This window comes from Dama dama, chromosome 22, assembly GCF_033118175.1.
Source record: "Dama dama isolate Ldn47 chromosome 22, ASM3311817v1, whole genome shotgun sequence".
NCBI classification, from domain to species: Eukaryota; Metazoa; Chordata; class Mammalia; order Artiodactyla; family Cervidae; genus Dama; species Dama dama.
Window position 1 is genome coordinate 14,883,841 of NC_083702.1, and position 1,124,458 is coordinate 16,008,298.

General features: G+C 47.8%; 5 protein-coding genes, 2 long non-coding RNA genes, 3 other non-coding genes and 1 pseudogene across 23 annotated transcripts; 5 read left to right on the forward strand and 6 right to left on the reverse strand.

The window, feature by feature from the left end:
• The first annotated feature begins 37,297 nt into the window (after positions 1–37,297).
• Positions 37,298–45,017, forward strand: LOC133043657 (uncharacterized). Of its 9 annotated transcripts, XR_009689748.1 has the most exons (9): positions 37,298–37,445; positions 37,878–37,945; positions 38,111–38,298; positions 39,969–40,042; positions 41,349–41,605; positions 42,482–42,596; positions 43,055–43,181; positions 43,295–43,414; positions 43,820–45,017. It is a non-coding gene; the product is annotated as an uncharacterized LOC133043657 (long non-coding RNA). The 9 variants fall into 9 exon arrangements; XR_009689749.1 differs by having other exon boundaries at positions 41,346–41,605; positions 43,055–43,414; XR_009689742.1 differs by having other exon boundaries at positions 42,873–43,414.
• An 18,735-nt stretch (positions 45,018–63,752) lies between these two features.
• Positions 63,753–66,343, forward strand: KCNA5 (potassium voltage-gated channel subfamily A member 5). The gene has a single exon (XM_061124066.1). The coding sequence runs from the start codon at positions 63,753–63,755 to the stop codon at positions 65,547–65,549; it is 1,797 nt and encodes a 598-aa protein (XP_060980049.1). The 3' UTR covers positions 65,550–66,343.
• An 88,727-nt stretch (positions 66,344–155,070) lies between these two features.
• Positions 155,071–169,252, reverse strand: LOC133043412 (uncharacterized). The gene is made up of 3 exons (XR_009689696.1): positions 169,108–169,252; positions 167,869–167,929; positions 155,071–155,187 (listed from the first exon to the last, which is right to left on the reverse strand). It is a non-coding gene; the product is annotated as an uncharacterized LOC133043412 (long non-coding RNA).
• Positions 169,253–254,617: 85,365 nt separating this feature from the next.
• On the reverse strand, positions 254,618–254,690 carry TRNAG-CCC (transfer RNA glycine (anticodon CCC)). The gene has a single exon. It is a non-coding gene; the product is annotated as a tRNA-Gly (tRNA).
• A 103,342-nt stretch (positions 254,691–358,032) lies between these two features.
• NTF3 (neurotrophin 3) lies at positions 358,033–431,816 on the forward strand. Of its 6 annotated transcripts, none has more exons than XM_061124067.1 (2): positions 358,033–358,164; positions 430,720–431,816. In XM_061124067.1, the coding sequence occupies exons 1-2, from the start codon at positions 358,147–358,149 to the stop codon at positions 431,500–431,502; spliced, it is 801 nt and encodes a 266-aa protein (XP_060980050.1). In that variant the 5' UTR covers positions 358,033–358,146; the 3' UTR covers positions 431,503–431,816. The 6 variants fall into 6 exon arrangements, with proteins under 6 accessions (XP_060980050.1, XP_060980054.1, XP_060980053.1 ...); XM_061124071.1 differs by lacking the exon at positions 358,033–358,164 and adding an exon at positions 396,417–396,513; XM_061124070.1 differs by lacking the exon at positions 358,033–358,164 and adding an exon at positions 406,169–406,310.
• Positions 429,127–429,199, reverse strand: TRNAR-CCU (transfer RNA arginine (anticodon CCU)). Its single transcript has one exon. It is a non-coding gene; the product is annotated as a tRNA-Arg (tRNA).
• Positions 431,817–484,364: 52,548 nt separating the features above from the next.
• ANO2 (anoctamin 2) lies at positions 484,365–825,285 on the reverse strand. Its single transcript, XM_061124073.1, has 25 exons — positions 825,151–825,285; positions 814,510–814,694; positions 813,092–813,418; positions 747,442–747,540; positions 728,678–728,829; positions 727,500–727,554; positions 723,726–723,777; positions 711,523–711,578; positions 709,781–709,822; positions 703,236–703,300; positions 664,785–664,919; positions 655,821–655,981; positions 647,194–647,276; positions 639,598–639,708; positions 565,825–565,899; positions 552,580–552,775; positions 539,968–540,079; positions 536,736–536,793; positions 536,486–536,586; positions 524,713–524,858; positions 502,368–502,520; positions 501,915–501,967; positions 498,867–499,048; positions 487,217–487,322; positions 484,365–485,180 (listed from the first exon to the last, which is right to left on the reverse strand). The coding sequence occupies exons 1-25, from the start codon at positions 825,173–825,175 to the stop codon at positions 484,908–484,910; spliced, it is 3,003 nt and encodes a 1,000-aa protein (XP_060980056.1). The 5' UTR covers positions 825,176–825,285; the 3' UTR covers positions 484,365–484,907.
• A 2,879-nt stretch (positions 825,286–828,164) lies between these two features.
• On the reverse strand, positions 828,165–956,613 carry VWF (von Willebrand factor). The gene is made up of 52 exons (XM_061124740.1): positions 956,457–956,613; positions 954,855–954,909; positions 953,188–953,352; positions 946,417–946,519; positions 945,934–946,142; positions 944,999–945,120; positions 928,325–928,541; positions 926,496–926,618; positions 916,889–917,000; positions 915,880–915,926; positions 911,227–911,363; positions 910,771–910,909; positions 909,753–909,853; positions 904,893–905,088; positions 904,056–904,271; positions 897,914–898,154; positions 896,290–896,384; positions 893,492–893,652; positions 889,654–889,757; positions 888,458–888,596; positions 885,094–885,228; positions 883,635–883,781; positions 880,245–880,385; positions 879,997–880,110; positions 878,252–878,408; positions 877,318–877,476; positions 876,524–876,659; positions 873,187–874,571; positions 871,540–871,656; positions 871,317–871,457; positions 870,897–871,040; positions 869,856–870,020; positions 868,253–868,296; positions 867,443–867,620; positions 863,974–864,194; positions 862,425–862,617; positions 861,897–862,238; positions 858,611–858,810; positions 850,624–850,726; positions 850,194–850,268; positions 848,116–848,220; positions 846,518–846,723; positions 844,993–845,142; positions 841,514–841,624; positions 840,083–840,263; positions 839,197–839,237; positions 838,597–838,713; positions 833,248–833,346; positions 832,461–832,589; positions 831,913–831,952; positions 828,964–829,061; positions 828,165–828,484 (listed from the first exon to the last, which is right to left on the reverse strand). Exons 2-52 carry the CDS (start codon positions 954,907–954,909, stop codon positions 828,296–828,298), a joined length of 8,445 nt encoding a protein of 2,814 aa, XP_060980723.1. The 5' UTR covers positions 956,457–956,613; the 3' UTR covers positions 828,165–828,295.
• TRNAW-CCA (transfer RNA tryptophan (anticodon CCA)) lies at positions 863,591–863,663 on the forward strand. Its single transcript has one exon. It is a non-coding gene; the product is annotated as a tRNA-Trp (tRNA).
• A 62,646-nt stretch (positions 956,614–1,019,259) lies between the features above and the next one.
• CD9 (CD9 molecule) lies at positions 1,019,260–1,054,737 on the forward strand. The gene is made up of 8 exons (XM_061124741.1): positions 1,019,260–1,019,463; positions 1,041,529–1,041,631; positions 1,049,339–1,049,436; positions 1,050,207–1,050,281; positions 1,051,770–1,051,868; positions 1,051,978–1,052,067; positions 1,052,901–1,052,984; positions 1,054,207–1,054,737. Exons 1-8 carry the CDS (start codon positions 1,019,398–1,019,400, stop codon positions 1,054,270–1,054,272), a joined length of 681 nt encoding a protein of 226 aa, XP_060980724.1. The 5' UTR covers positions 1,019,260–1,019,397; the 3' UTR covers positions 1,054,273–1,054,737.
• Positions 1,047,444–1,049,205, reverse strand: LOC133044026 (glycine cleavage system H protein, mitochondrial-like; annotated as a pseudogene).
• Positions 1,054,738–1,124,458: the final 69,721 nt, after the last annotated feature.

Consider the following 1,124,458-nt stretch of genomic DNA (forward strand, 5'->3'; position numbering starts at 1 on the left):
TTGAACTGTAAAGATGTGCACCCGCTCAAGGTCATAGCCGAGTTCCTGGTCCAGGGCTCCTTCCATCATGACGCCACTCAGCATCCATGTTAAATTTCCTTAGAGCCTTTTCCTAAAGAGTCAACTGGTCTTTATATTGGGTCCCAGGTTAGGGATTCATTTCCTATATCTCAGAGGAGAAAAGTACCTATAGAAGTCTACCACCTTGTCTGTCTGTGGTTTGACCTTCCGTGACCTTCAGATGAGTGCCTATGGATAAAAAACAGTTCTCCTGGTTTTCTGTAACTGACTCTTCTATTTAGTGACCCTGGCATACCAACCCAATCCACACGTGCTACAGGTTATATCTGCAGTCCCTGGTGGGATCTTATGAGACCTGTACCTGTTGAATTCCTTGTGAAACTCATGGGGCTGTGAGGATGCTCTGAAGGAAGCTCCATAACCGCCTCTTCTCCTGACATAAAAATCCAGATTCCTTCTGTGAATCCTCCTAGAAATCCCTTTACAACCTCTTGCTCATTTCCTGTTGCTTCTTCAGACTCTGGGTGAGTGATCTCCTCAGACACATTTTTAGATTGACACAGCTGCTGTGAGCTGTCTGGTCTAGAGCCTTAGTTCTTAAACCCTCTAACATGCTCTGGACTTGTGAAGGGAGCTTGTTTAGAAGCATATCACAGGCACCAGCCCTCTTGACTCTGATCTGGGAGTTCTGGAGTTGAGACCAGGAGGCTGTATGCATTTTGGATCAGTTCCCTTGGGGATTTTGGTTCAGAGAAAACTTGGAAACCACCTTGGGATCTGAGCAGGAATTTTACAGGACTGAAGAGAGAGGCATGGGTTCTGTCAAAGCAGCACTCATAACTCTTGCTGGATAAGTGAGCATTTTGTTCACTAGAGAGTGGATTGACACAGAGATTATTAAAAAGCATCTTTTCTATTCCTGCCAGGCCCAGAGGAGGTTAGATTTGCATGCTTCTAAAAGACAGTGAGCAGAGGGTTTTTCCTGAAGATCCATGGTCAAGAAAACCAAGATTTGGTCACTCAGTGTTCAAGTTCTGTGAAACATGGTGTATCCCAGGGTCTCAGTTCTGTGAAATAGTAGGCAATGCAACTCCGCCCAAAACGGAGTCCCAAGATGCCTACAAACCAGTGGCATCCCTAAAGAATCTGGTCACACACATTGGAAAGCTCACTAGCAATACCGTTATGGCGTTTCAGAAACAGGAGTGGCCTCCTTCAGCTGGGGAGACTTGGAAGACTCAGCAGAAATGGAGGCTATGAGCTGAGTCTTCTGGAATGTGTCTAACTTGGAGCTGGGAATCTGAAACATGCTCCAGGTGATGGTGTGTGGTGGAGCAAAGCCTCTGTGTGAGAAACTAACTGTTCTAACGATGGTTCGTCGACTGGTGTGGGTAGCACTTCAGAGGGTAAAGAGAGGGTAGCTGATATAGAGAAGTCCCATGTATATTATTTTGTTTAACTCTCACGATGGCCCTAAGGGACGGTCTACTGGGAAGGTGATAATGTTCTCGCAGTAAGGGAAGAAGTTCAAATAGTAAATTAAATAGTTCAAGATCACATGGCTAGCACAAGGCATGCCTGGGATTTGAACCCAGCTCTACAATGGTTTCTGAGTCTAAGGCCACGTTGCTGACTCACTTCCCTAATAAAACTGCCGGAGAGCCCTCAATATCAAGCTTAGGGTTTAGTGTTCAACTCTGGACAATGGGCGCCTTGCAAAGAAGGGTCTAGAGGGCAAGTTCCATCCCAAGAGTCTGTCGGGTCTCCTGCATCTTGTGTTTCTTCTGGAGCTACTACCCTGGAGGAAACTACAGCTGTACCATTTGGCCTGTCAGCCCCGGTTGGCTGTTTGTGGTAGATGAACTGAGTATGGTGGGGAAGCAGGTGGAGAGCTGTACGGATGCCTTCTTCAGCAGCAATTGTCTAATTAATATTGTCACCACATGGCCCAGTTATCTTGTCAAGAGCAGGCAAGTGTCAACCGTGCATGCTTGGGTGTGTATGTGTGTAAAACTTGCTGAAAATCAGCAGCTTTTCTGTGTGAACAAAGCCTGCATCTCCAGCTGACATCTTAATTCCAGGGCTCAGCAAACCCAGAGCAGGGGTAATGGGACTTCCTGCTCGTCAGTAACAGACTGTGAGCCTCCTTGCCTCCTTGGCCATGCCAACATCTCTGGTTAACATATTTCATCAGGGATATATATTTTTTTTTTACTACTTCTTTGCTTAGGAATTAGTAGTGAGGAACCATTCTGCTAGTAATGGACTTGAGGGGAGAGTTTTCAGACAAGGCCAACAGGACAAGGATGGCTTAAAAGTGACTCTCTGGTCCCCCAGTGGAAGTGGAAGTTTTAATCGCTCAGTCATGTCTGACTCTTTGTGACCCCATGGACTGTAGCCCGCCAGGCTCCTCTGTCTGTGGGATTCTCCAGGAAAGAAAGCTAGAGTGGGTTGCCATTCTCTTCTCCACGGGATCCTCCTGACCCATGGATCAAACCCAGGTCTCCTGCTTTGCAGACAGATTCTTTACCATCTGAGCCACCAGGGAAGATCCCCTAGTAAAATGTATCATTAAAAAATATATGTTTATTTATTTGGTTGCTTTGAGTCTTAGTTGCATCATGAGGTATCTTTCTTTGGGGTGCAGAGTGGGCTTCCTTTCTCCTTGGCAGGTGGGATCTTAGTTCTCTGACCAAGGATCGAACCCATGTCCCCTGTATTGCAAGGTGAAGTTTAACCACTGGGACTACCAGGGAAATCCCAATAAAATTATCTTCACTGTGTAAATAAGACACCAATTTGTAAAGGAATTTATTTTAATACTTTCCAAGTTTACAAAGTATTTCCCCAGATCATTTAATCCTTGCAAGAAACTACTACAGCCACTATGGGGAACAGTGTGGAGATTCCTTAAAAAACTGGAAATAGAACTGCCATATGACCCAGCAATCCCACTCCTGGGCATACACACTGAGGAAACCAGATCTGAAAGAGACACGTGCACCCCAATGTTCATCGCAGCACTGTTTATAATAGCCAGGACATGGAAGCAACCTAGATGCCCATCAGCAGACGAATGGATAAGGAAGCTATGGTACATATACACAATGGGATATTACTCAGCCATTAAAAAGAATTCATTTGAATCAGTTCTAATGAGATGGATGAAACTGGAGCCCATTATACAGAGTGAAGTAAGCCAGAAATATAAAGGCCAATACAGTATACTAACACATATATATGGAATTTAAAAAGAAGGTAAGGATAACCCTATATGCAAAACAGAAAAAGACACAGATGTACAGAACAGACTTTTGGACTCTGTGGGAGAAGGTGAGGGTGGGATGTTCTGAGAGAATAGCGTTGAAACAAGTATACTCTCAAGGGTGAAACAGATCACCCGCCCAGGTTGGATGCATGAGACAAGTGCTCGGGGTGGGTGCACTGGGAAGACCCAGAGGGATGGGATGGGGAGGGAGGCAGGAGGGGGAATCGGGATGGGGAACACATATAAATCCATGGCTGATTCATGTCAATGTATGGCAAAAACCACTACAATATTGTAAAGTAATTAGCCTCCAACTAATAAAAATAAATGGAAAAAAAGAGAAAAAATCCTTGCAAGAGTCCTAGGAGGTCTCTGTAACCATCTTGATTTTGTGGATGAGGAAACTAGGGCTCTTGAAATCTTGACCAAAAGTTAAATGAGTATTAGTGGGTGTGGGTCCGACTATGAGACCCCGCCTGGCACGAGCTTGTGCAACCATTCGCTTCTTTGTTCATGCTTCCATCCATCCATTCATTCATTCATTCAACATTTGCCGAATGCCTACTGTGTTCCTAGCGTGGAGTTAGGTTGTGGAAATCCAAAGATAATAATGTGAAACACTTTGAGCTTCTTGAATAAAGGGCTAATAAAAGAGAGGCAAGTCAATTATTGGTTCATCCTTTGGAACTCTAATTGGTGTTGTTTCCTCTCATTATTTTGGTGTAACTAAATCATAATAGGAATCCATGAATCTTTCAGCCAGTTCTCCAGTTCCTAAAGCTATTTTACTCACACTTATTCATCTGCACATTTTGGGGTGTTCTATTACCAGCCCTGGGTCAATAACTGCCTCTGTTCAATATAAATTACTTTCTAGATGCATGCATTTCCTTTCTCTTTGGTTCTTAAAATGAAATTTTTAAGTGTATCTGTGCATTGAGTCAGATCATTTTCCCACCTGAGTTATCTCCACAGTGGATATCCCTCACTTCCTTTATTTCCTCTAGCTTTCTTGGAAAAGAAGATGTAAGTCTAAATGGCCATCATCTCAATTTTACTATACAGTGCCTTGATTATAGGAATATGTCTCCATGTCCTGTTTTCCTTACTAGACAGTAAGCTCTACTTGGAAAGAAAGCTATGGCAAACCTAGACAGCATTAAAAAGCAGAGACATTACTTTGCTGACAAATGTTTGTGTAGATAGAGCAATGGTTTTTTTGCACCCTTGAGCCACATGTGATCACTAGGCACTTAACACGTGATTTGTCTGAACCGAGATGTGTGGGAAGTGTCAAAATATACATGCATTTCACAGATGTAATACCAAAACATAAAATATCATAAGAAATTTATACCATCACTTGCTGTCCAGTTGCTCAGTCATGTCCAACTCTTTGCGACCCATTGGACTGCAGCACTCTGGGCTTCCCTCTCCTTCACTGTCTGGCAGAATTTGCTGAACCTCATGTCCATTGAGTCAGTGATGCCATCCAACCATCTCATCCTCTGCCACCCTCTTCTCCTCCTGCCTTCAGTCTTTCCCAGCATCAGGATCTTTTCCAATGAATTGGCTCTTCACATCAGGCGACCAAAGTATTGGAGCTTCAGCTTCAGCATCAGTCCTTCCAGTGAATATTCAGGGTTGATTTCCTTTAGGATTGACTGGTTTGATCTCCCTGCTGTCCAAGGAACTCTCAAGAGTCTTCTCCAGCACCACAATGCGAAAGCATCAATTCTTCACTGTTCAGTCTTCTAAATGGTACACCTCTCATATCCATACATGACATGACTACATGTCAAGGTGATTGCAGTTTGGGTAGACTGGGTTCACTAAAGGCTTAAGAAAGTCAATTTTACTGGTTTATTTGTACTTTTTTTCCTTTAAATCTCCATTGAATTTGTTACAATATTGCTTCTGTTTTATATATATATATATATATATTTTTTTTTTTTGGCCTTGAGACATGTGGGATCTTCATTGAACCCACACCCCTGCATTGGAAGGAGAAGTCTTAAACGCTGAACCAGCAGGGAAGTCCCTCTCTGTCCTTTTTAATGTGACAGTTAAGATATTTTATATTACCTATGTGGCTCCCATTCTATTTCTATTGAAGGGTGCCAACCTTGACCGTGGCTGAGAAGAAGAAGCCCTCAAGCCATGACTATTGAATTGAGTTGGACAGAGCCCTGCTTAGGAACCTCCTTCCCTCGTTTTTGTGGGGACCTCACTCCTGGCTCTCCTTTCTGAGTCTTGGTCACCCCGATCCTGCATCTCTGTACAGCCCCTGGTACCCAGCAGGGGTTGTTGCTCTGTCGCCTAGTCGTGTCTGACTCTTTGTGGCCCCATGGACTGTAGCCTGCCAGGTTCCTCTGCCCATGGAATTCTCCAGGCAGGAATACTGGAGCAGGTTGCCAGCAGAGGACGTTGAACTGAAAGGATGAATCAATGTCCAGACCCATGTTGACTTTTTTTTTTTAACAAATGGGTGAAAAATTTTAAATCGAGTAAGCCTACAGCAAATGGTGAGATGCCATCGGAGGCTTCTGCAGTGAGGTGACCTTCCAAGCAGGCTTTGGAAGCGAGGCACAGAGAAAAAGACAGGCTGACAGGCACGGCCCTCCCCCGCCCACTTCTATAAAGGCTGCTGTGAGACGCAGAGCAGTATTTTAAGTGCATGGAAGGTCGTGGATTGAAAACCGAGAGGCCTTGAAATGGAGATGTGTTTGCTTTCGAAGGTGGGCGTCATCTCTCCGGTGGACCAGCGGGAAGCCAGGAGGCCATGAGGCCCGGGAGGCAGGGCCAGGCGTGGGAGGCCCTTGGGAGCAGAATCCAGGCCTGTTTGGGGAGGAAACGGCTGCCAGCAAGGCCCTCGCTCCACCTGAATTTTGTTTCTGATTGGAGCCCAGAGGTTCAGGGTCAGATTTAGGAAACTTACAGATTTAGTCTCTTACTGTGACCTAGCTTATTCTGCAATTTTGATTAAGCCTCTTACCTCTCAGTGAGAGTGTTAGTCCCTCAGTGGGCCTCCTCCTGTGGGTGTGTGTGTGTGTGTGTGTGTGTGTGTGTGTGTGTGTGCACGTGTACATGCTCAGTTGTGTCAGACTCTTTGCGATCCCATGCGCTGCAGCCCACCAGGCTCCTCTGTCCGCAGAATTCTCTAAGCAAGAATACTGGAGTGGGTTGCCATGCCCTCCTCCAAGGGATCCTCCCGACCCAGGGATCGAACTTGGGTCTCCTGCATTGCAGGCAGATTCTTTACTGACTGAACCATCAGGGAAGCCCTCACCTCCCAGTGTCATGGTTTAAAAGCCCTTTCCTCTGCCTTCTGAGGACACAGGAAGGTGAGTGATAATACAATGAGAGGGGGTGAGTATGTCCAGGCAAACGTGAGGTCCCAGGTGGTTCTATTAGCAAAGCTGGAAAACACTTAACCCACCTGGGATAACCCCCCCAGCTCTTCCTGCCCTAGTCAGTGACAGGATGCATGTGTGTGACAGTCGCTCAGTTGTGTCCGACTCTTGAGAGCCCATGGACTGCAGCCCACCAGGCTTCTCTTTCCTTGGGATTCTCCAGGTAAGAATACTGGAGTGGGTAGCCATACCCTTCTCTAGTGGATCTTCCCAACCCAGGGATCAAACCTTGGTCTCCTGCATTGCAGGCAGGTTCTTTACCATCTGAGCCACATATAGGTTGGTGGTAAATGGTAATCCTTAGCATGTGTTCTTGCCTGGAGAATCCCAAGGATGGGGGAGCCTTGTGGACTGCCGTCAATGGAGTCACATAGAGTCGGACATGACTGAAGCAACTTAGCAGCAGCAGCAGCAGCAGCATTTAAATGAGGGCTTCCCTGGTAGCTCAGCTGGCAAAGAATCCGCCTGCAATGCAGGAGACCCCAGTTCAATTCCTGGGTCAGGAAGATCCCCTGGAGAAGGGATAGGCTACCTTCTCCAGTATTCTTGGGCTTCCCTGGTGACTCAGACGGTAAAGAATCTACCTGCAATGCAGGATACCTGAGTTCAATCCCTTGGTTGGGAAGATCCCCTGGAGGAGGGCATGGCAACCCACTCCAGTGTTCTTGCCTGGAAAATTTCCCATGGACAGAGGAGCCTGGTGGGCTACAGTTCATGGGGTTGCAAAGAGTCAGACATGACTAAGTGACTAAGCACACAGCATTTAAATGTTCAATTATAACCCTAACTGTCTGGAATAGTGAACTGGGCATGGATTTGTTTTAGCCCGTGTCACAAATGGCTAACCCAAGGTTCAGCATGGTCCAGGGGCATGGGCAAGGTCACACAAAAGTGGCTGAGTTCCAGGATGAGTGGTGTCTGACTGTTAGAAGGAGCTGTCCTTTAGCTCTGCAGATTTGAAATTCAGACAGGCACCAGACTTGAATTCTCAGACCGGAAGATCTGGCTCTTCCCAGGCTGCCCTTGAGGCTGGGGGAGGGGCAGGGCTGCGGTCTGCAGGCTGGAGCACCTCCCCCTCTCATGAGCACCATCTGGGCCTGCAAGCTTCTCCTGTGATGAAAGCATCCTCTTCTCCCTGGCTTGTACCCTCGGTGTGGTCCCTCCATGATCTGAGGACCCATCGCTCAGGATGACAGTGACTTAAAAGAAAACACACACCAGCCTTTGGGGTCGGGGACTAGGTCCAACGCGTCTTACCTTGAAAATTGCCTAAAAACAGGTGACTCATCATGCCCTCTGCTTCCAGGCAAGATCGCATCGATAGCATCCCAGAGAGTGTGTTGCTTTTCTTAATGTGTGTGTGTGTTTAGTCACTCAGTCACGTCCGCCTCTTTGCAACCCCATGGGCTGTAGCCCGCCAGGCTCCTCTGTCCATGGGGATTCTCCAGGCAAGAGTACTGAAGTGGGTTGCCATTTCCTTCTCCAAGGGATCTTCCTGACCCAGGGATCGAAACCAGATCTCCCCCACTGTAGGCAGATGCTTTACCCTCTGAGCCACTAGGGAAGCCCATTAATAGTTTATGCAATGATGACTTGACCAGAGCCTCTTGGAGAGACAGCTTTTTATACCAAGCCTGAAACCCAGAGGAGACACAGGGGAGATAGGCTTCTTACTGAAGAGCGGTAAGAAAATGATGGATGGGGACTTCCCAGGTGGTGCAGTGGATAAGAATCTGCCTGTCAGTGCAGGGGACATACGGGTTCGCTCCCTGGTCCAGGAAGATTCCACATGCCACGGAGCAACTAAGCCCATCGGCCACAATTGCTGAGCCTATACTCCACAGCCAGTGAGCCCCTGTTCCACCTTCAACTGCTGAAGCCCTTGCCCCCTAGAGTCAGCAAGTCCCGACTACTGAGCCTGTGTGCCTGGAACCTGTGTTCCACAAGAGAAGTCATGCAATGAGAAGACTGTGGGTGGGAAGTAGAGAGTAGCCCTGCTCTCCGCAGCTAGAGAAAGCCCCCATGCAGCAACAAAGACCTGGTGCAGCCAGAAATAAATAAATAAAATCAATTTAAAAAACAGAAAGAAAATAATGGACAGTGTCTGCCTCCTGTGGCCGACCAGGCAGATGCTGCTAAGTCCTGAACAAGCAGCACAGGACCCCAGCTGAGACCAGAGCCATGACCCCTGGGCCGAGGGAGCATACAGCAGGTCAAGGTCATGGTCAAGGGCTCGTCTGGAGGCCTTTTGTGGAAGCCCTTCATTTTGCAGATGGAGAAAGTGAGCCCCCCAGGTCGTGGTTCACCCCGATCAGCACTGGGTCAGGGGCCAGGTCAGAATGCTTAGCGATCCACCTTCAGCCCTCTAGGAAGGTACACAGCCCACCTGTCAGAGGTTCTTGGCCCACGCTGCACTGGGAGCCTTGTATACACAGCCCAATCAGGGATTCCGAGTCCGCTGGTCTGTGGGGGAGACAGGTTTTGTTTTTAACCTTCATGGGAGATTTTACTGTGTGGTCAGGGTCGAGGACCACTGACTTGGAATCAGCAGGTTAAATCAGATGGAGCTCACGGACGCTGAGCGACAGCCTGCCGTGCTCCCAGTGGGATCACGTATATTATATTTCAGTGCATCCTGGGGTTGCCTAGACATATAAGGCAGAGTTTCCGCCTTCAAGGAGCACGTGGTTTATTTGGGAGAAAAATAAGCGGATGTGAAAACAGTCATGTGAGAACTGGGTGGTGGTTAAATCACTCAAGTTCTTTGCCTGTTTATCCTTGAGGAAGCACAGGGTGTCACATAAAGTGCTACATACAGGTAACACACATGATGTGTAGGAAATAAGATAAAGCAGGATCCCAAACACAGCAGCAATGGTATTTGCTTTGAGGTCTTCACACTCCTGGTCTCAGGTGGCACTGGCAGTAAAGAACCTGCCTGCTGATGCAGGAGACACGAGAGATACTGGTTCGATCCCAGGGTCGGGAAGATCCCCCCTGGAAAAGGAAATGGCAACCCACTCTGGTGTTCTTGCCCGGGAGAATCCCACGGACAGAGGGGTGTGGCGGGTTGCAGTCAGTCCATGGAGTTGCAAAGAGTCAGATGCAAGTGAAGAGACTTGGCAGAGCACAGCACACTTCACGATGCTGTTTCCTCCTCCAAGAAGGCCCTTCTGCTCAGCCCTGGAGGGACTGGCCCCTTAGCACTCAAGACTCAATTTCAGCATCATCAAGGCTTTCTTGTGTTCCTCCCACCCCCTGACACTCCCTCTCTAGCACGTCACACTGCTTGATTCTCTTTATGGGGCTTATTTCCCACTGGAGTCTTATTTCTCTGCTTACTTGTTGAATTTCCACTGGCATACAAGCTCCACGACGACAGGGATCCAGTCTTTTTCCTCCCCCACGGTGCTCCAGCATACAGAAGAGAACCTGGCATGTAGTAGGTGCTTCCTAAACACCCACTGAGTGAACTGTTGAGGAAAAAAGCTTGTGGCGAGGGTAGCGTATAACCCAGCATGGGTCGGACTTAGAAGGAAAGGAGAAAGATGGGAGCGTGTCAGCTTGGGAGTGGGGTCTGGGTGAAACTGTCCACGTGAACCCTGCAAGGATGTGTGGGGATGAATTTGAGGAAGGGTTGGGAGCTGGGAGGCAAGTTGGATTGGCTGACACTGCTGCTGCTGCTGCTGCTGCTAAGTCTCTTCAGTCGTGTCCGACTCTGTGCGACCCCATAGACGGCAGCCCACCAGGCTCCGCCGTCCCTGTGATTCTCCAGGCAAGAACACTGGAGTGGGTTGCCCTTTCCTTCTCCAATGCAGGAAAGTGAAAAGTGGAAATGAAGTTGCTCAGTCATGTCTGACTCTCCTTGACCCCATGGACTGCAGCCTACCAGGCTCCTCCGTCGATGGGATTTTCCAGGCAAGAGGACCGGAGTGGGGTGCCATTGCCTTCTCCAGGCTGACATTAGGGGTGCTCTAAGGGGAGTGGTGAGGCATAGGACTGGGGGAGGCGGGTCTGAGCTTCTTCCTTGGGACTGAGGATGCCAGGCTGGTAAGTGAGGCTTCTGCCCTGTGAATGGTGGGACCTCTGGAAAGCAAGCGAGGAGGCGAGCCATGTGGCCCCTTGTCAGCAGCGTTCAGGTGTTTGAGGTCAAGAGAGGAGCCAGGAACCAACCCCTGCATCACAAGGTGATGACCTAAGGGAGGAAGTGTTGGCCTCTTTTTCCCCAAGTGCCAAGTAGCCTGAAGCAGGGTTGGAGCCGTCTTCCTGGGCCGCTGGATTTGCCCCGCGTGGTGTCAGTTGTCCTGTGGGAGAGGAGTGTCTGCAGGGGCGGGGTGGTGGCGAGGCGAAGGGAGGGGCTGGAAGCCATGCAGAGGGGCTGGCACTGCGCCTGGCCGCCGTCACAGGGTGACTCAGAGCCCCTCCTGGCACCAGCCTCTCCTGCGGTGCAAGCTGTTCCTTTGGCTCCTGTGGCCGGGCTGTCTCTTCTCCCCCAGGACGGAGGCTGGGCAGAAGGACGCTGCGGGGTGTGGAGCTGCAAACCCCCCGACTCCTCCCAGCCCAGGGGTGGGAGATGGGGACGTGGGGGTGTGTTCTGGACTCTGGGTACCCTCCTTGTCATACCTGCCAGCTGCCCCAGCCCTGCTGAGCACCGTGGGATACCAGGCGTGCCGGATGGATGGCTGACCAGGTGATATGGGGCTTGCCCAGAAGCTATTCCTGAAAAGTTACCATCAGAAACTGGGTCAGGTGGATGAGTGCTGAGGGACAAATGATGGCCTGGGAGGAGTGACGTGGCCTGAGATCCTGCAGCATAGAATGTTTGTCTAGCACAGCGTGAGTGCTCAGTCATGTCCAACTGTTTGCAGCCAGCCCCAAGGACTATAGCCCACCAGGCTTCTCTGTCCATGGGATTCTCCCAGGCAAGAATACTGGAGTGGATTGCCATTTCCTTCTCCAGGGAATCTTCCTGACCCAGGGATCGAACCTGGGTCTCCTGCATTGCAGGCGGATTCTTTACTGTCTCAGCCACCAGGGAAGCCCAATAGTTATTCTTAGCACCTTTTAAAAAATTTTACTGGAGTATAGTTTTTTGGTGATAATTTTATTGATTTCTTTTTGGCTGCACTGGGTCTTCGTTGCTGCAGGAGCTGCTCCCTAGTTGTGGTGTGCGGGCCTCTCGTTGTGGTGGCCTCTCTTGTTGCAGAGCACAGGCTCCAGAGCGCAGACTCCATAATAGCTGTGGCACACTGGCTTCGCTGCTCCGTGGCATGTGGGATCCTCTCGGCTCAAAAATCAAACCCATGTCTCCTGTATTGGCAGGTGGATTTTCAACCACTGAGCCACCAGGGAAGCTGCTGGGGTATTTACGAATGTTGTATTTACAGTGTTGATTTACAATGTTGTGTTAGTTTCAGGTGTAGAGCAACATGGATCAATTGTGTATATACATACATGCATTCTCTTTTAGAGCAGGCTTCCCTGGTAGCTCAGCTGGTAAAAAATTCACCTTCGATGCAGGGGACCCTGGTTTGATGGCTGGGTCAGGAAGATCCACTGGAGAGGGATAGACTACCTACTCCAGTATTCTTGGGCTTCCCTGGTGGCCCAGATGGTAAAGAATCCGGGAGACCTGGGTTCAATCCCTGGGTTGGGAAGATCCCCTGGAGAAGGATCTGTTATTGTTAGTATTCTTATTCCCTGGACAAGAGGGAGCGTCAGTCCCTTTTCCAAAGAGCTCAGAGGGACAAGATAGGAAACCAGCAGGAGTCAGCCAGTGTGGCCACATAGTTGCCGTGACTATGGGAAGGGAAAGGACTGCAGCGAGCTTCCTCCTTGCAGAGCTGGTGATGTGGGGATGCGGTGGTCCTGATGAGTGATATCTGCGTCCCAGGGTGAGCATTTCTAGGTAGTTTTTGACCTATTCTGGCACACTGACCTGGTTCTTCTGGGCTCAGAGGATCTCCACACCCAGGCTACCTCACTGGCTCACGGACTTTGGGGGCTGGAGGGCAGGGAGGGTGGGACCTCCTGGAACAATGGGAACCCAGAGGCTCAGTCCTGGTTTGAGACGCCTAGAGGCCGAGCCCGCGGAAGTGAGTGAAGAACTGCGGACAAAAGTATACAGATGGAATGATGTAAACTTTTAGGGACCTGTCCACAAGCCTCCCATCAGGTCCATCCCTTACTTGTGTCAACTACCAATTGGTACTTGCCATCTACTTCTATAAGGATTATGTCATGTGCTGCTGTAGCTGCTGACCTTGAAGTCCCCCTGAGAAGGAGTTTGGGGTGGAAAGCAGAAACGAAGCAGTCTGTGCTTGGGGGAAACACTGGCAGGCCAGGTCTTCAAATAGACATACTTTCAGAAGACAATTTTATGGGCCCACTTCATATATCTCCCCATATCTAGAAAAGCACTAAAATCTTTCACGGTGACAACTGTTTCTTATGACTAGCAGAAAGCTTCACCAGACTAGTAGAAACCTTCTAGAAAAATATGCACTTGATTACATGTACCCCCTTCACCAAAATTACATATATACTGTCCTTCCCCCCTCGCCCTCTTTGGAGCAGTCTCTCGGAGCTATCTGAGGTGCTGTCTCCTGGGCTGCAGTCCTCATTTTGCCCCAAATGAAACTTAGCTCACTACTTTCATGTTGTGCATTTTTTTTAAGTCGACACTTGGAAACTGAGTTCTCTAATGATTGCAGCTGCCCTACAGGACGTCGCTGGGATCAGGGAGAGGTATAGCCTTGCTTCTTCCCTCTGAATGGGAGGTGTGGTGGGACATCCTCTGATGTGCTTTGGCACAGCTGCCTGCTGGCCATGCCGTGATCTCCATCACACTCGGCCCCAGCTTTCTTCACTCCCAGGAATTCCCATCTTCTGCCATTGACCTCACCGTCAACATTCTGATGGAACGCAAAGCTCATCGTCCCCTTCCCCTCCACCCGAATGCATTCCGCGTTCTATTTCTGGTTCTCACCTTTGTCCTCTGGGTCTCTGGGGGTCAGCAGCTTCATCAGACCAATTCCGAGAGATGGTCACACCTGTCAGGCTGCAGAGACGTGGCTTCGTGAGGAGGACGGCCAAGTGTCAGCGGGGACTGTAGTGACCACATCTGGACACGGATCTCTGTGCGGAGGGGGGTGGGGGGACAGGGGGAGACTTATGATCGAACGTCCTGAGTTTCACCAGCTGAGTTGATTTTTGCCTCTTTTATGGGAGTGGGCAGCGCATCACTTGACACAATTCTTTTATTTGTTCCAGAAAAGCAGCAGATCGTCCCGCTCTCAGGTCAGGGAACCAGTGTCAGCAGCTACCTTTTCATAACTCAATATTCAGTGATGTTTCTTTGGGGGAGTGGGATTCCAAGTAGATTCATGTTTTTACATTGTGTGATTTTTTTCCTCCAAAAAAACACATTTTGGCATCTGTGTGTATGACTCTAGGGCAGCAAGTAAAAGGCAACTTGATTCATTCAATTCATGAATATTCATTGGAAATTTACCATAAGCTTGGCACTGCTGGGGTGCTGGGAATTCAGAGATGACAAAGACAAGGTCATGGTGCTTGAGGAGCACACAGTCTGATGAGGGAGACAGGCTGGTAAGTAAAAATCCAGGCAGCGAAGTAACAGATGCTATCTAGAGGGAGGGATAGCACCAGGACCCTGTGGGGGTCCTGGGCACAAAAGTCTTTCTGCGTGCCCCATTTCTTTTCTTTTTTTAATTTGGCTGCATTGGTCTTAGTTGCGGTATGCAGGATCTTTAGTTGCAGCATTCGGGCTGTTAGTTGCAGCTTGTGGAATCTAGTTCCCTGACCAGGGATTGTACCTGGGCCCCTGCATTGGGACTGCAGTCTTAGCCACTGGACCACCGGGGAAGTACCCCCACTACCCCATGTGCTGCCCAACTCAATCGTTCCCAACTCTTTGCGACCCCATGGACTGTATGTAGCTTGCCAGGCTCCTCTGTCCATGGAATTCTCCAAGCAAGAATACTGGAGTGGATTGCCATTTCCCTCTCCAGGGGATCTGTCAGACCCAGGGATTGAACCCAGATCTTCTGCATTGTAGGCAGACTCTTTACTGACTGAGCCACCTGGGAAGACCCTTCCCATCAAAGCATATATATAACACCATCTTTGAGCTGTTTTGCAGGCACCAAACCTCCCGCCAGGGGAGAAATTAACAGTAAGCTGCCCACAAGTATGTAGACCCCAGACCAGTTAGAACTAGGTTGAAGATGCTGACTCTTCACCACCAGCCAATCAGAAGAATGTCCATGAGCTGATCACATCCTCTTTGAGCCATTACCAGAAAACTCCTCACTATCCCCTCTAGGATGGGACACAATTTTGAGAGTAATAGCCCCCCTGTGTCCTCCTTTGCCTGGCATAACAATAGAGCTATTCTTTTCTACTTCATCCAAAACTCTCTCTCCAAAAATTAATTTGGTGTCGGGGTACAGAGGCCTGATTTGGCTTCAGGAGTCAACAGTTAATTTTTCTCAAAGGATGGCAATCCGGGAAGCATTCCCAGAGGAGGGAATATTTCAAGCTGCTCTTGAGAGAACGCTAAAGCTCCCTAATTGGAAAGGGAGGGAAATTGTTCCAAGCAAAAGGAGACACACAGACAAAAAGCAGGGAGGCGTGGGGAGGCATGGCGTGTTCATCACAGACACAGGGGAGCCGAGGCCACGACCCATTCATGCAGTAGTGTGCCCTGCACAATTCCAGGCAGGCCAGGTATCCAGACTGTGGTGTGAATGGAGTCCAGCAACATGGCACCAGGCAGAGGGCACAAGGAGGGTGAGTTGTGGCCAGGAACCTCAGGATTTCATCTGCTGCTTTGGCCATCAGTGAGGAGTTGCCCAGCCAACGCTGGGGGATCAGCTGTTAAGTACCTGGGCTTTTCCCGTGTCTCTGCCATTCTCCTCTACTCCACAAGCAGGGGCTACTCAGACCCTCTCTAATAGTAATCAGCCATCCTGACCAGCAGAGGTCAGCATCCCTCAGACCTGAGACACATCAAGTCACATTCAGGGACAGGTGGATGTCTGTCAGTGGAAGGAACCCCATTGCTGAGCATCACACATGCAGGGAATGGTAGTCATTATCTAATTCAACACCTTCCCCTTGTAAATGAGGAACCGGGGACCAGAGAAGGAAATGAGTCCTTGAACATCACACAGCAACACTCTTTCAGAGCCTGGACTTGGATAGGTCTCCTACTTTGAATCTCAGCCATCTTTCCACCCAGTAGCTGAAGAACTGTCATGGGAAGCCATTGGTTTGTCCTTCCCAGAATGGAAGATGGCACCAGGTGGAGTAAGTAACCCCAGCAGCTAAGACTGGTGATCCTTGGAATCTCAGTGGCCTAACACAATAAAAGTGTCTCACCCCCGCCCTTCATCTCAACCTCATATAGGTTGGGTGGTTCTCTGGTTCTGTGACAGCTACACGGGGGTGAGAGGCTCTGGCTTATGGCAGAAAGATTAGAGATAACACATCCACTCCCAACTGTCTTACCTGGGGAGACATACATTCAGTTGGTAGAAACAAAGGATAGATTACCTCTCGATGCAAGGATGCTGGGCAATGCACTTCAGGGGTGTGTCCAGGTGTATTAGACAGGATTAGTGAGCTGCCAACCAGCATTTGCCAGTGATAACGGAACATGTCTGGGTTGTAGCTGTGATCCCTGATGCTGATCGAGTGGCGACCTGGTCTTACCCCACAGCCAGCCCCTGCTTCTTCTCTGTGTTCTATCCCAAAAGGCAGAACTGTGATCCAGAGATGGCAGGAACCTGGCCAGGGTCACCCCCAGCTGCAAAGGCCCTGGACTTGAGCCCAGGGGTCCTAGACTTCAGGGAGCTCTCCTTCTCTCTCTAGGTAGACCCTGCAGTGTCTTCAGGTAGCAGAGGCCTTCTGCTCCACCAGAGCCTGTGTTCATCACGACGCACCTGAACGGTTTGAGTGGTAGAGGAAGGTGGCAGGAGGTGAGGCCCCTGGGAGGGAAGGAGGAAGGAGAGGGGGACACTGTCTCCCCATCTGCCAGCCACGCTTTCCTCTTCCTCCATCATGGAATTGTTTATTTTTTCTTGACAGCGAGCACCATGGCTCAAAGTCTCTGCAGGAGGGAGTCACAGGACTGGGCCCGGGCCAGGATGTGGGTGGGTGTGTGGGTACCGCTCACGGGCTCTGCGGCTCTGAGCTCAGCCTGGCTCTCCTTGGGTTGCAGACCAGAAAGCAACATTCCTTTTGCCCTCCAGCACCACAGACAGCATTTCCTGGGGAAGGTTATTTTGCAAAAGGCATCGGGTTCAAGAGAGAGACATGGGCATTCAGTTTCTCCCAGTGCCCAGTCTCCTGAGATAACCTCAAAGCCTCTTCACCAGGGTTAAGGGGTCTTCCTGGGTACTCCACCCACATCCTTCTGAAACCCCTTTTTCCTCTCTCCCAGACTACCTACAGCATGTCAGACTCATCACCACCTCCCTTTAGTATTCCTTCGTGCATCTCAAGGGCAAGACCAGGGCTTGAGAGATTTGATCTGAATCCATTCTGAAAACACACAGTTGTTATCACCTCAACCAGTGACTTGTTTAGAGCTACGGTGTCCTGGTCTCTTTAGAGACTCCTTTTCAGTTCCTGGCATCCCCACCCCTTACCATTAAGCACCTACCCCTGCCTTTCTTTTTTTTTTTTTAAGATTGCGGACTATTTTTAAAGTCTTTACCGAATTTGTTACAATACTGCTTCTGTTTTATGTTTTGGTTTTTTGGGAGTGAGGCATGTGGGATCTTTAGCTCCCCAACCAGAGATCAAACCCGTACCCCCTGCCCTGAAAGTCTTAACCATGGGACCACCGGGAAGTTTAAGCCCTTTTAAGTAGCAGTCTTAATTCAGGCTTAATTCAAGCATCAGTACAACAGACTTTTTTTTTTTTTTCCCCTGAGGAAAGGACTTTTACCATTTCTTGAGCTGCTGGGTGACAGGTACTGTGCTAATTGCTTTCACTTACTTTGTTATCTCACTTTATCCTCCAAGCAAGCTGCAGTCAGTGCCTGTATGAAAGGCATTTGATTGGACATGCCACAGGTCAAGGGGGGACTTTAGGATGGCTACATTCATCTAGGAACTCAGCCTGGAGGCTGATGCTTGTTGCCATGGTAATGAGCATCATCAATGGCAACATCCCAGCAATGTGCCTATGATTGAGTGAGCTCATAGTTCATGCCAGGCAGTGCAGGGTGTACATGCTGGGCCTCATCTTGTGTATTCCTCACACCACTCCTGGGAGGTGGGTGTTATCATTAGACTCATTTTACAGGTGGGTAAGATGAGTCTCTGAGAGGTTGCTGCCCAAAGCAGTGGGCTAGTAAGTAATAGACCTAGTACTGATATTTAACTTGTGACTGGCTGATTGTAGAGTCCAGATATTTACTGCCTGTCAATATGATGTACATAGAAGCCAGAATTATGAGGAGAAAGTGAAAGTGTTAGTCACTCAGGCCTGTCTGACTCTTTGAGACCCCATGGACTGTACCCCACCAGGCTCCTCTATCCGTGGGATTCTCCAGGTAAGAATACTGGATTGGGTTGCCATTGTCTTCTCCAGGGGATCTTCCCAACCCAGGGATCAAACCCAGGTCTCCTACATTGTGGGCAGATTCTTTACCCCTTAGCCACGAGGGAAGCCCGGAGGAGGAAGTAGAGGTTAATTAAGTCTTGCAGGAGGAGCTTGGGAAGGTGACATGGGTGAGTTTGAATTTGAGCTGGTCCTTAAAACCCTGGCTGGGCTCCCAAAGGCAGTTGCGTGGGGGAGAAGTCCGCTGGGAGAGAATGAACTAGAGCTCACCTGTATGGCTGAGGGGCCAGTTCATAGTTTTCCCCTTTGTCTTTCCAGCTCTCTGGAGAAGGGTTGTAACAAAGACATCAATATCATTGTGTATGAAACCGATTGCATTATTATAAGGAGCAGGGTTGTCCCCACCCATTTCACAGATGGGGAGTCTTACAGCTTTGCTTTAGGCAGCCCTGGGGCTAAGGGAACTTTCAGGAAACTCTGCCTGGGATGCTGGGAAACCCAGGAGCCACCCCGGGGGGGAGGAAGAAGCAGAAGCTCCCAGGAGGGGTCGCTGGGCACTGTCCTGCCCATCCGCCCACACTCGATTCTACCCCGAGCTCTGGGCTTCCCAGCACCAACGAAAGTGAATCTGTGTGTTGTAATCTCAGGCACGGCTTGAAACATCGTTTCGGGAGATTTCCAAGCCTTTCCTCTGGAAGCAGAGGCTCTAGGGCCAAATGTGGGCAGACAGGGCTGCCCACTACACTCAGCTGACTTTCCTTCACTGCCTGCTCTGCTACCTCTGCAGATAAAGGCCTCAGGTTTCTTCTCTGAAAACAACAAGAAATGAGCCAGAAAACAGTCAATGACTCACTGTCATTAAGCAAATGAAGTGTTATTGAAGCAGTGAGGTTCTGGGGAAGAACAAGCACCGTTCTTTGCGGTCCACTAGCAGAGATGGAGAGAGGTGAGACAAAGCTCTTCCTGACAGCTGGGAGCCTGTGATGCTTGGGACAGGGCGGCCAGGGCGTGTGGCCTCTTCTTCTATAGATACTTACGATGAGGATGTTGGATTTCGAGAGAAGGGGAAGTGAATCCTGAAGGGCATGTTCACCATCACCTGGAGCCCTGGGGACAGTGTTCTCTACCCCCTGAGGAGTGGATGTTCAGGAAATGACAGCTAACCTAATAATAGACACTCAGCACCTCTAGAAGGGCCTCGTGTGTTTTCCCCCACCTAGCCCTGGGTGTCTAGGAAGAGGAATCAAGTCCCTACGTCTAGGATTATCTCACTGAAGGTCATCACAGGCAGAGAAGAGAGTCAGGACTCACAATGAACAAGGCAGGTTCATCCTGACTCTACGTGAGCAAGGGGTCTGCTCACTCACCTGCCCTGTTGAGTCAGGATTTAGTCAAACCTCAACTCTGGAGCAGTGGATGTCAGGGATGGGGCAGTGGTGCAGGTTGGTGAGTGTGTGTGCCTCTGTGGATATTCTTGGGCATGTGATGGGTGCGCCAGGCTGGGGGTCAGCAAATTTGATTCCCAGGCTTTGGAGATTAGCATTGTTTTATGTTTCTCCCTTTCATTAGAGGTAAAGGTGCTGGCTTTATATAAATACCCCACTTTGTCATTCACTTATTTTTACTTATCTATTGTCACTTCCCGCAAAAGGAATCAGAGATAGTTCACTACTAAGGATTAGATGATACAGGTAAAGGTGGAGATATAGGTATAGTAAGCTTACTAAGGCGGGAATATATTTGTATATCAGGATTAAGAATTATGTTAATTCTGCAGGGTAATCTAATCATTATGATTAATCCTCATGTGTCTCTGAGCTTCCTGCGAGCCAACGTGAAGAGGGAAAGAGGACAAAAATCACGGGACACAATTTTTACGTGTGTGACCTGGAATGACAAAATGGATAGTTTCCCCAGCCACAATTTTAAAACAAATACAGAAGTGGTCTTCACAACAAATCTTACTGAAAACTGAGGACATAGTATTAACCTGCAGTTTAGTGAAGACAGCTGTGCAAATGTCCTGAGGGTGAACAGTGTTTCCAGGGTGTAGTTTGATAGGGGACAGAATTTAGAATGCTCAGTGGGGTTTGTTACCATGTGTCACTGTATTCTCTTCCCTAAATATAATTTTTCTGGCTAGGCTTTTTGCCAGGAGTTGTTTACAGATAATTTGAGGTGTTATTTCCTTATGAGCCCCTGGAGGCTAGTCTATTTCCTAGGCAGATAGAGAATTTATATAAAAGTGCCCATGCCTGTTCCCAGCATTGACTGGGAGCTCTGTGTTCATCTCTTTATTTGTTCATCTGTTCTGTTTGTTCTTCCTTCCATCCATCCACCCATTTATCCATCCATCCATCACTCACCCGCCCAACCATCCACCTACCCATCCCTCTATCCCTCCCTGCCCTAATTTGTAGAAACAGATTGGGAAGCTGTGGGGGCTGACATGTGACATATTTAGATGAACTTGGATGTCTGTGAGATGCAGGCTGCCATCCTTCATCCTCCATAAATGCCTTGGTCATCACCTGGAGCCATGAAGTCCTGTGGGACAGAGAGAGGAGACAAACAGATATGTTTGTTTAGCAGGGAAGCTGTTGGTGATATATGAACAGGCCAAACTTTGGGAGAGAAATGTGTAAGGCCATCCACATTGCAAAAAAGGCCTTATGTGTTCTTTTTATATATGGAAAACAACCCATTGGTGGTTCCATTCTTAGCTGTATATTTGTAATTGAGGCCATGCTTGTTTGTATAGCCAATGCTATGGGTACAAATCCACTTTTTTTTTTCTTTTCAGCACTGCATTTTCAGTTGTCAAGAAACACATCAATTGCTTAATGTTTTATCTAATGCATCCTACCAATCCTTTTTCAATATGATCCATGTCTTTGTTCTTGATGAAACCAATCATGTGACTAGATTATGTATAAAATTCTGCTCTGGACAGCATCACCTTCCATCTCCTGGGCAGGTGCATGCACATCCGTGAACACACACTCACACGTATGCACACATGTATACCTTTGAGGGCCCAAAGCTTCAGAAAGACAGAAAACAGCTTATAGCAGGTACGAACATCCTCTAACCTTCTGAAATCTTGTGACAGCCGACAGAGTTGGCATGACTTAAGGAGCTGAATTTGAATCCTGGCTAATGAACTTCCCTGGTTTTCTGAAAGTTGACCTGAACATTCTTTTTCCAGTTGCCCGTGCTACTGAAAATATTTCTATAATGCATTAACCCCTATTTTCTTCTTAGTGAAAATAACAAATAATTGAGCCTAACTTTGTATGACTAAGGCTCATTATCTTTGAAGACAGACTCATTAAAGCATAAAGGGACAGGATTTGGGGAAAAGATGAATCTGGGGTCAGATTTCAACTTTGAATGGCTGTGAGATTTTAGAAAACCTGACAGCTTTTATTAGCGTCGGTTTTTTTTTACTGGTTTGCAGAAATAGAGGTGATCATAGTCACCTTGTAGGGCTATTAAGAGAGTCAGAAATCACAAGTTGGTAAACTGCTTGGATTTAGGGTCCTGCATGGGGTAGCAATTGTTGTTTTGGCTTTTTTACTCCAGAGAGTGCAGGAGGAACATAGAATGATAAAAGGTACAGGAAGTTGAAATTAAGTCCAGTGTGGGCTGTCCTCAGGACAGTCTTCTGAAACGCTGAATTCTCATGCCAAAACTGATGATCTCATCGTGTATAAAACTGGAGCATAGTGGAAAAGATTCACATCTGATGTGTCTGGTTCTCTCTGAAGAGCTGCTGATGTTAAGCGGCCCATGCAGGTCTATGGAGCCTGCATGGATGACGAGAATCTGTCTGCCCATCACCTGGGTCAGCTAGAGCTGGGAGAAATGCAAGAACAGAAGAATTAGGGACGTTAGCCTCCACCACACAGGGGAGCAAGGGGGTGGGCAGAATCAGACACCCTGCATCAGACCTTGTAGCTGCTGCCTGAGCTCCAAGCCTCTCTGGTCCCATTCTTCACTCACTGTGATGGGGGTTGCTTACGTCTGGCAAAATGCCTTGCTCTTGTGCAGAGAGAAACTTGAAGAAGCAAGCCAAATTAAAAAAAAAAAAAATGCTCCTCAGGCATCTTGGGTCTCCTAGTAGCTTCTAAGGCAGAGAATATTTTGATGGTTTTTCAGCAAATCATAAACACATGGACTGCACTTCATGCCTTCAAAGACTGTTGTTGATGCTAAGTTGCTTCAGTCATGTCCAATTTTTTGCAGCCCCATGGACTGTAGCCCACCAGGCTCCTCTGTCCATGGGATTTTCCAGGCAAGAATACTGGAGTGGGTTGCCATTTCCTCCTCCAGGGGATCTTCCTGACCAAGGAATCGAACCTGTATCTCTTATGTCTCCTGCATTGACATGTGGGTTCTTTACCACTAACACCACCTGGGAAGCCCCGGCCTCAAAGACACCTAGATGCCAATTTCAGGAGGAAGGTGTTGATAGAATGTGTCCTTGGGAAGCTACCCTCTTAGCCCAGGTGGTTCAAAACCCACCAGGGGAAGCTCCAGATAATTGTGGAGAGAGGGACAGTGGCCCCCAAGAGTGACAGCCTACCACATTTCTAAGAACAGAACTGTCTTCAATCAGTTGTGTCTTTGCCAAACCACAATGTACAACCAAAACCTCAAAGAGTTCACTTGGTGGAAAAGAGCTGAGAACACTTCCATTCCTTTCTTCCCTTCTTCCTGCTCAGAACATGGTGAGAGCATCCTTGACAACTTCAGCTAATAAGCTGTATAAGGGACAAAAGTTAGAAGATGGAGAGCTAAGACTCCACCCACCACCCCCAGCCTATTCCCAGTCTCCCAAGCTTGTTCTGTTTTCCAAGGCTGGATTTTTGATTCTTGTGTGTGTCCTCAGTTGCTCAATCATATCCTACTCTTCATGACTGTAGACCCCCAGGCTCCTCTGTTGATGGGATTTTCCAGGCAAGAATACTGGAGTGGGTTGCCATTTCCTCCTCCAGGGGATCTTCCCAACCCAGGGATCGAACCCACATCTCCTGCATCTCCTGCACTGGCAAGTGGGTTCTTTTACCACTGTGCCACCTGGGAAGCCCTTTCAACTATTAACTAACCACAAATTAGTAATAATCAGTAAGTGATAGGACTGCATGCCAATGTCTCCTGTGTTTCTAGAAATGCTGAATGGCTCTCCCCATAATACTCCATAATTAAAGGCCTGCTGTATGCCAAGGAAGGGCTCTGCTGGGCACATTGGAAATCCCTGAGAAGCACTGGCTCCCAGCTCCCCCAGGGGCACTGAGAGTGGGGTGGGAGACATAGTGGGAACCATGAAAAGGCCGCTGGTCACACTGGGCAGGAAGTGCTGGTGTCAGGCGATGGCCAGCTGGCAGGTCAGAGAACCACTGGACCAGGAAACAAGCTAGTTGGGGATTTCCTTAGTCCTCGTGGAGTTCATGCATCAGTTTCAACAGGAGAAAGTACAACTGGAGAAAATCTGTATTCCAGACAATGATGGTTTTTAAACCCCAGGAAGAGATTTTCAAGGGGGTCAGGAGGGCTATGGATAGGAGGGATCTCTCCCTGGAATTCTGATCCAAGGGTCCAGGGTCACACACACGTGCACCGGTGGAGCTGGATGCCTGACATCTCAGCTTCCTGCAGAATCTTCCCTCCTGCCCACTCTCCCCATTCCTGAGTCTCAGACCCCAGAGGGCCTTCCCGGGCACGACCGATCTTCATTACTTTCTGAGCCTCTCCCTGATCGCCTGGCAGATACACCGAGCCCTGACGTGGCCTCTGAGTTTCCTGCTACAGTAGTGCTCTGTTAAGCCTCCTCTCTGGGGTTTAGCCAACTGATCTCACGGGGGTGCCCTGAGGCTTCAGCTCCCTTCCTTTTCAGCTCTTGGCCGCTCATAACCTTCCAAACCCTGTTTGAGGGAGTTTGGGAGGGACATGTACACACTGCTCTATTTAAAATGGATCACCAACAAGGACCTACTGTATAGCACAGGGGACTCTGCTCAATGTTATGTGTCAGCCTGGATGGGAGGGGCGTTTGGGGGAGAATGGATACAAGTATATGTGTGGCTGGATAGCTCTGCGTGCATCTGAAACTATCACAACATTATTAATTGCCTATACTCCACTATAAAATAAAAACTTAAAAAGAATTCTATTGGAAAAAACAATAATTTCCTCTCTTAAAATTCCTCCAAGTGCTTGAAGCACTGTTGTTTAAAGGAATGTGTTCCAGTTTGGGGGATAGGTGAGCACCATTCAAATCATGACTTAAGGACTTGCTTGCTGTGTGGCTTTGGGTAGGTAAATTAACCTCTCTGAGCCTCAGTTTCTTCTGTAAAATAGATCTGCTCTGAGCATTCTAGGGTGACCTGGGCAAGGCATCTAGTAGGTGGCTGTTCCTTTTAGTCACTTCATCTTTTCTCACATGCAGAGCTTGCAGTAGCGTGAAGGTAAGTCAGTTCGCAGGCTGCTCCTGTGTGAATGTGTTTTATGAGCCGGGACTGTCTTGTTGTCATTGTTCAGTTGCTCAGTTGTGTCTGACTCTTTGCGACCCCAAGGACGGCAGCACCCCAGGCTTCCCTGTCCTTCACCATCTCCTGGAGTTTGCCTAAACTCACGTCCTTTAAGTCAGTGATGCTATCTAAGCATCTCATCCTCTGTTGCCCCCTTCTCCTTTTGCCTTCAATCTTTCCCAGCACCAGGGTCTTTTCCAATAAGTCGGCTCTTTGCATCAGGTGGCCAAAGAATGGAGCTTCAGCTTTAGCATCAGTCCTTCCAATGAATATTCAGGGTTGATTTCCTTTAGAATTGACTGGTTTGATCTCCTTGCTGTCCAGGGGTCTGTGTCATTGAGCCCTCCCAACTGTGTTTTTGCAATGCAGATACCACTTCGATGTTTTCTAGATAGGATCGCTGAGACCTGAGGTCAGGAATGTGTAACCCAGTTCTCTGAGGGCTGCCTGGGCACTCTCTCCATCAACTCACATCTGCTTCCTGATTACCTGCTTGTCTTGTTACACCTGGCCGGGCATGTTGTCATGTGTCCTTAGCTCCAGCCGGGGAGCGGCTGGGCTGTGCTTAGTCACTCGGTTGTGTCCGACCCCATGGGCTGCAGCCCGCCAGGCTCCTCTGTCCAAGGGGATTCTCCAGACAAGAATACTGGAGTGGGTTGCCATGCCCTCCTCCAGGGGATCTTCCTGACCCAGAGATCGAACCCAGACCTCCTGCCTTGCTGGTGGATTCTTTACCGTCTGAGCCACCAGGGAGTGGGGACAGATACAAAGAAAGTCCAGGGCCCTGTTCTCAGGAGCCCGCGGTCTGCTGGTGAGAGGGTAAACTACTGAGAGAGGGGAGACAGCGTGTCCTAGCTGAAGGTGGGACCGGCTCTCCGGTGCCCACTGGCATAGAGCCTCCTCCTGTGGTGGCTGGCCCAGGGCTCCCCTGGGCACCTCTGCAGCTGTCTGAGGGAGGGCGAGACTGGCAGGGGAGAAGGCAGGCCCAGGACAGAGCCGCCCTGTGCATCTCAGCTGGGGCACTTCCGGGAGGCTCCTTTTCAAGGCAACAAGGCATATTTCTCTAGCTGTGAGCGTTCTTACTAAGTCGCTTCAGTCATGTCTGACTCTTTGCAAACCACATGAACTGTAGCCCACCAGGCTGTCTGCCCATGGGATTTTCTAGCCAAGAATACTGGGATGGTTTCCACTTCCTCCTCCAGGAGATCTTCCTGACCCAGGGATTGAACCCACAGCTTTTATGTCTCCCGTATTGGCAAGCAAATTATTTTCCACTATCGCCACCTGGTAAGCCCATTTGTCTAGGTACGAAGCTTTCAACGAAGCTCTGAAGGAGGAAGAAAGATGAGAGGATGCCATCCTGATGCTCAGGGAGCCCAGAGTCCAGGAAGAACCCTCACCAGGCTCGAGGGGGAGAGCCTCGCGCAGGTTGGGGGCAGCAGGACCCAAGGCGTCTTTCTCAGATGGTCTCTTTCTCTCCTGCCCAGGCTTCCGGCCCGGGCGTGGTCTGCTGGCTTTCTCTGCAACTCGTGCTCCTCTGCTGGTCACTATCATAGTCGGCCCAAGGATGCGTCCAGGCTGGTGAGCCGAAAGATGCCCCTTGCAGGGCTCCTGGACATGGGAGCCAGGCCGCGGCTGTGCCCTCCACGCTGGATGCTCTGGGCTTTCCCCCCTTCTTCTCTCCCTCCCTGGCGGTGCTGGGTGCTCAGGGCCACCCAGAACCAGCGGGTCCTGTGCCCTGGGACCTCTCTGCGGGACAGCAGTCAGCCGCCGGCTCCTGGGCTGCCTCATGTCTCCTCCTCCTGCGTCGGTCTCCCTGGCCGGTCTGTTCTTTCGGCTCCCCCAGCTCACTGTCTCTGCTCTCCTGTCTGATCTCAGCCCTCTGAGAACCCAGCATCCAGCCTCCAGAAAGGAGCTGGGAGGCTGTGACTAATGCACTTGAAGGTGAGTAATCTGCTAAATATAAAATGCCACTCTCTCCCTGCGAGCAAAAGATGCCGAGAGGCCTGCGTCCCCTCCCACCTGATCCATCCTTCCTCGGGGGGCCGCGGATCTCTCTGAAGCTTATGGTGAACGGCTAACACAGAAACCCTGGCGGGCAGTGGGGACTGCCTATCTCTTCGTCCTTGGCTTCTCCCGCAGTCTCTGAAGCTGTTGCATTTCCTGCTCTCGGAGCTGCTCTGGGTGGAAGGAGTGAATTAAGAAGAGGGGAATGCCTGGCCCTCACGGAGTTATGAAGGAGCACGATTTGCCTTCAGGACTTGCCCTCTCCTCTTTCGGTCCGGTCCTGATTCAGGGGACCCCATCCTCTTGCAGAGATAAGAGGACTCTTGTCAGCATCAAGGAGTCTGCATCTCCAAGAGCCAGATGATGCTGAGCCACGTAGGACTGACGAGCTGATGGAGGGTCTGATTCGGGCCTGTGACGGCGGGACAGGTGCCCCCTTAGTGCCCCACACTGCTTTCTGCCTGGCCTGACTGCCATGGGTCTTTGTCACCTTGGAATATGGGTCCTTGTAGCATATGCGTGAAATATCACAAGCACGTTTAGTAGTTGACATTTACTTGGTGACCATCACAATCAATTTTCTCAACCCCGTGAGATGGATCTACCATGATTCTCAGTTTATAGATGAGAAAACCAAAGTTCAGAAAGTTGAAAGCAACTGTCCAGAAGCACAATGCTGGAGGTGTTAGAACCATGATTAAAACCAGTATTTTATACTTTGTGGCTAAACCAGTAACTTTAAAATGTTTTTTGACGCCAGCCCATAGTAAGAAAAATATTTTATGTTGTAATGCAGCAAATAGACACTCACGTGTGTATCATTAGACATATGCACACATATAAAACAAATATTTGGGGAAACAAAACTTGACTGCCTTCTAATTTATTCTATTATCTCCTAGTCAGTTTCTTTCTGTTCTGTTCTAATTTTATTTAAAAAATTATACAGCCCACCAAATTGATTTCATGGTTCTCTGTAGGTCTTTCTCTGCAGTTTGAAAAACACTGGACTAAGCATCCTTGTTGTTCAGTCACTCAGTTGTGTCTGACTCTTTGCAACCTCATGGACTGCAACACACCAGGCTTCTCTGTCCCTCACTCTCTCCCAGAGCTTGCTCAAACTCATGTCCATTGAGTCAGTGTGCCCTTTCAACCATCTCATCCTCTGTCATCCCCTTCTCTTTCTGCCTTCAGTCTTTCCCAGCATCAGAGTCTTTTCCAATGAGTCAGCTCTTTGCATCAGGTGGCCAAAGTATTGGAGCTTCAGCTTCAGCATCAGTCTTTCCAATGAATATTCAGGGTGGATTTCCTTGAGGGTTGACTGGTTTGATCTCCTAGCAGTCCAAGGGGCTCTCAAGAGTCTTCCCCAGCACCACAGTTTGAAGGCATCAATTCTTTGGGGCTCAGCCTTCTTTATAGTCCAGCTCTCACATCCATACATGGCTACTGGAAAAACCATAGCTTTGACTCTATGGACCTCTGTCAGCAAAGTGATGTCTCTACTTTTTAATATGCTGTCTAGGTTTGTCATAGCTTTGTCTCCTGCATGGGCAGGCGGGTTCTTCACCACTAGCGCCACCTGGGAAGTCCTAAGTATCCTCAAACCACAACAATTATGGCACTGGGCAGTGTCTGCAAAGCTGAGTTCTAACCCTAGGGCAGGAACTAACTTTGTGACTTTGAGACAAGCCTCTCACATCCTGGGCTTCCTCTGCCTAAAGCCTGTGGTGTAACTGAGTTTCCCTGAAGGACTTGGAAGCCCAGCTCACGTCTTTGTTTAATCACCGCAAGCCCTTTGCTTCTGTCTCTCCGGGAAGCAGAGCAGAGTCTCCCCATCTGCGTGTGTCACGTGTGTTACCTGTGCACACATGTGTCACAGGGAGAAAGCTGGCTGATGGCCGGGCAGGTCCCTGGTCTCTCGGGCTGGTGGGCTCCGTCATGGCAGTGGGGCACGGAGGGAAAAACGCGGTTTACCCATTGAGATTCAGGATCTGATATGAAACGGCACATTTTCTCATGTGCAGTGTGATGGGAGTCCCCTGCTGATCCTTTTATTTGTCTTCCTACGTGTTTTGAAAGGTTGAGGAAAGACTATTTCAGTGGAGATTAGGAGCTGTGTGCGGTGGTAGAGAGACAGAGACACAGGGAAAAAGGTGATCGTTTGATCAGTCAGTACACGTGTCCTACTCAGTAGGACCAGGCCCTGGTCTCCCCTCTAAGTGGCTGTGCACCCTTGGAGATGGCCCCTCCCTCCATGGGCATGTCCTGGCCCCAAGAGACTTGGGTGAGGTCTCTTTCAGCCTGGACCTCCTGGAATTAAGAGTTTATGTGGTTGAGGCAGTGTGTCAGCAGTTTTCCGGCTTGGAATAATTGCCTTTTTAACTGTGGGGAGCAGAACGCAGGAGGGTGCCCCTAAGATTGTCTCCCCAGAAGGTGACATGGCCTAGATCACAACGCAGAGGGTCTCAAGAGTTCTTATTTTGGGGGTCCCCTCTGCAAAGGCAATTGGGGACCAGGGATGGCTCCTGTTTCACCCCTCTCGCCCAGAGACAGGGAACGTGGCTTTGCTTTATGCCCTCCTCCACCTGGTACTTCTGAAATGATCTCTGGGTGAGAGAGATCTTGGCAGAAGCCTTTCTTTAATATTTGGTTCAGCGGGGGAGCCCAAGGTGCCTTTGCAACAGGGCAGACTTGCTGGGGCGCATCCACGGGACGCACCTGCCCTCTAGTGGCGAGAACGGGAAAGGCCTGGGCAGCCAGGGCTCAGCCAGCCCATCTGCCGCCAGACCTCAGTGACTGCGGGAGGCAGTGTGTGGACACTGGAGGCCCCACCGCAGCCCAAACTAGGCCGACAGGTGGAGGTCATTCCCTGGACCGACTCCAGGCCCCAGACGTGCGGTTTGCCTCATCCGTTCATGCGTTCATTCACTCAAGAAATACCTATGGGACTTTCGGGGCGGTCCAGCGGTTAAGACTCTGTGCTTCAACTGCAGGGAGCAGGCGTTCTCTGGGAGGTAAGATCCCACAAGATGGGGCAAAAAACAGAAATAAAAAGTAAATAAAATCCAGCTACACTCCAACAAGCTTGCTGGCTCTCGCTAAAGTGGAGATGTTCCTGGCTGTTACATTCACTAACTTGTTTTAATTTATAGATGCCATGTATAACCTCAGTTAGTAAAGAATTTCCCTGCAGTGCAGGAGATTCGGATTTGATTCCTGGGTCAGGAAGATCCCCTGGAGAAGGAAATGGCAACCCACTCCAGTATTTTTGCCTGGAGAATCCCATGGACAGAGGAGCCTGGTGGGCTACAATCGGACATGACTTAGCAGCTAAACCACCACCAACATAAGTGATATCATATAGTATTTGTCTTCCTCTGTCTGACTTATTTCCCTAAGCATAACAACCTTTAAATCTATCCATGTTGTTGAAAATGGCAAGATTTCATCTTTTTACAGCTGAGTAGTATTCCATTATATATACAGACACCACATCTTAATCCATTCATCTGTTGATGGACGCCTAAGTTGTTTCCATATTTTTGGCTACAATATTGTAAATAATGCTCTATGAACATTGGGGGGTATGTATCTTTTCAAATTTGCTTTTATGTATTCTTTGGATATATACCCAGAAGTGGAATTGCTGGATCATATGGTGTTTTCATAATATTTTTAGTTTTTTAAGGAAGCACTTTACCCATTTTTATCCACTGTGTGGATAAACTGCATTTTATTTATTATTTATCAATTGATGCACCAGAGAGAATTTTAGTACTAATTGGAGATGAGCTTGGAACTGATAGACTATGAGTACCTTTTTCCATTTCCAGATCAGGTTGCTAACATGACAAAACCAGTGAGTGAGGGAGATGACATGCAAGGTGAGATGAGCAGTGAGGCAGAAATGGAGTGAGCCTGATGGAATCTGGAGCTTCATCTACTAACCAGGAGAGGAAAGTCAAGGTCATCCAGGGAATCTGTGCAAGTGCTATTGAAAGTGGGGTCCAGCTGCTTGCTGCTCAAAAGCCAATAAAGAGGCAAGGTTGGTGGAAAGGAAAATTTGTTTTATTTCCAGAGACCTCCAACTGGTGAGGAGGGCAGACTCCTGTCAAAAGGCTGACTCCTCCCCACCAATAATCAGTGGGCAAAACTTTTAAAGGGGAGTTTCAGGGGTGTACAAGCAGACGGAAGGGACTGTAAGCAGAAGCAACACAGTTAGCTCTGACAGTCATCTTGAAATTGGTCCTCCGTGGTCTGACCAGCGTCATCCTGGTTGTTTTAAGTACAGTTCATTTTCAGTTCCAGAATCAATTTGTTCCCATTGCTTTGAGGCCAGTTCTTGGAATTGTGGCAGCTTAGGAAACAGCTACAGTCTGATCATCATGTAATTAACTTTTTCCACGTTGTATGTGTGTGTGCGGGGGTCTCAGTGTCCATAATAAGGTATGGCTCAGAATATTATCTATAGCTGCTGAAGAGAAATAAAGGTCCTTGACTTTACTTAGTGACTAAACTATTATTATTTCCTCGTGTTTAACTGTTTTCCTTTGCTTCTGCATTTTCTCACTTGTCTGATTTAACTTATTCTTTGGCTCAAGTTTTTCTACAGATGAAAGGCAGGTGGAGGACATGGGGTGGAGGGACCGTAGGGTCCTGCTCCGTGTCACAGGGAGTCAACCTGATCTCTGTCTGCAGCTCTGGCCATGACACCACGAAGCCACAGGCTGAAAAGAGCACTTGTGCCAGGGGTGGGGGTCAGCCCAGGGGTGGCTGCAACCTCATCTCGTCCCTCCCCTGGAAGCCCTGTTGGGAGGCAGCTGACCACACGCCTTCCCGGGATGTGCGTGACTGTCACTGCCCCTTACATGATGATCCGCCAGATCCTGTTATGAGTGAAATGAATGATGTCATTGTCCTTGCTCGCAATAGCCTGCGTCGTACCATACAAAGGCCAACTGCTGCAATGGTGGGCTGGTGGGGGGGTGCCCAGCCAAGGGTGGGAGCCACCCTGACAATGAGCTCTTTCAACTCAGCCCAAGGGAGAGCCACTGAGGGTGCAGATCACCCCCCATCCACACGCCCCGTGCTGCAGTGTCTAAGCCGAGCATCCGGGGTGAAGCAGCAAATGAGGCCAGGATGCAGCGGAGTCGGAGCTGTGTTCTCGTGGAGGAACAGGCAGGATGGGGGTGACTCTTCGGGTTCCCTTAGACCCGGGCAGGGCTCACCGACAGCTGGACAGGCAGCACCCTCCACTCTGGGGCGTCCTCCCCTGTGACTCCCTCCATCTCACTCCTTCCTGCCCCTCCGTCCCCCTGACCGATGGTGGCCGTCCAGCCTCGCCTTCTTTTCCCCTCTGGTCCTGTCGCCCTTGCCCTGTGGCTTTTCCGGAGAGGCAGGGAGAACAGGAGAAAGGAAAGGAGACGCAGACCTATGCGATTGGGGCCTGAGGGCCGATCAGGCAAAGACAGAAATGTGCAAAGTTCCTCGTAGATTATCATCTTCAACACACATGTGTGGGCACACAAGTGCACACACATGCACACACATGCGTGCACACACCCACGCATCTTCCCCTCATCTTGTCTCCAGGAATATTCCTCAGGTTTGGAACCAGTTGCTCAGAGTCCTGGTTGAGGACTGTGCCTTGACTCACCTGACCTATAGTCAGGGGTCTTTGGGGAAAGTAGCAGAACCACGTTCTTACCACCTTCCCCCAACTCACCAGAGTGCCAGGTGTTAGAGGCTGTGTCCCCCTGATCCCAGGCAGCCCACTGCATCCCCAGCAGAACAAAACAAATGCTCGAAAATGCCTGCATTCAAAAAAAAAAAAGAAAAGAAAGAAAGAAAGAAAATGCCTGCATTCAGTTATGTATTCTTGACACCCTCTGGCACATTGTTCTCTGAAAATCTGTGTTGAATAAGCTAAGACTCCCTCTTCTTGTCAGGCAAGGCCACCCTTTGATTCTTTTCATCCCAATAAAGCAAACCATGGTCATCCTAGGGAACTCAGCAGTAAAGAGTCTGCCTGCAATGCGGGAGACTCAGGTTCAATCCCTAGGTCGGGAAGAGGGGGAGGAGCCAAGATGGCGGAGGAGTAGGACGGGGAGACCACTTTCTCTCCTACAAATTCATCAAAAGAATAACTGAACGCAGAGCAAACTTCGCAAAACAACTTCTGATCGCTAGCTGAGGTCATCAGGCGCCCAGAAAAGCAGCCCATTGTCTTCGAAAGGAGGTAGGACAAAATACAAAAGATAAAAAGTGAGACAAAAGAGCTAAGGACGGAGATCCGTCCCGGGAGCTCTTAGGCGGCATTGCTTGGGGTAGGGTCCGGGCCTGAGTGCCCTGAGGACAATCGGAGGGAGCTTCTGTGAGTTGCCAACATGAACTGTGGGAGACCAGAGGAGAGAGAGTAAATTAACCAGCCAGAACACACTGCCGGCCGTTCGCAGAACAAAGAGACCGAGAGGGTCCAGAGAGGAGCTCGCAAGCTGCGGACCGGCCCAGCCCCGCCGGAGGCAGGAGGCAGGGGGGAGGGGAAGGTCGCGGCGAGACACAGGGCGCAGGCACCCGACCGGCGCGGGCGGGGACTGGGGCTGGGACGCGGAGGGCAGAAGGCGCGCGCACCCGACTGGCGCCAGCGGAAACTGAGACTGGGTCCGCGGAAGGGAGTGGGCGCGCCACACCTGGGGAGAGAGCGCCCACCAAGCCCCTGGCTGCCTGGACCGCTCTGACGGGGAAGGCACAGAGAGCAGGCGCAGCTTTTCCTTCCGCGCTTTTGTGGAACACCCGAGGGCTGGAACCTCGCGCAGCGCGGGGCGCGCTCCATATAGAACAGCCGGGAGCCTGAGCAGCGCAGAGGAGAGGGCAGCGTCAGCCCCTCCTGGCAGCCCCAGTCCATCCCCGCGGCGCAAGCCCGTGCCCGCAGCGCCAGCCTCTCCCGGCAGCGCAAGCCCCTCCCCGCGGAGCGACGGAACTAGCTACCTGAATAAGAGTCCACCTCCGCCCGCCTGTGTCAGGGCGGAAATGAGGCTCTGAAGAGACCGGCAAACAGAAGCCAAATAAACAAAGGGAACCGCTTCAGAAGGGACTGGTGCAACAGATTAAAATCCCTCTAGGAAACATTGACTACACCGGAGGAGCCTGTAGATATCGAGAAGCGTAAGCTGGAACGAGGAGCTATCTGAAACTGAGCCGAACCCACACTGACCGCAACAGCTCCAGAGAAACTCCTAGATATAATTTTACTTTTTTCTTTTTTTTATTTTTTCAATTTTTTTTTCTTTTTTTCTTTTTTCTTTTTTATTTTTTCTCTTTTATTTTCCTTTAAAATCCCCTATTACTCCCCCATTACTCCTTAACTTTCATTTCCATAGACTTTTACGATTTTTTAATTAGGGGGGGAAAAAAAATTTTTTTTTTCTTTTCTTTTTTTTTTCTTTTTTTTTCTTTTTCTTTCTTTTTTTTCTTTCCTTTTTCCCTTCTATTTTCTATTTTTCTTTTCCTCTTATTTCTTTTAAAGTCCTCTAGTACTCCTCCACTACTCCTTAATTTTCATTTTCAATACACTATAACCTTACAAAAAAAAAAAAAAAAGAAGAGAAGCCCTATTTTTAAACCGAAGATTATTCTCTCCCAATCTTGACTCTCTGTTTTCTACCTCAGAACACCTCTATTTCCTCCTTTCCCCTTCTCTTCCCAATCCAATTCTGTGAATCTTTGTGGGTGTCTGGGCTACGGAGAACACTCTGGGAACAGACAGCTGCGTAGATCTGTCTCTCTCCTCTTGAGTCCCCCTTTTTCTCCTCCTGTTCATCTCTATCTCCCTCCTCCCTCTCCTCTTCTTCATGTGACTCTGTGAACCTCTCTGGGTGTCCCTAACGGGGGAGAATCTTTTAGCCATTAACCTAGAAGTTTTCTTATCAGGGCTGCATAGTTGGAGAGGTCCTGAGACTACAGGAAGAATAAAACTGAAATCCAGAGGCAGGAGACTTAAGCCCAAAACCTGAGAACACCAGAAAACTCCTGACTACAAGGAACTTTAAGTAATAAGTGACTGTCCAAAAGCCTCCATACCTACCTAGGTCGGGAAGATCCCCTAGAGAAGAAAATGGCAACCCACTCCAGTATTCTTGCCTGGGAAATTCCGTGGACAGCGGAGCCTGGTGGGCTACAGTCTACGCAGTTGAAGAGTTGGACATGACTTAGCGATAGTGTCCTGCACTTATCAAGTGCAAAGGCTCTGGAGCCAGACTGCCTGGATTTGAACCCTGACCCTGATCTCTGGGAGCTGTGTGATCCTGGACAAGTCACTTAACCAATCCGTGCTTCAGCAGTTTCCTCCAGGAAAGTGACTCTTGATAGTACCTAGCTCCTAGGTTGTGAGGATGGTCCTGGTTAGTGTGTATGTGCTGTGTAGAACTGTGGGTGACCCATGGCAATGACCTCACGGAGTAACTATAATGTGACAGTGAGTGTACCATTCCCTGCATGTCACCCATACAAGTTCCAGCTCTCTGCCCTCGGGCAGGCATCCTGCTCACCTCTCATAACCCCAGAGGCGCTATGAGGGCAGCCAGAGCTCTGTGAGTCTGGGGGTAACTGGGTGAGGAGGGGATGAGGTCGTTAGGTTTTTTATTGTTTTACTTCAGGCAGAAGGAATCCACGGTGACATCAGTAAAGACCTTATTTTGCAGTTGTGAGCTGGATGGTAGTTTTCCCCTAAGCTCTTTGACCTATATAGACTCAAGGGGGCACTTAAGTGGGTGGGGTTGGGCATCACAGGAGACCAGCAGGCTCCTCCCTCAGGGCAGAGCTGTGCCCAGTTCAGAGAAAGGGCACCGGGCTGAGGTGGTCCTGCCTAAAGTCACAGTCCACTTCTCTGGATCCCACCTGCTTCCCAGGGGCTAGGTGGGCATTGCAGCGACTCAGGTCCTCTGCAGGGGACTTCCCACAGGTCTCCAGCGACAAATGCAAAGTTATCCACCTGGCACTGTGAAGACACCAGTGAGAGCTGCCCACAGAGGGTGACGTCAGCCTTTGGCATCGTATTTACATCTTCCCAACATCAGCCTGATGGCTGTTTCCCACGGGGAAGTGACATTTTCACTATACGGCCAACCTTGCGAACTAACGTCTGTGGTACCCACTGTGCCTGTCATGGGAGAGGGAGGACGGATAAGGGGGATGGATGCTGGCAGCACAGGAGGGGCTGGCCTTGAACAAGGAGGACCAACACCAACGTGGAGACGGAACTGACCCGTCCCGTCTGAGGATGGGAAGTGGGTGCGGGTTGCCAGGGAGACTGCGGGGACCAGATTAGAATGATGGCAAAGCAGTGCACTGGGCTGTGGGCGGGAGGGTCTGGCTGGACTCGGAGCAGCCTTGAAGTCTCAGCAGAACCGCTTGATTTGATTGTGTAGGAAATGGCATGGACTTACATGGGAAGACATATGACTTGTCCTCGGGCTGGAGCCCAGCTAGGAAACTTTCCCAGGTGGAGAGAGGGCAGGGGCAACCCAGGTCTGTAGGGAGACATGTAACCAAGCTGCATCCTGCCAGCCCTATGGCTAAACCAAATCCTCACGGTGGGGATTATCCATTACTTTTTCTAGTTCTTTGAGATTCCTAATCCTCTTGGCCCTGAGCATGGATAATCCAAGGCTTATGTGCACATGATTTTTCACAAGCTTTCCCAAGACCTTGGTCTTGTCAGGAGGTGAAACTGAGGCCCTGGCTGGGGCGCCCCGGAGTCACCGAGGAAAGGGACGGAGCGTGTTCCGGTGGCTTCTAAACATGTGGCTCTTTAGCATCTTACAGAGAGAGGAGGGAAAGGATGCATTGAAGAGAGGATGTTTGGACAAACAGTCATCTTAATGACTTCTCAATAGAGGCGGGTGGGATTCCCACCCCAACCCCCATATTCCTCCAGCCCATTGGTCAGCAGAAGGCTGGAGGAAGCCGGAGGATCCAGCAGGATCAGAAAAAATGAAATTAATCTTTCACCGTGTGGGTGGGGAAGGAGGAAGAAGTGAACCTGAGGCGGGGGTCATGGTTGCCCTGGGGGCAGGCCTGAGGGTGTGATGTCCCCAGCCTGCCTACCTCTTAGGAAGAGTGTGGGGTGCAGGGCGTGGGGACCCTAAGGGGGGACCGATCTCCCTGCGAGGGGAGGGCGGGGGCTGCTGACCCGTCGGACTTCCTCCCCATCCTCCCTGGAGCCACCGCCCTTTACCTTCTGAGCAACCCCTCCCCTGGGCTGTCTGCCGCTCTGTCTCTCTGGATCTGAGACAGTGTCCCGTCCCCGGCCAGGTGAGGACAGGAACCCCAGCACCTGGAAGTGAGTGAGTGTGAACGCGAGTGTGTGTGTGGCGGGGGGGGGGGTGGGGGGGGTGGGGGGGGGGTGGGGGGGTGGTGCTGGGCTGGGACCACCACAGATCAGAGCTGGGGTGGGGCGGAGTAGAGAGCTTGTAGCCGGGGTGGGTGGGGGGCACTGCCCTGCACCCTGGAGCTCAAGGACCGGTCTGGGACCCATCACGGACCTCAACCCTGGTGAGCGGCCAGAGCACGTCGGGCACCGACAGGAGGAGCCCGGGAGGAGCCACGGGGTGAGTGAAGCCCTGAACGGACTGGGGGGTGGCTGGGCTTGGTGAGGTGGGGAAAGAAGCCTGGGGTGCTCAGTAGACCCGCAGGTGGAATGAGCAGACTAAGGAAACCCAGCGAGTCCCGCCTCTCTGCCCCTCCCCTTGGGCTGCACGACAGCCACGCCCCTCTCCTGGGCCCTGTAATATCAGGAGGCGCTCGGTAGGGGGCGCTGCCGAGAGGGGCCGCAGAGGTGTAAGCATCCGAACCGCGCTACAGCCCATGGACTCTCCCCAAAGGGGACCATGGCGGGTGGTGGTCATCCAGTGTCCGAGGGCGGAGCAGTGGGGGCCCCCAGCCCGTGTCCTGGGTTCCTAGACCCTCAGGCAGTGGGGGAGGGGAGGGAGTAGGCAGAGGAGGTGGTCTACATGAGATGCAAACCCCACTTCTACTCCTAGGTGCTCACGATGGCCGGGGGCCCTGGAGAGACTCTGGAAGAAATACTTGTGGGCCTTAGAGAACGGAGGTAGGAGGTGGTGTCACCAGATGGCGTTTTTCTTGTTTATTCCACCCAGACTAATGCCAAACATTCGGAGGAGGAAGAGCTGGTGACCAGCGTGGTGAGGGAGGAGTGGGTGGTGGGTGGACCTGGAGGCCAGCTTGGCTGTCCCGCTTCCCCTTGCTTTTCCAGACCCGAGGACGGGGTCCTGGTTCCTGGTTCATTCGCTGCTGCCGGTCACCCTCCTCCTGGCCGTCTACCTCCTCCTGGTGGTGGCAGGGCCTCGCCTTATGTCCAGTCGGGAGCCTCCGAGTCTGGCAGGACCCCTCGCCGCCTACAACCTGGGCCTGGTGGCTCTCTCGCGGTACATGTTCTATGAGGTAAGGCTGCTGGGGGACCCTGCAGTCCTAGGGTCTCTTTCTTGGGGGTGCCAAGGGATGGATAAAACCATGATCTTCCCATGCAGACAATTGAGAAGCCTTGACGGGGACAGAGGGGCTGGAATTCTGAGTTATCTTTGGCTGCTGTGTCTTCCCTTGTGGTGGTTCAGTTGCTCAGTCATTTCCAACTCTTTGTGACCCCATGGACTGCACCATGCTAGGCTCCTCTGTCTTCCATTGTCTCCCAGAGTTTGCTCAAATTCATGTCCACTGATGCTACCTAACCATCTCATCCTCTGCCTCTCTCTTCTCCTTTTTCCTTCAGTCTTTCCCAGCATCGTGGAGATGCAGCCCTCCATCACTCAAGCCCATTTTCCTTAAATAAAAAAGTGGAAGTGAGCGGCGAGCCTGAATGGAATTCATTCTCCACTTGCACCTAAAAGCCATCACCTCCTGTTTCTGCCTGGGCTCTGCTAACCTCAGTTCCATTTTCTGAGCCCCAAACCCAGTGATCCTTCCAGTTGTGTTATCTGTCTCCCAATAGCAAGAGCGTCCGAGGCAGGGCTATCTCTTACTTCTCTTTGTAAAGACAGGCCCCTCAGAATGTCTGGTACCATGTGGAAGAGGCTGACACCCTGTGAGACGTGTCCGAGAGCTTGTCATTTAATTGTGGTGACAGAGTACCCCGCTGCCCCCACGATCCTCTGAAAGCCTGCCGTGCCCATGTTGGCTTCCTGCTCAGAAGCCCTCTGTAGCTCCCTTGGCTGACAGGACCAGAAGGAAGAGTCTCTCATTTAGGGAATTTTATTTGGTTCATCAAGATGGCTCGGGGCTCAGAGCAGGGTCCAGTGTGAAGTGTTTAGTACCATTCTGGACTCACTGTCACATGAGTAGACAAATGATAAAATTTCAGTTTCTTAAAACAACCTTCAAGACCCTTCATGAGGGATTTTCCTGGCAGTCCTGTGGTTAAGACTCCACACTTCCATGGCAGGGAATGCAGGTTCAGTGCCTGACTGGGGAACTAAGATCCTTCATGCTGTGTGGCAAGTGGCCAAAAAGTTAAAAAAAAAAATCATGAATGGATTCTGCTGGGTCGCTGCTCCTGTGACTGCCCCTCTGCTGGTAGAAGCCTCCACCACTGCCCCTTGCAGCCCCGGGTGTCAGGAGAAGTCCAGACACTCCTTCCAGCATGCAGGTCCCTCACCCTCCCCTCTGCTGGCCCCACGGCTGCCTCATTGTGAGCCTGCTACCAGCTTCTGGCATACTTCCTGTTTCCTACTCATCCTGGAAAGCAAGGATGGTTTTCTGTATCCTTAGGGTAGCACTTAGCTTCCTGGGGATGGGGCTGATGTGCACATGGCTTCATGTCCCCTCCTGACTTAGGGTCTCATGTAGAGTAGGTGCCCAGTGTGGGTTTGTGGTCCATATTTACCCACATTAAAAACAAAACAAAACTGGGGACCAGCAAGATGTATGCAAGGCCAGCCTCTGAGCTAGCCAGAGCTCAGGGTTGACCTCATTGACAGTCGTTCACCAAGTGTCAGTGAGGGCTGGGGAGGGATGCTGGTGTCCAGAATATCCTCTCGAGCCTTCAACAAGTCAGGCTCTAGCTGTGTGGGGTGGAGCAGGAATCATGACTTAATCCTTCCCTATTCTCTTCCTTCTAGTTCATGGCCACTTTGCTGCTGGCTAACTACAGCTACCTCTGCCAGACTACAGCCGGAGCAAGCTTGGGCTGAGGGTAAGACAGGCAATGGGAAAGTTGACCTGGAGATGTTACCAGAGTCTACACTCGGGCTGCTCGCAGGCCTCAGGCTGATAAGTGGGGAGAAGATGTGTTGAGGCAAGGAATACGCCTTTGATTGATAAGATGGCAGACTAATGTCTCAAAATAACCATCATAAAAGGGTCTGGATGCCAGGTTCTTTTATAGAAGGGAGATGGGAGGGGGTGAGGAAACAAAATAAAAAGGTCATTAATCTTGCATTTAAATATCTCCCAGAATGGCCAGCCTGAGAGTGGGAGTGGAGGGGATGTGTTAATGTTTTCTTTCTTGCAGCCATTCACAGGTGGGCAGGGTCCAGATGCCTCCATGAAAAAAGGCACTTTGGTTTAACATTCAGGCAGAGGGCCAGGGTTCCCCAAGGCGGGCCATTATGTATGGACAGTATCCTTTTAGTGAACAAAAAGCAATGGGAAGAAGAGGTTAACGAAACAAGTCCAACATGTAGTCAAATTTTGTTCTTCTCTATAATAAAGAGCGGGTTCATAGAATGAACTTCATAAAAACCAGGTGCTGTCACCTGGGTCTTCTGATGGGACTCAGTGAAGATCAGCTCAGTACAGGCTCAGAAGACCTCAGTGTGACTCTCAGCTCTGCCAGTTCCTCACTGTGTGACCATGGGTAGCTTCCCTGCCTTTTACAGGCCTCAGTTTTCTATCAGTAAAATGGGGATAATGACACCTATTTTATACAAGGAAACAATTGGAAGAAGATTGAACAAGCTGATGTGTGAAAGTGTTCACACCTTGGCCTGGCACACATGGAATGTGTGGTAGCCAAGGGGTCAATATTTCATTTTTTTTTTAGCTTCTCTCTCAACTGGAAGCAGAACAAAAGTCTTCCTTGCAGTAAAAAACAAAACAAAACAAAAACCCTAGGCTTGGCTAGTCACAAGTGATTTGGGTGTTGAATCAAGGGAGATTGAATTGTATACTCAAGTCTTGCTGCTCAAAATGTGGTCCATGGGCCAGAGATGGCAGGAACATCACTGGGAACTTGTTGGAAATGCAGAAATTCATGGCTCACCCCAGTTCAGAATCTGCTTTTCAACAAACAAGATCCCTGAGTGATCTGTGTGCTGGTTAAAAGTCATGTATCCTCCTTTTCTCTGTGCCAACCGGTATCTTCATGCAGGCAGGTGGGCACTGTGGGGGCAGAGGGTGCAGAGGGACCGTCAGGGTTGGAGCCGTAGCCAGTGGTGCCAGGTCAGTGGTACCACCAGCCTGACAGCACTCTGACTGCACTTTCCTTCCCTGCCCAGCAGATGGCGAGCGTGTGCTGGTGGTGCTTCTCAAAGGCCGTTGAATTACTTGACACCGGAGTGCCTATCGCTTGTAGAGAATTACCTCTGTCAGCCAGGTCTGGGGTGGTTTTGAAGGCACTGTGAATAAATGCTTCCCTCCAGAGTCCCTGCTGGCTACACCTGAGGCTGATGTCAGAGTCAAACCTCGATCCTACGACCTGGAGAAAGAAGGATGCTCACTGATGAAGCATTTGCCCCCATTAGCAACCAGGTTCCAGGTTAAGTGAAAATGGGAAGAGAAACAAACTTTAGAAACTGTTGTTATGTAGCAAGGGACATCAGACAGCAAAAGCCTTAAGTGTTATAAGTAAAAGAAGTCTTGCTTGTGAATCTAGAAGTCTTGTGGGGGTGGGGTGAGGCCACAGTTTTGGGGGTGGTGATAAAGTCTCTAAGTGGAGTCTCAGTGGAGAACCTTAGGGAATTTGTCTGATGGTTCCCTGGGTCCTGGGCTGGGTGTTTGACACCTGAGTTCTCTACACCGTGCCCTGGGGTGGGGTGGGGGAGTGGTCAGGTTAATACTGAAAGATCCCAGCCTCTGAAGCCAAATTATGTTCAAAATCCCAGTGTGGCCCCCTATTAGATGTATAACCTTGAACAACTTGGGCTTGCTTGGTGGCTCAGTAGAAAAGAATCCACCTGCCAATGCAGGAGATGTGGATTTGATTCCAGAGTCGGGACGATCCCCAGGAGAAAGCAATGGCAACCCACTCCAGTATTCTTACCTGGAGAATCCCATGGACAGAGGAGCCTGTCAGGCTACACAGTCCATGGGGTCACAGAGAGTCGGACACCGCTTAGTGATTGAACAACAGCAACAAACAACTTACTTAAATTCTGAGCCTCGGCTTTGCTGTCTCTGAAATGGGGATGAGTATAAACCGCACACCATTATGAGTGTTTCTATGAGCTTTTATATGTACAGAGTACCTGGCACACAGAAGGGACTGTCCAGGCATTTGACTGCGGCGTCACCCTTGAGTTTTAGCCTCCCTGTCAGTACAGCAGACAGAGTCACCCTGTCCCTGGTAGCTGAGGCCCCAGGTGGCGTCTGGAGGAGCAATGACCCCAGAGTTGAGCCTTCTCTTCCTCTACAGGTCTTCTTTATATTACGGAAGAAGCCTGAGCAGATCACCTTCCTGCACATATACCACCATGGCACCATGCTCTTCAATTGGTGGGCTGGGGTCAAATATGTGCCGGGGGGTCAAGGTGAGTGAGGGGCTTGGGCAGGACTTGTGGGGCACACCCCCTTCTGCTGGACGGAGTGCCAGCTCGGGAGGCAGGCAGCCCGGCTCCCCGGTTCCTCTCCTCTGTGGCCCTGACTCCTGGCCGCTGCTCACACTTTCTCTCTGTTGCTGCCTGGAGCCTCCTAGTCATCCCTCCCTGGAGTGCGGGAGGAGGCACCTGGAGATGCTCAAGACCATCAGCCCAGAGAGGGCAGGAGGCATTGTAAGCATCCTTGTCTGGCATCCTTGTAACCCACAGCCCACCTTCGTGACCTCGAGCAGCTCGTGCGGGACCCCGTTGTGATAGGGCTACACCAGGGCTCGTCTCTGCGGGGTGTGCAGAGATGGCTCCTTGGAAGACTGAAACTGGAAGAGAGAGCCCAGAGCACAGGCAAGCCCCGAGCCACTCACTTCCCTCCTTCTTCCCACCCTGCCCTGCAGCCTTCTTCGTCAGGATGCTAAGCTCTCTGGTCCACGTCTTCATGCACCTGTACTATGGACTGGCCAGTCTGGGGCCCTGCCTGCGGCCTCCGTGTGGTGGAAGCTGCACCTTACTGTCCTGCAGCTGGTGAGAAAGACCTGCTGGCTCCAGGGGCCTCAGCGGAGCCCCGGCTTCTATTCACGACTGCACCAGTGACTTGTAATCTGACCACGAAAAAGTCCTTCTCATTGCTTCCTTAGCCTCTCAACTTGCAAGATCTCAGCAACCATTTCGCCAGATCTTAGAACCGACCCTGATGTCCTGACCTGATGTGAGGCCCGGAGCAAGTGATTCCGGCCTCAGTCTCATCTTCCAGTGAAGTGAGGGGGCTGGGCTAGGTGCTCTTGGATGGCTAATGTCCTGCGAGTCTGTGGTCACTTTTCCATCCCTGGGGAACTGGGGGGCCCTGTGGTTTGGGGAGCACTGTTGCCAACTGCAGGTGACTGCCTGAGCTGTCCCTTTAGGGGCTCAAGATAGATTGAAGCTGTCATCAGTGTTGACATGATAGGGTGCGATGGGGAAAAACGGGGGACCAGACCAGGAGAGGGGTCAGGAAGGTTCTTAGCATCATGAGCAGGAATGCCTGGGGTGGTGCTTCCTAGTTCTTCCTCGTTCTGAGCACTGGGAGCCCCAGGGGATGACAGGAAGGTCAAGGGGAGCATCTGCCAGGTTTTGCTTCTCACCCTCTGCCGTCTTCTCTTTCCTCTCGTACCTCCTCTCCCCAGGGTCAATTTGTGGCCATTGCCGCCCACTCCTCCTACAATCTCTTTGCTGAGTGCCCCTTCCCCGACGGGTTCAACGTGGCCATCCTCCTGTACTTGCTCCGCCTCTTGACCCTTTTCTTCAACTTCTACCAGCAGACATACCTGAGGAGCAAGCGGAAGAAACCGGCTTAAGGGGCAGGACCATGGACTGAAACTAACAGAGGGTTCACATCCCACCTGGGCTGAGCAGATTCCTCTGGGCCCGAGTCTCATTCAATGAGCAAAGACAAGACTCACCTCTGTTCCAGAGTCCAGGAAGACAGAAGTGGACTCAGCTTCTTGAACTCACTTCTCGTGTGGATTTGTCACTGTTTGTACACCTCCTTTCAGATACACAATAGAAAGGGTGTATGTGTGTGTCTGGGCGCTCAGTTGTGTCTGGCTCTTTTGCAACCCCAGGGACTGTAGCCCAGTAGGTGCCTCTGTCCATGGGATTCTCTAGGCAAGAATGCTGGAGTGGGTTGCCATTGCCTTCCCCAGGAGATCTTCCCAACCCACGTCTGTTCTGTCTCCTGCTTTGGCAGGTGGGTTCTTTACCACTGAGCCACCTCTGCTAGATATGAGCCCCACAGGAGGGATTGGCTTACTCTCCATGGTCCCCAGACCTGGAACAGCACCTCAGTAAGTGGGAATTTGGGTCCACATCTTGCCCCACTGGTGGTCATGACCTCTGATGAAGAGCAGGGCTGGGAGCATGGAAGAAGTCAAGGTTGGCTCGATCTCTCACCTTGTGGGTGGAGACAATGAGTGAGAATGTCTACCAAGAAAGTGGGTCTGTGTGATTTCTAGCATGGATGTGCAAACAGTTCCCCTGCATATATCTCTCTGTTCATCAGTGCCTACATGTGTATTTACAAAGTTGTATAATTCTGTGTGTGTGAGTGGAGTGGCAGACAGGACTACACATATAGGTCTGAATGTGTGTCCTAAGTCACTCTGTGGACTGTAGCCCACCAGGCTCTTCTGTCCTTGGGATTCTCCAGGCAAGAATACTGGAGTGGGTTGCCATTGCCACCTGCAGGGGGATCTTCCCAACCCAGGGATCAAACTTGCATCTCTCATGTCTCCCTCTTTGGTAGGCAGGTTCTTTACCACTGGTGCCACCTGGAGAGCCCCATGTGTCTGAGTACTTGTTTTCAAATACATGTATATGCTTCTATTTATGATTTTCTTTGTTGGTGTTTTTAACTGCCTCTTCTGTAAATCTTGGAAAGTGCCACTCTGGCAAATAAAAGCTGCTGGGATCCATAACCCTTCTATCCCAGTGGGAGACACAGAAGTCCACCAGAAGCGTCTGAATACACGTTTCACTGACAGCCTCCAAACAGGGATGTGAAAAAAATGAGGGATGGGGTAAAACAAATGCCATCCACTTCACAGAGAGAGAAACGGACTAGCAAAAGGAAGCGTACAACTGGGATCACGTCGGGTGTTGGGAGCAAACGTCTGCTGGGCTGTTTAAGACTGCAACTGGATGGGTGTCTGGAATGCGGTTTTCCTGGGAATTGTGGCAAAGAACCCTTGGCACAGTGGTAAAGAATCCACCTGCTAATGCAAGAGATACAGAAGACGTGGGTTCTATCCCTGGGTTGGGAAGATCCCCTGGAGGAGGAAGTGGCAGCCCACTCCAGTATTCTTGCCTGGGAAATCCCACGGACAGAGGAGCCTGGCGGGCTACCGTCCATGGGGTTGCAAACACGACTGAGTGACTGGCCATGCAAGAGCACACACTCCTCTATGCCTGCAAGATGCTGTTTCTCCTTTATAATCTCTCCCCTTAACCCTTTCCTTCACTGAGGAGGTTTTTAGTTTCTGATGCCTCAACAGTTAAGAATGTTAAAGACCCGCTGAAGTTTCTGCAGGGCTATTTGGGGACTATTTATCCATCAGGTACTCTAGTTAATTAACTCAGGCTAGGCAGGGCTGTATCCTGTGGACAAAATACTCAGAGAAAATTCCCTCCTAGTTATGCAGGATATGAATGCCTCCCACACACTTTTGCACAGCAGGTTGAGTGTCTTCACAGGTGGGGGGGCTTATTTTAAGGCAATCTTAAAAAAAAAAAATTCCGCACCAGAGTAAGGTCTGTTCGTTTGCTTAGCAGCCAGGATAAAGGAAGGATGAGTCATCCCAGAGCTCAGAGCTAATATTTGTCCTTCGTGACTGCCTCTCCTGATTAAGCAGCGCAAGAGGAAGTGCTGTATGTCCTGGGTCACGTCTGAATGAAATAAGATTTTGGCGGGGAAAGCCTGGTGTGAGAAAGCTTGGTGGAGAGGGTTTGAGGAAAAATTCTCAGGGAGCTGAAGGTGTCCATTCTTTTTTTTTTAAAAAAAAAAAAAAAAAACTTGCCCTTTGTTGTGATGACTCTACCTGGTTCAGGGCTGCTGAGCAGGATGTTGTATGTATATTAGGGTAGAAAGGTTGTGTGAGATTACAAAACAAAGTTATTTGGATTTGTCAAAACACAGCCAGATTCCTAATTAATATGGTGGGAGTTCATCTCTATGAACGCTTAAAGATAATGGAAGCAAGGGTGCGGGTTAGATTTTTAAATATATAGCGTGAATTCATGGCTTCAGTTGGGTCCAACTCTTTTCGACCCCACGGATGGTAGCCCGCCAGGCTCTCTGTCCATGGGATTTTCCAGGCAAGAATACTAAAGTGGGTTGCCACTTTCTTCTCCAATCACATAGGATGTTGCACTTCTATTAAAATGGTCTCCAAGTCAACAGCCTCCAACCAGGCCATACCTGAAGCCTTCCCTTTTCCCACTGTGGAGCTTTCCTATCTGTCTGCCTTTGAATCGCTGCCAAAATACAGTGATTCCTGCTCTAGCCAGCTCTGAATACACAGCCTTCACTTGTTCCCACTGGCTCTGGTTTTCTTTATTTCCACATCGGGAAGTCTTCTGGGCCTGCACATTAAGGCCAGAGGGTGTTATGGTCTACCTACACTAGGGAAGACCCAAGACATTGCCCCAAATTTTCCTATGACTTTCCTCTAGCCCAGGAGGTAGGCTTGCCAGATAAAAGGAGGATTCCCAGCTACACTTGAACTCAAAAAAAAAAAAAAAAAGATAATTTTTAGTGATTTTTAGTGTAAATATGTCCCAGGCAGTATTTGGGACATACTTATGCTAAAAAATGTATTTGTTGTTTATCTGAAATTCAAATATAACAAGGTATCCTATATTTTTATTTGCTAACTCTGGTCATCCTATAGGAGCAATGAGACATTCTCAGGCTCCAGTCTCACAGGTGGAAACAAAAAGTTAAGAAAAAGAAGGAGAGAGAGGCGGCCTGGTGGGGCTACAAGAAGTTTCAGAACTAACAGGAGGGGGAACACATTGGAGGTGATGTAGGAAGCCCTTCTGGGATTGAATGAGGGTTCAGCATCATCTCACGGGATTTCCAGGCTCGAGAAGGGATGCCAATGAGAAGTGACTCTTCCAGTTCATTGCAGCACTTATTACAGTAGCCAAGATGTGGAAACAAACCAAATGTCCACCCAGAGAGGAATGGATGAAGAACACGCGGTATGTGGTATATATAATGCAGTATTACCCAGCCATTGAAAAGAATGAAATCATGCCATTTGCAGCAACATAGATGCACTTAGAGATCGTCATACTGAGTGAAGTCAGGCAGAGAAAGAGAAATACCGTATGACATCCCTTATATGCACAACCTAAAAAGAAATGATACAAATGACCCTATTTATAAAACAGAAAGAGATTCACAGACTTAGAGACTGAACTCATGGTTACCAGGGGGGAAGGAGGGGGGAAAGGGAGAATTAGGGCGTTTGGGATGGACATGTACACACTACTATGTTTAAAATGGATCACCAGCAAGGACCTACTGAATAGCACAAGGAACTCTTCTCAATGTCATGTGGCAGCCTGGATGGGACGGGAGACTGGGGGAGAATGGATGTATGCATATGCATGGCTGAGTCCCTTTGTTGTCTATCTGAAACTATCACAACATTGTTAATTGGCTATGAAAGTGAAAGTGTCATGGCCGACTCTTCACGAGCCCATGGACCGTAGCCTGCCAGGCTCCTCTGTCCATGGGATTCTCTAGGCAATAATACTGAAGTGGATTGCCATTTCCTCCAGGGGATACTTTCTGACCTAGGGGTTGAACCCAATTGATCCAATCCAATCTCTTGCACTACAGGCAGATGCTTTACTGTCTGAACCACCACAGTTCAGTTCAGTTCAGTCGCTTAGTCGTGTCCAACTCTTTGCGACCCCATGGACTGCAGCACACCAGGCCTCCCTGTCCATCACTCCCAGAGCTCATGTCCATTGAGTCAGTGATGCCATCCAACCATCTCATCCTCTGGCGTCCCTTTCTTCTCCCACCTTCAATCTTTCCCAGCATCAGGGTCTTTCCCAATGAGTCAGTTCTTCACATCAGGTGGCCAAAATATTGGAACTTCAGCTTCAACATTAGTCCTTCCAATGAATATTCAGGACTTTCTTTTAGGATGGACTGGTTGGATCTCCTTGCAGTTCAAGGGACTCTCAAGAGTCTTCTCCAACTCCACAGTTCAAAAGCATCAACTCTTTGGCGCTCAGCTTTCTTTATAGTCCAACTCTCACATCCATACATGACTACTGGAAAAACCATAGCCTTGACTAGACAAAGTAATGTCTTTGTTGACTAAATAATGTCTCTGCTTTTTAATATGCTGTCTAGGTTGGTCATAGCTTTTCTTCCAAAGAGCAAGCATTTTTTAATTTCATGGCTGCAGTCATCATCTGCAGTGATTTTGGAGCCCCCCAAAATAAAATTTGCCACTGTTTCAACTGTTTCCCCATGTATATGCCTTGAAGTGATGGGACCAGATGCCTTGATCTTAGTTTTCTGAATGTTGAGCTTTAAGCCAACTTTTTCACTCTCCTCTTTCACTTTCACCAACAGGCTCTTTAGTTCTTTGCTTTCTGCCGTAAGGGTGGTGTCATCTGCATATCTGAGGTTATTGATATTTCTCCCGGTAGTCTTGATTCAGCTTGTGCTTCATCCAGCCCAGCATTTCTTATGATGTACTCTTCATATAAATTACATAAGCATGGTGACAATATACAGCCTTGACATACTCCTTTCCCTATTTGGAACCAGTCTGTAGTTCCATGTCCAGTTCTAACTGAACCACCCTGGAAACCTGTAAATTGACTATGCATGCATGCTAAGTTGCTTCAGTTGTGTCCGACTCTGCGTCCACATGGACTGTAGCTTGCCAGGTTCCTCTGCCCATGGGATTCTCCAGGTGAGAATTCTGGAGTGGGTTGCAATGCCCTCCTCCAGAAACTGGCTATACTCCAATATAAATTTTAAAAATTTTACAAAGAAAGAAATGAAGTGATTATTCTGCTGCAGGGGTATGCGATCAAGACACATTTAGGCCTGGAAGTGGAGGCCTGCTTCTCACCAGGGCTGCAGCAGCATTTCTGTAAGCACTGGTCCCCACACACCCACCCCAAGCTTCACACCAACCCATGAAGAGGAAAGGGGATGGGAGGAAGAGACTGAATACGATTGTTATCAAGCTGAAATGATGTTTCAGGCCTTCTAGGGGAGTGTGTTGACATTGCCAAATTTAACTGGTTTACCTGGAAAAGACATTTTTCTGCAGTTGGCATGGAGCCTCACTATTAAAAAGTAAATCCAGTGATCAGAACATTTTTAGGATTTAACACTTTGCACATACAAGTCCAGTGTCTGTGAGGCATTTGAAAATTCATACTCACCATATATATGGGCTTCAAGTCTTTTTAAGCACTGACTGGAGATTCATGACTTCTTTTTTTTTTAATTTTATGGATGAATGCATAAAGAAGATGTGGTCCATATAGACAATGGAATATTAGTCAGCCGTCAAGAAGAATGAGATAATGCCATTTGCAGGAACATGGATGCAACTAGAGATTATCTTACTAAGTGAAGTAAGTCAGAAAGAGAAAGATAAATGCTGTATGATATGACTTATATGTGGAATTGAAACTATGACACAAATGAACGTATCTGTGAAAGAGAGACAGACTCACAGACACAGAGGACAGACTAAGGCAGATGGGGGACAGGGGAACGGATGAAGTGGGAATTTGGGATTAGCAGATGCAAGCTATTATACATAGAATGGATGAGCAACAAGGTCCTACTCTATAGCACAGGGAATTATATTCAATATCTTGTGATAAACCACAATGGAAAAATATTTTTTTAAAAAAGTGTGCATAAAAAAAAGTGTGCATATATACATATAACTGCACTTTGCTGTACATAGAAATTAACACTGCACTGTATTAATAAGTCAACTATACTTCAGTAAAAATAAATAAACCCAGATTTCTCTGATTCCAAAGCCTGTGGTTTTCCCACACTGCCTGCCCGCCCAGCTACCACATTTCTCAATTTCACGAGAAATTCCTGCATCCCTTGGTTGGCTCTAATTATAGTCTTTCTAAAAAGGAATGTGCTGGGCCTTCTTCCTGGCATGAACTGCACCTCACTGGGAATGCCAGGCGTCTTTAACATTTCATTTATTAATAAACACTTACATAATCTTGCTTCTGTGTGCCAGACTTTGGGTTTGGGCAGTGTACACACGTTAACTCAATCTAGATCTATAACAATAAATGGTCATGAAAATGTATACTAATGAAGCACCGTTATCATTGCTATTATCTTACAGGTAATGAAACAAAGGTGCAGAGAGTTAACTGACTGGCCCAAGGTCACATAGCCAGTAAGTTTTGCAAAACCAGGATTCACATCAATTGCCATGCAGTGTGACCCCCTTTCCTTTTAGAGGTTCAAACTTCTCATCCCAACCTGTACCCTGACTCCCTCCTATGAGTGCTGAGATAGGGGAGGTCCGGGACTTGGAGCGCCCCCAAAGAAAGCTCCTGGAAAAGCCCAAATCTTTAAAAAATATGTATCTTAAGATAAATACCCTATGATACCCCCTTATATGTGGAATCTAATAAAAAATGATACAAAGAAGCTTATTTACAAAACAGAAATTGACTCACAGATCTCGAAATCAAACTCGTGATTACCAAAGGGGAAAAGTGGAAGGAAGTGATAAATTAGGAGATTGGGACTGACACATAGATGCACTACTATGTATAAAAAAGGTAACTAATAAGGACCTACTCTACAGCACAGGGAACTCTACTCAATATTCTGTAATAACGTATATGGGGAAAGAATCTAAAAAAGAACGAATATATATGTGTGTACAACTAATTCACTTTGTTGTACACCTGAAAATAACACAACATCGTAAGTTAACTATACTCCAATAAAAATTAAAAATGCAGTCCTTCCCTGGTGGTTCGCCCATTTGTCACAACTACTGAGCCCCAAGCTTTGAGCGCGTCCTCTGCAGCAAGAGAAGCCAGCGCGGTGAGAAGGCTGAGCACCGCAGCTGGGGAGCAGCCCCTGCTCGCCACAACGGAGAACGCCTGCGTGCGGCTGCAGAGACCCAGCACAGACAGAAATGAATGAATAAACAAACAGGTGATTTTAAAAGCACATATATACGTATTGTCAGTGAAAGCTGGCATGGCCCAGCTATAGCTCCCGGCAACGCTCAGTTCTGGTTAAAAAAAAATAGGCCATTTAAAACTTTTAGTCTATGGGAAGTGCTTATGGCCTCTAAGAAGGCTCCTTCTTTCTTCTTCTTTTTTTCTTTTTTTCCCTAAACATTTATCTATTTGGCTGCACCGAGTCTTAGTTGTGGCACACAGAATTTTTGATCTTTGTTGAGGCATGTGGGAACTAGTTGCCTGACCAGGGATGGAACCCTGGGCCCCCTGCATTGGGAGCATGGACTCTCAACTACCGGATGACCAGGGAAGTCCCCAAGCCTGCTCCTTTGGAGATTGGAAACCAAATCTCTAGTCTTGGTGGTATTAACCCTCATCACAATAGCTTCCTCTCCCCCTCACGCCCTGTGATCTCAGACAAGGACCCTTGCAGGGGATGGAGGAGCCGCCTAGCAGTGTCCGCTTTGAGGAAACAGTCAGCTGACCTCAGCTGGGAAGACATACCCACCAATGGAAAATCTCTGCCTCTTGGAGGCCCTTGGTTTTGACAAGATGCTGGACATCCCACCTTTCAGAGATTGTTGTGTGCTAACAGGCAGTGTCCTCAGAACTCCTCACTCATTTACATCTTTGTCACCGGCTTTTCCCCATCAGGTCTTATCAGGGACTTGGCATGACCAAGGGCAGGATGGGAGATGGGTAGAGAAAGTTAGAAAGAGAAACCCGGTGAAAACTCTCTGGATCAGAGGAGATGCCCTAATAATGCATAGCGATAACCAGCAGCTGCTGGGCCTCACCACTCACTTCTCAACCAACCTCGGGCAATTTGCTTGCCTGCATGAGCTCTCAGCTTCCATGTCTGTGCTCAGACGCTCAGTCGTGTCCGACTCCTTTCTTCCCCACCAGACTTCTCTGTCCATGGGATTCTCCTGGCAAGAATACTGGAACGCATTGCCAGGCACTCCTCCAGGGGATCTTCCTGAGCTAGGGATCAAACCTGTATCTGCTACTCCTGCATTGGCGGGTGGATTCTTTACCACTAGTGCCACCTATATATTAGGATCAATAACAGCAGCTACCTCTTAAGAGTTCTTATTGAGGATTAAAAGCCATAGTGTATGTAAAAGGCATAGTTCAAGCCCTGTAAGAACTCAAGAAATGTCAACTATGACTATATAATACATACCAACTTAATGCAATTTGCTATTTTTAAAATTTACTTTATTGAAGTATAACTTTTTAAAATTATTCAGCATATCTTGGTAAAATACAATAGAACATCTTGTAAAGTAACTTTTGTAGTAGTTTTATGGAGTCGGCTAAGCCGCTCTAAGAAAAAGGCAAAGTGCAGTGAATCAAAGAACAATGAAGCTTGTTTGTCTCCCAGGTAACAGTCCAAGGTGAGTGCCCAAGTAGTGAAGTACAGTTGGTTCACAAAGTCATGTTATTTCTGCTGTACATAAAACTAATTCAGTTTTATATACATACACACACACACACTTTCTGTTTCGTATTCTCTTCCATTATGGTTTATCGCAGGATATTGAATATATTTCCCTGTGCTGTACATGGGTGCTAAGTCACTTCAGTCATATAACACTCACTCTTTGTAACGTTACTCTTTGTAACACTATGGACTGTAGCCCACCAGGCTCCTCTGTCCATGGGATTTCCCAGGCAAGAATACTGGAGTGGGTTGCCATTTCATTTTCCAGGGGAGCTTCCAGACCCAGGGATTGAACCCACGTTTCTTACATCTCCTGCACTGGCAGGTGGGGTCTTCACCACGAGTGCCACCTGGAACGCCCGTGCTACGCAGCAGGACTTTGTTGCTTATCCATTCTATGTATCATAGAACATTTTTTATTTTATGTGAGCCCCATTACACCTATGAACCCCAAGTTGTATTTCCCATTTTACAGATTTAAAAAAATGGTGTAGGGTAACTCACTTTCCCAGGCCATGTAGCTAATATTCAGATATGCAGAGTGTGACTCGAAGTCTTGGTTTTCTGCTTTCCAATGTCACGCTTATTATATTGCCTTGGAGACAGCGTTAGCAGTAACCTTCCTCCACCAAAGCACAGGCATACACACTGCATCTTGTTCCTGAGCTCCAGGAGAGCAGTCTTTACAACTTTGTCGCTGGTTTTCAGTATTACCCAGTGTAGTTGAATAACCCTAGGGAGCTGAGGTGAGCCATGCAGTTCAAGAGGTAAAACACCACGAGGAGTTTGCCAGCCATTTCTCTCTTGGCAGAGATAAAGGCTTGAAGCTAAGTTGAAGAGTCCGATGGGTGGTGGCTGAGTGCCATCAGAAAGTGTGAAAGTCCTTATTATGACCCTCAATATCATATTCCTACCCAGCGGCATCAGCCTGCTAAAAATAAGATAACTATTTCCCAAGATTAATAAAAAAAAAAAAGGAAGAAGCTGGGACGGTGGGGGTTTTGGCATTGGTCTGGGGAAGGGGAACTAGAAGACAACAGACATTAAAATAGAAGCTGATGAACACTGTGTAATTTCCAACAGTTGATAATGTCACACTGCAAGGTTAGTGGTTCTGCTGAGATAATTGCCATTCCCCAGATTACTGTCTTTACCAGAGAAAGAAATGATTGCTGTGTGTGAGACATCATACTGCCTCTAGCTTCTTGAAACATGGCAGTGATTAATGAAAGACTAGGCTTGAGATTTGCAAATCTTTCACCTAGACTTGAGGACTTTCAGGAATAGAGAGACAGTTCCTAAGAAGAAGAAAACATGATTAGCTACTCCACAGACAGGGGAACTGAGATGCTTATGGAATGACTCCGTCTTCAGAGCAAGTCTGGATCTGAAAAATGATGCTCTAACCCTATTGACCTCTTGAGATTTTTTTTTTCCCCCTGCTGCAGAGAGTCAAGCCCGAATACTCATTGTAAGGACTGATGCTGAAGCTGAAGCTCCAATATTTGGCCATCTGATGCAAAGAGCCAACTCATTGGAAAAAATCCTGATGCTGGGAAAGATTGAGGGCAGGAGGAGAAATGGGCAGCAGAGGATGAGATGGTTAGATAGCATCACCAAATCAACGGACATGAATTTGAGCAAACCCCAAGAGATAGCAGAGAACAGAGGAGCCTGGAATGCTGCAGTCCATGGAGGTCACAAAGAGTCAAACACTAACAATACTAATAGTTATTGAGTGCTTCTGATTCTTCAGGCATTTAATACGAAGGTAGGGCTTCCCTGGTAGCTCAGTGGTAGAGAATCTGCCTGCCAATGCAGGAGACACAGATTCGATCCCTGGATGGAGAAAATCCCCTGGAGAAAGCAATGGTAACCCACTCCATTATTCTTGCCTGGGAAATCCCATAGACAGAGGAGCCTGGCGAACTATAGTCCAATGGGTTGCAAAGAGCTGGACACAGCAAAGCGACTAAGCAACAACGAAGTTCTATCAGTGTCTTTGTTGGACAGATGGAGAGACTGAGCCTTAGACAGGTTGAGTGTCATGTTGAACAGGAGGTGCTGCCAGCCCTCAGACCAGACCTAGCTCAGCCGGGATCCAAGCTCATATTCTGCAGAATGTAGCTCCCAGCCCCTGAACTCCTCATGCCCCACAGCATCCAGTAAAAGGACCAGACTCCCAGGGAGGCCCATTTTCCAGGACAGTGGTTCTCAAGCTTTGGTTACATCAGAATCACCTAGAGAGCTTGTTAAAATACAAATTCTTGGGCTTGATCTACCCGTATTCTGATCCAACAGGTCTGGGAAGGGCTTGGACATTATATCTCTAATGAGCTTCCAGATCTTCTGGTCTCTGCTGGTCCGTGGACTGCACTTTGAGTGGCAAGCCCCTGGAAGCCACTCCACCTCAGCTCCTACCTCCAGGTCTAGTCACATTGAAACTGTGACTGAGCCCTAATCCTGTTCCATTGACCAAAGCATCTTTTAGCCAAATTAGAATAAAGAGGATTTATTTTGAGAGACATTGAGAAAAATGGGGACTGTCTGGCCTGCATGAATCGTGTAGTGACCACATGTTTTCTTCCCAGACTTAGAAGGGATAGTTCTTATATAAGAGTAAAACTGTTTTACATTTGCTTAGCACTTTAAAAATAAAGTGCTCTTTTGATATACCTGGATACATAACCTAAACTCATAAATATAACTTCACACTATGAGGGCCATGATCTAGCTCAACAAGCCATGAAATATAAAATACTCAAAGAATGCCTTCCTTGATCTGGAGGCCTAAGCAGAGAAATCAGAGTTGTAGTCATTACTGAGAAAGGGAAAAACCAAATTCAAATGGCTCTAACCCTAAAAATCTATGAAGCTCCCGGTTCACGATTTCAAAGTTAGAAGGCTTTCATGTTATGTCAGTGAATACCACAGTGAGATGGGTTGAGGAAGGAAAGATGGACGTTAGAAAAAGGGAGACTGAGATAAAGAGTCCCACTGCATCCCTGGCTTCACTTGTGGCTCAGCTGGTGAAGAATCTGCCTCCAGTGTGGGAGACCTGGGTTCGAGCTCTGGGTTGGGAAGATCCCCTGGAGAAGGGAATGGCAACCCACATCAGTATTCTGGCCTGGAGAATTCCATGGACTGTATAGTCCATGGGTCGCAAAGAGTTGGACACGACTGAGTGATTTTCACTAATGCATCCCTAACCCTCCAGCCTGAGGGAGCGGACACCCTCACTCACCAGGGCTAGTCCTCCTTTGAACCTCGAAGCCCTGTCCATCTGGGTCACTTTCCTTTCTTCGTTTGGCCTCTGAAAAGCCTGGGACCCATTAATGAATTTATTCCTGGATTATATTAGGGCAGGAGGGAGGGAGGGAGGGAGAGAAAAAGCCACTCTCCAGATGAGAACCTTGATTTGTGAATGTCTCTCCTTTTAATCCCTCTGAACAGGAAACCGCTGTAACAGACTCTGGTTTTGCTCAGGATCTAGGTCAATTTCAACGTAATCTCTCCTTTCCTCTAACCCTCAGCCTGGCCTCCTGCTCTCATCTCTTAAAGCAGCAAAGACATCCTCCTCCCTCCGAACACCCCACAAACACAAACTCACTTGTTTTGCAAGTGTGTTTTGCCTGACTCTGCCTTGGCCGCTCTATCAAACAGGAAAGAAAGGCCATTTCCAGAATTTCCTCCCCAAGGTGTTGGATTGAGGGGCAAGTGAGAAAGGAGTTGGGGGGTGGTGGGGGGAGGGGGGAGAACAGCTGCTCCTCTCATTAAGATGTTTTTCATCCCAGATCTGCGGGGGGGATGCATCTGGGAGAGAGGATTAGAGGAAAGAGGGCTTTGCTGATTAATACTCTATTATTCATTATTGCACACTTACATATCCTGAGGTCTATTATTTAATAGTAACGACCACAGGATCATATTAATACTTTGTAACATTCAGTAGTAAGACTCATTCTATCCAAGACTTACTCATTGCCTTTTCCTCCTATCTTTTTTTTTTTTTAATTTTTTTTAATTTTTTGTCCTCCTATCTTTTTAAGAAGTTACTTCGGTTTATTTCAACCATGTTTCCTTCTGTTTGACTCTCCCTGGTCCAGCCTAAGAAGTCCGGAGCCCTCTGCCCAGACTCTGGACACCTTGGTGTTTCCTTAGAAAGATGCTGACTAATGAGTCTTGGGCAGGGGTTTCCCTGGTGGCTCAGTGGTAAAGAATCTGCCTGCCAATGCAGGAAACATGAGTTCGATCCCTGGTCCGGGAAGATTCCACATGCTGCAGAGCAACTAAGTCCGTGTGCCACATCCGCTGGGCCTCTGTTCTAGAGCCCGGGGGCCTCAACTAATGAAGCCCTTGTGCCCTAGAACCTGTACTCCCCAACAAGAGAAGCCACGGCAAGGAGAAGCCTGCTGCCATGAAGGGTAGCCCCTGCTGGCCACAACTAGAGAAAAGCCCATGCAGCAACGAAGACCCAGCACGGCCAAAAATAATAATTAAAAAAGAAATCGGAGATCTCTCCACAGTGCCCAGGGATGTGCTAGACAAGCCCTGCCAGAGTGCCTAGGGCTGCTTTAGAGATGGGGTCCCCACAGCAGAGCTCTCTTCCCCTCGGCAGGAAGGGGCAGAGGCTGAGCTGAGCCCTGGCCGATGGGAAGCATTCTGGCTGGCTTTGTAGGGTGTCTGTCCAGTCCCTTCACTGGAAACTCTCATCACATTTCTGATGGGGTTTTCATTCCTTATAACCTCCTCCAAGGTTGTTGTTGCTAAGTTGTTGCTCTGCAACCCCATGGACTGTAGCCCTCCATGCTCCTCTGTCCATGAGATTCTCCAGGCAAGAATACTGGAGTGGATTGCCATGCCCTTCTCCAGGGGATCTTCCTGACCCAGGGATCAAACCTGTGTCTCCTGTAGCTACTGCATTGCAGGCAGATTCTTTACCACTAAGCCACTGAGGAAGCCCTACTCCAAGGTAGAGGGGCAAAAATCAATAATTGCTAGGAAAGATTCCTGACTTAATTAGGACAGAATTTTGTTTTTGCCCCCACTGCCCCTTTAAATTTTGTCTAATGGAGGAAGCTTTTCCCCTTGACCTGGGTAGAAATCCAGGAGATCTCCACGTTGTTTTGGTCTGTTCTTATATAATAAACAGAGCTACACTACCTTTAGGTCTCAAACATGCTCCTAATTTAGGAACGAAAGCACCCAGTCCAAAATGTTAAATTGCTTCTAGCCACAAACTTGTTTTAACCCACAGAGTGAAGGCCGTCTGTGTAATAACAGATAATGGAGAAATCGAGAACCTGAATGAAAGGCCAAAGCAGATTTAATTCAGGACTTCCCATATTTGACCATCCACTGCCTGCTTAGGTTCCATCTCCACAACCACTTGGAGTGTCTGGCTTATCTCAGAAATCCTCTTTCAACTCCTAGCCCACGGTTTTCCCTTCCTCGCTACTCCAGAGGTGAATTCCTTTCTCTCGGTTTGATTACATTCAATAGTTACTAGTTGATATTCACAATATGACCAAGGTACCATGTTTGCTGTTGGAAGGCAAATCAGATGAGTTTGGTCCTTGACTTCAAGCTATCTCTAGCTCTATTATCTGAAAGTTGAAGTGTTAGTCACTCAGTCATGTCCTACTCTTTGCAACTCCATGGACCCTATAGCCTGCCAGGCTCCTCTGTCCATGGAATTCTCCAGACAAGAACACTGGAGTGTGTTGCCATTCCCTTCTCTAGGGATCTTCTCCACCCAGGGATTGAACCCAGGTCTCCTGCATTGCAGGCAGACTCTTTACCGTCTGAGCCACCATGGAAGCCTACCTATCTATTAATACCTTCCTACCTATGATCTCTATCTATAGAAAGATAAATGGTATGGTATATATATTTATATATGGGGCAGATAGATACATACATACAAAAATAAATAAATACAGACACACATATAGAGATAAATATACGTTCTAATGAGAGTAGAGGGGGAGAAGAGGCTAAAAGAAATAATGGAGAAATAAAATGAAGGCCTCTTGGCACATATGCTTTACAGACACACACACGAAGCACCTGAGTGTTCAGGAAAGGAGTATTCATGTGTCCTGCTAGGGGATCGTGACCTCGCCAGCTCTTCATGATCTGACTTCCTCCTCTTCTCCAGCCCAGTCTCACAGACTTCCCCCCAGCCCTGTGTCAGCTGTGTTCACTTTCTTTCAGTTCTTCATCTTCTTTTTTTTTTTAATAATTTTATTTATTTATTTAGGCTGTCCTGGGTCTTCACTGCTGCTCGAGCTTTTCTCTAATTGCGGTGCATGGGCTTCTCATTGCAGTGGCCTCTCTTGTTGTGGAGCACAGGCTCTAGAATGCTCAGGCTTCAGCAGTTGTAGCTCCCAGGCTCCAGAGCACACGGTCAATAGATTTGTGCTTCATGGACTTGGTTGCTCTGTGGCATGTGGGATCTTCCCAGATCAGGGATCGAACCTGCGTCTCCTGTATTGGCAGGTGGATTCTTTACCACTGAGCCGCCAGGGAAGCCTTCTTTCAGTTCTTCTAACCAACCCTGACCCTTCCACCCAAGGACCTGGGAACATACACTTCCCTCCACCTGGAACAGTATGCCTTACTCATCATCACCTCAGAAAGCTTCCCTGGGTCCTAGGGCAGGCATCGGACTCCCCACCATTCTCACAGCCCTCTACATTCTAGCTGTATTCCTCACAATTGTGTTAACCAACCATCATAAAATTAGATGCTCAGAGACTCTGGCCTTGCCCAGAGGAAAGATGTCTGTCCTGGTCATCAGTAGACTCCCAGACCCTGGAACAACATCTTGTACATAGTAGGTACTCACTGAATGTTTTTGAAGGGATTAATAAACATGGCATTTAAGATTCATTCTCCTTTTTATCTTCTCCCTTTTCTCTCTCTTCCAGCCCAGGTCCCCTTTTTTTTTTTTTTTTTTTTGGACCCCTTACCTCTCATAATGTTCTTTTCTTTTGGTTCTGCACAGTTTAAGAGTCCCACTGTGGTCTGCTGGGAGCTGTCCCATGAATTGAGAGGTGATCCCTCCTTTGTTTACTTCTGGAGGTCTCATTCTGGGAGATAATAATGTAGATGCTGCAAGTCATTCATTCAAAGTCATTCATTCATTCATTCATTCAAACCGCTTGGGGTTTGTCTGAGAGGAGATGCTGCTCAAACTGTGACTTGAGGACAGGAGCGGCAGCACCCCAGGGGAGCTTGTTTGAGTCTAAGCCTGCCTGTGGGGGCCGGGGGGCTCAATCTTGCTTATTTACTTATTTATTTATTTTGTTTTGTTTTTCTTTGAGGCATGCAGGATCTTAGTTCCCTGACCAAGGACTGAAACTGCGCCCCCTGCAGTGATGTGTGTATATGTGTTAGTCACTCAGTCATATTTGACTCGTTGCGGACCCGGTAGACAGACTGCAGCATGCCAGGCTTCTCTGTCCTTCACCATCTCCCAGAGTTTGCTCAAACTCATGTCTATTGAGTCAGTGAAGCTTTCTAACCATCTCATCCTCTGTTACCCCCTTTTCCTCCTGCCCTCAATCTTTCCCTGCATCAGGGTCTTTTCCAATGAGTGGCTCTTTGCAACAGGTGGCCAAAGTACTGGAGCTTCAGCTTCAGCATGAGTTGAAGGTTGATCGGGAAGCAATGAAAGAAACATAAAAGAACTTGCAGAACTCAGAAGGGGACATCTTCAGACCAAGATGCTCTTCTGACACCTGGGAAAGGAAAGGGAAGGAGGAAAAGTTGGATGGGGGGGTCTCAGATGGCATTTGTTTATTTATTTATTACTTTAAAAATTTATTTATTAATATTTATTTATTTAGCTGCACCAAGTCTTAGTTGTGACATACAGAATCTTTAGTTGTAGCATGTGGGCTCTAGCCCGAGGCCCCCTGCATTGGGAGTGCAGAGTCTTAGCCACTGGACCACCAGGGAAGTCTCTCAGATGGCAATATTTTTCTTACAAAGTCTTGGCAGACCCAGCAGGGGAGCTCCAAAGCAAAGAGCAGACTCAGGTTTGCAGAGTTCTGCGCTGCGCAGAAACCGAACCAGCCAGATCCCTGTGAGCCTGCAGTGCTGTCATGGCCTGGGGGCTCCTCAGGAGGATGGAAACCAGGCAGAGTCGGGAGGTGGCAGCAACTGGGGGCTGGCAGCCAACTGCGTCCTTTGCAGCCAAAAGGCAAGTTCTTTCTCTAAGGACGATCCTGCTGTATTCCCCATGGCAGACACTGTGACATCTGCAGGTAATCTTACAAGAAACCTATGAAGGCTAGGAAATGCCTGGAAAGCAGATTTAAAGAAGTGCCACACTAACGGCCTGACTCACATGCCCTTCTAGGACCGTTTATGTGGTGCTCTTATTCTTCAGGACACAGTCTCCCTGAGGCTCCTGGAAGACAAGGTCCAGGGAACCCTTTCCCTTAGGGAGCCCGGAGAGAGCTCGTGTGAACTGACACGGCACCTCTCTATTTATAAGATGTGTGGGTCAGTGAACAAGAGAGAACCCAAAGGTCTCTGAGTCCGTTTCCTACCAGCTCTGCAGTTCCAGACTTCCCAGGGCAGACTCGATCTCAACTGGCAACTTCAGAGTCAGAGAAGAAAAAACAAAAAAACAAAAAACAGCACAGATCTGAGGATGCAGGGGTGTGCAAGGCCCTGATGATAACCAACGATGCCTCTACACACTCATTTTCACTTTCAGGCCCCTTTCCCACTCATGCACATCTGCCAGGACAGCCCACTGAACGTGCAGAGTTGCACACAGTGAAAACGTTTGCCTATGCCAAATGGACATTCACCCTCGAGTTCACTTAACAAAACCACGTGGACACACACTCCTCCAACCCTGACACAAGCTTGTGAGTTTACACTCTGCTATTCCAACCCACATTTGTGCACCCAGCATCAAGCTTTCAAAAAGTCCTTTGTGTGTGATGCTTACATGAACAAGAGACTATAACATTACATACAAAAGCCCCAACAACCTACAAAAACAGAAATAGACAATCATACAGACATTCAAAAACACAGAGATTTTAGGGTAAATTAAAATTATCTGGAGGCTGTGCCTGGAATGGCTTGAAGACATGCCTTGAAGGCTATTTCTCTCTTGGCTACAGATGCTAACACCCAGGGCTGGGGCGGAGCAGAACGCCTGATTTCCTAACCCAGAAGCACTTAGGGGATCATCTTAGCCATTCTCCAGCCTCCTGCAGAATGGACTAAAGCCATTAAGTCAGATGGTGAGGGGGAGAGAGCAATCGTATCCTTGTATCCTGGAAAGGGGGTCACACGTTTCTATAGAGGAGCGGAGTTGGGGGAACAGGGGCCCACATTCTGCTTGCTTGGGTTTAAATCCCAGCTTCGCCACTTTCTACTGTGTGACTTCAGGCAAGTTAATCAACTTCTCTGTGTCTCATTTTCTTCACCTATAAACATGGGGCTAATAATATTACCGAGAAAATGGGTTGCTGAGAGACTAGACCAGCCAATATTTGTGAAGTGCTGAGAATGGGCCTGCTACAGCAGAGCAAAGTGAGTATTGGTTTTTATTCTACTCCTGACAATTCTCCACCCTGGGGACTCCGAGGCTCCCAGGCTCCTTCCCCAGCAGCGCCCCTCCCAGTCTCCCTATACAAGCCTCCTTGCAGTCACCAGCTCCTAGCTTCCACTGGCAGGAACTGCTCTCTCCAGGGTCTTTCTCCCTCCTCCCCTTCCCTCTTCCTGGTTCCTACAGATGAGATTGGTGGAGAGAGCAGCGGCTGTGTGTGGTAGGAATAGGAAGCCAGGCAGTCAGTTCCCAGTCTCAGCTGCCTGCCCGGGGAGCTACCAGGCTCGATGTGCTTGGGGGACCACCCCTGTCTGCCCTGGGAATCAGGGCTTTCCCAAGGGCAAGGGCAGGGAGGTGCTGTAAGGTGAATTCTCGGTCAGCTACCTTCTGGTGCAAATATTTGTAAGGAGATGGGAAGAGACAGGCTTCTCCACTCGTCTGAAGATACATATATATCTAGAATACTGGAGTGGGTAGCTGTTCCCTTCTCCAGGGGATCTTCCTGACCCAGGGATCGAACAGGGGTCTCCCACATTGCAGGCATATTCTTTATATTCCGAGTCACCGGGGAAGCCTATATATACATATACATATATATACATATATGTTTTTTCCTCTCAAGGCCCATAGCTCCGCCTCTCACCTTCCTGGTTGTAATTTTTCCCGAAGAAGAGAGAACCGTTATTCCTCCAAAGGACCGCGTTCTCTCGAACCCCGGCTCATCCTGTGGTCGCATCTCTCCAACACAGGAGGATTCATTTCCCGAGAGTCCACTCGGCGATCAGCGGGTTCCCAGGTGAACTGAAATCCAGAACTATTCTCATCTGGCCGCCCTGGGAGTTGGTTGCAGCGCTCTCGGTACAACCTGTTCCTCCATCCTCTCCCTTCCCCTTCCAGGCTGCGCCCAGCTCAGCTCCTCCCGCCCTCGCCCGGGGGCCCCAGATGCGCCCTCGGGAAGACACCCGCGGTCTCGGTGCCCCGAGGGGAGGGCGGGAGGAGGAGGGGAGGGCGGGAGGGAGGCGGGGAGCCGCGCGGGGTGGAGGCCGGGCCTGCGGCTGAAGGTTGCCTCGGCTGGAAGGCGGCTTTTGGCTGCTTGGTAACGGGCTGCCAGAACCGAGCGAGGCAGAGCGCAGGGCAGCGGCTTCTTGACGTCAGGACCCAGCGAGGGGACCGCGCCAGCCACCCAGCCCGCCCCACAGCGGGGCCGGCCGCCGGCGGGAGAGGAGTCCGGCGCGGGGCGCCCTGCGGGTGAGGGGGGCGCGGGAACCGGTCCGCAGGGGCGCAGCATGCCCCCCACCCCCGGGTCATGGAGATCGCCCTGGTGCCCCTGGAGAACGGCGGTGCCATGACCCTCAGGGGAGGAGAGGAGGCCCGGACGACGGCGGGTCAGCTCCGCTGCTCGGCGACGGCCGCGCTCAGCGATGGACCCAAGCGGCCGGCGCCCAGGAGGCGCAGCGGCGCGGAGAGGGGCGAAGACCCGGGAGGCCGGCCGTCGGCACCACCGCGCCAGGAGCTGCCCCAGGCTAGCCCGCGGCCTCCGGAGGAAGAGGAGGGAGAAGGCGATCCCGCCCTGGGCGTGGCGGGGGACCAGGTGCTGGGCCCGGGGTCCCTCCATCACCAGCGCGTCCTCATCAACATCTCTGGGTTGCGCTTCGAGACGCAGCTGGGCACCCTGGCGCAGTTCCCCAACACGCTCCTGGGGGACCCGGCCAAGCGCCTGCGCTACTTCGACCCGCTGAGGAACGAGTACTTCTTCGACCGCAATCGGCCCAGCTTCGACGGCATCCTCTACTACTACCAGTCGGGGGGCCGGCTTCGCAGGCCGGTCAACGTCTCCCTGGACGTGTTCGCAGACGAGATCCGCTTCTACCAGCTGGGGGACGAGGCCATGGAGCGCTTTCGGGAGGACGAGGGCTTCATCAAGGAGGAGGAGAAGCCCCTGCCCCGCAACGAGTTCCAGCGCCAGGTGTGGCTGATTTTCGAGTACCCGGAGAGCTCGGGCTCTGCACGGGCCATCGCCATCGTCTCGGTCCTAGTCATCCTCATCTCCATCATTACCTTCTGCTTGGAGACGCTGCCAGAGTTCCGGGATGAACGCGAGCTGCTGCGCCATCCCCCGGCCCCCCACCAGCCCCCGGGACCCCACAGGGGGCCCAATGGCAGCGGGGCCGCAGCGCCCCCTTCCGGCCCCACGGTGGCGCCTCTCCTGCCCAGGACCCTGGCTGATCCCTTCTTCATCGTGGAGACCACTTGCGTCATCTGGTTCACCTTCGAGCTGCTAGTGCGGTTCTTCGCCTGCCCCAGCAAGGCCGAGTTCTCTCGGAACATCATGAACATCATCGACGTGGTGGCCATCTTCCCCTACTTCATCACCCTGGGCACCGAGCTGGTGGAGCAGCAGCAGCCGGGGGGCGGGGGCGGCCAGAACGGGCAGCAGGCCATGTCCCTGGCCATCCTCAGAGTGATCCGCCTGGTCCGTGTGTTCCGCATCTTCAAGCTGTCCCGCCACTCCAAGGGGCTGCAGATCTTGGGCAAGACGCTGCAGGCCTCCATGCGGGAGCTGGGCCTGCTCATCTTCTTCCTCTTCATTGGGGTCATCCTCTTCTCCAGCGCTGTCTACTTCGCGGAGGCCGACAACCAGGAGACCCATTTCTCCAGCATCCCGGATGCCTTCTGGTGGGCGGTGGTCACCATGACTACGGTGGGCTATGGGGACATGAGGCCCGTCACCGTGGGGGGCAAGATCGTGGGCTCCCTATGTGCCATCGCTGGGGTCCTCACCATCGCCCTGCCCGTGCCAGTCATTGTCTCCAACTTCAACTACTTCTACCACCGGGAGACGGACCACGAGGAGCAGGCAGTCCTTAAGGAAGAACAGGGCAGTCAGAGCCAGGGGGCTGGACCCACCAGCGCAGGCCAGCGAAAGGCCAGCTGGAGCAAGGGGTCCCTCTGCAAGGCGGCAGGGTCCTTGGAAAACGCAGATGGCTCTCGAAGGGGCAGTTGCTCCCTGGAGAAGTGTAACCTCAAGGCCAAAAGCAACGTGGATTTGCGGAGATCGCTATATGCCCTCTGCCTGGACACCAGTCGGGAGACGGATTTGTAAGGGGGTCCCAGGAGGACAGCTGGCTGCAGGCTGGAGACAGCAGAGGCCTTCTGACCCTGGGGATCTACTTGACACCGCAGAGTATTTCAAGCCCACCCTGGTACCTGGGTCTGTCCCTTTTCTCTCACTGCTCCCCTCCTGCCTCCCCCTCCACCTTGATCCCCTCATTTTTCCTCTTCTTTCCATGACCCCAAGGGTCACCTATTTTTAAAAACTACCACATTCCATGACGCAGGAGCTGTTGAAATGGTGAGCGCTGTGAGATGGACGTCTTTGTAGCCAGTTTCCTACACCCAGCAGAGGGACAACCCAAACAAAAATGACTTTAAATAGCCCAGATCTCCAGGGATTTTGTAAAACCCCTCCTCACATCCCTGTGCTCCAGATTTGCTTTACAGATGATTATATTTGTGTATAAGGGGAAATATTATTTTTATGGCTGGAGAGTGGATTTTTGTACCACAGTTCAGATGGAGATATTTTGGATATATTTTCAAGACATGTGTTATATTTATGGAAGAGATGGGTTTTGTGATGTTCTCCCGCAATACTTACATTACAGCCGGAGACCCTGGTCCAGCCATTCTAGATCCTGTGTCAGTAAGCCTCTCTCTTTTCTGAGATGTAGTATCGGTGCTTTGTGTCTGAGGCAGGCAATGCTCTGGAAGAAAGGCAAGTCTAACTGTTTTCTGTGCGCCTTAATTCTTGTAACTTTCTTCAAAAAGCATTTTAATGATGTAGGAGGAAGACTTCTGATAATTCATCCTCTTGAATTTTTATCCCAGGAAATAAAATGTTACTCGATTAAGGCAAGTGTTAGTTTTTCTACAGCTGATGTATCTTTGGAAATTTAAAAAAAAAAAGTCTGTTCCTCACTGTTTATGGTTCTGGAGTCAGAGCAAACTTGACTGGGGCGGAGGAGGACTTGGAAAGCTCATGGTTTGATCATTGACATCTCTTTGCTGGGTCCCCTCTGTGCCTTGAAGACAGAGGGGTGAATTCTGTTTGTCTCAAGTGATTAGAACACAGACACTCCCAGATGGCGTTAGACCCAGCTGTCAGCAGGTCTAATGTGGGTGGAGTTAAAAGGCAAATGATGACCAGACCCTCCCCTCCTCCCTCCTGCCCGCAGCCCCACTGCCGTCTCCTGGGGCTGGGTTTCCCAGCCTTTGTCTGCAGGTTTTAAGCCCTACTTAACATGGTTGTCAGCTCTGAGAAACAAGCCTGGTTCTCCGGGGATAGGATACCTCTCCGAAAAAGTGTAGCCCTGGTGGGAAAATCACAGACAGAGGAGGCAGCATCTTATTATTATATTCCCACCCCACCCCCCAACACCCCCACCAAACCATGGTGAAGTAGAGAAGGATGAATTGCCTTTGTGGCGGATGGAGGCAGAGAGAGCCTGGAAGGGTTTGTTTGTCCACATTAAGGGCTGGTTTCTACAGATTGTAACCTTGCCCCGAGTAATCTCTAAATTCACAACAAATCCCTTTGTTCCCTTGTCATCAGATAATACTTACAAAACATCACAGCAGGTGTAACGCTGGCTGCAGTGTCTCTCTGGGCTTAGCTATCCACCAGGAGTTCCTGATTCCTGCTGTTGTTTGTTTTTTTTTTTTTTTTTTTTTTCTGCTGAACAATCCAAAGACTGGTGGTTTGGCATCCTCACGAGGGTAGACTGGTGGTCCACAACCACATGGCCCCCACGACCACAGCGAGCTTGATGGCTAGTTCTGGGGCACACTCAAGTTTGGGAGACGGAGGGGAGGAGGAGGATCTAGGAGACTGATGTCTGAGGTTTGTGGATTTAAACGAGATGCCCACGCAGAAGTAAAAGCCTGTCTGTGACCGCCTGGAGTCATTTCCAGCTGGGAACTGTGAACATCGCATCAGAGAAGGAAGCAGAAGGACTGTGCCCGGGGCTCTGTTGTTTCACATTACATGCAGAAATCAAGGAGAGTGAGCAGGGACACTCTATTTATTTGTAATTACAATCTTCCTAAAAGCAGGGCTTCTTGCCCGAGCTCTCCTCCACACCGTCTCACCTCCAAGCCCTCTGTGGCTTCCCAACTGATGTGGTTTAATGCACCCCTCCTGGCTGGGATGGGGTCATCCCTTCGGTTCCACTCTCCCTTGAAGATAAAAGAGAAGGCACCGCCCTTGCCCTGAAGGCCGTTTCCTTTAGGCTTGAGCAACAAAGAGAGAACTGTGGCCACCCAGGCCTCAGATGAGTCCAGGTACCTGGCAGGTGTTGGTCCAAAGAGACAGAATGGCTCTTTAGATTGTCCGGTAAAAGGTACAAGCTTATACGAAACCTCGGGGATGGAGGGGGTGGAAATGAGAGCGCTGAGTGTCTCTATTTTGTGTGGGATGAGGGGGCATTGTCCACAGGTTTACGAAGGGGATGCAGGTGGTTCCAGAGGGACCCCGGTCCCCTGTTGCAGCCTTCCATCCCTTAGTGGTACCCATCCTGGGGCACTGGGAGGGCCCCCAAGGGCAGTGCAGGTATTTCAACCTGTCTGTCTTCTCAGTGCCTCTGTTGCTATGGTTCTGGAAACGGGCCCCCCAGTTTCACTCCCACCATCATGGTGGTTTCTCTGTTCACGTGATTGGCAGGAAAGGAGTGTGAATGTCACGTCTTACCCAGGTCACCTGAGGCAAGGAGGCCCCTTCCTGTCCTTTCTTCCCCTCCCCTTCACTGCCGTCCTAGATTTTCCTTCCGGAGGAGATTAGATCTAGTAGTCCCGGCCAAACCTTTATCCAGATGTTGCTTCCTGGCTCCCGCAGCAGGAAGCCATCCCTGGGTTTATAATCTACCAGCCTTGGCAGCCTCCAGGCTTCCCAGGTGGCGCTAGTGGTAAAGAACTCACCTGCCAGTGCAGGCGACTAGAGTTCAATCCCTGAGTAAGGAAGATCTCCTAGAGGAGGGCATGGCAGCCCACTCCAGTATCCTTGCCTGGAGCATCCCATGGGCAGAGTTGCCTGGCGGGTTACAGTCCGTAGGGTTGCAAAGAGCTGGACATGACTGACGAGGTTTAGCACGCACCCGCCCAGCAGGGATGGACTGGTGTGGTGCCTTTACGAAAGGACAGCCGCTCTCCTGCAGAGCACGTGGCCCTGGTTTTTTACCACCTACTTTTTCTTCTCCTGCACATACACTGGGTGAACCCTGATCAAGGACAGGTTCAGAAAGAAAAGTCTTAGGCTTTAAAGCCTCAGCTCCCTGACCTGCCCTGCCTGGGGGAAAATGAAACAGAAGACCAGCCCTTGAGAAATCTTCCTGTGGGGTGAGGCTGTGACTTATTCTCTTGTTGATGATGGGAGCACTTCCCGGTGGGGAGGAGCCAGAGCAAAGTGTCTCTCTGGGTGTGGAGGGCCCTCTCCAGAGATGGCAGGCCATGCACACTGAGTGTGACCCTGGCGTGCCCTCCTCTGGGCCTGACCTCAGCAGCACACATCTGCTCTACAGTTGCTCTGCATGCTGGGCATCCTGGGACGCGTGTTAAGATGCTGTCCTTGCCTTCATCTGCTTCCAGTCCCATTGGGGAGGCAATCAGCGTACAAAAGATCAAGTCATGCAGGACAGGGCATGATCAAGTGCCTTCTACTGATTCCAAAATGAAGTGGGATGGGTCAGGAGTGGGAAGGCAAGGAGGAATAGAGAGAGATGGGCCTCTGGAGACTTTGAAGGGTAGCTGGGTAAAGAGAAGGGCATGCGGGTTGGGGGATGTGGGTGGGAGGAGTGGGCTGGAGAATGGCCACCTTGTCCACATCCTCGTCATGTGGGGATGGAGTCCAGGGTTGCAGACTGATGCCTCTCCCCAGGAAGGAGGGCAGGGCAATCCTCTCCAGCATTCTTGCCTGGGACATCCCACGAACAGAGGTACCTGGCGGGCTACAGTCCGTAGAATCGCAAAGAGTGGGACATGATTGAAGTGACTTAGCACACACACACGCATGCCTCTCCCCAGGAGAGGAACATAGTAGGAGTCCTGATTTTATCAATGGCAGAAGGACTCAGCAATTATTTAAAGCAGGGATCGGCAAAAAGTCTGAAAAGAGCCAGATAGTGACTATTTAAGGCTTCGCAGTCCAAGAGGCAAAATTGAAGCTATTATTGTAGATACTTATATAACCATTGAAAATGTAGTCATTTAAAAATGTTAGAACCAGTCTTAGCTCGAGTGCTGTACCTCCCTGTCATAACCATTTATCTGTCACACTGCAGCCGCCTCCTGGGCATCCAGGCATGACTGTGAAGCCCGGACCTGGCTCCCTGATTTGATTTTCCTTCACGGAACTTGCATTTCTTGCAAATGCCAGCCCTGGCTTAAGAAGGGGATCGCAGGCTGGGGTTTCCTATACCAGTGAAGACTTGGTTATAAAGAGGGAGCTCATTTCTACCTCCTTGTGAATATTAGAATTCTCTAGGTGGCTGTGGGACAGCATGCTTTATTTCTAGGGAGGAGGAAGAAAATGCCAAGCTGGACATCCTGCCCGGGGCTCTGGGCACGGGCTTCTCCCCCTGCACCTGGTAGAAGTGGGCCCAGGGGCCAGGGCATAGCCTCCTTCTCCTTTGGCCCTAAGTGTTTTCCTGGATGTGACATTACCCTGGGAGCCTTGAGGCTGTCCTTGTCCTGCCCCTCTTCAGCTGCCTCTTCCTATTGTAGAGATGGGCCTGAGTTTGCGGGGGAGAGGACCCATGTGATGGGCATAGAGGGAAACGTATGAATCAACTCCAGCCACAGGCCTCCAGACAGAGCAAGACACTTGCCAGTTTCCCTTTTAATTGGCCAGTGACTTCTAACGTCAGACTTTGCAGCAGGTGATGTTTTGGCAGGAAGGAATGTTACAGATCATCTGGTGGGTTCTACTCATTTTACAGATGAGGAGACTGAGGCCCAGAGGGAAGAAGCTCCTTACCCAACCAAGGTCACCGTACAGTCCAATGGACTGGAATCATCTCCCTGACTCCTTGGCTGGATTTCTCTGCTCCCTCTGGAAAGTGTCCCTGTTCTCATTAAAGCTGACTTCCCCCCTCTCCCTTCTCCCCCCATCCCCCCACCCCATGGCCATCCCACCTCTCAAGGCAGGTTCCTGCCACGTCAGTTCATGTGTATCCAGTTTGCCTGGGTGGCTCTGTGGGGGGAGCCTCCTGGGTGTCCAGCCGTGCTCACCAAACCCTGATCTGTCTCCTCCAATTTGGTTTGACTCCACTCAACCTGCATTTGCTGCGAATGTCAACCAGTGTAAGCAATGGACTTGCGGGAGTGCCATGGCCACGCGCAAGCAGGAGAAAACAGGAACCTTTATAATCCAGTGTCCTTAAAGTACTCACTAATTCATCTCTCCATTCATTTGTTAAATCTTTATGTGACAACATTATTTACTAAGGGGCAGGCACCATGCTGTGAGTTTCCCCAGTGGCTGAGAAGGTAAAGAATCTGCCTGCAATGTGGGAGACCTGTGTTTGATCTCTGGGTGGGGAAGATCCCCTGGAGCAGGGAGTGGCAACCCACTCCAGTTTTCCTGCCTGGAGAATCCCATGGACAAAGAAACCTGGAGGGCTACAGTCCATGGGGTCACAAAGAGTTGGTCATGACTTAGCAACTAACACGAAGGCGCCATGCTAAGGAGCTGAATCTAACTGGCAAGGGAGCGTTCCTGGTTGGCTTCCTAGGGTATTGGTAGACGAATAAAGTTGCCTGGGCTAGTAAGCAAATGAATGAAGAGATGTCCTCTTTTTTAAAAAAACGAATTTATTGGAGTACAGTTGCTTTGGGCCTCCCAGGTGACACAGTGGTAAAGAATCCACCTGCCAATGCCGAAGCCACAGGAGATGTGGATTCGATCCCTTGGTTGGGAAGATCCCCTGGAGGAGGAAATGGCAACCCACTCCAGTATTCTTGCCTGGAGAATCCTATGTATTAGTTTCTGTTGTACAGCAAAGTGCACATATACCACCCCCCTTTTTAGATTTCTTTCCCATTTAGGTCACCGCTGAGCAGTGAGAATCACTTTGAAATAGAAGTAAGAGCAAAGAGTCAGACCCGACTGAGCAACTAACACACAAAAGCCAAGGAGATGGGGAGCGTTGTAACTGGGAGAGTGACGTGCTGCTTTAGAGAAGGATGAACAATGCTCGAGGTGGAAGAAGACATAAGAGGGGGTGAAGAATGGGGGACGGGGATGCGGGGACCCTAGGGCACTAGGACTCTGTGTCTGTTATCCTGCAGAGGCAGAGGGGTGGAAGCATGCACTGGTGGGGGCAGAGAAGCCAGGATTTCCCCTGGAGACACCCCGCGGGCCACTCACCAGCTTGGAGCAAGAACCTTTCTCTGCCTTCCCAGTGGCACCCCCAGAAGAAACACAGAGGACCACATCCCCAAGGGAGACACCTCACGGATTTCTGCTAGAAGGCTGGCAATGGGTCCCAATCTGAGTTTTAAAAAATTTTAGGAAGCAGGTAAAGGCCCTTAGATGATGACCCCCTTGATTGTTGGGCCAATGGGCAGGAGACCCAGCGGGTGTTTTGGAGCCTTGGCAAAAAATCAGCAGGAGTCATCCTTGGCCGTGGACCGAAGGGCGGGATGTGGGGGCAGGGTAGCCAAAAGCCCTGCAGGCTGGAGTTTCTCCTGACTATTCTACCACCAGGAACAGGAATGGAAAAAGCTAAGAAGGGCTGCAAGGGGTCCAGAAGAAAGCCCGGTGGGAAAGCCCAACTTCTGTGTGCCGAGCGTTCGGGAAGTTCAGAATGGAGCTGCATGTGCACCTGGACGGGGATCTTGATTTGGACCCCATGAGCGGCTCCTCCGTGGATCTTTCAGGACCAAACGGCCCTGGAGGACAGCAGGTTCTCCGTTCAGTCTGCCCACACTCCCCACTCCTTCTGGGAGCTCACTGGTGGGCACCGGGTCTTTCTTCCGTGTGTGTCAGCCCCTCTCTGGGGAGACAGAGAGATGGGGCTCAGAAGGAGCTGGAGGGAAGTGCTGATCTCCCAGGAGGCCCACTCAGGGCCTCCCCCATCCCTGACAGCCCCCGCCCCGTGTTCTCTGCGTCTTCCTGCCTGTGTGACTTCTGTGCTCTGAGGAGGGGGTCACCTCTGCCTCCTCTGGGGGTCTGGCATCTGCTGTCACAAACCGGCCAGTCTTGGGTCCTCAGCATGCTCAGAGACAGGTGTGGGCAGGTGACACCCGCCTATGCACGAGGAGACACGTGCAAGAATGTGAGAATTGTAGCAAAGCTAAAAATAAAGCCAAAGAAAAACAGCTTGAAATGTCCCTGCGAAGTGTGACTGTGCTTCAAGATTTGGGGGGAGGGGTTGATCTAAGCCCAAGGGAGTTATTCAGACAAGGACTCCTGGGAGAAGTGATCTCAGAAGCAAAGTGAAGGACAGAGAGCATCATTTAAAAAAATTTTTTTTAATTGGAGTATAGTTGATTTGCAACGTGCTGTAAGTTTCTGCTGTACCTCAAAGTGAATCAATTATGCGTATACATATATACATATGTATAGGCTCGTTTTAGATTCTTTTCTCACATAGGATGTTACAGAGTATTGAATAGAGTTGCCTGAGGTATGGGCTTCCCTGTTGGCTCAGACAGTAAAGAATCTGCCTGCAGTGAGGGAGACCCAGGTTCGATCCCCGAGTTGGGAATATCCCCTGGAGAAGGGAATGACTATCCATTCCAGTATTCTTGCCTGGAGAATCCCATGGACAGAGGAGCCTGGCAGACTACAGTCCATGGGGTTGCAGAGAGGTGCACACAACTGGGCAGTTAACGCTAAGCCTGTTATATCAGTTCAGTTCAGTCACTCAGTTGTGTCCGACTCTTTGCGACCCTATGAATCGCAGCATGCCAGGCCTCCCTGTCCATCACCAACTCCTGGAGTCAACCCAAACGCATGTTCATCGAGTCGGGTGATGCCATCCAGCCATCTCATCCTCTGTCGTCCCCTTCTCCTCCTGCCCCCAACCCCTCCCAGCATCAGGGTCTTTTCCAATGAGTCAACTCTTCGCATGAGGTGGCCAAAGTATTGGAGTTTCAGCTTCACCATGAGTCCTTCCAATGAACACCCAGGACTGATCTCCTTTAGGATGGACTGGTTGGATCTCCCTGCAGTCCAAGGGACTCTCAAGAGTCTTCTCCAATACCACAGTTCAAAAGCATCAATTTTTCGGTGCTCAGCTTTCTTCACAGTCCAACTCTCACATCCATACATGACCACTGGAAAAACCATAGCCTTGACTAGACGGACCTTTGTTGGCAAAGTAATGTCTCTGCTTTTTATCGTAGGTCCTTATTAGTTATCTATGTTGTATATGGTAGTGTGTACATGTCAATCCAAATCTCCCAGTTTATCTCTCCCCCCAGGAAATAACCATAGGTGTGTTTTTTACAGGAGAACATCACTTGATGCGTATTAATCTACGTCTTCCCCATTGTCCACCCTTCTGCCCCCGGGAGCCTTTTGTCAACTCCCTCAGCCCTCTTGTGTCACTTGTCTTTCGGTCCCTGAGTTTCTCAGGTTAGGAGGTGGCCTGCTCACAGCACATGGGGCTTCGTGTCTTGCTGGTAATGATCAAAGCCAGGTGATCCCACAATGAGACGTGGTAGTGATCTTGCTGAATCTCGGGTCTGACATGGAAAGAATGAGCTTTGTCTTTCTTAAGTCTTCAGTGTTCGGTGATCTGTGTTCTGTTGCATATGAGGGCTGCTCTTGGGAGTCTGAGGCCTCATGTTTTGATGATGCTATAAATCGTGTTATATCAGAAGACCTGTTCTTTGGGAACTTCTGAAAGCCGGTGAAGTGACACAGTTGTGATGTCACATTTATCAGAAATTTCCAAATCGTTTCAATATCAAGACTGAAGATTTAGACAGCAACTTTGCTCTAAACAGTGCAAACCGCTGCCCAGTGACTTGTTTTGTAAACAATTGAGATGACTCAAACCTGAATGGGTACCTCGTGGTGATCCATGCCAGTTACAGGAAACACACAGAGAAAAGATGCCTATGAATACTTGCATTTGTTCTTCCCAGTTGATTAAACTTTCCTGCAACAATTTGCGTTTTTAAAAGGCTGTCATCTGGGAAATGGAGACAAGTGGTCCCAATTGTGCTTAGGTGGACAAGGCATCCAGTTGCAAGAATGTCCAGGTTGGACAGCTGACAGTAGTTTACGCTTCTATGCTTCTTTCCTTAGTGACATGCTATTATTATTATTTATTGTTCTTCTTTAGTTGTAGTAACAGCACCTATAAATCCCACATCATTTCAATACCAGTTTTTTTGTTTGTTTGTTTTAATTTTTTGGCCATGCTTCACAGCATGCAAGTTCCTACTTTACCAACCAGGGATCAAATCCACACCTCCTCCAATGGAAGTGCAGAGTCTCAGCCACTGGCCTCGAGGGAAATCCCTTGACAACAATTGGAAATGGTCTGAGATGGCATAGTTACCTCTTCTTGATCCTTCTGGGTTCCTTTCACTGTCTGCCTCTGGTCCATCCTATATGAAAAGTGGAAGTGTTAGTAGTTCCATTCTTTGCCACCATATGGACTATATATAGCCTGCCAGGCTCTTCTATCTGTGGAATTCTTCAGGCAAGAATACTGAAGTGGGTTGCCATTCCCTTCTCCAAGGGAGCATCCCTACCCAAGGATCAAACCCAGGTCTCTTTCATGTAGGCAAATTCTTTACCTTCTGAGCCACCAGGGAAGCCCACCCTCATATGACTTTCCTGTTAATCTCCCCAGAGGACAATTGATATGGTCCAGTCATTCCCGAGTTCCTAAACAGAATAAGTCCAGTCCCTTCAGCCTGACTTTTGAAGTCCTCCATGAAAAAAGTGAAAGTTCCTCAGCTGTGTCCAACTCTTTGTGACCCTATGGACTATACACTCCATGGAATTCTCCAGGCCAGAATACTGGAGTGGGTAGCCTTTCCCTTTTCCAAGGGATCTTCCCAACCCAGGGATGGAACCCAGGTCTTCCTGCATTGTAGGCTGGTTCTTTACCAGCTGAGCCACAAGGGAAGCCCAAGAATACTGGAGTGGGTAGCCTAACCCTTCTCCAGTGGATATTCCCGACCCAGGAATCGAACTTGGGTCTCCTGCATTGCAGGCGGATTCTTTACCAACTGAGCTATCAGGGATGTGATGCTAAACCTTCCTTTCCAGACTCGCCTTTGTCTACCTTATCTACCACTGAAGACACCAGTGCTTCATATCTACTCTGGACAGAGTCATGGTGGCAGCTGACCCCACTGGCCTGACATCCCATCAGTTATCTCTTGGAATGCCTGCCTTCCATTCACTCATTGAAATCCTACTCATCCTTCAATGTATGCCTCCAATGTCTGTTCCTCAAGGGGCCATTCTCAGCCCACCCAGTCCAAGGCAGTGTCCCCTTCTCTGGCGCTCTTATCATAAACACACTTTCCCCCATGGGGTAGTTGTTTCCCAACCTCTGGTCCACCCCAGTTCACACTCTTCTTTTAGAGCAGGAATTGGCTCATTTGTCATCTTCCTAATCATCTCAGTGCCTAGAATTGGCCCTGGAATACAGCAGGCTCTCAAAGGCACTCAAGGACAAGGCTGTTTGGACTGAATTGACCCATCTTCGATGACTTGACTGGACCATGGAATTAGATCCCAGGCCTCCCAAGCTGCTGGACATACAGGCTGGCATCACTATCTCCATATGTGATGTACTGATGAGGCACCTGCTGTAGGGAGGGAGCTGGGTGAAGCCCTTGGCCAGCTGTTTGGATGTGCAATCAAATACTCTCCCTCTGGGGGATGGCACTGAAATCCTTGATGCAGACATTTTTGGGGCATCCAGGGAGCTGCGGGACTTCATTGGACAGTTGCGGTCACCCTGCCTTTGTTCCAAGGTCACCTTGCCTTCGTAGTCCAAGTGGGTGATGACATTTCACTTGAACTGGGACTCCTGGCAGAAGAAAGATGGGACACTCTGTGGGCGAGGATTCAGGGGAGTGGCTCAGACAACAGCTCAGAGAGTGAAGAATCTACTTGCAATGCGGAGACCTGGGTTTGACCCCTAGTCAGGAAGATCCCCTGGAGAAGGGAATGGCAACCCACTCCAGTATTCTTGCCTGGAGAATTCCATGGACAGAGGAGCCTGGTGGGCTACAGTCCATGGGGTCACAAAGTCAGACACAACTAAGTGACTACCATTTTCACTTCACTTAAGAGACCAGGAAACTAGGGAAACTGTCACTCTGGGACAAAAGATGTTGGCGAGGATAGAGTGACTCTACATCACACCCCCAGGATACCCGCTGTATACTTGTGGTTGATCAATGACATCTCATCAGTTATTTCTGACACTCTATTCCCCATTACTTCCCAGATGTCCCAGTTTGGAAGATGATTTGAACAGTCACCCAACTGGATATAGGAGTGGTAGGGGACAGTTTCTCTCCATCATTCTCCGCTGTCATTTTCAGGGGGACCACTGGGTCCCCAAGATGCTTGACCCACAGCAGTGGTGCCTGCGGGGCCAGGGGCAATCAGGCCCTTGGGGATTTTCTCAGCCCCCAAATGACCAGGTGCTGAGCTTAGGCTCCTGTAAGACTTTAGGGGACCCCTGTGGTGTTCAATCCACGTCCTTAACCCCACTCCTTGGGCTTCCCCAGTGGTTTAGCAGTAAAGAGTCCCCTTGAAATGCAGGCAATGTGGGTTTCATCCCCGGGTCAGGAAGATCCCCTGGAGAAGGAGATGGCAACCCACTCCAGTATTCTTGCCTGGAGAATCCCATTCTGTCGGACAGAGGAGCCTGGCAGATTGCAGTCAATGGGGTCTCAAGAGATGGACACACATGAGCAACTAAACAACAATAACAATTCCAGTCCTATAATATAGGTCACCAACCCCTAGCCCAGGACTGGGTAAAATCTAGGTAAAGTCCTAAGCAGAGAAAAGAGTGTGATGCTTTCTGATCTGTAATTCAAAATAAAAACAAGAGTAACTGAAACAGGGGGCTTCCCTGGTGACTCAGTGGTAAATAATCCACCTACTGACGTATGAGACGTGGGTTCTATCCCTGGGTCAAGAACCCACTCCAGTATCTATGCCTGGCAAATCCCATGGACAGAGGAAGCTGGTGGGCTACAGTGCATGGGCTCACAAAAGAATCAGATGCAACTTATGACTAAATAACAAGAATGACTGAAACATACATTGAAGAGAGTCCCCAAATCTGCTAATACTTTCTTTGATGCTTTTGTTGAAATATTGTGTCAAGTTATTTAAAAAAAAATAAAGTTGCGATGCCCGCTGCTGAGCTGGTGCTCCCCTGGCTCAGGTTGACCCTTCTTGTTGGATAACCAGGAGCCTCCCTGTGCCCCCCATGCCACATCCCTGGGCCCAGTCCTGGGGACAGGTGGTTCTATCTGGGTGGCTTTTTCCAGTGGGAAGTGGTTCCAGATGTGGTCAGCTGGAGGCCACAAGGGCAGACCTGGGCTTCTGCACAGCCGCACAGAGGGCTTTGTTCTGCCTCTTTGAAGGGGCTTCTCTGATGCCACCCTCTGCGAGGCATGGTTAATTGCATCTTTTCTGGGAAAATACCAAGAGCAGACCCGAGGATTAAGTCTCTGCTGTGAATGAGTGATCACCCTGTTCTGACACTACACCTGGACCACCCCATGCTGTGGGCAGCAGGGGGAATTTATAGTGTGTGAACACTGAAAAATATATGTTTTTTTTTTCCCCCAATTTTGTTTCATAGGTCTTTAGAAAGAAAAAAACTAACTTCTATTTTATATTGAGGTATAACCCTAGAGGAGGGCGTGGCAACCCACTCCAGTATTCTTGCCTGGAAAATCTTATGGACAGAAGAGTCTGACAGACTACAGTCTATAGGGTCACAAACAACAGAAGCAACTGAATACAGAGCCGATGAACAATGTTGTGATACTTTCAGGCGGACAGCAAAGGGCCTCAGCCATACGTATGCATTTTTCCATTCTCCCCCAAACTCCCCTCCCATCCAGCCTGCCACATAGCGTTAAGCAGAGCTCCCTGTGCTACACAGTAGGTCCTTGCTGGTGATCCGTTTTAGTTACAGCAGTGTGTACATGGCTATCCCAAACTCCCCAACTATCCCTTCCCTCAGTATTTCCCTCCGGCAATCATAAGTTCGTTTTCTAAGTCTGTGAGTCTCCTTCTGTCTTGTAAGTAAATTCGTTTGTGTCATTTCTTTTTAGATTCCACATATATAAAGGATGTGGAATTAATGAATCAATTAAAAAAATAATTATGGGTCTTTAAAAACATAGGATATTGTTTTTAGTGTAAGGGCAATTTTTTATACTGTAGTATGTTAAGGACAGGGGATTTATAGTCATATTTACTATTCATAAGTTTAAGAATATGGTACATGAGCTTCTATGAGAAAGTTGGAGGTTTTGTAAGCCTCCATTGCTTGGAAACAGAGGTGACTTCCATGCACACGGTCCCCCACCCTGGAACCTACGTGCCGTTTACAAAGCACGTATCAGCACTGAACTCCCAGGGTTTGCTCTGCTGCTCCCCGAGATGTCAGCAGACACCTCCGACAGGGCAAGCCCAGATGTGTTTTGACAACAGAGTGGTTTCCTTAGCAAGCCGCTGGTGTCCTCAGGTGACTCAGTAGAGAAAGCTTTGGCTTTTTGACGAGGACAGAACTCTCAATGGCCTTCCTGTCTCAGGAGCACTCGCTGAGTTCATCCTCAGACTGTTAGTAGGATTCATCTGGGCTCTGTGGAGCCGGCTTGTCCGTTGAGTACAAAGCTCTTTTCGCTCTTTTTCTGGAGAAAACTCAGTGAACTCACTGCACAAACCCCCAGAGACCACAGGAAATAGGCTCTGAGTCCTTTTCAAGAATTCAGAAGGCAGCTAAGTCCCGTGGGGAGGGGGAGCACAGTGAAAATAAAATCCAAGTGCACCGTCAGCCCTACACAGATGAGACTTAACACTCCAAAGCACTATTGTTACTGCCCATCACCCCTCGCTGACCACCTACTGTGTGCCGTGCCTCCTGGGGGACAACTTATTAACCGATCCTCGATTGCAGAAATAACCTTTCCAGCTGTAGAGCCAATGGTATTTGGAGAAACCACACCACTAAGAACTGCCAGAGCTGGATCTGAACCTTCGCTCTCTGCCTCCAGACTGAATGGCAGGCTGTCAAGGGTTGACCGTGGAGGAGTGATGATCCGTGTGGGTGAGGGTCAAGGTGGAGCAAGGAGGAGGCATCTTAAATACAAAAGCTGAATTTGGAGAGTTGGAGGGAGGGGCCAGACTGGGGAAGGGTAGAGTTGGGTAGCAGGAAGTAGGGAGCCTGGTGGTGAGAGCCCACAGGTAACTGTGCGGGGCAGGCAAGGGAAAGTGAAGAGTGGGCCACTTCTCTGGAGCAGAAAGTTTATGAGCCTTGGAGTGGGTCTGTGGGAATCCTTAGATAGCATTACCGACTAGATGGACATGAGTCTGAGCAAGCTCCGGGAGTTGGTGATGGATAGGGAAGCCTGGCATGCTCCAGTCCATGGGGTCACAAAGAGTCAGACAGAACTGAGCAACTGAACTGACTGACTTTGGAGCCAAGTTCAAGAAGACGAGTTGAGGTGTTGAGGTGGTGGTGGGCTTTGCATATCACATGGGACTTGGAACCCATAAAATACTTGGGGGGGGGGGGAGGGCAGCTGTGCAGGTGTTTGGGAGGGAGAATAAACCTGATGAAAGTGGTATTTTAGGAGGACTGTCCCCAGGAGATCTGGGGACAGAGAACCAGCAGTGAGCTTTTGCAACGGTGGAGGCATGAGACAGTTTAGTGTCCTGACTGACTGCTCTGAGAACAATCCCCTCCCTCTCCACTTATCTCCATTTCAGCACAGTTGCTGAAGTACCCCCAACCCCAAAATAGCCAAGGCAGTCCTGCCTTTCCCAGGGGCTCTCCTGGCTCCCACTGGGCCTGTGGGTGACTCTCTCAGGCCAGGGGGGTCACTGTGATGTCCAAGGAGGCTCAGTTTGGCAACACAACACAGTGCCGAACTGGAGGGAAATATGCCAGTGTATTGCCATCACTGGGGGATGGAGGGTGGCAATACATCATTTGCTCTCTTGCTCAAAATGCTAGAGCAGTACAGAAACAACTTGGGTGTTGTAGAACAGAATTTTTTACCTTTGTCCCATTGGGTGGCAAGATGGTGCTTCTTATTTTTAACGGGAGACCAACGTCTCATATTCCGTGACATCATACTTATCTCGTGCTGGAAAGTTGTCCATAAAATACGGTCTGTATGTCATGATTTTTTCTCCCTACAATGTAGTCAGGGCTCCTGGAAAAGGCAGTTACTTTTTACCAAGAAAGAAGATGTCCATTCTCTAACTATGGATTAATACAAGCAAGCACCCAGGCTCAGGTGACACACCCAAGGCAGAAATGAATGTGGCGCGTGGGCCTAAGGGAAGGTCGGGGAAGTCTTGACCATCTGCTTCCCTGTTCTCTCCTCATCAGAGAGATGGCTTCAGCCTCTGAAGACTGCCTGAAGGATCAGGCAGCATGGAGCAGGGCCATGAGTTTGGTACAACCAGAAAACCATAGAATCAGAAAGTATCAGAGCTGGCTGCAGTCTCAGAGTCCAGTAAGAGCAGCGGGTCTCAAACTACAGGATGTATGAAAGTGACCTGGGATGCTTCCAAAGATGCAGATCCATGAGCCTCCCCTCAGTGGTGCTGACTTTGTAGGTCTGGGGAGTCTGCAGTAGGAGTTGGAACTCTTTGTTGCAAGTGATGGGAACTGAGTTTGTCTGATTCAGGCAGAAAAGGAGCTTATGGAGTGAACACGTGTTTGCCTGGAGCTGGGAAGCTGCAGGGCAGGAGCGCCCTGGGCCTGCAGACTCCAGCACAGCAGAGGGGGAGGAAGGACCTCCCGGAGACGGCCCCCTGGTCCACAGGACGGCCGAGCATCCACCCCCACCTGAGGGACCTGGGGCGGTCTCACACTGTGTGCCCCTTCAGAGGGTCTTTCCTCAGACCTCCTCATCACCAGCCTTCTGAACTGGGCCATTAGGTCCTTAACTAGGAGACCCAGCGTCTCATCACCCATCCATGTCCTGTGATGTTATGTAGACCCTCATTTCAGAGGATCTCTCTTCTAGGAAAAACTGACAATCATTGGTCCATTGACATGAGAGAAGTTTTGTGCTCCAAGTGTGGGATGTTTTTTGATCCCTTTAGTCCTGATGCTTATGCAGTGTTGTGCACTATTATGTATTCAAACCTTACAGTGGCCCTGGAAAACTGGTGTCCCGTTACCAGTCCCATGGTGTCCCGTTACGGTTCCCACTTTACAGATGAGGAAGCTGAAACTCAGTTTGAGTCACATGACCAAGATATACAGCAAGGAGTGGCCCACCTGAAATGTACCCCAAGTGTTCTGGCCCCAAAGTCTGTGCTCTGCTAACCACTTGTGCTTTACCTGGACTCTCCTTCTTTTTTGGAAGAGCTCTGAACTTATGATATATGACAATCCATCAAATTTAGATTTTTTTTTTAAAAAATAAAATGGGCTTTGGGACCTCCTTGGTTGTCCAATGGTTAAGACTTCACCTTCCAATGCAGAGGGTACAGGTTTGATCCCTGATCAGGGAACTAAGATCCCACACGCCTTGTGGCCAAGAAACAAACAAACCAAAAACCCCATAAAACAGAGGCAATATCATAACAAATTCAATAATGACTTTAAAAATGGCCCACACCAAAAAAAAATCTTTAAAATGGGCTTTGCCAGGGATGCCCACTGAATCTCTTTAGACCCCAGGTCCCTGTGGCCAGTTTTTCACCACCAGAGGTTCCCTACAGCTTCCATCCTGATTCTATCAACAGTCTTCATTGTCTGTATTATGGTAACTACGCCCTTGGCTCTAGTTACAAGGTCACTGTCTCTAGATATCCAGGATCTTCGTTGAATAATTATAGTTGGAGCATCTTTTTTTTTTGTCTTAACTCTCAAGACTGCCTCCTTGAATAAGTGTAAGATATCATGCTTCTCTTGTGTCTTGCAAAAGGCAAAATCAAAGGCATGTCTCACCATTGGCAGGTAGGCTGGAGTTAGCTAATAGCGACTGAACATCTCTGTTTTCCAGAAGCTGTTTGAAATGGCCACACGGATCAGCTCAAGCAGCTCTCCTAACAACCATATGGAGTAGGAGCAGGTACTGCTGTTATGGCTGTTTGGGACTGGACAGTGAACAGAACTGGGATGTTTGCGGAAGGTCTCACGGGAAGTAAATGGTAGAGTCAGAATTTACAGCCAAGCAGCCCAGCTCCAGAGCTAGCACTGAGCTAATCCTTCTTGCCAGAGCTTAAGTTCATTCTCTCTTGCAATGTCAGCAGAAAATATTAATTCATCCATTCGACAAATATTTATTGAGTGCCCACTCTTTGCCAGGTAAGGAGAACTGGCTGGTCTCTGCCTTCAAGCAGCTTAGACTAATGGGGAGGAAGACATTGATCAAATGAACATACAAATCTATGTGAAATTGGATGTGTGGAAAAACACGAGAGACCTGTCAACTGTGCCAGGTGAGTACATCATGGAAGGATTCTTACCTGGTCATGTAGGCCAGAGCTGGAACCGGAAACTACAAGGGCTCTTAGGACAAAGGACCTGCCTGCTTGCACTCCTGGCTGCAAAGGACTCATTGACCCAACTCCAGCTTTGGGAGCCTTGGGAAGAAGGAGGAAAGAAGCAGCAGGAGATGCTTCTTCTTGGGTGTTACCAACTAGGGTTTTTGGCCTCCTTAATCAATAGAAATTGATCAGAGACCAGAAAAGAAATTTAGGCTAGGCTTTACTGGGTCCCCTGCTGTAGCAGTGGGGAGTAAGAACGAACAGCAAGTTCCCTTGCTCTGTCCATTCCCTGAGAGGCAGACAACGTCTTCCTTCTTTCCGGTGAGGGTAAGGGTGTGTCCAGGGGTCAGGCCCAAGGGGTGGCTTGGTTTCTTTGCCCACCCCTTGGGTGGTGTTGTGTGTAGGACCCTGCTTTTGCTCCTGACCCCCTGTTTTGGCTCCAGTCTCTTCTAAAGTGACAGTGGGTTTGTTGGTCTCTTTGTATCTTTTGGGTCCAGAATTTACCCCAACTGTGCAGCATACGGTTATTTTTAGTACCATGCAGTTTCTTTGTATTCTGTTGCTGGAGAAGCAGTGTGTTCAGGTACAAGCTTTGCAGCCAAGGGTCCCAGGTACCAGCCTGTCTCACAAATAACTCCTCTCCCTCCCCCTCTGACCTGCTGCTCTTTCCAGCCTTGAGGTTGAGCTCCTGAGGTCAGTGAAGCAACTGGATCTCCCAGAGGTAACCCTGAAAGCTGACTCTTTCCCAGGAGAGGAACTCAGCATCGGCCGCAGTTCTTGAAGAAATTCAGCCACACTGACCACATCGGGTTTGCTGGGAGAGTGATGGGCGTCAGGCACGTAGACCTTAGGGGAGCTGCAGTCCTGGCGGCAGGTCCTAGAGGGATGGACTTGACCCTCCTCTGTTTGCCAGGCATGTCTCTATGGTGACGTGAAGACAAGTGTGGGCCCCTGATGCCATTCACTTCCAAAGACTGAGTTAAGTGTCACTGCATGTATTCATGGGGGAGATTAGGAAACACATGAACCACATGGGTGGCTTTCCAAAGCATTTTACAATGTGGGTCCAGTGTGCTAAGTGGGGGGAGTGTGGAGGAGGCTTCTCTCTATGTCACCTTAGAGACCCTCAGTGGAGGAGGGTTTCCAAGTTTTGAGTCCTTCAGCCCTAGCCCAGCTGACATCTCAGGGCTCAGGGACCCAGAAAAGGGAGATTTCAGTCGCTTAAAGCCAGTTATTAAAGAGAGAGGGCTGATCAACCCAAGAGATTTCCCAGAGGGGCAGACACAGAAATGTGGAGGGGAAAGAAAAATCAGATGGAGTGTGATGGAAGAGGAAGAGTTCCTGAAGTTTTGGGGGAGAGGACGTGAGAAGTAATACGGTGCTCACTGTCCCCGCACGTTATGTAGTCGAGTCACTTCACCAAGTCCAAGTGTCAGATGACTCAGAGCCCAGGCTGTCAGCCGCTCCAAGACCAGGGCCAGGACTGATGACCAAGGCAGGATGCTGGGAGTTCAGGGCCAACCAGAGAGTCAACTTCTAACTTATCAAGCTAGAGGATGACAATTTCTTCTGGACGCACCAGCCAGGGTGGCTACACTGCCCTAAGGGTGTGTGATGGATAGTTTCTGCCAGCGGACTGTCTTTTGAACAATCAGATTGCAAAAAAACCAAAAATGATGAGGAGCTTATCAGTACAGAGTGCCTGTGCTTAAGAGAGACCTGATAAGAATAGATGGAAACAAAAGGAATGTACGGATGTAAGTTGGACCATGAAGAAGGCTGAGCGCCAAAGAATTGATGCTTTCAAATTGTGGTGCTGGAGAAGACTCTTGAGAGTCCCTTGGACAGCAGGGAAATCAAACCAGTCAGTTCTAAAGGAAGTCAACCATGAATATTCATTGGAAGGACTGAAGCTGAAGCGCCAATACTTTGGCCACCTGATGCAAAGAGACAACTCGTTGGAAAAGACCCTGCTGCTGGGAAAGATTGAAGGCAAAAGAAAAAGAGGGAAGCAGAGGATGAGATGGTTGGAGGGCATCACTGACTCAGTGAGTTTGAGCAAACTCTGGGAGATTGTGAAGGGCAGGGAAGCCTGGTGTGCTGCAGTCCATGGGGTGTCAAAGAGTCGGACATGACTGAGCGACTGAACAACTATAAGACAGAACGAAAATTCTGTTCAGAGTCAAGAGCTGCAGGAACGGGGCATGGTTGAATCAGTCCCACATGGGGAGCCAGCAGACAAAAGAGCAAATCCAGCTTTACTGTTTACTAACTGGCACCCTCACACAATCCCTTAAACTATAGGGCTCTCAAACCCTTTGATTTTAAAATAAGGAGAATGCTGTCTGCCCTACAGCATTGTGACTGTTTCATAAAGGACCTGTTTTGAATGCAAGCGCTTTTATTTTATTTTTCATTATTTTTATTAGTTGGAGGCTAATTACAATATTGTAGTGGTTTTTGCCATACATTGACATGAATCCGCCATGGATTTACATGTGTTCCCCATCCTGATCCCCCCTTCCACCTCCCTCCCCATCCCATGCTTTGCAAATAGAAAGGATTATTTCCAGTAACCTGAAAATCAATGAAGTAAAAACAGAAAGTGGACTGCGTTTATGTCCTCCGTATACATCGTATTCCACAGGAATGGCACCTCCGGGAGCCACAGTGAATGGCGTTTCTCGTAGCGGCTGCAGCAGTGCTAAGTCACGTAGAAGGAAGTCAGGTTTACATGAGAAGCATTTTTGTTTATGATTCCCCTGTCTGTGCTGTGAATTTGTGAGATCAGTAAAACATTCATAGGAAGCATGTGGTGAGATTGTGCTGCAGAAACAAGATAACCCCTCAGACCCCAAGATCTTACAGCAGAGTTTTCCTTCTTATTCATATTACACGGCCTTCATGGGACAGCGCAGACTTTGCTCATCCCAGTCACTCAGGGACCAAGGGTGACAATATACAGCCCCATCTGTTAAAAAAAAATTATCTTATTGAAGTATAGTTGGTTTATAATATTGTGTTAGTTTCTGCTGTATGGCAAAATGATTCAGTTATACATACATGTATTCGTTTCCATGTTCTCTTCCATTATGGTTTATTACAAGATATTGAATACAGTTCCCTGTGCTATACTGTAAGAACTTGTTTATATATCCTGTATATAATGGTTAGCATCTGCTAACCCCAAACTCCTAGTGCTCCCCTCTTTCAACCCCCTCCGCCTTGGTAAATACAGGTCTGTTTTCTGTATCTGTGAGTCTGTTTTTGTTTCATAGATAAGTTTATTTGTGTCATATTTTAGATTCCACATATAAGTGATTTCATGCGGTGTTTGTCTTTGTCTTTCTGACTTACTTCACTTAGTATGATCATTTCTAGGTCCATCCATGTTCCTGCAAATGACATTATTTCATTCTTTTCTATGGCTACATAATCTATATATACACATATCTCTGTATCTCCCATCTTCTTTATCCATTCCTCTGTTGATGGACACTTAGGTTGCTTCCATGCCTTGGCTATTGTCAATAGTACTGCTATGAACATAGGGGTGCATGTATCACTATCTTTTTGAGTTACAGTTTTGTCCAGATATATGCCCAGAAGTGGGAATTGCAGGATCATATGGCCACTCTAGTTAGTTTTTTGAGAAACCTCCATACTGTTCTCCATAGTGGCCATGCCGACTTACGTTCCCACCAACACAATAGGAGAGCTTCTTTTTCTGATAGTGATTTTTAGTGTAGAGAAAATTGCTGGGGGGTTATAGAAAGTTTTTCCTCTTATGTTTTCTTCAAGCCACTCATGATTTGTTTGCTCTTTAACGAGCTCCCATCTCAATAGTGGCTGAAAGGGTTGAGTCTTTCAAATCTGTAGTTGTTGATTTGCTTCTGATGGGGTTCGGGGCACATAACCCCAGAAGAGGGCCCTTGGGATGCTGAGCATCTTAAACTGAAGGAGTCTGAGAAAAAGACAGAAGCAGGAGGAACCCTCTGACCTTCCCCTCTTCTCCCTCTTTCCCTGAAATGGGTCATCTGAAATCTCCCGTGTGAAGAATGCCTTCCTCGGACCAGAAGGAGGAAGACATTCTTATCAATTGCGATGGAATTTGGGGCAAGAAATGTGCGTACACAAACCTTGTGAAACTCCTCTCTCCCCGTTACATCTTTACTGTTTGCTACCCAAGCCCAGACTCCTCTGTCTTGTCATTTCTTTACAATTCTTCATTTCTTTGCCTAGCAGCCTCCTGTTCTGGTTGATTCTTTGGGCCTTCGTTCTCTCGTGGGGGCTCCCATGGACATGTAAAAATTCCATGAAAGTTGTATGCCTTTGACCTCTTAATCTATCCTCACCAGGTCAGTTTTCAGACCCAGCCAAGGACTCTAACGGAGTCAAGGAAAACGTTTCCTTCACTACAGGTACCTGGAGGTTTGGGCAACAAGTAAGCCACTGGAGCTGCCTTTTAGGGGCTCAGAACTCAAAGTTCATGGGTGAGAAAATATGGAATAGGTGGAAAATCCCACCATGAAACCCCATTTAAAGAGAGGTGCCAGGGTGGTTGGAAGGCAGCACAGATAATACCAAAGTTGTATGTATACTTGAGTCTTAAATTGGTCAAATCCTATTTCCTGCCTTAGTTCTCTTTGTCTGTAAAGTATGGAGCTGCTGCCTTCCCCAGTCACTAGAGAGGGTATGAAGATGAAAACATATTTAAGGGAATTCCTTAGTTGGTCCAGTGGTTAAGATTCTGTGCTCCCAATGCAGGGGGCCCGGGTTTGATCCCTGGTCAGGGAACTAGATCCCACATGCCTCAACTATTAATAAGACCTAGCAACAGCCAAATAAATACATGAATAGAAATAAATATTCTTTAAAAAGTGTAAGAATTAAAATCTCTGAGGTCTTTCAAGGGAGAGGAATTATAGAAATTCCGTGTATTCTCGTCACTGTTTTGGGAATCATGTGACTTTAAACTTAGAAGGAAAATGTCAGGACTTGGGTCCCATCTCTGTCCCAGAGTGGTTTAATCACACTGGCTTTGGTTTGCAGACCCCAAAGTGAGGTGGGAGGGACCCTCTCTTTTCCAGAGGCTCCTGTCTTAGGGGCATATGCTGGGCATCTCTGCAGAAGTCTTTGTAACCCTCAGGCCTTTTCTAAGCTGAGTTAGTGCTTTGTCACTGTTGCCCCGACACTCTGTGCCTCTGGGGGGTGAGCTCTGGAGGACTCGGGCAGTGACAGGGGATCGGGGTGACAGTTCCCAGGCAGTCGCTATTTCAGGGGCGGGCCAGGCCAACCCCGCTGACTGGGGCGGGTGTGAGGAGACAGGCAGAGGCTTTATCTCCCGAGTTCTGACCTCTGTGTGATTCTTCTGGCCAGTCTTGCTCTCACACCCTCTGGTGTCTGGTCTCATGAGCCCAGGAACATCGGGGATTGAGTGGGCCTTCTGGGGACAGAGGCACCCTCCTGCCCCCAGGCGATAGGACTTACAAGGCCCGAGGCCAAGGGCTGAGCTGGAAACCCGGATCACAGAACCAGTGGGACAGAGATCGGAGCCTCCTGGTTTACATCCTTCCAGCAGCTAGAAACAAAGGAGTTGCCTTTTGATGGAGCTTTTAAAAAATGCACAAAGATTCATATGGTGTTAATAATAGATTGTACTGATAGTGTGATTGACAAATGACTCTGTTTTCATCTTTCAAAATACATTTTAGAATTGCAAAAGTTTCTTTCCTCTCTTTTCTCTTCCTTTCTCTTTTCCCCGTTTCATCAAATGTTTATGGAGCTTCTGCTATGTCCCTTGGACCGTGAGTACATAGAAATAACACTACCTTTGTCATCATCTTGGAATTGTAATGTGGCCAAACTAAGTGATGGATGGTTGAGAAAGGAATGAACACTTGTTGACTAGTCTTGTTTACCAGACACTGTGCTTTCCATTATCACATGTATTTAATTTAGTTTAAAACTGAGCAAGCCCCATAAGGTAGCTGATGTTAATAACAATCCTCACATATTCATCTAATTCTCTGAATAACCCCCGGAGGTGAAAACTGTGACTATGTCCACACTGTCCAGCAGGAGGGGGGGGTGACCAGGTGGCATCCAGACCCCAGGTCCCTAAATGCGGAGCCCACCGTGCAACTCTGCCCCTTCTGAGAGTCGCGTCAGGACCCCAGGTCTATATGGAGGAGCTGAATTCTGCCAAAGTCCCTGTGGGCCTCCAAGCTCCCTGACCCTGAGCGGACACCATGTCTCAGATGCTGAGTCCAAGCCAAGGAGTTGGGGTGGGGTGGGCAGGGCCACAAGGAGGAATGGGAGGGAGGCTGACTTTCTCCAGGTTAAGCTGCGGTTAAACCTCTCTTTTCGCATCTGAGGATGAGGAAGACCTGAGGATGAGGTCTCTGGATGCCGTGGTGCCTCTAGGGCCTGAAGCAGGTCCCCAGGCACTGGGGTTCCTCTCGCCGTCCCCTCTGCCTGCTCCTGGCCCGAAGTTGGCCTTGCAGACAGCCTCTCTGTACTGCCCCAGGCTGCTCACTGGCGGAGAGACAGCAGGCGCTGCAGCAGCCAGGCTGCCTTGGCCCGAGGATGCTTCAGCAGCCGGGCCTGGTGAGGATCTGGCAGCAGCGACCTACTTACAGGGGAGGAGCGGGCAGGGAGCACCCGCCGGGCTCTCTGGGTTGCGCGGGAGGACTGCCCCATGTGCTCTCCTCCCAGACACAGACCACAGGGGACCCAGCCTGCACAGACGAGGGTGGGGCTTCCTGCCCGGGACCCTCCGCTGTCAGAGGGACCCCGCTGAGCATGGCCTGTCCGCCAAAGAGAAGCCAGGGCGACAGAGATGGAAGGAGAAAACCAGAGACAAGGAGAGGCAGGGAGAGACAGAGAGAGATAGAGAGAGAGACAGAGAGACAGAAAGAGAGAAATAGGGAAGACTGAGATGGGGAGAGAGAGACAGAGAGACAGAAAGAGAGAAATAGGGAAGACTGAGATGGGGAGAGAGAGAGAGAGAGACAAAAAGAGACAGGGAGAGACAGAGAGACAGAGACAGAGAGACAGAAAGATAGGGAAGACAGACAGAGAGTGAGAAAGAGATGGAGAGACAGAGATGGAGAGAGAGACAGAGAGAGAAGTGGGGAGACAGAGATGGGGAGAGTCAGAGACAGAGACAAGGAGAGGGGGTGAGCACACAGGAAGCTTGTTTAGGAGGAGAGGGGAGGGCCTGGTGCTGAGAGCCCCAGAGGCCCCCCTGCAGACTCTCCCCGCTCGGAGCAGACTGAGGCTCAGGGACCGTCCACGGGTGGCTCACTGCTCCCATGCTCCCTCATCTAATGTGGTTCTCAACAACCACGCTGAGGCAGGCTTTTTTTTTCTTCCTTTGGACAAATATTTATTGAGTTCTTACTCTGTGGCTGGAGGTGCGCATTGGAGTCAAGAAATTCTCGTTGGTGAACATGTGATCATGAAGTAGCAGGCAGTCATGTCCGACTCGTTGCGACCCCATGGACTGTAGGACGCCAGACTCTTCTGTCCATGGGATTCTCCAGGCAAGAATACTGGAGTGGGTTGCCATTCCCTTTTCCAGGCGATCTTCCCCACCCAGGGATCGAGCTCAGGTCTCTTATGTCTCCTGCATTGGCAGGCGGGTTCTTTACTGCTAGTGCCACCTGGGAAGTCCCTGCCTGCAGTCTCATCTTTAAAAATGGAATCAAGAGGGTCTCTGGGGATTTCCCTGGTGGTCCAGTGGTTAAGACTCCCTGCTTCTTGTGCAGAGGGTGCAAGTTCAATCCCTGGTTGGAGAACTGAGATTCCACATGCCTCACGATGAGGCCAAGAGATAAAATGAACACTCTCATTCATTAAACATAGTTTTTTAAAGAGGATCTCCAGTTCTTCTGCTACTAAGAGTTGGGTGCAGCCAGAGTCTTAATTCAGGAACTATGTTTATTGTAACTAGAAGGATGTAAGCGGGGCATCAGTCACCCACTGAGCATCTTTTTTTAAAAAACGTTTTATTTTGTATTGGATTATAGTCAATTAACAATGTTGTGATAGTTTCAGGCGAACAGTGAAGGGACTCAGTCATACATGTATCCATTCTGCCCCAAATTCCCCTCCCATCCAGGCTGCCACTTGATATTGAACAGAGTCGTCTATGCTTTACAGTAGGTCCTTATTGGGTATCCTTTTTAAATATACCAGTGCGTACCTGTGCATCCCAAACTCCCTAAATATCCCTCTCCTCCATCCTTCCCCTCACCCCAGGTAACCATAAGTTCATTTCTCTAGGTCTGTGAGTCTGTTTCAATTTTATAAGTAAGTTCATTTGTATCATTTATTTTTAGATTTCACATATAAGGGATGCCATAGGATATTTCTCCGCTGAGCCTCTTCTAACTGCTGAGCCACGCGCCAGCATGAAGCCAGGAACATAAGATGACTTGTAAGATGTGTAAGGATGAGGGGAATCAAATCAGAGGGCGCAAAGGCTGGGGGCTGGGAGACCGTGAGACGGTGAGCTGTGTCTTAAAGAATAAACGGTCCTTGGGTCAGAGCCCTGTCTCTTTCCAGGCAGAGACACAGAGGGGAAGATGCAGAGGTGGGGTGCATTATGGAATCAGGAAAGGTTGGCAGAAGAGAGCCTGAGTATATGACGCTCTCATCTCACAGCCCAGAACCTCAGGCGGTAACCCTGGACGCTCACACCCTAGAGAGCTGTGGGCTATGACGATAGCCAGCCTTGGAAGGTCTGGAAGACCTTGAAGGCTCCAAGGCTCCCCTTTTCAGCAGTTTTGAGATGCTCCCCATTCCTTGGCAGGGGGCCTGGAAAAGGGGGAAAACTTCAAAATGCCCACCAGATGGCAGTGTTTCCCAGTGTGACTGTCCTGGGGGAGCCGAGGAGGGGACCCGCCTGAGCGCCCCGTGCTGTGACAGGTCCAGGCAGCTGGCCCCAGAGGAGCCAGAGTTCCAGTTCAAGCATGCCTGCCCCCTTTCAACAGAATGCTTCCAAGAATTTCACTCTGGGAATGGGACACGTGGGGCTGTCAGAGGAACCCTCTCCTCTTCCCTGGGCACCTCCTCCTCCGCGTTTAAAAACCCAGATGGTGCTCACTTTCCCATGAGCCACGATTACCCAGGAAGCAGAGCAGATGGACCCCGTTTGCATTCAGCTTTGCCTCACCCAGTGCGATTCCTCAGTGGACCGCCTCTAGACCATACCTGCTTTCCCAGTTCTCCTCCTGTGAGCTTATGCAGTGGGATGAAGTTAAGTGGGGGCAGGGGTGCATGGAGTCGATGTTCACTCAGTTGTGTCCAACTCTTTGTGACCCCATGGACTGCAGCATGCCAGGCTTCCCTGTCCTTCGCCATCTCCTGGAGCTTGCTCAAACTCATGTCCACTGAGTCAGTGATGCCATCCAACCATCTTGTCCTCTGTCGCCCCCTTTCCCTGCCTTCAATCTTTCCCAGCATCGGGAAATGTATTTTTCCAATGAATCGGCTCTTTGCATCAGGTGGCCAGCGTACTGGAGCTTCAGCCTCAGCATCAGTCCCTCCAATGAATATTCAGGGTTGATTTCCATTAGGATTGATTGGTTTGATCTCCTTGCAGTCCAGGGGACTCTCACGAGTCTTCTTCAGCACCACAGTTCAAAAGCATCAGCTGCTTTTGAGGATGCTGCTACTGTGCAAGAAACTTGGACTAGGAGCCGAAGAAGGCACAGAAGGCAGAAGATGGGCAGGGGGACCGGGGGTTCCCTTTCCACTTTACTTCTACAATCTGCAAGGTCCTTGGGTCATCAAAACAGCCCAAATGCAAATACCTCTGTAACCAAGCTGGACCTTATGGGGTCTTCCCAGAACAGACCCCTCCCTTCATGTCCTCTGCCTGCCTCATGTCTGTAGAAAACCTTTAGCCTCCTAGATCTTCCCTGAGTTGCAAAAGGTAAATGTAACCAGAGAAGTGAGAAAAAGGCAGAATGAAAGGGAAAACAGTCAAACAAGACACAATAATAACAGTTAAGCCATTGAAGAAAGTCAAGGACTTTTAGTTCCTTCTCAAGGCATATAGATAATATTCTGAGCCAAATCCTGTGAGCTGTTTTGCAGACACTGAAACCCCTACCAGGTGGGGGAAGCAAACTGCATGCTGACCACAAACACAGAGACCCCAGATGGGGTGGAACCAGAGGTGGATGGTGCTCATTCCCAATGACCTCGCCGCCAACCAATCAGAAGAAGGTCCATGAGCTGATCAGACTCTCCACAACCCCCCATCTCTCACCCTGTCTTTGAAAACCTTACCCTGCGAGTCTTGAGAGAATTCAGGCCTTTTAAACACTAGCTGCCTGGACTCCTCACTCAGCACCTGCAAGAAATGCTGCACTTTCCTTCACCGTGACCCAGAGTCAGTAGATGGACTTTATTGGGTGGATCCAAAAAAGCTACAGATCCAAATTTGCTTTGGGACCACTACAATTTTTCCATTTCCTGAAGTCAAGAAGGTGGCTACCTTACGAGTATACATGAAGTTATTTTCTAGTTTCAAGAAAGATTTAAACACAACAACAAATACCATTTAAACAAGAGGCTTAATTTAGCCAAAAGTGCCCCCAAATACACATCACTCAGGACTTACATGCCTCACTGAAGAACACAGGGCTTTCCAGGACTTCAGCCAACATCAATAGCTGGGACGAAAGATGATAAGAGAATGGTGTAAATAAAGAATCCAGAGAAGGCAAGGGCGGGGTGTGCCTGGGTCTAGTTTTAGGTCAACCTCCAATGACTTGCAGCCCGGGAATCCCACACAATGAGACAATTCAGTTCCTTCCTGGTCTGGGATGCCCAGACCCAGTTCTCTCTCCAAGCACACTTGGATGACTTATTGTCACATGATTCCTTCAGAGCGATGTTAAGCTATTTGTGACAACGCAACTAAATGTGGTATTTTTCTCTAAGTTTGGAGACATTCTCTCTCAAATGTGCCGTCTCTTTCACCCTCTTTCGAGGTCACTGGAAGTGCTATTTTATAAGCCCTTCAAGAGAAGTTCATGCCTCAGTCTATCCTTTCTGGCATCGTTACTGTCCATGTTCATACACTGCCGAGTATGTGAGGAAGACAGTAGGGCAGAGTGGAAATCCCATTGGATTTGTAATCAGAAGGCTGAAATTGTATCTCTAACTTTTCAGAGAGTTGGAAGGAGACTGCTTAACACCCTTGTGAACAGTTTCTACTAATAAAAAAGGAGGGAAGTAGTAACTGTGTGGGCTCAAAGATAGCTCCCCGATGTCTCAGCAGATAAAGAACCCGCCTGACAATGCAGGAGACACAGCAGACCTGAGTTTGATCCCTGAGATGGAAAGATTCCCTGGAGAAGGAAATGGCAACCCATTTCACTATTCTTGCCTGGAGAATCCCAGGGACAGAGGAGTCTGGTGGGCTACAGTCCATGGGGTTGCAAACAGCTGGACACAAAATAATGAGGTATCTTATATCCCAGGGTTTGTTTTGTAACAAATGTAATGTGTTTTATAAACTTAATGAGTTCATCAGGATGAAAGAAGATAAACTATAAAGGACTACCACTATTATTAAGATTTCAAGAATCCTTGAAACCTTGTATGGATTGTGAATGAAAAATGTTGCCAAGTGTATCAGTAAACAAAGGATGATGAAGTCATCAAGCCGTCATATTGCAGCCAACCCAACGGTGGGCCCTCAGGGAACTCAGGATGAGAAAGCACAGGTCACCAACACCAGACAGTTAATTGTTGGTGTTCAGTTACTAAGTCGTTTCTGACTGTTTGCAACCCCATGGACTGCAGCACTCCAGGCTTCCCTGTCCTTCATCATCTCCCAGAGTTTGCTTAAACTCATGTCCATTGAGTCGGTGATGCGATCCAACCATCTCATCCTCTTTTCCTTCTGCCCTCAATCTTTCCCAGATTCAGGGTCTTTTCCAGATAGTTAAGGTGCACGTCAAATAAATGATTTCAGCGAACCCAGATTCTTGCATCTTCTCATACATAGAAAAGCACTAAATCCCTTGAGATGTCCAGTTTTCTCTAAGTAACAGTAATCTTTTGATGTTCTAACTCTCTGGTCTTTGTTGCAAAAACTCCTGTCTGTGCTGGCATCTTGTGACCTCGGATGCTCCTCTCTGGGCTAAGAAAGGCATTCCCCCGTTCTTTCTTCGGTAGAAAGACATTGTCAGGAATGGCCACTGGGGGAGGTCTGAACACCAGCACGAAGCATATCTCTGTTTCATGATCAAAGGATCCGTACAGTTTTTAGATCCTCATCTGCTTCCTTGAGGGCATGACGCAATGATCTGTATATTGCAAGATCCCCAGAAATATTGGTTGACGAAGGGATGGAGGCCTGAATGAAGAGTTCCGAAAGTGCTCTGTGCCACCTGAGAGCTGGGGGTGGTTATAATTAGAAAACCAGGGCTGGAGCTGGGAACCCAACCCAGGCGCTGGTTCCCGGTGCCCTGGCCACTCAACACGCTGTCCGGGCTCCCAGACGGCCTGGGCCTGAGCCAGGAGCTGGCTTGGAGCAAGGCCCGGAGGGAAAGCCATCCATCACAGGAGGTAATGGTGCGTGGAAGCATTTATCTCCCCTCCCCCCTCCCCATAATCGCCCTCAGACGGCCGGCTGTGGGGAAAGAATCTGACTTTCCCAAGAGAAGAAAGGCCAATTTTAGAAACTACTTTCTTTCCTTTTTTTCCGAAGCAAGCTGATGCTAGGACAGGACATTCTACCCTGGTCGCAGGCTAGGTATTCCTGAGCCTTCTCGAGCCTGGACCACCATCTCTACCCTTGGCTATCTCTCCCATCCCAGTTGTGATTTCCCATCACACTGTCTGCTCCTTCTCCCAGCATCACCGGGCCTGGGGTCCTTAATGCCCACGGGACTATTCATAGGACCCTGGGCCCCCAGGGCTGGTGGGTTGGGTTCTGTGCTGGCCTTATGGACAGGCGCAGCATCTTTGTGAGTGACCCAGGCTTTCTGGACAGCTTCTCTGCAGGAAAACAGACTCGAAGAAGAACTCTGGTAGCTCCTTTCTCTCTCTCTCTCTCTACACCATCTGTTTATGATAGATGTGGGTGACTGGTAGCAGGTTACAGAAATATAACTTCTCAAGGCTTGGTGCTAAATGTGAGGTCCCGGGACCAGCAGTGTTGGCATCCCCTGGGTACTTGCTGGAGAGATAAACCTCAGTCACCGTTTCAGAGCTACTGAGTCAGAATCTGAAGTGAAATAAGATACTTGGGTGACTTTATGTCCATCAAAGTTTGACAAGTACAGCTGCAGCTCAGTGGTTCTCAAAGTGTGGTCCCTGGACCAGCACTGAGCAGCACTGTCACTTAGGAACTTGATTTAAATGCAAATTCTCCGGCTCAGACTTGCTGACTTGGAAACTCCAGGGCGGGCGGGGATTCAGCCCTTGGCATGTCAGTAAGTCTTCCATAAGACTCAAAGGCACAAAAGGGCTTGGGAACCCCCTGATGTAGAGCAAGCTTCCACTCTAGAATCACTTAATGAGTAAGAAGGATGGCGCTGACTCGCCAGGGCCTGTGCAGCCAGAACAATACCCCTGGGCCTCCTTGTGTGTGTGTGCGTGTGTGTGACGTGTGCACATGCTCAGTCATGTCCGACTCTTTGCGACCCCATGGACTGTAGCCCACCAGGCTCCTCTGTTCATGAGATTCTCTAAGGAAGAATACTGGAGTGGGTTGCCATGCCCTCCTCCAGGGGATCTTTTCCACCCAGGGATCGAACCTGCATTTCTTGTATCCCCTGCACTGGCAGCCGTAGGCGATGTTTATCCAGAAGTTTTAGTTGTTATCAGCTAACTGAGGGGAGAGATAGAGATGCTGAAGAAAAGAAAGGAAGGAAGCAGCCTGTATGGGGGAGTTTTCTTTGTAGAATTGTTATTAATACTATCCACCCTTATTTATAATGAAAATGAGAAACCGATCTCGTGGGGACAGCAGTGAGCAGTGGCTTGAAGCAAGTGAGATCTTAGCTCCCTGCCCCGGAATTGAACCTGGGGAGCCTGGATGAAGGGAAGCCAGGAATCCTAACCACTAGACACACCATCAAGGTCTAGAGGCTAGAAGCAAAGTTCCCGTAGCTTTTGCCCGGTTAGAAAATTGCATTTCTCAAGAGGCAAAAGCAATAAAACCAGGTACAAAGTTTATTATTACAGACACAGCCCAGGGGGGAGAGTAAACATAGAAACAGTCTGTTAAGACAGAAGCAAGGCAGAGGTGCGCACACAGAGAGAGAGCGTGTGGACGCCCCCATAGCGAAGAGGAGCGCAGCAAAGAAGCAGCTAAGTCCTTTATAAAGGGCAGTTCATCCCCATCTTTGCTTACCCTTGACCAATTATCAGGTTTCTTTTTCCACACATGACCTGCCCTAGAACCCTCCTCAATATGTGTGCACAGCTTTTTTCTAACATGGGTTCCAGTTCAGAGGCCTATGGAGGGGGGTCTTGGCATCACATATTATGGGATGGCACCCCCTCCTTTTTGACCCCCAAGGAGTTGTTCTGCACATATGTGGGGTCTCCTTTGCCCCAAGGATGGGAAATATGTGACCCCTTGATTTTTTACTCAAGGGGCTTAGCCCGTCTCTCTCTCTACCATGACTCTTACCTTAAAGTGTCCTCAGGAGACCAAGTCCAGGTATTTACCTTGTTCCTAATGATTATTTCCAACTCTAAGTGCAAACGGGAAGTCAGTTGTAAATGCCTCACCTGAAGCCCACCTACCTCTGGCCTAGAAACCAGGGTTTTACTCATATTCAGATCTCAGATCAACGGCATAGACTAAGTGCCATTCTCTCGATGTGGAAAGAATAATAGCACAAGAAATTAAGATTTCAAAGGATGGAGGAAAGGTGGAAAGAAACTAAATACATTGTATTCCTCATCTTTCCTAAAGAGACTTAAACAGATACTGTCTAAATAATAAAATTCTAATTATAGGCATACTTGCAGCAAAGATTTATCTTAAAATAATGCTTCTAAGTATACTTGAAAGTATCTTAAATGTGAAATTATTTTAAGCATGGGGTTTAACGTCACAAAGATAAAACTACCAGGGAAAAATTTAAAATAGCGTAACTAATAAAAACAGAGATGGCTGGGGAGCAGAAACATTGGGGTTTAGAATTCACCCAGTTCCTCATCTGTGACAGTGGTGGACAATGCTTTTGGTCAAATTTTGATAAATCGAGAAATAGAGGCATAAATATTTTATTTTATGCTACAATGTCTTCCCCAAGAGGGTGAAACCCAGAAACCAGAGATAGTGGTGGTTTCCAGGAGGCAGGGGAGGCAAAATGTCCTCATTTTGTGTGTTTCTGTAATCTATTAATAGCTATTTTTAAGATCCTGGGCATGCAATTATTTCTACAGTAATAAAAATCATTTTTAACATGGCTGGTGGGTCAGTGATAATTGGGTTCTGGTCAGCAAGATCCAGCCAGAGAGATGTTTTGATTTCCAGCACTGCCAAATCTATCTTCTCAAGCAAGATAAAGCTGAGGGGACCCTGAAGGATCAGCTCCCCCTGAAGTTACAGCTGGAGAAGAGGCGGCCGATAAGACCCCTCCTTCTGATGTGGGGAGCGTGGGAGTGAAGGAAGAAGGTCAAGGGTCTATCTAAGGTCAGGCTGCTGGGGACACTGCTTGCTCGTTTCAGGGTCATTCGTATCACGTCCAGGAAAACTATTTAAGGAGTAAGAATTTTCCACCTGAAGAACAGGGACAGGAGATGAGAGAAAAAGAGCGGAGTTACTGCATTTTCCTTAAAGCTCACTGGCCCCCACATTCAGGATTTGGCTTTTCTGCCCACTTTCTGCCCAACTCCTAGGTTGGAGTGTGGTTTTGTTTTGTTTTGAGGATCAGTAGACTTCAATTTTATTTCTTTGATGATATAAAAAATGGTATTTTTTATGTTCATAGAAGAGGAAGGCACAAACAAAATTATGATAGAAAAGGGGTCTTTACTAACATATATTTGGGATTTTACTAATGAGAGGAATAAAGAGTATTATGCCATTAATATGAAAATTTAGAAAGAATTGAATTAAAAAATAAAATTAGGACTTCCCTGGTCCCTAAGTGGTGAAGAATCCGTCAGCTAATCCTGGGGACGAGGGTTAAATCCCTAATCCAGGGAGATTCCACGTGCTGTGGAGCATCTAAGCCCGTAGCCACAACTACTGACCAGCATTCTAGAGCCTTCATGCTCCACATCAGGCAAGCATGTGTCTGCACTGGAGTGCTCATATTTCTGTCTACTAAAAATCTATATTCACAATCTAAGAGTTGAGAGTTATATTTTATTTGGTGGGAATTTTTAGGACTTCAAGCCTGGGAGACAGCATCTCAAGCAATTCTGAGAGAACTGCTCTAAGGGGAGGAGGGGAGGAGCCAGGTTAATATAGAGATTTTGCAACAAAAGGCAGGTAGTCTGAACATCAAAAGATTATTGTAAATTAAAGAAAACAGGCATTGGAGAAGACTCTTGACAGTCCCTTGGACTGCAAGGAAATCAAACCAGTCCATCCTAAAGAAAGTCATTCCTGAATATTCATTGGAAGAACTGATGTTGAAGCTGAAACTCCAATACTTTGGCCACCTGATGTGAAGAACTGACTCATTTGAAAAGACCCTGATGCTAGGAAAGACTGGGGGCAGGAGGAGGAGGGGATGACAGAGGATGAGATGGTTGGATGGCATCACCGACTCCATGGACACGAGTTTGAGCAGGCTTCAGGAGCTGGTGATCGACAGGGAGGCCTGGTACACTACAGGCCATGGGGTCTCAAAGAGTCGGACACCACTAAGCAACAGGACTGAACTGAAAGAGAAGAGGAGACATAAAAGCCTCACATTCGATCCCTGGGTGGGGAAGATCCCCTGGAGGAGGGCATGGCAACCCACTCCAGTGTTCTCGCCTGGAGAATCTCACGGACAGAAGAGTCTGGAGGGCTACAGTCCATAGGGTCACAAAGAGTCAAACTCTGAAGTGACTTAGCAAAGACAGAGGAATCGGGTGGAGAGGGAGGTGGGAGGGGGGATCGGGATGGGGAATACATGTAACTCCATGGCTGGTTCATGTCAATGTATGACAAAACCCACTGAAATGTTGTGAAGTAATTAGCCTCCAACTAATAAAAATAGATGAGAAGAAAAAAACAAAAAAACAAAAAAACCCAGATAGCCCAAGCTAAGGAATTTGGTGATTTTCTTTGTATGGGAAGATGCAAGAGATGCCTCAAAGAAATCATTCCTTTGATATGCACCTCAGCGATCGGGCCAGGATCCGGCTTTCACATCCTCAGCCTCCTCAGCTCAGCGGCGGCAGCGGCTGCAGTCTGCTGGCTGTTGGATGGCAGGCACTCTTTGTTTCTTTCCTGGGTTCCCTCAGGCTTCGCCAGCTCACACTGGGGGGCTGCAATTGCTAATGACTGTGCCATCCTTTGTTTACTGGTATAGCAGAAAATACTTTCTCATTCCAGTCTCGTTTCCATCCGTCACGAATGGATGCAATTTGGCCCTGGTCCCTAGTCCTATCTAGGGTGAGGTCCCACTGCTCACCAAGCCTGCAGTGTCTTCTCTGGACAGAGCTCTGAGCGAGAACTTTCCAGCAAAGGCAGGAGTCTGGTGCAGTCTCAGACACGGGCCTTGGGTGCCACCTGGTGGTCATATGCTATATTGCATATATTCTCCCTTCTGTCTAACATTTATATTTAATATTTAAAGTCACTCAGTCGTGTCCGACTCTTTGCGACCCCACGGACGATACACTCCATGGAATTCTCCCGGCCAAAATACTGGTGTGGATAGCCTTTCCTTCTCCAGGGGATCTTCCCAAACCAGGGATCGAACCCAGATCTCTTGCATTGGGGGCAGATTCTTTACAAGCTGAGCCACAAGGGAAGCCCAAGTAAACTCAACTGGGTAGCCTATCCCTTCTCCAGGGGATCTTCCCGACCCAGGAATCGAACCGGGGTCTTCTACATTGCAGGGGGATTCTTTACCAACTGAGCTGTCAGGGAAACCAAAAACCTGACGCTTGTAGTTTTTTTCCTCCTGCCCCTTAAGAGAGAGAAAAAATGTCTGATACTTGCAGCCTATTTCCTCCATTTGGAGACCCCTAGCCTTCCTACCTGTTACCCTCTCATTTGCCCTTTTCTTTTAGGAGAATTATGTTGCCTAGGGAAAGGGGTGTCATCCCTAAATTGGTGAGGCAACATATTCTTCTAACCCTCATGTTGAGGGTCTCTGATCCAGGGGTCCCAAGAAGTAGTTTGAGGAAGCTGCCTCTGTGTCAGGAGTCTGAGCAATCATTTGTAACTTAAAAGCCTTCATGCAAAAAAAAAAAAAAAAAAGCCTTCATGCAGCTAGAAACAAATCTAGTCACACAGTTACAGATGCAGGGAGAAAACAGCAAAAACAGAACAATCAGCAAAGCTAGAAGTAACATTATGTACACAGTTAAGGTACAAAGTATTGCACCAATCCATTTTAGGATTGTTAGATGTCATCAGATTAAGAAGAGGCAACACATATGATTGTTGCTGTTGAAGGTATTCACAGTCTTGCAGAAAGTCCTTTTCTTGAAGGGAAGATGTCCATGATGAGAAGCCTAACAGTCCACTGTGAAGCAGAGAGTTACTCTGTGTGTGTGTGTTTGTGTGTGTGTGTGTGTGCTCAGACGTGTCTGGCTCTTTGCGACCCCATAGAGTCCGCCAGGCTCCTCTGCCCATGGAATTTTCCAGGCAAGAATACTGGAGTGGGTTGCCATTTCCTACCCCAGGGGATCTTCAAATCCAGGGATTGAGCCAGTGTTTCCTGCAAATCCCCTGCATTGCAGGTGGATTCTTTACCGTTTAGCCACTGGGGCACATACTTTAAAACTCCTTATTTTGAGCTAATCTGGATTTATAGAAGAGTTGCAGAGATAACAATGATTAATTCTCACATACCCTCTACCCAACTTTCCCTAATGTCAGCATCTTATGGAATCATAGCACAGTGAACGAAACTAAGCAATTAACATTGGTGCAATTCTTTAACTGAACTGCAGATTTTATTCATATTTCACCATTTTTCCTAGTGACGTCCTCTTTATGTTTCAAGATCCAATCTCAGATCTCACATTGCATTTTCATTGCCACGTCTCCTCCAACCTGGGACAGAAAGTTTTAGACTTGTCTTCTGTATCTTGACATTCTAAAGAAGTGTCAGACATTCTGTAGAATGTCTGTCGATTTGGGTTTTTCTGATGTTTTCTCATGATAACCTTTTGAATTAAGGCTACAGCTGTTGAGAAAGGACCGTGGAAAGGCCTGTTGGAAAGACCTTCATGCTGGGAAAGACTGAAGGCCAAAGGAGAAGGGCAGGCAGAGGATGAAATGGTTCAACAGCATCCCTGACTCAGTGGATATGAACTCGAGCCAACTCCGGAGATCGTGGAGGGCAGAGGAGCCTGGCTTGCTGAAGTCCATGGGGTTGCAAAGAGTCAGACATGACTGAGCGACTGAATAGCAACAACAGCAGCTGTTGTTGAGAAATGATGCTGTGTCTTTTCAGTGTATCCCAGTAGGGGATCCGTGATGTAACACCTTGTTACTATTGATGTAATCTTGATCACTGCCTGAAGGTGATGTTTACAGGGTTTCTTCTCTCTAACATGAATATTTTCCCGTTGTAATTGGTGATTTTTACTTTGAGATCTTGCTATCATTTTTTCTACATCTGTTTTAGCATGCCTAATAAATCACCTTTTTAAAGCAGAATTAAATCAACTCTTGAAGAAAACTGCACAAATGCAGAGGACTGACCTTTCTTTTTCTCTTTAGATCTGCTTTATTCTCTCTCTGGACAACTGACTCTCCTCTCCAGGTTTTGAGGTGAAGAGTGTGGCTGCCATTGATACCTCTTGTCAGTTTAAGAAGGCAGTCTAAGGGCGATGGACCTTCCAAATGCCTAGCTCAAGTTCCTGAGGAAAGAATTCTGGCTGGTCCAGTCTTGGTCAGGCATCAAGCCCTGATCCATCTATTTGAACCCAGGGATGCAAAGTCGAGTTCTAACATATGTCTGCACGGTGGTGGTGGTTTAGTCACTAAGTCCTGTCTTGTAACCCCATGGACTGTAGCCTGCCAGGCTCCTCTGTCCATGAGGTTTCCCAAGCAAGGATACTGGAGTGGGTTGCCATTTCCTCCTCCAGGGGATCTTCCTGACACAGGAATTGAGCCCAGGTCTCTCTCCTGCATTGCAGGTGGATTATTTATTGACTGGGTCACCAGGGAAGCCCTTTGGAACCCACCTAGTATTGGCATGAGATGAAAAATCTCTGTGAGATGAGCAACCAGTAGTTCCCAACTCACTTAGCAAGTCTGGACACTGTCAGAACTAGAACACAGGACTCTGACTTCCCAAGCAGTGTGAATTTCCCTTCAACCCTCCACCCATGTTAATCTGAGACAAATTCATTTCTGGTCCTGATCAATCTCAAGCTGGAGTGGCATCTTATCCCAATACCTGGGGGAAAAAGTACGAAATTACACTTGGGTGGGAGAGGAAGTGGGCTTTCCAGGTGGCACTAGAGGTAAAGAACCCGTCTACCAATGCAGGAGACATAAAGAGACACAGATTCGATCCCTGGGTCTGGAGGATCCCCTGGAAGAGGGCATGGCAACCTACTCCAGTACTCTTGCCTGGAGAATCCCTTGGACAGAGGAGCCTGGCGGACTACAGTCCATGGGCTCACAAAGAGCCAGACACGGCTGAAGTGACTTAGCACGCACACAAGCTGCACGGGAGAGGAACTGAGTGGTTGAAGGTCCCTCATAATTCCCAGGACCTAAGGTTTTCCTTGGTAGATCTGTGGAGCTAAGTTATCCATCCAGCTGTGTTACTCTAATTCTCCAGTGACATGGAACTTAAACCCCAAAAGCTGATCTCTTAATGGGATTGACCCAAAAATGCAGCAGATTTTCAGAAATGGTTGGAAAATCTTTTCTGAAAGGAGAGATGCCTGGATCACACTCTCCAGGGAAAGCAAACAAAGCCTGCCTCCCTGGTTCCGTGGGGAGGGGAGGGAGCGGGGAGCGGGTGGTGGTGGTGCACGTTGGGGAGAAAACACAATTGCTTCACAGCATTTCCTGGATTCCCGATTCATATTTTCCCCCTGATGTCAGGAATGGAGCATCCTTTTCTCCTCTGGCAGCTTGGATACAGCACTAAGAAATCCAAGATAAATGGGATGCTCTGTGAAGAGAGCCTGGAACAGCTGGACCTTGCTGGACACAACGGCAATGGCTGGTCCAATGGGGACATCTGGTTCCCTTCCCCAAAGGCTTAACAATGGCGGAGAGGCCAATAAAGATAATCCCATCGGCCACTGCCAGGCCGAGGCTCCCAGGACCCCAAACACTGGGCGGGGAAGATTGGATTTCTCCTCCTTGGGAGTGGAGGAGGGAGGGTGGCAGGAACACCAGCTGTGTGCCTGGGCTTTTCAGTCTTGAAATGTTGGGTCCTGGTGACCACAGGGGACAGATTCTCAGGAAAGTAGGGGGGGTTGCCTGGAAGAGTTTGGAAGACTTTGTAATTGGGAAACACACCAATGGCTCCCCAAGAGAAACTTTAGCTATTCATCCTCCTGAGAATTTCCTCACCCACAGGTGCCTGTTCCACGGTGACTGGGTGGAAAGACTTTCAGCCTGAGCTTAGCAGACCTGGGATTAAGGCTGCTCCAGGTCATGTAAAAGCCCAGTGGAAAAAAGTATTAGTCACTCAGTCATGTCCGTCTCTTTGCGACCCCATGGACTGTAGCCTTCTAGGCTCCTCTGTCCAAGGGATACTCCAGGCAAGAATCCTGGAGTGGATTGCCATTCATTTCTCCAGGCAATCTTCCCAACCCAAGGACTGAGCCTGGGTCTCCTGCATTGCAGGCAGAGTCCTCACACAATGAGCCAACAGGAAAGCCCAAGAGCCCAGAGGTCTTGGTCAAGATTCAGCCTCTTCTGAAACTCAACTTGCTCATCTGTAAAATGAGCGCAGTAACACAGTAACACCTGCTCCCAGGATGGGTATGATTGTTATATGAACTCATTGACATGGGAGAGTTTGCTAGAAAAACAGGAGCCATTTTGGTGGCAAATGCAATCATTTCAGAGTTTGGGATGCTTACAACTAGGTATGTGTTCTCCACAGTGACAGAGGATGCAGAGAACAGAAACCCACAGAAGGTTCAGGTGTCTAGAATCAAACTTTAAAAAATCATTTAGTCCCTTTTCTAGAAAATGAGTAGTAGGCAACTAGACATGATGACGGGCTTCCCAGATGGCGCTAGTGGTAAAGAACCTGCCTGCCAATGCCAGAGACATAAGGGATGTGAGTTTGATCCCTTTGTTGGGAAGATCCCCTGGAGGAAGTCGTGGCAACCCACTCTAGTGTCCCATGGACAGAGGAGCCTGGTGGGCTACAGTTCACGGGGTCACAAAGAGTTGGACATGACTGAAGTGACTTAGCACACACATACACAGACACGATAGCTCTCCATGCCTTCACGTCCACTCACTACAGAGGGACCAGTGAGTCACATACAAACAGGAAAACTCACAGAAGACAGGTATGGGGATAGCGGATCTAAAGATTGGATTGGATCTAAGGATTGGATTTGGCCGAGGTTCAGGAGAAGGACCAGAGATAGCCAGAATCTTGGTTTAGAGCAGGACATGCCCTCTGGCTCTCATGAACAAGTGAGGTTTGGTTCCAGCACACTTTGTAAACTCCCTGGGCTATGACATTAAGAGACTAGTAATGAAATCAGTAATTTTCCAGCAACTTACCTTGGTTTCCTGTCCTCTTTATAGTCCTAATCTCCATCCATGGGGCACTCTAAGTTAAAGGAGCAGAACACCCAGCCACACCATCTAAGAAATGAATGGATATGCTGAAGTGGCTGTCAAGGGTGAGAAGGGGGAGCCAGGGTCGGGGGCACTGGGAGGGTAACTCTTAACTCAAGTTCCTGCACCCGAAGCATAGTGAAGCCCAACAGACTGAAATGTGGAAATCTGGGGCTGAGACAGGTTTACTGCAGGGCCGTGCACAGAGACGGGTGGCTCTTGACCTGAAAATCTGCAAGCTCTCCAAAGGGTTTCAGGGAAGCCTTTATTACAGCCCGATGAGGGAGTGGGTGTCACAGGGTCTGGGATGAGCTTGTGTCCAACTCTCTGATGGGCCGATGGTGAGGCAGCAGGTGGTGTCCCAGGGGTGAACTTGACCAGTCCTTAGGCTCCAGGAGGCCTGGGGCTATGTGCTCATGACCATCAAGTAGTCAGCATCTTCCACTTGGTGGTGATTTTAGCATCTCTAAAATGATTCAGGAAATTTGCATCAAATACTGTCATCAACAACTGTTATCTGGGTATTTCAGAGAGTAGCTAAAGCGGAGGATTTGGCGGAAGGCTTGTCCCAGGAAGGTCCCATGGGGTCCTGCTTGGTCACATAAAGAGGATTATGTGGGCTTGCTGCCCTGGTCTGCAGAACTGCCTGTAGGGCAAAGGCAGGGCGGGGAAGGGTGCAGCCACAAGGGCCTCTTTGATAAGAGAAATGGCACGAGGAATGACTCTTGCATTTAGCTTCTCCATTCAGAGCATTTTTGTCAGCAGGACCGTGAGTCAGAAGGAAAAGGGTCTTTTCTTACCTAAAAATAACTCCGAGGGGACTAAGCGGTGGGTCAGGATTTGTGGCTTGACCTTTTCCATTTCTGAATGCGTGTGATGTGCCAGCGTGTCGTGGGGACAGGAAGCGGGGTGGATGTGAAGGAGGAGCTCTGAGTCTCTGGACTGGTTCTAAGAAGCTGCGCTGGTGACATGGACACTTGGCCACGTCGGCTAGCGGTGATGCTGCAGCTGAAAGCCAGAAGTCCAGTCCTAGCTGGCGCTGGGTGGCTGAGGACTCAGCTTCCTTTAACCCAAACCAGTCAGTCCTAAAGGAAATCAGCCCTGAATACTCATCAAAAGGATTGATGCTGAAGCTGAAGCTCCAATACTTTGGCTACATGATGTGAAGAGCCGACTCATCAGAAAAGACCGTGATGCTGGGAAAGGTTGAGGGCAGGAGAAGGGGATGACAGAAGATGAGATGGTTGGATGGCATCACTGACTCGATGGACATGAGTTTGAGCAAACTCTGAGAGATACTGAAGGTTAGAGGAGCCTGGTGTGCTGCAGTGCTGGGCTTGCAAATGTTGGGGCCAATGTGAGGAAAGCAGGAGAGACTCCATCTTGAAGTCTGTCATCCCTCTTAAAGACAGGATGTGAGCTGGGCCTGAACCCTGCCCAAGAGTGAGGAAACCGTTGCTAGTGAAAACCAGGTCTCCTGGAGACTTCCCTCCCTACAGATGACAAACAGAGACTGTAGTTGAGGTCAGGCTGCCCGTGTGAGATTAACCATGGAGACATCCCCCCATGATGTATCATCATTGTTCCCCTCCTTTAACCTAAATTGTTTGTTCTCCTAGCACCTACTTGTTGTAAAACTCAATCATATACAACAAAGAGGCTGCTAACATGTAACCAGTCATGTAGTGGGGGGTGGGGGGGTGGGTATAAAACTGGGCCTCTCAGAAACATCAGGGTCCCTGTTGGGAAGTGATTCCCCTTGGACCCGCTGGTGTAATAAACTGTACTCCACTGTCTGGAGTGTCCTCCAAGGTGTGTTTTGCAACTCTGGATTCCACAACATTTCTGGTGCATTGGCCAGGAAGCCCTTGGAGAGACAGGCCCGTTGAGTCTCCGCCTGAGGCTAGGGCCTCTAGGAGGGGAAGGGGCATCCCCTTCTGGATCAGCTGTTGTTTTAGCAACTCATCCTTCCAGGAGGACTTCACATGACTGTGGACGACAGAAGAGAAGCTCGCAGGCAGGTCCCGCAGTAATAGTGGAAGAAGGGGCCTGAGCAACCCCTTGGGGCTGGATGAGTCTACAGCGGCTAAGTCCTCATAGGCTCGGTGGGGGATTGTTTACTGAAATAAGTGGTGCTCTGCTCACTAGGGCTGTACTGATTGTTTGCCAGCATATCTTTTGGTTTCCAAGAGACTGTCCCCTTTGCCGCGACACCCTCCCGATCTCCTTAGGGACTCAGGGATCTCCCGAGCATTGCTTAGAGTCAGATTGGGAACTGTGGCTTTGGACAACATTTGCCTGCACCAACCAGTGATGAGACGGTCTTGGATTTTGCAAGGATCTGACACGGGCAGAGAAGAGTACGTGGAAACCTTCCTCGATTGGATCTGGCAGGCTGCCGAGAGCAAGAGGAGCACGAGAGGTATAAAAGGAAAGTGAAAGTGGGATGGTTGCCGGAGAATCCAAGCCGGCCGTTCTTGGATGCATGATCTGATTCATGTCAATGTATGGCAAAAACCACTACAATATTGTAAAGTAATTAGCCTCCAACTAATAAAAAAAAAAAAACACAAAACTCAGGAAGGGCTTTGGAGGAGACTATGGTATAAAGTTAACCCCAGACAAGCTGGAAAACCTTTTGTGAGATAGACTGGCCATCCTTTGGGGGTAGGATGGCCCTCAGAGGGAACCCTCAAACCGGCCCAAGTTTGGGCTGTGTACTCTGTGAAACCGGGGAGCCAGGACACCCAGATCAGTTTCTATACATTGACTCTGGGCTACTAATTGCACAAAACCCACCCTCTTGGGCCTAGGTTTGTTACCTTAAAAAAGGAGAAAGCAAGATTTTGCTGGCTTAGGCAGAACCCAGGCAAGAAAAACTGAAAAAGAAAAAAATATATATACATATATATATCATGATCCAGAGGAAGAGGAGCTCCCATCTCCTCTCCTACACTGGGAAACACAACAGCAACTCCCAGAGCAGGAGGAGGAAGTAAGAAAAGAGGGGGATTTTCCTCCCCCACCTCCCCTGGTGGAGGAGGCTCCTTGAGTTGATGGGAGGGACTGTGCCAGCGTTATACTCCTCCCCCCCACCCCCAGTTTAGAGGAAGGAAAAAAGGGAGAGCCGAGTGTTCAGAGGCAGCTGAGGTCTACAAAAACATCTCGAGAGAGAGGTTTTGCAGATGCCTCTTAGGAAAGTCGAGGTGGCACCACAGGTGGGGTTGGCCGGGCACATTCATCCTGGTTCCACTGCTCTTTACCGCCAGCCGTTCTCCATATATAAGGAAAGGGGGCTATTAACTGCAACTGACAAAGATATTAAAACAGAACAAAGAGAAAATTCTGCTGCTATTGGAAGCAGTGTGGGAACCCGCTGCAGTGGCCGGGATGCACTGTTAGGGGCCACCCGTGGTCAGACACACCTCAGGTGAAAGGGAACTGTCTGGCCAACCCAGTGGCCAAAGCAAGCAGCTGCCCAGGACAATATAGCAACCAAACTTATGGTGACGCCCGTGGTGTCTAGCCTACTAACCACCCAAGTGGCCCCAGTCTATGACAAGAAAAACAAAAAACAAAAAAAAACCACCACCTGGACACGAACTGAGCGAGGTTTTAACTCGCTATTTTGTCGTACCATGTCTAATAGCCTCGTATGCAGATGCAAGCCGCTGATGCGTAACCTGTGCCAAGAATAACCCATCTCCCAAGGAGACCATGCCTCCCTGAATACAGTTAAAGGGGACAGCTCCTGTTAAACATCTAGATGTGGACTTCACTGAGGTAAAACCATGCCGAGGATACAAATATTTGCTGGTGATGGGAGGCACTTCTACGGGATGAGTAGAAGCTTACCCCACCAAGACTGAAAAAGCGAAGGAACTGGCCCGATTCTTGCTGAGAGACATTATTCCTAGGTTTGGGTTCCCTCTGAGTATCGAATCAGATAATGGGCCCGCATCTGTGGCTGAATTACTTCAACTGGTCTGCAAATCAGTAAATATTAAACGGAAACTACATACAGTGTATAGGCCACAAAGCTCAAGACTAGTTGAGAGAATGAACCAGACCATCAAGGTGACTTTGGCAAAATGGGTGCAAGAAACTGGTGACCCCCTGGATGGATGTGCTGCCATTAGTGTTCACGAGGATCAGAATGACCACCGCCCCGGTCGCAAGGTTATTCCCCCTATGAGATAATGTTCGGGAGGCCTCCCCCACTTATTCAGGAAGTAAAGGGAACTTATTACAAACAGGAGGGATAGAGGTGTTGTGGCAACTGAAACAGTTGGAAAAGGTGATCCATGATATCACCCCTTATGTTCAAAAAAATTCCATTTTCTTTAGACACTGCTGTATACCCATACTCACCAGGAGATTTAGTATGGGTAAAGGATTGGAAGCAATAGATGCTGTCCACGAAGCCCCCCACCCCCCCGCCCTACCCCCTGAAAAGGGCCATACACAATTGTACTAACCACTCCCCCTGCAGTTAAAGTTGCAAGTTGCAGGTATTACTGCCTAGATTCACCACATCCAGCTCAAGACAGCAGCAGAGGAAAAGAGACTTTGGACCACCCATCCTAACCCAGAGGAAACTTTGAAGACCCGACTCGTCTTCCATCAGTGACCACAGATTCAGGATGGAGCTACTGTGAATAATTCTGCTATTTCTGATTGGTATGATGACCCTACTGGGACTGCAAACTCAAGATAATGTGTTTCTGTCCTGGACCCACTTGTATACAAACTTCCATAATACTTCTGTTAGGTTTGTGGGGCCATGTCTTTGTCAGTGATGGATGGACTTTCTTGGTGGGTGTCTCCCCTATGCAGAAGGGACTTCAGCTCCCTCTGTTCGTTTTTGAGACAGCAATGAGAGGTGTTTGCTTCCTTGGTAACTCACAACCTGTCACTTCTTACTTGGTATAGCCTGGACTTTAACCAAATTGATCAAGGCCATGGGGTAACATTTGAGGTAAATTCAAGCCTTATGACAGTGACCAAAGCCTATACCTTTTACTTAAAGAAAATAAAAAGAATGAGAACTCAGTGGCCAGTAGGAAGGGCCAATCCATCAGGTAATTTGAATTTTAGCAGATATGGGATGGATATTTTTGGATGATCCCAGAAAAAGGCCAACCTATTGTCTCTGCCCCTATCTGCTGGGGAACAAAGGGAACAAGAAGTTGGATTTGGTGACAGTCACACAGATCAAAAAGAATTAAAATATGTGAGATACTTGTCCTCTGAGCAGTGTGAACAAATATTACAGGTCACTTATTGCCCAGATTTACCACCTCGCTGACCTGGCTCAGTCTGGAAGTACAACCCTGGGATCCAATGGGTGGCCCATAATGGCACCCAATGGCTGTGTGGATCGCATTTATGGCCTTGGCTTCCAGTCAGTTGGGCCAGCTACTGCACAGTAGGATTTGCCTTTGCTCATGGAAATATTAAGCCATCCTTGCAACAAGCCCCAGTAAATTTGCCTTATTTACATGCGCAGTGGGCAAGGCCTGTGATGATTAAAATACAAGCTCTGAGTAACTTCATGAAACAGGCCCTCCTGGACAACACAAAGGCTTTCCAAGCTTTAAATGAGGAACAGATACAAAGGAGAAAGGCAGTGATTCAAAATCGGATGGCTTTAGACATACTTACAGCCACCCAAGGAGGGAGCTGTGCTGTAATTAAAACTGAGAGTTGTGTTTATATCCCTGAGTTATCTGGCAATATATCAGCCACTCTAGACGACATGAAAAGCCAGGTAAAAGTTATGTCTAATGACAATCCTCCCTTTTAGATGTCAGTATTTTCTTGGATCAAAGGTGACTGGTGGAAAATCTTTTTGTAATTATTTTGCTAATCATTATATTATTCATTTTGGGGCCTTGTATTCTCCAGTGTATAACACAACGTGTAACCTCTAGACTGACAGCCCGGCTGCAGTTACATAGTCCCTGTGTGCAATACCTACCCATGACTGATGCCCATCGTTAAAGATAAGATGAGCGTCAAGAGGGGGCAATGTTGGGGCCAGTGTGAGGAAAGCAGGAGAGACTCCATCTTGAAGCCTGTCATCCCTCTTAAAGACAGGGTGTGAGCTGGGTCTGAGCCCTGCCCAAGAGAGAGGAAACCATTGCTAGTGAAAACCAGGTCTCCTGGAGACTTCCCTCCCTACAAATGACAAATGGAGACTGTAGTTGAGGTCAGGCTGCCCGTGTGAGGTTAGCCATGGAGACATCCCCTCTTGATGTATCATCATTGTTCCCCTCCTTTAACCTAAATTGCTTGTTCTCCTAGCACCTCCTTGTTGTAAAACTCAATCATATACAACAAAGAGGTTGCTAACATGTAACCAGTCACATAGTGGTGAGTGAAGTCACTCAGTCATGTCCGACTCTTTGCGACCCCATGGACTGTAGTCTACCAGGCTCCTCCGTCTGTGGGGTTCTCCAGGCAATAATACTGGAGTGGGTTGCCATTTCCTTCTCCAGGGAATCTTCCCAACCCAGGGATCAAACCCGGGTCGCACATATGGCAGGCAGACACTTAACCCTCTGAGCCACCAGGGAAGCCTAGTTGGGGGGCAGGGGGCAAGTATAAAACCGGGGCTCTCAGAAACATCAGGATCCCTGTTTAGAATCCTTGGATTCTCAATCCTTGGTTGAGAAACCAGGATCCTTGGCTCTCCTTGTACCCGCTGGCGTACTAAACTGTACTCCACTGTCTTGAGTGTCCCCTGGGGTGTGTTTTGCAGCTCCAGATCCCACAACACAAAGAGTCAAACACGACTGAGCGACTGAACAGCAGCCCAAATCTACTGTCCCGCTCACTCTGGTCCTCACCGGTGGGACTCTGGTTTCTCAGGCTCACTGGAGGCGTGGCTCTCATCCTCATCCACAGTGCCTGGGGGCACCCAGCCTTGACCCAGGCGTGCTGCCCGAATCTTGGACAGCGTATGCAACTAGCATTGTGTTCCTTGAGGATGCATCCTGTCCTGGTAGTGCCCAGGTGAACTGAGACACAGCGTAGGTGGGAGGCACAGCAAGAGGAGGAGCCCTCATCAGAACACACGAGAACTCCGCTGCATGTGTCTGAGAGCAAACCAGGGCTGCAAAGTCCCCAGAGATGAGTGCAGTCTCTGGGGGTGTAGCTTAGTCCCTTCATATCTACAGCCCTCAAATCCAGCGTCTGCAAAGACGGTTGAAAACCACAGTCAAACAACCTGGCAGGGAAGTGTAGAGCATCCTTGGGTCCCATCGCCTTTACCTTCCTGTCTCTCACTGGGGTCAGGGAGCAGGCTTTTGCATGTGACCCCCTCAGAGGGTAGGATCTCCCAGGGACTCAGAAGCATCTGGAAGTCAAGCCATGTGGACACTGTGTAGAAGGAGTGAGAATGAAACGTCCCCCACCTTCTCTTCCGGTGCTCCTACGCCCCGCCCCCTCACACTCCTGCTCTTCCTGTTCATACCTGTCCCCCTGCTTCATCTGGATAAACCTCACCTGTCCTGGAGGCACAGCCCAAACCCCAACCCTCCCCAGGGGACCTTCATGAAAGTTCCATCCTATACTGCTCTCTCCTTCCTCCCAACCCCACACACGTGCTGTGCAGTTAATTCCAGCACTTACTGATAAGCCTTTCCGTGGTCTGCCCTGGTTTTGTGCCCCACAGGGTGACTTGCTACTCCAACAAAACTGGGGTTCAATAGACCAGAGGGAGGCCCCAGACCAAGTCCAAAATCAGGCAAGCAGCTTGCTCGCTTTAAGGCACAGCTTTCTTGTCTGTGCGGCTTGCCTGGTGGCTCAGATGATAAAGAATCTGCCTGCAATGTGGGAGACCTAAGTTCGATCCTGGAGTATGGAGGTTCCTCTGGAGGAGGAAATGGTAACCCACTCCAGTAGTCTTTCCTGGAAAACCCCATGGACAGAGGAGCCTGGTGGGCTACAGTCCATGGGGTCGCAAAGAGTCAGACATGACTGATTGACTAATACTTTGTCTGTGAAACGGGGTCCATCCTACCCACTCGGGGAATGACTGTAGGGAGCGAAGGGGTATGTAAAGCACATAGGATAAAAGCTGGTGTAGAATAACTGCTTAAACCAGTGTCTGTGGGTTATAAAGAGGATGTCATTTGTGTGAATTCAAGGCTCTCCTCCTCTCCACACTCAGAGTGGAACTGGTGGTCTCCCGATGGAGGTGACATACGAATATCACCTATGCGTCATATAGGGTTCGGTTCCACCAGCAATGCAAAGCTGCTGAGTGGCTGGTTAAACAGCCTGCCCCTCGGCATTGATTGAGAGGTGAGAACTCAACACTGACCTGCTTGGCCAGTGTGTTTTGGGAAGCGGCAGCCCACGGTCAGAACAGAGCTCCCAGAGGCCAGGGGACTGTGTCCCACGACCTCCCAGGGGCCTGTTTCAGCCTCACACTTCATAAATCTGCATTTGATGAGGACAGGCAGTGACTTGGAGAAGCTCCCCAGCGGGGCAGTGCCAGGAGCCCTGCCCAGGAGGCTCTGTCAGCGCCTGTGATGAAATGAGTGGAAGGGGAACAGCTGCCTCTGTCTCAGACACGGATGCACTCGGTCCACACCCTCGGCCATCGAGGGAGGGGAGCCGCCTGCGAGGCCACCTTGCTCTTGGGCCAGCATGTGATGCAGGAGAGAAACCAGCTCCTCACAGCCCAAGTGGGACCTGGTGCCTGAACCTCTGGTCTGCAGCGGGACTTAGACCTGGATTGGTTGTCTCTGGATCTCATTCCACTGCTAGGGCAAGATCCCTCAGAATAGCAGAGACCCTGGTTCTGGAGGAGCCTCAACCATCTTGGCAAAGTTCCTCAAAGTTCCCTGCTGCCCTGGAAAGGGGACTGGATGCAGGTGATGCAGTGGGTGCCATCTGCTCTTTGGACTGGTCCATTTGTGCCTTGCTTGAGGTTGCTGGCTCTTTCTGAGTCTTTCTTGCTCCTCTGATGAGTGCAGGGAATAATTTGGGCCCCGTTGGAGCTGAGAGCTTTTTTTTGTTTGTTTTTTAAATCATTGAATTCCTTAGTTTCTATTAGGAATCCTTCCGTTTCTAATGAATGTATATGTTTGCTTGCATGCTCAGTCATGTCCGACTCTTTGCAACCCCATGGACTGCAGCCCACCAGGCTCCTCTGTCCATGAAATTCTCCAGGCAAGGATACTGGAGGGGGTTGCCATTTCCTTCTCCAGGGGATCTTTTTGACCCAGGGATTGGACCCACATCTCTTAAGTCTCCTGCACTGGCAGGTGGGTTCTTTACCACTAGCGCCACCTGGGAAACCCTGGTGGTTCATTCAGAGAGAACCATGTAAGCTGATCCTTGTGATGGACTGCCTTTTCCCAAGTCATTCAGAAGGATGCAGGCCTTCTGGGAGACACCCCCAACCACCTGCCCCCTCCAACCACAAGGTTCAGGCAGTGCCCAGCTGTCTGATGTCTGCTCCACCCGTAGGGTCTGCTCTGCAGAACTCCTGGCTTCATCTGCTGGGCCCCACCAGGGGGAAGTGCTGGAATGCTCCATCTGAGAGGAGCAGAAAGGAAGTGCCGTGCTGCCTGCCTGGCCCTCTCCGCTCGGACTGCGTTTTCTCCCGGAGGTCCCGCACATCAGTTTGGAATATACTGATGGGGACAGACTGCTGGGAGCTGGATGCTTCTTCCTCCAGCCCTTCCTCCCTCACCTCCTCCCGCTCTTTCTCCCCACCCCTTCTTCCCTTCCCCACTAACTTGAACATTTTAATCAATATGGCGCCTCTCCAGGGTCTCCACGCTGTCACTGCAATTTGCCGTGGTTCTGCGGGTGAATTTTCTTTTCCCTTCTAATGGGAAACAGAATCGTTTCCATGATAGGAGCCGACTGGTCCAGAGAGGCCTGCGCACAGAGAGTGCTCTGAAGAAAGGAGACAGCTGGCTGAAAAGAGAGAAGGGATTTGGGGAACTGAAATTCCTTCTGATATTGGACTTCGACGTGGAAAATTCACAACCCTGCATTGCTCAAATGCCTCTGAGTCAGAACAGAAGGGATATCAGTTCATTTGTTAGCTCTGGGTAGGGATTTGTGGCCCTGGGTATTACAGGATTTTCTTCTCTGGCTGGAGAGATGCCCATTATGCTAGAGCTGGGTCTATAATCCTCTCTTACCTTGTAGTCTGGGCTGATCTCAGTGATTCCTCAGTGATTCGTCCCTCTGTCTTCTAGAAGGAAGGCATTCAAATTGCCCCAGAGAGAACGCTGCCTTTAGTCATGCTCACCCATCTCTTCAGATGTAAGAGCAGGGACGTCCTTGTGAGGTGTATTGGCAGGAGCATAGGACCAAGGCTGGAAGACCCAGTTCTGGTCCCATCCTTCTCATTCACCTGCCATTGACCCAGGAGCAATCAGGCTTGTAAAAATCAATAAAGGAACCTCACTAAAGTGGAGTCAGTGTGGAGGCAGTCCACACGCAAGTTGGAAAAGAATTTCCAGACACAGAGTATTTTAGAAGCAAGAGAATTTATTGAGAACAAAAGGTGGAGGTAGTGAGGGGCTCCTTGAAGACAGAGGGCTGACCCCCCAACTTCCTATACAGTCCACGGAATTCTCCAGGCCAGGATACTGGAGTGGGCAGCTGTTCCCTTCTCCAAGGGATCTTCCCAACCCAGGGATTGAACCCGGGTCTCCTGCATTGCAGATGGATTCTTTACCAGCTGAGCCACAAGGGAAGCCCAAGAATACTGGAGTGGGTAGCCTATCCCTTCTCCAGTGGATCTTCCTGACCCAGGAATCAAACTGGGGTCTCCTGCATTGTAGGCAGATTCTTTACCAACTGAGCTATCAGGAAAGACCGACAGACCGGGGAGATCTGACTCCTATAGTCAGCTTGTGGCCAAATTTATAGTCTCAGGACAAAGAAAATTCCTATGGGAAGGGGTGGTGTTAAGTCATTGGTCTTTTGGTGCCCACCTTGCCCAATATGGAGATGGGAGCTGTCCGCCTAGGGACAGGATGGCTCATGCAATACTTGCCATGGAGCCTGGCTAATTCTGGAAATTTTGTCCTATAACCCCAGCATGGGGCTCCACAGTTGGGAGGCCAGGAGACTGGCCTCAACTACTGATGTCAATTACAGAAGACCCCCTGACAGAAGAACCATCAATTGGAAAGAATAATCAATTACAGAAAAAGATGGTCGTTGTAGCTCCTGCAAGAAATCAACTTCCCGGCAACTCAGTGAAGGAGAAATCGCCACCACCCTGAACTGTGGCTTTTCTCCAACAGACTTTCATTTCAGACAATACCTCATAATGTCTTCCTTTTCTCTATAAAATCATGTTCCTCTCCTTTGTTTGTTACACTTGCCTGTGGTTTTTGCCATGGCTTGCTGACCCTGTATTGCAATTCTCTGCTACTCTTGAATAAACCTATTTTTGCTGGTAAAATATTCAGCCTTAAAAAGGGAGGAAATTCTTACACAGGCTGCCAACAAGGATAAACCCCGAGAACACTATGCTAAGTGAAATAAGCCAGTCTCAAAAAGAAAAATACTGCATGATGCCACTTATATGAGTCTCATAGAATATTCAAATTTACAGAGACAGAAAATAGAATGGTGATTGCCAGGGACTGGGGACTGGGGGGAAAGAGCATTGTTGTTTAATGGTTAGAGACTTTCATTTTGCAAGATGGAAAGAGTTCTGAAAACTGATTGCACAATATGGATTGAATGTATGTAACAGTACTGCCCAGCAAGGTGGTTAACAGGTTAAAAATAAAAACAGTGGTAGCTCTGACGGAGATAAGAACTATAGACTTACTCCATACGGGACATCAGTTTAGGATATGTTCCCGGGAGTAGAAGGTAGAAAAGACAGGAGGTTCCTGGGCTCTGAGGGCAGTCAGATGAGGCTCCATGGGATGGGAGAGCAGATACTCCTTGTCAGTCTCACTGGCTTCACTATCCAGCCTGCGGCATTCACATCCTTGGAGGGGGCTTAAGATGACTGGACTTCCACGTGAATGGTAGAAGTGCGGTCCTAGAGACCATGGTATGAGTGAGATGAAGCTTGGAGAGAATAGCCCTTAATCTCTCTTAACCTGACTTAGCATTTGAAGAGCATGGATCTTATTTTTCTAGCTTGAGCTAGTAGAGGACAGCATTGAGCCTGATGTCTCCCTATACCTCTTTTAGCCCTTTTATTCTGACTAGGGCATTTTGATAGGCTGCCAACACTGAGTTCAAGCATACAGTGGGCTTTGGGCTTTACAGTCTAGAAGCTCTTACATGTGTGTTAAGTCATGAGTCGTCTGACTCTTTTGCCACCCCATAGATTATAACCTGACAGGCTCCTCTGTCCATGGGATTCTCCAGGCAATAATACTGGAGTGAGTTGCCATGTCCTCCTCCAGTGGATCTTCCAGACCCAGGGATTGAACCCACATCTCTCATGTCTCCTGCATTGGTAGGTGGGTTCTTTACCACTAGCACCACCTTCTAAGCCCAGAAGCCCCTTAGACAACATCTTAGCCCTGATTTCCTAGAGAGAAGAGCCTGAATCAAAAATAAATCAAGCTAATCTAATTGGGAGGCATGAATGACAGAAAGGGTTGTAAGACAGTGAGGGAGGTCAGAGAAAACGTGAGGGTGTGGTATCATGCTGGCCATGACCGGGTACCCAGAACAGTCCATCCAGAAGAAAGAAGGAGGGAAAGGCATTCACCAGCTCCTGGGTCCCGTTGGTCAAAGGTTCACCCAATGTGCTTCAGCTCCCTTGAGCTTTCAGGTTGACTCTGGGTGGTTACCTGTCAGATTCTTCCTGTTTCAATGGGAAACCCTAAGGTGGGAGCAGAGAAGACAGAACAGGGGTGTGAGGTCAGGGCTCTTCCGTTGTGTTTGCAGGGAATCAGCTGCATTTTCAGCAGAAGAGGCAGACAAGGGATAGGGACACAGGTGAGACTGGGAGGATCTGGGTGGCTCCACAAATAAAAGTGACTGATTCTATAGAGGAAAACTGAGACGTTCCACTGTGACATCTCTTTCTTGTTTTTTTTTTTTTTTAAAATGTAACCCTATCGGCTTCCCTGATGGCTCAGCAGGTCAAGAATCTGCCTGCAATGCAGGAGACACAGGAGAGTGGGTTTGATTCCTGGGTCGGGAAGATCTCCTGGAGGAAGGCACGGCAACTTACTCCAGTATTCTTTCCTGGAGAATCCCATGGACTGAGGAGCCTGGTGGGCTATAGTCCATGGGGTCACAAAGAGTCGGACATGACTGAGCATATGCAAAGGCAACACTATTATATCAGAATACATAAACTGTATTCTGCAACTCGGCTGCCCCTACTTTTTTAATAATTAAATTTTTTTCACTTATTTTATTTCTGGTTGTGTTGGGTCTTCATTGCTGCATGCAGGCTTTCTCTGGTTAATTGGGTAATTGGGGGCTACTCTCTAGTTGCGGTGCTCAGGCTTCTAATTGCAGTGACTTCTTTTGTTGCAGAGCATGGCTTCTAAAGCACAGGCTCAGAACTTGTAGCACATGGGTTTAGTTCCTTTGTGGCATGTGGGATCTTCCTGGACTAGGGATAGAACCTGCGTCTTCTGCATTGGCAGGCAGATTCTTAACCACTGAGGCACCAGGGAAGCCCTGCCCCTACTTAAAAAAAAAAACAAAAACAAAAACTTCTTAATTATTATTTTTTGTTGTTGTTGTTGAGTTGCCCAGTCGGTCCAACTCTTTGTGACCCCATGGACTGCAGCACGCCGGGCTTCCCTTTCCTTCACCATTTCCTAAGCTTTGTCCAAGTTCATGTTCATTGCATTGGTGATGCCATCCATCTATCTCATCCTCTGATGCCCTCTTCTCCTTCTGCCCTCGATCTTTCCCAGCATCAGAGATTTTCCCAATGAGGCACCTGTTTGCATCAGAGGACCAAAATACTGAAACTTCAGCTTCAGCATCCGTTGTTCCAGTGAATACTCAGGGTTGATCTCCCTTAAGATTGACTGGTTGGATCTCCTTGCTGCCCAAGAGACTTTCAGGAGTCTTCTCCAGCACCACAGTTTGAAGGCATCAATTCTTTGGCTTTCTGCCTTCTTTATGGTCCAGCTCTCCCAACTGTGTGTGACCACTGGGAAGACTGTAGCCTTGACTATACAGACCTAATTATCTTTATTTAGGAGTTTTCCTCTGTCTCCTAGAGCTGCCAAGTGCTTATGATATCCCTACATTACCTACCTTCTAACTCTAACTTTGCTAAGAATCCTCCATCCAGTTGAGTAGAGTCTGGATTGAAAATGCTCTGAATCTTTGTTTCTAAGGTAAACCTATGTTCTCACAACCTTTTTCTGATACTTGCTCCACTGTGAGCCTCCTGTCACTGGATTTGGGCTCCAGAATTCCCTGTGTCTGTTATGGGTGAACCCAATAAAAGACCACCTCTGCTATTGTTTATTCTCCATTCTGCTTGAATTTGAGCTGTTTTCAGAGTTTCCACTCTCTAATAGATTGGTTTTAGGAAATTTTGTTTTCCAATTCCTAAGATGTTTGGAGAGTTTGCTCTTCAAACACCCCTGGCAACCTAGCTTTTCCCCTGATGGTTCAAGCATGTCAGTCCTACTTTCTTACACACTTAACCACCCTTCCAATGGTTGTCCTTGATAACTATTTCTCTTTTGTCATGTTCCTTTCCTAGCACATGGGTGACCCCAAAGATGGTAGGAGCTGTTGGCATTGCTTAGTCACTATTTCTTATTTGCAGTATTCAGAGGACCTATACCCAGTTGCTCATGTGTTTTGTGCATTTTCCAGAGGACTGAACTGGGAATCATGCCTAGGTCAATCAAAAGTGTTCAAGAATGTATACATGTGTAAGTGGGTAGTGCATCTGTATATGTCTGTGTGTTGTAGTGCCTGCCTGGATGCCAAAACTATGTGCAAATGGTTCTGGGATTATCAATTTAGCCTGAAAATGAAGACTGTCTAACCCTGGGTTCCATTTATTTAGTACAGTCATCTCTCAGTACATTCAGGGGGCTAGTTGCAGGACCCCCACAGATCCCAAAGTCCATGGATGCTCAAGTCCGAATGTAAAATGGCTTAGTATTTGTATATAACAGATGCACATCCTCCTGTGCACCTCAAATCATCTCTAGATTTCTTATAGTAACTAACACAATGCTAATACAGTGTAAATGTTATGTGAATAGTTGCCAGTGCATGACACAATCAAGTTTTGCTTTTTGGAACTTTCTGGAGTTTTTAAAAAATGTTTTTTTATCTGCGGTTGGCTGGATCCATGAATGTGGATTGGACATGGAAGCCTGACTATAATTGCGATACTGTTGTTTAGTCGCTCAGTCCTGTCTGACTCTTTGCAATCCCGTAGACTGTATCCTGCCAGGCTCCTCCGTCCATGGGGATTCTCCAGGCAAGAATACTGGAGTGAGTTTCCATGCCTTCCTCCAGGGGATCTTCCAGACCCAGGGATCAAACCTGCATCCCTGTGGAAGCTGGAGCTGAAATACCAGTCCCACCCCCCAGCCAAAGTGAAATGAATTAAGTCACTTCTCTCTGCTGCTCTGTGCCCAGCACTGGCTCCACCTCCCATCTGGACAGTGTCCATCTCCCCGCTGGCCAGAGCAGGAGAGTTCTTCCAGCTTATAAGGATCAAGAGAGCCTAGGGTAGGACATTAAATTTCCAGACTGAGGCCTCTGGAATCTCCCCTGCAGCCCATTCTCTGAATAGAACCATTTCATTGGCAGGAGACAAGAGAGCAGCCAGGGGTTACTGGCTGGAAGCCTCTTGGTGATGCCAAAGGTCCCAAGCTTCAGAGGAGTTTCTGACAGTGTTCTAAGAGTCCACTCCTGCCATCTCTGAAATCTGGGACTTGGAAGGGGTCCCCAGGGTCATCTGCCCCCTCATTCCTCCTCCAACCTGCCTCAGAGAGACATTAGTTATTTAGTGTTAGATGCTCAGTAGTGTCCCACTCTTGGCGACCCCATGGACTGTAGCTGGCCATGTTCCTTGTCCATGGAATTCTCCAGGCGAGAATACTGGAGTGGGTAGCCATTTCCTCCTCCAGGGGGTCTTCCTGACCCAGAACCTGGGTCTCCTGCATTCTAGGCAGATTCTTTACCATCTTAACCACCAGGGATGTCAAATGGCTGAGTGTCTCTTATTCCCCTTGATATTCTGAGAAGATATTCTAAACTTCTCCCCTAATCCATTTTTGGCCTTTTCCATTAGGCAATTCTTTTTCATGTCAAACTGGTTTTTAGCAGTCACATGATTTTAAAGCATGTGGTTGCATTCATGCAGCCTATCAGAGACAAGATCAGGAAAGCTTCCAGGAAGATACATTTCCTCCTGCCCCATTTAGCAGGGCTATTCTGGTCTGGGAGTAGGGGGAGGCGAGGATTCTATCATTGAACCACCAATGTCTTGAAGGCTATTCTAGTCTGAGCTGGTAATTGCAAAGCAATGAACTCTGAAAGTAAATAGCCAGAGTCCTCATTCAATGGAAATGTTTTTCCTTTAAGTTTACTCCAAAAACCACTACAATACTGTAAAGTAATTAGCCTCCAATTAAAATAAATAAATGGATTAAAAACAATTACTCCTTAAGGGCTTCCCTGGCAGCTCAGATGGTAAAGATGCAATGTAGGAAACCTGGGTTTGATCCCTGGATTAGGAAGATCCCTGGAGGAAGTCATGGTAACCCATTTCCGTATTCTTGCCTAGAGAATTCCATGGAGAGAGGAGCCTGGTGGGCTCTAGTCCTTGGGGTCGCAAAGACTCGGACATGACTGAAGAGACTCAGCACACACATGCATGACCAAGTAGGTGCTTCCCCAAAGGCTCATGGGGGAAAATCCACCTGCAATGCAGGAGACAGAGGAGACATGTGTTCAATTCCTGGGTGGGGAAGATCCCCTGGAGAAGGAAATGACAACCCACTCCAGAGAATTCTTACCCAGAGAATCCTATTGACAGAGGAGCCTGGTGGGCTATAATCCAAAGGGTCTCAAAGAATCGGACACGACTGAGCAACTGAGCACGCACATACATGACCAAGCTTGCCTCCCAAGCATAATGACCAGTCAAGTGAGACTTGGCTCCAAACCCCATGGGTCTGAGCCTTTTTCCCATCACAATAGGATTAGAATGTGCTTAGCTTCTGTTACCACTATTGGAACCAGATTTGCTTTCTCACCACTGAATCCCTTTTAAGAATGGCCAAGGGCCTGTGGGATTTATCATTTATCACTTCTTTCAAGGGTTTTGACTCTGATCTGGGGATAATTCGGTGTGTTTGAAAGAGGAATAAGCCTTTTGTCTAATCCAGGGAACAAAGTACGGAATCCAGCAGCCGGAAGTCCAGGGTTCATTTTTCTTAGGCAAACCCGTGAATTTATCATCACTTCAAGGGAGGAACAAAGACGGGGATTCAGGAAGCTGGTTCCAGCTGTCAGCCACTCATTTTTAAGAATTAAAAAAGAAGAACAAACGACCACCAGGCTGATGAAGTCCTGGTGAGCCAGATCCTGTCCCAGCAGACAAGGGGAGACAGGCGTCCCTCATCTTGGGCTGGGGTTGTGAGTTTCCTGCCTGTGTCCCAGCTCCCAGAACCATGGCCTGGACTAGACCTCCTACCTTAATGAGCTCTTGATGTTCTGCAAGGACTTAATATAGCACCAGAAAGGGAGGAAAGGCTGTCAGACATCTGATTGCCCTTCTGAGGAGGTTTGAGGAGCTTAAGACGAATCAATGAAAAATATGTGCATTTCAGCTCCATTCAGAAGCCGCGTGGATTTACCCCCAGTCAAAAAAACTATGGGCTTTTCTTGAACTTTAACGGGTAGATGGCAGTATCTGAAGTTGAGCTCTAGCCAGGATGATATTTTATCATTTCCATGATTACTGATTTTCATAAATGTAATGTCCCCTATGTGTTTCTGGATTATGCTAATGACATAATGTGCCAAAGTGCTATGCATTTTAACCCATTGTTTCAAATGCTGCTGCTGCTGCTAAGTCACTTCAGTCATGTGCAACCCCATAGACGGCAGCCCACCAGGCTCCTCTGTCCCTGGGATTCTCCAGGCAAGAACACTGGAGTGGGTTGCCATTGCCTTCTCCCATTGTTTCAAATATTATTGGTTTAAAATACCTATTCTAGGGCTCCCCAGGTGGTGAAATGTAAAAGAATTCACCTGTCAATGCAGGAGACACAAGAGACATGGGTTCAATCCCTGGGAAGATCCCTTGGAGGGAGGAAATGACAACCCTCTCCAGTATTCTTGCCTGCAGAATCCCATGGACAGAGGAGCCTGGCGGGCTATAGTTCATGGGGTCTCAAAAGAGTCTGATATGACTAAAATGACTAAACACAGACACATATATAGAGCAACCCCTGAAGAAGTTATTAACTTGGCAGCTTCCAGGTTGGACAGGCAGGGAAAATCCTTAAGAATCTTTGAGTCTATCAAGAAAGCTTCTTGGAGTACCATTGCATTACACACCTCAGGGACATTATGCAGATAGAATGAAGTGAAGTTGTGCAACATGGTGGCCTTGGCCTCCCAGTATGTGTGGGACTTCAAAAGCCACTTGAGCAATGGAAGAGAGAGAGAAAAAAAAGATGGAAAGAAAGTGAGATCATCTGGGGTATGTATACTTGTGCAGGTAACTCACAAATGAATGAGGGAGGGTTGTCTATTGATAAAGGAAAAAGTACCTTGTCTCAACTCACTTTGGTCAGAACTTTTGCAGAATTCCAGGACCAGATTTCTGTGAAACTGTTTCAGTCTGCAGCTAGGACCAAAGAGGAGAAGGTAGAGAAACGGGAACTGCTTTCCTCGGAGTAACAGAGGCCAAAAGTATGACTCAACAACGTGATCAGACCCAGGAAAGGTCATTTTCCAGACTCTGGTGACCAGCTGTCCTTTAACTCCCATGACTGCAAAACAAGGTTTTAACTCATGGCAATTTGTGACTCATTTTAGAAAGCTGTTCTGCCTGGTTGACCCCATACCAGTGTATTTATACCCAAGTTAGCTCCTTAAAAGGATTGGAGGAGGCAGCATTTGAATTTTTTCAACAAGCATGCAGCTAAAGAACACTGAATCCAGACTACCAGATTGCTGACCATAGATTTGTTGAAGAGGAAGGAGCTTTGGGTAGCAGGTATGTCCTATCTATTCACTGTATAGATGCAAACTCAGAGCTTCAGAGGTAAAATAACCACACTGAAATCACATAATGAATTGGCTTTACTTTATTTTCTTCCAAGAGAGAAAGCCCAAATCATTCCAGGATTCTCTATTTGATATCCATGAACCCCTAAGAGGTCCCCAAATCCCCTTGAATGTGTGTATAAAATTTCATGTGTCTCTGCAAGTCTGCTACTAAGTGGTTTAGACCAAGGCATCTGTACTGGGTATTAACATATCCCAACGCCTCCATACTGGTTCCAAATCCTACTAATGCCCCACAATCCCAGCTGTTCTCTAGCTGGCCTCTCTCTAGGAACCCTCCAGATGTCCGCGTAATGTGGCAAAAAGCTAGTGTCTGGCTCCACCGGGGCCCTTTAGGACCCTTCCCTCTGCGAAGTGGGACCTTGCTCCATGTTTAGCATTTTAAAAAATGACCATGGTGTGCGCGCACATGTGTGTGCTCCCATGTATGCACTTTTCTGCAATGAGGCCATGTAGAAGCTTCAGTTAGTTTTCTCAAGAGGTCTTTGAACCCCCAAAGATGGGGACCCATGGTGCCAAAACTACAATTTCATTATGACTCTGGCTCTGTTCCCAGTGCTTCATAGCAGACTCAGGTCTTTGAATTCGCATGTAGCATGCCTTGCCAAAGTTTCCAAAAAGGGTCCGGCAAGTCAAGAGTTCAAAAATAGTATGTACACAAGTCGCTATTCCTGTGGTCTTCTCCCACTGGGACTGATGGGGAAGTGTAAGGAGTCCTGGGTTACCAGTGAAACGTATTTGATCATATTTTTTTCCAGTAAACATTTATTTGCAGCTGAGAGAAGCCCTTTTCGGCTATAGCAAGACCATGTGCCTGTCCGGGACATGGACATGGACAGGGCATCATAACAAATACCCTGCATCAGGCATCTGCATTAGATGCCTGTCTCCTATTTGGAGAAACATCAGTGCAATCAGGAGCCCAGTTGAACACAATTAAATATATATTTAGCACATTTGGGGGGAGTCAGAATGGAGAGGCTTGAAGAATCAATAGTCATAGACATGTTTTATTCTCCTGCTGTGTCAAGTCTTTGGTTAGACTCTAAGAATGAGCTCTGGAATCAGAACTGAACAGATTTAAAATGTATCTGGGCTGAATTCCTTATTTAAGAACAGGGAAACTGCGTAGGTTTCCCTGGTGACTCAGACAGTAAAGAATCTGCCTGCGATGCAGGAGACGCAGGTTTGATCCCTGGGTCAGGAAGATCCTCTAGGGAAGGAAATGGCAACCCACTCTAATATTCTTGCCTGGAGAATTCCATGGACAGAGGAGACTGACGGACTTCAGTCCATGGGGTTGCAGAGTAGGACACGACTGAGCAATGAACACATGCAGACTGTCTAGTGTTCTTTGTCTGGAATTTTGGGACATTAAAGAGACTTAGAGGTGAGTTCCCTGGAGGTCCAGTGGTTAGGACTTGGTGCTTTTGCTTCCGAAGGCCCAGGGTTCAATCCCTGGTCAGGGAACTAAGATCCTGCAAGCTGAGTGGCATGGTCAAATAAAAAAGAGAGAGTGAGAGAGACTTAGAGGTTATCTGGTCCCAACTTCTCCTTATATAGATGAGAAAACATATTTGCCGAGGCAAGCAAGGCATATCGGCTAAAAAATCAAAGAAAGAATTGAAGCTTAGTTCTTTTGATTCTCTGAGTAGTTCTCTTTGTCACACCCTAATGGGATCTTGTCCAGCTTTGGGGGTAATGGGGCCAGAAATTGGAGAGCCATGGACACCCTGAGATGAGGGCAGAGAAAGGACTGAAAACAGTACATTTCCTTGATCCGTCTCAAAGTTTTGCCCAAGACTGGTCCCATCTGAGTCCCAACCCAATGGATAACAGACTTGGGTAGACACCTGAGTTTCAATGAATCCCAGTGCTGTTCTCAATCCTAAGCTAATACTTACTTACCTCTCAAGTTGTCATAATAGGGAATGGAATTCTTTGTAAAGCATCTCCCCTTATGCCTGGTATGGAGTATGGGCGCAGATAACCTCTGTCCCCATGATCTTGCATATTCCCTTTCCTCTTTTATTTTTTTTATTTTTTTAATATTAGTTTCTTGACTGGGGATGGAACCCATGTCTCCTGCATTGGGAGTGCAGAGTCTTAACCACTGGGCCACCAGGGAAGCCCCTCCCTTCCCTCTTGATGTGTCAAAGTTAAGTCTATTTCTTCAACAAATAAAAGCAGAGGAGTACACTTTAGCAAGGACATCCCTAGAAAATTGGAATTGTTGGCTTTGAACTCAGTAAAGGTTTGCAAAAAATGTTGTCATCGTTAAACTTCCCAAAGTAAAATCCTAGGAAGAGAAGCTTTTTGAAGTCACTTTATCATCTCCCATCAAAACGTATTTCCTTTTCATTTACAAACTTCATTTCTAGGAAAGTATCCTGAGGAAATAGGGCCTCCCCAGTGGCTCAGCAGGTAAAGAATCCGCCTGTAACGCAGGAGACCCAGAACGTACGAGTTCGATCCCTGGGTCAGGAAGATCCCCTGGAGGAGAAAATGGCAACCCCCTCCAGTATTCTAGTCTGGGAAATCCCATGGATAGAGAAGCCAGGCAGGCTACACACAGCCCATGGGGTCACAAAGAGTCAGACATAGCTGAGCACAAGCCCGGATGGATCCTGAGGAGATAACCATTGTTGTTTATGAAAGAAAACCAAAACCATCCAGCAATTGGACTGGCACCAATTTCACAACAGATTGGTGACGTCAAATACAGTGATCCATATAGAACAATACTGCACAGCCTTTTCAAACTGGGTTATTGAGAAATGTTTATAGATAAGTTGCAATGATTAAAAGAATGGATGCTATAGAACAGTATATGTTATATGATGCCAAAAAATATTTTATCTATACTTGCAAAATGACATCTATGCATAGATTGAAGTCACAAAGAAGACAAGCCATATCATCAACAGCAAACTGTCTTGGGTTCTGTGGATTGTAGGTGATCAGCTGTCCTCCGTGTGCTGTCAGATGTGCGGCAGAGGCCAAGCTCTGGTTAGTCACACTATGTCATTTTATTCATAAGTATATTATAAAGCAGAGATATCACTTTGCCAACAAAAGTCCGTATAGTCAAAGTTATGATTCTTTTCCAGCAGTCACATACAGATGTGAGTGTTGGAGCATAAAGAAGGCTGAGTGCTAAAGAATTGCTGCTTTCAAATTGTGGTGCTGGAGAAGACTCTTGAGAGTCCCTTGGACAGCAAGGAGATCAAACCAGTTAGTTCCAGAGGAAATCAACCCTGAATATTCATCAGAAGGACTGATGCTGAAGCTGAAGCTCCAATACTTTGGCCAGCTATGTGAAAAGCCAATTCATTGGAAAAGACACTGATGCTGGGAAAAATTGAGGGCAAGAGAAGGGTGACAGAGGATGAGGTGCTTAGATAGCATCACTGACTCAGTGGACATCAGCCTGAGCAAACTCTGGGAGCTGGTGAAGGACAGGGAACCTGGCGTGCTGCAGTCCATGGGGTCGCAAAGAGTCGGACACGACTTAGCGACTGAACAGCAACAGCAACACAGGAAAATGACATTTCCCAGCCTCCTTGCTTATAGGTTAGCCATGAGAGTAACTCTGGACAATGGAATGTAGGCAAAATGATGTAGACCTGCCTTGAGAAAACCCCGCCCCACCCAACCCAGTCGTTGGCTGCTCAGTGATGCAACAGGTCCAGCTAAACACTCAGGGGCCCTGGGGACAGCATCCCCTCAAGATGGGAGCATCCTGGATCCCTGAGTCCCTGCCTGAAGGGGAGTCACCAGAGAAAGCCATCCACCAGGAACATCTTTGTTCAACTTGCTGTGAAGTTGAAAAAATGAGAAATACATTTTTTACTCTGTTAATCCACTGTGATTTTTGAGGTTGTTACAGGAGCTAATGACAATTACCCTGACTTAGCACATGTTTTTTCACTTTTCTACATTAAATATATGTCTTTTGAAATTAGCAAACAAGCTATTAAAAGAATGTAACTGCCCATCCCTCTCTTTGTGCATGACACCTGCTGCTTTAAAGCATTCAGGAAAATCTGCATTTTTTTGTTTTTTTTTAAATATTGGTTGTGCTGGGTCTTCGTTGTGGCATGTAGGCTTTTCATTGTGGTGCGTGTGGGGGCTTCTTCTTTAGTTACAGTGCATGGGCTTCTCCAGTTGTGGAGCACAGGCTCCAGAGCATGCAAGCTCAGTAGTTGTGGTGCAATTGGGCTTAGTTGCCCTTCAACATGTGGAATCTTAGTTTCTTGACCAGGGGTCGAACCTGTGTCCCCTTCATTGGAAGGCCAATTCTTAACCACAGGATCACCAGGAAAGTCCCAAGATCTGCCTCTTTGGAAGGGATAAACAACTTCTCACCCTCTCATGCCCCACTCAAACACACTGCCCTGGAAATATTTTGGCAAATTGGTCATTCTTTTGCATTTTACAGTTATACCTTATTTGAAGACTTAAACTGTTTTTACCAGAAACTTGGGTGAAGGACAGGACTGCAAAGCCCCTGACAGCCTATTCAAGGAAATCAGACACTGGCTTGGGTCCTGTGTTTGGCCTGGGGCCCAGCATATGGTTTTGGAAAAGAGGTATTTGCTGTGGCTGGTTCTCAATCAGCAGTTCATTCAAGCTTTGTGAGTTACTCGATGTGAACATGAAAGTGGCCACTGTGGAACAACTGGGCCAGTAAGAGGTGAGGCTGGGGTGGGAGGCAGGTGGCCCTCACCTGTGCTTGGCCTGCCTGTCCTCCGGGAAGAGTCACAGTCTCCAGGCTCTCCCTTTGCTATTTGCAATGCACACACCTGAGAATGGACTTGGGTTCATTGGGATCGAAGTCTTGTTTCAGAGTCAGGGCAGGATGCTGGCTGCTCCATTCATGCCCTGGAGTCAGTATAGATCCCACCTCTCAGATGGACATTGTCACTTGAGGACCCCGGTCTCCTTGACTCCCCACCCCTTTGCTTCACCCTTCTGCCTTCAAGGGTCCCAGAGGCCATGCCAGATCTGGTTGATCCTGCCTTTCTCTCTCTCTCAACCTCTCTCTCTTCTTTCTATATGTACACATAGACACACACAGACACACACACAGAGTTTAAGCCTCCACTTAAGATCACCAGTCCACCAGAACAAGTTCTTATTTTAAGTGTACACTTGCTACTCCCTCTGTTTCTTGTAACTGTACCTGTGGCTGCTTTTTCAGAAATTCTGCCTGTGTTCATGACCAAGTGACTTCAAAGATGCTGAGGAGTTTGGCGACAAGTCCTTTTGTGTGGCTTCCACCAGGTAAGATTTTATCTGAAGAGACTTTTCACCAAAGACTCCCATTCAAAGGGGCAGAAGAGAGTCTGTGTGGTGTAGAATCCGAGTTTGGATGGATGAGAGATGGAAAAGTGCCCATGTGTCCAAGCAGTGAGTTCCTTGGTGAGCCATGTTGGCTACTAGGCTCTGCTCTTGGGAACAGGGAGATCCCTTCTCTTCCATGGGCCCATCTTAGGAAGTTAATGGGAAAGGCATCCCTTTGGGAGGTCCACACCACTTCAGCAGCCTCTTTCTAGGTGGTGCTAGTCAGTCAAGGGTTTCCTTTTGGACTTAGAAAGCTCAGCTGTTTGTTGTCATCAGAGCTGAGTCTTTCCAGGTCTTGAATTGGCTTCCTTTCTTCTTCATCCTCTTCATTCTCAGTAGGTAGTCACCATCCAATGGCAAAGACAACTCCAAACCTCTCCAGGGACTCTGGTCCTCAGCTTTCATGACCTGAGGGAAGATTGTTCCCTGCTCTTTTTCCAAAGTCTACCCACCTGACCACAGAGAAGGTTCTGATTGTCCCTCTTTGGGTTACATGCCCATTTCTGGGAGTTCACTCTGGCCCACGGGATGAAGTATTGCAACAGGCAGGTCTGGGTCACCACACACCCCTTTGGCAGAGAGCAGGATGGGTTTCCCAGGTGGCTTAGTAGTAGTAAGTAAGGAACCCTCCTGCCAATGTAGGAGACACAGATTTGATCCCTGGATTGGGAAGATCCCCTGGAGAAGGGAATGGCTACCCACTCCAGTATTCTTGCCTGGGAAATCCCAGGACAAAGCAGCCTGGTGGGCTATAGTCCATGGGGTTGCAAAGAGTTGGACCCGTCTTAATGACTTAACAACAACAACAACAAAGGATGGGTGGATGGGTGTTGGGCCACCCTACCTGAACCACTTATAATAGATTCTCACAGAAAAGAAGGTTTCTGTCACAGGAGAGCAATGAAAGAGTTCTGGGAAGGCAACCACAATACTCACATTTTGTGAGTGTTAAACACAAGTAAATGTTGTGGTTCCTCAAGGACGTGGACGTTTCAGAAAATTCTGTGACATGCGGGATTGCCATTTGAGTTACAAATCTATGGAAAATACTTATTATTTTTATGAAACTACTCTTTCAAATGCTGTAGGTCTTAATCTCACTTTCTTCTTTGTTCCTCCCCTTAGCAAAAATTCCACAGATGTTTGTATTCAGGCTTAAATTTCATTCATTCTGATGTGCTCCGTCATGCCTCCTGGGAATGAGACTCTCCTTCTTATGTGCTTTTCTGTGATTTGGCAAAATCTAGGAATAAGTGTCTTGCTTTTCTCTTTCTTGCTATGGGAGAGTTGAAAGAAGTAGCCTTTGTCCAAAAAATTACTTTTTCTCTTTTATTTTTAAAAAGGACATAAAAGAACATCAACTTGGGCCAAGAATCCAGAGTCATCTCTATTCCCTTTTCTTATTGCTTTCTTTCTCTCCCTCATATTTCCAAATCTAATTGTTTTCTGGTGCCATTTTCAACTAATTCCTCCTGTTTTCTTCCTGGCTTCAGAGAAGACCAAAGCCTAGGTCAAGGGCAAGTAAAATCAGGGCTCTCCACTCACATCCTCATCCTCCCAACATCAAGACCCTCTTTATTCTCTGTACAGTTGACTCAGGACCCCGGTAGGACTGTTCTCAGGTGGAACTGCCACCTACGGAATGCCCAGCTTCATGGGCATCATAAGAACGCATGTGTAAGCTAGAATATAGTGCATGTATGTGTGTGTGGTGGGGGGAATCAATTCTGTTGGGAAAAGAGAATAAAACTAGAAAACGCCAGGACACTCCATCTGTGCCTTGCACAGTGACTCCAAAGAAATGCCACAAACTACCAGCAACGAGTTTATCCCCAAGGCTCCTGGTTTTCTGCTCCACTAGACCTTGGGAGCACCTAATTTTGGCAAATTTTTCCCTTCTTTATGATCAGAGATTCCAGACCAATACTTGTTTAATTACTATCCATTTAGAGTACTAAATATCCCACAAATGGCCTCACTGAAGACTTTTAAGCATCTAATGGATTACATATTACCTTCATTTTATCAGAATGTAGAATAAGGCTTAAAAGAAGTTGTGTTACTTAAGCTCATACATCTAGTACATTGCAAAACTAGGTTTATTCCACTAGAGAGACAGGCAGAGACAGAAATACAGAGAGACTGGAAGAAATTGCTTCACACGGTTGTGGGGTCGGCAAGTTTGAAATTTCACTTTTGATTTTATGGCCTTCAGCTGATTGTAAATATTCATCACATCGATAAGATACCTTCATGGCAACATCTACTGTTTGACCAAACAGCTGAGCAACACAGCCCAGCCAAGTTGACCCATAAAATCACACACTTCTTCCCATCACACACTTCTCCCTCAGAGGGGATGTGCCCTAGGTAGCATAGTTACAAAGTGCATGCATATTATTTAGCCTGCTTTGAATTTAAAAGATGAAAAGTCAGCTTTAAGGTGTGTTAAACCTCTGAAATGTTGACTTTTTGTTACTATGGCATAGCTTTTTCTATACTGAGCAACTTAGATTCTCTTGGTTACAAGTAACAGAATACTTACACTATTTAAAAAAACTTGAAAGTCCACATGAGGCATCAATGATGATTTCAAGGACCTAGGTTTTCTCTTACTTCCGGCAGAGCGGTGTAGTAACTGCTGAGAAACTGTTCATACTGTCAGTTTTGTGTGCTTCTCTTTGTGGGTATGAGGTGGCTGACAGCGGCAATCAGCAGTGCGGGCAGAAAAATATTCTCTGCAGACTGACTTAATCATTCTCAAGCCTGAGTACATATCACAATCACCCAGGGGTATTTGGAAACATGACCAATGTCCAAGCCATAGCTCGGAGTGATTAAATCAGAATCTCTGGGGGATGGGAACAAGCATCGCCAAGCTTCCCAGGTGAGTCTGATGAATGGCCAGTAGTGAGAACCACAGGCCTAAACAGACCAGTCAGACCTCCCTCTGGAACCTTGCTGAGAAGGTAAAGGGGAAACAACAAAGAGTCAATATATAGGAAACAGAGTATCTCTCTCTCTCTACTGTAAGTTTGAGGTTAAAATTGCAATGCTCCTGGCAAAGAACACTTGGTGATTTAAATATTTGTGCTGGACCAGGAGGGGTGGGATGGGGTGGGAGTGGGGTGAGGCTGAAGAGAGAGGGGATATGTGTACTTAAAGTTGATTCACTTTGTTGCTCAGCAGAAACGAGCAGAGCATTGTAAAGAACGATGTGTCTATCTGACTATTCGGGTTTCATCTTCTTGAAAGCATGACCATACCATTCAGCTATATACCCCCAACTCCTATTAAGTGTCTGGAACATAATTAATGCTTAAATATTTTCTCGAATGAATGAATAGCAGCGAGTTGATCAGCCGTTCAACTATGTGTATACAAATTCCGTGTTGGCAAAATAACCTGATGAATGTTTTATAGTCTGGAAAAAAATCATTTTTTTAACTTCAAAAATCACTTGTTTCCCAATCTAAGAATCTCATACTGTCGGGATGCTCCACTTTTTACTCAGGGCATCCTGGGAAACCTTGTAACAAAATGCATTAATATAAAGCATACCCCACTTTTCCCATCTGAAAAATGTTGCAATTTAGGAGATTACATTCCCAACTAAATACTGGGCTTTAGATCAGAGCTAACGATTGACCACATGTCTTATAAAACATCATACAATAACAGCAAATGAATAGAATGATTGGAAACAGCAAAGGTATGTTTTCAATTGTATTGAATGGGTTTAAACTACGCTATAAAGAGTCACGCTTTTATAAAGGGTATGGTCATTTTATTTACTTTATTGGAACTCAGGGAACTTGTTTGAAGATGGTTGACAATGGTCCAGCGCGATACATCTAAAATGTTTTGGCTGATGGCTTTTATTCCCCGTATAATTTTGTCTGAAGTGAGCAGATGCATTCAAAACTCTTCCACTGATTTTATAGCTGCTTCAAGCTTTGAAAAGGTTTTCAATGTGTGAACTTGCTACTGCTGAAGTTGCTGGTAATGATGATGGTGGTGATGGTAAAGATTTCTTTTCTCACTGAAAATAACTTTCAATACTAGAGGGGTGGGCTGAGGGGAGGGGAGGGAGGCTCAAGAGGGAGGGAATATATGCATAATTATGACTGACTCGAGTTGTCATATGGCAGAATCCAACACAACATCGTAAAGCAATTTTCCTCCAATTAAAAAAAGAAAAAGACACAAAAAACTAAGGATTAACTAACTCCCTCCCTGCCACTCTCTCTGACCTCGAGGGGGTGACATGCCCCTGACTGCTATTGTGACACTGAAATTCCTTTGGGAACAATTACAGGTCATTTGCAGAGATTTTCAAAGAGGAACTTCAAAAAACACTCCTTGAGAATTGTCAGGACCCACGCAGGCTGCCAGCCAGGTCTGATCCCCCATGACAACCTTCCTTTAGGTATGGGCTCTAGGCAACTCTTTTTCCTCAAGGAAAAGCATTTTATTTTAAATATAGCAGTGTGTGCATGTCAATCACAACTCCCAAGGATATTGAGTAGTTTTGAATGGGTGGACCAGAGCATTCTTAGGGTGTATGGAAAGATTACTGAGGGTAGAAGAATGAGAAAGTGGGATTGTCCATTACTCATTCCCTTTTTATAGCTCCATAATCAAAATTTACATGCCTCAATATTCAGACAGGTCAGTGATACACTCCCCTTTCCCGTCTCTCTGTCCCTAGACACAGAAAATACAGGAAGTACTCAGCATCGATCCATCGATCTAACAGCTAATGAGTTATTGGCTTAGCCTGTTCCTTATACTTCTGTTAAAAAATTCAATTGAATACATTTTAAAGATCTCATTGGCTTTATTCAACAATTCATTAATCAGATAGCATCCAATCAAGCAGATAAAAGGAGCTCCAAGAAAATGAAAGATGTTTATGGGCAGAAATAAGTAGAAACGAGGGTATTTGAGGCAAAACAGTAGGTTGGTCATTGCAAGGATTCTTTCCTTGAGCAGATACGAGGAGTCAGTCCAACAGATTATCTAGTAACACTGATCAGGGCTTCCCTGGTGGCTCAGTGGTAACGAGTCCACCTGCCAAAGCAGGAATCACAGTTTCAATCCCTGGGTGGGGAAGATCCCCTGGAGGAGGAAATGGCAACCCACTCCAGTATTCTTGCCTGGAGCATCCCATGGACAGAGGATCCTGGCGGGCTACAGTCCATGGGGTCACAAAAGAGTTGGACATGACTGAACAACTAAACAACAACCAGCCTATATAATAACTGAACAAGAATGATTACAACTCACTTTTCAGATGAGGGACTGCAGAGGTTATAGGCCCTGTCTGGCATCATACGAATAAAAAATAGACCTGAGAAAAATTCCTTCCTTTTCTACCACCCCACCACATCCTTCACGCAACACTATATCCCTACTATACTTCAAAGTACCTCTTGAAAAATCAAAGTTAATTCAATTAAGTTCAAGACAATTTTAGAGTGAAGGACATTTTGTTTGACTATGGCAATAATTTGCAAATTGATATTTAGTTGTGGTTTGTAGGTTAACTCTTCTTTTAATCATATTACTCAATTGATCTTTAGAATTATTGCTGGGGTAAAATATAGTAGTATCCATTTTCTGAAGAAAGAAAAGAAGCTAGCGTTTATTAAATACCTGCAATGTGGCAGGTCTTTTTAGCCTATCTATTTCATTTAACCTTCAAAATAACCTTGTGAGGTAGCTTCCAAGCCCTAAATTTACTGTTGATAAATAATATACATTGTCAGTATCATTTATTGACCACTCATATGTCATCTGATATATTCATTATAACAATCTTATCAGGTTGGTTGCATAAGTGAAAATTAAACCATAGGAGCATTAAAACACATTCCAAAGGTCATAGCATTAGGATTTGAACTTATGTTCAAAGGTCATATTCTTAACAACTTTTGGTGGTTCAGAGTAGCCAAGACTACTGTTTGTTGGTCAAAATGATGGTGTCCATCATGTTGTGGGACTTTGTACTCAGGATGGGGACGAATGAAAAATCTCTGGTCCTGGGTGTCTTACTGTCTAATAGTGACACAGGGTCTAGGGGACAGGTGCCAGTCGAGTCTGGAGAACAGGGACAAGGAGATCTTGCCAATGGTTGGGAGTGTAAGCAGAAACTCTTTCCCATGGACATAGTGGAGCCAGGATAAGAAGTCGTGAAGGTGAGCGTCCTGTTCACCCACAACCCCCTAATTTATCTCCACTCTTCCAATCAGGGTAAACTTGCCATTTTGAAGAAAAGAAAAAATAAATAAAAGAGTTTCTCCTCCAGCATCTGTATAACTTGTTCCAAAATGAACTCTTGTCAAGGCTTTGAGAAGTTAAAGATGATGACATGTATAACAACCCAAAGGGCTTTTCAGCTACACTTGGAGCTGAGTCAGGAAATCAACGCTGAATATTCATTGGAAGGTCTGATGCTGAAACTGAAGATACAATACTTTGGCCACCTGATGCGAAGAAGAGCCGACTCATTGGAAAGATTGAAGGCAAAAGGAGAAGAGGGTGCAGAGAATGAGATGGTTGGATGGCATCACCATCTCAATGGACATGAATCTGAGCAAACTCTGGGAGATAGTGAAGGACAAGGAAGCCTGTTGTGCTGCAGTCCATGGGGTTGGAAAGAGTCAGACACAACTTAGTAACTGAACAAGGCTCATCAGATCAAGAGGCAATAGAAACATGTGATGCTCCTTCACCTCTCTCCTGCATCCTTGCCCACGAGAATGACCTTATTGGAATGGACAGGATGGGAGGACGTGGAAGCTTCAGGAGATGTGAGGATCCAAACAGGATGGGAGGTGGGGTGGACCTCAACCTCCAAGTCAATATTGATTGACTTGGTTGTCAAAAGTGAAAGAAGGTGGAGGCCTGGAAGTCAGAGCAGATTCCAGAGGGGTTTTTGGAAGATAGTCTGTGAATTTCAGGAAGGGAGTGACCCGATAACTTAGGAACCATCTGAGTGCATAAAGATGGACTGTGGAGTATGTCCAATGAGAAGCATTTCTTGCTGGGAAGTCAGGCAAATGAGATACAAATAGAATGCTTGGATTTCAGGCATTCATCTGTCAAATTTGCAGATGCTGCAAGAAGAAATTAGAATTTCTCTGTGAAAACAGACTACTTTGTAGTCTGATAAGGTCTGAAAGTCTAAAATTCTAGTATGTATGGTTAGATGACAATCCCAAGATTAGTGGTTTGTAGAAAACACTGATGTACAAAATAACTACTGTAGATGCTATTGTTTTTTCAGGCCATGACAGAGTACGGTATTGGGCTTCCCCGGTAGCTCAGCTGGTAAATCTACCTGCAATGCACGTGGATTGATTCCTGGGTTGGGAAGCTCCCCTGGAGAAGAGATAGTTTACCCACTCCAGTTTTCTCAAGCTTCCCTGGTGGCTCAGATGATAAAGAATCTGCCTGCAGCGTGGGAGACCTGGGTTTGATCCCTCGGTTGGGAAGATCCCCTGGAGGAGGGCACGGCCGCCTGCTCCAGTATTCTTGCCTGGGAAATCCCATGGACAGAGGAGCCTGGCTGGCTACAGTCCATGGGGTCACAAACAGCTGGACACGACCAGGCAACTAAGCATAGGCCAGCATAAAGTATGGTATTATGCCATAAGACAGAAAACGCCACAAATGAAAGACTTTTTGAGCACTGACACCTTCTATCCATGTATCTTAACCTTTTTCTTTACAAGAATCAAAATATAATCCCTCACAACCCATCTTCACCCTGTGCTTCCTTCCTCTGCTAAACCATGGTAAGCCTTTCTTTTTCTTTTTTAATGCATGATTACTCACCATTGCATTATCTTAGGCACAAGCACCCACACACTCCCCAAACTGGAGTTGCATTATGTATTCCGTTGTGTGTGTGTGTGTGTATGTGTGTGTATGCGTGTGTGCTTCTCTTGTGTGACTTTAAAAAAATTTTTTTTTAATTAATTTATTTTTATTTGGAGTATGATTGCTTTACAATATTGTGTAGGTTTCTGCTATGCATCAGTGAGTTTTCCAATTGTTGATAAAGGAAGAAAAGTCTCGCCTTCTCATCACTCCTCAAGGCTTCTCTTTCCAGGTAGGCACGGGTACGGTTTGACCAGAGGGACCCTTAAACTGTTGACCACTGTTCCCCTTTTGGCAGTGGAATGCTTTCTGTTGCCCAAACTTTCTTCACTGGCCCACACACGACAAAGTCTTGCATCAGGCTGAGAAGATTTTTTTTCTCCAGTGGTAGACGATACCAGTCTTGTTTATAAATGTGGGTTTTCAAGCTTTATGGGGGAAATAATTTTTAATTTTTGTTTTTGTCTGGAATTGAGCAAATTTCCACCTCTCTTATGAGAGCTTACATAAACAAGTGGGACTGGAGGATGGTTTTTCTTTTTCAAACACAAGGTAAAGTAGACCATTTGCCTCTTCTTCCAAGAATGACCATGAGTTTTCTCATGAAAAACCACAAATAAACTGTTTCCCACTCAAGAATATACCTATGACCAGGAATGGATCGAGAACAACTTCTTACTGGATCAGTTATTTCGAAACCATAAACAACAGTTTAATCAATCATCCTCAAGCTTACAGTTCACCAGAGGTAGGGGACTTTTAAATTGGTATGTGCTCAGTTGCTAAGTCATGTCTGACTGTTTGCAATCCCATGGACTATAGCCCGCCAGGCTCCTCTGTCCATGGGATTTCCCAGGCAAGAATACTGGAGTGGGTTGCCGTTTCCTCCTCTATTAAATTGATATAGACTATCTTATTTACAAAGAAGAAATAGAGACACAGACATAGAGAACAAATGAATGAACACCAAGGGAGGAAAGGGGAGTGGGATGAATTGGGAGATTGGGATTGATATATATATATATATACACTGTTGATACTGTGTATAAAATAGATTGCTAGTGAGAACCTGCTGTGTAGCTCAGGGAACCTTATTCCGTGCTCTGTGGTGACCTAAACGGGAAGGAAATCCAAAAAAGAGGAGATATGTGTACACATATAGCTGATTCACTTTGCTGCACAGAAGAAGTTAACACATTATAAAGCAACTATCCTCTCCAATAAACATTTTTAAAAATGAATAAGCCACAGAAACCAACACAAAAACCCCAAACCATAGCCACTGGTTCCCAAGGAAGAGGGGAATAATTAAGGGCACATGCCGCTGCTGCGAAGTCACGTCAGCCGTGTCCAACTCTGTGTGATCCCATAGACGGCAGCCCACCAGGCTCCCGTCCCTGGGATTCTCCAGGCAAGAATACTGGAGTGGGCTGCCATTTCTTTCTCCAGTGCGTGAAAGTGAAAAGTGAAAGTGAAGTCGCTCAGTCGTGTCTGACTCTTCGAGACCCCATGGACTGTAGCCTACCAGGCTCCTCCATCCTTGGAATTTTCCAGGCAAGAGTACTGGAGTGGGGTGCCATTGCCTTCTCCATAAGTGCACATAGGCCAGAGCAAAACAAAGAAAAAGGTGTTTTCATCTCCTTTGGAAATTATACTTTTTACTGTTTAGCAAAGAAATTGAATTGCACCTGTCTTATAGTATGCCTGGTTAGGAGAGTAGGATATAGAAGAGGAAAGGGGGAAGAGAGAAATAGGAAAGGAGATGCGGGGGATGTTGCACAGTAAAAACAGAAAACCAGGTCTTTGATCCAGTTATAAACAAAGATATAGAGAAATAGATCCAGATATAGCTGGACAGAAACATAGAAACTCTTTCATGTAGACACACACGTACACACAAACCATCCAAGAGAAATAGAGAAATGAACACACACACACACACACACATACAAGGCTTACAAACAAGAAACCCAGTGAACAGAAGCCCACACATTTTAGAGACCCACACATTGAGAGGGACAGAGGGAAATTAAGGCATGAGGACATTTGTTGACTGAAAACATGATTCCCTTCTGAGGACTCCCATGGAAATTGATCTGCTCGTTGACCATGACTTTTATCTTTTCCTTCCACATTTATACTCATGCCATGCCTCAAGAGTCGGTCCTGTGCTTACTCATCTCTCTCCCCGCTTCCCGCCTGAGATGCTGTCCTGAAGGCCAGAGGTGGGTAGTAGGTACTTTTTGTTTCCTGTGTTTAACGGGCAATAGATGTTCTTCCACGCTTTCCTCTTAACTTGACCAGAATTGTGAGAAAAAAGCTCTTCAAAGATTGCTTTCTATCTTCCCTTAGAAATATTGACTTCCTCTTCTGGAAAGGGGCTCAAGGCTGCTTCTCCTTCTCTGGCTTTGTTCCCAGTAAATGATGATCCAGGACCATCCAAACATGCCACCTGAAGGCTGAGCATGGCCCAATTGTCACTGAGATCTGAGCCACCAGCGAATAAAGACTTCAGATGTCTTTTTCCACTGCTATGTCAAAAATGTCATTTTTACTCCCAACCTAACATCTGCCTCCTTCCGCCATTCCTCCCCCTGGTCTCTCTGTGTGGTTGAATTGCTCTGGATCACATGTTTCCAGACGAGCGTCTCTGGGCTGAGTCACCTGTGGGCATCCTCTCCGTGGCCCCTTCTATCACACGGAAGAGCCACATACAGGGGTCCAGGTGGTGCTGTGTGTCAGCGTCTCCAAGAGTGGGCTTTGCTTGCTCACTCGAAGGCGTGGCTGTTTGGCACTGGTCTGACATCCTGCATCTGTGAAGGGAGAACAAGAAAGAGAGGGTGGTCTTTCCCTGGGAACTGATAAAAGAAATGTTCACATACCGACATGTAGGAGAGTCATTCTGGCTTATCCATGAGTTAACCTGAAGCTGATGCTAACTACGATAGCTTGTTCATGGCCTATCATACCTACAAGGTACATCTGCTTTAAGTATTAGAGAAAAGAACACATTGCCCAAAGGTAAACAATGTCCACCTTGAAAACAAAGGTTAAATGCCTCCGTTCCTAGGATGCTGGTCCTCCTTCCATAAGACACCCTTCCCAGGTGTCAAGGCCATACTGACTCACTGTGTATGTGTTGGCCTGACTTGTTTTATGTAAGATGTTAGATACAAAAAAAGATATAAAACTGTGTTGGAAACCCTGCTTCTCCGGGGCACTTTCTTAGAGTCATCAGGGAAGCAGGCTTCCAGGCTAGTCTTCAGTTCGGCTCAAACAAAACTGTTTTATATTCTTATTATTGGTGGTTTGCTGGTGATTTTCAACAACAGAAGAGTGCCCCATGGGCAGATGCCAGGCCCTTCTCTCACTTGCTCAGGTTGGCAGAGTGAGGGTGTACTGGCTCTTGGTGGACCATGCTTTGAGAAGTGGAATATTTCCTGCCATAATAGTAGACAAGATGTCATGGTCATCAGCAACTCCAGTCCTCCAAATGTTAATTCCTGAGCCCTAAGGGCACTCAGGAAGAAGGATACCTGGGGGATCTGGTGGCCAACAGACAGCCGGTGCTCCCTATGGTGAGCATTGAGGAACTTTCAGTTCAGTTCAGTTCAGTCGCTTAGTCATGTCCGACTCTTTGTGACCCCATGGACTGCAGCACGCCAGGGCTCCCTGTCCGTCATCAACTCCTGGAGTTTACTCAAACTCATGTCCATTCAGTCAGTGATGCCATCCAACTATCTCAGCCTCTGTCGTCCCCTTCTCTTCCCACCTTCAATCTTTCCCAACATCAGGATGTGAAAATACAGGACTCTGGCCCCAGATAGCTGAGATGAGTGATTTCAGGAAGCCTAGGCTCTTGCATCTTCCCATACACAGAAAAACACTAAATTCCTTAACTTGCGGTGTTTGGTTTTCTTTAATTCACAAAATACTTTTGATGGTCAGACTACCTGTCCTTTGTTGCAAACATCTATACAACCTGGCTCCTCCCCTTACCTCCTCAAAGTGTTTCTCTCAGGGATGCTTGAGATGCTGCTTCCTAGGCTTAAGTCCTAAAAATTTCTGCTGAATAGAACATAACTCTCAACTTTCAGGTTGTGACTATTTTTAAGCTAGCACCCTTTGACTTGCATCCCCACCAGGTAAAACAAATGTCCGGAGGGGAGCTGAAAGCCCCTCACACGTAAGTCACACATGTGGCCGACACCGGCATCATGAACTTCATCACAGCCAACTCCACCAGCGGAGAGGGGTGGGGTGGGGAGGATTCACAGGAAGTAAGAGAAGAGAGGTCAAGAGAAAGAGGTTTATATAAACTGGCCATAGAGAATGGTGAGGGAGTGGGCATCTCGCCTGGGGAGGCTTCATGGGGATGATGGAAGTCCAGGGTTGCTGGCTCGAAATCATAATTGCTTTCAGGACTTCTCAGTTGTTTTATGGTCCCTCTGAAATATCACCTTCCATTTGATCCGAGCCCAGCTGATACATCAGAACGTGTCTGTGATGCACAGAGGCATAAATACATACCCGCTGCCCAAATTCCCTGAATTTTTGCTGGATTATTAAGAGGCATATTCGGCGGGTGGGGCAGTCACGTGTCATGCGTACAAGTGGTCATCTCTCTGCCAGGTGTGCAAAGATGCACACAGGGAGGTACGTGGAAATACCATTTTTTTCACATGAACTTCAAAAGGTGTGGATCTCATACATGAGGACACTGGGGCCCAGAGAGGTGAAGTGAACTTGAACACAAGTCCCTCTGTTCCTCTTTCACAGAAAAGCTGTCTGCGGCAGTCCTGAGCCAGCCTGTGGATTGAGGTGTGCACAAAAACACACACAGACATACACACAGATGTTTTCCTTTTCACCCTTACAAATAGTCTTTTAGTGAAAATTATTTTAGAGCATAGCATAATAATAATCAAAAGGAAGGCCCATCCCACCAAGGTCACTTTTATAACCTAGGCCAGCGTGTGTATCAGCTGATGGGCATACTTAAACAGACAGGAATGATACGAACAACAGTGGTAAGATTACAAACCCTCCTCATTCAAGACCTGCTGCCTCACGGCACAGCCACCTCATTCAGTCCCACGGTAACAGTCTTACGCAGAGGCATTATTTTTATCCCATATTGTAAGTGAGGGAAGTGAAGCTTAGGGTGGTTAAGCAACAGGTTAGGGCTCCCCAGCTGGGCAGGGTGGACTCCTGATTCAAACACGGGTTTTCCTGACCCCAAAACCCAGCTCTCCACCCCAGTTCCTGACTCATTGCTTTTTCTTGTGTTTCATCAGAACACAGTTCTGTCTACGTTCATGTGCGTATTTCCCTCCCAGGTTCCTAAATAGCAGAGCCTGGATGCCCTCTTAGGGTCTTCAGCCTTCTGCCCACTCTCCTTCCAGGCTCGTGTCTAATACTGTTTCCTTCTTGCCTTGCCTGGAGGTACTGGGGCCGGCTACTCATTGCCCCTCCCTGGGAGCTGCCTGCGGTAGCATCCTTCTCCTCCTAAATCTGACCTCTTTAGGGAAACTTTTATACTTTTTTCTTTCCCCCTGTGGTTGTTTGGTTTGGTTGCTTGGTTTACTGATCTTTCCTCTTCTGATTTTAAGAAGACATTTGGACCACACTGAGACTCCCTAGGGATCGAGGGTTCTGCCATCAGTCACTCTCACCTCCAGGAGGTTCTTGAGTGGCTACATTTGTTACATCCTTCTTTCACTGGACTGGTTTATATTTTCAGCTTACTTCTTCTTCCTCTCCTTTCTACCTTTTAAACAAATTTTATTAGGCCTCTAAAATTTTTATATAACCACTATTCCCAAAGCTTCGGCCAAGCTTCCTTTATAAAGTCAGACGAACACTTCGAGTAGTTTTTAAAGTTTACAGAAATAGGGGTTTTGTTTCTGTTCAATTAAACATTTTGACATAAAATATCTCAGACTTTAGTAAGGTTTAGAGACTAGCATAAACATTCGGATACTTGGCACCTAGCTTTATAAAATCTTAACATTTAGCCTTTCTTTTCAGATTTTTTTTTTCAAGAGAGACAAGCAACTTCTAATTCTGAAAACTGGTCGTTAAAAGGACATAATTAAGTGGGATTTCTGTGCTAACTGTATTTCAGGACCACTAAACAGCCCCTGAAAATGAAAGAAAGTGTTTTATTTTGGTTTGGTTTACAAAGTAATTCAGTCTAATAAAGTGAAAGAAATGATGGAACTGGAAAATCAACATTTTGTAAAGTCTAATGAAATCAGCAATCCAGGCAATGGTCATCAAAGAAAGAAAGTAACACATGAAAGACTGATGAAGAACTCTGAAGTAGAGGGATTACTTTCCACCATCATTGTCACCATTATCAACTTCACCATCACTGAATCATGACTCATTTCCTGCGATAATGCAATGAAATTACTGAACGTAACTTAAGAAGTTTTCTTGCTAAAAATAATTCAGTTGAACTTGAATTTAACCAAAACTTTAGAGAAAACTTCCATGTATGGATGATATAGGGGAGAAAGACTCAATTTAAATGGCACCAGAAGACAACAAACATTAATCTAGAATGTGGGATAGTCTAAAAGGCTGGTTCCAAAATTTTAACAACAACAACAAAAAAGCATGAAAAAGGTGGGTTTTGGAGGGGGAGAGGAAAAGAGACTGCTCTTGATTTAAGGCAATTTTCCCCTGGGAGCTCAGATGGTAAAGAATCTGCCTGCTATGCAGAAGATCCGGGTTCAGTCCCTGGGTCTAAAAGATCTCCTGGAGAAGGAAATGGCAACCCACTCCAGTATTCTTGCCTGGAGAATTCCAGGGACAGAGGGGCCTGTGGGCTACAGTCCTTGGGGTTGCAAAGAGTTCAGCACAACTGAGCAACTAACACACAACACACAAAACAAGTGCAATGCATGATCCTTGTTGGGGTTCTGATTTGTACGACTAGTGTAAAAAGCAATGACAGACCTAGAGAGTATGTTGAAAAGCAGAGACATTACTTGCTAACAAAGGTCAGTATAGTTAAGGCTGTGGTCTTCCAAGTGGTCACGTATGGTTGTGACAGCTGGACTGTAAAGAAGTCAGAACACCGAAGAATTGATGCCTTTGAACTATGGTGCTGGAGAAGACTCCTGAAAGTCTCTTGGGCAGCAAGGAGATGGAACTAGTCAATTTTAAGGGAGATCAACCCTGAATATTCACTGGAAGTACTGATGCTGAAACAGAAGCTCCAGTATTTTGGTCATCTGATGCAAACAGATGACTCATTGGAAAAATCCCTGATGCTGGGAAAGATGGAGGGCAAAAGGAGAAGAGGGCGTCAGAGGATGAGATGGCTGGACGGCATCACTGATGCAATGAACATGAACTTGGGCTAACTCCGAGAGACAGTGACAGACAGGGAGGCCTGGTATGCTCCAGTGCATGGGGGTTGCAAAGAGTCAGACATGACTGGGCGACTGAACAACAGCAAAGTGTAGAAAGGGGGCTTTCCCGACGGCTCAGCAGGTGAAAATCCACCTGCACTGCAGAAGACACAGGAAATGTGGGTTAGATCCCTGGGAAGGGAAGATTCCCTGGAGGAGGACGTGGCAACCCACTCTAGTATTCTTAACTGAAAAACCCCATGGACAGAGGTGCCTGGCAGGCTACAGTTTATGGGGTCACAAAGGAGTTGGACACAACTTAGTGACTAAGCAAGCAAATCACGGAAATTTGATATAAATGACACATCTTAGATGATAACATTTTTATCATTTTGTTAGATTTGATAATAGCATTAGGCTTATAAAAGGAAGCATTCAGTTTTAGAGATGATTATTGAATTAAGGCATTTGCTTTAAAACAGTAGCAGCAACACTCACAGATTCATTTGAGGTCTCTGAGTGAACTCTCCTATGATCTCACGTTTTTCTTTCCCTCATTATCTGATTTCAATCTTTACTATTTCCACTCATACTCGTTTCTATTACTTTATGAAGATGTATCCGTCAGTGATCCACAGTATTTGTTTTCATTTCTTTGAAACTTTCGCAAACAGTATTCTTCCTCATGTATTATTCCATAATTTATTTTTATATAACATTACCATTATGAGATATGTATTCCAAATATGTAGATGTGCCCATTCATTTCATTGCCTTATTATTTTCCATTATAAAAATATTCCACAATTTATTTAAGGACTCAACTGTTGACTGATACTAGGCTGTTTTCAATTTGCCACAATCACTAGCAAGGCAGCAGTCAGCATTCTTGTATATGCCCCATTGTTCACATTAGCTAGAATCTTCCTGGAAATAGATTTGATAAGTTGAAAGGCATCCATGTTTTCACCTTTACCAGAAACCAGTAGGTTATTCTCGAAAGATGTTGTAACAATTTATATGTCCAACACAGCTTGTAAAAACCTGTGAAACTTAACATGTTTGCCAGCACTTGGGATGATCAGGTATTGGTAGAAAAACTTCAAATCACAATTGTTTGGAGATTTTCTCACATAGAGAGAGTGTGTGTGTGTGTGTGTGTGTTCTCTGTCACTCAGTTGTGTCCAACTCTTCACGACCCTGTGGACTGTAGTCCACCAGGTTCCTCTGTCCATGAGATTCTCCAGGCAAGAATACTGGAGTGGGTTTCTATTTCCTCCTCCAGGGGATCTTCCTCACCTGGGATCAAACTCGCATTTCCCATGTCTCCTGGAATGGCAGGCTTGCCATGTTCTTATCCAATCTCACATAGAAACTTAGGCTTTCAAATGCAATTCTCCAAAGGGAAGCATGTTGAAGACTGGAAGAAAGATACAAATTTATAAAACAAAATAAACCAACTAAGCCGAACATATTCTAACTCCCGTGCATCGTGGCATCGTTGGACCATAGAGTCATCTTAATCCCAGCACCTTTTCAGTTCCTTAGCCTACACTGAAATCAGTCTGCAGCCAGGACCTAAAGAGCCCTTAGAGGCAGCGAGCCGGTGACCCAGGAGGGAAGCGCAGAGGTCATGGAGAGGCAGGCGGACCTGGTGGCACATGTCAAGAAGGGCGTAGCTGCCCAGCTTATAAACCCTCTGCTGGTCTCTCTTCACAGCCTGGAGGATAGAAAGCCTGGGGTAGATGCAGGTGTGACTGCTGCATTCTGGGGTATGATTAACTATCAACCTAAGCTGCTCCATGCTTGACAAGGCGGGCCTAGACTCATCTTATGGAGCAACAAAGGAAGCAATGAAAAGCAAACAGCTTAGGGCCCTTATTTTGAAAAAACAAATCATGAAACAGTGTTGATGTACAAAGTACAAAGAATAATACAAGTATCCACGATTGAAATGAATAAATGAAATGTTATCAACATCGTTGAAAACACCCACAATGCCTTTATCTTGAATATGGTGTTGATAATTCCCATGCATGTCATTTTATCCCTCCTTACAGGCATATGCTTCTCAGACACATAAAATAGATGTGTACACATTAAATAAACCACCGTTTACTCTGCAAATTATGCTCCAACTTGCTTTTCTCTGAACATTGTTTGTGAAAATCATCCATACCTCTAACTCTAGCTCATTCATTTTTGCTGCTGTGTAAAATTTTACTGCATGGTTATATCACAATCTAGGTGGTGCAGCGGTAAAGAATTCACCTGCCAATGCAGGAAACACAAGATATGTGGCTTCGATCTCTGGCTTGGGAAGATCCCCTGGAGTAGGAAATGGCACCCACCTCCAGTATTCTTGTCTGGAAAATTCCGTGGACAGAGGAGCCAGGCGGATTACAGTCCATGGGGTCACAAAGAGCTGGACACAGCTGAGCAACTGTGCACACATATCACAATTTATAATTTCCTTACACATTCACTAGTTAAAGGGCATTAAGAGTGTTCTGTTTTTTGCTGTGATGATGCTGTACATGTCTTCTCATACATGTGTACCAGTGTTTACCCTGGGGTGTAAACCTAGGAGTGGCCTTCCTGTGTGTTAGGGTATAAGAATCTTCAGCTTTCCCAAACTGCTCTTTGAATTGGTTTTCCCAACGTGCTCCCAGCAAAGTATATGACTTATAGTTGTTCTACATCTTAGCCAACACTTGGTGCTGTCCAATTTAAATTTTTCTCCCCAGTTTACTGGGCATGAGGTGGCCTTAAGTATTATTTCCAGTTTACATGTCCCAATTATTAGCAGAAATTCATGCTACTGGTTACTTGGAGTACTTGTTAAGCAACTTGCCCACTATATTTCTCTTGGATTCTCTTTTTGGAGTACATGGGTGTGAGTATGTGTGTAATTTGCAGGAATTCCTTACAACTGTGGGAAAACAAGCTCTATTCAGCCCGGAAATTGTCTGAATCTTTGCTAAGGCTGAGGAGGCTATAAATAATCTCACTTTTGTTTCTCTCCCAGCCCACCATGAAGGAAAAAAAAAGAAAGGCAGAAAGCATTTCAAAGCAGATTGTGAAGCAGTAAGAAATAGTGAGGGTGGGACGTCCCTCTTGGTCCAGTGGTAAAGAAACTGCCTGCAATGCAGGAGACACAGGTTCGATCCTGGATCGGGAAGATCCCCTGGAGAAGGGAATGGCAACCCGCTCCAGTATTCTTGCCTGGAGAATCTCATGGACAGGGGAGCCTGGCGAGCTATAGTCCACAGAGTCGCAAAGAGTCGGACATGACTGAGCAACTAACATAACATATATACTCTGTGCCAGGAATTTAGCTAGTGCTTTGGGGATAAAGATGGATATAAGACATACCTCTATTCTCAAGATATTTCTAATCTATTCTGTACCTTTAGTTCCTAAGGCCTCTTGAAAAGTCTAAGAATCAATATCACCCAGGTTTTAGAACCTAGATCTGCATTTTCTCTCCAGATAAGATGACTGCCATCCCGAAGAGGAATAAGAGACACTTTCTGAATCATTTCTAATTTGAGGATCGTGGGATTTAGTTGGCAAAGACAAGCTCTGAGAAGGGATAAAGCATCTAGACAGGACCCGATGTCCAAATATAAAGGAGTCACCTAGGGTCAGAGAACATGTCTCAGGAGAAAGGAAGGGGAGTAAAGGGGTGGAAAATCATCTCTTCTCAACTGGGAAGTGTGTGTACAGGGCAGAGTAGGTGAAATGGAATGTGAGCCCCAGGGATCAAAGTTCTGCCGGTGTCACCTTCCCTGCAGCAAGGGGTCACCGAGGCTGGGGGCAGTCCAGACACGTCCCTGAGAAGGAAAATGAATCAACGTGAGAAGTGCCAGGATGCTGTCCTCTGTGATGGATGCAGGCTTTGCACGCATCATGAACAAGCACGCCACGAAGGGCACAGAGACCAGGAGTCTGCAACTGAAGCAGATCTCTAAAAGCTATTGTACAGCCAGGGTGCATCTCAGGAGCAAGAAGAGAGAACAAAAGGGGCAGCAAGCAGCCTCTGGTCACAGCCAGGGAAGTCGAAGACATTCCGTGCCTTTCTTCAGGATGGTTCAAGTGCTTCCTGCTTGGAGATGCAGAGGAGTCAGGGGTTGGCATCAGGCTTCCATGAATATGGAGCTCTGGAAATTTAGCTGCAGCTGGGAGAAGGTGTCCAAGGCATAGACTAAGCAGCAGCACTGGGGTTGAGTGCAGTGGGAATCCAGGACTTAGACTCTCTTCCCAGAGGGAAGTGAGTGATGCAGGGTGGCCAAGAGGGTAGAGTAAGTAGCGCTGGCTGAACACATGGACTCAGTAGACTATAGTCAATGTGATGAGATTCCAAGAACCCAAGGAAGTTTTTATGCCTCAAATAATATCTCCCTTCCCTCAACTAGAACCTGGCATTCCTTTAAAGTGAGGCATAGACTTTAATCCATAATTCAAGCCAAGCTTTATCATTATAGTATCCCTGGGAGAGTTAAATTCATATAGGGGTAAACTATATTTTTTTTTATTTTTTGGCCATGCCACGCAGCTTGCAGAATCTGAGTTTCCAGATCAGGGATGGAACAGTGAAAACGCTGGCAGTGAAAGCAGTGAGTCCTAACCACTGAACCACCAGGGCATTTTCAGTTTTTCTTAGAGTAGTTTTGGAGGAAGGTACAAGAGTCTGGGGAAAGGGGAGAAGTTCACATAAAAATGGAGACAGCTAGGAAGGCAGTTTCCGCTGTTCTTGGTGGCCAGCCTGATGTTGTGGCCCACGAGGGTTGCCAAATTTGGCAAAAACCAGGACAGAGGCACCAAGAACCTCAGTCTGGTTGATCTGAAATTCACATTTAACAGAGGGTCATGTGTTTCATCCACAACCCTGGCCAGTGGGGTGAGGGTGGTGGTTTTCTCTTACGGCCCCCCTCACACGCTGCCAGTGTACATGCCTTATAGATTCTTGGAGCCTACCTTTGCCTGGATGAGGACAGCAGGGGAGGGGTGTGTGGTGTGGAGAAACCAGAACCATCACACACAGTGGGGAAGGTACGTTGTTGAGGCATAGAAACGTCAATCCCCCGAGGACCCAGACTGTATCCCTTCTTTCCGCATCCTCGGTGACAGCAGAATGAACAGGGGTGGGTGGGAGGGAGAGGAGGCCACAGGCAAATGCCCAGCTGCAGGAGAACTGGAGGATTCTGCTCTGAGCCGAGTGCTTCCACCTTCTCTCTTCAAAAGCATCTCACAGATGAACACATCTGGTCTTCTCCGAGGAGCAGCCCAGACCCACAGCAGAGCTTCTCACACCTCTGAGCTGCTCAGATCCAGACATCCTGCTCAACTTACTTCAAAGATGAGTAGAAAAATCCATCCAAGGTCAAATCACTTGTTTTTCCAGAACAGCCTCTGATGCAACAGAGGACAGAGCCCAGCTTCTCCCTTCCCAGGCCTGGGGGGAAGGCTTCCCTTTGCTTCCCTGCCCTGTTCCCAGATCCAGCCAGGCTCCTGGAAAGTGGATGGACCGCTCATCCCTCAACTTCTCATTTCACCTGTCACAACGGGGAGACGAACGGGGCTGACAGGGGTCCCCCAAGGAGCTCCTGTATGTGGGGCCAAGCCCAGGCCTTGCACAAACAGATTGCACCCTGGGCTTTGGATTTCAGGATGGGAAGATTACCAAGGATCTGGGACCAGGCAGCCTCCAGACTCTCCCTTCCCTTCTCTGGCTGCTCATCTTCAGAATCAAGTGGCTGCATCTCCTAGGATGCTTGGGCTGCTCTTGACTTACCTCTTGGAACCAGTGGGCAGCGAGAGAGGGGCCGCTGCAGACAGAATTGCTACTGAATTGGCATTGCACTTGGGGCTCGATCCACAGAGCCATCAGAGACCGCTCCCCTCTGCTAACTCCAGAGATGGCACGCAGAAGAATGCCACCTCCTTTTACTGCTCTCTTTCTCCCATGCTCTCTTCTTTTCATCCCACATGAATAATAGTGCATCACAGAATTTCAGGACTGGACTATGCTGCGGAAGCCTTTAGACAACTGACTGCCCTCATGTTACACAGGAGAAAACAGTCACGGCCAGGGTCACCGTGGCTCGCCCAAGGCCATACACTGGAAAGTTTCTGGATTAGTAACCGGGCACTTCTCACCTTTTTTCTCCTTTTCTCAATTCCAGGGTTTCCCAACTTCCATCATTTTTATTGTGGCTGCAAACACCTGTGCTATCACGTAATGCTTTCTCTCTAGCCAGATCCATTTTGTTCTGAAGGGTGATGAGTTTAAAAGGAAGCTTTATCACTGATGCCAATGGAAAAGCAACATCAGTTGCTTTAAATATTGGAGACCAAATGGCAGATGCTGGGAAACTAACCAGATACTGTGCTCTGTGAGACTCTCACTCCAAGACCTAGTTATTTGGGGTTAAAATGGGAGCTAAGGGTTTGAGAGGAGTTCAGGTGAGCCTAGCACCTGGCTGAGACATTCTCCTTGAAGGGAAGATGAAAGCTGGATGGGGGTCAACCTTCCTGAGGACCACCCAGGCCTCTCCACATACCAGCGGTGTGTTCCTCCAACCCCATGCACCATGTTTTCCCCACTTGAAGCCCCTGTGCTGGGTGGAACCAATTTCAGAAGCGGGAGGGCTCTTGCCTGGCTGTCTTCCCTCCTCCACCGGCTGGGGCTCCACAGATGCAGAAGTTGTTGTTGTTTAGTCACTAAGTTGTGTCTGACTCTCTCCGACCATAGCCCACCAGGCTCCTCTGTCCATGGGATTCTCCAAGCAAGAATACTGCAGTGGGTCGCCATTTCCTTCTCCAGGGGATCTTCCCGATCCAGGGATCGAACCTGCATCTCCTGCATTGGTAGGCAGATTCTTTACAGCTGAGGCACCAGAGAAGACTAAGATGCAGAAGACAGATGCAATATTCCTTGCACTTTTCAGAAAGTATGGACAGTGGTCCCTGTAGAGGAAGAGATTTTTTATTACTACTAATTTCATTGGAGTATAGTTACTTTACAACGTTGTGTTCATGTCTATTGTACAGCAAAGTGAGTAAGTTAAACGTGTACATGTATCTCCTCTTTTCTCGATTTCCTTGCCATTTACATCACCACAGAGCATTGAGAAGAGTTCCCTGTGCTACACAGTAGGTCCTTGTGGTTTATCTATTTTAGCTATAGTGATGTGTATACATTAACCCCAAACTCCTAGTTTATCTCCCCACCAGTCCATCCCCTTCCGTAACCCCAAGTTTGTTCTCTGTGTCTGGCAAATGATTATTAATCCCCTGCTGCTACTGAGCCAGGGGTGGGGTCACAGAAATAAATAATGCATCACAAGACACCTTGTCAGCATTTAGGGGAGCTTTGTGTGGCGGAGACAAATGTCATTCGTAGAAAAAGCTAACAAGGACATACATGCTGCATACGCAGGGATGGCTAGTCTGCTGAATGTTCTGGAAGCCTGGAGGAGGGACTGAGACCGAGGCCCCAAAGGGGACCAGGGGAAGCTGAGTGGAGGAGGTGGGATTGTTTGCTGGGCTTCCTTCTATTGTCCTCTGGTCCTCTTCCAAGATGGACACAAAGTCTGCATTGGCGGAGGCTGGGGGTTGGCTCTCACCCCGGGGAGTGGGATGCACAGGCATCCCGGAAGCCTATGGAGGTGGGAGGCTGACCAGGTGGACAGCGCCCCCGCGGCTGCCCCTGAGATCCTCGAAGACAGATTTACCAGTTGCCAAATTCTCCTTGTAGCCCACTCTCCTCCGCGGGGCGCTGTCCCGCAGTTCTGAGGACTGGCGGCGGGAGGCGAGGACTCAGAAGGGACTGTAGGATACCCGAGGCACATCCCCACCTCCCAGTCTCTGAGCCCAGCTTCTACATCTGCCTCCGCAGTGCTGCCGACACCGGGGTGGTTTTCATTCCCGGAAGAGCGCTCCGCTGGCCTCCTGTCTGCGGCCCCTGCCAGGCTGGCTGAGAATCAGCCGTGGGTACCAGCTCCACCACTGAACCCCGACTTCCTCCTCAGCATCCTTCTCTAGCTTTTTATGAAGATCTCCATCCCAGACAGGGAAGGAAAATGAGAGCAGGAGGCAAGAGGAGGGAGGGAGAGATATAGAGACAGAGATGGACAGAAGGAGGATAGAAAATAGTAGTAAAGTGATGGTGTGATTGTGGAGACGGAAAGTGGAAAGTCAGAGGAAGGGCAGGCAGGTTAGTGTGCTAAATGTCAAGGGAGTCCCAAAATGGTCACTTTCGCCTCCAAGTCTTTCAGAGAGGCTGCGGTTTCCCTCTTCAAGCTTGATGCCATCTATCCTGATCAATAAACATTAACTAAGGAAACGTCTCTGTGCCCAGCACTGTGTCTGGGAAACACAGGAGGCAGAGGAGTGCCTCTGGGCTGAGACAGGCATTGCTGCTGTTGTTCAGTCGCTCAGTTGTGTCCAACTCTTTGCGACCCCATGGACTGCAGCACATCAGACATCCCTGTCCTTCGCTATCTCCCAGAGTTCGCTGAGATTCCTGTCCATTGAGTCGGTGATGCTATCTAACCATCTCATCCTCTGCTGCCCTCTTCTCCTTTTGCCTTCAGTCTTTCCCAACATCATAGGGTCTTTTCCTATGAATCAGCTTTGCACATCAGGTGGCCAAAAATATTGGAACTTCAGCTTCAGCATCAGTCCTTCCAATGAATATTCAGGATTGATTTCCTTTAGGATTGACTGATTTGATCTCCCTGCTGTCCAAGGGACTCTCAAGAGTCTTCTCCAGCACCACAATTTGAAAGCATCAGTTCCTTGGTGCTCAGCCTTCTTTATGGTTCAGCTCTCACACCCATACATGACTACTGGAAAAACCAAAGCTTTAATTATACGGGCTTTTGTTGGCAAACTCATTTCTTTGCTTTTTCATATGCTGTCTAGATTTGTCATAGCTTGCATAAACTCACACAAATTCACATGAACTCCTTCTTTTAGGAAAAGAATGTAAAAATCACACATACAGAACAAAGAAAAAATAGTATTTATTTAGAATGAGAAAAGAAATCACAACAAATTAAGTTTATTAAAAAAAAAACTGGCATCTATAATAAACCTTCTGAAATCCAGAAATTAACAGTATTTTTATTAGCATTTTCCTCTATGTTCTCCTCTGTCATATCTTCATATGGTTACAACTTTGTGAAATCATTTTCTGTGGAGAGAAATGAAAGAGAATTCAGTCTTCCTCCAGTATGGTTGATTGAAATAAAAAACAAAACAAAAACAAAAACAGCTTTAATGTGCATTCAATCTCAGACCTTGCTTAGCTCTGCCTCTCACATCTCTGAAACTTCAATGTCAAGCCCTCAGTTTCCACTCGAGTCTCTGTCCTTCTGCCCACTTTACAAGCCACAGAGGCGAGTGAGACAGAAGGATACTCTCAGGATCCAACAGGGGCATCACTCTTACATGAACATGACTTTTTTCCTTGCCCACCTTGAGTGGCTCTGAAGATAGGAGAAAGGGCAGGATCACCCTTGCACTCCTACATGAGCCCCAGTGAAAGGAGGTGCAACTGGAGTCTGAGATCCCAAGCGAAGGAAGGGTGGGTGCTAATGAATCCCTGATTTTTCTGCCGTCTTCATCCCTTCGGCACATGTTTGTTAATTACGAAATAGTCCTGGAACCCCTATTCCATGCCAGGCACTGTGCTTGGCTGTGGGAAACAGCAGACAACATAGGAAAGATCCTCTATCCTAGGGGTCCCCATTTTGCTCTCTATGGGTCAGATGATGGGTGCATGATGGTTTTGTCCCCCAAGCACCTCAATAGCTAGGTCCTTGCAGTCACTACCACCCTGGCCAGTGGACATGGTGGGGGGACCTTCCTTCTGTCCTCATTACGCTCCCTGCCTTTCCCCCCACCCCACCCCATAGCTCCAGTGCCCCACAGAGCAAATGGAAAAAATGCCAGGATATTTGGCCAAGTTTTCTTTCCCAGAATGAGCAGTCGCCCACTGCTACAATCATTCTAATTTGGGGATCTCACATAGGTGGATCTTTTCTATTTAATATTGGGGAAATGGCACAAATTTGTATGTACCAAAGCCTAGAAAAATGAAAGTGATAGATTGAACAGTAAGCTAAATGAATCCTAGCCTGTAGGATAGAGGATGGAAAATTTGGGTTCCACAAGTCCTCACTCTATCGTGTTAGACTTAAGTTGGTACCACAATGTAAACGTCAACAGAAGTTTGCTTAATTCATCATCTGTGAGTGCCCAGTCACTGGATTGTGTCAGACCCTCTGCAGCCCCATGGATTTTCACCATTAGTGCCACCAGAAAGTGGAAGTAGAAGTGTTAGTCGCTCACCACTGAGTGACTGAGCACACGTATTTATTGATTCACGAGTGTTTTCCCACTTGTACCCAGCCTTCCCAACATTAACATTTTGCATAACTATGTACTGTGCTAAGTCGCTTCAGTTGGGTCTGACTCTTTGCAACCCTATGGACTGTAGCCCACCAAGCACCTCTGTCCATGGGATTTCCCAGGCAAGAATACTGGAGTGGGTTGCTATTCCCTTCTCCATTGGATCTTCCCGACCGAGACCGAACCTTCATCTCCTGCATTGCGGGCAGACTCTTTACCATCTTACCACCAGGAAAGCCCTTATACAACTATAGTACAAATATCAAAACTAGGTGACTAACACTGGTATGATCCATAGAACTTATTTGAATTTTATCAGCCAAACATATATTCATTTGGGTATATGTGTATCATTGTATGCCATTTTATCATCTTAAGCTCAGATAACTGTCATCACAGTCCAGGTATAAAACTGTACCATCACCACAATGCTCTCTTGAACTCTCCCTTTGCACCCACCCCCCATCCCTAAACCCTTTGGAACCGTTCATCTGCTGTTCATCTGCATAATTTTGTTTCAGGAGTGTTGTAGAAATGGAATCATGCAATATTTACATGCTTGAGACTGCCTTTTTCCACTCAGCAAAATTTTCTTAACATCTACCCAAGTTGTTCCATGTATCAATTGTTGGTTCTTCTTCTTCTTCTTCTTTTTTTTTTTTTTTGCTGAGTAGTATTCCACAGCATGGTTCTTCCACAGTTTGTTTAATCATTCACTCATTTACCCACTGGAGGATATCTAGGTAGTCTTTGGGGCCGCTACAAATAAAGCTGCTTTAAATCATTTGTGTGGACTTCCCACGTGGCACTAGTAGTAAAGAACCCATCTACCAATGCAGGAGACGTAAGAGACTCGGGTTTGATCCCTGGGTCTGGAAGATTCCCTGAAACAGGGCATGACAATTCACTGCAGTATTCTTGCCTGCAGAATCCCATGGAGAGAGGAGCCTGGTAGGCTATAGTCCATAGGGTCACAAAGAGGCAGACCTGACTGAAGTGACTTCACACACACACACACACACACACACACACACACACACTCACAATCATTTGTGTATGAGTTTCTGCATGAACATAAGTTTTTAATTTTGGGGGGATAAATGCCTGAGAGGACAATATCTGGGTGTTATGGTAAGTCCATTTCTAGTTTTCGGGTGAACTGGGGAGGCCCTATTTGAGAGGGACAATGATGCCAGAACAGCTCTGGACATCCGAGGCGGAGGCTGGGGGCAGAGCAGCCCTGGTGATGACAGGCATTTCCTACCAGGTGGCTGGTGCCAAAGAGGGCCCCGAGCTCACTGGGAAGGTGGGGCAGCTAAGAAGCTCAGCAGAGTTGCCCCATCCACCCCCCAAGTATGGGAGTGAGTAATAGCATGAGCCTTAGAGCTTAGACATTCTGAGCACTGGGAGCTTCCCGGCTCTGTGCCTGAAGCACCACCATAGGTGAGCAGGACCTTGGGTAATATGGCCTGAAGGTGTCATCACACACATCGCCACTGCCAATCCTATTTTTCAGAGCTTCAGAGAGACTCTCCCCTGGTCCTTAGAGGCCAGAGGCTCTCAATCTTCTCTCGAAGCTTTGTCTTCTCTCTTGTGCCCTGGCTCCCTGTGTGTACTCCAGGGATCAATGCTATCAACTTTCAAGCTGTTCTTGTATCTACTTAATTCATGGATCCAACAAGTGTCACACAGGCTCTACAGCGGGCCAGCCACTGTGCAAGGTCTGAAGGTTGGCAAGATGAATAAGACATGCCCGTGCTCAGTCTTTTGAGAGATATCAGTAGGTACACTGATTTGCAGATCATGAAAATATTGTTGGTAATTTCTGTTTCTTTCACTCACATATTCTCAGAGTAACATGTGGCAAAATGTTAGGACTTGAAAATATTTGATGAATGAATGCATGCATGCTAAGTGACTCAGTCATGTCCAACTCTGAGTGACCCCATGGATTGTAGCCCGCCAGGCTCCTCTGTCCATGGCGATTCTCCAGGCAAGAATACTGGAATGGGTTGCCATGCCATCCTTCAGGGAATCTTCCCAACCCAGGGACTGAACCCAGGTTTTTTACATTAGCATCACCTGGGAAGCCCTGATGAATGAATACTTCAATGAATAAGCATTTAAAGGGTAGAAATATGTGCTCTACATATGCTCTAATATGTGGTCTACAGATCATTGAGGTGTTCTGTTTTTTTAAGTTTTATTTTAAGGGACTTCCCTGGTGATCCAGTGGCTAGGTCTCTGTGCTCCCATTGCTGGGGACCTGGGTTCAATCCCTGATCAGGAAACTAGATTGCACATGCTGCAACTAAGAGTTCACATGCTGTAACTAAGACCTGGCTTAGCCAAATAAATAAGCAAATATTAATTAATTAATTAATTAATTTTTATTTTGCAATATCTATATGTTGTAAAATGTACTGGTTTTTAGTATACAATTCAATACTTTTTAGTATATTCACAAAGTTGTGTAGCCATCACCACCATCCAATTTTAACACATTTCCATCACTCCCAAAAGAGATCTCTTGCTCATTTGCAGGCAATCCCAGTTTCCCAATCCTCACAGCCCCCAGTCCTAGGTAACTGCTAATTTACTTCCTATGTCTATAGAGTTGCCCATCCTGGATATTTCATCCAAATGGAACCATGCAATGTGTAATGTTTGTGTCTGACATTTTTTACTGAGCTTTAATGCTTTTGAAGTTCATCTATGTTGTCACATGGATCAATACTTTATTCCTTTTAATTGCAGAGTGATAGCCCACTGTGTGTATAGACCACGCTTTGTTCATCAGCTGATACACATTGGAGTTGCTTCTATGCTTTGGCTATTCTGACGGGCTGGGCACATTTGTGTACAGTCTCTGTGTGGAAGTTTGCTTTCATTCCTCTTGGGTAGGACTGGCATTGCTTTGTGATGGACTGGAGTCTTTGTGAGCAAGGCTTTAAGGAGGCATCTCTAGGATGGAGATGAAGCTCAGGTAGAGGCAGCCAGGGTCTGTCTGAGGCTCAGAAGCAGATGCTCAAGTGTGGCTCTCTGGCCCCTTCCTAAAGGAAGCAAAGCCTAGGGTTCTTGCCTTTTTTCCAGAATTTTCCTTAACCTCCATTTTTCACTTCAGTTAATTTCTCTTTTCAAGGCATATCTTGGCTTTTCTTTTTTTATAGAGTCAGAGTGGTGTAGGATTTTTCCATACTTCTCTGTGCTTAAAAAAAAAAAAAAATTGGCTGTACCACGGGGCATGTGGGATCATATTTCCCTCACCAAGGATGGAACTCGAGTCCCCTGCATTGGCAGCATGGAGTCTTAGCCACTGGACCACCAGGGAAGTCCCCTTCTTTTCTATTCTTAGAATAATATTATTGTGTTTCTTTAACACTAATGGAATATATGTTTATTGTAGAAATATTAGGTTCCACAATATAGCTTTTAAGCAGAAAAGTAAAATGATCTAAAATATCACTGCCCAGATATAATAACAATTAATATTTTGGTGCATATATCCTTTCATAGATAGATCTATTATAGATCACTCCCTACACAGATACATATAAATAGATAATGTTATCAATGTATAGATTTATGTTGCATATGCTATTTTGATATCTAGTTTTTCACCTCATATATCCTAGTTTTGTCTTTATATATTTTTATATGTAACAATTGTATTATTTTTCTCAGTCACAGTGAGATTTGATTTAACTAAATCCTTATCATTGAGTGTGCAATTTGTTCCAAAAATTCTTTGCAGTTAAAGAATATTGCAGTGAATTCAACACAATTAATTCTAAACGTATTAATCAGTTTTTTTATAGGATGTATGAAAATGTTACCTGAAAGAGTGCTTTGAGGCCTTTGGTTGATATTGCATTTGATCCCAGAACGTTTAATCCACCAGCCATGTATGAGAGAGTTTAGCCCCTCCATTTCCATTAAAAACTGTCACCATGAAAAACAAACCCAACATTCACCAATAGGCAGAAAATGGCATCTTTTGAAGTGTTCAATAACTAATGAAGCTGACAACTTTTCACATATTCACAGGCTATTTAAATTTCCTCTCTGGAGCCCTCACCCTTTCTACGGAAGCATCACAGGTCTTCCTTCCCACAGCCCCACCTGCCCCTTGCCCAGCAGACATACTCAGAAGCCCTTCCCCTCCCTTACACCTTGGGCAGCAAGTGAAGGGGTGCCAGGTGGGCCCTGCTCCACCTGCCGCCGCAGTAAGACCCCCGAAGCCCACTCCCATAGTGTAGGAAGTATCTCCCGCTGCCCACTGGCTGGCTGGTACCCAGCAAGGCCGACTCCACTGACATCTAACCCACAAAGCAGTGGGATCGAGTTTTACGACAGGATGAAAGGGCAGGCTTCTGGAACCCCATGTTTTGGCATCAGTATCCTTTATCGGAAGGGCTGGGCTGTGGGCGGTGGGGCCCAGCTGTTCTTCTTTCCCCTTGGAGTCAGAGCAAAGGAAGTGAGATCAAATGATAACAGAAGGGGTGCCAGTTAGACAAAAGGAGAGACTGATTGCCAAGGAAGCCTGCTGCAGAGTGATGCACCTAAGGAAATGTTTGATGAGGGCGAGTTATCTGTGGGTTAATTGGATTCCTGCCTGGTGGTAGAGGGTGGGCCTGAGCCTGAGCCTAAGGTGATAAGCTCTGGCTTAGCTCATGACCACCCCAGCTTCCTGCATGCCGGCCGCCACCTGCCAGCCTGTGCATCTTTCTTGGGACATTGAATGTAGAGTTGTAGCCTCGTTGGGTCTCTCCAACCCATCTTAGAATAAACAATATATTTGGAGGTTTAGGCTTCTAGAATCTAAGAAATTGAACCAAAGGGGAGATATAGCATTAAAGGCAAATGCTTCATCAGATTCTGGACTTAGGTGCTTTAAAAGTGATCTAAAAACCTTTAATGAATGTTCCAGGTGGCTCAGTGGTAAAGAATCCGCCTGCGGATGCAGGAGACACAGGAGATGTGAGTTCGATCCCTGGGCTGGGAAGGTCCCCTGGAAGAGGAAATGACAACACACTCCAGTATTTTTGCCTGAAAAAACCTATGGACAAAGGATAGGCCACAGTCCATGGGGTCTCAAAGACTGAGGGACTGAACACGCACATAAAATCCTTAATAGCAGATGTGGAAACTGAGGCAGAGAGACAACTAGCCAAGGTTACATGTTAACTGGCAGAGCTGGGCTCATAGCCAGACATGTTTTGGCCTCAATATTCACTTCTGTTGAGCTGTATTACTGTGGAAGTAAACTTACTGCTGGAAGTGAGGGTATTTGAGTATGCATGCATGCATGCTAAGTCACTTCAGTCGTATCCGACTCTATGCAACCTCATGGACTGTAGCCAACCAGGCTCCTCTGTCCATGGGATTATCCTGACAAGAATACTGGAGTAGGTAGCATATCCCTTCTCCAGTGGATCTTCCCGACTCAGGGATGGAACCCATATCTCTGAGTCTCCTGCACTGGCAGGCAAGTTCTTTACAACTAGTGCCACCTAGGAAACCCATTTAAAAGCATAAGCTCCATTTACACTGGACAGCTAGCAGACACCCACCTTGATCATCTCAGTCTTCCTAGTGTCTATTTCTGATCCAGGTGGGGCAGGCCTGGCACGGGTCTCCTGAAGTTGGACAACTCCCTGGTCCCCTGGACTTTTGGTTTCTCAGTCCTGACTACATTCTTTGTGTATTCTTTTACTCACATTAACATGATGACAGGTACTACGCGAGGATGGGAAACACAAATGGGGAATAAATGACTGAAGTCTAACCCCAACTCTACCGCTCAGTAGCTGTGTGACTTGGGGCTGGTTAGTAAATATCTCTGGCCTCTATTTCTTCATCTGTAAAATAGGGACAAAAATAGTATCTCTCTTCTGTGTGGAAAAGGGGGTATGAACCTAGATATTCTCAATCTAGTGCTAGGAAGAAAAAAATAGCATCTTTCCTACACCATGGGTATAAATATCAAATAATTAATAGATTTAAGTATTTAGAATAAGACTTGAAATAATAAGTATAAAGTAATACTAGCTTTCATTATTTAGGTGGAAATCAAGACTTGTATGTCTGGGCTTCCCAGTTGGTGCTAGTGGTAAAGAACCCACCTCCCAGTGCTGGAGATGCTAGAGACAAGGGTTCAATCCCTGGTTCGGGAAGATCCCCTGAAGGAGGGCATGGCAACCCACTCCAGTGTTCTTGCCTGGAGAATCCCATGGACAGAGGAGCCTGGAAGGTACCATCCATAGGATGGCAAAGAGTCAGACACAACTGAAGCGACTTAACACGCACTTATGTAAGACCTGTATAAATGGGAAAAAACAAGAGTATACCTCAATTTGTCCTCCTCCCCTCCCTGTCCTCTTTCCTCCTTTCATCCATCCCTCCCTCCCCACTTCCTTCCTTCCTTTTTTTTTTCTTTTTTCCCCTCAATAAACATTTATCGAAAGCTCAGTACATGCCAGATTCTATGGTAGGCATTGCAATACACCCACCAACTTCATTATATTCTAACCCTGGTGACATCTGCTCTTTCCTGCTGGAGACAGACAGGACTAGTGGACCGGCATGAATCCCTAGCAGCTCTCTACTAAAATCTGAAGGCATTAAGAGAGAGGAATTAACTGGAATGCCATAAATATAAGGAATCTGAGGCACTATCTAATCTGAGCATCTTACATCCTCACAGATAAGGAAACTCAGCAGTGAGATGATACCTGACATCAGGGTGCCATGTAGCCAGTTAACCTGAGACTCAGGACTCAACCCGCAGTTCCAGGTACTTCATCATCTCTTTCAATAGATCCTCCTGCTTTTTCTGATCGATACCTGGACTGATGCCACGGGGAGTGAGGCTTTGATGGGCTACCAGTCTGTGTTTGCTCCATCACATGCCAGCCTTATTTCTGCTCAGTCTTTCTTCCCTTCTCACAAAACTGTACTCACTAATCACATCACCCTGGTGGGGTACGGGGGAGTCTCGTACCCGGGACCCACAAAACCCAACCCCCAGCCACCATGCCTGGCTTTCAGGTGTCCCCATGGCCTTGGAGATCCTGCCTTGCCTGGGAGTGGAGACCTCTGTCAAATGGCCCCATGTGTCCTCTGAAATGCTGGGCACGTGGGACTAACGAGAAAGCCTGGTCTCCTACCTTGGTCCACCCTCCTGCCATGTACTTTCCCCAGGCTCCTCACTCTCTGGGGTCTGCTGACTCACAGACACACCCAGAGTCATTCTCCTGGAAACCTTTCCCAGCTCCGATGTTTGTTAGCTGAGTGACTTCAGCAGTCTGGGCCTCGCTGGGGCTTCGTGCTCATTTGCCATCACTGCTGAATGTGTCCCCATCACTCCCAGTATTGGGATAGTGAATGGTCTATATGGGAATATAATCTTAAGAAAAGACTGGAGATATATATATATATATATATATATATATATATATATATATATATAACTGATTCACTTTGTTGTGCTGCAGAAGCTAATACAACCATGCAAATCAACTATATTGCAATCAGATTTTTTTTTTTTTTGAAAAAGGAAATAACACACAGGGGGAAGCTAACGCTAAGGTAAACAGACAGCTATGAAAGACCATGGAAGCACCAGGCCCCCAGGGCGCATCCTTAGGTGTTCTGCAGGAATAGCCCACGTCCACGTGGGGCTGAGAGAAACAGGGACTGTGAGGCCAGGGAGGGGGAGGTTGAGCACACGCAGCCCCTTCAGATCTCTATTTCATAAACAAAACCGGATCCCTTGGGGACCGCCTCTTTGCTTGAGTGGCTTTGATCCAGCAGGGAATCCGGTGGTTTTCTTGACGATGTCCTGCTCTGGCCACTGGCTCTCCTGAGCATCCAGGGTTTCAATCCCCACACACCCTCCAGAAACCTGATGGCTGACCCTGACCTCGAGGCGGACTGTGTTGGGCAGCACTTGGAAGCCTCATGTTCTCCGGTGGTTCAGGGGAACCAGCAGGTAGATGAAAGAGGAGCATTTTGTTGTTCACTTGCTCAGTCGTGCCTACTCTTTGGGACCGCATGGACCCCAGCACACCAGGCTTCCCTGTCCTTCACTATCTCCTGGAGTTTGCTCAAACTCATCCATGGAGTCAGCGATGTCATCCAACCATCTTATCCTCTGTCATCCCCTTCTCCTCCTGCCCTCAATTTTTTTTCCAGCATCAGTGTCTTTTCCAATGAGTCAGCCCTTCACATCAGGTGGCCAAAGTATTGGAGCTTCAGCTTCAGCCATCAGTCCTTCCAGTGAACATTCAGGGTTGATTTCCTTTAGGATGGAGTGGTTTAATCTCCCTGCAGTCCAAGGGACTCTCAAGAATCTCCTCCAGCACCACAATTCAAAGGCATCAATTCTTTGGCGCTCAGCCTTCTTTACGGTCTTCAAGAGCTTTTTGCTTGAGTACAGTTTAGAACTTTATTCTCCTATGAGTTTTTGCTTCTGTTCCTTTCTTCTTTGGCTTCAGGTTGCAATAAAACACAAGATTAGCTGGGATGAGTACCAGACTGGCTGTAAGTTCAGTGGGAACTGGAGATGGTAATTTAGAGCCAAGACGGAGAGACGATGCATTAGAAAAAGGCATCTGCTGGCCTTGCAGGCTGGCTCCTCACTCATCTGAACTGGTCTTACCTCCATCTCCCCCTGCACCTCCTGCATCAGTGATGAAGGATGCATCTCCCCTAAGGATGCTGTGGTCCACAAGACAGGACTCAGTTCATTGCTCTTCCCAAGCCACCCATCAAAGTCATCATGGCTGTACCCCAACTGAACCTTTTCCAGGGACCCAGGAAAGGACTCCAAGGGTGATCTGTATTGAGAAGGGCTTGACTTCACCTATGAACACCTGCTCTCACCTCTGAGGGCAGGTCTTGGCTTCCTGAGAACCTACAGAAGCTATGGGAAGATCTCATTGAAATGGGGCTGGGAAAAATGACAGAAGGACAGTGGGTTTCCCAAAGGATGAGAGAAGAGGGGAATATTGGAGATTTAGTAGCTGTTCAATGTCCTCCCTTCCAGCTCTCATCCTTCCTCACAACTGTGAAGGATCAGCATCATTATCCTCATTTTACCGATGAAGAAACTGAGGCTCAGAGAAGTCAATGGACCTGCCCAGGACCTCACAGCTGTTAGTGGCAGAGTTTTGCCTCCAGGACTGTCTGTGGCCAAAGCATCTCTTCTTTCTGCTGTCCTGGGAGAAGGGCAGGCAGGGGTCCAGGGGTCACAGCTATCCTGGTGCTGTATATGGTACCCCAAGGTGACACCCCAACATATGCGGTGGGGCTCGGGTTGTCACCCCAAGGACTCAAGGAATGGTCTTCAAGCAAAGCCAGAGTCACACTAAGATTCTGAACCCTTCGCCCTCAAGGAAAGCACAGAATCCCAATGGCTTTTCGGAGGAGAATTCTCATAATAATGATGAAAAGATCAATACAAATGAAAACTGAAAGCCCAAAGGAAATAATGTGGAAATGATGGTTGAGAAAATGGACTTGGTGCCGATACATAGCCTGTGAGCTTTCGAAGGGCCGTTGGAGCAGAGCAAACGATTCGTGGTGTCCATCAGAAGCAAGTCAAGGGTGTGAAATGCCAATTCAGGGTGGTGGGGTGGGGAAGGGGGGCACTTCTCCTGTCCTGAGAGGCCTGGGAAGTTAAATAGTTCAGTTTCAGGGAATCCAGTGAATAGTTCTGTTCCAGGGAATCTAGCTGGAGGCAGTGAATGTATTAAGAGATGACTTCTTTTCAAGCCTCAAGCCTGGAGTTGTGGAATTCTGAGAAGCACATTCGAGAGCAGATGGGGGCCGGGGGAAGATGGAATTAGCTGCCCAGTTTGTATGGAATGAAGTTGCTGTGTGTCCATCTAATGACATCAGGTGCCCAGACATGACAGCAATAAACGGAGAGGGGTATTTATGTAAACAAAAGGCATATAAATAGAAGGGAGAGAGTAAACTAAATATAAACTGTCAGTTCAAAGTCACTGGGAGAACAGCCAGTGCTATTTTCGGCGGAGGGGTGTGTAAGTGCACGCAGGGTGCTATTTATAGACCGAAGGTGGTATGTAAACTCTGACAGTGGCCAGCTGCTTTCGATGGTGGGCTGCCCAACTCAAGCCCAAGCAGCCTATTGTTTGCACATCCCCGCAGGGAAGAAAGCAAAAGAGAAAGAAACAAAGAAGGCTGGTTTTCCTCCCCTGCACACACGCCTATCTGTAGCATCCCATCCTCACGTCTCTGCCTCTCGCCTTCTGCCCCATCACCTCCTGAATCCCGTGCATTCTTTAAGGCTCATTCCAGGACATCTTCAGGACCCAATGACCGCCTTGGTTTTCTCTGCTCTTTAAGACAATGGACACACACACACTCTACATATTTCTCTTTGGCCACTTTCTTGTCTTTCTGACTTCGCTGTGGGTATGCCGAGAGCAAGGTTGGATGTATGTTAGTAACCTAAGTACATAGTAGGTGCTCCAATTTGACTTGTCCACGCAATCACTGACCCAAAGGATATGCGAACTTGAATTCACATGCAGGAAAGAGATTTGTCAGGCGCAGGGAGATGGAGCTGAGCCTGAGGTCTTGCTCAGAGGCAGGGGGATGACTGCAATCACCTGAAATCCCAACCCGTGCTCTCAGAACATTGCCCCTCTTTCAGGGAAGGTCTGTCTCAGTAATGATCGGAGCATGAAACAGGTCCGTGGTTCTCTGCTTCTGGGTCATTCCACCTAGGGCATCCTTTTCTAGTTATCCCCAGAATGCTGAGCTGTGCGTTTGCTCCCACGAGAATTAAAGGCAAGGAGGAAATTACGGCTCTTTGGGGTCTTTGTTGTGTGTGTGTTTCCCAGAAGAGGGCAGCATCTCCCTAAGGTTTCTCTCCTCGGGTGGTCCAGCCCTTTCCAGTAATCTTAGAAGAAAGAGTGGATACAGTGGCGGCAGATAATTGTCTGGGTCCCTCCATTCAGATTCACGGAGGCAGCGGGATAGACATGGTACGTAAAGAGCCGTGTGTGTGTGTGTTGAGGGGGGTGTTTGGGGGGTAGCTGTCTTGCTCACTAGAGAACAAGCTTTTCAGAACGTCACTTGTCCACAGTGCCCTGAGAACACGGTCCCATCAGAAGTCATCGGAGGGCGTTTGGAGACCTGGCAGACCCTGGGGGTGCTGGGTGAGAGTTCAAGGTTTCGGGGAAAGGGCAGTGTGGCCGAAACATTTTGCCAAGCTGTCCTCAGCTGTTTGCACACCAGTAGCGCACACGCTTGCTTCTGAGGCAGAGCCTTGGTGGGCAGGAAGGTGACTCAGTCTCTAAATCTGAGAAAGCTAGTTAGAGCTAGGTTGAGCCCTGGGCTCTGCCGATATCTGGCCACTGCCCTTCCCCCCAGTTGGATGTTCAGAGTTAGTGTCAGAAGGTCATTCCCACCAACACCCGGTTCTCACCAATTAGAGCACTTGTAGGGTCTCAGGCCATGGGCTTGTCTTCATTTTTCAGGGAAACAACCTGGAAGGCAGATGGGTGAGACCTCACCGGTGGAAATCGATGCTTGTGGACAGTTGCCTGATGCTCTGGGTCAGGTGGTGTGGGGGTCAGTGAGGCAGAGGAGGCCAGGAAGGGACCCCAGGGCAGGTTCCTGGGACTGTCTTCCTCTGCCTCACCCTTTTTCTAAAGTGAAAGTCAAAGTCAAAGTGTTAGTCGCTCAGTCATGTCCAACTCTATGCAACCTCATGGACTTAGCCTATCAGGCTCCTCTGTCCATGGGATTCTCCGGGCAAGAATACTGGATTGGGTAGCCATTCCCTTCTTCAAGGGATCTTTCTGACCCAGGGATCAAACCCCTATCTCCTGTATTAGGAGGCAGATTCTTTACTACCAAGCCACCAGGGAAGTCCCATTCTTTCTCTAACTCTCTCCTGAATGTCATTGGCTGCAGGTGGTATGTTTGCTGGAAACGAAAGAGCAGGCAGATAAAAGGGCCTTTCAATCTTGGGCTCTGTTTTTACTTTTTTTTTTTATGTGGACCATTTTTAGTGTGTTAGTCACTCAGTCTTGTCTAACTCTTTGGCACCCAATGGACTGTAGCCCACCAGGTTCCTCTGTCCATAGGAGTTTCCAGGCAAGAATACTGAAGTGGGTTGCCATTTCCTTCTCCAGGGGTTCTTCCCAACCCAGGGATGGAAACCAGGCCTCCCGCATTGCAGGCAGTTCCTTTACCGTTGTTACGATACTGTTTCTGTTTTATGAGGCACATGGGATCTTAGTTCCCCCACCGGGTATCAAACTCGCATCCTCTGCATGGAGGGTAAAATCTTAACCAGTGGACCACCAGGGAAGGCCCCAGGCTCTGTTGTTCTTACCCAAAGAATCTGAAGTTAGTGGAGGGAGAGGCGTCAGGCAGGTGTGAGGGTGGAGGAGGGCTGGGTGACATGATCCCTTGCGACTAATGACTCCAGCCAGAGACATCCTCTCAAATGAACCCAGATTCCTTAAAGCTGCTCCTCCTCCCAGGGAGTTGGGGGCCGGTGTAAGACAGCCTTCAGGGTGGGAAGCGTCATTCTCCCTTGGTGAAGCCCTGCCTTTGCTTCAGCATGAGGCCAGCCTTACCGCGCAACTCCCGGGTAACGCATCTGCCTGGTGTGCTGGGCAAGTGGACGATGGCAGACCTGTGCTGCCCTTCCTACCTTGGCACCTTCTGGTGGCCTCCGTGAGTGCTGGGCGATCCACACAGTTGCCTTCGAAGCTCACAAGGCAAGCCTGTGCAGCCAGACTGCGGCCTGATGTACATTCGCCTTCTCTGGCTCTTTCGATCGGCATTCACTCTGTCCTTCCTGGTCTTTGTGGTTTGTCAGCCCTTTAACATTGCTTTAGCTCCGCTGAGGGGTGTGTGTGTGTGTGTGTGTGTGTGTGTGTGTGTGTGTGTGTGCGCGCGCGCGCGCGCGCATGCGCAAGGATGAATTATGACAGTGCAGAGCCTCTCAGCTTCTGGCACACTGGAACCGTTCCCCGAATGTGGCTCCATTTCCAGCCGCTGTCATCACAACTCATACCAAAAGCATCTCTTGCCCCGGGGACATAATTGTGTTTTGAAAGCATTTCTGTCCTATGTAGCTCGTTCAGAAATTTGGGAGAGAGCTTCTTCCATTTCTGGTCAGTTTTTGGAGAGGGTTTTTAGCAATGCCTCTGTCCGTACAGTCTTCAGGCCCCGCCAGCCTGTGTGACTTTAAGAGAAGCTCTTACTGGCCAGACCCTGGTCCCAAGTTCCACTGCCAATCTGTCAGGCGACCTTGGCCAAGCCATTGCTGATTTTTTTTTTTTTTAACACCTCATCTCACCAGCTTCATATTTTATCTATGGAAGCTGAGAGAAAACGAATGTTTTCTGCCAGTAGGCTGAGAAAAGTTGTTCTAAGTACCAACTGAACAGGATGGGAGAATCAAGGAAGCCAGCTCTCGTGGACGTTAGTGAGTCAACAGAAAAATATTGCCATTTCGGACGTCCGTCTGCCTGTGTTTAACTCTTCGTCTGGGAAAGGGGTGAAGCATGGGGAAGCGTCTGATATTGGCTAAGATGGGAAAGGAGATAAAAGCCTGGGACACTGAGGACAGGACATGCCTCTGTTTGCCCTTGTGAAGACAGACAGCTGCTGTCACAGCTGTGCCCTCCAGAGTATGCTGTGGGCATCAGCCTGGCAGCAGGGTCCCTGGCCATGCCTGATATCCAGTAGGGATGCTGTAAATATTTGGGAAGTGAGTGGACAAGTGACTGTCCCGGGTTTGGGCGGGTGCCACTTAGAGGGCATCTAGAGTGCAGTGGAAGAAGGGGCTTGGGTGAGAGGGACATGCCTGCGTCTGGATCATGGTGACGGTGACACTTCGCCAGAGCCCAATCCTTTGGAAAGCCCCGTGCTTAAGTCCTGTGGTGACATCCCAACTCATGATGCAGTGCCAGCTCCAGTGGCGTGGAGAGATGTGTGGACTCAGAGGCAACCAGAGAGATCAAAGGGGCATAGCCTCGCAGGCTGGAGCTGAGCAAGTTGCAAGACTCACGTTCAAGTCAGCCCACAAGCCAAGTGCCAAGGAAAAGTCTGCTTCTGACTCTCTCCTATTGGAAATGCCTGGGGGCTTCCCCGCAGTCATGGCTGATTCATATCAATGTATGACAAAACCCACTGAAATGTTGTGAAGTAATTAGCCTCCAACTAATAAAAAAAAAAAAAAAAAAGTTGCTAGAAACTGAAAAAAAAAAAAAAAGAATCTGCATGCTAATGCAGGAGATGTGAGTTTGAGCCCTGGGTGGGAAAGATCCCCTGGAGGAGATGACAACCCACTCCAGTATTCTTGCTTTGAAAATCTCATGGACAGAGAAATCTGGCGGGATACAGCCCATGGGGTGGCAGAGTTGAACACGGCTAAGTGACTGAGCCCTCACAGTAAATTTCATGTAAGTGAAATCACACAGGGTACAACTTTCTGAAATGAGCTTCTTTCACTCACTCATCTTCAAGATCCACCCCGTTTGTTGTCTGTATCCACACTTCTTTGTTCTTATTTTTATGACTGAGCAGCATTCCATTGTATGAATGGGCCACTGTTTATCCATTCACCTGTTGAAGGGCTTTGGGATTGCTTCCTGTTTTGGGTGATTACAATTGGGAGTGGGATTGCTAAGTCATAAGATAAGTATATGTTTAACTCTATAAGTATATGTTTAACTCTATGTTTTCAAGGGAGGCTGTGCTGCTTTGTATTCCCACCAGCAGAGTATGAAAGCTCCAGTTCCTCTGGATTCTTGTCAACACTTAATATTGTCAGCATATTTTATTGAGCCATTCTAATAGGTGAGCAGGGACAGCGAATGTTTTAAAAATTTCCCTTAATGGATATGACATTGAACATCTTTTCATGTGCCTAGATTCCGTTCATACTTCCCTGTGGTGAAGTATGTGTTCAAACTTTTCCCCCGTTTTTAAGTTGTTTGTTTTTTCCTTTTCACTGAATGTTGAGAGTTCTTTCCATATTCTGAATGTAAGTCCTTCGTCAGATATGCGATTTGAAAGTTGCTTCTCTTAGCTTTTCATTCCTTTTCACAGTGTCTTTCAAAGAGAAGAAGTACTTAATTCGGATCAAATCCAGCTCCACAATGTTTTATTTTAGGGCTTGCTTTGTTGTTGTGTCTCAGAAATTCACGTGTGGTTGAGGAGTTGAGCTCATGCTGGCTACATGTGATATAACTTCAACTTCCAGCTGAATTGATGATAAATGAAGGAAGAAAGATGGCTCCATGACGACACAAGAAAGACCTATTTGAATGTTTCCTCTCCTCTTGCAGAATGTCTTCATTTGAGAGGAGGCTCTAGAAATAAGAAAACCAGGCATGTTGACAAACGCAAGAAATGTTGAGGGGAGAAGAGAGGGTTACGTTTTCAGGCTAACTGGACTCTTTTTCCCCCTTGCTCATACTAGAACCTCAAGCTGCCAAATGAAGGCAAGAAGTGGGAGAAGAGTGAGGCAGAACATTGAGTGAAATGTAAATTGGGGAAGGAGGATTGCTGATGTATACCTGGCATTCAACACGAAACAGAGGCTCAGCTAAGTTACCAAAGGCTTTAGGTAGAAGGGTCTGTAAGCATCCACGGAGGCAGTAGACATCTTAGTTCTTGGGACTAGAAGCATTCCTAGAGATCTACTGGTCCAACTCCTTAATTAAAAACAAATAAACAAAAAAAAAAAAAGTAGGAAATTGAGACTCAAAGAGGAAAGTGGCTTTACCTTAGACTTGTCTAGCAGGTTAGTAGCTGAAGTGGCTCTGAGACTCAGGACTGGGACTCCCAGAATGATCTTTCACCTCCCTCTCCTATTGATGGAGACCGAGACCCAAACCGGGACAAGAACACAATCACAGCAGCACCATGATCTCTGGACCCAGATGGAGAAAGGAGAAAGCTGGTAAACACAGCCGTTCCTAATCCAAAGCTGGAAAGTTCAAATTACTTATTGATAATATAATGATTATAACCAGCGTTAACTGAGTATTAACGTGCCCGGCTCTGTTCTACATGCTTGACTGCTTTAATTCCTTCAACAATGCTATGAAGTAGGTGCCAGTGTTATTTCTAGTTTATAGATGTGAAAACAAAGGCAAAAGTGGTTGAAGTAAGCTGCCTAAGATTGCACAGTCAATAAATGGCAAAAGTGGGATTAAACCTAGGTGATCTAAGTTCAGAGCCAGCCGCATACCTGTGTGCTAGAATGTTTTGACACAAACTGAATACCAATTAAGTGCCCCCGCCCTAACTTCTCACGCAAAGAAATCCAGAATTGCTAGAACCAGAGTGTGCCACCTCCAGCCACTTGGTATCTGCGCATCAGAAAACCTGAGCATCCTGTCTTTGAGGTGGGCTTCAGAACACAAAGCCTGCGTGCTGTCTTTGAAAGGAAAAATTCTAGTGGGTCTAGAAACCACTCGTTCTGAAAAGAAAGCTGACCGCTGACCCCAATCACCAGCGCTCCTTTCTCCCACTTGCTCTGCTGCCGCTGGCAGTGTGCCCGGCTCTCTAAAGCCTACTCCCTCTCCATTCCTTTATAATTCTGTTCTGCTGCTGTTAGTCTTCTGGGTATTACCCGGTGCCCATAAAGCATGTGAAATTAATTTCTGCTGCCTCACTTGACATTTATATTTGAGAAGCAACTCTAGGATGGGGCAGGGAGGTTGACTGGATAAATGTTAAATTAATATCCAGTGGGGAGACGGGTACCAGTGTCTTTGGTTACATAGGATTTGTGCTTCTTCAATTGTCTGATCCTAAGTGCCTGCCGTCAGTTGGGACCGAGGCTAACTGCCTTCTCTAGGAATCAGATGGTCTGATCAGAATCAGAGGCTTTCTTCAATGAGGTTAAAGTGGGAGGGTTTTACTCCTGCTTTCTATGCCCACATCTCTGTTGAATTTTGATCAAAATGGTGAGGGAGGCTCCTTCACATTCTCTCCAAGACTGATGGAAGGTAAGAAGGATGGTGGTCTAAGAGAGTCATGAATTATGTCAATGTTTGCTGTGTATTATGTTGTGTTTCTCAAGTCACTGGCGTGATTTCATTTTGCAGAGATCAGTGTTACTTTTTGAGCTCATCCTGACTGCTTGGAATGGCCACAAGAAGGTATGCGGGTGGACACATTGAAACAGTCTCCCCAGAGAATCACTCATAGCTGTGAGACGTCAGTTCCCATCGTTTCCTTACATTTGAAAGTATTTTTCCATGTGCTATTTACATAAAGAAGGCTGAGTGCCAAAGAATTGGTGCTTTCAAATTGTGGTGCTGGAGAAGACTCTTAAGAGTCCCTTGGACAGCAAGGAGATCCAACCAGTCAATCCTAAAGGAGATCAACCCTGAATATTCACTGGAAGGACTGATGCTGAAGCTGAAGCTCCAACACTTTGATCCCCTGATATGAAGAGCTGACTCATTGGAAAAGACTGACGCTGGGAAAGACTGAATGCAAAAGGAGAAGGGGGCAACAGAGGATGAGACGACTAGATAACATTACTGACTCAATGGACATGAATTTGAGCAAATTCCAGGAGATAGTGGAGGACTAAAGTACCTGGCATGCTGCAGTCCCTGGGGTCACAGAGTCTGGCCCTACCTAGGGACAGAACAACAACAGCAAATTTACGTATATATTTACCAAACATTGATTGAGTCTTCTGTGTACCATCCATAGCCCAAAGCTGACAGTGGGATACAGAAGTAACAAAACAAGCAAGAGAAGTTTTCCCTCGTGAACTTCCACAGACCGGAAGTTACCTTTAATGCTTCTCATGACTATCTGGCAAGGAGGCTGGACCAATGAGTTACACTTATAGTTAAGATAAGGAAACCAAAGCTCAGAGAAGTTCAGTGTCCTACCTAGGGGCACACAGCAGCCTGTTTGCAGACTTCTCTCCTATCTTCCACCTCCAGCGTGCCAGAATGGCTTGCCTGTGGTTCTTCTTTTCCCTTTTCCCTCCCTCATGTGGCAATGGCACCTGGCCCATCTCTCAGGCAGGAAGGCATTAAGGCTCTAGCAGGTATTTCCATGACAACAGAGGTTGTTTTGTCTTCCCCGTGGCCTCAGTACTGGGAAGTCTAGCAGGCTCCCAATAATACGTATGGAAAGGATGAATATGTCAGAACTGGCCTCAAGACCTATGGGAGAAAGAGATCAGAAAGTAAATGCAACCATTGAGCCTTTGAATGAGGGAGAACTTTGATACTCCTGAATATCAAATGTTTGATACAAATGAATATCCAATTAGACTGTTGATATTAATGTTACGGGAGACAAGGAAGGCTTTGCCCGGGCAGGTGGGTATATGGTTTTTGCTCAAAGGCACAAAACCTGGGATGTTTACAAATCTCAGTGTCCCTCTCTATACCAGGATTGTCCTGCAAACTGAACATCCATCGTCTTATAGATTCTGGCATGCAGAGCTCTTGTCCTGCAGCCTGATGTTTTGCCCAAAGTTTTCCCTTTCATCTCAGGTTCAAAGGTTTTGTTAACAAAATAAGCCACTCATCACATACAAGTAATTATACAAATATTTATTAGGGAATCATCTAGCTTACTTTCAATATACTAATATTAGAAGAAAAGAGAAATAGAAAGAGCAGAGGATACATCACCAAATTGGGTTTTGATCAACATCCAGACTCAAACAATGCTGGGAAGTTCCGTGTCACAACACATCTGGAGTCCCAGTTGGGAAAAGGTTTGGTCCACTCCATGGGTGAGACTTCAAACATTGCAGTTGGGGGTTCCTGTTTATAATCCCAGGATGCAAACAGATATCATCATCAATCTGTGACCAGATTACAGCTCCAGTCTCGTGCTAATGCTGTTTGTTTTGTTGTGTAAAACTTGGAATGTGGTTAAACCTGGGGCTTGGTTGGCCAGCCTCCCTCCAGGGGCTCAACAATCTTGAGATTTCTCCCCCATTTCATCTATGGTGCTGCAAGTCTTGCACTCACAGCAAATAGTCACTCAGAGTCAATCCCGGTTAGGGCCGTGTCCAGGCAGGTTAGAAGCAAGGTCAGAGGCCTGCTTTGCTTTGTCACTGAAACCTAAACAAGACTATTTAATTTCCCTAACACCTGACTTACCTTTGGCTTGTATGATCAGAGAGCTGAGGTCAAGAGTGTCACCCAGAAGCAGAGCAGAAACTGGAATCCAGACCTCCAGATTTTTAGTGAAAGGCCCCTTTTCCTTCCAGAGGAAACATTCTAGCATTTAAAAATTAAATGCTGATGGTTTGCTTGCTATTTTGTCTTAACTTTGCCTTGTTCAGGTGCAGAGAGAAAAACAGATTTCTTTCAAAATGGAGTGGTGGTTTTGATTATAAAAAAATGCTCTGTAGTTTAAAGAGTTTTTCCCAGAAATTACTGAGTTTCCTAATGATTTGTTGTGTTGTTGTTTAGTCATTCAGCAGTGTCTGACTCTTTTGTGACCCCGATAACTGTAGCCTGCCAGGATCCTCTGTCCATGGGATTTCACAGACAAGCGTCCTGGAGTAGGTTGCCATTTTCTTTGCCAAGTGACCTTCCCAAAGCCACGTCTCCTGCATTGGCAGGTGGATTCTTTACCAGTGAACCCCCAGGAGAGCCCTTCCTAACCATACCTAGGGAAAATAAATACTACCCAGACCATCTCTTCATCCAGCCCGTGTGTGTTTTTCCTTCCCTCTTGAAATTGTCAAACTGACATAATTAACTAAGCTGTTAGCTAAATAAATCATTGGATCCCAGCGAGAATTTTTACTGAGACATCATTGCCCCCGCACCACACTGCATGAGGGACTGTCAACACCGCATGATAGATGCATGGCAAACGATCCTGCTTACGAGATATCTCTCTCCTTCCTGAGTATGGAACATGGCTGGCAGGCTACAGAACAGATGTCATGGGTGTATGTGAGAAACCCACCAATTTCTCAGCGTATTTTGATCCCATGAGGTTCAAGGAGCCTGAAGGTACACAAAATGCAGGTGATAGGATGGACTCAGGCCATGGTGGTCTTAAGCAGAAGTTGCTGCTATTCTTAAAAAAAAAATTTTTTTTTAAATTATTTGTTTGACTGTGTGGGGTTTTAGTTGTAGCCTGTGAGACCTAACTTCCTGACCAGGGATTGAACCTGGGTCCCCTGCATTGTAAGCACAAAGTCTTAACCTCTGGACACCCAGGGAAGTCCCTGTAGTTCTTTTTTGCAGAGAACTGTTCTCTGAGTTGGGGCATACACTTACTAACCTCCAGAAGCCTCTGACATCCTGTCGTAGTCTGAGGTAGATGAATACATGGGCTTCCCAGATGGCTCCGTGGCAAAGAATCCACCTGCCAATGCAAAAGAGGCGAGTTCAATCCCTGGGTTGGGAAGATCCCCTGGAATAGGAAATGGCAACTCACTCCAGTATTCTTGCCTGGGAAATCCCATGGACAGAGGAGCCTGGTGGGCTACAGTCCATGGGGTCACGAAGAGTCAGACATGACTTAGTGACTAAACGACAACAAGGATGAATACACTGTTATTGCTTTATTTTTATTTTTAGGGATATTCATTTGTTAGCTCTACTTCCTCCATCTTTTGATCTATGTGGCTTGTGGCAGGGCCAGCTGGTAAATATATGGCGTGTTCATCTTCTCTTTCCATCCCAGCTTCTCTGTATTCCTGCAGAGTGAGGGATGACCAATGACTGAGGGTGTTTTGAAGAGTCTTGTTGACAAATGAAACTTTATTTGAATTTTGACAGATAAAGAAATACAAGCTGAAACATCATGGCTGGAGTGGTCAGTCTGTCGAGGAATTCAGAAGGCAAGTGCACCAGCTCCTCGGGTGATGGAAGGTTCCTCCCGCACTCTGTTTAATTAGAAGCATGGCTAAGGGCCAGAAACTTGGAAGAGAGATTATAGACTCATTAATTAGGGTCATGTTTACACCTCGATTGTCAACTGTAATCATTTGTTTAACCCGAGGTCTCCTTGGTTTACTATGATCATTATTGCTTGGCTGGAGTTTACAGTTAGGAAAGAGGAATGCCAATGTTAGCCTATATATTCCAGCAGGAACCCAGCCTGAGAGTGTATTTAACTATTGTAAAGGAAGTTGCCTTTAAATCTTTGTTTTACTCCTTACTCATCTTTTATTTCAGAACTATAAACCGGGCCAAGTCAACGGATGCATTAATATTCATAGTTGCCCCAGAAGACTGATATCATCCACTTTGATTTCTTCTATGAGTTTGTTATTGTGTTTGTTCATTTTTAAAAAAACTTCTTATTTCATATTGGAGTATAATTGATTAACAATGTTGTGGTAGTTTTAGGTGAGCAGCAAAGGGACTCAGCCATGCATACACATGTATCCATTCTCCCCCAAACTCCCCTCCCATCCAGGCTGCCAAATAACACTGAGCAGAGGTCCCTGTGCTATATAATAGATCCTTGTTGGTTATCCATTTTAAATATAACGGAGTGCATGTGTTGATCCCAAACTCTCTCACCACCCCTTCCCCCCAATCTTCCCCCACGGCAACCTTACATCCATTCCCTAAGTCTGTGAGTTGTTTCTGTAAATAAGTTCTTTTATATTATTTCTTCTTAGATTCTGCAGATAGGTGATGTCATATGATAGTTCTCCTTCTCTGTCTGACTTACTTCACTCCACCTTGAGAATATCAACAACTATCTCATACTCATAAAATGTTTCCAATTTTCCAAGGGTTTTGGGGATCATCAGTGTATACAAGAGGATGCTATGAAATCTCATTTGGCCACCTACAGGAAGTCATTTGGCAGCCCATAGAGATGCAGGGATGAAATCTGAGTAGGGGTGGTGGGCAGCATGTCCGTCTCACTCTGCTTCTTCTAGTTATCCTCCAGGCTTCTCTGCAGACGTGGTGGGTGAGAGAGAGAGAAAGAGAGAAGGTCAGCCTTTGTCTGGCTTAGGGAGATCTTGTTCCCTGGTCTTGTGATGGGTGTTGTCATATCACAGGGGACATTACTGAGGGGGATTAAAGTTGTGTGAAGGCCACAGTAGAGGCTGAGCGCAGGGCACTACGGAACTCCATGCATGCGTGCTCAGTCGCTTCAATCACGTCCTAGTCTTTGTGATCCCATGATCTGTCGCCCTCCAAGCTCTTCAGTCCATGGGGATTCTCCAGGTAGGAATACTGGAGTGGGTTGTCAGGCCCTCCTCCAGTGGATCTTCCTGACCTAGGGATCGAACCCCTGGGTCTTGTCTCCTGCCTTGGCAGGCAGCTTCTTCACCCACCTGGGAATCAAGGAACTCCATAGACCACTTCTAAGGTCTAAGAAGCTTCAGCTGCCAGGATCGGGGGATTTACCTCTTTGTCTCCCCTGCTCTGAAGAAATAAAATTTGATAGTTTTCTTCCTGGGAGAATTTTCCTTTTCCACCAGCAACATGGATGGACCTAGACATTGTCATACTAAGTGAAGTCAGAGAAAGACAAAGACCATATGACATCACTTATATGTGAACCTAAAATACAGCACAAACGGACTGATCTACAAAATACAGAAACAGACTCACAGACATAGAGAAAAGACTTGTTGTTGCCAAAGACAAGAGGACAGTGGATTGAGAGTTTGTGATCAGCAGATTTATACGTAGGATGGATAAAAAACAAGATCCTACTGTATAGCACAGGGAATCATATTCAATGTCCTGTGAAAAAGCATCATAGAAAAGAATGTGAAAAAGTATGTATATATATACATATATATATATATGTATATATACACACACACACATATACTCTTGCTTCTGCATAGTCACCCTGTTATGTCTGACTCTTTTGTGAAGCCATGGACTGTAGACCTCCAGGCTCCTCTGACCATGGAATTTTTCAGGCAAGAATACTGGAGTGGGTTGTCAATTCTTCCTCCATGGAGAAACTATTAATATATTAATATGTTTTGTTGTAGCTGCTGTGTTCAGTCACTAAGTCGTGTCTGGCTTTGTGACCCAGTGGACTGCAGCACACCAAGCTTCCCTGTTCTTCACTCTCTCCCAGAGTTTGCTCAAATTCATGTTAGATACTGATGCCATCTAACCATCTCATCCTCTGCCACCCTCTTCTCCTTTTGCCTTCAATCTTTCCCAGTATCAGGGTCTTTTCATATATATATATATAAAATGTGCATATTAAATATATATATGAGTCATTTTGCTGTACAACAGAAATTAAAACATTATAAATCAACTATACTTCAATAAAATTAAGAAAAAAAGAATTTGTTATTGAACATGATAACTATGAGTCATATGTGCAAAGCCAGGAGGAGACGTCAAGAATACAGTTGGAAATACAGCTCTGGAAGTGAAGGCGTGAGCTGGGCAGGACCTGGGAAGGGGTCCCCAGCATACCGATGATATTTAAAGCCAGACATGGGTGATATGGCCCAGGGGTAAGCATGCAGAGTTAGCAGAGAAGAAGATGCAAGCCTACATCTTGGAGATCTTAAACATCTCCAGTCTTTAAGTCAAGAGAGGAAAATTCATGGTCCGGGACTTTCATTTCCTCTGCCTCAACTAGACAAACATTTATCATCAATCGTGGCCTTCTTTCCTACTGAGCCAATGTTCAGAATTTGATTTGTTCTCCACACAACACTATAGAAATCTCTGCCAAGAGAATAGTGCTGGCAAAAGACAGAAAACCTGATTGACTTCCTGGCTTTTGTTCAACGGTTACTAAATTTTTGGAGTGAGAATTTCTTTTTGACATCAAAATATTTAAACAAGCCCACATAATGGTAGTTTTGCTCTAGTTTATTCAGTCAATAGACTATACTAACTGCTCATAAAATGTCATGATAAGCCTGGGGCCATAGGTCCACTGGTTGGGAATCTTTCCTCTGGAGCAGCCATTCTCAAAGTGTGGGCCCTGACCCAGCAGCGTTAGCATCACCTGGGAACTTGTTAAAAATGAAAATTCAGGGACTTTCCTGGCAGTCCAGTGGTTAAGACTCTACAGGTCCACGGCAGGGTACACAGGTTCAATCCCTGGTCAGGGAGCTAAGATTCTGCATGTCATACAGTGTGGCCAAAAAAAAAAAAAGAAGGGGGTGCTTCCCTGCTGGCTGAGTGGTGAAGAATCCACCTGCCAATGCCGGAGACAGAGGTTCAGTCCCTGATCTGGAAAGGTCCCACATGCCATGGAGGAACAAAACCTGTGAGCCACAACTACTGACTCAGTGCTTTGGAGCTCAGGAGCCACAACCACTGAAACCCACATGCCTAGAGCCTATGATCTGCGACAGGAGAAGCCTGAGCACGGCAACTAGAGAGCAGTCCTCGCTTGCTGCAGCTAGAGAAAATCCCTCACCGCAACAAAGACCCAGCACAGCCAAAAATAAATAAATAGAATTGTTTTTAAAAAAGAAAAAAAAAAGATAAAATTTGCAGACCCCAGGCCACAATTGAATAAGAAACTCTGTATCATAATAAGTCCTCTGGGTATTTTGATGCAAGCTGAAGTTTGGGAATCACAGTTCTAAAGTTTTCTAGAATTAAATGATTTGCGCTGCTAACAGAGAAAGTGGGCTGATGGCTTCAGTCTGATCTTCTTAATTTCCATCAGGAACTAGGTTTAGGCTTTCAAAAATTCAACTGTAGTCTTAGTTACTATTACAGCTCCTAGAAAAATCAAAGTGAAGTGAAAGTTGCACAGTCGTGTCTGACTCTTTGCAACCCCATGGACTATAAGGAAATGGCAACCCACTCCAGTATTCTTGCCTGGAGAATCCCATGGACAGAAGAGCCTGGCAGGCTATAGTCCATGGGATAGCAAAGAATTAGACATGACTTAGCAACTAAACAATAACAATAGCATGAATAAGACTACTCAACTGACAGATAGTTGTAGAATTAAAATGAGTTACTGTATGCCATGAAAAATTGATTTTAGTTTTCTCCCCTACTGTGGTGGGCTGGAAATGACTTCCCAGAAGATATTCACGGCAAATTCCCAGAATCTGTGAATGTTACCTTATTTAGAAAAAAGGGGGGGGGGCACTTTATGCAAATGTGAATGAGTTAAGGGTCTTTAAAAAGGGAATGCATTAACATATTGGATTGTCCAAGTGGGCCCTGAATACAACCATATGTGTACTTTAAAAGGGGGCTTCCCACGTGGCGCTAGTGGTGAAGAGCCCACCTGCCAATGAAGGAGATACGAGAGACGCAGTTTCGATCCCTGGGTTGGGAAGATGCCCTGGAGGAAGACATGGCAAGCCACTCCAGTATTCTAGCCTGGAGAATCCCATGGACAGAGGAGCCTGGCGGGCTATAGACCATGGTGTCGCAAAGAGTCGGATGTGACTGAAGTGATTTGAGCACGCACGCATACTTTAAAAGACACACAGGGAGGACAGACACACGAGGAGAACGGGACGTGAAGATGGAATCAGAGTTTGAAGTGATGTCGTGACTCATCAGGAAAGCAGAGGGAGCCGCTGATGCTGGAAGAGGCAGGATGGATTCTCCCCTGGAGCACCTGTCGGGAACACAGTTCTAAGATGTTTTGGACTTCTGGCCTCTAGAACTGTGAGTGAATGCGTTTCTGTTATTATTATTTTAAGCCACTGAGTGTGCAGCGATTTGCTCGTACATCTTCAGAAAATGAATGCATCGTGCCTAGTGCTAAGACTCCCCTGAAGTCTCCCCATCCTCAGAGCTATCTTGGCCCACCTGTCTCTTACCCCAGCATGTAGGGGCTGCTATGGTCTCAGGGACCACAGAAATCCAGCTCAAGGACAAACAGAGCCGCAGGTAGTATGTAGACCACATACTTGCCATCCTAGCTTTCGTGCTTTTTCAACTAAATTATCTGGAAGCCCCCATAACCTATCTCTTGGGTCTTCCCATGCTAAGAGAAAGCACGTACTCAATAAATACCTACTTATTGATCGTCTAGTTGACATTTTTATGTCTGTGACCATCATCATTTAATGTCTTCAAGAAAATATGGCCCGAACTGAGTGACAGCGGGGTGCTCTGCCAAACTTTCATATCTCCATGGAGAAGGGGGGATGGGGGCCGATGGCAAATCCATCTCACCCTCTGCTGGAAAGCATTTGAACCACTTACGGGCTCCATCGTTTGCTTCCCAGATTTCCTGCATTTGTTTGCTACATTTTTATTCCTTGGCCTAATTTCAGAGCCAAGTTGTTGTAAAAGCTCAAGCTCTCCAAATAACATTTCATAAGGCTGTGTATCAAATGCTTAAGTTGTCGTCAACATAAACAGAGCATCGTTAGAAATTCTCCCTGAACCATCACTCTCCATCGAGGGTTTGCTTAAATTCTCCTCGCTTTCTCCTTTCCTTTTTCTGTGCCTCTAAGAAACTTCCACTTACTCTTTTCCCTCACTGAGCTACTCATCGTGACCTCCCTCCTCTCAACATTATCATCCATCCAGGACAAGGAATCATCAACACAATCCTATTTTCAAACCTCTCTCTTTAGCACTTTCACAGACTGAAGTAACAATTGAGGGCTGGGCAGGACAGCACAGTTAGCAAGATGGCAGGAGTTAAGAGCTCATTGTTGGCCAAATTCCCTAAGTGAGTAAATGAGTCAGCACTATTTGGTGTCCAATTCTGTGTTGAAGGAAATGGAAATTAAAAAAAAAAAAAAAGAAAAGCAAAGCTCACTTCTACCCTGCAGAAAAATATCAATCTAATCAGAACTATAGGAGAGGCGGAGATAGTTACCTTCAGAGTTACTGTTACAATTTCTTTCTTTTTTTTTTTTTTTTGGCCATGTGGCATATGGGATCTTAGTTCTCGGAGCAGGGATCAAACCTGCACCCCCTGCATTGGAAGTGTGGAGTCTTAATCACTGGACCAGGGAAGACCCTATTGTTAGAGTTTCTAACTGGCAAAAGTGAGCATAGCTTCAAGTTTAAGAAGCAAACACTGGCCTGGAATCCCATTGCCTGGGTTTAAATCAAACTATGTGGGACCTTGGTAAATTACTTAACCCCTTGAAGCCCCAGTTAGGAATTGAAAGTATTAGGACCTACCGTATAGAGATATTGTGAGAATGAAAGGAGATGATGCAAGCAGAATACATTGTCTTATAATGCTATATATAAATACTCAATGTGCATGCGTGCTTTGTCACTCAGTTGTGTCTGACTCTTTGCAACCCTATGGACTGTAGCCCGCCAGGCTCCTCTGTCCATGGGATTTTTCAGGCAAGAATACTGGTGTGGGTTGCCATTTCTTATTCCAATAAATACTCAATAAATATCACTATTAGTGGTTAACCAATTTCCTTGTCAATCCAAATGAGTTGCAAATCTATGGAGTCAGATATCACTGATAGTAGCAATGAATGTTGATATTAACTAACCAAATATAGATGGGATGTGAGAGTTGAACTATAAAGATAGCTGAGCACTGAAGAATGGATGCTTTTGAACTGTGGTGTCAAAAGAGAAGACTCTCGATAGTCCCTTGGACTACAAGGGGATCAAAGCAGTCTATCCTAAAGGAAATCAGTCCTGAATATTCATTGGAAGGAATGATGCTGAAGCTGACACTCCAATACTTTGGCCACCTGATGCAAAGAACTGACTCACTGGAAAAGACCCTGATGCTGGGAAAGATTGAAGGCCGGAGGAGAAGGGGATAACAGAGGATGAGATGGTTGGATGGCATCACTGACTCGATGGACATGAGTTTGAACTCACTCCAGGAGTTTGTGACGGACAGGGAAGCCTGGTGTGCTGCAGTCCATGGGGTCGCAAAGAGTCGGACACAACTGAGTGATTGAACTGAACTGAACTGAACCTGTCCCACATGGGAAATTAACTGAACAAGAATCCTATCAACTACAGCTTATCATCAATCATAGGTTTAGTTCTGAATTTACCCAGAACCTGTTCTTGCAAAAGAGACCTCAACACACTTAAAGTAGAGCTCAGGGACTTCTCTGGTGGTCCAGCGGTTAAGACTCTACTCTCCCAAAGCAGGGGCCTCAGTTCGGTCCCTGGTGAGGGAGCTGGGTCCCACATGCCGCAACTAAGATTCAGCACAGCCAAATAAATACATATTTAAAAATAAAACATGTCCCACAACTTCCTTATCCATTCACGTGCTGATGGACATCTATACACATGGAATATTATTCAGCTACAAAAAGGAGCACATTTGAGTCAGTTCTAATGAGGTGGATGAACATACAGCCTATTATATTGAGCTAAGTAAGTCAGAAAGAGAAAGACAAATATCATGTATTAATGCATGTACACGGAATCTAGAAAGATGGTACTGATGATCTTACATTCAGGGCAGCAAAGGAAACACAAACATAAAGAACAGACTTCTGGACTCAGTGGGAGAAGGCGAGGGTGGGATGATTTGAGATAATAGCATTGAGGCATATATATTGCCATATGTAAAATAGACAGCCAGTGGGAGTTTGATGTATGACGGGAACCCAAAGCAGGTGCTCTGTGACAGCCTGGAGGGAGGCAGGAGGGGACGCTTGTATATCTGTGCCGAGTCATGTTCATGGATGGCAAAAACCATCACAATATTATAAAGAAATTATCTTCTAATTTTAATTAATTAATTAAAAGCGAAATAGAAGTAGAGCTCAGCCTGGGGCTTCCCTGGTGGCTCAGCTGGTAAAGAATCTGCCTGCAATGCAGGAGACCTGGGTGTGATCCCTGAGTTGGGAAGATCCCCTGGAGGAGGGCATGGCAACCCACTCCAGTATTCTTGCCTGGAGAATCCCCCTGGACCGAGGAGCCTGGTGGACGATGATTCATAGGTTCGCAAAGAGCTGGACAGGACTGGGCAGCTAAGCACAGCAGAGTTCAGCCTCAGGTACCCATCTTCACCTTTCCATAGACCCCCCTCCCCCTCTTTGTTTCCACTCTGATGTACCCTCTCATGGGTCCTTTAAATCAAGCATCAGGGTGCCCAAGTGAGAGGCTTTGCTCCTGAATCTGACTTGGAGAACTGGTGCTGCCAGGGAAGTTCTTGGATGGAATGTGTGGGTTTGGATGACTGTACTTCCCTGGAGCGACAGAATTTATAACTCTCATTTTTTTTTTTTTCCTGAATCTAGGTGGTGTCTCCATATTTTTAAGCAAATGGAAGTTGTGATGCTGCCAAGTAACCCTCAAACTTCTCTCCCCTTGAAAAGATGCACTGCCCCAAAGGGAAGGAAGGAATTAGTCAGAAGAAATCACAGAGCAATTGATGACTGAATCAAACTGAATGAAATATTGCCTCGTGGACAATCCCCCCATCCTGGCTCAGCTGGAGATGCCTGAAAATGGGGCACATTGCAGATTTCACATTTGGCCAGAATGAACCAAAATCCAATACTTGAGAGAGAGAGAGAGAGAGAGAGAGAGAGAGAGAGAGAGAGAGAGAGAGAGTGTGTGTGTGTGTGTGTGTAAAAGAGAGAGAGACAATATGAGCTTTTCATTTGCATATGTGGCACTGATTTTTTTTCTCCAGTGGGGAAAACACTATGCAAAACCCTCAAGTAACTAACAAAAACTATCTTCATACCAGGAAAGAAAAGGCTAGATAAATATTTGCCAACTGTAAAGACTGGTCTAAATCTCTACCCGACTGAAGACAAAGGGTCAGAGAACAATGCCCCCTTCAGCTGGGGTCATTGACCCCCACATGCATACGATGCTTATTTACACTACACAGAAGGAATCCGCTCACAGGATCCAGTGGAATCCTTGGAGTCCCCTCCTGTGATGTCTTTTCCCTCCCTCTAGGCAGAAGAGACTGTTTGAGGAAAGATGCAAGAAAGTACACGCCCCAAGAATGCAAGTCTTCCTCCAGGCAAATAGCTCGGGCAAACCCCAAACAGCAGGCTCTGGAGTTTGTCTTCTGCTTCTGGGGGACACGCCCCCTCCACCCCCATCTCCAGACCCCACTCCTCCTGTCTCAGTTTGCAGGGTGACCCTCAGGGTAGTGTCTGCTCTGATTTGGATTTGCTGGGCTCCACCAAGCAGGAGACACTCCCGTCATTGCGACAACAAAGGCTTTGACTCATTCCAGCGCTATGTGTGTCTGTGGGCACGCTCGCCTGTGTGTAAGTCAAGGAGGTATATTTACGTCTCACTGAAGGAAATTTCAAGATGCTGTCACCAAGCCAGTCTCCGATTTTCAACTGCAAAATCCCACCACCTTCATCTTTTACTTATTCCTCAATGGGCTGGAACAAGGAGGCTTGGCTCCTACTTTCTCAACCACAAACCCTGCAGGTAGAAAATATTTACCAGGCTCTGTCACAAGTTGTACTCGTGAGATTTCTTCCAGGGAAGGAGATCAGTTTCCTTCCATCAGTACCTAAACCTCTCCTATAGCATCTCAAAGCTGTCGTTAAGAAAAAGGTAAGATCCATAAACAGAATCCTTTCCCTACTGTGGGAGGGACTCAACCAAAGTCAAGCCCACAACTCAGCTTGGTGTTTTTTTCAACCATGAAGTAGCTTTTTGGTGAATCTACTGAGTCACTTAATGTGGCTGCTTTACTCTTAATAAAAAATTATTTTATTTTATTTTATTTTATTTATTTGACTGTGCTGGGTCTTAACTGCAGCATGCAGGATCTAGTTCCCTAACCAGGGACCGAACCCTGAGCCTCCCTGCTTTGGGAGCATGGAGTCTTAACCACTAGACCACCAGGGAAGTCCCAACATGGACACTTCAATTGTGTGTGCCCCCGGCTTTTTAGGGGCTTTCCTCATAGCTCAGTTGGTAAAGAATCCGCCTGCAATGCAGGAGACCCCAGTTTGATTCCTGGGTTGGGAAGATCCGCTGGAGAAGGGATAGGCTACCCACTCCAGTATTCTTGGGCTTTCCTTGTGGCTCAGCTGGTAAAGAATCCGCCTGCAATGCTGGAGACCTGGGTTCGATCCCTGGGTTGGGAAGATTCCCTGGAGAAGGGATGGACTGTATAGTCCATGGGGACACAAAGAGTCAGACATGACTGAGCGACTTTTGCTTTCACTGGCTTGTTAGACTCCATAAAGAGGAGAATTAACTGCTATTCACTGGGGTTCACTCAGCTGGATGGAGTGCTGGCCAGGAAGTACCAGCTTGATTAAATCCACTTCCTGGTGGCTCTGATATAATGCTAAGTTCAGCCCTTGCCTTTGTCATTGTTGTTCAGTCGCTCAGTCATGTCTGATTCTTTGGGATCTCGTGGACTGTAGCACACCAGGCTCCTCTGTCCTCCACTTTCTCCCAGGGTTTGCTCAAGTTCATGTCCATTGAGTTGGTGATGTATCTAACCATGTCATCCTCTGTTACCCTCTTCTTTCGCCTTCAATCTTTACCAGTATCAGGGTCTTTTCCAATGAGTTGGTTCTTCCCATCAGGTGGCCAAAGTATTGGAGCTTTAGTATCAGTCCTTTCCAGTGAATATTCAGGGTTGATTTCCTTTAGGATTGACTGGTTTGATCCATTTGCTGTCCAAGGGACTCTCAAGAGTCTTCTCCAGCACCACAGTTCAAAAGCCCTTGCCTTAATAATTGAAAAAATAGAGTAACTGGGGCTCAGAAAGTCGGCACAGATCATTCCTAGAAATGTGTCATTCCAGTTCATTAATCACACATGTTTTTCCCTCTGTGTTCATCTGTAAGGGAGGTTTCCACCCTCCCGTCTTCTGTTCTCACAGAAGAGCAGGGCCTGAGGGGTATCCTGATTTCTCATATTTATTGATCAGTTACATTGTCCAGATAAACCTTTGCCCAAATGCCAAGAGAAAAGAGCTTCTGAGAACAGAATATTCTTAGGCAAAAATCTCCAAAAAAAAAAGAAAAAGTCTGAGGACTTCCTGGTGGCTCAGTGTTAAAGAATCCACTTGCCAATGAAGGAGACACTTGTTCCATCCCTGGGTCAGGAAGCTCCCCTGGAGAAGGAAGTGACAACCCACTCCAGTATTGCTGCCTGGAGAATCCCATGGACAGAGGAGCCTGGGGGGCTACAGCCTATGGGGTGGCAAAGAGTCGGACACGACTGAGCGACTAACAGGTTCTATTGGAGTACAGCCTATTAACAATGTTGTGATAGTTTCAGGTGAAGAGTGAAGGGACTCAGCCATACATATACATGAATCCATCTTCCCACAAACTCCCTTCCATCCCGTAGGAAACTTCTTGCGGCTCTGTGCAAGGCAGGAAGAGAAGACAGCGGAGCTGGACAAGGCGAGAGGGCTGGCTCTTCCTGCAGGTGTGGGGCTGGGCGTGGGGCCACACTGAAGCTTCACTTTAGAGGGGATGGGAAAGCCCTGATAAGTAAATCCCCCCAAATCTGGGCCTGCTTATGACTCCCCCACACCCAGCAGGAATTCAGGTTACTTTTTACCCACCTGGTTAGAATCTAGGAGCAGGGTCGGGAGGGGGGTGTGGTGGGGTGTGATTTTTATCATTCAGCATACAGAAAACTTCCTTAAGTGCCCTCAAGATTCTCCACCTCCCAGCCCACTGGGTCTGGTGGGGAACAGGTCAAGAAAGCGATCAAGAAAGCGGTGAACACTTGAGATATCAGGCTTCTGTCCCTATGACAGAGGAGTTTTCAGCAGAGGGTGAGATTTCTGTTATATAGACAACCCGGTTGTCTCCATGGAGAAGGGACAAACTGGAAACCATCAAGGAGAAATTAGAGCAACAGTACCTACAGGGAAACCACCCCAGGTAATGGCTCAGGCTGCTGCTGCTGCTAAGTCGCCTCAGTCGTGTCCGACTCAGTGCCACCCCATAGACGGCAGCCCACCAGGCTCCTCGGTCCCTGGGATTCTCCAGGCAAGAATACTGGAGTGGGTTGCCATTTCCTTCTTCAAACGGCTCAGGAAGGACTATTTTCCCCCTATGGACGATGGGGCTAGAAGCCCAGAGAAAGGGTTAATCAGCATGTCTCTTCCCTCTGGTGTTGACCCAATGCTGGAGGTGGGGGGCGGTGGAGGGGGAGCAGGGGGCAGGGAAGCTTCTTTGCTGGAGTGACCCTAGGACATTCTTTGCATTGGGTAGAGAAAGGTTTGTGTTTTAAAAGCCCAAAGGAAGTGCTCTTTTTCCTTTAGATTCTGGGCCTGGGTTAACGTCAAAGCAATTTGGAGTGCCCCCATCTGCTCCCAGCAGCCCCTGATGGCCAGTAGGGACCTGGAGGTACCGGCCACTAGAGGGCGAGCTGCCCCCGCACCGCTGGCTGGCTGAGGTGGGTGGGAGGTGGGTGGCGGGGGTGGGATGCGGGTGGGGATGAGGGTGTGGGTGGGGCGTCTGTCAGGAAACACACAGGAGACAGAGGAGGTGGTTCCATCCAAGGTTTTCTGAACGAGGCATTAAGTCTTACAAGACGGATTTATGGCCCAGGACGGGAGTGGGCATGGGGGCATTGGGTAGGGGGAGAGAAAGACAACAGAATTCAGGCACCCCTGGAGAACTCGCAAGGGAAGCCTGGTATACCTGTCAGAAATTCCCTTGAAGCCCCAGAATGCATGTCTTTGGCAGGATGACCTGCAGAGGACCTTGGGGCTGCTCTTTTAATGGAGCCTTCTAGAACAAGTGCGAGTCAGATAAGATCTGCTGCAGGCAGTCGCCTGTGTCCCACGGGGAACTCTGGTCCCTTCACCCATCTGGCTAGGACCTTGGAGCTGGGCAGTGGGGCGAGAAGGTTGTGGGTGTCCCACCTATGCACCAGGTCTTAGATGGAGAGTCCGGGTTTGGAGTACCGGCTGGTGGCTGCAAAGAGAGAAGAAAGCAGAGAAGGGTCTAAGCTGGGGCTGCCTGGCCGGCTTGTGGGGTCTGTGGGGGGAGCGGGGATGGGAGGTGGCTGAGCTGGTGCTTCTTTCTCCCAGGCTGTCAGCAGCCTGCTGGCCCCAGGCCACCAGGAAAAGCAATATCCCTCCAATTTCTGAGGCCCCTTCTAGGTTACATGTTAGCTAGAGATGTAACTAGAAAATGACAAGAATTACTGAAGGGGGGTGGGAGGGGTGGAGGAGAGAGAAATTAGGAGTTTGGGGTTAACATATACACACCATTATATATAAAATAGGTAAGTAACAAGATGAAGAACTGACTCATTAGAAAAGACCCTGATGATAGGGAAGACTGAGGGCAGGAGAAGCAGGAGACAGAGGATGAGGTGGTTGGATGGCATCACCCAATGGACATGAGTCTGAGCAAACTCTGGGAGATAATGAAGGACAGGGGAGCCTGATGTGCTGAAGTCCATGGAATCTCAAAGAGTCAGCCACAACTTAGCAACTGAACAGCAATAAGCAGGAAGGACCAACTGTGTAGCACAGGGAGCTCGACTCAGTATCTTGTAGTAAGCTAAAATAGAAATGAATCTGAAGAATATATGTGTGTTTTATATATATGTGTATGCATGCTCAGTCACTCAGTTGTGTCTGACTCTTTCCGACCCTACGGACTGTAACCTACCAGGCTCCTCTGTCCGCGGAAATTTTCAGGCAAGAATACAGGAGTGAGTTGCCATATCCTCCTCCAGGGGATCTTCCCAACCTGGGGATCAAACCTGAGTCTCTTGCATCTCCTGCATTGGAGATAGATTTGTTACCACTGAACCTCAAATTAATGATACATCAATTTTTTTAAAAAAGAGACAAAAGTGGGGCTCACTCCCACCCCACACTACCTTCACTTCAAACTGTCTTCACTGTTCACTGGAGAAAACAGGGTGGGGGTGTAGACACTGGCTCCCCACCTTGCCTCTGCTCTGCACCCCTGAGTTCACATGTACTTCTGGGAAAGCGCTAGTCTTCAGAAAGACCCTCTGTGGTTGCGTGGTCCCTCTGCTGCGACAGAGGCAGTGAGATTGCGTGTGTGTCGCTCGCAGAAGAGCCGTCTTGTCGACAGAACCGTCGAGCTCAGGATGAATTGCCTCTCCTCGAGGGTGCCGCCGCTGTGGTTTCCACTTCTGCCCTCAGGTTCATCGCTGGGTCTCCTGGCACTTTAGGAAATGAACTGCTATAATTCCACTCTGATCAGGCAGTCTTCCACAGCCAGTCCCTGCGGCTGCCAGCTTGTCACTCAGAGGCCAACCAGGGGCAGCTGCGGGGGCACCTCCCCGCAGGGGCAAGGGAGGGGCTCCTGGTTGGCTGTGTCTTCAAGAAGGAAGGCTGGGAGCCTGATACCCTGGGGAGCTGGGACCAGCAAGCCGCAGGCCCCAGTGACTGTGGCTGAAGATGGAGCTACCTGCAGCCACAGAGGGCTTGCCGAGGAGCCCTGGGGCTGTGCTGGGGTTTGTATTTCCTTGTTGGACACCTAAATGCAGTGCTCAGTCATGCCCGACTCTTTGCGACCCCATGGACTATAGTCTGCCAGGCTCCTCTGTCCGTGGAACTCTCCAGGCAAGAATACTGGAGTGGGTTGCTTTTTCCTACTCCAGGAGATCTTCCTGACCCAGGGATCGAACCCATGTCTCATGTGTCTCCAGCATTGGCGGGAGGATTCTTTACCCACTGAGTCACTGGGGAAACCCTTGTCTTGGTTAATTACAGAAATTTATTTCAGTTTTATGGGCTTCCCAGGTGGTGCAGTGATAAGGAACTCACCTGCCAGTGCAGGAGATGCGAAAGATGCAGGTTCAATCTCTGGGTCGGAAAGATCCCGTGGAGGAGGAAATGGTTTCTTGCCTGGGAAATCCCAAGGACAGAGGAGCCTGGTGGACTATAGTCCATGGGATCACAAATAGTCAGACATCACTTAGCACACCACAACATTTCAGTTTTGTAACTATGAAGTCATAAGTTGGGTTTGGTAATGATAAATATTATTGTCTTCATATACTTAGGATGTAGAATCGCTATGTGGACTATTCTGTGAAGCCTGGCCACTGATCCACAGACCATTCTGGAAACTGGATTCTCTGCTTTTCCTTCCACTCACTCTGCAGATGCTGACATGCCCTATGGGGGAGTAGTGATCATTATGATTGTGATATTTTGCAGACTTATCCTAAGTATCTCTCAGGACTTCCACCATAGGTGGGCCGAGAAAACCAGTGTGGGAAGGGAATGTGTGTACAGTGCCCTGGGCCCTGGGCCCGGGACCCTACAAGCTGTTTGGTAAAAATGTGAACCTTGGCATCTAAACCATCCTGCCCATGGTAGGAAGAGGTTCTGACTCATAATTCAAGACCCAGAAAGTACTCTAGATTCTAGACCAGATGCACCGGGAGTAAGTTTCTGACAAGTGTACCTGACTGGCCACTGCAACATAGAGACCCTTCTCTACACATACAGGCTTTACAGGTGACTCCGTGGTAAAAATCTGCCTGCAATGCAGGAGACCCAGGTTCGATCCGTGGGTCAGGAAGATCCCCTGGAGAGGGAATGGCTACCCGCTCCAGTATTCTTACCTGGAGAATCCCAGGGACAGAGGAGCCTGGTGGGCTACAGTCCATGGTATTGCCAAGAGTCGGACACAACTGAACGACTGACACTCTACACACAAGGGGCTGTTTCTGGCATGTGGGCTGGTTTCAAGCTGTCAGGTGACCTGGGCCACCGGTCCCCTTGGCAGTTTCATGCGAAGTAATTCCAGAGTTCTCTGACAAGGCTGCAGACTCCCCATCCCACCCAAGATTCTTGCACATTATTTAAATAGGATGCAAATGCGTGGTCTGCTCCGAGCCCTGGCAGCTTTCAATTCTCATATTTTCAGAATGGTGAGACCTGCCATCAGTTCATTTGAAGTTCAGTCCAAGATGCGCCTGTCCCTGACATTTGTTCATTTTTTATGCAGGTAACATTTTGGAGAATTTAAAAAGAAGGCACGGTTGTATTCCATTCCCTACCATCCTCCAAAACAATTGGAAAAAAAAATCAGACATTTGTTGCATGCAGAAGAGCTGGGACATAACCAACTTCTTCCCACCCGCCTGAATCTCCAAGTTGGATTCTTTAAGCCCTCTCATTGGCAATCCATCTTCTATTTCCTTTCTGATATTTCGAGGGTGGGAACTGCCTCTTTGAGGAGTTAGGCTCCTAAGAACACAAGCACATCCCACCAGAGGATGGGGCCCTGAAGTTATTGGGGTGAATAGCAGGGAGGTAGAGCCTGGCTGCTGACAAAGGGAAGGGGATACCATTCATTTATTTCCTCCTTTTGCACTGAAGGCTGGGCCCATCCACTCCCAAGCTGAGCACATAACTGACAGAAGCCTCACCTTTGCACCTGGGATCTTGGCAGGTGGGGGTGGGGGTGGGGGCTACTTGAAAGACAAAACCACAGGAGAGGAAAACAGAAAAAGATGAAGCCAAGGTGGTGTGGTGCTGTGTGGGTGGTACGCTGGCTACACAGACTCTTCATACCCCCCCACTTCAGATTCAGCCCAGCCTGCATGTGTGTGTACGCATACATGCACACATGTACACACAGACACAGTTACACACTTGCCATCACTTTATGCCTAGTTCAGAATGAAAGAAAGGACAAGGATAAAGGGGCTAAAAAGGAGAAGTGAGAAAAGCAAAAGAAAAAGATAGAGGGTGTGGCCCATGTGGAAAGCTGGTCATTGTCCCTCTGGAGCCCCCAAGTCCCTTTATTTTCCCTTCCTGGGCACATGTCACCAGAAAGTTACACTCCCGGCCTCAAGCGTCCCAGCTCCCTGGCCCCAGTGCAGGGACTGGGGACTCAATTCTTGCCACTGGAATGTGGGTGGAATTAGCACTTGCTTCCTTGTGCTCATTGTCAAACTCCCTGCGCCCCAGGAGGCTGAGCAAGTGGCTACTGGGCTTCAGCCTCTCAGAGCTGCAGGAGAGAAGGGCCAGAGCCCCGAGCGAGCTTGTGGTGCAGGGGAGCTGTGTTACCCACGAGGCGGTGGATGCGAGAAACAAATGACCCTGTTTCAGCTCCACGTGGTTCGGTTTCTCTGTTGTAGGGCGCAGAGCTACAGCCTGCAAAGAAGGGCAGGTGAGAGAACAACTGAGCGACTATGGAAGAAACACGTGATCAATGGGAGGGATCAGTTTCCAGGAGAGTATAGAGAAGTTGTCCTATTTCCACAAAACTCTAGGGCCCCCAGACCATCAGGCCATCTACAGTGATTTTAAGCAAAATGATTACAAGGGCTGCCTCATTCACCTTGAAAGGTAAGGATGTCTCAAAACAGTAAGGGTAACCACATTAGAGGTCTGGGTACTGGCCCTTAGCAAGGGTTTAATTAATCCGCTGAGATGCTTCTCCAGTGGAGTAAAGACCCATTTCTGGGTGTGGCCAAGAGAGGTGAAATGACCCCCTTCTCATGACCTTGAAAAGGGGACTCCCATGCCTGCTGATCTAGCATTTGACCAGATAACTTCTGAGGTCTCATCGAACATCAGTATTCTCCAGAAAAGGTTTAAGTCAAAAAAGCTGAGTCGCTTTTCCGTGCTTTGTGCATTACTTGCATTTCACCTCACTTCACTTGTGCAGTGAATTCTGAATACTTATCAGCTCTTAAACCTGCTCTTTGCAAATCCCTAAGGTCTGGTTTCCACTTTCTCACCTGGTAAGTCAGGAGCTCCCCGTGAATTGTCTGTTTCCTATGAACTGTAACAAAACACTGTTTTCATGGCTTTGCCTTCCGTGGAAACCTCAGGTATGCTGCTTGACAGGTCAAGGCTAGCCGCCTCGCCTGGGCAGTCTGCTTTCAGACTTGTTGGGAGGTCCTCAGTCAGGAAAATATATTCCTTCCTGACGTAATCACAGAAGCCTGAAATTCAGCTACTCGTGTTCATTCCTTTGTATCCTCTGTAGTCTTTTCTGAGCAGTTCTTTCTAAAAATGCAATCATCCATTGACAGGTGACAAATTAAACATGTGTCTGAGAAGCACAGGGTAAGGGGAAATGGTGACTGAGGAAGTTGCCTCTGGAAAAATAAAACGGCTTTATTCACGGTTGTCCATCACACAGCTTCTTTGCGTCTGCTGCTAAAATGGTAGAGAAATGCAAGGTGGCCCCTTGGGGTCTTTACTCTCCTCACTCTTGTGCCTTCCAAGTATGTTCGTCCTGCAGACCCATACATGATAGAGGGCTGAGAGTGACTTACAGCCAAGAGAGCCAGCTGGCTACTTGGCTGGGCCAGACCTCCCTCTCCTGACCGAAAGCAGCCCTGGCCTCTAGGATCCCACAAGTAATCTGGTACCTCTCGGTGTTTGGCCAGTTGGTCTGGTCACCGCTCCTGGTTCCTTTTGAGCAGGTCATCTGAGGAGAAAGGGGACGCAGGACAGGTCATGTTTGTTGGATGGAAGGGGAGGGTTGGGTGTGAGATAAGAGCCCGCCTGGTCAGTGCAGACATAGATGGAGAGCCTGAGTAACTCGCAGTGACAGAAGGTCACCAGACCATTGGCAGAGGGTGAGAAAGGGAGGCCAAGTGGAGAATAAAAGAGAAGGATGGGGGAAAAAAGCTTCTGTACCTAGTCATTATGCCAGGTGCATCAGTGCAGAGAACAGGATTCAAAGTGAGAACGTGGTTATTTATACATTTTTTGTGGGGCATTTGACCTACTGCCTGGGATATTTCTGAGTCTCCAAAGCTCAAGTTTCCCTGATAGGAGACGGGGATTCGGTTTTATTCTCAGCTTCATGAGATCATATGGAACTTTGGCTTCACGTGAGTTAGGCTGCCAGCTTCCTTGAGCAGAGAAGGAGGCAGGATGTCAACTCCCAAGAAAACTAAGCGCAGCTTGCCTGGTGAAGAACGGAATGCAGGAGGGGGCATGGAAATCAGAACAGAGCCCTTATCCAAAGGGAGGAAAAGAGGCTAAGGACCGCTCTGTATCTAGGCTGGCCGGAAGGAAAGAGCAACCCCTGGTGAGAGTGAGCCTGAAGGATGATGACCCAGATGTGGGTGGTAATTAATCCCATGGACTCACGAGCTTGGCTCTGAGTCCATGGGATTAATTGGCTCTGAGTCTTGGTTCCCTGTGCTGGGATCAGTCCTGAGAGGGTCAGTGTAATTCAGAAAACTGGTGGCACAGTCTGCCTTCTCCTTTTTGATGCTCATATCTGTCTTATCATCCATCTGATGATGTACTCCTCGAAGGACATTTATATGGTCCTCAGCACTTAGTTCATTGTCTTGAATGCGGTTCATGCTCATGGCAGCAGCAGTGTCGCCTATCAGGTATTGGCATTAGCTTTCATATCTCCCAGCCTTTGTGCTGTGGGGAGTGCCCTGTGGCTAACCTGATTAGTGATCTGGGGAACAGGAGAGACAGAATTAGTGTGTGACCCACTGCTAGCTCTTCCCTTGCACCCAAGAACCATGTCTCCCCAACAGTGAAGCTGTAAGATGGAGTATCACTCAGAAGGTGTGGAATTTCACTCATCCGCTGACCCACACTGGCGATGTCACCCTAGTGACAAATAGACTTTTGTTGTTTATAATGACTGGGATTTGGGAGTTCTTTGTTTCTGCAGTGAGACCTAGCTGATCCTGACTGATGCAACTTTAATAAATCTTAATCTGAAAGTGAAAGTCAGTGTGAAAGAGTCATGTCCAGGTCTTTGTGACCCCATGGACTATACAGTCCATGCAATTCTCCAGGCCAGAATCCTGGAGTGGGTAGCATTTGCCTTCCCCAGGGGATCTTCCCAACCCAGGGATCAAACCCATGTCTCCCACATTGCAGGCGGATTCTTTACCAGCTGGGCCACCAGGGAAGCCCCATAAATCACAATAGAAGTCAATAAATTTTGTTCATGAATGAATGAATGAATGAATGAAATGGCTAAGCTGAATGACAATAAGAGGATTGCTAATGGGGTTCCCTGCTTGGATTAACCTCTTCGCAGCCCACATCTTTTTTTTTTTTTCTTGCTATCAAGGTCTTTTTTAAATTAAATTTTTTGGAGTATAGTTAGTTTCTACTGTAAGGCAAAGTGAATCAGCCATATATATATCCCCTCTTTTTTGGATTTCCTTCCCATTTAGGTCGCCACAGAGCACTGAATAGGGTTCCCTGAGCTTTACAGCAGGTTCTCATTAGTTATCTAGGTTATACACAGTATCAGCAGTGTATATAAGCCAATCCCAATCTCCCAATTCATCCCACTCCCCTTCCCTCCTTGGTGTCCATACATTTATTCTCTATGTCTGTGTCTCTATTTCAGCTTTGCAAATAAGATCATCTATACCGTTTTTTCTGGATTCTGTATATACTCATTCATATACTGTATTTTTCTCTTTCTGACTTGTTGTTCAGTTGCCAAGTCATGTCTGACTCTCAGCAACCCCATGGACTGCTGCCTGCTAGGCTTCCCTGTCCTTCACTATCTCCCAGAGTTTGCTCAAACTCACATCCATTGAGTCAGTGATGCCATCCAACCATCTCATCCTCTGTCGCCCCCCTCCTTTTCTTGCCCTCAATCTTTTCCAGCATCAGGGTCTTTTCCAAAGAGTCGGCTCTTTGCTTCACTCTTTCTTCACTCACTTCAGTATTCTGTCTTCCTTAACTATACAGTAAAGGCCGTAACGTCTTTCAGGGAAAGGGCTAAATGTTGGACACAGTAAACTAGGGTAAAGTATTTTGCACAACTGCCGTGCTTCAGGCACTGTCCTAGAACCAGGAATATAAAATGGGCTAAACATGTTCTCCACCCTTGGCAGGTTCCCTTCTTAGTAGAGGAGGTAAAGACACAGCCAACATTGCAATGCCTGTCAGCATAGTTGCTAAGACCAGACAGCTGCTGCTACCAATAGCAGAGGGATGGAGCACCTAATTCAGGCTGGGAATTCCAGCCGGAGGAAGTGGGTAAGACAAAGACAGAGAGGAGAGAGAGTGGACATATTCAAGAAACTGAAAACAAGTTGGCACAACTGGAAAACAGGATACAGGAGAGCGGTGGTCAAAGATGATTCTGTAAGGTCGTAAAGGGGCTTGTGGTACTTTACTGAGCTTGACCTGAATCAGGTCGTTAAGGGTCGTAAGGTGTGTGGGGACATGCCCCCACTAATCAGAGTGCTCTAAAACCTTCTGACATTCTTGTGTAGGTGATAGCCATCGAAACGTTTGACCCGACTTTACTTCCATATCAGAAAGCTCACGCCAATGGTGATGCGGAGGCTGGGTTGAGGTGGAGGTGGTGGTATTCACCGCTGGTGGGCAGGCTTTCATGAGGCCCAGGTGAGTGTTGGTGGCCTGTCCCCTGACCAGCCTCCTGAAGTTCCATGCCAACAGAGGCTCCACTTCCAGATGGCCACGCTGACTTCACGGGAGCAGAATCAGCACGATATACATATACCATATACAGAATCTGGATTCTGTATATATGCAATTGTTGTTTTTCAGTCGCTCAGTTGTGTCCAACTGTTTGCGACCCCATGGATTGCAGCACATCAGGCATCCCTGCCCTTCACCATCTTCTGGAGTTTGCTCAAACTCATGTTCGTTGAGTCAGTGATGCCACCCAACCATCTCATCCTCTGTCGTCCTCTTCTCCTGCCCTCAATTTTTCCCAGAATCAGGGTCTTTTCTAATGAGTCAACTCTTTGCATTAGGTGGCCAAAGTATTGGAGCTTCAGCTTCAGCATCAGTCCTTCCAATGAATATTCAGAGTTGATTTCCTTTAGGATTAACAGGTTTGATCTCATAGTGGTTTGATGCATATAGTATATATGCATTAATATGCAGTGTTTTTTCCTCTAGTTCTCCAGTTCTCTGATTCTCACACTCCCAGAGCTCCTTGGTATTTCTGTCTGGGGTTAACAGAGGTCTTTTAGTGGGGCCTTGGAGGGTTCCAAGACCACTAGGCTGCCTGTTTCATACCAGACCCTCAAAAAAATTCGACATGTTCTGGTATTTTCCAAACTCTTTCTTCTTTTATCTGTGCACAAGATAAAACATACCATCCTCTTCATAGAAGGCAGAATCATCTTACTGATAGAATATTGAAATTTTCTTGCAAATATTTTACCAAGACTTTTAAACTTATGCCTCTTGGGAACATACAATAGTGTTTTTCTCTTTGTTTTATATCAGGGTAAAAGTGATTCCTTACAGCAAATTGGGTATTTTTCCATCTTTTCTCTATTTTTAATGCAGAGTGAAAATAAAAGTAAACCCCAGATGGATTAAATAATTAAATCACTGCCTTTTTCAGATAAATCCGCTGAGCTGGATTCTTCTTTTAATCTGTTTCATGCCCAAATTGGAGTTCTGAGTGAGTCAGGAGATTCTTTCATGGAACCAGTGAAGTGTAGGGTATGTGAGCGTGTGTGTGTGTGTGTGTGTGTGTGTGTGTGCAGGTGGAGTGTAGAGAGGAGGGTATCAGGGTCATGAGATAAAGGTCTGGACATGTGCAGAGCTTCAGTGGGCATTTCAGGGACAGGAAATAAAATTAGAGCCAATCAGACCAGATCAGACCTCTCTCCAGGCAGGCACACACTCAGATCTGTCTACTGATGCTTGGGGAGGCTGAGGGTGGCTTTCCTCTGCTTCACAAACTTGTCTATAGGAGAAAACGCCAGGGGAGAAAAGCTTACATCCAGTCCCTCTGGTCAATGCTATGGCTGGGTGTTGAACAGGCCTGAGACACCCTCTCCTTCCCAAAAATGACCAATGTGACTACCTCCAGAGTTTAGTTGGGCAAATCCCCTCCTTTTCGCAGCATCACGCCCTGGCAGCCTGGCTCTGTTCTCCAGCTCTTGCCAGGGGGAGACATGGATCAAGCCCTTTGGAGAGGGAAGGCATGGGGCCAAGGCATTTACGCCCCCCAGGGCTCCCTTCTGTCACCCCTCCTGTTTTGCACAGCAACCTGGGCCCAGCGCCCGCTGCCCACGGGCCCGGCCTCGGAATATGACAAGGAGGGTGGGCTGTCACTCCTTTTTGGTTTACACAAAGCCTGGAGGCTGGCGGCCCGTGGTGTCGGGGGGGATACTCGATGCTGCTGGGCTGGAGGGATGCAGGAGGTGGCGTGTGGTTTGCAGTCTCTTCCAGAAGCCCAGCCAGCAGGTCTGTGGCTCAGCCAACAGCTACATGTGGGCAAAAACCAGCAGAGAGGCAGGCGGAAGGGGGATGGGGGACGGGGAGGAGAAGCTCACAAGTCACAAACCACTGACACTGGTGAGCCCTGCACATTTTTCCAAGCATGTCCGCATTTGTCATTTAATCATGCCCCATAGCTACCCTGGTAGGCAGGCCAACGAGGTAGACGTAATTCATCTCCTTTATGGATGCTCAAAGAAACCTCAGCTGAGGTTGGGAGTTGGGAGAGGCAGAGCTGGGAGTTGAACCCTAATCTCCTGGCTCAAATTTTCATGCTCCATTATGCTAAGCTTCTGCCATCATTGCTCTGCCTCATCCTCCCATTTTCTCCCCTGCAGCCTCTGTCTTTCCTGAAATGTACACTCCCCCCCTGCCCCAGGATCCAGGGCTCTCACGCCTTCACTGTCCCTCCCCTGTAAATACCTGCTTGCAGGACCCATTAGAAAATCAGTAGGCTAAGCTGAGGATGGTCTGGTCCTGTTCCCCTGCTCAGAAGGATTTCCATTTTTAACTAGCGGAGTGAAAACTACATGAGGAGGATGAAATGGGGATGAGAAGCTTTCAATTTGAAACACTATGCTTTTGAGGGAATGGAGCCTTCCGGGTCCTCCCAGACCATACCTAGGTCAGTTGCTTCCCTGCCAGGCCTCAGGCTGACCCAGAGGCTGGTTACAAGGACAGAAGGATGTTGGGGAACAGTTCCTCTCCCTCCCCATTGGGTTTGGAGCCAAAACACTTGGACAGGAAAGAAATGTTCCCATTGACACGCAAATTGGCCGGGACCTGGGAAGGATTGTAGCACTCCCCCATGGCTGCTGAGACATTTCTGGAAGCTTCAGCGGGTGCCTGAATCCAGAATTCCAGGCCAGGGGTACATCATGCATGCTCCGCCCTGCCCTTGGCCCTGTCTCCTTGCATCAAAGCCAGGTCCCAGAGAGAGCATCCCCAGAACCCACACTAGACAGCAGGCATGCCTCATCCCTGGGGTTGAACTCAGCTCTGCTGGGCAGTGGGGGGGGTGGGGTGGTGACCCTCCCTGCAGCCCAGTCACTACCCATTCCTTAGCCCTTCATTCCCTGTCCACAGCTCCCCATCCCCACCCCACCCCAGAGATTGCAGAGGCTGTGCTACAGGCAACCCAGGGCCCTTGCCCACCCTGGGGGATGATAGTGGGCTGGCTTTGTGCAAGTTGCCCCCTCTCATCTTATGTTGTTGTTGGGTCCGACTCTTTGCAATCCCATGGACTGAAGCCTGCCAGACTCCTCTATCCACCACTATCTCCCAGAGTTTGCTTACACTCATGTCCATTGAGTCAGTGATGCCATCCCACCATCTCATCCTTTGCTACCCCCTTCTCCTCCTGCCCTCAATTTCCCTCAGCATCAGGGGCTTTTCCAATGAGTTGGCTCTTCCCATCAAGTGGCCAAAGTACTAGAGTTTCAGCTTCAGCATCAGACCTTCCAATGAATATTCAGGGTTGATTTCCTTTAGGATTGACTGGTTTGATCTCCTTGCTGTCCAAGGGACTCTTAAGGGCCTTCTCCAGTGCCACAGTTCAAAAGCAGCAATTCTTCTTCTGGTTTTATGCCACATTTTAAAATGTATGGCCTTCAGCTTCTCATCAAAAGGTGCTGAACGTGAGATGAAGGAAAAACACCAATGCGGAACTCTCAGTCTGGGTGAGGGGCTGACTCTGGACCTGCCAGGCTGTAGATTGCCCTGCTGAAGCAGGGGAGGAGCAGTAAGACACTAAATATATTCTGGGCAGCAGCTTGCAAATGCCTCAGCATTTCCAAATGTAGGCTCTGTGGAGGGCTTGTGTTTTACGACGTGAGGCTATTTATTATAGGCTTGTGTGATGGGTCAGTAATTTCCTGCTCCAAAATAACAGAGGAGGCTTGATCCAGAACTCAGGACTGAAGCCAGAAAAAGAGTAAACAAGACTTCAGTGGGGCTACCAGCAGAGGGCTCGGTGGATGTTCTAGAGGCCCTAGAGGGTCTTCTAGGGCCACCCTAACCCTTCAGCTTTTTTTCTTCTCAAACCTTCACCTGCCTCATCTCTCGATCTTTGACTCCTTTAAAAAAAGGAAATTGTTAACCAGCTTGAACAACAGCAATTTCCTTCTTTTATTCCAGGGCCAAATCTGCAGTTGAGTGAGTTGGACAGAAAGGCATCACAGAAAGGTCCTGGCTTAGATGTCACCACGGCAGCTCTTTCTGGTTCTTACCAGGGATTCATTCTACCAGTTGGGAGAAAGTAGCTTTAAGAAAAAGGTTGTTGTCCAGTCACTCAGTCATGTCCAATTCTTTGCAACCCCATGGACTGCAGCTCGCCAGGCTTCCCTGTCCTTCATTATCTCCTGGAGTTTGCTCAAATTCACGTCCATTGAGTCCATGATGCCATCCAATCATCTCATCCTCTGTTGCCCCCTTCTCCTCCTGCCTCCAATCTTTCCCAGCATCAGGGTCTTTTCTAATGAGTTGGCTCTTCGAATCGGGTGACCAAACTATTGGAGCTTCAGCTTTAGCATCAGTCCTTCCAATGAATATTCAAGGTTGATTTCCTTTAGGACTGATTGGTTTGATCTCCTTGCTGTCCAAGGGATTCTCAAAAGTCTTTTCCAGCACCACAATTTGAAAGCACCAATTCTTTAGCACTCAGCCTTCTTTATGGTCCAACTCTCACATTTGTACATGACTACTGTAAAATCATAGCTTTGATGAAGGTTAAGGATAAAAGTAACTGGCATTCAATGACACTTTGCAGTGTGTGAAGCCCTGCCATGTATTTTATCCTGGAGGAATGGTCAGGACAGTGTTTTAGGTCAGCTTACCGACAAGGACATGGAAGCTCAGAGAGGCTAAGTGAACTGTCCTTAATCACACAGCCTGGAGGAGTCTAGCTTCCCTCCCTACACGTTGTGGGCAGGTGGGAGACTCCAAAACTGGAGTCTGGAGGCCAGCACCAAGTTCGCAGTGAGGATGAGAAGATGGGTAGGCAGAGAGAGGTGAGTGGTCCAGGCAGTTGTGTCTCTGACGGTTCCTCCTGGGGCAGGTTTAGGTCGTTTGACATCAGCACTGGGTCTGGGTGAGAGGCTTGTTTTGTTTGTTTACACATGAATAAAAATGTTGTGTGTGGCTGAGCTGGAAGATCCTGGGACACGAGTCAAGTCAGAAAGTCTGGATTGGGGGTGGGCCCTGGGGCTGAGTTAACCCAAGGACCCCTCCATTACCTCTGTTGGAGTATCCAAAAATCCCTAAGCTTTTTACAGAAGAACGTTCTGGGAGTGGTCACGGGCTCATCAGTCAAACCAGTTGATCCTAAAGGAAATCAATCCTGAATATTCATTGAAAGGGCTGATGAGGAAGCTGAAGCTGGCCGCCTGATGTGAAGAGCTGACTCGTTAGAAAAGACCCTGATGCTGGGAAAGATTGAGGGCAGGAGGAGAAGGGGGCAGCGGAGGATGAGATGATTGGATGGTATCATCAACTCGATAGACATGAGTGTGAGCAAACTACCGAAGACCGTGGATAGGGGAACCTGGCAAGCTGTAGTCCTTGGGGTTGCAAAGAGTTGGACATGATTAAGTGACTGAACAACAACCCTGGCTCATCACATCTAAAGGGGACAGAGAAAGGCGGCCACCAGGGCCCCTCGGTTGCTTTGATACACGAGTCCTGGCGGGAGGAGGAACCGGAGAGCTGGAAATAGCCCTGTGGGTCTCGAGGGATCAGGGGCTCCCCCGCAGGATCTCTAAATTGAGCAGCTGTGGGAGGCACAGACTCAGGTCCGGCTGGCAGGATAAGGGCCTGGGGCTGAAGGTCGGGGAGGCCCTGTTTCATTGACTGGGAGGGTCATGCTCTCTTGCATTTTTCTACAGCCCTCTGATTACCTTCTTGCCTCTAATCTTCATATCACCGGCCCTGGAGGAGGGGAGGCTGGTGACTTTCTCTAGTCCATGATAAAATAACTGCAGGGACAAGAGATGGTGATGGTGACCCACTAACCTGGCCAGGATGCTTCCCTCTTTCCCCGACACACCTGCATGCACACACATTGGGTTAGACTGAGAAAAAGGCAAGAGAGAGCCCCCTCTTTTTCCTCTGGGGTCTCAGTGGGTTCTCAGGTCAGGGACTGTGTGAGCATCAGGCTGGAGGGTACCTTCATCTCTCACAACTCAGCTGAGAAAGACACATAGGCACATCTAATGACTTGGTAACAGTTCCAGGTGGAGATGTACACACACTGCTGTTTGTTGGCTCTGGACCATAGAGGAAACCACCCCAAGTGCGATTTAGTCATGTGTAGGACTTCAGAGGAGTTTGCTAAGGGATTGTGGAACAAACTGTCCCCAGCCTGCCTTCAGATTTATTCCTCCTCCTCTTGGCTGGACTGTCCATCTCTGGAACTATTTCCCCAGAGAAACGTGTCAACCCAGAAACTTGGGATTGAAGAAATGTGAATGTCAGTCTCCTGGAACAGAGTGAGGAGTTTCTGTAATTTAATATCCAGGGTTTTCCTGGTGGCTTAGTGGTAAAGAATCCACATGCCAATGCAGGAGATGTAGGAAAGGCGGGTTTGATCCCTGGGTCAGGAAGATGCCCTGGAGAGGAAAATGGCAACCTACTCTGTTATTCTTGAAAATTCCATGGACAGAGGAGCCTGATGGGCTACAGTCCATGGAGTCACAAAGAGTCAGAGACTATTAGAGTGACCTAGCACATAGGCACAGGGTAGTGTCAACCCAGGAAGGCTTCTCAGAAGATTGGGCCTTCAGACCTGACTTAAAGGATGAGGAGGACTATACATCTGTCATAGGGATGGCTGTGGGAAGTTGGGTTAGGACCAGGGGAGTTGGATGTGAAAAGGAAAGCCAATGCTGTGAGGACAGAGGGAAGATGCAGGGAGAGTTAGGTTAATGTCAGGCTTAGGGGACCACATGGGGAGAGTTGCGTGCTCTCTGGGGCAGATCCTGAGAGCAGAGAGGTTGAGGATGCATTCTGTCCAAGAGAAAGTGCAACAGAGAGCTTCTCTTTGAAAATGGGGGCCCTGAAAGGCTGAGGCTTTCGCTCTGTGTGGCTGAGGGTGACCCCATGGTGCCTGCTACAACATCAATGTCCTCTAGACCAGCCTTGTGTTCTTTCCTGGGCTGTGCAGTCAGTTTCCTTTTGTTCCCACCTCACCAACGTGAAGGTAGCATTTCCTGTAGGTCTCCCTAGTGGCTCAGATAGCAAAGAATTTGCCTGCAATGCAGGAGACTCAGGTTCGATCCCTGGGTGGGGAAGATCCCCTAGAGGAGGAAATGGCAACCCACTCCAGTATTCTGGCCTGGAAAATTCCATGGACAGAGGACCCTGGCAGACTATAGTCCATGGAATCGCAAAGAGTCAGACATGACTGAATGACTAACAGGTCCAGGTCTAGACCTGAAGGTAATTTTTGGTTCAGTCCGAGTCTTTTCCCTCTGATGAATCTAAACAGAATCTAACAGTGTCCTTGTCAGAATCAGATCCCTCCAGCCCTCACCAACACCCCCTGGTTCTGCCTACTTGGGTGGGGTTGACCAGCTGGCTTCATGTCAGCGGTTGATGCTGCTCACTGAGAGGGGAGGGCCCTCCTGCTGGTACCCCACCCCTGACAGCTGGGCAGGCCTGAGTGGCCCAACCAGTCCCTCCCCCGACACATGCCTCCTGGAGAGACCCATCTTGCCATTCTGGGCCCCCAACCAGCTCACCAGCCCCTGTGAGGCTCCAGGCCCTTGTTAGGACATTTGGCTCTTTACCTTGGAATCAGCTCAAGAGTCCACTGTGAATTTGACTACAAGGGCAGTGCTCTCTTTGTATTTCAGTGATCTTCCCCCAGATCTCTAAACACTTTTCCAGGACTCTTCACATTTTCTGAAAGTGGACCTCTGTGTTGGAGGAGGGCAGCTCTTCCTGAAGTGGACAAAAGTAGGGTCTGGAGTTTGAGTATCTTGATGATCTTGTTGATACCATAAAATATGTCAGTTGGGAGTCAGACTCATGAACACCAGCTCTGCCCTGGACTCCATCTATGGAACTCAGATCTCCATTGAGAAAGAAGCAGGACCAGGTTGAGAATGGTCTCCAACTCTGGGATTCGCAGAGCTGCAAATCAACAGGTCACATGCTGGTGGTCGAGTTCAGACAGTAGATTCTTCAGCATAAAACCCACAGTTCCCCTGTCTTTATGAGAGCATACAAATCCTTCATTGCTTTGGTGGAAGTGAGAGAATGAAGTCAGACAAGAGAGGTGGAGAGCTTCCTTCCCACTGTATGTTTTATCCTTTCTCAGCCTCCTTCCTTATTCTCCCTCCCTCTGTCAATAAATAGCCTAGACATATAACCAGATCTCAGCACAAACTGTACCTGTGCTCATCAGGGGTGTCCTGCCAGACACCAGCCTAATGATTTTTGGACAATTAGTACCAACTGACGCCAACAGTGACCTGCCACAGACTCTGGCCCTGTCTTGCCCACTGTCTCTGTGGATCAAGGAGCATCATCCCAGCCTCAGGAAGTGTCTTTGCCAACCGCCCAGCATGAACAATCTGAGCTCCGCCCTCCCCTTGCTCCTTGCACCTCTCGACAACCACTGGCCTTGTCAGGCATGCTGAGCGGAGCCTCAGGAGCTGCCAAATGGCCTTGGCCCTGGGCCACCGATGCTCCCTGATGCAGAGGAGATGGGATTCGCAAATGTACTGAACTCAGGAGAGGGAAAAGACTGGTCTTTCAGAGCTATAGCTGACCCGGAAGTGGATCCATAAATTGTATAGTTATTGTTCAGTTACTAAGTCATGTCCAACCCTTTGTGACCCCATGGACCGTAGCAGGCCAGGCTCCACTGTCCTTTACTATCTTCTGGAGTTTGCTTAAATTCATGTCCATTGAGTCAGTGATGCTATCTAACTGTCTCATCCTTTGTCACCCCCTTCTCTTCTTGCCCTCAATCTTTCCCAACATCAGGGTCTTTTCCAATGAGTTGGCTCTTTGCATCAAATGGCCAAAGTATCAAAAATCTAAAACTATAGAGCTACCATATGACCCTGCAGTCCCACTCCTGGGCATATATCTAGAGAAAATAAAAATTCAAAAAGATACATGCACCCCAGAGTTTGTTTCAACACTATTTACAATAACCAAGAAAACTAGGTGTCCATCAAAAGCAGAATGGATAAAGAAGATGTGGTATAATTGTACAATGGAATACTACTCAGCCATATCAACGAAAGAAAGAATGCCACTTGAAGCAACATGGTTGGACCTAAAGAGTATCATATTAAGTGAAGTAAGCCAAAGAAAGACAAATACCATATGATATCACTTATATGTGTAATCTTAAAAAAAAATTGATGCAAATGAACTTATTTACAGATTACTGTACCCAGCAAGGATCTCATTCAGATATGAAGGAGAATTCAAAAGCTTTACTGAGAAGCAAAAGCTGAGAGAATTCAGCACCACCAAACCAGCTCTTCAACAAATACTAAAGGATCTTCTCTAGACAGAAAACATAGAAAGGTTGTATGAACTCAAACCCAAAACAACAAAGTAAATGGCAACGGGACCATTCCTATCAATAATTACCGTAAATGTAAAACGGTTGAATGCCCCAACCAAAAGACAAAGACTGGCTGAATTGATACAAAAACAAGACCCCTATATATGCTGTCTACAAGAGACCCACCTCAAAACAAGGGACACATACAGACTGAAAGTGAAGGGCTGGAAAAAAATATTTCATGCAAATGGAGACCAAAAGAAAGCAGGAGTCGCAATACTCATATCAGATAAAATAGACTTTAAAATAAAGTCTGTGAAAAGAGACAAAGAAGGACACTACATAATGATCAAAGGATCAATCCAACTTATTTACGAAACAGAAATAGACTCACAGACATGGAAAACTAGCTTATGGTTACCAAAGGGGAAGAGGAGAAGGGGTATTAGGTGTTTGGGATTAAAATATACAAACAACTATATATAAAATAGACAACAAACAAGGACCTACTGTGTAGCACAAGGAATTATATTCAATATCTTGTAATAACATATGTTGCTTTTTACAATTTATTTTTAACTGAAGGATAATTGCTTTATAATATTATGTTGGTTTCTGCCATACATCAACATGAATCAGCCACAGGTATACATATGTACCCTCCCTCTAGAACCTCCCTTCCACCTCCCACCCCATACCACCCCTTTAGGTTGTCACAGAGCTCTGGTTTGAGTTCTCAGAGTCATATAGCAAATTCCCACTGTCTATTTTACTTATGGTAGTGTGTCTGTTTCCATGAAACTCTCTCCATTTGGTTTATGTTGTTTTGTTGTTCAGTCGCTAAGTCGTGTCCAACTGTTTGCAACCCCATGGACTGCCCCGCCAGGCTCCTCTGTCCGTAGGATTTCCCAGGCAAGAATACTGGAGTGGGTTGCCATTTCCTTCTCCAATAATAGCATAAGATGGATGAGAACATAAAAGAAAAAAGAATATATATCATTTACACATAAAACTTATACATAAAAAAATTTATAGATAAAAAAGACACTACTTTGCCGACAAAGGTCCATCTAGTCAAGGCTATGGTTTTTCCAGTGGTCATGTATGGATGTGAGAGTTGGACTGTGAAGAAAGCTGAGTGCCAAAAAATTGATGCTTTTGAACTGTGGTGTTGGAGAAGACTCTTAAGAGTCCCTTGGACTGCAAGGAGATCCAACCAGTCCATCCTAAAGGAGATCAGTCCTGGGTGTTCATTGGAAGGACTGATGCTGAAGCTGAAACTCCAATACCTCGGCCACCTGATGTGAAGAGTTGACTCATTGGAAAAGACCCTGATGCTGGGAGGGATTGGGGGCAGGAGGAGAAGGGGACAACAGAGGATGAGATGGCTAGATGGCATCACTGACTCGATGGACATGAGTTTGAGTAAAGTCCGGGAGTTGGTGATGGACAGGGGAGGCCTGGCGTGCTGCAGTTCATGGGGTCGCAAAGAGTCGGGCATGACTGAGCGACTGAGCTGAACTGAACTGAATACATAAAACTGAATCACTTTGCGGTAAACCTAAAACTAACGCAATATTGTAAATCAACTGTATTTCCATAAAAATAAAAATAAAAAAAGAAATTTGCAAAGTAGAGCCCAGGCACTCCATCCGTGAATGGGTCCAGTGGTCATATAGGCAGACATGACCTCGTCGGGTTCCTCCCATAGGATTTGTATGTGTTGATGAGGAAGAACCACCCTTAGCATCATCGATTGGTGCTGGAGGAGGGCTGGTGACTTGTGAGTGAGCCTCACTGGACTACTTGGGCCCAAGGCAGCTTCCCCAGACTTGTTCATCCGTGCCCACGTGGCTGGGATGGAGGAAAAGAGAGGCATAGCTGAACACGCTTGTGGATTCTCAACCACTCGGACAACGCCTGTACCGTAGATTCTATGTCACTGCCCGAGTTGTGGGAGGAGATAACCCCTGTGCCTTTGACTGCCCACATCCTTGCTGGGGGCAGCTAGTGAAGGCTACAGAGCTTGAGTAAGGGCTGAAAGGACCCCGGAGAAAGGGGCTCCTCATCCCGCCCTCTCTCTCCTTTCAACTTCAGTGATTGCCAGTGAGCTCAGCTGAGAGGATGGGTATCAAAACTATCTCAGCAACAAAAAAGAGAGAGAGGGAGAGAAGACAGTACTGGTCTGTGTGACCACACAGACTAATCTCGAAAACATTATGTTAAAGGCAAGGAACCAGACACAAAATGTTCAGCAGCTTTGTTTTATGTTAAGTTCAAGAACAGACTAAACTAATCCATGGTGACAGAAATCAGAACGGTGGGTGTCTTTGGGGGAACAGTGATTGTCCGGAAGGGGGAAAGAGGGCACTCTATGGAGTGATGGAAGCGTTCCTTCTGTTGGCCTGGGTGGTAGTCACGGGAGGGCCTTAAGCTGTACACTTAGCATTTGATCATTTTAATGTTTGTTAATTGTCCCTGAATAAAGTACTGTTAGCATTACTATGGAAAGAGAGGATGAGATAAGGGAATAAGGAATACAAGAGAAGCTCTCTTAGCCAATCTTACCCTCAGGCGTCACTGGCTGCCCAGAGGTATTCTCCTCTGATGCTCAGTGGCCCAGGGCCACGGGCTGCTTCCCCCCCACACCTGCACACCTCTGCTGCCTCCAGGTAAACAGCTGGCCCACGAAGTGTCGGTTGTGTTTGCTATCACACTGGCTCAGGTGGTTGTACTTATTTTTACATTGAATTAATCTAATTGTGTGTGCTCAGTCATATCTGACTCTTTGTGACCCCATGAACTGTGGCCTGCCAGTCTCCTCTGGGAATCACCTGGGAAGCCCCATCTAATTTGAATTCACTTTACATAAGAGTATGAGAAGAACCAGCAGGTCTGTGAAAATGAAGTTGGATGCTCTGAAATGTCTCAATACAGGTGCGTTACTAAAAAAGTTGATGCCAATCAGATGTGAATAAGCCAAATATAAAAGTGAAACCAAAGTTATAAAAATCTAGGCTTCTGGAACCAGATTCTTCATGCATGTAAACTCTTCCATTAATACTTTGAGCAAATTGAAACTGGAAATTGTTGAGAAGACATTAAGAGTTTGGCTTTTGCAAAAAACAAAAGAAAGGTTGGCATGGTCATCTTCAGATCTCTATCCTCAGGGCTGTGACCTGGGTCCCTCATGTAAAAGTTGTACAATAAACACATGTGTATATTTTGAATTAAAATAAAAGGTTTATCACTTGTGTGTTTTATGCTTACTGGGTGCCCTTTTGAATGAATAGTTTTGTTGACGTGACCAACAGCCTGGTCATGGATCGAGAACAAGGAGGCATCCACCCGGGGAGGTGGGGATTCGAGAGAGCAAATGCATAGTTTTATTGAATGCTGGACACCCTTAATGTTCTTTGTGCATTCAGAGGATAAGCTGATGTAGATCAGGGGAATTCATCCATGTGAATGAGTTGGCCCTGTACCACTTTGTACAACCTTATTTCTTCTTAGTGGTTTTTAAAATTTATTTTATTTTTGGGGGGCACAGCTTATGGGATGTTAGTTTCCTGGCCAGGGATTGAACCCAGGCTCTCAGCAGTGAAAGCTGAGTCCTAACCACTGGACCACCAGGGAACTCCCCTGTGCTCAATGTTTGACTGTGATGTGCAGACATCGCTCTCTCTGTGCTGCGTTTGTGTTCTGTTACACCCGATGCACTGTCTTGCCTCCTTCCCTGTGAGTCCCATGTGCCAGGCACAGCAGGGGTCACGACCAAGGGGACTAGTCTGTCATGTTCAGCTCTTATCCCTGAGCAGCCTGCTTGTATTTTGGAGGGGGGATGCGTCAGTGACCCAGGTCTGCTCGTTTTTTCAAAGACACTTTTTCCCCTTACACTGTTGATACCAAAACTTGCCCCCAAGATCTCTCACTATTATATTTAAAAGTCAGATTAAGCTAACAGAGAACCGCCATTAACATAATCACTCACAGTCCAGGTTAGAATTTCCTGACAACTAAAATTCTTTGTTTGGACCGTGGAGATGAACCAGTAGTTTTACTCAGAAGGGCAGTGCTTTCATTTTACAAGTTCGTGTGAATTGCAAAGGCTTTCATTGGACTTATCATCATAGTATTTCTTTTCCCCAGAGAGCTGCTGTTGTTGTTTAGCTGCTCAGTCATGTCCAACTTTCTGCCACCGCAAGGACTGCAGCATAACAGGCTTCCCTGTCCTTCACTGTCTCCTGGAGCTTGCTCAAACTCACGTCCATAGAGTCAGTGATGCCACCCAACCATCTCATCCTCTGTCATCCTCTTCTCCTTTTGCCTTCAATCTTTACCAGCATCAGGGTCTTTTCTGGTGAGTTAGCTCTTCGCGTCAGGTGGCCAGAGTATTGGAACTTCAACCTCAGCATCAGTCCTTCCAGTGAATATTCATGGACCTTACCATATGAATTTTCTGTTCATCCACTACAGTTAGAATATATATCCTTTGCCATTGCCCTTTCCCTGGCTCTCCACCCCTCTTTGGTGGATTCACTAACAATTCTAACCTCTTTGATATTCATTCATTCATACTCAGGCGTGTATTTCAGGGCCCATTCTGTCTCACTCAGGTTCATTCATCAAGGGGCTGCAGACTGGGCCAAGGATCTGAGTCCAAAGCACAAGAAAAACAACAACAACAGCTGTATTGCTGGTCAGATTTTGACTCAGGACCAGAACTTTCTGATGGATCCTGTTGAGGCTCTCGTAGGTACCTGAGAGCATGTAGCCTGGGTGGAAAGGGTGGGGGATGGGGCAGGAAGTGTGCACACAGCTTGGCCGGGGGATCCTGGGTGGATGGCCATGCGGTCCAGGTGGTGGAGAACAGAATGCAGGTATGAGAGGGTGGGAGTGAGGAAGGAAGGACTGGATCTCACACGGCTGGCAGGTGGAAAAGGCTGATCCTGGAACAGAGACCCTTGGAGCATGCATCCTGTATTCTTTCCACTCCATCACATGACCTGAGGAGGGAGATGAAACAGAAGAGATACTTTGAGAAGAGGAGCAGTAGGAGCTGGTGATTGGCCTTGGGAGATGAGGAGGGAGAGACAGCAAAGCTGACCCTGAGAGGATGCGTTTCAGGAAAGAGATCAGGAGGGTGGAGGATAAAGCACCAGGTGGACCCACTGTAACTTTGGCAGAACTGAGATTGGGCACAAGCGTCTTTGTTCAGGGCATTTCCTGGTCTTGGTCCTGGAGGAAGGAGGTGCTTGATGTAGACTAAGGATGCCAGGATGGGGGCCCACGGCAGCTGTCAAGCTGCCAGGCCCCTGCTGGGAGCTAAAGCTGTCAGGCAGAGGGGGCAGATTGGCCCTCATTCAGACGGCTTGTAATCCCCCACCACCGCCCCAGGAATCCTCTCTCCTCCTCTCTCTGGGTCACAGACCCTCCCTCCCCACCTTTGTTCAGGTCTAACCTCTGCCCATCCTCTCCCTGTTCACAGGAGCCACCTGCCTGCCCCTGTTCCCAGCTCCTTGTCTCTTGGGAGCAGAGAGTATGTGGGGTTGGCTGAGGATATAGACCTCTCCTCACCTCTTCGGCAAGGCTGCCACCCTGTTCCTGGCCCATCCTTGTCCCCATGAGAACAGTGAGACCCCTGGACCAGTGAGAGAAACAGTCTGCTCCCTCTTGGAATGAAGGATGGGCCGTTGCTCAGCCTGGGGATTCCATTTGGACATGTCATCTACAGATTTCTGAAGGCACTTTAGGCCTCCAAAGAGTCAGTTAGTGACTGAGTCATCAAATTGTGATTTCTACTATCAAAAAAATTGGCTCCCTTTACCCCTTCCAAGTCAATGGAACATCCCTGTGCCAAGCTCTTCCTCCTTCATCCTTCTGTAGTGGACTCTGGATATTGATGACGGGGGCCTCACCCATGCCCAGACTCACAAATAAGCTACAGCACGCGGTACTGGACCTCTCCTGTGCCCACCACATAGCCCCTGACCAATACTGTGTACCAGCCTTGGCGATGGCGGCTGGCTTCCTGCGGGTATAGATGGATGTCCTGCATTGAACCACACTGGGACTCAGTGGCCTGTCCCATGGCTGACTCCTTCAAGCCAACACTCCACGCGAGACTTTCAATCCAGGCTCTGAAGTTCACCAGCCACGACTGTAGCCACCACTTCTTGTCTATGGACCATCCCCCGGTTTGAGTGCTTTGCTGCAAATGGCCTGCAGCTGTGCCCTCTTCAGAGGATTGTCCTTGGGCCATTGGTGAGGCAGCTACTAAGGCAAGTATTGGAAAGTCAGAGAAGTTTGCCACCCGTCCCAGGCCCTCCTTCCAGAGCAGCTGGTAGCTCCCTGGCCTCCAGGAGGGATGCCTTCTGAATTGCAACTTACACACCAGAGATGGCTGCAGGTTTGGACTGAAGTCGGAGCTCCACCTGCAATCACAGCCCTGCTTGGCTTTTTCTCCTCTATCCTGCTTGTCCCACTCCCTTCTCGGTACCTCCTGGGAGCCCTTTCTTAAAGCATTTGCACACAGATTCTCCGTGCAGGGTTTGCTTCAGCAGAACCTGGTGTAGGGAGCAATCTTGCTGAGCACTGAGGATACAGTCACTGCAGAAGGCATAGCATGTGGCTGGGAATACACCATTCTAGAAAAGTCCATGGCATGCTGGAATGGAGCTTCAAGCTTCGAGTCTGTCTCAGTGTAGTCCCAAATACTGCATCAGGAGGCTTTGGGATCAGACACTCCTGTGTTGGTTTTTCGCTTTGTTTGGTTTTGAATTCTACCTTTGCCTCTCAAAAAGTTGGCTGTCCTTAGGCCAACTTGGCATCTCTGATCCTCAGTTTCTTCACCTGTAAAATGGATATAATACCTGGCTCATGGTTATGAGGATGATCTCATTTATGGGACAATAAATGTTAAGTTCTTGGGCTGATATCAAGCCCATGTGTGTGCATGCATGCTTGCTAAGTAGCTTCAGTCATGTTCAACTCTATGTGACCCCATGGACCACAGCGTGCCAGGTTCCTCTGTCCATGGGATTCTCCAGGCAAGAATACTGGAGTGGGCTGCCATTTCCTCCTCTAGGGGATCTTCTCGACCTGCGTTTCTTACACCTCCTGCATTGACAGATGTGTTCTTTACCACTAGCGCCACCTGGGAGGCCCACACCAAGCCCATGATGAGTGTTTAATAAAGGAAACTGTTTTTAGTGGGTACAGTGAGCCTTCGCCGTGACTGGACTGCATCAATGTCACCTAGGTAATTGTAATGTCACATAGGTCATTTGTGTGTTCCTGCAGGTCCCCTCACATACAAGCCTGGTGTCACTCCATTGGTTCTCATACTATGAAATGATCAGACTGACCACAGGAAAGGGTCTTTCTTTTCTTCTGTTTATCCTTTACTCCAAAATATTGGAGTCCGCATCCATTAACCCCAGGTTACCCTGCAAGTGCTGATTTTCCATTTGCTATTCTGAACCGAGTTTTCTTCTCTGGTTGAAATTTTTCCCTGTGAAAGGAAAACATTCCAGAGCCCCCCACCCCCACTCCCCATATCTTCGCTGCCTCAGGCTCATGAAAACCCAAATCCGGCCTTGGCTCTCTGAAAGAGAATCAGTCCCAGCCAGCCCTCCACCAAAGAAGTGGCCGTCATACTTGCATCCTCTTTGGAAGTAATTTGACTTAATCACATTAAAGCTAGATTGCACAATTTCCTCGGCCAAAGTTGGTTCCAAATTGGCTTTGCTATTTCCCTTTTGTCCATAGATTCGTCTCTCTCTCTCTCTTTTTTTTTTTTTTGGTGGTATTTGCATGGAAAATATCTAGCCATTGGTCCAACCAGATGCCACAGGGTGACACTGACACCTTCTGCCCAAAAAGCAGGTGGCTGAGTGAGATCTCACCTGTCAGTCCCAAGGGGGTCATGTTGGCCTTGAGAGCGGAGAGGGGGGTCAAGGCATTTGAGGTGTGGGAAGAGGAGATGCCCTCTTGTTGTCATCCTTCCCAGGGAGAGAGATGAGCATTGAGGTTAGACAGTCGTGAGCAGTCAGATTACAGAGGGCTTTGAAAGCCGAGGGAAGGACTCGTTGTGAGTTGCAAGTCAATTTGGGGAAAAAAAAAATCCAGGGCTTTATTAAGCAAGAAGAGTTTTGTTCATGGATTTCCCTGATTCTCACACCCCATTACTAGACGAACAGAAAAGCTCAGGAAGCCTGGAGCCTGGGTAGTGAGATAGCAACTCGAACTGGGGACAGTGTAGGACCTCCTTTCATAACTGACAGGAATTCTTGAGCAGGGAGGAGCCAGACGGAGTGTTGAAACTGGCAAGAACATGTAGAATGGGGGAGATTTCAGTATTTCTGGCTGACATGCTCTGAAATGTCCCAACAGGTCTCGCCATGCCTGGAATCCTCTGCGGGCACGCAGAGCAAGTCCCCCTGGACCCTCGACTGCAGGCTGTCAGAGGCGTCCTCCCCATTAAGCACCAACAGGGCAGGCTTTCTACCTCCTTCCTCTTTTTATCCTCCTTCTTCCTCTGCTAAGGGGCCTGATCCAGAGAGCTGACACCATCCTTTTCAGCAACAGACAATTTCCACCCTAGAGAAGTCCTTCTTCCTGCCTTCCTTTAATTTATTGACTCATTAAGAGAGATTTATTGAAAGTCCACCACATGTAGGGCAGTCTCCCCATGGCCTGTGCCTTTCAGACCACAGATAGCAACTCGATCCTCAGGTTGCAAAAAATATCTCTATCATGACCCACGGGCAGAGTCTAGCCCTGCCCCATGAGCAGGGCACAGGAGGGAACGGGGCCAGGTGGGGCCTGGAAGGGTTTGGACGTGGCTATTCATGGAGGGCTGAGCAGTGCGCATGTGCAAAGCGCGCGGAATGTGCTGAGGCTGCCAAAATGGAAAGTGCCTGTTAATCGCACGAGTGACGCACCGCAGCTCACGCACTGACACACGGAACCCTGGGCTTTCTGCAGAACACAGCCTGAATGTTAATGCTGCCAGAAGCCTCCTGCCTGGCCCTGTGCGTCCACCTCTCCTGGCTGCTTGCTCGTGTGAGCCTGCAAACATCTCAACCCCAGATCTTCCACCCATCCCGAAGCACTGGCATGGAATGTGAGAAAAAGTCACCTGTCTAAGCATCCTTCTTTAGTTGTTTGTTTTTTTTTTTTTAATTCGAGGATAATTGCTTTACAATATTGTGTTGGTCTCTACCATATACCAGCATGAATCAGCCATAGATATACATGTGCCAGGCTTCCCAGGTGGTGCTAGTGGTAAAGAAACTGCCCACCAGAGCAGGAGATGTAAGAGATGAGGGTTCAATCCCTGGGTCGGAAAGATCCCCTGGAGAAGGGCATGGCAACCCACTTCAGGATTCTTCCCTGGAGAATCCCATGCACAGAGGAACCTGGCAGGCTATACAGTCCACGGGGTCACAAAGAGGTGGACTTGACTGAATCAATTTAGCACACATGCACACTAGTTCTAAAGACTGTTTATCCATTTGCTTGGCAGGGACTGTCCTGGGACACTGTCATCTTAAGAGGGTTGAGGAGTGTCCAAGTGTGTGCTCCCAGCAAGGTCAACATCTGAACCTGAAGATCAAATCTTCAGGAGGAATTCCAGTCTGGAGTTAAAGGAAATACTGTGCAGGTGTGGTAGCCTGGCTGGTCCCCCTGAGGAAAACTTGTAGGAAATTTCCTGCAACCTCCTAAGGATGATGCATCAACCACCATGGTAACAGCCACGGATCCCCACATTTCAGGGAATTTGAAGCAATTTTACCCCCATCCCTGTCTCTGATTTCAGAGATTTGTCTCGGAACTCTTTCATTCATGTCTCCTGAGCTTGTCATCCCAGGTCCTAACAATGGACCATATAGAGAAGGATACAGGGGTGGGATGGAGTGGGAGGCAGGAAGAGGTTCAAGAGGGAGGGGACATAAGTCTACCTACAGCTGGTTCATGTTGATGGATGGCAGAAACCAACACAAGATTATGAAGTAAGCATCCTCCAATTAAAAATAAATAAATTCGTCACTCAGAGTTTAAAATGAAGAAAACAGAGAGGCTCAAAAAATTTTTTTTCTCTACCCATGCAGAGCTGAGAGAGCAGCCAAGCTGGGGTTCAAATCCGATTTGTTTGCCCCCCCTGACCCTGCTTCTGCTGCAGCCCTCAGAGGGCTTTGTCACCAGCCCCCACCATGCCCCGAGGGCCTGCTGCCCTGCCCGCTGGGGCTTGCTCTCTCCCCAAGCTGCAGGAAGCGTGTTTGGAAGAAGCTACGAACAGCCTCTTGGCTGCCCAGAGACGAGACCTAAATGAGAGGAAGTTGGAGCAGACTCCCCTTTCAGAGCTCATCCCCTTCCAGCCATTCCTCGGGAAACTCTGTCTCAGATAGATGGGCTTGCTGGCTCCCCAAAGACATGGGTGCCAAGGACTGACTCTGGACAGGAAGCTTTGTGGATGCGAAGGGCTGGGACTCAGAAACCAGGATGGCCTGCAGGTGGATAAGGAGAGGCGCCAGGAAGGGATTTTGTGAGCAACTGAGTCAAGGAATAAGGAAGGGATGAGCAGACGTCCATTATATACTTAAGACTTGTCAGACGTGGCGGTGGTGCTGCAGCCATACAGCTTATCTTCATCCTGACACCCGCGGTGGGAAGTCAGGACCATCATGCACATTTCTCAAAGGAGGAAGTGGGGGACCGCAGACTTAAGGTGCTTTGTCCAGGTCAGCCAGCAAGTCAGCAGCAGCCGTCCCAGGACCTTGCTCTCTACTCCTCCCACCCTGTCGTACTCTTGGAAGGATCCTGGCCTCTGGTTCCCCAGAGGTACCACCCAGCTCTGGCACACCTAAGTAGAGGTCAGCTCCTCCCATGTTATTCTCTGGCAATCTGTACATGGCTCATTGTGAATGGCTTGGTCATACTCACTCCAGCAGGCAGTTTGGGCAGGAGAGGGAGAGGGCGAGGAGCCTCCCTGGAGTCTTCAGGCAGAAAGCATTGAGGAAAGAGAAGCTGGGTATCGTGGGCCAGTTCTGAGGTTCTCTAGTCCAGGCTTCTGTACCCTGCCTTCCTCCTTGGTTGGAGTGGAATTGCTCCCCTTTGCTCAGGTTTTTGCATCTATTTATTCAGAGGGCGTTGTTTCTGTGGGCTGTGGCCAGTGCAGTTCTTCCAGGGGTCACAGGCTCCTTAGAGGCGGGGCAGCGTGGTGATGAAACTCCCCAAACCGGTGGCCCTGGGTGTCTCCCTAATCCCTGGTCCTCATGGTGTTCCCAGGCCCTGCCCAGTTGCGTGTGGACAGATGCGGGCTACCTGATGCAAGCTGCTTCTGCGCGTCTCCCGGGGACTGGCTGGTGAGGTGTTCTGGGCAACTCAGCTGCTCAGGGGTTTAGACCTCGCCCCATGGGGACGAGGCCTGCTGGACCACACAAAAAGCCTGATGCTCAGAGCTGCCCTGCCCTGCCCTTTCGAGATGCAGCTAAGCCCAAGAGGCGGGAGTCAGCTCGTCAGGTCAGGGGTGATGCTGACGCCCTAGGGCAGACTAAGAATGTACTGTCTGCACCCAGGTGATAGAGGCAAGTGGCAACATGCCTCTGGGGAGAGTGGCCCTTCATGGGCTGGGCAGATGCTTTGCTGCAATTCTTAATCATTTCTTTAAAAAAGAAAAACAAAACACTTTCCAGCCAGGAGAAGGTCAAGTTCAGCGACCCTATCGATTGCAGCCCACCAGGCTCCTCTGTCCATAGGACTCCAGGCAAGAATACTGGAGTAGGTTGCCATTTCCTTCTCCAGGGGAATCCAACCAACCCAGGGATCGAATACAGGTCTCCTGCATTGCAGGCAGATTCTTTACTGTCTGAGCCATCAGGGAAGCCCTAGTGAAAAGAAGGGAGTGTCATTTCAGTGAAACAGGCCTCCCCAAATGTTTGGGGAGATGCGGACACTGGGTGGGATGGCCCTCATGCCATGTCACCTGTGACCTCACAGGTGTTCATCCAAGGGTTTGGTTAGGGCTGAGCACTTCCCAGGTGTCTCAGATGGTAAAGTGTCTGCCTGCAATGTGGGAGACCCGGGTTCAATCCCTGGGTTGGGAAGATCCCCTGGAGAAGGAAAAGGCACCCCACTCCAGTACTCTTGCTGGAAAATTCCATGGACCGAAGAGCCTGGTAGGCTACAGTCCGTGAGGTCACAAACAGTTGGACACGACTGAGCAACTTCACTTTCTTTCTTTCTTTCGGGCTGGGCATTGTTCCTTTTTAAAGGTGTGGACTCTTATCCAGGCAAGAACCAAGTGAAAGGAAAGCATTAGTCACTCAGTCATGTCCAACTCTTTGCGACCCTATCGATTGCAGCCCACCAGGCTCCTCTGTCCATAGGACTCCAGGCAAGAATACTGGAGTAGGTTGCCATTTCCTTCTCCAGGGGAATCCAACCAACCCAGGGATCGAATACAGGTCTCCTGCATTGCAGGCAGATTCTTTACTGTCTGAGCCATCAGGGAAGCCCTAGTGAAAGGAAGGGAGTGTCATTTCAGTGAAACAGGCCTCCCCAAATGTTTGGGGAGATGCGGACACTGGGTGGGATGGCCCTCATGCCATGTCACCTGTGACCTCACAGGTGTTCAGAGAAGGCAGGCATGTCGGTCCCATCACAGCGATGGGGATTGTCCGTGCTGGGTCATGACTCCTAATGCCTTCTAGAAAGCAGAGAGCTGTGGACTAGAGCCCAAATTCATTCCCTGACTTCACTTCTAACATCCCAGGTCACCTGCGGAGGCCCTTTCTCTAAGCTTCAGTTTCCTCCTCTGCAAGGTGGAAGCAGGGAGCCGTGCCCAGCTTGCTCCTGGGCTGTTTGGGGACATCACTGGGAGCCAGGAATGTGTCCACAGCAGAAGGCTGCAGACCTAGGCTGGCTGCCCAGGGCTGGGCTGGCTGCCTGTGATGGACACTCCCCAGACGCTCTCCCTTGGACACCTGCCCTGCAAGCCTCCGTCCTCCCCGGTCTCCATGTTCCCTGAACAATGAAGAAGATGCTGCCTGTCTCCTCCGTGGAAGTCCACTGCTTCCTTCTCCAGTCACCTCACCATCACAGGACTTCATTCTTGCCCAGCTAGTCTGCGAACCCCTCCCTGATCCTGAGCCTCAGGGTCCCATCATGGGGCCGCACTGTCTGCAGACCTGAGTACAGACGCCGGGTGTGGCCACACTCAGCCCATCGACCTGGCCTTCCTGTTCTCCCTGTCCCTGCTCAGGTCAAGAAGTGCTGCTCCCTGCCCCTCCCCTCCCCACGTCCAGGCTTTTGGGTCCATCACCTCTGCCTGCAGTGACCTGTCCTCGTGGCCCCTAGACTTCACCTCCCCCTCCATCCGTGCCCTCCCTAAAGTCCCATCTCAGATCCTGTCTCCACCCTGGAACTTTCTCCCTGAGCTTCTGGCAGCCTCTCTTCTCTGAGCCCCTGTGTCTCCCTGGGTCCATGGATGTTCTTACAATTTGGAGTAAATCGGGGCCAGTTTCTTTGTGGGCTCTGAGCACAGTGAGGGTTCATCTGGTGGGGGTCTTTTCTCCCTGGTGTTTGGTGCAGGGCCGGCCAAGGGTGCCGGGTAGTGTTTGTGGAAGGGATGAGTAACTAGGTGGTGGGAGGCAGATAGAAGTCCTGTGGGTCTAAGGCTACAAAGGTTTGGCAACATCTCCCTTGTGGCTCTGCTGGTAAAGAATCCGCCTGTCATGCGGGTGACCTGGGTTCGATCCCTGGGTTGGGAAGATGCCCTGGAGAAGGGAAAGGCTACCCACTCCAGTATTCTGGCCTAGAGAATTCCATGGGGTCGCAAAGAGTCGGATACAACTGAGCAACTTTCACTTTCCTAGAAAGAGAACATGACATTTTGAGTTCAGAGTTAGAGACGTGGCCCAAGAAAGGTCTGGGAGGTCGAGGGGCCTGGAGAGGAAGCCTCCCCAGCTCCAGGGTCAGGTTCCCTCTGAGTGTGGGTGGGAGTCACAAGGGCCGGACCCCTGGCCTCTCCACACCACAGAGGCAGCACCCGGGGTGGGGGGGCGGTCCTTGGAGACTGGCAAGTGGGGATGGAGGGAGGGTGGAGTGGGAGCACCCAGGTGGAAATGGGACAGAACCCAGAGGCTGGATCCCCAAGGGAGACCCCGTTTCCTCTCTAATCCTGCCTTCATCGGTCTACCCCCAGAGTGTCTGCCTAAGTGTCTTCATCAAAGCTTGTAAGTTCCACCCTCCATTTGGCAAGTTCTCTCCCCACCCCCTGCTCCGTAGCCCCTTCCCCTTCCTCCCCTCCTCCTTCCCTCGCCGCCTCCAAAATCAATTTTCAGCTCGAGCAGCAGGTACCGCGCCATCTGGGGCCGCTGGCAGCCTCCGCAGGCTGTAAGCAGCTCAGTCTGCGTCCTTTAAGCCAGCCCCTGAATTTCTCTGCCATCCCCAGCCTGGTATTCCCCCCTCTTTCCTCCCTCAAGGAGGAGGGGAGGGTGGGATCCAGACCCTCGCGCTCTTCTTCTGAGGGGTCCCCCTCCCCCGCTCCATCCATCCCCGCAGTGAGCCCCTACGTGGGGTTTCAGGGTCCGAGCCACGCTGGCCCGGCCGTCAGACAGAAGCCACGGCCACTTCCCTACCTGCGGGGAAGGAAGGATGCGTTAATTGGCAGGAAGAGCACGGAGTGGGGGCCGGTGGAGCCGCGCCAGGTTCGCGGAGGTGCACGGTCCTCACCCCGGCCACAGTGGCAGCTGCGAGACGTCAGCCTGGTGACCACGCCTGAGAGGCTCGGTGAGGTGATCTCCCTGTTTGGGGTTAAGAAGGGGAAAGTAGAAACCTCCTTCTCTTCCTCCCGCTTTACGGAAGGCCCTGGCCCTCCAGAGGCCCGGGGCAGGACTACTCTGCGAAGCCGGGAGTAGGGCTCGAGTATTTTCCGTGTGTTTGCTTTGGAGATGGGGATGAAGCAACCACCGCCGTCCACATCTCAGCTCTACCACCAGGGTACGTTTTCACCCTTCACCTGCCTTCCTGAAGCATTTCTTCACCTTCTGGTTAGATAAGAGCCTTTTTAGGTGACTTCTTCCTTGCAGACACCACACACACACTCACACCCATCCCTTCACAGAGCCTCTCCTGTTGTTCTTTATCTCCCATATCCTTAGGCTGCCAGGCACCACCTGTTTCCCTCCGGCCACCAGTTGACTCCAAAAACACCCAGGAGAAAGAGGATCTCGAGAAAACAGAGGTAAAGGAATCTTAGGTAGATGGTGTTAGCTTCTGGAACATTCCCCAAATGACTGAAAGAGTCAAGACCTGAACTCAGATCTCCTGAAGGAAGGAGTGACTTCCTCCCCAATCCTGGGGTGGCCAGGAGCCTGCTCCAGGAGAGCCTGGTTGGAGCAGCAGGGCCATGAATAAGCCCCTGGCACCCTGGCCTCCTGCCTCGTCTCTATGACCTTGGGTGATGACACGCCCTGGGTGCTCTAGCTGCCTGCCCCCGTGCAGGACGGTTTGGCCTTGACAGTTAAGTTGTCTTTGTGTCCTCAGCCTGGAGCAGAGTGCCAGCCCCAACACAGGAGCCCCCTAAATATCCGATGAAGGAGGCACTTTTGGTTGGAGACTCTGGGAAGGCAGAGATACACCTCCCCCAGCACCTACCAGATAGCAGGAGGTCAGCACAGATGAATTTGCGCAAGTTACTTAAGTTACTTCTCAAGTGGTTACAGAAAACCAGTGGGATGCATTTGGAGCAGTGTCGTATTTCACAAATCACCACCAGATACTATGGGGGCGTGCAGGGGACTCAGTCCCGGGCAGCCTTGGAGGACCCATGCTGAGGCTGCAGGGGTGGGGGCCATCGGGTTGGTTCCCTCTTACCCACCTCTGCTCTCCACCCTCGTGTCTGCCTCTGCAGGAGACCCTGAGCAGACGGTGCTGAGCTCTTCCCCACGTGGCCTTGAGCACCAGGACTTGCAGCATCTAGCCCGGGGTGGGGATTCCTTTTGAGGGGAACAGTCCTCCGTCTCTGGGCAGCACTGCAGAGGGATGGTGGAGTGAGTGACCTCCGGATGCCCCTCAGCTTGTCAGGACGATCCTGACATTCCTGCAGGGCAAGGTGGGCTGGATTAGGAATCGACACCAGTGAGAGCCAAAAATTCCTAGGGCGACTGAAAGAATGGTCACAGAGGTCAGTTCAGGGAAGCCCAGGGGTCTTTTGAGCAAGTTTATGAGGGGGCAGCACCTTCCCCTGGGAGAGGGAGGGAAGCAGGGATGGATTCACAGGGTCCAGGCTCCAGGCAGTGAGCGTACCCAGCACTTTTCACAGGTCCTGCGGGTTTCTCTTGTATTAGTGTCTCTTCTTTTCTTACTAAATCAGTTGAGCTACTTTCTACTCAGCACGACGCTTCTCCTAAAGAGGAATTGGACACTTTACCTAAAGGTTGCTGAAGAACCTGCCCCAGGAAGATGCATTCATCACGCCTTGGGGCCTTGGAGCCGCACCACCCCCCTTCCCTGCAAAGAGTCCTGCAGTCCTGGGGTTATGACTGCCCCAGGCCAAGCAGCCATGGATCCCAGCACCGATACCCTTTTAACATCTCACCCACCCTGAGTGTCAGAGGCATCTCATGAGACTTTCTAGGCTGGCAGGTGGCCCTTGGACATCCAGCGGCCATGTGCTGGTCCCAGAGAAGTCAGCAGTGACTGTAAGCCCTCATCCACCCTAGTCCCCTGCCTGCTAAGGCTGGAGTTGATGTGACTTCATGCCCTCTGGATGCCTTGACCAAAGCCACCTGGAACTCAGAAGGGCAAGATGGAGTCAGAGTGAAAGAGGGCTCCAGGCCCACAGTCCAATGCAGGGATGGGATGTGATGGTGAAGATTCAGCAGCCTCAAGAGGCTGAGCCTGGCGAGACCCCAGGGAATGACAGGTGCAGTGGGAGGACTGGGCCAGACAAGTTCCAGAGGCCATGTGCATGGTGTCTGGAGTCAGAGGGAGCTGGCTGTGGATTCCTGCTCTTCCGCATATGCATTGTATGATCCTGGACGGGCTGTTTTAGCTTCAGAGAGCGTCCATGGGCCTGCCTCGTGGGAGGACCATGGGTATTAGCTATAATGTTTGTAAGCACTCAGAAAAGCTGGCTAGCTATTATCATTTTTATCCCATGCCATGTGTAGAGATAAACATGGTCCAAATAGAGCAGGAATTGCAAAGGCAGTTTTTGGCCTAGCAGGATTTTCTAAAGAAAATCTTGTGTGTATGTATGTATTTGCGTGTGTGTGTGTGTGTGTGTGTGTATTATATGTAGGCTTCCCTAGTGGCTCAGTGGTAAAGAAGCTGCCTGCTAATGCAGGAGATGGAGACACAGGAGACGTGGGTTCCATCCCTCGGTCAGGAAGATCCCCTGGAGGAGGAAATGGCAACCCACTCCAGTATTCTTGCCTGGGAAATCCTATGGACAGAAGAGCCTGGCGGGCTACAGTCCATGGGGTTGTGGAGTCCATGCGGTCGCAAAGAGTCAGACATGACTTAGCAACTAAACGAAAACAACTTGATGTATATATACACACACATAAGTACATATATAGACAAAATAAATACATATATTTTGTGTATATAGTGTATGTAAGTGTGTCTGTGTAGAGAGAGCAGTAGTGTGGGGGAAATATTACATGGCAAAAATCAAGAAGGTAAGGAATTCCCTGGTGGTCCAGTGGTTAAGGCTCTGTCCTTCCACTGTAAGGGAGTATGGGTTCAATCCCTGGCCTGGGAACTAAGATTCCACATGCTGCACAACACAGCCAAAATTTAACAAAGGTTTACAAAAATCAAGAAGGTAAAAAGGCTGGAAGAAAAATTGTTACGCCCGAGCGGGAAGAGAGAAGGCCTCCAAGACAATGCAACTCGCAAAAAGGGAAGTTTATTGCTGACTCGAGTCAGGGTTCCTGCCGCATCCAACGCAGCGGTGTGGGGTCAGAGAGCCCCGAGCCCAAGCTGTTACACAAATTTATAGGGTGAGCACATGCCGTTGGTAGTTGATTTAAGCAGATTGGTTACAAGTTTGCAAAGCAATTTCATTGGTCAAAACTTCCACGCGCGCGGGACTTTCCCGGGGGTTTCCGCCCCGTTCCTAATTTCCTAATTGGCAAACAGCAGTCAGTGTTAAGCGAAAACTGATTGGTTGTATCCAGGTGGCCTGATAATCTTACCACCCAGAAGTAGGAAGACCTACTCCTAATCTAAGCTGCCTGCCATGGCGTTACTTCTGCTCGCCTCACAAAAGTCTCCTGCGTGTGCTTCCTCACTGCCTCTCTGGAGAACATCTGGCTAACCACACGCTGTCTTTCTCGGTTCCCCATTAGGTTCAGTAAGGATAATAGTATCCCCCTTGTCTATTGTGCAGAGAAATTTTTGTGAAGGGTGAACACCGTAAGTTAAAGTGCTCTAAAAACAAAGTGCTCTACCAATATTAATACAAGGGAATGTGATGTGTTTGCATCTAAATAAAGCTCTGGAAACAAATTCCCCGCAAGGTGAGGACCAAAGGAATGCTGCACTTCGGTTTCTGTTCCTCTCTCTCTGCTCTCAGTAGCCCATCATTCCGACCCCCTCTGCCTTCGCTCCTGCTGGAGTCCTCACGGTTGTATGGGTGTCTCAGCAGTGTGACTACACAAGCCACAAGCTTTGGGGGAAATTAGAAGACAACACACATTGGGAAAGCATCTTGAAAACCTGTTTTAAACATGGGGCTTCCTGGGTAGCCCAGAGGGTAAGGAATCCACCTGCAATTCAGGAGATCTGAGTCTGATCCCTGGGTGGGGAATATCCCCTGGAGAAGGGAATGGCAACTCACTCCAGCACTCTTGCCTGGAGAATCCCATGGACAGAGGGGATGGTGGGCTTATAGTCCATAGGGTCACAGAGTCAGACACGACTGAACGACTGAACAACAACAACAGAAGACACAAATGTAATGATCATTTGTGGGGGGAAATGGAATGGCAGTTTGGTTCATGTTTCCCCTGGAAGTTACAGGGCCAAGAGGCACTCTGGCCTTGAACTCAACTCACAGGGAAGTAGCCGTTGAGAGTGGGATGAGACAGTTGAATGAAGTCTGTACACAGAGGATCCTGCAAAGTTAAAGAATCTCACTGAACAAACAAAAAGGTGGCGGGTTCAGATGGTATGGCGTGGGAACAGCAAGAGAAGAGCAAGAAACATCTTCCCCGTAAACAATGCAAGCTTTCCACGTCTTGGCTGTTAATTACAAGAAGAGACCAAGAGACTTGTAAGCCCATCTGCTGCCTGGGGAGGATTCCATACGGCTGAAATCTGATTCTAGATCTTGGAGGGTGGGTTAAGTAGCTGCAGCCAGGCAGGAACGCCGGGAACAAGACAATAGGAAGGTGCATTTGTATCGTTAGTAGCCATTTGCAGAGCACTTATTGCATACATTACCCCGAATCATCCTTATACCCGTGTGAAGCAGGTATCAGGTTCTTATTTTTCAAATGAAGAAACTGAAACTTTGGGAGGTTGAGTAATTCGTGCAAACTCACACAATTCATAAACAACTGCCCCCCCCCCCCATAAGGTTTTCTGACTGCAAATTCTTTGCTTCTTCCAAATTTGGAGAAAATCTCATGTTATAAAACTATTGGATTTATTGGGGAGGGGTGGAATCAAGCCCTCATAGCTTCTTGGGAAAGAGGGATATTGGGCTTCTTATTGCACCGCCAGTCAGCTTTATTGTCTACAAGTGTGAGAACCCTCTGACAATGTTTTAAAACGGAATGCTCATGATCTAAGAAGATTGCAACACAAATTACCAAGACGCATAGAATTAGCTGGGGCTTCCCTGGTGGCTCAGCGGTAAAGAATCCCCCTGCAATGCAGGAGATGCAGGTTCGATCTCTGGGTCAGGAAGAGCCCCCTGGAGAAGGAACTGGCAACCCTCTCCAGTATTCTTGCCTGGGAAATCCCATGGACAGGGGAGCCTGGTGGGCTACAGTCCATGGGGTTGCAAAAGAGTCGGACACGGCTTAGTGATTAAACAATAAACAAACTGCAATAGAATTAGCCCATGAATTTAAAGTGGCAGGCGCATTCTTGCCTCTGATTCTCAGGGTGTACCACCAGGGCCATCCAGACAAGGAGTATGCACATAGTTTGACCAGAATCTTGGAGTTTTAGAGGAAACCTAGAGCCTGTGTGCAAATGCAGGGTCTGTTTCAGGGTAGGGACACTGGGCCAGAGCAGGTCCCCAGTCACTGTCCAAGATGTCTAAACAGGATATTGTCTGCGGACATGACATCACAGCTCCTTACCATTGATGTGTGTTTGAAGGAAGGCAGGCATGGCCTCTGCTGGAGGGACACCTTCTGTGTCCTGGGAAATATGAAGGAGGAGAGGTTTGGCTGAATGTCAAGTGCAAGTCGGGAGGACAAGGCCACCCTCAGCCTTCTCTCCTGTGCCTCCTCTGTACAGCCTCGTGGACCAATTTTGGGAAGAGTTGATTATGGTTTGTCTCTTTAAGCAAGAGGAATGGCCTAAAATACTCCAGTGTTATGGGATTTTCTTATACCTGTTTCTCCCTAGACATAGGGGACACTGTTGGAATCAGGATGAATTCAGGCAGTGAGGATGTTCCCTTCTAGAAGCCTCTAGCATATTGACTGTATTCAGTGAACTTATTCTGTTCCTGTGACTCTTTTCTTCCCTAACTGAGGGGTTTTATCCTTGACTTCTTGGGAGACATCTGAAAAATCCCTCAAACCCTCTGGTCTTGATTCCAAAAGGTCTAGTGAATGACAGGGGCTTCCCAGGGGGCGTTAGTGGTAAGAATCAGCCTGCTAATGCAGGAGACGCAACAGACACGGGTTCGATCCCTGGGTCAGGAAGATCCCCTGGAGAAGGGAATGGCAACCCACTCCAGTATTCTTGCCTGGGAAATTCCATGGACAGAGGAGCCTGGCTGTCTACAGTCCATAGGGTTGCAAAACCGTCAGACATGACTGAGTGAGTACTGAGAGAATGACAGTCATCGCTACTTCTTCACTGAGCTTCCATGAGGACTAACAAAACATCGAACAACTGTTTAAAATGGGCTCTTCTAATTAATGTAAAAGATCAGTGAGGTGTATCATCCCAAAAATGTCTCCTCTAGGAGCAATTAAAGAGACAGCAAGTCAACATGGCACATGCCCTTCTCTTTTCGGTTTGGAGCTGGACATAGTATGGGACCCAAAAGATATAGAAGACATAGTTTTTGTCCCCAAAATTTACAATCAAGCTGTGAAAATAATTACTCAAGTGCCTGCTACAAGGAACAGAACTCATTGTATTCCATGTGTGTGTGTGTGTGTGTGTTTTATTTTTGGCTTAAACAACAGAAATTTATATTCTCATGGTGTGGAAAACAGGAGGGTTGATTTCTATTGAGGTCTCTCTTCTTAGAGGTGGCAGTCATCTCCTTGTGTCTTCACGTGGTCTTTCTTCTATGCATGTGTGTCTTAAATTCTTTTTCAAAAAAGTTTAAATTTCTTTGCTTTTAATTGGAAGACAACTGCTTTCTAATATTATGTTAGTTTCTGCCACACATTAACATGAGTCAGTCATAGGTGTACATATGTCCCCTCCCTCTTGAAGCTCCCTCCTGCCTCCGACCCCATCCTAATCCTCTCTATTGTCACAGGGCACCTAATTTGAGCTCCCTGCAGCATACAGAAAATTCTCACTAGCTATCTGTTTTACATATGTATATGTTTCTATGCTACTCTCTCAATTCATCCCAACCTTTCTGTCCCCGCACTGTGTCCAGAAGGCTGTTCTCTTTGTTGGCGTGTCCATTGCTACCCTGCATATAGGTTCATGAGTCTGAGCAAGCTCCCGGAGTTGGTGATGGACAGGGAAGCCTGGTGTGCTGCAGTCCATGGGGTCACAAAGAGTCAGACACGACTGAGCGACTGAACTGAACTAAGTTCATCAGTACCATCTTTCTAGGTTCCTTATATATGTGTTAATGTACGATACTTGCTTTTCTCTGACTTACTTCATTCTGTTTTCTTTTTAATCAAACATTTACACATCTAGTAAGATGTTATCTTGAAATAAACGTCTCATACAGTTATTTACTCAAACCAGTGGTGCTTCCGTGGCTCTAAACATTTCTGGTGTTCTCTTTAGTTCGCCCATGAATGAGTTTGAAAGGGAAAGTGGACATCCTCCTCTCTGTGAAAAGAATCTTTGCCCCAAGTCTCCCACTGCACAGAACATGGGCTGCGGGTGGGGGTGAGATCCTTGAGCCCAGGTTATCAGCTTCTGGCTTCTGAAAGAAACACCTGGTTGCTTGGAGGTATCAGGTGATCTGGGGAGAGGAAATACAAAATGGGAAGGATTGGTTACAGGAGACAATGCGAGCAGAGGATCAAAGGGTCTGGGAGGCACCAGCAAGCCTGGGAGCAGGTGACACTCAGTGACACACACCGGGTGTCGCTTTCTAGAGCAGATTCCCGATTAGCGGAAGGAGGCGGAAAACATTTGGTAAAAGGTGAGGCTCCCTTTCTGTGAGACCTCTGAACCCATCAGCTCTGCGATTTGTGCTTCCAAAAGATGTGGTGCCAGAGTTTTGTACAGATGGACAAATCCCCAGCTAAGATCTAAAAAACAAAGTGGCCACTGTTTATTTTTCTGATGATTTTCAATCCCTACCCCTTTATATTTCCAAGAAAGGCTGATCTTGAAATTTTTACCTGGTCACATTTCAAGAAAGTCTAGGCAACTCTTAATTCTCACTTTGGAGAAAAGCCTGGTTGAATATTAAGGCCAGGCTGATTCACTTGCCTTTTATTCCATTCAATGTTATGTATATTTCAATAAATATACACCACCCTGCCAAGGGGCAGACATGCACCACATAAGAAGCCATCAGGAATCATGCGAGACCCCCTCCTCTCAAAGATCTCACTCTCTAACTGTGGAGACAAAACCAACAGCCCTGGGATAACCATTGTACAAGGTAGAATGGGTTAAACGTAGGTGGGAGGTTCACAGAGCTGTGGTGTTTGAGACTGGGAAGGACCATATATGCATGGGGGGCCACCAGGAGCATTGAGGTTACCAAGTGGGGAGAGTTTGAACGGTGAGCAGAATTTTCCTGGTCACAGAGGGCCATGGTGGCATCTCAGGAGGTGGGGGGTAGGCTTGGGGTGAAGCTGACATAGGCAGTCTATAAGTCTGGGAAGAAGAGTAGGAAAGAATGGGCTTGGAAGGGTAGATTGGGTATGGATTTTGGAGCCTTTAAATGCCAGCTTCTGGTCTTGTTAACAGGCAATGGGGGATCATGGGAAGCTCCTGAGCAGAAGAGTGATATGACCACTGATAGGTTTGAGGAGGGTGTTCTGCGAGCAGCAAATAGGATGGGCTGGGGGATAAGAAGAAGCAAATAAAGAAGGTCATTGCCATACCCTGGCGAGGGGAGGGGTGAATGAGATGGCTGCAGGCTTAGAGGGGAGGTGATGTGGTGAGGGGGCAGAGAAGTGATGCCCCCTCTGTGCGTCACCTTCAGTGGAATCCCTGGACTTCAGTAGCTCCTGATGCAATGATCTGCAGAGCCACTTACAGTAGACCCTGGTGCGATGCTTTCAAGAGCCATGTAGAATGGACTCTGCAGCTTCCTTCTGTCTCTGACTCTCTGCTTCAATGACTGAGCTGGTAAAAACCACGCAATGCCTGAATCTAGGAGACCCTTAAGCTCCCTCAGCTGGGATCCTCTCAGACCAGACCTGTCTGGTTACTTAAAGTGGGTGTCATGCCAGTCTGAAAGCCGGGAGTCCTGTTTTCTAAAATATCGAAGGTGCCCTTTCCTTGAGAGCACAGGACAATACGCCAGGAAAGATGTCAGAGATCTGAGCTCAGAGACTAGAGCCAGGGGTTGAGATGGAAGGAAGGGAGGGGGAGGTAAGGAAAAATAGAAGAAAAATTTCTAGAAGAAACACCTGTCATGGCTTAAAAAGATGGTCGGGTCCTTCAAGAACTAGGTCCCAGACCACTGAGAAGTATGGAAACAATCTAAGACCCATTGCAACCGAGATTACTGCACATGCCAATCAACTTCCTCTGTTGGATAGCTCCCCAGTGATGGACACACATGATGAGACTATTCCACATGGGAAATGGTGTGTGTATGTGTGTGTGTGTGTGCTTTTAATTGTCTCTCCAGAATGCACGGGATCAATAGTTTCAGGGCATGGGCTTAGTTGCCCCATAGTATGAGAAATCTTAGTTCCCCAACCAGGGATCAGCTCAGCATCCCCTGCATTGACAAGCAGATTCTTAACCACTGGACCACCAGGGAAGTCCTGAATGTGCCATGACTAAGATCCGATGCAGCCAAATAAATAAAATAAAATAAATCATCTCCCCAGTTTGTTGTGACTTCACTCCCCAATCCTGATTACACAGGGTCAAGGAAGCCTGTTGGAGTCTGTTCCAGGAAAGGCTCCTTCCAGCTATTCCTGGGAGAGTAAAACTGCTTCAGCTCCAAGTCGGTGACACAGGGTCTGCACATCTCCAGGGACTTATTCACTATATCTGGGGCTCCCCTAGTGTCTTAGAAGAATATGCCCCCAGGTTTGATTTCTGGGTCAGGAAGATCCCCTGGAGAAAGGAATGGCTATCCACTCCAGTGTTCTTTTCTGGAGAATCCCATGGTCAGAGGAGCCTGGTGGGCTACAGTCCATGGGGTCGTAAAAAGTCAGCGACTAACACTTTTCTCCTCCAACGCGCAGATCAAGGATTCTTCTAAAGCGTGAATCATATGATCACGGAAAAGATAGATTTATTTAATGCACTGGATTTTTTTTTCTTTGTGAGAAATGAACATCTCTGTGCCTAATGCCTGGGCTTTAAGAGTTTAGAAAAAATGGTGCTAACTGCTACATCAGCCAAGCCTGTCATCTGAGGCTTATCACTCTTAAGAACATTTATTTCTCACTTATGTCACAGTCTGATAACTGATGGGTCAAGAGGCTTCTCCATCTTGTAGCTACTCCATCTGGTACGTGTGACATCTAAAGCACACACACACACACACACACACAAAAGAAAGAAAAGCAAACAAAAGAAAATGATATCTTCTATGGAAGTAGGAGCGAGAGGATTTGCAGGACGTTTCTAAGGGTCAGTCTCAAGAGGCTTGTATCACCGCCCACATTTCATCAGCCAGAAGCCAGTTGTCTGAGGCATCAACCCAACACCAGGGAGCCTGGGAGATGTGGAGGAATACATCTTTTGTTGCTACCGAGCTTTTGCTCAAGGGCTTCTTGGTGGGGAGATGATACCCAGGTGAGGAAAAGCTCATATTCTCATCGAACTGAGTTAAGAGAATGAATGTGAATGGCTTATTCACTGGATGGAGCGACTTCCCTGGTGGTCCAGTGGTTAGGACTCCATGCTTTCACTGCCAAGGGCAAGAGAAAAAAAAACCTGAATGGGACTTCTCCGGTGGTCCAGTGGTTAAGGATCCACCTGTCAGTGCAGGTCTAGGAAGATTCCATATGCCTCAGGGCAACGAAGTCTTCAAGCTTCAATGAATGAGCCAGCAGCACCCCAGAGCCCACGCTCTGCAACAAGAGAAGCCATTGCAATGAGAAGCCCTCAGTCCCCGCAACTAGAAAAAAGCCCATGCTAACAACGAAGGCCCAGCGCAGCCAAAAATTAATTAATTAATTTAAAAAAGACTGAATGAAAGAAATATATTTGCTAGCCCTGGATGTGGAATGAAGCTTAGAATTCTCACCAGGGATCTGTGCTCTTGACTTTGGCCAGGGGGGCGGGGAAGCCGAGAGAGAGCCTGGAACAATGGGAGGTGAGGAATGTTGGGGCAGCTGAAACGTTGCCTCTTGGGCTCCCCAGATGCCAGGGCTACATCACTGGCTTCCAGAACACCCTGTGACCTCACTGGATTCCAGGCTCTATATCTGGTCACCACCAGTGCCTATGACTGTAAATAATTGAAAGGAATATAATAGGGTGAGAATTAGTGTTGCCTCCCTTTTCGCCTTTCATAAAATCTTTTTATATCGGAGGGGTCTGGCCCCAGCCACTCCTTGCTCTATAATTAGTCCTGGGAGTTGTGAGGGCTGTGATTCCGTTAATGACATTTCATGGCTCAGTCTTGGGGTCCCTCAGGCATTTTCATCTTTGCTGGAGCAGGTGAACCAGAGTAATGTGCATTAATGACATGTAGGTGTCTCAGGGGGTCCCTAAATGTTACAGATGAGCAAGAGAGAACCCCCCAAGCCTGGTGTGCCAATCAGAGGGTCCCACCTAGCCTCCCAGCTTCCCAAACAGCTGAGAATGGTCTGGGTATCATCGGTCACGACTGGGAGGTTTCCAGTGCCCTGTCATTTCACCCTTCCATCCCTGCAGACTTGGCCAGCATTCTGTACCAGGTATCTGGACACAAAGTATTCTCTGCTTGAGAATCCACCACAATTCCTCTTATTTATTCATTTATTTATTTATCCCAGGCAGCATGTGGGATCTTAGTTCTCTGACCAAGAATTGAACCCAAACCCCCTGCATTGGAAGCACGGAGTCTTAACCACTGCACCATCCAGGATAAGCAGCGTAGGGTGTGGTAAATCTTCAGAGGCACTTACGAAGACTTTGAAGCTCAGTGGCATGAGCTCATACCCAGTGCATGAGCCCTGGGTACACAGTTAGATGTGTAGTAGGCAACATCACTAGTGAAAATGAGTTGGAGTGGCTTTCCAGAACACCTTTGGAAACTAAGGTCCAAAGACATTTTGTTTTTGTTGTTGCTCTTTGGTGGCCAAGCTGTGTCTGACTCTTTGGCAGTCACATGGGCTGTAGCCCACCAGACTCCTCTGTCCTTGGGGTTTCCCAGACAAGGATACTGGAGTGGGTTGCCATTTCCTACTCTGGAGGAATCTTCCCAATACAGGGATCCAACCTGTGTCTCCTGCCTTGGTGAATGGCAGAATTCTTTACTGCTGAGCCACCCAGGAAGTACATTAATTGATTTGCAAAATTGCTCTTTCTTGTCCATCTTCATACCCAGCCACCCTTGCCCCTCCCTCCCTGGGATTTAGATCCTTTATCTTGGGTGCCACACTAGTGCGTAGCTCCCTGGCTTTTCACTTTCTTTTCCCTTTGATGGAACGTCTTTCCCAGGCTTGTCCTACAGAATGTCTACTCACCCCTAAGGCCCTGTGCAACTATTTCTCGTCTTCGAATTCTCCTTGACCACTGTCTTTTCTAGTCTGAGTCGACTACTGCTTCCTTTATGCTATTATTGCTTCTTCTGCTTAGCCTTGCTACAGCAACCATTACTGCAAGATCTAACAATGATTAAACTCTCTTTCTCCCCCAAGCCACGAGCTTGAGTGAATGAAAGCTGCCTTCTTCATCTCTGTATCAGCAGAGCAGAGATGCTTTAGGCTCATGGTAAAGACTTAACACATGTTTTCTGAGTGAATAAATGCATTAAAAATGTTTATCCTTTCCCTAGGCACAAAGATAACTATAAGGCTGAGAAAGCCAACAAATGCAGAATGCCTGGGATGCTTTAAAATCCCACAGGGGCACTAATCAAATAGTATTTTGAGACTTCAAGCCTCCATTTGTCTTGATCTCCCAGGAAAGATGATGAGGACAGGCAATCGCAGTTCTGTGCAAGGCCTTCTCTGTTGTCTTCTGCTGTCTGCCCTGGATCAGAAGATGGGGCAAGAGTCGTATTGCCAGGGTATTAGCAGGGCTGCTGTAAAGTAATACCATCTCCACAGCGGAGAAGTCCTGTGGCCAGAGTGAGCCACACTCCACCTCGTCATTCAGCTATTGTGCTTGGATATTAATAGCCCTGGGCAGTGTAGTCTGTGTGGGCAAGTGCTGCTTTTTCTGAGCTGTGTAAGCCCCCATCTCCCAGAGACAAAGTGCTCCACAAATAACCACAGCGTGTTCTGAATTCCTCTGGGCAGGGAGCCCCGGGGATCACTACACAGGGCAAGAGGAGTTGGGCTCATGGCAGAGCCCCCAACCCCAACAGCTCCTGGCAGCCCAGAACCCAGGGTTGGGGGTTGGAGTAGAAAGAACCTGGGTAGGCAGAGAAGGTTAGCACTCCTGGATTTAAGTTCTGGTTCTCAAGGGAATCAGCTGGAAGACCTTCAACAAATCGTTGAGATTTCGTGCAGTTCAGTTTCTTCTTCATCTGTACTACAGTTCTGCCTGTTTCATGACATCGTGATGAACACATGGAGGGATACTTGGGAAGGGCATTTACTGCTTATGAAGTAATGCAACAATGTGAGGGAAAGCGGTGGTGATGAGGAAGGGGAGGATGGTGGTGACAGCAGCGACCTATTAAGAGAGCATATCCTAGGGAAAGTCAGCGGGGTCATCTCCATGGTGATGACGTCGGGATGTCAGTGACGAATAAGGGCTTAGGACCTGGGTCTGCACCCTTGGCTCTCTCCCACCCGCTAAGCAGCCAAGCCTCAGGCTTCCCTGAGCTCCCTGAACCCACATACACTTGGCATATTGACTTTTTCTGGCAAATCCTTCTCTCCCCCTCTGTGCACAGCACTTTTAACTAGAAAATTCCTTCTTTTTCTCCAACAACTAATTAAAAAGAAATTTAGGAATAATATTTTCATTAAATAGGCTTCCTAGGTGGCTCTGTGGTAAAGAATCCATCTACCGATGCAGGAGACTTGGGTTCAAATGCTGGATCAGGAAGATCACCTAGAGAAGGAAATGACAGCCCACTCCAATATTCTTGCCTGGGAAATTCCATGGACAGAGGATCCTGGTGGGCTACAGTCCATCGGGTCGCAAGAAGTCAGACACGACTTGGCAACTAATCAGCAACAACAACAGTTTTGACTAAACGGATCACTCATGCTCGCTGTTACCCTCTCTGTGCCTAATGGGCCAGCTGACATTTGTCCTACTTTGCGGGTGTGTGACCTTGGGCAAGAGGCTTCATCTCCAAGTGCCTCGGTTTCCTCATCTGTGAAAGAAGTGAAAGTGTTAGTTGTTCAGTCATGTCTGACTCCTTGTGACCCCATGGACTGTAGCCCACCAGGTTCCTCTGTCCACAGGATTTTCCAGGCAAGAATACTGGAGTGGGTTGCCATTTCTTCGTCCAGAGATCTTCCCAGCCCAGGGATCCCAGTTTGATCCCAGGGATCAAACTCCCATCTCCTGCATTAGCAGGTGGGTTCTTTACCGCTGAGCCACCAGAGAAGCCCCACCCTTCATGTTACCACAAGCCAAATGGAAATGAAAATGAGGAAGAATCCGTCCAAATGAATCGTCCTGTGAAATACAGCGAAAGGTACTCACTCCTGCTCTGATGTCTGTGTCAGTAAAGTAAGTAGCGAGGATAACTATTGGAGTCTAGACAACACAAGACAAGGGCTAGCTTATCCTGATTCTCCGGGATATTTAACTCTAAAGCAAGAAAGCATCTTTGGGAGGCCACCCCCTCCCCAGTCTCTTATGGTGAGGCTTTCCTATTTCAGGATCAAAGCAGGAGTCCGGTGCAGGAGAGAACGAGGCGATGCATTTAACAATGAGTAGTTCTCTTCTGTCATTGTAGACACTCCCAATTCCCATAGAGGGGTGAGCTCCACTCCACTGAGAAAACAATCTGATAAGTGCTCAGGGCAAATAGCAGGACATTCCCTCTGCTGATAGAATCAGGTGGACTCTACTGATGTATTCAGAACTTCCTTTTCAAAAGTTGTTTCTTGATGTGGGTAATTTGAGACAAAGGATAAACCAAAGACAAATTGTATTAGCTTTGGGAAGCTGTATTCTTCTTGCCTTTTTTTGTGTATCTGCTTGCTCCTTTTACTTTGGGAGGAGTGATTGAAATTTTTTTTTCTTGTATGTTGATCTGTGGTTTTTCAATGCAGAATTAAGGGCAGGTAACACAGGTGGGGCTCAAAGCCTCTTTGGAGGAGCGACAGTTGGATTACCTGTGCGTGAGTGGTGAGGGGGAGCTGACAGCCTCCGTGCCAGGCTGGGTTGTGGTGGGTACAGAGCAACGCCTGCATCTCTAGAGGAATGGCTTCCCCATATCATCTCTGGATTCAACTGTTTGATGATACCAGACCCTTGCCATATTTTTCGTGGTTAAAGGAACAGAGGGTGACATAATAATAACCATGGCTGCATGGGGTCATTTTTGTTTACATTGAAAGCGGCCATTCATGTTCTGACACCCAGAATCATAAGTGATTTTTTGACAAATACCAGAAGAAATCCCAGAATGATCTCTGATTTTTGTACACAGAGCAGTGTTCTCAAAGACACACCATGAATTTACCATACAATTTCCACCTTAACAAAACAAAAGCAAAGGACATAATTAGTATTATCTCTATTTTGAAGGCAGGCAAATCAAAGTCCCTAAGAAACAGAAATAGAACTGTATTCTCTACCATCTGTGTCCACCCTTTCAGGTTCTAGGTTCCAGTTAAAGGATAAACTGTAACAAGAAGGAGGTAAGCCCCATCACTCAGAAGACTAAAGCAAGATTATTTTGTTGTTGTTGCTATTGTTACTTTAAGTTAAAGAATCTGCCTGCAATGCAGGAGGCCCCAGTTTGATCCCTGGGTGGGGAAGATTCTCTGGAGAAAGGAATGGCTACCCACTCCAGTATTCTTGTCTGGAGAATTCCATGGACAGAGGAGCCTTGAAGGTTACAGTCCATGGGGTCACAAACAGTTGGGCATGACTGAGTGACTGACACTTTTTCACTTTCTGTTGTTACTTTAAATAATGTGACTGTCAGAAGGGAGAATGCCCGTCTCTCTAGGTTAGGTGAGGTTGTGTCCAGCAGTGGGTGGCAGGCAAGGATGCAGTTGAATGACCTCTGCAAACCCTGGGATTCTGTTACACAACTATTCAGAATACAGTCATACAAACCTCGTGACCACAGCCCCTCAGAACACTGACCATTATTGTGATGAATCTGTGATTGTGCCTGTAGTCTTGTTTAGAAGGGGGCCAAGCAAAGTGATGGATTGTTATCATTATCAGTAGCACTATTTGCAATTAGTAGTAATTGCATACGCATCTTTGGAGACCCTTTGGAGGTAATTCAATTACACCACTTAAGAATTCATCCCTTCTGTTCTCCTCTCTCTTTTTCCCCTCCATCCTCACCTCATGCCTGGAAAAGAAAGAGAAAGCAATTAATATTCATCAGGTCATTATGTTTCATTGAGATTTATGAAATGAATTGTTCAACGATTCGGTTACATGTTATCTCTTCAGCATTTTTGAGATTCAATGGTAGGCAGACGTTTAACTGTTAGGGTTCCAGAGTAATTATCAGGCATCAGTATCCTATTTCTTGGACTACATACACTAGGTCTTTAATAAGGAACCATTAGCTGGGAGGACATGCGGATCCTTTATTCCAGAAGAGCAAAATGAAACTCCCCTAGGCTCATAGGATGCATAGGATGGACCAGATCTCAAATCCTGAACTCTGAGTCCCTAAACCAATGTTTTTCCTGGAAAATCTGACTGCTCTTGCAAGATAATTTTCAAAGTCATCCTCAGCACATCAGCAGAATCCTTCAAATTGCCCCCTTCTGTCATAACAGAAGTTACAGCAGAATGTATATATATAACGACATATATATACATGCAGCTCCAGGATAAGCTGGTTGGATGGCATCATCGACTCAATGGACATGAGCTTGAGCAAAGTCTGGGAGATAGTGAAGGACAAGGAATCCCGGCGTGCTGCAGTCCATGGGGTTGCGGAGTCAACACGACTTAGCAACTGAACAGCAGCAACAAATACATTGTTCAGTTCAGTTCAGTTCAGTCCCTCAGTCGTGTCCGACTCTTTGCGACCCCATGGACTGCAGCACACCAGGCCTCCTTGTCCAACACCAACTCCCGGAGTTTACTCAAACTCGTGTCCATTGAGTCAGTGATGCCATCCAACCATCTTGTCCTCTGTCTTCCCCTTCTCCTCCTGCCTTCAATCTTTCCCAGCATCAGGATCTTTTCAAATGAGTCAGCTCTTCACATCAGGTAGCCAAAGTATTGGAGTTTCAGCTTCAGCATCAGTCCTTCCAATGAATATTCAGGACTGATTTCCTTTAGGATGGACTGGTTGGATCTCTTTACTGTCCAAGGGACTCTCAAGAGTCTTCTCCAACACCACAGTACAAAAGCATCAATTCTCCGGCACTCAGCTTTCTTTATAGTCCAACTCTCACATCCATACATGACTACTAGAAAAACCATAGCTTTGAAATGTTCCTATTAGTCAATATTCCTATTAGACATGTTCTACTTTGAGGAGCAAGTTCTCCCTTACTTATTCATTAACAAGTACTTATTGAGTACTTTTGGTTTGCTTCATTCTGGAAACACCTTTAGCATGCACCTGAAGCAGTAGTCATTATGCTGGATCCTACGACTCTGAAGGCAATAAGTCTCTATTAACGTCACGAATCCAAGAAGGAGTCCAAGACAAGCACACAGGTATGAACAAAGTCAAGTGCAGTAAGTGTGGATGTTCCTGAAGATGTTTTTTGTTGTTTAATCACTAAGTCGTGTCCAACTCTTTTGCAACCCCATGGACTGCAGCCCGCCAGGCTCCTCTATGGGATTTCCCAGGTAAGAATCCTGGAGTGGGTTGCCATTTCCTCCTCCAGGGTATCTTCCCAAAGCAAAGCTCAAACACACGTCTCCTGCAGGTCCCACATTGGCAGACAGATTCTTTATCACTCTGCTTCTAAAAAGGTGACACTGGAGACAGCTGGATGTCCCTAAGTAGACAGTTCACATCATTCAAGTCACAAACATTAATGAATACCAGCTACGTCCTGGGAACAGTGCTTACAGGTATGATGATAAAGACAGTCTTTGTTGTTACCCACACATCTCTACCTGCTTGGAAAGCAGACAGATCAAGTGGGAGGGTGATACAAGATTCATTTGTATATTCAACTACAAATGAAAGTCGTGGTCCGTATTCCCAGGAAGTCTATAATCTGGTCAAAGAGATGCATAAACAAACAAAAAAAAATGTAAGAAAAGGATAAAATCATTATTGTGTGTGTGCATGGTAAGTTGCTTCAGTTGTGTCCAACTGTTTGTGACCTCAAGGACTATAGCCCACCAGGCTCCTCTGTCCATGGGATTCTCTAGGCAAGAATGCTGGAGTGGATTGCTGTGGCCTCCTCCAGGGGATCTTTCCCACCCAGGGATCAAACCCATGTCTCTTATGTCTCCTGCACTGGCATCTGGGTTCTCTACCACTAGCTCCACCTTGGAAGCCCCTAAATCAAGTTGATAATGCAGGGACCTGATGAGTAAATTTCTTTTCTGCCAAATTAACTCCTAATCTGACACTTTTTGTGACAAGGGGTGTAGACATTGTGGGGGGAGGGCAAGGATGCACTGGTACTGCCGGCTTCTGCTGGTCCATGTGGGCCAGTGGTTTGCATCTGTCCCAAAGTCTCCATTCAGTGGCTTGAAATTCTTCCTCCAGACGCTGCATGCAGTGGTGGTTCAAGATTGCCCATGGTAGGAGCATTGACACTACAGAAATCAGCAAATGCTATATATCAGAGTTTCCCCTGCAGCCCCCGCCCCGGCAATGAGTCAATTGTTAAAATTTACCATCACATTGCTAGTACATCCATTCAGTAAAGTGTAACGGGGAATTGGGGTTCTTCCCAGTAGTTCCAAACTGGTCTATGTCTAGCGTGAAAAACCTATTTGTTAAGAAATTCAAAACACCCTAGGACTTCCCTGGTGATCCAGTGGCTAAGATTCTACCCTCCCAATGCAGGGGGCCCAGGTTCCATCCCTGATCAGGGAACTAGATCGCACATACCCCGACTGAAGATCTCGCGTGCCACGACTAAGACCTGGCACAGCAAAATAAATATTTTCTAAAAAGAAATTCAAACACCTGGATTTAATGTGCCCATTAACCAGCCCTCAAAACACTCACACTCATTTGTTGGCAATTACATTAGAAGACAAGGGTGTGATGATTGCCATTAATATAGTGCCATAAAGACAAGCTCTTCACTAGCTGAAGATGCTCTCCAGACATTCTGCATGCAGTTAGGGTAATTGCCTAACTTGTTATGGGGTGCAGAAGCTAAGCCTTTATAACTGCTGGAAAATGAACACCTACCTAATGACTCAATTACTTAAGCAGCAGCTATAAAAATAAAAACATAATAAACCTGTTTAATCATCTCTGATCGCTAAGCATTCAAATGATTGTAAATCAAGGTAAAATGATCTAACATTTAAATAGATGTGAACATCAAGGTGCAAGCTGTATTTCCCCCCACGTAACATTATCTATGAATAACTAATCCTATTTACTAATATTATTGAATGTTTATTGGGTCAAGCAATCTTGTGAGTATTTTAGGTGTATGAACTAATCTAGTCTTGAAAAACAACCTTAGGAGGAAATTACTATTATTTTTATTCCAATTGTGCCAAGAAAAGAACTGAGGTCCCAAGAGATCAAGTAATTTACTCAGGACCTCCAGATAGTAAGTCTGGGATCTTCCTTGGTGGCTCAGACGGTAAAGAATCTGCCTGTAAAGCAGGAGACACAGGTTCAATCCCTGGAGAAGGCTATCCATTCCAGGATTCTTGCCTGGAGAATTCCATGAATAGAGAAGCCTGGCAGGCTATGTAGTCCATGGGATCGAAAAGAGCTGGACACGACTGAGTGACTAACACTTTTACTCTCTCCAGATAGTCAATGTCAGAACCAGGACAGAAGCCAGGGTGTCTGGCCCCAGAATGTGTACCAGACAACTCCACTTCTCAGATGCTTTTCCCCGAAGCAGACAAGAGGCCAAATATCATCTCTATTATTATGACACAGCTGATACTGAAGAAGTTAAGTCTGCAGTCGGGAGTACTTCTTAACAGTAGAACAGAGGATAAGCCCTGTTACCCAGACACAGGGAGGGCTGGAATCACTCAAGGGACATTCACCCGTGGGGTCGTGCCAGCCCAGAGCTGGCCCTGAGAGTGGACCATTCCTCAAATCTTGTACCCTGATCCTGGCTCCAACTCTGAGCCACCATAGGGCTATAGCCCTCTTTGCTTTCATACCAGGAGTGCTGAAAAAGAAGTATTCAGAAGAAAGGGAACCATAAGTTTGTTTTCTGTCTGTGAGTCTGCTTCCGTTTTGTAAATAAGTTCATTTGTATCAGATTCCACATACATGTGATATCATATATTTGTCTTTGTCCAACTTACTTCACTTAGTATGATCATCTCTAGGTTGGTTACTTCCAGGTCTTGACTATTGTGAATAGTGTTGCGATGCATGTATCTTTGCAAATAGAACTGGGAAGCATGTATTTTTGTGAATCAGAGTTTTCTCCAGGTATATGCCAGGGGTGGGACTGCTGGATCATATGGTTACCAAAAGGGAAGGGGATGGGGAGGGAAAAATTCACAGCTAGGGTTAGCAGATTAACACTATATAAAATAGATAAGCAACAAGCCCCTACTGTGTAGCACAGGGAACTATATTCACTATCTTGTAATAATCCATAATGGAAAGGAAAATAAAAAAGAATATATATATATATATATATATATATATATGTTTGTATACATAATTGAATCATTTTACTAAACATCTAAAGCCAAAAAGACATTATAAACCAGCTATACTTCAACTTTAAAAGAAGCCAGAGGGAGAAAGAAGGAGTAACCAATTGTCTGGAAAATCCACAGGCCACACCTTTGTGGGCCAGCTTTATCCACAGATCCTAGGGACAGACAGGAGGTTGGTAAGGCTTCTTTTGCTCCTGCTTCCAAGTTCTTCAGCAGCTCAGGCTATTTTTTTCCTTTAATTTTTCCAAATGTATTGAGATGTTCATTTGTATAAGATTTACATATAACATGGCATTAATTCAAGGCATACAACACAATGATCTGATATATGTATATGTTACAAAACACCTACTCCCATAAATTTAGTTAACATCCATCACCACACACAGTTACAATTTTTTTCTTGTGATAAGTACTATTAAGATTTAATTTCTTGGGACTTGCCTGGCTGTTCAGTGGTTGACTTTGCCTTCCAAAGCAGGGAGTGCAGGTTCAATCCCTGATCGGGGAGCTAAGATCTCACGTGCTTTGAGGGCAAAACAAAACAAAACATAAAACAGAAGCAATATTGTAATAAATTCAATAGACTTCAAAAATGGTCCACATTGAAAAGAATCTTTAAAAAATTACCAAGAAAAGGATTTAGTCTCTTAACAACTTTCAAATACGTAATACAGTATTATTAACCACAGTCCCCATGCTGTTAAAAAAAATTCCAACAAAGGTCCATCTAGTTAAAGTTGTGGTTTTTCCAGTAGTAATGTACATATTTGAGGTTGGACCATAAAGAAGGCTGGGAGCTGAGGAATTGATGCTTTCAGATTGTGTTTTTGGACAAGACTCTTGAGAGTCCCTTGGACAACAAGGAGGTCAAACTATAGTCAGTCCTAAAGGAAATCAACCCTGAATATTCACTGGAAAGACTGATGGTGAAGCTGAAGCTCCAATACATTGGCCACTTGGTACAAAGAAACTGGCTCATTAGAAAAGACCCTGATGCTGGGAAAGATTGAAGGCAGGAGGAGAAGGGGATGACAGAGGATGAGATGGTTGGATGGCATCACCAACTCAATGGACACGAATTTGAATGAACTCTGGGAGATAGTGGAGGACAGAGGAGCCTGGGGTGCTACAGTCCACGGGGTTGCAAAGAGTCGGACATGACCGAGTAACTGAACAGCAACCATACTGTACATTACATCTCCAGGACTTACTCATCTTATAACTGGAAGTTTGCACCTTATGGCCACCTGCACCCGTTTCTCCCCATCCTGCACTCCCCACCTCTTGCAACTGTCAATCTGTCCTGTTCTTCTATGAGTTTGTTTGGTTTTTAGATTCCATGTATAAATGAGATCAAATAGTATTTGTCTTTTCCTTTCTAGTTCATTTCACTTAGCATAATGCCCTCAAGTCCCACCCCTACTAATGTCTCCTGTTGCCAACCCAAGAGCTTCTTTCCCTCATTTCAGCTCCAACAACATCTTGACCAGTCTTATTCCCATGGACCCAAAGGTGGAGCTACTTCTTGGCCTCCTCCCACTTCAGTTCAGTTCAGTTCAGCCGCTCAGTCATGTCTGACTCCTTGCAACCCCTTGAACTGCAGCACACCAGGCCTCCTTGTCCATCACCAACTCCCAGAGTCTACCCAAACCCCTGTCCATTGAGTCAGTGATGCCATCCAACCATCTCATCCTCTGTCGTCCCCTTTTCCTCCTGCCTTCAATCTTTCCCAGCATCAGGGTCTTTTCAAATGAGTCAGGTCTTCACATCAGGTGGCCAACGTATTGGAGTTTCAGCTTCAGCATCAATCCTTCCAATGAACACCCAGTACTGATCTCCTTTAGGATGGACTGGTTGGATCTCCTTGCAGTCCAAGGGACTCTCGAGAGTCTTCTCCAACACCACAGTTCAAAAGCATCAATTCTTCTGCACTCAGCTTTCTTTATAGTCCAGCTCTTACATCTATACGTGACTACTGGAAAAACCATAGCCTTGACTAGAGGGACATGTGTTGGCAAAGTAATGTCTTCCCACTTAGGTCTTTACAAATCATTTCTATGACTTTTCTCAATATTCCTCATTTGCCATCCATACAAAGAAATCCTCTGTATGATGCTATGACGATAAGTGAAATGAAGACACCTACTAACCCAGATGGCTTTAGGATCAGGAGCCATTGAGATGTACAGCATCCATCATAGGGCTTCAAACTCCAACTCATATCCTGCCTCTCAGAGAGACTGACTATCTGAATTCAAAAACCTCCTCGGGCCATTTTCAGTGGGTCAGAGTAGAATTTGAAATCAAGCCGTGTGAGGACTGGGCCCCTTTTGAAGGCTCTGAGTCTGCCCCTCACCTCTCTCCTGGCTTTTGGTTCTTGATGGCCATCCTTAGTGTTCCTGGGCCCAGGGGAGACCAGCTGATGGCAATGGGTGCTGATGATGGGATCCGGGCAAACCAAAGATGTAGAGAGATACAGGGATGAACAAGATGAGCAAAACCTGTCTATTGATCTCACAGAGAAAGAATAAAAAAGAACACAGGCATTCTTAAAATTTTTTATTTATTTTTTAATTGAAGGATAATTGCTTTACAGGATATTGTTGTTTTGTGTCAAACCTCAAATGAATCAGTCATAGGTACACATATATCCCCTCCCTTTTGAGCCTCCCTCCCCTCTCCCCCCCCCATCCCACCCTTCTAGGTTGATACAGAGGCCCTGTTTGAGTTTCCTGAGACATAACAGCAAATTCCCTTTGGCTATCTATTTTACACATGGTAATGTAAGTTTCCAAGTTACTTTCTCCATACATCTCACCCTCTCCTCCCCTCTCCCCATGTCCCTATGTCTGTTTCTCCATTGCTGCCCTGCAAATAAATTCTTCAGTACCATTTTTTCTTGATTCCATATATATGCGTTGCTGCTGCTGCTGCTAAGTCACTTCAGTCATGTCTGACTCTATGCGACCCCATAGATGGCAGCCCACCAGGCTCCCCCATCCCTGGGATTCTCCAAGCATGAGTACTGGAGTGGGATGCCATTGCCTTCTCCAAATATGCGTTAGTATACAATATTTATCATTCTCTTTCTGACTTACTTCACTCTGTATGCTAGGTTTTAGGTTCTCTACCTCATTAGAACTGACTCAAATGTGTTCCTTTTTATGGCTGAGTAATATTCCATTGGAACACAGGCATTTTGAAGACTCAGTTTCACTCTATATACCTCTCAGAGAAGCCTTGCATTTGTAAGGAGGATGGGGGCATTCTCAGCTTGAGAAAGCATCTGAATCCCAACCCCCATGCTTTTCCGTTGGTCTTAATGGTCAGGCTGGATGCCTGCTGTCCCACATCACAGGTCCCCATTTCCATTTTTCTTCAAGGATGCTGCAAAGTGCTGCTTCATCTTAGTAGGGCTATATTTCAGAGGGTCCCTTTCCCCACTCACACTCTGAGCTACTTCCCTCTGCTCCATCGCTGCTCCTCAAACCTTGACCAATGGGCCACATCCTCAAGCAGCTATAGAGCCTCCATGTGACTCATGAAGGAGGCTACTCCTTCCTGTCTGGTCTTTGTCTTACCCCAAGCCGGGCTGGCAGAGTGACTAAATCCAGCAGATTTCCCCGAGACAGTAATGCTTTAAGGTGACTTCTGCATGCCCTTGCCTTTGCATTTTAATCGGCACTCTAATGTTGAATTAAAATGGAATTCCTATGGAAATGTACAATGTCTAAATCAATACTTGCTGATTAGTGTCAGCAGGATGAATCTCAAAAGATATAATAGCAATGGTGGGGCCCCAACCAGAGTGGATGAAGCAGCCTGTGTCCATTAACTCAAGCCTGACTCATGCTAAACGACAATAAAATATCTAGGAAATTCTGGCCAGAGCCACTTTAAAGCCCACAAAATGTAGCTTAATTAGCACTATAATGACAAATGCAGGAAGAATTCATTATGCCCCAAGACGCCCCACAGAGTCCAATTGTACAAACTCTTCCTTTGTCATCCATTCAACGCCTCGAAGGCCATGGGTAGCTTGCATGCCTCGGCCCTTCTGCTCATCACGTGCTGAGCTCAGGCAGATGTCACGTGGGCATGTGGGCATCAGAGGATGAGTTGCAACCTCCCTCCTGTCTCTGTTCTTCCGTGCAGTGTTCATTTTCCTCCTCTCCCTTTGCATGCCTCTCCATCAGTGTGTCTCTCCACCCGGTTGTCTGTCTGTGCATCATAAGTATCATGGTCATGAGCACATACTCTTATGTCAGGAGCTGAGTTTCATGTTATTGCAATCTCTTTCTCCCCATGTGACTTTGGGAAGATTACTACGTATCTCAGTTTCCCCACATGAAAATTGGGATAATGATGCCCACTCATGGGGTAGGAATACATATAAAAAAAAATTATGAAAGAACTTTCAAGGGTGTCTGCACCAAGGAGCATGAAGTAAATGTGAGCTATTATTATTTTATTCTTTTTTTTTTTTTTAATCGACTCCAGCAACAATACAATGAAAAAAAAAAATAGATATGTGGACAACCCTGCCCTGTCAACACCTCCTTGCTCAGAAGCAAGCAAAGCACAGGAAGTTACAGACGGAATGACCTTTAATAGAGACCATTTCATTCACTCCCCACCCCCCTGCCCCCGCTCACTGATAGATGAAGGATCCAAGGTCCAGAGAGAGAAAGTGACTTCCAAAGGTCAACCAGGTGGTTCTGTTCCATTCAAACATTTATTAAGTGCCTACTGTGTCCAGACTGTTGTGTCAGATACTAGACTCCAATGATGAATTAGTTCCTGTTCTTAAGGAATCTACCATATTGTACAGGAGCAAACTCATCCACCAAACATGTAGATATAATTTGGCAATGGAAGTGATGAGAGAGAGAAAGAGAGAGATACAGATTTTAAGAGGTTATGGGAGCCGAGGGGGAACACTGGGTCCTCCCGCAGAGTTAGAGGAGGCTTCTCAGAAGAACCGATGCTTGAATTTGGTTCTGAAGGAGAATGAGTTAGCCAGGCAGTGAAAGAAAGGCAGGACATTCTGTGCGTGTGCAGAAGCACAGGTGTGCAAGAACAGGGAGTGGATGGGGACCACAGCAGTTGGTCAATACGGGAACATACAGAGCAAAAACAGGCAGTTGCCTTGGTAAAGAGACTGGAATGATTTCTGCAGGATAATAGGGAGCTTCTGAAGGATTAAGCAGGGGAATAATATGTTTACACGTAGACAGAACATTCTGTTTTCATTTGGAGAGTGGATTCTGATGGACTAATATAGAAGTGAGGATTTCAAAAGGCTGAGTAAGAGCTAATAGGATCTGAACTAGGGCAGCAGAAGTAGAGAGGGGAGGGACAGATTGGAAAAGGAATTAAGAGGTCAAGTCAGCTGGACTTGGTGACTGCTCAGATGTGGGGGATGAAAAAGAAAGGCGAGTATAGAATGATGTCAAGTTTTTCACATAGCTGTCAAGATGGGTGACAGATTATGAAATAAGAAAGTGAGACTATACGAAGGAGGAGAAATAAGATGAGAAAGGATAATTGGCCAAGACTTGTAGGCAGTTGGAGGGCAAGCATGGCTCTCAAGGAAGAGAGTGGGGCAGAAGATAGGATTGTGGTGGTCTTTAAGCCACAGAGAGTGCTTAAAGCAATGAGTTATGTGACCATTCAAAGAACATTTATTGGAAGAACAGGAGTAGGTCAAGGTCTTATTCTTGGGAACAGCGGATTTAAGGGGAAGGCTGAGGTGTCTTCCGTGAGGAAGTCAAGGAAGGATCATTGAGGAGGTGCAAGCTGAAACAAAAGAGATGCCAAGGGAGTCAGGAGTTCATGACCACAATGTTAGAGGAGAAGGGACGTCTGACGACATAGAGCTAGAAAGCATTTGTGGGTATGACATCAACCCCCCATGCATGCTGACCTTGGCTAGAGTGGTCAGAAGCAGAGCAGAGAGGGAGCCCAGACAGAAAGGGGCTGAGGAGTGATGGCTTTATGAAGTGGTACAGACAATGAATTGTAGACATCTATTTCAAGAGCACAAGACTTTTTCAGGAAAATGAAAGACAGGTTGGCTAGAGGAGGATTTAAAGTCAGGAGAGAGGTTTTATGGGGAAAAGAAAGACTTGGGCATGTCTATCAGCAGACCACAAAGAGCCAGGAAACAAAAGAGGTTGAAGATGCAACAGAGAAAAGAGGCAGTTGTTGATGCAAAGTCTTAGGAAAGTGAGAAGGGGTGATCAGGGACCACAAGGAACTGGAGACATCTTGTCCTCTGACCTGGGAGGAAAGGAGTTGACCATGGAGGAAAGGCTGACAAGCTGACAAGTTTGACTTCATGATGGTAGAGAAGGTCGGGAGCTGGAGTACTTTACCCTGCATGGTCTTGTTTTTTGAGGAAGAAGAATCAAGTTTGAGATGCTGTGAGTTTAGAGTGGGGCTCAGTTATGGATGTGAAAAGAGGAAATGCCAGGTAGAAAAGGACTTTCAAGCAGCGCAGTTCAGCTGAGATTAGTGGCTGAGCAGGGATTCAAGTTTAGGTCTACAGATCCTTGTGGGATGATAGCTCTCTTGGAACATTTATCTAGAGTCTTGGTGACATTATCATGCTGCTGGTCTCCAGTTCCTGTAGTTCTCATCGGATTCCCAAACAAGTCATTCTGTATCTGCACAGCTTAGGAGAAGTTCCCAGAATTAGTTCTGCTTGGTTCCTTGTTTGGACTTGGGTCTACGTTAAGAAGAGATATTTACAATCCTGTTTATAATATAGATATTGAGTCTGAGAGACAGGAGTCCTCTGTAGCCTCTGTGTCCAAAGTCAAAATAATCAGATCACTTAACATAGCTGCTGCTCTTAATCCCATAATAAATCCAAACTTCTTCCCATCTTCCTCCTTTCCCTCCCTTGCCACAGAATAGACAGCACTATGGAAAACCAGGGGCCTTGTTTTGGTTCTCAGTAATCTGGAAGAATAGTGCACTTCAGGGACCAAAGCCTAATAGCTGACTTCTTAGAAATAACCGCAAAGGGTAAGGACAACTCAATTCATCTGTAACCAGAGAGCCGTAATTGGTGAACTTTCCCAAAGCCAAGAGTCAGCTGGTGGTCTGCTTTCTTCCTGTGGGTTGTGATCCTGGGACCCTGATAATTCCCCTCCCGTCCAGGCTACCACATAACATCGACATCTTCACGTAGTAAAAGCTATCATTGCTGCCATGTCCTACCATTAACAAGAAACATTTTGTTCATTATTGGTCATTTGTGAGTGTTTCTTAAATTTCAATGATTTCTGTGTCACTTTTACTTTTTAACCCACTATGCTTGTATAAGATATTTTATACACTACTAAACAATAACAAATTGCTTGCCCTAAATTTATATTTAAATATTTTTCTTAGTAAAATCAAAGAATTTTGCATCATGTCTTTGTAATTCCTAAACACAGGGCATGTTTTTTGCCTAATTGTGGCAATGATATTTAGTATACTGACTTCAAATATAGTAGTGTTTTTGGACATCAAATCGTGGGTCCTTTAAAAACAAACAAAAAAAAATCTAATAACTTTCCTGGTGGTCCAGTGGTTAGGAATCTGCTTTCCAATGCAGGGGACTTGGGTTCGATTCCTGGTCAGGAACTAAGATCACACATATCATTGGGCAACTAAGTGCATGGGCCACAACTAGAGAAACCACACACAACAGAGACCCAGTGCAGCACTCTCCCCCCATCCAAAAAAAAAAAAACAAAACAAAACAAACCTAGCCAGCTCCTTCAATGTGGAATGACCCAGCAACTAGGGAGTTGTCAGGCTTTATGGAGGGCATTGCTGCATGGAGATGGTCTGGAGGTGGTTGCTTTCTTAGCAGCCTTGGGAAGATGCTGACAGGAGTGTTCTGTATCTTTGGGAGGTGCCCTAGGAAGGCCAAGCTCTCAGATTCCATGATGGGAGAAGGCATGAGGAGTGACTGAGGGTACCTGAGAGGCGATGCCATAGAAATTCTAAAAGACTCAAGGGCCCTCTAGATCAGATGAGAACCCGAAATCCCATCTTACCTCCCCCTCTACATCTAGGCAAGATCTAACAATGTTAGATGTTAATTGCTGACACTATACCAACTTTCCAAAGCACATGACAATACTCTTTGGCAATCCCTCTAGGCAATCAAAATTTCACTTGCTTTTCCTTCTCCTCTCTTCCAAAACAATAAGAAGGCTTTTTGTATCAGCTCCCATTTATCTGTGCTATTGCAGAGAAAGACTGGTACATATAATCCCAAAGAGCTAAGACCCAAGAATTATTTCTGTCTGGCTCAGGAATGCATACGTGCTACAGTGAATGGGGCCTTGTAGAGCCAGATGACTTAGGGCTAAGTCATGGTTAGTTGTTGAGTGAGGCTACAGTGTTAGTCACTCAGTCATGTCCAACTCTTTGTGATCCCACGGACTGTAGCCCACCAGGCTTCTCTCTTCATGGAATTCTCCAGGCAAGAATACTGGAGTGGGTAGCCATTCTCTTCTCCAGGGGATCTTCCCAATTCAGGGATAGAACCCAGGTCTCCTACATTGCAGGCAGATTCTTTAACTACTGAGCCACCAGGGAAGCCTTGAGTAAGCCTATGTGAAGTTGTTCGGTCATGTCCGACTCTTTGTGATCCCATGGACTGTAGCCTACCAGGCTCCTCCATCCATGGAATTTTCCAAGCAAGAGTACTGGAGTGGGTTACCATTTCCTTCTCCAGGGGATCTTCCCAACTCGGGGATAGAACCCAGGTCTCGCGCATTTCGGGCAGACGCTGAGCTTCCAGGAAGCCTGAGTAAGCCTATAACCACCAGAAAATCATTTCCACTTTTCTGAATTTAGTTCCTTTGTCTGTAACATAAGAATAATAATGCCTTGTCTCTGGGGTTTCCACAGCTCCAAACAGATAATACAAAAAAGGCTTTATAAGCTATGAAATACTCATCAAACATACACGTTTGCATTTGAAAGCTGCACATCAAGTGCGTGTAGAATTGAACACTGAGTGGAAGAGCCCACGAAAGTCTTCCCTCAGCTCTTCAGTCAGAACCCACTGGTGAGCTCCTAGACCAGCCCCACTGGACAAAAAGCAGGACTGGGCGCCCACCCCGCCCCCCCACTCCCTCCCTTGTCATTAACACACTATCTGGTGGGTTCTGACATCAAAACCACACTTCAGAGGAGCTTGGGGTGTTCCTAACTAAGGGGAAAAGGGAGGCCCTAAGACTTCTCTTGTCTCCACTCTGGGCCACAAGCTGCAGCTTCTGAGAGGAGTAAACGAGCCAACCATGGCTCCTCCCACCCCTCAGGCTGGAAGTAAGATTTCCAGAAGATAAGCTGTAAAGTGAGTAATGAAAGGCCCACTGTTTCCCTGGGAACTGGGGGATCACTGTTTCCTGCACTCAGTGGAGAGAGAGACCTGATTTTAGCCCCCTGGAGCCACATAATGTAAATAAAGCATTACAGTGTTTGGGATTATAGGGCCCTGCATGATATTTTTTATTGGAGTGGAACGGCTTTACAATGTTGTGCGGGTGTCCGCTGTCCAGCAACATGAATCAGCTCGAAGTATACACAGATCCCCTCCTTCTTGAGCTCCCCCTTCCCAACCCACCCCTCCAGGTCATCACAGAGCACCAAGCTGAGCTCCCAGTGCTAGGTAGCAGTAGCAGCTTCCGACTGCCTACCTGTTTTACACATGGCACTGTTTCCTGATGGCTCAGGTAAAGAATCTGCCTGCAATGTAGGAGACACAGCAGATTCAGATTGGATCCCTGGGTCGGGAAGATCCCCTGGAGAGGGTATGACAACCCACTCCAGTATTCTTGCCTGGAGAATCCCCAAGGACAGAGGAGCCTGGCGGGCGACAGTCCAAAGGGGTCACAACAAGTCAGACACAACTGGACACCTAAGCACAGCACAGCCATCTCTCCGTTGGTCCCACTCTCTCCTTCTCCGGCTGTGTCCGCATTACCATTTCCTTAGCAGCCCAATCAGGACACGCAATTTGTTTTTTCATGACTCGGAGTCAGCTGGCCATGATGCCCCCAAGTAAAGCACAGCAAGCCTGCCCTCCCCACCCCACCCCACCCCACCCTACATCCGACCCAAGTCAGTCTCACAATGAACACCCTAGATGGCCATACTTAATTGACCAGAGATGACATGGGAAGAGAAGTGTCCTCACACCTCAGCCCTAGGTGGACCCTCTGCACTCCAGCAGAATACCAGGGTGGAGCTGTGGACCCGCAAGAGGCCTGGGTCTACCGTGATTGCTTCCGAAACTCTGTGCCTGCATACATGTGCCATCCATCAACCATGCAAGGGCCATCGTGAGATTCTCTGGCACAGAGGTACGTAAGGCATGGCTCCATGTCTTCCATTGTTGCATAGTTCCCATGCCAACAGGGAGGGATAACAAGCATATCTTTTCAGAAGTGTGATGAAGTGTGATCCACCAAGTCACACCCTCTCCCGTGGGCACCATATACACATTCATGCATCCTAAATGTGTGTGTGCACGTACACGTGTGTATGTGTGCATGTGAGCATCCGGGCACATGAGCAAATGTGTGTTTAGGCTACAGCTTTCCCAGCCAATAGAAAAAGAGTGCACATTTTGGGAAAGTCGAATCAAATAATCAAATAAGACTATTAAGCTGATCCTGACCAGACTTTCGGAATTAAATAAGAGTAGACACATGTCAGTTGGCTCCAGTTTCTTTATGGAAAGAAGCCAATTAGGGAAATAGATTTGCTAATGACAACAAGATGGTGTGTGCTATCAGACAACTGTACTGAAAGCTTCTCAGATCTCTGCTTCTCCTTCATTTATTTGGCTGCACCAGGTCTTAGCTATGGCATGTGGGATCTTTGATCTTTATTTCAGCATGCAGGATCTTTTTTTAGTTGTGTGTAGAATCTAGTTGCAGCATGTGGGATCTAGTTTCCTGACCAGGGATCAAACCTGGGCCCCCTGCATTGGGAGTGCAGAATCTTAGCCACTGGACCACCAAGGAAATTCTTCTGCTTTCTAAAGGGAAAAAAGGCCACCTTCTCTTGGGCAGTAGCTGAAGGAAGAGATAAGTAGAAAGAGGCAGTTCTGGTTTCCAGAGAAAAACTGTCTGCTACCAAATATCTGTGTTACTTTAGGCAAGTCACCTCCCCTTCCCTGGGTCTGAATAAAGCTGGGGCATAGAATTGAATGACAGCAAAAGCCTTCCTCCTCTCCTCTTACATTCTACCCTCCTCCTTCAAATGCTTAGTCCCTGACTTCGTAACTCTCTCAGCTTGGGAAAGCCCTCCTCACTAAGAGAAATCCTTGCTTATTGGTTCTTAAAGGAGGGTGCTGGGGATCCACAAGGCACAGAGGTGAACTGGTCCAGGGGACTTTTCCTATAGCCAATGGGAGAATCTACCTTCAAGCTACCCGCCTTTTAAGAGGTTATCATGAATAGGTGCAGAGTGCAGACCTGGGAAACTAAATGATACCCAGGACTTTAGCATTTTAATTAATAACAATGCACCTTAGTCCTTGGGTCAATTGGCTAGATATTATGCTTGTTGGTCAGCAGACAGAGACAAACAGTTCAGCAACGTGACATATACAGACCTCTTATTACAACCCCTTTTACAGAGGAGGAAATTCCAGCTCAAGACAAGGGAAATGATTTTCCGAAGCCTGCATGTATCTGTGGAGTGAACTCAATTAGAACCCAGGGCGAATGGCAAGAGGATCCTGTGAGTGTGCCTGGATGGACGGCACACTCAGTAGGTGTTGGCTACTCTTTTTAAATGCCCCTGGTGGCCTGGGTTATACCAACAGCCAGAGAGTTGAAAAGAGTTTTGACAAAAGAAGCAAGTACTTGGCCTTGGCCTCTTGGAGCTTGTTAATCTTCTTTATGCTCTAGATGACAGAAAGCTATTCACCACTCTATCCCAACCAGGGACTTAAATGCGCAAAGACAGAAGGGCATAAGCCAGGTCAGGGGGTGGTGCCTTGCAGTGATTTGTCGCTGCTGTTCAGTCACTAAGTCGTGTCCAACTCTTTGAAACCCCATGGACTGTAGCACACCAGGCTTCCCTGTCCTTCACTATCTCCCAGAATTTGCTCAAATTCATGTCTATTGAGTCAGTGGTGCCATCCAACCATCTCATCCTCTGTCACCCAGTCCTTCCAATGAATATTCAGGGTTGATTTCCTTTAGGATTGACTGGTTTGATTTCCCTGAAGTCCAAGGGACTCTTTGAGAGTCTTCTTCAGCACCACAATTCAAAACCATCAATTCTTCAGCACTCAGCCTTCTTTACAGTCCAACTTTCACATCCATACATGGCTACTGGAAAAACCATAGCTTTGACCATATGGACCTTTGTTGGCAAAGTAATGTCTCTGTTTTTTAATATGCTGTCTAGGTTTGTTATAGCTCTTCATCCAAGGAGCAAGTGTCTTTTAATTTCATGACTTCAGTCATGCAGTGATTGTCGCCTGACTTTTTACAAAATCCATCCATGATCCACCACCTTGAGGAACGGGTAATGGGATCTGAGTTTGCCCACAGGGAAACTAAGTCTCAAAAGTCTTCTGTGATCTGAACAGTAGGTCTCACATCACCCAGCTGGTCAGTAAGCAGACATGGATACAGAGACCAGCTCATCTACCTGAGTGAGAAGGAACGTGCCAGTGGAAACAAATACCTCTAGGGTAAGCCCAGCAATCAGTTCAGTTCAGTCGCTCAGTCATGTCCAACTCTTTGCAACCCCATGGGCTGCATCATGCCAGGTTTCCCTGTCCATCACCAACTCCTGGAGCTTGCTCATACTCATGTCCATTGAGTCAGTGATGCCATCCAACCATCTCATCCTCTGTCATCCCCTTCTCCTGCCTTCCATCTTTCCCAGCATCAGAGTCTTTTCGAATGAGTCAGTTCTTCGCATCAGGTGGCCAAAGTATTGGATTTTCAGCTTCAGCATCAGTTCTTCCAATGAATATTCAGGACTGATTTCCTTTAGGATTGACTGGTTGGATCTCCTTGCAGTCCAAGGGACTCTTAAGAGTCTTCTCCAACACCACAGTTCAAAAGCACCAATTCTTTGGTGCTCAGTTTTCTTTATAGTCCAACTCTCACATCCATACTTGACTACTGGAAAAATTATAGCTTCGACTAGATGGACCTTTATCAGCAAAGTAATGTCTCTCTTTTTTAACATGCTGTCAAGTTTGGTCATAGCTTTTCTTCCTAGGATCAGTTGTCTTTTAATTTCATGCCTGAAGTCACCATCTGCGGTGATTTTGGAGCACAGAACAATGAAGTCAGTCACTGTTTCCATTGTTTCCCCATCTATTTGCCATGAAGTAATGGGACTGGATGCCATGATCTTAGTTTTCTGAATGTTGAGTTTTAAGCCAGCTTTTCCCCTCTCTTCTTTCACTTTCATCAAGAGGCTCTTTAGTTCTTCTTCACTTTCTGCCATAAGGGTGGTGTCATCTGCATATCTGAAGTTATTGATATTTTTCCCAGCAATCCTGAGTCCAGTTTGTGCTTCATCTAGCCTGGCATTTAGCATGATATACTCTGTATATAAGTTAAATAAGTAGGGTGACAATATACAGCTTTGATGTACTCCTTTTCTGATTTGGAACCAGTCTGTTGTTCCATTTCCAGTTCTAACTGTTGCTTCTTGACCTGACCCCTCTAGGGTAGGTTTGGCCCACCACTGGGAGGGCTTGGTTAAGGGAGGCTGAGGGTAGCTGAGGATACATTTTTGAGCGGAACAGAGGGGCAGCTGTGTCCCGGAGCCTTGCCTTTGAGCCAGGCCGTGAACGTCTGTCTGGAGCAGGGATTAATCTGGCCTTCGGACACATAGTTGGCAACCATTGAGGACTGTCTTAGCAAACGTGTTGACCTGATGCTTCAGTGTGTTCTCATCAGTATAAATCTCAGGTCACTCAGATATTTCTCCCATCTTTTTAAAATGCATTCTGACCCATATATCTTCTGAGGTCTGCAGACCTCAGCTCTCACACAAGCCCAGACCTCCTGGGAGATGTGAAGCCTGACTTCGGGTCAATCACAGCCCTGGACACAGGGAAGAGACGTCGGACTTTGAACTAAGAAAACTCAGTGATGAAAACAACAACTCAAGTCACCTGGAGGCATTTTTTTTTTCATTCTGTTGAAGAATTATTGGCAAAATTTTTCTGAATATTGAGATGAGTTAATATATGTCAGACAGTGTGAAAATCGTTCAGTCGTGTCTGACTCTTTGCGATCCCGTGGACTGCAACCTGCCAGGCTCCACTGTCCATGGAATTCTCCAGGCAAGAATACTGGAGTGGGTTGCCATTTCCTTCTCCAATATGTCAGGCAAGTTTTCCTTAAAAAAAAAAAGTTTAATGTTTTTAATCTATCTCAGCACTTCTGTGTAACAGTATAGAAAGAGGATGGGTTTAGGAACGTCATAAATTCAAGACAAGTGTAAAAACATGAAGCCATATGTTTAAAGCGCATTTTGAAGCACTTACCAGTACTCTTCACACAATCATAACAGCTCACGTTTTCGAGAACCTACCATGTGTGAGACTCTTAATTTAAACATTTCTACTCACACTGCTTCTCACAGCAACCCTATGAAGTAGGTGTGTGTTATTACAACTTCTCCAGTAAAATGTGGACACTGAGGACTCCCCCGGCAGTCCTGGTTAAGACTCTGTGTTTCCACTGCAGGGTGTGTGGGTTCAGTCCCTGATGGGGATACTAAGATCCCACATGCCATGGTGAATAAATTAGAAACCGAAGTTGAAAACAATAAAACATGGACACCAAGCCACCGACACTTTAAGGAACTTGTGAAAGAATTCACAAGTGAAAGTCGCTCAGCCCTGTCTGACTGTATGCAACCCCATGGACTGTAGCCCACCAGGATCCTCTGTTAAAGGGATTCCCCTGGCAAGAATACTGGAGTGGGATGCCGTTTCCTTCTCCAAGGGATCTTCCTGACCCAGAGATCAAACCTGGGTCTCCCTCATTGCAGGCAAATTCTTTACCATCTGAGCCACCAGGGAAGTCCAACACTATGCATTTGCCAAGAATCGAAACCGGGACAGCTGCTTGGAAGGCAGCTATTGCTCACCACTATACCACCAACACAACTCTGCAAGAATTCACAAGAAAAGTCCGAATTCAAACCTACGCCTAGGGCGTGGATGCCGGAACAACCACCCTGGGAAAAGTGTCATATTATTCCCACTCTACAGAGGAGAAAAATGAGCCCAAGAAGGCATGGCAACTTTACCAAGCCCGCCTAGCCAGTTAGTGGGGTTGAAGGAGTGTTCTTTCCCAAGAGGTGGGTTTTGGGGGAAGGACTGCAGGAGGGTGGCAGGGGCCAGCCCTCGCTCTGTGCGGAGGGTTGTGAAGTCAGCTGGCAGCCAGGCGTCTTGGGTGGGATTGTCCTTCGCCCCCGCCATGGGGAGCTGGCCTCGGGCGGGCGGTTTGAGGTAGACAGGCAAGAAACAAAGAGCATCAAGGGGGAAAATCAGGCTGCCTTTGTCTTCAGTTGGCAGCTGGCAAAGCCCTGACCTTTAAGACTTCAAAGGAAGCGCCTGCCCCCGTCATCACCCACAGACTGCATTTTGGAGACTGGAAAATGTTGATCGCCACTCTTGGGCTCTGCCCTGGTCCTGTAGGAATAACAACCTCGACCACTGTTTACTGAGCCCAGGTATGTGCCAGACGCTACGCTCACCCTTATGGGACTCTGAGTCCTGTATCGCTTCTCTGAAGCGGGCAGCACAGATGCTATCTCCCTTTAGTTGATCAAGAGATGGAGAATCGGAGAGGTGAGGTGACTTGCCCAGGGTCATCCAGCTAGTAAGCTCGGAGCCAAAATATTCTCACTGTGCCATCTTGATTCTCAGAAATCAAGTCTGAGATGGAGCTTCCATTCTGCCTCCCTAGCTCGTCTACTCATGGTCTTCCTGATTCCAAGGTGGCAATTCCTTTCTTCTAATTCTCAGGATAAAAACCGTGACCTTGATCTCTCTGTCTCTCACACTCTCTGCATCCAATCCCATTGGCTCTACCTTCCAAATAGACTCAGATCATGATATACCTCACCTCTCCCACTGCCACCAACCTGATCAAAGCCAGCCTCGCCCCCTGGAAGTTCTGAAAAAGTTTCTATCCAGTCTCTACGCATCTACCATTGTTCCCAAGAGCCCATTCCCAATGCTGCCCTCAGCACGGCACTGTTAACCCAGATACCTGACCAGGAGGCCACCTCCCATGATGTCAGCTTTCTCTGGAAGGAAAGTCAAGGTCCTTGCAATGGTCCTCACAGCCCATGAAGAGTCTGCATTCCCCAAGACCCTGGTTGTCATCTATTTCATTGGTTACTACACTTCCCTCTTGGGACCTGTCTCCAGCTGTCCCCTTTGCCCTCAGTTCTTCTTGCCCAGATGGCTATAAACATCACTCCCCCACCTGCTCAGTAAATAGAGGTTGAGGTTATTATTCCTACAGGATCAGGACATAGCCAAAGAGTAGCAATGAACATTTTCCAGTCTCCAGTGTTTTTACTCAAAGGCCACCCTCTTGGTAAGGCCTTCTGAGTCCTTCCACTTGGAATTAAGCATCCGCTCTGAAAGTCCCAGTCTCCCCAAGCGGCTGTGTGTCTCCCAGACTGTTCAGCACTTATCATCAGGTAACGTATTGTATATTTCATTATCTGTCTTACTTGGTCTGTAGACAGGAAATACTCCACAAAAGCCTCTCCCAGTAGAATGTCAGTGTCACAGGCAAAGAAGTTTTTGTCTGATTCACTATTGTATTCCCAGCATGGAGAACAATTCCTGGTACTTTGTAGGCACTCAAAAAATAGGAGGTGTGAATGAATGAATGAACGAATGAATGGAAAAAAAGGCCTTTTTCTACCTTAGAAGGAGAAGAGACTTAAGGGGGGAAAAAAGCCTATATATGCAGGGCTGTCCTTAGATGGCTTCCCAGGTGGCACAGGGGTTAAAAACCTGCCTGCCAATGCAGGAGACACTGGTTCGATCTCTGGGTCAGGAAGGTCCCCTGGAGAAGGGCATGTCAACCCACTCCAGTATTCTTGCCTGGGAAATCCCATGGACAGAGGAGCCTGGTGGGGCTACAGTCCACGGGGTCACAAAGAGTCAGAGATGACTGAGTGACTAAACACGCACATCCTTAAACAGGGTCTCCCAACCCTGATTATGCAGATTCCGCTCTGACTTATTGACTAGCTTCCAGGTCTGGGAGGCCTGAGACAGAGGGCAAGCTAGAGGTTCTGAGACTTACATATAGATTCTGGACATGGGCAAGAAGGAGGATGCCCTCACACAGGTGCCAGCAGAGGCCAGGCCAGTTGATCTCAAAACCCTCCCCTTGTCCCCTGGTGGCAGATCAGAAGGAACAAGGTACAAGAAGGCACAACAGGATTGTTTCTTCCTGCCGGTCCTAAAACTGTAGCCAGGAGACCTGCATTTGGGTCTGGGTACTTGAACCCCTTGGACTGCAAGTGTTGCAGGAAGCAGGACCCCTTCCTGGGCCCAAAACTGGGCTTTTGTCTAACACTCAGAAATGAATGGTCCAAGGAGACACATGTGCCAATGAAGGAAGAGATTTTATTGGGAAAGGGCACCCGGGTGGAGAGCAGGAGGGTCAGGGAACCCAGGAGAACAGCTCTGCCACATGGCTTGCAGTCTCAGGTTTTACGGTGATGGGATTAGTTTCCGGGTTGTCTTCAGCCAATCATTCTGACTCAGAGTCCTTCCTGGTGGTGTACACCTTGTTCAGCCAAGATGGATGCCAGAGAGAAGGATTCTGGGAGGTGGTCAGACATGTGGTGTCTCCTTTTGACCTTTCTGAACTCTTCCGGTTGGTGGTGGCTTATTAGTTCCGTGTTCCTTAGCAGGACCTCCTGTTGTAAAACAACTCATGCAAATAGTTACTATGGTGCCTGGCCAGGGTGGACGGTTTCAGTCACTGTGCTTCCCCTAACAACTGGAGATCCAACCAGTCCATCCTAAAGGAAATCAGTCCTGAATATTCATTGGAAGGACTGATGCTGAAGCTGAAACTTCAATACTTTGGCTACGTGATGGGAAGAACTGTCTCATTGGAAAAGACCCTGATGCTGGGAAAGACTGAAGGCAGGAGGAGAAGGGGGTGACAGAGGATGAGATGGTTGGATGGCATTACCTACTCAGTGGACATGAGTTTGAGCAAGCTCCAGGAGTTGGTGATGGACAGGGAAGCCTGGCGTGGTGCAGTCCATGGGGTCACAAATAATCAGACACGACTGAGCGACTGAACTGAACTTGCCGGGTATCTTTAGGGAGAGCATCTCTCCTCTCCAAGTCTTGATTAACTGCTTAAGACAGGGAGGCTCACCATACATGCCCTCATCAGCGGGCTCACAAGTTCTTTGTAAACTATCAAGTTATGTTTAAACACGAAGGACTTTTAGATTTTTTTTTTTTTTTTTGGATGTGCCCTGCGGTTCTTGGGACTTTAATTCCCCAACCAGGGCCGAACCCATACCCCAGAAGTGGAAGCATGGACTCCTAATTGCTGGACTGCCAGGGAATTCCCTAGGCTTCTAACAAAAGATCTTGCTGCCTAGATTGTTGCAAGGATGATACTGTGACATTTCAGAGGGGAAGGAAGGAGCACCGAGCTGGCTGCGTTTTCCCCATCACCTGGTGCCAGGTGTGGGAGCAGGGTGGGAGAATGAGTACAGCTACAGGAAAATAGCTGTTTGGGGCCTGCTTTCCCTCCCACCCTGGCATGGGGTCACTGTATACTCAGTGGAGACAGTAATGATCTCCGGTTCATCATAAAGGTCGTAAAATAGATTCACAGCCCTTAACAATTCAGCTGGAATCACCAGGCGCAGCCTGAGGCAGGGCTGCCTTTGTGTGAATGACATCTCTCATTTATTCATCAGCTCCCCTAGGGAAGGCGCGCTGACTGGATGTTTGGCCCTGATGGGGGACAATGCAGCAAGTATTTATAGCTCTGCCTTCACACCTGCAGGGCCGGGGTTCTGCGCATGCGCAGAACATAGACGGGCCTCAAACCGTCTTCCCTTCTCGCATCAGTTTAAGGAGAAGGATGCCTATTGAGCTTTCGACCGAGGTTTCTGCCGGAATGGGTGGAAGGGCTGGCTCCAGGTGCAAGGAAGGAGGTTAAGCCCTGTCCAGAAAGAGTAAAAAAGTGGACAGGGGCTTGGCTTATGCTGGTCTGAATTCTTAGTCACATGACCTTCAGCAAGCCTAGAAACTCAATTTCTCCCCCAGAAAAGCTGAGATAATAATAATAATACCTACCACGCATGGCTTGTGAGTCTTAAATATGAAAACTATGTGAAACAACTGGCACATGTAAGTAAGTAGATAAACAGTCACTGTTTGTCGTTGTTGAGTCTTGTTGCAGTGAAAATGCACCCCCACGGGGAACAGCGAGACAGTCTGTGATACTGCACTGAATTAAACATCACCAGGTGCCAACCTGAGCGCATGACAGGCGCCCTTCGCCCCCGGGGCTCGGGGGAGGGGGCAGGACAATAGGATGTCTGTCTGAATTCACAGGAGCCCCACCCCAACCCGCCACCCACTGCGGAGCTGCTCTGTCTGGGCAACGGAAAACTCCATCTCTGCATGTGCCTGCCCATTTGTGCATCCTCTCAGCCTGTTTAGGGATTGGAGGAGATTTCCCTACAATTTAATTCACATTTGTTACGTCCTTAGGAGGTAGGCCTATAGTAGGCTAATGAGGATACAAAATAGGTAAAACCCAGGTCTGCCCTAAAAAAGCAACAGGATGACTATGTGTGTGTGTGTAGATATAAATTCATATATATATATATATATATATATATGTTTACGTATATATATATATGTTTACATATATATATATATGTTTACGTATACATATATGTTTAGGGCTTCCCTGGTGGCTCAGACCAGAAAGAATCTGCCTGCAGTACAGAAGACTCAGATTCGATCCCTGGGTTGGGAAGATCCCCTGGAAAAGGGAATGGCCACCCACCCCAGTATTCTTGCCTGGAGAATTCCATGGACAGAGGAGCCTGATGGGCCACAGTCCGGGGGTTGCAAAGAGTTGGACATGACTAAACAACTAACACACATACATATGTAAACTCAGTGTTTTAAAGCAGCATGAAATTTGGGAAATCAGGTCTCCCTGGTGGAGAGGGCATTTGCAGATGGCCTTGGTGGGGCAGCTCTGACTTGCACATGAGATGAATACAGACTCCCTCTGGCTAAAAGAGACAGGCCCCTCAGCTTTTCCCACAACATGTGTGTTGTGTTCAGTCCCTCAGTTGTGCCTGATTCTTTTGTGACTCCATGGACTATAACTTGCCAGGCTCCTCTATCCATTGGGTTTTCCAGTCAAGAATGCTGGAATGGGTTGCCATGCCCTCCTCCAGGGAATCTTCCTAGCCCAGGGATCAAACCTGCATTTCTTGCTGCATCTCCTGCATTGGCAGGTGGATTCTTCACCACTAGTGCCACCTGGGAAACCCCTCCTCCCCTGGCAAAACAGAAATGCCTCCTCTGAAAAAGAAATAAAGATGATGTCTTTTGAAGGAAGACAATTCTGGAAGATTAGTTTCCAGCCCAAGAGATAAAGGAAATGTGTGAATAAAAGAAATAAAACAGTGACTTTGGAGATGGTTGGATGGAGGTGATGGAGGCAGGGAGCTGGAAGGTCTTACTGGGTTCAGGGCCTGGGGTAGGGGTGGGAAGCCCGTGCATCGGGGGGGCCCACAGGGGCTGGGGTATAGGCTAGGGCTCTGGGGACTGCGAGGGAGGGGATTCTATAAAGAGGTCAAGGTCCAGGCTTGGAGAATCTGGTGCAGCTGGATGAAATACCGGGCTTCATTTCATCTTTGATCCTAGGAGAATCAGGACCAGCAAAATGCTTGAAGACTTAGACCCCAGCGTGGAGGAAGCCACGGAGTGAAGAGAAATGGCAACAGAAAAACCTGCAGGTTGTTCTCAAAACCCCTCAAGGCCAGAGGGGATGGCCGTGGAGAAGACGGAGAAGACGAGGGGACAGTCGGACAGTTTGGAGCTAGACCCAATGCAAACAACACATCCCAGCCCTTCCCAGCCTCTCTCTCCCTGCTGCCAAATCTCCTGCAGACCCAGCAGCACCTGCCCCCTCTGCTTCCTCCCACCCACCTTCTCCCTCACATCCGGCAGGGTCCCCGCCCCCTCCTCTGCTCAGGAAAGGGCTCTCATGAAGGTCACCAAGGTCCTCCCATGGCCTTTTCTTCAGCCCCATCTTCTGCGTGGAACTTGATATCGCTGACCTTTCACTCTCTGGAATTCTTCCCTCTTAGCTTCTGCCCCCATACACCCTCCTGGTCCATGCCCACTTTCTGGCCCTTTCTCTTTCCCCCTCTTCCTCCTCTGTGTCCTGATTTTCTTCCTTTTGTGTCTCCAGCAGAACATTTTCCCAGAGTATGTCTTCTTCGCTCTCTGTCCTCACACCCATAGTGATGTCTCCAGTCTCTCACCACAAAGTCAGCAGTTACATCTCCCTGGTCTGTGTTATATCTCCGTTCCCAACACTGGACTCACACCGGAAGGACTTTGCAACTGTACAGTCCTAGAGGACATCAAAGCCAAGATGGCTTTTCCTCAAGGTCACTTCCTCCTTCCTTCCCTGTTTCTGTTAATAGACCACCATCCCCCTAAGCACCTACCCTCAGAATTCCAGAGCCTTGGAGATGCTCCTCCCTTACCTTTCCCATCGTGAAAGGTGAATGGCACCCTATCACAGAATAAGTGACCCCAGCCTCAAAGTGAAGTAGGATGGCAGGGCCCTTTCTGTAGACTCCTGACTTGGAGTCCAGTAGAGGCAGGAAGTTGAGGAGACTTGTCCTAGGGTCACGGTCAGGGGCATTGGGCGTTCTGCACAGAGCTGACTGGATGGATCTGAATATTCTTTAGCAGTCCACATGTTGTAGTGACTGCCAATGTTTATCACCTCATGTCACTTCTTTGCTCAAAACGCTGTTTAAAATATACCCATTTTCTTAGAAAGGTTACCAAAATGTGGGACACAGAAGATTTTAGCACTTAAAACCAAATTAACATTAATTTTCATAGCCAGCACCTTTATTAATTAATTCAGTTCTTTTGATGCTTCTGATAAAATCAAGGAGAAACTATTCAATTCTAATCTGTACACCATCTTTTAACTCTTGATAAATCTCATTCTAACAACAGTAGACAGGCCACATTTTCCCATTAAACCTCTAAAATATCTTTTAAGCATTTCAGACTTTATCTTTTTATTTGTCAGAGAACTTGGGAAAGTAATAAAGGTATTTGCTGCTGTTCCCACTCTTCATTCAACAGACAGTCCTGGCCAATGAATAAGTGATAAGAAAAAGAAAGAAGAGGCATAAGAGGTAGAAAAAGAAGATCATAATATATAAAATAATGACTTACATAGCCCAAGGAAATCAATAAGCTACTGTAACAGCAATAACCAGCCAGAAAATGTCTTTGAAAGTAAGTAACATTTATAATAAGATAATAAACTCACAAAGAATCCACAAATAAAAATGCCATTTAAAATAGGAACTAAAAACTTTAAAGAAACTGCAAGTGAATGAAAATGCACAAGACCTACATGGAGCCAGTAGGACATTAAACAAAATTAGTTAAATGGAAATCTATACTACTGCCATGCGAAGAAACACATAAAAATTCCAATTCTCCCTCACATCACATATAAAGTTTACATAATTCCAATGTAAATCCTGAGAAGAAGATAACACTAAAATGTGTAGGAATAATAAGTCTATGGAGAATTCAGAAACAGAGCACACATATAAAAAGGAATTTGGTTTATCATAGAAGAGGCTTCACAAATCAATAATAAAAGGATCAATTATGTAATAGACAGTGATAGCAAATTTGAAAAACATAGAGACAAGTAAAATTAGAACTCAAATTCAAACTGTTTTGCAAAAATAACTTCCAAGTAGATTCAAAGTCTACAGGTGAAAGACAAAACTGTGAAACTATTAGAAGAAACTTTGGGGGCTAGCTCTGTGTTTTTTAATTGAATGAAGCTTTGTTAGGCAAGATGCATATGCATATAGCATAAGGGGAAACACTTTGGATTTGACCACGTAAAAGAGGAAATATTTTGTTCCGAGAAAGACTCTCTACACAAATCTGACAGTTGCCAGACAGGGAAAGTATGTTGTAAAACACATGACTGATTGTAATGCAGAATATATAAGAAACTTATGTAAATCTGCAAGCAGCAGCCAGGAAATCCACTAGAAAATGGGTCAAGAAAACATAGAGACAATTTATAGAAAGTAAAAGCTGACAAGATAATGCACCTGTGAACAAGTATTCAACTTGATCACTGATCAGGAAAATATGAAATCAAATAATAATTTGAGATACCACTTATGATATTGGCAAAAATAGGAAGGCACGTCAAGTATAGGGATAATATCAAATACTGGGAAAATGGAAACTCACACACTTGGGAGATAGGCATGTGAGCCAGAGTAGCCATTTTAATGTAAAATGTACAGGATTTGGTCAAGTGTGCAGGTACCCAGAAATTTTACTCCTTACAGCTTCACTCAGACATAAAGAGAGACATGTGCACAAACATTTTTATAGCAAAGTGTTGGAAACAACTTTTGGAAACCAAACCAGACAGTTAATCTCAAAATTCAACCTGGTGCAAATTAGGGGGAAAATAAAAATACATTCTAAGGCTGAATACAAATGGCTTCTTGAATCCTCTGAACTTGAGATTTCTAGAATGCAGGATGGTGAATTGCACCTAGGTGGCTTTAAAACTAAGCCTTTCGTTGCCATGTCTATTTTATTCCAAAAACTAGACTTGAAGACTATTATGGACTGAATTGTGTGTGTTTCCCAAAATTCACAGGTGGAAGCTCTAACCAACTGTGTGACATTATTTGGAGACAGGGCCCTTTACGGAGGTAGTTAAGGTTAACTCAGGGCTTCCGTGGTGGCTCAGACAGTAAAGAATCTGCCTGCAATGCAGGAGACCTGGGTTCGATCCCTGGCTCAGGAAGATCCCCTGGAGAAGGGAATGACAACCCACTCCAGTATTTTCATCTGGAGAATTCCATGGACAGAGGAACCTGGTAGGCTGCAGTCCATATGGTGTCACAAAGAGTCTGACATGACTGAGCAACGTTCACTACTACTACTAAGGTTAAATTAGGTCATAAGGATGAAACCCTAATCTAATGAGACTGGTGTCCTCTTGAGAAAAAGGGAGAGACACCAGGAATAAGAACACACGGAAGAAGGCCACGTGAGGACATGGAGAACGTGGCTGTCTGTTAGCCAAGGCAAGCGGTCTCACCAGGAGCCAACACTGTGGCCTACTTCATCTTGATTTTCAGCTTCTGTAACTGTAAGAAAATTAATTTCTCTTAAGCCACTATGATATTCTATATGGCAACCCAAACAGAGTAATAAAAAAGAGTATCTATAACTGATAGAAAATGACCAAGTATGGGTCTAACAAATTTTTAAATGTAATTTTCAATTCATTTTAGTAAATGAATTGGAAATTTAGTAAATTTTAGTAAAGACCACCCTATGAGGCTCCAGTGCAAATTTTAATCTGAAAAAAACTGCACCCTCCTCTACACAAATTTGTGCCCATCTTTCTATTTAACATGTATTGTTGTTATTTATCATTAATCATTCAGACTTTCTTATGTGTTTTTATGGGCCACTGATTTTTTTTATATGATATCAAGCAAAGTATTTTCTTTCTTCCAATACAAAGCCTTTTGATAGAGCAGGAAAGGTGATTTGGAGACAGAATATAAAGTGGGATTCCAAAGTAAGAGACGATAATATTTTCCACAAAGAACTTTCCACAGATTAGTTAGTGGCAGAAAGTAGCAAACACATATGCAAACTAGATCTTAACAAAGACCTTTATGGACATGTGCAGGCTTACCTGTCCCTCCACCCATGGCCCTCCCACCTCCTAATAAAATCCAAAAAAGATAAGATGTGCGTTGGATTGTCTAAAACCCCATGTAGAAGGGTTGGGCAGAAAGCTGAATTCAAAAGGCCATGAGGGGACTTCCTTGGTGGTTAAGTGGTTAAGAATCCACTTTGCAATGCAGGAGACGTGAGCTGGAGAGCTAAGACCCCACATGCCCTGAGGCAACTAAGCCTGTGACCCACAGCTACTGATCTGCAAACCGCAGGTAGAGAAGCCCAAGCACCACAAATGAAGAGCTAGTGCAGCCAAAATTTTTTTAAGAAAGGAAAAAAAAAAAAAAAAAAACCACCACTGAGTGTTATGAATAGTGTATTTTGCTTCAGCATCTGAAAAGATGAACATTTTGCACTAAGGCCAAATAGATCGTGTGTGGATAATTACCTCACATCTGGTTTCAGGCCTCCAGGAGAGACTTACAACGTGGCCACCACCAGGCTGGGTGGGGTAAATGCCAATGATTTTAATTCACTCAGTTGAGAATCTAGAAAATCATGAAGAGTCACTGGAAAGAATACATGATGGGGCAGGAGGGGATAGCAACACTTTATTAATGAGGAACCTGAAGTCTGCAGAAAATAAGGGCTCAAGGAAGCTTGTGATCACCTGCAGGGGCGGAGCTCTGTGATCACATGTGGGGGCGGGGCTTTGTGATCACATGAGGGGCGGGGCTCTGTCATCACATGTGGGGGCGGGCCTCCACCATCACCTAAAGGGAGCAGAGACTGTACTCTGGCAACCACATCCTCTGTCACACGTCAGTGCTCACCATCAGATCCCTGACGATTCCACTTGGTGAGGACATTGAATGCTCAGTGGTGCTGATTAGCGGGGCCTTCCCTGATGGCTCAGCAGTAAAGAATTCGCCTGCAATGCAGGAGATGGGGATTCAAGCCCTGGGTTGGGAAGATCCCCTGGAGGAGGGCATGGCAACCCACTCTAGTATTCTTGCCTGGAGACTCCCATGGACAGAGAAGCCTGGTGGGCTATGATCCATAGGGTTGCAAAGAGTTAGACACACAGCTGAAAAGACTGAACACGCACACACATGCTAATTAGAAATTTTTCTTGAGAATTATGTGCTCAGTCGCTTCAGTGATATCCAACTCTGCGACCTATGGATTGTAGCCTGCCAGGCTCCTCTGTCCATGGGATTCTCCAGGCAAGAATACTGGAGTGGGTTGCCATGCCCTCCTTCACAGAATCTCCCCCACCCAGGAATAGAACCCATATCTCTGGGGTCTCCTGCATTATAAGCAGTTTCTTTACCCATTGAGCCACCTGGGAAGCCCATTAGCACACCAAGACCCTGTAAATCTTGTTCCCATTGAGAATGATTAACTCTAGTTAAACTCTAAAATTAGAGTTTATTTATAAACTCTGTAGCGTCTGACTCTAGTGCCTGCTAGTGCAGTAAGTATTTTACATAAGTTGTATTTAGTGAGTACCAAATATTTGCATATCAGAAGTGCTAGGTGGGAAGGAGCAAAGATTGGATATTAAGATGATTAATGTGGCTTCTGCCCTCCGAGGGACACCCAGGCTGACTGGGAAGTCAGATTCACACATAGTATAAGAAGTGTCCAAAAGAAAGAACTACAGGCCAATTATGAGAAAAGCCTTAGAAAAGAGTAGAATGAAACTTTCAAGATGGAGCCTTGGGGGTAAGAAAGATGGACAGCTTTAAAAATCTCATGCCATTCATTTGTTATGCAGTAGCTTAGAGTCCTAAGGCATATCCAAATTATACACATAATGGCTGATCACCAACAATTAATTATGATGTTATATATTCAGGTAGGGAGAAAGATTGAAGGAGAGGAGAGAATAAGGTCTTTACCTTATTTACTGAGTCAGAAACTGTGCGAATGGTTTGCAAAATGGGTAGAGTTGAGACAGGAAGGCTTCCTGGAGAAAGGTTGTCATTTGCCGAAATTCCAAGAAGAGAGATGAAGCAATGCAGTTGCCAGTACGTCAAGAGTCCACCTTTAATTGTGTGGCTTCCAAGAATCTTGTCCAGCCAGCAAGAGCATGATAGCTTCTGTAGTTTTTCCTTTCCCCGGGAGAAGCCATGGACCTGGTATGAGAGGAGGAGCCTGCTGTGAATGCCTGGGGGGAGGGACCCTTGTCAAGGTGCCCTTCCTTCCATCCTGTCTCCAAGCTCTCCATTCAGCTCTATTTAGGAGGTGTAGAAGACAACTAGGAGACAGCCCAGCTCAGGAAGACAGGCTGGATTCCAAGATGCCATGTACAGCAGTAAAAAGTAGTCATATAGCCCAGTCTGACCTTTTGCCAAGAGTCAGAGTTTGTAAGACTTCAAATCTTATGAACAGAAAACAGTTTTCTTAGGAGGCACCAGAGGGAGACTAGACACTAAGACCTGATTGACTGAGGTCAGAAAATCCCCAACAATTGTTAGGACGTGTAAGTGACTCTTAAGATGGGCTGAGTGGTGAGCAGAGTATTGATGGAGAGGAGGAAGGGGTGGGAGAAGGGAAGGTGACTGGAGGTAAAGGTGCCCTGTGGAACTAAAGTGCTCATGAATCATGTGGTTTCTCTGGTGGTCCAGTGACTAAGGCTCTGCGCTCCCAATTCAGGGGGCCCCGGGTTTGATCCCTGGTCAGGAAACTAGATCTCACATGCCACAACTGAAGATTTCTCAGGCCACAACTAAAGATCCCACATGCAGCAACAAAGATCTAGGATCTCCTATGCTGCAATTAAGACCCGACAGAGACAACTAAATAAATTAATTAATAAAAAGTACTCATGAATCAAAGAGCCCCCTTGGATGGCACTGCTTACCCGAATAAGGTTAGTTACTGCATTCTTCACCTCATATAGTTACCATTTTGTCATTGTGATGGCAGTGGTGAGAGCATTAAAGTTCTACACTCATAGCTGCCTTCAAGTATGATACAATGTTGTTAACAGTAGTCAGCATGCAATATGTTCAGTCCCCAGAACTTCTTCATCCATGGATGCAGTTTAACATATTGCCATAGGGCTGGGATTGGGGTGGAGGTTCACAAAAAAATAATGTAAACTAGGAATCAACCAGTTTGGTTGTAGGAAATAAAAGCCATTGTGGAGAGAGACTTGCAGGATTTGCTCAGACTTCAGTTAAAGTAGAGGAAGTTCATCCAACTCTTTTCTACCGGGTCAGCAGGGTCGGGGGGCGGGGGTGTGTGGAGAGGGGTGAAAAGGCAAGCATTCCCAGTTGGCAAAAGGAGGCGTATTTCTCTAGTTGAAGGGGATTTTCAAGTTTTTGTATGAATTTGTGTGTTAGCACTTAGGAACAGAAGTAGCCCAAAGTATCAACATATGGTTGTTGAAGACTGTAGACGAAAGACTAATACTAGGATACGCAGAACAAGAGAGGTGATGAGAGCCCCCTGTATTTAGGAAGGTAGCTCTGAACCAGACAACAACCATGCTGACCAGCCTTAATATGCACTGATGTGAGATGCAGAAGCAGATTAAAGGAGGCACAGAATTAAGCACTCATAAAAGAAGTCATGACTGGAGCCAGGATCTCACTTGTCTTAACTAGACCTAAAGAGCAACTTTGATATGTATTATCATAGCTTGCTGCATTTAGAATTATACGTTATTGTATATAAGCACATACCCTCTTTTAAAAGTGCCTTGCTTTATGTCTGCATCTAGGACTTATGGACCTAGTGGGGGGAAGGAGAGGGTGGGACAAACAGAGAGTAACATTGACATCTACACACTATCATGTGTAACATAGCTAGCTAGTGGAAACCTGTTAGATAACCAGGAGCTCAGCTAGGTGCTCTGTGATGACCAAGAGGGGTGGGATGAGGGGGTGGGAGGTAGGCTCAAGAGGGAGGGGATATGTTGTACAGCAGAGACTAGCAACACTGGAAAGCAATTATCCTCCAATTTTAAAAATTTAATTTTTTTTTTAATTTTTAAAAAAGTACCTTGAAAAGAGGCAAACATAATAGAAATTACATAACACTGTCTCTCCTCTTCCTTATTTCCTTCCTGGCTTTGAAGTTGGAAAAGGTCAAAAGAAAATTCCTGCGAGTTAGAGGAGACCCAGTGCTGAAGTGGGTTCTGATTCAGTGATTGGCTCAAAATCAGAGATGAGTTAGTCAACATGCTAGTTTTTTTTCTCTGTACAAATAATGTAGCTGGAAACACGTGTTTAGAAGCCTCTGCATGTATTCAAAAACCAGCATCTGACAAATGAGTGAGCTTGAAGAGTAGCCTATATACCAAATGACTGTGCTTTGTTCTCCTTCCATGTTTTTCATCTGATTCATCTATCAGAACAAGCTATGCAAATGCAGGCTGATGGGAATGCTAATTTGCTTGCCATCGCCAAGGCACATAATGTGATTTTCCATTTAGGTGCTCTGGCAGTGGCTCTGAGAAGATGCTGCCTGACCTGTTATCTACTGGAGAAGAGATCCCAGGCCATCAACACAGCTTTGGGGGAACAGAGAAGCACTATACATCATAGGCACTGGGAAACTTACTTTGACAACCACAGGCTTACAAACATCAGTTTAATTTGTTGCAAATTGTTCCACAATTAACTTGCTATAAATTATATCAAAGCCACTTCCTTGGTGACTTAGACAGTGAAGAATCTGCCTGTAATACAGGTTCAATCCCTGGGTGGGGAAGATCCCCCAGAGAAGGGAATGGCAACCCACTCCGGTTTTCTTGCCTGGGAAATCCCATGGACAGAGGAACCTGGCAGGCTGTAGTCCATGGAGTCGCAGAGAGTCAAAGATGACTGAGCGACTAACAGGAACAGTGTATCAAAGCCATTCCTTAAGTTGTGGGGACAGCTGTTTGTCAACATGAGCAGAGACTCTGCGGTAGTCCATCAATTGTCTTTTCCATTCCTGTTCTGCCAAGTCGACAGCAACTACCATCACAACAACGACAATGATGATGGTAATGTCAGATGCAGAAATACACAGTCAGCTTGGGGCTGATCAAAGCCAAAAACCAAGTACCGCACTTTCAGATAAAGAGAAGGAAATGATGAAGAGATGTCTGTAATGAACCAGGAGCTTTCACATTTATTGTTTTCATAAATATCCCTAAAGCCCAGTGAGGTGTCTAACATTATTCTCATGTTACAGTGGAGGAAACATAATGAAAAGGGTTAGATAAATTAACACAGACATCAAAGCTAGTGAGCAGCATAGGAGTGGTAGCACTGTTAATCACTTCAATAGCAGGTGAGGGCATGCGTCCTGCTATCAGGTCCAAGAGACAAATAAAAATCTGACTCCAGGATTTTCTTACAGAACAGAGCTCTATCCTGAGGATAAGTTTGTAGGGGAAAAATAAAAATTAAAGAAATTCCAAAAAATAGAGAAAAAGAAGAGATAAGGTGCAAATAAAAAAGATAGAGAGGGCTTCCCTGGTGGCCCAGTGGTTAAGACTCAATACTTTCATTGCTGGGGCCTGGTTACAATTCCTAGCCTGGAACCAAGATCTTGCAAGATTAATGGCCAAAAAAAAAAAAAAAAAATGAAATAAACAAAAATCAAGCAAAAAAACAAAAACAAAACCCCACAAATGTGTGTGTCTGTATATTTGTGTATTCATATGTGTGTGTCTGTGTGTATGTATATATATTCTTTCTATCCAGCAAGTTTTCTATTGATCTGTCATCTATCCATCTATGCATCTGTAATTTTTAAAAAAATTTTATTGGAGTATAGTTGCTATACAATGTTGTTAGTTTCTCCTGTAGAGCAAAGTAAATTCCCTTTTTTTGATTTCCTTCCCATTTAGGTCACCACAGAATACTGAGTAGGTTTCCCTCAGCTATACAGTAGGTTCTCATTAGTTATCTATGTTATACATAGTATTGATAGTGTATATATATCAAGCATAATCTCCCAATTCAACCCAGCCTCTCTTTCCTCCCTTGGTGTCCATATATTTGCTTTCTACACCTGTGTCTCTCTTCCTGTTTTGCAAAGAGGTTCATCTCTACCATTTTTAAACTGTTTTAAATGAGACGTCTTTCAAGAAAAATATCTTTGCCGTCAGGAAAGACTTACAAGTGATCAGAATCAAGTTTTGCATGCTAGGGTAAAATAGTAGCACTCAGTCTTTACATCAATAAATGAGAGTTAAAAGCAAGGCAATCTGGAAGCTTAGGCTAACCTCTTACTAGCAATGTATAAGCAATTGACGCTACCCCTTGCTTTGGGAACTCCTCCCTGGAACACGCTCCACTGGGGCCTGGCCCTCCCTTTGTCCCCAGCAATTAGCACAGTTTACACTTGAGCGATCATCGTTTTGACCTGCCCTAAGTCTCGGCATCCGGACTCCATCACCCACCATCTGTGCTCGGGCCAGGAGGACCTCTCAGCATCTCTCCAGCAAGCACCGGAAGTGGGTCTTGGCCACAGGCCTGCACTGTGACATGCAGCCAAGGGACAGGGGCTCCTGTCATTCATGGTCTTGAGGAACAGAGCCCATCAAAACCAGCTCCATGCAGATTCAGCTGCCCAGAAGGCACTCTGCTTTGCAGTGAGAGAAGGAGAAGCAAGAGAACAGGGAGAAGAGATGCCGAGGGGATGCACAGGAGAAAGAACATGCAGAGAAAAGAACCAAGACAAAAAGAAGAGAAACTAGACAAGCAGAAGGGAGAGAAAAGAAGTTAGGGTAGCACACAGTCAAAGAGAAGCAACATGCCTTCTGAAAAGAGCTGGTGACTGCTGGCCAAGCTTCCCTTTGCACTGGCCTCAAATTCTTTCAGCATTAAATAAAAATACATACTCTTTAAGGGGGCTTGTTGCTCATCCTTATCCAAATATTTATTTGTGGAAGGGGTTTCCATGGTAACTGGGGCACAACAATGATCCTCACCAGCTCTACAAGAGGCCAGAACAACTCCATGTTATCATTTTGAGATTCTGTGGAGCTGGCAGTCAGACTGGAGCAGTGATGATGGCAAGATGCTGAGGCTACAGCCCCAAACTTGGACAGAGGAGCCCTTGGTCAGTGCTGGGCAGAGGCACTAGCCTTGGGGCTCTCAGCACGGGCACAGGCCACAGGGGACAGAAGCTTTGGAATTGCCAGTGGTACCTGACCATGTCACAGAGAAGGAATAACTTCATCCTCCATGAGACTTCATGGTCCTTAACTGTCCTCAAGGCTAAGTGCACACTTTTCCCCACCTGGTTTTAGCCTGATGGGGTTTATAATCTTTCAGAATCTGCCAATAGTAGCAAGAAGCTACAACAGAGGACTGTGTGTCCAAACAGCCCTGGTGGGAAAAGATCAGTGATCAGGTGTGAGCTGTGAAGACAAAACGTTGCTAAAAACATAAAGAAGATGTGGCATATATGTGTGTGTGTGTGTGTGTGTGTGTGTGTGTGTGTGTATCTGTGGGCAGTCAAGTTACTCAGCTGGGTCCAACTCTTTTGTGGCCCCATGAACTATAGCCCACCAGGCTCCTCTGCCCATGGAATTTTCCAGGCAAAAATATTGGAGTGGGTTGTTATTTCCTTCTCCAGGGGATTTTCCCAACCCAGGATTGATCCCGTGTTTCTTATGTCTCCTGCGTTGGCAGGTGAATTCTTTACTGCTGAGTTACCTGGGAAGCCACCTGATGCGAAGAGCAGACTCACTGGAAAAAACCCCTGATGCTGGGAAAGATTGAGGTCAGGAGGAGAAGGGGATGACAGATGATGAGATGGTTGGATGGCATCACTGATTCGATGGATATGAACTTGGGCCAATTCAGGAAGATGGTGAAGGACAGGGAAGCCTAGTGTGCTGCAGTCCATAGGGATGCAAAGAGTTGGAAACAACTGAGCGACTGAGCAACAATAGAATATTACTCAGCCATAAAAAAGAATGGAATGATGCTATCTGCAGTGACATGGATGGACCTAAACATTGTCATACTGAGTGAAATAAGTCAGAGAAACTCCATATGATACACCTTATATGTGAATCTTAAAAATGAACTTATTTACAAAACAGAAATAGAGCCACAGATATAGTGAGCAAACTCATGGTTACCAAGGGAGATGGGGGGATAAATTGGGAGACTGGGGTTGACATATACACACTACTATATATAAAAATAGATAACTAAGAAGGACCTACTGTATAGCACAGGGAACTCTATTCGTTACTCTGTAGTGATCTATATGGGGAATAGAATCTATTAATAAAAAAGTGGATATATGTGTATGTATAACTGATTCACTTGGCTGTACACTTGAAATTAACACAACACTGTAAATCAACTATACTCCAATAAAAAAAGAAAAAGTTACCAACTTTTGCAAGCAAATTGTTTATTTTAGCTATAAATTGGAGAAGACCCAAGGTGGCCTCTACAGTGACATGCTGTTCCAGTATTTAGTCCTGAGTAGGATGAAAAGGAACGGAATACTCAGGGTGGAGTGTAGTGGTTGACGGTAAGGTAAATGCACAACCACTGCCTTCTTTCCTGGCATAGAGCTCTTAATTGGGTGAATCATTTTATGAGCTTTTTGTTTTCTCATCCATAAAACAAGTCATTTACACCGAATCGTCTCCCAGATCCCATGAAACTTAAAACTGAAATGATACCTTTTGAAATCAGTGTCATGACCCAGCCAGCCTATTATTCTGCTTTAAATATGTCATGATGGAGTACGCTAGAGTGGTTACCAATTCATGACATGGACCCTAAAAAGAAAGTACCATGATATGGAATCTTGCCCTGTTTGCCTAGAGAGGTTTGGCCACTGACCAGCATCTGACAGACACAAGCAGACAGATTCAGTAGGCTGTTCCTGTTGCCTGTTCAGTCCTGGATTAGTAGATGGTTTCTTTAGCCCCTGACTACTTTCATTTTCATGTGTCTTAGCACATCCAGTTGTTAATCCTGGCCTACTAGCTGACATTTGCTTATGGCCAAGGTTGGAACATGTAGGGTTGTGGTGGCAGAAGAGAAAGATGATGATCCCTAGGATTTCCTATGTGTAGTAAACTCTGGAAGGAGGGAGGTGGTTTCTTATAGTGAAATTCTGATATTGGTCAGTGTCTCCAATTGAAATCTATCATGTGAATTTCTGCTGAGTGAGGGGTCAATGGGCAAGGTCCAATAGGGACTCACTGACATTCCAGATAAAATAACTCCAGCCTAAGCCAGAGAGGAGTTAGGAAAAGTGACCCCCTTGTATCCAGAATGGGCTTCCCAAGTGGCGCTAGTGGTAAAGAATCTGCCTGCCAATGCAGGAGATACAGGTTTAATCCCTGGGCTGGGAAGATCTGCTGGAGGAGGGGGCGGCACCTCACTCCAGTATTCTTGCCTGGAAAATCCCATGGACAGAAGAACCTGGCAGGCTATAGTCTATAGGGTGGTAAAAAGTCAGATACAACTGAGCAACTGAGCAGTCTCCAGACCTGGTACAAATTTGACCCAAGTCCCTGCTATTTAATCCTTCTGGCCCCTTGCAGTCTTCTGAGTCCATGACTGGTAGCCTTCTCCATAGTGGTGGTTGGTGATTTAGTCACTAAGCCATGTCCAACTCTTGCAACTCCTTGATTTATAGCCTGCCAGGCTCCTCTGTCCATGGGATTCTCCTAGCCATTCTGGCCATTTTCTTCTCCAGGGCATCTTCCCAACCCAGGGATCAAATGTGTGTCTCTTGCATTGCAGACGGTCTTCTGCATTGCAGGCAGATTCTTTAACGACTGAGCCACCAGGAAAGACCAGGCATCTCCATGAAAAGGTGCCAAAAGCATCTTTCAAAGTCATGGATCAAGAAAGAGGGTGCCCTTGACCTCCTGCTCAGGCTTCACGGGCCTCTGCCATGGCCACGTCTCTGCACTACAAACAAATACCAGGCATGTGAGCAGGAGAGAGTGGTGCTGAGCCTGCCAGCACTCGGGGCGGTGCATCTTTGGCCTGGTGTCTGCCATAGTATAATGAATGAATTATTAATTATGATGTTTCACCAGGATAAAGGAAACTTGTAGGTGGATCCCTCCAAAGACAAGAGTACAAAAGACGGTGCCTGGGGCCCAGGCTTTCATTACCAGCAGATGAACATTTGGAAGAGAAGAATGTAGATGACTGATATTTTTCATCTCACCTTTCAGCCAAGCTCTTAATAAGCACTAATTCATTAAGTTTCAAAATAGCCTTGTGAAAAAGGAAATACCATTTCTACATTTTTCTCCACAGATTTTAAAGGTTGAAAAATTAAGTCATCTATTCTTGCTTCTAAAAAGCACTTCTAAATAAAATGTGTGTTCTTTCAAAGCACTATATAAGTGCAGCTTCACAACTCAAACTATTTCTTCTTCTAAATAAAGGGAAATGTTCATCATACCAGGAAATTTTTAAGGCATTTGTTGGAGGCATTTGTTTTGATTCTGACTGTCAGAGCAAGAATGTTTGGAGACACTTAGGAGCTCCATGGCTTCCCTGATAGCTCAGTTGGTAAAGAATTTGCCTGCAATGCAGGAGACCCTGATTCGATTCCTGGGTCGGGAAGATCCGCTGGAGAAGGCATAGGCTACCCACTCCAGTATTCTGGCCTGGAGAGTTCCATGGACTATCACGAAGAGTTGGACACAAATAAGCAACTTTCACTTTCAGGAGCTCAATAAATATTCTGGCAGCTTTCCATTCAGTTCAGTCACTCAGTCACGTCCAACTCTGCAACCCTATGGAGGGCAGCACACCAGGGCTCCCTGTCCATCACCAACTCCCAGAGTTTACTCAGACTCATGTCCATTGAGTCGGTGATTCCATCCAACCATCTCATCCTCTGTCGTCCCCTTCTCCTGCCATCAATCTTTCCTGGCATCAAGGTCTTTTCAAATGAGTCAGCTCTTTGCTTCAGGTGGCCAAAGTATTGGAGTTTCAGCTTCAACATCAGTCCTTCCAATGAATATTTGGGACTAATTTCCTTTAGGATTGACTGGTTTGATCTTGCAGTCCAAGGGACTCTCAAGAGTCTTCTCCAACACCACAGTTCAAAAGCATCAATTTTTAGGCACTCAGCTTTCTTTATACTCCAGCTTTCACATCCATATGTGGCTATTGGGAAAACCATAGCCATGACTAGATGGACATTTGTTGGCAAAGTAATGTCTCTGCTTTTTAATATGTTGTCTAAGTTGGTCATAACTTTCCTCCAAGGAGTCAGCGTCTTTTAATTTCATGGCTGCAGTCACCATCTGCTGTGATTTTGGAGCCCAAGAAAATAAAGTCTGTCACTGTTTCCACTGTTTCTCCATCTATTTGTCATGAAGTGATGGGACAGGATGCCATGATCTTAGTTTTCTGAATGTTGAGCTTTAAGCCAACTTTTTCACTCTCCCGTTTCACTTTCATCAAGAGGCTCTTTAGTTCTTCTTCACTTTCTGCCATAACGGTGGTGTCATCTGCATATCTGAGGTTAATGATATTTCTCCTGGCAATCTTGATTCCAGCTTGTGCTTCATCCAGCCCAGCGTTTCTCATGATGTACTCTGCATATAAGTTAAATAAGCACAGTGACAATATACAGCTTAGATGTACTCCTTTTCCTGTTTGGAACCAGTCTGTTGTCCCATGTCCTGTTCTAACTGTTGCTTCCTGACCCGCATACAGGTTTCTCAGGAGACAGATCAGGTGGTCTGGTATTCCCATCTCTTTAGGAATTTTCCACAGTTTGTTGTGATCTACACAATCAAAGGCTTTGGCAAAGTCAATAAAGCAGAAATAGATGTTTTTCTGGAACTCTCTTGCTTCTTTGATGACCCAGCAGATGTTGGCAATTTGATCTCTGGTTCCTCTGCCTTTTCTAAAACCAGCTTGAACATCTAGAAGTTCATGGTTCATGTATTGTTGAAGCCTGGCTTGGAGAATTTTGAGCACTACTTTACTAGCATGTGAGATGAGTGCAATTGTGTGGTAGTTTGAGCATTCTTTGGCATTGCCTTTCTTTGGGATTGGAATGAAAACTGAATTTTCCAGTCCTGTGGCCACCACTGAGTTTTCCAAATTTGCTGGCATATTGAGTGCAGCACTTTCATAGCATCATCTTTCAGGATTTGAAATAGCTCAACTGGAATTCCATCATATCCACTAGCTTTGTTCATAGTGATGCTTCCTAAGGCCCCCTTGACTTCACATTCCAGGATGTCTGGCTCTAGGTGAGTGATCACACCATCATGATTATCTGGGTCTTGAAGATCTTTTTTGTATAGTTCTTCTGTGTATTCTTTCCACTTCTTCTTAATATCTTCTGCTTCTTTTAGGTCCATACAATTTCTGTCCTTTATTGAGCCCATCTTTGTATGAAATATTCCCTTGGTATCTTTAGTTTTCTTGAAGAGATCTCTAGTCTTTCCCATTCTGTTGTTTTCCTCTATTTCTTTGCATTGATCACTGTGGAAGGCTTTCTTATCTCTCCTTGCTATTCTATGGAACTCTGCATTCCAATGGGTATATCTTTCCTTTTCTCCTTTGCTTTTTGCCTCTCTTCTTTTCACATCTATTTGTAAGGCCTCCTCAGACAGCTATTTTGCTTTTTTGCATTTCTTTTTCTTGGGGATGGTCTTGATCCCTGTCTCCTGTACAGTGTCACGAACCTCTGTCCATAGCTCATCAGGCACTCTGTCTATCAGATCTAGTTCCTTAAATCTATTTCTCTCTTCCACTGTGTAATCATAAGGGATTTGATTTAGGTCATACCTGAATGGCCTAGTGGTTTTCCCTACTTTCTTCAATTTAAGTCTGAATTTGGCAATAAGGAGTTCATAATCTGAGCCACAGTCAGCTTCTGGTCTTGTTTTTGCTGACTGTATAAAGCTTCTCCATCTTTGGCTGCAATGAATCGAATCAATCTGATTTCGGTGTTGACCATCTGGTGATGTCCATGTGTAGAGTCTTCTCTTGTGTTGTTGGAAGAGGGTGTTTGCTATGACCAGTGTGTTCTCTTGGCAAAACTCTACTAGCTATTGCCCTGCTCCATTCTGTACTCCAAGGCCAAATTTGCCTGTTACTCCAGGTGTTTCTTGACTTTCTACTTTGAATTCCATTCAGTACTTGCCTGAAAATCTGATGTTAGAAAAAATTTTAGTCATCTTCACAGCCTCAAATACTGTAAGTAAATGCTACCAAAATGTTTCCTTTGTAACCACATTTCCTAGAATTGAATCCTTGTGCTTATGTCCAGCCACTCAGTCATGTCCAACTCTGCAACCCCGTGGATTGTAGCCCGCCAGGCTCCTCTGCCCATGGGATTCTCCAGGCAGGAAAACAGGAGTGGGTTGCCATTTCCTCATCCATAATGAAAAATGATCCCACTCAAAAGGGTAGCAGAGCCCCTGCTAGGTGGGGCTTCCCAGGTGGTGCTAGTGGTAAAGAATCTGCCTGTCAATGTAGAAGACACAAGAGATGCAGGTTCTTTCCTTGGGTCAGGAAGATCCCCTGGAGAAGGAAATGGCAACCCATTCTAGTATTCTTGCCTGGAAAATCCCATGGACAGAGGAGCCTGGTGGAATACAGTCCATGGGGTTGAAAAGAATCACACATGACTTAGGAACTAAACTACCACCACATACCAACTTACACCTTTCCCCTCCCACCAAACTTCCCTTGGGGGAGAATTCTCCATACCTACAGTAATTCCTGGTCTAACTGGTAAGAGTCAAGGCTGCGTACCTTCAAGAGGCTTTGCATTTTAAGAGACCTTAATGCACCACCTGACCTGCCTCCTGAGAAGTCTGTATGCAGGTCAAGAAGCAACAGTTAGAATCAGATGTGGAACAACAGACTGGTTCCAAATTGGGAAAGGAATACCTCAAGGTTGTATATTGTCACCCTGCTTATTTAACTTATATGCAGAGTACATCATGTGAAATGCCAGGCCGGATGAAGCACAAGCTGAAATCAAGATTGCTGGGAGAAGTATCAATAACATCTGCATTGTTGTTGATGACACCACCATTAAGGCAGAAAGTGAAGAGGAACTGAAGAGCCTCTTGATGAAAGTGAAAGAGGAGAGTGAAAAAGTTGGCTTAAAGCTCAACATTAAAAAAACTAAGATTATGGCATCCGGTCCCATCACTTCATGGCAAATAATTGGGGAAACAATGGAAATAGTGACAGACTTTATTTTCTTGGGCTCCAAAATCACTGCAGATGGTGACTAGCCATGAAATTAAAAGACGCTTGCTCCTTGGAAGATAAAGCTATGACCAACCTCGACGGTATATTAAAAAGCAAAGACATTAATTTGCCGATAAAGGTCCATCTAGTCAGAGCAATGGTTTTTTCAATAGTCACGTATGGATGTGAGAATTGGACTATAAAGAAAGCTGAACACTGAAGAATTGATGCTTTTGAACTGTGATGTTGGAGAAGACTCTTTAGAGTCCCTTGGACTGAAAGGAGATCCATCTGGTCAATCCTAAAGAAAATCCTAAAGGACTGATGCTGAAGCTGAAGCTCCAATACTTTGGCTGATGCAAAGAACTGATTCATTGGAAAAGACCCTGATGCTGGGAAAGACTGAAGGCCGGAGAAGGGGAAGACAGAGGATGAGATGGTTGGATGTCATCACCAACACGATGGACATGAGTCCATCACCAGGGATTGGTGATGGACAGGGAAGCCTGGCGTGCTGCAGTCCATAGGGTCACAAAGAATCAGACACGACTGATGGACTGAATTCAACTGAACACAACACAATACAAATTATGCCGATGGAGCTCTCTTGCCTGTGCAGAGTCCTGAACAAAGAATTGCCCCTCCTGCTTTAAATGGATTCAAAGATAGATAAGGCTCGAATTTTGCCCTGCAGAAGCATAAAACCTACTGGCCCCAGTCCAAAAAAAATAAGTCTGCAACTGTGAGAAGGGAGATTTGGAGACAAGGGGTGGCCTTGAAGGAAGGGCTGACTCCTCAAATCACACCAGAAGGTGACCAGTCATCTCACCCGCCAGGTTCTCTTGGCTTTTCCCTGATGCAGAAGAAGAAGTTATCCATGATCATATCAAGCTCAAAAGAAGACCTTACAGTCAGAGACATGGGTAAAGCAAGGACATACAGTTAGACCCTGGGAAACAAAGGAATACAATCCAACGAAATAAATCTTTTAGCCAGGACCTCTTGGGAAAATGTTCCCTTTGGCGCCATCTGAGTCCACGTCATGGAACATTCCATGGTAAAGGCCTTGTCTCCATGTGGTGTCTGCCAGGATATGTTTCAGGCATTTGCATCCTCTAGGAAGGCACAGGAAAGTGAAGAAGTAAGTCTTCATTCCCATTAGATCTATGACAGGACTACAGTAGAGGTAGGAGCCAGTTGGCTGTCACTAACCAGCTTTGCCTTTCATTGTATCCTGATCTCTGCCCTCTCTCTCTCTTTTCTCCTGATAATATTCGCCACAGAAGATTCTTCAGGTCGTTTGTAGAAGCACCCTTTCTGGGCTTGTTCAGTTAAAGACAGGACCATAATCTGGACACTTTGATGCTTTCTCATTTCCCTCCATAAAAATGAGTTGGTTCCTTCACAGCTTGAGTAGTCTACCTACGATAAAGTGATCTACTTGAAAATGTCCCTACTGACACTCACAGCTCTTTTGGGTTTTACAGTGTTTTCTGTTTGAACAAATGCCCAAACACAACTTTATGTGTGGTCACCACAACAGAGAGGAGAGGGAGATACTGGTGGCAAAGGGCAGGGGCTTTTCATGGTGTGTTTCAGAACAAATATGGGCAACTGCTACTTTGCTTCTATGAAAAGACTTTGCTGCATACTATTTTGGTGACTAGGGAAGTCTTGAGAGGGTCTGTGGCCTTGAAGGAATTGAAAAGAGTAAGGGAATCAATTGTGCTTTGTTCAGGCTTAAAAGTCAATAAGTTCAGCTCCACACTTTTGAAGATTTGAAGCAAATATATTTCAGGATTCTCCCATCCACCCTCTAATGCCTTTACAATTAATTAAAAATTCTTAAAAGCTACTTTACAATTTAATTCCATTGTGATTGAAATCATGTTGTGTACTATTTTAACCCTCCGAAATATGTTGAGACTTGTCATATGGCCCAGAATATGATTTATTTTGGTGAATGTTTATGTATACTGAATGTATATTCTGCTATTGTTGGGCAGAGTGTTTTAGAAATTTTAATTAGGTCAAGTTGGTTAATAGTGTTATTTCATCAATGTTTGTTTTTGTTTTTTGTTTTCCTACTCATTATATCAATTGCTGAGAGAAGAGTGTTGAAATGTCTAGTTACAGTTGTGGGTTTTTCTGTCTCTCCTTTAAGATCTATTAGCTTTTGCTTCCTATGTTTTGAAACCCTGTTATTGGGTACATACATTTTCAGGGTTACTATGACTTCTTAAGGAATTTATTCATTTATTATTATTAAATGTCCCTTGTCTTGGTTGTGATCCTTTTAATGAAGTCTAGTTTTTCATATTAACATAGCTACTCTATCTTTCTGATGGTTGGTAAGAAAAAATATATTGGCATATATTTTCTGTCCTTTTAACTTATCTTTGTCATTATATTTGAATTTCTTAAATAGTGTATTTATCTGAGTCTTGTTTTCTTTTCTATGTCTATTTTTTAATTGGAATATTTATACCTTCTATGTTTAGTGTATTTAATATTTGGATATAAATTGATCATCTTGCTATTTTTTTTTTAAATTTATGCCGTCTATCCTTTGTCCCTTTTCTGTCTTTGGTCTTCTTTTGGGTTCATTTGGTATCTTTCTTATGCGTATAATAAATTATTAAAATTTATTATTTTAATTACAATGTTGGCTTATTAGCTATCCCTCTTTGCTTTAATTTTTTAAGAGATGAACTTTAAAGAGTTCACAATAATGATCTTTAAATTGTTAGAGCCTATCTTCAAATAACATTATACCATTTAATGTGTATTCTCAGGATATTTTAACATTATGTTTCCATTTTGCCCCCTCAACCTTTTGTGCAATTGTTGTCACATATTTTATTTCTATGCATGTTTTATACACAACGAATTATCAGCTTAGATTTAAAAGCCATTTTGTTTTTTGGCCCCACATGTCTTACAGGATCTTAGTTCCCAGAATGGGGATTGAACCTTTGCCCCCTGCAGTGGAAGCTCGGAGTCCTAACCACTAGGCCACCATGGAATTCTCAAAAGCCAATTTTCTTTTAAAGAATAAATCTGTGTTTTAATGTAAAACTTCTCAATTTAGAATATGAGTCACCAATTCAGAAAAATCAAAAGCGAAGTGCAGGGCCCATTATATACAGGTCAAGCAACATAGTTGAATATTATGAATATTAAGATAATTGAATATTATATTGGATATATTATCTGCAACTTATTTTGTTTTCACTCGCTAGAATGAGTCATATAGTTCTTCATTCTTCAGTGCCTTCTTTTTAGCTGCTGCACAGTGTTCCTTAGGGCTTCCCTAGTGGCCGAGTGGTAAAGAACCCACCTGCCAATGCAGGAGATGCAGGTTCGATCCCTGGTCTGGGAAGATCCCCTGGAGGAGGAAATGGAATCCACTCCAGTATTCTTGCTGAGAGAATCCCACGGACAGAAGAGCCTGGTGGGCTATAGTCCATGGGGTTGCAAGAGTTGGATATGACTTAGTGATCAAGCACAAGCACCTTGGATGGATGCCCAATGTCTTGGTTAGCCTTTCCTGTGTTCATGAGCGATTAGATGTCCTCAGGCTTTTGCTGTTACAAACAGATCTACAGTGACCACCAATACACAGCCCTCTTCACACATGTGAGTATATTTCTGTAGGGTTGAACTAAGAAAAGGAATCACTGGTCAGGGAGTGAGACAGTTTTAAACTTTAATAGAAACATTTAAATCACTCTTTGAAGTGGTTGTAGGTAGTTAGGTCTCTACCAGCTGGGACTAAAGGCATCTCTACAGTGCTTATGAGGCTTAGTGTCAAGAGTTTTACAGCTTTTTAGTGTTGCAGTGCTATAGAAAAGCACTGAATAGTTCCTATGGGCATAAGAGAATTTCATTTTTGGAAAAAAGATCTGTAACCACCATCACTAAAAAATACCCCTTTGCAGAAATTTATGGACTACCTTCTTAGACATCCTCTGTCAGAGGCTGGGAAAGGGGAATTAAAGATGAAATGATTTCTTCAAGCAGATCTTGAAATATTCATTTTGCAAGATAAGTTTTCCAAGAGTCTGTTCCACCTAGTTAGTGATCACTTCTCTAACTCAGTAATCTTTGTAATTTAAAAAAATATAATGAAACAACTAAAAAACCTAAGATCATGGCATCCAGTCCCATCACTTCATGGCAAATGGATGGGAAAAAAGTGAAAGCAGTGACAGATTTTCTTTTCTTGGGCTCCAAAATCACTATCGATGGTGTCTGCAGCCATGAAATTAAAAGATATTTTCTCCTTGGAAGAAAAGCTATGACAAACCCAGCCAGCATCTTAAATAGCAGGGACATCACTTTGCAAACTAAGGTCCATATAGTAAAGGCTATGGTTTTTCCAGTAATCATGTACAAATGTGAGAGTTGGACCATGAAGAAAGCAAATGCCAAAGAATCGATGCTTTCACCTTGTGGAGTTGGCAAAGACTCTTGAGAGTCCTTTGGACTGCAAAGGAGATCAAACCAGTCAATCCTAAAAGAAATCAACTCTGACTATTCATTGGAAGGACTGATACTGAAGCTGAAATTCCAATATGTTGGCCACCCAATGCAAAGAACTGACTCATTGGAAAATATCCTTATGCTGGGAGAGATTGAAGGCAAAAGGAGAAGAGGATGGCAGAGGATGAGGTGGTTAGATAGCATCACTGACTCAGTGGAAATGAGCTAGAGCTAACTCCGGGAGATATGGAGGACAGGGAAGCCTGGCGTGCTATATTCCATGGGGTCACAAAGAGCCAGACATGACTTAGTGACTGAACAATAGCAAGAAATCTTTATAATTTAAAACATATAATAAATTGAATATTTTTCTAATAGTGACCTTAGAAATCATGTAATTCATTTCTCCCACTTTTCAAGTTTAAAAAAAAAAAAAAAGGAAACCTAGAGAGAAGTTACTTGCCCAGCTGGGTCTTAATCAAAATCATATTTGGAAACCAAATCTCATGGTTCCCCATCCAGGGTGTTGATGTGAAAAAACTAGGCCAAATACAGAATCTTTGAGTTGGAAATAGTCTTAGAAAGGACCTAGAATGACATTCACACTAAAAAGACATCCTTCCAACAAAATATCAGATGTATCAGGGCTTCCCTGGTGATCGAGTGGCTAAGACTCCACGTTCCAAATGCAGGGGTCCCTGGTTTGGTGCCTGGTCAGGGAACTAGACTCTGCATTCTGCAACTAAGACCTGGCACTGCCAGATCTATATCTATATCTATATCTATATCTATATAAAAGAATATGAGATTATCTTACAGTCTCCTATTTGACAATGTCCCTCTCAGAATGTGGCATGCATAAAAGGACAAGGCAATAGTCCAGCTGTGGTCTGTCCCGTGCAGGGTGCGAAGGGGCCATTGTCTCCTTTGATCTGCTGCATATGCTTCTATTAATAGAACCCCGAAGTGTCTGGCTTTCTTGGCAGCTGCATGTCAGAGCTTAAGTTGAACGGGACCACTAAGTCGTTGTTTGTTTTTTTGTTTGCTTTAACCAATGACTATTATGCCTGCCCAGTTGCCTTCGTCTTCTTTTTATGTAATTAATTGCAGGATTTGGGGTTAAGAATTCTACTTTTTTGGCTTTTAGTTATGCACTTCTATCTGTTGAGAATGTTCGAATCCTCATCTTGTGATCCAAAGCATTCATCTTTCCCTGTGATATACCTTATCTAAATTTGATAAACAGCCCTTCTCTGCTTTTGTAGAAATTACTGAAGACAAGCAAGGCATGTGGGGGTGGGCACAGGTCAGGGCGCAAAAGACCTTCATTCAAGTTGAATGATGATCACTGTGAATTCATATGCAATACTTGGATATAATCTTTATTTCTGTGTTTTGTTTATTTGTTTTAACATAGCTACCATGAAAGACTGTTAAATGCCCTTCTGAAATGAAGATACTCTACATAACGATAGCATTCTTCTGATTTGCTGCCTGGTAACCATTTTAAAAAAGAGGAAATGGGGTTAGTTCCACATGGCCAGTTCTCAGTGAACCCTTACTGGCTTTTAGTGATCATTTCTTTGCAGATATTAACTTACAGATCTCTTGAAGGCAAAGAGCTAGGGCACTCAATGCCAAAAACTTAATGCCAATGCCAGGGGGGAAAAAAAGAAATTTTTGGAAGGAGAAGGAACCAGTGTTCTTCCAACAATTTACTATTTCAACCTCTTTTGATAGAGGAACACACAGCACTATGTTTAGGGGAGAGGAGATGGGCAGATTGCACAAGTCAAGGCTTTTGAAGGTCTTGGGGAGAGAGTGAGTGGAGGCTTCATGAATGATGCAGGATAGCCTGAGACAAGCTAGGATTTGCACCAGCCCTGTCCTTCCCAAAGCACCCAACTCCCCTTGCATCCCCCCATGCCCCCCCCAATCCCTGCCTTCACTTGTCACCATTCTGCCTGCAGCACTTGGAGTCAACTCTACCCTTTTTAATAAGATGGTTTGGAAGAGAGACAAGCCTTCTCAGTCTGAGAGATAAAAATAAAATGTCAGTGATCAGAATTTCCACATATGGTCTCAAATGATAGATGAAATTTAAAGCTGGCAATGGTCCTGAGTTGGAAGGACATAGGCAGCCGAGGCTGGAAAGGAGGTTTAGGGTTTTGTTTTGTTTTGTTTTGCCCAAGTGATAATGGACCAGCCCCAAACACAGTGAGTTCTTTCCTTTTTAAGGGCAGCGAAGGTTGCCAGGCCTTGTGCATTTGCAGCCAACCTGTTGGGAGACATTTTGCAGCCCCTCTCCCACCCCTGTGAATAGGTTTTCCCAAAATTCCAGGAGGGAGTCCTCTATGGGCGGCCCATCTGTTCTCAGGCACGCAGGGAATCTGGGTGACAATTACATTTGGGAATCACCTGTTGGAGCTCCGGAAGGCAGGCCACACTTCTGCATCAAGACTTTGGAGATTTTTATTTTTTTTCCTGCACGACGGTTCTGCTTTGGGGTGGGGTTAGAGATTGTGTGCATGCTTGCATGCTCAGTCGCTTCAGTCCTGTCCGACTCTTTACAATCCTGTGTACTGTAGCCCGCCAGGCTCCAGGCAAGAATACTGGAGTGGGTTGCCATGCCCTCCTCCAGGAGATCTTTCAGACCCAGGGATCGAACCCCTGTCTATTATGTCTCCTGCATCGGCAGGTGGGTTCTTTACCACTAGTGCCACCTGGAAGCCCCTCAGAAATTAGAAGGAAAGAGTAGAAGAGGGAGGGAGGGGTTTGTATCTCAGCCCAGAAGGTCAAAGCCCAAGAAATGTCAGTTTCTGCCCTGACAGGAGAGAAATGAACACATTTCTAAGACCAAACCTTCTGGGAACACTCTGATCTGTGCTCTTAGAGTTTAGAATATGAACCCAGGAGACCCAGGTTCTGTGAAGAAGGTACCATGTCTTTGGACAAATTGTTCCAGCCTCAATGGACCCACCTGAACAATGAGGTGGGTGAACAATATTTATTTTAGAAGACTTCCTGTTTCATAATTCCATTCCAAGTTCTAATTTGGAGAATATTGAGGCTAAAATATGGTCTAAAATACGGATCAGTGATTCTCAACTTGAGATCAGCTGGAATGTGAATTAACTGGAGAGTTTGTTAAAACTTAGATTTGGTGGCCCTGATACATTGATCTATGGGCTTCCCAGGTGAGAATCTGTCTCCAGCGGGTTTGATCCCTGGGTCGGGAAGATCCCTAGGAGGAGGAAATGGCAACCCATTCCAGTATTCTAGCCTGGGAAATCCCATGGACAGAGGAGCCTGGCAGGCTATGAGGTCACAAAGTCTTGGACATGACTGAGCGACTAAGCCTGCATGCACATTGATCTATGGTGGACCCTTAGAATTTACATTCCTAACATATTCCTGGGTGATGCTGCTGCTATTGCTGATTTATAGACCATACTTTGAGAACCTCTGTCCAAACTAGATGAACCCCCAGCAGGTTAATGCTCATGCTTAGGAAATAGTTATCTCCAGGTCTGACTTAAGGACTGATTAACAAGGGAATTCCCTAGTGGTCTGGTGGTTAAGACTCAGCGTTTCCCCTGCTGGGGGTCCAAGTTCTGTCTCTGTTTGGAGAACTAAGATCTCAACATCCTGCAAGCCATGTGGTGTGGCCAAAATAAAAGGTGGGGGCAGTTAGTGAGCAAGAGAAAACCTGGGGACTGCACCCAGATTTAGATGTGCCCCATGCAGGAGTTGGGGAATGGGAAGAGGAGCAGTCAAAGGTCTGTAACTGCACCTTGAAAAATGTCATCAGAATTTTAAGAAAATGCCACAGTATAGCAGCAGTATAAAGTGTCTATAACCCCGTCCTGGCCATTCAGATCCACTGTGCTCAAGAAAACCTAGTTATAGAAAGTGACTTAGCTGGAGAAGCCCAGTTCTGCTCCTGAGAAAATACCTTTCAGCCCATGCCCTGTTGAAAGTAGATCAGTACAAAACACTACTATAACACATACACACTAGTATGTAAAATAGATAACCAACAAGTTAATGGTCATGCTGACTGTATGTAGAACACAGGGAACTCTCCTCAATATTCTGTAATAACCTACATGGGAAAAGAATCTAAAAAAGAGTAATAATATGTATATGCATATTTGCACCTCTAACTATCACATTGTTGTATCAATTAAAATAAAATAAAGTAGATCAGTATCGTCTTCTCTCTACATAAAGCACACCTCGCCACAGTGCCTTTTCCTGTTAAAGGACTTTCATAGCGTTTGTCTCAACACCTTGAGACAGTCCTGGAGCAGAGGACACTTTCCCTGCCTTAGAGAGAGTTGGGGAATCACTTGCATTTGTTGACCCATCAAAGATAAGAGGTATTTTCAGCAAGGTGGACAGGTATATGTACAGCCACAAGGTCAGTCTCTTCCCAAAAGCCTTGAATAATCAAGAAATCGGTGAAGTTCAAGTCAAAGTGTTAGTCACTCAGTTGTGTCCGACTGTTTACAACCCCGTGGACTGTAGCTCGCTAGGCTTCTCTGTCCATGGGATTTTCCAGGCAAGAATACTGGAGTGGGTTGCCATTTCCTTCTCCAGGGGATCTTCCCAACCCAGGGATCGAACCCAGATTTCCTGCACTGCAGGCAGATTCTTTACCCGCTGAGCCACCAGGAAAGCCCAGGGTTCAAGACATAGTTCTAATCCCCTATTCAGCTTCATTCTGACCAGTCACCTTAATAACCTGGTCTACATAGCTAAGCTAATTGGGTCACAAAAAGTGTTAACAACTTGATTAAGGGTCATGGGGGGATCTTACGTTCTTGAGTTGGGCTTAGCAACTGGATTCTCCAATGGAATTACTCTAGAACCAAGAAATAGAAGCTATCCGTATCAGAGGATTTGTGCTTTTAGACCCCTCTGCTTCCTGATTAAATAGTACTTCAATGCCTTTAAGTTCAGGTTACTATACTATAGGAAGAAAAACAAGTGAAAACTCGAAATAGGGGAAGAATTTCTAGTTTGTTGAGAAAGATCTTAAGGTCATTTCGTAAGTATTTACTTAGCAACCATGATTTGCCAAGGCTTCCCAAGTGACTTAGTGGTAAAGAGCCGCTTGCCAATGCAAGAGACACAAGGACATGGGTTTGATCCTGGGTGGGGAAGATCCCTTGGAGTAGGAAATGGCAACCCACTCCAGTATTCTTGCCTGGGAAATCACATGAATAGAGGAGCCTGGTGGGCTACAGTCCATGGAGTTGCACAGAGTTGGACACAACTTAGCAACTAAACAGCAACGACAATGTAGTGTCAACTGGCTCCCAAAATTCCTAGAAATGAACAATTGACTGGTATTTGCTTCTGGGTGAGTGTGGACTTGCTGTGGGTCCCCATGAGTAGGTGGAGAGGCACCAAACGGGGAGACAGGAAGTCCCCAAAAGTAGACAGGCCCATGGCGCTGGTCTGAAGCACTCCCGGAGTATGTGGGGCTTCTCCTCCAGCGCTGAGAGCAGGAGGTGTCGTGGGGCCTGGGTGGCCCAGGCAAACATGGGTGGGACTGAAACTACAGGCAGGTGAGATGTCTAATGGGCCCCTAATTAGACCAAATCTCCCCAACTGCCTTTTGTAACCATCACGTAGACAGACAATCCCAGAAACAATAGCATTCAAGAAATTATCAAATGATTGCTGCTAATAACCTTGATGCATGCTTCTCAGAATGGGGACACCCATTCGAAGACAATGTCCTGGAATCACAGAGGACAAGTGACAATGAAAAGAAGGGAGGGTGAGGCCAGCTGTTCCCCTTTGTGGGGGAGGCCGGCACAGGCAGGGTTATTAAAAGCTCCATGACATACTTTGGCTTTGGGGGTGAGGTTATGTCTCAGCCCAAGGATCCCTCCCTTCAAACAGATCAGGAAGATATCGGGGCCAGCCTGCTGAAGTTATTCGTGTCCACGGGCCCTAATCCCACTACATGTGTTCACTCTTTGATAAGGGTCTGCCTTCTGTCTCTACACTTGACTTCTCCGTTCCAGACGGGGCAGAAAGAATGATGTGGCAGAATCTCGGCAGAACTGTGAAGTGGGTGAAAGCTTGGTCCCTGCTCCCCTGCCTCCCTCCCAATAGATGAAGTCAACCTCTTCCCATTGCCCAGGGCTCCACACACCCGAGTGAAGTCATTGGCTGCCTCTCAGCCATTTGTCTTTCCACTCAAGGCTTCTATTTCTTGTAGTCTCATAATATTTTCTTGCTACGATGAGGGAAACCCCTGTGAACAACTTACATCAAGAAGATAATGACTGGGCTTCCCTGGTGGCTCAGTGGTAAAGAATCCACCTGCTGATGCAGGAGATGCAGGTTCGATCCCTGGTCCAGAAAGATGCCACATGCCACGGAGCAATTAAGCCAGTGCACCACAACTATTGAGCTTGTGCTCTAGGGCCTGAAAGCCACAACTACTGAAGCCTGAATGCCCTAGAGCCAGTGCTCCACAACAAGAGAAGCCAGCACACAGCAGTTAGAGGGTAGACCTTGCTCACCCCAGCTAGAAAAAAGCCACATAGCAACGAAGGTGCAGCACAGCCAAAAATAAATACATACAATTATATTTAAAAAGAAGATAATGATTGCTTTTGACTTAAGGAATCACCCCACTCCCAGAGAGGTATTGGTAGCCTTTCAAAGCTATCATGCCAAATGAGGGTTCTACGGGGGTAGAACTTCTGCCTCTAGAATAGGTGAATGACATGATGGTTTGGATAAGGCTTGTGGTGTTCTTGGGTTTCCCTTGTGGCTCAGACAGTAAAGAATTCACCTGCAATGTAGGAGACCCAGGTTTGATCCCTGGGTTGGGAAGATCCGTTGGAGAAAGGAATGGCTACCCACTCCAGTATTCTTGCCTGGGAAATCCCATGGACAGAGGAGCCTGGCAGACTATAGTCCATGGGGTCACAAAGAGTTGGACACGACTGAGCGACTAACACTTTGCGGTGCTTTCATAGGTCAGACCCGGTGGGTGAACACAGAACATTCTGTGCTAGTCCAACCTGATCCACCTAACAAGGAATGGCATCTGGTCATTTACCAGGAGGTCCAAGTAGGTGTGTCAAGCATAGGTTATGCTCATCTCTTTTAAGTGATAAAGTGAGGTCCCTGAAGTGGCCCCAGCTCTTCCACTGAGCACATAGATAGAGAAGAGACTGAGAGAAAGAGATGTAGGAAATTAAGGGTATGTGGCTGCTAAATCCTTAGCTGTGGGAACAGTCCAGTAGGGAGAATTGGGAAACAGGCTTTGCCCAGGACCTGAGCATCTCACGTGGCTCAGACTTGTGATGTGTCTTTGTCAGAGATGCTCCAACCTGAACTGGTCTGAGACACACCCATGATATTGTCATGATCTTGGGACACACCTATCCCTCTTGACCAACACACAAACCAGCCACACTCAGACCCATTGCTTCTCCTCTGCTCTACCCAATCCCAAGCAGAACTGAGCAGGGGAGGATGTCTTGAGTGATGCACTGAGGGATAACAACTATAATAGTTATCACTTAGCAAGCCCTTGGGCTTCCCAGGTGACTCTGTGGTAAAGAATCTGTCTGTCAATGAAAGAGACGTGTGTTGATCCCTGGGTCAGGATGATCCCCTGGAGAAGGCAATGGTAACCCACTCTAGTATTCTTGCCTGGAAAATCTCATGGACAGAGGAGCCTGGTGAGCTACAGTTCATGGGATTACAAAGAATTGGACACGACTTAATGACTAAACAGCAAGCAACCAAGTCCTGACTCTGCCCAGCTGTCATGCACAAGGCTTCCTGTACATGTGGTCTCATCTCATCCTTGCAACCACCCATTCAGCTTAGCTTTTGTTATTATTCTCATTTTAAAGATGAGGAAAGCTGAGACTCAGACTAACTAATTTGCCCAAGGGCACACACCTAACAAATGGCCCAGCGAGGGCGGAACCCAATGCGCTGTACATCTAAAGCAGCCTGGTTTTCCCTTAAACTCCACTCCGTGGGAGCTCATGCTTCTCCATCTTGGCTGAGCTGTGACACCAGCAGTGCTCCCAGGTGCTCCCACCAGTGCTCCCAGGGTCTACACATCCACAGGGATCTGCAACCAGGTTCACAGTGGCATCAAAGAGTTCTCAAATCCAGAAGAGCAATAAGACCAGCAGATAATATTGATCAGTTTTATCATAAGGTTCCAGATGTTTTCAGTTCTAGAGGCAAATGCATTTAATTTCTGGGTGCCTTCTCACCAAGACGTTTGATGTGCAAAGGAGAGAAGACCATCAGGATAGATGTGATGGGGGCAATCTCAGTACTTTCTACATGGCTCCAAAGGGAGCCTTTTGGATACTAATGTTTTATACTAATTCTCTTAAGAGTTCCTTGGACTGTGAGATCAAACCAGTCAATCCTAAAAGAAATCAACCATGAATATTCATTGGAAGGACTGGCGGAGCTGAAGCTCTAATACTTTTGCCACTGACGTGAAGAGTCAACTCACTGGAGAAGACCCTGATGCTGGGAAAGATTGAAGTCAAAAGGAGAAGAGAGCAGCAGAGGATGAGATGTTTAGATGGCATTACCAACTCAATGGACATGAATTGAGCAAACTCCAGGAGATAGTGGAGGACGGGAGCCTGGCGTGCTGCAGTCCATGGAGTGTCAAAGAGTCAGACACGACTTAGTGACTGAATAACAACAACAATTCTGTACCACTTGCCCTATTCATTCAAGACTTGGCATCTTCATGAGGCGATGTCAGTAGGCAGTGGGAGAAACAGGGGCCCTTCCTTCCAATTTTCATGTAAATGTTCACTTGCTTCCTGACTTCTTATTGAGTGCACCTAATTTATACTCAAGGTCTGGATTCTAGAACTGGGATTAGTTACTACCTAGAGCAGAGCTGAGATGGGCGTCACCACCACAGAAAGAGAAGCACAGTCCAGGAGGCCTGTGTCTCCAACTCCTCTTTCACCTACCTACCACCTAATGTCAATACTCAGCAAAGCCTTGGTATGAAGAATTAAGAATGCAAGAGATAGCAGCTCTCATAAGGCTAGAGCCAGAAATGATACTCAGATTCCACCTGACCCATTTATTTATTCTAAGAACTTAAAATTTGACTTTCTGCATTGAGTCCTGGGTGAATGCCAAAACATTCTGGATGTAAGCCTTATTCTCAAGGCACTAATCTCCTATTGCAAAGATAAAAATGTTAAATGACCTAGACATTGTTAAGACCAGGCTATTAAAACATACAAGAGGGATGAGAGTATTGCAGGAATTCAGAGTTCTAGTGTTAGGAGGGGTTTAGTGGAAGAGCAGAGATAGAGCATGACCAAAGAGGAGGGAGATGAGAAAGGTGGTCTTCAACCAAGTTCACTTCCTCATGCCAAGGGGGCTACTTTCATCGTTTTGGGCTTACACTGAAGCCTCTCCTAACGCACTTTCTCTGTCCTGCCTTCCTTCCGTCTTTTCTATCTCTTTTTATCTTCCTATCATGAGAGGTAATGAAATCTTTTTCATACTTCCATACATCATCTCAGGTTCAAACTTGTTCTTGAAGCCTTTCCCAGCAATTCCAGACTGTGCTGACTTTTCCTTCACTGATTTCTTGTAATGGGTAGATCCATACCACGCCTTGGGAAAATTAATCCTTTGCTGCCTTATATTGTTTGTTTCTTATGGGCAGGATTGTGTATGGTGTTTCTTGTTGCTAGATGTGTAACAGGTGTTCAGAAGAGGTGTTGAGTGTCTCACCATCCAGGGTCATGGGTTTCTAGTCTCATTTGAAGTTCCCAGGGGGAGTAGCTGCAGACTATTCAGATATTTGATGACCTAAGGAGTAACATTCATGTCCTCCTTCCAGAATTCCTTCTGTTTCAGTTAAAGCAACTGCTCCATAAAATCATTCTTGTCTTCACAAATACCACTAGCCCTCACGTCTCTCTGCTTAACCAATTTGGATTCCCTTGCCCATTCTTTACGGCCCTGGGGCAACTTAAAACCTCATTGTTGTTGTATGTCAGAAACCAAAACAACATTGCAAAAATATTTAAATTTTAAAAAAAAGGAAAAAAAGAGAAAAGGATAAAGTTTTACAAAAGGAAAATAAATGAAAAACACTTTAAAAAACTCATTGTTTCTTCAATGACCTAGTATAGCTTCAGATAAATGATTGAACCTCTGCTGGCCTCAGTATCCAATTTTATTCAGCTCATTAGCATCATTTTGGCTCTGTTTTTAGATTATCTAGGATTGGAAGGACTGTTGTATGGGAAAAAACCAAACACATAGATCTAGCATAAGCAAAAAAAAAATTTAAAAGAAAAGAACAAAGAAACAAAATAGAGCTACAATCAGTGCTCTGTATCCACTGATTCCCCATCCACAGAGTCAACCAACTGAGAATCAAAAATACCAAAAAAAAAAAAAAAAATCCAAAAAGCAAAATTGAATTTGTTGCATGCTGCCAACTAGGGAGACCCGTGTTTGATCCCTGGGTTGGAAATATCCCCTGAAGAAGGGAATGGATACCCACTCCAGTATTCTTGCCTGGAGATTTCCATGGACAGAGGAACCTAGCAGGTTACATGGGGTTGCAAAGAGTCAGTCATGACTGAGAGATTAACACTTTCACTTTGCATTGTATTTACAACTATTTACATAACATTTACGTATTAGGAGTTCTTAGTAATCTAGAGATGATTTAAAGTACAAGGAAGGATGTGCAGCTTTACTGAGATATAACTCACACACCATAAGATGCACATGAAAGTGTAGCATTCAGTGACTTAGTACATCCAGAGTCCTGCAGTCATCACCTCTGCTAATTCCAGAACATCTTTATCACCTCAAAAGGAAACCCCTATCCATGAGCAGTCACTTCCCTTTGCCCCATTCCTCCCAGCCAGGGGCAACCACTAATCTACTTTGGTCTTTGGATTTGCCTATTCTGGACATTACACACAAATGGAATTATTTATACAAGATATGGGGCTTTCCAGGTGGCGCTAGTGGTAAAGAATCTGCCAGTCAATGCAGAAGACACAAGAGATTCAGATTCAATTGCTGGGTCAGGAAGATCTGGAGTAGGAAATGGCAACCCACTCCAGTATTCTTGCCTAGAAAATCCCTTGGACAGAGGAACCTGGAGAGTTGCAGTCCATGAGGTCGCAAAGAGTTGGACATGACTGAGCGCGCGTGCGTGCGCACGCACACACACACACACACACACACACACACACACACACACATTCAAGATAGTCTTTTGTGACAAGCTCACTTAGATGAATGCTTTTACGTTTCACCTATGCTATAGCATGTGTTAGTACTGAATTCCTTTTTATGACCAAATAATATTCCATTGTATGCTTATATGATGCTATGTTTGATTTATCCATTCATCGATAGATGGACGCTTGAGTCATGCCCACTTTTTGTTTATTATGCACGATAAATGTCATACACCATTTAAAATACTCTCAGTCATGAGTGAAAGTTCACATCCTCGCCAAGGCTTGTTATTTTCTTTTTGACTATAGCCATCTTAGTGGGTGTGAAGTGGTTCTCTTTGTGGTTTTGATTACATTTCCCTGCAGGCTAAGGATATTGAGCCTCTTCTCATGTGCTATTGACCACTTGTGTATCTTCTTTGGAGAGCCGTTTAATCAAATCCTTTGCTCACTTCTTAACTGGGTTGTCTTTTTAGTCAGTGTTTTTAAAATCAAACTCCATTGACCAAAAGCCTTTAGGGGAACGGATCCATTGGGACAACACCAGTCTCAGATCCAGGCATGTCTGGATTGTGAAAAGGATGATGCTTGGGGACACTGTAGTCTTGCCTGGAGATGGGAGAATAGACTGTAGGTAAGATCGTTACTGTCTTTTCAGTCCAAGGGGACAAAAATATTTATTTGCCTTTGGAGACAAGAAAGTGTTTATGGTGGCTCAGACAGTAAACAATCTTCCTGCAATGCAGGAGACCCAGGTTCGATCCCTGGGTGGGGAAGATCCCCTGGAGAAGGGAATGGCTACCCACTTCAGTATTCTTGCCTGAAGAATTCCACAGACAGAGGAGACTGGTGAGCTACTAGTCCATGGGGCCACAAAGAGGTGGACATGACTGAGTAATTAATACACATGTTGAAAGCATTAGAACACCTGAGAACACTGTCTGGATGGTGGGACACTGAGGGGGAGTGGGCATGGCTTATAATAGGCTCTAAGGTACTATAATCCTACAGCAGTCCCCCAGACAGCCATGGGACCATAATGCATTCATGCTCAATCACTAAGTCCCATCCGACTCTTTGTGACCTCATGGACTATACCCTGCCAGGCTCTTCTGTCCATGGGATTTTCCAGGCAAGAATACTGGAATGGGTTGCCATTTCCTCCTCCAGGGGATCTTCCTGACCCAGGGATTGAACCCACACCTCCTGTGTCTTCTGCATTGGCAGGTGGTTTCATTACCACTGGGCCACATGGGGACAGCAGTCCATTAGCAGAAGAAGGAGTGAGACCTTGTAGCCGCAGGTGCCAATACACTTCCCTGGCCACCCTCTCACAGGGCCACCCAGCTCTTGTTTACTCATTCATTCATTCCTTTAACAAATATTTAGGAAGCACTAACATACTGCCAGGCATTGGAGACATTTTCTTACTAACTTCACTCTCTCCTAGGATTAAATATCAATTCCTTTCTCTTCTTAGGGTCAGAATATGTAGAGTGTACTAGGAAAATACAACAAAAGCAGAGTGGAACGGGCCCTTTGTGCATGCCTTAAGGAGCTCATCTGTCACTTGTCCTCAGCTTTCAATTTGGAGAATGTTTGGGGAGCAAATGCTGTACCAGTTTCTAGCTTTGGTTTTACCACCGAAAACCTTTACTAGAATCCAGCATGCCATTTTATAAAAGGCAGACTTCACTGTCAACTTCACGGTGTCCAATGATAAGGGTGCTGAGGCATTTGAAAATGAGGAACAAAGTGCAACCAGCAATAAATGAACCAACACATGTATTCTATGGGAGGATAGGGTCCTTTCCTTAGGTAGGAAGACATGCAGAGAGCACGTCTGTTAATTAAAACATGGTGAAGGGGCTGCAAAAACATGAGGAAGGAATTGAGAAGAAGGAAATTACTGTGGTCAGAGGTGATTAGAAAAATATTCATAAAACCTGGGCTTGAGGGTAAGCAGGATTTTTCCAAAGTGAGTGGAGAAGATGAAGGGATGGGAATAACATGTGTGGATGAGAAAGCCCACGACAAGTGCAAAGGACTAGAGAGGGAATACAGACTCAGAGAACAAGAGAGGGTTGGAGAAGAGCACTTGGGCCAGAGTTCCAATATTAGATGTTTGAGTATTAGCATTAGACCCAGGAAAATGCTACATATCATATCTGAGGTTTCTCTTAAGCAAAGCTGGGCCACCGCCTTCTGCTCTTTCATTGTCAACCCCATCAGGCTCCACTCAAGGGCTTTTCTTCCAGCATCTCCTGTGCTAACAAAAGCAACAGTAACCCTTGTAATTGTAGGTTAGTGTTGTTGTTAGGTCACTATGTCATGTCGAACTCTTTGGGACTCCATGGATTGTAGCCCACCAGGCTCCTCTGTCCTTGGGATTTCCCAGACAAGAACACTGGAGTGGGTTGTCATTTCCTTTTCCAGGGGATTTTCCCAACCCAAGGATGGAACCCGCATGTCTTGCATTGGCAGGGGGATTCTTTACCACTGAGACACCAGGAAAGCCTTTGTGATTGTTTGTTTTGTTTTGTTTTAGTTGCTGAGTCGTGTCTGACTCTTTGTGACCCCATGGACTATAGCCTGCCAGAATCCTCTGTCCATGGAACTCTCCAGGCAAGAATACTGGAGAGTGTTGCCAAGTCCTTCACCAGGGGATCTTTCGACCCAGGAATCGAACCTTGATCTCTTGCCCTGGCATGTGGACTATTTGCTACTGGGTCATGAAGGAAGCCCTTGTAATTGTACAGACCTCGGCAAAGTGCTATAGTTGAAAATTCACAAAGGTAGGGGCCTTTGCTGTCTCCATTCATCTCATCGAACCTGACACAGTGCTCACCATATAGGAGATACTCAGTAAACTTTAGCCAATTGATGAAAAAAGAAGAGAAGCAACTATACTATCTAATTTGAGCCTCTTAATAACCTTCTGGGGCAGGGAAACCCAATATTCTCACCCTGATTTCACAGGTGAGAGAAGTGAAGCCCAGAGTACCATATGGTTTGCCCCAGTTCCCTTAAATGCTATGTTACAGACTTTGTATTCAATATTGCAGTGAGCTGATAAGACCAGGAGCCAGTGAACTAGAAGCCTGGCTTTGTCATTTAATTTCTCTGGACCTTAGTTTTCTTGCCTGTTAAATAGGTGTGAAACTAAATTTCAATGATTCTGATAGCACATGGAACTCTGCTGAATGTTATGTGGCAGCCTGGATGGGAGGGGAATTTGGGGGAGAATGGATAAATGAATATGCATGGCTGAGTCCCTTTGCTGGTCACCTGAAACTATCGCAACATTGTCAATTGGCAATACCCCAAAACAAAATGTTTTTGGTGCTAAAAAATAAAAGTTAAATTAAAAATAATAAATTTCAGTGATTCTGGAACAGCGGTCCCCAACCCTTTTGGCACCAGGGACCAGTTTTGTGGAAGACAATTTTTTGTTGGGCCGGAGGGTGTAGGGGGATGGTTTTGGAGTGATTCAAGGGCATCACATTTATTGTGCACTTTATTCTTATTCTTATTACATCAGCTCCACCTCAGATCATCAGGTATTAGATCCCAGAGGTTGGGGACTCCTGTTCTAAGATATACACGTACACACATAAACACACACATATTTATTTAATCACATTTTAATGTCTCTGAGGTTGGAATATATCTTATCACCCACAATGTGCCATAACATTTTTCTTCCTTGGTTTCTAGGAAACTTGGTAACCTCTGACCTGTCCTCCTGCTGAAATGTGAATATTAAAAAGCCTACAAACTGGGAGCATGTACAAAAGAAGCAGCCACCAGTAAAATAGAGGTTGCCACTGGCCTCCCTCAGTCCCTGGTCCCAAGGCATCTGAACTGCTCTGGAGAAGCCAGACCCCTGGTGGGTTCTACTTGGGTGGGGGTGGGGTGGGGTGGGCTGGTGGTTCTACTTGGGGTCCCCAAGCAGGCTCTGCAAGACAGGGGATTAAGTGGCATTAACCCGACAAGTGAATGCCGGCATCTCTGAGACACCTGGTTCAAATCTTCACTATTGGTTAAAGGAATTAGTGGTCTGAGAGTCTATGAATAGACAAAAGGAAAGGAAATGCAATCGTTTTCCACAAGCCCAAACACAGACCAGGCATTCATTGATTTCTTTTTTTTCCCTGTTTGTGCATACCTGTGGTTCCATAGTGCTGAATTCCCAGAAAGAGCCCCTTTGACGCAGGGACTCTGCTCCAACAGAACCCCCTCCCAACATAACCTCCTCCCCCTGCCACTCCACACCCTCCTTTGTTTGCAGCAGCCACTAGCGGGGCAGGTGGGCAGGCAGTGCATGAGGGATGGTTAGAGGGTGGGCGATGTTTCCTCGGAACCTGCAGCAGGTACGTGGCATTGAGAGCCCCTGAACAGCTTCAGTCATTTACATTTGGCCACCATCACCTACATTCATGAAAAACAAAGAAAAATTTTAAATGTTGGCATTTGAGGAGGGGGTGGGGGAGGAGGAACTCTGGTTCGATCCCTAGGTTGGGAAGATCCCCTGGAGGAGGGTATGGCAACCCACTCCAGTATGCTTGTCTGGAGAGTCCCATGGACAGAGGAGCCTGATGTGCTACCGTCCGTGGACTGCAAAGAATCGGGTATGTCTGAGTGACTTAGAACACCCGCACGCACGGGGGAGGATGAAATGAGCAACAGAGTTGAGACTAGGGTAAGTTAAGTGAGATGCTTTGGGAGCAAAATCTCAGGAGGAATTCACTCTCACTGTTGAGCTTGTGAGTAGCCATCTATAAAGGCATTTTATTATTATTATTTATAACTTTTCTTCTCTTACCTGATTTAAAAGACAATTGCAAAAACAATAATTATTAATCTGTGTTGATGGACACCCACTGCATAAAGATGTCATGTCATCATGCCAACATATAAGGAGAGGATGGATGAAATAAGCAAAGTCTTTGTGTAATATTAAAATTAGGTTGGGATGTCCCTCATGGTCCAGTGTTTAGGAATCTGCCTTCCAAAGCAGGGGGTACAAGTTTGATCCCTGGTTGGGAAATTAAGAGCCCACACACCTCAGACCATCCATTGAGGTGTCCCTTGAGCTCAGGAGTTGTGAAAATAAGGCTTCATGCCAAAACTACTTGGGGAACCACACCTAGAGAAGCCCATGCCTCAGCTAAGACCCAGGGCAGCCAAAAATAATTTTTAATTAAAAAGAAATAAAATATATTAGTCTTCCTTCAAAATGAAAAAATTGTCCTTTAAAGGACACTGTCAAAAAATGAAAAGATAACCACAGACTGAGAGAAAATATTTTCAAATCATATGTATCCTGGTGACAGACAGATAGATATATAGGTCTTGCGAATCAATAATAAAAGGACAAATAACCTATGTTTTAAACTGACAAAGGATTTGAATACAAAAGAAATACAAATGACCAAACAGAACATGCAAAAATCAACATATTTAACCGTTACAGAAATGCAAATAACAAGCACAATGAGACAGCATTTCACACTCTCTAGAATGGCTATAACAAAAAAGATGTACAATAGCAAGTGTTGATGAGGATATAAAACTGGAAACCTCATACGTTTTTGGCACAATGGTAATATGGTACAGCCAGCTTTAAAAATTGTTTGTCAGTTCCTCAAAAAGATAAACACAAATTTACCATATGATCCAAAAATTCCACTCCTGGAGAAATGAAAACATATGCCCACACAAAAACTTGTATACAAATGTTCATAGCAGTATTACTCATAATCGACAAAAAGTGGAAATGGAGACACTCAAATGTCAATCAATCAAAGAATGGATAAACAAAATGTAATATATCCATACAGTGGAATATTTTTCAGCTAGGAACAGGAATGCAGTACTGATACATGATACATAGAGGAACTTTGAAAGTATGATTCTGAGTGAAAGAGCTAGACACACCACATATTGTATGATTCCATTTGTCCACAGTGTCTAGAATAGACAGCTTTATAGAGACAGAAAGTAGATAATTGATCACCAGGGTCTGGGAGGAGAGGCGAGTGAGGAGTAACTGATAGTGAGCACAGGATTTTGCTTTGGGTTGATGAAAACAGACTAGAATCAGATAGTGGTGATGGTTGCACAACTGTGTACATTAAAAACCCCTTCATTGTACAAATTCACTCTTCAAATATCCTATAAATACCTTCTCTCTATTTTGAAAGAATGTTGTATCAATGAAGTAAGACTCTTGATTACAAGTAACAGAAAACCCATTAACTTACTTAACCAATAAAAGGTCCATAATTTGTCAGCTCATAGAACAAAGGGCTAGGGCTTCAAGAGTGACTTATCTCGAGTGACTCTGGCAGGCCTTCTGCTCCCGTTGTGTTGGTTTCATTCTTAAGCCTTGATAGCAACAGCCTTAGGTTCAGGTTTCTAGGGAAAATTTCCCTGCCTCTCTCAAAAATCCTAGAAAAGGAACTCCCCTGGCTGTCCAGTGGTCAAGAATTTGCTTTCCAATGCAGAGGACCGATCCCTGGTGGGGTAACCAAGATCCCACATGCCTCAGGGCAACTACGCCTGCATGTCACATTGAAAGATCCCTCATGCCACAAGTAAAAACTGACGCAGGCAAAAATAAATAAATAAGATTTTTTAAAAATCCTAGCAAAAATCTGTATGACTGATTGAGTCACATCTTCATCTCTAATCCAGTCACTTTGGCCAATGAAACATGTGATTGGCCAGCCTGTGTCATACGTGTCACCTGGGTACCAAGGAGGGGGCCCCACTAGGAGTCTCTCAACTGAGGGAGGAAATTCCCAATACCATTAGCAAATGGAAGAAAAGAGATGAAATGGATACCGAGGAGCCACACAATAAGGATCTACTATGAACAGTTAGAAAAAGAAGTGCCAAAATAGGAAGTCAGTCTGAGGGCAGCTCATAATCTCAGTGGGAAAGATCCCCTGGAGGAGGAAATGGGAACCCACTCCAGTATTCTTGCCTGGGAAAGCTCATGGACAGAGGAGTCTGGCGGGCTATGGTCCATGGGGTCACAAAGAGTATGACATGATTTAGTGACTGAACAACAACAGCAACTATAATTTTCGTAGAGCAAGTACTCCAAAACACATAGCCTCTCTCAGTTTTAGCTCTTTATCCTTAGAATCCAAATCCTGTTTGAGTTACCATCTACATTCAATACTTACATTCACTATTCAAAACATGAAGATTAATCTTTTACTATAACATTCTATTAGCTCACCCTCGGTGCTGTGGATATTAAATAAAAACAATAGTCCTGTAAATTCTTATTTTAAAAATTTTAAGGTAGAGCACCTGAGTTAAATTTCCTTTGGGTGATTTTAGTTTCTGATAATCCCATTCCCAAACATGTATATAGTAGATCATAAAAGCATAGGATTAGCTTTGGAATAAGAATCCTATGTGTTAAGGCTGTTAAAAGTATTTTCTCTTTTAAAAAAAAAAAGCTCTCCTTTTTGAAAAAAAAAAAAAAAAAATCTGAGAGTAATTCCAAGTGACAGTGAGATTCAGGATGAGGTCTGGACGTGCAAGGCTGAAGCAGAGTGGACCCAGCGGGTCACGGTTCTCAGCCCACGTAGTATCTTTAGAAATCACTGAAGGGCCAAAGAAGTGTGTAGCTGCTGCAGAGCAAGATTCCCGGGGTCCCAGATTAGGGCTCCGGGGTCCCGCAGGGAGAAGGGCAGGCCAAAGATGAGGATTCTTCCAGGAGAGGTGTGGGAGACCGTGTCCCAGAACTCTCTCACCTGGGACTCACCTACAGTGCCTCCCTGCTCTGCGGTCAAACTGTGGATTCCATCAGAGGAAATCCTCCCATCTGATCACAAGGTAACAGAAGCATTTTATCTCAACCCATCCATGTTGAAGGAAAAACATGTTCATTTCCTGAACACTCTCCCCAGAACCATTTCAAGGACTTCCGTGTCCCATTCCAGCAACTGATAGAGCCAGGATTTCAACTCAGATCTCTTTGACTCAGAGATGACTTCCAAGCAGCTGAAAAGATGGGTAACAAGGAAGCATACAACCAGATAGCTTAGGATCCTTCTGGGGATAGGTTCAAGAGCTGGGAGGAGGCTTGTAAGAAAGGACAAACACTGCTTCCAGGAAAATCTCAGAGTTGAAGGCTTGTACAGACAGGCTGAGTGGCCAAGTAATCACCACTTTCTGAGAACTTTCCTTAGGAAACCCAGTGGGGGGAGGGGCCACAATTTCCAAGGTTACAAAATGAATTTGTTAACAAGTCCAAGCTTGCTCTGCTCGCCACTCATCGAGTGACAGGCCAGTGAATCCGATAGACCAGGTGTTGAGGCAAGCAATACAACTTTATTCAGAAAGTTGAATAAATAACCATTTTGTTGGGGTCTGGATGCCAGGAGCTGTTTTGGATCAGAGATGGGGGTGGGAGGTGAGGAAACAAAGTAAAAAGACTATTTACTCTTGCAAGTATCTCCTAGAATGGCAAGCCTCAAGCAGCAGGATGTGTTAATTTCACCCTTCCTGCCATCCTCAGGTGGACAGGGTTCTGAACAAAGGCACTTTAGCAGTCAGGCAGAGGGGCAGGATTCTCTGAGGCAGGCCATCAAGTGTGATTCCCTGATGGCTCAGCAGTGAAGAAGCCACCTGCAAAGCTGGAGATGCAGGAGATGCAAGTTCAATCCCTGGGTCAGGAAGATCCCTTAGAGTAGGAAATGGCAACCCACTCCAGTATGCTTGCCTGGGAAATGCCATGGACAGAGGAGCCTGGCTGGCTACAATCCATGGGGCTGCAAAGAGTCGGACACGACTGAGCACAAGCAGGCAATAATAACAAAAGCAAAGTCAAAGAAACACTTCTAACATGGAGTCAGAATTGACTTCTCCATGCAACAATTTCAGGGAAAGAAACAGAAAACTCCTTCTAAAGTAACTATAGTCGGTCAGTCCTGTCTGACAGGAAGGTAACTGGCTAAACGTGGGAAGTTTTACCGGTGATCAAGAAAATGGAGAAGACCCAGAACCTAGATGGCTCTATCCCACCCAATAGTTGCTCCGAGAGCCCCCGTCTCCCTCATCTGCACACAAAAGCACCTGCAAGAGATTGTCTATAGGGCCAGGAGTCCACAGAGACCCAGGCAGAGTTCTTGCCAATGACTTGCAAACCTGTTCTCTGAAGCAGGATCATTTTCAGGAGCCAGAATAAATCCTTCCCATGACAATGAGTAATTTTTATGGTCTTTCTACAGCCATCTAACTAATTGCATATCTCACACTTCATCATTTTGCCTCCCCCATTGGTACAAGAGTAGTAGTTAGCGATGACCTTGGCCTCTTCTTCCTCAGAACCTATTCAAAATTGTTAGAAGGGGGGAAAATGTAGCTGAAGGCTAGAGAGTGCTTTCTCCTGCTGTTTCCCCCTCTTGTGTGGTTTAATCAGCCAGTGTGGGTTAAGACTATGTGCATTCTCTGAGATGGAGAAGGGAATGACTACCCACGTCAGTATTCTTGCTTGGAGAATCCCCACGGACCAAAGAGCCTGGTGGGCTACAGTCCATAAGGTCACAAAGAGGTGGACATAACTGAGATGCCTGGGCTCTATTGGAGGCACAGTTAGCCTTTCCCCACCCTCAACTCTGACGTTGCCCTTTTCAAAATTCATTTCAGCAAATTTTCATAAGCAGACCAGATGTTTTTAACTTTTTATTTTATAGTGGAGTATAACTGATTAACAATGTTGTGATAGTTTCAGGTGGACAATGATGGGACTCAGCCATGCATATACAAGTATCCATTTTCCCCCAAATTCTACTGCCCTCCACATGGCCACATAAAAGTGAGCAGAGTTCCCTGAGCTATACAGTAGGTCCTTGTTGGTTAGCCACTTAAATATAGGAGTGTATAAATGTCCATCCCAAGCTCCCTAACTATCCCTTCCACCCTGGTGACCATAAGTTCCTTCTCTAAGTCTGTGAGTCTGTTTCTGTTTTGTAAATAAGTTATTTTGTATTCTTTCTTTCTAGATTCTGCATATAAGGGATGTCACACTAAGTGGTCCAGGTTTGAAGGATATAGAAATTCACAGACTTGGGAGTGAGATGGGAAGACACACTCATAAATAAATGCCTATTGGTGAGATGAATATAACTCAGAGACCATGGAGGTCAGTGGGGACCAAAAAGAGAAGGACGTCTCTACTCTCCAGGTGGTCAAGGGAGATGATTTTGAATTGAGTGGTGAAACTGAGTAGAAATTCTACAGGGAGAAAAAGCCATGGAACAGAGTATGCAAAGGTTTTCAATGGTTCTGTGAGTTTAGGGGACCACAAGCACTGAAAATGGTACTGCTAGTTGACAGCGAGCTGGAATGGGCAGCTAGCAGAGCACAGTTCCTGAATACCTTATAGTCCATCCAGGGCAGTTAGGAGTTTAACCTGAAGTCAATGGGAGAATTTCAAGGTTTGTTTTTTGTTGTTTTTTTTGTAATGAGGAAGCAACGTGGTATTTTGGAAGACAACTGCCTGCAATGTGGAGGAGGGGCAAACCAGAAGGAGGTTGTTTCACAGATAAAGGTTGAAAGGATGGAGAAGAGGAACAAGTCTCAGAGAAATGCAAGTGTGAGAGTCAACCGAATATAGTGGTTAATTCATTTGTGTGAAGGAGAGAAGAGGACGTGGCATGACTGCCCGGGTGAAGAGTGGGACCATTCATCAAGAAAAGGAGATCTGAAGAAAGAGATATTAAAAATAAGTTCAGAAACATGAAGTGGGAAGTGTTGATAAGACAACCTGCTTGTTAAAAAAGAGTTTACCTTCATTCATTGCTGGTAGGAATGGAAAATGGTAGAACTGCTTGGAAGTTTGGCGGTTTCTTACAAAGCTTAACATACTCTTAAGAATGTGCTTCAGCTCATTTGGTGTTTACCCAAATGAGATGAGAACTTAGGTCCACACCGAAAACCACTACTGCTACTGACACCATCTGCAACTTCCCATGTCCTCATCTTTCAAAGTAAAACTGCTGACCCAAGAAGTAATGATCAGGAAAGGTGAAGAGGTAGAAACAAAGAATAGGTGTTGGGCTGTGAAACTGGTAACAATTTAGCCTGTAATTCTGCCCCACAGCAGAATCACTGATTGCCTGGTTCCCTGAAAGATGTAGATAAAAGCCTGATACACCCCTCCAGATGAAAACTGCTGATTGCAAGAAGGTAGACCCTAGGTTGGCTGAAACCAGATGGCTGATGATGCTTGCAACTTCACCGTGATGTCAACCAATCCGAGAACTGTCCATGAGCAGATTACACCCTGTTCCTTGCAAGCTATAAAACTCCTCACTGCCCACTCCAGGGTGGGTCACAAAGTCTTGAGGGCATTAGGCCACTGTGGCCCCTTTGCCTGGCAGTGTAATAAAAGCCACTCTTCCACTTCACCCAAAACCCTGTCTCCACATTTCTATTCAGCACTGGTGAACAAAGGCCGAGTTTTGGCAACACTACTAATCAGGGCTTGGTTTATCATATTATTGACTGTCTAGACTTAACAAAGTGATGGAGAAAATGTTATTAATGAAAGCTAAATTAGGAGTGTATGGTGTGTATAACCATTATCTTGTGACTCACACACACAGAGATACAAACCCTGAGCATTTGAAAACTGTTTTCCAACTCAGCAAAGAAGCTTCTCATGTCATGGATGAACACGTGAGACTGTGGTGTGTCTTTGTTATTTCACTTTCATTTCATTCATTTAAAGATCGACCAGCATTCGTATCAAAACAATATGTTCGTCAGCTGCGATCATAGGTTGTCTACAGATACAAGAGTCTGGCAAACATCAATGAAAGCATTTCATGATCATCAGCTATGTAGAACTTACAGTAAAGAGTATTATGTATTTTATTATGACATGTAAATTGTGTACTACCCATTCTTCATATCAGTAAAAAGTATAATAAGCTCATGTATATGGTGAGCGTCCTTAGTTCTCACCCTCGGAGAACTTGTTCCTAAATGTCTACCGTCCTATCACTGGATTCAGAGAAGGGAGACTTTAGAAGAAATGGAATGGGAACTTCCCTGGAGGTCCAGTGGTTAAGAATCTGTCTTGCAGTACAGGGAATGCAGGTTCGATCCCTGATCAGGGAACTAAAAACTCACATGCCGTGGGGCAGCTAAGCCCACACACCATGTACCACAGCTAGAGAGTCTGTGCACCCCAGTGAAAGATCCCACGTGTGGCAACTAAGTCCCGATGCAGCCAACTAAACAAATAGTTTTATATAAAGAAAGAAAGGACCAGAGTGGTCAGGAAGGGCACATTTATGGAGGAGGTGGGACTTTGATGGGAGGGGAAACAGCATCATATTCCTGTTTTCAGTTAAGGCTCTTCCCCTGAGCTGCACCTCGTCCCCCCACAATGTAACAGCAGGAACAAAGGCACAGAAGTAGGGAAGGCTGGGTCTGAGCAGGAAGCAGTGAGGAGGCTGGGCTGCTGGCAGGAGCGAGATGATGCTGGAGCAGCTAAGAAGGACTCAGTTCTGAGAGTTTATGCAAGTGCGGCAGAGAAGCCGGCTTTGATTTAGCAGGCAAGAGGGAATCCCTTCCGACTCCTTAGAAGGGGAGTGATGAGAAAGGAGCCGTGATTTAGGAGGACGCATGGGACTGTGGTGCTCAGGACGGATGGGAAGAGGGAAAACCTGGCCCTGTCCCTCTGGAAAGCAGAACAGAGACTGTAAAGGAATTCAGGACCTCAGGGATGAGGTAATGTAGCCCTCAGTCTCCTTCTCCACCTACTTTCTCTCCTCCTTCTCCCTGCCTAGCTCAGCCACGTCTTCCTCCCCTGGGCTTCCCCTGCAGACTCCTGTTTTCTCTGGGGCCTATGATTAATTCTCTCTGAAAAGTATCTGGGGGCATTACATAAATTCTGCTTCATTATGTGAAGCCTAGTTTAAAAACTTCCTTTTCTCTGGATCAATTATGAAATCATAAAGTCTGACCTGAACCTAAGCCTGCATCTTTTCTTTCTCAGAGAAAAGGGGTCAGCAATGATCAGAAAATCCAAAGGAGAAAACTTGCTCCTGTAGTTACGAGAGCCCAAGAAGTTAAGTAGCTAGATCAGCATTGTTGAACGTTCTTCAAGATCAATTGTATGGATTTCTTCTCTATTCCATGTTTGTGTGTTCCACGCTCACACACATACACAAGATGACACATGCACACAGACTCCTAGTGTTTTATCAACATGTCAATTGGCTGTCTAGAGCATTACCATTTCCATAAGCTTGGACTACTGAGAAGAAGAATGCTCTAAAGTGGTGATAAAACAAAAAAATCAAACATCTACCATATGTAATCTTCTGCAGGATGCTATTGTTATTCTTCATTCAGTAAGTCATGTCTGACTCTTTGTGAACCATGAACTGCAGCCCACTAGGCTCCCCTGTCCTTCACTATCTCCTGGAATTTGCTCAAATTCACATCCACTGAGTTGGTGATATTGTCTAACCATCTTATCCTCTGCCACCCCCTTCTCCTTTTGCCATCAGTCTTTCCCAATATCAGGGTCTTTTCCAATGAGTCAGCTCTTCACATCAGGTGGCCAAAGTATTGGAGCTTCAGCTTCAGCATCAGTCTTTCTTATGAAAGAGGCTAGTTGGTTTTAAGAACATGAAGTGGTGTCTACAGCATGATCTTGTTCAGGAATTTTATTTGCTCTGCTTGCTTAGATGGTCCAATACCATCTATCGTGCCATCTGAGGTGAGAGAAACATTTGGCTAGTAATTCCATGGTGCCATGTTGGGCCAAGCTTTAACTGAATGGCCTTTGGATCTTGAGGTTGGTGTGCTGGTGGTGTCAGTGAAGTACCCAAGTCTACTTGGCGGCCTCCCCTCTGAATGCCTGCTGCCTAAGGACACGGTTAGGCAGGTGCAGAAAAGAAGCTCTGACCACTGAAAAAGAAAAACTGTCCAAAGTGAGTAGAATTCTCATATCTTTTTCCTTTAAAAATATGACTTGTTGCAAAAAAAAAATTATGTGCTCCAAGATTTTATTTTCCTTACACATTTTCTTGTCTGGAAGTCACCAGCATGGGCCCCTAAACACATTTTTTTTTTCTGATGCCTACATGTACACACAATATTTCTATCCTCTCTTCAAAATACCAACCCTACAAAGATGTCCACCCAAATTCCTCCAACACTTCTAACTTCTGCTTTCATGTCCCATTCCTCCTAGCTCCTGTTGACAACCCAAAGGGCTTGCCTCCATAGTATTTCTCCTTACCAAGGACAAAAATAAAAAGTCATAAATGCCAGAAATTTCTAGGGGCTAAGTCAACTCCTTCTCATAAGTGATATTTATGCTGAGTCCTGCCTGCACCTAATAATTGCATGGTACCACATCTAGTGAGTGAAAAATCTGTGAATCCATGGGAGTTGGTAAGCCCTTCTCTTTTGCACTGAGCTAGGCACTTGAGAGATCCAAAAGTACGAGGTGTGTTTCTTGCTTTCAAAGGGAAAGGAACTAATGTGCAAAGGCATTTGAGAATCATCCAGTGCTAAACTGGGTGGCCCTGACTGGAGGAGACAGTGCAGTACTGTCAACAAGTGCTAAATTCAGGGTCAGGAATTGGGCTCTTTCCACCAACTCCCTTGTCCCTTCAACACACAGAACCCCAGACACTCTTTCAGAACCCCAGTGCAGCTCACTCCTTGGACCACGCTAGAATTTCCTGAATTGGGAATTTAGTAAGATTCAATATTTGGGTGGGAACAAAGGAACGAGGGGCTGATGGCTTGATGGTGGGCATCTTGTTCCCATCCTGAGTTCAATCGGGGCTCACCATCAGGTCAGCTGAAATGTGATGGCTTAATGGATGCCACACCCTTTGTTTACTGACATGGCAGCAGCATTCCTCACTCACAGAGGTCATGTGAGAATGGTCATTCCTAGAATCTTAGTATTTTGGTTTATTCTATCTGTATATTCACGTTGCATTTACTGAGTGCTAGGTGTCACTTCATGACCAGGGGACATAGTCCCTACCCCTAGGGAGCCACAGATCAATTTCTCCAAAACTACACATTACAAAGGAAGAAACTAAAGGCCAGAGGGGATGAGTATTATAACATAACCAAGGCCATGATACTAATCGCTGGCAGAGTTAGAACCAGAGTGACTATCAACATTTATACTCTGGGGCCGAATAGACCATGAACTTGGGTTCATTAGATCTGGGTCCCCCTCCCGGGTGCCCACACACCTCCACCTTCTCAGATCCTGGGCTTTGCGTCTGCCTCCAGGAGTGAACCAGGTGAGCCCGCTGCCCCTGTGGACATCTGCTTTGTGAGCGCGAGAATATTTCACGGAGATGTTTCCCCTGACAGGTTTATGGTGGGTGTTGGCTCAGTGCCTTGAAAACACTCATCATGTGATGAAACAAGAATGTCATCCTGCCGACTATCGATAAACCCCACCACGCTTCCCCTCCCCCTACCCCACTCCCCCTGCCACATCCCCTCACATCCCTAGATCATCTTGTTAGGAAGTGACGCCCAGCAGGATTCATTGCTCCTGATCAGAAATGTGGCCAGAGCTTGTCTTACTGACACTGAGGCTTTGTGTTAAAAGCTGGAATTTGCAAATGGTAGGATACACGTCTAAACGGAAATCTGGGAGCATGTTTGAGTTCAGGCTAGAAAACCCACAGAACAGCCACCAGAGAATTGTAACAGGCCCTAGAACAACAGATCTCCTGTCTTGCCTGAAAATGTATATCATCGACTTGAAAGAGGCCTGGTCTCTGTATTCCAACCCAGGTGACTCATCCTGGGACTTCCCTCTGTGGTGGCAGAGTAGGTTTCCCTGAAGAAACTGCATGTGGGCTTGAGTTCCTGGGATGCAGAGTGAAGTGGCTGCCCCTGAGCTGAATTCTCACCATAATCGCCAGAGATACTGGACAGGAGCTAAAGATTCCACAGAGGCAATCCAGGAATACTGTTCCAGCCCCTCTATAAACGTGACGTCAACCCCTTCCCACCCACTCACCTATTCCCCTTGTCCAGGACACTGGCCCTTCTAGAGAGGGAGAGAAGTGTAATTCTGGAGGAAGCAGGAAAAGGATAAAGCAGGAAAGTATTAAAATACAGGAAGGATAAAGTACAAAGTGGGAGAAGGGAGTTGAAACAAATTTCCAGTTTAATTTAAGTAAGTGATAGGGATGTATGCACAGCATGGCGACTGTATTAATAATACTGTATTATATATTTGTACCTTGTTAAGAGAATAGATTCTAAAAGTCCCCAACACAGGGAAAAAAAAAATTGAGGGAACTACATATGGTGATGGATGTTAACTAGACCTATTGTGGTGATCACTTTGTACATAAAAGCGATTATTGGATCATTATTGTACATCTGAAACTAATACAATGTTATGTTATATGTCAGTGAAAGTGTTCTTTGCTCAGTCGTGTCCGACTCTTTGTCACCCCGTAGACTATAGCCCACCAGGCTCCTCTGTTCATTGGATTCTCCAGGCAAGACTACTGGAGTGGGTAGCCATTACCTCCACCAGTGAATCTTCTCAATCCAGGGATCGAATCCCCATCTCCTGCACTGCAGGTGGTCTCCTGCACTGCAGGCTGATTCTTTACCATCTGAGCCACCAGCAAAGCCCCATTATGTCAATCATATCTCAGTAGGGACTTCCCCGGTGGTCCAGTGGTTAAGACTCTGTGCTCCCAATGCAGGGGATGCAGGTTCCATCCCTGGTCAGGAAACTAGATCCCACATGCCACGACTAAGAGTTCCCATGCCATGACTAAGACCTGGCAAAACAAATACATAAATTAAAATATTTAAAAATCATACCTCAATAAAAAAATGAGACAAGAATTTTAAAAATTAAAAAAATATAAGCATGGAGACCTCTCGGAAAATCATTGTATACAAATATTGCTGTTAAACCACATGTTGTTACATGCGATAATCACTGTGCTTTTATTTTCTCATTATTGGGTAGCTGTAATAAGAAAGGATACTACTGTATACCTACATTTGTCTCTTACCTGTCTGCATTAGAGTTACTAAGTAATCAAATGTATTTCCACCTTCACCTTTTTATCAGCAGAGATGCTCTATGATATAAAAGCAAAAAAATTATATTTCTTACAAATAAGAGGATATATAACACAGGAACCATATTTTATATCTTATAATAATCTATAATGGAAAAGAATCTTAATATATATAATATATGACATATATTATATAAACAATATAATATATTATTATATTGGGGCTTCCACAATGACTCAGTGAGTAAAGAATCCACCTTCAATGCAGAAGATACAGGAGATACAAGATTGACCTCTAGGTTGGGAAGATCCCCTGGAGAAGGAAATGACAACCCACCCCAGTATTCTTGCCTGGGAAATCCCATGGATAGAGAAGCTTGGTGAGCTATAGTCCAAAAGGTCACAAAGAGTTGAACATGACTAAGTAACTAAGCACATTATTATATTAATAATGTATTATTTATTATTACAAATAACTACATTATGTGTAATATAAATATATAACATGACATAAACTATATAAATATAATAAGATCATATTAACATGCACAATATATACTATATATAATATATATAACTGAACCACTTTGCTGTACATCTGAAACATTGTAAATCAACTCTACTTCAATAAAATAAAAAGACAATAAAGCAATTCACACCCAGGAAAGAAAAAAAACAACAGTATCTGTCAGGAAGGGAGCAGTGAATGTCTTCGAGTGTGTGACAGAGGCTGAAAGAACAGTAAAGCCAGGAGACACCAAGATCATGAAATTGCCAATATTTTTCTGAGCTAGGACTCAAGCCACACTCCCTCCTCATGGAGCAAATGAGCATCCCATTCCAAAAAGTCTGACCTAACAGCCACAACAGCAATGGCAGAGTGGTATGAAAAAGACTCTGAACTGGAAAATAAAGGAGGAGGTCTGGACGCCCAGCTCCCCACTCTGTTTCCTTGGGCAACTTGCTTCACTTCTTAGGGTGTTAATCTAACACTTGGGGATAACAGTACAACTCCCATGATGAGTATGAAGCAAATAAAATGATAGACTTGGGAGGAGCATCATTCCCTGTAGAACACAGTCCAAGTTGCCATCATTGGTTATTTTCTGCCCTTTTCCATCTATTTGATGCCGTTGCTATAACTGTGGTTATGATCCATCTTCTGTTTAGATTCCACACTCTTTGGGGGAGCGGGGGCTTGCGTTTCCCTTTCTCTACTGGGTGCTCACTGAAAGTTTCTGAATGAAGGAGTAGCGAATGAGCAATGGGCAGTCACTGATTCCTGTCCCCTGCCTGCCATCGCCAGGACCCAGGAGCCTGTGTCAGCTCAGATCTGGCTGACCGATCGGATGGGGTCATGCTGGGCTACAGTCCAGCAGAATGTCTTTGCTCTGACTGTCCATCTGTTCTGTCACCGGAGCCAGCACTAAACTTAGCCGAAGTGACTCATGAACACAGAGCCGTCCCAGGCCCCACAAGTATCTCAACAAGCCACATGACTGCAGTCAGTATCTCTCCCCACCCCCTTATCCCTTCAGCAAGCTCGCTGGGCCAGTCCCTGGGATGCACAGCTGAGAGACAGACAGCCTGCAGGGGTAGCCCTCCAGGTGGACACTGCCCTCTCCCCATCCATGGTGCCCAAAGCAGAGGCTATTTCAAAACTCATTAAGCAAATGTTCAGTGGCTCCCTTGGAGAGCCATTCCTTAGGCGAATGGCATCCTTAGGGGGATCGCGGTGCTGATTCAGCCACAATGAGATGGAGGAGGCGGGGGAATCTGGAGTACAGTGGAAACCGCTTAATACACATCATCCATTTGTCCGTTCAGTGGTTCAGTCCTGTGATCAGCACATCTTCTCAACGCTCTTCAGTGCCTGTGGGGCTTCAGGGCAAAATCTCAAATAAAGCGAGGCCGTGACTGCTTAAGTGGGCAACCAGAGACGTCCGGGCACATTCGTTCTGACTTGATTCATTGTGCAGTGAATCAGAGCTTCAGAACTTCGTATGTTTGCATGAAGCATGCAGAAAGGGCTGGAGGTCGTGGTCTGTCCTGGGTGCAGGCAGTAAGGGGACACACTGCAGGCAGAGGATTTAAAATTAATCATAAAATAGATCAAAAGTCAATCTGCTTTTTATTATCGCCATGAACTAAGCAAACAAAAAAGCTCAGTGATGCACTGTGCTATGTTTAAAATGGGTAACCAGCAAGGACCTACTGCATAGCACAGGGTACTCTGCTCAATATTATGTAACAACCTAAATGGGGAAAGAATTTGAAATAAAATAGATACGAGTATATGCATAACTGAATCACTTGGCTGTATACCTGAAACCACCACATCATTAATCAACTATACTCCAGGATAAAATAAAAACATTAAAAAGAAAAAAGGGGGGTTCCCCTGGCAGTCCACTGGGTAAGACTCCAGGTTTCCATTGCAGGGGGCACGGGTTCAATTCCTAGTCTGGGAACTAAAGTCCCGCATGCTGCGAGCAAGGCCCAGTCAAAAGAACAAAATAAATGGATAAAAGGAGATTAAAAAAAAATTCACTGATAAGACAATCCTTCTTCCTGGAGTGGGTGTCTTCCTCCACACCCCACCTCGCCTCAAGACGTCTCTGAACCACATTCTTCAAGAATTCATCCTTTCGTCAATGCACTCAGCCAGTCAGTGATTAAGGCAAACACGTTAGGAGCATCTACAGGAGAAAGACATTGTGCTTGATGCTGGGGACACAGGAAAGGCTGGGACACTGCGCCGGTTCCTGGTGGGCTCACAGGATGGGCGAGATGGTCAAGGCTATCAATGGCTGTGACAGGAAACATCCACGTCCCTGGACCCACCAGCCTTGGAGGGGAGAGTCACTCTTCAGTTCAACATTGAAGTACTGTATTTCATCAATTCTGAGTGACACATTTATTCACACATTTAAGATGTCTGAAATCAGAATCCACCATACAGTTGAGGTCTCACCACTGTAATCGGCAGCATTTTTCCTTGCTAACGGTGCACGGAGCTGTGGTCCTCTTGCCGTCATTCGGCTTTTTACAGTCAAGGTAGGATGGTAACAGGCTTCCCAGGTGGCACAGAGGTAAACAATCTGCCTGTCAATGCAAGAGATGCAGGTTCAATTAAACAATCCGCCTGTCAATGCAAGAGTTGCAGGTTTGATCCTTGGGTTGGGAAGATCCCCTGGAGAAGGAAATGGCAATCCACTCCAGTATTCTTGCCTGGAGAATCCCATGGCCAGAGAAGCCTGCAGAGTTATAGTCCATGGGGTCACAGGACAGAGCATGCATGCACTAAGATGATAACACAGCCCAGCCCCAGACTATGTGTCTGTGGAAATCCAGGCTTTGTCAAGTCCTCTTCCTGAGGGTTTCTGGGATGCCCCAGGGATCAGGTGACCAGCTTACCACCTCTGTCTGGGTTCTCTCTGTTCGTTCTATCCATCAGGGGGCTCAGTGTCACTTCTCAGGCTGCTCCTCCTCCCTCCCAGCTTTGCCCTTCATGCCCCAAGGGAGATCTGACTCGGGGGTTTAACAGACGTGTCCAGAGGGTGGAGCAGAAATGGACAGCCTGACATTGGTAGCAGTGACCACACCCGCTAAAGTGTATCCACCATCCCCTCCAGTCCTAGGCTGTGACTTCCCACCTTGGTCACCCCTTCTCTGCCCTCACTCCCCAACCAGGGACCCTGAACTCCCAGAGAAGCAACATTTCAACAGTATGATCATGTCTGGTGCTCTGGACAATCCATGCTAAACAGTTCAGCTCACGGACATAATTTTTCCATCCCTGAATAGGATCTGACCTATAACCAGAGATGTGTTAAGGAGTTTTTCTTAACACAATCACAGTCTTCCAGGACTTCCCTGGACCACTGTCCCAGGAGTTCCATGAGTTCTGTTATGGCCTAGAGAGTTGTTGTTGCTGTCTAGTCGCTAAGTTGTGTCCAACTCCCAGGTTCCTCTGTCCATGGGGATTCTCCAGGCAAGAATACTGGAGTGGATTTCCACGCCCTCCGACCCTGGGATTGAACCTGTGTCTCCTGCATTGGCAGGTGGGATCTTTACCATTAGTGCCACCCGGGAAGCCTCTTATGACTTCATTTAACTTTAATTGCCTCCTAAATGCCGTGTTTCCAAATACAGCCCCATTGATGATTAAGACTAGGGATTCCTAAAACTTATTCATGACATAGACCCCTCTGGGAGTTTGATGAACCTCTGAACTCAGAAAAAAAAAACTTTAAATGCATACACTACATGGGATTTAACATTTTCAAGTGCATGCAACACATGGGTTTTATTGAGATACAGTTGTCAAAATAATTTTTAAAAACCAAATGTGTGATACAATAATAGATGTGCTTTTTTAAAAAAATAACACATTAAATAACATGATCTACAGCCAGGTCTAAAAATTACTACAATTTTGAAGTAGTGAAGAATATAAAGCATCTTTCCAGATATCTGCAAAATCTGTAATATACATAAAAATATCTTATGGATGGCAATGTCACAGTTACTGCTAATTCTACCTTGGCTTTTTGCCTATTTCATAATTGAAGGAAACACTAAATTTCAATTAGAGTTTAGTGAAAGCAAAGAATGTCATTTTTTACCAACTCAAGTTCACTGATCCCCTGAATTCCATCAGGGAAGATTATGAACTTCTACCCTAGAGGAGCAGGCACTAAATACTGGAAGCTGGACTTCCCTGGTGACGCAGTGGATAAGAATCCACCTGCCAATGTAGGATACACAGGTTCGATCCCTGGTCCAGGAAGATTTCACATGCAATTAAGCCCATGTGCCACAACTACTGAGCCCCCGCTCTAGAGCCTGTGCTCCGCAACAAAAGAAGCCCCTGCTCACCACAACTAGAGAAAGCCTGCGCACAGCAATGAAGACCCAGCACAGCCAAAAGTTGATTAATTAATTAAAAAAAAAAACTGGCACCTTGAGGATGCCATTTCTCAATGCAAACTGTTACATGTATACGTGCAATGATGGGAGTAAATATGAGCTGCCTAGCGTGTGAAGGAGCCTCTCTGCCCCTCCAGATCCGCTCTCTGCCCTTCATTGTAGCATCACCTCTACAGCTTCCCAGGTGGCGCTAGTGGTAAAGAATCTGCCTGCCAATGCAGGAGCCACAGAAGATGTGGGTTCCCCCTGGGTCAGGAAGATTCCCTGGAGAAGGAAACGGCAACCCATTCCAATATCCATGCCAGGAGAATTCCAAGGCCAGAGGAGCCAGGCGGGTGACAGTCCATGGGGTCGCAAAGAGTCAGATATGACTGAGCTACTAAACCACCACCATCAGTGGGTACAGGTGGCAAACTCAGGGGAGGCTGCAGGCCCTTGTGCAGTAGAGGAGCCGAGAGGCCCAGAGAGGGCAGAGCTGTCCGCTCTCCCCTCCTTATCTCTTGAAGCTGCCTGTGTGATTGAGAAACTGAGTCTAGGGATGAACTATGGCCCCTTCTTGCTGATGGCAGCGACCTGCTTCTGCCCAGTGCTTTAACTGGCTGTTGGAGAACCAGAGGGAAAGATAGCAGACTGACTCTACTACCTCTGAGACCCTGCCCTGCAGCTGTCCAGGTGAAGTTATGCTGTACTGTGTGGGGGACCAAGGGAAAACTCCACTGGCTAGCCGTCTTACCATCGACTTGAAATTCCTAGCAGTGCAGGGAGGGGACAGAGAGATAAGGATGGAGAGACAACATCTCTTGCTACAGGCCCAGGGATCGGTACCAAACGGAAGCAGCCTGGCCTCCTGAAATAACTTCAAGGTGATTCCCTGCATCTCACACTTCCTCTGGGCCATCCATTCTACGAGTTCAGATGAATCTTCTCTAAAAACCCTTCCAACACACCACTGAATGGTTTAGATGCCTCCTCTTTATCACCCGTGAGAGGAGGCTTCTAATCCAACCTCTTTCCTTTTACAGAGGAAACTGAGGTTGAGAGATGGACAACATTGGTTCAGGGTCGTGTGGGTAGTTAGGACAGAGGAAGTCCAGACTCTTCGGCCTAAGATACCAAATCTTTGAACTATTTCTGGCTTTCCATCCACCTCTCACTGTGTTCCAGCACACTAGGTTCTTTACTGTCCCGCTCACAACACGACATTGTCATCCTATAGGTCTTCTCTTTTTTGTCCTCTTATAGACTGGTTAGCTAGATTAAAGTACAACTCCCTGGGTAGATATTTCTACAATGGGAACAGAAGAAGCAGTGGAAATTGCCACCCCTGGGAATGGTCTGCACAGGCCCTCAGCAACATGGGACCATCTCACCACATTTTCAATGTGTATGAACTGTGTCTTGGGGGAGTTCAGGATGGCCTCAGGGAAGAAAATGTCAAAATATAGGGGCAGAAAATGCATTTGACCAAAAACTAAAGGAAGTTGCTTGGTAACAGCCAGCAACAGGTGTAGGAACAAATATTTCCTTTCTAAGTCAAAGAAAAATTTTCTGGGGTAACTGGGTTTAATAACAATGGTGTGTTTCAGACTCCTGATGGGACTGGGGTTTTAGACTTTTTTAATGACCTTCAGTTGTTTTACACACACACACACACACACACACACACACACACACACACACCCCGCAGAGGACCAAAACAATAGTTACAATTCAGGGTTAACTCTTGGATGCTGCTAAGTCACTTCAGTTGTGTCCAACTCTGTACGACCCCATAGATGGCAGCCCACCAGGCTCCCCCGTCCCTGGGATTCTCCAGGCAAGAGCACTGGAGTGGGTTGCCATTTCCTTCTCCAATGCATGAAAGTGAAAAATGAAGGTGAAGTTGCTCAGTCGTGTCCTACTCTTAGCAACCCCATGGACTGCAGCCTACCAGGCTCCTCTGTCCATGGGATTTTCCAGGCAAGAGTACTGGAGTGGGGTGCCATTGCCTTCTCCCAAGACTGGAAATCTAGAGTAAGCATGAAATGGAATATATTGAATATTGAGCGAGTACTTGATATTCTGAATACTCAAGACACTGCTATCTGTGCATTCATTGGCTGCAGCAGGACGGTCAGCAATTGAGGCTTACCAGGCTTCTGTGCAAACTCAGTTGCTCCAGTCGTGTCTGACTCTTTGCCACCCCATGGACTGCAGCCCTCAGGCTCCTTTGTCTATGGGATTCTCCAGGCAAGAATACTGGAATGGGTTGCCATGCCCTCCTCCAGGGGATCTTCCCGATCCAGGGATCGAACCCACGTCTCCTGCATTGACAGGCAGATTCTTCAAGGACTGAACCACCTGGGAAGTCCTTACAGGGCTTATTGATTGGCAATAGAAGAGAGGAAGATTTTCTGTAATACAGAGATAAATTCATGCCTACCCTTGAAAAACCTCATACCTAGGACAGAAGTCAATTGACAGAGCAAATCCTGGATCCTATCTCTCCAGGAAGAATTGGCCTTTGTGCCCCCAAGGAAGCTTGCATCCATGTCACCCCTGCAGCTCTCGACCGTGTGTGTTTCTCTGCCCCGTCTTCCCCCTTTACAGAGCACACAGGCACTCCTGGAAAGTGGACACTGGTCTCCTGGGCCTTGACCCCATCCTCGATGCTGTGCTTGATGTAGTAGAAACTTAGAAACTCTTTAAATATATGAATGAGTGAATGGGAAGAAACTTCAGTAACTCTTCTGATAAGATGATTATCTGGAACTGTGGTCTTTTTACCTCAATTTTCTAATCATCTTTGAGATCATTTGCTTATTTATTTGTCTCTTTGTAAGGGGAGTAGGAACTGAGAAAAACTGTAACCAGTCTGCTTCTATCTGTTCACAGTTCATTGAAGCTACAGGGAGAGGTAAGTGCCCATGGTCATATTGTCTTATGGTGATGAAATTACTGGTGAGTTTAGGTTTATAATATGCCTCTTCCCTTCCTCCATTTATTTATTTATTATTATCATTGGCCTTGCTGTATAGCATGTGGAATCTTAGTTCCTCGACCAGGGACTGTACCCACGCCCCTGCAGGAGAAGCACAGAGTCTTAACCATTAGACCAACAAGGAAGTCCCCTCTTCCTTAATTTAGTAACAAATAATTATGTTTTCTATTGGGAACTGTCTCACACCGTACACATGACCAGATATTCAAGTAGGTTCATTTTGGTCAAAATTCCATCTAAAATTTCAGATACACAGAATGGTCACAGCCAGGTTCTTGCTTAGTCCTGTGAAATAAGAAGTGGTATTCAGAAGAATATCTTTAGGGTTATAATAAGGCCTTTTACACTCATCAAATAAACTTTTAACTATTTTAGTATAATTTTAAGTTTTATTATTTGCTCTCATGGTCCATTAAATAATATAATCTAACTAAAGGAACCCAACACTGTGCCTGACACATGATAATTGCTCAAACAATGATTGTTGAAGCAAATAATGTGGGGTAAATGGCAGCATTTAAAGCTATAGATTAATGGATTTCAAATTAAGGAGCATCAGAATCACCTGGAGGGATTATTAAGAAGCCAACTGCTTGTTAATTAATTATGAAGCACTGATGCTGAAGCTGAAACTCCAATACTTTGGCCACCTGATGGGAAGAGCCAACTCATTGAAAAAGACCTTGATGATGGGAAAGATTGAGGGCAAAAGGAGAAGAGGGTGGCAGAGGATGAGATGGTTACATAGCATCACCTATTCAATGGACATGAACATGGGCAAACTCTGGAGATAGTGAAGGATAGTCAAGGGGAGCTGCAGTCCATGGGTCAAAAAGAGCCGGACACAATTGAGTGACTGAACAACAACAAAACTATCCCCAGGGTTTCTGATTTAGTAGGTTGAAGGCAGAGCCCAAGAGCTTGCATTTCCAACAAATTCACAAGTGATGTTGAAGCTACTGGTTTGGTGACCACACTTTTAAATCCACTGCTATTGACTCTTCTGGACTATGTGAAAGACTGTCTACATTTGGCTTCTATGGTAGACACTCCTGCTGATTGCTTATTAAATATCCATTTCCTCTTTTACTTACAAACGGACTCAGATTTTATTCCAGGCAGCAATGCAAATGCTACCTTTCCGAGGTTCCCTGCTGCTAAATGCAACCAATAATACGGAAGCAGAAATTGTCTGAATGGACTTGTAGGAGTATATCTAAAAGCACTGCAATGTCTAAAAGCAGCGTCATCTAAAAGATGACACAAGCACTTTTGCCCTTCCCTCTTTCTTTAATGCAATGTGGACATGACAGATGGAGCTCCAGCAGCCATATTGGACCATGAGGCAAATTTTAACAGAGAAGCCATGTAATACAAACATTCATGGAACAGATAATATAAACATTATGGAACAGGGCTTCCCTGATAGCTCAGTTGGTAACAAAATCCACCTGCAATGCGGGAGACCTGGATTTGATCCCTAGGTTGGGAAGATCCCCTGGAGAAGGGAAAGGCTACCCACTCTAGTATTTTGGCCTGGAGAATTCCATGGACTCTATAGTCCATGGGGGATGCAAAGGAGTTGGACACAACTGAGTGACTTTTACTTAAAGCACAGAATGAACCAGAGTCTTAATGAAAACACAGAGCAGCCACGTCAGCCGATTATTTGTTTAGCTCAGATTTCTCCCCTATAAAAGAAAAACATCTCTAAAATTTTAAACCATTGTTATTCTGGTTTTCCATTTTATCCAACAAACCTAATCATATCATGTCTGACTCAACTTCCAATGAACTGTAGTGCTCTTTGTCCTCAAGCCTCTCAAATTACCCCCTTTTGATCCCGCCTCCTCCTCCTTCTCCTCCTCCTTATCTTCTCCAATTTCTCTTCTCTTTAACTTCCTTTTTTTTGCCTTTAAACCATAGCTTATCTAAAGATCTGACCTCCCCACTCCTTTCTTTTCTACTCCATTCTTCTCCTCTTCTTTCCCTAGACTTGTTTTTGACAAACTAGCCAGGTTGATTGCTCTAATTAGAATCTCTTCTGAAGACTCTTGGATCTGAAACATCAATCTTGCAATTACAGAAAAAAGAGCTGCTATACATCCCCACTTCCATAGCCCAGTGGGCTGACACAGTCACTATTTCCAAGACTGAACATCTGATCTTCCCTCCAAAATCACTGCTCCATTGCAACCCAACTGTCCTTCAGGGAGGCACTTGCCTGCTCTGAAATGATCGATGTCTTCCAAAGACTTCAGGATGCTTACTGGAGAGCACACCCTTCTCAGTTTCACTGCAACAGGGAAGGGAGAAGTTAAGAGCAATAAATCACAAGCAAGGATGAAGGAACTGTACGGTCCACAGAGTGGGAGGTCCCATCCTCTTCTTCGGCTTCATGGACCAGCGGGCTTCCTAGGCAGTGCAGTGGTAGAGAATTCGCCTGCCAATGCAGGAGATGCAACAGACATGGGTACAATCTCTGGGTCAGAAAATCCCCTGGAGTAGGAAATGGCAACCCACTCCAGTATTCTTGCTGGAGAATCCCATGGACAGAGGAGCCTGGTGGGCTACAGCCCATAGAGTCACAAAGAGTCGGCTAGGATTGAGAGGCTGAGTACACATATCCCTTGCTTGGCACCTACTGCCAACCCCCAGAGAACATACAGGTGGATTTCCTCTCTCCTCCCAGGAGCACAGAGACAGTCCTATATAGGCAGGAACACACACTTACTGTTCTGGATCCAAAATTCTATTTTATCATGTTGCTATTAGTAGAACTTTTGGGTCTCAGTTTCCTTTTCTGAATGTAATCTGCATGGAAGACCCTAGTTTACTTTCTCACAGAGAGTGATGCTACCTAAGGACTATTTTATTTATGTTTCTTCCAGTTGGTTCACAGTCTGAGGCAAATACTTCTTGCTACCCAATAATCCATGAAGAGGGTATGGTTTATACCTGTTAGATGACCAGAGGATGGGGGTGGGCAGGGGAGGGAGTTCTGGACAATGCTTAAGGGCAGAGGGAGAAAAATGAGGGTAAAAGGTGGTTCTCTGCATTCTGACGATTTTTCCCTAGAAAGGATCTGAAACTAGTGTGCCATCCCATGATGAGGATTAATGTTATTCGCAAGACTCTTGTCTGGTCTTCGTGAGAAATCTGTTTGTTTCATGTTGCTAGCAAGATACCAACCTTCTTCACCTTCTTTTGAGGAGCCCCTTCCTCAACCTGTGTTTTACTATGTGACTTCAGCATATTCAGTGACAAGGAAGACTGTCTTGCCCAGATCACTTCTCTTGAATGCTCCAGCTCCATCTGTGATCATGGTGGGGGAAGGGGAGACCCTCTTCATCCATCCACATATATACACAGCTCTGGGCTTTAGGTGGTGGATTACAAACCTGTGAAGTAGCCTCCTGCATTGTTAATGAGCTTCCAGGTGACATGGAAGAGACCCACCTCTGGTCGGTGCTTAGAGAGCATGGATAGAATGAGTTCCTCCACCATCTGATGGGGACCAGAGGCTGGAGGTTCTGCCTGGGCCATTCCAAGTTTCAATGAGCATGTATTTTCCCATGGTTACTATTACAGACTAGACTCTGTTCATACCCAGGGTAGTTTACAGAAAGCTGTTAAGCTGGTTGAACTTCCCTGTCACTCAGATGGTAAAGAATCTGCCTGCAAAGCAGGAGACCCAGGTTCGATCCCTGGATCAGAACGATCCCCTGGAGAAAGGAATGGCAACCCACTCCAGTATTCTTGCCTGGAGAAGCTCACAGACAGAGGAACCTGGGGCCTGGTGGGCTACAGTTCATGGGGTCACAAAAAGTCAGACATGACTGAGTGACTAACATACACACACATTAAACTGATCATCATTCAGACAATTTCCAAGCATCTCCTAAGGGCCTGCCATGTGCCAGAATATTTAAAGTGATTTCTCGAGCAGTGTAGGCAGTGAGGGGCGTTCACAATGAGATGGGCAGTGTAGACTAGAGTGTTCAGGGAAGTCTTCCTAACACAGCGGGAACTGAGAGTTTGTCCAGAAGAGAGGTAAACTCCATTTCCCCAAAGTCATCAAGAGCCTGAACACTGAAGGCCCAGACATATTTATCTTTTGTCACTTTAAGTCCTGAAACACCCTGTTGGATGTTCCTCTGGCTTCAGACTATGAAGGAGAGGCAGCTGGACGATGATGATGACAGTCTGTCCTAGCCGTGGACTCAGCTCTGTCCTGGCCAGCACGTCACTGCTGGGCAGGTGCTTATACTCCTCCAACACACGTCAAGAGTCAAGCCCAGGGCTCCCCTGGTAGCTCACTGGTAAAGAATCTACCTGCCACTGCAGGAGACACGGGTTCCATCCCTGATCCGGGAAGAACCCACATGCTTCAGGGCAACAGCCTGTGTGCCATGACTACTGAGCCTGTCCTCTAGACCCTGGGAGCTGCAACTCCTGAAGCCCAAGTGCCTAGAGAGAAGCCACCGCAATGAGAAGCCCACACACAGCAACTAGAGATTAGCCCCTGCTCACCACAACTAGAGAAAGACTAAGCATAGCAATGACAACCCACACAGCCAAAAATGGAATAAGTAAATAATTTTTTTTTTAAGCCAAACCCAAGGACCTATTGATTCCATCCCAAGATTTTATCCTAAGGCGTTTTTCCAGTCACATCACTTTTGACATTTTGGACCAGAAAGCATTAGCTGTGGAAAGATGCCTCATAAGTAGGAAGTTTAGCAGCATCCCTAGTCTCTAGCTGACAGTAACACACCTCCCAATAACTGATTGTTAAAGTCTTCAGACCTTGCCGAATGTCTCACCCTCAGTTGAGAATTACTGTTACTGCAGTGAAAAGGAAAAAAGAGGAATAATGGATTTTATTTTTCTTTCCTGAGAACAAAGAAGATAACAGTGAGAAAGACTGATCACTCCTAGCTTTTATGGAAGCCTGGCATGCTGCAGTCCATAGGACTGCAAAGAGTCGGACGAGACTGAACAACGGAACAACAATCAATGAAAGTGTTAGTTGCTCAGTCATGTCCGACTCTTTGCAACCCCATGGACCATAGCCTGACAGGCTCCTCTGTCCCTGGGATTCTCCGGGCAAGAGTACTGGAGTGGGTTGCCATTCCCTTCTCCAGGGGATCTTTCCGACTCAGGGATCCATGGAACCCAGATCTCCCGTACTTCTGGCAGATTCTTTACCATCTGAGCCACCAGGTAAAACATCTTGTGGCCTGTAACTAAGTTTGCTTTTCTGCCCCTAACTCTGCAGGAGCTACATTCTGCGCCTATGATCCTTTGACTCTGTGTTAATCACCTCTTGTGTCTGGTGCTCACCTTTAACGCACTCTCTTTGCACACCAGTCCTTGTAGCTTTATTCTCTTTTTGCATTACAGAAAGAAGGCCACAGTACAATTCATGGAAGACAGCGGACCCAACTATGGGCTATCGGACTGTCAGACCCAGTTTACCCGGCTGCCTGATGCCAGCCTATGACTGTTTTTGAAACAATGTAAGGGAAAGAAGAATACAAGATCCTGACACCTTTGCTCTTCATCACCGACCCCTGATTGAGAGCCTTCATCTTATAGAAGCCCTTAGACTCCTCATGGGAGGGGTCACAGTTCTGGAGGCATTAGCCTACTTTGTTTCTCCCCTCCGTCAGCTGAGGATTAAAGCCATTTTTCTATTTCCTCCAAACTGTCTCTGTATTTTTTTTATTCGGCTTCAGTGGGCAGAGAAAGCCAAGGTTTTGGCCACAACACTGTCAAAGGACATCAAGTGAAAAATAGTCGCTTGACTAGGGAGGTCTGCAGTGGCATTATTTATAATAGTAAAAAATATTTAAGCCATTTGCATCATCAATATGAAAATGTTAGGAAATGGTGATACTTTCATTTGATGGCATATTAAGTAGTTATTACAGACAAATAAGTGAAATTGTATGTGTAGCCTATAAAATCACATTAAATATAAAAGCAGAACATTAAATTATAAGCATATATTGCAGTTGAGTAAAAACCCTCTGAGTTATAAAATCTGAGGATTAGAAAGAACCCTGAACACAGCCAAATGACCTGCTTATGTATTTTTGGTCTCTTTTTGCCCATGCCACGTGACATGTGGGATATTAGTTCCCAGACCAGGGATCGAATCCTTGCCTCCTGCATTGGAAACCTGGAGTCCTAACCACTGGACTACCAGAGAAGTCCGTGACCTCCTTTTCTGGTTCTCAGATCCCTTTGGAGACATCCTTACCAGTGCAGCACAACGCACTACTTGAACACCCTGTATTAGTTTTCTGTAGCTGCTGCAAGAAGTCACCACAATCTCAGAAATTTTAAACAGCAGAAATGTGTACGCTCACAGCCTGGTGCCGGAAGTCTGAAATCAAGGTGTTGGCCAGCAGATCCTCTCTCCCTCTGAGGGTATGATCCCCTGGAGAAGAAAATGGAAACCTACTCCAGTATTTTTGCTTGGAGAATTCCATGGACAGAGGAGCCTGGAGGGCTACAGTCCCTGGAGTTGCAAAGAGTCGACACCACTGGGACTAACACTTTCACTTTTACTTTCAAGATGCTCACTTAGAAAATCTGGCATGTTGGAGAATTTAAGTCTCACTAAAACCCATCAACATGTTGTCAAAGAAAGGCACAGGTTTGGGTTTCAGATAGACCCGGATTCGAATCTCACCGCTCCTGCTTTGCAGCTGAATGTCTTGGGCAGGTATACAGCCTCTGAAGTCACAAGGTCCTCAGCGGCAGAAAGCAGATGGTAAGACCTCCCCTCGGAGGTGTACTTGCATGCATGTTCAGTCACGTCTGACTCTTTGCAACCCTCTGGACTGTAGCCCTCTAGGCTCCTCTGTCCATGGGATTCTCCAGGCATGAATACTGGAGTGGGCTGCCATGCCCTCCTCCAAGGAATCTTCCAGGAGCAGCAAGTGAGATCAGGCCCCCGGGCCAGTTTTCTTCACCCTCCCCTTCAGCCACTTCTCTTCTTCCCCTGCTCAGAAAATACTGGTTGTTCTTTCCGGTGATCAGTAGAATCAAGCCCAAACTCCATGGTGTATGTTGAAGATCCTTCCTATTTTGGCTACTTCTCACCCATCTGCCAAATCAACTTCTCCCTAAAAACCTCCACTCTTGGCATTAACTTGTCCCTAAACAAGTCTTCTTGTAACCAGGCAGGACCCTATGAAGGCTTCTTGGGACAGAACTTCCCCCACATCCTCTGTTTTAACTCCTCTCTGAAGTGTTTGTTGCAAATTTCCTGAGTTGTTCAGCAGATGTGAACACCGCCCCCCCTCTCCCACCCCCAGCAAAAGGATGATGTTAACTACTTGATGACCTAGAGCACACAGCTCCAGGCCTCCTGGAGCCTAAGGACCGATAATGTTCATCCCTGTTACACCACCCGGCTCCCTCACCATCAGCCCATCGGAGAACTGTGCAGCAGCTGATCACAGACCCTGCAGACCCCACCCCCCTCACCTGGCTTTTAAAAATGCTTTGCCAAAGCCTTTGGAGAACTTTGAGGCTTTTCGGGGCGTGAACCACCTGTCTCTCCTCGCGTTGTTCTTGTTTGGTCACTCGGTCGTGTCCAAACTCTTGCAACCCCATGGACTGTATGTAGCCCACCAGGCTCCTCTGTCCTCGGGATTTCCCAGGCAAGAATAAGAGACTCAGTTACCATTTTCTTCTCCAGGGGATCCCGACCCAGAGAGTGAACCCTCAATCTCCTGTATTGCAGGTGGGTTCTTTACTATGGAGTCACTGGGTAAGAACAGGGAAGCCTGGCTTGCTGCAGTTCATGGGGTCGAAAAGAGTCAGACATGACTTAGCCACTGTACAACAACAGCTGGGTAAACCTCTCTCTGCTCCAAACTCCGAAGTTTTGTTTGTTTGGCCTTGCTGTGTGTCAGGCACACAAACTTTCGTTACCATTTGCCTAGCCCCCCATGATCTCCACCATGCCCCCCAGCTCCACCCACACTCTGCCTTCCTCAAGCATCCTTCCTGCACCCCTTCCTGTGTTTCTGGGGCAGGACCCTGAACCCCCCAGAATCAGCCACAGAGCAGTAAGCTAGAAGTGATAGAGAAGACCACAGTGATATTTTCTGGGTCCTCAACCCTAATTCAATCCTTCTCAGCCTCCTCTCATCACCCCTACCTTGCGTTCTCCAGGTATGAATTTCCCCCCTCCCCACCCCACCATCTCATAGCTCATTCACACTGAGGTGTCAAACAGTGACCACAGCTTAAATTATTGCCTCCCATGGAGGGACTCAAAATCCTAAACCTAAGTAACGAATTTCATGCATCATCAAACATGGAGATGCAAGATCCAAGGGGAGAGAGGAAGGCCTTTCTTAAATCACACTGCCTGCCTCCGCCCTGGGCTGGACCTGGTGCTGGGGTGTGCGGGCTGCCGCGATGCCCCCCAACCCCACCCTGCCTCCATCTCTGCTGCTCCTTGTATCTGCCTTATTCTGAGATCTGAACATCATCAGGGCTTTCTCTCCATGGCTCCCTTTCTCCGTCCCCACCCAGGCTTTTCCTTCCTCTTTCTTCCTGCTACTTCAAGTTCTAATTGCTCCCTGGGTGGAGGCGGGAGTAGGGGGGTGGACCATCCATCTTGTTCACAAGGTATTCAATTAGAGCAGACCTCAGCCGCCCACCTCCCTCCCCCATTCCCCACCCCTTCCCTCCCACCCTGCCCGCCCCCAGTGTCACCCTGCAGGAAGCAATATATAACACGCTCCATCCACTACTGGCTCTCCGCCATCTCAGCCTGCGTCCCCATTAACTCCGCCAAGGCAAATGAATAAATAAATCTCTAAGGGGGAAAGGGAGAGGAGGAAGAGCTTGGTTCGGAGCTAATGAAGGTCATTCCCAGCCAAGTCTCCCACTCCCACTCCTGTGAAGGGAGCCCTGGACTGGGGACGGACGGGAGCTGCCTGCTCAGACGAGAAGCCGGCGTGTGTGTCTGTCCGTGGTGTACGTGCCCTGGCTCTATTCCAGGAGCTCGGGGTACCATCAGAGCTCTGCTGTCCCCATGCACCTTACTCGTGGTCTTCAGACACCTCAAGAGCTTGAGGACAGAAAGGAGCAGTGCCTCCCGTCCAGCTCAGCCGATGAGTGAAACAACCCGTGTGTACTTGACACAAAGTTGGCCTCTACACAGTGGGCAGATAGACAGTGTTATCATCGTGTGAGGGATGGGAATCATCTCGCCCAAGACCGGAGATGACGGGGAAGCCAGATCCACTGGTTCCTATTCTGATTTTTATTCATGGACAGTCATATTTCTCAGAACGGGAGACACATACCTCTGAAACTGCCTGGCTGTGTGCCGGGAGGCCCATGAAACCAACTATAAATGAGACACTTTTTCCTGGATGGTCAATTTCACTTGATTGTGGGTTATTTGAGACATCATTTAATATTAATAATATTAATCTCATTACATATATACATACATGTATATTATACATAAATACAAGTACATATTAATATTATGGAATAAAATTAATGCTCACATTAGCTTTCCTGAGACAACAAAAGACAAAGTAATTTCAAGACTGTTTTCCCTATCGCATTGGCCCCCTGGGATAACCCTATCAATCTCCTGGGACTTAGGGTCGGTCCTGACCAGCATAGCTTGAGCAGCTCTGCCCACATCAACTCTGGATTGATCTGGTGAACTGACTTTCATCCCAAAGAGCCCCTCACTGAAGAATTCGCAAGGTGCATGTGTAACCTGCATGCAGCATGCTCACTCAGAGTGGGTCTGACCTCATTTTGTTGCCTTGCAGCCACTACCCTTGTTTCAGAATCTTTGCAAAGCCCACTCCGCTAATCACCTTAATTCATCATCTTCACTTGGTCCTTCTCTCTGTCTCAGCAGCATGTACCATCATCCGCCAAATCCTTCAACCAGAAACCTGGGAGAGCCGTTCCTTCTTAAATCAGGACCCCATCCACCCTGCCATCTGCAATCCAGTCTGTCACTCAACCCCAAATGGGTCCCAGTCCACACCTTCCAACCTCACTCCCCACTCCCTCATCTAAACCACCATTCTTTCCCACCGGAACCACTGCAGTTTCTTTAAAATTTGTTTTTGGCTGTGCTGAGTCTTGTTGCTGGGTGGACTTTTCTCTAGTTGCTGCGAGTGAAAGGTACTCTTCATTGCTGTGCATGAGCTTCTCATTATAGTGGCTTTTCCTATTGAGGAGGATGGGCTACAGATGCACGGGCTTCAGTAGTTGTGGCTCCCGGGTTCTAGAGCACGGGTTTAGTGGTTTTGCAGCATGTGGGATCTTCCCGGACCAGGAACCAAACCTGTGTCTCCTGCATTGGAAGGTGGATTCTTTACCACTGAGCTGCCAGGGAAGGCCTGCAATAACTTCGAAATCTTCTTTCCTTTTTCTCTCTTATCATCCCCTCTCTCTTTTCCAGACATCAGCAATGAGGTCTTAGGAATATATAAGTAGATCATTTCTCTCCTGCCAGTGTTCTGGGTGAGCAAGGCAAAGCTCCAGTCTCCTTAACACAGCCTCTGAGGCTCTCTCTGGCCTGACCTGGGCCATCTAGAACATCCTCATCTCATATGGGTTTTCCCTACTCGTCAAGCTCCAGCTAAGCTGGTCCCCTCCCCAAGCCTTGAACATGTCAAGTTTCCTCCTGCCTCAAGCCTTTGCCAAGCTGATCCCTTTCCCTGGAGACTGCACAGTCTCATCATGTTCCTGCTCATGTTTCATAACGCAGCTGAGATGATGCTTTTTCAGAGAAGTCTTCCCAGAGCACTCAGTCTAAAGTAAGTGCCTCTTCCCAATGTTTTGTCTTGTGGTATTTTCTTGGTAGTATATACATGTGTGCATGCCTGTTAAGTCACTTCAGTCATGTCCAACTCTTTGGGACGCCTGCCAGGCTCCTCTGTCCACGGAATTCTCCAGGCAAGAATATTGGAATGGGTTGCCATGCCCTCCTCCAGGGAATCTTCCAAACCCAGGGACTGAACTTGTGTCTCTTATGTCTCTTGCATGGGCAGGCAGGTTCTTCACCACTAGTGCCAGCTGGGAAGCCTGGCGCTGACAGTACACGGTAGCATCTCTGTGGCTCTAGCGTTCAGGATTTCCTTGATTTTCTAAGCTCTCTGTTGACTGCTGAGTCTTGAAGTTACACATTCAAGCAAGTTAGTTCCCTTTAGCCGCAGGCAACAGCCATTCAACCAACACAATCTGTGTGTGTGTATATGTGTGTGTATAGGCATAAGATCGAAGTAGGAAAAACTAGGTCATCTCATTCATTCATCCATACAAGCGTTTGCGGAGCATCTGCAAGCATCAGATGCTAAGTCAGGCAGGTCCACCTTGAAACAAAAGCTTTGTGAACTTGGTCAAAATGTATATATACTAACAAGTATAAGTTGAAGGCCCTCACAAGACTATGCAAGTGAATGTGTTGTGAGGATACAACCACCTCCCCAGAGGTGGGAAAGACTGAAGGCAAAAAGAGAAAGGGGCAGCAGATGATGAGATAGATAGCATCATCAACTCTATGGACATGAAGTTGAGCAAACTCCAGGAGATAGTGGAGGACAGAGGAGCCTGGCATGCTGCAGTCCATGGGGTCTCAAAGAGTCGGACTGAATAACGGCGGCAACAACAAGAGGGTGAAACAAGAACATTAACCCCAGAAGACAGTCTGGAAATGTTGTCATTTGAGGAGGAAGAGAAGGAAAAGGTCAGGCTGGGTATAACTTGGCTCCAACGTCAATTTTCCCTCAAGTAGAAAAGCAGTTGGCTCAGTAAGCAGCAGAGTCCGCACTCTTCCCCTATAAATGGGCTACGATCTTTCGCCAAAGTGCAATTATGCATCGGACATTCTCTTACTATATTTATATGGGAAAGAAAGAAAGCAGTTCACAGCCTCCCGGGTTCTTTTACTTGCTGCTCTCCATTTGTCTTTGTTGCTGGCATGTTATTTCACTGAAGAGGAATGTCCTATTTTTAAGAGGTGGAAGGCAGTATGTGGGGTGGAGGTTATACTAATAAATTTTGACAGGGAAGAAAGAAAGGAGACCTTCTCTTGTTATCTTATGATAAAGGGAAAACCAAGCCAAGAATCTGGCCACTCACCGTCATCCCCAAGGGACAGGAAGGTCTTCAGGAGGGAAACGATGTCTTCAGAGTGTCCCTGAGTACGTGCCTGGCTGGTGACGTGAAGTGATCAGCAGTGCCCTGAATCCCTCTCACGTTCCTTATGGCCCTGTGCTCCTGGGAACGCCCCAGTCTCTCTGCAGCTGAATATGCCATCTCCCCTAGAATGTGGGGCTTCCATCCAAGCCCTGCCGGGCAATGCCAATCGCAGATGCTTTCTGCCCTTTGATATACCTTTACTGATTACCTGCTATTTTCCAAGAAGCTCTGAATACTCAGAATTTAAAGCATTCCTAGATGAAGAAGAACAATTTGCTTGTTATAAGTGTATATTTTTGCTAGGACTCACTCTACAAAATGCCACAAACTGGGGGTTTCAAACAACAGACATTTGTTTTCTCACTGTTCTGGAGACTACAAGTCTAAGATCAGGGTGTCAGCAAAGTTGTTTTATGTTTTTTTGGTTTTTTTTTTTACTGAGTCAAGTCTCCTCGGCTTGCAGACTGCCGTCTTCTCGTTGTGTCCTCACATGGCCTCTCCTCTGCATGCGTGCTCTCCCAGTATCTGTCTGTGTGTCCAAATTTCCTCTTCTTGTAAGGACACTTGCCTCATTTTTAACTTAACTGTCACTTTAGAGGTCCTATCTTTAAATATAGTCACATTCTGAAATCTTGGGATTCGGGGCTTCAATGTATGAATCTGGCTCATAATAGCAATTGTTGTTGTTTAGTTGCTAACTCATGTCCAACTCTTTGCAATCCCATGGACTGCAGCACGCCAGGCTTTCCTGTCCTACACTATCTCCCAGTTTGTGCAAACTCATGTCCACTGAGTCAGTGATGCCATCCAACCATCTCATCCTCTGCCACCCCCTTCTCCTTTAGTGCCCTTAGTCTTTCCCAGCAACAGGGTCTTTTCCAATGAGTCCACTCTTCAGATCAAGTGACCAAAGTATTGGAGCTTCAGCTTCGGCATCAGTCTTTCCAATGAATATTCAGGGTTGACCTCCCTTAGGGTTGACTGGTTGGATCTCCTTGCAGTCCAAGGGACTCTCAAGAGTCTTCTCCAGTACCACAGTTCAAATATGTATAATGTTTATATATATACCTTATCTGAACTGTGAGCTAAGGGGACCACAGAAGAAAAGCCACACCCAAATGATGGCCACCCTCAGGCAGAACATCCCAAGTTGTTCATGGTGTGATGATTTACCAGGATGCTAGGGCCAGATATATGGTTCATTGGCCTATATGGGTACCAGGAATTCCTTCATTAATTAATTAATTATTTGGATTAAGGCCTATTTATATCTTAGAATGTTTTTACTCTAATGATATCCTAATATTTCAGCTCAATCACTTGAAATAACTGTTCATGCAAATGAGATGGAAAGACCTATGACTGAGAGTCCATTAGTCATTCAGACATTTACCAGCCATCACTTACCTCACATGGGCTAGATTTGGGTACCACAGGGGGATGCAGAAGCACAGAGGGGGAGAGAGGGAAGCAAGTAGGGGAGTTCACCTCTGTTGACTGCCAGGCCTTACCCTGGTAATTTGGTGTATACTCCATTATTTATTTTTGAAACAAAGATGTTAGTATTATCTCTGTAGGTCAAAGTATGGGTGACATGAGTTGCTCAAGTTGACACAGACTGCAATGGGCATTGTCATTGTCACTGTCATTCTGAAACAGGAGGGAATTGGGCAGGATACAATCTTAAAAAAGAAAAAAAATGACAGCCCAAGGACACAGCATAAACTGGTTAGAACCATCTAGGCCCAAGGTGGCTCAGTGTTTGACTTCCAGTGGGCCTTGAGCCTCATCATGTGCTCTCATCAGCATAAGCTCAGGGACACATTCACAAGCACCATCACAATTCCAAATGTGTGCGTGCTTAGTCGCTCAGTTGTGGCCAACTTTTTGTGACTCCGTGGACTGTAGCCCACCAGGCTCCTCTGCCCATGGGGGTTCTCCAGGCAAGAATACTGGAGTAGGTTGCCATTTCCTCCTCCAGGGGATCTTCCCAACCCACAGATTGAACCCAGGTCTCCCGCATTGCAGGCGGGTTCTTTACCATCTGAGCCACCAGGGAAACCCAATTACAAAGCCAACCATCATATGCCAAAAAGAAGGCAGTGGTCCAATTCTTGGAAATCTTGGCCTTTACCCCAAAATAGTTGGAATAGTCCTCCCACTGATTAGCCTATGAAATTACCCAGCCCATAAAAATTAACTTCACCATATTTTGAGGCCACTCTAACCTTCTGAGTTGGTCCCCACTCTGTGTAGTGTGTATCTCTCTGAGTAAATCCACTTCTTATCTATCACTTTCTCTCTCACTGAATTCTTTCTGTGATGAGACATCAAGAACCTGAGGTCATTAAGTCCTGAGACCAGCTGTGATCTCAGTTAAAAGACCATGGATTTCGAGTTCCAATCTGGCTTTTGCTTTTTTTCTTGAGTCCCAACTGCATGGATTCAAGTCTTGATCAGAGGTGCAGTTTCAATTCTAAAGCCCATGTCCAGTGCATCACTCCTAGGTATTCCAGCAACAGTGCCAGGGGAATATTTCATAAGAAGAGGAAAGACGAGAGGGAAAAACCCTGGCGTGAAATGAAGCAGCAGCCCCGGTATCCGAGTGGGAGTGGACACTCATTGCAAATCTCATCATGGCCTGATTTTTCCAGTGCAGAGCTCAAAGCACACACAGAAATGTGCCTGACCACTGCTGCCTCTGTGGTCTTCCTAGGTCAGTATTACCGGCTGCTGCACGCACATATATTTTGCACATGGCTGCCACTATTTTTCAGAGGGATGTGCATGTTAAGATTATCAAAAATAAACATCCCTTTGAAAGAATGGTGGAATTTACATCTTTCTGTCATCATGAATATTCTCAGTTAATGGATCCGAGATGAGCAGGCACTGTTCTGTATAGGGTACGATGACATTTGTGTTTCTTGGCATCAAACCAGGGTCCTCATTTTAGAACAGGTTACGTGTCAAAGAACTAGAGAAATTGTACATTTCCCTCTGGTGAAGATCTATCAGGGTCAGAGATCCTACAAGCTGCCAGGCACTATGATAGGAACTCTGTACATTGTCTTACTTGAGTGTCACGGCAGCTCTATGCCTATGTGCTCAGCCGTGCAGTCATGCCCGACTCTCTGTGACCCCCTGGACTGTACCCCAGCAGTTTCCTCTGTCCATGGGATTCTCCAGGCAAGAGTATTGGAGTAGGCTGCCATTGCCTGCCTCCAGGGGATCTTTCTGACCCAAGGATTGAAACTGTATCTCCTGTGGCTCCTGCGTTGCAGGCAGATTCTTTACCCAGGAGCCATTAAGGAAGCCCAGTATTGTCATCCCTGTTTAACATATGAGAATATCAAAGCTCGGAGATTTCCAGGTCACAAATCTGTTAAGTTCTTATTTAAAGCTTTACCTACTTATTTTTGGCTGCACTGAAATTTGTTGCTGCGTGCAGGTGGGCTCTAGAGTGCAGGCTGAGTTGTGCATGGACTTAGTTGCCCCATAGCATGTAGAAGCTTCTCAAATCACGGATCAAGCCTGTGTCCCCTGCACTGGCAGGCAGATTGTTAACCAGTGGACCACCAGGGAAGCCCACAGCTGTTAAGTTATTGAACTGTGGTTTGGCTGTTATTGAACTTGACTAGCAGAGTCCAGCCCTTAACCACTGGCCTCTCACTCATATTTGATAAGCCTTCTTGCTTGATGCCTTCTCAGATTCCAGACCAGGACTGCCTGCCGGAATTCAGCGTCATCTCCTAGGTGTGAAATAGGCCCTCGAGCACATTCCCTGAGTGATAAAGCACTTGGCCTCTAAAAGCTCTTTTGAGCTGCTGCTAGAATGCTTTTAAACGGAACTATTCAATAAATTGGGAAATTTCAGGGGAGTTTATTTGTCATCCTAATGGGCTGGTGCTCTGGACATAATCATGTACAAGATAAACTATCCAGTGGAGAGAAAAGGAAATTCCTTGCACTCAGAGCCAGAAGGCACTGAGATGAAACGCTGCACAGAGACTCACAGGATGCTTTGCTATCAGCTGTGAGGGACTTTGGACCCTGAGCATGTCGGCCAATTCCATCTCCTCTCTACCTCCAACTTGTCTGACCAGTTTCCCTGGGACTGTTGTTGTTGAGTCACTAAGTCATGTCCGATTCTTTTGCCCCATGAACTGTAACCAGGCTTCTATGTCCATGGGATTTCCCAGGCAAGAATTCTGGAGTGGGTTTTCATTTTCTTCTCTAAGGGATCTGCCTGACCCAGGGATGGAACCTGTGTCTCCTACATTGCCAGGTAGATTCTTTACACACTTAGCCACCAGGGAAGCCCCTTCCCTGGGCTTAGCTCCCTTGAAATGGAGCTAAATTCATTTGATGCAACCCGTGGTTGCATCACCATCTTGGTTCTGTATTCTTCTGAACTCGTCATCTCTGCTCTTGTCATCATGAACCACTCACTGTCAAGCCCATCACTGAACTCTTATGCTTTTGCATCAAAATGCAGGACTTAATACTTTGTCCTTTCCCTTCCTTTTGTTAGGTGGTTAGAATAGGGAAAAAGAGTCCAAAATGGCGGTGGCTAAAAGACCTGGAAGGGAAAGCCCACGAAAATAGAACAAAGGAAGGTCTGAGGACCGGAGTGAGAACCTCAGGTAAAACAAACAACACTCCTGGCTGGCCCAATTCACGTAAGACAGGCCCAGGGACAGAGAAACATATAAAAAGAGGAGCCAACGCCCTCTTCTCTCTCTCTCTCTCCCCCACGCGATGGGGCAATCTTCTCTTTGCGTCTTCGGATCGACGTGCCCTCATGCCTCAAAGATGGATTTTCCTGCTATTATCTAAATAAATAGAGCTGTAACACTGAGCTGTAACACTGATTTATTTAAGAGCTATAACATGGTCTGTCCTCCGAGAGCTGTGACCCGCCAAGGGGCTTTAATGTCCGTCACTCCAAATTTCTGTTGTGACGAGACATAAAACGGAGGAGCATACACTCGCGTGACACTTTTAAATTTGATATTGCTAGTTTTCACTCAGCATTAGAGGTCTCAAAATTTTTTTAAATATTATTTCTGCCATTGAAAACATTAACAAATACTTCCAAGACTGGAGTAACCCATAAATTTGGAAAGCTTGAACACTTATCTTCTTCCCAGTCTTTGATGGAAAGTATGGAACACGGACACAGTCTTCTGTTTATGCCTCATGGGACTTAACTGCAGGTTGATCTCAAGGACTTCCCTAGTGGCTCAGCGGTAAAGAATCTGCTTGCCAATGCAGGAGACACGGGTTTGAACCCTGGGTTGGGAAGATCCTCTGGAGAAGAAAACGGCAACCCACTCCAGTATTCTTGCCTGGGAAACCCCTAGGCAGAGGAGCCTGACGGTTATAGTCCATGGAGTTGCAAAGAGTCAGACATTACTTTGAGACTAAACAACAACAGCTCAACCCGTGGAGACAGCCTACTTCCTTGACGACCAGCCCAGCTTCTGTGCCACTCTTTCAGTGAATCTTTCTTAGATCCTAGAGACTGTCCCCTTTCAGTCTAAGAACTTGGAGCCATCAATTTAATAATCTTTTCTAGAATGTTCAATTGCATCTATAGAGTCCTGAATCCTCTTTCTCACCTATTTTGAAAATAAAGACATTTGTCCATTTCAGTATCTATGAATACTGAACCTCAAATGTTATAAACAACTAAGATCATACATGCTCATTCACTTCAAATGTTAATATGTAGTTTAGCAAAGCCAGATTTGCATTCAAAGTGACTGAGTGTCCTCTTTGTGTCCCTTTGTCTCTCCCCCATGGAGGCTGCAAATAGATTTGGAATCTATTTATTTCCCCTGTACACACACATGAACACCTCTCCTATTATCTGTTTATCAAGGAGAACAGAAAACACTAGTTATTCACCCAAGACCCAAGATGAGAAATGGGAAAGATGTCCCATGAGGTCGGCTGGCCACACCATCAGGTCATGACATGTTCCAAACACATCCATCATCTCAGAGCCTGAATCTGATCAGTAAATTGAAAGGGAAGCTCAGGTCACTCAGTGGTAAAGAACTTGCCTGCCAATGCAGGAGATGAGAGAGACTTGGGTTTAATTCCTGGGTTGGGAAGATCCCCTGGGGAAGGAAATGGAGACCCGCTCCAGTATTCTTGCAATGAGAATCCCATGCAGAGGAACCTGGTGGGCTACAGTCCATGAGGTTGCAAAAAGGGTGGTAAAACTTCAGAACCCAGAGGAAATTTGAGGACTGTCTAACACAGTCCCTCATCTTTCGATAAAAGTGACCTTCACAGTGAGTGGTGTAGATGAGGGAATGGCCTATTGAGTATGTTCCTGGTGAAGATAAGCTTAAAAGTTCTGTCTTCTGACCTTTAATCTGAAGCTCTTTCCATGACATAGGATCACTTGTCTAAATTCTAAGCGGCTTTTCAGAGGAGACAGTTATCAATGGGACAACTGATTTTGGCAAAACAGAAGCGGAACTTTAAGCAAGTTTACGAAAGAACTCTGTGAGTGGGGTACCAGAAATAGAGACAGGCACGACGCTTGCAGAAATTCCTTAGAATGGTCCTTACACCTCCTCCCATCATCCTTTATAAGCCCCGCCCCCTGTCTCCCTTTCATGAAACAGAAGCACAGGAAAAGTTCAAAAATTTTTCTAAACCTGTGGAACAGCTAAGGGATTTGAATATAAACAGAGTGGCTCTAGAATTAGTGTTCTTAACCATTAGGCAAAGCACTCTCTCCTACTCACTGATGGTTCTTAGAGGTACACCAACCATGCTGTCCCCCTAAGAGGAGTATATGTTCCTTTCAGGCAGAAAGTTACCCTCCTTACCCAACCCAGCTCATCTGATGCCCTGATAAGTGCCAATTGCCCAAGTGAGCACAAATGGCCCCTCTCAATTTGTACTTTGTAATGGAGATCTCTTGGAGATGATGTCTTTGCATGAACTTAGCTCAACAAATAGTTTTCGAGTATGAGCCCCAGAAGGAAATCTATGAAAGATTTTCTCAGGGGAGTTCAACCTTGCCCTTGCCCTCATTAGCTGGACATGTGATGAATAATAACGCCCCATGCCTGAGATGTACAACACAAGATCACTTCCTCCAGCTTCATCCCTCTGATGCATTGGATGCTGAGCGAGGCAGAACCCCTTAATTCTGCAGTGCCTGCATCCTAGGTGCTGCGCCAGGGGCCTCACATACGTTATCCTGCTTAATCGTCATCACAGATGAGGAAACGCTGGCTCGGAGAAGCAATTACATGTTAATGATCCTGCCCAGGTTCTCCAGCTAGAAAGTGGCTAAAAAAGCTGGGATTCAAAACAAGTTTGGTTCTAAAACTCTCGCTTTCCTTTTCCTTTTCTTTCCTCTTTTCTTTTTTCCTCTTCCTTCCTTCCTCCCTCTCTCTTTCCATCCTTTATTCTTTCTTTCCTTCCTCTCTTCCTTCCTTTCTTTCTCCCTTGAATTATCCTATGGTCTCTCACATATATCAGCCCTTTTAGGATGGAGATCATCCAGGATTGACTGATGAAGGGATATCACAGAAGCAGGATGGAGGCACATGTCAAATTCACCAAGCGTTATTGAAATTTGAGCGGAATGAAGGCTGGACTAGCAACTGAAGATGTTACACAGTTTAAAACATCCCCTGTTGCTTAATACCTCTGTTCATAAAATTAGGGGAATCAGACAAGGTAATCTCTCAAGTGTGATGTGGCCATGAGGGTAGCAGAAGAGTGAGGGGTTAGAGTCAGGACAGTCTGTCTTTTCGTCCTTGGTCTAATCAGGTACCAAAAAAAAAAAAAGATGAGAAATGCAGACTGTAAGTTGCCATAAGTTCAATATTTTCCAAATGTCTGTCTTCTGCAAGCCACGTAATGATTTTCCCATATATGCATATCACTAAAGCTAATAGAAACTTATTTTTTCTTTAATTAATTAGTGTGTTTTACTTAAAGAGAGGGATTCCCTGATAGCTCAGCTGATAAAAAGCCTGCCTGCAATGCAGGAAACCCTGGTTTGATTCCTGGGTCAGGAAGATCCACTGGAGAAGGGATAGGCTACCCACTCCAGTATTCTTGGGCTTCCCTTGTGGCTCAGCTGGTAAAGAAAGTGAAACTGAAAGTTGCCCAGTTTTGTCCCACTGTTTGCAACCCCATGCACTTTATAGTCCATGGAATTCTCCAGACCAGAATGCTGGAGTGGGTAGCCTTTCCCTTCTCCAGGGATCTTCCCAACCCAGGGATCGAACCCAGGTCTCCCGCATTGCAGGCGATTCTTTACCAGCTGAGCCACAAGGGAAGCCCAAGAATACTGGAGTGGGTAGCCTATCCCTTCTCCAGCAGATCTTCCTGACCCAGGAATTGAACTGGGGTCCCCCTCATTACAGGAGGATTCTTTACCAACTGAGCTATTAGAGAAGCCAACTGGTAAAGGGTAAAGGGTCACAAAGAGTCAGACACGACTGAGCAACTTTCACTTGACTTAAAGAGAATTTTTTTTTCTTCAAAATAGTACTGAACTATAATAGTCATGCAGAAGCACCCCGATGATAAATACATGACTTGATAAATTTTTGAAAAGGGCTTCCCTCATAGTTCAGTCGGTAAAGAATCTGCCTGCAGTGCAGGAGACCCCAGTTTGATTCCTGGGTCAGGAAGATCCCCTGGAGAAGGAAATGGCAACCTACTCCAGTATTCTTGCCTGAGACTCCCATTGACAGAGGAGCCTGGCAGGTTACAGTCCATGGGGTCTCAAGAGTCCGATACAACTTAGTGACTATACCACCTAAACCACCACCAAATAGTCATGTAATTTATCATCCAAAGCAAGAGATGATCAGCAATACTCCAGAAACCGTCATTCTGCCTCTTTCTAAGCACAACATTTTTTTTTTTTTTCTTAAAGGTAATCACTATCTAACTGCACAATCCACAAGTTAGTCTGGCTTCTTTCAGAAACTTACTGAAGACGAAATTAGATACTATGCAATCTTACATATATTTTGCTTGTCTGTTCAGCATTTTGGCACTCAGATTTATCTGTTTGTTGCATGCAGCAGTAATTCGTCCAATTTCATTTTCTATAGAGTATTTCATTGTACAAGTACACTACCGTTGGTTTATTCCTACATTTGAGGGGCATTTAGATTGTTTCTAAAATATTGCTGCCACATTTTCGTGCATATTTTGGGGGCCATATTGCAACAAGTTTCTGAGGAGTTTATATTTTAGAGTAAAATTTCTGGGCCAAAGATAATTATGTGTTCAACTTCTGTAAATATTTAGATGATAGTTTTCTAAAATGATTATGCCTACTTATGTTGCATAGATTTTACTAACATTATTTTTGGATATAAATGTTTTTATTCTATTGAAATGGTATTTTTTTAAATTTCATTTTCTAATCATTTGCTGCTAATAAATAAATGGATTTGTGTGTGTGTGTGGCATCCTTATAACTTCTGATCTTAATAAACCTACTTTTGAATATAAATTATCTAGAGTTTCTTGTGAAATTTATACATGCACAATAATGTTGTCCATGAATAATGACAAGTTATATTTTATTTATTTGTTTGTTTACCATCCTGAGTAGGATTTCCAACTAAGCAGACAATGTTGTCCTGTTTCAAAGTAAAAATCTTTCCATTTTTCACCATTAAATATGTTGTTTGCTGTAGGTTTGTAAGGGTGTGTGTGTGTGTATGTATGTATGCATAGATGCCTTTTTATCTTAGTCAAGAGATTTCCTACTATTCTTAGATTTCCGGGCTGTAGTCAGAGAAAATACTCTGGATAATTTTAAACCTCACAAACTTTTTGAGACTTACTTTATGAATCAGCATGTTGTTAATGCTGTGTGCTGTGTACACGTGGGCTGTGCTTGGGAAAAACTGTGGGGTGCAGAGTTTTAATTATTTGTTGTCAATAAGTTTGAGTTTGTTTAACATGTTACACAAATCTTTTATAACCTTATTGATTTTTTTGTCTATTTGATCTACCAACTATGGAGATAGATGTATTAAAATCTCTCACTATCATCATGGTTATGTCTATTTCTCCATTGTGTGTGTGCACGTGTGTATGTGTGTGTGTGTGTGTGTGTTATATTGTATATATAATATATATATATGTTACTAAGTGCATGGAAATTTAGATTTCAGTGTATGGAAATTTAATGTTGTAAAATGTCCCTCTTGATTTTCAATAGTGAGTCTTGACTTAGTCTTTTTTATCTTATATTAATACAGTTACATCATTTCATTTTGAAAATATTTTCATGGTCTTGCTTTCCCTGTGGCTCAGACAGTAAAGAATCTGCCTGCAATGCCAGAGACCCAAGTTCAACACTTGCCTGTGTCAGGAAGATTCCCCAGCAAACAGAAATTGGCTACCCACTTCAATATTCTTGTCTGGAGAATTCCATGGACAGAGGAGTCTAGTGGGCTCCAATCCGTGGGGTCACAAAGATTTGGACACAACTGAACAACTAACACTTGTGATTTTTTTAATATAAAAATTCAGTTATTCTCCTTTAATAGAGGTAGTTGCTTTATTACAATATATTCATCCATAAATATATAAATACACATATTTGGGTTTAATTCCCTATTGTTGTTTAGTTGCTAAGTCATGTCTGACTCTTTTGTGACCCCTTGGGCTGTAGCCCACCAGGCTCCTCTGTACATGGAATTTTCCAGACAAGAATACTGGAATGGGTTACCATTTCATTCTCCAGGGGATCGTCCCCACCCAGAGATCAAACCTGTGTCTCTTGCTTGGCAGGAAAATTCTTTACCACTGAGCCACCTGGTAAGCCCACTGAAAAATAGAATTGGTCTAATTAATCCTGTATGTTCAGAAAGAATTGATCTTAATGTCATCCAAACAGGAAAATATCCACTTCACTTTTTTTAAGAACTTTTTTTTCATGTGAACCATTTTTAAAGTCTTCATTGAATTTGCTACAGTATTGCTCTGCTTTACACTTTCATTCCTTGGTCCCAGGGCATGTGGGATCTTAGTTCCCTGACCAGGAATCGAACCTGCACCAACTCCCCCCTCCCCCCACCGCCAACCCCCCCACCCACCGCTGCTGCATAGGAAATGCGAAGACTTAACCACTGGATCAACAGGGAGGTTCCCTCCATTTCACTTTTGAAGCTGTCCTTTAACCTCTCCATGATTAAAACTCTTTTCCACGTCCTTCTGAAAACTTGCCTTCTGCATGTTAAGTTAATTTTCTCTTGTCTTGCCAATAGTGCACAATGGGAACAAAATTAAGGTAATGAAATATTAGAATAAGTTGAAGTAAATAAAAAAGAAAAGGTTGGGAATTAAAGGGGGAAATTGGGGGGCATTTCCAGAAGGAAAGCAGAAATTGTATCTATTTCCTGGGTGCTGTACAGACAGAGCCGGCAAAGAGCCATGTCCTAGGAGTCAGGAGTGTGGGGTCCACACGCTCACTGACAAGTCTCATTTTCTGCGTGCTGCTTGGCTGGTCCCTTCATTATCCTGAGTCTTAATAACTTTCTCTGTAAAACCAGTGATTTCACTAGAGGAATCTCAGACACCTTCCAACTCTGAAAGAATTTAAGTTGGTCATGCATTGATTCCACATTACAGCCAGTCTGTTTTCCAGTTTGAGATATACAGTGTGGACCAGTGATTCTAAATGTATCAATAAACCTCCTACCAGTAATAATTCCATTTCCATCTTGACCATGGACTCCCTGCTAAGCCCTGGGAAGATATACAGGGTGTGGGGTTTATCAATATCCATGTATTGGTTATTTCCAACTTTGTTGTGTATCTCTTTTATTAACCTTATTTTGAAGATGTTCATAAAGTCAGCAGGGTGAGATGGATACAGGTGGAAAGATAATCACTGTCATCATTTGCAAAGTTATTCTTTCTCTCTGCGCCACAGGGGCTAATGTCTAACTTTGGGACTCATTGTTGAAAACTGTTGGCAAGAGACCTTGGAAGCAGTGGGAGAAGGACCGGTGGAATTCTCTTATCCTTGTTTGGAGGCAGAGAGGCTGGACGTGGTGGAACAGTAAAATAGAAATCTGAAGCCTTATGGTGACTATCTTGGCAGCAGCTCCGGATTTGAAAGCTCATTCAAAAGCAGGTTTGGACTGCTGGCTGGCCTGCTGCGTCTGAGTGCTCAGTGGCGTTCAAGTCTCAGTCGAAGCTAACGGTGGAGATATTTGCATAAGTGTACATTTGTGACTGGATGGGATTCAAAAGAAACAGGTAACAATACATCAGTGGTCCACAATGTTCTAAACCAGCGTTCCACGGCTTTGGAGTATGCATTTACAGACTTAAGACGTAGTAGAGATTCAAGGCTCAACTTTTTTCTCTGTATGTCTCGATGCTACCAACGCTAGTAGTTTGGATTAGAGGCCATTTTTAAATCTTTGGAGCAAAGCCAATGGCCTGCCCCCTTGGAAGAATTTCTTAGCAACCCGGCACTGCATGGTTTTGTCCTGCCTGCTTGTGGGACTTCTCTTAACCGGGACTGGCATGTTGTTATCTAAGCTGTGTCCTGGCAAAGAGACCTGCTGAGGAGCTGGGAGGGTGCTGAAATCGGTCTTCCTTCCACGTACCGTGCATGTCCTTGCTCTGGAAGGAGGGTCCTCCATCTACAAAGGCTCTACAGAAGACTTGACCCTACTCTACCCCATCATCCATCTCCTTTCTTCTCTCGTTGCCCTAGAATGACCTTGAGGCCAGGAGAATTGATGCTACAAATATTACAACGCACTACTGCTGGTCTTAGCCCTGAACCAGAGACAGGAGGCCTCACTCCTGTCTGAGCTCCTCTGGGTGATCTTAAACAATTTGCTTGTCCCCTCCTAGGCCTGCTTCCTCACCTGTAAAAACAGCACCCTCTCAAGGTTGGATGGAGTAGAGCTAATATGTGGTGAGGGTCCAGACCTCTATTTTGCAACTCTTTCACTGCCTAGGTATCCTTGGGAAAGTTATTCTCTACACCTGAACACTTGAAATCAATAAAATGGAGATGATAACCATACCTACCTATACATTATTTAATAGTCAGAAAATCCTACAAGTTGGTGCTATTATTATCTCTACTTACCAGATTTTAAAAAAAATGAAGACTAGGAACAGATAAATAACTTGCCTAAGGCCACACAGGAGCTCAGACATGAACCAGGCTTTCTGCATCCAGTTCTGGGAGATGGAGATATATATACATATATATACACACACACACTATAACATATGAATATATGGTAGAACATGTGCACATACGTATATATACATATATATGTATGTGTGTATGTATCTATGTATACTGATAAATACACACATACAAATACACACCCATGGTGCTTAAAAAAGTACCTGGCATATAATGCTAATATTATTAATAATACCTGGCACCCATTAAGCACTCAATAAATGTTATCTATTATTAATATGGGCTTCTGAGGTGGCACTAGTGGTAAAAATTCCACCTGCCAATGTAGGAGATGTAAGAGCCACAGGTTCTATGCCTGGGTGGGGAAGGTCCCCTGGAGGAGGAAATGGCAACCCACTCCAATATTCTTGCCTAGGGAATCCCATGGACAAAGGAGCCTGGTGGGCTACAGTCCACAGGGTTGCAGAGAGTCAGACACGACTGGGCAAATAACACACACACACACACACACACACACATTGTTAATATGATTAAGATGAAAATCTGTAAAGAAGTTTCCCACTTGCTGCCTTTAGGGTTCTCCAGGACCCCAGTTGGGGTACTTTTTGTGGCTGGAGCATTACTTGCATTCTGAATGGAGTCCTGAGGACAGCCTGCTCTCAGGGTGGGGACAGGGACGGATCTGCCCACGAATGGACTGGTAAATATAGACAAGCTTCGGAGGGCGACCTCAGCGATGCATCTGTATATATTTGCGTGCTTGGGGAGAGAGGTGGTGCCTACTTTAACTTGAACTCAGCTTTCCTTGGCCCCCACGAACTGCTAACATCTCTTTTGAGTGCTTTGTGGGGAGTTCGAGCACAAGATCTTTAAAGGAAAGAACTTGGTGATTAATTCCCTGTCCTTGGTGTTTTTAGACTGCTGGTGGCCTTCCCAGGTGGCTCAGTGGGTAAAGAATCTGCCTGCAATGCGTGAGACACAGGAGACGCAGGTTCAATCCCTGGATCAGGAAGATCCCCTGGAGAAGGAAACAGCAACCCACTCCAGTATTCTTGCCTGGAGAATCCCCATGGACAGAGGAGCTTGCCGGGCTACGGTCCATAGGGTTGCAAAGAGTCGGACATGACCCAAGCAACTGAGCATGCACACATGGAGGAAAGAAAATTTTTAAGGAGACGTGGACAATGGGAGGAAACTTCTTGGCTCCGCACCCCACACACTGCACAATTAAAGCAGGTCTTTTGGGTGGTGAGTAAGATTGGTACTGGGGGCAAAAGAACAGATTAGGTGGCCTTTGTCAGTGCCCTTAGCCCGGAATTCTGAGGAGGACTGTACCAAAGGAGAGTGCTCATGAGACATTTCATTGTGTGTTGCTGTCATACTCATGGCTGGACCGGATGAGGCTCTTCATTAAGAGTAAGGAGACCTAGGATCCTGCCCTACTTTGCCTTAAGTCCCTGGGAAAGCTGCACCTTTGGATTGCTACAGATTCACCTCCTAGACTTTCCCCGCCCCTGACTACTCAGTAAGGGCAGTGAATGAAGGGAAGGGTGTAGTCAGAGACTTGTCTAATCCTGAATTCTTCCCAAGTTCCTAGTCAGAGGTAAATCCCCAAATGACTTCAACAACACAGTGGAAGTGATTGTGCGATGGAAAAGGTTCTGGTTTCTAGTTGACATTTTCACCAAGAACTTGCATTTTGGGATTTCCCTGGTGGTCCAGCAGTTAAGACTGCAAGCTCCCAGTGCAGGGGATGGGGGTTCAGTCCCTGGTGGGGAAAACTAAGATCCCCATGGTGCAGCCAAAAATGAAAAAAAAAAAAAAAAAAGAATGAACTTGCATCTTGTGCCCTTTTGCCAGCAAGCCACAGAAAGTGCCAAAGTCAAGCTTCATCCTAAGCTGTAGTAATGGGTAGGAACTCTCCAGCCATGGGGAGTCAACAACTCACTGAGTTGCACAGAGAAGTCACGTGGCTGTGGCTTGGAAACAGCCTCAGTCTCACTGTCACTCGAATTCCTGAAGATGGAGGAGAGCAGATGATATAAAACTCCCAAGTGTACCCCAATCAGCGTGTTTCTTTATTTTCTTATTTATATTCCCCAGGATACAAGAAAATGAGGCCAAGTCCCTTTTATATGAGGTAAAACCAAGGAGCTGAAAAGTTCAGTAAATTCTCTGGGCTCATAAAGCCAGTGATGAGGCTGTTTTCTCTCCAGCGTTCCTGTTCTCTGAATCTCCTTCTCACTGGGTTCCTGGATTGCACTGCCTTTTAGGATGGCCCAACATTCTTCTAGTGGTCATATACGGATGGTTTTTCCAGTAGTCATGTGTGGATGTGAGAGTTGGACCATAAAGAAGGCTGAGCGCTGAAGAAATGATGCTTTCAAGCTGTGGTATTGGAGAAGACTCTGGAGAGTCCTTGGACAGCAAGAAGATCAAACCAAGCAATCCTAAAGGAAATCAGCCCTGAATATTCATTGGAAGGACTGATGCTGAAGCCGAAGCTCCAATACTTGTGGCCACCTGAGGCAAAGAGTCAACTCATTGGAAAAGACCCTGATGCTGGGAAAGAGTGAAGGCAAAAGAAGCGGGCAGCAGAGGATGAAATGGTTGGAGAGTATCATTGACTCAATGGACATGAGTTTGAACCAATTCTGGGAGACAGTGAGAGACAGAGAGGCCTGGCCTGCTGCAGTCCCTGGGGTCACAAAGAGTTGGACATGACTGAGCGACTGAACAACAATATTCTTAAAGCATAAGTGGAAACCTAAGCTCCTCTTACAACCTTCCATGTCCTCCTAAGCATCTATTGGCTCTTTAGCATCCAGACCCTTCCCCAGATGAAGAAAGCCACAGTGAAAAGACAACCGGACTGGAGATTTGGAAATCGGACATGGACCCTGTCTATTCAACCCCAACCCAGGGAACGTTCCCCTGAGCCTCACAGCCCTGCTCCAACGAGCTCAGTGTCTATACGATTGCATGCATCTGCACCTCTTGAACCATCCAGATGGACAGTTTTCACTCTCAGCATTTGGTGATATCTAAATATCCCTCGGAGGCCTCAAGAAACAGCTGGTTGGTCAGTGGACACAGCTCAGCAGATGAACAGTTACTCTCAACATCTGTAAATCTGAGCCTGGACCAAGAGATGCTGGCACACATGATTGGAGACGTGGAGGGTGGGGGGAGCCTAGCAAGTCTTTTATTGTCCGAAGACGGAATTAATGGCGGTGCCACAGCTATGTCGAACCCAGCTAATAAAACTTTATGAGTTCTTACCCATGAAATATTTTGTTTATGTCACATGGGTCTAATCGAATGTTTTTTTTTTTTTCCTCTGTCTTCACTTCCCCACCCCCACCCCTTTCCTTACCCCCTTTGTCTCCTGAGGCCTATGCCCTCTGGAAATGCATTAGTTACCTAGGAAACCTTAATGTCATTTTTTTTTATGAGTGGAGTTTGGTGCAACGTAAAGCTAATTTATAGGGTGGTGAGGAATTCATGTCATGACTGGTGAAATAGGAGACTTTATTATGATTTCTATATCCACCTGTGTGGTAGGAATACATACCTTCCCTCTATTATTCTGGGTATTTTCTTGAAACCTAATTATGGATCTGTATGCTATTTCACAAAATGAGTTGATCCATCGTTGTTCAGTGTAACTCTATATTGTTCAATGTAAGCTCTAAAACATAATTAGCAACAACAACAAACGGAAAATATACTAGGCAAGTTGCTAAGAGTTAAAGGACACGATGGAATTTCCTTTAAAACAATGAGGTGGTTCTGCCTTAGAGAACAAATGAAAGAATGAATAAGATGAGATTTTGAAATCCTTCAACTATGTCTTCCAGGCTCATCGAGGTCCATATTAGGAAGCTCTAAAGATTCTAAATATGTCCACTATTTCATCCTGCTGATTTCTTTCTGTCTTTGTCCAAAGGGGAAAATAAACCCATGCAGTTACATTAATGAAATGTTTAAGACTGCTTACAAAGGACAGGACAGTCTTTCTAAAAGCTGATCCCCTATCAGTGGGATGGCAGGTTTCACTACAAGTGCCTTTAGATTGGGAGTCAAGGCTTCCGTGGTGCCAGGCACTGTGCTGAGTGTTTTAAATAAATAAATTCATTTGATCCTCATAACACTCCTATGGACTTCTTTGGTGGCGCAGTTGGTAAAGAACCCTCCTGCGATGCAGGAAATTGCCTGTAATGCAGGAGACTCAGGTTTGATCCCTGGGTCAGGAACATCCTCTAGAGAAGGGAATGGCAATCCACTCCAGCTTTCTTGCCTGGGAAAGTGCATGGACTCAGAAGCCTGGTGGGCTACAGTCCATGGGTTCGCAAAGACTCAGACATGAGTGAGCGACTAAGCCACCGCCACCAACACTCCTATGAGGCTGGCATTGAGAAGCTCAGAGTCTGTCCAAAGACACACAGCTTCGAAGTGATGAAGGTCGAATGAAACCTGGATTGGGATGACTCCAGAAGTCTCTCTTTCAAAGAGCCCTACCTTCTGATCTGTTACCAGGCTTTTACTGTTTCCCTGGGGAAAGTCACTGTCCAGTTGGAACCTCAGTTTCATCAACTATTCAATGCAGAGTGAGGACACAGAGGCTCAGAGAACTTGACCTCTGGGATCCCTGCCCAGTCAGAGACCAGTGTTGATAAAGATGACAGAAATTTTAGGGAAGACCTGGGGACGCAGTCTCTGTGGACATTGCACTCATCTTGAAAAAAAAAAAAGAGTAATGCGTCACACAGGAGTCCCTAGGGCTTTTGGGCGGGGCTACTAATGAGCGTGATATTCGTGATATTCGAGTGACTGTTAATAACTCTGTGGTTAGGACCTGTGCAGTGATAGGTGGGCAGTCAGGAATCTCTTGAGCACCAGGAGCCACGGGAGTACATGGTCTTCCTGTGACCCCTAAATTCCCAGTCCCCGGGCAAACACCTTTTGCCTTCACTTCATTGTGTCAGAAACATAGACTTTCAGGCTCCACTGGCAGAGCAGCAGTCTGAATGAGTGGGGGTGGGGAGAGACAGGCTAGGGCCCAAAAAAGGAACTGTGGCCACTCGGCCAAACCTCTCCACCATTCTCTCCAGTCACGGAAGATGCAAAGTGCAAATATTTGAAGATCAGCTAAGATGTAGAGGCGCAACCTCCGAGCAGAAGGAAAAGCAAACAAACAAAACAAAACAAAAAAATGAAAGAAGGCAAATGTTCAAGACTAGCTAACTTTTCATGGGGAAAATCACCTCACTTGTCTTTGCCACGTTTGGTCACAGAGGAAAGGGTCCTCAGAGACCACTTGGCCCACCTCTCTCGTTTCCTGGGTCAATTTGTCACAACGAATTAACCTAACCGCAGGCAGCTAGGGCACAGGACCACACGCTGAGCATCAATTTCCGCCCCCCCACCCCCACCCCACCAACCCACAGTCCACTGAACTCAAACATCAACCCCAGAAATGCTGTTTTTTACCAGGGAAAGGCACGATTCAGGCCAACCTTTCCATTCTGTTTCTGTTCAGTGTTTCAACCACAGCGTGGTGCTGTTGCAAAAGACAAGGGTGGGCGGCAGGCTAGCTCCAGAAATTTGCTTTAGGAACTGAGCTTTCAAACAGGTCTCCAAACAGATCCAGTCCCCCGCTCACACAAACCTACAAGCCACTTCCAGGAGGAGGGTCTTCCAAATGCAGTCAGGAGAAAAAGAAAGCTCAGCAACCTAAAAATACAGCCAACAGATGGACACCAAGGTCAAGACTGCGACAGGGGCTCCACTTGGAGAAAGAAATCCAAAAAGACCTAGTCTGAATGGACTCCGGCAAGACCCAGTGCTGCGTGGGGGCAGGAACTGCCCAGCTTACCTCCCAACTCTGTTCTTTGCTGTAACAATCTGCAACCACTCGGATCAGTCTCTATTCCGAAAAATGGATTTGCTCAGAAGTCACAAGGTACCACCGTTCTGAGTCCATAAGATATGCGACAGTCTTTTAGTTTATCTTTAAAGAAATATACCTTTGTACTTTTTTTTCTGGCCACTCTGTTTCCTGGTTACCTTGTCCCTCTCTTGGGAGTCAGAGGGAGGACTCCAGCACGGGTATTTGGAGCGGAAAAGAGAACAAATAGCTCTCAAGTGGAAAGTACAGCAGTCAAGGAAAAGGCAGCTTGTTGGCTCAGGGGAGATTGTCTGAAAGAGGCCTTCCACACAGGAAAGGGCCAGGGGTCCTCCATTTGAGAGACAGTAAGCAATGGCTCAGTGGTAAAGAATCCTGCCTGCCAATGCAGGAGAGGTAGTTTGGATACCTGGATGGGGGAAGATGCCCTGGAGAAGGAAATGACAACCCATTCCACCACTCTTGCCTGGAGAGTCCCATGGACAGAGCAGCCTGGTGGGCTCCATACAGTCCATGGAGTCGCAAAGGGAGTGAGACCCAACTTAGCGACTAAAGAACAGCAGCAAAGTGCATTCTTCTTAGCCAGCCTCTGCCTGCTTCCGTCCTCTTCCTCTCTCCTCCCTCAGTCCCTCCCTCCCTTCCTGCCCCCTCCTCCCCAAGGCACCACGCATATTTGGCAAGATTAAGGTGTCACCTCTCATATTACAAGGCGTGTTGATTGCAGGCAAAGACAGACCCACCAGCTCAGGACAAAACCCCCCTCGAGTTGGGAAAAGGCACAAACTTTTCCCGAGGTCGCCTATGTCCTGGCAAAACGAGGCAGTCAGCCAGCGCCGGGCATCTGCAGAACAAATCGGTTTTAAACTCAAGCTGCCTAGTCTTTTTCTTTTTTTTCCTTCTGATTTTTTTTTTTTTTTTCAAATTTAAGTTTGCCCCCTTCTCCCTTCCCCTCCTCCCTCCAGACTGCGGGTGACCAGGGAGCGGCAAGCAGAACAGCCAGGACTTGTTTTTAACCCATTCCTCGCTGCAGCGGGAGCCAATCACCTCTCTTCTGGCCATCTTCGGGGTCACGGACGACCTGGAGCTCCAGCGAAGAGCCCAGAGAACTTGGCCAGTGGAACTGGATCTGGGACCCGAATCCCGCGTTTGACTGCTCGGCAGCCGGGGTGGGGGTGGGGGGTGCAAGTGCGGGAAGTGGGGGAGGGCAGGGGGGCGGGCCAGAGCCAAGCGAGAAAACCGGGACCCGGCAGCGCACGCCCAGTGCAAACCTTCATGGTGCCGCGCGCCGGCTGGAGGGGACAGCTCGGCAGCCTAGTCTGGCCAGGAGGAGGACCCGAACCTATTGGCGCGAGGGAGGCACTGAAGCGAGACCCTCCCCTCCCCAGGGACCGCTCGAGGTGACGCCCCTGGGCCTCAGTGGGCGCTTCCGGCCGTTTTCGATGTGGCAGCCTCCAGCAGCCAGCAAAATGATGAGGCAGGTACAATCTATCTAGTACGCAGACCCCAGGCTCCCCATCCCTTCCCACCTCCCCTCGGACCGGCGACCTCACTCCGCGGCGGGTTCGGCCTGATTTGGTAGGTGCAGTGCACTTCATACTTCTTGGTGTCTGACCAAATGCTCCAACAAGTCAAAGGAATTCGGATATATATATATGAACCTGGACCCCAGCGGAAACGTAGCGTGTGCTGCTTAAGGCAGGGCGCGGGGAGAAGTGATGCCTACTGACTCCTCTCCCCCAATGTCGCGCGAGTCCAGAGGTCCAGGCAAGAGATGGGGTGAGGGGTCGCGGAGATGGCACAGAGGAAGAAGTGGGGGGACATGGAGATAAGGATCCCCACGCCACGACCCGGGGACTGGAGGGCAAAACACTGAGACTCTGGGTTAACTCATTGACCCTTAAGTGACATTTTCCAGCCCCCCACCACTTCTCTTGATGGCAAATGGGCCAAAGCAAGATGACTTAAGTTGGTAAATTTAGAGACCGAGCTCGCCGCAAGCGGGGTCTAATGGACAGCTAAAATTATCTCGAAATAAGAGATTTTTGCCCCCTGTCCTTCCATTCCTCGAATAATCGCCGGGTGGGGAAGTGGGCGTCACTGCTTTCGGAGCGCTTAGAAAAGTCGGTCTGGCGCTGGCCTTCCCGCGCGGTCCCCGCCTGCAGACTGGTGGGTGCTGAAAGGGCGCAAGGCTGCAGGGGCAGACCCTCGTTTGGATGGAAGGGGCTTAGGAGGAGCTGAAGGCTTCGTGGAGTGGGAGCCTCCGATTCATCACCCCTCCCTTCCAAGCTCAGGCTCGCACAAACACACACAGGCGCACACACAACCGCCCGTCCCTGGGTCCCCTGACTCCCACCCCACACCTCTCTGGCTTGATCCCCCTGCACCGACGGATGCGCCCTAGGAGCTGGTCCCGGAGCGGCGAGCACCCAGGGGAGCGGTGGCACCGGGGCACGCTCTGGTGGCGGGGAGGGTGTAGGACCCACCGGTGGACTTGGTAGCGGGTGGGAAGAGGTCTGGAACCGGAAGGTTCTGAGGGGTTTGCACATTAGACCCCCAGCCGCCTTGGGGAAAGGGGCAAGAAAGAGCCTTCCGCTTTGTAAAGAAAAACCTTAAATAAAAAGCAAAAAGAAGATCAAAAAGAATTTTTTCAAGAAAAGGAACAAATAAGACAGGCTGACGGCATGAACGTATAAAGTGCAGTGAAAAGTTGAATATCTCGTTTTTGTTTTTTTTCCTGGATCTCTAAAAGGGAGATCGAGGGGGCAAACCGAAGCATACATTCCTTGGAAGTCGGGGGTATTTTTCTTTAAGAGCGGCTGTGGGAAATGACCCGGTCCCCTCACTGGCCCCCGACCCCAGCCGGAGGGGCGCTGGAGCGCAGGCGTGCGCGGCGGGCGGCGCGCGGGGGCGGGCGGCGCGGCGCCGAAGGGGTTAAGGCGCTGAGCGCGGAGCCATCTGGCCGGGTTGGCTGGTTATAACCGCGCAGATTATGTTCGCGGGACTCAGAGTTGAAGGCTCCTCTCCCTACCGAGCAGCTCCGCGCGCGGCCCCCGAGAGAGCCCGGCGCAACTACTTTCTTCCCTCGCTTTTCTTTCTCCTGCTCTTTTTGTCCCCTGCTGGGGGGTGGCGGCGGCGGAGTGGGGGAGACTTTGGATGACCGAGCTCGCGTCCACCTTTCTCTTCATGTCGACGTCCCTGGAAACAGTCACACGGATGCCATGGTTACTTCTGCCACGGTAAGGAGAGGCGGGCGCGCTGGGTGCGCAGGTTCGGGGGCCGGGGGGCCCAGTAGGGGGATGGACTGGGGGACCCGCGCGGGGCCCCGGCTCCGCACCCCGCCCCCACCCCATCGTGCTGCGCTCCCGCACTTTCCCTGGCTCTTGTCTTCCCGAAGTTTACGCCGGGATCTGCCCAGGCCATGGAGAGATCACGGCTACCCCTGCGCGCACACAGACATATACACACTCACATACACACACACACACACTCTCTCACACACACACACACACACACACTCTCACTCACTCTTCCCCACCTCGTCTCTCCCGTCCCTCGGCTGCCGCGGGAGAAACCGCCCAATATCTGGGAAAGTGATCAGGTTTAAGGGACCAGGATTGGAAATGGGGGGCGGAGGCGAGGGGAAAGGGAGACGACGGAAGGGCAAGGAAGGGCTTCGGCAGAACCGCCAGCCCCTCATCATCACATCCGTCTGTTCGCGCAGAGGAGCTCCCCGCGCACCCCGTAACAAAGAGGGTGGCAGGCGGATCCGGGGAGGCGAGGGAGCCGCCGCCGCTCCCCGCACGCGCCCCCGGCGCCGGGTTCGCCGCGGCGCAGGGCTCTCGACTCTCCTCCCTCTCTGGGGCCCGGTGGGACTGGGGGAGGGGATGTGGAGCTCCAGACCTGGAGAGACGTTTCCCAGTTTGGGGAGTTGAGACTCCTCGCGGCGCGGCTACCTGCCGGAGTCCCCCTACCTCTGCTCGGAGCTTCCTGGGAAAGCTCAGAGCACCCCGGGGCTCGTACAGGCCGGTGGCCACCCCACCCTGGGTCTCTGAGCCGCCGATGTCGGAGCTGCGTGCGCGGCCCGCGCCTCTGAGTACCCGGCGGGGAGCGGCGGGCGCGGGGGGCCTGGCAATCACTGGGGAGTCCCTCCTGTTCCTCCGGGCCAGCTCTAGGAATCGGAGGTGCGGGGAGGCTCGGAGGCCCGGGGCGCGACGCATATAGGTCGGACTTCAGAGCCCCCCCACCCCCCACCCCGCCAAGGATCGAAGTGCTCCGTGGCCCGAGAGCGCCAAGTCACACTCAGAAGGAAATTTGGGAAGTTTGGGAGTTGAAGGTTCGGGAAAGGAGGGGCTGGGTGGGGGAGGGGACTGTCCTGGTGACTTTCGGGCGCTAGGAGGAGACCCTGCTTCTTTCGGGGAGTCGGGCGGCTGCGTTCCTCAAAGGCACCGAGACCCGCGCGCCGAATCGGGTGGCGGCTGCTGACTAGTTAGGATCCCTCTCGCTGGATCCCTGGCTGGGAGCTTCCAGGTGCAGAAAACTCCGAACTAGGCCGCCTGGTCTAGACCTCTGGCGGCAGGTTCAGAGGTCTGAGTGCAGGCGGCTGCCGGAAGGCAGCCAGAGCGCAGGGCTCGGAGCTGGAGAGCTGGCGACTGAGCGCTTTGGTCTTGTTTATGTGCGCGATGAGCAGGGGGCGGGAGCTCGAGGGTGGGGTGGGGTGGGGGCGGGCTAAAAGGGGTGGGTGTCACCCCAGGACTCAGCCGCTTACCGACTGTGCTGGGAGACCTGCTTTTTACTGAAGAGATACCCCCTCCCACCCTGCAGAACCTAGAGCCGAGTCGCAACCCACCTTCCCAAACGTCAGGATGGAGAAAGTTGTAACGCGAGGGAACTTTGCGGTCGGTTCTGTTTTCCCAGCACTCAAAAATTCTCCGACGTCCTCCGCCTGCCCCCACTTAACGCCCCCCACACACACAAAGAAGGTGGGAGTGGGGGTGTAGGATTCAGGGGAGAAAATCCAAAGGCCTCTGCATTGGCCTTTAATGCTCAGACCTGGGTATGGCGTTAGAAGAGGGGGAGATGGTAAGAAAGGGGGCTCTGAATAGTGTTGGGGGGCAGGAGGAAGTCTGCGGGGCTGCAGTAGGAGCGCGCGCGGGTTTGCGCAGCTGTGGACTGTTTTGTAGCTCTGAGTGGAGGGTTTGGCTCTGGGCTAACAGGATCTGTGTCCTGTGGAGGGCCATCGGGGACCCCTGGGCGCTGTTTGGTCAGGGAAGGAGGTTGCTGGAAAATCAGAGTGCTGGTGCTCCCTCTGCTGAGTGTGCAGGTGGAGATATTTGTTTCTGAGGGTCTCTTTAAAGGGCGCACGGCTGCCAAGCAGCAGGTGAGAGCATGTGGGCACATAGGTGTACTAATGAGAAATCTGTGCCCGCTAAGGGTGTCAGAGCAGGAGAGGTACGGTGTGTTTCAGCAGATGGCTTGTGCGTGCCTGCGCAGACACACGGAGTGGGTGTGGCGTGGGAGGACGGCCGTGGGGGGTGGGACGTGTGTGGAAGGTTGGGCTAGGCGCTTTCCGATTACCAAAGGACGGGGGCCGGGGGCGGGGGGCGGTTATTATCTGCAAAGATCAGAGTGTGAACTTTGTGAATGAGTCCTGGGGAATTTGGCTGGAATGGCACTGGGGTCTGTGGGGAACAGGAAAGTGTGGGTTCAGACACTTATTCTAGAGAGATGGGGCATCTGCAGAAAAAGATGCTGGAGTGGTTTTCGCTTTCTACTCCTCTACATCCCCTACCCCAGAGAGGAGGGTACTGGAGAAGGCTTAAGGTGAGGGATGCACTTTTAAGGGGAAAAGTCTTCTGTGTGTTGGCACGGGTGGGGAATGTGCGTGCAAGATTGGAGTGAGCGGAGAAATGTGCTTTGCATGCCTAGTGGTGGGGATGCATGTGCAATATTGGAGTGAGCGGAGAAATGTGCTTTGCATGCCTAGTGGTGGGGATGCATGATGTATGATGGTTATAATGGGTTTTTCAATTTAATAAAGGAATTCACCATCACCAATTATTATTGATCATCAATTAAAATGTGTGAAATGCCTGCTGGAGGCTCAGCCCATTCCTGGGCTTTGGGGCATGGCATGGTGCCCTAGAAAAATTCTTCCCAGGGCTCAGCCAACTCCTGCAGTTTTGCCAGGAGGAACCAGGAGAGCTCGGTGCTAGAGGTTTCTTTAAGAACTGTAATTCAGTTTCAAGAGATGTTTATGGATCTTGGAGGCCAAAGGGAAGCTGACTTGAAATATATCTGTGGTTTTGTAGAAAGATAGGGATGATGGATAGTTTTGTGTGTTAAGGAGGGAGCTGAGGGCTGTTACTGTTTCTTGCAGTGAGTGTAGGCTGGGAATGGGAGGGGGCAGCAAGCCGGGTCAGAATGCAGGTCCTGATAGACCTGAGGGTGGAGTTTCTGAGAGCACAGCAGGGATGAAGCTTCCTGTGTAGGGCTGCATAAGGGTGAGGCACTGATCAGGTGGAAGATGCAAGGAAGATGCAGCTTGGGAGTGTTAGTCTTGGATGACTTCTGAGCCGAATGGAAAGCTGATGTGTGTGCACGTGTATGTGCACACACACTGCAGAGTTGAAGTGAAGAACCTGGGAGGAGGCTAGCCTGAAGGACCAGAGGGGTGTATGTTCTGGCTCTGGTTGGGGTGGTGGGGTGTATGTTTTTGCAGGAATTCTTTGGGGCCGAGGAAGGATGCAAATTGTCTTGGACGCTCAAATGTGTATCGTGTGGGTCAAAGTTTGAAAGGTACAGTTAAAAGAAGGGTTGCAGGCTTTTGGAAGCGTTTGGGGAGGGAGAGGAGTGTGATGTTGGTTGGGTTCATATCAGCAGGAGCTGGGGAGGTGACTGGGATGGAGCAGGGGGAGGGGTGTGCTCTGGCTGCATACCTGCTGACCTAGAACCTCCTTTTTAAGGCCTGTTGCTGAAAGAGCATAAACAAGCCTCTTGTATTTGACTCAAGACATTTTTGAATTCCTGAAATGACAGGTGTGCCATTTTGAGGTTCTACCTTATCTGTAGAGGAAATTCCTCTTTGGAAGAGGGTTGATACAGGGTCTGAGCATTGGGCAGAGGCTTTCGCAGCGGTGAGAGGATGGTGTGGTGGAGATGGAAGGCTTCCCATTGGGTATGCCTCGGTTCCAATCCAGTTCTGCCACTTTGGAGCAGGGTGATTTCAGGAAACTTCTCTAATCTCTCCAATCCTTTCTTATTTCTCTTTGTGTAAAATGATATTGTCTGCTATGACTCAATGAGAGGAAAGTTCACTCTGCTCCCACCCGCCACCCCCCCCAGTCAAACCTTGGTGTGTTTAGCAGTACAGAGCCTTACTCGGAGATGACATGAGCTTGAATACAGGTGCTAGCATGGATGTGAACCATTGCAAAGACGGGTCCTGAAACCTCTTTCTCTTTACAGTACATGTTGTGTCCACTGATTATCTGCTGCTCATCCACTGTGCAAACAGAACTTTTGTGGCCGCCTCAGATTACTCATCTGTAAAATGGAGATAGCCAAGCCTAGAAGATTATTGATGGAGGGCTGTATTCCTGAAAGGTCTTTGGAGGATTCAGAAGAAAGGTGGTCCACAAATGAACGTTACTAATGATCTGAGACAGACGTCTTCCTTTGCTGCGGACCATGACGCCAAAAGAAATGTGATTTTGAGAACAAAGAAAGTAGTTATTGTTTTTTGGCATGTTAGAATTAAAGAGGAGCAAAGTCCAGGCATCCTGGGTTGCCATGAAGGGCTGTTTTTCTCTGGGCTGTGGATCCTGGGGGGGCACAAGCTGTGGATCTGTGATATGGCAGACACCCAGTGCAGCAAGTTGGCGTGGCCCACTTTCCCCAAAGACAAAAATGGAGACCAAAGAGGGGCCAGAAAACCCACTCAAGCCTCCGAGTTCTCCCAGAAGTCAGCACACGCTGTCAACTGCTGGCGCAGAGTCAGGCTCCCATCCTTGAGTTCAGTGGCCATAAATAGTCAGGAGCTAAGCTATTTCCATGAGGCACTAAACCAATTCCGTTGCTTTTCTTGGCGAGATTGGGCCAATTAAGTTGATTGGAAGAGGTCACTGCTGATGGCGCTCACATTCCCCAGGCGGGACAGGCCAGCAGAGTTTAATTACATAACATTTCCCATCTCTGCAGCTCCCCTCCTCAGTGGATCAGATGTGCAGGCCTCCCCCTCGGCCCCTCCATCCAGGAGGGCTAATGGAGCAGGCAGTTTCTGCTCCAGGCTTCTCCAGACCCTTCCCCAAGCAGTTATAGTGCTCCCTCCCTAACTGCAAGGAATGTAAATCCACGTGTTGGCTGGAATGAACCCACCACCTTGCTTCCCAACCTTCCCCAGCTGCTGTTTTACTCTTTAATGAGGCAGGCAGTTTCTGGCGGTGGGGATGTTGAGCTAGTGATCGTTGCTAGGGTTTTTGATTTAGCGTTCTTTAAAACTGGGTCTGTTGGAGAAGGACCAGATCAACTGGAGACCAGCTTAAGACCCGAAGAGGGCTGATGATAAGGGCTGTGGATGTACTTTGTGCGTGGATAGGCATGAGCAGAAAGAGAGGAGAATGGGGCTGTGTGTGGGGTGGGGGCATGGGGACATAAGGGGGGCCCTGGGTGGGCAGGAGGCATTCTTAGAGCTTGTGATGTGGGTGGTAGGTGTATGGTGCCTGGCTCAGATTGAATGGGCATCGTATTGTGTCTTACAGAAGAGCCAGATTGTGGAAGAAGCTGCAAACAGCTTCCCCCCCCCCCCCCCGATTATTTGTATCTGGGGATGGAGGATGTGTGAGCTTTTAGGAAGTATGAGGTCAGTGCAGATGGAGCCTCATTCTTGCCCGAACAGATTTCTATTAAGATCGAGGCTGGACAATGGAAGTCTTCCAGAAAACTCGCTTTAGAACCTATGAAAGCGCATGTAGATGGACCGAGATCTTAAAAGTCTTTTCTTGTCATCCTGATAGTTTTCCATACATCAGGCTTTCCTTCTACCTAAAAACACCAAGGGACTAAATGTGCACCCACCCCTGGGTGGTGAGAATGCATGGGCTGTTTTGTGTCCACATCTGTGTCATGGTCCTTCTCAAGCAGTCTTAACTGGAAACCCCCAGAGGCTGTTTGTCTCTGGGCGTCCTCCCAGGACTAACCTCTGGCTGGCTGTATGGTTTCCCTGAAGAAGGATCTTGAAGTGAAATTTGGTGTGGTCTGTTGTGATGGCTCACTTTTCAGCAGCATCTCCGGAAAAGGTGTCTGTTGAGTCCCAGACCTCCTCTGGGTTTGTTTAATCGGGGATTTTTGAAAGGATTGAGGTTCTTGCTCATCCAAGACCATACTGATCTCAAAAGACTCTCAGGCCAAGGTCATCTTAAGCAGCCCAGGGCAGCAGAAAGCCTGCTGACTTGGAAGTAGGGGACCAGTTTGCCGCCAGTCACTAGTCAGCTCTTGCTTTGTGACCCAGGCCTGGATGTACCCATCTGTCAATGGAGAACTTGAACTAGAGGATCTCAAAGTCCATCCCAGCTGCACCATCAGAGGATTTTACAGTAGCTTCAGTCTCTTCCTTCATCGGTGCTAATGTGCTTTGGTTAGAGTGCATCTTGGCGTATCCTCAATGAGCTACTTTTTTTTTAAATTTTTGGGGAATGGCTGAGTCAAAGGCAGAACGGCACGCAGAGTTTTTGCCATAGTGTTTTGTTTTAGCCAAGAACATTCTCAAAGTTGGCTCTGCCTGCACAGTGTGGACAGAGCTGGAAGGGGTGGGGTTTGGCTTTCTGGTAGAACATTGGAAAAGTCCCTGATGCTGGGAGGGATTGGGGGCAGGAGGAGAAGGAGATGACAGAGGATGAGATGGCTGGATGGCATCACTGACTCAATGGACATGAGTTTGAGTAAGCTCTGGGAGTTGGTGGTGGACAGGGAGGCCTGGCATGCTGCGATTCATGGGGTCGCAAAGAGTCGGACACGACTGACTGAACTGAACTGAGACCTGATGCTACTCATCCAGCATCCATGTGAATGCCTGTTAGAATCAGTGTTTCTGACTATGAGAAGTACCCACTTTGAAAATGATTGATGAGGGCGATAGTTAATGTCTGAGTACTTGCTGGACACCAGGGGTTACTGCAAATATCACATGGTGTTATCTCAGAGCCCAGAATAATCTCTTTTGCAGGTGGGGAGACTGAGGTTATGTGAGGTTAAGGGGTCTGCTTAAGATCTCCATGTGCTGACTTTGTAGCCTGAAACCCATGGCCATTCCAAGTTCATCACCTGCCATTCAGATTCTGTTTCTGCATTCCATGATGTCATCCCGGTGGGGGTTGCTTGATCCCCCTGCAAAGCTTGTCACCCCACAGGGTAGCCTGCTCCACGGGAAGGTTCATTTTCACCTGCAAGACAAATGTTGAGGCTTTCTGGCCACCTGCTGGAAAGCATGCATCAGGTCTGAGCTCCTTTCACCCTCCCCCTGCACTTCCCATCCTGCTGACAAGGGAATCTGCCCTTCCAGAATGAGGGTATTGATTTAAGCCACAATTGCCTCCTTGTAAACTCTATAAGATTGGAGTCAGACATCTGGTTTTGATCCGCTCACCCATGAGAGGTGGTGGGTCCCAGCCTCCTTGAGACCTGTGATGAGGGTTACACAAAGTCAGAGTAAAAGAGGATAACATGAAGGGCCTTCAGAATTTGGAGACCCCTAGTCCTTGAAAGGCTGGGGAACCCGCTCCATGTATACTGGGACCAAACATAGATTTCTTGCTGAGAGGTTGAAGGCAGGAGTTGCTGCCAAAGACTGGGGTCCCCAGGCTCTGCTTGATGCAAAGCAGAGCAGTTGTAGGGTCCCCCATCCCGGGCACTTGCTTGCTGCATGCCCTTCTCTGGGCAGTCACAAAAGTAGGGAAGCCAAAGAGGTTCTCAGGGTGCATATTGCCATCCCTGGAGGGTGTGACTTCAGGCTCTTGTCTTTTCTCCCTCCACTGACTTTCCCATCTCCATCACCACACACACATTTTCAAAGTGATGAATGGGAATGACTTTGTTCTGTTGCTGAAAGGTATTTGCAATGTGCTTGTAAATATACAACAATCACCTAATGCCTGTGCAATTGTGGGTGCTCAAAAGGTTTGTGTTCGCTCTATTTAAGATGACGTTCCATGTGTAGGGGGATGCTTTCTTCTTTGTAATAGCCTTATTATTATCATTTTTATGATAGAGAGCTGGGTCTTGCACCCCCTCCCCCACTCCGTGTTCTCTCTGTTTTTAGGTCTGAACCCCTGGCATTTAAAAATATCCTCCCCCTCTGGCTCCAGATCGTCCCTTAGGGAATAAAGTTCAAGTTCCTAGTCTGGGATTATTTCCATTCTGTGTCTCGTGGACCTCCTCCTGATGGGGCTCATCCATCCCGTGCTTTCACTGGGTCCAAGAGGGAAAATACAGCTCTGGGAACCACTTGTTTCCCAACATATGTGTCCTGGGATAGGAAGGACCCCAGCCCTCCTGACACCCACCTTGTTCTTCCTTGAATAGCTCATCTCACCTCTTCCTGCGCGAAGCTCCATCACATCCGACTCTCACATCCGACTCTCTGCGGCTGCATGGACTGTAGCCCACCAGGCTCCTCTGTCTGTTGGATTTCCCAGGCTAGAATACTCAAGTAGGGTGCCATTTCCTCCTCCAGGGCACCACTCCTTGAGAAGGACTCAAACTAGCCATGCGACCTTGAGCAAACCATGCTCCCTCCATGGGCCTCTGTTTCCTCTTGCAGAAAAAGAAGGAGTTGGATTCACTGGAAGGTCAAAAGGCCCCTGCCCATCATGACAGTTCACACGTTCCACATCTTTGCTGCTCCCCAAGCCTCCCGGGGCCCCTGCCTGGGGATTTCCGGGTATCCCTGGTGCTCTTGGAGGACTTAACGTGCAGTGATGCGGAGGGGGTGGAGGAGGAAATGAAGTTATGTGATGCCAGATAAGTTCTTCAACATATGGAGGAGTGCATGTTTATAAAGTGCTGAAGAAGCAAGCTTGCCAGATTTGTGGCAGGTCTTGGACTGAGAGTTAGAAGCATCAGGAGAGGTTTATATGGGATAAAATATCTCCTTGGGCAGCTGATTTTGGTGAGTGAAATCGGAAAGACCCTGAACCATGAACAGAGACCCCAGACTTCGCCTCTGACAGTTTGGGGAGTCTCTGCTCTACATCAGGTCCCATCTTCCTCCTGTGCTCCGTGGAGACTGAAGGGCTCCTGGAGGCTTAGGTGATCTTCTAAACCTTTCCTGGCACATCACTAATTATGGGAACTGAGGTTTAGTAGAAAGGCCTGGATGGATGGATTAATGTGGAGTATGGCTTCAATGTAGAAGGAAATGTCCTCAGATCACAAGAAGATATGGGTGGCAGAAATATACCTCTGTTCTTGAATTTGTGATGGCCGTGGAGGGTGATTCTGTGTGTTATGTTGGACTTAGAAGGCTCTCCCTTCCCCACCAGGGATATTGAAAGCATCCTTCAACCTTTCATTTTTCGAGCTACTAATACTTTCACTCTGGGACATCTCTGGTGGCTCAGACCTTGTAAAGAATCTGCCTGCGATGCAGGAGACCTGGGTTCAATCCCTGGGTTGGGAAGATCCCCTGGAGAAGGGAATGGCAACCGTCTCCAGTATTCTTGCCTGGAGAATACTATGGAGCCTGGTGGGCTACAGTCCATGGGGTCGCAAAGAGTCAGACATGACTGAGCGACTAACATGAACACTTTTCACATCTTCAATTCACCATTCCTTTCTCCTGGCATCCTTCCTACATCCCTGTCTTCTCACTAGAAGATGAGCACTGCCAAGAAAGAGATCTCATCTTTTCATCTCTGTGTCCCCAACCCCTTGACACGTGTTGGGTGAGTGAATGCATGGCGGGTCATCAGGGAGGCCAGTGGTGAGAGGCCAGGCTCAGAGAGGTGATGTGCCTTTCCTCGGGTCCAGAGTCGTGTCCTCTGTGTCCCATTTTGGCCTGTCCCGAGGCTGAGATTGGGAAGCTCACTCCCTGCCCACCAGGAGAGGCTGTTCTTGCTCTCTTCAGAGAAGGCCTTCTGCAAATGTAGGTTTTCATGACAGAAGAATTGGGCATCACTGCACATGAGTTAAGGGGCTTCCCAGGTGGCTCAGCCATAAAGAACCAGCCTGCCAATGCAGGAGACTCAGGTTCAGTCCCTAGGTTGAGAAGATCCCCTGGAGAAAGAAATGGCAACCCACTCCAGTATTCTTTCCTGGAGAATTCCATGGACAGAGGAGCCTGGTGGGCTACAGTCCCTGGGATCACAAAGAGTCAGAATTTGCGACTAAACAACAACAACATCTCTAGACTTAACGAAAACACGTGTTCAGAGATCATTCATGGCAGAAACCAATGCAGTATTATAAAGCAATTATCCTCCAATTAAAAGTAAACTTTTAAAAAAAGGTTACTCATTGAACAGCCTGTTGTTGGCTGACAAGTCTCAGGATGTGTGCTCGATGCTGGAGAAGCTGCAGAGATGAACACTGCAGCTCTGAGCTCCAGAGTCTGGGAGCTGCTGAGGGCAATGGACCACGTACCATATACTAAACATATTTTGGCTTATATCACTGGGCTCCAGGGAGGGGCAGGCTGAGCATGGATGTTCAAATGCAGGGCTCCTGGCTGGAGTGTTGTTTGCTGATGCGAATAATGATAGGGAATCCTCTTGAGCAGCAGTAAGCTGGAGGATCCATGAGGGTCTTCTCTTCTGCTGCAGGACAGTGGTCTTCTCTTCCCTGAGTTCCCCGGGCCAGACCAAGCCTCAGGTGAGGGATGCTCAGAGCCGGTTGTGATGGGAACTCTTGGTTCTTCCCTGGGAGAGCTTGCGGAAGGTGCGTGTTGTATAGGCGTTGGGTCTGGGTGGATGAATAGGTGTGTGTGCTCATGAGTGTGCCTTCCAGCAGTCGCCCTGCTCTTGGCTGTCGTTGGCTCAGGCAGGGGAAGTGCGTCGGCCTGAAGCTCTTCAGAGCCTCTTCTCGAGGCTGTGCTGGGTCCTGTCGGTGACCACTGTTGACACAGGGACAGACTGCCACCTACTGTCCACTCCTGTCCTCTAGGAGTCCCTCCTGCTCAGTGAGCGCCTCGGCACTTTTTTTTTTTTTTCACATCCTGTTTTTAATCGGTCCAGATACCAGCAGAAAGAGAACAGACATCAGGTCCTTATTAAGTGACTTCTTTTGGAATTTAGAAGGGGGTTTTTAAAAAACATAACACATCTGTTGGATATTTTTCTTATCTGCTTAACAGAAATATTACTTGAAGGAGGCTTCATGCCTCTTCTTAATGACCCTGTTGGGTACCTGGGTGCCCTGTAGATTCCCAAGAGGAGAAAGGCTAGGTCCTGCCTTCAAGAGCCTTGCAGTCTAGTTGGGAATCGGGACAGACCTGCAAAGAAACAAGCCACTGGGTGGGGCAAGATATGTTTGGTACTTGGCACGTGAGTGGCCAGGACCTCCGAGGCTTTGGGGGTTTGGGGGAATGAGGAGTCCTTGTAGGCAGGGTGATGGGGGAAAACAAATGTAGACAGCTAGAGCAGGTCTGCTTTTAGCAAGCCCAGAGTTTGGTGAGTGACTCCTGAGATTGCTGCCAACAGGCTCTGAGCTGGGATCGGGGATCTGGCAGCTTCCTGTGACTCCGGGTTGTCAGTTTGGATGACACCCGGCATCGCATCCCACATTTGCACACGGTGGGAGATGGCTCCATGTCTCCAGCTTGTCAAGGACCAGTAGAGTCAGAGTCCCTCTTGCATCCGCTGCAGGGAGGATGTCTCAAGGTGTGGTCCTGTTCTGACAGCCCCCCCCCACACGGCGGGAGGGTGAGAACTCCCCCAGAGTCACGGCGGGTGCTGTATAGTACAAGGAGGTGATCGGCTTTCAGGAGGTTTCTGCCCGCTGCTTCTCTCCTGGACCATCCTTCCAAAAACACATCTGCATAGTGCTTGAGTCGAGGAGTTTTTCCAAAAGAAACTACATTAGTTTTCTCGTGTAGGTCATAGCTCAGATCTAAGATTCTTTCATGTTAGAATTCATTCTACCATTGCCTTTATGGAGTTGTTTTTAAAGTATCTAAGACCTTTTTTCCCCTTCTTTTTTCTATTTTCAATTTTATTTATTTACATATTCTATCACATAAAAGGATACAGAAATCCATTAGTTTTTAGCCAAATCAGAATTACCGTTTTTCAGATTTTAAAAGGTCACCCATTTGTATAGATTTATAGAGAAAAAATAATTGTGACTTTCTTTGAATTACTCAGCTGACTATTTATATAGTCATATCACATTTTAGCAAATAGAAAATATTCAGACTTGGCAGTAATTTAAAAAATTTCTAACAAGATTAACTATTTTTCTGCTCAATAAAATAACAAGTGATATTTCTAGTTGGGGACAGTCCAGTGGAAAAAGACACTGGAGCAATATAAAGTATCTAAGACTTTTGATGGCTATCGATTAAAATGGGGGGAAAGTTGCTTTTCATAACTCACTCTCCCATCCTTTCTTTTTTTCCTTTTTTCTTAGCATGCAGGAAACCTTCAGTGTATTTATTCCATGTTCTTGTCTCCCGGTGCGTCTGTGTGTGTGAGAGAGAGAGAACAGAGAGAAAGATATTTTAGATTGTGGTCTATTAGCAAGTCTCGGAAATCAAGTTGGATTGGGGTTGAGTTACTAGTAGGGAGACCTCAGCTTGTCACTCTAATCCTCTGGCGTTTCCCGCTAACGTTTTGGTCTCTATGAATGGGGACTCTCTCTTCCCAGCCCCCCAGCAGTGTTTACGTCTGCTTTTGGGACTGCTGTATTACATTACCGTCTGTCTGCAGAAAGTCTTCTGAGTTCTTGGGGAACCTCTCGACAGAGGCACAGTCAAGGATGGAGCCTTAGCGTGGGTCTGAGTTTTGACTGTGAAGGGAAAAAAGGGGGGGCTTTAGCAGTTGGAGAAGAATTCTCGTTGTTTATCATGTGTTTTCCATGGCACAGCGGTGTCTGTGACTCTTACTTGAAGAGAGAGAGTGAGCAGAGGCTGAGATAGAAGTTGAAAGGGAGATTCTTCCAAGAGCAGCCAATAGGAAGGGAGAGGCTTGCTGGGTTCCCAGCCGTGAACGTAGGAGGTTTTCTGATGGTCTGTGGTGTGATTTGTAATTGTGGGTGAAAGTAGGAGGATAGGGGAGAGTTCCAGGTGAGGAGGCCGGTGGAAAGAGGCCCCAGGTGAGGGAAAAAGGTGGAAGTGAAAGTGCTCAGTCGTGTCCAACTCTTTGCAACCCCATGGACTGTAGCCCGCCAGGGTCCTCAGTCTATGGGATTCTACAGGCAAGAATACTGGAATGGATTGCCATTCCCTTCTCTAGGGGATCTTCCCATCCCAGGGATTGAGCCTGGGTCTCCTGCATTGCAAGTGGATTCTTTACCATCTGAGCCACAGGTGAGGGAAACCAGGGACTAAAAGAGCTGAAAGCAGTCCAGGTCCTTGGGCGCACCGGAGCAGCACGGGGCGATGTGTCAAGGGAGGGAGGGGGTAGGAGGCAGTGCCAGCCCTGAGCTTCCTCCCGACCCCAAGGGCAATGGAGCCAGTGGAGGTGGCCCAAGGGAGGGTAGAGTTAGCCTTTTGTTTTAAAAAAAGATCGCTCTGGTGCAATATGGGAGATGGCTCTTCATAAAGAGTTGTTCAGTGGAAGAAGATTGTTGGTTGGATTGATGGAAGAATGAATGAATGAGTGAATACATGAATGAAAGGCAGAGGGAGCATCAAGCCAGACTTGACCACTGGTCACTCTGACCACTGCTGGCTCCTGGGGAGACGAAGGGCTGGGGGGAGAGGGGACAGGTCATGGATCAGCGTGGCTCTGACTCTGGGGAAATGGGGACCAGTACGATAACAATGCTGAGAGGTCAGTGGGCCATGGGAGGTTCTCCCGACCTTTTCTGGTTTTCTTACATTTCTGTCCTAATTGATTTCATTTCAGATCAGGAAAGAAAGTGATTTTTTGAGTGATACCCCAGAAAATCTGAAACTCTAATAGCAACTTTCTCTGGAGGAGGTTACCGGCCCTGCAGAACTTTTCATAGGCTTGGAAGAGTGGGTGGACATATGATGCAGTTTCTAGGGTGTCTAGAGAGTCCTAGATTCTGGACATCAGATCCATCTATTGATGTTTCCTATGGGTTAGTGTGTGTGTGTGTGTGTGTGTGTGTGTATTTCAATCTCCTAAATACGCAATTCCACAGAGCCTCTTTTGCTTACAGTGGATCCATATAGAGAATCACTTGAGATCACATTGGTTAGCACAGAGAAGGAAAGTATTTATGACAGTGACCTAGACCGTCCAGTGACTTGGCCTACCATAATGCAGGAATGCCTCTTGGTGAAGGCAAGGGAACCAAAGAGACTCTCCTGTGTTACCTTTCAAGACTTTGTTCAACAAAGACTCTCCCTTGTGCTTACTGTCCTGTTCTTACCTCACACTTTGCTATTTTATAACTTTGGCCAACTCAAGTGGAATGTCTAGGAACAGGACAGAGGCATCTGTATTTTTAAAAGCTCATCAAGAGAACCGACTCATTGGAAAAGACCCTGATGCTGGGAAGGATTGAAGGCAGGAGGAGAAGGGGATGACAGAGGGCGAGATGGTTGGATGGCATCACCAACTCGATGGACAGAAGTCTGAGCAAGTTCCGGGAGTTGGTGATGGGCAGGAAAGCCTGGTGTGCTGTAATCTACGGGGTTGCAAAGAGTCGAACACGAGTGAGTGACTGAACCGAACTGAACTGAAAGGTTTCAGTATGCAGCCAAGGTTGAGAACCACTAGCTCAGAGTAGGACTCCTTCTGCCCCGTCCTTGCCCCTCTGAGGCTTCACTGTGGCATCTGTCCCATTCAGTGAGGTCCCCATTAATCCATTACAAGTTGAAAACATAGTAGTTTGAAAATGCACTGAATAATACACCTCAACTATCAAACATCACAGCTTAGCCCCGTCTACCTGAAGTGTGCTCAAAACACTTCCATCAGCTTGCGTGCATGCATGTATGTTCAGTCGCTCAGTCATGTCTGACTGTGACCCCACAGACTGTAAACTTCTCTGTCTATGGGATTTTCCAGGCAAGAATACTGGAGTGGGTTACCATGCCCTTCTCCAGGGGATCTTCCCCAACCCATGGATTGAACCTGGGTCTTCTGTCTTGCAGGTGGATTCTTTACCACGGAACCACCAGGGAAACCCCATTGAACACTCCACTGCAAGTGAAAGTTGGATAGATGGCTGGGTAGAGAATGGCTGAAAGTATATCGTGATCGAGGGGTAGCATCATGAGAGAGAATCTATGCATACTACCAGCCTGGGAAAAAGAGATCAAAATTCAAAAGTATGGTTTCTACTGAATGTATATCACTTTCACGTCCTCTTAAAGTCCAAAAATTCTAAGTTGAACTGTCCTAAGTCAGGAGTTGTCTGTTGTCTCATTGAGGGATGATCAGCTCATTTGAGCTGAGTTCTCCTGCTCCCTGCTTATCCGACATCCACCTCAGAATGTGAAGCTCAGAAGGGCAGATCACAGGGGCCCAGCCGGATTCCAAAGTGCCCCCAACCTTATCTTCTGAAGGGGATGTTGAGGGTGAGGTGGGGGAGCAGAGAGAGAGAGGAGAAGAGTCTGGCATTCCTAGTGCCCAAGAGTTGTCCAGATACCTTTGTGCTCATCATCTGGTTAATTCCCCCAACTGCCCCCTCAGAGGCAGCTCTCACCCCACGCTGGAGGGCATGCAGTGTCCACAGTGCTTCCAGAGTGCAGAATGGTTTGTGGTCACTGAATGGTCAGATTTCCTGCCCTGCTTCTCCCTGGGAACTTGCATACCAGTCAGAGGCCCCACTCTTGGTATATTTACGGAGCAGGACTGGCAATTCCAGCATCAGTGGCTCAGTGAGAAAGTTAGCACCTCTCTCCCATCTCGGGTCTGTGGGATCCACCCACATACCAGGCTTAGGATGATGGTGCTTCCAAGAGCTGAGGACCAGCTTTAATCTATGGCCCTCCTGGTCAGAAGGCAATAGTTCTCTTGCCATTTTCCCATCAGGAAAGATGTGAGGCGGGCAGGGGAGTGGAGGGCAGAGAAGGAAGCTGAAATTCAAGATCTGAAATGCCAAATGAGGTTACAGTTCCAAAGACATGTTCCTGAATTGTAAGGTGGACCATGTGGAGTGGTAGCCGTCCTGAAGTTTCTCGTTTGCAAGAAGCGCTACCTGTGTCTCCTGGCAGGCAAGCTGGGGCTGGATGTCCAGCACCCACGGCTAAGTGCATGCTTCTCTGAGCCTCTGGCTTTGGGGTTCTCCAGTCCAGACCGCTGAGCTCTGGGTGTAAAATCATTGTGGATGGTAACTGCAGCCATGAAATTTGAAAGCTATGACAAACCCAGACAGCATATTGAAAAGCAAAGGCATCATCACTTTGCCAGCAAAGGTCTGTCTAGTCAAAGCTTTGGTTTTTCCAGTAGTCATGTACAGATTTGAGAGTTGGACCATAAAAAGGCTGAGTGCTGAAAGATTGATGCTATTGAACTGTGGTGCTCGAGAAGACTGTTGAGAATCCCTTGGAGAGCAAGGAGGTCCAACCAGTCAGTCCTAAAGGAAATCAGTCCTAAATATTCATTGGAAGGACTGATGCTCAAGCTGAAGCTCCAATACGTTGGCCACCTGATGCAAAGAGCCAACTTATTGGAAAAGACCGTGATGCTGGGAAAGACAGAAGGCAGAAGGAGAAGAGAGTGGCAGAGGATGAGACGGTTGGATGGCATCACCGATTCAGTGGACATGAAGTTGGGCAAACTCTGGGAGATAGTGGAGGACAGAGGAGCCTGGTGTGCTGCAGTCCATGGGGTCACAAAGAGTTGGACACAACTTAGTGAGTGAGCCTGAGTGTAGTTGGGACCTTTGATGGAGTGAGCTGCACCAACCAGATGTTGGGCCTGCGGAGGTGGTTCCTGGGAGGTTGCTAGATGGCGGTGGTGGGGTCAGGACCTGCAGCAGAGGGTGAAGAAGGTGTAGGCAGGTGGGGGACCTCGGTCTACACGAGGCACTGCTAGGGAATTGCTTATCAGAGACAGAGACAAGCCCTGCAAAAAGAAAAAAAAAAAAAAACAGTGGAAGCAGAAACCCACAGGGCTCTCTATGTCTATCCTGCGGCTGGAACTGAAGTCATTCTTGGCAATGGGTAGCTTCCACTGCCACCACTGCCCACCCCCACCCCGCAACACACACACCCCACCCCGCATCATACAGTCATCACCCTCGGCAATGGCTTTCTGTTTTTAAATCCAGGGACAGTAATGTTTCAAAGAGGAGGCAAGATATGAGCTGAAACATTTATATCTGGGTTCTTTTTAAGAAATTTTATTGAAATACAGTTGACTAATAATGCTGTTAGTTTCAGGCGTACGGCAAAGTGATTCAGTTGTACCTTGTTGTTATAGTCAATAAGTTGTGTCCGACTCTGCGACCCCATGAACTGTAGCCCGCCAGGCTCCTCTGTCCATGGAATTCTTCAGGCAAGAATACTGGAGTGGGTTGTCATTTCCTTCTTCAGGGAATCTCCCCAATCCTGGGATCAAACCCATGTCTCCTGCATTGGCAGGCGGATTCATTCTTTACCACTGAGCCACCTGGGAAGCCCCAGAGATCATGGTGACGGAATGCAAACTTCATGACAGTGAACTATACAGAGAACTGATACTTAAGCAAGAGAACCCAGGTTCTAGTCACTAATAGTCACAACCTCTTGGAGCCTTGGTATACTCTTTGGTAAACTAGAATTATAAACCCTAGGGATTTAGCATATTAGGGTAAAGTTTCAGATGAGATAATGCATAGGAAAGTGCTTTGCAAGCTGTAAATTCCCTTACAAATACATGTTGTGGTTGAAACTGGTGTATTTTGATGTTAATAACATATTGTTCTTTTTGGTAGGCAGCTTTCCTCCAAGTCAGCCTGAGAAAATATTCCTTAAAAGAGATGCTGCAGCACTGAAAGTTGGGGAGAGAGCCTTCAAGGGGCACCATGAGAAATGGGAAGAAACGTTACCGCTGTGTCTTGGAAGCATCAATGTTATTCCTTGACAACTTTCTGATGATGTCATCTGGGGTGTAAGTTCAGTGAAAGTGAACGTGTTAGTCACAGTTGTGTCTGAGTGTTTGCTATCCCGTGGACTGTAGCCCACCAGCCTCCTCTGTCCATGGAATTCTCCAGGCGAGAATACTGGAGCAGGTTGCCATTCCATTCTCCAGGGAAGATTCTTTACTATCTGAGCCACAAGGGAAGCCTATTATCTCAGCATGCTGACATTCGGGAGGGGCAGATGGAACTGCCCATTGGAAGCAGACGAGCATTAGGCAGTCGAGATGTGGTCCAGGAGACTTGAGTTCACATCAGTGTGGGTTCTTCATCCCTTCTGCAAGGCCATTCCCTGAGTCTGTCCCTAGCTGCTGCTTCTCATCATCCTCTCTCCACACCATTATCTCTGCATCCTTGAGACAGAACTTCCCTTCCAGCAGCATCATGGGTCTAGTCTCAGAGCTTATTGATGACTTACCTTACCTTTTTGTTTATTATTTCCTCATTATGAAAACTCCCTTAAGACATCCCTGTTCTCCCTTTGTGGAGGTTCTGCCTTGTATCTGTGAGATTATGAAATATTCAAGGTCCTTTTCTCTTTGCCCATTTAGCTGCCTCCAGGGGGTTGAGTTTTTCCGGTAGTAGAGTTTGCTATTTCTTTTCATGGTGCTGGCTTTCCTCAGAGAGTGGTTGGTTACTCTTATCGCCGAGCTATCTTATATGGCAGATTCTTCTACATTCATTGCATGTGGATTCAGTGCTTGGTATCAGCTTCTAGATTCTCTGTGGCTTTTTGAACGTGTGCCTTCTTTTAGAGATTCCTTAACAGTTCCTGGTCAATGAAAATCTTCCTTCTTTTGTCCAAGCCTAGACAGTTATAAATGTATTTTTAATGTGATTTCTGTTATTGTATGGACTTGATACGGTGACACCTGGACCACACCTCAACTGCTCCATGCTTGTCCGCTTCCAACAGGCAGTTCCATCTGCCCCTCCCAAATGGCAGAAGGCTGAGATTACAGGCTTCCTTGGTGGCTCAGATGGTAAAGAATCTGCCCGCATGACAGGAGGATTGCAGTGGGTATGCAGTCTGCTGTCTCGAAATAGGAATCCCTTCAAAGTTCTTAAGAATCTTAAGTGGAATGTTTAAGCCAAGGTGGAGATAACGGTGATAAAACTTCGACTGCTTTGCACAGAGCTTCTTGTAGATAGACAAAGCTGTTGTGTTAGCTGTGCATTATTATAATTAAAATACAGCATCAGCTGGAACTTCCCTGGTGGTCCGGTGGTTAAGAATCCCACTTTCTAATGCAAGGGATATGGGTTTGATCACACAGGTTCAATCCCTGATTGGGGAACTAAGATCCCACATGCTGCAGGGCAACTGAGTCAGTGCGCCCTAATCAGAGAGAAGCCTGTAAGCTACAACTAAGACCCAATACAGCCAAAAATAAGTAAATGAATAAATTTTTTTTAAATAAAATAAGATAGAGCATCAGCCTAGTTTTAAAACCCATCTCCAATTCTTAGCTATGAGTTCTTGACAATATTGCTAATATTGTCAGTTTCCTTAAGTGTAAAAGGATATTACTTTCTTGAAAAGACTAAATAAGTTATAGTAGGTAGACTCAGAAAGTCTGGAACATAGTCAAGTTTCAATACATGTTAGCTGTTTTTATCATGATGTTATTAATTAACCCAAAGGGGGAAATGGCCAAATACAGTGCTATCTTAGGGAATCCATGGACAGGAAACTACACACCTTTCTGCAAGAAACACGATTTCATTGGTGAAATTCTTCTCTTACTGTCCTTTCATCTAATTGTTAGATTCATTTTTGAGTTAACTTTACCTATTTAACTCCTTTTCATGAACAACACTGATTTTTAAGAATATTTTCTTTATTATCACACAAAATGAAAGTTGGAAGTTCCAAAGCAATGTAGAAACTGGGTTGCCTCTTACTCTTGTCTTTGTCTCCTACATTATCTGGGATTTTTGTGGATGAGCAATTTTGTGGCTCATGGAAATAGGGTGAATGCACCCACACTACCCAACAGGTGTATGACTGAATAAGGTTTGTGGGAGACTCTCCATCCCCCATCAAGTACAGTCTGTGATACACTTGACCCCATGACCCACTCTCCCTTCCCCCCATGTTAGGCTTGAGTGTCCTGCCTCCATTCATGTTATCCTCAAAGCTCAGGGCCTCTCTCCTGACTGTCTGCCTGGTTGACTGTTACAACTGCTCACTCAGGAAACCTTCCTGAAGGCCAGAAACACACCTCTGGTACATCATTTGCTACATTATAGATGCTCTTGGGTCTGTCTCCCCCATGAGTCTGTCCGCCCTTTGTAGGTTAGGGCCTTATTATAATTGTGTGTGCGTGCTTGCTAAGCCACTTCAGTCATGTCTGACCCTTTCTGACGCTGTGGACTGTAGCCTGCCAGGCTCCTCTGTCCATGGGATTCTCCAGGAGTGGGTTGCCATGCCCTCCGCCAGGGAAATTTCCTGACCCAGGGAATGAACACACATCTCTTATGTCTCCTGCATTGGCAGGCAGGTTCTTTACCACTGACACCACCTGAGAAGCCCACTATATTTATATCCACCAGCAATTAATACAGCTCATAAGAAATGTTGGTTACACTGAACTGAGCTACAGCAGCACCAGGGGGTCCCAGAAATTGGCAAGACTTCTCCAGCACTGATGAATCTATCTTGGTTGAGGGTATCTTTGTGGTTGTCTTTAAAAGCTTTCTTTTTTCCATGGGAAATTTAAACTGGATAACTTAGAAAAAGCAACCGCTTCATTCCTGGCCAGGGCTATAAAGTCTTGGCTCTGGTGGCTGGTGATTCCTACATTAGTGTCCAAAAAAAGAGTCTTCTATCCAGAAATATTTAGTAACCTCCTGCTATGTGCTGGAACATGGTTCTAGGTGTAGGAGACAGAGCTCAGAGTGAGAAAGGCCAATCTTCTGTTCTCAAAGAGCTTAGATTCCGTGGAAACAATCTTTGAATGCAGAAATGAATAAGCAGATAGATGAAAAGGAAGGAAGGAGGAAAGAAAGAAAGGCAGAAAGAAAGAATTTCCCTATGGGGATTCGTGTCAGGATGGATAATAAAACCAAGTGATGTGATACACAGTGGGAGAGGGTATTTTATTTTATTTTACTTTCCAGGCTGTGAGCCAGGCAGGATCTTAGTTTCCTGACCAGGAATTGAACCTATGCCCTTTGCTGTGGAAGCATGGAGTCCTAACCACTGGACCACTAGAGAATTCACAGAAGATATTTTATATCTCTATGTTCAAGACACAGCAGGAGGCTTGAGAGGCTGGGACAGAGAGTGAGAGAAGCCTGCTGGATCCTGTAGGGTTTCCTGGACCAGTACAGAGTTTATTTGCGTCATGAACTGAGGTGTGTAGTTAGAAACCACGCCCCCTCCAAATACGGTGGGAAGCCAGAGTCTTTTCCCCTGCAAGAATGTTGGGAAGTCACTGGAGGCTTTGGAGCAGGAAATAATGTCATCTGCTTAACATTTGTAGACGGTTGCTTGGCCTGCTTTATGGGGGACAGGCTTCAGGAGGCAGTGTGACGGTGGGTGATTGAGGATGGCAGCCTGACTTGGGTGGTCTCGAGAGGCACATTCAGGAACCAGAAGATTTGGGATCTGATTTGGAAGTAAGGCTGGAAGGACCCGATGGCCGAGTGAGAGAAGAGAATGTGAAAGAAAGAAAAGTGTCAATGGAAGAAGGAAAAAGTCCAAGTCTGGGCATGGAGACGCACCATCTACTGTTTTGGGTCCCTAAGATGCCCAGAAAAGCTGACTTTGCAGCCTGAGCATTGTGTGTGTGTTGTGGCAAGGTTCACAAGAGAGAAAAAGAGAACATTCACTATGTTTCATTTATTTAATCCGAAAGATGAACTCTGCTGGGGTATCTGTTGGGCATAAACTCTGGTGCTGAGAAGCCCACTCATCTAGCCGCTAGCTCCTGAGTGCCTGGTTTGGTGAGACGTTGTGTCCTTGCTGGTGGGAAGTAACAAAAAATGCCTGGTTCCTTACCTCCGTGAACTCACAGTGTAGCTGGGGAGGTGAGACATCCTTGGATAGACATATCTCATGCTAGAAATGATTAAGGTCATGGGACTGTTACCCACAGAAGGCAGTTGGAGTTCCAAAGACTGCTGGTGGGTGATGAGGAGACCCCTGGATCAGGAAAGAGAACTAGGTGGGTAGCTCTGGATGGGGTTTCCCAGGTGGCTCAGTGGTGAAGAATATGCCTGCCGATGCAGGAGATGCCAAAGGCGCAGATTCGATCCCTGGGTTGGGAAGATCCTCTGGAGTAGGACTTGGCAACCCACTCTAGTATTCTTGCCTGGAAAACCCTATGGACAGAAGAGCCTGGCGGGCTACAGTCCATGGCGTGGCAAAGAGTCGGACATGACTGAGCATGCGCTCACACTGGATGGCGCAGATGGAGGCATAGAGGTGGGAAAGGCATGGAGTGTTTGGGGCTTAACTGATGCCTGGAAGGGAAGATATCTATGCAGTACTAGAAGCTGCATCTCAGAGCAGCATCCTCATTCCCTTTCCCCACTGCCCAGGGCATTGTGGTTTGGGGGAAAGGCCCTATTATGTCCCCACATGGCTCCTCTTCCCCTTTGCCATTTTTGGTTTGCATTATTTCCCCCTTGGAGTGTTCTTTGAACTTTCTGGAAGCCCCTCTTGGAGGTCTCCACATCTGTTCCGGGTTTAACCCTTTGCTCCATCTCCTGGGCTCTGCTCTGGAGGTTGTAGCATTTGAGACGCTGCCTTCCAGAAGTGTTTCTGTGACTCTGCATCGGGTACCTGTTTCGGTGTTTTGTTGAGCTCCCATTACCGGGGAAAGGAAGGACTCCTTTGGGTGTAGGAGTGGAGCTTAGGAGGAAAACCTAACACTTCCAGCTCCTGAACATACAGGACACTGCCAAACCTGGCTTTACACGGACGAGGAAAAGCCTCACAAGTGATCTTCTCTGGTGTCAAGTGCAGACAAACCCTTGAGCCCCTCTGCGGGGTGCCCAGAAATAAACCACTGGTTTGTGAAACCGCAGGATAATCCATCTGATTAAAGCCCTGAAATCTGTTACATCGAACATGCTTGCGTATGCACTGGCAAACATGTGCTCATTCAAACTCTCAACTCTATCTCTTCACGCCCTTTTCTAGCCTCTGAGGACTTCTCTCCTCCCCAGGGGGCTGGAGTCCAAGGCTTATAAAGTGTGATTTCTGGAAAGCTATTCTTTTTGCCTAGCAGAGATGTCATCTCTTTCCATCTTCCCCTGGGGGCTCACTGGCCATTGGACAATGGTTGGGGCATGGATCGGACATGCCCTTGATTGGTAGGGTTTTATCCCAAAAGCCTGGGTGGGAGGTTGTGCTGTAGTCTGTCACCTGGCTTTGGGAGAACCGTACTTTACTTGAGTCTTTCATTATCCCACGGCTCCCAAATGGCCCTGGGGATTGGGGGCTTAGAGGAGCAGCCAAGCACCTTTCAAGGACAATTTGCTATAGCAATACTTTGGCCACCTGGTGCAAAGAGCTGACTCATTGGAAAAGACCCTGATGCTGGAAAAGATTGAAGGCAAAAGTAGAAGAGGGCATCAGAGGATGAGATGGTTAGATAGCATCCCCGACTCAATGGACATGAATTTGAGCAAACTCCTGGAGATAGTGGAGGGCAGAAGAGCCTGACCTGCTGCAGTCTGTGGGGTCGCAAAGAGCCAGACATGACTTAGCTACTGAACCACAGCAACAACGATCCTTAGGAAATATGAGAGCAGGGGAAACTGCCCAGTTCTTATGTCTTTCTTAAACTCCATCCTAAAGTAAGAGAAAATCAAAGCAGATGTTAACCTTATCAAAAGAAACGAGCAGGGATTCTTCTCATTTCTAAATGAGGCTGGACACACCCCAAGATGAGGAAGATTTTGCTCTTTGTTTTTAGCCCACGAGGAAACCCAAGACCACGGTGTTATTGGTTTAATTTTCCCTCATCACATGGAGTTGAACCCTCTTCAACTTTGCAATTTCTGAATGGTCACAACCCTGTCTCATAGTATCCTTGTGTCATCACTCAGAGCAGTAGAGTAGCCCTGACTCTTTTAATCTCAAAAGAATGCTGTTAATATTTATTGAAGTGGGAACCATGCTGAGTACTATATGTGTAATCTCAGGAAGTCTCCCAACTATTTGAGGAAATAGCTTATTCCCATTTTGCAGACAAGGCAACTGTGGCTTGGATGGGTTTTTCTACATTGCTTCCAAGATCAGTTGAGAAAGTGTATATTTCAGGCGTTTTTCTATTGTATGTTCTTACTCTCCTTATAAACAAATTCTGTTGGCGGGGAGTGGGAGGCTTTTTTGTATCCTGGCTGTGCTACAGTAACTCTGGCACCTGAGATGCCCCTGCCACGGGGTACTTGCCCAAGTCAGCATCTGGAGAATGACCCTGTAAGTTATTACGTAAGGTTGAAGGGTTAAGGAAGTGTGGTGGCCAAGCTTGGAATCACTCTTTGCTGATTGCAGAGGCTTTGTTCCTCACCACTGCCTCACACTGCCCCCTTGTTTATTTATAAATGATTCCCCTTCTCCCACTCTATGCCTCTTTTCAGTGCTTCTCACCCTTCTTGCTGGAATTGAAGGGCATGGTTGTTATTTATGGCACACTGCCTGGTGTCCTCCCACGCCTCCCCTGAACATGGTCCTGCTTCAGCCCCTCTTAGTTCAGCAGACTTAGTTCACTTACCTGGTCATTTTGTCTAACCCGAAATGCAGAACGTTTGCCTCCTTACTCCAAGAGTTTGGGCTTTTCCTAGGTTAAGATCAGCGCTAAGGAAGCACCATGTGACTGGCTGGGGTTACTCAAAGGCTCCCCTTTCCTGGTCACTGGGAAATGGAAGAGATGACAGCTGAAATTTTCGGGGTCCTTTCAGAAGTAATTATAACATACAGCATGACTGTACAGTCATGAAATAAATAGCTGTTCTAAGTGTGTCCATCGTGGAGAATTAGCAAAATAGCAGAATCAGTAGAGGAAGACAGTTACCCGGAAATCCCATCAATATTTTTGGAGAATCCCATGGATGGAGGAGCCTGGTAGGCTACAGTCCACGGGGTCACAGAGAGTCGGACATGACTGAGCAACTTCACTTCTTCAGGCTACTTCATAGCCCCTGATGTTCTTTCTCTGTGTGTGTGTGTTTGCACGTGTACCTGTGTGTCTCTATGTGTGTGCTTCCGTTTTTATTTTATTTATTTTGTCTGTGCTGCGTCTTTGTTGCGGTGCATGGACTGTCTGGTTGTATCACCGGCATTCAGTAGTTGCAGCATGTGGGCTTGGTTGCCCCATGGCATATGGGATCTTACTTCCCCTACCAGGGATTGAACTAGCATACCCTGGATTGCAAGGCACATTCTTATCCACTGGACCACCAGGGAAGTCTCTGTTTCCCATTTTAAAATAAGGGGACTACGCCCAGCACATCATATTGATGAATAATTTTTAACTGAAATTTTCCACATAGTATTGCTTCATATGTCTGGCTCCATGTCTTTAAGTTTTCTTGCGTAAGATCCCTTTCACTGCATAATATTCCATCATGTACCACCCTTTAACTGTGTCTTGATTGTGGAGCACTTGCATTGTGGCCACTGTCTTTATACTACAGTTAACCATCCTTTTACATAAATGTTTATGCACAGATGTGGTTACTTTCTTAGAGGAGATTTCTAGAAGGTGGCTTTCAGCAAAGTGTATGTCTAGCATGTTCACTGGGAAAGCTCTTGGGTGTGGGAGCTAGGCCAGCGTGGCCTTGAGTCCCTGTTCCTCCACTTACTAGTGGGGTGACCTTGAGTCGGTTATCTGGGATCCTCAGACCCCTGTGCTAACGCTGGTGCCCAGTCGTGTCTGACTCTTTGTGACCCCCTTGACTGTAGCCCGCCAGGCTCCTCTGTCCATGGGATTCTCCAGGCAAGAATACTGGAGTGGGTTGCCATTTCCTACTCCAGGGGATCTTCCCAACCCAGGGATCGAACGAACCCGCGTCTCCTGCATCAGCAGATGGATTCTTTACCGCCAAGTCACTGGGAAGCCCAGATTCCTGTGACATGGGAATAAAATCTAACTCGTAAACTGTATGGGAATGAAATGATCAAACCATGCGGAATGCTTTAAACAGTGCGTGGCACGTGGGAAACTTTTAATAAAAGGCAGCTTTAAGGAAATACATTTTCAAGTGGATAAATCAATAACAGATTACTATGATTCTTATCTGTATTCGTGTTGTTTTGACATCTAAGGTCTGCTACACGGGCGGCAGCACTCTGGTGTGTGTGGACTTTCCGGCCGTATGTTTCCTCCAGTCCAGACCAGCTTTCTCCCCCTTTCCTCTCCTCCTGATCCTCCCCTCTCCCCTTCCCTGAGACATTGCTGTTTTACAGAGCATGGCTTTTTTTCAGGCTCTGTGCTCTTGCCATGGACGCTTGCTTTGCTCTCATCCCTCTCAGACTTTCCCTCCTTGTCAGTTTATTAATTCCGCTCAGGATGACTTGGAGCACGGCCTCAGCTTTTCCAATTGGCTTGATCCGTTTGCTGCAGCATCAGACCATTCTCTCTGACTTCGAAATGTCTTTAATCTATGGTGAGCTGGTATTTGTGCTCCTAACAGATGTTTGGGGTGGTTGCAGGATTGTCTTCTCCCATTGCCCTGGCCTCCTGCCCCTTCAAGCTGCCCTGTTTGTTTGGGATCTTCACCCGGCTGACCACAGACCAGGGCCATCTATCTGGAAGGTCTCCTTTGCCGGGCAACACCAGGATTAGTGTGATGACTGTGACTTTCTGGGGAGCCTGCTTATGGGAAGGAAGTGGGGTCCTGCAGGATTTGGTTTGAGTTTCTAGACATGGTCCAGGAGCTTGGGGATCTTTGATCCCCAAGATAGATGACACATAACAAGCTCCGTGACTTGTTAACAAAACTCATCCTTCCATCATCGCAGTAGACACTGGGTGAGACCTAGGGTGTGTGTGGCAGATAGCCTAGGGAAGACCATGAGGGTGGGGAAGCCTGTGAATTCCCTGCGGTTTCCGCCATGACCTGGATGGGTGAAAACAACAGGAATTTGTTGTCTCACCTTTTAGGACACCAGAGGTCCAAGATCGAGGTGTTGGCAGGGCTGAGCTCCATCAGAGCACTCTAGGGAAGAAGTCATCCCATGCCTTTCTGCTGGCTGCTGGTAGCTTGAGGTGTTACTTGGCTTGTAGACGAATCTCTATAACCTGCCACCTTCACACAGCACCCTCCCCAAGTGCTTTCACATGGTCTTCCCTCTGCGCCTGTCTGTCCTGGCCTAAATTTCCGCTTTTGATAAGGACACCACTCATACAGGATTGGGACTCACCCTAATGACCTCATTTTAACTTGATCATCTCTGTAAAGATTTGATGTCCAACTCAGATCACGTTCTGAGGTCCTAGAGGCATTAGAACATCAACATACCTTTTTGGGGGAGATTTGATTCAACCCAGCACAGGAGGAAAGACATGGGGTCTGTTACGCCTCCCCACCCGACCTGGGCAATTCAGGCTGTGTGCCAATATTCAGTCACCTCGTTTCAGGGTTGAGATGAGCAGGGCCAAGAGTCTTGAGTGATGTCTCCGCCCAAGGAGGATGGTGTCCTGCCTGCTTGCCTCAGCCCTGCCTGCCTCTCTCCCAGCACAGTGGGAGTTTCTGGGATCCTGGGATTCAGAGAGAAAGCAGCCCAGCCAGAGGCCAGCTGATTGGGAAGGGAGGGAATGGGTGGCCGTCTGGGAGGGCGGAGTGTGGAAGGGGTGGTGGGATCAGGAAGGGACGTGATGGACCCCCAAGGTGGCAGGAGGCTGCAGAGGGCTCCTCAACCCACCCTGGCCCTGGCTGTGCACCGGTGGCTGGGTGCTTAGCATCTCCAAACCTCAGCTCCTCCGTGCCTGAGGCTGGGAGGCTGATGATTGCCCTCTAGGACCCCTTTCCCACCAGAACAGAATTAAGTGAGCTCCCAATGTGTGGAGCAAGAGGAGCTCGGGGGCCCGGCCCCTTGCAGGGAGCACAGCCCCTCTTCCTGTGGAAACATCTTCCTCGGGGCCGCCCTGCCCAGGGTCACCCAGCACACATCTGGTGCCCCGCCTGCCCAGCTTTAAATGACTCCCGCCTCCACCTCCTGACTCCCATCTCTTCCCACATGGAAACCGGCTACTCCTTTTCACGATCCCCATTATTCTAGCTGCACACATCTGTCTCCCATCGTTGTCAGCCCAGGAAGCTATGCCAAGCTTCTTGAACACAACCCGAGCCTGCCTGGGCTGGACCCGTGGTGGAGCCAGGCTCGGACACACGGGGTGCTGCCCTTGGAGTGACATGACCTTTGGGTCTTGATCACCCACAATCACCTTAACACCATACACACACACACAGAGACTCACAAAACGCACACGTACACACTCCCGCATATTTAAAGGAGCCCCGAGCCTTGTTCATGCCGTCTGGTTTAGCCTGCTCGCCTGCTTGCGGCCTTAACAGTGGAGGCCCAAGTCTACATCCTGTTTAAGGGGATGATGAGGAAGGGGAGGGTGGGCATGGCTCAAGAGGGGAAGTCTCCCTCAGAGCCCACCCCAGCTAATTTGGGAGCACTCTGCTGACAGAAGCGGACAGGCAGGAGGTTGGAGATCACAGTGACCCACCCCAGGCCACATAAGGCTCATTGTTGTGGAGGTCAGTGGAGGAAAAGAGGGTGGCCTAGGGCAGGCAAGCTATTTGCTTATCAATGACCAATGATAACTTCCTTCAAGCATCCTGGGAATTCCACAGTCACTGGGTGGGCTCAGGTCTTTAGGTAGCGCTGCCTTTTTCTTAGCAGGGTAGCCGTGGTCATTTGCACAGGACGGTTCTCAAGAGGGTGAGATGCACTGCAGGCATTATAACTGCCAATCACTTCTTCCGGGTCAGTCACCATGACAACCAGGAATACCTGTCCCCCTTTCACAATGGCTTGTAGAGGGGCAGTGCATGCGTGTGTGCTTGCTGTCACTTCAGTCGTGTCAGACTCTTTGCCACCCCGTGGACTGTAGCCCACCAAGCTCCTCTGTCCATGGGGTTCTCCAGGCAAGAATACTGGAGTGGGTTGCCATGCCCTCCTCCAGGGGGTCTTCCTGACCCAGGGATCAAACCTTCGTCTCTTAAGTCTCCTGCATTGGCGGGTGAGTTCTTTACCACCACTTGGGAAGCCCTTTAGAGCGGCAGTACCAGCCCTTTTTGAGAATCCCCTAGACCCACATTGGTTAAACAAGTCAAGAATGAATGAAGATATTCTTCTTTTGTGATTTTGCAACAAACTCATTCTAGAGATGTACAGGGAGCCTTGACCTCTCCAGCCCCGGGTGGAGCCTGGCCAGCATTATTTTGTTGTTGTTGTTGTTACTTTTATTTTATTTCTTCATTTTTTTTTATTAGTTGGAGGCTAATTACATCACAGCATTTCAGTGGGTTTTGTCATACATTGACATGAATCAGCCATGGAGTTACATGTGTTCCCCATCCCGATCCCCCCTCCCACCTCCCTCTCCACCCGATTCCTCTGGGTCTTCCCAGTGCACCCACCAGGCCCGAGCACTTGTCTGGCCAGCATTATTGAATCCACATCTCCCTGCTGCAGGGATGAAGGGCACCCAGCTGCCCCAGGCGGGGCTGTGCATGCTGTTCAGAGAGCTCACACGCTGAGCAGAGCTGGTCCTTCTGCTTCGTCGTTGGTCTGGGAGCTCTGGGAGCCCATCCCCACCCTTCCCTCTTGGAGTGGTGATTCAGGGTCCGAGCCCCAGCATTGTTGTGCTAATTAAGCGTCTGGCTGTAGGAAGAGAGGGTTGTGTGCGATTCCCTTTCAGCAGCTCCGCACAGATGGGTTGATGTGGACCAGATTCAGTTTCTGACATTCACCAGGAGTTTTACCAGGCTTCCTGGAACAGACCGGGAAACAGAGTGAGTTCCTTTAGGTCAAGTGATTTGAGCCCAAGTTCCTCCCCCGAGTCCTCAAATGACTTTGTTAGTAGCTGAATGTTTTGGGCATCCCTGAGGCTGCTGATCTGAGGGATGGGTACAGGGGAAAAACTGGGGGATGGGGGCGGCAGAACCGAGCTGCCTTCCAGCCCTGCCACCCACAGATCTCCACTGCCTGGGCTTGTTGCTGTTTAATAGCGAAGTGGTGTCCAATTCTTTTGCTACCCCACGGGCTGCCCATAGGATTTCCCGAGCAAGAATACTGGAGTGGGTTAGCCATTTCCTTCTCCAGGGGATCTTCCCGACCCAGGAATCGAACCCACCGCTCCTGCCACATATCTTGCATTGCAGGCTGGTTCTTTACCGCTGAAGCCCAGAAAGTTGTTTGTTGTTTAGTTGCTGAGTGGTGTCCAGCTCTGCCTAGATTTGCTCACCTGCAAAATGGGAAGAGTGATCATCTTGCTGCCTTAGCTCCACCGGCATGGAATGGGAGCCGGAAGGCAGTATCAGTAATAAGAACGTGTTCTGAACTCCAGCGAGAAAAGGCGCTGCGCACATCTGTGGTTTAATAGGATTTGATGTAGGCACAGTCAGAAGGTGGAAACTGACCTAATCCAGCCGTGAGTGTCATTGTCAGGAAGACCCAGCAGTCTGTGAACCAGAGGCTAAGTGGTGTCCCTCTTGCCATCCTGGGAGGCCTCCCTTCCTTGACCCTCTGTCCTCCTCACGACCAAACTTCTCTCATGAGACACTATCTCTGCAGTGTCCCTGCAAGGCTCAGGCGCCTTGCAGCCCAGCCCCCACCACCCACACGCCCCAGAGCCTCCTCCGCCCAGGGCCTCATCACTGAAGCCATTGAGGCCAGCCTCCTCCTGCTGAGCTTCTGAGCACCCTTACCTCATTGTCATCTTCCTGAAATTCTCTCTTGTCTGGCTCTCTCACGCGGTCCTGCTCTCTGCCCTGCCTCCGACAATCTCTTCCCACTGTTCTGAGTGGCTGGCTTCTCCTCTGCCTTGGACTCTGCCATCTCCACGCTCTCCTTTCCAATGTCAGGTATTCCAGTGGTGTCATATCCCAAGCATACAGGGACTGTATCATGAGCTGCAGACCCATCTTCCCCGCTGCCTGGTAGATACCCCACCCAGATGTCTTGTGGGCACCGCAAGTGCTGTGTGTCCGACTCCACACGGGGCTCGCTCTGGACCACAAACTGCTCTGCTGCCAGAGGGTGTGCCCCGTGGTCCCCCACCTTAGACAGGGAAACCACCTGCTGCCCCGTTTGGTTGCACAGAACCTGGGCACTGTCCTCAGTTCGCCCCACTGCTGGTCCCCACGATCAGGCAACCTCCATGTCATCGGAATTCTACCCTCAGAGGTGGCTCTTGAGTTCATCTGAGCCTTTCATCTCTACCACCACAACCCTGATCAAAACCACCTTCATCTCTCATCCCCATTCAGGTCATTTTTCCCACCTGAAATATTATCACATTTTCCCTTGATGTGACCTGCATCCTCTCTGTATTTCCTTCTCTCCCACTCCAATCCTCCCCCCTCCCACCTCCCTCCCCACCTGTCTCTCCTCCAGCCTTCCTGGATTGTGCAATGGTTTCTGAGGACATGCCATGTACTGTCTTGCCTCTGAGCCTCGGGACTTGAGCTTTGGTTCCTACCACCTGGAACAGTCTCTCCACCCGCCGCCCCATTGCTCTTGCTCTGGTGTCGACTTCAGCATCCCTTCCTCTGGGAGGTTGTCCCTAATCGCCGGTTTTTCACAAGGGCTCCCTGCTCCCAAAGCACCCTTGACTTTCCCTAACACCCCAGGTTTCTTATTCTGACTCCTGGTTCCACACTTTTCTTCCTAGACTACAGACTCCCCGAGGGCAGGAAATCTTCATAGCATCATTTCCATCCATGCCAAACCCAGGGCCTGACTTCAAATGAACAGTCAATACACAGTTGTCAAAAGAAGGATGAGTGAGTGAAGGGTGTTTGCCCAGCAGAAACCTGGAAGGGGATCAGAAAGCAGGCCCGGGATTTAAGGCACCAATTTCCTCAGGCTGGCATTAGGAATTCCCAGCATAGGGGACTAACCCCATTCACTCTGGGAACAGTACTTGCATGCACACAGTCAGGTAAAAAACTGAATGAGATTTAATCCCTTCCCACAAGGAGCTTATTCCTTTTTGTGAAAGACTTAAGCTCTGAAATGACTTTGGCAGTAGTCGGACTGGTTCCTTCTTTCTCTGTGGCCAATGATGTAGCACAAGGAACGTACAGTACACACACACACACACACACACACAGATACATACGGGTGTTGTGCCTGCATACGTGGACATGCCCAAACCCTTCCTGTCTTTGATGAAATGGTGCTCATTTTTCTGATTGGGCTCTTGGCATTCTCAGGAGCATCCCATCAGCCTGAGAGCTGGGAAGCAGGTGTGGCCTGTGAGGCTCTTGCTTGGGTTTTCTGGTTCGATTTATGCCCCCCGACTCCCCGTCTAGTGAGCACTACTCTTACACTGTCTTTCTCCCTGAAATTAGCACTTGATTTAGTGCCTCTCGGGTGGCACACTGGTAAAGAATCCACCTGCCAATGCAGGAGACGCAGGTTCGATTCCCGAGTCAGGAAGATCCCCTGGAGAAGGAAATGGCAACCCACTCCAGTATTCTTGCCTGGGAAATCCCATGGACAAGAGGAGCCTGGTGGGCTATAGGCCATGGAGTCCCAAAGAGTCGGACAAGACTGAGCACATAATCACATTTGCTCCCCCCCCCCCCAGACTGGCTTTATCCTTTATGTGCTTAGAATTCGTCTTCACTTCCTCTTCTGGATTCTCAGTTGGGATGAAGTCAGAGGATGGAGACTGATCATGCCCTTCCTCCTTGACCCCTGTAAAACTTCTTGGAGGCTCCCCAGAGGCAGCCAGTTCCTGCTGGTGGAGGAACATCTGACAAGAGACCCTGGGAAGCCCCCAGGCCTGTTCAGGATGCGCCTGTTCTTCACTCTCCAAGACTTTTGCTGTTATCCCCTGGCTCGAGTGATACAAGGCGCTGGTTCCTGCCTTTCACACCCCAGCAAGCAGCTATTTCCCAGAGGTATTAGAAGTGATTCCATCCTCTTTGGGGCTGTTTCGTATTTCAATTATCTTCAGAGAGGAGCATATGTCTGGGATCTTTGCCTGGCTGTGAAATTTCATTTCCATTTCTTTACACCTGCAGTTGCAACATGAGTAGAAAACAGAGCCCTGCTGATGTCCCAGACCAGGTTATCAAGATGCTTTAGCTGTTGTTTCCCAGAAGGGGCTGGGGCCCTAGAGCAGAGTTCATCAGCTAGGGCTTTGTGGGGCCATCTTTTTTTTTTCTTTCTCTTTTTTGTGTGTGCATGGTAAGTTGCTCAGTCATGTCTATCTCTTTGCAATCCTGTGACTTGTAGCCCATCAGGCTCCTCTGTCCAAGGGATTTTCCAGGCAAGAATACTGGAATGGGTTGCCGTGCCCTCCTCCAGGGGCTCTTCCTGACCCAAGGATGGAACCGGAGTCTCCACGTCTCCTGCATTGGCCAGCAGATTCTTTACCACTAGCGCCACCTGGGAAGCCCCTCTCTCTTTTATTTCTCAGCCTCTAGTTCTTTCTCCTTTGCAGGCTTGAGCTCTTAGTTTCCATCTTTAAGGCTGACACTGAAAGATATTTGTTGTTCCAGATGCTCATTTCAATTTGCAGTTTGTCCTGAGGGGCCGGCTTATCCTCTGACTTTTTCCCTTTTCCTGATCCCACCTGTCACTCCCCTCTTGGGACCTCTCAAAAGCAAGAGCTTGTCTCCGCTGTGTTCTTCTGTCCCCACAAAGCCGATGATCCAAGGGATTTCTCCAGCCTTGTGTGTTCCTTTCTCCCTCCCCATGGGCCAGGGCCTGGCACAAAGCAGATGCACATTTAGTGGTCACAACATGGGCCCCCTTCACGGGGGCGACAAGAGAGGGCAAGGTGGATTCTAGTGCCCCAATTCGAGTTTAACCTCATTCTCCCCTCTTTCTCCAGTAAACTGGATCAGAACCAACAGCCCTGTAGGAGTACATTTCTTTGCCTCAAAACCAGGCCCCGGAGACCGTTTGATTCTTTGGCAGAGAGGCATAGGCTTAATTAATTTTTCTCTTTCTCCCTTTGAACCTCTTGGAATACACACACATACTCTCATTCATGCACAATTGGGTGTAGAAGAATTTTAATGGCAGGTGCTGTTAGCAGTTCTTTTCCTCCTGATGCAGACCAGGGTTTTTCCATCTGGATTTTTTAGCAGGACCTAAGAATATTGACTTTCTAACCACTTGGATTTGGGTGGGGTGAGCAGAAGGGGAAGGGGGGAGAAGGTTCAAGGGGGAAATACGCTTATATATAAATCACATGTGAAGGCAGTTTTGAAGTCATTATTGCTTCAGGATGTGTGAACCATAATTATTTTTTAAGGTCTTGATTTGCCCAATGAGCATTTCCCAGGGTTGCCGCTCCAAGCATGACGTCTTTGCTGTCAGGGGGTCCAGCCGGGTCTGATAGGAGTTTAATCGCTTTAAAAGGGGCCCCTGGTGGGATCTGGTTTCTCCTGGTTCTCAGCTGCGGTCAGTTCTGCCCGCGGCGTGATATCCACATGACTTCAGCGATTAAGACAATGGCGTTAAAATGAAGAAGAGACATTTCCCCCTTCTCTTTTCCTCCTGAGGTTTTTTTAACAGTTAGCTGCACAAGGCAGTAAATCATCCTAGGCTGTGTGGCTATTGGTGGTTAAACTTGCCCTCTGCCCTCATCATCTCCGTGCTCAAAACAGACCCTGCTGTTTTGCCTAAACTCTGAAAGCCACTTTTCCACTGCCCACATTCAGCCTTTTGGCCCCCGAGGCTGATCCTGCCTTCTCACCACCCCCTCCCCCTTCTCCATCTGCACACCCACTTTCCAGCCTCCATCCCTCGTGTCCTGGCAGCTGCAGCCCTGCATCAGTAACAGTCGTCCTGGGGAATAGTTGTCAAGGGTCATGTAAAACATCCCCCCTCTGTGTGTTGAGAGTGTTTTCCATCCCCAAAGGGCCTTTCTGGATAATGAGGAAGGTCGAACTGGGGCAGCATACAGGAAGAAGCCCAGGAAAGGGAAATCTGTGTCCGTAAGCCATGCTGATCCAAGACTTATCTGGGGGGTTGGCCATGTAAAGAGAAATGTGGAGAGTTGGGAAAAGAATATTGAGAGAGTAGTGGAAATGTTTGAGGGATATGTGTGCAGAAACATTTTAAAGGCTGTGGTGGAGAACTAGATTTGTGACAAAACTTTGTAACAGGGTAACCTGTTCTTTCACTGAAGTGTGCTTTAGTGGGATGGTAACAAATTCAGCACATGTGCTACCATTCTATGCTTTGCCCATAGCAGGCATCACTAGTCAACCACAGCACTCCTTCCCACTGTCACTTCTTTGTACGTAGTAGGTATTATTAATCAATCATAACGCTCCTTCCCACTGTCACTTCTTTGCACATAGTAGACATCATTAATCAATCATAACATTCCTTCCCACTGTCACTTCTTTGCTCACAGCAGACATCACTAATCAAGACATCACTAATCAGTCACAGCACTCCTTCCCACTGTCACTTCTTTGCACATAGTAGACATCATTATCAATCATAACACTCATTCTCATTGTCACTTCTTTGCTCACAGCAGACAACACTAATCAATCACAGCACTCCTTTCCACTGTTACATCTTGGCACATAGTAGACATCCCTAATCAATCATAACACTCATTCCCACTGAGCTTCACAAGGCCCTTTAATCCTCAGCACAGGTCTTCAGGGAGCCATATATCAATCAGATGGATATGGAACTTAGGTTGAAACCCATTTCGCATCTCTATTTTGTTGGAAAGAATAGTAGGCTTAGAGTCAGAATACCTGAATTCTAGTCTCCAACCTACTAGTCATTGATACCTAATTATTCATAATGATTATCTAATTTCAATTTCTTCCTCTCTGGTAAGAGAACAATGGTTATCACAGAGGTTTGAAGTAAGGGTTAAGTAAAGTGAAAGTGTTAATCGCTCAGTCGCGTCTGACTCTTTGCAATACCATGGGCTATAACCTACCTGTTACAGTTCATGGAATTTTCCAGGCAGGAATACTGGAAAGGGTAGCCGTTCCCCGCCCAGGGATCGAGTCTGGGTCTCCTGCATTACAGGCAGATTCTTTACCATCTGAGCCACCAGGGAAACCATGAGTTATGAGTAAGGTAACATGTAAGATAGCATTTGTGGTTGTCGAGGACAGAGCCTGCTGCATTGTAACAGCTTGGCAAGGGATGCCCAAATACACATCTGCAGTGGCACACCCCGCCCACGTGTGTAACAGTAGATAGTTCTTCTCTCACCCTTGCTGCTACTTTAATGTCCTCAGTGAAGGCAGATGGAGACCAGCTGGGGCTGTGTCTGCCTCATTTTAACTTCATGGTGTTAAGACTCTTGTTAAATCTCCCTTTCACAAACTAAAAAAATGGTCCCTTGCTACCCTGAGAAGACACAGAGTTCACACCCACATGTCGGGACCTGACACCCTGCGTGTGTAGCCATGTGCAGATACCAGGCCTGCATTAGACCTTAGCTGGGCAGGGCAACTTCACCATGACTAAGGAGAGCCCCACAAGAGATCTTGGTTGAGATGTTTGTGTAGCTCCTTGTCCTAGAGGTCCGGCTGGTGGTGATAACAGAGAACTGGGGACCTATGGAGGCAGTGGGACAGGCTTTTTTGGAAGAGGTTTCACTGTACTTCACCCATTCCAAGATCAGGAGACTAAGGAGGGGGGTGTGGGATGTCCCAAGAGCCACCTTCTCCAGCGTGTCGTCACATTGGCATTGGACGCTACCTTCAGCCTGGGGAGGCGTTCTTTTCAGAGCAGCAGCCTCAGGGGACATTCTTTGAGCAAACTGAACCCCTGGGGTCATAAATTCACACATCCTGAGATGTCAATGACTTCCAAATGCCTTTCTCATTATATATATATATATATTACACATAGTGCATTTTACTTCCTGTTCTACTGATCTGCAGTGAAAATAGATCTCTTCCATGTGGCTTCAAATTCTCTTCGGACTTTTCCTTGTTTATCTTTCCACTCAAATGTGGGCAGTTCATACCAAAGATTAATCAAGGTCCTTATGTCCTTTCTTTTTTTCCTGGAATGAAAGGGGCAGAACCCAGATCAATGCCTCAGGGAAAGATTCATTGTAATTCAACAAATAGGTATTGACTACCTGCTTGTGTGCTAGACAATATGGGAGGCATTGAAAAGGGTAAAACATAGTCCTTGCCTTTATACAGCTTAAAAACTCATGAGGGCTGAAGAAATACACAAAGGATAAGGCAAAACAGAAGATCATGAAAATGCCCTGGGAGTGCGAAGGAGGCAGATCCCCAAAGACTTCGTGGAGGAGGTGGCAAATGTAGCCCCTTGAGATCAGTCCTGCATCAGCTGTAGATGGATGGGCTGGGATGGGGCAAGGGTGGGGCAGTAGAAGTGACAGTAGAACTGAGGAGCCACCAGAGTGAGGATGTGGAGATAAGAGCCCTGAAGGGTGCAGGCTGTAGTGAGGATAGCTTTATGTAAGAAGCATGGCCTGAGAAACAGGACTCTTTATCTTGCAGAGATTGGGTTTCAGAAGCAGAAGTCTTGTGCGTTTGTAAGGCACTAGGACAAGTCCCATGTGGGACCTTGGCAGGTGTGCGGATACTTCAATACTCGCAGTCCTGGCTCAGTGCACTTTCCATTATGCCGCACTGCTGCCAAAGCTGAAGCTCCAATACTTTGGCCACCTGATGCGAAGAGCCGACTCATTGGAAAAGACCCTGATGCTGGGAAAGACTGAAGGCAGAAGGAGAAGAGGGTGACAGAGGAGGAGATGGTTAGATAGCATCACCAACTCAATGGACTTGAATTTGAGCAAACTCTAGGAGACAGCAGAGGACAGAGGAGCCTGGCGTGCTACTAGTCCATGGGGTTGCAAAGAGTTGGACACGACTGAGTGACTGAATAACAACAGTCACAACAACATCTGCTATGAGGACTTGTCAGGCCACTGCCTTTCTCTGGGCTTCAGTTTCTACACTCAAAATCAGGAAGGTTTTTGTTTGTGTTGTTGTTTGCCTACAGAGAACTTTTTCAATTTGATGTAAGTTTGAATGAGGAGATATGTCCAGTGGATTTCAATAAGGAAAAACAGAAGATTGCAATGAATTCCTGAGAGACATGGCACATTGATTTCTTTGGGTCATCCACTTTTCAGGGGGAAAAGGAAATTTTATACGTAAGTGACCAGATTTTGTATCCAAAAAATATTATTATATTATTTCTTCAGTACTATTTTAAGCATTTTTATTGGAGTAAAGTTGGTTTACAATGTTGTGTTAGTTTCTAGTGTATAACAAAGTGAATCAGCTGTGTGTATGTGTGTTAGTTGCTCAATCATGTCCAAGTCTTTGCAACGCCATGGACTATATATAACCTGCCAGGCTCCTCTGTGCATGGAATATTCCAGGTAAGAATATTAGAGTGAGTTGCTCTTTCCTTCTCCAGGGAATGTTCCCAACCCAGGGATCGAACCCAGGTCTCTTGCATTGCAGGCAGATTCTTTACCATCTGAGCCATACGTATACATGTATTCCCTCTTTTTTAGATTCCCTTCTGATTTAGGTCACCACAGAGCACTGAGCCGAGTTCCCTGTGCTTTACACTAAGTTTTCATTAGTCATCTGTTTTATGAATTAACCAATTCTAGGTCTGACATCTGTGATTTTGTGATGATAATGGAAAGGTGCTGGGAGTATCTTTCCTTCCTTCCTTCCTTCCTTCCCTCCTTCATCTATCTCTCCTCTTTTAGACGGGAGTGGAAACAAAGTGACATCCATTTCTGCAAGGAAGTCAGGAGTCCAGTTCTGGGCTTGGTCTGTTTCCTGCTCTGATACAGGTAGTCAGCATGGATGCTTCTTCCCAACATGAGATCCCAACAGGCTCCGTTGGGATCCTGGCTCCGCCAGGCCTCCCTGTCCCTTACTATCGCCCAGAGTTTGCCCAAGTTCATGTCCTTTGAATTGGTGATGCCATCCAGCCATCTCATCCTCTGTCACCCTCTTCTCCTTCTGCCTTCAATCTTCCTCATCATCAGGATCTTTTCTAATGAGTTGGCTTTTCGCATCAGGTGGCCAGAGAATTGGAGCTTCAGCATCAGTCCTTTCAATGAATATTCAGGGTTGATTTTCTTTAGGATTGACTGGTTTGATCTCCTTGCTATCCAAAGGACTCTCAGGAGTCTTCTCCAGTGCTACATTTAGAAAGCATCAGTTCTTTAGCACTCAGCCTTCTTTATGGTCCAACTCTCACATCCATACATGACTACTGGAAAGACCATAGCTTTGACTAGACAGACCTTTATCAGCAAAGTGATATCTTTGCTTTTTAATACACTGTCTAGGTTTGTCATAGCTTTCCTTTCAAGAAGCAATCGTCTTCTAATTTCATGGCTGCAGTCACCATCTGCAGTGATTTTGGAGCCTAAGAAGAGGAAATTTGTCATTACTGTAATTGTATTTATTTGGATGTATTGAGTATTTGTTGTTTTTTTCCTCTATGTGCTTGATATAGACCTCAGTATCCCAGAGGTGGGAGATAAAGGGGGACCCCCTAAGCTGTAAGACTTCCACTTCTGAGCATGTGCACAGTGTATGACCTCATTAGCAGGCAGGTCATCCACATGAAGTGATGCCCTCATTCATGATTCCTACCTGCACCATTCTCTTTACTTTTCATTTACAACTTGCATTGTATTAGCTGAGATTGAAAAGAGCTTCCTAAGGTGGACAGATCAGGTGTTTAGCTCTCTTTTCTTTTGGATATGGAGACCAAGGCTCCGAGAGAGGAATCCATATTTTCAAGTTCACAGAAGTAGCACGTGGAAGACCCAAGATGCAAAGCTCAACTCTTCCGTGAGTTCATTGCCACTCCCCCGTCCCCACCGAGAAGCGTCCTCATCCCCCGGAGCCCTGGGACCTTGGAGCTGGGAGAGGCCAGCACGGGCTGGGAAGGTTGGGGAGAGCTTCATGGAGAGCTGATTCAAGGTGGCAGAGGACCGCAGCTGGAGCCCGTCCCAGGAGCAGGACGGCTGCCACCGCTTTGATCTGGGATAATCCTGTCTGCTGAGAATGGCAGCTCCTTACATCTGCCTTGTAAGGCAGTAATGCCATGACAACGTATGTTTGTGTTATTTCATCTGCACGGAATTCACGTGAGGCAGAGAGAAGGCAGAGCTGATCACTCCGTCTACCAGTGGGAGAATTTAAGTTGAAGGTAGGAATTTTCCTCGGTGAACGGAAAGACTCTATCCCGCGCCTGCCATGTGCCAGGCACCGTGCCCTCTCTAAGTATGTCATGCGATGCCTCATTGATTCCCCTAACTGCTCTGTGGAGTAGGCATCGTCAGCCTGATTTTACGGTTGGAAAAACTGAGGCTTACAGAAAGTGTGTGATTTACTCACAGACAGACGGGGGAAACGGCAGAGCTAGACTCTGAGCGTGGGTCTGTCTGAACTCCCAGACCACTCTCTTGCTCCAAAGCCCACTCTGCGCTGATCACCGAGTGGAACTGCTCTGAGTCCCCAGTCAGTGGCCCCAGTAAGCTGCTCTGTCAAGGGAACCCTCAAGAGAGCAGCTCCATCAAACGCCCGCTGTGTCGTTCACACCGGTGTCCCTGCTTACCTATACATTAGGAACTGTGCATCAGGTGGGGCTGCTCAAGAAGCCTTGCCCCAAGAAACTTCTCTGTCTAGATGACTCAAGTTGCTGAAGACCATCTAACTTGTAAGTGGCAGGGCTGGGACTAAAAGGCAGGTCCCTGACTCAACGGTCCATCCTCCGAATATGGCTCAGTCTCCCTGAAGGATGTTGAGCATCCCAGGCTGTCTTCTGGCCTGGGTAGCCAGAAGTGGGGTCTGGCAGGGATATGTGGGTATTATCCTGGGTCATGCCCCAGTCTCCAGACTGAGCTGCTCTAGCCCACTCTGGGGAGGGGTTGATGCTAGAGCTTTTAAGCATGTTCTTCTGACTGTCTAGCCTAGCTCTGTCCTGCTGCGGCCAGAGGTGAGATGGATATGGTGAGGCCAGCTCCAGGTATTCTTCCCCACAGCCCCTCCTGTGCCTCAGAACCCACCCTGCAAGGATGACACCCAAAGAATGCACTGCCAGCCCCAGGGGCGTCTTTGCAACAACTTCTGGTTCCCTCGTAATTCTTCTGACAAATTCTCCTTTTGATCAAGACTTTCTTAGCCATCCGTTCATTCCAGAAGTGACGTGTGTGCACACATACATGCTCAAGGGGGATCTGGGAGAAGGGATGAGAGGAGAAACAGGAGCTGTAAGTCCACTCAGATGCGGTAGAGAGACCTATCCAGAGAGTGCTGACTGCTCACCGGAATGTTATTTGCCTTTTTTTGGTTTCCTTTGTAGAATCTCTTGTTCAAACTTGTACGTGGAAATTCCTCCACTTCAAAATGAGCAGTGGAGAATGGCTGCAGGTTGGGATTTCCTCGGAGGACTGGCAGCCTTCTGTCTGCCCTGGGACAGAACAGAGGAACTTGAATTCTTTGTACTTGTTCAAGTCCATGGGAAGAGTGGGGGCAGGGAAGGAGCAGCAGGACCAGACCACCCCTGCACTTTTCCTCTGTGTCCTTGAGCGGGGCTGCAGGAGCAGGGGGAACCAGACTCTTCTCTATGGAGCATTGGGAAGGGCTAGCCTGGATTTGGGTTCTGTGACCTGCATCAGATCTTGTCTTCTGTCCTTCCTCGTGATGGGAATGGCAGCATCACAGCCAAAGAGAAGACTGTTGTTCTACAAATGTCAGCGTCCTAATGCCTTGGAAGAAGCAGCCTTTCATGTGCTGGTGGGTCTCCTCCGCATGTAACTCGTCTATTCTTACTCTGTATTCCCTTGAGTGTCTTTTATGATTTAATTGATCTATAGAGGGTTGCAAGGTTGCAAAGTTGTCACAAGAGCAGCACAAAATTTGGGGGAAAAAACTAAAAAAAAAAAGAAAGATCTAATTGGGGTCATAGACCCCAGCTTATACTCCACCATAAACTTGGGCAGCTGGCAACACCTTGACCTTGTTTTTTTTCATCTGTAAAATGGTCATTTTTTTTTTCCCGATCTGTAAAATGAAGTCTGGGGGCTTAAATGATTTCCAAGTTCCTCTGAGAGCTAAAATCTTCCTCTTAAGGATTTTTTCTTAAATGTCACCATCCCATTTTTAAAGCATGTGTTTGGGGTGATTCCCAGATGAGCATGGCCCTGTGTTGTATCCAAGGGAGTTTGTCCTTCGGTCTGACTGTGGTCACCTGTCATGACTGACTAGGGCCTTGGCTCCTTTGGAAGGTAGAATTTTGAATTCTCCGAGGGGCTGGCCCGATGCCAGACCCTTACCCCCTCCTGACTCTTACCCCCCTCCCTCAAATGTTCTGTCGAAAGATTCTTTTGAAGCTTCCTGCTAGACCTGTCCATTAATCTTGCTTCTTTCAAACCTCCATGTGATGAATGTCCATCCTTGAATTCCGACAGTTCGAGATGAGGTATGTTTCACTGTTCAATCACCAAATTGGAGTGAATTTATTTCCCAGCACACGAGGCCACGGAGGGACAGACGCTGGTCCTTATTGGCTGTTTCCAGCCACCCCACCTCGCTCACCGCCCAGATTTCCTTTGTCCACCACCCTCTCCGCAGCCTCCATCGTGCCAGGTACCCCATACCCCATGAAAGTGGAGAAAATGCCTCTTCCCTTCCCACTCTTCCAAACTCTGCCAGCTCCTTCCACCCCTGCCCACCTCCCCGACCCCCCCCCCGACCCCCACAATTTTCCTCTGATGAGATTTCCTCTCAGAGGGAATATTTTGGTCCTGTTCTCTGTTCCCAAACAAATTCCCCTGGTTCTTTCAATCTGGTTTCAATCAACATAATCACAGTCTGTTCGGTGATATCAACTCTGCCTTGATTTGTTCATGTAATTCACGCTCTGGCCTCCACCCCTCGGGCTGTTTTATATACACACACTCAAATGCCTATATGTGTGTATATATTACATGTAATGTATGGATATCATGTATTGAAAGAAGGATACGCTTTCCATCATGCCTGTAATTTCTTTTCATCTTCCTCCAAGTCAGTATCTTAATGCATGTCACCTCCACTGGGCTCATTGTGAGAACGCTTGGGGCTCTCTTTATTTTTTTAAGAACAGCTATGTAAATCTGGGTCACAAAGGAGTTATAAACTGCGGGCAGACTTCTTTTATCTCCCAGTGTAAATCCCATGCACCTAATGGAGTTGTGCAGAGTGAGGTGGGCGATTTGTCTGTTTGACACATGCCTTACCCATGCCATGGAGCATTTTCTCCTTGGTCTTTGTTCATTTTCTAAGTCCTTTGTTTTATCTGGAGGAAGAGAGATGAGGCAGCCCTGGGAAGCCCACAGGTAGGAGGTCAAGGTTGGCAGATCAGTGATAGAATCTCAGTAACCCCACCACACGGACAACTATTGTTGTTTAATTGCTCAGTCCTGTCTTGACTCTTTGCAACTCCACGGACTATAGCCGGCCAGACTCCTCTGTTCGTGGAATTCTCCAGGCAAGAATATTGGAGTGGGTTGCCATTTCCTATTCCAAGGGATCTTCCCGACCCAGGGATCGAACTTGCTTCTCCTGCATTGGTAGGTGGATTCTTTATCCCTGAGCCCCCAGGGAAGCCCACACTGAATTTTACTAGCCAGTAATTACACTGCCCTGTTTGTGCCAGGATACAGCAAAGCAGGACACTTGTCCAGGTCATGGTAAAGCCCTTCCCCTCACCCAAAACAAAACCTATTGAGTCATTAATCTTAGAGAAGAAGGTGGCGGTCCCCTAGAAAAGAGAAGTCAGCTGAAGTACTGAATTGATGTTGTAAATCCATAACAGACAGTTCTGGCAAGTCGTAGATTTCCTGGCCAGAGCAGGCACTTAAGAGAGAAATATTTTCTTGAATTCTGAAAATTTCACGTTACCCTTTTAGAGCCACAGTTCAGAGGACTCAGAGTTGCCTTCTCAGACAGCAGGCTGGGAGGGGAGGGACCCAGTTTAGGAGGGGAGGGGCTGGAGTGGACAGAGTCCTGGGGAGAGAGGAAGGACTCACCATGGTGGGGTCAGCAATGTTCCCGGGTGCAGTGGTTCTCTTACAGCGCACAGGGCAAGGAGAATCTCACACCTCTTCACCGGGTTATGCAAGAACCTAGAATTAGATGGGATTTTACAACTAGTCTAGAACTAACCCTGACCAGCAAGGCAAAATATAGAAACACTGGCTGCCCTGCCTTGATGGTCACAAATCTTATTGAATGCGTGCCTCTTTCACATTTCAGAATAATATAAAAATAATTTTGGCACCTTGCATCTAATTTTTCTCTCAATTTTGAGATAATTTTAGACCCGTGTCATCCATTATGTTTTTAATTATCCCTGTCTTTGATTTAGTGAGATCCTCGGCAGCTAAAGGGCTTCCCAGATGGTGCTAGTGGTAAAGAACCTGCCTGCCAATGCAGAAGATGCAAGAGATGCCTGTTTAATCCCTGAGTTGGAAAGATCCACTGGGGAAGGACATGGCAACCCACTCCAGTATTCTTGCCTGAAAAATCCCGTGGACAGAGGAGCTTGGCAGGCTGTGATCCATAGGGTTGCAGAGAGTCAGACACAACTGAAGCGACTTAACACCCATGCATGCCAGTATTTAAAAACCAGAATGAGAAGAACCTCATTTCCCTTTGGCATTATCAATGATTCACAAGTTCATTTTAAGGGAGACTCAAGTCATAGAGTTTTCACAGGAAGAATCATAAGGTTGGGATGGTGCCCCTCCTCTGAATCAGGGATAGGTCAGTGCAGTTCAGTTCAGTCACTCAGTCACGTCTGACTTTGCGACCCCATGGACTGCAGCACACCAGACCTCTCTGTCCATCACCAACTCCCAGGGTTTATTCAAACTCATGTCCATTGAGTCGGTGATGCCATCCAACCATCTCATCCTCTGACATCCCCTTCTCCTCCCGCCTTCAATCTTTCCCAGCATCAGGGTCTTTTCACATGAGCCAGTTCTTCGCATCAGGTGGCCAAAGTATTGGAGTTTCAGCTTCAGCATCAGTCCTTCCAATGAATATTCAGGATTGATTTCCTTTAGGATGAATGGTTGGATCTCCTTGCTGTCCAAGGGACTCTCAAGAGTTTTCTCCAACACCACAGTTCAAAAGCATCAATTCTTTGGCACTCAGCTTTCTTTATAGTCCAACTCTCATATCCATACATAATTACTGATTGGGGACAGGACCTCTTTCTTACTTCTGCTGAGAGCGGGGAGCTGGATGAAGGGCCATAGGTTCCAAGCAGGTGTGACAGCATGCCCAGCTTCTAAGTCTAGTGCATCCTAGTTTTGTGGCAGGAAAGCATACCCTCAGCCTGAAGTTTAATTCCTGAATCCTCTGCCACAGTCTGGACGCCGAGGTGGAAGTGAGGACATCCGTGCTTCTCGGGCATTCTTCTCAGTGCCCGAGTGACCACGCGTGCAGGTGGTAAACGTACATCACCCACCCACCCTCCCTTGGCTGCAGGGCAGGGGCTATGCCCTCCTCTTTCCTCCCCTCCCTTGAGAGCATGCCTTGCCTTCTCCAGGGTCCCTGATACGATGGCTGGAGAAGGGGGACCCAGGACCAGAGATGCCGTTTCGACACCATCCTTCCTTCCCCTGCCTCTGCCCACCCCGACTGGTCCAGCAGGGCCACGAGATCAGAAGCCCTGTCTTCCCTTCCTGTGCAGAGTCCCAAGCACCCTGTGGGCATGCCACTCAGCCTGGAGGCTTCTTCCCCAGCAGCTCTGGCTGTGAGATGAGCGTGTCGCCCAGATGACTTCCGATAACGGCTATTATTTTGAAATGCACAGTGCCTGTCTCCCGCTGCTGGTGTTCACAGAAGCTGGGCATGTTGTCAACACCTGCTCGGAGCCGCTTCCCGTCCCCACCCTTCCTTCTGGCAGTGCAGACTGCAGTTCATTTCCTCTATCATGGGCTCCTCTCCTCCCCGTGACTACGCATTGGATATTTAAATAGTTTATTCGTCCACCAGTGTAGTCTGTGTGAAGACTCACGGACTTGAAAGCACTAAAACTCCCTCTGGTTTTTATAGACTGTTTCACGGGCTATTAATGTGGAGCAGACGGCCTCTGCAAACAGCCATTTGCAAGGGTTCCGGACACCTGGATTCATCCACCAGGGAGTGAACTTAAATGAGTCGCCTTTCTCTTTGGGCCTCCTCATCCATCACACTATGTGAGTTTGGGAAACTTGTGCAATAGTGTATGGAAATTAGTTGGTCATCCTGAAACACAGAGGTGTGATCTTGTGGGCACTCTGTACCCACCAAGAACATGCCCAGGCTCTTCCCTGGTGCTCCAGTGGTTAAGAATCTGCCTCTCAATGTGGGGGACAAGAGTTCAATCCCTGATCAGGGAACTAAGATCCCACATGCCAGGGGTCAACTATATCCGCTCACCTCAACTCGAGAAAGCCCGCATACTCCAACAAAGACCCAGCACAGCCAGCAAAAAAAAACACCAAAAAAAAAAAAAAAAGACCCAAAGAAACAAAAATCTATACCCAAAAGAAGATTTGGGGATGACAGCAGGGGATGGGTATGGTGTATGAAGTGCAGACAGCCAATGAGAGCTGTTGCCCTTCCCAGACGTCTTTCAGACGTCAGCTTTGGTGTCAGCTGTTTATTACATGATCTCCTTGTGTGGCTGGACTGCTCAGGAGCTCTTCTTGGGGAGATGGAAGGGGGTCTGATGGGGGCCAGTGAAGAAGAGCAGGAAGTCTGCGTGAAGAGGCATTGGAGAGAAGGGGAGAGCTTTGCACGAGACTTGGATTTGTTCCCCTAGAACAGGGGTCCCAGGCCTCTGGGATCTGGTGCCTGATGATCTGAGGTGCGTGCAGGCGTGCCCAGTTGCTTACGTTGTGTCCGACTCTTTACGACCCCATGGACTGTAGCCCACCAGGCTCCTCTGGATTCTCCAGGCAAGAATACCGGAGTGGGTTGCCATTTCCTTCTCCAGCAGACTTTCCCAACCCAGGGATCCAACCCAGGTCTCCTGCACTGCAGGCAGATTCTTTACCATCTGAGCCATCAGGGAAGCCATCGATCTGAGGTGGAGCTGAGGAAATAATAGAAATAAAGTGAACAATAAAGGTAATGTGCTTGAATTATCCTGAAACCATCCCTTCCGTGGAAACATTGTCTTCCATGAAACCAGTGCCTGGTGCCAAAAACCTTGGGGACTGCTGCTCCATAGAATTAAAAATTGGACCTCTTGATGGGAAAGTCTCTGCTTTCTAGGGAAAGGAAAAAGTGGGTGTTAGCATCCTGTAGGTTGTGTCTTGGTTAATGGTAGGAAGCTCAAGAGAGATGAGGGACCCCACTCCCCAATGTGATGCATGGATCCTGCAAATCTGGTGCAGGAATGCGTTGTGTACAAGACAGAAAACCGAGTTGGGAGCCTGGACCTCTGTCTGCATATTGTCAGTGTTCACCTGGTTTCATTTTGATAAATGTGATCTCTGAGATCTGGTCCCGAAAGCATCACCTGGCAAGAGGAATGTGATTTACCTAAGAGTCAGGTTGCCATATTGTGGAATCAGGCACTAAAGAGGGAATAACTTGAAATTAGTTGTTAATATCATGTAACAGGTTAGAATCCCGGGACTATGTGGATGAAAAGAGGGCTCGGGGTTGGTGTGGTGGGGAAATAGGACCAGGCATGGCGTGTGTGTAAGTATTGTTGTCGTTCAGTTGCTAAGTTGTGTCTGTCTCTTTGCAACCCCATGGGCCATAGTCCTCCAGGCTCCTCTGTCCATGGGGTTTTCTAGGCAAGAATACTGGGGTGAGTTGCCATTTCCTTCTCTCGGAGATCCTCCTGACCCAGGGATCGAACCCACGTCTCCTGCATCGGCAGGCGGGTCCCGTACCACTGAGCCACCAGGGAAGCCCAGGTGTGAGTATTGAGTTGGCAAAAAAATTCATTCAGTTTTTTTCCACAGCATCTTACAGAAAAATCCAAAGGAACTTTTCGGCCAACGGAATATTTAGGAAAAAGATTAAGTGTCGGTGGGTGGAGATGGAGGTCTGGCTTGGTCACTGAGTGGCTTTTTGCCACTGGACAAATCATTTCATCTTCCCAAGATTCAGTTTTCTTAAACATAAAGTAAATACTGGTCCTTATATCTCATGGAGCTACCATAATGATCAATTCAAAAATACACCGAACAATGTATATGTTAGGAATTTCTACAGTGACACTGGGAGCCACAACTGCCACCACCCTCACCTTTCCGCTTCAGTGGTTACTTATTTTCTGTCCTTTCTGGTCAGTTCATCTGCCCCTATCGTTTGAACCTGCCTGGGATCGGGGAGGGAAAGTGCTGATCTTCCACGATGCCCAGCGACTGGGCAGCTTTTCAAGGCTTCACCCTCATCGCTGGTCTGTTTTCTCATCTGCACCTGTCTTTTCCCTGCTGGTCCCCCGTTCCTGGGATGCTGAGGGGGAAAGCCACAACAGGGGGAAGTGGTGGGATCAGAGACCAGGAGCTGGTCTCAGAGGAGGCTTTTTGTTATATGGAGTAAAGTAAGTCAGAAAGAGAAAAACAAGCATCATATATTAATGCATATATATATGTATATATAGTGAGAGAGAGAGAGAGAGAGAATCTAGAAAAATGGTACTGATGAAGCTTTTTTCAGGGAAGGAAGGGAGACGCAGACATAGAGAACAGACTTGTGAACACAGCAGGGAAGGGAGAGGGTGGGACAAATTGAGCAAATAGCGTTGAGGTACATACACTATCACGAGTGAAATAGATGGCTAGTGGGAAGTTGCTGTATAACACAGGGAGCCCAGCCTGGTGCTCTGTGATGACCTACAGGGGTGGGATGGTGGAAGGGGAGGGAGGCTCAAGAGGGAGGTGACATATGTTTAATTATGGCTGATTTGCATTGTTGTACAGCCGAAGCCAACACGACAGCGTAAAGCAATTTTCCTCCAATTAAAAAATAAAATTATATTAAGTGGGAGTGATATAAAAAAAAAAAAAAAGAAGTAGGCTTTTGCTTTCTGTTCTAGAAGATCAGGGATCAGTGACCTCAGATTTCCATGCTGACGCCTGTGTTAATTTACCCCCAGACCTGTTATTCAGTGAATTTTATAAGGGTTAAAAAAAAATTCTCCAGTGTTATTTGTCTTTGGGTGGGGAGAACGCTGTGTCTAAGGTCCACTTGTCAGCTCTGTGTATTCCTGGGAGGATCCAGCAGAGATCCTGGCCCATTTGGTTCAAATACAGCCTCCCCTTGCCCTCAAAGCTCTTGCTGAAGACGTGACCCTGAACCTTCTTTCTGTCACCCAGTCAAGCCTTCTTCCTCTTTACCTTTTACCGGCTCAGCTCTTCCCAGATGCTTGTCCGTCTCCTGGGAGTAAGTTCTTTCTGATCTACACATGGCACCCTGCAGGCCACGTTGTTCCAGACTCTATGTTAGGCACTGAGGCTGCGGGGCTGAGGGAGATGGGCCTTGCCCCCCGGCACATGCAAGCCAGTGGTCATCTAGAGCCACTCAGGACACCTGGCCTGGCGGGAGGGTTCTATGCCTGGTCTGGGAAGACTCCACATGCTACGCGGCAACTAAGCTTGTATTCCACGATGACTGAGCCCACAAGCCTAGAGCCTGCGCTCTGCACAATGAGAAGCCACTGCAATGAGAAGCCTGCACACCACAACTAGAGAAAGCCCGTGCATAGCAGTGAAGACCCAGCGCATTCAAAAATAATAAAGAAATAAATTATTTTTTAAAATAGAGAATGTGCTGAAGGGTAGTTTAAGGAGGTAGTATACGATCAAGGTCAGAGGACCAGCTAGTTAAAGGGAAGGGGCAGGCTACTGCGCCAGGGAGTCATCAGGGACCCTTGAAGAGGTGAGAGTACTTGGTGAGTTTGTAGAATCTTGACCCCTCCTGTTGAGAGTGGTACCCAAGGCTGGACCAGGAAGGGCCCAGTGCCAGGTGGAGGAGCTTGGGCTTCACCGTGAAGTCTTTCTTGATAGAAGAGAACAGACATTTCTCCATCTCGGGAGTGACCCAGTCAGGCTCCACTTTAGAAAGACTTTTCAGTTTCAGTGTGGAAAGGAAATGAGAAGGAGTCTGGGAAAGGGTGGAAGCAGGGTCTCAGAAACCAACTAAGAGCCCACAGGAGTAACTCCGGCAAGAGAGAGAGCGTGGACTGCAGGGAAAAGAGGTGCGGATTGTCATGAGGCAGAATCAACTGAAATGGAAGATTAGTGTGTTAGGAGTCAGGAAGCTCCCCCGGAGGAGGGCATGGCAACTCACTCCAGGATTCTTACCTGAAGAATCCCATGACAGAAGAGCCTGGTGGGTTACAGTCCATGGGGTCGCAAAGAGTCAAGACACAACTGAAACGACTTAACATGCTTTCACGTGCTATGGGGGGTGGTGTAGGGAAGACAAGCATCATCTCTGGTGAATGCTGATACCCTTACTTACCCTAGAGCACTCAGAGGACTGGAGGAGGAAGAGGAGGGTTGGGGGTGGGGTGATGGTGACTTCAGCTTGGGATACATTGCCCTTCAGATGCCCTTGAAGCAGTCAAGTAGGGATGTCCAAGAGGGGGTTGGATCTATGGGTTTGGAGTTTAGGAGGGAGGTCTGTGCTGGGGCTGTGAACGTGGACGTGACCCCCACACGAACAGGTGTGCAGCCCAAGGTACATAGGAGAGCCAGAGACAGGATTTGAGGAAACGACACTGGAAGAGTGCAAAGGTGAACACCGGTAACGATTGGAAACCGGGGAAGATTCACAGAGGCTGGAGGAGGCGGGTCGGGAGGCTACAGAAGGAGGAGCTGCAAGACTTCTGCCTGATTTTCAAGTGAGGGGCCCAGGGCTGTTCTGGGAGGGCACTGGAGGTGAGGATGGATGGAGGGGACCCTGTCCAAGGCTGTGGCAGGTGGAGGGGGTGGAGGTAACTGGTACAGGTGCTTCTAAATGCATCTGGGCTGGGGCCAGCTTAGGGGAGAACTATGTTCGTTTCCTTGTTTAAGTTGGCAACGTGAGCATTATGGGCACACCTCGTTTTATGGTGCTGTACTTTATCACCCTTCCCAGACCTCTTTTTTTTTTTTTTTTAACAAATTGAAGGTTTGTGGCAACCCTACTTCAAGCAAGTCCATCAGTGCTGTTTTTTTCAATTGCATTTGCTCACTTCGTGTCATTGTGTCACGTTTGGGTCATTCTGTCTTCTTATTTGTGATGGTGATCTGTGAAGAGTGATCTTTGATGTGACTGAAGGCTCGGATGATAGCATTTCTGCTCTGCAGATAAGTCCATCTGTACATTCTTCCAGATTCCACATGTAAATGATATCATACAATATTTGTCTTTCTCTTTCTGACTTTCTTCACTCTGTGTAATAGGCTGTCGGTTCATCTACCTCATTAGAACTGACTCAAATGTGTTCCTTTTCATGGCTGAGTAATACTCCATTGTATGTATGAACTGCATCTTCTTGATCCATGCCTCTGCCGACGGACATTCAGGTTGTTTCCGTGTCCTGACTGTTCTCAATAGTGCTGCATTGAGCATTGGGGCACATGCATCCTTTCAAATTCTGGTTTATCTGGATAAATGCAGTTGTGAAAGAGCTGTTGTGAGGAACAGAAGAAAGGCCTGATGTAGGAAGAACAGCAACAAACCTGATCTGTAGCAAGGGCTAAGCTGAACCTGAGAATGTCAATTCACTCAGCACCAAAGAGTGCCCAAGCCGCCCTTCCCCTTTCCCCGCAGCCTAAATGACGGCTGAGAAATAGGTGCTTGACTGACCTGAGGTTGAGGATGTGCAGGGCAGATGTGACCAGGAGGGAGTCGGAGAGGGACTGAAGCAGAGGAACATGGGGAAAACTCAGACCCACGGTCAGCTCTGTGTGGGAAGACGTGTTTTGAAGCATTATTTATGAGAAGGCGTGTGTGTGCGCGAAGTTGCTTCAGTCCTGTCCAACTCTTTGTGACCCCGTAGACTGTAGCCCTCCAGGCTCCTCTGTCCATGGGATTCTCTGGGCAAGAATACTGGGGTGGGTTGCCGTGCCCTCCTGCAGGGGATCTTCCCGACACAGAGATCGAACCCAAGTCTCTTGTATCTAGCCTGCGTGGCAGGCAGGTTCTTCACCACTAACGCAAGCTGGGAAGTCCCATTTATGAGAATGCATGCATCTTTAGTTGCTTCAGTCATGTCCAACTCTTTGCAACTCCATAGACTGTAGCCCACCAGACTCCACTGCCCATGGAATTTCCCAGGCGAGAATACCGGAGTGGGTTACCATTTCCTTCTCCATGGATTTATGAGAATGGAGACTTGGAGATTATAAACTTCCTACAAAGAGGATATAATCTAGTGAATGGTGTCATATTCCTTGAATGGAATATTATGCAGCCATCAAAACTTTGTTTAGTTAGAATTTTAATATGATGATAGAATGCTTAGATTATAAAATTAAGTAAGAAAGCCGAAGAACAATGTACGTTCAATAGTCTCAACTTTGTGTTGTGTAGAAAAACTTTGCATGTGTTTAGAAAAGAGTGGTTCGAATATTCTATCATGATATTTGTGGGAAATGATAAGTTTCTGTATGTATTTTTGTATTTTTAGAATGTCTTCCAATAGGCTCTTATGACTTTTATAACATGGGAAAAGAATCTCTCTAGGGAAATTTATTCAAGGAAAAAATTCTTTCAACATAGAAAGAGTGTATGCAGTCATGGATTAATTTGGTCCCTGCTTTCTCTTGTTCTCTTTGATGGGAAACATCACCCAGAAAATGGTGTGGTGTTTGAGAAGTAGGTTGTGGTGTCAGTCACACCTGGCTTTAAATCCCAGCTCTAGTATGTCTATGGTGTGATCTCAGGCAAGTTGTTTTCTCTGGGGCCCTGTTTCTTTATTTAGGGCTTCCCAGGTGGCTCAGTGGTAGAGAATCTGCCTTCCAATGAAGGAGACACAAGAGATACAGGTTCGATCCCTGGGTCAGGAAGATCCCCTGGAGGAGAGCATGGCAACAAACCCACTCCAGTATTTTTGCCTGGAAAATTCCATGGACTAGGAGCCTGGTGGGCTACAGTCCATGAGGTCACAAAGAGTCAGACACGAATGAGCCCAGCACAATTTCTTTATTTACCAAATAGAGAGAATAATGCATGCCCTCAGTCTCTTTACAATTCCTAAACCCACCAAGCTCTAAAATCCCAGAGTCCTTTCTTAAGGTTTCAGCAGATTCATTTGGCTGCAAAATATGACCTGAATTGACATCATCTTTCTTTCATTTAAGTGAGTATTTATAATTTTGCAACAGAAATACCACCTTGTTTAATCACGGGTGCTGTCACAGACCCACTGAGAGTGTTAGGTAATATACAGTAATATACAAGGTTCCAGATAAGACACTGCTGACTATGGGCCCTGCCTCGGGGTTATCGCAGAGTTAAATCAGATTGTACAGAATTCAGTCTTAGTGCAGTTTGAGGCAGGACCAATGCTCAGTGAGGCTGGCTATCATATTTATTGATATAATTATTCTTGAGCCTTTACTTTGTACATAATGTGTGATTTCTGCTTGCTTTCTTTTCCTTGCATTCCTTTCATTATTGGGATCTTTGAGAAGACAGAAGTGTCATTTATTTGGGGCAATTTTTCAGTCACTAAGTTGTGTCCAACTCTTTGTGACCCGATAGACTATAGCACGCCAGGCTTCCCTGTCCTTCATTATCTCCCAGAGTTTGCTCAAACTAACACCCATTGAGTCAGTGATGCCATCCAACCATCTCATCCTCTGTCACCCCCGTTTCCTCCTGCCCTCAATCTTTCCCACCATCAGGGTCTTTTCCAGCGTGTCAGCTCTTCACATCACGTGGCCAAAGTATTGGGGCTTCAGCTTCAGCATCAGTCCTTCCAGTGAATATTCAGGGTTGATTTTCTTTAGGATTGACTGGTTTGATCTCCTTGTTGTCCAAGGGATTCTCAAGAGTCTTCTCCAACACCACAGTTCGAAAGCATCAATTCTTCGGCACTCAGCCTTCTTTGTGGTCCAACTCTCACATCCATGTGTGACTACTGGAAAAACCATGGCTTTGACTAGACAGACCTTTGTCAGCAAAGTGATGGCTCTGCTTTTTAATACACTGTCTAGGTTTGTCATAGTTTTTCTTTGGGGCACTTAGGTTGACATTGTTTAAAGCACAGGAGTGGAAGATATGGGAACTTCCAGCAGAAAATTCTCCTGCCTCTTTTCTTCCCAGTTTCTAATTTCCTAAAGAGTAAGCCATGGAGAATTATGCATGTTAACAGGGCACCCAGATAGTTGAAGATCTAATCAAAGAATAAGTCTTATTCCCTTGGTGAAGAATTATATTTCAAAGCACACGTGTTCATTGTGGAATCGTAGCATATTTACAGCATACTTGCTCTACATTTAAAGATGCACTTTGCTTCAAGCTAAAAGCAGTGAAATGTGTGTGTGTGTGTGTGTGTGTGTGTGTGTATACATATTTGATGAGAAAGTAGTTATTTACTGCTTTCCATAGGGATTCACAATATGATTTTTTTGTTGCAAACCCTTCTAGTATCTTTAACATATAATTCAATTCACAGAAATGTGATTTGCACTCAGCCTTTTCAGAGGCGCAAGTAGGGTACAAACTGAGGTCATTCCTTCCTGTTCTTGGATGAGTCCTTGTTTCATAAATTCTGTCAGTGTGGCACTAGCCAACTGTGTTATTAACATCACCAAGGGGAATTCAAACGTATCATGTTGTAGGATCAAAAGTTCCACATTCTGAATCAGCGCCAGTATGTTTCCAGACCCTTCGGTTTGACCAGAGTCTGCAGCCATTTCCCTCTCTTCACCGTTTGACTCACCCACTTCAGGGTAGAGGTCACTCTCTGCTCCCACCCATCGCCGTGACCCCATCAGTGTCCCCGACAGTTGTGGAGTGTTTTGCCTTCATATTTTGCCTTCCAGAGCCTCGGGTCTGGAAAGAAGTATTTTGCAATCCTCTCTATTAAATCCAGTTAAGCTGGTCATTTCGACTGCATGCCTGGAAACTCACTAGAACATTCTTTCTAGTAAACCAAAATAGATTTTCCCAAAGTAGAAGGCCTGTAATGCTTTGCAGATTGGTCCAGAGGCAGAAGAGCTGATGCCTTGGCCAGGAATGACCTCCTGTCATAAAGCCTTAACCTTCTCCCACTTCAGCTCATCAGGTCCTCTGTGGCCCTTCTACTGTGTGCCCAGCACAGGGTTAGGACTCACATTCCTGCACATTCTTGGGTTCCAACTTCCCCTCTCTGTTAATCCGTTCATTAGCACCAAATTGCAGGGTTCCTTGCCAAGCCCATCAAGCATAATTGGAACTTCTGAAGTCAGATCCCCCAATTACATTCGTTCGGGTGTCTCATTAGCCTTGTGTGTCATCCCAGCCCATCCTCAGACATGTTTTCCTTCACGATTGTTGTCATTTTCTTAATGCAGGTATTGTTGAGAAAGATTGTTTTTAACAAACAGTTTTGCTTAGCCAGTTGTTTGATCTCCAGAGTACAATAAATCCTCAGTGAAACGGAGCCGGGAATGGGGGAAGAGGGAGACTGAGGGAGGCTTAGAGAAAAGTAGGTGGAGAACTTGAGCCAAGGACCAGCCCTGCCCATTTCCCCCCACACAGTGATGCTCCTTAGAGATGGCCCGACTTGGGAAATGATCCACTTTGTGTAAATGGGTGCATCCAAGACTCAGTGAGCCTAGAACAAAGTACAGTATGCATTTTGTAGCTCCAGGGATTCTCTTAAAGTTTACTGAGAAATGGAGGACCTCAGACTTCCCTGGTGGTCCAGTGGTTAAGAATCCTCCTTGCCAATGCAGGGTACACGAGTTCGGTCCCTGATCTGGGAAGATTCCACGTGCCACAGGGCAGCTAAGCCCATGCGCCACAGCCACTGAGCCTGCCCTCTAGAGCCTGTGCTCTGATACCAGAGAAGCCTGCACACGGCAACTAAGAGAGTAACCCCTGCTGGTTGCAACCAGAGAAAGCCTGGTGTGCGGCGACAAAGACCCGGCATAGCCAAAAATAAGTTAGTTTTTTAAAAAAAACATGGAGGTTTTCTACTTCCTGGACAACTATAGGCGTGTGCTCTGTCTTCTGGATTCTTCAAGACTTTGAGACTAGAGAGGGTTATCTTTTCGAGAGTGTAGGATCAGGAGTCAGAGAACAGGTTTCTGGTTCTGGCTCTGATGGCTTTGAACTCATTGCTTACCTCCTCTTATGCCCTAAATTTCTCAGCTTTAAAATAGTAATGTGTGCTAAGTCTCTTCAGTCGTGTCTGATTCTCTGCAACCACATGGACTGTAATGCGCCAGGCTCCTCTGTCCTTGGGATTCTCCAGGAGAATGGGCTGCCATGCCCTCTTCCAGGGGATCTTCCCCACCCAAAAATCGAATCCTCCTCCCTCATGTCTCCTGCCTCGGCAGGAGAGTTCTTTACCACTGGCATCACTAGGGAATCCCATTAAAATAGCAATACCCTCTCTTAATAATTTTCCTAACTTCACCTCTACCCAAAAAGCTACACACAGTGGGATGTAAGTTCTGAACTGCAGTCCTTGGCGTATATAGTCCGTACTCCATGTAGCATCCTTTCTTCTTTAAGAGAACAGGTGGCTCTGCCATGTCCCCAGTTTCTCTGCCTGCCCCCTTTGTCTGTTTTGGAACACCTTCAGCTTCTTGATGGACGCTTTACCCACTTCTCCTGGCTCTGTTGGTTACATGAAGGGGTTGCCTCGCTGCCTGCCTCACGGCAGCCTCTGCTTGCTCTCCTGAGCACCCATGGAGACCTGGAGCCTTTAACTGTAATTGTGCTTTTGAGGAAGAGGCGCTCCACACAGTTCTTTCCCTGGACCTATTCAAGGTCATCTTCAGCCCTTCCGACTCAACCTTTCCAGAACAGCAGAAACCTATCTTCTTGGGTCTTTTGGGAAACCCAGCAAAACTAATGTGAAGTGTGCATTGCATTTTTCAAGAGTCAAGCTTAGTCCACATAAGATGCAGAGGAGGTGGGCAGGGGCGTGGGGTAGAGGTCAAGGGAGGAGAGATGGAAGGTCTGCATGTGTCTCCCCCACCAAAGCATTGGAAGTTGTGTTGGAAAAATCTTCAGCCTTTATTTACTACGGTGGGTAGCCACAGAAGGAGGGGCGGGTGGGAGAGAGAGGAGAACAATAGGGCCTGTGTGCCTTGTCTCAGCCAGCAATGTGGTGAGCTGGGTCAGCGCGGCTCAGTTAGCCCTGGCCCTTTAAAGGAGGGTCTCCTGCAGCTGTCGGTGGTGGTGGGCTGGGGCTAAGGCAGGCGCGCCCCGGGGCACCGGGAGGCAAAGTGGCAGGAACGCCCTGGTTCCACAGGCTCCAATTCGATAGAAACCCTCACTGCTTCTTGTGCTATCGAGGGAGAGGCTTGAGGGGGGACCACAGAGGAGGTGACCGGGAAAGGGAGCGTGCGTCTCCTGCGGAGAGTGACCGACATATGGAACATGTTATCCAGAAGGGTTACAGGCTGGGGGAAAGCTCCTAGGCTTTTCCAGGGTGGGGTGGGGGAGGGGCCGCCTTCCGAAACTCAAGGAGGTTTCTAAACAAAAGGAATTTGAGAAGGGTTGGAGGAATAATGAGAAATGCAAACTTGACCCAGAGTTTCTCTTTTCTGTCTCCCAGGCTTCTTCCCCGCCTGTCCTTACTTGTTTCTAATTCCTGGGGAACCCCAGAGAGCCCCTGGGGCCATGTGCCTTCGTCTCTACATGCAGGGGGTCAGTAGGACCCAAGAGCCATCTCCCACCCTCTGTGTCCACGGGGACCAGACAGACAGCAGGGAGCCCAGAGCCTGGTCTCAGCCCCCAAGGGTGGGCAGAGCACAGGCCCTGCAAAGATTTATCCTGATTCCCTCACTTTATGGAAGAGCCCCCTGGCTCTGCATCACCCCTTTGCAGTCAGAGCCTCAGCTGCCTGACTGTTTGGTGGGGATTGCCCTGTTCTCCGTGGTTCAGGTTATGATCCTAGAGCTCTGGTTTAGATCTGTCCTCCAGGAATGTTCTCAGACATTTCTGAGCAAACAGTGAAGTGTCATCAGTGACACTTAAAAGGTGACACCTCTTGTCCGCTGTACTTTTTCCATTTCACTGTGTAACAAACCACCCTAAGCTTGACAGCATAAAAAACAACTCACCATTGTATCATTTCTTATGATGTCATGGGTCAGGGATTTGATTAGAGCTGGGTTGGGAGAATCCTCTGTGTCAGGTGGCTTTGACAGGTTGGCTGATGGCTTGGCATGGACCACCAAGGCCAGTCCACCTGCAAGATGACTGAGTGCCTTGGCAAGACTGGCTGGAAGACCATGGTAGAGGAGAGTGGGTCTCTAGCATGGGTGGTCTCCTTAACTGTCAGTGACCCACATGGTGGCTTGGGGCCCCAATAACAGACAGAAGCCACTTGGCCACTTACAGCCTAGCCTTGGAAGTCAGGAAACCAGAAGGATGGAAATGGATGGAAGAGCCATCAGGTTGGAGGTGAAGTCATCCAGAGTGCTGGCAGGGCCAGAGATGGAAGGGAAACAGCATGAAATTCCAAATCTCTTGAGCCATGTGGATGTCACTAGACAATGGTACTGATGTTACATAGATCTATGTAGAAAAAGGGGAAGAGTTCTACATTATAGGCTACCTCTTGGGCTGAGTCAGGCTGCAAGGGCTCCAGCCATCTCACAGTGTAGCATTTCTTATGCTGCACTGATCCCAGTTCCCCTGTGCCTCCCAAAGTAAGTTTGTCAGCAAACGCCTTGTCAGCAGTTTTCCCTCTGAGTGTCCTTATATTTACTTTTCTGGTTTGTTCCAGATGAGCAGCACAGCTCTGGGCCTCTGGAGAGCTGGCTCTGGTTCTGACTTCTTCACCAATTTGTCACCGCATATGGGGCAGGTTGTTTTTCTGCTGTAACCTTCACATTATGTGAGATGCTGGTAGATGCCTGTGCTTGGCTCGGTAGCATTAAAAGGACACGGAGAACAGGAAGGACCAGAAAATGGGGCCAGTACTGAGGATGATTTGACTGGTGAAGAAATGGCTCAGGGTTGGCAGAAGGTCCTAGAAAGACAGGGTATTAGAAGCTTTGAAAAACTCTTTGGTTCAAGAATTCTTCACCTAGGATCTGTGGGTCTCTGGATTAGCTTTGGGGAGCCTGTCAACTGCCTGGAATTTTTTATGCAAGCTGTCTCCTGTGTGTGCACATGTATTTTTTTAGGGGACAGTTTCTTTCATTTTTTATCACATTCTAAAAAGGTCAAAAATGGCTGAGGACCACTTTAGTCCACCAGCATTCTGTTATGTGATTCTTAACCAGGAGGGATAAGGCCTCCCCAGATGGTATTTGGGAAAGTGTGAGAGCTTTTTTTTGGGGTTGTCACCACGTCTGAGGGACATGATTGACATTTAGTAGGTGGGGGGCAGAGCTTCATGGGTGAGAGACAGAACCGAACAATGAAGATCTAACTGTCCTGCCCAAAATACCAGCATCAGCCCTGTGGGAAAAGCTTGTTAGGAATTGAGACCCTGGGATGAGCCGTGACTATGGGCTCCTCAGTAGCCACAAAGCTGGTCAGTGGCAGAGTTGTTTTTTATTCACAAAGAGTGCCAAGCAAGGGTCCATATATTTTTTTTTTTTTTAGATTTTTTTTTGGTGTGGTCCGTTTTTAAAGTCTTGATTGAATTTGTTACAATATTGCTTCTGCTTTATGGTTTGGTTTTCCGGCCTCAAAGCATGTGGGATCTCAGCTTCCCAGCCAGGGATTGAACCCATACCCCCTGCACTGGAAGGTGATATCTTCACCGCTGGGCCAGCAGGGAAGTCCTGAGTCCACAGTGTTTCACTTCTCCTTGTCAATATGCTAATATCTATGAAAACCAAATAATCAGAAATCTCTGTTTTCTTCCAAAGTCCAGCAATTAAAAAAAAAAAAAAAAACAAAACCTGGGTTCTTGGTTTTCTTTACCATCCAGTAAGGATGGGGGAAAGGAATGGGTAATATTTGGGGAAACTAAAAGCACAAATAAGTGAGCACACCTGCCTGGCAATGCACGGATATGCTTCTCAATCACTGTGAATTGGTGATGCCCAGCCTCAGGCAGGGTAATGACCCCTTGCATTTCAGAGGACCTGTCTTGGAGGTCTCTTTCTCTGAATAAGGAAAGAAGTATTAGGGTACCAGCATGGGGCTCCCCACCTTGCTCCCTGAAAGCAGGTGCCAGGTGCCTTAGCCTCTGTGGAATGAGTTGGGAGGTGGTCTGCGGTATTGGCTAAAAACACAGCCTGAGGGTCACCCAGGGCTTTGCATCCTGGCTCTGCCTCTCGGTTGATGTGTGATCTCAGAAACAACAACTTAATCTGTCTGTACCTCAGTTTCCTGACCTGACAAGTGAGGTTGATCATTGTATCTGTGAAGATGAATTAAGATAATCCATGTAGTGTCTCTCAAAGTCCCCAGCATATGGTGGGGCTCAGTAAATATTAGCTATTATTATCAGCGATTATGAGGACTGTGTCCATTCTGAAAGACAGCTTTGGGTCCAGAGTGTTGGTGCCAAAATTGCTTTCAGAGGGCAAGCTCTGGATTGGTTTCTGGTTTTGCCCCGCTGCCCAGAACCTGAGTCGGTCAACAGTTTGGCTCTGGATCATAACGTTTACGGAGAAGGCAATGGCACCCCCGCTCTAGTATTCTTGCCTGGAAAATCCCATGGACGGAGGTGCCTGGTAGGTTGCAGTCCATGGGGTCGCTAAGAGTCGGACACGACTGAGCGACCTCACTTTTACTTTTCACTTTCATGCATTGGAGAAGGAAATGGCAACCTACTCCAGTGTTCTTGCCTGGAGAATCCCAGGGATGGGGGAGCCTGGTGGGCTGCCGTCTATAGGGTCTCACAGAGTCGGACATGACTGAAGCTATTTAGCAGCAGCAGCAGCAGCATAACATTTATGAAGTGCCTGCCACACACCTGGGTTTGGGTGGAAGACGGATTTTCTTCCTGTGTGTTCATCCCAGCCTCCCTTAACAAGTGGGCACAGAGAGCCTCAGGAAACCTCCATGCAGGCGCCTCTCCTGTCCTGGTTTCTGGACCTGGCAGGGAGTTCAGGTGAATGATGGTGGCTGGGCGAGCCGTGGAAGGGACGCCCAGCAGCGTGGAAGGAGTCCTTGGCCCTCCGAGTCCCCAGACAGCATGGTTTCCTAGAACAGACATCCAGACCAAACAGACGAGGACCATATGCCAGTCCTTCATCCTCCTGAATGGAGGGTGGCTGTGGGCCGGGGTTTATATTTGACACAAGCCCCATCGCCAAGCCTGGAGGAGACAGTCTACCCTCTGACCACACTCACTGCGGCCAAGTCCTCGTGGGGCCAAACCATCATGGTTTGGGTTGACCCCAGCCTTGCCGCTGCTACTCTGGCCGTGCGGTCATAGGTCTGGGCCTTCCAAGCCAGCTGTGGTCTTGGTTTGGAAGAGGCATCCTGAAGGCGAAGGGGAGTCCTGCCTTGGCATTTCCTTTCGCTCCCCACTCTCAGGATGAAGCTGACTTCCTTAATCCTGCCATTTTGAGGCCCACCCTTGGCTGGTTAGACAAAGTAGATAATTGATCATCATCATGATTATAATGATTAAAGACTGATAGTCAGAAGCTTTCCAATACAGTTAACTTACAGCTGGGTGTGTTATGCGTATGCTTGACACAGAAACCCAGCTCAGATGCAAGGCGAACGTCTAGAACAGGAAGTTTCACTTGCTTGGGGTGATTACTCTCTGATGCTAAGAGTTTCACGCCAGCCGTACCCCCAACTGTCTGTGTAACGGAAGCAATCTCCCCTTGTGTGTGTCCTCACTTGGAAAAATGGAGTTAACCCAGATGCAGAAAATGAAACTGAAATCAAGATGTCTCAGCGTATGAAAGGATACAGGAATTTGGAAATAACTCGACTGTAACCTATCCTATCTTGGGAAGCTACAGTATGTGCACACACACACACAAGCCCATGCACGCACATTTCTGAGCACAGTGGCAGATGAGTATTAGTGCCCAGAACAAAGAAAACAGAATTTACTACAATCACCATTATGACCAGTAGCTGGATTGATTCAGACATTCAATGTGCACATCTTTCCGTGTTCACGCTCCGGCCATTGAAATGAGAGTTGGTAGGATGGAAAGGATAAAGTGAATCTAGGCTTCCTGGGGCTTGTGTCGGCATCCCAGGCTCCTTTCAGATCTCTCTGCCAAGACGGGGCCAAGCCAGAGGGTTCCCTGCCCGGGGAGTAACCACGCTACCTTCCTCTCAGCGCGGCAGTGCACTTTGTTTTGACATGTGCCATACCTTCCGTCTCTCACGGCCTTGGGGCCCAAGGAGGGGGTGCTTTGAATGATGTAAAATTCCTCTTCCAGTAGCTGTGCCAAAGCAATTCCCAGCTCTCGACTGACTTCCAGCTCAGGGCATTTCGCTTGCTTTTGGGGGAGGTTGGTTCCTCATCCCGTTCAGGGGTCTCCAGTCTTCACTTATGGGCTTCCCTGGCGGTTTAGTGGGTAAAGAATCCGCCTGCAATGCAGGAGACCCAGGTTCAGTCCCTGGGTGTGGAAGAAGAGAAGGAAACGGAAACCCACTCCAGTATTCTTGCCTGCAAAATCCCATAGATAGAGGAGCCTGGCAGGCTACAGTCCATGGGGGTGCAAAGAGTCAGACACGACTTAGCAACTAAACCACTACGAGTCCTCACTTTCTGGCCTCCAAGAGGGACCAGTTTCAGCAATTCCTTTCTGAGGGAGGTGTCAGCCTTCTCAGGTCTCTATTTCATCCTCCCTCATCCCAGAACCCTCCTTCCCTGTTGACCGCATGTCTCATTTCCACCGGGAAGCCAGGATCCCTTGAAAGCCAAGGAGCTTGTCTTCCTTTAGATACTGGCCAAGGGTTGTCTGTGTCAGTGGGTTTCCGAACCTGGGTTCAGAAAGTTTCAGTAAGAGGAGCTATGCAGAGTGCATGCTCAAAGTCGCTCTGTGACCCCACGGGCTGTAGCCCACCAGGCTCCTCTGTCCACGGGATTCTCCAGGCAAGAATACTGGAGCAGGTTGCCATTTCTGCCCCCAGGTGTGCAGAATGAGGCACTTTTAAGGAACAGGGTAGGAATCCATCTCCCTGCCTCTGCTGTTGCCCTGTATTGAGGCTGTGTGATGCACACCTACCCAGGTATCAGGGGTCTCACAAGTAGTCTCACCAAATACAGCAGAGAGGTGAGTCTTTTTGGTTTTGGGGGGAATGTAGACCATGCTCGCCAGCATCTTTGCTGAGAGTCGTGAACTGTTCTCTGACCTCAGCTCCGTTTCTTACCCTCTCTAGAGCTCAATTTATGTATTTTTGCCTGATGGCTCAGCAGGCAAAGAATCTGCCTGCAATGCAGGAGACAGAGGATACGCGGGTTCGATCCCTGGGTCAGGAAGATCCCCTGGAGGAGGGCACAGCGACCCACTCCAACATCCTTGCCTAGAGAATCCCATGGACAGAGGAGCCTGGCGGGCTGCAGTCCATAGAGTCGCCAAGAGTCGGACACAACTGAAAATGCACACGCGTGCTTCCTAAGACAGGGAGTGGTCAGAGTGGCCACCCTTGGAGATGTGCTAAGAGTGAGCGAGGTGGGTCTGAGGGACGCACATGGAGCCATCGGGGAAATGGGGCCGCGGACACCCGCCCGGCCTGTACTCGTGAGTTCATTTCTCATCCGATCCTTCCAGCCACCCCAAGTCGCTCCTTCCCTCCATCCTTCCACAAGTGTTTTCCTCTCTGTTGGTTTTGGATTCATCTCGCCCCCAGCGAGTTAACCTAAGTGTTTCCAGGCTAATCTCATCCCGCTCCTTCCAGGTCGCCGGCCCCTCGGGGGGCTGGGGAGTAATTGGTTTGTCCTCACCCGTGTTTGTAGCACCTTCCCCCTACACGTCATCTGTGCATTTTAATTAATCTGCCACTTTTTCCTCTCTCTTGCTTCCGGATCATTAATAAAGAGATTAAGCCAAACCAGACTGATCCCCAGCGGAGGCTCCACTGGGACCCCTCTCTCCCAGCTCCCAGCCTTGTCAGGGGTCAGAACACCTTCATGTGGTCCCAGCCGACTCATTTTAAGGCCTTGGGACCTGTGTTCAGAACAAAGCCAATTTGAATTAATTTTGCAATTAAAATAGGGGAACGAACCTAGCCGGTCCTTTTATATAAAGGCCTTAGTTTAATATTTCCACCACATTCCTTTCCCTTTTGTCATTCGGCTTTAAATCTCTCGCCTTCCCACCTCTCTCCTCTTCCACTCGCTGAACAAGATATGAGGATTATCTGGCAGGATGTGGTCTTTGGGGCCCTTGGCATTCGTCAGAGACCAGGTCATCGCTGCAGCAAGTCTCCAGGGAATGAGGTCCTTCTGGCCGCAGCTGGCCAGTGTGCTGGTTCACTCCAGCCAGAAAGCACTCTCATCGCAGACAGATGTGGCTGCCCTGGATGTAATGAAACCTCTTGAATTCGCATATTCAACACTTGGCACATTAAAAAGCATTTCCACCTTTGATCTCACGCCTCCTGTCCAAGGAAAGCCAGAACAGAGCCTCTGGGCCTTCTGTGTAAGTCACACACCGAGTTCCAGCACTGGGACCAAACCCAGGGTCTGAGGTGGTACATTCATGCCCCACGATGCAAAGCATGCGACAGCCACCTGCAAGAGAGACCAGAGGAGACCCAGTTTTGTTTCATTCCCTGGGGAACACTTTGCTAGGGAGTCTGGCAGGAGGAAACAGGAGTGGTGGCCTCAAACCCCTGGAAACTCTGTGGAGAGCTGCCTGGAAGCTGCTTGGAGAGGTGATCAGCTTGCCAGGTTGAGTTGTCCTGACTCCAGGCTTGGAACTTGAGCATCCTCTGGAAGGTATGAGAGCCAGGACAGACAGACAGACAACAGACAGCACAGGGCCTCTGCTGCAGAGCCAGACGGCCATCCCATCTGGGCTCTGCTGCCTGTTGGCTAATTATTAAACGCCCGCATGCCTTGGTTTTTCCCCATCATTAGTACCTACCTCCGAGGGGTTATTACCAAGATGAAAGATGCGGTGTCAGTACCCCACCCGGAGCGTTTTTGTGTTTGGTGTTCCCGACGTCCAGGCTACAGATTCACTCACCACAGCTGCAACAGGTGCACTAGTGGTAAGGAACCCGCCTGCCAATGCAGGAGTTCGTAAGAGACACGGGTTCAGTCCCTGGGTCGGGAAGATCCCTTGCAGGAAGGCATGGCAACCCACTCCAGTATTCTTGCCTGGAAAATCCCATGGACAGAGGAGTCTGGTGAGCTACAGTCTATGGGATCACGAAGAGTCGGACATGACTGAGCAACAGCACGCATACACAGGTGCAAAAAGCAAGGTCTCCAGGTTTGTGACCGGGAGGTGGCGCGCCATGCCAGGGGACTAGTCGTGGAGTGGTGACATGAAACCCAGCAGCGATGGCCACCGTCTGCCGCGTGTGTCCTGACAGACCCGGGTTTCTGTGGCCTCGGACCCTGTACCTCTGTCCTCACCAGCTTCTCTTCCAGTTCAGCTGCTTCTTGCAGACCGCAAGCCCCTCTCTGTGTGTTGTACACCAAGCCAGAAAGGAGGAATCAGAAATTGCTCTCTTTTGAGTATTTTGAGGGATGGTGAAACCTTGTAGGAATGTTGCTCCGGGGACTGGGAAAACACCATATGTGGGAAAGCATTTCTGAGCGAGGAAAATAGCATCTGTGAGTTGGTCGGGATCTTGGAAAAGTCTGAGCGGGGGAAAGGGGCATTGGGGAGAGTGCAGGAAGGGGGCTTGCCTGGGTCTTTAACAGGTCTTTTTCCAATTATAGCCGAGAAGAGCCTGGGGACCCTGGCCTGCTGCAGAGCCAGGCCTGTATTTTCTTTGGGAGAAGAAGGCAGAGTTGATTGGCTTCCAAACCAGGCTTGGCAGAAGCCCAAACAGCATCCCAGGCCAGGAAGCAGTGTCTTGGTAGGTCTTGCCTGCTGTCGATGCTCATTCAGTAAACAGACCTGGAGACTCCATGACAGAGCAGCCCTGGGCCGGACAACAAGGACTGGGGTGTGAGAAGGGTGTGGCCGTGTCATCCAAGAGGTGACATGCAGATGAGGATAACATAGTAGGATCATTGCTTGAACGGGGGTCTCTGTACCCTGCAGTCACCACGCGCAAAGGAGCATAGAAGTCTCTCTGAATCGAAACCTTCACTGATGGGCCTTGCTGGGCATTGTCTTTCCTTCTCCACTCCCCACGCCAGGGAGCTAGACCTCTGGTACCCAGTGTGTGCGCTTGGGGGGCAAGGATGCAGCATCTCTGCTGCCACCGATAATTCAGGTTCACATTGATCCAGCATGTCCAGCGGATCACTCTGTGCCGGGCACGGTGCTGAGAGCTTTCCTAGCAATGTCGTGATCCACCCCGACAGTGACCTTGATCATGCTTGAGCTTTGTGACCTCTGTTGCACTTAAGAACCAAATCTTGAGCTTCCCTAGTAGTCCAGTGGTTAAGAATCTGCCTGCCAATGCAGGGAACACGGGTTCAATCCCTGGTCCGGGAAGATCCCACAAGCTTTGGGGCAGCTAAGCCCATGTACTACAACTACTGAGCCTGTGCCCTAGAGCCCAGGAGCCACAACTGCTGAACCCTTGTGTCCTAGAGCCAGTGCTCCACACCAAGAGAAGGCACTGCAATGAGAAGCTGGAGCATCTTAACAAAGAGTAGCCTCAGCTGACTGCAACTAGGGAAAGCCTGAGCAGTGATGAAAGCCCAGCGTAGCCAAAAATAAATTAATTAAATTAAAATTTAAAATAATTTTTTAAAAAAGAGCCAAATCTCCCCTGTCCATCTCTGCGTCATGTAGCTGTGTGACCCTTACGCAGCTCACTTTACACCACACGGGGTCTCAGCATCCTTAATGGTAAACATGAGATGGTTATCTACTGCCCCTTCCGGCTTCAACATCTGTGTTAGGGTGCCTGTTACTAGCAACATTCTTGGGCTTGCTCTGTGCAAAAAAGCTGAAAGCAGATTATCAAAGTGAAGTCTGCAGGAAGCCTGCTGGGTTTTAATGCAGCCTTGCAAATAATCTAGAAACACTTACCAACCTATAGCTGATTCCAAAGTATCATGACAAGGTTTTTGGACTTGATGGCAAGAGACAGTCTAAACCCAGAAATGGAACTATGCCTTGGACCTATGCCGAGGGGAATTTGGGAGTTTTTATATCATTCATTTTGTTCATCTGTCCTCCCCCCATCTACCTCCACCAATGCTGGCCAGATGTTTCTGCAGAATTTGTGTGTTTGGAACCCGAGGGGGTGGCAGGGTTTGCCTTGGGGCTCCCAGAGGTAGATGGGATGGTAGAAACAATGCAGCCTCCATAAGTCTCTGTAGAAAATCGAAAAGCAATAAATCAACTGCACGTCAGTCTGCTTTGTATGATCTGATCACGGGGTTGGGCAGTTTGCAGTGCTGGTGATGAAATCTTCCTCCCTGACGACTCTGACCTCTCCCCCCAGCCCTGTTGCCAAGGAGAGCAAAGAAGATGGTCTCAGGGGCCTTTCTCATGATCCACAACCCCAGGCCCTCCCAGCCAGGTTGCACTAAAGTCGCAGCTCCTGTCCACAGCCCTGCTCACATCACCCTGCCTCATGGTACCCTGTGGCCTTTGCGCATCTCTCTTGACAAACAATGACTTTCCACTCCTTTATTGTTGTTGTTGTTCAGTCATTAAGTCATGTCCGACTCTTTGTGACCCTATTGACTGCAGCACACCAAGCTTCCCTGTCCTTCATTGTCTCCCGGAGTCTGCTCAAACTCATGTCCATGGAGTCGGTGATGCCATCCAACTATCTCATCCTCTGTCATCCCCTTCTCCTCCTGTCTTCGATCTTTCCCAGCATCAGGGTCTTTTCCAGTGAGTCAGCTCTTTACATCAGGTGGCCAAAGTATTGGAGCTTCAACATCAGTCCTTCCAATGAATATTCAGGGTTGATTTCCTTTAGGACTGACTGGTTTGATCTCCTTGCAGTCCAGAGGACTCTCAAGAGTCTTCTCCAAACTCACTGTTAGGAAGCATCAGTTCTCCAGCGCTCAGCATTCTTTATGATCCACCTCTCACATCTGTACATGACTACTGGAAAAACCATAGCTTTGACTATATGGACCTTTGGCGGCAAAGTGATGTCTCTGCTTTTTAATACACTGTCTGGTTTTGCCCTAGTTTTTCTTCCGAGGAGCAAGCACCTTTTAATTTCATGGCTGCTGTCACTGTCCACAGTGATTTTGGAGCCCAAGAGAATAAGTCTGTCACTGTTTCCATTTTCCCCCCATCTATTATGTTAACACAGTTTCATCAAGACAAACCATCTTAGTTCCTACAGCCAGGGCGTTGCACAGGGGCCCACACCCAGAAAGGGGACCTTGAACTCAAAGTGTAACACTCTGGTTACCATCTTGAAATTCTGCAGAATTTTATCTTTGTGGGGTTTGTAAGTGAAGCCGCATGGAACCGTGGAACATGCGCCTGGGGATTCGGAGCGTGGCTTCTAACATGGTCACACCTCCTGCCACCACTCTGCCTCAGAAATGTTTGCTCTTGGCCCTGCAGCCTCGGGAGCTGGTTCTGCCTTCAGCCACCCTCTGTCCATCTCTGATCCACTCCACCCACTTTGTATTCACTGTGGTGTGGACTCAGGGGAGAGGCGGACACAGACAGGAAGGAGGGGGCCCCTGGCCTTGGAGGACAGAGTCTAGTGAGTAAACCGCGTTGTGCCCAGACGGCTGTGCAAGTGCCACCACGCCGTGGGCATGCAGAGGAGGTTGGGCTGCTGTTAGCAGGGGAGCCTGATGGAAAAGTTAGCTTCTGAACTGGGTGCTGAAGAGTGAGCAACATTTCAGCAGAAGAGGAGGCGATGAGAGTGTGCAAGGGGAAGGGCCACATGGGTTGTAAAGCTTATTTAAGTGGCTGCTGAACAGCGGGCTGGGGGTGGGGCATGGGAGCCCAATCATGATGTGATGAAAAGGAACGCTGGTCTCGGACTGCGGAGACCCCCCCTGCCCCCCACTTCCTGTGTCTCTCCTCTTCTTTAAACTGCAGTTTGGGGTTTCCTCATCTATAAAATGAAGTGAAAAGTGAAAGTGTTATTCGCTCAGTCCTGTCTGACTCTTTGCAACCCCATGGACTGTCGCCACCAGGCTCCTGAGTCCATGGGATTCTCCAGGCAAGAATGCTAGAATAGGCTGCCACACCCTTCTCCAGGGGATCTTCCTGATCCAGGGATCGAACCCCGCTTTCATGCTTTACAGGCAGATTCTTTACCATCTGAGCCACCAGAGAGGCCCATATAAAATAAAGGAGTTGGAGTAAATGCCGTTCTGCTTCTAACACCCTTTGGTTCCATACACAGGCCACTCCCCATAAAGCAGCCCAATCCATCAAGGTTCTTCCTTCCAACTCACCCTTGCAGTGACCTTACCAATGGACTCTTATTCCACCTGGGACCTCCCTCCACTCACCTCACTTGTTCAATTTCTGTATGAGCAGGTAGCCTGCATATTCTTAGTTGATGGAGATGGTGCTTGGGCAGGGGGGGCGGGGGGGGCGGGGTGCGGTTCATAAATTGTTTCTTTTTTTTTCCCCCAATTATTTTTATTAGTTGGAGGCTAATTACTTTACAATATTGTAGTGGTTTTGCCATACATTGACATGAATCAGCCATGGATTTACATGTGTTCCCCATCCTGAACCCCCCGCCCACCTCCCTCCCCATCCCATCCTTCTGGGTCATCCCAGTGCACCAGCCCCAAGCACTTGTCTCATGCATCCAACCTGGACTGACTGGCGATCTGTTTCACACTTGATAATGTACATGTTTCAATGCTATTCTCTCAGATCATCCCACCCTCACCTTCTCCCATAGAGTCCAAAAGTCTGTTCTATACATTAAATTGTTTCTTGATAGCCTCTCCATCCCAAATTATTTCATGGCATCTGTCTTTTTTGGAAGGGAGAAGGCGGTATAATTCTAGTTGCATGGATGCCATATTTTTTGTGTTGTTCAAGTTTCATTCTGTTGGGCCTGCAAGATTGAAGGGGAAAATCACTTTTATCTGGAGTTGGGGTGGGGAGATTAGTTATTCCATGGGAACCATTTTCCCAGGATCATGCCATTCCTGGGGGGCCATCTCTAGGTGGGGTCAGCAAAGCTAGAATCCTTCGCTCAGCCTTGACCTTGAAAGAATCAGTTGTCCAGAGAGTGGTTCCCATGGAAGGAAGATGCTCCCCTTATCAGAGAAACAGGCTGGGAGCCAGGAGGAGGAAGCTGGAGGAAAGTGACAGCAGCGTTGCTGGCCTTTGGGGACACCAGAGCAGCTCTCCAGGCAAAATGGGGAAAGAGGCCACATCTGTGAGTCCTGGGAGCGAGTTAGCTTGGGCGGGCTCAGACGCAGATTCTGAGCCATGGTAAGCAGGACGGATTTTCTCCTCTTTTTTATAATTGGTATTTGTTTTTATTTATTTATTTGGCTGGTCAGGGTTACAGCACACAGGGTCTTCTAGTTATGGCATGCGGAATCTTTAGTTGTGACATGCAAACTTTTAGTTGTGGCATGTGGGATCTAGTTCCCTGCCCAGGGATCGAACCCGGGCCCCCTGCCTCAGGAGTGCAGAATCTTAGCCACTGGACCAGCAGGGAAGTCCCAGGACTGATTTTCTGTGTCTTGTGCCACCTTTGTTTATTTCCCTTCTCTTCTTCCCCTGGGTTTTGTAGTCTTTCTGGAAATACCCAAGGTGAGCCAAGGGAAGGATTTGATTTTCCATGCTTAGAGCTTTAAAGAGGAAACGGCAGAGCCCCGGGGACGGTGAGGCGGCTGCCATGGTGGTGACAGAACGAGCACCCGTGGCGGGTGGGGCGAAGCGCAGGGCGCTGGGGAGGGTCTGAGGGGCGGCCACCCCTCCCGCACCAGAACCCTCTCCTTCCAGGGCTGTGCTCTAGGGAGGGAGTGACCAGCATGAAGGTATGTGGAGATCAGCCCTCTAATTCCACACGGACTCGGCAGAAACCCCAAGTGGAGGCTCCACCATGGCAACAGAACGAAAGCGTTGGTTAAGATGCCACTGAACCAAGGAGACGGCAGAGTTAGAAATAGAACCGTTGAAAGAGGAGCGTTTCATAGTGGGAAACTTAAAACATCAGACAAGAGAAATCGACAGGGACTCTTGCGCTTCGGGGCAAGTGCAGCCCATTCATTTGAGCTGAGACTCCACCTTCTGCAGGCAGTTCTTTGGGGGGTCTGCTGTCTTGGGAAAGGGGCGTCTGGGGATCAGGTGGGCACGTTGGCAAGCATGTCCATCGGAGAGCTCGGCAGAGAACCCTGACACTCAGGCCGTCTCACAGAGTGAGACATTACAGGGGCAGGAGGACTGCTCTGCCGGGCTGGCCAACGATGACCCCTCTCTGATGCTGCAGATTGAGGGCAGCTGGCCCAACCCCAGCCTCAGGGTATTCACTCCTTCCAGAGACCCCAGGGGCCGCAGCGAAGTGGGCAAGAGAACTCTGATTCTTGACACAATTGCAAGGCTGCCGCTGCTGATATTTTTAAATTAGAAACATAGTGTATGCACCTTTAGAATTTTCAGGTTCCGTTTCTTCATGAGATGGAGCGAGATGTGGTCTTTCCAGGCTCAAGGGACACTTAAAGAAACGGCAGGATGTCACGTTCACCCAGCAGAAGGCTGCAGATGGTAGACCTTAGGTGCATAGGTGACAGGTACTGTCCGTCCGAGAAAGATCCAGGCTGCATGCCCAGAGGTGACCTCCTCTGCTGCTTTAGGTCCTCGGGAGAGACCTGACTCTTCCAGGCTGTAGCCCTTCAGTGATTTTCTTTGTCTTTGTGAGACAGGTTATTTTGCCCTCTCTCTCTTACACACAACACACACACACACACCCCTCTTTCCCTCTCACCCAGCCACACTGCTGGAAGAAGGATTGTTGGGGTGAAGGCACTTGGACATCTAGGAGAATAAGAGGGGAAGGGGAGAGGAATAGACAGCCTCTGTCTCTGGCCATCACAGAGGCGTTTTGATGCTCTCCTTGTATGGTGGTACTCAGCTCTGTCCTGCCTCACAGGGATCCCCAGGCTCAGGTATCTGGTCCAGAAATGACACAGATGCAGCCGCCACCACCTGCTATTAACACCCGTGTTTCCTTTTCAGATCTTACAGGTGAACAAGGTGATGTCCATCTTGTTTTATGTGATGTTTCTCGCTTATCTCCGTGGCGTCCAAGGGAACAGCATGGATCAAAGGAGTTTGCCGGAAGACTCACTCAATTCCCTGATTATCAAGCTGATCCAGGCAGATATTTTAAAAAACAAGCTCTCCAAGCAGATGGTGGACGTTAAGGAGAACTTCCAGAGCACCCTGCCCAAAGCGGAGGCCCCGCCCCGAGAGCCCGCCAAGTCGGAATTCCAGCCGGTGACGGCCATGGGCCCCGAACTGCTGCGGCGCCAGAGACGCTACAGCTCGCCCCGGGTCCTGCTGAGTGACAGCACCCCCCTGGAGCCCCCTCCCCTGTACCTCATGGAGGATTACGTGGGCAGCCCCGTGGTGGCCAACAGAACGGCGCGGCGGAAGAGGTACGCGGAGCACAAGAGCCACCGCGGCGAGTACTCCGTGTGTGACAGCGAGAGCCTGTGGGTGACCGACAAGTCGTCGGCCATTGACATCCGGGGACACCAGGTCACGGTGCTGGGGGAGATCAAGACCGGCAACTCCCCCGTCAAACAATATTTCTATGAGACGAGATGTAAGGAGGCCAGGCCTGTCAAGAACGGTTGCAGAGGAATTGATGATAAACACTGGAACTCGCAGTGCAAAACCTCCCAGACCTATGTCCGCGCGCTGACGTCAGAAAACAACAAACTGGTCGGCTGGCGGTGGATACGGATAGACACGTCCTGTGTGTGTGCCTTGTCGAGAAAGATCGGCAGAACATAACTTGGCATCTCTCCCCATATATAAATTATTACTTTAAATTATATGATATGCATGTAGCATATAAATGTTTATATTGTTTTTATATATTATAAGTTGACCTTTATTTATTAAACTTCGGCAACCCTTACAGTATATAAGCTTTTTTCTCAATAAAATCCGTGTGCTTGGCCTCCCTCAGGCCTTCTCCCATCTGTTAAACCTGATTCTGTAACCCGGCTCCCAGGAGCTGCCCTGTAAAGTCTGTGTACACCACTATTTTGCATTCAGTATTGTCAAAGGCCGTGGCTGTCGTTTTAGTAAACTTGTTGAAATCGGCTGATGTCAGAGTTGTGTGTAGACACAGTTCCACACCCCCTTTCCATATACATCATAATTGATTCATTAATTAAAAGAACTGGTACCACTTCCGCTGCAGGGATGCTCAGCAGCTCTTAATTCTGGCGGGCCAGCTTACTGTCCAAGAACCTCCTCGCCTTCCTCTGCTGTCAGTTTTTGCCAATTAGAATTATGATCTACTCCGATGTTATGGTCCCAGAACAATAACAACGAATCTGGCAGTTTTCGTTTTGGAAGTTTCTTTTCAGCACATTTGTTGTTTGGGGGTTTGAGATTGTTACGGGTGGAATTATTATTTTTTTTTCCCCTTGGCTTCAGTTTTTGTTTTGCTCTGTGTAAAAGTGGTTTGCGTCTTCCGAGGCACATAGGAAAATGTTTTTTTTAACTATTTGTAACAGTAATAATTGTAGAGTTACCGAGGAGCAGCAGTGGAACGTGAGTCATCTGCACACAGAAGAGAAATGTGGTCCTGATAGATTCTCCAGGAGTTTCTTCTGCCTCCCCATCCTCTGCTGACTCCTCCTGCAGCCCCACGGGGAACTGATGATAAAGGCTGGTGCTGCAGGAGGGAGTCAGACCTGGGTTCAAATTCCAGCTCCTCCCCGTGACTGCAGGGCTTTAAAGGCACCCTGAACCCAGGTTTCCTGGAGTCAGAGTCAGATGTGGGGCTTGCCTACCCCACAGGCTGCCATGGTTAGGCCCCATAACCACAGTAGGCATCCCAGAGTCCCAGCATGGTGTAGATATTCAAGAACAGAAGTTCCTTACCCTTCCCTCCTCTCCTTCTCCTTACTTAGGTATTGTGCTCCTCTGTATGGTTTTGATTTTAGGGTTTCATTGTGTTCTCCCCACCCCAGCTTGATTGAGATATAATTGACATGTAACACTGTGTAAGTTCAAGGTGGGCAATGTGATGATTTGACACATGTACATATTGTGAAATGTTTACCACTGTAAAGTTACTTAGCACACCTTTCACCTCATGTAATTGCCATTGTTGTTACTATGGAGACATTTAAAATCTACTCATCACTCCTTTCAGGTATACGGTACAGTATTGTCATCGTGGTCACCAAGCTGTACATTCGATCCCCCAAATCTTCTTCCTCTTAAAATTTGAAATTTATACTCTCCTCCTCTTCCCCATCCCTAAACCCTGGCAACCAAAATTCTGCTCTTTGCTTCTGTGAATTCAACTTTGTTGTTGTTGTTTAGTTCAGTCGTGTCTAACTCATTTTCGACTCCATGGATTGTAGCCCACCAGGCTTCTCTGTTCATGGGATTCCCCAGGCCACAATACCAGAATGGGTTGCCTTTCCCTTCTCCAGGGGATCTTGCCGACCTAGGGATGGAACCCAGGTCCCCTGCATTGCAGGTGGATTCTTTATCACTGAGCCACCAGCTTTTTTAGTCTACTGTACTTGAGCTCTGTATCATTTTTGGTTGACTCATCACTTTGGATGCAAAAACCCCAACTGGAGGGAACCTTCCAGGTGCCTACTAATCCCAGGGGTGTTCACAATAGCCCAAGGGGTCATTTGGTGATGGTCACACCTGTCCTGCCAAGGCAGACACTAGTGGTAACCTTCAGGCACTTTTCCCCTGGGAAAACTGGGACACTCCTCCCCCTGCCACTTCCCCCAGAGGACGAACTGGGCAGCATTTCATCCCTTGGGATCTGGAGCCCAAGGACTCCAGTCTCCCATCTGGGCAGAGTTGCAAGTTACCCACCAACCCACTATGGACCCTGCATTCCTGTCCTGAAACCCTGTCTGGTCACTTCCCTGGTTTGGCCTGCCTTCCACTAAGGCCTGTGTGTACCCTCTACCTGAAGCAGCCTGCACCCCGAGATCTGGCTATTACACATACCAGACTGAGTCTGTGTCCTTTATGGAACATGAACCTCTTGCAACAGGCTCAGCAAACAGCAGTGACTTTGATGAAGAGCATCATCAGCCCAAACTTGATTCTGGATGCTCAAAACCTGAGGGCAGAAAGTGAAGAACTAACTACATGCCCACCATGGGCTGGGCACTCTCAGACTCTGCCACCCCCGTGAGTTGTCACAAACGTGTGGAGGTGGCAATTGTCGTCTTGTGTTTATAGGTGACGAAACCGAGGCCTGAGGATTTAATCTGCCTGAGGATTTACCCTGAGCAGGTAAGTGGCAGAGGGAAGACGGATGTCCCTGTTTGAGAGATGACACAGCCCTATTTCCTTATCATTGGTCCCCCCGCCCAGTGCAGCCTTGCATTTCTGAATGAAGAGCACAGTCCTAGGGAAATGGAAAGCTTGTTCTCTGCATGGAAACCTGTGGAAGCTCTTGCTTCAGGAGCCTATGTCAAGAACACAGTAAGCCTGCCCATAGAATTATTATAGTTGCCGTTTAGAGGCTGTCATGTCCAACTCTTTTTGACCCCATGGACTGTAGCCCACCAGGCTCCTTTGTCCATGAGATTTCCCATGCAAGAACACCAGAGTGGGTTGCCATTTCCTTCTCCAGGAGATCTTCCTGACCCAGGGATCAAACCTGCATCTCTTGCATTTCCTGCATTGGCAGTTGGAGTCTTCACCAGGGAATCCCACCAACAGGATCCTGCCAAACTTGTAATTGGCCCATCTCGGTTCTCAGGTTGGAGTCAAGGAGCCCTTAAGTTCCTATTCTGGAATGTCTACTGCACATGGGTTTTAGGGCCTGTCTGGCTGCCTGGGAAGACGGGCTTGGGTGAAAGAGACCCTGGAGTCATCTGAGAAGGCATGGTCCCTAAATAACAGGGCTGAGTTCCCCTGGCCCTGCCTTGAAGGGAAGGAGCTTGCCTCAATGTCAAGAGCGTGTCTGGAGCAGCCTGCTTCCAGGTTGAGCACACTCAGGGGCGAGAGTGAAGCTGAGGGTGATGAAAACCAGCCTCAGAGAAACTCCAGCTTCAGGCCATGCGGGGCTCTGCCCTTCTCATGCTGGGGAACACAGTTCTCTCTCGGCAACTGTCCCAGCATCAGAGGACATCCAAGGTCAGCCAAGGCCACTGTGTTAGATTCACAGGCAGATTCCTCCATAAGGTCTGCAGGAGACTTTGTGCACCCAACGCACACCTCTGCCATTGTGATGGCTCATGGCTGAACTCACCTCTGAGACAGGAGGGCCATGGAGGGCAGGGGTCTGGCTCCTGGAGATGCCCTTGGTGTCCGTCATCCTCCCCTGGCACCTGATTTCTGGCTGGAACTTTGTTAAGCAGAGAGGTGTGTTGCAGGGTGAGGAGCCTGGCTGGGTGACAGGTTCTAGCCTGGCTTTGTTGTCAGTGGCTGGCTTCATGACCTTGGCTAACTCACCCATCCCAAGGGCATTTCAGCATCTTGAGCTCCTACTGCAGAGAGGGCCAGCGTCCAGGCTGTCAGTCCTCTCTTCCTTGACAGATGCTCAAAAACTCTGTTGGCCACTGGTGGAGGCTTCTCTGTACACTTGCATAAGGTTCCCCCCGCTCCCTTCATGCTGTGTGAACTTGACTAAGTTATTTAACCTCTCTGAGCCTTTGTTCCTTTGTCTTGAAAATGAGGGGAGTGCCTATATCATTAGATCGGTTTGCAACATCATGGAAGCAGCCGGTTCCTGGACTGTCAGAAGCCCCCTAAGAGTGACCCCCTGGTGATTAGGCTTGGGGAGACTTTTAGGAGCCCTCACTCTGGAATTCTAGGAGGAATTTCCTAACTTCACGGTGGGCGATTGGTCTTAATTAAGAGTCTAAATCACCCAACCCCTCAGAGACACTCCCCAGGTTCGTGTTCACCGCTTGCCTTCCACGGGTCTCTTGATCTCTTTTCAGCAGAAATACAAGCAGCACAAGTGATTTTCTGAAGAGTCGGCGGGGGGCGGGGTGGTGGGGGGAGGTTGGGGAGGGTGTTCCTTCTTGAAAATTTACGGGACAGCTTTGTTTTCGTCTTGTGTGTCTGTCTGTCTGCCTCATGTCCAACAATGCTTTCTCCACGTTGGTGATCAGGGTTTGGCGTTTTTTAAGAACTTGGTTGTTTTTCTCTCCCCCATCCATGCGTGAGCCTGTGTGTTTGTTTACATCTGCTTTTTAGTTCATTGAGTCTGTGTGGAAACCCTCCACTGAGGCTCAGAGAAACCATCTGGGTGATATGTTTATCACTTCCAAACACGTGTGTGGGAATGAGTCCGTGTCCTCAGCTCCCGGCTACCTGGAGACTTGTCTGACTTCACCAGGAAGACGCCTCCCCTGGCCTCCCAGCTCAGATGGCCCTGGCCACACAGAGCCTCCCGGGTTGCCCCTAGCCTCAGCAGGCATCCTAGGAGGCCTGATGGGCAGCCGACTGTCTGGAGCCCCCAGCCCACCCCCACGACGCTGCTCAAGGGTCCTGAAAGTGCTGTTTGCGCAAACCCAGACGGAGCTGCAACCCCAAAGACTGGTTCTCTCCCCAAGAAGCTTCTTCAGCCTAAGCCCCTACGTCCAAGTTCCCACCCCCAGATCTAAGGAGACCCAAACCCTTTACACCCATCTTCTCAAGTTACTCCTCCACGGGCTGCTCTTGCGGCGCCTGTGTTTTCGTGACAGGCTGAAAGGCGAGCGCCTCTGGGTTGACCAGAAACCCCGGACTTTTGTCTAGTTCAGATGGAGGGTGGCCTGGCTTGGACAAGCAGAACCACAGGGAGGTCACAGGCGCTCTCAAGGGCTGCGGGTTTGTTTCTTCCTGCCCTGGGCCTTGTATATATGGTACAAAAGGCCAACAGACCAAGCACGAATGGTCTGAGGTGGGGGCCAGGGGCAGGGAGGGCCCAGGAGATGGAGAGGCCAAGGCGCACACATATCAAGAGAATTTTCTAGAAGCTGGCTGCCGCTGAGGCGTCTGGCTGAGTTGGATTGGTACAGGACTCAGTAATGACATTGCGTGTACCGTTATAGAAACCTTGGTGGCAAGAAAACATAAAAGTTTATTAGGAAATGGTGAAGCACAGTTTAATGGGTTAGATGGCTTTTCACACGGAGATACAGGGAGGTGGGTGGACGTGCATGCGTGTGTTTGCATGTATCCGTGTTTGTGTGTGTGTGTAGCTGCTTTGATTTCTCAACCATTGATGTATTGCATTTTTTTAAGGAAAGGTAATGCTTGAAAAGAATGTTCCGGAACATGAGTTTAACCTTTAGGAGACTGAGCTGGTAGCCAGCTGGGGAGCATATGGAACAAACATTCTTGGGACTAGGAAACAGGCGGGTTGGGATTGAGGATTTACAGGCAGAAAAGGCACCAGGCAGTTTCCAGCAGCCTAAACAGAAGGGGCTGAAGCTCTGTGCTTTCTGATTGGGCAGGGAAGTGCCGGAGACTGGTGCTGGGGTGAAGGGCTGAAAGGGAAGGTCAGCCTGAAGAATAAATAGTCACAGTAGTGGTGATCACGTACCGGCTGCTTCTTCCCTGTAAGGCTCTATGTGTATACTCCAGGAGTTTTAACTCTTCTGTGCCATTGAGGACACAGGTTAAGGAAATTTAGATAACTTAACCAGAGATGGTACAGCTGGTAAGGGGACATGCCCAGAGGGGAACCTGAGAGGTCTGGAAGCACTTGCTCTGAAGACCGCGATGGGGAGGGCGCTGAGTGCCTTAGGAGACCTTGACCTGAATTTCAATGTGAGTGAGATGAGTGGCCGGCATGTGGCACAAGGAACAATTAACAGGTCAACACAATGGGGATTTCCAGCAATTGTTCTACCTGAGGGAGATGCCAGACTCACCAGCACTGTGGCTCACAGCAGAGGGGACTTGAACTGGATCTAGAATCTTCATGCCCAACCCCCACAAACCATCCATCCCCGACCTGGTAACTTATCAATCACCATACTAGCTGGAAAGTGATTGTACCTTTTTTCCTGAAGGATAAAAAGCAGCATGACTGCAATATTTGAATCTTTTGCAAAAGGATAGAAGACAGGAATTTCAAATTGGGACAGAATTTTTTACCCTCCCTTACAATCTTTTATCCATTCAATGCATTTTTAAAAATCCTTTTGAACACCTTTTAGGCAGCAGGCCGCTTCCCTGATAGCTCAGTTGATAAAGAATCCACCTGCAATGCAGGAGACCCAGGTTGGATTCCTGGGTTGGGAAGATCCGTTGGAGAAGGGATAGGCTACCCACTCCAGTATTCTTGGGCTTCCCTGGTGGCTCAGCTGGTAAAGAATCAGCATGCAATACAGGAGACCTGGGTTCTATCCCTGGGTTGGGAAGACCCCCTGGAGAAAGGAAAGGCTACCCACTCCAGTATTCTGGCCTGGAGAAAAGAGTCAGACACAACTGAGTGACTTTCACTTCACTCACTAGGCGGCAGGCACCCTGTTCAACTGTATGGATTCGACAAAAGAGATGTCATCTCTCCTGAAAGAACAGTGAATAAAAAGGATGAGACCCTCAAGTATAACCACTGCGAGTATCCTTGATAATATTCACGTCTTCTCCATGAGCACCTGCTCACAAAGAGTTGGTGCTTTTGGGGGGGCTTCCCTGGTGGCTCAGATGGTAAAGACTCTGCCTGCAGTGCAGAGACCCAGGTTCAATCCCTGGATCTCTGGAGATCCCCATGATCCCCTGGAGAAGGGAATGGCAACCCACTCCAGCATTCTTGCCTGGAGAATCCCATGGACAGAGGAGCCATTCATGTCCTCTCCATGAGCACTTGCTCACAAGGAGTTGGTACTGTTTTAAAACAACTCTAATTGTCTGATAGAAATCCACTCCCTACATTGAAGTCATACTACGATAAAACAGCTGTAACAAGATTGTCGACAAAAGGGACTCCAGGAACCCAGAAAACGAGCAACGAGATGCTGCTGGGAAGAGTGAGGGAAGGCTTCCCTGAGGAGGCAACTCTGAGCTGTCTCTTAGGGATGAGTAGCAGTTTGACAAAGAAGACTGTGTGTCACCCAAAGGGCCTGTCACCTGAGTCTCTGACTGTTTAGGTCTGAGTGGGACCTGGGAATCTGCATTTCTAACAAGTTCCCAGAAGATGCTGCTGCACACTTTGAGAATCACTGGTTTATTAAGTAATGAGGAATCAACAAGAGTGTTTTTTTCCTCTAATTTTTGAGGCTATGATTTTGGTGGTAGGCTAACTGATGGATGGACCTGAGGCAAATTGAGGGAGAGCTGGAAAATCAGCAATAAATTATACACAGGACAACACAGAGTAGGATGAGGCAGAGGGAGCAAGGAGGAACTTGGGATAAGAGGAGGGTTTTCCAGGTGGCATCGATTGGATTTGGTACCCAGTTGGATGTTGAAGATGAGAGAGGAAGGCATACGGAAATGATCACTACATTCTGGAGGCACAATGATTCTAGATTCAATTCAAAGACTGCAAGAAGTGTGGGTTTGAAGACGGGGATGATTGATAAGGAGTTTGAGGTCAAGATAACCAATAGACAACTCATTGTCAAGACAGAAGCATGCCTGAAAAGATCAAAGTACAGCTGTTATTCGTCTAGAAATAATCTGGCACAGGTAAGCCTCTCAGTTTACAAGCAGGTCTAGCCGAAGCCCCATAGAAGCAAATCAGGGTGTGGAATTTGTATCCCTGCAGGGATCTGTGGTCAGACCTCCACTTCAGATGACCCAAAGTATGGTAACAGTATGCTGAGGTCCAGGGCATCTGCGTCTTCACACCAGCATGACTTCACGGGAGTGTGGCTTAGCCGTATGCTTGCAGTGCACCTGTATATATGTATATATGTATGTCAGGTTATGTTTGAAGGACAAATCAGATGTTAGGAAGCCAAACTCTAAAGAGTTTGTTACAAAATGACATAGTGTGGTTCTGTTTTCCGGGCTAGAACCTTTCTTTGTTGTTGCCTTGACTCCTTGAAACTTTGTCAATCAGGAAAATAAAAGATCATTCTCTCTCAGGAAAATCCTGGAAGGAGCCAAGCTGTATTCTGCTCCTGGGCTTCCATGGGTGTCATTCCCTCTGCTTGGGAGCTGGTCCTCTGAACCCTGCTCCCTTCATCTGATCGCCTCCTGCTTGGTTTACAAATTCCTCTGTTTATAAATCCATTCCCCAGGTCATTCATCCTCTTTCCTTGGGGGGACCTTTCCTGACACCTCCTCCTGAGTTCATTAGAGTCTAGCCTTCCCCATCTTTTCATGTGGTCCTGTCACCCGGCATTTATACCACATGACACAGATGAAATGGCAGCTGTCTGGGTGTTGGCGTGAGTCTTTGTTTGCTACGTCGGCACATTTGACTTTGATCTCCCTAGGGAGCAATCATGCTGATTTAGTCAGAGTCACATCCCTAATGCTGGACACTGAGCTCACAGTAGGCAGTCAGAGAATATTTTTACACAAATGGATGAATGAGTCACCGTAATAAACTGGGACTGCAATAGGGAGGATTTGTGTCAAACCTAAGGGAGAATGATGCTTTTGAACTGTGGTGTTGGAGAAGACTTTTGAGAGTCCCCTGGACTGCAAGGAGATCAAACCAGTCAATCCTAAAGGAAATCAGTCCTGAACGTTCATTGGAAGGACTGATGCTGAAGCTGAAGCTCCAATATTTTGGCCACCTGATGTGAAGGACTGACTCACTGGAAAAGACCTTGATGCTGGGAAAGATTGAATGCGGGAAAAGAAGGGGACGACAGAGGTTGAGATGGTTGGATGGCTTCACCAACTCGATGGACATGAGTTTGAGCAAGCTCCGAGAGTTGATGATGGACAGGGAAGCCTGGCGTGCTGCAGTCCTTGGGGTCGCAAAGAGTCGGACACAACTGAGCAACTAAACTGAACTGAAGGGAGAATAGATCAGGATGGAAGGCTCTGTTGCTGTTTAGCTATATAGATGGCTATGACGAGGTGGTGGATATTTCTGGGAGATGAGAAACTGAACAACATAGACTCATGATGTCATTTTCAGTGAAAGTTTCAGAGGCTCAGATGGTAAAAAATCTGCTTGCAATTTAGGAAACCCGGGTTGGATCCCTGGGTCAGGAAGATCCCCTGGAGAAGGAAAGGGCAACCCACTCCAGTATTCTTGCCTGGAGAATTCATCGACTCAATGGACAGAGTTTGAGCAAATCCCAGGAGATAGTGAAGGACAGGGAAGCCTGACATGCTGCAGTCCATGGGGTCGCAAAGAGTTGGACACGACTGAGCGACTGAACAACACTGTTCTTTTCAGTGCAAAGCTTTGCAATGTCATTATTGCATTGATAAAATGTTGGTGGGAGAACTTGATTTGGAAGAAAACAACATTTACATATAAATAAAGAGAATCAAAATACAAGGCTAGGAACCAGGCTGTGTTTACGCTTCTTACATAAAGAACACCTTCTACTGTTGAGCATCTGTCCATCCATTCAAGTTCATGTTCATTCAACCAATGTTGATAGAGACCTATGATGTACCTGCTCTCCTTCTAGACATGGACCAGTGTAATGATAAAGGGGAAGGGGAGGTTTGCACCTTAATGGAGCTTCTTGTCTAGAGGGTGTAACAGAAAGAAATAAGAAAGAGATGAGCAAATCTGCATATAGAATAATTTCAGGGAGCACTAACCACGCACAAGAAATCAATAGAGAACAGTGAAAGGCTAGAGAAGGAATACATAGGGTAAACAGGAGGTTGAGAGCAGGGTGGTGGGGATGAGTTACTATATATTTTCATGATTAAAATGCTTGCTGCTTATGAAATTCAAGACGTGAAATGTCAGCATTCCTAAGGAAAGTCAGACACATGTTCGTATACCCTGAGAGATGAATGGCCTAATTACCGCAGAGGATCTTAAAACAACAATCTGATGTCAAGCTTTGGCAGTAGAAGCGCAAACAGGGCCCAGTCCGTGGACCATCCTTGTGCTTTGTGAAGCTTTCTCTCGGGACCTCAGGCCCCCAGCTCCCTTAAGAGGCCAGCATTTTGCAGTGTTGCTTCAGCAGCCTCCCCTCTCTCAGAAGGACCTTTCTCTTTGTCAAACCTGTTTCATTCCTGAGAAACCAGACTCCTCGCTCCTTCTGCCCCAGTCCCCCTCCAGATGCTAGAAGGCCTTGAGGGGGCAGCGGTGGGCAGGGCCACTGCCCGGAATTCCTGTGCCTCTGACTTCTGCCTGGCAGTTTCCCAGCCAGATCAGGTGGGGAGCTTTGTCCAACCCAAGGCTAGGTTTCTGGTTCTGGGACCTTAAGAGAGCCTTCTTTTCATCTAAGACACCCTTAAAGTACCGTCACAGTGCTTTTCTTGGGACTGTAGTTGAGCCATTTGTACTCTAAAACTCTCAGTTTTCCATCTTGAAAAATGAGTCCAAAAGCATTCCTAGGGACTCCTTGGTGGTCCAGTGGTTGGTACTTCAACTTTCAGTTCAGAGGGTGTGAGTTCGATCCCTGGTTGGGGAACTAAGATCCCACATGCCTCACGGCCCAAAAACCTCAAAACATAAAAGAGGCAATATTCTAATAAATTCAAAAAAGACTTTTAAAATGGTCCACATAAAAAAAAATCTTAAAAAAAAAAAAAATCCCTAAACAGTTTCATAGTATCTGGGAGTAGACCCAGCCTACCTTGCAGATATGACAGAGGGTGCAGCCTTGAGACAGTATGGAAGGAGAGGCAAGCAGGGTGGTCTCTGAGAAGCTCCAGGAGGCCATTAGAACTGCTTCCCACTCTGATGTACTAAAGTCAGCTAGACTTAGAGAGGTTAGGCAAACTAGCCAATATCACACAGCAAAGATGTAGGACAGAATGCGAGTGAAGACCAGATCTTCTGTCATTCAGACCACAGCATCTTCCCTGACTCCACCCCACCTTCATAATCACATGACCTGGTATCACTTGGGCAAGTTCCCTAATTACATTCCGTCCGGAGTTTCCTAAGAGCTTCCCTGGTGACTCAGACGGTTAAGAATCTATCTAAAATGCTGGAGACCTGGGTTCACTCTCTGGATCTGAAAGATTCCCCTGAAGAAGGGAATGGCAGCCCACTCCAGTACTTTTGCCTGGAGAATTCCATGGACAGAGGAGCTTGGCGGGCTACTGTCCATGGAGTCACAGAGACAGACATGACTGAGCGACTAACACTTGAGTTTCCTATAAAATGAAGCTGATATTAGGACCTACTTCTCAGGGTGATAGTGAAAATGTAAGTAGCTGAAACAGGGAGCGTGGACCAGGGGAGAATGGTCAGCTGGTGCAGGGTCATGGGGGGCTCCTCTGGACCTTCTTGAGAGTCTGAGCATATGGAGTTCCTGTGGATGCCCAGGAAAGGGGATAGCAGTGGGGCATCCCTGCAGGGCCTCGAACCATCACAGTCATTAGTAACTGGCACAGCCATCACTTGATATTTTAGCAAGAGCTCTGAGCCTGACACCCACTCTGCCCACCTCACTGGGTGTCATCAGGATGGAAGGCAGTCATGAAAGGCCCCGGGCAGTGCAGCTGACATCCCCAAAGCAGTCCTGAAACTGGCTCAGTCTCCCCTGAGAGGTGGGACCCAGCGAGCCGGCCCCACCACACAGACGCACACGCCTGGCCGCTCATGACCCGCATTCGAGGAAAGAGTCTCTTTTTCTTGCCCAAATCCCTCACACTGCAGCCCAAGTCAGTCTCCTAGCACTTTTGATTTTTAAGCACAGACCACATCTGGAAGCTTTCTAAAGACCTAGGCTCCAAAAGCACAGTCCAGTGGGATGGGAAAGGAGGTCATGAAGTGGAGGAGTCCTGAGGCCTTGCTCTTCCTCGGTAGATGCTCCAACAGACAGCGCCTCCGCGAGGCTCACTCCTGCCCCGGCTTCTGGCGAGCCACTGCCCCGTCCCGGTCCTTTCACTTCAGTAAGAGGCGAGAGAGATGGAGAGCAGAGCAGCAGAGCCCAGGTGCCTGCCAGGACCTGCAAGTAGGAACCCCGGAGTCCACTGTGCAGCTCAGAAGGGCCGTGTCCACTTCCCTCCTATCCTCTGCACCGGGTCCACATTAGACCCCCACCTGGAGATACAGACTTAGCACAGTGTCCTGGAGAGATGAACCCAGACAGCTATGATGAATGTGACCAGGGTTCGAGCAGCTTCCATGGTGGCTTATCATCGAACACAGATAGAGGGCTCTTTGGGCTTCCCTGGTAGGTCAGCTGGTAAAGAATCTGCCTGCAATGCAAGAGACTCTGGTTTGATTGCTGGGTCTGGAAGTTCCCCTGGAGAAGGGATAGGTTACCCACTCCAGTATTCTTGGGCTTCCCTGGTAGCTCAGATGGTACAGAATCCGCCTGCAATTCGGAAGACCCGGGTTCTGTCCCTGGGTTGGGAAGATCCCCTGGAGGAGGGCATGGCAACCCACTCCAGTATTTTTGCCTGGAGAATCCCCGTGGACTGGAGCCCACCAGACTCCTCTGTCCGTGGGGTCTCAAAGAGTTGGATACAGCTGAGCGACTAAGCATAGCACACGCACAGCAGAGGGTGCTCTTTGCCTCAAGCCAACTAATAGGTTTGTGCTGTTGGGATATAAAGATTGAGGACAGAAAGGGCAAATCATGGCAGCTCACCCCAGCATACTCAGGAGCTTGACTTAGCCTTACAGAAGAGGGGAGCCTGTGTCCTGCAGGAGGTAGTCAGGAGAATGACCTCCGCACTTGGGTCACCATGGGCCCCAAGGCTTCATCTGTCAAGAAGGACTCTGAGCATCACCTCTGTCCATCCACCCTCTGGTGCCCTGCTCCCCCGGACCACTTGCACTAGCTGCCCGCTGCATCTGGGAAGACCCAGGTCTGCCTGAAGTGGGAGGAACGATGTGGCCATCCCTGCGGTGGCCTCAGTGTAGACCCCAGGATGTTCTGTTACATCCTGTCTGGAGGATGGATTTAACTGTGAGTCACACTGACGGGAGGTTCAGGACATCCGGGCAGGTTGGGAGAAAGCAGATTTGAGACTCAGAACTCGGTGGGGCCACTTAATCACTCATCTGGGCTTGACCCGTCCTTCGGCAGCACCCTGCCCACTCCCTGGTCCCCTTGGCCTGGTGAGAGGGAGGACCAGCTCTGGTCACTGCCCCACTGCCCCAGCTGGAAGTCCAGATGCCAGGTCTCAGGCCCAGGATCACGGTGCTATCCACCTGGCTTCCTCTCCTCTTCATCCTGTCATCCTTCTTCCTGAACTTTTGACACAACCCTGCTTCATGTCAATGTGATTGTCAGCCTGGAGGTGTCAGCCTACTCGGGGTGGACTCTGCAACCTCATTCTTTCTCTGGAACCCACATATAGGCCCTGTTGTGGGCTGGAGACCCCAGCTTCCCTTCTTACCCCAGGGTAGCCAGGCTGCAAAGCAGGCAGAGGAAGACAGAGCGCTGCTCCGGTGGCCTTGGGAACACGAGGCTCCTGGCAGCCCCATGGCGTGCCCTGTGCTGCGGGACACTCAAGCCAGGGTCTCACCCCAGCCTGAGGAGCAGAACTGACTCTCCTCTGGGATCCAGCCTTGAAAGGAGCTGCCTGGGAGTATTCCCAGACAGGAATTGTCATCAAATGCCACTTTCCTCTGGTCTCACCCAGATGATTCCAGGATTCCCCATCATCCAGAGTCCAAGCCTTTCTGTGTTTGGAAATAGGATCTTTAATCCAATCTGACCAGTATCCTTATAAGAAGAGGAAGTTAAGAGAAGGGGGTGGGGGAGAGAAAACTGACCACATGAAGACACAGGAGAAGACAGCTGTCTACAAGCCAAGGAGAAAGGCCTGCAACAAATCATTCCCTCATGGCCCTTAGAAGAAATCAACCTAGCCAACACCTTGATCTTGGCAATCTAGACTTCAGGATTGTAAAACAATATATTCCTTAAGTTAAACCCTCCAGGCTGGCCCTTCCTTTGGCAGCTCTAGCAAATGAATACAGATACTTTAAAAAGGAAAATGTGTGCTGTGGGCTAAGTCACTAAGTCGTGTCCGACTCTTTGCAACCTCATGAACTGCAGTCCGCCAGGCTCCTCTGTCCATGGGATTCTCCAGGCAAGAATACTGGAGTGGGTTGCCATGTCCTTCTCCAGGGGATCTTTCCAACCCAGGGATCGAACCCAGGTCTCTTATGTCTCCTGCATTGGCAAGTGGGTTCTTTACCACTAGTGCCACCTGGAAATCACAGCAAATTATAAATGCTGAAAGCTTATAGTTACCATTTTAAAAAATCAGAAAATACAGAAAACCAAATACTAAGTTTCATTAACTGCCTGGCATGCCTCTATAATACTTTCCCATAATTTTTGTCTACATATTCTTCATATCAAACAATGGTTTTATCAAATCATCTTCTATAGAGAGAATAGAAATAGAATTCAGTTTCTCCTGAAACATGACTGATCACATTTTGGTTTTTAACATTAATATTTCAGAAAAGTTCTTTGCAGGTTGTATCCTTGGTAATGACATGTACACTGTCAGAATTGTTACCAAATTTAGGAAAACCTCTAGTAGTTTCTTTTACGTATCAGCTGAAAAATATCAGAATGTGTCCATTTTTTTTTAATGTAATGATTCATCTTAAATGCCTTGTTAACCAGCCTGCCATCATTGTTCTCACTGTAAGATTATGTTATCTTTATCAATGATAGCAGTTTCTGTTGATTCAGCAGAAGAAGGAAAATCCTTTTTCCAATATGAACCTGTAATTCATCCCTTTCCTTTAATTGGATTATATAACAATCTAAGAGCCTACACATCACTTCTATTGGAAATGTATCATTTCTATTGGAAATTTCTCTCTTCCTCTTAACGAATTAACACTTTAGTGTGATCTAAAATTTTTTCTTACAATTTGTTTCTAAAGATCAGAATAATTTTAATCTTACTTTTACAAGATTTTTGAAACCATGTAACACAGGAATATGTTGCTAAGGTTCCTCCCAGCCTTTGGAAGGGGCTGGAACAAATGAGAGAATTTGAAGCTTTTTAGCTTCCTGATGCTGGGAGGGATTGGGGCCAGGAGAAGGGGACGACAGAGGATGAGATGGCTGGATGGCATCACTGACTTGATGGACATGAGTTTGAGTCAACTCCGGGAGTTGGTGATGGACAGGGAGGCCTGGCATGCTGCGATTCATGGGGTTGCAAAAAGTCGACTGAGCAACTGAACTGAACTGAGCTTCCTGGTGGCTCAGAGTTAAAAAAGTCTGCCTGCCAATTCAGGAGACACAGGAGTCACGGGTTTGATCCCTGGGTCAGGAGGATCCCCTGGAGAAGGAAATGGCAACCACTCCAGTATTCTTACCTGGGAAATCCCATTGTCAGAGGAGCCTGGCGGGCTCCAGTCCATGAGGTCGCAGAGTCAGACCTGACTTAGTGACAGCAACAGCAGCTTCCGGTCAATCAGCCATGACCAAGGTTGAAGATGTGTCTCAGAACAACTGAACCATATACCCGTACTTCCAACCCCATTGCCCCATCTCACCTGCCCCAGCCAGCAACAATGGTCTTGAGACCTGTGGTCTCAGGCTGGAGCAAATTTCTGTGATCTTAGGATGAATTTATGTCCATTTTCAGTGTCTGTGAATAAAGAAAGAAACAGTTTGCTGAACCCCAAATGAAGGTGGCTCCATGGACTTTGTCTACTCTGGTCGTCTGGTCTACACAAACAAGATTTTCTCTGGTTTCGCGTGTGAGGTTTTTCCCTCTCTGTCGTTTTCAGCAGCCTTAAAGGGTTTGCTCTTTGTTATCCCTTCCAGGCAGAACCTCAGCATTTCCTGGGGGTGAGAGCTGTTGGAGGTGGGTGAGAGGCGTCCCTTCGGTCCCCCTGTGTGGCCCGGGGCCCTTGTGGCTGTCACTGTGGTTAAGTATGTGCTCTGAAGCCAGGCAGCTGGCGCTCTGACGTGAACTCCATCCTACAGTTGCCGTGTAACTCGGGGCAAACTAGCCCCTCCAGTCGTGCCCCTGCCATCTATAAAATGGAGGGAACAGTATCCAATAACACGGGGATCGGTGTTACAGTGAGGGGTTAGGGTTGTTGCAGCTCAAGCACTTAACTTCGGGGACTGAGCACTTCCTAGGTGCTCACTGTGCGGTAGTCAGTGTTCTGATTAGGGGTGTGACCTGGAGAATCAGGGGGAAATGGCAGTGGGAATGGGACAGTCCCTGCTCCACACAGTCTCAGGCTGCCATGCCCAGGCCATTTCTGTTCAGCAAAGCCCTGCTGCAAATCCTGACCCAGTGTGTGCTGGGCATCAACCACCAGCAGGGCAGGTCACACTGCTTCTTTCGAGAGGTCTTTCCAGATTGCATGCTCCTGCCTTGAACTCTGCCCATAACCTGTACCTGCTCTGAGTCTGGCTCAGCTTGTTCCAGTGTGATCTCTACTGTCATATCTAGTGTGGCTCTGAAATTGTGCACTAGAATCAAATATTCAAAAGCATAATCACAGACTTATGTGGCATAGAGGTATACACTTATGTATGCTATTTGTGTTTAGTGCTTATGTATATGCTTAGGTTTACTGTTAAGATGTAGTAAATCACTACGTCTTACCTTTCAGGCAATGGGCGTCCTGCAATGTAGGGTCCGCTGTGGCTGCCTCACCCTTCCCGGGGGACACCTGCGGACCCCTGTCTTCACCCCATTTATAGTGTTTCATGCTTTTTATCTCTGCTTCCCACTGCTTTGTTTTTATAAAGCAGTATGGACAAAATTACTTGGAGAAGGGCATGGCAATCCACTCCAGTATTCTTGCCTGGAGAATCCCATGGACAGAGGAACTTGGTGGGCTACAGTCCGTGGGGTCACAAAGAGTTGGACACAACTGAAGTGACTTAACACGCATGCATGCATGGACACAATTACAGTAAATGGGTAAAATAACCACACAAGCTCTGTGCCCATGCCCGGGGCAGGGGAGTCAGCTGTCACTGCATTGCTGCCTGTAGCCCCCACGTGGGAGCTTGTCATGTGTGGCCCCCAGCAAAGACGTTTCAGTCGGCACTTGAAAGGGAGTCTGGGGATATCAGCACACCTTGTCCAATGTGCATCTTTTTAAAATATCAATCTAATTCTTTTACTTGCTCTGTTGTATTTTTTTAAGATTGTTTTCTTAAGTGAACCATTGTTTTCAAGTCCATTTTTAATTTATCACAATATGGCTTCTGTTTTATGAGGGTTTTTTTTTTTTTTGCCTCGAGGCATGTGGAATCCTCAACCAGCAATCAAACCCTCACCCCCTGCACTGGAAGGCGAAGTCTTAGCCACTGCACAGCCAGGGACGTCCCCCATGTGCATGTCAATTCCAAGGGAAATTGATGAAAGCCCAGGACTTGCCCAGGGTAGGGACCAGGAGGGCGGGAGGAATGTGGGTCCCTTCCCTTCTGGGAGCCAGTAAGGGCTTTCCTGTCCTCGACCCAGAGAGCAGACAGACTGCCCGGGGCAGCTGTGAGCCTGGGTGGGTGATGGGGACTCTGGGTGAGGTGTAGGGCCAAAGCGGGTACCCTGCTGGAAGCCTTCTTGTCTTCTTGGCAAAGGTCCTCCTCCCAGTCCCTGGATCTGCGTGTGTTTTCACTCCGCCAGCATGCTCTGGGCTCAGACCATCTGAGGCACCCATGCTGCAGTTCCCAGAGGCTTAAGAGAAGGCTGGGGGACATGTGGGCGTCTGGGCTGGCGAGCCTGGGAATTGGGGAGGGGGTGTCTGCGCAGGGAAGCTGGCCCACCCCAGTCATAAATGCCATCCTCTTAGGGACCCGGAGGGGTATTTTATGGTTTCATTGAAAGCTGAGCCCCCCGCGCAGCTGTTCTGCCTAAGAATTCCAGGGGGCAGGGACGATGGGGCGGGAAGTGGGGAGAGGACCCCTTGTCAAGGAGCTGAGATCTTGTTACTGGGGTTGAGGGGAAATTGGATGTGGTCCCAGGGCCCAACCCTTTCTTACCCCACACCCCAGGGCCCTGGCTCTGCTCACAGCCGTCAGGACATGGGGCCCAGTGTTTAGTCCCCATCAGCCAGGGAAATGGTGTCAGGACCAACTCTGACAGTCTGTTTTCAAATGGGACAAAGTTTAAAAAATCTTTTTAACGCTCTTTGGAAAGCAAAACCTGTTCCATGTTAGAGTTAACAGGCTAGGCTCTGCTGTGGAAGGGAACATCCCCTCCTGTGTGTTAGGCAGGCTCTTGCTGGCTGGTCTACCCACCTGGAACCTCTCTCCTCGTGTTTTCATGGGGCCATCTCCCTCCTGTCATTCAGATTGCAGCTTTCAAGGTCACCTCCCCGAGGGGGCTTCTCTGACCACCCAGGTTCACCACCACCTCCCTGCTAGTCCCCCAGTACCTTCTGTTGGTGACAAGGCAGGCACTTTGTGAGCAAGGATGATGTCTCTTCTCTTGGCTGCATTGTTACCAGCGTCTTAAAGACTGCCCGGCACATCACAGGTGTTGACTTAAAAAAATATCCCCAAGCTAAAAGTTGACAGGTCTGTTCTAGGGCTTTTTAGGACTTCAAGTCCAGGAGACAGCATCTCAATTGACCCTGAGAAAACTGCTCTGAGGAGGCAAGAGGAGGAGCCAGGTTATACAGAAGTTTTGCAACAAAGGGGAGGTAGTCTGAACGTCAAAAGATTATTGTTAATTAAAGAAAGCCAAATATCCCAAGTTAAGGAATGTAGTACTTTTCTATATATGGGAAGATGCAAGAGTCTGGGCTCACTAAAATCATTCCTTTCATATGCATCTCAGCTGTCCTGGGCACAATATATTTTTTCACATCCTGAGCTCTCTTAGGGTTCAGTGTAGGGAGTGCCTGTAGTCTGATGGCTGCTAGCCAGCAGGTATTCCTCTGTTCCCTGCGTATCCTTAGGGCGCCTCAGCTCATGATGGACGGTTGCAATCACTGATAACCGTGCCATCCTTTTCTACCGATATGGCAGGAAATGTTCAATTTCTCACAGGCATTCCATAAATATATTTTATTATGTTGACAAATGGGTGGTGCCTAACACCTAGGCTGTTCTTTTTCTTTAATGAAGAGATGGAGAAAATATAACAAGGGCAGCAGAGTAGGGATTAAGGAGATGGGTCTGAATCAGGAAAGAAAAATAATGCCATTTTTTTCTTCCAGAATAACCTGCTCATAAACAAGCACTTTTTAAAAGTTAATTTCTACTGGAGTATACTTGCTTTGCAATGTTGTTGGTTTCTGCTGTGTGTATGCATGTATCCCCGCTTTCTTGGATTTCCTTCCCATCGAGGTCACTGTAGCTCCCCGTGCTCCACAGTATGGTTCTCATTAGTTATCCATTTTATACACAGTATCAATAGTGCATATAAGACAGCTCCAATTCCTCAGTTCCTCCCACCCACCCCTTCCCCCTTGGTGTCCATACATTTGTTCTCTAGGTCTGTGTCTCTGTTTGGCAAATCAAATCATCTACACCATTTTTCTAGATCCCACACATATGCATTCATATACAATATTTGTTTTTCTCTTTCTGACTTACTTCACTTTGTATGTTAGGCTCTAGGTCCATCCACAGCTCTGCAAATGGCACAATTTTGTTTCTTTTTACGGCAAAGTAATATTCCATTGTATACATGTAGCACATCTAAAGAATCACTTTTTGAATTGCGATACATATTATACACACCATGCAGATGAACAGACATCCCCTCACAGTCTCAGGGGCAAGAGCTAATAGATGAAGGGGAAATCGGATACTGTTATGCTTGGGAAAAGACCCCTCCAGGGGTGCAGATTTTCCAGGCGCCCCCTGCCCCTCCCCGGTAGTCTCTGCAGGGTGTCTGGAATTAAGCAGGCCAAGGAAGGAAGAGCCCTAAGGCAAGTCCTCACCCACAGTTTTGCTGAGGACAGACTCTGTTTTTTGTGTAATTATTCCATTCCCCTGGTCTTTTCAATCCACACTGGTCAGAAGCCTATTACAAATGAAGCAGAGTCCCTGCCCTCAAGGAACTTACAAGTTTATGATCCCCAAGGTGCAGAAAACCCTTAGGAGTGTATATCACTCATCATTAGGTTCAGATTTAGTTATTCCTTCTTAAAGTTTGCAGTTAAAGCTAAAATCAATGATCATCAGTTAAAGATCTCAATCAGAAAGATATTTACATTACGGAGGTGTTTACAGTTCTCCAAATCTTACTCAAATTGTGTTTCTCTTTGCAAATACCACTGCTATTCAAAGGCAAGCTTTTGATTCACAGCCAAGTCCTCAAACCCATCTCCCACCTCTGTAAATGATTCCTTTGTTCATGTAATGGCTCAGGTCAAAAGTACAGGCATATTGTGTGAAAGTAAACTAGAGAGGAACATACTTGGTCATCCAGTGGCTAAGACTTCATGTTCCCAATGAAAGGGGGGCCCAGGTTCCATCCCTGATTGGAGAACTAGATCCTATGTGTTGCAACTGAAACTTCACATGCTACAACTAAAGATTCCTCATCCGATAAGGAACATCAAAGATCCTGTGTGCCATGACTAAAGCCTGTTACAGCCAAATTAATAGATAGACTAAAATTATATTTAAAAAGAATACCTTTAATTGTTTACAAAATGAACTATATATTTATATATAAAATGTATTATTATTCTTATGGTGTGATCACTCACCTAGAGCCAGACATCCTGGAATTCAAAGTCAAGTGGGCCTTAGAAAGCATCACTATGAACAAAGTTAGTGGAGGTGATGGAATTCCAGTTGAGCTGTTTCAAATCCTGAAAGATGATGCTGTGAAAGTGCTGCAGTCAATATGCCAGCAAATTTGGAAAACTCAGCAGTGGCCACAAGACTGGAAAAGGTCAGTTTTCATTCCAATCCCAAAGAAAGGCAATCCCAAAGAATGCTCAAACTACCACGCAATTACACTCATCTCACACACTAGTAAAGTAATGCTCAAAATTCTCCAAGCCAGTCTTCAGAAATACGTGAACTGTGAACTTCCAGATGTTCAAGCTGGTTTTAGAAAAGGCAGAGGAACCAGAGATCAAATTGCCAACATCCACTGGATCATCGAAAAAGCAAGAGAGTTCCAGAAAAACATCTATTTCTGCTTTATTGACTATGCCAAAGCCTTTGACTGTGTGGATCACAATAAACTGTGGAAAATTCTTAGAGACACGGGAATACCAGACCATCTGACCTGTCTCTTGAGAAACCTGTATGCAGGTCAGGAAGCAACAGTTAGAACTGGACATACAACAGACTGGTTCCAAATAGGAAAAGGAGTATGTCAAGTCTGTATATTGTCACCCTGCTTTTTTAACTTATATAAAGAGTACCTCATGAGAGACGCTGGGCTGGAAGAAGCACAAGCTGGAATCAAGATTGCTGGAAGAAATATCAATAACCTCAGATATGCAGATGACACCACCCTTATGGCAGAAAGTGAAGAGGAACTAAAAAGCCTCTTAATGAAAGTGAAGGAGGAGAGTGAAAAAGTTGGCTTAAAGCTCAATATTCAGAAAACTAAGATCATGGCATCTGCTCCCATCACTTCATTGGAAATAGATGGGGAAACAGTAGAAACAGCGTCAGACTTTATTTTGGGGGGCTCCAAAATCACTGCAGATGGCGATTGCAGCCATGAAATTAAAAGATGCTTACTCCCTGGAAGGAAAGTTATGACCAACCTAGATAGCATATTTAAAAGCAGAGACATTACTTTGCCAACAAAAGTCCATCTAGTCAAGGCTATGGTTTTTCCAGTAGTCATGTATGGATGTGAGAGTTGGATGGTGAAGAAAGCCGAGCGCTGAAGAATTGATGCTTTTGAACTGTGGTGTTGGAGAAGACTCTTGAGAGTCCCTTGGACTACAAGAAGATCCAACCAGTCCATCCTAAAGGAGATCAGTCCTGGGTGTTCATTGGAAGGACTGATGCTGAAGCTGAAACTCCAATACTTTAGTCACCTTATGCGAAGAGTTGGCTCATTGGAAAAGACCCTAACGCTGGGAAGGATTGGGGGCAGGAAGAGAAGGGGACGACAGAGGATGAGATGGCTGGATGGCATCACCGACTCGATGGACAAGGGTTTGGGTAGACTCTGGGAGTTGGTGATGGACAGGGAGGCCTGGCATGCTGCGATTCATGGGGTTGCAAAGAGTTGGACATGACTGAGCGCCTGAACTGAACTGATACTATATCTATTATCTATGGAACTCTTATCTCTCTAATATATACAGACTCCAACCACTCTCCCCACCTCCATTACTGCCATCCTCACACAAACCACCCATACCTCTCACCTGGATTTTTCACAAAAAAATCTCATAACTGGTCATCCTACTCACATCCTTCTCCCCTATATGCTTTTCTAACCAGTGAGCAGAGAGATCCTGATGAAGCATAAGTCTGATTATGTTCATCCTCAGCTCAAAACCCTCCAATGACTTCCCAACCCACCTACAATCAACCTCAAACTTCTTATCAGAGCCTGCTGGACCCCAGATGACCTGGTCCTGACCACCTCTCTAACTGCATCTCCATCCCTTGCCCTTGCCCCCTTGGTAATCTGCTCTGGTCATAGGCACTATTCTTTTCCTTAATCTGCCAAACCTCCCTACCTCAGGGCCTTTGCACTTGCCACTTGCCTGGGACCCTCCTGACCCAGACTTTCTCATGGACCATTTTTTCATGACTTTTCAATCTCTATTCAAATTCTACCTATTCAGAAAGAAATTTCTTGGTCATCAGAGCTAAAATGAGCACTATCACCACCATCCTTTCTCCTCCACAGCATCCTCTGCTCTCTCTGTTGTTGAACCTTGCTCATCACCACCTTCTATTTTATTAAGCATTTGTTTCTTTGCTGATCTGTTGCTGAATCTGAGATGCCTGAGTGCAGAGGTCTCAGATGTCCTGGGTGCCCACAGATTCTTAGAACCTAGGTCAGTAACCATGCTCTTCCCAATCACGAAATAGACTTTTATGGAATGAATGCTTGTGTGTTCACAATAATTCTCCTAATTGTTCTAAATGTTTCATTTTTAGATAATTAATAAGGACCTACTGTATAACACTGGGTGCTCTACTCAATACTCTGTAATAACCTATGTGGGAATAGAATCTAAAAAAGAGAGAATACCTATATATATATATATAACTGATTCACTTTGCTGTATGGCAGAACCTAACTCCAGTGTTCTTGCCTAGAGAATCCCGTGGACAGAGGAGCCTGGTGGGCTGCTGTCCCTGGGTTCACACAGAGTCAGACACGACTGAAGCAACTTAGCAAGCATGCATGCATGCAACACAACTTTGCAAATAGAGAATGAACTTATGGTTGCTGGTGGGGAAAGGATGGGAGGAAGGGATATTTAGGGAGTTTGGGATGGACATGTAGACACTGCTATATTTAAAATGGATAAACAACAAGGACCTGCTATATAGCAGATGGAACTCTGCTCAGTGTTATGTGGCAGCCTGGATGGGAAGGGAGTTTGGATGAGAATAGATACAAATATGTGTGTGGCTGAGTCCCTTTTCTGTTCACCTGAAACTATCACAACATTGTTAATCGGCTCCATCCCAATACCAAATAAAAAGTTTTTTAAAAAAAGACAGTATTACAAAAGACCCTGATGCTGAGAAAGATTGAAGGTAGGAGGAGAAGGGGATGACAGAGATGTTTGGATTTTATCACTAACTCAGTGGACATGAGTTTGTGCAAACTCTGGGAGATGGTGAAGGCCAGGAAAGTCTGGAGTGCTGCAGTCCATGGGGTCACAAAGAGTCAGATATGGCTTAGCAACTGAATGACAATAACCACTGCTAGAAGCAGAGCAGAGTGCTTACAGGTCAGAAGGGGGTGGATGGGGTCCTGAGGCTGCATGGGACCAACATGGCAGGACTGACTCCAGGAGGAATGGCTCTAACTTCAGAGACAGAGCAGGGGGACTAAAAGACCTCTATCCCTTTAAACCCAGCCTCAGTTTCCCTGTCCACACAGTCTGATGGCGATACAATGGTGCCCATCTTGCAGGATTTTGAGGGCAGAGAGAGATAGTGCATGTGAAAGTATTTTGTGAACTATGAAATGAGTTAATTTTCTACTTGGGGTGGGAGGGCTGGTACGCATTTCATCCTCAAAACAGAAAACCACATGAAAGCAATGGGGACATATTGTCTTCTTTACTCTGAAATCGGATGCAGAAAGTATTTTCCCTTATTTTAGGATGCCATGGAAATCATTCTTGTTGGACAGAATATTACCATCCAGAAGTAAGGAATTAAGAACTGTAGTAACCAACTTTCTCCTATTTTGCAGAGATATTTGAGATCCATGTCCCCCTTTATCTCTTTAACCTCATTGCAGGCATAGCAGGGAATGTAATCTTCAATAAAGTGCTTTACATTTTGGGGGAAAGAGACAGTTACCTAGACAGTTCAAGGTTTTGTCAGCCTGAATGACCTGTCCCAAGAAGAATATGCCCTCTATGGAAAAGTTTCCATGTAGAGAAGAATGTAGACACATTGAAGGGCTTCCCAGGTGGCTCAGTGGTAAAGAATCCGCATGCCGAGGCAGGAGACACAGGTTTGATCCCTGGATCAGGAAGATCTCCTGGAGAAGGTAATGGCAACCCACTCCAGTACTCTTGCCTGGGAAATCCCATGGAAAGAGAAGCCTGATAGGCTACAGTCCACGGGGTTGCAAGGAGTCGGATACGACTGAATGACTGAACAAATGCGCACACACACACACACACACACACAGATACATCTAAAATGTTCAAAACATTGGAATGACACAGAGGACTATTTCTAACAGCCTATTCTCCTGGAGGCAATATTAGTTGGAAAGATCCTATCGTTGGATTCTCTGAGCAGAACCCAGTCTCAGGCCATTTGGGCAGAATCAGTGGAAAGCAGAAACTGTAAATGCATCTGCATTTACAGATGAAAGACACTTGGAGCTGCAACATGACCTCAGGGCCCTAGCACTGGAGGCCACAGAGACCCCTGTAAGAAAGCATAGGGCAACGTGGATCCACCTTGGGGGTCTACCCTGTCCTGCTCTGCTGGGCTCTGAACTTGAGCCAGCCACCCCACCCATCGGCCTCCCCCTTCCCCTCACCTGGTGGTAAGGGGGCTGGGCCAGGCCAACGATTTCACAGTCTGGGTGTTTAGGAGAGCAACCCAGAAGTTTTGGGTTTTTTAAAATCTAGTATCTTGGACTTTTGCCCTTAGAGGTTCCAAGTCAGTGGGCTTGGAGCACAACCCTGGAATCTGTATGTTTCACAAGCGCCTGCTGTGATTTTGAGGGAATGCCATGCTTGGGAGCCAGGAGTCTAGGTGTCTCCTGGGTCCTCTCAGCCCTGGCTCCAGCTCCTTCCTGCTCTGTGGGGACAAGCTCTTGAGACTATAGGTTTGGAGCAGGATTTCATAGACGGGCAGAGAGGGAGGGAGCCTTTCCAGCACAGGCGTAGATGGTGTAGGAACAGCTGTGGTTGGTGCAAAGTACTGAATTTTCTGTTTTTAGCCTTTTCAGAGTCCTGGCTGGTTTTTATTTCTACCACCATCAGAATTCTGCACCGTCTTGACTGTTGCCATGCCTGAGATTCCATCATTTCTCATCTAACACTGTAAAAACCCAATCATAATTGATCAAAAAGTTGTCATAATAACAACAACCAAAACATCGCGTGCACCCTCTCCATCTGCTGAGAGTCTCACGGGGGCCTGGAAGCAGCTTATGAGCCACTTGTGTGCAGCTGTGGCTTCTTGTTCAGATCGCTGTTTTCTAGAAACAAAGCAGGTGTCCCCAAGGGCTTCCCTGGTGGCTCAGATGGTAAAGAATCCACCTGCCAATGCAGGGTACACGGGTTTGATCCCTGGGTCAGGAAGATCTCCTGGAGGAGGAAATGACAAACCACTCCAGTATTCTCGCCTGGAGATTCCCATGGACAAAGGAGCCTTTTAGGCTACAGTCCATGGGGTCAGTGAGAATCAGACACGCCTGAGTGAATACACAACAACAGCAACAGCAAAGCTGCCTCCAAGGGTTGCATCTTTTCCTGAGGGGTGGTCACCTGGCCGAAGGGAGGCTGTCAGAGCTGGGATAGGAGGTGCCAGCAGGGTCCGGAGCAAAGGGACAAGCAACGGCCAAGGGAGTAGACATGGATGTTGGGGGCATGGCTTGCCCCTACCGGCAGGGCAGGTCAAGGACCAAAGTCAGGATGGGACAGGATCCTGCAAAGGGACCAGGATGAGAAGCAACAGGCCTGAGGCACATATGGTAGTTGGGCTCCATCCTAGAGAGGCAGGTGGACAGGGTCTGGCCATAGGCGGTGCCAGGGGGTCAGCACTCCCAAGAGTTCTACTCAGAGACTTGGGCAGAAGCTGGACACCAGGGTCCAGCCCCGGGGACAAGGTCTGACGTACCCCAGGCTCTAGGTTTGGGCGGGAGGATGGGGGAGGCAGTAAGAGAGGCACCCTTAACCAGTCCTTTCTTACGAGCTGCGATGCTGGGCCCCTTCACTCCTTATGGTGCCCTGAAGCCAGGCGATTCCCACTTAGAGGGGAAGAAGTCGGGGCATAGAGAGGCACCAGCCCAGGGCTGCTGGGCGGCAGAGCTGGTGTTCAAACCCCCAGTCTGTGTGAGCGCGCCTGTGCTCCGCAAGGGCGGGAGGCTGGGCAGAAATCATTCTACACGATGTGCCCCAAGACTGGAGTTGGTGGGAGAGGTGAGGACCACACGGGTGCCCCACAGATCCCCCAGCTTTCCAGACCCCAGAGCCCGGGTCGTGCTGGTGACAGCGAGGCCCACGAGGTTGGGGGGAGGGGCAGAGGCAGCCCCCGGCTCTCCCCTTCTCTCTCCAGCAGGCTTGGTGGGTGGGCCTGGGAGTCGGGGCTGGAGGTGGTCAGGGCAGTGGTGAGGACAACAGGATGACAGATTTGTCCAACTACCACGGGTCAGAAAGCCAAAGCCAAGACCCGGCTGGGACCCCACCGGCATCAGTCACCATTCAGAACAGTGTCCACGGGGACTTTACACTGAGGACAGGTGAAGCTGGAAAGAAGCTGGAAAAGAGCCAGGGGGCTATTGAAAAGAGTGGTCAGGGTGATGCTGATGAGAGATGATTCAGGCTTGAAAGGTGAAGAAGGAAGCATCTGGCAAAGAGGGTGGGGTAGGACCACTCGGGGACTGGCTCAGAGGTGGAGGTGGGGAGAAAGGCCCAGGCTGGAGTCAGGCCAAGCGATGTTCAGGTCTCAGGCTGGTGACTGCAAGCCTATCCACAACTCACCCAAGCCTCTCTTGAAAAGTGAAAGTGTTAGTGGCCCAGTTGTGTCCAACTCTTTGTGACCCCATGGACTGTAGCCCGCCAGGCTCCTCTATCCATGGGATTTCCCAGGCAAGAATACTGGAATGGTTAGCCATTCCCTTCTTCAATTGTCTTCCTGACACAGGGATCGAATTCGGGTCTCCTGCACTGCAGGCGGATTCTTTACCACTGACCCACCGGGAAAGCCCAAGCCTCTCTTCTTCACGTGTATAAAAGGAGGGAGTAATGCAAACCTATTGGATTTCGTTTGAGGGATGATTGGAAAGCATGTGTACTCCAGACACAGAGCTGTGATTGAATAACGGCTGATGGCGCTAAGGGTCCCAGTGGCCGAGGTAGCGGGGAGAGAAGAGACCCAGAGACGCAGGTGGGAGTTGATACAAGGTCACGGTGCAGGAGACCCCACGCAACATCACAGGGGCAGCGAGGGAGCAGAGCCCAGGGCCTGCAGCCAGCTTTAAAATCCCGGAGCGAGGGGCTAACAGTATTACCTGGGGTGGTGGCTGCTCCACGCCAAGGCTTTAGGGTACCCACCAGCCTGGGCTCTTTGGATAGTCTCCAGGATGCCAGCCAGCCAGACGTGAGGTCATGCATTTATGAGAGGAAGCCGTGCAGCTGGGATGTCGGGGAGGGGGTGGCTAAGGAGGGGCTGGGCCACATCTCGGTGCTCCGAGGGGCTCCCAGGAGGCCCAGAGGGACTTGACCAAGGCCCCCAAGCTGCCTTGGGTTTGGGTGAGAGGAAAGGTCCTGTCTCTGCCCTCGTCTCCTCCTCACTCTCCTGGACTGGGCACCCCCACCCCACCACACTGCCAACAGCCTTCCCAGATCGAAGCTCCTGAGCTGGGGGCCGGGTGTCGGGGCAGGGGGCTGACAGGTCTGACGGCACAACTTCAGTCCCCACGCGACACCTCGGGCCATTGAGACACAGTCCCCGGCGGGGGAGGTGCCCCCACCTGCAGACTCGGCCTCCGGGACCCAGGGGAGAGGCAGCGGACAGGGGAAAGGGGGAAAGGGGAAAGGCCACCCCGGGGGACACGGTTACAGGGGAGGCGAACAAATGGCTCCAGAGGCTACACTTCACAAACGAGGGAACTGAGGCCAGAGACCGGGAGTATGCTTCTCGGCCGACAGGCGAGGAGATAGTGGATGTAGAGGCTGGAAATGCCCCTCCCCCGCCATGGGTAGCATTTCCATCATTATTTCTAATGCTTATTTTTCTTGTCTATCCTACTGTCAGTACGTCAGTGCTGTGTTGAAGAGAAGTAGCCATCAGGAGCGTTTCTTGTACTGAATCCCAGGTTAAATAGAATGAGTCTAAAATTTCTTTCTTGGGAATAATGTTCACTGTAGGAATCTGGTATCTATTCTTAATCAAATAGAAAGACTTCTCTTCTTGGTTTTGTGAGAATTATTACTATTTTTACTTTTCTTCTAAAAAGGTGTTGAGATTTATTTAATGCCCTTTTCATATCTATCAAGATAATCAGGTCATTTTATTCTCCTTTAGCCCTTTATTTTAGTGAATTATTTTGAAAGAATTTTTATATTGTGGCTCCCTGAAAATATTCACTTTGATCAGGATGTATTATTTTAAGTACACAGTTGGATCCAATTAGCAAATACTCCTTTTTCTTTGTTTGAAGAGTCATATATATGTCTAGAAATAAAATGAGTCTTTTGAATTGACATTTGCTGGCTTTGTAATCAAGGTTATAGGAGCCTCATAAAAAGTTGGATGGTTTTTTTTCCTCTCTCTGTCTTTCTGAAATAGTATGCATCAGACAGATTTTATATATGTGTGTATATATAGCTTCAGAGCTTAATAGCACTCTCCTGTAAAACTATTTGAGTTTAGGGCTTTGTTGGCACACATGTGAATGGGGGGCGGGGGAGAGCATTTGATATTTAAACATTTAAAACAGCAATCAATTTATTCAAATTTTTCCTTCTGCTGATGTTGCCTTTTTCAGAATTTCTTTCATTATACTACTTCATGGTAGTTCTGTTATGTTTTAGAATCTCAGTTGTGTCAAGAGTTATTTCTTCACTCACTCTGTATTTTAAAATTTGTATCTTATCTCTGCTCTTTTTTTTTTTTTTTTTAATTTTTATTTTTTGGCTGCACCACATGGCTTGCAGGATCTTAGTTCCCTGACCAGAGATTGAACCTGGACCAGGCCTTGGACAGCCAGGGAATTTCCTTGTCTCCTTTCTTAGAATTTTGATGTCTTTTCAGAAACATAAGAAGTATAAACTTTTTCACAAAACCAGCCTTTAGTTTGGTTAATTTTTCTACTTTTTTTTTTGGTTCACCTTTTTGTTGATTTCTGCCTTCATTTTAATTTTCTGTTTCCTACTTAGTTCTTTGGGCTTACACAATTGCTCTTTTTCTAACTTCTTGAGTTGAAAGCTTAGCTCATTTGTTTTTGTTCTCTCTGGCTTTGTGATAAATGTATTTAAAGCTGTAAATTTCCCTCAAAGAAGTTGTACCCCACATATTTTGACATATGGTGCTTTCGTTTTGTTCGGTCTAAGTACTTCATAATTTTCCCCACGATTTCCTCTCTAACCAGAGTGTTATTGGTAGTATGCTTTTCAATTTCCAGGCATATGGGGTTTTTAAAAACCATTCTTTTGTTATTGAGTCCCAAATTTACCGCATGATGATCAGGCTGTAGTTTGTGCGATGTGGGTTTCTTGGAATTTATTGAGGCTTCCTTTGTCACTCAAGTTTAATATTGGCTTTTGTGAATGTTCCAAGTGTTCTTGAAAAGATATGCATTCTATATTTATTAGGTGTGAAATACATATGTATTAGCTCAGGCTTATTAATTGCATAGTTGTATAATTCAAATCTACCATATCTTTCCCTTTTTCTAGAAAAATGTTGGTCAGCTTGATTGGTTAGTTTCATGGAGGAATGTGTTAAAATTACCAACTACGATAAGTGATTTATCTGTTCAACAGTTATGTCTCAGTTTTTTAACTTATATACTTCAAACCTTTATATTGTTTATATATTTATAAAAAATATATTTATTTATATATTTCAAACCAGTCAGTCCTAAAGGAAATCAACACTGAATATTCATTGGAAGGACTGAGGCTGAAGCTGAAGCTCCAATACTTTGGCCACCTGATATGAAGAGCTGACTCATTGGAAAAGACCCTGACGCTGGGAAGGATTGACAGCAAAAGGAGAAGAAGGCAGCAGGGGATATGGTTGGATGGCATCACTGACTCAATGGACATGAATTTGAGCAGACTCCGGGGGATGGTGGAGGACAGGGAAGCCTGGTGTGCTGCAGTCCATGGGGTAACAAAGAGTGAAACATGACTGAGGGACTGAACAACACTAAAGGCACTTCACATGAATAAGTCTTTCTCTTCATTTGGATCTGGAATTAAATATCACCTTTTTTGAAAGCTCAAGCCAAAGTTGCCCACCAAGCCTTGTATCTCATCAAACTGCTTCATTCTCTTCACAGTTCCTAACATGATCTGATTCTTTTGCTTATTGTTTTTAGTATTTATTTTATTTGGCTGTGCTGGGTCTTAGTTGCAGGACACCGGATCCTCGATTTTCATTGCAGCATGCAGGATCTTTACTTGACTGACCAGGGATGGAACCCGGGTCACCTGCATTGGAAGCCCAGAGTCTCAGCCACTGGACTGCCAGAAGTCCCTGCTTGTTGTTCAACGGCCTCTTTTACATCATCTCACAAAGCCTGCCATCATGAGGAATTCAGTAACTTTGTGAAAGCAGGGAACTTGTTTGTATCTTTCACTGCTGTTTCCCCAGCGCCTAGAACCATGCCTGCCACAAAATAGATGCTTAATACATGTTCATCATGATAGAAGATAGTATTCCCTAAAATGTATGTTGCCCTTCAGGGTTGGACCCTTTCTGACTGGTCTCCATGAGGCTCTTTCTTGTAGGAAGAGGATAGGTCTCCCCACCACCAGCTTGGACTATCTGACTCTTCTGACCACTGAGGGTATTTGACCTATGCAAGCTGAAGCCATCCATGCTGTTATGGGTCAGAAGCTTGAAGAATGAATGTCTGATTTCACTGTTGCTTTGTTCCTCTTCCACAAGACCCAGAAAAAGACCATTCTCTCAATCTCATCCAGTAGTAAAAGTCTGGGTCCTTCTCACCCTAGTGAAGGACATATAGCCTGGTTGAGCAATAAACCTTTGCAAATGGAAGAAGCTGAGATTTGGGGAGTGGTTGTTACTGCAGCAAAATCTATGGAAAGCTAACACATTCATTGAGTTCATTGATAAGCCAAGAAATCATTTTTTAAATTAGTTTGAATTAAATTAGTTTTAAATTAGGTTTCTGTCTTTTGCAACCTAAACGGTTATCATTAATCTACCCCTTTATGTTGTTCTCTTCTCATTGGTTACATTTCATCTTCCCCTCCAGAGGATGAGGAGAGTCATTCTCTTATTTATTGTTGTATCCTCAGGGCCAAGGAGAGCATCTGCTCATTGTTCTTGTTCTTGTTTAGTCACTAAGTGGTGTTCAATTCTTTTGTGACTCCATGGACTGCAGCCCGCCAGACTCCTCTGTCCATGGGATTCTCCAGGCAAGAATACTGGAGTGTTTTGCCATTTCCTTCTCTAGAGAATCTTCTTGACCCAGGGATCGAACTCATGTCTCCTGCATTGGCAGGCGGGTTCTTCACCCATGAGCCATCTGCTCATTATACCTCTGAATTTTTATTTCTCGGTCCCTCTCTCTAGAGCCAAGTCAAAGACAGAAAAGGAGGGGAGGGAAATTCTTGGCCTTCAGTAGCTCCAAATTTGGGGTATTCTCAGTCAATTCTGAACATCCCACTCTGCCATCTTTGTCTCCTGCCTTCACTGACCTTTTACTTGTCTCATTAAAATGAACAAACAGCAGGAATGTCCTTGGTGGTCCAGTGGTTAAGACTCTGAACTTCCAATTCAGAGGGCGTGGGTTCAATTCCTGATTGGGGAACTAATATCCAGCACACCATAGTATGCAATCAAATATATATGTATATATCAACAAACAGCAGAGATGGCTTCTCAGGTGGTTTCGGACCAAAGAGACTTGCCAATGTCACTAGAGAAGTTTTGGTAGAGACAGAGGACCCGGACGCTGACGTCAGCAGTTTCCTGAGCCCTTCTGAAGCCCCCGTCTCTTTATATGAGGACTTGACAACTCACTAGTTCTCAGTCGAGGGTACCATGTCCTGTTTTTCTTAGTAGAATGAAGTTTTGGGATCTAAAAAGAAGTTCAGACCTTCTGGGAATAACAGATGGGGAAAGAAGAAACAGCTCAGGATGATTGTCAGTGCCAGTGGGGTACTGGATGGATGGATGATGGCAGGGATATGGGGCTCAGGAATAAGCTGTCCATTGACCCAGAGAGTCACCTTCAAGAGAAGATGGCTCCATGGTGATGGTAGAGGACGAGGTAGCTATTCCCCAGGTGGGTTGACTCCTGGCAACCTGGTTTTGGAACAGAAGGAAAGGATCCAAGTTTGACCTGAAGGAGGGAGTTCCTGAAATTATATTGATGGTTTATTCTGAGTTAGGAATGCTAACACATCCTTGTGTGAATGTGTTCCATGGACACACACACACACACACACACACACACACACACACACGACATGGCACAACGCTCATCTGTCTCTTCCAGATGGTTTAGAGAAGGGTTCTGAGCCATAGATCACTCTGGCAGTCTGTTGAAATCAATAGACACTTCTCAGAGTGATGCTTTTAAAAAGCAAAGAATATAATGAAACACATAGGATTACAAATGAAACCAAAGATATTGAAACAACAGTTATCAAGATAGGATGAAAAATAAGATAAACAAGGTCTTTAGTAATGCATTCAATAGCAGTTCTAAACACTACCATTGTTTCAAAGTCATGATGAGCATGTTGATATTTTGTGACATTTGCAACAACTAGAGTGTGACATGAAACTGTGAACTCTGTTGGAGACAAAGTCACCGGTACAGAGTCACCACCAACAGTAATGTGGATTGTTGCCTGGACCTAAAATAGAAGAATGTGCTCCAATTCAGTTAGCAGTTCAGAAAAGAAAGATGCATTTTCCCCCTCCAAGCTCTTGGGTGAATTCTATCCAAACATACCTTGGGGGTCATAGAATCTTAGATGAACCCTTCATTCAGAGACAGTCCACCTGAATTCCAAGAAAAGATGTAGTGTTTGGGATCCCACCCTGCTCCCTCAGTTCAGACCTAAACGACCCAGTTACTCCGTGCTTGACTCAAGAAGGCAAGCTGTTACCTGCTGGGTTGTTCTGCCCATTGTGCCAGAGAACCAGCCTGGGCTTTGAATATGCATGATCTGGGCTCGTGCTTGTCACTTCTCCCGGATCATCACAGAAGGCCTGGTGGCACAGATGGGGCCTGCTCTGTGCCCTTCAACTCCGCAAGCCTGGTTCCCACCCCTGCTCCCACCCCCATCTCCAGCTCCGGCCTGATTCCACGCCCTCCCCACCTACCCTTGCATCCTTGAAGCTATGTATCCAACCAGGGACCACCACGGAACTTCCTCAATAGCTCAGCAGGTAAAGAATCTACCTGCAATGCAGGAGACACAGGAGATGTGGGTTCAATCCCTAGGTCAGGAAGATCCCTGGGAGGAGGGCATAGCAACTCACTCCAGTATTCTTTGCCTGAAACATTCCATGGACAGGGCCTTCCCTGGCGGCTCAGTGATAAAGAATCCATCTGCCAATGCAGGAGACACAGGTTTGATCCCTGGTCCAGGAAGATTCCACATGCTGCGGAGCACCTAAGCCTGTGTGTCACAGCTATTGAGCCTGAGCTCAAGAGCCCTGGAGCCGCAACTACTGAGCACATTGCTGCAACTGCTGAAGTCTGCACACCCTAGGGCCTGTGCGCCACAAAAGGAGAAGCCACGGCAACGAGATATCTGTGCACTGCAACTAGAGGAAAGGCCCCACAGCAGCAAAGACCCAACACAGCCAAAAATAAATAAAATCACTGAAAATATTCCATGGACAGAGGAGCCTGGTGGGCTACAGTCTATGGGGTCACAAAGAATCAGACATGACTGAGAGACTAAGCATACATGAGGACCACTGCACCCTTGGAAGAATGAGAAGGAAGACAAGGGAACTACCCCTGTATACCTAATATATGTGGGATGCTATAATATGGACTTAGCACACTCTGTCACCATAACCCTTTGTCATGGGTTATCACCCCATCTTGCAGAAGGGAACACAGAGGCCCTAAGAGGTTAAGCTGCATCACTTGAAGCCCAGATGGATGGAGCCCAGATTTCCCAGTGTAATGCACAGATTCCCCAAACGGGAAGCACCCCATAGCTTTGAAACTGCTCACTCCTCCGGTGGGTAGCTCCAACTCTCAAAAAGCTCTTTCTTATCCCGAGTTTAGCCTAGCATGAGGGATGGTTGGTACTGATAATTAGGTTTATTTAGTGACAGAATGATCTTTTATTCATTCATTCAACAATTTCTCTGAGTACCTCCTCTGGGGCGGGCACTGGACCTGCAGCAGAGGGAAAGGCAAAGCTCCTTCCCCCCAGAAACCAGATTCCAGTGTAGAAGAGAGAAAATTAAAAGTAAGCAGGCAGACAGAAGGCAGAGAAGGTTGTTGAGAGATCTCTGGAAAATGATATTGACCAGGGACATGGAGGGGATGGGAATGCTCTGGTGGTTGTGGCAGGCTTCTCTGAGAAGTTGACATTTTTTTAAAATTTACTTATTTATATTCATTTATTTATTTATTTGGCTATGCTGGGACTTCACCGTTGCATGGTCTTTTCTCTAGTTGCATTGAGTGGGGGCTCCTCTCTAGTTGCAATGCACGGTTGTCTCACTGCGGTGGCTTCTCTTGCTGTGGAGCACAGGTTCTGGAGCTTTCAGGCTTCAGTAGTTGCGGCACGTGGCCTCAGTAGTTGTGGTGCACGGGCTCAATTTCCCCTCGGCAGGTGTGACCTTCCCGGACCAGGGATTGAACTCGTGTCACCTGCATAGGCAGGCAGATTCTTTACCACTTAGCCACCAGGGAAGCCCAGTAGTTGACATCTGAGCAGAGGTCTGCAAGACTCGGGAGAGAGCCCGTTGGAGTGGAGCATCCTTCACATGGATGCTGGGCATGTGGCAGGAAGGAGGCCAGTGAAAGAAAAAATGGGAACAGCAATGCTGATATTCAGCCCAACACAGGCTATATATAGGAGTACTGATCATTAAAACACTGAAAGCCTTCCAAACTGGTTGGTAAAGAGCCACTTTTCCAAGCTCTCCAATGCCACCCACCACGACCCCGTTACAAAGCCCTCCCCCACTTGGAACGTCCATATCCAGCTGCTACTGGGGAATTCCTGGCAGAGTAGGACACCTTCGGGTCCGAAGCCTGGTAGGCTGTTGTCATAATCTTGCAGGGGTGACAGTGGTTTAAAAGTGGCAGAGCTGGCCAGCAGGTTCTGGAAAGTAGAGCTGATAGTATTTGCTGACGGTGCAAATGTGGGTCATGAGAGAAAAAGCGAAGGTAAGGACGAGGCCAGAGTTTTTGATCTGAGCGACTGGCAAGATGGAGTTTCCATCAACGGGGATGAAAAAGGCTGTGGGTGGCCATTGAGTCTTCGCCTGGCATTTGGATGAAAGACAGACTCTTTGGACTGAAAAAGGCACTAGAGGGTTGAGACGAGGAAAGGCTTTTTTTACCCAGGTGATTGGAGAGCAAGGTCACTATATGCTGTGATCAGAAGCCAGCAAGAAGAATCTGCTTTGGAAGATATGAAATTTGAGATAAAATTAGATATTCATATCATGCCCAGTGGGCAGTAAGATATAAATGTTTGGAGTTTGTATTTAAAATCCCTGACACTGGATGAGAAATAATGCAGTAAGGGGAGGGAGAGAAAAGAAAAGATTCAGGACTCCTCTGGTGGTCCAGGGTTAAAAATCTGCCTTCCAATGCCGGGGAGGTGACTTTTATTCCTGGTCGGGGAACTAAGATTGCACATGCTACGGGGTAACTAAGCCTGTGTACTGCAGCTAGACAGCCAAGCACTGCAACAAAGACTCAGCACAGCCAAGAAATAATTAGTAAGGAAAAGAAAAGATCCAAGGAATAACCTGGGGTGAATGTAAACAATATACCCCAAACAAAAATGGAGGAAAGGGGATGAAGCAAGAGTCATCAGTGAAGTGGGAAATTAAGAGAGAAGAATGCTCTACACCCAGATAAAGAACACACAATAAGGAGGAGGAAGGGACGACCCACTGATGCTGCTGTTTATGAACTATGGTGAGGACTGAGAATTGTCATTGGATGCAGCGACCTTGTCAGGTAGTGAGGATAAGGGCCAGATGCTGAGTGCTCAAGAGAGAATGGGGGGAATTCTTCCTTTGGAGACAAGTAAGATTTACAAATCTTTGGAGGGCTTTTACTCTAAAGGTGTTAGGCACTCAGTCCTGTTTGACTGTTTGTGACCCCATGGGCTGTAACCTGCCAGGCTCCTCTGTCCATGGGATTTCCCAGGCAAGAATACTGGAGTGGGTTCCCATTCCCTTCTCCAGGAGATTGTCCCGACCCAGGGATGGAAACTAAGTGAACAACAGTTGGAGGGAGGAGTTTTTATTTTAAGATGGGAGGTGTTACACCTTGCTTGTGTGCTGATAGGAATGACTCAAGAGAGGAAAACTGGTGATACAGGAGGTGCCGGCTGCCCACTTGAGCAGAGGAGAGGCTGGCGTCTGGTGTGAAGGGGTGTGCCCACCTGGGAGCGTGCTGGAGGCTGGAGGGTGTGGGGTGGGTGTGGGGTGGAGGCTGACTCCTTATGGCTCCTGCATTCTCAGTGAAGGAGACTGAGGACGAGGCAGCAGCCATTGAAGGTTTGAGGGGAGAAAAAGAGATAAGGAAACGTTTACTCGGCCAAGTGGGAGAGTGGATGGAGCAGGAGAGTATCCCAGGCAGATAGCACTGCTTCCCTGCCCAGAATGGGGTGGTCCAAGCTTTTACACATCTGGTTCCTTTGAAGATGTGGTCAATTCTCATACAGAAGGAATAGGAGGTGAAGGACAAGGCTTCCCATGTGGTGTCCAAAGCTTCTTGAAGTCTACCATGATGGAGCCTCCAGTCCCTCCACAGGGCTGAGTGCAAGCCAGTGTCTGCTGTTCCATTGGTGACTGCTAGCCTGAAAGTTCCTCAGTTGCCCCCTGCCACTGAGCCTGCAATCCTACTATCAAAGCTTCCTTTTATCTTAAAAATATATATATATTTGTTTATTTGACTGCACTGGGTCTTCCTTTCAGCATTTGGGATCTGGATCCCTGACCAAGGATTGAACCTAGGCCCCCTGCATTGGGAGCAGGGAGTCTTGGCCACTAGACCACCAGGGAAGCCCCAAAGCTTCCTTTTATCTTATTGAAAAAGTATAGTACATTCAATGTTTATATGATAATCCACCAAGGAAGCCCTATGCATACAATAAGGTACATAAACCTAAAGCACATGAAACCATCCCCTAGTCAGGGGCACAGAACATTCTGGACCCAAGGAGACACCTTCATGCTCTCAGAAGCATTCCTCCTGCCCTCCCAGCCAGTGATTTCCAAAAGCAGCCAGTACTCTTTGTTTTTTTTTTTTTTTACCATCTTTGAGATCTTTATAAATAGGTTATACTGTAAATATCTTGTACATCTGGCTAGTTTTGTTCAGTGTCACACCCAAGAGATTCATCCTTGTTGTTGGATGCAGCAAAGTTTGTATTTTTCTTTGCCATATAGTATTCCATCAATGAATTGACCACAGTTTATTTATACACGTACTGACAATGGACATGAACTTTGTTTCCAGCTTGGGGTTATTATGAATCATGCTGATATGAGCATTTTTCTCTCTGTCTTTTGTTGCACAAATATGTGCATATCTGTTTAGTGTATTCTGAAGAGCAGACTCTTAAGAGTGGCCCCCAGGGAGTGTGTATTTTAGCTTTTGAACAAACAGCACACAATTTTCTAAAGTGATTACACCATTTTATGTCATATTACCTTGCATTGTTGAATTATACAGTAATTCCGTCTTTGGAGGAATTAATTATTTTTTCAGAATTCAGAAGCCCCTTTATACATAAAGTTTTTCATCTTGAGAAGAGAAATAATTTAAGCCTGGAACAGTTAGCATCATCACCTGGGACCTGGAAGAGGATATTATGGGCTCCAGGCGGCAGTAGTGAGGAACTGAATCAGGGTGTGGAGACCCAGGAGAGGGATATTTGGAATGCAGAAAGGAAGGGTTCCCAGGCCGTGCTGCCCCACTCTGCCAAGGCTGTCTGCATAGGGAGGCTCACAGACGTTCTGCCTGTGAGGTCTGGAGGGTCCTTCAAACCCGAGCACACCCACTCCCTACTCACTCACCCACTCGAACCCTTTATTTCCCCTCTCCTCATGGTCCACTTCTGGTTCATTAATTATGGATAATTAGTAATAATTAATAATCATCTTCCATTCATTATGCCTTTCTGGGGAAATGATGCAAATGGTTTTCGGAAAGCTGTGTGGTACAAGTAGCAGCTTAAATTATGAAACTGTATTCAGTGTATTGATGACCCTGTGGCAAATATATATACATAATCTAGGATCTTCTAATATACTAGTCAACAGGCAGCAAATAAAAGATCAGAGACTGTTCTTCTGTAATCGATCAGATTCTCCCATGAGAGGGTCTATGGGAATGTGTCATCTGTCTGGGTTATTCTGAGCTTTGAGGAGAAAGAGGTGGGTGGAAATGGGACTGGTGCCCTCCTAGGCAGACCACAGGGAGCAGGAAAGAGTCAGAAAGCCCGGAGCAACAGATACAGTCATTTCAACCTAAGCTCTGACTCTTCATGAACTTCTGATGTAAGCCCACTTGTGTGTCTTCAGTCCTGGATCAGGGTCCCAGAAGATGCTGCTAAAGGATTACCTGATCTCCTTGCAGGGGATGCCTAATGCAAAGAGCTAAGAAAGTACTTGCTACTCTAACAAACCAACTCTTAACACTTTGGTAAACGGACACAATAGAAGTGTACTTCTGACTCCCATCCAGTGAAGGCACTCCTGGTTAGCAAGACTCCAACTCAGGGTCCAGTCTCCTACTGGTCACTCTGCATCCAAGTGGCAGATGGGAACAGCAGTGGAGAAGTCACACCCTCCTTGTAACACCTTGACCTGGGAGCACTCACATTAACCCACTAAGGAGAATCAGTTATTGATCCACCCCTGACTGCAAGAGGGAGCATGGTCTACCAGAGACATCTCCAGGCCAAGAGTCATGGCTTCCCATTTGATTTATGCAGATTTTCTTCATTATGCCAAATGTCTTCTCCCATGATTCTACTTTTCATATCAGTTCTCAGCCTGTGTCATATGTATTTCTGCTGTGCTCAGTCATGTCCGACTCTTTGCGACTGTATACACTGTAGCCCTCCAGATTCTCTGTCCAAGGGATTCTCCAGGCAAGAATACTGGAATGGGTTGCCATTTCCTCCTCCAGAGGATCTTCCCCACCCAGGGATTGAACCCGGGTCTCCTGCATTGGCAGGCAGGTTCTTTACCACTACGCTATCTGGGAAGCCCATACATTCTGAACCACCAGTAACTAGACCATGGTGGGAACTCTACAAATGCTGATTGATTTGTTGATTGATTCATAGCCCTTTCTGAGAGATTTCTAGAGTTTTACAAAGCACCATGCCTTAATCCATATTTTATTCATTGTCTATCTACACCGCCCTCTCTGCCTCTGCAGTCACCACACTATCAAGCCCAGCAAGCTACTGCCTGGGCAACTGGGAACTTGCCACCACTTTTCCGTTGGTAGAAAACCCAGTCACCCTCCTTGTCTCAGTTCAAATGGCAACAGTTACCCCTTCTTTGCCCACCAAGATTTTATTTGTTCACAAAGTTAGCACTGGGTGCTGCTTCCTGAGAATGTTGTTTTCTCAAATACATCAGTCTAATTTCCCATCTAATTCCCAGGACCTTCATGCTCTGTATCCCGCTAACACTTTGTTCCAAACCATGCAGAGGGCAGAGGCTCAATGCAGACGTGTCAACTAATATTTAGAGTCTAACGCGAACAAAAAATAGCCCCTGGATCAACAATCTCTTACACGCCTGCATCAGTAGGTAATGCAACACAAGAGGAATTCTTCTGACACATTCAGGCAGCACAGACAATGAGATTAGAAGGTATTTCACCTCCATCTTACTCCCTTATCTCCCACTTGTCATCACATGTACAACTCAGGCAAGAACATCTGAGCAGAGAGAAAATTTGGAAGGAGGCATTTATGATCCCCATGGCATGAGCCCATGTGCGTGCGTGCGTGCATGCGCGCGCGTGTGTGTGTGTGTGTGTGTGTGTGCGTGTGTGTGTGTGTGTGTGTGTGTGTGTGTGTGTGAAAATGGGAGCAGTCTGAGGGAATAGCATTCACACTACACCCAATCTTAAGGGTCACAGAAGGTCTGCTGGCCCCAGGATGAGTGGTGTCTGAGGTTAGTGAGAGGGCAAGGAGCATACACCAGGACTGACCCCCTTCTCCAGGGATCTTCTTAGCCAGTCAGCAAGAGCCCTTTGTTGAATGCTGTAGTGAAAAATCAAAGTGTTAGTCACTCAGTCGTGTCTCTTTGCAACCCCATGGACTGTAGCCCACCCGGCTCCTCTGTCCATGGGATTTTCCAAGCAAGAATGCTGGAGTGGGTTGCCATTCCCTTCTCCAGGGCATCTTCCTGATCCAGGGATTGAACCCAGGTCTCCTGCATGGCAGGCATATTCTTTACCATCTGAGACACAGGGAAGCTCTGATGCTGTCGCCACCTGGCTAAGAGCATGAGCTGATGTGCCGGAGACAGAAAATACTGGACGTGGTGGTCTAGGGGGCCAATTTCCCACTTACTAGAACGAGGTAAGTCTCTGTGCCTCATCTGTAAGATAGAGATGATAACTGTCTGCCACCATGGCATCTGGAGAAACTGGGAGGACAGCTTCCTGCATGCAATGCTCAGACTTGCCAGCAAGGGGCTTTATAACAATCCTAAGCATATTCCAAACCAATACCTGGGATTATTGTAACCTACTCTCCCCAAGCATCTTCAGCATCTTGGATGCACAGATTGTGGATGTCAGAAGGCAAATGAAAAGTCCACCTGGAACCACCTTCTCATTTTCTAGACAAGACTTGTCTCATTTCTAGACAAAGCTAGACAAGAGCATACAGTGGGCAGAGGGCCATTCTGTGTCACTGCCTGGGGAACTTGGGGCTGTCAGGAAAGACTTCCAAGAACCAAGCTTATGTGAGGACCCTTGGGTCGCCTGGAAGAGATGGCAAAGTTTGGGGCCCACAAGCTCCTTTCCTGCATCTGTCCTCCCAGCAGTAGGCCACATCACCAGGGTGTGCTCCCCCCAACTTCAGAGTCACTCCAGGAAGATGGTGACGGAAGGCCACTCTGAGGAAGTAACATTTGAGCTGAGACTCAAATAGCATCAGGGAACTAGTGATAGGAGAGCCTCAGGCAAAGGAACCTCAAGCACAAAGGCCTCAGGGGAGAAAAGATTGAAGCTGTGGGTCTGTCCCTCACCCCCCAGGAACCCGATCCTCAGAATTCCCACCAAAGCTACCCCCTGCTACTGGGACATCCTTCCTAGTAACTGTGCAATTTCACTGCCTACAAGCAAATTTGAATCAGATAAGCACTGCATTAATTTCTCTATAATTAGTCCATTGTTCTCTCACCCATGGTTCCTATACCAATCAACCATGACCAAGGCTGCAAAGATACTGGACTGCAGCTGGTTACCTCTGGTCACAGGATATGTGTTGTCAGGAGGCTGGTCTGTATGATCCATCCCAATGGCCATTCTCTTTTTCCTGGAACATGGTTTTCTCTCATCTCAGACTGATGAACCCCAGGTCCCTGGCCCCTTTGCCCATTTGGTCGTGGGCATTTAGTCTGGGATGAGCTTGATATGGTTCCTGGCCTGGAGGCGGAGGGATGAGTGAGGTGACCTCCAGAGGGACTTGCAAGCCAAGGGGACTACCAGTGTGTCTCTGAGTCACATCAGCACCACCTGGGCCAGAGTTTGGTACCTTTTTGCATCTCAAAGTCCTTTTTGAGCAGGAGGGAGAGAGGAGACGGACTTGAATACACATAGGTGGGGAAAATAGCACTGTCCTTTCTCTCCTGCAAAGGATGTGTCACATGGAAAAGGTAGCAGGTGTTCATAAACATATGCTGGGCTCCTTGGTGCTTAAGTCCATCATATGTTGTTGAGAAAACATAAGGTCCCCAAACATCCCAAACATCAGAGTGATGAACATAATCAAGCTGGTGCAAATGATTTCAGCGCTTGATTTGGATGTGTTGACTACATTGGCTATCTCCCGAGTGGTATAATGTTGATTGTTCTCAATTAATGTCTCGATTGGATCCCTCTCAACTTCAACCGGTCTACCCAACCATACAGATGGGTCCTAGCAAGTGGGTCTTAGCCCCCATACTCTGAGTCAATGGGAAAGCCCCAAATTGGCTCAGAGTATATTCACTAAAACATAATAAATGCAGAGGGTCTCCAGGGCTCTGGGGGTGTGGAAAAGGGCCGGCTGTGATTAGTACATACCCCCGGGATTAGATTAGGAATGATAATCTCCTCTTCCTTCAGGAAGAGACTAGGATTGAGGGGGTGGGGGTGGGGGAGGGAGAGGGGACCTGCACACCGGGAACTGGAGACACGCCCATCTTTGCCTTTCTGCAGACTCGTCAGGAAATCTGGAAGGTCCAAAAGTTTTTGATAAGATTTCACAGAGAAGCCAGCTTGACAGACGCCAAAGCTTTTCCCATCTTGGATCTGGCTTGTGTTCTGGAATCCAGGCGAAGGTAGGCAGCTACCCAGCTTGTTTCCTTTGGCGTGGAGTCAGCCAACTGCTCTCGGGTTTGTTTACGTTGGCCGCCTGCAGTGGCTTAAGAGCCTTGAGACAAGAGGGGGCAACCCCGCTCACAGGCCCCGAGCAAATCCAAGGATTCTAAGCTGCCCGAAGGGGAGTCTCCGGGTGGGTAGGGTGGTGGGCAAGCAGGAACTGATGGGACTTCCAGGCTTAGGCGTCTGGGAAATGGTGCTTTTATGCAGACTCGGTTAAACACTTTACACTTGGTTCAGCCTGGATGCCTACTGATTCCAGGGTCCCCAGGTCCCCTGCTGTGACAAGAATCCTTCTTTTATTCACTTCCAAGAACATGGTGAAGACCAGAGGGCCTGGAGAAAGTATTGGGGTGGCCTGAGAATACTTTTGGTTGGGTGACTTGGGAGGAGCAGTGGTTATTTGTTATTGAGGACAAAATTATTTTAATATTACAGCACTATACTCAGTATACTATACTCAGAACTATACTCAGTATTTTGTAATAACCTATAAGGGAAAAGAATATGAAAAGAATATATATATATGTATATATATATATATATATAATTGAATTACTTTGCTGTACATCTGAAACTAACACGACATAGTAAATCAACTATAATTCCATTTTTTAAAAAGTATTCAAAAAATAAAGCTGATTATATCACAGAATAAAAAAAGGTTTATACAAGAGTTTTAGCCACATTTTAAAACACTTTGCCCCGTTCCCATGCCCCAGGTTTGTTACGATTACCAGCAAATGTGAGTTTGTCCCTTTCTATGAATTGCCTGTTTGTATCTTTGGCCACGATAGTTCTCCTGAGGAGAGAAGGCTACCGTCAGTTGAGTTTCTTTTTCATTAAATGAACAAACAACAAAAAGTAATTTTCACTATTTTTGTCCCCGGCCTGGCTTTTTTTTTTTTTTTTTTGCTGTACACCACTGGGGATGATCTTAGTTCCCCAACCAGGGATGGAACCCGTGCTCCCTGCAATGGGAGCACAGAGTCTAACCACTGGACCAGAGAAGTCCCAGCTCTGGTTCTCTGTGCTAAAGCTGAGGCAATTGAGGCAGTGGGGTCTGGAGAGGGGAGGGCCGTGGCTGGTCACTCTCACTTTCTGATGAACGCCTCCTTGCTGACCCATCTTCTCACTAACCAGCGGGTGTGTCAGCCTTCCCTCCCCATCCTCTCATCCCTGGTAGTGATGAGTCTGAGGCAGGGACTGTGTCAGGCTTTGGGTCCTGAGGCTTGGGGATGCATGTCCATTTCCCCTGAAGTCAAGCCCACGAGTGAGTGTGTGTACATTTCCACGGGGTGAGTGCTGGAACATTGGGCCTGCCGGTCACAGGCAGCGCTGCAGTGGCTCAGCGATGGAAGAGTGAAGACCCGGGGCTGGGAGAGAGGACTGGATCCATGAAATACAGTAGGAAGGGAAGGCTGGCTAGTTAAGGTGTGCGGCTGTGGGTGGGAACCAGAGGTCAGGTGTAAGACCAAGGGGTTCCTGGCAGCAAACCAGAAATGAGCAACCAGATGTAGCAAAAGCCCGGAAAAGGAACACAGAAATACAGAAGAGATGATGATGAATAAGTTCAGCAAAACAGAGAGTTTATATAATTAAATAATTGGCGAGAAGACTTGGGGAAACAATCGATGGCAGTCTGGCATAGAAGAAATAGTATGACCTTCCGGACAGACCAGATTTCACCTTTGGCTCATGAATGCACTCTGTGTCCTTGAATGGCTTGGAGAATGTCTTAGTTAGAGCACCAAGTTTCCTGCTGGAACATATCCGCTGGGCATCACGTGAAAGATTCCGTCCCCATGGGGCTGGCCCCAAACAGACAGCTGGGGGCTGTACCTTCTCTTTATCCAGTGAGAGGTGGGGGCCCAGGCTTGGGGGCCAGGAGGTGCAGCCTCCTCCTTACTGAGGGGAGACAGAGCTTCTCCTAGCCCCATGCTCCTCTGTGTGATGGTGATAGTCCTGCAGCCCCATCCTTCCCACCAGCACTGCCCTCTGAGGTTAGAGCTCTGAGTTCAGGGAAGGCTGCACAGAGCTTTCCTTCTGGGTACCCACCCCAGAGACTGCCCAGAACAGAGGGAGTGTGGGAGCTTCTGCAGCTTGAGAGGTGAATGCTTTGATTCAGCTTGGTTTGGAGGAAGGAAGTGAATTGATTCTCCTTGACACTCAGATCTGCCCCCCAACTCATAATCCCAAGTCGATATCATGGACTCTAGCCTGCCAGGCTCCTCCATCCATGGGATTCTCCAGGCAAGAATACTGGAGTGGGTTGCCACACTCTCCTCCAGGGAATCTTCCCGACCCAGAGATTGAACCCTGGTCTCTTGTGTTTCCTGTATTGGCAGGCAGATCCTTTACCACTAGTGCCAGAGGGAACTGGCTTCATACAAAGACATGGGAGTTCGGAGAAGGGCCTGAGTTTGATACTTGTGCAGTGAGCAAGAGCGCCCTGGGGGATAACCGTGGCACCCAAGTGTGGGATACAACTTTGCTGTAGTCAGAAATAGGTCGGGGACTTCCCTGGTGGTCCAGTGGTTGAGAACCTGTCTGCCAATGCAGAGGACACAGGTTCAATCCCTGGTCCAGGAAGATGCCGTGGAGCAACTAAGCCCATATGCCACAACTACTGAGCCCTTGACCTACAAGTGCTGAGCCTTTGAGCTGCAGCTACTGAAGCCCTCAAGCCCTACAGCCCTGTTCCCCAACAAGAGAAGCTACCACAATGAGAAGCCTCTGCAGTACAACTAGAACATAGTCCTCACTCACCACAACTAGAGTAGTCCTCACGCACCGCAAATATTAGAAAAATGCAAATCAAAACCACAATGAGGTACCATTACACACCAGTCAGGATGGCTGCTATCCAAAAGTCTACAAGCAATAAATGCTGGAGAGGGTGTGAAGAAAAGGGAACCCTCTTACACTGTTGGTGGGAATGCAAACTAGTACAGCCGCTATGGAAAACAGTGTGGAGATTTCTTAAAAAACTGGAAATAGAACTGCCATATGACCCAGCAATCCCACTTCTGGGCATACACACTGAGGAAACCAGATCTGAAAGAGACACGTGCACCCCAATGTTCATCGCAGCACTGTTTATAATAGCCAGGACATGGAAGCAACCTAGATGCCCATCAGCAGATGAATGGATAAGGAAGCTGTGGTACATATACACCATGGAATATTACTCAGCCATTAAAAAGAATTCATTTGAACCAGTCCTAATGAGATGGATGAAACAGGAGCCCCTTATACAGAGTGAAGTAAGCCAGAAAGATAAAGAACATTACAGCATACTAACACATATATATGGAATTTAGAAAGATGGTAACGATAACCCTATATGCAAAACAGAAAAAGAGACACAGAAATACAGAACAGACTTTTGAACTCTGTGGGAGAAGGTGAGGGTGGGATATTTCAAAAGAACAGCATGTATACTATCTATGGTGAAACAGATCACCAGCCCAGGTGGGATGCATGAGACAAGTGCTCGGGCCTGGTGCACTGGGAAGACCCAGAGGAATCGGGTAGAGAGGGAGGTGGGAGGGGGGATCGGGATGGGGAATACGTGTAAATCTATGGCTGATTCATATCAATGTATGACAAAACCGACTGAAATGTTGTGAAGTAATTAGCCTCCAACTAATAAAAAAAAAAAATAAGATAATAAAAAAAAATAAATAAATTAAAAAAAAAAAGTACTTAGGAAATGACAGCAGTCCTGTTGTAAAAAATTAAGCATGGCACTGCCACAAACGATACTAAAAAAAAAAAAAAAAAAAAAAAAAAAAGATAATATTTTGAATATACTGGGTTAAATAAAATGCTATTAAATTATGTGATGAGTGATATACTATTAAAATATATGATTAAAATAAAAAAAAGAAGAAAAGGCCCACTAGAAGACCCAGTGTGTCAAAAATAAATAAATAAGAAGCCACTTCAGCAAGGGCACTCATGTGCAGTGGCACAAAAGACTCTCATAGCACAGTGAGATGCCAGCCAAAGAAGATGGCATACCCCTGTTGTCTTCTCAGGCGGTCTCCAGAAGGCCCCTTGGGATGAGTGGGTCCTGGGGAACCTGAAGGAACCCAAGGCAGGAGGAGACACCGATGGCCTCTTGGTTCAGCTTTATTAGCAGTCATGTGGGCACTCAAGTGACTCACAGGAGAAGGAGGGCTTGCAATCTGAGCTGGTGGTGTGGCTCCCACGGCTTCTGTGTGAGGTGTGAGTCAAGTCACTTCCCGGGAGGTTGTGAGGATTAAAGACGGTGAAGAGTGTGTGCCTCTTAGTGGAGAAACTGGCCCCCACTAATCGCTCTGTGAGTGGCAACTGTCCTCATGTCATTACTAGTCCAGTAAGTCCCCTACATTCGAACTTGCAAGTTGTGAACGCTTAAAGATGCAAACATGCATCCTGTCAGCGTCTGAAGTGAGTGAAATGGCAGCTTACCCTCCGTCTCCTATCGCTGACGATCCTTCAGCTCTACCGTCTCCTAACTCCTCTCCTTCCTCCGATCAGTAACTCTTGTTGCCTGGTCACTCGATGCCAGCCCCCGTGTGCCAGATGTTGTACTGTACTATCGTACTTTTCATGGTTCAGTACTATAAGATTTAAAATGTTTTCTTTATTTTCTGTGTTTGTTTTTTAAGTGAAAAGTATTATAACCCTATTACAGTGCAGTTATATAGCCAACTGTGTTAGTTGAGTACCTAGGCTAAATTTGTTGGACTTATGAAAAAACTGGACTTAGGAACACACTCTTGTTCATAGGTAGGGGACTTTCTGTATTATCCGCATCACTGACCTAACTCCATGGGCCTCCAGGAGAGCACCCAGGGGCAGTGGACCTCTAAGGGAGGTGTCATATCCAAGAAACAGAAGCCTGCACCCCAGCACTGGAGTCCTAACAGCTTGTGTGAACTCCATGTTTCAGTTGCAATGAATCTCAAAACAGGGCTGATGACGAGAGGTTCATGATAGTGAAGTCAGCGAAATCTTAGCTCCAAGGACCCCCCAAGGGAGCCCAGCACAATAAGGATAGACAGAGCATAGAGAAAATGTCTGAGACATTTTTTTCCAAACTTAGAGCTTATCTATGAAAAAAATTTGATAGATGCTTTCCCAAATTTGACCATCACCTTAAAATTCACATGAAATGACCAACAATGAGTTGTGGAACTAAAACAAAATGTTTTAAGTGTCTATCTAAAATAAAATGTTCAATGTAGATCAGACTAGCTAGAGGAAAAGACTGGATTCCTTTCTCTTCTCCTTATTGGAAATATTGGTTGTTGTTCAGTTGCTCAGTCATGTCTGACTCTTTGCAACGCTATGGACTGCAGCACTCCAGGTCTCCCTGTTCCTCACTGTCTCCCGGAGTTTGCTCAAGTTCATGTCTATTAAGTCGGTGATGCTATCCAACCATCTCAACATCTGCTGCCTTCTTCTTTTGCCTTCAATCTTTCCCAGCATCAGTTGGTCATCAGCCAACTCATTGGAAAAGACCCTGATGCTGGCAACTATTGGTATGAAAAGACAATTAAAGAGCCTTAAACCAACAGTGTGGAGGGGCCAGGATTGTAATATTATAAGGACGAGTGAGTCCATTAATTAAAAAATGAAATTATTTGCTATGGCTTTTGTTGTGTTTCTGGAGTTAGCCTTAAAAAATGTGTATTTTGCTGCGATGTGCCTTTTCATACTAGATAAATATTCACCTTGGTAACTAATTTTATTTCTTAATTTGGGGTATTTTTTTCTTAAAGAGGGTTCCTAAAGTCATAGAAGCTTTTGGCCCCATGAAGCTAGGATTGGTCAATGTTAATAACACCATCTACTTTTTAAAAAGTTTATTTACTATCATGTCTATTGTTTTATTTATATTTATTTTTGGCTGCACTGGGTCTTCTTTGCCACAAGCAGGCATTCTCTAGTTGTGACGAGTGGGGGCTATTCCTTTGGTCACGGTGAGCAGGCTTCTCATTGCAGTGGCTTCTCTTGGTGCAAAACATGGACTCTAGGGTGTTCAGGCTCAGTAGATGTGGCGCACAGGCTGAGTTGCCCTGGGACATGTGGGATCCTCCCAGACTGGGAATCGAACCCGTGTTCCCTGCATTGGCAAGTGGATACTTAACCACTGGACCACCAGGGAAATCCATCACCATCTACTTTCGACATAATGATCTGAAAAAGTACTCTACCTATGTTGCCCAGCTATGTGGAGAGGAGCTTCCGGGGGGTTTCTGGAAGGAGACGGGGGCCACTGAGAAGACAGATAAAGCAGGAAAAGTCTCATGAAAAGACAGTGGGCAAGAAACTGCAGCAAGAAGCAAAGATTGGAAGGACGTAAGTGGAGTCAAGTCTGGGGTTGACAGCTGAGACAACCCAGTTTAAAGCTGAGAGATACACTGAGAAAAATTTCTGAGCGCGCCGCTGGAAGGTGGGCCAGGGAAGAGGGTCAATGAGGCCTATGTAGGGGCCTCATCCGTTTCCCAGCGAGCAGCCCCGCTCAGACCAGGCAGATGTGGTTCCTGATAGAAGCTGACACACACTTCCCTGAGGAATTCGAGGCAGGCCAACCAGAGCTGGGGGAAACTCAGAGCAGCTTAAGATATGGGATCTGAGTCAAAAGCCTGCCTGTTCCCCTTATGGTCTGCGGCTTCACCCCCCTAATTGAGGAAGACATCCGGGCTGGGAAGCCCCTGGCCTCTGTTAGAAAGTGAGAGAAAGAAGCTTCATGAAACACGAAGGTCCCTGAACTCATATGTAGAGCTGTCTTTTGGCATCCCCATCTGGCTTTCACCTTGCACTCCCTTTCTGCGGGGAGAGCTGCAAGAACCGCTGAGGCGGGAAGGGTCGGTGGGATCTGCAGGGTCTGGGTGAGTCTGTCTTCCCGGCTGGTCCTGAAGGGAGGTGTCTCCAGGGGTACTGCCATCCACTGCTTTGCAGGAGACAGGGCAGAGAAGGAAGAGGAGTCGGGGGCGGGGGGGCTGGGGGGGGGCCAGGTGTGCAGACAGGGCTGCCTGGTGAAGAAGCATCTGCTCCGTTTTGCAGAAGCTGTGGCTCAACCTTGGAGGGTGGGCTCTGCTCTCTGGCGCCCTCTGCTGTGGTTGAGCCGAGCAGATACCCCCGTGGGAGGGGGCAGGAGTGGAAATTTCCCTGGAGAAGGAAATGGCAACCCACTCCAGTACTCTTGCCTAGAAAATGGCAAAGACACCAGACAGAGAAGCCTGGTGTCCATGTGTTCGCAAAGGGTCGGACATGACTGAGCGACTTCACTATCTATCTATCTACCTAGGATGAGGGCTTCTCCAATGGCTCAGTGGTAAAGAATCTGCCTGCAATGCAGAAGTTGCAGGAGACACTGGTTCGATCCCAGGGTCGGGAAGACCCCCTGGAGGGGAGCAAGGCAACCCACTCCAATATTCGTGCCTGGGAAATCCCATGGACAGAGCAGCCTGGTGGGCTATGGTCCACAGAGTCGCAACAAGTCAGACATGATGGAAGCAACTTAGCACACACACACGCAGGTAGCTGGGCTGAGGACTTCCCAGGTGGCTCAGTGGTGAAGAATCCGCGTACAATGCAGATGTGTGTTCGATCCCTGGGTTGGGAAGATGCCTAGCAGCAGAAATTGACAACCCACTCCAGTAATCTTGCGGGGGATATCCCATGCGCAGAGGAGCCTGGAGGGCTGCAATCCTTGGGGTTGCTCAGTAGGACACAGCTGAGCACTCATGCACCGTACCTGGATTTGAGAGAGCTAGGAGACCTGAGATGCGGCTGGCCAGGGTCGGGATGTAAAAGGTGAGTAGACTGGTTTCATGGAAGGTAAGCTGAGTTATCCACACTGGTCCATGCTCTTTACGAGTGCCATGCCATGGGAAGTCCGCAGAACTGTACTTGTTAGGGTGGGAATGGATATAAGTGGTACCCAGTTCAACCTCATTAACCAGCAAGACGGTATCACAGAAAACACACACTTCAGCTCATAGACTTAGAGAACAAACTTATGGTTGCCAGGTGGGGAGGATCGGGGGAAGGCATGGCTAGGGAGTTTGGACGGGACATGTACACACTGCTATATTAAAAATGGATCCCCAGCAAGGACCTACTATACAGAACATGGAATTCTGCTCAATGTCATGTGGCAGCCTGGATGGGAGGGGTGTTTGGGGGAGAATGGATCCATACAGTCCCTTTGCTGTCCACCTGAAACTATCACAACATTGTTAATTGGCCAAACTCCACTATAAAATTAAAAGTTAAAGAATAAACACACCGAAGGAAAAGGTCCAGCCTTCGGCGGCACAGGAAATGCAAGAGAGGAAGGTGAGAGGGCTGGGGGAGTCTCCACCGCCTTCCAGATTATCCATGATAGATTCAGATAAGAGTTTAGATGCTGCTGGACTCCTGTGTTGTAGACTATAAATGGTGGAGAAGGAAATGGCAACCCACTCCGGTATTCTTGCCTAGAGAATCCTGTGGACCGAGGAGCCTGGTGGGCTGTTGTCTATAGGGTCGCACAGAGTCGGACACGACTGAAGTGACTTAGCAGCAGCAGCAGACTATAAATGGACGGAGGGGTGTGTGTCCAGGAGAGTAACACTCTCCTGGGACGAACATGTTCCTAAAGTATAGAGGACTTGGACAAGGAGATAAAATGTTGAAAAAAAGATGGTGGGCGTGAAAATAAAAACCTGGAAAACCAATCTAAACCTTCGGCGTGTCAGAGTAACCAACACCTGCCAGGAGGGTGTGACCTTCCTGACAGTTCCCATTGTGACTGAGTTGGATGCCGGCCACGCTGACCTGCAGGGAACTGGGACCAGGCCCCCTGAGAGGAACAGCACAACCGGCTGTGGGCAGCTGGTGGGCAGAGGTGTGTGAGAGGCGATGGTCGGTGACGCTGGCCTTTGCTTCCAACTGCACTTGAAAATCTCCCAATAGCTGTGCAAGACATTATCTCTGGACCTTTGTGGGTTCCTCGTTAATTCATACATAAAATGGCAAACCCCTCCTTCCGTGCCCTCCCTCCCTATTTCCTGTCTCCCTTGTTCTATTTCATGTTTCTTATTAAGTCTGAAACGCTGCACATATGTCAGCTCACTGTCTGTCTCTCCCAGAACGCGGCTCCATGCATTCTGTCTCTTCTTCTCTTCTGGATCGCTAGTCTGAGAACCATGTTTGCACACAGCAGGGGCTCCGTAAATACCAGTGCAGAGTAAGCAAGAGAGAACCGAAGACAAGGAGAGGCATCTTTATAAAGAATGTCTCAGTTTATTACTTTAAACCTGAACCTGCATAAAAGGATGGTTAGTTGCACTGAGCTCAAAGCATCCCCGGGACATGGGCTGGAGACAAGCCCAGGGCTGGACCTTGGCTCCTCAGTTGGGTCCAGAGGCCACAGCCGTCAGCCCGGGCACTTCAGCTGCATCCACTGAGGCTGTGGCGGTGACACAGAGGGTTTTCTCGGGGTGATGCTGGGAAGGGAGGTGAGATCACTTATGATGGGGTGGAAACAGGGCCTGGACTGTGCTGCTCATGGCCCGTGGCCACCAAAATGCGGGGAGGGGACCTGGGTAGGGGGCAGAGCACGGGGCAGGCTCGGGGTGCCTGGGACCCTGGGCTGGAGAGACCCCGTTCTTTCACTGATGGATGCAAAAGGGGGTACCAACCCCCCAAGGGATACAGTTCAAAGAGGACCTAAAAGAAACCCAAGCCGAAGCTTCTGAGAAGCAGCATCATTCCCTTTCCTCCTGCGCACATCCTCCACCTCCTCTCTTGAATCTCTGTCTTCACGACCCTGCGGAAGGACGGACACCCCGCCGTGCGGGCACACAGCCCCGTGGTGGTCTCTGCTGCCCCCATGCCCCAGCTCACACGCTGGTGTGCTGGGACCCCGAGGACACGCTGCTGCCCGGCTGGCTCCGGCCGGAGGGCGCTGGGCTGGCCGCTGGGCTCCTCCTGCTGTGGCGGCCGGTGCTCTGGCTCCTCCGGGCCGGCTCCTCTGTCAGCCTGAGCTTCTCGTGCTCCTCTTTCAGGAAGAAGTCCACAAACAGGCTCTTCTCCCTCTTGATCTGGTCACTGATGTCTGTGGGGATGTCAGGGATCATCCAGTCCACGAGGACACTCAGGAACATCACCAGGTTCTGGGAGAGTTGGGGGAGGGGGTGAGAGGAGAGGCCCCAGCTGGAGGGTTCCGACCTGGGGTGGGTGGGCGGTGGTGATGACACAGACCCAGACCCGGGGCAGGGGGCTCTGGGTTCCTCTGGCTCCTCGGCTGATCTCAGTCATCGGACGAGCATCATGGTCCCTCGGGGCCCCCAGGAGAAGGTAGAGAAGTGACAGGGCCCCCCTCCCATGCACGGCCTGACAGCATCGTGTGTGTGAAAGTCGCTCAGTCGTGTCCAACTCTTTGCGACCCCATGGACTATACAGTATGAAATTCTCCAGGCCAGAACACTGGAGTGGGTAGCCTTTCCCTTCTTAGCCATGCCTTCTCTGCCTCCTCCACTCTTCCTCTCTCTGTCTGCCTCCCACCCCCCATGTCTTGTTCTTGCCTCCAGGCCTCCAGCTCCAAAGCTTTTTTATAAAAAATTATTTACTTATTTTAATTGAAGGATAATTACTTTACAATATTGTGAAGGCCTCTGCCACACATCAACATGAATCGGCCATAGGCATACACGTGACCCGTCCCTCCTGAACTCCTCAGGAAGTGGCCATAAGGCCTGACGGCCCCTCCAGGTCTCTCCCTGGACCAGTGGCCCCTCTCTTCCTCCCAGCTGGCCCTCTGCCCCCCATATCAGAGGTGGACCCTGTTCAGCCATCGCAGCATCTCTGGTCACAGCGCCTGCCTGGACCCTGCCTCCCGCCCGCCTTCCTGGGTTCTGAGGTTGTGTGAACACCTCCAACTGGCTCCTTTCTCCACTCGGGAGGCCATGTCTCCTCCACTAAGGTAGGATGAGGCCCTTTTTCTCTTCCCGGGTGCATTTTCTACTTAAAAGGGTGAATATTTCCCACCGGGAGCCGTGGCACACAGCCCAATTCAAGGCCTTTCCCTGGGTGGAGGACTTGGGTTCCTTCTCCACCTGCCCATCTTATGCTCACACACCCCCTCTCCTTAAACCCGAGGATGGTGACAGTGCAGGAGACACCAGAGCCCTGCCCTCTGTCTTCCAGGCTCTAAATGTGCCTCCAGCTCATTCTGGAACCCACAAGGGCCCAGGAAAGACTTGGGAACCAAGGTTGTCCCCAGGGGCCCCTGGGCATCTCAGGGCATCTGGAGCTGCTGAATCAAGTCCCACACTCGCCTCTTCAACCAAGTTCTCCCAGTGGAGTGGAAGTGACGCCTGACATGCGGTGGTAAAGCAAGGCAGCTCCTGGGGGCGGGGAGCAGCGGGGGACAGGTGAGGATTCTCAGCACACGCCCCCCCCCCCCACTACCACACCGCCCCGTCATCCCCCAGAGCAAGAATGCTTCTTCTCCAGGTGAAAGACTAGCTGGGGGTCTTCCCCACTTCCTGGGCTGGGGGCTGGGTCAGGATACCTTAGGGCCCTCCAGGGACCCGCCTTTGGGGAATACAAAAGCCTGGGGTGGGGCTTATATGTAAGGGATCTGGGCTGGTACCCCAGCTCTGCTCCAAGGCCGGCAGTGGGAGTGGGGGCCTCATGCAGAGAGAATCTTGGTGACACAACTGTAGCTTCAGCTAGTCTGGGAGATAGGAATAGCCAACTTGGGTTTGCTATTCAGCAGGGGTGCCAGGTGGGGCTCTGGGGGCCTTTCCCACCAGGGGTCTCAAACAACACAACAAAGAGGGGGCCGGTGGGAGCTGGAAGGAAGGGTTAGAACTGGAGCCCTTTCTTGAGCGCAGAGACTGGCGGGGGGCAGTGGGGTGGCTGCCTGTCTGCCTTTGGGTTGAGACTCTGCTCTCTCTGCTGAGAGAGTGCTCCCCACTTTCCAGTCTGAGGTTTACGTGGGAATCCTTCTCCACCCTGCACGTTACTCCACATCTGCCTTGCAACCTGACCCTGTGGCCTTTTCTCCTTCTGTGCATCCATCCGTTCATGAAAGCCCTCACCCAGCAGAGGGTCACAGAGCACCCTGAAAACCCGGAGGCAAGGCTGTCTGGATCCCTGAGCCTGGATCCTAACCAGCTGTGCCTAACTTAACTGAACAACTCACCTGGAAGATTATGACAAAAGCCAGACGTGCAGACAGAACGGCCCAGTACTGCTTGGAAAACTCATATGGGTTTGGGGCCCACGGCGGCTCCCGGTAATCCTTAAACCTGCCCAGAGAGGAAGGCGATGTGAAGACTGGGAGGAGATGGAGGGAAGGAGGTACCTCTCCGGCTATCACCTCAGAAGTCAGAGCAGCAGGCAGGGCCTTGGCTCTTAGACCTAGGGAGTGGGGGCAGAGGTAAGGAACCCAGGGCCCAACCAACAACGTCCAAAAAAGTCCAAACTCCAAAAGAGCCAATGTCAGCCTCAAAGTATCTTTCTCACTCTCTCCAACATCTCCAGAAATTTCCTTTGGATTCTCCTTCTAATGTGTGTGTGTGTGTGTGTGTGTGTGCACGTGCACACACATGCATGTGTCTCTGTGTGTGCTCAGTCATGTCTCTTTTGTGACCCCATGGACTGTAGCTCATTGGGCTCCTCTGTCCACGGAATTTTCCAGGCAAGATTATTGGAATGGGTTGCCATGAGGGGTCCAGGAATCATGAGGGGAACTCAGGACAGGGGATCCATCTGGGGTCCACTAGCCTGTGGGCTCTGAGAGCGGCGGGGAACACACAGATACCCGGCAGAGTACTCCGAGGCCCAGGACTCAGTGAAGATGCAGAGGCCAGCAGAGTTCAGGGGTCCTCCCCAGCCTGGTCTGCTCTGGGACCCTGGCCATAAGAGGGGCTGGCCTCGTTTGACAGCTGATTCAGACCAAAGCTGAAGGCTGAGTGGATTTGGGGGAGCAGTGGTAATGGTCACAGTTGGGCAGTAGCCCCCTCTTTTAACTGCCCATCTTGATCATCTGCCCATGTTGTTGAAGGCTTCCCCAGTGACTCAGCGGTAAAGAATCCTCTTGCAATGCTGGAGATGCAAGAGACATGGGTTCGATGGCTGGGTTGGGAAGCTCCCCTGGAGGAGGAAATGGCAACCTACTCCAGTATTCTTGCCTGGAAAATTCCATGGACAGAGGAGCCTGGTGGGGTACTGTCCATGGGGTTGCAAAGAGTCAAACACAACTGAGCAACTGCACACACACACACACACACACACACACACACACACACACACAAAGTTTGAAAAACAAAATGTCAGTGCCTGCCTCGAGCTCAGACCATGGAGAGGTCTAGGGCTTGTCTGAGCTGTTGCCTTCCCCCCTCCCCCCGCTTCCCATCCTGAGATGACTCATGTTAAAAATGGCTTATTTTCTCAGAATCACTTTTTTTCTAAGCCTGGAAAAATGGCAAGAGCTGGTACAGAAGATTTATGCCCCTTCATGGAACTGTTTTCTCCATGGAATTCAACAAATCTTCGATGCTCAGTGAAAGCAAAACAAGCCCCGGGCTGAAGCATGAGGTGGGGTAGCATCAGGCCACTAGGAGGGTGCAGGGACGCTGAGGAAGGCGGGGAGGGTTGGGGGCACCCAGAAGGAAAAACAAGCATATACTGAACGTGTCCACCCCTGACAAGGAACTTTTCTAAAGCTTCTTCACTTAAGAACAAGATCCACGGGCAGGCATGGGTATCCCCGTGTAACCCAGGAGTGAACTGAGGCTCAGAGAAGTTCAGTGCCTGGCCAGACAGGGGTGGATTCAAGGTGAGAATCCCAGTCTGCCTGAATCCAGGCTTTCCTCCATTGTTGGGAAGCTCCTGGCCACCAGCTGCGGTTTGGGGTAGGGGATTCTGCTGTGTGTGCTCTCTGAACCCTTCCCTGTCCTGAATGAACCCATGGTTCTAAAAGATTCACACAGAAGCATGGGGGCTTTCAATGGTCCAAGAAGATATGACCCAAGAAGATCCCCTCCCAAGAGGGGAGAAGAGGAAAAAGGGAAGATGAAAAGAGATGCAGGCAAAAGGGCCGAAAAAGTCATAGCGGGAGAGTCAGCCACAGCAAGAGGCAAATGGAGAGATGGAGGCTGAACGTCTGACTGGGGCTGGGCAAGAGGCCAGGAGCCGCTCCCTCCCACCCGCTCCCCTCTTCCGACAGCTGATCACAGCTGTTGCAGGCTTGGTTTGACATCCGGATGAGAAGCAAAGCTAACTGCAGCCCAGCAAAGCACCACAGGGTTCATCCTCGCCATCCGTGGCTGAGGACAGAATCAAGACCAGCTCCAGACCACGCCTACTCGTGGGAGAGGGCGAGGGTGTGGCCAAGGGAATAAGGTCATCTTGGGTGGGGAAAAAAACTCAGTCTTGCCCACCCTCCTGCTCTGCCCCTCAAATCCCAGGCAGACAGGAATCTGTCTTGCTTTTCTCAAGACAGATTCCTGGAAGAGGGCTGCTGTACACCCCTGCCCCCACCCCCACTTTTGACCATGGGGAAGATCCCCCCAGGTCCAGTCTGATCCTGCCACCACAGTCAAAGTCACTCCCACTTGTTTTCTAGTTCCATCGATGAAGGAACAGCTGCTCACTGACCTCAATAAGACAGCCATCGCTCACCCCTCTCTTTTTCCAGTCTGCAAAGAATCCATAAATAATCTAATTCTGGTCCCACTTCTGCTACTAACTCACCACAGCGTTTGGAAATGTCACTTTACCCTCCCTGAGTGTCCAAAACATGTTTTGAATCTGGCAGGCACATCCATCTCATCAAGGGTCTGGGGAAAGATTAACACAGAGATCTGTCCAGAAAGCTCGATTCGCAGTCCCGCTGTGCCAGTGGACTAAGGGCGCTTTGTCAGGAACTACAGGGCCAGCACTGCCCAGAAAAGAGCAGTGCGCAATTTAATGATTTGTGCATCTGTTCACATTTCTCTTTGCAAAGCTAACTTTAAATAAAAACTGTGACCTGGAGTAAGCAATGCATTTTACATTCATGCACACATGCATATGTATCACAGAAATAAAAATCACACAGAACACACTCATCCATGCTGTATCCCATGCTCTGATACTCTTTTATTCTCTGCTGTCCTCGCCTCTCCTAGTCTTTAAAATGCTGCTCATGATACATAAGCCATTTCCCAACTGATGAACCATGATTCACAGTTTGAAGAACACTGATTCCAGTAAGCCTCTGCCACCAGGTAAATGATTGCTCATTTACATTCCAATATAAGTTCAGATTTCATAATTTAAAAATAATTCACCCTAAGAAGTCAAGTGGGTGCTGGAGAAGACTCTTGAGAGTCCCTTGGACTGCAAGGAGATCAAACCAGTCAATCTTAAAGGAAATCAATCCTGAATATTCATTAGAAGGACTGATGCTGAAGCTGAAACCAATACTTTGGCCACATGATGTGAAGAGCAGACTCACTGGAAAAGACCCTGATGCTGGGGAAGATTGAAGGCAAAAGGAGAAGAGGGTAGTAGAGGATGAGATGGTTGGATGGCATCACTGACTCAATGGACATGAGTTTGAGCGAACTCTGGGAGATAGTGAAGAACAGGGAAGCCTGGAGTGCTGCAGTCCATGGGGTTGCAAAGAGTTAGACACGGCTTAGCGACTGAACAACAACGACAAAAGTTCAGATTTCAGGATTTAAAAAAAAATTCATCCTAAGAATTCAAGTGTATTAAATGTTTTCACTGAGTAATCAGAAGACACTAATTAAACAAAGAGATCATTAGTTTTAAGACTAGACATGTCCAGAAAAGACAGAGTGGCTATTGAACTTAATTGTGGCCAACCCAGTGACAGAGGTCTGTTTCACTTTCAAGCCCAGTGCAGAGAACAGCATTGGCAAAAGCATGGGGAGTCAGCAGATGAAGGCTTGATCCCACCCCCACTGTTTCACTTCTCTGTCCTCTAGCAAGTTACCTAAGGACCTGATGGCTGGGGTCCTCATCTGTGAAACATGGACGTTCCATCTCACAAAGTTGGAATGAAGACCACTCAGCGCACTGCCAGACATGTCAGAGGACCCAGTACATCGGAGCTGTTCTTTCTCCTTTAACTGAAGGTGACTTAAGAAGTACACCTCTTCTGTTAAAAGAGGATGAAGCAGGTACACCGCTGCTCCCAGTTCCTCCTGGCTTTCCGGGAAGATTTCTGAGCACAGCTCAGATGTCCTGAGTTTCCCATGATACTGAGATTAACCAAATAGAGCTGATGCCCAACTGCAGGGAGCTTCTCTCAGGTTCTCAGTCCAGGTAAAGGCACAAAGCAGGCCAGCATCAGGCTGATGGGCAGGAGAGCTTCTGTTCCATTCCCATCAGCTCTGATGCTTCCCAAAGTCATCCCCTTTCCCCTGGTTTTGAGAGCTCTGGGTCTCCCAAAGTCCCACTGGGTGGCCCAGTGCTGGGTGAACCCCATACGTGCTCACTTCCTGCATCTGCTGGCCGGGGCTGAAGCTCGGGGTTATAATTTTAGGAACAGTTCCCAGATCTCACCCTCATCCCTTCAGTCTTCCTTTATTTTCTTTGAGCCTTAACATCGAGTTTGAGAGTTCCCTGGAGTCCTGTAGTAAGGAGAGTCTTCCAATAATGAAACAACTAGAGTGTCTAAAACTGGACTGGAGCGGCTGGGCCCCTTACTAATTTTAAGAACCCGAGAAAGTTTTTCCACGTTGCTGGACCTCATCATTCTAACTTCATGGAGCCAACAAAATGTGCATCACTGGTACATAGAAGGTGGACACAGGACAGCTTTCTCAACCCACCATGAACAAAGGAATGTGAGTATGTGTGTGTGTGTGTGTATTTACAGTGAATGTCAAAGGAAAACAGTGAGCAGTAAATAAGACGGCTCGTGTGAGTGTGATTTCTGGAGGCAGAAATGGACACAACAGGTTCTTCTGGGAGAGAATGACTGGGGCGGGGGCTGAGAAAAGAGTCTTTTCCTTTACATATATCTATACATACATATACATATATATATATACGCATACATCTATAAAGAATGACTTTTATCACAAAACAGTTCTTAATTGCAAAAGAAGGATGCAGGACTTCCTAGGGGGTCCAGTGGTTAGGAATCTGCCTGCCAATGCAGGGGACACAGGTTCGATCCCTGGTCCAGGAAGATTCCACATGCTGCGGGGCAAATAAGCCCATGCTCCACAACTTCTGAGCCTGTGCTTTTAGAGCCACGAGCTGCAGTTACTGAGCCCACGTGCCACAACTACTGTTTGTTGCTCCACAGCAAGAGAAGCCATGGCAACGAGAAGCCTGCGCACCACAGCTAGAGAGTAGCCCATGCTAGCTGCAACTAGAGAGCCTGCACAAAGCAATGAAGACCCAGCACAGCCAAAAATAAATAAAATATTTTTTAAAAAAGATTCAATTAATGGCAATATTCAGTGACCCAAATATGTTTTCACATTGAGCTTCCAGGAGCCAAATCACAGTGTTAAGAGAAGCAAACTCACAAACATTAAGTAAAAGAGGTACAAAAATCAACACTAACTCTTCACTTTAAAAATGCATTCATTTCACCTAGATTGTTCTAACACTGTGAAATAATCACATTGAGTTGAATGTATACATGACCTAAAGGAATAAGGTTCCTATTAACTCAAAACATAGTTCATTATTAGAAAAAGAACCTGTGAAGTATCTTAAAAAGTTCTACAAATTCATTTTTATGTTAATACATGGGAAAATGACTGAGAAAGGGTCGAACAAATGTGTCACCAGGGTTACAGTTGGAAAGATGCCCAGGGCTGGGCAGGGCTGTGTGGATGTGGGACAGAGTTGGAGAGGTTGCCTGTAATGTTTAGAACTTTCACAGGAATAAATTCATATATTACACATGTCGCTCACTATTGATTTTTTGCATGAAGTAGAAAAGAAGGTTTGGAGGTGATTTATTCCAAGTCCCCACTTTTACAGATGGGGAAACTGAGGTGCAGGCAGGGAGGAGAGGCTCCTGGCTCAGATGCCCCCCTCCCACCCTCACTTGCAGGGTGACCTTGACAGTGCCACAGGTCATCACAACACAGAATCGCTGCAGCTGCTGACATAATAAACCAAGGGGTTGGTCCTCGACATTCAGAAATGGCTTTTTTTTTGGGGGGGGGCACTCCCTGTAGCATATGGGCTCTTAGCTTCTTGACCAGGGATGGAAACCACTCCCCCTGCAGTGCAAGTGATGAGTCTTAACCACTGGACCACCAGGGAAGCCCTGGAAATGGCTTTTTTTAAAAATTATTTATTTTTAATGGAAGAATAACTGCTTTACAGTATTGGTTTGACATCTGCCATACATCAACGTGAATCAGCCATAGGTATACCTACATCCCCTCCCTCTTGAGCCTTCCTCCCACCTCCCACCTCCCACCCCTCTAGGTTGTTACAGAGCCTGGTTTGAGTTCCCTGAGTCACACAGAAAATTCCCACTGGCTGTCAATTTACATATCGTACTGTGGATGCTTCCACGCTGCTCTCTCCATTTGTCCCACCCTCTCCTTCCTCCCCACTGCCCTTGTCCATAAGTCTCCCGCTGCCCTCATCCATAAGTCTGTCCTCTATGTCTGCATCTCCACTGCTGCCCTACAAAATAGCTTCATCAGTACCATCTTTCTACATTCCATATATATGTGAAACAGCTTTCTAAAATGATCTTTTAGTCATTATACATCAATTAGTTAATGCATTTCTCAACCTCAAACAGTGGTATATAAAAATAAAATTTAATAGTCCCATGGGAAAGTAATGTTTTAATGCTGAACAAGATGGCACACAACATTTTCACACCACCCGAGCTGCTTACAAATGTCTTTAGAAATTTTCCCTTCAACAAGGGGAAACAGCCTAGCCCACTAGGAACTAAGCAGGCCCAAGTTGATCTAGTGGCTGATAAAGATAAGCAGAGGTACCCAGAAAGCTGGCTTTCCTTCTGGTCTTGGCCAGCAGCAGAGGAGAGGCAGCCAGGCCCCAGAAGGAACTTGCAGGACCCTGGGACAGGAGAGAACTTGAATCCTACAGACAAACCCGCAAGCATCACCCAAGGATGCTGTTTGTGGATACTCAGCATCTCCAAACAGACCCAATGGGTTGCCCAAGCTCAGGTGGGTTCCTTGAGCTCTGAGACCCCAGTTCCTGCCCTGCTGACCTCTCTACTCTCCTCCCACTGAGCCAGAAGACTGAGCCACCATCCAACCTGAAGGACACAGGGGCCCCTCGACCCTGTTAAACAGGCCACTAAGCATGCCCACAGACTGACGTCATGGGGCTGTTTATTGAGCAGCCCTGTGCAGTCAGTTAAATGGCCAAGGCAGACATGGCTCCAAAAATGCTGGGAACGCATCTTGAATGGGCAGTCGGAGACTTGTCCTAACTTTTACTGCTATTTTTAAGATACCTCTATCCTTGGCAAGGCTGGGCTGGAGCCCGAGACCTCAGTTTTATTTGACCACATTTATCTCCGGAGGTCATGAAAAACTAAGAATAAGAAGGGTCATTGAGTTCCCAACGCTATTTGCCAGAAAATCAGGACAAATTTCATTTCCCACCACGGAAGCAGTTCTAAACGCTGGCTTCGGGGCTAGCTCTGACGTTGTCTGTGTTTCTGTGTTTCCTACAGTCTCCCTAACTCTCCATCTTCTTATTTTTTCATTTCTCTTTCTGACAGTCACTGACAAATCCTAGCTTACAAGGACATCAGTAATTTATGTCTCTACTTCCTAAATTTCCAGAAACTTTGGCAAGCCAGCGCAGTCCCCACGGCATGCGGTGAGCAGGACCCACCTGGGGTGGGTAGAGATTTCCATCAGCACTCCTCATCCTTCTAGAAAAGGCAGCCCGCACGGTATACCCATTTGGGATGGTGTGTGTCTAGATGATACGCTGACCCCCTCTCCAGACATCTGTTTTATACTTCAGAGCAGAGCGGCCCCTTATTTCCAATGTAACCTGCTGCTCTTCACAGCACAGTCAGAGATGACACCAGTGAAAAGTCCCTTCGATCCCCGCAGTGGCTCCCAGTGCTAGAGAGGAGTCCGCATACCTCCCGTGCCTGCCTGGTCTCTGTCTCCTAGTTCAACCCCCTTATTCCATCTCTGACCACTGAGCACAATCCAGCCCCTCTGAGTGGGACACCCCGTCCTCCCTGGACCCCCTGCACCACCTGATAACCCCTTCCTGCCCATCACTGCTCCTCTCACCCTGCTCACCACCCAGGCCACCTTGGTCCCTCCTGGGAGGGAGCAGATTCAACAGGATTCTCCCTCTGGCCACTCCTGCACTGGACACTGAGGTCCAGGTTAGGTGCATGGCCTCTTCCTTCAGGGCTAGGAGAGTGTCCTGCAGCCTCCCAATTGCAATCACAGAAGCTCGATTCTCATTGCTTACTCATCTCATTCATCTAGACTTCTTGAGGGAGGCAGCATCTTGTTCCCTATTATATCATCGATGCCAAGCCTATCATAAAGCCTCAAAAACAGATGCACAATGAGGACTTCCCTAGTGGTGTGGTAGTTAAGAATCTACCTGCCAATGCAGGGGACATGGATTTGAGCCCTGGTCCTGGAAGATCCCACTTGCTACTCGGCAACTAAGCCCATGTGCCACCATCATCGAGCCCACGTGCCACAGTGACTGAAGTCCGTGCATCTACAACCTGTGCCCCACAATGAAAAGTAGCGCCCACTCCCCACAACTAGAGAAAGCCCATGTGCAGCAGTGAAGACCCAGCACAGCCAAAAACAAATAAAGTATTAAAAAACAGGTGCACAATGATCCTATGATCCCGGTTGGTACGGAGTAAGATCAAACCAAACTCTTTGAGTTCGATCTATTTTCTGCAGATACATTTTCTTGACAGAAATATAGAATGCACTTCCTACACACACACCTAGTTTTAATTCCTCCACTCTACGGACCACACACGAGCCATGGTCCCCTCTACTTTCATTGGAGAGAAGAGTTATCAGGGCTTTATGGCTTCTTGGAAAGTCCAGTGACTCTGACAGTGGACACAGCAAAGCTCAATGCCATTCAGGTGTGCTAATAATGCCTGGTCTCCTGGGCACCTGTTGTTTTGGCTGAGCTGCATCTGTTCATCGTGACTTCAGATCTCAGAGGAGGAGGGAATGACCCCCTACTCTGAGACCATGTGCTTTAGATGGAGATCATTTCACCTCCCACTCCCAACCCCCAACAGCACCAAAGACCATGGAAAGCATCACATTCTTCTGGCTGCAGTGATTGGTTCTGGGTAGGAAGCATGCGCTGATCCCAACCAACAAGCTACAGCAAGACTTCTGCTGATATGGTTGGGAAAGAGGTAGAAGGCTTGTTTCCCACTGGATTTGGACCCAGCATAATATAGGTCTACAGTTTACTTGAAACTACAGTCACCATTGACTATAGTAGAGTTGGAAGATGGAGCAAGATTTGGTTTGGGCAGACTGAATCAAGTCTACTCAACTAGAACTACCCTCAACTTTCAATACGGAGGCATTAAAGTCCCTTTGTGTTTAAGCCAGTTCAATCCACTGGAAAATATATTCAGAGGGTCACTGGAAGATCTGATGATCAAGGGCAAGGTCCCTCTAGATAGACCTTCCAGACCAACTTCTAGAAGGTCTATATGTGCTTCTAGACCAACCAAAGGAACAGTGTTAGCGTTGGCTTCCCCAGGCAACAAATCACACTTGTGCTGTTCACAGCTGTGAATAGGGGTTGAGGCTTGCGTTCTTGAACAAATGTCCGTCTTATTTCAGGATCTGTCACTGGAAACCTCTTAGAAAGTTGAAGACTTTTCTAGGATCACAGAGGCTTCTGCTGGCTCCTCTGGTTGCCGAGCATGGGCTCTAGGGAATGCAGGCTCCGTAGCTGTGGTTGTGGCTCACATGTTCTAGAGCACAGGCTCAGTAGCTGTGGCTTAGATGCCCCGTGGCATGTGGGATCTCAGTTCCTGAACTAGAGATCCAACCTGTGTTCCCCACACTGGCAGGTAGATTCTTAACCACTGGACTACCAGGGAAGTCCCCGTGTTCTATTTGTTTACATACAAGAGGTATGATCTTGGATTGAGTCCTCCATGGACCATCACTTAACCAAGGTACAAAAGGGTTAGAGAATTTATTCCCCCTCTGCTTTTATTTTTTTCCTCTTTCTTTGCCCTTCTCAGATAAGTAGTGGAGAGTTCTCTGCTTCTTGGCTTCAGTGATCCCTGTGCTGTCAGACTACAATCATGACTTTAACCGGGTCCTCTTGGGAATTCCAGCTACTCTCTCCAGAAGTTAGATGGAAATTCCCCCCTTAGATTTCTTACCATCATTCAACATGCAGCATGACTGGGACCAAATTCATCACATGGACAGTAAAATCAGATTCTCTTAGCATCTTCCCCATCCCTGTCAACAGACCCACAATTTCCCAGTCTTCTGACATCATCCCAAACTTCGGAATCATCCTGACTCAGGCTGTCTCAGTCCTCTGGTCCCCAGCTTTGTAAGGTATGACATTAAGTAACTCATCTTCTCCCTCACTCCAAATTTCTTCCACATTTCTGTTCCAGGCCTTCCACGGCTCATGTCTGAATGGTATAGCACCTCAGCCGCCCTCCTTGAGTTTCCTCAATTCTAACTCATCTTTCGTTCTGAGACCAGATTAATTTTCCTAAGCCTACACTTCATCCTCTATCTGGCCCTATAGAAGTCCATAACTTCCTACTGCATCACCTTAAAATTCTTGTAAGACTTCAAGGTTTCTCAGTATCTACTTCATCCTACCTATTCAAGTCCAACAACACTTTGGCTTACACTACCCGAGGAGTTGCTCTATATATTGTATTTCCTATATAATTCCCTATGTTTACCTCCCAAACACTCTACTCGCAGACTCTTACCAGCTAGCCCCTAAGCATTTATCAAATACCCCGGGTTCATCCCCACCCCCATGACCTGGCTCGCACTGACTCTATACCTATGATATGCTTTTTGCCCTACAACTCCTCATGGCTCCTCCAAGAAGCCTACCCTTTCCATTCCAGCCTCTACTGTCCCCCCTCTCCTCCAAACACCCATGAGGCTCATGGTCTGTACTAGACATAATCACTGAACAATGTGCAATGTCCTAGAGAGTTCTGTTTTCTTCCCAACCAGATCATAAACCAGACCTTCCCTGGATGGTAAGAATGAACCTATATACCTTTTTGTCTACTCCACAGTGTCTAGCAAAAGGCACTCAATAAATGTTGGTTGATTCATTTAGAGAACAAGCTTGTGGTTGCCAGGGGGAAGGATAGAGGGAAGGCATAGTCAGGGAGTTTGGGATGGACATGGACACACTGTTATATTTAAAATGGATCACCAGCAAGGACCTACTGTATAGCACAAGGAACTCTGCACAATGTTATGTGCAGCCTGGATGGGAAAGGAGTTTGGGGAGAATGGATATGTGTATAAGTATGGCTGAGTCTCTCTGCCGTCCATCTGAAACTATCACAGCATTGTTAATCATCTGTACCCCAAAACAAAATTAAAAGTTTAAAAAAAATTAAGTGTTGAAACCTTCCAGTTAAAACAATATTGGTTGATTCATTGAAATTGATTTCTTGGGATCTGGGGTTTGGGGGTAGGAGACAGAGGCTAAGAAGAAGGATAATTCTAGGTCATCTAGATAATTCTAGAAGAAGATGCAATTCTAGGTCATCTGGAGAGTTGCTTGGACTTGCCGCTTCCAGTCCTCCACCGCCCTCCAGCTCGCGATCACCTTACCTGCAGAACTGAACCTCCTGTTCAAACTGGGAGTTCTCGGGCTGCGTTCCCTCCTTCAGCTGGCTGACGTTGAAAAAGGAGAGGGTGTGGTTGACAAAGCCATGCAGAGTCCCATTGTGACTGTAGGAGTACTGATACACCAGGCGGGGGATGAAGTCAGAGGTGACGGCGATGACAAAAGCCTGGGGGTAGAAGCAGAAGCACCTGAGGAACGGTCAGGACGGACACCGTCCAGGCGGCACAGGTCCATCTGACTAAGAGACTGCCCCCCTCCTGGGCTCCCCATCCAGAGGTGCTGCTCTGACTAATAGAATCCTTGTCCCTGAGCTCATGGTGCCGACCTACCTGGCTTTTCCATCTTTGACACGTGGAAGGAAACCACTGACTGTCAAGAGAGTGAATTATGACCACCGAAGCAAAGGATGCTAAGCCAGTTTGGACCATTTGGTGACAGAGGGCATAAACATCTCTGAGATATTTGAACTGATGCTGGCATTGGCCACACCAAAGAGGAGTGGATGAGGTTTCCCTGGTGGCTCAGTGGTGAAGAATCTGCCTGCCAATGCAGGAGACATGGGTTCAATTCCTGGTCCAGGAAGGTCCGACAAGTCACAGAGCAACTAAGCCCATGCGCCCCAACTACTAAGCCTGGGCTCTACAGCCCAGGAGCTGCAACTACTGAGCCCGCATGCAGCAACTACTGAAGCCTGAGTGCCCTAGAGCCCGTGCTCTGCGACAAGAGAAGTCACTACAATGAGAAGCCCATGCACCACAACTAGAGAGTAGCCACCAGTCGTTGCAACTACAGAAAAGTTCCACAGAAACAAAGACCCAGCACATTTGAAAATAAATAAATAAATAAAACTATTTTTTAAAAAAAGGAGCGGAAGACTTTCTGAGAAAATTATCAATCGTAATGAGTGTGTGCGTGCTAAGTTGCTTCAGTTATGTCTGACTCTTTGCGACCCTATGGACTGTAGCCCGCCAGGCTCCTCTGTCCATGGGGATTCTCCAGGCAAGAATACTGGAGTGGGTTGCCATGCCCTCCTCCAGGGGATCTTCCCAAGCCAGGGATCAAAAGTGCGTCTCTTATATCTCCTGCATTGGCAGGCGGGTTCTTTACCACTAGTGCCACCTGGGAAGTCCAGAGGGCTGCTTAAATGTGATGGGCAAGGACATCGAATGGTACACTTGCCCCTGAGTGACAGCAGAAAACCAGGAACACCACGGCTATGGTTCCACAGGGAACCTCAGTTTCACCACTCTCAGCGCCTTTCATCCTGTCATATGATGGAAGTCACTCGAAAAAGTAAGACACCAAGGGAGAGGAATAGGTCTTGCTGGATGAAACGCACACACCCGACCTTGCCCCGGGTGTATCCAAGTCCTCTATAAATGTCTGCGGAGCAAGCCAAATGACAAATGAATGATTGCCTGTTTAAATGCAGGAGGACTTTCTGCAAAGAAAATCTTAAATCTTTTTGGCAGGTGTTTATACTGTCCCCGGCACCAACAATTAAAGTTCTTTCAAAAAATGCAGTTTAGGCATTGTTTTCTAAATATATATGTGAGTGTGCGGGGCCACAGCCATATGCGACAGTGAGAAACATACTTCTAATAATCACAGCTGCAATTAACAGAGCATGGACCAGACATACCTTCATCATCTCTTTTGATTTCTAGGATGATATGATTTGGTGAGACTCTGATTCGCCCCCATTTTTTAACAAATAAGAAGGGCAGGGAAGTAAAACTTCTATCTTTCTGTTGTGTAGCTGAAAAGTGCTTGGTACTCAAGGGCTTTTTTCCAGAAGCATGTGTGCTCAGTCGTGTCTGACTCTTTGCAACCCCATGGAATGCAGCCTGCCAGGCTCCTCTGTCCATGGAATTCTCCAGGCAAGAATACTAGAGTGGGTTGCCATTCCCTTGTCCAAGAGATCTTTCCAACCCAGGGGTCAAACCTGCATCTCTTGCATCTCCTGCCTTGGCAGGCAGATTCTTTACCACTGAGCCAGCTGGGAAGCCACTAGCACTAGCAACTGCTTCTTTTCTAGAAGCCTCAACTCCAAAGCAGCTATTGATCTATTTTCCAAAAGGCACCTGATTTCTCAGCCTTGAGACCTGCACTTCCTACATCAAACATCCCATGTGTGATGGGCTGATCCTCTCTGCACACCTCATGTCACTTTATGTGTTCTTAGTGGGGAGCCTGGACAGTCAGGGCTTCTCTCCCAAGAGAACAGGGGCCGCGACTTTCTTGCTATGGGCTGAGCTGACTGATCTGGACTTGGGAGATGGAAGCAGAGACCTTGCCTGGCCACCGTCTGTAAGGAACACAGACGCCAAAGGAGCTGTTGGCTTGGGTCCAGCAGGATTTCCTCTGAAACCTGGACATGTCTGGCAAGGCAGTTAAGGAGGTCAGAGCAGGCAGGACCTCTCTTCTTCTATGTCCTATCTTAAGCAAGCAGGGCCAGAGTCCACAGGGATAATTAAGACTTCACACTGACAACTTGGAGGAACGGTAATTAGGAACTGCAGCCTGGGCGATGCTCCAGGTATTGTTCAGCTCCGGAGTAGAAAAAGAAAGGGAAGAGATGGATAGATATGGGGAATTCTTTCCTCGTGATTCTTGGCTCCGAAGAAAGATCTGATCTGGATTCTTAAGGCCGAGGTATGCATTCTGGTGGGTAATTACCTTTCTTTCTCTTAGCGAAATGAATGACAAAGCTGCAGGGCTCTGGCGACAGCCTGATGCGTAAGAAGGCATGTACTCACTCTTAACCGGAGGGGCTAAACGGCAACCCACTTAAGTATTCTTGCCTGGGAAATCCCATGAACAGAGGAACCTGGCAGGCTACAGTCCATAGAGTCACAAAGAGTCAGGCACGACTTAGCAAGTAAACAATAAGAACAACGACAACTGTATTAATTAGAGCTCCCAATGGAAGAAGCTGGGAGGTAACAGAACTGGTTTCCTGCCCTGAAGACCTCAGCTCCCCTGGAACGCCCTTCCCACAGAGAAAGGGTGTGAGGAACGCAAGCACTTACGTTGATGATAACAGAGAATTTGCCGATGCCGGAGAGGATATCAAACCAGATCCCTGTTAAGACAGAAAGAGAAGGGCGTCTGGCTCCCTCCCGCCCCCAGCCCAGTGATGACAAGGCCGCAGCCAGAGTGACGCTTTGCAGGCAAGTTACCAGTGGAGCTCTGCCGGGGCCCCCAGGGACGGGCTTGTCTGGAAAGGCTTAGGGGCAGCCCTGTCTGCAAACCTGGGGGCGTGTGTGTGTGTGTGTGTGTGTGTGTGTGTGTGTGTGTGAGTCATGTGACCTCCCAGCACCTGAGAAGAAGAGGATGAGGGGCTCAGGGGGGCTGATGAAGCAAGAGACGCCCCAGTATCCTGGATGCCTGACATGGTGGGAGGGGGGCGGCCTGGGAGACAGGGGGAGGGGCGGAGGGAGGGGATGGGGAGGAGCCGCGTGGCCTCTGGGCAGGGAACGTACCGATATCCTTGGTCCTCACAGCATCTGGCCGTCTCAGCTCCGTAACGAACTTCTTCGCATCCAGGCGCACTTCAATGACATTGTTGAGGAGGGCGAACACAGGTGCCAGAGGAAAGGAGGCCACGAAGAGGGTGACGAAGCCAAACTGGATGACTACGAGAGAGCGCGGCACGAGAGGTGGCGGGGGTGAGGTGTATTTTGCCCGGCAGCCCTGGGCCCTGTCTTTTCTGACCCGGATCTCTTGTCCTCCTTGGGCTCAGGCTCCCTCTCTGACCTGCCCCACAGAGGGGGCATCTCTCTCAGCACCTTCAGGCCTAGCTGGTCAGGGCCATCACTTGGGTGCAAAGCTCTGTTTAGGTGAGAAGACCTGAGGAAAGGAAAAATCTCGACTCCTTCCTTTCCATCACCTTCTATCTCCAGTCACTAATTCTGCTCATTGAACTCAGAAGTTAACAAACTTCTTCAGCAAAGGTCTAGATAGTAAATTTTTTTTTAATGGAACCTTAGTTGATTTACAATATTGTGTTAGGTATACAGCAAAGGGATTCAGATATACATATATGTTGGTGGTAGTTTAGTGGCTCAGTCGTGTCCAACTCTTGCAACCCCGTGGACTGTAGCCCACCAGGCTCCTCTCGTCCATGGGATTCTCCAGGCAAGAATATTGGAGTGGATCACCATTTCCTTCTCCAGAGGATCTTCCTGACCCAGGAATCAAACCCAGGTCTCCTGCATTGCAGGCAGATTCTTTACTGACTGAGTTACGAGGGAAGCCCATACATATATATGTACATGTACATGTATTTGTATTTATACATATATATACACACATATAATTTTTAAGATTCTTTTCCATTATAGGGTATTACAAGATGTTGGATAGAGTCCCCCGTGCTCTACAGGAAGATCTTATTAGTTATCTATTTTACATATAGCAGTTTGTATCTGCTATATACAATGCCAAACTCCTAATTTACCCCTCCCCTGACTCTCCTTTGATAAGTTTCTATGTCTGAGAGTCTGTTTCTGTTCTGTAAATAAGTTCATTTGTAGCATTTATTTAAGTGTTCCTGATGTGGACCAATTTAAAAAAATCTTTACTGAATTTGTTACAATATTGCTTCTGTTTTATGTTTTGGTTTTTTGGCTGCAAGGCATGTGGGATCTTAAGCTTCCCCACCAGGGATCAAACCTCCACCCCCTGCATTGGAAGGTGAAGTTTTAACCACACTGGACTGCCAGGGGAGTCCCTGTATTACTTTTTAGATTTGACATATGAGATATATAATATTTGCTTTCTCTGGATGATTCACTTCACTTAGTATGATCATCTCGAGGTCCATCTATGGTGCTGCCAATGGCAATATTTCATGCTTTTTTATGGCTGAGCAGATAGTAACTATTTTTGCATGGTCTGGTCATATGACTTAACTCTGCCTTTGCAGAGTGAAAACAGCTGGAGCCAAACATGGACCAACGGGCTTGGTTATATTCCAATAAAACTTTATTTACAAAAGCGGTAAATAAAGTGGGCTGGATTCATTTGCTGACCCTTGATGTAACTTGAAAACTATGTCCTACTGTAGCACAGGAAACTATATTCAATTTACTGTCATAAGCTATGATGGGAAAATATGAATATATATTATATTTTATTTACATATAAAACTGAATCACTGTGCTGTACAGCAGAAACTAAAACAAAATTATAAATCAACAACACTTCAATAAAGTAAACTTTTAGAAAAATCTCCCAAAGTTGGCCACTTCTTGCCCTATCTGTAGTCACTGCCTTATTTAGAAAGTAGATTCATTCATCACACGCGTACCGAGAGCTCACTGAATGTCAGGCATGGTGCCAAGTATTTAAGGAGATAAAGGTCTGGACCTGCCTTCAAGGAGTTCGGTGTGAAGCAGAAGACAGAAATGTACGAAGATGTGCAAGGAAACTCTATGTACGCCAAGAGAGAAAGAAGAATGTACTAGACAAAGTGGAGACCGGAAGAAGAGAGCTCAAGCCTGCTCAGGGTGGGGACCGTGGGGAGTCTCCATATGGACATGGAAGCTTAGATTTGAAGGATGTGCTGTCCCTGCAGACAGAATGCATTAAAGACAGAGCAGCCCCCCTCCAATCCCCTCCAGAATCAGTGCGGGCAGAGGAGTGGAGGCAGCCTGTGCAAGTCAGATGGCTGTAAGGAGTCCAGGCCCCCATCACGTCTCCCTGGACAATTGCAACCACCTCCTCCTACCTGCTTTCCTTGTCATGGGAGACCCCAGTTCGATTCCTGGGTTGGGAAGATCTCTTGGAGAAGGGAATAGGTTACCCACTCCAGTATTCCTGGGCTTCCCTGGTGGCTCAGACGGTAAAGGATCTGCCTGCAATGTGGGAGACATGGGTTCGATCCCCGGGAAGGGAAGATCCCCTGGAGGAGGGCATGGCAACCACTCCAATCTTCTTGCCTGGAGAATCCCCATGGACAGAGGAGCATGGCGGGCTATAGTCCACAGAGTCTCAAAGAGTCGGACACGACTGAGCGACTAAGCACACACACTACATCCGTCCAGCCCCAAGTCTCCAGGAATCCAAGAACATCGCCTAACCTACTCACAAGCCTTCCTGTTGGCTCCTCTCTGTTACTGGATAGAATTCAGATTCCCTGTCTCAGGACATAGGTATTGGATCATCTTACCTCTCTAGCCAACCTCCCAGCACTCCCACAGCCATGATGCTTCTGCCTTCCAGGACCCCGAGCTCCTCACCTCTGGATTTCCCCCTGAACCCATCAGCATCTCCCTTCGCTGGCACACAAGCACTCATTCTCCAGCTGGCAAAAGTCTATGCATCCCCAAGAACAGTCAAATGCTATCTCCTTGGAGAAGTCCGTCCCGCCTCTAACAAAGTGGCTGCTCTGTTATAGCTGCCACTGTGCGCTGCCGTGATTGATCTATCTGTGTGCCTTTATCTCCTGAAGGCAGAGCTCCATCCCTTGGAGGGGCTCAGTACAGATTTGCTGATGCAAAGTTAGACCTGAGTCTCAAGAAAGTCAGTCTAATAAGACCTCCCTAGGGCTTCCCTGGTGGCTCAGTGGTATAGAATCTGCCTGTTGATGCAGAAGACATGGGTTCAATCCCTGGTCTGGGAAGATCCCACATGCCGTGGAGCAACTAAGCTCACACATAACTACTGAGCCTGTGCTCTAGAACCTGAGAGCTGCAACTACTGAAGCCTAGAGCCTGTGCTCCCCAACAAGAGAAGCCCCAGTGAGAAGCCCATATACCGCAACTAGAGAGTAGCCCTTGCTCGCCACAACTAGAGAAAAACCACACAGCAATAAAGACCCAGCACAGACAAAAATATATAAAATTATTTAAAAAAAAACCTCCCTATTTAAAAAGTATTTTATTTATTAACTTATTCGGCTGCACCAGGTCTTCATCGCAACATGCAGGATCTTTAATTGAGGCATACGAGCTCTTAGTTGCAGCTTCTGGAATCTAGTTCTCTGACTAGGAGTTGAACCTGGGCACCCTACATTGGGAATGTGGAGTCTAGTCTTAGCCATTGGACCACCAAGAGTTCCCTAATTATTAAGGCAAGTTATTAACCAGTTACAAATTGAGAATAATAAAAATACCCACCCAGGAGGTTGACAAAAGGGTAAATAATATTGCATACATAAAGTGCTCACAACAACGTCTGTCACTTAGTAACTGTTCAGCGATACCTGTCCTGTGCATTCTTCATTATTACTGGAGTACAGATGGCTGCAATGTATCCTGCCTACGTGTACCTTAAACAGACACATACTTAAGGTACAAACACTGAAGGAGAGTCGGAGGCCTCACCTCCAGCCCTGGATGTGTTTTTCAGTAGCCCCAGGTCCTTAGGCAATTCTCCCTGTTCCATTGGGCTTCTGCATCTTCATGTTCAAATTGAAGAAACCACTTTAAATCCCCTTCAGTTCTGATTTGCTGTGGTGCTGTGATTGCCATTCTCTTGGAGAACCTTCAAGGTTCTAGGATATCCACGAAAAGAAAGAAAAACCAGGGGCTCCCCTGGTGACTCGGTGGTAAAGAATCCTCCTGCCAGTGCAGGACATGGGTTCAATCTCTGATCCCAGAAGATCTCACATGCCTCAGAGCAACTAAGCCCATGTGCCACAATTACTGAGTCTCTTCTCTAGAGCCCAGGAGCCGCAGCTACTGAGCCTACAGGCCCCAGAGCCCGCATTCTGCAACTAGAAGCCACCGCAATGAGAGACCTGAGCACCTCAATGAAAATTTAGCCTTCAATCGCTGCAACTAGAGAAAATCCCACGTAGCAATGCAGACCTGGCACAGCCAAAAGTAAATTTATTAATTAAAAAAAAAAAAGAAGAAAAACCAGGATCCAAACTTAAATCAACAAATGAAATAAAAATGAAGCAGAAGTTTCGAGACAGAGAGAATGCACAGAACTTCACCAGGACATCTGTTTTGGTCTGGCAGTTTGCTTGGGCCCCGGTCAAGGGCTGTGGCTCTCCCTGACCTGGTGTGCTACCCTAGCCATGGTCCATGATGCCCAGGGGATTCCCCACAGGCCCTAGGAGACCAACAGCTGCCAGATGGTGGCAAGACATACCAGAAGGCACAGATTTGTCAAGGTCAGGTCCTTGAGATGAACAACTGCCTGGCTAGTTAGCCGGCTGAAAGTGAAAGTGAAGTCCTCAGCTGTGTCTGACTCTTTGTGACCCCATGAACTGTAGCCTGGCAGGCTCCTCCATCCATGGGATTTTCAAGGCAAGAGTACTGGAGTGGGTTGCCATTTCCTCCTCCAGGAGAAGAAATCTTCCAAAGCAAGCTTTGGGAGCCAGCTTCAAACGCAGGGTCTATCATATCCCTTAACTCAGGCTTTGCTGAGGAATTCACTTTAGAGTCAGGGGTGGGGTGAGGGCAAGTAGAGAGTGAAGTGGGGTAGAATTAACAAGGAAAGCAAAACAGATGTCAGACTAGTTTTCCGAAGCCTGTAAAATGCATGTTTGTATTTAAGTATATAGATGAATCTGTCCTTATTCCTGGGGCTCTAAGTTGGTCTCCTTGGTTCTAATGAGCTCAGGTCTATAAACGGGTGATGTTTGTATGAGTGACTTCCTCTAACAGAACTGCTTAAACTCTGATGGGGAAGAAATGGGGTGGGTTACGTCTAAGAGCCTATAAACTGATACAGGCTGTCCTCTCCACACTCATGCAAATGGCACTCAGAAATCCACTGTTCTTCCTTCCAGGATCTTAGGAAAAATTAGGGCTCTCCACTTCCTCGGCTTCCTCCCTCATGAATTCCCAAGGCAGACTTGAGCCCTCTCCTCTGAGGGGGCTGCCCTGATCTTTGCATCTTCTCTTTCACCAGCTCTCCATCACAGGGAGTCTCAGTCCTAGATCTTGGGTCTCCTCAGTGCTAAAAGTGCCCAGAAATGATCCCAGCCCCACACTGGGTCTCTCCTCTTGCCTTTTCCAGGCATGTCTGTATGTTTTACACCGAACAACCTTAAGAAGGTGAACTCAGCAAAGGCCAGTGACGCCACCACCCTGTCCCTCCTCTGACGCTTCTCCAGGGTGTCCTGGGGCCAAGAGAAACCACAGTCAGAATACGTTCCACGGCCACAGGTGTTACCGGCTTGGACCGGGTACACGGCCCATTTCCAGGAATCCACTTAGAGAGGCAGGAACAAAGAGGAAGCTTTGTTTCATCTTGGGGAGAGGAAAAAAATGTATAAAACCATAAACCTCTGGCATACAAATGTCAATTCCAAGACTTGCTTTTTGTTGTCGGAGATCTACACTCCGTATCAGATGGGCGGCCTTCGGGGGTCACTTCATAGGACACAGCATACCAGCCTTCACCAACACCAAGATTGGCTTCTAAAAATAGCCAGCCTCCGCAAGGCTCAAAGCAGGCCGGAAATCCTCAGCACTCTGCATAATAGAAGCCAGGCTGGCTCCACCAATAACAGATTAGACCTGGGCCAAGCCAATTAGGGAGGAATTCATAAGTTGATTTTCAACAAAATCTTTACAAAGCCTGCTGGCAAGTGCTCCAGAGACACCTAGCTGAAAGCTAAGAGACTGGAAAGCCTCCTAAGCACAAACCCCAGCAACCAGTCTCCTTTGAAAATATGCAGCTGCAGCCCTGTGCTGCCTGATGCAATTAAAATCTTGGCCTTGATTATCTGGGCTTAGGTTAAAATAACAAGGAGGAGTGGATTACACTCAACATTGTCCAGGAAGGACATTTCAGGACGATCAGCTTAAGGAATAGTGTATCAAGTGGGATAGAGTGGACCCGCCAGGACTGGTGGAAAAGCTCTTGATGGAACACACGTTGTTTTTCATTTACTCAAAATTCTTCAGTGAACATATCTACCCTTCCATCACACATGCACACACACCCTCACACAGGATACCGCCCAGATCTTTGGTATGGCATTCAAGACCTTTCAGATATGACCCTGAGTTAGTTTTGCAGATGCACGTGCTCCCCACCCACGCTCTAAGCTGACACTGAGCCACGGCGCTTGGAGACCGAATCTGCCAGCTTGCCAAGCGTTTCAAAACCATTCGGACTTCCCTACATTCACCACATTGCCCATATTCCTGAGCCTTGGTACATGCCACGGCAATCTATCATTTTCCTCCTCTTCCTGTCTGTTGGATGGATTACCATTTCTATTTCAGGTTCCACTGAACCTACTCCGTGAAGGGTCTCCCCCGCTCCACTCCCCATCCCTCCAGGCAGAACTGGGAGCCGGGGCACCTCTCCTCCCCGTTCCCATGATGCCCTGCACACGTCCCTCTCCCTGTTTATCAGACTTGCACCGGAACCACAAGTCAGATAATCTCCTTTGAGACTATGGACGTTTTTGACTCTTCCGCGGCCCCGCCATTTTGTGTGGCGTCCTTCCCGTAGTAGATGTTGAGAGGTTATCTTGTTTCGTGACTATGAACTTAATGTCACCAGCTGTAAATACAAAACAAGCACGAAAAGAAGCAGACGCCTGAAATGTGTGAATGGAAATCATTGTGTTTAGTGACGGGGAGGGAGAGGGGGCCACGAGGTTCTAACATGGCTCTGACACATCCACACGGACAGCCTCAGCGCTGTCACGCACACGGAAGACTTTGAAGAAAGTCAGTTGTAAAAACCATCAGTTAGGAGAGTCTAATTCAAAAGGAAATAGCTATAGCTTTCTAAAATTCTTTCTATAATTTAGTAATTGTATGATATAGTCAGTTTAAAGGGATTAAAAGCTGGAGGTTTAAGACTCATCCCTGTTGAGATTTCACTGGAGGTCCACTAGTTAAGACGCTGTGCTTCCAATGCAGTGTCTGGTTCCATCCCTGGCAGAGGAACTAAGATCCCACATATGGTGAGGCTGGGGGAAAAAAAAAAATTCTCCCCGTCATGAGCCTCTAATAAGCAATGGAAGGGAAGGACTCAGGAATATGTTGGCATGAGTCTGTCTCCTCACTCAGGAGGTGGTCACAGAAAAGATTCAGCTAGAAACAGCCCATGAATATAACACTTAGGTAAAAATAAAGCATGGGACGGTCATCACTGTTTATTTCATCAGCCTGCATTTCCAGACAGTGTCCAGTGATCCCCTTCTCCTAAGAACAAGGGAAGACAACTGTGCTCGGCACTGTGTCTGGTGTGAAAAAGATTTGTAAGTGTTGATGGACCACATAAACAGGAAGAGTTAGGAGAAGGCACATGATTGGCTTTCTTGGAATGGACCTCTATTGCTTAGGAAAATAGTAAAAGTCTTGACAGTAGAAGCATAAGAAGGCGCTCAATGTCCATCATCCATTACTTATGCATTCATTCACTCATTCATCGAACAAGCATCTACTGGGCACAGTCTAGATACTGAGCACCATGCTCACTGCTAAGGAAGCAAAGATGAACAGATTACTGTGTTATGTCTGATTCTTTGCAACCCCATGGACTGCAGCACACCAGGCTACCCTGTCCTTTCAAGAGTTCACAGGATATAGTAGAGAAGATGGACATGTAAGCAAATCCTGGCTATATCTTGGAGTCAGACTTTCAAGGGCAGCATTAACAGAGCATAGTACCAGGGCAGGAGTAACTCACCCTCCCCAGCAGGAATATGGAGAGACTCACAACCATTGGGTTTGACTTGAAGAACAAGCCAAAGAGACCTCTGAAGGTTTTCTGCATGTTTGATTAGTTGGTGTTACTTGCTCAGTCGTGTCAGATTCTAGGCAACCCCATGGACTGTAGCCTGCCAGGTTCCTCTGTCCATGGGATTTTCCAGGTAAGAATACTGGAGAAGATTGTCATTCCCTTCTCCAGGGGATCTTCCAAACTTGGGGGTCAAGCCTGGGTATCCTGAATTGCAGGCAGATTCTTTACAATTTGAGCCGCCAGGGAAACCCCTGGTGTGTTTGGTAATTGAGGTCTCTCTTGCCAATCCATTCATCAAATTCACAGACTACTGAGGAAATAAAGACAATAGGTTGAATTTCCTTTCAATCTCCAAAGGATCACCTGGGGTTTATATACGCCTGTTGCTAAGCAAGTTCAGTCTCTCAGTCATGTCTGACTCTTTGCAACCCCATGACTGTAGCACGCCAGGCTACCCTGTCCTTCACAATCTCCTGGAGTTTGCTCAAACACATGTCCACTGAGTCAGCGATGCCATCCAACAATCTCATCCTCTGCTGCCCCCTTCTACTTTTGCCTTCAATCTTTCCCAGCATCAGTCTTTACCAATGAATCAGTTCTTCACATCCGGTGACCAAAGTATTGGAGCTTCAGTTTCAGCAACAGTCTTCCGATGAATATTCAGGGTTGATTTCCTTTAGTACTGACTGGTTTGATCTCTTTGCAGTCCAAGGGACTCTCAAGAGTCTTCTTCACCACAATTCAAAAGCATCAATTCTTTGGCACTCTGCCTTCTTTATGGTTCAGCTCTCATTATATATATTTCCATATATAATGGATTGAACTCAATTCAGAAACCCTGGAAGTTGTAACAGGAAAGACCAGCCTTGAAGTCATGGCTTAAGTATTAAGAGTCTATTGCCTACAAATCAGCACAGCACCAGGACAGATCAGTAAGGGCAAGTTTTTTTTGTTTCCTTATGGTTAAGAGAGACTCAGTCCCCACTGTTCCTCATCCCTTGTGAACTGTGAAACAGTAATTCCTCCGGATGAAGGTAGAAGGACCAATGCCTTTCTGAGAGCTCTGCTCCTCAGGAACTCAGAGTCTGGCATAACAGTCAATCTCAGGATGATGGATACAGACCAGTCCACAATCATCCCTCTTGGCTACCCCAGAAACAGAGCTTAGGGTCATGGGAGTCTTCAGATGTGAACTCCACTGATGGCCACAGAAAAAGGCAGGAAATTTTGGTTCTCAGCCACAGGGGGCTTAAAGGCCTGGAGACTACGGTCTTCTGGAAAAATCTTCCCATTTCTCCTATCTTCTATTAGAAAAACTCCAGACCCTCAGAGGTCATGGAGCTTCATCCAACAATTCCTAAACACCCACCATGTGCAGGCAGCTTGCTCTCCGCTCTCCTGTTCACAAAATAATCTCTGGTATTAAGTATTATTATCTCCACTGTACAAGTGAGAAAACAGACTCAGAGAGGTGAAATAATTTTCCCAAGGCCACACACCTAGAAACTGATGAAGCTGGGAAACAAAGATAGTTTCTGATGCCAATGGAGTTCAAGGTCCTTTCGCTGCACAGAAATGTAAATATTCAACCGTAAAGTTACAGCATTCTTCCCTCTGCACCCCCCACCTCGGTTACTCTCAAGCATCTTAGGTTTCCTTTTGGGGAGTTTCTCCAACCTGATTTCTAATCTTTTTGTCAGAGAATGAACTTTTATGAACACCAGAGCCCCCATCAGTCTGTACAGGTGCTTTCCCTTCCCAGGGTGACTTTGCCACATATGGGCGTCTTCTGGGCCTGGGGGGGGGGGGGGGCGGGGGGGGCACGCTGCAGCTGAACTTGACATTTTCTGTGCCATTGCTCCATCTGCCATGCATTCGTGGCACCGAAAAAAGCTTACATCAGCTTCTTAAAATTAGACAGCATTGAGTTTCTGAACTCTTTCAATTCACTTCTGATTTTCAGAGAACCACTTGGTGCATTTCCAGCCAAAGTTTATTGAGTAAACAAATGAAAGGCTTGGCCGACTCGCTCTTGTTTACTTTTTCCATCTCCAAAGTGGGATGTGAAGGCCAGTTACCCATGCATCCTTCCTCCACTCCCCCATCCATTTATCCATCATCTATCTTCCCATCTACCCATCCAGGAAGGGATGCAGTCAGTGAGGTGGAAAAGCAGTGAAAATAGTCAAGATTAAGAGAAATTCCCAAGCAACCAACCCCCAAGGACCTTTATTTGCTTTATCCCTTTGTCCTTACATCTTCTTAGAGGGTGAGGGCAAAGTCAATGAAAAGAACACATATATAATGTAAGTGTATGGAGTTTTAGGAAAAAGGAAATAAGGAACAGACTAAGCAGAGAGACACAAATACACAACCTTTAAGGACCCACAACTAGTCTGTGGCTGAGCAACGAGGTGCACTCTTAGCTTGGCTGATGGCAAGGAGAGAAATGGGAACATGAGCAAGTTCTCCGTATCTTAACCTAAAACACTGCTTCCATCACTCCCTCCCTCCCTCATTCATTTCTCAGGCATGACTGGGCATCTCCTGTACGTCAGGAGCCTTCCAGGCATGGTATCCAAATATACCCTTGCTTTTTCTCTTAATTTGTTGTGGGGAAAGGGGCTCCAAGCACAGAGCAATGTGTGCTTCAAAAGAAAAGGAGAGACATGAACTGTGACTCACCCTCCTTCCCAGAAATACCGGAATGAGACCCTGGATGCTGCCCGAACTGTGTTTAAATGGCATTTGGAGAAGATGGCAGGTACCTGATTATCCAGTGGGATGACTCAGTTTGTATAAACAGGATGACTCTGGGAAAGGGATTTCCTGGTTCTTGGAGCCACTGCCTTGTAGCGCACATGCTTGGGGTTGTGTGACAGAATATGCAGGCTTCAGTGCTGATATTGGACAGATATTGTGGAAATTTTCATCGCTTACAGCTAAGGCAGCTTTGGGACTTGGTTTCCATATCAGTCTCTCTTGGAAACTTGAGAATTACCCTGTGTGGTCCCTACTGTCCATGACCAAACAATATGACTGTTGGAAAGAATCTTGGGTGCCACCTAAGTCATTGCTCTCTCTGAAGCCTCACTCCCTACCACACTTCATAAGTGGCCACGTTTACTTGATCATTTCCATGGTGGACTACTCTGTGATGCTTGGAGCCAGCTCTCCCCACTGTTCTTTATTCTCTGGCTCATTTGCAAGTCACTGGGACTCTAGGATATTCGTTATGAAGCATAGTCGTATCAGGAGTTGATTATTACACGGGATATTTTGCCTGGCCTATCCAAATAATTTTATAAGTCCATCACTTGTATTGCTGGACAAGACCTGCCCTTAAAGGGGTAAGATTCCCCTAATTAAGGACTTCCCTGGTAGCTCAGCAGGTAAAGAATCTGCCTGCAATGTAGAAGACTAGGATTTGATCCCTGGGTCAGAAAGATCCTCTGGAGGATGAAATGGCAACCTACTCTAGTATTCTTGCCTAGAAAATCCCATGGACAGAAGAGCCTAATAGGCTACAGTCTACGGGGGCACAAAGAGTCAGACATGACTGAAGTGACTTAGCAGGCACAATGGTAAGAATGGGCTTCCCTGATGGCTCAGCAGGTAAAGAATCTGCCAACAGTGCAGAAGATACAAGAGACCTAGGTTCGATCCCTGGGTCAGGAATATCCCCTGGAGGAGGAAATGGCAACCCACTCCAGTATTCTTACCTGAAAAATCTCATGGACAGAGGTGTCTAGGGGCCTACAGTTCGAAGGGTGGCAAAGAGTTGGATACGACTGAGCAACTAAGAATGCATGCATGCATCTCCTAATTAAAAGCACCTCAAAATAAGTAATCTTGGCCCCTGGGGGAACGGGAAGAGGCAGACTGTTCCAGCTAAATCAATATAGTCAGGGTGTCTGGACAGCTTTGAAAAATGGTGATGTCTGGGAACTTCCTTAGTGGTCCAGTGGTTAAGACTCTGCCTTCCAACGCAGGGGGTGCAGCTAAGATCCCACATGCCTCACAGGCCCAAAAAATAGGATATAAACAACAGGAGCTATATTGTAACAAATTTAATAAAGACTTAAACAAATGAAAAATGGTGACATCTGTAGAATCCAATTGTCACCTTGTCTTCAATTTCCTCAATATAAGATCATCTCTTTCATTCTTTATTCTTCTTCATCTTCATTTATTGAGCACCTACTGTATATCAGGTCCTGGTGACTAAGACACAAGTCTCACCCTCAAGAAGCTCACATCACAATTTAGTGAGTAACATGAAGCTAGGCCATTGCCCTTCAACTGTGTCACTTACAATCCCACGGACAGAGGAACCTGGCTGGCTACAGCCCACAGGGTTGCAAAGAATCAGACGTGACTTAGTGGCAAAACAACAACAATTTGTTTGATAAAACGGTGGTAAGACTTTATCAAGAGGTTCTTTTGTAATGTGTCCCCAAACTCCTCTTAGAGGATTAAATTCCAGTCTGTGTTTTCATGCTAAATTTCCATGCTGTCGAAGCCTAAGGCTGCGACTGTCCAGAGACTTTAGCTCGCTGCTCTGAAAGCAACGAAAGGATTTCCTCGCTCTGAAAGCAATGAAAGGATTTTCTCTCTCATCAGGGCCCTGAGGGAAACCCCACAACTGGGCTGGGAGGAGTGTGCAGCCAAGGAGCTTCGAAGCCCACGCCGGGGTTGGGGACAGGTTGGGGACGCTGATGATTAATGTCATGGCTACTCCTGGCCCCAGCATTCTAACCTCAGCTCTGAGCCAGGGAGGGGGGATTTACCTTGAAGTCTTTTCTAGTAAGCTCTTCAGGAAAAGGGTTTGATATTGGAGATTCCCTGGAAAGCCCGCCGCTCCCCTCACAGGTTTCTGCAGCCTAATCCCTCACTCTCGGGTTTCTCTTTGTCTGGAGCCAGCCCATCCCCACCACCAATCCCATGCCTGCCGCCCCCAGACTCCCGGCTTCCCCTTCACCTCGAGGCCCCTCCCCCAGGCCTGCTGGGCCACAGTTCCAGCTCCATTTAGAAAAAATACAAATATAATACATCTCTCCCGGCAGCCTCCCTGGATGATGACCTGCCTCGCCATTACAACCGGCAGGCCCTGAGTGGGCTCAGCATGCTTCCTGTCAGCATGGGTGGTCCCGGGGATCACTGGGGGAGGAAGCTGACAGCTGAGAGGGGGGCCAGGGATCACCACGTTGGGCCGCGCCAGAAGCAGTGGGCAGCTTTGGTTTCACGGCTCTAGTTTCTGTTCAAAGCCCAAGTCAAGGGTCTTTCTGGGATTGGGGAGGTCTAGCCCATCAGGAAGGAAAGGGGAAACCCACTCTGTCCCCTGCCCCCTGCCCCCACTGCACCAAATGCCACGGTTCCTAATGGGACTCTTCTGTGGGATGGTCTAGAGATAGGCTTTAGCCTCAGTTTCACTAATGGGTCTTCAAGGTGATCTGAAGCCACCTGGAGCACTCTCTGGGCCTCTTGCTTTTGAGATGTAGTGTCCAACTGGTATGAATGGGCTAGGATGTCAGCACTGGAAGGGACCTTGGGATGACTCTAGTCCAGATAAGGGGCCCTGGGGTGACCTGGCCCAGATAAGGGACCCTGGGGATGATCTAGCCCAGGTAAGGGACCCTGGAGGTGACCTGGCCCAGGTGAGGGACCCTGGTAGGGTTACCTGGTGCAGATAAAGGACCACTGGGTGACCTCACCCAGGTAAGGTACCCTGGGGGTGACCTGGCTTGAAAGTCTTAATTCTTATTATGACCTTCAGTGAAAGACTATTCTGCACATCACCCACTCCACTGGGGTAGTGAGGTTTTGTGCAGAAACCGCCCTCCTCTCTCACTCAGAACTAATCTAGAAGCATGAGAAGCCGAGGGTGATACTGGTCCTGTTTACCTTATGTTTTAAAAAAACATATTAGTAGTCGGGCACTACTGATGACACATTACACCACTGATTAGGACCACAGGCCAGAGGCTGCACCTCTGCAAGGGAAACCTCATCATTTGGTCTAATCCCTTTGATATCGAGGAAGAAATGAGGCCCAGAAAGATGCTGTGGCATGTCCAAGGTCATCCCGCTGGATGCAGGAAGCCAGATTTACCCTCAAAACCCCTGGGAAGATGGGAAGGAGAGCTGCTGCTCCCTTACCCTACAGCGACCATCTGGAGAGCAACGGGCTTTGAGACAGGGTGCAGAGAAAGCAGAGGTCGTGGTGTGAGTCCTGTGATAGAGTTGCTGTGAGTCGCTCAGTCGTGTCTGACTCTTAGCAGCCCCATGGACTGTAGCCCGCCAGGCTTCTCCATCCCTGGAATTCTCCAGGCAAGAGTACTAGAGCAAGTTGCCATTCCCTTCTCCAGCGGATCTTCCCGACCCAGGGACTAAATCCCTGTCTCCCACATTGAAGTCAGATTCTTTATCCCCTGAGCCACCAGGGAAGCCCAAGGCAGAGACCAGTGCCTCCAATAAGGTTCTGACATGTAGACTTGCGTCTTCTCTCCCACCAAGCTCTTTCCCAGCGCTGCTACCTGTGAGCAGTGTAGATGGGCTCGCATTACGCCTTCTCCTCTTTCCTGACTTGCTCTCTGGAAAGGAGCTCATAAGAGGCCTGTGATGGGGGAGGGGAGAAGGCAGCCACGCAGAGGAGGGGGAGGGGGGACTATAGGAGGAGGAGGCGGAGGAAGAGAAAGAAGGATAACCACCACTCTTGATAACACACTCGCTGGATTACCAGCCTGGTAATAAATGAGAGTAGATGCCAGCACTACTAGAAGTGAGATTGTTACAGCCTGGATCAGGAAAAGCGAGATAAATGATACCCTCAATGTATTCAGCTCCTCCTCTGCAGATTTATCCAAAAGGTTCTCAGCACCCATGCAAGGCCCTGAAATCAGTTACCAACAGCCACGACTGTCTTAGGAGGCAGCTTGTCTGAAACTGTGGGGGAGGGGGACTAAAATACTATGCTGGGGTTGGGGGGAAGAAGGGTGGGTGGAAGGACAAGGACCTTTCTAGGAGGAGGCGACATGGAATTGGTGCTGGCTGGCCATGGGAGCAAGAAGGCACAGGAATTCCTTGACAAGGACAACACATACAGTCAGGCAGAAAAAGAGTGATGTGTGGGCTGTGGTTGGGGAGAGGTCGGTGTTCATTGTGATTGCACCAAGAGTGTGAACAAGAATCTAAGGGTAAATACAGTGAAAAGATGTCTTCCTGAGGCCTTGCTCAGGATGTGGGAGACCTGGAGGTTTTTGAACAATGGATGACAAGACCCACACGACCTTAGAAAGAATCCAGAGGGTGGCAGGGAGATGCTGGCCTTTGTGAGAGGTGGTGCTGAGGGTGTAGCTGGGCAAGCACCGTGTTTGGGGGTAAAGAGGCTGAACCGAATGGAGGGAACAGCCTCCAGAGATGCTACAGACAAAGACCAGCCCCGCCGGAAGGGAGGTGCGGAGACAGAACACGTGTGACTGCACAGAGATGTCTGGAGGGTGGTGAGAGAACCCAGAACAGTCTCAGGACCAAGTCTCCCATCAGAAGGGCTCAGAAGTGTTTCCCCTGGATGCAGTCTCTTCCTGGCCTCACATGCATGCATGCTAAGTCGCTTTAGTCGTATCTGACTTTTTACAACCCCATGCACTGTAGCTGGTCAGGCTCCTCTGCCCTTAGAATTACCCAGGCAGGAATACTGGAGTGGGTTGCCATGCCCTCCTCCAGGGGATCTTCCCAACCCAGGAATCAAACTTGTGTCTCCTGTGACTCCTGCATTGGCAGGTGAATTCTTTACTACTAAGTCACCAGGGAAACGTGTGTGTGTGTGTGTGTGTGTGTGTGTGTGTATCTGTTTAAATCTCCACTATGAAAAGGGAGGCCAGCCCAGATACCACAGGATACAGAGCAGGGAGGCCTCTGTTTCTCTGCTGTGGAAGGAAAGGGAGTCAGGGGGCCATCCATTCCAGAAGTAGTTTATAGGGCCCTTCCTGTGTTCCAGGAGCTGGGCTGAGCGTTGCAATGAGGACGAGGACTCAGTGTCCGTCCCTTAGAGCATTCTCACTTCCTTCTGTGCCAGAGCAGGTATAGGAGAAGAGAGGAACTGAGGATGGGAGAGCCAAGCAATGCCTCTTGGAGATGCATTTGAGCCTGAACAACTCAGCAAGAACCTGCTGTGGCAGAGAGGCTAGCACATGCTGGTTTAGACCCCCCCAGATAAGCACATGTGGATATCCTTGGATGCTGCACCAGGGCATCTGAACTTTATCTGAAAGGGAGTTAGTCACTAATGTTGAAGGATTCTAGGCAGAAAAGATAATACACTCTGGATCCCGGGTTTTTTTCATTTATATTTTATAATTAATTTATTTTTAATTGAAGGATGATTGCTCTACAATATTATGTTGATTTCTGCCAAACATCAGCATGAATCAGCCACAGGTTTACCTACGTCCCCTCCATCTTGGACCTCCCTCCCACCTCCCACTGCTTCCCATCCCTCTAAGTTGTTACAGGGCCTGTAACAACTGTCTGAGTTTCCTGAATCACAAAGCAAATTGCCACAGGCTATCTATGTTACATATGGTGGTGTATATGTTTCTATGTTATTCCCTCCATACACTGTGTTTTTAAAAAGCTATTTTAAAATCTGAGAAGGGGGACACATGTAAGCCTATGGCTGATTCATGTTGATGTATGGCAAAAAAACCATCACAAATTATAAAGTAATTATCTTCCAATTAAAATCAATAAATTTTTAAAAAGCTGAGAAAGGAAAGGGGAAGAATTAGTAGAAAAAAAAAAAGCAATTAGGATGTACCTGCTATTGTCCAAAGAGAGAAGGTTGAGGACTTACAAGGCAATACAAAATTCTTAGTAGAGACTGCGGACCAAGAAATTCACCTGCCAGTCAGCCAACAAAAGATGTTAGGGCCATCAAGTCACCTGCCACTGCAGCCACCCTGACTGAGCAGCCTGAGGGGACTCAGGATGGAGAAAACAGGATCCTGGCCCCAGGTAGCTAAGGTGTGTATCAAAGAGATGATTTCAGTGACCCCAGACTCTTGCATCTTCCCAGACATTTTTTTTTTTTTATTATTATTATTTTTTTTTCCAGTGGGTTTTGTCATACATTGATATGAATCAGCCATGACATTTTGTTTTTATTGTTCAGTCGCTGAGTTGTGTCCAACTCTTTGCCACCTCATGGACTGCAGCAAGCCAGGCTCCTTTGTCTTCCACTATCTCCCAGAGTTGGCTCAAATTCATGTCCATTGAGTTGGTGATGCTATCTAACCATCTCCTCTGCTGCCTTCTTCTCCTTCTGCCTTCAGTCTTTTCCAGCATCAGAGTCTTTTCCAATCAGTTGGCTCTTTGAATCAGGTGGCCAAAGTATTGGAGTTTCAGCTTCAGCATCAGTCCTTCCAATGAATATTCTGGGTTAATTTCCTTTAGGATTGACTGGCTTTATCTCCTTGCAGGCCAAGAACTCTCAAGAGTCTTCCCCAGCACCACAGTTTGAAAGCATCAATTCTTCGGCACTCAGCCATCTTTATGGTCCAACTCTCACATCCATACATGACTACTGGAAAAACCATAGCATGGACTAAACACACCTTTGTTGGTGAAGTGATGTCTCTACTTTTTAATACACTGCCTAGGTTTGTCATAGCTTTCCTTCCCAGACATAGAAAAGTGCTAAATTCATTAATTTGAGATGTCTGGTTGCTCTTTAACTAACAGTAATCTTTAGATGTTATAACTACCTTTTTTTGTTTTTTTGCAAAAACTTATGTATCCTGGCTCCTCCCTTACCTCTTTGGAATAGTCTTTCTCAACTATCCGAAAGCCTGTCTTCTAGGCTTAAGTCCTTAGCATGTCTGCCAAATAAAACATAATTCTCAACTTCTGCATGTACATGCACAGTCACTTAGGTCATGTCCAACTCTTTGCAACCCCACCGACTGTAGCCCGCCAGGCTCCTCTGTCCATGGGATTCTCCAGGCAAGAATACTGGAGTGGGTTGCCAGGCCCTCCTCCAGGGAATCTATCCAACCCAGGGATTAAACCCGTATCTCTTATGTCTCCTGCATTGGCAGGCGGGTTCTTTACCACTAACACCACCTGGATGGTGCAATTTTCTTTTTCAGTCAACAGGCAAAGTCAGTGAGGTAAGGAGCCATGGATAAAAAAATAAAGTTCTGGATCATCCTGAGCAGTGCTCTCGCCAGCTAGAGATGAGGCAAAGTCAGAAAGGAGTCACAGAGTATTCAAGGTCTACACCAAACCACGTGCCTCCTGCACCCTGAAGTTTCAATCTGCCATTTCACGAGGCAACTTGGATGCAGCTGCAAGGTATGGATGCCCGAGTCTCTTGGCGGTGGGGGAAGAGAAGGTGTCCCGTGTGTTTCCATCAGCTGGGTAATTCTTACATGTCTCTGTGGGTGTATCTAGAGAGCAGGGGAGACTGACAGCTCTTGGTCTTTCAAAATAAGAATCTGGCACTTACTCCAAAATATGCAATCACCCATGCAACTCCTTTTTGATTTGACAGGACCGTAAGTTCACTACTAAGAAAAATGAGGTCTCCTGTAATGACAATGTCAATGACAAGAAGAATTGTGTCTCATCACCCACATGAATAGCCTGAGGGCCCCAAAGCCTGGGCTGCATTTAAGAAACTAGAGGAGACTTCACCGAGGGATAATTGAATTCCTGAGTCAGGAAGACAATAGCGATTATTTTTTGGATGACTAGAGGAACAAAAGTTTGCGGGTTTGAGATCAACAGATGATGAAAAAAGAGCCCATGTGAGATGCCAGACTTGACAAGCAAAGCCCTAAGGCCTCTGTGTTCTCTGGAAGGACAACTATCTAAGAATGCTTATATCTCAGGTTTTCAGCGTGATTCTTAGATTTGCCTTGGAATCTCGTACTCTCAGTCTTTAAATCAATACCCGATCCTACGCTGATGGGATGGGAAAAACCTCCAGGGCTCACTGCATTCAGGGCCTCCAGATGGTTTTTAGTCAATTTCTAGATTCAAGAGAAAGAAACTAGACTCTCCACACTGACAGTGGCGGCTGATATTCATTGAAAGCGTATCGAGATGGTGGGCTGTTTGGTTTTATATTTGCTTGGCCATGCCACATGGCATGCAGGATCTTAATTCCCCAACTAGGAGTCGAACCCACACCCCATGCACAGGCAGTGCAAAGTCTTAGCCACTGCACCACCAGGGGAGTTTCCCAAGTACTGGTTGTTAACTACTCCAGATTCATCTCCTAGTTTTCAGAAGCATCCTACAAACTAGGTGCTATTTTCATCAAAGTTACTTCTCAGATGAGGAAATAGGGCCTGGCTGACTTAAAAGCATTAAGCTATGTAACCAGCCACAGCACACCTAGGACTGAACACCAGAACATCCTCCAACCACATGTAGCCTACAAAGCTAGATGAAGTCATCGTTGGGTAAAGTTTACCCTGTACCTCATCTGTGATCATACTGGGGGCAAACGGTCGCATAAACGGTGAAGAGGATAACCCAGAGGTACTAGGAATGAAGGACATCTAAGTCAGAAACACTGCTCTTTCACTTATAATAAAATAATCATATCTCTAAAATGACTGATAGCTTAGCAAAATGGCCTCAAGAGTTCTGTGAGTGAATTTCGGGGGAACCCAGTATGGAAAGCCGCTGTGTGGTCCAGGCTTCCTCCCCACTCAAGGCTGAATCGGTATCAGCCTGGATTGTTGGAGACACTGTCCTGGTCTCCAGACTTGTCTCCCTCCCTCAGCTGTTGTTCAGTCTCTCTGTCGTGTCTGATTTTTTGCAAGCCCGTGGACTGCAGCAGGCCAGGCTTCCCTGTCCTTCATCGTCTCCCGGAGTTTGCTCAAACTCATGTCCATAGAGTTGACAATGCCATCCAACCATCTCATCCCCTGGTGCCCCCTTCTCCTTTTGCCTTCAATCTTTTCTAGTATCAGGGTCTTTTCCAGTGAGTCAGCTCTTCACATCAGATGGCCAAAGTATTGAAGCTTCAGCTTCAGTATCAGTCTTTCCAATGAATATTCAGGGTTGATTTCCTTTAGGATTGACTGGTTTGATCTCCTTGCTGTCCAAGGGACACTCAGGAGTCTGCCTCCAGCACCACAATTCCTCCCCCGGGTGCCTTATAAATATTTCATGGCTACAACTATCCTGTGACATTAGGGTCAGGGTCAGAATTAGGGTGAGGGTCAGGGTCGGGGTCAGGCTCAGGGTTAGGGCTAGGGTTAGCCATTTACCCAAAGCTGTCCAGCTAACTGGTGACAGAGCCAGTATTTGAACCCAGGGAGTACAGCTCAAGCCTCTCTGCTCTTAATCACTCAAGAGAGGGAGCTCTGAAATAGCCAGCTCTGGAGAGGCAGGCAGACAGTTATGTAAACACCTACACAAATAATTGGGTGGTAGGGAAGGGACTTGAGTTGGGAGATGGAGGTTGAAAGACAGAGCTACAGGGATTCTGGAGTGAGGAGCAAGCCCCTCCCCCAATGGAAGCCTCAATCTGGCAACAATTTCTTCTTCCCAAGAGGATGGCAGACACACAAGGACATCTGAAATCCAAGTGGCTGTGTCTGTGTTAATGCCTGGTTCAGGGTTGGAGAGGGATGAGAGGTAGAACTTGGTGAGAGGTGAAAAGCAGCAGGGGGCCATGTGTTTACACAAACGGGGTCTTAAAATTTTCTGTGTCTGTTGCTCCTGAGGCAGGCCTAATGACCGTTTCTTCTTTGACAAGTTTATTTAGATCTTCTCTGGCAAGTTTATTTAGATGACAAAGCTCAGGATTTGCCTGGAATTTTAAGAGACCCTGGGCTTCCCTGGTGGCTCAGATGGCAAAGAATGCAATGAGGGAGACCCGGGTTCAATCCCTGGCTGGGGAAGATCCCCCTGGAGAAGGAAATGGCAACCCACTACAGTATTCTAGCCTGGAGAATCCCATGGACAGAGGAACCTGGTGGGCTGCAGTCCATGGGGTCACAAAGAGCTGGACACGACTGAGCAGCCAACACATCTTTTTAGAGACCCCAGGGCTAGAACAGAAAGCTGTTAGCCATCTAATCTAGACCTTGTCCACTGCTGTACCCTTAACACACATGCATGTGCATGTGTGCATGCACACACACACACAAACACACACACATACGATAAATATCAATTAGAAATAACAAGTGAGGTACCTGATACACAGAGGCATGAGTGGCCCCCTGTGAGAAGGGATTAACCAAAGAAGGCTGGAACCATTATGCAAACACAATGAGGGTCAATTGATAGAAAGTAGTGAGTGATTCTGTCGTGAGATCTCACTGATGCTTCTCTACACACTCTAGATTGAGTCAATATTTAGATGGTACATCTGCCCTCTTGGTCCTCTGTTTTTAATTCATTCGTTCCAAGTCTTGGAAACAGGCTTCTCAAATATCCACCCCAGTGAGAGATCAGGATTATTCACAAGTGGCCAAGCATTTGAAGGCAGCTGGTCCAAGCTGGGACACTGCTCAAGATGGAGAACGCATGGCTCCCCAACCACATCTGAGATGACCGTGTCTACCAGCCTGTGCTACACGCACTCCCGCTCTCAAGGCTCATCCAAGGGCAATCAGAGATTCTAACTAGAAATCCTCCTCTCACCGCCTACCCAAAACATCCTCACCACTTTTAGAGAAAAGCTCACATGTTTTGAGCCCTGCCTGATCAGAGGGAGGGACTCTCCTCTATTCTTCTTGTCAAGATGGATATTCCTTGCCCCAGATGTCAGGGGACTACTGTACTCTTCCTTAATGGAAAGTCCGTTCTTAAATTTCAGACTTCTCAATTGCCTCTCATGATAGAAACCATGGGAAGGAACCTAGAGACAAAGCTTCTCATTAGATAGATGAGGAGAGGAGATGCAAAGAGAAGAGGGCTCCATATGAGTATCAAATGGGTGATGAGGTACTTCAACTCAAGGCTCCTTCTGCCCCTTCCTTCTTAGCTTCCACGTGGCCCTGAAGGCGACATCGGGTAGCCATGAAACCTTCGAAGGAGCAGACACTGCCCTGGGGATTTTCCTAATCCTCCCCCTCACCCCCAACCCCTTATCTGAACCCACCTCCAGCAGAAGGAAAGTCCATAGGCTCTTACTCATTTCCATATACTCTGGTGTCAGTCCAGTGTACGGTTCCAGGCTATAGTCTAGGTCCCACTGCTCTGGATGCTTTGAATGGGCAGAGCCAGCTTCTTCAGATTCTGTCTCATCTTTCAGCTTCCGAAACAGCTTCTTTAGCTTCCTGGAAAAGAAAAGGACCAGTCACCAGAAGCCTCTAGAGGAGGGGGCATGTTCTGCAGGCAGAAAAGAGAAAAATGACTAAGTCTTGATATCGAAGCCACTCTGACCTAAACACAGAGAGAGGAAGAACAAGGAAACAATCTGAGGCAGTCCTCTGTCAGGATAATAAAAGGATCCCCCACAAAGGATCAAGTTTCTTCAAATCCAAAGAAAATGAATTCTTTCTGCTGTTGGATAAGCAACAGAGAAGTGGCCCTACCTGTCAGATGCTCAGACAGTCCTATTGTCTAATGGGTGATCTATCCACCCTCTTCATGGGGAAAGGGGAGTGTTTAGAAAGTACTAGAAAAGATGCTATCTTACCAGCTCAAACATTTCCAGGTCTTAATAATATAAATAGCATATGTCCATTCTGTTAGTTCAGTCACTCAGTCATATTCAATGTCTTGCGACCCCATGGACTGCAGCACCCCAGACTTCCCTGTCCATCACCAACTCCTGGAGCTGGCTCAAACTCATATCCATTGAGTTGGTGGTGCCATCCAATCATCTCATCCTCCGTCATCCCCTTCTCCTCCTGCCTTCAATTATGTCCATTAAAGCCAAGCTAAACATTGTCTAACCACCACCATGGGGTAAGCTGCACTCATTCCCCACCCCCTAATTCATATCTGTGAAGCTCTAAGTCCCAGTGTGACTATATATCAAGACAGGGCTTTTAGGAAGTCATTAAAGTTCAGTGGGGTCATAAAGGCGGGTCCTCACCTAGAGGGTTGTTTGCCTTGTAAGAAAAGGAAGAGAGGGATATCCTTAGTGGTCCAGTGGCTAAGACTCTGTGCTCCCAATGTAGTTTCAATCTCTGGTCAGGGAACTAGATCTCACAACCTCAACTAAGAGCTTGCACGCTGCATCTAAAGATCCCACATGCTGCAAATAAGAAAAGGTCCGACATAGCCAAATAAATAAATACAACTAAAACTTTAATCTATCTCCACCATATGAGGTTACAGTGAGGAGACAGTGATCTGAAAGCCAGGAAGAAGCCCTCACTAGAAACCAAACCTGGCCGAGTAGATGAGTCAACTGCATTCAGGACGTTTTGGGTCTAAAATAATAACAAGATAATAATGGCACAGCCTCTCGGGGTTGGTATGAAGTTGAAGACTCCATAAACTTTAGTTTTCTCATCTATAAGATGAGAAATAAATATTAACTAGCCCATTGGGTCAGTTAAAGTAGAAAATCTATGTAATATGCTTAATTTAGGACTTGTTACACTCCAAGAGCTCCATAAATATATCTATCAATGTCCTTCTCCTCCTCTTCATCACAGGAGGATGTAAAGAATGGTCGAGATCCACAGATGCAAAGTTAGATAAAATATTTCATAATAAGATAGCAAGCAATATTTCTCTGATCTCAAGAAATTATGAGAAGACAAAAGGAAGCCTAAACATACTGACGTCAAACAGTATGAATTTAGGAACTGGCTGAGACCCTGCCTGTGATTCAGGACAGAGGGAGAGGATGAAGAAAAAAAACATAAAGAAGAGAGAGACAAAAAAGGAAAGACAAGAAGAGAAGGAGAGAGGGAAGGAGGAAGGGAAGGTCCAGGACCAGAACTCAAACTGAGACTTTCCCTCCAAGTGCCAGTAACCAGAAACTTGACCCAATCTTTACTGAAGAATAATAAATGGTTATAATTAATCATGGGAAATTAAACACATGAATATATCCCTATTGACTTCTGAACTGCTACTGTATTACTACACATGGTTGAATCACTTTGCCATATACCTGAAACTAATGCAATATTGTAAATCACTTATATTTTGATTTAAAAATGATAGAACAAAACCAAAAGCCACATAAGAAGTGAAAGACATTTGATGGGGACTTCCCTGAGATGGTCCAGTGGTTAAGAATCTGCTTTGCAGTGCGGGGGGTGTGAGTTTGATCCCTATTCGGGAAACTAAGACCCTACATGCCGCAGAACAGCTAAGTCCTCTTGCTGCAACTGCTGACCCCACACACCACAACTAGAGAGTCCATGAGCTGCAATGAAAGAGCCCACGTGCTACAACTACAACCTGATCAGTCAAATAAATAAATATTTTCTTAAAGGCATTTGATGTGTTTAATGAGGTACTTCAGCTGGGAAGTGGACACTTAAACAAACGTCACCCATCCTGTGTAATGAGTAATAGAAAGGGAGAGATTTAGGAGACGATGGTCAACCCAACCTGCAAGTTTTTCACGGGGAAGAAATATAAACCAATTAAATGACAAAAGATGAGCAAAGCAGCAGGAGAGAGAGAGAGAGTGCTGTGATGGGGAAAGGTGTGTGTTCTAGACACAGAGAATTATCTGTGCAACAGCCACAGACGGTGTGAGCATGGCTCACTGCAGGACTAAAAGGAGTTCAAAATGTTTGGAATGTGGAGTAAGAGACAGAAAGTGATGAAAGATGACTTGAGAGGTAGCCCAAGTTCATGAAGATGGCCTTTTAAGCCACCTGGATGCAGGGGTGCCAGTGAGAGATCAAGGTCGCAGAGGCTAGGACGGTTGTCATGGACACAAAGGGAAGCAGATAGATGGCAACATGCTTCAGAGATGGGGTTAAGCAAGTGGGGAACTGCAGTTGGGAAGGAAAGAGGGACCAAGGGTGATCTCTAGAGTCTTCAACCAGGTGTGTGGCTGGTGGCAGAGCTGGCTAAGCTGGGTGACACAAGAGAAGAGGGGGAGGAAGTGTTGTTGAGACGGAGGGTCTCATGAGACAATGAAGTAGGGAGGCCTAATAAGCCTTGCTATATGTGGTCTTGTTCTTGTTGTTTAGTTGCTCAGTCGTGTCCAACTCTTTGCAGCCCCATGGGCAATAGCCCACCAGGCTCCTCTGTCCATGGGATTTCCCAGGCAAAAATACTGGAGTGGGTTGCCACATCCTCCTCCAATATGTGGCCTGGAGCCCTGCAAACAGATCGAAGTTAGAGCTAGAGACCCAAGAACCATCACGGAGAGAACAGAAACCCTCACAATAAACATGTCTGTGGGCCGAGTGGAGGGGAAGGAACCTTCCAAGGAGGAAAAACAGAAGGAAAGAGGAGTCACGGGAACAGATGCTCAACCATGAGACCCCACAGCAACCAAGGCTGGGCTGGAGGGCAGATGGAAGAAAGACAGGGTGGTCAGCCCTGCGCTGCACCGTGGGCAGGTCCCAAAGTCCACAAAGTTCTTACGAACCCCCTTTCCCAGGAGCCTCCCTCCTGGAGATCCCAGTCCCCATTAAAAACATTAATAAAGGAAGTCCCTCCAGTGCAGGATTTAACAGGAATCCTGCACGTTGTATAATACACAGATGGGCCGTGTGGAAAGCCTCAGATGGTGATTCCGACCGTACGACGCACTCCCTTGTTAAAATAACTCCTTTGATGTTACCCTCATCTCCTTTTCATCTGCTCTTTCTCTGTCCCTTGTTAATGACAAGTTTCAGAAACTCTGTCCAGAACTCCGAGCCTTCCCCCTGTGTGTGCCCTACAAGCTCACCAGAAGACCACGGTGACCTTTGGTCACACCTTGCCTCCTCCCCTCGCCCCCAACCAGAGGAATCAGGACCCCGGGCAGTCTTCCAATGCCCCTGGCTCCACAGACCTCAAGCCTCGTGAAAGAAGGCAGAACTGAGCCTGGGATGGGGCACAAGAAGAGAAACACATCAACCTCTGAATTGTGTATTCCTCTTCTTGACATGGGACAGGATTCAAATTTGTTCCTTAAGCCTCTGATTCACAGCCAGATTCCACTGTACTGAGGGGAACACACACCTCCCTCTCCTGTGATGGCTTTAAAGAGAGACTGTTTTATGTCCTGAAATACAAGACATCACATTTATCAAAAAAAGAAGAAAGTTTACAAAATCTTCCTGGCTGTGTCCAGGGGTATGTTGCAGCTGTTTGGGGATGTGATCTGGTGCTTCTAGCAAGAATAGGGAACAGGAGACATTTTGACAGTGGACATATTAATCCATCTGCTCTGTCCATCTCAGACGTTACTCAGGAAAGAATCTGACACCTGAGGAAGACAGCATTTAGCCTTCTCTCTCTCTCTCTCTCTCTCTCTCTCTCTTTCACACACACACACACACACACACACACACATTCATCTCCATGAATGATAAAAGGCCATTTCCTATTTGCTTCATGGGATACTGGAGATGAATTCGAGATAAAATTATAGTGAGGAGCTGGGATGTACTGTGGTGTGTTTTGGGATCTGAAGTCCATTTTGCTCAAACACAGATGGGAAGGGTGGTGGGTGGTGTGTGTGTGTGTGGTGAGGGAGATGAGGACAGTCCCCATCAAAGGACTCAGGTAATAACTAGCACAAGATTGGATCCTGCCCTGCCACCAGCCACATCTGAAGTCACGTCAGAAGGAGCTGCCAGTGAGCATTATTCTGAGTCCCGTTGTGTTGAAAAGCACCTGCCTCCCCTCTGGAGAGCATGTGTCACAACTGTCAGGCCCGAGCAGTCTGGGGCTGCATGAGGGGGTAGAGCTCAAGGCCAGACCACACAACTTCAGTTTCATTTATCATCATGTCCTCATTGGTTACAGAGTTGCCCTTGAATCACCTACCACCCCAGTTTTGCTGCCTTCATTGAAAGCACTTCATTTTTACACCTCCAGGGACACGCTTCTGTTTGGATAGTGCCGGGACAGAGCTGGCCTTCCATGGGAGCCCTGACTGGGGCCCCTACAAGATTTAGGGGTAACAAGGGAGAAGTCTGGAAGCTGAAGATGTTTATCTGAGGTCCCAAAGGGCAGATGTACAGTATTCATGGACACACCTGGTATCTGTGCCAGCCTTGTAGAGATCCATGGGGTTAAGAGGTGAGAATATTGCTCTAAGCCAATGTTTCCCAAGCAAAGGATGAATTCCACTCACAGTCCATGGGATGTTTTTGGAAGGTCTCTAGACTTGGTCTTGGGCTTCGCTGATGGCTCAGAGGGTAAAGCGTCTGCCTGCAATGCGGGAGACCTGGGTTTGATCCCTGGGTTGGGAAGATCCCCTGGAGAAGGAAATGGCAATCCACTCCAGTACTCTTGCCTAGAAAATTCCATGGACTGAGGAGCCTGGTAGGTTACAGTCCATGGGGTCGCAAAAAGTCGGACACGACTTCACTTTCACTTTCACTAGAGTTGGTCTTATATCTCCTTAGCGGACCTGGGAGAATTATTCCCTTTACTGTTCTCAGCCCATCCCTCTGGTTGCATGCCTGGAGAAAACCCCAGTCCACCCCTGGTATGCTGTTAATAGCTCCAAGGCACTTGTGTGACTTCCTTTTCAATAAAGAGAATGCAGATCTTACACTAAGATCAATGATTAATAATGGATCATTTTTATTGTATTTCTTTCTACTGTTGTTTGCTATTCAGGGTGACTGATAGGGTTAGTTTTCCATTTTCAGAAATGAGATGGACTTAAAAAGTGAATTGGTTTAGAGGAAATTAATATGCAATGGCTGTTTAGGTAAATGTGAGTGAAAGTCACTCAGTCATGCTCCACTCTTTGTGTCTAGGTAAATAATGGAAAACAATTTGGAAGTTGCTGACAGTGACTAAAGATTGGGAAACAATCTAATAAAGAAGGCTGCTGGGCTGGTCGACTTGAGAAGCCACCAGAATTGTAGCGGTGGTGCTTTTCACAATACACAAGCATGCACGTATGCACACACAGGGAATCTAAGACAAACACTGCATCCTCAGAGAGATAAGTTAGAGCCAAGTACTTGGCTTACTAACAAAGGTCAGTTCGACAGTCATTAACATTTTAAAATTTTCTTTGGACGAATCTAGAAAATTGCTTTCAGAAGTAGACAATGAATGTAAAGATGTGTATAATCATATTTTTTACCAAACATTCTTATTCAGTATGATCACCTACTTAACTCCTCAGACTTGCTTTTGTTTTTTAAAAATCAAGTCTGGCCTCTAAGATTAATATTTATCTCCCTGAAGGAAAAAAAAAAGTTGGAGGCAGGTATCTGAAGGTACCTAAGAGCCACCATGAGCCACAAGTCTTTGGTCCCAGAATAGAAGAGAAAAAAGTTATCCTGAGTCCTGATAAGATCTCTTCCCTGGACTTGAAACACTCAGACAGCATCACTTGTAAACATAAAAGCCAGTGACACTCAGGAACACCTTGGCCGCCTGTAACACCCAAGAATGGCTCGTCCTTTCTCAGTTGCCCACGTTTTCTCTTTTCTAGAAAGCTGAGTATATAAGCAAGATGTATTTTTACAAAACAATGTATCTTTCTAGAATAACTTCCCCAAGGTTTTACAGTGAGTATTTTGTAATGCCTAGATTTAAACCCAGGTTTGTTGAAAAAAATCTCTATCCTACAGAGATGCACTGCCTCCATCAAAGAATTAAAGACCACTAGATCCAGTTTTTATAATTTATAATATTCCTTCCTCATCATCAGGCTCAACTGTCATTTCTCTTTTGCCTATTAAAAAGTGACAAAGTGAAGTGGCTCAGTCGTGTCTGACTCTTTGTGACCCCATGGACTGAAGCCTATCAGGCTCCTCTGTCCATGGTATTTTCCAGAGAAGAAAACTGGAGTGGGCTGCTATTTCCTGCTCCAGGGATCTTCCTGACCCAGGGATTGAACCCGGGTCTCCCACATTGTAGGCAGATGCTTTTACTGCCTGAGCCACCAGGGAAGCCTATTAAAGACCCCATTTTTTTCTTGCTTACCTTATGTTTCTCAACTCTGTCATATATAAGGATACTGCCAGGGGCATGAGCTTTGGCTGGATGAGTCTAATCCACTGACAGTGGGCTGTGAGTGGAGCGTGGAAGACCTATTAACCAAAATCATGGTGATTGAGTGAACAAAGGCAAGTCACAATCTGTAGAATTACTGAGAACTTTGTTTCCCTTGTGGCTCAGCTGGTAAAGAATCTGCCTGCAATGCAGGAGACCTGCATTCGATCCCTGGGTTGGGAAGATCCCCTGGAGAAGAGAAAGGCTACCCACTCCAGTATTCTGGCCTGGAGAATTCCAAGGACTACAGTCCATGGGGTCGCAGAGTCAGAAACAATTGAGCGACTTTTACTTTCACTTTGAAGATAATAGACTATAAGGCTTGGTGGAAGAACTTTTGCTCTACATCCCTGAATTCAACTATCCGATTAGGCTATATGTGTCCATTAACATACTAGAGATGATTAGATAGCATCGCCAACTCAATGGGCATGAATCTGAGCAACCCTGGGAGATAGTGAAGGATGAGGAGCCTGGAGTGCTGCAGTCCATGGGGTCACAAACAGTCAGACACAGCCTAGGGACTGAACAACACACTAAGAACTAAAATGAGGAAAAACTCTTCTGAAATAGAAGTGACTTGTCTTGGAATCAGCAGTGACCAGTTTCATTGACTAGAGGAGAGGTTCATGGAATGCTAGAGCTGAAATGACAATACTTTAGAGATTATTACGTTATTACATACTAAATATATATTACATTATATCCTGCTATATATTATGACTTATTAAATCCTTTTCATCAAGAGATGAGGACAGTGAGACAGGAAGTGACTTGCTCACAGCTCTATGAATTACTATGCAAATGCCACCAATTAAAGGGTGGCATATTAAACACACATCAAGCATAAGGAAGAAAATTTAGTCTGCAAGGAAAACAGCCAGGTGTAGGTTTCATCTGTCATGGAGTTGATGGGATTGATGGTTGGGGAACATCCAACACACTGTCCAAACACATGACTGATTTCTTTCCTTTCTTATACTCTAAAAAGACTTCTGGGTGCAGAGTGGATGGGCTAAGTGGTAGAACAGAGGCCCGGAAAAGAAAAAAGGGGCATCTCACACCTACAAGCTGTATCTAATTCCATCCAATGTACTGGAAAGACAGGTGTTTTCCCCAGATGTTTGGAGGGTATGGGCGACTATCCTTTGTAGCAGTGGTGGATGAGCTGGTCTCACAGCTTCGAAGGGGCACATCTTTTTCCAGTCTGTATATGTCCTGGATGTTGGTCCATAACAAATGTGTTCTCTCTGAGATGCTAAGCTCCTAGACCACAGGCACCATGTGTCCCACCAGCGTTACTTGATGACTATCACGGAATGACTGTCCATCAGAAAGCTGAGACCCAGGCATTATTTCAGAGGGTTGAGCTTCTCAAGACTGATGATTTCCTGACTGAGGACTGGAGGCTGGTTTAAGCAGACAGAGATGCCGGTCAATGTTCTCCTCCATCTCCTCCAAGAAAGATCACCTGCCCAAGTGCCCCCTGAGGCTGTCACAGTGTGGGGACAGAAAAACCGCCTGACTGATAGTGGGTGATGGTGAGACCCATTCTGAGCACTGGGACGGCAAAGTGTTCTGAGCGAATATGCAGGATTCTCGTTAAAAAAAGTTTTCTTTCCAGACAACTTTGGTTTTCTCCATTATAATTTTAGCCCTCTGTGTTTCTGAGAAAGACAAAAGAATAGCTTCCTCTGGGGACCTTTCAGGCAGTCGCTGTTCCTATAGGAGCAGTGACCAGGGTTGCTTTTCCTGAAGAAAGGAGTTGGAACATATTTATTTGCTAATTGTCCCAATCAGCTCAAGGAAGCTAGGGCTCAGCCACCTTTAAGCAGACTGAGAGAGGTTCTGGCTCCTGCCATGACCCTGGCATGCTCCAGGTCCCATCAGGGGACCACCACAACTTCTTTAAGCCACAAGCGAGTTAGGAAGTGTTCTGATAAATCTGTATGTTGTTTGTTTAAAGAAGATATCCACACCCAGGGGAAACTGTTTCTTTAAATGGCAGACCAACTGGTTACATATGACAGTGACAGCCTTCTTTCAAGACCTAGAGACAGTTGCCTGCTTATGAAGTCTTCCTTGATGGCTCTGAAATGCCTGGCCTTCACTTGTCTGAATTCTGACAGAGTCAAACCACAGAGAGAATGCCCAGTCACACACAGTCTATTTTGTCTCCCAAACTAAAAAAACTCATCTTTGAGAAGATAAGGACCATTGCATATATATTTTTATTACATACATATTTTTTTTTTAAAGACCATAGATCTTCTTTTTAAAACATTTATTTGGCTGTGCTGGGTTTAGTTCCAACATGCAGGATCTAGTTCCCTGACCAGGGATCAAACCCAGGCCCCCTGCATTGGGAGCATGGAGTCCCAGCCACTGGACCACCAGGGAAGTCTCAAATATTTTGTGTATAGGTTAAACCAAGAGGCTTGTGTTACAGACTGACTGTGTCCCCTCCAGAATCCATAAGATGAAGTCCTAACTGGCAATCTGAAGTGCAGGAGACCTGGGTTCAATCCCTGGGTCAGGAAGATCCCCTGGAGAATGTAATGGTTACCCACTCCAGTATTCTTGTCTGGAGAATCCCATGGACAAAGGAGGCTGGTGGACTACAGTCCACGGGCTCACACAGAGACAGACATGACTAACTAACAGCAACTAACACTTTCACTTACTCGGTTTAGATTAGGCCATGAGGGTGGGGTCCCATGATGGGATTAGTGCCCTTATATTATAAAAAGAAGGTGCCGGAGCTCTCTTTCTCTCCATATACATACAGAGAATGGGTCACATGAGCTTACATGGGATGGCAGTCCTCATCAGAACCAAACCTGCAGGCACCTTAATCTTGAACTTCATGGCCTCCAGGACTCAGAAATTAATGTCTGCACTAAGCCACCCAGTCAATGTTATTTTGTTACAGCAACTCAAGCTGATGAAGACAGCTGGGAAGGCTCAGACTGCAGTTTTTGTGGGTTTAGCTCTGTGATATCCAATTCTCATTTTTCACTCTGAGCCATCTGAACTGAGAGATGGAGGCAGCAGCATTCCCTGCAAGCCCTCCTGCCGTGTGGACAGTGTTGTTCCTGGTCCTGCAGCTCAGAGCCTGGCTCTCTATCCCTCACATCATATTCTGTTCATATTGTTCTCAAATTCCTTTGCTGCTTACACTAGTCAGAGTGGACTCCAAAGTCTGCCATTGAGACCCCAGTTCAATGACATGAACAAATGTAGCCGGAAAGAAAGGGATTAAACCAGTTTCTTTACTGCAGGACTTCTCAGAACCATTCAAATAATACGCAGAGTAAATCTCCAAGAGGGAGACAGAACAAGTGGCAGTATCTTCACTTAACCTTATGGGGACTGTCTGGTGAATGCATCCCAGAATGGATATAATCTTGCAAGTTTGCAAAGAACTCCAAGTCTGGTACAAACAATCCAGTCCTCCTAAACAGGGTTGGCTCAGCCTATAAGAGTTACCTCAATTTTCTCTGTCATTCCCTGGCTCTCTGATGCCAAGCTAGCTGAAAATATCTCCTGAAACAGACTTCTTTACACCAAAAAAATAAATAAATAAAAAGCCATAAAAATGAAAGGCAGAGAGAGCCACATTTTCTCTGCCTGAAGGTAGATTTTCACCTGTTGCATCCACTTTTGGGTCCAGTGGATGTGTGTCTGTGTTTATTTTCATGACTATCTCAATGCAAAACCTAACCAAAGAAGGACTTGTATGAAATTTGTATAAAACCATGTGGGAGGGGAGGGGAGAGAAGCCGCAGGAAAATCCAGCCTGTGTTTCACCAGCTATGCATCCTTCCCCTCTTAAGACCATGTGTGCCACAGTTCCTTAGAGATTTTTCTAAATGATTACATTGGGGTTCAGTCTTTCATATTCACGCATTTACTATAGTTCTTTTTAATTTGGGGGAACTTAGTTCCCCAAGCAGGGATTGAACCTGAGCCTCCGGCAGTGGAAGCATGGGATCTTAATCACTGGACCACCTGGGAAGTACCATCTACCATACTGAAAGGCTCTTTTACTTGCTCACTGGGAGGACACAGCATTAAAAGCATGATGCACTTTGAAGTCAGAGATATCTGACTCTCAGCTCTGTCACTTACTGTTATGGGTACTAACTGTTGTTGTTGTTTAGTCGCTCAATCATGTTCGACTCTTTACGATCCCATGGACTGTAGCCAGTCAGGCTCCTCTGTCCATGGGATTCTCCAGGCAAGAATACTGGAATGGGTTTCCTTCTCCAGGGGATCTTCCCAACCCAGGGATCAAATCCACCTCTCCTGCATTGCAGGCAGATTCTTTACCACTGAGTCATCAGGGAAGCAAGTGCTTAATCCCGCTGAGCCTCCAACATCCCAAATCAGATTGGCAAACAAAACATGCAGGAGGGGCACTACGTCATTGGGAAGCTATTGAAGAAACAGACAGAGGAGTGCTTCCTAGGTGACTCAGTGGTAAAGAATTCACCTGCCAATGCAGGAGATGCAAGACATGGGTTCAAACCTTGGGTCATGAAAATCCCCTCAAGTAGGAAATGTCAACCCACTCCAGTATTCTTGCCTGGGAAATCCCAGGGACAGAGGAGACTGGCGGGGCTACAGTCCATGGGGTTGCAAAGAAGTTGGACACAACAGAGCAACTGAGCATGCATGGACAGAGGAGAGAACAGCCACCCTATCTTAGAAGAGCAGAAGCCCTGAGATCTTGCTGGAAGTCTGACTCTGCCAGGCTCAGCCCTGGCAGCCACGAGCGGGGTGAGCAGAGCTCATTACTCACGGGACTCCAATCTCAAAGATGTTGTTCTGGATCAGCTGCTTCCCCAACATGATGATGCTGAGTTGGATGCACAGCTCCATGAGGCAGCCCCCGGGGGCACACTGCAGGAGGAGAAGATGCAAGAAGGGGCATCAGAAAGGCAAGGGCGTGAGCTTAGCCAGGCTGCAGTGGGGATATAAGGATGGGGCTGGGGCGGGAGGGGCACCTACGAGCCACTAGCCAGGCAGGAAACACCAGCGGCTATACTTGCCTCTTCCATGCGGTAACCATCAAACACATAAACATAGCTTCCGGGTCTACCGACAAACCTGGAAGGGAGAAGTGTGGGAAGAGTTAGGGAAAGAGAGAGGAAGGCAGGGCTGCCCCGAGGGTATGTCTTCCCAGTGGACCAGTCACTGCCCAATGTCCTCCTAGGAAGAACTGGCCAGGGCGGTGCTACTCCTCTGGGAAGGAGTTCACACCTGTTATCAGCTAACAATCACCTATAACACCAGGGGGTCACCTTTGACTAGGTCACATCCCAGGGCAGAGGGGTTGAGGCCGGGTGTGGTGTGGAGCTGGGGCAGTCATGTGTGTGTGTGTGTGTGTGTGTGTGTGTGTGTGATCATTTCAGAGCCTAAACACAACAAAGTTTGGATGGTCTTAGCAGGTGCATGCATGCTAAATTGCTTCAGTCATATCCAACTCTTTGTGACCTTGTGAACCACGGTTCACCAGGTTCCTCTGTCCATGGGATTTCCCAGCCAAGTGGGCTGCCATGCCCTCTTTGTCTTTAAGTGTACTGTCCTGCAACTTCTTCCTTCAACTTGTGTCAAGAACTGAGTTCTATAACTAACTATCCATTGGGATGCACATGCACACACTGCTATATTTTAAGTGGATAATCAACAGGAACATATTGTATAGCACAGGGAACTCTGCTCAATGTTACGTGGCACTCTGGAGGGGAGGGGAGTTTGGGGGAGAATGGATACACGCATATGTATGGCTGAGTCCCATCGCTGTCCACCTGAAACTATCGCAACATTGCTCATTAATCAGCTACACTCCAATACAAAATAAAATGTATTTTTAAAAAAAGAGTTGAGTTCTGACTGCAATTCCTCCACAAGGGCTTCTGATTTCCCAGGAAATGAAGGCCAAGATGCACTAAAACTGCAAGTGGAGATTCTTGAGACCAGAAACGAAGAATTCAGACTTCTTACTGAAAATACTCAAAGGAATGGAAGAAGCCTGTCTCATTCCTCTTCTAAGATCTAAGGGTTTAATTTATTAGGGAATAAGAAGATTGAGCAGATGGGGGAGGTGGAGAGGTACCAGCCAACCATGGAACCAGACAGGCCAATAGAAGAATCCTACTTTCTTGAAATGTTATCCGCTCACCCATCTCCTGAAATCTTGCTCATCTGTTGGAGGCTCAGCTTGACTTCCCCTCCTGGTGCAGTCTTCCTGTCTCTGTTCATAATTAAAAGTTCCCCTAACACTCTCTTTCCACCTTTTCTTACAGCCCTTACCGCAGACTGCAGTGTGCTGTTGCCAAGACTCTCCCTCTCAGCACACTACAAGTTTATCTAAGGGTCAGAGACCTACGATTTTTTTCCCCCAGAATATCATATGTATGCAAGTTTCTATTTATATTAAATCTAGACATAAATCACCAAAGAAGTATATAATCATTAATATGGATAACCACTCTGCTACTATAATTTCATGAGCCTCAAGTGCAGAGGTCCTGACAAGGAGTAGCAGTTTGGGTCACAAACACATTTATAGGAAATTATAAAGTGTGGACGATGACAGTCTTGCTATCGCTGCCTGCTTGATGAGCTCTTGGTCCTAAGGAAGCTTCCTGCTTAGCTGATGCCTAAGGGGAAATCTTGGCAGTACCTAGCTGATCTGACCACAAATGATACTTATCAGAAGCGATTTATACCCAGGACTATTATATAATAAAGAATATGACTGGTCATTGTCCTTGGTCCCTGGGAAGAACCTCTAAATCCTTGGAATTTCCTGATAGGAGTGTCTTTGTTATTCATGGTGGTCCCCTGGGACTAGACCTAAGTTTATGCTAGTAAGGTAATTCTTTTTTTTTTTTTTTTTAAGATTTTTTAGATTGGAGTATAATTGCTTTACAATGTTGTGTTAGTTTCTGCTGAACAACAACATGAACCAGCTATATGTATACATATATCCCGTCCCTTTTGAGCCTTCCTCCCATCCCCAACCCACCATCCCACCCCTCTAGGTCATCACAGAGCACTGAGCTAAGCTCCCTATATTACACAGTGTCCTCCCACTAACTATTAAAACATATTTTCCACATGATAGTGTATATATGTCAGTGCTGCTCTCTCGATCCCTGCCCCATCCTCTCCTTCCCCTATCATGTCCACAAGTCCTTTCTCTATGTGTGCATCTCTATTCCTGACCTGCAAATAAGATCTGTACCATTTTTCTAGATTCCATACATATGCATTAATATATCATATTTGTTTTTCTCTTTCTGACTTAGCTTTACTCTGTATGACAGACTCTAGGCTCATCCACATCACTACAACTGATCTAATATTGTTCCTTTTTATGACTATTATTCCACTGTATATATGTACCACAATTCTTTTTCCATTCATTCAGAATCATGGAGGCCAATGCCAGGAAGACCAACCACGTGATTAGAGTTGGGGCTTTGAGCCAAGTAAAGGCAGCCTGACCTCAGATGGGGGAGAGGGACTGGAGACTAAGTTCAATTACATGAGCCATGATTCATTCAATGATGTCTGGATAATGGGACCCCAATAAAAACTCTGGACACTGAAGCCTGGATGAGCGGTTGGTGGTGCATGTTGATGTGCCAGGAAGCTGACATCCTGAGGACATGTAAGCTTCTTTCCAAGACGCTCCTAGACCTTGCCTTATGTGTCTTTCCCATTTGCCAGTTCAGACTTGTAACCCTTTGCTGTAATAACACTGTAACTTTAGAGACAGCACATCCCAAGTTCTATTAGCTGTTCCCGTGAATTATCAAACCCTAGGGGGTCAGTGGTTGTAGCCAGTTGGGCAGAACCATCAGTGACCTGAGAGTCCCAGAGCTTGCAGTAGTGTCTGAAGTGAGGGCAGTCTTGTGGGAGACTGTGTCCTAATCTATGAAGTCCACATTGACCTGGGTAGATAGCATCAGATCTGCATTGCAAGACCCAAGAATCACTGGCTGGACATGAAGTTTTCTCCTGCCATGTCCTCAACTTGGGAGACACACATTCCTCTAGGATTAACCCTTCAGGGCCAAAGCCAATAACTGCAGATTTCCCCAAGTTATCAGAATCTGAAGATGTTAATCCAACATGATTAGTGCAGTCAGGTGGCAATAGGAGTGGGACACAGAGCTGAAGATGTAAGCTGACAATGGGGACAGGCTGACTCTAGTGGAGGACTGTCTTTGTGACCAATTGCCCTTCTGCATATGGCACCAAGATACTCACCTTCCCTTGAAAAAGGCCACATAGAAGATGGGTGAGTAGGCATTGACAAATTTCAGTAAGAAAGCTTTGAGGATCAGGCGCTCTTCAAATGTCTGCTCTGTTTTTGGAACCTCTGAAAGGGAAGATCAAAGCTGATCAGACAGATTTCTCACCTCCTTAGAGTGGTGACCCTGTGACATGAGCCATTATCTGTCTATTTACTCCTCCAGAGTAGAAACCCAGAGATCCATTGCTCTGGGACATTAGAACTGACTTCTTCTGTGAGGTCCCAAATGGTTTACCAGGTCAAGAGTATATAGGATCAATATATGTCTCTTTTCACTTCCCTCCTCTGATCCATGAAAGTGACAATTTTGCACTGTGCTCCTCAAAGAGAGGTCTGAGCAAGAAGAACAACCTCTCACCACCCCTGCTTCATCAAGAGGAATTCAGCTTTTATGGGCACAACTGTCACTTCTAGAGGATTTTACTAGAACAAACATCCCTGACAAAATGGTTTGTTGACCAGTGAACAAAAGTCAAGAAGCACTGAAGGCTTGGCTTGGGCACCAGGGCATTCATTGCTCCTCTTTCTCTCCTCCTTTGTCTTTAGCAGGAAAGCCCTCCCTGTATGTCCTTGGCACAGGTTGAGACATCTTGAGTCGATTCGCTCAAATGATAGAGGTTCATCAGATAAGCAAGTGAAATAAACACAATCTGAGTCTAAGGTCTCTGCCTCGGGAGTCACAGCATCCATGGGTTCTATCAGGTCAAGGCAGGGAGTCAACCAATGTTCCCAGGAGACCCTGAGGAAAACTGAGCAGAAACCTCACTGGTGCCTTCAGAAGACTCGAGACCCATGGAGCTCCATGGACAGCTGAGCAGAGAGCTCAGAGGGGTCTACGCAGACTGTGACAAAGAGCTTGGCAGAGAAGAGGTTACTGGGCCATGCTCTTCAGGGACAGAGGGAAAGCACTAACCCCACATCAGGTGCATCAGTGATGACTAGAGCCACCCTGGACTGTGCACCCTGAGGGGACTCAGGATGGAGAACACAGGGTCCTGGGCCCAGGTAGCTGAGGTGCATGTCAAAGGGATGATTTCAATGAGCCCAGATATACGTAAAAACGCACTAGCTTCATTAACTCCAGGTATCTGCTTTTCTTTAACTAACAATCATCTTTTGCTATTCTGACTACCTGGTTTTTGTTGCAGAATCTCCTATCTATCCTGGCTCCTCCCTCACCTCTTCAGAGCTATCTCGCAGAGCCATGCCTTCTGGGCTTAAGTCCTCAGAAAGTCCACTGAATAAAACATACTTCTCAAATTTTAGGCTGCACATTTTTTTTCAGTCAACAAAAGGAAGCAAGGAAGGAGGGAAGGAGGGAAGGAAGGAAGAAGGGAGGGAGGGGGCATTTTCAACAGGAATTTGAGTCTTTGCTCCATGAACCTGAAGCAGTCAATTCAACAATAACTTAACCACATCTTGTCTCTCACTTTTAAGTAATTTGGGGGTAAGAAAATGAAAACTGATGTCACCTGAAAAGTAATCAGGTGATATTACTTAAACAGGTCTGAGGATCTGAAAATCTGGAAAAGTCACCTTGTAAATGTGGCTAGAAGGGGATTAGGGATGAGGTCCAGAGAGGCACGTGTCTTTGATTTTCTTTTATAATCGCCTTTGAACTCTTGGTACTTAGATCTCCCAATTCGTACAGGAATTTCCTCCAAGCTCTCTGGAAGGAGAATCTGGTCCCTTCAGAGCATTTTGCTCCAACTGAAAATGAGTGGCTCCCTTCTTCCATTCTAATAAATCATGGGCCTGGTTATTATTCATTAGGATTATTTCTATAAACAGCCCGTGCCTATGCTTTTAGGGCCATGAGCCATCATAAATAATGGGCATATCCAATAAACAATCCAAATCTGCTTGATAGTCCACTAAATCAGCTGGGGGCCCACGGCAGAGAAGCTATGAGACAGGCCATGCCCAGTGCTCTGCTGAGGCTTCTGGGGAAGGGGGGGGGGGGGGCCCGAGGGAACACAGCCCCAGGGGAGGGAGTGAGTGGGGGCCCAGGAGCTCCATGTGACTTTGGGTCTCTCTCTCTCTCTCTTTTAAAATTGAAGTACAGTGAGTTGATTTACAACGTTGTGCCTATCTTAGAATGGGTCTCTTTCAACAGCAAACATGAGGAGCCTCACCTGCCTGGGACGGTGAGATGGAACAGGTTTTGCAGGGTCCCCTCGGGGTGGGATGATGTCTACAGGACAACTAGGGCACTTCAGAACACTGGGCACCATCCCCTGAGAGGACACAGAATCCGGAGTGGTCCCCATCTGAGCCCATGAGAAAATAGCCCAGCCTTGTGTTAAATAAAACTTCAAATAAAAAGCCTTTAGACATCAACTGCTTCCCAGGTGGCTCCGTGGTAAAGAACCCATCTGCCAAGCAGGAGATGTGGGCTCCATTCCTGGATCGGGCAGACCCCCTGGAGGAGGGAATGGCAACCCACTCCAGTATTCTTGCCTGTAGAGTCCCATGGACAGAGGAGCCTGGCAGGCTTTAGGCCATGGGGTCACAAAGACTTGGACATGACTGAGAAACTAAACAACAATAAGACGGATGGAGAGGAGCAGTCAACATGGTGACAGCGTGAGAAGGCAGAACTCAACCCCTCTCCACCTTCACAGGCTCCTGAAACCTCACCTCCCCCAGGAAGCCACCCCAGGTTGACTGGAGGCCATCTGGATTTCACCAGCTGGAGTGGATTTTGGACAGAGGGCAGACTTTAGGACCAGGAGGGACCATGAGATAGAATTCCTGTGCCTCGTCCTTACCCTTCTCCCTTTCTTTTAAGTGTTAAACCTCAGGTGCATTGTGTCATGAAAAAATATGAGTATAAATGACCCAGCTGTAAACTGCCTTGGAAAATAATTAGTATGAAAGCCCAAGTGAGTCCCAGGGGGCCAGCTCAGAATTCAAAGTCCCTGGAGTGCCATCTTTGTCATATGGAAACAGCATGACGAGCAAGGGGGTGTCGGCTGCGGAATCGGAAGTTTGGAAGAGCAACTCGTCTGAACTGGGTGTCCCCAGCGATCCAGCAGATACAGATCCATGGCGGCAACCAAACTGAGGCGACTTCCAGGTGTGAATTTCAGCCACTTCCAGCCCTAACACCACTCTGGGGTGGAATCGAGGCTGAGTCCGAAAGCAAAGGTGCCGCTCGCTTCCCACCTCTCCCCCAGGGCAGATCCCGCTTTTGCAAATAGTACTGTTTCCTGACAGCCCAACCATCTGGTCTTCCCTCCATTTGTGTGTGTGCACGGGTTTGTATTTGTGTGTAGGGGGGTGGGGGTGGGGAGGGAGGCGGCCCCAGCCTCCTGTGTGATGTTGCTGCCTTGTTTATGCCACGGGGAGGGAATCACCCTGTCAGAAGCCAGCCAGCTGGGTAACCAGGCAGCCAGTGCACTGCTCGAGGGCGAGCTTATGGATGGGTGTTCCTGAGACACTCCTGGAGCCCTGGAGAGATTCCAGCACAAGGGGCCCCGCCCTTAGAGTCAGGAAGATGACTGCGGGCCCCCTAGACAAAGGGACTGGAGACCTACTGTGCACTCACAGTCCAGCCCCAAGTGTCAGCCCCCTGGGGCGTGTCTTCTCTTTTTCTGTTGGAGAATCACTGCTTTACAATGCTATGTTAGTTTCTTCTGCACAAGGAAGAAAATCAGATATATGTATACATATATCAGAGATGCAGGAGACATGGGTTCAAACCCTGAGTCAGGAAGATCCCTTGGAGGAGGAAATGGCAACCCACTCCAATATTCTTGCCTGGAGAATCCCATGGAGCCTGGCGGGCTACAGTCCATAGGGTCGCAAAGAGTCAGACATGACTGAGCAACTGAGCATGCACAGCATATATATATAAATATCCCCTCCCTCTGGAGCCTCCCTCCCGCTGTCCCCCATCCCACCCCTCTAGATCATCACAGAGCACCAGACTGAGCTCCCTGAGCTACACAGGTGCAGTCTGAAGTCAAGAACATCTGCTGTCAGGAAGACGATGTAGCAGGCACTCTGTTAGACCTTTCATTTGTACGCATGTTTCTCTTCTTTGGTGAAAGAGGCTCTAGCAAGTTACCCCAACATCTCTGACCAGCCCCCTTTCTTAGAAGGCTGGGGTGGCATCACTTAGGGTGATGAGGACCCCTATCTTATAGTCACTGAGGGTCACCTCCTCAAAGAGAGCTGGGATGAGGTATCATCCAACCTACTGTGTTTTGAAAGTTTATGAAGACAGGCTGTATACAGCTAGGGTGGGTTTCCAGGGAGAAGGGAATCTGGGTCTGTGTGACAGATGACAGCGTGGGGATGGGGATACAGGTATTATATGTCTGAAAGCTGGGCACCCTCATAGTCGTAGACACTCGATGGAGAGGACTGTGCTTCCTTGAAGAACGCAGTGGCCGGTCTGGGACCTGCAGTGAGGAAGGACCAGCTCAGCAGTGGTCCAGCCTTCCCTGTCTGATGGGACAGGCCAGCATCCAGCAGGAATGTGCTGTAGCAAGGAGACATGGGAGTGAAGGGCTGGTCACACTCCAGGGAATGTCCCTGTTTAAACATGGATGTTGGCCTGACCCGGTCTAAATGGTCAGCATCCCAGCAAGAAACAGAATTCACCACACAAGGTTCAGAGGAAGGGATGTAAATGAAGGCACAGTTTTGCTAGAGGTGAGGCTAAATCATGGAGAAATGGCCCCAATTCTGTCTCCTGTACCCGCTAAGCTCCTTCCACTGCTTCCCATTGGCTGAACCCAGCCCACAGTCAGGCTTAGGGGCGCCCATGATACAATCTGCTGGGCCTCAGGGCACAGACCAAGGCGGAGAGGTGGGGAGAAGGGACCTGGAGGGAAAACATGGTCAATAGAGCATGATCACCCTGACTCCCTTCCTTCTCACGGATTAAGGTGCTGGGTTCTTAGAAAACTCAAAAAAAGGGAGAGGAACATATGGGCTTCTTGCTAAAAGGATAGATAAGTGCTCAGGGATTAACTGGAAAAATGAAAGAGATAATGTTCGTAGCTACAGCTCAAGTTTGGAAGGAATTCTTGCCAGTTATAAAAAACTATTATAAGTAGCAGTGTTACTAATAATAGTTCCATGTAACTGGAATGAATTGTTCTACAAACTTGGGCTACAGGCATGCTCACGTCGTTTGCATTATGAGCAGCAGCCCCCCACCATCTTTCAGCTTCCCAGACAAAATGTACAGTTCCTGCTCGCCTCGTGGAGGGGGCCTCAGACAATGGCAGAATCAACTCTGACCACACCCTTCCCCTGGCCCCCCACATGCAATGGGCAGGAGGCCACCCAGGGAGTCAGGAGCTGGTGGCAGAGCAGGAAGACAACCCAGCAGATCTGACTCTTGGGCCAGATTTCAATTACCAGCACTGTAGTCTCCCCACTAGGAAGGCCTAGGTCCCAGCCCAGCCCACATGTGGCCACACACATCCACACACATCCACATGCCTCCACATGTGTTCACATGTACCTACACACATCCTCACATATCCACGTGTATCCACGTGTCCACACGCACCCAGGTGCATACACACATCCACATACATCTACACATATCCACATGCATCCATACATATCCAGACACATCCACCATATCTACATGTAACCACATGTATCCACACACATCCACACCTACCCACATACATCCACATGTATCCATATGCATCCACACACATCCACAAGTATCCACACACATTCATACACATCTACATGTATCCACACATCCACAAGTATCCACACACATTCATACACATCTACATGTATCCACACACACCCACCTGCCGCCCATGTGCATCCACACACATCCACATGTATTCACATGTACCCACGTGCATAATACACATCCACATGCATCCACACATGTCCTTGCTCTGGAAGTCCACTCCCGTGCAGACTCTAGCTATGGGAAAGCTGGTTCCCCTTGCACTGGTGCCCGGAACCCTTTCAGCAGCCCTCCACCCTGCGCTCTGAAAACACACGTCGTCCACATCTGATGGGAAATTAGATCCATTCCTGTAAACCCAAAACATTCCTCTTTAAAGAATCTGTGCGGTCCGGGCGGCCTCTGGTACTGAGGTTCCCACCGCCTCTTCCTTTCCTCCCCGTCTCCTCTGCTTAGCGTTCAGATACAGCCTGTGCAGAGGATGGCTTAGAGCTGGAAGCATTATTCTAGACTCAGGACTTCCTGGTGGTACTTCAATTCTTCAAAAAATAATTTTTTTTTCATTTAAAAAGCAAGTGGGACCCCAAAGTTGGTGAACCTACAGAGGTCTGCTCTTGCTGGCAGGCCTGCATGGAGCAAGAGGCTTGCTTCCACTGTCTCCCCACTAATCCCCAGAGATTGTGCCCCCCCCCACCACAACCATGCCTTGCAACCCGCCATCCTCATGGGTGGCTGCATTGATTTTAAACTCTTCTGGAACCTCTGGTGTGTTTTATTCTCCTTTCCCTGCACTTTTAGAATTCCCCGAGGCAAAAGGACAGCTACGTATTACTGGACAGTGGACTGCTGTTGTCTCAGCCAGGACACAGAAGCCTCACTGCTCAGTCAGAGGCCCCTGGGCCTGTGGGAGGGTCAAGACCACCGTGTACTCAGGGCTGTTCTGAGGATTTAATATACTAAGGTACATGACGTGCTTAAAGCAGAACTCGGCACGGGTGTGTGTGTTTGTGTGTGTGTCTACACACACATGCCACTACTAACCATGGGCATTGGTGAAGTTTCTAAACCTCTTCAGATTCCTCATAAGTAAAATAAAAGAAACGACCAAGTGCTATTGTGAAAATTGGATGAAACACTGTATGCAAAATGCCTGCCAGGAACACGAAGGGTGTCAGAAAATCAAGTCCTTTCTTCCCCTCTCCTCCTTCCGTCACTTCCCTGCCCCCAGGGTAGCGATGCTCAGGAGCAGGGTACTTAGTGCTATAGTGCTATTTAAACAAAGTCACAAATGCAGCCTCTTCCTAAGAACTGGAGGCTTTGATCTGACACAATAATTGTGTGTCAGGTACACACAGTGACTAGTGACCCTGTAACTAGGAGAGGCTTGGTGAAGTGTAAGGAGGAATCTGTAGCCCCACACACAATCCAGAACTAGGCAGAGTTTTGGAAGGGAGAAGTGGAGGAGGAGGGGGAGGAGGAGAAGGAGGAGAAGGAGCTGGAGGAGCTGGACTTAGGGAACCATGTTGATGATGACAAGCAGATGGCAGCTGGATCATTCAGCCATGAAGCCTGGTGTCAGCCCTGCCCTCCTCACTCAGCCTGGAGTTAGAGGTCATCCCTGCAGCTACAGGATGAACGGGGGCCCCTTCCAGGCTAAGCCAGATCCAGGCCCATGTGGGTCACAACAAGACCCTGAATATCCTGCTCCACAACACGCAAGCTCAGAAGCTCGCCATCAAGGGCACAGTGCACCCCATGCCCTGACCCATGGAGGAAGTTGCCATGGTCTGAATGTCTGTGTTCCCCTAAATTCACAAGTTGAAACCCTAACCCCCCAGAGGTGATGGTATGAGGGGGTGGGGACTCTGGGAGGTGCTTAGGTCATGACGGTGGAGCCCTCAGGAATGGGATTGTGAAACTGGAAGCATTAATTGCTCAGTCATGTCCAACTCTTTGCAACCCCAGAGACTGTAGCCCACCAGGCTGCTCTGTCCATGGGATTCTCCAGGCAAGGAAACTGGAGTGGGTTGCCATACCCTCCTCCAGGGGATCTTCCTGACCCAGGGATCGAACCTGCATCCCCTGCCTTGCAGGCAGATTCTTTACTGCTGAGCCACCAAGCAATGGGATGAGCGCCCTTATAAAAGACCCTGCAGCACTCCCAGCCCCCTTCCACCCCTTGAGGACACAGCGAGGAGATAGCCATCAGCAGCCCGGAAGAGGCCCTTCACCAGGAGCCGTCCACACTGGTACCCTCATCCTGGGCTCCAGAACCCTGAGGCATGAGTTTCTGTTGTTTACCAACCACCTGGTCCATGGTATTTTGCTATAGCAGCCAGAACAAACTACGACAGACACTCACCTTGAGCTGATCTTCCTGCTGACCCTAGGGTCTTGCCTCAGACCCTGGCCTCCCAAGACGCCAAGCCCCCTCCTCTTGGCCTGGGTGGTCCTGCCCCGTTCTTGCTTCCTCCCTCCTCCAGGAACTGGATCCTCTCCCCGTGACACCCTGTGACCCCTCCAGGAAAGAACACATCACTGGGGACTAAGACAGTCCTTGTCTTACCTCTTCACTGAGACTCACAAACGTCAGGGATTGATGCTTGCTGAACCAGGCCACACACTTAGCACAGTGTGCCTTGGCCAACAAGGTCTCAAAGCATCTCTGTTTCCCTAGCAACCCCGCCTGCCCGCCCCCCCGCCACCACCATGGGCTTCTGCTCAGTCCTTCAACCACCAAGACCTTGTTGCCTCCAGATGATGGTGTGTCTTGCACCTGAACCCACGACTACTGTTGTTCTGGTCATCAGGTAGACAATCTCTGTCTTTATCTATCACTTCGGAGTCCATCCATCACACTCAAGGTAGTTAACAAATTCTGTCTTTTGTTATAAATATTTGTGGCAAGATGGACCTCAGCTAGGCCTAGACCGGGGCCTGTCCGGGGACCTCCCAGGGAATGGGTCTTCCATCGCCCAGCTTTGCAAGAAACACTCGGGAACTCTTGGAGTTGTTTACCCCAGCTGTTTACACCTAGTGAGCAAAGCACATGGTCACCACCTCCTCACGCACCAGGAGATCAGGGGCAGGATGCCAGATGGGCATTAAACCCGGCGTGAGAAGGCAAAAGGAGCCCTTGTGCTTGGCAGGACCCTCATTCCATCAGGCACCTTATCCTCAGTTTCATGTTCCTTGCAGGCCTGGGAGCTCTGAAACCACACCTCTGCCGGCAGGTCGGCTGGTCACACCCTGCTGTGTGTGACTGTCTCATTAGTGTGTGAACTCTGCCAGTAAGAACAATTCCAGTCTTTGGATCTCTTTGACACATCTTCCAGTCACCCCTCCATCATGGCAACTCTGCAAGAGAGAGGTTCATCCCTCTCTCTCTCTTTTTAATTTGGTGGCACCAGTTCTTAGATGGGACACATGGCACCTTAAGGTGTGACATGCAGGATCTTAGATGCAGCATGGGGGATCTAGTTCCCTGACCAGGGGTCCAACCCAGACCCCCTGCATTGGGAGGGTGGAGTCTTAGCCACTGGACCACCAGGGAAGTCCTTCCCTGGTTCATTTTCACATTTCCTCAAATCCCTTGGTGAGCAGGCAGGGTTGAAACCACGAATGCATAAAAGTTCGCTTTAGCCTCTCCTGTGGCCTACAGAATGCCTTGCCTGATGGTATTCCTTGGGAAAAAAAAAAACAATCTGAGTGCATGAGTGAAAAGAGAGATGTATTTCACCCGTAAATGCACCAACAAGCATGGGCTAAGATCTACCAGGGAGCCGGTTGGGGAGGAGAGAACTGAGATGTCAGGCGGACGGGCAGTTCTCCAGGGCTGTGTGGCCTGGCTGGAGTGAGTCACAGAGACCTTTCTTGGTCATGGAATGTCCACGAGCTTCCACACATTTCCAGCCTCTTCCTGATCAGGCCGCTTCTAACCAGCATGCTGTGGGCAGAGGCGATGAACTGTTCACCGCTGTGACAGCCTCCACGTGACCCTCCAGCACTCTCTGTCCCTAACACGTGCCCACATGGCCTCCGTCGGTCTGGGTCCCCGGTGACTCTGTAAAGCAGAGACCCTGCCCTGCCATGCTGCGTGAGCGAGAACCAATACACACCCTTGTAGTGTGCAACTGAGATTCTACAACACAGCCTCATCTGGTCTAATACAGGCTTCCCAGGTGGCACTAGTGGTGAAGAACCCGCCTGCCAATGTGGGAGACATAAGAGACGTGGGTTCAATTCCTGGGTCGGGAAGATCCCCTGGAGAAGGAAATGGCAACCCACTGCAGTACTCTTACCTGGAGAGTCCCAAGGACAGAGGAGCCTGGCGGGCTCCAGTCCATTGGGTCACAAACAGTCGACTGAAGCCACTTTGCACTCAGGCACTGGTCTAATACTGAGAAAGATTGGGACGATGGCAGAGGGGACGGGACAGAATTCCCATGAGTGGAGCATACAGGGGGACACTCCCAGCATTTCCCCACTTGAGGGGAGTGTGATTAGCTAAGTCCCTGCCTGTCTCTCTGCTTCACTCCTTCCTTCTCCTCTCGGATGGTTGGAGTGGAGGGTGACATGGCAACCCTCGCCTGCCCCTCTGCTCTGCCCTTCATGGGGAAGCAAAGGGCCTGCAGGAGGCAGGAGCTGTTCTGTGCCCACCCCTGCCATATCCTAACACCTGCAGGGCCTCCCTGCCCACTGCTGCCTGCCAGGGGACGCCACTCTGTCTGGAACCTGGAATAGGAAGCCGGTTTAGTTCTCCTGCGAAGCTGCTTTCTCCCGTGTAGCCTTTTTCAGCTTTTAAGTTGAAACTTGGCTTTTGTCTACATCTGCCTTCACCTTATTTCTCAGCAGGTTCAGTAATCAGGCCAGGAGGATGGTACTTTTTACTGGATGCCCCTTGTGTGTATGCTCAATTGTGTCTAGCTCTTTGCAATCCCATGAACTGTAGCCCAACAGACTCCTCTGTCCATGTAACATCCCAGGCAAGAATACTGGAGTGAGTTGCCATTTCTTACTCCAGGGGATCTTCCACCCCAGGGATCCAACCCAAGGTCTCCCACATTGGCAGGCAGGTTCTTTACCACTGCACCTCCACCCTGCCTTGAACTTGAGCAAATACTTTTCCATCATCAGTAGAGTTCTCAATTTGACATCCAAAGTCCTCCACCAAAATATCTGGGCTCAGCCAACTCTCCAGGCCTGGTGTCCCACCATGCTGTGCCCTGGACAAGCCAGGACCTGGAGCACCACCACGTGGGCTCCCCTCAGCGTCCTGGACACACCTCCTGTTCTCTTCCATCTGCTGAGCTTTGCCCCCTCAACTCTCTCACATTTAAGTCCCCCAATTCTACCCATCGTACAAGCCCAGCCCACGTGCTACTTCCTGTCGAATCTCCCCGTCCTTGCCAGATTTCTTATCCTGATTCCTCTGCCAAGGACCTTCCTCTCCTCCCTCCACACATGCCTGTCTAAGGTCCACGTCCACTGATCTCCAAGCTCTCCAACTGGATGCTCCCACGTGGAGCCTCCCCTGAGCCCCCAGGGGCATGGAAGACTCATCCTAAGTGCTTCTATGGAATCACTGACAAACACACTGAAGTGGAATTCTCTGCCCACTTTTCTTAAGAAACATATGAAGGAACCCAGATAACACTTCTATATAAACACACACATGCCCAAAGACAGCAGAACGGCCAGATGGTAAATTGCCTACATTCCACACAGAAACTAAATTCACTGCCCACCAGGAGAAGTGGCCACACCAGAGAAGGCACTGAAAGAGTCACTGCCATTAGTGAACCCTTTCTGGAATTCTCTGCGCCCCAGGAAAGGCTCCCTTGAAGAGGGGGTTTATCCGGTCAAGTGTCCATTTACAACTTGATAGCACGTTAAAAACATCCCTTCACGAATTTCACTCCCCTGAGGTTACTGAGAGGCTGAGACCACTGGTCCCTGGACTCAGAGAGGGAAAGAGATGCTTCCAGGCCACCCAGGATAAAGACAGTGAGGAGAGGGTCTCAGCTCCCTGCGGCGCCCTCCCTGCCCCGTCCCATCTAAGAAGCATAAGTGCCGGAAAGTGGTGCTCAAGCAATAGCAGCTTATGGCTCGAATGACACGTCTGAATGCTGAGGCCACTGCATTTTTCTCACTGGCTGGGAGCTTGGGAAGCCCGATACACCCCTTTGAAGTCTGCTCAGAGCCTGGGGAATGCATGGATTTGTGGGGACCTCTGACAGTATGGGGGCAGATAAGACTCTCTTGGGCTCAAGTATCAAGAGACTTTCCCAACTTTGTAAATGTTGCTGGGAAAATAAGGAGAATGAGAACTCTTGTTTTTTTTTTTTTTTTTTTTTTTTTTTAAGCAGGAAGTATTGAAGCCCTTTTGCTTCTAACTTAGGCTAAAAAGAATAGCATGCTCAGTAGCTAAGTTGTGTCTATCTCTTTGTGACCCCATGGACTGTAACCTGCCAGGCTCCTCTGTCCATGGGATTATCCCAGGCAAGAATACTGGAGTAGGTTGTCATTTCCTTCTCTAGGGGCTCTTCCCGACACAGGGATGGAACCCACATCTCCTGCACTGGCAGGTGGGTTCTTTACCACTGAACCACCAGGGAAGCAGAAAGAACAGACCCCATGACTGCTCTTGGGCGATAAAGAGGCCATCAACTTGGGCCAGAGGACTACTGATCGAGAATGTTCCAGGAAAGATTCCTGCCTGGGCAGAGACCCTCCAAGGATCTTGATCCTTGATCCTTCTCCTTTCTCCACTTCAAGTGCTCTGGACTTCCTTTGTTTTATGCTGGGTCACTGCGACCAGAAACCTTGCACACACTGAACTGACCACACACTATGGGGCTCAAGGGGAGCGTGGGAGGTGGCGACTCCATACCGATTTTGGTGAGCCACTTGGCCACGGCGCCGTAGATCTCATCCAGAATGAGAATGACCACCAGGTTGATGATGACCGCCGTGGCCGTCACCGTCACCCGGACGTTGGAGCGTGTGGCCTTGTTGAGAGACAGAGCAGCTGCAGTAGTGATGCGATAGACAATGACCCCAAAGACGATGGAGAAAGTCAAGGCGATCTGTTAGGGAAGACAGGGAGAGTCACAGGTCAGTGGACAGCTGCTGCCTAACTACAGCTAGACCCTATGCCATGATGGGCAGTATTAACTTGGGGGACAACAAGGCACTGCCAACCCCAGAAACTCATGCAAATTCCTACACGGGGGCATTTTCCAGGAGACAGTGTCTCTCCCTGTTATTAGATTCGAAATGGCCTATAATACACACACACACACACACACACAGACACACACACACAGAAGAAGGTTACCAGTCAGGGGGGGCAGGGCAATACGGGTGGGGAAAAGAATAATTATGGAATTCTATTAAATCATGTGTGTGAAACTTCTGGAAATTGTAAAGCATTATAGAATTTAAAATTTTTTCATTCAATTACAAGAAATTGTAAAACCTGTTTGTTGTTTAGTTGCTAAGCCACATCCAACTCCTTGTGACCCCATGGACTGCAGCACACCAGGCTCCTCTGTCCGAGGGATTTCCCAGGCATTAATACCAGAGTAGGGAGTCCCTGATAGCTCAGTTGGGAAAGAACCCGCCTGCAATGCAGGAGACCCCAGTTCCCGACCCCAGGAATTGACCTGGGTCAGGAAGAGCCACTGGAGAAGGGATAGGCTACCCACTCCAGTATTCTTGGGCTTCCCTTGTGTCTCAGCTGGTAAAGAATCCACCTGCAATGCGGGAGACCTGGGTTAGATCCCTGGGTTGGGAAGATCCCCTGGAGAAGGAAAAGGCTACCCACTCCAGTATTCTGGCCTGGAGAATTCCATGGACTGTATATCCATGGTGTTACAAAGAGTCAAACACGACTGAGAGACCTTCACTTCACTTCTTCAATACTAGAGTGGGTTGTTATTTCCTTCTCCAGGGGATCTTCCCAACCCAGGGATCAAACCCACATCTCCTGTTTGGCAGGCAGATTCTTTATCACTGAGAAGTCTTATAAATAAAAGCTAATCTATAAAAATGTAAAAAAAGAAAAGAAATGAAGACAAACAGTGAATGCATGGTGTAGGACACAGGTGTTCTGATTCCTTTCATTAGGGAGCTTGCACTCTACTATGGGGGTAAGTTCAACCATAGTAAATAGTAAATAATAATTAGTGATGGAGTTGTATCAAAGGAACAGTGTAATTGTGAACACGACTGACAGCAGAGGAGCTAGGGAAGAGTCTGTGGAAGGAGATTTAAAATGCCTGGAGGGCCAGCCCCATTTCCTTTTTCCAGAACCTAAGAACAATGAGACTCCCTCGCCCCTCCCATCACAGTCAAGGAAGGGCCATTTCTCTGAAACACAAGGATGTGAGGGGCAGGAGGTGGAGGGGATTGGCTAGGTGTGCAACTTCCTCAGGTCAATTCTGTAATTCCTTTCCATAAGTGGAGTCTTCTTTCTTGAATTCTTTCTGCAAAAGGAGGCAGTTCAAGTCACATCCCCTCTGAGTCGGGAAGGAGGGGTGGGTGCTGGCTGGGGAGGATGAAATGGAAAACATGGGGAGAGAACAGGCCAGGTGAAAGGTTCCTGTGAGAAAACACACTGCCCCAGACTGTGGTATCCCCTCCCTGGAAACCAGGGAGGAAGGGGGTAGGGGATGGGGTGGGGTGGTGATGGGAGAGGAGGGGGTGGAGCCTCTGGCCCCTGCAGCCCGTGAATGACACCTGGGTGGGCTGCGCTGGGGAATGGGTTGCAGATGTGGCCACGTGTGGAAGTCCTGGGCCGCCGGGGGTGCCGGTGGCAGCCTCAGCCGTGTACTGTGCATCCTCCTGTGTTTTACAAACATGTGTCTGTGGACGATGGTGAGGAAAAGGGGCCCTTCCATAAGGAAGGCAGGATGGCAGCGGCCCTGGGGAGAGGGAGGCTCTGTGTGTGTGTGTGTGTGTGTGTGTGTGTGTGTGTGTGTGATGGTGGAGGAGAGGTTAGATGAGAAAAACACTCGGTGGGAGGCCCCTCCTCTGACGGGGTGGGGGCGGGGAGCAGAACCTCAGCCCCCAGGACTGGGGACGTGGGGAAACCTGGCCACAACATCACCGCCCACCAACAACAGAGACACCCCACCTCCCTCTCCTCCGGGATCATCACCACCAGACAGCAAGGCCTGGAAAACGTGGTGTGAGATTCTTTTCCCTCAGAATTGCTTTTGCAATGAAGGCCAGTGATGGAAGCACTGATGCAGCAAAGTGGAGAGGCCAGGACATCGAAGAGTGAGTGTGTGTGTGTGTGTGTGTGTGTGTATGTGTGTGTGTGTGTGCGCGCGTGCACACCTGGGGCTAGGTGTGCGGGGAGGATGGGGAGGAAACAACCATGGCAAAAACATCCCCTGCTTTGTGGTCCTGGGGATGGGGAGGAGATCAGCTTCTCGCTCCTTCTTTAAGAGGCCCCCCGGCACCAAGCTGAGGACAGAGCATGCTTCCTGGTCACTCAAAGAGTGGTTTGGACCCCGCTGTCTCACCTGCGAGCTTGAGAAACAGGCGAGTCACAAGCATGAATCTAGACCTACCGGCTCAGAATCCTCACTTCTTAACGAGATTCCTCTCCTTCTAGAGGCCCTGCCCCACTCACTCAGGGCACCCCTTTTCCCCACCCTCCTTTCTTCCTGGCTCCACCTCCATGCCCCTCCCAAGCCCCCCGATGCTGTGCTCTGCACCCCAACTTCCCTGGTCTCAATTTTCCATCCCACTCTTCTGAACCTCTCCTTTGGTGTCTCCCACAAACACCTCGAGATTCACAGTTTTCAAGTGGGAAGAGCTTGAAGAGCACTGACCCCATCCCAGGACCAATTTGCAGGTGAGGAAACAGGTGTAGGAAGTGACTTGCTCAAGCTCACAAGGCACATACTACAAACCCAGCTCGTAGATCACGGTAGAAACTAAGGAATTTCAGCCTTTAGGGATCATCCACATCCAGCCTTTGATCTCACAGACAAGGAAAATGAGGACCAAGAAGCAGCAATGGGACTGGTCCGAGTCTGCAAGATGCATGGCAAGGCCATCATCATCATCATCAACAGTTGATCCATAGAGGGAGAACAGATACATATACACTATGGCTGAGTCCCTTTGCTGTCCAACTGAAATTAGCACAACATTGTTCATCAGCTATACTTATAGTCAACAAAAAGAGTACAAAATGCAACACTTGGAAACAGCAGAAGGATCTCTGTTCATTTCCAAGGCAAACTATTTAACATCACAGTAACCCAAGTCTATGCCTCAACCACTTCAAAGAAGCTGAACAATTCTATGAAGACCTACAAGATCTTCTAGAACTAATACCAAAAAAAGATGTGATTCTCATCATAGAGGATTGGAATGCAAAAGAAGGAAGTCAAGAGATACCCAGAATAACAAGCAACGTTGGCCTTGGAGTACAAAGTGAAGCAAGGCAAAGGCTAACAGAGTTTTGTCAAGAGAACACCCTGATCATAGCAAACACCCTTTTCCAACAAACCAAGAGATGATGCTACACATAGACATCACCAGATGATCAATACCGAAATCACATTGATTATGTTCTTTGCAACCAAAGATGGAGAAGCTCTATACAGTCAGTAAACACAAAACCTGGAGCTGACCGTGGCTCAGATTATGAGCTCCTATTGCAAAATTAAATTGAAGAAAGTAGGGAAAACCACTAGGTCATTCACATATGTGCTAAATCAAATCCCTTATTATCATACAGGAGAGGTAACAAATAGATTCAAGAGATTAGATCTGATAGACAGAATGCCTGAAGAACTATGGATGGAGGTTCATAACACCACACAGGACACAGTGACCAAAACCATCCCAAAGAAGAGGAAATACAAAAATACTCCAATATAAAATAAGAAGTTTAAGGCTGCCCAAGGTCACACCTAACACATAGACCCATCTCAAAACTCATTACTGGGCACTCCATTGCTCTCCAAAGAGAAGAAATCAAGCTCCACGCACCAGAACACTGACGCAAGCTTCCCTAACCAGGAAATCTCGACAAGCCAATCGTCTAACCCCACCCACTGGGTTAATCCTCCACAACAAAAAGGAACCACAGACCTCCAGAATACAGAAAGCCCACTCCAGATACAGCAATCTAAACAAGATGAAAAGGCAAAGAAATACCCAACAGGTAAAGGAACATGAAAAATGCCCACCAAGTCAAACAAAAGAGGAGGAGATAGGGAATCTACCTGAAAAAGAATTTAGAATAATGATAATAAAAATGATCCAAAATCTTGAAAACAAAATGGAGTTACAGATAAATAGCCTGGAAACAAAGATTGAAAAGATTCAAGAACTGTTTAATAAAGACCTAGAAGAAATAAAAAAGAGTCAATTACAAATGAATAATGCAATGAATGAGATCAAAAACACTTTGGAGGGAACCAAGAGTAGAATAACGGAGGCAGAAGATAGGATAAGTGAGGTAGAAGATAAAATGGTGGAAATAAATGAAGCAGAGAGGAAAAAAGAAAAAAGGATCAAAAGAAATGAGGACAACCTCAGGGACCTCTGGGACACTGTGAAACGCCCCAACATTCGAATCATAGGAGTTCCAGAAGAAGAAGACAAAAAGAAAGGCCATGAGAAAATACTCGAGGAGATAATAGCTGAAAACTTCCCTAAAATGGGGAAGGAAATAGCCACCCAAATCCAAGAAACCCAGAGAGTCCCAAACAGGATAAACCCAAGGCGAAACACCCCAAGACACATATTAATCAAATTAACAAAGATCAAACACAAAGAACAAATATTAAAAGCAGCAAGGGAAAAACAACAAATAACACACAAAGGGATTCCCATAAGGATAACAGCTGATCTATCAATAGAAACCCTCCAGGCCAGAAGGGAATGGCAGGACGTACTGAAAGTAATGAAAGAGAATAACCTACAACCTAGATTACTGTATCCAGCAAGGATCTCATTCAGATATGAAGGAGAATTCAAAAGCTTTACAGATAAGCAAAAGCTGAGAGAATTCAGCACCACCAAACCAGCTCTTCAACAAATGCTAAAGGATCTTCTCTAGACAGGAAATGCAGAATGGTTGTACAAACGTGAACCCAAAACAACAAAGTAAATGGCAACGGGACCACACCTATCAATAATTACCTTAAATGTAAATGGGTTGAATGCCCCAACCAAAAGACAAAGATTGGCTGAATGGATACAAAAACAAGACCCCTATATATGCTGTCTACAAGAGACCCACCTCAAAACAAGAGACACATACAGACTAAAAGTGAAGGGCTGGAAAAAAATATTTCATGCAAACGGAGACCAAAAGAAAGCAGGAGTCGCAATACTCATATCAGATAAAATAGACTTTCAAATAAAGGAAGTGAAAAGAGACAAAGAAGGACACTACATAATGATCAAAGGATCAATCAAAAAAGAAGATATAACAATTATAAATATATATGCACCCAACATAGGAGCACTGCAATATGTACGGCAAACGCTAACGAGTATGAAAGAGGAAATTAATAGTAACACAATAATAGTGGGAGACTTTAATACCCCACTCACAACTATGGATAGATCAACTAAACAGAAAATTAACAAGGAAACACAAATCTTAAATGACACAATGGACCAGCTAGACCTAATTGATATCTATAGGACATTTCACCCCAAAACAATCAACTTCACCTTTTTCTCAAGTGCACACGGAACATTCTCCAGAATAGATCACATCCTGGGCCATAAATCTGGTCTTGGAAAATTCAAAAAAATTGAAATCATTCCAGTCATCTTTTCTGACCACAGTGCAGTAAGATTAGATCTCAATTACAGGGAAAAAATTGTTAAAACTTCAAACATATGGAGGCTAAATAACACGCTTCTGAATAACCAACAAATCATAGAAGAAATCAAAAAAGAAATCAAAATATGTATAGAAATGAATGAAAATGAAAACACAACAACCCAAAACCTATGGGACACTGTAAAAGCAGTGCTAAGGGGAAGGTTCATAGCATTACAGGCTTACATCAAGAAACAGGAAAAAAACCAATTAAATAACCTAACTCTACACCTAAAGCAATTAGAGAAGGAAGAAATGAAGAACCCCAGAGTTAGCAGAAGGAGAGAAATCTTAAAAATCAGGGCAGAAATAAATGCAAAAGAAACTAAAGAGACCATAGCAAAAATCAACAAAGCTAAAAGCTGGTTTTTTGAAAAAATAAACAAAATTGACAAACCATTAGCAAGACTCATTAAGAAACAAAGAGAGAAAAACCAAATTAACAAAATTAGAAATGAAAATGGAGAGATCACAACAGACAACACTGAAATACAAAGGATCATAAGAGACTACTACCAGCAGCTCTATGCCAATAAAATGGACAACTTGGATGAAATGGACAAATTCTTAGAAAAGTATAACTTTCCAAAACTGAACCAAGAAGAAATAGAAGATCTTAACAGACCCATCACAAGCAAGGAAATCGAAACTGTCATCAAAAATCTTCCAGCAAACAAAAGCCCAGGACCAGATGGCTTCACAGCTGAATTCTACCAAAAATTTAGAGAAGAGCTAACACCTATCTTACTCAAACTCTTCCAGAAAATTGCAGAAGAAGGTAAGCTTCCAAACTCATTCTATGAGGCCACCATCACCCTAATTCCAAAACCAGACAAAGATGCCACAAAAAAAGAAAACTACAGGCCAATATCACTGATGAACATAGATGCAAAAATCCTTAACAAAATTCTAGCAAACAGAATCCAACAACATATTAAAAAAATCATACACCATGACCAAGTGGGCTTTATCCCAGGAATGCAAGGATTCTTTAATATCTGCAAATCAATCAATGTAATACACCACATTAACAAATTGAAAGATAAAAACCATATGATTATCTCAATAGATTCAGAGAAAGCCTTTGACAAAATTCAACACTCATTTATGATTAAAACTCTCCAAAAAGCAGGAATAGAAGGAACATACCTCAACATAATAAAAGCTATATATGACAAACCCACAGCAAGCATCACCCTCAATGGTGAAAAACTGAAGGCATTTCCCCTGAAATCAGGAACAAGACAAGGGTGCCCACTCTCACCACTACTATTCAACATAGTGTTGGAAGTTCTGGCCACAGCAATCAGAGCAGAAAAAGAAGTAAAAGGAATCCAGATAGGAAAAGAAGAAGTAAAACTCTCACTGTTTGCAGATGACATGATCCTCTACATAGAAAACCCTAAAGACTCTACCAGAAAATTAGTAGAGCTAATCAATGAATATAGTAAAGTTGCAGGATATAAAATTAACACACAGAAATCCCTTGCATTCCTATATACTAACAATGAAAAAACAGACAGAGAAATTAAGGAAACAATACCATTCACCATTGCAACAAAAAGAATAAAATACTTAGGAGTATATCTACCTAAAGAAACAAAGAACCTATACATAGAAAACTATAAAACACTGATGAAAGAAATCAAAGAGGACACAAACAGATGGAGAAACATACCGTGTTCATGGATTGGAAGAATTAATATTGTGAAAATGGCTATTCTACCCAAAGCAGTCTATAGATTCAATGCAATCTCTATCAAGCTACCAACGGTATTTTTCACAGAACTAGACCAAAGAATTTCACAATTTGTATGGAAATACAAAAAAACCTCGAATAGCCAAAGTAATCTTGAGAAAGAAGAATGGAGCTGGAGGAATCAACCTGCCTGACTTCAGACTCTACTACAAAGCCACAGTCATCAAGACAGTATGGTACTGGCACAAAGACAGAAATATAGATCAATGGAACAGAATAGAAAGCCCAGAGATAAATCCACGAACCTATGGACACCTTATCTTTGACAAAGGAGGCAAGGATATACAATGGAAAAAAGACAACCTCTTTAACAAGTGGTGCTGGGAAAGCTTGTCAACCACTTGTAAAAGAATGAAACTAGAACACTTTCTAACACCATACACAAAAATAAACTCAAAATGGATTAAAGATCTAAATGTAAGACCAGAAACTATAAAACTCCTAGAGGAGAACATAGGCAAAACACTCTCCGACATAAATCAAAGCAAGATCCTCTATGACCCACCTCCCAGAATATTGGAAATAAAAGCAAAACTAAACAAATGGGACCTAATGAAACTGAAAAGCTTTTGCACTACAAAGGAAACTATAAGTAAGGTGAAAAGACAGCCCTCAGATTGGGAGAAAATAATAGCAAATGAAGAAACAGACAAAGGATTAATCTCAAAAATATACAAGCAACTCCTGCAGCTCAATTCCAGAAAAATAAATGACCCAATCAAAAAATGGGCCAAAGAACTAAACAGACATTTCTCCAAAGAAGACCTACAGATGGCTAACAAACACATGAAAAGATGCTCAACATCACTCATTATTAGAGAAATGCAAATCAAAACCACAATGAGGTACCATTACACGCCAGTCAGGATGGCTGCTATCCAAAAGTCTACAAGCAATAAATGCTGGAGAGGGTGTGGAGAAAAGGGAACCCTCTTACACTGTTGGTGGGAATGCAAACTAGTACAGCCGCTATGGAAAACAGTGTGGAGATTTCTTAAAAAACTGGAAATAGAACTGCCATATGACCCAGCAATCCCACTTCTGGGCATACACACTGAGGAAACCAGATCTGAAAGAGACACTTGCACCCCAATGTTCATCGCAGCACTGTTTATAATAGCCAGGACATGGAAGCAACCTAGATGCCCATCAGCAGATGAATGGATAAGGAAGCTGTGGTACATATACACCATGGAATATTACTCAGCCATGAAAAAGAATTCATTTGAACCAGTCCTAATGAGATGGATGAAGCTGGAGCCCCTTATACAGAGTGAAGTAAGCCAGAAAGATAAAGAACATTACAGCATACTGACACATGTATATGGAATTTAGAAAGGTGATAACGATAACCCTATATGCAGAACAGAAAAAGAGACACAGAAATACAGAACAGACTTTTGAACTCTGTGGGAGAATGTGAGGGTGGGATATTTCAAAAGAACAGCATGTATACTATCTATGGTGAAACAGATCACCAGCCCAGGTGGGATGCATGAGACAAGTGCTCCGGCCTGGTGCACTGGGAAGACCCAGAGGAATCGGGTGGAGAGGGAGGTGGGAGGGGGGATCGGGATTGGGAATACATGTAAATCCATGGCTGATTCATATCAATGTATGACAAAACCCACTGGAAAAAAAAATAATAATAATAATAAAAAAAAAAAAAAGAAAAAAAAATAAAATAAAATAAGAAGTTTAAAAAACTCCAGTGTAACATAAAACATGTTCTAATCACTACATCTAATTATCAAGAAAACAAAGTAGCTCACATTAATTGCTTTAAACATGTCATAATGAATAATCAAAAATTACAGAATAAAATTTCAGTAATATTCTATCAAATAAGACAAAGGCCAACAAATGGTGACTTTATCTACCCACTGATTCTACCCACATTTCCCATGGTCATTTTGAAGAAAATGCCTCTCACTAGATATCACTTGATTGAGGTGAAATATTATTAAACTTTAAGCTAATGCTTATAATAACTAAATTAATTGGATATATTACATATTCATAAAATATCAGTATTAAAAAAACCAGCTAATCCATGTGTACCCTTCTGATTTCATTATTTCAGCCACAGCTACTTTAGCATGATTCCTTATAATAACCACACATGCTACACCTTTGGTAGATGAAATTTAGTTTCATCCAGGATCTAAATTCTGCTCTATGGTTCCAAGACCAACCCAGGACTTTTGGCACCAAATCCAGCACTCTTCTCATCACTTTGGCTGCATTATTAATTTTGTCTATTAAATTAAACGAGTATTTTCTGATCACTTACTGCACTGTGTGAGGTGTATTTCATGTTTGTGATCAGGTCCCCCAACTGGACCAAAAGTGGAGATTGATCATGTACTTCTTTCTATGCTTTGTGCAACTACAGAGAGGTGCCTCCTGCTGGAACCTGTTTGCTAAACATTTGCTCACCCTCAGCTCTGGCAGTTTCCCCCTCCTGCATGTGGCCACCTATCATGGCCTCTGGGTCTCTTGGTGGGTTTTTTAAATACATTTTTTTTTTTTTAACCAGATCTCACAGCATGCAAGATCTTAGTTCCCTGACCAGGGATCAAACCTTTGCTCCCTGCAGTGGATGCTCAGAGCCCTAACCGCTGGACCACCAGGAAAGCCTCTTTAATACAATGTTTAAACATTACTTTCCATTTACGGCTATTACAAAATATTGGCTGTGTTCCCCAAGTTGCACAGTACATCCTTGTGGCTCTTGTGTTTGAATTCCATAATCTTACATTTGGACATAGCCAAAACGCAGTAGAAGCCATGCTATGGAACCCAGAGTCTTAATTTCACATGATGAGAGACACAGTGGGGACAGTCAATCTGGTCTTGACCCTCCAGGACTTGCATTCTGAATGGAAGTTGAGAAGACCACAGCACCCATACAATAAGGATGCTCCCCTTGGAGAAGGGAATGGCTACCCACTCCAGTATTCTTGCCTGTGAAATCCCATGGACAGAGGAGCCTGGTGGGCTACAGTCCTTGGGGTTGCAAAGACTCAGACATGACTGAGTGACTAACACTTTCTTTTCACTTTCAGGAAAGGCATAGATGAGCAGGTGACATTTCAGCAAGGACCTAATGGAGGACATTGCAGGGCCAGGGGTCAGGGGGTGCTGGCAGAGGGTGGCTTTAGCAATGAGTGAGGGAGAGAGTTGGGGAGGAAGATGGGTGTTGGGGAGAACGAAGGTCTGTCCTAGTGTTAAGAATGTCACCTTCTATGCCTCGTGAGGTTGATGCCGAGCAGGATTTGTGGGGCTCCTGGGCACAAAGCCTTTCTGTGAAATAGCCTTCATTCAACCTCCATGACTTTCCCTGAGTTCCAATGTGCAGATCTGAACAGTCACTAATCAATGGAGGAGCAGTCACAAAGCCACCCGGGACAAGGCTAAAGGGACCAGAGAAACTTACCAAGACTAGAAGACACCTGAGACCCTGCTTCCCAGGTGGTGCTAGTGGTAAAGAACCCACTTGCAATGCAGGAGACAAAAAAGACATGTGTTCGATCCCTGAGTTGGGAAAATCCTCTAAAGGAGGCTGTGGCAACCCACTCGAGTATTCTTGCCTGGAGAATCCCATGGACACAGGAGATTGGCAGGCTACAGTCCATGGGGTCGCAAAGAGTAGACATGACTGAAGCGACTGAGCAGGCACATTGAGACCCTGCACACTCCCTAAATTGTCAGCATCACCACCCTTGGATCCAACCAGACCCAGTGCTGTGGCTGTTTTGAAACTTTGCAGAAGAAAGAAGAATGCAAAACTGTCACGACCTTGATCCTTACCACATACCCCTGACCATAGTCCTGACTATAAGACCTCTCCCTACTCCCCAGGGAAGGGGGCACAGTTCTTGAGGTGCAAGATTACCGTGCTCCCTCTTTGCCTGGCAAAGAAATAAAGCCACTTTCTTCCTTCTTGGAAGGACAGATGCTGAAGCTGAAGTTCCAATACTTTGGCCACCTGATGTGAAGAACTGACTCATTAGAAAAGACCCTGATGCTGGGAAAGATTGAAAGCAGGAGGAGAAGGGGATGACAGAGGTTGAGATGGTTGGATGGCATCACCAACTCAATGGATATGAGTTTGGGTAAACTCCGGGAGATAGTGAAGAACAGGGAAGCCTGGCGTGCTGCAGTCCATGGGGTCGCAAGGAGTCAGACACAACTGAGTGACTAAATTCCATATTTCTGTTCAGCATCTGTGAACAAAGAACTAAGATTTTGGCCTCAAGATGTGATGCCTTTAGAGAGTTTTGAGCAGAGGAGTAATGTGATGTGACCTAGATTTGGAAAAGATCAGCAGGCTGATGATCTGTTGGGGCCAGAATAACAGCAGGGAGCTGAGTTAGAAGGCCACTGTGATAATCCAAGTGATGAAGGAGGGTTTCTGATGACTGGTCTCTGATATACAAACATGAGTCAATGGTTATCTTGGGTGTAGGAGGAAAGCTTAGGCACCCTGCTGTAAAGGGAGGGAATTGCCTCTGATAATCCTCCCATAGAAAAAAGACACAAAAAGAGTATTCATTCAAAAAGGAAAGGAACATTAGCTCAACACTCTGGGCTGGAGAAGAAAGAGAAAATTCATCTTTGTCCACCCGGGCCTCTTCCATGGGTGAGGAAGATGAACACCACCACAATGGGCTTTTCTTGGCTCTCATCACTCCATGAAAAATATCCTCAATGGATGACAGACTGGCATCCCTAAAAGCTTCCTCATGGCCATGGTCCTGGCTTCTTCTGCCAAGGTTTAGTCACTACGGGTGGAGGAGGAAATGACACTGGACACTCAAGTTCATTGCCATAGGTGCCCTGGGCTAACTCTGTAACCCCAAAAAAGCCACTCTTTTACAAACATCATCCTGACCCCTTTATTTCAAATTCCACACCTTGTTCTAGGGTAATGCCAAGCCCCATCTGGAGACTGGATTTTTTTAAAAAATGGAAAAAAAAAATGCAGAAAAGTTAGTGCAAAATAAGGATTTTTTTAAAAAACCAAATTGGTAGGGGGCTATATATATTTACTATCCAACTTGGAATACTTTTGTAATAATTTTATTCATCTATTTATTTTGGCCCGTGCTGGGTCTTTGTTGCTACGCAGGCTTTTCTCTGGTCGTGGCGAGCCGGGGCTACTCTTCATTGCAGCGTGTGGCCTTCCCTTGCAGTGGCTTCTCCTGTTGCGGAGCAGGGACTCTAGGCACGAGGGTTTCGGTAGTCGCAGCACGTAGGCGCAGGGTCACACTTCCTGGGCTCTGTGCACCACGGGCTCAATAGTTGTGGTACACAAGCTTCCTGGCAGGTGGGATCTTCCTGGACCAGCGACTGAACCCCCGTCTCCTGCCCCTCTAGGAGGACCGTGGGTTCATCTTCACTAGCCCCTCATCATCCCCACAGCATCACAGACTAACACCCCCAGCATCCGCACAGCAGGACCCACACGCACATGGCAGAACCAGGTGTTCCCACCAGGAAATTACCATGAACAAGATGGAGGCAAAGTTCATCAGGTAACCTGGGAAACGATCTTTCCAGGTCAGCTTATCTTCATCGTCCTGGGGAGAAACAGGAGAACAGTGACCATCAGATGCTGTAAGTAACAGATATAAAATGCCCTCAGTTTTCCATAAATGTGTACATCATTCACCACTCTACTTAGAGATGTTTTTGGTCTCTGATGCCTCACCCTCCACATAGACAACAGCCCTCCTAATTTTGTGATTTCTAGATTCTGGAAAATCTGTGGTGGAAAGAGGACAATATTTGATTTCAGCCTCACACTGGGCTAAAGTTTCAGTTCAACCGCTCTATCTGTTGTATGAACTTTGCTGTGTCTCTTAACGTTTCTATTTCTTCATCTGCTAAATGGGCACAGTCATGACCCCCATCCTGACTCATGCACGGGATGGTTTTATTTGCTTTATTTTAATGAGAAACACACAAATGTGGTAAAGTGAGAGACAAATAACAGATACAAATGACCACGGAGCAGCATCCTAGAATAGATCATCATTTATATCAGACATTAGCCACTGACCTTAGATCCCAAGTGTGCAAATTACCCACAATTTTTGTTCTTCAAAGAACCGATACATGTTGTCATCTGTTCCCTCCAAAACAACTGTTCTCCCCTGGTCACAAAAGCAGACAACTCAGGGTGTAGGCTCAGCTGATGCCTTGCTGTCAGTCTGGCTGAGAACCAGACTCCATCCAGTTCACCCCTTGCTCTCTTGGGACCTCCGTATCCCTGGCCACATCTGTCTTCCCCTCCCCCTAAGGACCCTCACCTGGTAGGGTGAAGCCCACCAGGTACAAGGGGTTAAACACCTCTGCCAATTAACTGCTACATAATTTTAGCCTGGGCACTGGATTTGATGCTTTCAAACTGTGGTGTTGGAGAAGACTCTTCAGGATCCCTTGGACAGCAAGGAGATCAGATCAGTCAATCCTAAAGGAAGTCAACCCTGAATATTCATGGGAAGGACTGATGCTGACACTGAAGCTCCAATACTTTGGCCACCTGATGGGAAGAGCTGACTCACTGGAAAAGACCTGATGCTGGGAAAGACTGAAGGCAAGAGGAGAAGGGGTCAACAGAGGATAAGATGGTTGGATGGCATCGTCGACTTAATGGATATGAGTTTGAGCAAACTCCAGGAGATGATGAAGGACAGGGAAACATGGTGTGCTGCAGTCCATGGGGTCATGAAGAGTTGGACACGACTGAGTGACTGAGTAACAACTGAATTTCTTTGAGCTGCCATTCTTTACAATTAGAATGGATACAGTGCCCAGCCAACTACAAGGTTGCCTCGAAGGCCAGCTGAAGCCAGACTGGGGAGGATGCGGTGGAAATGGCAAAGCCCTCCGTGCTGGCGAGGTAGGGCCCCTGCATTTCTGCAGCCTGTCTGACTCTAACTCCACAAGCCAGCGTTCCAGGCCCTGCTCTGCTTCTCTCGCCCCTCCTCACCAGATTTCAAAACGCACCTGATCTGACTCTAGCAACAGTGCCATCTAGGCTTTGAAAGCTTGTACTGTAGGCTCCCCCAGTGGCCCAGCGGTAAAGAATCTGCCTGCAACGCAGGAGACTCGGATTCGATCCCTGTGTCAGGAAGATCCCCTAGAGGAGGAAATGACAACCCACTCCAGTATTCTTGCCTGGAGAATCCCACAGAGGAGCCTGGCGGGCTACAGTCCATAGGGTCACAAAGAGTCAGACATGACTGAGCGACTAAACCTCCATCACCATTCTAAGCGAAGGGCCTTCTTGGCCTGAAAATCTTCTTTCTAAAAGCCTCTGTGAGCCCACTCTGTGCAGACTTTGCGGCCGTGCACAGTGGGGAGACGGAGGACAGTGGACACAGTCACTGTCCCCAGGGGGCTCCCTGTTTAACGGGATGGAAGTGACAACCAGACACAAAAAGAGCTTCAGGAATCCCGTGCCAGTTCAGGAAAGTGGGTCATCCTGGGAGTAGGCCTGGGCAGGATTTGAGGAAGGGAATGGTGTATCCTTCTCAAGGCATGTCTGGAGCTGAGCACAGGGCTGAGGTGACTACAACGTGGTGGAAATAAGCACTAACAGCTTGGTGGTCTGTAATGACCTAGAGGGGTCGGAGGGAGGTCCAAGACGGAGGGGATAAACATATGAAGTGAAGAGTTAGTCACTCAGTTGTGTCCAACTCTTTGAGACCCCGTGGACTATAGCCTGCCAGGCTCCTCTGTCCATGGAATTCTCCAGGCAAGAAACACTGGAGTAGGTAGCCATGCCCTTCTCCAGGGGATCTTATACTTTTAGCTGATTCACTTCATTCTACAACAGAAACAACACAACACTGTAAAGCAATTATATCTCAATTAAAAAAAAAAAAAAGAGCATTAAGGCTGGAGTCATTCAGTGACCAACGCTCTCATGTACCAACGACGTCAACAAGGGATGCTCGGTTTCTCATAGGCCCTGATAGGATCAGGTCTCCAGGCTCTGAGCCCAGCAGACTTTCCATCACACAGTGAGAACAAGCTCACTACAGGTCTTGACCATCCTGCACAGGTGGGACTATAAAAACCTATTTCTGTTAGGACTGAGGCAAGTCCTCTAAATGAGGCCGACATCAAAAGGGACTAGTATTTCTTTCTCTCTGCCTTCAGAGAGTATTCATTCTTTTTTATTTGTTTTCTTTTTAATATTTATTTATTTGGCTGCGTCGGGTCTCAGTCGCAGCCCACAGGATCTTTGCTATGTCATGTAGGATTTGTCGTTGCAGCACATGGACTCTCTAACTGTGGCACAGTCTCAGTAGTTGTGGGCACACACACTTAGCTGTTTTGCAGATGGGATCTTAGTTCCCTGACCAGGGATAAAACCCGCATCCCTTGCATTGCAAGGTGGATTCTTAACCACTGGACCACCAAGGAAGTCCCCAGTATTCATTCTTAATTTCACTCACACTAGTGGTATCTTGGCTTCCCAAGTGGCTCTAACGGTAAAGAATCTGCCTGCCAATGCAGGAGAAGCAAGAGACTCAGGCTCAGTTCCTGGTTTGGAAAGATACCCTAGAGAAAGAAATGGCAATGCACTCCAGTGTTCTTCCCTGGAGAATCCCATGGATGGAGGAGCCTGGTGGGCTACAGTCCGTGGGATCACAAAGAGTAAGACATGATTGAGCACAATGGTATCTTACTTTAAGATTCTGATTAGAAAGCTGAAGACGGGTGAGTAGATGATAACCCTGTAGGGACTATGAAAAGAAGTCTAGGGTTATGTGGGGCTCATCTGGAGGCCTCTCTCATTGTGATTATGGTCTGGATGATTCTCTGACTCTTTTCCTGCCTTCTGGCCTGGGGATGAGAGGTTCTGCCTTGAGAACCAGCAAGCCAGGTGTGCTCCGAAATGCCAGTGATGAGCAGGGAAGGGGAAGCTCCAGTTACATGTTCTGCATCTCCAGTTTCTCCCCGGTGAAGCTCCCTGAGTGGGGAGCAGAACAAGGAGAGATAGAAAGACCTGTGCGTGGTTCATGAAATCAGGGGAAGGGGCAAGGAAGCAGTCAGTGAGGATGAGACCAGGCTCAGAATGGTCCTCAGGGACAAGATGGACAGTCTTGGAAGAAATGGGAAAAAAGGAAGTGCAAGCAGAGAAGTAGGAAACACAGCCCCAGATGAAAAAGGCTCTGAAATAAGTATAATTGTAGAGGATGACTAGCAAACCCAAGGGCAGGGCCAGGGGTCAGACAGGGTTTTGGCCAAGGTTCTTGCCAAGTGTTCCACCTTCTTAAGGCCAGAGACTGAGTGGGATGAGATGCGTTCAGACCAGCCTCTACACACGCTAAGTCACTAAAGTTGAGTCAGACTCTTTGCGACTCCATGGACTGTAGCCTGCCAGGCTCCTCTGTCCATGGGATTCTCCAGGCACCAACACTGGAGTGGGTTTCCATGCCCTCTTCCAGGGGATCTTCCTGACCCAGGGATTGAACCCCCACCTCTTGCATCTCCTTAGTAGACAGGTGGATTCTTCACCACTAGCACCACCTGGGTGGGTGCTAATTAGAATCTCTGCTCACTGGCACAGAAAAGATGTGAAGATTCATGGCCAAACACCATCCAGTTAACTACACTCCACATAAAAGTCACACAACCAGCTTATGGGATCGTAGAAGAACTTGGAACTTGAACTTCTGAATTCAACTCCTGGCTCTGATACGAGTCAAGTGGCCTTGGGAAATTCCCAGAACCTCTGTTTCCTCATTTGTAAAGTAATTATATTCCTTATCTGTAAAATCCATAAACGGTAACATCTACTGTGCCAAATTATTATACCATGTATTTTATATTAATTAGCCAACCCATGGAGGGGCCACGCCAGTGCACCTGCACACACAGGTGAGCGAGAGCTCTCAGAGTCTCCCTCTTTTTAACTCAGAGATGACAACATATCCCGCTGAAGTGGCAGAGGTCATGCACAGATCACACAGCTGAATGCCCGGGAAGGCGCTCTGTCAGCTCTAAGTGTTACTCCCTCGGTTGTGTCCGACTCTTTGTGACCCCACGGACTGTAGCCTGCCAGGCTCTTCTGTCCCTGGATTTTCCAGGCAAGAATATTGGAGTGGGTAGCCATTCCCTTCTCCAGGGGATCTTCCCCTCCCAGGGATTGAACTTGAGTTTCCTGCATTGCAGGCGGACTCTTTACCACCTGAGCCACCAGGGAAGCCCCAACAAAAAGCCACACCAGGCGTCACACCAAAAGTAAGGTCAAGTCAGTGTCATGACTGTATCAGAAGCGGGTGGACAGGAAGGTCTCAGCTCATTCACCACTGTTAAGCCAGGAGCCTGGCCATTGTCTATGCTTGTGTCCTTGTCCCTAAACTATGGCTTTCACTTCCAAGTCTCCAAACAGGAAGTAGCATGGTGACACCCACATCAGACCACAGCAGTGTCCTTTTGGCAGACTGAACAGCAGGAAGTGCAGTCACTGCAAATGCAGTAGATGAGACTCCTATTCAAGCAAATCCTGGTAGGGCAACCTTGGAAAGTGGTCAATCATCCCTGAGTTTGTATTTATTTAAATTAACACATGATTAACATATTCCTTATTAGCACGCAGTTCTGTGAATTTTGATGAATATGTACGTATCATGTGTAACCATGACCACAATCAAGAAATAGAACCATCATGCCCTCAATACTGCCCCACATCTCTTTGTGGTCCATCACCTCCCTCAGTCTCCAGCTCCTGGCAAGACCTATTCTCTGTCCCTTTAGTGCTGCCTTTTCCAAAACGTCATAAAAGTAAATTCCCATAGCATGGCTCCTTTCCAGTCTGACTTGTCTCACTTAATGCACTGCATTTGGGATTCCCTCCAGCTACATTTTCAGAACTCTGTTTTCTCTTATTGCTGGGTAATATTTCACCGTATGGACCTGCCACACCTCCCTGAACCATCGCTGGTTGAGAGATGTCTGGATTGCTTTCAGCTGATGGTAATTACGAGTAAAGCTGCTGGAAGTATTTGCACACTGGCTTTGGTGTCAGCATAGTGAAGTGAAGTCGCTCAGTCGTGTCCGACTCTTTGCGACCCTGTGGATTGTAGCCTGCCAGGCTCCTCCGTTCATGGGATTCTCCAGGCAAGGATACTGGAGTGGGTTGCCATTTCCTTCTCCAGGGGATCTTTCTGACCCAGGGATCGAACCCAGGTCTCCCACACTGGAGGCAGACGCTTTAACCTCTGAGCCACCAGGGAAGCCCTAGGTAAATACCAAGTAGTGGAATTGCTGAGTCATGGGTTGTGTGTATTTTTGGTTTATAAGCAACTGCCAGACTGTTTTACAAAATGGCTGTGCTATTTTTGCATTTTCACCAGGAACATATGAGAATTCCTTCCTCTACTTTCTTTTCTTTAAATAAACTTAAAAAAATTTTTTAGAATAGCTTTAGATTTACAAAAGCTTCAAAGATGGTACAATGTGTGTGTGTGCATGTGTGTACATACACATATATATACACACAACTCTGCACCCAGGTTCCTTATTATGTTAGTATGGGTACATTTTTTGCAAGCAATGAACCAGTATTGTACCTTATTATGTTTTTTTTTTTTTTTGGCCACGTTCAGCAGCATGCAGGATCATAGTTTGCAGACCAGGGATCGAACCCATGACGCCTGCTATGGAAGCTCAAAGCCTTAACCTCTGGACTACCAGGGAAGTGCCTGTACCTTACTATTAACTAAAGCTCACATTTTATATGGATTTTCTTAGTTTTCACCTAATATTTCTTTTCTGCTCCTCTTCTGCTCCTCTTTTCTGCTCCTCTTCTGCATCCAAGATTCCAGTTATTTTTAGCCATCATGTCTTCTTAGGCTCCTCTAAACTATGACAATGTCTCAGACTTTTCTTGTTGCTGATGACCTTGTCAGTTGAGGAGTAAGTAATCAAGGATTTGGTACAATGTTGCTCAGTACAGGCTTCTCTGAAGTTTTTCTCATAATTAGGTTGAAGCTATGGGTTTGGAGGAGGAAGACCACAGAGGTACAGCCAAACTTGCACCAGAGAAAGGTCATGGTCACTGTGTGGTGGCCTGCTGCCAGTCCGATCCACTACAGCTTTCTGAGTCCCAGCGAAACCACTACATCTGAGAAATATGCTCAGCAAATCAATGAGATGCATGAAAACTACAATGCCTACAGCTGGCATTGGTCAACAGAAAGGGCCCAATTCTTCTCCACGACAACGCTCGAATGCACATCGCACAACAAATGCTTCACTTTACAAGTTAAACGAATTGCGCTTCGAAGTTTTGCCTCATCTGCCATATTCACCTGACCTCTCGCCAACTGACTACCACTTCTTCAAGCATCTTGACAACTCCTTGCAGGGAAAACGCTTCTACAACCAGCAGGAGGCAGAAAATGCTTTCCAAGAGTTCATCTAATCCCGAAGCATGAATTTTTACACTACAGGAAAAAGCAAACTTATTTCTTGTTGGCAAAAATGTGTTGATTGAAATGGTTCCTACTTTGATTAATAAAGGTGTGCTTGAGCCTAGTTATAATGATTTAAAATTCACAGTCTGAAACTGCAATTACTTTTGCACCAATCTGACATCATATTCATTTCATCACAGCAAAGGGACAGGCCATAATATGACCTGTCATTCATGATGCTTATCAGGTTTCCCGGCTGTCCTGTAACTCTCTCCCCTCCTTTCATACTTTACCCTTTGGAAGGAAGTCACTATGAGCAGCCCACATTTGATGGATAGACAGTTATAGTCTGCCTCCTTGAGGGGATAGTATCTGTAGATTCCTTGAAGTTTCTAATTCAGATGTTTATAATGTTTTAGATTTACTTCAAGTATGGATTAAGAAAATACGTGCTCAGTTATGCCAATGTTAAACCAATACAGACTGGTCTGAATTCAGTAAAGGAGAATAAAGATGATATTTGCCTACTGCTCAGGAAGCATCATGCCTGGAACAGAACTGGATTTTGGCTTCAAAGGAAGCCATCTGTGGTCCTCTTTCTTTGAAGAATTCTAAAGGGGCAGGAAATCAACCCCAAATATTCACTGGAAGGACTGATGCTGAAGCTGAAGCTCCAATACTTTGGCCTCCTGATGCAAAGAGCCAACCCATTGGGAAAGACGCTGATGGTTTGGAGGCATGAAGAGAAGGGAGCAACAGAGGATGAGATGGTTGGATTGTATCACCCACTCAATGGACATGAGTTTGAGCAAACTCTGGGAGATGGTGAAGGACAGGGGAGCCTGGCGTGTGGCAAGTCCATGGGATTGCAAAGTCAGACACAACTGAGCAACTGAACAACAACAAAAGGGAAGGAAGTCAAGAACCATCATCATCACCTGCCTCACACACTCCAGCTAACCACTGGAGGTTTGTGAATAGATTGGCTTTGGTTTCCATTAGAATGTTCACATACTGAGCCTCTGTTGCTGAAAATATTTGTGTCAAGGGGACAATGTCAAGGAGAGGGAATAGTGAGACATTTGGAAATACAAGACCTGGGCTTCATCCCTGTCTCTACCTCTTTATTAGCTGAGCAACTTTGGGAATATTGTCTAACATCTCTCTGACCTCATAGCATCACCTTCAATCGGACAACTGGTAGACCTGCCCTACTAATCCTCAATGAGTACATCATGCATGTGACAGTATTGGGAAAATTCTAAGTCTGTATAACTGTGAGTTGTTACTAATCCTATTTTTATGCAGGAAGCTTTCACTGAACATCAAATGTGTATCCAACATTGTTCTGGCACTGGGCACTGCAGATATGGAGAAGCCACATTCTTTGCTCTTAGGGTGAGATGGTTGGACAGCATCACCCACTCAACAGACATGAGTTTGAGCAAACTCTGGGAGATACTGAAGGACAGGGGAGCCTGGTGTGCTGCAGTCCGTGAGGCCTTAGGGGATGCTCCAACCACTAAAAGAAACTGAGAAACACAACACCTATTATGAGATGATATGACACATGTCATGGGAACACAGAGGAGAGAGCAATTGCCTGCCTTTGGAGAGAAGGAAGACATCAAAGATGAGGAGACATTTTACTTGTGACTAAAGAATGACAAGTGTTATCCAGGTTGAAAATAGAGATGATCATATGACCTCAGGCATAAAACCAACTTCTCTGCACCTCAATTTCCTCATCTCTAAAAAAGAGATTAAGATGAGTGCCCTTCATACAAGATTGCTGCCATGAAGATGAAATGAGGTGACACATGGGAACATGCACATGGAACTCTGCCTGACACAGAGCTGGAACCTAACACTTGTAACCTAACATCACTATCATCATTGTTGTTTCAACCACCAGGGACCCTGGCCCTTATCAGGACACATTTGATGACATTTCCTTATCAAATGACAAGGAAATCCCAAGTTCACTGTGGGCTCTGCTTCCTACAGTAGAGATCTGGGGGCCATTCTTCCAGTTCTGAAGTCACACAGCTGTTCTACATGACCTGGTCCCACTTTGCCCTGACACAGTTGTTCAGTGACCCCTCTGCTGGTGAGTCTTCAAGACCCCTCACAAACAGTGTCTATTCCAGAAGCAGAGATCCCACCAACTTCACCATCATCTCTCTCTCTCTCTGGTTTTCTCTCCTAAGATAGCTCCTCCTCCAGGAAGTCTTCATGACCTGACCACAAAAGTAAGACCAGCATTTGACTGCACACCCCTCCCTTCACTGACATTGGGCACCCCGCAGTTCCTATCACCATGACATTGGTCCCAGGCATGGTATTGGTCCCCACAGCCCAAGCACACAGAGCCTCCTGGACTGAGCCTCCAGATCCTAGCCCTCAGCCCTGTGGGCTTGCCTGTAACTGATCCCCAGGGCCTTCTAGAGACAGAGACAGACTTTTGGGAAGGGTGCCAATCTAGGAGGGCAATCCTGACAAAGGGGCCAGAGGCAGTGATGTGGCACAGCACCCAAGGCAACAGGCATGGACGAAGTCTAAGGCAGAACATAGTGTGATTTGCGGCTCAGATGGAAAACATTCTCTGTTCCTCCCACTGCTTGGTGATTTCAGCAGACTCAGAAATACAGACTCTGGCTCCCTTCCTCCCCTCCCCCTGAGGTCCAGCCTGCTTACTCTGCTCCTCTGCCCCAGACGGCTGTTGTTTCACTACCTCTATTTCCCAGCAGGCGGCCTTGACCTTCCTGGGTTCCAGGACTGGGCTGAGCATCTCTCCCTCCCTGACCCCAATCCCAATCATCCTATCCTGTGTCCTGTCTGGAGTCGGACCACAGACAGCCCCTCCCCACTCACTCTCTAAAGGGGCGCCCCTTCTAGATTGTGGTGGTGGAAAAGGGGGCTCAGGTGGATTGCCCCTAACAATGTATGAGAGCCCAGGGCAGCCATGTCTTCGTCCCTGTCCAGACTTCCTTGCCTGTAAAAGGAGGAGGGTGGGCTGAAGCCACCAGGGCCCCCCATGAGTATGATACGCATGAATCCTTAATCTATAACTTTATCTAGAATATCACACAAGGACCTAAGCAGAATGACCATGGACTCGATGGGAAGAATATATCTAAATCCAATGTCGAGTGGGGCCTCCGAGGATTGAGTGTGATCTGGACTCTGGCCCCTCTTGAGCTTCAATTCAGTGCTAAGCATTCAATCCCTTTGCACTCCATTCCAGCCACACTGGCTCCCTGCTTGTTCACTGACCATCACCAGCTCAAGACCTGAATGAGATTTCTCCTCTTTCATCTCTTTACCCACTTGGGTCCTCTGCTCACCCTTCCATTCTCAGTTCTAGCATCGTCCCTCCAGTGAGGCCTTTCGTAAGGCCCCAGCCCATCCTCTGACCCTTATTAGTCTCTATCAAAACTATGACTATCTGAAGTTATCTCATGTCTTTATTTATCTCCTCTCTGCCTCCATTAGGAAAGCAGAAGCTTTGTGAGGGCGGGCATCCTCTGTGTCTGGCTCCCCGCTGAACTCCAGCGCTCAGATCGGCCTGGCTCCAGGAGTGCACTTGCAGGCGGGGCTCAGTGGGTAAGGATCAGTTTGGAAACAACAGCCTAGCTCATCTTTGAACTGCCCAGTGCACAGAAGATTGGAATTGAGCACTTAGCCTCTGGTGGGTCGAAACTAACTTCACACAGAAGGAGCCCGCAGTACAATTTTGTGTCCCTGCCTCAGGCTACGATGCCAAAACCTAAGGGGAAAATGAAGAGACTTCTTGGTAACTTTAAGAATAATAGTCAAGTGCATGTCCTATTCACAATAGCTAAGACATGGAAACAACCTAAATGTCTGTCCGCAGATGAATGGATGAAAAAAAATGTGGTATATATGCATGATGGAGTATTACTCAGCCATTAAAAAAATGAAATAATGCCATTTGCAACAACATGAATGCAACTAGAGATTATCATACTAAGCTAAGTAAGTCAGGCAGAGAAAGACAAATATCATATGAAATTGCTTATACGTGTAATCTAAAATACGACACAAATGAACCTAGCTATGAAACATAAGCAGAATAAGGGACATAGAGAATAGACTGGGGGTTGCCAAGGAGGAGGAGGATGGGAGAGGGATGGATTGGGAGTTTGGTATTAGCAGATGCAAACTGGTACGTATAGGATGGATAAACAGTGCAAGGGGAGGTTTTAGAATGGGACGCCCTGGGCACTGTCACCAGCTCCCATGTTGGCTAATCATCAGCATCATTTAGGAGACTTCCCAAAATAAGTCTCTCAACATACCTTGGCCCAATTCCAAATTGACTAAGTCAGAATCTTGGTGGTGACAGAATCTGTTTTTCAAAATGCTTCATGGGCGATGCTGCAGCTAAGCCCAATTAGGGAAGTCCTGTTCGTGGAGACTGGCTCCCTGCCTTGCTGCATTTGCTCCAGGGCCTGTATTCCTGTGGTTTGTCCCTCTGTAAATAGAGTCTCTGAAAGGCACTCACAGAGTGGAAACAAGCTTGGAGACAATTCCCTCATGCACGGTGTCAACACGGAATTCACATTGTCAGCGGCATTGCTGGTTCCCATCCATGCCCACCCCCGCCCCCCACCAGTCTGCAAGCTGGCTGTAGGGCCAGAGCCACACCGATCACACCTGAGGCCAGGGAGAGCCTTCAGGTCCACTGTGGGTCCCGGAGGATGAAGGAATCAGGAGGCAAGAACTAAGGGTGGGAGGCCCGCCTGCTCACCGGCCATGCTTAGAACCAGCAGCCAAGGCACTTCGATCATCAAACCAATTGTTTGACACGCCACAGAAGCCTAGACAGCATCTCAGTATCTTACTTAATTTACGCAGCTACATCTCCTATTGTGAATTTATTGGACTTTAAAAGTCCCCACATAAAGAATCCTAAGAAGTGCCTGTAACTTAGTTAAGCACAGGGTAAAAGATGGCTGGATGGCTGGCCTGATGAATTGTGGATGGATAAGGGTGAAAAGCAGTGAAAGTGTTAGTTGCTCAATCATGTCGATTCTCTGCAACGCCATGAACTGTTTGCCTCAGTCATGTTCGACTCAGTGTGACCCCATGAACTGTAGTCTGCCAGGCTCCTCTGTCCATGGCATTCTCCAGACAAGAATACTGCAGTGGGTTGCCATTTCCTCCTCCAGGCGATCTTCCCAACCCAGGGACTGAACCTGCATCTCTTATTATGTCTCCTGCACTGGCAGACAGGTTCTTTACCATTAGAACCACCTGGGAAGCCCAAATTGTAGCCCACCAGGCTCCTCTGTCCATGGAATTCTCCAGGCAAGAATACTGGAGTGCTATCCATTCCCTTCTCCAAGGGATCTTCCTGACCCAGGGACTGAACCTGGGTCTCCTGCACTGCAGGCAGATTCTTTACCATCTGAGCCACCAGGGCAGCCCATGAATGAGGGTATCATCCTTTAAAGAGTATCTATTAAGAGATGCTCACTGCCCCCCACTCAAAAGCAGAGATGTGCAAAAATAGACTTGGGAAATGTACTGGTAAGTTCCATTTGGAAATCAGTATGCCCTTTGCAAGATTTCACTTGCAAATGAATAAATAATGAACCTCAACAACATCCATGTGTTTTGGTCAGAAGAGCAAGGACGCTTTGTCCGTGGTTCTGTAACACCATCAATTAGTTCTGGTGTAGCCCATGGTCACTGTTATACTATGGGTAGGTGGTTAGATGATACACATCTGAAACTGTTTATTTTTCACTGGGACTGCATGAGAAACATATTTGCAAGGACTTGTAACAACAGTAAACTGGCAAGAAGACACTGTCATTAACTCTCCTTGGGGTGTTTGGCGATGCTGCACGCAGCCAGCAGGCAATGTTTGTTTTTTGGTTTGGTTTCAGATTTTGTTAACTAATAGAGAAGAGTGGGTTGTGGTTCTTCCTCTTCATTAACTAGAAGGACCAGGACCAATGGACAGGGAGCCCAGCAAGGAAAACTGGGTCAGACATGCAGAAGCACTTCCTGGTTCTTGCTCAAGCCTGGGGTCCCCAGATCAAGGGAGGTGGCCTCTACTATCCTTCAAAAGAGTCATCTTCAAAGCCAGCCCTGGCTCTTCTTAGAGACACAGCCAGGGCCATGATAACACATGAAGTGAAAGTGATAGTCGCTCAGTGGTGTCTGACTCTTTGCAACCCCTATGGACTGTAACCCTCCAGGCTCCTCTGTCCATGGGATTCTCCAAGCAAGAATACTGGAATGAGTGACCATTCTGAGTCACCATGGAAGCCCATGATAACACACATGATTCACTAATGTGTTCTAAAATTATTAAGTGAAATAATCCATGAAATGTGTCGCACCACCCACACATGCGGTAGGTGAAGAGAGATCAGCTCCAGCCACGCAGGCCTTTTCTTTAGGTCCAGAGCTCTCTGTGGCTGGGAGTTGGCTCTGTCCTTCCAGGCTAAGGACATCCTGGATGGAGACACAGGACAACGACAGCGGCCATCCTGGGCATGCCCACGCTCAGCTTCAGCTGGGTTCACCAGGCCCGGACAGAGAAAGGGATGTGGGGCCAAAAAGAGGAAGAAAAATCCAAAAACCGGAGGACTCGGAGGAGGACGATTGCTCTGTGGTTGGACGTGCAGGTGGTCTCTGCTGGCTTCCTCCAGGGTCGCCATCACCCTCTTGGGGCCTGGGAAGAGGGTGGGCCCAGGGAGTGCTACTGAGTATGCTCAGCGCGTGCAGGCACCAGCCTGGGAGGGCGGGTCTGGCCCTCATGAACCTAGCTCAGGCCCCCAACAGCTGCCACCTGTAACCACCCCGCCACCCCACCCGGCGAGGAAGGGAGGGACCCAGGGCCCAAGGCCCACAGCAGAACCCCTGCCCTGCCGCACCTCTCAGAACTCATCCTTCCCCCTCTCCACACACAGAACTTCCCACAGTCCCTCCAGCTCCCTGGTCAGTGCGGAGTTCCGAGGGTGGAGTTTTGACCCTCAAGAAGGGTTAGGATATATGAATAGGTGGGCTGAGGCGTCTCAGATGCCACTGCTGCAGTGGTCCTGCCTACCAGAACACTGAGAAGGGGCCCTGTGGCAGTGACTTTATAAACATCAACTCTGTTCCAGGGACTGTGCTGTGACATCCCTGCTCCAGGACTCTCAGAGCCCAGGCAGAGATGAAAGGGTAAGCGGTCATGGTGCAGTGCAGCCACCGCTGGGACAGGACCACACGGAAGACTGTGGGAGCCTGGTGGAGAAGCTCCCAACTGTGGTGTCTTCAGAAAAGACTCAAGAAAATACACACATGAGTGCTTGTGTATAAGTGTGTGCATGTATGTACACATACACACACACACACACAATCATGCTTGGTGGTCTGTGTGTGCCCCAGATCAATGACTCTACCTAACTGAGGTAATGGTCCAAAACTGGTTGTTCTATCTGCCTCCTCATCCAGCCACAATCCATCCATCTATTCATCCATCTATCCATCTACTCCCTTATCCATCCACTCTCTCATCCATCCATCCATCCATCCATCCATCCATCCCCTTATCCATCCACTCCTTCATCCATTCATCCATCCATTTTTTTCATCCATCCATCCATCTTTTACTGTGTGCTTACTAAGCTACAGGCACTTTTCAGGATTCTTTATGCATCTGATCTCATTTATTGCTTCCAATAACTTTATCAGATAGGAGTTATTAGTGATATTTTAAACCCAAGGAGTTCAAGACCCAAGCTTAGTTTCTTGGCCAAAGTGCCCTAATAAATGGCTGAGCTGGTATTTTAATCTAGATCCAAATAATCCCAATCTAAAGTTTCTTTTAGCTCTCCCACATCCCCTACACTGTGTTTTTCAGAAAATTGGATTTTCCAGGTACTCACAGATGTTCCACACAGACAATCTCTCTCTTTTAAGAAAAGTGTTAATAACTGCCAACATATAGATCTCCTGGAGAAAGGAATGGCAACCCACTCCAGTATTCTTGCCTGGAGAACAAAATGACGGAGGAGCCTGGTGGGCTACAGTCTAGAGGGAGTTGGACACAACTGAATGACTAACACCTTCATACACACACACATACACCAGAGGCTCTGGTAAATAATGCAGGACCTCTATCTAAACCAGCATTCACAGACTCAATGGTCACTGAGCTTCTTTGGTAGCTAACAACTCAGTTCCAGGGCAGTTTGAGAAAAGTTGCTTGACCCCTTTACCTGAGCTAGGATCCCAACCTAGGACTCCTGACCCCAGCAAGGTATTTTTTCCTTCTGCCAGCAAGCGATGACCTGACTTTAAGCTAATCAACAATCTATCCCCTTGCATCTCAGTGATTCTCTTCTTCCTTCGCCTCTGTTCTCTCCCTGCGCGTCTGCACATCGCCACCAAATACAGAGGGTAAAGGGCCCAGGAGACATCCCAGAAGTGACAGGTTTGGTCTGCAAGCCACTAGATTTGCAGTGTACACTGGACTCCCATCCCAGCTCTGGGCTTGGAGCCTTAAATGCCTACTGGTTCAATACGAGAGCCCGTCTTCCTGGTTCTTCTTGCCTCATCCCCCCACCGCACTCTTCTGTAGGGCTGTCCACACAACAGCCTTCCTTGCTTTCTATACTCCAAGATTCTACTTGCTGCCCCAAAAAGAGAGACTGGGCCCTGCTTCTCCCCACCTGGAGCCGGGAGCTAAAGGCCAAGGGTGACTCGGCAGGATGTCCATGCAGGGGAACCCCCTCCCACTCTGCGGCTTCCCCACATCCCCGCCTGCCACCCTCCAGGGAGTCAACACACATCATGCCCCTGGACTCCAGGCCCTGACTCACTGCAGTGCCGGGAAGTCACTGCCTGAGAATCTGCAGCCTCAGCGGCTCCAACCAGGCCCTCTGTTCCGCTCCCCGGGGCCTGACCATCTCCCACTGCCAGCTAGGGGATGGTTTTTTCCAATGAACTCAAGTCATCCCGAATGTGTGATCCCCTGGAGGGGCTGGAGTTGGCCTCCTGAATATGGACGGGGAACCCCTCTGCCTAGTGAACAAAACGTACAGCTGAGCACAAGAACCTGTGCTCCCCTGGGTCTCACTAGCATCCTTGGGTCCCCAGGCCCCCCAGCAGAGAGCAGCCTGGGCACCATGGGACCCCACACGAACCAGATCAGAATTTAAGGATGAGGAATTACATGTTGATTGCTTCTGACACAGACAGAACAGTGAGAACTGAGGCTCCCAAGGGGAAGGGAAATCTACTTCCCTGAAAATAGGTAACCCAAAAGAAAGGTGCTAGGACAACAAATGCCCAATGGACACCAAGAGACCATTCTCCCCTCCTCTCTCTTCATGGCCCCTTCCATCCTTATCTACTATGTAGTTAATAAATTCTGATGGGAGAAAAGGCGTGTGTGTGCATGTGTGTACTAAGTCACTTCCGTCGTATCTGACTCTTGCGACCCCATGGACTGTAGCCCACCAGGCTCCTCTGTCCATGGGATTCTCCAGGCAAGAATGTTGGAGTGGGTTGCCATTTCCTTCTCCAGGGGATCTTCCCGACCCAGGGAGTGAACCCACATCACTTATTTCTCCTACAGTGACAGTCTGGTTCTTCATTACTAGCGTCACCTGAGAAGACCCGGGAGAAAAGGAGGAAAGACAAAAGAGAAGAGAGCTTCAAATTCTCGGTCTGCTTTCAAACTGTGGTGTTGGAGAAGACTCTTAAGATTCCCTCAGACTGCAAGGAAATCAAATGATCCATCTTAAAGGAAATCAGTCCTGAATATTCACTGGAAGGACTGATGCTGAAGCTGAAACTCCAATACTTTGGCCATCTGCTATGAAGAACTGACTCATTTGAAAAGACCCTGATGGTGGGAGAGATTGAAGACAGGAGGAGAAGGGGACGACAGAGGATAAGATGGTTGGATGACATCACCGACTCGATGGAAGTGAATTTGAGCAAGCTCCGGGAGTTGGTGATGGACAGGGAAGCCTGGCGTGTTGCAGTCCATGGGGTCACAAAGAGTCGGATACGACTGAGTGATTGAACTGAACTGACCTTTTTACCCTCCACAAAGTTTCCAGTCCCCACTCCAAACATAAAACAGAAGCAATATGGTAACAAATACAATAAAGACAAAAAATGGTCCACATTAAAAAAAAATCTTTAAAAGAGAAAGAAAGTGGGTAAGGAAGGATAAAGGTTCATTCTACTATTTCCTCTATTTGGGGGCATGTTGGATCTGTTCCTCTCTCTGCTGTGCCCTTTTCTTCCTCCTTCTTGAGTCTGGGGAGGACGACAGCAGGCAGTTACCCCAGGGTTTCCCTGGAGTCTCAGGCTCACTGTCATCACTGGCTTCTGTTAAGGATGCACTCTGGAAGTGAGGTTCCAGCCCCAGCTCTACTGTGTGAAAATTCATGAGCCAGAAGGAAAAAAATATTAAGTTCTTCACTATCAAATTTTACTTTGGAAAGCAAGACGATTTTCATTTGTACATATATCTCCTTGTTACCCCATCCCCCCATGGAGTTTCCAGTTACCCAACAAAGCTGGCCACTGGTACATTTTCAAATGAAGACTCTTTGATGGTTGTGAATTGACCTTGGGACTTCCCTGGTGCTCCAGTGGTTCAGAGTCCATCTGCTAGTTCAGGGAACATGGGATCAATCCCTGGTCCAGGAAGATCCCCTGGAGAAATGAGTGGCTACCCACTCCAGTATTCTTGCCTAGAGAGCCCCATGAACAGAGGAGCCTGGCATGCTATAATCCATGAGTGCTCAAAGAGTTAGACATGACTGAGCAACTGGACAAGTGGTACCTCCTCTGGTGGAGCCTGTCTTAACCTAGTGTGGTCTATTAAACAGATGTAATCAGAACTCCTCATTCCTGAAGAGATTATACAGATATCCTTACATCTAGTAGTCAACTTTCAGAATTGTGTAAAGGCAAGCAGCAATTGCTATGATGCCAGGGTTGCAATTTTTGGAGCACTGACTATGTTTTATTGAAGGCAGCAACTAGGAGTCAGACAGAGTTCCTTCACATGCTCTCAGCGCTTGGTTTGTGCTACGGGCATGTACTCATTGCTTTATACTTTTGATTATCTACATGTCTTGTTTCACACGAGAAAAAGGGGAGCTCCCTGAGGGCAGTGGTTGTATCTAACTCATCTTCTACTTCCTGGAGGTCAAGGCACAGAATAATGCATGAAGCGTCTCATAAACTGAACTGGACTTGCTGATCTTTCAAAGACAGTAAGCCCTTGTGTCTGTGGATATCTAGTTATCACAGCCCCATAAACAGGTTCTCTTTAAACTGTAAGGTCACACAAAATTTTACAAGTCGCCTGTTCCTTCCTAAGAAGATATCCAAAAGGGAAAATCAATAGAGGCAGGGGAGCACGGAGGCAAAGATCACATGTGGGGTTTGGGAGGTCCGGGTTCCAGTGAGAGCCTCGGAGTCCATGGTGGCCAAAGGACCTTAGACAAGTCCCTTGACCTAAGACTATGTCTTCTCACCCGTGGGACAGTGAGAAATACCATGCCCTCTGGCCACCCACAGATGTCAGGAGGTAATAACAAGTATAAAGCTCACACTATGACACGTTCAGGGGTTTCCCTGGTGGTTCAGCAGTAAAGAATCTGCCTGCCAATGCAGGAGAGGCTGGTTCAGTCTCTAGGTTGGGAAGATCCCCTGGAGAAGGAAATGGCAGCCCACTTCAGTATTCTTGCCTGGAGAATCCCATGGACAGAGGAGCCTGGTGGGTTACAGTCCATGGGGTCGCAGAGTCAGACATGACTGAGCGACTAACGTTTTCTTTTCCCACACCCTCATTGAGCTTGCCATCTCTGGGGAGATGACTGGCCTGCATGGCTGACACCTGCTCTCTCAGAACCACACTTGCCCTCAGAAAGGGGATTTGGAAGGCCTGGGTTCACTTCCAGGGGAGGTGGATCACTGCAAAAAAGTCGAGAGATGAGAGAAAACAATTTTTCACCTTTCTTTCCTGCACAACGGACCACTTTCCACACTTCATTGGAGAAATTCAAGGAATGTGGGGACTTCTCGAAGTCATTGTCATCTGCGAGTATCTACCAGTCCCAGGCAGGCATCCCTGGAGACGCCAAAGGCGTGTGCCACACAGGCGTGCCTCTCAGAGATGTCCTCAAATCTGCTTGTGATATATTTTAATTTATTAGCTGACCTTACAGACAAAACATCATCACAATAGTCTTCACCCTCAAAAGGGTTTGCTCAGAAAGGAGAGGTCTTGTGGATCACTTCTGCATAGGAAGTGTGTGTGTGCGCATATATGTATGTGTGTGCATGTATGTATGTGTGCATGTATGTGTGTGCATGTATCTGTGTGCGTGCATGTATGTATATGTGTGCATGTTTGTGTGTTTGTGATTGTGTGTACATGTGTGTATATGTGTGTGCATGTGTGTGTTTATGTGTGTGTGCCTATATGTGTGTGTTATGTGTGTATGTGTGTATATGCATGCATGTGTGTATATATATGTACATGTTTGTGTGTGTGCATGTGTGGGGGCTGTGTGTGCGTATATGTGTGTATGTGTATATTATGTGTATATGTGTTTGTGCACGTGTGTATATATATATATGGATGTATGGGTGCATATATGTGTGTGTGTATTATGCATATGTGTATATGTGTGTGTGTGTGTGTCTGTGAAGGCAGAGGGGCAGATGGAGCTGAGCACAAAGGAACACATTTTTCAAAGGCCACCCTCGGGATGTACCCATCGGCAGCTGTGGGGCGGCTGCAGCTTGCATTTGTTTGGAAATTCAAGCCCGGGATGTATACAATTTTCCCCAGATAACCCCTTGAAGGGAAAAATGACAGTGTAAGTGACACCAAGAATACTCGAAAGCAGGGAGACACAGACAGCCATCTCCTTTACTCTGGTCATGTTGTGCCAAAGCCCACGTCCTGGAAACCTCTGTGCTCAAGGAGAATCACCAGTTGGGTTGTGCCTGGACTTCCCGTGTTTTAACTTTTTCTCAAGCTCTTGCAGCCACACGTTGGACGGCCTGACCAGAACATACCAGCGATCCTAAAAAACATTACCGGTCACCCTCTCCAACCTCAGAAACGCCCCCGTCTCCGGTGCCGCTGTGTGACCAGTTGCTTCTACACACATCACACCAGGTGTCTCTCCCAGCTGGGGGTGGGAGGGATGGTCCCTACAGGTTCTCTCCATCCTCTCACCCTACGTTCTACCTCGCCCTCTAAGTCTGTGAACTCTGAGCCATGCCCAGATTCCTCCCGTGTCAAGTTCTCCGTGGTCTTGCCAAGGTGGTCAAGAACCAAAGGCCATCAACAGAGCAAGAGCTTAACCTGTGACCAGGCTCACCATCCTCCAGTCCAAGGATGTGTACAAATACTTCAACTTTAAGATGCTGGCACCAAAGCCAAAGCTGAGCCCTTTAACCATGTTCCCTGACAAGGCAGGAGATGCTGTTGGTGCCCTGTGTGGTGGGGGCTGTTCATGCCCCAAGTGGGCAGGGACCGTGGATGATAACTGAGGCCTGGAGCATTCTGGGTTCTGCCCCCTAATCACTCCAGGTGTATGGCAGAAACCAACACAATATTTTACAGTGATTATCCTCCAATTTAATTAATTAATTAATTAAAAATAAAACACTTTGCTTAAAAAAAAAAAAGAAAAGAAAAGCAGAGGCCTTGGGTTGAAGAATTAATTCTTCTGAATCCGCATTTCCTTAACCTGAATGCTTTCTTTTAGGTCAGGTTTGTGCCTGGTGTGGAGAACCCCTGATGTCAGCTACCTGGAGTAAGGGTGTCTGCTTTTTAAATTGTTTATTGAAGTATGGTTGATTTATAATATTGTGCTGATCTCTGCGGTACAGCAAAAGGACTCAGGTATACATATATATACATTCTTTTAAAATATTCTTTTCATTATGATTTATTCCAAGAGACTGAATATATGTTCCCTGTGCTATACAGGAGGCCCACTTATCCATTTATCCATGTAGTAGTTTACACCTGTTAGCCCCAAACTCCCAGTCCATCCCTCCCCCACTCCATCACCTCGGCAATCACAAGTCTGCCCTCTATGTCTGTGAGTCTATTTCTGTTTCATAGGTAGGCTGATTTGTGCCATATGTTAGATTCCACATGTAAGTGGTATCAGACAGTATTTGTCTTTCTCTCTCTGACTTCCTTCACTTAGTATGATAATCTAAGTTGCATCAATGTTGCTGCAAATGGCATTATTTTGTTCTTTTTTATGGCTCTGTAGTATTCCGTGTGTGTGTGTGTGCGCACACACACATATATACGTATACATCACATCTCCCTACCCATCCATCCTTACACACACACATCTTCTCCATCACCTGTCATCATCTGTTATGACCGTATACGTTGTTTCCATGTCTTGGCTAGTGTTAATAGTGCTGCTATAACAGAGGGGTGCATGTCTCTTTTTGTATTTGAGTTTTGTCTGGATATATGCCCAGGAGTGGGATTGTTGGATCATATGGTAGTTTTATTTTTAGTTTTCTAAGGAATCTCCATGCTGTTCTCCATAGTGGCTGCACCAACTTACATTCCCACCAACGGTGTACGAGGGTTCCTTTCTCAGGAAGTCAGAGTTTATATATATGTGTTGGGGGGGTAGGGAGGGAGTGGGGAAGCATGCATCTCTGTGTGTGTGTGTGTATACACTTGAACAGGTTTGCAGCCCACACTTGCACATGTGTTTGCAGGAATAAGGAAGTAGAGAAAGCAGCAGAGACTCAGAACATGGAAAATCTCTATCAGGAGACCTGACAGTAAAGAAGAATGTCCACCTAGGGCAGGAGTCAAGGAATTAATGAGTTAAAAGAGAGTGTGGGGAGGGCAGTTAGAGAGATTATGATCAGAAAGAGCCAACATGGGTGTCTTAGAACAGGTCATGCCAAGATTACTTCCCTACAGTTTTGAAGTTCTACATAGTATCATATTTGGATTTCAGGAAAGTTGTTATGAATTTAATTTTTAAATAGGTAACGTATCAAAGGGATTCTCTGGTGGCTCAGTGGCAAAGAGCCTAACCACCAATGCAGGAGACACAGGAGGTGCGGGTTCGATCCCTGGATCAGGAAGATCCCTGGAGGAGGAAATGGCAACCCACTCCAGTATTCTTGTCTGGAGAATCCCCATGGACAGAAGAGCCTGGCGGGCTACAGTCCACGGGGGTCACAAAGAGTCGGACACGACTGAGCGACTAAACAACAACATATCAGAATCCCAGTGCACCCCTGGGAGGCAGATTCCTTCTTTGTGTTTCCTCGCCTGCCTCTCTGCTCCTCAACCACAACCACTATTATTCATTTCTCGACTGAGCTTACAGGATGTCTTCTGAGCACAGAAGCAAGTACAAGGGTGTGTGTGCATTTATTCATGTTTTCTCCGTTTCCTGCACAACAGGAAGTGCACGGCACACTTTGTCCAGTCCCTCTGCTGAGGCTTTGAAAGGGCCGGTCTGTCTTCATGGTCCAGCTGGAGAAGCAGGGAACTGGATGGCCCCGTACCGCAGCAGGGACATGGCGCAGAACCAGAATCGAGTTCTGTTGACTCTCTGGCCCAGGTCCCTCCCACCGCATCACCCATCCCTGGATCTGCTGTCCGCCCACGCCAGGAAGCACTTCTGAAGTCCTGGCAGGCTGCTCAGAAGCAGTTTGTCCTCTTAAGTTGTTTAAGGTCCCTCTTGGCAACCTTGCACTCACCACTCATTTTTTCAGCAGAACATTTCCTCATCCATCATGCAAAGGTAAACCTTAAAACCTCTGCTCTTTAAATGACTAAAGGACCTAAGCATGTGAAAGCCCCAGCCCATGACTTGGCAAATAGTAGCCACTTCAAAAAAATAAATATTAGTTAAATCTGAATGACCACTAAATTCCAGTGAAATGGAACCCAGATTAGAGAATGAATCTTAAAGAGGAAGGGACCTGGCTTCCTTCTGAGCCAGCCCAGGATGAAGTCTTTCTCAAGCCAGGGGTCCTTTCCTCCTCTCCTGCCAGAGAAACAGAAATCACACTCCATATTCAGTATTCATTTGGGGAGCACATGATTCTCATGATGACCTGCTGGCAATGATCGGGCCCACTGATGGAGCTGACCGGAAGGAGTGAGCAGGTCAAGTGTGGATCAGGTGGCAGAGCAAGGGGTGGGGAAGGGGTGGGGACCCTCTCCCAGGGCCACCATCACTACCCTTTCCCATTCTCCAGGGACAGCCATGGTCACTGATGTGCTCTCACCAACCAGAGCATCTCTGGTCTGTGATCAGACTGCTCTGGGAAATCGTGTTTCTTCAACACCAGCTTTAGTCAGATGCAAAAGAGAGAGGCCACCCCCCGCCCCCCACTGGAGAAAAATAAATGACAGACATTCTAAAAGTGAAAGACTCTCTGGGAATGAGTTGGAGGGAGGCCCTTGCCACTGACCATTCACCAGCAGAGATCTCTGTAAATCTGGTATAGCTAATGGGCAAAAGAAAGAAAGGAAGACTTCCCTGGGCTGGTAACTTTCTGAATTAGTCTGCAAGGTACACATATGCCTTTTCCAGGCCCCCAGAGAATCTCAGTTCATGTCCCCAAAGAGTGACCTGCCACTGCATATACACAAACACTACTCATCCTTGGAAGACCAGCTCCTTCCAGTTTTCTTCCAGTTACAGCTCATCATTACCCCTCTTTCTCTATTGTGCTTCCACACCAGGCAAAGTCTCCACCACACTGCGGAACGCCTGATCAGACTCCCTGAGTGCAAGACCACTTCTTAGTGGCTGGGATTCTTAGTCTTGTCTCAGCTTAAATCGGGCACACTTCCTGGTTGACCGGCTTCTTTTGGGGAACAGAGGCCAGCATCACCTCCACTAGGCCCTCAGATCCTCAAACCCTGGCCTTTCTCATAGGAAAGAGGCAGTGCCCTGACCCTTCTCCTGAAGTCCTTCAAGAGGACACCACACTGACCCTGGTCCACCTGACCCGATGCCTCTCCACCCACCAGGTCAGTTCTCAGATCTGTTCTCAGGCTGGGTTGCAGCAGTAACTCTGTCCTGGGAGCCAGGAGTCCTGGTCCCAGGGTCAGCTTTGCTGTCATTGCCGTAGGACCTTCTCCATTCTGGACCTGAGCTTCCTGTCTGTAAAATAAAGGGCCTGTGGGACCTCCCTTGTGGTCTAGTGGCTGAGAGTCTCACGCTCCCAATGCAGGGGGCCTGGGTTCAATCCCTGGTCAGAAAATTAGATCCCACATGCTGCAACAAAGATCAAAGATCCTGTGTGTTACAACTAAGACCTGGCACAGCCAAATAAATACATATAAATATAAAAAAATAAATAAAAGTTCCATGATCTTTACATTCTCCACGGCCATGGCCATCTGTACAGCTCAGGTGTGCCCTCCTTGCTCAGAGCCATGGAGAACAGGACACACCCACTGCCAGCTGAACGGCCTTCCTAAGGCCGGGCGAGGGGGGAAGAGGTCTGTCTTATTCCACCCCCTCCCCACTTTCCTGGAGTCTGCACAGTGATTTCTCCCCAGACCTCCCCCGGACAGAGGGGTCCTAGATCTGGAGCTACATCACTTCTTCCAGGAGGCCCTCCTGGGTACCATTCCACTCCCCTTCCTCATCAGGGCCCCTCTCCTTGCCAGGGACCAGACACAATGCCCTGTCACTGGGGGAAGGGGACCACAGGACAGCAGGCTTCTTAGCAAGAGCCACCAACTACCCCTCCGGAAGGGGAAGAAGCTCCCTGAGCATTCAGACACAATGGTAAGGAAGGTTCAGAAGGGTGTCGGCCACGAAAAGAAGCTCTCACAGATGAACGGGGAGAAATGGAAAGAATTCTCCATCTTGGCTTGGCCAAGCAACAAACGTGCTGGGCCATCGCCTGGAGTAGCCAGGGGAGGGACAAAAAGATAGTACTCGGTTTGGATTGAAGAGCATCACATCTAACAGTAAGAGGAAGCTTGGCTCCCTGTTCACAGTAATTACTGGGTGAGAAAGTCAGGTCACAAAATACAGTCCATCTGATTTATACAGCAGGCTCACAAACACACACAGAGATTGGAAGGCCATCTGCCAGAAAGTTAACAGTGATCACATGAGGCATGATTCATTTTCGCTTTTAAAAAAACAGAAATTATCAGTAGTTTTGCATTTTTCGGCAGTTAAATAAGGACTGTTTCACAAAGAGGAAAAGTAGATAGTAAGTTATTTTTAAGTGCCCCTTGGCCTAAGATTTGAAAAATAAAAATGCTAAAAATAAGAGGTTGGTCCCTATTCAAATGCATCGCAAAGCCAACACCACACTGAAAATAAAGACACATCTGAGCGGCAGGCGCCGAAGAAGAGACAGGGCTTTTCAGGACGGAGGGATGCAAGGTGCAGGAACAGGAAGAGGCCCCAGGAGACAGGCCTGGGTGGTGCTCGAAGGCCCCTGGCACCCACCAGAGAGGCGAACAGGGCACGAGGTGGAGGAGGGCAAATTCCTGTCCATGCAGACCTACAGGAGACACATGGGCAATGCAACCAAAAGGCCTCAGAAAGCAATAGGGCTAAGCCACTGAATACTCAGAATACTAGCAAAGGGAATGTTATTCTACCCCTGGAAGTCTGGAGAATCAAGCCTTTTTTAATTCACTGGTTAACTCTGTTATCTGCGTGGACCTGGCATCCTGCTCTGAGGAAGAAGACAGCTCACAGCATCCATCATCTAACCCCCTCCATCCCCCTTGGCAACAGGTGGCTTTGCAGACAGAAGAAGGATGGACCTTTTGGTTCTGCTGAGCCCCTGGTCATGTGTGCCGGGTGCACCGGGGAACTCCTCTATGCCCCCCGCTCCTCTGAAGTGCAGAGGTCATGGAGGTCCCACCCAACTGCCTCCCTTGGCACAACATCGCTTCACCCACATGATCCTTCCCGGGGTCCTCTCCTACCGCTGGGAGCAGTGGAAGGCTCAGGTATACCACCCAAAAGCAAAGACCACCAGTGAGGATTCACGCCTTTCCAAAGACCCCTCGTTCCTAGAAAAGAGAGAAGGAATGCTTATCACACCTTCTCTCCCACGGGAAATAATCAGGTCCTCATCCCTGGAGCTCCCCTTTTCCAAGGTGGCAGCAGTACACCTGGACGGTCTCTCCTTCTCCTGCAGCTCACACCCTCTTGGACTGTGGTGGGAGGGTGTGGGCAGTGAAGAGCAGACAGACATTTCAGAAAGAATGAAAGGTTGTGAAAAGAAGTCAGCAGGGCTTGTATAAGACAAGCAGGAGAGCCAATCAGATAGAGGAAGGGGAGAAAACCCACCCCAGGTAAGAGCAAGAAGACAGACACACTGCCTTCTTCCCCAGAGCCAGCACACCCCAGGAGTGCTGATGGAACCTGGCTCCTTGCCAAGAAGCCCCACTTTCCAGTCTCAGTTCAGAGATAGTAGTAGTAGTTGTTGTTGTTGAGTCACTCAGTCATGTTCAACTCTTTGCCATCCCATGGACTGTAGCCTGCCAAGCTCCTCTGTCCATGAAATCTTCCAGGCAACAATACTGGAGTGCGTTGCCATTTCCTTCTCCAGGGAATCTTTCCAACCCAGGAACCAAACCCAGGTCTCCTGCAATGGCAGGCAGATTCTTTACCGTCTGACCCACGAGGGAAGCCATCAGAGGTAGTGGTCCCTGGATTATAGAAGCTGGAGCATTTGCCATGTGTTTCCAGCGGGGTGGCCTTGAGGATGCTCTGATGCTAAAGTAGAGAGACTCTCAGGCTGGAACGCTGGCTGCACTGTTTGGTCCCTACCCCCGCCTCTCCACCAGATGTGACAGGATCATTGATGTGACGAGTTCTTAAGGGCTGGCCAATCAGAGCCCTGGACTGGTGCCTGCAAGTTGGCTCCAATCCTGCCTATTCTTGAGCCAAGATCCTCAGGGCACCAGCTGGGTGGGGAGGGTATCTCTGGCCTCTTAGTTCAGAAGCCAAATCATCAGCCCCCTCTCCGCCAAAGGAAAGGCCAACACGCCTGGGACTGCAGTTTCTGAGGAAGGAGACAAAGCCAGGTAAACATTGGAGGTGGGGAATTAACGGAACACATCACCGGGGTGCACTGAACACCATCATCTATGTCAGTATCTTCTGTACTACACGGAATTAGGTGGGTTTTTAACTGGTTGAGTAAAAACACCCAAGGAGTATTGATCAATGAACTAGAGAAGGAAGGTTCTTGATAGTGTGCTCTGGTCCTTTATCTTTTCCTGGTCAATGTATTTTTTTCAATGACTTGGATAAAGACAGAGGCAGCAAGCTTAAAATGTGCAAATAATACTGAACTGAAAAGAGCAGATAACACAGTAGTTGGCAAGAGAAGTGTCCATGAAGGTCTCAGTCACCTGACACGAGTGGTTGAAATTAACAAGCTCTGGGTTTGACTCCAACAAGTGTAAGGAACTATATGTAGGTTCTGAAAAGCTTGTGGGTGAGGACAGCTCATGCCAATGACTGCTCACATCAACAAGACTTGGCAGGGTCGTTGGGGGGCGGGGGTCTGCTGAATCTAAGCTAGCTCGAGCCAACAGTGTAACATGAGCTCTCGGACTTAGATTATGTTGACAGATGCGTAATATTTGAAACACTTCAGAGTCCAACTGTACTCACTTTGGGAGTCTTTCTCAGGCACCCTCTTCTCAAAAGGGACACAGACAAATAGAAGAGGGTGACCAGAATAGGAAAATCTCTGTAAACACTGTCATTCCTTAATGAATAACGTAAATGGAAATGCTCTGCTCGGAATGGAAAACACTTGATGAGGCAGGCCAGCTGCCTTCCCACTTCCGATGGAAAATCCTGTGAGGACGGCTCTGCCTCTGCATGGACTCAGACAGCGATGCCAGGACCCACTGGTGGAAATCGTGGGATTCCTGATCAAAAGGGAGGAGTAGCTATATTATTATAAAGTCGTAAATTCTTCCTCCCTCAATGCAGGAGACACAAGAGATCCCTGGGTTGGGAAAATCCCCTGGAGAGGAAAATGGCAACCCACTCCAGTATTCTTGCCTGGAGAATCCCATGGACAGAGGAGCCTCGTGGGCTACAGTCCACGGGGTCACACAGACTGAGGGGCTGAGCATGCACCCACAAGCATTCAAGCAGAGGCAACAGGAGCACCTGCCAGAGATGTGGTAGAAACACTGCTGGAATCCCTAAGCGGTCCCTTCAATCCGGGCTCTGTCAGGCTGGGGCCCTGCAGTGATGACAGGGAGGACCCCAGGGAGTGGTAAGCAGATGAGGGATACTGGTCACTGGTCACCAACCGAAACTCCTCTGTGGACTGATGGGAGGGACTCACAGGTGGCCTCGGGGTAAAGGAGTGGAACAAATTTATCTCCTATAAGGACCCGACTCTGGATGCCAGACGTGCTCTGCAGGGAAGGTGGAAAAGCTTTTTAACCCAGGTTCAAACAGAGACACACTCAGAATGAAGGAGGCATGCATGACTTGTCCAAGACCCTGACGTCACTGGCAGCAGCTACAGAACCTGTGCAAAGGGCTTTACCCCAGGGCATAGCCTGTGTTCCACACGGAAAGGTGCTTCCCAAGCAGGGAAGAGACCTCAGATAAACCCAGCACGACAGGCAGCACCCCCATCAATAGACCTGGGAGGCCAGGTAACTTCTAGGAAGCCACTCTCCCCGTCTGCCCTCTTCTGTCAGGGAGGGTGGAGGTGGGGGCCTGGCCCCTTCCACGTCTGACATCTGCTATGCATTTTATGGATTCGGTGACTTTCGCTCCAGTGACACCAAGGTCACGGCACAGAAGCTTCAGGGCAGAGTGCCGAGGTGCCATCAATTTCCTGCAATGATGAGGCCAGAGCAGAGTGTCTCTGGAGAAAAGTCTCTTAAGGACAGCTTTCGGGGTTGGGACCAGGCACAGAGGAAAGTCAGTAGCTGAGAAGTCCTGACCTCATCCGCTTTCCCACTCACAGCCCTGGGAATGATGTCGAAAGGGCAAGTCCCACGGCAGGTTAATAAACAGTCCCCTACTGCCCTTGGGGTCACTTCCACCCCAGAGGAAATTCACTCTCCTCCTCTAACCTTTCCCTTCCTTATTCAGCTTCAGATCCTCTTCTTACTCCCTGAAGCCCATTACTACTCAGAGGTTCCTGTGGCTATTTTCTTGAGGCTATTTATTCAGCTCTTATTTCTCTTCCTTGACAGCCCTTCTTTCTCATTTCTCTGTGCATCTTACAAACCTACCCTGACTTTGTCAGACCCCCAGGAAAGCAGAGGGTCAGTCCTGGGAAGTTTCTTTCATCAATCCAGAGGGTAGGAATAAACTGTGTTGTGTTGCACTCCTATATCTGAAATGGATGATCAACAAGGATCTACTGCGTAGCACAGGGAACTCTGCTCGATGCTATGTGGCAGCCTGGATAGGGGGGGAGTTTGGGGGAGAATGGATGCATGTCTATGTATGGCTGAATCCCTCTGCTGTTCACTTGGAGTTAACATTGTTAACCAGCTACACTCCAATATAAAACAAACAAAAAAAAAACTTTTTTAAAAAGAATAAACTGCTGGAAAACATACGGGTAGGAGGCATAATCAGAGAAAATTTTTAGACGAGGCCAGTTGCTTTATTTAGTAAATTAACTTTTTAAGGGATATCCGTTCCTTCTCTTAAAGGAGTTTCTTTTTTTCCAAGGAAGAAGGGTAGAAACGGATATAGAGAGATAAGTTTAGATCATGTGTGTGTGCGTGCTTAGTTGTATCCGACTCTATTGGGATCCCATGGACTGTAGCCTGTCAGTCTCCTCTATCCACGGAATTTTCCAGGCAAGAATACTGGAATGGGTTGCCACTTTCTCCTCCAAGGGATCTTCCCAACCGAGAGATGGAACTCACATTTCTTTAGATCAATGGCCTTTGACTTCTTTCTCCTAAGACCTCTGTCTCTTTTTCTAGGCTTCCCATCACACGGTTCGGAATTCTTAAAATTTTTCTGACTTCTAAACCAAACAGTGGGCTGTGAAATTCTGATCTCTTGAGATTTTAAGTGATAAATGAATATGCATATCAATTTTGTGGTTGTTGTTCAGTTGCTAAGTCATGTCTAACTCTGTCACCCCCAGGGACTGAAGCACGCCATGCGTATCAATACTAGAGCAATATTTATGCTGTTGATTGAATTATGAGCTGTGTTTTCACTCTCTATCTGAAGCCAGGCAATGCGGAGGAATGTGGAAGGTCGGTGATGAGGATGAGGTCCTGGCGGGTTTGGGGTGAAGAGAACCGAGCTTCCAGCAGCCACAGACACACGCAGTTAAGAGGCTAAGCACCCTCGCAGTGTCTGCTGTTGGTTCCAAAGTCCTGGGGCCCTGCTGTCCCCAGCTCAGGTCACATCCTGTAAGCCAGGAAAGATGGTTAGGCGCCAGAGGGCCCTGCAGTTGTAAAGGTGGCAACGTCGTGCTGCAGGCAACACAGAAGGAGTGGTGGTCTCGTCCCCTGTGTGTTGAGGGTTCACTGAATTCCATGGTGTATCTGCTGCCAAACAGGGGTGCTGGGAGATGACATGATGAATCACGGTCCTCCACCTTTGAGGACCAGACTGTCTGCCTGCTGTCCTTTGTGAGCACCCAAGAAAGAGACTCATCAGAGTGGAATGAGTGAAGTTTGGTCTTATGTGGGGGCAGAACGAAGGACAAGAAAACACCTAGTTTTTCTTTTCCACACTGAGATGTCTAAACACAAAGGAGAGGGCAGAGGAATGGGACCCTCGGGGCTCTGTGAGCATGGGGTGTGGGTCCCCTTGCGGCATCCCCTCCCTGTCGCACTCTTAGACCTGTCTATCCTGTGGATTCTAAAGCACATCCCACTCCCGGACTGTGGGAGATGCTCTCTCTGCTCTCTGCCCTATTTTCACCCTGTAAGCCTTCTCATGTGCTTCTCTCCACTGAGCCCCACAATTAAAGGAGGAAAATACCACTCAGGCAAGATCCTAAATTATCTTCAGTTCAGTTCAGTTCAGTCACTCAGTTGTGCCCAACTCTTTGCGATCCCATGGACTGCAGCACGCGGCTTCCCTGTCCATCATCAATTGTCTATCAGATCGGTGATGCCATCCAATCATCTCATCCTCTGTCAGCCCCTTCTCTTCCTGCCTTCAATCTTTCCTAGGATCAGGGTCTTTTCAAATGAGTCAGTTCTTCACATCAGGTGGCTAAGTATTGGAGTCTCAGCTTCAGCATCAGTCCTTCCAATGAATATTCAGGACTGATCTCCATTAGGATGGACTGGTTGGATCTCCTTACAGTCCAAGGGACTCTCAAGAGTCTTCTCCAACACCACAGTTCAAAAGCATCAATTCTTCGGCACTCAGGTTTCTTTATAGTCCAACTCTCACATCCATACATGACTACAAGAAAAATCATAGCTTTGACTAGACAGACTCTTGTTGGCAAAGTAATGTCTCTGCTTTTTAATATGCTGTCTAGATTGGTCATAGCTTTTCTTCCAAGGAGCAAGCGTCATTTAATTTAATGGCTGCAGTCACCATCTGCAGTGATTTTGGAGCCCCCTGAAAATAAAGTCTGTCACTGTTTTCATTTTTCCCCCATCTATTTGCCATGAAATGATGGGACTGGATGCCATTACCTTAGTTTTTTAAATGTTGAGTTTTAAGCCAACTCTTTCACTCTCCTCCTGCACTTTCATCAAGGGGCTCTAGTTCTTCTTCACTTTCTGCCACAAAGATGGTGTCATCTGCCTATCTGAGGTTATTTATATTTCTCTTGGCAATCTTGATTCCAACCTTGATTCTAAATTATCTTATTTGGGGAGGGGGGAGTAAAGAAACAAAGGAAAGATTCTGATGTCTCTCAACAGCAGAGGAACTGTCAGAGACCTACAAGAGATCCCGAAAGACCAAGGGGAGGCCCATACACCCTCTCCCCTCAAGGGGCTGGAAGCCAGTGGAGGAGACAAGGCCCAGACAAGTGAGGATTCTAAAACAAACCAATCACAAGAGATGCAGACTGGCAAATCAAAGACACCGAGGGGGGGGGAGGCACAGAGTCACCTCGGTGCTGGCCATACAGAGCAGATTTCTCTGGACAACTTCAACAAGAACCATGTCCTTATTTTCCGTTCAGAAGACAGTCACAAAAACTGTACGCCCCAGGGACTTCCCTGGTGGTCCAGTGGCTAAGACTCTGCACTCCCAGCTCAGGGGCCTCAGGTTCCATCCCTGGTCAGGGAACTAGAGATTCCACATGCTGCAACTAAAGATTCGGCATGCCACAGCAAAGATCAAAGACCCAAGTGCCGCAACTAAAACCTAGCTCAGCCAAATAAATAAATAGATATTTTTAAAAAATGGCATTCCCCAGAGTCAAACAGATGACCCAGGTAAGAGAATTTCAGCGAGAGGAGGGAGCAAGGAGAGCTCAATGCCGACAGGCAGGAGAAGGCAGGGAGGGCTTCGTGGAGGAGGCCACACCAGGGGTACCCATCCTCCAAGTGGGTACACCAACCCACCTGGCTCTTCCGAGGCTCGGCCTCCCACTGTCTGACCTCCACCCCTAGCTTTATCTCTTTTGAACTTGCTCCACTCGAGTCCTCCTTCTGCCCCTACGTGGCACAGTGTCCCAACATCTGTAACTCACCGTGGCAGGTGCAAGGAGGGAGAGAGGAGATTGTAAACCACCCTCCCCCTCCATCACCCTGTCATACTCAAGCCCAGCCTTTGCCCAGGGCCTCCACGCTGGAGGCTAAGCACCACCCATACCCCCGCCAGGTCTTGGCACTCCTGGGCTCTTGGCACCAGAGGCGGCAGCAGGCGGCTCCACCAAAATGCCAGCTGCTCTCGGGTTGGGAGCATCAGGGTCACAGCCAGGACTGGTGCCCGACAGACTGTATGCCCGACAGTCCCTCCGAGGGACAAGAACACCAACTCACAAATATGCATCGAGCGACTGCCTGCCTTGGGCCAGACACACAGCACGATGAATAATCGGGAGTTGACAACTCACCGGGAACATGGCTGAGTCCCACGAACTGGTGCATGGAGCCTGGTACCTGCAGAGAGCGGCCTAGTGGGCTGGAAGGGAGCCAGCCTCCCACCTGGGAACATTGCCCCTCTACAGAGGACAGTGTCTTCCCAACAGCCACCCTTCAGCCTGGCTCCAAAACCTCACTTCTAGAAAACCCACCTTCACTACCCACAGTCCCTTCTAAATCCCCCTGTCCCTCTGAGCACATGGGACACTGCATGTCACACCAACCAGCAGAGACTGTGGGCACCTCCTTCCCATGGGATTAGAAGGGTCTCCATCCTAACTGTGCCTCACTTGAGAATAAGGCCCACGGAATTTGTTCATGTTCACTTCCCTCCAGAGGCCCTGGAGCGGCTAAACAGGTGGGTCAAAGCACAGGCTTTGGTGTCCTGGGCCCTCGTGGGTAATTCTGGCTCCACCTACTTATGAGCCCAGGAGACTCAACACATGACCTGCTTGGTGAGCACCTTCCCCCCTCCACACAATGTAGCTGATGAATCTACTCCAGAGATGATGTGGGGGGATTAAATAAGATAATATAGGGGAAAGGTCTGTCGGGCACACAGTCGGTCCTCAAGCAGCCAGGGTTCTCTGGGTGGCAACCCTGCACAGAGTGGACATTCAGGGTGACCTAGAGACCGTCTGTGCCCACCTGGGTGTGGTCCTGAGCGATAAGCTCTCTCCCCTTGGGAGTCAGGCACAAGGCTCTGTCTCTGAACCTGGCCCCTTAGAGAGGACTGGGCAAGAGCAGTAGGAATGCTGGGGGCTTACAGGGCACCAAGGAGACCCTGGCATGTCCCCAGGAGTCTCTGCAAATGTGGAAAAGGATGGGAGGAGTCAGGTCTGGGAACAGCCATCCCCTTACCCCCCCATCAGGCTCTTTCTGTCACCATCGCTCCCTCCCTTGTCATCCTGCTTCCACCAGCCAGGTCGGAGGGGACAGGCCTCAGGGGTGAGCCAAGGGCCACCCAGGATGGCTGCTCGGCCTTCTCAGGCCAGCCTGGCCTCAGAAACAGCTGCTCTGCCCATGGGGGAGGGAGCGTTCCCCGAGCCTTCAGCTGGAGCAGTACCCCCTCAAGTGGCAGGAGAGATCACGGACCACACCACCGAGACGGGCTTCTCCCAGTCAGAAAAGGCACAGTTTGGGGACTGGCTAGAGAGACAGGCTGCCCCCCCCACAAAGTGAGCTGACCTCTACAGAGCGAGCAGGTGGGCAGACGCCTGCAGGGTCAGGCCCGGGGGCAGCTTGCTTCCCACTCCCCCCACCTCCCACCCCCAGAAAAGGGACAGCATATGTGTGCCTTCACGGGCCCTCAGCCAATTCCTCTGACCCTACAGAGCTACTACCCACACTGTCTGCATAAAAAAGCATCTTTACTAAAACACTCATCTCCTTATACATCTAGCTAGGTACCATGGACAAGAAATTCCAAAGCTGTCTTACTGATGTCAATCTAGAAAATTTTCATCTTCCTTCTTTCCTTTCCAAACATGTATTAAGCACTTACTGTGTGCTGGATTAATGGAGAGATGAAGACAGATTAGACATACTTGCCCCCCCACTCCACCCTGCCCAAGGAGCATATGGTCTGGAAAGGGAAATAGATTTCCACCATTAGCAATGGCAGAAGTACAGTCGGCTGTTACCGGTAATGAAACAGCAGTGTATTTAAGTCCCCTGCAAGCACAAAGGAGGACCAGTTTATTCGGCTGAATGTCCAGGGGCATTTAAGGGAAGGCTGGGGGCTTTTATAACAGAGGGCCACCCATCCCTCCCAAGGGCCCTCTGGGATGCTAAAGTCAGGCAGCAAGTAGCCCAATCAAGGACACCAGCTGCTCTGACGCCCAGGAGACTGGGGACTTGGGGACTTGGTCTTCCTGGGGTTTTATAACCCCTATTCAAGAAATGTCCTTGAGTTCCCTCCTGTGCAGACCACAGAAACCCAAAGATCCCACCCTGTTACCTCCACCTCCTGGGCATCAACCACATCCCACCTAGTGTTTCTGGAAATCTGGATGTTTTGCAAAGGTGTCCTTGGCAGCAAGGATGAAGGATCCAAGTTCAAGAAGAGGAGGCTCAAAGAGTGTGTGGGTGAGCATGCACTCTTGGAGAGAGGAAACAGGCGATGGAGCCACCACTGCAGGGAGGAGAAAGTGAAGGAAGAGAGAGAGGCCCCCGAGAAAGAGCTGAAAAACATTGTAACCAAGTGAGTTCGGCGCTTGGCCCGCCTTAGACTAAGAAAGTTGGGAAACACTGTTGTCACCACCTGAGTTAAGCTGGGTTATAATATCTCCACCTGTCAGAATTCTGTACCATTCACGTTACAAGCTAATTACATGCCTTTTGCACCAGACCTTCAGCTCAGAGCATCTGTCCTGCTCACTACCGAATCTGTGCCTGGCAGAGAAGAGAGTCTATATAAGGAAGGACCTTCAGTAATCTCGCCCCATCGAACGTAGAACAAAAGGGAGTAAGAGTCTGTGTAGCTCCGTGCAGGGAAGACTGCCTCCAAGCGAGGACATGTTTCTACTGAAGCACGTGCAGTGTCCCTGCTGAAGACACTCCCTGGATGGAGCTGGTGGCCAGCAGTCAGGGCTGGGCCGGCAGGAACCCGCATGGAGGCTGGGGACACCTGCTTCCCCTCGCAGGTTACGGATGCTGTGGCTCATCGCTGAGCGCGAACAGCATCAAGGTGTCCCCTACAAGGGGCTGTGTTCTCCAAGAACTCGGAGTTCTGCCCGGACACCCGACATCTGTGAATTTCCGCAGTGTCTTTCTCCTAGGAATTCCACACACTACAGACATGACCTCATTCATCCTCTCTTTCCCTCCGAGGCAGGGAGGGGACAGGCAGGATGACCTCTGCAAAACACGTGGGGGACCAGGCACAGAGAAGGAGAGAAACTTTCCTGAGGCTACACAGCCAATGCAGGCCTGCTGAGGAGGATCCCAGGGTGGAGGAGAGGGGTCTGGCCCCATGCCCCACATCAGTTCCCGCTCCTGCCTTGGCTTTAAATTTCCACTGAGAGTTACAAGCTTTAAGAAAATTCATGCAGAGGCTTGCCTGGTGGCTCAGTGGTAAAGAATCTGCCTGCCACTGCAGGAGACAAGGGTTTGATCCCGGAGTCGGGAAGATCCCTCATGCCACAGAGCAACTAAGCCTGGGTGCCATAACTACTGAGCCTGTACTCTAGAGCTCGGGAGCTGCAACCACTGAACCCAGGGGCCCTAGAGCCTATGCTCCTCAACAAGAGTGGCCACTGCAATGAGAAGCCCAAGCACTGCAACTAGAGAGTAGCCCCTATTCTCTGCAACTAGAGAAAAGACCACGCAGCAATGAAGACCCAGCACAGCCAAAAACAATAAATAAAAAAAAAGAAAGTGCACATACTATGAGGGCTGTTGTAATATTATGGCCATGGATGTCCAGGAAACTCCGACAAGACCACTACAAATAGCAGGCATCATCACTCCAGGCTCACTGCTTCCATGTTCCTACTTCAATGATTAGGACCTTGGAGGGGAATGGGAAATGAAGAATAAAACAGAGGAACAACTGTGGTGGGGAAGATGCCAAAACTCAACCCATATGCTATGGGCTGAGTTGTCAGTCCCCTCGGGGGGTGAGGAAGGCTGTGGAATTTGCAATGCTTGGAAATCAGCAAAGGAAAGGCAGACTGGACTGAAATGGAGACCAAGAGGCAAAGGCCAGCTGAGTGCTCCAAGGGACCAGCAAGAACCTTCCTTCAGGACAAGACCGGCCACTTTCTCTGCTTAATTGGGGGCTCACTTAACAAGTCCAAAGTCCCGGCTGCCACCACCAACAAGGATTTACTTCCAAGCAATCCTTAAAGCCCCATCTCCAAACAACAGCTTGACTCCCCTCCTCCTGGTTGAGGGAGGCATGAAGTCTTGACTGTTCTAATCCCATTGGCACCTACTCAAGTCCTTGGGAAACCAAACATAACGGGCTGAGACCCGAGAGGTGAAAACCTCAGCTGCTTCCTCTAAACCTGGGGACAGTGACACCCCACTTACTCAGATCTTCCTGCTGCTCTGCAGAACGGGTTAGAGCATCACAGGGCCTGGGGGGCACCCAGCTCCTCCATGGCTAGGATTCGACTCAGCCCTTCTGGTTCCACTGCTCGTCACAAAGCTGGGAGCTCCCCTCCTTCACCATGCTTTTCAAGTGCCCGGGAGACCCTGTGTCTCCTGACCAACATGTTTTGGATGATCAGCCACCAGCCTCCTAAGCTCTCTCTGGGGATCCGACACAAAACGTGTAAGTCTCAAGGGGCTGAGGCTCCTAACCGTGATGTGAAGTGAAGATGTGGGGGGAGGGTGGAAGGAGGCAGTGAAAGTCTCACATGCGCTGATGGGGAAGGTCAGGATGATCTCTTGAATGACCAGTTCCGGAAGATTTGGGGAGGGAAGCTGCTAGTGGTAAAGAATCGCCTGCCAATGCAGGAGATGTAAGAATCATGGGTTTGATCCCTGGGTTGGGGAGATCCCCTGGAGAAGGGAATGGTGACCCACTCCAGTATTCTTGCCTGGAGAATCCCATGAACAGAGGAGACTGGCGGGCTATGGTCCATGGGGTCACAAAGAGTCAGACACGACTGAAGCGACTGAGCATGCACACAAATGACAAGGTTATTAATTTATTTTTGGCCATGCTGTGCGGCATGTGGGATCTTAGTTCCCCAGCCAGCAATCAAACCCACGCCCCCTTTATTGGAAGCATGAAGTCTTAACCACTGGACCATGAGGGATGCCTGCAAATGGCCGGGTTAATAAAGGGCAAATGGGCTGTCAGGAAATCAAGGCAAGAATCTCAAGCAGAGCGGTGAGCAAGAAAAGGGGTCCTGTTGGCTTCCAGGACAAGGTAGCTGGGGGTGCTCTGTATCTGAGGGGGAATGAGGAGGAGAAGAAAATCGTTGGCTTGGTTGTGGAGAGAGGATGGAAGATATTGAGGCATTAGCAATTATAAATGTGAAAGAGAAGGAGTCAATACTGAGTAAAAGAACTGGGAGGTGAGAATTGACTTCATTTTGGTACCTGCTGGGTGGGGCCTGGAATCTGCCCTAAATGACCACCTGGCCTTCCAGCTCCTCACTAGGTGTGTGGCCTCCAGGGCCAGGCTCCCCGGCTCATTCACAGTGACCGAGGTCCTATTCCTGAGTTCAACAGCTCTGGCTCACTCCTACTCCTGGCTCCTACCTGTCCTCCAAACCCCCCTGCTCACCCCACCCCCCCACCTCTGAGACCTGCTTCCCTCCAACGCCAGTGTAATTGACATGCAGCAGGTGAAGTCCAGCCTGCGAATCCAGTGTCTGGCACACAGGAAATGCTTAAGAAATCGTTGCTGAATGTAAGCCCATCCTGCATTCTTCCTCTCTCCTTCGAGTCCTCCACTGGGAAGTGATTTTTCCCAAGCAAAGCAACTAAAAGCTGCTTGTGTGAGATGCTGACATAAGACAGACTCCCCACGTGGGCAGTGTGTGAGCTTAGCCATGACAGGTTTACATCTCAGACTTACAGAAGCCAGCTCTCTGTGGGCCCTGTAGAATGGGACACAGAGGGGCAAAGTCAAGCTGAAAATCACTCAAGTAGATTTTCGCTCTGCGAATCACTGGACTGGCTAGACTTAAGGATGAAGTTAAGGATGCCTCTTTATCACAGCCACCCCCAAGAGAACTAACCAGTGGGGCTGATGGCGACACAGAGGGGAAGGTGACAGGGCCCTCAAAATTCTCTGGATGTAGACTGCCTGATCCAGGATCAGAAGCCATGGCTTTGGAACCTCCCATCTCCGAGCCTCACTATATTCCCACTAAGGAGTCCCCTGAAACAACAAACTCCTTTCTTTTTTATTTTTGGATCATTCAAACAGTTTGTAATTCAGCATCCTACACAAAGTTATTGATCAGAATTCTGAGGCCACTAACAATGATCACAAAAGGAAAACAGAAACTATTCATTTTATCTTAGGTAGCTGAATTAATAGAAACGTTTCCTCTTACAATGTAAAATAAGAAGCAACTCCCTACAATCTGAGTAATTCCTCTCCCCATCTGAATTTAGACACAAATTACAATACTATTAGATATTAACCTAAGCAAACCTGGCAATGAGAGCTCTAAAGTGTTTACGTTCCATAACCCTAGATTCATTTTGAAACTTGATTATTTCCTACTTTAAGTGACAAAGAATTTTTTTTATTGCAAGTTGTTTAGTGATTACAGCTCAGCCATGTGCGGAACACACATGTATTGGGAAGACTATGCATGTTTAGTCGCTTAGTCATGTCCAACTCTGCAATCCCACGGACTGTAGTCCTCCAGTCTCCTCTATCCATGGGCTTTCCCAGGCAAGAATACTGGAGTGGGTTGCCACACCCTCCTCTAAGGGATCTTCCCAACCCAGGGATCGAACCTGCAGCTCCTACATTGCAGGAGGATTCTTTACCACTGAGCCACTGGGAAAGCCCTAGGAAGACCATGTAACTCACTTGTTACTCACACACACTTGTCTATAAGTACATATACATACATATACATATCAATGCAACTTGCTGAGACAACAAACTCTTAAAAAAAGAAGCCCAATAAAAGTGAGTGCTTGAAACTAGGAAAACCACAGTTACTACTGACTCTGGATCTCAGGAGGAGAACGAGGCAGCCAAAGCTCTTGGCCCGCTTCGTATTAACGTAACTTGGCCAGCTCTGTGAATTCCTGAAAGTCTGCATTCTCCGGGGGGTGAACCCGCCCCCCCCCACCCTTTGCTCTGTGCCTGGACTCATCCAGCTCCAACTGGGGCATCAGCCAAGTCACTCGGGGATGAGCATTCCAAAGCGTGGCCGCCAAGGTCGCCTCCTGTCCCAGGGAGACTCAGAGCATCCCAAGGACCACCTGGTCTCGTGGCCCTGGTTGAAAGGACACACGGGAAGGGAAGTGGCTGTACCATCCCACGGCTCCTACCTTGGCAAGGAGGGTCCCTCACCCTAGATCTCAACTGGCTCAGAGGTTCAGGCAGAATCGCCGATTTTATTATACTTGGAACAAGTCACCTCATCCTGGGTATAAAAAGAAAGCTGGAAACCTAATGAAAATCAGAAACTCGACCCAAAATTAATTTTGGGAGTCGAGACCGCCAATCAGTCGGCTGGCATTTATTGAACACCTGTGATGCTGTGTGCTGCTCCAGACATGGGGCACATAGCTGGGCCAGGTCTGACAGACGCCCCGTCTTCAGGGAGCTGACGTATAGAGGTGACAGGCCATCAGAAACAAAGTAAGAAATAAACAAGCCATTTCCGGTCCTAATGGTTGCTGTGGGGAAAGTCACACAGGCTAAGGCAGGGCTGGGAAAGATCTCTGGGAGAGCGATGAGCTGAGAGGAGGATGGGGAGGGCAAGCAGCCAAAGGGGACACTGAAGAAGAACCTTCCAGAAAAAGGAACAGGAAGTCAAAGTCCTGGGATGGATATGAACGACTGTATTTGAGGGATGGAAGCAAAGAGTGAACACAGCTCAAGAGTGATGAATGAGGTGAGATGGCAAGGGGGAAGAGGGAGCCGCGGGCCAGGTCTTGTGGGTCTTACAGGCCTTGATGGGGAAGCCTCTGGCGGCTCTTACATGGGCAATGAACACAATCCGACCCCTCCTTTACAGACAAGACGACAAGGAACTGAGACCCCAGACAAAGCAGGCAGATGGTTCCTGCAGGTGGTTCAGAAAAGAAGCGACAAGGGGTTGGACCATGTTTGCAGTGATGGGGAGGGTGAAGGTGTTCGCCTAAGTCAAGGAGAGGCTAGAAGATCAGAATTCAGTGTCCATGCAGTCTCCTGGGAAGGGATGAGCTGTCAGACCCACAAACAGGGGTGAACCAGGCTTCCCAAGGCGACATAGGGACCATCAACTCCCCAGAGACCTCATACGGAGCTCACAGAGGGACAAGTCTCAGAAATCAGCCTGAATCAGCATATGCCATGAACTAGTGAGCAAATCCCTCTCCCCTTCCAGGCTGTTTCCGCATCTATAAAATGAAAGAAATGGCCTGACAGTGGCTGTAAAACCTGGCTACCTTGAGAGTCCCTTGGACAGCAAGGAGATCAAACCAGTCTACCCTAAAGGAAATCAGCCATGAATATTCATTGGAAGGACTGATGCTGAAGCTGAAGCTCCAATACTTTGGCCACTTTTCACTTTTCACGTGAAAAGCCGATTCGGTGGAAAAGACCCTGATGCTGGGAAAGATCGAAGGCAAAAGGAAAACAGGGCCACAGAGGCTGAGACGGTTGTACAGCATCACCAATTCAATGGACATGAATTTGAGCCAACTCCAGAAGACAATGAAGGACAGGGAAGCCTGGCATGCTGCTGTCCATGGCGTCACAAAGAGTAGGACACGACTTAGCGACTGAACAACAACAACCTATGGGAATCAGCCTGGAAAGACATGAGGGGTGTGGCTTTTACATTTCACCCATGGAAGGATTTGGATATGTCTGTGGTGGGGTCAGGGGACCAGTATGTTGAAGATGAGTCTAGCATCAATTCTAAATGGGAAGCAGTGCCTTGGCTCCTAGAACAGAGACTGCAGAATTCAATCTTGACTCTGAGAACTCAGGATTGAACTCTCTCTGTCACCCAGTTTCCTCGCCAGAGGAATGAGGAGAATACTGAACTCCATAAGGCCTGGTAGGAAGATTAAGTGTGTTGGTATTTGCATAGAACTGGGAATAGTGCCTGAGTGCTAGCTGGTTGCTACACACTTGAGTGCTACCTAAGTGTCTGCAGAACATTGCTCAGCAGCCAGGCTACTGCTGTGGACACCCTCTAGAAGGTTCCTCTGGTTTTTATACACCTGATTTTCTGCCCATCGCTCCCTAGAAGAGAAAGGCACTAGCCCTCAGCCCTCATTCCACTCGTGTCTTAGAGCAGAAAGAGCACGCCAAGCCCAGCTCTTGGCTCACTATTGAGTCAGACTCAATGGAAATTAGGCTCTTGTAATGACAGCTCTGATCAGCATTTCAGATCGGGCCAGTTACTGACCCTAACATGGAACCACCAAATTGCCAAGTTGAAAAGATCCTCAAGATCATCAGTCAGCATGCTTTTCAAGCACACACAGAACTTACAAACACACACACACACACACACACACAAACTCTGAGGCTCTGTAAGAACCTAGAGGGGTGGAATGGGGTGAGACAGAGGTTCAAGAGAAAGGGGATATATGTATACCCATGGCTAATTCAGGTCCATATAGTCAAAGCTATGGTTTTTCCAGTAGTCATGTATGGATGTGAGAACTGGACAATAAAGAAAGCTGAGTGCTGAAGACTGGATGCTTTTGAACTGTGGTGTTGGAGAAGAATCTGGAGAGTCCCTTGGACTGCAAGGAGATCCAACAAGTCAATCCTAAAGAAATCAGTCCTGAATATTCATTGGAAGGACTGATGCTGAAGCTGAAGCTCCAATACTTTGGCCGCCTGATGTGAAGAGCTGACTCCTTGGAAAAGACCCTGATGCTGGGAAAGACTGAAGGCAGGAGGAGAAGGGGACGACAGAGGATGAGATGGTTGGATGGCATCACCGACTCTATGGACATGAGTTTGAGCAAGCTGTGGGAGTTGGTGATGGACAGGGAAGCCTGGCATGCTGCAATCCATGGGGTTGCACAGAGCCAAACACGACTGAGCGACTGTACTGAACTGATGGCTAATTCATATTGATGTATGCCAGAAACCAAAGCAATGCTGTAAAGCAATTATCCTTCATTTCAAAATGAATAAATTTTAAAAGAAAAAAAAACCACATTCCAGGTCACAAAGCAAATCTCAAAAGTACCCCCTAAAATCATATCATCTATGTCACATTCTCTAAACAAAATCCATGGCTGATTCATATCAATGTATGACAAAACCCACTGGAAAAAAAAATAAATAAAAATAATTAAAAAAAAAATGTAAAGAAATGAGAAATAGACAAGACACAACCTCCCCACCCTTACATCAATGGAAATGTAAAACACACTCCTAACGTATAATAACTCCTATGAGTTATTACTCATAGAATAATGGATTCAAAATAGAGTTTTTAAAATATGAGGGCAGGACTTTGGGGTGGTTTTATCCCCACTGAAGAATCCACAGCACCTAGGACAGTGCCTGGCACTCTGGCACAAAATACTTGTTGAATGAAGGAAAGAATAAATAAGTGGAACATTAAATGATATGAAGTATACACACTCTTGTTAGAAAAGAAGTAAAACTGTGACTTAGTGAGCTAAGTATCCAACGACAAAGAACAGCAGAGTAAGCCCAAAGAAAGAAGTAAGTTATAGGTAATAAACAGGAAAAAAAAAACATACAATAGAAAACAAACAACAGAACCTCATTCCATTTAAAACAGAAAGGGTAAATAAAACCAAAATCCCTTTTTAAGGATAATAAAATAAACAACTAACATACTGATCAGATTTTTTAAAAGAGAGATAACAAAAACAATATTTGAAATCACAAAGGCAATATAATTGCAGATGCCACAAAGGTTAGTAATTTCAAAACACAATCCTATGAAGAATCTCATGCCAATAAATTTGAAAACACATACAAAATGGACAATTTCCTAGGAAAATATAATTTAACAACATGGACTCAAGAAGAAAATAAAACCTGTATACAACAAAACCAGTAAAAAAATAAAATAAAATAAAAATAAAAAATCTACCCACAAAAACCCAACAGCTGGCCCAGACATTTTTAAAGTGAGTTTTGCCAGACTTTGGAGAAACAAATGACCTTGTCCTTCTAAAATATATTGTGGAGAATAAAAAGAAGGAATACTCCAAACTTATGATATCCAGCTTTTACAACATCAGCGCCAAAAGCAGACACACAGTACAAAAAAGGAAAACTCTAATCCAACATCACTAATAGGTGCAAAAATCCAAAATAAAATACAAGCGAAACAAATATAGCAATACACTAAAATAAGTACATAATGAGTTGTTCATTTTTACCAGGAATGCATGTATAGTTTGAGAGCTCTACTAATGAAGTTCAGTACATTTCAAAGATTAAAGAACAAAAGCCACATTGATATTTGCATTGATAAAGAAAAAGCATTTGATAATTTAAATTATCTCAGAAAGATGGAAACAGATGGAAACTTCTTTTAATTTGCTAAATGGTTATCAAAAAAACCCACAGTGAATATCCCATTTCAGTTCAGTCCAGTTCAGTTACTCAGTCGTGTCCGACTCTTTGCAAGCTCATGAACCACAGCACGCCAGGCCTCCCTGTCCATCACCAACTCCCAGAGTCCACCCAAACCCTTGTCCATTGAGTTGGTGATGCCATCCAGCCATCTCATCCTCCGTCGTCCCCTTCTCCTCCTCTTGCCCTCAATCTTTCCCAGCATCAGGGTCTTTTCAAATGAGTCAGCCCTTCGCATCAGGTGGCCAACGTGTTGGAGTTTCAGCTTCAACATCAGTCCTTCCAATGAACACCCAGGACTGATTTCCTTTAGGATGGACTGGTTAGATCTTCTTACAGTCCAAGGGACTCTCAAGAGTCTTCTCCAACACCACAATTCAAAAGCATCAATTCTTCGGCGCTCAGCTTTCTTTATAGTCCAACTCTCACATCCATACATGACCACTGGAAAAACCATAGCCTTGACCAGACAGACCTTTGTTGGCAAAGTAACGTCTCTGCTTTTTAATATGCTGTCTAGGTTGGTCATAACTTTCCTTCCAAGGAGTAAGCGTCTTTTAATTTCATGGCTGCAATCACCATCTGCAGTGATTTTGGAGCCCAGAAAAATAAAGTCAGCCACTGTCTCCACTGTTTCCCCATCTATTTGCCATGAAGTGATGGGGCCGGATACCATGATCTTAGTTTCCTGAATGTTGAGCTTTAAGCCAACTTTTTCACTCTCCTCTTTCACTTTCATCAAGAGGCTCTTTAGTTCTTCTTCACTTTCTGCCATAAGGGTCACGGTGTCATCCGCACATCTGAGGTTATTGATATTTCTCCCAGCAATCTTGATTCCAGCTTGTGCTTCCTCGAGCCCAGCGTTTCTCATGATGTACTCTGCATATAAGTTAAATAAGCAGGGTGACAATATACAGCCTTGACGTACTTCTTTGCCTATTTGGAACCAGTCTGTTGTTCCATGTCCAGTTCTAACTGCTGCTTCCTGACCTGCATACAGGTGTCTCAAGAGGCAGGTCAGGTGGTCTGGTATTCCCATCTCTTTTGGAATTTTCCACAGTTTATTGTGATCCACACTGTCAAAGGCTTTGGCATAGTCAATAAAGCAGATACAGATAAAATATTAAAAGCATGCCATTGAAAATCAAAAATAAAATAAGGACACCCACTACCGATACTTTTATTTAAAATTATATTAAAGGCACTGGCCACAGAGCAGGGTAAGAAAAAAAATATTAATGTAAGAACTGAAAAGAGGGAAGAAAACCCAAACTGTCATTATTTGCAGAAGATGTGACTGTTTACACAGGAAATGTAAGGGGCATTTCTGGCACGAGTAGCGGAGAAGACCTCTTTCAAGTACAGAAGAAAACATACTGTTGCTGTTCAGTCGCTAAGTCGTGTCCAGCTTTTTGCAACGCCGTGGACTGTAGCCCACCAGGCTCCTCTGTCCATGGAATTCTTCAGGCAAGACTACTGGTATGGGTAGCCATTCCCTTCTCCAGGGGATCTTCCTGACCTAGCGATCAAACCCCAGTCTCCCCATCTCTTGCATTGTAGACAGATTCTTTACCGTCTGAGCCACCAGGGAAGCCAAAGCATTATGGTAAATCAAGCCACAGACTGGGAGAAGATATTTGCAAAGTATATGACTAACAAGGCTAGTATCCATGACACATAAAGAATTCCTATAAGTCAACAGGCAAAATATTCAACAGGAAAATGAGCAAAATAAAAGAACAAATAATTCACATGACCAATAAACCAAGGAAAAGATGCCCATTCTCACTAGTAACTCAGAAAGTGTAAAATAAAAACATCATGTAGAAAACCATGAAAACTGGTCCCTACTGCATGCTACACACAAAAAATAAATTCTACTTAGTCCAAAGATTCGAGTGGAAAGCAGTATCTTAAAATTTTTAGGGGAAAAAAATAAAACATCTCCATGAGCTCGTGGAGTAGAGGATTTCTTAAACAAAATATAAAGTATGTTTTACACAAAAAGTACAAAACTAAATTTAAATTTAAAACTATAAAGTAATAAAGTTACCATATTGTAACTACCAATTGGCAAAAATTAAAATCTGCTTTCAGCAAGATCTGGTAGGGATGTATAAATTAGTGGGAGTATAAATTAGTTGTCATTTTAGAGAGCAACTCGATTTTATCCTGTGAAGATGTGTGCTCTCTCAGAGTAAGTAATTCCATCCCTAGATAATTCTTACATGAATGCTCCCAAATGCAAGTGCAAGAAGATTCATAATTGCAGAGTTGGTAGCAGAAAACAAAGAATCAACCTCAGTGTGTAAAACAGGAAAATGGATAAGTTATGATGGTGTGCTGATCTAAGAAATACGGTAATTCAGGTAAAAATGAATGCACTAGAGCTACAGATATCAAAGTGAATCTACCTAAAAATAATGCTGAGCAAAATAACATCAACCAAATAACATGCACAGTGTGATACCATTCAGATAGAGTTTTAAAACATGCAAATAATACTATATAGTATTGATGTGCATACATATATACTTCTACTAGGGCTTCCCTAGTGGCTCAGATGGTATAGAATCCACCTGCAATACAGGAGACCTGGGTTCGATCCCTGAGTTGGGAAGATTTCCCTGGAGAAGGGAACGGTTACCCACTCCAGTATTCTGGCCTGGAGAATCCCATGGACTGTATAGTCCATGGGATCGCAAAGAGTCAGACACGACTGAGCGCGACTTTTATTTTCAGGAAGAGAAGCAGTAGGAGTGTAGAAAGAAGGACCATACAAATGCTTCACTTGTATCTGTCATGACATTTAAAAAAAATAAAAAGATCTAAGGCAAATATGACAAAATGTCCTTTATGGCAAAACTGTGCCATAATGATATGGGTATTCATTCTTTAGACTTTTCTGTGTGCTCAAAGTATTTCACAACTTTTAAAGCATATTATCAATTTCCTCTAACCCCTCAGAGCAGACAGCCCTCATTTAATGTTTCTGGAAACACCCATTCACCTTCTGTTTGATTACTTCCAGAAGTGGGGAGCTCACTACCATGGGAAATTATTTATTCAGAAAGCCCAGGATCCCACCCAACAAGGATGCATGCTATTTTTGCAGTTTTTCAGTCTTAGAGCCAAAAGAGCCAAAAGGTTGAAAGAAAAAAAATAAGTGAGGGATTCATGATATATAATACATTTGCAGAACTGCAATTAAGTGTTCCAAAGCATATCTACTTGCTAGAATACATAAATGTCTGAGACCACTTATGACTCCTATATTAGTAAGATTGCCATCGCAGCCATGACAATCGGCACCCACCCCCCGCCATGTGGCTTCTGTGACATCCCCAACCAATCACTCCCAGCTTGGCAAGCCACACTCATCACGTACCTCTGCCTCCTCTTTATAATAGCAGGGCTTTTTAATGGGCAGGCATAAAATCATGTTCTTTTTATAACAATCCTGTCATTGGAAGTTTCTGGTATCTACAAAGTCCTCAGGGGAAGAGGGGAACAGCCTTGTACTGAACAGTAGGATGCAGTCAATCCTGCTGGTGGGCAGATTTGACTGCTTAAAAAGTTCTTCCCCAAGAAATCTGAAATCTGTCTTCTCTGAAACTTTTACTGCTTGGACCTGATTCTGCCTTTGGAAATCCCCAAAGTGAGCTTCTTCAGCAAGAAGTGCAGGAATGTGTATGTTGTGTGTGAGTGTGCGCACGTGCTTTATATATCCATCCTATATGTATTTCCTATGTGCATGCATGCATGCTAAGTTGCTTCAGTCCTGTCTGACTCTTTGCAATCCTATGGACTGTAGCCCACCAAACTCCCCTGTCCATAGGATTCTCCAGGCAAGAATATTGGAGGGGGTTGCCATTCTCTTCTCCAGGAGATCTTCCGGATCCAGGGATCAAACCTGCATCTCTTGTGTCTCTTGCTTTGGCAGGTGGTTTCTTTACCGCTGAGCCACCTGGGAAGCCCATTTATTTCTTATACATATTTTTAATTGTACCCCCATGTTTTCTGTGCTTTTAGAGGAAACCTTTCCATTTCTGAGTCTGCCAAGATTCAGATACGAGGGAACTGCAGGCAAAGAAACCTGAGATTATAACAAGTGTTATTTGAAAAACAATGAGACATGAAGGTGCTTATGTTTTCAAAACTCACCGACTTCAAGTGATTGAAACAGGAGTACCAATGGCCTGTCACTTCTGGGAACATCGTACCTTTGGTTAAGAAGTGTAGTTTCACAAACAGGTTGCTCATCATTCTGGCTTTTATACAATTGGAATCCAACAAAGTCTCATTGAAAAAAAATCATGACACTTTATTTTCTTGAGAGCTGGTGATTTGTGAGGGCCACTCAGTAGGCACAGAGGGCACGTTTTATTGGGAGTGGAGATGCTAAGGTGATATATTCTTTTAGGGGGTGAACTCTGGGTATGTGATAAGTAAATAGCTACTAATACAAACAAGTATAACTTTAATAGAGGGGAGGTCAACCCTTGGTTAATGTCCTTTGCTCATGGCAAGAGAGGAGAAGGGATAGGAAAAAAAGGATAGGAAAAAAAAAAAGGAAGGCAGAGTGAAAAGAGAGTAAACTCAATCCATCAAACAGCAAAGATTCGAGGCCACCAGAACTCCAACCCTGGGCTCCTGGGCCAAGAACCACAGTGCAACCTTCCCTCTTTACCCTCCTGGATCACGAGTCTGCCCACATAAGGGAAGAGGGGCCAGACAGAGGCCTCAGCCAGATCGGAGCTGGCCCTTGGAGAGGCGTGTAACACAAGGTCACTACTGAAGATCCCAATTTACCGACTCATACATCTGCTTAATCCACGCCTAAGACTGTGTAAACAACGGCGCATTCCTACAAATTCGGACTCTATTGTTTTTGGCCACTCTATGGCTTCCTAAATAGATACTAAAACAATTCTCTAAAACCTGTCGTAACTGTTGGTTTTTCCTCTTAAGGCCTGATGGTTTAGCTTCTCAAGTCCAGCCCTGAGCAGAGGTCTGTGTTTAATTTAAGATGGTCTCTGCTATCCAGGCCCCAACTGCCTTGGGCGGTTTCAGCTCTGTTCTTTGTACCCATTTAAGATGGCAAAAACCCCATGGAGTTCCTTCCAAAGTCAAGTGTTGCCAGGTCTACAAGGCTGGGGAGAAGAGCCTTTGACTTTGCCCAAGGGTTCAACCTGGTCCCCAAGCTTTCTGAGATACAGTCAGGATCACAGAAAGAGGGGGTGCCCAGAGGGTCAGGGATTCCATCCTATCCCAGCTCTCTGACTGCCCAGACAGTCACAGGACCCTGGAAATATTCTTGAACCTAACTTCCCAGTTCATAAAGCAATTTCATATGCATTACCTTGTTTGTACCTCACAAAAACTCTACCAATGGGACAAACATTATCACTTAAGTCTATTTTTGTGGCTGCACCGTGCAACAAATAAGACCTTAGTTCCCCGACCAGGGATCAAACCCATGTCCCCTGCACTGGAAGCTCGGAGTCTTAACCACAGGACCACAGGACCACCAGGGCTGTTTTAAAGCCCTGCCCATCTCACTCAGAAAGAAATCTGAGTCCTTGCTGTGGCCAGAGAAGCCCCACGTGATCCTGTCTCCAGCCGCCTCTCAGACCACAGCCCCCACACTCCCTTCTGCCCTCTCTGCTCCTATCATACTGGCCTCCTGGGCTCTCCTTAAACAAACCAGAAAGATTCCTGCCCCAGGACCTTTGCACTTACTGCTTCCTCTGCCTGTAGGCTCTTTCCCCAGGTATCTGCGTCATTTGCTCTCTTACTTCATGAGCATGTCTGCTCAGATGTTACATTACCTGTCTACCTTCCTAAGAAATAACACCTCTCCCTCCACCGTCTTGCTCTGTTCCCTCACTCCGCTTCATAGCACTCCCCACCCCCAGATACATAATATAGGTATTTGTTCATCTCTGCCAATGTCTGCCCTTCTGCCTCCAGAATGGAGTCTCCTTAAGAACAGACACTTTATTTTGCTCACTAGTGTGATCCCATGATATAGAACAGTGCCCAGCACACAGTAAACAGTCAAAAACTCTTTTATATTGATATTTGAGTTGTCAGTGTTATCACCTAAGTCACATGTGCAGAAAATGAGAGACAGAGAGGTTAGACAAATCACTCAAGGACATGGAGCTGGGAGGGCTTCCCAGGTGGCACAGCGGTAAAGAATTTGCCTACCAATGCAGGAGATGCAAGAGATACAGGTTCGATCCTTAGTCGGGAAGATCCCCTAGAGTAGGAAATGGCAATCCTCCCCAGTATTCTTGCCTGGAAAATGCTATGGACAGAGGAGCCTGGTGGGCTGCAGTCTATGGGGTGACAAAGAGTCGGACATGACTGAGCACGCACACACACACATATCCACACAGAGCTGGGAAGCACAGAACACCGGGTCACCTCTGAAAGCTGAAAGACCAGAGCTCTACTCCAAATGCCTGCTCTTGCCAGCCAGGGGATGTTGGGAAAATGACTACCCCTCTCTGGGTCTTGAATTTTATTTAACAATCCAGCTTTCCAAATTTGCCTAGCTTTACGATTTACAAAATTCATCTGGGTCCATATCTTGTTTGTTCTTGACAGTCACACCACTCTGTGAGTGAGAGAGGACGGGTGTCAGTCCTGGTAGTTCAGAGAAGTCAAGTGCCTTCCCAAGGCGACCCAGTTAGGATGTGGCAGAAGCAGGTCTCCTGCAGTTTTCTCCAGACCTAACAAGTTCCCAAAAGATGCTCGATCACCTTTGTAGCACATTGGTCTGATGACCCAAAATCTGTGAGTCATCAGGACTTATCTTTGAAACATCTTTCAACACTCCTAGCCTTTCCAGCTTTCCACTGGTCTCTCCTTCCTTCCAGTGAAGGCATATATGGAATACATACTATTTGATGCTGATAAGCTGGCTTGTGTTCATTATGTTCTAGATAATATTTATAGACAGACAAGACATCCCAATATCATCCTCCTCCATGTGTCCAATGCCATGTGAATGTCAAATTTATATCTCTGACCCGAACTTTGCTTCTGAGCTAACCATAGATCCAGCTACCTAAATAACTTCACCTGTATGTTATAGAAACACCTTGATTCAATAAGTCCAAAACTGAACTAGGATCTCTCCACCAACTATTTCTCCTCCAGTTCTCCCTATCTTAGCAAATAAAATCCTCACCTCCCAGCTGTTCACACAAGACACATGAATGGTTCTCATCCTTCATCCCAACCAAATCTGACATACTCAACCTGTTAAGTATCTTGAGTTGTATCTAGGCCTACTTCTTTGTCCTAGAAGATACTGTCATCACTGAATAAAATTATAATATAAAGTCATTTCCTTGTTGAAAGTCTGTCTTCCCCACAGACTTTAAGTTTCATGAAGGCAGTGATCATGTCTCTCGTCTACCTTTGCTTCCCCAGCTATTAGCACAATATCTGGTACACAGCAGGTGCTCAATAAATACTGAATAAATGATTTCACAAAATGATTTCACATTTTGCAAATCCCCTCTAGTTTGGCTCTTCCAAGAGCCTCCACAATTAACTAACTGTATGGTCACCCGTGAAGGTGGCAGGTTGCAGATCGTTCCCCAAATCCATTTTCCCATCTCATGGTATCAGAGGTCCTGGGCTTAACTGGGCCCATGGATGTCCAGAAGAAAAGATATACTCCCCAACCTCTCTCCCCATTTGGAGGGGCCCTTGTTTAAGTTCCAGCTAATAAAAGATGAGCAGAACTCAAACATGCAGCTCCTAGGTTGTGCCTTTAAGAGGGAAGAGGGTGCCTTTCCCGTCAAATGGTACTCCTCATCCTGAGTGTATCCTTTGTCACATTATTTTACATTTCGACTCCTTCCAAGTACTTATACCTCCTCACTATGAAAACCAGAAAGAGATAAGAAATAGTAAGGCTCAGATTCCATACAACCCAGGGTTTGGCAACCAACTAGAAGCCTCCAGGGGGCCTGGAACACCCCCCACGCCCACCCAGGATCCTTGCCCATGAGCTCACCCCAATTTCTTTATTCACTTACATGGTTCTGCACTCATATACAACCATATACAGTCCCTTTGAGCATCTCTTGATATGTTCTGAAGCAACACTTTAGAGCAAATAGACTGAGTCCATTGCCATCCACTGTCCTCCTTCCCTGTCTGCTCCATGCTATCAGTGTGATCTAACTGTGAGGAATTCTAGGGGTGCCCAAACCTCGATCAAGAGGCGAGGCAGCTGCAGTGCCCTTGGTGGTACCCAGAGTGCGTGCCCCAGCCTGAGGTCAAGAAGCATCTTAGGCTGGAGGTTATATGGGTCACAGATGAAACTGCAGAAAAGAAGGGTGGGGTGGGCTGAGGGTCTCAGGGGATCCAAAACAGTGTTGGGAATCAGAAAAACTGCCAAATGACAGTGGGAATGGAGCTCAAGAGCAGGAACACCTCTCATGCTGAGTATGCCGAGCTGGGCATCTGGGCTGGCAGATACCATGGAGGAGGAATAACCTCCAGGAGGTTGGTGGTAAGGCAGGGAGAGAAAGGAGGTGTTAAGAAGCGGGGAGAAGTTGGAAGTGATACTTGTGTGATTAGAAGTTTTCCTAAAGATGGGAAAGGGGCTTTCCTGGTGGCTCAATGGTAAAGAATTCGCCTGCCAATGAAAGAGACTCAGGTTTGATCCCTGGGTCAGGAAGATCCCCTGGAGAAGGAAAAGCAACCCACTCCAGTATTCTTGTCTGGGAAATCCCATAGACAGAGGAAACTGGCGGGCTACAGTCCATGGGGTCGCAAAAGAGTCGGACATGACTAAACAACAACAAAGATGGGAAGACCTCCACAAAAGCCTGAGAAAACAGACGCTTTGCTTCCAGGATGCCGGGCCAGTGGGTAACGGGTGATTGCAGGGGAGGACACGCCCAGCTCCTGTTGGCTACAGGGGCTCCTCCGAGATGCTAATGGTGTTGTCACTTCTGCAAATAGAAGGCAGCCTGGCACTCAGGACTCTTCTCCGTCAGGGACCAAGAGCAGAGATGACCTGGAACGCTTAAGCCTTTTGTAAATAGTTTACCCAGCATTACGAATACATTGCATTCTCCCTTTTCCAAATGAACAGTTGGATTTTATACGTTCTCTCATATAAACAGTCTTGTTAATGTGGGTCAGGAAAGGAGGCCTCAGAGAGAGACGACAGTCGTGAAACAGGAGCTAGAAGTCTCTTGCCAGATTCTTTTCACATCCACCTCACATAACCAAAAATGAAACCCTCTAAACCACAGAGGCCTCATGTTTCCAAAGGATGTGAGATAGTCAAAGACGACTGTACCTCTCCAGGCCTACAGAGAATATATAGCACATAGATGTTGCTACTCACTAAGTCATGTCCAACTCTTTTGCAACCTCATGGGCTGTAGCCTACCAGGCTCCTCCATCCATAAGATTTCCCAGACAAGAATACTAGAGTGGGTTGCCATTCCCTTCTCCAGGAGATCTTCCCAACCCAGAGATTGAGCCCGAGTCTCCTGCATTGGCAGGCAGATTCTTTACCACTGAGCCACCCGGGAAGCCCACGGCACATAGTAGGACCACTTTAATCACTTGTAGACTGATTAGCGAGTGGGATTTTGGGACTCAGAGGGCAAATTCTAACCACAAGCAGATAGAGAAAATCGGGAAGTCAAGAATTATGTTCTTATCCATCCTTTCTAAAGAAAAAAAATTAACTGAGGCTTAGAGTATAAAAGTTGCAGGTCTCATAAATGCAGGGCACTTCATTTACTGACCAAGTTCTGCAAATGAGCCCCTCCCATGAAAGCCAAGCTCTCATCTGAAATCTGGGGAATGCAGGCAGTGCCCAGACATGCTCAGAAACATTCAACTGCTCCCTCTCCGCCATTCGGTAACTTTTAAAAAATGTGCACGTAATCATCACACTCGAGACCATATACATTAGAAGGCAGGTGAACGAGTCTGGGCTTCTCCCCGTGATCTGTCATACTCCAAGGCCTTCCTCTGGGGATTGCTTGAACTCAATTAGCCTAAAATTGTACTTCTAACCCGAACCAAACTGCAGAAACAGGTTCCTTGAGCTGGATGGGCTTCCCAGAAGTTGTCCAAGTTTCTGCCTCTAAACCTGCCTGTATCAGCTTGAGCCAAAGCAAACGACCTACCGACAGCCTGTAGGTAGTTATTTCTTAATGCTTTTTAAAGATATTTTTGATGTGGACCATTTTTAAAGTCTTTATTGAATTTTTTTTTTTTTTTTTTTTTTACATGTTTTGACTTTTTGGCCTCCAGGCATGTGGGATCTCAGCTCCCTGACCAAGGATCAAACCCACTCCCTCTGCCTTGGAAGGCAAAGTCTTAACCACTGAAGCACCAGGGAATTCCCAGTAATTTCTTTTTTATTATTATTTTTACAATCTCGTGTTGGTTTCTGTCATACAACACGCATCAACCATAGTTATCCATTTAGCCTCTCCCTCCTGAGCCTTCCTCCCCTCCCCCTATCCCATCCCTCCAGGTCATCACATGGCACCAGACTGGGCCCCTTGTGCCATATAGCAACTTCTCACCAGCTATCCATCTTACACCTGACAGTGTATCTATGTTGATGCTACAGGGTCATGCTGGGATGCAGCCAGGCTAGGAGCCAAAGACACAAGATCCAAGAGAAGAGAAATCTCTGAGATTTCATCTTGAGAGGCAGGAATATCAATTAATGCTTATCAATGTCTCTGGGAAACTCCCTTCTAGGAGGGCATGTAGCAGATGCGACAGGGCTGCAGTGGATGGAACTGGGCTCCCAAACCATACATCCAGGTCCTAACCCCCAGAACTTGCGAATGGGACTTGGCTTGGAAAAAGGTCTTAGCAGATGAAACTAAGTTAAGGCTCTTGCAATAAGCTCATCCTTGGATTAGTGTGGGGACCTAAGTCCAATGACCAGTGTCCTTCTAAGAGACACACGCAGGGGAGAAGGGCAAATGAAGACACAGGCAGGGATTGGAGTGATGTGGCCACAAGCCCAGGACTGCCTGGTGCCACCGAAAGCTAGAAGAGGCAGGAAGGATTCTCCCCGAGATTCTTTGTGGGGAGTGTGGCCCTGCCAATACCTTTGTTTGGACTTCCGGCCTCTTGAACCAGGAGAAAATACACTTTGGCTGTTTTAAGCGCCACCCCCACCCCCCCACCCCTCAGGTTGTCCTCGTTTGGTACAGCGACCCTAAGATATGAATGGGGCTTGCCCAGTGTCTCAGCGGTAAAGGACCCACCTGCCAATGCAGGAGACCCAGGTTCAATCCCTGAGTCAGGAAGATCCTCTGGAGGAGGAAACAGCAACCCACTCCAGTATTCTTGCCTGGAGAATCCCATGGACAGAGGAGCCTGGAGGGCTACAGTCCATGGGGTGCAAAGAGTCAGACACAACTGAGCGACTGCAACAACTACCAACCACCAAGCCTCCTGGTTGAGACAGCTGAGTCTTTCAAAACTGGTGTCAATGACCAAGAGGAAAACATATGCATTTATTTTGTTTTACTTTTTTACTTATGTTTGTAACCCAAAGATATAGGTACTAAATAAACATTGGTGTTTAAAGGTCTCTTTGGGCCTCAAAGCACTTTAACATTCCTTGCAGAAAGCAAGGCACCGGTCCCATTTGGGGCATCTCTGGCAGGCGGTTAAGGGGATGTTCGATCCCTGGGCCCCGAGCGCCAACGTTAAAACCAATGCGATGACAACGCATGAAACAAACAGCCGAAGGGGCCAGTGCAAAAAGGCAGGGTTTACGGAGTTTCCTGGAAGAAAGATGGAAGATGACCCACAGGGGCTCTGGGGGGACGGGATCCTGGCTTGTTTATAGAACTGTTGTTCCCACCTTCCCTCTGGGTGACTCACGCTAAAGCAGTCCAACCACCTTCCAGATTTCAAACTGCCAAACTCCTCTGCTGGATCCGAAACAAGGGTGATCAGACTGAATCGTTCTTCCACCATCCATGATACAGGCTGAAAAAGCCTGGGGGCTGGCCACCCCCCACCACCACAACCCTTCTTATCAGGGCTCAGCGGACTCAGAGACACGGGTCTCGTTTTCCCAGGGACCCATCTCAGGCCCTCTGTCTGTCTGCCAGCTCCCAGCTTCTGCCAGAGACAGGAGACCGGGGGAGAGATGCTAAAGCCAGAAGTAATGAGATCTCATATTGGGATGTGGCCCACAGCCTGCTGACTTTGAGGGACCTCCCTGCTTCTCGCAGGCTCGCCAAAGTTCTGGTCCTTTCTCTTCCCTTCCCCACGCAGTGCCTTATCCGGCACTCTACTGGATCACGCCAGAGTGACCCTGGATGGGTGAAGGCTTAAAAAACACAGCATCATTTTAGCCAAGTTCACACCAATCCCCAACCTCTGCTCATGTGTCCAAAGCTCTGAGTCCAAAGGGAAGTCAAAAAGGAACCTCAGACAAGGGCTCGCTCCACATCTTGCTGCTCAAACCTGTCCTTAGGAAAGGACAGAAAAAGCAAGGGGACTGACTCCAGGCCCTCCAAGCAAAGCTGAGGCCATGGCAGCTGGGGGTCCCAGGCCCGAGAAACAACTGCCAGCCCCCAGGGCTGGCCAGCTTGGTGCTACTGCCAGCTTTGGTTCTACCTGGGCCTCCAGAGACCTAGAAATATCCCCCCAAATCCATTTATAGGATAAAAACTAAAATATATGGAGAATGGGGTTATTTTTTTTTCTTTCTTTCTGTTTTCCATGTCTTTTTTTTTTTTTTTTTGGTGGCCATACCTCTCAGCTTGTGGGATCTTAGATCCTCACCCAGGGATTGAACCCAGGCCCTCTGCAGTGGAAGCACAGAGTCCTAATCACTGTGCTGCCAGGGAATTCCCAAGAGTGGGGTTATAATATTGTGTTCCCTGGTATCCATGTATGTATGCATGTATGTGCTCAGCCATGTCTGACTCTTTGCAACTCTATGGACTGCCATCCATCAGGCTCCTCTGTTCATGGAATTTTGCAAGCAAGAATAACTGGAGTGCGGTGCCATTTTCCACTCCAGTGTATCTTCCCAACCCAGGGATCAAACCCACGTCTCTTATGTCTCCTGCATTGGCAGGTAGAGTCTTTACCACTAGCACCACTTGGGCAGCCCTCTGTTATGCTTGAGTGGCACCTATGGTCCTTCCTCCTTCTCCTCCGTCCCCTCCTTTCCCTTCTTCTAGTCTAATGAGATCGATTTACTTTAATTCTGAATAAGAATTTACGTTTTTCAAGTTTCAAAGGAGCCCAGTTGAGGAAGATGGCAGCATGAAGTCTCAAGAAGCCACTCTCCTACACTACGTGTGGTTGGAAACACAAAGATAGGGGAGACACCAGAGACGGTCCACACCCAAAGAGCCCTGTCAGATCAGTGTGGGGCCTAATACTGCATCTCTGTGAGTCACTGAGAGGGTGTGAAAGTCCACCCTCAATATCACAGGGAGACACCGTGACAGTTGATGGAAATGAAAAATGGCACAAAAGTGAAGAATATTGTGCTAAAGTATTTACCAAGTGCTCTTCTGTGGATCAACAGTATTTTCCATAGGTCAATGATGCTTGTATGTACATATTAGAAAGTTGGAAGAAAAAAAAAATTGTCATCTCACAAGAAGAAAACCTTTCCCTTTCTCGGAAGTCAGAGTGACCCTACTTGCCCTCTAAATTGCTTCCAGAAGTTCAAGTTATCAAAAGGAGTTTCATGCTTTTTTTTTTTTGGTGGATCATTTACCAACCGGGACACATTTCCTCTCGGAGTTAAAACCATAGCTTACAATTTGTCTCACTGATTCTCCTGCCAAAACCTGGCCTTAGTTCAACTGATGAAATATCTTCATTGCATAAGCCACTCATGATCCATCCATTGCTCCAGAATCATTTTTCCACCTTAGCGTTAGGGTCAGAATACGTGACCAGCTCCAGTGTTTGATAGAATGAACACCCATCCATTCCCAGCATGTGAGGAACGGCTCCCTGAACAGAACCAGACCCCAGAGCCTACGCTCCAGAACATTTGCTCTCCCCACCACACATGTAAGAAGAACAGAGGCTTCCTGCTCTCCCAGAGGGGTACCTGATTGATGGGTGAGTTCTAGGATGTGAATTAAGTGACCTTCTCCAGCCTCATGCACCGTGAATGACCGAGCAGTTTTACGATAAAACTGCTTCTATGGTCATGTGCCAAGGGCAGCATCTATATTGCTCCCTCAGCCAGCACTAAAGCAAGTGCAATTAGGAACCCGGGAGCAAAGATCCTGAACTTCCAGTAACATCTCTTACTGACAGAGCCTGCCTGAAATAACCCCAACCCTCCTCCTCCTGAAATAATGAGCACAAGTATGCCCATCATATGCTCAACCACAGGGTAAAGACTTAGGAAATCTTTAATATATTCATATGATGTATTAATTCTAATAACTCAAATTTCAGGGGAAAATTATAAGTGTGTTTATCCTATGTTAATTACAGTGTAAGGAAGGGCTAGGGCTTCCCAGGTCTCGCAGCGGTAAAGAATCTACCTGCCAATGAAGGAGACTCTGGAAACATGGGTTTGATCCCTGGGTCAGGAAGATCCCCTAGAGTACAAAATGGCAACCTGCTCCAGTATCCTTGCCTGGAAATCCTATGGACAGGAGAGCTTGGCAGGCTACAGTCCATGGGGTCGCAGAGAGTTAGACACGACTGAGCATAGTACAGTGGCAAGGAAGGGCTAAGAAAACTGCAATGCATCCGTATAATGAAATCTATGCTCAGAACAGTATTTAACAAGGTTGAGACTTGTTCTCAGACCAAGTGACAAGAATAACACAAAATTAAATATACAGCCTGTATTTTTTTCAACCATGTGACAATACATATTAAAAGGAGGTTATAAAAGTTTTTCTGGGAGATGAAAAATTGGATGAGTTGTTTATATTCTTTATACCCTCCTTCTTCGACTGTCTACATTTAGCATATACTACTTGTATACACTGAGAAAATAAAAGTTACTTAATTTGACCAAGACATGGTTTGAGGGGGCTGGTGATGAAAGCACTGGAGGAGGAGGTGCTGAGGTGGAAGGTGACCAGGCATCCCTAGAGTTACCATGCTCACTGCTGACCCCCGGCCCCCAGTCACGACACTTCAGGCACTGGGGGGCTGGAAGGGTCCAGAGTGGTCTCCGACTCCACCCAGGACCCTACAGTCCAAACCCTCTGGTTCTGAGTGAGATCTTTCATGACTCACTACAGGCCGCTGGGCTGGTCACTTGCCTTAAAATAATCCAGCTGGCAAAGCACACAGCGTGGTCGGGAGGATTAATTCATTCATGTTTATAGACAAGCTCTCTGAGATTCCTGGATGGGAGTTGCCCCACGCTAAGTAGTGTGAATATTCGGCTGAGTAGATTTCCAGGGCAAGCTTCCCACCGCAAATTCTCTAAACTTGATGCAGATGCCCAAATTCAGAGTGAAATTTATGGAAATTGGCCGATAGACCGCACACCATAATAATAAAAATGAATCGGAGGTCAGCTGTCTACAGTGAACTGAATACCGCCATATCTGGCCTTCCTGGGGGACCAGGAGGTTGGATCGAATGGGTCAGTGTTGGGCAAACTCTGGGCCACTGATGAGCAGGATGTCTTGGCCCTGGGTGGGTATTAACCCTTCCAGGGTTATGTACTATGACTATACCATAGGGATGCAAATGGTCAAAATGTGCTGTGGAAATCCTTAGTACACGCCTACTGGCCCCAGACCCAGTAAAAGTAAAATCATGATGCAGAAAAACCTAGATGTGGCATTGCTGGGAAAGCATGCGTATTTTTGAAGAAAATTCACAGCAGCGGCTCCCAGATGAGGAACTGACTTTGGACAACCTGTGGGTGAGGAATGACTCGTAGGATGACCTGGCCCTTCGCAAAAGCCAGCACTTAGTCCAAGCTGCTGCTGTGGCCAGCTTCCAACACTGGGAAAGACGCTGATCACTGTGAGGACCATGAGGTAGCTGCAAGGAGGCCTAGAGGCCTGGGATACTCTTCTTCCTTCTCCCACCTCCTCCCAGTTGGAGGACAGATACTGTTTATTTGTCAGAGAAAACGGAAAGCCGAAGTTAGCCCAGAAGATACGGAACTGCATTTCAGAGGCTCTCTTCTGACCACACCTTTGGGATTTCAGCTGAAAGCCCAGAAATGAAAAAGGCCCAAAGGGAGGTGGTTCAGGGCCCCTCCCTTCAAAGAAGTTTGTTTTGCAGAGATTACAGGGATGGAAGGATAGTGAAGTTGTGGGTCACCTCCCTCCCCACGTCACTCTGCGCCAGGCCCCTCAAAGACAGCATAAGCCGTCCAGATAAAATTAGCACCGTTTGCTTATCACTCCCACAAAAGGACCTATTTCCTTTGGCCTCTGAGTTGGCACCTTCACTGACTCCATTCCAATGTACATTTCACCTTGAACTCCAGATCCGGCCTGCTAGGGATTTGTTTTTGTTAAGTTGCTAAGTCGTGCCCGACTCTTTCTGTGACCCACCCCATGTGCAGGAACACACCAGGCTTCCCTGTCCTCCACTATCTCACGGAGTTTGCTCAAATTCATGAGTCAGTGATGCTATCTAAACAACTCATCCTCTGTCGCCCCCTTCTCCTTTTGCTTTCAATCTTTTCCAGCATCAGAGTCTTTTCCAATGAGTCAGTTCTTTGCATCAGGTAGCTAAAGTAGTGGGATGTCATTCTCACAGCAAGTAGTAGCCTATGAATACTAAGTACACCTATTGATCTGACCTTAGATGTTTTTTTAAAAAATAGAAATACAGACTACTATGTTCTTGGGCACATTATGGATTAAGTCAGATAACAAGTGACCCCAACTCAAAACTGGTAACCAAGGGAAGTGAGAACTAGCATCAGCTTTGCTCTGAACTTTCTGCACAATCAGTTCTGAAAATCTCAGTTGGGCTGCCCCATCTGAAATCATGTGGACATGTTTCTTCCCAGGAAGTTAGGAGAATGAATGAGGTATTGAACTGAAAGCATGAGGAGTTCTCAGGGTGGGGGGAGAAGGGGGCAAGGTTAGCATCTATTCAGATTGCTCTTTCTAATAATTGTTGACATTTTGTTTTGTCAAGCAGATAAAAGCCAACATGTCCAAATGGCAATAACTTGGGAGAGAAAAAAAAAAAAAAAATGCAGCATGCTCCAGGTTCTAAAACATGTCCTTCAACATGTGAGGAGATCTACCTCACTGACACAGAGTGAAAACCTAACCTTGGCCAGCCTAAGGAAGAAGGAAACAGACAAAAGGGTGCTTTCTAGACGTGAAGCTTCCTGAGCAGATCAAAAGCACAGTGAGACGCCACTCACACTGACCTCCGTGGGGCTTCGTTACCTGTTCAGCTTGTCAGCAACCCTGAAACCTTTCGAATTAACTTTCCCTGAATGATACACCCTCTACTGAATTCCTGGGCTTCTGATTTTCTGACTGGATCTTATCTGAGGCACTTTAGGACCTAGAACCCTGATACTGCGGCGTCTGCTCCAAGTTTCTCTGAGCCTTACTATGGACTAGAGAGGTCCAACTTCAACTGCCAGCCTCTAGAGTGCTTTGTCTGAAGGCTTTTTTTGGTGGCCCTAGCCTTTTCTGCTCATGTGCATGTTCAAAGCAGGCCAGAAGTGCAGGGGAATTTACATGTGTGTGTGTGCACGCACACACACACGGAGCATCCCTCAGCGGTGACTGATGGAACAAGCAGATCCCCAGCTTCTCATCCCTCAGTCAGTAGAACTATAAAGCGCAGGTTCCAGACCAGCTCCCAGAATTTCCCAGCTGAATGATGCATTAGCTGCCCAGAGTGGTAAGTAACTTGGCTGATGCTGTGCCCTTTGTTGGGGGTCTTTTCTCCTCTGTCACTGTCCCACCCTGCTACCTGGGTCTTCCCACTCCCAAATAAGTTTTGCATGTGAATCACTGTCTCAGGATCTGTATCTGAAGAAACCTAAAGAAAGGGCCATTTTTCTCCTAAGTTCCTTTATCTTCGTGAAAGTTAAGAAAGTAACATCTAGAAGACCACTGAATCTGCTGGGCGATGGGGCAGGTGCTGTGTGGAGGCCCCTGCTAGCCAGCTGGAGCCTGGCTGCCAGGCCTGGGTGGTGGAGAGAGAGGCAGACCCCTTCGACCTCACCAGCTCATGAGATCGTTGCAGCAAGAGCACAATCTGGAAGCCACTCCACCCACCAAAGAGCCCTCCCACCCATTTTCTCTGAAAGCTTCTTTCTGGAACGCCTTGTCAAAGATTCGCAAAGGAGTCAAGACACCCTTGACTCTGGAAGAATTTATTAAACCGACACTTTTGATTTTTCTGGCACACGAAGGGAGAGAGAGCGAAGGAACCTGACGGGCTTGTGTGCGCTTCCAGTGAATTCTAGGGACGTGAAATAATGACCTTGGCCCGGGCAGCAGAAGACAAATTTAATTTAAGTGCTTCAGGCCGTATATGGAAAAATCATTTAGATGAAAAAAGAAAACTCCAAACTGCAAGTCACTCGTGGCAAACATCACACATCCCAGCGGTATGCGCTGGCCCCCGTGAGTGACTCTGCTGTTCCAGCGCTCCCCAGCCTTGCACATATTTGGGCCTTGTGTTTTCCATGAAGGTCTGGTCTGAAATACCATCGTGACTGTGCCCAGCCTTAGCTCTGAGGCAGACCCACTGCTCCTCCCCACCCCCTGACCCGGCCCCCACTGCGCCCTCATTTCCCAGGCGGCCTGTCTCTCTGCTGCTTCTTCTCCATAACCCAGGCCTCGGCACTCTCCTTATTTGTAACATCTTAATATAGATGCAAGCCAGCAGAAATGTATACACAGAGCAGAGACAAAGTCTTACTGCAGCCAGGGACTTCTGCTGTCAGTTGAAGGGGGCCAGAGCCCCCTGCATCCGATGGCCCAGGCCACCTGAGGAGTGTCTTGCTGAGATGGATAATTCACAGGCTCCACGAAGTGAGATGTTTATGAGCATGTTCTATGCTCCTCTGGCACACCGATCCATGAAGCCCAAGCCACCCAGAGACTGCTAAGTACAGCAAAGTCTTCCGGATAAGGAGTTGTTGGGTTTACCTTTAAATCTCATGGATTTTAAAGGCTGTCCAGTCAGAAACCGTCAGGCCCCTCCAAACCCAACCCACCACCTATACAGAAATACACACACAGGCACCTACATACACACATATACACAGAGACAGATAGGAACAGAGTGAGACAGAGAGAGAGAAATAGAGACACAGAGGGAAGATGCTGGGGTGTAGCCCCTCCGTGGCCCAGGAGAGGAGTAGGTGGGGAGCCCAGAAACAAGCCTGGAAGAAGCCAGCCTGCCCGGCATGACCTTTGCATATACTTTGTCACCGACTGCTGCCCCCCAGATAAATCCTTGCTTCCTTGAAATTCACCATTTATCTTTTCATGGGCGTCCCTGGTGGCTCAGTGGTAAAGAATTCACCTGCCAATGCAGGGGAACGTGGGTTTGAGCCCTGATCCGGGAAGATCTCCTGGAGAAGGAGACAGCAACCCACTCCAGTATTCTTGCTTAAGAAATTCCATGGACAGAGGAGCCTGGTGGGCTACAGCCCATGGGGTTGCAGAGAGCCGGACATGACTGCACGCACACACTTAGTTATCTGTTTAAAACCCTCCACCCTCGGTCACGTCCTCTACTCTCAAGCCTCTGTGGACGGGAAGCCCTTACCCACAAAGGTCCCCAAAAGTTCTCAGTTCCCTGAACCTTTCACAGCTCCATCATGTTTATAGGATGCTCTGCGACTGGAAAAAAAAGACTTAAAGGTTACACTTAATGAGGATTTAAGTCCCTTTAACTTAATTAGTATTTCTGTCCTAACAGCCTAGTAGCCATTTAGGAAAAAATACACAATAATTGAAAGAAAAACATTTTTATTTCATCCTTCACCCTAATTATTTGCTAAAAGGATGCATCTACCTATGGGACACCAGGCTCCTCCCTGCCAGGAATCCTGTTGGTCCTGACACTTGCAGCTTCTGTTTCACAATAAATCTGTGCTGAAGCTCTGCTGCCGTCACAGCAGACCCAGCTTCTCAAAGACCTGGTGATACTGACCGGCATGTCTTTTGGTTTAGCACTGATCCTGCTGGGGTAGTGGCCCCGCTAGTGTCTGACAGATCCCAGGTATTGTTGGGCCGCCCTCAAAGATGTTTAAAAACGCCATGACTTCTGTGTGTTCCCTGTGGCATCCTGGGGTGCCCTGGGGAGCACAGTTTGGAAAACATAGTCTTCCTGTCTTAAGAAACTTTCTTGACGTAATGAGAAAACTGGTTCATGGCTCTCTCCTGAGACAGAGACAGAGAGAGAGTGTGTGTGTGTGAATGTGTGTGTGTGTGCGTGCATGTGTGCAATTAAATTGGTATTTCCAGAAACAGCCTGGGTTCCAGCCTCACCTCAGCTCCTTGCTATGTGACACTTCAGCCAACTGAGCCCCTTTCTGTTCCCAGAGTTTCCCTTCGCCAACCAGGAACCTCCATTTTTTTCTTTTTTTAGGTGACAATACAAAATATTTATTTTCAGCAAAAAAAAAAATATATATATATATATATATATATATACACACAATGGTAAATATTGTTGACAAGGAAATGTATCTCATGAAGATTAACAATACTTAGCATTTTAATATTAATACCACATAAACTAGTTCAGTTTTAAAAGTTCTAATCCCATATACCCAACGAGGAATCTTCTTAATCCCTAAGACAAGCCTGGGAGAACTGTGGGAGAGGTATTATTATGATTTTTTTGACCCGCCAACAGTCATTCGATATCTAGTGCCTTCAAAAGAGAGCCCAGGGGAACTCCATTCCACAGGACTTTCTGGTAGACGCCTCTGGCCCTGAGGGAGAGCCCAGATGGGACCCCAGCTCTGACTACTGCCGGCTTCCTCCTGCTGTCATCCCAGCCTCCCAGCCCAGGCCTTCAACAATGCATAATTTATTCCACATGTTTGTTTGTTGCGCCTGCCAGAGGCATCTGCCGTAAATGTTTCAATACTTCAACTTTAGATGAGTTTTCTTTTGAAATAATTGTCCCCAGGGTGGTGCGCTGAGCAGTAAATTAACACCCGTCCATCCATAGGCCTCCTCTTGGCGACTATTCCCCATAAAACATTCATTAAATGTCAGCGTTGCAGGCAGTGCCAGGCCGCGGCGAGCCAGGTACCCACACCCACCTTGGATAAACAGTTGGGTGACGACAAGTCCTGCGAGGTAAACTCCTGGGATGAGTTCAATGGGGTTTTAAGATTCTCCTAGGGACAGGTTTGTAGCAGACTTTCACCACCTACCGTGCCATTTCCCCAGCTTGCCACATGCTCCCTGCTCCTTGACACAGAAATATTACATGTTTTTCCTTCCTCATGGAAGCCTTCAGGTCTGACCCCACCTGAGTCACTCTCATGGCACTGTCTCACACACACACAGACACACACTCACAGGTGCTCACACCACAGCCCACCCTCCCTGCTCACATGAATGTCTTCAACGGCCCGGGAACTGTCAGAGTCCCCGATGACTTGCGGATTCTTGCCTTAATGTCAGTGGTCAGAATTCTCATGCTTTCTGCCGAATTTTTATTTCTAGTCCCAACAGCCTCTCAACTCCCCAATAAGAGGACTTGGCTTAAGTGACCGATTAGTGGCTAGTAGGTCCCAAAGTGATGCCAACTTATGACTGGACCTCTGGGCCTGTCCTGTGCCACTTGACCCTCGGACCTACCCTCCAATGTCCCCTTCCTCTGCTCGCTGTTGCCGGGTGCTGAGCCCTAATTATCTCCCGGAATAATCGATCACCTGATCTGCGGTTGTATTTGGCCAACAGGGGGCACTGGCAGTCGACTCAGAGGCAGGCGGGGGACATTGTCTTCCTCTATCTGCATCTCCAGGAAGGGCTGCACCTCCTGCAAGGTGCCAGCACCCGCAGGGTTTGGTGAGACCACCTCCTTCCTGGTCCTTCCAGCCCTAAGAGTGGGAGCAGTCCCCTCCTGTTGTTAACCTCTGCTCTGCCTCACCAGCCCCTGCTTGCCTCAATTTCCACTATTTCTAAAAGATCCGCAGAATCAGAGCTACAGTTTTTCCAATAGTCATGTACAGATGTGAGAGTTAGACCGTAAAGAAGGTTGAGCACCGAAGAACTGATGCTTTCGAACTGTGGTGCTGGAGAAGACTCTTGAGAGTCCCTTGGACGGTAGGAAATTAAACGAGGCAATCCTAAGGACTGGTGCTGAAGCTGAAGCTCCAATACTTTGGACCCCTGATGCAAAGAGCCAACTCACTGGAAAAGACCCTGATGCTGGGAAAGACTGAGGGCAGGAGGAGAAGAGGGCGACCGAGGATGAGATGGTTGGGTGGCATTACTGACTCAATAGACATGAGTTTGAGCAGACTCAAGGAGATAGTGAGGACAGGGAAGCCTGGCATGCTACAGTTCATGGGGTTGCAAAAAGCTGGACATGACTTAGGGACTGAACAACAACAGCTCCACCTTTATAATTAGTTCCTGGGATTATTTTCCCTCTCTTGAACTATGCAGCAGGCCTTCTGCTTTCTGATGGCATTCTCACTAGTAGGAAGTTTATTAGAGGAAAGAAGGCGGGACTGGGATGAGAAGGGTCAGGGGTGGGAGGCAGAGACCAGGACCACCCCCCAATCCCAGCAGCCACAGTATCTCGCCAGCTTTCTCAAGTTAGAGCTTTATCATCTCGTGTAAACAGAGAAAAATCTTGCCCTGGAGGGAAACTTGAGGAAAACTGCAAATCTGTCCAGGATAGACTATCCCAGAAAAGAGTCCAATAGTGCAAGAGAAAAAAAAAAAATGAAGCAAGCTTTTTATGAGAAGTTCCAGCTCCATATTCTTCCTGGGAAACACAATATATCTCTGAGTTTATAGTCATGAATCCTCTCCACTGTCGGTTGAACTTCTTGCTGAAAACGGAGCTAAGTCTACTCACTGTTGTCCTCAGTGGAAATATGGCATCAGCCCAGCAAAGCTGGCACAAAACCACAAAGGAAAAGCAAGGTCTCTGGTTGTCTTGTACTCATATTTCCAACAAACACCTCATTCCTTCCTGCCTTTAGAATAAGAAAGAACCTCAAGCATGATTCTTCAGGAATGTCTGAGGATCTGTTGAGAGCAAACGTTCTAAAGGCAGAGGAGCACAAGAATCAAAAGCATTGTTCTTTTATTCTCATTACTCCAGGAGCTAGGTCAAAAAAGATCCGGTACAATGAGGTATCAGCTCACACCAGTCAGAATGGCCATCATCAAAAAAAATCTACAACCAAACAATAAATGCTGAGAGGGTGTGGAGAGAAGGGAACCCTCCTACACTGTTGGTGACAATGGTAACTGATACAGCCACTGTGTAGAACAGTATTATGGTGGTTCCTTAAAAAAACTAAAAATAGAACTACTATAAGTGAAGTCACTCAGTCATGTCTGACCCTTTGTGACCCCATGGACTATAGCCTACCAGGCTCCTCTGTCCGGCCATGGGATTTTCCAGGCAATAGGACTGGAGTGGGTTGCCATTTCCTTCTCCAGGGGATCTTCCCGACCCAGGGATCGATCCCTGGTCTCTTGCTTTGTAGGCAGACGCTTTTACTGTTGAGCCACCAGGGAACTACTATATGACTCAGCAATTCCACTCCTGGGCATATATTCTGAGAAAAGCATAATTCAAAAAGACACATGCACCCCAATGCTCATTTTGGCACTATTTGCAATAGCTAGGACATGGAAGCAACCTAAATGTCTATCAACAGATGAATGGATAATGAAGATGTAGTATGTATAGACATCAGAATATTACTCAACTATTAAAAGGAATGAAATTGTGTCATTTGTAGAGATGTGGATGGACCTAGACATGGTCACACAGAGTGAAGTAAGTTGAGAAAAATAAATATCATATATTAATGCACATATGTGAAATCAAGAAAAATGATATAAATGAATCTATTTGTAGGGCAGGAGTAGAGAACAGATGGGGGAGAAGGAGACAGGGTGGGGAGTGGGATGAATTAGGAGACTGGGACTGACATGTATACACTACCATGTGTGAACAGCTGTAAAATAGACAGCTAGTGGGAAGCCACTGTATTGCAGAGGGAAGTCAGCTGGGTGCTCTGCAGTGACCTAGGTGGATGGGATGGAGGGTGGGTGGGATGGAGGATGGGAGGGAGGTCCAAGAGGGAAGGGATATATGTACACATATAGTTGATTCACTTCACTATATAGCAGAAACTAACACAACATTGTAAAGCAACTATATTTCAGTTTTTAAAAATAAGCGTTGTTCTTAAGTTAAACCATCTGGCCATATACAAGCTTTGAGCAATTTCCTTCTTTCTAGATAAATAAGCCTCAGTTTCCTCACATACAAAATTGGAAATAATGATGTCTTTGAGACTGAAATGAAATAAAACCCGTAAAGACTCGCACAGAGCAAGCACTCCATAAATATTACTTCTAAGCTCATCACTTTACCATCTTCACTATGCCCACACTCTTGAACATCATAACAGCAGATATTAAAATAGCCAAATTACCACCACCTAAAATGAGACAGTCTGCCCGCCACAGTTATGGGCTAATGATTGACATGATCTGTCATCAGCAGAAAAAAAGCAGAGGCTACAATCCAATCTCCCCACGTAACAGCTGAGGCAGAAGAGACTGCAGATGGGCTTGGCCACCTGGTGATATGTTGTGACTTCTCCTTAGGGAAGCCCATAGACAGAGTTAAAGAGCAGTGGGTCACAGTTAACAGCATACTTAATGGTGAAAGGCTAAGTTCCAAAACGAGACAAGGAAGTTGACTCTCATCACTACTACTCAACATTGTAAAAGAGATTCTTGTCAGGGCAATTATGGAGAAAAGAGGGGAGGGACAGAGGATGGAGAGAGAGACAAAATGTACCCAGCTTGGGAAAGAAAGAAGTAAAACTCTCTTCAAGATGACACGATCTTATAAATTGAAAATCCTAAGGAATCCACTAAAAACTACCAGAATTAATAAATGAGTTCCACAAAGTTGGGGGATATAAAATCAATATACAAAAATCAACTGCAGTCCTATATACTAGCAATGAACAATCCAAAATTGAAATTATTAAAACAATTACATTTGCAATTGCATGGAAAACAATAATACTATTGTAAACAAGTTTAACTAAAGATGTGTGAAAACTGTACCCTGAAAATATAAAATATTTTTGAAAGAAAGATCTAAATAAATGAAAAGATATACCATGTTCATAGATTAGAAGATTTAGCATTGTTAAAATGGTACTACAGCCTGAATTAATCTACATACTCAACTCAATCCCTATCAAAAATTCAATCTTGCTTTTTTAGAAGAAATTGACAAGCTGGTTTAATAACACTAATATGGAAATTCAAGACACCCAGAATTGTCAAAAATTTTGAAAAAGAAGCATAGAGTCACATTTCCAATTTCAAAACTTATTACACAGGTGCAATAATTAATTGAAATAATGTGGTATTGGCCTAAGGACAAATAGGTTAATGAGATGGAACTGAGTGTCCAGAAATAAATGAACTCTTACATTTACGGTCAATTGATTTTTGATGAGGGTATGAAGATAGTTCAATGGAGAAAATAGTCTTTTCAACAAATAGTGCCAGAAAAACTGAATATTCATGCAAAAAAATGAATTTGAACTCCTTACTTACATCATATACAAAAATTAATTCAAAGTGGATCATAAACCTAAATTTAAGAGCTAACACTGTAAAATTCTTAGAAGAATTGACAGTATATCTCTATGACACTGGATTAAGCAATGGTTTCTTAGATACAGCACAAAAGCACAAGTGACAAAGACAAAACCAGACAAATTGAACTACATCAAAAACTTTCATGCAGCAACTGAATCACTAACTAAATTTTTAAAAATCCACAGAAAGGGAGAAAATATTTATAAATCATAGTATTTGATAAGGGACTGGTATTCAAATCATGTAAATAACTCTTAATACAATAATAAAAAGAAAATTAACCCAACTTAAAAAATGGGCAATGAATGTGAATAGAAATTTTTCCAAAGAATACATAAAAATTGCAAATAAGCATTCAAGATGTTTAACATCATTAGTCATTAGAGAAATGCTAATTCAAACCACAAGGAAATACCGCTTCACACAAGTAGGATGGATAAAATAAAAAAGATGATAACAAGTGTTGGTAAGGATGTAGAGAATTAAGAGTCTTCATGCATTGCTGTTGGCATGTGAAATGGTGCAACCACTTTGAAAAATATCACAGCAGTCCTTCAAAATGTTAAACCAGAGTTACCATATGATCCAATAATCCTACCAAAAAATGTGAAAACATATATCCACACAAAACCTGGTACACAAATGTTCATAGCAGCATTGTTCATAACAGCCAAAAAGTGAAAAGCCATCTATATGTCCATCAACTGATGGCTGTATAAATAAAATTGGATATACCCAAAATATGGAATACTATTTAGCAATAAAAAATAAAAGAAGTACTAATATAGCTACAACATGGGTGAATAATGAAAATATTCTACTAAGTAAAAGAACAGAAATATCACATTTTGCATGATTTCATTTACACGTAAGTCCAGAATAGGCAAATGTGTTGAAACAGGAAGTAGAAAACTTGCTTCCCAGGGTATAGGGCTTCTTATTAAAATGATAAAAATACTTTAAACTTACATTGTGGGAATGACTGCACAAAACTGTGAACATACTGAAAACAACCGAACTGTTTAATTCAAATGGGTGAAGGTTATGGTCTGAGAATTATATTGCTATAAAGATGTTTTTAAAAAGGAACCTGACATCTTCAAAAAAAAAAAAAAAAACTTTCTAAGAAACAATAGGCCTTGGAGATAAGGCGGAGCTGAGTTTGACTACTAGCTCCCCCACAACTAGCTATGCGGTCTTCCATAATTTCCTCTACCATCTGAGCCTCGACAAATGGCAGGGTTTTTTTCTTTTTAAAAAAGTTTTTATTTTATGTTAGAGTATAGCGGATTAACAATATTGTGATATTTTCAGGTGGACAGTGAAAGAACTCAGCCATATATATCCTTATATCCATTCTCCCCCAGACTCCCCTCACACTGAGGCTGGCATATTACATTGAGCAGAATTCTCTGTGCTTATATAGTAAATCTTCAGTTATCCATTTTAAATATAGCAGTGTGTACATGTCCATCCCCAGCTCCCTAACTATCCCTTCCCTTCCTATCCTCCCCCAACCTCCAGCAATCATAAGTTCATTCTCAAAGTCTGTGAATCTGTTTCTGTTTTGTAAATAAGTTCAGACAAATGGTAGTTTTCAGCATTCAAGAAGAAGGAATATAAGGAGAGATGGAACACGCAACCTCAGGGTTACAAAGTAGGCAGAGCCAAGGTGAGCCTCTGGGATGAAAGAAGCACATCCAAAACCATCTCTAGACTTTGACTCTTGGTCCCTGTCCATTTCCCAGAAGCACATGCCTTTCCTAATTATCCCGCCCATGACATGCCCCGAGAGTCCTATTTTGCCGTGGGTATTGACCTCCACTCTTCCCGGAGGCTAGAGAAACATCGCTCCCATCAGACAGCAACATGTGCTTCTCTCTTCATCTCCCACCTCTGGCTAGACTTACAGCATGAACAGAAGCACACATCCGATAGTAACAGAACGGAGGGAACACAAGTAGGGTGCTGACAATCAAATTCCCGGCCATTTTTAGCTTACACTGCTCATTTGGAAAGGTCATTTCCCTTCCAGGGCCTATAAGGCATTAGAGGCTTTGAGCTTTGCATTCTCAACAGTGTAGTGAAAATAAATGTTGAATGCTGAAACATAAATGTATATATCATTCATAATGCATTCAGATGCTTTTCAATTATTCATGGTTCCTGAAAGTTATTTCACCTATCATGTATATATATCCAAGTAGTGCTTAAGTCAGAACCACAGTCTCAACGTACACAAATTCAGCTCCTCGGCATTCCCGTCTATGGAATTAAAATTAAATGAGTCAGTGGTCAATAAAAGTTACATGTGATTTCCATAAAATTACCCATTGTGTATCACCCTGGCTTGAGAAAGGGGGCTGCATGAGATTGCCAGAGTCGACAGGATACAATATGCTCGCTTTCTGATGAAGCTGGTGGTGACGATTACTCTTCCCTAAGAATGAACTCATTTTTCTCCCCAGATAATTGGTGGTCTTTGACTTACTGTTTTCTATGGAAAAATAATTCAGACAGGCCACCCCCTTTCTCTTCTAAGTCCTGTTTCTTTAAAAAAAAAAAAAAAAGAAAGAAAGAAAGCTAACATTCTGGGCTCAAAAACACCACATTCTTCTGTATTGGTGCTTGAATAAATTTGCATGTTAACATGAATGGTTCCAACTTAAAGAATGTAAAATTAAATAAAATTTGAATTCGAATCCAAAATGGAGAAAAGACACATGTAAAAACAACAGATTGTCTATCTCGTTGATTTTTTTCAGGAACCAGATTAGGAAAGACATAAACACACACACACACACACACACACACACTTGGTTTCAAAACAGCGTGGCATGCAGAGGAGACCGGCACTGCCAAGAGGAGTCTCCCCCAAACCCCCATCTCACAGGCACTGAGAGTATTTATGGATCACAGTGTAGATTATGAAGCCCTGTTGTGATGTCTGAATGCCACCCAAAAACTCAGAAAACGACTCACAAGCCATGTTCACCATCACCTCCCTACTTTAGAGGCCCATCCAGAGAAAATGAAATGTGAGGAATGGCGTATGAGCAGCTCAGGCAAACACAGGCTCGAGTGTGCCTCTGCCAGCCCTAAGAGCCATGTCTCAATTCATCCTTGAATTGCAGTTAGATGCCCAGACTGTCAGAGACAGGCCTGGGTTGGAATCCCTGACCCACACCCACCATTCACTGGCTGAGTGACCTCCGGTCAGTGTCTTAATCTGTGCACATAACTTTTTTCATTAGCTTTCATTTACAGAAAAATTGTGCCAGCTTCATAAATTTATTGCAAGAATAAAATGCGCTGAGAACAGTGTCTGGCCTGTATGAAGGACTTGGGAAGGGTTAGCTGTCACTGAGATGGTTGGTCTGGCAGTGGTTGCTATTGTTATTCACTGTATAGGTGATGAAGTCCAGAAGAACCAGGCCTGACATGGCTTCTTGCTTTTCCAACCGGGTCTCCCATTTCATCCAGACACTACCACCCAGGAAAGAGATAAATCAAGTTGTGGCAGAAGCCTGCTCCCCACGAGCTCTGCCCTCGGGACAGTGGAGGGATATTATCAAGCTTTCTTTCCATCCTGTCCCACCACTGTCCGCCCTTCTTGTCCACGAAGGCATTCCCAGTGAAATGACAACAGGATCTTAAGAAATAAACAGGATGGTGAGCACCAGGCGCTAGCATCTTACCTCATCCTCAGCCTCAGTCCCACTGGTTCCCAGTTTCTGGACCACTGACTTGTTGCTCTCCTTCAGCATTTTCTCGCGAACTTTCGTTTCATACTCAGGCCGGGAATGCTCCTAAAACCCAGAGTCAAAGAGTGGTTAGTACACAGGCAAGGGCAGCCTTGGCCTGCAGGGTAGAACCAGACACTACATGGACAGTGAGTCAGGACACAGGACCAGATGCTATGGGACGAGATCTGCCCCACCACTCACAACCACCACACGACACACAACTGCCACACTACACACAACTGCCATACCACAGGACCGCCAGACCACACACAACCACCACACCACACATAACCACCGCAACACATACAACCGCCACACTACACATGACCGCCACACCACACGCAACCACCACACCACACGACTACCATACCACACACAACCGCCATACCACACACAACCACCACACCACACATGACCACCACACTACACACGACCACCATACCACATGCAACCACCACACCACACACAACCACCGCACCACACAACCACCGCACCACACACAACCACCGCACCACACGCGACTGCCATGCCACACACAACCGCCATACCACACACAACCGCCACACTACACACAACCACTACACCACACATGACCACCACACCACACAACCGCCATACCACACACAACTGCCACACCACACACGACCACCACACTACACACGACCACCATACCACATGCGACCACCACACCACACATGACTGCCACACCACACACGACCACTTCACCACACACGACCGCCAAACCACACACAACCACCACACCAATCACAACCACCACACCACACACAACCACCATACTACTCACAACCACCACACCACACGACTGCCACACCACACACAACCACCACACCACACGCAACCACTCCACCACACACGACTGCCTCACCACATGCAACCACCCCACCACACACAACTGCCATACCACACACAACCATGAGGTGTCTAGACCAGGAAAACCAGGAACACAACGTGGCAGGAAAGGAGGACACATGACACTTGTTATCACACTGAAAACCAAACCTGAGCACGTTCCTGGGGGCAGTGCCGGTGTTGAGAAAAGAGAGAGGAAGTGTTAACAAGCAGCTGATACAGACAGCAGCCCTGAGCTGCACACAGCAGTGACCAGAGGCTGCCTCCAGTCACCCTACTATCTATCCTCAGCCTCCACTGTAAGTTTCAATAAGCCCAGTCCCAGCTGGAGAAACAGATGTGCCCCACAGCTGGATGTCAGGGCAAAGACCGAGTGTCTTCCTTGAGTCACTCTTCTGCAAGCTAAAAATGGCGGCCAATAAACATCAAAGCTAAAGGTAGCCACAGGGAATCTTAAAACTTATTGCCTGGACCTGTTTCCTGTTCAGTGTAGGTGAGTAACTCCCTGGCAAGTACACTGGGGTTCAGGAGACATCCCCGGGGCCACTCAGCAACACAAACCTGAACAGTGAGTCACCAGGCATGAGAAAGAGCGCCTGGCTCGTCGGAAAGACCACAGTCCCAACAACGCAGAGGCTGGGGCAGGAAGACGCATGACTGACTTCAAAGAGAACTCAACAGTGTAAGTTAAATGTCCTCCCTGCAGCTTTCAAGGACCAATATCCAGGGTGTGAGGACTTCACATTCCTGCAACATTTACTGAGAACTCCCAGGCAGGGATCCCGGAGCTGGTTCTCAGCAGACTCAGAGAACACACATTCCCTTATCACTGCTCATGCCTCAGAGATTCCGAAAGCCAAAAAGCTAGGCTCCCGACCTGTCTCTGACTTTCCTGGGAAATGCCATGATGCTGGAGAGGAGAAACTACACATGTGACTTATAAGAATAACCAATATAAGAGAGAAGGAGCCATTCCAGAATTCTGAGGGCTTCCCATCATCAACCAGTCTCCAGGATGCAGTCCACCCTGAGAGGTGGGACCTTCTCTGCCTGCTGAACCACAGGTGGCGGAGCCTCCTTCCTCTCAATAACCTAGAGTTTTATAGCTTGTACGACATGTAGTTCTTGATCACATATTTTTCTTTTATTATTTCCTAGTTGTTCTGCATGTGAGAGTCTTTACATCTTAATATAAGAATCTGCTACCTGGTCTATACTATTTTGTGCTTCTCACAGTAATTAGCACCATAGGGAGCACACAGAAATCTCTAATTGCTTGTGAAGTTCACTCCGTTTGGTCTCTCCTCTTCATCCATCCTCCAACATAGCACTTCCTAATGTGTGTGCCAGGAGGGCTTGGGGTTAAAAAAGGATTCCAGGCTTGAACCGATTGGAAAACTCCATACAATGTGTCACCTGAGAGTCACAAGGAGCCTAATAAAAGCTCTGAAAAGGTTCTCCTGTAAAGACACCTGCTGAATATTCTTCAGCCCAGAAGGTCCCACAAAACTCCTTTCACTTCCAGCAGATAACATCCTGCAGAAATACTCTGAGAAACACAGTGTGATCTTTTCCTCCATGGCCTCTGAAATCTGGTTGCTTTTTTTCTCTGTGATTGCTATGGAAGATTTTAACTATAAAATGATAGCTGGGTGTTTCTGTTGAGTGCCAGAATCTGGATTTCAAAGCCCTTCAAGCAAGACTTGCTTTCACCCTGTCACCCACTGCAGGGGAGCTTCAGGGCCTTCCCTTCTGATGAGAGGAGGCTCCTGACCAGTCCCTGATTTTCCAAAGATGTGACATCACATAGAGGCATGTCCCAGTTGTGGCTGTGGCCCCCCGCACCACACTCTGGGCCCCAGTTCAGACCCCCTTCATCTGTTTAGAAAAAAACATGAGCTCTTGGCACACAGACAGGAATCCAAGGCTCTGAAAGCAGTCTTAGGCTTCTCTGCTTTCCAACTGAAGCAAGGTCAGACAAGGATTCCCCTGCTTATAGTCAAGAAGGTCAGGTTACAAGATTCCTCAAAGGCAGAGAACTGGACCAATGAGCTCCCAGCCAGAGTAGAATCTAGACCCCCATGAAGGTGGCTCTGACATATCCAGCCGTGGGCAGGTCATCATTAAACATAGCCTCCCTGGATGGGTGGTCTGATGCCAAGTCACCACAAATACATAACCCTCCCACAAAGCTCTGGGAAATACTTCACAAAGCTGCTTCCATCTGGTTGATCCCTCAGGAGCTGACCTGAAGAAAAGGCCTAGGCCAGCTCAGAACCAGTCTTTGCCGATTTATAGAAGTAAATCTGCAGATGCAATCAACAAAGGTCTCCATCCAAGAGCCATCAAGCATGTCCTGTGCTCTGAGCCCTTGGGAGCTCTTTCCAGGTTCTGAGGCTACATACAAGGTCCTTCTTCTCCAGAAGCTTATCCCCAAGTGAAGGAAGATGACAGCAAGCAAACAAATCCACCAATAAGAAGCTGGCAGGTGGGGAATCAGAGCAGCAGGAGAAATGTCAGGTTGGCCACTTCAGAAGGGGGATTGAGGGAAGGTATGGATGTGAGAGTTGGACCATAAAGAAGGTTGAGTACCAAAGAATTGATGCCTTCAAACTGTGGTGCTGGAGAAGACTCTTGAGAGCACCTTGGACTGCAAGGAGATCAAACCAGTCAATCCTAAAGGAAATCAATTCTGAATATTCATTGGAAGCACTAATGCTGAAGTTGAACCTCTAATACTATGACCACCTGATGCAAAGAGCTGACTCACTGGAAAAGACCTTGATGCTGGGAAAGATTTAGGGCAGGAGGAAAAGGGGATGACAGAGGATGAGATGGTTGGATGGCATCACCAACTTTATGGACATGAGTTTGAGCAAACTCTGGGAGATAATGGAGGACAGGGAAGCCTGGCGTGCTGCATTCATGGGGTTGCAAAGCGTTGGACATGACTTAGAGACTGAACAACAGCAACAGCCATAGGAGGGTAATGTTGGGACGGAAAAGCCAAGAAAGAATTAGGTCAGGTGGAGACTGGCACCTTCTAGGCAACAGAAAGAGCCAGTGCAAAGCCTGGAAGGAGCTGTGGAGAGAAGGCAGATGCAGTAGGCTGGAATTTCTGGAGGAGGAGAAGGCTGCCATGAGCTGGGCTCAGAGGGGGTTGTGTCTGATGTGATGGGAAGCCATTAGGGACAGCCTGACTTAGTAGATGTGGATGGGAGAAATGGAGGAGAGGACTCTATGACCAGATAAGGCCACTCTCTGAGGGATCCCAAGGACACCTGGGGCCTGAGGACAGGAAGTAATTGCGCAAGAGAGGCGGCCAAGATGAAGACCATCCCGCCTCAGATCTAAGACTTGTGAGGTCTGGCAGGAGGCTCCTTCAACAGGCTCCAAAGAAGTATCTCGGGACATCTCCGCTGGTTCCACAAGGAGGCCCCTCGGCCGGGGGCAGCTGACCCAGGAGGTGGGTTCTCCAGTTTCCTTCCCCTTTCCCCTGCTCACTTCCATGGTGTCCCATGTGGAGGGGGCACCCCAAGGGGGAGGGACAGAGAGTGGATGTCTCTGGTCTCTGTGTGAGTTAGCACCCTCCCCTCCCGTATATTTCCTAATGAAGACCACAGGAAAGAAGGCTGTCTGGGGGCTCTGTCTGTACAGCTGCCTACACAAGGATTCCTGAGACTTGGAGATCAGAGAAACAGCTATAACAACCTTCAAGGACTCCTGCGTCCCTCTCCCCAAAGCCCAGGTAGTATCTGCCATTCTCTTGCTCCTTGTTTGAACATGGGTTAGGGTTTTCCTGGTGGCTCAGATGGTAAAGAATCTGTCCACAATGACAGAGACCAAAGTTTGACCGCTGGGTGGGGAAAAATCCCCTGGAGAAGGAAATGGAAACCCATTTCAGTATTCTTGTCTGGGAAATACCATGGACAGAACAGCCTGGGGGGCTACAGCTCATGAGGTCACAAAGAGTTGGACACAACTGAGCAACTAACACTAAATCTGCCCCTGACACACATAAGTCCCAGGGAAGGTCACAAATACCTGCCAATCCTGCCCTCCGTGCCTCCTCAAGACCTAAGGAGACAGAGCAGCAATCAAGACTCTCCCTGACCTGGCCACCAGCATGCATTTGCTGCTCTGCCCGCCACTGCTGCCCGATCCCTTTTCCCTGCAGCCAACGACACTTCCCAGGCATCTCACTACCTCTGAGCCACATCTGAGCTTCCCCAGATCAACGGTCCTGTCGGCTGTTTCCTCCTATGGGTACCCATTCTTCCCTGTGCTGCTCATTAAAATTCAACCAGTCTCTAAAACCTTGGTTTTTTGTTGTTGTTGTTTAGCTGTGATCTGATAGACTGAAGCACACCAGGCTTCCCTGTCCTTCACTGTCTCCCAGAGTTTGCTCAAATTCATGTCCGTTGAGTCTGTGACACCATCTAACCATCTCGTCATCTGCCGCCCCCTTCTCCTTCTGCCTGCAATCTATTTTTTTCAAGCAATCTTTTAGGCCAGAAGTAATTTCTCTCAAACTCACTGTTGTATTCTAAATATTCAGAGACCAGAGAGCCCCTTAGGTGAATTCAGTCCTTTGAAGATGCTCGGAGACCATGTCTGTGGGAGTTCCACATCCCAAACCAGAACCTGGTCCATAGTAGTTGTTTGATGTGCATGTTCAGATTTAACTCAATTTGAAGTGTGTTTAATATCTGAGTCCAAAAATCTGAATACCTGGAAGGAAAGACACAGCTGTCCTCCCTTCTCTCAATCATGCCTGCCCCCAGTGTAGTGCACAGGGGCATATAAACAATGCTGCAGAACTGAACCACTCCCAGTAACCTCACACAGAGAGCCTGTCAAGACCAGCTCCTCATGCCAGGGTGAACCCAGGCTTGGTCAGGCCTCTCTCAGCCTGCACAGGAGTTCCTGAAGTCAGGCCCCTCCCAAGACTTGACCATGGCTCATTGGTTAAACAGCAAACAGGAAATCCGGCTACAAGAAACAAAAATGGATTAATATCTCACTCCTGCCAGGGGCCCAGGACTGAGATTTCCAGGGCACCGAGTCTTGATAGATGCCTTTCTCCATGTGAGTGTGTTTACACATCTTCTCTACAGAGAGACTTGCTGGCTTCCTCAATGCTACTCGGAAGACACACCTGGCCTGTTTCTGGCCTCACACAGGCTTAGGTGCCAAGATGATTCTTCTTTTTCTTGGAGACCTCAGAGTCCTGGCCTTAGGAGAAGGGAGCTGTGCCCCCACCCTCTCCCCACATCCAGCTACAGCCCTCTCCTCTCTCTTCTCCCCCTCTCTCCCTCTCTGTCTCTGGAATGAAATGGAACAGGACAAAATCACCCACACAGTCCAACTCTGACAGCTCTTTCCGTGGGAAGCACAACTTTGGCCACTTTCCCCCAAGAAATGCAATTGCCTTCATTATTCTGCGTTGCTTATCTTCTTAACTAATTTGTATCCACTCTGAAGGCAGAATCCATATGTACATTCTCTCATTTGCCACAGAATCTGCAATGCTATGAGTCCCCAGGCATACACTTAATGCAGAGGACTGGGGATAGAGTGAGCGTGTGAACTCAATCCATGGTCATCGAATGCCCACTTGCTCAAAGGCAAGCTGAATACCTGGAGCTTTAAGGAGAGGGGAGGATGCCATATCACAGACCAGGGAGCCACATAGACTTGGGAGCAAGACTAAATTGGGGATTTCACTAGCTTGGACCAAAGCATCAGGGTCACAGAGCCAGGGGTCCCTAGCCTCCAAGGCAATAGACATCAATAAGTGATGGAGAATACAGAAAAGGTCAGCTCTACATGAGGCTGTCATATGCTCGTGGCCAGCCAGTCCATGGTACTCAAAATACTGGGGGTGCCTTCTGGACCTCTGGACACTGTCCCACCACCTCACTGACAATGCCCACGGCATCGCGAGTGCCTAGCTAATATTCACTTTTGCTGTTCAGGCAATGGCAGCAAGTGGGAATAGGTAACTATGAGCAACTGTGCCCTTGCTGGTCATCGTCAACCTGCCAATATCATCAGGGGCCCTAGTTCTCAAATGAGCCCCAAGGGCAGGTCAGTTACTTTCATCCTTTAAACAACATCTGTCCATAAAATTCAACTCTGAAAGAACCTACGCTTTCTCTTAGCTCATGTTCCAATGTCACACCTGCTGACAGGGTACTGGGTAAGTGGTTCTTCCCTTCTCCATATACATCAAAGGCACCTGGCACCCATGCCTCCACCTCACCCCCAGCAGGCTCCCAGGGGCATCCAGACACGTCCATATAACACGTCTGGGTCACAGCCTCTTGCTTCATGCTCTCAGGTACCAATGAGACAGGAGGTGGAAGAATGTTGAGTTGAACCTCAAGGCTACAGCAAGGCTTGCTTCTCGTGCCATTTTTTCCCACCAAGGGTCACAAGGACATCTGGCTACCCCTCAAGTCTGAGGTCTTACAGGTCAAGAGAAAAGAGAGGATTTCAACTCTTGGCCTCAGTGCCTATCAACCCTGGCTTAGCCCACGGAGCCGAGCTAGGAAAGGGGTCACAGCAAGACTTGGCAGGTGACCAACTGCCGTGAGAGCAAAATTAAGTAGTTATTTCAATCAATATGATTTATTTTCAGGGACAAAGCAAAGCAGAGACCCAAAGAGAACTCACTTCTTCCTCTTCGATGCCAGTCAGGTCCCAGAAGTAGCCCAGTCGCATCTGTAATCGCTTCCAGTTTTCAAGAAACATGGTAGCTTGAAAAGAAAGAAAAAATTCTATTAATTTTGAAGAGTGGATTGCAAACACCCTTAGGGTTCACCCAATGGAGGATACACACTGAATATTAGTCGCTCAGTCATGTCCAACTCTTTGTGACCTCACGGACAATAGCCTGACAGGCACCTCTGTCCATGGGATTTTCCAAGCAAGAATACTGGAGTGGGTGCCATTCCCTTCTCCAGGGGATCTTCCGGACCCAAGGATTGAACTCAGGTTTTCTGCATTGCAGGCAGATTCTTCACCATCTGAGCCACCAGGGAAGCCCCATTTCTAGGTTATAAGAAAAGCTTAAACACTGATCTCAAGAATAAAGGAAGAATGGAAGCATTAAAAAAAGTAAGAAATTGAAATGATGGCTTCTAGCCTTTTTAGACAAACCTCGTCTTCCCTACATGTTCTCTCTTCCTGCACCTTCCTCTCACTTTTTTCTCCATCTTTCTGTCCCCAGCACAACTTCCCTTTCCTGGGCCTGAATCATCTCATCCTGAGATTACATCACATCTCCTAATAATTCCATCTGAGTGCAGGGTCTCAGACTTTCACTTCATCCTGCAGGCAGCTGGGAGACGCAGCTCCCAGAAGTGACATTCATTCATTCTTCAAGCAAATATCTGTTGAATGCCTACCATCCAGACACACCAGTCAGCTTGCCTGCTCCAACCACAGTCCTTGAAGGGCAGCCCAACATGCTCCAGAAAGAATCAATTCCCTCAGCCCTGAAGCCATGGCTTCTTTAGATCAGGATTGGACACCTTATCCTGCTGATGGGCCAATCAGATTCTCTCTTTTGAAAACTGAAACTAAGAGACACAAAGAGAAGCAGAAATGGGACAAACCATGCAGCATGTGAAAAAAGGAGAAAGGTTCCTTATAGTTCCTACTGCTCCAGTTCCCTACAGCGCCTGGCTGTATTTTATCTCCTGCATCCATGAGCTTGCTTCTTACTTTCTTATAATCCCTTGTTATTTGACCATGTTTGAACGGATTTCCTAACCTGAAAAACCTGACCTAAGGTACCTGTGATATACAAAACACTGCTCAAGACATCGTGAGGAGCTTAGGTGAATCTGATGTGGATTTTGCTCTCAACTGGTTTAGTCTATCAGGAGAGATTTTAAATAACTGTGGTACAAAGTATAAAGTGATCAGGGACTTAGAAATAGCGCAGATAAAGGGCTGTGGGCATGCAGAAGAGGGGGTGCCAGCTGCCAGAGTATCTGAGCTGAGCCTTGAAGAGTAATGACATTCGGGCAGCACAGAGGGGCAGGAAGAAGGAGGATGCCAACAATCCATCAAACTTGCAGTGGGTCCCTATTGTTAAGATTCTTTCCTCTGGATACAGAGAATGTGTGTATCTGGCCCATCCCGTCTGTCCTGATCTATTCCCACCATCTGTCAGCATACACCTCTCGTGTGCACTGCTGCTCAGGCATCGCCTCATTGCCATCTTCATCCCCAGTTTGTGCAAACTGTCCCTGTCCTATGCACCCTCCAGTGCTCCCTCATCGTTTCCTGACCAGCTCAAGCACCATAAGATCAGATTCCCAGGCGCCCACTCCTCTGCACTCCTACAGCCCTTAGGTCTGGTGCACTGGAAAGGGAAGGGACATGACAGTCCCTGAGGCCACACCTACCCCACTACGTCACCCCCAGTAACAGCCTGGGCGCTCTGCACTGCCTGCCATGTCGGACCATCAACTGCAACTCAGGTCTGCAGCATGGAAATAGGACTGCAAGCTCTTCTTCAGCTGGTGCGTGTCTCTGTTCACCTGGGGCACTGCACGGGGCTGAGCCCAGCAAACACTGAGAGCCTGACCAAGCGCGTGGTTCCTCAAAGCTACACATGTTTCACTTGGTGCCACACCATGGTGTCCGGATCTGTATCTCCCTGGTGGTCCAGGGGTTAAGACTCTGCACTTCCAGTGCAGGCGGCGCAGGTTCCCTGCTCAGGGAATTAAGATCCCACACGCTTCACAGTGTGGGGGTTGGGGGAAATCTGTATCTTTGGTTCCTGGAATCTGAGACCTTTTCCTTTTGTGTGTGTGCACCCTGACCTCTGGACCCCAACCACAGCTTGGGGATGCTCTCCAAACTGGCGGGACGCCTCTTCTTTCCCTGTTCTGTTCCCAGTGCCCAAGGAGGGCTCTGCACACCAATTGTGGTCTCCATGAAAGAGAGAAGTCAGAACGGGAGCAGACGATGGGGTAAAAGAGTCCCTGAGACTTAAGAGAACGAACATGGTTGCCAGGGGGCAAGAATGAGGCAAAGGGATATTTAGGGAGTTTGGGATGGACACATACACACTGCTGTATTTTAAATAGGTAGCCAACAAAGACCTGCTGCACAACACAGGGAACTCTACTTAAGGTTATATGGCAGCCTGGAGGGGAGGGGAGTTTGGGGGAGAATGGATCCATGTACATGTGTGGCTGAGTGCCTCCACTGTTCACCTGAAACTACCACAACATTGTTAATCAGCTATACCCCAATAAAAAATCTTTAAAAGTCACATGTAAATCCATGGCTGATTCATGTCAATGTATGGCAAAAACCACTACAATATTGTAAAGTAATTAGCCTCCAACCAATAAAAAAAAAAAAATTAAAAAAATAAATAAATAAAGGGACAATATCAAAACAAAACAAAACAAAAAAAAAAAAAGTCACATGTAAATCCATGGCTGATTCATGTCAATGTATGGCAAAAACCACTACAATATTATAAAGTAATTAGCCTCCAACTAATAAAAATAAATGAAAAAAATAAAAAAATTTTAAAAAGTCACTAAGGAGGACTCAGGGGGATACAAAGGACCCTCATGACAATGGAGAGAAGCTCCCAGCTGGTATCACATGCCAGGTACCACGCCAACTGCCCTGCACACACATCCTCTTCACAGTTGTGAGAACACGACAGGGTAGGTATGACTTCACCCACTTAAGAGATGAGAACGGGGTGCTCCAAGGTTGAGGACCAGCCTCCGTCCAGGTTACTCAGCACCTTGGCTGAGAGGACTGACTTCAGTGACACCGGGCAAGGCTCACAGTGATGGGTACACAGCGGGACTGAGACCCACGTTTAGGACTGCCTGACCCTGAAGTTGCTGTCCTTAACCTCCTCCCTTCACCTCTCCCTTCCCTACTTTCAATATGGCTTCACTGTCTTTCCAAAGTTCCCTGGAGCTTGAAGCCAGAACCCCAGAGGAGCTGGGCCTGACGCCTCCACCAGCTCTGGCTCTGGCTGACTCCTGCCCTCTGCACACTCAATCTCCTGACCCCAGCTCAGAGACCCTCACTCCTGCCCTCTGTACACCCGACCTCCCAACCCCAGCTCAGTGACCCCACTCCTGCCCTCTGTACACCCCACCCCCAACCCCAGCTCAGTGACCCCCCACTCCTGCCCTCTGTACACCCCACCCCCAACCCCAGCTCAGAGACCCTCACTCCTGCCCTCTGTACACCCCACCCCCAACCCCAACTCAGCGACCCCCACTCCTGCCCTCTGTACACCCCACCCCCAACCCCAGCTCAGAGACCCCACTCCTGCCCTCTGTACACCCCACGCCATGAACCCAGCTCAGCGACCCCCCACTCCTGCCCTCTGTACACCCCACCCCCAACCCCAGCTCAGAGACCCCACTCCTGCCCTCTGTATACCCGACCTCCTGACCCCAACTCAGGACCCCCACTCCTGCCCTCTGTACACCCCACCCTCAACCTCAGCTCAGAGACCCCCCACTCCTGCCCTCTGTATACCCGACCTCCCGACCCCAGCTCAGTGACCCCCACTCCTGCCCTCTGTACACCCCACCCCCAACCCCAGCTCAGTGACCCCCACTCCTGCCCTCTGTATACCCGACCTCCCGACCCCAGCTCAGAGACCCCCCACTCTTGCCCTCTGTACACCTGACCCCACAACCCAGCTCAGAGATCCCCACTCCTGCCCTCTGTACACCCCACCCCCAACCCCAGCTCAGTGACCCCCCACTCCTGCCCTCTGTACACCCTACTCCATGACCCCAGCTCAGCAACCCCCCACTCCTGCCCTCTGTACACCCCACCCCACAACCCCAACTCAGTGACCCCCCACTCCTGCCCTCTGTATACCCGACCTCCCGACCCCAGCTCAGTGACCCCCACTCCTGCCCTCTGTACACCCCACCCCCAACCCCAGCTCAGTGACCCCCACTCCTGCCCTCTGTATACCCGACCTCCCGACCCCAGCTCAGAGACCCCCCACTCCTGCCCTCTGTACACCCCACCCCACAACCCCAACTCAGTGACCCCCCACTCCTGCCCTCTGTACACCCCACCCCCAACCTCAGCTCAGTGACCCCCTACTCCTGTTCTCTGTACAACCCACCCCGCAACCCCAGCTCAGGGACCCCCCACTTCTGCCCCAGCCTCTCTCTCTGCAGAGAACCACTTCTCCCAGCCTCCTTCCCGGCAGCCTTGGGCCCTGGCCCAGGCCCACCCAGCACAGCACCACTGATCATAATAATCATGTAATGAGAGGCATAACTATTATTTTTAATTGTAATTTGTAGGCAGTCATGCCCACAGGCTCTTGGCTGCTGTAACCAAATACACAATCACATGAAACACAGCAAGGCTGTTAAAATAACAAAACCAAACCCTAAGCCCGGGAGCACTGACACAACCCCACTCGATTTGTTTTCCCGGTGCTGCTGCTACCACGCGAGGGGAAGAGAGAGGAGACCAGGGGTGGGTGGGGGGCATGGGGGCATCATTGCAGAACTCAGGAGGGATGGAGGTATCTGTTCATCCACCAAGGAGAGAAAAGAGACAGCTGTTGGGGATTAAAAGTGGGAAGGGACAGCCCTGTCCCCATTTTAGGACCACACAGAAATCTTGTGTCCTAAGTTCTGGTTCAAAAACATTCTCCTTATTTGCAGCAAAATGAAGTATCTGGCATAGTAAGGAATTCAGAGACTGCCTTGTTTGAGAGTTTGGTGACAGAGCAACCTGGATGGGTCAGTGAGGAGGTCAGTGAGAGGTGGGTGATTCAGACAATGTCCTCCTTGCCTCTGCTTCCTTTTTTTTAAAATTTTTCTTTATTTTGGCTGTGTTAGGTCTTCATTGCAACATACAGGTTCTCTAGCTGCAGCATGCAGGCTTAGCTGCCCCGAGGCTATGGGATCTTAGTCCCCAACCAGGAATCGAACCAGCATCTCCTGCACAGCAAGGCAGATTCTTAACCGCTGGACCACCAAGGAAGTCCCCACTTCTGAGAGGATGCAGGAAGCCCAGATCTGCAAGGCCAGAGGTTCTCCATCTCTAAAAGTCACAAAGCGCAGCTTGGACCCCAGAGTCTTTTTTTTTCCAGCTCTGCCCACAATCTCATTTTCTTTACTGAGAAGTTGTCTTTTTTAATTTCTTTGTGGTTTTATTTGTTTACAAATAAAAACATCCACCTGAGGGGAAAAAAAGAAAACAGGAAGTGGGAAGGTACAGCTGAAAACCAAGTCTCCCAGTGATAGGGAATCACACATCCCAGGAAAGGCCTTAAGGGATAGCAGACCAGAGTAATTAAGCTTTAGCTCCTCAGTCACGGTCATATCTCTAAGACAGAAGAAGCTCCCAGCTCATGGGAATTAGGGCTGCAACATAGCAAAAGGTGAAAGGGCATTTCAGGCTCCAGTCAGTTCCAGCATATTTGAGGTCATTCCAAGAGGCTGCTTTTTATTAATTTGTTATTCAGTAACTCAGTTATGTCCAACTCTTTGCCACTCCATGGACTGCAGCACATCAGGCTTCCCTGGCCTTCACCATCTCCCAGAGCTTGCTCAAACTCAAGTCCATTGAGTCGGTGATGCCATTCAACCGTCTCATCCTCTGTCATCCCCTTCTCCTCCTGCCTTCAATCTTTCCCAGGATCAGGGTCTTTTCTAATGAGTTAGCTCTTTGCATCATAGGAATAAAAATGCCTAGTATTTTTATTAATACTAGGAATAAATCTGGGACTTTCCCGGTAGCTCAGCTGGTAAAGAGTCTGCCTACAATGCAGGAGACCCCAGTTTAATTCCTGGGTCAGGAAGTTCCCCTGGGGAAGGGATAGGCTACCCACTCCGGTATTCTTGCTTGGAAAATCCCCATGGACAGAGGAGCCTAGCAGGCTACAGTCCACGGGGCTGCAAAGAGTTGGACAAACCGAGTGACTAAGCACAGCACAGCACACAGGAGGAAATCCACCAATGACCCAGCAATCCCACCACTGGGCACGTACTCTGAGAAAACCTCAATTCTACAAGCCACATGTACCCCAGTGTTCACTGCAGCACTGTAAACAAAAGCCAGGACATGGAAGCAACCTAAGTGTTCATGGACAGATGAATAGATAAAGAAGTTGTGGTACATTTATGCAATGGAATATTTCTTGGCCATAAAAAGGAACACATTTGAGTCAGCTGTCGTGAGGTGGATAAACCTAGAGCCTTTTATGCAGAATAAAGTAAAGTCAGAAAGAGAAAAACAAGTATCATATATTAACACATACACGTGGCATCTAGAAAAATGGTACAGATGAACCTAGTAGAGAATGGACTTGTGGACACAGTAGGGGAAGGTGAGCGTGGGACACACAGAGAGAGAAGCACTAACAATTACACACGACCATGTGCAAAACAGATAGCTAGAGGGAAGGTGCGTGTAACAGGGAGCTCAGCTCAGCGCTCTGTGATGACCTGGAGCAGTGTGATCGGGCTTGGGGGTGGTATGGAGGCTCAGGAGAGAAGGGAGATATATATATATATATATATATATATATATATATATATAACTATGACTGATTTGCATTGTTGTACAGCTGAAAGGAACACAAAATTGCAAAGCAATTTTCCATCAATTAAAAAATAAAGAGAATTTTTTTTAAAAAGTAACCCCCCAAAAGAGAAAAAAAACAAGATGCCGCTTTTGGACAAGAGGCACAGAGCCGCCTGAGACTGTGCAGGCCACAAGCTACAACTTCACTCTGTCCCCTTGACGCTTCCTGTGAACAATTCCAGAGCTACACAGCCATGAGTGCTGTGTCCTCTGACAGCCTGCGGCTGTTTTGTGGGCTGACACTGCCACGTGGTCCTGGGCAGTGACTGTTCTTCCTGGGAGAATAGAAGCTCCCCCGGATACCTTCCCTGGTGGCTGGGTCGCAGGGGAATCTTTCCAGCCGAGTTCCATCTCCTCCCACGTAGAGAGACAGAGGTCGCCGGGTCTGGGTCTAACAGCAGTTCTCGAAGAGACCTCCCTCTCCTGCACACAGTCCCAGGGTGTGCGACTCACCGCCCCATCCTGGCAGGTCCTCCAAGCCCCCTGGAGTCAGCAGTAAACCTAACCGCTTCAGTTGCCGGTCTGTGACCCAAAATATGAGGGCCCACTCTGTAAGGATGAGACGATGGCAGATGGCTGCTCCCAACAGGCTGACACAGGGCCCCCTGGTCCCTTCCGTGATACCCATGGGTATGTCTTCTTGGAAATGCTCAGTGACCACAGGGGTGGATATTCCAGTTTTTAAGAACAGAAGGGTGCATGTGTGCATCTGTGTGTCTGTTTATGATCAGATGGCTGTGGCCCAGAGAAAGTTTATTACCCCAAGACTCTGGGCAGGGTGGTGGGGGAGAGAGGAGGAGGAAATCGAAGGAACTATTTGTTCCTTCCTTCACAAATCCCTTTAGTGGGAAGATGGAAAACATTTCTTTGGCATTAAGTGAAATCTCTGCAGTCTACACTTGCGGTGTCCTGGAAATTGCAACTGAACGCAGAGATAGGAGACGAGTCTAGGCCCACCTTTGTCCCCAGCTAACCCTGTGACCGTGGCAGTCACCCCTTGACTCCAGGTGTGACACCAAATGACATCTGGGACTTGCACATCTTAGGAGATGTACCTGGAGGTGCCTATGAGTGTATTAGGGGTTTTCAAAGCATGTATGGGTTCAATTTCCAAACAAATCCTATATGAGATTAATATAAGATTACTCCATCTCTTATAAACATATATATATATATATATGTTTATGTAAAATAAAGCTACAGAGGATATTCTTAGTCCTAGTCCCATGTATGAGTAAGGGAGAGAAATCTATTGTCCCTAAAATGCTTCTTAAAATATAAGGACTAGGGGCTTCCATAGTGGCTCAGTAATAAAAAATCTGCCTGCCAGAGCAGGGGACATGGGTTCAATCCCTGGTCTGAGAAGATCCCACATGCCACAGAGCAACTAGGTCCGTGCACCACAACTACTAACCCCGTGCTCTAGAGCCCAGCAGATGCAAGCCCACGAGCCTAAGAGCTCATGCTCCACAACAAGAGAGTAGCCCCCGCTCACCACAGCTAGAGAAAAGCCCATGCAGCCACGAAGACCCAGAACAACCAAATAAATAAATAAAATTTTTACTAGAGATATAAGGATTAAATACGGAGGAAGTAAACCAAAGAACACTGGCTTTGGTCCCTGCGCCCATCTAAAGGTGCCCTGCATGGAAGCCAGCCTCATGGTGATGACTCACCCCACAGAGCCATGAAGATGGAGAAGAAGACGGTGGCAGGGTTGTCAAACAGGTGGCTGGCCCGTGCTGTCCCGCAGGCTGAGCTGAGGTTCCAGTAGTCACAGGACTTGTCGCACAGGGGACACATGGTGAAGGCGTTCTGCTGGTCACACATCTCTTTGCTGCAGAAGACAGAGGCTGTTGGGTCACGGGGGCTCCAAGCAGGACCCTCCCCAAGTCCACCACCCCCAAGACACCTCCCACTTGGAAATCCCTGGCTGCCTCAGTAACTGCATCAATAAGGCATAGGAGGGCTGGGCTTGGATTCTTCCCCTTGGGAGTATTGTTTTTAGTATCTTGTCTTTAAAAATGGGTGGGCAGATGAATGGATAAAGAAGATGCGGTAGATATATATGATGGAATATTACTTGGCCATGAAAAGAAATAAAATTAGGTCATTTGTAGTGATGTGGATGGACCTGGAGTCAAGCACACAGAGCAAAGTAAGTCAGAAAGAAAAAAACAAACGTCCTATATTAACGCATATATATAGAATCTAGAAAAATGATATGAATGAACCTATTTGCAGGGAAAGAATGGAGACACAGACTTAGAGAATGGACTTGTGGACCCGGGAGGGAAGGAGAGGGTGGGGCAAATGGACAGAGCAGCACGGACATATAGACACCACCCTGTATGAAGGAGATAACTAGTGGGAAGCTGCTGGATAGACGGGAAGCTCGGCTTCGTGATCTGTGATGACCTAGAGGGGTGGGATGGGGCGTGGGGGGTGGAAGGGAGAAGCTCAAGAGGTAGGCGATATATGTCTACTAACACAATACGGTAAAGCAATTATACTCCAGTGAAAAAAATATTTAAAAAATAGATGGGCTATCTTTGGAGGTATGGAAGCCATCACTAGACGTGACCCAACGGAAAGTGAGTGACCACGTATCAGTTATGCTGTGCGTTGGATGGTGCCATATAAAAGAGTCAAAGTGCTAATTGCTCAGTTGTGTCCTGCTTTTTGCGACCCCATGGACTGTAGCCCGCCAGGCTCCTCTATCCATGGGGTTCTCCAGACAAGAACACTAGAGTGGGTAGCTGTTCCTTCTCCAGGGAACCTTCCCAATCCAGAAATTGAACCCAGGTCTCCCACATTGCAGGTGAATTCTTTACCATCTGAGCTACCAGGGAAGCCTGGCGCTATATAAAGTCCCATCCACATGTGCTATGGGGCTAATGGGAAGCATCAACAATTATGAATAAATCACCCACCAGAGGTCAGAATTTATTATCCTCATTCAAGCATGAGTTATCTCATTCGTGTATTAGAATGGTCACATGGAGGAATCAACATGAGCATATCATTAGACCAGCACAAGGTCTTCCTCCCAGAAGGAGAAGTCATGTAAAGAAGAATGGAGTCAGGAGGGAGGAAGCCCAACTTCTAAGTGAATCAGCCATGCGACTGTTTGGAGAAGACGGATTAGTAACCTCAACTTAATAATAATTATCCTAACCACAAAATGGGATGCGAGAGGCTGGAAGAATAAGATGTGTATTAATTGCTCAGTTGTGTCCGACTCTTTTCGATCTCATGGACCGCAGCCCTCCAGGTTCCTCTGGAATGGAACCTGGGCAAGAATTCTCCATGGAATTCTCCAGGCAAGAATACTGGAGTGGACTGTGCCATTCCCTTCTCCAGGAGATCTTCCCAACCTAGGGATCAAATCCAGGTCTCCTGCATTGCAAGCAGATTCTTTACCGTCTGAGCCACCAGGGAAGTCCAGGCAAGCCACCAAGGAAGAATAAGGTAAATTCTCCCAAAGTCTAGATTCCAAGAATCCAAGAGAACAAAGCATGAGTCAAATAAACATCATCTCTATTCTCACTTATTTTCAGTATATTTCTCTTTACCGGACTCATGTATATATTTGAAATTCCATTCACTTGTTAGGTGGATCAGCTGGACCCAATAACTTCAGACTCATCGGGTGCTTGCAAATAAGAAGCGAGGATTTCTCAGCCCCAACTGGTTTCCCCAATAACCCTCCACACTGCAGTCCGGTAGGAAAATGAATGAACTCATCACTCTGGTGTGTGATATTTCCCCTCGGAGATGAGTAGATGGCTCAGCTCATCACTTGGGGGAAAAAGGTGGAGAACTAGAGATTTCATGAAAATGAAGCACTGGCTGTTCTCACGAAGCAGCTGGAGGCGACCAGACCCCATGATGGGGAGGCAGGGATCACAGGCCGAAACCACAGCTGGGTTTTCTCCGGAAAGAGGCAGCAGAGGGCGCTACTGAGCATGGGACAGCCGGCTGAGGGAGCTGGTACCCGGATGCCTGAGCCAAGGGCTTAGATGAAACCCAGAAGCCGGCTGGATGCTTGTGTCTAGCTCCCATCGCTAAGCAGTCAAAAGGCTTCACCGAGGGCTGTCGGCGTCTGTCAAGTCCCAGCTCTCAGGCTCGTTTTTAATGAGCCTCGGCAGGGAAGTCCTTCTGTGTGAGAGAATGGAAACTCTGGGTCTCAGGATAAATCCCAGCTCCTCCACGGACTTGCTGCTGAGCACTCCACTGGCAAGTGTCAAGATCGGTGACTCACTCACGACGACAATATTAAATAGTAATTTCTTAATAGTAAGTTCAGCCATGCTGACTTCACCTGGGCATGTGTTTATTGGTAACTGGAGAGCAGGACTGAAGTCTTCTGGGCCAGACACGTGATGGCTGCCTGGTAGAGGAGCTGGTGCTTTTAGGAGGAGAGTGCCGATTGGAAAACAGATTCATACGGAAAACTTGTCAGTTTGCACAAAGTCCAGCAAACAGCTTTGCTTCTGAGCCGTTATCTGTTCTGTCACTAAGTCGAGTCCGACTCTATGCGACCCCATGGACTGCAGCATACCAGGCTTCCCTATACTTCACTACCTTCCAGAATTTGTTCAAATTCATCACCAACCAACCATCTCACCCTCTGTTGCTCCCTTCTCCCCCTGCCTTCACTCTTTCCCAGCATCAAGGGCTTTTCCAATGAGTTGGCTCTTCGAATTAGGTGGTCAATGTAGTGGAGCATCAGTCCTTCCAATGAATATTCAGGGTTGATTTCCTTTAGGATTGAGTGGCTTGATCTTGCTGTCCAAGGGACTCTCAAGAGTCTTCTCCATCACCACAGTTCAAAAACATCAACTCTTGGGTGTTCAGCCACCTTTATGGTCCAACTCACATCCATATATGACTACCGGAAAAACCATGGCAGTGGCGATTTAGTCCCTAAATCATGTCTGACTCTTGTGACCCTATGGACTGTAGCCTGCTAGGCTCCTCTGTCCATGGGATGCTCCAGGTGGGAATACTGGAGAGAGTTGCCATTTCCTTCTCCAGGGGATCTTCCTGACCCAGGAATTGAACCCGAGTCTCCTGCATTGCAGGCAGATTCTTTATGGACTGAGCTATGAGGGAAGCCCTCAGGAAAAACCATAGCTGCTACTATACAGACCTTTGTCTGCAAAATGATATCTCTGCTTTTTAATACACTGTCTAGGTTTGTCACAATTTTTCTTCCAAGGAGCAAGTGTCTTTTATTTTCATGACTACAGACATTATCGCAGTGATTTTGGAGCTCAAGAAAATAAAATCTGCCACTGCTTCTCAAATCTTTGTCATGGAGGAGATTTTTTACATATATACAAGGAGATGGATAATCCTAGAAAACCTAATCTCAATCAGAACTATTCCATGCTAAAAGGTCAGGGGAAAAAAAAAATATTAGCACCACCTTGGTACAGAGTACTTTGAAATGTGAATGCTGTGTACATAAATGGTTTTAAAATTAGAATACAGTCAACTGACAATCATTTGTACAAAATGGCAGCCATGCTAGCATGGATAGTCCCACATCATTTAGGTTTGAAGTCAGAATGCTCTGTATGTATTGGGTTGGTGATTTTTTGTTGCATCTTTTGAGTTTTTGATGTAAGCAACTGGAAGAAGATTCTGGAGAAATTCTGCCTTAGGATGACATTAAAGGACTTTGTAGTCTCTGAGACAAGCTGAAAGAGGGGGAGACGCCCCAAGAACTGAAGTCAGGTCTGGGTCATTCACTAGCTGCATCATCCACAGATTCTTAGTTAGAAGCCACAGTGGCTATAAATCCAATGACGTGTTTCTTCAATCTATCATGTTCTCTCGGACACAGAAGAAGGTTGATGAATGGTTTGACCATCAGGTGAACCAAGACCCCGGAGTGGGTGGTGTTCTCAATGAGTGACCCACCGCTCACAAGTCCAGTGACATACAGGGCTCTACTAGCCACAAAGGGAGGCAATTATTCAAGAAATTCAGACAGAACATCTGCTATTAAGATCTCAGCTCTAAAATAACCAGTTTTTTTTAAATGTGGTTTAGATTAATCACCTTTAAAAAAAAAAAAGCTCCAGCCTTTCCCATGCATGTAAGCAAATGGAGAACAAACGGAACCAACCCCTTGCTAAGCAGACGAAGGTTCCTAGACATATCACGCACATATGGAAATACTATTAAATGAAGCATGTGACTCACATATCAAAGTTATTGGAGATAAAAGGTACCATTTAAAGTTTCACGCAATGTAACTTTCCTGGTTTTGATGCTGGACTGTGGCTTTATAAGACATAATCATTGGGGGAAACTGGATGAAGGGTACATTGGGCCCCTCTGCACTATCTTTACTGCTTCCAGTGAATCTGTATGGTTTTCAAAACAAAACACTTTTTAAAAAAGTGATACACAGATACTAAATTCCAGGCCTGATGCCCAAAGTGGAGACCTTTAAAATAATCCCAGGAAGGGTGAAAGTTTTTAATCGCTCAGGAGTGGCTGGGAGGACAGGGAAGCCTGGCGTCCTGCAGTTCATGGGTCCACAAAGAATCGGACGTGACTTGGCAACTGAACAACAAAACAACAAGGAGTGACTGATAGACACAAACCCTCGAAGGGTACAAATTTATCTGGATTCTGTATTGGGATTTAGAGGCTGTTCTTTTATTGACAAGGAGTGGTATCGATTGTTTGTGAGTGTTCATCGGGCATGGAGCTTGGACTTCTGATAGATATACAATCACGACTTAGGAGCAGTTCTCAAAAACTACTTCATAATATGCTTGATTTTTTCTATTCACACCTTCCTGGTTGACCATACCCTATTCTGAGTATGAAAAACTGAGGATCAAAATTTCAAATTTTATAGCAGCCAATTTTACACATTTTCATTCAGGAAAGTTAAAAAAGTTCAAAAAATTTTACAACAGACTCCACTATGCAAATATAGACATATTCTCTATCCATAAACACACTTATATCACTAAATTGAATGTCATGAAACAATTCTGATACTTCCTTCTCGTGATGAATACTAAAATTATATTTCATTCTACTCTATCTTATCTTATTCTTTGTTGTTTGGCCACTCCGTCATATCTGGCGACTCTGTGACTCTGCAGACTATATCACGCCAGGCTTCCCTGTCCCTCACTAACTCCCGGAGTTTGCCAAACTCATGTCCATTGAGTCGATGACGCCATCCAGCCATCTGATCCTCTGTCACCCCCTTCTCCTGCTCTCAATCTTTCCCAGCATCAGGGTCTTTCCTGGCTAATCAGCTCTTCACATCAGGTGGCCAAAGTACTGGAACTTCAGCTTCAGCATCAGTCCTTCCAATGAATATTCAGGGTTGATTTCCTTTAGTCTTATTCTACTGCATTTTTAAAAATACTTATTTATTTACTTGGCTGCACCAGGTCACAGTTGTGGCACACAGGATCTTTTAGTTGCCATATGTGAACTCTTATTTGGAACATGTAGGATCTAGTTCCCAAATCAGGGATCAAATCCAGTCCCCCTGTATTGGGAGACTGGAGTCTTAGCCACTGGATCACCAGGGAAGACCCTTATTCTAGTTCATTTAAAAGATAACCATTAAATTGATTCTATAATCCACTAATGGACTGCTATCCATAGTTTATAAAACATCACACACTCGACAGGCATTGTGATGTATCTGCAATGATGATGATCTCATCGTACAAGCATGTACACCTGCACACATATAAAAGCCCACACGTGTGCACAGGTACACGCCTTTGCAGCATGTGTAGACCATGGTCCCTTCCAGCTGCCGTGGCCACTATCACACGCGTTCCCATGTGGGGAACCAGGGCGGAAGTCCCAAGTCCTGATCAACCAGCACATGGACTCCCTACCCGCCGCACTGTTGGTCCTCAGTGCATGGGACGAGTCCTCCAGTTTGGATCAACCTGAGACCCTAATCTCCAGCAGTCATAATGGGGCAACAGAGCTGTGTTCTCTGAGAAGGCACCAGGAGGGGCCGTGGAGCTCCTGGGCTGCCAAGGAGGGTCAGAGCCCTGGGGAAGATGCCACAGATTACTGGGGAAAGCAAAGACTTTGGAGCAGGAGGCATGTGCCTGCATGCTCAGTTGCTTAATCATGTCCAACTCTTTTCAACCCCATGGACTGTAGCTCACCAGGCCCCTCTGTCCATGGGATTTCTCAGGCAAGAATACTGGAGTGTGTAACCATTTCCTACTCCAGGGGATCTTCCTGATCCAGAGATTGAAATTGCATTTCCTGAGTCTCCTGCATTGGCAGGCAGGTTCTTTACCACTGAGTCACCTGAAAAGCCAGGAGGCAACAGAGGTCAAATCTCAACCATGGTGGACTTCCCTGGCAGTTCAGTGGTTGAGACTCCACACTTCCACTACAGGGGCTGAGGGTTCGATCCCTGGTCAAGGAACTAAGATTCCACATGCCGAGGGGCATGGGTGAAAAATAAATAAATAAAACATCAGTGTGATTTCACTGATCTGGGTTAGAACCAGGGGCAAATTAAAAAAAAAAAATCCCAACCCTGACAACTATTACTTGCTGAAGCTGGAGAAGTTAGGTGACCCTGCCTCTCCATGGAGACCATGTCTCCATCTCTCTGAGGTGAGAATAAGAACACCTATCGCTGACAACATTGATCGTTTCAAGATCGAAGACACAGCACATAAAAACCATCCAGCACTGATACAACTCACACGAGGAATGCAGTGTGTATTCCTTCTTCCTTTGGACTCCCCAAGTAGTGCAGTGGTAAAGAATCTGCCTGCCAATGCAGGAGATATGGGTTTCATCCCTGGGTCAGAAAGATTCCCTGGAGAAGGAAATGGCAACCCACTCCAGTATTCTTGCCTGGAGAATTCCATGGACAGAGGAGTCTGCTGGGTTACAGTCCATGGGGTGGCAAAGAGTCAGATATGACTGAGCACGTGTGTGTGCACACACACACACACACACACACATACACACACACACACACACCTTCTTCCTTTATGCTGTGGATGGCACAGCCCTGAAAACATAGCTCAAAGGTCCTAGAACTCCAGTCAAGAATCCTGGATGGATGATGACAGGGTTCTATACACAAATATTGAAATCTCTGGGCTTATACTAAGGTATTTAGCTTTATTCTAACTACATACATGTCATCGCCAGTTTCACTAATTCGAAAGAGCTTTTCTACAGAGTGACACAAAGGACAGAGCCACCTGGTTCTTACCACTTATCATGCTATCCTCAAACAGCCCAGCTCTCCCTGTTTCTTCAGGATAGTCCTGACTTCCCCATCACCACCCCCCACTGCAGTGGACACCTGCAGGCTGCCCAGTGCCCCCATCCCCCAGGCTATTGAAGGAGAATCCCTGCGGCACAGTGTCACCCTGCCCTCCCACCCCCCCAGGCATGATCAGCTGGTCCACAGCCGCCACTTAGGCCAAAAGGAGTCGACAGGACTTTTTCACTTGGGATCAATCACATATAAAGCTCTTAAAATGTGACACCCCATGAGCTACTAGCAGCAACATTCACATCCTATGGAGAAACTCTGTAGTTAAACAAGAAATACTTGAAAGAATCAGAGACAGCCAGTAAATAGAAGGAATCCCTATTTCCATGGTCCTTTGGGCAAACCACGTGCCAGCCACTGGATCCACTGAGGCCTCCACACTGAACCCCGAGAATAAATTCCCTTTTTTGCTTAAGCTAGTTTCCATGCACTTCTATCACTTACAACTGCAAGAGTATTAAAATACACAAATGATGCTTCAGTTTGCCAGGACAGTTCTGGAGGTGCCAAGAGCTTTAAATTCTAAACATTGGCTAAGTGTCTCGTCTGTCCCCTGTACTCTATTTCTGCCTGTGTTGGTTCATTCAAGAATTGTATATGAATACTTTGCTGGGTGCCAGACACTGTCTCCTTTAATCCTCAGGATACCACCATGAGGCAGGTGTTAGTATTGCCATTTGACAGCCGAGGAAATGGAAAGTCAGGGAGCAAGGTACCCCGTTTCACAGCTAATATGTAAAACAGTCCACCCTAAAGGATGTTCTTTTGTTCAGTGTCTATTTTTTTGTAGGATCTCTATTCCTCATCAGGACCAGCCTTTGTTCCATCTCTTGGATCTTCAAGAGCCCCCTGTCACCTCCTGCAGTCTCTGACTCCCAGAGCCAGGGCTGAGGTGTCCTCAATTCATAGCATTCTATTCCAGCAGTAGCTGACCACATAGATGCCATCCCTACGCAATGCCACTCAACACTTGGTATGGCTGGAAAATGAGAGAAAAATGCCACAAAATTGAGGGGAAAAAAACTTTTCCCAGGCATAGTTTCTTTTCTCACCAATTATCTTCTACCTGCCCAATCAGACCCTGGTCCTGGAGAAGAGTTTGACCAGGAAAAGAAGTGGCCACACTCAGCGTGACTCTGAGCCGTTCTCAGAATCCGATGCTCCCCGCTCTCTCAGGAGACAAGGAAAGGAAGTGGGAAGGAGGACACAGGGTGGGGTTCTGGAAGGATACGTGTGAAATGTACGATGTCCTTGCAACTGGGATGACACTCTGAACGACTGACATGTGGGAACTGAGCCTTCGCCTTTAAAATCAGCTCACCTGGGAATATCTTCTTCAATGGTTGCACATCCATAAAGAAACACGATGATCCCAATGACAGATGACGGGATAAGGAAGGATGTATATAATCCCAGCCAGGCAAAATACAGTCCAATCTTTTCTCCAAAATACTTTCTGGAAAAAGAAGAAAATGAAACATGCGTTAAGAAGATCATAGACTTTCCTTCTCTCTGTTTGCTATAAACCTGACGATGGGCCGGCACAAATGGAAAGGGACGGAAGTTATCTGGGGAAGGTGGGGGGATCTCAGCACAGGGAATCAACAATTAGTGTTTTCTGAAATGAATCGCATTCCATTAGAATCACATACGCTGTTGATGGAAAGAAGTTGCAAGAAGGAATCCAGCCCTAACGGCAAACTGAGAATATGCCATAAATTTTGGCTTCTTTACCAGACACACGTGAATAATATCTCAGCGTTTCATGACTGCCATAGCACTCAACCCACAGAAAAACACACCGTTTTGAAACTATTTAAATAAAATTCACACAAATTTGGGGGCATACACAATGATGTATGGGCTTCCCTGGTGGTTCAGACGGTAAAGAATCTGCTTGCAATGAAGGAGACCTGGGTTCAATTCCTAGGTTGGGAAGATCCTCTGGAGAAGGGCATGGCAACCCACTCCAGTATTCTTGCCTGGAGAATTCCAAGGACAGAGGAGCCTAGTGGCCTTCAGTCCATGGGGGTCACAAAGAGTCAAACATGACTGAGCGACTAACACACACAAACACATACACACTGATGTATACAAACCAATATAAATACAGTCATAGAAAAAGAACTAGAAGAAATTAGATAAAATACAGGTCATGGTTTCTTTAGCTGATGGGTGGTTTCTATTGCTTTTTTTTATGTTTCTGCATTTTTTAACTCTATTTTTTCATGAATTCCTTTTTATAATAAAAAGTCGTTTCTTTTCAAAAGAAAAGGTACCATCCATATCTTTTTGTTCCCCAGATCATACAGTTAATAAATGACCACATTCAGTCTCTAAAAAGGGGTTTTCCCTTAGATGAATATTGATCATGGATGCTCGATGAGAAAAACACAATCCACAGAGAAGAAGTATGTTTTATTTCTCAGGAGCCTCTGACATAAAACACAGGAGGGAAATATGAGCTCAGCTCACCTTTTGATCTAAAGACTAGAGAGTAAGGAAAACAAATAAAACTTATTTATTGACCACCAGAGCACTGCTTCCACTTAGGATGTAGACAACTGCCAGGAAATGTAGGTTTCATCCTAACAATAAAAGAAAGCTAGATAACCTGTGAATCAAAACTTTTCATGAGCCCATCAGACAGTAGAAACTGCAAGGTAATCAGATGAGCCACACTTTTTTAAAATGACAAGCTCCTCCAAGGAAAAATGGACTCACAACAGTTTTGTTGGCATGAGGCAAAAAGGCAGTCACCATAAAAGTGAGTAAGAAGAAACAGCTAAAAATTTTTAAGACACTGGAAGCTGAGCAAAGGTCAGCATGACAGATTGAATAACTGGGCACTCCAGACTCAAGAGGAGGTTGTACTCATTCACAAAATCCTATAGGAAGACCAGCAGGCTTCTCATGAGAAGGACTGTAGACAACATAGGGGCCAGAGAGAGCCCCCTTAGATGCATACAGGCAAGAAAGCTCACCCATCTCCCTGAACCATCTTTCTTTTAAACCAAAAGCCTCAAGCAGAGGGTAACAAAAATCAGCAGTTTGATGCTGGGGAAGGGCAGGAGAGAGACCCCCCACCCCCATGGGGCAAAGGGCTGAAAGGGAACCATGAGGACCAATTTCCAGTGCCCTACAATAGATGTGAGAGTTGGACCATAAAGAAGGCTGAGCGCCGAAGAACTGATGCTTTCAAACTGGGATGCCGGAGAAGACTCTTGAGAGTCCCTTGGACAGCAAGGAGATCCAACCAGTAAATCCTAAGGGAAATCAACCCTAACTATTTCATTAGAAGGGCTGATGCTGAAGTTTAAGCTTCAATACTCTGGCCACCTGATATGAAGACCCAACCCATTGGGAAAGACCTGACTCGTGCTGAGAAAGATTGAGGGCAAGAGGAGAAGGGGGGCGACAGAGGATGAGGTGGTTAGATAGCATCACTGACTCAATGGACATGAGTTGGAGCAAACTCAGGGAGATAGTGAAGGACAGGGAGCCTGGCATGCTGCAGTTCACGGGGTCGCAGAGAGTCGGACACGACTTGGTGACTGAACACCGACAACAACCCCCAGGAAGCACAGTCACAGCATCCCACCACCAAGGAATCTGAAGTCCGTGGTGCACGAGTGATTCCAGCAGCAACGACACCCAAAGCCACCTCCACCTCTGACTGGACCGACCCCGCTCCCCCACTAAAGGCCTGACAGAGAGGCAGAAGCCTGTTTCCGGGCATAGACACCATTTACTTAGTCTCTACTGTCCTTTCAAACACAGTGTTCAGAACTGAGAAAAAAAAAGTCTTGAGCAGGACTTCCCTGGTGGTTCTGCCATTAAGACTTCACATTCCCAATGCAGAGGGCTTGGGCTCAATCCCTGGTCAGGGAACTAGAGCACACACGCTGCAACTAAGAGCTGGAGCAGCCAAATAAATAAAAACAGATGAATGTTTTTTTTTAAAAAAAAAAAAGCTTGAGAAACATAAAAAATGAACTGTTAAGAAATGAGGAAATCAATAAAACCAAAGTTGATCTAGATGCCACAATTATCATACAGGGATTTCTCTCTCTCTTTTTTTTTTTTTTTTGATGTGAACCATTTTTAAGTTAAGTTTAAAGTTTTATTGAATTTGTGACAATATTGCTTCTGTTGTATGTTTTGATTTTTTGGCCATGAAGCCTGTGGGATCTTAAGTCCCCAACCAGAGATTGAACCCACACCCCCTGCAATGGAAGGTGAACTCTTAACCACTGGATCACCAGGGATGTCCCATACAGGAACTTTAAAATAATTACAATAATACGTTAAAGGAAGAATCTAATACAAAAGAGAAAATTGGGAATTTCCACAGAGAGACAGAAACGCAAGAGTGTAACATGGAAATACTAGAGCAAAAATATTTTATCCGATATGAAAAATGTCTTCATTAGAATGTCTTAGCAGGTGACTGAATGCAGCTGAGGAAAGACTCAATAAACTTGCATACACGTCAATGAATACTATCCAAACTAAGATACAAAGAATAAAGAAGAAAATAGAATCTGTCGATCAAGGGCTACAGGCAGTATCAAAGAAGGTATCATATATGTAACTGAAGTCCCAGAGGAGTAAGAGAAACAGGATAGAAGCAATATCTGCATGGATTATGATTAAGAATTTTCCAAAATTAATCAAAAATAAAAAACAGATCTAAGAATTCTAAGGAACCCCAAGCAGAACAGGTCAAAAAGTAAAAATAAAATCTTACACACTTAGACACATCATAATCAAACTTCTGAAAAGCAAAGATAGGAAGAAAGAAACCTTTAAGTTGGAGTGGTAGTGCATGCGTGCTAAGTTGCTTCAGTCATGTCCAACTCTTTGCGACCCTATAGATTGTAGCCCGCCAGGCTCCTCTGTCCATGGAGATTCTCCAGGCCAGAATACTGGAGTGGGTTGCCATGCCCTCCTCCAGGGGATCTTCCTGACCCAGGGATCGAACCCAGGTCTCCTGTGGCCCCTGCACTGCAGGCAGATTCTTTCCTGCTGAGCCACGAGGGAAGAATGCTGGAGTGGGAGGGGCGGGAAGAATGAGGAAAGGAGGGTATTAGGTACAAAGGAACAAAGGTGAGACTTATACATAATTTCTTGGCAGAAATTATGCAAGCCATAAGATAAGAAAGTGGCAACTTTAAAGTATGGAATGAAAAAAAAAAAAAAAAAACAGTCAATCCAGAATCCTATAAAGAAAGAAAGTGGCTTTCAAAAATGAGACAAAATAAAAACTATTCAGCAAGCAAAAGCTGAGGGAATTCACTGCCAACAGATCTGAACAACCAGAAATGTGAAAGGAAGTTCTTTAGTTAAAAATCTAGATATACAGATCTTTCATGGAGAGTACCAGAAATAGTAAAAAAAATAATGGTAAACATAGAGACATTTTTCTTATTTTTTATCTTTTTAAAAGGTAATTCACTGTCTAAAATATCATTCTCAATGGGGGCAAAACTGTCCCCAAGGGAACAAAATTAGTTCTTTGGAAGCCGAAAACTATCTTAGTTATTACAGTTATTTTTAAGGCTTCCAGAAGGCCAAAGAACATAAACTGATGTACAGTACATCTGTAATATTTTAACTGTGAAGAGGAGATTCAGGAAAAAAATAATGGCTACAAAGTGCCTTAGGAAAGAAACAATGGGGAAAAAAGTTTAAGAAACACTGGCATAGAACAAAACCAGTTACAACATATTGTGGTGTTCACAATAGACATTAAAGTGAAATCTATGTAGTAGTAGCACAAAATATAGGAAGGAGGAAATTGAGGGCGGAAACTGAGGTATGCTGTTGTAAGGTTCTTATGCTCTATGGGAAGTAGTATAAAATTATTTGAAAGCAAAATATGATACGTTAATGTATTTTGTAAACCCTGGAGCAAGCACTAAGTTTTTTAAATGGCTGATACTGGAGATAAAGTGGAATGATAAGATTTCAAAAGAGGGCATGAGAAGAGGAAAAACAGGAACAAAGAACAGACAGAACAAGTAGAAACAAATAGTGATATGGTAGATTTAAAATACAAATACATAAATGATTACATTAAATATAAATGTATAAGAAACCCACATGAAATATAAAGGCATTTACAGAATGAAAGTGAAGGAATGGAAAAAGACATACCATGCCAATGCTAATGAAAAGAAAGCTGAGGTATAAAAGGGATGACCAAATAGTCATAAAGTGATCAATTCATTAAGAAGACCAAATAATCCTAAATATTGATGCATACAGTAAAATACCTATGTCAAATGCATACATCAAAATACATGCAATTAAAACTGATAGAACTAAGGATTTCCCTGGTGGTCCAGTGGTTAAGACTTCACCTTTCAATGCAGGGGCTGCAGATTCAATCTTTGGTCAGGGAGCTAAGATTCCCTATGCCTCTCAGCCAAAAAACCAAAACAAAAAAACAGAAGCAATAATTATAACAAATTCCAGAACAACTTGAAAAATGGTCCATAATAACAAAAACTGAAGAACAAAAAAACTGATAGAATTGAACTTAGAAGGATAAATACATATTTCCTCCTGTATAAATAAGGGGCTCCAACACTTCTTTTTAGTAGTTGACAGAACAAGTACAGAAAAAGCAATAAGGATACAACAGTCACTTCAAACCAACTTGACCGAATTGATATCCATGTAACACACCATCAAACAATAGAAAACGCATTCTTTGTAATACATAGTCACCAAGATAGACCAGGTTTTGAATCGTGAAGCAAATCTGACAAATTTTTTTAAAATGAAACAGTAAAAATGTTTTACCATGACCACAACTAAACTAAACAGCAGAAAGATGCCTGGAAAAATCCCCAAATATTTGGAAATTAAACAATATCTTTCTACGTAACCCAGGGGTCAAAGAAGCAATCACAGAGGAAATTAGAAAATATTTTTGACTGAGTGAAAATAAAAACACACATATCAAAATTTGTGGGATGCCATCACACTTAGAATGCCAGTAATACTTAGAAATTTATAGCATTGAATATTTGGTGCTATAATAAAATAAGAAAGTTCTTTTTAAGTTCATCCAGAATTGTTTTTATTGAAGTATAGTTGATTTACAATGTTGTTTTAGTTTCAGGTGTATAGCAAAGTGATTCGAATATGTGTGTGTGTGTGTGTGTGTGTGTGTGTGTGCTAAGTTGCTTCAGTTGTGTCCGACTCTTTGTGACCCTATGGGTTGAAGCCAGCCAGGCTCCTCTGTCCATGAGATTCTTCAGGCAAGAATACTGGAGTGGGTTGCCACTTCCTTCTCCAGGGGATCTTCCTGACCCAGGGATCGAACCAGCATCTCTTATGTCTCTGCATTGGCAGGTGGGTTATTTACCACTAGCGCCACCTGGGAAGCCCAGCACTGTTCATAACACCCCCCAAACTGGGAACTACCCAGATGGCCCTAAGCAAGAGAATGGATAAATATGTTCTGACACATTTGCCAAAAAGAATATTATACAACAAGGAGAATGGACAAAATATGAGAGCATACAACATCGGGGACAACACCACACACCCTCTGAACAAAAGAAGACAGGTACACAAAAATTATTACACTGTATAATTCTATGTCTTTAAAGTTCAAAAGCAAAATAACTGTGTTAAATACAGATGGTTATTAGCCCGAGGAAGGCAGCGACTACAGGGGAAACGGGTGAGAGTGGGGGGACTTTGGGTGTTAATACAGTAAGTTCCCTACATACCAATGAGTTCTGTTCCGAGAGCCCTTTTCCTAAGTCCAAATATTTAGCCTAGGTACCCAACTAACACACTATAGAGTGCTGTACGGTAATAGACTTATAGTACTTTTCACACAAATAGCACATAAAAAACAGACACAAAAGGTAAAGAAAACATTTTTAATCTCATGGTACAGTGCCTTGAAAAGTACAATAGGACGGCCCAACAGCAGGCATGCAGGGGCTGGCATCGAGTGGCCAGGCAAGAAGAGTTACTGACCAGGGGAGGGAGAGGAGGTGGGAGGTGGTGGTGCTGAAGGCTCGTCAACAACAGGAGATGGAGGGCAAGCTGCCAGCTCACTCATGCCTGATGTCGATGGACATGTGAAAGCACTTTCGCATGTTTGAGAGTTTGCATCTTGAAGGTTCATACGTAGGGGACTTACTATAATGTTCTTCCTTGATCTGGGTAATGGGTGTAAGGGTGTACTCAAGTTTTCAAAAATTCAAAGAGTTGTATATTTTTTCGTGCATATATCCTTCTGTCTATATACTATACTTTGGCTTTGAAATGGCTCAAGATACCACATGCCCTATAACCCGCAGGCCAACAGACTCCTTGGAGGGCATCTTACCCGTTCTCTTGCCTTCAAGCCAGACAGCAAGTAACCCACATCAGGCAAGCATCATCATTCAGGCTCAGACTGTCCAGCAGCCCTGAAAGGGGAGCTGTCATCTGAGGGCAGCTCGGAAGGCCAACCAAAGACAAGGCTTCCAGACCAAGGTAACCAGCCCGAGACCAAGGTCAGCATTCGGCAGGGTCCCCGAGGCGATGACCTAGGCCACATGATGATGGCACCATCCTCAGGAGACCAGACTGGGGCCGGAGATGGGTATGGGGGGGATGGGGGCAGGGGGTAGCCATGTAGCTGGAGAGGTAATTTACTGCTCTCAGCTCCTACCAAGCCCACATCATCTGACACAGTGGCGGTGGGGCACCTTCCTTCCTGGCCTGACAGAAAGTGGTCAGGCTTTCCCTGCCCCTTGAGGTGGATTAAAGGCACACAGGTTCAGGTACACTGAGCAGGATTATGGGCAGGTGCAGGGACTCCGGAAAGAATGTTCTGAGCCTTTAATTAAAGTTCACCACAGCTGACTCTCTGGAAGTCAGCCTAGAATTTCTGACTGCAGAAGCAGCCAGGCAGCCAGCCGATAGCCTCTCCCAGCTGAAACCCAGAGATGCGGCTGGCATAGTTTTGCCTCCTGAATTGCCAGCGTCCTCTCCTATACCTCAGCCTGGAGATGATGTGGTTGATAAGGGGTCAGGAGAGCAAGGGGAGGGACATTCACGTGTCAGGGACCACGGGTCAAGCCCTAAATTAAGTGCTTGACAGCATCTCATTTCATGCTCACAAAACCTTACAAGGTGAGTTAAAACTCAGTGTTAAGATTGGATTCAGAGGTGCAAAACAGTTGAAGGGGTCGGGGTCCTTCCAGTTACCTTCTCTTTGGTTTAAATGGGGCTTCCCTGGTGGCTCAATGCAGGACACCCAAGTACAATCCCTGGGTTGGGAAGATCCCCCGGAGAAGGGAATAGCAACCCACTCCAGTATTCTTGTCTGGAGAATCCCATGGACAGAGGAGCCTGGCGGGCTACCGTCCAGGGGATCGCAAAGAGTCAGACACGACCAAGTGACTAACACTTGCACTTTCGCAGACACAGTTAATACTTATTTAAAACTGGTGTTGATGGGTTTCTTTCCTCAGGACTCCAAGCACGTGGCCCTTCTCTCCTGTGAGTACAGACATGTCCATGAGAAAGGACCCTCCCTACCAGTCACAGGATGACAGGTTCCCCAGGACTCTCCCTCAACCTGCCTTCTCATCGTCAGCCTGAACCCAACCCTGTGTGCGGGACCCCAGGTTGGGAAGAACAGTCAGATCATCACCCTTCTGCCAAAGCCAACAACAGGAGCCAGGCCGCCAACCCCTCTGCCAGGCACTGGTCGACAGACACCATGGCTGGCTCCTCTGATCAACAATCCGAGGCCAGAAGACTCTGAGTTCTTAGCCTTCCCAGGGAGGTCAAAGAAAGGGCCCCTTCTGGAAAGAAAATTTTGCTTATATGAGGGAAATCCAAAAAGTCCAGTGAAAAGGGGCTGGGCTCACGGTGGCTGAGAAAATGGGGCTTGGCTCCAATCCTGACATTAGGAGACAACACAGATGCTGGCCAACGGGATGGGAGCTGCCCAGAAGTCCCAGCAGGGAAAAAGGACTTTGGGGAACCAGAGCGCCCGGGGTCTTTAATGCTCTCCTGAGCCACTTCTATCAAGTGCCTCCCTCTCCCTTGCTAAGTCCTCTTATTTAAAAGGTTTCCAAATAAAGAGCAGTCTACGGAGTGAAGGAAACTGTGGGGCCAGGGTGGCAGGATGCAGGACCAAAGCCAGAATGGGCGGAGCTGACGCTGTCCATCACAGGCACATAGCCAATGTGTTCAGAGGGGCAAATGGGACCAGAGACCCAAGAGGACCCGGGACCAGATGTGCAGGGCATCCAGTTCAGGGGCAGACAGAGAGGGGAGGTGCAAGTGGCAGGTGGAAAAGTCAGGCAGGGGATTTCCCTGGTGGTCCAGTGGTTAAGACCCCACTTTCCAACGCAGGGGACTCAGGTTCCGTCCCTAGTCAGGGAACTAAGATCCTACAAGCCACACAGCAACTAAGCCCATGCACCATAACTACAGAGTCTATGCACTGCAATAAAAGATGACCCAAGGAAGATCCCACGTGCTGCAACTAAGACCTGACGCAGCTAACTAAGCCTGTGTGCTGCACCAGGGGAAACCGGTGCCATGTGACCAAGAGCTGGAGTGCGGCGGTGAAGACCCAGCGCAGCCAAACTAAAGTAAAATAATTTTATAAAAGGGAAGTCAGGCAGAAGAGAAGTCAAAACTGAGAAAGTTAAGTTGAAGCAAGAAAAACAAGGCAGGAACAAACTGAGCTTCCAGATACCAAAGCCTCAACAGGACCATCTTCAGAATCCAGGAGAAATACTTAAGACATGTTCGGACCCTCATCTTCCTACTGCTTTACGTATTTCCTCCAGGGGTGGGGGAGGGGTGGACCTCGATTAGCAGCCATGCCTACCCATGCATGCATGATGAGACCCCAACTTGTTTACATGACCTACTAGGTCCTATGGGATCTGGTCACAAGCCCCTGACCCCCTTGGAACAAACCCAATTTTGTTTTCTCCTGCTGTTCCCCTTTTTCTTGGCTCTACCTCATGAGTCCTTACTGTCTGTCAAATACACCTCACCAGCTTGCACCTCAGGACCTTTGCTGCAGCTGGAACCCCATCCTCACATTTTCACATCCATGCCATCGCTTCTTCCATTTCTTCTCTGGTGTCAGCTCCTTAGAAAGGCCTCCTCGGTTCACCCCACCCCAAAGGGCACCTGACCTCTGCCCTTGCTACACTGCTCTTCATAACACTTGACATGACTTAACAGCCTTTTCTAACTGATTCGTGTTTCTGTCCATCTCCACCGATAGACTGCGCTTCCCAGGTGGCTCACTGGTAAAGAATCCGCCTGCCAATGCAGGAGACGCAGGAGATCTGGGTTTGATCCCTCGGTTGGGAGAATCCCCTGGAGGAAGAAATGGTAACCCACTCCAGTGTTCTTGCCTAGAGAATCCCACTGACAGAGGAGCCTGGTGAGCTATAGTCCATGATCAGAAATGACGAGCATGCACACACACGCCGCTAGAATGCAAGCTTCACGAGGGCAGACTTTTTTGGTCCTATTCACCATTGTTCCCTTAGTGCCTCGAGTGAGTCTGGCATGTAGCTTAACAAGCATTTGTTTAATGGATGCTAAGTCCTGACAGTAACCCCATGAGGTGGTTACCTGGCCCGTCCCTCTTCTTTGCATGAGCTGAGCACAGCTCAGAGAAATTGAGTAACTTGTGTAAGGTCACCCAGCTAACGAGAAGAGAATCCAGCGCCAACTCAGAGCAGCCCACTTTCAAGCCTGCACTTTAACCCTGACATGTATTTCGTGGGTAACGCAGTAGAGGATAATGCAGACTTGAGCCTCCCAGTTTACAAAGTATTATGATTTATTTTCTAATATTTTACTAAAATTGTGAAAGGGACCCTAAGGATCAGCTAAAGCGGAATTCTCCACTCAATGGTTTACAAAACCCATTCACATCAAAAAAGGCAGTAACGGCCTCCGTTCCAATTTCCATTTGTAAAGAAGCAATCCATAAAATAATTATTTAGACGTTTTCTGTTTATTAATGAGCAGCCTGAGAGCTTCCAAGAACATGTCCCATGGTGACTAGAGACACATGCTCAGGCTCTGGCCCCCAGCCATTTATCACCTAGCAGTTCTGGCCATTTTACACTGTTTTCATTTTCATTCTTAAATATTGTTTTTTTTTTTAAACCACAACCAATCTTGAAAGAAAGATGGAAACCTAAGAAACACTAAAATATAGTGAAATATACCGAGTTAATGCAGAGCATAAAAACCGCAAGAAAGAATTCAGTACATTTGATATTCACACAGATTCATAAATTGCATACAACTGATCAAGATTACTATGTGATACATACAGATATGGGCTTCCCTGGTGGCTCAGTGGTAAAGAATCTGCCTGTTAACGCAGGAGACATGAATTCAATCCCTGAGTCAGGAAGATCCCCTGGAGAATGAAATGGTAACCCACTCCAATATTCTTGCCTGAGAAATCCCAAGGAAAGAGGAGCCTGACAGGCTATAGTCCATGGGATCACAAATAGTCAGACATGACTGAGCAACTAATAACAACACATAAAGATATGTTCATTACCAAAAGGAATGAATGGAGCTAAAGGAAGGAGAGCTATTTACAGGAAGGAGAGCTATTTTATCCCATTTTAACCCATTGGCTTTTCATTTATTGAGTTAGATTGTCAGATGGCATGGCCAAGATGACAGAGTAGGAAGATTCTGCATTCACCTGCTCCCACGAGCACGATAAAACTACAACAATTCACAGAGCAGCTACTGATGAGAAAGACCATAACCTATCAGGAAAGATCATCAACAACTAAAGAGAGAAAGAAGGAACCAAACCAACATGACTAGGAGAGGCAGAGACACTTAAGAGTCAAGTCCCATCCCCTGGGTAGGCAACCTACAAATGGGACACAACATAACAAAACACCATCTCGCTCAGTCATGTCTGACTCTTAGCAATTCCACGGACTGCAGCCTGCCGGGCTCCTCTGTCCATGAAATTCTCCAGGCAAGAATACTGGAGTGGGTGGCCATTTCCTCCTCCAGGGAACATTTCCAACCCAGGGCTCTAACTCGGGTCTTCCACATGGCAGGCAGATTCTTTACCATCTGAGCAACCAGGGAAGCCAAACAAGAGGATAATTACAACTGCAGAAGTTCTTCTTAAGGAGTGAGGGACCTGAGCCCCACATTAGGTTCTCCAGCCTGGGGGTCCTGCATGGGGAAGACAAGCCCCCAGAATGTTTGGTTTTGAAGGCCAGCAGGGCTGGGCTACAGTCCATGGGGTGGCAAAGAGTCGGACACAACTGAGCAGCTAACACTTACACACTCAGGGCTGACTTCCAGGAGAACCAGAGAGCTGTGGGAAATAGAGGCTCCACTCTTATAGGATACACACAAAATCCCACCCACTCAGGGACCAAGGGCAGAAGCAGTCATTTGAAAGGAGCCTGGTCAGACCACCCCCTGATGATCTTGGAGAGCCTCCTGGAAAGGCAAGAGGTGATGGAGCTCATCCTGGGGATCCAGACACTGGCGGCAGCCAATTTGGGGAGTTCCTTGTATCACGAGCATCCTGGAGCTGGCAAGGGTATTCTGGAATCCCACCTCTGGTTCATTAGTGCCAGGACCTGGCCTCCGAACCAGTCTGCTGGCATCGCTACTGGGAGCCTCAGGCCAAGCCAAGCAACAAGCTGAGCGGGGACGCCGCCCACCCACCAGTAAACTGGCTGCCTTAAGACCCCCTGAGATTACAGCCACCCCAGACCTAGCTCTGCCTTATGGCTGTCCCCGGACCTAGTCCCACACACTAGCACATTGGTTCAGGCCCCAGGATCCCCAGGGCTATGCAGTCCCCAGGACCTGATTCTGCCCACCAGTGAGCTGGCACTGACCTCGGGACCACCTGGGCTTCAGTCCCGCACACCAGTTACTTTACACCAGCTCCAGCACCCCTGGGCTCTGAGCCACCCACCAGCAGGCCAGAACCAGCCACAGGGACTAGCCTCACACAGTAGCTGTCCCACAGCAGTGCTGGGACCTCCAAGCCCCATGGCCAGAGACTACAGGACCTAAGTCCATGCACCAGTGGGCCAGCACTAGCCCCAGCATCTGGCCTCTCCAACCAGCCCCAGGACTACCACAGGCTGAAGCCCACCCTATCAGGACCCAGGCCACCCATCAGCAGACTGGCACCAGCCCCAAGACCTCCTGGGCCCCAGCCCCCACCCACCAGCATGCCAACAGCAGCTCGGCAACACCTTGGGCCCCTCAGTCAGCCTGAGATCCAGCCCCTGATCAGAGGGCCAAGACAAGTTTTGGATCACCCTGGACTCCATAGCCTGGTGTGTCAGGAACCAGCCCCATCACTAATCCTGCCCACCAATAGGCCAACACCAGCCCTGGGATTGCCAAGGCCCTGTAGCCAGAGAGCCCAAGACCTGACTCTGTTTACCGGAGGACCAACTCTAGTTCTGGGACACCTTGGGCCCCGGTCCCACCCACCAGCAGGCTGACATCAGCCCCAAGACACCTTGGACCCCTCAGCCAACAATCTCAAGACCCAGCATCACTCACCAGCAGACCAACACCAGCTTTGGGACACCCCAGAACCTGCAGTCAGCCAGTTCTTCTGGGGTATCAAGAGCCAGCCTGATTAAAAGTAAAGATGCTTAGGCATGCCCAGGCTCTATGGGAGACTATTAACAAATTCCTTCCCCAAGTCCAGCCCATCCCTCCAACCAAATCATTCCTTCCTTGGACTCTGCACCAGCCATGAGCACCGTGGGCAGATATATATCTTCATCCCTCATCTGTTATATCCTGTAACTGAGTTCCTCTGCACTGTACCAAAACTTTGTAGTTATAATCAACAGTACTGAAAATCTGCGACTTCCCCGGTGGTCCAGTGGTTAAGAATCCACCATCTAATGCAAGCGGCCATGGGTTCCATCCCTGATCAGGGAACTAAGACTTTCACATATTTCAGAGCAACTAAGCCCACGTGCCACATCTAGAGTCCATGCATAGCAATGAAAGATCTCACGTACCACAACGAAGACACAATGCAGCCAAATACATAAATTTTCTTTAAAAAAAATACTGAAAACCTGTACTACACTTTAGAGTATATAAAGTCCCTTCACATATCCCACCACATGCAATCCTCCCAACCACTCTTTGGACAAGACAGTAAGGTCACAGATGGAAACAACTGGCCCAAAGCCAAACAGCGAGGAGGGGCGACGCCTTCTGCCTCCACTGCTCTCTTATGATTTAAGGCTGGTATATTTTGTCCCCCTAGTCCAACTGTAAGCACCTCCAGTACTTATATTGATGTATCTTTTCCTCTCCACCTGGCCCCGCCCTTTCCCAGCACATGATAAGTCCCTGTTGAGCGCATGAATGGTGAACATGGGACGCGAGCACCTCTGTGTGTCAAGTAATGGCAAGAAGAAGCCCCAGGCTTCAGGTGACTCACACAGAAGCGCTTTAGGAATCGGGGTGTGCAGGGGCAGCACCAGACTCTCTGAGCAGATGGCTGGTTCCCTGAAGAACCTACATGCAGGTAGACCTTGCCCCACCCTGACTCCGTCAGCATCTTTTAAGTTCAGGACTAGAGAATGAGGAGCTCCTTTGAGCTTCGATGCAATCTCAGTCCCAGTGCCTTCTTTTCATTGGCATACAAATGCAGAACCCTAGAAGGACTTGAGGCCTGAGTCAAAGGTTACATCAAGGGTCCCCAACCCTCAGGCCTTGAACCAGCACCAATCCATGGCCTGTTAGGAAGAACCTGACCACACGGCAGTAGGTGAGCAGCAAGCAAAGTTTCATCTGCCGCTTGCTGTCACTCTCCATCGCTTCTATTATCTCATGAATCATTGAACACATTATTGCCTGAACCATCCCCTTCCCGTCTGCCATTCATAGAAAAACTGTCTTCCCTGAAACTGGTCCCTGGTGCCAAAACCATAGTGGACCGCCGGGTTCCATGACTTCTGATCACTGGCAGAGCTCCTGAGCTATCTAAGTGGAGAACGATGCCTAGAGGACCACTTCAAAGTTCAAGAAGATGACTCCTGACCATGGCAAGTGCCAAAGAACCCAACTTCTGGAGTTTAGGGAAAGCTCATGCCTCTGTCATCCAAACCTCACTCAATGCATAAAGATCTCTTTAAAATATATACCAAGAAAGTACTGAGGTGAAGGTGAGCTTAAAAATAATCAGAAATGTGGAAACTGACACCAGCCTGGAGAAAAATAAAAAGCCAGTGGAGTCAGGGCATTCACGAGAGCCAAGGAGCTGGAGCTTGAGGCATCAGCATGAACCAAGGATCCTGAGTGCTGTGGATGATAAACAGAACAGTCTCTAGATGAGACAGAAGGTCATGGGTAGCAATAATCAGCTACAGCCTCACGCAGGCTGCAGAGAAGGGAAGATTTGATCATCTTTCCTCACCTCCCGTTGAGGATACAGAGAAGGAGGCAAGGTCTGAGGGATGAAGACAGCAAGACAGGGGAGAGGAGGAGAGCGTAGTGTCCCCATGTGAACTTGATCCTCTCAAACCCTGGCAGGGGGCAGAAACGAAGAGACCGATGCGGGGCTTGTAAAAGTGGCCCCATGTCATCCAGAGGTGCTCTCCCATCAATGCTTTCTTATTCTTTCAGGGCAAATGCATCGCAAGCATATGGATTTGATTGGATTGCCACACCCCATCTCCCTCTCCTCCAGCCAGGAAAACATATACAGATTTCAAAATGAAAAGGGGGAAAAAAAACAGCCAGGCAGGGACCAAAATTTATAGCATGGCTTTAAACAAGCTTGGCGCATGCCAGGGAAGTAGCTGGAGCTGGTCAACGCATTCAAATGGCAGTGGCAGCTGGTCCCATCAGTAACACTGACAGCCAGGAACGTACCCACCATCAGGCAGGAGCAGATATTCAGGTCTGCCAGAGGGCACTGGGAGAAATGGCCCTCACGTGCCGAGGCCCTCAGATGGCCAAGGTGCCGTGTCATTTCCCTGCAGTTTCAAAAGTAGTGTGTAGGGCTGAGTCCTCTTCTGTCCTCAGACTATATCGAAGGGGTGGTATCCAGCTGTGCTCCGTCTCCACTGGAAACGGAACAGAAGGACTTCCATTAGAGCAATGGGAAGGCAATCAAGGCATCAAAAGGAATGACCAGTTGCAATGCTGTCTTATGACCAGGCATAGTAAGCACGTGCCTATAAATCAGTCTATTTACAGATATTTATTTGGTGCCTACTCTCATAAGAGTTGCATGATGTGTCAGAGACTAAGCTGGATGATATTCAGATATTATTACCAGGCCTCCCACTCGCACTACAGGATGGGTATTATCAACCCCACTGTACAGATGAGGACTGAGCCCACAGAGAAGTTAGGACTTTCCCCAGATCCTAAAGCTAGGAAATGGTGAAAAAAGGATCTAACTCTTTCTCCAATTCCTCTTTTTTTTTTTTTCTTTATCTTCTTGAATTTCAACTCAGGGCTGAAATGATTCTCTGTACTTCCCCACCAAAACTAACTAACATCATTTATGTTGAGTAAATGTTGAATGAATGAATGAACCAGCACAAATTGTGGATTCTATCACCAGTGTTCCTAAACCCTATTTCATCAATTTAAAATATTCACCTTTTTAAAGTATTCCATGAAATTTAAATGTGTATCTTAAAATCAGCAGACTCTTAGAATTGATAACATATGATCACCTTGAAGCAGGACCAGTCATAGATGAAAGTGTAATGAACAGTATGAAAAAGTGAATGTTCAAGCCACATAAGGTAAGACAGACTATCTAAAAACAGTAAGATCAGTTTCAGGTTAAAGGCCGAAAAAATTTTGAGGAGGGTGGGGAATGGGCATTTGAGGCATCTCTCTTGGAAGAGCATGTAGGTTCCTTAAAGGAAGTGACCTCATCTTTCTTTTCTGCTCCCCAAGTTTGCAGTCCTGCATTGTGCAAGAAAGAATAGGGGTGTCTCCCCTCTGCAAGTATCAAAAAAGAAAGAAAAGCCCAATTCATCTGACATTTCCAGTGATTCCTTCCCAGAGGCAAGGTTTGAATCAGAAGGTCTTTGGAGAACCCTCCAAGATCCAGGATTTTAAGACGGGAACCTGATGTTTTGCTCATCTGATTAATTACAGAAAGTTATTGTGCACTAGGGCTTCCTGGGTGGCACTAGTGATAAAGAACGCGCCTGCCAAAGCAGGAGACATGGGTTCGACCCCTGGGTTGGGAAGATCCCCTGGAGGTGGGCATGGCAACCCATTCCAGTATTCTTGCCTGAAGAATCCCATGGACAGAGGAGCCAGGCGGGCTATGGTCCACAGGGTCGCAGAGCTGGACACGACTGAAGTGACTTAGCAAGCACTGGGCATTAACAGGATCAAATCAAGAGCTCAGTCAACAAGGAGATTTTATTTGCTTCCTTTTCTCTAACCCAGCTTCCTTCTCCAATTTCCACATTTTTGCTTACTGCCCCTCTTTCTGAACACACACATGAGTCATTTAACATTAATCTCCCTTCTCTGATCTCAGTTTAGATAATCCAAAAAGCCTACGTTTTTTCAGAGTATACACCATGGGAACAGGAAAAGAATACAATCACTCACTAAGCACAGCCTTTACTAAGAAGTCTGACCAATTCCTTTCCCTCAAAATGCTGCCCAATAGGTACAATACACCAAAAGCAATTCCTTCATGCTAAAAGTAATGGGAGAAAAATTTGACAAGGAACAGGATATTCACAGCATCTGAAAGACTCTCCACATAAGCTTCTCAATAATAATAATATATTCATATACAGAGAGAAAGAGAAATTGAGAGAGCAAATGTGGCAAAATACAACCAGAGGAATCTGAGCTCTAACAATAGAGAGGAGTTCTTTGCATTCCTCTTGAAACTTTTCTCTAAGTGTGAAATCATCTCAAAATAAAAAGTAAAGGGGCTTCCCTGGTGGCTCAGTGGTAAAGAATCTGCCTGCCAATACAGGAGACACAGGTTCAATCCCTGATCTTGGAAGACCCTACATGTCACAGAGCAACTAAGCCCGGGTACCACAATTATCGAGCCTGTGCTCTAGAGTCTACACACCGCAGCTACTGAAGCCCTTATGCCCTAGAGCCAGTGCTCCACAACAAGAGAATCCACTGCAATGAGAAGCCTACATACCACAGCTAGAAAAAAGCCCCCAGTCTTCAAAATTAGAGAAAAGACTGTATATCAACAAAGACCAAGCACAGCTAAAACTAAACAAAATTTAAAAATTTTTAAATAGTAAGAAACAAAACTAACCACTCCCCATTTTACAGGAGTCACTCAGCCTGTGTCCTGTCCTTTAAGAAGCAATGTCTCATTTCTTAGGCTCCAAAAGCCTTCAGGGAGGAAGATGGAGAAAAGTCCGTTAGTTCATCCCACCTCCCAGCACATCCCATCCATCCTTTGACTTTGGTAGAGATGCCAAGCGAACAAAAGGATCATAGGAAATAATTATCTGAGCATAAAACAATTAGTGCGGCAACCACAGAGAGAAAGTTAATAGCCACATACATGGTGGCAGGGTGATTCTTCGCTTGTAAACACAACTGAGAGGGAAACGCAGCCAAAACCACTCTCTGCCCTCAGGAATCGTGAGTCTTAAATCAAAGTCACAAGGCAGAGCCAGCAGCAGGGGCCCTGCACATTGTGAAGGAGGCTCTGAAAACAGGAATAAAGATGTTCCTGGCAGCAGTTTGGGGGAGGGGAAAAGGAAGCCTTGAAGAGTTTGAGATGTGTTGGAATAGGTCCCTGGGGGAGCCAGTGGGCACCCTTTCCTGGACATCTTTAAAAGAAGGGGACATTGTCTAGTAAAGTGTTAGAAGGTGTAGGGACTTCCCTGCCGGTCTGGTGGTTAAGAATCCACTGTCCAATGCAGGGGACATGGGTTCGATACTTGGTCCGGGAACTAAGATCTCTTAGGCAATGAAGTCCGTGCGCCTAAACCAGAAAGAAGCCCAAGCATCACAATGAAGAGCCAGCGTGTCACGACTAAGCTAAAAATAAATAAATATTTTTAAAATGTTACAATGTGTAGAATTTACTTTCAAATACCTCATCACACAAAGTGTGAGAGAACATGAGTTACTGGACTGAAGCTGGGAGGCAGGTGCGGGCCAAGATAGCCCAGGTGTTCAGCAGGTGCCCTGTTCAGACAGCCGGAGCGCACAGGTGGCGTTTCTGCCTTCCTTACCTCTATCCGTGAGCAGAGCTTGGTTAATTAGCATATCGAGTGTCAGAAACGGATTTTCATGAGTAAAAATAAAGGCTTGTTGACTAGCATAACAAATGTTAGAAAAGGACTCTCCTTGGGTGAAATCAGAGGTATTCAAATAATGTAGATTAAACAGACATATTTCAGACATACATCCATCCTTCCTTATAAATGTCCATGGAGGCCTGAACCCCTGGTCCTAGCAATGCCGCCTTAGGTTAGACTCCTAAATGGCCCAGGGCAGCTGAGTTTCTGGATTCTGTTTCCCTGACATTAACTATAAGTGCAACAAAGTTCTGGCTCCAGTATTAAGGTTTTTTGCCTTCAGTAAATCTTTCATGCAAGGAGATGGTCAGTGAATATAAAAGAATAGTTATATATATATATATATATATATATATTATTAAATAAATATAAATATATAAAAAGTTGGGACTTCCTGAACAGGTTCCATGAACTTTATCTTTTTTCACACTTGTTAATGAATGTCAGGCTTTCCTGGTGGCTCAGACAGTAAAGAATCCGCCTGCAAATGCAGAAGACCTGGGTTCTATCCCTGAGTTGGGAAGATCTTCTAGAGAAGGGCATGGCAACCCTCTCCAGTATTCTTGCCAGGAGAATCTCCATGGACAGAGGAGCCTGGTGGGCTACAGTCCATAGGGTCGCGAAGAGTCGGATACGACTCAGCGATGAAGCACAATGAATGTCACCCACTTCAAAACTTCTTCCGAGGCCCCAGTGTCTATCAAACAAGAACTGTGGGTGATGGTTCAGGCTTCAGTCGGCCTGCAGGAATTGAGGGAGGTGTGATCCTGCACACACAATGGACAGGAGACAGGAGGGGCTGCAGGGCGGCCTCTGCGTTAAGAATTCTATCTTAGGGGCTTCCCTAGTGGTCCAGTGGCTAAGAATCCGCCTTGCAGTGAAAGAGACACAGGCTTAATCCCTGATCCAGGAAGAACCCACAGGCCTCTGAGCAACGAACCCCGTGCACCACAACTACTGGGCCCAATTTCTAGAGCCCTGAAGCTGCAACTGCTGAACCCACGAACAGAAACTACTAAAGCCCACATGTCTAGAGCCTGGGCTCTGCAACAAGAGAAGCCACCACAATGAGAGGCCTGTGCACCACAACAGAGAAAGACCCAGCAACAAAGACCCAGAGCAGCCAAAAATAGCTAAACAAACTGTTGTTGCTCGTCGATAAATCATGTCAGACTCTTTGCGATCCCGTGAACTGCAGTACGCCAGCCTTCCCCAACCTCCCCTCTCTCCCAGCGTTTGTTCAAACTCATGTCCATTAAATAAATAAAAATTAAAAAGAAAAGTTACTCTGGATAACTATATCTTAATAAAGAAAGACTCTAACTTAAACCCATTATGGTTTAAGCGTATGTGCCACATGACCAATTCTTAAAAACCACTGGGACTTGTCTTGTGGGCTAGGATATGGTTTAGTTCAGTACATGGCCCATGCACATTTGAAAATAATGCGTTTCCTGCAGTTTGGGTACATTGCTCTATACATATCCATTAAGAGAGCTGTATTCAGCACATTTTCCAAGTCTATATCCTCACCGATTGTCTACTTGTTCTATTAATTACTGAAAGAGTTGAAATACCATTGTGGGTCTGCATCTTTCTTCTTTCTGTTTTGTCCATTTTTGTATCACGTATTTTGAAGCTGTTATCAGGAACACACAATCCTAAAAACAGCTGTTACATCTTCTTAATGAGTTGCCCTTTTATCAAATGAATATTATCCATATCTCTGAAAACATTCCTTATCCTAAAGCCTGCTTTGTCTATATCAATAGAGCCACTTCAGCTTTCCTTTGATCACTATTAACATGGTATATCTCTTTTCACCCTTTTACTTTTAACCCACCTGTTTCTTTATATGACAGTTAAAGCGTGTTTCCAGTAGACAGCATATACTTTGGTACTGTTTTTTTATCCAACTAACGATTTCTACCTCTTACTTTGGATATTGAAACCATTTGTACTAATGTAATTATGAATGTGGTTGGATCTAAGTCAACAGTCTTGCTGTCTTATTTTGTCCTTGTTCAGAGGAACTATCGAGCTAACCTCGTTCTTTTAGGGATTACCTGCCTGTGGTCTGATATCTGAAAACAGTTTTTACATGTCTACTTAACAGCCTTCTACTTTCTGATGGCAGAAAAGCTAGTCCTGTAGCAGATACTCCACCCTCAGTCCACTGGAGACCCAGCCGAGCCCCGACTCCCATGAAGTGTTGCCTCATCCTGACTGCGACATACTGATGGGGAAAGTACATAGTTACAGGGCTTTTATCCATCGAACAACACTCTTCAATTCTGACCTCACCAGTACTTAAAGTTCTTCCACATCACTGGAGCTAAGTGGTTAAGGCTGATGACCAGATACCTGCCTCTCCTTCCCATCTGACATCTCCTCTACCTTCATAAGTACTCTTCATACCTTGTAAACTGGTACAGCCATGATGGAGAACAGTTTGGGAGTTCCTTAAAAAACTAAAAACAGAGCTATCATATGACCCTGCAATCCCACTCCTGGGCATATATCTGGAGAAAAACATGATCCGAAATGATCCATGCACCCAGTGTTCATTGCAGCACTGTTTACAATAGCGAAGACATGGAAGCACTGCCATGTTTAAATGCCATCACCTAAATGCCATTGACAGAGGAACGGATAAAGAAGCAGTGGTACGTATTTATAATGGAATATTACTCAGTCATTAAAAAGAATGAAATCATGCCATTTGCAGCAACATGGACGGACCTAGAGATTGTCATACTGAGGAAAGTAAGTCAGAGCAGGAGAAATATCGTATGACATCCCTTAGATGAGGAATCTGAAAAGAAATGATATAAATGAACTTACTTACAAACCAGAAAGAGACTCACAGACTCAAGAGAACGAACTTATGGTTGAACTTACTTACAAACCAGAAAGAGACTCACAGACTCAAGAGAACGAACTTATGGTCGCCTAGGGGAAGGATAGAGGGAAGAGAGAGTTAGGGAGTTTGGGATGGACACATACACACTGCTATATTGAAAATGGATAATGAACAAGGGTCTATTGTATAGCACAGGGAATTCTGCTCGATGTTATGTGGCATCCTGGATGGGAGGAGAGTTTGGGAGAGAATGGATACATGTATATGTATGGCTGAGTCCCTTCGCTGCTCACCTGAAACTATCACAACATTGTTAATGACTATACCCCCAGCAAAAATTAGAAGTTTAAAAAATAAATAAGTGAATAAATATTCTTCATTCCAGCCACGCTCAGCTTCTCGAAAGCCCCTGTAGGACAATGCTTTTCCCCACTTCCTGCCTCAATTCCTGCCAGCGTCCCCACTCAGGGTGCCCATCCCCTCACCTACATTCATTTCACATCAAGTCATTATTCAAACCTCAGCTCTGTCCTTGCATCTTCCAGGAGGCCTCCCCTGACTGACTTGGAAGCCCCTCTTCTGTTCCTTGCAGAGCCTCCTATACACGTTCACCAAGCATCTGGAACCATCCATGGGGTTATCTTTTCTCCAGGATGACTACAAGTTTCTTGCGGGCCAGGACGCTTCAGCACCTCTACCTGGATGGTTCCTGCCTCGGGTCTGGTGTTTGCTGAGGCACTGAGTCCTCTGAACATCAAAGGAATGGATGAGTGAGCGGGTCACAGTCCCCACAGGAGGGGCCATCCTGCTGGTCAAGCTCAGGCATGGGCTCCTGGACTCCCAGTGGGAGTCCCAGGGTCAGCCGTCTAGGGTGACACCCCAGGCCACACCTGCAGCTGTCCACCTTCTTCCCAAGACCTCTCTCTGAGCAGGACACGTTAAACAGAAAAAAGACTAGGACAACCCCTCTCCTCTATCCCCCCACGACCAAGGAGGAGCCTCACTCCCAGACACACTGCCCAAGAGGGATGCTCCAAAGCCTGGAATCCAGCCACTTGGGGAGCCTGGCCTCCCCCCCTGCTTCAAGTTCACAGCCCGCTAGCTGTTTATGTTCCCAACCAAGTTCAGGGGCGTCGGCACTTTCATTTGAGCCATGGACAGACAGGGATGTGCTCTGCTAGACATGCAGGCACATAAACAAGCTGCCAGGCTGAACTCCAAGGGGCGGGCCCCAGCACCACCCTTCCTGGGCCTCTAAACTCCTTCTATCCCTTTCCAAGAATACCTCCAGCAGACCCAGATGGCGGTGCCTTGTCCCCGGGTCTGGAAGACATCACTAGGATTGAATGGAGCTGGCAGAGCTGGGCAAGGAAAGGAGGTGGGAGGAAAAGGGATAAAGAAAATCCAAGGGTTATAGGGGGAGAAACGAAGAAAGTTCACGGGAACCACAGAGGCAGAGGGGGCTCAACACAACTGTGAAGCTCGGAGATAAAAAAACTTAGGGGGCTTTTGGATTCTGTGGAAGAAGGCTAGGGTGGGATGATTTGAGAGAATAGCATTGAAACATGTATTTATCATATGTGAAATAGATCGCCAGTCCAGGTTCGATGCACGAGACAGGAGGCTCAGGGCTGGTGCACTGGGATGACCCTGAGGGATGGGATGGGGAGGGAGGTGGGAGGGGGGTTCAGGATGGGGAACACATGTACAACCACGGCTGATTCATGTCAAAGTATGGCAAAAACCACCACAATATTGTAACGTAATTAGCCTCCAATTAAAATTAAAAAAAAAACTTAGGGGGGATAGGGGAGGACAGAGGAGACCACCTTGGGGGAACCGGGTGTCAGATTTCAAACAGAAGGTAAACAGAGTTGGCTGGGCATACCCACCACCCAGAAAAGGGAGAAAGAGAAGAAAGGAGAGCAAGAGGGACCTCAGTGTTGAGAATCACCCTTGTATAGTCTATCTCCACCTATCTTCCTCCACCACCACGCTTCCTGCCGAGAGCATCTGTACCCACCTAGAATCATGGCCATTTCCTCCTGCCCATCCCTGGGATGCCGGGGATTAAAGGCCAACACCAAGCAGTGAGTAAAGAGACTTCTGATCTCAGGGACCTGGGGCGGGCACACTCCCAGCCCCTTCCCTCTGGAAAGCTGCTTGGCATCTCATTCATCCTTGTGCACACTGGTCCAGCCAGGTGGCTCCCTGGAAATTATCATCACCTTTCACAGATGGAATCTGCCTGCCTCTCTGCCCCATGGGGCATCCATCACGCACTGTCAACCTGGAGGGACCACACTTGTTTATGTTTCTGGACATGCAGATAAGAGCCCTGGTTACCATGGAGAGCACAGCACTGAAGGCAGCATCCCATGGCAACAGGGTGGAGGGGCCCTTCCGGGCCTTTATACACACACGCACACAGGCACCAATCCACCAGGGCGACTGAACCATTTGGAGCAGCGGGCCCCCAGCTGGGCCTCCAGGGCCTTCCTGAGAGTCCCCTGGCCCTCATACCAGGTCCTCTGCCACACAGCTGCCACCCGCCCTCCAGGCCAGCAGCCCTCGAGATGCCAGGCAAACTTTTCCACTCAGCCAGGCTTCTTAAGTGCCCCTGATAGACACCATGTGTCCCAACAGGAAAACACACACTCATCAACTCTACAAAATGCTCCAGATGTGATCAAAGCCAGAGAGGCAAAAGAAACCAGAGATGGGTTGTTTGGAAGAGGGAGAGGTTGAAGGAGAGAAGAGAGGAACCCAGGGACATGGGCGAGGGGGTGCCCCTGGCGGGAGGTGGGGGGGTGAGTCCAATGGATGGAGACCAGAACTGGGGTCCAGACTCCTGGGTTCCAACCCCAAAGTTGACTTGGCCCCTAGGAAGACCGCTGCCCCCAGACCAACTTCAGGCTTGAGATGCTACCCCGTCTGGCCTAGAAAGTTGGCCCCAGAAGGGACATTATGGATCAACTGACACAGCTCCCTTGTTAGGCAAGGACGGCACCAGGTAATCAGCCTGCCTGGAGCATCATCACCACCCTTCAAGCACACATTCTTTTCTTTAGGATAAAGCCCCAAATCTTCAAACGGCCCATGACTAGACAGAGCTCTGGATCATCTTCAGTCATGTGGTACCAGCGAAAACACATCCTTTCTGGAGTCAAGACAAGCCTGGGTTTGAATCTCAGATGGGCTGATGTGTGGCTTTGGGACCTTCCAGCATCTGGACTCTGCTGCACCCCAGCCTGGCCCCCCAAAACTCTCCCCAAGGCAGACATAATACCAGGCACCCCAGGCCCCCTCTGCCTGCCGTGGACAGTGTATCGTGTGGGGAAGAGAACCGACTCCAGCACCAGACTTACAAGTTCAAACCTCACCCCTTCCTTACTCACTAGCTCCGTGACAGCGGATGGCTTAACTACCTCTGCAGAAGAGGTACCTATACCTCTTCAGTCTATAAACTGAAGATAACGGTACATCTCACGGGGGTGATGTGAGTTGGCAAGTGCACAGGGCTTAAACGGTGCCAGCAGGCAGGAAGCACCATGTACCGTGAGCTGCCAACACTACTCTGCTCATCTCTGCTTGGCTCACTCATGAATGCATCAAACCTTTGTGTAAATGTCACCTCCTCAGCTGGCTGCCTCCAACAAGGCTGGACTGCCCTATAACTATACCCCCGTTACACTCTACACTCCCCTAGTGCAACCCAGGTCACACTCACAATTAACACTACATTCTCGGAATAAATTGGGAGAGTGTGACATATACACATTACTCTATAAAATTTGATAAATAACAAGGACCTACTGCATAGCACAAGGAACTCTACTCAATATCTTGTTATAAACTATAATATTAATAGAAAAATATATATAAGTATGCATAACTGAATCACTATGCTATACACCTGAAAGTAACAACACTGTTAATCAACTATACTTTGATAAAAACTTTTAAAAAATAAACTATACATGATCTGTTTTTTCTTGTTAGATCATAAATTCCATGAGATCAGACAAGGGTGAACCACAGGCCCTGGGATGGTCCTGGTTTATACCTGTTGTCTCAGTGGAGCAGGTTACACTGGCATTCAGCAAATATCGACTCCTTTCCCCTTAAGAAAGGGTATTGTGAGGCTAGCAGAAGTAACGCCATGGCAGGCAGCTTAGATTAGGAGTAGGCCTTCCTACTTCTGGGTGGTAAGATTATCAGGCCACCTGGATACAACCAATCAGCTTAACACTGACCGCTGTTTGCCAATTAGGAAAGGGGCGGAAACCCCCGGGAAAGTCCCGCGCACGCGAAAGTTTTGAGTGTGTTTGACCAATGAAATTGCTTTGCAAACTTATAACCAATCCGCTTAAACCAACCAGCAACGGAGTGTGCCCACCCTATAAATTTGTGTAATATCTTGGGCTCGGGGCTCTCTGACCCCGCACCACTGCGTTGGATGCAGCAGGAGCCCTGACTCGAGTCAGCAATAAACTTCCCTTTTTGCGAGTTGCATTGTCTTGGAGGCCTTCTCTCTTCCCGCTCGGGGATTCGGACATCGGGCATAACAGGTATAGTTATCAGAAACATGGGGACTTGTGCTCAGCCACGTGACTGCTTCGGCCAGTGAAGCACTATCAGATGTGAGGTCAGCAATGCTTTAAGAGAGACATCGTTGTGTCCCTTCCTTTCCTTGTGCCCTTGTGACTCAACATGAGAGGAACACGCTCAGGCACCTTCTGATCCACTGAGAGCATGCAGACCTATGGAGACCTGATCGCAATCTGAAGCCTGGAGCCCAGCCCAGCCAACCCTCAGCCTGAAGCAGACCTCTTCCATTCAACCTACAGACACTTAAGCAAGAAAAATAAATGACTGCTATTGTAAGCTGTTGATTTGGGGATGCTTTGTTATGCAGCATCATTGTGACAGTAGCTGACTAGTACACTCAGTGTAACTATTAATAATGTTCCCTTTCACTCTCAAGAGGGTCCTAGGTTAGATGGTAAATTATCTAATCACTCACAGTCAGTCACATCTATCTTTTTCATCATGTTAGCACCTAAAACAATAATCACAAATAAACATAGCAATGATGCCCAATAAATCTGTTCAGTTTCTCAGTTGTGTCTGACTCTTTGTGACTCCACAGACTGCAGCACACCAGGCTGCCCTGTCCTTCACCATCTCCCAGAGTTTGCTCAAACTCATGTCCATTGAGTCGGTGATGCCATCGAACCATCTTATCCTCTGTTGCCTCCTTTTCCTCCTGACCTCAATCTTTCCCAGCATCAGGGTCTTTTCCAGGCACTCAGCTCTTCATATCAGGTGGCCAAAGTATTGGAGCTTCAGCTTCAGCATTAGTCTTTCCAATGAATATTCAAGGTTTATTTCCTTTAGGATTGACTGGTTTGATCTCCTTGCAGTCCAAGGGACTCTCAAGAATCTTCTCCAGCACCACAGAATGGAACCGAATTATATATTCTCTTAAATCTCTTTCTCAAAACACAGAGTCTTCTTTCCAACTGGATGGTGAGAGGTTTGAGCTAGGGGACTCTACTATTTCTTTCATGAAGGATCATCAGAAGGTTTAACCTCACCCCCAGAGTTAAACCTTCCGAGAGGGACTAGGTCACGCCACAGCAGGTGTGGCCCCGCAGGATTAGACAGAAAGGGGAAACAGACCAAACCCGGAGGTGAGCATGGAGAATGAGTGACTTGCCTGCCTACCCAAAGTCTGAGGATTAGGCCACATGTCAGACTAAGGAAATAGCCATTTTGTTGGAACTAAAAACAGCTGGAAACTAAGCCACTGCCCCTACCCTCCTCCAGACTACAATTTCAAATAAAAAGTTCAAAATCCCAGTCCTCCAATATCCTCTTTGTCTCTCCTGGTTGTGTTCAGTCAACATGGATTTTATGAAGGAAACCAATGGGGCCAAGGCAACAACCCTGAATCTGGAGCCCTCAAGCAGGGATTCCTAAGGCCCTGAGATGGGTTGGGTGATGCGGGCTGAGGGTCACAACCTCTCCACTCTGGAGTCAGCCACTTGGCCAGGGCACACAGCCACCCCTGGCAGTTACCCAGTGACCTGTGTCTTTGGCTTTGTTGTTGTTTGGTCACTAAGTTGTGTCTGACTCTTTGTGTAGCCCGCCAGGCTCCTTTGTCCATGGGATTTCCCAGGCAGGAATACTGGAGTGGGTTGCCGTTTCCTTTTCCAGGGGATCTTCCCAGTCCAGGGCTCAAACTCACATCTCCTGCAACACCTTTGGCTACCTTGTGATAACCCCAAGGAGCTACTGAGGACAGCAGTCTGCCAGGCATGGATCTTGAAGCTTTTTGTTTTGTTTCGTGCTTATGTCTGTGACTTTCAGACCCACAAAATGCTGCAGCTTTCCATTCCTGAAAACAGAGGCTTGTGCCTGTGTGAAGCATCTGGGCATGCCCAGCTGATTAAATGGAGCGATCTTGCGGTCGCGGCTGCAACGTGTGTTCCAAGGGTATTGTTCAATGTGTCAAGCTGCTTTCTGTTTATGTTGGTTTCATACACATGTGGTGTGGGTGGAGAGCATCACTCAGGGGAGTGTCATTAGCAGGAATGGGGAGCTCAGGGTTTCCACAGACGTGTGCTGAAACGGCAGCTCCAGGGATCAAACAGTTGGGTGGTGTCCATGGTGACGCATCCCCCAGCCGGTCCCCTCCTTCCTTCCAGGGCAAGATCAGCCCCCTCCGATCCACCTGAGATCCTTGCCTCCCACAGACAGATGGTACCTGTCGTCACAGCCTAGAGGGTTTGTGAAGAAGATGCAAAGATTCCTCTCTCCATCTCAGCAAGAGGAAGTGCATCAGGTGCAAAGGGCTGAATGATTTGTCCTAAAGTTTCCCAAGAGAGAGTGACTGGTTCCCAACAGGTCCATTCCCACCTCACGGCAAGAAGTGCTCAAGTCTTGAACCCTCGCAAGTCCTATTGTGCCACCGACCTAAATCCTAGACAAACCGCTCAGTAGCATCTTCTTTTGTTACCTATCATCACGACCCCTCTCTCTAGGCTTTCTTGCCCCTACACCACCCCAGGTATCTCCCCCAACCACCTCCCATGGCTCCAGGGCTCTCTTCTCGGCTGTCATCAGCCTCAGCCCGTTCAGCCTCTCCTTCAGTCAGTATCTCTGGACCTTCAGTCTAAATCTGGTAAATCCCTCAACCCTATTTCCTCTTTCCTTCAAATCTCTACTTTCTACTCAAAACTCACATATCCCATAAGTCTCATTTTTTCTCTTGTTGGCCACACTAAAGCTGGTTATGAACCCCTTCAGAAGCCTTGGCCACTACCTAGCCTCCAGCCCCTCTGCAGACAGCTCTATGTATGGGTTCCCAGTTGGGTACCACTTTACCTTAATGGCTTCCATCAGATTTACTGTGAATACCTGGGGTTCCATCACTATACTGCAAGCTTCCTGCTTTGACACCATACCCAGGCCAAAGCTCAGCATCGAGTAGGCCCTTGATGCAGGGATCCACTCCTGTGTCAATAGACACTGAGTTCTAAGAAGAGTCTCTGATGGTCTGGATTTCTTGCGACCTCCCAAAGCAAGCAAGAAGAACAAAATACAACTCTGCACAGCAGAGGCACCTGCCTTATCACACTGACTCTGGTCCCATCCTGGAAACACCATTTCACTCACTGGAAAACACCAAGAAGACATTTCCATGACAATGGTAGAGCCTCCCCAAATCCCACAGCAACCAGGAGGCAAACTCCTGGGCAGGTTGCCTAAGAGGCTTACCAGTGCATAAGGCTGCCTGCTCGGGGGTCAGGTTACTACACCTGCAACGGAGACAGAGCAGCAAACCGGAGTCAGGAAGGAACCTACTCCACTGACAAAAGCCAGAAGTGACAGCTGACAACCTGATGACATGAAGAAGCTAGGGGGAAAAGATTATGAGAAGCAGAAAGGAGAAACCAAAACCATAGCATTCTAGGGTCTCCTAACAAACCGTTCTGGCAAGTGACATATCACTCCTGCTGAAACAGGGACGTTGATGATGTTGGCCCATCATCAGATAGGGCAGGGGGTGACCACGTCAGTGAGCCCCTCTCCCCTCCCCAGACCACACCAGGTGTCCCTCAGAGGTTGCTAACTGGAAGGATTAATTTGAGGAATCTGGAAGCCCAGATCGCCCGACATCTGGCTGGACGGAGCTCTGGGTCACCTTCATCCATGTGGTACGAGGGCAAGCATATAGTCTCTGGAGTCAGACAGGTCTGGGGCTGAACCAAAGGTGGGCTGGCTTGTGGCTTCAGGAAGCTCCTGTCTCCTGAGTTCAGGGTCTCCCTCTGGAACACGAGGTAAGAACAGCCACTTGGCAGGGTTGCTGGGAGGCGCAGAGCATACCATGCAAACTGCATGATTCCAGGGCACTGATTTACAATTTAGAAAACCGCCTTATGATTATACAATGTTTGCCAAGACTCTTGAGCTTGAACCGTATCAAATTCTGCTAGTCTAGGGAATAGTATAATTTTTCCCAAGGGAGCAGATAAATAATAGATTTACTTAACCAGACCTATGCCCCTCACAAAGCTATTTGCACAACTATATCGTAAGCCTCACCATACTGCTGTCGGGCATTTAGGACAGGTCTTTTGATGCTCATTTCATAGCTGAGGACATGGAGGCTCAAGAGAGAACGGCTTGTCCAAATATTTATATCACCTACTATGAAGGCTGGAGCCAAGCTGAGTTCTTCTCATTGTTAACCCACTACTCTTGGTCCAGAGGAACATCCCTAGACAGGTGCCTTGGGGTCTGATAAGCACATGGACAGTCACTATCCATCTCATAATTTAGTAAAGACTCCACTCCCTCTCCACTTCTTCCTAGAATACGAACTCTTTAAGTCTGTCTTCATACAGCTGTCTCGCCCCATCTCTGAACACGTTACCCTTCGTTCCCTGAAACAGTTCTAGCCTGGCTAGGTTTTCTTTAGGCAGGATTACCTGACTTGGACACGTGAGGTTTTGCCACAACTTGGTAAATCCCTAAGTGATGTGATCCTAAAATGTTTTCTGAGGTTTTTTCATGGGTCTGTGGGTGCTGTCATGCATCAAAGGATGTTTCTGGAAAGTCAGAGTCACCACTGAAAATCTTTGCCCGAAGCACAGCTGACAGCGCTGAGCACCCCATCACACCCATCACAGATGACTTGCTTGGGGGCCAGCTTCCCCCTAGGACCTTTTCTGTATAATGTTTTTCTACAGGCTCACAGTTACTTTTTGAAAATGTTCTCTATCTGTCCGTCCCTAGATTTCCCAGAAAAGCCGATTGAACATCTACAAGCTTTGAGATGTGACTTTGCGCTTAAGCTCCTTGAGAATGGGGTCATGCTTAATTCATCTCCATCCTGCCAGCATCAATGTCAGACACACCACCACCACAAATGCGTGTTGGCTTAGCTACACCAGGTGAAGTGTGGGGCCGGAGGGCCCTGCTCTGACTTTGCCAGGACAGTGGGTCTTGAAGAGGACTGCAGTGAGGATAAAACTGTTTGAACAGCCCGTGACACTGGAGGACATGGAGCAGGGCCAGGTGTGTTTTGCTTGCAGGAAAGAGGGCGTGAGAATTATTAGGGACATGAGGCTCAGCAGAAGGACTGCCCTAGTAGCTCAGTGGTAAAGAATCCACCTGCAAAGCAGGAGACTTGGGTTCGATCCCTGGGTGGGGAAGATCTCCTGGAGAAGGAAATGCCAAACCACTCTAACATTCTTGCCTGGGAAATCCCATGGACAGAGGAGCCTGGCGGACTACAGTCCACAGGGTCGCAAAGAGTCGGCCACAACTGAGCAACTGAGCAATAACAACCACCAGAACCCAACAGGAAGAAGCTCACTTTCCATGGAGCTCCAGGGAGCAGAACTGAACTTAAACGGGGGAAATTGACAAAGTTCTGGCTCCATGACCATTTTGAATGGCTAGAACAGACAAATACGCTGCCCCCAAGACCAGGCACTCCCTACTATAAGAAAAATAATGCAGGGCATTTGCTCAATCAGTATGCTGGGAGTAGAAATCTTCCATCCCCTATCCCATGTCCGGGCACCAAGGTCAGCCAACCTCTAAGCTCCCCACCACTGTGATGTCATGGTTTAGTCCCGGGGTTCCAGATAAATGAGAGTTTACTGCACACAGGGGCCAAGGAGACAGGAATCCTACAGCTTGTCATATATTTTCAGGCAAATACCAGCTTCTCTCCTCCTCAGGAAACAGAACCTGACATGAGGGGGTCAAGGAGGCAGGGAGCTAGTGAACCAGATGCTCACCCCCACCCACCTCTGGCCATGCAACCCTAAGAGGCCATGGGGAGTTCATGCAGCCTCCTGGCGCAGTGGGAGCCACCAAGTACTGGTACTCCAGGAAGGAAGATTCAGTTTGATCTAAAACAGGAGCCACCAGCTAGGGAAGGCCGGGAGGCCACTCTCGCAGGACCAGAACGGCCTCAGGGTGCAGTTGGGGGCACCTCATTCAACTCCTGGTCCACTGGCAGCCCCAGGCTGACCCCTCCCCTCTGGAGGGTGCACGACTGGAGGAGCATGGCATCTGGGAAGGAGGAAGAGGGAGAGAAAGGAGAAGGGGGACAGGCCTCTTTCCCAGCTGCATCTCATAAACAGCCTGACTTATCTCCCTGTCTATAAAATGGACCAGAATACAACAGCACAGAACATTATTATCCATGTTTCTGCTGCGACCAGCTACTGCCTGCTCTTCTCTGTCAACCATGCTCCTACACCCTCAGAGGAAAAAGAAAAGTCTTCTTCAGGCCCATGAAATATGACCCCTTTTCAGCCTGCAAAGTGTTTGCTGGCTCAGTCTCAGTCTTCAAAGGCTGAGACCTGCAGAAAACAAGCAGCTGGCCTCACACATCACCTCTCCTCGGTTTCCTCTGTTGGGTCCAGCCTCATCTCCTTCTAACCCTGGATGCTCTGTTCACTTATAGGGGCAGAGCCAAGGACATGAGACAGGCCTGGCATAGAATCCAGGCAGGTGAGTGAGGTCTGCAAGTCAAGTTCTTGACCTGATCATTCCCGATCGACAGTCAGGAAGGACCTGGCTCTGGGCAGCACTGTGATTTCTGGCCGACAATACCAGGCTCAACGAGTCCATATTTGGGGCAGCCGAGGGTGACAATGAAGACATATTCAAGACTTTTAACCCTTTAACTTCAGGCCTTCAGAAAGCAATGTTTCTAATTCAAGTGCCACCTCTTACAGGAAGTCTTCCCTTACTCTGCTAGTAGCAACTACTCTCCAACCATTGTCCCGTCCAATCACATTCATGCTTACATGACAGTCCTTAAAAGTCTTCACTCCATCCTGCCTCGCACACGTTTGGCTCCCTACGTGACTGCTAGATCTTTAAGGACACAAACTGCACCCTATCCCTAGCCTTGCCTCCCTGCATTGAGGGCACACAGACTTGTTCACTGTGAGCATCAGTAAATGTTGATCGCATTGAGCTGAACTGCCTGTATGAATCCCAGTGAAGATCAAGAAGGAGGTAGCAGGCTCAGGAAATAATTCATCATGGGTTGAGCAACGTTTTCTTCTTTCCTCTACAGTCCCTCCCCCAAACCAGTTGTGGCCAGTCCTCCCTGAGCCTGGCCTGCTGAGAAGCCTCCTGAGAAAGAACGTGGCTTCCTCTGTCTCTCCCCTGGGGGGGATGTGGGTGGGTTTTAGGAGGATGGAAGAGGGGCTCAGAGACAGAGGGGGGTGGATCAACCTTCTAGTGGCTGTTCTGAGGAATTCTGGCGAGGATCAGGGTCTCTGCCTTGTAACAGGAGGTGTGTGCGTGCTCAGACACTTCAGTCGTGTCCAGCTCTTTGCAATCCCATGGACTGTAGCCAACCAAGCTCCTCTGTCCATGGGATTCTCCAGGCAAGAATCCTGGAGTGGGTTGCCGTGCCTTCCTCTGGGGGATCTTCCTGACCCAGGGACTGAACCTGCATCTCTTACAGCTCCTGCATTGGCCGGTGGGTTCTCTACCACTAGCGCCCCTTGGGAAGCCCCTATAATAGGAGGAGGGAAAGCCAATTCCTGAGATGCCAGTTCTAGACGGGCTCTCCACGGGCGGGGCTGGAGCGGGCTGAGAGTCTGGGACGGAAGAGATGGGTAGACAGGTGGGGGCACAGCGCCACTCTTGCTGTCCACAGAGGCCACCCAAAGGCTCCTGATGTCACTGAGGTCTTAGGAAGAGGGACTGAGGAAGCAGGATGTTGCTAAGAGGGCTCCAGCCCCACCACAGGAATAGGTGCTACTCCCCCCAGAAAAGGAGGGAACAAGGAAGAGCCATTCACCCCTCCCCAGACGGTCGCCCCAAGTTGGCACAGTGGACTTTGCCTATATACGATGCCCTTGGTGCATCCCCCAAGGTCATCAGCTACCATCCCTGAGGTGAGTGGACTTCTGGTCCCCTCTCCTCCACATGCCATTGTAGTTAACTGGCAGCTGCTGCTGCTGCTGCTAAGTCGCTTCAGTCGTGTCCGACTCTGTGTGACCCCATAGACGGCAGCCCACCAAGCTCCCCCGTCCCTGGGATTCTCCAGGCAAGAACTCTGGAGTGGGGTGCCATTGCCTTCTCCATAACTGGCAGCAGATGCTTTCAAATACAGTTTTGTATATCAGCTTGTTAGTAGCTAAATCTAACTCAGATGTTTGAAGCCTATTGTTTTGTCTCATCCATAGCAAAACCTCCCAGCTAAGAAAAGCAGCCCACGAGTGGATATTCATTTTCATGAAAAGGCAAGGCAGGGTGCTGGCTAATATAGGATCAGCACTGTACACACCTCCAAGGCCCAGGTTCCTGGGTACCCCAAGGAATAAAGGTCATTCCCATCCTGGGACATCAGGGCGTGAACCTTGGGTGCTGAAGGCAGAAATCTACTCCTCTACCTGTGAGGATGCTCATACAGCCCCAGGAGACTAGTACAGCCACCTCCCTCCAGCCGGGACAGCATTTCCTCCACTGGCTCCATCACAAACCTTGTTTCTGCCTGGACACCAGTGCCGCAGGCTGGGAGTTCCCAGAAGAATCTACTGTGGGGGAGTGGGGGATACCTGCTGGATACCTCCCTGGGGAACTTCCCAAGCAGCACTTACACACACACATACATGCACATACACATACACAAATACATGCACACACGTACACGCGCACACGCACACACCTGTGTGCATGCACATATACACCCATACACATGCACCGATAAATATGCATGAACGTGCACATGTGTGTGCACATACACACATACACATGCGCACATGTGAGCGTACATACACACTTATACTCATGCACACACATGTTAACACACACACACACACACACACACACACAAACTCTGCTCAGGCCTGTAGGCCCTGAGGTTTCCAGAACAAAGGAAGGACCCAGGGTGCAGAGTCTGGCTGGGCTGGGACCCCCATTAGCATCCTCACCATGCAGCCTGCTGGACCCAGATGCCCGCAGCGGGAGGGAGGGGCTCACGGTGCAGGAAAGGGCGTTTAGTCTCCCCTCTGCCCACTTTCCACCCCTGGAAAAGGAGCTTCGAACCCCACATCTCCAGCTTAGGCTTGAAGGGCTGCAGATGGGGAAGGATAGCTGGTCCCAGGGCTTTACATGCAAACAGACCGCCCAGACCCGCTGGGCTCTCAGCTGCCCTGTGCTTTTGAATGTCCCAAACCACAGGCACAGGGGGAGGAATGGAGCTCAGTGTTGACAACGAGAGGCCAGGGGCCCGAGGGAACAGGCAGGAAAGACCCCGCCGGCCTTTGCAAGAGTCACCTCCAACTTGGACAGGATGCCCCTGCTTCAGCACAGAACACATGGGTGCAGTTACCATGTAAGCCTGCAGGGGGCACAGTTCACAGGCATCCGCTGCAATGGAACCACAGGGTCTGGGCAGCCTCCGACTGGATCCCGCAGACCACTAGGTCTCCAGAGGTGGAGGCAAGAAGGATGAAGAACAAGTAGAAAAAGAGAGAAATGGTGCTGAAGACACACTCACAGGAGCTGGTGTCAGACCGGAGACTAGGACGTGGGAGAAGGAAGACGATGGGGAGGAGGAAGGAGGTGACGTGGACACAGGAGTTTGGGTGGAGCCGGCAGAGTGCGGGAGCTGTTCCCACGCCCTCCACCCCAGTTTCCTCTCCATGAGCCCCCAAGATGCATGCTCATGGTGTCCCTGTCTCCAAGACCTACCTGTACCCTCAAGGCCTCTGTCCCTTCCCTGTCTCCCCTTCACCTCTTCTCTCTCTCTCTCTCTCCTCTTCTTTCTCCATGGTCACCTCTTCTCTCTCAAGCAGAGCAAATTCCTTACCCCACTGAGTGGACAACAATCCCCCACTCCCACCCCCCACCACACACATTACCATTCCCTCCCCTCCAGCCAGTATCTGAGAGATGCTCCAGGCTCTAGGCATATCCAAGCTGCTGGCATCCTGCAGGGGTTGCAAGAGCCCCCAGGCTCCCAGATCTGAGCAGCAAGTGGACACTGTGACATGTTGTAGAAACTCTGATCTGAAGTGGACACTGGGACCCACAATGGACACTGGAACCCAAAATGGACACTAGGACCCATAGCTTCGGGCTGTGCATCCTTGGAAACTGCCAGACCCCAGAGCAGGGCTTTGCAGCAAAGGTCACACTTCCCCTGCAGGTGAGGCCTCTTTGGTGGCCAAAATGGGGTGCACCCTAGAAATGCCATCACCCACTTAGCTGGCAGCTGGTTACCTGAAGTTTCCAGAGAAAAGACGAGGCTCTCCGGTAGGGAGAATTTTTATTTTCTGGAATCATATTTTTAAAAAACGAGTTGGAGAAAACAGGCGACAGTGTGGGTGGCCACTGGAGAGGCCGAGAGGAAGATCAAAGGCTGCCAGGCATGGAGGAAGCGGCCCGGAGAACAATCTAGGTGGCCGCGCCTCACAAAAGCAGCCAGGGGACGGGAGGCGCTGGGTGAGGGGCCGCGGTCACCCGCATCCGTGGCCCGGCTCCCCAACCCCAGTGCCTCGGCTAACAGCCTTCAGCTGGAACAAACACCTGCTGTCAAGAGACATCCAACTGAGCTCCCAGTTCCCCGGGAGGGCCGTCCCCTCTCTGCGTGGGAGGTGGGCCTGCCCAAACTCTGACTCCCAGCCTGCTGTCTTCTTCCAAGAAGGAGCTGGAATTGCTCCCACTGGATCCAATCCTTCTGGCGGCCGCCCCTCTCGAGGTCTCAGCCTGGGGCGAGCAGCCAGGAACACTCTCCGAGTTTGCTGGCTGATGAATTAGCTCATGAGAATGAGCCACGGGTGACGGAGGGGCAGCGAGTCCTCTATGTCAGGCGCTGAGGGTCCCCATCATTTCCAAATGAGCGTGCTGGACCGAATTTCCCCACAAAGCCCTTGGCTCAGCCTCCCAGTTTGGGGACACCAGGATGCCCTGAATATTCAATGGAAGGACCGAGGCTGCAGCTGAAGCTCTAATACTTTGGCCACCTGATGCAAAGAGCCGACTCATTGGAAAAGACCCTGATGTTGGGAAAGAGTGAAGGCAGGAAGAGAAGGGGACGACAGAGGATGGGATGGTTGGATGTCATCACCAACTCAATGGACATGAGTTTGAGCAATGTCTCAAACTCATTGTCCCAATGTCTCATTATCTCAGTGTCTCTCGCTCTGGGAGATGGTGAAGGACAGGGAAGCCCGGCATGCTGCAGTCCACGGGGTGGCAAAGAGTCAGGCACGACTGAGCGACTGAACAACAGGATGCCAAAGACCGAAGAAGGGCTGTGACTTGCCCAGAGAAACAAGCGCCCCCTAGTGGCTGGGCATGGACAAGACCCTCGCCTCCGGAGTCTCAGCTCAGGGCTCCCCCATTGCACAGGGTGACCCCCTAACACTCCACCTGAGAAAGACGTGGGGTTCTAACAGCCCTCAACCATTTGATGCTAGTCAGACCTATCGAATTCTAGAAAGTTCTTTCAGAAAGCTTGTCACTTCTGTTCTGTAACAAACCTCATAAATTCCCAAGGCAACTGGGCAGCACTTTGGGGGCAGCATTAAAAAGGTGGGATTTAGGATCCAGACTCTCTTCCCTTCCAATCATTCTGCATAAGCCATAAAAAGTCCACATATCCTCTCACACCAGTCGGTTTATTCTTTATATGATTTGTCAGGTCTCCCCTCCTCTTGTTCGGCACTGTGGCTTCTGGGGCATGACTCAAGGATCTGCTGCACCCAGATCCTTCTTGAGGCAAATTGGAGGGATGGTAATAAAAGAACTCTACACACCCTTCTCCCCCAAGAGCAGAAAGGGGGAGACCACAGTGCTGATGACCCAAAGATGCAAGTCACAGGACATCTGTCTATATTATCTGCTGCCCCACGGCCACCACTGCCCTCCCTCGCCCAGGAGCTGGTTCCCCACCCGTAAGACACAGAGCAGTGGGGGGGAGGTCACAGTCTAGAATAGCCCTCTGCTTGGCCAATAGACCTCCAAAGGCCAAGAAGGTCAGCAGAGATCTTTCAGGTCCTCCCGAGGGTCCCCTCCCACATCTTACCTGATGAGGTCAATGGGTTGAAACTTATAAAACACCCCATAGCGCGCCCATTCTTGATACAGCAGCTAAACAAGAAAAACAGGGAATCAGGTTAGAGGTGATGTGGGCAACTAGTCACCTTTTGTATCCAGCTTAGCAAGTTAAAATTAGACACCTGCCAAGGCATGGTGGCACTAGTGGTAAAGAACCTGCCTGCCAATGCAGAAGACATAAATGATGCGGATTGGATCCCTGGGTCGGGAAGATCCCCTGGAGGAGGGCATGGCAACCCACTCCAGTATTCTTGCCTAGAGAATCCCATGGATAGAGGAACCTGTCAGGCTACAGTCCATGAGGTCACAAAGAGTTGGACATGATAGAAGCAACTTAGCACGCATACACACACGCACACACGTATAGTACTGGGAACTCCACTCAATACTCTGTAATGACCTAGATGGGAAAAGAATCTAAAAAAGAGTGGCCATATGTATATATATAACTGATTCACTTTGCTGTAGACCTGAAACTAACATAACATTGTAAATCAACTCTACTCAGATCAAAATTAATTTTAAAACAAAGTAATTATTGATAAAGTGAAGTCACTCAGTCATGTCTGACTCTTTGCGACCCCATGGACTGTAGCCTACCAGGCTTCTCCATCCATGGCATTTTCCAGGCAAGAATACTGGAGTGGGTTGCCATTTCCTTCTCCAGGGGGTCTTCCCGACCCAGGGATCCAACCCAGGTCTCCCGCATTGCAGGCAGACGCTCTACCCTCTGAGCCACCAGGGAATGTAAAAAAGGATAGCAAGAGAAGGGCTCTCTGAGGAGGTGACATTTGGGTTGAGACCTAGGAGATGGGGGTATGTTTCAGCTAGGAGAACACTCCTTCTGTGCCAAGGCCTTGAGGAAAGTGCATGCGACATGTCCTCACAGGAAGGCCAGGCTGAGCAAGGGGAGAATCTTGGGAGATAATGCTGTTTCACGTTTCCAAGTCTTCCACATCACATCTTCTCACATATCACACAGAACTCATGCAATTCTAGCAAGGAGAAGTGACTCTTATCAGGTATTCTGGGTAGATGGCTGAACACGAGCCCTAAAGGAAGTCTTCAAAGACACAATATCAAAACTGAAATAAGAATTGCCATTCCTACTCGGCAGCTATAGACTTTTTATTGTCACAATGTCCCCCAACAACTTCAGAAAAGAACCAGAAATTGCATGGACCCTGATGGTGCAAGCTGCACCTGGAGTCCCGCTTTCTACAGAAAGGATACCCCAACACAAAGTGGGTGACATGGTGCCTGGTGGGCAGGCGAAGATCTGAATCCATGAAGCCTGAGGCTGTGTTCCAGGCAGGTGGCTCCAAGCCTGATCACACCGTTATTACTATATCTCTTCCTCCCTGTCATCCTGGTGGTTCTACTGCTCTGGGTTTTTATTCCCTCTCCCCAGTGCCAACACTGGCCTCACCAGAACCTGGCTGTCACAGTGACATCACTGGGGGCCCACAGGGAGGCCAGTTGCGTCAAGAGATACGGGCAAGGCCGCCAGGGAGAGCGGTGGGACGTCAGTGCTCCCTCCGAGGCCCTGACCTCCAGGGCACATTCCTCTCCAAGTCACCAAGTCCAGCCCTTAAACCTAAGAACACCTGTCTGCACTGCCCTGAAGGAGAAAACTGAAAATGCTCCAGGAAGCCAGTGTGGCCCACTTGGCTCAGGTCCAAACTGAGAGCCAGGCTCCCAGGCCTTGCCCTGGACTGACTCCCAGACCTGCTGGACGAAATCTCCAGGAGTCCTTTCTCAAGGCTGCATCCATCGCTGGTGGATACAGGGCAGGCTGAGCTAAGAGAGCTGCCTGTACTCCTTGGAGACAGGCCAGACAGACACAGCAGAGGACATCAGCAGGCATATCCCGCTGGAGCTGGAGCTCCAAGCTTCAAACCCGGGAGGTGATGTGACAGTGATGCTTGGATGCCCACACAGCTCTGCCCAGCAGGCTCATAGGGCCGCCGGGCAGGCGACGTGGGAGCTAGGTGGCAGGTGCTATAGACTGTTAGCTGTCTTTACAAATGTTTGAACACACAGTTTCAAACCAGGTGGGTCATGCCCTGGTTACAGGGTCCCAGCACAGACCAGCAGTCAGGGTACAGGGAGGCAGGCCAGAGTCTCTGCCCCACAGGGATAAGCATGTGTCAGTCAAGTTCAGGAGGACAATCACGGTAACTTGCCATAGGACCTTCGAATTAGCTCCTAGCTTATTAGATCTTACTAAATCTGCTCTCTCCCTTAGTTACCTCATGCCCTCTTCACCAACTGGTCAAGCCTGCAAACAGAGCCAGAGAGTCTGAAGCTCCTTCTTGGGGGACAGAGCCTTATTTTGGAGGCCCCAGAGGTCATTCCATGTACATGGGTCTGACCCCAAAACTTACTGCAGGAAGAAACAAGCCACAGGGACCACCCCACTGATGGATCAGAGCACGCAGAGGCCAGGTCGATCCCCGAGGGTCACAGCCGAGAGCGGGTCAGTATGTTTTTCATGAGACTATAAAGGGCCCAACTGGTAAAATCATCTTCAAGGCCAGAGGATGGCAGGATGCGTGAGACCCATGACCCTCACCAAGGTCCCAAGCTCCTCAGCTGGACCTGCGGCAGCCACAGCGATGCTAGCTGCAGCCAGCTGAGAGGCACTGAAGAGACGGGAGGACCAGAATGGGACAGGATGGAATTCTACCCCTGGATCCTGCCATGAGCTATTTGAGTTTTTGGCAGGTCATGTCTCCATTAATTCAATGGGAATTATGCAAGATGGGAAAACTAGACCTCAAGAGAAACCAAAAAGAAAAGTAGCTTTCCCATCAGAAAGCACGACAGACTCTCGTCACGAATCTTCTGGTGGGTCACTTTTTAACCATCCACCAGAGAAGACAATCCTCTGAAAAAGCTAGAAGATCTAGGACCGAGGGTGTAAAAGCTGTTAAAGGAAGTCATCTTTTAAGGTTGGGCCTGGGATTCCCTGTAAGTGGGCAGGGAAGTCATGGGATGCTGGCGGGGCTCAAGCTGCCCTCAAAAGACAGTAACAGTCCCTTCTCTGGGATGCCTGAGAAAAGCAGGCGAGTCTGGCAGATGTGGACTGAGGTGGCTGCGGACCCCGCAGCCCTGCTTTCTCGAAAGGTGGGAATCCCCTGGTCCCCAGAGGGAGGGAACCTCTCACGAATCACCCTCCAAGAGGGGCTGAGTCATAGAGACTGCAGGTTGCCCTAGGCAGCGGGGGGTGGGGGTTGGGAGAGACAGCTCTCCACCTAAGAGGCAGATCACTGGAACAGCTACAAATCTCAGGGAAGAGAGGAGGCGAACCCTGGGTAGCAGCAGGATGGTCCCCAAGAGGAGTGATCTCTCATCTTTCTTTCAAGATACCTCTGAGGCTCCAGGAACAAAGCCAGCCCTGCAGTGAGAGGTCCCCCTGCCACACACAAGAGGTCATGTCCACCGGCTGCAGAACCGGCTGGGATTTGAATGCCAGGGTCAGTCCTAACAGAACAATCATTTAATGCAGAGGTCCCCAGCCTTTAGGACCTAATGCCTGAGGATCTGAGGTGGAGCTGACTTAATAATAATAATTTGACCACCTGATAGAAAGAGCCAACTCATTGGAAAAGACCCTGATGCTGGGAAAGATTGAAAGCAAAAGGAGAGGGTAACAGAGGATGAGATGGTTAGATAGCATCACCGACTCAACGGACATGAACTTGAGCAAACTCCAGGAGATAGTGGAGGACAGGGAAGCCTGCCGTGCTGCAGTCCACGGGGTGGCAAAGAGTCAGACACGACTTAGCAATTGAGCAATAACAAAGTGCACAAAAAAATGTGATGTGCTTAAATCATCCTGAAACCATATCCTCGCCTGACCCGTGGAAAAACTGTCTTCCACGAAAACTGGTCCCTGGTGCCAAAAAAGGTCAGGGATCAATGAATTAATCGACATGGGAATCGGTCTCCTGGCCTTGCTGAGTATCCATTTCCCAATCCAAATGGACAGGAAAAAAGCTTTCAGTCTCATTCACAACTCCTCTTACCTCCCATCACAGCAAATTTTATTTCCCTAACCATGACCCAGGCAGAGGAAAAGAAGGAGGCCAGGACTAGCTGGTGAACCTGAGGAAAAGTCACAAGAAATGGGGTCCTTGGGGCCTCTCTGGTGGCTCAGTGGTGAAAAATCCACCTGCCAACGCAGGGGACACTGATCCAGGACGATCCCACATGTCACGGGGCAGCTGAGCCTGCGAGCTGCAACTACTGAAGCCCAAATGCTCGAGAGCTCCACAAGAGACTCACAGCAACGAGAAGCCTGCACACCCCAACCAGAGAGTAGCACCCGCTCGCTGCAGCCAGAGAAAAGCCTGTACAACAACGAAGACCCAACCCACAGGCAAATAAATAAATTATTTTGAAAAAAAAGAAAAGAAATGGGCTCTTTGTCTTCCAAAGACACTTGTCCATCCTCACTGAGCATTGCTTGACATCAGGTTTGGAAATTATCCACTGAGATGCAGATCTGCCCTGGAGGTCTGTCCCTGCCTGCCAGGTTCCATCCACTCCCCCGGCTGGGATGTGCACGGCCTTAAGTAAAACAATTCCTGGGGGACAACTTTCTGTTATGGGATTTTACTGTTAACAATAATGTAATATCATCCCAGACAAAGGCACACAGATTTTTGATAGCCTACACATCACTTCTCTCTGCCTCTATGAGGATAATAGGGGACTGGCTGATTTCTCCCAGGAGTTCTGTGTGTTCCTGGTCTCTGGAATGTTCCTGTAAAACGCCCTACCTTGACGGGCTGGGGGTCATCACCCACCCAGCAAGAGGTCTCTTAGGTGGGCAGTGGGGTGGTGATCACCCTTTAAAGGGGAGGAACATGAAAGGAAAAAATAGGAGGGCAGAAAATGGCCGAGACCAGCGAGGTGAGATGTGGGGAGAAAGGCTTCTCCTTGCCTTTAAATCTGATCCGGGACTTTTCAGGAAATTAAACCCCAAGACTATGAGCATCAGATAGAAAACAGATGAGGTTAAAACATCGAAAAACTACAGCAGATTCCCTGAGCAGGCAGAAAGGGGGACATGTGTAAGCAATCACAGCCGTATTTCTGGAAAAGACCTTTTTATGTTTTTAATACTTAACACTTCATAACAGGGACTAATAGGCAGGATAAAAAGAAGGCTGCTCAAAAGCAACTTGGGGGATGAATGGTTTTCCAGACAGCAGAGTGGGGACAGGGAGGGTCTACCCCTCATCACGCCCACCCTCGCCCACCCTCCTCTACTCACCAGAGTCACTTAAGCCTGGGAACCTGGCTGGAGAATGGCATGAGAGGGGCGGTCGGATGGACAGCTCTGCTGAAGAGGCTGGGTGATGCTGAGAGCATCATCCCTGGAGTACAGGGTGGTACTCAGGCTCCCAGGGTACCAGCACACAGAAGAAATGGGATCTACATGGACAGCTGGGGACAGAGCTATCCCCTTTTCCCTTCCCTAAATATAACCTCTCATTCCCAGCTGCCTGGAACACACAGTTGGTTTCTCAACTATAATTTGGGGGTTGCTGTACCCCACCTGTCTGCTTAGAGAATAAGAATAATAACTTAAAGATGTCCCTCCCCAAACAAGCCACAAGGGCATAGATATTGGTATATGTTTAGCAGGAACATGCAATTTGAGGTCCCAGGGGTTTTAGCTCCTCTCGGTTGATCATGACAGTGTTATCATGGACAAGGTGTACCATCATCCTGTGCCTCGGTTTCCCCATCTATAAATTAAGGCAGCGGTCTCCAACCTTTCTGGCACCAGGGACTGGTCTCGTGGAAGACAATTTTTCCACAGACCAGGGTTGGGCTGGAGGTGGTTTCGGGATGATTCAAGCACATGACATTCATTGTGTACCTTATTTCTATTGGTGGCTCAGACAGTAAAGAATCAGCCTGCAATGCAGGAGATGCAGGTTCATTCCCTGGGTTGGGAAGATCCCCTGAAGAAGGGAATGGCTACCCACTCCAGTTATTCTTGCCTGGAGAATCCCATGGACAGAGGAGCCTGGTGGGCAACAGTCCATAGGGTTGCAAAGAGTCAGAGAGGACTGAGTGACTAACCCTTTCACTTTTGTTTCTATTATTATTACACCAGCTCCACCTCAGATCACCAGGCATTAGATCCCAGAGGTTGGAGACTCCCTGAATTAAGGGGCCTGGATGCTCAGTGCTTCTCAGCTGAAGCTCTCTTGTCACCAGGGGTGGGCACACTGCCTTTGTGTGCCACTGTTGGGGATATTTCAGGATGGTTGGCATCGCTGGTCCACCAAGCAAGGAAGGCCAGCCGTACCCCAATACACAGTCATGTAAGTGACCAAAAATGGCCCTCAAATTTTCAAAGCCTGGGGCTGTGGAAAAACGGCTGGATATAGATAAGCAGTAAGTAGAACACCCAGGATGTGTCTACACAGCCCCACCCACACATGCAGCCCCCGAACCCAAAGCCCTGGGCGCTGCATCAGGTCGGCTCACCTTTCTGTCATTCATGTCGTCCCCTGGACTGTCATATTCACCCTGTGGGAGGAGAAAACAGAGAGAATGATCAAAAACAGAAAGACGGTTCCCTTTTAAATTTTCTAACACCATCCCCTTCTTTCAGTCCCATTTAAGGAAGGTCAAGGGCATGACCTGGAAGGAAACACCGGTCTGCTTCCTTGGTCACCAGCACCTGTTGTATGTCCTACGAGCCTTCTCTTACAGGGGGTATCTCCCCTCACAGGCCTCGGGGCCTCGTGCACCTGATCACAGCAAATGCAACAGCAGAGTCCACCCTGGAATCAGGCTAGCATGTCCAGGAAACCTCCCTTGCACCCCGTCTATACCCGGCAGAACCTCGTCTCACGTGTGCCCACGGCAAGGATGATGTTGAGGAGAAAAGGTCACCTGGGAAATCTCATCAGGCACTCAGGGTACCCGCCCCAGGGGTCTCATTTGGTACCACCATGCGGCAGATGCTAAAGTGACCGACAGGGTGGACAGGGCAGTCAGGGGGGCACTGAGCTCATGGGCCAGTTAAGGTCCTTGTGAGTCATCTTGAAGAATATCACTGCATCGTGTTATGGGATGTTTATAACATTACTCCCAGCCAAGGAAAGCCATAATTAGTTTCTCTGTTTTCTTAACCACACAACAGTAGAAGGAATTTTGAGAGACCTCCTCCAAAAATGTAAAGAGAGAGATGTGGTATATATACACAATGGAATATTACTCAGCCATTAAAAAGAATGAAATAATGCCATCTGCAGCAACATGGATGGGCTTAGAGATTGTCATCCTAAGTGAAGTAAGTCAGACAGAGAAGGGAAAATATCGTATGACATCCCTTATATATGGAATCTAAAAATGATATGTATGCACTCACTTACAAAACAGCAAGACACTCACAGACTTAGAGAACGAACTTGTGGTTGCCAGAGGGAAGGGACAGTTAGGGACTTTCGGAAGGTCACGGACACATTGCTACATTTAAAATGGATAACCGACAAGCACCTAGGGTATAACACATGGAACTCTGCTCTATTATGTGCCAGCCTGGATGGGAAGGGGGTTTGGGGGAGAATGGATCCATGTATATGTATGGCTGAGTCCCTTCGCTACTCACCTAAAATTACCACAACACTGTTAATTGGCTATACCCCAATACAAAATGCTTTCGGTGTTAAAAAAAAAAGTAAAAATTTAAATTAAAAAAAAAAGTCAAGATAGAAAAAAAGACCTGAAACTGACACTTAATACACGTTCCTATAGAGGATGAGGAGTTTTACATCTAAATAAAACTATCACATAAAAAATATCGCATATAATATATATCATATAACACTATCATATAACTATCATATATAATATTACATACATAATATCACATATCACTCTCAGTCATGCGAGGGCCTAACGGTCCAGGCTGTGTATCATCACAGTCTGGGACTTGCCTCCCTGCATCCACCTTCCCCATCTCTCTCGACACTGTAACCAGCTTCTCACACTTTCCCCAAAATCAAGGCAGGGAGTGTAGAGGAGGCTCAGACAAAAACATGTACTTTTCTTGAGACAGTTTGAGACAACTGGCAAATATCAAGCTGGGGGTTACTGTCTTTCACACGTGATCGGGAACCAGCCGAGGTGGTTCAATGCCATGGTTCCCCCCTCCTGCCTGTATATTCATTGTTGTGTTGCCTGCAGGGCTCCACCTTTTGACTGGTGGAGGTGGTACTCACGTCGTGCAATGGGTAGGCAGCCTCATAGACATTATTTGCTATCAGAGAGTTAATACCTGCAGAAGAAGAAAGATGAAAATGGTCACTGTAGGGCACGGTTTCTCACCTTGACCTTGGTCTTCTGATAAATAATAATGCACCCAAATCCACCTCTCAGTTGAGAACCAGCCCCCGCTTCCGGATTCTCCCAGGCAAGAAGTTTCTTCCACACTTTACTCTTAGTATTAAAACAATAATTTTTTCATTTCCCAAATGCAAGGTCATGATTAAATATCAGGCATTGTGTTGTCGTTCAGTCACTAAGTTGTGTCCAACTCTTTGTGACCCCATGGACTGCAGCACACCAGGCTTCCCTGTCCTTCACTATCTTCCGGAGTTTGCTCAAGTTCATGTCCATTACGTCAGTGCTGCCATCCAACCATCTCATCCTCTATCTCCCCTTTCTCCTTTTGCCTTCAATCTTTCCCAGCATCAGGGTCTTTTCCAATGAGTCGGCTCTTTCCATCAAGAGGCCAAAGTATTGGAGCTTTGGCATCAGTCATTCCAATGAATATTCAGGGTTGATTTCCTTTAGGATTGACTCTTTGATCTCCCTGCAGTGCAAGGGACTCTCAAGAGTCTTACCGGGTAGGCTCTCTCAAATGTCATGTCCGTCCTGTCCTCACACACTTGGATCCCTGCAGCCCCCAAACCACCTCCACGACCTCCTCCTTCTCCTGCTCAGCAACCATAGCAGTGCAGGAGAATATCTGTGTTCAGTGTCAGCAAAGGAATGACCATGTGGATGGATCACTGTTATTATAACCAACATAAGTATGCATCAGTGCATCCCACCGCATTTTGCCTGAACTCATTTCTGGCTCCCTCCCTGTTCCTTTGCAGGACAGCACCTATTACTGCCCGTGACTGACCTGACTGTACCATTAGATCTCAGAGTGTGGTCTGTCCCCATGACCCTCTCAGAGGGGCTCCATAAGGTGAGGACTATTATTTTTAAATACTTATTTATTTGGTTGTGCTGAGCCTCAGTCACTGCACACAGACTCTCTTGTTGAGACCCGAGAGCTCAGTAGTTGCTGCGGCATGCAAGCTTAGTTGCCCCTCAGCACATAGGATCTTAGTTCCCTGATCTGGGATTGGACAGGAGTCCCCTGCATTGTAAGGCTGAGCCTTAACCACTGAACCACCTGGGAAGTCCCTTGAATGATTTTCATAATAGCACTAAGATTTGCTTTTCCACTCCTAGTCTCTCAGGAGTCTACAACGGAGTTTTATGATCTGTGATGATGTCAACCCTGACTGCTCACGGAACGGGGCTTATGTATCCTTATGTTTTAAACTCTTCTCAGTTTTAACTCCTAATACAATAGATACTGATCAATACAACCCACCTAGATGAAAATGCTCTGGGTGCTCTCGATAATCTTTTCCAGTGCAAAATGAAGTTGCTCAGTCGTGTCCGACTCTTTGCAACCCCATGGACTGTAACCCATCAGGCTCCTCTGTCCATGGGACTTTCAGGCAAGAATACTGGAGTGGGTTGCCATTTCCTTCTCCAGGAGATCTTCCCAACCCAGAGACGGAGCCCGCGTCTCCTGCATGCAGACAGACACTTTACCAACTGAGCCACCAGGGAAGCCTTTTCCAGTGAAAAAGGGCCACAAAGTTGGGAAACCACATAACAAGGGATCCATTTCTTTAAAATCCTGACTGTATTCTACAGTACTGGGCACACAGCAGACCCTACTAAACAGATGTTACCTGAAGGAGTGGTCCCATCTCTATAACTTCAAGGTGCTCTTCTACCATCCCCTCACTTCATTCATGGTGGGATTCAGAGACTATAAAGAGCCCCATAAGCTCTGTGACTCGGGACAGGCTGCCCCCGGGTCGCTGGCTCCCAGATGGGAGGGATTATATCTCGACAGCTCAAGGACTCTGCCATGTGGGATGTACATTTGGTGGGGAGGCAGCTGGCGGGGGAGGCTCTCTGGTACATGATGGTTTCCCTGGTCTCAAACATGCTTTCTGCCCTGAACCATTCTTTCCAGAGAGGTTGTAGACAGCAGAGTGATGAGGAGGGAATCAGTTCTGGAGGGAACTATGTATGATGTCCAGATGTAAAGTCATCTGCATTTGCACCACTCTGGAGAGAGGACAAGGTTGGGTGGCGAAGTTCCATAACAGTGACTCATTAAAATTCATAGTTTTCCACCTCCTGGGCCCACTCGGTGCCCCACCACATGCTCGGAGCCTCAGAGGCTCTCAAACAATACTCCTCCCTCCACCAGCCTCCTCTTGCCCCAACCACGCTGCTCAGATTCCAGAGTCCAGCCAGGGCCCACGTGGGAGCAGAGGCTGCAGGGGCACCCAGCAGGAGTGGCCACTCTTTCAGTGCATTGAGAGCTGGGATTTCAGTGCTGAAGCATCACCCAAGGACCAGTCCTTTCCTGATTTTACGTTTCCTCCTTGGCATGCATAGAAAACATCAGAAACACCAGTAGGGGGTGGTGGGCTGCTGGAGGGTGGGTAAAGGGATTGTGGGTGGGGGAGGGGTGTCCAGAGTCTGAATGAGCTACAGATCTGTCTTCCTCTGGAGACTACAATTTCCCTCGGAGGATCATTAATCAGTTCAAGAGCCGTAACCATAGCCATAGGAAGCCACCCTACAGTCATCAAGGGGAGGGCTCCCAAGTCGGGAGGGGGCGGGGGGTGGTTCAAAGCGACAGAGGAGCTGTCAACATGGATAGAGGCTGAAGTATCACAGGCCGGCTGGGCTCCAGCCAGGCTGCAAACCTAGGCACTGGCCACTCAATCCTCGCAGCCACGCCTACCCTTTGGTTGCCATGGCAGCAGCATATACCCTGCAGACAATACCAGAACAGCATGGAAGCTTTCAGCAGGTGTGGAACTCTCCTGCTAATTCAAGGCTTTGCTCAGCACAATAGCCCAGGGTCTGAGAGCACTGGACTGAAGACCTGAACTCCTGGGTCCTGCAGCCAGAGCCTCAGAAAAGACCTCAAACCGTCAGAGGTCTAAAACTATGCACCCTACCACTCAAGGAAAATAAAGCTCCTTGGTGCTGAATGCCAGGTTCACTTCTAGAATGTTGTTCACTGCTTCTTTGTTGTTTAGTCGCTAAGCCGTGTCCAACTCTGCTACCCCATGGACTGTAGCCCGCCAGGCTCCTCTGTCCCTGGGATTTCTCAGGCAAGAATAATGGAATGGGTTCTCATTCTCCTTCTTTGGTAGCCCCTAAAGGTCTGCGAGGTACCCGAGGCCCCGGAGCACAACCCCCTCACTGGAGTCTCCTGCAGTTCCCACCTCACTATGGGGAACACAGAAGGGGTCATGGTTGTTACCCGGAAGAGGAAGCAGTCCTGTGGCGGGAGTGATCTCAGTATCTCCTCTCATTTATCACAGGCGTCTACCTTCCCGCTACTCCAACGTTCTTCAGCAACCTCCATGCTAAAGGATCTGCCTACCAAGCAGGAGACTTGGGTACCATCCCTGGATCAGGAAGATCCCCTGAAGGATGAAATGGCAACCCACTCCACTACTCTTACCTGGAGAATCCCATGGGCAGAGGAGCCTGGCGAGCTGCAGTCCACGGGGTCACAAAGAGTCAGACACAACTAAGCAAGTAAACAGCAGCAGCAGCTGATGAAGGGATCTTAAACCCTGGTTAACTAGTCTGCTTCCTAAGAGAGGAAGCCCAGATCTAGTGTTCTTTCCTTGGAGCCAAGACAATTCAGGTTATCAAACCAGAGCTCCACAACGCTGTAACAGATGAGGTCTGTGCCTGGCTGCTGTGGGTCTCCCCTTTCTCAGATGGTAACCTACGGGCCCTCCTGTCAGCGGCTGCTGGGCGGAGGGAGGGGATGGGAGTGAAAGGAGGAGGGATGAGGAGGGGACGAGGCATGTTGAAAAGTAACCATGTATCCACAATTTCACCCAAAAATGAGCACGGCTTCAGCCTCTCAACCACAGACTTCAGACACCAAGAATCTACCCCCAAACAACCATGGAAATCAGTCTGAAAGAAGAAAATAATCAAATGTTTTATTTTTTAAAAAAAAGTCTCTCCTTTGAAAATTGAAATTCTGAATTTTTCCCTTTCTTTTCAGCTAATTGGTTCCATCGTACATCACCCATCTGGCCAGAAACAGCAAAGCTTTCTTCTTTAGGATGACATCCGAAGGCCTTCCTCCCTGCTTGGGACCCAGGGGGAGAGAGACCCCCTCTTCTGCCCTCTTACTCCCACAAGGGGGGCCCAGGCAGAAGGAGGGACATTTTCCATTCCCTCTCTCCCCAAAGAGAAGTGGCACCTCAGCTCACACAAAGCATGGCCCACCAAGGACCTTTTCACTGATCCCCAAAGTCCCTTCAAGTCACCAGATTCTTCTTACCTGTTACTTAGAACCATAATCCCCAGGGAAAAGGCTCACGTTTTCTCTCTGTCCAGGACAGGCCCCAGCTCTGCTGACCCAGCCAAGCCCAGCAACACCACCCCTCTGCATCCACAGGGTCAGGATCAAGGACCAGAGTAGGGGGGACTCAAACCCTGGGGCTGATACCCAAAAACACGCTCATAATATAAAACCTGAGCTCTCGCATTTAGCTTCCAAGACATCTCTGGTTTCTTGGGCAGGAAGCTCAGTCTATGGTCTGCCTCCCAAAGTGAGGATCTCATGAAATCTACCAGTGCCACCGGGTGACAGGGGGTCCTCTGCCCCCCAACTCTGTCCCCTCCAGGCCAAGCATCAGGACAGGTACTCTGAGGGACGGTGCTCAGGTTCTGAAAACTCATTTGGTTTTGATTCCTTGCCCCCCAGAACCAGGCCCGTTCCCCCGGCCTTCTGCTTTCATCCCTGTATTCCAGCCGGACATAAATCTAAACCAGAGCCCCCCAGACGGTGCATTTAACGGAGACTATATTTACCCATCACCAAATTGTCTTGACGTGTGCTTAATTACTTAAATGCCTTTAATCCCAAGCCTTTTCTTCTAACAAAATATAAACCAGCTCAGCTGGATGAATGATAAACCAGATGTTTACAGCACACAACACAGCCTGGCTTCAGTCAAAATAATTGAGACATCGTCTCCCGAGCAGGGAGGGGAGATGCCCAAAGCATACATTTGTTTAAATGCTCTGACACCGATATGTCTATGAATACATAGCTCCATCAAGCTGCTATTTTCTGTCTGTGAAAAGGCAACGGTTTCCATATGAAGGAACAGAAAAGGTGTTGGTCAAGGAGGTGTGGACTTCTTTCCATGGTAATGTGCACTTGAAAGGCATTCCAGGATGGGCTGAACTTGCACGGCCTTGACCCTGAACACTGATCTTATGCTATGTGGATTAGGTGGCACCGCATCGGGCTGAGCTAAGTTTGTGATGGCTCACAGCCAACAACAACAACGTCACAGTCAACCAGCACCCTGAGGAACCCAGACTCACAGGCACACCCAGGCTCTAGCTGTGGTGGGTGCATCATCCCCCATCCCTCACTCCCCAAGTGACAAAGACACAAGGAGTGAGTCGTCTTGGGAAGTTACAGGAGCGGTTGTTCAGTCGCTAAGGCGCATCTGACTCTTTGTGACCCCATGGACTGCAGCACGGCAGGCAAAATGTTAGACCGTCACCAAATGCCCATCCCTTTTTCAAGGTCAGCTCCCCTCTCTTCTGCTTAGTTTTACCCTCTGCCCCTCCTTTCACTGAAAAATAAAAAAAAAAAGAAAAAAGAAAAGAAGAGAGAAAACCCAAGAGATGGTACTGTCGGCTAAGACCCTGAAAGGGACTGAACACTGAATGCCCACGTAGCAACTGTGAGAAAAAATTACAAGAAAGATTAAGCCATTCACAGAGAAGACTGGGCTTCATTTGAAGCTAGGGTCTTCATTCACAGAAGCTAGAGTCAGATCCCCAGAAGGTGAGCGTGTGGGCCACTCTCCCCACTCCTGGACAGTGGCAGGGTAGGAAGCCTGTGGAAGCTCATGGGGCACTCATCCTGTCTACCTGTAGAGTCCCTAAGAGGCACCTGGGGAGCAGGTTAAAAACACAGTTTGTGCGCCTGGAGGAAAGTCGGTCCCTCTCCGGACCTGATTGGCTCCCGCAGAAAGAAGACCATGTTGCTCCTTCCAATTAAAACCTAGGGAATATCAGCGCTTGAAAGAAACTTCAAAAACATGGAGGGGTCCCTCCTTGGGTTCAAAAGGGGAGAAACAGGCAAAGTGAAGGAACGTGACTTGACCAAAGTCTCGCAGTTTGTTGGTCCCACAGCTGGAACTGGTGCTTCCCCAGCCTCTCCTGCCTCTGTCTCCTTTAAAAAGGCACCCTCTCCCCTTCTCTCTCTGACATCAGTGGGCTCCCAAGATCCACTGGTTTCTCCTGGGTCTGGGAGGTCAGAGGGAGGGAGGAGCCTCTTCCCCTTACAGTCACCCGCTCCCGTCCTTGGCCCAGTTCTGTCCCTCTCACCACCAGGAACCCCTCTCCTGTCTCACGAGCCCAGAGATGGTAACAGCTCCCCTGTTGCTGAATCTAGGACACCACACTGCCCTGGCACCCCCAACCCCCTGCTCATACCTCTGTAAATGGTCTCTCTGTTGATACTCCTGCCTTGAACGATGCTCATTTGAGTGGGTTGTTCATTCCTGGTGGGACCCTAACCTGATTCCCTGCAGTGGCTGGCTCCCTTTATGTCTTCTGTATCACTTGCTTTCCCTGCAGGCATCTCTCTTGTCAAGACAGTCACATGGCTTATTCACTCCTCGCAAATGTAAGCCCCGTAGGGGCAAGGATCTGTCTCTGACCTATACCCTACTCTAGTCCCTAGGTCTCAAACATGAATGATATGCAGCATATGAATAAATATTTGCTGAATGAATGGATGTCCAGTGGGAAAACCTAAACTTCCACTTTCACTGGAAAATCTTACCCAATAACTTCATCCATTTATTAACTGATTAATTACAAGATCAGTGAAGAAGAGCCAAGAGACTTGGGGTTCAGTTGGTCTCCAGATCTCTCTCCTTGGGCTGGAAGTTCATCTCTCTGTTGTGAAAGTAGTTTATCCATTGAACCTATTCTGCATGGGAGTTTAGAGGATCAAATGAGATAAAGAGTGTGAAAATGCTTTGCAAAACATACAATGACACACGTGTGAGGAATCCATACCTTGGTTATAGGGAGAAATTCTTCTGTGTACAGAGACCTCTGATCTGGTCATCTCAGCTCTCACAACAGAGAACCCAGGAGGAAACATTATCTAGGCCTCTCATGCAGCCCATCCCTCGAGGTCCTGCCCCTAACCACAGCAGAATCTTCCAGACCCCCCTCAATGTCTTTTCCCTCTCTTTTCATCGCCAGTCCTAATGAGCTGGTTTTTCTATGTCCCAAAGAGCAAGGCAAACCTTGAAAGAGCAAAACTCAAGGAGGGAGGTTACCTGAGTCCAGAATTAAAAAAAAAACAGATAGTGGGGACAAAACAACCCCAATAACACTTTGATAATCCTCGAGGAAACATAAATAAACTTAGGTTCTCAAGGACTATCCTGAATCCTACATATATTTACATATGCCTTTATAGAGACTCTGTATTTGTATCACCTGTATTAGAAAGCAGGGAATTATATGAGAGACTTTAGAAAAATTTCTATATAAAAGATGTTGCTGAGGACCTTAAGTGCTATATCACTGAATGTATTCCCCTCTCACTTAGGTTCAAGGTCAAATTTGCAACCCAACTGCAGAAACTAGAGGGCCATATGGTTTGAATATTTGTATTCTACTTTTTTTCTTCCTAGCTTCAACATTCTATTTTAATTTGTGTTTTTCCTGGTTCTTATTTTTTTATTTATATTATGCTGCTTTATTGTTTTTCTTGTAAGCTACCTCTGAAATTTTGTGGAACAAGACAGGAATATAAATAAATCAATACATACACACTGCATACAGTATAATGCTCTACAAAAGTAGGCATTCAGAAAAACGTACTTTCTACAAAGAAAAAAGTGATAATACCAGATGAATGGAAGTATGTCTGAATTATTATTATCTTTATTCTTATTTTTCTATCTTCTAAGAACATTTCTGATCTTTATCATTTTTTTCATCTCCTAATCTCTACTGCAATTGAGGACAATGGGGAAGGAATTAAAGCTTTGTAAACTGGCCACGAAGGTAATGGTAAATACCACATAAAGGGTAAATCTGAGACTGAAAGATCAATGAAAATACCGTGGAAAACAATTACACGCATGATCCTATTCTTCCTTTTTTTTTAGTTTTATGAGGCAAACCTCCTCTGGAGGAAATCTAAGCCAGTTCTAGCCCATTTGCGTTTCTCTATAAAACCAGAGAGAAGGGCAATAAAATCAAAATTGACCCACGACTCAAAGGTCCGCATTATCCTGAGGATTCACAATGTTATCACATTCCCCTTTCTTTCTGAACTTCTAAGTAAGATGGTGAGTTGGCCAAAAAGCCGAAAGGGTGCTGGATTTTCCCAGGCAGAAGTCGAAGAACCCGAGAATTGGCCTTCAGCATCCTCCTCTGCTGGGAAACACAGTTCAGTCACACGTCCCTTGTTAGAAGCTAATAAATCATCAGCAACTACCGTGCAAGCAGCAGCCTGTGAAGACTCAGCCCGACTCCATGCCTAGTTCTCTGTATCCGGATTGCAGCGGAGACAGGATCAGAGTGAGGGAACCCAAGTTCTCGTCCCAGTTCTGACAGTGTCTCAGTATGTGACCTTGAACGAGCCATCCATCTTGTGCCTTTGGTAACTAGAGATAATTCCTGACCCACCAGCTTTCCCAGGCACCATGAAACTAAAACTAGACAATATTTTGGGGCCATGCCCTGCAGCATGTGGGATCTTAGTTCCCCAACCAGGGACTGAACCCGTACTCCCTGTACTCAAAAAACTCAGCGTCTTAACCACTGGACCGCCAGGGAAGTCTTAACACTAGATAAACTTATGATGATACTTAGATGCATCCATGGGAATTGGCTGTTCTGAGTCTGTGTGCCCTTCACCCTCTCTGTACAGTTCTAATATCATACCTACCTGATCATCTCCTAATTATCTGTTTACATGTTTGTCCACATGGCTAAACCAAGAGCCCCACGAGGATAGAAATTAGGTCAAATTCATCTTGCCATGTCTCAGTTTCTATACCGTTATTTGACACTGAGCAGGCACTTAACAAATGGTTTCTAAATGTCAAAAAAGAAAGGAATTGTTGAAAACTACTCAACAACAAAATCCTTAAGACGTCTGACTTTGTGGCATCACACACACACAGCCCCCCAGATCCTCAAAGGGGGGAAATAAAAACTTGCTGTCTTAAAGTAGAAGGGCTCTAATGACCTTTCAACAATCTAGAGGCTGCCCACAAAATAAACTTCAGTTTTTAAGGACTTTCCAGTTTACAAAACAGTTTTCTATCCAGTCTTTACAAAAACTCTGCAAGACAGATCATTTTCACCCCGATTTACCTAAAAGGGAAAACTGAGTTGGAGAGAATTGAAGTCATTTGTCCACGAACACCCATCATTGGGAACTCACCAGTTATTGCTGTGAAACCAGCCGGCTAGGCACGTTTAATTAGTTCAATAAAGCAAGTCAACTGAGTGGAACATGCAGGGCAGCCAGCCAGGGGCACTGGGGGATAAAAGATGACCCAGACACATCTCAAGGACTGTCTTGGGAGTCTAAGCCACAGAACATAATCGCCAAGAAAGACACAGAACTTGATGGGAGTTCCAAGCACAGAGCATACAGGGAGAACCGGGGGACAAAGATGTTTGGTCTAGGGGGTGGGCCCAGGTGAGACGTGGAGGAGGATAGTCCAGCAAAGGGAACATCAAGAGTAAAACCAGAGGGTAGTCATGTTAACAGTCAGAGAAGCGAGAGAGACAGAGAGGGCAAAAGAGGAAAGAGATGGAAATGGGCATAGTGAGACACTGATTTCAAGGTTCCGGGAACACCTCAGCGGAGGTATCTAGCCAGTCGCTATAAAGATGGGTGTGGAATGGGAGAGAGGAGAAATAGGAATTCAAGGCTGTAAGAATTCTGTTCAGAGTGAGAATAAGGAGGCCAAGGAATGTGGAGAAGACAATCTTGAAAACGGGGGAGGAGGAAGAGGAAGCTGAGTGTGGTCCAGGAGGAAGAAACAGAAGGACAGCGATTAGTGGATCAGCGGCCCCTCCCTGGATCTCAACTGTCAGAAGATGGAGGTTCAGTGAACAGGTCTTCATTCAGTAAGATGCAGGACGATGAAGGAGGAGGAAGAAGCCATGAAATGCAGGCAGTAAAAAATCACTTGTGACACCCGAGGGAGCAGTTTTGGTCCAGCCAAGGAGGATGTAAGGCAAATTAATGCAACTGAGGAGTGAACTCGGAGAATGCAATGGCACCCCACTCCAGTCCTCTTGCCTGGAAAATCCCATGGACGGAGGAGCCTGGTAGGCTGCAGTCCATGGGGTCGCTAAGAGTCGGGCACGACTGAGCGACTTCAGTTTCACTTTTCACTTTCATGCATTGGAGAAGGAAATGGCAACCCACTCCAGTATTCTTGCCTGGAGAATCCCAGGGACGGGGGAGCCTAGTGGGCTTCCATCTATGGGGTCGCACAGAGTCGGACACGACTGAAGCAACTTAGCAGCAGCAGCAGAGGAGTGAACTGGATTAGAAATTATGGCAAATTCCAGGACTTTGACAGTGCAAGTGGCTCAGTCGTGTCTGACTCTTTACGACCCCATGGACTATACAGTCCATGGAATTCTCCAGGCCAGAATACTGGAATGGGTATTCTTTCCCCTCTCCAGAGGATCTTCCCAACCCAGGGATCGAACCCAGGTCTCCAGCATTGCAGGCGAATTTTTTACCAGCTAAGCCACAAGGGAAGCCCAAGAATACTGGAGTGCAGCCTATCCCTTCTCCAGGGGATCTTCCCAACCAAGGAATCGAACCGGGGTCTCCTGCATTGCAGGCGGATTCTTTACCAACTGAGCTAAATGATGGCAAATTCTAGGACTTTGACAGAGGCTACAACAAAGCACAAAATACATCTTCAGACCTCTTGCTGCCTCTGGGGGTCCTCAGTTCTTGTCATTGTTCAGTTGCTAAATCGTGCTAAGTCACAAAGTCTCTGCAACATCATGGACGGCAGCATGCCAGGCTTCTCTGTCCTCCACTGTCTCCCGGAGTTTGCTCAAACTCATGCCATCCAACCATCTCATCCTCTGTCATCCCCTTCTCCTCCTGCCCTCAGTCTTTCCCAGCATCAAGGTCTTTTCCAATGAGTCGGCTCTTTGCATCAGGTGGCCAAAGTGCTGGAGCTTTAGCTTCAGCACCAGTCCTTCCAGTGAATATTCAAGGTTGGTTTCCTTTAGAATTGACTGGCTTGATCTGGCTGCCTACTTTATTATTCCCTAGACTTTTCTCTAAATGGCTCTTTTCAACTCAAAGCTGCCTCAAAAGAGAAAGGTCTGCCACCTCAGAGTGACAGGTTTTCTGAGTGACAAGTAACAGTAGCCCCTTTGAATAGAGTCTTCCACCTGCAGGGAGACCATATGGACAAGACACCTGAGCATGGATGTAAATTCGTGGTGTCACCCTGCCATCACCTGTGTCCCTTCATCACCCACCAGTGTCCCAACCACCTACCTGGTACCCAAATGCTGGGGTCTTGTTTCAAACACAAACACCCCCAGATTCAAAAACCAAATCACAAGGCAAACAGGTTCAGTCAGACATGGTGACAAGAATGCTGAACTCAGAAGAGCCATCTTCAGACTGATCGGCCCTCCCTGGTGGTCAGTTTTTTTTAAACATCAAGGCAGATGCTTGGACTAAAAGGCCACTAAGATGTCTTTCTTCTTAAAAACAAATGAATAAAAACCAGCCATGATTTGGGCAGTTATTAAAACACTTTGGAGATGGTAAAAAGAAAGCAGCTGAACTTGGGATCAAGTGGAAGGTGTCAGCATGGCTTCAGGGAAAGGAGAGGAAGGACAGAGACCTGGGGTGAATACTGGGGGGCAGCCCCAGCCCCACAAGAAACGGGACTCCCTCTATCCCCGGGGCCGGTGGGGCACCCCCTCCAAGTGGGTGTCTGTTTGTCTTGCTCTCATCTGTTGAAAGGATGACCTGGCCCCTCATCAGCATGGCCCGCAATGGGAGGAACCTTACCCATCGTGTTGTTGGCTCGAGAGCAGGTTGTGCGCTTCAGGATCTCATGCACCTAAAACAGAAAACAGCGAGGCTGTGAACACCTGGGCCACGTGCTGCAGCCCCAGCCTGGTGTGTGTGTGTGGGGGGGGGGGTACCCAGGCAGGTGCCAGCTCACAGACTGCAGGTCAAGCACATACAAACAGAGCATCCAACCCCCTCACACACACTCCACACCTTGCCCTGCCTCCCGAAAAATGAAGAAAAGGTTGTATGTTGACTGAAGTTATAGAAGGGAAGGGGACCCCAGACCCACACCCCTCTGTGAGGTCTTGGGAGGACGCTTGGGGGTGGGGAGAGGCAAGGAGGAGGGATGCCCTCCTCATCAGCCCCAACAGTGCCCTGCTGCTGAGGGGTCCTGGGCAAGCTCCGGGTGGGTCCTGAGGACCCGTGGTCCCCTCTGTAATGGAGCTATCTCTCAGAGATGTTTGGAGGAACCAAGAAAGTGCTTTGGCAATTGGAAAAGGGTCCCCTATGTCTTGGTCACTGGGACTATTACTTCTCTGCTTTTTGCCTGAGCATCTTGCCTCCCCAGGCAGAGTAGGTCTCCCAGGTCCTCAAGACTCCATGTCTCAAAGACGTGGAGAAATTTTGGGCACACAGCAGACAGCTGCCCGATGACCACAGCTCATCAACAGATCAACAGCCCCTGAGTGGAGAGCTTGTACGGACCCTGTGAGGGCAGAGTGCTGAGAGCATCCAAACCAAGGAAGCCCAGGGGGCAGCATAAACCTGCTGGCCAACTAGTGCCCTCCAACAGGTCCCAAGTCTGTGCCCAGCTCTAAGGGGATGCCAAGGATGGAACTCTGTGCTGGGACATGTGACTGGGCTGCCCAGACAGCCACAGGGAAGAGGGCACAAGGACACAGGCCTAAGGACATGCTGGCAAGGCCCTCAGACCAAAGTCTGGGGCAGAGCAGACCCCAAGACAAACCTCAAGCCTCTTTCTCCCCCTGTCACAGAGTGGGGTAGACTGGGGAATGGGCAGGAGGGGAAGGAAGAAGCCTCCAGGACAAGAAAAGATGTGTTATACCATCACCATTCACACTGCCACATTCCAGCCACAGAACAGAAGGAGTGGAAAATAAATGACTTCCAGCAGAATGGGGCCCAAGAATGTTTAATTCGCTTATAACACGGTGCCGTATTCAACAGCAATAATAATTAGGAACAGCATTTATATGGCAGTCCATTATTTTACAAGCACTTTGCAATTGTCGGGTAATTTCCACAACGCCCTATAACTTCCCCCGCAAGACGTGGGACCTGAGCCGTGGCGAGAGTTAAACTGCTTGTAACAGCATCAACCAGGACAATGGGAGGCTCACACTTTTTTCCAAAGGAAGATAAAAGAAATCATATGCCCATTTTAAATCTTCCTAGAACACCAGGCCAAGAGAACTGGAGTGTTTTCCTGCCCATTCTGCAGGCAGAATCAAGGCTATGTTTTCAGCATGACTTGGAGATGTTCTGTGGCTTCCTCCAATCCTCCATCCCTGCTCACCCTGCTCATCACCCTGCTGACATGGAAGTCTCTCTAAGTTCTTGCTGTCGTTCAATCCCTAAGTTGTGTCCGACTCCTTGCGACTATAGCACGCCAGGCTTCCCTGTCCATGGACTACAGCACGCCAGCCTTCCCTGTCCTTCACTATCTCCCTGAATTTGCTCAAATTCATGTCCACTGAATTGGTGATACTATCTAACCATCTCATCTTCTGCCACCCTCTTCTCCTCTTGCCCTCAATTTTTCCCAGCCTTGGGATCTCTTCCAATAAGTGGGCTCTCTGCATCAGGTGACCAGAGTACTGGAGCTTCAGCTTTAGCATCAGTCCTTCCAGTGAATATTCAGGGTTGATTTTCTTTAGGATTGACTGGTTTGATCTCCTTGCTGTCCAAGGGAGTCTCAAGAGTCTTCTCCAGCACCACAATTTGAAAGCATCAATTCTGCGGAGCTCAGCCTTCTTTACGATCCAGCTCCCACATCTGTACATGACTACTAGAAAAACCACAGCTTTGACTAGATGGACCTTTGTTGGCAAAACGATGTCTCTGCTTTGTAATATGCTACCTAGGTCTGTTATAGCTTTTCTTCCAAGGAGCAAACGTCTTTTAATTTTGTAGCTGCAGTCACCGTCTGCAGTGATTTTGGAACCTAAGAAATTAAAATCTGTCACTGTTTCCAATTTTTCTCTATCTGTGCCATGAAGTGATGGGACTGGATGCCAAGATCTTCATTTTTTGAATGCTGAGTTTTAAGCCAGATTTTTCACTCTCCTCTTTCACCTTGATCAAGAGGCTCTTTAGTTCCTCTTTGCTTTCTGCCATTACAGTGGTATCACCTGCATATGTGAGGTTGTTAATATGTCTCCTGACAATCTTGATTCCAGCTTGTGATTCAATCAGCCTAGCATTATTTTGCATGATGTACTCTGCACATAAGTTAAATAAGTAGGGTGGCAATATACAGTCTTGATATACTCCTTTCCCAGTTTTGAAAATCAGTTGTTCGATACAAGGTTCATTCTTATTCCTCCTCCTTATTTGAAACCTAAGTCCTTCCCAAGGGAAACACGATGCCATGTTTCCATTGTGAGCAGTGCTCCTGGGGCCCATCTTTCTCTCTCCTCTTCTGTCCGTAGGCTGGATGCTCTCCAGGTGGGTAGAGGACAAACATATAGTGAAGAGAGATGCCCTACAGCTCAGACTGGGGCCGCAGGGTCCAGGCCCTAGGCAGATTTTCATTAGAATCAACCATCCTGCAAAATCCAGAACCCTGGCTTTGAAAGGGAAAGAGACAGTAGGAGAAGACTGGAAAATGCATGGCATGCATGTCTCCCACCTTCCCTCTAGACCCTGTGCAAACACCCCAGCAATTACCACAGCATCCAGCCTCACCGCCCTCAACACAGCTCAACAATTAGCCCCCATGATCATCTGTGCTATACTTATTTATGGTTTGGATTTATTATATTTCAATGGATAAATTAGAAAATTTCAGGGAAGCATCATTTTGCATAGAGGAAATAAATTAGCTTCTGTTGTTTATTAACATTTCCTGGGGTTTTTGTTGGTTGGTTTGTTGGTTTTAGTTGCTGCTGTGCAGTCTTGCCTGTCCTGTAGCTTCTGAGACTTTTAAAATATATATTTCAAATATTTAAATAGTTTAATAAAACAACAAAAAAGTAGAAGAACGGCCATCATCACGAATGTTGGCTTCTATTGAACAGGCTGCTAACTGTGTCCTTGGACAAACAGTCCAGTTCTAACATTCTCTGACACATCAATGCCCGGGACCCTTTGAGGATAAAAGAAAGAGTCACAGAGGCACAGCAGTGAGAACTCCTTCGGACACGAACAATATGCCCAAATTTTTTTAATTCATTACATCATAGAGCCTCAGTTTCCTCAACTGTCAAGCAAGGGGGTCACCTGACTAGCTGAAAGTCCCTCCACCCCCAGCCCCGAGCTCTGATAGTCCCTGCTTTTATGATTCCAAGAAGGGCCCAGGTGGGACAACCATAAAGAGAAGATATCCTTGACAACCTGAGACTATGTCACTACTGAGATTGGGAAGCTCCTGGATGCTACTCCCGGTTGCTAGGCAACTCCAAGCAAAGGATGATGGGAGGCAGCAGGGATGGAGAGAGATGCCCTGTCAAAGGGGATTCAGGCTTCCCCCCCCCTCTCCCGAGCCCACCACAACTGGTTAAGCACCTGGTTAGCTGGTTTACTTACAATGCGACTACGGGTGGCATTATCAAAGAAGGTGTCCTTGTCTTGGATGTTGTACCTGCAGATACCAAGAAAGCCTGTCAGTGCATTTCATTACTGTATCCTTGTCCTGGGACCACTTGTCACCCCAGGCCCAGGGCAAGCGTCTAGAAAACAACATAGCTAGATGGGTAAGACACACACACACACACTCACACACACTTATGATGTTTACACTCTTTCCAACCCAGTAATTCTGAAAACTTTTCAGAGAAATTTATCATTAGGAAAACAAATTCAATAGAAGGAAAAAAGTTCCCTACATTAAAACGTTCCTTTCAAAGTTACTTATAACAAAGATTATGGAAGGAATATGCAATTCCAAAACCTAAAGGATAGATTATCATGCAGCTGCTTGAAAATTATAATTAAGAAAACTTTACACATACTGTAGAAACATTTAGACTATGAGAGGGAAATATTACACGATGACAAGTTTTAAAAACAAAAGTAGGTAAAAAGGATTCCCATGTATGTACAAAGACAGTTTTAAAAAAAAAAAAAACAGCAAAGAAGAGTACAGTTTCTGGATGTTGGGGTTATAACTGTTTTTTAAATTTTCATTTACTATTGTCCCTGTTGTTGCAAAAATCATAATACATACCAAACTCCTAATTATGTAAGACCTGTGTCTGCTCTAAACTTCAAATGTTGACCTTGCACTCAAACAAAAACAAAAACCCACCTCTGTGACTGTGCTTACAGCATTGTGTTGGAGGGAACACAGATGCCTGAACCCCCACCCCGGAGCCCAGGCATTGAGGTGTGTTTCCAAGTCATTAATGCCGAGTAGAACGTGACCACTTGTAGACCATCGCTATGAAAACTCAGAAGATGGACAGTATGTTTTCATTGGGTGTTAAGAACTGGTCTTGAAGGAACCCAGAAGCTGAGTGGTGGAGACGTGTGGGAGGCGGCAGGTCAGATGTCCAGGCAGATGTGGACGAAGGGCCCAGGGAAGGGAGGGCACAGAGTGCAAAAGAACAGCCAGCCAGGAAGTCAACATGTCAGTCCCAATTCAGCCATTTAAGGCAGTGTGACCTTGGACAGACCCGGAACCTTGGCTTCCTCTCTATTATAGAAAGACGGTTATATCTGGATGGCCGCTTCACAACCCAACCCCCACAGCCCCCGCTACTCACAGGTACATTTTCTCCCTGGAGAACGGGTACGAGAGATTCTTCATCCGGCTGTTACTGTGCTCGGGTACTCGGGGCTTCAGGGGCGCGCTCAGTTTGTGCAGAATCTTGTTGAACGTCTTTGCAATGCTGCCTTGTGACTTGATCTCGTACATCTGCGAAAGCAAAGCTACCAGTGAGAGGAGAAGGCCACATCCGACGTTCGGAGGGGCAGGGCTTGCAGCCAGAGCTGCACGGGGGTCAGATCCCCCGTGAGGGACACTCGGGGGGAAGGACGAGCCAGGGAACCCAGGCAGAGCGTCCTACCCTTCCTCCACTGCTCCCACACAGAGGCCAACACCCTCAACTATTTGCACAAAAGGAGGTGACCTTTGCAGGAAAGGAGGAGTGCAGTGAGGGGTCCACACTTCCTATACGGCTTCGTTACATCGTCACAGGAGGCCTACTGTGTGATGCCATCGTGTGTGTGTGTGTGTGTGTGTGCAGATGTGTGTTCAGTTGCTCAGTCGTGTCGGACTCTTTGCGACCCTATGGGCTGAAGCCCATCAGACTCCTCTGTCCACGGGATTTCCCTGGCAAGAAAACTGGAGTGGGTTGCTATGCCCTCCTCCAGGGGATCTTCCTGATCCAAGCATAGAACCCGAGTCTCCTGCATCTCCTACATTGGCAGGTGGATTCTTTAGCACTAGTACCACCTAGGAAGCCCATGATGTCACCATGCTAGGCACTTTATACCCAAGTGAGCTCCAACACACACTGTATCCAGCTGGGTAGATAATCTTACTCTCTCGTTATGATGAGGAAATCAAGTCTCAGAACGGTGAGAAGAGTGAATAAAGGTCACACAGATGGTAACTGGGTGACTGTTTAGGTTTAATGCTTGTCAATCCAATCTCAAGTCTGTACCCTACAACTAGACCACACCCCATGTGATCATCGAGTATCACTTCTGTGCTCCTCTCAGTAATGAGTCTGCTTTCAAAGTACTGAACACCTAATGAGCACTTTACTCAAGCACCTTCTTGAGTGAAGAAGTACCTTTCTTGAGTAAAGCACAGCGTTAGCACCAGGATAATCACCATAGAACCTATAGTATTCGTTGCTCAGTTGTGTCCAACTCTTTGCGACCCCATGGACTGTAATCTGCCAGGTACCTCTCTCCATGGAATTCTCCAGGCAAGAACACTGGAGTGGGTGGCCATTCCCTTCTCCAGGGGATCATCCGGACCCAGGGATCGAACCTGGGTCTCCTGCTTGCAGGCAGATTCTTTACCATCTGAGCCACCAGGCAAGCCCATAGAACCTACAGTTTCTTATAATGCACAGAGCGTGCTTGCCTACAGTATAGCATCTGGTCTTTCTAATTCACAGATGCTGTCACCAAGAGACAGAGGTTGTACTCTTCATAGCAAAGCTTTGATGGATTAACATTAAACACAAATTTTTTACACAAGCTCTCCTTCCAAGGGGGCTTCCCAGGTGGCACTAGTGGTAAAGAAGCCAGATGTGGGTTCGATCTCTGGACTAAGCTGGATTGAATTTGTCCTGTTGCAGTAGATGACCAGAACAAGAGCCACACTCAGATCCTATGACATGAAAGGAAGCCAGTTGTCTTCTCTTTCATGATATCCTCAAGTTGCTTAAATCTCAAGAGGCAGTAAAACATGTATGAAGCACTTGTAAGATCAATGGAGACAAATGGCACAGAAGGGGCACAAAATGCTTCGAAGGTTCAAAGAGAGGAGACAGCAAGTCCAGCTGAGGGATCAGGAAAGTGCTTCATAGAAGGAGCAGCATTTCTGCTGGGCTTGAACAGAAAGGGCACCTTCCTTTTTCTTTTTGTTCTTTAATGAAATCATGATAATTTGGGGCAAGAACAGAACTTCCCCAATCTAACAACTAACATAAGCCCAGTTTATTTCTTCTAACACTTTTTTCTATGTGTTTTAATTTCAATTACAAAATTAACACAGTTCAAGTAAACAAGGAAATCAAGATCAGGGTCTTCCTTGGTGGTCCAGGGGTTAAGAGTCTGCTCTTCCACTCTAGGGGCACGGGTTCAATCCCAGGCCAGGGAACTAAGATTCCTCATACACTGAGGTGCAGTCAAGGAAAAAAAAAAAAACAGAAAAGAAAGAAAAGGGAAAAAAGAAACAAAAGCCATAAAGTGTATTAGCTAATGTCAACAGCTTCCTTTCACTTCCAACCTCACTCCAGAGGAAACTTCTATTAACAATTTGGAGTATGTTTTATATACTCTCTCTCTCTCATACTGAATCCTTTTCTAACACACCTGTGATGGCATTTCACGTATGATCCTACAATTTGCTTTTCATGTGCAGCAACATGTCTGAGACACATATCTTTCCAGGTCAGTTCATGTACAACCACCTCATGAAGGCACCGTATTAAACAGCAGACACACGTTCTAACTTGTTGAGTTCCTTCCCTAGGGATGGGCATTTATTGTAGCCGCTACACATGCTTTGACCAAACTTCTATTAACCTTACCTTACAAATACTTCTAATGAATAAGGCTTGGACAAATATTGGCAAAGACATTCCAAGCAAACACAAAAGCCGGGAAGTTCAAACTGGATTTAAGAAGGGTTAGAAACAGCCTAGGTCTTAGAAAAGACCCGGATGCTGGGAAAGCCTGAAGGCAAAAGGAAAAGGGGGTGGCAGAGGACAAGGTAGTGGATGGCATCACCAACTCAGTGAGTCTGAGCAAACTCCAGGAGATAGTGAAGGACAGGGAAGCCTGGTGCGCTTCAGTCCATGGGGTCACAAAGAGTTGCACACCACTTAGCGACTGAACAACAATAAAACCAGCCTGGTTCTTGGGCCCTTGGGGTTCTGATGGAGGAACCGTGACTGTCACACAGAAAGGCACATGGAGACCAGCGTGTGGAGTGGAGGGTGCGGTGGGGCTGGAAGTGCCAAGAAGCTGTTAACCTTAGTTAATACATCAACACTTTTATGGTTTCGGTTTCTTTGTTTACTAGAACTGTGTTAATTTTGTTGTTGTTCAGCCGCTAAGTCGTGTCTGACTCTTTGCGACCCCACGGACTGCAGCATGCCAGGTTTCCCTGTCCTTCACCGTCTCCCAGAGTTTGCTCAGATGTATGTCCAGTTGAGTCAATGATGCTATCCAACCATCTCATCCAATGCTGCCCTCTTCTCCTTTTGCTTTGCTTTTGCAATAAAAACCAAAATTCTCACCACGGCCTGTGGGGCCCTGTAGAAGTCCTCACACTTTTTTTGCCCCACGGTTCAATGTTTACCGCACCCAGCCACTGGCCTCGTGAAGTATTTTTAGCAATCTGCACCCTTTGTCTCCTCCCTCCCCATCACCAACTTCTGTTCACATTTGAGTTCTCACTCAATTGTCACTTCCTAGGGGAGGTCTTTCCTGGCTTCCAGACAAGGTCAAGTCCCATCTTCATAGCATTTTTGTGAGCCCAAATTCCTCTCCTTCACAGCGCTTATCACAGTTATGATTTTAAACTTATTTGAATGATTATTTGACTCATGTCCAGTCACCCCACCAAACAATCTTGAGGAAGGCAGGACACTGTTCAAACCATCCCCCTGGTTAAATGAATGAACAAATGAATGATAAATCTCCAGGGACCCAGCATTGACGACCGCAGTGGCTGCCACGCAAGGGGCCCATCCTGGGGACAGGACAGTCATACGGTAATAGGCCTTGGTAGGAAGAAGTCAGGCTGGAGAATAAAGCCACAGCCCAAAGTCCCTGGCCGGCTGAAAGGTTACTCACCAGCTGCAAAGGTTCATGGGAGCCAAGCCTCAGCAGAGGCCCAGGACAGCCTGTACTCGGGAATTAATAACCCAACACCTGCCCTAGGATCGTGTCCTGGCAGAAGGTTAGCTGAGCACCTCCAAGCTGGTCTTGACCTCCTCTTGGCAGTGAATCCAAAAGAGCTCCCTAGAGAATGGGGCTAAAGGGAATGTGGCCTGTGGCATGTCTTTGGAGGAACCAGGAATGGGTCCAGGATAAATTCTGCCTGTTCCTGGATGGGGAGATGGGTGCTTCGTGCATGCATACTGAGTCACTCCAGTTGTGTCCAACTCTGCACAACTCCATGGACTATAGCCAGCCGGGCTCCTCTGTCCATGGGATTCTCCAGGCAAGAATACTAGAGTGGGCTGCCATGCCCTCCTCCAGGGGATCTTCCTGACCCAGGGATCAAACCTGCATCTCCTGCAGTTCATGCATTCGCAGACAGGTTCTTTACCACTAGAACCATCTGGGAAGCCCCAGTGGGTGCTCCAAATCCCTGCAAATAGCCTCATCCACCTCCAAGAGAAATGTAAATGGTTTCGAAGGACAGAGTCAAGGCGACCTCCACCCCATGGCCCTGCTGCAGGCCCTACACACACGCCCGGGCAGGCACCCCGGCCCACTTCCCAGACCACAGAGATGCTCAGGGATGCAGCTTGGCACAGGCCCACAGTCAGACACAGCACGCAGCCCCATGCACGATACCATGGGTACTAAGCTTGGAGGACAAAGCACCTGCTTCCTCCCCTCATGGCTTTGCACGTGTTGTCCCTGTTCCTGGAGTTCCTCCCCTTCCGCTCCACCTGGCCACCTTTCTTCTCCTTCTCCACCCAGCTCAAGTGCCAGCTTTCTCAGTAAACCTTCCCTAGCATCCTATGAATGAATACTGCATTCTAATGTTGGCCATACTTCTCTCTAACTCATGGTTCACTCGTCTGTCCCCTCAACAGACTGTGGGTGTCTGAGGAGCATGCCCTGTGTGCCTTGCACACAGGAGGAGCACAATAATGTCTACAGAGTGAATAACCAGGGTGCTGGCCATTGCTGACACTAATGAGCTGTGTGACTTTGGGCAAGGTGCTTTCCCTCCCAGATTCTTCATCTCTAAAGAGAGAACTGGGGAACTTCCACTTCCCACTATAATGGAGTAACGAGGTGCAGATTTACCCCAGCTGAGCCAACCAAAACACTCAGACCAAAAAACACAAAATAGAGGTTGCTATGGTTGGAATGTTTCTGTTCCCACAAAATTCCTATCCTGAGTCTTAATGCCCAGTGATGGTTAGTGGAAGGTGGGGCCTTTGGGAGGTGATTAGGTCATGAATTGGATTAGTACCCTTCTAAAACAGACCCCACAGAGCTCCCAGACCCTTCCTCCATGTGAGGACACAGCAAGGAGGTGTGAGCTATGAACCAGGTACCCTTCATACCACCATGCTGGTACCCTGGTCTCAGAATTTCAGTCTGCAGAACTGGGTGAAGGAAAGTCTTATTGTTCATAAGCCCCCCAGTCTGTGATATTTTGGTGGTTGTTGTTCAGTTGCTCAGTCATGTCCAACTCTTTGTGATCCCATGGATGGCAGCACACCAGGCTTCCCTGTCCTTCACTATCTCCCAGAGTTTGCTCCAACTCATGTCCATTGAGTCAGTGATGCCATCCAACCATCTTATCATCTGTTGCCCCCTTTTCTTCTGCCCTCCATCTCTCCCAGTATCAGGGTTTTTTCCAATGAGTTGGCTCTTCCCATCAGGTAGCCAAGGTATTGGCACATCAGTTTCAGCATCAGTCCTTTCAGTGAATATTCAGGGTTGATTTCCTTTAGGATTGACTGGTTTGATCCCCCTGGTATTTTGAAGTAGCAGCCCAAGAAGACTAAGACAGCAGTTTTGAAGATACCAGACCTCAGGCAGCAACGACTTCCTGAGAGAAGGAAACAAGATGAGTCCTGGGCTTGCTACAGCTCACTGTCCAGAGAAAGGTCCAGGGCTACAGGGCAGGAAGGGGAAACAGGTGGAGCCCAGCACACTTCCTGGGCTGAGGAGGCTAGGAAGTAGGTCAGGGAAGACCAGAGCAACCAGAGCTCCCAGGACAGAGCAGCCAAGGGGAGAGAGCTTCATGAAGAATCCTGCAGACAGTCCTCCTGAGAAGCTGCCGGACACTAGAGAAAACCCATCTGCAAGGCTGGGAACAGCCCCTCTTCCCACCAGCCTGGATGGAAAGCTCACCATTCAAGGGGCATTGTGGCAGAGTCCTGGGGTCCGCTCAGCAGTGGGGATAATTAGCCCAAGGCTGAGAACCTCTTCTAATCCACTTCACAGATTATAAAAGACAGAACTTGACTAAATGGCTTTTAAAGTACCATCCAAGTCTAACCTTCTATGGCTCTAGACAGTTCATGAAAAGGAAACATTCGTTCATAGCACACACACATCTGGGCATCTCCTGGGTACCAGGCGCTGAGTTTGGAGGTTGATTGCACCAAGGGCTGAAGAAGCCCAGCAGTGAGGAGGACCCCTCCTCACCTCATATGCAGAATGCTCAGCCATGCACCCAGCACTGGAATCCCACAGGCTCCATGTCAGCAGGGTCCACAAAGACTCTGCAAGCCAGTCCCACCAGCTGCATTCACATCACTGTGTCACAGATGGGGAAACTGAGCCTCAGAGAAATGGGGAATTGCCAGCATCGGGGCGTGAACCCAGCCCTCAGGACCCAGGCTTCCTAACTTCCCCATCCAGGCTCTCTTTTCAAACCTCTGATCCTTGGAAAGGTTCTGTGGTCCCCGAGAAGGAAGCAAGCCCGAGCTCCCTCTCAGCCCCCCCACCAAGCCCAGCAGCCCAGCTCTTCCCCAGTGTTCCACAGGGTCCAGGAAAGGCGCCCCGATCCTGTTTAGTATTATTAATATGATCAGCGGCAGCATCATTATTACTGTTATTCTTGGACACAGGAGAATGAAGAACATCCTCAGAAATGGCAGGACACATGTTCTCCAGCTGGTCCCCATTATGCCCTCCCTGGGTACATGATACGCCTTTCATGTGCTTAAAATCATAAATAATTTTTAAAGTATGTTGCTCTTATTTTTCATCCCAGGGCTCAAATGTGGTTCTCATAAAAGCTCGCTTTGGCCCCACTGTCACAGGCTAAGAGGTTTACCGAGATGCCTTCTTCTCTTACTTCTTCCCCTCCGCCCCCGCCCCGCTCGTCTCCCCCAGCCTCTCCCCTCCGGAGGGGCACGGTAGTGTGGTCTGAGGGCTAATTTGTTTCCTTCCTGCCTTGGAATCATGTTCCTTCCCGGGATGCAAGGAATCGAGGCTGCAGTGATTGTCTATCACCGACAGGACAGGCTGCTGTCCCCATTTCACGGGTAAAGAAGCTGAGGCACAGAAAGTTTTACTAACATGCCCGATGTCACACAAACATTAGGAGATCCAACGGCACCCAAAGATCAAGAGAAGGGTATAACCAACCATATGCTGCTATTGCTTAGTCACTCAGTTGTGTCTGACTCTCTGAGGCCCCATGGACCTCTGCCAAGCTCCTCTGTCCATGGAATTCTCCAAGCCTCTTGCATCTCTTGCATCTCCTGCATTGGCGGGTGTTTCCTGCAACCCACATCTCTTGGGTCTCCTGCATTGGCAGGCAGATTCTTTACCACCAGCACCACCTGGGAGGGCTTCCCCAGTGGCTCGGTGGTAAGGAATCCACATGCAAAGCTGGAGACCCAGGCTCGATCCCTGGGTCAGGAAGATCCCCTGGATGAGGGCATGGCAACCCACTCCAGTACCCTTGCCTGGAGAATCCCATGGACAGAGGAGCCTGGTGGGCTACAGTCCATAGGGTCACAAAGAGTCAGACATGACTGAAGCGACTGAGCATGCATGCACTCAGTGGGAAGCCCACAACCATATGAAACATAAACAGAATAATCTTGATTATCCACAAGTCCCTCATCTACACTGATCTAAGAGGGCCTCTCTCTGCAGGAAAAGCAGAAACTAGCCTAAAAGATGGAGAGTGAGCTCAGCTATGAGCACATGTCTGCTTACACCTGTGACCCCACAGACACTAGCCCAGACCGTCTTCCCCTTTCCATGTATCTGTGTTTTCCTCTGTGCCTCTGGTCGCTGAGTAACTGAGGGTCGACTAGGCTGAAAATGATCACCTGCTCAACTTTCATTTCAAAAGGCTCAGACACACAGGGAAGCCAGACAGTATGGAAGGTCGCCCCACAAACAGGACTGGGGTGGACGCCGCTGGACTAAAGAAGTTATGAAAAAGAGGGGCTCATGATGCAGCAGAATGCATCCATGGTTCTCCTGTTCCACTGGTACCCGAGGGCACGGAGAGAGGGGGATGCAGGCAGACACACGGGCACTGAACCCATATCTGAGGGTGCACAGATCTGGTTACCTACTCCGTGCACAAGCCTGGTTACCTACTCAAGCAGACGCTAAACCCCCCACCAATCCAGATGCAAAGAGCACTGGGAGCCACTCTGCTCAGCTGCATCCTAGAGCCCAGAGGAGCCCCAGTGCCCACCAAGAGCAGGGGCTCCCCAGCCCCTCCACCCCACCCTGTGCCCATAGTCAATGTCCTGTCCACAGCCTCGCCAAATGCAGACAGCGATGTATTTACAAAACGCACATTCTCTGAGGTCTAACTCTGGATTCACTTATGGTTTTTAATTACATTTTCAATGTCCTCTACACATGAATGAATGTTTGCTGACTTTAAAAATGTGGGAGAAAATCCAAACTACTTACATGATTGATGAGTCCCTTCCAGCCCCACCCCTGCCTCCCACTGCAGCCTCAGTCCCCACCGACCCTACCCCCCTCACCCCCTGTTCCCAGTCTGTGCTTCACCCACACTGGTCTCCTCCCAGCTCCCTGCACAGGCCAGGGTTTTCTTATGTGGGATGGGAAGACATGTCCTTGCCTCTCCCAGAAAGGTCTCACCTGCCCTCCCTACCTGCAAACTCCTACCCAGCCCTTAGGTCTGAGCTCAAATGGACGGACCCTTCTGGTACCCTGCACACCCTCCCCCCATCTGAACTGGTCTCCTCCCATTAGCTCTCTGTCTACCCTGATCTTTGCTTCCGGTGCCTCCCAGCTCATCACCAGCTATTTAACTTCTGAATCCTCCCCACACCAAAGCCATATGGGGCCAAGACCAGCTGTAGTCACCACTGCATCACCAACCATCAGCAGAATATCTCAGACATAATGATAATAACTATTCACTAAGCAGATGGATGGATGGGTGAATGAATGAAAAACATGATCTTTCCAAGGTCTAGGGCTCCTTACACACAACCCAGCCCCATTCCAGGTACAATTAGACTATTTCTAAATGTTTTTTTGGTGACTGACGGGGCTACTGAGGACCCAGATCAGGGATGGCTGCTATGGTCCATGTACCACAATGTTGCCTCCCCCCGCCCCCTCGCAGACCACCCTGAGGGACCACAGCATCCTTCCAATGCTCTTGAATGAAGACTCAGAACCCATCTCAGCATCACTCTGCAGTAAGCCAGGACCAATGAACCAGGCTGGTACATGAGATCCATCCTTTCACTCATCATCAAATGTTGGTTTACTGCTTGCTCTGTACCCAGGCCTGTTCTAGGTGCTGCTGCTGACAGGAGGAAACAAGACCAGTGCCCTCCTGGAGCTTCCAGTGTAGTGAGGATAGAGACAATAAAACAGAGATACAAATACACTACTCAGTATCCAGCAGTCTGAGTATTAAACACACACACACACACACACACACACACACACACAAGAGAAGGGGATGGAGAGAAGAAGAGAGACAGGGGCCCACTTCACACAGGGTAGCCGGATATGTCAGTCTGTGCAGAGACTCTGGTGGAGTGGGGGAGTGCCTCCTGGTATCTGGAGGTCCTCAGGTGGAGAGAAATCAAGCAAAAGGCCCAGAGAGGGAAACAGGCTTGTATTTTGGACGATCTGTGCGGCTGGGGTGCAGTGAGCAGGTGGGGAGGAGGGGGAAGTTCCTTTCTGTATCAGAGGTGACTGATATGGCATCAGTTCAGAGTCCCTGAAGAGACACAGTCACTCCCAGCTCCTCTCTGACCAACAGCCCTTTACTGTCCACAGCAGAGATCACATAACACCCTCAGGTTCCAGCCTGCCCGCCCCCACCACCGGACAGCGCTGGTCCACGGTGGCACTCTGACTGTGCACTCCGTCCTCATTCTCAGGGCTCGGATCCGTGGTGCGCTGGGAAATGCTTACCAGCCACCTCCGTGTGTGGGGCTGGATGGCTGATATGTAGCTGTCACTGATTCCTATGGTGCAAATACGCCCACTATGGCCAATTTCAGTCAGCGGTATAATGACCAGCTTGCAAATTTTCTGAAAATGTATCAGACCTCAAGAGCCATTATAAACCAGCATATCACTGATCCCAGTTCTTACTGAATAAGAAGAGCTCTGCCCATGAGACCCAGGTGCCTGAAGCTGACCACCCCCTCCTCTGTCCCTGCTCCTCTCCTCCCCTGCCCCTCCCACCTACCCCCTGGGCAGCCACGGCCCCTGCTCCCATGTCTCCCATTGGGAAAGCGACCACATATCCCAGCTACTCAGTCTTGTTTTACTCTACTGGGCAAATTCTATCAAGTGCCCTCTGCTCTCAGCCCACGAGGATCCAGGGCCCTGCCCACCCATCTGGCATGTGCTGCCCCAGTTCAGTCGGATATGAGGCTTTCAAAAAGGAAAACCACCACTTCTCTTTCAATTTTTTTCAATCACGAGCCTAAAAACAACTTAATTTTAAAAACTGCAAATTCACTTTCCATTCATGTTTTTGGCATCACTGTTTTTGCGCCCTGAGTCAGGTCTGTGGTCTTGCCAGGCCTGCATGCACATCCAGAAGGTGGCCCCAAGCCATCGCAGGTTCCACACAGAAACAACGGCATGGAGATGGCATCAATTTGTTTTCTTCTGATTTTTAAAGATGAGAAGCATTACAGAAAACAAAACCAAATAAGTACAAGTGTTCTGCACTCTTTCCAGCCTATTTAAATAACAATGAAAGAGCATGCACCAGAGACCATAAAGATATCAAATATAAACCCAACCCCGCATCACTATTAAAAACAAATGCTTGCGAATAGGCAGCGACAACAAGAAGAGGACCTCACCCACAGCCCATCAGTATGAACAGCTAGCCCTCTGGTTCATTCAAAAATCATCAGTGATATTTGTAATAATCGAAAGAATCTGTCCTGAAAGGCATCATGAAGGCTGAGTAGTCAGTGACCCTCCTCCAAGGATTAAGGATCTAGAATATCTCAATCTTCAATAAATTTCATGGAGTTTCTCCTGCTTTTTACTGTCTGGTCACGAGGGAGGAATCACTAAACTATCAAAAGAATCCCAAAGAGGAATTCAATCACTACTTGATGAAGGAAGAAGAGGGTCAAGGTGAGGAGGGGAAAGAATGTGATTCTGTTTCTTAATTTTGCATGGACAAATGACCACTGAGCCACGAGGAAAGCCCCCGATCTAGTCCATAGTAATGAAAAAAATAAAAAATTTAATGCTTTGTCTCTCCAACTTAGGATTAATTTAATTAATTTAAATTAATTTAGGGTTAATTTAATTTACTTAACCTAGGATGTAATTTCCCAGAGTACATTCTGCAGACAATTGGTTCTCCCAAGATATTAACAGGCATTCAGTAGGAAAGCAATTGAACAAAACTGAACCATTTCCTCTACATCAGGGCAGGAGGGGCTTTCCCGGTGGCTCAGACAGTAAAGAATCTGCCTGCAATGTAGGAGACCTGGGTTTGATCCCTGGGTTGGGAAGATCCCCTGGAAAAGAGAATGGCAACCCACTCCAGTGTTCTTGCCTGGAGAACTCCATGGATAGAAGAGGATGATATATATATGTATGTATATATCAAATATATATACATAATATATGTACACACATATGGTTGGATGGCATCACTGATGCAATGGACATGATGTTGGGCAAACTTCGGGAGATGGTGAGGGACGGGGAGACCTGGCATGCTGCAATCCATGAGGTTGCAAAGAGTCAGACACGACTGGGCAACTGAACAACAACAACGCTGTTAGTTCTGTTTCTCTAGAGAAACCTTACCAACCCAAAAGCCTCAAGTCTGGATAACCGAGAAGGTAGAGGTTCTGGCCTGGCTGAGTGGGCATCAGGAACCTGGGGAGGGTCTTCCCTTGGAATTTTTACAGAAGTCACAGTTACCAAATCAGAATTTCTAAGAGCCAGCAATAAGTAACGGAGCACAACTTCCAATAATTTAGGAAGCTTAACGGAATTAATATTTTACTCCTAAGGGGCCACCCAGCTTAACTAAAATGCCACATTTCTTTGCTTTTACACTGGAATTTTATTTAGTCCAATGTGGTAATGCTGATTTTCTCACTCTCATCAGAAAATTCTTAATGGAAATTCTATATGATTTCAGTTCATGAAAATGAGAGGATGGGGCTTCCCTGGTGGTCCAGCGGTTAAGATCTGCGCTACAAGGCAGGGGACATGGGTTTGCTGCTGGATGAACCTGCTACATTAACACAAGAACGGACTCCGTCATCTCGTCTTCATCAGCTCCCGGGAGGTGGCTCGTGGGGGATAAGTGGACGTCAGGGGTGTGCGTGGCGGAGACGGGTGGCGGGTGCTCGTTCATATGTGTAAAAACGTGATGTATACCTACGGCTGGTTCACTTTGCTGCACAGCAGAAAGTAACACCATATGGTAAAGCCACTCTCCCCCAATAAAATATTTTAAATAAGATGGGTGAGAAATAAACATAGATATTGACCACAATCTAGATGGGCCACCTCGGCAAAGAGCAGAGGTCAGAAAGCATGCACTTCAAACCTTCCCAGGCTGCTCGGGGCCAAAGGCCAGGCCTCCTGCCTCTTTCCTGTGCAGGGACCCTGAGTGTCCCTCACAAAATACTGGCTCCTCTGTTGTTGTTTTTGGAAAACAAACACTTCCTTCCAAGATTCCCCCTCCCGGTTAATATCTGTGCTCAGGACTCCGTGTCCCTGGACTCATTACTGTGGATTTGTCCAGGTTCGAGATCTCAATTTTGGGATTTCCTCCCCATCTTCCCAGTCTCTCCGGACCCTGCTGAGTTATGATCCGGCTTCCACCAGCCCAGAAGATGCTAAGTGACCCCACCCCATGCCTCAGTCTTCCTCCTTGCTCCCCGTGCCACCAGGACACGAATCCTTGCAAACGTGGTTACTCTCTTTGTAGTCACTTTCCAAGCCCATTAAGAAGACAGGAGGGACTTCCCTGGTGGTCCAGTGGCTAAGACTCTGCACTCCCAACGTGGGGGGGCCAGGTTCAATCCTTGGTCAGGAAACTAGATCCCAAATGCCATGACTAAAAATAAAATAAAATTTAATTTAATTTTTTAAAAAAGATCCTACATGCCACAACTAAGACTCAACACAGTCAAATAAATTTTTTTAAGAGAGGAAAAAACACCACTGGACCCAACACTAGGCCTATGGAGATCAGCCTCACCCCCATGCTCTTTTCTCACCCCAGGAACTGGGTTTAACCCCCATCCCCACTCCTAGACTTCATTCTCAGATTCACTTTTGCAAGCAAATGCATGCCACCCAGCATATCATGCTGTATCCCCCTCTCGTGGTTATGGCATCCTCCTGGGAGGTCAACTACTTGCCACTGCATTCTGTGAATAGGAAAATGGTCTGGAGCCCTGTGGCAGAAGGATGCCAGGATGGCCCACCTGTGTGGGGTCTGGGGACTCGCCACCACGGGGACAAGTTCCTTCTGTTACATCTGCAGCCTCATCAGGGCCACCCCCTGGCTTTGCTCTCCCAGGCTCCTGGGACCAGCATTCTTCCAGACGGAAGCTGTGCCATGCTGATGGGCTGCTACCTGGCGCAGTATTTAGTCCGATGGGCTTCCCAGGTGGCGCTAGTGGTAAAGAAACTGCCTGCCAACTCAGGAGATGTAAGAGATGTGAGTTCGATCTCTGGGTGGGGGAGATCCCCTGGAGGAGGGCATAGCAACCCATTCCAGTATTCTTTCCTGGAGAATACCCATGCACAGTGGAGCCTGATAGGCTACAGACCTATCGCGAAGAGTCAGACACAACTGAGCGATCTAGCACAGGGTGTCTGACTATGGGCACTCCTCCAGTTGTGCGCTTAGCTGTGAACTCTGAGGGCTAAGACTGTCTCTGAGTCCCTCAGCGTCTCTCCACAGACCCCCTTCCGCCAGGAGCTCCATCGGTGTTGGCTGCCTACTGCATCAGGAGGGAAGGTGACTGGGGAACGAGGAATTGAGAACACACATAAAAATATTTGAGAACACAGACACAATAGTAAACGTCTGCATTCCCATAGCAGCGGTTAAGACCTGGATCCTTACAACAATCTTCTAGGAAAAACAGGGCAGGTATTACCATGCCCACTTCACAGATGAGGAAATTGAGGCTCTGCGAGATGAACTGACATCCGCAAGTCAAATAGCAAGTGGGTCCAGGACCAGAGCTGGAAGGCTGGTCTCTCAAGGACTCGTCTGATGCAGAGTCTACCAGGCTATGGCTCCAAAACAGGAAGGAAGGAGGGGAGAAAACAACCTGAGAGTTTGTCAATGGGGAATGGATAAAGAAGACATATATATATGTGTGTGTGTATGTGCATGTGTGTGTATAAAGACATACGTATATTTTAACATTTATATATATGCATTTATAATATATAAATATTATATAAATATATAATATAATACAGTATATAATTATACAGATTACAATATATTATAATTAATATATAATATATAAATCATAATATATTTATTTATATATACAAATACATAAAATCTTCTTTATCCATTCAATATCCATTATATCGGCGCTTCCCAGGTGGCGCTAGTGCTAAAGAACCCTCCTGCCAATGCAGTAGATGAGAGAAACATGGGTTCAGTCCCTGGGTTGGGAAGATTCCCTGGAGGAGGAACTAGGAACCCACTCCAGTATTCTCGCCTAGAAAACTCCATGGACAGAGGAGCCTGGTTGGCTGCAGTCCATGGGGGTTGCAAAGAGTCAGGTGTGACTGAGCACACACACACACACACACACACACATCCCATTATATATCTTTATCCATTATTATATATATAAGATTTTATATAACCACACACACAGATCCAATGGCATATGATGCAGTCATAAGAAAGAAGGAAATTCCACCATTTGCAACACCACGGATGGACCTGGAGCACATTATGCCCAGTGAGAGAAGTCAGAAAGAAAAATACTGTACGATATCACTTACATGTGAAATCTAAGAAGCCAAACTCGTTGAAACAAAGGGGTCCTTCCACAGACCCACTCCTTTGAGATCATGTCGAACTCTGACTCTGCCCAAACGAGTTCACCTCCATTTTCAAATTTTGAGCAATCATGTTTTCAATGTATATATTGTATTTCTTAATAATATTATGACCAAGAAGTTTATCACACTAATTTTTCAGTGTAGTTTGTTGTTTAAAATAATACAATCATCCAAATATTATTACACTACTATTAACTAGGCTTCAATATATCAGTGTTGATTTCATTGTGTTAAATGTACACTTGTAATAAAATAGCTGCAAACCTTAAAAAAAAATGGTGGCTACCAGGGGGTGGGGCTGGAGGGAAAAGACATGATGTTTAAGGGTACAAGCTTGCAACACATAGTAAACAGACCCTAGAGATCTAATGCACAGCATAGAGAATAATCCCAACAATATTGTATCATAACCATCAAACTTGTTAGAAGACTGGAACTTAAAGATTCCAGCCACTGAAAACAAAGCATAATTTTGTAACATGACAAAGATGCTAATTATCGCTACAACGGCAACCATATTACAATCTATACATGGACCAAATTAAGATGTTGTACAACTTAAATTTACACAAGGTTATATGTCAAATGGGGCTCCCCTGGGAGCTCAGACGGTAAAGAATCTGCCTGCAATGCAGGAGACCTGGATTCAATCCCTGGGTCTGAAAAAACCCTCTGGCGAAGGGAATGGCAACCCACTCCAGCATTCCTACCTGGAGAATCCCATGGATAGAGGAGCCTGGTGGGCTACAGTCCACTGGGGTCGCAGAGTCAGACACAACTGAGCAACTAACACTTTCACTTTCACTTCATACATCAAATATATTTAAATTATAATTTTTAAAAAAAAAAGAAACAGAAGGCAACTCCAAGATAGCTTCATCATAATACATCCTTGTCCTAATCATCTTACCTGCAAATTCAAGTGCAGGTATATCCTACACAATGGATGGTAAGTTCCAACAGGCTGAGTATTTGGGGACACATAGGCTCTCAGGGCAGGCATGCCCTATAATGAGAACTATGCTCCTGTAGCTATGAGCTTGTGGAAGGACACGCAGAGACCAGAGGGGCCAGAGGCCAGCATTGCTTAAGGGCTGAGACCAGGAATGAGTAGAAGGAGGAAGTGATGGGTATGGACGGATGTTCAAGAACAGGGAGGGAGGCTAGGAAGGGGCACCAGTAACGAAGTGCAAGGGGGTAGAAGAAGGGACAGAAGAGCAGGCGGGGGAAGGAAGGATGGAAGACACTAGCAACGGAGAAGAGGCGAAGAGGGGGGAGGAGAAGCAGGACCCACACTTCTCCCGGGTCTCTATGTTTCCTGCTAAAAGCATTGTCCTGGGGAACAGAAGCACTAGCAAGGACATCAGAGTTTGCTCACCTTCTGTCCAGGGATCAGCCAGCAGAGATAAAAACATAGGCAGCAAGATACAAATCGAAGAAATTAAGAGAACATTAGCTATTCAGATAAGCCAGACAGAGGAGAAGAAATATATATATTGAAGACAGAAGGAAGAGAAACAGAAGGTTAGTTAAGTGAAGACACCACCAGAGGGAAGTGGACGCCTCCACCCGAGGCTAACTTGGGTCGTGTGGCCAGCAGACCGGGAAAGCATCAGAGGAGCCAAGGTCCAGATTCAAGACGGCGCCTGCAGCTGAGGACAGCAGTGTGGGAGTGAGGGGTCAGGAGACAGAGGGCAGAGCAGTGCAGTTGAAGAAGAGAAGGTCACAGCATAGTTCTTGTGAAACCGAGACACTTAGGTGTGTGACCCCTAAACATGTACCTCTTATTGGCAAGATGTCTGTAGCTATATTTATGCCCATGTTTGTTCACTGCTCAGCAGTCATTTGTCCACTTTCCATGGATGTGCTATCCATGTTAATAAGTCTATCAGAAAAGAACCCACAGGCTTCATCCTTCTTGAGTAAGGGGTGTGTGATAGGGCATCACACAACACGGTATGTGATGGATGATTTCTGATGGGGCCGCAGATCTCTTGGTAGTGAGGATGGTGTAAACACAGCCCATGATGCTAATCCAAATGTTTTGCTGACTCTAACCATGTCACTGATCGTGGAGAGGGTGACGAGAAGGCAGGTGATGACAGTGGTTGTACAGAATGCAGCCAATAGGAACTTCTGTTAATGACGAGGAGGGTGGACATGATGATGACAAAGTTGCAATCTCTACAAAGCTAGGTCCACACTTGTGAGATAAGATGTGTGTTTGTGTGTGTGTGTGTGTGTGTGTGTGTGTGTGTGTGTGTAAGAGAGGGAGAGGGACTGAGAAACAGAGATCACCCACAGATCACTCCTGGTTAAACCAGAGAGTAGCCTGCCTTGGGGCCTTTTCTAGAAACACCTCAAAAGTTCAAAGTCAATAACCATCCCTTTTCCCTAAAATACTTAATAAAAAAAAAAGAAGAGCAAACCTGCAGAAATCTGTGGACACACTTCCTTTTTCTTTGGAGATATTTGCTGGATTTTCTTATGCAAGGAAGCTGTCACCCAGGAATTCTCCAGGAAATTTTTTAAATTATATGTAGACTCTAATGGCTGGAAAGGACCTCGAAAATCATCTAAACTGTGGGACTTTCCTGGGGATTTTTTTTTTTTCCCACAATACTGCTGCTAGAGCCTTGCTCCACGCCAGCCAACAAGATCACAGTCCCAGCTGGGCCGGGGCATGAACACTGTGATCAACTCACGTGAGAAAGAACCTTCTATTTTACAAAAGCCACGGTCACACCACACGTAGTGACAGTGTCAGAAGCAGGAAAGGTGTCTTCACAGCAAGTCTGGAGAACCCACACCTCCCTGAATGCTCCCATCAGCAAGGCTTGCTGCCCACTCTCATTGCCGCATGTGTGCATGCTCGGTTGTGCCTGACTTTGCGACCCCATGGACTGCAGCCCTCCAGGATCCTCTGTCCACGAGATTTTCCAGGCAAGAATACTGGAGTGGGTTGCCGTTTCCTACTCCAGGGACCTTCCAGACCCAGAGGCTGAATGCACATCTTCATCTCCTGCATTGGCAAGCAGATTTTTTTTACCACTGCTCACTCTAAAGAAAAGCCTGGGACCTTTCCCAGTGGTCCAGTGGTTAGGTTTCACCTTCCAATGCAGGGGACGGAGTTCAACCACTGGTCCGGGAGCTAAGACCTCACATGCCTCATTGCCAAAAAAACAAAACATAAAACAGAAACAATATTGTAACAAATTCAATAAAGACTTTTTAAAAAAGATTATAGACCAGTGATCTGGGGCGGTGGTGGTGGGGGTGGGAAAAAAAAAGACACGCCTGGCTGGGCTGGAAGGAAGGGAGAAGGGGGTTTAAGGAGAAGTTGAAAAGCTGGACCACGGCGATGACCAGCTTCTTGCAGAGCTCATGTCAGCAATACTCTGAGGTGATACTGTCTCCCAAGTCCCTTCTGCCCAACCTTGGGGTCCCCAGGGAAGCAAGCGTGATTCAACTTCACAAGACCCACGTCCCACCCAGCCCCGTTCCCGACACTGTTCATATCCATCCAGCCCTCAAGAGACCCCAGAACCCGGGAGAAACATGCTCATACTTTCTTGGTGGGAACTTTGATCTTCAAGAATTCTGCCTCTCGGGCCAGCACCTGCCACGGGGCGTGGATCCGGACGAAGACGGAGCCCTGGCTTTTGCTCTGGAAGGGACAAAGAAGAAGAAACAGCAGCGTTTAGGAGGTCATAGCTTACATTCCGAGCTCTCCGATTCTTCCAAACAAGAAGCCCAGACGTGTTATTTCTTCCGTTTCTGGTTTTTGTTCTCTTTATACCTCACTGGGGGCCAGCCCCCTCCCACCATACCCCATTCATTGCTTCTGGCTCAGAAATGCTCTTACCCAGAGAGGGGAAGCATTCCCAAAGAGCAGTCCCTGGAGGTCTGGGGACTTCAGAGAAAAAGAGGAATTAAAACAGTTGTGTTCACAGGTTTAAAATGTAAGCCATTACAGGTTTCACAGAAATCCCGTTAACTTTTCTTGGTTGAGGTGTTGCTGATTTATAATATTGTATTAGTTCAGGTGTTCAGCGTTGTGATTCAGTATCTTTGCAGATCATATTCCATCACCAGTTATTACAAGATAATGGGTATAATTCCCTGTACTGTACAGTAAACCTTCATCAGCTATTTTCTAACTGGGAGTTACTGCAGGTAGTCGGTTTACCCCTGCTGGCTTCAGTGAACAGTCTGGAACCTGCCTCCATACTGATATTTTCAGTAAATATTAATATTTTATATTATAATTAGTAATGTAATAAAATAATATTAAATTTTTATTTTTATTCTACAATTTTGCTGTGTCTCAGCCCAAATCACAAAGGGGTTCATCTAGCTTATAAGGGGCTCCCAGGGGGCTCAGTGGTAAAGAATCTGCCTGCAATGCAGGAGACTTGGGATTGATCCCCGGTCTAGGAAGGTCCCCTGGAGAGAGAAATAGCCACGCCAGTATTCTTGCCTGGAGAATTTCAAGGACAAGAGGAGCCTGGCTGGCTATAGTCTGTGGAGTCGCAAAGAATCAAACATTACTTAGCAACTAAACAACAACAACAAAAGCTAATGATAAAAATAATAAATGTAAATGGTACAACTCAATATAATATCATAAAAAATAAATCATGGGGAGGATTTTGTGTGAATATGGCTGTGAATTTAGGTCCCAGGACATATCATTCTCTGAGTGCACTGATTTCACTCAAAAAATGTAAAATAAGGAAAGGAGATGCAGTGATGAAAATCTGAAAACTAGGTTTTATTGACTCAGCAGCTCATTTGGCCCCAGGCAGTGTCTGCTATAAAAACTGGTCCGGTTACAACATGAAGCTATTAGTTTCTTCTCATCTACAAAGAAAACCTCAAATTTTTTCAGAACAAGCACACAAAGGTGGGGGGGAACACTTTCTGACATTAATATAATTCGTTTCATCACTAAAGAATAAAAAAAGACCAAAACAAGTAGGAAACAAAGGGCAAAAGCCTCATCATTGGTGTGAAGCTTCTAAAACTACCTGCAAAATCAATAACAAACACTGTGTTCACAAAAAAAGCAGCACAGGTCAACAGGGCAATTCTTCATCCAGTGACTTCTGGGAATCCCAAAGCCCCGTGAGATGCTGGCCCATGTGCCCCTGACAGTTAGGATAAAGCAGCCGAGGGCAGAGTGAGGACCGGGTCCTAGCCACCATCCTCTGCAGAGAGACGAGCTCGCAGCTTCTTGTCCATTCTCACCCACCCCCAAACACGTGCTACAGGGGAAAGCAGGCTTTGTTGGTTTCCTGAGCATCTCATGAAACAGGACGCACAGAGACCAGGGCCCAAAAGGCACCAACATTGTGGGCAGCGAAAGGAATGCTCCTCACAGAAAAGCAGCAACAGCCCTCTGCAAAGTCATCCTCAAAGACCAGTTGGTGTTCGCCAATACAGGTCTCGGTTTAGCACTGAAGATGACATTGGAGGCAGCCACGCACACCATCCCAAGTGGCGGGCAAAGAACCAGGTGGCTGGGAGAAGACTGCCTTTCCCACCCAAATGACAGTCAGTTCACGGTCACGGGTTCATGGGTTTCTGAGATGATGAATAAGGCAAAAAGACACTTCATGATGCTCATAATGCAAGTGAAGACTGTCTCTCTGATTCTTAATGGCACTCGATGATCCTTTCGATAATTAAGACATCCAGAAGCTACCTCCACCTTGGGGATGAAAGCTGCTGACTTCTAAGGAAGGAGAAGAAAGAAGAAAGCAGGATTTCACAAGAAGACGGAACTGTGGTCTGAAAGCCTTGGATGGTCTAAAGTTGACAAGTGCCTAAAAACAACACCCATCACCAAGATGCATCTTTATTGAGTGAATTGTGTGCCTAGATGGAGAGCAGAGGTCGTGTGCTTCAGCTCACAGAATATGCATGGGGACCATCACCTTCATCTCTACCTTACTGTTGGGCAGGGAAAATTCAAACAATTTGTCCAAAGTTACACAGATAGTAGGATTTTTAGAAAAAAGAATTCAAGGGACTTCACTGGCGGTTCACTGGTTGACTCTTCGAGCGTCTATGCATGGGGCTTGTGTTTGATCCCTGACCTGGGAACTAAGATCCTGTATGCTACACAGCATGGCCAAAAATAAAGTTATATTAAAAAAAAAAAAAAAAGGCCCCAAATTCAGGCAGGTCATGCTCCACCTGGTGGTTTTTAGAACATCTATTGCACATAGTTAAAACCACATCCAAGGGCTGCAAGAGAACATAAAGACATGCCTTAGACTAATATTGGATCAAAGGATGAGAGGCATCAGAGAAGCAGTCCTAAGAAGAGATACAGAGTCTTTGAGACCCTAAGTGGACACAGTTCAAACAAAACCCTGGAAAGTGCCTTTCAGTGAGAAATCACCCCAATTTCTCTGTCTGTCGGTGACAACAATACCGGGACTGCTAGACAGAGTCATCAATTACTTGCTGCTACTTCAAATGGTAATTTAAGCTTTTCTAATTTAGTGAAAAGCAAGAGGAAGACAGAAACCATCTGTGGAGCTGACCTGAAGCCCCAGAAATGACGTTTTCAGTGAAAGATGGCAAAGGGTGCCACCATCCTTCTCTCTAGGATGAAATCATGACTATTATTGATTTTAAAATATTTGGTTTCATCTTTGTTTTCAAATTGTGGCAAACCCCTTTTTCACCTTTATCTGGAAGTGGTGCCTCAAGTGTGCACCAAATGTCCATTAAGCAGCTGCAGATGTTTGAGCAGGGTTGGGAGGGCCAGGGTCCACCTGTGGTCTTGGTGGCAGACTGCAAGCTGTCCCCTGACAGCCATTCTTCTTTCCTCTATTCTTCTCTATTGGTTTGGCTGCACTGGGTCTTAATTGCGTCATGCGGGATCTTTCCTTGCAGTGCATGGACTCTAGTTGTGCATGCAGGCCTAGTTGCTCAGCACAAAGTGGGACCTTGTTCTCGAACTCGGGCTCAAACCCTCATCCCCTGGTGGATTCTTAACCACTGGACCATCAGGGAAGCCCCTCCTTTATTTTTCAACCAAGCACATGGCCTTCCAGAATGCAGACAGCATCCTCCTTGAAGTTAGGTGTAACCATAACACTAATTCCTAGCCAATGTGGTACAGGTCAGGGGTGGAGCAGCTCCTGGAAACTCCCTGCAAAGACACAAGTGGATGATTTCTGCCCCTTCATCCTCTTCCCTATCACTGGATCTACAGCCTGAAAGACAGATACAAGTGTCTTAGACCTCAAGGTCAAAGTCAAGGCCAGAAATAGCAAAGTATCAACACAGAAGTTGGGTTCTGACTCTCTGGATTGTCCCAGCCAACCTGGGCTGCCTCTGGGATTTTGATGTGAAAGGTAAATCTCCACCTTGTTGAGCCCCTGTGGTTTTAGAGGCTCTATGAACTACAGCCCAACCGTATATTAAATTATGAAAATTGTTTCCCAACATGGACGCCTTCGGCCCCTCTAGCAAAGCAAGGTGCTTCTCCATTCTGCTCAAATGGAACCAGTTTCAAAGGAAAATAAAAGCTGGAATGCAGTTACACTGGTGCTAACATCTAGTCATCATGTTTCTTTCATGCCATGCGACATTGTTACCTTCTCATAAAAAGAGCAACACCGAGCTGATGTGAAATATTAGCTGGTGTGACTGGCTATGTCTGCTGGGGAAAAAAAAAAAAAAAAAAACATGAAAATCCCTCACAGAACCATCACCAAATGCAGAAGCTCTTTTTAACTAACCTAGGAATCGAAAGTTGGAGGTTAACATAGATTGAGCTAAAAAAAAAAAAAAAAAAAAAAGTTCCCTGTTCTCCAGGCCCAGGTGACTTCCATTCTGCCCTGGATTTGGATTCCTTTAGGGCAGCAATCCCCAACCTCCTTGGTACGAGGAACCAGTTTCATGGAAGAAAAATTTTCCACAGACCAGGTTAGGGGAGCAGGGGTGGTTTCAGGATGATTCAAGTGCATTACATTTATTGTGAGCTTTATTTCTACTATTATTACATCAGCTCCACCTCAGATCATCAGGTTTTCAGCATAGGCGTGCATGCATGCTAAGTCACTTTAGCCGTGTCTGACTCTTTGCAACTCCATGGACTATAGCCCACCAGGTTCCCCTGTCCATGGGATTCTCCATGCAAGAATACTGGAGTGGGTTGCCATGCCCTCCTCCAGGGCATCTTCCTGACCCAGGGGTCGAACCTGTGTCTTATAAGTCTCCTGCACTGGCAGGCATGTTGTTAATCACGAGAGCCACCTGGGAAGCCCCTCTTCAGGACAGGATGGGAATAGAAAGAGCTTGGGATTTGGATTCAAGTAGCTTAGGACCTGGATCCTAGATTTTACAGCTGCAGGGCACTGGGCAAGTCACTTAACCAAGAGAGCCACAGTTTCTCCCTGGGAACAAGGAAGATGAGAAACACTGCTGAGCTACTAAGAGGAACCGAGGGACTGAGCGTGAGATTCCTGCTGTGATGTCCGAATGCGGACCATTCACTCGGTGTCAGCCATTGAGAAGACTGAGGATCCACTCTTTCCAATCAAGGTGACAGCTCTTTGACTGCAGGGACAGGGTCTGACGCTTCACTTGTGCTCCCCAAGCACCTGGCACAGGCTGGACACAGAATAGGTCCTCCCAGAGCTCTTGCAAATGATAGAACAGACTGGTAGCTCAGACGGTAAAGAATCTGCCTGCAATGCATGTTCGATCCGTGGGTCAGGAAGATCCCCTGGAGGAGGGCATGGCAATCCACTCCAGTGTTTTGCCTGCAGAATCCCATGGACAGAGGCGCTTGGTGGGCTACAGTCCACTGGGTCATAAAGAGTCAGACATGACTAAAGTGACTTATGCACTCCTATTGGATTAAAATCCTGGTTTGCTAATTGCCTTGAAGTTTTTGTGTGCTCAGTCACTCAGTCATGTCCGACTCTTTGCAGTTCATGGGCTGTAGCCCACCAGGCTCTTCTGTCCATGTAATTTTCCAGCAAAATACTGGAGTGGATTACCATCTCCTACTCCGGGGAATCTTCCCAACCCAGGATTGAACCCACATCTTTTGCATCTCCTGCACTGGCAGGTGGATTCTTTATCACTAGTGCCACATGGGAAGCCTGCTCAAAGTTTCCTTTGTCTACATAGGATTTTCAAAATGTCCCATGGACCTAAGGGAATCCACTGGTTCAAAGTATTATTCATCTCCAGAATCTGAGGACATGGTCAGAAAGCATTACTTTGTGAAACCAACCTGAAATTTAACATTAAAGTATAAGAAATTAGGCATCAACTGTAAAAGCAGTGCTAAGGGGAAGGTTCATAGCATTACAGGCTTACATCAAGAAACAAGAAAAAAACCAAATAAATAACCTAACTCTACACCTAAAGCAATTAGAGAAGGAAGAAATGAAGAACCCCAGGGTTAGCAGAAGGAAAGAAATCTTAAAAATCAGGGCAGAAATAAATGCAAAAGAAACTAAAGAGACCATAGCAAAAATCAACAAAGCTAAAAGCTGGTTTTTTGAAAAAATAAACAAAATTGACAAACCATTAGCAAGACTCATTAAGAAACAAAGAGAGAAAAACCAAATTAACAAAATTAGAAATGAAAATGGAGAGATCACAACAGACAACACTGAAATACAAAGGATCATAAGAGACTACTACCAGCAGCTCTATGCCAATAAAATGGACAACTTGGATGAAATGGACAAATTCTTAGAAAAGTATAACTTTCCAAAACTGAACCAAGAAGAAATAGAAGATCTTAACAGACCCATCACAAGCAAGGAAATCGAAACTGTCATCAAAAATCTTCCAGCAAACAAAAGCCCAGGACCAGATGGCTTCACAGCTGAATTCTACCAAAAATTTAGAGAAGAGCTAACACCTATCTTACTCAAACTCTTCCAGAAAATTGCAGATGAAGGTAAGCTTCCAAACTCATTCTATGAGGCCACCATCACCCTAATTCCAAAACCAGACAAAGATGCCACAAAAAAAGAAAACTACAGGCCAATATCACTGATGAACATAGATGCAAAAATCCTTAACAAAATTCTAGCAAACAGAATCCAACAACATATTAAAAAAATCATACACCATGACCAAGTGGGCTTTATCCCAGGAATGCAAGGATTCTTTAATATCTGCAAATCAATCAATGTAATACACCACATTAACAAATTGAAAGATAAAAACCATATGATTATCTCAATAGATGCAGAGAAAGCCTTTGACAAAATTCAACACTCATTTATGATTAAAACTCTCCAAAAAGCAGGAATAGAAGGAACATACCTCAACATAATAAAAGCTATATATGACAAACCCACAGCAAGCATCACCCTCAATGGTGAAAAATTGAAAGCATTTCCCCTGAAATCAGGAACAAGACAAGGGTGCCCACTCTCACCACTACTATTCAACATAGTGTTGGAAGTTCTGGCCACAGCAATCAGAGCAGAAAAAGAAGTAAAAGGAATCCAGATAGGAAAAGAAGAAGGGAAACTCTCACTGTTTGCAGATGACATGATCCTCTACATAGAAAACCCTAAAGACTCTACCAGAAAATTACTAGAGCTAATCAATGAATATAGTAAAGTTGTAGGATATAAAATTAACACACAGAAATCCCTTGCATTCCTATATACTAACAATGAAAAAACAGAAAGAGAAATTAAGGAAACAATACCATTCACCATTGCAACAAAAAGAATAAAATACTTAGGAGTATATCTACCTAAAGAAACAAAAGACCTATACATAGAAAACTATAAAACACTGATGAAAGAAATCAAAGAGGACACAAACAGATGGAGAAACATACCGTGTTCATGGATTGGAAGAATCAATATTGTCAAAATGGCTATTCTACCCAAAGCAGTCTATAGATTCAATGCAATCCCTATCAAGCTACCAACGGTATTTTTCACAGAACTAGACCAAAGAATTTCACAATTTGTATGGAAATACAAAAAACCTCGAATAGCCAAAGTAATCTTGAGAAAGAAGAATGGAGCTGGAGGAATCAACCTGCCTGACTTCAGACTCTACTACAAAGCCACAGTCATCAAGACAGTATGGTACTGGCACAAAGACAGAAATATAGATCAATGGAACAGAATAGAAAGCCCAGAGATAAATCCACGAACCTATGGACACCTTATCTTTGACAAAGGAGGCAAGGATATACAATGGAAAAAAGACAACCTCTTTAACAAGTGGTGCTGGGAAAACTGGTCAACCACTTGTAAAAGAATGAAACTAGAACACTTTCTAACACCATACACAAAAATAAACTCAAAATGGATTAAAGATCTAAATGTAAGACCAGAAACTATAAAACTCCTAGAGGAGAACATAGGCAAAACATTCTCCGACATAAATCACAGCAAGATCCTCTATGACCCACCTCCCAGAATATTGGAAATAAAAGCACAACTAAACAAAAGGGACCTAATGAAACTTAAAAGCTTTTGCACTACAAAGGAAACTATAAGTAAGGTGAAAAGACAGCCCTCAGATTGGGAGAAAATAATAGCAAATGAAGAAACAGACAAAGGATTAATCTCAAAAATATACAAGCAACTCCTGCAGCTCAATTCCAGAAAAATAAATGACCCAATCAAAAAATGGGCCAAAGAACTAAACAGACATTTCTCCAAAGAAGACATACAGATAGCTAACAAACACATGAAAAGATGCTCAACATCACTCATTATTAGAGAAATGCAAATCAAAACCACAATGAGGTACCATTACACACCAGTCAGGATGGCTGCTATCCAAAAGTCTACAAGCAATAAATGCTGGAGAGGGTGTGGAGAAAAGGGAACCCTCTTACACTGTTGGTGGGAATGCAAACTAGTACAGCCGCTATGGAAAACAGTGTGGAGATTTCTTAAAAAACTGGAAATAGAACTGCCATATGACCCAGCAATCCCACTTCTGGGCATACACACTGAGGAAACCAGATCTGAAAGAGACACGTGCACCCCAACGTTCATCGCAGCACTGTTTATAATAGCCAGGACATGGAAGCAACCTAGATGCCCATCAGCAGATGAATGGATAAGGAAGCTGTGGTACATATACACCATGGAATATTACTCAGCCTTTAAAAAGAATTCATTTGAACCAGTCCTAATGAGATGGATGAAACTGGAGCCCCTTATACAGAGTGAAGTAAGCCAGAAAGATAAAGAACATTACAGCATACTAACACATATATATGGAATTTAGAAAGATGGTAACGACAACCCTATATGCAAAACAGAAAAAGAGACACAGAAATACAGAACAGACTTTTGAACTCTGTGGGAGAAGGTGAGGGTGGGATATTTCAAAAGAACAGCATGTATACTATCTATGGTGAAACAGATCACCAGCCCAGGTGGGATGCATGAGACAAGTGCTCCGGCCTGGTGCACTGGGAGGACCCGGGGGAATCGGGTGGAGAGGGAGGTGGGAGCGGGGATCGGGATGGGGAATACATGTAAATCTATGGCTGATTCATATCAATGTATGACAAAACCCACTGAAATGTTGTGAAGTGATTGGCCTCCAAATAATAAAAAAATAAATAAAAAACAAACAAACAAACAAACAAAAAAGAAATTAGGCATCAGAGCATATAATCCATCCCTAGAAGAGATTTCATAAATAAGTCATCATGGTGACTGGAGGGGATCCAGTCCTAAATCTCACCAGGCAACTAAAATTCAAGTTCATGTAAAATAAGCTGTAACATATAATTTGGTTGTGGTCATCAGAGAAAGGAGAAACAACTCACAAAAGTTTCTCTAAGAAAGACAAATGCATCCATCTCGGGGATGCACCTATCCCTGGGGTAACAAATGGGAACTACATGACAAGGCAGGAACCTCCCTCCAGCTCAACTGAAAGGCCTCATAAAGCCATGCAGCTCCTTTCACTGTGACTCCATAAAAAAAAAAAAAAAAAGCACTAAAAATTCTGTCTCCCCAGTTCTCGGGTTTCAGGAAGAAGCACCCAAGAAAAGGCTGTCAGTGCTCTGGTCAGAAGAAATGGACAGTCCTCAGCCATCACCTGACTCTTAGCTCTTTCAGTCTCTCAATGTGTATTGTCAGCTGGTTTTCCTCACCTCTAAGTAAGGAGATCCAACCAGTCCATCCTAAAGGAGATCCTGGGTCTTCATCGGAAGGACTGATGCTGAAGCTGAAACTCCAATACTTTGGCCACCTGATGCGAAGAGCTGATTCACTGGAAAAGACCCTGATGCTGGGAGGGATTAGGGGCAGGAGGAGAAGGGGACGACAGAGGATGAGATGGCTGGATGGCATCACCATGAGTTTTAGTAAACTCCGGGAGTTGGTGACGGACAGGGAGGCCTGGCGTGCTGCGATTCATGGGGTCGCAAGGAGTCGGACACGACTGAGCGACTGACCTGAACTGAACTGAAGTAAACCAACAGAAACCTGAGTACATAGGAGGCAAAGTCAGGTCCCCATCTTGAACCTGTGCCCTAACTCATCTGCCAGTCTCTCACTTCCTCCCTCTTCTTTAAAGAAGATGTGATACATATATACAATGGAATATTACTCAACCATTAAAAAGAATGAAAGGATGATATTTGCCGCAACATGTATGGACCTAGTGAGTGTCATACTGAGTAAAGTAAGTCAGACAGAGGAGGAGAAATATCATATGACATCCCTTATATGGAGACTCTAAAAACAAAATGCACAAATGAACTTACAAAGCACAAATAGACTCACAGACTTAGAAAACAAACACGGTTACTGGGGGTAAGGGATAGTTAAGAGACTTTGGGAAGGTCATGTCCACACTGCTGCATTTAAAATGGATAACTAACAAAGACCTATCATATGGCACATGGAACTCTGCTCAATGTTATCTGCCAACCTGGATGGGAGACGGGTTTGGGGAAGAATGGATACATCTATGGACAGTGACTGCAGCCATGAAATTAAAAGATACTTGCTCTTTGGAAGAAAAGCTATGACAAACCTAAACAGCATATTGAAAAGCAAAGACATCACTTTCCTGACAAAAGTTTGTATAATCAAAGCCGTGTTTTTTCCAGTAATCATGTACAGATGTGACAGTTGGACCATAAAGAAAGGTAGGTGCCAAACAATTGATGCCTTCAAATTGTGATGCTAAAGAAGACTCTTGAGAGTCCCCTGAACTGCAAGGAGATCAAACCAGTCCATCCTAAAGGAAATCAGTCCTGAATATTCAAAGGAAGGACTGATGCCGAAGCTGAAGCTCCAATACTCTGGCCACCTGATGCGAAGAGCCAACTCAGTGGAAAACACCCTGATGCTGGGAAAGACTGAGGGTGGGAGAAGGGGGTGACAGAGGATGAGATGGTTGGATGGCATCATCGATTCAATGGACATGAATTTGAGCAAACTCTGGGAGACAGTGAAGGACAGGGAAGCCTGGCGTGCTGCAGTCCATGGGGTCGCAAAGAGTCAGACACGACTGAGTGACTGAACAACAACATAAGTAGGGCTGAGTCCCTTCACTGTTCACCTGAAACTACCTCAACATTGTTCACTGGCTAAACCCCAATACAAATAAAAAGCTTACAGTTAAAAAAATTAAAGTAGATCCAACAGCGAGCGGACCTGATCACACATGTTCTGTCTAGTAGCCCTGGTATTGCTCAAGTTTCCACCCTACCAGGAGCCCTTATACAGATCTCTTAGGAGGGCATCTCTGTTCCTCTCAGTAGCCCCAGGTCCTCACTGCATCTGCAGGTCACCACTCCCATCCCTAGAGGTCTACTGCATCGGCATGAGCATATCCTGATGCTCACAAAACACAGTGGAGCTGAACTGGAGTTGGAGGTTCCTGGAACCTCTGTGCCTTATAGTATTGTAAGGGTGTTGCTGCATTAAGGAAAAGAATAAGAGATGCTCTGATGAATAAAGGAAGTCTTGGGTCTCTCTACTTGCCAGCCATCAGACTTCCACATGCTATTCAACACCTCCGTACTGACGGCTCAAAGCAGGGCCAACTGACGGCCATGGTGCATTTCAGAAGATAGAACTGACTTGGCCTGAGGACTCTGGAGTTGGAGAGCCCTCCAGCAATGCTTTACATCTTTCTCAAGTAGCAAATGAAGACCCAGAGCTCAGGAGGCTGAGTTGCTGGGTTATGGACATACAGCTAGTAGCTGGGCCAGGAATGGAATCCAGGTCTCCCAGATCATGGTCCATCCCTTGGTGCTCATGACAGCAGGACATACCCAAGGGCTCTCAACCCATCCAGGGCAGTCCCATGTCCCTCTCCCTTCATGAGAGGTTAGGTAGATAGGGGACAAGGTGCTGGAATGGGGGAAATCACGCCCCCAGCCACCTCTCTCTGGAGCCCCAGCCACCGCTCAAAACCCTCGTTAGGGACCAGAGGTCATGCACTCCTGGTGAGGTTATCCATATTGTTTATATCTCATTGTTGTTTTCCAAAGATTGCATGTGGCTGCACCAGACCATGTCCTCCCTCTGGAGAGACAAGAGTGAATGGGAGGCAGTCCCAGCCAAACGCTGGAAACCGATACTCCACAAGCCTCCTTCCCCTGCAGCCCGGCCAAGCCACCCCGATGCTAACCCCAGACGCCTGCGTGTGCTCCAGGCCCAGCCCTGCCGTGAGAACACCAGCTGCAGTGCATCGAGGCCCCAGATCGAGGCTACCAGGGTGGGCGGTGGGGAGACGATAGAGAGGGACCAAGGCGGGCAGACACCTCCCAGATGTCACCAACCCAGGTCACCTCAGATCTATGAGGACCGAGAAGGGTGAGACAACCCCCCTGCCAGGGGCTCCCATGTTCTCAGATCACCAAGGTTGATGTCCACGCAGCTGGAGAAGTGACACCAGGTGGCCTGAAACTGTGGCCAGTGCAGCCATCATTGCAGAATAAGGAGAAGGGTGGGGTGCATGTAGAGCTGAGAGCAGAGAGTGCCTCATTCCCCCTGGAGGAACACCTGGTCTACCCATGTCATTATTAAGACCAAAGTCTTAACTTCCTGCAGGAGCTTCCAATCCATGGTCTGGGGACAGGCTCCATCCAGATGTCCTGAAGACACAGTGGCTTGGAATTAAGTTCAGCGAAGAACTTCCTGACTGGCAGAGGAAAGGTGAAACCCTGCTTTCGTGGGAAGCCCGGGATGATTCTCCTCTCTAACCCTCTCCTCCCTGGGCCAATAGGAGAATGCGTGCATGATCGGCAAAGATGGAGGGCAGGACCAATTGCCCATGAACCCTGTCCCAGGGACCACCACCCAAAATAGCAGCAGCATGACTGCTTTCATGGGAAAGGCTGCTCCTAGTCCCCAAGCAAAGACTGGGAACAGTCCAGCCAGAGTTCTGTAGAGATGGAAACCCAGCCACTCTTTTCATAATTTTGTCAAAGAGCCATCACCAGAAGTTCCCAGGGTGGGAGGCAGCCTTCCGTACTGGGTGGACCCCTTGGGTAGGGTACCAGAATGGACAGGCACCCAGAAGAGATGATCTCTGGACCTGGCCGCACAGGATTTAATCTCTGCACTGAAACCACTGTGCTCCAGAGAGAAGCCACCTAGGAAACCTCTGTTCAAGTCCAGGTGAAGATGAATTGGGGAGCGGGGAACCTGGCAAAAATTAAGGAGTCAGATCCTCTTTTACACCAAGGGCCAAGAAAGCCAGTTCCCCATCTAATCCTTTAGCTACAGGGTCCCCCAGGGCAACCCAGCACTCTGGAAGGACTGGGACCACATGAGGTGTCAGAAACAGAGTTGGATTAAGTGTTCCCTGGGCTTCTGTCCATCTCCAAAACCCACAGAAGCAGTGGGGGAAATCGTCACCATTGTCACGGTCATGGAAAAATCACGGGTACTAGGGTCTGAAGACTTACTGGATCTTGGGCCCCACCTCTGTCACTTCCCAGCTGCATCATTTTGGGCTTTGTTTTTTGTTTTAAAGATTTTTTTATTCGATGTGGCTCATTTTTTAAAGTTTTATTGAATTTGTTACAATAAGGCTTCTCTTTTATGCTTTGGGTTTGGGGGCTGGGAAGCATCTTAGGGGAATCTTAGACCCCCAATCAGGGATCAAACCTGTATCTCCTGCATTGTAAGGAGAAGTCTTAACCACGGGACCGCCAGGGAGGTCGCTGCCACACCATTTTCGGCAAGTCACCAAAGCTCTTAAAACTCAGAGGCACCATTAAAATAATTGTGGTGGTGGTTTAGCCACTAAGTCGTGTCCAACTCTCGAGACCCCATGGACTGTAGCCCACCAGGCTCCTCTGTCCATGGGATTTTCCAGGCAAGATTACTGAAGTGGGTTGTCGTTTGCTTCTCCAGGGGATCTTACCAACCTATGGATAGAACTCAGGTCTCCTGCATTGCAGGCAGATTCTTTACCAACTGAGCCACCAGGGAAGCCCATTAAAATAATTGTAATGATTAATAATAATACCACCTGAAGGGCAGAAGGAAGGACTCTACAAGGGACTCATGGAATCTTTTGGGGGTAGTGGATACACTCATTACCTTGATTATGATGGTGGCGTCATGGGTTTGTACATATGCCCAAACTCAACAGATTAGATCATTTTAAATATGTACAATTTATTATAATCAATTATGCCTCAATAAGGCTAGAAAAAAAAGATAAGTAAAAATGTAAAATAATGCCATACTTTCTTACAATTTTTTTGCTTTGAAAAGTATTATTTTTCATTAAGATATGCTATTTGTGTTTATTTATGTTAAATAAAAATATTATTTAAAATATGTTATATATTACAGTTGTTGTTTAGTCACTAAGTTATGTCTGACCCTTTGTGACCCTTTAGACTGTAGCCTACCAGGCTCTGTCCATAGGATTTCCCAGCCAAGAATACTGGAATGAGTTGCCATTTCCATCTCCAGGAGATCTTCGATCCCTTCTCGACCCGGGGACCAAACCCAAGTCTTCCTGCATTGCAGGCAGATTCTTTACCACTGAGCCACCAAGGGAGCCCTATATATGGTTAGTTTTTAATTAAGAAGTAGGCATTGGGCTTCCCAAGTGGCTCAGTGGTAAAGAATCTACCTGCCAATGCAGGAGATGCAAGAGATGAGGGTTTGATCTCTGGGTCCGAAGATCCCCTGGAGTAGGAAATGGCGACCCACTCCAGTATTCTTGCCTCCAGTAAATACTCCAGTATTTCCTGCCGAAATCCCATGGACAGAGGCGCCTGGCGGGCTCCAGTCCATGCAGTTGCAGGGTCGGAAACTATTGAGCACATACACATACAAAGTATTCAAAAGCTAGTACTGATTCTGTGATATCTCAGAATCAAATGAGATTATATGCAGAAAAGTGTTTTGCAAACCCCAAAGTATGTATTAATATAAAAGGATTTTTAAAGAGAAAGTTCAGGGGTTCAGTTCAGTTCAGTCGCTCAGTCGTGTCCGACTCTTTGCGACCCCATGAATCGCAGCACGCCAGGCCTCCCTGTCCGTCACCAACACCCAGAGTTTACTCAAACTCATGTCCATCGAGTCGGTGATACCATCCAGCCATCTCATCCTCTGTCATCCCCTTTTCCTCCTGCCCCCAATCCCTCCCAGCATCAGGGTCTTTTCCAATGAGTCAACTCTTCGCATCAGGTGGCCAAAGTATTGGAGTTTCAGCCTCAGCATCAGTCCTTCCAATGAACACCCAGGACTGATCTCCTTTAGGATGGACTGGTTGGATCTCCTTTGCAGTCCAAGGGACTCTCAAGAGTCTTCTCCAACACCACAGTTCAAAAGCATCAATTTTTCGGCGCTCAGCTTTCTTCACAGTCCACCTCTCACATCCATACATGACCACTGGAAAAACCATAGCCTTGACTAGATGGGCCTTTGTTGGCAAAGTAATGTCTCTGCTTTTTAATATGCTATCTAGGTTGGCCATTGCCAAATCTCTGCCATGGGACTCAAAGTGCAGAGCATCTCCTGCCCCTTGACCTCCACGGGATGCTCCCACGCTTCTTGGATCCCACTTGAGAGAAATCATATCTGAGCCCACCCACCATGGCAATAGTTCCTGGCTTACCTGAACACCCCTGAGTGAAGTTAAAGGAGAGTTTTTCCCTGGGAGTTTAGAATGCGGGGATAACAGACAGAACAGAACCCAGGAGTCAGAGACCAAATTTCTACCCAAGAAGAGGATAAAACTCCAAACACCCAGAAGATGTTGGCAGAAAGGAGAGGGCCTCTCCCAAAACCCGGCTCCCGACACAGAGGCCCAGCCCCAAACAGGGGGGAAAAGGTCATGGATAAACCAGAGGAAAATACTGCCCTTTCTGATTCGTCACAGAACAATTTTGGACAGTTGACAGTCCCCAAGTGGAATCAGATGTTGCAGACGCCAGCTCTCAGCAACCCATCACCCCGCCAGGATACTGAGAGCATGTCAAGGCCCAGAGAAATGGAAGGCAGCTGCCGGGCAGGGGGCTGGGTGGCGGATACTGATAGATACCTTGATCAAGGATGACTGACAGGTCCTGACTGACCTGGGACAGTTCCAGGTTATTTCTTCTGCTCCATTGTTCTATCCAGTGTGACATCTTAGTATCACCCAAAAAGTCCCAGATTGGCCAATGAATCATAGAGTCACCCTATGGATCACCAAGTTCAACAGCCATCATACTTTTGGGCAGGAAAATCCAGTATCTCCTTCCTGACCTGCATGTGATAAATGTCCCATGCAGAGAAAAGCATTTCCGGGCATTTAAAAGCCCATCATGTTACCTCTAAAAGTACCCATCTCTCTCATTATTCCTCCTAACTCAAAACTTATGTCATTTGTTGATTTAGATGCTTGTCTTCCCTCCTCTGGACATTTCTATAAAACTTTCAGACCATCAGTCATCAACTCCCCTTGCCTCCCTTCCAAAAGATGTGGCCTTGCTGGGTCTGGGCAGTGACTCACCCCTCCCTAAAGGAATAGCTCCACTGTTTCCTACGATTCAATCATCCCAGCATATTTCAATTTAACAAGTATTTATTAGGCAACAACCGTGTGATCAGCAATGTGCTAAGAGTTAAGGGCACACAGAAGAAATATAAACTGTCATACAGCTTCCAGTCTCCTTGGAAACCATATAAATGATATCTAACACATGAGACAAATGAATAACATCAAGACTGGGGTGATTAATGCCCAAATGGGCAGGACAACTAATGAACGCTCATTTGTTGGCCGTCTCCCCTTTCACTCATCAATAATTGCCAGGTTTCAAGCCCAGAGAAATATGCCTCCCGGTTCTCAGTTGCATGTTTGACTCCAACACCAATTCCAAAATCATCCCCCTATCACAGCTATTGGTTCTGGAATATGTTTGTAATGCAATCGGAACCGATTAAGATATGAGGAAATGTTGGCTAGGGTTTTAGGACAAAGCAGCTTTCTCTTTCTGCCAAAACCCTGGGGAGAACAGTGGCCGTCAGGGGAAGGCCTGGGTCAGCCAAGGGACCACTGCGTAGGCAGAGGATGGAATGGACTCTGCAAAAGGTTGAACAGAAAGGTAAAGAAATAGGGGGTCCTTGGGGACATCCTGTGAGTTGCTGGATCAATCCTCCACACACCTACTTTCTGATTACATGAGATTATAAATACCCTTTGTTTTGTTTTTTAAAGCAGTTGAGTTGGGTTTTCCATTAACAGAACCAAGAGTTCTCAATGATGTAAGAAACCAGTGGGAGAGCTGACTCTGGGCTGGAGGGGCCAGAAAGGAGGCCCTGAAGGACAAGGAACTGACTTCAAATATCATGACAGGATTTACATATGCAAAATGGTGTGGGTGGCATTAGTGAAGCTGGGGATCCAAGGGCTGAGAAGCGGCCACACCATCCACTATGTTGCTGTTACCCATGAACCTCACAACAGCAACCTTGATGGGTCAGCCCTGTGTGTTCCCCTGGATTCATTACATCTTCAGCAAGATAAACAGTAACAAGTCCTCCATCAGGGAACCCTGAGAGAATGCCTCCCTCCTTCTCCTTTTCAATGGAGCTGGGAACCGCTTCCTATTTTCCAGCGAGACCAGAAGTGCAGCAGACAGGCAGTGACTGTCCACCTCTCTGGGGTTGGGTCTAGGCCATGGTCCACAGAATGAAGAAGAAGCCTCCCAGGGGTGGCTGTGACCTCCTCCAGGTGAGAGGAGGCAGGCTTCTTGAAGGCATACTTCTGACTCTTCTAGGAATCACTAACCCTATGTAACAGAGGTCTTATACAGGGAGACAGGCTTTGCACAAGTACAAAGAAGCCGTACAATCTTCTACAACTTAGTCACAAGCTTGATTCAGCCAAAGAATGATTTCTTCCAGCCAAACATTGCATGGGGCTGCCCATATTGGCCTCTGGAAGCCAGAGCTCCACCTGCTCACCCCGACTTGGCCCTGAAATGTTCTCTGTGTCTCTGCTCTACAAACCACAGGAGTTCTACCACCCACTTTGGAAATGGGCGGGGCTCTTCTGTCACAATGACTGAGGAGCATCGCTACCATTTAGTGAATGGAGGAAAAGGATGTCAAACATGCCTCAAAGGCCTTGGAAGTCCCACCCAAGAGGAACAAAAAAAAAAATGATCCTTCCCGAAACCTGGGCTTTCCTGGTGACTCAGAAGGTAAAGTGTCTGCCTGCAATGCAGGAGACCTGGGTTCGATTCCTGGGTTGGGAAGATCCCCTGGAGAAGGAAATGGCAACCCACTCCAGTACTCTTGCTTGGAAAAGTTCATGGACGGAGGAGCCTGGTAGGCTATACAGTTCATGGGATTGCAGAGTCAGACATGACTGAGCAACTTCACTCACTCATTAACTCCTGAAACATAAAATGCTCCATCAAGAATCACTACCCTAGGGCTCAGAGAGACTTCGAAACCAAAGTGCTACCCACAGATCTTCAGACTTGACTTAAAAGCTGGAGTTAACAATGATGACACCATCCCACCTCCCCCATTCTACCCCCATCCCACCAGACTCAGCCTCGAGAGATATTCAGGTAGAGCTTAGAGAAGTTGGTTTATGATTACAATGTGCTCAGTCACTCAATCGTGTCTGACTCTTTGCAGCCCCATGGACTGTAGCTGGCCAGGCTCCTCCATCCATGAGATTCTCCTGGCAAGAAAACTGGAGTGTGTTGCTATTTCCTTCTCCAGGGGATCGTCCCAACCCAGGGATCGAACCTGCGTCTCTTGCGTCTCCTGCATTGGCAGGCAGATTCTTTACCCCTAGGGCCACCTGGGAGGCCCTGGTTTATGAGTAAAGGCTATTAAATTAACTAAAACCTAAATCTTGGCCTGACAGAGATGCACTGATCAGGGACACTCAGAAAAAGTGAGAAAAAGGAACAGAGAAGCTGATCATTCTGTGGACTTCCAAAAATATCCAGAATTAACTCATCTGCCAAAGGGACCATGAAAATAATCCATCAGCCCAGAGTGGTTGGGAGGTCAGGGGATGAAGCAGATGGGGTACCTGAGAGCTGAGGGCATTAAAGGAAAAGCTCAGAGAGGCTCAGCTTCAACCCTTGGCTCTGCCACTGACTCCCTGTGTGACCACAGAGACGCGAGGCAGTCTCTCTGAGACTCAGTTTCCCTTTTCGTAAAATAGAAAAATAATAACCCAGAAGCAGCAGTACCAGTGAGCCCATGGCATATTAGTGAAGATCAGCAAGAAGAAGAGAAAGGCCCTTCACACAGTGCCTGGCATGGGACAAGCAGGTGCTCGAAACTGCTAATAACTGGATTCTGCAGGTGGAGTCGCCCAGCCAGAGGAATTTGAATCGGGGGTTTGTGCAATCCGGCTTCCACTTTGCTCCCTTCTTTCCCAGAAAAACCTGGCTCCCGGGGCTTTTTTTTTTCCCCTTATATGAGGCGAGAGCCCTGTTTGGAACACGTCCCGTCTACACTTCCAAAACAGGCTTTTCCACGGTGCGTCTCTGCACACATACCTCGAAGAACTGGCCCTGCCAGAGGCCCCTCCCCACAGCCCCAGGTCTAGAAGAAAAGGGTCATCAACCACACTAATTAAATCTGCAGATGATAACAAACCGGGTGGTGCTGTGAACAACACCAGAGAGGATGAGGAAATAAACGAGGAGGGACCTGGGGAGTTTAGGAAATATGGGACAGGAAATAACAAAATGAGAGTCGGTGCTGAAGAATGCAAGCGACGCTAACTGGGGGGAATAATCAAAAACACGGACTCTGGCGGCAGTGGAGGGAGGAGGAGGCTGGGAAAAGGCTGAGAAGATGAAGTCTTGTGGGGGGGTGACAGGTGGCAAGTGGGAGAGTGGGGAACAAGAGGGGAGCTGCAGCGAGCCGGGCTCCAAGCCTAGAGGTGAGAGCTGACAGGGAGTGTACGACTGCGGCAGACCCAGGCCCAGGGCCCAGGTGGCAGGGCTGAGCCAAGCAGCACTCTCCAAAGCAGGCCTCCCTCCACACCTCCTCCAAGAAGCCCGCCCGGACTGCTCACCTGTCACTCATCTGTGATAAGCAGCCCCATGTTTGACTGGTGGGCGTCTTTCCATGTCTGACTCCCAAACTGACACCAAGCTCTCAGCTCCCAGGACCAATGCCCCAGCTCCCAAGTTCACTTGGTTCCTCCTCACATTACTGCATCACTATGCCTAGGGGAGGCTTTCAACAGAAAGGAGGGTGACACCATCTCAAACCACACGAGAAAGAGCAGGATTTCTGTCTGCAGGCCCTTGTGGGTCAAGGTCACGTCTGAAGCTTCTCCGTCATCTCTACACCCTCGATGTTGGTGCAACGCTCAGGGCACAGTGCCCCTGAGCCAATGCAGGTCTGTTTAACCCATTTTCAGGCAGAACCACAAACCCTAGGGTAGGTGCAAAAGGATGAAGGCCGTGTCTGTGGAACACGATGTATGTGACAGGGACGCTTCTGATGTCACCATGATGCCAGGATCCAGGATGCTCCAGGGGCCTCCCTGAGGCGCCCGCCCGCTCTCAGATGAAGACTTAAAACCAATAACCACAATCCGTAATAATCGGGAGAAGGTCTAACACTGGCCCTGTAGGGAAAACTCACGGCCACCAGGACCACCCCTAGGTCAGGCTTCCAGGGATGGAAAAGGGCAGGAGCCCTTCTAAACCCAAGAATTCCAAGAACAGGTTCTCATCACACATGTGTGTCTTAAGGGAGGAAGGAAGCTAATACCAAGTATCAGCTTTGAAACCCAGTCTCCTCTGGCATCAGGAGCAATAGGAGAAGTAAATGCTAACCATTCTGGAAAATCCCCCTGGAGAGGGTGGAATAGAGAGGTTTTTCAAGTGCCTTCTACACAAAGCAGGTTTCTTTCTCCTGCAGTGCAGGAGACCTGGGTTCGATCCCTGGCTTGGGAAGATTCCCTGGAGGAGGGAATGGCAACCCGTTCCAGTAATCTTGCCTGGAAAATTCCATGGACAGAGGAGCCTGGCGGGCTACAGTCCACGGGGTCACAAAGAGTTGGACAAGACTGAGTGACTAACACTTTCACTTTCACTTTTTTCAGGCATCCGCACAGTCCACTAGGACTGACGGGACCAATAGCGGAATGGCAGAAACCCATCGGAGGAGGGGCAAGACCCCAGGTCTCCTGTAGTCCCTCCACAGGCAGCCCCTGGCTGGCTGGAAGCCCAGCATAGCCCACTTAGAATCCTTCACAGACCTCCCACACAGGACGTGTCCAGGAAGCCTCATGAATGTTTCCAAGGCCAGAGAAATCTGGAGAAGGTGCATCCTCTAAGCTCCTTTATATCCATCCTACAACCCAGAGAATCAGAGAAGCAGCCCAGAAACTAGTCCCGAGATACCCCATAACCAGGTCCAGGTAAGTAAGATAACAGGAAAATGTGTTTTCAATCCTCCTCCTCCTGGTGGCCAGCTGTTTCCAAGAGCTCTCCACGGGCTCCTTCACGCATCTCTGGTCTTTCTCCAGAGGGTCTGTGCCCTGGGCATTCCTGTGGGCAGACCTACCTGTCACTGGACCCACATCCTTTCCAACGAACGGAGGCCCTGGGATGTCCCCAGGAAGCTCACTCTGTTAGACTCAGGTCCCCTCACCCAGGGCCTTCCAAGTGACAAATCTGTCCGTCTATGACGAGGGTGCCCTTCTGAGGCACTGGAGGCCGATGCAGGTCTGATTCCACCAGCTGAACTGAGATGGGGCTTTGAAGACTTAAACTCACCAGCGACTCACAGGAGACCTCAACCCATGGGTAGGCTGATGGGGGGACATGGGAGAGCCCCAGGGCGTTTCTCAAGAGGCTCAAATCACACCACTTGGGCAGTGGCTGAACAACTCTGTAAGTACAGTCAAAACCACCCGGCTCCACACTTGGGAAGGATGGACTTGATGGTGCAAGGACTCTCTCTCAATTTTTCGAGAACCACGCTACCCAAACCTCCATTTCTGCTCATGAAGAGGGCCATCCCTGCCAGGACTCTGGACAAGCTTCCTAAATAGTCTTGCTCTCAGGAAAAGGACGTGCCCCTGGTCCCCGGAGGAGGCTGCTATAATAGAATAACACAAAAGGACAAACAAAAAATACCAGGCTCCAGAACCTGACATATACGATCTTATATGACATCATTTGGTGGTTATTTCACCTCTCTGAGTGCTAATCCATGGAACGGAGGACAGGCCGCCCTTCCTGGGTGAGGAGGTGTGGGGACAGGGTCCACGGCACCCCCGTGGCACGTGCATGTCACGTGTTCTCTTCAGCGACAAGATACTGTTTGCACTGGAGCCTTTTTTATTTCAATGTTTGGTGACCTGGGCTGGACAGTGAGGTTCCTACAAGTGACTTATTTCCATGCTACTGCAGATAAATGAGGCCAATGCCTGCATGCGTGTGTGCTCAGCTGTGTCCAACTCTTTGCCACCCTATGGACCGTAGCCTGCCAGGCTCCTCTGTCCATGGGCTTCTCCATGCAAGGATACTGGAATGGGTTGCCATTTCCTCCTCCAGGGGATCTTCCCAACCCAGGGATCGAATCCACATCTCCTGCATCTCCTGCATTGGCAGGCAGATTCTTTACCAGTGAGTGACCTGGGAAGCTCAAATGAGGCTAATAACTAGCTTTCCAGTCAGCCAGGAGTGAAAGGGAGGGGTGAGGGCTGGGTGGAGGTCCTGAAAGGTCAGAACTGGGTAACTGTGCCCGGAAGTGCCTGACACAGCCTTCTTTCTTTCTCGCCCTCAGGATACCTAAGTGTCCTTGGCTCTTGAACTCTGGCCTCCTGCTCTCCTGCTGGACCTGCTAAGCCTCTTGACCCCAGACAGCACTGGGGTCGCCGTGCAGATGGCAAACACTGTCCGTCACTTGCTGGTCTCCATGGGCAAATACCGTCCACCTCGCTCTGCACCGAATGCCCCCTGCATTTCCTCCCTGTCCCCATCCTCACCAACCCACCTCTCTGGGGGATTAGGCCAGAACCAGCTCAGCACCCAGGGGAGCCAGGGAGCCCCTGGAAGGATGAAGGAGGGGGAGGAGCATGTCCTGTGGACTGGGGAGAGGTTGAGCTGGTGCATCCTCACTGCTCTTCTGGCCTCTCCATCAATAGGTCGGGACAAACGAGGTGTTTCTGTCCATCACCGAAGATGCACGGCATCCCAAATGACCCCTCCTCGAGCTTACAGGGGTGCGTGGGAGACACTTAAAGAAGCTCCTTGCTCAGGGCTGGTGGAGTATTTCAGAAGGAAGCGCTGCAGGGGGCCAGAGCATGTGTGACAAACCGCACCAGGCGCAGTGAAGCCGACCGGGGCTCAGGGGCAGCCTCGCAACCTGGCAACACCAGCTGTTACCATGTAGCTGTGACCTGCCTGGCCCCCCACCCCAGCCAAGGGAAAGGGGTGGGCTGAGGTCTCAGTGCTCCGTGCGTCCCCACATCCATGGGGTCCCCAGTACAAACAAGGAGGGACTCATAGAGAGGAACCGGACACAGGCTGGGAGACCCTACAAGACACTAGGAAATGCAGGTGGTGAAAGTGGTAAAGAACCTGCCTGCAAATGTAGGCGACTAAGAGACCCCAGTTTGATCCCTGGGTCAGGAAGATCCCCTGGAGAAGGAAATGGCAACCCACTCCAGTATTCTTGCCTGGAGAAACCCACGGACAGAGGAGACTGGCAGGCTACAGTCCATGGGTTTGCAAAGAGTCAGACACAACTCAAGCAACTTAGCACACACTCATGAGACACTAGGAAAAAAGACCGGGAGTTTAGGAGCTACAGAAGATTTAAAAGAAGGGGGCTGTCAGGGAAAAGCCATGCTGTCCAGCCCTTCCCCCCTAAGAGCCAGGACACGGGGTCAGGATCCAGGGCTCAGCCCACCCCCAAGAGGAGGACAGAGGATGCCACCTGGAGGAGCTTAGAGACCTGGCCTCCCTCCCTTCACTTCACTGATTCTCCAGGCAAGAGTACTGGAGCGGGTTGTCATTCCCTCCTCCACGGGATCTTCCCCACCCAGGGATGGAAGCCATGTCTCCGGCATCTCCTGCTTTGCAAACAGTAGGTGTTCAATAGATGTGTCCTTTAGTGCTCTGATCTCAGGGCACATTTCACATCTCTTGACCAAGGAAGACTGTCACTAGGACAGACCACAAGTCAGCAAGAGGCAGACGGGCCCCCACGGGAGGGGCCCAGACACACAAGTTCACACCGAATCGGCCAGAGAACACAGGGGAGGTGAAATGGCCCGCCAGCCGCAGCCCTGCTCTTGGAAGGAGCTCCATTCTGCTACATCAAAGGGCACATCTCCTGATCAAAAGTTTGGACCAGACACTTCACCTCCTGGACCCATTCCTCCATCCCCTCCCACGCCAGCTATCCCTGCCTGACAGCCCTCTGGGGACTGGGAAGGACCACAGAGGGCAGACGTCCGCGGGCGCCCAGACCCTTTCATCTGAACCTGCCGCAGACGACCCGTCTCGACCCCAGTGCATCCCGCTGCTGCCAGTGAGAGAGCATCCAGACACATTGGGCCACAGAGCCCTCAACTCCCTTGAGATTATGTGAGATGATCCCCATGCTAAAGGGGATCAGAGCACATCAGAGCACTGCGGCTCAAACTCACCACAGTGAGAGGCAGAACCAGGCCTGGGGCTTTCAGCACAACTTGGCCTCCACAAGAAGCCCATGGGACCTTGGCCATGTCTAGAACCACAGAGAGGAAATTTTTTCTCTTCTCTGTTCTCACGGATGCATTTCAAGGGGACCAACAAATCAGAGCCCAATCAGAGAAGAGAAGCAAGAAAAGAAAAGACCTCAAGACCACATGGGATGAGAAATGCAAGAAGGTGTTTGCTGAAGGGAAGCCCAGGGCCGAGGATGGTGGGGGTGTGAGGCTTCATGGCATCTGGTGTGGGCAGAGTCAGGGCTGACAAAGCTTTGACCATAGTCAAAGCTATGGTTTTTCTAATAGTCATGTACGGATGTAAGAGTTGGACCATAAAGATGGCTGAGTGCCAAAGAATTTATGTTTCCAAACTGTGGTGCTAGGGAAGACTCTTGAGAGTCCTCTGGACTGCAAGAAGATCAAACCAGTCACTCCTAAAGGAAAGCAACCCTGAATATTCATTACAAGGACTAGGTCTGAATCTGAAGCTCCAATACTTTGGCCACCTGATGTGAAAAACCGATTCACTGGAAAAGACCCTGATGCTGGGAAAGATTGAGGGCAGGAGGAAAGGGGGAAAACAGAGGATGAAATGGTTGGATGGCATCATCGACTTAATGGACATGAGTCTGAGCAAACTTTGGGATGTGGTGAAGGACAGGGAAGCCTGGCATGCTTCAGTTCATAGGATCACAAAGAGTCAGACATGACTTAGTGACTGAATAACAACAACAATAAATATTCTTTTGTTTTTTTCTAGTCATACATGCAGATCTTAGCTCCCAGTCCAGGGATTGAACCTGTGCCCCCAGCAGTGGAAGCACAGCGTCTTAACCACTGGACTGCCAAGGAAGTCACTGACCTTACTGGTTGCAGAACTAGTCAGTTACGATGAGGTCATGTGGATTACAGTGGGCCCTAAACCCAGTGACTGGTGTCCTTATAACAAGAGGAAAGGACACCCAGAGAAGCATGTGGAGACAGAGGCAGAGGTCGGAGTGATGTGGCCAAAAGCCAAGAAGCAGTGCAGCCTGGCATCATCAGAAGCCAAGAGAGAGTCTCCAGGAATTATTAATATCACCCCTGCTGACACCTAGATTTTGGACTCTGGCCTCCAGAACTGTGAGAGATTACATCTCTGTTGTTTTCAGCCAGCAAGCTTGAGGTAATTATTTTATGGCAGCCTTAGAAAACAAGTCCAGTTTTCATTTTCTAAAACAATTACTCTGTGTTTCTAATAATGAGACCTTATGAGATGAGTCATACAGAGAAACAGAGTGATATGTTAAGTGCATGTAATACAAAGTTCAAATGCTTTTGAACTGTGGTGTTGGAGAAGACTCTTGAGAGTCCCTTGGACTGCAAGGAGATCCAACCAGTCCATCCTAAGGGAAATCAGTCCTGAACATCCATTGGAAGGACTGATGCTGAAGCTGAAACTCCAATACTTTGGCCACCTGATGTGAAGAACTTACTCAATGGAAAAGATCCTGATGCTGGGAAAGATGGAAGGCAGGAAGAGAAGAGGACAACAGAGAATGAGATGGTTGGATAGCATCACTGACTCAATGGACATGAGTTTGAGCAAGCTCTGGGAGCTGGTGAAGGACAGGGAAGCCTGGCGTGCTGCAGTCCACAGGGTCGCAAAGAGTCGGACACGACTGACCAACTGAACCAAACTGAATACAAAGTAAAACTGCCTGGGTTCAAATCCCCAGCCAAACATTCCCCACGTGTGTGACCACAGACTAGTTATTCGACTCTTCCTGCGCCTCAGTTTTTCCTTCTACAAAATGATAAAACTGTTAACCTCAAAAGATTGCTATACGGACTCAGTACGTCAACACATATGAGGCATTAACAGCTGAGTCTGTATCAGCAGCGTCTGTATGCACTCTAGAATCTAACCACTCCAGTCAGCTATAGCAGACTGGAGAGTTTGGGTTTTGTCATTTATTACCATCACTACTGTAATAGTGGACAGGGACTGTGTCTATCTATGAAGTATAAGGGCTTCCCTGGTGGCTCAGCAGTAAAGAACCCACCGGCCAGTGCAGGAGCCGCAAGTTCGATCCCTGGATCAGGAAGATGCCCTGAAGAAGAAAATGGCTACCCACTCCAGTATTCTTGCCTGGAGAATCCCATGGACAGAGGAGCCTGGACGGCTATAGCTTGTGGGGTAGCGAAAGTGTCAGACACAACTGAGTAACGACAACAACAACAATGTGAAGTATAAGGCACTGTGGTGGCCAGATGAGGTGTGAGGGATTTCTTCTCTGATTTTTACTACAAGGGAAGTATCCTTTTTAGATAAATAAACTGATGCTCAGAAAGGCTGAGCACCCTATTCAGGATCACACAATAAGAAGTGATGCGGTCGAGGCTTACACTCGGGTCTACGTGACCCGTTGTGCTTTTCTGTAATACCACGCTGCCCCCTCTAGGGCAGGGACCAACTCTGCTCCCCACTGTCTTAACAGCCCAAGCACAAGAGTGACTCAAATATTTGATGAGCTATTAATTCCCTGGACTCCCCAGGTGGCTTAGTGGTAAAGAATCCACCTGCAATGCAGGAGAGCCAGGTTCGATCCCTGGGTGGGGAAGATCCCCTGGAGAAGGGAATGGCAACCCACTCCAGGATTTTTACCTGGAGAATCCCATGGACAGAGGAGCCTGGGGGGCTACAGTCCATGGGGTCGCAAAAGAGTTGGACACAACTGAGCAATAACTCTTTCACTTCACTCTCTCACTTAATTCCCTAACTATAAATGCCCTGGATATCAACATTACTGACTTTCTCTTATGCTCAGTCCTCACAACATAGAAACAAATACCCAAGACCAACAAAGCTAGACCGTGATCCTTAAATGAGCCCACAGATTTACAGGGGCATCACATTTCCTCGCTGATTTTCACAGCATCCTATGTGGACACATACACTTGTCGAGGGCCTGCAAGGAGACATCAGTGTTTCCTCATCCTCCCCCATTGGAAACACATGGTCTGTCATTCTTCAGTCACTAAGTCATGTCCGACACTTAGGCACCCCATGGACTGCAGCATGCCAGGCTCCTCTGTCCTTCACTATCTCCCAGAGTTTGCTCAAACTCATGTCTACTGTGTCAATGATGCTATCTAACCATCTTATCTTCTGCTGCCCCCTCTCCTCCTGCCTTCATTCTTTCCCAGCATCTTTCCCAATGAGTCAGCTCTTCGTATCAGGTGGCAAAGTATTGGAGCTCCACCTTCGACATGACCCAATATTAAATCTGTCTGCATGCCCTGCTCCCAGGGAGGAGGACGCAGGACAGAAGGATAGAAGCAGCACCAGGGTCAGAGCCAAGGATCCAAGCAAAGCCGAGTCTATTATTCGTCACTGTGTCTTCAAATAATCAAAGCATCAGATGGAGCTGCAGGCAGATCAGTAAGAGATGACTGCACCCAAACAGAGCTAATTTCAGACCTCCTCATGTTTCCTAGTGGATTTCTCATGTGATAAGATAGAAGAGAAGACCTAAGCTAACTAGTGATGAGGATCTGTAGCTCAGATACAGAGCAGAAGAGGAGAACTTATCTGAAGGGCTCTGGAGCCAGGAGCAGCTCCTAAGTACTTTCCAGGTCGAGACTGGAGCACTAGGCTTACAGGGACAGAAGACCCCACCCCCGCCCCTACACCAGGAGCTCACTGTCTAATGGGAACACAGACATGAAAGCAAAGTATTTCAGGACAGGTGCCGGGTGCAACGGAAGTGGGGAGGAGGAGCCCAGGAGGTCAAGGAAGACTTCATAGGCGAGATGGCATTGGAGCTGAGACCACCAGCATGTCGCTAGAGGGAAGGGTGTTCCCAGTGGAGGGCAGGGTGTGGGCAAAGGTCCGGAGGCAGAGGCAGTCTGGCAGGTGGTTTGGATGACTGGAACCTCAGGTGGGCATCTGGGGCGCAGCCTGAGGGTGGAGGTAAAGCAAAGATGCGAGATTCATCATAGAAACCTGCTACAACATGCTTAAGAAGTGTGAAGTCTTCTTAGGTGCTTAGAAACCACTACATTGAAGTGGTTTTTTTTACTGAGTGTAATTGCTTTATAATGTGTTAGTTTCTGCTGGACAACAACATGAATCAGCTGTATGTAGACATATATCCCCTCCCTCTTGAGCCTCCCTCCCACCCCTCATCCCACCCCTCTGGGTCATCACAGCACCAAGCCGAGCTCCGTGTGGTCTACAACAGCTTCCCACTAGCTCTCTACTTTCCACATGGTGGCGTCTATATGTCAGTGCCAGTCTCTCGATTTTCCCTGTCCTCTCCTTCCCAGCTGGGTTCACATGTCTGTTCTGTATGTCTGCATCTCTATTCCTGCCCTGCAAATAAGGAATTGACTTGTTCAGATTTGCACCGACCTAACACAGCACACAGATGGTTGAAGGGGGCAGATGTCGGGTCCAGTTAAGAGATGCTGCAGTGATACAAGCGGGGACGGTTGGTGCTGGAGTTACAATGGCAGCGATGGGGAAGGTGCGGTGGAAACAGGTGTGAGAACTGGGACTGACATGATTTAGCACCCACGGGTGTGAGAGGAAGGAGAACATCTACAGAGGCTTCCAGATCCTGGCATGGTTGAGAAGGAAAACGATCAGGACAACCCCCAAGACAGGGAATCCTGAAGGTACGGGTATGACAGAGAAGAGTTCATTTATGAGCACGTTGAGTTTGCGATGTTTCTGGACAACCAGGTATTTGTGATAAGAGACTTCCCAAGTGGCTCAGTGGCAAAGAACCCACCTGCCAATGAAGAAGGCTTAGGTTCGATCCCTGGGTCAGGAAGAACCTTTGGAGTAGGAAATGGCAACCCACTCCAGTATTCTTGCTGGGAAATTCCATGGACGGAGGAGCCTGGTAGGCTACAGTCCATGGGGTCACAAGGAGTTGAACATGACTTAGTGACTAAACAACAACAGGTATTGGTGGTCAGGAGACGATGTATAAGCAGGGAGCACATGACAGAAATGCAGATTAAATGAGAATATTTGAAGGTCATCATACATAGGTAGATCATAACTTAGACACAGTGACAGGGTCAACATTGCCCAGAAAGAGTGTTTAAAGAGTAGAAGAAGGGAAAAGAAAACTGAAAACAGAACTCTGAGAACACTGACACTCCAATGGTAGGTATGCAGGAAGGAACACATGGGAGAGAACAAGAAGGAGCAGACATGCAAGGACAGTTCAGGTCATAACTCAGGAACCCTCAGCAAGAAAAACGTCTTGTAGAAAGAAGGGGTCAGCTGAGTCAAATGCAAAAAGAAGGCTCAAGTTAAAGAAAACAATGGAGGGATGACCCTAGTGGTCCAATGGTTAAGAATCCACCATCCACTGCAAGGGACACGGGTTCAATCCCTAGTCAGGGAACGAGGATCCCACATGCCTCGGGGCAACTAAGCCTGCACCACAGTTACTGAATCCATGCCCCCCAACTAGACAGAAGACAAAGGCCACAAGTAAGACTCAACACAACTAAGACCAAAAATAAAAACATACTTAAAAAAAAAAAAAAACAAGATTGGAATGGTCTTTTTTTTTTTCACTGAACAGAAGAAATAAATTAAATAATAAGGAGGTTACCATAGTTCCTATATTTTAAGTTATTTGATAAATAACAGATGGATGGATGGATAGATGGATGAATGGATATTGACTACCCCCAACTGAACCCACTGTCTGCATCAAAGATTTTATTTGCAAAGGTTCTATCCAGACAAAGGTAACCTCAGGTCATCCTTTGAGATTAAGTTATACAGCATTCTATCTATATCTCCAGAAAGGAAAAAAAAAAAAAAATGAAAGACTTGTATGGTCCACTGAATAACAAACAAACAAACAAAAAAAAAAAACCTCATAGCTCTTTTAACAAGAAGGGTCTTCCAAAGGTCATTGCATCTATCCCCCAGCCTCTGTCAGGAGCAATTTTTAAAACACACTATACGTCACACAAAGCGACCCACCTACGCATGCATCGAAATCAGCCTTTCCAGGAGGAAGGGAGGAGTGAGTTCGGTCTACCCTACCAGCTCTCGCATCTGGCCGCGGGAACGGAAAAACCCGTCATCGGCGTGGCTGCTGCCCCTGCAGCCAACAGCACGACCGCTGAGCCAAGTCTCTGGGAAATACATCAGATCAAACTCAGTGATCAATAATAAAATCAACAGGCTTCTCCAAGCCAAAGGGGTTGAAATTCAGAAGGGGCAATCCTGTCATTTCTCTTGGGGCCATACAGCACACTCATTTTTGTGAGACTTACAGCTTTAACCAATTCTTCGAAGGAGGACAATGGGACAGAAGTCAAAGCTTTTGACTAGAGAAGAGGTCTGGGTCAGGAGAATAATAATTAAATCACTAGAGGGGCTCATGGACCCTTAGACAACACCTCCACCAGCTCCAAGGAGAGAGAACAAACCACTTTCAAGGCTTAACCAATCAAACCAGAAAATCCAACCACTATACAGTTCAGCTGGAGGAATGTTCCTTTATTAAACAATGTGCCTGGAACACTTTCGGTCTCATTGTTCCATTCCAGGCTGGATACTGAAGCTATGAAATAAATTAGCGATTTCAATAAGGTTCATCCTAGACTAACTCCACTGGCAATTAGAGACATCCTGGGGAGGGGAGAGCTGAGGATGAAATTAACTCTTTCAGACTATGTTTGGAGGTGAGGGTGGACTGGGGAAGGCAGAGAAAGATATACAAATGGAAACTGCTATTGAGAGAGGAAGACTGAACACATGGAAAGTTTCTTTCTTCAAGGACCTTTAAGAAAGGAAAAGAAAGCCACAGATAAAACCATCTGGAGGTTCACACGGGGATTTTATGATGGTCATCCTAGTCAACCCTGACCCTTATCAGGCGCTGTCACTGCAGCCCATCACCTGTAGAAACAACTCCCCCCTCCAACCTGAGCTTTGATCGAGCTCCCAGGTGTACCAGGAGGAGGTAGAGGTAAGCTTGCAGTCCACACTTTATAAAAAGGAAACTCAAATTTGGGGTGATCCCCCAGGACCACTTGACTTCAGGACCTTCTACACTGCTCCATCCTCTCCACTTGTCAGGGAAGGGCATTTGGAAAGCTGTGGCCTTTCATGACACCTTCAAACAGAAAGGCCAGGTTCTGCACGCCTCCTCACGGGCAGGGAGTCAGGATTGCGCCAGTTTCAGGTCCTGGCCTGCCGGCTGGACCGAAGACATTCACAGCTTGGTCAGACATCAGAGGGACTAGTGGCCAAAGGACCAGCGCCATGTGATGGGTCTTCTTTCCAAGGTTCAGAGGAAACCGACATCAAAGATGGGTCAGTCGTGAGCTGGGTGGTCTGAGCAAGCCATCTGGGAGGAGCAGACGAACGGAGGAGTGGAGAGCGCCTGGTCGCCCACATCCCCACACAGAGCCGCCTTTGTTATCCTGATTCAAAGCCCAGCAGCCGATGAAAGCCCCAAGAGACACAGGCTGGGTCAAGCCTTGCTCAGACCGGGGTCAAGGGCATTGCTGAGTGCTCTCTGGGGAGGGCTGTCTGCGGAGAGGTTCTGGGCAGGAGTAAAGGAGAAAAGACAAGAGACATCCCCAAGCGGAGGATGCGGCTGAGAGCTGGATGGGGAGGCAGGAACACCAACAGGTGCACTGGATGGAGCTCCGTCACTAGGGAGGATAAGCCCCCATCACAGACCCTGCTGGAAACCCCTAAGGCCACTGAGCCACACAGTTTTTCTAGTCCTAAGTCTCAAAGAGGCTCAGCCTGCCTTCCCTGGCTTCCTGTCCCTTCCCACTTAGGGAAGGGGCTGGAAACAGGTCAGTTAAGACACCTGAGGCTCAGGTACAGAGCCTACATTGAGCACAATAGAGCGAGGGTCACCCAAGGAGGAAGACGCCCGTCCCCAAGGGCAGGTCCAGCCATTCTGCTGCCCCAGACCTGAGACACCGTCTGCCCCAGGGCTGACTCGCAGATCCACAGCCACTCTGTACAAACACCCACAGACGTGGCACTTAGCTGCCTCTCTAATACCCATCCTGAGGATTTTCTCTTGCTCGATCGCTCGACCCATCGACAGGAAACACAGCACACACCCTTGGGCGGGTTTGTGCACGCGTGTGTGTTTGATGTCTGCTCGGCTGTCGGGTCCCTGTCTGTCCTGCAGGGCTCTCTCTCAGCTCCTAGGAGAGGCCCCGAAGGGGCGCAGCTGGAATAGGAAGTCAGACCTTCAAGCCCCTGCTCGCCCACTGCCTGGAATCCGGGTCTTGACCAGACGTGCCCTTCTAGGCCTTCCTTCTCTGTGAAATCCGGAGTCTGGATGAGTTAACTGATATCATAGGTCATTTCTAGCTCTGACATTTTCTGGGGTAATTTAATGTACTTTAAACAGCGCCAGGCATGTATAATTACTAATTTGAATAGCTAATAGTTGACGGACTGTGGCCTTTCCCCCTAGGCAAAAGGTCTGAGTTCCCTAACATTGGGCCCCCACCCAGGGAGCTGGTTAAAGCTGTAAATCTCACAAAGATCGGTGCCCTGTGAAGGCCATGGCACTTTCTGAATTTCATGACACTTTCTGAATTTCAATCCCCAGGAGGCAGGCTCGTCGCTAACCCCTTCCCATGCATCCTCTGACGCAATCCCCAACCCCAGCCCTGGTAAGAAACTGAGAAAGAAACAGAGACACAGAAAAGCTTAAGATGTGGCCCAAGATCAGGAAGGTAAAAAAAAAAATGGAGATGCGAAAACTGGTCGCCCACCCCCCAGACCCTGACCTCTTAACTCTAACATCAGACGGCCCGGCTGGCAATAAATGAAGATAAGGGCACTTGCAATCTGGGCCTGTCACCCGTCGAGGAGTCAAGCGACACCAGTTAAAAGCCAGCTTGGGCAGTGATTCCCACTGCTGCCACAGGCCCTTGTAAAATTCATGAGAGAAGAGGATGAAATGATTCCCATCCGCTCAGAGCGTATGGGTCTCAGACACGTCACCCTTGCCCACCCGACCAGCCTCATGTGCAGACTGTTTCCCTTCACCCCTGTCCAGCTGCTGGAGCTTCAAGCATCCCCCAATGAAGAGCACTTGCTGCAGTGAGGGGGGTGGGGGGTGGGGGGGATGCCAGGAGGGAGCAGATGGTGGCACAATGTGGCCTGAGAGCCAGCTCAGATCACCAGGGCCCAAGGCCATCTCTTTCCTGGCCCAGGACAGCCGGCACTTTCCGCACCACTCCACAGGCAGAAAGCAGACAAGAGCAGCTCCATCACCAGGAAACTGCTCCGGGGGCCCCAAAGAAGGTGTCCAGTCCCTCCTTCCGGAAGGTGCCTTGGAAGGAAACAGCAATTATTTAGGACCTTGTCAACAGCCCATGCCGAGGACGACATGCTGCCAGGCCCGCAGATTGCTCTCGATCATCTGGACAGAAAACAGACCAAACAGAAACTGCAGGAAGCCAGCGGGGAGGCCCACTCTCTCTCCCCAGCTTGGGAAAGAAAAGAAGCACCCAGGGCAGGGCTGCCAGCGAGGAGCGGAGGGCACCCCGAGGCACGACCACCACCTCCCTATCCACCACTGTCAGAGCCATGTTCAAAAATCTGGTTCCGATTTGCTGCAGCCAGCCGTTGCCTGATTCCACCAAGAAAGCACTGCATTCTTGCTCTACTATTTCATCTCCCTCTGGTCCAGCCTGCTCTGGCCTCATGTCAGATTAATATTCTTATTCCATGGAAGCCGGACAAAATTTCCTTTGGTGGGGTCGACCTCTCCAGTTGGCCCTGGCCGCCTGGAAGCTTACAAAGGCAGTGGCGGTCACCACCCGTTCCCCGCTCCTGGGGTCCGGAAGCGTAAACAGTCAGGGTGGCCCCTGACTCATATAGAAAGTTATTAGGAAGGAGTGAGGCTTTACAAGGTGTCAGAGCTTTCACCAAGCGTCCATGCTAGGCAAGCCGATCTCACGGTTTTGCAGAGAGTAACAGAATGGAAAACGCACAAAAGACAGAGACGAGGCTCTGTCTGAGGTTCGTACTCACTGAGTCCTGACAAAGGGTAGATAAAGAGAAGTGGCTGTAGGGATGAAAGTGGAGATGATAACAGCAGTAATTAATATTTAAGGAGGTGGCTCAGACAGTAAATAATCTGCCTGCAATGCAGGAACCCGAGTTCAATCCCTGGGTCTGGAAGATCCCCTGGAAAAGGAAATGGCAACCCACTCCAGTATTCTTGCCTGGAGAATCCCATGGACAGAGGAGCCTGGCGGGCTACAGTCCATGGGATCGCAAAGAGTCAGACAGGACTGAGTAACTAACGCTTTCACTTTCTAACTACATCAGGCATTGTACTGAAGGATTTGAATATAAATTATCTCATTTAACTCTGCCAATGAACCCATCCAGTAGACATTATTCTCATTCCCATTTTAAGAGATTAAAAAAAAAAAAAGCAAGGCTAAGAAAGATCCGGTAACATGCCCAGGGCATAAATAAGTGATAGAGCTGAGACTTGGACCTAGGCAGTTGAAATCCAGAGTCCAAGTTCTTAACCACTGGGCAACACCACCAGCACCATCTGAGCTCTTCGGAACGTCCTTTGGAGCCATGCAGTCCTTAGCGAGTGGTAACAAGGATGACTGTGAGGACTGTTCACAGCTAGTTAAGATCCCTGACTAGTTCAGTCCTGCCTTCAACTGTTTGACAGCCCCTGCCTTACACAAATCGACACATACTCAGGAAATGGAACACTCTTCCATCAAGGCTCATTCCATTCAAAGCCAAACTGAACTTCTTGCCTCTTTCTAGCAATCTGCACCACTGCCCCTCTCCACAGCAGGAAAAATCAGAAATAACTCTAGGGACTTCCCTGGTGGTCCAGTGGTTAAGACTCCACTCTTCCAATGCCAGGGACACAAGTTCGATTCCGTGTCAGGGAACTAGGGTCCCACATACCATGTGGCACAATCAGAAACAATGTGTTTTTTTTTTTAATGAAGTAACTGCAGATCGTGTCACCAGTGGTGCTCAGCAGAGAGCTGAGGTGGGTCAAGAGGACTGAGAAGGGTCTGATCTGCAATTTGGGACATGCATTTTAGGAAAGGGGCCCCTAAACAGACAAGTCTTCTCAGGTCTTTCCCGACCAACACATCTAAGTTGCCTTGACTCTCCAGTACGTATTAGCACTCCCATGTTCATAGCTGCATCACTCACGTGAGCTCAGAGTTTGCAACCCAACTGTCCGCCATCCATCATCAATGACAGAAGAATGGATAAAGAATGACACATGCACACAACAATATATTTAGCCCTAGACACGGAAGGGAATTTTGACACATGCTACAACATGGATGAACCCTGACGACATCACGCTAAGTGAAATAAAAGGACACAAAAGGACAGTCATGAAAGAACATATATGATATGATTCTATTTCTCTCAGGTGCCCGGAGTAGTCAGGTTTATAGAGACAGAACGCAGAATGAGGGTTGGGGAAGAGGAGTGGCTGAGGAGCTAGTGTTTCACGGGGATAGAATTTCAGTTAGGGAAGATGAAAAAGTCCTGGAGATTGATGTTGGTGAGGGGTGCACAAGAGTGTGAATGCACTTGATTCCATCCAACTGTACACTTAAAAATGGCTAGAATGGTGCATTTTAATGTGACCTAAAACAGCACGTATAGGGTTTCCCTGGTGGCTCAGTGGTAAAGAATCCACCTGCAAGTGCAGGAGACACAGGTTCCATCCCTGATCAAGGAAGAACCCCACACGCCATGGAGCAGCTAAGCTCCTGGGCATCACAACTACCAAGCCTGTGCCCTCGAGCCCACGCTCGGCAACAAGAGAAGCCACCACAGTGAGAAGTCCACACACACCAACTGGAGAGTAGCCGCTGCTCACCATAACTGGTGAAAAGCCTGCGTAGCAACGAAGGCCCAGCACAGCCAAACATAAATAATTTTTTTAATTGCACGTACAATATGTGTGTCTATGTCATTCAAAAATGTATTTTATTTATTTAACCATGATAAAACCCACAGTAAATGTATCTCTTCAATCTACTAATATTTAAGAATTAGGCTTGACTCCTGAAAAAATAAAGCGGAGAGGAGTAAGAAATCAATAAAATTCACAGATGGAAAAGAGCTGCAGTCACAAGCCTCAAACCCTGATGAAACATAATGACGGATTCACTGAAATATGGGAAAGTGAAAGCTAAATCTTCCAATACTAAATTATTTAAGTGAGAAACCCTGACAGAGCAGCCCACTCAGTAAAAACGTATAATTCAAGGCAGATCAGTAGGGGGGCCCCTGAGAAACCAATGCTTCCTTGACAGGGCTTGTGCCCCTGGGGGTCGGATCCACTCCTCTGCAGACAGTGCCCGCCATGTCCAGGGGGATGGGGGCGACTATGCTGGGACATCAATGAGCCATATCACTGAGCCTCAACTGGGTTTTCCTTCAGTCTCCTGTCTTAGTCATCCAACTGATATTTTATCTGCACCTTCTCGGTGCCAAGGGCTTCCCTTGTGGCTCAGCTGGTAAAGAATCCTCCTGCAATGTGGGAGACCTGAGTTCGATCCCTGCATTGGAAAGATCCCCTGGAGAAGGGAACGGCTACCCACTCCAGTATTCTGGCCTGGAGAATTCCATGGACTGTACTGTCCATGGGGTCGCAGAGAGTCGGACACGACTGAGCGACTTTCACTTTCACTTTTACTGTCTCTGTGCCAAGCACTGTGTGAAGCTCTAGAGGGAAGGAAGAGGAGGCAGCAGAGGCAGTGGAACTAGTTTTTTGAGCCCCCACAGTCGGCCAGGCACAGTCGAAGCCCTTCTCGGGCCTCACCTCCTAGAACCTCACAGAAGCTCTGTGGTACAGGCACTGCTGTTGTATCCACTTTTTTTATCTTTATCATTCACTGAAAAGGCTTAACAGAGAGAGAGAAAACATGCTGCAGGTACTGAATCCAGGAAAGTGAATCCAGGTCTGTCTGGTCCCAAAGCACGAGCACTTCCCCACAATTCTATGATGCTCGAGCCTGGAGCTGCAGAGATAGGCTCCTCGAGTGTGATCCCCGCCCTGGAAGCGTTTACATGTGGCTGGGCAGTAGGAGAAATGAGCAGTCACATTCTAAGAAGAGACTTGCCAAGATCTGGGCTCAGGTACCAGCACCTGGAAGCCCAAGCAAGAGGACTCAGAACAGATCCACAAGACGCAAAAACTCTAAGATAAGTATCTCTCTTTTGTTATTTTTGGTTGGTTTTTTTTTTTTTTTTTTTGAACTTTTTATTTTATATTAGGGTACAGCCGATTAACAACATCGTGACAATTTCAGGCCACAGCAAAGGGACTCAGCCATACATACACATGTAACCATTCTCTGCTAAACTCCCTGCCCATCCAGGCCACCACATAACATCGAGCAGAGTTCCCTGTGCTGTACTGTAGTCCTTGTTGGTTATCCACTTTAAATATAACAGTGTGTACATGTCCCTCCCAAACTCCCCAACAGTCCCTTCCCCCATCTGCATCTCTGTAACCTTCCCCAGTCTCTGGCTCTCCTGGGAGCCAGGACAACGTGCCCTCTTCCCTACACAGCCCTCTGAGCCACACTGAGAGGACTGTACGAGGCTGGGTATGCTGGCCATCAGATGGACAATCAACCCAGGAATGACAAAGTGGAGCTTCCAAGTAGAGGCAACTGAGGGAGATGTAAATTCCCCTTTCAAGAGGGCATTCTCTCTTTATAGCTTATAGAATTTCACTTAGCAGAGGCAGTGGAACTAGTTTTTTGAGCCCCCACAGTCGGCCAGGCACAGTCGAAGCCCTTCTCGGGCCTCACCTCCTAGAACCTCACAGAAGCTCTGTGGTACAGGCACTGCTGTTGTATCCACTGTTTTTATCTTTATCATTCACTGAAAAGGCTTAACAGAGAGAGAGAAAACATGCTGCAGGTACTGCTTAGTGCCCCCTCCAAGGCTCTTTACTGCCTCCTGATGGCCAGGAGGACTCATGGCATGCGTGCAAATAATTCAGGCTCTTCGGGAGAAGAGTTCAGAAATCAAAGACAATCAGAGGCAACGTGTCTGTGGACAAGCAGCTGCTCAGATGGAAAGTAAGGCTCATCGGGTGTATGCCTCCTCTTGTCTGTGTGGCCCCTGGGGCTTAAAATTCCACTCTTTCTCTTTTTTTCTGCCCAGACCTGGGGCTTGGGGAAACCAGTTCTGCCCAGAGGTGACAATTCCCACCAGCCCTGAGTCCTGCATGGAAAATTCCCCCCAGGGGTCTAGGTAAGTGGCAAGGCCTCTTGTGGCTACAGAGCTCATTCCTCAAGTCTGGCAACTGCTCTGAGATGCTGACAGCCTCATGCCAGTCCACAGGTCAAAGCAAAATGCCCTCCAAGCTGGTCACTCGGGAAGCCTCGGGCAATGGAAGAAGACCCTATGAGAAGCTTTTGGGGCCCCACCAAAAGAGGACCTTCCCCCCACAGCCCAAGGCAGAGGTGTACATGTCAGAACAGTTCAATAGACTGCTCTGCCTCTATAAATACCTTAATCTGAACTTCTTGAGCAGCTCTGTTCTGAGACAAGCAGCATCAGCCTCACCTGGGGATGTGTTAGGAATACAGATTCCCAGGCCCCACCTGAGACTCACTGAACCAGCAACTCTCAGGGTAGGAACCAGAACTCTGTGTTTTCAACAAGCCTTCCAGGAGTTCTAGTTCCAGGCAAGATGAAGCAAGCACACGCCCTCTGTCTTTCCTTCTGAATGCAGCTACTAAACCTAAACAGATGGCATAGAGTGGCTATTTGAGAATTCTGAAGAGTAAACAGTAGTAAGCTTTTGGAGGAAGGAGAATGGAATTTCAACTAATATCAAACTGATGTGTCTTTTTTTCCCTCCAGCATCCCCCCATTTAGACCCAAGGCAGTTCAAACCCAGAAGTAAGGGTCATTAGAATGGACAGAAAGAGCCCCAACAAAAGGCTTCAAATTCTGGCTGGAGAAATAACAACAGTCTCTTAACACTCAGAGAGAACGGAAGCAAGCTTCCATTTTTTCGTTTCCTCCATTCTTTTGCACCCTATCCCACAAGTCCCTAAAATTCTAAGGGAAAAGAAACTTCTCCTCTGAGCAGAGGAGCTGGGTCCCCATGAGGGTGGAGCAAACTCCTATTTCTTTTTCTCCCTCTCTGTCCTCCCACCACTCAGCCCATACACACCGGAGTAATTGTAAGGAGTATGCCACAGAGGAGAGTAAATGAGTCCAAGGTTGGTTAGAGGATGACAGAGGGGTTCCTAGCAAACTAGAAGGTACTACAAAGACCGTGGAGAGCGAGGGGCTTAGCAAAGTGACTCCATAAAGTTGTTCACAAATCCTTGGCTACCCCTGAGCTGCACATGCACCGATCTGGCCCTCAACAGCACACTGCATTCTTTAAAACTCAACTCTGGTGGACCATTGCCCATGTCCCAAACTGGCCACTCAGTAGCTTCTTCAGGACAAAGTGAAATAGCAGAAGGCTTTGAAAATGACTCTGATATTGAAACCACGACCCACAGAAGGCTGGTCAGAACTTGTAGTCTGAACCCAAGCAGACCAATTGCCTGCTAAAACACAAAAAGGATTCAAACAAGACCCAGAGTCTTAACACGTTGAAAATATCCAGAATACAGTCTAAAATTGCTGAGCATTCAAAGACCCAGGAAATCTCTTTATGGGAAAAGACAATTCACATACGCCTACTTTGAGATGACAAAGATACTTGAAATAGCCAACAAATATTTTAAAATAGTATAAAAATGCCTCAAGAAACACAGGGCAAACACTCTTGAAATAAATAAAAGAGATAGAAATTCTCAGTCAAGAAACAGAATACATCAAATGAATCAAATAGGAACTTTAAAACTGAAAATTGAATATAATAACTGAAATTAAAAACCCACTGATAGACTCAATAGAGTATGCAGGTGACAAAAGAGTCAGTGAACTCGAAGAAATCAATAGAAACTATCCAATCTGAACAACACAAATAAAGAAAGGTTGAGAATGACAAACTAAACCTCAAAAATCTGTGCAAAAAGATCTAACAGTGATTCATTGCACCTCCAGAAAGACAGAAGACTTGGTACAGTGCAGGGGAAAAACTTGAGAATATAATAACTGAAAACTCCCTCCCAAATTCTGTGAAACATATAAACCTACAGATTCAATAAGTTGAGCAAATCCCAAATGAAATAAACCCAAAGAAATCCGCACCCTGATTCATCAAAATCAAACTGTTGAAAACTAAAGACAGAGACAAAAACATCTTGAAAGCAGCCAAAAAGAAACAGAAAATCATGATTCGAATGAGTAAAGATTTCTTATCAGGAATCACAGAGACCAGAAGGTAGCAGAACAACATTTGAAAATGCTAAACGAAAGGAACTGTCAACCCAGAATTCCACATCTTGTGAAAATATCATTCAGGAATGAAGATAAAACAAAGGCTTTTCAGATGAAGGAAAACTAAGATAAGTTATCGCCAACAGACTTTCTTTAAAAGAATTGCTAAAGGAAATTCTTCAGAGAGAGGGAAATGACACCAAAAGAAAGTTAGAACATCAGAAATGAAGAGCGAACCACAAAAATGGTAAATATCTGGGTAAGAGTCCTTTGAAACATACTTGACAGTTAAAAGTAAAAACTGTAACATTTCTGGGACCTTCCTGATGGTCCACTGGTTAAGAATCCACCTTCCAACAAGGGACATGAGTTCCGCTCTTGGTTAGAGAACTAAGATCCCACCTGTGTTTGTGTGTGTGTGTGTGTGTGTGTGTGTGTGTGTGTGTGTGTGTGTGTCTGGGTGTCTGGGTGTCTGGGTGTGTGTGTCTGGGTGTGTGGGTGTGGGTGGGCAGGTATGCATGCATGTGCTCAGTCACATTCAGCTCTTTGTGACCCTGTGGACTCTACGCTGCCAGGCTCCTCTGTCCATGGGGTTTTCCAGGCAAGAATATTGGAGCTAGCTGCCATTTCCTCCTCAGGGCATCCTGCTGACCCAGTGATCGAATCTGAGTCTCCTGCATTGGCAGGCAGATTCTTTGCCACTAGCAACACCTGGGAAGCCCTAGACCCCACATGCTGCAGGGCAACGAAGCCCACAGACAGCAACTAGAGAAAGTGAGCACGCCTCAGTGCAGACCCACCACAGCCAAAAAATACATAAATAAGCTTAAAGACTAGAACATTTCTGATGGCTTTTCAATTATGTAGCCATAACATATAAGAAAACTAGGAGACAAAGTAGGAAGAGTGAAGGAATGCATATGGTGGGGCGATTTGTACAAACCATTTGAAGTGGTAAAATACTGATTCTAAGTCGACTGTGGGGACTTCCCTGGCAGTCCAGTAGCTAAGACTTTGCCTCCTGATGCAAGGGGTGCAGGTTCAATTCCTGGTTGGGGAGCTAAGATCCCACATGCCTCTTGGCCAAAAAAACAAAAGTAAAACAGAAACAATATTGCAACAAATTCAATAAAGGCTTTAAAAATGATCCACATCAAAAACAAATCTTAAAAAATAAAATAAGTCTACTGTGAAAAAATAAGTACATCTACTGTAATTCTTAGAGCAGCCACTACTAAAACCATACAAGAAATACACCTGTAAACAAATTTTGTAGGTCACTCTGAGACCCACTGGACTAAAGAAGAACTTTACATTTAATTGAAATCCTGATTAGTATTCACTTACGATACTGAAACTCCAACTTAAAGAGATATAGGGAATTAATCTGGCCTAGAAAAGATCTTAAGAGAGCATGAGAAGCTTTGGGGGAAGCAGAGGGCCTAAGAAATGAGCAAATAATTAGAATCACTCCTCAGTCCCACAGTAGAATAAAAGGAAAGCTCAGTCCCTTTCCCAGACTCGTCATCAAGGCTAGAGACTGGAACTTGAACTTCTAGGGTTTTGAGGGTTTCACCAGTGTTCTTTGAGAAGAGACTCTGATGGAAAAAATCGAGGGGCCTACTGCTCACCAACTGTGGTGGGAAAAATTCACCTGTGCCTTCATTTTCCCCTTCTTTCAAGCCCCATCATTCTAGAAGGTCAGAATGAAGATGAACACAGGGAAACCAAAGACGAGAGGTAATTCACAGAAACCTACGTGGGTTGACAACTAACATTTTGTAGGGATGTTGTTGTTGGTGGTGGTGGTGGTGTTTAGTTGCTCAGTAGTGTCTCTTTTGTGATTCCATGGACCATAGCCCACCAGGCTCCTCTGCACCAGAGTCCATGGGATTCTCCAGGCAAGAATACTAGAGTAGATAGCCATTCCCTTCTCCAGGGGATCTTCCTGACCCATGGATAAAACCCAGGTCTCTTGTATTGCAGACAGATTCTTCACTGTCTGAGCCACCAGGGAAGCCCTTGTAGGATATTACCTGTCTCTAAAGAGAAAAGATGGTCAACACCAAAATCAGATTGATTATATTCTTTGCAGCCAAAGATGATGAAGCTCTATACAGTCAGCAAAAACAAGACCAGGAGCTGACTATGGCTCAGATCATGAACTCCTTGTTGCCAAATTCAGACATAAATTGAAGAAAGTAGGGAAAACCACTAGACCATTCAAGTATGACCTCATTCAAATCCCTAATGATTATACAGTGGAAATGAGAAATAGATTTAAGGGACTAGATCTGATAGACAGAGTGCCTGATGAACTATGGATGGAGGTTCATGACAACAGGAGAAAGGGATCAAGACCATCCCCAAGAAAAAGAAATGCAAAAAAGCAAAACTGCTGTCTGAGGAGGCCTTACAAATAGCTGTGAAAAGAAGAGAAGAGAAAAGCAAAGGAGAAAAGGAAAGATATTCCCATTTGAATGCAGAGTTCCAAAGAATAGCAAGCAGAGATAAGAAAGCCTTCCTCAGTAATCAGTGCAAAGAAATAGAGGAAAACAATAGAATGGGAAAGACTAGAGATCTGTTCAAGAAAATTGAGATACATTTCATGCAAAGATGGGCTCAATAAAGGACAAAAATGATATGGACCTAACAGAAGCAGAAGATATTAAGAAGAGGTGGCAAGAATACACAGAACTATACAAAAAAGATCTTCATGACCCAGATAATCACAATGGTGTGATCACTCACCTAGAGCCAGACATCCTGGAATGTGAAGTCAAGTGGGCCTTAGGAAGCATCACTAAGAACAAAACTAGTGGAGGTGATGGAATTCCAGTTGAGCTATTTCAAATCTTAAAAGATGATGCTGTGAAAGTGCTGCACTCAATATGCCAGCAAATTTGGAAAACGCAGCAGTGGCCACAGGACTGGAAAAGGTCAGTTTTCATTCCAATCCCTAAGAAAGGCAATCCCAAAGAATGCTCAAACTACCACATAATTGCACTCATCTCACACACTAGTAAAGTTATGCTCAAAATTCTCCAAGCCAGGCTTCAACAATACGTGAACCATGAACTTCCAGATGTTCAAGTTGGATTTAGAAAAGGCAGAGGAACCAGAGATCACATTGCCAACATCCGTTGGATCATTGAAAAAGCAAGAGAGTTTCAGAAAAACATCTATTTCTGCTTTATTGACTATGCCAAAGTCTTTGACTGTGTGGATCGCAATAAACTGTGAAAAATTCTGAAAGAGATAGGAATACCAGATCACCTCACCTGCCTCTTGAGACACCTGTATGCAGGTTAGGAAGCAACAGTTAGAACTGGACATGGAACAACAGACTGGTTCCAAATAGGAAAAGGAGTACGTCAAGGCTGTATATTGTCACCCTGCTTATTTAACTTATATGCAGAGTACATCATGAGAAACGCTGGGCTGGAAGAAGCACAAGCTGGAATCAAGATTGCCGGGAGAAATATCAATAACCTCAGATATGCAGATAACACCACCCTTATGGCAGAAAGTGAAGAAGTACTAAAGAGTCTCTTGATGAAAGTGAAAGAGGAGAGTGAAAAAGCTGGCTTAAAGCTCAACATTCAGAAAACAAAGATCATGGCATCCGGTCCCATCACTTCATGGCAAATAGATGGGGAAACAGTGGAAACAGTGGCAGACTTCATTTTTTGGGGCTCCAAAATCACTGCAGATGGTGACTGCAGCCATGAAATTAAAAGACTTTTACTCCTTGGGAGAAAAGTTATGACCAACCTAGACAGCATATTAAAAAGTAAAGACGTTACTTTGCCAACAAAGGTCTGTCTAGTCAAGGCTATGGTTTTTCCAATGTATGTATGTATTTTCCAAACAATGTATGTATTTTCCAATCCAACATGTATGGCTGTTGAGAGTTGGACTATAAAGAAAGATGAGCACTGAAGAATTGATGCTTTTGGACTATGGTGTTGGAGAAGACTCTTGAGAGTCCCTTGGACTGCAAGGAGATCCAACCAGTCCATCCTAAAGGAGATCAGTCCTGGGTGTTCATTGGAAGGACTGATGCTGAAGCTGAAACTCCAATACTTTGGCCACCTGAGGCGAAGAACTGACTCATTTGAAAAGACCCTGATGCTGGGAAAGATTGAGGATGAGATGGTTGGATGACATCACTGACTCAATGGACATGAGTTTGAGTAAACTCTTGGAGTTGGTGATGGACAGGGGGCCTGGCGTGCTGCAGTCCATGGGGTCGAAAGGAGTCGGATACAACTGAGTAACTGAACTGAACTGAACACTGCAGAGCAGTGAAGAAGTGTAGCTCTCTCAATAAATTATCGTGGGTCAATTGGGAAAAAAATAATATTGACTCACACATCATGCCACATACACACAAAAAAAAGCAGTCTTATGTGGGCGGCAGATGGAAATATGCAGAGTTAACCAATAAAGGTAACACTAGACAATGTGCCTGGGATAGGTGATGGTTTCATAAACAGAACACAAAAACCAATTAATGGAACTAAAATAACATTAAGAGCCTCTGTCCACCAAAATACCTAATTAAAGAGTGAAAAGGGAAACTACAGAATGGAAGGAAGATATCTGTAGGGCACATATTCAACAAGAGACTGATGCCAAGAATGTATGAAGAACTCTTTCAAACCAAGGAGGAAAAGGCAGATCACCCATCTTTCTAAAAAGTCAAAAGATACATAAAATACATAACTAACGAGAACCTACTGTGTAGCACAGGGACCTCTGCTCAGGGCTCTGTGGTGACCTAAATGGGAAGGAAATTCAAAAAAGAGGGGGTATGTGTATACATACAGCTGATTCACTTTGCTGCACAGAAGAAGCTAACACAACATTAAAGCAAATATTGTTTGCTGGTTTTGTTCAGTCATTAAGTCACGTCTGACTCTTTGTGACCTCATGGACTGTAGCCCACCAGGCTCCTCTGTCCAGTGGGATTTCCCAGGTAAAAATACTGGAGTGGGTTGCCATTTCCTTCTCCAGGGATCTTGCCAACCCAGGGATCAAACCTGTGTCTCCTATATCGGCAAGTGGATTCTTTACCACCAAGCTACAGGGAAGCCCAAAGTAACTATACTTCCAATTTAAAAAAAAAAAAAAAAGTGGTCAAAAGACTTGAACAAGCACTTCAGAAAAGAGGACATCCAAATGACTGGGGTAAAAAAAACATATGAAAAGGTTTTCATCTCATTCACCATCAAGGAATACAAATTAAAACCATACCAACCCACAACATTGTAAAAACAACTATGCTCCAATAGAAAATTAATCTTTTTAGAAAGATGATTTATCATTTAAAAAGAAAGCACTGAGAAAAACCATTATACATGTACCAGAAAGGCTAAAATTTAAATGACTGACTCTACCAGGTGTCGACAAGTATGTGGAGAAGCTAGAACTCTCATACACCAATAGGGATTATAAATTAGTACAAACTCTCTACTAAAGCTAAACATATACACATTATTTATGACCAGCAGTTCTGCTCCTAAGTGTTTGCCGATCAGAAATTCATTCACCAAAAGACTTGTAAAAAAAGAAGTTCACAGCAACACTGTTCATAATAACCTAAAACAAGAAACAACCCTAATATCCATCCACCACAGAAAGGATAAGTAAACTGGTACATTCAAGAAAACAAAATAGATACCACAGAGTAATAAACAAACTACCAGTGGGTAAAGAATCTGCCTGCAATGCAGGAGACACAGGAGACACAGGCTCAGTCCCTGAGTCGGAAAGATGCTCTGGAGAAGGAAATGGCAGCCCACTCCAGTATTCCTGCCTGGAGAATCCCATGGACAGAGGAGCCTGGCGGGATACAGTCCACAGGGTCGCAAAGAGTTAGCACAACTAAGTACGCAGACTGGCACAGAAAACATAGAGAAATTTCATACACTTAATGTTGAGCAAAAAAGCAAACACAAACTATATACTGGGTGAGTCCATTTACATAAAGTTCAAACTCATGTGTGACACTAGAAGTCAGCACTGTCATGACCTCTGGGTGCGGCTCCATGACTGGGCAGAGGCCCAAGGGGTATTTCTTGGGGCGGAGAGAGCTGGAAAGGTTCAAAGTCTTCATCTGGATGGCAGTCACATGAGTGTATCCACTTAGCGATACATCATCAAGTTGTACACTTACAATGTGTGCATGTTTCTGATACACATTACACTTCGTAAAGAGCTCCACAAACCGGAAATGCAAAGATCCCTAGGATTCCAGACACACATTCCTAGGACCCAGCAGGCCCCGAGAACAACCTGTCTGCAGGACAGTGAGTCCCTTCCCCCTGCACGGTGGTCATTGAGGTCATTCATGTGGGTTCCTGTGTTTCTGTGTGGCATGGGTGTGTGTGTCTTCCCTAGGTGGTGGCAGGGGGAACACCAAGCAGCACAAGGGTATGTGTGTTTCAAGCTGCAGCTGTTTATTTCCCCAGATAAACTTTAAAGCCATCAGCATCTTCTGAAGAAGCCTCCTCACTAGCGATATGTTTGGGAAACTCCACGGCCTTGGCGGGGCGGGGAAGAAGATACTTAGGCAAGTGGCAGGTTGATGGAATTCCATTTTTAGTGGTCCTCTCTACCATTCAAATTCTAAAGAGCTCTTGGGAGCAGCACCCAACTCACTCCCCATTCACACCCCCATGTTTCAATTGACTGGTGGGAACCCAGAGCCCTGGGAGGCCAGAGAGGTATCAGACCCCCAATCCTGCCTTGGAGCTCTGGTTCCAGGTAGAGAGCGAGGGAAGACACAGGCAGAGAGGGCTGTGTGACACATATCCATCCCTGAGCCCCTCCTGGTCACAGGAGAATTCACTTCCCATGCCCAATACTCAGCACCTCTCTACAGGGCAGAGGATGCATGTGTGCTAAGTTACGTCTGACTCTGTGACCCTATGGACCATAACCTGCCAGGCTCCTCTGCCCGTGGGATTCTCCAGGCACAAATACTGGAGCAGATAGCCATTTCTTTCTCCAGGGGATCTTCCCTACCCAGGGATTGAATTCAAGTCTCTTATGTCTCCTGCATTTGTAGGCGGGTTCTTGACCACTAGTGCCACCTGGGAAGCCCCTACAGGGCAGAGAACGACTGGGAATGCTTTTGTGGACTTGAGAAAGTTCCTGAATGTCCAAAGGCCTTCTGTGAAGTGAGATGAGCAGCAGAGGTAAAGAATCCACCTGCTAATGCAGGAGAAATGGGTTCGAAGCCTGATCTGGGAAGATCCCATAAGCCAGGGAGTAGTTAAGCCCACGCACCACAACTGCTGAGCCTGTGCTCTGGAGCCCATGCTCCGTGCCGAGAAGCCACCTAAATGAGAAGCCCGTGCCCCGAAACCGGAGAGGATCCTCCACTCGCCACAAGAGAAAAGCCCGCACAGCAACGAAGACCCAGCACAGCCAAAAATAAATAAAAATAAGGTTTGAAAAAAAGCAAGTGAGACTAGCAGGAAAGACTCTCGAAAGTCCCTTCCAACTCTTGACTTTCTGAGTCATCAGGGCCGACAATAAAAATCAGATAGAAAAATAAAATAAAATAACTCTCCCTTTTCCAAAAGACGTAGGGGAGCATTCACGCTCACTCTTCATTTAACTTGTGGCCCCTGCCATCCTGGGTTGGCCCCCTCGCCGGACAGGAAATGGCCCCGATCCCCTCTTCTGGGGCTCGTTACTTCCTCTGCTGAGTATTTAATTAGAACTGGCAATGGCTGTTTGGAAAGAGCTGAGGCCAAGAGGGCAGGAAGGCGTCTCCTTGTTCCTGGCCCAGGAGATGTGAGCCGGCCGAACAGCTGGGACGGGCTTGGTCTCGGTCGCCCCCCTGCTGGCAGCGCCTGACGGCTTTCCGGCTTTCCGTGCTCATCAATTCAGATGTTCTCCTGGGGAGTCCCTGACTTCGCATTGGGTGGGGCCCGTCTCAGCAGGAGAACCGGCTCTCCCCACCCCACTCCCTTCAGAGTCTGCCTTCCTTAGGCTGGAAACCCATGTCTCCAGGTCCAGCGAGCCTGCAGAAGCGGCTGCAAAAGGGACCTGGAGATGTTAGCAAAGCCGGGCAGGAAGTAACAACGAGCAGATTCAACCTGGAAAAATGCAGTCGTTGCATCTGGGGATAAATAACCAGAAACACAAATACTCAGGTGGGAGGGAGAAGCCTGGAACAGGAAGAGGCCAGACGGCACTTGGACAGGAGCTTGCAATGTGATCTAGTGACAAAGAAATTGCTGGGGGATTCATGGACTGGATGCATGGAGGTGCTACCCCAACAAGAACAAGGAAGGAACAGGGGCGGGACCAGGCAGCTGTTCTCTGCCTCCCTGGAGGCCAGAAGTGAGTGGACCACGGGGTGGAGCTGGCAGCAAGAGTCAAGTCAGACTCTAGAAAGAACCTTGTCGCTATGAAGGGTAGGGAGATATTATCCAAGGAAATGAAGAAATCCCTGGGAAGATGTTTGAAGCACTGGGACACAGGAAGCCTGTCCCAGAGCCAGGGGCATGGCCCAGATGACCTTCAGATACCCCCACACAGTTCACCGAGGAACACGTGATTCTGCAGAAAACAGAGAGTGGGCCTGCCTGTAGATGCTACAGGAGATAGGAGATGGAGGAACCCAAAACAACTGAAAATACTGAAATTTCAGAGCTGGGGATAGTCACATGACCTGTCCTGAGTGTGAGACCAAGCTGGGAGAAGAGCTGCAGGCAGACCAGAGTCTGCAGACGGCCAGACAACCTGTTCCTTGGGCTCACAGAACGGTGCTCTCCAATCCTCCATTGGCTCCACTGCCTAGGACGGGCCAGGCTCAAAACGAGGCCCCCGAGACAAGTCCCCACGCACTTCAGACCCAGCGGGGCCAATCAAATGTATACCATCTGACCTGTTCCTTCACCAACTGATGGTTGCTCTGGAGGGAGCTGGGTTAGACCTCAAGAAGAACTTGCCTCCTGAGCTTTGAGATAACCGCACAAGCAAGTGAAAGAGGCGGTTTCTCGTCTCTCTTCCTCTGGTTGGATCATGGGCTAGATGGTGCTTCAAGATACATACAGCATCGCACTTCTCACGGAAGCGCAGTGAGAAAGGCAGAGGTGTGTCACATTTCCATCAGACCAGAGACGGGGAAGTGCAGGTGTAGAGAGCAGATAAATTAGACTAATTATCACTTTAAAAAGGGCTCTCTGCAACAAGCTACATTAACACACTTACAGTGTAATGAGAATTTTTACAACAGAGGTTCAGTGTAGCAGGTGAGACTTCTAGCTCAGACCAGGGCACACAGATGGATGAGCTATCCATGCAAAGGTCCGTGCGATTCCAGGTTCTTCCTGGGGATGGTCAGCCTCCTGGTGAGGTATCTGATATCAGGTGTTAGCCTTTGGGGCTTCCCTGGTGGCTCAGCAGTAAAGAATTCACCTTCAATGCAGGAATGGGGGTTCAGTCCCTAGGTCAGGAAGATCCCCTGGAGGAGGGCAAGGCAAAAGACTCCAGTATTCTTGCCTGGAGTATCCCATGGACAGGGAAGCCTGGTGGGCTACAGTCTGTGGGGTCACAAAGAGTCGGACATGACAAGCGATTTAGCATGCACGCACACACACATCAATCAGCCCTTGGGTGAGATTTCTGGACACCCCAGAAAGAAGAAAAGAAAAAAGCTTGTTGGAGGAGGCTTCTCCAGGGCATCTGGACCACTGACAGGTGTTAGAGCCTAACAAGGGGTCCATGAAGCCAGGTCACTAGAGGACTGAGAATAATTAGGATGGGAGAGTCTGGCTCATTTACAGACATGTCAGCCTGGAGGAAAAGATAGGAGTTTTGTAGGGATCTGGGGACCTGAGAGGCAGAAACTAGAACAGCAGCTACGCTGAGCTTCTAACATGTCCCAAGCACTGCTCTAGACACTTGAAGGAATGTTCCCTCATTTAATTATTCATTTCCTTGACAACTATCACGTACCCCTCGATGGACCACTCGTCTTCAAAACAACTCAAACAGATCAGACGAGAAAACCCAAGTCACGGGTGACATCATAGCATCTGCCCAAGGTTGTACATCACTTAGCGGCTGAGCTGGGATTCCAAGCTCACTTGACACCAGACCTTTCTCCTTCAAGAAGCCTTCCAGCCCTGCCCCTCCTGGCTCCAGTCACTGTAGCAAGTCAGCTTGGCTCCATGTATTCACATAGGTGCAGACAACAATGTCTGTGCAGAATATGTGCACCCAAACCAGTGGAGGCGGGCGGAGCACCAGTGAACCACAGCCCTTCGGTCCTGGAGGGAAGGATGCTGTGTTTGGGGAGTAAGACCCCAGCATCTTTGTGTGGTTCTGCTTGGCTCCAGTCAAGATGAATGACTGAATTCTCTTCCATTTCCTCAGCATCCTAACAACAGGAGGGAATGACCCAGTGTGTAAGAGGCGGTGAAGAGGTTATCCACCCGCCTGTCACACGTGCCCACACAAGGAATACCTGCACGACCCTGAGGACTGTCTGCCTTCTGTGTCCTTCGCCAAACACCCACCCCTTCCTGAGTGTGCTGACCGTGAAGACACTCTCCTCTTCATCTCACACCTCCACGCGCCCCAGAACACCAGGGACGCTCCATCCCAAACGCTGCCTGGCTGTGCAGGCATTAGGCACCAAAAACATAAGCAGCTTATGAAAGCAGGGATAAAGGAAAAAGGGGGGCCATGGTCCTTCAAAAAGGAAAGGGTCACTGTGGTGTGATTTCCAGAGTCCTCCATCTGCCGGGGCCCAGTCCACTACCATCATCTACGGCTTTGATCCTTATTAAAGACGCAGCTGCTGCAAAGCCTGGCTGTCCCGAGGGGTTTGAATGAAAGAGCTGAGAGTGGACGTGAAGGTGGAAAGTGATGCTCGAACCAGGTGGGAGAAGCCACAGAAGGCAGAGGCTGGGCACCCAAGGCAAGCAGGGCCCGCCCTTATTCGTCCTGATGCCCACGGGCTGGCCACGGCAGGACACACCCGTAGGGGTCCTCCCAGCCCTGCGCCCAGGGGACTGACGCACCACGCGGGGTCACTGTCCGAAGTGACTCCTGATGCCACGCTGCCCCGCCCTCCCTGGGGTTCCTGCAGAGTCAGCCCTCAGCCTCACTCTCCTGAAAACCCCTGCCACCGCTCACCCCATGTGCTGGTACAGATCCACCCCACTGTCTCAGGGGTAAGCCCCAAGCAGATTGATTCCTGCTGCAAACACAGTAATTAAAAGGTACCTGCAGGGATACGGTTGTTCCCCATCTCATGATCTCCCACCTCAGCAGGTAAGAGGGGAGACAGAGGGGGCAAAACAGGGACAGAGGAAAGGAGAGAACACTCCCAAGTCCAGAGGCCCCTGGTTCTTCTCCTGAACCTGCTTTGGTGGCCGACAATCTCCATGGTGACAGCAAGGACTCCCCCTCCCCCATGCCAAGCTAAGAGGGCAGAAGCATCAGCTCCCCGGAAGTGGGGACGGTGCAGTGATAGAGATGTAAACAAAGGATCTGAATCCTTCCCTGGGTACTAAGCTCTTTGACCTTGACTGAGTAACCTGTTTTCTTATCTGAGAAATAAAGGCAGTGAAACTTCATCTTTTACAGGGTCGTTACAAGGATTCAATGAGTGGTTCTTTGTGCCCCAGCACAGTTGAAGTATTTGTCGTGACTCATATCTTCAAAAGCAACATTAAGATACTCAAGGAGAGGGCTTCTCTAAGTGGTTCAGACAGTAAAGAATCTGTCTGCAATGCAGAAGACCCAGGTTTGATCCCTGGGTCAGGAAGATCCCTTGGAGAAGGAAATGGCAACCCACTCCAGTATTCTTGCCTGGGAAATCCTATGGACAGAGGAGCCTGGTGGGCTACAAAGAGTCACAACAGAGTGACTAAGCATGCATGCATATATTTGATCAAGTAGTTTCTGACAAGGGTGCCAAGACCACTCAATGGGGAAAAGACAGTCTTTTCAACAAATGGTGTTAGAAAAACTGAATATCCACATGCCAAAAAATGAAGTTGAACCCTTACTTAACTATATGTAATAAAAGATATTCAGGGAGAGACTTCCCTGAGGGTCCAGTGGTTAAGACTCCATGCTCCCAACGCAGGGGGCCCAGGTTCCATCCTTGGTCGGGGAACTAGATCCCACATGATACACAGTGCAGCCTAAAAAAAATCAAAACACAAAACAACAAGAACAAAAGACACTCAAGGAAGGAAGGGTCCAGATTCCTGTGGCCCCCATGGCAGGCAGGAGAGAACAGACAGTCCTGGCAACTCTGGGAAGGAAATCTCTTGTGACCAGATGAAAGCGAGGTCCTAGAGCCAGAGCAGCCTTGGGGACACAGTCCTGGTCACGCAGACAGTTCCCGACGTACGGTCCATAAGAAACTGTGTCTCCGTGTGTTTCTGAAGGATTTCATAATTACATCATGGAGACGAGCCTGGCCTAAACACAAACATCAACAAGTCCACAGCAACGGTAATCACCCTGGGCTGTGGGATTTGCCCGAGTGCAGAGCTGGAGGGTGTTGAGAGGAAGAAAGAGGGAGGAACAGGGTGGGTGGGGGGAGACCCCCGGGGCTCAATCTCTTCCCCAGGCAGGAAGTCAAAACTTTCTAAACTGGGGACCCGAAGGGCAGCCTGGAAGGGCTCAGGTTTAATGTCTGTCTGTCTGTCTGTCTGGGCCTCTCTCCCCGGCCCCTGCTTCCTCTCACTCCCTCCTCCAGTGCCCTCCACCCTCCTCTCTGGGTCAGGGGCACAGAGGGGAGATGCAGATGGCTATGGCATTTTCTTCCCCACAGTAGCTACTGCAAAGAAGCAGGAAGGGGCTAGAGCTCAGGTGGGGAGTGGGGAGAGGAAATGCGGGCAGGGTTCCAGGCTGCTGAGACCAGAGGCAGGGTTAGGGGAAACGGGGGGTCCCTCTTCTTGGGAAAGCCTTCCCTGACAACTCCAGCTCCTGGGGACTGCCCCATCCGCTGAACAACTCTGCAATATGCTATCCTTGCCACGCACTATGCTTTGAATCAGTTCAGCACACTTGAGTCTCTACTGTGTGTCGGGCACTGTGCAAATAAACACACAAAAAAGAAATAAAACACAGTCCTGGCTCTCGAAGTCTTCAATCTATCCGTGAACAAGTGAAGCTCCAGAGGGTGTGCTAAGTGTTTTGGTCACTCTGCCCAAGTGCAAGGAGCATTAGATTAAGGAAGATACAACAGAGCATCAAATAACAGCTTGAAACGGTGAGAAACCGAGTCCCTTTTCAATTATCCTGCAAAGTCTCCATTTGATGTCAATATATCTTTAACTTATCTGATACTACATAAGTGTCCTTCTTTCTTTTTTAACCTGATATCTCCCCTGGAGCTGGAGAAGACTCTTGAGAGTCGCCTGCACAGCAAGGAGATCCAGCCAGTCCATCCTAAAGGAAATCAACCCTGAATATTCACTGAAAGGACTGATGCTGAAGCTGAAGCTCCAATACTTTGGCCACCTGATGTGAAAAGCCGACTCATTGGAAAAGACCCTGAGGCTGGGAAAGATCGAAGGCAAGAGGAGAAGGGGGCGACAGAGGATGAGATGGTTGGATGGCATCACTGACTCAATGGATGTGAGTTTAAGCAAGCTCAGGGAGACAGTGAAGGAAGGGAAGCCTGGTGTGCTGCAGTTCCTGGGGTCAAAGAGAGTCAGACGTGACTGAGCGACAGAACAACAACAGCAGTCTCCCCTGGACAGAGGCCATCAGCCTACCCAACTCACCGTCCCCTCACCCGATGCTTGTGCAGGACCAAATACTGACATGCTTAATTCCAACATTTAAACCAAGAACAATTTTCATGGAAGAACTCACAGGATAGGCAACAGAAGATCACCACCAAAACCAACTGCACTTCTTTTAATGGCAGCCAAAAACAAAGAAATGAAATTAGGTCATTTGTAGAGATGCGGATGGATCCTAGAATCTGTCATACAGTGTGAAGTATTTCAGAAAGCAAAAAACACTGAGGTTTGATGAAAACAACAAAATTGCGTAAAGCAATTATCCTTCAATTAAAAATAAATTAATTTTAAAAAGAAAGAAAAATCAAATAAAAAAAAAATCAAATATGGTATATTAACATATACATATGGAATCTAGAAACATAATACAGATGAACCTATTTGCAGGGCAGGAATAGAGACTCGGACGTAGAGAACAGACATGTGGACCCAGCATGGGGACGAGAAGGTGGGTAAAACTCAGAGAGTAGCACTGACATATATCAACCACTTCGTGTAAGCAGACAGCCAACGAGAAACTGGTGTAAGCCCAGGAAGCTCAGCTTGGTGCTGTGTGATGACCCAGAGCAGTGGGATGAGGGAAGTCCAAGAGGGATGGGATATATGCATACATATTCCCTAGCGGCTCGTAAGTAAAGAATCCGCCTGCAATGCGGGAGACATGGATTCAATCCCTGGGTTGGGAAGATCCCCTGGAGGAGGGCATGGCAACCCTCTCCAGTATTCTTGCCTGGAGAATCCCCAAGGACAGAGGAGCCTGGCGGGCTGCAGTTCATGGGGTCACCAAGAGTCGGACATGACTGAGTGGCTAAGCACAGCAAACAGCTAATACACTTCACTGCACAGCAGAAACTAACATGAGGTTGTAAAGCAGTTATACTCCAATAAAAAATAGCAAAAAAAAATCGCTATATTAAGCAGGACTGACCAATTCTACGTTCTCCCACTATCGTTCTTCTCCTTCTCACCCATTCGCTCTGTCCTCACTGAGTATACACGGACAGCCAAGTGCTAACAGCTGCTAAAGGTTGAAGGAAAAAATATGTAAGAACGATTATAAATGGAGAAAACTGTCTTTATCGGTGCAATTTTTGAGTACATGGAGAAAACAGTCTCCATTTTTACTGCAGCCCAACTCTGTCCGTCTAAGTCCTAGAAAGCCAGTCCCTTCAGATCCAGCGTTGCAGGATCCCTGATTACGCTCAGTCTCCAGATCCAGAAAGAAGCCAGCTGGTGGCAGTGCAGGACCTAGAACCTGGGCTTGAGCCACTCAACCCTCTTTCCGCTCAGCTTCCTTCGTGGGTCCAATCACGTTGTGGATCAAACCACATGCTTCCAAATACAACTAGCAAGGAAGGGTCAGCTGACGTCACAGGTATGCTTGGCCCCACCCAGGCCCCCAATATCATGCCCCTGCCTCCAGACTCCTTGGGAACCTTCTCTGAGCCAGTCAGTCTCCAGGAAGCAGCCTATAAGCCTTCCCATCTGATTTCTCTTCACACAGCAGACAGGCAGGACAGTCACTGTCTGTCTGAGCTTCTTCTAGGTTTGCGGAGTGATGTTCAGGGGTTCGTAATAATTTTCTGGGTCTGAAGCCCTAGGACAGTCAGATGGAATCTATGAACCCCTTCTCAGAATGTTTCAGTGTATACAATAATCATACAGAATAAAGAGAAGACTCATCACACAGGAATCAAAATACTTAAATGTAAATGTCATACACTTACTGCTTTAAGTGAAAAAGTAAAAGTGTTAGTCGCTCAGCTGTGTCTGACTCTTATGACTCCATGGACTGCAGACTGCCAGGCTCCTTTGTCCATGGAATTTTCCAGGCAAGAATACTGGAGTGGCTTGCCATGCCCTTCCTTCTCCAGAGGATGCTCCCGACCCAGGGATTGAACCTGGGTCTCCCACAGTGTAGGCAGATTCTTTATCATCTGAGCCTCCAGGGAAATGTATGATACAGTCATACACATACTGCTTAAACAATGCATCCGATAGCAAGCCTAGCAGCACATCTAAACCTTGTCATCATTTCAAACAAATGATGAGCCTCAGGGCTGACAGAGACTTGTGCAGCCATTATAAGGGGATATGAAGCTACATGTGACTTCCACTGGTGACAAACTCCCAGCTACTCACAGCAATGTCAGTTTGTACCTATATCCTTAACTCAAGTAAATGCTATGTTTTGGGTAAATGTTGGGGCTTCCCAGGTGGTGCTAGTGGTAAAGAACTCGCCTGCCAATGCAGAAGACGCCTGAGACAAGGGTTCAATCCCTGGGTCGGGAAGACCCCCCGGAGGAGGGCATGGCCACCCATTACAGTGTTCTTGCCTGGAGAATCCCCACGGACAGAGGAGCCTGGCAGGCTACCGTCCATGGGGTCACAGAGTTAGATGCAACTGAAGCGACTTAGCATGCACGCACCTAAATGTTGGTGAAAGTAAGTGCCATTTTCTACCATCTGAATTGATGAACCCTAGTCACAAAACCTGCAAGATTTAAGAACCCTTGATGCTGCCATGTAGCCCCAGGGGTCATCAGAGAGAAGGTATAGGGGCAGCATAAGGAGCTGACCAGGAGTAGCAGGGAGACCCCATCCACAGTGAGGACAAGGGGACACTTAAGGCTGGTGGCCAGAACCATCCTCCCCATCCCTCAAGCCCCAGATACAACCACTGGGCTTCTCCAGACCTCAAAGGCTCAAAGAAGACCCCCACCACATACAACACCCATGTCTAAACTTGCACTGTCCTCCCCAACGCTGCAGCTTGCAGGGGGGTGAATGCCCACTGGAGATCTGATAAGAGTCACAGACATAGCCCACTCAGGAGTGCTGGGCCCCGAGTATCTGGGAGTGAGGAGAAGGGAGGCGATTCCTTCTAGAGCTTCCAGGCGGGCTTCTCCCATCACCAGACCACTCTTCATGCTCCCAGCACTCTCTCCCTACTCTGTAACTGCACATTCAGGCCTGATCCTGTGATTCTCTGTGGTCAGGGCCGCTTTCCCTACTAGACCAGAGGCCCTCGTGGCATCAGCTCCAGCTCAGGACATGACACCGCATCGGCAGTGTCTGCTGAAGGAGATGCAGAAGAGAGGCAGCCAGAGATGGAGCCAGAGACGGAGCCTGGTGGGTTTCCTCTGGCCTCTGCTTCCCTTTGGGGCATCTTGACAGCTGGAGTGACTTACCCAAGCAGTCTCTGTTCATGAATGTTAGTTTTTAATTACAAACTCTGAAAAAGGAAATTGATGTTCACCCAGGTTTGGGGGACTTGACTTGCTCTCCTTGCTTCTCTCTGAATCCCCGCCCCCAGGCTGCTTGGGGTACTTCCCCCGGGAGATCCAGTCCACCCAGGCCTGCCCTGCTGCGCTCAGCTGTGTGGTCCCATCGGGCAAGGGCTGCTCGGGCTGTTGTGTTTCCTGAAGCTCCCTTGGGGCAGGAAAGAGGCAGGTGAGACGCCCTGGGCTCTGGTATGTTGCTTCAGGGTGGGGTGAGTGGAACAGGAACACATCCCAAAGCCAGGGGGAAATCAGTGCATTTTCCCCAGTCATTAGAGCAAATCAACAGCCACGGGACCACTACCCACACCCATGAGAACACGACAGCATCACCAAGAAATGGAATGGACTGGAGTGTCATTAAATACCACGTTCATATCTTCCCTGCTCTCCGTCATAGGCCTTCTTAAGAATGCAAACTCCCATTCTATTCCTGAGAAGGAAACAGACTAATCTCACAATGGTGTCGATAAGGATGCAGGGACCCCCACCCCACAGAAATACACCACTCCCTCAGGCCAGTGCCCAACAACCTGCCTGGGGCCTGGAGGCAGAGCGGTGGACAGGAAGACCTCCAGGTCACCCTAGAAAAGCAAGCGGCAAGGTTTTCCTGAGAATCAGGGAATCTCCTACACCCCATTTCTCCCAGCAAAGCAAAATGATACAGGTAAGAGAGAAGAAAACCCTCAGGTCTGAGGGTCTCATCTGCAGGGCTGTGGATGGATACCACATAAGGAGAAAGACAGCAATTTCACAATGTTGCCCCACCACTGTCCAAAAGCCTAGGAGGACAAGGGTTCCCATCAGTTATTTAATCAGATGTATAAAAACTCTTCCCGAAAAAGGTGGTAGTTTAGTCACTAAGTCGTGTGCAACTCTTGCAACCCAATGAACTGTGTAGCCTGCCAGGCTCCTCTGTCCATGAGAATTCCCAGCCAAGAATACTGGAGTGGGTTGCCATTTCCTTCTCCAGGGGATCTTCCTGACCCAGGGATCGAACCCAGGTCTCAAGCATTGCAGGCAGTCTCCTGCATTGCAAGCAGACTTTTCGTGCAAGAAAGGGATAATGACAGAGGTTAGGTCAAGAAACAGCAGCCTCCAGTTTGAAGATAGTGAGGCAGCATTTGATTTTCCCAGCCTGCCAGCTTCTCCCCTAAATGAGCCCCACTGGGAGGTCCCCATGTCCCGTACCCCAGAGGTCCCCTAGACGACTCCTTTTGACTCTGCACAATAATCTGGGTTGAATTGTCAGGCGTCAGGGCCACAGGGCGAAGAGTCAAGTGTCAGAGACATCCTTTGTCTTGAGGGGAGGTGATCTCCTCTCCGTAGAGACAGAGGAGCTTGGTTATTCCTGGGTTCCCACCCGACAGCAGGTCAGAGAGAAGGGCTCTGCCTCCTGAGTGAATCTGCGAGCCTCCAGGGCTTCCGGGTTGGCACTCTGCCCCCCATGCCTGACACTGCCAAAAGCAGCCTGTAGACCTGCTAGAGAAGTCAGACCACGCGGTGCAAAGGCAGCTTCTGCGAGAGGTCCTAAGGGGTGTCCTAATCCCAGGAAAGCCAGTGCCGAGCAAGGGGGCACCTGGTCTCCCTGTCCATGCCCTTTCTCCATTCCCAGTTGGGAAGATCCGCTGCCCACAGAGATGAAGTTTGGGGCATGCCTACTGGAATTCCAGGGCCTGCAGTTTGGGAGAAAGTTTTTGCACTGCTGTGTAAACATGCCCTCCGGGCCCATCAAGGGCATTGTATGCTGTCCTGGCTCTGGGCTCAGCCACCACCTAGATGCCCCTTGGTGCCACCCAAGCATCCGAGTCTCTGCCTCTGTTCCTCTGGCTCTCTGGGTCAGGGCAGGAGGTCAGGGGAGGCCTGTTCAGCCTATCTGCTCTATAGTTCAGCCCATCCACTCTGAGTCTGGGGGCTCAAGGCTGGGTAGTCCCTTAACTGCTTGCACTCATTCGCCTCCGACTTGAATGCAGTGATTTTGATGCTTGACTCCAAAGGGGAGCCCACATTTATTGGAACTGGCAGTGAGGTTGCAGGGGTCTCTGTCACCCAGAGGCATCTCCAGCAAGGTCTTTAGATGAAATTCTAATCAAATGGCCAAACATAAGAAAATATAAAGTGAACCATGGCTTAGTCATCCAATAAATACTAAATAGTCTTTAAAATACAAATGTGGACCTTGTCAATACATGATAATATGTACACAAAATGAAAGGTGAAACACCAAACAAGGGACACACTAGTTCTCCTCTGTCTGAAGCGTGCCCAGATATCAACTAGAGTTGAAAAGAAGTCCACGATACTCAATCCATTAGAGTTTGGTGGCCACAAAGTTCTTCTGATCTGTAAGGCTAAGTACATATTTTTCATAGTTCTCCAAAAGGAAACCCACTTCCTCTCCATTTGCCTTAAACTCAAAGCAAAGCTAGAGCCTAAGAGGCCGTCCAGCCCAGGAGAGGGTTGACAGTCTAGAAGGCGGGGCCGCTGCACCTGCTCTCCAAACAGCCACCAGGTGCAGCCGGGCAGTGTCCCTGCCCCATGAGGGACCAGTTCCAAGCTGCTGCTCACGCCCAGAGGCTGGGCATCCCGACCCAGAGAGCAGTTCAGACCCCAACAAGCCTCCAGAAGGTTGTTCAGACCCTCATGGTCTCCACCTCTAACCAGGGTTTAGCACCACCTTGACCTAGGGGTGAGGGGAAGGGGTGGAGAAGAGCATGGGACATGAGCCCTGAAGGAGGTGACAATTCACTCACAGCCTTGTTGGGTGACAACCTGGGTGCCCATTATCATTAGCGGAGTGACCAGGTAAACAAGCGCTCATCTGTTAGAAAAAAGGAATTCGACACATGTGCACCAGGGAATACTTTGGCCACCTGATGCAAAGAGCTAACGCACTAGAAAAGACCCTGATGCTGGGAAAGACTGAAGGCAGGAGGAGAAGGGGGTGACAGAGGATGAGATGTTTGGATGGCATCACCGACTCAGGGGACATGAGTTTGAGCAAACTCTGGGAGATGGTGGAAGACAAAGGAGCCTGGTGTGCTGCAGTCTGTGGGGTCACAAAGAGTCAACACGACCTGGCAACTGAACAACAACAACACTAATGAATGGTCTGAAAAATACAGTGCTGAGACAAAAAGGAAGGGAACAGAACGGGTTTAAGACAGAGCACCACTATGTAAATTAAAAATGCGTACAGTTCAGAGAAACTGTCACCACCAACACGGTGGTGAGCCTAAGGAGACATGACAGTAAATACAATGTGGGATCCGGCTGGGATCCTGGAGGACAAAAAGGGGGAAGGTAAAAACCAGGGGACTCTGAACAAAGAAGGGATTTGAGTTAATGACAGGGTATCAATAGCGGCTCATTAACCGTGATAAATGTACCGTATCGATAATAGAGGAAACTAGTGTGTGGGATGGGGACCTCTCTGTCCAATTTCTGAGAAAATGTAAGACTCTTTCATATGCTATTGACACTAGTTATAAAATAGAAGACTGATGAGAACCTAAAGTACAGCACAGGGAACTCTACCCAATGCTCTATGGTGACCTAAATGGAAAGGAAATTCAAAAAAGAGGGAACATGTGTATATGCATAGCTGATTTACTTTGTGTACAGCAGAAACTAACACAAAATTTTAAAACAGCTATACTCCAATACAAATAAATTTTTAAAAAGCTGTCCTAAGCAATACTGTCTTTTTTTAAAGAAAAAAACGCACAAAGCAAAAGCAACACTATACGTTTCCCAAAAATACCAAGCATTGGAATGACGGCCTTTGGGGGCAGCAGGCGGTGAACAGGGAAGGGTAAGGGGCCTAAAAGAAATCACAAGGAGCACAGGCACCAAGGTGGCTGCAGGCCTTGGGTTCCAGGGCCAAGCCCCCAGGCCTGATGCAGGACTGCAATCAGGGACAAGGTTGACATGAAAGCCCCTCCCCCGTCCCCAAGGGAGCAAGGAGATCCAACCAGTCAGTCCTAAAGGAAATCAACCCTGAATATTCATTGGAAGGACTGATGCTGAAGCTTCAGCTTCAATACTTTGACCACCTGATGCAAAGAGCTGACTCACTGGAAAAGATCCTGATACTGGGAAAGATTGAGGGCTGGAGGAGAAGGGGGTGACAGAGGATGAGATGGTTGGATGCCATCACTGACTCAATGAACATGAGCTTGAGCAAATTCCATGAGATGGTGAAGGACAGGGAAGATGGTGAAGGACAGGGAAGTGCTGCAGTCCAGGGGGTTACAAAGAGTAGGACACAACTTAGCAACTGAACAACAACAACAATCCCTGTTCCCAGCAAGGGCAAAAAGGCAGTGGTGGTACCCCAACCCCATACACACACCTGTGAGGTCTCAGGAAAATTCCTCCCTCCTCTCAGCGTCTAGAATCAGGCTACTCAGAGGATCAGGGGCTCAAGACCAGGGTACCCCCTCCTCCAATGGCAGTTATGGCAGGAACCCCTGTCTCTTGTGAGTCTGAGTGTCAGTGTTAAGACCATCGACTCCAGGATTTATCTTTATATAAATAAATAAATCACAAGAAGGACCTTTGCACACCAATGATAATAATGCGCCATGACTGAGAACTGTGATGAACTCAACTCTGCATCAGTGGTACCCAAACGCATAACTTTGGAAAAGAGAAGGAGGGGGGAAAAAATAAAGCAAAACACTGCAAGAGAGTAGGTCAGGATGGCTACATGAGTGGTAGAGGCTCTGATGACAGAAGGGACTTGGGGGAGGCTGAGTAGCTTGGAAAGGCCCCGAGAAAGAAGAGTTAACTAGACCTGAAGCCAGGGTAAGGGGCCAGGAGGGAAGCACTCTTGGCGAGTACACAGCAGGGACAACAGTCTAGGACACACTCCACCTGACTCCAATCAAAGGCACCAAGTGAGCTCTGGGTTTCCAAAGGGGAAGGTCGGCACGCCCACAGCAGGGGAGCCCCAAGCAGCCCCGACCAAACACTCGTCAGTCCTAAGAGCTAGCTCTGGGCCCTCCTAATTCCCAGCTGAGGCTCGCAAAATCCAATAGCAATCAAAATAAAACATGCTGGGGGGCAGCAAAGATGGCAGCCCACTAGAAGCAGTGCAGTTACATTTGAATTTCAGATTAGCCACAAATAAAATTTGAGTAAAGTATGTCCCTAATGGGGCTTGCCCAGGGGCTCAGTGGCAAAGAACCTGTCTGCCAGTGCCGGAGACACAGGCTCAATCCCTGGGTCAGGCAGATCCCCTGAGAAAGAAATGGCAATCCACTCGGGTATTCTTGCCTGGGAAATCCTATGGACAGAGGAGCCTGGCAAGCTACAGTCCATGGGATCGCAAAAGAGTCAGACACAACTTAGCAATTAGACACAACAAATATCCTCAATATTGCATGGGACACACTTCTGCTAAAAAAAAAAAAATTATTTGTTTTTAATCTGAATTCAAATTTAACTAGGTATCTTGAATCTTTATTTGTTAAATCTGGCAACTCTCAATAATAACAAGAGCAGTTAACACTGACTTGTTACACCTTCAGATACTTCTAGTTGTCAGGTTTCTTCTTCATCAAAACCCAGTGAAGACTGTATTGTTATTCCCTTTTTACAGACAAAGAAACTGGGATTCCAAAGGATCAAGCCACTTGCCCAAGGTCATGAGGCTGACAGATGCCTGGCCTGGGATGTAGACATCTGTGTTCAGACTCCAGAGTCCACCTCTGGGACAGGCTGCCGTCTCCCAACTCAGCAGGGGCACAAGGCCCAGGCCTCCACGGCCTGAGCCTCCCTGACTCCCTGACACACAGGGAAGGCACAGCCTCCCACAGTGGTGACGCCAAGAGCTCCTTGCCCAGCTCTCAAAACATGAATACATGTAACTCCATGGCTGATTCATGTCAATGTATGACAAAACCCACTGCAATGTTGTGAAGTAATTAGCCTCCAACTAATAAAAATAATTGAAAAAAAAAAAAAAATGCCTTGAGAAACCTTCCAATCAGACCCCAGTCAGAGGCACCAAGCAAGTTCTGGGTTTCCCAAGGTGAAAGTCAGCACACCCCACAGCTGGGGAGCCCCAAAGCAGACTTTAAAGAGCACACGGGCCCTCCACTGGCGCAAAGAAAAACGCTAAAAGGGGCTCCTGGTTTAAGGGTGGATAAGCAGCACAGGTCAGCACAGCCAGGGTCAGAGCCGGGTCACACGCCATCCTGCCTGGGGACAGCAAAATGGATGAATGACCTCTGGGGATGTCCCTTCCCTTTGGGGATGGAGTTAATGTGAAACTTACAAAACAGGTATCTGATGAGAATGTCAGCCCATCCTTCAGCATGACACCCTTTTCTATAATCATGAATATTTATTGAGCATCTACTGTGTACCAGACACTGGGCTAGATGTTTTCATTGGCCCGTCTAACAATGGGGCATGTAAAACTATAATCCTGCAGAGTGTCTATTTGCAAATGAAGAACCTGAGGCTTGGGGAAGTCATTTATTCAACTAGCACTAGTTAAGTTCCTATATATGCCAGACTCTGTCCAAGGTGCTCAAGATACAGCAGTGAACCAAACAAGACCGCTGCCTTCATGGAGCTGGGAGGGGCACAGATGAAAAATAAATCTACCATGCTATTTCAGGTGCTAAGTATGATGCTGAAAAGTGAAGCAGGGTCAAGGTACAGAATGATAGGGGTGGGGGGGGGGGGGGCACTTTATCTAAGATAGTCAGGGAAGATGTCTGAAGGAGGTAACATTCAAGCAGAGGTCTGAAGTGAGGGGCTGAACATGCACAGGTCTGAGGAAGGGAGACCAAAGCAGAGATGACAGTCCATGCAAAGGCCCTGAGGTAAGAGTGATGAAGACACAACCGAGATAAGGCCAGTGGGCTGGAGCCAGCAGCGGAGAGTGGGAGGGGTAGGAGGTGAGTTTGGAGGGGATGGCAAGGGCCAGCCATCTTTAAAGGATCGTGTGGTATGAAGAAATGGATGGAGAAGTGAGTGAAGAAATGGATGGAAGGATGGATGAATGGATGGATGGATGTAAGTATGGATGGGTGAATGGACGGACAGATGGAGAGATAAACGTGTAGATAAATGGATTTATCTGGTCAGAGGTCAGAATACAGATAGCTTACAAGCTGATAAAATATGTCTGATGTTCTATTCCCAAATAACCAACTCCCTGGGAGTCCCAGGCAAGGACTTTTCTTAATAATGTAAGTCTCCTAGACAGAAACTTCAATCCAAAGCACAACAGGCAAATCAGGTCTTCATTCCAAGGAAAACATTACAAAGGCCACAGGATGGCGAGTCAGGAAGAAGTGCCTTGCCTTCTATCTCTAACTTCTGTCTTTATCTCTAAGCCAACTTTCAGATGGGCGCCCACCACCAGCACCACTGGCCCCACCAGCACTTGGGATCCCAGAACGCTTTCTCAAGTCCCTGAGCAAGAAAATCTGGTTTGCCCACCAGAAGGAAGGAAAAACAGCATGACAGATGCCAGAACAGAGCCAAAGGCTTCCTGCACGTGGCCCGATGGCCAGGAACCCAGCCCAGCACCGCCATTGCACCCCAGACCCTCAGCCACCTGCCCAACCTCACCTCCAAGTCCTTCTCCAGCTCCAGCCCGGCCTCCATCAGGTTGTGCTCAAACTCCTCTCGCTGCTCCTTCCTCTCCTCCTCCAGGGCGTCTAGCGGCCCCAGCTCGATGTCACCGGGAGCCCCCGCCTGGGGGTCCTTGCCCGTCTCGCCATTGGAGACGATAGCCAGCGAGTGGCCCGGGGAGCCGTGGCCGGGGTGCGCCCCACGTTTCCGGTAGTGGTAGGCGAGCACGTAGTCCACCTTCCTCTGGTTGTCATGGAAGTGCATGCGGCTCACGCGGGCCTCCGAGGACACCGGCTCACTGGCCTCCAAGTAGTTGTTGATTACCTGGCAGGAGAAAAGGGGATGCGAAGCGGCGACATCCAGTGAGGGAGGGGCGAGAGGCGCGGGAGGCTGACCTGGCACTCTGGGACCCGGGAGGGGGACGAGGAGGCCAGGCCCTCACCGAGTTCATCGGCCACGGCTGCCACTCTTCCACCCCAGCCCTGGGTCTAGCCCCGGCCGACAGATGCGGCACACACGCACGCTCACGCACACAGACGCACACTCAGCGTGAACCCCGCGCATCCCACGGCCCGCCTGCCTCCGCGCACCAAGCCCCATTCCAGCACACGCGCGCAGGCGGGCACTCGGCCTTACACCGGCACACACTGCGCACACCTGCGTCACCCGCGCACGCTCTGACACGCAGGTCCCCCCACACACACCACGACAGCCCTACCTCCTCGCAGAGCTGCAGGCCAGCCTGCAAACACGCCGTACTCACCGGCAGGCTCTCTGGATCCATTGGAACAAAGGCCGATTTCCAGCTGCCTGGCCCACCCCACGGGGGATTCACTGTCCACTCTGCGCCTCACAGCGCCACATCCTCCTCTACCCGCTCTCCGTCCTCCCCAGCCACTGGCGAGGACCCTGCCAGAGAGGCTGCGGTCCACTCCAGTCTGCTCCCCAGGCGATGGGAGGTTGAGAAGAAGAGGAGAAAGAACTAGGTGGAGCCAGGGGAGGGACCTGCCTCCCGCTTTGGGTGTTTCCCTGTTTATTACCGGTTTGATACCCAGCTGCCTCCGCAGCCACCTGAGAGGTCACCTGGGCAACCAGATGAAGCGCCAGGCACAGGGGAGAGCCTCAGAGGCGCCCCAGCTGAGGCCTGGCTCCTCAGACCTGAGGGAGGGGGGCCGGGGAGCCTGCAGGCCAATGGGCGGGGCCATCAGGCCTCTTACACCTCTGTCTTCCCCATCCTCCTCTGACCAGGGGACCCAGTGCTATTGGGACAGCGTGCCATCCCGTCTCGGAGAGACAGGGGATGAAGGGAGCCTAACAGAAACCCCGCCCCCACACACAAACCCACAACACACCCCCCGTGCCCCCAAGTGGAGGGCGCCCCACAGGCCCGCCCATCCACACGCCCCAGTACTCACGGAGCTGTTGGGAGGGCTCCCTCCACCAGACGCCTGGCCGGACCCTTGGGGGACACTGCTCTGCAGACGCTGGGCTGGGGGACTCGGCACCTGGAGGCACTGCTGTCCATGTTTGGGGCCCTGAGCCCCTCTAACCACGGTCCGCGGGCTCAGCCGGCGTGGGGAGCCAGGGAGCAGGGGGATGTCTGTGAAAGACAAGGACACAGAGGGACAGCTGCTTCAGGGGATGGGAAAGCATGGATACAGGACCCAGAGCAGCTGAGGTGCTGAACCTGGGACCCCAGGGCAGCCCTAAGAACATAACCACACCTCCCCACAGCTGCCCACCGCACCCCAACCCCCAGCCAGTCCTCACAGGCTTAGCTAGCCAATTGGCCATAGGGGAGGGGGTGGGGTGTTCCCATCACACACACACACACACACACACACACCCTAGAGCCACCAGCAGTAGCTCCCTCTGATGATGACTGTCATAATCTCTTCTGGTTCCCAGACACTAGGAGGGCAGTTGCTTGGAGGCAGGGTGGGTGGGGCGCTGCTGAAGAGACACCCTGAATTAACGCCAAAGGTTTAGTCTTTAGGGTCCTTCCCAGGGCAGCAAGAGAAGGGGGCACCCTGGCAGCCCCTACACCCCTGAAGAAGAGAGCCCTACAGACCAAAAGTGGGCTCAGGGCAGGGGTGACCTCTGACCCAAGGGCCACCTCTGGGGCCCTTGAGGGGTCTCCACACCCCTGCTGCCCCCACCATGGCCTCAGAGCTGCCCTGTCTCTCCCTCCCCCCACACCCCAGAGCAGCCCTTCAGGGTACCAGGGCTGACACCAAAAAAAAATAAAAAGTGGTTATGATCATTGGTCTTATTCTTTTCATTTTAAACTTCGTGTGAGCAGAAATCACACCTTATACATCCAGCCTGTAGCTCAGTCGGTAAAGAATCTGCCTGCAGTGCAGGATACCTGGACTTGTTCCCTGGGTCAAGAAGATCCCCTGGAGATGGGAATGACAACCTACTCCAGTATTCTTGCCTGGAAAATCCTATGGCCAGAGGAGCCTGGTGGGCTACAGCCTATGGGGTCGCAAGAGTCGGACTCCACGGTCCGACTTAAAGACTAAATGGATGGACGGAGTTAAACATTAAATGTTAAACTTAACAGACGAGTTAATGACTAACCACAACCTAGCACTTAGCACCTGCTGAATGAAGGAATGAATGAATGGACCAAAGGCAGCTATTCCCGGTCACTTAGAGTTTCTGGTCAGTTACTAGGTTGAGGAACAGCCCCGTACACGTGCCCAGGTCTCTGCTGGGCAGTTTCTAGAGGACTGAAACTTGGGTCCCTGCGCTTGAGAAATGTATCAATATCATCACTTTGTGAAGATATTGATGATGTGCAGAAACACAGTTACAGCCAGCAAGTAAAGATTCCATAATTTGTTTCTAGACTGTAGACTTTGGTCTATATTGAGGGAACCAGAAAGGTGGAAAGTCAAAGTAGCTTCAGGAAAGATAATAAGCCCGAATCTGGGTCTTGAAGCATCTGGAAGGTAGGGGACAGAACACTGAGGGGCAGGAGTGGGTATGCATGCTGGTGGGGTGATGGAGGCCTCCAGTTTAGGATGTCAGGGGAGGGGCTTCCTTCCTCCATCCCCAGTCTTGCTCGTCCCTCTCCCCTTGTGCATTTCTGCCCAGATCAGAACTGAGAGCAAGACTGTACACCCCAGGGTGTGTATCTAAACACATCCTATGTATGTCTAAACAACCAGAAACCAACCTGATGAATACCTGGACAGGTGATACAGCAGATGCGCACTCAAGGTCCATCCTTCCTTGACAGCATTCAAGGAATGAATTCACACGAGTGACCCAGATAGCTCAGATTAAGAGGCAGCCCAAAGCCTTAGTCACACCACTGTCTGGGAGCTACCATCCCACAAAGGAGTCACAGGGATTTGAAGCTGGCCTCCAGGGCCCCACTGGCCACCCTGGCCACTCCCTCCACTGATATAGGGATCACCGCTGCCTGGAGCCCTGCTTTCATGCCCACCTTCTCCCATAATCAGTGATTAGAGAACAGCGTGTAGTTCAGCTGTTCCAGCTCCAGAAACACATTCCAGGCAATAATGGCATTTTAGAGACTCTCTTGGGCTTCCCTGGTGGCTGAGACAATAAAGAATCTGCCTGAAATGCAGGTTCAATCCCTGGGTGGGGAAGATTCCCTGGAGAGAAAATGACAACCCACTACAGTATTCTTGCCTGGAGAATCCCATGGACAGAAGAGCCTTGCAGGCTAGAGTCCATGGGGCCGCAAAGAGTTGGACACAGCTGAGCGACTAACACACACACACAGAGCTCTCTTTGCAATACCAACTCCATTTTTATTTCCCTTCTTACACCATTCACTTGGCTCTTTGCACAAACGGCCTTGAATAGGAGATCCCTGGGTGTTTGTGACTTAGCCACCCTCCTGGACTCTGGGGGTGTGATACCGTGATTTATTGTAAAAACAGATAGTTTGGCCTTTGTTCTGTACCTGCTACAGAGCTCCTAAGACCCTCAGAACTTCCTAAGTGTGGAGAGCAATCAAGGTGTCTTTCGGGAAGCTCCCCACTAACCTAAGAATGGGACCTGGTTGCTAGGGGAACTAACCTTGTGATGATAGGGTGGGCCTTTCAGTCTCCCCTCCCCCTTCCTCCCCCTGCCCTCCTAGGAGGGTTCGGGGCTGGAGCTTGAGCTTAGTCACCATTAGTGGCCAGAAACTTAATCATTTGTGCCTGTGTAATGAAGTGCCCCAAAAGGATGTATTATAATCAGTCATGCCCCCATAATGAAGCCCCCAAAAGGATGGAGTTCACTGAGCTTCCAGGTTGATGAGCAAGTAGAGATGTGGGAAGAACAACACATCCAGAGGGCATGGGATTCCAGGTCCCTCCCACATATCTTGTCCTCTGCATCTCATTCATCTGGCTCTTCCTGAGTTGTATCCTATCCTTTCATAATAAACCAGTGATCTAGTGAGTAATGCTTCCCAGCTGGCTCAGTGGTAAAGAACCCACCTGCCCATTCAGGAGACGCAAAAGACGTGGGTTCAATCCCTGGGTTGGGAAGATCCCCTATAGGAGGGCATGGCAACCCACTCCAGTATTCTTGCCTGGAGAATCCCATGGACAGAGGAGTTTGGAGAGCTACAGTCCAAAGGGTCGCAAAGAGCCGGATATGACTGAAGCAACTGAGCATGAATGCATGTACATATGTATATGTGCAACGGAACATTACCCAGTCATAAGAAGGAATGAGACAATGCCATTAGCAGCATCACGGATGGACCTAGAGATTACCATACTAAGTGAAGTAAATCAGACAAAGAAAGACAAATATCATGTGATATCACTTATATGTAGAGTCTTTAGAAAGCAGATAAATGAGCTTATCCACAAAATGGACTTCCCAGGTGGCTCAGTAGGTAAAGAATCTCCGCAATGCAAAAGGACACAGAGACACGGGTTTGATCCCTGGGTCAGGAGGATAGAAGCAGACTCACAGACACAGAGAACAAACTCAGGGTTACCAAAAGGGAAACGGGGTGGGGGAAGGATAAATTATCAGTTTGGGATTAGCAGGTGCATACTGCTATATATAAAATAGATAACATGGTCCTACTGTGAGCACAGGGAGCTATGTCCAATATTCTGTGATAAACCATAACAGAGAAGAATACAAAAAAGAGCAGGTGTGTATACACATAACAGAATCACCCTGCAGTGCATCTGAAACCAGCACAACACTGTAAATCAACTATACTTCAAAAATAAAAAGACGGTAAGAAGCATTTGAATCTGTTGGCTAGCTACCATCACCCCAGTTCACCATTCATTCATTCACACATTCAAAACCATTTAATAACCACATACCACACACTTTGTCCTGTCCTGGTTGCTGAAACTTGAAGATCTCAGAGTCTACTTGGGGAGACAAATGGTCTAAATCTGTAACTTTAATATATAATAAGGGTACTATATCACAGGAAACTTACCAGTTTTGAAAGGCCCCTATGACAGAGACTTGGGCTTCCCTTGTTGCTCAGACAGTAAAGAATCCGCCTGCAATGGAGGAGACCCGGGTTCGATCCCTGGGTCAGGAAGATCCCCTGGAGGAGGAAATGGCAACCCACTCCAGTATTCTTGCCTGGAGAATTCCATGGACAGAAGAGCCTGGTGGGCTACAGTCCATGGGGTCGCAAAGAGTCAGACACGACTGAGAAACTAACACTTCACTTCATGAAAGAGACTGCAAGCTGCTTACCAAAATCCATGCTCTCCGCTTCTGCCTGAACACACAGCTAGACCATATTCCCGAGCCTCCCTGATGTGGCCACGAGACTGAATTCCAGCCAGAGGAATGCGAGCAGAGTGTTATGTGCTATTTCTAGGTCTGACCCATCGAAACCTTCCATGACTGCTCCTGCGTGCTCTTTCCCTGCTCTCTGATAACTGGGATGGCAACCCTCGGGGCCACCTCGGAAGTCACAGATGAAGTTGGCTGAGCCCCCATCCCCCTGGGTCCCCGAAAAGCTTTTGGGAAAAGAGTCACCCTATCAACTTGTTCACCCACCCAGGCCTATCTCTTTGGCAAGCAGTACACTCTTGTTATGCTTTAGTCCTTATTTTTTAGTCTATTCATTAGAGCAACTAGCTGAGCATAAGGTGCCCTCCACTATCAGTGTGGATAACAATGAATAACTTCACTTACTAGGGCTTCCCTAGTGGTTCAGACGTTAAAGAATCTGTCTGCAATTCAGGAGACCCAGGTTCAATCCCTGGGTCGGGAATATCCCCTGGAGGAGGAAATGGCCACCCACTCCAGTATTCTTGCCTGGAGAATTCCATGGACAGAGGAGTCTGGTGGGCTATAATCCATGGGGTCACAAAGAGTTGGACAGGACTGAATGACTAACGTTTGCTTACATGGGCAGTAATTCAGCCCACAGAGATACCATCCACACTCGTACTATAGAGCCTTGTTCAAACTTCCCCCAACTTGACAGACAGCTCAACTGCCTCATACCTGCACACCCCAGGTGGGGAGAGATACTCAGGGGTAGGGACTGGATATCATCTTTGGCCCTCACTGCTGCCTGGCACATAGCAGGTGCTCAAGGAAAGACTGGATAAAAAATTGAGATGCAGAAAAGAAGAGTAGAGAGGGATTTCTGGTCAGTCGTCTCTTCTGTGCTTTGTGGTGTGGAATTTTGGAGCTTTGGGAGGGTGAAAAAATTGAGAGGTTTTGTCACCAGCAGAATCTCATTTTAAGGAATGAAAAGAATGGATGTATGTGCATGTATAACCAAACCACTCTGCTATTCACCTGAAACTAATGCAGCATTATTAATAACTCCACTCCAAAATAAAAGAAAAATTTTAGTTAAAAAGAAAAATGCTAAAGGATGTTCTTCACAATGAAGGAAAGTGACAACAGACAGGCATTTGCATAATAATTGCTCCTGATGGGAGAGTCTTGTATTCCTTTCTTACAAAGGCGAGGAAAACAGATTGTAAGTCATTGGTCAAAATGGACTATTAGCCACTAAATTTTCTACATGCTACAAGCCACTGTGCATCAGCGCTCAGTCGCTCAGTTGCTCAGTCATGTCCAACCCTTTGTGACCATATGGACTATAGCCCGCCAGGCTCCTCTGTCCATGGGATTTTCCAGGCAAGAATACTGGAGTGGGTTGCCATTTCCTATTCCAGGGGATCTTCCCAACCCAGGGATCAAATCTGCATCTCCTGCACTGGCAGGTGGATTCTTTACCACTGAGCTACCTGGGAAGCCCATCAGTTCAGTTCGGTTCAGTTGCTCAGTCATGTCCGACTCTTTGCGACCCCATGAATCGCAGCACGCCAGGCCTCCCCGTCCATCACCAATTCCCGGAGTTTACTCAAACTCATGTCCATCAAGTCGGTGATGCCATCCAGCCATCTCATCTTCTGTCGTCCCCTTCTCCACCTGCCCCCAATCCCTCCCAGCATCAGGGTTTTTCCCAGTGAGACAACTCTTCGCATGAGGTGGCCAAAGTATTGGAGTTTCAGCTTCAGCATCAGTCCTTCCAATGAACACCCAGGACTGATCTCCTTTAGGATGGATTGGGTGGATCTCCTTGCAGTCCAAGGGACTCTCAAGAGTCTTCTCCAACACCACAGTTCAAAAGCATCAATTTTTCGGCACTCAGCTTTCTTCACAGTCCAACTCTCACATCCATACATGACCAATGGAAAAACCACAGCCTTGACTAGATGGACCTTTGTTGGCAAAGTACCCATAGGCCACTATTTTTCAAGATAGAGGTTGGTTATCTAATGATTTGAAAGATAGTTGGTTATCTAATGGTTTGAAAACAGCATTTTTTTTTTCAGTATAATAGAGTAGCATGGGCCAGAAAAGTATAAGACAGAAACACCTCTTTTAAAAAAAGACAGACACAATAAAATAAATGCCCACATGAAAAATAATACCCTTTCTAAAAAGCTACTAATGAAACTACAGCTCATTATGCTGGGCAATGTCTTATATGTCACACAAATACCACTGTGACATTCTTCTTAAAGTTTAATGTTGATGAACTAGTCTCATTTTCTTAGGCAATGGGACCCATGTAACTTATTATCTCTTTTCTGAGCTGCCTGTCAAGAGGTTCATAGGTAAGTTTTTGCTCAATTACAGTATCTATTCTTATCTAGGTTTGGCTGATATAATAATATGTTCCCAATCTTTCATTCTTTGGCATTTGCTCCTTTTCCCTTAAGTTTTTTGGTATCTAGGTTTTCCTTTCTTGTAACTTGTTTGAAGGTTAATAAATAAGAAATAGAAGTAGTTACTGATATAGGAAAAAAATAAAAATGAATTAAAAAGGAGTTAGGGTCAAGAATAATCACCAAATATTAAAAACCAGTATTTTTTTCTATTTAATTATTTTCGACGGGCACATATCATTACTTTTAAATTTTTAAAGCTATTTTTAATTAGTTTATGGTGAATAACAGGCATCAGTGATTGCTGGAAACGTGTGAGTTTTCCCGTTTTTCTAGAAATCAGCGAACCAGTCAGAAGATTTGGAGGGTGGGACTGCCCTGGGGGTCCAGTGGTTAAGACTCTGAATTCGCACTGCACAGGCACAGGTTTGGTGCCTGGTCGGGAGCATAGAATAAATAAAAATACTCTACGAAATAAAAGAAAATATTTTTTTAAAAAAGGAAATACAAGGGTGGCACGCTTTATATTTGTGTTTGCTACACAGTGAGGGGAGGATCTCACCCAGCTCCTTGAAAGAACTGTCACCTTTTTGTAGTTTCAGCGCAAGTTAACAGAGATGGAGAACTGTCAGCCAGATGGACTTATAAATTATTTGCTTAGAGTTTCTGGAGGGAGGGCAGGGTTGTCCATAGGAGCCAAAGAAAGACTTCTAGTACATCTTGAAATGTATTAATACTACGAAGTGTGAAAGTATTATTTGCTTCAGTCATATCTGACTCTGTGCAACCCCATGGACTGTAGCCTGCCAGGCTCCTCTGTCTGGGATTTCCCAGGCAAGAATACTGGAGTGGGTTGCCATTCCCTTCACCAGGGGATCTTCCCAACCCAGGGATCGAACCCAAGTCTTCTGCATTGCAGGCGGATTCTTTACAGTCTGAGCCACCAGCAGCCTATGAAGTATGGATGTGGTTAATTTCATTGGCGTGGTCTGAACAAGCCTGTTCTTGACCCCGCCTCCTCCTTTTCATGTCCAACAAGGAGTGGGGTGGTGACCTTAGAGTGTAAGGTCCTGACGGTCCCGGGTGTGCGTGCCCTGTTGGTCGCTGAAGCTCCAGCACACAGTCCACAAGTGTGCTCTGAACTGGTGTGTGCGGCCCCCACAGGGGCATGGGGTGCAACCCATAGAAGTGATTGTGAGCTGAGATTAACAGAATCATCAGACACTGGGCAAGTCCTCTGCAGGCAGTGGGTCAGTCTCCCACGTGCCTGTAAACCGTCAATGTGGAATTCAGGCAACCTGTGCTCACTAAAGCATGTCCCCGGTGTGAACCACAGTGGCACGTTGTCATAGGAGTTCAGTGATGACAACTGGCCTTCTGAGGTTTGATCCCACTAAATAAACTAACCCTGATGACTCCAGACTGGAAGTCGTGTCAAGGCAAGCCTTGCCTGGAATATGACCACAGCATCACCTATCAGCCTTGCAAAATTAATATCTCCCTAAAGGCCCCACTTCCACCCACACTTCCACCCACCCCTTCCTTGCCAACATCTCCACTTCCTTCTAGTGGCTTCTGAAGAACAGAATGAGAGCAACCAGGTGAGGTGGAAGGGAAGTGAGTTGGAATTCCAACTTTATCCTTCAGTGATGATTCACTGGTGAACCCAATGTAACAGGGGTATTTCCTAACCTCTCTGAACCTCAGGTTCCTCTTCAGTGACATGGATTTCATATTGACCCCAAGGCTGTTGGGAAGTGAAGCGCGGTATCTGTATGCACAGTGTCTAAATATGTCTCCCCTTTCTCTTTGAAAGTCAAAAGCATACAGCCTGAGCCCCAAGACTCCATGCGATCTGGCTCACCCTCTCCCTCACCCTCCAGGCACTGGGTTTCCCCCCTGACTTTGTGGACAGCCCAAGCACATTGCTGCCCCAGGGTCTTTCGTCTCTACTGCTGTTGCTTGAGGGGCTTCCCTGGTGGCTCGGCAATAAAGAATCTGCCTGCAATGCAGGAGCCACAGGAGACATGGGTTCAATCCTGGGTCAGGAAGACCTCCTGGAGGAAGGCATGGCAACTAACTCCAATATTCTTGCCCAAAGAATCCCAGGGACAGCAGAGCCTGGCAGGTTATGATCCATAAGGTCTCAAAGAGTCAGACATGACTGAAGCAACTTAGCACACATGCATGCCGTTGCTTGACCATTCTCCAGGTGTCCACGTGGCTGGTTCCTTCTTTGAAGGCAATCTTTTTTCAAACTCCTCCTCCCCAGCAGCCTGATCACAAATATGGATGGATTCTACTTTGTAGCTAGAGGCCAGATTCTCATCTCTAGTGGTCGTTTCTGTTCTTCGTGCTCTAGGAATGGCAGGCTGCCCTCAGCCAGAAGAAGGGTCCACAAGATGGAAATCGGGTCCTCATTAGAGAAAATGAAACACAAGCGCCACTCTAGCCCTCAGGGTCTCTGGCCCCCGACCCCAGTCCTGCCCCACTGTGGAAGTGGGCAGAGAAGGGACAGACAAACTGGACCAGCAGAGCCTGAGGCTGGTGTTTGGAACCCACCCTCCCTGCTCACACAGCCGCCTCCATCAGCCAGCAAAGAGGCCCAGGGTCCACCTAGAAGCAACTCAGACAGCAGCCCGGGTGCCCAGAAAGGACCTGCTTAGGTTCCTGGCTCCCAAAATGATGGCGTGTGGCAGGTCACAGTGAAGGGGCGATCAGGCCCTGGGTGCCTAGCAGCTGGAGCAGGCTTCTGATGTCCAATCCCAAGAGCAAAGCCCAGACAAGTTGTCTTGTCACCCTCTGGAGAAGCCCCCTCTCGTCTAAGATCCTCCCTCACCTGCCACCTGCCTTTGGGGATGAGATTTAACCTTGCTCGGCAGGAACTTCTGCCCTAGACCAGCATTCACACGGTCCCGGAGTGTCTCTCCACACGTGCTCACGCAGTCCCGGACTCACACCTGCCTTCCAGTCTCCTGTGCCCACTGTTCATGCCAGTGAAGTGAGCACCTTCCCCGGCCCCTGCCACTCCACACCTCTCTCACGACCCACTGGAAACAAGACTCCAGACAGAAACTCCTTCTAGGCAGGGTCAACCCAACCAAACGCACGTGTGTATTCAATATCACCTGAAGATGCAGAAGGGTCATGCCCTGCTCCCCTAAACGCTGCCTCAATTTGCTTTTCTTCTTAAATAACCCCCCCGGGGAAAGCCTGTGTTTCCCGAAGTGTAAATGCCCTTCCTGGGGTGGATAAGGGCTGGGAGAGACTTCCTGAAATTGTGAGGATGCTCCAAGAGGCTAAAGTCAAGTTGCAGGGGGTGACTCTGAACCTCTGTCCTCAGCAGACTGTTTCTGAATTAAACCTCAGTTGTTTGCTGATCCGTTCAGATGTGCTAAACACCCCCTGACTTGTAACAAGAAGATAAAGAGATTGGAATTGGTAATTCATCAACAAAAAGCCACTGCACCAATCCCCTGACTCTTGTCCTACCTCTTTTCTCCTTGATAGGACATGAGCGTCCAGGAAACCACTCGGGTGTCCCTCGCCTTCCAAGGGTGAGAGCCACCCAAGGGTGAGAAGTTGCTGGTCTGGGTGCCCCAGCATCCGGGTGGGCACCCATTGCTCCACAGACAAGCGTGGGACCCCTGAGCTTGGAGCCCCGGGACAGAGCGGTCTTGGGCTGAACAAAGGGCTTTCATGTCAGGGATCATAGACTGAAATTATGTCTGCCTGTCTAGCCAGCAGACGGATTCCCTGCGAAGCCCCTTCCAGGTTCACCGGGGGTCACCAATCTCAAGGGTGGGAATAGGGATGCCCGCTCCTTCACTCCCAGCCCCCTCTCCGTCCTACAAGATTCTAGATGCTCAGGACCAGGTCCATGCAAGGGAGACTCACCATGCAGCCCTGGGGTGGTGGCCATGGAGCGGGCGCACCAGACGCGAAACCCCGACTGTCCCGCGGCTGCGCTGGCGTCTGCACTGGCTTATTCAGCCGCCGGGCTAATTCCATCTCGGCTCAGCTCCGTCTGGACGTGCCCGCCCCTGCCTGCTGCTGCTGTCTCCTCCCCCATCCCTCGCTGGGGCCACCCGGCCTCCTCCGGCTGCTGCGCCCTGGGCGCACCGGCCGCTAGTCGCGCCACGTGGAGGAAGAAGCGCGTTCCCGCCGGCGGGTTGAGTCTGGGTCACGCTCGGGTTAATGAAGCTGAGGGGCCAGACCGTAAGACTGCGGCTCTCCCTGCCCCAGGCGCTGCCTCCTAACCTGGTTCGGGTGTGAGCGTTCAGCCGGATTATCTCTGGAACCGTCTGCCTGATTAGTTTCCAATCCCGCCCAGGAACCCTGCTTCCCGCCGCCCTGTGGCTGATCGCCTGGGTGGGGGCGGGTGCTTCCCCGGACAGCCACCAGCTGTCCCCCACCTTTCTCTAGACTAAAAGGAGCAGAAGTGGAGGAATCTCGCCCCAGGGACAGGAAGAGGGGCTGCAAGTGGTAAGGGGAGAGGCAGGTTTTAGAAAAGCTTCCCAGGAAGACTGTGGGACCAGTTGAGGAAGCAGATGTTGAAAGCTCCATCCTAGGAGAAAAGAGGAGGTCCATCTCTCTGGAATGGCTTTGGTACCTAGCCATGGGAAGGGGGATGGAAGAGAAGACCTCCAAAGAGCCATTCTGCATGATGAAATCTACAATTCCAAGATGCCCCCAAGGTAAGCGAGTGCATTAATACCAGGGACCCAGAAAATGAAAAGGTATTATGTTAACATATATGTCAAGTTGGCTCTGTATGACCACAAACTTTCCCAACTCCCATGCTGATAAGGTGGACTGGTGGGACTGCTCTCCACTTTATGCATGAGTGTTCAGTCTTGAAGTCATGCCCAACTCTTTTGGAATCCCATGGACTATAGCCCGTCAGGCTCCTTGGTCCATGGGATTTTCCAAGCAAGAATACTGGAGTGGGTTGCCATTTCCTCCTCCAGGGGATCTTCCTGACCCAGGGATCAAACCCATGTCTCCTTCACTGAAGGCGGATTCTTTCTTGCTGAGCTACTGAGGAAGCCCCTCCCCAGTTTATACATTGTATCAATTGATGATGAACCTGAGACAGTAAAGGGAAGTCAGGAGCTGAGCAGAAGAAAACCAGAAACAGCATGTGCCCACCCTGGGCTGTGTCCTGGCCGCTAGGGGTAATCAAGGCTGGTATGGATACAGACATCCACTCCCTCCGCACCCTTCTCAGAGCCTTTCCCGGAATGAGTTCTAATAACCGTTCTATGTTTTACTGCCTGTGTACCCATTTCACAGATAAGGAGACTGCAGTGTAAAGGTCAGGCCCCATATCTCTGAGGGCTGAGCTCACTCCAGAGTCTGTGCTCTAACACTTGGATCCTGGCTCCTTTCTCTCCCAGACACACCCTTCTCCACCCTCTTCTGGGAACCCTTCCCTATGTGTTTCCAACGCCAAGAGGACTGGAAACATTTCCACCTTGGTTCATCTCTTCTCTCTCCCCATACTCCCTGAGACCCTTCCTAAGACTCTCACTTCGGGGTACTGTTCCATCTGGTCTGAGGAGGACAAAACAGAGAGTCCTGGGAGAAGACTCTTGAGAGTCCCTTGGACTACAAGATCAAACCAGTCAATCCTAAAGGAAACCAACCCTGAATATTCTTTGGATGGACTGATGCTAAAGCTGAAACTTCCAATACTTTGGCCACCTGATGCGGAGCCAACTCATTAGAAAAGACCCTGGTGCTGGGGAGGATCGAGGGCAGGAGGAGAAGGAGGTGACAGAGGATGAGATGGTTGGATAGCATCACCGACTTACTGGACATGAGTTTGAGCAAGCTCCGGGAGATGGTGAAGGACAGGGCAGCCTGGCGGGCTGCAGTCCATGGGGTCACAAAGAGTTGGGCACGACTGAGTGACTGAGTAGCAAGAGCTGGGACCAGAGGCAGACCCACCTTGGAACGCATGCAGAGTGGGAGAGCTCCCAGTTCACACCCCACTGTTTCTCCTTCAGCATCCTATTTACCCTGCTCCCTGCCATTTTTTAAAATCAAAACATGCAGTTTTTCAAGTTCAGCTTTTTCCTTGGTAGTGAATCGTCCTGTCAGTAAATACGAGGAGAACTCAGGCTATGGGTGCACTGAGAAATTGACACCCTCTGTTGAAGAAGTAGCCTCCCACTGAATTTCTCGGAGCCCCACGCCGCCAACAGCACCTCGTCCCGGGTTGGAGCATCAGGCGATCAGTCAGAAGAGAGACAGCTATTAATAATTCTCTGGCCCCGGATCTGCTTTCCCACAGAGACCTTAGAGACTACTCAAAATTGGAGGTGGGGTGATGGATAGAGGGCGACAGCCTTTGAATTATTGAGCAGTTATATAAAACTTCTATCCATTCCTCCTTCCCTCTACCCGGCTAAAGCTCCCCACCAATGTGACTCAACGCAACTCATGGCGTTTGCCTCCAATGTTATCTTCCCTGGAGGTTCTTCTCCAGCGGAAGCAGAAAGGCCTAAAAATGCAGCCCTCCCTGGTTCCAGTGAGAACAAGGCTGAATCTGTCAGCACTAGATTCGTGTGGCTCTGGTGGACCAGCCCAAGAGTTCTTGCCCAGGTGTCCAGGTCCTCGGGTTCTGAGCCTGGCGTTGCCACCCAGTGGCTGTGTGACCTTGGGCAAGTCACTCAAGCTCTCTGAGCTACTTTCATCCTCGGTGAAGGGGCAGGAGAGGGCAGTGGGTGAGATGATGTCTAAATCCTTTCCAGCTTCATTGTCCAGTGCCTGCACTGCATAGCGTCTCTCTCGGGGCTGAAAAGGATCTGGTGTGAAAGCCTGGGCTCCCTCTCCACTCCCCACCCCCCACTTCAGCACCTGGCTCAGGGCAGCCCAGTCATCTCAACCTGGATGAACCACCAGCCTTTGACCAGAAGATAGATTGGCCTTTATTGTGCGCCCGGGAAGGTCTGGGACCAGAGTGCGCATGCGCGCGGTGCAGGGGTGGCCGAGCCTAGCGAGAGGCAGCGGGTGTCCGTGTAGGGCGGGCAGCGCGTCATGGGCTGCATTTCCTGGGGGAGCACTTGCACTGCAGGGCGTTGAGGATCACGTGGTAGATGACGGAGCCGTTGGTGCAGCGCAGGGGCACTCGCATGGGCTCCGTGCGCGTGGGCGAGCAGCAGGAACACTGGTCCAGCACATCCTCCGTGTCGATGGAGTACAGGGCTTTGCTGGTGCATCTTCCCTGCAGCGGGAAAGAGAGGCGGCGACGCGGGTGATGGAGAGTCGCAGGGTGGGGAGGGCTCTGGGGCAGCCCGCTTCCTGCACCTGCCCTCCTCCAGGCCTGGCCTCCGCCAGAGGAACCCAGGACAGCCAGGCAATGTGTCTGAAAGGCCTGCCCTAATGGAACTCTCACACCCAGCCCTATAGCTGCGATTTCTGTGCATGTTTGATGGATCTCCAAGGAACGCAGCTCCCAGTTCCATAAGTAACCCTCCATTCTCTTCAACGGACGCTTTGAATCTTTGCTGATGTTCTTATCTTCTGGGGTCAAAAGTTCTCAGTTACTTCAATAAAATACTTGCTTTCAAAAAAAAAAGGAAAAAGAAAGTTCCTAGTTTCTTTCACATCTCCTCCTTGTGAACTTCCCAGATCTTTCCACAATGTATCTAAAGAGAAGTGTTCAAATGAAGAGACCCGTCCTCTGAACCAAGGACTCCTTACCTGGCAATAGTGAATGTCCACTTCCTCTTCAGATGTGCAATCTCCCACCTTGATGTGCTGCACCCTGCCCGTGATGTCCTTGCACTCGGGCTCCTCACCTACAGGGCAGGTGAGAGATGGGACCTGTTCTCCCATTCAACATTGTCCACTCCAGTTCCCTTATTCACTGGACATAGGTCAATTTCACAGTAACCAGGTCTCCACAGCCAGCTCCAGGGAGGGCAAGTCAGTGACCCTGGTTCCCCTCAGCTTCTCCTGCTGTCGCTTCAGTCATGTCCAACTCTTTGCAACCCCACAGCCTGCAGCTCACCAGGCTCCTCTGTCCATGTGATTTCCCAGGCAAGAATACTAGAGTGGGTTGTCATTCCCTTCTCCAGGGGATCTTCCCGACCCAAGGATCGAACTTGCATCTCCTGCATTGGCAGGCAGGTTCTTAACCACTAGCACCACCTGGGAAGCCCAGCTTCTCCTGGCCCTTCATAATCAGAGATAAAGATATCACTGGGTTGAACTCACTTAATGGAACAATTCTAACTGCAAGAGGAGCCTAGATTCACCATGCTTTGGTGATGTCAATGGATAAGACTTACTTTTATACAATTGTAGACTCTAAAAGCCATAATGATCAGAGCAATCCTCTTGTGCTTATAACTCTGCATGTGTGCGAGTTGCTCAGTTGTGTCCAACTCTGTGACCCCATGGACTGTAGCCTGCCAGGCTCCTCTGTTCATGGACTTTTCCAGGCAAGAATACTGGAGGAGGTTGCCAGTTTCTTCTCCAGGGGATCTTCCCCACCCAGGGATCAAACCTGCGTCTCCTCTATCTCCAGCATTGGCAGGCGGATTCTTTACCACTGCGCCACCTGGAAAGCCTGCTTACACTATACCCAGAAGCAAACAGGCAATGAAGTATCCAATAAGTACAATTAATATCTATTCATCCCTGCAAATGTCATTGTCTCCCTGGGGACCGAGAAGATCCTTGCAGCCCTTGTGGAATCTTTGCTTTGAGTAAAGCCATCTCCTGGTCGCAGGTATGGGTTTCCTTACCACACAGGGGTTAACAGCATTCAGCTTTGAATCTCTGCTTGCCCCACTGATAATTCTAGGATTTAATGTCAGTTCACCGTTGCCTGTCCAAACACTGGGAGTTTTCCATTCCTGGATGGCTCCAAATCTAATTCAACCTTAACTACATATTAGCCAGCCTCCCAATTTCCAAATAATTTCATTTTAAAGCAAAAGCCTGCCAACCACATTAAGAGGGTGAATGAGGAAAACATATTGAAGCCAACACACAGTAGATTTAAATCCCCGAGCCTGGCTTATTTTCCTTATGGAGGGTCCCTGTCTCCTGAAAGCACTGAAGCCCCGTTTGGCCTCATTGCTAGTTTTGCAGATAACAGCCTCAGCCAGATTGCCCCTGCAGCACACCTAGAGGAAAATGCGTCTCTTCCTGGACGGCTTCCTGATCTCAGCCATGCAGACAGGAATCACAGAGAGAGATGCTCTCAGAGTGTGTCCCCTCCGTCTGCAGCTTGGTTACAGCAACTCCAGGGACTGTCGGAGTGAGCCATCAGGAGAAGAACAAATGACTGACCACTGAAGGTATTCATGTTTTCACTCTTCCTTTCTTTTCCCCAGGGGCTTCCCTGGTGGCTCAGATGGTAAAGAATCCACCTGCAATGCAGGAGACCAGGTTCGATCCCTGGGTCAGAAAGATCCCCTAGAGATGGGAATGGCTACCCACTCCAGTATTCTTGCTTGAAGAATTACATGGACAGCGGAGCCTGGTGGGCTATAGTCCATGGGGTTGCAAACAGTCAGACACAACTGAGCAACTCTTTTCTTTCTCCACCTTCAAATAAACATGGGAACATGGACCCAGGAATCCAAAAACAAACAAACAAACAAACAAAAGCTAAGTAACTAAACTAAAAAAACAAAGAATATTAGTCCAGACAAGTAATTCTATACCCAGAGAATACAGCACGAACTTTGGGATTCTGAAAGGTACGTGTGCTCTTGGAAACAAAAATGTGTGGTGAGATGCTTTCTGATGAGCAGACTGGAGCTCCGTCTCCAAAGCTGCTGCAGTAACTACTGGGGGACCAACCCGTGTAACACAAGTGCAAGGTCAGGAAGAGCCAAGGACTTCCCTGGCGGCCCAGTGGTAAAGAATCTGCCTGCCAACACAGGGGATACAGGTTCGATCCCTAGTCCGGGAAGATCCCAGATGCCTCAGGGCATCTAAGCCCATGCACCATGACTACGGAGCCAGCACGCTCTAGAGCCCGTGCTCAGCAACAAGAGAAGCCACCACAATGAGAAGCTTGCACACAGCAAGTAAAGGTAGCCCCAGCTCTCCACAACTAGAGAAAGCCTGGGCACAGCAATGAAGACACAGCCAAAACCAAAATTAATTAATTTAAAAAAAGAACAGGCGAGAGTGAAGGAGAGGAGGGTAATAAAACTGGTTAATGAGACCAGCCTATCAATCCTTGAGAAGACTGTGTTTCTCTGCAGCCCCACAGCTAGCTTCTCGCTTCCCCTTCTCTCTGGGATACCCAAAGAATAGAGGTGTATTGAGTGTCTCATCTGTTGAGATCATATATCAAGGTGCCTTGTCTTCAAGGAGCTTCAAGGGCAGAGAGAAGACATTCTCTTGTGATAGGACTGTGACCAACCCAAGACCCGGTGAGGAGAAAGGCAAGTGAGAGGCTAGTGATTGCCAGGAGTCTGGAAGAAGGAAGAAGAGACTGGTTTACAGGCATCTGAAAGGGGGCTTGAGGAGGGGGCAGTCCAAGGACACGCAAGGCTGGGTGGCAGTCCCCTGCAGAATGGAATGCAATGACTGCGCTATCTTTCTAGAATAAAGTTCACTTTGAGGAACATGCCCTGGTCTGGATCTGATGGGTTTCAAGGGACAGTCTGTTGGTAACATACTTACATGTGTCACAGCACGTGCCAGGAATTTTCACGATTTTCCCCTAAAAAACAGCAAAGTCCCGAGTTAGGCACAAATAGTACATAGTGGACACTTTCTGTCACTCCAGGCCAAGTCCTGCCTCTGGACTCACAGCCCAAGTCCCCTGAAGTGAATGGGCTGTCCCATCATAAAGGTGAGCAGACTGACCACCCTGCCCGGCCAGGCTGAAACGGTCCTGATTATTCTGAATTCTCTTCCAGTTGAGAGTCACCAGGACTGTCATTCCCAGGGGAGACCATCAATCAGTTTGGTCTCTCACCTCCCCATTCAAGGATCACAGATCCAGTCTCCCCCAAGGGGAGGTATTTTCTTAGAGCATCGTGGAGAGAGTTTCACCTCTCCATCACGCTGTGATTTTGTAATTTTGTTGATTTTTAAACTAGGTCGGGCTTCTCCTTGAACACTGGGAATCATGGCAGAGCTGGACTGCCATTCAGAAGAACCTTCTTTTTTCAGTCAAAGATGGAGCCAGTTGAGAGGAAAGCAGGACCTGGGCTCTGACGGCTCACCCCCTCAGCCAGACATTTGTGTTCGTTGAAGGGCGGGCAGCCCGTGACCCTCTTCTCCCAAATGAACTCTCCTCTCTTGTTGACTTTGCAGAAGTGACTGTCACAGCCATCCTGGAGTGTCTCATCACGCTGAAAGGAAAGAGAGGATGTGTGCTGAGCACATCTGAAGACAGCCCTTGGGTTTCAAAGCCACTTCGAACAGTGACCTTGACTCCTCGGAGTTGTTGAGACAGTGTGGGGGACCATAGAACAAGAATGAGGTAGGTGCAGTCCGGTTTTGCAACCTGTTTCCTGGGAATAGGGCTGTATGAAGGTAGGGAATCCCTAAACTCTTCTGACCACATAACAGCGTAAAGAATTAAGATGCAGTGGAGGTAAACTGGGCAATCAATAGCTGAACTAGAGATGAGTGCCTCTGACCGAGAGATGAGTGAACTAGGCCCCTGCCTCAGCAGCCCATCCTAACTTTCACAGATGGGCATCTCTGCCACCTGACTGCCTACCCAGTCTCAGAGATAATCGAGGCTAGAGAAAACCTTAGAGGTCAACCAACTCTCAATCATGGGGGCCCACACCAACTATCCCCTTGTCGAGGAAAGTGACAAAATAACTAAATCCTATACCTCCTAAAGGTTATCCATCTTTTCTTTACAAAAAATCAGAAATAGGTATGAAAAGAAGTCAATATCGACCCAAACTTGGCCCCCTCTTTCTTGAAGAAAAGATCCCCAAGCAAGGAAGCAGATGGTGATCTGAGATGACAGTCTTGACTTCCACTTGCTCCCACCTTCAGCATCAGGATCTGTCCTCCTCGCAGCTGAATAGTGCACGCTGTAGGCAGGCATCTCCCACAGCATTCGCCCTGGAGCTTCTCTTCCACGTAACCCTGGAACCAGGAGAAAATGCAGCCTCTGTGAGCTTCCCCCAAAGACCCAGTTCATAAGTAAGCCAAACTGTAAATGATTTCATCACACCCAGCCGCTCCGACCAGAAATCTGGGGGCCATCCTCGTCCCTGCTCTCTTTTTCTCATCCCCTGCCTCGCCCCTCACTCACTCATCACCAGATCTTGCCAAAAAATGCATCTTGAACTCATCCACTGCTTGTCATTCCAGGGTCCTCTGTCATCACTGAGTCCACGCAATCATCATCTGCCACTGGACTTTGTCACGGTGGAAATTGCACCCTGCCTCCGTCCCTTCCCCTTCATGGTAGGGGAAAAGGCTGTAGCTTCCAGACCACAGGATTTCATGGTTTTACAAAAACGCCCCCAAATCTGGGAGACCACACAGGGTAACCAACTTTTTATTTTTGCAAAGAATTTTCAAACATGCTAACCAAATAAGAACCAAAAAGCGATCATCAGTTGTCTCATCATTGCATTAAAATTTAAGCTCTTTCACCTTTCCCCACCATGCCAAAAGGGACTTCCCTGGCGCCTCAGACAGCAAAGAATCTTCCTGCCATGCGGGAGAACCAGGTCCCTGGATCGGGAAGATCCCCTGGAGAAGGGAATGGCAACCCACTCCAATATTCTCGCCTGGAGAATTCCATGGACAGCGGAGCCTGGTGGGCTACAGTCCATGGGGTCGCAAAGAGTCGGACACGACTGAACAACTAACACTTTCACACCATGCCAAAAGGAAAAAAAACAAACAGGAAGAACAAAATTTAGTAAAATTTTAAAAGAATACATTTAGCTATGTGAAAGCCAACTACGGTGTCATTTTCTTCATTTTGCTACATTTAGTAATGACCACTTAGAGATTCATTCCTTGGGGTCCTGAGGTTTTCCTGCTGTGAATCCCTAGCAGGTCAGTCTGGAGTCCCGGGCAGAAGACCCACTGTCTCACAGGGCTCCCGTGTTTGATTGCACCAAGACTGAAGCCTCCTAACCAGCAGGGCGGTGAGGAGTCTGTGAGTGTGCACTGAGCCCCCCAGGAAGGCTGTGGAGAAAGCCAGTGAGGACTGAGCTTCCAGCAGAACAGGGTGACTGGATGGACCCTGGCTACACAAACATGCTTGGAAGGACACCGCCAATATCTGAGGCCAAGGGGTAAGCTTTAGCTGTGTTTTCAAAATCACACGATTCCTGAAGGTGTGGACCGTGATGGATGGGAGAGGAAGAGAGAGATGGGGAAAACAGCATGAATGCATGCAACTGGTTATTATCAGAACGAGGAAATAAAATGGGGTTGACATCAGACAGGATTTCATGGGAGCATGGATTGGGGCATTTTCTAGTGAGTGTTAGAAGAGACTAGGAAATACCCCCTACTCAGCCCAAAATCTTTACAGGAAACATGAGGGGTGGGGGACAAATGGAGGAGGGGATTGCAAAGTGAAGAGATGGGGCTGTGGAGGCTCCATCCACACCCCAGAGGGGCCAAGGGCATGGTGAATTCAAGGACGAGGAAAGATGGGAGGCGTCATGGGAGGGAAAGGGACCGGAGGAGGTGGAGGATGGGGTGGGAGGTGAGAGGAGGGGGCACTGATTTCAGTGGAGCAGTGGACTGGGGAAGGAGGGAGGGGAGGGGAGGGAGCAGGCTGACCTCACTCGCAGGAGAGAGAAGAGACCCTGAGAGGCGAGAACACAGCTGCGAGAATACAGACGCACGGGTGACAGGCGTGTCTGAGCGCTGCTGGGCTTCCAGCCACGCTGACCGGACACCCACTGCACGGCCACCAGGTGGACCAGGAGGCGGGCAGGGCTGACCGGGCTTTCGCTGGAGCATCCAATCAGGAAGGGCCAGGCGTCCCGCCGACCACAGAACTCAGGTCAGAGCAGCCAACGAGCCCTGCTGCCCTGTCCAGGGATGCCCCCCAGGCTCTTCTCAGAGGTGTCTCCCAGCCCTTTTCACAAACTGTGTTGGCCACTCAAGGACCCCAGTCCTATCTCTCCACTGCCTTTACTCTTTTTTTCTTTTCTCACCCTCTTTTTAAACTTTTTTCTCTTGTGAATACATTTATTAACATCGGTCATATGCACAGTTTACAACTGATAATGAATAGTGAATATGGGCTTCCCAGGTGGCGCGAGTTGTAAAGAAAAGCTGCCTGCCTATGCAGGAGACATAAGAGACACAGGTTCGATACCTGGGTCAGAAAGATCCCCTGAAGGAGGGCATGGCAACCCACTCCGGTATTCTTGCCTGGAGAATCCCATGGACAGAGGAGCCTGGAGAGTTACAGTCCATGGGGTCGCAAAGAGTCAAATGCAACTGAAGTGACTTAGCACACACGCACAGTGATAATATAATATTTTATACATTGCACTTGATTATTTTCAAATCTGTTTTGATATTGATCTCTAACATAATTCCACAGTGTTAAGAGAACAGAGTTGGTGTGATTTCAATACCTTTAGGCCATGAAATTTTTGCACCTTGTTTTATGTCCCTGGATGTGTTCCAGTGTCTCCTGGTTTATAGTCTATGGGAACTTGAATAGAATTTTGCATCCTGCTGTTGTGTGAAAATTGTACAAATCTTAATTACGTTGAATTGATTCATAGAGTTTTTCAGGTCTACTGTATCCTTCTACTTTTCTGTCTATTCATTCTAGTAATTCTTGAGAGTTTTATACTGAAACTCCAACTAAAAACCTTAATTTATCTACTTAAAAAAATAATTGCAATATCTAGTAGAACTATTTTTTTAAAAAAGCCTTTAAAAAAGAAAATGTACTTTTTTTTTTCTTTTGGAAAGCCACTGCCCTTACTCTTGCTGATCTGCCAGTCTGGCCCCATTCTGCCTCCTGGGAGGTCACTGCTCAAGGTCAGCCCAAGGTTATGCTCCTCCAGAAGGCCTTCTCCGTGTTCCTGGTCAGGGTCATGTCTCTTCCCCTTGCTTTCCTTTGTCTCTACCAGCACAGACCACCAGCACAGACCACCAGCTGCTGGGCCCCTTGAGGTATAAGCATCATCTCCCCTGGAGGAGACAGAGGGCCCATGTTTCTGGTGATGCTAACAGTTCCATCTGACATTTGCAGTTCAAACAGACTGACCTAAACTTGACCCAGCACAGCTCCCCACGTGCAGGAGGCTTCCCAGAGGTCCAGGGAAGAATGCTGAGCGACAAGAGGGCACGTGAGGCAGAGCTCAGCAAAGACTGAGAGACACACAGCAGAGCTAATCTCCGGGATCTCAAGGGGGAGGAAGTGAGTTCACTGCCCTGGGGGTGTGTGTGTGTGTGTGTGTGTGTGTGTGTGTCTGCTTGGTTGCTCAGTTGTGTCTGACTCTTTGTGACCCCATGGACTGTGGCCACCAGGCTCCTCTGTTCATGGGACTCTCCAGGCAAGAACACTGGAGTGGGTTGCCATTGCCTCCTCCAGGAGATCTTCCCCATCCAGGGACTGAAACCACTATCTCCTGCACTGGGAGGCAGATTCTTTCCATCTGAGCCATCAGGGAAGCCCACACTGCCCTGAGGAGATGCAATTTTGGAGAAGAGGAGGAATACACAGACCAAAGGGGGCTGTGGATTTAAAAATACTTAGAAACCTATGTCTAGAATGGATTCTAAAGCTGGGTACCTAAGGATGCAGAGGAGGTGGCTATGCCACCCTCTGACCACCAGAGGGCGCCAGTAGAGAGTGTGCTCATATCTCTGACCACTTTCCAGCAGGACAGCGGGTGTGGACCTCTCTCTCCTGGCATTGATTGTAATTCCATGGACATTCAAGTGAAGGGGTGCCACAGACTCCAGACAGCATCATACCTTCCCATGTCCAAGTCCAGATGATTCAGGGGAGTTGTTTCTCACACACACACACACACACACACACACACACACACACTTGCACTGGAAATCCTAAAACAACTGGGATTTTAAATTAAAAAAAAACAAAAACACACATTCCACTCCCTTCTTCCAAAGTGAGGCAGGGATGTTCTCCTTGAGCCATTCTATCAGAGACAGAATGTGTATCCTGTAGATCCCTTCATTCCCCATGTATGTTATTAAGCCCCTCCTTAGAGCTTCACACATTGCACAAGTGCAGAACACACCCTGTCCTCAAGAGCGCTGACCACACCGGCTACAGTGCTCCTCCTCCCTCCTCCCATCGCCCCTCCCCTCTGGCCACTGCATTGCTCCTCTGATGAGAGATTCCTCTCCAGGAACTGTCCAGCCCCTACCCACTGCTCCACCACCTAGAAGAGTGGTTACTATTACATATTCTGTGCATCCAGCTCACAAGAAACTCATCCAACCAACTATATTTTCTAAGACAGCAGGAGCCCCAAATGCAGGGGGCAGCCTGCAGAAGAAGCCAAGGTGTCCTCCTCAGCATTGGGTGCAGCTCTGTGCAAGGGGTGGAGGGGGGGTTGCTAAGAGTACTGATTAGACCAGTGAATGCATGCTCTCCTCTACTCCACTAGAAATGATGATCCAGATCCCAGATCCTACTCCACGTCACAGATCCCACCTGTGGGATCAAAGCAAACACCATCATTGCAACCTGGCAAAAACAGGATGAACTATTTTAGGTCACCCCAGTGTTCAAGAGGGCTTCCCTGGTGGCTTAGTGGTAAAGTGTCTGCCTGCAATGCTAGAGATCTGGATCCAATCCCTGGGTCAGGAAGATCCCCCAGAAAAGGAAATGGCAATCCACTCCACTATTCTTGCCTGGGAAATTCTACTGGACAGAGGAGCCTGGTGGGGTGCAGTCCATGGGGTCACAAAGAGTCGGACAACATTAATAAAAGTATACTTTGAAGCAGGTCTACTCCTGCCTCAGAGAATGTTGTGTAGAATTCTGCACATAGCAAGTTTCTGATAAATAATTGTGAGCTAACTGGTAACTGTCAGATAAATATTTGACTGATTTTTAATGTTTTCAAAGATCAGTAGTGATGTCACTTAAAATGTTGCCTAAAAGAAGAATACAGAATTGTGAATATGATCCCAGCATTGCAAATACAGGAAGAAAATGTTTAAAATGTACAAAACTATAATTATTTCTGAGAAATGCAATCTGGGTAGGTGACTTTTAGTCCCTTCCTGACAGTTGTCAGATATTTCCATAATCAGAAAATCACGAAAGCTTGTACTTAAAGATCCTTGTGAGGTCCCATTACCCGGATCCTACAAGTACCCAGCTGACCCCCCAGCACCCCCAGCCGCAGCCTCTCTTACCACAGGGCAGGCCTGGCAGGTGGTCTGCCTACACTCCAGCTTGAATCCGGAGACGACCCCCGCCTGCACTGTGCAGCGGCAGGTCATGCATGCGTCAACCATCACAGTCTTCCCAGGCTGGAACCAGGGGGGACCAGGGTCAGGCCTCCGGGCACCCCGGTCCCCCAATCCCCGACTGCCCTCAGCCCCATGAGCCATCTGTCCTAGGTGTGGGGCCCAGCTGCTCAAAGCTGCTAGGAGCCATCATCACCCCAATTCCCCTCCGGTCCCCAGAGGCCACTCCCTCCCCCACTTTCCCCCTCAAGGATGGCAGTGGTGAGAGTGAGGGCTTTCTCTGGGGCAGAGGGAGAGGGGACAGACTGACATCTCCCATGCCTGGGGCTGGGGGACCGGGAGGTGAGCGCTAGGAGGTGAAGGCGGGACCCAGGCCCTGGGGAGTTGGGGCTTCCACCCCAGGATGTATGGGAAGCCTAGGAGCAAGGGAACCGTGGGTGGAGCAGAGCACCCTGGGTCCTGTCATTTGCACTTTCATTTTCAGATGCTGCCCACCCTCCACACAGCCCCTGTCCCTGGCCCCCTGGGGAGAAGGCATCAGCTCACCCCGATGATGGTGCCGTTAAGCACGCAGGCCTGCACGGGCTCTGGGGAGAGACAGGCGCAGGGCGTGAGTGATCGGAACACACCTGGTGGAGACCTGCAACCTGGCTGCTCCGCTGGGCTGGGCCTCCCTCCTCCACCTTCCAGTCCTTCCCCCCACCCCACGCCAGGCACTGTGGGTCCTCCCACCCACGTGGCCACACTGACCCCAGGCCCCCCAAGGATGGGCAGCTGCCTGCTCCCCACCCTCCAGCCCCCTGGAGTCCTGGAGGGGAGGGTGCTTGTTTAAGTGATTCACACTGGGTGCTGAGCTTGTGAAGGAATGAAAATCTGCTTTGGAAACTAATTCCCACGACAAAATCACACAAAGAATTCAGAGTAGGAGGTGGTGAGAGTTGTTTGTTGTTGCTGCTGCTATTGGTTATTTGGTTGGTTGTTTATTTGGTTGGTTGCTTGCTTGCTTGGTCGATGGTTGATTGGTTGTTTGGTTGATTAATTGGTTGGTTGGTTGGTGGGATTAGGAGATGGGCAGTTGGAATACCTTCTCCAGAAGAATGATGAAGAAGGCATTTCTAGAATCAGAGAAGCCTGGGTCCAATCCCAGTGCTACCACTCAGGTGAGCAAATGGAGGTATCGTGGTACTCACTGTGATTGTCATGGGGTGACATGAGGCACGGTGCAAAGCCGGCACTGAGGTCAGTGATGTCCTTCAGGAATTGTCCCACTTCTCTCCTCTCATTTGCTTTCTCCCCAAAACATTAGGAGTGGACAGGAAGATTTGATCCTGCCCATTTCCCTAAGCTGCTCCAAAGGCAAGGATTCGGGAGCCCTTCTGAGCCTTTTTGGAGGGTTGGGAGGCCTGGAGGCTGGCCTGGCAGCACGTCTTACCGCAGCGACAGGTGGGACAACAGCCCAAGGTCTGACAGCGCAGCTGGAAGCCCAAGGGGCAGACGGGGACGTTCAGCTGGGGGCAGGAGACGTTCCTCTGCTGCACGAAGACCTCCTCCTTGACTCGGACGCACTCATGGATAAGGCAGGGGTTCTCGGGGGAGGCCCAGTGAGAGCCCACCTGCGGGCAGAGCACCTGAGTGGGTCGGGGGCGGGAGGTCCTGCTGGGAGTGGGCGGTCCCCCTGGGAGCTGGGGTGGGCCCTGGAGGTGAGCCCTGCTCCACAGCTAAGCCCCACCCACAGGGGGAGGCCCCTGGAGGGAGTGACAGCTCATCCAGGTCCTTCGGTGAGTCTGGTTCAGAGTCCCCCCGACCAGGAGCCCAGCTCAGAGCCACGTGTGCTCCCAAGACAGTCTTAAGCCACCAGAGGAAGCACCTGAGGACGCCTGAGGGTGCTCCGTCCACCCTCAGCCCGCCTGGGAGCTGAGCAACCAGGAACAGCTGCATGGGGAGACAGCAGAGGGGAGACGCGGGGATCGGGGAAACCCAGTCCATCACCCAGCCTCACACGGCCTCCCTCTGAGGATGGGATGCTGGCATCTGGCCCTCAGCCCTGCAATTTGTCCCCAGGACTCCAGGAGATGCGCATGACCAGGGCAGGGCAGTTAACCCTTTGCCCTCCCTTTAAACAGAGTGTGTTTTGGTCTCCCTGGAGGACTGAGAAGGGGAAGGCCCCCAGGTGCACCTCACACCCACCCTAGCACCCCCACTTTACCCATATCAGCCAGAGCAAAAGGTCTGTTCACATCCCAGCATCTGGGCTAAGACTCCCAGGGAGGGATCCTCTGTGTTTCAGAAAACAGCTTGACGAGCATCCAGAGCCAACGTGAAGGCCTCTGGCCATAAAGGAGAAGCTAGGCTGCTCTGGTTCAGGGAGGGGGATCTGGGGGTGGGGGGCCAGACAGGAGAAGATAAAGGAGGGGGGAGGGGGCTGCCAGCATCATCAAGGGCCACAGCCAGAGCTGCAGAAGTAGCTTGCAGGGTCTGGGGACAGAAACACTGTTTGCTTCTCTGGATTGTAAATTTCTCCAATGGAAATCAGCGACAAGGTCAGAGGACCCTGCCTGGGCCATCACACAGAGCTCCACCAACCATCAGGGTCCTCAGGTGAACAGGAGAACATAACCCCCACCCCCCAGGAGCTCGCAGAACTCACAGGGAGGGCACTGGGCTCCTCCCCAGATCTGGGGAAACCTTAACTAGTTCCCCAGCTGACAGCTGGATAAACCAACAGCTACATTAAACTCGCCGTGGGGAGAGCAAACAGTAGGGAGTGAGCATCTACTTTATCGAAACCAAGGCCAGCCCTGGACCCCGGATGAAGTTGGCCCAGCCCCCAACCTCCTGCCCACCCACCCTGGCCCAGACCTACACTCTTCCACTGGGACTGGGTGTCCCCCCGTGGGGAGCCAGTCACCACCTCGCAGGCCGATGGCAGGCACCTTCCGCAGCACTCGCCCTCGTGGAGGACGTAGGTGAAGCCCTGAAAACACACAAAGGATGGAGTGTCAGGATAGCCGGCAGCAAAGATGCAGGCGTTGTGGTCCCCAGGGAAGGTGTTCGGAGCTCCAGGGCTTGCAGAGGACAGCCGGACCGGACGTCCTCATCGCTGCGCTCCTCCGGGCCCCCCATTAATGCTAAGTGGTCAGGAAGCACCACCCGCTGAATCACTACGGGTCTCACACCATCCATCCAGATACAGCCCTGCCCTCTGCAAGCATCCACTCCAGACCAGGAGCCCGTCCTTGTTGTTCAGTTGCTAAGTCATGTCTGACTATTTGAGAGGCCATGGACATAGCCCACCAGGCTCCTCTGTCCATGGATTTCTCCAGGCAAGAATATTGGAGTGGGTAGCCATTTCCTTCTCCAGGGGATCTTCCTGGACCAGGGATCAAACCTGTGTCTCCTGCATTGGCAGGTGGATTCTTTACCACTGAGCTACCAGGGAAGCCCCAAGAGTCAGTCCATGGGGGTATTAAAGACGTTCAGAGTTCATGCAGCAGCCTCCAGCTGACCCAGCGTTTATCATGGCCCAAGTCTAGAACCCTCTATTGACCAGGGGAGAACATTCAGGATGCCTGGAGTCTGGGCTCGGCCCTAACAGGGCGAGTTACCTCATCAGATGAGCACCTTGACCCCAGGACCTCTCAGTAACCTGCAGAGCTGGGCTTCCCCAGGTCACCACTTGACACCGACCTAGTAGTTTACAGGGCACCATGAGACGAGACCAACCATCCCCAGAGAGCCGGCCAGGGAGACCAGCATCCTGCAAGTCTGCCAACCCATCCTCCTCTTGGAGGTCCTCCAATCTGGCCAAAGCATGAGGACCTTGGATTGAAACTCTCCACCGAGAAGGCGGAAGCAATGTACAAAGAACAGACAAAAGTGTGATGTGCAAGGCTGTCCCGGGGGAGGAGGGGCCGGAACCCAGGACTGAGCGGCGTCTCAGAGAGAAGGATGAACTGCAGGTGTTCGGGACAGGCGTGGGCACCACCCCCGCTCTGCTCCCCCTGCGCACTCACAAGTAGCACCAAGTCACAGGATGTGCTCGACACTCAGCAACACCCCAGCTACTGCCTCTCCCGGGGACCCGGGATCCCGAGGGCCATCTCCATGGGACCTGCCAACACCCAACCCGCGTCACAGCGGTGCTTGGCAAGCTGTTCTCAGTCTTAATAGCTGAGATCTCATTAGTTATCCTGCAGCTGGAGGTCAAACCAGTCAGTCCTAAAGGAAATCAAATCTGTTGCCAGCTATACCAGCCTACCAGCACAGCCCCAGGCTAGGAGTCAGGACTCGCCCCTGTCTCCTGGCTTCAGATGATCCGTAGCACGACATCCCTATGCTTTCAGCCAACTTCAACCCCTCTGCTTTCTAACAAGTGGGAAGAACAGCCCTGCCTCTTCTTCCTTCTGGAGGAGAATCATGAGGATGAATAAGACCTAATGGCTTAGATTTCCCTGGTGGTCCAGTGGTTGGGAATCCACCTGCCAATGCAGGGGACCCGGGTCCGATCCCTGGTCTGCGAAGATTCTACATGCCGAGGGACAACAAAGCCCATGAGCCACAACTCCTGAGCCCGCCGGCTGCAACTACTGAAGCCCGTGTGCCCTAGAGCGCATGCTCCACAACAAAAGAAGTCGCCACAATGAGAAGCCTGCGCACCGCAACTAGAGAGCAGCCCCTACTTCCCGAGACTAGAGAAATCCCACGCGCTGCAATAAACACCCGTCACAGTCAAAACAAACAAACAAACAAACCTCCCTACCAAAACGCAAAACATACTGGGGACCAATTTTATAAAAACGACCTCCAAACAGCATTCTCTTCACCTGATGGCACGTTATTCCCGCTGCCTCCTGTGGCCTGTGGGAGGAGATGGAGATGGATGGGCGCTCCCCAGAGGCACCCCTGGATCCCACAGCATCATCCTCTCCCAGGGGCCTGGCAGGCCCGCTCCTCCACAGCACCAGCGAAACAGGGAGAGCCGTGGGGGAACTGAATGGACGTCCCCACTTCTGGATTCACTCTCAGGCCCTCCCCTCCATCAGCAAACCACACACACTTCTGAAAAAGCATCAGGAGCCTTCTCTTCGCTGCTGTTGCAGGTATAAATCTGTCCTAGCTCCTCTTCTTTGATCAACATTCTCTACTGAAAATAAAGCAGTAATAATAATGTAACTGAGCAGGACCCCATGGGGCCTTCTACAGACAGGCCTCCCCCACAGCCTCTGCTGTAGCTCCTCTCTGAAGTACCTGGGTAACAATATTTGATGCACATTTTCTGAGTTGTTTTACCAATGTGAAAACTCCCCACCAAACAGAAGAAGTTCACCACTTGCTGACCATGAGCACACAGCCCCAGGCCTCCTGGGGCCTACGGACTGGTCATGTTCACCCTTATGACACCACCTGCTCCTTCACTCAGCCCATCAGAGAACTGTGTGCAAGCTGATCACATACTTTGTGACCCCCCTCCCTCAACTGGCTTTTAGAAATACTTTGCCAAAACCCTTAGGAGATCTTAGGGATTTTTAGGGCAAGAGTGACCTGTCTCCTTAGGCGGCTCTGCAATAAACCTTTCTCTGCCTCAAACTTCGATGTTTAGGTTTGTCTGGCCTCCCTGTACATGGGGCACATGAACTTGTGCTAACAATAATAGCTTTAAACCAGCAAGAAGAATTCAACCCACAATCCCTCCAGCAGACTGTGGTTCGCTTTCTCTAGAGTCTGATCAGTCTTTCTGGGCAAGAACAGAGCATCCCCAAATACACAGGTATCTTAGTGGGCAGGCCACCACAAAAAAGAATTAAAAACTGAATTGGGGGGGGCGGGTGGTGTCAAACTCCCAGCTATACCTCAAATTATAAACATAGCTCGACTTCTGTACCTCAAATTATAAACATAGCTCGACTTCTGTACTTCAAATTATAAACCTGGTCTGAAAAATCACCAACCTATGTAGAAACACGATGTTACACTGACACTAGAACCATCTCAGAAAATTCAGAACACGTGTCTGGACTAGGTTTAGGCTAAGAAGATGCCTGAAAAGGGAAAAGACAGGGGTAAAAACCAAGCCCTGTTTTCTAGGCTATTAAATCCATCTCTCTGCTTAAACCAACTCCCCAGCCCTCTGGCCTCAAGACCACATAACAGAGATGACCATCAGCTGAGAACTGGTCATGGGAGGATGACAGAGCGATGCTCGCTTCATGCTTCTTTCCACTACCCAGCCCCACGCTCCTCCTGGCCCCTCCCCTCTGGCCTTGAGCCAGAGGTTCCTAAAGGGGCTTTCTTGCCCGTTCCTGGGATCCCCATCCCTACTGCCCCCACATTGCTCCCCCTTACCGGCTGGCAGCTGTCTGCGCAGGGTTTCTGGGAACACTGGGCCACACGCAGGCCCATCACAGCATCCTCCAGATCCGTGCAGGTGCAGGTATCACAGCCCTCCTCCCAGAACTGGCCCACGGGGTAGATGGTGCCTCGGTGGACGCACACCTGTAGACGCAAGGTTTCCGTGAGTGAGTTCACTCGGTTCATCTCAATAAGAGGTGAGTGGGCATCTGCTGGGATCTTCCCTGGTGGCTCACATGGCAAAGCGTCTGCCTATAATGCCGGTAGACGGGGAAGATCCCCTGGAGAAGGAAATGGCAACCCACTCTAGTACTCTCACCTGAAAAATCCCACAGACAGAGGATCCACATGTTGGAAGCTACCCTAAGTGCTGAGACTACAGCAGTAAGTGAGACAGCATGGTCTCTGTCCACACTAGAGTCTGGCCTCTTCCCACCCCTGCCCATCTAACTTAGGAAAGCCCACCCCTGGACTGGCCCCCTGTGAGTCTTTCATGGCTCTCGGGTGGGGATATAATACACTGGCTGACCTGACCCACTATCACCGCTGCCTTCGCTGCATTGAACTCCTTCCTGTGTCCCTCGGAAAGCTGTACCCTACTTCTCAGGCCTAGTGATATCCTTGCACTCGGAACCCACCCACGAATAGCCCTCTGTCCTGTGAGGAGTGACTGAAAGTGAGGGACAGCTAGGCAGGGACTATGAATGAGTGCTCCCTTGAGGCCCGCAAAGGACAAGGAATGGATCAAACGAAGGCTCGGGCACAGAGTGTGGGCTGTGTTTGAGACACAAGGATCCTGTTTGGAGGAACTGTAGACTATGGAAGGAACGTGGGAAATCCCAGCGGCTGGTTAGGATTAGAACAGTAAAGCCTGGGGTGCATGTGATACACATGCTCAGACTTTATTTTCTTGGCATGAGATGCTCAAGGAAACTCTTTGATCATGAGGCTTAAAGACAGGTTTTAAATGATCCCAAGTGTGTCCTCCAAAGCTCCAAACAGGTGTCTATGTTCACTCACATCATAACAGTACAAATAGGTTTAAACCATTTTCCTATACCTGCTCTAAAGAATCTGCCTGCAATGCAGGATACCCGGGTTTGATCCCTGGGTCATGAAAGATCCCCTGGAGAAGGGAATGGCTACCCACTCCAGTATCCTTGCCTGGAGAATCCCATGGACAGAGGAGCCTGGCGGGCTACAGTAGTTCATGGGGTCACAAAGAGTCAGATGTGACTGAGCAACTAACACTTTCACTATACCCACTCAGTCTTCCAGCTTCTGTACAAGGAGCTCTTTACAGGTAGGACCGTATCTTACACCATGTTTATAACCTCGGCACGCAGCCATGCTGAGACACGGTAGTCTCTGAGTACCCGCTGAGCTAATGAGATTCAGGCTAAGAGAGAATGCTGACGCCCCCCACCAGGCCACACAGCGCTCATCCGGGCAGGAAGGCACGTCTTCCATGAGAAGCACGTGTCTGGCCGTCACGCCAGCCAGAGCCAAGCAGCCCTACCTTGTCGGGGAGGCAGGTGGTGGTGGTACAGCTGCAGTCGTTGGTGGCGGTGGAGGCCAGGTACCCCAGCGGGCAGCTCACCGTGGAGTTGGCGCAGCTGCAAGCACACTCGTACTCATCACAGCACCGGGTCTTCCGAAGGGCGGGCGTCCGATGCGGGGGGCAGGAGGGCGGGGACCCCTTCGGGCATTCCTCCTTCCTGCAGGCTGAGGGGCAGCACAACGTGGTACCCCGGTCCTGCCACGCCGAGCCCTGCACTCAGCCCGGGCTCCTCAGCATTCAGCTAGGATGCGAGGTCCCTGGGAACTCTAGCCCCACTGAAGTCAGAAACACACGTGAGCCCCACTCAGGAGCCCTGGGACAGTCAGTCACACCGCAAAGCACTTAGTCTGCAGGAGAGTAAGGACACTAATCCAAAGGGGAAATGTGAGGTTATTTTAACAGAGGGGAAGAGAAGGCTGCTGGGTGTCCAGTCCATCACCCTCCCAGGCACCTCTGGAAGGGGTGGGGTTCTTTCACCTGCAGATACTCAGAGAGGACAGATGCAGAATCTCTAAGACCCAGGTACCCCAGGCACACAAGTGCTGGTTAGCATTTTTACAAGCTGGTAGCTTATGAGATCTTATTCCCATCTCAGTACCTAGAATAATAAATACCCTACAGTTTTAGGTCCTCCAACAATGATGAATGAAAAACGACAGCAAATCCACAGTGTCATTTTATCAAGGCCAAATCCTACCCATGTCTTTGCCTGTCCCCAGCTTCCTCCAGATATAAAGTGTTCTCTCATCCTTGAGGGTTTCCATCTATGAACTCAAGTGAGATTCCAAATCAACAGGACGGTAAGTAGGTATTGACTTTAGGTGGGTATACTCAGTAGCTTAACACAGAATGTGGTTTCTTAACACGTCCAGGACTTTCTTTAGTCCAATCCTAGGCTTAAATTGGTAGTACTTAGAATTTAAACAGATAAAAGTACAGGGAATGAAAAATCTATAAATTTATTTGGGAATAAGCTCCAATACTTTGGCCACCTGATGCAAAGAGCCAACTCATTGGAAAAGACCCTGATACTGGGAAAGATTGAATGCAGGAGGAGAAGGGGACAACAGAGGATGAGATGGTTTGATAGGATCACCAACTCAATGGACATGAATTTGAGCAAACTCTGGGAGACAGAGAAGGGCAGAGGAGCCTGGCACGCAGCAGTCCGTGAAGTCACAAAGAGCCAGACGTGACAGCAACTGAACAACAACAAAGATCCAGTGATGAGGACAAGCCAAGGGTACATTCCTTCCCCTCCATGGTTTACGGGAGGATGGGAGTAAATAAAAATGAGATATGGAGGCTTCATCTCAGGTCCAACTCCCTCCTAATAAACCAAGAGGGCGATGCCTGCAGCTGTGCCCACACCTGCTTCCCCGTCACAGCCTGTGGCTGGGAGGAGTCTTAGAGGAGTCAGTCCAGGTGTGACCTTGACCCTTCTGTTCCAAACACACCCCAAGCCCAGACTCAGCTCACTAGAATACAGGACACCTTCCCAGGTCAGGGGACAGTGACTGCACTGCCCCCTCCTCACCCCCAGAGGGAGGACTTACCACAGGTGAAGTTGGGTCTGCACTCGCCGGGATTGGACAGCATCGGCTGGAGGCCATCTTCGCAGTGAGGCACCGGGGGCAGTTCACAGCTCACCAGGTCACAAACTGAGGGCCAGAAGAGGGATGAGCCCTCAGGGTCCAGCGAGGCCACTCTTGTGCTAGCGAGTGGCTCCCTACATTTCTACCCATGAGACCTCCACTGTTTACACACATGATGACAATGAGATAAAGGTGGAGCCAGAGACGGAGACAGAGGGAGAGCTGGAGATGAAGATGCAGGTGGAGATGCAGGTAGAGATGGAGATGCAGGCAGAGTTGGAGATGCAGGTAGAGATGGAGATGCAGGTAGAGTTGGAGATGCAGGTAGAGTTAGAGATGCAGGTAGAGATGGAGATGAAGGCAGAGAGTGGAGATGTAGGTAGAAATGGAGATGCAGGTAGCAATAGAGATGAAGGTAAAGATGGAGATAGAGGAACAAGGAGGGGGCAGGGGGGAAGTGATGATAAATAAATATATACATAATAGACAGATGATCGATAGATAACAGATAGATCTAAGCTACAGGACAAACTCATGTTAATTACTCTCATCATCTGCAGGGACTCCAGATCTAGGCCAAGTCTCTTGAACCCTCTAGACCTCAAGATCACCTTCTGTAAGGTGGGAAGTCCACCACACAGGGCTGGTCTAAGGCTGTCCTGAAATAATAGCAGCAAAGTGCCCGGCACCTTGAAGAAGCTTTGTACCATCCATAAATGAAAGCCTTGAACTAAATGACCACCTGTTCCCTCTACTGTTAACAACCCAAGATGGTTGGGATGGGGTCCCAACAGTCTACTAAACTGTTCTCCAGTCAGATCTCCTGACAGGGCTTCTGTTTGTCCTTGATAAATTTCATTAGCATAAAGCAAAGTCTCACGATTTCTTTTCGAGGTCCTCCTGCTGCCTTGGTCTACCTGCTCTCCCTCAAAGATTTTGTTGCTGCAGACTTCACAAGCCTGTGTTTTATTTCTTTGCCTGTACAGCTAAAAAACACCTCGGACAGGATGAGCACAGCGCCCTAGAGATTTCCTGTCATGTTAACCAGAATTCCATCAGCTCTGGATTCGTTTAATTACACTGTCATTCCACCAATTATTCACAATGTAGTTTGCAATCCTATAACAAAACCCTCTGACAAATAACGTGCTGAAATCAAGGTGCCCGTCCGTGTGTGGCCTTCTCTACAGTTACTCTGGCATACTCACAATTTTTAAAGGTTATACTCCACTTATAGTTATCATAAAATATTGGCTATATTCCCAGTGCTGCATAACATGTCCTTGTAGCTTATCTACTGTACACACAGTAGTTTGTATCTCTTAATCCACCCCCCATTTTACCCCTCCCTGTTCCCTCTCCCCACTGGTAACCACTAGCTTGCTCTCTATCTCTGTGAGTCTGTGTCTTTTTTGCCATATTCGCTAGTTGGTTGCAGTTTTTAGACTCCACATATAAGAGGTATCATACAGTATTCGTCTTTCTCTGTCTGATACACTTCACTTAGCATCATGCCCTCTAGGTCTATCTGTGTTGCTGCAGGTGTCAAATTTTATTCTTTTTATGGCTGAGTAGAATTCCATTGCATGTATGTACCACATCTTTATGCATTCATCTGCTTCTTTTTTTTTTTTTTTTTTCTGTTTTTTTGGCTGCACGGCACATGGCATTTTAGTTCCCCGACCAAGGATTGAACCTGTGGCCCCTGCAGTGGAAGGATGGAGTCTTAACCACTGGACCACCAAGGAGGTCCCTATCCACTCATCTCTTGATGGGCACTTAGGTGGCTCCCATATCTTGGCTGCTGCAAAAAAGGCCTCTGTGGGCACTGTACCCTCTTCTTTCTTAATACTCTCAAACCTTACATTTGATAAGTCACTGCAGAATCTTTCTAGGAAGCAAATCCTCTTTTCCAGAGGCTACTCTTTCCAGGTTTTAGAAATCCACCCCGGCCCCTCCCACTGTCCCCTTCAGCACCACCACCTCGCCCTCCGGGGCTGGGCTGTGGTTGGACCTGGACAAAGGCCGCGGACACGTACCACACTCGTACTCGGGACAGCACTGCTGTGTGCTCTGCCGGAGCCGGGCCACCTCACAAGGGCCGCACGTGGGCACTGGGGACAAGAGGCCACAGGGGTCAGAAGAAGAGACAACAGTAGCCCCCAGCACACACCCCGCCCCCCACAGACTCTGCGCCATGGCAACCAGCTGGCCAACAAATGAGTCTCCCTGGCACGTCCTGCCATCCCGCTCAGATGCGCCCTTGGGACACCAGGGCTGAGAGTCATGGTGGGACAGCAGGAGAGGCCTCCCCAGCCCTCCAACCCGAGAGCTCTACCCACATGCAGAGAGGGGACCCCAGGCCTGAGAGGCAAGGAGGGGGGCTGGCACAGGTAATCCGTGTATGGATCTGGCCCCCTGGCTCTAGAGACGGTGTGGGTGGGGGTGGGGGGTTGAGGGGGACCTCACCTCCGGCCGAGGGGCAGGGCTGTGTCGTGCAGTTGACCCTCCGACCGCTGAGGCACGTGCAGATCTGGCAGGGCTGATGGTCTGGGACCCACGTTTCCAGGAGCTGAGGGAGAACGAGGTTCAGAGAGAGTCCAGGAGCTTCTGGAAGTCGGGCGTCTCCACCCCTGGCTCTGTCTCCCCAGGTGGGGCCCCAGGGTCAGAGCCATGCAGATGAGCCGGGCGGACAGACAGATGCCAGGGGGTCCTGAGAAGGAGGCATGGGGCTGCCCACATCACTTTGCACACTCGGGGGAAGGGCAAATCACAGGTGTCAGGAAACATGGAGCTTTCACTGCAACCCTTCTGATGGTGATGCTAAAATGAAGCAAGGCAAAAAAACAGGGACTCTGGTGTCACCCCCCCACCCTCCGCCAGCCACATCCCAAGCCAAAGAAGAAGCTGGGCTGCAGCCTGAGACAGGTTCCCTTTGTTTCTGGAACAGGCTTCAGACTATGCAGCAGGAAGAATGGAAGTGGGAACAGCAAAACTCAGAATTGCCAAGTGTTTGGGTCTGGGAGTGACTTTGGAGACCAGGCTGCAGTTTCCAGATGAGGGGTCACCTAGGGGCTAACGCAGTGACCTTAGAGCTGGAGGTACCCCCGCTGCACAAGGGCTTTGATTCAGGGGATCTCCCACTTCTACGTATGCTTCACCCCTGAGTAGCAATGCCTGGCTTCCTCCCCTGCAAGGTAAGGACCCCCCAGCCTGCCTCCCAGGACTGTGTGAGGAGTGGGGGCTGTGAACAGCACAGACCACAGAGCCAGGAATGGCTCCCTTCAGACTCAGCCATGCAGGAAAATTCCAGTAAAATCGCTCCTGAATAAAATGCATTCTTATCCACCAGCTAAAAGGCCACTAAGAAGTTCCCAGGTCAGGAAGGTCTTACTTATCCCATCTGCTTCCATGGTCCGCGATCAGTATCAGCCACTGAGAGGAAGGACACGGGAGAGCTCCAGGTGACCCCTCCCCCGGCTGCCTCCCTCCTGTGGGATTAAACCTCGGAGGCCTCCCCGGACGCCGTCTGCTCACTGCACACATTTAAGAGCCCACATCCGAGGGGCCAGTGCCACGTGGCACAGTTTAGGGCTTTATGTAAACTACTCACTTAATCCTCATTTAATCCTCACCGAAGCCCCACGGCCTGGACATCCTTACTGTCATCCCCACTCGTCCAAGGAGACAGCAGAGGCACCTGCCCGGGTGACATCGTCACAGCGTGGAGCTGGGATCTGGACCCAGAATCCACTTTTCAACCCTGTGCTCAGCTGCCTCCCAATAATGTGCGTGCATGCTCAGTCGCTCAGTTGTGTCCAATTCTGTGCGACCCCTTGGACTATGGCCTGCCGGGCTCCTCTATCTATGGGATTTTTCAGGCAAGAATACTGGGGTGGGCTGCCATTTCCTCTTCCAGGGGATCTTCCCGACCCAGGGATCGAATCTGCATCTCTTACATTGCCCGCATTGCAGATAGATTCTTCACTGCTGAGCCATTGGGGAAGGCCCTTTCCCAGGAACAAGTAGCATGAAACTTGTTCAAGATAATTCTCCAAAGGTTCCACACTGACTCATTGAATGTGCCTTCTGATAACCTTGTCCGGTGAGGATGACCATCGTCTACACTGACAGGGGTGAGGATGACCATCGTCTACACTGACAGGGGTGAGGATGACCATCGTCTACACTGACCAGGGGTGAGGATGACCATCATCTACACTGACCAGGGCTGAGGATGACCATCGTCTACACTGACCAGGGGTGAGGATGACCATCGTCTACACTGGCAGGGGTGAGGATGACCGTCGTCTACACTGACAGGGGTGAGGATGACCATCATCTACACTGACCAGGGGTGAGGATGACCATTGTCTACACTGACAGGGGTGAGGATGACCATCGTCTACACTGACAGGGGTGAGGATGACCATCATCTACACTGACAGGGGTGAGGATGACCATCGTCTACACTGACCAGGGGTGAGGATGACCATCGTCTACACTGACAGGGGTGAGGATGACCGTCGTCTACACTGACCAGGGGTGAGGATGACCGTCATATACACTGACAGGGGTGAGGATGACCATCGTCTACACTGACAGGGGTGAGGATGGTCATCGTCTACACTGACAGGGGTGAGGATGGTCATCGTCTACACTGACCAGGGGTGACACTGAGGCACAGACCAGGAGCTTGACCAGGTGAACTCAGCATCCAAGCCCTGGACACCACATGCTCTCTCTCCAGACTACAACCTTCAAGCTCAGCCGGCTCGCTGCAGGGCTGGGGGAGTGATGAGCACTAGATACTCTGTCCCAGCCCTCGAATGACTGACAGTCAAGCCAAGGATATAGGACTCACCCATGAAAAGTTGAATGAGATCTCTCAATTGTGATGCATTCACATCACATAATCCTACTCAGCCATAAAAACAAACAATGGAACACACAGCAGCATGGATGGATCTCAAGAATATTATGCTGAGTGAAAGAAGCCAGGCAAAAGGGGAGTAAATATTGCATGAGTCCATTTATATAAAATTCCAGAAAATATCAACGAATCTACAGTGACAGAAAGCAGACCAGTCCAGCGGTTTCCTGGGGATGAGAGGTGAGGGGTACGGGTGTATTAAAAAGCAGGCTCAGGAAACTTTTGGAGGTGATGGGAATGTCATTATTTTGATTATGATGACGGCTTTACAGGTATAGGCACTTGTCAAAACTCATCACACTGTGCGTTTACCTTTGGTGCTGCTAACTGTCTGGGAACTCTCAATAGAGCTGATTTTTAAAATAAAAAATCCAAGAACCTCAGGAGTGCAGAAAAAAGAGTTCACTAGGATTGGGGGCTCCAGAGAGGTCTCACCTCCTGGGGGTCTGTCCACTGTGGGAGACTCTGCTTAACTTGGAGGACAAGGTGCAGCCCTGAGGCTTTGTGAGCAGGCCCCGCCTCAAAGGGAAGCAGCCTCAAAGTTCAACAGAGACCAGCCTGGTGCTGGCGAGCAGGCGCAGAGGGCAGGACGAGGACCAGGAGGCAGAACAGAGGCTGCAGTGGCCAAGTGCCAGCTCCTCCCTGGGGCTGTGAAGACCCGGGGAGGGGCAGAGGGCGCTGACCTCAGAGGCACGGGACATAGGACACAGGATACGGGAGGCTAGGCAGAGTGGGGGGTGGGGAGGGGGACTCACGTCTCCCTGGGCATCTCTCTGTCCAGGCTCTTCCTGCTCTTTTACACTGATGGTGATGCCAAGAAAACCGTAAATTGAGGGATATTTAGACATTTACATAACAAAAGTGATGAGATAAGAAATGAAATTATATAGAGAGATTATCTTATTTGCCAAAGAGAGATGCAAACACAGATGTAGAGAAGAAATGTGTGGACACCAAAGGGGGAAAGGGGGTGGGATGAATTGGGAGACTGGGATTGACCTATATACACTACTATATGTAAAATAGATATCCGGTGAGAACTACTATATAGCATAGGGAACTCTACTCAATGCTCTGTGGTGACCTAAATGGGAAGGAAATCCAAAAAACAGGGTTTTATATGTGCATGTACAGCTGATTCACTCTGCCGTACAGGAGAAAATGTGCTATGTTGGGCTTAGTTGCTCAGCTGGGTCCGACTCTCTGCGACCCCGTGGACTATAGACCACCAGGCTCCTCTGTCCATGGGGATTCTCCAGGCATGAAGACTGGAGAGGGTTGCCATGCCCTCCTCCAAGGGATCTTCCCATTCCAAAGGATCGAACCCAGGTCTCCCACAATCCAGGTGGATTCTTTACCGTTTGAGCCACCAGGAAGCCCACAGTTGAAATTAACGCACATTGTAAAGCAACTTTTGCAGTTTAGTCGCTAAGTCATGTCTGACTCTTTGTGACCCCGTGGACTGTAGCCCGCCAGGCTCCTCTGTCCGTGGGATTTCCAGGCAAGAATACTGGAGTGGGTAGCCACTCCCTTCTCCAGGGGATCTTCCCGACCCAGGGAGCGAACCCTGAGTCTCCTGCACAGGCAGGCGGATTCTTTACCACTGAGCCACCAGGGAAGCCCACTCCAATAAAAATGAATTAAAAATAAAAGAAAGGAGATAGATATTTACATATTAGTTTTTTTCTCTCTTTTTAAAAATGAACTCCAGACAGCTAAAATTTAAGAATGAGTAATACAACTTTCCAACTCTCCTGGGCAACATCACAATAGATGACCAAGGTCGGTGTTAAACTGCTTTTCCAGGGATTTCCATTGTCCCAGGAAGCTCCTCTGGCCAGAGAATCTATGGCTCCTGAGAAAGCCCTTTTAGGCCTCAAAGGCTGAGCTTCGAAAAGGCCCTGGGGCCACACACCTGGAGGGTTATGCAGCCAACTGGCCAGCAGAGGGCACTCCTGCATCAGGACAAGCCGACTCCCGGTGACTCAGGTAGCCGGCAGCCCTATCTCGGTCCCCAGGTTCCAGAGCTGGTATAGGACTGTTACCTGGACAGAACAGGTCAGCCAGATGGCTGGAGTTAAAGATTAAACGAAGATGACAGAAGAACGGCCTGCAGAGAGTACAGCAAGGGGAAACGGAAGTCTTCAGAACCCAGGGACTCAGCAAGTCACAAGCACTGTCCACCCTGGCCAGGATTTGAGGAAAGATGCAAATGAACTAACACCAGACATCAGGGAGGGAACCGGGCCCAGAGCAGACCGACAAGGTGATGGAGGCAGTCCTAGAGGGGCTAGAGCAGTGCTTGCCCAGCACAGTGGGGTGGGGGGAACCCCAAAACTGATGGGAGGACAGTCCATGTACGGGGGCCCTGGATTCCTCCAGTGTGTGTGTGTGTGTGTGTGTGTGTGTGTGTGTGTGTGTGTGTGTGTGTGTGTGTGTGAGTCTGCTCAGTCATGTCCGACTCTTTGCAACCCCACGGACTATAGCCCTCCAGGCTCCTCTGTCCATAGGATTCCTTCAGAGCCCGCTATAAAGGCAGAGTGCATTTGTAACATGAACAAGAGCTATGGAAACTGGTAAATATTTTGCCCTTCCGACATTAGCACGAGGGATTTCTACCCTGAATTATTTCCCCAAAGAAAAGTTTTCTAGGCTTTAGTTTTCATTTTAAAGAAAATTTGTTTCATGGGAATGTTCTTCATATTAGATTTTTATTCTTTCTCTGCTATGAGAGTAATGACATTGCAGGTGGCTGGATAATTTTTTTATCCGTTTAAACGATATTTTCCGAAATAACTAACACTGGCTGTGTTCCCTCCATAGTGTTTTATTAACTGATTTTATGTTGCTTGGTTTTAAAACATAAGACTGTTCCTACATCAAAGTGCCACACTGTTTGAATTCCCTCTTCATATGACTTGGATACATATTCCAATGTGCTGGACGGAAGGGTCGGGAGCAGTGAAAAGGGGAAATAGGCTCAGAGTGAAGGAGTAGGGAAGGAGCTGGGGACCCTAAGATAAAATTCACAAGCCTCCTGCTTTCAGGATCCTACAGACATCTGACTCATGGAGCCAGAAAAACAAAGTTGACATTCCTTCCAATCCCAGGATGCCAAGGAAGGGAGCAGAGATCATTTCTGCCTCCCTCTGAGAATACCTGCCACCAACAGCAAAGCCAGCCTGAAATGACCACTGGGTGTCAGCTCCCTCTGGCAGTGGTACATGTCGTCTGTGCCCAGTAGGAGCCTAGGACCATGCAAGTCAGGGAGAGCAATGTAAGGTTTTGTCAACTCTGGGGGAATATCCGGGGAGATCCCCTGGAGAAGAGAATGACAACCCACTCCAGTATTGCCTGGAGGACTCCATGGACAGAGGAGCCTGGTGGGCTACCATCCATGGGATCACAAAGAGTCGGACACAACTGAGCAATGAACACTTTCACTTATGGTACAGACAGTTACTTAATTTAGCAAGTTGAAATATGGCAGTAGAGTGGCTGGGCTTCCCTCTTGGTTTATCAACTACACTCTTGTTTATTGACTACAAAATGGGTTCAACTAGGATAAAACCCAACAGCAGAACAGAGCCAATGGAACCATCCAAGTAATAGCCTAATGGGAACATGCTTACATGGACACCGGGTCAGCTCAGAGTTTAGCTCACAGTTCCAGTGAGATCTGTGGCAAGCCTAGGACATAAAGGGTTGACCTGGTGTAGTGAATAGGGTTTTTTAAATCACCACTTGCCATCTGAGCCACAGTTCCGTCATCCATTCAATGAGATGTGTAATAATTACCCTATGGAGTTTTGGGGGAGAATCAAGTGAAACTAAATACAGTTAAGTCATCAGCCAGGTTCCCTTAGTGATGAAGGTCTTCCCCAGTGATGATGGAGATGTTAGGCCTTGAGTGTGGCCCACAGTGATAGAACACATCCTCCTTCTCTAGAAGCCAAATGAGCTCCCCTCTAGCACACTATGTGGTATTGCTGCCAGAATGAAGGGCAGGACCATTCCCATGGCCACAGACACACACTGCCCCGGGGACTACAGTATACACATGGGTAACTCTAGAGAGAAGTGACTGCCATCTGAGGCCAAGGTGTTGGTAAATAGAGTTTTGGTAAATAAATCACCTTTCAAAATAATGACTCCTAAAGGGCTATAGGAACTGATGACTTGATGACTCAATGACTTCCAAGCAAATCAGCTTAAAGGAGATCTAGCCGAAGGGTAACTTCACATATTAGAAAGAGCAAGCTCTAGAGAGTCAGGCAGAGCTTCAGATATAGACTCCAGCTCCCAACCCATCACCTACAAACTGCATCCGTGGGCAGGGGACCAAGTTCACTAAACTTTCATTTTCTCAAAGAGGTTTCGTGAGTATTTATAAGATGATGTAAGATAGCGAAGTGTGTTCTGTGGGACTCTAGTCCAAGGGATGCTGTACACACACACACACACACTCCACCACACACATTGGATTAGCCAGAAAGTTCATTAGGGTTTTTTCATAACACCTTATGGAAAAACAGGAACGAACTTCTTGGCTAACCCAATACAATTCCATGGTCTATTAAGTCTGAGAAGCAAAACCTTGCAATGGACATCAGCACATCAAAAGCTCTAAAGAATCCAGCAATAAAGAAACTGTCTAACTAGTGTATTTTCATCCCCTCTTGACCACAGTAACTGTCAATACCCTCCCTGCAAAACACACCTTGGAATGTTTAAATATGATTACAGAGTGCTTAGTACAATGCAAGGCACATAATATATCTTAAAAATGGTGAAAAGTGAAAAAGTGTTAAGTCATATCCAACTCTTTGTGACCCCATGGACTACAGCCCGCCAGGCTCCTCTGGCCATGGAATTCTCCAGGCAAGAATACTGGAGTGGATAGCCATTCCCTTCTCCAGGGGATCTTACTGACCCAGGGATCGAACCTGGGAGTCCTGCATTGGAGGCAGATTCTTTACCGTCTGAGCCATCAGGGAAACCTCTAATAATGGTAGACATCACTATATAAAATATTCTTTTCCCATCCCCTCCTAGGTTCCCAGCATTCTACTTATGTGAATATAATCAGAAAAAATAGTGCTAATAGGAACTTCCCTGGTGGTCCAATGGTAAAGACTTTGCCTTCCAATGCAAGGAGTGCAGGTTCAATTCCTGGTCAAGAAACTAAGACCCCACATGCCTTGTGGCCAAAAAAAAAAACAAACAGTAATGCAACAAATTCAATAAAGGCATCAAAAAATGCTTTTAAAAAAATAGTACTAGTAGTAATAATGGGTTGTTACACTCTGGTGTTTGATCACACAGCTAACCGACAATAGACTGAGGTTTGAACCAAGGTACGTCGGACTCCGAGTCTTTATGCCATGTTGCTTCCCCACCCCTCAGGGATACCTGGAATAGCCGAGCCCTGCTACCAAGGTTGGAAGGGGCCAATCATGGATCAATGCTTCCCCCACTGAGCCAGGGAGAAGCAGCCCCCTTGGGAGGTGGGGGGGCTCCTACCTGGTGCCGGACGCCATCGTCACCAACGCACTGGGTGCAGGCCTCCTCGGGGACACAGCTGCCTTCCAGGATCACTTGGTGCGGGGGGCAGAAGCAGCCTTCCGAGGGGTGGTCCGCGCAGGAGCTCGAGTTGCCCTCACACTGCCGGGGGCAGCCACTCTCACAGTGGTTGTAGACCAGGGAGGGCGGGCAGGACACAGCTGCAGAGAGCGAAGGGGGCGATTCTCAGGGCCCACAGCAACCAGAGGGAAGCAGGTACTGCTTATTCAAGGCGGCTGATCACCCGACAAGTTTGCTGGGATGGGAACCAGCCAGTTTCCACCAATTTTCATTCTCTCCATCTTCCATAGAAACAAGACTTTCAAGCGGGGCACATGACCACCCAGAATAAAGACTACACTTCCCAGCATCCTTTGCAACTAAGTGTCGTCACCTGACAACGCTGTGACCAATGAACTGTCAGAGCAAGTGTAGACTCTTAGGCAGCTTCTGGGAATCTTTTTTTGAAAGACAGCTGTGCCTCTGGCCCTTCTCCTTCCTTCCCTTCATCCTGCTGCTTGGAACCTGGGTGTAACAGCCAGAGCTCCATCTTAAAGCACGAGGAAAGAAGTGAACCCATGCAAGGACGGGGCAGAGAACTAGAAAAACCCACTTTGAGACCCGGAAAGAGCTGAAGTCGCCCACCTCTGGTCAGCTGTGTGACAGAGAATTTTACTTCTTCCCCGCCTGCAGCCAAATTTAACCCCAACTGATGATGTGAACCTGTGATCCTTAGGAAGTTCTGTAGTTCTTTTTTGAATACAGGTATTTTTAATGCTTTTAAAATTCTCTTCAACTTAAAAAAAAGAATCCACAGCTATGGAGGGATGCCCTGGAAGAGAAGCTACAAAGTGACCCACTTCTCCCCTCCGGTCCTACCCAACCCCTTCCTCACATTTTCATGGTGCCAAGGCATGTGGTAGAGAAGATTCCAAGGATTTAGACTACCAAAGACTTTCCTCGCGCATGCATGCTAAGTCGCTTCAGTTGTGTCCGATTCTTTGCAACCCCATGGACTATAGCCTGCCAGGCTCCTCTGTCCATGGGATTCACCAGGCAAAATAGTGGAGTGGGTTGCCATGCTCTCCTCCAGGGCATCTTCCCCACCCAGGGATCCAACCCACATCCCTTGCATCTCCTGCATTGGCAGGCAGGCTCTTTATCATTATTAGCACCACCTGGGAAGCCCAAATGCACAGCAAATTGCCAGGAGGTATGACAATTAATCGGAGAAGGCAATGGCACCCCACTGCAGTACTCTTGCCTGGAAAATCCCATGGACGGAGGAGCCTGGTAGGCTGCAGTCCATGGGGTCGAGAAGAGTCGGACATGACTGAGCGACTTCACTTTCACTTTTCACTTTTATGCATTGGAGAAGGAAATGGCAACCCACTCCAGTGTTCTTGCCTGGAGAATCCCAGGGATGGGGTCGCACAGAGTCAGACATGACTGAAGTGACTTAGCAGCAGTAGCAGCATGACAATTAATAAATAGAGAAGGTGCAATCAGTGACTCAGAAACTAACATTTTCCCCTTGATCTGCAGGCAGGTTGAAAGGAGGCAGTATCAGCCAGAGGGAGTCATAAAACCAGAGCCCCAACACACCTAGGGGTTTGATAGGGACAGTGTAAAGGAAAAAGGAGGTAATGAAATAGTTAATCCCACTAGAGGACCGAAAGTGGGGAAAATATCAAAGACCCCTATAAGTTAATGATGACTCAGAAAGCAGGTTTGCTTAACCACAAAACCAAGCAGGCTTGCTTAGCAACAAAACCATGAAACAGAAACATGAGACATGTCCCCAAATAATAAAACAGTGGTGGCATGAGCCCCACATCCTGCCCAGTGAATTCAGTAAGTTTATGATCTCTGGGACATGCTCTCTGCACACATAAAAAACAACTTGTGGACCCAGCTTGACCAGGTAGGGACAAGAAAATCCTGCTCAACCTGGAGGAGGAGCTGATGCTAGAAGCAGGACGTCTACTCAAAAAGACAGGGAAGGTCTTCCCCCACCCCGCCTCCCCTCTTCTCCTTTGATTATAAAACTAGAGCCCAGTAAGTTCTTGGGGGTGGGGCACCCTCTTGCCCACTTGCTTGTAAAACCTCACACGTGTCCTGTTCTAACAAATGACTTATCTATCACTTTGCCCTCAGTGAATTCCTTCTGTGCTGAGACATAGAGGACTTAGTATAGGAGCTCTTCCGCGCTACCCGCGCCCACCCCCCCGCCCCCGCCCCCCGCAAATGACACCAAACCATTTCAAGTCATCTAGTCATCTAGTCCAACTATCATTTCAAGATGCAGAAGCTGAGGTCCAGAAATACTAAGGAAATAGCTGATCACCCAGATCACCTAGCTGGGGCTAGGATGCCCGAGTCCTCCAGCCCTAGTTAAAGCTGAGACAGCATAATAATCATAAACTCAGAGACTCTCAGATGCTTGGACACATTCGTTTCCTTCAAAAAAAAAAAAAAAAAAAGTCAGGGATTACATTAGAAACTGAGGATGCTGAAGTTCATTTTTATCAGTCCAGCACCCCCTGAGGGCAGGAGCCACATCTGATTCACTTTGGTATCCCCGACTTGTTAAATAATAAACATGTGCCAAGTCTAAGTAAGGAAGCTGACCGTGGGGAAGTATCCACACTAGCAATCCCATGGTATCTCTAATGAAGAAGCTTCTTGGTATTCGAATGGTAAAATTCCACTCACGCTTCTAAATCCTGCTCAGGTGTGGCTTGCTCTGGGAGCCTTTGCTAAAGCCTGGTGCAAGTCCAGGTTCAAGGTGACTGCTTATTCTGTACTTTGCTGGCGCCTAGATGTGTCTTATTGTTATTCAGTCGCTAAATTGTGTCCGACTCTTTGTGACCCCATGGACTGCAGCATGTCAGGCTTCCCTGTCCTTCACTCTCTCCCGGAGTTTGCTCAAACTCATGTCTATTGAGTCGGTGATGCCATCCAATGTGTCTAATACGTTAAAGTCACATGTGCAGGAACTGCAGAAATACTGATAGTAAGGACCATGCTTTCATTTACCTAGAAACTCATTACATAGAAATCCTATGTTCAAATTACCTGTACGTCTACCATCTTACTTGACCCTGAATGGAATCCTAGGGAACAGGAAAGGCAGAGATTTTGATCTCCACAGCCCAGATTAAAAAAATAAGAGGTTTCAGAGAGGTTGAGCAGGCTCCCCATTCATCATTCTTCACAGCATTTGGGGGAGATTGTGGAGACTCACCACAGAAATCGGGGGTCCTCCAGTCGACACACACCCCCTTGGTCCGGCAGAGGTGGGCATAAGAGGCAATGGCTTCACACACTTGCTCCTGGTGGCAACTGTCCTGCTGGCACATGGCGTGAAATGTGGCCGGAGCAACGACCTTGTGGCACTCGGCAAACAGCTCAGAGAGGAGGACCTGGCAGCGGGAGCCCTGGGAGATGGGGCATGACTCCTCGGGGCCCAGCGGGCACGTCTGCCCTGGCTGCTGCACTGTCCACTCCTGGACCAGTGTCTTCCAGTCCGCGGTGACCGTGCCATCCCTCAGCATGAAGTCATTGGCCCCGTTCTCATCACAGAACCCTAGAGAAACCAGGAGAGGTATGGTTGAGAGCCCAAAGCCAGCTCCTGATGCTGGAGGCTTGGTCATTCCCCACCCCTGCCAGCATCTGAGCCCACTACTGGACCCAGAAATGGCAGTAGCCAGGGGCCCTGAGATTAGAGCCAGGAGGGCATACATCTCAGGGAAGAGGCAGACGACAGTCTTACCACAGAGACCGTACGTCTTTGAGGCAGAGATCTTGGGGCTCAGCTGCAGCTGGAACTCATTGTTTTGTGGGGTGAAGGCAAGGATGTGGCCCAGAAGCTTGAATCTGACCTCGAACATGATGGTACCATAGACTCTGACCTCCATGTCCCCACCCAGGTAAGGGACAGAGACCAGTCTCCCATTCACCATCACCTGTCCAAAGGAGAAAGGCCCCATCAGTAGTCATGGCAACAAGGAATCCTAGGATATCACTCGTAGTGTCTTTTCACAGTTCATGACAGTCCCTACACATTCATCCCACTCAACTCCACTGTTATTCACAAACTTGGGCACTGGCAGGCAGCTCTTCTCAGATAAAGGGGTTCTGCAGAGCTTGGCAGGAGAGTGGACTCTTACAAAGCTGAACAGCCAGCCATGCATCTGGAACCCAAAAGCCCAGGGGTTAAGGGAAACCTTGAGTCCATCAGCACTCAACAGGGAAGGCTGACTCCTCAAGACAGGCTGGGGAAGTTGCCATTTTGCCAACTCACTGGCACCCTATCTCCAGGAGCATCTAATAGGAATACTTTAATGTTTATTTTATTTTGGTCACCAGATCTACGGAGGCCCCACAATATATCACTTCAACCTGTTAAAATATACTCACATCCTATGATGACTATAATTTTTGCTGTAAAAATTTTGGAAGGCTTTTTGTCCTTTTGAATTTTAAACATTTGGCTATGAGCTACTCATTTAATACATGACGAGCTGTGATTTTTTTTTCATCAATCACTGTGCGTGTTCAAGAAGTCTTGCAAGAGGAGAAGGTCTAACCCTTAAGTTGCTTTCACGTAATGAAATATGTATGATTTCCAAACAAACATGTAAAGAAGTTGCATGATACAACCTCTTGTAAACATGTAATCAAACATTTATTTTGATCAGTTTTGCAGTTTTGAGTTTCGGGGCCACACATTTTTCTTGGGCCCTAAATATTTTCAAAGGCTTTCATCTAGGTCCTAAATATTTTCCTTGAGAAGGTTGGCAGGCCCTAGCCTAGGTACAGGGCACAAAATGCCTGCTGGACAAACAGCCTGATGTAAACCCCAAACTTCTATTAGTGCAAAAAACTGGCACCCCATTGACAATATAATGCTACTGATATCAGACCCTCTCTGGGACTTCCCTGGTGGTCCAGTGGCTAAGACGCTATGCCCCCAATGCAAGGGGCCTAGGTTCAATCCCTGGTCAGGGAACTAAAATCCCACATGCCACAACTAAAGATTACTCATGCCACAACTAAGAGTTTGGCGAAGTCAGATAAAGAAAGATTTCTTAAAAAAGGAAAGAAAGAAAGAAAATGGACCCTTTCTTCCAAATCTGGGCCCAGAACAAGAAATCACACCAGAAGGGAGATGCAATAAGCCCTTCCTACAAAGATGGCGCCCTGCTAATCAGGCAGAAGGTCAAGTCTTCACACAGGAGCACCAGCTAAAACCAACTGCCACTGGGTCCATGTGGCTTCCCCAAGGGCCCTGCCTCAGGACCACGGAAAGCACCTCTTACCTCCATGTTGCTGCGAAGCTCAACCGAGAGGCCATTCTGCTTCACTTCCACAGATTTCATGCAGGCCTGCCTCGCCCCGACGCTGCAGAATCCATTATGGAGAATCACCTCCAAGTCCTGCTCCTTGTTGTGAAACAGAACGTATGAGCAGTTGCCGGTCAGCTTGAAATTCCGTCCGTCAAAGGTCACGATGTGCCGAGTGGAGCTGCCTGTGCACACACCTGGGCAAGAAAGCAAAGGATGGGTGTGACCTGAGCGGACTCCCACCCGAGCAAAGAGGCAGCCGCATGCAGATAACCAGAGCTGAGAGCTGGTGGGCCTTTTGAAGCCATAGAGGCAAATTTCTTCCTTTTTACAGACCAGGAAACTGATTCTGAGAGGTAGAACAGCTTAGGTAACACTTACTTGACCATTAAATATATTCCTAGGGAAGGTTTAGAAAGACAAGGTTTCCATTAAAATGTGGCAAATTATAGAGCCATACTTCCAAAAAATGTAAACGTGCAAAGTTAATGCTCTCCTCCACAAGGATGTCTTGGCCCAGGAAACAAAGTGAGGTTCCAGGGGTGTTAGGACACGTTGAAACCACAACAAGCTAAGCAAACCATGAGCTCATGACCTCTCTGGAAAGGAAGTTCCCCTAAAGGCGCACGTGTCTTTTCAGCTACCAAGTGACTAATGGTACACATGGCCACGTTGACATGATCCCTTAAGAGACCCTGCAAGAGAAATATTCCTGAAGCCAAAACAAACGGTGGGGTCTCGACACAACCTTGTCTGCCACTCGTTCATCCACACCATCAGCAAACTCTCAGGGTTTCTATTAAAACACCACTTGGGAAGACTAATCATCTTGCAACTATGTCAGATGATTCCATAAAAACCTCCCCAATGAACCACAGTCCATGAATAAAGAAAATCAGTCCTGAATATTCATTGGAAAGACTGATGCTGAAGCTCCAATACTTTGGCCACCTGATACAAAGAACTGACTCATTGGAAAAGACCCTGATCCTGGGAAAGACTGAAGGCAGGAGGAGACGGGGACGACAGAGGACGAGCTGGTTGGATGGCATCACTAACTCGATGGACGAGTAGCAAGTTCTGGGAGCTGGTGATGGACAGGGAAGCCTGGCGTGTTGCAGTCCATGAGGTCACAAAGAGTCGGACACAACTGAGTGAATTAACTGAACTGATGGACCATAGTCATACATGATCTGAAAACTAATCTCAGAAACCTCAGTAAAGTTGGAAGTGAGCCTTCCAGACAAACCATGACTACATCTATGGTGGTAGAGAAATGGAAACCAAGAACTGAGAGGCAGATCCAGGGGGTCAGCAAGGACTCACTAACACTACCCTTGCTCTCCGCCAGGCCCAGGAGACCTCCACAGCAAGAGTGACCCGTATACCAAGGCAGCACAGACCCTGGCAAATGATACACCATCGGTCAGGGCTGATCGGCTCACAGATGCTCTTCTACTCAAAGTTCCCCACATCCTGAGCAGCCGGTCACATCCAAGCGACAGTCCTGAATGCTACCACCCCACTGACACCCACGCTGTAAGTGTTCCCAGACACTCCAGCTGGGGTACCGTAAAGCCTTTTTTTGGAAGAAAATATCTATCTGGTCTTAGTTGCCCCATATAGAATCTTTCAGTTGCAGCATGTGGGATCTAGTTCCCCAATCAGGGATGGAACCCAGGGCCCCTGCATTGGGAATATGGAGCCTGGGCCACTGGACCACCAGGGAAGTCCCTGTGGCCAAGTCTTGAGCAGTCCAGCCCCAGCTGCCACAAGAACATAGTAAGTCCCAAGGTAAAGAAATGGCATTAAGTTGGCAGGTTAATGGGAGTGGCTTTGCCCACCTGGGACAAGCTCTTTCAGTGAAATGGTGTTAAGTTGGCAGGTTAGTGGGAGTGGCTTTGCCACCTAAATGACTTAACTTCTGTGATCCTCTCCTATTTGCTCTGCTCTCTTTAAACCAACAGGGCGAGGTCTGGGCATATCTTTCTATAGACTTCTGACACTGAGAACCACGTGAATGCCTCACACACAGAAGGCAAACAAATGGAATCAGCTAGGATGGTGGAGAGGAAAATTCAAGATGGAACACAAACAGGTACAAAATCAAATGAATGGTAATGAATAATGGGAGTACACAGCAGGGAAGGGGAAAACTAACCTAAATAATTTTGGTGAAAAAATTTACTCTGTACCCAAAGTGAAAGTCGTTCAGGCGTGTCTGACACTTTGCGACCCCATGGACTATGGAATTCTCCGGGCCAGAATACTGGATTGGGTAGCCTTTCCCTTCTCCAGGGGATCTTCCCAATCCAGGGATCGAACCCAGGTCTCCCACATTGCAGGTGGATTTTTTACCAGCTGAGCTACCCCGGAAGCCCTGTACAAATGTATACTCTAGTTAGGATATTCAATTTTCATAAAGATATTGGTTAGCAATTCTGTTTTTGTGGATTTTTTTTTTTTTTTTTTTTGGCTTCATGGCATGTAGGATTTTGATTCCCAACCAGGGATTGAACCCACACCCCCTGCATTGGAAGCATGGCATCTTAACCACTGGACTGCCAGGGAACTTCCTTGGCAGCAAATCTGAAACTACTTTGTGTGTATTTTATATATGGTCTACAAAGGAATGAAGGCCCAGGGTTGCTCTAAAAGTGCTCAAGCTTCTATAAGGTAAGGAGGACACCTAAAGAGAGACAAAGAGAGAGCCTGTGTGAGGGGTTGAGTGCAAAAACAAATAAATAAAAATAACAAAACAAAGCAAACCAGAAGGATGGCAGGATGAAGCAGTGGGCAGGCAAAGAATATAGAACACACAACTGATATCAAAGGAAAATTCGGGAGAGCTGGCAAGAAAAAGCAGCTGCCTTAAACACTTCTCAGGCCAGAACACAGGGCCCTCCCACAGAAGCACCAGTCGTGTTAAGAACTTGAGAATCCACTTTCAGCCCCACTCTCCCCAGGCTCAAAACTGGAGGGAGGCTGCCCACACCCCCTCCCCAGAGGCAGGCGGTCCACGCTGGGATCAGGGAGGTTTTTCAGCTCTAATTCAAATTCAAAGTCTTATTTATTACCCAGGAGCAGGCATCTAACCAGTATTCTTGCCTGGAGAATCCCATGGACAGAGGAGCCTGGAAGGCTACGGTCCATGAGATTGCAAAGAGTCGGACATGACTGAGCGACTGAGCAAGAGGCTGAGTACTGACCTCAGAAAATCAATTCTTCCCTCTGGTTATGCATTATCTGGGGACATGTCCTCCAAAAGGCACAGGAAGGAGATAGGGAGCCCTGGACTGGAATGGAAACATGTCCCAAGGACAGGAGAGTGAGGGAACATGCGTGGTAGGGGCAGGAGACGGCCTTCTGGTCTACCTCTTGGCACAGACAAGCAAAAGGCACCACCCCCTGAACACTGCCCAGGCTGAGGAAGCGAAGGACTCACAGGGACAGGCCCAGCGGCAGCCACAGGCTTCCTCCCTCCTGATCGGGGTCTGGCCGTCGGGGCATGATGGCTGCAGCCCCTGATCACAGTTGACCCGGTGACTCTTCAGCAAGGTCTGGCCATCTGGCAGGCAAGTCACCGTGTGGCACTGATCCAGCAAGGTCCAGACGTCCCCAGGCTGCAGAGAAAGAACCAAGTTCGGGCAGGGACTGGAGTGAGGCACTTCAACATCCACTAGACAACTAACCCTCCCACACTCAGGAGGCACAGAAACTACAACTTGGGCCTGAATGGCAAGGAGACAGGATACAGAACATAAGAATTACAGGTGGATCCACTCCCATGCCCAACCAAAGTTTTTTATTTATTTACTTAGGCTTTTATTATTATTTATTTCATTCCAGGTCTTTGCTACTGCGTGGGCTTTCTCTAGTTGTGGTGAGTGGGGGACACTGTCTAGTTGTGGTGCATGGGTTTCTCATTGCAGTGACTTCTCCTGTTGTGAAGCACAGGCTCTAGGGTATGCAGGCTTCAGTAGTTGCAGCTCCTGGGCTCTAGAGCACAGGCTCAATAGTTGTGGTCCATGGGCATGGTTGCTCCACGGCATACGGGATCTGCCCGGACCAGGGATCGAACCTGTGTCTCCTGCCTTGGCAGGCAAATTCTTTACCACTGAGCCACCAGGGAAGCCTCCAATTAAAAAAAAAAACTATTGGACCCAGACCAAAGGAGGAAAAGTTAACCAGGGGGTCGAGGACCCCAAATATACATTCCTGATCTTTCCTTCAAAGCCAACAGAAAGGAACTTACCCTCCTCTCCTTCCCATCCTCATCCACGCACACACTGACGAACCCTGAAACAGACACAAGTCAGACCTCTGTCCCCACCCACCACCCAGAAATTCTGAGCCATTCGCTCAGCCACCTGGCTAGTCCTTGAAGCTGGATTAACTCTGAAAACAACATGAGTGAAATGAGCAGTGAGGATTCAGGTATGGGAGATTAGAAGGCAGTCATCCTGTGGTTCTTCAGGCAAACATTGTGGGTTTTTTTTTTTTTTTTTTGGCTGTGCCTTATGGCTTGCAGGATCTTAGTTCCCTGACCATGGAGCGAGTCCATGCTCCCAGCAGTGGAAACACAGAGTCCTAACCACTGGATCGCCAGAGAATTCCATAAACTTTGTGGTTGTTAGTCATTATAGTGATACAACAGTAATAATATGGCAACATTGTTGCCAACATTGCCATAATAATATGGCAACAGGTACAATCAATATCTTCTTGTCCTCTTTTCTATGTATCGATATTAATAGATCCATGATATTAATAGTGAGAAGAGGAAAATGAGACAAGATTCTGAAACCTTAAAAGAGATCTTCAAAATCCCTACCAAGAGAGCTATCATCTAGCAAGACAGGGCAATAACTCCTAGAAGGTTTGGACTCACACCTAATTATATCAGGAAAATATGAAAAAACAGGTTTAAAAAATATCATGTATGGGAAAAAAAAAAAGGAGATCAAAGCAATCCTAAAGGAAATCAACCTGAATATTCATTGGAAGGACTGATGCTGAAGCTGAAGCTCCAATACTTTGACCACCCGATGCAAAGAGCTGACTCATTGGAAAAGACCTTGATACCAGGAAAGATTGAAGGCAGGAGGAAAAGGAGACGACAGAGGATGGCATCATGATTTAATGGACATGAACTTGAGCAAACTCCGGGAGATAGTGAAGGACAGGGAAGCCTGACTTGCTGCAATCCATGGGGTCGCAGAGTCAGACATAACTTGGCAACTGAACAGCAATGGTAAAAACAAAAAGCTTCTAACCTTAAATCAATTTAAATTATGGTACTTTGATGTTAGATTCCATGTTACCGTATTTCTTTCTTAATATTTTCATTTTCTTTTTCATTGAAGAATAGTTGATTGACATTACTGTGTCAGTTTCAGGTATAACACAAAGGGATTGCTATATTTTTTAGATTATATTCCATTATAGATTATTATAAGATCTTAAATGTAAGTCTCCACGCTATATGGTAAATCTATGTTGCTTTTCTAAAGCCTTTTACACCCATGCTGAGGATGAGTACAGGGCCTGGGGAAGAGGTCCATGACCTGTGGATATTGGGGTTCCCTGCCTCTGCCTTCCATTTCTTTGTCCAGAAGCCCATCCATAGTGAACAAGGACAGTAAGGAGGGAAGGAGGTATATATAGAGAGAACTTTCTGGCAGCTCCTTGGAGGTTTGTCTTACAATCTCCCACAAGCAGAAATTTATAGATCATGGCCTATAAAACAGTCTTAATTCAAGGCCAAATCTCGCGTATGGGAACCTTCTAGTGTCGAGATGGGTTTCATTGCTTTTGCTTCTATTTTGAGGGGATAAGAGAGACATCACAAGACTCACCAGAGCATAGCTTCTGGAAGAAGGAGTTGCCAAGGGCAACCATGCTGGGGAGGTCTTCGATCCGCTGGAGCTCTGCCACGTTGGAGCTGGCCCCCGGGCCTGCCAAGACCCTCAGCTGGGCTGCATCATACTGGTCCCCAATCCCAATGGGGAATACAGCCACTCCTGGGGTTGCAGAGGAACGAGAAAGGGTCTGTGCCCACCTTTGGTCAGGTGGGTTCAGAGTGGTCTGGCCTAAAGCTTCACCCAGCCACTTGTAGAGCCTCCATACTTTAAAGCAATTATCCTCCAATTAAAAATAAATTTTAAAAAAAACTGAAAAAAAAAAGATGAGCTGTTCTCCAGGGAGAACATAAGGAGATGCTACTCACCCACTCATTCCACTTACCCAGCACTCCATGCCCCCTCCCCCGGGCAACACTACCTGCCCCGGCTCACAGCATGAGCTCTCACAAGACATGCAGCCTGGGCACGCCTGCAACCTTTGCCTTCCTAAAACAGCACCCTTGGTCTCCCATCCATCCAGCATCCCCAAGCCCCTAGGCTGGTACCAGACAGGGGCCACGAATACAGGAAGATCCCTGATGGTTCTCTAGGCCCCAACACGAATCACTCAGGCCAACGAGGCCATAATTGTGGGGGTACGATCCTGCCCTGGATGCAGAGGGCAAGTCAGGAGAAACTGAAGGTTACAGTCAAAGGAATGCAAATGAAGGATGTGTGCATGAATGCTAAGTCTCTCAGTTGTGTCCGACTCTCTGTGACCCTATGGACTGTAGCCTGCCAGGCTCCTCTGTCTATGGGTTTCTCCAGGCAAGAAAACTGGAGTGGGTTGCCAGGAACACGCATTTATCACCGCTTCACTTCCAAATAACACAGGGATTGGGCAATTTCCCACTGTTTGAAACCAGGCCACACGTGGGCATTAAGCATTCGAAATCAGCCAGGACATCGGAAAGTAACCACCGCCCACTCTGTGCCCTCGAGCAGGTTGGGGGGTGGGAACAGGGGTGGTCTCAGGACTGAACCCTGGACACTCACGGTTGGATCTGGCAGCAGCGGCAGCCACCTCCACTGGGTCCATGGAGGAGCCTGTGACCAGGATCACCACCACCTTGGAGGCCCCAGGCCTGGCACCGTGGACTTGGGACGTGATGTAGCGCACCGCGAAGGACAACGCCTCCCCTGGGAACGGACAGGGGGCCGCACAATCAGTCCTGACTCAGAGATGGCGGTCCTGAGGCCAGCTGAGCACCCCGTCTCCTGAATGAGCCTCAGATCACGAGACGGAGTGACTCAGAGAGGCTCACACATGCGTGAGATGGGGAAGAGTGTCTCGGTTTACAGGAAGGAAAACTAAGGCTGAGGAGCGAGGCGGCCAGCCGGGGTCACTCGGTCACTTGTGCCAGGAGCGGGGACTGCACGCAGCATCCCCCGCCCCCAAGCCCGCACCCACATTACCGACTTGGCTGGGGCCTCCCTCGCGCTGCATGGGGTCCACAAGCCTCAGCAGGTGGTCTTTGTCCATGTGCACGTTCCAGGACACGTCGATGTTGGTGATGCTTCCGTACTGCAGGACTGACACCTGGGTGAGCTGAGGGCCTGGCGGGAGGTGGGGCGCAGGAGTCACGCTCTGGATCAGTGGGAAGCCCCCGTAACACCCCGCTTCGGGCGCCTCACTCACCTAGGTTGGCTTTTGAGATGAAAGCCTTGGCGAAACTCTTCATTTCATCAAAGTAAGAGGCTGGAGGGGTGGAGGAGCCGTCCAGGAGGAGGACTACATCCAGGGGCTGGCTGCAGTCTACAGAGAGACAGGAGGGAGGAGCCAAGGGCAGCGGGGGACAGGGCCCAGATACGCAGTGGAGGGTGTGTGCAGGGCGCTGGACCGGGAGGCGCCACATCAGGGAGGCGTGTCGCCCAGGCCTGCATGGGTACAGCAGCTGGTGCCAGGTGGCAGGCAAGGGGGCTGCAAGACCCTGGGTGTGGAGATGTTGGGGGGATGCCAACACCACTCAAAGGCAGTTTAAACACCACAGGCTGCAGCAAGAGGCAGAGACATCCTGCCTCTCCATTTCGGGGGCTCTTCTGGAATCGAATGATAGACTGGAGCAGAAAACAGGCAGATGGCAAGGGAAACAGAGCAGCCCATCCCTGGAAGGTGGACTTGTGTGTCCGCAGGTCTCAGGCGGCACATAAGGAGCTAGAAGGTGATTCTATTACAAAGGCCTAAAGCTCACGTTGATGGTTGGGATCAGGGTCATGATCACCGTGAGGAAACAAACTCTGCCCCAAATGCCTTTCTGAGATCAGATGAAGCTATTACTGAGTGATCACAAGAGTTTAGATAAACCGGTGGCCCAAATAAAAACCAAGAAACAAAGGCATAGACAACAAGCGTGAGGATCAAGAGACAATGAAAGAAGGCTAGTGATTCTGGAATGGTTCCAAACACTCCAAATAAAGATACTCTAGAACTAGGGGTTGGGCTTCCTCGGGGACTCTGTGGTAAAGAGTCCATCTGCCAATGCAGGAGACACAGGTTCGCTCTTTCATCTGGGAAGTTCCCACATGCTGAGGAACAGCTAAGCCCGTGCATTGCAACTGTTCAGCCTGCACTCTAGAGCTGGGGAACCACAACTACTGAAGCCCAAGTGCCCTAGAGCCCGTGTTCCACAACAAGAGAAACCACCACAGTGAGAAGCCCTTGCACTACAACACAGAGTAGCCCCCGCTCACCACAACTAGAGAAAAGCCTGAGCACAGCAACAAAGACCCAGCACAGCCAGAAATGAGTAAGTAAATAAATAAGGAAGAACTAGAAATGGATTAGTCATTAGTATCAGCTAAGAAGGTAGTAATAATAGCAGGGGAGATAAGCCATTTTTGAGTGCTTGTTATGTCCTAGGTATCGTTCTAAGCATTTACAAGTAAGCACTATTATTATCCACTTCTTACAGATGCATGCATGCTGGGTCACTCAGTTGCGTCTGACTCTTTGCGACACTATGGACTGTAGCCTGCCAGGCATCTCTGCTCAAGGGATTCTCCAGGCAAGAATACTGGAGTGGGTGGCCATGCTCCTCCTCTAGGGGATCTCCCCAACCCAGTGATCGAACCTGGGTCTGCAGAATCTTTACCGTTTGAGCCACTGGGGAAGCCCATAAGAAAAGATCCTTCCCCCTCAAAAGACCACAGATGCCTCTCCCTGAAGGCGGGATGTGACAGAAAACAGAGCAGAGAAGCCAGACTGGAGTCTGAGAATGGCATCTCCACCAAGGCAGCCCCCACCCCCCCCTCCAAGTCCTCGCTCCCACGCCAAGCGCCCATATACCTGGGTCAGGGATGAGGGTGGGGAGGTGAGGGCCATCTTCAGAGCAGCACCGCTGCAGCACTAGATCCGGAGCTTCTCGGGGGAGCCTCTCAAAGTCCTGGATGAAGATGGGGGTCTGGGGCCAGCTGACCCTCTCCAGCTCCTGCACATCCACATGGGGGCCCACGCCGATGGGCACCAGCTGGATGTCTCCGGGCATCCGCCGGATCTTGTCCGAGGCCGGGCTGCCCGTCACCATGTAGACCAGGTTGGGCGCCTGCTCCCGGTCCCCCTGGCTGGCGGAGAAGCTGTGCTCCGACAGGTACTGCAGGGCCAGCCCCGTGTTCGTCTGGTTGCCACCCCGGTAGCGGACTTCACGGAGCCGCTGCAGGACCAGCTCCTTGGACTGCGGCTCCCTGAAGGAGTGCTCCACGGTCACCACATAGGAGTACTGCAGCACTGTGACGTGGATGCCGTCCCGGCCCACGTCCATGCGCCGGATCACCTCCTTCACGAACTCCGCGCTCCTATTGAAGTTGGCCTCACCCACCTCGTCAGAGCCTTCCAGGAGGAACGCCACATCCAGGACCACGGAGCTCCTCTTGGGTCCCGATGACAAAGGACCCAGGAGCTGAGGAGCCACAGTGACCTGTGCGGCTAGGGGACGTCGCGTCGGGGTCGGGGCAGGCACCTCGGGGGCGAGGCCGCAGAGGTAGCCGACGATCTCGTCCATCCGCTGCTCCAGCTCATGCACACCGCTTAGCACAAAGGCTTTGTTCTCGGACGCCTGCTTCTCGATGAGGCGGATCTGCTTGACGCTGGCGTGGGGCCCGATCCCCACCGGGACCACGGAAACCTTCTTCTTCTTCAGGCCCTGGACATAGCGGACCAAGTTCCGGGCCAGCCTGGGGGGCTCCTGGCTGGCCGTAAGTAGCAGGGCCACACGAGAGGCCTCGGGCCGGTCAATCCTGCCGAAGATCTGGAAGAGCGTGTACTTCAAGACCTCACTGGTGGAAGCCACCTCGCTACCCGCATACTTCACCTGCCCGGCGATGCGCCGCAGCTCTGACGGCCGTTTCCGGTCCTGCAGCGCGAGGTAGGCGTGGGAGCCATCGTGGTACTCCACCACGGCCACGCGGATGCGTTTCTGGGAAATGTGCAGACGCTCCATCATGCCCACCACGAACGCCTTCAGCGTCTCGAAGTCGGCCTCGGACAGCTTGGAGGAGCCGTCCAGCAGGAAGACCAGGTCCAAGAGTTTGCTGCAGAAGAAGTCGTGCAGGGGCGGCTCCGGGGTGTCCTCCACGTATGGGGTTGTGGGGCTGACCGGGCCTTCGGTGGGGGGCACGGGCAGGCCTCCTGGTTCCCTGCAGGCTTCACAAGTGAGGCTGACACCATCACAGTGACTGCAGGATGGGACAGACCAAAATGGTTCAGGAAGAAGCTCTGGGCACTTCCCAGCCCACTGGACCTGAGCCCCCAAGGACTACTGCCCACTGGAAAGAGACACCATGCTTAACGTATGTCCCCAAGCAGCCCCCTATACACACACACACACACACACACATACACACATGTACGCATATGCATGCATAAATATTCACATACACACATGCACACACATATACACATACACACTTCCCTTGAGTTGTGATTCCTCTGAAAACCAAGCTTCTACCCAACCTAGGACCAAAAAATGAATTTTTCTTCTTTCTCGGCAGTCCACACAGCCATTCAAAGTTGATTGATTTTCAACCTATGCCTCTAGCAACATAAATATTTAATTATAATCCAAGCCTTCTCCCAAATATCTCCAAAGACAAACACTGCTCTGTAATGTTGACACTAACCAGGACTTGTAAATGCTCTACTGAAGATATATGTTTTTCAGTATTTATTAAACAGAGTCTAAGCTGCGTAATTCTGTAGCATGTTTAACATGTTGGGCTTTAGAAAGAGAGGAAAACTGGAGTAAAATCATTTTGGAGAGATGAATAAAGATTTGAAATCCCAGTTTTATCTGGCAGAATAAAGTACTGGGAGTGGTATTCTCGGGTCTCCAAGATGCTAGATGGGGAACAACAGTAACTCATTCATTCTTTCCCACAATGGACAGGCGGTTTACACCCATCACGTGCCAGGATCTGGCTATGCCCCATGCCCAGCCCCAAGCCCCCACACAACTTCTCACCCCACCATGCCAAGTTTCTGGTCCCCTGGTCACTTCTCTCCCTTTCACCAGGATTCTGGAAAGTGGCAGGGTCTGCCAGACATTAGGAGAAGCTGCCTGCAGTGGAGACCCATTCAGGCTAGAACCTTGTCCTGCAGGCACTCTCAGCCGTTGTGGCCACTTGCTCTCAGCATCGCAGTAGGGTGAGGGGACAGCAGTGCCTGAGCCCCAGAGTAACCCTATGGAGTGCCTCCCAGCGGTGTCCCCAGTCTGCTCCAGGACCGCTCTCCACACGGGTTTGCAACTGCAGTGTGTACCCAGGTGACTGCCCTCCCCGTGTGCCTGCAGCTCAGAACCCCTACAGCTCGGCACAGCCAGCAGGCAGGCAGGGTCTTAAAAGAAAGTTGATTCCTACTTCTTCATACTCCACGTGATTTAGAGCCTCCATCCTTGGTTAATGGAGCGTGAGTGACGTACTCTTGAGTTTTCCTGTGTTTGCTAAAAAATTCACCCAGGATGAGTGCACTCGGAGTCTGACCCTGGCAGCCGTAGCCACGGCCCCTTTCTTCCTCAGCGAGTTTAAGTTCTCGAGTTTAGGATCCCATAAGGAGTGGTGCTGAGCATATCAGCATTGGAACAGATATTCTCAACTTAGGAGCAGGGCTTCAGGAAGCTCAGAGCTCACCCCCCAACTCCTCCTCAACTCTCCAGGGCCAGCTGCCAGAGGCAATCAGGTAATGGGGCAGTAGGGGGCCCCTACAATCGGTAGGGGGCAGTGACCCGTGTCTAGCTCCAGTTATGACAGCCTCATCCTGGAACCTGGCAGTGGCCTGAGGTGTCTAAGCTCTGCTGCAGGGTCAGGGGCTCCACCTCACTTTTCCCCCACCTGCACCCCTACCTCCAGGAAACAAGAAATCTGCTTTCCATAGATGCCTGTCCCCGGACTAGATGCCACCTCCAGGGACAAGAAGAGGCCAGGCCCTTCCTTCAGCAGCAGGGATAAAAACCTAAATCTCCTAAGAGGTGTTTCCTGGGGAAGAAATTTAGTCTGTCTTCAAAGACAGAGAGGCAAACTGAACAAGAACAAGATGTCCTTCCCCAAATAGACACTTCGGAGCAGGCCCCCAGGTTTGACAGTAAGACTGACCATTCAGACAACCCAGGGCGGGGTTGGGGGAGCCGTGTTACCAGATCTGGCAATGCTCAGGGTCCCCAGGGTTCAGGGTCACTTTCTTCCCGGAGGCTAAGCGCCGGCCCTCCACCTGGCACACAGGGCAGTCCTCGGGGTTGACGCAGGTCTGCAAAAGCTCGTCCAGGATTTTCCCTGCACGACAAGCCTCTTGTTAGGAGCCAAGTTCCACCTTGCCTGCAAGGAAGACTCTCCTGGCACCAAAGGGCCTGTCCCAGCTCTGCCTGCCTCCCCCGAGAGCCACCACATCACTTAGGGAGCATCCTTTCACCTACAAAATTAGGAGAGGGGGTTCCTTCTCCCACCTCACCTCCTCCAAATCCCGGGACAAAGCAGGTCTTATCACCAGGGGTCTTTTTGTTCCTCCACCAAAGAAGATATCTGATAACTCTCAACCTGTGCTACCCACTGCTGTAGCCACTAACCACCAGTGGCTGGTTACATTTGAATGTAAATTAAGTAACATCAATAAAACTGAACATTCAATTCCTTAGACACAACGAGCCCACGTCTGAGTTGAACTCTCCCGGCATTGCAGCAAGTTCTATCAGAAAGTGCTGCTCCAGATGATAAACCCATCAATGGACCCCCAGAAGCATCACACGGGAGCTCAGTTTGGCAAAAAATCCCAGCTGGCCAGGCTTTGGTGGAAGGACATGGAAACAGGACCTAGGGTGATGGGGCTGGGGAGAAGGGCCCTTGGGCGAGGCTGAGATGAAGCAGGACGGGGCGGCACTTTCCTGAGGACTAGCCCCACCCTCCACGCCATCCCCACTCGGGGCCAGGGCCTCACCGGGCGGGCAGTGTGCGTGGCAGCCCTCCACGCACGGCACGGGGCAGGCCAGGGGCTCCGGGTGCTGGCACGTGACCGGACAGGCGGGAGCACAGCTGTTGTAGCGCCACTCGCATTGGTACCCGCTCTCCTTCAGGTTCCGCTCCTCACAGTTCTGGGCTGTGCAGACCCCCAAACGGGCAGGACGGTTATCAAGGCCCCGGGCAACCCCATGCAGCCCCGGACAGATAGCGGGAGACCCGTGGGGGTGACGGCCCCGGGGAGGAGACGATGGTGCTGGGGAAATACACAGTCACCCACATCAGATCATCTGGGCTTTGAGAGGCCCCCCAACCAGGAACCCAGTGGTTCTGTTTTCCTTTTAAAAATGTTCAGTCGCTCAACACAGGAAGGAAGACGTAACATAAGTATCTGAGCTGCTTGATCACGATGGTGTGAAATGTGCTTAGTGGGTCAGTCGAGTCCGACTCTTGCGACCCCATGGACCATAGCCCGCCAGGCTTCTTTGTCCATGGGATTCTCCAGGCAAGAAGACTGGAGTGGGTTGTCATTCCCTTCTCCAGGGGAGCATCCCGACCCAGGGATTAAATCTAGGTATTCTGCACTGCAGGAGGATTCTTTATCAGAGCCACCTGGGAAGCGCTTGCGATGGTAAAGATGATCGAGTCTAATTACAGACATGCTGACCTCTTTCTTCTCTTCCTCACTGCTCCCTCTTCTCCTTCTCCCAGAATTTCTCTAGACGAGGCTCTCCCTGTTGCTCTATTCAATCCTGACCCTCCTCATGCACACCTGTGTCCTGACCCCTCCACCTCGGCCGTCACCCTCACATGGGTCTTTCTCCCCCACCGAGGTGTCCACCCCCAGGGTCTCAGGGTCTAGATGTGTGAGGGGAGGGGGCGCGGCCAGGATCGTGAGGGACCACAGGACTCACGGCAGAGTGTGGCTGTCCTCCAGGCCACCACCTCGCCGTGCTGGGCACACACGTGGGCGTAGGCGGCGATGGTGTCACAGAAGCAGGCACAGTCCCCGATGGACTCGCAGGAGCAGGTGTCGTAGATGCAAACATCCAGGTACGGCTCAGGGTTCACCTGCAAGGGAGGCGCGGGGGGCCATGACCCAGGGCTGCACCTGGGGACTCTGGCCTTGGCCAGGCGGGAATGTGCCATTGATCAGAATAGGGACAGAGGCTCCAGGGCAGAAGGAGAGATGTGAGGCCACAGTGCCCAGGATGGGGTGGGTAAAAAGGCAGAAATCCTATGTCCTCACTTGGATTCCAGAAAAGGGGGGGAAAGACAGGCTTGCCAGACTCTCATAGATGAGATGTGCCTGAGAATTTTTCAGAAGAACATTCCTTTCACAATCCATCTGTTCCAGGCACCTGCTGAGCCACCATCCATCCCCATAACCCACTCCCAACCTCACAGGAGTCTGGGTGCTTTACATAAACACAACACTCACACACACACACACACACACACACACACTTTCCTGGCCTTCACTCAGCAGAGAGACCAAGAAAACCGAAAACCCATCAGGACCACCCATACTGCCCTGCTAAGATGCTATAGGCTGATGTGCTGGACCTCGGTTGGCCCAGTGTTCCTGGACTCCGACCCCAAACCTACCCAAGGGAAAGTCCACCTGCTGTCCACATTCAAGCTCAGTAACCACCTCCCGCCTTCATCTGCCCAACACCTGACCCCCACACACCAGTCTTGTTTGGGGGAGTAGTGGTTGGAATGAATCCAGACATTAAACAGGTCACTGGGCCCAAAAGCCTTGGTTTCTTTGACCCTCTCACTGTTTCCCCACTTCCTGCTCAGGTGCCTGGGGTCTCCACCAAACCAGGGGATCCTACCTATCCTTCCAGGTCCTGTGGGACTAAAAATCACTGGCTGGACAGGAAGAGATGAAACACAGGTGCTCAGCCACTCCCACGAGGGAGACACCATGGAGCAACAGGCCTATGCACCTGGCTGTGACTGCCCGTACACGTGTCCATACATACACAGACACACACGTACCCACAGACACACATGTGCGCACATATACATTCAGAGAAAGACAGAGAGGACACTGCACTGAACCTTGTTCGAAGAAATTCCTCATCACCACGTGAGATAAAGACATCAAAAGAAGCCATAAAATGCAGGCTCAAAATCTGGCTTTAAGAGGACTTCCCTGGTGGTCCAGTAGTTGGGATTCTGCACTCCCAATGCAGGGGGCACGGGTTCGATCCCTGGTCGGGGAACTAAGATCCCACATGCCATGCAGAAGAGCCAAAAAAATTTTTTTTAATCTGGCTGTAAGACCAGAAGAGTTTCTGTGAGACAAGACCTGAGAGCCCAGGGCAGAGATGGAACGCCTGGGGCCAGAGACATGGCAGGGGCAGGAGAAGGGAACCCCCCCATTCTGAAGTTAGAGATAAGGTAACCTGTGGGAGACAAACCCCAAGACAGAGGCCAGAAGAGCAGCTCTGGCAGGATGCACAGAGAGCCAAGCATTGCACAGAAGAAAAAGGCTTTGCCAAGTATTGCTTTCCTGTAAGCCATGGATTATTCTTTCTGTTTCTCAGACTGAAGCCACGAGAGGTGAACAGCTACAGATCATTTCTAAAGCTCCTGGAAGCATCCACGGTTGGAAGTGCCTGCCCCCCAGGCCCCCCGCCACCCTCACCAGCCTGTTGCACTCCCGGAAAACATCACTAGTGAGGACCCTGCAGGAGGAATCCACCATGGTCTGCTTCATGACGTTGTCGTGGCAGGTGGCAGGGGCCGAGTCCAGCGGCACCTGGGGAACCAAGAGGGAGAACGCAGGTGGACCCAGAACAGTCAATCGGGAAGCACCCAAGAGGCCCTCTCCCCGAGCCCGCCCCCTGCAGGCCACACCACCCACTTCACACAGCAGGGGGGACCCCGACCTACTTTCTGGGTGTCGGCGCACTGCGGGCTCACTTTCCAGGAATTCCCAAAGTCCACGGGGTCTTCCTCCACTTGGAGGCTGCTGCTGGTGAGGTCATTGTTCTGGACGCCATCAAAATTCCCACACAGGCCGCATACCCGCTCCTGGGGGACAAGTTGGGGTAGCGTGAGCTTTGCAAACCTCGGAGCAAACTGGCTGAGTCAGGAGGAGGAGGGTTCCGGGCAGCAGGGGAGGCAGACTCGCCTGAGGAAAAGGAGGAGGGAAGGGGATGGGAGGGCAGCCCAGAGGGAGACCAGGGTGGTCAGCAAAGCCTCGACCCTGCCAAGGCCTTTGGCCTGCTTCTGCACTGACCCCCATGCTGTGACTGTTCAATCACTCAGTCACGTCCGACTCTGCGAACCCATGGATCGCAGCACAACCATCCTTCACCATCTCCCTGAATTTGCTCAAACTCATGTCCATTGAGTCAGTGGTGCCATCCAACCATCTCATCCTCTGTCTCCCCCTTCTCAGTATGAACATAAATGACCCCATGTTAAGGTTAAGGAAACCAAGATTATTCACAGAGAGAAGCAGCCCATCCAGGTCCCTTGGAGGGCCAGTTAAGCAGCTTGTGTCCTGATCCCTGCAGTATAAACCATCAGCCGCCCCAGTAAGGGTCTGAGCAGAAGAGAAGCTGGTTCAACATTACATCAGTGAACGTGTGAGAGGTCTGAGGAAGGAGCCCTCTAGTCCCGCTTGACTGTGGACAGGTGCTTGCCTTCCCTGGACAACTGCAGCCTGTTCAGAGCAGGCTAGCCAGGATTCTGTGTGTGTTAGTCACTCGGTCGTATCCGACTCTTTGTAACCCCATGGGCTACAGCCCACCAGGTTCCTCTGTCCATGCAATTCTCCAGGCAAGAATACTGGAGTGGGTTGCCATTTTCTTCTCCAGTGGATCTTCCCAACCCAGGGATCTAACCCATGTCTCCTGCATTACAGGCAGATTCTTTACCATCTGAGCCACCAGGGAAGGCCAGGATTCTGCTGTATACTAAATGCTACCAGGGCTGACATAATATCTTACTTGTCTCCATGTTCACCTATCAGGGGGTGCAGTATACAACAAATCCTGACCAACTAATGAGTGAATAAATGGAAACCATCACGTAAGAACCACCGGACAAGGGCTTCTCCAGAGGTCCAGTGGTTAAGACTCTGCCTTCCAATGCAGGGGGTGCAGGTTCGATCCCTGGTCAGGGAACTAAGGTCTCATAAGCCATGAAGTGTGGCCAATTTTTTTTTTTTTAATGGACAAAATCTGCCTGGAAAAGAAAAGGTGATGCTTTTAGAACCTTTTTGAAGCCCTGCCTTGAGACAAAGAGAGGTGACTTATTCTGTTTTGCTAGGAAATATATAAGAAAAATGTTCTCACAGGTGGACAAAAGGACAAAGATATTTTCGTGGCCTAATAGCCCCTGTATATGGCCCCTGCCTGGTCCCTGTCCTTATTGACCACCAATCACCCCAAGCCCCTCCTCTCTAGCCACCCTGGTCTGCTTGTTCAAAACAAACACCGTCCACCTCAGGGCCTTGGCATCTGCTGTGCCATCTGCCTAAACTCTTGAGTCAGGATATTTACATGACTCCCTTCCCTCTTCCCCAAAGACTCTACTCACGCTTTCTGAGACAAGTCTCATCAGACCAACCAATCTAAAATACTTAGTGGCCCAGTGGTTTAGAATCAGTCTTGCAACACAAAAGGATGTGGGTTCAATCCCTGGTTGGGGAGTTAACATCCCACATACCACAGAGCAACTGAACCCAAACACCACTAGAGAGTCCCTGCTCTGCAATGGAAGATATCACATAACATGACTAATATCCAACACAGCCAAATAAATAAATAATTTTTTTTAAAAAGACATATAATAGGGACTTCCCTGGTGGTCCAGTGGCTAAGACTCCATGCTCCCAGTGCAGGGGGCCTGGGTTTGTTCCTTGGTCAGGGAACTAGATCCCACATGCTGCAACTAAGAGTTTACATGCTGCAACTAAAGAGCCTGCACGCTGCAACTAAGACTCGGAGCAGCCAAATAAAAAAATAAAATATATTTTTCTAAATATATATATAATCTTTAAAAAATTAAACACATAATATCCCCACTAGAATATGACCTCCATCAGGTTTCCCCGATGGCTCAGAGAGTAAGGAATCTGCCTGCAGTGCAGGAGATGCGGGTTCGATCCCTGGGTCAGGAAGATCCCCTGGAGGAGGGCATGGCAACCCACTCCAATATTCTTGCCTGGAGAATCCCATGGACAGATGAGCCTGGTAGGTTGCAGTCCATGAGGTCACAAAGAGTCAGACACAACTGAGCGATTAAGCAAGGAGGCAGGGTTGTGGTAGGCAAAACGATACCCGGCCCCAAAGATGTCCACGTCCTAATCCCCAGAACCAGGAGTATGTCACCATACACGGCTAAGGGAACTTTGCAGGTGTGTTAGGTCAAAGATCTTGAGACAGGAAGATTGCCCTGGGTCATCTGGGTGAGCTCAGGGTAATCACTGGGTCCCATATGGTGTGCAGGAGAAGTCAGAATGAGAACAGCGATGTGACAGAGGGAAACAGAGAGAGCAGACGATGCTATGCTGTTGGCTTGAAGATGGAGGATGGGACCACAGCCAAGGGATGCAGGCAGTCTCCTGAAGCTAGAAAAGTCAAGGACAGATTCCCCCTCACTGTATAAATAGTAAGTTATTTCCCCCCCGTACCCAGAGTGCCTAGAACAGTGCTTGACATATAACAGGAGTTTAGTAAGCATCTGTTGAATAATGGAATGAGTGCATTGCTGATGCTCTCCAGAAACGGCATGAGGTCCCAAGGAGCAGCCTCACTTGGGTACGAGCTGAGAATGAGCCATAAGAATGCTGGGAAAGTGGGTCCTGCCACCAGGGCAGACAGAGCACTCATCACATACATGCGTGGAGGAAATGAAGTCCCAGCAAACTGTCAAGACCTGGACAGATACCACAAGCTTTCCCCCAAGTAGGTGATGAGCTGTCTCACCACAGCCCTCAGCAGGTGCTGGCCTGGGCTCCATGGGAGGCACACCCAGAATGTTCTGGGGTGTTATAGTCACATTGTGCGTGATGGGATTTGCTCCTTAGGTTAGGAAACCTTCAGAATACCTACTGCCAGTCAAGGGACTGTTTGCAGGGTCCAGGACCCTCATCCTGCCATGGGCAACTGTCTCGGAAACAGCCGAGGCAAACTCTAATCCTTGAGTCTTATTTGTGTCGGGAGGAGGCTGAGTCCCCCTGAGACTGTGGATTGAGGATCCCAGACGCTGCTTGGGGAGCTGAAGATGCAAGCAGACAGAAGAGAGAGGAAGTGGAGAAAGACCACCCACCTGGTACGTCCGCTTCAGGAACACGGAGACTGCCAGGTGCCCATCCCAGACCACAGAGAGGGACTTGCCCAGCAGCAGAGTGATGTACCGGCCGGACTCCACCACCTCGAAGTGCGTCTCATCCTTCATGGGCTTCTTCACGTTCACCTGAGCGAGAGACCAGGACAGTAAGGGACAGTATACATGTGTATATATATAATGTACACTTGTATATGTGTATGCTGCTGCTGCTAAGTCGCTTCAGTCATGTCCGACTCTGTGCGACCCCATAGACGGCAGCCCAACAGGCTCCTCTGTCCCTGGGATTCTCCAGGCAAGAATGCTGGAGTGGGTTGACATTTCCTTCTTCAATATATGTGTATATACCTGTATATATATGTGTATATATATATATAATGTATGCTTATATATGTGTGTATGTATATTTGTATGAATAATGCATGTATATATGTGTATTCATTTGTATATATAATACATATAAATGTGGGACTTAATATATATGTGTGTATAACACAATTACATGTATAATGTATGTGTATATATATGTGCAAACATTTGTATATATTATATATAAATGTGGGTGTGTATGTATATGTGCATACATTTGTACACATCATATACATGTGTGGGATACAATATGTGTATATATGTATATATGTGTATACATTTGTATGTATGTGTGTATATACATTGTGTATACATTTGTATATATAATATATATGCGCATGTGTGTATAATACATTTGTGTATATATTTATATGTGTTGCATACATTTGCATGTATAATACATATAACTGTGGGTATACAATATATGTATACATGCATGTAAACATGTGTATACATTTGTATATATAATACATGCAGCTATGTATGTATGTGTGTATACATGTGCATGTAATATATATTTATATAATACATATGTGTACATGTGTGTATATGATACATATAGCTATGGGTACATAATACATATGCATGTGTGTATAGAATATATATACGTATATATGTGTGTACATGTGTGTATATATATAATTCATATAACTGTGGTATATAATATATATGTATATGTGTGTACACTAGCGTGTGTGCTTGTATGTGTATAATGCATGTCTATATACACGTGTTTACATGTGTATTGTAATAACAAGACTGTGGGCATATAACACAGGTGTGTGTATGCATGTATTCCCATATGAAAGTCCTCCCGCCCTCCACTCCGCCCAGAGTCAGCCTGGCTCTTTCTACACTGGTGCAGATACAGTTACACACCCTCCTCCACACATGCCCGCACTTTCTTTTACTAAAATCCATCACCATCTGCACCTGCCCCCCTCGCAGGACGTGGTGAGGTCTCTCCACCAGCAGCATCGTGCTCCACCGCACATGTCCTGAATGAATGCTGGGCACTGCTCCCCATTAGCTGACAGGGGCACTGAGGGTGGGGGGACCTGCCCACACTCACCTCCCCGTCAAACAGCTCGATCTCTCCTCCTTCCACCAGGATGGTGATGCGCTTCCTGCACTTCAGGGAGGGGACGCTGCACCCCTCATTCCCCACCAGGACCCGGAAGGTCCCAGGGTTACTACCGCAGTGGTCCTGGGGAAAGGAGTGGGTGTCAGGAGAGAAACACGATCCTTCCACCCCTCCCCAGACCGGCAGACCAGTGGCCAGTCCTCCCAGGCCTTTGGAGGGAGTGTTACAGGAGGCTGCCATGACCACATGCATGTGTGTGTGTGCTTGTGTGTTCATAGCCAGACGACACTCACAGGTGTGCCATCCTCAGCCATCACCCACGAGCCAAGTGCCTACAGTCAGGCAAGGAGAAGGGCTGAGGGGCAGGAGGGAGGAAGAAGGGAGGCAGAGCGGGAGAGTGGACACATCAGCCTGCTGCTCCCCGCCCCCTCCGGGAGCCTGCTGGGCCAGCCTCAGCCAGGGACCCGCGCTATCAGGCATGTGACACTTGGTAGGTCCAAGCTCCAGTGGAGTCCCCTGGGTGGCTGGCCAGGACTGTAACCAAAGACCGCCAGACCCAGCAACACCAGCTGAGCTGCTACCTCTAGAAGGGAACAGAGGCTGAGTGGGCACTGGTCCTCGCTGGGGTCTGCACAGAAAAGAAGCAGAAAGGGACACGCTTCTGGCAAACACCTCCCATCATGGCTGTTGCTGCGGTGTGATGGGGAAAACCACTCAACTGAGAAAAGCTAGGTGTGGGCTTGCTTCTGCCATGTCTGGGATAATGTTGAGTAGGTCACTTACCTCTCTGACCCCCCCACACACACACATGAGCACACACACATACATGTACATGCAGCACACACATACAATACACACTTGCACATATACACACAGACATGCACATATACATAAACAGACACACATTCATAAACACACAAAGACACACATATACATACAATACACACTTTCACACATTCACACATGCATATATATACACATGCACACATACACACATATAGGCACACATTCATATACACACAAATACACATATACGCACATACATAACACACAAAGTACACGTTCATACACAGCCGCACACATGCATATACACACAAGTGCACACATATGCATACAAACACATATACAGACACATGCATATACACACATACACTCACATGCATGTACATAGATAACACATGCAATATACGCTCTGCACATACATAGACACATACACTGACACACACACATACATACATACCACACATAGGACGTGCCCCTCTGTAAGATGGAACTAGCCAACCTAATGGGACTCAGGTTAAACGGGTTTGTCTCAGGCTAATGGGGTTGTCAGGTTAATGCGTTTGTGTTGGGTTCGTGGGATTTCTGGGTTAAACGGGTTAGTGTTGGGTTAATGGGATTGTGAAAGTTGTAAGAGGGAACAAAGGTAGAAGCGCTGCATCACCAGCGGAGATTTTTCTGAAGCAGAGAGTTTAGTCCTGAGAACACCTCCCAAAGGAGGAAGGGGGGACAGGGAGGGGATCCAGGAAGAGCATCGAGGGGCCATCAGCACTGGCTGTGGGGCTGGACGAGTGGCCCCCCGAGGGGCACAGCCCCCTGGGGGCACGACTGCCCACCTGGGCAGCTTCACTGGGCAGGCAGAGCCAGGGCAGGGGGTCTGACCAGCTCCTCTCACTGCACTGAACTGTCATGCTTTCTGGGTGCCCAGATCTGAACCTGACTGAGGGTGGAGCTCCAGAGCTGGGGTCACCCCTTCTTTTGCTACCGAGGCTGGAAGGCAACAGGTGACAAAGATGGGCTTCCACATTCGACCTGCGGGGAAGCCCCAGAGGGCACCTGGGTGTGGGTAAAACCGTTTCATGGGGTGCATGCCCGTCTGCCAGCATGCCACCCGCCTCTCTGGGGCCAATCTGGGGTGGGGGACAGAATCAGGGGGCTCATTCCCCCCACGCCAGGCAAGTGTCATCCTCTGTCTCCCTCAATGCTCGACTCCCTGCAGTTGTCTCTGGGGCTGAGGCTCCTGTGGGTCTGTGGTCCTCCCTCCAGACCACACCGAGCCCCTCCTCCCACTCGGGAGAGTGGAGATGAACAGACCTGCAGAGTCCAGCCTTCTCGTTGTCATGAATAAAGAGCCCAGCCCTCCTTGCTCATCCACAATCGGTGTCAACCAGCAAGAGAAACGCCCAGGAGTCCACCCGGCGGGAGAGGGGGCCGAGCGGCCCTCAGTCCACAGCTAGGACCCCCAGGGCTGCTTCCCACCCTGTGGGCAGTAGGACCTGCTCTATCCCACACCCCCTCCCCTCTCTGAGCTGCACTAGGTTGGAAATGACAATGGTGACTAGGATAGAACAGGATACGACAAGATAGAATACAATAGAAAAGAAGAGGAGCCCCCTACATATGAACCTTCAAGTTTCGAACTTTCAAAGATGCAAACGTGCAACTTGTGTCCTAGCAAGGAACCATCAACATCAGGCGTGAGTGAACGGGGCAGCTTGCCCTCCGTCTCCCATTGCTAATGATCCTTCAGCTCCACCATCTCCCCCCTCCTCTCCCACCTCCAGTCACTAACTCTTCTTGCCTGGTCACTCGATGCCAGCCCCTGTGTGCCAGCTATTGTGCTGTTATATATACTTTTGTACTATTGTACTTTTGTAAAGTACTATTGTACTTTTCGAGGTACTGCAGTGTCAGATTAAAAATGTTTTCTTTACTTTTGTATTTGTTTTTTCATGTAGTATCTGTATAAAAAGTATTATAAACCTGTTACAGTACAGTACAAAATATAGACAACTGTGTTAGTTGGGTACCTAGGCTAACGTAGGTGGATTTGTGAACAAACTGGACTTATGAACGCACTCTCAGAATAGAACTCTTTCGTTATGTAGGAGACACGTTGTAGAAAAGAACAGAACAGAATAGATATGATGGAACAGAATCACAGGAAGGGAAGGAAACTCCAGGGGTCATTTCCACCATCCCCTGCGGGCTGTCCACCGTACAAGGATGCTGGCAGAGAGGGTGCCGGGGCCAAAATCCAGCCCCGACTCCACTCGCCATGGTTGGTCCCCTGACCAAGCTGTGTCTGCCAGGAGGAAAGAAGCCCTTCTCTCATCCCCCTGTGCTGGAATCGGGGTGATGGGAGCCTGCTCCACACCAAGGCTGGTTGACCAATGAGTTTCTGTCCATCCCTGGAGGCGTCCAGGGAGTTGGGGCAAGTCAGCAGTCACCAGGGTCTCGAGGCCCCGCCTCTCCAGGGACTGGGAAATCACTCCCTTAGAAACCAGCCCCCAGAGCTGTTTCCACTAGCAGCTCTAGCCTGGGGGCCCCCTCCCCACTCCCCGGCTCTCACCTGCACCAGGACGTACTGGCACTCCCCTGGGAACAGGTACTTGAGCCCATCAAAGGTGAAGTAGTGAGCCAGGCCCAGGGCGGAGCACCTAGCGTCACACACGTGGTCCGTACAGTTCCACTTCCGGTCTTGACAGACGCTGGGGGCAGAAGACGGTGAGTGAGGGTGAGGCCCTTGGATATGGGGGCAGGTCCAGCATCAGGGCAGCCAGGACACCACCTACCCCCAGGAGGCCTCGGGAAGTGGTGGGGGGCTTCGTGGCTTGAGGCTCGGACCTCACGGGGCTCTGCAGTCATGAACCCACATGTTGTTAGAGCACCAGGCCCAGAAGGACAGGGAAGCCACGCTACCCTCTCATCACAAGGGGGAAACAGGCAAAGAAGAGCCCCAGTTGTCCGAGGTGACCCAGGGACACTGTCACCACCTGCTCCGAACGTGCTGAAGCCCAGTCTCCCGGGACATTACCTGGGAAGGGCCACTGGGTCTCTACAGAACAGACCCCGAGGCCAAAAGCCCCTCTGAGGCTAAGGGAACACACAGGACAGAAGAATAGGCAAGTTCTGAGTCAGAGAAATGGTGACCAGCCGTGAACTTCTGGGTCTGACTGGGCAGCAATGTGTATAAACCCACAGGGACTTGCCCGCTGCCCACACCCCCGACTCCCCAGCTGGTACCAGAAACAACATCAGGAAGCCTGCTCTGGGGGTCAGCGGTGGGGCGCTCAGACCTCCAGCCCCAGACAGTGAGCCCCTTCCCGCCTGGCCCCTTGGCCCATCCCTAAAGCTCTGCATGGCCCCAAAGACAGGCGGGGTGATGAGCAGAGTCAGGGGCTGGGTGAAGGACGGTCCCTTTCCAGGCAGACACCCTTGAAATATGCCTGGGGGAGGGGGACCAGGATAAGGCCACAGAAGGACCCCGACCTGGTGCCCTAGGGCGGTTTGGTCGCACGTGCAGTGATGAATACGGCCCTTATCTTTCCCAGGCCCCACTCCCTGCAGGGAAACACTGCTTTCCAGAGAGCATCCGTCCAGGGCGAGCCCAGGGGATGAAAAAGATTCTCCCATTTGACAGATGGAGAAACAGAGGCAGAGGGAAAAGGAGAGGAGCAGTCACGTTCCCACGGGTGGGGAGCGGGCGAGTGACCAAACCCCTCCCCCGCCCGCCCCCAGCGCCCCCGGAACCGCTCCCAGCCTCACCAGCTATTGCAGTCGACCTTCACCCTGTCTCCAGGGGCATACTCTCTGCCCTGGTGGAAGCAGGGGCACCTTTCCAGGGCCACACACCTGTTCTCATGCCGAACCTGAGGGAAAGAGAATGGAAAGTCTTGGGGCTGCAGTGAGTGAACAGCCTTGGCTAGAGGCAAGCGGGGGAGCCCAGGCCCAGACCGGGGCTGGAGACCCAGCTCTCATCCACACTGGTCCTCCTGGCTCAGCTGGCGACACTCCGACCCTCTCTGCCCTCACACACTATTGCGGGCAGGAGCCCTGGGACCCAGTGGAGACTCCAGTAACACATGTCACAAGCCCCTGACACAAGCATCTCCTTAGACCCAGTAATTCTTCCAGGGGATTTCTCCAAAGGTAACAGAGTTATGGGCAAAGATTAATGTGCAATTATTTATCACTCCAAAAAAAGTGGGAGCAATTAAGTGTTCAACAATACGAAAATGATTAAGCCCATTGAGGAATCTCCAGGTGATGTTGTCCAATGAAAATATTAAAATCTTAAAAGTTTTGAGAACTACTTATTCTGTTAATTTTTAAAACAAGAGATAAAAAACTATATACATATAGTCTCAATTATGAAAAAATATACATATACACTTCAAAAACTGTACGGAAGGGAATTTAGAAGTTGCCTCTGAGGGTCTGGGATAAGGGAGTTTAATTTTCTTTTTGTGGTTTTAAAATTTTTTTCTGATTGTCCTTCATTGAGCATTTATTATGTTCTATAATTGAAGAAACTGGACAATCGATTTATTGAAATGAAGTAATTAGTTAACAATGTATATAATGTCCTGGAGGTGAGAGCGAAATACTGGCCACAGGCAGGGATGGACCAGAAGCAGAGGCTGGGGGATTTCAAGTCCCACGAGTCCCCTCCTGAGGGTCTGACACACCTGCCCTCCCCCCCACCCCCCCGCCCTCCACCAGCTGAGGAGTTACCACGTGACAAGTTAGACTCCTCACGGATGCCGCCGAGGGGGCGGGGAGAACTGAGAAGAGCCACTGGCCCCGGTGGGTTCAGGAAGAGCGGGCTGAGCTCTTCTGACCCCACACGGGGATCTGCTTCCATCCCGGCCCAGGAGGCCGCCCTGGACGCCCGCTCTGCATGACCCTGGGAGAAGGACCCACAGCACTCTGGTTCCAAAGCCACCCAAGGGTGAGAAGCTTCTGGTCTGGGTGCCTCAGCATCCACATGACCCCACTGCTCCACAGACAAGCCTGGAACCCCTGGGCTTTGAGCCCTGAGACAGGGTGGTTTTGGGCTGAGCATAGGGCTTTCATGTCAGGGATCATAGACTGAAATCAGGTGTGTGAATATGTATATATGTGCATGCATGTATGTGTGTTTGTATGCACATGCTTGTATATATGCATGCATTTGTGTGCATGTGTGTATGTGTGTGTGCCTTGTGTATGCACGTGTGTATTTGTGTGTGTGAGTGCCTGTGTGTAGGTGTGGGCACATGTGTGTATGTGGGTGTGTGCCTGTGTGTATGTGGGTGTGTGTGTGTGTTGATACATGTGAGTGCCGATGTGTCTATATTTGCGTGTGCCTGTGTGTATATGTGTGTGCCTATGTGTTTGTGTGGGTAGGCACATGTGTGTGTATGGCTATGTGCCTGTGTGTGCCTATATATGTGTGTATGCTTGTGTGTCTCTGTGTGTGCATGCATGTGGGGGTGCATGTGTGTACGTGTGTGAGTGCATGCATGTGTGTTAATATACGTGAGTGTACATATGTGTCTATATGTGTGTGTGCCTGTGTGTGCATCTATATTTGTGTGTGCCTGTGTGTGTGTGTATATGTGTGCATACCTATGTGTATGTGTGGGTAGGTGCATGTGTGTGTATGGGTGTGTGCCTGTATGTATGTGTGTATGTATATGTGTTCATACCTATGTGTATGTGTGGGTAGGTGCATGTGTGTGTATAGGTATGTGCCTATATATGTGTGTGTGCCTGTGTGTATGTGTGCATATGTGTATACGTGTGTATATGTGTGTACTTGCCTCTGTGTGTGTATGTGTGGGTGCCTGTGTATGTTTATACATGTAAGTGTGTCTATATGCATGTGTACTTCTGTGTGTATGTGTGTATATATATGTGTGTGCCTATGTATATGTGAGGCACGGTTTCCCATCAGGAGGCTCTCAACTTTAACGCCACCAGCCCAGCTGAATCACCCAGAGTCCTAAAGCATTAAAAAAAAATCCACAGAGATAGAAAGATAAAGGCACAATGCAGGAGATGGGCGGAATATAGATATGACGGGTGGGTCAGCACTGCAGCCCCCAAGTGAATTTTGTGCAAGTCAGTCTCTTGGACATGTTTAAAAAGAACCATCCCTGCCTAGCATCTGCCCCTTTGGGACACGAGAAGGATGATACAATAAAGGTGATGACTGTCCTTCAAGGACTTCAGAAGAGAACAGGCAGAAATAGTAGTCACATTTGTTCATCAACTCATGACATCTTGAGCAAGAAAGGTTTGTGCTGAGAACTTGGTCCTGGGTTTCAATCGGCCGCAAGAAAAATTATGAAGTAGAAAAAAATTGGTTTTGTCACTTTTCTCTGAAAAAAACCCCATCTTCACCCCTCCACACTGACCCATTCTCCAAAACCTTTTTTTTTTTTTTTTTTGCCTTCCAACTGTGCTATGTCCTCCCTGCTAATATTTCCAGCTCAATGCATGTTTGCTACCAGGAAAGAATCTGATGAACTAACTCTCACTGAAGTGTGAATGACTTCCTATGAGGATTTATAAGAGAAGCTTTTTTAAAGTTCTTTTTTGTTAATCAAACTAACTTCATACTTATCATAATTTAGTAAACCTGATGAGGTGACAAACCATAGGAAGTATAGGAGATATCTTTGAGACAGGAGGGCTTTCTGGAAGCTTTTAGGATTACATTTCATAGGATTTACAATGCCCTCCTGTGAGGCTCTCTGTGGATGGGCCCCTGAGCCCAAGCTCTAGCTTTCAAGAAGCAGCATCAACCAAGAGGGAAAGGGAGAGAAGAAATAAATCAGGAGATTGGGATTGACATATACACACGACTAAACATAAAATTGATAACTAATAAGAACCTACTATACAGCACAGAGAACTCTACTCAATACTCTCGAATGAGCTATATGGGAAAAGAATCTAAAAAAGAGTGCAAAAAAAATAAAGATAAATAAGAGTGCACACATATATAACTGATTAACACCACATTGTAAGTCCAAACACGCCAATAAAAATTAATTTAAAACAAAACCAAATAAAAACAGCAGCAAAGTATCTTCAGGCTTCCCAGTGGGCCAGCGAGAAAACTGGGCCTCAACGCACCAGAGGGGTGAACACACTTCCCCTCTGCCAAGAGGTTCCCTGATGCCCGCAGAGCTGGGTACCAGTTTGGAAGATGTGACCACAAGACCTCAGAGCTAAGTGAGCATCTCACGGACAGTGGTACAACACCTGGGGCTGGGAGTCAGGAGACCAGGATTTCCACTACACAGTTGTGTATCTTGAATGGTTCTGTGTCTTTTCTCTCCTTGGTCTCCTCCAGAGTGGCAGGAGGTGCTGAAAGCTTGTGTCTAGGCTCTGCCTGGAGACTGTGTCCAGGCCTGGCTGGAGGCTGAGAGACGGGCACTGGACTGTGCTTTGCTGCCACCTCGTGGTGGAAGCAAGTAATAGTCTAATTTAAACACAGGTGGTCCATTCAAGAATTTTTGAACAAAAAGGCTTGGGAACTTTTCTAGAGCAATCCCCTCACTTTTGTTGATCCTTCACGGGAAAGAAGAAAAAACAAAATCTGGGCTCTCACCATGCCCGGGGGGCAGAGGCAGCCGGACACGCAGCCCGTGCTCACGCATTCCAGGTCATAGTTCTGGCAGGTCTTGGTGCATTCGAGCCCTTCGGCCCTCGGGTTGTCAGCAGGGCACACAAGCTTGACCATGGGGGGTCGGCAGGACAGGCTCCTTTTGCCTTGGAGTCAGGAAAACCACAGATCAGAGGAGGGGAGAGTAGGCCTGCCGTCTACCCTGCCCTTCGTCCCCTGCATGCACTCACTCCACCCCAGAGGCTCAGGCTGTCCGCGCCCTGGGACACAGCACTGCCTGACCTCCAGCCGGGCCCTGGGCAGCAGCCTCATCTACGCATCTGACCTCTGACCTTTGCCCACACGGAAGGCACGTCTGTTGGGCTCAGCAGCCCCTCCGATGGCCCGTGGTCCTCACCCCCCAACCCTGCTGTTGCCCGCTACACTGAATCAGGACACGCCGCAGAAACGTCCAGAGCCAGGATTAGTCAGGTGCTAAAAAGGAACCCTTGCCCCAAAACAATCATTCCTAAAATTAGCTTAATCACAAGAACTTTAAAGGGGGCTTTGCTCACATGTCCTCCTCTGCCCGGCCCCCAACCATCCCAGCCCCTCCATTTAAGGCTGGAACACTCCATCCCTGGACCTTCCTACCTGTCCCCCACTCCCGCTTTGTCACTCTCCACCTGATCGCCGCCTGACATCACCATCTGATGCACTAGATGGGGGCGGGGCACAATATCTGCCTTGTCCACTGATACATTTCCTGACAATTAGTATCACTGCATGATTGAATAAATGATGGCAGCAGATGACTGATACAGCGCCTGTCTTTCAAAAACCCTGATGCACTGGATTGTATTTGTATCGTACATATACAGTATTTACTACCTCATATGGGTAAGAAGGTCAGAATTTCCAGCCTCATTTTTATATGGAAACGTCTGTAGGAGACTAAAACCCTAAGAGGTTAAATGATTTTTCCAAAGCACATGAAATTCTAGGAGTTCCCTGACTTTGAAAAAAGATACCCTCCATTGACTAGACAAGAAGACTCTGGGCAAGAGAGATATGAAAGACCTAAGAGGCAGAATGTAGCCCAGAGGGGTGAAGTAGTGGGGGAAATGCTTCAATGAGAGAGAGCAGGAGGAGGAAAGAGGCAGAGGGATGCAGTGACCTTGAGGTCCGCTATGGACTGAATGGTTGTGTCCCCCAAAATTCACATGCTGAAATCCTAAACCCCAAAGGTTAGGAGGTTAAAAGGCAAGGGTTGGGGGAGGAGATTGGTTATGAGGGTGGGTGACCAATCATCCCTCATGAAAGGGGTTAGCATCCTAAGGAAACACACCATGGGGCTCCCTTGCCCCTTCCACCATGCAAGGACACAGTGAGGACCCAGAAGCGGGTTCTCACCTGACCACGCGGGCACCCTGCTCTCGAATCTCCACCCTCCAGGACTGTGAGAAGTAAGTGTCTGCTGTTTATAAGCCTCCAGTCTGCAGTATTTTGTTAACGCAGCCCAAACAAACTAAGACAAGGTCCTAAGTTCTGACAACTGGTGAGCCGCCCGCGTGTTTCGAATCCAGGCCGAGATGCTCCACAACCAGCCAGCCATGCAGAGGGAGAGGGCAGGCTCCCCACCAGGGCCCTCGGAAAACAAACGCGGTCACAGAGCTGGGTCAGAGGGAGGGTCTCAGGCAAAGTGAGACGCAGGAAGAAGAGGTTGAAAATAGCCCATATAAGACAGTGTATTAAAAAGCAGAAACATCACTTCACCAACAAGGGTCCTTCTAGTCAAAGCTATGGTTTTTCCAGTAGTCATGTATGGATGTGAGAGTTAGACCATAAAGAAGGCTGAACACCGAAGAATTGATGCTTTTGAACTGTGGTGCTGCAGAAGACTCTTGAGAGTCCCTTGGACAGCAAGGAGATCGAACTAGTCAATCCTAAAGGAAATCAGTCCTGAATATTCATTGGAGGGACTGATACTGAAGCTGAAGCTCCAATACTTTTGGCCACATGATGCAAAGAGCAGACTCAATGGAAAATACCCTGATGCTGGGAAAGATTGAGGGCAGGAAGAGAAGGGGGTGACAGAGGAGGAGATGGGTGGATGGCATGACTGACTCAATGGACAAGAATTGGAGCAAACTCCGGGAGCTGGTGGAGGACAGAGGAACCTGGTGTGCTGCAGTCCATAGGGTAGACAAGCGCCGAAACGACTTAGCAACCAAAGAACAACTTGTCTAGAGACATCCCACCTCCTCCTCCTAGGGGGTCCTTTCTACACAAGGATGACAATCTGCCTGGAATCCCACGAGGACCCTGCTCCGTAAATGTGAACGTGGTCCCACCAGCCCCAGGTCAGGCTCTTCTCTCTCCTGGGTCTCAACCTTAAACAGCACAGCATCAATTACGACCTTCACACCAAAGCACCAGGTTCAGACTCCTCTCTCAAATCCCTCTGAGAAGCTTTCTAAAGAGGTGTCCTGGTCAGCATGTCCCTTGATAGAGAGGCCATCGGAGGAGGGCGGTGTTGACCACAATCAAAGTGGCCAGCACACCCACAGCTGCTCCCTGGGTTAAGGTTCCCGTGGGCAGAAGCAAGATCTCGCTGGTCCATCCTACAGGCAATTCAGTCTTTCCTCATCACAAAATTAAACTCCTCCTGCCTCGATACTTGGGATGTCCACATGCAAAGGCCTGGAGGTCACCCACCCAAACACACGCCTGAATGCAGCCAGCCCCTTCGCCCGCCCCGCCTGGGCAGAGGGAGTGGGGAGCTCGTGGCGAGCAGTACTCACTGCGGCGGGATGGGGGGCTGCCAAGGACTGCTTCAGGCAGCAGGCGCCCCGGGGCTCCGCTCGTGGAGCAGTGCATGAAGCCGTCTTCGCAGTAGCTGCAGAAACGAAGGTCACAGCCTCACTTGGAAGGACTCCCCGCCTCCCACAAGGCGCTCTGTCCCCTCCAGCCCGGCTCCCAGCCCGGCATTCATCTGAAACGCAGCTGCTCACCCCACTACAGAACAGGAGGGCCACCAGGACCTTCTGGTCACCAAACTCAACGGTCCCTTCTCCACGTACCAGGGAGAGTTCAGGAGTCCCTGGGTTCCAGCCAGTTGCTGGGTGGCTTGGGAAAGCGATCGTATCTCTAAGCCTCAAATTCCTACTGAAAAAGCCAGGCCTGCCTGCCTAACAGTGTTGTTGCAAGGTCCCAGAGAGAAACGCCTTGAATATTACAGCCCAGTCATTCAGTCATGTCTGACCCTTTGTGACCGCATAGACTGTAGCCTGCCAGGCTCCTCTGTCCCTGGAATTCTCCAGGCAAGAATACTGGAGTGGGTTGCCATTTCCTCTTCCAGGGGATCTTCCCAACCCAGGGATCGAACCCTGGTCTCCTATACTGTGGGCAGATTCTTTACCATCTGAGCCACCAGGGAAGCCCAGAGAGAGAGTAAAGGATTGACTAAAAAAGGGCACGGAAGAATTTTGCAGAGTGATGAAAGCATTCTGTTTCTTGAGTGTGACAGTAGTTACATGATATACACATTTGTAAAAATCTATATCTCTGTATACCAAAAAGGAGAAATTTTATTGTGTGTGAATTACATCTCAATAAAAAAAACTTTTTTTTTTTTAATTTTTTAAAACTCAGAACAGCAAAGAGGTCATAATCAGGGAAGCCTAGACTAGATGCATTAGGGCTCCTGATAGTACTCTCCCCACTCCAGTGTCTGAAATTTTCCATCACCAGGACATTTCAGCTGGTTTCCCTTGTAGACGGTCAGCTTCTTTGAGGCCCACTCTGTGTCCAGTTCATCTTTAGGTCACCATCTCTAGCCTAGGACCCAGGACAGAACCAGTGCCAAGGAGGTATTTATAAATGTTCTGTTACAAATTTCTTCTCTGACTGTGACTGCCCTGCTGACACTGACCATGCCCGAGGGCCTGGGTGAAGAAAAGCAGGAAGTAGGTGTGATCTGAAGGGTTTTTTTGGTTGTTTTTTTTTTTTTTCAAGAAAAGCATGAAGAAGTGGAGACAGTGATATCCTTGGGAGGCGATGCTACTACGTTCCATGTTCTTCTGACTTAAATGCTTTGGCCTGAAAACACTGAAGGGAGGCTGAAGGGGAGGCTGGCAGGGAGCACTCTCATCTCCCATTCTAGAAAAGGGAAACTGACTAACGCGGGGAGTGGGGCTCCACGTCTGACAGCTGGCTTACTGCTCACGACTGACTCCCACCGCCAGCCTGAAGCTCCAGTGCCGGGCACAGGAAGGCAGACAGAAGGCCTGGGTGATGTCCCAGCTTAGCTCCCAACTCGCTGTGCAATGCTGGGCCTCAGTGTACCCATCCACGAAATGGAGGACTCGGAGGACCATTTCCCAGCCCTGCCATTCCCGGAGTCCCCGGTCCCGCTGCTCGACTCACCACATGGTGTGATGGTCCGAGAAGACGTCTTCGGGTTGGAAGATCTCACCGTCGTAGTAACAGGGGCACTGGGCCCTGGGCACGCAGGACCCCGTCTCGTCCAGGAAGAGCCCCGGCGGGCAGAAGCAGCCCTCCAGACAGACCTCGGCGCATTCCTCGTCCGGGTGGGAGAGTGAGCGGCAGGTGAGGTTGCAGGGGGTCCCACACTGCTGGTACACCTGGCCGGATGGGCAGCTCAGTGCTGGGGGAGAGGGTGGGGCAAGGACAGACTCAGTGGAAACGTTAAGATGAGCAGGACTGTGGTTCTAGGACCAGCAGTCCCACCCGCTGCCTCTAAGACCCCCAATTGTATCTGTATGGCCACCGCCTTCTCTTCCCACCAGGAGCAAAAGTGTGTTTTTATGCTCACAGTTGTCTGTTCTTCTTTTTTTCTCTTTTTTAGCTGCATACAGGATCTTAGTTCCCTGATCAGAGATGGAACCCTCTTCAATGGAAGCGCACAGTCTTAACCACAGGACCGCCAGGAACCCCACGAATGACTGTGGGGAACTCATGTACAGAAGTACGTGCTTTCGCCTCTGCCTAACTAGGGGGACCATGCTTTGGTCATCTCTGAATTCTCAGAGCCTGGGACAGAGTAGAAATCCCAGTAGATTTTAGGGCTGTAAATATCAACCCTGAATACTCATTGGAAGGACTGATGCTGAAGCTCCAATACTTTGGTTACCTGATGTGAAGAGCCAGCTCATTGGAAAAGACCCTGATGATGGGAAAGATTGAGGGCAGGAGGAGAAGGGGACGACAGAGGATGAGATGGTTGGATGGCATCACTGACTCGATGGACATGAGTTTGAGCGAACTCCAGGAGATGGTGAAGGACAGAGAAGCCTGGCGTGCTGCAGTCCATGGGGTCACAAAGAGTCGGACACGACTGAGCGACTGAACAACAAATAATGAAAAAAGACCTGGCAGGGATGGGCGAGGGCATCTCTCCCTTGATGATAAAAACAATGACAGCTCCCTTAACTGAGCACCTACTGGATACCCTGCTCTTCACGGAGATTTTATGCCTTTGGTGCCTCTCAATGAGTGAGAACCCACAATCCCACCACCAGAGGTAAGAAACCTGAAACTTAAGCTTAGTGACCCATCAGGGACCTGCCTTCCAGGAAGAGGCCGAGGCAAGATTTTTTTTTTTTTAATTTATTTGGCTGCACTGGGTCTTAGTTATAGCATATGGGATCTAGTTCCCAGACCAGGGATCGAATCCAGGCCCCCTGCATTGGGAGCTCTGAGTCTTAGCCACTGGACCACCAGAGAAGTCCTTGAGGCAGGATTTGAACCCAGCTCTCTGTGACACCCCCAAAGCTCATGCTCTTAACCATTATGCTCTAAAAGAAAACAGTCCCCTAGGAGCCAGGCTTTGGGGATGTGCCAGTCACAAACAGCTGGGGCGCTCAAAGTGGGCAGCACCCACCTCCCCACAGCCGTTGCCCTTCCTGGCCTCTCCCACATAGAAACGTAAAACTGCTATGAGAGTGGGCGCTGAACACCAAGTTCCCAGGTTCAAGTCCCAGCCATGCCTCTAGTCAGCAGTGTCCTCGCTGGAATATAAAAGCAACATCCATCTGGGTGGCTGTGACGGTTGAGGGAGTTTTGAGTCATGCCTGGCAGGTGGCGATTGTCTGCTGCTTTCCTGCCTTCCTGATAAAGGGGAAACGCAGCCCGAGCTCTGCAGGCTCCAGACCTAAGAGGACCCAGCACTCGAGGGTCCCAGCCAGGATTCAGCCCACTGTCTGAGCTCATGGTCCTCTCACAAGCTCCCGGATGATGGAATTCTTGACTGGTGGTGGGGGAGGGAGGTTGGTGTTGAGGGGCACTTGGCTCTTTCAAGATGCTTTCCTGCTGCTGATCAGCTATCATCCAAGAAATAAGAAGCTCACCCTGAGGACACCCCTCCCAGGATCATAGAGCCCATCGCTGCCTGCTAGAAGCCAGTTCTCCAGCAGAAACCTGCTGGCTGTGTCCCAGGGAAGCTCCAAAGGGAAAGCCTGGTCGTGAACCTCAGAAATGCCTAAGCCGGGGTGCCCCCCCACCAACAACTGCCCCGGGTGGGCCTGCTGTTTGAGGGAAGCTGGGAGGGGAGGGGCTTTAACCATGTGAGACACAGACCTTTTTCCAAACCAGCAGAGACATTGGGTCATCGGATGAATATTTAGAGCAAAGGTGGATTAAGATGGGACATGCGTACGTGATTCGCTCAGTTGTGCCCGACTCTTTGCAACTCCATGGACTACAGCCCGCCAGGCTCCTCTGTCCATGGGATTTCCCAGTCAAGAATACTGGAGTGGGTTGCCATTTCCTTCTCCAAGGGGATCTTCCCAATCCAGGAATCGAACCTGCATCTCTTGTGTCTCCTGCATTGGCAGGTGGATTTTTTTACCGCTGTTACCATCTGGGAAGCCCTAAGATGGGACAGGTTGGGTTCTAAAGATGGGCGTCCCAATCCACTGAACCTATGACTATAAGGGCACATTTCACCCAATCAGAAGGAGCTAAGCTGAGAAGGCTTTTTCCTCTGAAAAGCCGGCTCAGCTGTATTAAATGTCTCCTTCTTCCCCAGAAGTAACATCATCTGTTTAACACGTATTGACCGTGTGTCCGAGGCAAGGGGCGTGGGAGGGGCTTTGCTAGGCTGGGGGATGCAGAGACGGTAAGACTTGGTCCCTGCCTGCCAGGAGCCTGGGGTCTTGTCTTTCCAAAGGAAACACAACCAATTTCCAAGGGGGAAAAAAAAGTGGTTTTGCTTCTCAGGACTCTCACCTTGTAAAGTAGCTACACATTCGGGTCTTGCTGCAAGAGAGTCCCCAGTGGGTGTGGCCTCTTCTTGGGGACAGAGTTAGTGGTTTAGAGATTCTGCTTATTTCTCAGGAAGGGAAAATGAGGTGCAGGATGGAGGAGGAACCCAGGCATCCTGCCCCCTCCTTCCTCGGGCCTCAGAGAGACAACCCAGGAAGACCACCTGGCTGGTTTTCTCTGGTTCAGCTCATAAAGACAGATCCCTCTTGTCCTTAAAAGTCTCCAGGGACAGGGTCTGCCGTGGTGGTCCAGTGGTTACAAATCTCAATGGTCCACTGAGCCCGTGTGCCCCAACTGGAAAATCCATGCACCATGGTGAAATATCCTGCCTGAGACAAAGAAGATCCCAAAGCAACCAAATAAATATTTTTAAAAAGACTGACGTAGCCTAAATAAATAAATTTTTCTTTTTAAAGTCTCCGGGGATGGGGTCTTCCCACTACCTGCACTTCCTGCCATATCACGGAGCCTCAGGAGCCAGGAAACTCTAACCAAAGGTCAGCGCCTGCTGCTGTGGAGTTGGCCCATCCCCTTTTTGTTCTGTTCTGGGTGGGGGTTAAGAACAGCCGCTCCTAAGAGTTTAAAGACTGTTTGGTTAAGCCCTCGGCATTCTGGGGGACTGTCCTAAAGGAGGAAATCCCTCGGGCAGTTCAGCACAGGGATAATGCGTAGCGTCTAACGTCGGCAGACGATCAAGGTGACAGGGACAGTGAAGGGACAGGGAGGTGATACAGTAGTTAATCCCACTAGGGGACTGTAGGTAGAAAAAACATGGAGACCCCTGTAAGTTAATGATGACTCAGAGGGCAGGTTTGCTTAACCACAGAACCAAGCAGGCTTGCTTAGCAACAAAACCATGAGACAGAAACAGGAGACATGTTTCCAAACAATAAACAATGCTGGCATGAAACCCACATCCTGCCCCGTGAGCTCAGCAAGTTAATGATCCCTAGGACATGCTATCTGCACCCACAACAATTTGTGGACCCAGCTTGACCATGTAGGGACAAGAAAACTCACCTGCTCAACCTGGAGGAGGAGCTGATGTTGGAAGCATGACGTCTACTCAAAAAAGACAGAGAAGGTCTTCTCCCCCTTCCCCACTTTTCCTTTGATTATACAACTGCAGCCCTGTAAGTTCTCGGGACGTGGCATTTCTCACGCACCCACATGTACAACCTCACAAATGTCCTATTCTAATAAATCACTTCTTATCTACCACTTGGCCTCTCGCTGAATTCTTTTCTGCCCTGAGATATAAAGAACTGTGGTACTGGAGCTCTTTGGAGCTCACGAAAAGAACACCAAACTGTTTTAAAAGCATGTTCACAATCAGACACCACTTACTCCAGATCATGTCTCCCAATTTCTAAACAGCAAACGCTGATAAGGATTTTGGAGGGTGAAGTGAAGGGCTCAAAGCAACTGCCAGTGAGGTCTCAGCCTCAGTTCTCCTGGCTGCTGGCCTGTGACACCCCAGGGATTGTGGGACGGGGGCACAACTGCACACATCTAAATACTTGTTCCTAAACACGTGTTCCTCATTTTGTCTCTGTTTCTTTCATAAGGTCGCTTAAAATCAAATCACACTTAAACTCATTTTTATAAGGTTGCTTAAACAATGATACTTCTAGAGCCCCTAAATCTAAACTTCTCTTCAAATATGTGTTCTTAAGTCCTTTTACTGTGTTTTGTAGTTCCTATTTTCCTGTTTCTGTCAGAACCGCCAACATTTATGTCTCCAAATACATCTACTTCACCCTATAAATCAGTGTCCACTAGACCATATCCTCCTTCAATGCCTTCACTTCTACATCACTACTATTATTCCACCATCAGAAACAACTTTTCTCCATCAAGAAAGTGCCTTTTTTAAAGCCTGGTCAAGCGCATGCGTGTGCATGCTAAGTCACTTCAGTCATGTCCGATTCTTTGTGACCCCATGGACTGTAGCCCAGCAGGCTCTTCTGCCCATGGGATTCTCCAGGCATGAATACTGGAGTGGGTTTCCATGCCCTCCTTCAGGGGATCCTCCCCACCCAGGGACTGCTGATCAAGGGCACCACCTCCAGAAAGCCTTCCTTGGTTGCCCCTGCCTTAATCTAACTATGCTCTTGCTCAGTGTGAGCTCAGTGTGACACCTAGTAAGGGAGGCAGTTTCCACCTCAGCCTCAAACAGGAAGGTCCAGGCCCTATAGCACTGTGACTGCCTGCCCATGCAGGGCACTGGGCAAATGTTCCCAGAGCAACAGTAACAACCAACCAGGGACCAGGGTGCGGGGCACACACCAGCTCAGATGCCAGGCCTTTAACAGCACTGGTGAGGCTCTCAGGTCGTCTGGACCTTATTCTACTTTACACGACTTCACACAGTGCCGGAGCTGTGGGCAGGGACTGCTCCAAGGTTTACCTGAAGTTATAAGCAGAGGACCGGCTTCCTAGGTGGAGCTAGTGGTAGACCCCTCCTGCCAATGCAGGAGACATACGAGATGCAGGTTCGATCCCTGGGTCAAGATCCCCTGGAGGAGGAATTGGCAACCCACTCCAGCATCCTTGCCTGGAAAATTCCATGGACAGAGGAGCCTGGCCTATATAGTCCATAGGATCGCAAAGAGTTGGACATGACTGAGCACACACAAGGAGGAAGATCAAACAAGAATATATCCACAGTTATCTCAGAAAGTTATTAAAATACTCCTTTTCCCAGTTACTCATCTCTGAGGCCAGATATTCATGCAAAGGGCTGCAAAGAGTCAGACACAACAGAAGCGACTTGAAGTGAAAATGAAAGTTGCTCAGTTGCGGCCGACTCTTCCTGACCCCATGGACTATACAGTCCATGGAATTCTCCAGACCAGAATATTGGAGTGGGTAGCCTTTCCCTTCTCCAGGGGATCTTCCCAACCCAGCGATTGAACCCAGAAGCGACTTAGCATGCACACATATAAGCAGAGAGCTGGTACCTGCCTCTCCCATTGCTTCATCAGACCCTCTAGGTATGCAGGAACGCATGGGCATCTGGGACCCACTCGCTCCTCACCCCCACCCTACGTGTATCCCACACTAGGTAGCAGCAGCCTCAGAAATCTCTGCAGGCAGGGACCCCAGTCCCCACCGCCCTGTGCTTCTTGGAAATAGGAAAGGTAAGGGATGGGAGATGCCCTGGGCTCCTTTCCCAGGGCAGTAAACCAGAGACAGTGCTCGGAACTGGACCAGAGCAGAGGGCATCCCAGCGGATCCCGCTGGCTGGCCTGCAGGGGCAGCAGACGGGGAGGACACTCACCACAGAAGCTGGGCTCCCGCCACCCGACGTGCACGCCCCTCCGGGCGCAGGCCGCCGCGTAGCTGGCCACCGCGTCGCACAGGCAGTCTCTGCCGTCGGAGCAGGCGCACACGTCGTAGCGGCAGTTGCGCAGGTAAGGCAGCGGGCCCACGGCGCTGTGGCAGGCCTCGAACTTGGGGGATGTCAGGATCGCGCAGGCCTGGTCTGCGAACTTGGCTGTGGGGAAGGGAGGGGCGTGTCCGGGACCGCGCACGGGCGCGCGCACCCGGACCCCCAGACCAAAATCCCCGACCTCGCCCGCCTCAGCAGAACCAACAGCAAAAACAGCTTCTCTCCGGTCTGGGAACCGTGGCGATTTTTCTTCTGCAGCCCATATTCTTTCCTGATTGGCTTCAATACACAATCAACTGCATTTCCCAGGGAAAAAACTGTTCCCGGATGAGTTGAGAAAGAGGGCGCGGTTGATGTAGGCCCCAGATGCTGAGGCAGACCAATCTGCCGATGGCCGCCCCCTGCATCTATCTTCCCGTAATGTAATTGCTGCTCAGACAGAGTGAGAAGGTCCAGGGGAAGAACTGTGGACTATTCTTTTCTTTCCCAGGGTGTGGCCCACGGAGGGTGCTCGATAAAGAGACTTTGAAGAATAAATGATCCAGATAATCAAATGCTGAGGATGAAAAGAAAGACCCACCGGCTCCAACCCCGGCACCATGGGCGAACCATCCAGGAAACGCACTGGAACAAGGGGGATCCCAAGGATTTGGGGGTCCCCTCCCCCACGGTGGGCACCCCATCCCTGGAATGCACTAGAACTCGGGGATCTCGGGGCTCACGTACTCAGGCGCGGGTTGAGGCTGCAGGGGTCACTGGGCTGCTCCTGCAAGTCCTCGCAGTCTGCGCGCAGCTTCCAGGAGTTTCCGAAGTGCTCCACCAGGGGCTCCACCAGGCCCGCGGGCGTCAGGAAGTCGTCCCTCTGGTTGCCGTTGTAATTCCCGCACAGCCCGCAAGTCCTCCCGGCGTAGACCGGGGACAGCTGCGGGGGACAGACCACGTGGAGCAGCCGCCCCAGCAGCCACAGCTTCCCTGCCCTCATGAGATGGTTTTCATCAAAAAAAGGTCCCCCGGAGGGGGGAATAAATATGAATTTAATACATCACAGCTAAGCTCTGGGCTGCAAAAGAAACTAAAAACCCGAAGCGTGGTATCCGTTAACCAGTTACCAGTAGTTCATCCCGTTCTTAAATCTTTAGAATCAAAGACCTGTCCTCTAGGAAGCAATTCAGAGATGATCCCCTCACTTAAAGACCAGACACTGAGACCCAGAGAGGGATAGCAACTCACCTGAGGTCACAGAGCTGGGCCCAGCAATGGGCGGAGCTCTGCCACCCTGGCCATCAGAGGACATGGCCAGGGAAACACAGTGCATAGCTAGCCCCCCTTTCTTGCACACTTATCTCTGTCACACACGTGGGAGAAGCAGGCTGAGCGTTTATGGCCCAAGTTTTCTCAGAACATACACTGCGTGACCAAAAATAAATACTCCTTCCTAGTGTCTAGATTTTGACTCAGTCACTGGGCATCTTTGAGGAAAAAAGGCCATGAGTCCAAGAGGACCCCAGGGGTTGCAGTCATGATCCAAAGAGGTAGGCGGTGGGGATCAGCGAGGACCCAGGGGCGGCCTGCAAGGGGATCAGGAGGGGTGCAGGCCACTGGCATGTGCTCATTCTCCATGCTCTGAGCCTGGGGTGCACATTCAGAGGGATGTGGGGGTCCATGGTACGGCTGGAGTCATCTGCCCATCTCTTTTGGGGGGATCTTAGTTCAAACTGGAGCAGAGGCCTGGACCCCCTGGTGGCCCTGACCCCTGCTCTGCAATTTGCCTGAATGCTAAGTCGCTTCAGTCAGTCGTGTCTGACTCTTTGCAACTCCATGGACTGTAGCCCGCCAGGCTCCTCTGTCCATGGGATTCTTCAGGCAAGAATACTGGCGTGAGCTGCCATGCCCTCCTCCAGGGGATCTTCCCGACCCAGGGATCAAACCCGAGTCTCTTATGTCTCCTGCAATGGCAGGCGGGTTCTTTACCACCAAAGCCACCTGGGAAGCCCCAGAGTTCACTTGTGGCTTCGGGACCTCCTGTGTTCTGACACCCGGATGGGCCGGCTCTGCGGGGTCATCTTTTGGAGCCCCTTCCAGCTTCCATCTCCAACTCGACAAGACTCAGGATGAACAATCTCATGAGGGTTTCAGACCCATACGTATGTACAATGGACCCAAGTTAATATCATTCATAAAAAGGAAGATGGAATAACGTTTCCTTGTTTGCTTGGCAAACAGCAAGTGTTGGCACGTCAGGCACCCGCCCTTGCCTGAGCTCCCACTGAACATGTCGGTCCCCCCACCTGGCACCCCCTGGTTCTCCCCCGCTGTATCTCTCCTCCCCCCGGGTGCATCACCTCCTAACACGAGACACAGTTTCCTTGGTTCTGCTTATTGTCCGTTCGCCTCCATTAGAATTTAAACTAAACGAAGCCGGGATTCGGGTCTGTTCTGTGTCACTGCTGTAACCTCGGCGGTGCGCTCGGTGAGTGAATGGCTGGACAGTGTCTGGGCGGATCTGTGAGTGAGCCAGGCGCTCCTCTGGACGCCAGCCCCGGCGAAGCTGGGGAGGCGCCCGTCCCCTCGCCCACATCCCAGCACCGTCTCTCTTCCCTCCTGGTTCTCAGGCCCCAAGGCCCTCAAGCTGCCCCTGTTCACCCACCAGGCCTGCCTTCTCCACCACCCCCTGCTCTCTACAAATGCCTCCTTCCGTCCCTGGGACTCGTCTCGGAGGCTTGCTCAGCAAAGGGTTAGGAGGGTGGACGTGTCCGTGGAAGCCAGGCCTACACTGTCCAGGATCGGGGACTTGGGGAGAATGCGCCAGCTATTTGCTGATTGGAATAAACCTCAGGGGCACTTCTGACCAAGTGAAAACTGTCAGAACCCTTTCTCCTCTGCTCTAAGGCCGCCTCACAGCCGGCACGACCCCACTGCCTGGACGGTGGGATTCATACCTCACCCAGGGAGCCACTGGCAGCTTCTCTTTCACCCCACCTCATCCCACTGCCTTGGTGGGGAGCGGGAGTCCCCAACTGCCACCAGCCGGTGTCCTCCACTCAGCGGTCAAACCCGGGGTCAGCATGGGAACGCGCCCCCTCACACACACCAAAACACCTAGGACATTCCCCAGGCCCCGGGGTCCCTGGCCCTGTAGTCTTGACCAGTGAAGGCCTTTTCTCTTTAGTCAAACCCACCAAGCCACAGAGATAACCCTGCACCCCCTCCCCACAGAAGCAAGTCCTCCTTGCCTCAGAGGAGACAAAAGGCAGAGGATCTTGCGGGGAGGAGGTCAGCCGCCCAAGACAAGATACCATGGGCCTGCTGAAGCGGGGTGATGGGGCGCCTCACAGATCAAGAGCACCCTCCCCGTGCAGAGGGAGGTGGCTGAGAAAGCGGGGGAGCTAATGGGGGCGCCTCCCTTGATGACCAGGGTGTGGGAGACCTGAGTTCTGCTCACTCTGTAACCAAATGACTGTGAGTCACTGTCCTGCTCCAGAAATGGGGGTATCCTTATTTCCAACTGTACCTGAGGGTTTGATAAGGTCTCCAAGATTTTCCTGTTCTTTTTCTTTTTTAAGTTGTTGGGTGAAGGCAACTTTTATTTTTTATTTATTTCTCTATGTGTGTGCTGTCACCCGACTCTTGGTGACCACATAAACTGTAGCCTGCCAGGCTCCTCTGTCCATGAGATTCTCCAAGCAAGAATACTGGAGTGGGTTGCCATTTCCTCCTCCAGGGGATCTTCCTGACCCAGGGATCGAACCACACCTCTTGAGTCTCCTGCCCTGGCAGGCAGATTCTTTACCACTGAGCCACCATGGAAGCCCTTTACTGATTTATTATTTATTTATTTGGCTGCTCCAGGTCTTATTTGTAGCATGTGGGATCTAGTTCCCTAACCAGGGATTGAACCTGGGCCTCCTGTATTGGGAGCACAGAGTTTTAGCCACAGGACCACCAGGGAAGTCTCAAGATTTTCATGCTCTATAGTCTGTGGTCATAGCTTAATGTTTTTATAAAAGAAAAAAAAAAAAAAGGTGTTGATTTGGAGCTCTCTCAGGGACTTGAAGAAAAAGAATATGGCATTACAAGGATGGAGGGCACCAGGATGTCCTCAGGGATACCCCAGATGCCCATCACGGGATCATACCAAGGCTTGGGGAACACTGGCCCCCCCAGACGCCAAAGGGGACTCTCCAGGGATTTTAATATATCCAGGGCAAGGGTTCTCAAAGTGTGGTCTTGGGACCTGTGGGACGGGGTAGTCTCGGAGGCCCTTTCAAGAGGTTCATGCGGCCAAAACTATTTTCCCATGACTTTTTCCCTCTCGTTCTCTGTGAGTGTGCAGTGGAGTTTTTCAGGGCCTACATGATATGTAACACTGCAGAAGTCAACAGGATTCCAACTGTCTTCTGTCAAGACAGCCATTAAAGAAATGTGCAGACACATAAAACATTGGTATTCTCACTCCTTAACTTTGTTTTGGAAAACAGATTTTTTAATCTTTACATTAATACGTAGTGACTTCACTATTGGTATTTTTTAACGAATTAACAAGGGTCTCTGATTTAATCTGGTAAATATCTAATCTGGTAAATATCACTAGATAAGTGAAAGTGTTAATTGTTCAGTCGTGTCTGACTCTGCGACCCCATAGACTGCATGCAGTTCACCAGGCTCCTCTATCCACGAGATTTCCCAGGCAAGAATACTGGAGTGGGTTGTCATTTCCTTCTCCAGGGGATCTTCCCAAACCAGGGATCGAACCCAGGTCTCTCACATCACAGGCCGGTTCTTTACTTTGTAAGCCACCAGGGAAGCGATAGAATACATCAATAGATACAACCCCCATAGAAGATCTCAGCACCTTCGGTAAAATTTAAGAGTGTAAAGGCATCTAAAGACGTCAAAGTGAGAAGCACCGGTCTAGTGGTGGTGACTCTGCCCGGGGAGCTGATCAGGGTGTGCAGTCTTGGGCACATCTCCTGGCCCCCATGAGTCTTGCTTGCTTTGTTTATGAAAAGGCAGTGACAGTACCTTCTGGGGAAATTTTCAGAGGAGAACATTGATCTGGAAGCCAGCCCTGTGAATTATACAGATCCCTATCCAAGAGTGACTCTAAGAACACAGAGAGCAGTTGGAAGTGACCCCCAGCCTGCCAAGCCCCTGGATGGGGGTGAGGAGGTTTGGATCTGGCAGCTCCTAGAATAATCCTTCACAGGTAGTGGGTACATGACCCAGGTCTTCACTGTGAGTCCCACAGCAGGCACCCCCAGGAACACCCTCTGATCACAGGCCTTGTTGCAGTTAGGAGCCTTAGCAGTAAACTGGCTGCCCGCACTCCCCCAAAACCCAGCCCTGCAGGAGACCAATAAGGCTGGAAACCCTCGGAGGACCAGAGCCCTGCACCCAGGAACTCCCGGGGTGGACAAGGGGCATCCAGACAGCACTCACCAGCCGCTCATACACAGAGAGGCCTGTTCCTCGCTCTGGGGGCTCAGGGTGGGTTGGGGGAGAAAGGAATTCCCCTCCCGCCCTCGAGCTCTCCCATCAGACCACAACGGGGGCTTTGTGCGGTCCGGTTGCCAGGAGGACGCCTACCTTCAGCAGCAGCCTCCCGCGGCCGTCCCAGTCTATCTGCAGGTCCTCCCCGAAGCTGAGGAGCAGGGAGGCCATCACAGTGTGCTGGATGCGGAGGTCACCTGGAACCAAGCGAGGTGGGGTTTCAGGCTTAGGATAGGACAGGGCAGAGGGCCGCAGGCCGATGGGTTGTAGGGAGAGGTGGGGTATGTCACAAAGAACTGTGGCAATGAAAGCAGTGAATTAGGGGGCAGCTGAGGGATGGCCATGAGGCTTACAGAGGGTCTCAGGAAAGGTGGATCAGGGTGGATGTAGTGCAAACTGGGCTCCAGAAGGTGCCTCCGCATCGCTCCGGTAGCCTGCCATTCCCCACACTGCCACGAGGGGGCGGTAGAGACTCCTTAGCTTCTGCACGTGCCCTAAGTGGGGATGGGTTTTCCATCCAACCACTAACCCCTTGAGCATTCCCTGGACTGTGGCACACGCTTCCAGGCTAAGTGACCCAGTCCTCAAGGCTGAGCAATGCCGTGTGCAAATCTAAAACTGCAGTTTTCTCTGGGGACGACATAGAAGGCGCACCTCTTGTCCTAGGGAACATAGCACCTCGTGGGAGACACACAGCATTAATCACACATGGACAAGCTGTGGGCCCAAGTTCTCCCACCCTTTGCAATATGGGGAGGGGAGGGGTACGGGCGCCCCTTTGTGAGTGAAGGTTGGACTCATGCTGTGCTTACGTAATGGTACACTGCCGCCTGGAAGTCACTGAGCAGGGAGCTTTTCCCAGAGGTCACGGGGTCACCTGGCTTTGCCCCAAGATGTCTTGGGGTCTGACCCATCAGCAGACACCCCACCCTCAGTCAGCTCATCTTCCTCCTCCAGGAAGCCTTCCTTTCTTGCAGCATAAATTCAGGACACCAGCTTGAGCTTGTCCTCCAACAATAGCACTCCTTCACATTCTCACGGAAGAGGTGACAGTGAGGGGTGGGGGCGCCGAGAGCGAGCTGGGTGGGGGGTTCCGGGGGAGGAGGGCGCCCACCTTGCAGGAGGGGAATCTGGATGTCCTGGCCATCCAGGGCGACTCCACCCCCGTGCTTCAGCTTCAGGAGGCCATGGTGCGGGCTGGGCAGGCGGACGGTGACGGAGCGGGTGCAGACCGCATCAGGGTCGTCGGCACACTGCCAGGAGGGGTGTGCAGAGGGGCGTCACCACCACCCCCAGCCCAGCCCCCAACCCATTCACTCAGGGAAAAACCCCAACCAGGCAGCCTCGGCTTCGCTCACTCGGAACCACTCCCTCCTCAAGACTCTAGGCCCTGCTTGTCCTTGTTCCTTGGGCCTGTTGTCCCAAAGGGAATCGGGGACCTGGATCCTCAAGGAGCCCTGGGCGCCCTGTCTGTCCTCCCCTTTGCTGGATGGTCCAGAAGAAAAAAGTACACGTGGGGTCTCCTTGGCCTCATCCCCATGGGCATCCCCGGGCTACCTGGCAGGCTCACCTGGACAGTCTCTATGATGACAGAAAAGGAGTGGTCCTGGCAGTCCTGGGCCAGCAGGTACTGGCAGACCCCACTGAAGGTGAAGTGCCTGTCATCAAAGCTCTTGAAGTGGGATTGTCCTGTGATAAGACACTCTCCTGGGGAGACAGCGGGGAGGGGAGAGTGGGTGTCCCAGCAAGACCCCTGGGGGGACAAGGGAGGGGAGAGTGGGTGTCCCAATGGGTCCCCTGGGGGACAGGGGGAAAGGGAGAGGGGGTGTCCCAGCAGGACTCCTGGGAAGACAGGGGGAGGAGAGAGTGGGTATCCCAGCAGGTCCTCTGGGGGGACAAGGAAGAGGGGAGAGTGGGTGTCCCAGAGGGTTCCCTGGGGAAACGGGGGAAGAGAGAGAGGGTGTCCCAGTGGGTCCCCTGGGGGGTGTCCCAGCGGGGGGCACTTCCTGGGTTTCTCCACACCATGGTCTAGAAAGGAGCCCCACAGGAGGACTCTACTCAGGCCCCACCCCTCTGGCCCTGGGAGGTCAAGGCCCAGTGGGTCAGTCCTGAGCCTCAGGGAGTGAAGTCACACCCAGGGAGTGAAGTCACACCCAGAAAGTCACACCCAGGGACTGGGCTGCGGGGGGGTGGTGACACTGGGCGGTGACGCTGGGGGTGGGGCTGGGTCAGAAGCCAGCTCTGGGCTCTGGGCTCACTGAGGCTCCCAGCCCTCCCCGCTGTCTCCCTGGGTTCTGCTCTGCTGGGGTCAGAGACTTTCTCTGACCCCAGCATCATCATCATCATCGTCATCATCATCACGGGGACTCCCCCTCACCAGAAGAGTCCCTGAGGGCAAGAGGGCAGAAAGCCAGCCCAGAGCAGTGATGGGCCAGCAGTCCAGGGGCCAGGATGCTGTCCTCACCCCTGCCCAGCCGAGGGGCAGCTCTCAGGCCTCCTCTTGGGCAAACCCCTGCTGGGACTTCAGCGGGGCCAGTGGGGGCCCCGGGCACCATCTGCCCACTATCTCACCACTGCCTGAGCCAGCTCCCCAGACAGGCTGACACAGCTGGGGGTGGCTGCGAGGACTTCCCAGCATCACCCTGCAGCCCCAGCCCTCGACTTGCCCCGATCCAACCACTACTCTATCCTCCCCAGGCCCCGAAGCAGCCCGTGGTGCAGGCCCACCGCACCCTGGACCACAGCCCACCTGTGTGGGGGAGGGGGGCTCTGCCATCATCTCCAGTGATGCCCGCTGGCCCCGCCCCACTCAGGGCAACCCCATCTCAGGGCCCACAATGGCCCCATTGAAGCCCAAGTGGTATCTGGAGTCCTTCCCAGCCCCTCTCTCCACGTCCCCTCTCCACCTTCTCCTTTACAGAGAAATAACCAGAGACACTTGCCATGGCTCTTCCACAAAGTGGGAGCCCTCCTTCCCAGCCCTGTCACCCCCAGCCTGCGAACAGCAAAGACTCATTCTCCACGGCACAGATCTGCTCTGCACCCCAGGTTCCCCCTAAGTGGGCCCTACAGCCAGTTTCATCTCCAGGGGATGATGCTGGGCCCTGTCACACAGTCAGGAGTCCTCAAAGGCCTACAGCATTGGGGGGGAGGGAGGGTTCCAGCTGCCCACCTGTCAAAGACCAGGCTTGTCAGCCCCTGACTACCACCTCATGCCTATATCTGCACTGAAATGCACAACGGGCATGGGCGGGACCCCAACTTGGGGTCCAGGTGTGGCCCTGCCGTTGGAAGTCAGGGGGAGGGCAAGTAGCCCCCAAATCTCCATTAAAACCCTTAAACAGGGACTTCCCTGGTGGTCCTGTGGCTAAAACTTCACTCTCCCAGTGCAGGGGACTCGGGTTCTATTCCTGGTCGGGGAACTAGATCCTGCATGCCACAACTAAGACCCAGCACAGCCAAATAAATAAATATTTTTAAAAAACCATAAACAACAGAGGTGGGAGGGCTTCCGGATTGGTGAGCTTATCTACACTCAGGAGGTGGTGATCCCTGTTCCACGGGGAAAGAAGCTGCTGGGCTCAGGACCCTTCCAGAGTTTGCCCTGTGTCCCTCTTCATCAAGCATTTGTATCCTTCATATTTTTTTTGTAATAAACCGGCAATAGTAAGTGTAGTGTTTGCCCAAGTTCTGTGAGCCATTCTAGCAGTTACCATGGCTTGCATCAGAAGTAGGGGCGCTTGCTCGCAGACCTTCACCTCTGGGGTCTGCACTAACGCCAGGTAGTCAGGCTCAGAAATGCAGTGAAGTGTAGGGCACCCAGGTTGTGTCCAGTAAGTCAGAGAACCGGCTGTTGTGGGGAAAACACAAACGCACAGTGCCAGAAGTGTGAGTAGAACCAGGTCATGACTTCCCACTGCACTGCCCCCCAAGAAGGGCACGAATAAGGGGTCACTCTTTGTGGAAGTCAGAGCACAAGACGCAATGATTAGGGGTAAGGGTGGGCAAGGGTCACCCCAGCTGATTGCAGCCAAGCTGGAATTCCAAATCCACAGGTGTCACGAGAAAGCCTTTTTTAAAAAGATACTTGTTTATTTGGCCTCATCGAGTCTTAGCTGTGGTGCATGGCCTTAGTTGCTCCAAGGCATGTGGGATATAACTTCCTCGACCAGGGATCAAACACACATCCCCTTCATTGCAAGGCAGATTCCTAACCACTGGACTGCCAGGTAAGTCCCGAAAAAGCCTTTCTGAAAGGGATTTTTCAGATGCTGTCATCATTCTACAAAGTGACACAGCCCTGTGTATCAGGGGTCCTGACCCCGTCACAGGGAAATGGGTGGGAATGCTTCCCCCAGCCTCTCTCTGTTTTCTCAAGAGTGCTCTTATCTGAGTAAAAAATTGGACTTTCCTTATCTCTGACAATGCCCAGGAAAAGAAGGGTCAATGAGAGAATCTGCAAACATTCAAAAGCAAAACCTTGGGGCCTGACTCTACTCCTCCGATCTGATTTCCTGCTCTGACCTCCCCTGATGGGCGTCCTGAAGTTTCCCAGGAATCAGAAGTCTGAATATTGTATTTAGCTTATCTCCTTGGTACAACTGAGGGATGGTGCTGCCGCACAGGAAACCTAGGAACACCGCCATGCTGGGGAGCCGTGAGCCCAGGGGGGCTGGAGGAGGCGCCAAAAGGATGAGCTGCACAGTGACGCTCACCCAAGCCCTGCCCACAGGTCCCTGAGAAGACCAAGTTCTGCCAAGAGGACGCTTAACATTCCCAGCCACTTGGTCAGCAAAAGGCAGCCGGACAAGCCACTCGCCACCACTGGACGCAGCAGGTGGGCAATAAAGGTTTGGGTCATCTCCTGCAACTTCCAATTAGCTTGATTTCATGGGGATCCAGGACACGTGTGTATTTGTGTGTGTGTGTGTGTGTGTGTGTGTTAGTCACTCAGTCATGTCTGACTCTTTGAGACCCCATGGACTATATCCCACCAGGCTCCTCTGTCCATGGAATTCTCCAGGCAAGGATACTAGAGGAGGTTGCCATTCCCTTCTCCAGGGGATCTTCCCAATCCAGGAATCGAACCCGGGTCTCCTGCATTGCAGGCAAATTCATTACCGTCTGAGCCACTGGGGAAGCCAACTCATGTGGCAGGTACGAAATAGAGGTCAGGCAGTTGTGAGTTTGAGTTTGTGAGTTGTGAGTTTGTCTCTATCTTATAGCAGCTGTGTGACTCTGGGTGAGTTACTTAACCTCTCTGAACCCGTTTCCTCTTTTGTAAAATGAGAATAAATTGCACCTGCCTCCTAACGAATAGAAAACATCATGTAACTGACTGAAAAGGGAGATGTGTCAGGAGGAGAGCCAGGGTCATGGTGGGGGCAGCTAGAGGGGAGGAGGCAGAGGGAGATCTGAGTGGACAAAATTTGCCGTAAATGGAGTTGGGGCTAAACAGAGGAGAAAGGAAAAGGCAGAGATTGTATTGAAACTTTTCCTAAGTGGATTTTCCAGGGTGGAGACAGGATAGGAGAAGTCACTGGGTGGCCTGGTGTTTCTAGCTCTTGCAGTGCTGTGCCCAGTCGCACAAGCATGTCTGACTCTTTGTGACCCCATGGACTGTAGCCCACCAGGCTCCTCTGTCCATGGGTTTCTCCAGGCAAGAATACTGGAGTGGGTTGCCATTTCCTGCTCCAGGGGATCTTCCCAACCCAGGGATCAAACCCAAGTCCCCTGCGGCTCCTGCATTGCAAGCAGATTCTTTATCACTGAGACACCTGGGAAGCCCTTGGATCCTGCCAAGGCCTTTGGCTCAGGCATTCCGGAAAATTCCAGAAATTTCTCATTTCAACTTTTAAAGAATTATCAAGCCCGTCTTCCTCTTAATTTTCCAAGGAACCTGCGTCATCTTTGTTTAGTCATCCATGACCTTGCAGGTTTCACAGCTCACGCAACCGTAATCCTCTGAGCAAACAGGTGACGGGAAGCAGGGTAAAAGCTTTGCCCAGTTGCAGTCTCTCGTTTCACTGCTGGGGGCCTCCCCTGGCTGGCCGGAAAGGAGCAGTTTAGCACAGCTAGTTCTGCAGCTGTGAACAGGGGTTGCATCCAGGCTGCATGTCCAGGTGAGGAGAGGCTGCCTGGCTACGCAGCCCTCCCTGTTTGGAAGGGAGGCTGCACCTCTCCACTGGGAGGAGGGCAGTGGGTGTGGGGGGACGCTCCCTACCTGGACAGTCCTCGTTGCTGCAGACCCACTGGCTGTTTCGGCAGATGCTGGTGGAGAGAGAACAACGGGCTGTAGGTGGGTCTGCAGAGGCAGGCATCCATGAACGGATTTGGAGAGGGCACCACCACCCCACAGCCCCCCAGGAGGGGTATGGGAACAGAAAGGCACCCAAATCAGAGGGGGCTTCGGGACGTGAAGGGGCTTCAGCCACAGAGGAATCATGTAGACAATGCTGAGATAAGGGAGCAAAGCCTGACAGACAGACAGAAGAGGGAAACTGAGGGAGTCTACCCAGGCACAAAGCAGTTGAATTTCTACCCTCTCAAAACACACACACACATATACAAACACACACATACACATATACATGCACACATGTACACACATACACAATACATACATACACACACAAACATGCACACACACACAAACACATGTACACACACGCATACCCATACACATATATACACACAATACACACACATACACATATAAACACACATATACAAAATGCACACACATACACACACATATTGCTGGTGGAAGACTGAAAGGGTGGGCTCTGACGGGGCAACGCCCTGACCCGTGCTGGGCAGCCCTGGAGACTCCTGGAAGACAGTCCGGGAGGGAAAGGCAGCCAGGGACAAGGTCTTGAGGTGTTCCCCTCGCCTGTGTGCAGGGGGGGACACCCAGAGGGGCTTCTGGAAGAAATAGCTTGAGAGAAACAAAGGCAACAGGGAGAAAGAGTCGCTTATTAAAGCATGGGTGGGGGTGTGGCTAGAGACGCTGTTTGCCCGTGAAGCGGCCTTCCCCCCAACCCCCCTCCTCCAGGCAGATCTGTATATAATCCTTGCTCCCCATCGTCAACCTCCACAGCCTTTCCCGAACCACCTCCAGCCCAGGCCTGGTCCTGCTCCACCTGCTGGTGCCCTGAATGCCCCTGCTGGCCCAGCGGCCCCTCCCCAGCCCCTGGCAGCTCCCCAGACCTGCACCGCTCAGCCCCAGTTACCAGGTGTTGCAGTCTCGTGAGAGGGAGGCGCCTGGAGGGTATGGCTTTCCAGCATGCACACAGGGGCACTCCGTACTTTCCACACAGCGGCCTTCATCCAGGAGCTGTCCCTCTGGGTCAAGGGCAACAAGACAAAGACTCAGCCTTGTCACCATCATGACCCATCTCCCAACCACAGGAGCCTCGGGGTGGTCATCTGCTCAAGGCGTCTTGCAGAAAGCTCAAAGGACTCATTCTACAATGCTGATCTTTCAGTTTGCAAAGTGAGGGGGTAGGGTGGGGGGGGCTATTTATCGCCACTCTAGTGATGACGTAATGGGGGAAAGTTTTGTTCAAGCCCTTCCAGAAAGGAAGCCATGAGTCTAGGCTGAAGGCTTCTCCCAGAAAGCTCAAAGAATTTCTCGTCTATCTTGCACAGAGGTGGGGGAAGATTGTTCGTCTCCATGCTATCAGATGAAGACATGGAGGCAAGTGTTTCATTCAAAGCCCTCCAGTAGGCAAGTCACGATGGAAACACACAGGACTCACTCTCAGTAATTAGCCAGGACTTTTCACCAAAGCTCACAAGGTCTCTCCTGGAAGAGACTCTTTCTCAGCTGAGCTCACATGGCCAACCCAGGACAGAGTTTAGACTGTCCTTCTCCCAGATCACTTCCTGATTCTTAACCGAGAAAACACTACAGGTCATATAGAGCCACGAGCCACCCTCTCCCCCGAACAAAATTACTGTTGGAGCCCAGACCACCCTACTCCACAGACACACATGTGCTTTCGTGGATATGGTACAACAGGAAAACATAAATTAAAAATAAATGCCAGCTTAATTCTGGCCACTCTGTACAAAGACTTTTAAAATAGTAAATAAAGGTGAAGGAGTCTTTTGGGCCTAGAAAAGAGAACAATAGTCTCAAAGGCCCCTTGCTGAATCATCTAACTTCGGAGAAAGCAAAACAGAATTTTACTTCCACCCTGATGCTCCAGGCCGGTTGCATCTATCTGGGACTTATCAACCCCTGTCCAGAAACCTTGCACCCCCTACACCTGCCCAGAAGACTTATCACCCCCTGCCCAACTACAAATGTCATCTCAACAAAAGAATACTCAAAATATCCCGCCTGATTAACGTTTCCCTTATCGCTTCCACAAACCTCCCTATAAGTATGAAGCCTCCCTGATCCCTCTCGACGCTCAGCCTGGTGGTTAGGCCGACTGTCGCCCCTCCTTGCCTGAATAAAGGTAACCTACTTCTGTTGAGGTCGTCTTTCCTTTTCTGCCTTGCCCGAACTATGCCCTACATTCTTGGTGCCGAAACCAGGGAGGGGGCGAGGCACTCGTCTCTCGCTCGCTCACTCTCTCTCCCTCTCACTGTTTTCCCCTTCTCCCCGGAGTCTGGGAGCCCTCTCACTGTTTTCCCCTTCTCCCTGGAGTCTGGGAGCCCTCTCACTGTTTTCCCCTTCTCCCCGGAGTCTGGGAGCGCAAACATCCTCCGAGCTCACTTTTCTGCCAGGGCTCTTAAGTTCCCCTCGGGGACGCCTAGTGCCTTCGTGAGAGGTGCAAGCCTTGTGCTAAGGTTTTATTGATGATTTGCGTACCCCCAGGCCTCGGCTTTACCCCCTTTTCTCTCTCTCTCTGACGACCTCCAGAATAGGGACCTCTTGCCATTCGACCACTCTACATGCAACACTCTACTCAAGCCGGCCCCTAGATTAAGGTAAGATCCGATCCGGACAGAGTTCTAGAGGCACCCTAGAATTCAGTCCTCTCCGGGTCCCAGGATCCCCGGCCCAGGGCCACTCTGTAGGCGACGGTGGGGGAGGCTCCACCTCGACACAGAGCTCTCTTCTCATAACTCCTATTGCGACTATGGGTGACGACTCGAGTTCCCAACAGGAGCCTCTGCTTGCCTTTCAATTATGGGGTCTGGCCAATCTGTCCCAAAAGATTCCCCTCTGGCCTGTGTTCTCAAAAATCTCAAACCACTGTCACTCACTGAACTCAAAGCTAACCGCTTAAAACAACTCTGTACACAGATTTGGCCTGAATACCAATTAGACAATCAAGACCGCTGGCCTGAAGTCGGCACATTTGACTTTAACATTCTCCAAAATCTCACTGACTTCCTTAAACGGAATGGAAGTGGTCGGAGATTCCCTATGCCCAAGCCTTTTGGGCCCTTCGGAGCAGGCCCTCCCTATGCCAGGCCTGCTCCACCCACGAGGTCCTTCTATGCACCTTTCCTCCCAAGCAAAAGGGCTCTTCTTCCTCAACTAACCGCAGACCGCAACCTTCTGCACCCCCAGAGTTCGACCCCGCGGACGAGCCCCCTCCCTACCTGCCACCCCGCCGCCCCTCTCCTTCCCCTTCATTCAACTCACCTACTGGCACCAAAACCTCTCCTGACTCCCCCTCAGCCCTGCTACCCCATCTCCCCGACTCCCCCTCCCCCCTTCCTTCCCCCCCTGCCACACGGTCACGTACCCAGCACATGTTTCCCCTAAGAGAGGTGGCGGGACCAGAGGGCCCCACCCCAGTCCATGTGCCATTTTCATTGTCAGATATGAGCCAGATAGAAAAAAAGTTAGGATCATTTTCTGAAAATCCTACCAGACACAAAAAAGAATTCCTGAGACTCTCCCAGGCCTATAACCTCACATGGAGTGACGTATATTATATCCTAAATGCCACTCTCACCCCAGATGAAAAATACCGTATCTGGCAAGCGGCAAAAGCCCATGCTGATCATTTACATAACCAAGACCAGGACAGCCCAGTTGCTGATGAGGCGGTGCCTCAGTTAGATCCCCACTGGACTTACCAGCCCGGTGACCCAGGTATCAGGAGACTCAATCATATGATCACCTGCATTCTGGAAGGAATGCAGAAAAATACTCATATCCATGTCAATTATGATAAAGTCAGGGAAATCACCCAAGGGGCAGACGAAAATCCAGCCTTATTCTTGGCACGCCTCACAGAGGCAGTCCAGAAGTATACCAACCTAGATATCACTACCCCTGCTGGGTTACTCTACGTTCACGTTCAGTTCATCAGCCAATCTGCCCCTGACATCAGACGCAAGCTTCGACAACTAGAAAAGGGCCCTGAGACCCCCCCAAAGAGACCTTCTAGAAGTAGCCTTCAAGGTGTTCAATAATAGAGAGGAGGAGGCTAAGAGAGAAAAAGAATGTGAGAGAAAAGCTAAATATGCCCTTTTGGCAGCAGCAATTAAGGAAAGAGATCAGCCTGGCCCAAGTCATCCCAGAACGGGGCTTAAGACCCGCCCCGGACCCTGCTTCCGATGCAACCAGTCAGGACACTGGGCAAAGGCATGCCCAAACCCGCAGCCCCCCACAAAAGCATGTCCAACCTGTGGCCAATGGGGACACTGGAAGATGGACTGTCCCCAGGGACGCCCTGGCACCCCTGGGGAGGTCCCCACCTCCCAGACCTGGAGAGTGGAATGTCCACAGGGACGCCCTGGTACATCTGAGGAGATCCCCACTTCTCCCCAGAACCCCAGCCCAACTCTACAAGAGTTGTTCCAATGACAGGGCCCAGGTTCCAGCCCCCCAGCCTGTGTCCTGAACACGAGCTCGGAACTTAGGGTAGATGGGGCAGTGGCTCAAAAAAAGACCTCTTTTATAGTAGACACTGGAGCCACTTTCTCTCTCTTAACTTCCTACTCTGGCCCAACTCAAGACTCAGAAATCACAATCAAGGGGATCTCTGGAGTTCCCCTAAGGCCAAAAATTAGCCCTCCATTACTCTGTCAATTTGGAAAATCAACCCTTATACACTCATTCCTCATAATGCCTCAGTGCCCGATGGCACTCCTAGGGAGAGATTTGTTATCCAAATTGGGGGTCTTTATTACCATATCCCCCTCGATATAGTCTCTATATTCTGCATGCAGATGGCACCTGGACAGTCCCTATCCCTCACCCCTGACCTTCCCTTGGATCTACCTGCCTTAGACCCCCAAATCTGGGACACTGATCACCCATTCATAGCCAAACATCATCCCCCAGTCCACATCATCCTAAAAGACCCCTAGACTATAATCACCAAACAACAGTACTCCCTCACCCCAGAGGCCCACAAGGGACGTAAGCCTATCATAGAACATCTTCTTCAAGCCTCTATCCTAATTCCTACCCATTCACCACACAACACCCCGATTCTGGCAGTAAGAAAGGGACCAAACTCTTGGAGACTGGTCCAGGACCTGAGAAAAATTAATGAGGCTATTATGCCAACATTCCCAGTAGTCCCTAACCCTTACACCCTTCTGTCTACCATACCCCCGACTGCAACCCACTTCACAGTATTAGATCTCAAAGACGCTTTTTTCACCCCCTCTCCCAACCCCTTTTCGCCTTCACCTGGCAAGACCCCGAGACTCACGTTTCCCAACAGCTAACATGGACAGTTCTCCCCCAGGGGCTCAGAGACAGTCCCCACTTTTTTGGACAGGCTTTACAAAAGGACCTACAGACACTCGACCTAGCCCCCAGTCATCTCCTCCAATACGTAGATGACCTCCTCCTTTGTAGCTCAACCCGAAAACTCTGCCTCCAACATACTGCCAAACTCCTTGGGGCCCTGGGATCCTGGGGTTATCAGGTATCCCAATCTAAGGCCCAAATAGTCCAGACAAAAGTCACCTTGGGACTTTCCATATCCCATCAACAAAAAACTATTCCCCCAGATAGAATCCAGGCCTTAATTAACTGCCCACTTCCAAAAACAAAAAGGGAACTCCTGTCTATCCTCGGCCTCCTAAATTTTTTCCGTATCTGGATCCCCAACTTCTCCCTCATTGCAAAGCCGCTCTATGAGGCAACCAAAGGATGTCTGGATGAGCCCCTCTTTAATCCCTCCTCGCTGGCCAATCCTCTTCGCCAGCTCACCCAGAGCCTCCTTCGAGTGCCAACTCTGCACCTGCCAGATCACACCAGACCATTCTTTCTCTTTGCACATTCCAACCAAGGACAGGCCCTGGGGCTTCTATGTCAGCGGGCTGGAGACAACTGGGCTCCCATAGCCTATCTATCAAAACAGCTGGACATGGTGACCAAGGGGTGGCCTCCCTGCATACAGGCCATGGCTGCTATCGCAGCCCTCATACCCGAAGCAAATAAACTCTCTAGACATGCCCCTTTAACAGTCTGTTCTCCACACACCTTCCGAGACTTGCTGTCACATCGGGCTTTCCTCTCCCTTCCCCCTTCCAGGGTACAGGTCCTACATGCCTTTCTCCTTGACCCTCAGCTCTCATTCTCCCCTCGCTCTCCCCTTAACCCCCGCCAGCTTATTACCCATGTCCTCTACAACAGACTCCCTCTTACATAGCTGCAGCCTAACAGTAGATCTTACCCAAAACCCCTTCCAACATGTAACAGATCAGCCCATCCTAGACCCAGACACCCCACACTGGTTCGTTGATGGCAGCTCTCAAAAATCCCCACCCTTTGCAGCAGGATATGCCATCATCCAGGGACACCTTCGTCACAATCATAAAACACAGACAATTGAAGCTTCACCGCTGCCACCTCACACCACCTCCCAACAGGCAGAGCTGATAGGTCTCACCAGAGCTTTAACTCTGGCTAAAAATCTAAGGGTTAACATCCACACAGACTCCAAATATGCCTATAACATACTTCATTCAAACATCCTAATATGAGAGAAAGAGGTTTCCTAACCCAAAAGGAATTCCCCATTATTAATTCAGACCTGATTCACAAACTTCTAGAGGCAGCACTCCTACCAAACAAAGCCGCCGTCTTCCACTGTAGGGGACATCAAAAGGGAAGTCTCATATCAGCCTACAACAATGCTGCAGACCAGAAGGCAAAGGAGATAGCCCTGTCCCATCCTTCCCTCCAGTGCCCTGTCATCTTAGCTCTGACTCCACCCGACCCTCCCACCACCAGAGAAATCCTTTCTTTATACACTCACTTTTTCATCCCTCATCCAAGACACTCCAACAGTTCCTCCGTAACCACTTCCCTATATCCAATGCTGACCAACAATATTTGGATAACCTTACCCGCTCCTGTCAAACATGTCAATGTTCTAACCCCAATTCCATCCTTAACCCGACATTCTTTCCAACCCATCAAATGCGAGGCAGCCTCCCAGCACAGGATTGGCAGATAGACTTTACTCATATGCCCAGGGTCTGGAGAGACAGATACCTCCTAGTCCTTGTGGACACCTTTTTGGGATGGGTAGAAGCATTTCCCACTACAAACAAAAGAGCCCACACCATGGCCCAAATCCTCCTCACAGAAATTATCCCCGGGTTTGGGCTGCCTTCATCCCTACAGTCTGATAATGGCCCAGAATTTACATCCAAGGTCACCCAACAACTTGTCCAATTCTTACAGATACCCTGGAAATTTCACATTCCATACCGTCCCCCGTCCTCAGGAAAGGTAGAAAGGATGAATAGAATAATCAAAGAAACCCTTACCAAACTAACCCTCGAGGTACATCTGGACTGGACTAAACTTTTGCCAATTGTTCTCCTCAGAATACGGGCTTTGCCCAGAAAGCCCCTGGGGCTGAGCCCCTTTGAGGTGATGTATGGAAGGCCCATGCTCCCTCCTGGACTCCCCCCCGAACCTCCTCCCATACCAAGCTTCCTACACTCCCCTCTGCTGGCGCAACTCCGCAATGCCCTCTAGAAATACGTCAACCACAATCTGCCTGCCCCTGACCCCCAAGCCTCCCTGCCCCCTTTACAAATTGGGGACATGGTCTATCGGTCTGATAGTCCCCAGAGTGATCTGACCCCAAAGTGGCAGGGACCATTCAAAGTCATCCTCCTTACCCCAACTGCAGTTAAACTCGAGAAGGTCACTTCCCGGGTACACCTCTCTCTCCTAAAACGGGTCACCTCCAATCCTGCGCTGCCCTCCTTAAATGACACCTATCAGGTCTCCCTCACAGGACCCACCTCCTTAAAATTCACCCGGCGACAACCCCTGTCAACCATCCAAGAAGACACTGAATGACCTGAACTCTCTGCAACCTACAACTGTTCCTGACCCAACTACTACAAGACCTCTGGATCAGCGCCCCAACAGGAACCTCCTTCAAAGACCTGACTACACTGGTGTCTCAACTGTGGCTCTAGGGAACCTTCTACAACCTGACTCCAGACGAAATCGATTTCTTTACTCTCATTCTCTACATCATTCTACATCTTAATGAGCACTGTTCCTCCTCAGATTCAAACAACCACCAACTCGGGGCCTTCTGCCCCTCACCCTGACTGGCCTCTCCCTGTCTCTCTAACCATAACTGCACTCCTAATCTTAATTCTTGCTATAGGCCTAGTAACTCTCCCCTCAGGACTGGCCGCCTATCCTTCGTCTTTCCGTGGGTATCGCCTACGTTGCTGGCTGTGCTCTGCTCCTAGGGCGCTATCTCCTCCGCACTGCCTAACCAACAGCCCATGACCCCTCTGCTCCTTACCCTTGCTGCGCTCCCCAGCCTTCTGGCCACTCCCTGCCCCTGCTCAGACATTTATTCCTACATACATTCCTCATGTTATAATACAGCCCCAAAACTATGCACCATGAACCTCGGGGGCAGGAAGTCTAAATCCCTACTCACTGTCAAAGTACAAAAGAGAGGGAGTTTCGTGAGTACCTGCCATAAGCCAAATGGAAGAAACATATGTTTCTATCCCATTACCCACTGGGGGTACTCAGACAGCGGCGGGGTACTAGATCAAAATCGGGAAAAGAAACAAGAACAAGTTATAAAGAACATAATTTCCCGGTTACAGGCGACCCCTGAGCCTTATAAACGCCTAGACCTCCTTTCCCAATTATGGCCTCTCCTAAAACCTCCCTCTAGCAACCAACACCTTACCCGCCTTCTCAACTCTTCCTTCCAATTCTTCCAGTACACACAACACACATCCCAGTGCTGGATATGCATGTCACTGTCTCCCTCACCACACATAGCAATTCCCTTACCCTCACCCTGGCTGTCACAGGGCAACTATACCTCCCCTTCCCAACAGAAAACTACACCACTCATTGGGCCAGTCTCTGACAATGTCCTACTCTCAGCCTCTTCAAACCTGACCTGTATTAACTACTCTAGTCCCAACTACACTGGTCTTACAAACTCTGCTCCCTCCTTCTGTTCCACTTGGGTTCTCTGGAACAGCACAAATAATTGCACCAATCCAGGAATCTTCATTCTCTGTGGGACCTATGCATATTCATGCCTCCCCTTAGACCCCCCTGGACCCTGCATCTTGGTGTTCCTGACCCCAGGCCTAACATTCCTCAAAGAGGAAGAGATAGAACAAATAGTCTACCCCCAAGGGGAGCTTTCCCACAGGAAAAGACGAGCTGTCATAGCCCCCCTCCTGATTGGGACTGGCATAGCAGCAGCCCCAGGCACCGGGATTGGAGGCATCTCGACCTCTGCCCATTTCTACTACAAGCTGTCCCAAGAACTTAATGAGGATGTGGAACAGGTAGTGGAGTCCTTCGTTTCAATCCAAAAGCAAATTAACTCATCAGCTTCTGTGGCCCTACAAAATAGGCGAGCCCTGGACCTTCTCACCACAGAAAAGGGAGGGACCTGCCTTTTCCTAGGAGAGGACTGCTGCTACTTTGTTAATGAAACAGGCATAGTCCAGGGCAGAGTCAAAGAACTTAGAGACAGAATTGAACTCCGCAAGAAAGAGTTACAAAACCTTTACACTCCACAAAACCTGTTCCAACAGATCCTCCCTTGGTTGCTCCCTTTCCTGGGACCATTGATACTTATCATTCTATTCCTTTTATTTGGACCCTGTCTCTTTAATCTCTTTCAAAGGTTTCTCCAAGAACGGATTCGGGCCATCTCTCGAGATCAGGTCAAGACCATTCTTCTTCTCGAGGGCCTCACCTCAAGCTCAGAAAAAAGAGACCTTGAGCCCTAAGACGATCCTCCATTCCAGACCCCAAACCATCGCCCCTATCCAGCAGTAAGTAGCCAGAGAGATACGGGGCCCTTTTTCCCATTTTTTTATGATTTCAGGGTCTAGAATGAAGGAGTCTTTCGGGCTTAGAAAAGAGTACAATAGTCTCAAAGGCCCCTTGCTGAATCATCTAACTTCGGAAAAAACAAAACAGAATTTTAGTTCCACCCTGATGCTCCAGGCCGGTTGCATCTATCTGGGACTTATCAACCCCTGTCCAGAAACCATGCACCCCCTACACCTGCCCAGAAGACTTATCACCCCCTGCCCAACTACAAATGCCATCTCAACAAAAGAATACTCAAAATATCCCACCTGATTAATGTTTCCCTTATCGCTTCCTCAAACCTCCCTATAAGTATGAAGCCTCCCTGATCCCTCTCAGCGCTCAGCCTGGTCGTTAAGCCGACTGTCGCCCCTCCTTGCCTGAATAAAGGTGACCTACTTCTGTTGAGGTCATCTTTCCTTTTCTGCCTCGCCAGAGCTATACCCTACAAAAGGGCCTCTGAATTCAGCGATGGGGAATAAACACAAGCAGACTTCATCTGGCTTCTCCGAGCCAAGGGCACTGGCAAGGTCTCAGGTTTGTAAATAAACTGGGACATCTGTTACCAGGGCAGCCGCAGCCATCCACGCACCGCTCCCGACACACTTCGGTGACACTCAGGCTCCGGCAGGTCCTGTGGCATGGGGACACACACTCCTTGTACTCCATGCCCGCGGGGCAGTCCGGTCCTGAAATGGAAAACCCAGGAGTCTCCCTGGAGCCAGTCCCCTCCAGGCAGCATCTTGCAGGCCCCAGGGTGCTCAGAGCCCTTGAGGCCCCTTTGTCTGGCCCCTCTGTCTTCAGGGCCCCAGGGGCCATCTCCACTTCAGTGGCACCCCAGTGGTCAACGTCACCTCCCAGGTGATCCGCTGACCACTCCTGCCCTGAAGGGGCGTCTTCCACCTTGTGGGACCTGGTTAAGACTCAGCAGGGTCACCTGGCACCACCATGCTCCCCCTCAGTCACCTGATCCCCACGAACAACTGGCCACTTGTTTGCTTCTCTGCTCTGTCCTTTTCACCTAAACCCCTCTCGGGGGGATGCCAAATGCCTCCAGGCTGAAAATGCAAGGCCCCCTAGGCCACACAAGCCAGAAATGGTGTCTTCCATCCCATCTCTCCTCTGAGGGCTCCTCTTCCTCAAGAACTTGGGCTCGGGACTTCCCTGGTGTCCAGTGGTTAGGGCTTCACCTTCCAATGCAGGGGTGTAGGTTTGATCCCTGGTCAGGGAGCTAAGATCTCACATGGCCAAAATAAAATAAAATAAAACAGAAGGAATATTGTAACAAATTCAACAAAGACTTTAAAAATGGTCTACATTAAAAAAAATAAAATTTTGTTTAAAGAAAGATATTGGATTCAATCAGACACCCCAGCCAAAAATGGGCACACAGCATCTTCCACGCTAGGGGACGGTCATTCCTATCTATGTCCTGTCTATGTGTCCAGACACTCAGTGGCAGGACAGCCCTCGGAGCTCATCACCTAAGCCTCTGATCCCACTGGACCCAGCCCTTCACTGATAAGGACGCCTCTCCTTTCTCTCTCTATTGGCTGCTGACTGATGCTCAGGCGGAAGAACCAGAAGGACGGAGCATCCCAAACCGCCTCTCCTCCAAGATACCTCAGTCTCTGCCCCTCCTACTTTCAAAGACCTGAAAAGACAGCCATTCCCCCTTCCAGAGGCGAACCCAGCTGTCAACAACCACGCTTCTCACACCCCCACAGCAAAGATGAAAAGCTCTAACTTAGAAGCTGGAAACACACACACACACACACACACACACACACACACACACACACGCGGAAAGGCGTGTGTGTGGTGTAAACGTTCGGGCTGCCTGCCCTGCACCATCAGCCAGTGTGGTCTACAGGCAGCCTGCGGGGGTAAGGGCGGGGGAAGGAGGTGGCCTGCAAGCTCCTAGTTCTTCACGATAATTTGGGAGTGGTGACAATCACGATGGCCAGGGACCCAGTGAGATTAGACGACTGGGTGCGGGGGAGGGATGGAGAGTACCGGCCGGAGGAGAGAAGGGAGGCAATGACAGGTAGGAACTTGAGAAAAGCCTGCCAGGATGCCGAGATCACCGCCCTGCTCCTGGTCAGTTTCAGACCTGAACGGATGAGACCCCCCAGCAGAGCTGGGGAACAGCTTTTGAGTCCAGAGATGGATTTTTCTCACGAGGAATTGGGGAGGCCGGGCGTGATAACAAGAGGCAGGAGAAGCGATATGGGGACTTTGCCAGGGGGACCTTTCAAGCCGTTAGGGAGAGGACTCGCTCTGTGAGCAGGCGACAGGGGCGGGAACCGGGCCTCGGTCAGCACTGGCTAGCTGGGGTGGGACACCCAGGACGGGCCCCGCCCACCCCAGCGGGGGTGGTCCCGCCCAGACTCACGGCAGGAGCTGTGGTCCGCCCAGCCGTCCAGCCGCATCCCCTGCTGCGCGCAGGCGCGGGCGTACTCCAGGAGCACAGGGCAGGGGCACCGCAGCCCCTGGGCGCATGCGCACAGCATCCGCTCACACAGGGCCACGAAAGGCTCGGGGTCCACCAGGGCGTGGCAGCGGGCGAACACGGAGGCCGTCTTCAGAAGCTGGCACTGCTCCCACAGGCCCTGCGGGAAGGAGAGGCCACCTAGAAACGCTGCCACCCACGCGGCCGGGTGTCCCCTGACCTCGGGGCTTGGAGACCCGCCACGCCCGGAAATCCAAGACCGCTGTCTCACACCCAGGAGCTGCTTGTCCACATCTGTCAGATGAAATACGCCAGCAGTTTGTGGAACTCTGTCGGACCCCTGCTTGGTGGGGTGCCCCGAGGCCAGGGCGATCTTGTGGACTGAGCCCTGGAAATGCAGATGCCAGGGACCTGGCCTGCAGCGGCAGACAATGTCCTCTGAAGGGCAAGGGCAAAAAGATTCTGTGAGTGAAAGGAGCTGAACTTGAAGTTCTTGTGGAAATCCACCAGAGGCTGTGGATCCGAGTGAGGAAGGCCAGGCATCTGATCCGCACCCACCTGGTCACCTCCCTTCCCTGAGTTTGGTCCCTCCGTCAGAGATGAGGTTTACAAAGCAGATCCTCCAGGCTTCACCCCCAGAGACTTAAACTCCGTGTGTCAGGGATGAAGCTGAACAAACACTTGCAAGATGGTTCCTGGGATGGACCAGACTGGACCAGTTCCCATCAGCAAAAACATGCCAGGACCCTACAGAGTGTCCCAGGGGTGCTGCCAGGTTAGGGATGTTCCTAGGTTTTATCACTTTGTTGACAACCTAAACCCCATAACACAAGCAGGTTTGGAACTGTTCTCACTAATGATTCCTGGACACGTTAGTATAAACACCCTTCTCTGAAAGTCATATTTGTGAGCATCTCCACATTCTGCATTTTGGTAATTTTTCTCAGTAACATGTGTGCCAAGTCTCTTCGGTCATGTCTGACTTTACGACCCTATGGGCTACAGCCTGCTAGGCTCCACTGTCCATGGGATTCTCCAGGGAAGAATACTGGAGTGGGTTGCCATCTCCTCCTCCAGGGGATCTTCCTGACCTAGGGATCAAACCCACATCTCTTACGTCTACCTGCATTGACAAGCAGGTTCTTTACCACTAGTGCCATATCAGAGATGTTAAGTCATGAAAAAAAAAAAAAAAAAAAGCGCTGGTAATTTTTAAACGCATTTTTTCCCTGCAATTAAACATTTCTGAAATCAGAACACATATTAAAATCAATATCGCACTTTGTCTTCAGTTTGACATGAGGCAGTATTGTTGCTATAACCGATGCCCACTGGGTACACAACTTCCTTCCTGCACAGGCATGTTCCCAGAGTGAAGGGAAGCCATCTGTTAGTGGAAGGACTTCAGCTAAAATGAAGGGAGTACTAGAAGAAAGAGCTGAGTCCTGGAGGGTCAATCAGAGCAAATCAGCTATCATAAAAGGGATGGTGAAAAAGAGCAAACAAGTGACCAATTTTCAGGAGAGAGAACTCCGATCTGCTCTAAGTGTACAAGGACGATCAGAGCAAGGCTGGTCACATCAAGAAACAGGAGCTAGCCACGCAGTGTCTGGAGGAATAGAAATCTGACCCAGTGCTCCTTACCACCTGGGAGAGCCACCTGGGGAAGCCCCAGGGTCATGCAGCGGTCCTGGGGAAATGTGTGTCCCGTCCACAGTGCCCTGCCCGCAACCAGCCTGCAGAGTCTGCCATCAGAACCAGGCCCCTCATGGCCACCAGCCCTGGAGAGGACCCAGGGAGCTCCAGGGCCAGCTGGCCCAAGCAGTTGGGCGTAACTGGTTCCTTCTGCACCTGAGAAAAGCAGCAGTCACATGGACTGCTAAATTGCAAAGCTGCAGCAGGCAAGGTGAGAACTTGCTGAGAGCTTGCTCTGGGCAAGCTGAGAGCTGAGGCTGAGAAGGAGGGAGGCTGAGCCTCCCTCCCTGCATGACCCCACCCTCCTGAGCGCTCCCCCGCACCCTCACATGGCAGAGAAAAAGCAGAGGCTTAAGTCCAGCTCTGCCCCAGCCTGGTGGTGGGGATGGGGACAAAGCTCGTTCTTCCATGGAAAAGGGCATCCTGGAGCAAAACGGGACACCAGCCGCAGACCCTGCCTCACAGGGGGACACGTGGAGCAAGCGGGTGATGAACGAAGATGGCCACCTTGGGCCCCTGTTGCTGAGGTGATGACATGCGCCTTTCCTTTACCACCTGAGCACTTCAGATGGGGGAAACTGAGGTTTCTGAAGACAACGCCAAGAGTCCTGCCCTGGATCTAATATGACATCACAGCCCCAGGCCCAGCTTCTGCCTCTTCGCTGTGCTGGCTATGTGACCCTAGCTGCTTACCTAACCCCACCTCCTCTGTGGAGGGGATAATAACAGTGCCTATTTGAAAAGACTATGTCAGACTGTGACTGCACCAAACCATGACTTGGACCACGAAAAGACATAAGTCAGAGCTATGTTTTTTCCAGTAGCCATGTACAGATGAGAGAGTTGGACCATACAGAAGGCTGAGCGCTGAGGAGTTGATGCTTTTGAGCTGTGGTGTTGGAGAAGACTCTTGAGAGTCCCCTGGACAGCAAGGAAATCAAAGCAGTCAATCCTAAAGGAAATCAATCCTGAATATTCATTGGAAGGACTGATGCTAAAGTTGAAGCTCCAATACTTTGGCCACCTGATGCGAAGAGCTGACTCATTAGAAAAGACCCTGACGCTGGGAAAGATTGAGGGCATGAGGAGAAGGGGCGACAGAAGATGAGATGGTTGGATGGCATCACCGACTCAATGGACATGAGTTTGAGCAAACTCTGAGAGATAGTGGAGGACAAGGGAGCCTGACGTGCTGCAGTCCATGGGGTCACAAAGAGTCAGACATGACTTAGTGACTGAACAACAATCTGAAAAGACCAAAGTGAAGACTGGATGGAATAATGCATCCCAAAGGTTTCGCCTTAGAAATGGTGACCCCGTATCACCATCATCATTGTCACTGACATGGATATCCTGGCCACCAGAGAGAGCCCTTCCACTGTCCTTACTGCCATCAGGCTTCTCTTCAGAATAGTGAACAGATCACCAGCAGGACGGAAGGATATCTTTGTCCCTTTTCCCATCTCCATCTGCCTGGATTGTACAGGGGTGAATGGTTGCCAAGGCAACACTATCAATTCACTAGTATCTTGGGGGTTCCCTGGTCAACAGAGGGCTGCTCTTATTGATCTTTCCTTTGAGACAGTCCCAGTCCTCCAGAACAAGGTAGGTGTCTTTCCAGTGGGGAGTGGCTGGGGGAGGACCCCACTCTTCTTTCTAGTAGACAGGTCTAAGAATCTCCATCCTCACTGGCACCTGAGACTCAGGGAAAGAGGCTGAGGCTTGTGTCTGTTTCTTTCCATCCTGTCCCACTGCCTGGCCCATCAGAAATGCCACTCAGGAGCTTCCCTGGTGGTCCAGGGGTTAAGACTTCACCTTCCAAGTCAGGGGGTGCAGGTTCCATCCCTGGTTGCGGAACTAAGTTCCTCTAAGCCTCACAGCCAAAACACCAAAACATAAAACAAGCAATATTGTGACAAATTCAATAAAGACTTTTTTTTTTTTTTTAATGTGCTATGCTTTAGTCACTCAGTCGTGTGTGACTCTTTGTGACCCCATGGACTGTAGCCTGCCAGGCTCCTCTGTCCACGGGGATACACCAGACAAGAACACTGGAGTGGGTTGCCATGCCCTCCTCCAGGTGATCTTCCCCACCCAGGGATCAAACCCAGGTCTCCCACATTGCAAGCAGATCCTTTATTATATGAGCCACCAGGGAAGCTCTTTTAAAAAGGGTTCACATTAAAAAACAAAAAATGTGGAGGAGGTGACTGCTCTCTTAGAGGGCACCTGAGGGCACCCTTGGGGTAGGGGCAGGAGCTTGGGCACTTGGCTACCTCTTGCCACACACACAGTTTGGAACCGGAGGGAAAAAACCAAAGGCAACTCCATGGGGTTTTTCTAGTGGTTGCTCCCATTGCCTGGGTAGGACAGTGGCTTCAAGCAGTCCCTGCCCCACATGACCAGCTCCCAGTCACAGGGACCAGGCCCCTCGGCGGACACAGAACCAGTCAGAGGAAGGGAGAAACCCAGGAGTCCAGGCATCCCCTCCCCCTTTCAGAGCCCAGGGTGGGGGAGCAGGGTCCAGCGTGGCTCGTCTCCAGCTGGCCCACCTTCATCCCTGCTCGAAGGAAAAGTGGGAACAGTACTCCAGCACATTTCCTGGGAAGTCCCTGGAGGTAGTAAATGGTTTTCAGAAAGCCTTCGCAAGAAGGGTGGGTTCTGATCACTTGCCTGCAGGAGGGAGTGGATTTCTGCAGAAACGGCCACCTCCCTTAGAACAGTTCCTGAGCCCTCGACCATCTGCATCTAAAACCTGCCTAGGCTTTCTTTCTCAGAGAAAAGGAAAAAGCTGTCCTCTGGTCAGCCCTGGCCTGAGCTTGGTCATGAGAGTGACCACAGTGTGAAGGTCAGGGAGGATTTTCAGACGCCTGCCAGCCTTTAAAGCCCAGCTGGCCTTATCCCACGATGGTAGCACAGTGGCACGCCTGGCTTGCCATCTGCTCCTTCCAGGATCCCCTGATCCATCACCCCCATCCTGATTCGTCCCAGGGCACACATCCTGATTCATCCCAGGGCACTCCATCCACCGTAGGATTTGGTGAGCAGGCCTGGGTTCCCAAGCCTGTTGCCACGTGTCCTCATGGGACCCAAGCCATCCGTGACATAGGTGTGTCTCCATATGTCTCCTCGTCCGAGGGAGTGGACACAGTCATGCCCGGCAGTGTTGGGTGGGCCAGGGGGGTGCATGGGGTGGGCAGCTTCCTCTGACTGCTCATCACTCACTCAAGGCCACTGACCTATAGAGCCCCCAGCTGATGGCCCTGCAGAATCTCCACCCTTCTCCCACTTTAAGGACAGACAGACCACACCCCTCTCCCCTCCATGGTGGTCTGCGCCCTCTGTAACCCAACAAATAAAGTTGTTTCAGAGACCAGCAGGTCACCCACTCCCACACAGAGGCCTGAAGACCCCTTTAAAGAACATAAACCTCGGGACTTCCCTGGTGGTCCAGAGGCTAAGACTCCACACTCCCAATGCAGGGGCCCAAGTTTGACCCCTGGTCAGGGAGCTAGATTCCACATGCCGCAACTGAGATCCAGCACAGCCAAATAAAAAACAAGTAAATATTTTTTTAAATAAAGTTAAAAAAATTTTTTTTTAAAGAACCCAAACCTCAGAGGCTAAATACAGCCTTTCTGATTTAGAAACTGAGGCAGGAGAGAATAAAGAATTCAATAGGTCAGCAGTTCTCAAAGTGTGGTCCAGGGACCCCCAACAAACTCCCAATATCCTTGCAGGAATCCTCAAGATCAAAACTAGTTTCGTAATGACACTAAGATTCATCTGATCTTAATGCTCTCACTCTTTTGCAAAAACACAGTGGAATTTTCCAGAGACTACATGATGTGTGGACTCACAACAGGCTGGCTGCTGCTTTCTCTCAAGCCAGACAGTGAGGAGGTTTGTAGAACTGTGAGACAACACCATCCTCCTCCCAACTTTTTTTTTTTTTTTAATTTATAGTCATTTTTATTAAAAAGACGGTATTCGTGTTAAATTTTAGAAGGAAATGGCAAGCCACTCCAGTATCCTCGCCTGGGAAATCCCATGGATGGAGGAGCCTGGCAGGCTACAGTCCATGGGGTCGCAAAGAGTCAGACATGACTTAGCAACTGAGCAAACACACATTCGTGTTAAATATCGTGTCTTAATTTTAAATAAATGTATATGTTTACAGTTTTTCTTTTTGATATCTAATAGGGTAAATATTGACAGGCATAAGCCATATAAACACACACTCTGGGACTTCCCTAGTGGTCCAGCGGCTAAGACTCTGTGTTCCCAATGCAGGGGGCCTGGGTTCAATCCCTGGTTATGGAACTAGATCCCACATGCCACAACTAAGAGTTTAAATTCTGCAACTAAAGGCCCCACACGTTAAAATGAAGATCGAAGATCCCACGTTCCACAACTAAAACCCAGCACATCCAAATAAAAAAATATGTATTATTTTTTAAAAAGCAGACTCTTTGGGATCCTCAATTATTTTTAAGAGTGTAAAGCAGTCCTCAGTCAATTTAGTTTGCCAACAGCTATACTGGTGAAGGAGTCACTGAGCTGAACTCAAACCCTGATTTCACCCCATAGGCCAGGCACCTGCCACTTAGCCACGGTTCACCTGGTTTTCCACGACCCCGATGCCCCCACCCTCCCCGCCTTGTTCCCTATCAGTCAGATTAGAAAACAGTGTAGTCCAGTGGATATAGCACAGGTTTTAGAAAAACCAACCCCATCGCTCACAAAATGTGTGACTTCAGGAAGATCATCTCCCCTCTTGGTACCTTTATTTCCTCACCCTTAAAAGAGGGAGATTGTGGAAGAGATGGAAAGTTGTCCAGATCTATTCCTCCCTTCTTTCTTAGTTAGAAAACCCCTGGGCACAGAGCCACTGAGAACAAAGATTTGATTTTTCAGCCTCCCTTGCAGCTGGGAGTGGTCATAAGACTTAGCTTTACTCCCCTCGCCAACCCCAACATAAGCAGGACGGTCATGTGCAACTCCCAAGAAGCAGCCTCCGAAGGAAGGGGTGCTTTTTCAATCCTTCTCTTTCTATGACTGGAATGTGGTCATGATGTCTGATGCTTAAGCTGCCATTTTGGGCCATGAGGCTGAGGACAACAGGGAAACGAGACCGAAGGACCCTTCACCCAACACCATGGCATCTGTACTGGACATCCCACTCCAAACTCCTTCTCAGTGAGACAGAAATACACTGCTCTACTGTGGAAGCTGTTTCTACTTTAGCTATCCTGGCACAGCAGGACCTAGTCCTGAGATAGCAATGCCTGCCTTCAACTTCCCTGCAAAATAAAACTAAATGACATGACAGGGAGTGCAATGGACTGCTTGTAGCTATTGTCATTGCCTGCTGTCAGGACTAGCCAAAGAGCTCAAAGATGGCTTCTCTTCAGCTCTCTGCTAAACCATCCTGGCAGGGAGACCAAAGAGGGTCAGCTAATTCACTTCCAGCATCTCCCTGGCTCCGAAGCCCGGCATTAGCTACTTCTCTCTTCCTGCATCTCTCGTCTGTGGTGCCAGAGGCTGGCGAGAGCGCGCCAGCCCCAGTCCATCAAGCCATGACCTCACCCTGCCTGGGTGGGTGTGCAGACCCAATTGGAGTCCAACTTAATCACATTTTCAGTTCATTAAAAAGCACCAGGCCTCCTCCCTAGAGATGCCAAGCCAGTTGGAGGGAGAGGGAGAGAAAAGTCATCTCCCCAAGGGCAGATGGGGTGGGGGGGTGGGGATCGAGGAGATAAAAAACAGGAGCAGAGATCTGGAGCTTAGCTCTGGTGTTGGTTCTCAAACAGTTGACAAAGGAGCTAGGGTGGGGGGCATTCCTAGGTCTGGAGTGAACAAAGGGGAGACTAACAGATAAAGTGCAAGATTGTTCAGCCCAGCCCTGGAGTGGGTGTTCAGCGGCTGCCCCCTGGGGAGGTCTGGAGGCGCCTAGACCTGAAGTGGTCCAAAGCCGTGGGTTCAGGAATTCACCCCCAGGGAACGGCCCAGTTTCTTATTGCTCAGCCTACAAGGATGAGTGGGGGAGGGTTGCTGATTCTATTTATAACTTCTGCCTGGCTTGGGATTCCCTCCCACATTCCAAGATCTGGCTCAAAAGATCCCGGGAAACTGGCTGATAGATTTCCACTAAACGGATGCTTTCTGTGAAGCTGGAGAGTCCTCTCTCTGAGATAGTCAGAATACAGCCCTCATGAGAAGTAGGGGAACTGGATATGTCCCTGAAGTCTCCAATGCCAAGGGAGATGGCTACAGAACCCTCCAAAGGACCCATCTCCCCCTCTGTGCTCCTGGGCAGCATCTGAGCAGGGGTCAGAGCAGGACCCATGAGCAGCTGGCCGGGAGGACAAGGGACTGGCATCAGCCCTGAGTTTGGGGTCTGTCCAAACCCTGGGTCTGGAACTGCTCCACCCACCCTGCTCCCAGTCAGAAAGGGTCATCAGCTCTGTGATAAGAACCATTGCACCACATGCCCCTTAACTAACTCCGGATGGCATTCACATGGTTCTCTTTCATGGCTGTTCACCGTCTCCTATGTGTCTTGTCCCTGAGATTGCAAATACAACCTCAATAAAAAAACATCTCAGTAAATACGTGCCATCAGGCACCTGCAGCTTCCTATCCTTGCCAGGAGGGGAGGAAAGGAAAGAAAGCCACTTGGGGAAAGTCTCGGGAATGTGTGTGTGTGTGTGTGTGTGTGTGTGTGTAAACGCATGTGTGTGCATATGTGTGCATGTGTGTCTTTATGTGTGTACATGTATGTATGCGTGTGTGTGTGCATGCGCGCACACACGCGCCTATGTGTAAACTAAACAACAAAAGCATCCATTTAGTGGAAATCTATCAGCCGGTTTCATGGGGTCTTTCGAGCCAGATCTTGGAATGTGGGAGGGAATGTGCTGGGTTAGGGATGCATTTGCATCTGCTTAATTTAAGGGAAGCTTCCCTGGTGTGGCTCAGCAGTAAAGAATCTATCTGCAGTTTCATCCATCTCATTAGGACTGGTTCAAATGAATTCTTTTTAATGGCTGAGTAATATTCCATGGTGTATATGTACCACAGCTTCCTTATCCATTCATCTGCTGATGGGCATCTAGGTTGCTTCCATGTCCTGGCTATTATAAACAGTGCTGGGATGAACATTGGGGTGCACGTGTCTCTTTCAGATCTGGTTTCCTCAGTGTGTATGCCCAGGAGTGGGATTGCTGGGTCATATGGCAGTTCTATTTCCAGTTTTTTAAGAAATCTCCACACTGTTTTCCATAGGTGGGAGAATGTGAGGGTGGGATATTTCAAAAGAACAGCATGTATACTATCTATGGTGAAACAGATCACCAGCCCAGGTGGGATGCATGAGTCAAGTGCTTGGACCTGGTGCACTGGGAAGTCCCACAGGAATCGGGTGGAGAGGGAGGTGGGAGGGGGGATCGGGATGGGGAATACGTGTAAATCTATGGCTGATTCATATCAATGTATGACAAAACCCACTGAAATGTTGTGAAGTAATTAGCCTCCAACTAATAAAAAAATAAATAAATAAATTTTAAAAAATAATAATAAAGTAGAACAAGAAAAAAAAAAAAAAAAAAGAATCTATCTGCAATGCAGAAGACCCAGCAGACTCAGGTTCAATCCCTGGCTAGGGAAGATCCCCAGGAGGAGGAAATGACAACCCACTCCAGTATCTTGCCTGGGAAATTCCCTGGACAGAAGAGCCTGACAGGCTACAGTTCATGGGATCGCAGAAAGTCGTACACGACTGAGCAACTGAACACACACACAATTTAAGGGAAAACTTGAAACCCAGCGGCAGCCCCTGAACTCTGCCATGAGGCTAGACCTCCAAAGGCAGAATGGCCGGGGTCACTGTCCCACCACCACAGCCTGCGGGCTCCCTGCCCCTCCTGACTCCCTGCTCTCAGATGGGTGAGGGGATTTGCTGGAAAGGGAAAGGGTGCTTATTTCCTCAGTGGTCGGTATCGGGCAGAGCTTTGCTGGTCTTCAGAGGGGAGACTCAGCTGCAGAACAGGGGTGCAACTACGTGAGGACACAACAAAGCTCTAGAAACCAAGGATTCTTGGATTTTGGCAAAGTCCCCAAAATAAATCCTCACTCCTTAACCTCTGGATGACTTGAGAGAGCAGTTCTCATACCATAGAAAGGGGAAAGTGTGTGTATGTGTTATACATGTGTGTATTCATATGCGTATGTGTGTATATGTGTGTGTAAGTGCATATGTGTGTGCATACATGTGTATGTGTGTGTTTATAGGCGTGTATTGCATATGTATGTGTGTATATGTGTGTCTTTGTGTGTGTTGCATATGTGTGTATATGTATTCGTGTGTATATGTGTATGTGTGTGTACTATATGTGTGTATGCATGTGTATATATAGGTACGTATGTGTATTGTGTGTGTATATGTGTGTATGTGTATACATGTGTATAAATAGGTGTGTATATGTGTGCATGCTGCTGCTGCTAAATCACTTCAGTTGTGTCCGACTCTGTGTGACCCCATAGACAGCAGCCCACTAGGCTCTGCCATCCCTGGGAGTCTCCAGGCAAGAACACTGGAGTGGGTTGCCACTTTGCTTCTCCAATGCATGAAAGTGAAAAGTGAAAGTGAAGTCGCTCAGTTGTGTCCGACTCTTCGCGACCCCATGGACTACAGCCTACCAGGCTCCTCTGTCCATGGGATTTTCCAGGCAAGAGTACTGGAGTGGGTTGCCATTGCCTTCTCCGATATGTGTGCATACTTGTGTTCAAAACCCAACTCAGATCTACTCATTGCTGGGACCCAGAGGGTGGGCTCCCTCTGCAGAGCCAGGTCGGGTCCCCGATAACTAATTCCTCCAGGGTTCCTGAGTTACAAGGATCTCTTCTTGAGATATACTGACCTTCCCTGAACCAGACTCTCTGGGCACAGTTGCTCTGTCTAAGAATCACAACTATTCTACCAAGCAAACAAACAAACGTAACAAAATTCATCCCAGTCTCCAAGAAAAGTCTATTCTAGGCCATGAATGCAGGAAGCCAGGAGAGGAAGCCAGGAGTGGACGTGGCCAGTGAGCCCTCAGCTCTGCCAGGGCACTGAGTCCCTCCCCCACCAGGTCACCTCCCTCCAGGCCTGTGAGCTTTCTCCCAGGGCAGCTGTGAGCAGAAATAGGAGAAAGAGCTGGGTACGCACTTTGCAAATAAAAGGCGTGGGCAGTGTTTCATGAGGATCTGAAGAGTGAATTGCATTGTTCCCAACAGAAGGGGTATTTTGTGTGCCTCTTTGTGCCATAGAGGGAACTGTTACAGTCATTCAAAGTAAACATGAGTGTTTACAAATGTTAGCTCCAGTGCAGACAGGTGACTTCTTAGGGGAAGAGGGTTTACAGGTGAACCATGGGCTCTTGAGAGGAGGAGGCAAGGGGGAGAAGATGTGCAGACGTGAACAGCAACAGAACAAAAGAAATAAGGATTGTGTTCACTCACATGCATACAAAACGCTAAAATCAGAACCAGAGGAAAACAGGCAATCTGGGACTGTTAGGTGACTGATAGGAGTACCACTGGACATGAAGTCCTGAGTAAGATTTGGAGAAAGCAGACTGCAGGGATCTTGCTTCCCCAGTACTCAGCACCACTGAGGGTGCTTCCCTTGTGGCTCAGACGGTAAAGAATCTGCCTGCAATGCAGGAGACCCAGATTTGATCCCTGGGTCAGGAAGATCCCCTGGAGAAAAGAATGTCAACCCACTCCAGTATTCTTGCCTGGAGAATTCCATGGACAGATGATCCTGGCAGGCTACAGCCCATGGGGTCACAACGAGTTGGACACGACTAAACGACTAACACTCCTTAAACTCCTTAAAACAGCACTTTCCCAGCAGGTGATGGCAAAGTGTCTCGAGAAAAGGGTGTCTTTTTCTAATTAGAAAGAACATCGCATGGACCAGCTACAGCCCCCACCCAGCCTCCCGGAGCCCTGGGCTTCACACTGCAGACAGGACTGCAAGATAAAAACTAAGATCCCCGTGTAAGGTTCAACCCACGCTGACATTTCCTAGGCTGTCAGAAATTTTTTAAAAAAAATTTAAGTGACCTAAGGATCTTTCTAAAATGTTCACTATGCAGTGGAGTTACCTGCAAATGAACACCAATTATTTGAGCATCTATAGCTTGGCACTTTTTATTACTAGGTCTGCACGCTAAGCCCCAGACGCCAGCAGCCCTGCCCTCGGAGAAGCTGAATAGAACTGCAAATCTGTGTGCAATCAAACAAGCCATTATCCGTCCCAGTAGAGAAGCTCCGGTTTTGTTGGCATAACAAGGAAACATTCATTTCCCCGGGTATAAGTAATATGACCTGGCTCTCAACGAGCTGACTCCTTGCTGCCACCTCAGAAAGAGAGAGCTCCTGATGGCTGGGTCAGCACCATCTCCCCCACTGAACACTTGGCCACTGAATGTGGCTCTTGGAGCCACAGTGGCAGACTCTTGTGAAGGGATTTACCAGCCCCGACTTCTGACTGAACCCAGGGACCCAGCGAGACCCAACAGGCTGTGGACAATTCCAGAGATCACGGTTATCACCATGGAGATGTCTTTGTGCTTCCCAGCCAATGAGGGCGCCCCGCTCGTGGACAAACACAGCCTGATTGGATGATGAAGCCCCGCCCCCTCTTCTCAGGTAAACAGCCTGAAACTGGAGTTGAGGAGGAACTTGTGCCTTGGGAGGTGTGAGTGTTTGGGGGCCTTGGCCCAGCTCTGAGAACTTAGTAACCAGTTTCTTAAACTGCTCCCAGGACACTGGTTAGTAAGAACCTTAACGCACCCAGGAGACAAAGTGAGTAGCGAGTGTACAGCTGGAGCCCCCAAAGGCCCAGGGGAGAGAACGGGGCCTCTGTGGATTCTCTGCCCCCACCTCCCATTCCCCTCTGTCTCCAGGAGAAAGAGTGCCAGGCTCCCTCCTCCACTCGGGCCTCTGTATCAGGTTCTGCGTTTGGAAATCCTGTCTTCACCTCCCACTTCTTAGGTGTAAACTAGTCCTTTGTAGTCCAGGGGTGGGAGCATTTATATTGAGCTTACTCTGTGATGCCTGTGTTTTGCAAACTAAAGTGAAACAAAGCCCATGCCCTGGGTGTCAGAGGTGCCCATGAGCTGCCCACCTAACTTGCCAACTAACCCCCTCTTCCCCATCCCCCACCTCCCTTCCCCCCACCCCCACCCCCCCTTAACACACCTCAATCCTACCTCTACCTAGAGAACACTGGAAAGGGTGCCGAAGACAGCTAACCACAACCATCGATGGAAGTGTCAGTTTGGAAACCAAAGGAAGAGATGATAAAATCCCTTCTCCTTTGCTCCTCGCTGCTCAGGGCTCCTGGAGTCTCCTCAGCCCCAAATTCCCCTGGGTCACAAGCAGCCCCAGAAGAAAAGCTGGCTTCTGCCTGTTCCCCACCCTCCGTGTCCATGTGCCTCTGCACCTCACTCTCCTTCTAACCCCACGCTGTGCTCCCCCAGAAAGAATGGCATTATAGCTAGGGGGAGAGGAGGAGAGAAAGAAGGAATTTTGAGCTTAACACTTAAAGTGCTGTGTGTGTTTGGCCTGCTTCCCCCACTCCTGCTCTCCAAGTGCGGCCACCCCAGGGGCAAATGCAGACTCAAAAATAACAATAACAACAATAACAGCGCAGCCAATTGAGCCCCACTGGGCTAAGCTCTCCACATGGATCCTTTTAACCTTACGGTGGCCCTGTTAGGATAAGTGGAGCAGGCACTTGTTCTGTGTCTTTTACATATGTGGAAACTGAGGCTTGGAGAAGGCAAATGTCCTGCCCAGAGTTACCAAACTGGTAAATGGTCCAGGGATAAGAAAGCTGGAAGGGCTACAAGGGCCAGTGTCTGCTATTTCAAAGTTTTCCTGAAAAGAAGAGGGAACTACCCCCTTTCCCAAGACAATACCCTCTCCTCTCAGGGTTTGGAACTCTGTCTCTGTCAGCTGCCAGTACTGTGTTGTGTTCTAGGTGACAGAGGTGTTTAGGGACTAGCTGGGAAAACCTAGCACCACTGAAACTGGAAACCCAAGGAAAAGGGGCGTTAGGAGTGGACTTGTTGATACCTTAGCGATTGGGTTTACAGTCCAGGCAGCTGAATTGAGCATGACCCAGAGCATTTTCCTGTGCCTGACATACTCCTTGGTTCAGAAGATAAACTGTCCCTTGAAAGTGGAAAGACTGAGTAACTAATAATGAAGCTTTCTCATGCTAAGGTAAGGGTGTGTGTGTGTGTGTGCAGTGTGGTGTGTTTCATTTAGTTTCTGGAGTAGGAGTAGGCTAGAGTTTCTCCACTTACGTGCAGATTTGTTCTACAAATGAAGGATCCTCGGTTATGACTGTGGGGTGGCCCATTCCCTGGATAAATGACCCCACCTAATTTGCATCCATCCATCCATTGAATATTTACTGAGTGAAAGTGTTAGTCACTTCAGTTGTGTCCAATTCTTTGTGACCTCATGGACTGTAGCCCTCCAGGCTCCTCTGTCCATAGGGATTTCCCAGACAAGAACACTGGAGTGGGTTGCCATGCCCTCCTCCAGGAGATCTTCCTGTCCCAGGGATCAAACCCAGGTCTCCTGCATTGGAGGCATCTGAGCCACCAGGGAAGCGCTATTATCAACTCTCTCTTTAGCGCACTCCAGAGAAACACAAAATCAAAGAGCTTTAGAGCTGAAGGAAGCAAGATTCATGGAGCCAGACTCCTGAAGGAAAACATGTCTGGAATCATCACTTGGCTGGCCTGAGGTGGCATAGCCAGAACAGCAGAGGAGGGGGCAGGGCAGGGTGTGGACTGTGACTCTGCAATGCTCGCTGGTGACTCAGGGCAGCTCCTTAATCGCACCGCCCTCCACCCTGCTCTGGTTTCCTCATCACTGTGCACAACCACACAGTCCCAGAGGAGGGGCTTACTTGGCCTGTCAAGCCGCATCATGGCAGTGGTTCTGGGGATAAGCAGAGGTCACCCTCTCCCTGCCTGATGGTAGACTGGAACATCGTGCTCCCTGGATGAGAGGCAGGGAGGTGATTCTGTCAGGTAGCCAAGCTCCACAGGGGACGTTGGGTGCAGTGCAGACGCCCTTCGGAGCAGGACTCACTCACCAGAAGCTGGGAGTGTTGGCTGCTGGGGGCTCATAGGGGAGTCACTCTGCAGGCACCGCCCTCCGTCCTGCCTCCTCGCCCAGAGGCAGCCTCCATGCAGTGACCGACTGGTCTGGGTGGGCCCCCTTGCCCCATGGGGCCACCCAGCTCTTAGAACTCCTTGAAGGGCCAGTTGAAGCCTTGATTTTAACTACACAGCGTTCAGCTTCTCCCCCTGCCCAGCCCTGCCTCTCTCACACCCTGAGAGCCACTCCCTGCTCACAAACCTCCACTTTCTGGGAACCTGACTTAAAGGATCTCCTTCCCCAGACAGCGGCGGAGTCTCTGAGCACAGCCTGTTCTGGGCCCTGCGTGTTGACGAGGGCCTGGCCGCACCCCGGAGCCATGCTGCTTCCTCCTGCCTCAGCCCTGGCAGCCTGACCCCTGAGAAGAGGAGGTCCTCCATTGAGGGAGGTCTTTCCCCACCCAAAGCATCATCCTCCCAACACCCCCCACACAGAAGCCCAGAGACCGTCTTGTCCCCACCTACAGATGGCAGAGGCAAGGTGTGTCCTGCAGACCCCTCCCACCCGGACCCCTTCTCCCCAAGTGGGATCCTAAAGGGTAACCCTGAAGGGGAAGGAGCTGCTAAGAACTGGGGGAGGGATGGGCGGAGTCACCGCCGGAGCTGAGACTCAGACGGAGGCAGTGGACAAGGAGGCCACGAGACCACAGAGGGAGCGAGTGAAGGGATGGGGCCAAAGAGCAATGTGCAAGATGGGCAAGGAGCCAAGAAGCCCCGTGCCCAAAGAGCTAGAAGAGGCAAGGGGGCACTCTCCCTTAGACCTCCAGAGGGACCCAGCTCTGCGGACACCTTGAAACCAAATTCAGCCTTCTGGCCTCCAGAACTGTAAGAATACATATCCATAGCTGTAAGCCACTGGGTTTGAGACAGTCTGTCAGGAAACTCTTACAACATCCAAGCTGGAGGCTGGCAGCAGGCCCTGCCCCTCCCCTCCCCGCAACCTCTCTCCTCCCCCCAGCTTCTCCCCTCCCCCACCCAAATGTAAAGTAACCCCCTCCCTGCTGATTGTTAGTGAGACTTCGGGGCCTTGCCCCCTACTTGTGCTTTATAACAACCACTTATGGGGCCCTTAAAAAGATATGGTTTTCCAGACTTCCTTGGTGGCACAGTGGATAAGAATCCACCTGCCAATGCAGGGGACGCGGGTTTGACTCCTGGTCGGAGCAACTAAGCCTGCAAGCCACAGCTACGGAAGCCTGCACACCCTAGAGCCCGTGCTCCGCCACAAGAGGAGCCACCACGATGAATAGGCCATGTACCGCAACCAGAAAAAGCCCATGCAAAGCAACGAAGACCCAGAGCACCCAAAAATAAATATTTTTTAAAAATGGTTTTCCACAGCAGAATTTCAGACAGATAGCAGGTGACAATAGGGATATTTGGAGCTGAGGGGGCGTTGGAATGTAAAGCGGGAAAGTATAGTAACTCGCTGTACCAACTCATTGGACCAGGCCCATCTCTAGAGGTCCAGGCCCAGAACAGTATTACTAACAAGATTAGAGTCAGCCCAGCTCGAACCACAGTTGGTTTTCCAGAGGAAAGGGGTGCACAGGACACAGAGCAGCCAGAGGGACCCTCCAAGGTGGACCCCGTCCTCCCCAGGATGGAGGACCTAGGATGGGACCGCATTCTGCCTCTTGACTCCTGAAGCCCCGCACCACCCAGATCACACCCAGCCTGGGTGACCCACCTTCTGCAGCTCGGAGGAGACGTTGCAGGAGCTGCTGGGAGGGGACACCCGTGGACACCGCTGCTCCTCACTGCTCAGGGCCCAGGAGTTAGCAAAGTCATAGGGGTCCGAGGTCAGGGTCCCTGTGGAGAAAGGTTCGGGAGTTTGGAGCCGTGGTCATGAAACCTGGGACTGCTGAGTGAAAACTCTGGGTCTGTAGGCACCTGAATCAACTTTGTTTAGATTTGAACATAGGCCTCTGCGGCAGGGGTTTTGATGTTATTTAGTCACTCAGTCATGTCCGACTCTTTGTGACCCCATGGACTGTAGCCTGCCAGGCTCCTCTTGGGAATTTTCCAGGCAAGAATACTGGAGTGGGTTGCCATTTCCTTCTCCAGGGGATCTTCCCAATCCTGGGATCAAGCCCATGTCTCTTGCATTGGCCGGCAGGTTCTTTACAACCAGGATTCTTTTCTGAGCCACCAGGGAAGTCCACATAAATTTTTTTGAAATTTTCAGAAGAAAAATGAGGATTAGCAGTGGTTTTCACATAGTCCATATCATCAGACTTCCTATTTCTCATGAACATAGACATGTGCACACACACACATACATATAAACTGGCCTTTTGGACAGTGGAGAGAACCACCTTTTATAGATTTCATGTGTGAAGTTCCATCACAGTGACACAGGAGGACCTGTTCAGGTCATCCAGCATTTATCAAACATCTACCATGTGGGGAACTCAAAGTGAACCAAGTCAGGTCTGAGGATCGCCAAAATCTGATTTGAGGACAGATCTAGGCCTTGAGGTGGAATGCTGAGATAAAGTTCATGAGATAAATTGAAGTGAAGACTCAGGGAAGGTAGAACACCAGGGGAGGAGTTCTAGTGTAGGTTGGTGAGCAGGGTAACACAACCACGCCCTCAGGGAATGCTGTTCCAGAAAATCTAACCTTCTTGAGTCCTGAAGTCATCTTCGGCGAAGATGTTAAAGTCACCGCACAGCCCACAGGTCTTGTTGAAGTGTCTTTCCGACAGCAGGATTTGGAAGTTCCCGCTGCCGTCGATCCTGGCCACAAAGCCATAAGCCTCGCTGGACAGCTTGTGGTACCCAGCCTCGGTTTCCAGGTACAGCCCTCTGGTGGCATAGGGCATGGAGACGCTGGGGAGACAGGAGGAGCTCAGGAAGGGGCCATTTTCTGGGAGTCCCTCCACCCTTCAACCTGACCCTGCTCTGCAGGGTTCAGACTGCCATGCAGAGGCTGAGAGCCTGGTCTCAGAGTCAGGATTCCCCACTCTCACCCACCCTTCTCACCTCCTCTGGGCACATGTACTTTCTCTCTCTGGGCCCCACTCCTTTGTCTGAAAAAACGAGGGGAGTACAAGGGGGATTCTCAGGGCCTCTTATAATTTGAACTTTCTGGGCTCCGACTTACTGCTGGCCCCCCTGCAGCACAGTACCGTTGACAAACACATGGATGTCGAAAAATTCCCCGAGGTACACAGAGAGACCCACTCTTCTACCATCTTGGAAGTCCCCTGAAAAAGAAAAGAATTATTTAAACTGGGTAGCAATTATTACCCCAAAAAGTGAATACATTTATTTATAACCATCATCTCTGTAATCTTATCTCAGTGGGAAACTCCCCCCAAAGAGTTAACAAATGGGCAACAGAAATCTCCCCCAAATCTCATATGCTCACTCATCTTTCCACACATCTGGAAATATTTATTGAGTGCCTTCTGTATACAAAGCCCTCTAATAGTCTATTTCTTTAAAAGAAAATGTAAAATCCTAACTCCTTCCTTCTGGGAGTTTACAATCAAAGTATAGAGATAAAATTAAGCATGAGTCAAATACATTGCAAAGCAGTGAATCAAAGCCACCATGTGAGTTATTGGTGACGTGAACTCTGGGACATGTTATTTAAAATGATCTCTTAGAAAGGGAACCCTCCTACACTGTTGGCGGGATTGTAAATTGGTGCAACCGCTATGGAAAATAGTATGACAATTACTCAAAAAACTCAAAATAGAGTTTCCATATGATCCAGTGATGCCACCCATAGGCATATATCCAGATAAAACTGTAATTCAAAAAGATACATGCACCCCTATGCTCACAACAGCACTATTCACAATAACCAAGACATGGAAATAACCTAAATGTCCACCAACAGAGAAATGGGTAAAGAAGACGTGATACACACACACAATGGAACACTGCTGCTGCTGCTGCTCAGCCATAAAAACGAATGCAATGCCATTTGCCTCAACATGGATGGACCTAGAGATTATCATACTAAGTGGAATAAGTCTGGAAGAGAAAGACAAATACCATATGATCTCACTTATATGGGGAATCTAAAATATGACACAAATGAACATACCTATGAAACATAATCAAGGACCTAGAGAACAGACTGGTGGTTGGCAAGGGGAAGGGGGTAGGAGAAGGTCAGATTGGAAGTTTGGGATTCCCAGATGCAAATTAGTATATATAGGATGAATAAACAACAAGGTCCTACTGTACAGCACGGGGAACTATATTCAATATCCTATGAAAAACGTAATGGAAAAGAATATGAAAAAGAATGTGTGTGTGTGTGTATATATGCATAAAATAAATTTTTAAAAAGTTTTTGCCCAGAAAGTGGAGTAAAAACACCAATGACTTCATAATCCAGTGTGCACACACACACATTTCCCATGACATCCCTATCCTTACCAGAGCCATGAGCTCTGGTAATTTCTGATGTCTTCTATTCTTTTCTGTTTAAATTTTTTTGATGCTGGCAACAACAATAACATTCATTTTATGACCCATAGTTTATTGACTCAGTTTGCAGAACATTGACCTAGACTGACTCCATTCTACAGATGGAGAGACTGAGGCCCAAGTGTACAACAGGTTTTCTCCACCTCGGCTCTGTTGACACTGGGGGCCAGATACTTCTTTGCTGTGGGGGCCACTCTGTGCATGTAGGTATTAGCAGCATCCCTGGCTTCTGCCCGTCAGATGCCACTAGCATCCACCCCCAGCTGTGACAACCCCAAATGCCTCCAGACTCCATGTCCTCTGGGGGGAAAATCACCCAGGTTGAGAACTACTAGTTGACATCACTAACCGCACCAGGCTTTCTGACCCCAAGTCCAAACCTCCCTTTGACACTCAAATTTCTTAAGGGAGCATCTGAGCGCTCAGGGTTGTGAACCGCTAATGCAGAGGAGAACCCTCCATCAGCCCTGATCCTTATTTGCCTCCTACTCTCCCGGCAGAACTCGGGAAGGACCCTGATGATGGGCAGCCATTAGAACGATGAGCCATTAGAAACCGCCAGCGAGCCCAGCGCCAGGGGACACTCCCATGCCCTGCAGACCCGCAGGTCTGCACTTCCTGTGTCTGCCAGAGGATGGGCAAGGTGTCCATCTCAGGGGCGAGCCAGGGAAGCTCCCACTATACCCCATAGCCTTTCCGGCCTCTTGAACTCAGACACTGAGGCTCTAAGCAAGGGAGCAAGACCTCCCCTGGGTGAGCGAGGAGCACCCCAGGAAGCTGAGTTCAACCCGAATTCTGTCTCTGCCTTCCTAGTGTGGGGCTTACTGATCTGCATCTCTAACAAACACTCCGTCCTCCATGCTGTGACTCTGATGCAGGTGGACATGAGCCAAAAGCCGCACAACAGGGATCAGTGAGCAGTGACCTGGCCACGACGCCCTGATTAGAGACAGAGTCTCAGGCTGGGAGCTCACTCAGAACCTTGCAGGTTCTCCGTGACTCTTGGGGCTGCTATGGGAGCCAGGTCCCAGTGTGGGGGCCACCAGGACTCCCGAGGTCTCTCCCAGGTCCCCGTGCTGGCTGGCTAGGAGCCTTGACCTGAGTCCCTGAATGGAGCCTGCTGGCCAGGAGCCAGCACCAGGTCAAAGAGCCTCCCCTTTGCACCAGGTGGCCTTGCATGCTCAGACACAAACACTTTACCCAGGATGTGGACAAGGTCCGCAGGAGAGGAACGGGAATTCGTGATTTGGAAGTGAGGAAACAGGATGTCATTGGAGAACAATGGAGCCCAGGCGTGGGGGAGGGCACCGCTGTGCCTGCAGGACTGAAGGGCAGCATCCACGGCTGCCAGGTTCCCTCCCCTGACCCGGCGACCCCCCTTCCCCGGAGCAGCCATGCCAGCCCACCCTACCCGGCCCAGCTCCTCAGGTTGCCCGCGTCCTGCCAACACCCACCCTCCCCATCCAAAACAGACAACGTAGCTGCCCATTTTCTCCAATGTTATATAATAGCAGCACAATTTGGGGTGAGAATTAAACCAATCTACATTGAAATGTGATTGATTCGTAGCCTAACTTAGGCCAATTACGGACCAGAAAATTGACGCTTGACAAGAGCAAGTTGATAAAAGAAGAACAACACAGAGAGGGTATTCCACGGTGATGCTTTGAACATAGAGAGGCCTAATTCAGCCTGTCCATTCCTCCTGGCCCCTGAAACCCAAAGAAGGACGGCCAGAGAGGCCAGACTTCTGACACCACCCCGCATAGATGTACAGAGGGGAGGTCAGCGTCACCTTGACCTTGAGAGACGGGCCCCCAGTGCTCACAGTGCGTTTATGATAATGTGGGTGGAATTCAAGGGCACGGTACAAGTGAAATATGGCAGATGGAGAAAGACAAAAGCTGTACAATCTCACATGTGGACACTTTAAAACAAAATAAGTGCCCTGTGACTTTCAAGGTAGAGAAATCCTCTGAGATAAACACTGGGACCACTTGAGGAGGAAGGGCCTGGGCCCTCAGCTTCCTGGGGAAGGTGACTGGGTGCTTTTCTCTCTGCTGCTGCCTCTGAACCAAGGTAGGTGCCCAGAGTTCAGAGTCCAGGATGACTTCCTCAATTCATCATGCCCTAGGGACGCCTCCAGTCCTTCTCACCAACTGCCTGGTGACCATGGCCAAGGCCACCCTGCTTCCTGCCTCTCTCCCTTCCAGGATCACCTTGGCTAAGAACCGATTTCCTCCTAACCCTCCCTGTGGAGGCTCTGCACTAGCCCCTCATTGCCTGCTGAATCGAGAAACAAACTCCGCCATCAGACAGCAAGTTTCAGCCCCATCAGCTCTCCCCACCACCTCATCTTTCACCCCCTCCTCCCCAGGCCTGTGCTTCTCAAAGTTGGGCCCCAAACCCCCCAGGAGCAGCCAGGAACTTACTAGAGGTGAATACCTCATGCCACACTCTGAATCCAGTGGCATAGACACCCTGGGCCAAGGCTGGGGGACCCCAATAACGTGTTTTAACCAGCCTCCAGGTGAGCCTGATGGGGCCCACAGATCCCACCACACTGATCCCCCCCCAACTGGGGTGCAAGGCACCAAATTTACCCCTTTCAGACTCTCGCCTTTATTCCTGCTGTCCCCACTACACGGGACACCTTCCTTATCCTATCTGCCCAAGCAAACCCCTCCCCAAGGCCTTGCACGCCTTGCTGTTCATGAAACCTGCTCTTGTATACAACAGAGAACCACGCTTTGTGCAAACCCCCCTTTGGTGTTGACAGAGACCGTAGGGAGCTAAGGAAACAAAGATGAGTGTGTCGTGGTCCTTGCCCTTGAGAGACTCATGGAGCAGTAGGGAAAATGGCATTCCAGTGAAGTTCAGACCACTGAAGCCACACTGGGAAAGGTTTTCCAGCAGAGGCAGGGCCAGAAGGGGGCCGCCAGAGAAGCAGGAGAACCCAGGGGACATCCCTGATGGACCAGTGGCTGGGACTCTGCGCTTCCACTGCAGGGCCTGAGGGTTTGATCCCTGGCTGGGGAACTAGAATCCGTGTTGTTGTTTTTTAGTCACTAAGTCTTGTCCGATTCTTTGTGAGCCCATGGACTACAGCACGCCAGGCTTCCCTGCCCTTCACTGTCCCCCAGGGCTTGCTCAAACTCATGTCCATTGAGTCAGTGATGCCACCCAACCATCTCGTCCTCTATTAGCCTTTTCTTCTCCTTCCCTCAATCTTTCTCAACATCAGGGTCTTTTCGAATGAGTTGGCTCTTGGCATCAGGTGGTCAAAGTATTGGAGTTCAGCTTCAGCATCAGTCCTCCCAATAAATATTCAGGGTCGATTTTCTTTAGGATTGATTTGTTTGATCTCCTTGCAGTCCAAAGGGCTCTCAAGAGTCTTCTTCAGCACCAGAGTTCAAAAGCATCCATTCTTTGGTGCTCAGCCTTCTTTAGGTCCAACTCTCACATCCATACATGACTACTGGAAAAGCCATAGCTTTCACTACATGGACACTGGTCAGCAAAGTGATGTCTCTGCTTTGTAATATACTGTCTAGGTTTGCCATAGCTTTCCTTCCAAGAAGCATCTTTTAATTTCATGCAGTCACCCTTCTCCAGGGGAATCTTCCCAACCCAGGGATCAAACCTAGTCTCCTGCATGGCAGGCAGATTCTTTACCATCTGAGCTGCCGGGGAAGCTCACATGCCTCCTGCATAGTATAGCCAATAATTAATTAATTAACTAATTTTTTTTAAAAAATGAAGCAGGAGAGCCCAGAGCTAGGACCAGCTGTCAGTTCACTGAGTAGCCAAGCCAAGCCTCGCCCAATGCTGGCACACAGACATACTGCGGCCGTCGTCCCAACTGATGGAGTTAACACCACAAGAGCCCTGAGTCTGCATCTCATGTGAGGTCTGTGTGTTGGCCAAGATGCTCTCCTTGATCAAGTCTCCTTGACCACACCTGCATCAGGCTTTTCTGAGCCCTCTGCTTGGTTAGGTCCCCACCTAGACTCTATCCTTGGCCTGCTTGGTCCAGTTTTAGCAAGAATCCTGTAGGTTCATTTAGCAAGAATCCCCTGCCCTCAATATCCAATTATATTCCTCATAACCCACTCTGCACATCGCATTACCCTGGCCTGCCTTCAGCAAGAATCCTGTCAAGTTAGTTTAGCCAGACTCCCCATGACCCTTGATGTTTCCTCCTAGTAATTCACCATCCTGGGACTTCCCTGTTGGTCCAGTGGTTAAGAATCCACCTTCAAATGGAGGGGAAGTGGGTTCCATTCTTGATCAGGGAACTAAGGTCTCACATGCCATGGAGCAACTAAGCTTAAGTGCCATAACTAGAGAGAAATCTGCACACCACAATGAAGACCCCGCAGGCCACAACTAAGACCCAACACAGCTGAATAAATAAGTAATCTAAATAAATATTTTTAAAAATTTCTATCCAGCCACCCATACCTGGCTCCTTGGCTATAAATCCCCACTCGCCCTTGTTATATTCTTTCCTCTGTTGCAAAACCCCCATTGCAGTGATCCGCCCCTCTGTGTAAAGTCTCTCTCACTGTCCTTATAACAATTGCCACAAAAATTTTGCTGTGACAGTGTGGGTCTGTCTATTGCCATTTCCCCTTCTACCTGTGCTGCCTCGCCATGGCTAAGGACTTCACCTTTGCTGGGTTTCACATGATCGCTCTCACTACCACACACATCTTGTGAACTGTTAGAGTGTGAAGCTCACCAAATTGCAATGTCCCATCGCTGCCTCCAGCCCCACTCCCAGCCCTGGACAATGCCCTCTCTCCTCAATACAGGAGCAAGGTCCTTCCTGACACGCCCAGGATCAAAATCCAGCTCATCCTTTCTTACCTGTCAGCCCTTGGGAGGATCATCGACCTCCTTGGGCTTCAACTCTTCACATGTGAAACTGGGGTGACTGCCTGCCCCCCACTCTCAGAGCTGCCTCAGGAGAGCAGAGATAACACAGGCATAGTACCACCCTTTGCCAGGAACACAGATGTTCCACATCAGCTGATACTCTGACCTCCAGCAGGAACCGGCAACCTTCCTTCCCTTTTCTACAGGCTTGGGCTCTTACAGACCACTTTCTGGGTCATCATTTCTCTTGATGCTTCAGGGCTTCCAGAGCATTGCCTGGACCCAGAGCAATGGACCCAAACACTGGAGAAGCACGAAGACTGTCTCCATCCACAAGGCTCCCACAGGAAGAGACCCAGGGAGAAGTCAAGGGAATCCCTATGTGGAGAGGTCATTCCCCACCATGAATCTTGGCTCAGCACTATCATAAGAATGGGAAGCCTCAACCCCCAACCTGACAGCCCCCACCTGCCAAGGCTGAGCTAGGCTGCCCCCACTCCTGCCCACCCCCTTGCTCTGAATTCCCCCCATTAGGGCAAGGACTCACCTACGATTGAGAAGGCGTGTGTCTTGCAGTCCCCTGCCAGGAGGTAACTGCAGTCTCCTGCGAAGCTGTACATGCTCTCATCAAAGGTGTTGATGAAGTCAGTTCCGAAGAGGCTGCACCGGGCCATCGATGACTTGCCCAGAGCCCCTTCTCCACAGAGGGTCCCTGGAGGGAAAGGCCACATGTGAGTACAGCAGTTACCAACAGCTCAAACCACTGCAGCCCGGGAGAAATGAGGCTGCAGCCATCAGAAATCAGGCTACGGGGAAGGACTTTGCATCTTAAACGACACTAAAACTGTTGCTTTCAGCCCCCAAGAATTACCCAGGACTCCCCAATAATGGAAGAACTGCTTTTCAGAAAATTGATTCATTTTAATGATAGATGATTTGAAATGTATACTGCATGCTCCTTAGAGAAAATTTGGAAAATATTGAAGAAGAATAAAAAAGGAAGTTAAAATCATCTCCAACCAACATACAGCAGTAACTAGAGTTGACATTTTAGGCAAAGTGTTTGCCTTTTATTTCTATATTACTGTGTATAAACAATTACAGGTTTTTTTGCAAATTTGTCAGCACACTGACTGAGCAAACTACTTATAACCTGTTTATCTAAAATAATAATAATAATAAATGACCTGTTTATTTCTCAATATATTATGAAGAATTTACCATGTCATACTTCCAAAACATGATTTTTGGTGGGCTGTATTTACCTTGCATTGAAATGAATTTGGTATAGGTTCTAACATTTTCCAGTTTTCTGGTGTGTAAATAGATTGTAATGAGTGTCCTTTAATCTACTGGTATATCTTGAATATTTTAAATTCTAAATAGATCAATAGATTGGTGTGCCTGACCCATAGAACCTATGAAATGTTAACCCCTGCAAGATCATATGCTGACACTAGCTAACTTCACCTCACAGCGTATGTGCGTATGTGTATGTGTCGGCAGGTAGGAAATCACAGCATCTTCTGGCCCAGGACCCTCCTACTGGGGTTAGGGTTACAGTTAGCAGGAAGATGCAGAATGACAAAAGTACATCTGCCCCTGTGGGCAGCGGGTCGGATGCTGCTGACCCAGTTTTCTAAGTGGAGACGAGGGTGAGACCAGGATCAGGAAAGGGTCCCGTTTGCCATTCATAGACTCAGCATCTCAGTGAGGGAAGAAAGGCAGTGTCTACAGTGGTGGAGAGCTGGCCTGAGACCCAGGAGAACTGACCTCTGGTCTTGGTTCTGTGTGAGGTTAGAGCAGTTGTTTTTCCTCTCTGACCCTCGGTCTCTTCATCGCTACTAAGGGATGGACAGCTGCACAAATAAATGAGCCCCACCATCCACTCAAAACCTAATAATCTACCCAAGTCTTGAGTTCTTTTTCCCCATCCTCCATCCCCATCCTAAAGGACTGCTCTGTGTGGCCCTGGTGCTTCTTAATTCCCCAATCAGAGAAGACACGTGCAGGCACCAACTCCTTGAGAAACACACATCAGGGGCGGTGGGCTCTGCAGAACCTTCATAAGAGAAATTAACCAGGTACCAGTGACTCCACGACCCCAACAGGAGCCGAACATAGGGCTGGACACACAGGTGTGCTCCAGACACACCTGCTGATCCCTGGCAGGGCGTGGTTCCCAGTGGCCCGAGGCAGCACCATGGGACCTACCTGGCAAAGTGAGGGCCACAGCAAGCAGCAGCCTTGCAAGCCTGGTGGGAAACATCTGCGGAGAAGTGGGAGAGGTGAGTGGCTACTGGTCTGTGCTACTGGCCACGCGTGAAGTGGGGAGAATTTTTTAAGCAAGAGAAAAGAATGACCCTCATTTCCCCCTTAAACATAGACTGTGCTCAGTTGCTACTGTCGTGTCCAACTCTTTGGGACCCCATGGACTGTAGCTTGCCAGCTTCCTCTGTCCATGGAATTCTCCAGGCAAGAATACTGGAGTGGATAGCCATTTCCTGCTCCAGAGGATCTTCCCCACCCAAAGATCGAACCCACATCTCCTGCACTACAGGTGGGTTCTTTACTGCTGAGCCATTGGGAAGGACCTAAACATGGACTGCTGGTCCCCCCCAAAAAAGCAGGCCCAAGAGTATTAAACACTGGGTCAGGACCCCAGACATCCTTCACCAAACAGGGGTCCCTGTGGCACACCAAGAGGAAAGGTCTGCCTTGCCCTCCCCCTGCCCCCAGCCAGCCTGACCCCCATCATTCCCTGATCCTTCAGCAGCTCAGAGCAGGGAGCAGCTCATTCCCTCCTCCTCCTCATCCTTCCACACTTGGCAGCAGACTGGAGAAGAGGATACGACTGAAGTGACTTAGCACACACGTAGGCAATCCACAAGGTACACGAACTCCCTCTCTCATCCCTACCCCAGCACCCAGCACAATGCCCAGCACCCAGGAGGTGTTTAGGAAAAATCTGCTGAGTTGATCTGGTAAGTGGGCAGTAGTCCAGCAGCCCTGGGTGGCAGGCAAGGTTCCCAGAGGTGTGACTCCCCCTCTCCAAGAAAGGGACCACTGAGAGCACACCCTGAGGCCCTCAGGGCTCCAACCACCGCTGTCTCCTCTGGAAAAGCAGCTAAATTAAGTGCAGGGTCTCCCATTTGGCCTTCTCTAATGGCTCAGACGTAAAGAGTCTGCCTGCAATGTAGGAGACCTGGATTGGATCCCTGAGTCAGGAAGATCTCCTGGAGAAGGAAATGGCAACCCACTCTGGTATTCTTGCCTGGACAATCCCGTGGACAGAGAAGCCTGGCAGGCTACAGTCCATGGGGTCACAGAGAGTTGGACACGACTGAGAGACTAACACTTTTCTGTCATCTGACACTCCCTGGGCAGGGGGTGGCGGGAAAGGGGGTCCTTTCCCACACACTGTCCCATCTGACCAAACAAAGGAGACGTAAACCCCATCCATATATAACTCTTCTGGGGAAGGAACACTCTGATGTCCCATATGGCCAAGCCTTGGTCTCAGCCATACACACAGGTACATCAGGCTGCTTCTGGAAGGTACCCAGAGGTGAGGGTAGGGCTTGTCTCTTCCTGTCTGGTCAAGCACTACAAGCAGTAAAGCCCAGACAGGAGCAGAAGCAGTCACAGAACCCCCAGAGGAAGGTGGAGAAGACGGCATTAGGAGGGTCCTTGGCTGTGAATCACCCCTGCACACTAGTCCCCGGAAGGAGAATCCCAGGTCCCCTGGGCGGGGGTTGGGGGGTCAGTCCTGCATCTCCTTCCACAGTGAGCCAACCCTCCTCCCAAAGCCCGTACCTTCCCCTGCGTAAGGGGGTGCAGGTGTCTCCAAGGAAGCTCAGCCTCCACAGTCCTGCCGCCAGCCCTAGGCCATGCTCTCCAGGAACTTCTGCGGCTTTGGACTGCCTTACTGGTGAGTGATCCCCAGGCCGCGGACGCCCTGTGGCGAGGGGAGATAAAGCCCAAATCGTGACGTCTGCGGTCACACCCCCCCCCCTTTTCCCACCACAGTAGCTGTGAGCAGCCACAACAGGAGACAGGCCTCCTCCTAATGACCCAGAGGAAACAATGGACGGAAATGGTACTAGAAACACCTCCAAGGCGATAAGGCTTTGAACAGTTTGGTGGGACGCCTCTTAGGCTCTGCCCCAGTGAGACTCCTGGCCCTCCAGGGCCTCCCACACAGGCCCTGATCCTTCCATAGGCAGCACCCCACAAACCGGAGGACCAGGGAGGCTGGCTGTCCCAGGCAGGTTGGCCCAGGCTGGGGAGGAATCCAAGCCAGAGCAACAGAGCTTCTGGATCCGGTGTCCAGGGCCAGACTCCAGGGGAGTTTGGAGAAACACCTCCACCTAAGCCAGCTGAGCAACTGTGTTTAAAATAAGGAGGGAGCTGGTGCTTCCTGCCCCGCAAGGTATGAGAGATCCGGTCCCGGCCCCCACGAGGGCCGCCAGGCTGGGTCCCGGACAGAGAATGGGTGAGATACAGGTAAGGGGCCTGGCCACTGGTCCTGGCCTTTCTGAGATGATGGGTGGATGGTTGGAGGCTGTCCTTCCCAAAGATGCTTCCAAACCCACCTGGTGCCCTGACTCTTTCCTAACCTTACACACACACATCACATACACACCATATGAACCACATATACAATATACGCACCACACACACACAATGTATATACACACACATATACACACTACGTATATACACACATACAGTACATATATATATACACACGACACATACACACCACATACAAACCACACACATACACACCACAAACATACACAACATATACACCACTTATGCACCACATACACACACTATATATATACCACACACACATATACCACATACAGACACATACATATACATACACCACACACACACCATACACCATACACATACCACACATACACTTACATATAGCACATACATACCACACACATACACACTACGCACACACATCACATACACATCACACACGCCCCACACACATACTACATATATACCACACACTCCTTACACACATATTACATAAACACACATGCACCACACACACTCCACATATATACACATACACACCACATACATACCACATACAGACACATACCAGTTCTTCTTCCCAAACTTCAATTCCCCTGAGCCTAGTTTTCAATCACCTGCTAAATTAATTCTTGCTAGAAGAGGGAGCCAATAAAACAGCGGAGCATGGGGCCTCTCATGCTGGGACCCCAGGCTCTGCAACAGCTAGCCTAAGAGGCATCTCAGTGAGGAATCCCACCCACTGCTTCTCAGGCCAAGGCACCTGCCCTAAGAGTCTGGGAAACCTTCTGTCTGCAACCTCCCCCTCCCACACGCACACCTCATACCCTACCACCCCCTTTACCACCCCAGGAGAGGAAGATAAACGCAGAATTAGCACAATACAGCAGAAAAGGCACCCAAGGACTTCCATTTCCAACTTGTTTTTAGCTAGATGACCTGAAAATCCACTCCCTACAAAATATCTTGAAATGTCGTGTTAGATACAACAGATGTTCTTTAAATGCACAGCCAAATTGGGAGGAAGATGATGACTACCTCCAAGGATCAAAGAGGAAGAGGGACTCGAATCCACAGGAAGCAGCTCAAGTCCGAAAGGTTCGTGAGCCTGGGCACCTCAAGGCCAAGCCTCATGAGAACAGGAAATGAGGCTTTGGGTCTGGCTCAGGCAGAAAGCTGGAACAAGACCCGTGCACATGGCTAAACCCTGGAAGGGAACCACCTTCCAAAGGGTACACAGGAAAAAAAAAAAAATAGAATTTGTAGCCATGGGCCCACAGTCCTGCAGATTTCAAGTTCAGACTGACATGATCACATGGTCCAGGAACTCTAGAACTGAGAAACTGACACATATGTGAGTCTTGGTAGAAACAAACATAAATGTATCTAAAAAGATAAACCTTTTTCTCAGGTCACATACAATACTCACAGAAAAAAGCTCTCTAGAGGATGAGTTCAAAATCACAAATTTTACAACACTTGGGAATACAGTCCGTCATGGGCAAGAAGAAGCCCTCACAATCAAAAGCAGGATTAGATCCTCAAGAACTTCAGATGATTAAATGATCAGAGAGACAGGAAAAAATAAGAGTGTTTCAAATCATCATAAAAAGCAGGAACTGAAAACAGAAAAATAAGACACCATGAGAAAAAAGAAGGAAGACTTGATGAAGGACTTTTAGAAATGCAAATAGTCAATTAATTTTAAAAATCCAAATACAAACACCAGACATTTTGGAAGAAAAATTGGCTGAAAGATAAAGTTGAAGAAATTGTTCAAAGAGATAAGGAGACAAAAAATGATAGAAGATCCAAAGAGAAGTGCTGAGGGACTTCTTTGGTGGTCCAGTGGCTAAGACTCCCTGCTTCTATTGCAGGGAGCGAAGGTTCGACCCCTGGTCAGGGAACTAGATCTCATGTGCTCCAACTAAGACTGGCGCAGCCAAATAAATAAATAAATTCTTAAGTGCTGAGAAAATATCCTTCAGTGTAAATTCCCAAGGGCAGTGCCTTGGCTTGAATGCCACCGCACCCCACCCCACCCCAAAGCAGGCCCTGAGAATTTTAGTGCAGGCAATGTATCTGGGAAAGCAGAAAACACTGGCAGGCAAGTGGGGACTTGAGAAATGGAGAGAAGTCAATAAAAGATGTTTATTAAGCCAGTTGCCACGTGGGCAACTGAGCTTAATCCCTTGAGGAAAGTCTAGGACAAAGGGTAAGACACATATCTCAGAACTATCCCTTTCTTGGGTCAAGAAAGTGAAGATATTTCTAAAATACCCCGCACTGATCCTTAATTGTCAAGGGGCACATTACCTCCCCAATACTCCGGCTCCAGGGCATAAAGGTGCAGACCCTGGAGTCTAGAAGAAGCACATGAAGGTTAAATTCGGGGGGATGTGAGAGAAGGTTAAGTAGGCTGTTAAATTATCATTTGGAAGTTGGTAGAAAGTAAAGACTTCTTTTTCCAGAAAAATGGTAGCATGTTTATTATTAACAGGCCTTTCTGAAAGAACTACTAAAAAAGGTACCTCAGGAAGAAGAAAATTAAACCCACAAAGAAAATACCAGATTGAAAGGATAAAGAAATTTAAAAATATAGGACTTCCCTGGTAGCCCAGTGGGTAAGAATGCACCTGCCAATGCAGGGAACGTGGGTTCGGTCCAGGAAGATCCCACATGCCGCAGAGCAGCTAAGCCTGTGCCACAACTAAGCCACACCTACTGAAGCCCCTATGCCTAGAGACTGTGCTCTGTAACAAGAGAAGCCATCACAATGATAGGTCCAAGCATTGCAGCTAGAGAATAGCCCCCACTTGCCACAACTAGAGAAAGCCTGCATGTGGCAACAAAGACCCAACACAACCAAAGATAAATAAATAAGTAAAATTTTATAAAACAAAATTGGTCAATATGGGAGTAATAGGAGCAGGCAGTGATTGCATAAAACGATAACAATAATAATGATAAACTGGAGAGTTCAAAAGTTAGAGGGAACCAAAACACCAGACGGTAATAGCACCTAAGTGGGGAAGTGGGTGATGGGAGTGAAAGTGTAGAAAGGTCCTTGTATTGCTCAGAAGAAAGAGGTGATAACTGTAGACTTTGTGGAGGCTAGAATGCACAGTCAAATTTTAAGAGAGGATGCTAAAAGAATAGAATTGAATATATATTTTCCAAACCAACATGGGAGAGGGGAACTGGAAATAAAGACAACTAGACCAACTCAGGAGAAAACATAGAAACAGCAGAACAGATAGCATAAAATAAGACATCAAAAATCCAGACATTGGTCATCAACCATTAAATGAAACAGATAATGACACATATCTAGCAATGTTCAAGAGCTAAGCCTGAAACACAAAGACTGCAAGAAAATAAAAAGGAAAATTCAAATGGTAACCAACAGAAAGTTGATGATACTACTATCAGACAAAACAGACCTTAAGAAAAAAGTCTGGTGAAGGAAATGGCAACCCACTACAGTACTATTGCCTGGAAAATCTCACGAACAGACGAGCGTGGTAGGCTACAGTCCATGGGGTTGCAAAGAGTCGGACACAACTGAGCGAAAAAAAAAGAAAAAAGTCATTATTAGAGACAAAGAGGATACAAAGATGAGACAAAGATGGATGTACCAAGAAGCTATAATTATGTGCACTTCATAATATTTGCTCAAAATGTATGAAGAAAAAATTATTGAATTATAAGGCAAAGCAGAAAAAGCTTTGGGTAAAAATCAAAAAATCCTCTTAGGAAAACAAGCACACAAAAATCTTTGTAACCCACAAAAAAAAGGGAGTATCCTTGTCCTGAGTATTAGAGCAAACCTCACAATTATGATAAAATATGAGCCACTTTCCCTTTAAAAATCGGAACAAGCCAAAAATACTCAATAACATCACTGCTAGCCAACATTGGATCAGGTGTCCAGGTTGGTACAGAAAAAATGAAAAAGCAAATATAAGGCACATGGCTTCAAAAAGAAAAACTGAAATAGTTATTATTTAAAGATATGGCTGTGTACGTAGAAAAATTCCAGAAAATTCTACGTAAGAGAATTTTATCAGAGTTCAAAAGTTTACTAAAATAAGGTATGGATGTGAAAGTAGGACCATAAAGAAGGTTGAGCGCTGAAGAACTGATGCTTTTGAACTGTGGTGTTGGAGAAGACTTTTGAGAGTCCCTTGGACTGCAAGGAGATCAAACCAGTCAACTGTCAAGGAAATCAGTCCTAAATATTCATTGGAAGGACTGATGTTGAAGCTGAGGCTCCAATACTTTGGCCACCTGATGCAAAGAGCTGACTCATTGGGAAAGACCCTGATGCTGGGAAAGATTGAAGGCAGGAGGAAAGGGGGACAACTGAGGATGAGATGGTTGGATGGCATCACCAACTCAACAGACATGAGTATGAGCAAAGTCCTGGAGACGGTGAAGGGCAGGGAAGCCTGGCATGTTGCAGTCCATGGGGTTGCAAAGAGTCAGACATTACTGAGTGACTGAAAAACAACAAAAAAATCTTTAAAACCTATAATGTTTCTATAACTATAAAATGTAATCTTTAAAGTGACCCTATTAGTAAAACAACAAATACTGTAAGGCCCTTAAGAATACATACACTAAAATCTGCACAAACTATTATGTAGAAAATTATAAATTTTGTTGCAAGACATAGGAGAAAATCCAACAGGGGGATACACTGTGTTCATACTTACTTAAATCACAGTATTGTAAAGATACTGACTATCTTCAAGTTAGTATATAAATTAAACACAATTCCAATCAAAACTTAACGTGGTTTTTCATGAAATTAGACAAGCTGATACAAAATCCTTATGGAGAGCAAAAGATTAAGAACAGTTGAGACAATTTGGAATTTTAGATTGTCAATAAGAAATTAATAATAGCTATCATCAAAAAAATGGAAAATAGTAAGTGCTGATGAGGCAGTGGAGAAAAGGGATCTTGTGCACTGTTAGTAGGACTATAAACTGGGAATAGCCACCATGGGAAACAGTATGGAAATTCCTCAAAAAAATTAAAATAGAACTACCGTATGAGCCAGCCATCCCAATTCCCTATATATATCTGAAAGAAATGAAATAACTATTTCAGAGAAATACCCACAGACTCAGGTTCATTACAGCATCATTGACAATAGCCACAATACGGAAACAATCCATGTATCCATGGATGTATGAATGGACATGCAAAATGTGGTATTTATACAATGGAATATTATTCAGCCATAAAAAGAAGGCAATCTTGCCATTTGCAACAGCATGAATGAAACTTGTGGGCATTATGCTAACAAATCAGAGAAAGACAGATACCAAATGATCTCATTTACATGTGAAATCTAAAACGCAAACCACAGAACAAGAAACTCAGCTCATAGAAACTGAGAAGAGATTGATGGTTGTCAGAGGCAGGGGGTAGGGCATAGGCAACAAGCGAAGGGAATGAAGGGAGTCAAAAAGCACAAACTTCCAGCTATAAAATACAAAAATCATGAGATGCATTGTACAACATGGTGACTACAGTTCAGTTCAGTTCAGTTCAGTCACTCAGTCATGTCTAACTTGTCTAACTCAATGCATCTATGAGCCATGCCGTGTAGGGCCACCCAAGACGGATGGGTCATAGTGGAGAATTCTGACAAAATGTGGTCCACTGGAGAAGGGAATGGCAAACCACTTCAGTATTCTTGCCTTGAGAACCCCATGAATGGTATGAAAAGGCAAAAGGATATGACACTGAAAGACTATAGTTAATAATACTGTATTGCATATTTGAAAGTTGTTAAGAGCCTGGATCTTAGAAGTTCTCATCACAAGATAAAAAGTTGTGGTGATAGATGTTAACATGTTAACAAGACTGAGGTGATCATTTCATGATATATACAAATGTCAAATCATATATTGTACCCCTGGAACCAATACAGTGTTACATGGCAATTATATCTTTTGGGGCAGGGCACACATTGGGAAGCTTGGTGGGCTCTTAGTTCGCTTATCAAGGACTGAACTCAGGCTCTGGCAGTAAGAGCACTGAGTCCTAACTACTGTATTGCCAGGGAATTCCCTTTCTTTCTACTTTTTAAATTATATTAATATCTTAATTTTTTAAAAATGTAAGGTATGGACAAACTGACCGGTAGCAACAGATAAGAGATATTGAAAAGCAATTCACAGAAAAGGAAAAAAAACCCTTTGGCCAGTAAACATGAAAAATCACTCAACCCCACTGGTCACCAGGGAAATCCAAAATAAAACCACATAGCTATCTTCCCATCAGATTGGCCAGGATGTGGGGCTATTGGAACTATTTGCTCTCTCTCGGACAAGTGGTATATCACTTTGGAGGAAAATATGGAAACAGCTATTAACGATGCTCTTCCCGTGGCCCAGCACACGCACTCTTAGGCACATCCCCTGGAGAAACTTTCACCTACATGCACAAAGCAACTTGCACCGAGTGTTCACTGCAGCAATGAATGTAGTTCACAAGTATGTAAACAACTAAATATACATCAATAGTATGAATAAATAAATGATAGTACATTTATACTAAACAACAGTCAAAAATAATCAAGGCTACATCTACCAACAAGAATAAATCCCCAAAATAATGCTGAGCAGAAAGTAAAAGCAAGTGTTAGAGCATTTCTGCAGCTCAATAGGATTTCTGTAAAGCGAAATAAAGACCATGGAAAATAAGACAGGGTAGGAAAGTGTAGTCAGTCGGTCATATCTGACTCTTCACAATCCCATGGACTGTAGCCTACCAGGCTCCTCTATCCAGGCATGAATGCTGGAGTGTGTTATCATTCCCTTCTCCAGGGGATCTTTTCCACCCAGGGATCAAACCCAGGTCTCTTGCCCTGCAGGCAGATTCTTTACCATCTGAGCCACAAGGGAAGCCCCAAAGCAGTATATTATTGCCTATAAATATATTAATTGAAGGAAAAGTCAACATGTGTGGTGGAAGACCACTAAATTCGTGGTAGTGACCACCTTTACGGAGGAAGACAGAAGATGGGATCCAGAGAGTGGCACATGATGGGCTATACCTCTCTGTATATGTTTTATTTGCTTAATAATTTTGAAAATATGAGCCAAGTATGAAAACACATTAATATGGCTGGAACATCCTGAGAAATGGATATAACCTAAATTTCCATCAACATATGATGGATAAGGAAGATGTGGTACATATATATAATAGAACACTACTCAGCCATAGAAAAGAACAAAATAATGGCATTTACAGCAACATGGATGCAACTAGAGATTATCATACTGAGCGAAATAAGTCAGAAAGAGACAAATGCCATATGATAATATTTACATGTGGTGTGTAAACTATGACATAAATGAACATATGTATGAAACAAACAGAATCAGGGATATAGAGAATAGACTTGTGGTTGCCAAGGGGGTGGAAGGTGGGAGGTTGGATTGGGAATTTGGAATTAGCAGATGCAAAGTGATAAACAGAATAGATAAACAACAAGGTCCTACTGTATACCGCAAGGAACTATATCCAGTATCTTATGATAAACCATAATGGAAAAGAATTTATCACTTTGCCGTACAGCAGTAATGAACATAGCATTGTAATTCAACTATACTTCAATAAAACATAAATTTTAAAAGCAGATGGCTATAACATGGATATCTTTACATTAGCCTCTCTAGTTTTGGGGACAGTTGATATTTTCCCTTACAAGACAAAGCCCAGAAGCCAGTGACCTTGGCATGTTGGCTTTGCTGTCACAAACAGCAGAGGACCAGTATCCTTACATACCCATTTTCACATACAAGTTCTATTGCCCTAAAACAAATGCCAAGATGTGAAAGAAATCACTAGGTTGAAGTCAAAAAAACTTGTTAAGACTTATATACATCCTGCCAAGAATTATATCAATTCACCCTTCCATAGCGTTTTATTAGTTACGGACTGAAAGCTTGTATCATCCCCAAATTCTTTGTTGAAGCCCTAACTCCCAATGCAGTGGTACAAGGAGCAGAGACCTTTCAAGGTTAATTAGGGTTAGATGAGGTTGTAAGGATGGGCCCCCATGATGGAATTAGTGCCTTTATAAGAAGGGTAAGTCACCAGAGTTTTCTCTATCTGTCAAGTGAGGACACAGGGAGAAGGCAGACATCCACAAGCCAGCAAGCAGTCCCTCACCAGGAATTGAATCTGCCAGCGCCTTGATCTTGGACTTCCAGCCTCCAGACCATCAAAATAAATGTCTGTTGTTTAAGCCATACAGTCTATGATATTTTGTTACAACAGCCTGAGCTAAGACAATTATTTTTTTATTATTATTACTTGGTAATGTAACTGGCAAAAACTGGAAAGATTATTCTTGAATATTCATCCCTTTAATTATTGGGGGATGTTTTCTAACATTGCCCATTTGTGTTTCTTCTTTTGTGAATTTCTGGCTAGTGTCTTTAGCTCATTTTCAACAGAGATGTTTATTTTTTCCTATTGATTTGTAAAAGCTCTTCAGAAATTAGAATAATTTTCTTTCCTCACATTAATATGTGAACTTTTTTCTCAGTTCTTCATTTACCTTTGTTTATTACGGTGACTTTTTATGTTACAAGAGTTTGGGGGATTGTTTGATGTTCTGGGGACAGGGGAGTGTTAGCTATCACAGGTGAAGAGTAAAAGGACAAGCACAAAGTGTTTGAGGACTTCCCTGCTGGTCCAGGGGTTAAGATTCCGTGCTTCCACTACAGGGGCATTAGTTCAGTTCCTGGCAGGGTAAGTTCCACATGCCACCCAGTGCAGCAAAAAACACACAGTGTTTGAAAAGAAACACAGTGAAAAGTCAAATCTCCCTTCCAAGTGAGTGACCAACTGTCCCAGTTTGCCCTGAACAGAGGGACTCTGGGGACATGGAATTTCATTACTGAAACTGGGACAGTTCTCAGCAAACTGGGACAGTCGGTCACCCTACCAACTTCTTAATTCTCTTCTCGGAGGCAATACTGTCTCCAGTATCTTCCTCCTTCTGGGCTATCCAGTATCTTGGATAGCCTCCAAAAAAACATTACAAACGTTTTAAACATTCACCTTCAAATCTGCCGTGTGGAATGTGAACCTTATCCACAAACTTGGGTTGGCAAGATGCATCACATCCCTTTCATTTCTTTAAGTCAGATACAATCTAACCTTCTTCACAATCAAGGTGACCCAAGAATCCAGGAAGATTGTGGAGGGCTCAGAAAACACTGACCTCAAATCTTAAGTCCACCCCTCTCACTGCTCCTTCCTTCCCAAGCCCGAATGACTCCTTTAAAGACCAGTAGTCCAAGGACTTCCCCAGAAATCCAGTGGTTAAGGTTCTGTGCTTCCAGCACAGGGAATGTGGGTTCCATCCTTGGTCAGGGAACTAAGATCTCATATGCCTCACCAATTGGCCAAAAGTCAGTGAATAAAGGCAAGCAGTCCAGCAACTTCCAGGGCCTGTTGGCAGGACCTCTGGGTCTGGCAGCCACTGGCTCCCCAGGCCACTGCTTTAACTCCAACAAGAACACGAAAACAGTGTTAGCCAGGTGGAGCAAGGCAGCAGGTGGGCCCGGAGACCCCACCACTTGTTTTTCTATGGATCTTCCTCCTTCTGGGCCTCATGACCAACACACTTAACTGCCTCCTGGGCCCCCACACACATCACCACCCTACCCCACTGTGCACCCCACTCACGGCCCACTGGTCTCCCTCCCCCAACACCGCCTGTACTCACTCACAGGACTCCACCAACCAGAGGGTCCTCTCTCTTGCCCCTCTCCTCCCTTCTGCTAATTACCCTTCCTGCGAAGAGCCGAGTCATTGAAAAACACGTTGATGCTGGGAAAAATTGGGGGCAAGAGAAGAGGGCGGCAGAGGATGAGACGGTAGGATAGCATCACAGACTCAATGGATATAAGTGTGAGCAAATTCCAGGAGATAGTGAAGGACAGGGAAGTCTGGCAGGCTGCAGTCCACGGGGCGAGTTGGACATGACTTAGCAACTGAACAAAAGCATGCTTTCTATGCATTCTGTTACTCAGGGCTCCTATAGAGCTTCCTGGTGCTCCCGTAACAAGCTGTCACAAACACAGTGGCTTCAAACACCAGAAATGTATTCGCTCAAAGTTCTGTAGGAATCTGAAATCAAGATGACAGTGGGGGACTTCCCTGGCTGTGCAGTGGTTAGGACACAGTGCTCCCAATACAGGGAGTGAGGGTTTGAACCCTGGTTGGGGAACTAAGATCCCACATGCTGCGAAGTGGCCAGAAAAAAAAAAAAGATGACAATAAGGCCCAGCTCCTCCAATGGGTCTAAGACAGAGAAGGAGTTTCCTGTCTCTTCCGGCTTCCAGAGGCTCCAGACCTTTCTTGGCTTGTGGCTACATCGCTCCAGTCTCTGCCTCTGTCTTCACATGGTCTCTCCTTCTCACTCTGGGTCTCCCCTCTGTGTTTCTTAAAAGGATGCTTGTCACAAGAGCCTACATAGGTAATCTAAGGCACTCTCATCTTGATTTCCTTGAGTATATCTGAAAGGACCCTTTTTCCAAATAAGATCACACCCACAGGTCCTGGGGGTGAGAATGTGGATATATGTTTGGAGGAGGGGGCACCATTCAACCCACTACACCTCCTAACAACCATTCATCCCAGAGACAAGAATGCTGAGGCTCAAATGGGCTCAGGACCACCCCATTGTAGCCAGTTCTGAGCCCATATCTCTCTGATGCAAAGTTTGTGTTTTTTCTCCTACAAGTGTAACTATTCTGGAAGTTTTTCCTCCTTCCTTTGCTCCCTCATGCCCCACTGACCTGTCTAGAAACCACTTTCCTGTCTTTCAACCACCCAGATATCTCTAAGGGAACCCAACTTGCCACGTATTTTCCTCTTTAAATCGCCTCTTCTCTTTGCTCTCCTACCAGAAGGACCACACCTTACCCATCCCTGTATCTTTCAAAGTGTGTGGCTCTGAGCGTGGATCATAATAAGTGTTCTGTAAATGCTAGTTGAACTCCCTGCAGTGTTTAATTAGCATAAAATATTAAAAAGGATCTCCAGGACTGATATCACAAGGAAATGATTGCTCAAAATCTGAGAGAGCTGTCAGCTGCTCTGCAATTTGTCAACAGTGAGGTTAAAAAAAAAGCACTCACCCCAAGTCAAGGGAAGTTGCAAAGAGAAAGTCATGGGGTTGCTCTGCCAGAGGACAGTGACATCAGACCCAGTCACACACGCATTTGTCATTCGGCAGCCGTAACTGGTATGACTCTCCAGGACTATTTCTAAATGACACTGCAATTTCTATTTTTTCAGGGTGTAACACTCCTGACTAGAATAGTAACATTTTTTGTTGTTGTTTAGTTGCTAAGTTGTGTTCAACTCTGCAACCCCATGAATGGTAGCCAGGCTTCTCTGTTCATGGGATTTCCGAGGCAAGAATACTAGTGAGTTGCTATTTTCTCCTCTAGGGGATCTTCCTGACCCAGGGATCAAATCCTAGTCTCCTGAACTGGCAGGTGGAGTCTTTGCCACTGAGACACTAATATTTCCCCTAAAAACAGGGGAACGTAGATAAATATAGCTGGGACTCCCCATCTGATAAGAAGTCTCCTCCAGTGGCAAGTGATCAGTCGTGTCCGACTCTTTTCAACCCCAAGGACTGTAGCCCAACAGGCTCCTATGTCCATGTGATTTCCCAGGCAAGAATACTGGAGTGGGTTTCAATTTCCTTCTCAGGGGATATTCTCAACCCAGGGATCGAACCCACGTCTCCTGTGTCTCTTGCATTGTGGGCGAATTCTTTACCTGCTAAGCCATCATCAATAGGAAGGGAGCTGTGTCAACCACTAGCCGCAGCAAAGGTTGTAATGAGCAGAGGGCTCAGGGCTGCAAGGTGATCAATCTTGACTCCTATTGTCACCACAAGGGCCATTTTCTTCAGGAAACTTCCAAGTCAGAGGCCGAGTCATCAAGTTTCACATTAACAGCTTAAATCCTGTGGTTTCAATAAATATTTTACATATTAAGTGCAACGGTGCAGTTAACACTTCCAGTGCAGGAGGGCATAGGTTTGATTCCTGGTCAGGGAATAAGATACCCTGCATGCCTCAAGGTGGCCTACAAAATCAAATCAGATAAAATGAATAGAAGAATGCTATTTGACATGAAAGCTGTAAGAGACTGTAAAGCTGTAAAGACTGTCGCCCACAGTAGCCCTGAGCTACCTGAGTATTTAGGTCACATTGACATATAGTCTGAGGCCTAATTGCACTGACATGATGGAGGCTCCAGCAGCTGAAAACACATCTCTTCTGCCCCCACCCATGGCAACCTCTCCTTCCTCTGCCCTCTCACCACTCACTTGACAAAGATCCACAAGGTATCAGTTGGCAATTTTTGTGTTTGCCTATAAACATAGCAGAGACATTTCTTTGCCAATGAAGGTCCATATAGTCAAAGCTATGGTTTTTTCAGTAATCACGCATGCGTGTGAGAGCTGGGCCATACAGAAGGCTGAATGCTGAAGAACTGATGCTTTTGAACTGTGATGTTAGAGAAGACTCTTGAGAGTCCCTTGGACTGCAAGGAGATCTAATCAGTCAATCCTAAAGGAAATCAATCCTAAATATTCATTGGAAGGGCTGCTGCTGAAGCTGAAGCTCCAATACTTTGGCCACCTGATGTGAAGAGCTGACTCATTAAGAAAAGACCCTGATGAAAAAAAAAAAGAAAAGACCCTGATGCTGGAAAAGATTGAAGGCAGGAGGCAAAGGGGACGACAGAGTAGAGTTAGAGCCAACTCAGGAGATGAAGGACAGGAAAGCCTGGCATGCTGCAATCCATGGGGTTGCAAAGAGTCAGACACAACTGAGCAACTGAACAACAATAAACATATGGTGTTCTGTTGCCTTATCTCCCTAATCAGACCACCAATTCCATGAAAACAGGAATGGAATTTTGAAAACAGCCTAGCTTCTCAGATGACACCCCGCTTCCAGGCATTAAGGGAGGACCCTTGGCAAAAGTGACACTTCAAATCCCTGAGCCTCAACCCCCCTGCCCAGTGGTGTGTTGAGCTCGCCCCTCACCCAGGGCAGCCTCACACCAAGGAGATGGAACCCCACTCCTAGACGCTGCTCTGTAACATCTTCTTAAATACTGATAAAAGGGGTGAGGGTCAAGGGACAGAGCCCTCACCTTCCTCCAGGATGGAGGCCACAGAAGGCCTCAGGAAGAGGCAGGATTGACTTGACCTGGGCAGGGTGGGTAGAATTTTTTTTAATACTTCTGATTATTTTTTATTAAATATTTATCTATTTATTTGGCTACATCAGGTTTTAGTTGTGGCACATGGAATCTAGTTCTCTACCAGAGATTGAACCCACCCCAACCAGCAACCCCCACCCACATCCCTGCAGGAAGAGCTGGGAATCTTAGCCGCTAGACCACCAGGGAAGACCCTACTTCTTTAACATTATAAAAGTAACATGTGTTCACAGTAGGAAGGAAAGTATGGACAAATCAAAATAAGAAAATAAAAGTAACCCATAGTCCTACTACCCAGAAACAACCACCATCAACAGTTTATAATGCTGCTTTCTTACATTTTTAATATATAGGCAATATAATTTTTATTTTTTTATTATTTATTTATTTTTATTTTAAAAATACATAACGTTTCACAAATTTGTGTGTCATCCTTGCATCCTTGCACAGGGGCCATGCTAGGCAATATAATTTTTAAATAAAATTTTCTTATACAGGGGATTTTGTAGTCTGCCATTTTGGCTTTTGAATATATAAAAAGCGTTTTTCAATGCATTAATATTTTGGGGTTTTTGGCTTTTGTTCTCTACATATCTCACTTAAACTGACTTTAAAGTCTTTCTCCAGACTCCCCTGGTGTCCAGTGGTTAAGAATCCATCTGCCAATGCAGGCGACAGAAGTTCGACCCCTGGTCCTGGAAGATTCCACGTGTCGTGGGCAACAAAGCCCATGTGCCACAGCTGCTGAACCTCGTGTGCCCTAGAGCCCATGCTCCACAAGAGAAACCACCACAATGAGAAGCCAGTGTACCACAACTAGAGAAAGCCCATGCACAGCAACGAAGACCCAGAGCAGCCAAAAAATAAGTTAAAAAAATAGCACCTTTCAATACTATAAAGATAGCAGATTGACAGTATGTGAGGTACCTGACTTTTTAAAGTGTTCATACTTTTGGTCCAGTAAATTCCATCTCTAGGAACTAGCTTAAGGAAATCGTCTACAATGAGGGCAGAGATCTGCCTCCAAGATAATCACTGCAGCATTGTTTCTGATCATCAAATGAAAGCACAAGCACCCACAACATCCCAGTTTCGGAGATGAGTCAAAGAGCTTTTGGCAAACACACGGGATGGATTATCACGTAGCCTGGAGAAACAGTGGTGAAGAACAGTGACAAATGACACAGGGAAATACTTGTAGTATAATCTTAAGTGAAAGGAGACAATCTCAACTATCTGAAATAGATGTAAAAGAAAATATTGGAGAGAAAACCACTAACATCTTTTGCACTTATCTCCAGATGGCAGGAGGTTGTCACTTTCTTACCTACGCTTCCACATTGTTTGGCAATGTGTTTACAATAAGATGTAATGTCTTTAAAGGGGGTGTTTACATTTTTAGGGGCTTCCCTGGTGGCTCAGATGATAAAGAATCCTCCTGAAATGCAGGAGACTAGGGTTCCATCCCTGGGTGGGGAAAATCCCCTGGAAGAGGAAATGGTAACCCACTTCAGTAGTCTTGCCTGGAGAACTCCATGGACAGAGGAGCCTGGTGGTCTATAGTTCATGGGGTCACAAAGAGTCAGACACAACTGAGCGACTTTCACGTCACTTCACTTCACATTTTTAACACTAGGAAAAATGGGGAGAGGGGAGAATAAGCACAGAAGGTTATTGAAGATTTAACTTACAGGTAAAGTTGCAGATCTGAGAAGGAGGAAGAAGAATGAACTGTGAATTCCAGGAAAAGGAGAGATGCTTTCTTAATCCAATCAGATTCTTGCTTTCCAAGGAGGAGATAGGGTGAGAAGTTGGGGGGAATGGAAAGAAAACTCCTAAAAGAGAACTGTTTTACCAAAAAAGTTGGATTTACTTTGTATACACCTTTCCAGTGAACCCAACTTAGCAATGCTTCTGTTTGTAATAGTCCCAAACTGGAAACTCCCTAAATGTCTATTCATAGTTGAATGGATAAAGACACTGTGACGTGCTCGCATGGTGGTTATCGCTTAGCAGTGAGAACAATATATAACCGCACATACCAGTAGAGAGGAGCCTCACAAATATAGCGTTGAGTGAAAGAACTTTGACTCAGGAAAGTACTTGCTGGATACCCCATTTGCACGGAATACAAAACACGGCAGATCTGTGTTGTTAGAAGTCAGAAGAGTGTTCCCTTGGTGGGGGCAATGAGGGGAATGGCTAGAAAGGTGCATGAGAGGAACTTTTGGAGTTCTGGTGATGTTCTATTTCTTAACCTGGGTCCTGGTGATGAGAGGGGGTGCTTCATCTATGAATAAATATTGAACTGAGTGCTTATAATCTGAGTACTTTCTCTATGAATATTATATCAATATAAAGTTTTCAAAATGAAAAATGAAAAACAATAACGGTGCCTGGAAGCATGCTTGGAACTTATCTTCCCTTAATTGGATAAAGGTCCTGAAAAGATACTGGGCTTCCTAGAATTTTTATTAATAATTCAAGTCTCTGAAGCAGTGTTCCAGACAAGGCAGCATCTAATTAATTTCGAACTCCTTGTTCTGAAATCCACTTCCTGCTCCAACTAGCTGCTTTGGACCAAATCTGCTTGCCCCTCACACAAGTGCACCCCCATGGGATCTTCCCAACCCAAGGATCAAACCCACAACTCTTGCATCTCCTGCATTGGCCAGCGGGTTCTTTACCACTAGTGTCATCTGGGAAGGCTGCGCCCCCACCTACCACTATTAATTAGATTACATAGTTTGATGTATGCAATATATACAGATGTCAATGTGACATCACATGATGGGGTATAGTGTGACTTAATGGGAGGGAAAGAAAAGGTGTGAACACAGAGCTTATTTGGAGGTGACACTGTCTCATCCTCACTCTGAGGATCCTAACCCAGGGCCCAGCTTCGTTGACTACACTAAAGCCTTTGACTGTTTGGATCACAACAAACCGTGGAAAATTCTTAAACAGATGGGAATACTAGACCACTTTACCTGTCTCCTGAGAGACCTGTATGCAGGTCAAGAAGCAACAGTTAGAACCGGACATGAAACAACAGACTGGTTCAAAATTGGGAAAGGAGTCCATTAAGGCTATATATTGTCACCCTGCTTATTTAATTTCTATGCAGAGTATGTCCTGCAACAAGCTGGGCTGGATGAATTACAAGCTGGAATGAAGACTGCCAGGAGAAATATTAACAACCTCAGATATGCAGATGATACCATTTTTATGGCAGAAAGCAAAGAGGAACTAAAGAGCCTCTTGATGAGGGTGAAAGAGGAGAGTGAAAAAACCAGCTTACAGCTCAACATTCAAAAAACTAACATCATGGCATCCAGTCCCATCAATCCATGTCATGGAAATAGTGACAGATTTTATAATCTTGGGCTCCAAAATAATTGTAGATGATGACTGTGTGAGGCTGTGCCATGACAGGCAGCCTAGATTAGGAGTAGGCCTGGTTTTCCAGGGTAACATGATTATCAGGCCACCTGGAGCCAGCCAATCAACATGCGCCTAGCAAGAAAAAGGGAACCTATCGGGGGAAAGCTGAAAAGCCCGCGAACGCCCAAGTTTGAAAAAAGCCCGCAAAGGTTTGAGCCAATAAGATTACTTTGCAAACATGTAACCAATCCGCTTAAGCCAGCTACCAACTGCTTATGCTCACCCTATAAATTTGTGTAACAGCTTGGGCTCAGTGCTTTCTGACCCTGCACCACTGCGTTGGTTGCGGCAGTAAGCCCTGACTCGAGCCAGCAATAAACTTCCCTTTTTTGCGAGTTGCATTGTCTTGGAAGCCTTCTCTCTTCCCGCTCGGGGATTCGGGCATCGGGCATAACATTTGGGGGTTCGTCCGGGATCCCTTGACCGAGGAAAGAGAACACTTCCAGGACAGAGGGGAAGGATAGATAATAGCACCGGTGCTCAGGCAGGACAGGAAAAGTCCAGTGTAAATCCGAGGCCCTGCTGAGAAGCAGGAAGGTGTCTGGCGCAGGAGAAAGCTTTCTATAAAGGGGGAACGGATTGGACGTTCCAGCCAGCGCAAGACCGAGGCCAGCGAGCGCGCTGGAAGGCAGCCGGCTCTGCGGGAAGGAGAGTTCGTCTCCTGATCCTGAGTCTGGTGAGCAGTGGACGCCATTTGGTAAGGTAAACCTTGTACCGGGGGGCAAGAAAATTCAGGGGGCCCGAAAACCCAGCGCTGTGTTGTCGGCCGACGTTTGTCTGTCCGTGTGTTTGTCTTCGGCTCTCCGTGTTTATGTGTGTGCCGGCATTGTCTCCGGTCTCCCTGTTCTGGAAGCCCAGGGAAAATCTTGTAATGCCTGGGTGTCTGTAGGTGGCAGGAGACGTCTGTAAGTCCACCCCTTTTGCCCCTCTTTCCTGCCTCCTCCTCCTCCTTCTTTCAACCTGGCTTCCCTTCCTCCTTTTGAAATCTTTGAAGACATCTGAAGTTCTGTGTCTCTATAGAAGGTTTTCTGAGAGACTGCATTCTTGTATTTAAGGGAGTGTCTGATGAGGACTGCCAGGTTTATATGTGTGTGTTTTAACTCTGTTCTGTGTTGTGATTTGTGATGGCCGTTTTGCTTTGTCTGGCCACCATTTAGACCTGCCGCCATTTTGTTAGAACTTGATTTTCTTTCCCTGTGCCTTGAGACCAGGGCTCTCAGGAACACTTATCTAGACCATCTCTAACTCCTGAGACTGAGAGAAAAAGAAAAAAAGGCTTTTAAAATGTTATTTATTTAAATTTTATATTGTAATATCTAATTCATGACCAAACTTAGAGAATGAAGCTAGATCTTGCACTGTGTCTGTCTAAATATGTTTTGGTATGTCTTTGTCTCTGGAAAATATTTTTTAGGCTAATTTGTAAATGAGCTGTATTTAATTGGCTTAAAAAAAAGGGGGTAAGTGCTTACAAATAAAATAATTCTAAATTAAACAATAAATTCCAGGTTTAGGTGAACTGGAAAATATTCAGTATTAAATACCTGATATTAATGTTTGTTTGTTGACCTATCTAATATAGACATGTCTTAGAGTGAAATATTTTCATTGTACCTAGGTTTAATATAAGTTAAATATTATACCTGTTACAGGTTTGTCAACAAGGAAATTGCCTCGAGTAAAAAAAACTTCTAAAAAATGTAGATGAGGTATGAGTTTGTATATAAACTCTATTAAAGATAATTGTTCTTTAAAAATATCTGTTTAAAATAGTCTCTCCAGATTGGTGTAACTTGAATTTCTAAGGGTTGTGCTAAACTAAGTATTAAAAGTCTATTACATAATTAGGTCATTTCCAAATAAAATAAGATTTTAAAACATTTACTACTAAACACTGATTTCCTTTTACAGAAAAGCTAAAGAGATTTGGAACTATAAATGAATAATATTTGATGCCATCCTAAAATGTTTTAAAAAAGGCAAGGGTTTTAAAAATTATCACTGGTATTTATGCTTACCAATCTATAAAATGCTAATATAAAAGTTAGCTCTTGGTTGCTAAAGGAAAGCAAGAAGTGTGCTTTCAGTAAAAAAAAAAAAAAAAAGGTACAAAAAAATACTAAAAAGAGTTATGCATGATCAAGATTTTCTAAAATTAGATTACAATTAGTTAAATAAGTGGATTTTATTGGGAATGACATGGTTGTAAGAAAACTGCTTAGAGCCAATTAGGTCCAAGATGGCTGAGCTGACTTTCACTAGACCTTGAGCCTTGGTATTTACGCCCATTGTGACATATCAACAAGCTAAATGATACAGCCATCAACATTGACTAAATCTGACCAAATGTTCTAAATGCTTTTAATTGACCTTTTCAATAAAAATTCCTAAATCGAATTCTTTTGAAGTTCCTTTGACCTCTAGCTAACTTTGGGGTGTTTCAGAGGGCCCCTGAAACATCCCAAAGAGAGATATTAAACTATTTGGTTGGTTAAATTACATAAAAAAAAAGATTATCAAATGAGTAATAAATCCACTCATGTTATAATGTATGAAAAATTACTAATACAGGTATCCTAGAAATTATATGGAGTTCTTAACATTTTGATATGTCTTGGTATTTTAATGAAAAACCTGATGACTTCACAAAAGTTAACAAAGGACTGAATGAACCAGCGAATATGCTTATAATTTTTATGGTTTCTATCTGAGAAATTACAGGTTTAAATCGGGTATTTTCCAGGAGTAGGGAAAACCTTCCTCTCAAACTAATTATAAAAATAATTTGGTAAAATTACACGTTATAAACAAAACAATTATATTTTCTCTCTATCTGACTCCTCCAGAAATTTGAAACTCTTAAGTCTCCAGTAAGCTTATCAAATGAGCTAAAAAGGTTATCTCACTAACAGGTACAAAAATCTCAAGGAATTTTTGAGACCTTAAAAAGAAAAGAGTTCACCTAGATTTGTTAGGCAAAATCTGTGATAAGCCTTTGGTGTGAGTTTCCCAGCCCTGTTTTATATTAAAAGTTCAGTCTGAGATCCAATAAGTGTTTCAGCAAAATAAAAAGTCTATGCTCAATTATGGTTATATAAATCATCAGACCAAAATTAGTGAAAACAGACCTATTTTGCAAGCAAATTAGCCTTAATTTGGTTGTATTTGATAAAAATGAGGGTAACTTTAGAGAAAAAAAGATATTTCAAAAAAATGTTAAATCCCAGTTTGTTAATGGAGGTCTGCATGTAGTAAGACTCATTTCTCAGATAGTTCTTTGCTGTTATGTGATATTAATGTGAAAGTTTGTTTCTGAAGCTTATCTCAGTAATCTATCTTTGGATGAAGATCAGATGCCTCATGACCTGCAACCAGGACTGGAAAAAGACATAATTTAAGAGACTGTCTCCAACCAGGATGGAAAGACTTTTTATCAGGAGAAACTACACTACACCAGGATGAGAAGACAGCAACATCAGAGGTAGACAGCTTGCCCAAGATGCTGGATCTGCCTCGTATGATCACTTATAATGTTTTCTTGACTTCTTAGACCTTTGCATATAAATCAAATGCTTTTCTATCATAGGCCTGATTCTATGCCAGTTTTAGAAATCAATCCAATTGTTGGGTTTGTGGCCAATTACCTGTATCTAGTTCTGGGTTACCTTGGTAAATTTCTCTACTATAAGACTCTAACTGGTTGGCCCTGAGGAAATTTACTTAAAAAAAAAAAAAATTATAGTCATATTCAGGTCACTGTGATACTACCAGACGAGATCCCCTCACTGGGCCAATTAATAATGCCTACTCTGACTCTGGCCATAAATTTGAGCCTTTTTCTATTCCTCAAGCTCAATCAGAGCAACCAAAAAAAGTTTTAACAAAGGAAAAAAATCTCCCACAATTATAAGATAGATTTATATAGATAACATCAGGCTATGGTAATTTAGGTTTAAAGTCTCCTCTGTGTTGAAAACAATTATATCATGCTAAAGATAATCAGTCTAGTAACACTAGAAAACTGGGCTATGTGCCTTATAGATGGTGGTGCCAATGTATAATTTCCCTGAAAGATAAAGATTCGTACAGAGTAGACTAAGTCTGATGACCTGGGATATACTGGGCTACATCTAATAAGAGCTCTTAAGTCTTACTTGTGACTTTACTAGTACTACTGGCTATGTTCTTTGTATTTCACTTGTTTTACAAAATTGCTATTTCTTACAGTGCCAAATGTGTGATTGAGGCCTCTGATAAAATAATATATAGTTCCTTATGAGATCGATGATAATGGCAGTGTAACTCTAGATATGAGAAAAAGCAACAAGAGGGAATGTTTTCCTGGACCAAGAGGCTAGTAAGACAGGTGGTCCAGAGAATTTTGGATACTGTTTTATGGCCTAGTCCAGTAACAGCACATTGAGTGGCCGGTCAACAAAATCTTTGCCAAACCTGAGAATGGACATTCTCAGCACCGTGGGATAAAATGGTCATGAAATGCCCCCCTCAAAATCATGGTCAAGTTTATGAGCAAAAAGTGGCTCTGCCAACTGAAGATTGACACTTGCCATCTACATCTACAGAGATTATATCATGGCCACTGCAACTGCTGACTTCCAACGGCCCTGAAAGGAGTTCAGGGTAAAGATCAGGAATGAGGCACTCCGTGCTCTGGAAAAAACTGGCAGAACAGGCCTTCAAGTAGTTAGATCTTTTCAAGAGATTTTATGAATCCCAATTCTTGCATCTTCTCATACCTAGAGAAACACTGACATCATTAATGGTGCCATCTGCTTTGGCTATTAAAGAAAAATTTTACAATTAAAAGTCAAAATAGAGTACTCAGCTATGGTTCAGACATCCTGAGAAATAACCAGGTGTTACTATGGGTGTAATTTCAGATTAGACATTGTATTGCTAAACACTTGAGTTTTCTGAGTCGTGTCAGGCTTAGATGCCACCATTCTCAAAACAATGTCTGCTAGAAGCTAGTAACTTCTACCTTACTTTTTATAAAACTAGGCAACTGGCCACCTGGCTACAAGTCTCCCTGAAGTGCCAGTTCCAGACTGGGTTTCAGGCCTATTCTTCTACAAAAAAAAGAGATTTATTTTGTCTATTAAAATTCCAGTTATCCCTCCTCCAGCTACTACTAACTGGGTATGTTACAACAAAATGGCAGACCAAGAGATTGAGATTTTAATCATACAAGGCTCAGATCTAAGACTTGGAACTCAGGGAAGGTCAAAGAGGCTGAATAAAGCCTATATTTTACAGTACAGCAGATCTGTACTCCAGAGTCGCCACCCCACAGAGTCCTGCTCAGTTTTAATTTAGAAAACAGGGCAACTATGACTGTGATAACTTTCTGTCAAAATGGGGCATAGGACTGCCTCAGCTTGGAGAAGAGACACAGAATTGGAAGTATTCCTGAGTTCCAAGGGGTGGATTCAAACAATTGCTAATCAGAGAAGGGAAGAAATACAAAAACAGAGGAGAAACAATCAAATGGTGGTACAGCCTTGAGACGGGTCCTGGTTCCTACTCAAAGAAACATGCATAACCATGTCTTTTGAGTTCTTCTACAGAACCGGAGCCCCCACCCAGGTGGAAGATAGTAACTTCAGACTAAACACAAGATTCCTAGAACACAGCTCTGTTGCTTGACCACCAACCAATCACCCCAAATGTTGCCTCCTGTTTCTGGGGACCAGTGATGACCATCCTGTTAGGTCTCCTGTTTGGCCCCTGTCTATTTTATCTCTGAGAGGCGCCAACAGTTTCAAACTAAGTTGCTGTTATTACAAAAGTAAAAGCTGGTTTCAGATATAAAACACCCCAACTTAGGTCAGGTATAGAGAGACTTCTGCTCTGCTAGGCAGGCCTACGCCCAGGCACAGCAGGAAAAAGTTACAGAAAAAAGAGACCTCCGCCCCCAATTCCCAAAAAGCATCTTGAGTATGAAGTCTCTCAAGAGAGAGTTGTTAGAGAAAATACACTGCCTGTCCGTCCACCTAATGTTACTCAGATCTCAATATTCGACTGCCCCCACAGATGATATAGAAGACCCATGATTGGGCCTTCCACAGAAACAACAAGACAGGGGGGAATGTGAGGCTGTGCCATGACAGGCAGCCTAGATTAGGAGTAGGCCTGGTTTTCCAGGGTAACATGATTATCAGGCCACCTGGAGCCAGCCAATCAACATGCGCCTAGCAAGAAAAAGGGAACCTATCGGGGGAAAGCTGAAAAGCCCGCGAACGCCCAAGTTTGAAAAAAGCCTGCAAAGGTTTGAGCCAATAAGATTACTTTGCAAACATGTAACCAATCCGCTTAAGCCAGCTACCAACTGCTTATGCTCACCCTATAAATTTGTGTAACAGCTTGGGCTCAGTGCTTTCTGACCCTGCACCACTGCGTTGGTTGCGGCAGTAAGCCCTGACTCGAGCCAGCAATAAACTTCCCTTTTTTGCGAGTTGCATTGTCTTGGAAGCCTTCTCTCTTCCCGCTCGGGGATTCGGGCATCGGGCATAACAGACTGCAGCCATGAAATTAAAAGCTGTTTGCTCCTTGGAAGGAAAGCTATGACAAACCTATACAGTATATTAAAAAGCAGAGATATTACTTTGCCAACAAAGGCCCATACAGTCAAAGCTATGGTTTTTCCAGTAGTCATATACAGATGTGAGAGTTGGACCATAAAGAATGCTGAGCACTGAAGAAATGATGCTTTCAAATTGTGGTGCTGGAGAAGAATCTTGAGAGTCCCTTGGACAGCAAGGAGATCAAACCAGTGAATCCTAAAGGAAATCAACCTTGAATGTTCTTTGGAAGGACTGAAGCTGAAGCTGAAACTCCAATACTTAGGCCATCTGATGTGAAAAGCCAACTCACTGGAAAAGACCCTGATGCTGGGAGAGATTGAGGGCAGGAGGAGAAAGGGGCAACAGAGGATGAGATGGTTGGATGGCATCACCGACTCAATGGACATGAGTTCTAGCAAATTCCAGGAGATGGTGAAGGACAGGGAAGCCTGGTGTACTGCAGTCCATGGGTAGCCGAATGTCAGACATGACTGAGCAACTGAGCCAAAAAAAAAAAACCCAGGTACCTAAGTCCAGAACTCCCACTGCTACACTCCTGGAACCACTCTGCAGTCCTGATATGTATCAGATATCTGGGCTGGGTCTAGGGATGCAAAGATGAGCAAAACACCATCATTCTCTGCTCTCAAGTAGCTTACAGTCTAGTGACAAGAATGACATAGATTTCAACAAATCATATAGCTACAAATGGTGATAAGATAGTGGTTCTGTGGATATATACCTGCAACAGAGTATTCCAACCTAAATTGATGGGGGAAGGGGTGCCAACTGAGCTGAGTTCTAGAATAAATAGACTAAAATCAAGAAAAAGATGGGAGAAGCACTTTGGGTCTTGGAATCAGCATGTGCAAAGGCCCAGTGGCCAGAGGAAGCTACCTATGAAAAACCCCAAAGATGGTTTGCGTGGCTGGAACACAGAACACAAGGGAAGCATGGGGGGTAATCAGGCTGCAGTGGTAAGAAGGTACCAGATGTGATGTGAATCCTTTCTGTTTTCAGGGCACTTTCACCACCACCAGGTGTTAGCAAGAGCCGGCATAGTCCCAACCAGCAGGGGAAGAAGTGCGTGCTCTGGAAAGTGACTTGAGAAGCTACACAGGGAGGATGTGGAAAAGCCCGTGTTCAGCCCTTGCTGTTGTCTCTTGGTCCCGTGTTCTCTGCCCTACATCACCACTGCACCCTGTATCCAGTCTAAGTTGAGCCTTCCTAGGGCCCTACCCTCAGGTCCAAGGCGGAGACTCCAGGTCACAAAGCTGGAAGACCTTCCTTCTCTAACACTCTCCCAGGGGGCGTCCTGAAAGTGCTGATGCATCCCTGAATCTCCAGCTACATTCTCCCTGCTTTATACCATGAAACACAGGCTGGAACCCTTTGAGCTCAGACTTCCTTGGTGGGAAAAGACTTTGGGATGATATGGTTTGGCTGGACATAGCAACCCGGCCTTTAATTCAGTTACTCCCCATTTCCAGATGTCGGCTTTGAAACACAGAAAATGCCCCTCAGCCAGTGACATCCTCTCATGGGAAGGTTTTGCTCACTCATTTGGGAACCAAGGGAACTTTCCCCTTATCTTTATGGCTTCCTGAAACACAACCATTCTCTATTTGAAATGGCCTCGCCCACATTATAAAATGTTTGTTGATTATGGGAAAAGCACGTCTCTCTTTCTTTTTCCAAAAATGCTCAAGGGCAAATTCTTTTCTCCTAAATTTCCAGCCTCTCTCTTTCTAAAAATTGTGACTGAATTTACCTGCTATAATTTGCATGAAAAATGTAAACATATCCTAAATCATGGGCCTTGAGCAAGCTGCCACCACCCTCCCTGAAGTCATTCAAAAAAGATGGAGCTTCTTGCTGAAAGAGAATACCTTGGGACATTTGGGACACTGCCCTTTGTAGTCTGCAAGCTGTAGGATATAATTGTGCCTTTGACTGGAATTAATAGCTGCATCTACTTCCTCACAGAGTCTCAGAAATGGAAGAAGTTTCAGAGTCCCAGAGGTCAGAGTCTGCACCTACTTAATCCTCCACCTTGAGAAAGTTTCAGAACTTCTCTGGCCCTCTCTTTTCCATTAATAGTCAGATGTGTGTGTGCATAAGTGTGTGTGTTTGTGTGTGTGTATAACTGTGTATGTGTGCATGTGTTTAACTATTGTCTGTTTTTAAATTTTGAGCCAATATTAACATCTCAGGATCTCTTACATTAAAATGTGGACTTCCAGTTCACTTAGAAGATCAGCAGGAAGACTGGACCATGTTCTCATGGAAAATCAACAGGGGATGAGGGGCTTCCCTTTCTGGATTGGCATGTCCTCTAGAAGTTGCCAGTGCCTTCCACTTGCTTTATTGTCTCCAGCAATGAGGCCTGTTATCAGTTGTCATTTGTCATTCCACTTATTTTATCATTTTTTTTTAGAGTACAGAAACATTTCTTTGTAGCTACTTCTCTATCAAAAGTGGAGAAAATCAGACACACCAAGAGAGTTGAGTTTCAAGAAAAACAAGAGGTCATTCTTTTAGAAGCTGAAAAGGATTCCTCTGCATTTGGTTAGCTTCTCTCCATGGTCCTGGTTACAATGCATGTAAATTTTGGAATATTTTCAGTTTAATATGAAAATTGTGTTGGTTTATATGTTTAGGAGCCAGCTTTCTTATAACTGAAGAAAAAAATTTTAAAGATCTTTTTAAAAACTGAAAATGGTTCATAAGTGACATTCTTTCATGCAAATAGTAGCTGGTTTAATGACTCCAACAATTAATATTCTTTCTACTTAAGGTGTCTAGAGAAGCTGCAAGTATAGATCAAGGAGCAATGAATAAATTTTTCTAATTCTACACAGATGTATAAATATAAATATATATGAAGTCTATATACTAGATCATGTTTTTAGTTTTAATGAAACTAGTCACGATTAGAAATAAAAGCCCTCAGAGACCTATTCCTCAAAGTAGAAATCATAAATTTCAGGATTTGGGTCCATAAAGAGTTGACTTACTGTGGTTCTGTTGAGCGGATACTCGCCAAAATTTAATCATATGGAGGAGTGTAAGACAGGCTGGAAAATATCATCTTTAACTGTGTGTCCAGTGAAAACCTGGAGTTCTGTTGCTAAAGAAAGAAGTCCAGAGTAAGTATTAGAGACTCAGCAGCAGACTCTTCCACAAAGAACATTATCCCTAATTGAGACTATGAATCTAATATAAGCTTGATCCCAAAACCAGACATGAACAATATAAGAAAAAAATCCCTGCCGGACTTAATCATGCACACACCTGTACGTATGTGTGTGCTCGGTCGTGTCCAACTCTGCAACCCCATGAACTGTAGTTCACCAGGCTCTGTCCATGGGATTTCCCAGGCAAGAGTACTGGAGTGGGTTGCCATTTCCTCCAGAGGATCTTCCCAACCCAGGGATCAAACCGGCGTCTCCTGCATTGGCAGGCAGACTCTTTACCACTGCACCAGCTGGGAAGCCCCAGAATCATCCTTACTAATGTGTTAAATATATCGGTGTCACCATTCTGTAAACTGGTCAAAACCCAAACTCTTTTAAGCAAAGTAAGCAGCTCACAATTTTGTTTCTTTTCTACTGAACATTTTAAATGAGCCATTTCTTTAAATTTTCATCTGTATTATAGCCATTAACATCTCATTTCACAATTGTATTAGTCATATCTTAATGAAGCTGTAATGAGGCAATATTTTCCAATTTAAAGGCCTCTGATTGAAGCCTAAATTCTTATAGAGTAACAAGTAAAAGTAAAAAGTCCTAAACAAAATATTAGCAACTGAATACAACCATATGTTAAAAAAGATAATATATCGTGACTAAGTTTTATTTATTCCAGAAATTTGAATGGTTTAACATTAGAAAATCTATCATTATCACATGCCACAGTAACAAATTAAAAGATAAAATTCTGAGCATCTCACCGACAAATTTACTGATTTATAAAAACCCTTAGCAAACCAGAAATAGAAGAAAATACCTTAATATAACTAAGAATAAGTAATAAAACCTACCGGTTACCATTTGCAACGATGTAGATGGACCTAAAGGATGTTATGCTTAGTGAAGTAAGTCAGAGAGAGACAAATACTGCCTGTTTTCACTTATACTCTGAATCTAAAAAATGAAACAAATTAACTATAACAAAACAGAGAAAGACTCATAGATACAAAGAACAAGTTAGTGACAACAAGTGGGGAGAATAGTGGGAGAAAGGGCGAGATGGAGAGGGATATTAAGAGGTACGAACTACTAGGTATAAAATAAACAAGATAGGAGGATCTAATATAGAGCACAGGAAATATAATCAACATGCTATGATAACTTTAAGTGGAATATAATCCTTAAAAAATCGAATCACTATGTTGTACACCTGAAACTAGCATAGCACTGCAGATCAACTATATTTCGATTTTTTTTAAACCCTATTCTAAAGGAAATGTAAGGATGTAACATCAGTCCTTTTCAGATGAAAAACAAGACAATGATACCCAATCTTACCACTTCTGTTTAAATCACATTGGAAATCCTAGAAAATGGAACAAGACATTAAAAATAGGGACTTGCCCAGTGGCCCGGAGGGTAAGACTCCACATTCCCAGTGGAGGGGGACTAGGCTCAATCCCTGATTAGGGAACTAGATCCTGCATACCTGCTGCAACCAAGATCAGTGCAGCCAAATAAATAAATATTTTTTAAAAGAAAGAAAAACAGAGTCAAAAAGGTCAGAAATAAGCTATCGTTAATAACATATGATATAATCGTCCTGAGTATCTACAAAAATATTAAAAATTAATAGAAATGCTGGCAAGGTAACCAAATATAAGATCAACATTTTGAAAATCTAGGGACTTCCCTGGCAGGCCTGTGGTTAAGCCTCCACATTGTTGACACCCATAGAATGTACAACACCAAGTGAACCCTAATGTAAATTGTGGACTCTGGGTGATATTGGTGTGTCAATGTATATTCATTAGTTGTAACAAAAGTACCTTCTGCTGGGGATGCTGGTATTGGGGGAGGTGGTACATGTGTGGGGACAGGAGGTATACAGAAAAACTCCATACCTTCTGCTCGATTTTGCTGTGGACCTAAAACTGCTCTTTTAAGTAGAATCTTGCTCGATGCATGATACAGGGTGCTCTGGGCTGGTGCACTGGGATGAACCAGAGGGATGGGATGGGGAGGGAAGTGGGAGGGGAGTTCAGGATGGGGAACATATGTACACCCATGGCAGATTCATGTCAATGTATGGCAAAACCAATACAATATTGTTAAGAAAATAAATAAATGAATAAATAGAATCTTTTTTACATTGTTCAAAGAGAAAGCCAGAAAAACATCATTTAAAAAATATATGCATCCAGGATTTCCTGCTGGTCCAGTGGTTAAGATCCCAAGCTTCCAATGCAGGGGGCGTGAGTTCAATCCCTGGTCAGGGAACTAAGATCTCACATGACTCTTGGCACAGCCAAAAAATAAAAATAAATAAGATAGCAATAAGAATAATAAGATATTTTTAAAATATATGCATCTGTGTTGTGAAAAAGATCTAAAAGATATAAACAAAATCAGAAACAGTGGTTACCTCTAAGGTCACCTTTCTCAAACACTAACATGCATACAAGTTACCTGAGGACGTTAAAAGTGTTAGAATTCATATTCTGATTTAGTAGGTCTGGAGTGGGGCCTAAGATTTTGCGTCTCACACAAACTCCCAGGTAATGATAGCTGGAACCAGCTCATCCTGGCTCACAAGAGCCGATTGCTATATTTTTAAGAATTTTGTGACTCTGTTAGTAAGTAGTCATAATTAAATAAATTACATTTAAAGCAGAGATAACAAATACTGGAAACATCATTTCCTGATTATTCTGCATTTTGCCATTATCTATACTCTTTTTTGGGCTTCCCTGGTGGCTCAACTGTTAAAGAATCTGACTGCAATATAGGAGACCCCGGTTCGATTCCTGGGTTGGGAAGATCCCCTGGAGAAGAAACAGGCTATCCACTCTAGTATTCTTGGGCTTCCCTGGTAGCTCAGACAGTAAAGAATTCGCCTGCAATGTGGGAGATCTGAGTTCAATCCCTGGGTTAGGAAAATCCCCTGGAGGAGGGCATGACAACCCACTCCAGTATTCTTGCCTGAGGAATCCTCATGGACAGAGGAGCCTGGCAGGCTACAGTCCATTGAGTCACAAAGAGTTGGACACGACTGAGTGACTAAGCACAGCACAGACTCTTTTTTTAAGTACTAGCAACATTTTATTTTATTTTTTATTGGAATATAATTGCCTTTACAATGTTGTGTTAGTTGGAGCTGTACATTGTTGTTCAGTTGCTAAGTCCTGTCCAACTCTTTGTGACCCCATGCACTGCTGCACGATAGGCTGCCCTGTCCTTCACTATCTCCCAGAGTTTGCTAAAATTCATGTTCATTGAGTTAGTGATGCTATCTAACCATCTCATCCTCTGTCCTCCCCTTCTCCTCCTGCCTTCAATCTTTCCCAGCATCAGGGTCTTTTCCAATGAGTCAGTTCTTCACATCTGGTGGCCAAAGTGTCAGAGTTTCAACTTCAGCATCAGTCCTTCCAATGAATATTCAGGTTGATTTCCTTTAGGATTGACTAGTTTGATCTCCTTGCAGTCCAAGGGACTCCCAAGAGTCTTCTCCAATACCAACAGTTCAAAAGCATCAACTCTTTGGCATTAAAGTAGTACATACATATCAATATATATCTAGACAGTGGTGTGGTGCTTCGCAACTCTTTTCCAATTTTGCCCTCAGTGACACAGAAACCACAGGTTAACAGAAACTGGTGACTGGCAGAAATTCTTGAACTTGTCTTATAGAACAGCAGGTAAGGGAACAGCTTGTTAAAATTCTTGTTTGTAACCTGACTATACTGATTAAGCTCACTTTAGTTGTTTCTTTCTTTAATTGCCTACCCTCCAAGCTTCACATAGCCTGGATAAATATATCGCTAGACTCCTTAACCACCCCTATTAGACAGTACCTCTGACGTATGAGTTGTTATAGTAACAGAAGCTTAGGTTGTTTTTCAGAAACTTGGAGTCAGTTCTTGTCCAGTTCAAGACGGCCAAGACTGGTTGGGACCACTGACCCTAAAACTGGACTAGCACAAATGTCCAGTGAAAGACATATTGACGTCAGAAGGCCGAAAACTCCACCCTCAGATCATGCTAAAGCACCTCCACTTTTGAACATGCATCCCATGGAAAAGCACATAACCCAGATACACCTACATTTTTTGTTGTTTGGTCACTAAGTCACATCCAACTCATTACGACCCCATGAACTGTGTAGGCCACCAGGCTCCTCTGTTCATGGGATTCTCCAGGCAGGAACACTAAAGTAGGTTGCCATTTCCTTCTCTCCGGGATCTTCCCAACCCAGGGATCAAACCCTTGTCTCCTGTGTCTCCTGCATTGGCATTGGTCTTCTTTACCACTGAGCCACCAGGGTCTTCTTTACCACTGTGGTAGCCACCACATTTGCCTACACAGAATACCAAATACCCCACCTTTTCCCTAATTTCAATCACCTTTCCCCAACACCTGAATTCATGCTGCTTCTTTATCCCATAAGTCTCCCAAGCCACTCACCTCTGGGGAGGCGGATCTGAGACTTATTCTCCTGGCTTGGCTGCCTTGAGAATAAACTCCTTCTCTACTGTCAACCCCCATGTCTCGGCGCTTGGTTTGCTGAGAGGCGGGTAAACAAACCTGGTTTCAGTAACATCATATCAGTAGTGTGAAAATGCAGCCTTGGTGGAGGCTCTGAAAGCCAGCTGTTAATCTTTTAACAGCTCACCAAGCTCCCGGGCATAGAGCAGAATCACAGAGCAGGGCTGCTATGAACCCTGGATCCCTAGCCTGTTAGTGGCAGGTAGTGCTTGACAGGTACCTCAGGTGGTAAAGAATCTGCCTGCAGTGCAGGAGACCAGGGTTCGATCCCTGAGTTGGGAAGATACCCTGGAGAAGGGAACGGATTCCCACTCTAGTATTCTTGCCTGGAGAATTCCATGGACAGAGGAGCCTCTGAGGTTGCAGAGTCAGATATGACTGAGCGACTTTCACTTCACTTCTTTCATGTCTATGAACGCACTAATGGGTGCTATAAAGAAAAACCAAGAAGCTTCTGCTGGGAAACACAGGATGCCCCATTTCATTTCCCATGGGAGCTGGGAATAAACGCGCCAGGCAGGCGTGAATGCACTCCTGGGAGCCCCTGGCAGGGGAAGCCCAGGACTGGCCCTCGCCCTCTCTCCCACTTCATTTCCTGCATGATTTTGATTCCCGTATCTGGAAGCCAGTATTTATTTAACTCCTGCCCTGGAGTTCAGCAAGAAAAGCCCAAGGCAACCCAAAGTACTGGCCAAGTAAACAAATGACCAGGCCTGGAAGCAGACAGTGGGCGCCCAGCAGACTCCGGGACTCAGCGCCAGTCACAGCCTGGAAAAGGCAGTGCCCGTGGCCCCATCCCTCTGGCCCAGCCCACCACCACCCCTGCCTCCTGCCCCTCCCTCTCTCTGCCCGCACCCTCTCTCCCTCCCCCCCTTGCCTCACTCCTCTGACCACCCAGGCAAAGTTCCATGATTAATGGAACTGGCTCTCCCTCCAGCCCCTGCGTGCCTGCTCCCTCCCTCCCACCTGCTCCCTCCATCCCACCCTCCAGGGCTCAGATCCACCTTACCTTCCCTGAACCCCAGGCAGAGGCTACTCTGTTCTGCTATTATTGCCACCCACCCATCAATACTCTCTACATCCCACCCAGGGAACCTCAGCTGAGTCCTACTGTGTGCTGGCATTATTGCAAGTGATGGAGACCCAAAGAGTCAGACAGACCATTCCAAGAGCTTATACTCGGTGAGGGAGGAAGCTGATGAACAAGTGTTTATATCCCCCTAACATTCATATGTGTGCATGCTCAGTTACTCAGTCATGTCCAACTCTTTGCGACCCCATGGACTGTAACCCTCCAGGCACCTCTGTCCGTGGAATTCTCCAGGCAAGAACACCGGAGTGGGTTGCCATTTCCTTCTCCAGGGGATCTTCCTAACCCAGGGATCAAACCCAAGCCTCCTGCATTGGCAGGCATGTTCTTTATCACTGTGCCACCTGGGAAACCCCAACATTCATATGGTAAACCCTAATTTTTACCTGGTAAAACCCCAGGTAATGGTGTTTGGAGGCGGAGCCTTTGAGAGGTAACTAGAACTAGAATGGGTTGCGGGGTGGGGCCCTCATGATGGGATTAGTGCCCTGATAAAAAGTGGAGGAGCCAGGAGATTTCTCGGCCTGCCTGCTCCCAGGAAGGTCCTGTGAGCGTCCAATGAGAAGAGAGAAAGACAGCTGAATCTGCAAGCACCTTGACCCTGGACCCCCAGCCTCCAGAACTATGAGAAATAAATGTCTATTGTTTAAGCTTCCTAGTCTGTGGACATTTGTTAGAGCAGCCCAAGCTCATGAAGGCACAAGGGAATAAGCATAACTCAAATGGTGACTGCACTAGGAAGAGGACATAGGATAAGGGAAGCGAGTGATGGGGGCGAGTGGTATTTATGGACGGTAGTCAGGAGGGCCTCTCTGAGGAGGCAAGCTGAGAGCAGAGGCCTGTACAAGGGCTGAGTCAAAGAATATCTGCCTGTGTGCTGAATCGCTTCAGTCGCTGTCCGACTCTGTGCGACACAATGGACTGAAGCCCTCCAGGCTCCTCTGTCCATGGGGATTCTCCAGACAGGAATATACTAGAGTGGGTTGCCATTTCCTCCTCCAGGGAATCTTCCCAACGCAGGGACTGAACCTGCATTTCTTACATCCCTGCATTGGCAGGCAGGTTCTTTACCACTGTTGCCACCTGAGACGCTCTTAGGTGCCCTTTAGGGAGTTTCTTTTATTCTTCCTTTTTTTTTTTTTTTTTTTTAAGTGGGGATCATTTTAAATAGAGAAATCACCAACAGAAAGCACAAACATGAGAAAGACGTGGCACGAAACAGGCCAAGAACAGGAGAAACAAGAAGACTTAGCATCTCCTTATTTGGCTGGGAATGTGAGTTTCTGACAGCTCACACTAGCCACCGCTCCGCACACATGCTCCAAAGACCTCAAAGCACTTTGAGTACTGATTCGAGGGATTACAAGTAGGCAAGTTTGAAAATCAGGAATCTGCCAATAGCAAAGATCAACCATATGGAGGAAACCCTGGGAACAGGGTCTGGCATATAGGAAGTGTTGGATGAATAGAGTTACCTCATAAGCCTGCTGAAATGGAAGTTGCTGTTTCCACTTTATAGATGAGGAAAGGGAGCGCCTGAGAGGCTGAAGATCTGGACGGGTCACAGAGTGGGTGAGCGCTGGTGTCAGGACTTGAACCCATGTGCACGCCAGGGTTAACCCTTTCTCTGCCGCCCAGATCCAGGACCACAGCTCTTCCCATGCTGCATCCACAGGGGCTCATGCAGGCTGGCCCCACGCACACAAACAACATCTCCTGTGTCCACACCAGAGCTTCCTTTCCCAAACCTCCTGGACTCCGCCGGCCAGAGACCCCTGAGGAACAAAGAGTTTTCCTGGCTTCCTGCCAGGCTGGGCATTCCTCACTCTGGAGGCAGCATCCCACTGCGTCCCCCACCAGGCCTTCTCACCCCCTCTGCTCCAGCACCTCCCACCCTACACCGGACACCAAGGCAACCTGACAGAAGGGGGCAAGTAGCTGATTGTGGATCCTGCTGCCCACGCCCCAGTGGATCTCCAGTAGACCTGGGGTCCACCAGGAACAGACAGGTCACCCCGCCTCCCTCCCAGGCCTGGAAGTCTCTGAGTGGGTCTGAGATTGGCTCTGTCAACTGGAAAGTTACCATTCTGCAGCCATCTGCATCTCTGTTCACCTCTTAGCAGGGGTCAGTAAACTAAGGCCTGAAGGTCCAGTCCAGCCAGTGGCCTGTCTGTCTCAGCTCACCAGCTGAGAAAGGTTTGTACATCTGTAAAGGGTGGAAGGAAGAGAGGAGGCAGAGGACAGAAGACTCTATGTCACCCACAAACCCTAAAATAGTTACTTCTTCCAGAAAAAGGGTGCCCACCTCTGACCGGGATTGACCCCACTGTGGGGGCCAATCCCCCATACACAAAAGGTCACAGAGAGGTCCCTGGTGTGTGACCTTGGATGTGTTATTTAACCTCTGGAAAGCTCAGTCTCTCCATCTGTAAAACCAAGGCAGGAACAGCACCCATGCCCCAGGGTTGTGAGAATGAAAACAGTTGTAACTGGGACCAAGTCCTGAGCCCAGAGTCCCCGGGCTCCTGCACATGACGCATTCTGTTGCCAATGGCAACAGTGGTGGTTGTGCTGAGTGTGTAATGGGAGGATGAGGAAAGGGCTCCTATCCTGACCATCTGACACTTCCCCACAGGGAAGTGGGGAAACTGAATCAGGGGACTCATCTGAGGTCACATGACTATAAATAGGACGTCACCAGAACCACTTCCCACAGATTCATGAAGGTCCTGGTCGCCTGTTTCCCCCTCCCTGTCATCAACCCCTTGTCTCCCCGTCCCTGGTCTTGCAGCCTTGGTCTGACAGCCCTGCCCTCCACCCTTCTCCACACTCCATCTTAGGTCCCACTGTCACAGGAGGACCTTGCTCTTTTCAAGAAGCTGATTGCCAGGACTTCTCTAGTGGTCCAGTGGTGAAAACGTCACTCTCCAATGCAGAGGGTACTGGTTCGATTCTTGGTCAGGGAACTAAGATCCCACATGCCTCATGGTCAAACACTCAAAGCATAAAACAGAAACAATTTTGCAACACATTCAATAAAGACTTCAAAAATGGTCCACATCAAAAAAAGAAAAGAAAAGAAAAGAAGAAGCTGATTGCCCTCCTCTACTAGTTGCCAAGAGCTAAAGTCATTTCATACCCTAGGGGTATTTTCACGTACCAAATAACTTCCAGACCCCAAACATCCACAGGTATTTTTCTCTAATAGTGTAACATCAGGCAGAGGGACAGGTATAAGGAACTGTGCTGAAAACCACAGATGCCACTTCAAACCAAAGCACTGCTTCATTCTTGCCAGATTCTTCCCAACATTAGGAACAAAGTCTCTCAGATCCGCTATCCAAATCCTACCTCATCTGCCTGGCTCACACCCTGAAACAGACAGATGAATGTAAATGCATGTCTTGGTCACAGAATTCAGCTCTGCCCTGGTCCAACTGGCCCTCTGGTCTCCTCAGGCCCCCAGCCCATCCCTCACCAGCCTTCTGGTGCTGGAAGGATGCAGGGTCTCTCCTAGCTCACAGGAGGAGGCTCAGGCCACTTCCATCTTTTGAGATTACTGGTACATATACTTTATGAAATGAACAAATGCCCAGAGAGGGTTATGAAACTTGTGATCTATTTTAAACATTTACATTTTGGGGACTTCTTTGGTGGTCCAGTGGCTAAGACTCAATTCTCCCAATTCAGGGGCCCCGAGTTCTATCCCTGTTCAGGAAACTAGATCCCACATGCTGCAGCTAAGAGTCCAGATGCCAAAACTAAAAGATTCATATGCTGCAACCGAGATCAACGATGCCACAGTGAAGACACGGCACAACCAAATAAATAGCTATTTTTTTAATTTTTAAAAATAAACATTTACATTACAAAATTTACACTTTCAACCCCAAAGTATGATGTAATCTAACAGTGTTGATGCTCAGAATAACTTCAGGACTTACAACAAATACTCACTTATCCTGAACTCTCAGGCAAAGTTGTCCAGTGGGGAGACAGAGGGGATTTTAAAGCATACTTCAGTGGCAGCTTTTTTCAGTTTCATGGGTAAGTCTCTATGATGACTGCAACCCACTTTATTGGGAGATGAAGTCCCTGAAAATAAGATGGCAGGCCAGGGGTGAAGGTCATCTCTCCCGGCTCTCCAGGGAATTCCTAGACCCTCTCCTGTCACTGAGCTATGCTGAGAGGCTGCCTTCACCCACATCCTGACCGGGACTCTCTTCTCTTCCATCAAGTCCCATCAGCTTCTCCTCCTGGCCAGGTGCAAACTCGATTTCTGCTTCATGAGACCTGCTACTATGCTGCTCTGCCCTCTCTCCCCTCTCCTTGCTCCCAGGAGAGTCGCCAGCTGCTTCTCCTCCTAGTGCTCAAAGCATAACTCAAGTACACTAAGCTTTGGAAGGGAAGAGGAACATTACAGTGACAAAAACTACCCTGCCAGGCAATCAAGGTCAACATCATCATCATGGGTCAGAGTGTTAGAATGTGCCCTTGAAATATGATGGAAATGGAACTTGACCTCTGTGATCTCCCTCCTTCCAGTCCAATTATGAGACAAAAAACATCAGACAAATTCCAGTTAGGGAACATTCTGCAAAATCCCTGATCAGTACCCCTCCAAACTGTCAAGGCTGTCAAAAACAAGGAAAGTCTGAGAAACTGTCACAGGAGAAGCTGAAAGTTTGCTGCTCAAGCCATGAACCTTCCTCAGTGATCAATGCAAAGAAATAGGGGAAAACAATAGAATGGGAAAGACCAGAGATCTCCTCAAGAAAATTAGAGATACCAAGGGACTATTTCATGCAAACATCGGCACAATAAAGGACAGAAATGGTGTGGACCTAAGAGAAGCAGAAGATATTAAGAAGAGGAGGCAAGAATACACATAAAAACTATACAAAAAAAGATCTTCATGACCCAGATAACCATGAGGTGTAATCACTCACCTAGAGCCAGACATCCTGGAATGCGAAGTCAAGTGGGCCTTAGGAAGCATCACTAGGAACAAAGCTAGTGGAGATGATGAAATCCCAGTTGAGCTATTTCAAATCCTAAAAGATGATGTTGTGAAAGTGCTGCACTCAATATGCCAGCAAATTTGGAAAACTCAGCAGTGGCCACAGGACTGGAAAAAGTCAGTTTTCATTCCAATCCCTAAGAATGGCAATGCCAAAGAATGTTCAAACTACCACACAATTGCCCTCATCTCACATGCTAGTAAGGTAATGCTCAAAATTCTCCAAGCCAGGCTTCAACAGTATGTGAACCATGAACTTCCAGATGTTCAACTTGGATTAAGAAAGGCAGAGGAACCAGAGAAGTTGCCAACATCCATTGGATCAACAAAAAAGCAAGAGAGTTCCAAAAAAACATCTATTTCTGCTTTATTGACTATACCAAAACCTTTGACTATGTGGATCACAACAAACTGTGGAAAATTCTGAAAGAGATGGGAATACCAGACCACCTTACCTGCCTCCTGAGAAATCTGTATGCAGGTCAAGAAGCAACAGTTAGAACTGGACGTGGAACGACAGACTGGTTCTAAATTGGGAAAGGAGTATGTCAAGGCTGTATATTGTCACCCTGCTTATTTAACGTATATGCTGAGTACATCATGCAAAATGCCAGGCTAGATGAAGCACAAGCTGGAATCAAGATTGTTGGGAGAAATATCAATAACCTCAGGTAAGCAGATGACACCACCCTTATGGCAGAAAGTGAAGAAGAACTAAAGAGTCTCTTGATGAAAATGAAAGAGGAGAGTAAAAAAGGTGGCTTAAAGCTCAACATTCAGAAAACTAAGAACATGGCCTCTGGTCCCATCACTTCATGGCAGATAGATGGTGAAACAATGGAAACAGTGACAGATTTTATTTTGAGGGGTTTCAAAATCACTGCAGGTGGTGACTGCAGCCATGAAATTAAAAGACACTTGCTCCTTGGAAGAAAAGCTATGACCAACCTAGACAGCATATTAAAAAGCAGAGACATAACTTTGCTGACAAAGGTCCATCTAGTCAAAGCTATGGTTTTTCCAGTAGTCATGTATGGGTGTAAGAGTTGGACCATAAAGGAAGCTGAGCACTGAAGAATTGCTGCTTTTTAACCGTGGTGCTGGAGAAGACTCTTGAGTCCCTTAGACTGCAAGGAGATGCAACCTGTCCATCCTAAAGGAAATCAGTCTTGAATATTCATTGTGATGTTGAAGCTGAAGCTCCAATACTTTGGCCACCTGATGCAAAGACCCGACTCATTGGAAAAGACCCTGATGCTGGGAAAGAATTAAGTCAAGAGGAGAAGGGGACGACAGAGGATGAGATGGTTGGGTGGCATCACTGACTCAATGGACATGAACCTAAGTAAGCTCCGGGAGTTGGTGGTGGACAGGGAAGCCTGGTGTGCTTCAGTTCATGGGGTTGCAAAGATTCAGACAGGACTGAACGACTGAACTGACTAAACAAACTGTGAACAATGCCGGGATCTGTGGCCTCCAGAGGAGAGGAATTCAGACCAGGGCCAGTGATCTCTCTGATCTCTCAGTGTTTTGCGGGGTAATAAAGTTTTATTAAAGTATAAAAGAGATAGAGGAAGCTTCTGACATAGACACCAGAAGGGGACAGTAGGAGTGCCCCTTACTAGGTTTTATATACCTATTGGTGGTTGAGTTGCTAGGTTGTGTCCAACTCTTGCAACACCATGGACAGAGGAGCCTGACAAGTTACAGTGCATGGGATTCTCCAGGCAAGAATACTGCAGTGGGTTGCCTATTAGCAAGCTGCTAATTAGAGAAAGGAAATGTCTCAAAACTGAGAGTCGCACCAGGCCCCTCACCCACAACAGGCATTCTGAGATAGCATTGACACAGGGTGAGTCATCCCTGGGCCATAAAACAATGGACTTGAATCTTGAAGAAAGGCAGATTTCCTAGCAAATACACAGTTCATTAACATATCTTAAGAAAACATATCCATAAGAAAAGCACAGTGGTTAGCTCAAGATTTGAGATAAAGTTAAATTCAGGCTGAGCCAGGTGTCCCAGGACAACACAGGATTAGAAGAGGGGAAAAAAAGCCTGCCACTTGCATTTTTATTTCATCCTGCCCCTTGGGGACCTCGGGCCTCCCTACTGAGGCCATTAACATTCTCAAAGCCAAAGGACACAGGATGACTAAATGTAATGTGGGGTCCAAGATGAGATCCTATAACATTAGAAAAGGAACATTAGATTTAAAAAAGGAAGAACTCTTGGGACTTCCCTGGCAGTCCAGTGGTTAAGACTCCGAGCTTCCAGTTCAGGGGACGCAGGTCTGATCACTGGTCAAGGAACTAAGATGCCAAGTGCCACAAGGTGCGGCCAAAAATAAATAAAAAATAAATACACCAAGCGAAGGACAGTTAGGTGTCCCTATAGTCTCCTCCAGGACACCACTTGAGCCCTCAGCACCTGCACCTCCAGCATCTTCCCTCCCATACTAAGATCCCACATCCTGTGTGGCCAAAACTAAAATAAAAAATTAAATTAAATTTTAAAAGTAAAATGCAGATTATTGGTAGAAAAAAATGATCACGTGAAAAAAGTAAAGTTTACAAAATAAAGAACTCTGAATAAACTATCCAAGAAGGAAATGGCAACCCACTCCAATATTCTTGTCTGGGATAGACCTGACAAGGTACTTATATGGCTTCATCAATAGCAACTTGTATATCATATTAACTTAAGATGTCAAAACTCAGGGAAACTGGGTGTTGATTATATCGGAATTCTCTGTACTATCTCTGTACGGTAATTCTGTGAATCCAAAATTAAAAGTTTATTATAAAAAATGAGTCATGAACTCTGTCTCATCTTCACTCATCTCTGAAGCACAAAGTACCAGGCTTAACTAGAGGACAGGGCAGCAGGCAGCTGAGAACACAGGCGCTTGCCTCAGATGCGTGAACTCTGAGACCTGGCTCTGCCACTCACCACTGCTGTGTCCTGGGGTGGGGGTGGCAGGCTGCTACTGGACCTCTAAACTTCCTATTCCTTCATATTTATGAGAAGAGCTGACAAAGAAAGCTGAGTGCAGAAAAAGAATTGATGCTTTCGAACTGTGGTGTTGGAGAAGACTCTTGAGAGTCCCTTGGACTGCAATGAGATCCAACCAGTCCATCCAATAGTTTGGCCACCTGATGCGAAGAGCTGACTCATTGGAAAAGTCCCTGATGCTGGGAAAGATTGAAGGCGGGAGGAGAAGGATGACAGAGGATGGGATGGTTGGATGGCATCACCAACCCAATGGTCGTGAGTTTGAGTAAACTCCAGGAGTTGGTGATGGACAGGGAGGCCTGGCATGCTGAAGTTCATGGGGTCACAAAGAGTCAGACACGACTGAGCGAGTGAACTGAACTGATAACTAGGGCATCTATTTCATGAAACTGTTGATTAGTGTGTAAAGCTCTTAAGCAGTATCTAAGTCAGAAAACATTCCCTGTGCTGTTGATCTGCCGTGTGGCCAAGATCTAAGGATATCTGGAGCATGACTGCCGGTCATGGGGAGAGCTGGGCAGCTGGAAGCCTCTTCCATGAAGAGGATGGAGTCCGGAAGAGGGAGAGGAAGGAGGGTCTGGGAGACCTCCCGTAAGTGACCACGCTGTAGGCTTCCTTGGAATGTGGGGAAGTACATACAGGGTGTTACTGCATCTACAAAAAGGCTACAAAAGCATCCTGAGCACAATAGCCGGAAGAGCCACTCAGGGCGCAGGTCAGCAAAACACACAGCAATTGCGCCTCCCCTTCAGGTTCCCCCTCCCTTAGGACCCATCACTGCACCACCCCCAAAGAAACGGCAGGGAACCTGGGCCTCCAGCGCCCTCATCAGCCAGCCTACAGCAGCAAGGCCACCTCAGAGTGGCCAGGCCAGCAGGGCCCTGAGCCCACCCCTTGGCATTTCTGGGCCACGTCCATCAGTGAGCAACCCTGGGGGCACTTGCTATTCAGACCAGCATGGTGGGTGGGAACAGAGGCCTGCACTGGGCCAGTTAGGGTGTGCAGATGCAACACTTCACAACGTGGGACTCAAAGGTCCCAGGAGGATTTAGGGGCTGGGGGAGCCCTTCAGGCCCCCCAGCTTTCTCACTCCCTAAGAAGCAGCAAGGGCACTGGGAGACTCTGTGTGCTATTGAGCAAATTTGTACACAGAACATGCTGGTTCCTGTAGGTGAAGGTTGTGGCCCCATTTGAAAGATGTGGAAACTGAGGCCCGAGGGCTAAAGTGACGTCAAGTCACCCAGCAGGTCAGTGACAGAGCTGGTCCCAAGCCAGTGATTATTCCTCGTCTTAGAGCCAAGAGGCTTCACCGCTGGCCTCAGCTGGGTCCGGACACTAGACTCCTGCTCCACGCCTGCCTCGGCTCGACGCTTCATCTCTGAGCTTCTGTCCTCCTTCACCGTATGGAGAGAATAAGCACAAAGAACAGTTAGTTTCTTTCAGGGACTTTGGCAAGTCTCTGTGGTTCTACAAAGCAAACAAAACCACCCCAGTTTCTGCCCTCAAGGAGAGTAAAATATAAGAATAACTAAAGTTAAAAAAAAAAAAAAAAAGAATACCTAAAGTTTGTTTTACAAACAGGGGTCCGAGACAGAAGTGTTAACTCACAATGCTCTGGTTGAATACTATCATACTTTCTACCTGAGGCGCCATCCCCCAGGAGACCTAGAAAGTGAGACAGAATTTGACGGTGACCATCACTTCATGTAGGAGTCTCTCAGCTGCAAGTGACCAAAAACTAAATAAATAAAGAAGAAACAGAAACCAAAGGGGAGCTTGCTTAGGTGAAATCAGGAGTCTGGCTGGGCTGCCTTCCAGTGCAGGCTGCCTGGGGCTTACGCTACCTCAAAGACCTGGTTTCTCTCCATTTCTCAGCTGCCGTCCCCTCAGGCCACCTGTGATAACAAGGGGAGACAGTGGTCCCAGTGTCTAATGCATCCAGGTTCAAGCCCATCAGGGAAGAGACCCTGCATTTCCCCCTGGAAACCTCAGCTGAAGTCTCTCTGCTCTACTTGAAGCCCAATCTCATGACCCCAGACTCATCGCTGTGGCTTTGGTGAGCCAATGGAGCTTTGGTCAATGGGGCTGAGTTACAGAGATGGGTCAATCTCACCCAAAGCAAAAGGGCAGAGGGTGGGGAGGGAGAATCTTGAAGGAAATTCAAGATACCATTTTATCCAAAGGAGGCGAGGTGGGCTGACAGTTGTCATTCAGTCACTGAGTCGTGACTCTTTGTCACCGACTTTTTGTCACCCTACGGACTGCAGCACACCAGGCTGCCCTGTCCTTCACTATCTCCCAGAGCTTGCTCAAACTCATGTCCAATAACTTGGTGATGCCATCCAACCGTCTCATCCTGTCGCCTCCTTTTCCTCCTGCTTTCAATCTCTCCCAGCATTAGGATCTTTCCCAATGAGTCAGCTCTTCACATCAGGTGGCCAAAGCATTGGAGCTTCTGTGCACGTGTGTAAAAATGAATTAAACACTGACTGAGCTCATCTGAGTCCAGCGGTTTTGTCTCTGATTCTCTGAACCTCCTCCACCAGATAACAATTTCTCCCTTTCAGTGTCTAAAGCACAATCTCGAAATTCTGTGGAAGTCCAGTGGCTAGGACTCTGCACTCCCACTGCGGGGGATCATGGGTTGGATCTCTGGTCATCGAGCTAAGATCCGACAAGCCTCTTGGTGCAAGCAAAAAATCAAAACAAACAAACACACAAAAAAACATAATCTCCAAGGATACGTAAGTATTTTCAAGACAGGGGAAGCTGAGTAAAAACTCCACAATCCTAAACTAACATAACATCATAAAGCAACTATACTCCAAAAAATGTTTTTAATTAAAAAATAAAAAATAGTGGGAGAAGGTGAGGGTGGGATGATTTGAGAGAATAACATTGAAACATTTATATTATCATATCTGAAACAGATCACCAGCCCAGGTTCAATGCAAGAGATGGGGTGCTCAGGGCTGGTGCAAAGGGAAGACCCTGAGGGATGGGATGGGGAGGGAGGTGGGAGGGTGGTTCAAGATGGGAAACAGGTACACCCATGGCTGATTCATGTCAGTGTATGGCAAAAACCACTACAATACTGTAAAGTAATTAGCCTCCAATTAAAATTAATTAATTAATTTTTAAAAAATAAATAAATACAATTAAAAAAAAAAAAACGTTGCAGTCCTCCTGAATTTGAATTGGAAATCTCAGAATTTACAGCTTGCTATGCAGCAATCATGGAGGCCTTTAAGGCCTTTTTCTGGTGGCCCCTCTTCCATGCAGACTGGACCAAGTCCCGAACTCAAAGTATCTCCTCTCTTCCCACAGCACTACACAGAGGCCATCAGAGCTGCCATGACCTTGTCCTGGGACCGTTTCCTTGTCCATCTCCCTTCAATAGTCACTGAATCTATGAGTGATGAGGAGGAGACTTGTTTCCTTCTCATTCCCTACCCCATCTGGTGTTCCACAACGGAGAAGCAGGATTGGGCAGGGGTAAGAGAAAGAGGGACGTGTACCCCAGTATTCCCCCGCACTTTACTCTCCCAATCCAGTTCCAGGCTCAGACTTATAGACTAAAAGAAGACTTTCTTCTTGGTCTTTCCCCTGCTGGACAAGTGCTAGGTGTGAATTGTGTGGACCTGTTATCCACCAGGCTCCCTGCCCTGCCCCCAGGGCTCCAGGGCTACTCCGGCAGCCTCTGCAGGACTTTCTCCAGAGTATCCCACCCGACTCTCTCCTGGAGGGTCTCAAGGGGGACTCTGCTGCCCCTGCTTATTATTATTTGTTGTTGTTGTTCAGTCACTAAGTCCTGTCTGACTCTTTGGGACCCCATGGACTGCAGCATACCAGGCCTCTCTGTCTTTCACTATCTCCTGGAATTTGCTCAGATTCATGTCCATTCAGTTGGTGACGCTACCTAACCATCTCATCCTCTGCCACCCACTTCTTTTGCCTTCAGTCTTTCCCATCATCAGGGTCTTTCCCAATGAGTCAGTTCTTCCCATCAGGTGGCCAAGGTATTGGAGCTTCAGCTTCAGCATCAGTCCTTCCAATGAATGTTCAGGACTGATTTCTTTTAGGATTGACTGGTTTGATCTCCTCCTAGTCTGAGGGACTCTCAGAGTCTTCTTGAGTACCACAATTTGAAATTATAAGCACAGACTTTTGTCAGAGCCTCTTAATCAGCCCAAGAGGATGAAATTAATTCTTTCCTTCATATATTCATTCATTTACCAAAGTGTGCTGAGCACCTCCAGGGTGCCAAGCGCTGAGGACACAGAATCAAGTGAGCACAAAGGACCTATAGTCTAGTGCAGGTGACAAATACTGAAACAGCAAGCAATCCCTGTGATGAGATGGGGAGAAGGGGACAGACAGGGGAAACAGGACAATAGGTAAAGAAAGCCTGAAGCAGGAGGGTTCTCACAGGCAGCTCTCCCTCCCCTTCCAGCCTGAGCTCCAGAAATCAAGGGACCAGGAGACGAGCATCAGCGGTCAGGAGGTCCCGCCTTTGTTTCCTGGGTTCGTCACACAGGCCCACAGGCTGGGGGCTTAGACACCAGGCATGCGTTCTCTGCCTTTCTGGGGCCAGCAGTCTGAGATGGAGGTGAGGGCGGGCCGGCTCCCTCTGACCGGCAGAGGGCGAGGTGGGTGAGCGGGTTCTTATTTTGTTGACCCCTGCGCCCGTTGTACTCCTGACAGGCCCTCTTCCCTAGTGTGTTTCCCGGCAGGCTGACTCACTGGACAGGAAGGGAAGGGCAGCAATGGCTGGCTGCTGACCAGGGACCCCTCACATCTGGACACGCCCAGCACGACCTCCAGGGGTCCCCCGCTCCACACACCAGCCCTCCCTACTCTATGTGTCCTGCCTGGCTAGCAGCCACCCACCCACCCTCCAGGGGCCAGGGGAGACCACATGCACCCCGCCCAGCTCTCCCTCCCTGGACAGTCTTTCATCCAAGGGCCCAGCTGTCCTGAGAGGCTTCCATGCAGGTCACTCATTCATACATATGTACTGAGCCTTCATTTCCATTTCAACAAATGAGTATTAACACCCACATGGGCACGATCTAGGCCCTGGAGATGTAGTGGCAAATAGAAGGAGCAGCCATGGTCCCCCTGAAGTTCACTTTCAAGTGGGTGGAGACAGAGACCAGGAAAATCAACATACCCCACATCAGCTGCTGAGAAAAGCAATGAGGGGACAATACATGACAGGTGACAAGGGTGCCTGGGCTGGGCTGGACCACACGTTGAGGGGAGAAGCTGATAAGGGTCCTTTAGAGCAAGGCTCAGAGAAGTATCCTCAGGGAGAGGATCGAGGCTGAGGGACCAGCAAGACCAAGGCAGGAGGCGCAGTGTGCCTGTCAGTTTCAAGAAGCATCCTAGAGTCTGGGGTGTATGTTTTGGGAGAGGGGGAGAGGGGACCAGACACGCCATGTGGTATGGGCATCATATATCGCAGGCCCTGAGGAACTGGGGTTTTACCCTGAGGGACTGGAAATGTTAAAGGTTGAGAACAAGATGTGCCATGTCTTCAAGGAGTTCCCTGTCTAGAATCAGAAGTGGGGCCAGGGCTATGTTGACAGTGCTTAGAGAAATACTGATGATTACATTAGACATGCTAAGGATGCTTGGAGGAACTTCCCTGGTGGTCCAGTAGCTAAGACTCTGTGCTCCCAATGCAGGGGACCTGGGTTCCATTCATGGTCAGAGAACTAGATGCTGCCTGCCTCAACTAAGACCTGGCACAGCCAAATAAATAAATAACAATTTAGAAGAGAAAAAAAGGTTGAAACTCAGCCTCAAGATGGAAAAGTATCCTCTGCCAGGCTCAGGGAGACACTGCCCGCCTCGGTTCAGAACTGCTGTTCTGCATCAGTGTCAGCTCTGGATTCTTTTGTCTCCAAAGGGAATGCTTGTTTGCTCATCTTAAATTTAAACTGAGGAGGAAAGTGTTGTAGACTCTTGGGTTAACTGCCTCAGAAAACCAAGCTGATCCAGCCACAGCCAACCTTATGCCCATGGAAAGCAGAACATAGTATGTGTGTGTGTATGTGGTGTGTGTGTGGTGTGTGTGATGTGTGTGTGTGTGGTGTATGGTGTGTGCGTATATGTGGTGTGTGTGTGGTGTGTGTGATGTGTGTGTGGTGTATGGTGTGTGCATATATGTGGTGTGCGTGTGTGGTGTGTGATGCGTGTGTGGTGTGTGGCATGTGTGTGTGATGTGTGTATATGTGGTGTGTGTGTGGTGTGTGTGTGTGTAGGGTGTGGTGTGTGTGTGGTGTGGGTGTGTGTGTGGTGTGTGTGTTGTGTTTGTGTGTGTGGTGTGTGTGTGTGGTATGTGTGGTGTGTGGTATGTGTGGTGTGTGCGATGTGTGTGTGTGGTGTATGGTGTGTGCGTATATGTGGTGTGTGTGTGGTGTGTGGCGTGTGTGTGTGATGTGTGTATATGTGGTATGTGTGTGGTGTGTGTGTGGTGCGTGTGTGTGTAGGGTGTGGTGTGTGTGGGGTGGGTGTGTGTGTATATGTGGTGTGTGTGTGGTATGTGTTTGTGGTTGTGTGATGTGTGTGTGCGTGTGTGATGTGTGATGTGTGTGTGTGGTGTGTGCGTATATGTGGTGTGTGTGTGGTGTGTGTGTGGTGTGTGTATATGTGGGGTGTGTGTGTGGTGTGTGTATATGTGGTGTGTGTGTGGTGTGTGTATGTGGTATGTGTGGTGTGTATATGTGGTGTGTGGTGTGTGCGATGTGTGTGTGTGGTGTATGGTGTGTGCATATATGTGGTGTGTGTGTGGTGTGTGGCGTGTGTGTGATGTGTGTATATGTGGTATGTGTGTGGTGTGTGTGTGGTGCGTGTGTGTGTAGGGTGTGGTGTGTGTGGGGTGGGTGTGTGTGTATATGTGGTGTGTGTGTGGTATGTGTTTGTGGTTGTGTGATGTGTGTGTGCGTGTGTGATGTGTGATGTGTGTGTGTGGTGTGTGTGTATATGTGGTGTGTGTGTGATGTGTGTGTGGTGTGTGTATATGTGGGGTGTGTGTGTGATGTGTGTATATGTAGTGTGTGTGTGGTGTGTGTATGGTGTGTGTATATGTGGGGTGTGTGTGTGGTGTGTGTATATGTAGTGTGTGTGTGGTGTGTGTGTGGTGTGTGTATGGTGTGTGTATATGTGGGGTGTGTGTGTGGTGTGTGTATATGTAGTGTGTGTGTGGTGTGTGTGTGGTGTGTGTATATGTGGGGTGTGTGTGTGGTGTGTGTATATGTGGTGTGTGTGTGGTGTGTGTGTGTGGTGTGTGTATATGTGGGGGGTGTGTGTGATGTGTGTATATGTAGTGTGTGTGCGGCGTGTGTGTGTGGTGTGTGTGTATATGTGGGGGGGGGGGTGTGTGTATGTAGGGTGCATAAACTCATTGCCATCTTCCCTTGTCCCTTCCAGCGTTGAGGTTTTCCTAGGGCTGTTCCTCTCTTCTGGAGGGAGCGGCAGGGGAGGGGACAGGAGAGAAGGAGGCGTTGGGAGACACTTTGGAGAGTGTCTGTGGCAGAAATAGACTGTGTACAAGCAGAGAGAGAGAGAGAAGTTTGAGCAGAGCCCATGTAAGTGTAGAGCCGGGAGCATTCCTGCGGTTCTCAGGACTGGGGAAAATGACTTGCAGATCTGGACAAGCCCAGGCAGGGAGGGGTGCAGTGAGATGGACGAAGGCCAGAGCTAAAAATAAGACGGTATTTCTAGCCGAGCAGAAGAGTTAGCATCTGTGGGACCGTGTGGGCAGAGGAGAGTGTCGGCGCCACCGGGCACAGTGAGGCCAGAAAAGTGGGGAGGGGTCGCCAGGCCTCAGTCTCAGCCTTGAGAGAGGATGACGCTGCCCCCAAAGAGGAGACTGCTCTCCTCTTCCCAGCCCAGAGAAGCCCAGAGTCTGGGCAGGGGAGGACCCAGGCAAAGCCTGTCCGGCAGCAGGACAAAGGCTCGGGGCGTTACTGCAGGCCCACCCCCCAGACTGACCTGATTGCCCCCTCCCCCAGAGTAGCAGAGCCAGGAGGGCCCGCCTGCAAACCTCCTCCCCATCGACCACTAAGGAACCCAAGAGTGGCCTGCAGTCGGGGGAAGGGAGGCAGTATTTAGTGGGTGTTCACTGTGCAGAGATGTTTCCCACAGGGCCCCACAGTGATCCTGGAGGTGGATATTTTGTCCCTTTTCTACAGATTATGAAAATATGATTAAGGACTTCCCTGGTGGTCCTGTGGTTAAGACTGGGCTTCCGCAGCAGGGGGTCTGGGTTCAATCCCTGGTCAGGGAAGTAAGATCCCCAGGTGCCATGCGGGGCAGGAGAGAAAGAAAGGAAGCAAGGAGAGGAGAGAGGGTGAGAGGAAGACAGAAAGAAAAACAGGGGGCTGGGGGGCACAGAGGACGATGGCAGGGTGGAGGTGGGTAGAGTTAGGGAGCCCAAGAGTCTGGCATTCTGGGGTGTTTCCCAGGCTGCTTGGCAGAGGTGGGTGGAAGGGTTGGGGGGACACCAGCGACAGCATAAGCTGGAACAGCCTGAGGAAAGTCCCTGAGGCCAAAGATAATGCAGTGGTTTTTTGTTTTTTTTTTTTAATGCAGTTTTATCTAAATGTGCAGCTGCTGTGAAACCACAGGAAACCCTCCACCCACCAAACCAAGCCAAGTGTTACACCAAAGCACCCCCAGACCGGGCAGTGCAAGAACGTGGAGGTGGATCATCACACACGACAGAGGAGCCGAGGAAACTCCCGGAGGTCAGAGACCTGGGCTCTGTTCCAACTCTGCTTCCAGCCACCTGCGCCATCCTGAAAAGCTCACCTGTAGATGCAGGCTCTTGAGTACGGGGGAGCAGGGAGTGAGCAATAATACACACTAGCTTGGACTTGCATAAAGTTTACATCAAAACCAGGGCTTCCCTGGTAGCTCAGAAGGTAAAGCATCTGCCTGTAATGCAGGAGACCCGGGTTTGATCCCTGGGTCGGGAAGATCCCCTGGAGAAGGAAATGGCAACCCACTCTAGTATTCTTGCCTGGAAAATCCCATGGATGGAGAAGCCTGGTAGGCTATAGTCCATGGGGTTGCAAAGAGTCAGATATGACTGAGCAACTTCACTTTCTTTCTTTCTTTCTTACATCAAAACCAAATGACAATGGCTGGGGTGGTGGGGGAGAAGGAGATAGTGGGAGGTATAGAGAAAGTAACATGAAAGCTTTCATTACCATATGTAAAATAGATAGCCAATGGGAATTTGCTGTATATGACTCAGGGAAATCAAACGGGCTGGATAACAGCCTAGAGGGAGGTGGGAGGGATGTTCAAGTGGAAGGGGACATGAGTAAACCTATGGCTGATTCCTGTTGTTTGGTAGAAACCAATGAGGTACTATAAAGCAGCTATCCTTCAATTAAAAATAAATAAATAAAAAACCAAATGAGAGTCAAATGAGATCCTGAGTATAGAAAGAACAGTGGAAATTCTCCCCATTTAATATTACAGCCAGATCCCCTAACCCACTCCTATCATCCTCCCCATGGTATCCCTGCTGCCAAGAGGGCTTGTAGCAGGATGAATAGGACTTCGACCGGAACTGGGAATGGGAAAGTTATTATTGTTGTTTTTTTTTTTTTGGCGGGGGGGGGAGTTATTGTAAATGAAGTAAATGACAGGGTCAAAGGTAGAAAGGCAGGATGGAGCCCAGTTCACTCACAGAATTAAAAGGAATGCAAAGTGTTAAATCCCTGTGGGCTCTTGGACTGGACTCTGGGAGAGAAAAAGAATGTTAGTGGAAAAATGGGTGAAATCTGAATAAAATATGCAGTTTAGTTACTAGTACTGTATCAATATTAACTTCTTAGTTTTGACAAATAAACCATGATTTTTTTTAAAAGATGTGAACATTACTACTTTCCTGATGGTTCAGTGCTTGGGACTCCACCTGCCAATGTAGGGTACACGGGTTGGATCCCTCATCCAGGAAGATCCCTCATGCTGCAAAGCAACTAAGCCCAAGTGCTATAACTACTGAGCCTGTGCTCTAGAGCCTGCAAGCAGCAACTACTGAAGCCTACACACCCTAGAGCCCGTGCTCCACAACAAGAGAAGCCACTGCAGTGAGAAGCCTGTGCACCTCAACTAGAGTGACCCCCGCTCCCTGCAACAAGAGAAAGCCCAAGGGCAGCAACGAAGGCCCAGGGCAGCCACAAATATATAAATAAATAAATTTTTAAAAGGATGTGAACATTAGGGGGAAGTTGTACTATCTTTGCAACTTTTCTGTAAACCTAAAATTATTCCAAAATAGAAGGGTTATTAAGAAAGAGAGACCTGGGAAAGGAAATGGCTACCCACTCCAGGATTCTTCCTGGGAAATTGCATGGACAGAGGAGCCTGGCAGGCTACAGAATATGCAGTCACAGACAGTCAGACACGACTGGGCAACTAACACTTCTGCCTTCACTTTTTCCTTCAATTCTAACTCATCAACATTAAGACACTGTTATCTGTCTAGGTCAGGTGACAGCTTCCCGCCTGAGGACATAGCTGTTGATGGCTAATGTGTGTTGTACAAGATCACTTGTGCAAATATGTATTTTCTCTGAAATTTTGTTTAAAAAATTTATTTACAATGCTATTTGAATGATTTCTTATAAATGCTGTGAATCTATGTTTGTTGTTTTTATATCTGTATATTAAAGTTAATTTGGAAAAAAAAAAGAGAGAGAGAGAAGGAAAAAGAACAAAAAGTATAATTGTACAAAAAGGCTAAAGCAGATAAGATGCCAGAAGAGGGAATGGGTGCTGGACATTGACAGAGACCAGGTTACGGTGAACTCTTGGGGGACACCATGAGGTCCAGATTCCATCTTTCAGCAAGCGACACTCCAAGGTGATGTCCCCTCTCATCTCCCTCTCCATGGGCCCCAGGGGGCCACAGCGTCTTCCGTTCAGGTTCATCTTACCTATATTTCCCCTGCCCACATGTGTCCGAACCCACACACAAAGAACCCAGGAGCCGCATTCAGTGAGCAGGTGTGGTACCAGTCGGAGTACAGGAGTGTTGGGTTGGGGGTGGCAAGGATTGGAGCTGACTTTGGGGGAGAACAGGGGTCGGGGAGGGGGACAAGGAGAAAGGAAGTCAGCCTCTTGTACAGAGAGGCCCTCAGAGATTACGAAGTCTGATCTTGATGTTTATTTTGAGACAAGTCTTTCAGTTTTCCATTGCTCCGGTGACAAAGTACTGCAGATATAGTGGCTTAAAATAGCACATATTGGGACTTCCCTGATGGCCTAGTGGCTAAGACTCCATGCTCCCTACACAGAGGGGCTCTGTTTCTATCCCTGGTCAGGGAACTAGATCCTACAAGCCACAGCTAAGAGTTTACATGACTCAAGTGAAAAAGATCCTGCATGCCACAATGAAGATCTTGTGTATGCAACTAAGACCCAGCATGGCCAAATAAACAAACATTTTTTTTTTAAATAGCACATGTCACTTTAAAACTCTGCAGGTCAGAAGCCTAAAACAAGTCAGTCAGGCTCTACTTTTTGCCTCTGGCAGCTCTAGAGGAGAATCTTCTTCCTTGCTGTTTCCAATTTCCATTGTTGCCTGCATTCCTTGGCTTGTGGCCCCATGTCCCTCCCATCTCAGCTTGCCTCCTTCTCTGGTTCTGACCTGCCTACCTCTTCTTCTAAGGACTCCTGGGAGTATACTGGGCCCACAAGCACACTCCAGGATAACCTCCTCACCTCAAGATCCTAACATAATCACATGTGCAAGATCCCTTCTGACGTGGAAGGTGGTGTCTTCACAGATTTTGGGGGTTAGCAGGTGGGGATATCTCAGTTCAGTTCAGTTCAGTCCCTCAGGCATGTCCAACTCTTTGGGACCTCATGGACTGCACCACGCCAGGCCTCCTGGTCCATCACCAACTCCCAGAGTTTACTCAAACTCACGTCCATTGAGTCAGTGATGCCATCCAACCATCTCATCCTCTGTCGTCCCCCTCTCCTCCTGCCCTCAGTCTTTCCCAGCATCAGGGTCTTTTCCAATGAGTCAGCTCTTCACATCAGGTGGCCAAACTATTGGAGTTTCAGCTTCAGCATCAGTCCTTCCAATGAACACCCAGGACTGATCTCCTTTAGGGTGCACTGGTTGGATCTCCTTGCAGTCCAAGGGACTCTCAAGAGTCTTCTCCAACACCACAGTTCGAAAGCATCAATTCTTCGGCACTCAGCTTTCTTTATAGTCCAACTCTCACATCCATACATGACCACTGGAAAAACCATAGCCTTGACTAGATGGACCTTTGTTGGCAAAGTAATTTGTCTGCTTTTTAATATGCTGTCTATGTTGGTCATAACTTTTCTTCCAAGATGTAAGTGTCTCTTAATTTCATGGCTGCAATCACCATCTGCAGTGATTTTGGAGACCAAAAAAATTAAGTCAGCCACTGTTTCCACTGTTTCCCCATCTATTTGCCATGAAGTGATGGGACCGGATGCCATGATCTTAGTTTTCTAAATGTTGAGCTTTAAGCCAACTTTTTCACTCTCCTCTTTCGCTTTCATCAAGAAGCCCTTTAGTTCTTCTTCACTTTCTGCCATGAGGGTGGTGTCATCTGTGTTTCTGAGGTTATTGGTATTTCTCCCGGCAATCTTGATTCCAGCTTGAACTTCATCTAGCCCAGCGTTTCTCATGATGTACTCTGCATAGAAGTTAAATAAGCAGGGTGACAATATACAGCCTTGACATACTCCTTTTCCTATTTGGAACCAGTTTGTCATTCCATGTCCAATTCTAACCATTGCTTCCTGACCTGCATACAGATTTCTCAAGAGGCAGGTCAGGTACTCTGGTATTCTCATCTCTTTCAGAATTTTCCACAGTTTGTTGTGATCCACACAGTCAAAGGCTTTGGCATAGTCAATAAAGCAGAAATAGATGTTTTTCTGCAACTCTCTTGCTTTTTTGATAATCCAGCGGATGTTGGCGATTTGATCTCTGGTTCCTCTGCCTTTTCTAAAACCAGCTTGAACATCTGAAATTTCATGGTTCACATATTGTTGAAGCCTGGCTTGGAGAATTTTGAGCATTACTTTGCTAGCATGTGAGATGAGGGCAGTTTTGTGGTAGATTGAGCATTCTTTGGCATTGCCTTTCTTTGGATTGGAATAAAAACTGACCTTTTCCAGTCCTGTGGCCACTGCTGAGTTTTCCAAATTTGCTGGCATATTGAGTGCAGCACTTTCACAACATCATCTTTTAGGATTTGAAATAGGGGATTTCTAGGACTAAGATCATGGCATCTGGTCATCACTTCATGGCAAATAGATGGGGAAACGGTGGAAACGGTGGCTGACTTTATTTTTCTGGGCTCCAAACTCACCACAGATGGTGATTGCAGCCATGAAATTAAAAGACACTTACTCCTTGGAAGAAAAGTTATGACCAACCTAGACAGCATATTGAAAAGCAGAGACATTACTTTGTCAACAAAGGTCCATCTAGTCAAGGCTATGGTTTTTCCAGTGGTCATGTATGGATGTGAGAGTTGGACTATAAAGAAAGCTGAGTGCCGAAGAATTGATGCTTTTGAACTGTGGTGTTGGAGAAGACTCTTGAGAGTCCCTTGGACTGCAAGGAGATCCATCCAGTGCACCCTAAAGGAGATCAGTCCTGGGTGTTCATTGGAAGGACTGATGCTGAAGCTGAAACTCCAATAGTTTGGCCACCTGATGTGAAGAGCTGACTCATTGGAAAAGACCCTGATGCTGGGAAAGATTGAGGGCAGGAGGAGATGGGGACGACAGAGGATGAGATGGTTGGATGGCATCACCGACTCAATGGACATGAGTTTGGGTGGACTCCGGGAGTTGGTGATGGACCAGGAAGCCTGGCCTGCTGCAATTCATGGAGTCGCAAGGAGTTGGACATGCCTGAGCGACTGACTGAACTGAACTGAGGGGAAGATTAGAGTAGAAATGGCCAACAGGCCCAGGAATATCATGATGAACTTAGGGAGAGGTCAACTCAAAAGAAAAATGGAGGGAGGAAAAGGGAGCAATGAGTGTCCAGGGAGGGAGGGGAGTAGAGAACACAGGACAGGAGCTGTGCCCCGAGGAAGACTCACCCCCTTGCAGCTTTTCCACCTGTTTGCAGAGGGTTCCTCTGGGCCATCGAGGAACTGGAGGCTTGTAGAACATAGGAATCAACCATGCAATTGTGTTTAAAGGAGTTCACCACCAAAGCATGGACACAGACTTGTGTGTGTGTGGCAGTCAGCCGTGTTAAACTCTTTTGTGGCTCATGGACTGTAACCCAAGAGGCTCCGCTATCCATGGGATTTTCCAGGCAAGAATGCTGTAGTGGGTTGCCATTTCCTACTCCAGGGCATCTTCCCAACTCAGGGATCCAATCCAGGTCTCCAGTGTCTCCTGCATTACAGGTGAATTCTTTACCACGGAGCCGCCAGAGAAGCCCAAGGAACAGCAAAGAAGTTTCTAGAAGGAAAAAGAGTGAACCAAGATGGTGCAGCACCTTGGGACAGTGAGTGGGAGGTGTCTAGAAGGAAGGGCTGGTCAGCAGGGTTACAGCAGGAGAAATGGCCACTGGTGTGGGGGCTCGGAGGCCTTAAAGGCCCTTGAGAGTGGGTCTTTCTGCCCCCTTCTGCATCGGGAGGTGAAAACACCCCACGCAGATGGGCGTGGCTGGTCTTCGTAGCCCCAGCCCTGTGTTCATGTCTTACCAGCAGGTGGGGCACAAGAGCCAACGTGGACCCTCAGCCCCAGGAGCAGGGTTTTCCAGAAACAGGATCCCCTGAGGGAGGGGAGGAAGTCTTCCCACTCCTTCACCCTTCACCGCAGAGCCTGGAAGACCTCGCTGCCTCCATGTGATCTCTGACTCAGGGGCTTACCCAGATTTTCCCCTTCCAGTTAAAGCAAACCATGTTTTTTCCATCGCTCCATTTCCCGGTTGCCTGTAGGACAAAACACTCATCACAAACACTCTCTGGAACAGGGATTCGTGGCACCGGGAATGGAGCTAAAGGCTAAACGTGCGTGCTCAGTAATATCGGACTCTGTTCCACACCGTGGACTGTAGCCTGCCAGGCTCCTCTGTCCATGGGATTCTCCAGGCAAAAATACTGGAGTGAGTAGCCATGCTCTCCTCCAGGGGATCTTTACCATCCAGGAATTGAACCCTTGAATGGGGGAGACCTGCTGTCTCCTAATTCAAAAAGTCATGATACAGCTACTATGTCTGAAGTGGATGGCTGGTGAGAGCCTACATATAGCACAGGGAGGAGAAAAAAGAAGATATAATCTGTTTGTAGGACATATATTAACTTAACCCTAAAAATGCATTTCAATATACTTTGTTGTTGTTCTTCTTCTTCAGTCACTAAGTTGTTCCATCTCTTTTCAATCCCATGGGCTGTAGTCCATCAGGCTCCTCTGTCCATGGATTTTCCAGGCAAGAATACTGGAGTGAATCCACTATGAGGATCCTAGGATCCTTATGAGGTACCTAGAACAGTCAAATGCATAGAGTCAGAAAGTACATTGGTAGATGCCAGGGGCTGGGGGTGGTGGGGATGGGGACTTAGCGTATCATGGGGACAGAGTTTCAGTTTTAGGAAGCTGAAAGATTTGGGAGATGGATGATAGTGAGAGCTGCACAACTGTTTGAATATACTCAGTGCCACTGAATGGTACAGTGAAATATGATTAAAATGGTGTGTTTTATATTATGTGACCTCTGGAAGAGGAAATGGCAACCCACTCCAGTATTCTCACCTGGAAAGTCCCATAGACAGAGGAGCCTGGCGGGTTATTGTCCATGGGGTTGCAAAAGAATTGAATGTAACTGAGTGACTGAGCATATATTATGTGACTTTCACCACAATTAAAAAAAAAAAAGACATTAAAAAAATGTTATTATGCAGGTGAGGAGCCTGAGGTGGTTCATTGGATATAATCCAAAGAGTTGGACCAAGAACAGAACTCGGATGGCCTCTTTCACATTCTAAGGACCCCCTTGATTATAAGTAATTTGATGTTTCACCATGGCCCCTCCCACGGTTTCTTGAGGGCAAATGATATCAGTAATAGTACAAATAATAACAGTAATAGTAACTGCCGCCAACATTTCCTGGGCACTCCTGTGGCAGGTAAATAAAACAGTCAGTGTTCAGAATCACCCTAAGAAGGAGTTTAGGTTAGAAACTAAATGTTTCCTGAGCTCCTCCCATCTGGGCTTGTGAACAAGGGAGCGAGAGCGGTTCAGGGGTTTGTTGTTTAGTGGTTAAGTCATGGCCTACTCGTTTGCAACTTCATGGACTGTAGCCTACCAGGTTCCTCTGCCCATGGGGTTCTCCAGGCAAGAGTACTGGAGTAGGTTGCCATTTCCTTCTCCAGGGCATCTTCCCAATGCAGGGATCAGACCCAAGTTTCCTGCATTGCAAGCAATTCTTGACTGCTGAGCCACCAGGGAAGTCCAGTACAGGGTGAGGGTTATATTAAAAAGATAAAATCTTTCCTCTCCTTAGACCTGTTCTCAAAAGACAGGTGGACTCTGGCTGAGCATATGAGCCCTTGTCTGCTTTCCTGCCTTCTCTCAAGGCTGCCCTACACGTGGCTGGACCAAACCGTCCTAAACCCCAGTGGGTGAGGGGCAGTGACAGAGGGAAAACTCCCATGAGTGGCTGCTCATGGCAACATGAAGGAAATTCTGTTTTCTCTGCTCCTCCTTCCCCTCCTCCTTCCTTCCCTGTCTCACCCACTGTGGTGATTCCCCAGCAGCGACCTGTGGTTTCCTGCCCTGTGCCTTTGCACGTGGTTCCCTCTACCTGGAATTCCTCCCCCGCCACCCCGCCACCCCTGTCCCCCCACCACCCCCTTGTCTACTGGCCCGCCTTCCAAAGTTGGCTGCCGTGTCCCCCACAGAGGTGGGAAGCCTCTTCCTTCCCAGGCAGACCTGCGGGCACACCCCAGGCCCCTGTGAGTTCCTAGGCCAAATCTCCCCTCTACAAGCACAAGTTCGTGCGTCTGGCACACAGGGAGGCCAAATAAACTGAAACGTCAGAGTCTGGAGCAGAGAAAGATTTATTGTAAGGCCATGCAAGGAGGCGGGTACCATGTGCCCTAAAAAAACCCAGGCTCTCCAAAGGGTTTCAGTAAAGCATTTTTAAAAACCAGGTGAGGGAGGTGGGAGGGGTCACAGGGTCTGTGAGCAGCTTGTACACAATTCTCTGATGGGCTGTTGGTGAGGCAGCAGATGGTGTCACAGGGGTGAACGTTATCAGTTCTTAGGCTTCAGGAGGCCTGGGGCTGTGTGATCTTGGTCATCTGGTAGTTAACATCTTCCTTTTGATGAGGAGTTTTCACATCTCTGAAACAACTCAGAAAATGTGCTTCAGATACTGTCATGTAGGTACCTTAGAGGGCTTCCCAGTTGGCTCACTGGTAAAGAATCCGCTGGCCAAGCAGGAGATGCAGGTTCTATCCCTTGGTCAGGAAGATCCCCTGGAGAAGGAAATGGCAACCCACTCCAGGATTCTTGGCTGGAGAGTTCCATGGACAGAGGAGCCTGGCGGGCTACCATCCACGAGGTCACAAAGAGTCAGACGTGATTTACTAACTGAACAGCAACAACAGGGTATTTCAGAGAGGAGCTAAAGCAGAGGATGTGGGGAAGGCCTGTCCTGGGGAAGACCCCATAGGGTCCTGCTCAGTTACACCCCGAACAAAGACTCCTGGGGCTTAGTCTGGCCTGCCCTGGGATTCTTCCAGGTGAGACAGAGGGCGTTGTCCTCTCAGCACCCACTGTGTCCAGGACACAGAGCAGGCCCCGAGAAACACCAGAAGAAGTGAATGAGCTGCCCTGACTCTGACCTCCCCCAGCCGCCCCCTCACACACTCATCCCCTCTCCCCATTTGCCACCTTCTCTCCAGCCTCCACTCTGCTGTCCCACCTCAGTGCCCCCCTGGGTCTCTGACCTGAACCCACATCTTCCTGATGTACCTCTGAGGGTCCCCAGATCACCTCCGTCTCCAGCTGCCTCACTCCCCGACTGCAGTTGTGCCCACCTTTCAGTGTTAGTCACTCAGTTGTGTCTGACTCTTTGCGACCCCTTGGATTGCAGCCTGTCAGGCTCTTCTGTCCATGCAATGCTCCAGGCAAGAATACTGGAGTGGGTTGCCATTCCCTTCTCCAGGGAATCTTCCTGACCCAGGGATCGAGCCTGGATCTCCTGCTTTGCAGACAGATTCTTTACCATCTGAGCCACAGTCTAAGCCCCCAGTGCTCTGAGCCAAGGTCTGGAGACACAGACAATGGTCCTTATAGTCAAGGAGCCTTCTGCCTGCCCCTCCTGCTCCCCCACCACCCAACTACCCAAACACAGGTTCCCCTCACTTAAATCCACCAGTGATTCCCTCACCCCCGAGGGCAGAGTCCAGTGCCAGGAGGCACCTCTAGCTAGATGCCTGCCTCACTTCTCCACACACCTCCCCGCTACTGTGAGCTCCAGCCCAGACTCCAGACAGCCCCTGCCCAACTTTGCCCAATTCTCCCTTGATTACAACCACTTTTCAAGGCACTCTGCAGCCTGCTTCCCTATTTGGGTCAAAAATCTGCTTTGAGCTCCCCTGGCCTTCAGGCCTCACTCCTTGAGGTCATGTAACAGGCTCAGTCCCCTCCTGCTCTAAGAATATACCCTCATGTGCCTGGATACTGAAACCACATTTGGCCTGAATGAGCAAATTGATAAGACAAGTGTAACAGTGATAATAAACAGAGCAAAACATAATTTCAAAGTGGTAATACAAGCTGTTTCGGGTGGGTGTTATTTTGAGTTATGTTCTTTTTACCTATTGGTATTTTCTGATGTTTTGGTAACCAAAGAAGTTTTGCTTTTGTCATTTAAAAAAAAAAGGAAACTTTATTTTGGAAAACAAAAATGTGAAAGGGTTTTGAGTTTTTAAAAGTAGGGGGAATCTCCTTATCCTTTGGTGAGAACCAGAAAAGGAATGTTTAAGGAGGCATGGAAGTTTTACAAGTGAAGAGAGGAAGGTTAGCCAGCCAGAGGGAACATACCACATGCCACATGCAGGGCTGGGGTGCTGTGGAGGGCAAAATAAAGAATTTTGACTTAAGTCATTGAATGTAGGAGAGCTGCGGAAAGTATTTTTTTCTTCTAGTTTCTTTGAGATGTCAACTACAAACCGGCACTTGCCAAGAGCATTGCAAACGACTGAACAGCAAGGGCATTTGCCATCTGCCTCTGCGGAGACTGAACCCCGCGCTGCTGCAGCTACTGACCTTAAACACCCCGAGGGGGTTCGGGGTGGAGAGCGAGGCACTCTGTGCTCCAGGGAACCTGGTGGAACTGGTTTTTAGATAGTTGGATATTTTCAGGAACAAATTTTATGATTCCAATCCTTGCCATCTTCTTATATCTAGAAAAGCACTAAATCCCTTCATGATGACATCAGATCCTCATGACGAGCAGAAAACCTTTTGTAAAATGAGTGCTTGATGGTATCGAACTCCCCCTTCACCAAAATCTCATATATTGACCTTCCTCTCACTGCCCCTTTGGAGCAGTCTCTCGGAGCTATCTGCGGTGGTGCCTCCTGGGCTACTGTCCTCATTTTGCCCCAAATAAAATTTAACTCGCAACTCTCACACTGTGCATCTTTTTTTAGTCGACAGAGATATAATTGATGTACAGCACTGTATATGTTTAAGGTGTATGACATAATGATTTGACTCATATACATCATGAAATGATTACCGCAATAGGTTTAATGACTATCCTTGTCTCATATATATACATGAAAGCAATGGGTTTAGTGAATGTCCATGTCTCATATACATACATGAAAGAAACAGAAAAATATTTACATGTTTTTCGTTGTCCTGAGAACTCTTAGGATTTGTTTTCTTAACCGTTTTCCTTATAACTTACAGCACTGTTGATAATATTTACCATGTAAGTTGTACATTAAATCGCTAGTACTTATTTATCTTATAACTGGAAGTTTGTATCTTTTGATCACCTTCATCCAATTTCCCTTCTCCTACCTCCCCACCTCCACCTCTGGTAACCACAAATCTAATCTCTATCTCTGAGCTTGTTTGCTTGTTTTTGAAGTATAATTGACCTACAACATTGTGTTAGTCCCTGATACATACATAACATAGTGATTTGATATTTCTATACATTTCAAAATGATCACCACAATAAGTCTAGTTATTATCTGTCACTGTCCAAAGATATCACATAATTATTGACTATATTCCCCACACTGTACATTTCATACCCGTGACTCATTTATTTTGTAACTGAAAGCTGTACCTCACCTATCTCCCTCACCTATTTTTCTCCTCCCCCTACCCACCTCCACTTGGCAACCAACTGTTTGTATCTCTGTATGTATATCTCTGTTTCTGTTTAGTTACATTTGTTTTGTTTTTTTAGATTCCATTTGTCTTTCTCTCTCTGATTTATTTCACTTAGCAAAATACCCTCTAGGTTCATCTATGGAGTTGCAAGTTTTCCTTCTTTTTATGGGTGATATTTCATCATTTATATATATTTTTTTCTTTATCCATTCATCTATTGATGGACATTTCTGTTGTTTCCATATCTTGGCTACTAGAAATAATGTTACAATGAACATAGGGGTGCAAATATATTTCCAAGTAGTGTTTTCCTTTTCTTTGGACAAATACCCAGGAGTGGAATTGCTACGTAGCTCTATTTTCAATTTTTTAAAGAACCTCCATACTGCTTTCCATAGTGGTTGTATCATTTTCCCCCTCAACAGTTCAGGCGGCTTCCCCGGTGGCTCAGATGGTAAAGAATCTGCCTGCAATGAGAGAGACCTGGGTTCAATCCCTGGGTTGGGAAGATCCCCTGGAGGAGAGCATGGCAGCCCATGCCAGCATTCTTGCCTGGAGAATCCCATGGACAGAGGCGCCTGGTGGGCGGCAGTCCATGGGGTCGCAAAGAGTTGGACACGACTGAGCGACTACGCACGGCACAACAGTCTTGGAGGCTTCCCTTTTCTCCACATCCTAGCCAACATTTGTCATTTGCTGGACATTTTGGAGCAGAGGAGAAACACCCTAAGAACTCTGGCACAGGAGCTCAAAGATGTGGCAGTGGGAAGTGTCAAGGGCAAGAAGGAGGGTGATGAGAAGAGGCAGGAACAGAAGCTAGGCTACAGCCCTTCTCTTCTCTGGGGCATCTGAACCACAAATCCAGGAAGCAATCCCACATTGCCCAGCTCTCAGACTTATTACTATTCAATGATGGTATTTCAGGATTACTTCCATAAGCCCCTACCGATCCTCCCATCCGGAAGGCAAGCCTCCGTGTGCCGAGTGAAGCGTGTGCTTCAGAGTGGAAGTGTGCAAGGAGCCGCCCAGGGAGACAGAAATCGGGCAGCTTCTCTTCAAATCGGGCCCCAAGCAAGAAGAGCCCTCATTCTGCGGGCCACCTTGGGTAAGGGGCCTCTGCCCTCACCACCCACCGGGGAAGTTCTCCCCAGAGGAGAGGGCTAGGGAGGGGCAGAATCCAGGAGAGAACCGAAAGGGCGAGGCCTTCACATAATTCCGGGATGAAATCGGCCAGGGATGACGGCCTGGAAAGACCCCAGGACGGTTGAGAGGAAAGGGAAGGCAAGGCGGGAAGTCAGGTCCGGCCGACTAGGTGGGGAGCACCAGCCAGACGTGGGACCGGCGGCGGACCCACGGACCTAGGCGGGGCGGGGCAGGTGGGCCAGGGGCGGGGCCTGCCGGGCGGGCGGGGGCGGGGGCGGGGCCCGGCACATGCGCAACGCGGCGGCGCGCGCCCGAGGAGTGGCACTTTTTAAAAGTGCAGCCCGGAGGCCAGCCCGCAGCCGCGCGCACCTCGGTCCCACAGCCCGGTCCCGCCCGTCCCGGCCTCACGCGGCCCCGTTTCACATCAGTCCAACCCAGGCCACTCTAGCTCGCATCATGCCGGTCAAAGGAGGCACCAAGTGCATCAAATACCTGCTCTTCGGATTTAACTTCATCTTCTGGGTGAGTGAGTGCGACCGCCGCGCGCGCCTCTCGGGGGCCACCTGTCCGCCCCGTGCATTCCGTCCGCGATCGGGGTTGCGGGCAGCCGCACCGCCTGCGCGGGGAAGACTCCTGGCGGGGAGGAGAGGGCGCTGCGGCCGCCAGCTAACTCCTCGGCCCGAGCCGAGACGGGCGGGGCGGGCGGGTTGGTCCGGGGCGCGTCCGAAGCGAGGCGGGCGGCCGACGCGCGGCCCTGATGAGTTGCGGGTGGGGTTGGTGTCTGCTCCCACCCCGAGTCCCTCCGAGTGCAGGAGGAAGAATCAGAGCACCCCTCTGCTAGGGACTCAAGGCCCTGGTCGTGAGGGGCTGTGGCGGACTGTGCGGCTTGTGACTCGGGCGGGGTCCCCCGAGTGTCCGGGGCCGCGAGGAGGGGAAGGATGCGGACGCGAAAAGGGACTTATGTCCCGCCGGGGGCGCTCAGCCAAGAGCTGTTGGCACGTTTGCGCGAGAGGGGAAGGGACGCGCCGACCGCGGGTGTTGGCGTCCCGGGACCCCACCCGTAAATGAAAGTCGGGGTCCCTCCTGCACCCCCGAGCTCTCAGACTGATTCTGAGCCGGCGTGAGAAAGTCCGAGCTCCCTCGAAACAACCTGAAAGACCAGCTTGTCTTGATTTTCTTTTTCCCCCAAGGGCGATAAGTATCTGGACTTGAGAGAACTCCGGGACAGTTGGGGAGAGTTGGGGCCGATGCTTATCGGCGCCCGTGTGGGATGAGTCCCGTGTTTCTCCATTTCCGGGAGGGATCAGGTGGCCGCCCCACCTCCTCCCCCGCCAGCCCACCCAGAAGCCGGGTGGGGCCCCCGGGAGTTGACTGTCACCTGGGGAGGACGCAGACCTGGGGGTTCCAGGACTCCCGCTGCCGGTCACGGGCAGCCTCTCAGCCTACGGCAACCTGAGGCGGGCAGCAGGGAAGGGGAGATTTCCCTCCGAGCCCTCCCTAGGGGGATTAAGGGGCCACCCAGAGAAAGAGGCAAAGAGTAGGGGACTTGGTGTCCTGGTTCCAGGGCCACATCCCCCGCTCACCGGTGGATGATTTTTGCCCCTTTGCCATCAGGAAGGTATTTGGAAAGGCAGGCCCTGTGCCGCTCTCCAGAGGGAGATGGCTGTAGAAGCAGGGACATGCCACAGGAGGCTTGTAGCAAAACTGTACTTATTCACCGGGATCTGTTTCCCCATGAGCCCCAGGGAAAAGTCTCCTAAGATTTACTCCTCTCCCTGGAGCTGACTGGGTATGAGACGGACCTGCCCTTGCACAATTCATCACACCAAACACCTGCCCTAGTGAAGGTGGAGCATAGATGTGCCCTGCCCAGCCCAGGGCCTCCTCTAGGTAGACCCTCCTGCGCTGGGCACCCCTTCCTCCTGCTGTTCCCACCAGTCCCAGCAGCCAGCCAGCTAGCTGCCAGCCTCGCTTCCTCCTCACCCCAACGGAGGCACCAGAAAAGAATGTGGAAGGCCGGCTAGCCCCGCCTTGCCCCACCCTAGTCCTTTAAGGAGTTTTCCTCTAGCCCCTCCCTAGCACCTTCTCTCCCCTGCTAGTCCCCTGGTGACTCCTTGGCTTCCCAGGTGGCGCTAGTGGTAAAGAACCCACCTGCCAGTCCAGGAGATGCAAGAGATGGGTTTGATCCCTGGGTCGGGAAAATCCCCTGGAGGAGGAGGGCATGGCAAGCCACTCCAGTATTCTTCCTTGGAGAATGCCATGGACAGAGGAGCCTGGCAGAGCCACCCATGTCCAGAGCTGCCCTCACCTGGGCTCACTGCTGCTGATGGGCAGTGTCACCTGAAACAGAGATGACTCACTCTGGGAACTGTTGGGTGTAGAATTAGGAATGACTTTCGGGGTCATCCTGTCCCACTTCTTCACAGTAAAGAAGTGGGAACCGGAACTGGGCTGATTGATCAGCATCATGGGAACCAAGCCAATACCTCGGCTCCTAGATCCTTTAGGTCCTGTCCTCTTCTGTCTCCATCGCAAAATCAACAAGGGGACCTGGTAACAGGTGGCGTGGGGGGTAAGCAGTAGCTACATGAATCTGAATCAGTTATTGTTAAGTTGTGGTCGTTGTTGTTGTTTCGTCACTAAGTTGTGTCCAGCTCTTTTCTGACCCCATGGACTGTAGTCCACCAGGCTCCTCTGTCCGTGGGATTTCCCTGACAAGAATACTGGAGTGGATTGCCATTTCCTTCTCCAGGGGATCCTCCTAACCCAGTGATCAAACCCACATCTCCTGCATTAGCAGGAGGATTCTTTACCACTGAGCCACCAGGGAAGCCCGTTGTTCGGTACTCCTGTATATGAAGCCCTCATCTCCTAGGAGGTGATGGAGTAAAGGAACACTGTGATCCCTTGTGCAGCACAGTACAGCCTGCAAAGTCCTTTTCCAAGTTCCCCAATACAGTCAGAGCAGAAAACATAATCCCCGTTTTTACCAATGACCAGGAAACCAGTCCCCAGAGAGGTTCCGTAACTTAGCCAGGGTCAGGTGGCTGGAGAGTGTCAGGGGTAAATTTGTAAACAGGTCTGGTGGGCTGCAGTGTACCCAATGCGCTTTATGTCACTGCTAGCCACCATACCCAGCTGGATGAGAATGACAGGAGGGTGGCAACAAGCCCTCAAAAAATGATTTTTAAGGGAAGCTGTGACCTGAGGGAACTGTTTGCTTGGATCATTATGATGTCATCACTTCCCTTTCTCTCTTGAGACCCAGAATTTATAAATTCAGTGTTTGGGACCTGATATGGGCCTCGAAGAGCAGGAGTTGGGAGGGTAGGAGTCACCTATACCTCATGGACGGGGTTGCTGAGAGGAGTGGTCCAGCAGGGATCCAGAGAGGAGAGGCCCACCTCAGTGGCAGGGGCAGTCAAGGAGGGAGGGTGTACCTCTTCCCTGGCCCCCATTCTCATTCCTGAGGGACCCCTCAGTGACAGCAGAGCCTGCACCACCTGCCCCCCCACCTCCAAGTAAGACCCCCGGTGCCTGCAGCCAAGTCAGCAGTCAGTCTGTACTTCCAGTGGCCCCAGGACTCTTAACTTCCCAGTTCCATTTCAGTTGTTTCTGGGTTTCCTTTGACCTGCTTGCCCAACCACCCTCCAGAAAAGGTTGAGAGGGGAAACCTGTTATGATGCCAGAGTGGCAACCTCCGCTGTTTAGTGGGGAACCAGAGCTGGGCCAGGCCAGGTGTTCCCATTCTACCCTCACCTCCCTCTGCCCCTTTGCTCATTGTGTCCCCCCACCTCATCCCTGTCCCCTCCCTCACTGATGGGAAGAGCAGGGAATTTCTCTTTCCCAAGAAACGGTATCTCCTGGGCCTAACTCTGGCTTCATGGAAACCAGAGTTCAGGGACCTGGGTATTAGTCAGCTCTGCCCTCAGCCCACTTTGAGCATGTCACTTTTGTTTTTGTGTGTGTGTTTTATTTAGCTGCGCCAGCTCTTAGTTGTGGCATGTAGAATCTAGTTCCTTGACCAGGGCTCAAACCCATGCCCCCTGCATTGTGTGAGCACAGTCTTAACCACTGGACCACTAGCAAAGGTCACTTTTTTTTCTTCTTAATATATACATTTTATTGAAATATAGTTGACTTACAGTGTTTCAGGCACACAGCAAGATGATTCAGTTATATACATACACATTTATTATTTTTGAAGTTATTTTCCATTATAGGTTATTAGAAGATAGTGACTTATAGTTCCCTGTGCTATACAGTAACCAAGCAGGTCACTTTTGAACTCCATAGCTCAGCTTCTTCATCTGTAAGACCAGTGAGTCAGAGCAAATGGTCCCAAAAGTTCAGCCTAAGAAACCAGCCCCATCTCCGTGACCTTACAGCAAAGGACTTTCCCACACAACCCAAAATAGGAGTCCGGAAATGGAAGTGTACAGTGGGTACCCAGGCTTGGCTCAGAGAGTGGCTTCATTTGACCTTTATTTCTGGGACCTGAGTATTGCCTCTCCTGTTAACCCTAGAGTTGCCTCCACTCCCCCTGGGTGAAGTCTCCCCCTGGGTGAGCCTTTCATGGCAGTGCTGCCCAATGGTTAGAGCACCAGCAGCTCTGGGTTCGATTTCCCCATCATCACGTGGAGCTGGTGCCTGCCAGCACGTGCTCATGATGCACTTGGCCCAGGAGCTTAGTCCTAGGTGCTGACTAAGCTTCCAACTGTAGCTCTTATCCCTGTGGGGAAAGGAGGTAGGGAGGGTGGGAGCCACCGCCTGAGAAGTGTGGCAGTTGAAACCAGAGAGATAGCCAGGTGCACACCCCTCGTCCACACACGTCCGGGCTTCTCCTCCTCCTCCTCCTGCGTCACTGCCAGCCTCGTTCCTCCACCCACCTCTGCAATCCCCACTTCAGGACACTGACTCCATTTCATGGGTGGCCCCACCTCTGGAAATAAAACTGCAGAGGCGCCGGTATTCGGGGTCTGGGTGGGGGATGGACCAGCAGGGGTGGCGCTGACTGGTGCCCCTCCGACCTAACCTGCGTCTTCCCCGCAGAGGATGTTTGCCTTCTGTGCGGGGCTCGGCAGGCCGCTGGGCTCTTGCATGAAATGGCTTCCACCCTTTGGCACCCAGACAGCCGGAGCCCGGCAAGAGCCGGCTGTGTTTGCACAGAGCCTGGCAGGTTAGGGGAGAGGGGAGGGGAGGCCAGGTGTCTGCCTCTGCTCCGGAAAATAGAACTTCTCCCTGCCTGGCTCCTGATGGCTTTTACCCCCTCCACTTTGCCCTCCAGTGGTTGTCAACAACAGGTCTGACTCCTGATGGGGGGCCTGGGGACGGGGGACGGGATTCCTACACAGGCGCACACACTCAACTCTTTCTTTTCAAAGTGGCCCACAGCACCATTCCACACCTTCCTCTTCGTGCTCAAATGAAACCACTGCTGGTTCAGAACCATTTCGATAGACAGCCCTTCGGAGGGCTGTCCTCACCGGAATGCTTACTCTGCTAAATGAAGCCTTCTGCGGTTTTAGACCTCACCCATCAGAGTTCTCACGCTTTTCCTTTCTGTGTCCGAGGCGAATCTTCCCTCTTACACTCAGAACTGTGTGTCCGTGTTTGATGTGTCTGTTTTCCTGTTCAATTCCATTTTGCAAGGAGGCCTGCCCTTTGGGATCCATTGCACAGTCTGGAGCTTAATACCCCTGGGACTTAACACAAGCACCTTTTCTACTGAAGAACACAGCCTTGACTGGCTTTCTTGGGTACCTCTGGCTGTGAGGTTAGGGACCTGAAGTCACAGGTCACCATGGCTTCTGTGGTCCTGTAGCCTCCTTGGTGGATAGTCTGGGCAGAGGAGCTTGGAGAAGTTTCTGGAAGCTGCATATATATAGTTTATATATAGTGTTCCTGCCGCCCCCAGAGTAGGATCAGGGGAACCGCTGCAGGTCTTTTCAACCAAAGTCTTGCAGAAACCATCATTCCCTCTAACCTACAGAAGAGCACTGACTTCATGGTTCAGGAACTTGAAAATCTGGGGAAGAGACTGTCGAACCCGGGTTCACCCAGAGATCATCATTTGCAACTAAGGGAATTCAGGAGATCAAAAGCGCTAAACAATACATTTTTTTTTTAATTTATGTTTTCCAAGTCTTAACTGCAGATACTTGCCTGCTTCGTTCTGTGGAAAAAGTAACACTGGTCCAGGGACATGTTCGTTTTCCGTCAGACGATGGCAGGCAGCTGTGGAAAGCAACATCCTGTGTCCAGATGAGATAATTTTATTTTAATTACATCCATCCAGTAATTCTTCCCCGCCACCAAAAAAACACTGACTTCTGGATAGTTTTTAAATACTGCATGCTGTCATCCTTGATTGGCAGGTCTGAATTTGGGGGGGCGGGGAATCCCATGAAATCAGTAGGACTTGCCTCCAAAATCATAGTGATTTGACATTTGTATACCCTGAAAAATGAAGGTACCATCTGTCACCAAAATCACAGCATTTGTTTTTCTTGAATATATATATACCACATCTTTTTATCCATTTACATTTAGGCTGTTTCCATACCTTGGCTGTTACAGTGCCGCAATGAACATCAGGGTGCACGTGTCTTTTTCTTGAAATGAGAGCGACTTTCAAATTTGCAAAACAGTATCACTGACTACAGTTGCCATGCTATATATCACATCCCCATGACTTATTTATTTTATAACTGAAGATTTTGTACCTCTGGATCCCCTTCACCCATTTCGCGCCCCATCCCCCAGCCTTCTTCCCCTCTGGCAGCCACCCATCTGTTCTCTGTGTCTGTGGGTTTGGTTTGTTCATTTGTGTTGTTTTTCAGATTTCACCTAACATAATACTTTCCAGTTCCATCCGTGTTGTCACAAATGGCACAGTTTCTGTCTTTTCTTTATGGCTGAATAATATTCTGTTGTGTATATGTATGTGTGTGTGTGTATATATATATATATATACACATATATACATGTAAGTATGTATATATATACATACACACCACATCTTCTTTATCCATTTACATTTACATTGTTACCATATCTTGGCAATAGCTGTTTACAATAGGAAATACTATTTACAATAGTAACTAGTGCTGCAGTGAACATCGGGGTGCATGTAACTTTTCAAATTAGTGTTTTTATGTTCCTCGGATACGTAACTGCAAGTGAAATTGCTGGATCACTTCCATTTTTAATCTTCTGAGGAACCGCAATACTGGCTGCACCAGTTTACATGTCCACCAAGACTGCACAAGGATCCCTTTCCCCACATCCTCGTCAACACCTGTTACTTGTTGTCCTTTGGATAATAGCCTTTGTGACAGGTGTAATATATCTCATTGTGGTTTTGATTTGCATTTCCCTAACGATTAGTGACTATGTGCATCTTCTCATGTGCCTGTTGGCCATCAGAATGTCTTCTTTGGGAGGTTTGGTGTTTTTAAGAGATAGTTTGCTATAGGGACTTCTCCGGCTGTCCAGTGGTTAAGACTCCTCACTTCCACTGCAGGGGGCATCGGTTTGATCCCTGGTTGGGGAACAAAGATTCCACATGCCATGGGGGCATAGCCAAAGCATTTGTTTAAAAAGATAGGTTGCTATAGACTGTGTCTCTTCACATTCATATGTTAAATCCTAAGGTCTAATGCAGTGGTATTTGGAGGCATGGCCTTTGGGGTGATGAGCTCATGAGGACGGAGTCTTGATCTTGGACTTTTCCACAGGTCCATGGTACTTTGTTATAACAGCCTGAAAGGACTAAGATGTAGTTATTTAAAGGTCCCAATCGAGAACACCTCTTCCCTTCTAGATGAACAATTGTAGTGTGCCCGTTTGCTTGCAGTCCTCCTATCCATGTCTCCCTCTGATGGGTGGGAAGCTACCCCAGCAGAATGTGCCCTCCAGGTCAGGAAACTGTCCCCCTTAAGGCTCTTCCTCCTGCTCATCCTGATACACTTATAAGCGCCTTCTTCTGATGTGGGGCTGTGGATTTCATCCTGTTTTACTATTGTGCTCAAACTTTTTAAAGCCTCCTTTCTGCCAGCCTACTTTCCCCCACTTCAATCACATTATAGCCCTGATTCCCCAAGACAGGTAACCCTTAAGAGACCAGAAAACTCATTTCAGCTAGGCATTTAGATGCTCTTCCAGTGCTGGGGAGGAACCCTTAGGCTAGGGGGCTGTGACATGACCCTCATGTCACAGGTGTCTCCCAGGGTCCCATGCCCAGGGCTGTAACACAGGCATCTGCTGGCAGGATGGGCTGAGGGGGAAGGGCAGAGGCTCTGGGTCCCACCGTGGGGCCATGCCTGTAAGGGATAGAAGGACGGTGGGCAGCTGCACCAGTGTCTGCCTGCCAGGCTTGCAGCAGTGGCAAAGCTAGGACAAGAAGGAAATGTACTAGGTTACTCTGGAGAATCTGTTTCCCAGAGCAGGGCTGTGTCCACACTCAGTTTCTGGCCAGTTCAGCAAAAGCATGGGCAGAGCTTTCCTGCCAGAGGTCAGGAAAAGGAATCAAGCCTCCATCCGTCAGGCAGCTCCCCTAGAGAGAGGCCAGGTGGAGTGGCAGGTCCCTTCCTGTCTTGAGAAGGTAGATGCTCTATTCATACACAGGGGCTCTCTCTTAGGGCCTTTACGGTGAGAAGATGCCACTTTTGAAATAGAATCAGACGTGACTAGGAAGGAGAAAAGACAAAACTGAGAACTTCTGACCCTGAAATTAATGGATCCGCAAGACTTAGCAACATGAGAATTTAGGCTCTGTAGTCAGTCTGTACTGGGTCCACGTTGTAACTCAGATACCTGTGTGATCCCAAGACACGCTATTGAACTTCTGTGCCTAAAGTTTCTCATCTCAAAACTGGAAGTTAATATTACCTACCTGGAGAGTTCATTGAGAAAGTATAATGATTCAGGTGAAGTGCTTCGGGTGGGACTAGGAACCTGGCAGATAGCAGACAGCTTGTTGTCTGAATGTTGGGACTAAAATGAAGGGGGCATCCTGGCAAACGAATAGGACAGGTACATCTCCCACTACTCAGGGTTGTGCAAGCAAGTGGTAACTGGTTCTACAGATGGAATGAGAACCAGGTCCTCATGGCTAAAGTATGTCAGCAAGAATGTGTGTGTGTGTGATCACCAGGCATCTTAGTGAGGCGTACACAATGGAAAACACAATGGTATTCTGGAATTTAAAGCCAAACAGCCCCAAAACAATCTCCCACATCAGATGATTTTGGTTAAGATCAGAATGCCTGCTTTCAGCAGAAAATGGATTTATGGGCTGGCTGACGTCTGCTACAAGTCTGGCAAACAGGCAGTGGAAACTTGAAATGAGATTTCTTGTTTAGAAGGAAGTTACCTTGGGCAGAGGCCTCCCTCCCATTCCCTCAGCCCTAAACCACTTAACACCAGCACCTCATAGGAACTGAAACTTTTCTCCTCTTAGACAGAATAAGGCTATGACTTTTGTTGTTGTTGCTGTTCTTTTAATCTATATGGCTGCACCAGGTTTTAACTGTGGCACATGAGATCTTTTAGTTTGGCATGTGAACTCTTAGTTGCAGCATGTGGGATCTAGTTCCCTGACCAGGGATCGAACCTGGGCCCCTGCAGTGGGAGCATGGAGTCTTAGTCACTGGACCACCAGGAAAGTCCCAGGGCTCTGGTTTTTTAAACGATGCTGGCTCAGCCCTCAGAAGGGAGGCTTTCTCAAGTCTCGAACTTGTTCAAACGTAGTCACTGCAGAATTCCCATAAAGATGTGCTATATAAAAGAAAAGGCTTTTATAGGTCCTTCATTCTCCACCACACCCCAGAGAGGGGACCAAGCTCCCTCCGTTCCACCAAGGATGAGACAGGCAGTCAAGTAGCTGACGTGTGCGTGGCACATGCTGTGCATACAACAGAGGGAGAGAGCTGTCTGCCAAGGCACTGCATGTCTGCTCTGTGACCGCGGGCAAGTTACTTTACCTCTCTTGAGCCTGTTTCCTCATCTCAAGCTGGGATGATGGGAACTACCTCGAAAAAGGCAGTCCCACCCGCATCCTCAGGTTTAGAAGGAGTGTGCATGCGTGCTCAGTCGCTCAGCCCGACTCTTTGCGACTCCATGGACTTACTGTAGCCCACCAGGCTTCTCTGTCCGTGGGATTCTCCAGGCAAGAATATTGAAGTGGATAGTCATTTCCTTCTCCAGGGGTTCTTCCCAGCCCAGGAGCAGCAGGACCCAACAGTAGGACTCTAGTTTCCCATTGTTCCTCTTCTCCCCTGGAAATCCACTCACTGTGCGCCTCCAGGGATTGTTCTTCTGTTAGCAAGCTGAACACAATTGCCCAGGAGAGACCAGCAGAGCAAGATGGTGGCAGCCACCGGCTGTAGCTATTAAGCCACCTCCCCTCCTCCACCCAGGAGGCCCTCAGATTTTTAATATCCCAGGAAAGGTAGCTATTAAGCCACCTCCCTTCCTCCACCCAGGAGGCCCTCAGGTGTTTTAATATCCCAGGAAATGGAGGTGAAGGATCCGTAGGCAGGCTGAGCCTGTGCTCAAGGAACCCTGGGGAAGGTTACTTTAGACTTACATTTCAGTTTTGATTTTTTTGTTTTTAAAGTTGAATTATCTAGGTGGTGGGGTAGGTGCCATGATCTTCTTCTCAGTGTGTGTGTTAGTCATTAAGTCGTGTGTGACTCTTTGTGACCCCATGAACAGTAGCCCGCCAGGTTCCTCTGTTCATGGGATTCTCCAGGCAAGAATACTGGAGTGGGTTGCCATTCCCTTCTCCAGGGGATCTTCCTGACCCAGGGATCAAACTTGAGTCTCCTGCATTGCTGGTGAATTCTTTACTATCTGAGCCATCAGGGAATCATGTTAAGGGCACAAAATAGCCATAAGAAGGGCTTCCCAGTTTTGATCCCTGGGTCAGGAAGATCACCTGGAGGAGGAAATGGCACTCCACTCCAGTATGCTTGCCTGGTAAATCCCATGGACAGAGGAGCCTGGTGTGCTGCAGTCCATGGGGTCACGAAGAGCCGGACACGACTGAGCGCACACACGCACACGCACACGCACACACACTTGGCCATAGGAAGCAGAAGTCTTGCCTCCCCGTGTCCTGGCTTGGGGGAAAGGGGGCAGGGGATGGTTGGATTTTGGTTTTGTTGCTGTTGACAGCACCTCAAGGTGCCACATTGTGTAAAAGAGCAATAGAGAGCTGAGCCGCAGGGGGCGTCTGTGACCCAGGAGATTATTGGGGGAAGGGAGGAAATGACTTGTTAGAAATGCAGATTCCTGGTGGGGGGGGACATCCAGTGGGTGACTCTCCTTAGGTCTCAGTTCACTTAGGTGGGGAATGAAGGTAATGTGGCAACCTTCCTACAATAATTCAAGGTCATTGGGAGCAGTAACAGGATATTTAATGTAAAACTCCTATTGTGACATATTAGCCAGAGCTCAACTTCTGCAGCTCTCTGTAGTTGATATTACGTAAGCTGCCTCTCCTTAGAAGTTTTCAGAGGCTGAGGTTGCCCTGAGCTTTCATGTTCAGCCGCGTCATTCCTTCAGCTCTGTCAACCCGCATCCCCCGGCATAGCTCAAAGCTGAAATTTTGCCATAGGCTTCATCCCTTTCAGAAGGTGAAACAGAGAAATTATCTTTCCATCTGACTGCAAAACGCCCATTTCAGAGATTTCCCCAGTTTGGGAAAGGCAGGGGAGGGAGGTGTCAGTTGGGGGCACATCAGAAGGCCGGGTTGGCAGGAGCCCCTCTTGTGGAATCTGTCCCAGAGGAAAATCTGAGGAAGAGTTCACTTCCATACGGGGCTTCCCCGGTGGCCCAGTGGTGAAGAATCTGCCTGCCGGTGCAGGAGACGTGGGTCCAGTCCCTGGGTTGGGAAGATCCCCTGGAGAAAGGAATGCCAACCCACTCCAGTATTCTTGGAGAATTCTGTTTACAGGGGAGCCTGGCAGGCTACAGTCCATGGGGTCGCTGACTAAACAACAAACAACCACCCCTTCCATACACAGCACAGCCTGTCCTAGGGAAATCACAGGCTGCAAACATTAGGGATGTTTCTGCCAAGGATGCCCAGGTCGTTTTGGCATCTCAGGGAGGAGGGTTCACCAGGTGAGTCTGTGGGTGGAGGCATGTGGGGAAGCCAAATGCAGGTTCTGACTTGAGCATTTACTATGACTTCTTCCCTGCTCAATGGGTTCAAGAGAGTGTTGTCCAGCCAGTATGTATCTTTCTTACCTCTTCCTTCCTGCCTACCTGTCCTACATCCTCCCCCTTACCTGTCACTGTGTAGCCACTGAGGTGGTCCTCGGGCTCAGGCCCCCTGGCTTTCCAGTGCCAGCAGAGCAGCCGTGTGCCCAGGGGAGGCTCAGCCCTCATTCTGTGACTTTGTGCCCTTTGGCACTGGCATTTCGAAAGCTGGTCTCTGGGTTCAGAACCACCCCCCTGCCGAGAGAGCTTCACCATGTCCTCCAGTTGTTCGGTGTTTAAATGAAAATCTCGGAGCAGTGGTTCTCAAACTCGAGTGGGCAGCAGAACCATCTGGGGGTGCTTGTTAAAACATAGCTTGCTGGAACTTCCCTGGTGGTCCAGGGGTTAAGACTGTGCTTCCACTGCGGGGACCTAAGATCCCACACGCCACATGGTGTGGCCAAAAAAAACAGCACAGTTTGCTGGGTTTCACCTTAGTTGGTGTGCTCAGTCGTGTCCGACTTTGCAACTCCATGGACTGTGGACTGGAACCTGCCAGGCTCCTCTGTCCATGGAATTCTCCAGGCAAGAATACTGGGGTAGGTTGCCATTCCCTTCTCCAGCTCAGGATTTCAACCTGCATCTCCTGCATTGCAGGTGGATTCTCTACCACTTGAGCCATCGGGGAAGCCCACCTTACTTGGGTTTCTAATCAAATAAGTCCAGGGTGGGTACAGCAAGTTTACACATCCAACAAGTTCCCAGGTGATGCTATTGTCACTATAGCTGATTCAGGGACCACACATTGAGAACTGCTGGCCTGGAAAGAAGTCTCCCTGTGGCCTTTGAGGGTACTGGTTTCTGTAGATCCTCAGCTCAGCAGAAGCCCCAAGGGAACAAGATGGCCCCTGGGATGATCATACCCACGAGGAAGGAGAAAGTGGGGATCGGTCATTCCCCAGGACTGTGGTCTCTGGGGCTTTTCCATCATCTCTAATAAAACTAAGGTCGGTAATAGGCCCTGGTTGGCCTCTTTCCATTCTGCCATAACTAACAGTTTACTTGTGAATGTTGCAGAAAGTGAGTTATGACAGTTTTGTTTTTTTTTTTTTTTATCAGAGTGGAATTTGGTTTCTCTTCTTGTTATCTTGTCTGGCAGACCTGGAGAAGGCAGAACCCCAAGATGTCTGCTGTTGCCAAAGGGCTTCCTCCTTCCAGAGACAGCAGCTCAGGGGAAGTGGGCACCGGGAGAGGGTGAGAGAGGAGGTGGGGATCCGGCTGCTGGTTGCTCCTGTTTCCTCCTGCCGGCAGCGCCCAGCCCAGACTTCTGACTGTGAATCAGCCCATCCAGCCTTCGAGGCTTGGCAAGCCGCCCTGAGCCCAGGTTGCCATGGAGATGGGTGAGGCCAGAGCCCACAGGCCTAGGTGGCCCGACTGGTTTTTAAAGGCCTCATGAACACCGAGCCGCTTATCTGCACTCCCAAGGCTTCCATCAGGCATGGAAGCGGTGGGGCTGCTTGCATCCTCTTGTTAGCCTCTTGGGGCTCCCTGCGTGCCTCGGGCAGCTATGCCAAGATCTCCCAAGCCCAGTAAGTTAACAAAAAAATTCCAGGGCTGATACAGATCTTACCCAAGGAGGAAAGTCAAGAGGTCAAATCCTCTTCCTCTCTGTGATCTGCCCCTTTAATAACTGCCTTCTGCAGAGTGACTTTGCTCTCAGAAGCAGCCTGGATCCCAAGAAGGACAAAGGCCTCAGCCAACCGTCTCCCTAACCCTCCCCATTCCACCTCTCTCCGGCTCATTCCAGCTGGTCCCTGTGGAGCCCTGGGAGGCATGTCCCCAGCCACCACACAGACTCACAGAAGACAGACCCGCTCTGTCCTGTTGCCTTGTGCCCACCCGGCCACCTTCTCAGATCAGGGAAGGACACACCGCTGAGGTCGTACGTTTCCCCACTGTTGTCTTCATGTCATTTTCAAGGTTTATTTCTTAAAACAAAAACTCCTTTATTTTGTATTGGGGTATAGCCAATTAACAGCGTTAGGATAGTTTCAGGTGAATAGTCAAAGAACTCAGCCATATATATACATGTATCCATTCTCTCCCAAACTCCCATCCCATCCAGCCTGCCACATAACTTTGGGCAGAGTTCCCTGTGCTATTCAGTTGGTCCTTGCTAGTGGTCCATTTTAAATATAGCAGTGTGTACATGTCCATCCCAAACTCCCTCTCTCCCCATCCTTCCCCCCAACTCCGGCAACCGTAAGTTCATTACCTAAGTGTGAGCCTGTTTCTGTTCTGTAATCATTTGTCTGATTTCTTTTGAGATTCCATATATAAGGGATGTCACATGATATGTCTCCTTCTCTGTCTGACTGACTTCACTCGGTATGAGTCTCTAGGTCCATCCATGTTGCTGCCAATGGCATTTCATTCTTTTAATGACTGAGTAATATTCCATCGTGTATATAGGCACTACATCTTTATCCATTCCTCTGCTGATGGACATTTATTATTATTGTCATCATCATTGTTTTCCCCACAGAGTCTGGTTAGCTCTAGCACTCACAGTTTTCAGAGTGTTTTACATGCATCACTGCATTTATTCTTCACCTTCAACCTGGGTCACAGGCAGGAAGGTATCAAACGCCTTTTTTACACACGGGCACTCTGAGTTTCAGAGACGCTAAGGAAAGTGCTGAGTGTTACACAGCTCCTTGGAGGCAGCTCCTTGGAATCAGACCCCGAGGCCATGCCATCACTCATGCAACCCTTCTCAGCAGAGGTGTGCATTCTCCTGGCAGCACCTGGATGCCCTGGGGTGGAGCTGCAGCAGGGGCTTGCATAGAGCTCCACCAGGTGACTCTCACATCGCCCCGTGGCCAGCAAGTGACAGGGACAGAGCCAGGGCCCCTGCTCCTTGCCCTTTATTCTGTCCCGCCACCTGTCCCCTCACTGAAAAGTCTGCTGCATTCCTTAGGGGACCACTGGCTCACCGAAGTCACCAGATAGTCAGGGCTTCATAGGATGGTGGGATGAAGGAAAGAAAGCCCTGCCTTCTCCCCCACCTGCTCCTGTCACCACTGTCACCTCCAGCCGCTCCCAGGGTGGCAGCTGGGACCCCTGCCATCTGTGGTCGGCCCAGAGATCCGGCTCGTGAAGAATGATCCACCCTGCAACCGCCCGGGCTGGGGCTGCTGGGTGGAGAAAGAGTCAAGTGTATGTGACCAGGGGCTTTGCTGGTGGTCCAGTGGCTAAGATCCCACACTCCCAAGGCAGTGGGGGACCGAGTACCATCCCTGGTCAGGGAACTAGATTCCTTGTGCCACAACTAAAGATTCTGCATGCCGCAAAGAATATCGAAAGGCCCTCGTGCCGCAGCTAAGAGCTGGTGCAGCCAAAGAATTTTTTTTTAAAAATGTGTGACTAGTCAGTTCGTATTACAGAAGACAGAGGGGACCATGTGGAGAGAGGGTAGAACTGAGACCACCCAGTGTGTTGGCCGGAGTCGGGGGTTGTCCCATGGGGAGACATGGTTCCTTCTACCTGAGGGATGGGGCGCAAGGCCACATACATGCATATACACACATGCACGCACATACACACACACATTAAACCTCTTCAGTCAGCCAGCTGCTCTTCTTCTCACATCCCATCTCTCAGACTTCAGGTGTTCCTGTTGGTGGGTCAGGCGCCTGATCGTCCACCCCTCCTCAGGCTCTGGCTGGAAGCAAGCAGCCTTGCAGATTTGGCAGTGGGTCCCGGGCAGCCAGGAGCCTCTGAGCAACACTGCGTTTGAATTTGTTTTCAGTTCCCCCCTTGGAACTGGAGATTTGCGGGTCTGGCACTGTCCTTTTGGGGGTGACTTGCTGAGATCCCCATCACCACGTGGGCGTCTTAGATGCATGGTGCATTCAGTGCTCGCCGAGGGCCTGGGCCTGGGGTGGGGCGTGGCTTTCATGTCTCTGGGGGGAGAGCTGGCACACGCCCCCAGAGACTGGGGCACCTGTGTTCTCAGCAAGGATCGCAGGGTCTAGCTGGACCTCCCTGGATGGTGAGGACAGCGGGGCATGGCCTTTTTATAAAAACTCTCATTTTCCAAAAGAACTGATGTGGATCTGCCCCTAAATCTCCTTGTATACCCTTAAGACTCTTTCTCGGTGTTTATTCTGGGCAAGTAATTGTTCTTTGTAGTTTCTGACTCTTGCTGTGAGATGTTGGGAAATGAGTCTGGATGACAAGCCCGTGGGAAAGGTGGTTTGTCCAAGGGAAGAGAACCCAGGAGAGGAAATTCTGGTGGGCCTCAGAGATTCTCTCTTTTTAATATTTATTTGTTCATTTCTTCTATTTGTTTATTTAGCCAAGCCAGGTCTTAGTTTAAGTACACAGGATCTCTGATCTTAGTTGTGGTATGTGAAATCTAGTTCCCTGGCCAGGGATTGAACCCCGGGCCCCTGCACTGGGAGCATGGAGTCCTAACCACTGGATGACCAAGGAAGTCCCAGAGATTCTCTTTCATTGAAGTCGTCCCTCACTTGTTGTTCAATCACTAAGTCATGTCCAACTCTTTGAGACTCCAAGGACTGCAGCACACCAGGCTTCCCTGTCCTTCACTATCTCTCAGAGTTTGCTCAAACTCATGTCCACTGAGTCAGTGATCCCATCCAACCATCTCATCCTCTATCACCCCCTTCTCCTCCTGCCTTCAAACTTTCCCAGCATCAAGGTCTTTTCCAATGAGTTAGCCCTTGGCATCAAGCGGCCAAAGTATTGGGCCTTCAGCTTCAGCATCAGTCCTTCCAATGAGTATTCAAGGTTGATTTCCTTCAGGACTGACTGGTTTGATCTCTTTGCTGTCCAAGGAACTCTCAAGAGTCTTTTCTATCACCACAGTTTGAAAGCATCAATTCTTTGGTGCTCAGACCTCACTCACTGAATAATGATTTACCAAGAACTGTTTGGTCACAAGTGTGGATGGGGCAAGGGAGCTACTCAAATGACTTAAGAAGTCACCCTGCCCTCCAGGAAACTGTGGACAGAAAGGGAGGGGGCGAGGGTGCTGGGGAGACCAGTGTGGAGTAGGGGTCCTGTTTCCTGGGGTGAACATCTTGGTGGGGAAGCAGCTGGCCTGGATGGCCAGGGCAGCTGGCCAGGAGGAAGGGCTTGTTTGAGCGATTCCATCTAAGGGACAGAAGAGGAGGCAGCAGCAGGGTTCCACGGAGTCATTGCTCAGAGATCCAGAAGTGTGAGGACGCAGTAGAAGCCTTCACCAACTTGGTGATGACCCAAGCCATCTGATCCTTTGAACAGCCACCATCCTGTGTGAAGGATGGGGGACAGGGAGAGGACAGGGGACCTCACAGGGATTCCTAACTGAGTGAGTACTCGGAGATGGTTTAGCTACAAACTCTGGGGTTAAAGCACCGAGCATCCAGGAGGAGCAATGCAGTTGGAGGAAGAGAGGGCTTATTTTCTGATGGGTTTTTTAGGACAGACAAACCTTCCTCTGTGTGTTGGCAAAAAGTGAAACAGCGGCTGAGACAGGCCACAGAGGCAGGAAGGAGGTGGATTAATGGAGCAGGTTCTTGAAGGAGACAGGAAGTTTTAAAAGAGAGGCCCCACCATACACATACACACACACACAGAGTTTTATGACAGCTTTTGATCTACAGAAAAGTTGCAAAGATACTACAGAAAGTTCCCTTGTACTCCCCACCACCCCCATCTTCTTTCTCCTCCACAGTTCATATTCCCTCGGTACAGTTGTCACAGCGCAGAAACCAACATTGCTATATTACCCTTAATTAAACGAGACTTCCTCAGATTTCACCTGTTTTTCCGGTCCCGTCACCTTTCTGGTCCAGGATCCCACCCAAGATACCAGGTGATGGGTGTGCAGTCTCCTCTATCTCCTCTGGTCTGTGACAGCATCTCTGACCTCATTGTCCTCATTTTTCATGACCCTGACAGTTTTGAGATGTTCTGGTCAATTATTTTGCTAGGTTTGTCTAGTGTTTCTCTCACCTGGCCCATCCTCTTAGAAAATGAACATTCTTGAAGAAATAAATCTCCAATAAAACAATGGAAAAAATTATACTCTTGCCCCAGTCTATCAAATGTATAGGACTATTTCTGGCCTAAAGGTAGAATCTGTCCCATGGGCTTTTGTTATAGGTGACTGGGGCCTGGGGCTGGGAGTGGAAGGGCTGTACTTTCTACTTCATCCCCACCAGACAGGTTGGTGATGGCAGGCAGGTTGCTGCTCCCTTTCCAAGACACTGTGAGCAGGGAATCGTCAGCATCCATGATCCATGTGCTCGAGTCCTGCCATAACGGGTGAGAGGCGAGAGCAGCAGCATCGGTGTGGCCGACATTCATGCCACGTGCTGTGCGTTAACCCAGGAGGAAACTGTCAATTTCATGCCCCACCCCGACCCCAGACCCCTACTTCCTTATTTTATGGAGTCCTTCCATAACTTCCTGACACCCTTTTAATTGAAGTATTGTTGATTTACAATGTTATCCGTTTCCGGTGTATAGCAAAGGGACTCTGTGATACAGATATATACCTATTCTTTCTCATATTCTTTTCCATTATGGTTTATTACAGGATATTGAATATAGTTCCCTGTGCTATTCAGTAAGATCTGTTGTTTATATATTTTATATATAGTAGTCTGTAAATGGTAATCCCAAACTCCTAATTTGTATCATTTTCTTAGATTGCACATATAAGTGATATCATGTGGTGTTTGTCTTTCTCTTTCTGACTTGCTCACCTCGCTTAATAATTTCTAGATCCATCCATGTTGCTGCAAATAGCATTGTTTCATTCTTTTTTTGTGCCTGAGTAATATTCCATTGTATATATCTTCCACATCTTTATCCATTCATCTGTTGCTGAACACTTAGGTTGTCTTGGCTATTGTAAATAGTGCTGCTATGAAACTTGGGTGACACTGTTTTTTAAACGGTAAAGCTCTTTTTGGTTCTTGCTGGTCGTTCCTGTTTGGTTTCTCCTAGGACTCAGGTAGCTAGGGGCGAAAGCCAGGTGGGGGGCTAGGGAACCCTCTGTGCACACCAAACAGTGGGCCCTCCTGAGAAGTGCTCTGAGCTCTCTGGATAGCACTGTCTGCACACCCAGGGAGGCTACTGTTAAGAGGTGTCATGGCCCTGAGCTGTGCTATGCTGTGCTTAGTCGCTCAGTCGTGTCTGACTCTTTGTGACCCCATGGACTGTAGCCTGCCAGGCTCCTCTGTCCATGGAGATTCTCCAGGCAACAATACTGGAGTGGATTGCCATGCCCTCCTCCAGGAAATCTTCCCAACCCCGGGATCAAACCCAGGTCTCCCACATTGCAGCCGGATTCTTTACCATCTGAGCCACCAGGGAAGCCCATCATGGATGGCCCTGTGACCTCTAGCCAGTTCCAGCTGTTAGAAGACAAGGCAGTTGTTGGCAGCATCCCCTCAAGCCAGTTAGCTCAACAATTCAATCAAAGCAGGCAGCAGGGCTCATTTGTTTGTGATTTTGGTGAGCATATATACAATGGAATATTACTCAGCCATAAAAAAGAGTGAGTGGGAACTGATCCCCTCAGTCCTGCCCCTGATATCCTTGCCTCCTGGAAGGCTGAGCCTTCTTCCTTGCTCATGGTGAGTTTTTAGGCATCAGAAACTGAGATCTATTACTGCTTTTTCCACTTCTGTAGAACCAGCCTTTTCCTTCCTCTTGATGTTAGGTTTGGGATGGGTTCCAGATATGGCAGGACCCTGGACTGTCTCCTGTGTCTGGCCTTGTCCTTGGCCAGGTTGGGACCTTCTGGGTCCAGTTGTCACCTTGCCACCTGTGCATGTGTCCTTGAAATTACAGAATGGGAGTTTCATTTGTGTGTCATTACCCATGCATGGAATCATTCCTCAAGAGACCCAGCTCCTGCCCCGTGAAGCTTCTGGACAGAGTGTAGCCATCACCATCTTTTGTAGCTTAGTTCTTTCAAATGGGATTGTTTTTATTTTGTGTGTGTGTGTGTGCTGACTCATTTAAGAATTTTCCCGGCAGAATAAAGGGTGGATGAGTACATTTATCCACAGGGAGAATGACTGGAGGATAATTCTTGGATGAGAGCAAGCAGCCTGGAGCAGAAAGGACGGGAAAGGACAGGCCTGTCAGGCCCAGGTGTTCTCAGTAACATCCCTGCCAGGATGAGGGCAAGAGGAGATACGGAGGCCAGGGTTTGTTCTCAGTGCTAACCACTGTCTAGGACTACCTGCAAGTGTGCTCAGAGCTCCAGCCTCCAGGCTTTTCAGGTTAATGCTTTCATATCCCAAAAGAAGCCAGTGGCCTTCCATTTTCCAGGGGCCCAACTGGGTCTCCTTGTGTTGGAAGTGGAGAAGGGGAAAGTCTTACCTTCTTTCTTGTAACTCCAAGGCCAGGATCTTGGGCCTTAGTCCCCAGTACATGGACATTTTCTAGCTGGGCCCCTATTCTGGGCAGTCCTGAGAGTTGGGAGAACCCAGACTGAGTCAAAGGACCTGGGCTCATTACTCCTGTTTGCCAGATGGGAGAACCAAAGAGATAGAATTCTAAGGAATTCCAGACCCTCACTGTGGACACCGCTGTGGGTATAGACAAGGTTTTGTTTCTACTGCAGTCTGAAGTCTTGGGTCACCCCTCCCACTGTAGCCATCTACATGCTCCACTGAACATACCCAAATGCTGCCAAGTCATGTTGAAAAAGAGAGAAGCAGAGAGAGAGAGAAGAAGCCTGTCTACACCGCAGGGTGTCCTGGCCCCTGGGGCAGAGAACCCAGCTCCCTGAGTAGGGCTCTGACACAGGGTGCCTGTCTCTGTTGAAGAGGGTGGGCCGGTAAAACTTGGGGCTGGGTGTTGGCCCCAAGCCCACACGCCCTCATCTAGCCGGCCACCACCCACAGCCTGTGAGTCACCCAGGCAAGCCCTGGTACAGGCCAGCTATGGGGAGGGGAGCCCAGTCAGCTGGGGGGCTGGGCAGGGAGCCTCCTCCTGGCACCGAGTTCAGCAGTGCCTGAGGCCAGGACTGATGCCTCAGGCTTTCCTTGTTGGGGAAATCTGCCCTTTCAGGTCTAGTATCTCAACTTGCCCACCTCTGAAATGGGCATGTGCATGCTTAGTCATGTCCAACCCTTTGTGACCCCATGGACTGTAGCCCACCAGGCTCCTCTGTCCATGGAATTTTCCAGGCAAGAATACCTGAGTGGGTTGCCATTTCCTGCTGCAGGGAACTTTTCACTAAATTGTAGGATCGAATGATCCCTTGAAGGCTTCTTGTCTAATGTTTATGAGGATCACTCATAATGATGTGTCCAAAAAAACAAAAAAAAAAATAATGATGTGTCCGGCTAACCCTAGAGTTGGGTGGGTCAGGTTGTGAGGCTTCCCTGTGTGAACAGGATGGGACCAGATATGGGGGAGGCTTCACTGGGCGACCTGGCTCACGAATCACAGCTGCCTGAAGAGCCGGGGATGTGCCTGCTCTTTGGGTGATTTTTTTCTTTGTTTTTTTATTGTATGGTATATGTACAGAAGAGTGCAGAAAACAGACTAAAGAATAATTGTGAGGTGAATATCTGGACCACCACCACTCAAGTCAAAGCTAGAACATTGCCAGTGCTATAGACCTATCCACCCCACCCCACCCCCAATGCTGTTCCCTCATCAGAAACCCCGCCTCCCTATTGACCACCACTCACTTGATTTTATGATCGTCACTTTCTTCTTTTTCTGTTATGATTTACATGCACCCCTAAATATTCATTTTTTAACTGTTTGGAATCCTATTGTGTTTGTTTGTTGCCTTTTGCTTCTTCTGTGTTTTTGTTTTTTAATATTTATTTATTTATTGTTGGCTGTGTCCAGTCTTGGTTGTAGGATGTGGGATCTTTGTTGTCACACTCGGGGTCCAGAGCTCATAGGCTCTGTCATTGGTAGGCTCTGTAGTTGTGCTGCATGGGCTTAGTTGCCCAGAGGCACATGGGATCTTAGTTCCCCGACAAGACATCAAACCTGTGTCCCCTGCATTGGAACCATTGGACAGCCCGGGAAGTCCCTGCTTCTGTTTAACATGGTGAGAAGCATTCACAGTGTCACAGCTGGTTCATGTTCACTGCTTTATAATATTCTGTCCACACGATAACCATCCCTGTACTGCTGGTAGATAATTGTTTATTCCCCACTGGTTGTTATTTTTAGCAAATGACATGATCCCCTGTCCCCACCCCAGCCTGGCTGCTGCTGCTGCCAGGTCCCTGGTGAGGGGCAGAGGCCAAGGGCGGCTCCCCGGGATACCACCATGTCCCTGGCAGCCAGGCTCACACCGACATCCTGTGTGTCTTGCAGCTTGCCGGGATCGCGGTCCTTGCCGTCGGCCTATGGCTCCGATTCGACTCGCAGACCAAGAGCATCTTCGAGCAAGAAACTAATGATTCCAGCTTCTACACAGGTGAGTGGGGGGCCTTGCTCTTCCCTCCATCCAGCTTCAGAGAGAGAGTCCGTGTTGATCCAGGGACTTGGGCAGGGGGGGACTTTTGCTCTGGCCCACATTGCCAGTCAGGTCCACTTCCAGCCCTGCTTTTGTGTAGTTGCGCCCATGAATTTGCATTTGACTGATGTGGTTTCTTTTTCCAAGCTGACCGAGCCTGGCACTTGGACCGTTCTCTGATGTGAAATTGGCTCTGCCAAAGCTGCTGCCACTCCCAGAGGGCTACAGAGCTTCTGTTCTCATCCCTGGATTTCTCTCTGAATTTCATGTCTGAGAAGGTTCATTCATCTCTTTAATTTAGAAAACTTGGTCCTGGGGACCCATGGTGCCAGGAGAAGCAGAGGGAACATCTCCCCATGGTTCAGACAGGGACTCAAGAGGCCCGAGGTCCTGTCTCCTGCACAATTGTCAGATTAACGTGAGTGACTAGAAGAGGCACCAGCTTTTTCGACCCCCTGCACTGGGGCACAGGCCATGCATGTTAAGTCTTACTAGTTTTCTAAAGTGCTTTTGCTTCAGGGCAAGGCATCCAGTTGGAACATGAATAGATTTAGCAGGTTTCTTTCTGCACATAGGTCCTTTGGCATCTTTTTCTGGCACTGTTCTGTCACTTTCACCGGCAGTTTGCCGTGAAAGCGCCTCTCGCAGGAGCGAGAGAGCCCCGGCCTGTCCACGGCAGTTCCCCAGTTTCTGAGTTGCCTCATAGAACCTGAAGCTCTCCCCTCAACCGGCTGGGGGATAGGAAACAAACACTTCATTTGCGAGAAACAAAAGCAGCCCCCTATTTTAGGAGCATACTGTCATGTCATCAGTCTCAAAGTGTAAGTTTGGTCACTTCCTTTCCACCCACCAAAGAAGTTATTTTTAAAAAAAAAAAGACGGAGCAAGCAGTCTAAAGAGCGTTATCACCTGGACCTTCAGGAAGAACGCGGTGGCCGGAGGCCCATGACCCCCACCCGTCTCCCAGCGCCAGCCTTGAGCTGATGGCCCAGCAGGCGCCTGGTTTCCCTACTTTCTTGGCTTTTTTGGTGGTGGCGTTAGTTGGGTTTTTTAGGGCGTGCCTCCCTGTTGTCAGAAAGAAAATGAGAGAAGAGAAAGCACAACATGTGTTTTTTTTAAAAATTACACACACACAGAGTTTTTGAAAGCAGATTTCCATAGTGCCCTGACTTGTTTTCGCCAGAGCAGGGTTTTCTGGTAAGTTTTTTGGTGGCTGCGGCAGGCCTGGAATGCCACCCCTTGAGCTGGGGCAGTGGGGCTGCAGGGTGGGAGTGGGGGCGGGAGGGTGAGAGCAGGTCTTGAGCTGTGCATGTCATGTCACAACAGGGAGCTGGGGACCCTCTGTGGGGGGAGAGCGGGTCTTGGGACAGACATGTGCAAGAAGTAGGCAATGACCAAGGGAGCCCCCTGCCCCCCAACCCCATCCCGATGCTCTGCAGGTGGCTGGCTCACACCATCATGCCCAGCAATTGTTTCTGTCTTGTTATTTAGGACTCTGGCTCATTTTGTGTATTTTTTTTGGTGAGGGAGGAATGTATAGTTGATTTACAATGTTGTATTAGTTTCAGGGGTATAACAAAGTGATATATGTATATTAGTTACATATATACATATATCTGCTCTTTTTTTTTTTTAACTTTTTAATTGTTTTTTCCTTTTAACTTGATTTTTTTTTTTTTTTCTGCCTGCAAGGCTTTCAGGATCTTTGTTCCCCAACCCAGAATTGAACTTCCTCAGTGAAAGAACAGAGTCCTAACCACTGGACCACCAGAGAAGTCCCTCTTTGGGCATTTTGAGTTCACCCCAAACTGTGCTCGGGAGACAGGCCCCCAGCCCTAGCACCCTGGCAGGTGCCAGGTGGGAAAGTCAGGCAGGAGGTGGGACAGTGCTGAGCATACAGCTGGAGGGGCCAGGCCTGCTCCGGGGACCTCCCGGGGCTTGGGTCCCCCAGGTTATTGCAGGGCCCTTCTGATGACCCGTGTCCTAGCTGAAGTGACCAGGAGCTGGTCTGAAAGCACATCCCAGAGAGACACAATTGTCCTCACTCAGGGGCCAGCGGCCACTGTCCCCTGAGCTCTGATGGACAAATACAAACCTTCTGCGCTGGATCCTCTTCTGGGCAGAACTCAGCTCTGAAGACTCGTTCTGCTGGCAGAAGCCTGGGACCTGGATGGGATACAAGTGACATCACATAGAACACAGTCAGCAACTAACCACCTGGGTCTGCCCGGGCCCCGTACTTAACTGAGCGCTGTGGGCAACTGAATAATTGTCATCTCCGGGCAAATGGCCAAGGAGGCTCCATTCTCTGTGTCCCCTTCCCCCTCAGGCTGTGATGTCAGCCTTTGCCTTGACCCACAGCCCCTCTTCCAGCCTAGAGCACCACCAGCCCCACCCAGCCACTCTTCTGACATCATGGGGTGACTGTCCTTGCACTGGGGCACAGACTATCTGCAGGGCAACCCTCAGGCCAGCCTGGTCACGGAACTCACCCTTCAGGAAAACTGAGGGACCCAGGGATGTCTTTTCTCCAGCAGAATCACAGTGTTCAAAGTTGAAAAAGAATTCAGAAGGAGGCTGAGAAGCGAGAGAAGAGACTTTGCCACATTCAGAGCAGTCTCTAGTGGATCCTGAACAGCTGACGGCCTTATATGGGCCTTCTCTCCAGTTCAGGCCCTGGAGATCAGCCTGTCAGCAAGACCTGTAATCCCTGCTGCAGACAAATTTGGGAATGGCTTTTTCTTGGTCCCAGGCCAGCTGCCCTTCTTAACTCCTTGGTGTCCCTTCCAGAACCAGAATCACTGAATGAGGGCATCTGGGGGGGCTCTAACCAGAGGCTAGGCATGCCCACCCTGCAAGGACTGTCCCCAAGATGGGCTGAGCTGGCTTCCCCAGTCCAGCTCGTGGTCTGGGGTGGTTTGTTTTGTCACTCTGCACCTGGTTTCCCCATCCTGACACTGGCAGGGCCTATACACACACCTCTCCAGGCAGAGAGATACCTGCTTGACAACCGGAGTTCACTATGGCCTCATGAATGGGAAAAGCCATTGGTGGGATGGAGAGGGATGAAGAGAGAGCCTCTGGGGAGCCGACTTAGGGTTCCTTGGAACCCCCGCTTGAATTATTGGAGATGATAAAGTGTCCTCAGGCTTCCCTGGTAGCTCAGTTGGTAAAGAATCCACCTGCAATGCCGGAGACCTAGGTTCCATCCCTGGATCGGGAAGATCCCCTGGAAAAGGGAATGGCAACCCACTCCAGTATTCTTGCCTGGAGAATCCCACGGACAGAGGAGCCTGGTGGGCGACAGTCCATGGGGTCACAAAGAGTGGCATACAACTGAACAAACACATGCACACTCGCACGCACACACACACACACACACACACACACACTCACAAGGTGTTACCAGCAGGTGGAGGTCAGAGGCTCTGCCCAGTGTTATCCTGCACACAAACAGGTGTGCTGACCGCTGTTTTCATGATGGGGTTGGGGTGATGACAGGAAGCTGATTGTCCCCTCCCTTCCCTAGGCCCAGAGCCCCAGTAAACAGGTGAAAAAAGAAGGTTCTTGTCTAAAGGACCCTCTGGCAGATGCTACAGCTTCATGAGAAGCTTTATTTTTACTTATTTATTTTTTTGCACTGGGCCTATGTCAGCCTGAAACAAGCAGAATAAACAGCCCTTAAGCAAATGAACACAGTAATCCTAGAGAAGGCTCCGTGACGAATAACTTTCCATGAGTCAGACCGAAGGCTAACATCCACTTGCTTTATAAAGGGGAATGCTTTGTCATTTATTACCGGCAGCCTCTGCTAACAAGCTCTGGGTGCAGACTAGGAGGAGCCTGTCCAAAAGGGAAGCCCCAGATGGCCTTTTGGAGCAGCAGCCTCGCCCTGCAATGGATCAAGGGTTTCAGGGCTTGCTGCTCACATCTGAGCCACCCTGTGGCTTGATGTTGTGTATGCTCAGTCATGTCCTTTGCAACCCCATGGACTGTAGCCCACCAGGCTCCTCTCTTCATGGGATTTTCCAGGCAAGAATACTGGAGTGGGTTGCCACTTCCTTTTCCAGGGGACCTTCCTGACCCAGGGATCGAACCCGTGTCCCTTATGTATCCTGCATTGGCAGGTGGATTTTTTTAACCACTGAGCTTCTGTGGCCTGATGGCCGTTGCCAAAACCCCCATAGATAGCTACCAGGGAATTGCTCCTCTTCATCCCCACCCGGAGAGGGTAAAGCCAAGACACCTGAGATCTGCAAACTGTCTGAGCAAGATTGAAAACCAGAACACTTGGTCCTAAAATCTTTGCTGAGCCCAGAAATGAATATTTAATATTAACCGTCAGGCCCATTAGGGGAATGTTCTCTCTGCATGGGAAATGCTTTTGCCTTTAGTGGCTCTCTGAGGCCACCAATCCAGCGCCCCACCTTCTGCCAGGGTCACCCGGGCTTGTGGACTGGGAGCTGGACAGAAAGAAAATTGTCTGATCATCCCCACTCGACTCTATATTGTGGGCTAGTAAATCAGTCACTAAGTCATGTCCGACTCTTTGCAACTCAGTGGACTACAGCATGCCAGGCTCCTCTGTTCTCCACTATCTCCAAAAGTTTGCTGAAATTTATGTCCAATGAGTCGATGATGCCATCCAACCATCTCATCCTTCTCCTCATGCCTTCAATCTTTCCCAGGATCAGGGTCTTTTCCAACAAATCAGCTCTTTGCATCAGGTGGCCAAAGTACTGGAGCTTCAACTTCAGCATCAGTCCTTCCAATGAATATTCAGGGTTGATTTCCTTTAGGATTGACTGGTTTGATCTCTTAATATGCCCTATTTTTCCAGCCCCTGCAATAGGGCTCAAAGGGGTGACCTCATCCTTCGTTGTCATGCCCTGATGGGGAGAGAGGAGGCATGGGGAGAGACAGGCCCAGTTTACTGCCCCCGCTTGCTGGGGTCCCAACCTTGGAGTCCAGACCCAAAAGCACTGCCCTGTGTGTGGGCGGGGCGGTCTGGCCTGTGGGCCTCGGAGTGGAGGACTAGAAGGGTGGACTTGACTCGAGGACAAGCTGCATTTGTCCCCTTGCCCAGTCTGGCTGGACGTGCACGGGAACAATACCCACATTCATCAGGGTTTGCCAGCCAGCCCACGTGACCTGACATCACAGCAGATGTGGGGGGATGAGCGGAGGACAAATGCTCCCTTGTGTGCACTCCGCGCTGCGCTGCCGGTGAGCCTCAGCTGCGGGCCTGCTGCGTGGTTTGCTGCCTGCACAGCTCTGACGAAGCGGAGGGCACAGATGGGGGCGGTGAAATCATTGTGACACCTGCCGTCAGGAGAGGGTTCTCATCGCAGCATCCTGTTGTGTATTGTGGGGAACATCCCCACTTCGGGGCAGTCTCCCTGATCCCAGGGAGAGGACAGCAGGGACGCCTGTGAAAGTCATCGTCACAGTCGTGATTATTCACAATTGTCGTCCATCCTTGCTATTGTTAAGATTGACAGTTGTTGATTGTACATCTTTTGTTGCTGTTATTTAGTCGCTCAGTTGTGTCCGACTCTTGCAACCGTGTGGACTATAGCCCACCAGGCTCCTTTGCCCATGGGGATTCTCCAGGCAAGAATACTGGAGTGGGTTGCCATTCCCTTCTCCAGGGAATCTTCCTGACCCAGGGATCAAACCCAGGTATCCTGCATTGCAGGCAGATTCTTTATTGTCTGAGCCACCAGGGAAGCCCTGATTGTACCACATCTATACCTTAATGAAAAGATACCAATTTTTTTTTTAAGTTGTTTCAAAGTAGTTTATTTAGGGGTTCCATTTTCATTCCTCAATAGATTTTATGTATTTTTCATATGCTTCTTCACTCATTAGTTCATCTAGTTCTGAAGGGTTACTGAATGTCATCTTGATCAGCCAACCATCTTCATAACAAGACTTGTTGACAAGTCCTGGATTTTCTGCTAGAGCTGTATTAATTTCAGTTACTTCTCCTGATAGAGGGGAATAGAGTTCACCAGCAGCTTTCACACTTTCCAAAGCACCAAACTCCTCTTGTTTGTTCAACTTTGTCCCAACTTCAGGCAGACTACAGTAAACAACATCTCCCAAAGCTTCCTGTGCAAAATTGCTGATTCCCACTGTTCCAACACCGTTTTCTGTTGTTACCCATTCGTGTTTTTCTGTGAATTTCCACACGGACAGCAGAGCAGGGCCGGTGCGCAGTGCCCGGACGGCACCGCCCGCAGTCCCCATGGCCGCGGCGACCAGGGCGCGCTGGGTGCCGAGATGGCACGCAGGCTGCCGACCGCGGCCCGCACGCTCCGCACCGCTTGCAGCGCCGTGTTCGCACGGGTGCAGAGGGTCGCGTCGCGGCACCTAGAGCACCCCGGCCGGTGGGGGCGGGGCGGGGCCCGATACCAATTTTTTAAATTTAAGTTAGAAAAATCAACAGTAGCTAGCACTCGTGTGCACTTGGAGCACATCCCCTGACCCTCAAGGCAGTCCTGGAGGCAGGCATTTTTCTCACCTCTGGATTGCAGATGAAAAGCTATTGCACAGACAGTGAAGTGGATTTCCCTGGGTCACATAGCCGGCTTTCAAACCCAGGCATTTGGTCTTCAGAGCTGGTGTTCTCACATGTGACAATCGCCCCTCCCAGGAGTGGACAGAACATGCCTGCAAGCTGGGGAGGCCTGGGACATTTTTGCCAGTTTTCCCGCGGGGCCATGGGGGATGGGGGGGGGGCTGGGTTAAGAGGATGGTCACTGCAAGACAGCTGTGCTTCTCAAGAAGATAACTGCATGCTGGGCCTCTCTGGGTGTTCCCTGGGGGGAGTGTGGAATGACCAGGCCCGAGCCTGTGTTCCCCATCCCAGGCCAGAGTTGTAGAACTCACAGCCTCTCGCCACCCTTCTCCATCAGACACCCAACTCTGTTTAGAGACCATGTCACTCAACCTCCCTTTACCAAGGAGGATCCTTTGCACGCTTAAACTGGGGTGACTGATTTGCAGCTGTTAAGATCCCATTGGTGTGCTATAAGGCATCTTTTGAAATTTCCTAGCAACCAACTTCTCATTTTACTTGTAAGGAGATTGACACCCAGGGAGGGAAAGTGTCTTACCCAAGATCACACAGCAGTTAGAAGCAGAGTTGGTACTGAAGCAGGGTTCTCTTGCCCTTGGACGTTGTTAACTGCACGTGCCTGGCCCCCACCTGCCATCAAGCATCCCCTCTGGGAACCTGGTCGAGCTGCCCTCCCAGAGCGTGGTTGTCTGCTTGTGTGCAGCCCCTTCCTGATGAAGGCTTGTTTTGCTCTGACAGCCTCCTCTGTCAGGTAGAGAGGTCAGCACGACCTTGTCAGAGTCCCCGGGAAGTTAGTCCCTAGTTCGGAGGGTCTAATTTAGCAGGAGTGGATCCATCCCAACTGGAAACAGCTGATCGACTGGACCAGTCTGTCCTGGGTCAGGGGGGACAGTGGGCACCTTGCAGGAGGGCTGAGGGTCTGGTGGGAGCGGGGACTTGATGGGCAGGTCATGGAGGTGGGAGAAGACCTGCCCACAGAGGTGGAGAAGGCTGATGGGCTTGGATGCAGGGCCCGTGAGGACACGGGAGAGGAAGGGCATTAAGAAGCAACTGGGCCTCCCCGCTAACCCTGCCCTGTCCCCCAGGAGTCTATATTCTGATCGGAGCCGGTGCACTCATGATGCTGGTGGGCTTCCTGGGCTGCTGCGGAGCCGTGCAGGAGTCCCAGTGCATGCTGGGATTGGTAAGTGTCCCCTGCATGCCCACCGCCCCTGGCCTCCCAGGTCCCCCTCCCGGGGTCCCATAGACCAGTGGGTGGAGCGGGGTGGGGCGGGTCCCCAGGGCCCTAACCCCAAGTGTCTCCTCCCCTATGTGGTGACACGCTAGCCCCTCTTCCTTCCTGGAGCCACTGTCTTGTCACTTCCCTAGGCAACTAAATGCCAGGACTTTGTTTATCCCTTTTTCGAGGACCACGTTTGCCTTTTTTCCCTGAATCCACAGGTACCTTCACCTCCTCTTCTTATTTCAAAGTTTGTGTTACAGTTCTCCTCATACTCCAGAGTGTATTCACTTCCTTCTTTCCTCAAATCTCTGTGGGTTTTGTGAGCGGGTGAGGTGTTTTTTTTAATCCCTGCCTCTTCATTAACACCTTTAGAAATAATGGTTCTGACCCGGAAACTAATCCCATCACCTTAAAACCAAAGACTTTCAGCCACGTGGCAGAGCAGTCCTCCTGCGTTCCCTTACCCTCCTGCTCTCCCCCACGGCGCCCCTTCCCAATCAAGTCTCTTGCTTTGTGAGAAAAAAAGAAATACTAGTCTGGGGTCTCTGATGCTTTCCCCCTGTAGCTTTTCCCCGCTTCTGGCCTTGGCCAAGCGCTGGCAGCTCTGAACCTCCTCCTGCCCCTTCCAGCCCCCGATGCCAGGTCCCCAGAAGCCTGGTCTCCAAAATGCCCTCTGCTTGTTTTGGCCAGCTGGCTGGGCCTGCGCCTAATTCCAGCCCTTTCTCTTCCAGTTCTTCGGCTTCCTCTTGGTGATATTTGCCATTGAAGTGGCTGCAGCCATCTGGGGATATTCCCACAAGGAGGAGGTAGGTTTTCCCGTAAGACCTCTTAGGAGTCGGGGGCATAGGGGTGATGGCGGCAGAAGGGTATCCCAGCCGGTCACTTGGGTCAGCCTTCAGCCATCAAACGTGCCTCTAACAGGGGCTCCCCAGAGCAGGGGATGGGAGTGAGCACCAGCCTCCCGGGCGCTGTCGCAGAGAAGGGTTCGGGCAGTATGGTAGGGTCAGTGTCTGCCTCTCACACCTCTGCAGCATTCCCGCAACTTCTCTGGTACACAGCTTGGGAAAAGAGTGCTTTGTGTGGCCTAGCCCCCTCCCCTAGTTTATAAACACATGCCACCAGCAGCCAAGAGCTATGCCACACTCTCCGCGGGGTCCAGAGATGGATGAGCTGTGCTCCCCGTTTCAAGGAACTTTGCCACTTCATGTGGGATAAGGACTGACTGGTGTTACAAAAGTCATTTTTATATTCCAGAAACCCCCTAGGATTTGAAAAGCTGGCATAGGTAGGCGAGGGGTGTCTCTTCTGGCTTTGTGGAGAGGGAGACATTGACCAAAACCTTGATGGAGAAAGGGGATGTCAGGAGGAAAGTTGGTGGAGGCAGGGGCTTCCTGGCAAAGAAAGGGTCTGAGCACAGCTGGGTGTGGGCTGGGTGGGGGACCAGGGTGGGGCTCCATCAGAGCAGTGTTTTAGGGAGGGATGTCATGTCATATTTAGCAGGAGGGGCGAAAGAAGAGAGACAGTGGAGGTGGGGAATGGGGGGAGGAAAAGATTTAATTATCCGGATGATGAAGCCCACGGCCATGGAAATAGGAAAGGCTAATTATGAAAGCTGCTACGGGAAATGCTGGATGTTGATCAATTCTGGTTTTGGGGGTGGGGAGCAAGGGACAAGCATTTGTTAAATGGAGATGTGCCCAGGTGCAGGAGGATAAGAGTATCTCCATCATGTTATAATATAATAGCCAGTTCTTATCCCATATGTACTCTGCGCCAGACACTGTGCTACAGGCTTAATGCAATATCACCAGTAACTCTTCAAGATAACCTCTGAGGTTAGAACCATTACGATCTCCATTCTACATACGCAGAAACTCATGTGCAGAGAGGTTTGGTAATTTACCAAAAGTCACACAGTCTCAAAGTGAAGGAAAAAGATGGAAGCTAGAAGGAAAAAGAACTAGCTGGATCAGGAGTAGGATTTTTGCTTTTAATTCCTTATATTGAGGCAATTTAATTTTCTTTTTCTCGGTAGAAGGGAAAGAGCCAAGTGGGGCTACAGGGGCCAACCAAAGGTTCAAGCAGAAGGGGAGATGGCCAGAGGGGTTCCTAAAGGATGTGGGAGGAGATGGGGGACCCCAGAGACTCTGAGGGGGCTGTCCTAGCCCAGTGGTGCCTCTGCCCTGTGACATTTCAGAGCAAGAGAATTTGTGGCTGCATGTGAGCAAGATGGAACAGGTAACATTTGTTCATAAAGAATCCATCCCTGCTCATCTCTTGTCTGTGCTTCACAGGTGATCAAGGAAGTCCAGAAATTTTACGAGGACACCTACAATAAGCTGAAGAACAAGGACGAGCCTCAGCGAGAGACGCTGAGGGCCATCCACACTGCGGTACACCAGCTTCCCGTCCCGCCTGACTTTCTTCCGAACTCATGTGCATCTCTGCCTCAGTCCTCGTTATCTGTCTCTCTAACCCCCAACCCTGTCCTTCTCTCTGCAGCTGGACTGCTGTGGTTTGACCGGGGTGGTAGAACAATTTTTCACCGACACCTGCCCCTCAAAGAATTTAGTTGGCAGCTTGAAAATGAAGGTAAGCTTAGCACAAGACCCTGTGCCTTGCCCAGCTGGCTGGGTAAATCCCACCAAAGAGGACATGTGTTCAGCCCCCTTGATCTGTGAGGACAGCACTGTGGTGCTTCCTAAATACCTCTTCCCCGTGGGAAGCACCCAGGGTGGCTGTCTCCTTTCTCCCCTGCCCTGGGTCTCTGATTCCTCCAGGGCAGCAAATCAGAGAGCAGAGAAGTGGCAAAGCCTTCTAGCTGCCTGCAGCCACTGGGCCTCCATCCAGCCCTCGTGCACAGGGGGTGCTCCCAGCCCTGGACTCTTGCCTTCTAGACTTGTGAGCAGCTCGTGTGTGTGAGCTGGAGCAAATGTACAAACTTCCATAATAGTAATAGGAAGTAACTCTATGGCCAGGCTACCCTGGTGGCTCAGTGGTAAAGAATCTGCCTGCCAATGCAGGAGACACAGGTTCAGTCCCTGGGTTGGGAACATCCTCTGGAGAAGGAAATGGCAACCCATTCCAGCATTCTTGTCTGGAAAATTTCATGGACAGAGGAGCCTGGCGGGCTACAGTCCATGGGTTCGCAAAAAAGTTGGACACAACTTGACGACCAACAGTAATAAAAACCCTATGGCCAGATAAGACACGGATCCCAAAGCAGGGGCTCAGCCCTCTTCCTTCCGTGGTTTCTTGCCCAAACTTGAGGGACCCTTTCCTGGTTCTCCTTTCCACCCATCAGCCAGTCCCCATCCCTCACTTTGGAATCACAACACCCCAGAAGTCAGGTGAGTGCCATGGAGGGAGGGGGTGAGCCTGGAGTAGGACTGTGTGTTGATCTGGGTCTTCGTTTCCCCACTAAGCCCTGCCCTGAAGCCATCGACGAGATCTTCCGAAGCAAATTCCACATCATCGGCGCCGTGGGTATTGGGATCGCCGTGGTGATGGTGAGTGTCAGGGGCTTTGGGAAAACATCTTAGTAATTACAATTTATGAAGCTCTTACTCTGACCAGACACTGTTTTCACTCACCATTAATTTATCAATGTATTTAACCCTTGCCATACCCATGAGGTGGGAACTATTCATATTCTCGTTTTACAGATTCCAGAGAGAGAGAGGTTAAGTACATTGATCAGAGTCTCTGAGGTCAGGAGCGAAGCTTCTGAGACTTGAACTCAGTGTTTCTCCAGAATCCATTCCCACTACCTGAAAGGTTTCAGGAATAAATGCAAGGTGATTCCATTGTGTTTGGTCCACGGGCCACACTTGGAGCAGCAAGGATGTAGGTCGCCCAGACACCCTGTTAGTGATCCCCAGATAATCTTCAGGACATGTTTTCACAAAAAGCACCTGCTTTTCTTTGTCCCATGAAAGCAGTTTCAGTAAAAGCAACGTGGATGTGAACTGTCTCACGTCCTGCTATGGTCGGAAAAACACCCAAAGGTGAACAACTAGAAAGGGACTGAAAGTTTCTAACCATCTCTTGCCAGTCAATCCCCAGAAGCCATCAGGGGCCAATCAGGTTCCCCAGGGGAGCCCCCACAAGGGAGTGATGAGATTCAGTAGGAAACACAGCCCTCCTCTGCCCGTTGCAAAGACTCTCCAAGAGAGAGAACCACTTCCTCTCTTAGTGGTAATTGGCATCCCTCCTCTGCATCTAGGAAAGCCTTGAAGCCACTTTCAGTAAAAAGCACAAAAGTATCTTTAAAACTAAAATATAAGGGCTTCCTGGTAGTCTGGTGGTTTAAGACTCCTCCACACTTCCATTGCTGGGGTCACGGGTTCATTTCCCTGGTCGGGGAACTAAGATCCCACAGGTCACGTGATATAGCCAAAAAATTTTTTTTAAGAATTAAAAAAAAAAAATAAAAGTAAAACTAGAATATGAAACACAGGCACAAAGAGGAAAGTGAAAGTTTTGTGAGGGATATTGGAATAGTTGGAATTTGAGCATTAAATTTTGCTGTGGGTCCGTCTCACACTGAGCATTCACAAGAGCTGGCTTGTGCAGTGGAAGTGTGGAGTCTGAACCACTGGAGCACCGGAACCCCCCAATGTCCTGCCTCCCTGTCGTTTGTCATGGCCTCAGTGGCTCCCGTCTCCCCCCGGCCCCTCCACCTTCCAGCAGAAAGTCAGGCAGTCCCTCACACCGCTTCCTGTCTTCCAGATATTCGGCATGGTTTTCAGCATGATTCTATGTTGTGCCATCCGCAGAAACCGAGACATGGTCTAGAGTCAAGCTTTGTGCCCTGAGCAGGAAAGTTCACCCGTGAAGACCGCTGGTTATTTTTCCGGGGTTCTGTTTTTATGGGGTGTTTTGTTTTTTTTTTAACCCTTTGCCACTAACTTTAGTATTCATTCTGCATTTCTAAACAAAGAAAGTTATTCGATGTTTGTGTTTTTAATGCTTTATTCAACTTTAATGTTTGTAGTTAAGGGACTTGGGGATTTGGGTTTGCTTTGGTTTTATATAAATATATATATTTTTTGGTCATTTGTTTTTGCTTATTATATTAAGCAGAAATCCTGCAATGAAAGGTACTATGTTTGCTAGACTCTAGACAAAAGATATTGTACATAGCGAGATTTTTTGTGTGTGTCTTTAAAGAGATAAAAATGTCTATCAAGTTTAATCAGGTTGTAACTTAATGTTAAAGACAATTTGATACATAATAAAAGATGATGACAACATTCCAAACTGGTTTTGGAGTTTTGCCTCTTATGATTTTTTAGAGCTGTTTATTTTTTCAGGCGTCTTTCACCTGCTCTTTGCTCTGTGTTTTGTTTTAATATTTATTTATTTGTTTGGCTGTGCCAGGCCTTAGTTGTGGCATGTGGGAGCTAGTTGCTGGACCAGGGATTGAACCTGAGCCCTCTGCATTTCGAGCACAGAATCTAAGCCACGGGTCCACCAGGGAAGTCCCTTGTTTTGTTGCAATATTTGTTTATTTACTTGACTGCACTGGGTCTTAATTTTCGCATGCTAGATCTTTCATTGCAGCTCACCACAGGCTTAGTTGTCCCAAGGTACATGGGATCTTAGTTCCCCGGCCAGGTATGAAACCCACGTCTCCTGCATTGGAAGGCAGATTCTTAACCGCTGAACCATCAGGGAAGTCCTGGCTCTGTGCTTGGATGAGAAGTGGGTGAGAAGGCTGGTCTCCCTGTTTTACTTGTGAAGATATCAGGACATCGAGAGATGAAGGAATTTTGGCCCAGATCTCACCATTGTTCACACATCAACCCTGGAACCTGGCCCAGGGTTTTTCTTGCAGCAACACAATGTGTCTGGAGGATACAACTATAAACATGAGCTCCCTGATGGCAAAAGTCTTTGTTTTACTCCCCGCCCTACCCTCAGGACCCATTGTCTAGTCCATGGTAGGTACTCAAAATTTGTTGGTTGAATACATGAGGATATACCCATCAGGGTTTAAACAGAGATGCAGAATATTAAATACTTTTCTAAGGGATCTGACCTCACCCAACCACAAGAGCTGGTTAAGCAGCCTCTGTAAGACTATTGTCTTTGCCCCATCGTTGGAACTCAACGCCCACAGGCAGAGAGTCAGGAAACACAAATAGATATAACGTGGGTGAAAGGGAACACGTGGAGCCCATGAGGACAACAAATCCGAATCTCCTCTTGTTCTTTTATTTATTAATTTTTCTGCGCCAGGTCTTAGTCATGGCATGTGAACTCTTAGTTGCAGCATGTGGGACTAATTTCCCAACCAGGAATCAAACCCAGACCCCCTGCATGGGGAGCACAGGGTTTTAGCCGCTGGACCACCACAAAAGTGCGCGCGCGCACACACACACACACACACACACACACACTCCACCACCACCACAGAAGTGCGTGCGCACACACGCATGCACACACACACACACACACCCGTTCTGGTGCTTGATATTGGTGGTGTGGGTCCTACAGAGGCCAGGATCTGATGCGATGGAGCCAAATACACACAGGCTGGGACGTGGAGAAGCTGAGTGAGCCAGGAAAGCAGTAGCAATTTGTGTGAGATAGCCAACAACCCCTGCTCCTCCACCCCCACCCCTAGTGGTGCTCCATGCTAACCAGAAAGGAGGGGTAAGGGGATGCTGGGGGTGTCACTCAGTCTCACCAGGCCACCAGGTGGGAGACAGTCTTCACTCAGAAAGTCTGCAATCTAGCGAGCTGTTGAGCATCAAGCCAGCAATTATGACAGAGTGAGATAAACAACATGAGGTTGGGGGCAGGGGAGAGTACAGAAGCATAGGAAACCTGTCTTTATTTTCCACTTCTTGATTCTGTTTGGGCTCTATCTTCACATTTTTAAAAAAAAGGAAGAGAATCAAAATAGCCCTGAAAGCCATTACAATAAGAATTCAGAACACCGATGAGCAACATTATTCACAATAACCAAAAGGTGGGAACAACTCACATGTCAGTCAATAGATGAAGGGATACACAAAAATGTAGCAGATCCTTAAAATGGAATATTATTTCGCCTTCAAAAGAAATGAAGTTTGAACACAGGGTGCAATAAGGATGAGCGTTACCAAGCAAAATAAGCCAGATAGGAAAGAACAAATACTGTCAACTTTTGCCCCAATTCTATGATGAACTCTCCTCTCCTCAAGCCTCTTCATCAATATGCATGGACTCTTAGTTTAAATCTTCCCTGATTTTGCTCTTTGGGGAATGTGCTAAATCGCTTCAGCCGTGTCCAACTCTTTGCGACCCTATGGGCTATAATCCGCCAGGCTCCTCTGTCCATGGGATTTCCCAGGCAAGAATACTGGAGTGGGTTGCCATTCCCTGCTCCAGGGCATCTTCCCTGCTCAGGGATCAAACCCAGGTCTCCTGCATTGCAGACAGATTCTTTACCATCTGACCAAACGACCCCACTTTGAAAAAGACCCCCAGTGTTCTCATTAGTTTCAGCAAGTAATAAATCCTTTGATACGATCTTAGGTGACCTTGGCCTGCAATGCATTGAAGCAGGGCTTGGATTCCCAGCCCGAGACTGAGGCCAGGTCTAGACAGTAAGCACACCCGATCCTAACCACTAGACCAGTGGTCAGTGACAAGGCCCTGGCCCTTTGGCTTTGCAGAAAAGAATTTACACAAAGACAGAAAGTTTTGAAGTAAGTAAAATTGTATTAAGAGGACAAAGTGTACAGTACGTGTGGATAGGCGCACAGTCAGACTCAGGCGGAAGAGCAAGTCACCGAGTCGCACCCTCCTGGCAGTTTGAATCACTTTTTTGGTGTATTTCTTCCAGGTTTCCTTTGGCTAATCATTTTGATTTGCCTGGTTCACAGACCATATTTCGTATATCTCAGGATCCTCCCGGATGTATGCACACATCTCTGTCAAGCTGGATTCTACCACAAAGGCCTCTGGGTAGACCGCCATTAGTTAGCATCATTCCCCTTTGACCTCCAAGGACCCCTTCTGCACACATGTGGTCAGGGAGGTCTCCAGACTTTAAGAATAAGAAATATATACTCTGGGCAGGGCCCCTTTCCCGCCTTGTGCTGTTCAGTGGCTCAGTCATGTCCACTTCTTTGCGACCCCATGGGCTACAGCATGCCAGGCTTCCCTGTTCATCACCATCTCCCAGAGCTTGCTCAAACTCACGTCCATAGAGTCGGTGATGCCATGCCATCCAACCATGTCATCCTCTGTCATCCCTTTCTCCTCCTGCTCTCAATTTTTCCCAGCACAGGGTCTTTCCCACTGAGTCAGCTTTTCACATCAGGTGGCCAAAGTACTGGAGATTCAGCTTCAACATCAGATTATCTTGCTATTCTCATCTTCGAGTTTCAGTGCACAGGGAATGAATCTTCAATCACTTTACCCTGGGGGCCCCATCTACCTCCTGCCTCACTTCTCCCTCTCTGGTTTGACACCCACCAGGAGGCAACCCAGTTTGGGGGTAACAAAAATGCAAAGAAAAGAGCACCCCAACCCTTAAACAATGGAATTTGGGAGCAGATATTCAGCATCTCAGTAGCCACACTGGAACTTGTAGCCTGGACTGCACAACAGACCTGGCAGAGGCCCAAGACAGTGACTCATCCCAGCTCTGCATGTGGCATCTCTTTACAGAAAGGGCATCTCTACAGAAAGGGTCTAAACAGGTGGCCGGCACTGTCCAATAAGAAAAAACCCTACCAGCACCTCTTGTCAGGATGCTGACCCCTGGTCCTAGGGGTCATGGCAAAGGGGGCAGTGTCCCCGTTCAGGGCACTCCATGGCCCCATGGCCTTCCAAGCACAGGAGATTAGGCAAAAAGAACTTCCTGAGATACCTTCCCCTGTTAGAGCAGATTGGCTCGTGGACCATCTGGGACAGCCTCCCTAGACGAGCCCGCCTCATCACGTTCACACCCCATGGGGATCGGCAGTGGAAATCTCAGTAACTAAGCTATGGAGGGGTGATTTCCTTGAATAAGTGACCATACTCCGAGAGGGCTGGGATTATTCCTGTGGGTGTTTGGGAAAGGGAAGTTCAGGGAGGGTCTAAGAGCCATGCAAAGTCAATGTCAGAGTCAGCTGCGGGTTCATGGTTCCCAAGCCAGGGCTCATGGGGATCTTAGGACTTTATTCCACCAAGCTAAGTTCTCTACTCTCCCGCTCAGCCCACCTCACCCTCAGTTTTAATGCTGTCTTAGAGAAGCCTGAGCAGCTAATGCAATAGTTTTCACTCAAGTATTGGCTGGCAGGCCCTTGGAGAACTAATTTGATTTCTTTCCTTTTAAATTGGATTTCCCCAAACCATCTGCTTCCCCTGTGGTGATGCAGACAGGATCAGGACTTATCCCAAAGTAGAATCCCCACCACTCTGCAATGCCGCAACGGAACCAGAGTTGGCCAAGCCAGGCAGTGAGGGACCCAGTGCTGTTCTATACACCCTGATATCTAACGACCCATAGATCTTGGCAGAGGTTGGGCTGTCCAACTGGCCCCCAGGACTGCCCTGAGAATCAGGGATTCCAGCCAAAAACTGTCGCTAACCATCTGATTCTACAAGGATGAAGTCACGAGCCACTGCAGTCGGTGACCTTCAACACATCTTAAAAAGGGTACAAGGTGAAGATCAGGAATGAGGCACTCCATGGTCTGGGGCAAAACTGGCAGAGCAGGACTTCAGACAGATATTTGCAGGAGAAGATATAAGCCCAACTTCTTGCATCTTCTCATATCTAGAAAGCACTAAAATCATTAACAAATGTTGTTTTTTGTGGGTGCTGCCTTTGCTGACCCAGCAGAAACAGATTCTTGGTTTATTTTTTACTTCCACTGTATCATAGTTTAGCAAACATTGTTTTTATCTTGGAAAAAAAAACCTTTTTGTTTACAAATAAACAAGTGAATGTTGGGAATTAGTTTGTTAATGTACTTAATAATAAAGTGTTCTTAGAGTTTAACCTTAAAAAAAAAAAACCCGCTGCCAAAATGTGTGCTTGATGGCACAGAGCTCCCTCCACCAAAATCACATTGTGTACATGTATACACTACTCTGTTTAAAATATATAGCTAGTGGGGACCGGCTATAAAGCACAGTAAGCTCAGCTCTGTACTCTGTGATGACCTTGAGGGGTGGAGATGGGAGGGAGGTCCAAGAGGGAGAGGATCAGTTCGGTTCAGTTCGATCGCTCAGTCGGGTCCAACTCTTTGAGACCCCATGGACTGCAACACGCTAGGCCTCCCTGTCCGTCACCAACTCCCGGAGTTTGCTCAAACTCATGTCCATTCAGTCGGTGATGCCATTCAACCATCTCATTCTCTGTCGTCCCCTTCTCCTCCCACCTTCAATCTTTCCCAGTATCAGGGTCTTTTCAAATGAGTCAGTTTTTTGGCCACTTAGGTGGCCAAAGTATTGGAGTTTAAGCTTCTGCATTAGTCCTTCCAATGAATATTCATGACTGATTTCCTTTAGGATGGACTGGTTGGATCTCCTTGCAGTCCAAGAGACTCTCAAGAGTCTTCTCCAACACCACAGTTCAAAAGCATCAATTCTTTGGCACTCGGCTCCATACATGACTACTGGAAAAACCATAGCTTTAACTAGACGGAACTTTGTTGGCAAAGTAATGTCCCCGCTTTTTAAAATGCTGTCTAGGATGGTCATAACTTTTCAGCCAAGCTGTAAGCGTCTTTTAATTTCAAGGCTGCAGTCACCATCTGCAGCGATTTTGGAGCCCAAAAAAACAAAGTCTGTCACTGTTTCCATTGTTTCCCCATCTATTTGCCATTAAGTGATGGGACCAGAGGCCATGATCTTAGTTTTCTGAATGTTGAGTTTTAAGCCAACTTTTTCACTCTCTTTCATTTTCATCAAGAGACTCTTTAGTTCTTCGCTTTCTGCCATAAGGGTAGTGTCATCTGCATATCTGAGGTTATCGATATTTCTCCTGGCAATCTTAATTCCAGCTTGTGTTTCATCCAGGCCAGCATTTCTCATGATGTACTCTGCATATAAGTTAAATAAGCAGGGTGACAATACACAACCTTGACGTACTCCTTTCCCACTTTAGAACCAGTCTGTTGTTCCATGTCCAGTTCTAACTGTTGCTTCCTCACCTGCATACAGATTTCTCAGGAAGCAGGTCAGGTGGTCTGGTAATCATATCTCTTTAAGAATTTTCCACAGTTTGTTGTGATCCACACAGTCAAAGGCTTTGGCGTAGTCAATAAAGAAGAAATAGATGTTTTTCTGGAGCTCTCTTGCTTTTTTGATGATCCAACAGATGTTGGCAATTTGATCTCTGGTTCCTCTGCCTTTTCTAAATCCAGCTTGAATATCTGGAAGTTCATGGTTCACATATTGTTGAAGCCTGGCTTGGAGAATTTTGAGCATTACTTTGCTAGAGTGTGAGATGAGTGCAATTGTATGGTAGCTTGAGCATTCTTTGGCATTGCCTTTCTTTGGGATTGGAATGAAAGCTGACCTTTTCCAGTCCTGTGGCAACTGCCAAGTTTTCCAAATTTACTGGCATATTTAGTGCAGCACTTTGACAGCATCATCTTTTAGGATTTGAAATAGCTCAACTGGAATTCCATCACCTCCACTAGCTTTGTTTGTAGTGATGCTTCCTAAGGCCCACTTGACTTCGCATTCCAGGATGTCTGGCTCTGGGTGAGTGATCACACCATTATGATCATCTGGGTCTTGAAGATCTTTTTTGCATAGCTCTTCTGTGTATTCTTGCCACCTCTGCTTAATATTTCTGCTTCAGCTCAGTTCAGTTCAGTCACTCAGTCGTGTCCAACTGTTTGTGACCCCATGAACCAAAGCACGCCAGGCCACCCTACCCATCACAAACTCCCAAAGTTTACCCAAACTCATGTCCATTGAGTCAGTGATGCCATTTAACCATCTCATTCTCTGTCGTCCCCTTCTCCTCCTTCCTTCAATCTTTCCCAACATCAGGGTCTTTTCAAATGAGTCAGCTCTTCATATCAGGTGGCCAAAGTATTGGAGTTTCAGCTTCAACATCAGTCCTTCCAATGAACACCCAGGACTGATCTCCTTTAGGATGGACTGGTTGGATCTCCTTGCAGTCCAAGGGACTGCTTCTGTTAGGTCCATACTATTTCTGTCCTTTATTGTGCCCATCTTTGCACGAAATATTCCCTTGGTATCTCTAATTTTCTTGAAGAGATCTCTAGTCTTTCCCCTTCTATTGTTTTCCTCTATTTCTTTGCACTGATCACTGAGAAAGGCTTTCTTATCTGTCCTTGCTATTCTTTGGAACTCTGCATTCAGATGGGTATATCTTTCTTTTTCTCCTTTGCCTTTCACTTCTCTTCTTTTCACAGCTATTTGTAAGGTCTCCTCAGACAACCATTTTGCCATTTTGCATTTCTTTTTCTTGGGTATGGTCTTGATCACTGCCTCCTGTACAATGTCACAAACCTCCATCCATACTTCTTCAGGCACTCTATCAGATCTAATCCCTTGAATCTATTTCTCACTTCCACTGTATAATCGTAATGTTAGGGGAAGCACGCTGATTGAAACCGCCCACCCTGGCCAGGCACCATAGTAACCATTTGCATGAGTTGTTTTATGACAGGAGATCCTGATAAGGAATACGGAACTAATAAGCCACCACCAGCCGGAAGAGTTCGGGAAAGGTCAAGAGGAGACAGTGCGTGTCCGTCCACTTCCCAGACTCCCTCTTGCTAGCATCCATCTTGGCTGAGCGATGTGTGCGCCACCAGGAAAGACTCTGAATTAGAATGATTGGCCAAAGACCACCCGGAAACTAATCCCATCACCATAAAACTCAAGACTGAGAGCCACGCGGCAGAGCAGTTCTCCTGGGTTCCCTTACCCACTGCTCTCCACTCGGGTGCCCTTTCCCAATAAAATCTCTTGCTTTGTCAGCATGTGTCTCCTCGGACAATTCATTTCCGAGTGTTAGACAAGAGCCCAGTTTCAGGCCCTGGAAGGGGTCCCCCTTCCTGCAACAGCAAGGGATTTGACTTAGGTCATAACTGAATGATCTAGTGGTTTTCCCTACTTTCTTCAATTTAAGCCTGAACTTGGCAATAAGGAGTTCATGATCTGAGCCACAGTCAGCTCCCAGTCTTGTTTTTGCTGACTGTATAGAGCTTCCCCATCTTTGGCTGCAAAGAATATAATCAATCTGATTTTGGTATTGACCATCTGGTGATGTCCATGTGTAGAGTCTTCTCTTGTGTTGTTGGACGAGGTTGTTTGCTATGACCAGTGCATTCTCTTGGCAAAGCTCTATTATTAGGCTTTGCCCAGTTTCATTCTGTACTCCAAGGCCAAATTTGCCTATTACTCCAGGTGTTTCTTGACTTCCTACTTTTGCATTCCAGTCCCCTATAATGAAAAGGACATCTTTTTGGGGTGCTAGTTCTAGAAAGTCTTGTAGGTCTTCACAGAACTGTCCAACCTCAGCTTCTTCAGCATAGTACTGGTCAAGGCATAGACTTGAATTACTGTGTTATTGAATGGTTTGCCTTGGAAACAAACAGATCATTCTGTCGTTTTTGAGACTGCATCCAAGTACTGCATCTCGGACTCTTTTGTTGACTATGATGGCTATTCCATTTCTTCTAAGGGATTCTTGCCCACAGTAGTAGATATAATGGTCATCTGAGTTAAATTCACCCATTCCAGCCCATTGTGATGACCTAGACGGGTGGGATGAAGGGTGGAGATAGGAGGCTGTTCCAAGAGGGAGGGCATATTTATATGCATATAGCTGATTCATTTCATCTTACAATAGGAACTAACATGACATTGTAAAGCAATTACACACTAAATAAATAAAATCTTATATGTACTGACCTCCCTGATCTCGGGTGGCCTCAGCCTGCAGTGACTTGAAGCAAGATTTTGATTCCCAACCAGAGATTGAGGTCAGGCCTAGACAGTGAGAGTACCAAATTCTGGCCACTAGACCACCAGGAACCAGTGGCCAAAGACAATGCCCTGGCCCACTAGCTGTGTAGAAGTGAATTTCCACACAGAGACAGAAAGTAGTAAACCAGTAAAGTGTTTATTAGGAGGTAAAGAGTATGTGTAGATAGACTCATGGGCTGGCTAAGAGAGTCACGCCCTCGTGGTGGTTTGAATCACTTTTATGGGACATTTCTTCCAGGTTTCCTTTGACCAGTCCTCTTGTTTTGCCTGGTTCTGAGTCTGTATTTGCTTTATCTCTGGTTGTACCAAGTGTGCACTCGCATCTCTTAGCCAAGATGGATTCTAGCAAAGAGGCTTATGGGTAGGTTGACATCACTCCCCTTTTGGATCTCCAAGGAGCCTTTCTGCGCATGTGTAGTCAGGAAGGTCTAGGTGACTTCAAGAATGAGGAATATGTGGTCCTTAATCCCAGATAAGATCTTTTATCTTGGATTTTCTGTCCACAGGGGAGAAAACAGCTGTTTAGCCTGGGGCCATCTTATCTCCTGCCTCCTGCCCCCTGCCTCTTCAGAGCAGTTCCTCTGAGCTGCGAGGCTGTCTCCCAGTTACAGTTCTCATCTGGGGCTGTGGATGAAAAATGCTGCCTGCTATATCAGTAAACAAAGAAAATTGAGGCTAACAAGCCATCAGCCACTGCAGATGCCCCAAGCTGTGCACCCCGAGGGAATTCAGGATGGAGAAAGCAGGATCTTGGCCCCAGATAGCTGAGGTGCATGTCAAAACAATCTTCCCAGATGTAGAAAAGTGCTAAATTCATTAACTTGACATGACTGGTTTTTCTTTAACGAACAGTGAGCCTTTGATATTCCAATTTTGTTGTTTTTTGGTAGCTAAGTCGTGTCCGACTCTTTGTGACCACATGGACTGTAACCCTCCAGGCTCTTCTGTCTGTAGGATTTCCCACGCAAGAATACTGGAGTGGGTTGCCATTTCCTTCTCCAGGGGATCTTCTCAGACCAGGGATCAAATCCGCATCTCCTTCATTGGCAGGTGGATTCTTTACCACAAGGGAAGCCTGAAGTTCTGATTACCTGGGTTTCTCATTGTTTTTTTGTTTTTTTTTTTTTTTGCAAAAGCTTAGCTATCCTGTCTCCTCACTCACCTCTTCAGAGCAGTCCCTCAGAGCTACCTGAGAGGCTGCCTTCTGAGTGTAAGTCCTCAGAAAATCCACCAAATAAAACATGAATCTCAACTTTTTGGTTTTGCTTTTTTTTCCCCTTAATTTATTTATTTTTAACTGAAGGATAATTACAATATTGTGTTGGTTTCTGCCATACATCAACATGGATCAGTCATAAGTATACATACATCCCCTCACTCTTGAGCCCATTGTGGTTTTTTTTTTTTTCTTTTCAGTCTACAAGGAGACACATAGATTATTCTACATTCTCAACATGGGGAACTCAATGGGCCAAGAAAAGAGGTGTGAACTTGCCCAGGACCACAAAGTCCAGGCAGGCCTAGAGAAGCCCCACAACCATGGGGAGGGGGTGTCAGGGAGGAAAACCTTGTTCTTACCCTCCAGGCTCATCTGGATGATATAAGAATTAAATTGGCATGAAACAGGTTAGCAGGAGAAAATCAAACAAGAGTTTCTAACTTGTCTATGCAGGAAAGACCCAGGAAACTTAACTAACCTTTGCCTCAAATACCATCCTTAGCAGAAAGGTAAAACAGGGTGCTAAGGGTGGGAAGAGCCAGTTGTAGAAGGGAACCAGAGGAAAAAAGCTCAGCAAACAAGGTTAAATGTTGCGATGCAGATTAAAGTCTTTGCTTCTCCAAAGAGTTTCTAGAGATCTGGTCATTCTCTTCCTGGTACAATGAGAAAGACACCCTTACAAATGGAGATTTCCCTTACAAATGTCAATGTTTCTTACAAAAGAATGACCCTTCCTTTGGTTTGCAGCATTTTTTTCAGGTCTCCGGTTTCTTAGAAAACAACAAGCTTAAAATAATTAACATGCCAATGAAACACATTTGAGGGTGGCAAATTCTGGTCCCCTACTGGCCAGAGACATTGAAACTGATCTACATTAAAAAGGCCGGACCCTGGCATTTGATTAACAGGGCCCTGGGTCTTAATTTCTTCCTGTGTAAGTTGGAGATGATAAAATGTATTTCAGAGAGTAATTTTGAAAATTAAAAAGAAATGAGGGGCTTCCCTGGTATTGCAGTGGTTAAGACTCTGCCCTCCCAATGCAGGTGCCCTGGGTTCAGTCCCAGGTCAGGGAACTAGATCCTACATAGCTCAACTAAAGATCCAACATGCTGCAGCTAAACAGTGCAAATGCTGCAATTAAGACAAGGTGCAGCCAAATTTAAAAAAAGAGACAAAGAAAGCTTATCAAGCTGCGGAAAGACCTGGAGGAATCTAAAATGCATATTACCAAGTGAAAGAAGCCAATCCAAAAAGGGTTATCAATTATATAATTCCAACTACATGATGTTCTGGAAAAGAAAACTGCCCCACAGGGTCAACAGAAACTGGTAACTAAGAGAAATTCTTAAGAAAGAAAAAAAAGAGAGAGAGAGAAATTCTTGAGCTTATCTTACAGAACACCAGTTAAGGGAACAGATAGTTTTAAAAAAAAAAAAAAAAGCTCTCAGGCTGTAATTTGCCTTCAGTTACTTTTTTTTTTTTTTTTTGATATTTTATTTGGCCATATCAGGTCTTAGTTGGGGAACCTGGGCTCTTCGTTGTAGCACACAGACTCCTTAGTTTGGGGTACTCTTAAGATCCCCGTGGCATGTAAGATCTTATTTCCCTGATCAGGGATGGAACCCATGTCCCATGCCTTGCAAGGTGGCTTCTTAACCACTAGACCACCAGGGAAGTCCCCCATTCAATTATCTTTTGACTCCTTAACCACCCCTACAGATAACACCTCTCACCTGCGGGGTGCTTTAGTAATGGGGTGAGAGTGGGGTGCCTTAGGATGTTTTGATACTTGGAGTTAGCTCTTGTCCAGTAGTAGTTTTGTTGCAGGAAGGGGGACCCCTTCCAGGGCCCGAAACTGGGCTCTTGTCTAACACTCGGAAAAGAATTGTCCGAGGAGACACGTGCTGACAAAGCAAGAGATTTTATTGGGAAAGGGCACCCGAGTGGAGAGCAGTAGGTAAGGGAACCCAGGAGAACTGCTCTGCCGCGTGGCTCGCAGTCTTGGGTTTTATGGTGATGGGATTAGTTTCCGGGTGGTCTTTGGCCAATCATTCTAATTCAGAGTCTTTCCTGGTGGCGCACGCATCGCTCAGCCAAGATGGATGCTAGCAGGAGGGATTCTGGGAAGTGGACGGACAGGTAGTGTCTCCTCTCGATCTTTCCCGACCTCTTCCGGCTGGTGGTGGCCTATTAGTTCCGTATTCCTTATCAGGATCTCCTGCCATAAAACAACTCATGCAAATGGTTACTATGGTACCTGACCAGGGTGGGCGGTTTCAATCAGTGTGCTTCCCCTAACAACTCCCCCCTGAGAGACTTCATACTCAAGATGCTTCTTGGGAATTGGGGCGGAGGTCTCTTTTTTCTGTAACTTTTTCCTGCTGTGTCGGGGCCTAGGCCTGCCTAGCAGAGCAGAAGTCTCTCTCTACCTGATCTAAGTTGGGGTGTTCTATATTTGAAACCAGCTCTCACCCTTGTAGTAACATCAATTTGGCCTGGAACTGCTGGAGTCTGCTGGAGATAAACTTTGTAAGGAGTTGGAGTATACAAGGGCCAAATAGGAGGCCTAATAGGATAGTTATCACTGGACCCATGAATGGTAAGAGCCAAGAAGGGAAAGAAGGAGAACTCCGTACACCTGTTGAACTTAAATCCCGGATCTTTGTAGCCTGTTTTAAAAGCCCCTTGATATCTTCTTGGACCTGCCCAGACTGGTTATAATAAAAACAGCATTCTTCCTTTAGATATAGACAAGTGCCTCTCTGTCCTGCAGTCAATAAGTCTAGGGCCCGACGATTTTGTAGGACCATTGCGGCTAGGGAGTCTAACTGGGATTGTAGGTGTTGGAGGGTCCTCGCTGTTTTTTTTATGGATACAGCAGTGTCGGTAGAAAGCTGCTGAAATTTATGTAAAGAAGTTTTCCCCACGGCAACTCCTGTTAAACCAGCAGTCAGTCCTAATGCCAGGAAAATAGGGGTAAGTATTACCGCACGACGTATCCTCTGGTTGGTATATACTGGTAGAGGCAAGGAGGTATTACTCCAGGCCAGATCTATGTGGGGCGTAACATACCCTAGGGAGCAAGTTTTTGACCAAAAAGGTGGTAGGGATAAATAAGCTTTATCCCCACATATGAAATAGACACCATGACTAGGTTTAAGTTGGGCAGCAAAATGGGTTTGCCAAAGAGGAACAGGATTTTCATCTGCCTTACAACTGGAACATGGCATAATGGAACAGGGGCAGTCCTTTAGCAGCTGGGAGGAGACTGTCACCCCACTTGCTGCAAAACCGGCAGCAGTGAGGGCATTTAGAAACGGATTTAAGTGTTGTGAGGCATCCTCATCAAAAAACAAATCAGAAGTTAAGAATGGACGTCTACACATCATTTTATAAGGACTTAACAATAGTGGCCGTTTGGGGGATGTCCGTATCCTCATGAGGGCTATGGGTAGCATGTGTGTCCACTTATTATGTGTTTCTTGGCATAGCTTAGCCAGAGCCCTTTTAAGAGTCTGGTTGGCTCTCTCTACCTTTCTTGAAGCTTGAGGCCTCTAGGATGAGTGGAGCCGGTATTTTATGCCTAAGCATGCGGCTAGGTTTTGGGATATCGTGGCTGTAAATGAGGGCCCATTGTCACTCTGAAGTGACCGAGGCAGCCCAAACCTAGGCACTATCTCTTTCAGCAGAGCCTTACAGACTTCTGTAGCTCTCTCTGTCTTAGTAGGGAACGCTTCGATCCATCCTGTGAATGTGTTAATAAAGACTAGCAAATAAGAAAACCCTTGGGTCTTTGGCATGGCTGTAAAATCTATTTGCCAGTCCTCTCCTGGGTATGATCCCCGATGTTGGACAGGTTTAATTAGAGGTGGCAAGGGTCTGGTTTTTTGGATTATTTCTTAGACAGGTATCACAATTCTGTGTGACCTGTCTAACAACCTTAGCTAACTGGGGATGGTAGAGAATAGACTTAAGCAAGATTTCTAGATTATCTCTTTCAAAATGGGTGCTCTTATGTAAGGAGTTAGTAATTTTTCAAACCTGAGAATCAGGGAGTATTATTTGGGCCTGATCAGTCTGAAACCACCCATGTGACCCAATCTCCCACCCCCGCTCAGCATATCGGGAATGTTCCTCTGGGGTATAATCTGGAGTCAGGGTTTCCTTGGGGAAAAGGGGGCAGATAGCAGTGGCAGAGGTAGCTTTCCTGGCAGCTCGTTTTGCCTCTTGATCAGCTTTCCTATTTTCCTGGGCCTCTTTTTTTTGCCCCTTTTGGTGACTCTTGCAGTGGATGACAGCTAATTTTGCAGGAAGTTTGACTGCCTCCAGGAGCCTGAGAATGAGCTCTTTGTGTTTAACAGGAGAGCTTCGGGCACTGAGCATTCCTCTTTCTTTCCAAATTGCTGCATGGGCATGCAGAATGAGGAAAGCATACTTAGAGTCCATATACACATTAATCCTCTTTCCTTTTCCTAACTCCAAAGCTCTTGTCAGGGCAAAAAGTTCAGCTTTCTGGGCTGAGGTGTCTGGGGGAAGAGATCCACTTTCTTTAGTTTCTTCTAGGCTCACTACTGCATATCCTGCTTTCCTCTCTCCTTTTTCTACAAAACTGCTGCCATCTGTGTACCAGTTTTTCTCTGGGTCAGATAAAGGTGTCTCTGATAGGTCCGGGCGAGAAGAGTATAACTCGTCTATGATTTGTATGCATTGGTGATCCAGAGGGGAAGTAGGGGGATCTGGCAGTAAGGTTGCTGGATTTAAAGTCTGGCAGACCCTCAACCTTATTTCTGGAGTGTCAAGGATGAGGGCTTGGTATTGGGTGATCTTTCCCCCTGTCATCCACCTGTCCCCTTTAGTTTCCAAGACTGCTTGCACCTGGTGAGGCATATACACTGTGGTGGGCTGACCCAGGGTCAGCCTAGATGCCTCCTTAACCATAAGAGCGGTGGCTGCTACTGCCCGGAGGCAAGTGGGCCACCCTCTGGCCACCTCATCTAGTTGTTTTGAGAGATAAGCCACGGGTTGTAATACGGGCCCCATCATCTGCCCTAACATCCCAAGAGCAGTTCCTATCCTTTCAGAAACATAGAGTCTAAAAGGCTTCTCCAGGTTTGGGAGGCCTAAAGCTGGGGCTGTAGTGATGGACTCTTTTAGGGCATTAAAGGCCACCTTGCAGGTCTCATCCCAGTCGAGTGGCTCTTCCTCTTTCTCCCTTAACTTTTTATATAGGGGTTTGGCCAGATTGCCATAATTAGGAATCCAGATCCTGCAAAACCCGGTCATTCCTAAAAATCCCCTAAGCTGTTTTTTTGTTTGGGGGTACGGGGTATTTAAGATGAGGGATTTCCTCTCGGGGTCAAGCATTCTTTTTCCTTCTGTAATTATAAATCCAAGGTATTTTACTTGGGTTAAGCTAATCTGAGCCTTCTTGGGGGATACTCGATAACCCTTTTTATATAGGAAATTTAGAATTTTAATAGTGTCCATTTGAGAGCTGGTAAAATCTGGACTAGCTATGAGCAAGTCATCCACATACTGTATTAGACTACTGTTCGTTAAAGTTAATTCCCTTAGTTCTCTCCCCAAGGAAGTCCCAAAGATATGAGGGCTATCCCTAAACCCTTGTGGTAGTCGAGTCCAGCAGAGTTGTATGGTCTCCCTCGTTTCCAAGTCCCGCCACTTAAAAGCAAAGAGTTTTTGGGATTCAGGATGGAGAGGAATGCAAAAGAAAGCATCTTTAAGATCCAAGACTGAGAAGTACTTGGCTTTTTCTGGGACTTGGGATAGGAGGGTATACGGGTTTGGGACTATGGGGTGGATGGGAACCACAGCTTCATTAACAGCTCTTAGATCCTGGACGAATCGATAAGATCCATCTGGTTTTTTAACGGGCAAGATTGGAGTATTGCAGGGGGACTCACAGCTGATTAGAATTCCAGTATCTCGGTATTTGTTAACTAATGGTCTAAGACCCTCAAGAGCTTCTGGTTTTAAGGGATATTGTCTTTTCCAGGGGTAGGGAGCATTTGGCCTCAGAGAAATCTTTACCGGTGGAACATTTATGGCTAAACCAGGGCTGGAGACATCTCACACCTGGGGATTGACCTCATCTAGGAAAGGGACAGACTCTTCTTTTTCTACCTCTGACTGTAAATATTCAGACACTAGGCAAAGAAAATTATCGACTTCTACCTTTCCCCAAGTCACTTTGGTTTGGAGGCGGCAAAGAAGGTCTCTCTCCAGTAGGGGAGCAGGGCAACCAGGGATGTATAAGAAGGGGTGGGTTCTTTGCCAATTTCCCACCTTACAATGGAGGGGCTTAGTAAAATTCTGGCTTTGGGGTTTTTTATCTACCCCTATCACCATTTTAGTCTGGGAGTCTAAAGGTCCTAATCGGAAAGGAAGAACGGAGAAGGCAGCCCCCGTGTCTAGAAGAAAGTTCACATCTTTACCTTTTATCTGTAGAGTCACCCAAGGGTCGAGAGGAGTGATCTGGATCTCACCATTTGCGGGGGTTTTTCGAGCCGCTGGGCACCGTCAGTCGTGGTCGCCCAGAACTAACACAGAGGGAGCAGGTGTAGGGGTCGCCATACGCCTTCCCTTAGGGCGATATGGACACTCCCTTTTCCAATGTCCATCCTCTCTGCAGTAGGCACATTGGGTGCGGCTCAGCCGCGGTGGATTGTTAAGATTTTTTTTTTTTCCTTGCTCTCCCCGGGACTCTCGCATAGTGGCAGGATGAATCAAGGCCAGGATTTTAGCCTGTTGTTGGGCCAAGGCCTGGGTCTGCCTCTCTATTCTCCTATCTTTTCGGACTTCTTTTTGCTCCCTTCTTGCTTCTTCCTCCCGGTCCCTGTTCAAAAACACCCTATTTGCCTCCTCCACCAAATCGGAAATTGGGGTCTCTGGTCCTTTTTTTAGTTTTTGTAATTTTCTCCTTATGTCTGGAGCTGCCTGGGTTATGAAGGAATGGGCCAACAGGACTCGTCCTTCCATACTTGTTAAATCTGTCTCGGTAAAGTTTTTAAAGGCTTCTGTGAGTCTGCCCAAAAAAAGAGCTGGATTTTTATTTTTTTTCTGTGTAACCTCTTTTATCTTATTATAATTAACAACCTTTCGCACACCCTGGGTCATTCCCTGTAGTAGGCAAGTAATGAGGTGTCTTAAGGATTCCTTTCCTGCCCTTGTATTAGGATCCCAGTCTGGCTCTGTCGAGGGAATTGCCTCTTCGGCAGGGGCCAGACTGACATCTACCCGCTGTCTTTTATCAGCCACTTTTTTAGCCTGATCTAGGATTCGAGCTTTTTTTCCATCATTACAACACCGGGTGAGGATGACCATTATATCCCTCCAGGTGAGGGAGAAGTTAAGGCTAAGACGCTCAAATTCATCCTTAAATTTTTGGGGGTTCTCGGAATATGAACCCAGTTGTTTCTTGCATTGGGTAATGTCTTGCATAGAGAACGGAACATGAACGTGCATAGTTCCCCCCTCCCCATCTGGTACCTCTCTTAGGGGGCAGATTTTGTCTGAGGATGACCTTTCCTTCTGTAGAGGACAAAGCTTACTTCCTGATCGTAACCCCATGGGGGAGGGGACATATGGAGGAGGAGCCGAGGCACTGGGAGTAACTCCCCTTCTGATTTCATGTCTTCCGGGCCCGGGCTCCTGACTTCCGGGCGTGTCTGACCCTCCCTTCCTCGTGGCCTCTCTGCTGAAGCAGGGGAGGTCAAGAGAAGGTCAAGGGGATCTTCTGTTTCAGGCCTTGCTAAAAGGGTTTTGGAAGAGCATTTATTGAAGTCCTCAAGCTTATATTTTCCCTTTTTTTCAGAATCCTGGTAGAGGGCCATAAAGGCCTGAACATAGGGAACTTCCTTGTATTTACCCACACGTTTGCAGTATAGACTGAGCTGTAAAATGGTGTTGTGTCCAAGTGATCCTGACTGGGGCCATTTTTCCCCTCCTCCCAGGGAGTAAGTAGGCCAGTACTGAGTACAGTATTTGATAAGTTTTTTTTTTTTTAACCCTCCCAGTTGGTGTCCCTCCCAGTTGGCCAAAAGACAACCGGGGTGTCTAGAGGGAAGCTAGGCTTATTTCCCATTTTAGCGATGGTATAGCCTATATCTCGTTCCCAAGGGACCAGTACTGGGGCGGATGCCTCTATATCTGACTCTAGAGAGATTGTAAGCTCTCTCCTGGTCCCAAAGGGCCTGATTGTATAAGCGCCAAAGGAAATGTTCGGTAGTAAGCACAATCAATGGGGCTGTAGGGCTGGTCCCAAAAGGTAAATTAACCCCTAAGGATGTATCTAGGGTGTTAATTTTCACCCAAGACCAGGTGTGACTATACTGAACCCCGTCAATCACTTCCACGTGGAAGCACTCAGCCAAATGCGCAATTAAATGGCTGAATTTATAGAAACAGGGCACCCGATGGAGGGCTTCTAACGCCCGATCGTCTCCCCAGGAACAGGAAGCACAGTTGATGGGGAGCAGAGGGCGTAGCCTCTCTGAAAATCTCTTACAAAGACCCAGAACTTCAGGTCCAAGTATTGACAGACAGAGTAAGCGGAAATAACTTGGGTCTTCAAAGAGAGGGAAGAGGGCCAGGTTGAGAGAAAAGGAGTGGGAAGAAACAGAAGGTCTAGGAGTGGGGGAGAGAAAGAGAAAAAGGGGTGGCCTTACAGACGTCTCCTGCCACCTGCAGACACCCAGGCGTTACGGGACTTTTCCCTGGGCTTCCAGAGAAGGGAGGACTGGAACTCGGCCCTACCAGAACCAGAATTCGAGTTCTCTGCCAAGAGGAGGTGATCAGTCTCCAATCCTCAGCTTAAGCTGAGGCCCTTCGACCAGATTCCTGCGTCCAGGACCGGGGGACTAGAAAAACAGGAAGGATAGGAAGGGCTAAGGAGAGGAAAGAGAGAGGGAAGAGGAGGGAGGTCAATAAAGTCTCTTGTTCCTTACCGGTCGGGGCACTCTGGCCAGTTGTCCACGTCAGGAGGAGACCAGGGACAAAAGGGTCCCAGTTGCGGCCGCTGGGTCTGGTCCATTGGCAGGCAAGCTGGCCCCTGAGTACCCCGAGTGGTCAGGATGTCAGTCTCAGCGAAGAAGATGTCCCTTCGTGGTCGCCATTTGTTGCAGGAAGGGGGACCCCTTCCAGGGCCCGAAACTGGGCTCTTGTCTAACACTCGGAAAAGAATTGTCCGAGGAGACACGTGCTGACAAAGCAAGAGATTTTATTGGGAAAGGGCACCCGAGTGGAGAGCCGTAGGTAAGGGAACCCAGGAGAACTGCTCTGCCGCGTGGCTCGCAGTCTTGGGTTTTATGGTGATGGGATTAGTTTCCGGGTGGTCTTTGGCCAATCATTCTAATTCAGAGTCTTTCCTGGTGGCGCACGCATCGCTCAGCCAAGATGGATGCTAGCAGGAGGGATTCTGGGAAGTGGACGGACAGGTAGTGTCTCCTCTCGATCTTTCCCGAACTCTTCCGGCTGGTGGTGGCCTATTAGTTCCGTATTCCTTATCAGGATCTCCTGCCATAAAACAACTCATGCAAATGGTTACTATGGTACCTGACCAGGGTGGGCGGTTTCAATCAGTGTGCTTCCCCTAACAGTTTGGCCCATGAATGACATTCTGGGCACATTTTGGTTTAAGCAAAAGCAGAGAAGGACGGTCAAGGCACTTCAATTAAGTACAAATCTCTCTCCCAGGAAAAGTAGTAGTTTATCCAACCCTGGCTGACGTAAGCAAATATTTCATCATTTCCTTCATAAATCACTGGCTGTTATATTTAGTATATTTTATATCCGCCTTCTTTTACTTATTGCAGCTCTCAGGCTCTAGAGCTCAGGCCTCAGTAGTTGTGGCACATGGGCTTTTTTACCCCACAGCACGTGCAATCTTCCCAGACCAGCCATCGAACCCGTGTCCCCTGCATTGGCAGGCAGATTCTTTAGCACTGAGTCACCACCACTCCACACCTACAGCCACTACATCTGCTCCCAATTGTGGTAGGTTGGAAAGTGTTAAATAACCAATATACAACCATGATCTGGTCAAGAAGACAGAATCCAAAATAGGTAATTCACCAGAGAGAATTTAATATAGGGAATTGGTTAAACAAATTCTGGAGGACTGAAAAATCAGAAGAACGAAGAAATGCAGAAATAATAACCACAGGAAACAGCTCTCAGTCCTAAGGCCGGGGACAGAGGGTGGAGGTGGGGTTCCCAGGCCCTAGAAGCTCAGAGGAGGGGCCGAATCCGCACTGCCACCGGCACCTCTGCCCTCGGCCAAGAGGCTGGTTCCGTGCGAACCTTGTCCTATGCTTGTGGCTGTCGGCATGGCATCCCTGAACCTACACTACATGGGAGCTCAGGAGCAGAACCTGAGGGAGCAGAGGTGAGCTGGCCACACAGCTTCCCAGGAGCAGGCCCCTCGAGGCCCGAGGAAAACGGTGGTAACTTTGCAGTTGGAAGCCTTGGCTAATATCTGAGACTGAGCGCATCCTTCTCGAATGAAGGTCCTTCTATACCTCGAAGTTACTGTAGACTTTCCCCTGAGAGTCGCCAGGGAAGTGTAGGGGCTGCCGCACAGCACCGCAGGGCCAGGGAGAACTGCCCCACGGAGCACAGGTCAGGAACAGGGCCAACAACAGAGGGTCACTTTGTTAGGGGAAGCACACTGCCTGAAACCATCCACCCTGGCCAGGAACCATGGTCACCATTTGCGTGAGTTACTTTACGACAGGAGGTCCTGATAAGGAGCATGGAACTAACAAGCCACCGCGAACAGGAGAATTCAGGAAATGTCAAAAGGAGACACCGCGTGTCCTTCCACCTCCCAGAATCCTTCTTGCTTGAGTCTATCTTGGCTGAGCAATGCTTGCGCCACCAGGAAGGACCCTGAGTCAGAATAATTGGCCAGAGACAACCCAGAAACTAACCCCATCACCATAAGACTTGAGACGGAGCCACGTGGCAGAGCAGTCCTCTGGGTTCCCTTAGCCTCCTGCTCTCCACCCCAGCGTCCCTTCCCAATAAAGTATCATGCTTGGTCAGCATGTGTGTCTCCTGGGACAATTCATTTCTGAGTGCTAAGACAAGAGTCTGCTTTCAGGTCCTGGAAGGGGTCCCCCTTCCTGAGACAGCTTTGACACTGCCACCCACAGGCCTGGTTCACCTACTAGGTGCAAACCTAAGGCGCCAGCCCCACAGTAGACACACACCAAGTGGAATTGTTATTTTGAACCTGGCCCCCCTGCCTTGGGAGCATGGAGTCCTAGCCACTGGACCACCAGGGATGACCAGTCATTCAAGAATTTTAAAGTTTATGCCTCAGCACTGTGGGAGAACTGGTGATATTGTGAATTATATTGTGAATTATAATAAGAAATGTACTTGATTTTTATCCTGTTTCTGGCACAGAGCTCTGAAAACCCTTGGAATTTCCTCAGTGATAAGAACAATAAAGGCGCCACTATCTTAGCCTATTTCTTTCAGCCACACTTGAGGTTAAAATGAAGTGACTTTTGGAAAGTACCTAAGGATGGGGCTGGTTGTCAGGGCAACCAACCAGATGACTGGAAGTTTGGACAGTTAAGCCCCACCCCTTCACCTCTGGGAAGAGGAAATGGTTTAGAGGTTGAATCTACCAATAGCCAATGTTTTAATCAACTATGTTTACATAATGAAGCCTCCATAAAAACCCAAAAATGGTGGGGTTTGGAGGGCTTCCAGCCTGGTGAACCAGAATAACACATCCATGGGTACTGTGCTGGCCTCAAGACTCCCCAGGAGCAGAAGCTCCTGCCTTGGAGGCCTCACTCCATGCATCTCTTCCTCTGGCCGTTGACTCATATCCTTTCATGCCCTTTGTAATAAACCCATGATCTAGTAAGTAAACTGGTTCCCTGAGTTATCTGAGCCACTCTAGCAAGTTAATGGGACCCACGATGGGATCGTGGGAACCTCTCATGTATAGTTGGTCAGAGCACCGGACATGCACTGACATCTGAAGTGGGGTGGGCCGTCTCGTGGGATTGAGCCACCAACCTGTGAAATATGGCCCTATCTCTGAGTAGGTGGTGTCTGAACAGAGTTAAACTGTAGGACACCCAGCTGCTGCTGGAGAACTGGTGTCAGAGCTATAGAACACAACATCCCTGAAATGAGTGCTTCGTAGTTGTACTGAAGCATGAAATCTGAACCTCATGCTGTGGAGATGTTCCATGAGAGTGCATCAGTCAGCTGGTAGGGGAGGTTGGAAGGTGCTTGGCAACGGCTACACCTGGGAGTGAGAAGGACCTGAGTATAAACCCTGCCTCTGATGCTAAGTGACCTTGGACAAGGCTCTCAACCTCTGGACTCCTACCTCTCCTCTATAAAACAAGAGGTAATGTGTGCCTTGTGGGGTTGCAAGAAGGGCACATAGAAGGGCTCCAAAGACGGTGACTGACCTTGACACTGTAACCAAAAGTGAGGCCCGCTCACCACTCAAAAGCAAAAGGGAAGTTTGCTTTATTTTGGATGCCAGCAACCTGAGGCAGTTGGGGGAGAGCAGACTCCTGTGTAAAGGTGACTCCCCACTCTGACAGTCAAGGGGCTAGAGCTTTTATAGACAGAGGGAGGGGACTCCATGCAGAAACAGCATAGTCAGCTCTGACCATCATCTTGAAATTGGTCATCAGTGGTCCGACCCGCGTCATCTAGATTGTTTTAAGTACAGTCAATCTTCATTTCCATAGTCAGTTTGTTTTCATTTCCTTGAGGCCAGTTCTCAGAATTGTGGCAGCTTAGGTCCATGGCAACAGTCTGGTCATCGTGTAGTTAAATTATTCCACCCCGTGGGGATGTCAGTATCTACAAGACAGCTCACAGGATATGGCTCAGAATATTATCTTTAAACCGGGAGGAGGAACTAAGATCCTTTGACTACGCTTAATGACTAAATTATTGTTATTTGGTCTCCTTTGATTGTTTTCCTGTTTGCATCTTCTCACTTCTCCGATTAAACTTATTGTTTGGCTAAAGTTTTTCCATAGACAAAAGGCAGGCAGAGGATATGGGGTGGGGGAGTTGGTAAGAGCCTTAGGATCCTGCTCCGTTTCAACATTGTACTGCTGTTTTCCTGATGAGCACACTTGGAAAGAGTGAGAAGTATGAGGGAGGAAACCCAGCCCAGGACCATGACCCAGCATCGGAGGCAGGTTGCTAGGATACCGAGGCAGGTTGGAATCACTGGTGGGCAAGGAGCCACGAGCTGCTCTGGGCTGGAGGACCACTGAAAAATTTAGAACAAGAAGTCTTGGGCAAGGAGGAAAGACCACTTGCAGACTCATGGGCATTTCTTGAAGAGTTTTGACCTGGGTTAACTATCCTTCTCTCCAGCACTACCCCCTAGGAAGCATTGATGATTTCAAGATTCACAACAAAATCCTTCTAGTCACCTGGCCCCTGAGCTCTTCTACCTCCTCACCCACAGTCAGAACCAGTGGCTTTAAATTTGTTTGTTTTTGACCCAACCATGTATATGACTCAGGACACACACGCACCATGTATACAACCCTCAATGAAATAAAGCTTTATCGTGACACCTATCCTTCCTACACACGTTGAACTCTGCTATTTCCTATTCTGTTCTATTTCATTTTTATAGATGTACTAACTTAGTTTGGGACCTTCCCTGGTGGCTCAGATGGTAAAGAATCTGCCTGCAATGTGGGAGGCCCAGGTCCAACTCCTGGTTGGGAAGATCCCCTGGAGAAAGGAATGGCTATCCACTCCAGTACTCTTGCCTGGAGAATTCCAAGGACAGAGGAGCCTGGCAGACTGCAGTCTGTGTGGTCGCAAAGAGTCAAACACGACTGAGAAAATAACACTTTCACTAACTTAATTTTACAAGTCTTCATGACTCCAGTTCTAGAGAGGAGGAACCAGCAAAGGTGCCTGAGAAGAAGCAGCCAATGAGGCAGGAGAACAGAAAGCCTCTGCATCACTTGACCCACGTATGCACCCTCTCATCCCCTCCTGTCTCTCCTTCCTTTAGAACCCCAAACCCAACCACCTTCCCACCTTACCCAGGGACTTCTGTCCCTTGACCCCGCCACCTGCTCCCTGCTTCTCACCCCTCCTGACGTCACCTCCTCTTTGTCTGGCTTAGGTTACACAGCTCAGATCGCTCATCCGCTCATTGATTCATCCAATAAACAGCCACCCAGGACCCATACTGTGCCAAGCACCATTCTAGGTGCCGAAGATACAAATGCCCTGCTTGTGAAGCGCTTTTTATTAAGGGCAACAGACAATAAACACTGAATAAAGCAGAACACTGAAGCTATTTTAGTATAGCAACCACTGCAAAGGCCTGAGGCAGCAGGGTGTCGGCAGGTCCCAGGGACAGAGCAGAGGCCAGCAAGAGCAAGAGAGTCACAGAGAGGGAGTCAGACAGGAAACAAGAGACAGATGGTCTCATAGACCATTCCAAGGACGTTCCAAGGGTTTTCCTCTGAAGGAGGTGCTGCCATTGCAGGGTGTGGGGAGAGGAAGGGTCCTGACCTGACTTGGGTCTCCAAAAGCTCCCTCTGTAGGGAAACCAAGGAAGAGGATGCAGTTTAAGTCTTCCCTGGTGGTCCTGTGGTAGGAGTCCTACCTGCCCATGCAAGGGACACAGGTTCAATCCCTGCTCCGGGAAGATTCCACATGCTTCAGGGCAGTGAAACCTGCATGCCACAGCTCTGGAATCTGTGCTCCAAAACAAGAGAAGCCACCAAAACGAGAAGATCAAGCACAGCGACTGGAGAGTATCCCCCGCTCGCCGCAACTAGAGAAAGGCCTCGCACAGCAAAGACCCAGGGCAGCCAAAAATAAATAAATAAAAACTTTTTAAAGAGTTATATTTTAAAAGAGACTATTGGATTAATCCTGGTGAGAGATGATCGTGCTTTAGACCAGGGTAGTAGGCAAGGAGGATCTAATTAGGAAGGGTCAGGTCAGTCTAATAGGATTCGGTGACAGTTTAGAGTCAGGAGGACACAAAAGTGTTGACCTGAGCAGCAGAAAGTATGGAGTTGCCTTTTACTGATATGTGGAGACTTTAGGAAGAGACTTTGCTAGTGAGGAAATCAGAAGTCAGATTTTACACCCTTCAGTCAGAAATCCAAGTGAAGGTGGAAATCCAATACGTGGTCAGAAGTTCAAGATGATGTTCATCCCAGTGATTCATCTCGTAGGTATGGAAATGGAAACCCCCACCCAATGGAAATGCTTATCTAAGAACACTAGGAGATGTGAAAACTGTGTTCATAACAGCTGTTCATAACAGCTTATTATTGCAAACAGCATGCCGGGAGCTTATGGAAGGAGAGTGGACAAGTAAATTTTTGTTTATTCCCCCCCACACACACACATACGATGAAGTACTATATAGCACTGAACACGTATAGGTCTGAGTCATGTTTTTAAAAGGGCTTCCCTGGTGGCTCAGATGGTAAAGAATCTGCTTGCAATGCAGGAGACCCAGATTGGATCCCTGGGTTGGGAAATGGCAATCCACTCAGTGTTCCTGCCTGGAGAATCCCATGGACAGAAGAGCCTGGTGGGCTATAGTCCACGGGGCTGCCAAGAGTTGGACACGACTGAGTAACTAACACCTTCACTTTCATCCTTGTAAAAGGGTAAGTCAGATCATGTACTCCTCTGCTCAACCCCCTCAAGGGCTTTGTATCTTCCTTGGATGGAAAACCAGTCTTTTTTTTTTTTAATGTTACTTTTTAAATTTTTTATGTATTTACGGCTGTGCCGGATCTTCACTGCTATGTGCAGGCTTTAGTTGCGGCGAGCCAGGGCAGCTCTCTAGATGCGGCACAGGCTCTAAAGCACGCAGGCTTCCGTAGTTGTGCCACAGAGGCTTAGTTGCTCTGAGGCATGTGGAATCTTCCTGGACCAGGGATCGAACCCGTGTCTCCTGCATTGTCAAACAGATTCTTAACCACGGGACCACCAGAGAAGTCCCTGAAAGCCAGTCTTTACAAGGGCTTGCAAGCTCTCCGCCCGATCTGGTCTCAACGAGCTCTCTGTCCTCATGGTTTTCCTTGTGGCTGAGGCCAAGCAGGCAGCCACCTTCCTGTTCTCCTGTCTGAGAAACCCTCCCCTATATACACCCAGATATGTTTCTCACTGATCTTAAGGTGCCATCCTATCAGTGAGGACTCCCCAGCTGGCCTCCTCATTGCTGTCTACCCCATTCACCTGCTTGCCTTCTTTCCCAGCCAGATCACCCCAATTTGTCTCCCCCAAGGAGAACACAGGCTCCTGGAGGGCAGTTGTTGTTGTTCAGTTGCTGAGTCGTGTCCGACCCTTTGCAACCCCATGGACTGCAGCATGCCAGCTTTCCCTGTCCATCACCAACTCCCGGAGCTTGCTCAAACTCATGTTCATTGAGTCAGTGATGACATCCAACCGTCTCATCCTCTGTCATCCCCTTCTCCTACCTTCAACCTTTCCCAGCATCAGGGTCTTTCCCACTGAGTTGGCCCTTCGCATCAGGTGGCCAAACATTGTCCAGTTGTCCTGCCACCAGGGCCACCTCCAGGGTGGCCAAGCCTCTGCCCAGATATTCTTTTTCTGGTCTTCTGTCTAGGTGGACGATTGCAGACACATTAAATCATCATGTCAGTGTCACTCCCACAGCTCAGTCTCCCGTGATCCCACACCAGGCGGCAGTACAAGCTGACTCCTGGAACTGAGGCCAGGCCACAGGGCCCAGAGCTCCTGGGGTCAAGTTCAGGCAAAGGGTACAGGATCAGAGATCCACTGAGCGAGGGGTGGGAAAATGGGGACCCAGCTCCGTTCTAAATGTAGCACTGCCTGACACACAGAAGGGATCACGAAAAATTATTGTGAAAATACACTGAGCTTGACCTTTTTTTTTCCTTGTTCAGTCCCTTCCTGTCCAAGTTCTGGCTAAGAGACCACAAGAATTCATTTAAACAAAGGCTGTCCACCTCAGCATGCAATTTACCAGGTCACAAGAAAGGAAGTCTCTGAGAACAGTAGTGGGTGTCCCTGTGAGCCCAAGGTTGGGTCATCTGGAGGCATTATTCAGGGAAACAGAGCATCTTGACTTGCATGAATGAGCTTTCAGAACCCCCAGGGTTCAACTGAGCAACAGGGAACTGCTTCAGCAACATAGAACATCTCAGGATTGCAGAGGACTCCAGAGCCTGGGCATCAGAACTCCCTGGAGCTGGATGTCCAGCCTTCTACACCCACAGTAGAAAACAGGGTATGTAGATTCCTGCGAGGCAGAGGAGGGTCCCTGAAAACCAGAGCCCGGAGTATTTGCAATGAGGCAGGCAGAGGTGGGGGGATGTGGATCCTGTGAACACCATGCCGGGTGTCCACCTGAGCACAGAGTTTTCCAGACACCAGAAAGTCAAAGGCGATTTCCAGACCAGACCCTTCTGCCATCAGCTCAGGGTGCCCAATCACTGTGGACAAGCCACAGGGGTGGATGAATCACAAAGCCGTGTGGGTCAGAGCTGGGGGTCCTCCAGCTGGGATCGATGGGGATCTGTGTCGGTCTCAACTGGCCGGCGGCAGGAGTCAGACTGGGGAGGGAGGACGCCCACTTCTCTCATGAAGAATTCTCAGAAGGCCTCTGCCCACTCCCAGGACAGCCAGGGCGAGGCCCAGAGCCAAGACAAATGCTCTGGGTGACAAAAGATGGAATTTCCCCACCAAGGAAACCGGGAGGAGCTTAACGTTCTTTTCTGAGAGAAAGAGGATAGTGATGAGAAGGCAGAGGAAGGAAGGTGAGGAAATAGGGAGGGACAAGCAACCGGGAGCTGGAACCAGGCTGCAGAAAGACCTCAAGAAGTTCATTTGGAAAGAACAGGTGGGCACCTGTCCAGCCTGGAGCCCTCACTGTGCATTCCCTCCATCACCCCTGCCAGGCACCTGGAAAGCCGGCCACAAGCACGGATGCCTCTCGGTTTGGGGAGAGGAGGTGGATTTTGAAGTAAAGGAGAAGCTTGCTAGGTTGGCAAACAGGATCGTCGCGGAGAGTGGTGATAAGATTGCTGTTGGCCCGAAGCAGGAGGTCAGGGCCAGTTTACCAAGAGAAGCACGGGGAGGAAGATGTTAGACTTTCCACAGTGAGGTATGAAGAAATGAGGCAATCTTAGCTAAATGGTGAGAGTTGTGCGCTCCCAGCTGCCCAGTGTCTCCCTTCTGTTCTTTTTTTTTTTTTCTTTAGTGACTAACTTAATTGTGACTGTCTCTAGTACCCACAAGCCAATGAAGCCTGGAAAAACTTGACACATAAATAAGCAGGATTCATTGTTATTTCCACTAGGAATATTTCCAGCAGTGTAAGTGGTCTTGATGTGCTTAGCTTTCTGATATGCAGAGTCCTTCCGATGAAGGATAACACGAACCCTGTGTGCTCAGGCGTGTTCTGCTCTTTGTGACCCCACAGACTATAGCCCGCCAGGCTCCTCCATCCATGGGATTCTCCAGTCAGGAATACCAAAATGGGTTGCCATCTCCTTCCCAGGGGAATCTTCCCGACCCAGGGATCGAACCCACATCTCCTGTGACTCCCGCATTGACAGGTGGATTCTTTACCACTCAGCCACCAGGGGAGCCTGCAACACAAAACGCTCTTTTCCCCTCTTCACTGAGGATGCTCAGCTTTAATGCACTATGAAGTTATAACACTATAAAGCATCAAAGCAAAGTAAGGTGGAGAGATTATCTTTATCAATAGGTTGTCTAGATGCTTCATGATTCCCAAGCCCAAACCCTTGTGAATCCTAGAAGTAACAGAGCTATGAATAAAAACTGAAATGGCTATCTGTTTCTATCGAGTTCTGAGCATAACCTCATAAGTCCCTACTTTGGGCCCCTGGGGGCTGGTTTTCGAGTAACACCCAGGGAGCATTCTCTGTGTAGTTGTGGAAGATGCCCCTTGGTGATGGCATGCACTACAGCCCTGAGTCAACCTCATCACTCCTCTGAGCCTCCCTTTCCTTACCATCAGTGGAGACCCCAAGACCTACCTCCCAGGTTGTAGGGATTAAACAGAAAGCCCCTGTGATGGTTAATGTGATATGTCACTGTGTTTAGACCCTGGTGCCCAGACATGCAGACAAACATTATTCTGGGTGTTTCTATAGGGCTGTTTTTGGATGAGATTTACACTTAAATCTATGGACTTGAGTGAAACAGACTGCCCTCCATAATATGGCGGGGACACGGCCCTCATTCAATCAGTTGAAGACCTGAGTGGAAGGCAAGATTGCCCTTCTCTGAGCAAGAAGGCATTCTGCAGCAGGCAACCTCTGAACTTGATCCACAGCATCAGCTCTTCCTGTGGCTCCAGGTTGGCAGCCCACCCTCTACTCAAGACCATCCCCCCCACCCCCAACCCAGGGCTGTTGTGAAGCTGAAAGAGATAAGCTTTGCATGAAAATTGTGGTTTGTTGTTTTTTTTTTTTTTTTTTTTTTATCAGCTGTGGGTCTTATCAGCTCTTCCTGTCTAGGCACCCAGAGTCAACGTAATTCCCAAGCAGCCCTATGGCGCGGACTGTTCCACCTGCATAAACAGCTTCTATAATTGCTCCTCCAGGTGGGCAGGGCTGTGCCATCTTGTGGGTGTAGGACAGCCAGGTGAAAAGTCATCACCTCCTTCCTCTGGGAGAGAGGTTCGTTGCTGGGTTGAACTTTCAGAGGTAAAATCTAAGCATACACGGAGGTAAGGGAGTTTGAACATGGGAATGCCCTTGGAAAGGGTCTGGCCAAGGCGCTCAACTCTAAGTTGGACAACAGTGGCGTGGAGTGGGGGCCATTTACACAAGGACACATGAGGACAGAGAAAGAGCAGAGCCCTGGCCCACTGCCCTGCGGTTTCAGGTGGCTTCTGTCAATGAGAAACAAACAAACCGGTTGAGGAACTTTCTCTAGATCACACTGCAGCTGGTGGTGGGGCAGGACATGAACACATCCTCCCCACTTGAACCTAGGCTCTTCCCACGGCTCTTGGAGGGGAAGGTGAGAGAAGCGGGACCCAGACAAGCCTGCCCGGCTATGTGCATTTCTATGCTTCTGTGCTTCTCCTTTTGATTCTTCTCTTTTTCTTTCAATCTTGCCAAATTGGCACACATATTTTTAGTCATACTTTTTTTTCCTACAGTTCAATGAATTTCTATGGACAGTGTCTATTTAGATATTTCTTATCTTTTTTTCGCATTCATTTTATTTTATTCTATTGAAGGATAGTGGATTTACAATGTGTTAGTTTCAGGAGTATAGCACAGAGATTCAGTTATATATATATATATATATACATATATATATATTCTTTTTCAAATTCTTTCCTCATTCAGGTTATTATAGAATACTGAGCAGAGTTTCCTGTGCTATTCAGCAGGTCCTTTGGGTTTTCTATTTTAAGTATAGCATGTGTATATGTTCATTCCAAACTCCTACTTTATTCCTCCTCTCTTTATCTTTTTTTAACATTTAAATTTATTTATTTTTAATTGAAGGATAATTGCTCTACATTATTTTTACAAATTTTTATTTTCTATCGGGGTATAGCCGATTAGCAGTGTTGTAATAGTTTCATATACATATACATGGATATGATATGTATGTATCATATGTATGTATGGATACATACATATACATGGATCCATTCTCCCCCAAACCCCCATCCCATTCAGGATGGCACTTGACATTGAGCAGAGTTCTTTGTGCTATACAATAGGTCTTTGTTGGTTATCCATTTTAAACATAGCTGTGTGGACATGACCTTCCCAAAGTCCCTAACTTACTATTAACAATTCTGCGTTGGTTTCTGCCATACATCAACATGAATCAGCCATAGATAAACATATGTCCCCTCCCTCTTGAACCTCCCTCTCTTTGATTTCTCTTGAACCAAACCACCACTTTGCAATTCCTTTCCCTCCCACAGTTCCAGCCAGATCCACATCATTGAAATGTCACTCAGCACACATTTATGGAGTGCTCTCAACAGGCAAGGCATGAAGCCATCAGATCTAAAAGGAAACACACTCCCCAGACGTGGTGGGGGACAGGGCCCTTAAACCAGGAAATGGACAATTACAGTCCAGAATAAGAAGCAATCTGACACTGCCAGATGTGGATGTGAAAAGCATACAGAGAGATGGTCTTTGGAAGCCTCCTGAGAAAGTGACCTGTAAGCTGAGATCCCAGGTGGTTAACTGACTGCGGCAAACAGTGCAGACTGGAGTCTTTGTAAACCCCTAATGGGATCAAGGGGCTTCCCTGGGGGCTAAGTGGTACAGAATCTGCCTGCTAATGCAGGAGACACGAGTTCAATCCCTGGGTTGGGAAGATCCCCTGGAGGAAGAAATGGCAACCCACTCTAGTATTCTTGCTGGGAAATCCCATGGACAGAGCAGCCTGGCGGACTATAGCTTAGGAGATCCAGCAACCCCTGGAATGGGTGGATTCACCCAAGGAAAGGGAGAAGAAAGGGGAAGAGAAAGAGGAACACCAAGATTTAAGAAACCAAAGTGTTCCAAGCCAAGGCAGGATGGGGGAATCAAGACTCACCGACAGCCGCCATTGTTTGGACAAAGAGCTGGTTGCTGACCTGGCATGAATCTGCTTCCTGGATCCCTGCACGTGGGAACTAGACAGACTGCCTGGTTTTGCAACCACTCACTCCCTGGGTGTGGATTGTACTCAGCGTGACCACACTCAATCTCCCTCCCTTGGTTTCCTCATCTGTCAAATGGGCTAGTAACAGTGCCTACCTCTTTGAATTGTTGTTCTGGGTATTCAGTGGGTCACTTACACACAAGTGCTTAGAAAAGCACCCGACAGGTAGAGTTCCATAAACATTCTATTAAAAAATATGACAGGGGAATTCCCTGGTGGTTCAGTGTTTAGGAGTCCACACTTCCCCTACACAGGGCGAGGGTTCAATCCCTGGTGAGGGAACTAAGATCCCACATGCTATGAAGCATGGCCAAAAATTTTTTAAAAATCGTGAAACTGGCTAAGAAGTGAAGAAAAGAGTAGGGGTCGTGGTTTGAGGCTCATCTTTCAAGGAATTTGACTTTGCAGTGGGGGAGAAAAACAGCAGTTGAGGGTGATGTGGGGTCAGGGGAGGGTTTGCTATGAGTGAATGAATGTTAGTCGCTCAGTCGTATCCAACTCTTTGTAACCCCATGGACTATAGCCTGCCAGGCTCCTCTGTCCATGGCATTTTCCAGGCAAGAATACTGGAGTGGGTTGCCATTCCCTTCTCCAGGGGATCTTCCTGACCCAGGGATCGAACGCAGGTCTCCTGCATTGCAGGCAGATTCTTAACTGTCTGAGCCCCAAGGGAGCCCAGGTTTACTATGCCAGATGGAAAAATCTGAACATGTTGGAATACAGGCTGAAAGGAGCCAGGAATGAGGGGAAGGTGGAAGACCTGGGGGTAGAGGGCAGAGGTAGAAAGTTTCAGGTTCCAAGAAAGGGCAGGAGAGAGGTGAGGTGAGGCTGAAGCCAGTCTGTGGGCAGGAAGGTGGGGGTGGGAGGCTGGGGCAAAGGCTTCTGTTGACTCCCCAGGGTGAGATGATGTCGGTTCCGGAGAACGAGGCAGTGGGCGGGAGGCCAGCAGAGAAGGGTCAAGATGCCCTTGCGGGGAAATGGAGAACCTCTTCCAGTCTGACCAGCTGAGAATAACCCCTCACCTGGCAGGATGGTTTCCCAGCACATCCTTGTCCCACCCTCCCAACAGCCCCAAGGGATATTCTTGTCACTCCCCCATGTGGGAAGGAAACCCAGTCTGAAGGTTAAGACAGCAGACCTAGAACCAGGTGTAATGTGGGGCTCTGCACTAGGGCTTTCCTAAGGCTTCCTGGAGGCACGTGCGCACACACACTCACACACATACAGACGCTCACACACACACACTCACACACATATACACTCACACACATACACACACATACTCACACACCCTCACACACATACAAAAACATACACCCTCACACACCCTCACATGCATACAGACGCTTACACACATACACACATATACACACACACATACTCACACACCCTCACACACATACAAAACATACACACTCACACACCCTCACACGCATACAGACGCTCACACACATACACACATACACACACACACACATACTCACCCTCACACACATACAAAACATACACACACACCCTCACACACATACACACTCACACACACTCTCACACACATACACACACACTCACACATATACAAAAACATATACTCACACATCCTCACACACATACAGATGCTCACACACATACACAAATACACACACACACACACATACTCACACACCCTCACACACATACAAAAACATACACACTCACACACCCTCACATGCATACACACTCACACACACACACACATCCTCACATACATGCTTACATACCCTGACAGATATAGACACTCTGACACACATACACACACACACACACACACACACATCCTCACATACACACTCACATGCCCTGACACACATACACACTCACACACACATACACACACACTCACACATACACACACATACCCTCACATACACACTCACATGCCCTGACACACATATACACTCTCACACACATACACACACACTCACACATATACAAAAACATATACTCACACACCTTCACACACATACACTCACACACATACACACATATACACACACACATACTCACACACCCTCACACACATACAAAAACATACACACTCACACACTCTCACACGTATACACACACACACACATACAGACGTTCACACACACACACTCACACACATATACACTCACACACCCTCACACACATACAAAAACATACACACTCACACACCCTCACACACATACACACTCACACACACATACACAAACACATCCTCACATACACACTGACATACCCTGACACACATATACACTCTCACACACATACACACACACTCACACACATACAAAAACATATACTCACACACCCTCACACACATACCCTCACACACACACACTCACACACACCCTCACACACATACACAGTCACATACATTCACACATCTGCACACACACTCATACACATATACACTCATATATTCTCATGCACATACACTCTCATACACCCTCACACACTCTCACCAAAACTCTCACACACACATACACAGTCGCACACACACAACCTCCCTGAGGGCCTGGCCAGAACAGGCTGCCGCCCACTATGTCCACCTTCCCGGCAGACTGCAGCCCTATTACCTGTTCCAGGATGACCTCTAATCTCCCCTTACCCAGGAGAACATTAGTCACTTATTCACAATGAAGAAAACCAGGCGCAGGACGATGGGAATCACGGGCTAACATCTGCATCATCAGGGCACCGTGTGAGTGAGCTTGCTTCTATGTGCATGGAACATTTTCGGAAGGGTGAGCAAACTCTCCAGTGGTTGCCTGGGGAGGGGAGCTGCCGACTGGGAAAGAGGGAGATTTTCAGTGCACTCCCTTCTGTGCCTTCTGAATTTTGAAACAGTTAAATCAGTCAGTACACACGTTAAAATACAAACCCGTGCTTTGACCCCTGTGAGGAAAACCCTATTTACAGCACACCCCGTGGCCGAGCTCCATGATGATGTCGTAAGTGGAAGCCCACGGTGCGCCCTTGGTCCCTCTGGCCCTTCCTCTATCTTCCCCTGGGCTTCTAGTCCACATCTTACCCCCTCGTCAGGCTCTGGCCCTCACGCATCCCTGTGACTCTGAACTGCAGGAACCAGGAACCCAAGTGTGGGTGACAGCTCCCCAAGGACAGCCAATGAGGACGTGGCGGGCAGACCAAGTCAGGTCTGTGATCCGGGTCTTTCCTCATTGGTCTCATTGGGTCACCACAATCTCTCTCACTCCGTTAGGTCTAAAAATGTAACTGTAAGGAATTCACAGCAAGAAGGCTCTGAAGGATTCTAGGGACCCCAGGAACAACCACCCTCAGGAGGCCATGTAACAGGAAGGGGACAGTGCCCAGGACCCAGGGTGCAATCACCTCTCGGGTGGGCCGCCTCTTTTTCTGCTCTTTCTGGGCCTCTTCCTGCTTCTGCCCCTCGAACATAAGGCCTAGCCCATCCCCAGCGCTCTGATGTGGCCACAGCCCTGACACCAAAGCCCATCATGGGCCCTGGTCAGCCTGTGGTGCTGAGGCTAAACCAACCATTCGTGTCCAAAGGAGGCAAGGCCACGTGGTTTAGGACAAAATCCTGCAGAAGAGGCTTTGGGCCTTCGGTCCCATGTTGTTGTTGTTCAGTGGCTCAGTTGTGTCCACCTCTTTGCGATCCCATGAACTGCAGCAGGCCAGGCTTCCCTGTCCTTCACCATCTTCCAGAGTTTACGCAAACTCATGTCCCTTGAGTCAGTGATGTCATCCAACCATCTCATCCTCTGTTGCCCGCTTCTCCTCCTGCCTTCAATCTTTCCCAGCATCAGGGCCTTTTCCAACGAATTGGCTCTTCACATCAGGTAGCCAAAGGATTGGAGCTTTAGCGTCAACATTGGTCCTTCCAGTGAATATTCTGGGTTGATTTCCTTTAAGATTAATTGGTTTGATCTCTTTGCTGTCCAAGGGACTCTATGGCAGACCCCAAGTCCCCAGGGTACCTGTAATCTGGGAGCCATAGTTCTCCCCCAGCTATCCTGGCCTCACCTGACCTCTGGGTACTGCCTCTCCTGGGAAGTGTTCTTGTGAACACAGGGGAGGAGACCTTGCTTGAATCTGAGAGCCAGAAGAAATACCTCTGATATTTGTTGTGAGGGAGAAGATCCAGGTTTATAAATACCTGACACAAAGGACCCACACAGGCGTACCCCGCCTCCCAGTCTCCTCTGTGGCCACAGCCCCTGGCAGCCACCCCACTGGCTGATGCTGCCAGGACTCCAGCAGTGGTGAAAATATTTGGAGCTTTTGGGCAATCCATGCACATAAAAAGAGAAAAATAAACTCCAGAAGCAGCATGGAATTTTTAGTCGAAATGTTCTAGATTTTATTTCTGTATCTGCCGCTTACCAGTTATACAATCTTAGGCAAGTCCCTTAAAGTCACTGAGCCTCAGTTTCTTCATCTGTGAAGTGGGAGTAACAATACCTAATTCACAAGGTTGACAGGAGGATTAAAAGAAAGAATGTGAATAACAAAACATGTAGTAGATGCCTCGCAAAAGACAGCCCCGCCCCTTCACTCTCCTCCTACCTTTCCTGCAGGAAATTCCCTCCACTTAAGTCAACCAGAGTCAGTTTCTGTTGGCTAAAACCAAGAACACGCACTGACAGAGCCTGGTAGAAGCCAGAAAAGTTGCTTTCCCAGCCTCATTTTAAACCAGGGAATAGGCATGTGACCTAAGCTCCACCCAAGGCAACCAACTGAGGTTTAAAATTTTGAGTGAAGAAAGAGTGTGAGGAGGCAGGTACCAGTAGGGATACATTTCGTGGCAACGGAGGAGATGGAGGCATGGACATCTGGGGCTTGAGGACATGAGGTTCCTGTGTCTAGGGGACCCATGTTGGCCGTATGAGATGCCCTGCCCATGACTAGGGATGGGGGGCGCACCTTCGCTGGCCTAGTAATAGGTCTGTGTGGCTTGCAAGCTCGTCTCTTGGCTCTTCTTGGAAGTTTCCTGGGCATCAAATATCCTAAAATAAATTATTTTTCTGACCAGGAGTTTTATATTTTGCAGCTACAAACACTGATACACACACTCACAGAAGCGACCTGATTTATTGTATTTCAGATTTAATGAGGTATAATTGACATACAAAATTGTAAGATATTTAAGGTGTACATTGTGGTTATTTGATAGACATATGCATTATGAAAGGATTACCCCATCCAGTTTATTAACATATCCATCACCTCATATATTTATCTTTGGTTTTAGGGGCTTTTTTTGCAAGAACATTTAAGTTCTACTATCTTGACAATTGCAATTTTACAGTACATTGAAGTGAAGTGAAGTGTTAGTTGCTTAGTCATGTCCGATTCTCTGCGACCCCATGGACTATAGCCCGCCAGGCTCCACTGTTCATGGAATTCTCCAGGCAAGAATACTGGAGTGGGTTGCCATTCCCTTCTCCAAGAGATCTTCCTGACCCAGGGATTGAACCCAGGTCTCCTGCATTGCAGGTGGATTCTTTACCATCTGAGCCACCAAGGAAGACTTATAATGCATTGTTATCACCTAAAGTCACCATTAAGTCACAGCTTATTAAAAAGCAGAGACTTTACTTTGCCAACAAAGGTCCATCTAGTCAAAGCTATGGTTTTTCCAGTAGTCATGTATGGATGTGAGAGTTGAACTATAACGAAAGCTGAGCACCGAAGAATTGATGCTTTTGAACAGCAGTGTTGGAAAAGACTCTCGAGAGTCCCTTGGACTGCAAGGAGATCCAACCAGTCCATCCTAAAGGAAATCAGTCCTGAATATTCATTGGAAAGACTGATGCTGAAGCTGAAACTCCAATACTTTGGCTACTTGATGCGAAGAACTGACTCATTTGAAAAGACCCCAATGCTGGGAAAGATTGAAGGCAGGAGGAGAAGGGGACATCAGAGGATGAGAAGGTTGGATGACATCACTGACTCAGTGGACATGAGTTTGAATAAACTCTGGGTGTTGGTAATGGACAGGGAGGCCTGGCACGCTGCAGTCCATGAGGTTGCAAAGAGTCGGACATGACTGAGCAATTGAACTGAACTGAAAGTAACCATGTTTACATTAGATCCTCAGATCTTATTCATCTGAAAATTTGCAAGCTTTTACCAACCTCTCCCTATTTCCCCTACCCACCACACACACCCAGGCCCTGACAATTAATTTTCTACATTCTGTCCCTATGAGTTCAACTTTCTAAAATTCTACCTATAAGAGATAACATGGAATATTTGTCTTTGTCTGTCTGGCTTATTTCACTTAGCATAAAGCCCTCAAGTTTTGTCCATGTCATCACAAACCATAGGATTTCCATCTTTCTCATGACTGAATAGTATTTCATTGTGTATATATCTTCTTTATCTATTCATCCATTGGGGACATTTAGGTTGTATCTGTATCGTGCTGTTGTGAGTATGCTGCAATGAACATGGGGCTGCATATATTATTTCTCTGAGATCTTGTTTTCCTTTCCTTTGGATAAATACCCAGAAGTGGGGCTGTTGGATTATATGGTAGTTCTATTTTTAATGTTTTGAGTAAATGTCATACTAATTTTCATAATGACATATTAGGGTTTTTTGGTGGAGGAGGCCAGCATAGTATACAGAACTTCCTCAACTAGGGATTGAATCCATGACCCCTACCTTGGAAACTCAGAGTCTTTTTTTTTTTTTTTTGGCTATGTTGGGTCTTAGTTGTGGCACGTGGGCTCACCAGAGAACACAGGCTCAGCAGTTGCAGCACGTGGAATTAGTTACTCTGAGACATGTGGGATCTTAGTTCCCTCACCAGGGTTCAAATCCATGTCCTCTGCATTGGCAGATGGATTCTTAACCACTGAACCACCAGAGAAGTCCCAGCCATTACTTTTTTGAATAAACTTTCTGTCCTTTTCTCCCTCTCTTCTCCTCATGGAATTCCTATAAAGTGAATATTGGTCCACTAATGGCATCTCACAAGGTATCTTTAGGGTTTCCCTGGTAGCTCAGCTGGTAAAGAATCCACCTGCAATGCAGAAGACCCCAGTTTGATTCCTGGATCTGGAAGATCCACTGGAGAAGGGATAGGCTATCCACTCCAGTATTCTTGGGTTTCCCTGGTGGTGCAACAGGTAAAGATTCCACCTGCAATGTGGGAGACCTGGATTCTATCCCTGGATTGGGAAGATCCCCTGGAGAAGGGAATGACTACCCACTCCAGTATTCTGGCCTGGAGAATTCCATGGGCTATAGCCCACTGGGTCCCGTGGGATCACAAAGAGTCAGACACAACTGAGCAACTTTCACTTTCACAAGCTATCTTTACCCCTTTTTTTTCTTTTGTTCTTTTTGCTCCTCTAATTGGATGAATGCCACTATCATGTCTTCAAGTTCACTAATCCTTTCTCCTACTTGATCTAGTTTGCTATTGATCCCCTTTATTGAATTTTTCAGTTCAGTAACTGAATTCTTCAGCTCTGTGATTTCTGTTTGGTACTTCCTTATATTTTTCTAATTCTGTTGAAACCCTCACTTTGCTCATGCGTTGTCCTCCTGACTTCAGTGAGTCTCTTTATGACCATTATTTTGAACTCTTTATCGAGTAAGTAATTTATGTCTGTTTCTTTATCTTGTTATCTTTCTTTTTTGAAGCATGTTCTTCTGTTTCTTCTTTTTCCTTTACTTCCCATGTTGTTTTCTGTGCAATAGATAAAACAGCCACCTGGCCCAATCTTGACAGGCTGGTCTCAAGTAGCAGATGAACTTTATCATTCAGCTCAGCTCAGCTCCTGACAGGCTGGTTCTTGATTATCTTTCAAGCCTCTGTGATTGTCCAAACTGCATTCTTTGTTCTCCATGGCTCCCAGTAGTTGAGGATATGCTGAGACCTGTCAGTGTCCCAAAGTCGAAGATCTCTGTCTGATGTCAATCTAGATTCAGGCTGATTGGAAGCCAGACTCTGAAGCAACAGTTTTTAAGTTATGCAAATAGGACTCCTTCAGGGAAAGACTGAGAAAAGGACATTTCTGTCTACTCCCTCTCCACTAAGCCTGGAGGTGCGTAGCTCATTAAGAACTATTTTTTCGTTTGCTATAGTCTTGTGGACCCTATGAATGCAAGCCCCATTGACTTTCAGAGCTAGGTGTTTTGGGGGGCTGATCTCAGGTGGCCTCAGCCTGCAGTGGCTTGAAACAGGGCTTCAGTTCCCAGCCAGATATTGAAGCCAGGTCACAGTGGTGAGATCACCACATCGTAGACACTGGACAAGTGGTCCTTGACAAGGCCCTGGCTCCTCAGCTTTGCAGAAAAGAATTACCACAAAGACAGAAAGTAGTGAAGCGAGTAAAGAACTTATTAGGAGGAGAAGAGTACAGTATGTGTGGATAGACACATGGGCAGGCTCAGAGAGAGAGTTGATGAGTCGCACCCTCGTGGAAGTTTGAATCATGTATATGGGACATTTCTTCCAGGTTTCCTTTGGCCAATCATTTTGATTTGCCTGGTTCCAAGTCCATATTTGGTACATCTCAGGGTCCTCCCATGTGTCCATGTTCATCTCTTAGCCAAGATGGATTCTAGTGAAGAGGCCTATGGGTAGTTGATATCACTTACTATGAGGTGGCACTCCCTCCCTTTTAAACTTCCAAGGAGCCTTTCTGGGCATATATAGTTGAAGAGGTCTCCTTAACTTCAAGAATGAGGAATATATGGCCTTTTATCTCTTATCTGGGCAGGGCCCAGCCTCCTCCATCATCCTGCACTTATAGAGTATCTGCTATCATGGAGTTTCTGTCCAGAGGGGAGACACTGTTCAACCTAGGGCCCATCTATCTCCTGTCTCAGGCCCATCCCCAAAAGTGGAAGTCCTAAAAGCTAGAGCACAAGATATTAGGTCCAAAGCCTTGACTCCCGAGGGAGACACTGGGAGTTGAGTCCCCTCCTGACTGCATAGCACTGTGTAGGATGGGGTTTATGTCTCAGTCTTTCTACTCATTTTGATGTGGATATTTTCCCATTCATCCAATGTATAGAATTCACTCAGCTGATTTCTGCAATTTTTTATGGAATTTTTGCACGTGTTGCTATAGATTTGCCGTGCTCATGGGAGAAGGTGAGTTCAGAAACCTCCTACATCACCTTCTTGGATCAAGCAGTACTTGATTGCTTCTAACACAGTCATTTACACGCCATTAAGTTTCACCAGTGTGGGGTTTATTATACAACATCCACCGTAAAAACTCCCTAGTAGCCACAAGTATCTCCTTTGTTAGGAGCCTCTGCTTTCCTTGTCAACTGTCTCTGAAATAAGATACACCAAGGAAACTTGAAGAGACTGGTCTGCTTAGCCCAAGTGGTGCTAGTGGTAAAGAACCCACCCACCAAAGCAGGAGACATAAGAGACTTGGGTTCAGTCCCTGGGCCAGGAAGATCCCCTGGAGAAACAAATGGCAACTCACTCCAGTATTCTTGCCTGGAGAATGCCATGGACAGAGGAGCCTGGCAGCTATAGTCCATGGGGTCACAAAGAGCAACTTGGCACAGTCTGCTTGTAGCAAAGGGGACAGAGGAAGTCTGGATGCGCCTGTGGGGTTCAGTGAGGTTCTTCAGAGGAGGTAGCAGGCTTTGGACACATACACATCTACATGTATGCATGCTAAGTCACTTCAGTCGTGTCCAACTCTTTGTGATGCTATGGATTGTAGCCCATCAGGCTCCTCTGTCCATGGCATTCTCCAGGCAAGAATACTGGAGTGAGTTGCCATGACCTCCTCCAGCAGATCTTCCTGACCCAAAGATCAAATGTGCATCTCCCATAGCTCCTGCACTGCAGGTAGATTCTTTACCTCTGAGCCACCAGGGAAGCACCACATATATATATATATATGTATATAAAATATACTGTTCATCTCTCTGCCTGAAGGGGCTCTTTATCTGTTTGTTCATTAATGTGTCCCAAGCATCTAGAACACCTGGAACACAGTAGGTGCCCAGGAAACATTTATTGAATGGGGGATGAATCTATTCAGCAGATTTTTTTTAAGCCTACTCTTCACCAGACCCCATGTCATGTCTACACAAGGAAGATAGTCTTCGCATCTTGAAGCTTATGGTCAAGCTTCTTATCTGCTGAAACTATTATAAAGTACATTGAGAAATGAATGAAAGTAATGTACTCACCTTCCCAGGGAATGTGGGATCTTTACAGAGAAACTTTTTTTTTTTTAATTTATTGATTTCAGTTGGAGGCTAATTACTTTACAATATTGTAGTTGTTTTTGCCATACATTGATATGAATCAGCCATGGGTTTACATGTGCTCCCCATCCTGAAGCCCCCTCCCACTTCCCTCCCCATCCCATCCCTCTGGGTCATCCCAGTGCACCAGCCCTGAGCACCTGTCTCATGCATCAAACCTGGACTGGTGATCTGTTTCACATATGATAATATACATCTTTCAATGCTATTCTCTCAGATCATCCTACCCTCACCTTTTCCCAGAGTCCAAAAGACTGTTCTATACATCTGTTGGTGGGAATGCAAACTAGTACAGCCACTATGGAGAACAGTGTGGAGATTCCTTTAAAAACTGGAAATAGAACTGCCGTATGACCCAGCAATCCCACTGCTGGGCATACACACCGAGGAAACCAGAACTGAAAGAGACACATGTACCCCAATGTTCATCGCAGCACTGTTTATAATAGCCAGGACATGGAAGCAACCTAGATGTCCATCAACAGACGAATGGATAAGAAAGCTGTGGTACGTATACACAATGGAATATTACTCAGCCATTAAAAAGAATACATTTGAATCAGTTCTAATGAGGTGGATGAAACTGGAGCCTATTTTACAGAGTGAAGTAACCCAGAAAGAAAAACACCCAATACAGTATACTAAAGCATATATATATGGAATTTAGAAAGATAGTAACAATAACCCTATATGCAATACAGAAATACAGAGAAATTCTTTAACCCAGAGAGTGACCCTTGGACTTCAGGATTACAGCCAAGCTATTTCTGGGCAGGGCAGCCTTCTGGGTACAGCTCAGATTACACCTTCAAGGCTACCCCGCCCACGCGGCCAGCCTGCCAGAGCCTGATCAGAGAAAGGAGTCCTGAAGTGCCTGCCCTCCTTCATCCCTCCCTCCTTGTTAAAAGGATCCCTCCAGCAGCAAATAGAGAGGAAGGGGTGCCCAGGGAGGGGCTAATCACGGAGGGGCAGGTGGGGGTTGAGGGAGACCAGCTAGGGATGGTGAGGCTCCCTGGGCTTCTGACCCAAAGTCAGAGAGCAAGAGAGCCCAGGAGGAGGGGCCCACAAAGGTGAGCCGGCTGGGGCACAGGGCACGTGGAGAAGGTTGGAAGGTCTGCAGGGGCAGATGGAATACTCAGCATATGCTCTTTACCTTCCTTTGGTCAGGCTGGGAACCTGAGGTGCGAAAGTTAAATCTGGGGGTCTGGACCCCGTCCCAGGAGGCAGCCTAAAGGTATCAGAGCAGGACAGGAAAGACACACAAGTAGCCTTCAGTGCCAAGGACAGGAAACCAGTGGCAGCGTGCTTTTCTGACCATCACCACAGCAACCGCCCTGCCCTGCCTTCCAGGCTCACATCCAGGCAATGGCTGGCAGTCACTTTTTCCATCACCCGCCCCTTCCATTCCCGTCCCTCCTTCCTTCCTCCTTGGCCCCAGTGATTTCCCATGATGCATCCGCTCCCAAGGAGAACAATGGATGGCAGCTCTGGGTGGAGGGTGGAGCACTCGGGCAGGGACAGAGATCGGGAAGGGGGTGATCTGAGTGAAGTGGCACAGGGGTGCCAGAGGACCTGGAGTGATGGGGAGAAGATCACAGGGGGTCGTGGAGCACACAGTCCAGAACTCTGGTCCCTAAACTCCTAGCCTCACACCTAACATGAGCACCAAGAAACAAGAAGAACTCACAGTAGCCAGATTCACGGGTTGGCTATCAAGCTGGGAGATGACAGATTAACTTTACTCCATGGCAGAAGATGTTATTTTATTGTTGTTGTTGTTTAGTTGCTAAGTCTTTTCAAACTCTTTATGACCCCACGGACTATAGCCCACCAGGCTCCTCTGTCCATGGGATTTCCCAGACAAGAATAATGGAGTGGGTTGCCATTTCCTTTTTCAGGGGATCTTCCAGACCCAGGGATCCAACTCGAGTCTCCTGCATTGGCAAGAGGATACTTTACCAGTGAGCCACCTGGGAAGCCCTCAGGGCAGAAGACAACATGAAAAAAGAGGGCTAAAAACCCGTCCCAGAGGAAGTGGGGAGCAGTCCCTCGAGCCAGCTCACTTGTCATGACAACACCATCTACTGAGACCTGGGGAAAGAGGATGGGCGTGAGGGTTCCCTGAGGTCCTTGGGCGGTCAACATGGCTGAGCCCTCAGGGTGCAAGAGTTCCGCCTCCAGGTGACCACCAGCTCAGAGGAGCTGACCACCCTGCCCAGAACTTTTAAGCAATGAAGCTGACAGGATGGGTGAGAATGCTGGTCTCTGGTAAGAAGAGAACGCCTATAAACTAAGGTAGGGGCTTAGGAGAAGCTAAGCAGGGACCCTGCACCCTTTCTTGCATGGGAGAATTAATGCAGTTTCCAAGACAACCTGCGAGGCAGTTCACACGCAGAAGGCAGATAGTTCAGTTGTAAGAACCTGGGGCAGTCTTCAAAGACAATTAGAAGAAAGTGTGTTCTACACCAGAGGTTGGCAAACACGGGAGCAACTTGAAAACCACATGAGCAGCTTCTTAAACGTAGAGATTCCTAAGGCCACCTTCACCCTCCGGACTCTACCACTGGAGCGGCTGTGCTCAATCTCAGCTGCACTCGAGGATCACCCCAAGGTCCAGGGGGACCCCCGAATCTATCTAATTAGAATCTGCAGGGGGCAGAACCTAGGCATAAAGTCCACTGAGCACCAATGTAAGATCAAGGCTGAGAATCACCCCTCTGCCACGGGCTGGGTCTGTGTGTTTAACATCCTCAAGTCGGTCTCTCTCTGTTGGCAGGTATTTGGAAAACTCTGCTAAAGGCAATGTTCCCCCAAGCAGTGAGTGTGGGCCACCAAAGGAGCCAGAAGAGGGGGCCCGGAGACCAGGGAGCAGAGGGCTAGCCAATGACCAGACGAGATGACACCCAGTGCTTCTCTTCTGTCCTGTGGCACCTGGGAAACTGCAGAACTTGGGCACTGGTTGGAGGGACAGAGCTCACCAGACCCCCACCCCTAGCATCTAGCCAGCTCTCAGTTTAACACCATTGCTCTTCAGACACCCTGAGAAGCAAACCACCTGCAGCATAGTCCTGCGATGAAATAAAATCCAAATTCTAAGGCAAGACATAATTTAAACATTAATTTTTTCTTTGTCCTTTTGGGTTCCTTCCTCCCCTTTTTGCATATGTGTGTGTGCGTACATATGTGATGTCTCTGCATTAACCCAACCTCCTCTTCGATCATGATCTTTCTTAATCTCATAAAGGGTCGCAATTCCTTAAGAGATAAACTTCTTTCTTAACCTTGTAAGATGATAATCCATGACTGTGCTTTGCGCCTGTGGATCTGGATCGTGTAAACTGTCATTTAATGTACAGCCCCCTCTCTCAAACCTTGTTACACAACCATGTAACCTCTAACAGGCCAAGTGAAGTGAAGTCGCTCAGTCGTGTCCGACTCTTTGCAACCCATGGACCGGAGCCTATCAGTTCTCACTGTTTGCAACCCAGGGACTGGAGCCTACCAGGTCTCCTGTCCATGGGATTTTCCAGGCAAGAGTACTGGAGTGGGTTGCCATTTCCTTCTCCAGGGGATCTTCCCGACCCAGAAATCAAACCCAGGTCTCCCACATTACAGGCAGACGCTTTACTGTCTGAGCCACCAGGGAAGCCCCTAACAGGGCAAACAGTTCTCAAAGCTTTCTGAGAGGCTGTTCTCAGGTTATAACCCCACAGTTTGGCACCAATAAAAATCTCCCATTTCTTTCTTAGATCGACTAGTTAATTTTTGTGTTAACACCTGCACCTCACCAATATTTGAAGTCAGTCTCATGCACACAGTCTCTGAATTCAGGGGGTCTGAATCTAACTCCCACACACTTACTTCCTAGCTGTGTGATCTTGGGCAAGTTACCTAACTTCTCTGAGCATGTTTCCCGAGCCCGCATATGAGGATGAGAATACTGTTTATGTCTTAGTGCAGTTGTGAGAATCAAGCAATCCATGAGGCACACAGTAAGTACCCCACAAAGATGAGCTATTAGGCATATATATTATTTATTATACATGACGGCTGACTAGGTGCCAGGAACTATTTTAAGCACTTTCCACGGGCTCGAATTGACTTCCCTGGTGGCTCAGACGGTAAAGCGTCTGCCTACAATGCGGGAGACCGGGGTTCAATCCCTGGGTCGGGAAGATCTCCTAGAGAAGGAAATGGCAACCCACTCCAGTATTCTTGCCTGGAAAATCCCATGGACTGAGGAGCCTGGTAGACTACAGTCCATGGTCCATGGGGTCGCAAAGAGTCGGACACGACTGAACGACTTCACTTTCACGGGCTGGTGAGTAGGAGGTCCCGATTCAGGAGCTCGGTCTCCCCTCTGGGGCTTTTGGACAGTCACCTCCCTGCCTGTGCTGGATCGCCCACGCGAGGCCGGGGCCCAGGCTCCGCGAGGTCTCTCGGTCAGCTCTGACCCCCAAGGTCTGAGTCAGACCCTCTCCGGGAACCGGGTATCGGGCACCAGGTTGGAAAGACCCGAAAACAGCCTGCGCGCCAAGGAACAGGGCAGGTTTTCAGGGTGCGGCTTTGGCGGCAGGGCGGGGCGACCCGGTTCTCTGCGCCGCCCGCAGCCCACCGCACCCGGAGCATCCTAGCGGACCCCACCGGCCTGGCGAAAGCCGCTCCCCAGGGAAGCACTCCTTCCCCCTCCACCCCGCCCCGCAGGCAGGACCACCGCCCACCCCGAGCCCGGGGTGGCGGGGGCAGCGCCTCTGCGGCTCCCAAGCTGGCACCCGCCGCTCTGGATCATCAGCCCCGGTCGCTCGCGGAGTCTCCTCCCGAAGCCCCGGCCCGGAGGGAGAAGACGCCGAGAGCTAGGCCCAGCGCGCCCCCGCTTCGGGGAATCCCGGGCCCTGCCGGTTGCTGGAGGCTACTCCGGGGCCCCTCCCTAGGGTCAGCTCCGGGCGGCTGCCGGGGCGCGGCGGGCGCGGGAAGCCGGAGGACGGCTGACTCATCCTCCCTCCCCACCGCCGCCGTGAGTCACCCGCTCGCCCGGAGGCCCGCTCCCTCCGCCCCCGCGGCGCCCCCTCGTGGCCACCCGGACGCCCTGCTGGCCCTGCTCCCCGCCCCACGCTCTGCGCCCCGCCCACTCCCAGCCCCTGCCCCGCCCCTCCTCACCCTCCGCGGCTCCACCAGAAGCCCTCTAGACCTCAGTTCCGTTCAGTTCAGTCTCTCAGTCGTGTCCACTCTTTGCGACCCCATGGACTGCAGCACACCAGGCCTCCATCACCAACTCCCGGAGTTTACTCAAATTCAAATCCATTGAGTCGGTGATGCCATCCAGCCATCTCATCCTCTGTCGCCCCTTCTCCTCCTGCCCTCAATCTTTCCCAGCATCAGGGTCTTTTCAAATGAGTCAGTTCTTCGCATCAGGTGGCCAAAGTATTGGAGTTTCAGCTTCAGCGTCAGTCCTTCCAATGAATATTCAGGACTGAAAGGGAACTGAATCCCTTTTAGGATGGACTGGTTGGATCTCCTTGCAGTCCAAGGAACTCTCAAGAGTCTTCTTCAACACCACAGTGCACGTCAGTTCTGTGCTTTCTTTATAGTCCAACTCTCACGTCCATACATGACTACTGGAAAAACCATAGCTTTGACTAGTCGGACCTTTGTTGGCAAAGTAATGCTTTTTAATATGCTGTCTAGGTTGGTCATAACTTTTCTTCCAAGGAGCAAGGGTCTTTTAACTTCGTGGCTGCAGTCACCATCTACAGTGATTTTGGAGCCCCCCAAAATAAAGCCTATTACTGTTTCCATTGTTTCCCCATCTATTTGCCATAAAGTGATGGGACCAGATGCCATGATCTCAGTTTTCTGGTGGCTCAGCTGGTAAAGAATCCACCTGCAATGCAGGAGACCTGGGTTCGATCCCTGGGTTGGGAAGATCCCCTGGAGAAGGGAAAGGCTACCCACTCCAGTATTCTGGCCTGGAGAATTCCATGGACTGTATAGTCCATGGGGTCATAAAGAGCCAGACACAACTGAGTGACTCTGTGCTTAGTTTTTGCATTCATTTCACACTCACAGCCACCCTGGGGGAGACAGGTGCCATTATGCACCCAAATTCAGAGAAGGAAAGGAAGACTTAGGTCATTGTCTAATGACAATTTGTAGACCACTTATTTAAGCAACACGTTAATTCCACAGCAATTGGGGAATGAGAGATTATCCCCCCCACCCCCACCCTTACAGGTCAGCTAACAGAAAAAGTCTCAGGAAAGGTAAATGCTTATGTCCTCTGGCCTCTTGGCCACTCTCCCTCCTTCCCTGAAAACCGGGCTCCTGGCTCCAGGCTTGCTCGTCCCGGAAACTGCTCACTCTACCCAGCGGCATCCACGCGAAAGACCCACCCATCACCGTGGCCTCTGATCCGGGTCCTCTTCCTCCCCGGTGATGAAAATTCTGATTCAGGCTACAACACAGATGAACCTTGAGGACATAATGTTACCAGAAATAAGCCAGTCACACACGTGTACTGTATGATTCCACTTACATGAGGTCCCTACAGTGGTTAAATCCACAGAGACAGAAGGAGATGGAAAGCTGGTTGCCAAGGGCTGCAGGAGGTGGGGGCAGGGGGACATGGGAGGTTGTTTGATGGGTACAGAATTTTTGTTTTACAAAATGAAAAGAGTTTTGGAAATTGATTGCACTGCTATTGAACTGTAAACCTAAAAAGATGGTTAAGATGGTAAATTTGGCATTGTGTGGGAGTTTTTTTATGCTTAAAAATATCTCTCATTATTAGCGAAATGCAGGTGAAAATTACAATGGGGTATCATCTCACACCGGTCAGAATGTCCATCATCGAAGTCTACAAACAATAAATGCTGGAGAGGGTGTGGAGAAAAGGGAACCCTCTTACACTGTTGGTGGGAATGCAAATTGATACAGCCACTGTGGAGAATGGCATGGAGATTCTTTAAAAGACTAGAAATAAAGCTACCATATGACCCAGCAATCCTACCACTGGGCATATACTCTGAGGAAACCAAAATTGAAAAAGACATATGTATCCCAGTGTTCACTGCAGCACTATTTACAATAGCTAGAACATGGAAGCAACCCAGATGTCCACCAGCAGATAAATGGATAAAGGATTTGTAGTACATATACACAATGAGATATTACTCAGCTATGAAAAGGAACACATTTGAGTCAGTTCTACTGAGTTGGATGAAACTGGAACCTATTATACAGAGTGAAATTAGTCAGAAAGAGAAAGACAAATATCATATATTAATGCATATATGTGAAATCTAGAAAGATGGTACTGACGAGCCAACTTGCAAGGCAGTAAAGGAGACACAGACATTTTGGACACTGGGAGAAGGAGAGGGTGAGATGATTTGCAAGAATAGCATTGAAACACATACATTACTATATGTAAAATAGATGGCCAATGGGAGTTTGATGTATGATGCAGGGAACCCAAAACCAGTGCTCTGTGACAACGTGGAGGGGTGGGATGCTGAGGGAGGTGGGAGAGGGGCTCAAGAGGGAGGAGACACATGTATACCTAATGCTGACTCAGGGCTTCCTTGCTGGCTCAGATGGTAAAGCGTCTGCCTGCAATTCGGGAGACCCAGGTTCGATTCCTCCCTCAGGAAGATCCTCTGGAGAAGGAAACGGCAACCAACTCCAGTACTGTAGCCTGGAAAATTCCATGGACAGGGGAGCCTGCTAGGCTACAGTCCATGGTTGCAAAGAGTCGGACACAACTGAGTGACTTCACTTTCACTTTTCTAGTGCTGATTCCTGTTGATGTATGGCAAAAACGATCACAATATTCTAAAGTAATTATCCTCTAATTAAAATATATATGTATGTAAAATAAAAATAAAATAAGAAAAAACAAATTAGCTGGTATTTCTTCCCTAGAATGGCTTCCTAGTTCTCTAAGAATAGAATCTGAATTCCTTATCTGGTCTAGAAAGCCCCGATGACTTCTGCCTTTCTGTCACCCTCCCCTCTGCTCTGGGTCCCCTGCTCAGCTATGTTGGACGCTTCTCATATGTGTACCCAGACCAGGCTTGTCCCTCCCTGAGAGACTCTGTCTCTATCTCTTCCCACAGCAACCTCCGCCCTTTACTCTGAGTTAGCATGCTCAGGTTTTCCCTGGCCCAATTATCTGTTGTTGTTGTTCAACTGCTGAGTCGTGTCTGACCCTTTGCAACCTCTTGGACTGCAGCACACCAGGCTTCCCTGTCCTTCACCATCTCCCAGAGTTTGCTCAAACTCTTGTCCATTGAGTCAGTGATGTCATCCAACCATCTCATCCTCTGTCGCCCCCTTCTCCTCCTGCCTTCAATCTTTCCCAGCATCAGGATCTTTTCCAATGAGTCTGTTCTTCACATCAGATGGCTAAAGTATTGCAGCTTCAGCTCCAACTGTCTGTAAATTTCCCCATTTTTCTATGTCGCTGTTCCCTTTGTTTCCTTCAGAATACCTTTCTCAATTTGCAATTACAGGCTTATTTGTTTACTGCCTGTTTCCTGCTGACATGACCGCCATCGCCACCATTACCTCCAGGTGCTAAGCTCCAAGAGGGTTGGAAGCAGGGCTGTCCAGCTCCCCCTCTATCCCAGCACCCAGCTCAGGGTGCTGGACACACACCCAGTCTTCACTGATGAATGAGCGAATCTCTGGCTTCTTTTATTTCTCAGCGTAGCAACAGCGCAGTTCGAGGCAACCATTCCTGGAATTAAATTCAGCCTCACCATTTATTAACTGTGTGACATGAGGCAAAGTACTTTCATCTCTTTGAACTTCAGGGGTTTTTGTAAGGTTTTTTTTTTTTGGTTTTCTGCAAAATAGGGATATCTTGCAAGGAAATTTTAGAGATTGTTATGTTATACTGGGTTTCCCCAATAGCTCAGCGGTAAAGAATCCACCTGCAATGTGGGAGATGCGGGTTCAATCCCTGGGTTGGGAAGATCCCCTGAAGGAGGATATGGCAGCCTGCTCCACTATTCTTGTCTAGAAAACCTCATGGACAGAGGAGCCTGTTGGGCTACAGTTCATGGGACCGCAGAGAGCCAGACACGACTGAACATGTACTCAGCCTCTGTGACATTACATATAACAAGTGCTTACTACTAATAGATGTCAACAGTACCTAACATCATTGCATTCTACACTCTCAAGGAGATGCTGTTGTTTTGGGGGGATGGGAAGGTTGCAAATCCCTTTGAGAGTTTGATTTACAACTATAAAACCTACCTCCAAGTACCTCCATGATGGTCCAGTGAGTAATAAGACTCTCTGTGCCAACACAGTGGGGCCCGAGTTCCATCTAGTCGGGGAATTAGATCCCAAGAGTGGCAACTAAGACCCAGAACAGCTTTTTAAAAAAAACCCTCCCCCTAGAAACAATAATGAAGCTAAACATAGGCACACATATTTTACACATAAATATTGGATGGTCACTGATGATTAGAAGACTGTCCAGAGTCACCAGGTTAAGAGCCCTGAGTATAAGGGAGAAAAAAAGCTAGAAGTTAGCTGGCAAGAACGCCTGGGTCAGAGGCTTCCCTGGTGGCTCAGGGCTAAAGAATCCACCTGCCAATGCAAGGGACATGGGTTTGATCCCTGATCCCAGAGGATCCCACATGCCTCGGAGCAACTAAGCCTGCACACCACAACTACTGAACCTGTGCTCTAGAGCCGGTGCTCTGCAACAAGAGAAGCCACTCCAATGAGAAGCCCACGCACTGCAACTAGAGAGTAGTCCCAGCTTGCGGCAACTAGAGAAAAGCCCTTCCAGTAATGAAGACCCAGTACAGCCATAAATAAATAAATAAAATCATTTAAAAAAAGAAAAACGAAGACGAAACTAAACTCATCTTTGGATATTCAAGGGATTTAAGCTGGCTGTGGGACGAACTGTGAAAGAAAAGAGCAAAGTGAACATCTAGACCGTTTCATGGAAGATTATGTCTTAAAAAAAAGAAAGATTAAAAAAAATCAATAATGCCAGCTGCTGCCGCTGCTAAGTCACTTCAGTCTTGTCCGACTCTGTGCGACCCCATAGACGGCAGCCCACCAGGCTCCCCAGTCCCTGGGATTCTCCAGGCAAGGACACTGGAGTGGGTTGCCATTTCTTTCTCCAATGCATGAAAGTGAAAAGTGACAGTGAAGTCGCTCAGTCGTGTCCGACTCTTCGCGACCCCATGGACTGCAGCCTACCAGGCTTCTCCACCCATGGGATTTTCCAGGCAAGAGTACTGGAGTGGGGTGCCATTGCTTTCTCCGAATAATGCCTGGGGAATAACTAAAGCGACTCAGCAGGTTCAAGGCTACCATCTCTAGTTTTACAGCGCCCTCTGGTGGTGACATAGAACTGTTGCATAGGATTCCCAGGCCAAGGGGGAGAATTGCAAGAGTCCCGGCTACCAGGGCTTCCCTGGTGGCTCAGAGGTTAAAGCGTCCGCCTGGAATGCGAGAGACCCAGGCTCGATCCCTGAGTTTGGAAAATCCCCTGGAAAAGGAAATGGCAGTCCACTCCAGTACTCTTACCTGGAGAATCCCATGGAGGGAGGAGCCTGGTAGGCTACAGTCCATGGGTCATGGGGTTACAAAAAGTTGGACATGATTGAGCGACTTCACTTTCACTTTCACAGCTACCAGGATCTCCCAGCACCTTGGGTGGCCTCTGTCCACTTTCTTCTGTCATCTTCCTTCCCCACAGCCTGTCTCTTAAAATTTAAAATCTCTTGTCACTTTGCAATGTTTCTAAGGCAAGTTGTATCACTGAGCCCACAGATAGACTGAGGGGAGTTTTAGGGAAAGAAGTAATCAGCGTCCTGCGTGTGTGCTAAGTCACTTCAGTCGTCCCCGACTCTTTGCCACCCCATGGACTGTAGTCCTCCAGGCTCCTCTGTCCATGGGATTCTCCAGGCAAGAAGACTGAAGTGGGTTGCTGTGCCCTCCTCCAAGGGATCTCCCCAACCCAGAGACTGAACCTGTGTCTCAGGTCTCCCGCATTGCCAGGCGGATTCTTTACCGCTAGCACCACCTGGGAAGCCCAATAAGCAACCTAGTTCGCCACTTTTCACAAATTTGAAATGTGGCTTTGATCACAGCTATCACTGCCTCTCATTATATTAATAGCTATTACAATCCTAAATATTTCGTGTTCTTAAATATTTCGTCAATGAGGGCAGTTGACACTGGCAAATCATTTTTCTTTTGTATGCACATTTTTGTTTACCTTGTAAAATATGCCTTATATGTCCCTACCGCCCTGCTGTTATAGCCCTGAATTAGAAAAAAATCATCAATGCCTCAAAAGTGCTTCCTTGACTCATAAAAGCGGGGATGAAGGTAGTAATAGGGATCTGACAACTCAGAACAATGCCATCCGTAAAGTGTGAACAGCATTCGGTGGGGTATAATATGTCCAGAGGGGCTGGGATGAAGGAAAATATGAGCGATTATTTCGCACAATAAGAAAAAGAGAAACTGCAAATAGGAACTACCATAAACATTATCTGGGAACTGGAAGGTTTGGGAGTTTGTTTCTTGTTTTTTGTTTTTGCCACACTATGTGGCATGTGGGATCTTGGTTCCCTGACCAGGAACCAAACTAGTGGAAGCCTGGAATGGAAGCATGGAGTCTTAACCACTGGACCACCAGGGAAGTCCCAGAAACTGGGTTTTGTTGATGATTCACCCCGTCCCCAGTACATTATCAACACTAAAATGTCAAATCAAGGCTCAAAGTCATCAAAACCTGTGTACTGGTCACAGGTAAAGCCTACTGATTTTTTTTTTTTTCCAGAATAAGTCCAATATAGCATTTCCCAGAATAAAAATTTAATTTTGTGATAGAGATAGAAAAAGGTCCCCAAAATAGAGCACATGACTCCTAGTTGCCCTCACTCTTCAGAGTAACAGAACAGAAAAGACAGACAAACCAGTTGTGGAGTTAGTGATATAAATACTTGGCAAGAAAGCAGTTTGATGAAATGCCACTGCTGGATGTCATAGAACAACGGTACACCAAGTTCAGTGAGCAATTGCCATCAGGTACAGATGCCAACGTTCAAGTCTCCTGGTGGAAAGTTTCATCTCCAGACTGTGCAATAGCTTTTAGAAAGGGGAAAATGTAGATGATGGCCAAGTAGTCACTGAATTTTGGTTCCCCTTGTCTCTAAAATTCTCTACTGCCAGAGGAAAACATTTTGTTTTATTAGAGGTTATTTGGTAAATGAAAAGGATACCTTGGAATCAGGACAGATGAAACACTGGCTTTGGGAGCAAGAAGTCAGGAGGTTGAAATTCTAACAAATGAGATTTTCCGATTCTGTGTTTCAGTTTCTCCCTCTGAAAAGTGGGAATGATGCTGTTAACAGTGATAATAATGTCTGTTTCCTACAGAGGTGGTTAAGATGAGTGAAGAACTACACATAAAGCAATGTCTGGCTTATCAAAAGCACTCAATGGGGACTTCCCTGGTGGTGCAGTAGCTAAGACTCTGGGCTCCCAGTGCAGGGGGCCTGGGTTCAATCCCTGTTTAAGGAACTAGATCCCACATGCTGCAACTAAGAGTTTGCAGGTCACAACTAAAGATCCCGCATGCTGCCACGAAGATCCAGCAATTAAAAAAATAAGGAAGTACTCAATAAAGATGAGTTATTATTATCATTACATGAATGCTGGTTTGAACACTGCTTAATTCAGAGAACCACTGACTGTCCTCAATATGTGTCCTGAACCCAATTCAGTGTTGGAGGAAACAGAAAACATTTTCATCATGAGTCAAACTGCAGTCACGAAGGATACATTCTTTTCAACGTGGTCATAGAAATAGAAGTACAGGAACCTGCTTCCTTCTGCCAAGCCCTGGGAAGTACATAGATGCTGGAGGGCAGAGAAGTTCACATGAATTCTGTTTTGTTTTAGCATTTTTATTGAGATACAATTCACATAGCATAAAATTCACTTTTTTTTTTAATTTAGTGGGGGTTTTTTGGCCACACTGCTGTGATCTTAGTTCCCCGACCAGAGATCAAACGTATGCCCCCTGCAATAGAAGTGTGGAGTCCTAACCACTGGACCACCAGGTAAGTCCCCAAATTCACCATTTTAAAGTGTATATTTTTAGTATATTCACTCTGTTATACAACCATCAATGCTATCTAATTTCCAGAATATTCCTATCACCCTAAAAAGAAATCCCATACCTATTAGCTGTTAGTCTAAATTCTCTTCTTCCCCCAACCACTGGCAACTGCTAATCTACTTCCTGTCTTCCGTGGCTTTGCTGTTCTGGATATTTCCGTGTAAGTGGCATCTTACACGATGTGGTCTTTTCTGTCTGATTTCCTTCACTTAGCACCATATTCTCAAAGTTCATCCATGTTGTGGCACATAATAGTACTTGACTCCTCTTTATAGCTGAATAATATTCTGCTGTATGGACAGACCCCATTTTGTTTATTTATTCATCAGTAGATGGACACTGGATTGTTTCTGGTCTGGGGCTATTTTGAATAACACTGCTATGAAGATTCATGCACGAGCATGTGTGTGAATGAATGTTTCCAATTTTCTCAGGTAAATGTGAATGAAATTGCTGAGTCAGATGGTAACTCTGTATTTTACCTTTTGAGGAACTGCTAAACTGCTTCCCACAGCAGCTGAAATATTTTACACTCCCAGGAGCAATGTATGGGGGTTCCACTTTCTCTACATTCTCACCAACACTTGTTGATGCTGTTATATTATAATTATATATTATAAAGTATAATTATATTTTAATTATTATAACTATCCTAGTGGATGTGAAGTATCATCTCATTATCATTTTGATTTACATTTCCCTAGTAACTAATAATGTTAAAAACATCTTTCCATGTGATTTTTGGCCATTTATTTACCTTCTTTGGAGAAATATCTGGTCAAACCCTTGCCCAATTTTTTAACTAGGTGATCTTTTTAATATTGAGTTGTAAGAGTTCTTTTCATAGTCTGGACCCTAGCTCCCTATCTTATATATGATTTGCAAATATTTTCTCCCATTCTGTGAGTTGCATTTTCATGTTCTTGTTAGTGTTCTTTGACCGCAAAAGTTTTATTTTTTATGAGGTCCAATTTATTTGTATTTTTTCCTCCTCGATTGCTTGTGCTTTTGTTCTCATTTCTAACAATCCATTGCCTGATCAAAGGTCACACGAACTTTCATATATGTTTTCTTCTAAATTTTTATAGTTTTAGCTCTTACATTTAGGTCTTTGATCTGAGTTCAGTTCTTTTTTAAAGATTTTTTTTTTTAATGTAGACCATTTAAAGTCTTTATTAAATGTATTATATACAATACTGCTTCTGTTTTATGTTTTGGTGTTTTGGCCTCAAGATATGTGGGTTCTTAGCTCCCCAAAAAGGGATGGAACCTGCACCCCCTGCACGGGAAGGTAAGTCTTAATCACTGGGCCACCAGGGAAGTCCCTTGAGTTAAGTTTTGTTTATAGTATGAAGGAAGTGCTCAAATTCATTCTTTTGTATGTGGATATCTAGTTTTACCAGCATCTTTTGTTGAAAAAGCTAATCTTTCCCCCATTTAATCATCTTGGCACCTTTATTGATCATAAATGTATGAGTTTGTTTCCGGACTCTCAATTCTATCCCATCCATGTCTGTCCTTATGCTAATTCCACACTTACTTGATTACTGTAGCTTTGTCACAAGCTTTAAAATTGGTTAAGTGTGAGTCCTTCAACCTTGTCCTTCTGTTTTCAAGACTGTACTGGTTATTTCTGGTTCCTTGCAATTTTGTATGCAATTTAGGATTAGCCTAAATAGTCCATTTCTGGAAAAAAAAAAAAAAAAGAAAAGCAGTATTAACAGAGATTTCATTGAATCTGTAGATCAATTTGGTAAGCATTGCCATCTTAACTGTATTAAGTATTCTAAACAATGAACAAGGATGTTCTTAGATTTGTCTAAATGTCCTTAATTTCTTTCAATGTTTCAGAGTGTACGAGATTTGCACTTGTTTGGTTAAATTATTCCTAAATATTTTATTCTTTTTGATGCTATTATAAATGGAATTGCTTTCTTAATTTCAGATTGCTCATTGCTGGCAAATAGAAATGAAACTGATTTTTATATTGATCTTACATCCCTCAGGTTTGCTGAACTTACTTATTATCTCTAATCAGGATTGGTTGTTTTTCGTTTGGGATTTTTTTTTTTCATCAACACTTCAGGGTATATTTTTTTAATAAATAAGACCATATCATCTGAAAATAAAAAGTTTTACTTCTTCCTTTTCACCAGATGAATTTTTTTTTTTCACTGTATGAATTTTTGAAAGGTGGGGACTTCCCTGGTGCAGTGGTTAAAACTTTGCCTTACAATGCAAGGGGGCGTGGGTTTGATCCCTGGTCAGGGAGCTAAGATTCCACATGCCGCACAACCAAAAAAAACATGAAATGTGGGATGACAATAAATAAGAATACCAATAAAGAGCATTTCTCCAATTGCATATAAAGAAAGCTGAGCACTGAATAATTGATGTTTTTGAACTATGGTGTTGGAGAAGACTCTTGAGAGTCTATTGAAATGCAAGGACATCCAACCAATCCATCCTAAAGGAAATCAGTCCTGAATGTTCATTGGAAGGACTGATGTTGAAGCTGAAACTCTAGCTGCTGGCCAGCTGATGTGAAGAACTGACTCATTTGCAAAGACCCTGATGCTGGGAAAGATTGAAGGCTGGAGGAGAAGGGGATGACAGAGGATGAGATGGCTGGATGGCATCACCGACTCAGTGGACATGAGTTTGAGTAGACTCCGGGAGTTGGTGATGGCCAGGGAGGCCTAGCGTGCTGCAGTCCATGGGGTCGCAAAGAGTTGGACACGGCTGAGCAACTGAACTGACTGAACTGCTCAAGTAATATGTCTTAATTATATATCAGAACCCAGGACCAAAATTTCACAGTTGTAACATTGGCATAAAGCGTCAGGACTTCTTAAAGCTAGAACTCTGGCACAGTTGCCTCATCAAAGTTTTACTATGTCCCAATATTTGATTTCTTTGAAAAAGAAATAAAAAATATATAATTGGGAGAATTTTAAAACTACTTTGATAAAATGGTAAACTAACACACACACACAACTTGTAATTCTACATCAGAATGAGAAAGTGAAATGAAAGTTGTTCAGTTATGCCTGACTCTTTGGGACCCCATGGACTGTACAGTCCATGCAATTCTCCAGGCCAGAATACTGGAGTGGGTAGACTTCCTCTTCTCCAGGGGATCTTGCCAACCCGGAATCCAACCAGGGTCTCCTGCATTGCAGACGGATTCTTTACCAACTGAGCGATCAGGGAATAAGAAGTACTTTCCAAAGTTGAACCAAGTCAAGGATTGGATAAGGAATCCCCAATTGCCCCCACCTTCCCTGATGGCTCAGAAGGTAAAGAATCTGCCTGCAATGCAGGAGACCTGGGTTCAATCCCTGGGTGGGGAAGATCCCCTAGGGAAAGAAATGGCAACCCACTCCGGTATTCTTGCCTGGAAAATTCCCATGGACAGAGGAGACTTCCGTGCTACAGTCTATGGGGTCATAAGAGTTTGAACAGGACACTAAGGGACTAAACCACCACACAGTTAAAATAGTCAAGTCTTTCAACTTGCAGACTTCAGTCCTAATTGTTCAGCAAACCATCTTCCATTAGAATGCTCTGCACAGTTCTGAATGTAAGTTTCATCTGTTATCCAGGCCTGTCTCATGAAGCACTCAACCTCATTCCTTAACTTGTCCTAATTGAGTGGAAACAGAACAACAACAAAAAAAACTAGCTGGATATGATCAAACCTGAGACATGACTCAAACTATCTGACATCGACCTCAATATAAATACTTCAGTGAAGGTTTCATGTATATTTCTCATTGATTTGTTACCGTTTTAAATTTTTTTTGTACTATTTTAGAGTTTGTGATCATTTTTTAAATGTGTCCAGAATTTTGGTACTTTGTGGGTACTAGACACCCATTAAAATGGTCTGTAGATGCTGAAGCTTGACGAACACTGGTTTTTCAAGGGCACTGGAGTGGGAACCGGGATGTCTAGATCTTAGTCTTGGTTTTGACCTTGACTATGTTAGTCAACTTCGATAAGCCTTAGTCTCCCTGTTCTAGGATAGATTGTATTTCCTGCTCTGGCTTCCTCACATGGCTCTGTGGAAAGCAAATGAGAAAATGGACACACAGGTGCTTTGTAACCTCTAAGACTGTGCAAACATATGTGATGAGATGGTATTTTGTGGGGTTTTTTTTTTCTTTTTTAAATTTTTACTGGAGTATAGTTGATTTACAATGTTGTGCTAATTTTAGGTGTATAGCAAAGTGAATCAGTATGAGATGGTCTTTTAAAAGACTCTCTGTCCCTTTGGCTGCCTTTCTTTTGGTTCCTCTGTGTATGTCCTCACCAGCTATCATCAGCCAGTTCCCACACCCCACCCTCAGCTTTGTGTTTATAAATCCAGTCTGTCATCCCCACTGCCATCCTGAGGCCCAAAGCTGTTTATCTCTGGTGAAGAAAGTACCCATGTCTCCTGAATCTTGCTCTAACGCTTTTTTTTTTTTCCACCACACTGCAGCATGTGGGATCTTAGTTCCCCGCCTAGGGATTAAACCCAAGCCCCCTGCATTGGTGGCAGGCTTAACCACTGGACCATCAGGGAAGTCTCATTGCTCTAACTCTTCTGTACCCCAAGACTCTCTCTCCATAATTATTTAGACAGAGAGGGCTTCTGATAAGCTTGGGGCCACACTGTTCTTTCTGCATGAGCCCCAGGCCCAAATGCAGAGACCTGTGCCCCTACCCTGCTCAGCTTCCGCCCCCGGTTCCCCGAATCCCCTCCCAGGGACACCCATATCTGAAATTCCATAGACAAAGACTCTCCCCCAATTCCCATCACCTCTGCTATGGTCTGAGAAATTCTGCCCAGTTCTGAGACAGAAAAAGGAAGAGGGCAGCCCCACCCTGCAGACCCCACCCTCCAGGAATGGATTTATGCTTCATTGTTGGTGGCAGCCATAGAAACCACAGGTAAGCATGAGTCAGAAGGTAGTAAACAGAATTCTTTACCAACAGAGGTTGCCCAGACAACCCTGCGGGGGGCAGGGCCCTGGACTTGTGGATTGGTTTCTGGGAACCTCCTGGAACAGCAGACGGTGACATTTGGCAAGGCCAGCAAACACAGATAAACCATGGGCCGTTCTTCTGGAGCTCCTGCTCACAACCCCCCGACATCCACTTGACCCTGAGCCCCCCATCCTGAACATATTTCCACTCCTCAAACTCCCCACACTGGGAAGTCTGGGCGCTTGACTTCCCTACCTGAAGTCCTTACTCCGTGAAATGTTCTTCCCTCATCTTTTTATCCATCTTTCATGGGGTTTTTGACACGTACGGAGGACACTTCCAGGGGTCAGAGAAGGCCCCAACTTTTAAGGGGCCTGAGATCTAAAGGACGAATAGGTGTTTTCTGTTTTTAAACAGCGAAAAAGAGGGTAAATCACAGGTTAAACGTTTCTCATTGAGTCAGGACAAATATGAAATGTCATCATTTCTTTTCATGATTATTGCTGAAAATAATTTTGTCTAATAGGGAGGGGAGGGAGCAGGTAAAAAGTAATATACACCATGTGAGACACTTCAGGCATGCCTCAGTCTCTCACCCCTCATTTTTGTTACTAAATTATTATTAAGTATTATATTAATGCTTGGAATGCAAAAGCTTTGTGGCCCCAAACAAAATGACACTAAAATATCAGTTTTGATGAGTCCTCTTCTAATTGAATGGACTTCTCTGGTGGCTCAGACGGCAAAGTGTCTGTCTACAATGCAGGAGACCTGGGTTCGGTCCCTGGATCGGGAAGATTCCCTGGAGAAGGAAACAGCAACCCACTCCAGTATTCTTGCCTAGAAAATCCCATAGACGGAGGAGCTTGGTGCAGGCTACTCTCCATGGGGTCGCAAAGAGTCGGGCACGATTGAGCAACTTTCCTTCCCTTCTAATTGAATCGCCCCAGGCCTGTGACCCAGCTTCACGTCTTCTCTGTCACATGTATCTTTTTGTTTTGGGCACAAGTGTTAGTCTCTCAGTCATGTCTGACTCTTTGCGACCCCATGGATTGTGGCCCACCAGGCTCCTCTGTCCGTGGAATTCTCCAGGCAAGAATACTGGAGAGGGTTGCCATACCCTTCTCCAATGTGACATTAAAAAGAAGGTAAGTTGTGGATGGGCCTAGAGATTGTCACACAGAGTGAAATAAGTCACTTCACTTAGATAAATATAGCATGATAAATATTTATCTTAGAGAAAGATAAATACATCATGATAGTGCTTACATGTGGAATCCAGAAAGGTGCAAATGAACTTATTTACAAAACAGAAATAGAGTCACAAATGCAGAAAACAAACTTATGGTTACCAGGCAGTAAGGGGCAGGGGGGTGAAGAGAGAGAAATTGAGAGACTGGAATTGATATTACACACTACCATATATAAAATAGATAGTAAGAACCGGCCGTATAGCACGGGGAAGTCTACTCAATACTCGGTAATGATCTATATGGGAAAAAAATCTAAAAAAGAGGGGATATATGTATATGTATAGCTGATTTAATTTGCTCTACACCTGAAACTGGGGCTTCCCAGGTGCTGTTAGTGGTAAAGAATCCACCTGCCAATGCAGGAGACATAAAAGATGCAGGCCTGATCCCTGGGTCAGGAAGATCCCCTGGAAGAGGGCATGGCAACCCCCTCTAGTATTCTTGCTTGGAGAATCCCATGGACTGAGGAGCCTGGTCCACGGGGTCGCAAAGAGAAAGACACGACTGAGTGACTAAGTACAGCACATATTACAATAAAATTTTTTTTAAGGATTTAATAGAAAATGAGTCCATAAAGCAGTGGTAAATAATAAATAATAAAAACATACTTGGGCCCCATTGGGGTGTTCTAGACTTGGATATATCATGGAGGGCTCACACCTTGAGGCAGGCAGAACTTCCCTGGACCCAAACCCCCTGCTGAGGAAGCACAGGGTCTTAACCACTGGACCACTGGGGAAGCCCCATGGCGCTATTCATTTCCATTTGCCTCCCCCACCCCAACATTGTCCAAAAATGCCTGATTCCTGAGGGCAAATCCCTGAGCAGAAAGCAGGGAAAGTTCTAAGAGCGATGGTACTTTACATGATGCAGGTTTCAAACTGGTGATGCAGCGCCATGCCTTATCCATCTATCTTAAAAATATTCATGATTCTTAAAGAGCATCTGGCTTCCCTGGTAGCTCAGCTGGTAAAAAATCTGCCTGCAATGCAGGAGAGCTGGGTTCGATCCCTGGGTTGGGAAGATCCCCTGGAGAAGAGAATGAGTACCCACTCCAGTATTCTGGCCTGGAGAATTCCATGGACAGAGGAGCCTGTCAGCTACAGTGCATGGGGTTGCAAAGAGTTGGACACGACTGAGCGATTTTCACTTCACTAAAGAGCATCTGGGCAAAGGACGCTCTCTGCTCTGAGGCGCACATGCGCCCTGGCTGTTCTCAGCCTTGAGGAGCTTGGTCGGTACCGTCAGCCATGCTGTCTGCGTCTGTTCTCTGTGTATTTACACGACTTCCAGGAGGAGGAAGTGAAAAGTTTCACATTTACTTTCAACAGCTGAATGCGAAAGAAAGTAAAAGTGAAAGTCACTCAGTCGTGTCTGACTCTGCGATCCCGTGGACTATACAGTCCATGGAATTCTCCAGGCCAGAATACTGGAATGGGTAGCCTTTCCCTTCTCCAGCAGATCTTCCCAACTCAGGAACTGAACCAAGGTCTCCTGCACTGCAGGTGGATTCTTTACTAGCTGAGCCACTAGGGAAGACCAAGAATACTGGAGTGGATAGCTTATCCCTTCTCCAGAGGATCTTCGAGACCCAGGAATTGTGACCAAGATCTCCTGTGATGCAGGTGGATTCTTTACCAACTGAGCTATTACTTGAGGTCTTTAAAGAAAAGGGACATGTATCAGAGGCACTTCAGTGCTTTATATTTTTGCAAACATTTAATGACTTATAGAAAATTTTTTCATTAACTTTGGCCCCTAAATTATTAGATAATGGAAAATCATTCTTTTTCTTTTTTTAATTTGGATACATGGCTCTTGCTTGCTGGATCATCTCCTGCCAGTCAATCGTCAGTCATTTCTCAGCTCATTTGTTTATTCCTACTGTGTCCTTGTTAGGTTAACTTTTAACAGCACTGTGATGTGATTCTCCCGTAAAGAATGCATTTAACAACAATCATTAAATACATATTTTGCAAGCCTGCCACTTACTAGTGTTGTAGTATCTTCTCTCCTTGTTGTTAATTTGCTCTGAAGCCTAATTATTCCAACAGTAATTAATTATTTGCCCATTGCTGCATTTTATTTATATTATAAACTTGTATTGAGCATACAATATCAGGTCACATTCTAAGTACTTTTTAATATTAACTCACTTGGTCCCTAGTGACTCAGATGGTAAAGAATGCACCTGCAACGCAGGAGATCTGGGTTCAGTCCCTGGGTTGGGAAGACCCCCTGGGGGAGGGCATGGCACCCCACTCCAGTATTCTTGCCTGGAGAATCCCCATGGACAGAGGAGCCTGGTGGGCTACATTCAGTCCATGGGGTTGCAAAGAGTCAGACACGACTGAGCGACTTACACTTCAGCTTTTTCAACACTTTCAATTGATCCTCACACAATCATATGAGATAGATGCTTCTGCTGTGAAGATTCAGAGACACAGAGATTAAATAACTTGCCCAGGCCACATTAGCCAAAGTGTCAGAATCAGGATTCAAACCAAGGCTGCCTGACTCCACACCTGAGCTAGAAACTGTGCTGTTGCTGCGTCTCTGAAGGAGCACACAGCCTAGTTAAGGAGACGCAACACCCACCATGGAAAGTTTGGTAACAGTGAAGGCAGGGCAAGAGGCAGGGGTGGCGAAAGCAACAGGAACCAAAGGTGGGAGGGGGCGCGGGGACTGGAGGGGCCTGATGGGCAGGCGGGGATCAGTCTGAGTTGTGCAGAATGTGTACTGGATGAGTCAGGAGGGTCGAATAACTCCCCTTTCCTCCCTCCCCCCGGGGACTGGAGGAGGGGAAGGAAAAGGGAGAAGAGACAGAGGCCCATGAGGAAAGGGCCCTAAATTAGGCTCTAAATCACCTCTCAGTTGGCCCCTCAGCCTGTTAGGGTTTCCTATCAGCCTCGGACGCGCCCAGAGTCCAGATACCAAGACAGGCATCTTCCATCCTCATGGGAGTTGACTACCTGCTTTTGAGCACAGTGGCTTCTCGGAAAAATCTGCTGGAAGACCAGGACAGGTGACTTTATAATGGCAAGAGGATGCGGCTCCAGGACAGATGATCAGGAAGAGGGCTTTCCAGGAGACAGACGGAGCGGAGAGGCTGAACAGATGTGAGGAGTGATATTTGGGGGATGGGGTGATATATGAAGATGATTTTTGGCTGTACCGCTCAGCACATGGGATCTTGGTTCCCCAACCAGGGATTGAACCCATTTCCCCAGCAGTGGAAGCGCGGAGTCTTAACCCCTAGTCCGACAGCAAAATCCCGTGAAGATGCTTTTTTTTTAAGGAAACAGTGCTGGTGGCGAGCTGCCGAGGCCTGTGCCCCAGGACAGCCCCGAGCAAAGGCCAGCATCACTTCTCAAGGCTTCAGGAATGAGAGTTCTGTCTCTTTGGCTGCTGAGACAACCTTTCAGATGGAAATAAGGCAGGCAGTTTCCTCTGGTTTCCTAGCCCCACGGCAGGCTTTCAGTTCAGTTCAGTTCAGTTCAGTCGCTAAGTCATGCCTGATTCTTTGCAACCCCATGGACTGCAGCACGCCAGGCTTCCCTGTCCTTCACCATCTCACGACAGGCTTACCCACAGTAACCCATTTGTTTTCTATAGGCGAGAGGTGAGAGGTGCAGGCTTTGGGGCCAGACAACTTGAGTTCAAATCCTGGCTTCTCCTCTTGTTAACTTTGTCCTCATGAGCATGTTATGTAACCTCTCTGAGCTTGTTTCCTCATCTGTTATAATGAGGTTAATATCTAACTCGAAGAGTTTTGGTGGGGATTAAATGAAATTACACATGTCACGTGCTAAATTATGCCTGCACCTAGTAATTGCTTTAATAAAAACTTAGCCTGTTATTATCGTAATGATCCAAAAATTAGTATTATTATCCTCATTTTACATACAAGGATGGAGACTTGGAGAAGTCAAGTTCACCTGCCCCAAAAGCTCTTGTGAAGGGCCTGCCTTTGAACAATGACTGTAAGGAATGCATGGGGCCATGACTGAAGGTCATCTAGGCAGATGCAAAGGATCAATGCAGGATCAGGGTGGAGACAAGCATAACGCTTGTGTGCCCAGTCGTGTCCGGCTCTCTGCAACCCCATGGACTGTAGTCTGCAAGTCTCCTCTGTCCATGGGATTGTCCAGGCAAGAACACTGGAGTGAGTTGCCATTTCTTCCTCCAGGGGATCGTCCTGACCCAGGGATTAAACCCGCGTCTCTTAAGTCTCCTGCATTGGCAGACAGGTTCTTTACCACAAGTGCCACGTGGGACGAGCATAGAATGGGGATGAAATGGGGGCGAGGTCAGAGAAGACATCTTTGCAGAATGCTCACAGAGATCTCCTGTGAGGCTAATGCTTGGACCAATGCCCGCCCTGAAGACTTGTCGGATGTTCCACGTGCTGTTTCACATGCTGGCTTCGTGTCCTTGGCCAAGGGGCTTTACCTCTGAATCTCGTTTTTGTATCTATCAAGTGGGCTAATACAGGCAGCCCTGCTTCACTGGGTTATGCAGGGAAGAGAGCTAACTGGTCCCCACTGAACACAGTGCCAGGCACAGAGGACGGTTCTTGAGACCTAGGGGTTGCCCGCATGACCCCAAACTGAGAATCTAAGTCTCTGAAGGATGGGGAGTGGATCCAAGGCTTCAGGATGCTGCTAAAACGACCCGAGTGTGCTTGCTAAGTCGCTTCAGTCGTGTCCAACTCTTTGTGACTCTATGGACTGTAGCCCGCCAGGCTCTTCTGTCCATGGAATTCTCCAGGCAAGAATACTGGAGTAGGTTGCCATTTCCTTCTCCAGGGGATCTTCCCAACCCAGGGATCAAACCAGTGTCTTTTAAGTCTCCTGCATTAGCAGGTGGATTCTTTAACACTAGCGACACCTGGGAAGCCACAAACTGTGACCCAAATTGTGGTTCAATTATCCAAAAAGGGGTCCATGTTACAGAGACAGGTATTCCCCTGAGCATGAGGAAATTACTTTAAGCTTGAGCAGGAGGTATTTGGGTCAGAGATGAGAAAGAACTTCCTGAAATTCAGGGTTGTCAAATCAAATTATAAATAATGATTTAGGACTGTTGAGCTAGCGTCTGCTTTAGGAATGAAAGAGCTGCCCACCTTCCCAGGCTAGGCAAGATGCGTCATAATGAGATGGGCCGACAGTCAATCTCTCTGTGCAAATGAACCTCAAAAAACACATATATTTTGTGTATTTCATGAGCAAGGGCTGGCTGTGAGCGTGGACTAGTGACAAGGGCCATAGTGCTCACAGAAGCTGACTGAGGTTGGGGGTGGTAAGCTACTCTCACCTTGAAAACTTTTGCAAAGACTGACCCAGAGCCTTAAAATTCTTCATTCTGTGTGCTTCTGAGTCACTTGGGCTGAGCAGGTGGACACCCACTGTCAGTCCAGACCTGAGGGAGGAAGTCAAATGACTTCTTGGAGGAAGGGGTTGTCACTGATCAGAGTTGCTGGAACAAAGGGGCAATCTGGGCAGCAGCTTTGCTGGCGGTCATCGAGCAGCAGCGAGGACCATCTGCCAAGGACGTCAGGCAGCCGTCCTGCATGGCGAGGAGTGCTGAGTTGTGAGACCACACAGCTGCCAACTCACTGAGAAAGGCCAGGGCTTGGAGGCCTGGCCACTCCTAGCCTCCCAGACCAAGTAAAATCTAACTGCACTTCCAAGGATTGCCACTAGGGGAGACCAGGGCCCTCTGGGGAGAGGTGAGTGCTGCGTGCTTAGTGGGTCAGATGTGTCCAACTCTTTGCGAGCCCGTGGACTGTAGCCCACCAGCCTCCTCTGGCCATGGAATTTTCCAGGCAAGAATACTGGAGTGGTTTGCCATTTTCTTCTCCAGGGGATCCTCCCAACCCAGGGATCGAACCCATGTCTCCTGCAGTAGCAGGTGGATTCTTTACCTCTGAGCCACTAGGGAAGCCCTGGAAAAGTATTCTTGAAGACTCCACTATTAATCCATCAGAACTGATGTGCAAGTTCAAACCTACATGCAGTGGTTGTCTTAAGGAGCCAGGAGCCTTTAGATGAGCGCCACTGAGGAAACGCTGAAGCTTCACTAATGAACCAGGAATGCCCCAATGAAATTAGGGAAGCATTCCAAGTATTTATTTAAAAAACAAAGGTGGTTACTTTGGCAGGAGCAGAGAGATGACATTCTACCTACAAGTTCATTCTATCCGGGTCCTTTAGTAAGTCAAGCTCATTCAACTCCACAGACAGCGATGCTAGGCCTGCACCAGCCCCTGTGCTAGGGTGTCCCAGCCCCCAAGGAGCTAGGAGTCCAGTGAGGGCTGTGGGCACCTATGCCCACAGCAGCAAGATTAGGTGGTGCCTTTCAAAGGAGCTTGGTGGCCAAGCATTGAAAGCAGGAAAGAAAGGGATTACTCTGGTTGAGCAACTATCAGGAAAATGAACTGAAGGATGCAGGATGTTGAAAGAAGTGGAAGTGGAGATGGGGGACAAGGGGTCAGAAGTGATAACTATGCCGGCCAGGGGAATGTGCTTGAGCAAGTTCATGGAGCCAGGGAAGATGATGTAGATTCAGAGGATGGAGACAGTCCAGGGACAAAGCAGGGGAGCAGCAAGTGAAAGGCAGGAAGCATAACCGGGACCATGCATTTGAGGTCTTTGAACACCAGGAAGAAGTTAGTCCTCTCAAGCCACCAACCAGAAATCAGCAGCTGGGAGGGGGCGATTCCCCAGGAAGCCATCAGGGCAGACTCTCAGGAGGCCTTTGGGAGTCCTGCCCTTCCCCACTTTCTCTCTCTCTCTCTTTTTTTTTTTTTCTGTCTGTGCTGGGTCTTCCTCAAAGCTCGATGGCGCTCTGGTTGTGATGCAAGGGCTTAGTTGCCCAGAGACATGTGGGACCTCAGTTCCCTAATCTGAATCAGCTTCCCCTTGGAAGGAGGATTCTTAACCACTGGACCCCCAGGGAAGTCCCTTCCCCTTCCTTTCTGAACACTGTCTGTTTATGCCATTCCCTCCTCCAGAAATGCCCTTCCCTCCTACTCTACCTAGCAAACTCCTAGTTATCTTCAAAGCCCCAGCACAACATTCACCTCCTCTACAAAGCCTTCCCTGGCTGCTCTATGTAGTTATTAGTCCCTCCCACAGCTCTTGGTTCATTCCTTACATGTAACTTCTATACCAATGTGCTGTTCCCCACTAGTGTGTCTGTCTCCCCGTTCTTTTGTAACCTCCTGGAAGTCAGGGACTATCTCTGTATTAGGAATGCTGCTGCGCTGTGCTTAGTCGCTCAGTCGTGTCCAACTCTCTGTGACCCCATGGACTGTAGCCCGCCAGGCTCCTCTGTCCGTGGGGATTCTCCAGGCCAGAATACTGGAGTGGGTTGCCATGCCCTCCTCCAGGCGATCTTCCCAACTCAGGGATTGAACCCAGGTCTCCCCAACCCAGGGATTGGACCCAGGTCCCCCGCATGGCAGGCAGATTCTTACTGCCTGAGCCACCAGGGAAAGCCCAAGAACACTGGAGTGGGTGGTGGTGGTTTAGTTGCTAAGTCGTGTCCAACTCTTTGCAATCCCATGAACTGTAGCCTGCCAGGCTCCTCTGTCCATGAGATTCTCCAGGCAAGAATACTGGAGTGGGTTGCCATTTCCTTCTCCAGGGGATCTTCCCAACCCAGGAATTGAACCCGGGTCTCCTGCATTGCAGGCAGACTCTTTACCAGCTGAACTATAGGGTAGTACAGGGAAGCCTGCACTATTCAATACGGACACTCATATTAGGAATGCGTATTCTATATACCCCTCGCACCTTGGCACAGAGAATATTGCCTGTAAGCGGTGTAGGGAGGGAGGGCATCAGTTCCCATCTAAGGCGCTGTCAGCTGTGCCCCTTGGCCTGGCCTGCTGGTTTTATCTATCTCACGTGACTTGGTGCCTCTCAGCTGGAATCCTCAGCTCCTCCGCCCAACCTCACCCTTCCCAGCTCTGCCTAGAGAAGGACACACCTCCGATCAGCTGCCTGGCTGCCAGTGCCTGCCAGCACCTCATTAACCCAGATGGCCCCCGCCCCGCCCTGAGAGGTGTGGGCTGGGCAGAGTTCAGGGATCAGGGGAATCTCCCTGACCTTCCCACCTGTGGGGAAAGGCAGCAGGGACTTGGGGTTCCCTACGCCAGCCCCAGAAGTTACCTTCATGCCGTACTGGACAGACACTTCTGGTCCTCAGAGCTCCGCTCCTGGACAGACACCTCATTAGCTGCGGGGTCCAGCTGGGGACTTCATGGGGTCATCTGCACTGGGGCAGAAACCAAGGCTCAGAAGAGAAATGGGACTCAAGCCAGGGAACTTCTCTGGCAGTCCAGCAGTTAGGACTCCCCGCTTTCACTGCTGAGGGCGCAGGTTCAATCCCTGGTCAGGGAACTGAGATGCTGAAAGCTGTGTG

What these genes read in the sequence shown, in the direction of transcription:
- VWF (XM_061124740.1), bottom strand. Translation starts at nt 954,909, where the DNA reads ATGTTTCCCACCAGGCTTGCAAGGCTGCTGCTTGCTGTGGCCCTCACT. An exon ending in CAGCCTCAACCCGCGCCTGA is followed by an intron (nt 904,272 to 904,892) that starts GTACGTGAGCCC and finishes CCTTCCCCACAG; the next exon opens with CCAAGTTCGCAGACCAGGCC. An exon ending in ACAAATGTCTGGCTGAGGGG is followed by an intron (nt 831,953 to 832,460) that starts GTGAGCCGTCAG and finishes GCTGTTTTTTAG; the next exon opens with GGGAAAATCGTGAAAATTCC.
- ANO2 (XM_061124073.1), bottom strand. Translation starts at nt 825,175, where the DNA reads ATGGCCACCACCCCAGGGCTGCATG. An exon ending in CAACCCATTGACCTCATCAG is followed by an intron (nt 664,920 to 703,235) that starts GTAAGATGTGGG and finishes TTCTTTTTCCAG; the next exon opens with AAAGTATTTTGGAGAAAAGA. An exon ending in TTGCCTCCATCTTGTTCATG is followed by an intron (nt 552,776 to 565,824) that starts GTAATTTCCTGG and finishes CTTCCCTAACAG; the next exon opens with ATCGCCTTGACTTTCTCCAT.
- KCNA5 (XM_061124066.1), top strand. Translation starts at nt 63,753, where the DNA reads ATGGAGATCGCCCTGGTGCCCCTGGAGAACGGCGGTGCCATGACCCTC.
- CD9 (XM_061124741.1), top strand. Translation starts at nt 1,019,398, where the DNA reads ATGCCGGTCAAAGGAGGCACCAAGTGCATCAAATACCTGCTCTTCGGA. An exon ending in GATTTAACTTCATCTTCTGG is followed by an intron (nt 1,019,464 to 1,041,528) that starts GTGAGTGAGTGC and finishes TGTGTCTTGCAG; the next exon opens with CTTGCCGGGATCGCGGTCCT. An exon ending in TTGGCAGCTTGAAAATGAAG is followed by an intron (nt 1,052,068 to 1,052,900) that starts GTAAGCTTAGCA and finishes TTCCCCACTAAG; the next exon opens with CCCTGCCCTGAAGCCATCGA.